Below are 1,051,181 nucleotides of genomic sequence, written 5' to 3'. Positions count from 1 at the left end.
AATTATTTGTATAAGTTTACAAAGAGTAAATATTTCAATAAAAAGTAAAGACAAAGTGGGCCATTTTCTTATGCCCAGCATCTAGTTCAGTGCCTGGCAAGAAGAATCATTTTAGGCCACATTTTATCTTTCTTTAAATTGTTTTATTTTTATGCCTGCACCCACCATATATAGAAGTTCCCAGGCTAGAGATCAAATCAGAGCTACAGCTGCTGGCCTACACCATAGCCACTGCAAGGTCAGATCCGAGCCTAGTCTCCTACCCCCACAGCTCATGGCATCTCCAGATCTTTAACTTACTGAGCGAGGCCAGGGATCAAACCCATATCCTCATGAATCCTATTCGGGTTCGTTAACCACTGAGCCACAAAGGGAACGCCCTAGATTTTATCTTTTTATTTTATCTTTTCTGTAGCTGCGGCTCCTCAAAATATGACGCCCCCATTTCCCTGGGGAAGTTCTCATTTCTGGCACATTATCCTCACCGGATTTTTTAAGGCAAATATTGAAACCTAAATCATGGTAATTAACTTCCCCATTGCCGTTTGCTTCAGTTTGAAAATTGCAGTCCACTCAACACCAAGAAGACCGTGCTGTTTGTAGGACAGAAGCCTGTGTTCCACGTGAGATTCTGCAGAACATTTTTATTCTTGGTGATTTTTCATTCAGCTGGGTTTTCCTACTCCCTTGCTTTCTGGGCTGCTTTCAAATGACCGAGCTTAGGATGATTTCTGCCAGACTCCACAGTTTGGATACAGGGTGCCTCTGGAGCTGGGCCTGCTGTTTTAAAAGGTCTAACAAAACCCTAAATCCCAACATCTCACCTGGCTCTGGGCTGCTCGGGGCAGCCTGCGCAGCAATCTCCAAGCTCAGGTTCAGGAAAATAAACCTCCCTGTGCCAGCAGCAGGGGGCTGGTCCCTAGGGAATGGAGGGACTCTGAGATCCCTGAATCACCAAACGGAAATGGGGAGGGAGCAGCACGCTGGGGATCTGGAGTTTCCTCCCTCAGCCTCTTAGTATTCTAATCATCTCCTGAATATAACCAACCCCCACCCCCAGCCAGCAGGTGATAGAAATTTTAGGAGCTAGAACAAGAAATGACTAATAAAACTGAGAGAAATGCCAAGAAAGTGAATAAAAACGGTGACAGAAACAAGATACAAGACTACTTGTGTTTGGTGATATAAATAAAGCATAAATAAAAACACCACGATGTGAAAGATACGAGCCGGAATATCCATAAAAGTCACACAGACTGGCAGTGCCGGCTGCATGGATGGGTTTTATCCTTGTGAAGCTTTCTCCCATCCAGGCTGGTAGACAAAGCTTCAAAGATTAGGTGAGCGTTTGGCCTGCGAAATCCTTGGGTGGGTACTTAAAAAGGGACGGTCTACTGTTTGACAGTAGGGAACATAATTTAAAATCCACATTCCCTTTGAGACAACCACTCCACTGCAAGGAATTTACCCTGCATTCTTACGCAGATCCATGCAAAGGATTTTTTTTTTTTTTTTCATCGCAGAATAATTTGCAAGAGCACAGCACTTGAAACAACTTGAAAGTCCATCAGCAGTGAACTGGTGAAAGGATTCGTGGTGCATCAAGATGAGGAAATACTATGCGACTATTTTAAAAAGTAGAAGTACATCCATTGAAATGGAAAGTGGTCTATGGTGTATTGTGTGAAAAGATTACAGACAGAACAGTAAAAAACAAGTCCTACTTGTATATATTAAAAAAACAAAAAACAAAAAAAACCACATAGATATGGAGATCCCATTGTGGCTCAGTGGGTTAAGAACCCGACTAGAGCCCATAAGGATGCAGGTTTGAACCCTGGCCTCACTCAGTGGGTTAAGGATCCAGCGTTGCCACAAGCTGGAGCATAGGTCGAAGACTGGCTCTGATCCAGCGTTGCTGTGAGCTATGGTGTAGGCTGGCAGCTGCAGCTCCTATTCAACCCCTAGCCTGGGAACTTCCATATGCCGCTGGTGCAGCCCTGAAAAGAAAAAGAAATAGATGATATGTAGATAGACGACACATAGATGATATATAAGATAGATGGTAGATATAGATGATGGATGGCTAGATAAATAAATAATGAATAGATGGATGGATGGATAGATGTTACCTAGATACACCATTTTTCCCTGTCTATATGTTATTTTTACCACTTTTTTTTTTTTTTAAAGAATGAAAAGTAAAGAAGCTGAGCTGTGCAAGGGCTGGAACCCAGCTCAGGCTTTGGCCCCTGCCCTTGGGAGGAAAGAGGCAGATGAATCCCTGGCTCAGAGCAAGCCCAGGACTGGAGTTTCCTACTGAATCCAGCAGAGCCCTGCAGAGCCCAAGTCGCCGTGAGCGTCTGCCCCACAGAACCTCTTTAGCGATTAATTGCAGCAATTTGGGGAAGAGGCCCCGCACGGGCGCTGTGTACACTGCATGCATAAGGATTTTAAAATAATTCCTCACTCTGTGGTTGGTGACACAGGGTGAGTCGTTTCTACACAGGGCCCACCCAACCCAAGGGAGGCTGAGTCAGCTCTTTTGGTGATGGGAGTGTCAAGTGTTAGCCCCCCTCTGTGGACAGTGCCTTCAGAAAGCTCATGACACTAACAGCCTGGTAATAACAGCTGATGGTGACTGGGTACTTGCCACGTGCCCCCAGCACCAAGATGAATGGGCCCTGTGCACATGATCTCATTTCAGTCCTCGAAGCAACCCAGGAGAATCAATCCAATTTTGTAATGAAAGAGATTGAGATTCAGAGAGGGCAAGTAACTGATGCAAAGTCACACAGCCAAGGGAGTCAGCGTGGGACTCGAATTCAGTTTTTTGAGGCCAGTGTCCATTTAAACTCTTCTCTGCCTTCCAGCCTCATCGGGAAAGTCTCCTGGCTTCTGCGTAGGAAAGCGCCCAGATCCACGCACACCCCCACTTCATTTCCCTCCACCCACACTTGGGGCCCTGTCGAGAGCAGCGCAAGCTGGCATATTGCTGCATGCATTTGTCTTCAAAAGATAATTACATTACCTCCCTCGCCTTAAGGAAAAGAAGAGCAGATTAAAACAGAAATGTGACAAGCCATCTGAGCGCCAGGGCCACTCCCCTGAGAGTCACACTTCCATCTCGGTCCCTCACTCTAGACATGAAACCAATTAAAGTAGTTGCAACATACACAGTTAACACCAAGTGACAAAAAGCCTGCCTAGCTGTTTTAAAGATCTAATTTGCTCACAGACTGTGCCCAGAAAAACATGGCTGGTCTGTTACCATCAGTGCAGCTTTGGAAGCGCTTAATCCAGCTCCAACTTTGAGAGGCACCCAGTCACTCTTCTTGGTTCTCATTCCTAGCTGCCACTCCTGGGCCTCCTGAAACTTCAGTACAATGATCATGACCCCAGAAAACAGAGGCCTTAGCCACTGGGCTGGTGGTGAGGGCAGGGAGCAGCCTCCTGGCAGGGGGGCTGGCTCCAGAGAATCATTTAGTTCCTCGGACCCATCTCGTCCTAAATGCTGACGGCTTCCCCTTCTGCCCCACAACTGAAAATGTGATTGATGATCAGCTTTTGCTGAGCACGTCTAAGGACTCTCTAGTCGTAGTAGTAGTAGTATTCCACTGAGCTTTTCAAGGCAGTTTTGGAGTTTATTCAGTATTCTTTGAATAACCCGTCTATAATTTAGGGATGGCCAACTCCGCTCTTTAGCGCCGGTCCACTAGCTGATCTTGCTCTGTGCTGTTCACTTGCTCGAACCCTCAGCCATGGGGGACCCACACATGGAGCAGAGGCAGGGATAGTGACTGCCTTGCTGGGATGGTGGCAACCTCACTAAAATGCTTCAAGGTTGTACAGGTGGGGTGGTTGGGGTGAGGAGGGTGGTGGTGGCGGTGCTGCCCTCTGGTGGACCGTTACCTCCAGGCACCGAGGAGCTGGCTTTGCCCCGCCCTGCAGGGAACCCCCCCCCCCCCCCCCCCGCAATCAGCATCACCTCACCCTCAGAGATAAGAGCTCACACAAAACCAACCCAGCCCAGATTGCTCAGGGGCCCCTTGGGACCTCCAGATCGGACACAACCCCGCTCCCGGCACCCCCTCTCCAGCACTGAATCCATTTCTAGCTGTGGTGCCTGCTTGCTCCTCGCCTTTCACAGTTCCGGGAGGAGACCTGTGTTTCCCCTGCATCCTTTCTTCACCGAGTGCTTACTCTTGGAAGGAACACTGATCATTGCTTTGGACCTTCCCAGCAGCAGCACAAGACAGGGTCTGCTGTCTCAATTTTGCCCATGAGGAAAGTGACTCAGGGGTAAGGTAACTCCCCAAAATCTTGTAGGTCTCCGGGGGTTGGGAGTAGGTGGGTGGTGGTGGGGGGCTCAAATCCAGGCACCTTAACTCGCGGGTCTGCCTTGTAACCTGGGGGTTATCCTGCAACTGCCTGGCTCCAGAAGAGTCTTCTGGCAAATCACATCATTTTTCAAACTGCAGAGGGATTAGACCTTGAAGGAAACCTGAGGTTTTAAATGGGTAGTCCTCTTGTAATGTGAAAAACCAGTGTATGTGTTTGGATTATTTTTTTCTTAATTTGGGATTTACTGACAGTGAAACAGAACTATACTTTAGGCAATGAATGAAATGGTGACATTTTCACGAGTTCTGACTCCAAGCTTTGCCAGTGTATGTTCACAAGCAGCTCCCCTGCCCGGAAGGCTCAGTCTCTGTTCCTTTGCTGCTCTGTCCCCTTTGAAGAGCTCTGTTCATTGCTTAGCTTCAGTTGCCACCTGGAGTGATGACTCAAGGCTGCCTTCTATGTGCCGGACTCAAATTCAAGTACGTCCCCCCTCCCTGGGAAGAACCAGCCCCCTCTTCGAATCAGCCTGCCCACAAGGGAGGTCCTCATCCCTCAACCCCCCACCCCCCAGCCTGCTGGCTTAACATGTGTCAGTGCCTACTCTGTGCCCAGCATCCTTCTCAGCAGTGGGGTGGAGGGAGGATAGGAGAGGACTCACCTTTCTTCTCATTGTGCTCACACAGTCATGGGAGGAGAATTTACGAGGGCACGCAAGTGAAATGTGACGCTGGCCAGTGCTCTCGGTCTCCTCATCTGTAAAATAAGGATGGTCATGGCACGTATGTCACCAGGTGATTCGTGAGCTAGTTCAGGCAAGGTGCTTGTGGTGTGGGTACAGAGTCAAGCACTAAATACTCATAAAGCGTTACTGCTGTGAGAGAAATAGGGCGCCGTGATGAAAAGCACTGGGAAGTGGCCTTAGTCTGGGGGACCAGAGGATGGCTGTTTGAGGAGGTGTCCTCAGATGTAAAGCCTAAATGTTAAGAAGTCACCGGAAGTGGGGAAAGAGCCATCCAGGCAGGGGAACAGCGGTGTCGAGGCTCAGAGGTGGGAATGAATGTGGGGCGTTAAAGAAAGAAAAATCAGTCCAGCAAGGCCAGTGCAGAGGGACCAGGAAGTGAGGTGGCGAGGTTTGGAAGGGGTAGGGGCCCCTGGACCCAGGACAGGTCAGCACGCTGTAGGCAGGCAGGCTGTCACACCCACGTGACCAGCACAGGGGCAGAGAGAACAAGGGGATAGGGTACAAGGGCCCCGGGCAAGAGAGGGTGGGGCAGATCCTGGAGGACGAGAGGAGCAGAAGGATTTGGGAGGTAGAACTGATGGGGCTGGAGGCTTGGAGGTGAAAGGATAGCTCCCAGGGTGGGCTCAAGCTGTCAGGTGAACGGCAGCCTCTTTGCAGAGGACACACGAGGAAGCCAAGCTTCCTGGCAGGTGGAGAGGAAGAGATGCAAACATCCCTTGTTCCCTGAGGGTGCCTGGACACCCCACCTGTGGCCCCCTCCATCTCCAGCACTCTCAGTGTCTGTTTCCAAATCAACAGGGCTTTGCCTTCCCTCCCATTCCTGCTGCCTCCCTCCTCTTCACCCTGCCCCAGCCCCGAGGGGAGGGCTCTCACCTGCCTTCAGCCTCCAGCTGTGCTCTGTCTGCTGGGACATTTTCTCCTAAACTCTACTGTCACCAGGCTCTGACTCCACCCGTCTCCCAACTCTCTCTCCTCCTTTCCCTTTGCACCTACTCATCAGACCTACTCCCTGCCTTCCATCCATCTGCCTCCGTGTTCACCCACAGCTGCCTCTTATAACATCCTGCAGCTCCCCCAGGAAGCTTTCCAAGGCTTTCCAGTTTACAAGGAGTTCTCCATCTTTGGGGAGCCCAGCTCACTCACACCCGTGTTTGTGTGTGACCGTGCCTTGTCCCTTTGCATTGAGTTCTGTGTACATAACACCTCCCCTCCCCAGCAAGTCTTTATACACTGCTCTGAAAATGGGAACTGGCTCCCCTTGTATCCCCAATGGATGCTAAAGATATAAAAATAAAGCAATAAAGCCCTTGACCTCTCTGAGTCTTGGTTTCCTCAGCTGTCAAGTGGGGTAAATAATAGAACCTCAGGGGGTTGCTTTCAAGTCCCGTATTGGCAGTGGCTCCTACCGTAAGGATAATGGCAGTAAAAATTGATGATGACACTTATGATCAAAAATGAAAGTGACAGAGACACAGGCCAGGCACATAGTGGGGAATCTGAGCCCATCTGGACCTGTTTTGGAAAGGATCTATAAACCGAGTTCTCCCCAGGCTCCATCCTTCCCACCCTTAACAAATTCACTGGCAGCCTGCCATGTGACAGACACTATCGCTGGAAAACAAAGAAATATTATATCTCTGCCCTCCTGGATGGTTAAGTACGTTTCTTCCTTCCCTCTGCTCCGGTCCTGGAGAAGGCAGACTTGGAGTCCCATCGTGGCACAGCAGAAACGAATCCGACTAGGAACCATGAGGTTGCAGGTTCAATCCCTGGCCTCGCTCCGTGGGTTGAGGATCCGGCGTTGCCATGAGCTGTGGTGTAGGCTGGCAGCTGTAGCTCCAATTAGACCCCTAGCCTGTGCAGCAGGTGTGGCCCTTAAAAAAAAAAAAAAAAAAAAGATAAAAGACAAAAAAGAAAAAAAAAAAAGGAAGAAGGCAGACTTCACAGAGGTAGGAGAGAGTCTCATTCACACTGCGAAGGCCGTCAGATCTGCATCTGGACCCACAGCAGAGTCTATGACATCCGAAGGGACAGCTGGTCCTAATGACTGATCCTCTGGGGGTGGAGCGCTTCACATACCCTCCTCCGTGTGTCTTGCTAGGAGAGGGTGAAGGCTACAAACCATGGCTTCTTTCCTTTCTACCATCTGCTAGATTCTTTCAAGACACACTTCCGCCCTAGGGACTAGCACTGGATCAAAAAGAGCCACTTCTGCCTCTACTCCCGTCCTGTCCCTTAACCCTCATGGTTCATTGACATTCCCCTAATTTGTTGTGAGGAGTTTAAAAGGGTTTCAAATCCAGTCAAACTCAAAACTGGTTTATTTGCCTTTTATGATGATTGAAATGATGCATACTGTAAAAAACCTTATGTTCGACACTCGGCGATATTAATTTCATTTGACTTCGTGACTTAAGGTCAAATATGCTAATCAAAGCCACCATCATTAGCACAGTTTCCTTTTCTATTAAGCGATTATGATCACTTACTATTAATGAGTCGTGACGTTTTAATAAATTTTTGCTGGTGTGAAATTGCAAAACAGTAATTATGACACATCCTGTATGGATGGCTTGTTCCGCGACGTAAATTTGGTCTAATGTTGGTAAAAATGCAAAAGAACATTAGGTAATTAATTAGTTGCTTCCGTGGAACCAAAATAAGCCTTCACCATGAAAGTAAATGAATGAAAAATGAAGAGCCTTTTGCTGTTATTAGTGAAATGTGAAACAGTGGGACCTAGCCACTCAAACAGACCAAATTTCCCCCCAAATAATATCTGGACTTAAGCCAGAGGAGAAATAACTTTGCGAGAAATTTTCGTGTTGAAGTCAATATTTCCAGCATGGGGCTGATTATGTGACAGTATGGGGTAGGAGGAGGATTTTGAAATAAAATTAAATGTTGATATAAATGAATTGATGGGAATGAGACCAACGCTGAGGGAGGGCTTGTGAGCCCAGGATAGAACCAGAGACAAGGATTCAACATCCACATTGGGGCTCTCTGCAGGGCAGGTTGGAATTCCCAGATGAGGGTGTCAAAATGCAGATTTCCAGGCCCTGCCCCCAGTAAGTCTGAAATAAGATCTAGGCATCTGGATACACTCAGAACTACTCTGATACTGGTGGTATCTGACCCACCCTTTGAGCAATAATGATCTAGAAGCCCTCAGCCACAATTCTGCAAAACTATGGCAGGAGTCAAAATTAACAAATACTAATGTGTCAGGCTCCATATTTAGTACTAGACTGTATATTTTCAAGGTTAAGTTTATAACTGAACAAGGAAGGTCTGATATGTATATAAATAACAAATATATCATCATCTAAGGTTTCCTGAACACTTATTTATAATGGACCAGACATGGAGCTGAGTATTTGACATGCAGAGTTGGATCTGGCCTCACCTCATTTTACAGATGTGGAAACTGAGACACAGAGAGACTAAGTAGCTTACCCAGGGTCACACAGCCATGCCAAACTGAGAAGTGGACTCTACTAGCAGTAGATAGTTTAGGCAGTGGAAGAGCACAGGCAGAGGGTAAGCGAGCTTTCTTAGGGGACAGTGGCATGCAGCAAGGCGTTGGGGTGGAGTCAGGGAGCCCTTTGGAAAGCAGTTTCAGTTGCTGAGGGCAGAGGCTTTCCAACTGAAAATCTGCTCCCCAGATTCTTGGAGGGTTTGGGGCGAGCCCTGAGGTCCATGCTGAGGGGAATGATCAGGTCAGTTTCCCCATCCTGTGGTCCTCCACTCCACACCCCCACCCCCATTCTCACTTATATGTCACTATTGGGGATGCTCTCGTATAACAAAATGTTTGAAAGTCCCTGACTTGGGGAAAGCAAGGGAAGAGGCAGCAGGTGTCAGGGTAGGTTCAGAGATGCTTCCGGGGGTGGTGCCAGACAGAGGTGGGAGTGGGGGTGGGGTTACACGGGGCGTTAGGGCCAGGGCGGTTAACCTGCTGGCGGAGTGTTGATGGGAAGGTCCAGCTGGAGGTCAGGAGATGAGCTGGCAGGTAGGAGATGAGAGACTTGATATTTGTTCTGTAATCCCCTTGGCCAGTAATTCTTCTGGAAGGCAATGTGGCCAAACAGTTCAACTGGATGAGGCTGAGAAGGACCCCTGTAAATGCCCATCTCCTGCCCCAAGAGCTTCAAACTGTTGCCCTGCCTGCTTGATGGGAAAGGCTCACTGGCTTCAAGTACCACCATCAGCGTCTCAGCTACATTCACGCAGCACCCAAAACGTGTCAGGCAGACTGCCCGTAAGAAGACATAATGATTTCTCCCATTTTACAGATGAGGTTAATAATTACACCTCACTCCTAAGCTAGCACATTGGAAAGTCAAAGTCCAAAGCACATGCTCCTTCCTCGCTACCCTCGATGACATGGATAAGACTAGAACCGTCTTAAGAATCTACCAACAAAAGATGGAACAGCAGCAGCTACACAGTGTACACAGGACAGATGGGTCCTTCCAGTTACACTAATCCTCAGCAACAGAGCTGGGCCATTCAGGCACTTCCCAAAGCCCATCCCCGCTTCGGTCAGCCCTCCTGTAAGGAGAAGTAGGCTGTCTAAACACAAGAATAAGTGAAGAGTGTCCAGAGACCGGAAGTCCTAGGAAAGGATACAAAATCTTGCAGAAAATGGGTGAGAGGTTTCTTATTACCACCAGTTCCTTATTGCCCTGGATTCTTTGCCCAGGAAGTGATCCTTCCCCTTAACCATCATATATGTCAATGTGAAGCCATGACTCTTACAAGAATTCCCAGTTGAGTTTTCCACTAACAAGACCCCATAACCAGGGCCATGGAATCTCTGCCCTTCAGATGCCCACCTGGATCCCTACCCAGATGTGCCAAGACCAGTGTAAGAACCAAACCCCAGCTGGCGAATGCTGTCACCCGTGTTCCTCACAAGTAGGGGTCTCTCCCTTATTCTCGGCAAGATGGGTGCCATCTGGTCTCCACTTCCTTAAGTTTTTCTCCATCTTTACCCACACAAACTAAGTGATTTGAAGACAAGATAGTGCCAACACTGAAAGGAAAATTATGAGTTGGTAATCTGCTATTCAGCAACTTACTCTCAAGTGCTTCAGGACAAAGCAAAGTTATTTGTAGCGTCCTTGTCACATTTTTTGATAAATTTGGGAGTTGTAGAGTGTCTCATGCAAAGTTTGGGAATCACTGGTGTCTAGAATGGATGGGCTGCATCCTGAGATCCTGAACATAGAAGAAGCCACTCCACCTTTACTTGGAGATGATGGAAGATGTACCTGCAGACAGAGCCAAGATTGTCTATAAAGCACATCCCAAAACATCTGATACAGACAAATAGGGGTCTGTGCCTAACAATTTCATGTCATACATCATAATTCTGATAATTTTATCATACGACATTTTTGCAATAGGAAAACTAAATACCTCTCTCATCCATTCTTTGGTCTTATTTTTTTAGGGCTATACCTGTAGTATATGGAAGTTCCCAGGCAAGGGATTGAATTGGAGCTGCAACTGCCAGCCTATGCCACAGCCACAGCAATGCAGGATCTGAGCTACATCTGCGACCTACACCACAACTCATGGGAACACCAGATCCTTAACCCACGGAGCGAGGCCAGGGATCGAACCTGCATCCACAGGGAGACTAGTTGGGTTCGTTACTGCTGAACCACAATGGGAACTCCAGAAATACACCATTGAGAGATCTATGGGGTGAAATGCTATTGGTCCCACCCACCTATGCGAGGGAGATGCCAAAATTAATGCCAAGATGAGCAAATGAGGTAAGTGGTTGAGGTGGTTTGTTACCCATAGAGCAGTTCTAAATTTTTTTTCTGGCAACAATTAAACAGCAGGGCAGTTGTTCTTGAGATTAATTAGATGAGATCATCTGGATTGATTAATCCAGGTAGGTGCCAAGCATGGTGACTGGCACGGAGTAAACACCGCAGTTGTCATCCTCAGACACGTTATTGTTACTGGTCATTCCCAGGCAGTAACAGCAAACTAGCTCGCTGGCATATTTTCTATTCTTCTTTGCATGCGGGCACACAGCAAGCTCATTCCAAAAAGTGACACCAATCACTGAGGAACACGTTCAAGAGATGCAGATGCCAGAAATGGTTTCTTCGATGCTGGGAAGTATGAAAAGACCAGTCCAGCACCCATTTGAGCTGATTTGCTCAGCTGCATTCCAGGGCATGGTCTGGGCAAGCCTCAATAACGAGAGTATGTTAAGGTCACACACAGTGGCCTATAATTGGTTGCAGCCAGAGAGTCGACAGGGAGGGAGAGGTCTGTGAAAACAGCCAACTCATATGCATCAGACTTATTTTTCCATCTGCAGCTCCTGTAGAACACTGACCTAAGAAATTCGGGCTAGCTGTGCATTATGGACAAAACACATATAGTTATAAATGACAGGCCCAATAAATGGATTGGTCAGTAACGAGGGAAAGAAAAAAAAAAGGGGGAACTTGATATCCAGTGAAATCACAAACTAGATACCTTGACTGATTTTTCCACTGAAAATAGCTAAAAATTCTGGAAAAAAAAATTGTTAACACCTTCTAAAGTGCCTTGATGAGCTGGCAAGAAAATAAGGAGCATGAAGGCAAAAAACAAAGTAAATGGCATGAATCCAAGAGGTAAGCAGAAAACTGAACAGCTTTCAGTCACTTTGGAGACACTTGCAGAAGTAAGTATATTGAGCTTAGGTTTTCACAGCTTCATGGGGGCACAGAAGACAGACAGTAGGGTCCACCATGGAGGAAGGGAGTTACTAGGAGCCCTTAACTGATAAAACCAGGATCCTATGAGTTGAATGTTCAATGTAACGGTGAATGAGAAATAACTCAGGCTATCTCCTTACTCCCAGTGGGATGAACTTGAACACAAAGAACACCTGAGAAATAACACCCACAAGCTAGTCTGCACTCAGGTCTGCAGCCAGAATTCTTAGGACCTGGACTCAGAAAATCCTCAAACTCACCGTTCAAGTGGTCCTAGATTAGTAGTGATTCCAGGCATCTAGTAGAAGCTAAATGAAATCCTCCCTAGAGAAAACCACCTTCATTCCACATATAAAGAATTCCCATGTATAAAGCTCCAAGGAAAATGGACAACTCATTTGCTGAGCACACGAGGAAAGGAGAGGACAAAAGTGAGAACCAGCAAGAACAAAGATTAGATACAATGACTTTGAACAGTGAAGTTATGAGATGGAACATAAGATCATTCTGTTTATTGAAATAAAAGATAATATTGAGTATAAGCAGAGATAAGGAAACTATAGAAAAATGGTGAAGATATAGCTGAAGAAAGAAGTAGTGAAGAAATTATTCAAATTATAGTCCAGAAATAGTGAAGATTTTGAATATAGGAACAAAACATTAAGACACAGCAAAGATAGATTAAAGGGTTTAATATACATTAAAGTCAGTGGTTCCCACCATGGGCACTTTTGCCCTCCAGGAGACATTCTCCATTGTAACAGCTAGCAGAGGGTAGCACGTTTGTGCTACTAGCATCGAGCAGCTAGAGGCCATGGATGCAGGTAATCAGCCTACAATATTTTGGACAGCCCCACACAACACAGAATTGGGGCAATGGTGCCAAAGTTGAGAAATCTGGGTCTACATTAAGTTCCAGAATTAGAATTCAAAGGAATGGAGCAAAAGTAATATTTGAAGAGGTAAAAGAAAGAAATCGCAATGAATCCTCCCCTGAAACAGAGAAAAAGAAATACACACATATAAAACTTTAATACACCAAAGAGAGAGTAAATATTTAAAAAGCCAGAGTATATTAGGCCTCATTATACTGTTCTGTTTTCTTTGAAATTTTCCACATGCAACATCTGAGATTAAAGAAGGAAGAGAGGAGAGGATATATTTAAATGGAACTATTGATTGTCCAAAATGATGATACGATGATATCATCAATAATAATAGTAATAATCAATAATGTCTTGAAGCTTCAATTCTAACCAAATTTCTACTGGAAGAAAGTTGCTGAAGTCATATTAGTAACAGAAAAAATAGATTTTGAGAAAAAAGCATTACCAGAGATTAAGATCTTTAAAATGATAAAAGTAAAACAGAATCCTATGCAGATTCAAAATTTTTATGTATCATATCTTCAAAATGTGATACAAGTATTGACAGACTATAAAGATAAATAAACATATTTAAAATCACTTAGAATATTTTGACACATCTTTCACCAGCTGAAAGATTAAACAGGCAAGAATTCAGTAAGAATAAAGAATATTTGAAAATGATCAAGTCTGGTCTAATGGACATGTATAGAACACCGCACCAGACAAACGCATACTGCACACTGAAACATTTAAAAATTTCATCACATACTCAGCCATAAATAGGGTAACACACATTCTGGTTTCTAGGACAGTACCAGTTTCCACCTCTTGTCGTAACATCTATTCGGTTTAGCATTTATTCCAGACAAAATTGTCCTTGGGTATACCCTGAATTGTATGATGATTCTAGCTGTAAGGGAAGTCTCAAAAAAACTCCAAATAACTGTCATCCACAGCATATTCTCTCTATAATATAATTAAACAGGAAATCAATATTAGTGCCACAAGAGGTGGGGCGTTCTCCTTCCACCCAGCCTCCACTCAAGGGGTGAAATCTTTGCCTTGGCCAACGCACCAGTAAGAACAGTGGATCCTAATCGCCTTTGTCCTGGCTCACGAGGTGGTGGTTTTTTACCAGGAGTGGCAAGTTGAGAAGTTCTGAGTCTATTGCCTCCCTACCCCCAACCCCCACCAAGTGCTCGGTAGGGTTGTCACTCAGAGAATCACACCACTGTCCCCACACCCAGATCCACAATACCAGTTCAGAGAATTTGCCTGGGAGGGAGAAGCAGGTCACAAAACAGAGAAGGCCTATCTCTTCCACAGTAACTAGCTTCATGGCAATCGAGTGTGGAGACGTTCAAGTCTGAGAGCACTCTCAAAAACACTCGAAGTTATGCTAAAAGGCATTTGGGAGGAGACTGGTAGATTCTTGGAGATGTAAGCTGGACTGTAGACCGCTGGACTGTAGACCAATGGGCTTGCTGAAGAGAACTAGGGAAAGAGGTCTCTGAGAGCTGAAAGGAGCCCTCCTAGGCTCAGAACACATCTAAAACTAAACAGGGACTGTGGGAACTACCCCTTCAGAGGAGCCAGGATTTAACTGAATTTATCAATTTATGTCCTCAGGGCAATGTTGAAAAAAAAAAAAAAAACAGAACAATCAGATGGCAATTATTGGAGTGTAACAGCTGAGTATGGTCAGGGAGAGAGCCCACAAGAACGATCCTGCCCAAAGCACTGTGATCCCTGGGTGATGGTGGGCTTCCTCAAAGCCACGCCCTCCGACAAGTAACCTTGGCAGCTTCACACTTTGGGAAGGGGAGGTAAGGGATGAATAGAGTTACTAAAATGATCCAGCCAGTTACTAAATGAAGAAGCAAATAATGATAACAAGTCGCAGGGAGGAGCCAATAAGCAGAGTGGCTGCAATATATTATCTAAAATGTCTACTTTCCAACCCAATTTATGAGATATACACAGATACAGGAAAGAATGGCCCATACCCTAAGGGTGAAAAAATTAGGCAACAGAAATGACCCATGAAAGGGACCAGCTGTCATATATAACAGAGAAAAGATTTCAGAAGGGCCATTATAAATATGTCCACAAAACTAAAGGAAATCATGCTTCAGCAAGTAAAGGATGACCCTATGACATCAAATGGAGATAATCCACAACGAAATAGCAATTTAGAAAAAGAGCCAAATGGAAACTCTGGAGTGAAAATAATAGATATGTAATAATAAGAAAAATTAGAAATTTATTAGAAGGGTTCAATAGTGGAATTGAACTGGAAGACGAAAGAATCAGCAAACGTCAAGACAGAGTGTTAGAGATTACACAACCTTTAAAACAGAGAGAGGAAAGAATGGAGAAAAATGAATAGAACCTCCGAGAAATGCGGGGGCACCACTTAGCTCACCATCATACACGTAATGGGAGTATCTGAAGAGTGAGAAAGAAGCAGAAAAATACTCAAAGGATTAATGGCTGAGAAAAAAATCTACATTCGATGAAAAACAGGAATCTGCACATCCAAGAAGCAGAACTACTTCAAGCACAATAAATGAAAAGACATCTGCAAACAGCTACATCATAGAAAAATGTTAAAAGACAAATACAAAGAAAAAACCTTGAAAGTAGCAAGAGAAAAATATATTTATGGGCCATAGCTGTGCAGCCTTTCCCCCATATTTTCATATTTTTCTATTAGTTTTTTGTCTTCTTATTACCTATTTGTAGGAATACTTAAAAAAAAGGTTTCCACGTGGCTCAGTGGAAACAAATCTGACTAGCATCCACGAGGAGGCAGGTTCAATCCCTCGCCTTGTTTAGTGGATTAAGGATCTGGCGTTGCCGTGAGCTGTGGTGTAGGTTGCAGATGCGGCTTGGATCCCGAATTGCTGTGGCTCTGGCACAGGCCGGCAGCTCTAGTTCCAATTTGACTCCTAGCCTGGGAACCTCTGTATACTGTGGGTTTGGTCCTAAAAAGACAAAAGACAAAAAAAAAAAAAAAAAAAAAAAGAATGCTTTTTACATTCTGTGTACCATTTCTCTGAGAGTTAATGATGAGTCTTTTTTTCTTGCTATTTTCCAGATTTACTTTTTTAGTGATCAAGGAACTTCAAATTAAAACCTCAGGGAAATACCACTGCCATCCGCCAGGTAGGCAAATATGTAAAAGTCTGACATTATCCAGCCTTGCCAAGGAGATAGCCCGTGGGGAATATACACATCAGTGGAAGAATATAATTATTTTGGAAAACAGTTTGGCATTGTCTGGTAAAAATTAAACAATACCATCTTGAGGGACTGGCCCTTCTACATTATAAAATATTCCTCTTTATCACTAGTAACTTTTTTGTTTTAAATCTGCTTTGTCTGATATTAGTTCAGCAACCCTGGCTTTCTTTTTAACTGTTGTTTACACATCTCCTTTCCATTTACTTTCAATCTATTTGCATATTTGAATGTAAAACATGTCTCCTAGAGTTCCCATTGTGGCTCAGTGAATTAAGTACCTGCTCCATGAAGACTGAGTCTCTGTGAGGATGCGGGTTCAACCCCTGTCCTCACTCAGTGAGTTAAGGACCTGGTGTTGCTGCAAGCTGCTGCATAGGTCACAGATGTGGCTCAGATCTGGGGTTGCTGTGGTTGTAGGCATAGGCCAGAAGCTGCAGTTCTGATTCGACCCCTAGTCTGGGATCTTCCATCTGCCACAGGTATGGCTATAAACTTTAAAATATAGGGAGTTCCCATTGTGGCTCAGCAGGTTATGAACCAGACTCATATCCATGACGATGAGGGGTCGATCCTTGGCCTCCATCAGTGGGTTAAGGATCTGGCATTGCCAGGAGCTGTGGTGTAATCACAGAGGCAGCTCGGATCCCTAGTTGCTATGGCAGCTGCAGCTCTGATTCAACCCCTAGCCTGGGAACTTCCATATGCCACAGGTACAGCCCTAAAGAACAAAGTTAATTAATTAATTAAATAAAATATGTCTTCTGTGTACAGCAAATAGTTGGATCTACTTTTATGTTTATGCCCTAAGAGGGTGCTATCCATCCAATTCAGTAGCCACCAGCCGCTCCTATGACAACTGAGCCAGCGAAGTGTAGTTAGCCTCAATTGAAGATGTGCCGTAATTATGAATTACTCACCAGATTTCAAAGACAAAGTATGGGGAAAAGACAACATAAAATATCTTATTAAACTCTTTTATATTAGCTACCTATTTTGATTTTGGATATTTTGGATATATTGAGTTAAATTAGATATGTTATTAAAATCAATTTCATCTTTTTACTTTTTAATACAGCTACTAGAAAATTTACAGTTACCTATGTGGCTTTCCTTTGTGAGTGCATTATATTGTGATTGTGCAGGACCGCCCTAGGGAAACTCTTGCATATGTCTGTCAAGAGGCATATAAAAGAATATTCATAGCAGTGTTGTTCACTATAGCAAAACAGAGCTGTAAAAGCTGGGAATAACCCCAAAGTCCTTCAACAATGAAATAAATAAGTTGTAGTATATTCCAACATGGAAGACTACACAGTGGAGAAGAGGAAAGAACAACATACATCAAGAGAGATGAACATCAAAAACCCTTCTAGGTGATGCTGTCGTGGCTCAGTGGTTAATGAATCTGACTAGGAACAATGAGGTTGTGGGTTCGATCCCTGCCCTCGCTCAATGGATTAAGGATCTGGCATTGCCATGAGCTGTGGTGTAGGTCACAGGTGCGGCTCGGATCTGGTGTTGCTGGGGCTGTGGCTGTGGCCGGTGGCTACAGCTGCGATTGGACCCCTAGCCTGGGAACCTCCATATGCTGTGGATGTGGCCCTAGAAAAGGGAAAAAGACAAAAAAGACCAAAAAAAAAAAAAAAAAACCCAAACCAAAAAACAACTGTTCCAGCTGTAAGAAGCAACTCTCAGAATAACACAGGTGATTCCAGTGATACTTTTGACATAAGGTTTCAAAATAAATATAGGTGGTACAAAGTAAAGATCATTACTTTGATTACTTTGATACAAAGTAAAGATCATTATTACCCTGATGTTAATGCAAACATCACAGTAACAATTACCTTGGGGTTGGGGGGAGGGAGAGGATGAGAGAAGACGCTAAGGCACAGGTGGGTTTCTTGACCTGTGTGGTTCTTGACTCAGGTGTTTTCCATTAGTTTTTAAACTGTACATACATATTTATCACCTCTTATGAACAGATGAAATAGTTCATAGTAAAAAGAGCAGAAGAAAAAATTTGCCTTTCGTTAAAAGATTAAAAGAAAAACAGTAAGGTGGATCACCTGTGTGGTTGGTAAAGAGAAGTTAAAAAGGACTGGAAGCCACAGTCCTTGATGAGCTCTAGGGACTAGAAATCTTACCTGGGCATTTATAGAACGTTAGCTCTTTGACCGATTACACAACACAAGGCAGCATACTTGGCTCTCATCGATTCTAAAGCAATAACTGAACTCTGGTTTGTAAAGCCATGAACAAGACTTCCAGGTATCATTCAAAATCTAGGTCAATACAACCCTTGCAATGGGATCACATGACTTAACTATGCTCCAAAAAGCTCTCTTATGACCAGATCTGACTGCCAAACTCAGCCTTCCCATGGGGGTTAATTTCAACTAGGTTCTCTGTGAGAATACGAACTACATGCTAAGCTTTCCATTTTAATGAGATCCAATAGCCACTTCTGATTCTTGCTTCACTTGTCATAACAGACACTCGGCACATTTGCTGTGTTGTGTTTGTTGTTGTTTTGAGGCTACTTGGAAGTCCTTGTGAAAGCACATTCAAGCTGAGGGGATGCAGTTTTTCTGGGAAACGTAGCAGAGAGGACTGGTTTTAACTCATCCACGAGCCATTGGTAACCTGTGACAGAAGAAACTTTTCAATTGCCAGAGATAGTTATAGGTGGTTCTATGCTAGGAACAGGGCAACCATCAAGTGTAAAGGTGCCTGCCTGGTCAAGTCCTTCTTTGTCTCTTAACCTCCTGATATGCTCTGACTAAGCTCCAGCAAGGATTAAAATGCAAGGAAACCACATATTTAAAAGATTAAAATGCAAGGAAACCATGTATTTCCTTTAAATTATAAGCTGGCAGGCGAGAATTCTACCACTGAACCACCCATGCACCATGACCCTGCAATCCCACTCTTGGGCATCTATCCGGACAAAACTCTACTTAAAAGAGACACATGCACCCGCATGTTCATTGCAGCACTATTCACAATAGCCAGGACATGGAAACAACCCAAACGTCCATCGACAGATGATTGGATTCGGAAGAAGTGGTATATATACACAATGGAATACTACTCAGCCATAAAAAAGGATGACATAATGCCATTTGCAGCAACATGGATGGAACTAGAGAATCTCATCCTGAGTGAAATGAGCCAGAAAGACAAAGACAAATACCATATGATATCACTTATAACTGGAATCTAATATCCAGCACAAATGAACATCTCCTCAGAAAAGAAAATCATGGACTTGGAGAATAGACTTGTGGCTGCCTGATGGGAGGGGGAGGGAGTGGGAGGGATCGGGAGCTTGGGCTTATCAGACACAACTTAGAATAGATTTACAAGGAGATCCTGCTGAATAGTATTGAGAACTATGTCTAGATACTCATGTTGCAACAGAAGAAAGGGTGGGGGAAAAACTGTAATTGTAATGTATACATGTAAGGATAACCTGACCCCCTTGCTGTACAGTGGGAAAATAAAAAAAAAAAAAAAAAAAAAAAGAAGAAAGGTGGGGGAAAAACTGTAATTGTAATCTATACATGTAAGGATAACCTGACCCCCTTGCTGTACAGTGGGAAAATAAAAAAAAATAAAAATAAAAAAATAAATTATAAGCTGGTAGACTTTAAAGCAGGTTGGTTAACAGTAATGCAGAGACCTTTCCCACGACAATTGTCCTACTGTATTTCATAGAAATTTCTTTCATAAGAGGCAGAAATACTAGTAATGCAGTGACCTATCACCCCTTATATATCAGATATTCTGAGACAAAGGGAGCTGATTTTCCCATCCTTTTGCTGTTGTCCAGGAGGAATTTAGGTGATGGTTCTAGAAAAGCCTTTTTCTGTCCATGTGCAGTCCCCCTATAATAAAAGCCTGACCAGGAAGGCAACAACAGGGATTCTAGCTAATAAAGCTATAGTTATTATTTTGTGCACATTTTAGAAATAAGGGGATTATATATTCCTCATGTGCAATAGGCCATGTGGATTTGAGGTCAAATTTCTAATATGTGTTATTTTGAAGTAAAGCTGGAACAGTACAGTTAAAGTGATTTTTTTTTGGGGGGGGTCTTTTTAGGGCCACATCCGTGGCATATGGAAGTTCCCAAGCTAAGGGTCTAATTGGAGCTATAGCTGCTGGCCTCCACCAGGGCCACAGCAACATGGGATCAGAACCACAACTGTGACCTACACCACAGCTCACCACAACGCCAGATCCTTAACCCAGTGAGCAAGGCCAGGGATCAAACCCGAGTCCTCATGGATACTAGTAGGACTCTTTACTGCTGAGCTGTGACAGGAACTCCAAAGTGATTTTTTTAAGTAAGAAAATGTGCAACCCCTAATCATGCTTTCAAAAACACAAGCCTATCATTGCCCTGCTAACAAACATTCTGGATTATCCATCCATCCATCCATCCAGCTACCCATCCATCTAGCCACCCATCCATCCATTCATCTATCTACTCAAAAGATATTAGACATCTACTACGCTAATCAAATTCTAGGCTTTAGGGATACAGTAATAAACAAGAAAAGTTCCTGTCATCTTGATAGTGACGTTCCAGTGGCAGCGTGAGGAGAGTGGTAGGGATGCGTTTAAATGGATACAGGAATAACAACAAAAAAGAGAAATAAAATTATGGTAAATGCTATGTAGGATCTTAAATGAGGAAGCAGTGATTGATCTCAGCACACCAGCCTAAAGGGGACCAGCCACCCAGGGACCATCTCAGGAGGCTTCTGATCCTCCTGTAAGAGGAGGTCCTAGTGGGCAAGTTTGCACCTTCACTGATGAATCCCTCGTGGAGAGTTGAAATAATTGCCAGATGCATGCAGTGCAGGGTCAGATTTAAGGATTTCTGGGCACACTGCCCATACTTCCACCTTCCTTCCCTAACACTCCCCAACCCTATGCCTAACGTAGCTCGCATTCGAGCATGTGCTATATGCCCCAAACTATCCTAAGCAATATGTGAAAATTAACGAATGCAATCATCAAAACAGCCCTAGGAGCTAGATACTATTCTTGGCTCCATCTACATGTGAGGAAGCTGAGGCACAGAGAGGCAAAGCAACGTGTTTGTGGCTAAGAGGTGGTGAGTATGGTATTTGAACCCAAACACGCTGACTCTAGAGCCCGAGCTTTTGAATTCTACTCTATGCTTGAAATTTTCCTATTCCAGATTGTATTTTTAGATTTCTCTCCTTGGGGTGAAACAAAACAAAACAAAACAATTTAGAGACATTCTAAAAGACTACCATATTCAGGCTTGCTGCCTTCCACCACTCAAAAGTCATGTCACCCCAGAGGGCCAGGGAGTGTGGCCAAGGGAGCCTTGATACTATTCGTGGCATCTTGAGGCGGATTGAGCCAGAGAGTGAGCATAAAGTTCTGTCTTTTGGGACACATCAAGGTCATGAGGTCTGTAATGGTCCTGAGTTTTGATGGCTGAGGGCAGGCCCAGCACAGGGATGGGATAGAATTTAGGAGAGTAGACTGACTGCAGGAAAGGCCCCAGGTTTTCATGCCTCCTTGTACCTATGCTCTTTGTAAGATAAGTTTCCATCTCTTTCCTCAAGAAAGGGCATCTTATTCTTCACCTGGAAATTGGGACTGGCCTGATGAGCTGCTTTTCCCAGTAAAGTACAGTGGGAGTGATCAGCCAGTGAGGCCACCCCAGAGCCCAAGTTTCAAGAGGCCTGGGCACGTCCGCCCTCCCAGAACCCTGTCACCACCCTGTGAACCAGCTCAGGGCCCAGTGGTCCAGCTGAGACCATTAGAGACCAGCAAGGCCTCAGTTGTCCCAGAAGCTCACTGCATGCATGAGCCTAGCCAAGGCCAGAAGAACCATACAGTTCAGACCAGCCCATATGATCACCCCCTGGAGCTGTGACCCATCTACAGATGGTCCCTGACTTACTGTGGTTTGACTTGGGATTTTTCACCTTTGTGGTGGTTTGAAAGTGATTAGTTCCGTAGAAAGCAAACTCCAAATTGTGAATTTTATTTATTTTATTTTATTTTTTGTCTTTTTGTCTTTTAGGGCTGCACCTGAGGCATATGGAGGTTCCCAGGTTAGCAATCCAATTGGAACTGTGGCCGCCAGCCTACACCAGAGCCACAGCAACGCAGGATCTGAGCCATGTCTGTGACCTACACCACAGCTCACAGCAACTCTGAATCCTTAACCCACTGAGTGAGGCCAGGGATTGAACCCATGTCCTCATGGATGCTAGTTGGATTCGCTAACTGCTGAGCCACCATGGGAACTCCATTTTTTTTTTCAAATTGTGAATTTTAATCTTTTCCTGGGCTACTAATCTCTCATGATGCTGGGCAGAGGCCATAGCTAAGTCACACATAGCCAGTCACACAATCAAGAAGGTAAGTAGGTGATGCACTTTCAACCATTCTGTACAGTATTCAGTAAATTACACGAGACATTCAACATTTTGTTATAAACTAAGCTTTGTGTGAGATGATTTTTGTCACGGAAGTGATCTGAACATATTTAAGGTGGCTGAGGCCAAGCTACGATGTTCGGTGGGTTAAGCATATTAAAGGCTTTTTTGACAATGTTGATTTCAGCTTGTGGTAGGTTTATTGGGAGCGGACCATCTCCCATCGTAAGTCAGGGAAGATGTATAAATAGCAATTGTTTTCAGTTACAATTACGGCATGGATTGTGAGGCAGCAACAGCTCTTTGATACTATTAGTGGGGAACGAAGCTGGGAAGTGGGTAAGTGCACAGGCCAGGCTGAAGGCGAACAGATCAGGCCCAGACTGGGGCCCTGGATGAGGCTGGGGCACCCGCCCCACAGCTGTCAGCACTACTGAGGTGCAAGGAAGAGCAGCAGAAGGGAAAACTCCAGGGTCAGGGGGCACTTTCCTTCCAACTGGATGGACTTGGAGAACCTGAGAGCCTCTCCAAGATGCAGAAAACCAGCTCTCATGCCCAGGAAATAAGACTACTTGGCCCCAGGAACAGGGGAGGACATGGATGGGATTCTGGGGGCGGGGGGAGCTTTCTAGATGTGCCTGTGGCAGCCAGCTCAGACTTGACCCCCTGGACACAGACTCAGATCAGATCCAAACCCCAGGCAGAGCGTCTGCAGAATGTCCTTACTAACGTGGAGGCTGCAGAGAGCCAGGGACACCCCTAGGTCCTCACTTGGGATACTTTTCCTGCAATGAGTGGGATGGAAATATGCTCCTAACTATCAGCAGGATCAAGAAAGAGGTTACCCTTCGCAGGTGCTCCGCTGACATGCCATCTGTTGACATCGGCCTTTCCTATCAGGGGCTCAGTGTTCCAACAAAAAGGATTACGAGAAAGAAGAATCAGAACGGAGTTGAACTTGCAGTGTATTTATGATTTAATGCAGGTGGAAGGCTGAGTCAGTCAGGAGTTACAGGAAGAAGTGGTAAATAGGTGTAGCTCTGAGTTGCCGGTGGAAAGACCCCTGGGTCCCTCATTTGTTCCCAGCCAGTGGCTGCTGGGGCTGTGTGTATGGAAGGCACAGTTAGCCAACCTTCCCTGGGTACCAGCTTCAGCATCCTAGCTCCCAGAGTCCCCTTGTGGACTGCCAGCCTCCTAGGGCTTCCCTCCATCTAAACACTGCCCTACCCCCACACACCCGGAAGCTCAAATCAACCGGATGAACCGGATATCTACCCAGCCACTGGAGCCAGACAGACTGGACTTGATCCTGGCCCTGCCAGATATTCGTTAAGTGACACTGGACATGTCACTCTGAGCTTTCTTCATCCACCACACAGTTCTGAAGACGATGCTCCCTCCAATTTCTGGGGCTGAGGTGAGGCACAAGTGGGACAACAGAGCAGGTATGCTCAGCACAGGGCCTGGCTCAGAGGAAACTCACCCTCTGTGAGTGCTGCTGTCATTTTCAGCGTTCCAGTACTCACAGGGCATCTGCTGAAGGCTGGGGTCTGAGGGCACATCAGGTGTCATTCCTGCTTTGGAAGGACTCCCCTGAATAAATGAATGAATGAATGATTTGCAGAGCAGTTGGTTTACGAGCTCCTCCCCTTCAGCCAGCCCCAAGGAAGGCTGTCCTCTAACTCCAAGCAAGGAGAATAGATGGAGCGCTCCTAGGAAGCCTCTTTCTTTGCCTTTCCCCTCTGCTTCCTCACTGTTCATCCACCCAAGACTTGAAAATTGGCAGAATCTTCATCTCTCCTTATACATGAAAATCGCTCAAATACAATATCAAGTTTTCCTGCAACGTGTACTCCAGGGAAGCTGGTCGAGTGACTTCTCTTCTCTCTTGGAAACGCTGCCAAACCTATCCAGGAATGTCCAGGATGAGGCTGTCAGAGTGGACAGAGGCAGTGGGTGACTTGAGGCCTGAGGAGGTCTCTTACAGTAGCTGCTTCTCAAACTTGCACGTGCCCTGGAAGCGCTGGCACTCTTATCAAAATGTAGACGCTGATCCAGCAGCTCCAGGGTGGGGCCTGAGGATCTGGACTTCTGAGAAGCCCTAGGGGAGGCCAGGGCTCCCACTTCGTGGACCACACTTCGAGGCACAGATGTTTCTCAAATCTAGGCCACACGAGAATCACCTGGGGAACTTTTTAAACAGGTTGAGATAGAATTCACATATTATACGATTTACACATTTGAAGTATGCAATTCAAGGGTTTTTTATAGTCACAGTTTTATACAACCAACATCATAATTGATTTGAAGACATTTTCATCGTATGAAAAGAACCCCCATATTCATTAACAGTCACTCCTCATTTCCAATCAGCCCCCAGCCCTAGGCAACTGCTAATCTACTTTCTGTCTCTATGGATTTTCTTCTTCTGGGCGTTTCACACAAATGGAATCATACAGTGTGTGTGTCCTTTGTGTCTAGCTTCTCATACTTAGCGTAACATTTTCAAATATCAGGTATGTGGTAGGTGTATCAGTGCATTGCTTCTTTTTTTTTCTTATTTGGCTGCCCCCCAGCATATGGAGTTCCCAGACCAAGGCTTAGATCCAAGCCGTAGTTGGGACCTAAGCTGCAGTTGCAGCCATGCTGGATCCTTAACCCGTGGTGTTGGGTTGGGGGTGGAAACTGTGTCCCAGCGCTCCCGAGGCACTGCCGATCCCATTGCATCACAGAGGAGACCCAGTATATCATTTTGTTGTTGTTGCCAGATAAGAGTCCATTGTATGGATATACCACATTCTTTAGTTAAGAGATATTTGTGTTGCATCTACATTTGGCTATAGTGTATAATGTGCTATGAATCCTTGTGTACAGGTTTTTATGTGAACATATGTTTGCATTTCTCTTGAGGTTATACTTAGCCATGAATTGCTGGATCATATGGTATTCTGTATCTAACACTTTTGGAGACTTTCAGGCTGATTTCCAAGGTGGCTGCACATTTTACTTTCCCACCAGCAATGGATGAGCTTTCAATGTTCCCACATCTTCAGCAACACTTGTTATTATCTGTCTTTCTGATTATAGCCATCCTGGTGGACATGAAGAATCTTATTGATTCTTCTGGTTTTGACTTTCATTTCCCTGATGGCTACCTGGGGAGCTTTTCTTAAAAAAAAAAAAAAAAGCGATTTCCTCTCTATACCCTGACCAATTAAGTCAGAATATCTGGTTAGAGGGCCCAGGAAATTACTATTCTATTTAAACTCCCTAAGGCTTCTTGTGAGGTTCATGTTTGAAAATCTGTTGGGGCTTGTATTAGTTAAGGTTCTCCAGAGAAGCATAACAAACAGGAGTTACACAGATTGAGACAGAGACAAAGACAGAGAAAGAAAGATAACAGATCTACAGAAATAGAAAGATATCTATCTATCTTCTAAGAGATTTATCTTAAAGAATTGGCTCACATGATTGTAGGAGGCTTGGCAAATCCAACATTTGCAGGGTAGGCCAGCAAGCTGGAGGCCGGGGGATGAGTTGCAGTTCTAGTCCAAAGGTAGCCTAACGGCAGAATGTCTTTTGTTGGGAGAAATCAAGTTTTTTCTTTTTTTCTTTTTTTTCTCTTTTTTGTCTCTTTGCCTTTTCTTGAGCCACTCCCTCGGCATATGGAGGTTCCCAGGCTAGGGGTCTAATTGGAGCGGTAGCTGCCGCCTACACCAGAGCCATAGCAACTCGGGATCCGAGCCGCATCTGCAACCTACACCACAGCTCATGGCAATATTGGATCTTAACCCACTGAGCAAGGCCAGGGACCGAGCCCGCAACCTCATGGTTCCTAGTTGGATTCATTAACCACTGCGCCACACGGGAACTCCAAGTTTTTTCTTTTAAGGCCTTCAACTGATTGGATAAGGCCCACCAACATTACAGGGGGTAATCGGCTTTATGCAAAGTCTACCAATACAAATGTTAATCTCTTCCCCAAAATACCTTCACAGGAACATCTAGAATAATGGTTAATCAAATATCTGAGTACTATGGCTGAGCCAAGATGACACAGAAAATTAACCATCACAGGATCCTCATTCATGATTCAGCAGTGTTGACTAACCACCTATTATGAGCTGCCCTAGGCACTGAGGATACTGAGAAGTCGAGACACAGTCCCTGCCCTCAGAAAGGTCACAGTGGAAAACAGAGACATTCACAATGCCCACCTCATAGGGAGATCATGGCAAATAAATGGAAAAATGGCATAGATGGCAACCAGCATCATGCCTGGCAGCACTGGGCACCCAGAGCAGCATGTACCCATTAAAAACCCAAAGAACAACAGTTCTAACTAGTATTTTTCTAGATGATAATAATAGTCTTATTTTCAGAGCAACACACCACTGACACAACCATCCCGCGGTACAGTGTAAGAAGCCCTTACCCGAGAGAGAGATTTACTGCCATAAAAATATTGCCCTGCCGGCCAGGAAAGCCACAGTGCCTGCTGCGCCCATCGGTGGCCCGCTGCCCACAGCCACACACACCAATCTAAGCAGGATTATTAAAGCATAAATCCCCATCTCTTGTCTCCCTCTCATTGGGCCAAGGCATCACCATGTTCATTAGTGGGAAATGTGAGGTTATATAATCTAATTTTTATAACTCTCCAAGGATAGTGTGGGTCATACATTAGGCTGAGATTTCAACCTTTAAAGATAAGGGGAATGTCATCTTTATTAAAAAGGACCACAAAGCATAATGAGAAGTATTACCCCAAATAGGCAAAATAACCTAGAATCCACAGAAAAAAAAGTGTTTATAATTCTCTCCAATACCCTGGTCTCTGAAGCAGGCGTGCAAATTAAGCAGCTCAAGGGCATTTCCGGGACTGTTCAATGCATCTGGGCCTGGCGCACACAGATGCAGGAGGGACTGGGGGTGGGCGTCGGGGTGGGTCAGGGGAGGGTCTGAATCCTGACCCTGGGCTTCATTTGCATTACCTGCCCGGGCACATGGGGCTCTGAAAGGAAGTGGGGCCTGGGAGGGGCAGACGCCGTGACTGCACACGGCACCCCCAACCCTTAAAGACACGCGTAAACTAGGAACGGGCAGCACAAGAAGCATGTGTAGTTCATGAGAGGTGGATGCACCACTGTGTCTGCTCCTGACCTGTGAGTACCCATGCTGGCCACTCCCTCCTGGCCAGCTGCCCTCTCAGGCCTCTGTGAGCTGCTGGGGCAGTGGCAGTGCTCCCAGGATGAGAGTGTTCTAGAGTCAGAAGGAACCCCATAGCTAGGGACTCTGGGGCCTCAATGAAAGTCACCAGTATTTAGTCCCATCCTGCCATGTTCCAGGGATCCCACCATAGGTTGAATGGCACATCAACTGTGTGCAGAAGCACAAGGCCATTGGTGGCCAGTAGGTTTCCTGACTTTCACAGTTTCAAGAGATTCAAGAGAACACTTAAGATTCAACAGCTTTGACCTTGAATGGAATACAAATCACTGGTTTCCCTGGTAACCCAGGGATCTGTCTGTGAGTGGCATGTCCCACCCTGCTCAGGATGGAAGCTCTCACACCCAGGCTGCTTCCCTCGTTGACTTTTCCTGACCCTAGCCCCAACTCGGAACTCATAAATTCAAATCTGGCCATTCGACCACCGTCCCATTGCCCTAGCCTCTCCTTGGTCCCCGAGGTTGCGGGGCGGGGCGGGGGGGGGCATCTTTGAAGTTTTCCTACTCTGTAGGTGAAACCCCTTCCTGGATGGTCCCCACTGCCTGTCCTTTCCCCTCTCTCCCTTTCCAGCATCTCAGCTTGCGGTGAGGTTGCTGGGTGCCCAGAGCTTGGCCAGATGATAAGATGTTGAGATCAGCTGCCCAGCGCCCAGAACAGTGCCCAGGATCATCAGGCTGGTCTCAGTCATCCTTCATAGGTCGATTCCATCAGAATCCATCACAATTGCACCCATGCGAAGTGAGGACACAAGCTGAGCTCCTTAAGATCAGTTTCCCACATGTCCAATTACACTGGAGACAGTTACAACCTATCTACTGCTCCGGGAAAAGTTCAAGGTCCAAAAAGAAGGTGATGGGATGGAAGTCTGAGGACGTGCAAGCATCTCAGAGACCGCCTCCAGCCTCTCATTCTCGTAACCCAGCGTTGCTCAGGCAGGAAGTCCTGCCTCATCTCATCTAAATCTTTCTTGTTGCAGTTCAAGCCAATTTCCTGGGCTGCATGATGCACTTTTCATCAAGGACACATTGGTGGCAATTATCTTTGAGAGTGGCTATTACAGGCAGGCTTAGCAGATGACAGCCTTTTAAGTTTTCAGAAGTGTGTGTGTCTTTATTCCATGCCATATGGACTTCCTGCTCTGTTGTTCTGCATATTTAAAACCCCATCTTCTAGCTCATCTATTTGAAGTACATTTAATCTATCAGAACCATCAGGACATCAAGTAAAACCATGTATGCCGCTACTGATCAATATCCCACCCAGGGAAGTGCTTAGGCAAAGACAACTTACCCATCAGCCCAATCAAGGCTCTCAAGAATGTTTCAGACCTTTACTTCTCTAACTTCCTAAAATCCAAAACTCCAGAGATTTCTGATTAAACAGAGACAGATGTTTATAACCAGGTTACACTAACTTCGAAGGTATGTTTCCTTAAAACATTGGGTGTGATTTTACAAATGTTTATTATCAGGTTATCCTAACTTTGAAAGTATGCTTCTTTAAAGCACTCTGTGCAGTTTTAAATAAAGAATTTTTATGTACAACTTAAAAAGTCATCCAGGAGTTCCCATGGTGGCTCAGCAGTAAAGAATCCTGAGGACGTGGGTTTGATCCCTGGCCTCACTCAGTGGGTTAAGGATCCGGCATTGCCGTGAGCTATGGTGCAGGTCACAGACACAGCTCAGATCCTCTGTTGCTGTGGCTGTGGAGTAAGTCGGCAGCTGCAGCTCCGATTTGACCCCTATCGTGGGAACTTCCATGAGCTGCAGTTCCAGTCCTAAAAAGACAAGAAAAAAAAAAAAAAGTCATCCAAAGAGAATGTTGTAACTGGGATTTTGATAGCTCCTTTCTCACAAAGACATCTAGGTCCTGAACCCAGACTCTTGTGGAAATAAATATCAGCGGAGATTCTGATGCTAAGCAAAACCTCCTGCTCTCTTTGCAAACTATCTGTAGTTAAATCAAATACAGAAAAAAAAATTACTCCATGCTTTAACAGAGATCTGGATGGAAGTTTGAAACTTTATTTGGAAGTGTCTCCCCCACTCATTTTGCATAGGAGATGGGTTTTCTGTCTGGGTGGTCTGCTTTGGGGTGACATTAATTTTTCATAACACATGCTTATAGGAACTTCCTCTCTTCCTGTCACCCTCCACTTCTCATTAGTGCTGGGTATGAGGAAAATACTCAAGTTTTGAAATACTCCTTTGAGGCAGGAGGGACAGACAGCCTTTTGCTGATCTGTAACAAATCTCTGCTTGTGACTCAAAACCAGGAAAGTGTTGATATTTCAAAACAAGACTTGGGAGGCAGGTTTCCGGGTTCTAGATGTCGAACCCACTGAACTTCTAAGACAAACACTGGAACCCCTGCAGGGACAACGGTATTATAGTGACCCAGAGTAAAGGAGGGTCTTTGCAGCACCAGGGAAAAATGACATGGTTGTTTTGGTGACACGGTGGGGCTGGGAAGTGGCTTTTGGACCTCAGTTCTGAGACTTGTGGGGTCACAGAATGTCTCCAGAATGAAAAGCCGAAAACACAATCAACTTTAGCTTCCATGAGTGACTGACCTGTTTGCACGAATGGTTTCATGGAACAAAATGCCCATGGAGCAGCAGCAGAAAGAAAACAAATTCTGGGCAGGAAACCAGTGAGAGTCTCAAAAGAGATGAGAGAAAGAATGGAAAGTAATATTTTCTTAATGGAGCAAGAAAGTACTTTTAATTCAGTTATGATTATTTAAAGAAAATCCTAATTGCTGTTAAAAAATCAAAGAGTTCATTCGTCTCTGTGGAGACACCATTGCCCAGTTTCAGATCTGCACAAATGGATTTGGTCTTTGTCAGTTCAGTAGCTAGGTGTTTAATTTTCGTGACAGTTTTTTTTTTTTTTAATATTTATTATCTGGATTTTCCTTCTAATTTTCAATACTTATTCTCTCATCTGGATGAACAGCATGCCATGAGATATTAGAATAAAAAGCTCACGTCACAACCCTTCAAAAAACTAAGTGCATTTTATTTGTGTCAAAACTCTGGTAGCTAAGTCTATCTGTTCATACAAACAGGAAATATTGAAATCAAAGTCATTTTATACTAAAATATTCCATTATTCCCTCCCAGCCTCCACCCCCTTTCACTTTAATTTATTGTCTTTATTATAATAAGCCCAAGAAGATATAAGATGCAAAAGCCAGAAATCCTGGCTCTAGAGAGGCAATTGCATCTCCAAGCATAAGAATTGATCATCTACTCTTCCTCTTCACGCTGTTCAAACTCATATTGGTCTTTCTAATTTTAACAGCCAAAGTCAGCTTGGAAAGAATGATTTTGTGCATATTTTCACAATATGTTAACAATTCCAACAGCGAAGAGTCAACCACTTGCGACATACATCATAATCATTGAGACTGCATTAAGGGGAGATAATTATGAATGGAAAAAATATATATTATTTGTGTCTAATAGCAGCTCTGGCTGATGAGACTCGGGCCTTGCTCGTGAGAACACATGTTTGGTAATTGAGATCTCATTTGGAAGATTAATTGTCCCGTGACAGCTGTCTGAGACATACTCCCTTGTCACTGACAGAAAATGGCTCCTGTAAGTCTGTCCTTCTGGAGTCCTCGGCTCTGGGTGATAGCAGAGCAAAAGCATGGCAGGCCCAGGGCCACAGTTTTGCAGGGGGCTTTGGTCATGCTTCTGCTGCAAATAAACATCCCTTCTTGGAAACTCACTCTACCCCAGCCTTTTGGAGCCGTATCCCCCTAAAGGAGGCCTTTGTGTTCCCAAGCTGGTGGACAAGGTCATTTTAGGTGAGACAGATGTGGATTTCATGTCTATGTAGTTCCCTCCTGTGTATTATTTTTAAAAATACAATTAGCACACCCAAATGTAATCTCAGAGGTAGCATTACTTAGAATGAGGCAAAGGATCAAAAGCCATTTATTGAGGCAAATGTGAAAAATTACAATAAATAGATTATGGGGCGGGTATTACTTGGGCGTGGCAGGTGACACGAAGATGGTTAGAGAATGAAGTTTGGAAAGCACTGCTGTGAAACTTTGTCGCTCCCCCAGGCAGACCAACAGAAGTGGGAGAGCGGGCTGGGGTCTCAGGAGGGTTTTAGATTGCTTGTGTCCAGCACTCAAATTGACTTCAGATATGTCAGCGGTCCCTAGCTTAAAAACAACACCCACGAGCATTCCCAGGGTTGTCAACATGTGGTCCTCCAAATTGCAATCCAGACTTTGATTTTTGGCATCGAAATGGGAAAAGCAGAAGCAAAACAATGTGTGTGTCTTTGAATTCTATGCTTTGAAAGCTCTCCCAAGTCCTGCTTCCAGGAATCCAGAAACCCAATGGGCCTGCAACAACAATGTCTGGGCTGTACAGGGGCAGACTCTGCTCTAAGTCCTTGACCCAAATTATCCCATCCTAGCCACCATCACGCCTGGGGGCAGGATCATTATTCCCATTTTCAAGATGCAGAAACTGAGACACAGAGAATAAACCCCTTGCATACGGAAGAACCTGGATGTGAGCCCAGGTCTAGAACCTGCCCTGGAAGCCATCACAAGTATTATAAATGCCTGAAACTGGAATTTCCGTCGTGGCGCAGCGGAAACGAATTCGACTAGGAACCATGAGGGTGTGGGTTTGATCCCTGGCCTTGCTCAGTGGGTGAAGGTTCTGGTGTTGCTGTGAGCTGTGGTGTAGGTTGCAGATGCAGCTCGGGTCTGGTGTTGCTGTGGCTGTGGCGTAGGCCGGTGGCTACAGCTCCGATTAAACTCCTGGCCTGGGAACCTCCATATGCTGCAGGTGTGGTCCTAAAAAGACAAAAGACAAAAGACAAAATAAATAAATAAATGCTTCAAACTTTCTGTCCCTCTGTGCTCTCCCCTCATGCTCTGATGCTCTGAGTTGTGAAAGTCACAGTGAGGCCGAAGTCCAGACAGCCCGAATCAGGAACACGAAGGCAACTGAAGGCTGCGACCTTGGCTGCTCAGCCATTTTCAAGGAAAGAATGGAGGTGCTGTCAATAAAGAGCGATGCTTGCACAAAACTGATAGGTAATTGTTTTCTTTTTATTTAAATTTCTGCTGAGTGAGAAATTTAATGTCAGAGGGAAGCGTGATCGAAAGAAGTCTGGCCACGCGATCTCAACTTTATCAGGAAAATGAAACACCTTTAGTCTGTTGTTTAGTTGATTTTTTTAACTCAGTCTTCTCTCCCAGGCTCCATCACTTCGGGATAGGACATACCTTTTGAGAAAACATGATTGAAGGGCATCTCCTCATCATTTCTCAGCTTTCCTTGGCTTTTCCCAAAGAGAGCACCTGTTAGGATGCTGAGGTGATTTTTCAAATCTACTGTCAAATTGCCTATGAGAACGACTCTTCTTCTCAAGGTCAGATGAGTCTTTGAAGAATATTTGGAATCACCGAAGGAAAATGACTCTCAGGCATCCTTATGATAGGTACTAGAAAGAGAACTCTGGTCCCTTTTAAGAATTAGGAGAATTATTCAAATGCTAAACTTAGGTAATAAGGAAAACAAGCACTGTGCGAAGAGAGACACATACTATTTGAGATTGGCAGGCAGCGGACTTTGAGTTAGTTCTGCCTTGGCGCCAACTCTGATCAGTGCCAAGTTTCTGTCATGCGCTGGGGAAGCTGCTAGACCAAAGCCCTGGGTGTGTTTTCAGGTTACAATAAACCCGTTCTGTTAGGTTGCAGGAAACACACGTGTGCTTACCATGGGAACAAGACAGAAAGCCATTTAGAAGCTCTTACCTGCTTCCCCTGGTCTGAACAAAGGCATGAAAGGGACACTTGAAAAAATGTCAAACTGCCTGAGTAGTTAAAACAGCCTAGGAGAGAACTCCTGAGAACCAGTCGCTCAAGATTCACCTAAGGTTTGACATTGAAATTCTCTCTCACTTCCTTCCTTCTTTTCTTCCATTACCTCTATATTAGACAAGCACCAACCAGCGGCAAACGCAGAATCATCACCCTCACTGGAGCCTGGGTTTTATGGGGTAACCGGAGGGATGCCTGAGTGAAGGGCACAGCCAAGTTTATGGGCAGCGGATTCACAGCCTATAGACCTGTCATAGGAAGCCCGGTCCCACTAAGAGCAGACATCTGCATTCTCAAAAATTCATGAATTAGGGACATTGGCAGAGCCCACACTAACTTCATCATCCACGCCATCTTTCTAGTGGCAAACACTTCAGGAGAACCAACCAGAGCCATCCCGCCCACTGCAGTAATAGCTGACATGGGCCAAGTCCTTACTGTGTGCCAGGTACTGTGCTAGCAACTTGGCTTCATCATCATATTTTTTCTTTGTAACAGTAAAGATTCCATCTGGCAGGTGAGGACCAAGGAAGAGAGAAGTTATCACACCAAGAGGGACATGGGAAGGCTGGGACTCCGGCAATATGGTAAACCAGAGAGAGCTCGTGCGGTCAAACCTGGCTAGTTCAAATCCAGCTAGGGTTGGACCCTGGAGGGTGGTACCACTGTGCTGTCCAAATCCTTCAGGAGGGACCATCCCAAGGTGAGAGTTGCCCTGAATAACACGTTTCCATTCATTAACTCCGAAAGATTGAAGTGCCTCCATAAGCCAGACTCTGCTCTGGATATCCAAGATAGAGCAGTGGAAAAAAAAAAAGAAAGAAAGAAAGAAAAAAGGAAATTCCATTAAGCCAAGAAGCTTCTATTCTAGTGAGCGGTGACAGCCAGATCAATGAACAAAGAATACATCCAGTGGTTAGTGGTTAAGAAGAATGAAGTCGTGTGGAGGGGTTGGTATTTCATACAAAGGGGTCAAGGATGTCCTCTCTGAGCAAGGGACACTGAGGAAAGACCTGAAGGAAGTGAGAGAGGAGGTCAGGAAGATAACCGGAGTGGAGTGTTCCAGACAGTGGGAACAGTGATGGCAAAGCCTCTGAGCAGCAGTGCGCTTGGAGGAACCTCACAGAAGGACAGGACAGCTGGGGTTACAGGAGGCAGAACAGCAGGACCTCAGGACCACTCACTCACTCAAACAGGCTGAGCACCTCCTGTGAACTGTGGGGTCGAGGGAGAAACATGGAGAAACAATCCCAGCCTCCAAGGAAGAATCATGCCTACTGGAGACCCAGGTCACAGATTCCTGGAAGAATGACTTGGGGGAATAAGAGAGAAGAATGCAAAATGAACTGAAGGAGAATGCAAAGGAGCCAGGAGAGACTGTGCTCCCGTATCCTTGGAGTGTCTGAGAAGGTATAAGAGGAAGTGGAACTGTTCCTTGACCTTGATGCATGGATGGTAGGATTCCGAGAGGTTGAGAAAAGGGGGCCAGGCTTCTTTAGCACAAGCACAGTGCCTGGCAAGAGGAAGATACTCAGTGAACACTGGTCACACAGACTGAATAAATTAATCAGCAAACCAGGGAAGCAGTGGGAGATAAAACAGGAAGGCTAATTGGGGTCATCCTTGAGAGAGAGCTGGATGCCACCCTACAGCACTCCATAGAGCATTAGGGTGTTTCTGTTCATTTCAACATTAAGAACAATTATTAAGGGACTGTGTAAATTGCAGTCTTATTTTTCATAGGCAACCATTCTGCATACACTGTCTAGGCTGCTAAAAAGATATCAGTCCATGAGTTTAAAGCATTTCTTTCAATAGCTTTGGTCCAACGGTCATTAAAAAGACCAGTCTGTAGATGCTTGTGATCAAGTTTCACTTTCTTCAAAAAGATGGGCGATCGGGCAGTACCCAGATCTTGTGAAGAAGAAACTTGAAAATTCATAGAAAATTGCTTCAGTAAGCCCAGATTCTTGCTAATGTTAGAGATGCATGCTGGCGTAGATTTAAAGTGCTGGCGGACCTGTTTCTTGGAAATGGCTGCAGTATTTTTAATTCGATCCCTTATTGCACCAAAGCACTTGAAGAGGACTAGTAAATTACATCACATAGGTTGAGGGGAATCTTTTTTTTTTAATTGTGGAAAAAGTCCCAGGCTAGGTGAACTGCTCCGTTTTCCCCTCAAGAATCTGGGCAACATGTCAACTTCAGAAATGGACCATCCCCGTCCAATTGTCAGGAGAATCGGTTTTGATGTGAAATTGCAATTTGGACTGAAGACCAATATCTTGCATGCCATATGAAATAAAACATCACATAAAACTTAGACGCAGCAGGAGAGAGAAGAAAAAAAAATGTTTGAAAAAATTGAGCAGAGTCACAGATGCCCATTAAACCCAAGACAGAGGCTCCCTTCCCAAGACACTGTGCTGAGGCCTATTGCTTCTAAAACAATGCATAAACAACAAGCCATTGAGCCACCGTAGAGCTAGGAACTATTCTAGGAAAAAGTGATTTGTTTATTTGCTCAGCAGAACTCTAACAGCAGCAGCTGCCCTGCAAGAGGCAATTCACAATCAACCATCCCTTGGCACTGTGGCTGAATGTATTAAAAATTAAAATAAAAATCAACCCTCCTTTTGTCAACGTCTTCGGAGAAAACAAAGCCAGGGTTCAGAATTTCAAGCTTGTGAGATGGGGTGATCATGACACCTCCAAGAGGCAGAGTGTGTGGAATACTAGCTCTCAGCTTTATCCTTCCATCCCCCACTAAGCGGCTGGCCTGCTCCTGCTCCTTTCTGCTAAATGCTCACCAGACCAAAGGCTTTGGCATGGGGTCGGATGGACGTGAGGTGAGAGGTTTTCTAGCCTCTAATTTTCACACACGCTTTTGCCTAAGCAGCCACGAAAGGAGTGGGCCCTTCTTTTACCCTGTTCTGCTTTCTGCTTCCACCAATGGCAAAAGAGCACTTAGCGGTAAAGGTCTCAGACCTGAAAGAAAGCTCAGCTTGCCTGGGAAAGATGAAGAGGCTGCTTTTTCTTTTTTTTAAGGGAAAAAAAAAAAAGCACACAAAAGGCCATCAAATGAGTGCCTCCCGTACTCCTCAGGGCAATGACTCAAGCCCCAAACCCAGAAGAGACAAGTTTGATGAATTTTTAGGAGATTAGAGCAGGGACTGCTGTGATCGATTCCCCAGAACCACACATCTTTGGGCTGGGAAATCGGCGTGTTTCCTGTGCTCTGATGAGGACTTTATCTTCTCAGGTCCAGGAAGAGGAAGAAAAGCTCAACTGATCTTTCTGATGACGGCATTATTAAAACTTTCTATCTCCTGTCGTTCCAGTTCTTTCTCATTGTCCAGTGACCTTTTTTATTGAATGGTGAAGAGAGAGCCTTGTTGCCTTAAACTTATGATCCATTGCCTTGATTTCGTATTCTGTTTACTCAAAAACCTATCTATTGCCCAGAACCTCCGGCAATATGTTGGAAATACAGAGAGGAAAAATATGACTCTTATCAGCTCAAGTGCTTGGTTTAAAAAATAGCCCAGAGCATTATCTAGCAGAAAATATCAGACAGCATATGCCATGTGTTGTATCCCAAGCGAAAAGGTCAAAAAAGTGGGAAGGTGGCCAGGTATGGGGCTGCTGTGTTTTTCAAGGACATCAGTTAGGTGCAAATAATGTGGGCACCAAATTGAATTCAAGGACCTGCTCAAAAATATGGATAAATCCCTATGTCCTAATTCTCCCTCCTGGATGTAGTCATCCCATTTATAGATTTGCTTTGATGAATTATAATAATGGTTCTGAATGGTACAAGAGTGCTTGCAACATGTATTTATAGAAGGCTAATTTAGCCATCAGCTAATCTCCGGGGGAGAGGGCTTGACTGATGGTCTGGAAGTCTGGGCATGGGAGCAAGCAGCTTTTCTCCCTTCTTCGAGTGGAAAATGAACATGCATTTCTGTTGCTGACGTACGGAGTCAGAAGTTCCAGGTAGGGACATTACAGCTTGAAAAGTCCAGCTCTTCAGAAGGATGTGTGCTGTGGAATCTAAAACTTGAAATGTCTTTCTAGTCAGTTCCACTGAACTTTTGGTGACCCCAGAGGGAAAGGCAGTAGGTCTGGATCATCATAGCAGCTGGGTCTAAGGGGACTGTGATCTTCAGGGGCAGCCAGTGAGGAAATGAAACCAAAGAATCAAAACTCCTGGAGGCTGTCAAGCCTCTGGCTGACATCAGCCTGACAAGCACGTTTCAGGTTCTTAACGCCTGTTTGGAGGTGCTGTGCAAACAGAACTTCATGGATTTGGTTCCTGCCCTTTTGGTGATTAGAGGATCAGAAAAAAAAAAAAGACCTGCTAAAGTTTTCCTTAGGGTTTTACTTTTCCCTGAATGAAGATTTGGCCAAGAATGAGGGAAGGACTTTTTCCAAGACTCTGCCAATCCTGGAAGGCCGGGACTTACCCCTTTTTATTTCTGCACTTGACCAACTCTCCAAATCATTTTAGGATTTAAGAAGTAAACACTAGTCAAGAAGAAGAGGAAATTTTGGCAAAAAGGAAAATGATTCCAGCCCAAGGCAAGTTCACAAGCCTCATGAAAGGTCAAAGAAGAAATACAGAAATTAGCTCCAACTATTAGGAGCTCTAAAAATTGTGGCAAAGGAGCTCCCATGTGGCTCATCTGGAAGAACCTGACTAGTATCCATGAGGATGTGGGTTTGATCTCTGGCAATGGGTTAGGTATCTGGTGTTGCTGGAAGCTTCAGTGCAGGTTGCTGATGCAGCTCAGATCCTGCAGTTTCTATTAGACCCCTAGCCTGGGAACTTGCATATGCCACAGGTGCAGCCCCCCCCCCCCAAAAAAGAAAAATATAAATAAATAAAAGCAGTGGCATGGGAAAAAAAAGTGGTGGTATGAAAACTAATCACTGTCTAGGGTTTGCAGCAAAACTATACTCCATTTAGAACACTCAGTAACCTCAGGATTAGTTTGGTGTGTTGACCTGAGGACATTCCTCCAGCAGGTAGGTGTTCCAGAGGAGAAAGACCTGGGACCAGAGCTCCCTCTTGGCCTTCCCATTAAGGTCACGGCTGAATCTAAGTCCAACAGGAAAAAGGAGAAGAACAGATGACATCAGGACCCCTTCACTGAGTAGGGGCACCTGAAGTGCTGCATCAAAAGGTGAAGTGAAATTTCCTTGCCTTCTTTGGGACTGGGCCTTTGGCTGCCTAACCAGCAGAAGGCTGTGGAAAGTGACACTGAGCCAGGCTAAATCTAGCCTTTCAAAGGACTGGCAGCCTCAGATTCCTTCCTCCTGGAATATGTGTGTCTGGGGGAGACTGAGCCACCAAGCACAAAACCCAACTACCCTGCTGGGGAGAACATAGAGAGAGACTACAGGGAGAGGGAGAGAGGCCCAGCCATTGCAGAATCCCAGTGGGCCTCCAGACAACTTCAACCCCATTCTGCTGCAACCGCCCGAGAGACTCAAAGACCCGCAAAAGAACTTCCAGGTTGAACCCACTCAACCTACAAAACTGTGAGATGCAATAGGTTTAGGTGTTATTTATTACACAACAATGGAAAACTGAAAGACAAGGGCATCTGAGTGTTGTTTTTTCACCATTCACCGATTAATTCACGTATTTGTCTATTTGACAAATACTTGCCGAGTACCTGGTACAATATACCAAGTACTCATTTAGTTGCTGGGGAATCAGCAGGAACACAACATACCTGGTTTCTGCTCCCTTGGAGCCCCCAGCTCAGGAGCAGAGACAGCCACGGCTATCAAACATGCAATTATGATGATGGGTGTCACAGAGGGTAAAGATTAGGATGCTACGGAAGGAGCACACAGCATCTAGGATCAAACCACGTAAAATTCACAATGTTTGGCATCTAATAAAAAGAAATCAGGCATATAAAAAACCAGAAAGAAACAACCCATAAAGAGGAGAGAACTCAACAATAGAGACACACCAAGAAATGACAGAGATACTAGAATTAGTAGGCAAGGACATCAAGGCACTCGGAACTATATTCCGTGACGAGGAGAGACATGATGGGTATGACGAGACTCAAACCAAGCGTCTAGAGATGAAAATTACAGTGAGATGGAAACACACCTGATAGTATTAACAGCAGATAAGACAATACAAAAGTGACCTTGAAGACAGAGCAATTAAAAAATACCCAAAATGAAGCCCAGAGGGGGGGAAAAAAAGACTAAAAAGAAAACAAAACAAGAACCAGTGATCTGTGAGACAACATCAAATCTCTTGCTGAGGAGGAGGAGACAGAAAAAATAATAGTCTTTTTTTCCCCCAAATTTAATGAAAATGATAAACCCACAGACCAAAAAAAAAAATCTCAAGGAATTTCAAACATAATGTATATATATATATATCACCAAGATACATCATGATCAGATTGTTTAAAACAAAAAGAAAAATCTTAAAACCAGGCAAGGAAAAAATAGTACATTATGTACAAAGGAAAAAATAAGAATGACAGAAAATTTCTTCTCAGAAGTAATTAAGGCAAATGGTCTATGATCCATTCTGAGTAAAAAAAAAAAATTGTGTTTTATATGTGGTAAGGGTGGAGATACTTTTTTCAATCCAGTTATTCTTTTTGGCTTTATTTAGTTATTTATTTCTTGGTTATCCAGTTATTTCAGCAGATAGGGGTATGATATGCTTAATTTTTTTTTTTGCATATATGGGGGAGGGAGTTTGTTTTCTGTTTTGTTTCTTTGGGGTTTTGGAGGGGGAGGGTTTAGGCTTTCAATCAAGAATTCTACAGTCAGCAAAAGTATATTCCAAAAATGAAGACGAGAAAATAAGTCAACTCTTTATCTCATATTTCTTGGTTTCACAACTGTTTTTCTACTTTTGAAGTTGAGGAAATAAGCTTGGAAAGGTAACTGTCAATTCCTCTCATGTTGATCTATCGGTTTAACACAACACAATCCCAACCAAAATTCAAGCATGGTTTTCTGTCCAAAATTGACAAGTTATTTCTATAATTCCTATGGAAACAAAAAGGACCTAGAAAAGCTAAAATAAACTTGAACAAGAACAAATTTGGAGGGCTTGCCTTAAATGATTTCATGATTTATCATAAAGTTACAGTGACAATGACATATGGCTTGGCATTAGGTAGTCATATAGATCAATGTAAAGGATAGAGTCCAGAAATAGGCTATTTGGGTCTTTTTGATTATGACAAAGATGTGAAGGCAATTCAAAGAAAACATATAATCCTTTAAACAAATGGTGCTGAAATAACTGGTTAGCCAATAAATTAAAAAGTTTATAAAGCCAAAAAGAATAACTGGATTGAAAAAAGACAAAGTGTCTCAACCCTTACCTCATATAAAACACAAAAATTAATTCAGAATGGATCATAAGCTAAATGTAAATGTTAAAACTATAAAAATTTTATAGAAAAGGGGGAAAAATCTAAGAAATCTTGGATTTTATAAACATTTCTCAAATAAAACATAAAAAACATAAACTGCTAAAGAAATAAGATCAATAAATTGAGTTTTATCAAGTCTAAACTGTATTTAAAAGACACTCTTGGATAGAAGTAGAGACTCTCATAGTAAGTGAAGTAAGTCAGAAAGAGAAAGACAAATACCATATGATATCACTTATATCTGGAATCTAATATACAGCACAAATGAACCTTTCCACAGAAAAGAAACTCATGGACTTGGAGAACGGACCTGTGGGTTGCCAATGGGGAGGGGGAGAGAGTGAGATGGGCTGGGAGTCTGGGGTTAATGGACGCAAACTATTTCATTTGGAGTGGATAAGCAATGAAATCCTGTTGTATAGCACAGGGAACTTTACCCAGTCTCTTGTGATGGAACATGATGGAGGATAATGTGAGAAAGAGAAAAATATTATATATATGACTGGGTCACTTTGCAGTAGAAATTGACAGAAAACTGTAGATGAACTATAATGGAAAAAATTTTAAAAATTCTTAAATCCAATAAATAAATAAATAAAATAAAGATACTGTTATGAATGCAAAAATGTAAGCCACAGTATGGGAGAGAATATTGTAAAACACATGTCCTAAAAAGAACTTGTGGATAGATTACATAAATTCTTACAACTCAATAATAAGAATATGAACAAGCTACTTCATTGGAGAATACACAAGATGGCAAATAAGCTCATAGAAAGATATTCAATATTATTAGTCATTAGGAAACACAAATGGAAACCACAACCACATTGATATACCATTATATACAGACTAGAATAATTAAAATTACAGAGCCTGACTGAAGAAAGTATTGGCCAGATTTGGAACAACTAAAACTCTCATATGCTGCTCTTTGGAATGTAAAATAGTACAACCACTTTGGAGAATAGTTTGATAGTTTCTTAAAATGTAAGCATACAGCTGCCATATAACCTAGTCATCCCACTTCTAGGTATTTATCCAAGAGAAATGGAAGCATGTGTTTATAGAAAGACCTGTAAATTCATGTTTATGACAGTTTTATTTTTAATAGCCCCTAACAGGAAATAAATTGAATGTCCATCAAATTGTGGAATAGCTATACAATGGAACACTACCATTAATAAAAAGGAAGGAACTACTGATGCACACAACATCATAGCTGAGTCTCAAAATGGTTATGCTGAGCAAAAGAAGACAGAACATCGGGAGTACACACTGTGAGATTCTACTCATATCAAATTCTTGAGAATGTATGCATACCACCAGTATATTCAATCCATACCACCTCTTTGGACAGCAACTTGGCAGCATGAATAAAAATTCAAATTCACCTACCATTTAATCTGGCAACTCTACAGATATGAATGTATTATGTGAATATCTATAAAAATATTAGTATACAGACAGCCTAATTTAAAATGGGCAAAAGACTTGATACTTCTCCAAAGATACACTAATGGTCAATTAGCACATGAAAAGATGCTCCCCATCATTAAACAGTAGGAAAAGGCAAATTAAAACTATTATAGCACTTCACTGCCATTAGGATGGATATTATGAAAAAACAAAAACAAAGCAAAACAAAGAAAACAACAAGTGTTGGCAAGGAGAAGGAGAAGACTTGTTTGTTTCTGATGAGAACGTAAAATGGTACAGTTCTTGGAAAATAGTATGGGATAGTAGGGCAGTTCCTCAAAAAACTAAACATAGATTACTGTATGATCTAGCAATTTCATTTCTGAGTATACACCTAAAAGACTGAAAAACAAGGACTCAAATAGATATTTATTTACCCATGTTCATAGCAGAATTAGTCACAATAGCCAAAAGGTGGAAACAACACAAGCATTCACTGATAGACAAATGGATAAACAACTGTGGTACATACATACCGTGGAATATTATTTGCCCTTAAAAAGGAAGGAGATTCAGCACTTCTTACGACATGGATAAGCCTTGAGGACATTGTGTTAAGTGAAATAAGCTGTCACAAAAGGACAAATACTGTATTATTCCATTATGTGAGGTGTCTAGGGTAGTTAAATTCAGAACAGAAAGTAGAATGGTTGTTGCCAGGGGGTGAGGGGAGGCAGGAATATGGGCTGGTGGAGCCAGGATGCAGAATGAGAATTATTCTTTACGGAATAGAGAATTTCAGTTTTACAAGACAAAAAACAGTCCTGGAGATGGAAGGGGATGCTTGTGCAACAATGTGAATGTCCTTAGTGCCACTGAACTGTACATTTAAAGCGGTTTAATCAGTCAATTTTATATTGTATATATTTTATCACAACAAAAAAGAGAAAAATGATAGTATAAGTAAGATATTCTCTGTAACATTGTGTGTAAAAGCAAAAGACCAGAAACAACCTAAATGTCTATGAGTTGGGAGCTGGTACCAAAAAAATATATAGCACATTTAAGAAAATGTAGCCATTAAAAATAATTAGATGGCTTTCCATGTCCAATAGAGAATTCTCTCCAAACCTCACTTGTATAGGGGAAAAAAAGCAAGAAAACAGTGTGTGCTAATTATAAATTATACAATTTACATAAATTATATAATTTACAAAATTATATAAATGAAAAAGAAGGGCTGGGATTATATGCCCAAGCCTGGCCCCACAAACAGTTTGCATGTAGATAAAGCATCTAGAAGGATACGTAAGGAACTGGTACTCAGTTACTTCTGGGAAAGGTGGGAGAGACAACTTTTCATTCTCTGAATTCTTACCATGAACATGCATAGTTTTTTCATTAAAAAAAGTTAGTTAAAAACAGACAAATTGTCACCTGTACACTAGATTTCATCCTTTCACAGCTCCTGAGGAATTTTACTCCCACACTTAGCACCTCCATCTAATAATTTCCCCAGCTTGCTCCTCACCAGCTTCTTTCCATCTGCCCTCAGAAGAGCACAGTCTCCTGCAAAAGCCTCTGTCCAGTCCTGCTGCCTCCTCTAAAGATGGGCTTTCTTGTCATCTTCTCACTGATAAGCTTCCTGAAAGGGTGGTGATGGCGGCTGTCTCCACTTGCTCGCCTGCCAATCACTCCTTGGTCTTCTGCAATCTGGCTTCTGCTCTCTGGATCTCCAGTGATTGCTGTCTCTCCAAGCCCCTGGCAAGAGCTGCCTTCCTGCCACTCCCCAAAGCTTTCCTCTGGGCACCCTTTCCTCACTGACTTCATGCAGCCTTCAATAATGGCCACTTCCCTGTTCCTGAACTACTAACTTCTTTCCTCGTTGGACCTTATGTCCCATGAGTCTGGGAGCTGTTTGGGTTTTGAGCATCATTCGTACCATGATATCCTCAGCATCAGCAGGATGCCTTGCATACGGCAGGTACTCGGTGAATATTTGTGAATGAATGAGCCCCCTCCTCCCCTCCTACTGAACCACCTGCTCCTTTTCTCCTGCAGAACGCCTCACTGCGGCTATTCCTCAATGCTCAGCTATTGCCTTTCTAACCTTCTCTTTGTCAAGATGTCTACACACTTTTCCCCACCAACCCCTGACCTGCGGGCCCCACGTGTTGGTCCGTCTACAATGTCACCTCCGCAGCTTCGTGGAAGCCATTCCTTGCATGGCTCTTCATCAATGCAGAGTTAAGAGCCAGTCTGAATTTATCTGCTCCTCCATGCCAGTAACTTCTCCATTTTTCAAGAATTTTGTATTGTTCATTCTCACCTATTTATCCAGTCAGCAGTCTGACCAGCTCTGCCTATAAATATTGCGGCTGCTTCCTCAGCCACCTGGCCCCACGCCTCCTGCTTCCCTGGTAAAAGCCTCAGCTCCTCGGACCTACTGCCCTGCCAGACCACCAACTGGTCTCCCTGCCTCCTATCTCTTGCCCTGCCATCCTTCACAGGACCAGCCAATTCATATTTGTAAAACTCTTTCCCAGCCACAACTGGGTATCAAGGTATTCACTTTAAAATGGTTAATTTTATGCAATGTGAATGTCACCTTAATTTTTATACACAATTCAGTTACTGAACTGACTGTAACATTGTCCTGGTTCCCTCATTAATTAATGAGTTCAAATCTTCAACATATGTTTATTTTTAAAAATTACGGCATTTTACCCTCACATGACCTACCTAACTATCGTAAACGATTCTGTGATGTCCTCATGAATAAGTCCAGATTCCTCAGCTTGGCATTCAATATCCTAGGATGCCCATTCGAACTTTCTGCAGGGATGGAAGTGTATGTTCTACAATTGCACCATCCAGTACAGTAGCCAGTAGCCATATGTGACTATTGAGCACTTACCATGTGACTAATGCAACCAAGGGACTTAGTTTTTAATTTATTTCTTTTTAATTAATGCAGACTTAAATAACCACACATGGCTGCCATCAAGCACAGTCCTAGACAATCTGATGGACTCGTCTTTTCTTCCTACCATTTCTCCTGCTTGTCCCCAGCATGAAACCTTTTTTTCCAGCCAGGCTGATCTCTTTTGAATGGGTGATATCACTGAAGATTTTCAACCTTTGCTCATCCCTTTCCTCTGACTGCCCTTCCCACGCTCCTCTACCAAAGTCAAGCCATCACTCCAGGTCCAACCCTCATCCCGCTTTCTCCCCGAAGTTTACTATCAGTCCAGCCAACAATGCTTTCCTACTTGCTCAGGTTCCCCCTTGCTCAGTTCGGTGAAACTCTGCTCTCGAAGAAATGGCGTCCTTTGAGTTGGTCTAGGCTCCCTCCCTGCTTCTAGATGGTGAACTCTTGACCAAAACACTTTAGATCCCTCCCTTTCCTCCATCGCCAGCTCTTCCAATGTCTCCCTCATAATCCGTAATCAGACTGTGGTTACGTGACAGCTGCACAGTGAGCAGATGACAGCAGTGGGACCATAGGCTCACGCTTCCATTCACACTGACCACGATGAAGTGCAAATGAGCATGAAATGTTCAGATGAGAAGACTCCCCTGAGCATCTATATCTAGGAGGAAAAATGTTGACTAGTGTCCTATATGGCCTTCATATTTTTTTTTCTCCAATGGGAGATTTCCTTTTCAGTTTAAATCCCAAAGATGATTTAACATACCCCATGAATCATGGCACTGTATATCATGTCAAGAAAAATGCGGCTCAAGAGGACTCAGGTGACCTTAGGTAGATCTGTGCATCAAGCCAGGGCACTAAGAAAACCAGGCAGCCTCATTTTGGTGGGTGTTTGGAGGAAAACACAGTCTCTCCTGAGATGGAATTGGCAAGTCTATGCTTAAATGTGAGCAAGTCCAAAAGCTTAGTATGATGAAGAAAACTTGAGTGCCAGGTAGGTAAACATAAGGACCGGGTAACACATACAGAGGGAATCTGTTAATTTAGACAATGCCTGAAAAACCATCAATCTTTGACCCTGAAGCCTCTGTCCTTTTTAGCCATTTTTTTATTGAAAGATTTACTAATTCTTTAGTTAAAAAAAAAGAACTAGAAATTAATCCGAACTTCACTAAATACTACTACTAAGAAGAAGGAAGAACAAGAGAAACCTCAAGGATAGTAGTTGTAGTAAATATTCTAACTGATTAGTCAAAGGTCTATAGTTTTCCCTCCACACTGTTTTCACTTGTTTTCAGCTAATTTGTTGGCTGTCTTTATAAAGTCCCCAGCGAAAGAACATTTCGATGTGCCCTTACAGATAAGTATCTTAACGGAGCAGACCCTGCCTGACTTTGCAGTCAAAATTATAGTGCCCAGAGCAGATAAAAGCATGGAAGCAGTCAATTCCCCTGCAGAAATCTGTCTTAACAAAGCTGATTTCTCTGGGGATAAGTGTAACAAATGCTTTAGAAGCGAGTGGCCCTGGAGGGCAATGAGTTGGTCCCGTGTCAGATACGTGGGTAAAGGGCTTAACTGTCCCTACCTTGTGCGCCTATTCTGAGGATTAGAGAAAATGCCTGTAACTACTTGGCACATGGTAAAAGTTTAATACGTGGTGGAGATGACAATGACAATGAAGACTATGGCAACCTGGCCATGGAGTGGTAAGGGCCTTTTGGGCCTACGGCTCCGGAGAAGTGGACCCTGGCTTTGAGGGGTGTTGCCAAGCCTGCCTCATAGACATTGGGCCACAGTCCTGGGGACAGGGGCCAAGCCATGGAAGAAGGTCCAGAGGTGACCAGAGCTGCCCTGATCCTCTTCCCACCCAGGCACTGGGAGTAGGTCCTGTTGCAGATGGAGACACGAGGACAGATCAAGCTTGCAGGGCAGTCATAGATCACACAAACAAATGGAAAGTTAATGCAAGAAATACAGAGGAAACACAGGTATTGTGGAAAATATCACGACCTTTAGGGTGGATTCTTGTTTTAGAGATATAAACACCCTTACACATACACACACATACAAATGCGCGCACACACACACACACACACACACACACACACACGTACACTGATTATACCAAAATGATCATTCCCCAGTCCCCTTTCCTCTTCCAAAAAGAGGAACTATACTTCCTCTAGTTTGGCTACCAGTTTTTGAAGAGGGCAGTGTGACAAAGGATTTTCTTGATCAGAATTTAAGTGATCAGGAGTCCCCGTTATGGCTCAGTGGTAACGAACCCGACTAGTAACCATGAGGACAAGGGTTCAATCCCTGGTCTCGCTCAGTGGGTTAAGGATCTGGCATTGCTGTAGCTGTGGTGTAGGCTGGCAGCTGCAGCTCTGATTCGACCCCTAGCCTGGGAATCTGCATATGCTGCAGGTGAGGCCCTAAAAAGAGCCCCCCCCCAAAGGAACTTAAGTGATCAGAAATGTGCTGTGGTACAAAATGCTTGAATCTGAAAGGAAGAAAGCCTACCCCAGCTTACTGGGCCAGGTGGAACATGCATACATGTGAATGTCCAATAGGAAGCAATGGAGCCACCCGACCCTGGCTTCCTCCTTCTCTCGAACCATTCAAGTCTCTCTCTTGTTATTTTAACAGCAACACCCATGACATATAGAAGTTCCCAGGCTGGGGGTCAAATCAGAGCTGCAGCTGCTGGTCTACATCACAGCCACAGCAACACCAGATCCAAGCTGCAGCTTGTGGCAACACTAGATCCTTAACCCACCGAGTGAGGCCAGGGATCAAACCCTCATGGCTACTAGTTGTGTTCTTAACCCACTGAGCCAGAATGGGAACTCCCTGGACCATTCAAATCTCGAAAGCACACGACCCATGACCAGATATACAAGGTATCTGCTGCTGCTGCTGCTTGTAATTGAAACCCACACCTGACCCACGTTTGGATCTGAACAACCCAGAAGAGCTACCACGTGGGGGTACTGGGCCCTGAGCCCAGGACTCCACATAACCCATCAACTACCCTATGACTGTTATTCTCATCTTCCACATGAGGCAAACAGACTTAGAGAGGCTAAACCATTTCCCCAAAGCCCACAGCAGCTAAGTGGCAAAACCAGGATGGCGGGCAGGCAAGCCTCTGCTTGTCCTGCCATGCTGTGCCACGTCCAGGAGTGTCTCTGAGGGTTGTTGCCACGTGGGCCAGGTCCTCTGAGTCACCCTGAATGGAGAGGCTGCCCCGGGAACCCCCCGACCATGTGTCCCTGGGCTTCCTGGAAGTTGACTCAGGGTAGGGATTTGGGGGTAGGGAAAGAAACATCCTGCCTCAGTTTCTCTGCTTCTAGAGACATAGATCATCCCAACGTCTAGGTTCCTTTGTCCTTGAGGTCATGGCCTCTCCCCTGTCCTGTCTCCTCTGGGAAACTTTCTTGGAAATTTCAGTCCTCATCTCCCATCACCCATTCATTTCTTCCTTGTAACTGAGGACAGGGACCTCGTGCCTACTTCCTGTGCTGACTTAGCACAAACCTCCTTAAACCATCATATGGATATTCCCAAACCGCTGGCATGGACAGAGTACTGCCTGTTACCTTGCACCTGGGCTGCCCATGATAGTACCACCAGCCACATGTGGCGGCTGAGCACTTGAGACATGGCCAGGCTGAATTGAGACGGGTTGTGTCAGGTACACAGGATTTCCCGGCCTTAGCACTGAAAAAAGAATGTAAAATATCTCATCAATAACTTGTTTATATTTATTCCATGTTGAAATAACATTTTGAATATCTTGAGCTGAGTAAAACATACAATTAAAATTTCGCCTATTTCTTTTTCACTTGTTTCATGTAGCTATTTAAAAATGTATCCTTTGGATACGTGGCTCACGTTAATTTTCAGCTGAACAGCTCAAGGGCACAGACTGCCAGGTGACAGGTTCCTAGAGCCAGGGAGACACCCAAAAGTGCCCCCGAGGGACAGCCTCCAGGTACACTTAGCTGTTTCCCCATCAGCAGATAGGACGGGAGGGGAGCCAGGGGCAGGGCAGCGCTGGGTTAAAACCCAGAAAAATCCACAGGAGGCTCTTAGGAACTTTGCCTCCAAAGGAGTTTTAAATAATAAACAGGGGAAATAAAAACTCAATGTGCAAAAATAAAAGAGAGAGAGAAAGAGAGAGACAAATTAAGCTAAATTGAAAAAAATAACTTCTCAGGGCCGTCAAAGACCAGAAGAGAATTGGCAAAAACATATTATTTTTGTTTCAGGGGTTTACCAGGTAGATTGATTTGGTGATAAGGGGCTCCGAAAGCTATTTTCTCAGCTTCAGCAGAAGTTAACCACCTCAGAATGCCTCAGTATTTAGCTCTGCAGCTGACAGCAAACATGTCGGGGAAAAGCAAGATAAATGAATGAACACACTGGATCAGAGCCCCTAGCAATCTGTACAGCTTTGTCCCCCGTGGCCCTGCTTAACGCCGAGGCCAGTTCAGAAAGCTCACATTGCTTTTCTGGGAGCAGGACAGCAGCCAAAGTTCAGTGACATGGAACCTGCTGTCGGTAGCCCCACAAATGGACAGGAAAGTTTTAATTGGGTTTTTAGCCGGATAGACCATCGGGGAAAGGGAGAGATTTTGGGCTTTTTTTTTTTTTTAATCTTCAGTAAGCTACCTCCAGCCCCCAGGCCCCAACCTCCAAAACACACGCGCACACTTTTCACCTGCTTTTGCTCTGGGTGGAAAGCAAAGCAAATCGTTTATTTATGTTCCTTACCGTGAGACCGGCAAAAGACACATTTACAAACATTTGTTCTTGCGGGGAAAAAGGAGAAACCTAATTTCTTTTGTGACACTTGTACAACCCCACTGCATTGGGAATTTTTTTTTTTTTTTTTTTTTTTGAGATGAGAAATGAAAGCTCTGTCTTTAAAAGGCTGTTTTGTTCTCGCTTTTTCTTGAAATAAAGGTGTTCTTGAAAACACATCTAGAAAATGCTCACGAATTCCAGGTGCTGTTCTGGTTCTCTCTCCCCTCCCCCTGCCCAGCCTCCCTGGGCAAATTACTAATTTCCTGTCAGATCCCAAACCATAGATATATAATATTGCTCTTCTAGCTGTCAGGGAAAAGGAAACGCCTTTTATTAAAGGCTGATAGAGCCCAGTGACAGCTTGGAAGATCTGTATGGGATTGACAAGTCAGTGTCTCCCTGGCTTTGTCGTTCTGTCTGTCCAGGACAGTTGTCCTTCCGTCCTCTGTCTGACCCCCAAGATTACATCAGAGCTCAATTCTCTCCACTTTCTCCTTCATCAAGCGTGAGAACTGTATATCATGCTCATAAAAGATGACACTGAATGCACCAGCCAAGTTCCCGAGGTGGGCAGGGTTACAGAGAGCGTGCAGCCTGGGGCTCAGTGGTTGAACTTGAACACCAAGGGCTCCCAGCTCAGAATGGTCCAAGGAGTGATGAGATTTTCATCACGCTTGATGCTCTTGTGCAAAACACATAATGCACCCTCTTCTATTAGCCCATGGGTGGGCTTTAATCTCTTGATAAGAATCAGAGTACACTTAGTGAGTCATAAATTTGAGAGACAGTAAAACAAAATGGTCACGTATGCAATGTTTAGAGCCAGACAGACCTGGGGTCAAATCCCAGCTCCTTCAATTACTGCCCGTGTGACCTTGAGTCATTTATTAACCTCTCTGAGCCCTACTGTCCTCACCCGTAAAACGAAAATAATAGCACCTGTGATTGTGGTTCTGAGGCAGTGCTGTCCAGCAGAAATACATTGAGAGCCACAGATACAAGCTATGGATGCCAAATTTTCTAGAGGTTACCTAAAAATAAGTGAAAAGGAAACAGGTGAAATTAGTTTTAACTCTTTTTTTTTATTGCACCTAGCAGACAAGAAATAGCTTTTCAGCATATAATCAACGTTGTTACAATATCACCAACGTTGTTAAAGAGAGATTGTATAATCTTCTTGTCACATTATTGTTGAATCCAATGTGCATGTTATACTTACAAGCCCATTCAGCTCACATTGGACACGTTTCAAGTGGACGATAGTCATACATGCAGGACATTGAGGCTCTGGGAGTTAAATGAGATAAGTCAACACGAGCCCAGACATGGAATAAATTCTGGTCACTGTGACTGTCATTAACACGTCTGCTCAGGGAAACGTGACCAGGACAGTCAGCACTTTCTTCCTTTGTGATTCGGGCTGCACTGACACATGGAAAAGCCCACCCACCCGTAAGTCAACCAGCAAGGACTTACATGATTTTCCTAATGGCTTTGCCTTCAGCTGGGTCTTACAGAGTGAACTACATCCATGCCGGGAAAATCTGCCATCCTGCCTGCAAGAAACTTTCAGGCTAGCTGATGATGGAGTTAAAGAAGCATGGAAATTTTCTATCATAGAAGAAAAAACAGTGCTGGAGAGAGAAAGGGACTTATTTAAAGGAAGACAGAGAAGCCAGGCCAACGTTCTTTACACATGAAACAATCAGCCTCTGATCCCGCACTTGGTCAAAGTAGAGGCCTGTGGTCAGCAGAGGGTGGGATCAGGCAGGGCTGTGGGGCTCCGGGAAAATTCACCTCTGAGGCTTGTGGAGAGAGGAAGGAAAAGCTACTTGTGTGGGTGGGGGTCCCTTGCCATCCTCTCTCTTGTCACCAAGACACACCTGTCCCAGCCCCATGCTGGTGGTGGGTCCTTGGCAGTGTAGGTTGAAGGACCAATAACTTTGGCAGCGACCCCAGATATAAGAACATAATAATGGACCTCAGCGGAGTGAGTTCTCTCTGCAAATGTGACAGCCCTTTAATTAACCCCAAAGCTCACCATATTAATAGGAATTCTGGCTCTAGCACAGGTCTGCGGGTAAAATGTTTAGGGTCGGGAAGACCCTTCAATCCCATCCCATGGCCTGTTACTCTGAGCAGCCCAGGTAGGCCACTAGGCAGACGTCCACCCTGCTCTTTATCTGGCAGCTTAAGCCTCATTCTCCTTCTTCGAGGATCTCTTGAGTTTATGCAGTTCTGAACAAACAATAGTGCCTCACCCACAATAAACTACAAAGACCAAACACATGTGAAAGAACCAAATGCTCAAAGCAAGTGAAACTCAACTCATAAAGGGAACACAATGATGCCGCAGGTATTAAATGACCATCTGCCCAGACAGTAGCCCTGATGAGCAGTCAGGTAACCTCAAATCCGAGGGTGGGTGGAGTTGTTAAAGGGTCACTCTTTGAACCATGGCCAGAGACTCCAGGGCACCCAGATGCTTGGGGCAGGGAAAGGCCATTAGGCAACTACCAGAGGTCCAGCCTGCCCAGCTCTGCCATCCTTGTCCCTTCCCCCTCTATTTATAGATTAAAGGGAAGAGGCTAAGTGAGGAATCGGGTACTCAGAGCAGTGAAACTTCCCTTTGACCAGGTCAACAGCCTGAGAGAAGCCAGCAGAGAGAGGCTGGCGGAGAGAAGCCAGACTAGCTCTCAGCAGAAGCCCTGTCTGGTCACGATGCCCCCATCCTCATTGCTAGGGAGTGTGCAAGAACTCAGGAAAAGGTTCGCACTTGACCCTGGATGATAACCTCTGACTCCTGAGAGCTCTGTCCTTGGAGTCCAATCACTTTTCTAGGCCATTTTGTGCTCCGAGCCAGGACAGGCCCTGAGTGACTGGAGGTACCCTCCACCTCGACCTGGGTTGGGAGATCTGAGCTGCCTGGAAGGTGTCCCCTTGTCCTGGGTGGGGCCTGCAGCTGTTACACACTGACAAATGGATTTCCTAAAATATCTCTTTGTTTTGCCCCCCACAAGCTCACATTTCCCTCTGGTCTACCATACAAATTCTTCTTAACAACAGAATTCCTTTTCCAAACAGCCTCATGTTGAATCCCAGCATATGGTGGAACTGGGCCCTCAAGCCTCGGCCTTGGGCTACGTTCCCCAGAATGTCCCCTCTGGTACTGACCCTCTCCTTTCAGCCACAGGGCTCAACTCCTGGAAGGGCGTAGTGAACAGCAGAGGTGTGACACACTCCCCCATCTTCTCCAAGAGCAGCCTCTGCCTCCTGTAGAGCTTCCTGGGGCTGCTGTCACAGGCACCACAAACCGAGTGGCTGAAACAAGAGAAATGTGTCCTCTCGCAGCTCTGGAAGCTCCAAATTCGAGATCAAGGTGTTGTAGGGCCATGGTCCCTCTGCAGGCTCTGAGAGAGTGTTGCCTTCCAGGCCTCTGTCCTAGCTTCTGGTAGTTCCCTGATTGTGGTGACAAGCCATTGTCCCTGTGTGGCTGACTGTGTCTGGAACCATAGTTTCCCTTTTTTTTTATAAGGACACCAGTCACGTTGGATCAGGGCCCACTCTGATAACCTCCTCTTAACTTGATTACCTCTGCCAAGACTCAGCTCCAAATGAGGTTCCTTTCTGAATTATTGCAGGCTAGGAATCCAACCTATCCTTTTTTGGGGACACAATTCAATCCATCATCTTTGCTTCTGTCCCTTCACACCACCTAATGTCCCTCCCCACTCCACAGCAGTTTTTTTTTTTAGCTTCTGAAAACTATGCCTTGAGTCTCAAATATCTCTGTTTCCAAAGATGGGCCCATCTTTACATTTCATAATTAAAGGTCCCAGGTGGGTGTTTTTCCCAAAACAAAGAAACCATTTACCCTAAAGGTGGGTTGACATCACCGCTTCTTACGAGATGATCCATTTTGGTTTTTTAAATGGCAGGTTGGGTGTTTGTGGCTGCTTATTTAGCTTCTGCTCCATAGGATTTCAAAAACATTAGGGTCTACTTTTCTGCGTCGGTAACTTGCAACATTAATATAAATTTATTTCATAAGTCCAAATGATTAAACATTTGTGAATACTGTGAAGTCAGTCAATGACGGTAATGAAGCTGTTCTGAGGAACATAAAAATTTGAAATCTGGGTTTATGGGAGCAAACAGTAATCTTGTGTCAGCCTCAGCATATAATTTATTTCTGTATGTGATTTAAGTTGCATAAAATGGAGAAAATCTTGATTCATACCAGTAAAACTGACACCATTTACAGCTTAATAGCACGTGTTGCAATCTCGGAATCATCTTCAATTAAACAGCTATGGGCAGAGTTTTATTCAGAAAATTGATCAAGTAGCATAAGTTAATCTGCTGGAGGTCAACAACGTGTTAAAATTTAGTGTAAACCAAATTTGTATGTGCCGAGGTAATTGCATTACTGTTTAAAATATGCAATTTGGAAAATTAAGTTTAAATTATTTACAGAGCTCCGGGAGCACCTCTGCAGGGCCTTGGGGTTCCTTGGAAGAACAGAATCAGAAAATCTCTGACCTCCTCAGCCAGGTCCACACTCACCTGCACTTCACTCCCCATCAACGCATTCCCTTTGCGCCTACAACGGGCACTTCCAGCTGCAAGGGGCTGACTTCTCATGACTCCTCAGGGCCCCTGGGTAAGACTTTTTCTGGTGTTTTGTTTATGTTGCTCCCCTGCCTGCCATCGAAACACTCCCCTGATTTTAAGCCCTGCCCTTTCTCCAGGTTCAAGTCCATCCATTCACCCTCCACCCACCACCGTTCCTGGCTGGGTGTCAGGCATCTGCCGGATGCTGCCACGTACAGCCTGGCTCTAAGGACAGCAGACCTCAGTGGTGTCCTGTGGAGCTCTCCGACAGGAGGCAGGGGAGACAGGTGTGCACAGATGTTCGAATGCAGTGAGCCTGCAGCATCCGGAAGGAGGCATAGCTACCTGCAGGATTGCAGGACAGCTAGGACCTCACTCAGAAGCCCCTACCACACCTCGATTTCTGTCATCGCTGAATTTCAGTTTGCTGCCAGCTTTCCACTCACTGTTCATGAAAGCGTATACAGAATCTAGCTCACTTTTCTCAGCTCCCCTTCCATCCGAATTTCTTTAGGGGCAGAGGCTCAAACATCTGGTTCTCATTCTGGCAAGTGTACCTTCTTTCACATTCCCTTGAATTCAAAAGAAAGATTTTGCCTTTTCAGAATAGATATGACTGGCCAGCCCAGAGTCAGTGGGCTTGTTTCATTTCAAGGTACCAATAGGTCTTCTCTGAACATGAGTTGGGAAGAGACGTGTACCCTCGGCCAGGCGAGCCAGTCAGAGCCCAGCCCGGCTTGGAGTCAACGTTTCATGCAAGGGCTTGAATTCAAGGAAGGCTTCTATAATCAAACAGGACATCCTGTCTTTGATTAATTTCAATTGCAGTAAAAAATAGAATATACAAGAGCTTATTCACAGTACAAGACAGACATGGCCTAATGCCTCCCTTCCTTCTAACTGTCTGTTTTGATGAGTAAATAATGACTGACTGGCTTATGGATGAGACAGATCAAAACCAAGAACAAGATGCTATGCTTGCAGGACTCTGAATGTCCCTGCTCCCGCGTGTCTCATTACATCTGAATTCCAGAAGCAAAGCCCCTCTTTCAAGATCCTGCGCAATGCAGACCCCTCCACCCATGGAGCTTGGAACTTGTGCAAAGACAGATTTTCATCCCATCCCAACCCCACCGATTCCTATCTGATAGACTGGCAGTAAGGGCCATGAAAGGAGCACTAAGCTTTAGGAATCACCCTTCTTCAGAAAGACTTTGGAGAAAGAAGCAAGAATGTAAACAAAACAACCTACTATGGCCCAGTCTTTGCTCTGGATGCAGAGAAAACCGTGACAAACAAAGCCGATGCAGAATTTAAGATTCAATGGAGGGAGTTCTCGTTGCGGTGCAGCGGAAAGAAATCAGACTAGTATCCATGAGGATTCGGGTTCAATTCCTGGCCTCACTCAGTGGGTTGGGGATCCAGTGTTGCCATGAGCTGTGGTATAGGTCACAGATGTGGCCCAGATCTGGCATTGCTGTGGTTGTGGCGTAGGCCCGCAGCTGTAGCTCTGACTTGACGCCTAGCCTGGCAACTTCCATTCGCCGCGGGTGTGGCCCTAAAAAAAAAAAAAAAAAAAAGATTCAGAAGTTCCCTTTGTGGCTCAGCAGTTAACAAACCCGACCAGGATCCATGAGGATGCGGATTTGAACCCTGGCCTTGCTCAGTGGGTTAAGGATCCGGCATTGCCGTGAGCTGCGGTGTAGGTGGCAGACATGGTTTGGATCCTGTGTTGCTGTGGCTGTGGTGTAGGCCAGCAGCTGTAGCTCCAATTAGACCCCTAGCCTGGGAACCTCCATATGCAGCCCTCCGAGTGCAGCCCTAAAAAGCAAAAAAAAAAAAAAATTCAAAGGAGAGAAAATTTATTAAAGCCTAACTGGTTTCCCCTTTTCCACTTATCCCTCACCCCCACCCAGTCTTCTGTAGGGTCCTTCCTCCCAAAAGAGCTGCCTCTGCCTTCCCAAGGGCAGAAAGCCTGGTCTTGGCTCATGTGGCTCGTAGGAGCTAAGCCCCTGACCAGTGTTGGAACAGAGATGTGCTCAGTCCTTTGGCTCCACCATCAACTTTCTGTGGGAGTCAGAGAGAACAGCAACCTCAGACTCCATAATCCCAACAATTTTTAGAGACAGATGCCTTGCAAAAGAGTGGGACTTTGTCAGCACACACCCCTCTATCAGGGAGGAGACTTCTCTCGGAAAGACACTGCCACAGCACTGTCCCAATGCCTCACCTTTGACAAGTTCAGGGCAGAGCTTTTATCAGCCTCATCATCTTCCCCATTCAAGGTCACCGGTTTCCGTCCACTCCTTGGGCGTAGCTTAATAGGCTGAAGAGAATTCAAAGGGGTTGGGATCCCTGGGCTACCCTGCAGTCCCCAATGTATGAGAGCTGCATGTCAGTAACAGTTGTTGCTTTGACTGATGAGCCAGCCTCCAAGAGCAACGATTAAAAGTGACTTCCGTGGGATAGTTATTCAAACTTCTCTTTCACTCCCTGAGCCATCGTTCGCATGTCTGCATTGATTTTGAAACGCAGATGGCGGGCATTTATTGTTCTGTAAACTGATGCCCTCTTTAGAAAGCTTTTGCTGCCACGATGGAAGAAACGACCCTCTGAAGTACATCATCTAAAGCCCATCTGTCGGCGTCCCCTCTGACAGGCAGCACAGTGGAGGCACTCCTAATTTGTCTCTGTCTTTCCCGCTGCACGGTCCCAAATTCATGAATGGGAGTCTTCGCTTGCCTCCCATAATTAATCTCTGTCTCATTGGGAGAAAACCCAGCTAGCAACAATGCAGTCTGTGTATCTGCAGGCAGCAGACACCACACCTATTAGAAGTGCACGCACCAAGTTCAGTTTCCCATCATGAACTCCCTCAGGGTTTTTAACCAAGACAGCTGGGTGAGCAGAAAAACGAACCTGTGCAATTGGGCCACCGGGGTTAGTGAGCGGTGAACAGGACTGGATGCGGAGTGCCCGCCCCAGGGAGCACTTTCCTCCACGTGTCTGCAGCTGAGCAGAGCAAGACAGACCGGAAGCAGCTTTTATTCCCAATCGAAGAGACCACGGATCCCTTCTGCTGTGTAATGCCCACCACGCCTGCCTTGGCAATTAACGTGATGCCATAGTGGATTTTAAGAGGTGCCATTTGCCTCAAGTGGGCTCCATCTGTGTACTTAACTGAGCTCCGGTAGCCTCTGTGTGTAGCGGGAGGGAGAGGGTGGGAATAGCATGACCTTGGACATTAACTTTTATGTCAGAAAATTTTGCTCTTCCCTTTTCGGCAGAAGAATGACATCTGTGATGGGGAGAGCTCACACACATACATGGAGCTTCACTTCTTTATTTCCAATCTGCCTTTTATGCTCTGTTCTTGCGTTATTGCCCCGGCTAGAATCTCCCAGTTTGGAGTAGATGAAAGTGATGAGAGCAGACCTCTTTGCCTGGTTCAGATGATAAGTGCAAAGAAATCAGCATGTCACTGATATGAATGTTAACGGTTCTGATATGGTGATATATAATGAGAAATATGTATTTCTTCTTCCCCTTTTCTGGTACAGAATTCCTAAAATTCTTGGAATTTCCTAGGTGAAGAGAGCTATAGCTGTGTCTTTTGTTGTGTTAATGAGGTGACTTTGGAAAGCCCAAGTTATAACCAAAGAGGGCTGTTTGCCGTTGGAGCTGACAATGTAATTACAGGTGGGAACTTTCGGTCCCACCCCCAGACCTCTGGGGAGGGGAGAGGGGCTGGAGATTGAGTTCAATCACCAATGGCCAATGTTTTAATCAATCATGTCTGTGTAATGAGTCCTCTATAAAAGCCCAAAAGGAGAGGATTTGGAGAGCTTCCAGCCTGGTGATCACACAGAGGTGCTGGGAGAGTTAGGAGCTCCCGGGGTGGGCACAGACGCTCCCAGCCCCTCCCTCATGCCTTGTCCTAAGTATCTTTTCCATCTGTCTGTTGTCTGTCCCCAGTTATAGCCTTTTTATAATAAACTGGTGATTTGGTCTGTATAATGTTTTCTCTGAGTCTGCCAGCTGCTCCAACAGGTTCATCGGATCTGAGAAGGGGATCATGGGACCCTCTGATTTACAGCCAGTGGGTCAGAAGCACTGGTAACGGGCTTAAGATGGGCTTCTGAAGTGCGTGGGGGCTGGGTGCTACAGGCTTATAGGACTGAACCCTCAACCTGTGGAATCTGATACTGTCTCCTTGTAGATAAGGCCAGAATTGAGGTGAATCAGCATGTTGTCTGAGAATGGCTTGTTAGATACACAGGGAACACCCCAACTTTGACATTGAATCTCAGGACACCAAAAGAAGTATTTTTTTTCTGTAGATGTCTTTCTCTTCCTAGTTTGCCATCATCTTCTACTAGGAATAGATACTGGATTTTGTTAAATACTTTTCTGTCTTTCTCCTCCTTCTATTGAGAGGATTATATGGGTTTTCTTTTCTAGTCTCTTAAGGTGAAATCAGCCGGCCTGTACCTCAGCCACAGCAATGCCAGATCTGAGCCATGTCTGTGACCTACACCACAGCCGCAAGCCTATACCACAGCTCACGGCAATGCCGGATCCTTAACCCGCTGAGCAAGGCCAGGGATCGAACCTGCAACCTCATGGTTCCTAGTCGGATTTGTCTCCTCTGTGCCACGATGGGAACTCCTGGTTTTCCCAGTTTAAACCGCACTAATTATGGCGTGTTTTTCTTTTGCTATTTTGTTTAATTCTATTTGCTAAAATTTTGTTAAGGATTTTTACATAGATGTTCATGAGGGGTAGATATTAGTCTGTAGTTTCCTTGCAATGTCTGCCTAGTTTGGGTATCGGAGTAGTGCCAGTTGGTCAGAAGCACAGGTGATACCCTCACAGAAAGATTTGGGAAGAATTCTATCTCTTCTGTGATATGGAAGAGGTTGTGTAGAACTGATACCTGTTCCTTAAATATTCCGTTGTAACTCACCAGTGAAGCCTTCTGGGTCTGGAGTTTTGTTTGGTTTTGTTTCATAGGTATGTTTCAAATTTATTTAAAATGTGAATGAATTCTGTATATTTGAAGCTATAGGATTATGCAGGTCACCTGCTTCTTCCTGAGTGAGCTTTTGTAGTTTGAGTCTTTCAAGGAATTCATCCACTCATCCAAGGTACTACATTCATTGGCATAAATTTGTTCATAGTGTATTCCTTATTATTCTTGTGATATCTGTAGAATCTGTGGCAAGATTACCTCTCCCCTTCCTGATATTAGTATTTACGTCTTCTCTCTCCCTCTTTCTCTTTTCCTGATTAATCTGGCTAGAAGCTGATGAATTTCATTAATGTTCTCAAACTGGATTTTGGCTTCATTCTGGTCTTTCTCTTTTGTTTGTTTCCTGCTTCGCTAAGTTTCAGTTTGGTCTTTATTATTTCATTTCGTTGGCTTATTTTTGGTTTACTTTGCTTTTCTTTTTCTAGTTTTAAGATGGAAACTAAGGTCACTTATTTTAGGGTTTTCTTTTCATATGTAGGTAGTTCATGCTAAAAAATGCCCTTTTAAATGCCACCTTAGTTGCAGTCCACAGATTTTGATACATCGTGTTTCCATTTTCTTTCAGGTTCAAAGTATTTTCCAATCTCTCTGTATTTCTTCTTTGCTCATATATGTTTAGATGTGTACTATTTCGTTTCCAGATATTTGGGGATTTTCCAGATATCATTCTGTAATTGATTTGTAATTTTGTTCCACTGCAGTCAGAGAAATGCTTTATGTGACTTGAATCCTTTTGCATTTATTGAGACTTGTTTTTCAATCCAGAATGTAATCTGTCTTGGTAAATGTTCTGGGCATGCTTGCAAAGAATGTGTACTTTCCTGTTTGGGGATAGAATGTTTTATAAAAGTCAGCGAGGTCCAGTTGGGTGATATTCCTGTTCAAGTCTTTTATATCCTCATTGATTTTCTGCTTTTTCTTCTTTCAGTTACTGAGAGATGACGGATGGGGCCTTTGACGGTAATTGTGGGTGTGTCTCTATTTCTCTCTGCAGTTCTTTGGGGGAGGGGGCTGTGCGGATCAGCAGGTGGAATACCACCCCCCACTGGAAGTGGAGAATAAAACACCATCATGGACCATGGCAGGGAGGGGCAGTGGCTTGAGAATCTACAGAAGGGCAGGATGCCAGGAGGGGCCCCATCAGAGTGGCAAAGATGGAGGTAATGTCTCTTCCAGAAGGAAAGATGCTCGTTTGGGCCAAATTCTGAACGAAACACTTTATACAGTTCCTCCAACACGGTGATTCTTAGGTTAGGATGTGTAGGATCACTTGAGAACTTGCTAACATGGACTTCTGGGCCCCACCCACAGAGTTTCTGATTCTGTAGGCCTGTGATGGGGCCCAAGACTTCGTATTTCTAACAAGTTCCCAGGTGATGCTTGTGAGGCTGGTCCTGGACCGCTGCTCTAATGCAGCCTTCAATCTGCTTTGGGCCTTATACCTGCTCTCCTGTTGCCTGAAACCCTCTTCTCGCACCCACAGCCCTCCCACTCAACCTGGTTAACATTTAAGCAGCTGCCCTGAGTCTCCATGTTCAGACTGGTTGCCTCCCCCGATGCTCCTGGAGCCCCTGTACGTCTCCGTGTCACATTATGCAGTGAGTGCCTGTCACCTGTCATCCTGTCCTCCCCTTTGACTGTCAGATCCCTGGAACAAAGGCTCTGTCTGGCTTGTTCTCCCAGAGCAGAGCACATGCTCAAACATTCGCTGCACAATGAAGTCTAATTCCTCAAAGTTGGAGTGGTCACAAAAGCCTCACCTGAGCTTTCCACGCATTCTGTGAATGGAGTGACAGTTATAATGTCAACATCAAGATATCTGGAATGAGACCAGCCTCTCCTGAGACCAGTCCTTCCTTCTTGGGTGTTCAATTTGGGCAAGAGATACAGGCAACAGGACTGGGGCTTGGGGAAGCAGTCATCTCAAACATACTTTTTCTCCTTGACATGTCTTCCCCGCGTGTACCCATCACGAGTCACGAGGGGCTGTGGCTCCCTCTCAGAGGAGCTCTTCCTGTCATTCTTAGCCCTTCAGGGCAGTGTCTGCTTTGTGTCGGCAGCAGCTGCCACGTGGAAAGATGAATGACCCAGGTTCCACCTTGATGGATAGCTGCCCCCAACAAATTGGCACATGATCTACAGAGATCTTCTTTAGGAAATGTGACAAACGGTGATAGATGAGGAAGGTGAGCTGTACTTCTGCTGCCAGAGACACCAGCTCTGAAGACATTTTCTGTGGCAGATGAAAAATAGTCCACCATACAAATCCGAAGAGGGGAAAAAAAAATGCACACCAGTTCAAGCAGTGGAAATTAACAACACCAGGCATTTGGATAATTTTGTACTTAGAGTTCGCTTTCACTCAATTTTCTTTTTCTTTTTAGGGCCTCACCTGCAGCATATGAAAGTTTCTGGGCCAGAGGTTGAATCGGTGTTGCAGCTGCCAGCCTATGCCACAGCCACGGAAACAGGGGATCCAAGCCATATCTGCAACCTATGGCACAGCTTCTGGCAATGCTGGCTCTTTAACCACTCATCAAGGCCAGGGATCAAACTGGCATCCCAAGAGACACTGTCAGGTCCTTAACTGGCTGAACCACAATGGGAACTCCTCACTCAATTATAATTCTATAATTACAATTATGTAATATAAAGAGAGGTATTGGTATTTCCATTTTTCCCATGGGTAAACTGAGGCTGGAAGGGGTTGAAGGTCAATTCCAAGGTTTCAAGTATACTAGGGTAGAGCCAGGGCCACAGCCTGTCATCTGACTTCCCAGTCAGCGCTCCTCACCCCTGCTAGCTGGCCAGTGGGGTGCGGAAAACGCTGTCATTGTTCCCTACAACAAGGCAGGAGAAGAAAAGCTGACTGGTAGGAAATGAATGTGTACACATGCTTCAGTCTCCAGGCTGATTTATGGGGGAAAACATCAAGGGAAAGCATCTGGTTGGACCTGAGAATTAAAGAGAAAAGTGCTTTTTGTCATTTCAGGTACGCTGCATGCCCCTTTACCCAGCAAGCTGGAGATGAGGGGAGCTATAGCAGGTAGTTGCTGCTGCCTGCCTTTGATATGGCAACACTGAAGCTTTATTTCTCTTGCAAAGGGCCTTGCCAAGCCGCTCATCCCCTCTCTGACTGCAGGGCCACATGCTTCGCTTTAGGGGACAAAGCTGGGGTCCTTGTATCAGCCTCAGGCCAATTAAGCCTAAAACAAATTTTCAGGCTGCCAGAGCCCCGATTACCCTGGCAGCGCCTTGGGCCCCGACCCACAGAGGAAAGCCTGCTAGACATGCCCCAGTAATTGGGCTGAAGCCCCGGCTCAGCGTCCACAGCTTCCCTAATGACCGGGGCTGCTGGCTGTTGGCTTAGGAGCATTTAAAGAGCAAAAGCCCTAGCAAATGCAGTCCTGGAGCCCACAAGTCAGGACCCCCTGGAGCCAATTTGCTGGACACACACTCTGGATTTTTCTACCATGTCTAGGGGCATAAGTAGGAGAGCTGAGATGAAAGGTCAAAAAAGCCAGAGTTATTAAAGCAAAGGGCTGAGAAATCTCCAAGTGTGAACCAGAGCCTCACATCAGGAGGGGACAAAATCACGGATTTTTTTCATCAAGAAAACACCAGCTCAGCATGAAAAAGGAAACAATTATTCACATTACCCACTGGTAAATGCATGACCTTTTGTCCCCCTGAAGAAAGATTCCAAATGGCTAATAGCTTCAGGGTGATACACTTGGGCTAGATTAACTTTGTGTTATAAGTGGATCAAATCCATCCAGTTTAGAGGGTACAAAACTGTTCATTCCCACCAATGTATTTTCAGAAGCAGCAGAAATGAGGAAACGAGACTTGAGAAAGAGCTAAATTCATCTCTTTGATTCCAGAAATATTTCCTGAGTGCCTACTATGTTTTGATGAGGAAAAAAGTGCCTCCTTCTGGAAGGAAAGAAACAGTCTCTGAGGATTTACAGTCTCAGGCAGGGAAGGTGCATGGACAGAGCGTTTCTGAATAGGGTGGGATCCTGATGATCATCCTCTTTGCCAGTTGGTCTCAACCAGGGAAAACACATCAAACACACAGGCAGCCCCTTCCTTAAGATGATCAAATCTGAGGTCAAGGTGAGGCAAGTGTGGTATTAAAAAAACTCTCCAGGTTACTCTGCCAGACAACCACCTAATCTGATGCTTCCAATTGTCCAGGTGTGCAGATGGAGCCAATCCAAGAGCTTTACTCATTTCCACTACTTCTTCTTCTTCTTCTTTTTTCATTTTTTAAGTTGTATGGAAGTATAGTTGATTTACAATGCTGTGATAATTTCGGCTGTACAACAAAGTGATTCAGGTATACATGTACACACATAAAATTCACTTTCAGATTCTTTTCCCACATAGATTGTCACAGAATATTGGGTTGAGTTCTCTGTGCAATAAGTAGGTGCCTGTTGGCCAATTATTCCATATACCTCAGTGTGCATGTGCCAATCTCAAATCCCCAGTCTATTCCCCACCATGCCCCACCCCCTTTGGTAACCATAAGTTTTTCAAAGTCTGTGAGTCTGTTTCTATTCTGCAAATAAGTTCATTTCTATCCCTTTTTTTTTAGATTCCACATATCAGTGGTATCATATGATGTTGTCTTTCACTGTCTAACTTTACCTAGTATTATAATCTCTAGGTCCACCCATGTTGCTGCAAATAGCACTATTTCATTCTTTTTCATGGCTGAGTAATATTTCATTGCATATACGTACCACATCTTCTTAATCCATTCTAAATCATTACTTTTTCACAACCTCACTGACAATCACCTCCAGCTCTGGAAGGTGAGAGAGGAGGGAGAGGAGGAAGAGACTGAGTGGCATGACATGAGTGGGGAAGGGCTGCTAATAGGGCCACCCCCCTATGATCTTCATCTTCTCCACATCCAGGTCATAGCATCGGAGAGTGGCCCCTTCCAAGGTGACTCCCAGGATAGAACCGGTGGCTACAGACAGACACATCAGATGGCCTGCTGCCCCCACAGCTGTTAATTAAGACACAGGTGCCACTGCTTTATTGCTCATAATATTAGAATGTTTTTTTTTAAATTATTGGAGTATAGTTGACTTACAGTGTGGTGTTATTTCAGGTATACAGCAAGGTGAATCAGTTATACATATATCCATTCCTTTTCAGATTTTTTTTCCATATAGATTATTACACAGTATTGAGTAGATTTCCTAGTAGGTCCTTGTTACTTATCTATTTTACATACAGTAGTGTCTATAGGTTAATATTAGAACACATTATTACATCTTCACGCAGGCAGAGATCCTTTCTTCTCTCTTTTTCCACTTACCCTTGAGACTCTAAATGACTTCAGACACGCTGGGAGCAAAAGCCAGAAGGAGGCTAGTGCCTGTCTTCCCCAGGGTGCGGGACTGTCGGTGCCAGAGCCACAGTTCTGGCTCTGGGCTCATGAGAGCAGAGCTGACCTGGGAAGAGAGTTAGCTTTAAAAAAAAAGAAAGAAACAGACTCAAGAAAAAGTCTTAGCTGAGTAAAAACTGCATTTGTTAGGAGAATGCATGGGGAAAGAAAAAAGTCTTCACAGGAATAAACATGACTTTTTATTAAAACTCAAAACTTGCCAAGTGTGCGCGGCTTGCTGTCTGATTATCATCCACAGGGAATTTGAAAATGTGGAGGAAAATAATGCACCGAGTAAAAAGTGCTGGATCAGGGAAATGTGCAGAGAAGCAGCGGAGGGCCCAGGAGGCTGGTCATTACCGATGCAGGAGATAGAAGGTGTCAGGGATCAGAATATCATTTGGAAGCTCCAGGGGAAGAACTCAGATGGAGGGAAAGACGGTGTGGGATCCCTTCATCAGCTTGTGCCCCGCCCCTCCCCCCACAGCACTCCAGCTGGGCAGGATGAGGCTCATGATGAAGTTGCTGGTTCTGGTTCTATGCAAGTCCCAGGGGCTCACGTCCTTAAGAGCCCTTTCAGCTGGGCTCCGTCTCCACCGTTGCCACTCGATAATCCTGTGTGAACCTGTCTCCTGTTAAGATGTCTCACGAGAAGTCTTTGGAGGGCAGATGAGAAGAGAAAATGTACAGTCCCCTGGCTCGACACCTGTGCCTTCCCGCAATTCAATGCCCATGGATCCCTCCAAACCTTCATTCATTGTCAATGACTTCGCGGGCCCTATCTCCCCCATAAAAATAAACCTGGAGTGTGCCCTACATGGAAGAGCCAGAGTTTAAAAAGTTTCATTAAATAGCAAAGTAACTCAATAGAAATGAAACGAATCTTATACAAAATTCTCCCTCCCAAAACACAACCAAGAGTCTCAAGCAATAGGTGTCATTGCTTCAAACATCACAGTTCTGCCCAATTCTTTCCCAGCTTCAACCTGTTGGTGCATGTGTGAAATAGCTGTGTTGTGTGTGCATTAAGGAGTCCTCCTGTTTGTCGAGGGCTGCCTGAGCAGTGGCACCCCACCCCCCTGAGTTACCCTGTGAAGCTTTGCTGCCTCACCCACAGCTGAGACCTCAAATCCGCAGTCCCTTCCGCAGGCATCAGGAGCTCAGGTCCTCTTGAGCTGATGCATCTTATAGGGACAAGGCTGGCGGTGGGACAGAGTCCCCCATCTCTTCCTGCATCACTCACTAAATCTTTTTTTTTAAACAGCTGCACCTGCAACATATGAAAGTTCCTGAGTCGGAAGTCAATCAGAGCTGCAGCCTACACCACAGCCACAGCAACACTGGATCCTTAACCCACTGAGCGAGGCTGGGATCAAGTCTGTACCCTCACAGAGAGAAGGTTGAGTCCTCACCGTGCTAAGCCACAGTGGGAACTCCCATTCTTATTTTTTTTGGGTCTTTTTCTAGGGCTACACCTGTGGCATGTGGAAGTTCCCAGACTAGGGGTTGAGTCAGAGCCGCAGCTGCCAGCCTACACCACAGCCCACCACAACGCCAGATCTGAGCCACATCTGCGAGCTATGCCACAGTTTGCATCAACACAGGATCCTAACCCATGGAGTGAGACCAGGGGTGGAACCCACATCCTCATTGATTACTAATCAGGCTTGTAACCTGCTGGGCCACAATGGGAACTCCATGGAAACTCCCATTCTTAACACTAACACCTAGCAGCTGGGTTTCCAACAGAGAGAGGGAGAACTGGATCACATTATAGAAGGATCAGAGCCCTGTTAAGTGGCATCTTCAACTCTTCCTTTGCAGATCATTAAATACTTAATCTGAGATGAAAACGGGGTGTTTTATTTCTGTTGCTTAAACTGCTGATTAAGCAACAATTGGACATTTTCAAGAAAACCAGTTTGATACCACAGTGACAAAAATATTGAAATTTGTCACCTATGGAGATGCAGTCACTGAAAGTTGTATTCTGGGGAGTTCTCATTGTGGCTCAATAGGTTATGAACCTGACTGGTATCCACGAGGATGGGGGTTTGATCCCTGGCCTCACTCAATGTGTTAAGGATCTGGTGTTGCCATGAGCTGTGGCTTAGGTCACAAACGCAGCTCGAATCTGGTGTTGCTGTGCCTGTGGTGTAGGCCAGCAGCTACAGCTCTGATTTGACCCCTAGCGTGGGAACTTCCATATGCTGCAGGTGCTGCTTGTAAAAAGCAAAAAAAAAAAAAAAAAAATTTGTACTCTGATGTTTGTTTTTATTAATTGATTCAGTGTGTATGCTTCCATGGCTCTGAGGTCCCCTGTAGCACTAATTCTGTCCACCCCCCCCGCCCCAATCAGCCTTCCTCAGGCTGGACCCCATGGAGACCAGGGCTGAGCCCCAGGTGACCCAGGTCTAGGACATCTGCTTTTTGGCTACTGCAAGTCCTGACTTCCAGAGGGCCTTTTGAAAGCCCTCCAGCTGAGATGCATGCAGAGCTGCTTTAGACTAAGGGTTTATCCATCCCTTTTCCCAGGGAGAGACAGAGCCCAAGGAGCATTTCCAAAATTGGCGCAATTTAGGACAGTGAGATGTTTAGTCTAACAGGCCTCCCTTCCCACAAGGCACTTTCCAAAAGTAGAGAAGATTCTGGCTGCCTCTGAAGGAGCCTCCTGTAGGCTTCCTTTCCCTGGGCTCTGCCTTCTTCCAATAGTTGACAAGAGCCTTAGAAAGAACTGGAAGGCCTTCTGCCTGCCTCCCCCTGAGGCCTGAGGCAGGTGCTGCAAAGAGGGCTTTAGGAGCAGTTGGCTGGGGAGGGTGAGGGGGGCATCAGAGCTGCAGCCCTCAACCCCAGCAAACACTTTAGATTTTAAGTTGGCTAGTGGGCATCGGAGGGTGTGAGCCAGAGACCCACACGCTGTGACTTAATACCTTAAAAGGCCCGCCCTGGACGTGGTGTGGAGGACAAATCGTGGGGCTGGTGAGGTGGTGATGGGTGGTGATGGCTCGGACCAGGCAGGCGGCCCTCTGATTTGCATTTGGGGCACCTGGAGTGGTTGAGCCTGGATTTACTGATTGGTTCTCTGGTTCTCTGTGGACTGTGAGAAACTATGAGAAGAGGAGAGTCTGGAGTGAGTTTAGTAATGAGACATGTCGGGGACAAGCCAGGTATTGGACTCAGCCAGAGAAAAGGTCACGGAGGCTTGGGCAGGGGGCGTGGAGGGGGGTGACCCCTCACCTCTGGCATCTTGGTCCGGATCTCAGGCCCTGCCTTCCCCAGCCTTGATCCTTGTAAAGCCCTGAAGCAAGTCGCCATGCCCACCTCCAGCCCCTGTTCTCCAGGATGTCACATGGGTGCCCAGTCCGAGGCCCTGCAGACCACCCTCTGCCTGCACCCTGACTCTGCCCTTGGGCTGCTCCTGTCCCCTCACTCTTCAGTGATGGCTCTTCCCAGGGCCTGGTCCTGGCTTTGGCCTCTGTCCCTGCTCCACTACCGTCTGTCCTTTCATGCATCCCCTCCATTTCAATGTCTGCCCTCCTTTGGATACTTTTTTTTTTTTTTTTTTTGCTATTTTTTTAGGGCTGCACCTGCAGCATATGGAAGTTCCCAGGCTAGAGGTTTAACTGGAGTTGCAGCTGACAGCCTACACCACAGATACAACAAGAGGATCCCCAACCCACTGAGCGATGCCAGGGATGGAACCTGAATCCTCATGGGTCCTCTCCCTATGCTACAGTGGGAACTCCATTCTTCAGCTACTCTTGAATCCACCTTCCAAGTCCTATTCCTTAACTGTCGGCTGCCCCACATTTCCTCCTCCTGTTGACACTCCTTGGCAACTCAAGTTCAAGAGTTTGAAAAGCAAGTCTTGCTCTGTGCCCTCTGAGTGTGAAGGGCATCCCCAGCCGCCCACACTGGAACACTCATCTGTCCCATCTTCAGTGACAAGCTCCAGGGTTGTGTCAATTAACCTCCTGGGCACCTCTGGTCAAGAGTCTGTCCCCTTCCTGTCATTGTCACAGCCATTGCCTGGGCTTGGGCCCACGTCCTGGACCCTGGCCATGACCTCCTGACGGGTCCCTTATTTTTCTCCGATCCCTTCCTCATGCTATCAGAAAATATTTTCCAAAATGTCCATCTGCTGTCAGAGCTTTCTGTATAAACCCTGGCTGTTTCCTCGCACTCATGGGGCTGAAAGTCTTGTTCCTGGGCAAGAAGCCCCTGCTGGCCTCTCTTTCTGGCCCAAGGTAACCATGCAATTTACCATCCAAGCCAGGACACCTCTGAACAAAGAGGGCAGCATTCGTGGTCAGCCTGGGACGACAGCAGTCACCGATGATCAGGAGACCTCGTTCTGGCTTCATCTGCTGCCCTGTCCCCCTTTAAGTCAGGATCCCTATGTGGTCAGCAGCACCACATCAACCAAGTCCCAGATCAGCCTTGTGTCCATGGGCCATGATGCTTTTTTTGTCTGGAATGATTTTCCTCCTTTCTAGCTAAGTTTAACCCTGCTTCTCCCTTCAGACCTGGATCTACCCCCGTGTGTCTGCAAAAGTCAGCTAAAAAGTTGCCAGCATACTCAAAAACACATCCTGCTTCCTCTGGCTCTGCACTGATGAGAGCTCTGGCCCTGGACTCCCGCAGACAAGGCTGAAATCTTGAGAAGGTCCTCAAGATTTGACGACTCGGTTTCCACATCTATAAAATGGATGTAACAACCATGCCTTCCAGGCCATTGTGGACCTGAATGATGCAAGTGAATCACACAGAGCTGCGGGAGGGGGAAGGGCACGCACGTTTGCTCCGATTCCTGTCTCAGCATTTATCACATTGCCTTGCAGCTAGTGACCCCTGTTACAAGGTCAGAAAGCTTAAAGCCATGGTTTCCTCCTCTCTACACCCCTGGGTACAGTCCTGACTTCTTAGTAGGTGCCCACAGACCTCTGAATAATGGATGACTCTGGGAGGAAGGGGACAGAGAAGGCAGGCAGCCTGGCCAACTGATTGGAGGCTCTTGGGGGTCAGGTGGAATAATGAGCTGCTCCTTTGCAAGGGGTCCCAGAGAGAAGCCAGAATCCTAGGAAGGTCTGGAGAAAAGAAATGTGTTCTCAGATACAGACTTGAATAAAAAGTCTACGTGCAACATAACCCGCCCCCCACGCCGGCTCCTCTTCTAAGGGTTCCACTGGGTGCGCTGTGAGCTCATTAGTCGGAAGCTCATGTCATTGGTCTTTAATAATTGAATATTTCCCCATCTTTTGGCGTATCTTATATATGTGTTTAAATCCTATTAGTGGCTGCACTTCACTGCCCTTCAGCTGCTTTGCGCATTAAGCTGTTCTCAGCAGAAGCCGTGAGTGTTCTACCAACTTGCAGCCACCGCAAGCCCATTGTGTTCTGACAGGTTCAAGAGGCCCAGTGGAGGAGGCAGTTCAGAGGCCTTTCTTGACAAATCCTGCATCACCGCAGACCACGCAACCCCCTCATCAAGGAGGGGAGAGAGAGCCAGCACACAGCCCTTGAAATAGAAGCAACAGCTATTTGGTATTTGGCTAAAGCTGTAATGAGGGGGCTTCTTTCATGAAGGACAGAAGTCTAAAAATCAATGACAGCGTTGTCTATGAGCTCAAGTTTCATCTTATCTCAAGAAAGAAAGAACACACACACACACACAAACATACACACACACACACACACACACACACACACACACACACAGAGGAATCAGTTACTCCAGCTTTCTCTATTAGATTTAGTTCAAAGATGTCACTCGCATCGGCAGTCAAATGGCAGTCAAGTGGTAAAGGCTATTTATTTGAAGGATACTTGACAATCCATTTGTTTATTGATTGAATTAAGCAGGTGCATGTAGCTCTGTGCACTTGGAAGGAAACAAGATCTTGCATTATGCGAAAGAGAACTTGTGGATGGGTTCAAGAGAGTTCTGTGAGCATGGACAAACATGGAAAGTTATCAGGGTAGAAAAACAAAATCAAAAAATTCAGAAGAATCCAGAAAGTTCTATGACCGTTAGGCTCTACAAAGAGGTGGGGGAGGGGCACTTTCCCATAAAATCAGAAGTGCAGAGAAACGAACCAGCCGGTGGAGGTGAGGGAGCTGAGGAGAGATTACTCGATGGTTTCCTCATGGGACACCTGCAGACGTGAATTCTTCTGAGGCGCGCACAGGGGGGTTGGAGAATCAGCCATAAAGATGGGAAGTGAAACCTTCATCTGTGAAGGAGGAAGTGCCCCAGGGGAACATCGCTGGAGCCCCCTAGAGGGTCAGGTGTTTTTGACAATGGTGAATTTTTGGTTGCTTCAAAATCAGAAACCAAGCTATACATAAGACCAGGTTCTAAGTCAGTTCCATTGAGACATGCGCAAAGAATCTCATGAACAAGTATTTGTAACTTTTAATGGCAGACCATGAGCAGTGAGCTCTGTGGGAAGAAAACTGGTTAAAAAGCCCCTTGTCCAGGGAGTTCCCTTTGTGGCTCAGCACTTAACAAACCCGACTAGGATCCATGAGGATTCGGGTTCCAACCCTGGCCTCACTCAGTGGGATAAGGGTCGGGCATTGCTCTGATCCGTAGGTCGCAGATGTGGCTCAGATACCGCATTGCTGTGGATGTGGGGTAGGCCAAGGTTGTAGCTCCAGTTCAACCCCTAGCCTGGGAACTTCCACGTGCCACAGGTAGGGCCCTAAAAGGAAAAAAAAAGGCACTTCTTCAATCTTGCATCCAGACCACAACCAGTTTTTACCCCTCATATTGTTTCTGCTCTGGTCCAAGCCAGAGGCATCCTTCCTACACTGTCCCCTAAGCCCTCCCACCGGTTTTTTGGCATCCACTTTTGCCCTTTGCCATTTGAGTCTGTTCTTATTACAGCAAGCCAGAGTGGCTCCCTTAAAACCCACTTTACAGCCCAAGTTGATGGCATGCCTTGTGAGGTCACTTCAAAATGTGTACATTTCCCAGAAAACATCTATAAGAAGGTTCATAGCAGCCCACTTGGAAGGGTCTGAAAGAGCCGCTCACCACAGAACGGAGAAGCACATTTATGGTCCATCCACATCATGATGCAATGACACAGCGAGAAGAGGGACCCCTCTGCAACCACTCCCACAACACAGAGAAATCTCACAAACAGGACAAATGTGGTGATGAGCAGAAGTCAGACACGAGAGAACAAACCTCATCATCCATTCAGATGAAGCTGCAAAATAAGCCAGACTGGTCTCTGGAAGTGGAAGTCAAGAAAGAAATTACCTTTGGGCGGAGGGCAGATTAGAAATAAGGAGGAGCCACAGGCAAGCTCTGGGGACTTAGGATGGGGTTCTCCATCCGGTTATGGTTAAAGGGGATGTTCCCTTCGAGAAATTTCATCTAGCTGTACCCCATGATTTTTTTTTGTCTTCTTGTCCTTTTTAGGGCTGCACCTGCAGCATATGGAGGTTCCCAGGCTAGGGGTCTAATCGGAACGGTAGCCGCCAGCCTAGGCCAGAGCCACAGCAATGCAGGATCCGAGCCACGTCTGTGACCTACACCACAGCTCACGGCAACGCCAGATCCTTAACCTACTGAGCAAGGCCAAGGATCGAACCTCCAACCTCATGGTTCCTAGTCAGATTCTTTAACCACTGCGTCACAATGGGAACTCCAACCCCACTATTTACTGATTATGACTCGTTTCAAATTATGTCCTCATCTACCAGACTGGATCCTGGCCTCTGGAGAGGCGGTCCCCTGGGTTAGGGCATGGCTAGTCTCCTAGGGGGTCTGCTGTTGTCCCCACTGACACATTGTGGTGACTTCTTTAGCTTTTTCTGAAGCAGCTCTTCAAGGGGTGGGAAGATAAGAGCCTTGCTGACAGGAGGGGCTCAGACCCCACCCAACTGAAGGGCAAAATTGTCCCGAGCAAGGAGAGTGGGAAAGGGTGAGGGAGGAGCAGGCAGTGAAGTGCAGAGTGGCTGAGGGCAGGGGGCTCCTCCCAGCCCCTGGCCTGAATGACTTAACTCCTCTGGGGTTTCCATTTTCTCCTTGTGCAAATGAGGCCAAGGATACCTCACGAAGAGGCATTAGGAGGGAGAGTCGGGGAGGGATCCGTGCCTGGCCTGCAGGGGGCGCTCCCCTCCTGGACTGCCCACCTTCCTTCTGCAAGTGGGTGGTACCACTTCCCAGGCTGAGTCCATTACCCTGGAAGTCAGGTTGATAGCCTGGAAAAAGGACTCAGTTCTCTGAAGCCTGTTGAGCAACTATCTCAAAGGCTCTGTGAGAGCACAAGAGGTCTTGCCATTTCCAATTGCACAGAGGTACAAGGATGCCTTGGAGATCTCATTTTATTCAAGAACCTTCTTATACTACTAGACTTTATAAAATAAAAAGAAACTCGTTTGTGAGTTAGACTCGGAGCCAGTCCCTTGGGGATAGTTCCCGGATTCTGTGCTGGGGAATCCTGTTGGTTGGTCCCAAGACCACTTAATCATCAAAGCCAGTGTCTTTCCAGCATTAACCATGTGCCAGCCACCACAGTAAATACCTTATGCCTATTAGGAGATACTGCTATTATCTCTGCTTTGCAGATGAAGAAACTGAGGCACAGAGAGGTTCAAGGACTTGCTCAGGACTCATCCAGATTACAGATCTGGGCTACCAGGCTCCAGAGCCCATGTGTTTAGCCACCACGCTATGCCACTTTCCAAGCTCCGCTGGGCACATCAGCAGGGTCAGTACAGTGCTGCAGACTTCTAGCCAGGATGCCACCAACGCCAGGAAACAAGCCACCTGGACCCTCTCCTCGTTTCCAGACTGAACAGTGGTCCAGGACTGCCTGTCCGGGTACCCGCTCCCTCCAGGGAGCATCCTTTTATCACAATCTTTCCACCCTTGCCAAACCTCTTTCAAAACCGTGTTTCCAGAAGAGGAAACTGAAGCAGGGGGGAAATTGTGGTTGAGAGTTAAATTTGTTCAAAGCTGGTGTTTTCTTCCTTCTGACTGCGAGGTCTCCTATGGATCTTATATTCAGTGTACTTCTGAGTTTATCTGGCAAGGCAGCTCAGGGTGAGTCTTGCATCCTTGGGTAGACCACAAAAACTCTGTTTTCTCCTCTATAAGTGGAGAGTAACAGCAGCCACATCGCAGGTGACTGGTGGGGAGTGAATGGAGCAAGATGATGCGCATTGTATTCTTAGAACAACAGCGTCACAAGTATCAATAAGTGTCAGCCCCCTTTGGATGGCTCTTCATTTGTGTCATGGATATTTTTAGACAGGTATGAATCACATTCGGTGAGTTCATGGGGCGAACGAGACCATGCACATTAAGCCATCATCTGCTCAGATCAGCTTTGCCGAGAAGAATGAAGAAGGCAGTAAAAGTGGAAGAAATGCGCCACCAAATTCTCTCCAACCAGTGAGCTGAAATCTAAAGCTTTCAAGTAAAATATTAGTTCCTGGTAGGTGGAATAATGTTGGCATATTGGCTATAATATTTCATAAGCCGTATGAGTCAGGTGTGTAAAAAGGGGAACTAGTCCCAGCTAGTCAACCTATTTTTGGTTTTTTTGTTTATTTTGGCTGCATCAGTGGCATGTGTAAGTTCCTGGGCCAGGGATCCAACTTGCACTATAGCAATGACTGCTGCAGCAGCAATGCCAGATCCTTAACCTGCTGCAAGGGAACTCCTCAACCTATTTTTTTTTCTCAAGCTTCTATTCTAGCAGTGGGAGGATTTTAGGTAAGCTAAGGTAACTCAGCTACTTGAAGTTTTCACTCTCTCTTCTTTATGGCTGCACCTGCGGCAAATGGAAGTTCCCGGGTCCAGCGATTGAATCCTAGCCACCGCTGTGACCTATGTTGGATCCTTTAATCCAATGCACTGGCCCAGGGATCTAACACGCACCTCCGGCATCTCCACAGCAGCCTGACCTGCTGCAGTCACAGTGTGCCACATGGGAACTCCACTTGTAGTTTTCTCTTAGGGTTTCCAGCTGTATCGATCCTTCAAGCCCCATCCTACACTTGTGTGGGCAGGATGATGGGAAGGAGGGGGTGTGCCCACATCAATGGTGAAGATGCCATTGGTCCCCTGCTACTTTCTGTTCATGGTGGCATCTCTGGTGGTGGCCACCACCCTGTTTTGCTCTGCCCATCAGCTTCCATGTCCATTGGTATCTGCTGAGGCAGCTGATCCTCCACTGGCCTTGGACTTGCTGTTGCCAACAGGCAAGACCTTATGTCCTCAGCATGCACTAGTGTGCACATGCGCTCTCCTGTGCTCTGTGGTCTTAGGGCAAACACGGGGACATGGCTTTAACTCTTTGCCCAGCTTTCTCTTCTCTGGATTCTCCCTATCTTCTGCTTGGACATCTATTGTGGCCTCTTTCGGTGGCTGCATATGACTGAGAGTAGAGGACTATTGGCTAATTACTCTGTCAAACCTATTGCTTGTGCTAAGCCTTGGACCTAGGAATTGCCAAATCCAGAACTGACTATGAATGTATTTTCTTTCTTTCTGTGTTCCACTTGGTCCTTCTTTCTCTGGGAACAAGGAGCCAGGTCTGCTTTGCTGGGCCATCTGTTTTATTTGGGCGTGGGGCACTGTCGAGAGGATATAAACCAAAAAAAAAAAAAAATTAAGGACAAAGTCCAAAAACAAACAAAAAAATAAGAACAGAAACCCACCCAATAAAAGTCACACATCAGCCCTCTCCACTGGCAAACATTTCTGACACAAGATTCAGCCATGACTGTGCAAGAGCTGAGTGCTGAAAGGTAAGCTGGCTCCTTCCAAAGGAAGGAGTCAGGACCAGGGCCGAGGCTCTGTGCCCAGCAGAGCTGGAGTTGGGAAGACGGCTCAGGGGCACTGGGATGCCCCAGAGGTGGGATGAGCAGTTACAAGCATCACTCGGCAGAGCGAGGTGTTTAGGAGCTGACATCAAGGCTGAGCGCTCACTTCTGAGAAGAAGCTGTGCTTGCAAGATTGTGACAGCTTCTTACCCCCCCTTCCCAGTAGAGCAAACACTGATTTTTCACATTAGTCGGCCTCACTTCAGACCCTCATCCATCTCCATCCGAAAGGCCTGCGATGAACACTGTCCAAAGAGCTTCTTTAAAAGCCTCCCTCAGCACAAATGTACCAACACCAGGAGTGGCTCCTTCTCCCTGCTGGATGTCAGGCCCCACTGCTTGCAGAAATACAGCCTCCACTGCAACTGGAGCTGTAGCCTCTGCCCGCCTGGAAGTCCTTGCTTTGCACAAGATCTTCTCGTCCCCACCAAGTCTTTTCCAGACCCATCTCCTATCTCTCCATGGCTGTGAATGACCCCCCTTTATTCATTTCAGTGGCATGTTTAGTCTCAGAGCTTCTGCTCTTGACCTTTCTCAGTCTTTATTGTCTTGTCAAATGGTTTTGGTGGAGAAGAGTGCAATTTTCTCAGCTTGCCGGAGAATGGCATCTGGAAAGCATAGTGGAAGTCGGTTTGCTAATTGTACTTCTTTGCTCTGTGAGCTGCGGAAGTCAAGCTCAGCTGTGTGCAGTTGGGGTGGGGTGCTAACCTCAGACCCCCTCCTCTTCCCTCTCTCCCTTCCCTTTCTGCTGCTGGGGACAAAGGAGTGACCGTGACCCAGGACCTGCCACTATCATGGGCAGGTGATTGCCTTGCTAGGCTTCCTAGGTCTAATTTCTTATCCTTACCCCAAGAGGATCTTATTTTGACACTGTGTGAATGTCTTGTATGAAAGAATCTATAAGCCCATCTGTTAACTCTATTAAATAATGAAAAGGTACTACTGCTGGATTAAAAGCTGTGGCATGGGAAATTGTAGGGATTGGAAGATGGGGTGTATCAACTTCCTGTGGCTGCTGTAACAAATACCACAAACCTCATAGCTTCAAACAATAGAAATGTATTTTGTTAATAGCTCTGAGGGCCAGAAGTCTAAAATGAACCTTCAGGGGCTAAACTCTAGCCCTTGGTAGTGCTACTTCCTTCTGGAGGCCCTGGGAGAATCCATGTTATCTCTTCTAGCTTCTAATGGTGAATGGCTTGCCTCAACTTGTGGCCGCATCACTCTGATCTTGGCTGCTGCTGTCACATTGTCTTCTCTTCATATGAAGTCAATTCTTATCAGCTTTTATTTTTATAGGGACACTCGTGATTCCATTTAGGGACTTACTGGATAATACAGGTTAGTCTTCCCAGCGCAAATCCTTATATTAACCCTGTCTTCAAAGTCTCTTTTGCAGTAATTTGTACAGATTTAAGGGACCTGGATATGGATATTTTGGGGGGCCATTATTCAGCCTACCAAACAGGGAAGCAGTTTCAGCTAGAGCCCTACTCAGGAAGTGCTCCTTCCTGCCAAAGTGTGCAGGTGACATGCACTCCCTATGCCCTCTGCCTCAGCACTCAGGGAGATTATTGGCATGATCCAAGCTCTAGTAGATGAGAGAGAGAGAGAGAGCTGCTGGGCCACTCAAGTGGTCCAAAGGTTTTCCCTGGGTTAACATGTAACATAAGTAGACAATATGATGCAGAGTTTGGTGGGGGGGAGAAAAATCAAAGCAACTGATAATTCTGAGTGATGAGGGTTTAAGATTGTGGCAGACACTAATTGCTGCCCACCCAAAAGCCATCCCTGTCTTTCTTGCCAGCATAATCCTGATTCCCCCAAAGTGAACATGCCCAGCCCCCAGGAGATGACATTGTTGGTCTAAAGCTGGGACTTCTCACAGTTTCATGCCCACCCCATCACCGTGGGGCCTCTTGTGAAATGCAGGTTCAGGTGCCATAGGTCTGGAGTGGGTGGGTCTAAGACCCTGCAGTTCTAACAGGCTCCCAAGTGATGTGGATGTGTTTCTCCTTGGACCACACCTTGAGCAGAGAGTCTAAGCCAGTCACCACCATCACATTGCCTCTTGTTCACTTGTGGTTCAAGGTGAGCATGTGTCTCAGTTTTAGCTGCTGAAATGTTAAAAGAAGATGAGCTGAAGGGCAGGGTGGGCTTCTGAGAAAGACTTCCTTCCTGATAAAAGACAAGAGAATTTTAAACGAGAAATCACAACTGCCCCCTCCTTTCCCTTCCTGCTTTGTGCATTGTCTCGTGAGGATGTGGTGGCTACCTTGTGGCCAAGATGGACACACACTTGGGAAGAAAAGCCAGTCCACTGGGGATGAAACAAGGGGAACATCTTTGAGCCATCAAAACCCCGGGACTCCTACTGCCAGACTTTCTTACTCAGTAAAATATAAATTCCATATGGTTTAATCCACCATTGCTCAGGCTGCTATAAACAATGTAGCTGAATATACCTAACTGATATTAAACAAACAAGCATCCTCAAGAGGAACCTAGAGAACAGGAGAGGCACAAAGAATTGAGAATCCAGATACAACCACCAGAAGGAGGTTAAAGACCCACCAATTCTTCATAATGAAGGGCAATTTCATTATGAAGAAAAGAATCCCACTAAGAGCCATGAGGATGTGGGTTCGATCCCTGGCCTCGCTCCGTGAGTTAAGGATCCAGCATTGCTGTGGCTGTGGTGTAGGCTGGCGGCTACAGCTCCAATTCAGCTCCTAGCCTGGGAACTTTCATGTGCCATGGATGCGGCCCTAAAAAGCAAAAAAAAAAAAAAAAAAAAATTGCTCTGTGAAACCCACTGCATGGCACCCCATCATCCTTATGAGTCTTTAATGCAGTTACTATATGGCAAGTGGGCCTTTGGTTCTCATTCCTGAGTCTGCAACAGGGCCTCAAGAATCTTTTAATCATCTTCATAAGTCACCATTGGGTAAATCCTACCTATAATAATCAGGATTCTGATATTGACATCGAGCTGCTACTGCATTTAAGTCACACTTCCTCTTTTATCTAAAGTATCTAAAGCCCCTCCACTTTAGGTGTTTTGCACATGTCCTTTTTAGCTTGTTTATTTCAGCCTGGGTACACCACATCTCATGCACACTTCCCAAATCAGCCGGATGGCCCCTCGGCTCCATGTGTCACAGCAATCAGCCACAGGATTAATTAATCCTCAGTGTAACTTAAGCTACTTTAAAGAAAATCCCAGGCAAATAGACATAAGTACCTGTTTTTCTTCCTGAATTGTTTGCTTGAATTCCCTCACCGATATCAAACTTAATTATGCAGTATCATAGAAATACACACACATCTGCGATTTTTATTTCTAAGCACATTTTAATGACAAAGATTTCAATGTCCTGTGTGGTTTCAGGAGGATGATCGACCTTCTTGAGGCTGTGGGTAGGGGAAATGGGGAATAAAGAAAGAAGAGGGGGGAAATAACCTCCTTTATTCAGATGATAGGAAATTCAAAATATGTCCAACCATCACGGGGGAAAGACCTGAGATTTTGTAGGTGCAGATTCTAGGTTCTGTACGTAATTTTCCTTTTAAAAAGGAAATCTTAAGGATGTCACCATCACCTTTGGGGTGTGGTTACGGTATGCCTGTCGCACCGATTAGCTGCATAACTTTTAATCGGGAAGGTTGCTAATTTGCCTGACCACGCCCCTTCCATCCAGCACTGTCCCTCTATTTTCTGAGTCAGCACACTCACTCTCAGAGGAGCCTGCATCTTGCAGTGCTGTCACTTCTATCAAACACAATGTCCTCAGGGCTTATGCTCATCATTAAAGAAAAAAAAACTTGTTAGAGTATTAGCCGAGCCCAGTGCAGCGCAGTTAAATTAATTTTAAGAGATGTATCTAGGTCATACATCTGCATGTTGCATATAAACCCACCAGCTAGTTACCTAGTATTTGCATGTTTCTAAACTGTTAGAGTCATGCTTGTTGAAGAACTGCTGTTTCTTTTGGCCCCAAATGGAAAATGATTATTGTTTCCATGATATGATCATAAAGTAATCGGAATGTTTCTTTTGAAAGTTGGCCGCCCCAAATTATTTCCAACCATCTCTTCAGGAGGCTAAAGGGCATTAACATTCCTCTCTCTGTTCACCAGCAGTTCTTTAGATAGAATCTGTTGATGCTCAAATAATTTATTAATTCTCCACCTCTCATTTTATCATCAGCATCTGCATAGAAAGAATGTCCCTTTCAAGGCAGTGAAGTTTCGGCAAGCAGCTGAAACAATGAAGTCACAATGTGTTGTCCTTTGGGTAGAAATTAAGCTTCCCTGAGAAATAAAATAAGAATTGAATATTTTGGTGGTGGTGAATAAAGAATATTTGAAGTAGGTACACCTCAAAGGCTCTCTGTTACAAAAGATAATGAAAATGGCTGAGAAGGCTGCAATACCCATTCCTTTCAAGGTGAAATTGTGCCAAAGTGTAACCAGAGCAGGCCAAAATCACAGAATAAAAACCTGGACCTCGTAAATGCCACGCCTGTGAAGATTTGTGTACCATTTCAGGAACATGCATTTCTTGTGAAGCTGACCGAATCTGATGGGTTCTAACACAGCCTTCTCAGAGCTGATGTCATGAACATTTAAGGCACAGTAACCCAAGCAAGCACAATAGCATGGTTGCCACGTAAGGATTCATGGAGAACCAGCCAGTATGTGCTGAGATGGGCCTTCATGAGACAGATGAGAAAACTGAGACAGAGAAAAAGTGAAGTAGCCTGACTAGGTCCATGAACACGCTTTAACCGGCAAGTGCCATGTATTAGTTTCTGTTACTGTGGGACCCGTGTGAAGAAAAGCCTTCTAAACTTAGACGGCATTCATGATAGCAACACTAGATAGAGCTCTACGGAAGATCTGTTATGCCTCCCATAGCAACTTGTAACATGATTTGACCCGATACAAATCTAGGGCATAGAATATAATGTTATATATGCATATATATATGTGTGTGTATATATATATGTATATATATAATTTTTCTTATGATTCAACACTTTAATTCCTCAAGGGCACAGCTCAATTGCGGGAGGCCAGGTGAATGGCCCCTAAACCAAAGCCTACAGCCCTTCATGTTCATGATTCAAGGGCACAGCCACCCCCACCAGAAACACACACTCACACACACTCACCCCTGTACCCATGGACTCAGTCCAAGGTCTCTGGAACTGGCCCAGGGTCCCTCTGCCTTCATGGTATAGAAGAGCTTAGAACCAAGTGCTTAGAACCCTAGGAAGAGTTGGGTGGCAATGGCGTAAGATTGAATCTAGAAAGAGATTCTGTTCAGTAAAAGGTGTGGAGAGAGGAGAGGAAGGTGGTGTGCTGAACACTATCCAGATGGACAAGTGAGTCACTGCAAAGACCTGACCCTCTTCTGATGACTTTTTGTGCTGGGCTTCGATGAACATCCCAACTATAGTCTAGAGATTTGAAAATCCCTCCCAACAATATGATCACATCAAGATGTAACTTGTAATTGCAAAGTCACATTCGATTAGATCACTGGCACTTGTGTGACCCAATGATATGACATGATTAGGTCTGAAGCCAGCCCATGGACATGCACGATGATTGTGTGATTAACTAGGCCGACTCCCAGACTCACAGGCACAGTGGGTCAGGGGCATCAGAAAGTCTGCCTGGAGCTGGGTAGAATTAGAGCTAGTTTTTACGAGAACTCCAAATATCCCTTCAATTAAAAACGTTTCTGTCCTTAGATATTTTAGTAAGGGAATGATGGTTGGACTTTCTGACGTCATTTTCCCTGCCATTGTCTGAAGGTCGTGTGTTAATTAAGCACCAGCAGGTTTGGGGGAAGCAGCCCTTTGCGATAGATTCTTTCCTGTACCTGCCTCTTGAGCTTGGGCAGGTTAATATGCTAAGTCTTTGTTTTCTCATCCGTAGAACAGGGATTCTAATATTCCTTTCTTATTGGCTGTAAGAAGACTAAATAACACACAGAGTGCCTGGCACATATAAGGTGCTATTAACTATTTGAAAGGTCAGGTGATAGATGTCAAAACAGAATCATCTTCAAGAAGTTGATTCCATACTTACTGCTTAACTTTAAGGGCAAATGTAAATGCAATTAAATAACCATTCATTCCTATCCATGAGAACCCAGTCTCCCCAAACCCTCCAACTGCCTTATGATCTGGGAGTCAGGAAAATGCCACAGCATGGATGGAACCAAAGCAAATCATGATTGAACTTAGCGCACCATGTGGGATAATTATACAGCTGAGAGACACACTGGGCCAATTCGTGACCCACGAACATAATGATGCCACATGTCAGGGAAAGCTGAGCGAACAAGGTCAGCCTGTGCAGTGGGCGGGCACTTGGCCCAGACGGAGGCTTTCCGAATGGGCCTCCCTCCAAAACTCTATACAGGCAATTTTAACGCCACTATGGAAAAGGAAAAAGAATTGGGTCCTTATGCAGAGTTCCTCCAACTTGTATGTTGAGTTAATTGGAGCCCTTATTAAAAACATGGATACTCAACAGAGCCCCATATCATTCTTATTATCAGCAGGGCTGGAAAATATCATCCTGGTCTAGCTTTTTACGAGCCAGTCTGGCTTCTGGCGTTACCCATTAGCGCAGGCTTACTAAATTGTTATTTTCACTTAAAGGTTTGTTTTCAAATATTTGTCATGCCAGCAAAGCCCTCCAGTGAACTCCATGAATTCAAACGTAGGCAACTCATGTCATCTCTCGGTCTGGGTTCACATTCACCACTTCGCTCCCGCCCAACTGATCCAGAAATTCACCCAGAGTCCACCTCAGAGACACACAAGGCTCACCTACTTTCTGGCAGAGACCCTCTGAAAAACACAGTGGAATATATGAGGGATACAAAGGCATCCAAACTGTGGCTACCTCCTTCTGACTGATTTGTTTATAACAGGAGTTCTTCTCAATGTGGGATCCCCAACTCCAGCCTCAGCATCACCTGAGAACTTGTTAGAAGTGGAAATCTCAACTTTCATCCTACAACATCTGAATCAGAAACTTTAGGAGTGCGCCCCAGCAATCTAGTTTAATAAGCCCTCCAGGTGATTCTGAAGTACTCTAAAAGTCTGAGAACCACCGGTTTAAAAAATGCTGATGGAAGAAAATATGAGAAAAAGAGAGTATATATATGTATGACTGGGCCACTTTGCCATAAGCAGAAATTGGCACGACATTGTAAATCAACTATTCTTTCAGAAAAAAAAAAAATGTTTTCTTTCCCACTTATTTCAACACAGTGAACCCAGTAAGTATTTAGCTAGTTAGGCTTCTCAAGCATTTCTTGAGATTTTTCTATATTCAGTTAGAGGAAGGAAAAAGAAAGTGCACCTCATTTCACATGATTGACATTCCTGTAAAGTAGCCTTCATCTGAAGACATCAGAATGAGATGATCAGAACATGATCATTAGAAAAGAAAGGCAGTATTTTAATTGCATTACTTTGAGTATTTACTTTCATAAGCCATAGTCACCTGATGAAGTCATTTTTTATATAAACTATGGTCTAATCATACTGTAATGTCTCTTCAAGGTGCAACGTCTACATAGCATTTGAGTGTTTCTACGTACGTAATGCAGTGCGATTCAGCAGCTCAAATTGTGAACAGCCATTCAGGACAGTCGTCCAAGGGGTGAAAAGAATTTTTAAACCTAATGCTCATGTATGACTCAACAGCTATTAGTCTTGTGCTAAATATATGTAAATATACTCCTACATAAACATGCGCTCCATTTACAAGGGTATATAATAAACAAGAGTATGAGATGTATGTATCAATACATCCTATTACAGAGAGAGAAATGAAGTTTGTAAATAAATAGGCTTTAAGTGGGAGAAAAAGTCCATGAAATAGACAAATATATAGGGAAAATTGTATTATGTAATACAATATACTCTATTTACTAATTCTCGCATTGATTTATAAAACTCAAAAGAACCAAGTTAAATGAACAGGAATCGAAAGTGCATGATGGCTGCGTCCCTCATAGCATTTAAATCTCTTCCACTTGATTAAAAATTCCTAGTTCCTCTTCACTGAATTGTTTGGAGTTTTTGAGCAGCCTCTGCCCTGATTAAAACAAATTAGCATCAAAGATCCCCTGTTGAATGAGAAATCATTAATTGAGAAACATGCAATGCTCCTTAATTACCTTTAGAACAGTGAGAGAACAAATAATCTCAGGTTCCAGAGGGGCCTGCCTGCTCTGCACTGTGGATTCATTTCATGTAGCTGCTGGAATAAAACTCAAGTTGCAAACACTATTGGGGAATATCAATGTGAGCCACAGTAAACACACTGTCGACTGTTTACCTAAAAGAAAAATATCCAGATAATGGCTAAGAAAGAAGAGAGGAAAATGTTTTAGTTTATTATCTTGCTGAGAGCTTTAAAAATGTTTTACGTAGGCCAGTGCTGATGAGAAATAATGTGAGTTGTTCTTTCTGATACAAAAATTGAAGGCTTTGTGCAAAATACTTCATTTATGTAATGCCCTGCTAAAATGTCAGATGCTTATGTATAGATGAGGGAACCTCATCCTGCAAGGGCAGAACAGAAAGCACCAAGGGGTTAAACTTCACAAAATCCAGCTACAAAAGGAAATTCGAATCTCGAGACTGCACCTTAGTCATTCGTTCCTTTCTATGCAGATGTAATAGTTACAGCAGTTTCTCTAGGTGTACAGTGAGATGGGATGGGTGCCTCTATCCACCTCCAAAATCTAGAAAGAGCACTGAATGGTAACCCATGGGAATATCATTAGGAAATCAAATTGTTGTAGATGTTAGGACAATGCAAAGGATATTACCCAAGGCTTACACACAGTGCCATCTGGACAGCCTTCTGATAGCAGCAGTGGGCTGGGACTGGATCTGAAGTTCTGACAACTCTGTTTTTCATAAATACCTGGAAGGAAGGAAGCACGGTGAGACCTTGTTGTTAGCTGAGGATAGAGTCTTGGTTTTATTCTTTCCCCAGATTTCCATTTTAACCATTAGATCATGAGTCCATAGCCTTTGAAAAAAATTGACAGAATTGATTCAGCCACCTCTGTTTCCTTGGATATCTTTGGTTCAGATGTAGTTTACAGACTGGTTCATATAACATAAAGCACAAAACATCCAAATGATGATGCCATTTTGAATTGATATTAATGGGGTTAAGACCCAATTCTGAATTTGCATTTAATTTTAGTGACATGAATGGACTTGTTTTATAAGTGGAAATAAGCTTTATACCAACAGTTAGAGATTTCAAACTTTGTAGAAATCACTAATTATCATTCTTTGTGTTCTATTCCACCAAAATTAAAACTTTGACATTGCCATAATCTTTGTAAGTGTTGTAATAATCCCTTTAGAGACTACATCGTAAGGGCAATTATCAAGACTACATTAAGAATATTTTCACAGGGAGTTCCATTGTGGTTCAGTGGTAACAAACCCGATTAGTATCCATGAGGATGAGGGTTCAATCCCTGGTCCCGTTCAGTGGGTTAAGGATCCGGCATTGCAGTGGGCTCTGGTGTAGATTGCAGATGTGGCTCAGGTCTGGAGTTGCTGTGGCTGTGGTGTAGGCCAGCAAGCTACAGCTCCAATTGGACCACGAGCCTGGGAACTTCCATGTGCCACAGGTATGGCCCTAAAAAGATCAAAAAGAAAATATATCTATACTTATTAATTTGCACCAAAAGAGAGAGGAAGTGAAAGAGAGAGAGAGCAAGAGAGAGAGAGAGAGAGAGGCTATCATTAACTACTAATAGAGTCTGAAAGGATATAAGCGTGCTTATTACATTTTGAAACAGTTAAAAAAATGCTATTTTTTTCCTCAAGGGATTTCCATGGAGGTATATTCTTTCTTTGGGCATTCCACTTTTAAGGTAAAATAATTCTCAATTCACTAATGTGTAAAACCCATATGATTTATATATGCTATAAAGTAAGAATTACTAATGAAAAGTCAATCACATAACCATCTTCTAAATATGGTTTAGAAAAGGAAAATCTTGCCACTAAAACATTGCATGTTACTTATAAAAACATAAATAGGACATCCTTATATGTCTTTATAAACTTCTGGTTTTTAAAGCTCATCATAGAAACTGCCTCCTGAGAAACAAAATGCTATTTGGTATTTTTCCCTTACAGAAAGATTGTTTCTTTAATAGCTAACAACAGAATTTTTGCATGGGAAGGTCAAATTGGAGCTGTCACTTCAGAAATCAGCAAGGAGTGGATTCAGAGTTTGTTTCCTCTTCCAACTAGTTCATCTGCACATAAATGTTCAGGAGCCGATGTTCTTTTATCCTCATGGGGCAATGAGCTTCAAATGAACCTGGTGTTCTAACTCTCAGCAGGGAATAGTCCTGATAGTAGGAGATCCCATTTGCCATTATCTATTTGTGTTGCAAGGTAATTCATTTTGGGTTGAGATCAAATTGTTTTAAGCTGAGCTGGTATTTTTATTGGTGTCCTTCCAGCCAGCCTTCCTGGTAAGAACCGTCGTTATTTCTAACAAGCTGACCTAAAGGAAAAGATTATTTCTGCCAGTGTGCATTGTCACAAGGGAACAAAGATGTGCAAGACCTATTTTACGTTAGTTACTTATTTTTAAAGCATTGATAGAGGTATGAGAGTGGTAGTCTGCTCTTGGGGGAAATCAGCTGACTAGTTGATGAAGGGTCAGGAAAAATGGGTGATGATGGGAACATCTAAAACGATCTGTTAGTATTTGCTGTAAAATTACCATTTAAAGTTGAGGAAGGTAATATTTGCAAAATGTAATAGATATTGTAAAAATACTGAAAAACTCAACTCCAAACTGCCAAGTAACATATATCATTGGTTTCTATTGCTATTTAATTATTTGAGAAATTTGGCATATATATATATAGTATAGTATATGTGTATATATACACATATACACACACTTTAGTGTTAAAAAGATTCAAGAAAAGGGAGTTCCTTTCGTGGCTCAGTGGTTAACAAACCTGACTAGGATCCATGAGGATGCGGGTTCGATCCCTGGCCTCACTCATTGGGTTAAGGATCTGGAGTTGCCGTTAGCTATGGTGTAGGTTGCACATGCAGCTTGGATTCCACATTGCTGTGGCTGTGGCATAGCCCTGCAGCTGTAGCTCTGATTTGACCCCTAGCTTGGGAACTTCCGTATGCTGGGAGTGAGTCCCCTAAAAAAAAAAAATGCAGAAAAAAAAGATTCAAAAAAAGAATTGTTAGCCCATGATTCCCTGAGTTTAACTTTGAATCTTTTCATAGTAAAAGGATAAAACATCTAATTCTGATCCATTTCCCATTTCAACAACATAAACTGATCACAACACCTAGGTAAGATAGGTGTGTATTTTTGTTCCCCAGATTGCATAAAAATGGTTTAGACAGTTGGCCCAAGGCATTTTAAAAAGTCGGCATTTGAGTTCACATTAAAACTCGTGTGAGTTCCCTTTGTGGCTCACCAGGTTAAGAACCTGACATAGTGTCTGTGAGGACGCAGGTTTGATCCCTGGCCTCTCTCAGTGGGTTAAGGATCTGGGGTTCCTGCAGTCGGCAGAGGTGCATATGCTACAGGTGTGGCCTTAAAAAGAAAAAAAAAAAAACCATGGAGTGTATTTTGACACAGGACCTATTCTAAGATAACTTACACATCACTGAAAAGCACAAAGTTTAAGACATATTTCAGCAACAGGGGTTAGAGCAGGACAACAAGCCATTATAAGACTTTCCTCATGAATGCCATTTTCCTGGGTGGCTTTTTTAGAGTGGGATCTCCTATCTGCTGCTTTAACGAGGCTTATGCTTAAACAGCTATCTTGCCTGAGTGAAAATATCACTTCTGCCAAAAATAAAATTGGTGAAATCTTCAGATGGTGAGTAGAATACAGTAGACTATCTGCAAGGGTTTGGTTTCTTGTTCAGTTAGGACTGCTCCATGACCAAGCCTTGTACAGAGGAGAATTATTTCCTCAACAAAGGGTGGGAGCCCTAGAAAGCAGACAGGATAGAATTGGGGAGAGGGGCGCAGCCCACAAAATCTCACCCCAAATCTAATGTAGTCTCATATTGATTGATTGATGGTCTTTTTAAAAGGGCTGCAGCTCCAGCATATGGAGGTTCCCAGGCTAGGAGCTGAATTGGAGCTGTAGCCAGCCTACACCACAGCCACAGCAACACCCAATCTGAGCCTCATCTGCAACCTACACCACAGCTCATGGCAACACCAGATCCTTAACCCACTGAGTGAGGCCAGGGATCCAACCCGCATTCTTATAGATACTAGTTGGGCTCATTACTGCTGTGCCACAATGGGAACTCCTGTGGTCTCATATTTAGAAAGCAAAATAATAATACTTGCTGTTTTCATTTGAGGGATGAGAGAAAGCAAAGCTCAACACAATTTCTCAGCTGCTATGACTGTGTCAGGCATCATAATGCTAAACAAGTAGGGAAGCCCATTAGAATTTGGAGCGGGAGCTGTATGTGTATCAGAAAGGCCTCAGATTAGAGCTGAAAGAATGCTTACCCCTCAGTTCAGCCACTCCAGGTGACTTCTATGGGAAAATATTTTTAGAGAAAAATCAGTTTTATGTTGAAATCTTCAAATCTCCTGATAACTGCTGATCCACCATCAAAAAGCTGAAAGAGGAGTACGTGCTAGGCTCAGCGATTCAGAGGAGCTGCTGCTTTTGGTTGTAAGAGAAAGTTGCTCCAGCAGTCAACTCTGAGCTCCGCCTACTTCAGGCACAGCTCCCTCTGGGCCCTGCCCCCAAACTTTTCTCCCTTTTCTAAAAGCTTTTGCGACATGCTAGCCAGGATAGGCGTGTTTCTCTGGGCAGTGTGGTCCTCTTCCCTGGCCTGCCTTCTGGGAGGTGTGGTGTAGAGCTGCTGGGGAGCAGAAGTCTGCCCATTTACCCCCTAGAGCACAGGCAGGGCCAACCTCAGGGTTAGGCCGCAGGTCAGGAGGCAGAGGGTCTACCTGAGGCCCTGAGCACAGGAGGGGTCACAGATGCTTGGTCCTCCTGTGGAGGTTGGAGAGAGGAGAGGCGTTTGGATCTGTCTTGGTGGTACCTTCTCAGTGACTCCGAACTGAGGCCTAGAAGAGTAGTGGCACTGATGTAGGCCAGGATCCAGAAGACATGAGGACTAAATCCAAAGCTTACCAAAGAATAAGCAGACTTGCAGCCAACTCCTCAGCTGTGCTATGGCTGTACCAGTCTCAGAAAGAGAACCTTTATTGCAAGTAAGAACGATTGATGTGAACACAGAATACATGGTCGGGGCAGAGACCCTTAGTTATAGCTGGAATCCTGGCCACTCAGGTTATTATGAGTTTTGCTTCCATTCTCAGGGACATTCAGAGTGTTCAGTACATAATTCAAAGAGTACATGTAGAGGAGTTTCCTTGTGGCTTAGCAGGTTAAGGATCCGGTGTTGTCACTGCTGTGGCTTTGGTTATAGCTGTGGCATGGGTTATATCCCAGGCCCATAAACTTCTGCATGCTGTGGGCATAGCCAAAAAAAAAAAAAAAAAAAAAAAAAAAAAGGAAATGTATAAAAGACCAGCAAAAATCAAGTGAAAAGGGAAAGAGAGAGAAAAATGGTTTTTGAATGTGGAATTCAATAACTAAATTTTATAACCAAGTCTAAGATGGCAGGTGGTGGCTTTTCCAGGTGGTGAGTGCCTTTTCCTGTATGATCTTGGAAGGGTTAAAAAAAATACATAACAAAACTGCACTTGGCAATGGGGGTTGGAAGATCCAATGTTTTTATTTCAGTAACTAAACTCCTGATGAATGGCATACTATATCGTAAAATGTTGGCTTTTTAAAGCAGGTTTGAACTTTTACACAATCTGTTTTAACACTGGCATGCACACCTGTATACATATATACTGAGATGGTTCTAATTCTTAATTAAAAAAATTTGACAAAACTAAAATGTTAAATGTACACTATAATGAAAACACTGCTATAACACCAACCAGATGGCTTGTATTCCTTGGAAAATTATTTAAAGCATTTTGACTTAGAGGGATAGCTTTATTATTTAAAGAAATTCTTCAAACTGTAAATAAAGGCAGCTCTTTGGCCCAGTGCACTGTCTCCTTAGTTTGCCTAATTATAAGAACCACTGGGGTGCTTATTAAGCATTTGAACCTTCAGAGCCCAAACTGGTCCTTCTGCATCTTAATCTCTAGAGTCAAAGATAGGGATCCTCACTCATCCAGGTAATTCTTATGATCAAGTAAGTTCAAACTCAGTTTTGTAAAGTAGCAAATGGGCCTTGGAAGTTGATTTTTTTTTAACGTCTATGAAGGTAGAATTAGTTCCTTCAAACAGTTTTAATTTTTAAAAACCTTTTATATAAAACACTTTCAAATCATAGTTTTATGTTCAATGAGAAAAAAATGTACCACGTATGACAAGCAAATGTAAGGATTGGCTCCTGCTTGCCAAATTTGAACATGAAAGTGATAATTGATGTTCCTATCTAAATGTCACCAAGCAGTAATTTAAAAAAAGCTTTTACTAAAACTGTATATATTTTGAAAGCATCAAAGCCACTATTGACCCAAATATCAAAGCAGTTTTTTTTTTTTAAATCTCTACATCCCAGAAATAGAGGAAGTTAAGGTTTTACAAAATCTTCATTTGCAAAAACCTACTTGCCTTTTTACCTATGGTGAAAAGATAAATGAAAAATTAGTAGATGGATTCATAAAACAATTGGTAGAAAGAGTGTCCCAGTGGCCCCACGATTAATACTATTGCACTGAAGGCCCGAGGTGGAAGCTTTATACTTCTTATATTCTGGGCACCACTACCTCCCCTCACAGATGCAAAGTCTAAGGCTTCAAAAGGTTAAAACTTGCCCAGCACCACACAGCTCACAGCTGGTCCCAACATCTGTTCTCAGGCCCATCCACCATCCTGCACTCTAACTGACCCTGGAATAACACAGCAGCCATAGGGCCACTACTGTCTTACTGGAACCCAAAGAAAATGAGATGGGAAGCAGCGCAAGTATCAATTACAGGTTGAAATATTTTCTAGTTCAAGTTTTCCTATTAAACATAACACAATAGTATATGGCATACATTTTCCTTTTGTGTGTATTGCTAAAACAAATTTTCATTGAAAAACAACTACAAAAATTCCAAACTAAATTCCGGACTAAATTGATCTGTAAGCATGTGCATCTTTCTCAACAAGCATTCGCACCTAGATGCAACTAGAAATTATCATCGTAAGTGAAGTAGGTCAGGAAGAGAAGGACAAATACCATATGCTATCACTCACATGTGGAATCTAAAATATGGCACAAATGAGCCTATCTACAAAACAGAAACAGACTCACAAACATGGAGAATAGACTGTGGTTGCAAAGGGGGGATGGGAAAGGGAGTGGGATGGGCAGGGAGTTTGGGGTTAATAGGTGCAAATGATCACATTTTGAATGGACAAGGTCCTACTGTATAGCTCAGGGAACTATAGCCAATCACCAGGGATAGACTGTGATGGAAAATAACATTCCAAATTGTCCAAAGAGTGTCCTTGGGTCGGTTTTTAAAACCCCATTCTATTTAACAGAAACTTTTCATATATGGAAGAATAAGAAACCCTGACATTAAAAAAACATTTTAAAAGTCATTCTAAACTGAGATGTACAGAATTCCATTAAGATACATTTTTATGAGAATCAGTCATTTAATGCCTAACTTCTTGAAGAGTACTTGCAGATACCTGTGGTTTGATTTAAAAAAAAAAAGCTTCCAAATTGAAAGTGTTTGGGATGTGTGTGGGGGGGAAGAACAGGACACAGATTCAAAGCGACTATCCCTAAGGCCTTTTCAATCCATTTCACCTGAGGGTGAAGAATTTTTATTGCCATAAAACGCTTTGAAATGTCAAGAAGATACTGCATAATTAGTCTCAATGTTGGCAATACTTGGCCCAGAAAGGTAGAGTATGACTTTAAATTAACATTGCATTTTGTCCCATAATTCTCTAAAATTAAAAATTTCAAATTTTAAGACCCCGATGGGATTCGAGGTGGATGAGGCCTGACAATCTTTTCAGAGTAAAACTGTTTGCTTATTAGCCTCTCTAAAAATACAGCTGAACCAGATTTTACACACAACTCTGTATGGTTTTGTGTTTTTGTTATATATGCTTTCTCTCATGACAGTAGAGAATTAAACAAATGGGCAATCACTTTATTTTTAAATGATTATATTTTTGTACTCACCAGTTTAGTCAATTTTTTTTTCCAGGAGAAAAAAAAATCAACATTTAAGGGGCCTCCAAAGAAGCTAATAAAATGACTTGATTGTTTTCAGGAGACATTTATAATCTTTGCTCACTTTTTTTTTTGAGAGAGAAAATATCATAGGGAAGTAAAAATAGCCAACTCCACTCCCACCACCACCCCCCGAAAAATCCCCCATAGGCTATCAATAAAATTGTTCTAAGAATTAGTCTTATTTTTAATGCATGGAAAATAGCAAAATTATCATGCCAACATGAGGAATATATACTATAATTCATAAATGCCTAATTATCAAAACAATGACAGAGTCATGGTTAAGATGCAACCTAGCAAATCTTATATATGATGCAACTACATATCGTATGATCATTCCTGTTATATATTACATTTGTTCCTCATCAAATTAAGCTGACTATGTATAAATGGCATTGTGAAATAAACATTTAATATCACAATAGGGTCATATCCCGCTACTGCACAACCATAGCATGCAAGTAACTATGCATTAGCTGTAAACAGTAAAAGTGTCAATACCTTCCAGAAGTCCAAAGAACATGATAAGTACATAGATAGTACTAAATGTCAATTACATTTAAATGACCTTCACATTGAACCAAACTAGATTGTATAAAGCAGCGTTGGAGATCTCTGTGACTGCTCTCTACATGTATTCTGTAGTCACCCTGAAGTTAAGAAAGTGCAGTTTCAACCAAGGTCTGTTAATCTATGGAGTTCTAGTGAACTGCTGTCAAAATCTAGGACACAAATGATTCTATGCTCCAATGTGAAAATTTTTTCTCTATCCTTTTTCCTTTCTGCCATAGTTTAGCTTTTTGAATCATTAAGAATTTGCTGAACGGGGGCCACAACAAACTTATTTCATTTCTTAAACTGGAGACTTTCTGTCATGACAGCAAGGTGCTCATGTCAGAAACAAGAATACTGAAGACGCCCGCCAGCAAAGGCTCTTCTCTATTTGTACTCTAAGTGAAATAGGTGGCAGGAAGGAACTTGGGTTGTATTATGACTTGGAGGAGGTGTTGCCTCTAAAACACTTTTCCTAACGTTTGTAAAAGGTAGATAAAATCTAGCAGCTAGGAGAGGAAGGCCAAGAGAAGAGGGTCTGTCCTTATAAAAATGCAGATGGATCATTTAGGTCTGATCCAATGATTCCCAGGCAATTAAAAAATTACCATATAAGAGGAGAAGCTTGCACACTGTAAAATAACTATTTCAGCTCTCTTCAGGTTCGTGGTATTGGAGGCTGGTTCTGGAAGGAGGGGAGAAATTGATTGCTGGACAGGCTTTTCCATGCTCTATCAGCTCTGATAATGAGTTAGGCAGTTGGCATGGACGACAGCAATGTCCTCTTCACTCAGAATTCTAATAAACCTCCTGTGAAGTTGCACATACCATCCATCCAAATGGACTCATTTTGGTCTGCATTCCAGTTAGGTGGAAAAGAGTCACATTTGCAAACTGGGTTTGGACACGATATGGTCCTGTGAAATATTTAAACACATTACCTACATCCTACTAAATCAAAATCTTGCTTTTACATTTACAGTGAGATAAAACAGCATTTAAAGCCATTGCAGTTTTTTCATTTCCTGTTCATATACAGGTGATTTAAGTTTGCTCGTGAGGCAAAAACTGTACAATTCTCATCATTCAGGCATTATAAAATGTCTTTCCTTAAAGTTTTGGGATATAAACAGTTTGGTTTATACGAATTACATATTTTTCATCTGCATTAAGAAACAATATACATCTTTTCCCAGAGCACTTTAATGGTATCTATGATAAGCCTAAGATAGTCGCAAAAACTGACTTAATCACCTGTGACCATCAATACTGTCACTTTTACAAAACTCATGAACATTCTTTGGCCACGTGGGTCATTGCCCATTTGGAGGGAACTGTATTTGGGCCCTGGGACCATACAGAGATTTGCCCCCATAAAAACTGAGGCCAGAGACCAGCCTTAATGGGAGCTGTTTACAAAGTCAAACATTACAGAACCTCCAGGAGCAGTTTCTGTTTCTCAGACACAAGTTCCTTGACGTGTTGAGAGGTGGTGTTTTCGATTTCGGACTCCTGAAGTCTTGTCTTTACTCTCTGAAGGCTTCTGTTGAGAAATATCTATGAGAGCACTGGCAATTGCAAGGCCTGGAAGAAAAGGAAAAAAAACACTTAAGTGTTTGGTTAGATATTTCTGGGATGGCAACAGTGGTGGCTTAGCATCCTTTTTATATTGTTTTACATTCAACAATCATTTAGCTGTTATATGGACGTTATCAAGTAGTTTATCCTTTACTTAAAATTTTTGCTTCTCACCCCAGACATACGAACTTCACACATGAAGAAGAGCAAAGATCTTATGAAATTAATTGACTCTGACGTCAGACAATCAAGTCAGCGTGACAAAACATCACAATCAGTCGTGGCTATGACTCCACACCTTAGGGTCTGTCTGAAAACAAGTTTGTTCTGGATGTACAAGGACTTGTCAGTGTTACTATTGTGTGTGTGTGTGTGTGTGTGTGTGTGTGTGTGTATGTAACCAAAGTCAGTATATTAAGATTTTTTAAAAATGAGGGCAGTTTTAGGTGAGAGAAAAACTGAATCAATATTGATACATGATTATCTTCTAAAGCCTGTAGTTTACATTAGGTTCACACTGCATTGTTTTGACAAAAGGATAATGTCATATATTCACCATGAAAGTATCATACAGAATAGTTGCACTGCCCTATAAATCCCATGTTTTACCAATTTATCCCTCCTCTTCCCCTGAGCCTCTGGTAATCACTGATCTTTTTAAAATGTCCCCCTAGTTTCGCCTTTTCCAGAATGTCATATAGTTGGGATCATATAGTATGTAGCTTTTTCAAATAGTCTTATTTCACTTAGCAATATGCATTTAAGTTCCACTATGTCTTTTGTAGCTCTATGGCTCATTTCTTTTTATTGCTCAATAATATTCCATTGTATGGATGTACTTCAGTTCATTTATCCGTTCCTCTAGAGAAGAACATCTTGATAGCTTCAACATTTTGGCAAATGAATAAAGCTGCCATAAATACCCATGGGCAAGTTTCGGTGTCCACATAAATTTTCAATTCACAAATATGTAGGCGTCTAATTGTTGGATCACATGGTAGACCTATGTTTCAGCTTTGTAAAAAACTCCCAAATTGTCTTCCAAAGTGTTTCTGCCATTGTGTATTACAACTAGCAATGAATGAGAGTCCTTGTTGCACCACATCTTTGCCAGAATTTGGTGTTGTCAGTGTTCTGGATTTCAGCCATGTGGCTGTATCTCATGGTTGTTTTAGTTGGCAATTCTCTAACACCATTAGATGCTGAGCATCGTTTCATATGCTTATTTGTCATATGTACATCTTTGGTGAGGTATGCATTTAAATCTTGGCCCATTTTTAATTTTCTTGTTTGTCTTTTTTTTTTTTTCTTTCTCTTTTTAGGGCTGCATCTGCAACACATGGAAGTATCCAGGCTAGGGGTTGAATTGGAGCTGCAGCTGCTGGTCTACACCCCAGCCCCAGCAATGCAGGATCTGAGCCATGCCTGTGACCTATGCTATAGCTCACAGCAATGCCAGATCCTTAACCCACTGAGTGAGGCCAGGGATCAAATCCACATCTTCATGGACGATAGTCAGCTTTGCAACCCACTGAGCCACAGTGGGAACTCCTTGTTTGTTTTCATATTGTTGAGTTTTAAAGAGATTTATTTTACATTTTAGACATCAGCCCTTTATCAGGTATGTGTTTAGCAAGTATTTTCTCTCAGTCTATGGCCTGTCTTTTCATTCTCTTAAATTGTTCTTAAGACGTAGGAAAGTACCCCAGGGCAGAGTTGTGCTATAAACAAGTCAACATGGAAGAAAGACGATTTGTAGAAATTTAGCTGATAAATGTCTTAAATATAAGAAAAATACCATTAGTATTATCAGCAGAATATCCTACACAAAAGCGGTTCTCCAGCTATCACAATTAGAACATTGTTTTATTATACTGTTTTGTCCATTGATTGGCAGGAACATGTGGTAAGATGTTCAGAGATAGTAAAGCCTTCCCTAAATTTACACAAGCAATGGCTAAATCAGATATTTTAAGGCTACCTATGAAATCATTTTAGTTTCCTTTGAGTCCGATATAAGTTTTGGGTAAAATAAAATGTGCCAAATCACCACACTAGCACATGAGACCAGACTGACTGCTTTAAGAAGAGGTCACCAATTTCCCTTCCACAAGGTCTTGGAGACCTGACTCTGAATTGAGCTGAACCAACTGAGCTCTCACAGACGTCTTTTCAATGTACAGCTCTCGGCAGAAGGCCTCACTTTTGGCTCTTATCCTACGCAAAGTGTCATTGAGTTTGTTTTATTCCTGTACGTCAATTTATCCTAAGCAAGCCTCAAATAGGGCCCAGCAAGAATGAAACTCCAGAGATTTATGAACAGAGAGAAATGCCAACCAGGGGAAATGGACACCCTATGAGGAAAGTCAACAAGCCTATAGAGCATCATGGACGTCAAGGGAGGGCAGGGTTCGAGGAGCCTGCAAAAAGCACCAAAGGGGCAACAGGTGAGGCTTGCCACAGAGGTCCTTGGATTTCCTCAAGGAAGATTCTGGCGACCCTGAGTCATTTCCATACTTAATGGAGGATGGAAGCCTAACTGGTGAGCAGGGAATGGGGCAAGAGGGAGTGTGGCCAGCTGACATAAGTCCTACATTCAAGATGTTTGTCAGTGGAAAGAGGCAAGTAAGCTGGTGCATAGGGGAAGCAGAAGGGTCAGATGCAATGTATGCAAATGCATATGATTATCTGAGCACATATAGTTTTTCCAGTACATATGAAAACAGCAGAGAAGGTATTTATGGAAAAGAAGAAATTGATGATGTTTGAGAGGGAAGGGATTAAAAAGTTATAGTAATAACTGGTTAGGCTGATAATCTTATATATTTACCATTTAAGGGTTGCTGTTAAATAACTTACTCTTTCAGGATATTAAACAGTTATCCAAATTTCTCAGAAAAAAATGCAAGTTCAATGGTTCAAAGTTTAAGTAAAAATTGCTTTCTTGACCTTTGAAGAACACATACGAACTTCTGTATCCAAAATAGATGTTGTCAACACTTATTCAGCTGTAAGAAATAATTACTTTGTTATTTCTTCAAGGGAGAGAGCCGAAGTACATTATTTTTGTAAAATCACAGACCATGGTTGTGGTAACTGAAAGTTCAGTTCAGGCAGACCTTAAGTTTCCACAGATCTCCTGGCACACTTTTGTCAAAATTTACAACCTTCTGTTATTTTGTTCCTGGCATCATTTTATCCAGAGACAGCCAAATATGACAAATAATATATGCCTCCTTTAATGTGGACAGAAACCACTGACACTAATTCCAATGATCACAGCTTCCAAATATGAAATCATGTTATTCGTTAAACTACTGCATGACCTTGTCCAAAGGAGCTCAATAGTTTCCCACTTACATGTGGCTGCAAACATTGTTTTCCTTACCGAAGATACAGTGCCAAGAGAGAAGTAAACAGCATAAGTGGCCAACACAGGAAATTCTATGCTAATTCTAAACTGTCACTGTATCTTTGTGTTTCAGGGTATGTGAATGTGAAGTCTGTGTTTACTAATGGTTTGTAGGCTTGGAAACACATTCAGTTGAAAATAAATCTTGAACCATATTTCAGTCCTTAATTTAAAAATAAAATTGCAAATCATGCTTATTTTTAATCTGACAGCTTTTTGTCCTTTCCTATGAAACTGGAACAATCAGCTGAATTTTTAGATTCTGCAGACATGGCGATGTGTGTGCGGGAAGCCCTGAGTTCCTCCAGGCAGGGACCTTTGAGTGTCCACTGTGTGTACTCACAGAGGACACTAAGAGGGATGCTTGCTCAGGTCTTTTCTTGATGGGCCAACTGATGCTTTCATTCAAATTTAAGCTTGAGTCCTTCACTGGACCACACAGCTAGTGCTCCACACATCATGAGCTTTTCTGCATTATAGGTCCTGAAACTTAATTACAAATAACATAATAATCACAATAACTGGGTGTGTACCCCAAGTGTCAAATTGTTAAGTGTACGTTTTTATTACTATATTTGGATTTCTTCATATTTTAACACATGGAGAACTTTAAAAAACAGCAATGACAACCCAGAAACTGCTAGATCCTCCTTCAACCTACAAGAGGCCCTGGACCCAAGTGTAAACAGGAGGGACAAGAACCCTACTTCTTGAATTGTCCAGTGTGTAGAAGGCTCATTAAAAAAGAGAGACATTGATTTCTCTCATTACCTTTCAGCACATTTTATTGTAAGGAGTCTAATGTTCTTAATTGAGAAAAAGAAAAGTCAAGTCAGTAGCTCTTTAGAGAAAGACAGTATTGCCCTCCCCCCTCTGCTTCCTCCCAAATGTAACCTTTTATGCTGATAAGAGACTGAAGATACTGCAATCAGACTGGACAATAGCCAGACCATATATAAAAAACACAACTCTGGTTCACAAGCTGTAGCGACCTGCACAGGAAACCAATCTCTTTTCTGCAATAACCAGCTCATGAAGCCAGCTTACTATGTCAGGCCTGCAGGAGTCAGACTGCTAGCTCTAGTAACAATCCAGGGAGTCAAACAATTACCCCCCTCCCCCAATAACAATGAACTCCAAACAGTCAAGGCTTGATTAATAACTGACAGCTTCCCCAAGGTTTTTTGGTTCCTGCTTCCAACTTAGGACCAAGCAGAGAGTACATATACATATCTAACTAATCATATAGGATGCTCCGCTTCTAGATAGCCTGCCTCCAGCTTTCCGGCTTTCTAGTGCCAATAGCCTCCAATAAGCACGTATTTGAAGCTTTCTCTTTTTTCCTCTATGAAATGTTGCCACACATTTACCTGTCTTGAAGTCTCTGCCAAAATGCAAGCAAGCAAATGGTATAGCAAGCTCTGAATAAAGAGCTTTTGCTTGTAATTTGATTGGTCTTGGTTTATGTTCACACTGGCAGTGAAGAGATAAAGGCAGCTTGAGATCTTTCCTGCATTTTTAACAAAACAGACATCGGTACAATAAAAGTAACTTAGAAATCAGTTCTCCATAATGTCCTTTGAAGCAAATGGTCTCTCCTGGTTGAGAATTCCCCGGGAACTTTTTCCTGGTGAGAGGCTTTCTGGTGATGACTTCACACTCCCTGGGCCTAGGAGAAAGTGCTTCCTCCCTGTAGGAGGCTGCATAGTGGCCCATGCCCTGTGCTGTTAGAGTTCCATTAAAATCAGGTCACTCCAGAAGATCATTTTTCAAAACGTCACACAAATCATCTGATGAAATTCACTTATTGTGTTCTCTGGGCCTAGCACAGTTCCTTGTTATCAAAGCAATACAATTAAGTGGGGGAACAATTCATTATTTTAGACTGGTGGTCTAAAGGAATTTCATTTACCATGTCAGGATGATGCACAGACGCTGCAGGCTAGCAAAATTTACATCAAAATCTGCCAGTAGATTCAATAAAAATGCTGGGGTTTAAATATTTATTATAAGCTTTACCTTTTTACACTTTTAGTTCTTAAATACCAGACACTATGACATTTAGATGATTTAAATAGGAATTATAAACCTCATGAGAAAGTGTCATCTTCTGACTCCTGTTTGGTTTTCCGTGGTCTCTTGGTGTTTGGAAGGGGCCCTGGTGAATACGGAGCATCACCGGTGGCTGCTGTGGTTCACCCAGCCGGGAGGGAGGCAGGCTGCCTCTGAACCATGTAGATTTCCTTCAGAGCATGGGCAGTGTTTAGGAGTCACTGGTTTGGGGGCCAGGAGCTACCACAGCTATTTAATACACAAGGAGATGAGGCCACCCAAATCAGGCCTTTACCCAAGACCTCGATAAAAACAATGTTTTCCTCTAAAATTAAAAAAAAACAAAACAAAACTTTGCTTCTCCATCAACACGTGCAGACATGCCCTAAAGAGAAAGCAATGGAAGTAAGTAACAGCTAAATATCCAGTGGTAAATATGTCTGTCTAAACCACTAAATTTGCAATGAAAACCACCAAGGGGAAACGTCAGGAATTTGGGTATCTTTAGTAAAACTTGACTTTTTCCTAATGGAAGTGAAACGGTACTTGTAGACTCCAGCAGTAACAATCTAATCATAGAATTACTGACGTGTGGGTTTTTTTTTTTTTTTTACAATTATGCAGAACAATTAATAAGTACAGTAATAAAATACTGCACATCAAATGAAATTGCCTTGGAAAGAACATTCTCACTTTATATACAAACACAGCACTTCCATTTTACATTTGAACGAAGCCTCGGAAAAGTCATTCATTTTGGAAGGCTCTCCTCCCAAGTCTGTGTAAGAGCAGGCATCACTATATATTTTAATTTCCCAAGAAAACAGCTTCATTAGGCGTGAAAGGTTAATTGCAGGTTTAAGTGGAGCTCAGGGAATGGTTCAGGGTCTGTAGTGAATTGCACAGCCTGCTTCAGGAAGAGTTGAATGAGTGCTGTAAACTGTTTGCCCCGCTGAAATGTTTTACTACCTCATTTACTATCTGTCTTCTTTTACGGCTTGTATTTGTAGTTCTTCTAAACCTTTAATGGCTACGGTTTTATTTCACTGTAATCAGATTTAAATGGAAATACCATGCTGGGATGTTTAAATGTTTTCCCTCTGATTGTATATAGCTACATACTACTGATCAGAGTCTTGGCTATCCTTCACACGATTAAGAAAGTGACTTTGGGAAACTTCGATGCTACGTAGATGCTAGCTTTTGTGCAGACTTAATTTAACATTCCGTGTGGCCACTCTTGCCAGTGGGCAACTAGGGCTGGACGCATAATTAGAAAATATGCATTTCCATTTTCATTTATCTGTTGGAAGCCCAGCCCAAGTGAAGTCATTATTAGGCAAGACTCCAAAGGTTACATTGTTGAACAAAAATTGAAATACTTCAAGTGCTGAAGACATTGGAATGACAAATGGACCAGTCATGTTTGTCTGGGAGCTTAGAGAAATGTTTCCCTTCATCCACTAAAATCCAGTGACAAGGGCAGATGTCAATGTTTCAATACAAAAGATAATGGTGTTCTGGTTATTAAATTTTGTTTGGCCTTTAATATATTTTAATATATTAAAGTTAAAAATATATTTAAAATATTTTGGTAGATTTTTAAAACTCATAATACTTAAAGATGTCATTTAAAGACACACTGTAAGAATTCTGTAAAATGTCATCTATTCTAGCGCCGCAGTGCTGAATCTTATGCGAACTCTGTTCTCATTGGTTAGAAGGACCTGAGTCAACTGTGGCCTTACTGTCTCCTGTCATTGTTTATTGCAAATCCTCATGGTTCTTAACAAGTGAAGCTTCTTTTAGATCTTATCAGCTCTAATTTTAATTACAGACTAGGAAATCTCATTCATTCATTTAAAATATTTTGTGATTCTTTTCTTAGAGCCACAAACATTATAAGAATCAGTCTTGCAGCTACCTTTATACGTTTTTGAATGTATATATTTTTTTGAGTAAATTTCCGTGTGAGAAGTCCCTGTTTCTAAGCTGACCGGGAAAGTATTTTCTAGTATTTTCTTCCTTTAATAAAAAAATTCCGATGTATGATAACCTATTATTTTAAGCCCTAATTATTCATAATTTAAGTTAGTTGAAGTGCTCACTGTTCACTGAAGAACTAAACTATAGCAGTTTTCTAAAAATAGCAGTATTTTATTTTCCATTAGGAAGAGTTGTTGTATTTTAGCATTTCTAGTAATAACATGTCATTGGTTGCTTTAAATTAATGTGAAAGCATTTCATAAACCATAGAGTTTCATGTAAGTGAGTTAATTATTTCAATAATAGAATAATAAGTCACTACCACTAATAATAAGAAATCACAATCAAATTACAAATATCCAGAAAACTCCAAAGTCCTAAGCATTAAAGAAATTGTTTAAAGAGCAAATCACTTCATTCAACTACTATTTCTTGAGTGCCTACTATATGCCAGGCACTGATCAGGTCCCCAAGGGTTACGCAGTTATTCATAAAACATAAAAAAGATTCTGTGCCCCCATGATGCTTACATTAGAGTGAATCAAGCTCAGGTATTCTTTGGACCAAGTTATTGTGAGGATTGAATGTGAACGGCTTAGATAAGTGCCTGGCACACAAAAGCTGAGAAAGTCCACTCATCATCAACAACAAGGGAGAAGTTTGAGGCCAAATAGGAAGTAGATAAACAATTGGGCAGTCAAGATTTTGCTTCTATCCTTTGGTATCACTCATAAATTCAATAGTTCATTCAAAAACCAGTATGGCTATCATGTGGAGTACCAAAAAAGGGGCAAAATTTGATAGAAAGATAGACTCAAACACTCATAGACAGCATCAGTTGAGAGCACCACTGCCAGTGAGGTGATAGTGTGTTTAGAACTCAAGCCAGAATTATTTCGATGCCTTGGATAATAAAGCTGAGGACTTGCTCGTGAAGGTATGGATGACTTATGTGCTGTCTTCTCATTAGGGAAGGTAAAAATCATTGAAAGTGATACTGGCAAAAGAGATGAATGACAATATTTGAAGAACTAGTGTTTGCATGAATATTGCTTGCAATATTAGAGATACCACTCATGATTGAATGTCATCCATTTTTTTAGAGTTAAAAAATACTTTTACATTAATTATCTAGGTTGTTCCTCAGAACTGTTCTGTTAAAGTGGGTCAGGAAGCTATTTTTATCCTTACTTCACAGATGGCCAACATGAGGCACCGAGTGGTGACATGACTGGTTCAGGCTCACACAGCTGGTGGTCGTGGTGGGACCCAAACCCAGAACTCCAGATCCTTTGACTTTCACTCTGCTCACTTTATAGCCATGAGAAGGAAACTGCTGCTTTGGTACAAATAGTTAATGCACGATTTTGAACCAAAAGAAAAAGAAAAGCAAAAATTGGTAGGGATGGAAAATCAGTTATAAAATGGTCAAAGGCATTAATTAGTGCTGATGTTAATAAAAGCAGTAACAATAGGACAAACAACAACTATTCTCTTAACAGGGATACGCAATATGCCAGGCATTGCCTTTAGCACTTTATATGCGTTATTTTATCCATTTCTGCAGATAGGAGTGGATGACCGTACAGGTGAAACACATAAACATACTGCAGGCATTATGGTCCAGGCAGTGTGGACAAGGTCTATTGTTGTCAAAGAGTCATTACCAAAGAGCATCAGACTAGGGCAATAACACAAGAGCGCCTACATTTGCTAACAATCACACAGAGACTAATTCTAAGAAGTAGGCACAGGGCAAGAGAGAAAGACAGATACAGGTGAGATTTTGATGTGGGTACGGCGGTCAAAGATTCCCAGGGGAGAGGATCTCTGAACTTCAGTTAGAAAGATGACAAGGAAGTAGTCATATTAAGAACACTGGCATGGGGAGTTCCCATCATGGCGCAGTGGTTAACGAATCCGACTAGGAACCATGAGGTTGCGGGTTTGGTCCCTGGCGTTGCTCAGGGGGTTAAGGATCCAGCGTTGCAGTGATCTGTGGTGTAGATCACAGACGCAGCTCGGATCCAGCATTGCTGTGGCTCTGGCGTAGGCCGGCGGCTATAGCTCCGATTAGACCCCTAGCCTGGGAACCTCCATATGCTGTGGGAGTGGCCCTAGAAAAGACAAAAAAAAAAAAAAAAAAAAAAAAACACTGGCATAAAGAGTGTGGTATGTTCTGGGTAGAGGGAACTAAAAACTCAACAGCATGGAGAGAAAGGGTAATTGGGAAACTTCAGGACACCTTGCCATGGCTGGAACACCTGTGTGAATGGGAGAAGGGTGACAGAGAAGAGAGGTAAACAGAAGGGGGTCCATAAAATGGCCTTAGATGCTGCAGTAGGAAATAGATTTTTGATTTGCAAGGCAGGAAGAGCCATGGAATGACTTTTAGGGACAGAGAGACGATCAGATTTTGATTTCAAAGAGATACCTCCAGTGCTAGTGCTGACAGACCAGAGTGGTGGTGAGGCTATGATCACTAAAAGCAGAGAAGAAAGTGACAATAAGGAGAGAGAAAAGGGGTGCACAGAACTGAGATTCAGGAGAGATTAATGTGAGAAATTAAAATGGGCATTGAGAACATGTCCCAGCTTTCCGGCTTGGGTGGCTGAGTGCACACAGATGCTATTTACTACCACATGAAAGAGGAATAGGAACATCAAGGCACTTGAAGGGGAGGGTCATTTGTTCAGTTCTAGACACACTGAGTATGACGGCCAGTAGGAAGGCCCCTTAGTGGAGAGGTCTAGGTTGGATATGTAGGTGTGAAGCCCATGAATAAAGTCTAGTCCAGAGATGCGGAATTGGGGTTATTTGCATGGATTGAATCTGAAGACTTTCAATTGTATGAGTGGGGAATGCTGTGATGCTGGTGGTTAAAGCCTGCACTCTCAGTGGCGTAACAAAATAGAGGTTGATAGCGCACGATGTAAAGTTTGAGGTGGGTTTCCTGATTGGTGTCAGGATGTGCCTGCAGGAAGAGGAAAGAAGCACAGCCCCTGTTCTGTGTAGTGACTCAGGGACCCAGACTGATGATGCATCTGCCATCTTTAAGCTGGTTTTCCAGGGTTGCCTTGAGCACTGACACCTAGGTGGCAGGAGGGAGATGCAAAGATGAAAAAGGTACAAGTCTAAGCAGAGATCTCGGCGAGAGGGGTGGTGGGGAGAGCCAGCAGTCTCTGCCACCAGAGTGGATAAAAAGAGAGGAAGGAGGGAAGAAGGACCAAGAAGAGGATTGTAGAAGGAGGAGGGGAGCCCCTGAAAAGACAGATACATCCCCAGGGGTAGAAGAAAGCCAAGACTGAGGTTGTCCACAGGCGGTAAGACTAGTCCGTGGCTAGTTATGTCCTATGGATCCCGTTTCTGTTTGCAACAAATAACCCCCCAATTCCATGACAACTGTAAGTCAGCTGAGTTTGTGGCTTCCAAGCTTTTCTTGATTTGAAATTCAGAACATCCCTTGAGAGGTTTCTCTTGGAAGGAAGTTGGAGTAGGTGGCTGCTAAGGTCTCTTCTAGCTCTTTGAATTTACGACTGCAGCTGCTTTTCTTCAGCAGGCCAGCAGCGAGGACCCACATATCACTGCTGGCCTCCTCTCTCACCCCTGCTCTCACATGGCTGCCACAAGCATCACTGAGAAGTCACAGGACTGGCTGGGTTCAAGAACTTCCTTGCTAGAAATATGCATTTGTTTTTGCTAGTTAAGGACTTTCGAAGGAATGGACATAGTTCTACCAGAGTGAGAACCACACTGGTAATATTAGGTATGGGTTGTACTTACCATTAGTGTGGTATCTATGATGCCAATAGCACTGGCCAGAGAAGTGAAGAGACTGGGCAGCGTCAAAGACCAGGCGGCGGGTGGGGGAGTTCCCATTGTGGCGCAGTGGAAACAAATATGACTAGTAACCATGAGGATTCGGGTTTGATCCCTGGCCTTGCTCAGTGGGTTAAGGATCCAGCATTGCTGTGAGCTGTGGTGTAGGTCGCAGACACAGCTCGGATCTGGTGTTGCTGTGGCTGTGGTGTAGGCTGGCAGCTACAGCTCTGATTAGATCCCTACCCTGGGAACTTTCATATGCCACCAGTGAGGCCTTAAAAAAGCAAAAAAACAAAACAAAACAAAACAAAAAAAAAAACCAACCAGACTGGGACTTGATCTTACATCTAGCAATCTTGAACAACCTAACAGATATTTTTGTTAAGCTGAGTTTTCTAATTCTTTCCAATACAATTCTGTCTTTATAACTCTGCCTACCTCTCCCGACTGGGAGCACCTTGAAAGTAGGGCTTATGTTTTTATTTCCCTTGCTATGCCAATGCTGAGTCTGTGATGGGTGGTCAATAAATATTACTTGTGTGAGAGTTAAACGATGCATCCCAGTGCTGTGTGCTAAGGAAATGCATTCTGTTTCGAATTCGATTACACATCTCAATGTTATAGGCTGGCCTTCTCACGTTTCTCTAATCCTTGTATTTAGTTTCAGAGGAGTTACTGATTGGAGTTTGGGACTCCGGCAGAGAGGTGGGCGGGGAGAGGAAACACCGCAGCACCAGTAGGGCTATCCTTAATCTATTGCCCAAGAAGGCGACCCAGGGCAGCGTTTTCTTCATGATGCCACCATGCTCCTTACCTGTCCATGCTCCTTCCTGAGGACTGGGACTGGGTGTGCTTATGGCCAGAGAGTCAGAGCTACGCTGGTGAGCATCTGGCTCAGTATTTTGGTCAACAATGTCTCTGAACAAGTTTTAATATGTGTGGCGACTGGGTGTACGACATTGATGAAAAACTGAAACAGCTGCCACTCTTGCTTGGCATCAAAGCATGAGCAATTTAACTCTCCCTGAATATCTCTGGAGAGACTTTTAGCATTTAAATCAGCATTGCCCCTCGGGTCCATCAGCTTCCCTCAGTTCCGAATGGACCACTTTCCAAAAGGAAAAATCAGTTCACCTTTCATGTTCTGAGATCTCTTCAGAGACTGTGCAAAGTTAGAGCCAATACAAAAACACAGACTTTTTTTTTTTTTTTAAAGAAATGCGATTACAAATCTAAATTTAAACAGTGTTGGGTAGAGATGTGAATCACCGCTTTCCATAGCAGTTACAATGAGCGTACAGGAGATAGTTATGAGGCTTCTATCTTCTACAAAGATACACCCCATTGAATATTAAAAAACAAGCTATCAACTAAAAAAAGGTATTTTATTATTGTCCAAGGTGATGTTTCTGCTCCTCTAAGTTCACAGCAGTCAATGTTTAAAAATTTTTTTCCACTATTAAAAGAAGGTGAAAACATACAACTATCTTTGCAAAGTCAAAATACTATTTTAACAAACTCCAATGGTAAAGCAAATTTATGCTTTCTATATAAAACCCTCAGATCATGGCAAAAATAGGAAGGAAAAAACAGATAAAATTATGCAAATCATCACTTCTAGCCATTTAGATAAAATGGATGAGAAAAATGCTATACGGAATCATGATTTTTCCATTCATATTATTATAAATTGCTTAGACCTTACCAAAAGTTATTACGGATAACTTAATGGCCAAAGGCATTTTAACAAAAACAGATGTGTCTGTGGCCAAATTGATCCTTGATAAATCTCTTTTGCTGAAGGAAAAAGCTGTATAGTTGGACAGTGTATTTCTCAAAACAGACTTCAAATCGTTCCTCTGATGTTTGCTAAGTGAACCAGGACCCCAGATAGTACACATTTTCTCCAGTAATTCAAAACAGGGACTTTGGGAAAGTAGTTTGTTTAAATGACCTCCTTTAATCTAGCAGAGGATAGTGAAAAAGAAACCTTCATTCTCTGATGCAGTTTGGAGAATCTGACTGAGCCTGTCCCATAAACGCTGACCCTTCTGAGTGAAAAAAGTATCAGTTTTCCCCGATTTGCCTTTGGGAGCAATGAAAGTGGCCTCCTCCTACTGTAAATTGAGAACTGTCACAAAGAGTCAGCACTAGAGGAAACCTTTCAAAGTCTCCAGGCAGGTAAATCATAGAGGGAGCAGACTTTGGAGTCATTTGGGCCTTTCTTCTTCTTTATTCTTTGCTTTTTAGGGCCGCAGCCGTGGCATATGGAAGTTCTCAGGCTGGGGGTCAAATCAGAGCTGTAGCTGCCGGCCACAGCCACAGCCACACGGGATCCTTAACCCAATGAGCGAGGCCAGGGATCCTCATGGACACTAGTCAGGTTCATTACCACTGAGCCACGACAGGCACCTCCCACCTGGAACTTTCGGATGCTACATCCAGGGGGATACACATTGTCCTGCATTCACTCCAAGTTATCTCCAGACACAAAGAGCATTCTCACACATCATTCCACGAGCCCTGACTATAGTTTTCTAAGTCATTTGTTGAGTGTATTTGTAGGAGGGACATCTCGCTAGCCATAGGTTCCTCCCAGGTGGCAATGAAATGGGTCAAGACATGGATGGAGATAGAAATTCTTAGTAGCACATGTCATTACAGGAGGTCCACTGGGAAGAGAGTCAGCATGCCGTTTGTGGGGAGAGATGGAAGGCTGTGCCCCCTTTATCAGGCATATTCACTCTGGATGTTATCTACCTACTTTTAGTAAGTACCTTCGCTGGCACAAAGATGAAAAAATGTGCTTTCAGGTCAATAAAGGAAATCTCTTATGATCAGTGGTTGATTAGAGCAGGATCTTCTAAGCAGGAGGCTCTGGCTGCATTCTGTAAAGGGTTTTCAAATTAGTCTTACTCTGAGGTCTGGGCAAAGGGCCAGTTCGCCACCCAGCTGCTGCTGACTTTCAGCCCAATGGTCAATGAGTTCCCATAATTAGAGGAAAAGTTGTCTTTTTTTTTTTAAATAAATAAAAGAAATGTAGATTTTAGAGGCCTTAAATTTAAGAAAGTAGAGAAGTTTAGCAGAAGTATGGGGCTACCAGGGTTTAAATAGAACATATATTAGGTGAGATTTGGTTTCATATTCCTTATTTCACACTCTCACTTATTAAAGCTGGAGAAATGCAGATTATAATTTTTATTTGCAAAGGTATTTATGACTTGCCCTAAAACAACATAAATGGGGATTATGAAAAAACAAATTATAATGGCTTACTTATGATTGACTAAGTATGTTGAGTCTTACCTGCTTTTTTTTTTTAAACTACCTTTGTAAGAGCATTTTGACAAACTGGGATCATAATAATTGAACAAAAGCAAGTCCTCTAAAATAACTGCAGATTTTAATTAATTATGTATCATTACCATTTCACTTTCTAGTGTTGTAAACAGTCAACCAGCTGTTTTTATTTCTTTGGTCAAGTATTAATTGACCAAAGAGAATAGAGAAGTAAAAATACTGATCTTGAGCCAATTAGCCTCAATGCCAAAGGGCTACCCATTATTTCTAGAGAGCTAAAGTAATCTGCAAAGGATGGGCGTTCCCACTGTGGCTTGGCAGAAACGAACCCGACTAGTATCCATGAGGCTGCCAGTTCCATCCCTGGCCTTGCTCAGTGGGTTAACGATCCAGCGTTGCTGTGACCTGTGGTGTAGGTCATAGATGTGGCTCAGATCCGTCGTTGCTGTGGCTGTGGTGTAGGCTGGCAGTTGCAGCTCTGATTTGACCCCTAGCCTAGGAACCTACCTATGCTGTACCTGTGGCCCGAAAACAACAACAACAACAACAAAATTGCAAAGGATAGAAAGTCAGCAGATTCTAATGCTCGTGACTTAAATGTCTACCATCTATCAGCATTACTCTTAGTTACATGCCTTCCTCTTTGAAGGGGATTAAAAACAATGTTATCTGTAAAATATGTTGGATAAATAGGTTGGGTGAGCTGCCTGAGAAGAAATATGACTGTCTTTGTGAAAAACTACTTGTTTGGCCAGAAATGACCAGCTGAATCAATAGCTAAAACAATTATATTCAAAATTTAATTTTACTTTAAATAAAAACAACAATTGAATTATAGGTGCCTGAACTCCTGGCTGTTTGGACTGTTCAGATCAGTATCCAGCTGGGTTGCCCTTCTGGTATGACTAGATCATGTTCTGAAGTTTATGATCCAGGATGAGGAGTTGTTACATTCCAATTCTGAGCATGGCCTTTATTTAGAGGTGTAATTAAACATGGCAGAAGCAACACAGAGGCACATGTCTAATAGATCTCTAGAGTTACTGTGGGATGAAATAGATTATTTAGTAATTTTAAATTATTGAATTTCGATTTTGGAAAAAGTCTGTTTAGAAGAAGGAGATAGAGCACAGGATGTCACCCATGAAGATAATTTTAAAAAATGGAGCATTTGCATTAAAATGTGAATTGGACTTAGCTTACCCACTATAGCCATCCCCTATGCCAGGTACAAGAGAAAATAGTTCTTAAACTTCCCCAAATGACCAGTATTTTAATATGCAAGAACCTGTGGTACAACCTCTGAAAAAAGTTTTAGGAAATACACCAGCAAGAGGTGCTTCTTGCACAGGTTATTTAACCTTTCTCAAATATTTATGTTAGATTGACCTCTGAAAAGAAAGGTGAACTGAAAAGAGGAAATACATATTTTTATATACAAAAGCAACCCATTCAACTTTCTATCTTTAACATATTGACATGTGTTTTGTTCTAGTATTACTCAAAATTAGCTTTGAGATAAAAGTTCACATTAATTATCCCCTAATGTAGTCTAATCACTGCTGACATTTTGAAAAGATGTTAAGGCAGCCAAGATAAACTAAAAAAATGGGTGAAAAATATTCCATATGTTCATCACAGAAAATCTAAGGTGCTCTTCCATGAATTCATTTTCTCTTAACTCTAAAACCTGGAGGTAAGATAAACTAACTGGACCCTCCGACACCTATTCAAGCCTGGGCTCCTTCACACTTGGCACCTCTCTGGGTCTTAGATGATGAGATGAAAAGACTTTGGATGTATATCAATTTTAATTTCATCATTTTATCGATTTTTATGACTTTAAGTATGACATAAAAATAAGAGAGGATGTGTCAACGATTTTTCTCTTTCTCAATTTAAATGATTAGCCCTAGGATTAAGTGAAGATTAAATCTTAAACTGGCACCACCTTTTGAAGTTAGCAAATATTGCAAACTTTAATATTAAAAAAAGGGCTTTTAATATTACACAAAAATTCCTAAATTCCAGTACGAAATAGGTGTAACCAAACTGAACATCTGCAATTTTGTCTTTTTTAAAAATGTAAGCAGAAGTGAGCTCCTGTAGTTTGTTTATTTAGTCAATATATAAATAGTTGAACTTTTCATTGAACTGAGTGAAAACCAAGCACAAAGGCAATTATAATACAAGTGCAAAAGAAAATACTGATTTTGATCATTTCATGTTACTTAGGATAAGTATTCTACGAAATAGGGTTTGTGGGATAGTTATGTCAGTCAATTTGGAAATGCCTTAGTTTCTTACAATCTATTGAAATGAATCTAACTGTCATAAAAGTATGAGAGAATCAAGCTTACAGGACACGTTTCTAAAATCATTCTTAAAATCTTATTCTACTCCTAAATACGCTTTCCACACATGTAAACATATATATACATATGGAGTATCAGATTAAATTCCAAGAACCAACAAACTGCAAAATATTATGTTAAATTTATACTGGTTCTCTTTGTACTGTATCAATAGGAGCAGAAGCAAAATACTCCCTATGTAAAAAGGAAAAAAAATCTTTTATTTCTCATTTCAGTGAGAATATTCAAACAAGGAAAAAGGTAAGAAAATGATCATCAAAAACTAAATCTGGGGCCCTTGGTCGGAGATAATTAACTAATCAATAGACAATTCTTCTCAGGGACACATAAGACCAGACATTTATTAAGGAACTTTTCAGAGTTTCATACAAGGTAATTAATACAGGCTTCACTACAGAAAATTACATTTTAATGACTTTCTGTTCAAGTTACATGAATCTTATGTAAGGCAACACTTATAAAATCTAAGATTTTCTTTCCACTCAAGTTATTAAAATTTGTATTTGAATATAGTTCCTTTCATTAACATTAAATCAGTTAGCTTTAATTTATGAAAAAAGGACTGCTAAGTCTTACCACAATAGTTTGCACAGCGTTAATTTGCATTCGTGAAAAAAAAACACAATAAATTAATTTGCTACTTGGGAAAATTTGACAAATGCATTAATCATGAAGAAACCACGTTCAGTTTTCTTTACTCTTTCTCACAAAGACAGATGTAAGATAAGAGACTCCTGATTTAACATTCTTTAGGCAAAATGAGGTATAATGATGATAATGGAGATATTCATAGAACTAGAGAATTTTAGAGCTGGAAGGAATCTTAGAAATTCCCTGGTCGAACAAATGGGGAAAGAACAATTTGGTCTCCCAAACTGTCCATGGAGCAGAGCAGTAAAGAGGGAGTATTATCATTTTCTCCACTGGAAACCATCACAGAAGTTAGAATTATTCAAGGGCCGACTAATTTGGCTTTGAAATGACTTTGGTTCTTCCTGAACCATGCTGCTTCTCGTCCCTAAGGTTTTGAGAGTACAGTCTGAGCTCAGAGAGGATGCTGAATCATAACATGAAACACTTATTGCAGAATATAGATTTTTAAAAAAGAGCATGAAAACAGCACCGAGACTGCTCCTGACATCTGCACTGTGCACTGATTCTTTTGACAAGTCAATGAAATATTGTCAAATACACTTACAAGTCTGATTCCCTGTGAAAAGGTTTGGATAAAGAAACATACTACAACAATGTATTGTATTGCAAATATTTCTCTAATTTTGCTATTTGTCTTTAAATTTTTTTTCTTAGCATCAAACTTTTGTGTTCAGATGTAGTTCAAGTCACAGATCCTCTTTATGACGCCTGTGTTTATACAGTGCTTGGAAAAGCCTCTCCTACTGATGTTGTCTACTATGGCTTTTTATAATTTAAATTTTGGTATTAAAAAAATACAAAAGGAGTTCCCTTCGTGGCGCAGTGGTTAACGAATCCGACTAGGAACCATGAGGTTGCGGGTTTGGTCCCTGCCCTTGCTCAGCGGGTTAAGGATCCGGTGTTGCCGTGAGCTGTGGTGTAGGTTGCAGACAGGGCTCGGATCCCGCGTTGCTGTGGCTCTGGCGTAGGCCGGTGGCTACAGCTCCGATTCAGCGCCTAGCCTGGGAACTTCCATATGCCGCGGAAGCGGCCCAAGAGATAGCAACAACAACAACAACAACAACAAAAAGATAAAAAGACAAAGAAAGACCAAAAAAAAAAAAAAATACAAAAGTTACTGAAAGCAACCGTAATCACAATATTTTTAGCAAATGTTCAAATTTTATTTTATTGTCTTTTTTTTTTTTTTTTTAAGGGCCATATCCACGGCCTATGGAGGTTCCCAGGCTAGGGGTGGAGTTGGAGCTGTAGATGCTGGCCTACACCACAGCCACAGCAACCAGCAACATGACATCCAAGCTGGGTCTGAGACTTACCCCACAGCTCAGGGTAATGCCAGATCCTCAACCCACTGAGCAAGGCCAGGGATAGAACCTGCATCTTCATGGATGCTTAGTCAGATTCGTTTCCACTGAGCCACGACAGGAAGGAACTCCCAAATTTAAAATTTTTTTTTTTTTTAATTTTCCCACTGTACAGCAAGGGGGTCAGGTTATCCTTACATGTATACATTGCAATTACAGTTTTTTCCCCCACCCTTTCTTCTGTTGCAACATGAGTATCTAGACATAGTTCTCAGTGCTATTCAGCAGGATACTTTTAAGTAAAATGTAGTTATAGTTTTGATCTACTACATACATATTATACATGTGTATGTGTGTATATATATAAAAATGCTATTCATTAATTGCATGATGTTGATATAATAACTTAAATCATGAGATCATTTCATTAGAGCCACTTTACCACCATCAGAAACATTTCAATCCTTAAGTAAAGGCTTTGGACAAGAAAATACTGATAGTGCCTATAGAATTATCTTAATAAAGAACTGAAAAGCTTTTTGTAATTTACACTTTATGTTGAATCATGTAAATAATTCATATTCTCCCTTTACTCTTAGGGCAAAGAAACACTAGCATCTTAAGGAAAAGAAGAAAACAAACATGCTCACTTGGTACATAGGGGTTGTGTTTCCCTTGTGCTAAATATTCTAAATTATTTTTACTCCACTGGGTTTTTGTTTCTATAGACATAAATTTAACTTCTTCTTCTCTAAGCCTACAAGTATTTTTTCTATATGTTATTCTTTTTTATAAAGGAGCTTGCCTTAGTTCTTATTGGTTTTTAAATTTTAAGTCTGTTCTTATTCTTCCACATATGTCAGCACGGAAAAGGGTAATTTTGGCTAGAGATAATCCTATGACTTTTGAGAAAGAATATTATCCTGGTTACTTATTTATATATGGAAAAGGGTCACATTGTTTTATTTTAAATTATACTTAATTTTGACGTGCTATTTGTCTTCTGAAAATTTTAATAATATTCAATTCTCACTACATGATTACAGACAAACCTCTCTTCGTTCTGTTTTCTTTAGTAAAACATTCAAACCCCAGTTGACAAATTGGGCAGTTTCTCTAAAAGATAAGAATTAAAGTAAAAATATCTTCCCAAGCTCAAGCAATGCCCACCTGCCTATGTATAGCCACAGAGTTTTTCACGGCAGGTAAATCTTTGTGCCAAAATATTTGGTGGGAATGTGGGAACTGGGTTCAGAGGGGTTTCTGGACCTGGTTGAACACCATCTCACCTAAGCCCCGGGTAATAAGGCTGACAGCAGCCTCACTCAGCCCAGAAAACCTCAGCCCCGCTCCTACTCTGAGTGCATGAAAATCACTGAGGCAGGGAGTTGGTCAGGGTTGAAGCAACACTTTCCCTCACAGGTTTGAAACAGAAAAGTTTTGGTTAACCCTGAAATAGCCACACTATTTGTTAATCTGTTTTCATTTGACGAGATGTGAAAAGGCAGAGTTAGAAAAAGGTTATTGAATTTAAGATCATTTCATTTGCATGGGAGGGGAATTCACCAATGCTTTATACGGACACGTGTTTTAGGAAATCAACTAGTACGTGAAGAGAAGTTTACTCATGTCCTATTTCTCCTGGTACTGATAGTAGGCACACTTGTGCACACCTGCTAACCCTTTAAGACTCAAACCCTAAAAAAGAAGCTCGGCTGCAGCTAGAAGGTCAATGAAACATGTCGTCTCGAACCTCAATGCAGTACAAACTGGAACCGTGGAGGCGGGAGGTATAAAGAAGGCAAGAACTTAATGTTAAAAGATGTTGTAAGCTTGAGCCTCTTACTCATCCTTTGAAAAAAAAAAAAGGTGCTAATTTCTAGTTTCCTTTTCTATCTTTTGATACATATTCGTTCATATAAAAACTTTTTGAGAAAAAATACTGCAGAGCTACCCATATCCTTTAGAATACATGTAATTATTTTTTCTTTCCTTTTCTCATTTAATTCTTCCTCTGCCTCTTTTTAAAGCACTCCCTTTCCTTCCCACTGTCTTCACTTTATTTTATTTTATTTTTTTTTTTTATTAAATTTTATTTTCCCACTGTACAGCAAGGGGGTCAGGTTATCCTTACATGTATACATTACAATTACAGTTTTTCCCCCACCATTTCTTCTGTTGCAACATGAGTATCTAGACATAGTTCTCAATGCTATTCAGCGGGATCTCCTTGTAAATCTATTCTACGTTGTGACTGATAAGCCCAAGCTCCCGATCCCTCCCACTCCCTCCCCCTCCCATCAGGCAACCACAAGTCTCTTCTCCAAGTCCATGATTGATTTTCTTTTCTGAGGAGATGTTCATTTGTGCTGGATATTAGATTCCAGTTATAAGTGATGTCATATGGTATTTGTCTTTGTCTTTCTGGCTCATTTCACTCAGGATGAGATTCTCTAGTTCCATCCATGTTGCTGCAAATGGCATGATGTCATCCTTTTTAATGGCTGAGTAGTATTCCATCGTGTATATATACCACATCTTCCGAATCCAATCCTCTGTCGATGGACATTTGGATTGTTTCCATGTCCTGGCTATTGTGAATAGTGCTGCAATGAACATGCGGGTGCATGTGTCTCTTTTAAGTAGAGCTTTGTCCGGATAGATGCCCAAGAGTGGGATTGCAGGGTCATATGGAAGTTCTATGTATAGATTTCTAAGGTATCTCCAAACTGTTCTCCATAGTGGCTGTACCAGTTTACATTCCCACCAACAGTGCAGGAGGGTTCCCTTTTCTCCACAGCCCCTCCAGCACTTGTTATTTGTGGATTTATTAATGATGGCCATTCTGACTGGTGTGAGGTGGTATCTCATGGTAGTTTTGATTTGCATTTCTCTTATAATCAGCGATGTTGAGCATTTTTTCATGTGTTTGTTGGCCATCTGTATATCTTCTTTGGAGAAATGTCTATTCAGGTCTTTTGCCCATTTTTCCATTGATTGATTGGTTTTTTTGCTGTTGAGTTGTATAAGTTGCTTGTATATTCTAGAGATTAAGCCCTTGTCAGTTGCATCATTTGAAACTATTTTCTCCCATTCTGTAAGTTGTCTTTTTGTTTTCTTTTGGGTTTCCTTTGCTGTGCAAAAGCTTTTCAGTTTGATGAGGTCCCATGGGTTTATTTTTGCTCTAGTTTCTATTGCTTTGGGAGACTGACCTGAGAAAATATTCATGATGTTGATGTCAGAGAGTGTTTTGCCTATGTTTTCTTCTAGGAGTTTGATGGTGTCCTGTCGTATATTTAAGTCTTTCAGCCATTTGGAGTTTATTTTTGTGCATGGTGTGAGGGTGTGTTCTAGTTTCATTGCTTTGCATACAGCTGTCCAGGTTTCCCAGCAATGCTTGCTGAATAGACTTTCTTTTTCCCATTTTATGTTCTTGCCTCCCTTGTCAAAGATTAATTGACCATAGGTGTCAGGCTTTATTTCTGCATTCTCTATTCTGTTCCATTGGTCTGTCTGTCTGTTTTGATACCAGTACCACACTGTTTTGATGACTGTGGCTTTGTAGTATTTCTTGAAGTCTGGGAGAGTTATGCCTCCTGCTTGGTTTTTGTTTCTCAGGATTGCTTTGGCGATTCTGGGTCTTTTGTTGTTCCATATAAATGTTTGGATTGTTTGTTCTAGTTCTGTGAAAAATGTCATGGGTAATTTGATAGGGATTGCATTGAATCTGTAGATTGCTTTGGGTAGGATGGCCATTTTCACAATATTGATTTTTCCAATCCAGGAACATGGAATATCTTTCCATTTTTTTACATCTTCTTTGATTTCTTTGATTAAGGTTTTATAGTTCTCGGCATATAGGTCCTTTACCTCTTTGGTTAGGTGTATTCCGAGGTATTTGATTTTGTGAGGTACAATTTTAAAAGGTATCGTATTTTTGTATTCCTTTTCTAATGCTTCATTGCTGGTATACAGAAATGCAACTGACTTCTGAATGTTAATCTTATATCCTGCCACTTTGCTGAATTTATTAATCAGTTCAAGGAGTTTTGGGGTTGAGTCCTTAGGGTTTTCTAGGTATAGAATCATGTCATCTGCATACAGTGACAGTTTGATCTCTTCTCTTCCTATATGGATGCCTTTGATTTCTTTTGTTTGTCTAATTGCTGTGGCTAAGACTTCCAAAACTATGTTGAAGAGCAGTGGTGAGAGTGGGCATCCCTGTCTTGTTCCAGATTTGAGTGAGAAGGCTTTCAGTTTTTCCCCATTGAGGATTATATTTGCTGTGGGTTTATCATAAATGGCTTTGATTATATTCAGGAATGTTCCCTCTATACCCACTTTGGCGAGGGTCTTGATCATGAATGGATGTTGAACTTTGTCAAATGCTTTTTCTGCATCTATTGAGATGATCATATGATTTTTGACCTTTTTTTTGTTAATGTGGTGTATGATGTTGATTGATTTGCGTATGTTGAACCATCCTTGTGAACCTGGGATGAACCCAACCTGGTCATGGTGTATAATTTTTTTGATATGTTGTTGGATTCGGTTGGCTAAGATTTTGTTGAGAAGTTTTGCATCTATATTCATCAATGATATTGGGCGATAGTTTTCTTTTTTGGTGGTATCTCTGCCTGGTTTTGGAATGAGGGTGATGGTGGCCTCATAGAATGTCTTTGGGAGTATTCCTTCTTCTTCAACCTTTTGAAAGAGTTTAAGGAGGATGGGCACCAATTCCTCTTTATATGTTTGATAGAATTCACCTGTGAAGCCATCTGGTCCTGGGCTTTTATTTGTAGGGAGTGATTTTATGACCTCTTCAATTTCATTTCTAGTGATTGGTCTGTTCAGTTGGTCTGTTTCTGCTTGATTCAGTTTTGGCAGGCTGTAAGATTCTAGAAAATTGTCCATTTCTTCCAGATTGTCAAACTTATTGCCATATAGTTGTTCATAGTATTCTCTTATGGTTTTTTGTATTTCTGCTGTATCCGTTGTGATTTCTCCTTTTTCATTTATAATTTTGGTGATTTGGGTTCTTTCTCTCCTCTTTTTAGTGAGTCTGGCCAGGGGTTTATCAATTTTGTTCACCTTTTCAAAGAACCAGCTCTTGGTTTTATTAATTTTCTCTATTGTTTTTTGAGTCTCTATTTTATTGATTTCTTCTTTGATCTTTACAATTTCCTTCCTTCTGCTGACTTTAGGACTTCTTTGTTCTTCTTTTTCTAATTCATTTAGGTGGAGGGTTAAGTTGTCAATTTGGGATCTTTCTTCTTTTTTGAGAAAGGCCTGGATTGCTATAAATTTCCCTCTGAGCACTGCTTTCGCAGCATCCCATAGATTTTGAGAGGTTGTGTCTTCATTATCATTTGTTTCAAGATAGTTTTTAATTTCCTTCTTGATTTCCTCATTGACCCATTGGTTTTTTAGTAGCATGTTGTTTAGTCTCCATGGAGTAGGTTTTTTCTCTTTCCTTTTCCCATGGTTGATTTCTAATTTCATGGCATTGTGGTCAGAGAAGATACTTGAGATAATTTCTATGCTCCTAAATTTATTGAGATTCGCTTTATGTCCCAATATGTGGTCGATTCTTGAGAATGTTCCATGAGCATTTGAGAAGAATGTGTATTCTGATTTTTTTGGATGTAGTGTCCTGAAGATATCAATTAAGTCTAACTTTTCTATTGTTTCCTTTAGGATCTCTGTTGCTTTATTGGTTTTCTGTCTAGAGGATCTGTCCATTGATGTGAGGGGGGTATTTAGGTCTCCTACTATGATTGTATTCTCATCAATATCTCCCTTTATGTCTGTTAATATTTGTTGTATGTATCTGGGTGCTCCTATGTTTGGGGCATATATGTTGATGATAGTAACATCCTCTCCTTGGATGGATCCCTTAATCATTAAATAGTGTCCTTCTTTGTCTTTCTTTATGTCTTTTGTTTTAAAGTCTATTTTGTCTGATATGAGCGTTGCAACTCCTGCTTTTCTGTCATGTCTATTGGCATGAAATACTTTTCCCCAGCCTTTCACTTTCAATCTATATGTATCTTTTGTCCTAAGGTGAGTTTCTTGTAGGCAGCATATTGAAGGTTTTTGCCGTTTTATCCACTCAGCCATTCTGTGTCTTTTGATTGGGGCATTCAGTCCATTGACATTTAAGGTGATAATTGATAGGTGATTATTTATTGCCATTTGATCCTCGTGTTCCAGTTGATTCTATGGTTCTCCATTCTTCTTTTTTTTTTTTTTTTTTTTTTTTGGTTGGATGGTCTCCTGTTATTATCTGCTTGAGTGTATTTTTTTTTTTCATTTTTTGCAAATGCAATATTTGGTTTTGGCTTGTGGTTGCCCTGTTTTTTAAGTATGCTAACCCCTTCCCATAATTGTGTGTTTTAGCCTGATGGTCCTGTCTTCACTTTAAAAAGCAGGTGGTGTGATGGCGGGTATTTGACATGCTTGATTAAATAATTGCATTATCTAAACCCCCTTCAGGTTTTCAGGGACTTCCTTTTGTGAAACTACACACAAATGTCTACTAAAATTTCTCTAATGCTCTCTTGTTCTGTGAGCAACTTACACTGTCATATTATTATTTGCAACTGTGAAACAGAGGAAATTTCAGATGGTTTCAATAACCATTTCTGTTATTGTGCTATCCTCTGTTTTTTGTTTTTGGCCACCCTGTGGCATATGGAGTTCCTGGGTCAGGGATCAGATCCGAGCCACAGTTGTGACCTAAGCCACTGGTAATGCCGGATCCTTAACACACTGTGCCAGACCTGGGATCAAAACTGCATTCCAGTGCTCCCAAGACACCACGGATCCCATTGTGCCACAGCGGGAACTCCAACTGTGCTATTCTTAACTTCTCGTTTTGGTGCACAGACAATTTATATCTAAATATCATATATATATATATGTCAGTTATAGAAAGAAGTACTGATATTTTGATAATTCTTTTTTTTTTTTTTTTTTTTGCTTTTTAGGGCTGTACCCTCAGCATATGGAGGTTCCTAGGCTAGGAGTCTAATCAGAGCTATAACCACAGCAATACCAGATCTGGGCTGCGTCTGCAACCTACACCACAGCTCATGGCAATGCCGGATCCTTAACCCACTGAGTGAGGCCAGGGATGGAACCCACAACCTCATGGTTCCTAGTCGGATTCGTTTCCACTGTGCCACTGATAGGAACTCCTTATAATTTTTGATATCATTTCTCTCTTAAATTTTTTTGCAATTTATACCAATATCTATTAAGTATTGAGTTCATATGACTTCATTTTATGTATACTGACTAGAAAAGCTCCCCCCTTTTACTAATGTTTCCATCTAAGGTTACGAAGGTGATTTTTTTTAAAAAGCACAATGGAAATGAATCCAGATTTTGGTTAATAATGCAAGGTCACTTTAAGGGGCAGCTTAAATACATTCCATGCACTTTGGGGATGCTCTGACCCTTCTAAGAGTTTCCCTTGAGCATCTCTAGCAAATGAGTGTCATGCCAGATCTGGCTATATGGGTCCCTGTGCCCCCCTCAGACTCTGGGTGTCCATAATGCAGATAAACAGTCAGATTACTCCCAGCAGGGATAGCTGAATCTCAGAATTACTGTCTTAACATTATCCCTTCTTGCTCACAATCTGGATTTTTCCATTTCTTTGGAGGTGCTTGTTATTCAGCTTTTGCTGGTCTGAGGTCCATGAGTAACTGAGGTGAGGACAAAACACATTTCAGCATGACTCCCCATGTGTGCCAGAGTGGGAATGAGGTTCTGTCCACCAACGAGCACCAAGGAGGACAGGGGACAGGGGACAGGGATGACCAACCCTCCACACTGACATCCAAACGATCGTGTCCTCCAGAAAGGAGGGCAGAGGATGGTAGGGCTCAACGGTGATCACAGGAGAAGTGTAGATCCCAAATTTATTGCCTTCTGCAGTAGCTTTTACATAATATTTTGTATGGCACAGGTGATAGTTATTCTTTGCCTCAGGCATATAACCGAAAGTGTTATTCCATATTGCAAAAAACAGAGCTCCCTTAGCTTGCTAAAAATTTGAGTGTGTTACTTTCAAGCTCTCAACTGACCGAAGCTCTAGCTCTTTACTCTTCAGCCAAGTGATCCCTCATATCTTACTGGGTTTCTCCATTATTATTATTTGTTTTCTTTTTCTGCTGCCCCACGGCATATGGAGTTCCCAGGCCAGGGATCAGATCTGAGCAGCAGCTGTGGCAATGCCAAATCCTTTAACCCACTGTGCTGGGCCAGGGATTGAACCTGCATGGTGGTGCTGCAGAGATGCCGTTGATCCCACTGCACCACAGCGGGAACTCTCCATTATCATTTTTAACCATGACCATTGTTAGGCTTCAGAATCGAGTTGGCATTCCTAGCTAGCACACCTGGGCGGAACGAACATACTGATTTGCCCGTTGCAGAATGGATCAAAACAGGTACTGTCACTTACCAGGATATGTATCATTGTTACAAACCCACAGTGGTCCAGGCACTATCCTGAAGACTTTAAAACATTAACCCTTCCAAAAATCTGCAAGGTAGTTGTTATTACCTTATTTCATTGATGAGAAAACTTAATCCTATAAGATGTAAAAGTTACTAACTCACAGTCAACGGTAGAACCAGGATTTGAATTGGGGTCTGTCACTGTCTCTCAACTCATCTGCAATGACTGTGAGCAATGGTTCTCAATACATAATGATCATATATGGCCACATTATAAGTAGTCACACGCTTGCACCTCCTTGTAGAATCCCTAAGAATCCTTCAGGTACCACTGCAGATTGTCACCAGCATCCTGTTGGTGACTCAATATATGAGGAGCATCATTTCCAGCAAGGTGGTTTTGAACAACTCTTGAAAGATTATAAGCCAATGAAACTATAATCTACTATCAATTTAAATAGCGGTTCTGTTTTTGGAAAAATTCAGTGTACTGAAACCATTGAAAAATTAAGTTTAACAAACAATCCATAAAACTCAACAACAACAAAACAAACAACCCAATGGAAAAATGGACAGAAGATTTAAATAGACATTTCTCCAAAGAAGACATATGGATGGCCAGTAGGCACATGGAAGAAAAAAAAAAAGCTCAACATCACTAACTATTAAAGAAATGCAAATCAAAACTACAATGAGGTACCACCTCACACCGGGCAGAATGGCCATCATTAATAAGTCTACAACTAACAAATGCTGGAGAGAGTGTGGAGAAAAGGGAACCCTCCTACACTGTTGGTGGGAATGTAAATTGGTACGACCACTATGGAAAACAGTACAGAGGTTCCTCATAAAACTGAATATAGAACTACCATATGACCCAGCAATCCCACCCTTGGGCATATATCTGGACAAAACTACAATTCAAAAAGATACATGCATCCTTATGTTCATTACAGCACTACTCATAATAGCAGAGACATGGAAAAAACCTAAATGTCCATCAACAGATGAATGGATTAGGAAGAAGTGGTACATATATACAATGGAACATTTCTCAGCCATAAAAAAGAATGAAATGGTGCCATTTTCAGCAATATGGATGCAACTAGAGATTCTCATACTAAGTGAAGTAAGTCAGAATCCAAAATATGGCACAAATGAACCTATCATCTACAAAACAAAAACAGGCTCACAGCCATAGAGAACAGATTTGCGGTTGCCAAGGAGGAGGTGGGAGAAAGTGGGATGGACTGGGAGTTTGGGGTTAGTAGATGCAAACTATGACATTTAGAATGGATAAGCAATGAGGTCCTACTGCATAGCACAGAAAATTATATCTAATCTCTCGGGATAGACCATGATGGAAGGTAATATAAGAAAGGAAATGTATATATATATGTATGACTGGGCCACTTTGCTGTGCAGCAGAAATTGGCGTAACATTGTAAATCAACTGCATTTTATTTTATTTTTAAAGCATATAATTTTTAGTTTAATTTAAAACAGAAGTTCTAAATTTAGATGATTTAAAACAATTTTTGTTTTTGTTTTTACCTTCATGAATGACCATCAGGGCCATCGACGCTAGACTCGGGGGGACACAGGTAACTCTTTCCGTGTGGCTCTGTCCACGTTCTACAGGGTATCTCAAATCCCTATGCCCTACCTTTACAGTGGCCAAAAGGGTTATGAAAATCCAGATGTTCTACAGATTTCTGAAAAAAAAAAAAAATTTAGGGGGCAGTACTGCCCCCACTGAGAATCACTGTTGTCAACGTGTTCATTTGGGTAAGATATGAAAAAGAGTAGTGGTGGACAAAGGCTTATTCTCCCTTTTCGAAGCCCATCAAAAAATGAGGAATTCTCAACTACTTCTTCCTATCTATTTTTTACTTCAAGATAACACACTACTCTGTTAGGTCATTAGGTATCAGTAATGTAACAAATTATTCCCAAAGTTAGATGCTTAAAATAACAAGCATTTATTAATCTCAGAGTTTCTGTGATTCAAAATTTGGAAGCAGCTTAGTTGAGTGGTTCTGGCTCAGGGTCTCACATGAGGTTGCAGCTAAGATGTTGGCTATGGCTACAGTCACCGGAAGGCTTGATTGGGATTTGAGGATCCACATTAAAGCTCACTCACATGGCCAGGAGGCCTCAGGTCCTTCCTGACTGCTGACCAGAGGCCTCAGTTCCTCAGCACAGTGGCCTCTCCATAGTCAGTGTCCTTGGGACCTGGCAGCAGCCTTTTCTCAGAGCAAGTGATCCAAGATAGAGAATGAGAAGATGAAATGCCTTTTCTAACCCAGCATTAAAAGTTGCATGTGGCAACCTTTGCTTTGTTCTGTTTGTTAGAAGGGAATCACTGAGTCCAGCCCAGGAAGAGGAGAATTAGGCCCCATGTTTTGAAGGGAGGAGTATTAAAGAATTTGTGACATATTTTAAAACCACCATAGCCATCAAAGGTAGGGACAAGCTCTCCCTGTTTGGAACGTGAAAAACCTAGCCAATTAACAGAATTCCCATGAAAGTTATATAACGTGGGCATATAATGGGAAGAATGTAATGGACTGGTGAGAAGAATGGCCATCAATGGGTCTAGGTTTTGAGATGAGTTAGGAAGGATATGATTGGAGAGAGATGAGAAGGACACTGAAGGACATGCACAGTTGAGCAGACTCTTTAAGGCAACTCTAAGTTTCATTTTAAATATCATCTCCATGTCTAGAACTGCCTTTGTATTTATCTCTCCCTATATACATCATCTGTAGTGCAGAATTCCATATACCTCCATCATCACTGTGTCAGAAGAAAGATAAAATTCACTGTGATTTTTAACTGTGTGCACTTTTTGATGATAGGCTTCACAGGAAATAATTAGACATGTGGGAAGCTTCCAATATGCCTTCTGTATCTATCACTGGAGAACTCGGAGCTGAGATCGTAATGAGTAGAGCTGTATTAGAAAACATTCTCCATCCTGCTACACTTCCTCCAGGCTGAGGGAACCCATCATTTCTTATCAAGTATGTTCTATTTAGCATTTCAGCCAGCTTTCCAATTTAGCTAACTTTCAGGTTCTCTTGTTTACTATTTACTTGTGTTCCCAAGTAGAATTTGAACATCTCATTTGCATAAACACAATCTGTTGACCTCTTATCCTTTGAAGATGTGCGTGGAAAAACCCAGGGCAATACTGAATGCCAGCTGGAAAGGTGGGCCTCAGTGGGAGTATTCCCTTTTCCCATGAGGTCATCTCTGTAAGTTTTACTGCTGCTTGTAAGGGCCAATCATTTTAGCCATTCATGGTCAAGTGCTTCAGTTTGCTAATTATCTGGAAATGTTTTATACGCTCATAATGTGAAAGAATTCACAGATTCCCACTGCAGATCAGAGGTGCACAAAACAGTTAAGAATGTTTCCTCTGCCTATCCAAGTCTTGTTCATCTATTCTTCAAGACCCAGCCTAAGACCTGACTCCTTCAGCAAGCTCTTCTGATTACCAAAGCCTTCACTGTGATTTCTCTCCTGGACTTGTTGAGCACTTGAAGCCTCTTTGACATAATTTGACTCCTAGTGGTTTTATTGTTTGTTGGCTTATCAGCTGAGACCGAAAAGGCTCCTTAAATCCCTGACCCCACTATACCAGTACTATAGTAATGCTCATTAGTTAATTTAAAAAAAAATCAAATTATCTCCTAAAATTTATAGAACGAATTGCCCTGAAATTATTTAAACTTTTTTCCTGAGACTTGTTAAACCCTATGTTCTCCAAAGAATGTAGCTAGCACTCCTTGTTCATCTATACAACTACTGAGAAGGCACAAAGAAGATACTGGAAAACAAATTGCTATAAGCTAGGAAACACGCACATCTCAGATGCTTTATTTATAGCAAGGCAAGACACATTTTTAAAGGATTTTAAAATGATAGTAATCATTATTACCGTGACCTATTATTTACTGTTTTAACAGTTATTAGAAATAGGATTTCATATAAGAAAAGTCAACCAATCAAAGAATACTCATGTATAATAATTATAAAAGCAGTGATTATTTGTTGCTCCCTCTTATTTTGTAGTTGTTTGTTTACATGGAGAATCCCAGGTGAGTAATCACTGAGCTGACCTGAAATATTAATAATCAAGCCCTGCAGAAAATTTTCATGCAAGCATTATCATGAACAAAACATAGTTATCACAACTATTTGGTCAGCTACTTCACAGAGTCTTTGTCTTTTTTTTTTTTTTGGCCATACCCACAGCATGTAGATATTTTCAGGCCAGGGATTGAACCTGCACTACTGCAATGACACCACCAGACCCTTAACCTGCTGAGCCAACAGGGAACTCTGTCTTTGTCTTTTTTTAATGAAATAGCATTTGAGAATAACAAACCATTGTTTTCTTTCAAATATTAATCAATGTGGACTTTCTATGCCATAGAAAGTCTGTAATATTTCAATAACCCTTCTCGTTCAAAGCAAAACCAAAGAGGAAGCAGAAAACCAGTACATACTGATCAGGCATTGGGCCTGCTGGATCACATCTAGTCCACGCAGTCACTCAAGAACATGAATATTATGGCTTCATCATACAGAGGCCAAAGACCAGATCTCAGAGATGAGAACCCCAGAGATTGCCCAAGGTCTCAGAGCCAGTGAACTTGAAGGCAGAGTTAGAACCCATCCCAAAGCTCCTACAGTATTTCCTTCACCACGCTGGGAGACAACAGCATTTGCAGTGTGGCCACACGCAGGCTGGATGGTATAACCTGCATGGCTGATCATGGCAGCTCTCTTCCTTTGTATTGCAAAAGTGAAAACTCTGAACTCGGTGTTTGAGTCCCGCCATCATGACTACTGATGGAGTCCAATCCTAATCCTGGTCCCAGGAGGCCTTAGAAATAGTGAGACACAAGGAAAAGGAGGGGGTGATGTAGCAAGAAGGGGGAGTATCTCAAAGTAGGAGAAATAATTTTCTAAGGGTGAGAGAAAGAGCATCCAGCAAAGAGAGGTCCTGAGTTCCCAGGGCTGCCAATGGTCCTAGCATCCAGAAGTGCCTTTCGGACAAAGAATAACTGGGGAACTGGGGCATCTGGCAGGTCACATCATCTGCATCTCTCCCCACAGACGTTTTCAACGACTTTTGTGAACTCTAACAATGCATATGGAATTTACAGAATGGAAGTCAATAGAAAAGCACGATTTGCTTTACACAAATTTACTGTGCAGCCAAATGCTATAACACATAGTCCATCAGGTGAGGGAGAGCTGGAGACACAAAGCTGTGCTCCCCAGCCACGTAAATTTCGTTGCTGGAAGTGTTATATTTATAATCGTTTCTCCTCTTTGTGCTATGTTGTTGCGTGACTGATGGACGGAGACTATTTCAAACAAAAGGTCTCTGAGGGGCAAGGCTATGTCGACTTAACTTGCTAGGTGGAACACCGGTCAGAGCCCAATAGGCATCCTAGGAATTTATAATGTGATTTGGGGTTGGTAATTATGATGAGGCTATAGCTTAAATCTGAAACAATTCAGCAGTAAAATCAAGACTAAAATGTGAGGTCACTGCCTCCCGCAGTCAGAATCAAATTACTGGTGCGTGAGTATGACATGGGGATTTTTAGGGGAGGAGATTGCCCTTTAAAATGCTCCATTCAAGGCGGAAAGCCTCCTGGACAAATGAGTGAGAAGGAGCTGACTCACTAATGTGCCTGCAAACACTTTAAAACTGTACTTTAAATGATGTTCTGCTTTGAACAGATAATTGGCCCAATTCTTCCCTTTCTCCGTGTCTGTAACTCCCATTGAAATCAATGAGAATTGCATATTCAAAAGGATGAGAGAACAAAGTTGCAGGTTGAATTAATGGGATAAAGGACTGCAGCTCTCTTAAAGCTCGTGCAATTAAATTGTGGCCTCACCCAATTCTCTAGGGTCACCAGCAATTTGCTGGCCTGGGAAGGCCAGCTGACTTCGTTTTCGGAGGTGTCACAATGTATAGAATGCATTTTCTTAGACATCAACACTCGAGTCTTCTTAGCTCAAAATCTGGCTCCTCACTCTCATCTCTTTAGGACCAGATATGCAGGAGTCCTGGATTTCATTCACCTGCCCATATCACAGCCTGAGATCATCAATCAATCAAACAGATTTTATGCATTTAAAAATCATGCAAACTATGCATGTGTGAATATCTTATTTTTCTATAAAAACATCTGTCTGTGCACCATTTGTATACATGTTAATTATCTGTGGTCTTTCCCAACTAGAATAAAAACTCCAACTGGCAAAACACTGTCTTATTTATCATTATATCCTTAGCACTTGACCTGGTTGTAACTGTCAAATATTTTTAATCCTCAAAACGCTCACAAGCATGTTTCATTAGCTATTCCTAAAGCCATAAGAACAATATTGGCCTTTAAACATTGCAAATGTATAAAATGCAACATTTGCATTTAAACACTTCTCTACTGAAGAGAAAGAAAGTATTTACTAATTGTCTACTAGGTGCTAGTTTCTCTACAAATTTACTTTTCACTGAACTCTCAGAGCAGTGGGGGGGGATGTAGTATTTTTATATTTATGTTACAAACATAGAAATGGAGGCTTAGAGGAATTAAATCATTTTCCCAAGGGCACAGAATTAGGAGGGAAGCGGAGCAGAGGTTTGAATCTTCTTTTGAATCCAAAGCCCATGCGTATCTCCCATTATTTCACTTAGTATTTGAAAAATAAGGACAGAAAACACATTTATGAATTGCAGAGGAGTCTCAAACTGCGCCTCATAAAAAAGGGTGATGATGACACAGTCATCAGTGTAGAGAAGCACCGAGTACTGAGAAGTACTGAGGTGTATAGACAGGATGGAGGGACACACGGTGATAAGAAGGAAAAGACCTGGGACTGGATGCCCAGCAGAAATCCATGAGGCACCGCAAAGGCCGTGTCCCTCACGTGCTGGCTCAATGAGGGTCCGACCACTCAGGCTGGGTCCCTGTGTGACACATGCAGGTCTCCATCTTTGACTCACCTGTGGCCTGTTTCTGACCCCAGATCCCTGCTCCTCAGTCGCACTACCTCAGGGTTCCATCATTTCCACATGTTCCATGGACCATAGCTGATTTCCTCCTCTTCATGCCTATCCTTCCCCAGGGTTTTCTGTTTCCTCTGACACCCTCTCCCTGCCAACCTGTCCATGAAATGCTTTCAAATGCGAACCATTTCCCCATTGGCACGTTTACCCAAAACCTGCACTGCAGGAGAGGGTCCGCAGAGTGGAATTCACAGTTAGGCTGCATGTCCATAAAGGCGGCCGCCACGCTCTGTAACATCACCTATGCTTTCTGCACTAGCTGACATGCCCTGGGCTCTGGAGGCTGCCTCTACCCTCCTTAACCAGACCGTGCTAGGAGTGCTGGGAAGGGCACAAGCATGGCCCTGTAATGGGAAACTGAGAGCCACCTAGGAGTTCAGGGTAGTATTGATGTTGACCCTGTGCCAGGTGTTGCATGAGCCAAGCCCTTACCTAGAATATTTCATTGAATCCTGCACCATCTCAATGAGGTAGAGGTTTCCCATCTCCCTGTCCCCACAGGAGCGGGATTTACAGCAGTAGAAACACCCTGACTAAGGCTTTGCAACAGATATTGTAACATAACTGGGATCTGAATCAGCTATCATGACCCCAGAGCCGGAAATTGTAACCACAGCGCCACCTGCAAGGCTCCGGGAGAGATGAGAGTCATCTTTGGGAGCTGGTGTAGGTGTAGGAGATCAAAGGATTCTGGAGTGTTTGCAGAGGTCATCACTTAATTAGGCAATTAAGTATATGTTTAAGGTGCTGGTAACAGCTGGGGAGACCCTACATGTGGGAACAAATGAAAATTAGGAATCGATTAAAATATTATCCTCTACTGCAACTTAGTTTATAAAGTACTTTAACAGTTTATTATCCATCCCACTAATAATTTTCTCTCTTTGGTGCCTGGACTCTGTGCTAACAGCAGCCAGCTTCTTCATCACAAGGCAGCTCATACACATCATCTCTCGATTCTGCCCAGGCAGAAGCAGGGGGTGTTGGGAGGAACTGGGAGATCTGGGTTGTTTAGTGACTCTGTCAAGGCCACATGGTTAGTAGGTGGTGACAGCCAGGGCATCTAGTCCTCAGTCCCTTGCTTCTCCCTGCCTCACCTGCCCTCCCAGTTGTGGAGAAGGTCACTTTTTTTTTTTTTTTTGGTCTTTTTAGGGCCACACCCACAGCATATGGAGGTTTCCAGGCTAGGAGTTGAAACGGAGCTGTAGCCACCGGCCTAAACCACAACTACTGCAACCCCAGATCTGAGCCATCTCTGCGATCTACACCACAGCTCGTGGCAATGGCAACGCCGGATCCTTAACCCACTGAGTGAGGCCAGGGATCGAACCTGCGTCCTCATGGATGCTAGTCAGATTTGTTTCCTCTGAGGCACTACGGGAACTCCAAGGTCACTTCTTACTTCACTGTTCCCACCATAGGAAGAGAAATCACATCCTTCCGAGATCTTAGAGGAATGAATTTTGACATTTAACTACTTGACATTTCTCCACATCATTAAATATTCTTTGCATTATTATTAATATAACATAGCTACATGGTAGTTTACGTAACTTTCTCTTGCTATTAATTATCTAACTTTTCAATTTTAGACTATTATAAATAATGTTGGGTTGATCTTCTCTGCTTTTGATCATTTCACCAAACTTCTGATCATTTCCTTCAAGAAGATTCCTAAAAATGAAATCACTAAGTGCAAGAATTTTGAAACCCTTGATACACAGGCCCAACTTATTTTAAAGAGATGTATACGGTACTTCTACTAGCAGTGTTTAAAATGTGCCTGTTTCATCATACAAACATATAATATATATTTAATTTTTCACTAATTTGACAGACGAAGATCATTGTTGTAACATCTATTTTTATTGACTGCTGGTTAGATTTTAGCCTTTTCTTTTTCTTTTTCTTTTAGGGCCCCACCCATGGCATATGGAAGTTTCCAGGCTAGGGTTGAATCAGAGCTGCAGCTGCTGGCTTAAACCACAGACACAGCAACACAGGATCCAAGCCGCATCTGCGACCTACACCACAGCTCATGGCAATGCTGGATCCCCAACCCACTGAGCAAGGCCGGGGATCGAGACCCCCATCCTCACGGTAGCTGAGCCACACGGGAAATCCTAGACTGCAGGCTTTTAATGTTTTTATTGGTCATTAGTCTATGACCAATGCTTATCAATTGCTTATTATCAATTGCTTCTTTGTGTATTTTGTCCCTTTTCGCATTGATAGGTTAGGCTTTCCTTATTTGTCTGAGCTTCCCCTATAATCAAACAATCACTGTTTTTCATATGTGTTGGTCACAGTCCCCTAGCATCCCCCTCCCCCTGCTTTGGTGGCTCTTCGATGAATTCATTATTTGTGTAGACTTTGAGGACTGGGGTGCCACTGTCTCTGGCCGTTCCTCCATCCAGGTACTTCTTGTCACCCCAATGGATGGGAAGCTGTTTAAGTCAGAAGCATGACTATTAAATCATTTAAGCATCTTTTGTGAGCACATGGTGTGGTGGTAAGAAAAACACTGCAGGAAGGAAGCGTACCATACGGCGCTCTAGTAAGGTATGCAGACACAGGAAATGAATCACAAATTATGACTCTCCAGATTCCAAACTTTCCAACCGAGCACGGAATACGTTACTGAAGTGACGGGCGGCTCAATAAGGAGTAAGGGGGGAGGAAACACAAGACGGTGCAGGGGGAAGCAGGGCAGCAGCTCCTTGAGGGAAGAAACCAAAGCTGGTTGATCAGAGTCTCCCTTGTGCTGTTTACTAGTGCCCAGCATGGATCGCTGTCTGCTGGGGGCTTGTTGGAGGATGGGCAGCGGATGGCCCACCCTCCTCTCTCGACTTCCGCCTGCTGGCTCTGTTACTGCAGACAAGTCGATGTACCCTGTTGGGCCTCAATTTCACCATCTGCAAAATGGTTATTGAACAGGCTTGTTGCCAAGATGCAGTGAGATAACGAATATGAAAACAACATGTGAACTAGAAGGCAAAATAAAAAGTATAAGTCAGGCATTTTCATGGACGTTTTGCTGTAGTTATTTAGTGCCTTAAAGGAAAAAAATAATGCATTGGCAAGGGACCGAATAAGAAGCTATGATTTTTCTCAGATGATCAGTCCAGTTCCTTTTCATCCACTCCGGCCAAGTACTTCCTGTCACCCCAATGGATGGGAATACATCTAAACGTCCCTAAAACATAGGTACTGTAGTTATTTAACTTCACTTCTATGGTGGCCAGCATAGCCTGCTGAACAAAATGTTTTATGAAAAGTCTACAGGAAAATTCTGTAATATACACATACATTCTGTATCATACATTAAAGGTTAACATACAATATTAATTAATGACCTTTCCCTGCTGTGTGTGATGGGGTGTGCTGGTCATTAGGAAGAGCTTCACAGATAAGACGCTGAGTGCTGACAATGGGCAGGAATGGCCTGGTGGGCAGGTGGGGAGGGTGAAGGGCTGGTTTGGTTACTGGGATGCACGTACAAAGGTCTCAGGGTGTGAAGGGCATGGGCTGGGTCCTGGATGGCTTCTCTGAGAGGTGGAGATCGGTGTCACAAATTCATCCACCCAGAACTATCCCACTGAGCACCCTTAACACAGCTCTTAAAAAGTAAAAGAGGTTGTGTGTGTCAAGGGACAAAGAATGAAGCTGAGAATGTAGTAACGACAACCTTTTTCCTCTGTGGTCACAGCCCTGACCCCTCAGCAGAATATTCTTGTGGTCTAGGCATCTTTCCTCATATGACAGGGACCTGGGCAGGATGTGATGCTAACGACTCTTGAGTTGTCTTTAGTTGCTTTTCACCAGGTAACTGATGCTGAGACCTCAGGTGACTCAAAAGAGAGACCCTTTAGGAGTACCAAGCCCTGCCCAGCGGTATGATTACTCACAGTCTCTGTACCCCAACCCTCCCCAAATCAGGCTGCAGCATCCCAAACAGGAGCTGGTTTTCCTTTATTTACTTATTCTTAAAAAAAAAATCTTATTCTTGGTGTCCATTGGGTGAAGTAGGAACTGTTATTCTTGGCTCTCTCATCCTCTTCGTTTAGGGAAGATAAGGCTTGATAATGCTTAAAATGGCCTTCTGGCCAGGTATCACTAACCACGACAACATGTTGTCTGACCAGCTGTGCATTCTAAACAGAAGCATACGTCTTATCTGAATTTAAACACACTCACTGTATTATTTCTTCTCCTTTTCCATGAGATGATGATCATTCTAAAATTTTAGAAAATGTCTCAAACAATGGTTGACACTTGCTTTCCCCTCACAGCCCATCTTTCCTGTTTATCGAAGTAGAAAAAAACCCAAAAAACAAACAAACAAACAAAAACAGAGAGAGAGAACTTGAGGTCATCTCCTTTCTTTGGCACTTTTGGGGCCTGGCAAGAAGAGGGGTTTTGTCAGAGGGTTGCATGCAGTGGAAACCATGGAAGACGAAGCTGGAGCGTTAGGGTGGGATCAGATTCTGAAGGGCCTCTGAGCCGAGGAGTTTGGCCTCTGCCTTGCAGGTGGCTCAATGGCTGCTTTAGAAATCAAATGTGTTTAAATAAAAGACAAAAATGAAACACTGGTTCCTGCGTGCAGCCTGAAGCAGAAAAGCTGCCGCTATTCCTATTTTATGTATGAGGAAACTGAGGCACGGGGGGGTGTGGATCGGAAACTTGCTGAGGATATCACAGCTACATGGCAGATCTGACTCCCCCAGCTTCCTTCCCCGGCTGCCTTTGATTCCTTTAACAGATAGGGGCAGGAGAACATTATTAGCCATGGACATTAGTAATTCACAGGACTTCTTGAAAGGATTCCTCGCATGTGGCAATTTTCTTAAAAAAAAAAAATTCCTTTCTGAATAAAAAGTAGAGAAAACTCAGAGATAAGTATAGGAAAGAAAAACATCAGTATGGATACACAGATATCTCGCATGCTACCTGCGAGCCCAACTCCCCGCTCCCATCAAGGGTCTCTCTCACAGGGTATTATTACCGAGAGAATAAAAGGAAGATAGTGAATCGTGCAACTTCCCTATCATTAGGCTGAAGGGAAGAGTAATGAGTAGGAAGAGATGCAGCATCAACTTTAGAGGCAGAACGCAAGGCGCATTAGGAGGAAAACAGCAAGGCGAGCCCTGCACGCCTCCGGAGATCACTCAGAGCCCCGAGGAATCTACTCACCTCAAGTTTGCCCAGTGTCCCTGTGGGGGGCAGAAAAGTGCCACCTCCTAAAGATGCCTAGTCATGTCTTAATCCTTGGAATCTATTTTACATGGCCAAAGGGACTTTACAGATGCAATCAAATTACAGATTTTGACAAGGGGAGACATTGCTGGGTCATCCCAGGGGACTGTATAGTCAAAATATAAATAAAAGTGGAAGAGAGGGGGTAGAAAGGTTGGTCAGAGTGATGCAATGTGAGACAGATGCCATCAGACTTTGCTGGCTTTGGAGAGAGAAGCCGGGGCTGTGAACCGCGGGCAGCCTCTCGGAGCTAGAAAAGGTGAGGAAACAGATCCCCCCCGCCCCACCTCGAACCTCCCGAAGAAATGCTGCTTGTTTTAGATTTCTGGCCTCCAGGACTGTCAGATAGTAAGTTTGCCTTGTAAGCCGCCTGGTTTGTGGTAATGTGTACTAGCAGCATTAGGGAACCAAAGAGTTTCCTACACGCTCAGAACTGTACCGGGTGCTGAGAGGCAGTCGTGGGATATTCAAAGTACTGCCAATAGACAGGGCTCTGGCTTTACGTAGTCACAGAATCCGAGTTTTCTGGGCCCCAGATGTGTCATCATCCTCCAGGAGGGTCTGATCTGGGCGGAAAGCTAGCTCATCAGTCATTCCCGGGCCTCTCCCTCGAAAACGCCTTTCCCTCTTGCTGGATGATGCTTTCTGCTGCTCCTTAGTAGGAATAGTTCTCAGAATTACCACGTCAGAAAATGGAGAAGGAATAATTCAAGCAACTTGCATGGCAGTTTTTAGGAAAAATACTTATTGATTTTAAAAAATTGGTTACTTATGAAACTCATAAATAAGACAATGTATACTTTCTTCTTTGCTTCCTTCAGCATGGCTGCTGTGTACAGGTACAGAGAGGCAGGCCATTTGCTGTGTAGCTTTGTACGGATTGAAATGAAGCGAGTCGTAACAAGGCTACTCTGAGACCTTCACGGATCCCTCTACATTCCTACCAAACACACTAAAATACGCTAACATGAAATACTTACTACCTAGTATTTGAAAAGTGCTCATAATTTTTATTTTAAAATATTTACTATCGTATCTTACAGGTCACATGATGAATTATGATTATTCAGTGATGATGCTGCTTACTTGGAAATTCTAATGAAGGAAGCCAATTAAACCTAGATTGTTTGCAAGTGTATTGAAATGTTTATGAAAGCTAAATTGAATAATTAATAAAGCTGGCATGGTATTACCTTTGGTAGATCCTCCTTAATTTCAATTTTGTAGTTTCCTTATTTCAGAGGTTTGTGTTTCCATTCAGAAAGGTTTTCATAGGCCTAAGTCACCGTGTTCATTGTACTGACGGATAAGATGGTCCCTTCTACCAACACCACACCCACAACACACTGAGCTCAACTGTACAAGTGCTTCTTTTATAAGGTACATATCTCAAGAGAGAAGCGTTAGGGGTTCCTATGGAAACCATAATACATACCTAGCACTGAATGACTGCTAATTCAATCAGCTTGCTATTGCAACTCCCTTTGTGGTGATGTGATCATTCTTTTCATTAACAAGAGGCAGCACAGTGCGAGGAGCAAGAGAATGGATTTTTGAAGCCACATAAAGCTGAGCTCCATTCCAGCTCTACCATTTACTTTAGCTGTCCGACCTTGGTGAGGTCACTTAAGTGCTCTATGCCTCACATTCTCCATCCACAAAATGGGGATGATCGCCTACCTCACAGGAGGCTGGGAATGAAGTACCAGCAGATTGGTACATTTAAGCTGTATAACGTCATTTCCAGGATTAAAGATGGTATTTATCCAGAAGTGACTGAGCTGGACTCTCTGGCCCCCATTGTGAAGAAGAAGACTAGGACACAATCCCTGATTTCAAGGCACTGGAAGTCTAGTAGGAGGTATATGCTGAAGCAGAGGTATAAAGTCATATAAAACATCAGAAAATGCTTAGTTTTGATAACGAAAACAGTTGTACCCAGCTATAGGTGAAATAGTTTAAAATAACTGAAGTATCTCCAACTATTGAAAATAAAATGAATCAAAACAGTTTTTTTTTGTTTTTTTTTTTTTTTTGTCTTTCTGCCATTTCTTGGGCCGCTCCTGCAGCATATGGAGGTTCCCAGGCTAGGGGTCGAATCGGAGCTGTAGCCGCCCGCCTACACCAGAGCCACAGCAACGCAGGATCCGAGCCTTGTCTGCAACCTACACCACAGGTCACGGCAACGCCGGATCCTTAACCCACTGAGCAAGGGCAGGGACCGAACCCGCAACCTCATGGTTCCTAGTCGGATTCGTTAACCACTGCGCCATGACGGGAAATCCTCAAAACAGTTTTTAAGTGCCTATTCTGTTTGATGGTCCACTATGACTGCTTTGTATGAAGGCATATGGAGAGCTGCTCTGGGCCAGGGGCTTTTAAGATTTTATTTAACTTTGTTAATCTTGCAACAAACTTTGAGTTATGTCTAATCACTCCCATTTTACAAAAGAGTTACCTGAGTCTCAAAGATGTTAAAGCAGAGAAGAATTTGAATTCAGATAAAACCCTCTGGCTCAAAGTCCGTTTTACTGTTGCTGAGTCAGTGATTTTCAAACTTTATTGGCAGAAAACCAGCTTTTAAAAATCATACATTGCTAAGTGAATTCTTTTACTAGTATAAATATAAGTTATGTCCCTAACTTTTTAAACAGTTACAGTTAGAAAATATTTGTCATAAAGTCAATCAATGAAAATAATGGCTATAGCGCTAAACATAAAAATTTGAAATAAGAGGTCATGGATGATAGTCACAGTTATACTGGTCTCAGAGCCTGGCTTATTTCTGCTTTTCTTTTTGTTGCATAGTGTTTGGAAAATCCTGCATCACCCAGCTGTAAATTATAATAGATTTTTAACAGGTCACCTTGTAAACCAGGCTATTCCTCAACTAAGGTCATACAGAATCTTGACTGACATGAGTGGGAATTAAAGTCTATTAAATTCTATTTTATTACCACAATTATTTGTCAAGCCCCTTCTATATGGTAGGCACAGTGTTGGATGCCAAAAATTCCATGGTGCATATGACAGGCGTAGTTCTTGGCCTCAAGATAAGTGCTTTGAAAGGAGAAGTCCCAGGTCAGAAACATTCACTGGAGTGGAACATTTACACAGATGGATTTTTCCCCGTAGATATAAATGTATAGGGTCTAATTAACCTCTCATGGAAAGATTTTTCCCAGTTGAATATATTCTCACAGGTTATGGATTCTGGGCATCAGGCATAGACTGACTGGAATCCTTGAGAGACTAAAACCAAGATTTTCTCCACCTACCCTCCTTCACTCACTCACCACTGAATCTCTACTATGGTTTTGGTTACTTGGGTGGTGGGATAGTTACTTTAAGGGCTGGGAACCGTTCCTTTTCTAGCCTAAGTATGAGCTCAGAGTTGGAATAACTTGAGGTTCCTCTGAACTTTTTGGACTCTTTCAAAATTATGCTGCAATTTATGAAGCCACCGAAGGAACTACATCCATCCAAGTTATAGACAGTCTAGGATGAAGCTGCTAAAGAAACACGAACTCCTGTAGGTATCAAGAACTGAATAGCTGGCTGGCACTGAGCAGCATAAAAAAATTGGAGAGAGTGAACTCTAGATGTTTTAAATTTTTTAAAAAATTCAGTAGGGCAGGAGAATCTGATTGCATACTTTATTTTCTTATTTTCTTTATTTTCTTTGCGTTTCAATTTGTAAAGTATAAATATTTGGACTTAAATTTCTTTCCAGGAGTTTGAAAACATGAGTGGGTTTATAGTCCAACTGAGGGCACCTTTCCGTTGGCAGTCTATTATTAAAGTGTCTTAATGGTGTTTGATCTCCACAACCTGTCACGTGCTTTATTAGAAACAAGGCTATACATAATTTGGAATGAGGAACAGGAAATGGATTTTCAGTCTTGGCGATAGCATTGCCCTGCAGCTATTTAATTGATATACGGTTTTCATCAATTTCCAAGCTTTCGGGGAGGAAACATCTACAATGGCCCTCAGTGATTCCATGATGATTCCCGAAGGAGCAGCAGTTGGTACTGGGAGACTGGCCAGATGGGACAGACTGCTCTCATAGTTTGCTGATACCTTACCCTAAGGGCAATAACCACGTTCACTGCTAGTGGGAGAACACATAGCTGCGTGTGGTGGCCCAGAAAGGTGATGGTCAGATCTCCTACACAGTTGTGTGACAGCCCCAATGGCCACCCCTTGGGTCCAGCGCCATGTTCACAGATGCCAGGCTTCTGCCAGGTTGCTCCCAGCCAGTGCTGAGCTTGGTGGGGTCCTAGGGCAGCCTGCTTCCTGCCTGATAAGAGACCTCTTGAGGACTTTCCCATTGGCCTGGGGAAAGCTTTCCTAGAATCCCATCATGCCTACCCAGTCGTTCTTCCTTCTGCACCCCTCTCACAGGTGTCAGATGTAATCCAGGTCTGAGGCTCTCTTTCCCCACTCATGCTTCCTCCCTGCATCCTTCACAGGCATTTCCCCCAGTAAAACGCTTGTGCATCTAATCTCATCTTGGTGCTGGCTCCTCAGGGGATCTGAACTAGCACACTGGAGTAGGTTAGGGGAAACAAAAGCATTTTAGAAACACTAATGTTAAAATAAAATGCCTGTGGTACCCTCCTCATTGTCATCCCCACTTGCCCCAACACCAGTTTTCATTGGATACATTGCTCAAACCACTCCACAATACCAAGTATGGGAAAAGGTGGGGTTTGGTGAGAAAACAATAAATAAAGATGATTCTTTAGGGAATTCTGACCAGAGCAGACCCTCTCTTTTGTCTTTAGGGATGCCAAGACAAAAGAGAGGGTATTAAAGGTGACAAACAGAGGACAGGGCTACAGTCACATTTTAAGCTAAAAAAGGAACTCTGGCTGCACAACTTTTGGCTCCCAAGAAAGTTACAGGTAATGCTCTGAAGCAGGGAATTTGTCACAGCTAAGAAAGGAAACAATTAAAATAGGAACTTCTCAGAAGCCTCTTCCAGGTCAGTACGAATAGTAGCAACATTCCAGAGATAGGGCTCCACCGTCATGGGAAGAGAGAGACTCGAAGCAGAAAATGATGCTAGTGAGCCTGGTTTTTCTAGGAAATCAAAGTCCAGGCTAAGGAGGTGGAGGACAGACTGAAAGATACCAAGGAGAGGGCTGTTCTTCTGAAGAGTGCTTCTTCTATCTCTGAAGCATGTGTTGTGAACTGAAGTTTGGCCCTTGCCTTCAGCCTCTACATGGATTAAATCATGAGCCACCGTAGCTGCCAACTAGCAGCACCCCCTTGAGTGGAGCTCAGGGTGATCAGCAGGAGGGAGGCGCTCTCTGCGCTGGGAAAACTGGAAGAACAGGTCTTCAGATAGTCAGATATTTTTAGGGGAAGATTTTATGTGCTCAATTCTTGCATCTCCTCATATCTAGAAAAACGCTAAAATCCTTTGTGGTGATGTCTGCCCCTTCTAACTGGTAGCAACTAACCTTCAGGAGATCAGCAGCAAACTTTTGTAAAATGCATGTATGGCTGCATGCACCTTCCCCTCCCCTTTATCATATCCTGATATTCCCCTTTTTCCTCCTTAGGTGGTATTTCAGCCCCAAGGCGGTAGTTAAGGATAATCTGTGAATGCAGTCACCTCCAAGGGTAACAGCTGGTGAGTTCTACAGGATACTGGCCCTGATAGCAGAGGTGCATATCAAAGGAATGATTTGAAAGAGCCCAGGCCTCTTTTGTGGCGGCTCCCTGGCCTCTGTTGCAAAAACTCCTATATATCCTAGCTCCTCCCTCCCCGCCTCGGAGTGGTTTCTCAGGGCTACCTGAGATGCTGTCTTCCAGGCTTAAGTCCTAATTTTGCCCCAAATAAAACTTAACTCTCAACTTTCGGGTCTTTCAGGTTGTGAATTCTTTAAGTCGACGTTTTCAAAGGTTAAAATCTAATTTGAACTCAACATTCCCCAGATGGCAAATGAATGTGTCAATATTTTTTAAGAAGAGATGACGGCACGGGGACCTAGTCACACTTTAAATAATTGAACTCCTAGGCCATTAACCAAAACATGACGTGCTGAAAGAGAAACTTCTTCAACTGGTGTCAGATTATATTGGCTGACAGTGTAAAACTTTCCTAAGGTACAAGAGAGCCAAGAGGATCGCAGGATTCAGAGGCTACGCTGAGAAGTCAGAAGCAGTTTCCCGATTTTGATAGATTTCAGGCAAGACGTGTCAAAAGATAAGCTTGACATGGACAGCTCGTCTCCCTTGGAAATTAAGCTTCTGTGTACAGAGTTCTTCAGGTAACCAATTCCTACTTTTCACCTCTGCCTCCAAAAGCAGGTCTCACAGGACTCTGCTTCAGCAAAAACCTGTCAAACCCTCCAGCTGCTTTTCATTACTGAATTCCTTCTCTAAGTTGTGTCATTGGTGTTAGAATAACAAATTCGCATCCGATTGATCTGTGGAGGAAGGAACTGCCTCAAAATTATTCACTGATTTTCTTTACTATACAAACAAGTCAAAAGCGTAGGGGGAAAACACATTTGCGAATTGAGCTGTTTGCTTTTTGTGTAGCTTCTCTAGAGAAAAACATGGAGCCATTCAGTCCAGATTCTGCTTTTTTTTTTTCCCCCACTTTCTAATCCGAAGGCTGCACTCATTTCCATGCAAGTATTTCCCTTCCATTAATGTTAATGGAAGTCACCCTTGTGTATCAAGGGGAGAATAGACCCCTTTGTCTTTTTAATTGGTCCTATAAAACAATAAACGAATGTACTATGTGAGTTCTATCTAGAAATAAATTCTGGCCATCTATACTCTGCTGCTTTTAAAAAAAACATTTTTTTTAAAAGAAGATAACATGTAGCTTCCTGGTTGGACACTAGCTGGAAACCAAATACATAAAAAAGTACATCAAAATTAAAAGGATAATAGGTAATTTCGTTCTTTAGGGAGATGATGTTGCTAAGTGTGTCTGCAGAGCATGGGGCAGAATACAAAGCACAAATCGCCTGTTAAGATGAAGCAATTGCAACCGCAATTTAATGGAGGACAAGAAAGCAATTAACAGTGTAAAGTCATTGATGCGAAGGATAGACCTCGAGATTAGAATCTTATTAAAACAAAGGCTGGTACAACTTGATTATAATGAGTAAAGTTGAAAGATCTCCAAAACAATCTCAGAGTGCAGATGTGGAAAAGAAAACATAATTTACCCTATTATTATACTTTGGGCCCCATAAGCTGCTGATAGCATTGGGATATTTCACAGATCAATATCTCAAACAAACTGGACAGGGCTGCAAAAGGCTTGAACCCTCTGGGACTTAATTCTGCAGGACTGGACCCAGGGATCCAGGGGCATTTTTTTTTTTTTCTTTCTTAAATTCTTTTCCTCTCTGGCCTTTTTATAATGGCATCACTTAAGACTGTTTTGCAGGTCCGTGTAGAGATACACAGTGGTTTGAGATGAACTGAGCTGTAATCTTCTGACACTTCTCTTACTGATTCAATATTTTAAGATAAATATCATACAAGGAACAACAGTGAGGAAGAGGCAAAGGGCACCAGATTAAATGATGAATAAAACACAGCCTAAACCCCTGCAATCAATTAACAGTTATCATTTTGGTTTGTCAACCTTTCCAAGTTGGTATAAAAATCCTTAAATAGACTCTTAAGAACAAGTTAAATATTTTTTTTCACTCAACTATGTACCATCTATTTAATTAAAATAGACTTGAATGAGGCTCAATTTTTCCATCAATTTTTAAAGACTAATTTTATATTTTACAAGCCATTTTAATAAATGTCATAAGTATATTTTATAAATTGAAATATATTTGCTTCTATGTTTAATGGGGCCATTTCATGTGTCCTTGCTAGATAAAGAAAAATGTGGCCTAAAAAGAGAGAACTTTTTTCAACAAAATCTTTAAATAGTAGGACCAAACATTAATTAATTAACTCTTTTGAGTATGACTTTAATATATCGATCAATTTACAGTCTCTCCGGCAGTATACAGGGGTCCATATATCTTTGCCATTATTTTATACTGGCAAACCTAGTCATGTCCAATCAGATGAATGATCTTTGTAGCTCTAATTTGCATTTCATTGATTGCTAGTGAAATTGAGCATTATTCATATGTTTACTGAACATTGATATTTCCTCTTCTGTCATATGACTGTTAGATCTTTTGCCCTTTTCTCACTGTATTGTTAGTCTTTTTGTTATTGATTTGCAGGTGTTCTTTATATATTTTGGTTATCATACTTACTAGCTGAAGCAGTATAATGCACCATTCAAGTGGTTAAAAGAACAAATTTTGGAGCCAGTCTGCCTAGGTTCAAATCTCAAATTTACCACCTACCGTGTGGACATGAGTAAGTTTCCTAACCTCTCTGTGCCTCAGTGCTATCAATAAAATAGGGATGATAACACAACTTGTCTCACAGGATATTGTGAAAATGAAGTTCATTAATATAGGCAAGTAATCTAGCACATAGTAAGCACTCAAGAATTACTAAATACTGGAGTTCCCGTCATGGCTCAGCGGAAACGGATCTGATGAGCATCCATGAGGATGCAGGTTTGATCCTTGGCCTTGCTCAGTAGGTTAATGATCCGGTGTTGCTGTGAGCTGTGGTGTAGGTCGCAGACATGACTCAGATATGGTGACTGTGGTGTAGGCTAGCAACTACAGTTCCACTTTGACCCCTAGCCTGGAAACCTACATATATGGCAGGCGTAGCCCTAAAAAAGACAAAAAAATAAAATTAAATTAAAAAGAAAAGAATTACTCAATACTATTATTTGCCAGTTATAAATTGATAGATGTTTTAATATAGTTCCTGTGTTGTAATTTATCTTTTCCTTTTTTTTTTTTTTTTTGGCTATGTGCACAGCATATAAAACTTCCCAGGGCAGGGATCAAACCTGAACCATATCAGTAACCCATGCCACAGCCATGACAATGCTGAGTCCCTGCTAGGCCACCAGAGAACTTCCTATCATTTCATTTTGTAGTAAAGTCTTTTGATGAACAGAAGTTGTATAATACCATTGAATTAATAATTTTTTTCATGGTTTGAGCTGTATATGAAAGAAATCTCTCCCTTCTTTCAAAGTTGTTAAGACCTTGTGTAGATTGTCTTCTAAATATTTTGTTTTACCTTTCATTAAAAAAAAATTAAGCCGCATGGCATTAATTTTGAGTTATGATGTGAGATAGGGGCCTAATTTCATTTTTTAAATATGGACAACCAATTTTCCAACACCATTTGTTGGAAAGTCCATTTCTTTCCCACTTGTCTGCAGTCCAACTTGGTGATGAATCAAGTTTCTGGATATGTATAGATGTTCAACATTTTATTACTAGTTCACATACCTGTGTTGTGCCAATACCATATTGTCTAAATTGTCAGAGTTTTATAATAATTCTTAAAATCCTGATAAGCAAGTCTCTGCACTTTGGTTTTTGGGGGAGTGCCCTGGCTAGTTTTGGCTCTACAATCAAGTTTTAAGGAGAAAATATTGACTTTTTTGAGGGGGAAAATTCTCCTAGTGGGTTATTTTATAATGTTCTATGTGGCTCTTGAGCTTCTTTCAACTGTCAATCACCTAAGACTATTATTTTCTTTCTACAAAGATGATTTCTTATAGAAAACAAAAAATACAAGAGCAAAAGTAAAAATTGTCCTAAGTTCCATATCCCAAGACAATCACCATCAACAATTTTTGCATATCTTCCAGACTTTTCTTTAACATGCACACCTATATGTATTATAGGTATATTAAGGTACAAATTTTACATAGAGTTTCATATTATACATTGTTTTGCTTCTCCTTTTTCTGTAAAACTCAACAACAACACTGTAGAGATCTTTCCATGCCAATGCAAGTTGTCATACTTTTCAAAAAATTTTTTTATTAGTTGGCTTTGCTCCAATAACAACCTCAACAGTTCAGTGCCTTAAAACTACAAATATTTATTTATTGCGTACATGGCATGGCTGGGGTTGGGGGTCATTTGCTATGGCTCTGCTCCCCGTGTTGTCAGCAGAGGGAAAAGTAAGGCAAAGACATGTCCTCACTCTCAAAGCTTCTTGGACAGGGTGTGTGTTGCCTCCACTCACAACTGTTTGGAGGAGGCCTGACACCGATAGGTAGGTCAGTACACCACTCCCACAAGAGATACTGCACACCGCAGAGGGCAGGATATTCTTCTATTTCAGAGAAGCAAATGTGGGACCAGTATACCAATCCACCACAGTGATGGTTACACAGTATTTCATTGTACACATCAGAGGGTGAAAACTGGTGTTTTGTTAAGTCAAATCTGACATATATTATAGACCCACGTAATATATGTAAATAAAAGCCACACAGTGTTTTCTTTTATCTTCAGGTTTCAGAATCCAGTTTCCAGCTTCTCTCAGAGAAAAAATGAGAAAATCTGGCAGCCTGGCTCAGCATTATCTCATGGCAACAAAGAGCTGGAGCTGAGAGTGGCTGTTCCCTTGAGAAAGTAACTGCCCTCCTGTTCTCTAGAGTTCCCATCGCTCCCTATTTCTTCACCCCGACCCACTTCCTTCATTTAACTCTCATCAGAATCCTCCTACGCATTTAAGCTTTTTATATCTGCCTAGATAAACTGTATCTCCTTCTGATTAACATTCACGGTATTTCTAATTTTTCATTATTATACAAAATACTAAAATCAACAGCCTTGAATCTACCCTTGAATACTCATTCAAATACTGTTAATTCCTAAGCGAGATTGATAAAGGGCCTTACACGTTTTGATAAATATTGCCAAACTGTCCTACCGACAGTGCATGAGCATGTCCCTTTCTTCAAACATTGCTAACACTGAATATTGTGACATTGTTTCTCCTTTGCTTATCTAATAGGTCATAAAAGATCATTTATTATAGTCACAACTTGCATTTCTTTAATTATTAGCAGAACTGAATACATTTTCATATTTTTACAAGCCATTCCTATTTCTTTCTTTGGTACATATGTTTGTCACTTCCTATTCACTTCTTTTGCCTAGGCTCCTATTGGCACATTAAAAATTAATTAATCAGGACACTATATTAGGAATATTGACTCTGTTATAAATGCTATAAATAGTCTGTCGGTTGGGTTTTAATCTTTCATCGTGGATTTGGTTATGGAATTTATGTGTCAGTACTGCAGTCACAGCCATTAGTTTTTCCTTTGTGGGTCTTCTCAATTAAAAGTTATAAAAATGTTTATTCACATTTTGATTTAACATATTTATGTGTATCTTTTTACAGTATCATGTTTTATCCATCTGGAACTTATTTTAAAACAAGGCATAATACATGAATTCATATTTTGTAAGAGTATAAGGCTCTGATACTATTATTGAAAAATCATCCTTATACTTATTTGATATTCTTTATTATTGCACTAATTACCATATATTTTGTGCATATTTATGTACTCTATTTTATTGATCTGTGATTTAGTCTAAGCCCCACAGGGTTTTTAATTTCTATAGCTTTATGTTTTAATGTATTGAATAATTATTCTTTTCTCATTATTATTTTTCCAGGCTTTTACTAGACATTGTTATACCTTTATTGTTTTAAATAAACTGTATAGTCATTTTGTCAAGATGTCCTTTTACTGAGATTTCTCTGTTAGATTTTGCATTATGGTTATACTTGCTTCAGAAGAAGTCAACCTATTTCTCTAAGCACTGAGATAGTTTCATTAGCATTTGAATTACTCTGTTCTTAAAGGTTTAAAAACAATTTGCCTATAAAATCATGTGGATCTAGCACTTTTTAAAGCATATACTTAAAACAGCTTTCTAAAATTATTTTGTGATTATTGGTCAATTTCTGATTTCTAATTTGTAGGTCATGTGTTTCTTTACAATTCAATAGTATAGCACAGGGATAAAAATTATCCAAAAATACGTATTATACATTAGAAAGACAACATATCACTGGATTCGTACCACTGGGCAACATGGCTTTCTTTCTTTTTTTTTTTTTTTGTCTTTTTGCCATTTCTAGGGCCACTCCTGAGGCATATGGAGGTTCCTAGGCTAGGGGCCTAATCACAGCTGTAGTTGCCAGCCTACACCAGGGCCACATCAGTGCAGGATCCGAGCCTTGTCTGCGACCTACACCACAGCTCACGGCAACGCCGGGTCCTTAACCCACTGAGCGAGGCCAGGGATCGAACCCGCAACCTCATGGTTCCTAGTTGGATTCGTTAACCACTGAGCCACGACAGGAACTCACTTTTTTTTTTTAATCTCTATTGAATGTATTAGAGGAACGGATTAGGGAAATACAGTTTGTGGATGGTGATGATGATGAAAGCAATAGTGAAAATAATTTAGAGAAAGCTAACTGGGCTTCTACACGCTTCCCATTTTCTCATTCTACGATCCCTTTCTTGGTTTATGGAATCATCATCCATGTGGTTGATCAAGTTAGCAAACATAGAGCCATCTTTTCTGACTTCACACATGCTCTTTCCTCTGTCTGGCAACATCTCTGCTCCCTATTTGAGCCTCCTGACAAAGTCTTTACATCTTTTTGAGACCCAGTTCCAGCACCCGCTCCCCTGTGAAGGCATCTATGAATCCTCTTGAGTACGTCACCTTTAAATTATGCCCACGGAACCAAATGCCACGAGCAAAAAGGAGAGGGAACACCTAACTGTCTAGAGTTGGTTTCCTTCATAGGACATTAACATCTTCCAGTACAGAGTCTGGTTCTTAGTCACCTTTTATCTGCCCGTTGTTTCGCGGTGTCTTGCATATAGCAGATGTTCATGGAGTGTTTGCTGAATGCACAAAGCAGGCGTGGTGGCTCTCCTGGATAGAAGGGGCACAGGGAGGCAGAAGATGCTTCACTCTGCTCAGATGGAAGAGTCACACACAAAAACGGGGAGGAAGTGATCATAAGCCCTTGCTGGAGCGTCCCAGAGCTGAAAGTCATGCATTCACATTAGAACAGCAGGATGCTCCCAGACCGTGTGCAACAAACATACGGCTGGAGGAGTAACTTTTCGGCAGCTGGGAAAGCACTGTACTAGAGAATTCCAACCAAACCTCTGGGATATTCAGCTCTGTCCCCAGTGGACCAGTGTGAATTTGTTCCTTCCGTACATACACCCTCCTTGGGCTTGGTACCTCTCGTTTCAGATCATGCAAATCTCTGAACATTTGTGCCAAACTTGTGAAGGCAAAAAATGCTCATTTTACTTTACTTTTTAAAAATGATCTTTGGAGGAACTAAGAGAAGAGTATAACAGAAATTTAAAATAAGAAGCTTTTGATGAAATTGCTTTAATTACAGAGCCCACTTTGGCATACTTCAGTTTTGATCATTATTCTGGATCTCAAGCACACGGCAATTTGAGTTTTACTTAAGAAAGAAGTAAACTAGAATTACCACACGCAGCTTGTGAGTGAAACCACAGTTACAACTGAGCGATTAGGAGCCATTTAATTGACCTGGAGGTATAGTAATTAACTACCAGGGGATAAACTAAAAGCTCATTTTGTAGACTCCAAGTGTTTCTACACAGGCCCCCATGTTATTTTAGTCTGCTAGAAGCAAAAGTCACTGTGGCTGCCTTTGTATAAACAGAAGGAGGTAGATATTTGTGGTGGATTTGAAAAGAAATGATATGACCACTCTCACTGTCCAGGAATATTATGTGGTAGCTAATACTACATTATAGTATATATATTATGTGGTAGCTAATATTATATTAGAGACGTCACTTGATTTTGCTGTTAACGTAAACAAATAGGATAGAGATTTCCTCTATAAGAGCATAATCTCAACCATTATAATGGGGCAAAAATGGTTGATATCTTGGTAGCTACTTCAAAAACTAATTTTCCTTGGGAGTTTTTGGAGATTGCCAGGACATTTTGATTACAACTCTAGTACTTTGCAGAGGCCTGGTAAATGTCTTCGCAATTATAGGGAAGGAATAAAATTCTCTTAGGCCTTATATACATTGGACCTGTCTATAGCCAATTTTAAAGCTCTAAGATTTTTGTGGAGGTGAGTCTAAAGTATTGCTTACTGGATATATTGTGACAAGTCCAGCAAGTTCCTGAACAAAGCTCAATGTGACTTCCTGAAGAACAGCAAAATTAAGGAAAAGAAACACGATGCCCAAGTTCTGTTTCGGTCATTAATTTCATGGCCTAAACAGCAGAGAAATATAACTATGATCTCAGTCCTATTCCTCCAACTGCTTGGTGGACGGTGGGCCATCAACAATCCCCTCTGGTACAGCTTCAATGAAGTTATGCTAATGAGCATCGTCGATTCAACATCAATTATGTTGAGTTAGCTTAGGGCTTCCTTGTCCCCTGAAGTCTTACTGAAATTCCCTTATCTTCTTCTTTCCTCATCCTGTGGAAGTATGAAGTAACTCCAAAGATTTTTGGACATTGTTAAAGATGAGATTATAATGGTCTTTTATATTCCTTGAATTCTGGCTACCTTGGGAAAGGTTCCTTTGTCATGTGGAACCAGGTATGTAACAAAGAGCCTTATTTGGTTCACACCATAAAAATATCTATACTCAGCATTTGTGAGTTTGGCAGACATTACAAAATTTATTTTTGGAGGAGGTTCCTAGGAAGAGTCACATTCCATACGTGCCAGCTCTCTGTTCCATTTGCTGGACTTCCATCCACCCTCCCCATCCCTGCTGCCCAGCCCGTGCCTCCTTAGTCTCCTTTGGGAGTAGCTAGTCCTCTGTACTCGAAATGTAGGGCAACTAGGCTCTGTTCCCAAAGTGCTTCTGCTAATCCACCAGGACGCTCAGCAGAACACAAATTCTTCCAAAGGGACAGGACTCACTCTTATTAGAAGAAAGGCAGGATATAAAGAAGAAAAAAATAAAATCTACATTTATAGTTGATGTCACATTTACCCAATGATCTTTTGATTTAGTATCATTATTTCAATTTTGTACAAGTAATGGACAGATGCTCAAGGAGTTACATATACTGCTAAGGGTCACATAGTTTGCAGATGCAAAGCCTTGCTCTTTGGCTCTGCATCACACTCTTTAGTAAAGCCCTTCCCAGGTGTAGACTACCATCTTCTCTGTAATGCCTCCTTTCCCATAACTTCACCTGGGGCTGAAAGAGCCACGTAGTCAAGGTCTCCATATCCTACACCCATCTTCTTCCACCTCATGCTTAATACCTTGAAATTCAGCTTTTTCTCTCACCCATATAATGAAACTCTGACCTGCTCCATCAGCAGTGGCTTCCGAGTTGACAAATCCATGGTCTTTTTGTATTCTTTATTCTCCTCCTATTCTTGAGGCATTTGACACAAGACTATGGCTCTCCTTCTTGAAATGCCTTCCTCCCTAGGTTTCCATTACATGTCCATATATAATTCAATGATAATTTTTTTTTTTTGTCTTTTTAGGGCAGCACCCACAGCATATGGAAGTCCCCAGGCTAGGGTTTGAATTAGAGCTGTAGCTGCTGGCCCACACCACAGCCACAGCAATGCTAGATCTGTGCCTCATCTGCAACCTACACCACAGCTCATGGCAATGCTGGATCCTTAACCCACTGAGTGAAGCCAGGGATCAAACCTTCGTCCTCGTGGATACTAGTTGGGTTCATTACCACTGAGCCATGATGGGAACTCCCTCAATGGTGATTTTTTAAAGCAATTTGTTTTGAATAAGTGTTTCTAAAGCATTAATTTTAATTGAAACAGCTTTTGAGCTAGCTTTTTACCAGTTTATAAAACATATAACTAGATCATTTAATTATAATATAACATAAACATAATTAGAGTTACAATTACAAACACAGGGGCAAAAACAACCTTGTGAAGCAACTTCAACCCCTCTTCTTTACCCCGCTGTCTGAATTTCCTCCTGCTAAATACTCTCTGATTATGAAAGATTTCTATCAGAATTCAAACCCCTTGTGCAGTAGGCAGTGGCCTGACATCTCCATCTGCTTCCTCCTCAAAAATAACATACAGTATATGGTATAAATGATATACTTGCTATGCCTGCTTTCAAAGAGTTCATAGTCTTACAAGATATATATTATCAGCATGAAACAGTGCTAGCTTAGAATCTACTATTCTCATTAAAAGGCAATAAGAAAAGTGGTATCACTTGGAATGACTCTGTGACACAGAAGTTTTTAAGATTTGCTGTACATCCTGAAATGACTAGTGGTTAAATAGGACAGGAAAATGTATTACCAGGTGCATAAATTACAAGGAGAAACTGGATAATTTTTACGTTATGCTTTTGGAAACTGTAAATTCCCCCTTATTTGGTAAATGGTCTCTTACACAAAATGCTACCATATTCCTTCAACAGGGAATGGTAATTGGTTGTGTTTGTACTGTCTGGTAGGTTTCTGAAACAAAAGCCATCAAGTTTTGATTTAATGAAAGCCACTTTTGTCATGTCTTGGAATTTCAGAAATATCCTTCTGAGAGGAAATTAAAAAAAAAAAAAAAAAAAGCAAAGACTCATGTGACCTGACTCCAGAATAAACTGTTTTCTTTCTAGGAGAGAAAAAAACCCCATAGCTATTTGATGGAATTTCAGCAGACTCAGTAGACTCTTATCCCTATTCACATCATGAGTCTTTTTTTGTGTGTGTGCTTTTTTAGGGCCACACCCAGCTAGGGGTTAAATTGGAGCTGCAGCTGCCGGCCTACACCGAAGCCACAGCAATGTGGGATCTAAGCCCTGTCTCCAACCTACATCACAGCTCATGGCAATGCTGGATCCTTAACCCACTGAGCAAGGCCCAGGACTGAACCTGCACCCTCATGGATACTAGTTGGGCTCACCACCGCTGAGCCACAACAGGAACTCCCACTTTCATGAGCCTTAGTTCACAAATTTTACTCTCAACCATATAAGGATGGAGTGTTTTTTTTTCTTATGCTGCATCCTATCATTCAGTAAGTAAATGGGTGAGCATTTGCACCACGCATTGGAAATGAACTGACGAGTTGAACTGACAATATCCTATTTAAACGGTAGAATATTTAGTTAGCATATGTAAAATTATCTAATCAATCTAAAAAACAATATAGGTTTTATTGAAGAAAAACCATCTTTTACTAGCTTACTAGACTAAGTTAAATGAATCTCAGCCAGATAATCGAATTTCCAAAACAAAAGAAAACTAAAGCTATCATTTCTTGTGACATTTGAATGTTCCTACACATTTTGAGGAGACAAGCTCTTTATAAACAAAGAACTAAGAGATCCTACAGTATTTGGAGAAGATGCATTTTAAAACAGGAGAAATTGAGGATTAAATATCTAACGAAAGGATCGTAGGACAGGGAAATAACTGATAGAGAATCTATGGTCATCTACATCGAAACTAAGTCATTTGCTCTAAACATGGCATAATTCTATGTACGATTTAATTTGATACACTGTCCACCGGAAGTTTTTGCATGAAAATAATTCAGTCGTCTCTCATTTATTTTCCAAACTCCCCATTTCAAAAGAGAAAGGCAAAGCCAACAAATCCAGTCTCAAGTCAATTCTTGGATGATGGTCATAGGATTAGGCAGTTTAGGGATAAAATGTGGCCATCCCACTTCCCCTGGACTTCTAGGTCTCTTCCTGACTTGAGTTTCTCCTTCCATAAATGTTTTCACTCTCAGCTTTCACCTTTGGCTACCTGTGTTTTTAATATAACAATGGATGCTATTTCATACGCTGCAAACTTTCATTTACCATTAAAAGAATATGTTTAAAATAAGATGAACATATGATTTTTAAAAAAGTACCCAGGGAAGACAGAACATATATTTTTTTAAAAAAAGTTCCTATTAATGCAGTGGGCTGGAGGGGCCCGTACGTGCCACACGCTTTGACTTGCTCCTTTAAAGTTAACCAAGAGCTTCTTTGGCATCTCATGAGTCCCCAGTGAGCACCAGCAGTAAAAGGTAACATTTGAGATAAACCAGACTGACCACCTCCAACTCGACGACCATAACTCTAACATCCAAACTGAATATTCTACTTCTCAGAACCTCCCCCAGCTCTAATTTGGTGCAGAGGCAAAGAGGCCACTGAGCGAACCTGTAAACCAAAGGTGTCAGATACTAAAAGTTACCATTAAACTGATAGAAAGTCTCATTATGGGGCTGTATTTCTTAGTACCTAAAGTTTATTGGCTCCTCCTTCAAACCTGACAGTGTCCTTCATGAACTATCAAACATATCATAACATGAGCTATTAAAGGAAATAGAAAGTGTACGTTTCTCTAAATAATCTTTTCCTGTAGCAGGTAAACCTAGGGCACTTGGAAAAAAACAATATGAAATAACAAGAAGTGGCAATTTTCAAAAGATGATCTGAGAAAAATCTTATTTTATACGCACGGTGAGCTACAACAGACCCCTTACACAGCACCATTACTGAAAATTTTAACAAAGATATGATGAAAATAGGTGACAAATGAAAGGGATAGATAAGGATTCATACCACCAAGTGCTCAATCAAATGTCTCTGTGTTCAATAAATAGCTCTGAAAATTAACTGTGTTAGAGCTGGTGAAAAATGGAATCCTTTAACTTAGCCTGTGCTTAGTCAGTTCTATATTCTTAATGCCATACAGGGCGTGCTTTCCTGGCCACTACCCACGGCGATGTGGGCTCAGAGACGATGATGAAAGGGCTTCTCTGACCTTCCTGTGATGGACACTTTCACAGCCTAGTGTTGTGACTGTTCATAAAGCTAAACATAAAGCCAAGGCTAGTCTGACTTATGCATAGAGGAGTGTATCTATCAAAATAAAAAACGACACTTTGTGGCCATTGTCTCAGCTGGAAACATCCCTGCCTTCCACATGCCAGAAACACATTATCCAAAACAACATTGACCAATTGTGGGCATACCACCTTGGCTTTAGGATGTGTAGCTCGATTCGACACAGATGCTTTACATTCATTGGAATTTGCCCAGTCTTGGCAAAATTCTACAAGTGGACTCATCTCAGAGTCTCTTATTCAAGCGAGGTCACGGGGATGACAATAGGTAGATTGATTACACTACTTATGTGTATGCATTCTCAAGGTTGATAAATATTCATATGTCTAATAAACACTGCAGTGCGGCATCGTGGTTAAGTATGTGGGGTTTTAGAGTCAGCTCTGAGCCCACATCCTGGGGGAGCTAACTGTGAGCTGTGTGGTCTAGAGCAAGATACGTAAGCTTGGTGGTAAGAGCTGATGTATCTCAGAACTGTTGAAAAAAAGATTGTATGACAGTACATGTAGAACGCCTTGCACACTGTCCAGCACATAAACATGACAGGCATACTTCATTTCACTGTGCTTCACTTTATTGCATTTTGCAGACATTGGGGGTTTTTTACAAATTAACAGTTGGTGGCAACCCTGCAGTGTCAGAGGATGATGAGCAAGTCTCAGCAATAAAGTATTTTCAATTGAAGTATGCACATTGTGTTTTTGGACATAATGCTATTGCACACTCAACAGACTATAGTATAGTGCAAACACAACTTTTACATGCACTGGGAAACCAAAAAATTCATGTGACTCACTTTATTGAGACATTTACTTTATGGTGTGGTCCAGACTGAATCTGCAGTATCTCTGAGGTATACCTGTATTTGAAAAATTTCACTAACATCATCAGAGGATAGGAAGCCACAATTTGACAACAAAACCTGACTTTTTTAGGGGGTGGGGGACTCGGGCTATTGACCAGCCCAAATGTGTGTCAATACAGAAACAAACAGCAATGGGTGATGAAAGAAATGTCTGCTAGTTTTGTTCTGTATTTGCCTTTCTGCTTCTCTCTGGTTTTGTCTCCCTCTCGATTATCTTCTGAAATCTTCAATTATTTATTGAGTCAGTAATTTGTATTAATTGTCAGCCATGTGAAAGGTCAACTACTTCAGAGTTCTTGAAAGGGTAACTCCAACTTTGACTGTGTCCTCTTTCAGGAGTCTATGGCTTGGTAGAGATGACTAGTTTTTATTCGTATTTGATTCTATGCACCTTCCTAGGTCTATGGGAAGATTATACTCCATTGCCACATCCATTTAGGAGCGGTCAGATTACTAGTACAGTAGAAATGACGTGGCATGTCTGTGCTAGGACACTTAAGAGATGGCAAGGCATCTCCAGAGCCTGTGATAGCCTTGGAAGCTACATGCTAAGAAAACAGCATGACCAGATAAAGGGAACATACATAATCATTGAGTCACATGTAGAGACTGCTTCACTCAGCCCACTGGACTGGGTGTGATGAAAATTAATCTTTTATCTTTTTATCTTCTTTAGCACCCAGGGGCTACTCATACCAGTTAATACACAGAGAGGAAAAATTACAAAGTCATTCTTATAGAAGGTAGTAAGTACCACATCAGAAGTTTTAAAGAGGCCTTGAGCTGGGAAGACCCCATGCAGGAGCAAAAATCCTGAAAGGCAGGTATTATCCACTATCTGACCATAGGGAAGAAAGGAATTCCACATGGAAGAACTATTTAAGAACAAAGACAGAGAAGTGAGAACCTATAGGACTTTGCCTATCATCTGCCAGGCCCTGAGCTGGGTTACAATGGTGGCAAAAAGCTTGTGTGGTCTCTACCCTAATGGAGCTTGCAGTCTCATGGGAGCACTGGATATTAACCAAAGAGTCACCGAAGATATTGACCAAAAAAAAAAAAGAATGTTGAGTTATGACTGTGACGACTATGCAGGGGAATAAGTGGAATGGATGAGATCTCAGAGTAAGAGGAGTTGACGTAATTACTGAGGCCAGAAAAGGTTCTCTGCGGAGGACATGACCAAGCTAAGGAATAACAGGAATTTACTGGATGAACTCCTATAGTGGTAAGAGAGCAAGGTGTGAGAGGACTGAAACCTCAGAGGAGATGGCACGGAACAAATCTGGAAAGGTAGGCAGGGAGCAGATCTCCCACAACCACCTCACAGTCTTTCTTCTTTACCACGAGAGCAATGGAAGGTCAAAGGGGTGTTTGAAGCCAGGGGGTGATACGACCTAAGTGTGTTGTCTAGAAGATGACCCTTTTCCACAATTTTGTTGTGGAAAATAAAAATAAGTTGGAGGGAGTTAAGTCAAAGCAGGGGAACCAGTTTAGAAGATACGGTAAAGTGCCCAGGTAATAGACAATGGTAACTTGGACGAGGATGGTGGCAGTGGAAAGGACAATGGAGAGAGCAGGAGGGATGTAAGAGATTGTGAACTTGGTGAAAAATTATATGTGGGGGATAAAACACCAAGGTTTCCACTTGTAGGTTAAAGTGGATCACTATGCCGCTCACTGAGATAAGGTAATCTGGAAAAAAAACTAGTTATGGTGAAAAAAAAGTACAGTTCACGTTGCACATGTTGAGTCTGAGGTTCCTTTGAGACAGGCAAGAGGGAATGCTAGGGGAAATGGTCCTACTTCCAGGTCTGGTTCTTAGAACAGCACACCTTGAACTTGAATATGCCCACAAATCACTTGGGAATCTTGTTAAAATGCAGATTCTGATTCGGTAGGCCTGGGATGGGTCCACGCTTCTGCATCTTTTAACATGCTCACAATGCTGCTGTCTATAGACCTAAGTAGCAAGGGTTTGGAAGACAAGTCCGGTTGGAGCTACAATTTGTGGGAAACTTGATGAAATCCTGGGTGTGGGTGGAATGCTTTAAGGGGAGTACAGAGAGATGAGCGGTGACGGTCTAGTACTGAGCCATAAGTAGCACTTACTCTTAATGGCTGGATGGAAGCATATAAGCCTGTAAAGAAACAGAAAAGGGAGAGAGAGAGAGAGAGGAGAAAAACCAGGAGAACACTGTACAGGTGACATTAAGGCGGGGGAGTAGTGTAAGAAAGAGGGAGTGAGACTGTTTTGGTGTACAAGGGGGACAGAATGTAGGCTGGAGTGGAAATGAGGAGATGGAGGCAGTGCGCACAGAAGATTTTTCAAAGAAGCCCAATGTGAAGAAGATTAAAGAGAGGAACTAGTACTGGGAGGCAAATATGGTGCTCTGAAATTTTCACTTTTACATCCTTAAGCAAACTCCTTAATCTTTGACTTTCAGTTGAATGATTCCCTAGCTGGGAACCCTTCCCTGACTTCCATGCAGATGGAGGCGCCCTTTCTCCTAGGCTGGCACAACGCACCAGACATCTGTCCATTACATGTAATCATAGCAGTGGTTCTCAGAGTATGGTTTATAGACCCTTAGGGGTCCTTGAAGCCCTTTTAGGAGGGTCATGAAGTCAAAACCATTTCCATAATACAAAGATATCTTTTACCAAAATAACGCCAAGACATCATTGCCTTTTGCATTGTGTAGCTATTTGTACTGCTGGTGCAAGTGATCTGTTGGGTAAAACTGCCGGAGCTTTAGCATGAATCAAGGCAGTGGCAGTCAGGTATTCCTTCTGCAGACTCATGGCAAAAAATACTGCCAATAACACATAAGAATGTTTTAATTGATTAAATCTTGACTGTTATGTGTTTTTAATATTCCATGTGATGAAATGGAGTCCACACAAAGCACTTCTGCTGCATACCAAAGTATGATGGGTGCCTCAAGGAAAGCATTTATGTGATTGTTTGAATTGCCAGCTGAACCAGCTGCATTTAAAAAAAAATAGGACACCACTTCTATCTTAAACGAATGACTGACAAATTGTGATTATTCAGACTTGGCTATACAGTGGACATTTACTCAAAAATGAACAAAGTAAGCCCATCATTTCAAGGATAACAAGTAACAGTCTGTGGTCAATGAGAAAATATAAGCTTTAAAGTGAAAATAACAATCATGACATTTAAAAAATTTATCCATTTTCTAATAAAGTAAGTATCAATAGATATAACTGACTCCCCCAAAAGCTGTGTGCATCATTTTTAAAAGTGAAAACAAACGTTTGAGAACTTCTGTTTTATGCCACCACCTCCTGGGAGCGGGTGGGCTCCAGGACAGACACTGAGTCCTTCTGTCTTTGAAGCCTTGGTGACAAGCATGATGCCTGTGCATGATGAACAGTCGATAAACATTTGCAAACTGGAGTGAGTGAACTATTGCAGAAAATATTAAAAATGAAGGCGAAACTAAAGGGAAGAAAAAGTAACTTGAAGAATCTGTACTTAAGGTTGACAAACATCAAAAGCCTTAGGATGTTTACAACATTTGACAGAATTTTATGTCTAGGAAATTTCCTAAGGAAATTATTTATCAAAGAATTGCATAAAGATGTAGCTACAGTGAAACCCCAATTGGGAAAACATATAGAACCACTTTAAAAGAAAACTTCTTGCTGATCCCTCAGCGTTAACCTAAATTATTTTGACTGTGTTGCTTCAGTATGTGAACATATGAAATTACACAGTAAATCTTTATGATTACAGTTTTATACAACCCAGAGAGATTTAAAACAAATCTACAAATTAAATACAATATTTACAAACAAATATAATTCAAATCAACAGCATTAATTTCGGATGATTGATGATATTTATGTGACTCTTGATTACTGTTTGCTTTGTGAATATGGTATCAACTTCTTGGTTTTTTTTTTTTTTTTTTTTTTTTGAGTTTCATGTATCTGTGCTGTCACCATACATTGAGATGACTCAATCCTGCCACCTATTTTATTTAACTCCATTTGTCCCTTACACTTTCGAGTCTTTTGCTTTTGTTTGGTGGTACCAAATATATGAGCATTTGCTTACGTTGACCTCTGCCCTTTCTTATCAGTCCATGACAATGAAATTGACACACAATGGCTCTAGTATACTGTGAATACATATGCAAACTCGGGCACCGAAATTGTCACAAGGTAATTATCTAGAGTGGAGGACCTAGAATATGCTTTCCCGGAAACATGATACTTGAAAATTTTCTTAGAGAATCCTCATACAGTGAAAAGCAAAATAATAGTGATTAATAATGAAAAACTGGAAATAACTTAATCATCCATTAAAAATGGTTAAATAATTTAGGGACTATCAATAATACAGAATATTATGGGGTCATGGAAAATATGATGAGAAATACTTCATTAGAATGTTCATAATACACTGCTTTTAAAAAGCAGGTTGAAATGTTTCATATACATGGATACACGCACACGTATACATACATGTATCTACATGTATACACCCAGATTGATTCATTTAGAAAAGACTGAAACTTTTCAGCAGGTGGTGTTGGAAAGTTGGACAGCTGCATATAAATCAATGAAGTCAGAACACACCCTCATACATACATAACAATAAATTCAAAATGCCTTAAAGACTTAAATATGACATGACACCATACAACTCTTAGAAGAGAAATAGACAAAACATTCTCTGATATAAATCATAGCAATGTTTTCTTAAGTCAGTTTCCCAAGGCAATAGAAATAAAAGCAAAAACAAATAAATGGGACCTAATCAAACTTAGAAGCTTTTGTACAGAAAAGCAAACCATAAATAAAGTGAAAACACAACCTACAGACTGGGAAAAAATATTTGCAAATGATGCAACAGACAAGGGCTTAATTTCCAAAATATACAAATGGCTCAAACAACTCAATAACAAAAACAAACAACCCAATTGAAAATTGGGCATAAAATATAAATAGACATCTCTCCAAAGAAGATATACAGACGGCCAATAGGCACATGAAAAGATGTTCATGATTATTAATTATTAGAGAAATGGCAAATCAAAACTACAGTTCACCACTTCACACCAGTAAGAATGGCCATCATTAAAATGCCAACAAATAAATGCTGCCACAGTACAAACTACTCAGTACTGTGTGGTAACCTATATGCGAAAATAATCTGAAAAGGAAAGTGTATATGTAGAACTGATTCACTTTGCTTATACCTGAAATTAAAAAAACTTTGTAAGTCAATTATATTCCAATAAAATTTAAAAAGTTGATAAATGACAAATGTTAGAGAGGGTGTGGAGAAAAGGAAACCCTCCTACACTGTTGGTGGGAATGTAAGTTGGTGTAGCCACTGCAAAAAACTGTATGGAATTCCCGAAAAAATTAAAAAGAGAGCTGCCATATGCTCCATCAATCCCACTCCTGGGCATATATCCAAACAAAGCTATAATTTAAAAATATAACATGCACTCCTATCTTCATGGCAGAACTATTCACAATAGCCAAGACATGAAAACAACATAATAGCTCATCAGCAGATGAATGGATAAAGAAGATGTGGTACATATATAAAATGGAATATTACTCAGCCATAAAAAGAATGAAATAATGCCATTTGTAGCAACATGGATGGACCTAGAGATAATCACACTAAGTGAAATCAGAGAGGGAAATACAAATACCCTGCAATATCATTTTTATGTGGAATCTAAAATAGGACACAGATGAACTTATCTGTAAAACAGAAACAGACTTACAGACATAGAGAACACACTCGTGGTTGCCGAGAGGGAGGGGAAGGATTGGGAATTTGAGATTAGCAGATGCAGACTATTATATACAGAATGGATAAATAACAAGGTCCTACTGCACAGCACTGGGAACTATACTCAATATCTTGTAATAACCCATAATGGAAAAGAATATGAAAGATAATATATGTATAAAAGATTCACTTTGCTGTACAGCAGAAATTAACACAACATTGTAAATCAAATACACTTCAAAAAATGAAAATTTTTGAACAAAAGAGACCAAAAGCATATAAAACAAAAAGTTAACACAATATACTATTGTAAGTGATTTCTACTTTTTCCTATGTGTTTCAAGATTTTACAAACTTTCTGCAATGAATATGTATTAACATTATCATCAGATAAAATGCTATTTTTTAAAAGAATTCTTACACAAAGCACCTGACACAAAACTATTCGACTTAATAACTCAGAGACGGGTCATATTTAGTAAGACAACTTCGAAGTACCTGTGTTTTGATGTGTACCCAGCAAAAACAGCGAGAGTGGCTTAGTGCAACACATCCCTCATGGCAAGATGAACTACAATGGACATCTTCCTGCTAGTGGGGCAGGATTATCATCTTCTCACCTCCAAGGAGCTAATGGCATTATTATTAATTCCTAGCATGCTATACAATCTCCCTGAGCACAATGGCATTTGCAGTGATTCTCTGAAACTGTTTATTTTTTATTTTTTGGATAAGGCACACATTTTACCTAAGTACTTTCTACTTATACAGTCACTGTTCATCATTTAATTATATAGTTAATGCCATGGATTACAATAGCAAGTGCACAAAGATGTAATTATGGGATAAGTACCTGGTAATTTCTATTCTCTAAAGTGAAGATAGAATGTTAATTAGCTTTAAGCATATTACAGTAAGTGCAATTATCAGGTAATCTTTGGGAATGTGTACTTTTTGGATCAGCATTTATTAAGGAAATCCCATGTAGTTACTGAGGAATGTCATAAAAAGCTGAAGACCTTTGTGCATCGATAGAAAGAAAGAATAATTAGAAAAGTTAATTCCACTGTCACCTTGTTGGTATTACTATATTCCCATGGCTTCCATGTAATTCTGTCCCTCTAAATGCTCAATTATTCAATATTCCCAGCTACCTGGGAAATCTGGTAAAGCTGTACATGTGATGCATATCTAAGGATAAAATGCCAAAAGAAGCCAAGTCCAACAAACAGAACCTCTCTTCAGCAGTTTTTGCGTTTAAATATGAAATCGTAATGAAGTGTCCAGGTGGCAAAATTTTTTGCTCCAGCAGCTGCAGCACCAGCTCAGGAATTCAAAAGCAGAAGCCCAACAGATTAACGATTCCCCATAATATTATCTCTGTAACATGCAATTTGTTCTCAATGATAATTAGATATTTAGAGAAAGACATAATTAGGAAGAAGCTGCTTAATGTTTTTTGTTGTTGTTGTTGCTGTTTGCAGAGACTCTCTTGACAGCCAAGGGCTCCACTATGGGAGTAATATGCTTCTGGTATTGGAATGTGCAGGAGCTGGCTCTGTTGAGAAAGCGGTGAAACATGCTGCACGGTGAAATAAAACCATCCTAAATTCAAACCTTTCTATAGTTAATTGGTGTGTCATATCGCCCATCCTTGAAAATAGGCCAGACTTCTGTTTATAAGTGCTTCACGAGCACAGATTACCAAAAGAAATATTGGACCAGATATAAAGAGAAATGAGATAAAATACAATTTCAAATCCATTTTGGAATGATGATGGCTAAAACAGCCCCACGTAAAGGTAAGGTCCAGATGGAAATTGCTATTTTCTTTTGCCTTTTTTTATGACAGCTGGTTCCCTTTTTCCTCAGCTCTAGTACTGCTGCTACGAGAGCCCATATCTAAATGGACATGTTTTCCCTGAAATGTTATTTACAGAATCAACCATCAGGTTTCTTCCCCTATGAATGGAGTGGACAGAAAGCTACTGAAAAATGCCATTCCCCCTCCCCCGCCCTGCATTGCTGACCTCAAATGCCACACCACAGGCTGAAGGTAAAGAATGCAAAAAGACTGCATCTGCACTTAGATCCAGGCAGCTTCCGAATGGGTGCACGATCTTTACCCCAGTAGAAAGCCTAAACTTAGTTGGGACATTCATTCCCCGAAGTCACGGTTCTCTCTCTTCCAAAACCCTAGAAAACTCCCTCTGTTTACTCCTCTCCAAAAGTAATGACTGACTCCTATCACCATTGATTAATTGTCATTTAAAAAACTCCATATAAATGGGATCATACAGTGCACACTCTTCGGCGGCTGGCTTCTTTTGCTCAACCTTATGTGAGATGCTTCTGTGTTGTGGCATGAGCCATAGTTTATTCTGTCATTAAACGCTCTTCCTGTGTGTGAATATACTACACTGTAGTCATCCATTCTACTGCTGATGACTATGTGGCTTGTTTCCAGTTTTAGCGATGCAGTTATGCTTCTGTGAACAGTCCTGTTCAAGCCCTTCTCTATACATATATACCCATTTCTGTCAGACTCCTAACAGCTGTAACTCACTAACTCATCATAGAGAGTTTTGCTGAGAAATGGGACTGAGATGGAGTGAGAAGTATGAAAAGAAATGACATTAATTTTCCCACTGGGGTTGGTGGACTGGAAGTGAGTCCCCCGCGAAGGAGGGGTAGAGAGGTGCTTACAGGCTGGGATGGGTATGAAAAGAGGTATCCAGGAGCCAGATGTGCACTCCCACTACCCTGTGTAGAACTGAACCAAGAGGGTAGAAGGCAGGAGTTAGGGATTATAATGAGGTTGCAGCTTTGGACAGCTACGGGCATCTCTTCCCCTGATGGGCCAAGGGAGTGGAGGTACCTAAGGGCTTTATGGGCAAAGGACATGGACAAAGGACAGGGGACATGGACGGGGACAGCTAGAGCTAGAGGGGTCAACAGAGCTAAAGTCGCATGGTGACTGTGTTTCATTCTTTTGGAGACTTCCAGAAATAACCAATAGCTCAGTGGGAGGCAGGAGCTTAGGTATTTGTAGATGTCTGGCTAATTATAAAACTGGCCGAGACACAAAGTGGTGAATTGTCCAGCAGTTTGGTGAGCCAACACCCAAGAGCCAATAAGGAATAGATGCCTTTCCATTCTCCCCTCTCCTTCTCACTCTTCAACTTGGATGCCTTTCTTCCCCCAAATTTCTGTCTACTCCTCTGCTACAAAACGACACCGAATAGTTTTAACACTGCATACAAAGAGCCTGGAAGGCTTCACGGAGGAGGTGACAATGACGGGTAACCCTTGGGAGTGATAGAATTTTTCTAGGTGACAAAATGCCTTACAGGTGTGAAGAGCTATCATGGGGTAAGAAATGGAAGTATGAACACTGAGGGTGCCTTTGGGAAACCAGTATGATTAGCGTAGAAAGTGGGATCAGAGCCTGAGTGGTGCTTTTAAGGCCACTTATTTAGGCAATTCAGTAAAAACTGCCCTAATGGCGCGGGGTGAGGTGAACCTGGCCGCCAGACTTCTCCCCACCTTCACCTCTCATCCAGTCATCCGGGCACCCTGTGGACATCACAGGGTCTGTGCTTACTTGCTGAGCTCTTGGTTTTTATTCAAAACTTTTCAGGGTTCAGCTTCCCCCCTACCCCAAGTCCCTTCCCCAGAGACAACATGTGCATGTGAAGGCTGACTGCTGAGCCCACAGCATCTCCTAGTTATCACTGGTGCCCAGTGCCTGGGTGGTGCTGGTCTCAGTTTGGCCATGTTGGAGATGAGGCCTGAGTGCTAGAAAATCAGGCTGAGAACAGAGATGATGACTGCCCTGCTGAGGGGTTTGAATGTCCCTTGTCGGGAATGGCCAGCCCTCAACGACCTTTGAGAGAACAGGCCAGGTGTGTTTGAGGATCTTACCTCTGGCCCTGGTGTGGAAGATGGGCCGGGGAAAGTGAGGCAGAGGAGCCATGTGGAGGATCTGGAGCCACTGAAGGGCACGGTGCGATGCGGTGAAAAAGCACACGGGACTTAGAGTCATGCAGACTCACGGGGCGTCAAAATACTAAAACTGTCTGAGCTTCCCTTTCCACATTTACAATGGATGAAAAGATCGCCTATGGTGAGTGAAAAAGATAGCCAGCTTCTGGCTTTTTGAACGGCACAGTCTTTTGGAAACCAGAGGTGGGATCAGTACTAGTATTTACATGTAAAGTTTGAGGGAGGAGTCAAAAATGACTTTAATATTTTGGCCAGGCAAGCAAGAGACAATGCAGAGAAATACGGGGTTTGGGAGAAAGCTATTAGGTTCAGTGATGGTGTCAGTGCATCTGAGGGCTTGTACCCTACAATCCCGTCCTCAGGGCTGCTCTGAATGACTATCTGAGGTCTTCACTGCATAAGAACTCCTGGGATGGAGGTGAGCATTGTGGGCTGACAAGCAGCTCACCCTCTGGGCGCCAAGCCGTGATCTCCAGGGTGGAGGTGCATTTGCCCAAAGGCCATAGGTGATCTGGTGGTGGCCCTGGCAATACAAGACCCCCAGCAGAACTGAGAAGCAAGCAGGGTAGGCAGCCTGGCCCCTGGAGGAGTCCCCAGAGATAGGAAAACCCAGCTCACACCTGCCAGTTGTTGCCCCAGGCACAAAACCAAGGAAGCTGTTAGTAGAGAGAGCTGCCCCCCCACCCCGTGAAAAGACGGGTCAGGCTGTGAGGACACAGATACTAGTGCAGCTCCACAAACACACGGGTACCTCTCTCTCATGTCTCTGAGTAATTTTCTCTCCAGGGAGATCATGTGGTTCAGAGACTGAGAATATACCAATGGTTACTCATAGCGACCCTTCCAACGCTTGTTCTTTTTGGTTTCTCAGGGGGAAAATTACCTTTATTTCGTGATTCACTGCTTCCCCCATCTCTTTTAAGGCAGTCCTTTCAACCTCATCTACCACGTACTCAGTAAGTAGTTAAAAGCATAACGGGCTTAACTACACTTAAGTGCACAAAAGAGTCAGGGGGAAAATTCAATACCAATTATGCACATGAATGGGACACAGAGAGTCTAGATGTTTTACCATATTAATTCCTTTCTTCTAGCCCCTTTCAATTCTATTCCCTTTCTAATTATCACAGGTCTTCTTCTCACGCCAGAGCCTGGATTCCCTTGCTAAGGCTACCCTCTTCCATGGCCAGGTTCAGGTGGAACCCACTGTCTGAGATCCCTGGTTCCTTCAAAAGGTGAGCTTCTCAGCACACTTCTGAGCTACAGAGCTACCTCCTGGGCTGGCAGCACCTGCCAGTCTGGGTAAAGAACTCTACTGGAGGGCTGGAGCAAGATGACTTTATCCTGAAATCATTTGGGTTCAGCACATAAGATGCTTCCTGTCTGAGGCAATCTTTGCCTCAATTCCAGATGCTTTTTGGCATCAACTTTGCTGTGTCGGCTTTTACCACCTGGTGACTTTTGATTTCTAGCTTCTGAAATTCTTCCTGGCTCCTGAATTCAACTTTTACTGCTCCACTGTGACTCCAGGCTCCTTCATACTGTTCTTTCCTCTAGTTCCCATCCATCACCCAGGGTCTCTTCTTGGCTATGATTTACTGGTGCCCATGAGCGAGTACGACCTCAGTTTCAGGGAGAAAATGCGTTCCTTGAAGCTATAATTTGAATTTCCTTATAGGTGCTGAACCGCAACTTGACCAGAATCTCTTGTAATTTCTTTCTAAAAAGACAACTCATGGTGATTATTACCTATTTATCATTTATCCCTTATCTATTTCTTAAAAATACTTTAAGGCAGATAAGTGACTATTATTTTTATCATCCGTTTTAATTACCATAGACAGGACCTTCCCCAGTCAGCCTTGTCTTTGATTCCTTTCAAAGGTCTTCATTTCTTCCCTAACATTTCCCTCTACCCTACCGAACAGCCTCAAAAGTTCACACCTGGGATGGAATTAATAGATGCAAACCAGTGCATTTGGAGTGGATAAGCAATGAGATCCTGCTGTACAGCACAGGGAACTGTATCTAGTTACTTGTCATGGAACACGATGGAGAATAATGTGAGAAAAAGAATGTGTGTGTGTGTGTGTGTGTGTGTGTGTGAGAGAGAGAGACTGGGTCACTTTGCTATACAGTAGAAAATTGGCAGAACACCGTACACCAACTGTAATGGAAAAAATAAACATCATTAAAAAAAGAAACACTTAAAAGAAAGAAAGGAAGAAAGAAATCTGCCGTCTATCTACACATCTCACAGAGAGCTCTCCAGCACTGGGGCTGCACTGCATGGTGCTGAAAGCATTGACTTGACAGTTGACTGTCTGGGTTCAAATCCTAACCATCACTTATTAGTGTGTGATCCTGGGCAAGGTGATTTACCTTGGCTTCCTTATCAATGACATTTTAATAATAGGTATGTTTATCCATGGGGCTTTTGTCATGTTTAAGTGAGCATGCGAATGCATGCACATATACCTTTTTAATAGGATCAGGCATAGAATATGCAACATGTAGGTGAGAGCCATTACAATTTTCCTCTTATCCTTTTTGTATGCCTAAAATCTCACATTTTCATCTTTTCTCATTTCCGCCATTGGAATCTTCCAATCCTTCAATCAGACAACTCATATTTGAGGGATTAGGAGGTAAATTCTTCTACATGTACAGGTCATGTTGCTGCTGGTCCAAGAAGCAACCTGCCCTACTCTGTATACACAGCATCTGGGGTCCTAGAACCGCATGGTAAGGGTATTAACAACCTACATGCATTCTACAACAGAGACCACAGAATCTTGAAATTACAGTGTCATGATGCAATGTCACGTTGTACTTCTTACTCTCATAATAACTGAAGCACGTGACCAGGTCCCTCTGGAATAGGGAAAGAGCAAAAGATAACTCCTATAGGGTATACGCCTCCTGCCTCAGATTAATCTACTGAGACTGGAGACACAGGGATCCACTTACATGATACTCTGCAAGTTTAGATCCTTTTGGCAGGTTCAAAGCTTTTGGCTAACATGTGTGTGTTTAAGTATACTGAGTATTTTTCAAGTTATCCATATCTATTTCTCTCTTACAGGTATCTATTTCATAGAAGAGGCTTCCTGATGGTACTCTTTCCTGCCCAAACCATGGTGATAAGTAAAATTTGCCCCTCATTGCAAAGAGCAAATTGTGGAGCTTCAGGTTGATTGGAATGACGTTCTGTGTCCTTGGTGTGTGGCAGGGGTGGCTAGGCTTGCCAGAGAGAACTGAAATAGACTTAGCCAAGGATGCTGCCCTATAGAGTCGAGGTTCCCCCATCTTGCTTCACATCAGACCACATGTAAAGAGGTTTTCAAAGGAATCCTCAGAGGCCTAAAGAGGTCTGCCAAGATGGCAGGAGGAGGAGAGGAACAGCAGGTTTCTTGCCTTGTTCCATTTCTGCTGGAGCGGCTCCATTTTTACATCTTGGGATTTCTCCAAAGATGTTATTTGCAGAAAGGATCCTGTGGCACCATTTGGTTCCTCTCTGTCGCCGGCACTAGACTGTCCAGAAGGGCAGGAGTCCGTGTTTAATTCACGATATACCCAGTGCCTGGCACAGTGCTTAGGACGTTGCTTGTCCTCGATAAATACTTTTGAATAAATGAGCAAAACATATGTGAAATCTCTTTGTTAAGGGAAAATACTGTCAGGTCTCTAGTGAGGTTAAGCCAACATAGCATTTATGTAGATAAGTGGTTAATTGGGTAAATTTTGTTTACTGTTTGTATATACTGTTTGCATTTTCAAATTCTCAAGTCATGCTTTTTGTTCCCCAAATCCAAATAAAATAATCTCGCCAGGTACTATCACAGGAGAAATATTTGAGCATGAGTGTATCTTACTGACTTGTCACTAACCTATTCCTGACCCAACTGTTTATATGAATAGGGACTGTCTCGATTGGGCCCACCTGCACTGCCATACTCTGAAGGAAGAGCTAAGGGGAAGGTTCAGTAACTCCCTGTAGAAATTATTGATATGAGCAGGTCTGTAATAGTCTTCCTACTGTAATTTCCAGAATGGCCTCCTCGGGTCTGACCAGATTCAAGGATGTCTTAAGTCTACACAGGCAGCATCCTTTATAACCATGTGTATTGGCTACAGATCTTTTTTGCAGGTTTCATCCTGAAAAGGAGTGATCTCTCTGTTCACATTAGTAGCAAATACAATGACTGCCATTCTGTCTAAAGTGAAGCACAATGCAAGTAGTATCTGAGTTTCAATCAGATAGAGACCTCCTTCTCAATTTTGTCCTCATGCCTCTAAGAAAGCCGGAAAAGTACTCTATGGTAATAGCAGTTCAAAGCAGTTCTATTACAATACACCAGTTACTCATTTTAGTTTGCAATTGCTTATAAAGCACAAAAGTTGTGTAGTACTTGGCTAGGATCCATAAGGCAGAAAATTTACTGTACTCTGCTTCTAATTGTCTACTATTCCTTTCAAAGGGAAAATCATTGTAGATAAATTGTTTAGCTGAAATGCTAGAAATGTTTTACAGAAAAAAATGTTTCCTTTCCTGGAACTGTCAGAACTGTTCTCTAATTAAAACATGGTAGGGCTTATAGCTAAGAGAATATTCAGAGAGCAAGAAGTTAGGATTCAGCTTACCAACCACTGACAAACACAAAATACATAAAGATGTTTTAAAATTATTCTTTAATATATAATATCTTAGCAACTAATTAACGATGATTATCACTGTCAAATCTCTGTGATTACACAGCAATCATTCATTCATCAAACCTTAATGGAGCACACACTGAATCCTGTGTCTAAGTGAGTACATTTACATACTAATCCCTTCATCCTCCCCTGGTCTGGAGATTTCATTGCTGAGAGCCTCCAAAGTAGGAAACACGATTGCAATTCAAGAAAAAGGTGGAAAGGACTCAGACAAGCATCTGAGCAGCAAAGAAAATGTCAGTTATAAAGTTCATGCATTTTGCTATGTGTGTAGATCTCTTTATGTCATTGCCTGAACAAATTGGAACCCAACAGAATAGTAAAAGCATTGGTGACATGAGAATGGAGGGCTTATTTGTCTGTCAGGCACTGAGTTATGCATGTTATAGGCATTATCTCTCTTGAGCCTTTCATTATTTCCCAGAGGTAGGTAGCATTATCCCCCTTTTCCAGAATAAAAAACTAAAGCTAAGAAAGGCTAAGTGTCTTCCCAGATAAGACACTAGGAAGTGGTCCACATGCATCTGACTGCAAATCTGACGTTCTGACCATGAAGCCACATTGCTTTTTCCATTTAGCTTCGGTCTGTAGGATCCAGGGAGATGACGTGGGACCCTCACAGGTTCACCAATTCATGTTTAATCTGTTCCATTTTCACTTTGTCTCCAAGATTCTCACTATTTGGTTTCCTAATTGATCTTTCAATGTCCCTATGACTGAAGGTCATCTGAACCCAAACTCTGTTCTTTAATGGCTGGTTTCACTCCGGGATTAAGGTCTCTATAAATGACCTCAAGTCCCTTCATGACTAGATTTCAGCCCCTGCTGCCACATCTTTGGCGCACCAACAGCCAGCCCTCTGGCTTCACTTGTGCCCTGAATCTCTTTGTTCAAGTCTTTGCCTGGTTAAGTGCTGGTTATCTTTCGAAGTGTCCACAGCCATGCCATTGACTCAGGGAGGCCCCTCCTGGCTGTGAAATCCAAATGAGGAGCCCTTGTTGTATTCTCTCACACCACGCTGTATTTCCCTTCACGGCAGTGGCCACGATTTGTAGTTAGCGTGATGATTTGTTTGACACCTGTTCCCCCACACCGGACAGTAAACGTCATAAGGGAAGCAACTGTTCCTGCTTTGTTTACCCTGAGTTGACATCTAGCAGGTGCTCAGTGTGCATAAATGAAACCATCTGTGCAAAGCCCTGAGCACAGAATAGGTGCTCAACAGACGTGAGGACTTTTAGTTCATGAATGAACTCACTCCTTCGATCTTTGGATCTTTAACCTAATTCCATGTTCTATTTTGTCTCAGGGACTGATACTTTGGTTTAGAGGGATCTGTTTTGGAGTCCCTTCCCTGGTTATTAGAAAAATCGATCCTGAGCTTTTTCTTTCATTTGTCCCTCAGGATGTCGAACCCCAAACTGCTTTCTGACTGCCTAGCCACTCTCCTTCCAAAACCGGGTAATGATATCTGAATGTTTTATTTATACAGGTTACCTAATTTTTAGTGATGTCCTGCTTACTGAGATGTTTAGGGTAATTCCAGCAGTGTAACAAATTTATTCAACTGGAAAACAGCTCTCAAATCAACTTATATTAAGAATGTTGCTGCTAATATAAAAATATCTTTGGTGAGTTCACTGGTAGAGACATATAATGCTGAGATGCACAAAAGAATAAATGCTATATCACTGAATTTAATTCAATTTTGTCACTAATCCTATCAACTCCTACTTTGCAATAACGTTCAGATTCATCAGATATTCTCCTTGCCTATCACCATTCGGACCTTTACCTGCCTGGATTACTGTAATTTTTTCTTAACTGGTCTTTCACTTCCAGTCAATCTTGTACAATTGAGTCTGTGTACTGCAGCAAAGCTAATTTTCTAAAAACCCTGTGCTTTCAGGTCTTTCCCTGCCCAACAACTCATATTGGTTCCCCGATTCCCACTAGATCAAATCCAAATGGTTCTTGGGAGTGAGGGTCTCCCTGCCGTCTTCCATCTGCTTGGCAATGCCCCGCTTACGAGTCACTCTGACTGCTGATTCTTCTTTGCTCATGAGTCCCTTGGCTTAGAGTGACCTTTTCCTTCTATATTGTCTGCCCACTTCCTGCCCATCACTTGAAACTCTCAAGTTCTACTGGCTCCATGTAAGTTGAATGACTGCCAGGACTGCCACAACAAAATATCACGGATTAAGTGGCTTAAACCACAGAACATAGCTCTGGAGGCTGGAATCCAAGATCAAGGTGTTGGTAGGTTTAGTTTCTCCTGAGGCCTCTCTCCTTGGTGTGCAGATAGCTGCCTTCTCTCTGTGACTTCGCACGGCCTATTCTCTGTGTGCACACACCCTTTGTATCTCTTCCTCTTCTCATAGGGACTCTGGTTCAGTAAAATCTAGGCCCTACCCTATGGTTTCCTTTAACCTTAATTACCTCTTCTATGGCCCCATCTCAAAACACAGTCACATTGTAAGTTAGGGCTGCAGTGTACAAATTTAGGGGAACATAGTTTAGTCCATAACATGGACTTAGTGTTTTTCCTTCTCATTCTCATCTTTTGTAGAAATGTTAAGTTTCACATACTTATTATCTGCCTGCGATTATAGTCTCTTTCAGAAAAGTAATTATCCAAATTATCTTTTCTATTCCTAAAGTTTGTACATAATTAACATTAAGTTCTTTCATTAATGATGCCCAATACTTAAGAAACAGACTCTCAAGAAACACCTGCAAAGTTAAACAGCATCTTTTCCCAAGTTAGAAATAGAGGGAAACCTAAAATAAGGCAGGGGCCTGATTCCAGTAGTAGGTGATGCTATCTGTTCCAATTAGTACTGGTCAGTATAAGAACGGAAACTCCAGGAGTTCCTGTCCTGGCTCAGTGGTTAATGAATCCGACTAGGAACCATGAGGTTGAGGGTTCCATCCCTGGCCTCGCTCCAGTGCTGCTGCGAGCTGTGGTGTAGGTCGCAGACACTGCTCAGATTCCGAGTTGCTCTGGCTCTGGTGTAGACTGGGGGCTATAGCTCTGATTAGACCCCTAGCCTGGGAACCTCCATATGCCACGGGTGCAGCCCTAGAAAAAGACAAAAAAAAAAAGAAAAAAAAAAAAGAATGGAAACTTCAGCTGAGAGGCAGGGCAATGAGGGAGGTGATCTTCCAGCTGGAGGAACTTAGCTCAGCAAGGACAAGGCACCTCTGGCCCTGAACTCTGCATTCAAAGGAAGCCAGAGGATGTACCCAAGCTGTGGAGGTGGATTGCACTGATAGGCATAAAAGGCAACAGATATTCTCCAGCACACTGTCAGAGACAGCAACCACCTCTGCTTGAGAAGCATAGAGAGCTGTGTGGGAAATAAGGGCATAGGTAAGATGAGAGAGAGGAGAGAGTTTGTCCTGCCTCTCAGCACTACTGTGCTGTCTCATTTTGGTTCTACCAGACCTACTGCTGCCAGCAGTTCCTATTACAGCTTCAGAACCTTGCTTTTAGCCATTCCAGCAGTTATTTGTATCTGGGTTAATATCTTTACCTGGTCAATCAATGGGATTGCTGAAAACTTTCTTCTAAGACTAATTAAACTTAGCAAAGGAAATCATAAACTAAAGGAAAAGGCAACCCACATGATGGGAGAATATTTGCAAATGAAATAACCAACAAGGGATTGATCTCCAAAATATATAACATCTCATGCAGCTCAGTATCAAAAAACAAACAACCCGGGAGTTCCCATCATGGGCTCAGTGAAAACGAATCCCTTTCCTTGCTCAGCAGGTTAAGGCTCTGGCATTGCTATGAGCTGTGGTGTAGGTCATAGACATGGCTTGAATCTGGTGTTTCTGTGACTGTGGCATAGGCCAGCGGCTATAGCTCTGATTCGACGCTTAGCCTGGGAATCTCCACATGCTGCGGGTGCACTCCTAAAAAGACCAAACAAAACAAAACAAACAAACAACAACAAAAAAAAAACAATAAAAAACGAGCAGAAGATCTGAATAGACATTTCTTCAAAGAAGACATACATACGGATGGCCAAAAACACACATGAAAAGATACTCAACATCACTCATTATTAGAGAAATGCAAATCAAAACTACAATGAGGTATATCACCTTATACCAGTCAAAATGGCATCATTAAAACGTTGGCAAACAATAAAATGCTGGAGATGGTGCAGAGAAATGGGAACTCTCCTACACCACTGGTGGAAATATATGCTGGTGCAACCACCATGGAGAACAGTATGGAGGTTCCTTCAAAAAGTAAATATAGAACTACCATATGATCTAGGATCCCCACTCCTGGGCATCTATCTGGACAAAACCAGAACTCACAAAGATACATGCACTCCAATGTTCACTGCAGCACTATTTACAATGGCCAAGCTAGGGAAGCAATCTGAATGTTCACTGACAGAGGAATGGATAAAGATGTGGTACATATATATACAATAGAATATTACTCAGCCATAAAAAGAATGAAATGATGTCATTTGCAGCAACCTGGATAGATTTAGAGATTGTCATACTAAATGAGGTAACTCAGACAGAGAAAGACAAATACCATAAGATTCATTACTTATATATGGAATCTTAAAAAAAAGATACAAATGAACTTATTTGCAGAACAGTAATAGACTCACAGATTTTGAAAACAAACATAGTTACTAATGGGGACAGGATGGGGGAAGGAATGGATGAGGGGTTTGGGGCTGTCATACGCACACTGTGGTATGTGGAGTGGTTGGCCAGTGGGGACCTGCTGTACAGCATAGGGAACTCTACCCAATATTCTGTGATAATCTATATGGGAAAGAATCTGAAAAAGAATGGATGTGTGTATGTGTATAATTGAATCACTTGTATGGAAGAAAGTATCAGAACATTGTAAATCAACTATACTTCAACAAAACTTTTAAAAAAGTATTTAAAAATAGAACTACCATATGATTCAGCTGTTCCACTCCTGGGTCTAATTCAAAAAGATAACATGCATGCCAGTGTTCACAGCAGCATTATTTATAATAGTCAAAATATGGAAGCAACCTAAGTAACTCTCAACAGCCAAATGGATAAAGAAGATCCCCCCCCCCCACGATGGAATATTACTCAGTCAAGAAAGAATGGCATTTTTACCTTTTGCAACAAAATAGATGGATCTGAGGGTACTCTTCTTTGTGAAATAAGTCAGACAAAGAAAGGCCAATAATGTATGCTATCACTTATAAGTGGAATCCAAAGGATAAAATAAATGACTATAACAAAACAAAAACAGACTCACTGATAGAGAGATCAAATAGTGGTTACTAATGGGAAAGGAAGGGAAGGAGGGGTAAAATAGGAGTAGCAGATTAAAAGGCACAAACTACTATGTATAAAGTAAATAAGCTACAAGGCTATATTATACAGCACAGGAAATAAGCCAATGTTTTTATAATAGCTTTGGATAGAGTATAATCTATAAAAATTCTGAATCATTATGTGGTACATTTGAAAGTAATTTAATATGGTAAATCAACTATATCTCAATTTGAAAAAGACAAAAAGTAATTTTCAATATCATTTTTCCTACCTGCATGCTAAAATTATTACTTATTTAAGATGCTGTGAACTAGTCCACAGGTGTTTTGAAATTAGTCTCTGAATGAAGAATGAAAAGTTGCTATTTTATTTTCCTCTGCTATTTTGTTTGAAAGCAAAATGTTTACTTAATAGGCAGAACTAGAGGAGATCCCAGAAAAAACTTTGGAGTAACAGCGTGTTTTCTCCTGGCCCCAAAGGCCCTCACTCCTCCCTTTCCCCAACCAGAAACTTCTTTAAGGCATAGAATTTCAGGCGTGAGCAAGCTAGGGGGAAGTATGCTGTGAGTGGACCACAGTGGCTCCAAAAATCATAAAGTATACAACGTCTCATTCTGAACAAGAGGTTTCTCAGCCCTACTCAGATTCACCTTTTGGATACATTTTGTAGGGTATGAAATGCACCTGAAGACTCTCCTTTTCGTATTTGTATCTCTGGGGTCTAGGTCCTAGCTCCTGATCCTCCTTGCCTTGGCAATAGCTCTCTCTCATTGTGGCATCACTGTGACTTACCAAAAAACAGCTTCTCTGCTGACGGCACAGACAGAGCTGCATGAAGGTCACAGACAAGCAAACAGGTATGCAGACAAAGGGATATCTTGCTGAAACCTGCCATATCCGGCATGTGGGTCTCAATTGATAACGCTCAGCTGTTGCAAAGCTGTTGTCTCCCATTTCAGGGTACTTAACTTACAGTGAGGAAAACAATGAAAGGACACTGTGAAATATGATCGGAAGGATCTCCTTAAATGGCCAGTAAATAGCGTGTACAGCTTGATTTTAAGGAAAAGTAGCTATGCCGTAATCTTTGAAGATTCCCAGAAAAATCTCTGCTTCCCAGAATTCTGGCCTTATTTCCATAAACAAATCAAGAAAATGTTTTACTCATGGGTTCTTCATTATTTCTCTGACAAACGCTAGAAAAATTGGCAAACGGAAGCCTCTGCCTGATTTACAGTTGCTCTTTCTCTGGCGCTCCTGCAGTCCGGATATAACAGTATCTCCAGGAAACTGCAAATACTCACTTTATTTCAATTAGTTTTCTCCACACAGTATACCACCTCTTCAGCTGGCTCAGAAAACATGACTTTTAGGATTGCTTAAGCTGCTTGACTTGTGAGATAAGCACTGAACTCCTACCTCGTCCTCCCCTCGGAGATTGGGTCTTTTGTGTCTTATCAGTTTACCTGCTGGTATTTAACAGCTTTTATGATGAGCTCTCACTTTTTGGGGTCCGTCTGAATTCTGACTTGATATTAATTTATCTTTATCTTCTGATTAACGCAATTCTACCTTTGTGACCCAGAGTCAAATTTTTCTTTGAATAGGCGCGTCTAAATACAAACCTCGGAACTGAACAGTATTCACTTCTGAATAAGACTTTTCAGCTGGCACCGTCCCCATTAGGCTTTTGAACTTCTAACAAGAGAAAAGCACCGACATCTTTCTGTCAACATTTTCCTGAACCACAAATTGCTCTTGCATTAGAAATTCTCTAGAAATGACATAAAAAGGCCATGAAGCATATGTATTCTTGTAGTGCAGGTCTGCAAGTCAGGGTAATTTCAGAATACACCACATAAGCTGAAAAGATGGCAGATGCAAGAATTGGATTTAACCATAGATGATAACCCAATTTTCTCCGTAGCACTGTAACTCAATAAGTCTTTAATGGCTTCTTAGATAAACAGATGGATGTCATCAAAAGGCACAGGATGATAAATCTGATTGGTGTCTGAATAATTTGCACTGCTTTCTCCCCCAAACAAGTAGAAGAGCAAAAATGGGAGAAGCCACCCTTAAGCCCCAGCATGGGAGTTCAGACTATTTGATCAGAAACAGTTGTATTTCCCCAGGGGCATAATATGAAAACAATCAGAATGGCAAAGTTCAGGAGGTGCAATATATCTTTTTAATTAGAGTTCTTCTTTTGAAGATTTATACTGTTTAGTTTAGCTGTGTTTATTCTTATTTAGTTGACTCAGTTTATTTCCAAACAGATTTCCAAACATTCAATTAAGGCCCTGTGGAAGATTATGACTTTGAATGATCTGTGATGGCCCCGGAGTTGACAGACTCTCAAGTCCATGGCCCAGTTTTGCTGGTCAAGCAGTTCCTGATTCTTTGAACAGTTCTGTTACTCAGATGGTTTTTTTTTTATTTAGCTCACTTGTTCACCTGGATCATTCAGTGAAATTAGATTTCAAACAGTTCATGGTTGGAAGTCCAGTGTATATATGAAGGGTCCGGCCAAGCCTCTCCAGGGGCGGAACTGTTGAATTCCAAACATACTCTAACAACCATAGTGAGATTTGTCCGCATGACTTCAAGAGAAAGGATATAGCTAAAAAAGTTTGGAAAGGAAATATATTGTTTGTTTTCATTGCCATTGTAATGTCTGGATTGTGAGGTAACAGGAAAGGTCTGTGGCTTTTAAGTGTTAATTTAGGAAATTCCTTGTCTTAAACAAAATAGAGATAGGGCTAGATTTTTTTTTTTTTTTTTTTTTTTTAGTGTTTGATGATAAAGTATAGAATTTTTTGGTTATTAGAGGGAGAAGGATCTGATGAGATGGTAATACTAATGGCCTTTGTCTCATATAAAATGGTTTTCAAATATTTCTGAGAGATGCAAAATTTATTAAGTACAGTTGTAATAAAAAGTCTACTCGATCGATCGATCGATCTAATCTATCTATCCATCTATCTATCTATCCATCTAGCTATCCTTCCCAAGACAGAACTAGAATACTCTTGGGAACTTATTTGAAAAATTGTCTTCCTTTTATCCACAGAACCCATGCAACTGTGTTAGAATATTTTTATTATCTAACATTGTCTACTGAAGTTAATTCTTAACAATTTGAAATAGCAAAAATAGGAAATTCACATATAATATTTATCATGGGTCTGAGTACTAAGTACTAAGTTCTTGGTATTTTAGATGTATTAACCCATTTACTGTTCATGACAGTTCCAAAGGGAAGAACTATTATTATCCTCAATTTACAGACGGGAAAACTAAGGCACAGATGTACTGAGTAACCTGCCAAGATCACACAGCTATTAAAGGGTAGAGCTAGGAGTTAAACCTCAGGCAGTCTGGCTCCAGCGTCTATGCTCTTAACCATTTACATATTTTACTGCCTTTCATAAAAGCTTGACTGATGTATAAAGATATTCACGATATTATCAGTAATCAAGTAGAGATGGAGTGGTTAGGCCCCACTGACCATGGCGATAATAAACTCCGCTTTGGGAAGCTCAGGGAAAACTCCAGCAGGAACCGTCTCAGATGACCGAGGCCCACCTCCAATGCTTTTAGGATGCAGGTGAGGTTCAATAACAAAGCGCTTCTACCAAAGGTATAGGTATATATTGATAAACTTTACTACCCGCTCTTCGTATGCCAGTGGTGGCCTCGTCTTCATTTCAGATGACTTCCACTGCACTCTCCTTCTACCAGGGCTCTGCAGAGGCTCTGGTTTGCTGAATGCAGGGGTCTGTCACCAGCCATTTGCAATGAATCTTTTGATTATGGAATCTGACTGTCTCCCTATGTTCCGTGGGCATTTTCATTGTGGGGGGAGGTGCAGCCATCATTTACAACAATGGTTTTCAGGATGTTCAAAATGCCTCAGCTGGCTGAATATAAATTGGTAAAATATTCCTGAAAAACAACAATATATATGGAAAACTTGAAAAAAAAAAAAAAGGGTTCACAGCTATCAGTTTCAGAACCAATATTGCATCCTTAGGAAACAGTCACAGACGTGGACAAAGTTTTACATGAGAATCTTTACCATGGCACTATTTACAATATCACCCCCCCAAAAAAAAAAGAAGCAACAGCCTGGGAACAACATAAATAGCCAAGAAGAGGTGAATAATTAAGAAGTTTATGATATATCCATAAAATGCAATATTACACTGTCATTAAAATTATGTTTCTGAAGACTTTTTAATGACGCAAATACTCATAACAGTGAAAAAGCAGAATAGAGAACTTCATAAGGAGATGATGCCACTTATGTAAAAAGAAAAGAAATCTAAATATGTCTAAATCTTGAGAGGAAATGTATCTTTTGGGGAGGTTATCTCTGAGTTTTAAGATTTTGGCTTTTTTCCAAATTTTCTAAAATGAAAAGATACTAATTTTGTAATCAAAAAACAAACGAATAAACAAGGGAGTTCCCGTTGTGGCTCAGTGGAAATGAATCTGACTAGTATTCTTCAAGATATGGGTTGGATCCTTGGGCTTGCTCAGTTGGTCAGGGATGCGGCATTGCTGTGAGTTGTGGTGGAGGTCGCAGACGCAGCTGGGATCCTGCGTTGCTGTGACTGTGGTGTAGGCCAGCAGCTGTAGCTCTGATTTGACCCCTAGCCTGGGAACTTCCATATGCCACAGGTGCAGCCCTGAAAAGCAAAAAAACAAAACAACAACAAAAAAACCAACCCAACCAAGGAAACATAAATACCCATGAGCTACAGGGAGAAGAGCTGGCAGGTGTTTATGTGTGGAGGTGGTAACGGTAGTGGTATTTGTGTATGTCTGGTTGTTCGTGGTGGTGGCGGTGGTGAGGGGTGTGTGTGTGTGTGTGTGGTGTGTGGTGTGTGTGTGTGTGTGGCAGTGGTGGTGGTGGTGGAAGTGGGCTACAGAAAGAGAAATGAGGCTTCCTTTCCCAGAAGGAATATCCCAGTGCCCCTGTGCCCTCCGCCACCTGCTCAGTCCCCAGCATCCCTGTGTGTGTGTAGGTGTGTTCACATGTACTTATATTTGTAATAGCCATGTTCACATGTACATGGCTATTGCAAATATAAACAAAGCCAAGTCGTCTCAATGTATATTTTTAAGCAAATTACTCTGAAGCCTGGCTCTGATGACACTCCCATAATGGGTCTTAAGTTCTGTAGGCTAAAACTAGGCCAAACAGTCCTTTTACACACACCGTCACAGATGTTTATAAGACATTATAGGCTGTGATATTCCTTGGCTCTTCCTTTTTTTTTTTTCCTGTACGAACCTCAAGTTCCTGTGCATCTTCTAACTTCCATTCAGTGAGATAAACAATATCTGTGAAAACACTAGCTCAATCAGTGCTCATTTTCTCCCTCCCTCTGTCTTGACAGGTTAAATCCTTGTTTTGGAAAGAATGGGAACCATGATACCTAGGATTTGAGCTTTTGAAGCGTGAAAGAGGAGGGATATTCCCAACCGAAGAAACATCATAAGCAAAGGCCTAGAGATGGAGACATCACTGAATAAGAGAAGCAGTGAGTATTCTGCTTCTGCGGAGAGGAGGCTCTCCCGGTGGGAGTGGAGGAGAAGGGTGGCTTAAAGCCAGGTCAAAGAGGCTCCAGTAATGTTCGAATGGTTCCAAACATCAAATCCACCAATCAAGAGGGTATAAAAATTCAAGATATATATTGCAGGCTTTAAAAGCAATTCAAAAGAGGAAGCCAAAGCATTTTGAGCAATGTCAGTATGGTGTGAAACCAGCTGGCTTGGGAGTTAGAAGATTTAGGGTCATACACTGGTTCTGCCAATAATAAGCTGTACGGCCTTGTGCAAATGGTACTTTCTTTAGGGCTTCTGTCTTTGCATATGTAAAATCAGAGGGACAGAATACATGAAGCCATTCACACATTCTGTCACTCAGCTAAGTACTGAGGGCCTGTTGTATCGGGCACTGTACTGGACATACAGGACACTGGGACACAATAAGGGAGTCCTTGCTTGCATGGAGCTCACAGTTTCATTAAGAAGGCTTTCAGTGTAATGAGCAGCTCAGGGAAGATGAGACTTTATCAAATTGTGCCCAGTAAGAGATATGGAAGTCACTAGTGACCTCAGTAGGAGAGAAGAGAGTAGTGGCAGAGAAGTGGCAGCTGAACCATGGGTTGGGGAGTAAATGGAGAGGATGAGAGTAGTCCCTGAATACGAAGCCCGGCTGAGAAGAAGATAAACAAGAAGAAAGGGGCAAAAGCTGGAGAGAATTTAAGCCTCCTAGTCTTCTCCGTTTCTAAAATACTAAGATTCATATCCCTCCAAGAAGTATACTTAACCTTCCAAAGTAACAGCCTTGAAGGGGGCAGCAACCAATTCAATGCCTAAACTCTAGTATGTGTGGATGACACTCCATCATGCAGTGGCCACATTCCAAATATTATAAGGAAATGAAGATCTGGGAAACGATTGAAGTGAGAACCTGCATCCATATCAATTGTGGATAAGTTTAAAAATATGAGATGGGAGCTGAACAAGACAGGGGGCTGAACAAAATGAATTCTAGTTGTCTGATCCTGCTATATTAATGATGCTGAGATAGGGAGGGAGGAAAGAGGGCCAGTTCAGGGAGGAAAACACACATACCAGGAACCCTAAGCCGCCTGCCAGGCTGCTGCTTCCAGTAAGGCTTTGACCTTGTCTCCACCATTCTTTTGCTACTAAAGACGATGTAAATAAATGGAAGCTTCCTCAGATTATATGACATTAGAGAGATGTTAATGCTTAAGCAGTTAGTTGCTTAAAATTCCTAGATGAATTATCAAGATGACATTAAAGCCAACAAAGTGACAACACAGAATACTATTGTTCTAACAAAATGCAACCATGGAATTTCATTTTGTAAAAGAGCTAATGTTTGCAAAGAGAATTTCTGGTAATCCTTACATTACCGTTTAATGCTAATAATTTTAAAAAGACATAGATAGATATAGACATACAGATATGTTTTTTCTTTTGCTTTTTTGGCCATACCCAAGGTGTATGGAAGTTCCCAGGCCAGGCAGGGATTGAATGCAGCTGCGGCAACACTGGATCTTGAACCCACTGTGCCAAGCTGGATCCTTAACCTGCTGTTCCACAGTGAGAACTCTAAGACACATATTTTTTAGGTAATTTTTTTTCTCTTACTATGTGAAAACATAGGGATTTCAGAAAAGCAGTTACATTAATCTTTGTGGTCATAATTCAGAGTTACTATTGTAAAGGTTTGGATTTACTTTTTCATTAGCATTTTATTGATTGGACCAATTAGTCCAAGCAAGCCTGAAATTCCCAGGATTTCAGAAGACTGATATCTGTGCCTTTCTTAAGCTGCTGGTGACACACATGATGTAAATTTACCAATTACAACACAGAGACGGATGTGCATCAGTAGGAGTGAAGCCTTCAGTTTGAATCTGAAGTGCTCTGGGACAAAAGATAAAATAATGTTTGATCTCTGAATCACTCTTCAAAATCCCTCCTTTCTTTGGGCTCTTTAAAAAAAAAATTATAAAGCAAATTAAATGTAAGCTTAACATATTTCATGTAAGTGCCCTTTTTCCCTCTTAGTTTTCTATGCTGTATTTAATACCTCCTTGCCAGGGAAGGATTAGAGTATAGGGATTAAAGGCCTAAACTTTAGTCAGAAAAAACCTACATTGAAATCTTGATTCTGTCAGTTATTAGCTGTACAGACAATTGGCAAGTATTTGAACCTCAATTTTCCAAACTTGTGAAATACAAATAGCAGTATCTACATTACAGAATTACTACAAGAGAAAATATGAAAAAATAATTTGAGAAAAAAATACATGAGAAAATATAAGAAAATAATTACTACAGCGGCTGACTCATAGTAAGTACTCAGTAAGGTATGTGTGTGTGTGTGGTGCATGCATGCACACTCACCTTGGACATTTGCGTAGCCTACCAAATATATTTGTTAGATTGAGAAAAAATCCATAATAGAAATAACATTTGCATTAGGAGCTTCACCCTCTGTAATTGCTCAGTACAGCATGTCTATGTCAACGTAATTTAAGGATGTTCTTTATACGAAGAGCCTGGGAGTTCCCATTGTGGCTCCGTGAGTTAAGAATCTGACTAGTATCCATGAGGATGTGGGTTCTATCCTCGGCCTCACTCAGTAGGTTAAAGGATCCGGCTTTGCTGTGAGCTGTGGTGTAGGCCAGCAGCTGTAGCTCCAATTAGACCACTAGCCTGGGAACTTCCATGTGACTTAGGTGTGGCCATAAAAAAAAAAAAAAAAAAAAAAAAAAAAAAGAAAGAGCTTCTTGGTCTCAACATGGTCTTGAGATGCTTATTTCAAACATCTTCAAAATTTTAAAAATCTGGTAACACATTGTAAGCACAAGTAATTCAGGAAACGACTATCATCTTGTTTCAAGCTTTACTAATCTTGCTCCTCTCATTGCATGAGCACTTCTACCTTTTCCGACCTTTACGATTTACCCATCAGATATTTAAAGATCGAAGGCAGAATGAGAAAAACCCACAAACTACTTAAAAGCTAATATTTTAAGAATAAGGACAAAATAAAGGTGAACATGTAGTTCAAAAATCAAGGGAAAGATTCAGGGGGACAGCACAGAGGCATCCATAAGATTTTTCAATGTCTCCAATATGTGAGCAAGTGGGCTGCACATGGGGCCTCAGAGACTTCAACCGTGGGGCTGCTCAGCATACGGGTCACATAGACCTGGCTCTAAAATCAGCTCTACAGCTTGCTTTCTCTAAAATCTTTGGAAAATAAAGCATTTGGGGGGAAGTATAAAACTTTCTGAAGCTTGGTGTCTGTAGCTATAAAATAAACATAAATTCCCCTTATGGGTTGCAGTAAGAAAATGAAATGATTTTCTTTCTATATATATATATATATCTACACACACACACACACACACACACACACACACACACATGCCTGGGAGACTGTAGACTATCTATAGGTACTCAGTAAATATAATGTTGTTATTTAGTTACTATAAATTAAGACACTTAAGTTTTCATTTATATGTTAACATGTCACAAGATGGCTAGAGAGAGTTTCACCAAATCTTGTGGTATGTTTCCAATGCACTGGCTTAATAGAAACTGCGTGGTCTATACAAGATTCACTTTGGAAATTCCAAGGAAGAGCTTCAAAGATTAATACCCATTCTCTTGAACTGCTGAAATTGAGCTACAAAAAGCCCATGTGGTTGCTGATTGGGAGAGATCATTAGGAGACAGAAGCGATTTCAAAATCTGATCCCTAAACTGAAATCCCAAGGACAGATAGTCCAAATTGCAAGGGCAGGTTTGTGACTAAGCTACTTCTCATCCTGGCAACTCTGTAGCATTTTCTAGGGTGAGAAGTAGCAACACTTCTGATGATGATCAAACATTCTTTCAAGAAACACAGGAAAAGCCAGGGGGCAGTCAGGATCATTCTGACCATCTCTTGTCTTGCTTCAGTGTCTTGGCATGCAATTTTCTTATTTTCCCACCAGTTCCTACTTGGCTAGATACTACCGGGGACCATTTTTAGAATTTAGAACTAGAGAAATCTGTGTTCCCAATGTTCAAAGTTGTGTGTGTTTGTGTGTGTGTGTGTGTGTGTGAACTGACATGCATAGTGACAATATGTATTATCTATTCTTTAAATTTTTTTTTAATTTGAATTTTTAGGGTCACATTTGCGGCATATGGAAGTTCCCAGGCTAAGGGGCAAATTGGAGGTGTAGCCATTGGCCTATGCCACGGCCACAGCAATGCTGGATCTGAGCCACATCTGTGACCTACACTGCAGCTTGCAGCAATGCCAGATCCTTAACCCACTGAGCAAGGCCAGGGATCAAACCTGCAGCCTCATGGATACTAATCAAATTCTTAACCTGCTGAGCCACAATGGGAAATCCCTATATTATCTGTTCTTAATCCATTGTCCCCCTGGTTAAAATCCTAAGGAACACAGCCAGAGTAAACTGTTTATCTTTTAGAATACAGTGAGGGTGGTTAATAAACAAATGGAGACACACATATATACAAAAATTCCAGACTAAGTAAACTCTTGAGGGCTGGCCCAGGAACCACATAACCAGGCAAATATAATTTCTAAGAGAAACTATAGCCTGTAATCTATAGATTAACATTTGGAATATGATCCATTTGGAGAAGAGCCCTGAGAAATACTTTTCATTAACTTTTCACTTGGAAATCATTTTAGACTTAAGAAAAGTTAGAAAGAATTAGAGTTCTCATTTGTCCTTCACCCAGCTTCTCCTAATGATAACATTTTATATAATCACAGTATAATTCTCAGAACCAGAAAAGGAACATTGATAAAATACTGTTGAGTAATCTGCAGACCTTATTTGAATTTTAACAGTTTTCCCATTAATGTTCCATTTCTGTTCCAGGATGTAGTTCAAGATCTCACTGCATGTAATGTCATTAGTCTTTAATGGGTGTTAATTCCTCAGTGTTTCTTTGTCTTTCATGAGCTTGACTATTTTGTTGTTGTTGCTGTGTTTTTTGTTTTCTGCACCTGCAGCATGGAGAAATTCCCAGGCCAGGGATCAAACATGCACCACAGCAGCGACCCAAGCCACTGTAGGACAACAATGGATCCTTAACCTACTGAGCCACATGGGAACTCCTGAGCTTGATGCTTTTGAAGAGTTCTGGATTGTTTTATAGACTGTTTCTCAATTTGGACGTCTGGTCTTATGATTACATTGGTGCAATGTAATCACAAGAATACTGCAGAAGTGAGGTTTTACTCTTTTCAGGGCAACATATCAGAGTATACAATTTCTATATGTTTTATTACTGATGATATTAACCTTGAACACTTGAATAAGGTCATGTCTGCTACATTTTTCTACTGTAAATTTATTATTTTCCCCTTTGTAATTAATAAATGTCTTGTGGAGACACTTTGAGCCTTTGCAAATGTGCTATTTATATTTTCTCCCAATAATTTTAGATTCCATCAATGGATCTTGCCTACAATAATTTCTGCTCTAGTATTTGTCTAAAGGTGATTTTTCTATTTTCCTTATTTTCTATATATTACTGGAATTCTACTATAAAGAACAGCTCCTTCCCTCCCACTCATTTAATGTTTCCATTATATATCCATGTTAGACACTTACAGATATTTATCCTTTGAGTTATAATCCAATAGTATACCTATTTATTTTTTGTTCAAGTTTTTCCAGCTTTAGCAATTGTGTTCTCTTTCAGGTGGGCTTCTATATCTTTTCAACGTGTATTCATAATTTTTTGAATACTTACTTTCTGGAACCAGATGTTCTGTTTCAACTTGCATTTGCCCTTCCTAGCTTTGGAGTCAAACATTTCTCCTAAAAGCTCTGGTTCCTTTTACTGTAAAATGGTGTTAGGAAACCAAGATATGGGTGTTAAGTGTGTTTGCTGCTACTGAGGCCATTGCTTCCAGGCCTTTTCAGTGGAACAGCTAGGAAATATACATAAGTATATTAACCCATGTAACACATACCTGCATTTCTGCACTTACCTCTGTATGTGTAAGAGTCTATCCTGATCCCTCTAGTACCAATACCAGCCAACACCACAGAATTCATTCTGCCCTTCTCACTTTCCTCATATGTATCTGTCGTTCTCTGACAGTGAGAAACCTGGCTCTCATTAGCTACGGTGTATTCTCTTCTGTGTTCAACCTTCCCATAGAGGTACTGTCAGAATTGCTAACGCATGCACCTGTTTCCAGAAGACACAAATGTACTAACCATAGCACAATGTTTGTATATTGTTCCCTGGCCTTAAGCCTAACACCATACAGTCAAAATATTATTCTCCAAAATTACGTAGGCTGCTCTTTTCTTCCCCATCCTCTCAGTGTAGTTATGTTATTCATGTGCAATGCATTTAAGTTCATTTTTCAGGTCTGTATTCTATTTTGGGTTCTCTACACCTGGATTTTATTTATTTTTACCTTTATGAAATATTACAGTGTTTTTAAGAGTCATAACTATTTTTTGTGTGTGTCTTTTTTAGGGCCACACCTGCGGCATATGTAGGTTCCCAGGCTAGGGGTCTAATAGAAGCTGTAGCCACTGGCCTACGCCACAGCCATAGCAACGCCAGATCCGAGCCACATCTGCGACCTACACCACAACTCACGACAATGCCAGATCTTTAATCCACTGAGTGAGGCCAGAGATCGAATCTGCAACCTCATGGTTTCTAGTTGGATTTGTTTCTGCTGCGCCACGATGGGAACTCCAAGAGTCATAACTTTTAAAGAACATACACTCAAAGAAGTGTATCTTCCTTTTCATTCCCATGCCCCCTTTCTTATTCTCCCATTTTTATACTTCATTCTCACTTCACTTCCTGTAGACAACCAATCTCATGAGTTTTTGATTTATCTTGTAATCTTTTGCAAAATTTAGTAGATATCTGTGTATTTGCTTAAATTTCTTTATTCTTATAAGGGATAGCATACTCTAGATATTCTTTTGCACTTTACATTTCTCATTTTATACATTCCGGAAATAATCTCACATCAGTTCATAGAGATCTTCCTCATTCTTTTTAATAGATGGATTATACTCCATTTGAGGATGTATCATATAATTGATTTTTTACTACTTCCTTCTGTATGGTCACTTAGGTTGTTTGCAATATTATGTGATTACAACCAATGCTGAAATAAATAACAGATGGTTGTGTATTTTCTTAGTACTAGAGATGTATTTTAGAGTACCCTGCTAGAAGTGGGATTGTCGGTCAAAAGAGTGCAAGTCCAGTTTTGTTAGGTGTTGCTAAGGGCTCCTAAAGTAGGGTTGTACCAGTCTGTATTCTCACCAGAAATGTTTAGTCATACTTCTAAATTTTCCCTAACATGAGAAGTGAGAAATCTCAGAATTATGACTATTTTTTTTGGCCGCCCACAGCATACAGAGTTCCCAGGCCCAGGATCAGATCCAAGCTGCAGCTGTGGCCCACACCACGGCTGTAGCCAGATCCTTAAATCACTATGCCAGGCAGGAGATGAAACCTGTGTCTCAGTGCAGCAGAGACACCACCGATCCGACTGAGCCACAGTGAGGACTCCATATTTCATTATTATTATTTTAATATTATTTGAATTTGAATTTCTTAGAAATATCAAGGAAAGCTCAAATGGACAGACAAGACCTTCACAAAGAGATAAGTAGAACTTAGTTAGGAGTGTCCAAACAAGACTAAAAGTCACCTAAGGAGCCTAGGAAAAGATGATGTTTCTGAAGTGTTGGAGGAAGTGAAAAGCATTCATGCAAAGACTGAAGTGACCCAATGGAGATATAAAAGGAAAGAGAACATTATCTGTTGAGTGCCAAATATAAGTTTAAAAAAAAGACTGACTTGTTTTTACATGCAAGAGAAAAGACTAAGAAATAACGCTTAAAACAGACTCAAAGTATTAGAAAAATCTCAGTCATAAAGAGCAACTGTGATCTGAAAACCATCAACGAAGGATGTAAAAGCCATGCAGCCAAGTAAGAATTAGAAGAGGCTGTATGTGGATGGTCCAAGAGCGGAAGCAGGGTCTCGTGACCCACACCTAGGCCACCAAGAAACGTCGTAGGCACTCTGATCTGAAGAGGAGCCTGTGAAACACTCTATTGCCTTTGGAATGGATGAGCAATGAGATCCTGCTGTGCAGCACTGGGAACTATGTCTAGCTACTTATGATGGAGCATGATAACGTGAGAAAATAGAAGGTGTACATGTACGTGTAACTGAATCACCATGCTGTATAGTAGGAAAAAAACTGTATTGGGGAAATAACAAATAAATAAATAAATGTAAAAAAAATTAAAAACAAAGAATATTAAAAAAAAAAGAATAAAAAAAAAAAAATAGGAGTTCCCGTGTTGGTGCAGTGGAAACGAATCCGACTAGAAACCATGAGGTTGCGTTTGATCCCTGGCGTCACTCAGTGGGTCAAGGATCTGGCCTTGCCATGAGCTATGATATAGGTTAAGATGCAGCTCAGATTCAACATTTCTGTGGCTGTGGTGTAGGCTGGCAGCTGTAGATCTGATTAGATCCCTAGCCTGGGAAATTCCATATGCCATGGGTGCAGCCCTAAAAAAAAAAAAAATTAAAGCAAAAAAAATAAAAAATAAATAAATAAATAAATGGTCTCAGAAATGAAAAACAATGATCTTATGAATGACCAAATCATCAAAATGAGATTTTTATATGTGAAAAAAAAGAATACCTAAAGAAACCTGTCAAACAAGAAAAAAATCTCTTATTGCAAAATGACTGATATGACCTGTGACAAATAGTTCTCTAGAATGAGGCTGAAGTAACAGCTCTGGTCAATAGTGAGGAGTTAGTTGTTTTAATTTCAAAAAGTTTTCAACTCTAATTTTTTGTTTGTTTGTTTTTAGGGCTTCACCCACAGCATATGGAAGTTCCCAGGCTCAGGGTTGAAGTGGAGCTACAGCTGCCAGCCTATACCACAGCCACAGCAACGTGGGATCTGAGCCATGTCTGTGACCTACACCAGAGCTCATGGCATGGCAACGCTGGATCCTTACTAAGCAAGGCCAGGGATCAAACCCATGTTCTCATGGATGCTAGTCGGGTTCATTACCACTGAGCTGCAATGGGAACTCCCTCAACTCTATTTCTTAAGCCAAAATTTAGACCAGAGATTAAGGGGGCTTGTTGTAAACCTAAGAAATATCTACAATCTACTCGGGTTATCTCTACTTCAGAGCATATATCTTTTGCCTTTTACAATCAATTTATAGTAAGATACAAATAACTAGTACATGGATAAAATGCAGCCAAAAGTATGAACTGACAGGTAGCTTAAGAGTTGGACTCTGGGAAGTTAGCACAGATAAGGACAGGTGAGTAAGAGAAAGAAGGAAAATAATTAGGCAAACATATTGTGTTTCAATTATGCTCTAGGCACCACTTAGCCCCTGAAGATACAATGGTAAATAAGGGGGAAATTCCTGCCCTTAGCTTGTCTGGGTAGAACAGTAACAGTATTATACACATTTTATAGTAGTAAATTAAAAAAAAAAAAAGTAGTGGACTAAGAATGGCAGAGCTGGGACTAGTTTCACAGAGGAGATGAACTTTGATTTAGAAATTCTCTTGGTGAAAGGGTAGGTATGTGTCCTGAAGGCTAGTCCAGGCAGAAATCTACTGACAGAAGAATGGATAAAGATGTGGTATGTATACACAATGGAATACTACTCAGCCATAAAAAAGAATGAAATAAAGCCATTTGCAGCAACATGGATGGACTTAGAAATTATCATGCTAAGTGAAGTAAGTCAGAGAAAGACAAATATTATGATATCGCTTATATGTGGATATAAAAAAATGATACAAATGAACTTATTTACAAAACAGAAATAGGCTCACAGACATAGAAAACAAACTTATGTTACCAAAGGGGGAGGAGAGGGATAAATTAGTAGTATGGGATTACATATACACACTGCTATATATAAAATAATCAGCAAGGACCTAGTGTATAGCACAGGGAACTGTACTCAATATCTTGTAATGACCTATAATAGAAAAGAATCTGAAAAAGAATTTATATATACATACTGAATCACTTTGCTATACTCCTGAAACTAACACATTATAAATCACCTTATACTTCAATAATTTTTTAAAAACAACATAAAAAATAAAAAATAAAAAAAAAATACATACCAGAGTTTGAAGAATGAGGAGGTAAAAAGAAATGTGAAGTATCTCAAAAATATTGATACAGAGTAGGCGCTGAAATGATACTTTGGTTACACTGGGTTCAATAAAACACACACACACACACACACATATATATTTTTTTTGTCTTTTTGCCTTTTCTAGGGCCGCTCCCATGGCACATGGAGATTCCCAGGCTAGGGGTCGAATAGGAGCCGTAGCCACCAGCCTATGCCAGAGCCACAGCAACATGGGATCTGAGCCGCGTTTGCGACCTACACCATAGCTCACAGCAAACTCCAGATCCTTGACCTACTGAGCAAGGCCAGGGATCGAACCCGCAACCTCATGGTTCCCAGTTGGATTCGTTAACGACTGCGCCACGACGGAACTCCAAAACACATATGTTTTTTAAAAAGGACTAATACGTGCAAAGGGACAGAAGTATGATGTATTCATAACAGATGATCTTTTAAAAGTCATGTTGGAATCCAGCAGTGCAAGGCATTTACTATCTCCCTAAAATCATCATATTTGCAAATAACACAAACGTGGACAGAGCATGAGAATGGCATTTGGAATGATAGGATTAAACTTCAAAATGACCTTGAAACATCAAAGAAATGAACTGAAACTCACTGCTCCCTTTTCTTGTGCCAGAAAAGTAGTACATAAATACAAAATGCAGAATGGCAGAAAAAGTCAGGAGGGGACAGAGCAGCCTCCTGAGCTGTAAGTGGGAAACTAACGGGTAAGGCAGGGCAGCTGGTTTTAAAAGAGAGGTTAGACACTGTGAAAAACAGACAATGAGAGTAAAGCCAGAGAGAGCCCCCTTGGGTTCTAGCATCGGTTCTGCCATATAATAAATACTGGACTCTCAGGAGATCTCTTCAGGTGAGCCTCGGTATCCTTATCTGTCAAACAAGGGACAGAACTACCTCTAGAATCCTTTTCTATTTCACGGTTCTTAAGCCAATGCTATCTGGGAAGTCTGGAGAGCATTCTGAGAGTCAGGAGGTGACCTAAGGTGGAAGTCACAAGGCAGGGATGGAAGGACTGGGAGTCCTGTTTGAACCTGAACTGAAGGCTGGGAGGTGACTTCAAAACTGCTTTCTACCACCCACGTGATAGATTATTCTAAGGAGCACAATCAGCTCTTCTCTATTTCTGGAGCGATGAGAACAAGAAGAAAGAGAACAAAAGAAAATGGGATCAAATTGCAGTGAAGACTGTTTAAGAAGAGAAGGAATTAGTCCCGGAAGTTATGGTATGCCTTTTGGAAAAGTCTTTAGAAACAGTCTGTCTGTCTAAGATGCTTCTAGACAGGGTCACCAGCGGTGGCTGCAAGCAGTTGGATAAGCCAGATGTCATTTCAGTGCCCTTCCCATCTCTGTGTCTCTGCAGTGGTAGAATAATATGCATCAATAGAGTAATACCAAATTCCCCATTTATACTTTTTATGTATCTATTAATATGGACAACAGTTTCCTTTCCATTTTACTAGTAAAGTTTTGAATACAAATGTGACTCGGCCTCTCTCCATTACAGCTCCTCATTCAGAGCTAATTGCCTCACAGAACACTTAAGGAGTCATTTTTCATTATGATGGTGAGCAAGGGGAAAGCAGATGGCACAGTCCTGTTATTGATTCGATGATCCTTGCCTGACTCAGTGAATAAATGCAGCTCAATGTATGGTCACTGCGTCCAGACTTTTAGGGCCCTCAAGGTTCGGTTCAAATCATGTCAGACAGCGGTTCAGGGGGCAAAAATCCACTTATTCCTCCAAAGCTTCTAAATAATGATCCCCGAGACCATACAGGACTCTTTAGGCCACCTCCTGGGAGTCCCATGGGATAGTTTAGGCTCCCAGTTCTTAAGGAAAAGAATGGGCTCTCTCTAAAGTTGTGCCAGTGCTTTATCTGAACTTGCTGCCCATCAGTTAGGGATGTTGGCCCAGCTGAGATGAGTTATGTTAATTTGCAAATAATAAGGTACATAAAAAGAGGTAAATCACTCATTTTTCAGAAGATCATTAACTCTTTCCCTTGAAAGCCCTCAGAGAAAGAGCATTCTGGCCTTAAGGAGCTAATGTAACTGTCATCAACATTTTAGAACCATAGCATCACATGACTTGTGCTTGTTTCTCCACTGGCCCTCTCCTTAAGAATGAAGACACAGTACAGCGCAAAAATGCCCTTGGTAGGTATGGCACTATTTAACAGTAAACAGTAGGATCTGAGACTAAATCAGCTATCGATGTAACAGAATTTTTATGAAAACTTGAGTGTACGCCCTCTCAGTTTGCTAAGAGACCATTGGCCCTTTGAAGTGGTCCCCAGAAAAATGTTTATGTGAGAAAAAATTACCAGGACTTTTGACCCACGTTTTCTTCCTTTCTTTTTTTTTTTTTTTAAGGGCCACGCTGGAAGCACATGGAAGTTCCCAGGCTAGGGGTCGAATCAGAGCTAGAGCTGCTGGCCTACACCACAGCCACAGCAATCCCAGATCCAAGCTTGTCTGCGACCTACACCACAGCTCGTGGCAATGCCAGATCCTTAACCCACTGAGCAAGGCCAGGGATCAAATTGCATCCTCATGAATATTAGTCAGGTTTGTGTCCACTGAGCCACAAGGGGAACTCCCCTGACCCACATTTTCTTAGCATTTTCTCAGTTTGCTGGTAAGGAGACATATTTTCTCCAGTTAGGTAATGTTCCTTTTTGGGATCTAGAGAGTTCCTTTCCTGCCCTGGTGGCAGAAGGTATGTAGTACTGCCTTCTGGTAAGAAGTGGACTATTATTACCATTTTTTTTTTTTTCTGGTTAGAGTTTGCAACCTTGCATTATAAACATGAGGGAGGAGTAAAGTCCCTGCCTGCACGAGGGATCCAAAGACTCTGGCTGTGGTCTCTGCTCAGCTTTGATCCAAGACAAGTCACTTCTCATCTCTGGCTCTACAGGTTTGATCTCTGCAAAAGATGGGATGGAACCAAGCAATCCCTAAAGCCATTTCCAAAGCTCCAGAAATTCTAAAATTCTCTGAACCTTAGGATTACCCATCTATTCTTGTTAAATGAAGGAGGCAGCCTTCTGCTAACTTCTGCTAAATCTATGTAAGAGAGGACTATTGAATTTATGATCAATTAAAAGTAAAACATCTTACTCATTGGCAGTTTTATATATAGACCATGGTGTTAGCCATCAAAAGAAATGCAGGAGGAGGGGCTGATTTAGGCTTTATATTTTATTTATATCTACAAAGTTCTTATTTTGTTGTTTTGTTTTTTCAAAGGCAGCTTGCTTATTGCAAACAAATCTTGATTTTCCCCTTTGGCTTCGTAAGTTGATTTGCTGAGTTGCTTACTCTTTCTTATTTTTCTCTTTGACCACAGTAATTATTTACCAGTCAATTCTAGCAATACCTGAAAGAGGTGGCATGTGAGGAGAAGGAAAAGAAAAAAAAGTGTCAGCCATGCTCTCAGTGCTGGTGGTCTCATCGTTTTTCATGTCCATAAATTCTGACGTTTTATGTGAGATTGTTTCTAATTGCTCTATCTTGAAAGTATTTGAACTGTGTTAACTTTTGGGGTATTTCACTCACTTCTGCAGCGTGTTTAATTAGCCATGTTCACTATTGTTCAAGTTTGTTGTCCTTATTTTTTCTTTGTTTCATTTACATATGAATCAATTTCTCTCAAGTAACAATGGCACATAGATAAGCTTTAACATCTCAAATGGGAGGATGATGGCATGTCACTTCACAGTGACACCGGTCAGTAAAAGAAAAAGTACTGGCTAATGGTCTAAATTACATGGCATAACCAAAAATCCACCCGCCCTTCCCCATACCCCCCGACCCCCCATAAAAGATTTGGAAAATACATGGCTAATGGTCTAAAGTACATGGCTAACAACCAAAAATCCACTTTCCTCCCCTGATACCCCCCCCAAAAAAAAAAGATTTGGAAAGAGCACTAGGGTGTAAAATTCTCTGGTTTTAAGTTCTGGCTCCATCACTTATTTACTATGTAGGCAAGTAAGCTCCATGAATTAATTGTCCTCATCTGTGAAATAAAAGTGATAATATATACCTTATAGGTGATGATAATTCAAAGAACAGTAATGAGAACAGAATAGATTGTGTTAATGGTAACAACTGAAATAGCAACCAATGTTTCATTTGCTAGATACATTTTGTGAGGTTATTTGTCTTCTGTGGGACATTTATTCCACAAGGTTCAATATTATTTTTCCGGCCATAAAGGGTGGAACTGAGTTGTGCTCTTTCAAACGTAAATAAAATGGTTTTATAAAAATTACTATCCAAGAAAGAAATCAAAGCCCAAATTATAAAAATAGAACAACTTTATGATAGGTGAAGTATACGTTACATTGGAAATATAATTTGCTTTATTGTTTTGTGTCATCTTTCACTAATATTCTGATTTTTCTTGAACCTTAAATTGGAGCAAGGGAGTTCTATAGATTTTTTTTTTTCGGTCTTTTTGCCTTTTCTAGGGCCACTCCCACGCATATAGAGATTCCCAGGCTGGGGGTCGAATCAGAGCCGTAGCCACCAGCCTACACCAGAGCCACCGCAACGTGGATCCAAGCCTCGTCTGCGACTTACACCCCAGCTCACGGTCATGCCGGATCCTCAACCCACTGAGCAAGGGCAGGGATCGAACCCGCAACCTCATGGTTCCTAGTCAGATTCACCAACCACTGTGCCACAACAGGAACGCCAATAGATTTTTTTTTTTTTTTTTATGCAAAGGTACAGCTAAAAAAAAAAAGCTGATTTTAGTCCTTAAGAAATGTGGCTTGAATCATAAAAACATAAATCCAGTCTATCAGGATTATGGCCCTGAAGTGAAGATTATGGCTTTTTATCTAGTAAAGTTTACACTTGTGTAGGATATATCTACACATTTTTTGGTGAATAAATTCTACCATTTAAGGATAATTCACTGTATTCATTAATTAAATATTTATCAAGCAACTACTAAGTACCGAGAACTTGTTAGCTACTGAGGATTCAAAGGTAAACGAAGATGTAACAACTGCCCTCAGGGAGCTTACTACCTGGTAAGAAAGTTAAGAAAGGACAGTGACTTTGACAAATGTTAGAAGGCAGTGAAGAAGTGGCCCAGCAAACCCTACAGGATTTCAAGAAGGAGGTGATCTTACAGGAAACTGAAAAGGCTTCATGGAAGAAGTGGCATTTGAACCAGACTTTGAAAACAGGCAGCTGATGAAAACACACACACGCTCATGGAATCGCAGGAAAAAATACACATGTGGAATTAAAAGCTCGGCAGCAAGCATAAAGACATTCTTCCCAGTCATCTTCTTTATTTTATAGACAAGGAAACTGGTTCAAGAGGTTAAAATAATTGCACAAGAGCCTCAAACCAGCCAGTGTGGTGCTGTTCCTGTGGGCACTGCAAGAAGCCCGTGCCTGCTACACCTGGGTTGGAGAGAGGTCGAGGAGGACCTTACAGCCAGAGTAAATGTCTGGACTGACTTGAGCAGGCCATGAAAGGTCAGCAAAGGTTTTTGAGGGAGGGGGTGATAGGATTAGAATTGTGCTTTCCTTTGGCAGAAACCCGGGTGAGAGGCAACCAGGGCCTGAGCAAAATATTCAGGGAGTAAAGATGGCACAAGGAAGTCTGCTCTCTCCATCTCAAGGGAAAAATCGAAAGAGCTTCGTGGTTACTTGGGGGCGAAAGAGAGAAGAAAAAAAGCTAACTCTTAAGTTGCAAACTTGAGCGGGGCCCCTGAAATAACTTGACAAAAGCAGTAAAGTCAGGGAGAAGAGCTAGTCTGGGGAGTAGGGCGTGGTAATGGGGGGTGGGGTGGGCAAGGAAGAGTCATGTGACACTGAAACAGTAGCAAATCCAGTGTTGGCTGGAGACTCAGAGACCCAAGGAGATGGCAGTTAGCGTCTGAAAAGCCCTTTAAATGAGCAAAGAGAGCATGACTCTAAGCGGAGAGGGTGAAGAAGGATGAGAGTTGGCTATGGACCAATCCTTGGGGAATGTCTACTGTACAGAGAAGGCAGATGAAGAAGGCAGTGAGCAGAGGGAGGTGCTCCATACCCAACATCTCTAAGTAAATTCTAAGAAGGTACCTGTGATAGAGGGAGATAAAGAACACCAGAGAGAGTTTCCAGAAGTCAGAGAGGCATGATGGGGGATATTCCTCTACTTCTCACTGCTGCTATGAGATTCCTTTCACTCACTTCTAAAATAGGGGAATATTCAACAAATACTACAGAGACAGGATGACAAGTGAGAACTGAGAAAATGGCATTTTAATGACTGTGTTTATCACTCTATTATTTTCGAAAGATACTAAGCTTAGCAATTGTACATCAGTTTCATTTCACCTCTTTCTCATAACAGTGTACTCTTTGTTCATAAACTTACCATATTTTATAATTAAGGGTTTACTTTCATGATTATTTTGTTCATGTTTATCTCCATATAGGCTCTAACATCTATGGGAGCAGGAACTTTCTGTGATGGTGACTACTATATGTATTGCCTGACATGTAGCAGATACTTTTAAATATTTCTTGAATGAATAAAGGCAACAAATGAAGATGCACAATTCTCACAATATTTCACAATGTTTTGGATAGAAGATGAAATGAGTTCTGCTCTGACTTTAGGGTCCTTTTAATAACACAGAGTCATATTTATTAACAATAATCTCAGATATTTGTTCTTATCTCTGTTGTTCTCTGAGATCTCTGCCTAATTTTGTAGTTTATTTTGCCATCAGTGCCCACTTTTCTTTCTTCTTTATGAAGACACATATGCTGGATGTAAACAATATTTGAATTTGAGGTTCAAAGGTAACTAACATGACTGGTTTTTATCATGAAGTTCTGATACATTTCAGTAGTTGTATTTCTTATTCTAACCACCCCGAACAAAGAGCGTGTTGCGAGTAGATCAACAGGTGTTGATCTGCAAGTGTGAATACTGTGGCAGAGTCGCAGAAGGCAAATGGAGAGACCTAAGGGACAGGAAACTTCAGAAGCTTCTGGAAAATGTAAATTAGCTTTTAAAAAAACTGGCTTCCAAGGCATGAGAACTGCACTGAGGGCCAGAAGACCTGAAGTCTGTTCTCAATCCACCTCTGAGACTGCAGAGACCCTCTCCCTCCCACTGGTGCTGTGAGATTTATTTCACTCGCTTCTAAAATGGAGCAATGTGAATGATCTATGTCTTTCACACATGCTGAGAAGATTGGAAACTAGTTAATAAAATTATTAAGATTTTTTTTAATTTAAGGATTGGTGCTAATCATTTTTATTCACTAACAAGCAATATGTAGGAATACGGTTTCTTCACTGGTCCTGAGCAGCTGGAAAGATAAGGTATCACTTAGAAACAAGTTATTTGTTCTTCCTACCCCAAACTGGTATGACTTAGCATAATTTGTAGTAGAACCATACAACAGAAATGGAGTGAAATCCATCCTAGGAATCTAGCTCAATCCCATCATTTTATATATGAGAAAATACAACTCAGAGACTAAAAGACTTGGTCACACAGCTAGCTGGTGGCAGAGCTGGAACTAGATGGTGGGACTTGGGACTCCAAGTCCATAACTCACACAGTCAAGCTGGTTCTTTTCCTGTAACTGCATGCCCCTGGTTGCTCTTCCACACTCGGAGCCGTACTTTCATTAGTGATGTGTCACAGTATATGCATATTTGCATTTTACCAAATTTTTGGAGTAAAATCACCAGGAAAGAAAAATCTATTCTTCATGCCCCCTTAAGTCTGATGCTTAGCAGAGCCTCCGGTCCTTCCTATTTGATCTGGATAGAAAGCTTGTTATAGAATAAGGGCTCTGCAGAGTACCCCTGTATCTTTATCCAGAGAAGCACGGTGATGAGTCTCACACATCGAGGATCCAGGTGGCCTGGGGTGTGAATTCTGGCTCACCCACTCACTAGCTGTATATTCCCTGACCAGTCATTTAATCTCTATTGAGTTTCAGGGTTTTTTTTTTTTGTTTTTTTTTTAATCTGTAAAAGAGGGTTAATAACAGTTACTTTTCAGGTTCATTAAGAGTGTTAAACTAATGGGTGTATACAAAGCATTTACTTCAATGCCCAGGATTACCAGTTCTTCCTCTCCAACCTCTTTTCATTTGATTAAACGAAAGTTCTCTTTTTTCACGACCCGTAACACTCTGGGTAGACTATCATTTTCAACATTGTACAACATTTCTAGATTATTCAAAATAATCTGGTCATCCTGCCTAAGCCCAAAGAAAAAAATTTCAAAGTTTAGACTTTCCACCAGTTTTTTTAGTTGTTATTGTTGTTTGGGGGGTTTGTTGTTGTTGTTGCATTAAAGTCAACCAAACATGAGATAAGATCAGGGCAAAATTCTACATTTCGGTGAAATACTTCGCTCCCTTTTGGCAGTGAACATCTGGGCTACCGGGATTTTTAATCCAGTGAGAAAAGTTAATCTGCTTCTTATTCGTAAGAATCCATAAGCTCTGAAATCTAAAATCCTCCATCACAAAGAGGTGACAGCAATCACCCTCATTCTCAGTTTATGCTTTTAAAGAGGTCTATTTACTTTGTCCACATTTCATCTTAATGTGACGCTGAAATGCTTGGGGACTTTGCTGTCCAAGGTGATTGGAGACATGCTTGGTTGTTCAGTGCCATGCAGGAGAGTTACTTGATATGCCCTGATTTCATGGGGACATCAGTCTTTCAACCCCTTTGAGGTCAGATGAAAAGTGGCTATGTACGTATGTCAATAGCAGAAATCCTACCTTAGCCCAAGAGAGATGGGCACGGTTGGCAGTGGTTGCTCATAGAAAATATAGGAATGAAGCAGCAGGTTTACAGAGCTGGGGAACAGGGAACCTAATTAGCCCAGCTCCAGGAATGCCAAAAAGCCTATTTAATATTTTTTGCTTTTACCCTTCCAAGCCACCTAGAGGAAGAATTGCTCATAAACATCTATATTCCATTATATGGAAGAAAAAAAAAAAGATACTTCATGGGGTAATCTGAAGGACGAATCTGGAGTTTCTCTTTTGACCTGTTAAAATGAGAGCCATGGAAGGGACTCAGACATCTTAGACATTAAAAAAGCCAGGCGTAATTATTACTTGCTAAGTATTACTAAAATATCTGCTGGTAGAAAGAGAATAAATTCCAAAATCTAGGTCATATTTTGAATAAAAAAAAAAAAAAACAGTAGCTGCTACTGAAAATAGATGGCCAGAACTAGCCAGCCCCTGCTTGTTTCTGAACCATTTATTTGTTAGTGCTGAAATTCAGATTTGAGAGAAAACTACCATGCTCATAGGATGCTTCCACTTTCTCCATATTTCCCAACTCATCCTCCTCTTAGATGCTTTTGCTCATGGTAATGAAAGGTGCATTATGAAAAACATCATTCCACATTTAGAAAGCCCCATTTCAAAAGAGGGCCTGATGAAAAAAAAAAAACATTGAAATTGTGCAAAGTACTGCAATGACTTTGTATTTAGTAATTAATGCTCATTAATCACTGAAAAGATAAGCTAACATTAGGAGACATAAATGGCCCAAGAGCCAAGAGAAGACTCTGGCACCCTGTCCTTCACGCGGTGGGGATGGAGTCAGGAGTTGCTCCATAAAGCTCCTTCTCTGCCTCTTCTTAACCCCCCCCACCCCACCCCCAGACTCTAACCCTGCATTAGTACTGGAGGAGGCTCCTAGAAACGTAAATTTCTAGATGTACAACGTGGGATTCGATGAATGAATTCTAGTCCAGTTGCTAATTTTATTCTTGTTCACGAGTCTCATAGATAGAATGGTTACTTGGGGTCATGTTTCCCAGGTCTCCTATCATTATCACCATCAAAAGCATTTATGAACTGCTTCCTACACATAGGGCTCTGTGATAAGCACAGGCACACAGATGGACTTCCTGGAAAGATATGAGATAAGCTAAATTCTAGCAATAAGATAACTAGTGTCAACATTGCCCTCCTAAGAGCCAATATGATTCCCAAAAGTATCACTGGAATGCATTTCCTCTCAAGTATTGGATAATACTTGGCTAAGTTTTAATTGCCTGAGTACACACTAAATGTTGGGATGAAAAGTCAAAAAATAGGTCATTTAGATTGTATATTGGAGTCAGCATGGACTTGTTTAGGGAAAAAGAAGTTGCGAACATTAGGAAATTTCTCTCTATAGGCACTGCCTTTTTTTTCCCCAGTAAAGTCAAGAGTTTTTTGTTTTTGTTTTTGTTTTCTTTTCATTTCATTGTTTCCCACATCTGACCATAAAAAATTTCAAACATATAGTGAAGTGGAAAACATTTGCAATGAACCCCAGTGTTCCCATCACTTAGAATCTGCCATTAACAGTTACTTTATTTGCTTTATAACATATCTGTCCATCTACTCGTCCTCCTGTCCATCCATCAATAACATACGTTCTAGACGCATTTCAAAGTAGGGTGCAGACAGAAGATAGCACTTTATTTTGAAGGAGTAGAATCAAGGAGGCTTCCTACTCCTACAAAGTTAGCTTGAAAAACTTGATTATTTTTTTAAATAAAGAATAAGCTCATCCTGAATTATGTGCACAGATAGTCAACACAGTTCAACTTACAGACACTGGAAAAAAGAAAGGTAAGTAAAGTTTTGTTGACTTGTATAACCCTGTAGAGATTTTCAGTACCTCTTCAAATGTTTGGCTTTATGAAGACATGGGCTGTAGATTATAGGGAAATAAGCTCTCTGCTACAGATCCTGAGGAAACATGACCTGGAATGTTAGCAATGAGCACTTTTTGTTGTTGTTGTTTTGCTCTGTACTCTAGTATTTTTCCTGTTATTCCTTGAGTATGGAACTACAGAGATTTTTTTCTCTCATTCACAAAGTGAGTTTTATAATGCCTTTGGCACAGGCTTGTCATAAAGATCAAACAGGTAAAATAGGAAAATACTTTGTAAAGAGCAACACACCATGCACGTCTAAGGTGGCATTACCATTAGTAATTATAACACATCTGTAATAAAACACAGCTGAGGTAATGGTCCACACTGCTCTCTGGCTTTCTCAAATTAGTCAAAAAGACTTCAGAGGTTAAAGGGACAGCGTATTGGCTGTTGCCTTCACTCTACCCATCAGTACGTCATCTTGTCAAGGATCTAGAAGAAGCTTTGGTGTACATCACACAGACTTGTTTTCATTAGTGAAGTGTTTGTGTTGGAAATCATCCCAGCCTTGAAACAATACTTCCATTAGCTGGGCACAGTACCTATAATTATCCATCTTCTCTGACCAGTGCCAAGCTATCTATTTACTGCATCCCATTTACCTTGGTGGTTCTGAAAGGAGAAAAGGGAGGCATTCACTCATGTTATGAGAAGGTTTGTTTCACTGAATAAACACCCACAAGCGAACTTTGGGTAGAAATTCCTGTAACAAGATATTATCAGGTACCATAAATGACAAGTCTAAAGGTGATGGAAATCCTTTGTCCCCGGACAGGAAAAATCAGGTATGTGAATATCTTAAGATGTATAAGGTATGAAGCAGTGCAGCTTCCATTTTTGTGTCTTATTGGACACAAATCAAGAAAGGGAGGAGCAAGGTCCAAGCTGACTAGGGAACGAAGGAAAGAAAAATAAGCAGGGAGGCGAGTTCATTATCCATTACTGTTATTGCGAACCTGCCAGATCTCTGGCACTTTGATATTATCCTTAAGGGGAACTGAAGAGAAAGATAGATTTGAAATCACCCTTACCCTCAAAAAGCATCCGTTTCACTGAGAGTTGTTTAGAGAGAACAGTCGGGGGATGGAACAATCAGAAATTATAAGCAGATGGAACAGGATATGTACAAAGAGAGACATAAGCAGGGTTTGCGATTTAATTCCAAGTTATACTCAACACTAGGCATGTTTCCCATATGGACAAGATCGCAGCAATGAGAAGACCTCTAAGAGGATACATACAGTTACCTCAAATTCAAGATATGCTTTTTATGCTGGAAACGGAAAGCCAGAGGAAAAGGCTGGCTGTGCCCATCTGAAGGAGAGGGTCTCTGAGTCCATGAAGCGCCCCCTGTCTGGTGCTGACAGCAAGAACACATCTTAAACATTCTGGGATGGTTGCATCAAGCTATCATTCTCTGATGCCGCCAAACAGTCCAAACGTGCAAGTAAGTTCCCTACTTTGATCCCAGATTTATGAAGCAAGCGTCTAATCATATTTATAATTTGGCTTCCTATACGACATACATACTGGGAGAAAAGAAGCTGCCCCAAGGATGAGAACTTGTTTTCCCTGCTGGTGAGATGACACATTGTAATTAAAACAACAAATTCAAGTGCGTGTGTGTACATATAACATACGTGTGTCTGTTATACACAAATACATACACATATTCAACGTGTATTCTTAAGAGAAACACTGGCAAATCTGAGTTTACAGCAAGGCAGACATCTAGATATTTGGGTAGAAGTTTGTTTCTACTAAAATCTCACCATGCTCTAAATCAGAACCTTATAAATATCTTTCTTGTGCCGTTTGGTAGTATTGCGTTTATTTCTTTTGCTCATTCTACATGTTTTCTTAACAGATGATGATGCCTCATTCATCTTACCTGACTGCCCAGGGGGAGGGGCACCAGATGACCCTCGTGGTAGACAAAGAAACACAGTCAGAACGGCCGCTCTGTTCCCAGCACATGGTTCAATGGCGATTGGTCTGGGTGCTCCCTGAAAAAGAAAACCCATTTTAAATTTGCATAGTTTACATGGCACTGCTATTTTACTTCTGCTGTGCTTTGGTTAGCCCAACTGTACATCCTAGTGGGTGGAGAAACAACATTTTATTTTTTCCATAGTTCAGTTGACTCTTTTATGGTGTAATATGCAGTTTTTGTGGGATGGTCATTTACATTTAGGAGACATTTTCTGAGGCGTGCATTTCTGTAATTTTTAAAAAGCAGTCATTGCTTTGTTTATTTTTATCTTTTTTATGTCCTTTAATCGATTTTATTTTTTGGAGAAGTCTTAATTTACAGCAAAATTAAGAGGAAGCTATGGCGATTTCCCATAAACCCACTCTCTCCCCCATTATCGACACCCCCCACCAGGGTAGCACACTTGTAAAAACTGATGAACCTACAGTGACACATATTGATGGTTGACAGTAGGGTTCACTCTTGGTGTTGTAGATTCTACAGGGTCGGACACATCTATAACAACATGTCCTCCTAATTATAGCGTCACGCAGAATAGTTTCACTGCCCTAAAAATCTTTGCGTTCTTCCTAGTCATCCCTCTCCGCACCTGCCACCCTGGAAACCATTCTTTTTACCATTCCCCATAATTTTGCCTCTTCCAGAATCATACAGTGTTGAGCCTTTTCAGACTGACTTCTTTCACTTAAAAACATGCATTTAAGGTTCATGCACAGCTTTTCCTTGTTTGAGAGATCATTTATTTTTAGTGCTCAATAACATCCCATTGTCTGGATATCCCACAGTTTATTTACTCAATTCATCGACTGAAGGACATCTTGGTTGCTTCCAAACTTTGGAAATTATGGATAAAGCGGCTGTAAACATCCATGGACAAGTTTTTGTGTGGACATAAATTCTCAACTTCTTTGGGTAAATATTAAGAAGTATGACTGCTGGATCATATGGTACCATGCGTCATTTTCACACTACACCCTGGTACTCTGTAGATGTGCAACAGGCCTTCATTTGAATAAATGAGTGCATTTCAATATATTTGATATCTGATATCAATATATATTGATATCTGATATGTAGTCTGTGAGGCACAAGTTATACAATTTGGTTACTTCTTTGCAATTGTTTCCTCTCACTGATGATAACACAGTGTATTTAATTATCACTATCCAAAATACTCTACTGGCATATATTTAAACATTTTTCCAGTTTTATTGAGATATAATTGACATACAGCAAGGCATATCTCTAATATCATTTTAGTGAAATATGTGTGTAATAATCACCCACCAAAGCATCTATATTAATAATATGACTTTAGAAATAAGGTAAATGAATGATTATAACAATGATTATAACAGTGGTAGCTAGTATTTGCTTAAGTATTCACTATAGAGGTAAATGCTTTACATATATGAACTTATTTAAATCTTACAATAACCCTGTAAGATGAGAACACTGAAGCAAGAGGTTGAAATTTCTTGCTGAAATTCACACAACTAGGAGGTAGCAGGTCTGGGTTTTATACTCAGGTAGGTTGCCTCCTGAATCCATGTTCTTACCCACACAATGCAGTTTATCATATTATGAACTTCCAAAAAAAAAAAATCATGCCCTCACCCACATACAGATAAACACATGTGCAAGTACACATGTGTGAACACACATAATCCATGCACACACATGTGCACAAAAACACAAAAAAATAGGTTTAAATACCATGTCACCTTTGAAACAATAGGAATATCGTTTTAGTCAAGGAATGGTGGTTTTGGTTATTTGACTCAAAAAGTGCAGGTGAGACGTGGTTGACTTATCAAAGTAACATCTACACATAAGGGTAAAATTAAATAGAAGAAAAAATACCACTACTTTAATTATTAGAATACATGATTTGTTTAGTTTTTTCCCCTCTGATATTCCAATTTTTCAGAAGAAATAGATACATATGTAGTTATCCACCTAGAATAGTTTAGAATATTGCCGTTTCCAGAAAGTTTAACGAGGCATTAAAGATAAAATACGTCCCCTTTCATGTAAAACTTAGGCTGAAATTTCTGGTGACAACGGTTTTATGTGGTTATAAAGGATCTCTCCTTTATAGCAACATAAATCTCCTGTTTTAAAATTATCCTCATACAGATACATTTTGGGAATTTTCAATATAAAGGTGAAGGTGGCCACGGTAATAGAAGTAAAGGGCATAAAATTCTTCCACGAAAATGCTGTAAGCAACGTTGCAATACTTGTATCAAGTTACATGATCTATGGTTTTCCCCTTTAAAGCTTACATTTAATTTAACAGACTTATTTTTGAAAATGTTAAGCCAAAATCAGCATAAGTACATAGATATTCTCCAATGATGTAAATATTTAGAGAATAGGCTTGTCATATTCCAAGGCTAAAAGAAAAATACTGTGAATGTTTTGAACCATACTTCTAAGGTACTGAAATTTATCCTAATTTAATAAATGCAAAGTATATGTAAAGGTCAATTGGTTAAAATACACTAAGCGAAAAATAAAATGAATTCAGAGTTAAATGATGGTGATATATTAGAAATACCCAAATCCCTTTTAATATACCTAAGAAGTCATTTCTCATTTCTACTGTCAGGCAAGGTTTTCTTTGTTGCTTTATTATTAAGTGCTCAATGACACTACCTACTCAAATATCCAAGGCCACGTTAAAATACTTGATTACAGGAGTTCCCGTCGTGGCTCAGTGGTTAACGAATCCGACTAGGAACCATGAGGTTGCAGGTTCGATCCCTGCCCTTGCTCAGTGGGTTAAGGATCCGGCGTGGCCGTGAGCTGTGGTGTAGGTTGCAGACGTGGCTCAGATCCCGCGTTGCTGTGACTCTGGCATAGGCCAGGCGGCTACAGCTCTGATTCGACCCCTGGCTGGGAACCTCCGTATGCCCTGGAAGTGGCCCTAGAAAAGGCAAAAAGATAAAAAGACAAACAAACAAACAAAAACAAAACAAACAAAAAAACTTGATTACAAAACTCAGAAAAGAAGAATTCTAGGATTACAACAGAATGAAAACCACCAATTGAGAAACAGTGGATCTTGGTTTAGGAGATTTAGAAAAACAAGAAACAATTTGAAAGTACATCACTTGATAAATAGGTGATATTTATTAAGTGCCCTTACAATATGCCTGGTGCATATTGTGTGCTGTCAGGCTACCTTTCTGCTGGTTTTAACAGTAGAAAAGGTTTTAAATTGCAAAGGCTGATGCCAAAAGCATGAACTGCGAGAAAAATCAGTGAAACCAAACAAAATAAAAAAAAAACTGGGGAGTTCCCGTCGTGACTAAGTGGTTAACGAACCTGACTAGGAACCATGAGGTCACGGGTTCGATCCCTGGCCTTGCTCAGTGGGTTAAAGATCCGGCATTGCCGTGAGCTGTGGTGTAGGTCACAAATTCAGCTCAATCCCGCGTTGCTGTGCCCCTGGCGTAGGCTGGCAGCTACAGCTCCGAATGGACCCCTGGCCTTGGAACCTCCACATGCCGAGGGAGCAGCCCAGGAAATGGCAAAAAGACAAAAACAAACAAAAAACCTGTAAATTTCAAGTAGAAAATAGCTTAATTATTTAATATTTTAAACTTCAGAGAGTTAGCGATGGACAAAGACAGTGTAATAAAATATCTCGACCATGGGAAAGGAATTGTATTTGCATAAAAGCCACTCCTGTAAAATCTTCCTTAAAATAATTCTCTCACTCTTAATTCTACTGCTATTACATAGAAAACATTCAGAAATTTCATTATATTGATAAGCTATATGAAAGGAGATTATCAGCCTATTTTAAAATCAAATTGGTTTACAACTTTGTCTATTTTTAGCTATAAAATTTTCATAAAAGGATATTAGCAAAAATATGAATTATTCATTACGTTTTAAATATTAGTGACTAGCACAGCTCTTTGATACTTCTGGCAGGAATTCACATGATGTAAAAAATTATTTCCAAAGACTTTGTGGCAAATATCACTTTTAGTAAAGAATTTTAAATAAAAAAGAAAAAGAAACATTTTAGCACACTTGAATTTTGCAACAGAATATAGCAAAACCCCATGAATGATATTTCGGATTCCTTGAGGTTTGTCGTTGTTTAGCAATAAATACATAACCATGAATCAAAATCATTTCACAATGACATAACATGTTCACTGAACTGTGCAATTTATCATGCATTTTCCACAGCTGCCTTTGAAAGAGATAAGGCATGGGTTTGTTTGCCCATAGCATTCGGTAACTGTGATTTACTTCTAGGCATTTTCGTATTTGTTGTACAAAAGAAGCTGGCATTAGACCGTGCCAGAAAACATCACTGACAGTTATGTAATTAGCAGTCCTTGTTTATTACGTACACAGAGCTTTTTACAAAAGCCTTATTTTGTTCACACTAGTGTTTTTGAAACTATTGTACTCATATCTTCAAGTTCTTGTTGTTTGGAGCAACAATTCTACATAAAATTTTTTCTAGTTTTCAAAGTTATTAAAGACAAGCAAGTTAACGGCGAAGCTTCTGGAATCATAAGGATTCTCAAGATCAAATTCTTAAAATGCATAATAACATGTTCCACCATTTGAACACAGGCTCTCTCCTGGGAAGCTGGTACAAGAACCACCGGATCTTCAGAAGACGTCAATAGCCAGTGCTGGCTCCCTGCTCCTTCCTCCAGTGGCCCTTTCAAAGAGTAAGTGAATGAGTGAGTGGGTGACTAGTCACACTGAAGCCCATCACCAGACACTAACCCCAGCAGCTGAGGATTTAAGAGAATTATCTGATGTCCTTGGACCAGTTGGTGCAATTTAAGTAGAGTTTGGCCGATACTCCAGACTCCAAAGATTAGAAAGACGTTACTGCCTTTCTCAAAAATTTTCAGTACTGCCAAAGTAGGACTTGCAAACTCAAATTCCTTCAAGGCCCAGGTGAGTAACTTAATAATAGCTAACATTTATTAAGTGCTTACAGTATACCTTGTGCTATGCCAAATGCTTCCATGGGCTTAATCCTTCAGGTAGGGACTATGCCCATTTCACAAATGGTGAAACTGAAGCACAACGAGTATAACTAACATAACCAAGGTTGCAGACTTGAGAGGTAACAAAACCAGCATTTGGGAAAATACAGTCTATCTTCTGAGCTTGTATGCCTACCCACTGCACACGCTGTCTATAATAGGTAAGACAACTGTCTTAATGAGTGGAATAAGACAATAAAAAGTTGTGGGCACCACAGTGAACTGGAAGGTATAAGATTTATCAAAAATATGAAAGTTAAAAAATTTCGCTGCCAAAAAGCCATGTCTATGTGAAAAAAGGGGCTGAGGGCTGCTACTTTATAAAACAGAGTCCAAGATTATGTCATTTGGGAGTTGCCAGGCTCTTGTGTCTACTCTCTCATCAAACTTCATCTGTTATGTGCACAAGTTCCATGGTTTAGACAATGTAAGTGCCCACTCTTTAACACCTGTGCCAGGGTTTCCAGAATCTGTTTCTTCTTCATTCATAATATTCCCACTGTCTAACAGATCCTTCCTACAAGCTTCTAAATTTCCTAAAATTATACATCCCTCAAAGCCCACTCATCCATGAAGCTTTCCCTGGCCTGAGCTATGCAGTCTCTCCTTCCTTAGTTCTTTCATTGCTATGGCCCCTTTCATTTCCCACCTTGAATGACTCTTGAGCAACTGTCCTATCTTTCCACTGGAACAAGCACCTTGAGGGCGGGTCTAGTTTCTTATTTTGGGCTATCGGTCCTGCACCCACTTCCTCTCTTTGAAAAGCCTAATAAGCATGGAGCCTGTGTTACCTTTGGGGGACTGATGTTTCCCAATCTTTCCCTACAGAGAGTCATATACATATTGTAGGCTCTACTAGATTTCTGCTCCTCCAAGACAGTATCATATTGGATTCTTCTTTGCCTTACCTATAGCATCTAATGGAGTGCCTTTCACACATGGTAAGTGAATGAGTAAATGAAAGGAAGAATAAATGAAATTGCCACATGGTGAGCTAACTGGTAGGCATGACTCAGTTTCCATCCAAATTTTTGATATTAAAGGGATAAAACTGAAAAATAATATCAGTTCACACTTACTGAGTGCTTCTAGGTACCAAGAGCCGTGCTAAGCACTTTATATCCATTATTGTGTTGTTTTCTATTTTATACAGATGAAGAAATGGAAATTCAGAAAGGTCGGGTAATATTCTCAGGGTAACACAGCTAGTGAGCAGCAGATCCAGGATTGGAACCAGATGGGTTTGATTCTATTGTCATGGTTTTCAACCACTATACAATACTGCTAAAAAAAATATGCAGTTTAAGAATCCAAGGTGCTTCTTATTCTCCCAGTGTAGCTATTAAATAGGAGACATTAAATTAAGGTATCACCTATAAAAATTATATGCCTACACCTGCTCCATTTCTGACCAGGGTTCTGAACACTTGATTCTAGGACCACTTCTGCCACTACCTGGTTGTGTGATCCTGGGCTAATACTGAGCCGGTTTTCCCAACCAGAAAATGAACAAGTAGGCTGGATGGTTTCAGGGTCTCTTTAACATTCTGTGACTATGATTTATGAATAACGTCCAGAATATGTGACATAACAATATCTAACACTTAGTCTAAGTACAGCGAAACTTGAAATTTCCAATCCTTGGTAATTTTTTTTCCCCTGTCCAGGTACTTTAAGTGACACATCTAATTTTTAAAGCACATTACTATACCATATGATGAATACTTCACATAATACTAAATGGCCACCATCGTATGCCAAAAAAGCAATTAGAAAATTGAATCAAGGAATTAAGGATTAATGTGGATATGTTATACCTGTCAGCAGTAATAAGTGTTTTGACAAGGACAGAATAAAGTCTGACAGTATGCACAAATACTAATCTGATGTATGAGTGAAATATTAAAAATGCAAACAACTGCACATTAATCACTCTAACATTTCCCTATTAGAACACTTTGAATGCTATTCTTATCAGAATCCATCTACAAATAAAAATGAGTCCTTTTCAACAGCTTGTGCAACTTGGTATTCGCAGTTTAATGAGTGTTTAGATGGATATAAAATTTAGTTTCTAGTTACATCGGTAAAATAGAATTAACTTGCTGAACAGTGAATTAAGTCAGCCTGATAGTTTGGCTCATGACTGACCTCGTGCATTGATTCTCCAGGATCAACAAATACCAAGATTCCAGATCTCAAAAACAGATTCTCTGATTTTGTTTAGACTTGAGAAAAAACCAAAAGAGCAAATCATATTTTCTTCTTATATACTAGTTGCATGAAATGATAAAAGGAAAAACACATTAGCTAGCTTTACTTGCTAGGAGAATAATTCATATTAATAAAGGAATTAAGCTGATGGACACTCTCAAAAACCAGGATTAAACTGCATTAGAAGCAAATTCAAAGAGAATAAAGTATTACATGTGGGAATAGGGAAAGGAATAAAACATAATATTCACAGAATCAGTATGCTACTCCTGTGGTTCCAAAGGTATTCTGATCGTAAACTAAATTTTCCTATCTTAGTGAATATTTTTTCCTTGGTTTAAATGCCTCTATATTGAAGTTCTGTTCAAAATCTCTCATTATATACACACACACATACACACATATACATACATATTTAAGATTTACATTTATAGTAAAATATATACTTTAACTGAGCTGCTGTCATTTTAATTGTGTGGCACTCACTCAGGAAGTGAAGCGGCTGGACTGTGATAGCAGTTATTTTGCCACCTATTTTTTCACAGGTATTTAGGTCCCAGAAAATAAGGATATTATCTCTTTTCGAGATATTACATAATCACGCTCTGCCACTGAGTTGGTCAATAAAGGTGCATGTTAATGGGAGATGACTTTGAGCAGATTATCTTTAAAAGTTGATTCCTGATAGTATTTTTCAAAAATGTGAAATAGATTATCTATTAAGTAATTGCCATAATTAGATTTTTAACAACCTATAATTTTCTCCATAGTTCTTTGCAAAAAGCAACCTAGCCATCATGCTTCATAGATTAGTTTCAAAATTGGGACCATGCTTTCTGACCTCAAAAAGTACAGCTGAGTACTAGAGATGAATGTGCCTGCCAAATCAACTGACTTCCCATCCTCCTTAGGTCCACTCTGAGCTTTCACAACAGGCCATTTCATGTGCCTAGACTACTTGCCAAATCTCTGCAACATCCAGCTCAAAACTCAATCGGCAAGACGCCATCCTTGTCATTCTGGGCGACTCCAGGACCACCTCGCTCTACTCTATCTCAGTAATTAGGAGTAAATTATTTTTCCTATTGTAACATTGAGAAGAAGTATAATGCAGTGGTTAAGAGAACACCTTTAGCAACCACTGCCTTGGGTTCAAGCCCTGTTCTCTCATCCATCTAAGTGTGACCTTGGTCAAATCACTTAATCTCTCTTGTCTCAAGTTTCTCAGCTATAAAATGGAGCTGTTGATACCTTCCTCATAGTGCTGTAAGGAGGATGAAAGATTATATATCAGGCACATATATATTATTATATATAATAAATATATTACATATAAACATATATAATGTAGGTATTATATATAGATATATATCACAGTGCTTATAAAAGTCAGCATTACTATTATTATTATTATTATGCCATTCTGCCCAGTCCTCACCTCACTTTAGAATTATTTTCCGTTCCTTCTAAAAAATACGCTCAGCTCAAAAGTAAGCTACTTGAAGGCGGCTACCATATTTTTAAAAGCTTTTTTAACGGTTTGAAATGAACCAATTAAGAAATTAAGAGAGAATTTTATTGGTGAGTTTTAGGGTGGGAAAAAAATCTGATCTCAATGCCAGATTTCCCACATGTGTCACATCAGCACTGTGCTTGCCTATTTTTTCTCATTTTTGTTCTCTGCTATTATCTGATGTGACTGTGAGCATTATGTGATACCCAGAGTAAACCTTTCCTGGCACCTAAGACTGTGGTGTTCAATACATATTTCATGGATAAATAGGTTTTGATTTTTCTTTCCCAAATTGTGCACAAGGTAAGTCTCTAAATGTTGTGGCAAAAAGTCATAAAGAGAAGCTTAATCTAGAACGGATACAAGCCAGCAGAAAAGGGAGAAAAATCAAGATCTTGGAATTACCCACCAGGCTGGTCCTTTCCAAAACACATTATGTCATAAATGCAAAAGGTGACCTCGGTCATGCAGGTGACAGATCAATCTAAAGGTAAATGTGCTAGGCCCCCTGCTGGCAACTGGGGGTAGAGGGCTGCACAGGCACCCTGCCTGCTCTGGGAAAGCTTCATTCAGGCAGCCAGGCTGATGGTGCTGAGACTATGTCAGACCTAAATGTGCTCAGAGAGTTATGTATGGAGCCTTGGGGATGGGAGTGGAGGGAGGAAGAGGGTATGAGTTGTTATCCTGAGGAAGAACTTTGCCTTGCAGGGAATGACTAGGAGTTCACTGGTGGAATGAGGAAGGATGGAGATTTCTGGCAGAACGAAAAGCATGAACCCATGGGCATAAAGGCACATAGCTTGTTTGGGAAGCTGCTGGAAGTTCATTGTCAATAGAGTTTTCAGAAGTGTTGGGCAGACAGAGATGAGAAGAGGTCGAGAGGAAGGTTGGGGTCCTACGAGAAACAGGACCCTTATCAGCCCCTTCGCATTCTTCCTGGTTGTGACTGCGATTATCAATAACCTGCTTAGAAAATTAAACTTAAGAGGGTTCCCTTTTCTCTACAGCCTCTCTAGCATTTATTGTTTGCAGCTTTTTTGATGATGGCCATTCTGGCCAGTGTAAGGTGGTACCTCACAGTAGTTTTGATTTGCATTTCTCTAATAATTAGTGATGTTGAAAATCTTTTCATATGTTTTTTGGCCACATGAAGAGTGGCCTCTTTGGAGAAGTGTCTGTTTAGATCTTCTGCCTATTTTTTGATGGGGTTGTTTATTTTTTTGATATCGAGCTGCAGTATGTGTTTATATATTTTGGAGATTAATCCCTTGTCAGTCGCTTCATTTGCAAATATTTTCTCTCATTCTGTGGGTTGTCTTTTCATTTTGTAGGGTTTCCTTTGCAGTGCAAAGACTTTTAAGTTCAATTAGGTCCCATTTGTTTATTTTTGTTTTTATTGTCATTACTCTAAGAGGTGGATCTGAGATGATATTGCTGTGGTTTATGTCAGAGAGTGTTCTGCCTGTGTTTCTCCTCTAAGAGTTTTATGGTATCTGGTCTTTTATTTAGATCTTTAATCTATTCTGAGTTTATTTTTGTGTATGGTGTTAGGGAGTGTTCTAATTTCATTCTTTTACATATCTTTTACCATATGATCCAGCAATCTCACTTTTGGGCATCTATCCAGAGAAAACCATGACTTGAAAAAAATATTTGTACCCCAATGTTCATTGCAGCACTGTATACAATAGCCAAGACATGGAAGCAACCTAAATGTCCATAGACAGAAGACTAGATAAAGAAGATGAGGTACATGCACACAATGGACTATTACTCAGCCATAAAAAGGAATGAAATAATGGCATTTGCAGCAACATGGATGGACCTAGAAATTATCATGCTAAGTGAAATCAGTCAGACAGTGAGACATAAACATCATATGTTATCACTTATATGTGGAATCTAAAAAAGGATACAATAAACTTATTTGCAGAACAGCAAGTGACTCACGGACTTTGAAAAACGTACATGTTACCAAAGGAGACATGTCAGGGGGCGGGGAAGGATGGACTGAGGGTTTGTGATGGAAAGGTTCTAAAATTAGGCTGTGATGATGGTTGTACAACTATAAATATAATAAATCAAATGAATTTAAAAAAAGAAAGTTATACCTAGATGCTCAGATGGAACCTGACAAATGCAGAACATAGCAGGCTTCTATGCAACCTTCACCAAGATACACACACACCACACACACACACACTCTCTTTTTTTTGGGGGGTGGGGCACACCTGCATCATGTGTAAGTTGACTGGCCAGCAGAGACCCGAGTCATTGCAGTGAAAACGCAGGATCCTTAACGTGCTCCACTGCACCACATGGGAACTCCAGCAAACCTTTTTTTAAAATCAGGAACTCACAGTGCTTTTTTATTAAGCTATTGTTCAAATCTGTTATACCAAGTGAACATTAAATTCAAACATTTATTTCTGAAACTTCAATCATAAAACTAAATCAAGAAGCTCTGTGAAAACTAACTGTCAGCAGAAAAAATAAAAGTGCTGATATGGCAATATTCTTAATGAGGAATCAAATGTTAATAGATCCAGCATAATAAATGACTTTCCAGTATGATTATTATACCAATTGCAGCCTATTATAAGCAACAAAAGCATGGTCAAAATTCTGAATGAAAGACCTTATTTGACTGGTTATAAAAACATGTATATAATTAAAATACAGTAAAATCTACCTTATCTTTAGGGGAATGAGTCATTCTGGGTGATAGAGTTTTCCCGGAAAGTTAGACATTAACCCTATAAACACTTTGCTATTTTAGTGTATTTTTTTTTTTAGTAAGTGTGAAATCTCAAAATAAATACCCATTTCTCTGCTTCTCAGTCAGACTATAATAAACTAAAGGTAATTTAACATTGTCTCCACGTCCTGTGATCACCATTATGAATAGCAATTTCCATAGTGTGCTGGAAAAAAAGGAGTTGCAAATGTATGTATGAATATGTGCATTATATTGATTAAAGATGTCAAATAATACATCTCCTAAAAGAGAACACAGGTACAATACTCTTTGACTTAAGACAGCAATATTCTGTGGATTTGTCTCCTAAGGCAAAGAAACAAAAGCAAATATAAAAAATGAGACAATTAAATGTAAAAACTTTTGCACAGCAAAGGAAACCATTGACAACCTAATGAATAAGAAAAAAATATTTGCAAATTGTATGACTAATAAGGGGTTAATATCCAAAATATATAAACACTTCATAGAACTTAATATCAAAACCAAACAATCTGATTTAAAAACGGGCAAAAGACCCGAATAGACATTTTTCCAAAGAAGATACACAGATGGGCAATATGCAGGTGGAAAAATGCTCAACATTGCCAATCATCAGAGAAATGCAAATCAGAACCACAATGAGATATCATCTCACACCTGTCAAAATGGCTATCATTGAAAAGTCTACAAATAACAAGGGTTGGCAAGAATGTAGAGAAAAGCGAACCCTAGTACACTCTTGGTGGGATTGTTAATTGGTACAGCCACTATGGAAAACAGTATGGAGGTTGCTCAAAAAATAAAAATAGAACTACCATATGATCCAGCAATTCCACTGGGGGGTATGTATCTGAAGAAAACAAAAGTATTAAATTGAAAAAAAACACATGCACCCCCAATGTTCATGTAGCATTATTTACAATAGCCAATATAGAAGCTACCCAAGTGTCCATCAACAGAAGAATGGAAAAAGAAGATGTGATATATATCACAATGGAATATTACTCAGTCAAAAAAGGAACAACTGCCATTTGCAACAATGTGTATGTACCTAGAGGGTATTATGCTTGGTGAAATAAGTCCGACAGAAAAATAAAAAGTTATCATTTACATATGGCATCTAAAAAATAAAACAAACGAATGTAACAGAAACAGATTCACAGCAAGAACAAACTAGTGGTTACCAGTGGGGAGGGGGAAGAGGGGACAGAATAGGGGTATGGGATAAAGAGATATAAACTACTACCTATAAAGTAGATAGCCACAAGGATATATTGTATAGCATGTGGAAATGTAGCCATTACTTTGTAATAACCTTAAGTGGCATACAATTTTATAAAAGTATTACATTTATGTTGTACATCTAAAACTAGCATAACATTGAATACATACATTATGGCTAAAGTTCTAGGGATTTCTTTTCTTTTCTTTCAAGAAGTTATCAATGCCAGTTTGCTTTTTGCTTGTCTCTTTATATAAAGGCAAACTAAAGATTGCACAGCTGACAGTGAAACCCATCGATAATGAAAAAATTAAAGTGAACTTCTTCTCCAGGGTTTTTCACATCCTCGCCAGTATCTTTTTACCTGTTGCTATCAGTGTGCTGTGACCCATGAGTATCATTTAAAGCACTGACTACATCACCAATCCCATGGACCACAGACATCTTCTTGATAGTTTGTGACAATCCTCCCATGTCACTTGACTTTTATGGGCAGAGTAGTCTTTCTAATTTCAAGAATTTTGACAAGAGTGTTTGGGAATACTCTTATCATCAAGTCTTAAAGTACTTCATCAGGCCCAAATGACTTAGTAAATGTGAAACAGACTTGGGTTCAAACCTTATGGGACCTTGGGCAAATTATCAGTCTTTGTCTCAGCTTCTTCATATAGAAATTAGAGTTTATAACACCAATCTTGCAAGGTTACTCTGAGGATTATAAAGGATAGGCTATGAATAAGGCATTTAGCAGAGTGCCTGGCAAAAAGCAGCTGTTTTAATTTTTTCAAAATCATCTGCAAATGCAACTTTTGTTAATCAAAACCAGTTGAGGGTCAGCCATTTGTACCTCGTTCCACTTAATACTTCCTTTCTCTTTTGGTTCTGGTGACACGTGGTAGGGCAGTGAGGGAGGTTTATCCATCCAGGTCTTTTTTTATCTTTCCATCCTGGGCACATTCATTGTCTCAGACTTGGTTTCAGGTATGGGACCAGTATTATAAGTGTCTGTGCATTAAAGTTGGAATCAAGCTCCAAGTTTTTTAGAGTAGATGCTAATTGATGAATGCTAGTGGTAAAAAGTTCAGAGGGAAAAAATTCATAAAAAAGATAAAGATGCCCTGAAACATTTCTGCTTAAATAGCAGAGAGAAAACTTTTTTACAGATGGACGTGTGTAGAGATGCTTCCTAAGTATGCTTTCATGTGTCTCTTGCAGCCCAGGAAGCCAACTTGCCCAATAACTTTCTCACTATTATTTGCTAGATTACAATTTCTTTTCTTTTTTTTTTCCTTTTTGTCTTTTCAGTGACCCACTCACTGCATATAGAAGTTCCCAAGCTAGGGGTCAAATTGGAGGTTCAGCTGCCAGCCTACACCACAGCCGTAGCAAGACCGGATCTGAGTCGCATCTGTAACATGTTGCAGCTCGAGTGGCAACACTGGATCCTTAACCCTTAATCCTCACTGAGCAAGGCCAGGGATCAAACCCTCATCCTCATGGATACTAGTTGGGTTCTTAACCTGCTGAGCCACAACGGGAATTCCCCAAATTTCCTTAATAAGCAGGAGGAAGGAAAAATATGAGAGGAAAGTAGACAGACAGTAGGCAGCATGCTTTTAGCATGGAGTCCTATGGGGCAACTTGGTCATTTCCAGGCTCTCCAGAACCCACAGGTTAGGCTTGCTGCCCCATCTAGGACCTGAAGTGTGTGGACTCCTCGTGCGACCCCACTAAATATATTCACATTCCTTTTGGCTTTTCCAAAAGATTTTATTATGTGAACTCACCTACCTTATCAGAGCTTGCTTTGGAAAATGAAGTATGTAAAAATGAATAAAGTCTCTCCAAAATTTTTTTTTCCCAAAGCTCCTTTTTCAATGTAACTAAAAGTTAATGGTCAGAGTCTGTGTAATGATCCTTCCTCTGGTTTTACTCACACTGCTTTACCAATTCCCTCTTGGTCCTACTAATTATCTAATTGATTAAGCCTTTAAGGAGCCTTCTGTCACTGGGTGTGGCCCACTGCACACAACTGCCTCTCTGTATTTCCTTCAAAAAGAGGAGCTTTCATGAAAAGATTCACAGCACAAATGAAAGTACCAATGCGGAAGCAGATCTTGTTAGTTTCCTTACTTGGTCTCTGGACTGGGTTGATTAGTATCCCCTCAAAGTTAATACCCACTCAGCACCCCAGAACGTGAATATTTTTGGAAATAGGGCCTTTGCAGTTTTAATTAGTTAGGACAAAATCATGGTAGATTAAGGGGGGGTCTGGTGTCCTCATAAAAAGAAGAGCGGCCACACAGAAGCGACCTACAGAAGAAAACATGTGGAGTCAGAGACAGGGACTGGAGTGCTGTATCTGCCAGCAAGAAATGCCAACACATGTTGGCAACCACCACAAGCTAGGAGAGAGGCATGGAACAAATTCTCCCCCAGGGCCTCCTGAAGGAACCAACCCCGACAATGCCTTCTTTGCAGACTTCTGGCCTCCAGAGCTGGGAGAGGATATATTTCTATTGTTTTCAGTCACCAAGGTTGTGGTCATTCCTTTTGACAGCCCTAAGAAACAAACACTGTCTCCCGAGTCCTCATCTGCCTCCTCACTGAATGGCCAGAGAGCACTGATTGGGTGGCATCCTGTCCCATTGTTTTGGAAATGATCATGAAGTGTAGTACTGAAACTCGGACAAACACTAATCCCTCAGGGCATTTCCTTTATTTGGGGGTCGTTTAAGCTACTTCCAACTGAGAAATAAGCTACACGTCACCCAGGATGGTAAATGTCAATGGGAAACTTCGCTAGGTTATGGGCGTTTTGTGATGACATTCATAAAATTGGAAATAGTCATCATAATAGCTCCTTAAATGTAGTCATAGTATATGCTGTATGTCAGGTTTCCTAGGAAACAGGTCCTGGGATGCCCAGATTTATGTGCAGGAAGTTTATTGGGAAGTACCCTCAGGAACAACATCTGGGTCGGGTGATGGAGTCAGAGATGGGCAGAGGGAGAAGTTCATCTGTGATGGATTTGCAGAAGAAGCCTCTCTGCAACAGAGGGCTGGTCCTTTAGAGTGGGCAAGAGGCCAAGCCTTTGAACCTTCCAATGGATGTAGGCTTTCCCAAGGGAGGTGGCATAACATGGGGTGAGGTAGATTCTTTCAGGAGAGGGCAACTCTGCTGTGAGCTATGAAAATAAGAAGCTCAGTCCTGAAAAAGGATCTGAGTATACTTCAGCCCCACAGCAAAATTCATAATTCTAACAAAAATGTCCTTGGTGGTAAGAAAGTGACTTTGGCCAGACTCATATACAATATGTTAAGGTCATTGGCCATGTCCACTTTTGTTTCTTACAGGGTAGAACTGCTGTATTATTGTCTCATTAATCTTTCTATAAGAATGCTTGCTCTTCAGAGCCATGATTTTCTTCTTTAATTTCCTACCTTGGCTAGAAACTCTGATAGCTATTTTTCTCTTCAAAAAAGGGGGAAAAATTATGATCTCAGTGCTAATGCCATGGCTAGGTCAATAGTCCAAAGAATTAAGTATTGCTTACCCTCCAGATTTATTTTTCAAATGACTCAATGCATCTTAGTTTTTGTTAAGTCATGAAGCTTCCAGAGAAAGAGGTCATCCTTATTTTGCACGCAGGCACAGCAGAAGATCAGATAATTAAGACCACTGAAGTTTCATAAGGCATCAAAAGGAATGGCAGAGAAGATACCAATTTCTTCTTTTTGCCTGAGAAGTCATATGCTCCCTTGGTAAACTGCAAAGTTTCATGGCTCTTCTCTAACAGTAATAATAATGGTAACGATTACTCATTGCACACATTATTTATTGAGCACTCCCTTGGGCAGAGGGAGTAGCTGAAATAAGAAGCAATTATGAGACACTCTGCTAAATACCAATATATGCTCCAAGTAATAGCAAGATTCAAAACATTTTGAACCTGGAGCATAACTAAGTCACATTTGGTTGCTAAAAAAAAGAAAAAAAATAAACTTGGGGGAGAATGTTTCCATCAATATCTTTAAGATAAAGATTGGCTCCTATCACGGTAGAGTGAGGTGGTACACACCACAGCAGAATGCATAACCTTGAGGATAAGTACCTGACAGAAGGCACTAGGGTGGGCTATGAGGTAACAAGACTGGAGTATTATACGACGGAGACATCTGATTAGAGGAGAAACAAGGATGATGCTTTCCTAAAACCAATTCCAAACCTAACACTAGCAACGTGTCTCCGGGCAATCTCATTGCATTCAGTGCAGGAAGACACCTGATCCTATTGCCTAACTTAACTGATTGACAGTTTCACTTCTCAGGCTAAAAGAAGAAAGAACCAGATACACTGGTCTTTATTCTTCAACAGAGAACTGAACAAGAAGGATAAGAACTTTCAAGAGTGTGACCATGCTCTGCTAGAATTTAAACACTGGGCAAGAGTATCATCCTACAGATACTTTTAAAACACATACTTTGAGTAGGACTGTTTCAGGCACACAGGATCTTTTCCTTCATAGAAGAATCTACAACAGGGCTCAGGGGATAGGAAGGTTAAAAATATACCATTAAAAACATGATAAAAAGGATCAAAAAGGAACTTTGTGTTTCTAATGGAGGGCAGTACGATAAGCTAGAGAACACCACCTCAGATCCAGTGGGCCCACGGTGGGAGCCAGTACGTGGAGTGGCCAAGGATATGGAGGTGGAGGGACGTGATGGACAGCTGGATCCTGAGAGTATGGTAAAGGCAAATGTTTAGACTTTGGATTGAAAAACAGTCATTATAGGCAAGTCCGTTACGACGTATGAGTGAAGTGCTCCAGAGGTTGGGGACGCCACGGCCACGGAGAATCCCTGCATATGTCTGCTCCCTAGTATCCTTCACTGAGAATCATCCAGATCTTAAAGACAAGCGGTGAAGGTTGGATCACTGCTGCTTACAAGGGAGATCTTTCCACTACAGCTTTCAAAGACAATACGTTTACAGAGGAAATTCAAAGAAATGAAAATAAAGGAGCAGAATTAAGTGGGCAGCTGGTATTGGACAGGGATTACAAATACAGCTTCGGACACAACGCTCCCTGGACTCAGATCTTAACTCTACTGCTCATTGTGTGAAACTGGGCATGTTCTTAACTTTCTGAGCTCAGTGTCTTCATCTGTAAAATGGCTTTAATGATAAATCTGCTTCGTGAGGGTTGTTTTGGGGATAAAATAAGTGGATACTTTTAAAGCATTTAGGGTACCACCTGGCATAAGCCAAGTGGTCAATAAATGCTACTATTGTTATTTTGTTGTTGTTATCCACTCACTATACACTGTTACTACAACTTATTCTTGCAGCGTAGCTTAAATCTTTTAATGTATGATGTAACATCCCAGGGGCTTCTAAGTGGCTCTGGTATGCCACAGACTTTGAGGAGACTCTTGCGGGCAGGTTCTAGCGCCAGCACACTGTACGATGAAAAGCAACACTGAGTTTGAATCCTGGCTCTACCACTTAACAGGTCATGTAACTTGAGGCAATGACACTAATATTTCTAGGCCCAAGCCTCTTCAGCTGTAAAAAGGGAATGCTACTAGTGCTAATAATTCATAGGGTTTTTACAATAAGTGAACGAGGTAACTTATGTAAAGTAGTTGGTACATTTATTGTGTGGCCTTCAATAAATGACAGCTATATAATTATTTAGCTCCTTTTTTCTCCTTAATTAGAGATACCTTGAACTTACCTGCTTATTATAATTGAACACCATTACATTTTTAGTTTGCTATTTCAATTTCCTTTTTCCTCCTTTCTTACATGTCCCGAAAGAATTTTTTAAAACTCACTAAAATGAAATACTGTGTCATGAAAATACTTGTGATGGTCAATTTCCATTTAGAAGGGAATTACCTTTCTACTTAACTGCATCTCTCAACCATAGATCTTTGTATGTTGAAATTTAATTCATGTTATTGTCAGAGCTAGGGCAGGGGCAGCCAGGGGTCAGTGGCCAAATGAGAGGCGGAGATGAAGCTTCAAGAAGGGGTGAGTTTGAAGCAAGCAAGGACAACTTAAGTAAAGAGAGAGTGGATAAAGTCAGTTGTGGGTTTAGAAGTGATATATGTCATAATAATAGACATCTTTTGAGTACCTAATATTTCCCTTGCCTGGGCAAGGTAAGTGGAAGAGTCAGGACTTGAATCCAGGCCTGGCATGATTCTAATGCCTGGCTCTTTCCCTCTTTCCAGAGTAGTGTCAAGAAGTTATGAGGAGACAACAGGAGACAGGCAGACACATTTGGAGTTCAAGGCTCAGAAGCCAGAGATTTTGAGATTTGAAGGAATGAGACGAGCAAAAAATACCAAGTTATGAGGACACGTAGTAGGAACCTACAAATTTCCATCCCTCATTCAGCAAGATGTCCTCTTGGGTCTTGACAGGGACCAATTTCCCAACAGGGCTGGTAGAAGCAAGAGATGACCTGCAGCCCCTGGCCAAGGTGACACCATCAGAAGCCACCAACTGTGAGGAAATCCTATATTCTGCCATCTTTTACCCTGGCTCCCGGACACAGCTCTCTGACCTAGACTACAGTTTTATTTTAAAAAGGAACATGCCCTCTTTGCACAGAACTTGAACATTTTAAAAAACAGAAATACAAACTAATTTCTTCAATTCTAGCAACCGCAAGCCCTCAAATTTTTCATGACCTTAGCTTTTTCCCTTTATTTGCCTCATAAAAGGGAAGTTAGGACCTATTAATCTCTGCAAATAGCTCTATATTTTCTGAGATCACCTCAGAAGAAGACTATTTGAGTAAGATGAAATTCCTATTTGTTGGAGAATTTAATCATATTATTTTCTTCTTTTGGTTGTAGCAGTTGCCTAATGCTGTTAGCTAATAGCAAGTAGCTATAGTAATTTAAAGTCTCTTTCAGTGATAGCAATCTTTACTGACTTTTTTTTTTTTTTTTTTTTAAAGCACCAAACAGTTAACACCATTCTTTAAAATCTCGCTTGGAAAAAATAAATCTCCCTTGACTATTACAGCTCCTCTGTGGCCGTGGTCAGAGGAATATTTACTGTCTAAACTTTACGAATAAAGCTGGGGCTCTAGGAGTTGAGACTGGAAGACGTGAAGTTACGGTATTACCTGTAAGTACCACTCCCAGTCTTCCAGGTACAGATTCATACCTTCCTGACGGGTTTGCTTTCCACGCCGTGCCCCACCCTCATCCCCCTAACTTTTCCATGGAGAATTTCTTAGGAGACAATGTGGGTGCTGGGCTTCATCAAGTTCCCCGTTTGTACTCATCTTTGAGAAGAATATTCCTATTTATTAAAGAAGTAGAATTTGTTGGAAGAAATGCTAGATCTCAAGTCCTCTCTCCTCGGATGATTCTGTACACTACGGTAAACATGAACACCTCTGCTTGAGGTTGAGGGGAAACCTGTAAAAGAAGAAGGACGAAGAGTGCTGGGAAAGGCAGAACCACCAACTAGCTTCCTTTGTCATTCCTTTGTCACTCTCTTCTCCCAGCTGTAAACAGATGGTAAAGGCATTCAGGGCAATGCCCAGAGGCTCCCGAACCACAGCAAAGAGGGAAACGAACAAGCAAACATCAGCAAACAAACAAACCTGGGTGTAGTTCTTGGTGAACCAGGGGAAGGAAGGGGCATTTATTCAAGGAAGTGGCGTTTCTTGATATTTTTCACAAAATACGCATGTGGGAAATCTGCGAAGGACCTGAGGAGGAGGGATTAGTAACCAGGATGGCGTGTTAAGTATCAGCCCACAGACGTGGAATAAGAAGCTAAGTCCTGAACTACGGCTCAGTTTTCCCGCTGCAAGTTTTCACATGAATTAGAGAAAAGTCCCTTGGGCAGTCATGGTGAGGAGGGATGAACAGACAATAGTGGACATTGGAAAGACGATCAAAAAGCCATCTTAGCACCATCAGCCCAAGGCATCTCGTTTTCCATGAAAAATGATGAGGAAGTTCTAGCCGAGGTCTCCCCACTGCCCCCCACTCCAATGAGCAATATTCAACTGTAAAGCTTCTTCGCCATGTTTCCAAGTGCTCCTGGTCCCATCTACAGCCATCAATATAAAAGAGTCCCACCTCTGTGCCTTTTATTTGAAGAGCCATAGATTTCCAGATACCGCAATACTTTCTGACGGAGGGTCTGCATCTATCTCACTTGAGTTTTAGGAATTTGTGAACAAAAAACCCAATTTGAACTACCATCATCACAACTCATCCCACTCAGGCAGATGGTCAGACTAAAACCTCTAACGTTTATTGCTGCAAAGTCTTAGTAACAAGACAGTCATTCAATAAATGTTTATTGAGCATAGCCTATGTGCAAGATACTGTAGCCATGCCAGATTTCTTATTACTCAGTGTGCGGCTCCACATAATGAGAAGGTTGGTCTTGTCGAATTCCAAATGAGATGCCTCAAATTTTACTTAGCTCAACCACTTCCAACAATGTAAGGAGAAAATAAGAATTTATTCCGGTTTTAAATCCATGCCTACTTATTCTTAGCTCAGTTGGCCAGATTAATTAGTTTTTGCTTAAAAACAAATTTTGTGTGTTCATCTGTATATACACATATTGAGAACCTACCAGGTACCAAGCACTGCACGTGTGCAGTCAGAGCAAACTGCTGCCTCTGGCAGTTTGCAGCAGGAGAATTTTGCAACAAGGAGAGATTGTCGTGTGGCAGGTCTACTGATTAAGTAATAGGAGTTAGCTCGGATTATACTTGTTGTAGAATAGGATGAGTCCTTATATTAAGTGTTTCACAAAGCATGGACCAAGATGAAGGTCTATCATGTAACTAAAATGATAGAAAACTAGTCATGTAAAGTCCAAAAAAAGCGGGGCTAAGGCAGCACCACTGTATATTGGTAAATGCCTATGGAATCCTTTCCAGGTTAACTGGATGAGAGGTTGAACCACGAAGAATATATCTTCTAGGGCCATCTAGTGTTGACTTTTTCTCGGCTTTACCTCTTAGGGGCCACTCACAACTAGAAAGGAGTGCAAAACAAAACACAACAACAACAACAAAAACCCATTCCCTGCCCCTGCAACTACTGGAATTCCCTGGTGGCATAAGAATCAGACTCTTGGGAAAGGATATCCTTTCCTTCTTTCTTTACTGATTTTTGGCTTAAACCAATATGCTATTCAGGAGAAGAAAGACATAACCTATACCACGGAGCACTGTGCTGCTTAATCCTTGTTGTGAGCAGTAGTACTTTACATTCTAAAACCATTTTTTTTTTTTTTTTTGGTCTTTTTGCCTTTTCTAGGGCACTTCCTGCGGCATATGGAGGTTCCCAGGCTAGGGGTCTAATCGGAGCTGTAGCTGCCAAGGCTATGACAGAGCCACAGCAACACGGGATCCGAGCCACGTCTGCAACCTACACCACGGCTCACGGCAATGCCTGACCCGTAACCCACTGAGCAAGACCAGGGATCGAACCCCCAAACTCATGCTTCCCATCGTGAACCACTGAGTCACGACGGGAACTTAAAACCATTTTTTTTTCCTGAAAAAAAATTAAAAAGGAAGCTTATGGAAATATCCTGACTCCGCAAAAGTGGAAATCAACACAAACCATTACATAAACACAGAAGGAAACTTCTAAAATGCTTCCCTCTTCACCTAGGAGTCTTACCTGCAACAGTCTCTCTTTTGTTCTTCCTCACTGAAACCCCACCTGGCTGGGCCAGTTTCCTCTCGACCCTCTGCTGCTCCTCCTGACACCTCTGATGTCCTCAACTCCAGTCTGCCACAATTTTTCCTTTTTCCTCCACTAGAGGCGGGGAAGATTTGTAGGGATAAAGGACCAGCTTGCTGTAGTTCTGGTCATTCTCAGCATCTTCCTGCCTCAGTGCTATGTGGCACACAACCCTCCTGCTTGAAACGGCTTATAAACCATTACCTATTGGTTTTGGTCCTTATGTGAGATTTATGGAGGGAAATCCTAGAGATGGGAATATTATGGGGGGGGATGATAGAAAATAATGCCCTTTGGGAGAAGTTAGAACTCTTTATCTTTAATCCAAGGTCCTCTCTCCCCAAAATGCTGTCAATGCATATCGATCTTAAGGTTTCCAGTAACATTAGGAACTGGAAGAGGGCTAATAATGTGACATTACATTTTTAAAGAAGGAATTCAGTAACACTCTTAAATCTATTTGAAAACTCTTAGATGTGTCCCAGAGAGGCAGACAAATGCACACATATTTCACTACTTGCACAGATAGACTGAAATGAAACTTAGCAACCATTTAATAGACTGTGGCAAAGGTTAGATTAGCAAGTAACTCCCCTCCACAAACAGACGGGTGAAATAGTAAGAAACTTTAGGGCGGTAACTGTCATGAATATCATCGGAGGTTGTCCAAAGAATACAAAAGTGTAAAACATTAACAAAAACCCTGGGAAATTAGAAAACAACACCAGCAAGAAAACCAGAGAGACAAGTGGCCCCATGCTATGCATCCGAGGGAGAAGCGACCATTGCGACTGTAGTTACCCAACTACTTGGATCTTTCATTGCAGTTGAAATGTCCTTTGGAGTAAAATAATTGACAAGCCATGAAGAATCTCCGCTTTATGTCCTTGATTTCCATTTTTTGCAGCGCCTGTGCACACAGCCTCAACAGCTGCACACAGGCTGCTGTCCCAAGCCTCGTGCCAGGCTCGGTGTTTCCTGAAGCATTCATGCCAGCCTGTATGTGTTAACCTTTGTGGACATTTCTCCCCCAGCTCCGTGGGGCCGCTGCAGTTCTGAAGTCCACTTCTCTCTGGTGGCAGAGCCTTCAGAGGCAGCCCCCGGGAACATTCTTCAGCCATGACTTCATTGTGATCACTGGTGAAGAGTAGGCTGTGGGGTTTCATAGTTGACCACCTGCATGCTCCCTGAATCCAAGGTTGTTCCCTTGTGTCAGCATTTGACAACTGTCTTTGCTCTTAGGTCATCTCTTACCTATGCAACATCTGGCACATGGGAGCCCCTCTGTTGACAAGGGAGCTCTCATCCCTTCTCGGATTTACTATCTATCCTGGGCAGCAGTTTGGTACAGCTGTTAGGATGCCGTCAGAATTCCTCGGTCCATAAGAAGGTGGGACCTACACTCCACACTGCCTTTGGCTCATGATGTGGTCACTCCTTTGGATAATCATCAACATTAACATCAACCAGCACTCTGCCTCTGACCTCAGAGGGCTTCAGACTGATGCGCCTAAGCATGGGAAACACAATCTCTGAGACAGCGTCAAGGCTGCCAGCATTCTTTGCTAAACGGGCATGGGCATGCTTAGATAACACATTAACTGCAGGCACTAATCAAGCATATTTTAAATTGTGAAATCCCAGAGCATGGGCCAATGTTACGATTCGTCTACCCTGGAATAGTTTGCAGGAATGTAAAAGCCTATAAAACTGGTGAGCTGAGCTGCAGTTCTTTGGCTCTTCTCTCATGGGTTTAGTTGTTTATACCTTTCGTGCGGCGATGACTTGGAGTCATGCTATCAGATTGCAGACTCTGTGGGACTCTCTAGGCAGGGACACTGTCCTCTGGGGCTCTGGCTTCGGGCATGTGAGTGTCCAACCACACAGCACAAAAGTGGGCCAACCAGGATGCTCCCCCCACCCAGTTTTGCTCATGAACCTCTCTGTGGAGGCGTCTGCTTCAGTAACATGTAACTCCTTGATGTGCGATACCTGAACATGGGATACCAGTGTCCAGCAACTCAAAGAGAAAAAAAAAAAAAAAAACAAAACAAAAAAAAACAGATCTGAAAAAAACGGAATAGTGTGTTTGGGCTGACCCACTTCTGACAGTGCAGTGGGCTAAAATCATGGCTACCTTGACCATCTATGGTTTCCCCAGGAAACAGCTCTCCAAGAAGCTGGTTTGTTTGTTTGTTTTAATTTTATGGCTGTACTCTCAGTGTATGGAAGTTCCCCAGGCCAGGGACTGAATTCAAGCTGTAGCTGCCACCAACACCACAGCTACAGCAATGCTGGATCCTTTAACCCACTGCGCCAGGCTGGAGATAAAAGCCACACCTCCATAGGGACCCAAGCCACTGCAGCTGGATTCTTAACCCATTGCATTATGGCGGGAACTCTCCAAGAAGCTAGTTTTTTTAAGTCAAATGTGTAGATTTCATGTGAATTCAACCTTGCAAAAGGTTTCAGGATGTTTAACAATAAATGACCAAAAGCTAAGTCAATAAAAGTTAAAATCTCATGTGCCTATATACTGATTTCTGTTTCCAGCCTTCACTTGCTCAGCAAACTTGCTGAGCATCTTTTGTGTGCTAGAGACTGAACACTAAGTTCACCAGGTGGAGCAGTTGCCGTGGAAAAGATGCTGAAGGAAGCACAGGATCATGACCGAGCAAACGTGGGCTGAGCAAGCTTACGCAACATGACTACCTATTCGAGGACTAACTGCTGGGACCAGGGACCTTCCCAGAGAAGACAGATTGGCCTGAGAGCTGGTCTTAAAGGACTAACATGTATTAGTGTGTGTGTGAGGTCCTGAGAGAGCCTGGTATGCAGCGTGGCCGGGTTAAAACACCAGGGTCATACATCGGAAAAGGGGGACAGATAAGGCTGGAAAGACACGGAGTGGACAGATCTCAAAGGGACGACCATGCCATTTGTTGGCCAAGGCTTTCAAACTTCAAATATCTTTTTGGTAAGAGGAAGCCATGGTTGGGCAGGGGGCAGGGTTAGAAAGATTTTAAGCAAGTTAATAATGTCAACGATATACAGAAGTTTATACAGGCTGGATGCTTCTCTAAGCACATCCCATGTATAAACATTTAATCTTTATGATTACCTAGACGATTACTTTCATCATCTCTTAGAAAATGAGGAAAGTGGGGCACGAGAGTGAGACAGAGGTGACAAAGCTATTGTATAACTCAGCCAGGACAATTCAGCGGCAACGCGCACACTCTTTTCTTCAACTCCGGCCCGCCTCTCAGGTAAGGATCTGGAGGAGGCCTGGAGACCGAGAGGAGTGGGCTAGATGGCGAAAACACTGGGACCAGAACCCTTTGCCTCCCACAGACTGCAGTGACTTGGTTCGAATACAGTGCCGGCCTGTCTGCCTTCAACAGCAACAGCGACAACGACAAGGACAATTCAGAGGCCAGTTGATAACTCGTGGAAATCCAGGGGCTTGACATGGATTGCTGAAAGCACGAAGTGCTCTCCCCCCAAGATGGCGCTCTCTCCTTTCTTTTTTTTTTTTGTCTTTTTTTTTTTTTTTTTTGCCATTTCTTGGGCATATGGAGGTTCCCAGGCTAGGGGTCTAATCGGAGCTGTAGCCACCGGCCTACGCCAGAGCCACAGCAATGCAGGATCCGAGCCACGTCTGCAACCTACACCACAACGGCAACCTACACCATGGCACACACACACGGCACCACAACCTACACCACAGCAACGCAGGATCCTTAACCCATTGAGCAAGGGCAGGGACCGAACCCGCAATCTCATGGTTCCTAGTTGGATTCGTTAACCACTGTGCCACGATGGGAACTCCAGCTCTCTCTCCTTTCTGATGAAGGAAATACCGCAGTTCTGGGGCATTCAGGTAAGGGGCTCCCTGCAGTAAACACTGCGGAAAAGTGAGGCTGCCCAGAGCTGAGGAGCCGATCCATACATGCTATTGTAACAAAGCCTTGCGAATCAGTCCTAGAGTGAATGTGATTGGCAGGAAGATGAGATTTACTTGTGTGAGACAGACTGAAATGATGAAGAGGAAAATGAATATCATGTTCTAATAATTTATGGAATTTCTGTCAGTGCGAAAACCATGGTGATTTTCAGAGTGAGGCGTGAGCATCAGAGAAAGAGCTGAATGGGACCCAGGCCCTAAAAAGGGCTTTACAGAACTGATAACCGGCGAGCGGGTTCCTATCTAGCTATGTTCTTCTTTTTTTTTTTTTTTTTGGTCTTTTTTTTGCTATTTCTTGGGCCGCTCCCGGGGCATATGGAGGTTCCCAGGCTAGGGGTCGAATCGGAGCTGTAGCTGCCAGCCTACGCCAGAGCCACAGCAACGCAGGATCCGAGCTGCGTCTGCAACCTACACCACAGCTCACGGCAACGCCGGATCGTTAACCCACCGAGCAAGGGCAGGGACCGAACCCGCAACCTCATGGTTCCCAGTCGGATTCGTTGACCACTGCGCCACGACGGGAACTCCCTATCTGGCTATGTTCGGAAGACCCTCCCACATACGGATTTTGAGGTCTAGTTGTAGAGCAGCATCAGAGCACATTCTAGTTTCATTTCCTACCAAACAACCTCATTGCCTCCTCCCCGACCTGGTCCTATTCCTCACTTTGATCAGATGTTAAGATTTGTTTTAAAAAACGTATTTCCTGAAAACAGAATTCTACCTTACAAATGAAAGAAGAAAACGGGGAGGGGGAGCTGCTTATGAGACGAGGAAAGGGTCAGTGTTTAATTTGGTGTTTATTTATTTATTTATTTATTTTTTAAATTTTTTTGTCTTTTTAGCTATTTCTTGGGCTGCTCCTGCGGCATATGGAGGTTCCCAGGCTAGGGGTCCAATCGGAGCTGTAGCCGCAAGCCTACGCCAGAGCCACAGCAATGTGGGATCCGAGCCGCATCTGCAACCTACACCATAGCTCACTGCAACGCCAAATCCTTAACCCACTGAGCAAGGGCAGGGACCAAACCCGCAACCTCATGGTTCCTAGTCGGATTCGTTAACCACTGCGCCACGACGGGAACTCCTAATTTGGTGTTTAGTGGCAAGGGCCAGTGACTTGGGGTGAAAGAACATGATAGACTCTGCATATCTCAAGCAATTGCATCTGTACTAGGTATTTTATAAAGTAAAATTTAATGGGTGTGGGGTTCTATTGAGAGAGACAGAGACAGATACACAGAGGCAGAAAGAATATCTTAAAATCATAAGTAAGGAAAGGGCTTAAAGTAGGTGGAATGTTGTGATGATAATGACAAGGGGATGGATTCTAGAGAGATTTATCTCTTGGAGTGTGGTCATGGCATATCAAAGTTCCAGGGCCATAGATTGAACCTGCACCACAGCAGCAACCTGAGCCGCCGCAGTGACACCATCAGATGCTTAACCCACTGCACCACAAGGGACCTCCAAGGATTCCAGAGAGATTTTGGTGCTATGATCTTCAGGACTAAGGAATCACTTGAACCAATCTTATTAACGGCATGGGAGACAGAAGATTCAAGAAAACCTCTAATTTACTCAACACATACTTGGAATGCCTAAATTTATTAAGAGCTAGAGATACAGACCTGGTCAGGAAAGTTCTGTCTCATAGAAAACAACAGTGAACATATTCTAAGTAGACAGTGACACTACCAGATGAGTGTCAGTGGAGGGAGAAAATACAGGTCTGAAGAATCGATATTAAAGCGAGTGAGTTCAATTTTGAACATGCTGCGTTTGAAGAGCCAACGGGACCCTCAGGTGGAGATGTCTAGCTTGCTGTTGGCTAATGGGTTTTCAGATCAAGGGATCTGGCATCACAGGAACATCAAAGGTGGAGGAAGTCTAATGAGATCTCCTACAGAGAGCAGGTAGAGCAAAAAGAGGGCACAGGAAGGAAGCCTGAGTAACAGCAATATTTAACATAAAGAGCGAGCATCCAGCAAAAGATACTGTGATGGAAAGGACTGAGAAGGGAAATAAAATCTGGATTGAATGAAACCATACAATTAAAGGGGAAAGAGTTTTGTTTTCTGTAATTGTCTGTTTCCTTTGACTTCTTCACTGGACGGTAAGCCCCGTGTGGGCAATGACCGCTACTGTCTTGTCACCTTGGCTTCCCAATGACTTAATACATATTTTTTAAAGACTTAATAAAGGAGCGACCAGCTATACAACGTGCTACAGCTAAGTCAAGTAAGATAAGGCCTGGAAAGCATCTTCTGGGTTTGCCAATTAGCAGCTTCCTGGCCATGTGAGAAAAGATAATTTAAGTAGTTGGGAGGAAAGAAACTTAATAAATATCACCGGCTTTGAAACTATTAGAACTAAAAAGAACTGTTAGGGTGGCCATGCTAAACACATAGTTTCTAGACAATAAGCCTTTCTTTGGCAACAGTTTCCTTTTTTTTTTTTTTTTTTTTTTTTTTTTTTTTTTTTTTTTTTTTTTTGGTCTTTTTGCCTTTTCTAGGGCCACTCCTGCGGCATGTGGAGGTTCCCAGGCTAGGGGTCTAATTGGAGCTGTAGAAGGAGGCCTATACCAGAGCCACAGCAACTCGGGATCTGAGTCGCATCTGCAACCTACACCACAGCTCACGGCAATGCCGGATCCTTAACCCACTGAGCGAGGCCAGGGATCAAACCTGCAACCTCATGGTTCCTAGTCAGATTCGTTAACCACTGTGCCACGATGGGAACTCCAACAATTTCTTTAACTAAAATGGAGTTGCATTATATTAATCACTTGTTGATTGCTGGACCAATATGAAAATAAAATACAGAATAAAACAGTTATAATAAGCATCTTAAAATTTTTTAAAATGGCATTCATCTATCAATATAATGTCAAACTATTGAAAAATCCTGAATTTGCTTCATGATTTTACTAGACAATGTTCCTTAACCTGAAACAGTTTAGGAACATAACAGCCCAGACCTTCTTTTTGAGTGGCCTCATGGACTAAATGGACTTCCACTCACAGTTTCAGCATTTTCATTCTGGTTCTTATTCACAGAAACTGAAATTATTGAGTGAAGGACTGGCTGATTGTCAAAAAATTAAATCAAATAAACCCTAGACTTTAGCCTGGACTTAAGAAAATTTGTTTCTATACAAGCACTTAGAAGCTCTGGAAAGCAATAAAATGAAAGACAATTTGCACAGACTAATGGAGCGGTTAAAAAAACGAGGGGGTGTAGAATGGACACTGTGTAATAGAGGAAGTTCTGTTTGGGAATTTTGTTGTAAAACAGTCTTTCCCTAATGATGAAATACTGGCTAATGACATCTAGGATTTTCTGTTGGAGCCATGATGAGTTCAAGTTTGTGTGACTGCACATTAAAACAGAAAACAATACAACATAAAATCAAAGCCACATCCCCAAATTTTTGTATTTGGGGAAGTATCCTACATTACAGGGCTAAATGTCTCTTAATTAGAAGGCAAAACAACACACACACACACACACACACACACACAAACACTTTTCATGGGTAATTTAACTTAGACATTTAATGCCAAGTGCTAATTCAGCTCATGAAACATCCTGACAGTTTTCCTTTTTCTTTTCTTTTCCTTCTTGTATAAGAGGTGGTTTTATTTTCCTAGTTAAACACAAAAGGTATAAGAAGGAAAACTACGGTTAACAAAGGCTACCTCAACACAATCACTTGTAAGTATCTATGACTGGGGACACACGTGTGGCTCACTCTTTTTTTTATATTCACCTAGCCTATATGTACACACCTCTCTTTATTAGACTGTATATAATTTTAAGGTCAAAGGCTGTGTCTCATTCCTTTTTGCCCGAGTATTATATTTTATACTTAATGTTTAATAAACATCAATTAACTAAACAAATGATCCTTCAGGAGCTTGAAGCCCTCTGATAATTTAGTCTCATGAAATCCACACTTGGAGTCTAAATCATGTTTATTATGACCTCATAAATAATTTCATGGTTTTTTTTTCCTGAAATTTTAAAAATAATAGTAGTCCAGCATAATTGTTTTTGCTCCCCCATTCAGAGGTCAAAAACACCTTATGCTCTTGATTATTTAAATTAGACCCAGGGGTGGAGCTGAAATTCTTGCTTTAAAGATGTCCTTGGAGACCTTCCGTGTTCCACTGGCTCTAGGGCCAAATCTGTGCAAGGGATGGGGACTTCGAAGGGGAAGTGGGATGATACTTAAGAACTAAAAATGCACTCTGAGAAATTCATTTCCAATCTGGCCTGGGATGTGTGTTTAGAGAAGCAATTTCTTTGCAAATTATCAAGCAGCGCAGGAGGAAAAGGCAAGGTTCGGTAAAGGAAAGAATTTCTACTTGACATAACAGAAAATAAGATTTGGGGGATACCTGCTATTAACCTCCATGCAACTCTAGACGTGATTCTATTCTCATTGTTGACAGAGAGTAGAGAAGCATGTCATGGATCAGAGTTACTCCTTTTCTTCTGCCACAATGAGGGTATATGATATAGATGAAAGGGAACAGGCATTAAGACTTGACGGCCAGAAATGTCTGGATCTGAAGTATTTGTTCATTTGTTTTCAATAAGACTTATATGTATTTAAGGTACACATCAGGAGGATTCGAAGCACACTGTGACATGGTTACTGCAGCCAGGCTAATTATCATCCCACACAGTTGTCATTTTGTGTGTGTGATAAGGGCACCTGGAATCGATTCTCGTAGAGAATTTCCAGTACTCCACACAACGTTGTTAATTACGGTCGGTGTGTTGTACAGTAGATCTCTAGGCCCATTCACCCTACGTCACGCTAAATCTGTGCCTTTGGCCATTGTCCCTCCTCCCCTTTCCTCTCCCTCCCTACTCCTATGCTCCTTTCTGTTTCTATGGACGGGACCTTTTGAGATTCCAAATAAAAAGTCCTCCAACATGGGCCCAAGTGTCTGGCACACAGTCGAGGTTCGCTAAGTATTTACGGAAAGAATGAATGAGTGACGCACAATACATCTCATTTTGAAAACCCTGCCAGAGTCAACAGGACTTCCGCTGTTCAGTGTCCCTCATGGGGTGGGGGGGGGTGGGGGGAAACAGCCAAAAGAACTCAGTGATACATGGGAGCCAGAGGGCCCTTGCAGAACAAAGTGCCAGGCTGTGAGAAACTGCTGCTGGCAGGTCATGTTGTGTGACCACAGAAGCAACGCATCCCGGCAATTTGGCAGGTAGAACGAGATATGGAGGGATTAAAGTTTGTGCTCACTGAAGTTTAGCGATAATGTGACTGTCCCTTATTCTTCTACCGTCACATTGAAGAGGGGTTTCTTTCTGCTTAAAATTATGTTGTTGAGCCTCAAGACGGCAATTCACCGAACCTGTTTCTAAAGCGTATTCCCAAAGAACATCGTCCCCCCCCCCCCCCACTGCGTGCTACGTGGAATAGCACTCAAAGTTCACAGAATCGTTTCGGCTTCCTATTTACTCTCCTCCTTGCCCAGCAATTTGAGATCGAAATATAATTTTTAAAAGAATTACAGGGCAGCAAATCACTGAGAAGATAAAAAGTACAACATCTGCCCGGCGCCTCACCACGTCTCGTTTTCGAGCCTTTATAACATAGACATGGGTCTAGAGGCTCCTCCCACAACTTCCACTGATGCTGTGCACCCATTTCTACAAATATATGTATTTGTTTTGTTAAGTCCTGCCTGATAAGGAGACAAAGAGAAAAGATAAGGTAAAGAAAAAAACTCTCTATTCTGAAGCCAACCTCCACTTAAAGACAGTCCACTAACATTGACCTGAAGATGGGAGGCTAATTTGCCGCTAGGTTAGCCAGTCTTTGTGGGTATTTGTCAAGCTTCATTTAACCTGTGATTTAAGAAAAGGACTGAAGAAAACATAATTAAGAAAAAAAAAAAAACTGGATCTGTGGTGGTATAAGTCAATAGCAACTTCATTTTTAGGTACTTGAAATAACATTCACATACACGAATAGAGTAATTTTATTACATACAAATAAGAAAGCTGTATTTTCTTACAATGCAGGGTTCTCATAATTTAAAGCAGGTTCTCAGCACCCAGTCTCAGCCTATAAGTCTTTATTATATTCAATTTGAAGGGAGAAGGAGATAAGCCTGAAAGAAGTATAAAAACAGAGAAGATTTCATTCTACTACTAAGGACAAGCCAGGGACTGATTTTTTGGTGTTTCTTGGCTAGTTTGCTTAATGGGTAGCACCTATTCATACCACCGTTATGTAAGCAGGTATTTTTGGAAATGTGCCCCTCAGATTTTCTTCTAACTTGATTATGTGTGTGAGCTGTAACTAACACAAGTACCATGCTTTGCCACTTGAGAAAGGTTTTTCTTTCCCCCACAATGATGATAGGATTTAGACAATTCCGTGAAGCAGATATTATTGTCATATTTTTTGACTTTTTTTTTTTCCTTTGGGCTGTACCCACAGCATATGCGAGTTCCCAGGCTAGGGGTCAAATTGGAGCTGCAGCTGCTGGCCTACACCATAGCCACAGCAGCACCCGATCTGAGCTGCATCTGTGACCTACAGTGCAGCTCACAGCAATGCTGGATCCTTGACCCACTGAGCGGGGCCAGGGACCAAACTGGCATCCTCATGGATCCTAGCTGGGTTCCTCACCACTGAGCTACAACAGGAACTTTATCATGTTTTTAATAGATGAAGAAACTGAGGCCCAAAGAGGCTGGATACCTTGCCTCCGATTTTAAACCAAGTAGGTATAAAAGGTTAAACTCACACCCAGGTCTCATGACTAATTTCTGTGTGCTTTCTTTTTTTTTTTGCTATTTCTTGGGCCACTCCCACGGCATATGGAGTTTCCCAGGCTAGGGGTCCAATCGGGGCTGTAGCCACCGGCCTACGCCAGAGCCACAGCAACGCAGGATCCGAGCGGCGTCTGCAACCTACACCACAGCTCACGGCCACGCCGGATCGTTAACCCACTGAGCAAGGGCAGGGACCGAACCCTCAACCTCATGGTTCCTAGTCGGATTTGTTAACCACTGCGCCACCACGGGAACTCCCATCTGTGTGCTTTCTGACAAGTCCAACAGTAAGACAGGCATTGTGAAAGGAGAGTGCTTGGTCTATGACCACACCAGAGCTGCTTCCCTCTCCATCCTTCTGCCTTACCCTCTTGGCTACAGCCCCTCCTGAGCCCTGAGGCTTAATGCTCTGTGATGACTTTAAAGGCTTGCTGAAGAACTCCACACAGTCACCGGAAGGAAGACAACACTCAGACTGCCCAGGCCATCTGGCCAATTGCTCTTTTTAACAATTCTGTCTTGATGGAAGGTAGTATGAAAAGAAGAATGTGTGTGTATATATAATATATAAAACTGGGTCACTTTCCTCTACAACAGAAATTGGCACAACATTGTAAATCGACTATACTTTAATTAAAAAAAACAAAAGCTTCTGTCTCAACATGACTCACTGTTACATATGTCTATATACCTGGAATGCTTCCTGCAAATTAGGACCTTATTTTCCAAGATTAAACTCTATATTTTGATGTTAATAACATCTATTGGGTAGATTAAAATAATTAAAATGATTAAAATAAGCGTATAATATTTTTTATTATTAAAGCAACCACTAAAACATTCTGATCTCTAGCCAATGACAAGTTCTGAAAAATCTCATTGGAGAAAAAAACACCTCCAGTTTGGAGGAAGGTAAGTTACCCTTGCTGACCAAATAAACATCATGATAGTTTTCCCAATATGGCTGATATTATGATGATTCTCAAGTAAGATCTTTAAACGTATTAACTGATGTACTAATTATAATTTCATATTTCCTCCTTAAACTAAGGCACAGGAATATTTAGAAGGCTGAATTAGATCATTCAGTTACTTTATCTTACATTTACATAATGTTCAGGGATTAAACTGGGTTTTGACCTATTTTACTAAGATTTTTTAAAAGGGGATACAATTTTCTCCTATTTCCCCCAAAAATACATAACTGTAACTTCCTCCCACCAGGATAATGAAAATGATATTCACTGTTATGGTTCAAATGAAAAAATAAATAACTTTTAAAAGATTCTCCTTTTCAGATTGCATGTGGTTGTCAAAGGACTTTTTTTTGTAGGTAAAAGATATTCTAAGAATATCTGATTAAAGTTAACTAAAGGAGTAAGAAAAAATACACTTCAAAATATCTGCTATAATTCTGTTTTCTATAAATAGGTAGACCACATTTCTCATCAATACCTATCACTGTAATTTGTCTTGCAAGGATTTAAAAAAAATATTGTTCTTTAGACATCTATCTATTATTTAGTACCATTTACAATTGCTGATATATTAATGATGATGAGTTTTGTTGTGGAAATTTAAAATCAATTTAGCAAAGGTTATTTAAATATTTTGTGATGGTCTAATGCAGAAAGAATGCTGTTTCATAAGCCTACCAAGCACAATCCGTAGCTATCCTATTGCAAAATCAGATTTTGGTATTCTGCCAGTGATACAATTCAGATAACTATTAGTGAAAAACAACAGCAATGAATTTTCAACTGCTCAGCTTCAGTTTTACAAATATATACACATGCTTTTTTAGTTTGATAAAAACAGAAATTAACTGAAAGACAGCCTCCTTTGGGCCTCACTCTCTAAAATTAAATAGCAAAGCAAAATTGCCTAACTACACTGTTGTTAAACAGACTATACATAAGGAAAATATATCCCTGCAGGGATGTCAGAGACTCATTATTTTTATTGAGATGATCTCAGGCAGGAGGCATAAAAGGACTCATAGTGGCACTCCAAAAAGAGTTTCCAAGAGTGTGATGGTGTCAGATTCTCATGGCAATCTAAGGGGTTCTCCTTTAAAAGTGAAAGCTAACTTCATTCATTCTCTAGCCTACTCCTTCTACACAGAACTTAAATTAGACAATCAACGCTAAGAAGATGACAAACTCCAGAGTATGTAAAGCAAAGGTAGGGAAAGGCACCTGCCCCAGATTTGAACTGTAAGAAAAGCTTCTTAGTGGAATATAATTGTTACGGCAATCTAAAGGATGAGCAAGAATTAGTCCAGCGAGGTTGAGAAACAGGGGAAGACAGGGCAACATGAATTAAGCAGAGGTGAATTGAGCCCAGAGAAGCGCTTGGGAAAACATCAGGAGGCTGTGAAAAAGTGGCCCATTGAAGGAATTAGCATAAACTTATGATGTCTACCTGTAGAGTAGGAGAAAGAAATGTTGTATAAACATGTATGGAAGTAGAGGTAGGGCAAGGACCCAACAAGGACTTTGTAAACAAAGAATAAGACAGCAGCATTTAACCCAATCATACTGATAATTAGATTAAATGTAAGTAGTCTAAACATACAAATTAAACGGTAGAATTGTCATAGTGGATAAAAAAGCAAAACTTAATTATAGCTGTCTACAAGAAACCTATTTATTTATTTATTTATTTATTGTCTTTTTGTCTTTTCTAGGGCCGCACCTGCGGCATACAGAGGTACCCAGGCTAGGGGTCTAATCAGAGCTGTAGCCTACGCCAGAGCCACAGCAATGCAGGATCCGAGCTGCATCTGTGAGCTATACCACACAGCTCAGTTTTAACCCACTGAGCAAGGCCAGGGCTCGAACTCACAACCTCATGGTTCCTAGTTGGGTTCATTAACCACTTCGCCACAATGGGAATTCCAAGCCAAGAAACCCATTTAAATATAGATACATAGGGAGTTTAAAAGTAAAAAGATGAAAAAAGGATATTCCATGCAAACTCTAATTAAAAGAAAGCTCACAACTTAGAATAGATTTACAAGGAGATCCTGCTGAATAGCATTGAGAACTTTGTCTAGATACTCATGTTGCAACAGAAGAAAGGCTGGGGGAAAAATGTAATTGTAATGTATACATGTAAGGATAACCTGACCCCCTTGCTGTACAGTGGGAAAATAAAAAAAAATAATTAAAAAAAATAAAAATAAAGTACAATGCGCTGTGTTAAAAAAAAAAAAAAAAGAAAGCTCAGTGGCTATATTAAGAGTAGAAAGAATAAATCTCAAACCAAAAAATATTACCAGGAAAATGGAAGAACATTACCAAATGATAAAGAAGTCAGTTCATCAAGACAATCTAATAGTCCTAAATGTGAACATACTTGATAACAGAGCTTCAAAACACATGAGACCAAAATGGATAGAATCTAAAGGAGAAATAGACAAGACCACAATTATAGCTGGATATTTTAACACTTATCTTTCAGTAAGAACACAAACTAAGGACAGATTGGTAAGAATGCAGAACTAAGGGTGTAGAAGACCTGAATCATATTATCAATAAAATTGACCTCATTGGCAATTCCAGAACTCCCCACAAGAGCAGATTATACATTCTATTCAAGGATACATGGATCATTCACCAAAATAGATCATATTCTGAGCTAAAAGATACCTCAACAAATTTAAAAGGATAGAAAACATACAAAAAATATTCTCTGACCACAACAGCATTAAACTAGAAATAAATCACAGAATGCTATCTGGAAAATCTCCAAATATTTAGAAATTAAACAATAGACTTTTAAATAACCTAAGGATCAAAGAAGAATTCATAAGGAAAACTGGAAAATGTTTTGAATTGAATGAAAATGATAACACAACATACCAAAATTTGTGCAATGTAGCTTAAAAGAGTGTTTAGGGAGAAGTTTATACCTTCAAATGCTTATACTAAGAAAGAAGAAGTCCTCAAATCAATAATCTAAGATTCCCTTTTAAGACTCTAGGAAACAAATAGCAAACTAAACCCAAACCGATAGAAATAAATAATAAAGATACAATATCACTGACAAACAGAACAGAAAAAAAAAGAAAAAAATCATAAAACCAAAAGTTGTTTCTTAGAAGAATATCAATAAATTTGATAAATTTCTAGCCAGACTGATTAATAAAAAGAGAAGACATATCAGAAATAAAAGAAAACATCACTATAGGTTCTACAAAAAAATAAGGGAACATTAAAAAGACAATAAAGAAATGCCAATTAGCCTGGTAATTTAGATAAATTTACTAATTCCTGGAAAAACACAAGTGCCAAAACTCACTCAAGAAGAATTATATAACTGGAACATTTCTATATGTATTTAAAGAAATCTAATCTATTAAAGAATTTTTTTTTTTGGTCTTTTTAGGGCCATACCCATGGCATATGGAAGTTCCCAGGCTAGGGGCTGAATCAGAGCTATAGCTGCAGGCCTACACCACAACCACAGCAATGCAGGATCCAAGTCGTGTCTGTGACCTACACCACAGCTCATGGCGATGTCAGATTCTTAACCCACTGAGTGAGGGCAGGGATTGAACCCGTGTCCTCATGGATACTAGTCGGGTTCGTTAACCACTGAGCCACCAGGGGAACTCCTTAAAGAATTATTTAAAACTTAACATCTCCTCAGAAAAGAAAATCATGGACGTGGAGAAAAGACTTGTGGCTGCCTGATGGGAGGGGGAGGGAGTGGGAGGGATCGGGAGCTTGGGCTTATCAGACACAACCTAGAATAGATTTACAAGGAGATTCTGCTGAATAGCATTGAGAACTATGTCTAGATACTCATGTTGCAACAGAACAAAGGGTGGGGGAAAAAACGTAATTGTAATATATACATGTAAGGATAACCTGACCCCCTTGCTGTACAGTGGGAAAATAAAAAAAAAGAAAGAATTAAAAACCTGAACCTCAAAAAAAAAAAAAAAAAAAAAAAAGAATTATTTAAAACTATCCCTCACACACACAATAACACAAACCCAGAGGACAGATGGCTTTACTTGGTAATTTCTAGCAAATATTTGAGAATGATATAATTCTAATTACATACAAACTCTTCCAGAAAATCGATGAAGAGGAACATGTCTCCACCCATTTTATGAAGCCATTCCGTGGATACCACAAGTTGTACAACAACATAACAAATAACCAAAATTACAGACCAATATACCTAAGGAACTTAGGTAAAAGAGGTAAAAAATAAAACAAAACAAACCTTAAAAATAGCAAATTGAATTCAGCTTTATATGAAAACAATAATACATCACTTTGGACTGAGTTAATCTCAAAAAGGCAATGTCAGTTTGACACTGGAAAAATCAATCCACTTAATTTCCCACATCAACAAACTGAAAAGGTTAAACCATGAGATTATCTTAAAAATGCAGGAAAACATAGTCAAAAGTCAGCCTTCAACCCTGACAAACATTCTCAGCAAACTAAGAATAGAAGGGAATTTCCTAAATCTAATACAGAACATTTTAGAAAAATCTAAATTTAGAAAGATCATACTAGTGGGAAAACACTGAATGTTTTCTTTCTAATATATGAAATAAAGCAAGGATGCTGGCTGTCAACACTTTAACTCGCTGGCATATGAGAAGTCCTAGACAATGCAATAAGGTAAATAGGAATAGGTACACAGACGGAAAGGGGAATAGCAAAAAACCATGTATTCGCAGACGGCATGATTTTCTACATAGAAAATCTTGAATCTACAAAAAATCTAGTAAAAGTAATAACGAGTTTAGAAATATCACAAGATAAAAGGTCAGTTTACAAAAATTAATTATATTTCAGTATTCAGTGGCAACGAATTGGTAATTAAAATAAAAAATTACAATAACATCACAAAATGAAATAAGCACAAATTTAACAAAACATTTCACTACGAAACATTTGCTGAGAGAAGTTACAGATAAACTAAATAAATAGAAAGACATCATCATGTTTATAGATTAAAAGAAAGAAGACTGTTAAGATATCAGGCTTCCCCACACTGATCCATAGATTCAACCCAATTTCAATGAATACCCAAGTAGGGTTGTCTTTTTTTTTTTAAGAAATTGAAAACTTGATTCTAAAATTTATATGGAAATACAAAAAACCCTACAATAGCCAAAACATATTTGAAAAAAGAAGTGCATACTATAGGAGTCACTCTATTTTGGTTTGAACCTTGCTATAAAACCACAATAATCAAGACATTGTGGGACTGACATAGGGACGGACTCACACACCAATAGAACAGTCAATAAGTAGAACTACCACACATATCTAGACCATTGATTTGCAACAAAACAGCTGAGGTAATACAATGAGGGCAAGGAAAGTGCTGGAACAATTAGATCTACAAAAAAAAAAGAGAGAGAGAGAGAGAAAGAGAGAGAATTTAAGCTCTTAACTCACACTGCATCAAGCAAAAACAAAACAAAACAAAACACCCACAAAAATCAACAAAACAAAGCCAAAGTGCAATACAGACCTAATTGTAAGAGCTGAAGCATAAAACTTCTAGAAAGAAACAAAGATTTCTTAAATTTAACATCAAAAGCATAATCCATGAAAGAGAAAAAACTAAATAAATTTAACCTCATCGAAGTTAAAAACATTTGTTCTTCAAAAGACACGCCTAAGAAAAGGAAAGGGAAAGCAACAGATTGGGAGGAAATATTTGCAAAACACATATATGATAAAAGACTGCCAAATGTACTTTTAAAAATCTCACAATCCTTGCAACTTAATAGCAAGATAAACAGCCCGATTAAAACTGGGCAGGAGTTCCCGTCATGGCTCAGTGGTTATCGAATCTGACTAGGAACCATGAGGTTGCGGGTTTGATCCCTGGCCTTGCTCAGGGGGTTAAGGATCCCGTGTTGCCGTGAGCTGTGGTGTAGATCACAGACGTGGCTTGGATCCTGTGTTGCTGTGGCTCTGGCGTAGGCCGGTGGCTACAGCTCCGATTCAGTCCCTAGCCTGGGAACCTCCATACGCCGCAGGAGCGGCCCTAAAAAGAGACCAAAAAAACCCCCAAAAGACAAAAGGCCAATAAGCAAGTGAAATGTTGCTCAACATCTGTAGTTATAGGAAACCATGAACTCAAGAAGACAGCCAATCCAATGTCTAAAATTAAAAGGGCTGACTACACCAAGTGGTGGGATGTGGAGCAATTGGAAATTTCATAGATTTCTGGTGGAAATATGTAGCAGTAAAGCCCCTTTGAAAAGTGTCAATCTCTCATAAAGTAAAACATTTATTTGTCACACAATCTGCCAATACGATGCACTCCCAGGTATTTAACCAAGAGAAATAAAAACATGTGTCCACAGAAAAAGATGTGTATATAAATGTTCACAGCAGCTCTACTCATCAGAGCTTCAAACCGGAAACAGAAGTCCATCAATGGATGAATAAACAAACTAATTATGAAATGTTCATACTAAGGAATGCTATTTACTTAAAAAAGAAAATTTTCTTCCTAGCATTGGCTTAAGTGTGCTCCACTGAAAAAGACATCATTTGGAAAACATTGCAAATGTCACCTTAAGAATGAAAAAAAACAACAACAAATTAGCAACATTTTTCAAATAATAAACTTCTGAAATGTAGTCCACTTAAACAAGTGCTAGGAGGGAAAAACAAAACAAAACAAAACCAAACCCCAAAAAAATAGATGAAGGTGTTAGTAAATACATTGTAGTCATTTTATTAACATTTGTTTCAGTCGTTCATTATTACTTAATAAAATGTAATAGCTTAACATTCTTACAGCAAAGATAAATCATATGTAAATGATAAAAGAGACTCCTCCTCCAACTTACCCCATTCCAAAAAAACAAAAACAAAGACAAACAGACAAAAAAAGACTCAGAATCAGGGAGCTTTCAAATGTAATTAACTTGGGAAATTAAAAGCAGCTTTCATAGGGCAATCCTAGTAATAAGACATGCCCAGGTGAGCACATAAGCACGTACTAAAAAAGAACAAGAAGCATCCCAGGTCACAGGCTAGCCATTTCTCTGCAGTTCAAATGAAAACTACAATTTGTTAGTGCTACTGGCTAGATAAATAGTACAGTCAAAGCAGCAGAGGCCTTAATTCCCCATTTTACTGTCTCTTTCTTTCTTTCTTTCTTTCTTTCTTTCTTTCTTTCTTTCTTATTACTCAAATGAATTTATCACATCTGTAGTTGTATAATGATCATAACAATCTGATTTCACAGGATTTCCACCCCACAGCCCAAGCATACTGTCTTTATTGAAATTGCAACAGATCTGGATTATAGAATGAGCATAAGCATAGCTATGAAAAGGCAACCACACTCTGAAGAGCCTGTGCTCTTTCCAGTTTGGTTAAGGATCGAAATGCTGGTAATTAAAAGCCCCAGCTAAGTCCCTGCTGCTGTGTATCTCTGAGTGTCCTGGTCAGCTGGTAATATTCTTCCGAATCGCAAAATTTTCAGGAATTTCCTGGAACCTCAGCAAGAGGAATCCTTTTATTCAAAAAAGAAAAAAAAAAAAAAAAAAAAACCATATATGTATCAGATGCTTGGATTTAGTACCCATAATATTGACTTAAAAGTATGATGCACAACCAGGAGTGCCCTTTGAATTTTCCAGGCAAGTCACTTGAAAAGTAAGCAAATTAATGGTGAAAGACTCAGAAAGACAAAACAAAATTTGGGAGTATTTTAAAAACTTATATTTCTCTTCCAAAGATTTGGCTCCAGTGATTGTGAGAAGAGATGACTAAAAGATATATTGAAGAAAAAGCAAACTCTAAGGGCAGTCAATTGTACTCACTGCCTAAAAGGTGCTATACCTATTCTCTCACTTAATCCTCATATCAGCCCTATGAGGTAGGTGTTATTTAGTCCCGATTTTAAATATGACGAGGTATAGAAGGTTAAGTTGCCCAAATTCCCACTGCTAGTAAATGGCAGAGGCAGAATTCAAACTCGGGCTGTTTATTTCTAGAATCTATTTTCTTAATTATTGAGCTACACAATCTAGCAAACTTTCCTTAGCTAATTAAACAATATATTTTATATTAAAGTTGACCACTTTTGGATGGCCCTGTTTCTTTGTTAAATTCGCCTTAAGAATTAAGAAACTTCATAGAATTTAAAAAAAAAAAAAACAAACGGTGCCGCTTAATTTATTCTGATGAATTTTAGTGACTTGCAACTGTAGCATGTATTTATTCTTGCTGGCCACCCCTTCTTTCATTTTATTAATTTCCTACAGGAAATTGCAAGTTAATAGAAAATGCAGCACTGGAACTGCCTCACATCCTATAGTTATTAATTAAAGCAAAGTCTGGTTCAGTAACTTTGGGTACTAAAAATATAGAGTTAAACAAAGCTGACTGCCTCTTGAAATGAAATTTCAACTTCAATAGTCTGTCTAAAAAATTTATGCATTAAAATCCACATCTTCCCTTAAAGAAATTCTCCACAAAATTTTTAGTGAATAAAGCAACTCAATATCTGACCGTTCCTCTCTAAGATTTAGAAGTGAGAGGAATCTGAGAAACCCCGAAAAAAATTACTCAAGTTTAAATAAGTTTCTTTTAAAGGCAGTTAGTCACATCATTCTACTATATTTCCATCTACAGGTTATTACCCACAATCAATAAAGCAAGAAACTGTATAAACCATCTTATTAATTTTATATAATGGTTAGTAAACTTTAAAATACTGTACTATAAAACTTTTAAATGTTTCTGATGGTTTGAGATCACACTGGATAATTTATCATTTCATGTGGCATAAAGTGTTAGGTAAGTGGATATCACGCTGGGAAAATGCACATAATTTCTGAATGTGAAAATCCATTCCATTGTAGATTTTTCTTACATAATATGAGGTTATTATTGGGATGATTTTTTAGAACCCAGGTCTGCTAAGTCACTAACTGACAAACATGCTGGCTACACCTTCAAGCCACAGACCGTGTGTTCAAGCATCTTCCCCCGTCCTGCGGCAGAAGAAAACAGGAACCTGTCCAGGTAAAGTTGCTTCTTGGTTCTGTCCTAGGACACAGAACCCAACTTCCTGGCACTCTCTCAACACACCTTTCGCAAAGCAGAGGCCAGTAGATGTTGCAGTGGAGTGAAATAGAAAGAAATAGTAAGTCGTAAATGTTTGATTTAGAACAGCTAAAACATGAGTGGTAGGGATTTCTGAATTATCCAACCATTGTTTTATGTACTTATGAAAATTACTTTATGGAATCGTAAATGGTGAAGAGAGAGAATGGACCTGTGAAAGCAGATAAAGACAAGATGTAAAGAGAAGAGAGAATCATGACACTGGTAAAAAAAAAAAAAAAAATGCAGCATCTTGAAATCAACACGATTTGCTCTCATAGGAGACTGAAGCCTCCAAGAACAACCTTGGAATGTCCTCTTAGAATATAAAACTTCCTATAGTCAAGGGAATAGGATAGGCTAATAGGATGGAAGATAAAGCCCTACTGGATTTGGGGGCTGAAAAACAAATGAGCATCCTTTTCTACCATTCATAGGGAGATGGGGCATGTTTGAATGCAGGATGTGACCCTCTTGAAAAATATCTCAATATTTTCACATATGTTCCTGGCAGATATACTGCACTATCGCTGTCCACCGAACACACATATGCTACACACAGTTTGCAAATTATTCTTTCAATTTAACATATGGTTTGTGAGACTAATCTATAACCTACAGTTGCACTAATCTTTACAATAAACTGATATATATTCCCAAGGAGTTGTAGAAAATAGTTTGCATATTAATATTTTTAAGTTGACTCCCCTATAATTTAATGTGTTCCACTTGGGGGATGTGTAAGAGGGAGGAAACTATCTACTACCATATAACGTCACAACAAAAAATCATGGCTTTCATTTTGAGCTCTTCGAGACTTTTATCTGTGCTGTGAATGGATTCAAGTATATTGTGTGTCCTGGAGAGATGTCAGCCAAATGACTAATCAAGACACTAAGTTTGAAAAGCAGTGCATGAGAGGAGTTAAGAGCCCTATCTGGGGGTGTAGACAAACCTGGATTCAAGTCCTGCACTCCTTTTAGTTGCTGTGTGTCCTGGACAAGTGCTTTAACCTTTACAACGTGAGTTTTGTTCCTTTCTAAAGTAATGTTACAATGGTTCTTGTAAGAATCGAAGATGATAATTATGCGATGTGCCGGCTGAGTCATTTCTGGCTGCTCCGGCAGGATACCACCGACCGGATGGCTTAAACAGTGGACATTGACTTCTCACAGTTCTGGAGGCTGGAAGTCTGAGATCAGGGTCCAGCACACCCAGGTTTTTGGTGAGGACTGTTGATCTTGTCTCTCAAGGCTCCTCTTAAAGACACAACCCCATTCACTCCACCCTCGTCACCTAAGCACCTCTCAAACGCGCACCTTCAAACATCATCATGCTGAAGACTGAGGCTTCAGCACGTGAATCTGGGCAGGGGGCACAAATGCTGGTCCATAGCACATGCTCACCACAGTACCTGGCGCATGGTGAAAATGAATTAAGTGTCAGCTATATGAACCTGATACATTCATTTCAAATGCACATCAATTATTATTTATCAAAAATGTACTTCATACTCATCTCATGATATTTATGCTTATTGGCAAGGCCATGACCCTAAGGACCAAGCAGATGTTCATAAATGGAGAAAAACACATGATACAAAACTGGAATAAGTGAATATTTACATCACAAAATACACCTGTTCTGCCTTCGCTCTTGGGAGAATCTATATGTTAGTAATTACAGTTATTAGTTCTACAAGAGGGGAACAGATACACAGAAAATGCTCTATACTGAGAATCTCACTGGCATGCAATCTGCAATAAAGACTGTGTTTAATAAGTAAGGTATACAAAAAGCCCAACTGTCTGAAATGTTTTTTATTTTTTTAAACTATGACAAAAAATTATGTCAGCGTAAAGCCCCTTCCATGTTTCCAGTGGAAACGATACCTGAGGGGAAACTAAAAATAGAATGTGCTTCTATTTATTCTCATTAACAGTTTGTACAGTGACATTTTATCTGCAAGGCCACATAAAATTATAAATGTAGTCTAGGTAAAAATGCAGTCCTTGCTCCTGTTTTAGCAGTGGGTTAATTTACTTTTTTTTTTTTTTAATGACTGTTGGTGGATTTGTGTCATTGCAATATATTATATCCTTCAGGAAAAGAATGATGCACCATTTAAAAATATTAACATATAAATTTCATTGTAAGAGGATTAGGACCAAAGTAATCCTGCCAAATTAATTTAGGTAAGTATACTAGGTAAATAAATCAGCATCCTTTTACTTCTAGAAAGCACTCCAAGCAATTTCAAGTCATTAAAAATACTCTTAGCTGCAACATTTTGCCTTTTAGTGCAGTCTTAATGGTTACATGACAGCATTTCTCCCACTGGCTGCATGGCTTTTATGTCCGGAGAGCAGAGCGTTTTAGAAAACTCCAAAGAAAACTAAAATCAGGAGTAATTTTTGAATAAGTCTTCCAAAATTGTTGAATCAAAAATGACATAAATGTTGTAAGCTCTTGTAAATTTGAACTGTGTGCATTCCTTTGGCCAAACCTTCGATGTGAGAAGAAATCTTTTTAAGAGGACATATAAAACAGGTAACAAATTGCAAAGGAATAAGGAGTCCCCAGAGAGCATTATGGAAAAAGTTTTACCAATTTTCTGATTTGCTGATTTATGAACTCGTCTTACAGGTTTGTGACTTAATTTCTCTTAGGTCTACAAATGTCTCATATAGATGAATGTCATTATGTTCCATATCTATTTAGATTAAAAGCCAAGTCCCACAAGGCAAGAGACAGTCAATTATTTTCATTTTATACTGTTATTATGAAATATTGCTGTTTTAAAAATGTACTTCTGGAGAATGAGAATTGTTCACCAACATATTTTAAAGGGAATTTCAGGTGTCTGAATGTCAGAGAGAAAATAATGTAATCTCAAAATAAAACTTCAAAAGAATTGTTATGGTGCCTTGGTATTTTTTTCCATGAAGTTTCCTCTGACAAAACTGATTAATTCCTTTTGCCACTTCTGTGCTTACTACTGTGAACTTTTGACAGTGGAGAATGACATACAGTCTCTTCAAAAAAAAAAAAAAAAAAAAAAAAAAAAAAAAAGATGTGCTTACAGATTTTATAGGATAAAGATGAGAGGCTTCTCTTTCCTGGGAAGAATTAAACCTTTAATTTCCTAAGCCTGAGAGGAAATGGCTCCAACCACTTCCATGTTGAATGGTCGCTCCCACAAAATATTGACAAAACAGGCTTTTTAAAGTCTGTCAATAAGCTGAATTCGTGTTTCTCCCCACAAGGGAGGCAGCTTCCTCAGCACCGTTTGAGTGGTCTTTCAGAAGACCGAGGGATATTTAAGTAGTTTTTGGGGAAGGGGTTGAGGCAGGTCTTTCACTAGGACAGAGTCTGACTGACCTTGGCTAAGGATTAAAACATAGTAATTGAGGTTTGGTGGACACACAAGGTGGAGGTTTCAAAACAGATCTTGGAGATTAAGCAGTTATCTGACGCTATCTACTTAAAGTTGAGTAGTTGAATACTCCGAAAGTTCCTAAAAAGAAGAAATTTGCAATTTTCATCTTTCGGAACAAAAGTTTCTTGCAATAATAAAATCATATTGATCAAGACAGTTGAACAGTAAACTCATGTTAATGCAGACAATCGAAAAGTAAACCGACACTAAGTTATGTGGGTGTGGATTACTGGGTTCTTAACCAATATAGTCTATGAACAATATCCCCCATCCACACGTTAAATGATATTTAACTCAATATTAACTCATATTAATATTAACTCAATATTAACTCATGTTAATGCAGACAACCGAAAAGTAAACCGACACTAAGTTATGTGGGTGTGGATCATTTGGGTTCTTAACCAATATTGTCTATGAACAATATCCCCCACCCACAAGTTAAATGACCAAAGAGTTTAGAAAGTGAACAATGGGAATTCCCGTCGTGGCTCAGTGGTGAACGAATCTGACTAGGAGCCATGAGGTTTCGGGTTCGATCCCTGGCCTCGCTCGGTGGGTTAAGGATCCCAAGTTGCTGTGGCTGTGGCGTAGGCCGGTGGCTACAGCTTCGATTAGACCCCTAGCCTGGGAACCTCATATGCCACAGGTGCGGCCCTAGAAAAGACAAAAAAAAAAAAAAAAAAAAAAAAAAAAAGAAAGGGAACAATGGTTGACCACAAAATTTGCATTTCAAAGATAATACTCCAACATCCTTATTGCAAATAAAGGGGAGAATGGTTTATTAAACGCAATTGGAAGCATAACAGATTCACTGACATTTCAGAACATTTTGCATCAGAGTTTTATTTCTCTTTTCCTCTTATTGATCTTTGCTCCCTTTCTCTTCTTTTTGTTCCTCCATGGCAAAGTACCCTACCCCATCTTAAGGTTTTCCAAATAGCCATAAAGATTATGGTTCCTAGAGGACTTGTATTTCCTCAGGTCAAAAAAGGAAATCATTTAAAAATCAGACAAGACAGAGGCTTAACTAGCCACTATTGCCAGAGGTCCAAGCCCCCAAATGATGGAAATAAAGGGGGTTAAAGCAAGAGAGGAAGGGCTTATTCTTACTAGAAATAAAGACCAGACTAGGACTAGCTGGCTGGGCACACTTTGGGATCAAGTGCAGAAAATGACCAGAAAAACAAAAAGTCTGCCATCTCCACGAAAAGCTGGAAAATGCACATGTGAACCTGCCTCTAAGATGGGTCTGGTTGAGCAAATGGCCTCTCAAACATTTAAAGAAAATAAAAAGTCATTGACTCAGCTCAGGTGCTCTGACAAAATATATAGATTAGGTGGCTTAAACCACAGACCCATCATTCTGGAGGCTAGGCAGTCTGAGGGTTTCATGGTTGGGTTCTGGCTAGGATGCTCTTCCTGGCTTACAGGAGGCTACCTTCCTGCTGAATCCTCACATGGGTTGTGAGGTGGGTACCTGTCAGCTCTTGGTCCCTCCTTATAAAGGCATTAATCCCATGACGAGGACCCCACCCTCATGACCTCATCTAAACCTGATTACATCCCAAAGGTCATACCTTCTAATACCATCACATTAGGGAGTAAGGGCATCAAGAGCTTCAGGACAAACACTTAGTCCCTAAGAGTCTTGGTAGGAGTCTCTGGTGTGGGAGATAAGCAGGGGAAGAACAAAAATAATGGATAAAATCAGAAGCTTCTTTTTCCTGGGTAGCATCTAACTCTTGGGGCTAAGAAAACGGACATGGCAACATGCTTCATTAATTTTTCCTGTTTAAGAATGCTTCTTTCTACCTTTCTGTTTCTTCTCCCCCCCCCTTTTTTTGTTGTTGTTTGTTTGTTTTTTTCCTGCTCTCTTTCCTTCCTTTACGAGGGGAGTTATGAAGGATACGGCATGAGCGTCAGACTTGAATCCAGTTCTTACTTAGGTCTGCCCATTACTCAGCTATACAATCTCAGGCCAGGGAATTTTCTACTCTCAGCCTCTGATTGTTGCCAACAGAATAAAAATATCAGTACTGACCACCTTGCAGGTTACTATAAGAATATAGATAAGGCAAGTGAACTTGTTGGCAGAGTACCTGGTATATAGTAAGACCTTAGAAAATGGCATAAAAGTAGAAACCTGGCATAATACAATGAATGGGGCTGTTACAGATGAATGTCTGTGTCCTCTCTCAGAGTTTCACATACTGAAACTCAAACTCCCAGTGTGATGGTATCAGGTGTAGGAAGTGAGGACTTTGGTAGGTGTTTAGGACTTGAGGGTTAGAGCCGTCATGAATGGGATTTGGTGCCCTCATAAAAGAGGCTCCAGAGAATGGATGGCTCTCAATGAATCAGGAAGCAGCCCCTCACCACCTATGCACTTTGCTCACACCTTCATTTTGAAGTCTGTAGCCACCGAATTGTGAGAAACACATTTCTAATGTTTATAAATCACTTAGTCTCTGGTATTCTGTTTCAGCAACTGGAATGGACTAAAATAGTGTTCAAAAAATTCAGCCATGTGAAATATGAGATTGTGATATTACAGGATTAACAAAATGTCCCAGGTGAGGCATGCAGCAGGCCACCTGGGAATTCAGCATCCATCTGACACAAATGCCACCCACTCTGATCTGAAGCTTGGCGCCACCTAGTGGTGATCACTCTAGATTTAAAATTGATGGGGTTCCAGGAATCACTTGGTTAGTTGATAGACGTTTTATTAGCCTGACCCAGCAAGATGGGCCAAGAATAATGGTGAACTATTCCCCTCTTTCCTTCTTTCTGAGACTGGATTGCCTGAATTTTCCCTGTGTAGCACCACCCTATTCCCCAGGTTCCCCTCTCTTTCCTGAGGAACTTTGAGTAAAGAGATCAGGTAGAAGACAGGAGCCACTTTCCAATCATTCTACGTCTGAATTCAAGTTATTCTAATTTGCATTATCACCAGGTACATTACTACAGGATCTATCACTTTACAACTAATATTATTAATTATATTATAATATTAAATTCTACAGACATGTATTCAGTACACATTATGTGCAAAGCAAACAGATAGGTATTATGAGCACAAAGATAAAACAGGATCTCTGACTTAAGGAAAGCTTATTGTCTTGCGGTCAGAGAAATATGTAAATAAAATTGAAGCCAGGTAAGTAGCTCATTGTAACTGGATGGATCAGGAAACAATTCATGGATAAAGAAGCATTGAAACTGAGAAATGAAATATGAGTATGTTTTCAATAGTTGTGAGACTGAAAGAATTTATTCCAGGAGGAGTAAAGGCGGGAATGTGTAACTGTACAGATGATGTTCCATAAAAAGAAATAATCAGTTTGGTTAATATATAAGGCAAATCTTATGGCATGTGGGGGATAATTACGGTCCTACACTTCCGTATTTTGGTTTGATGTGTGAAAGCCACGACTGTTTTTCTGAGCAAGAGGACACAGGCAGCCGGGTGAGGACAGAGGCAGCAAAAGCGGAGGGATATGAAGCAGGGAGTGAGAGCCTCTTGTAATAGACGAGAGATGGCAGGGATCACAGTGGGGACCAGTCAGTTGAGAAGGAGAGATGGAACAAATTCTAGAAACAAGATTAGTGTTGTGGAAGAAGGGAGAGGATGACAGGGAGAAGTCAGAACTGAGTGAGAAAAAGACTTCCTAAATGGAAATATCTGGAGCATTTACTGGAGATTTTTGCACTTGCTCTGCCCTCAGTCAACATTCTTGCCCTACGTATCCGCATGGCTGCCTCGCTCACACTCCAGTCTTTGCTTGTCACCTTCTTACAGAAGGCTTTCCTAAGCTCCCTATTTAAAATTGCAACCCAACTCCATCGCCTACACTGAGCACTCCCTACCCCACCTTCCTGTTTGTGTATGTAGTGTCACAAGACATCACTAAGAGATCACACACACACACACACACACACACAATGCAAACACACTTTCTACCGTGTCTTTGATGGAATGTGAGCTTTATGATGCAGAGACAAATTTTTGCCTGTTTTGTTCACTGCAGTATCTCATGTCAGTCCAGCCACCAGCAGGAGGAGAAACCCTGAAGAAGTGGCTCTGGGTGTCCGCAGCCCCCCACCTCCTCCTGCCTGGTGAGTATCCTGATGAGTATCCCAGCACCTAAGTAAAATTAAATAGCAAACAAAAACACCATACGGGTCAAGAGAGAGACCACCCAAGAAAGGAAAAAGTGTGATATTTTAGTGCTTTTAAGAGTTATCTTCTTTGGGAGTTCCCTCGTGGCGCAGTGGTTAACGAATCCGACTAGGAACCATGAGGTCGCGGGTTCGGTCCTGCGCTTGCTCAGTGGGTTAACGATCCGGCGTTGCCGTGAGCTGTGGTGTAGGTTGCAGACGCGGCTCGGATCCCGCGTTGCTGTGGCTCTGGCGTAGGCCGGTGGCTACAGCTCCAATTCAACCCCTAGCCTGGGAACCTCCATATGCCGCGGAAGCGGCCCAAGAGATAGCAACAACAACAACAACAAAGACGACAAAAAGAGTTATCTTCTTTGGACTTTTTCAACAAGGGGCCCTGCATTTTCATTTTGGACTACTCCCTGCAAATTAGGGAGATGGATCTGAGTTGTTCAAAAATTACATTTTGAATGAATAAGTTTCCCAGTAACGACAGAAACAGAGAAAAGCTTGTTTAGACAGGGACTAAAAGGCCATATATTTCAAAATACCCCCCCTTTTTGTATTCCTATGTATTGCTTAATTCCAAACATCATTTACCTTTTCATTCACTATATTATGTGTCTTGGATTAGTTATAAGATTGAGCATATACAGAAGTTAATTCACTTATCTGCATTATGAAAATTGAGGAAATAATACATAATTCTGATCACCTGTGACTTCATGACTAAATAAAAATAGAAGCTATGCAACTAGTTAACATTGCTGCTATTAAATTTGTGACTTCAAAATAAATCATAGATTTGGTTTAAATGATCACAAATTGGATTTCAAAGTTTCAGCCCCATGAGAAAATTAATTTCGGTAAGCACTTTCCAAAATACCCTTTTTAGAGGACAACGGGCAAAACTGCTTAAGATTTACCTTCCTATCTCTATTACAGCCAGGCAGATTTTACCCAGATCATTGAGAACAGCTAAAGCCTGGAATTAGGTAAGTTCTCAGCTTTCAACTTGGGGAAGGTTAATTTAGCAAGCATTTATTGAGTAACTACCTCTGTGTGTCACACACTTTGTTAAGAGCTGAGAATTAAGATGTAAAAGCTGTGGCCCCTTTTCCCACCACCCTCTGTCTAGTAGACGAGGAAGGCATGTCCAGGTGAAGTATATACCATGCGCCTGTCCCCCTTCCCCTTCTCTTTTGCTGCCCTTAGCTTCTTTTTCTGAACGATTGAGTCCTACAGCCATTAGGTGGGCAGCGTGAAGGAGGGGTCCATGCTCAGTGCCCCAGACCTGGGTCTCAGAGCCCCAGAGGGTGAGGCAGCCTCTGTAAAGGAGGGCAGATGTGGAGTCAGGACCTGAGAGGGTGAGGAGGGCATTCGTATGTGAGCACAGCCTGATGCGAAGCTGTCCCCAGCTCAGCGGTGAAGGCATCTCCACAGAGGGCCCTCCCAGCTTGAGATGTCAGAGCCCCATCAGGGGTAGGGGGGTGGCTAAGTGTGGGGATTCAGAGCCCAAAGGATCTTGGATTTAGAGACAGGGTGCACAGGCCGCTGGAATGGTCTGGCACTTGGTATGAGAGCCTTGGCAGGATGAGGGGGGCAAACCTCCCCCCCGCCCCCGTGCAACAGGGGCCAGCCCAGCATGGGGTGTTAGAAAATGGGTAGGGGGAGGGAGTCTGCACTGAGGAGAGGGTGACAGCTAGGATGGGAGACTGGTTACATAAAAGGGAATCTTTTATTTTAAAAGTAAATATATTAAGGGTAACGGAAACCAGGTGCATCACTGGGTTAGAGAAAGGAGTTATAAATATGGAAATATAGAAACGGTGAACCCTGTGCTATTAGAATGGAATTACAGCTATAGGATAAGCTCATGATTTTCAATAGATAGAGATATAAATATAATGTAAGTGTATATTCATATGCATATATTTTCTAGTTCTGTCCACCAAGAGGTCTGGGAGCAGGAACCCTCAATAGCGGGAAAACACCTCATGCCAGATCTTGACTTCTACATACCATTTTCACCAGGAGGAATGAGGACTTCTTGGAGAAATGACTGGGGCAGAGAAGGACAAGGTGGGACTAGACTTGTTTTAAAACATTGTAAAATGGCCATACTACCCAAAGCAATCTACAGATTCAATGCAATCCCTATCAAATTACCCATGACATTTCTCACAGAACTAGAACAAACAATCCAAAAATGTATATGAAACAACAAAAGACCCAGAATTGCCAAAGCAATCCTGAGAAACAAAAACAAGCAGGAAGCATAACTTTCCCAGACTTTAAGAAATACTACAAAGCCACAGTCATCAAAACAGTGTGGTATTGGTATCAAAACAGACAGGCAGACCAATGGAACAGAATAGAGAACCTGGAAATAAACCCTGACACCTATGGTCAATTAATCTTTGATGAGGGAGTCAAGAACATAAAATGGGAAAAAGAAAGTCTATTCAGCAAGCATTGCTGGGAAACCTGGACAGCTGCATGCAAAGCAATGAAACTAGAACACACCCTCACACCACGCACAAAAATAAACTCCAAATGGCTGAAAGACTTAAATATACGACAGGACACCATCAAACTCCTAGAAGAAAACATAGGCAAAACACTCTCTGACATCAACATCATGAATATTTTCTCAGGTCAGTCTCCCAAAGCAATAGAAATTCGAGCAAAAATAAACCCATGGGACCTCATCAAACTGAAAAGCTTTTGCACAGCAAAGGAAACCAAAAAGAAAACAAAAAGACAACTTACAGAATGGGAGAAAATAGTTTCAAATGATGCAACCGACAAGGGCTTAATCTCCAGAATATATAAGCAACTTATACAACTCAACAGCAAAAAAACCAATCAATCAATGGAAAAATGGGCAAAAGACCTGAATAGACTGTTCTCCAAGGAAGATATGCAGATGGCCAGCAAACACTGAAAAAATGCTCAATATCGCTGATTATAAGAGAAATGCAAATCAAAACTACCATGAGATACCACCTCACACCAGTCAAAATGGCCATCATTAATAAATCCACAAATAACAAGTGCTGGAGGGGGAGAAAAGGGAACCCTCTTGCACTGTTGGTGGGAATGTAAACTGGTATAGGAGAAAAGGGAACCCTCTTGCACTGTTGGTGGGAATGTAAACTGGTATAGCCACTATGGAGAACAATTTGGAGATACCTTAGAAATCTATACATAGAACTACCATATGACCCCACAATCCCACTCTTGGGCATATATCCGGACAAAACTCTACTTAAAAGAGACACATGCACCTGCATGTTCATTGCAGCACTATTCACAATAGCCAGGACATGGAAACAACCCAAAGGTCCATCCACAGATGATTGGATTCGGAAGATGTGGTATACATACACAATGGAATACTAATCAACCATAAAAAAGAATGACAATAATGCCATTTGCAGCAACATGGATGGAACTAGAGACTCTTGTACTGAGTGAAATGAGCCAGAAAGACAAAGACAAATACCATATGATATCACTTATAACTGGAATCTAATATCCAGCACAAATGAACATCTCCACAGAAAAAATCATAGACTTGGAGAATAGACTTGTGGCTGCCTGAAGGGAGAGGAAGGGAGTGGGAGGGATCAGGAGCTTGGGGTTATCAGATACAACTTAGAATAGATTTACAAGGAGATCCTGCTGAGTAGCACTGAGAACTATGTCTAGATACTCATATAGCAACAGAACAAAGGGTGGGAGAAAAAATGTATACATGTAAGAGTAACTTGATCCCCATGCTATATGGTGGGAAAAAAAAAATGTACTTCTGGAGAATGAGAAGTACATTTCTTGTGCCAGAAAGCAAGGAAGTGCTCAAAGAATATGGAGACTTATCCAAAGGACTGTGAAGCGATCTTAAAGAGGTTCTTGATGCTCAGATTTTGAACAATGTGAGCATAAAAACACTAATAATGATGAATTATTATTCAGTGAATAAAATAGGCAACTTATATAAACCAGTAAATAAATGGAAAGTTTGATGGAGAATGTGTCATTCATGTAGTTCCAACATACCTTCCATATACTACTTACTAAATATAAAAATAAAAGAGTAACTTTATATTGAAGAAGCCCTGCAGACACCGCCTTAACCAAATAATTAAAAGGAATATCATCAGTAAGGGGATGAGCAGAAATTGTGCACCTCTGGGTAGGATGCAATGAGAAGAACATAGGACCGCTTCTGTAACAGTGCTGTTGAAAATTGTGTTACCTGAATGTAATCCTCAGGGAACTGGGAAAATCCATATTGAGGAACATTCCAAATCCTTTTAAAATAATGAAAGTGTCGAGCTCATACAAGTCAAGAAAGACTGAGAAACACCTTCTAGACAAAGGAAGACAAAATGCAATGCATGGGTCTAAACTGTTTTTTTTTTCCCCTATAATTTTGGTATAAATGATTGAGGTGATTGATGAAACTTGAATGGGGCTTGAGGGTTAGATGTCAGTAATATATTAATGCTAATTCTCCATTTTGATGGCCATATTGTGTTATGCAGAAGAATGTTCTTAATTTTAGGAAATATACATTGAAGTTTCAGGAGGTAAGGAGATTTCAGTAGCCACTTTCAAATGGCACAAGAAAAAACGTAAATTTTCTGTAAATTTGTGAATGTTCTGAAAAAAGAAAAAAAAAAAGCATAATGTGTTTCTAGGCCTGAGCTTTCTTGCACATCTAGAGGAGCGTGACCACCAACCTCAAATTCAAGTGATCTGCTTTCTTCAGGACTGCCTCCTAAATGGATTGATGCATACGTGCCTAATTGATCAATGCTGGGTGGAAGCCAGTATTATAATCTCATTATGATGTTTTTGTCTTCCATCAATAAAGCTTTATTGAGATAAAGGCCACATACACAACATTACCCACTTAAAGTACATGTGTGAAGTTCAGTTTAGTATATTCAAAGATGTGCAACCATCATTACAATCTAAGTTTACAACATTTTTATCACCCCCCCACCCCACACTCATTAGTAGTAGATTAGTTTTTCATTAATTAATTTATGTTTCTCTTCTTATGGCTGCACTTGTGGCATGTGGAAGTTCCTGGGGCTAGGGGTTGAACTGGAGCTGCAGTGGCAGGCCTATGTCACAGCCACATCGACACCAGATCCGAGCCTCAACTGCAACCTACACTGCAGCTTGCAGCAACACCGGACCCTTAACCCACTGAGTGAGGCCAGGATTGAACCTGAGTCTTCCCAGATTCTATGTTGGGTTCTTAACCCTCTGAGCCACAACAGACACTCCTAATTTTATTTTTAAAATTGATTTCATTTTCTACTAGTTCAAGATGTTGTGGCATATAGGAGGTAGTCAGTAAATATTTGATGAATGAATGAACTGCCAACTGATCGATATTACAGATATTTGTGATTGGTATCTTCATGATTTTTTCCTCCTCTACTGCTTTCTGTATTTTCATTTTAAAAAAAGGTGGTCCTCAGCATCTCTTATGAAGATAAATGAAGCTTTCAGCTTCTTGAAAGTTATTTTATAAAAACCATGGTAGCAGTATTATCTTTATTGTAGTCTAATAAAATATGGATGATGAGCTACTATTACATCAATGTGTTTTGGAAAGTGTTGAGGTCACTTTAACAGAGATGATAATAATCAGCACACTTGAACTTACAACCTTTGACACAGTGACAACCTGCCATCAGTTTCTATGATGACTGACTAAACCGAATTCTTCAAACGCAGGATAACTTTATTATATAATTGGGCTGCAGACAAACATATAAAAGAAGCTATTTCCTCGGATGCAACCTTATGATAAAAAAAGTAATAGGAGCACAGATTATGATGACCATAAATTACCTTTTTTTTATAAACCATATTTTATTTTTATTGAAGACTGTCACTAAGACCTTCTTTTCAAGACCAATTCAAGGCACAACCCTTGAAACTGATCAAATTATTATTTTGTGGTAATGGTGAAAAGACTTCTAAGCCTCCACACTGAAGAATCTCCTTAAAACTTTAGGACCTATATGGATATAATCAATTACATAATTGTATTCTTCCAAATTCCAGTTATTTTTAAATGTTTAGTGGCGATAAGCCTCTCCAAAGAACTGGTTTAATTTGCTACAGAAAACAAGTGCTATCTCTAGAAAGAATGATTTTGTTATAGAATAAATTTCTCAAACTGAAAATAGATGTTTCAATTATATTTTCTGAACTACTGCTTTGAGTGTGTGTGTGTGCATGTGTGTTTTAGCCTATTTAAACTTCATTTATTAAGCAGAGGATATAATCTCAACTATCACTTAAAAATCTGTTCTTTGAAGAAAAAACTGTAAAATATGAACACTCTTTAAGATAGACTGAAACCAGAAAAAAGGACAATTTCTTCCTTACAGAACTTTCAGTATATCTTCTTTACCAAAGAAATTCTTAGACTATGCATGGATAATCTATTGCTCTACAACTTCTGTTTCTAGTACATTGCAGCCAATGCAGAGAAATGGAAAAATACAGATAAATGCTACAAGGGAACTTAATTGAGATATACAGTGTTACACTTGCTGCACAGTCCTTTGGATAGGTAAAATGGCAATATTCTAAATAGAAGATTTAGATGCTACACCTAATATATGTTGATGGTGTAGTGATTGCTAAATCTAAGAATTCATTCCCAGGGCCAGTGACTCAGTGATTGCAGCTATTGTAGAACTCAGATTGTGGGTGAATGATACATCTAATTCTAACAACATAAAAAGAAAATGAGCGCAGTTCTCTGGACTCCATACTGTACAAAAGAAAGGTGGACATTATTCAACTGAAAACTCTGTAGAAGAGAATAATAGCCAACTTCCACTCGAGGAGGATGAAGGACACTTGCAAATGGGCAGAGGAACCAGTGATGAAAAAGTTTCATTTGCATAACCTCTGATTACACATTTTGATTATATATGAAATGATTGGGCACATTCTCAAAACAGAATGAGATCATCTGGGAAGCAGGACGCTCGCTAAAATCTTTGGAATAAATCAAAATGGAAATAGTGACTAGGTCATGTGATAACCCTCAGCAAAGCAAAGTCACTCTGAGGACTGGACTAGGGAACAGAGAACTTGGCTGTCAAGACAAGCCTGAACTTCCTCACTACTAGAATGGGTCAAAAATATCAGAAATTGTACAACCACTAAGGTTTGTTTCAGGAAGGAAAGAAAGGAAAGAAAGAACCTGTCATTTGCCCAATAGGTACTTTGGATTCTGAAGGGTGAATTATTTTCAGTAAAATTAGATTAATCTGGCTAGGGGACTCTGACCTAAGTCAAAAGTGAAGAGTGTCCTGTTAAGAGAACAAGGAAAGAATCTGAATATCCAACAAAAGTAAATATCAGAATTGAGTAAATGCCAAGCTAGGGAATACAATTTGGGAGAGGGGAGAATGGGGGGTAAAAATAGGGTAAAAATAAATAGCTGAGAAAGGTGGAGATGCAAGAGGTAAGTTGGCTGGACTAGGAATGGGTTTGGGGGTACTCCAGAACAGGTCTACTAATTCATTTGTACAATGAATGCCAGACAGCTTGGTCTAGTGTTTTAACTGTAATAAATAAGGAAATTATGTATTATTATTATTAATGGATGCATAGGTGCGTGATAAAACAGTAAGGAAACATTAAGAGGATAATTATCAGAAAAGCGGAGAGAGCGGTTACCTCCGGGAAGAAGACAAGAGAAGATTCGTATTTCTTATCCTGGGTACTCGTTACACGGGTGTTTGTTTACCCAGGTGTTTGCTCTAAATTATACATACATGTTTTAGACACTCTGTATGAATGATTTCTTTCACAAATACTATGCGGAAAAAGCACACGTAAGATGCTGATGGATGTTATGGAGAAAAATCAGGTAGGGAGGTGCCTAGGAGTATGTAAACATGAGGAAGGGGGAAATTCAGTTTTAAATAGGAAGACTTGGGAAAGCCTCACTGCAAAGGTGACATTTGAGCAAAAATTGGAAGCAGGTGAGGGATTAAGCTACGTGGCTCCCCTGGGAGAAAAAACTCCCAGGAAGAAGTAACAGGAAGTTCAAAGGTCCTGAGTCAGGAACGTGTCATAGTACATTTTTCTTAAAATTACCATGGTTACTGGTAGTTGCCTGACAGAGTCTAAGCTTTCATTGACGTCTCTGAATCCTTTGCTTTGTGTAAATCACAAAGAAACTGCATTCAGTTGGGGATGGGGGACTAAGAAAAGGTGTTCAAAACTCTTCAGCATTCTTTCCTTTAAGGCTAATGAAATTTCTACACGAAGCATGAAATGTATGTGAAGTGAGAGGCTGAGAGTAAAGAACAGAGATGCCTTTTAATTTTCTTCTACTTTAAGCTTATTAAGATAAAGTAGTGGAAGATAGAGAATATAGCTAGAAAAGTAGATGAAACATTACCTTGAGCATGGAAGTGCCAAAAACATATCCAGGCTAGGTCTCTCTGAAACCAACATACTCAGTTCACTTTTTGTTTTTGTTTTTGTTTTAAGTCAAGTTACAAGTCTTTATAGAGAAATGAGGCAGAATGTTTCATTTTTCCCCTCTCTCTTTCTGTCCTCCCCCCAATTGGAATAATGTACCTCCCATTGAATCTACGTTTAATTAAGCTCTTGTTTTGCCACTGTTTAAGAACAAACAGCTAAAATGCAACAGGGAAAGGAAGGTCTGCAGAGTCATTAGAGATCAGGAAGAAAGAATTTAGCACATGAACCTTTTGGTATCTGAAATGTCATCATTGCATTAGGGTCAGATCCTTTCTGTGGCAGCTTTGGGGAGAGAAATAGGACAGGTCCAGTGACTGGCAGTTACAAGGAGGGACTCAATTCAAATAAGGAAACTCCTTCCAACAATAAGAGACTTAAACAAAAAACACTAACAAGGCTGCTTTGAGAGCCACCAGGTTCACCATTAGGTAGAGGCTGGGTGACCACTTGGCAGATGGTCCTCGGACCACATACTCTGGTTCCAAAACTGATGAGGAAAAGACATAAATGCCGCACAAACACACAAGTAACATGTGTTTTAGGAAAACGAAAGCAAGAAGAAAGTTTCATGGCATGAAAGTACCTTCATTCTCTGGCTAATAATACTGTTTTAAACTACATTTTAAGCAAAGTCTGCTTATTCATTATCTGTTGTGTAATTAATGCTTTTAATCCTTCTTCCCTAGTATATCCTTCAATCATGGCTCATTGGAAAAATAACCTCTTAATCGTGTATTTATTTTAAATACGTTTTCCAGAATTTCATCCTCAATTGTGCTGCAGCATTTAAACTGCTCAACCATAATAGCGGATTTGCATTTGTTTTGCCTTTGACTTCAAGGTAAATTTTTTCCATCGTCCTAGATGTTTTTCCCTGGTTCACGGGCAGGAGGTCCTGACTAAAGTAAATGACCAAGACTGGGCAAGAGGCATGACGGGAAAACAGACGGGAGGGCAAAGAAATGTAACGACAGGAAAAAAAAAAAAAGGTCAAAAGCATTTTTCCCAGTTAAATCATGTATTCTTCTTAGATACTTGCTCTATTTTTGGAGACTCTGACCTTACCCTCTTAGCTCTTCCAGGCAACGGTCTGTGTACAACCCACAAGGCTGACCCCTTTTAGCGATAAGACTTGGTGCTGTGGGCGGAGCGCCGGCGTGCCATTATCACCAGCACCATCAAGCATACTATAATTTGTGCTGTGTGTACACCCGTCCTGAAATGTGTCAGGACAGGTAGTGACTCAGACTGTTGCGTTTTTCTTGACAGTAGATTTAAAATGTTCAGGTATTTAGAGTACCAACTCTCTCAACAAGTTTTATGTTCTTGTTCCGGGAGCGCTACATTGTTTGACTTGCTGTCAGATAGAAACAAATTTCCCTACTTCTACCCCTTCTCATTTACGTGGAATCACGAGTTTATGACTGGGGAACAGAGAACAAAGAGCACAATCAGAAGCTTAATCGGGCATAAAACCTGGAGGGATTTCATCAACAAAACCTGCTAACCACAGGAAGCTTTCTGCTCAAGGTGAATTTCCTGAAACAGTTGCCTGACATTGTTACTTGAAAAGCTGGGCAGGTACAAGCTGAAAAGCAAACTAATACCGCAATGATGTTCCTCGAAGGACCCTTTATTTCACAACATGGGAAAAAATGGATGCTGATGACATGCCACCACCAAAAGTCACTTGTCCAGAATGGCTTTCACAATACGTTAGTTCCAGAAATGGAAGCGCTTTGAGGATCATAACGCTCCTGACACGAATGTAAGTTCAGGTGCAAGTTTGGGGGTGGGTTATTGTTGGCAATAGAGAAACTTCCCAATTGCAGCCCTTTGCCAGATAGAAAGGCTCTGACGGCCCCTTCAGAGAAGGTTGCACAGGGATCCAGATAGGTCTAGTTTGTAGTTTGTTTTATGGCCTCTCATTATGATATTGCCAGATGCATTAAGTCTCCTATCACTTTCCAGAGACTGGTTTTTCTGCCCAGTAGACTCTGGTACCATTTTGGTGGTACAATTTTCATTCTTGTAATTAGGTATGGGCACTACTAATTGCTTTTCTAATTACCTGCTTGAGAATGCCAATTATTTCCTTGCCCCAATATAAGCATATGCAATTGGCTAATTAGACCATCAGCTAGGCAACTAGAAATATAATTAGCCATTCGAGAGAACAATTAGTTGTGCCATCAATTTTGCACCCATAAAGGAAAGAAGCTTTGTTTTAATTTGTATTTTATAATGTGGGATGAAAACTGGACAGAACTTGAGGCTTTATAAAGGAATATGAATGTTTAGAGAAGGATGAGTCTGAACATACTACTTCAGGAGAGAAAGATGTGCCTTTTTTTAGAAGACATCACTGAAATAGTCTCCCAGTTCTGTGGGTAAGTTCAGAATTAATTCTGATAGCCAGATTAGGTATTGCTTCTAAGGTCAAGGGGGAGAGATGTTACCCAAAACTCAGAGGATGTGCTTACTTCACAGACTACAGAGAACTGTTATATGTAAATCCAGCATGTTTTTGGTACAGTATGGTATATGTCACATCTTCCAAGGGAAATGTTATATGCTTGTATGCATTAACAAATAACCCATATTTGATGGCTTAAAACAGCAGACATTTATTTGCTCACAGGTCTGGAGGCCAGAGGTCAGAAATCAGTTTCACTGGACCAGAATCAAGGTGTTGGCAGGACTGCACCCCCATCTAGAGACTTTAGGGGAGAATGTGTTCCTTGCCTCGTCCTGACTCTGGCCTTCCTAGGCTTGTGTCTACATATTACCTCACCTCTGCCTCTGTGGTCATGCTGCCTTTTCTCTTCTGTTGTCAAATCACCCTCTTCCTCTGTCTTATAAGAACAATGGTGTTTGCATTTAGGACCTGCCTGGATAACCCAGGATAATCTCTCATCACTAGATCTTAACCAAATCACACAAAAGGGAAAAGCCTTTTTCTAAATAAGGTATCATTCACAGATCCCAGGGCAAAGTGGGGATTTTTTTTTTTTTTTTTTTTTTTGGAGGGGGAAGGGTTTTAGCCTACAGCAACACCTAAATGAAATAGGTGGCTTGAAGCACATTTTCATCAAGAATTTCAAGAAACAGCAACACAGCTTATAAGTAGTATGAAGTGTACTTTCTAAATATAATAGCCCTAGTACATGAATTGCAATGAAAATAAGATGGGTAAAACCTGACTAGGGTATTGGTGAGAGAAGGGGCTTCTCTAAAATAAACCAACAAAAAGGTATTGTTTCATAGGCTCCAAAAGATAACATAGATATATATTTTATAAGAGCCAATCAAGTAAAGAATAATATTCCTGGCATGAGCTGCATCATGTGAAAAGAATGAAAGCTCAGAATCAGCCTGAATAGCCTGAATAGATAAAGCTCAACTACGTATTGATGTTGGAAATCTCCACTCTCAAGAGCTTAGAAAATACAATGAATTTATGGTCTTGGATACCATTCTTTTGTTAAAGAATGACCTTCAATTACAAATAAGGTACAAGACTATTGAATACAAAGACACTTTCAAAATCACTAGCAACTTACACATTGACTTTGCCATTGATTGATATGTTAAAGTAACAAATCCCAGGCTGGATAACCATGGCAGACCATGTATTAAATATCAATTCAGGGAATCATTTAAAGAACTCTTGATATTTTCAACTTGAGCAAGTAATTAACTACGAACAAAAACAAAGATTATTATTTAACCACCGTCAGGAGCAGACAGACATCTTAATCCAATGAACTAAAAACAATGTTTTACTGATCCTGACTTCACCTTGGCAAAATTCCCATCTCCAGATAAACATATCCGATTTCTCATGATATTGCCATCGGTCTGTCTGTCAGTTTAAAGGTTTAACATTTAAGAAACACAGTTTGAAAAGAAACAGGGGATGAGAATGCAGACAGTAGGTCAAATGAATGAACTGTCATCACAGCAACCTAATATGACTATTGTCAACCAAAAAAGAGGATGGAAGGGAATCAGGGATTTATAAAAAACCACACGGAGTTGAATAGTGTTCCTTTAAAATTCACATCCACCTTAATCTCAAAACCTTAACTTATTTGGGAAGAGGATCTTTTGCAGATGTAATTAGTTAAGATGAAGTCATACTGGATTAGGATGGACCCTAACTTTAATGACTGGGGTCCTCCTAAGAAGACCATATAAAGACACCCAGGAAAGAAGTTCATGTCATGACAAAGGCAGAGAAGAGACTGATGCAGCTACAAATCAAGAAATGCTGGGGATTGCCAGAAGCCACCAGAAGCTAGAGGAGAGGCATACAAGGATTCTTCCCTAGATTCTTCAAAGGGAGTATGGTCCAGCCAACATCTTGATTTCAGACTTCTGGCCTCTAGAACTGTGACAGAATAACTTTCTTTGGTTTATCCACCAGTCTATGATAATTTGTTATGGCAGCCTTAGGAAAATGATAGAGATTTTGGCACCAGCAAGGGAGATGCTGCTGTAACATACACCAATAAATCTGCAAATGATTTTGGTAATGGGTACTGGGTAGAGGCTGGGATTAATCTTAGGCACGTGATAGAAAAAGCCTAGATTTTCTTGAAAAGCCTATTCGTATAAATACGGACATTAAGGATGATTCTGATGAGAGCTCAGGAAGAAGTAAGGGAAGCTGCAGAGAAAGTAGCTATTGTCTTAGAGAATAGCATACACTGTCGTTCACAATGTTAGAAATATGAACATTAATGATGCTTCTAGTGAAGTCTCAGATGAAAATGAGAAACATGTTCGTAGAAACTGGAGGAAAGAGAATCCCTGTTAAAAAGTGGCAGAAAATTTAGCTTACTTGTGCTCAACTGTTGGATGGAAGGTACAACAGGTAAGTGATGCACCTGGATAACTAGCTGAGATTTCCAAGCAAAATGTAGAGGATATGGCCTGCTTTCTTCTTGCTGTTTTTAATTTTAAGAGAGAGAGAGAGGAGAGAAAATTGAGGTACAAACTGTGATAAGCAAAAAGGAACCAGCGCTTGATGATTTGGAAAATCCTCAGCCTATCCAGACAGCAAAAGATGAGAAAGTGTGCTCTGTAGAGAATACAAAAGTTGTAACTGGACCACATTTTGTTGAAAAATTAGGTATGTGACTCATGGATCCAATCAACCAATCTTGGCAAAAGCCAGCAAAAGAGAGGGTGTTATCTAGGAAAGATCTGTGGAGACCCTCTTGTTTGATGGTGTGATCTCCCCTGCACTGCATGGGAGACTAAGAATTTTGAAAATATTATCTCAATAGAAACAGTGCCAGGAAGTTCCTATATGGAGCAGTGGGTTAAGAATCTGGCATTGCCACAGCTGTGATGCAGGTTGTGAGTGCAGTGAAGGTTCAGTCCCTAGCCTGGGAACTTGTACACGTCATGGAAGCAGCCAAAACCAAAACAAACAATGCCAGCTTGGACTGAAAGGGACAGAGATGGGACAGAATGGAGGAAGAATGGACGGAGGGCAGAGCCATAGATGCAGAGGCCAGAGAGGATCACCATGGCTCCAAAAGAAAGAGCATGAGCCAAAGAAGATAATCACAGATCTTCAAATCTAGTAGAACCTGCTCTGCTGGGTTTCAGATCTGCTTGGACAAAGGATGTTTATTCCCTTATCTCTCTTTGGGAATGGGAATTTCTACTCTATGACTGTCCCATCACTGTATTTTGGAATTAAAGAATTTGTTTTCAGGTTTCACAAAGAATTTTTCCAGTTCATATTTTGATGAGAATTTGGATTTAGAGTTAATGCTGGAATGGGTTAAGACCTTTGAGGATGTTGAGATGGGGTGAATGGATTCGTACATGAGATGACATGAATCTGGAGGTTACTGGGTTAAGAAGTAACCTCCCCCCAACACCGCTGCCAATTCATGTTCTGCCCAAACCTCAGAATGTGACCTTATGGACAGAGGGGTCTTTGCAGATATAATTAGTTAAGATGAGGTCATACTGAATTAGGATGGGCCTCATTCAATCCAATGACTGGTATCTTTGTAAAGCTATGTGAAAACACACAGGGAAGAAGGCCATGTGAAGACCAAGACAGAGATTAGAGCATTGCGGCTACAAGTCAAAGAGTGCCAAGGACTTGTGGCAACCACCAGAAGCCAGGAGGAAGGAATGGAAGGCACTCTTTCTCAGAACTTCCAGAAGGAACCCCTTCTTCTGGCTTCCAGAATTGGGGGATGGTAAGTTTCTGTTAAGTCACCCAGTTTGTAACAATTTGTTATGGTAGCCCTAAAAAACTAAAACAGAACCCACCTTTCAACCAACACATGCCCTACTCAATTGTCACCTTGAGTTTAGGGACCATTTCCTCTAAGAAATCTTCTCTGATTTCACTGTTCATGCACCCTGGGCATACCTCTATTAGAGGACCTTTTACTTGTATTAGCATTAACTCTTTCTGTGTTATTTCCTCCGCAGTGGTCTATGGATTTGAAGGCAGGACCCAAGTCTTTTGCTATGTGTGTCCCCAACATCTAGGACTATGCCAGGCACAAATAAAAATCTTAGCATTTCCAATAGCTAATAGGCACTGTGTGTAGTGGTTATATAAATAGTCTACTTTAAATTTCACGATGCTGCATAAAGTGTATTTTTCTAATTTTACAGAAAAGGAAACTAAGGTCCAGGGAAATTAATCTCTTGCTTTAGCTCACAAGCAAGTAAGTGACAAAGCTCAGTCTTCAACACAGTTCTGAGTCCACATGACTTTATACTTCTGTCTCACCGCTATCCAAGTTGAGGACTTCCTGCCTGCCACTTGTAAGTGATTCACGTAAAAAATTAGGTATAGAGTAACTGCTCTATAAGCCTAAACAAAATTGTATGTGACCGTTAAAATCCAGAGATAACCCAAAGGTTATTTTAATATCATCTACATTTGCAGGCATTTTGCAAATTATACATAATTTAACATTCATTATCATATCTAATAGTCAGAACAAACTTAGGAAATTATTGTCCTATTTTTCAAAATGAGTCTGCTGACGTGAATGGAGGTTAAGTAATATTTTCATGGTTATTTACCTAGTAAGTCTAAAGAACTTGAACCTATGCTTCTGTCTCTAAATATGAACTCTTTATTAGATCATAACTAAAACTACATATCCCTAAGGATATTTATTAGTCCAATTTAGAGCTTTAAAAGCATTTATCTTTTCTCTTTATTACATGCCCTCTACACACACTTAAATGGGTATTTGTGTGGACATATATCCTCGCATAGGTGTGTGTCTAGCCTCCTACAGGCAATGGGAATCCAGAACCTCTAATTTCTTGCCCTGTTCATTAATTATCGACAGGAGCATCATCACCTCTACAAAGCCGTTAGACTTTAGACGTGCACAAGTAATTATATGCATTGTTCACTTTCAGGGCAAATATGAATCCATGCTAAACAACACCAGCCAGTTCACCAAGCATGTTCCTCAAGTGTAGTAGCTGTGATTTGGAGACTTGTTATAAGAGGACTAGTCATGGGTACTGATTACTAAAACTGCCTGCAACAAATACATTTGATCAATTAATATCCCAACTCTCTGTCGAACTTACAGCTACTATCCTATTTTTAAAATAATGGGTCACAAAAAGATGTACCCCAATCATAACATCTTTTATATAATCTTATGTTTTAATGACGGCTGTTATGTTAAAAGTCACCATTCAAGACGTTTCATTGCTAAGGGTTGTTGTTAACTTATACATTGAAAATATGAGGGTCAGGGAGGTAAAATGATTTTTTCCTAAAAGGCCTAATAGGGTGGCCAATGGAATGAGACTCCCAATTTCAACTCCACAGTCCTTTGCTCTTTTCCAAGCACTGAAGAGTCATTCTATAGGAAAAGCACAGCCATTTTCCAGTTGGTCTTCTATAGCCAGGTGAATAGGTTTAGTTACTTAATAAACAAGGCAGTGCAATCAGATGCTGTGACAAGGTGACCTCCGTATTAACAAAATGACAAAGTGTGATTAGATCAACATTTCTGCTTTTCAACGTTATTCTTTGAACTGGAACAACAGTAAATACTAGGGTTAAAATAATGGCAATTGAACCTAAAGGAGTGATAATTTTCCTGTTTATTCCTTTGATCCAAAATTTAATATGGGTACTTTAAAAACATTCTTTGATGTGCTTACTGCAGTTCTCGAAGGAGCCTGGTTAAATAAACCATGACGTTGAGATGGTACAGTCAGGCTCTGTGGCATATGGTTTACTTAGGTACCACTTTGTTTGTGTTAAATTAGTGTGAAGCCATGTGAACCAGACACCAGCAGACTCTCCGTTTTCAAAAGCAAAGACATAGTAACTCTTGCTTTAGCCCTTCCTTGGGTTCATGGATTATAGTCTGGCATAAAAATCCCATATCTAAATGTCTCTATCAGTCCACAGGAATTGCCATTTAGGGAAAAAAGGCAACAGGATTAAAAAAATGTGGATTAAAAAAGTTGCTACTAGTTGAGCATAATATTCCAATCTAGATTTGAACCAGAGACAAAAGCCTATTCCTTTCTTTTGAGGGCAGGGATTCCGATTGAAATGTTAACGTACATATTCAAAACTACAAAAAAAAGAAAAAGATCTTAAACATACAGCTTTTCGTGAAGTGAACAGATCCATGTAATGATCTCCCCATTACGAAAAAAAGAGAGCACTTCCAGCATCTCAGAATTCTGCCTTCTTCCCTCTTCCATCATTTCCTTCTACTTCCCAAGAGAATAACCATGACGCTGACCTAATAGTACCATAGATTAGTTTTGCCTCTTACTGAACTTCATATAAGCTGGATACTTTTTTAGCGTCTGGCTTTTGCTCAACATCGTGTTTGTGAGTTTCATCCACGAGGCTATATCTAGTTGTAACTTACTCACTCTGGCATTCTATTAGGTGAATACCCTACAGTTGTGTGTCTATTTTAACCTCTCTCTTTTTTTTTGGTGAGAATATTTAAGTTCTACTCTCTTAGCAAATTTAAATTATATAATACAGTGTTGTCAACTATAATCACCATGTTACACACTAGATTCTCAGAACTTATTCATCTTATAGCTGAAAATTAGTACCTTTTTATCAATCATTCCCTCATTCCCCAGTTCCTAGCAACCATTCCTTTACATTCTGTTTTTATGAGCTTGCTTTTTTTTTTTTTTAAGATTTCACATATAAGTGAAATTTTTTTTTTTTTTTGGTCTTTTTAGGGCTGCACCCACAGCATATGGAGGTTCCCAGGCTAGGGGTCCAATCAGAGCTACAGCTGCCAGCCTACACCACAGCCACAGCAACATGGGATCTGAGCTGTGTCTGCAACCTACACCACACAACGCCAAGTCCTTAACCCACTGAGCAAGGGCCAGGGATTGAATCTGTGTCCTCATGGTTACTAGTCAGATTCGTTTCTGCCACGACAGGAACTCCCCTCAAGTATTCTTTATACATTCATCCACTAAAGGACACTTAGGTTGTTGCTTGGCTACTGTGAATAATGTTCAAACACATCTTTTTTTTTTTTTTTTTTTGCTTTTTCAGGCTGCACCCCCGGCGTTATGGAGGTTCCCAGTCTAGGGGTCTAAGCGGACAGCTGCCAGCCACAGCCACAGCCACAGCCACAGCAACGCCAGCCGCATTTGCAACCCATGCCACAGTTCACAGCAATGCCAGATCCATAAGCCACTGAGCAAGGCCAGGAATTGAACCCTCAACCTCATGGTTCCTTCCTAGTGGGATTCGTTTCCACTGGGCGATGACAGGAACTCCTACATATCTTTTTGAGTTGTGTTTTTTTTAACTTTGGATAAATACACAAAAGTGAAGTTGTTGGATCATATGGTAGTTCTATTTTAAATTTTATGAGGAACTTCCATATTGTTTTCAAAAGTCGCTGCACCAAGATAGATTCCCACCAATAGTGTACAAGAATTCCCTTTTTCTCCACATCCTCACCGACACTAGTTATTTCTTGCCTTTTTGAGGATAGCCATTCCAACAAGCGTGAGCTGCTGTTTCACTGTGGTTTTAATTTGTATTTCCCTGATGATTGGTGATGTTGAGAACCTGTTGGCTTTTCTGTATGTCTTCTTTGAAAAACTGTCTATTCAGTTTAATCTGCCCACTTTTTAATTAGATTGGGGATTTGGGGGAGGTATTTTGATGTATGAGTTTTTATATATAATTTTTTTTTCTTGCTCTTTAGGGCCACACCCACAGCATATGGAGGTTCCCAGGTTAGGGGTCCAATGGGAGCTGTAGCCGCTGGCTTATGCCACAGTCACAGCAACACAGGATCCAAGCTGCATCTGCGACCTATACCACAGCTCACAGCAATACCAGATCCTTAACCCAGTGAGCAAGGCCAGGGATCGAACCTGCAACCTCATGGTTCCTAGTTGGATTTGTTTCCTCTGAGCCATAACGGGAACTCCGAGTTCTTTATATAGTTTAAATATTCCCTATTATCAGGTATGTGACTTGCAAATATTTTCCCCATTTGGTAGGCTGCCTTTTCATTTTGTTGATGGTTTTCTTTGCTATTCAGGTTTTTAGTTTGATATAGTCCCACTTGTTTATTTTTGCTTTTTGTAACTTTGGTTTTGGTGTCAAATCAAAAACAACACCACCCCCAACAAAACATTGCCAAAACTGATGGCAAGGACCTTACTCCTATGTTTTCAGGTCTTACATTTAAGTCTTTAATAGATTTTTAGTTGATTTTTGTATATAGTATAAAATAGGGGTCCAATTTCATTCTTTTTCATGTGGCTGTCAAGTTTTCCCAATATTATATATTGAAGAGACTATCCTTTGACAATCTATTTACAATTACATAAAAAAGAATAAAATACCTAGGAATAAATTTAACCAACAAGAGGAACTAACTGTACACTGAAAACGATGACATTGATGAAAGACACTAAGAAGACACAGATAAATGAAAAGATATTCTGTGCTCATGGACTGGAATAATTAATACTGTTACAATGTTCATATTGTCCAAAGAAATCTATGGATATAATGCAATCCTTATAAAAATTCTGATGATAAAAAAAAATCCTAAAATTTGTATGGAACCATAAAAGACCCTCAATAGCCAAAGCAATTGTAAGAAAGGACAAAGCTTGAGGCATCACATTTCCTGGCTTCAAATTATATTACCAAGCTATAGTAATCAAAGGAATATGGCATTGGCATAAAAACTGACACACGTCAACAGAGCAGAATAGTGAGCCCTGAAATAAACCCATGCATATAGGATCAATTAATTTATAACAAAGGGGCCAAGCTTATCATTCTAATCTTGATTGACATGGCTATCATGAATAGGACCTGCTCAAGTGCTTTGCTCTTTTTTCTGACTGCATCTTTTCTTATTAATTTGAAGGAGTTCTTTATATATAGTGAGGCATGAGTCTTTTGTTAGATATTTATGTAGTAAATACTTTGTCCCATTTCATGTGTTACACTTTCACTCTCCTAGTGGTATCTTTTGATTTTAAAAAAGGTCTTAGTATAGTTTAATATTATCGAATTTTCCATTACAGCTACCACTTTTGTGTCATGTTTAAGAAGTCATTAAATATCGCCAGTTCATGAAGATGTTCTCCTGTTCTCCTTTAAAAACTTTACTGCTTTATTTTTCATACTTTAGGTCTATAATCCACATGAATATGATTTTTTGTGTATGATGTGAGATGGGGGTCCCAATAATTTTTTCCTATATGTGTATCCATATATGTGTATATCCTATATGTATATCATGATATGTATATCACAATTTATTTAAAAGATGATTCTTTTTCTACTACAATGCAATGTCACCTTCGTCGTGTTCATACTACATTATCCGTTGGTCTATCTGGCTATCCTTATACCAACTCCAAATTGTCTTAATTAATAAAGCTTTATAATAGGTCTTGATCGTCAGCAGTACAGTTTCCTTCTTTGGATATTTTTCACCATTCATTTTCCACAATTATTTTAGAATCAGTTTGTCAACTTCCACAAAAGTATCTCTAGGATATTGACCGGGATCACATTGAGCCTATTTTCGTTTTGGAGAGAACTGTCATCATTATAATATTGAGTCTTCTGATTCCTGAACATAATATATCACTCCACTTACTATGGCTGGTTTTCCATAATGTTTTTAGTTTTTCATGTAGAGGCTTCACACATTTCTTGGGTTATATTTATTCCTAGGTATTTAATAGTTTTGACGTTATTGTAAATGGGAAAAATTTTCCATTTTATATTGTGTTGGTTGTCTGCTATCTCACTCTCATTCTAAAATCATAGATCCGGCTTAAAATGTCCCTCACAGACCCAGAGAAAATACCTAGCAAACGGCAGAAATATATCTTGGATATATGTTCTGAGGATAGAGCCCTGATGGGTGGATAAAACACATGCTCTGGAAGTTAGTGAGATCTTTGTTCAGTTTTCAGCTTCACTACTGGAAAAAGTTATTGGCTCTCTGAGCCTTAATTTTCTTCCCTATAATAGGGTGATATTGTGGTTACTAGATATAATTATGTAAAGTACCTAGTACCATATATGTATAACAAATGGCAGTTGTTGTTGTTATTTAGAGTGAAGGGATCATTAAATATAGCTCTAAAATTCCTAACAACCAAGATCAAGGGATCTTCACTGCCAGACAAGAGGGAGCATAACAATTATTGGGAAAAGATTATAATTTTCTAGGAACTAAATTACGAGAGGGAAAAGTCTAGTGTGAATAATAGACCACATGTTTAATGCTAATTTTGAAGACTACTTTGACATTTTCTTTATGTTTTTACCAACCCTAGAGGAATGCCAAGGCAGAACATTACCTTGTAAATCACTGACAGCATTTCTTTAGGCAGTTAAGATGTAATGTAGTCAATGTAAACTAAATTCTATAAATTTCTAAATTTATTTAGGTGTACATAATTCATCAATTAAGTGGCAGTGATAGAATTTAAAAAAAAAAAAGGAAATCCATTTAAAATCCTTCTTATACTTAGTTTTCAAGTATCAACGACTTCAACCGCAGTCCTGGCAAGAACTGAAAGGAAGGTAATGCATGATGGAGATTTTTGGCAAGTGCTCCTGACTGTACATATCCTGAGTATTATTTGGTTCATGAATCATATGCTTTAGGATCAGGCATGTGGATGATATTACAGATACTTGATCATAAATATTGAGGCCCTCAAAGCTAGAGACATTCCACCTGCTATAGTCGCCCCCTCTAAACACGTGACTTCCTGTCTAGATCTATGCTGTCACTTCTTAGCTGAGCTCCCCCACTCTCACAGTGAAGGTGTTTCAGTCTGAGAGGTTATCTCTGGGCCCTCCCATCAGTAACTCACATCTAACACATACACATTTGAACTCCTTCTCAAATCTGCTCTTTCATCTTCCTAATTTCTTTTTCTATTAGAAGCATCCTCAAACCACCAGGTGTTAAACTTCAATCTGAGAGGCATCTTTAATGGCTCCTACTCCCGTGCAGTGGCATACAAAGGTGGGAGGGAGAGGGACGAATCTTCCCTGGGTGCGGGCAATAAAGGGGGAGCTTTGTCTGTAGAAAATTAAAGAATAATAAAAGTGACTAAGCACGGGTTGTTTTTTTATTATCACCATTTATTGACAATTCTAAACAATGTTGATCTCCCACTACACTCTACCTTGGTATACTCTGCTGTCCCCCTGCCCTCGATGTAGAATTAACTGCAAAGTTACGTCGTTTTCCTCTGAAACAGCCCCTTCTATATCCCTGGTTCAGGTTCTCATTCCCTCGTGGTCATTTTTAGATCTACACATTTCTTCCTCCAATGCATCCTACACAAGCTACCAGATTAAAAACAAATAACGAAAGATGTCTCAACATTTTATTTCTCAGCTCATAATCCTTGAATAGCTTCCTACTGTCAACAGAATAAAGTTCAAAGCACTTAGCTTGGTATCCAAGGTCCTGGTGATCTGGCTTAATCTTCCCTTCAACCACCCTTCTCCCCGTATGGTCTCCGGAACCTTGGACTCTATTTCATACACATGCTTTCCTTCCGTCTTGATTCATTCTCATCCTTTACTTCCCTCTTCACTGCATCTCTGTCTACCTTCTACTCATTCCTCTTCAAAGACCAATTCGCTGCTACCTCCTGCATGAATATCTCCCTTATATGTCAACTGTAAGACAACTTTCTTCTTTAAATTCACCTAGCATTTTATCTGATCTTTTTCTATTGCATTTGCTCTTTTATACTTTGTATATTGCAGGTTTTTTTCTTAGCTCTTCCAATAGACTGTAAACGTCAGCGAGCCTGCCATATACTTGGCATTTAATAGATAGCACTGTTTATTGTTGCTCATAAACTCCTTGAAGTTGGGGCCAAATCTCATTCACATTTGCCCTCGGCACCTATCCCAATTCTTCATAGGAACTAGACAGTAAATAAGTACTTCTTGAAATGAAGGGAGGGCATAACATTCAGCTACTAATCTTGTGATTGTTGTTAAATATTCTGGTCTCGATCTTCCCCCCTGTTCATAATTCCCAGGGAAAGGCCTGCCCTGAACATTACTATATATTCAATTGTGTTTTGTGTTCCACCAAAACCACATGTTCTCAGTAAGTTTCTTTCATATTTCAAAGGGCTTAAATGGGCATTGAATCCCCCAAACTTTCACTTCAAAGCCATAATTATTTTTTCCTCTTCTGAATTCTCAGCACATATTATCTATATTATTCATTGGTTCTTAATCATATACTTCTTTGTTACATGTCTTATATTTTTAACTCATACATTGTTCTTTTTGCCAAGGGCTGGATATTTCTTCCTGACCACACTAAGAGTCTTTTGTGGGGGAAGGTCTTATGTTAAGCTCTCTTTTCTCTCCCCTAGCATCTAACACTGGGCTGTTTTTTGCTGAATGAATTGTTTTGTTGAAAACATTGTGTTGGCTAGAATTCCATACCAGATATCTCCTTTTTTTTCTTGTTAGTAAACTAGAGTTGAATTTAAATTTGGTAAAACTAATCTTAAAATACATCAGATACCATGGAATTTATATCAATTAATTTTCCTTAATGCTATAGATTTATTGTTCATTTTAGAGATTATAGGAAATATATTATTCCCCTAGCAGGAACTTACATTTCTGGATGTAACAATTAAAGTCACAACTTCAATAGTGAAATTAGTCTTTCGAATTTAGCCAGATTTTTAAAAAGGCAATTAAGATGTGTAAATTATTTTATTTTATTCAGTAACTAGTAGACGTAAGCAACAGTAACAATTTAAAAAATACCTTGTACTTTTAAAGCATTTACTAGATATCAGATACTTCACATATACTTAATTCTTACATGTACACTGTACATCTACAGCAGGTATTATTACACTCCTTTTATAGATGATAAAATAAAAGCTTAGTGATTAAATTAACTTGGCCAGGGTCACACAGACAGTATCTGGAAGAATAAGGATTGTCATCTCGGCTTGCCTGACTGTAAATTCTGTGTTCAAGTCTGTAAGGTGACTGCCTTTCCAACCAGAAAAATGATCATTCCCCATTTCCACTGATAAATGCATTTCCCAACAACATTTCATTATGAAAATGTCCAGGCATGCAGAAAATTCGGAAGAACTGTACAGTAACCACCACATTCTTGTCGCCCCAAATCTATAAATGTTAACATTTTGCTGTATTTTCTTTATCACAAATCTATCTATTTGTCCATTTTGTCAATCCCTTTTTTGGAGACATTTTAAAGAAAGTTGCAGACATCAGTACCTGTCATTGCTAAAGCTTTCAGTGTGTATTCCTAATCATTGTTCAAGCTTATTTGTTTTGGGGAGAATTTTAATTTGATCAAGTCACACTTTATTGAGCACATGGGCTTTCAAAAATTGTTTAGAAACATTATTCTCAGTGTGGCAATTCAAATCTTCAAACTTTCTCCACCGTATCTTTCAAAGTACATATCCGTGGCATGTGCAATGTGATATGAAAGTGCCAGCTCTTGTTTCTTTAAGTGAGGCAGACATCCCTACTCCATTAGTCATATACCAGTGTTAAGTTGGTAGGACCCAGTGTGAAAATGAGAGCCCCTTCATGTTGTTCTTGTTCAGTTTCTTGGATGCACAGAAGAAAAAGCCAGTGACGTCATGATATTTTCTGTGATGCTTATAATCTAAGAGCCTGGATAATAAAACAATTCATGTTTTGAATAGCAATAAAACAATCCAGTTCTGAAGACTTCGTACCTCTGATAATTATGCCCCTAGGCACCTTACATCGTGTAGACATTCCACACTACTGTGATAACTTGTTTGCTTGGTGACAATTGCCAATGAGGTCATATGTAAGCTGCTCTGGTCTCTTACGGCATCCTGAGAGTTGTCTTGGAATTTGGGGATGATGTTGAGAATAGCAAAAGCGATTCACATATTCATAAAATTCCTCCTCAGGGCTGACTGCTACTAGGACCTGGGTTTTTGGTTGTGTCTTTCAAACCATGAAAATAATTGCGGAGGTAGCTGTGAGAGACTGGTATTCTTCTAAAATGCTACTGTTGGTTTTATTCATCAGGATTTCCTGGGAACTGACCCATGTCAGGTTTCCTGGAGAGGGCATTTTCCAGTAGTTATGCTCACCTAACAGTTACAGTGGGCAAGTCCTTAATTAAGTTTCCCATAAGATACGGTCCACAGAGTACAATCCCATCAGCAGTAACTGAGTAGCTCAGATTAGAGCACCTTGAGTCTTTTCCCATCCCCAAACTTTCACTTCTATACTCTTGCCATTTCAGCAAAAGTTACAGAAAACAAAAAGGTGCCATTTAGAGTACTGGTTCTCACTGATTAGAGTCTCACAGTGGTTAGAGACTCAACAGACACCACAGGGAGGCTTATTTGAAATGAAGAATTCAGGACCCTTCTGAGATCAGCTAAGTTAAAATGTCATTGGGGACTGGGCCTGAGAATCTTCATTTTAATAAGTCTTTCCCTGGTGATTCTGATGCACACCCAAATTTGAGAACCACTGATTTAGGAGAGCAACAGACTTCTTTCAGAGGAAAAACCTTCAACTCCCATTGTAATGTGAGGACTTGTAAGTCAAATCTAATTTAATACAATTCAGAGGATAGCTAAGTTGTTTGGAAATGTTTAAACTTTGTTCTTAACAAAATTTCCAGTTTGTAGAAAATGACCTTAATGCTGTGGAATAAATTTTCTTTCCATTCTCTAAAAGGGTGCTCTATGCAACAGGAGAAGCACAGCACACTATCAAACCTACTTAATTTCTATAAAATTCCTAGAGAGTTGTTTGCGTTGTATAGTTGTAATGTCTTTTTTTTTTTTCCAGATAGATGCTTGAAAAGTTTCACTGAACATTTCTCACAGAAGGCACCATGAGATGAAAAAGGATTAGAATCCTCCAAACAGTAATTTCTGTTTGATGGTAAGAAAAAGGGGTAATATAATCCTTTCATATCTGTGATGTAAACAGCATCTACTCAGGAAGAGTGAATAGTCAATGGACAAATTCAGCTCCTCTCTTCAATACACTGCTGGATTCCATGGAGGACTGTAGAGAGATTTGAAACTTGTTACCAGCCTTTCGGGATATTACAGTCTATTGAGACAGGTAAGATACAGATAGAAATATAAAATAAGGAAGTCCATATATTCTACAAGTGGTACATAGAAGTATGGAATAGAGAAAGTAATACTAGCCACGACGATAAAGAATTATTTCACAAAATTTTGAACGTGGTCTTTAGCGATAAGTAGGGTTTTTAGGAGAATAAGAAAAAATTCAAGGCTGAAAGATGATCAAGTGTGTGGCCCAGAGGCACATTACAAGTTTAATATGGTTACAAACAGAGGTTTGGCCAGGAACTGCAGAGGGAGATGAGGCTGAAAGTGTGAATGGTGCTTGATCTCAGAGGTGTTTTTTTTTTGGGGGGGGGTCTCTTTAGGGCCACACCTGCACCATATGGAGGTTCCCAGGCTAGCGGCTGAATTGGAGCTGTAGCCACTGATCTACACCACAGCTCACACCAATGCCATGTCCTTAACCCACTGAGTGAGCCAAGGATAGAACCTGCGTCCTCATGGTTACCAGTCAGATTCATTTCCACTGAGCCACTATGGGAACTCGCTCAGAGGCATTTTAATGCCAGGCTGAGTGTGAACTTCATTAGAAGGTGGTAGAGAGTTCTCTGTGAGATGTGGATGAAGAGAATGATTGAATAGCATGATACAATTGGTGTTTCATATCTTTAGGAAGATGTAACTGGAAGAAACCTCTATTCAGAAAAGCTGCTCTCACTAGAACTTCACAAAGGCACCCTGAATTATCTTAACTGTCCATTGGTTTGGTCCAATAATAAGGGTGAAGCATGGTTCTTGATGTGGGGCAAGGTCTGCTCTGAATATGATATTAGAATAAGATATTAGATATGATATTAGAATAATATGATATTAGAATAAGATATTCTGCTCTGAATATGTAGTGCACACATGCATGCACAAGCTGAGCATCACCTATCATTCTGAGAGTCCAGAATATCACATTCATCCTGTCTTTGTAAAAAGCGATATTATCCTTTTTCCTAATCTAAAGAGATATTGGAGGAAGGTCTAAAGAAAAGATGAAAGCCAAGGACACACTCTGTTTCCTCAAATCCTGTATTCTTTCCTATCTTGGCTCCTTATCTCCCAGGCATTCTTTTTTTGTTTGTTTGTTTGTTTGTTTTTGGTTTTTTAGGGCCACACCAGCAGCATATGGAAGTTCCAGGCTAGGGGTCAAATCGAGCTGTAGCCACTGGCCACAGCCACAGCCACACCAGATCCAAGCCACATCTGTGACCTACACCACAGCTCACTGTCATGCTGGATCCTTAACCCACTGATCGAGGCCAGCGATCGAACCTGCGTCCTCATGCATGCTAGTCAGATTCATTTCTGCTGAGCCATGACAGGAATTCCTCCCATGCCTTCTTGCAGTTCTAGCCACTGCTGCAAATGCAGGAGACAATTACAGATGCAAGAGGAGGAAATCTAGATCCCACCTCGACAAGAAGGAGTGTTGAAGAATTTGAAGCCATTGTTAATCCACCAAAACATTCAGATTACTTAGCAACTGTCCATTATTATGAAAGCATCTTTACCCTTTACCAGTTCATATTCTCCAAGGATGCCAAATGGCACTCGCGTAGTGGTATATAACACCTAGGATTAACATGTGCTTTAGATGATGGGAGGCAAGGTCTTCTCTGGAGTAAAGTCTTAGAGTCTGAGTTTTGGTACTGAGCATACTTTCTAGATAATACAGTACTTACTCTTGAACAATCTCACTTATTGTAAAGATGTTTGATCGCACATACGTGGTTAAGCGTGGTAACCCACTAGATCATAGACTAATCGGCTATGCCATCAAAAAAGCATAAGGCCAATAACACTGCTTAAATGTTATCTCTGGCACATTGAAATTCCTTCAATTAGAAAGTATTTGACATTTCTGCACATTCACTTTCTCTGAAATACTTTGTTTAAAAATCATTGGACTGACCTCTCCAGATTTCTTATATATTTTGTAGTCCATATACTACATTTGCCCTTTTAAGTCCACATATGATAACTTTTCATCTTTCATTATAGAGCCTTGGCTTCATGTTTATTTTGTTATATTGGATTACACTGGAAGCCTATAAAATTTTAAAACAATCTAGTTTGGAAGAATAATCTAACACTGTAAAATGATACTTAGTAGGTAAACATTTTCTGTTTGAAGAGAAAATACTATTAATACTGCTTCCTAAAGTCAAAGTTATCTGTTGATAATGGACCATTCTGCAAACAATACATTGAATAAAAAAAAGAGCTATTTTATTTAGATATTTTCTTTTAAAAAGATAAAATGATAATACTATTTTTAAAAAATCCAGCCAAGTATTACCAGGACGATTCAACATTTTTTAACCAAACTATTCAAATTCATTTATCAGTAAGCTGACAAGCTATGGTGTATGTTTTAGGAGGAAAACTTGGAGGTCAATATTTCAGAAGTATGTACAAATTACACTAAACATAATGTAGTTACTATACATTAGCTAAAAAAGATTTTTTAATGGTCAACTCTGATCAAAAGCAGGGTTTATCATGATATTCTAAGTGTAACATTAAAAATGAACTACTGATTGTTCAAAACCTCAGTGTTATTCATTTCTCAGCTAATGTCTTATGACCATTAGTCAGCATTATAAAAATGCCATTAGTTCATTTAACTTTTCCTGATGTTTGGGGGATGGGGCTGAGAGAAAGAAAAGACAGCCTCATATCAAAAGAGTGAACTTATTTACTCCAAACATAATTGAGTAAAAGATTAGAAGGTCAGAAGTATTATCAACAATACCTAATATTAAAAAAACAAAATAAGAAAAAAAATCCTGGAGCATTCTGTCAGTGGTAGGATTAATGTAATATTAATTATAGTGACATGTCAGCAAAAGATGAATAGAGGAATCAAAAAGCATGCTACCGTCAGACTGAACTAAAGTCAAAATATTCTAGAAAGGAAATTAATATTAGCTTTCAAAGCAGTTTACTCAAATTTGAATAGGAGTGTGAAACCCATTCTATTCTATCCAGAGGTGCTTTTTATAGCTTAGGTAACAAAGATTTTGTAGGCTTAGCTTTCCTATTACTTAGGATCTCACAGATTCTTACCCTCCACCACACCTAGCTTTCATGAATCTACTTCTAGAACTTAGTATCTAATTCATCCACATGCATCCTAACCTCTAACCTGGGGCTGGGCAAATGGCTGGTTTTTCTAGGAGGAACCTTGGCTTCGGGAAGCTAGAGGGAGCAATCCCTGGCCTTTTGCACCTGGATGGCTCATGAGTTAGGAACGGCAAGTGGGGATGAGACTTTTGAACCTCAGGTTTAAAGCTGAGGTCCAGGAATTCCCGTGGTGGCGGGTTTGATCCCTGGCCTTGCTCAGTGTCACTATGGATCCGGCGTTGCCGGTGTAGGTTGCAGACATGGCTCTGATCTGGCGTTGCTGTGGCTCTGGCGTAGGCTGGTGACTACAGCTCCAATTAGACCCCTAGCCTGGGAACCTCTATATGCCGCAGGTGTGGCCCCAGAAAAGACAAAAAAAATAGCTGAGGTCCAAACCTGACATGATAAGGTGGGAACTCATGACTCCTATAAATGCCCACAGAAGGCCCAGTTAATAAAGAAAGACGATAGGCAGATAAGATAAATTGGTCGGACAGGGAAAGAAAAAAGTTAAATGTATTGATTTCTAAAGCCCTACTTTAAAAAGTATTTGGGTTCAAATTTTTGGTATTAGTGTTGAGAACTCACAAGTCATAATGCTGGAACATCTTTAATGAAGCACTTTCATTAGCCCAGGTGAGAGTTTGCTGTTTCTACTATTATGAATTAAAATGAGAGTTGACTTCATGGGCATGTGGCCTGTACAGATGCACAAAGCCCTGCACTTAGAAAGACCTCAAGCTTGAGTAAAGGCTCTGCAGAAAATTTTAAAAGTCTCCATCTTGAAATTTTTAATAATTTTTGAACAAAATAACTATTTTCCTTTTGCACCCCAGGTTAGGTAGGTGGTCCTGAATGGGATCCGCTATGACATCAATGGTGAGAGATACCAAACCAAATATTAAGCAAAAATGGGGTGCTGGTGACGTTAACCCATTTTTAAACACCCCATTCTTCTGATGCCTGTCCTCCTGAAGCGAATTTCCTGTGTTCCTCTTGTGTAAGTCTGGATAGGAAAGTACCTGATGTAGGAAGGTTTTAGCTCCTTCTGGGAATATGAGTTTTAAAGGGAACTGATGAACAAACCTGATGAAAAAATCTAGAAGGAATGAAATATTAATGGTGGACATTTAGGGGCAACGTTTTGGTGATGGATTTTTCTCCTGCTTTCCTCCAAACACGCTTGATTTACTTTCAATGCCGGGGCTGAGAACTATTAAAAGGAGCCATTTACCCTGTTCTTGTGCCCTACCTGGACTTCACATCTCCCAACAAAGGGAAGTCCCTCTTTTCCTGCTTCCCAGCAACAGTTCTCCTTACTAAATCTTTTCTCATGGTCTTCGCTGGCTTTTTGAATAAAGGGAGTGGCAGGAAAATGTCGTGTCCTCAATCAGATACCAGTGGAAACTGCCTCCTGGCTGTGGTTGATTTCTTCCTCAGTCACTAGCCACAGTTTCCAAGACAATTTCCCTTTATGCTCTTTTACACCCCCCGCCCCAATCTCTCCTCTCACAGTATAATGAATCTCAATGCAGCTGAATCAGGCAGGTCTGATTTAGCCTGCAAAAATGTCAGTCAAAGCAAGCAAGATGTACTTTGGCCTTGAGTGCTCTAAGCTGCTATGAATCACAGGTTTCGTTTTTTTGCCAAATGAAAAGCAATTTCACTTGCAAAATAATATCTGTGGGGATACTTACGGCTTTAGCCCATAGGGAAAATGTACTAACATTGTCCAGGGAAAAGGAGGTGTGTGTGTGTGTGTGTGTGGTGTGTGGTGTGTGTGTGTTGTGTGTGTGTGTGTGTGTCTTGTCGGGGGGGGGTGTGTGTGGTGTGTGTGTGTGTGTGTGTGTGTGTGTGTGCTGTGTATCAATCTCTCATGAAACCAGAAAAAAAAAAAACCAGAATTTACTGCATTTGCTTTCAATTAAAATCTTTTCATTGCTCAGTTTCATCTAACAGGTGTTCACCATGAGACTAATACTTGCTTCCTCAAATGGACCATGCTTAATAAGGTTCAAATTTTATAAGAGAGCAATTCAGTTAGACTTGCTTAGGGAGACTTTTGTAATTAGTTGCCAAAATATTGAGCAATATGATATTTCTCTAACTCCTGTTTAGAAGCACCAGGCATGATATAAAATTGGCTTTGTGAATATCACATTCAATAATTTTGGAATTTCTGTTTTGAGGGATGAAGAATTTTTACCAAAAAAAAAAAAAAAAAGGTTAACCTTCTCTCTCACCTTGGAATCCAATTCCACAAATTGCAAGCTCTGTTCTGTTAGTATGGCACTTCATCTCTAGGCACAGAACACCTGTAATGGTCAAAAGAGCTTTCATTTCTTATGAGGACTGTCTATCCTAACTTTTAAAGTGCAACTTAAGACACTGTTCAATATGATCAGTCTATACTAGCCTTCAGCCAATCCAAGACCCTTAAACAATGGTTATCTAGTGGCAGCCCATTAAGCTGTCTGAAACATCTCATCTTATTTTTTTTCTCCAAGATTGTTCTCGTTATGAACAATTTCTGTAGTGTAGAAAGGAATTGTGAAGAAGTAAGCATTTCGGATAACATTTCAGATTAGACTATTGTAGTAAAATTGAGCGTCCCAATCAAGTTATCGAGCTTCTAAGCTGATTTACTACATCTGTGATCTTTTATATTTTTAACTATCTGAAAGAGACAGAAAACTAGAAGTGATTTTGCTCCTGAAAGTATTCTCAAGGAAGGAAAGCACAGAAAAGAGTAAAGCTGGTAGAGAGATTCACAATCTGCTGAAACCATAATAAAAAGGGCAATTTCTAAAAATGCTGAGAGATGATGTGACCTAACAAGATTAAGAAACAGACTGGAAGCAAGTATCCTGTGAACACTTGTTCTGTTTGCATCAATCACCTTGGGGAGATTATTTATTCCTGGTTATTCTTAGATTTCTTTCTCTTTAAAGTGGGAATGATGTGTTGTATCATAATGTTAGGGTTTTGATAAATTTTTTTAAATGTTACTAAGTAAGTTTCAATTTCTGTAAGACTTGGCTTCCTAAAAAGTTAATAACAGTTCATTAAGATTAAAATTTTGTGGCATTCCCTGGTAGCCTAGTGGTTAAGAACCCTGCTGTGGCTCAGGTTTTAACCCTGGCTCAGGAATTTCTTTCTGCATGCCATGGAAGGGGAAAAAAAAAAAAAATTACAATTTTATACTTTTGAGGTGAAACATTTTTAATGCACTGCATTTACCTAGAAGTAGATATGCTCTTTTTAAAGGTAGGACACAGATTTTTAAAAAACCTGATTTGTAGGGAGTTCCCATCGTGGCTCAGCAGAAATGAATCTGACTAGCATCCATGAGGATGCAGGTTCAATCCCTGGCCTCGCTCAGTGGGTCAAGGATCTGGCGTTGCTGTGGCTCTGGCACAGGCTGTTGGCTATAGCTCTGATTCAACTCCTAGCCTGGGACTTCCATACGCCGCAAGTGCGGCCCTAAAAAGACACACACACACACACACAAAAACAACCCCCCCAAAAAAACCCCAAAAAGCTTGATTTGTAAATCAAAAGTATTTTTCTGAACTGCTTTACATTATATTTTCATATGCCACAACTACTGAACATGCAGGTATATTAAGAAAATCCATCAATAAATTTTTTTAAAGACCAAGATTAACAGTATAAATTACAAGGCACTTTCCATAATTTTGTTAAAGCTTTATTCAAATTCACTACTGTTATCACCAGAAAGACCACAAAGCATTTTTTTCCCAAAGTTTTGAAGCTAACCATTTAAAACAGGAAAATATTTTCTGTGGACTACAGCTTGCTTCTGCAATATCAGAGTTTGTTTCATTGATTTCAAATATGTAATTTTCTCAGCTTCAATTATTGCATGTGTGAGTAACAGACATTTAATTTATAATTTGTTGGAAGAGCTATGCTTCAATATGCTTTTGACACACTCTTACTTGAAGCAGGACTGATACTTATTTTGAATAAGTTTAATCAGTTAACTTTATCACTGATCTGTTAAAACTATATCTTTTCTTTAAGAAAAACAGCTTAGAAAACATGAAATATGAAAAATAAGACAATTCCATATCACTGATTATATTTCTTTTGAGTTTTACTGCCACACTCAAGTTACCTCTAATTTTTCTTACTTAACGTGCTATTTTTTTTTGTAGAATAATTTTTAAAGTGAATGTACAATATAGAATTTATAGTATTTAGGTTTAAAATAACAGTTGAATAAAAATTAATGTGTTCATTAAACTGGATAAATTTTTGGACTTCATTATAAAGACTTTACTTCTAATTTTTTTAGGTAGAAAGAACAACCATCAAACTTTCAGGGTAGCAAAACCTAGGTCCAGGTTTCACTGATGCCTTGGAGTTTAGGAGGTCGTCTTTAAGAAAAAGAATAAAAAAATAAGAATACAATAGTAAACACAAGTCTTGGAAGTAACCCTTGCAAATGAGGAGCCTTTGGGCTCAAGCTTCATCAGCTTCAAAGTCAATCCATTTCTGGGCAATAGTATCAGACTCTTTCATATTGTTCGAAGATCTGCAGAACTTTGAACACTGTATTTAATAGAAGGAATAAAAGTACTAACAGCTACTGCTTACTGAGTGCTAATAATGTATACCAGGGACTGGAAAGTCCTTTCTAAGCATGATCCCATTAAATCCTCAGGACCACCCTATGAGGCTATTGTTATTTATTTTTCTTTTATTGACAAGGAAATTGAATCCAGAGAAGTTAAGTAATTTGGCTCTAATCAGCCAGCTATCAGATGATGGATTTGGAATATAAAACCAACTGTGGCTAACTCTGAAGTCAGCGATATTCAAGACTGACCTAAGCAAGGAGTTTTTTTTTTTTTCCTCCTTCGAACTCTCACCCACAATAACACACAAGTAAAACATAAAGCCTCTTGAGAATGACACAGGGCTAGTTCTCCTACCATAATCTCAAAATCTCAAAATTCATGTTCCATTACTACAAAGTACTATGTGGCAAGCCCCGCGCTAAGTGAATTTAATCCTTCCAACAATTTGATGAAGTGAGTACCAATATAATCATGTAACCGAAGAGATGAGAATCAAACATATATTTGTCTAACCCCATAAATCTACTGTAAGAAGGGTGATTCGCAAAATTTTTCAAGCGCTCTCATTTTAACTCTGAGCCCTCAGTTGACATCTGTATAAATTTTAGCTACAAATACTTTGGGAACTGAAAATGTACACTATTTAGCCATGTTTCTTTAGGTTTTACTATTTATGGGAATAGCTTGAATGATTAACAGGCATTCCAAAGAAACCTGTACAGCTTCTAGTTCTAGCGCAGGAGGGGACAGTCTCCATATATTACTTTTACAACTCTGAACCTGAAAAACTAATATAAATGTCCATGGTTAAAGAAATGATATCCTTCATTTAATTGCTCTGGACATTTTCTCCTGTCTTAGGGTTGACAATGTGCCACTTTTGTTAATTCCTTTCTTACTGCTTTCATCTAATTTAATGGAGAGAAGTAAGTAACTAATATTATTTTTCATATGCCTATACTTTTATTTAAAAATGAAATTTCAGTTTTTCTCATTAGTAAGAAAAGAAAAATATAAAAATGACTCATTTAAGACAGAACTTAATAAAAGTAATTTTTGTAACAACTTTTTTTTTTCCTGTGGTAAACAAAGTACTTCACATTTTCTTGCTAATTCTCGCAGGAACATAATAAATATTATGAGTCTAAAGTTAACAGAATAATATTAGTATTTTAATTTTAAAATTAAATGGAAAAAGTATAAACTATAAAAAATGAGCTAAATTAACAAAAATCTTCTTTTGAAGTGCAGTTAGAAGGAAAGAACCAGCCACTTGACAATATCAGGAGAAATTATTAGAATGCATAAATATACAATGTCATGGCTTAGTGTCGCTACTGAAAAGAAAAATCTATAATGATGCATGCTCTCTTACAGTGAAGGCAATAGTTAATGGATGGTAAAAAATGGGACATTTTCACTTGCTCCTTAAAATAGGAAAATGTAATTAGATTTAAAAGACAGAAAAACTGCAGAGTGATTTGATAGGGCCTTGATATCCAGTCTTCTTAATACCAAAAGTAATATAGATAAGCAAATCGACCAAGTCATAAAATAGTAAATCCTAAAGCAAGAAAGAAAAAGGGGTTCCTAGCATCCCCAGAAGAACAGAGAGGGTATACAATATTACTACTAGTAAAAGGGGCCACAATTTATCAGCTATTTAGCTGTGATAGATGATCTATATGTCTTAGTTCTACTTCTCATCACACTTAGAAACATAGATGTTATTAATCTATTTTACATATGAAGATATATGAGGCTAAAAGAGAATAGGTAATTTATACAAAGTTGTGGAGCCAGAAATTGGGAGAAGCAAGGATGCAAATAACAGACATTGCAAAAAAAAAAAAATAAGAAATGAATAAGAAACCAAAAATGAATTAAAAAAATGAATATTCAAACTATCAGTCAAATGATCAATTATTGACTATGAGTCTTCAGCATTCCTATCCCCAAAGTACTTATAAATCTCTGGTTAGGAAAATAAAAGTGAAATATTTAATATGCCCACAAGAATGTTCAAACCAGTACGTGAAAACTATAATGATCAAGCTCCACCCAGAATTAGAACCTACAAGGGTGGCCCTGGGATTGGGTATCATGATAACAAACAAAACTTTCCTAAGGTGATTGTGATGTGCAGTCAATCCTCTGTCCTACATTAAGCGAAACTGGCCGAGAAGAACAAGCGTTAAGTGATAAAGGGGTCAGAGGAAGCTAAAATACGGAGAAAACACAGAGCAGTGGGGATGATACAGTTCTTGCAAGATGGTGCTGGTTGATGGGTGGAAGAAGAGATGGAGAAAATTCTAGGATAAATAACACTATGAACAAAAGCATAGGTGCAGGAATGAGTCTGGAGCAAAGAAAGGAAAAGTAGTTAGGAGGTGGAATTGGTGAGGGGAAGTAAGAGTGTCAATAAGAAATACTTTGGATTTGAGGTGGCAGCCAATGGGAGACTCATAAGTTTATACTCAGAAGGGGGGAACTGGAAAAGTGGTCCTCCATCCATAATAAGTCTAGTCATGGCACGCAAGGTCAACAGGGTAGGGTAAGCAAGGAAGATGATCGCAAAATTCCTACCCTCAAGGCTGGATTAGGGATAGTATTGATAAAACGAGCTCTTGGAAAGGAACGCAAGTTTAGGGAAAGAAAATGGTGTTTATTTAATGTACTTGAATGAATGAATGAATGATGGGTCCATCAGGAACTTGCTCAGTTATGGAAACACCACTGTAATGATTTAAGACCAAAGAGTTGGAGAAAAGATAATGGTAAGGGTACAACATGCCAATGTTTAATAAATAAATGAGTGAGAACAGTTTGAAGGGATTACTGAAGCACTGAGAAGATAGGAACTCTTGGGATGTTGTGAGTCATAAGATAAAGCAGTGGGTCATAAAACCTTCATATAATCGTCCTAAGCTCTGGCAGTCATGAAAGACTTCACAGTCTAAAAAAATGAATTTTTACCATAACTCAGTGATGTAGAGAGCACCAGTGTTATTATCCACAATTTTCATATGAGTAAATTGCAGCTCAGAGTTTATGCGACTTCCCCAAGGTAGCACAACTAGTAATTAGAAAAACCTGCATTCAAATCCAACTCTTTTGAATACAAATTGTATTCATTAATTAAGGCTAACTGCTGTAATTCTAGAGTAGATTCAGTCCATGAAGTCATAATACTCTGAGGACAAGAAAGGATTTGTAAAACTTATTTTAACAGAGAAATATATGCACGAGTAGCCGTTTTCTCCAGATGATTCTAGATTTCATATACTAACTCTATCCCTTTCCTTCTACAATGGGCAAACTGACTTTCATCAGTAGAATGTACAATGCCAGTGATTCATTATACCAAGGTTGTACTAAAATGTGACTACAAATGCAAATTAAAACAGACAATCGTTTTCATCATCAGATTTCAAAGAGCAAAATGTTTGTTAGAACTCAGTATTGATACGGCTCTAAGAAACAGCCATTGTCAGGATTACTGATGGGAATATAAGAGAGCAGACCATCTAGAGCGATGCTTCTTAACGGGGGACATTTGCCAAGTACGGAGACATTTTTGGTTGGTCACAATGGGGAGATGTTACTAGCATCTTGTGGTTAGGAGCCAGGGATGCAGCTGAGAGGCATACAACGCCCAGCCCTCCCAGCAAAGAATTATCAGGTCCCAAAGGTCAATAGTGGGTCAAGATACCCTGCTCTATAAAGAGAAATTTGGCAATATTTGTCAAAATCACAAATGCATTCAAATGCATCCTTTTGAATTAGTAAGCCTACTACCATGTTTTCATAGAAATGGCTATACATGTGCAAAATCCATTTATGCAACAAATACGCATTGAGTACTTATTTTAGGAGCAAGGAATACAGCAGAGAACAAAGCAAAGAAAAATCTTTGCCTTTTGGAGCTAACATGATACTGCAGGGTGGAAGTGGGGATTGATTATAAAATGTATAAGGAAAGTACATAATATTTGATGATGCTAAGAGCTTTAGGCTGGGGGAGGGGAAAGGAAGGTTAATAAGGAGAGATGCACAAGAATATTCACTTTAAGATTGTTCGAAATAGCTAAAGGTTGGGAAAACGTCTAATTATACCTCAGAGAGGGACTAGTTAAATAAATTATAGTACCATGGACCGCTATGCAGCCTTTAAAAGCTAGTTCCCTAAGTGCTAACATGTTATTATACAGCAAGATGAAGAACACCGCATCTATAAAAAAAGAGACCATTAAATCCAACACCAGCATGCAATATCTCTGTGAAGAAACAGACATTCTGAAAATAGCAAATACCTCTAGGAAGATGAGTAAGTGGCTAAGAGATCAAGGCGGGAGAATGGTTTCATTTTCACTTTCGCTATACTCTCTTTTTATCTTTTGAATTTTGAATGTGAATGCTATATAACAGGCTTTTAATAGCTATTAAAACCATTTAGGAGTTCCTGTCACGGCTCAGCAGTAATGAACCTGAGTAGTATCCACGAGGACACGGGTTCGATCCCTGGCCTCACTCAGTGGGCTAAGGATCTGGCATTGCCGTGAGCTATGATGTAGGTTGCAGACGCAGCTAGGATCTGGTGTTGCTGTGGCTGTGGCAGAGGCTGGCGACTAGAGCTCCAATTCGACCCCTAGCCTGGGAACTTCCATATGCCGCAGGTGCGGCCCTAAAAAGCATAAAAATAAATAAATCCAAAATAAAACCATTCAATATTTTTCTAAAAGTATATTCATACTCTACAAGATTTTAAAAATATACATGCTTATGCAGACAAGTACATATACTTGTATACATGCATGTATATGTAATATACTTGTCTACATAAGTATGTGAGTATGTGCATGCATACATTTGTCTATTTGTCTATATATACATACACTAAACATGCACAGACTTTCTTAATTTATTAAAAACACAACATAGAATAAAGGCTTACCCAGAAATCACCCTTGTCCTGTATAAACGAATTGGTGTTAGGAAAAGGGACCCTGAAACCTCTTCTGCCTCGAATATAAAATTCAGGAGCACAGGAATTGTGTCTGTTTTTTCACTGCTAAATTTCTAGTGCCCCAAACAGTTTCTGACTATAGTTGAAAACACAATGTTTGTTAATACATGAATGAATGAATACCCCATCATTTACTCTCATTTTTTTCTGATCTACTCGATAGTCTCCTAACATCTGTCTCTGTCTTCTATCTTTTTCTTCCAATTTACTCCCCATTAATACCATCAGGGGGATTTATTCAGAATACAGATGGTCTGGGCTTTAAAATGTCCTTTAGTTCTTTGCTGCCTACAGGATTCAGACTCTACCATCCACTCCTCCCCTTCCTGCCTCTCACCATTTTTCTTGGACTGTGCTGCAGCTTGGCCGACCGCACCATGCTCCCTCTTGACCAGCCTTCTGAAATGCCCCCTCCTCTCCAAGGGAGCTCTTACTTCTTTTCCTTGAGATCCTGCTCAAAGAGTACCCTTTCTTTCACTGAAGCAATTACTTCGCTTCCCCTCTGACCATAAATGGTTTTCTTTTCTCTCCGTTACTAGAGAGTATGTACAGCTTTTACTGTTATGCCACACAGTCAAGTGTCTTGTCTCTCCCTCAACAGACTCCTGAGTGCCTCAGGGCGAGGCCAAAGTTTTATTAATCTTTTCATATGCAGCCTTCGCATAATGCCAGACCTATGGCAGTTGTTCAATATCTATTCTTGAGTGATGAATAAGCACATTAATTTATGAATAAATCCTAACCTTTGATACAAATTACATAAAGAAATAGGATAAAGTGTATATGCGAAACACAAGAAAACCACATTGGTAAGAATTTCAGTATATTTATTGTATTAAAATTTTTATAACTTGTACGATTTTGGGTTTTATAATCTAAGATGTTAGCCAATATTATCAAAAGAAGTGAAGAGCATATTTTCATATAATACCTTTATATTTTAAGTATTAATGTCTCTACAGACCTAATTTTTAAGTTGAGAAGGAGTATTTCAACAATTTAAACAAAAGTGGATAAAGATTTTCAAACGATTTAAAAATTATAAGCTGTCATTTTCTAAGCCACTGAAGAAATTCGAAAGTAAACTTGTTAGAGAATAATTATTTTAATGACTACCTGTTTACACTTGACATTTTTCTGTAGTCGGAATCTGTCAATATAACTTATTGATAGTTTTTTAAAGTATAGGTTAATTTTTTATTATCATACTTTTATAGAGTATTTGTATAGTATTCTTGAGAGGCTTAGCTTCAGATGGGATGTAAAAGCACCTTTCTCTTCAAGTCATTTTACAATGAAGAAAAACTAAATGGAGCTATCAGTTCTCTAAGTCCTGATTTTGTTTTTCGCTATCGTGTTCTACGCCCCTACATTGTTTCTTCTCACATTAAGTGACTATCCTATCGATGAATTCTTAATGTTGAACTTTTCATTACTACCTAGGAAGTGCTAGATTTTATGTGTTCAATTAAACTGTCTCCTCTATATATTTCTAACCGTCATAGATGAGGTCATACAAATCCTAGCAAGTCTGCCAAAACACAAAGCAGGTTTCTTAAAGAAATTATCACTGCAGTCTAAGCCAGGAGGAATACAGCTCCCAGGCTTAATGACATAGCTACTAAGAGTTTTCAAAACAGGAAGGAAGAAGGAAATTGAAGTTTTTTAAAATTCCTGTTTCCAAGGAGCAGAAAGATCCTTCCTGTTGGGGCTGGGGCATTCCAGTTGCTTCTCCCGTCCTCACAGTTTTTGTCTAGGTGTGTTACATACAGGAGAAGCTCAAAAGATGTCTGATGAGGAAATGAATGTCGCCAATGGCCAATTTCTTCCATGTAAAACTTGGATACTCTTTCATTATTGAGATCTTGGGTACCTAAAACATAATGCTCTGAATGTATAATGGAAAAGTATCTGAAAAAGAATATACATGTGTGTTTGAATCACTTTGCTGGACACCTGAAACTAACACAACATTGTAAGTCAACTATGTGTCAATTTTTAAAAAAATCCTTTGATGGAAGAGGGAGAAAAGAGCCCTTCTGGGTAAGTGTCCTTGAAACCTCCATATTTCAGGGAAGGAAAAAGCGGAGGGAAAGAAGTGTGCACCACTGCGCCCCACTTTGTTCCAGGCATTATGCTAGATATTTTACGTCATTTAATCCTTGCAACAATCCAGTCCTTAGGTAGTCATTATGGTGCCTGCTTGTTTAAGGAAACAAAGTTCAAAGAATTGAATTACCCTACCAAAGGCAAATAACATAAAAAGCTAGGATCTATAGCCAACCCTGTCTGACTTCAAAGTTTACTCTAATATGCCACTGTTTACTAAACAACAAACATTGTGTTTTTATTTTGCCTGTCCTGTTCACTGTAAGTTACCCCAATTCTCTTTGGAAATAGGGGGAAATATAGTAACGGAAAAACAAATCCTAATGCTGTCAATAGGGACATTATTCTTCAATATTATTTAGCCAAATGGAGACTTTAATTATAAGCAATATATAACAGAGGAAAATTATTTATAGTTTTCGTGTCTCATTAACGCATATATGGATCACCAGGTGCGCATCCTCTTTTAGAAATCAGGTCACATGCTATTAATGAATGTGTGTTTTTGCTTATCTCACCCAAATCTGTGTGTCTTCCCTACCTCTCAAATTGTTCTAGTAGGAGACAACAAAGGATGCCTACAAAGAGGCAAACTCACAAAGTGAAATTACCGTCTTCTTTAATATGTGTTTTAATATTATTTGAGGCCAATTTCAAGTGCTTCAAATAACGTATTATTATAATAGAAGGAAAGTTTTTCTAATAAAAACAGCCTTTTGCTATCATTTTCAGTTTTCTTTTGATAATGCGAATTGATTTTTTTAAAAAGCTCCGACAGCACAGTCTTTGAAAAGCTACCTCAAATAGGTCAGAGTCTTAACTTCCCTGGTTGTACCGTACAGCATGAAAGGCTGCCTGCGTTTTCTCATGACTTTACTCCTCGGGGGACCTCCCACGGATCATTTCTTCTAGTAAAAAAGAATCCATTGACTGAGCCTATCCTAAAGCTAACAAACTGAGCTTTCCATGGGGAAACAACGGCAAATTGAGCGAAGCTATTGACCAGCCCTCCGTAGTTAAAAATACAACACCCTGTACCTTGTCCAATCTATTCTTAAATTACTGGTCATTTTCATGCTCTGCCAGCCTTACTTACTACTTGATAATCTTTCAGACAAGTAGAACAAAAATTTGGCCACTGTCTTCTTTCTGTTTTTGTTATCTGTATTTCCTATACTCATAGCTAATAAGAAATTATGATGCTATGTAAAGATATGTTTTGTTTCCGAATTAAGGTGTTTAAAATTCAGTGGCTTAATTATGCTAATGATAACTCAACATTTATATTTATCTTTCTTTCAATCAAGGATAATAGGGTAATAGGAAATGATACACCCTAATAATGTAATTTAATTAAACTACAGATTGTTTTATTCTACATTTTAAAATCTTCTAATCTTCAGATTATTTGAGTGTTTAAAATTAGCTATGAATTATTTTAGTTAAAAATTCAATAACAAAATATTAACATATATTTTTCATTTATATACTGGTTTTTAGAAGGAGGAAAATGATACATACATACTTACAGAAAAAAATCTTTGGGATGATACTGCATGTATGAGAGCAAAAATAAATAATTAGCATCTTCTTTCTTCAAATTTAATTAGTATTTGTAAGATCAAAACCAAAACCAATGAAAACCAAAACCACAAATATATTTAGTACAAATTTAGTCATTTTTGTATAAGGGAAGTCATTTTGTATAAGGGAAGTAATGAGCAGTGTTTTGTGAGAAGCATTAATTGACTAAATTGTATGTAATGAGGTATATGGTATACACATATACATAATTGTATGTAGTGAGGTATGATATATATATATATATACACACATATACATAATTTCCCTTTATTTTGACTAAAATTCACATCTTTATTTCCGCAACTTTTTATCTGAACCATTTCATAGGTTCACAATTAGAAAATCCTATTTACTCTAATATTTAGTAACCATATCATAAATACCTTAAAAATCATTATCTCTACTTTTTACTCTAAAACAAAACATTCATCAGAACCTAACTAAAACTGCTGCAATAAAATTCTAAGCAGTGGTTTTCACAGTTTCTCACCTGCTCTCACTCATTTGTTCTCACAAATGTCCCCTGGCTACCCCCAAGGGGACATCTGACCATATTTGGGGGTGGTTTTGGCTGTCACAATAGCAACAGAGTTGCTACTGGCATCCAGTGGGTAAATAGAGGCCAGGAATGCTGCTAACCATCCCAGGATTCACAGCACAGCCCCCCCAACGAAGAATCACCAGCCCAATCTGTTGATAGTGCCTGCTTTACAGCTAAAAGTAAGTTAAAACAACAACAAAAAATTTTAATGCCATCTCCTCAAGACAGGACACATCCAGTCTAACTACTCAGAACTTCTGTGTCAGCATAAACAGTTCAGGATAATGAGGGCTAATTTCCAAAATGGTGTGTCTGTGCTTATTTTTTCAATCTCTGAGATGGGACACTATAAATGCCTATCTCAGTGGGCTGCTGTGAAGACTGAATAGAGCATTTTTAAGTTGTAATACGAATAGTTTGTTACTGATGCTAATACAGTAACAAAAAGATTCTTATAAAAATAATCCATTCTGTTATTCTTCATAAGGTATTAATTACTTATTTTTGATGTATTTGTGATAACGATGAGGAATGAAATGTAAAAGCGTTGATAATTAACATGAAATTTTTTACCTTGATGATAATATGCAATTAATAACACCAGCAACTATCATCTATCCACCTCATTTCACGTTCACAACATCATGAGGGCAGGTATTATCATCTCTATCTTCTAGATGAAGAAAAGGATCCATTGGTAAGCTGATTCACCTAGTGTTACACAACATTAAGTGGAAGGAAGGAGTAGCCCAGGTTTGTCCTTAGTCCTTGACCAAACGCATACACAATAGTTCTTTCTCTGGGCAACACAATTTATCAAAGTACTGGAAATACTTTGTTTCTATGGGATTTTATTAATAAATAAAATTGAATGAAAAAGATGACCACCATACAATTTATTGAAAATATAGTTCTATTTCCCATAAAGATTCCCAATCTATAGGCCAAGGACCCATGGAGTAGGGGACTACAGAGTTATGGGGACAAGTCTAGGAATTGTTTTGTAGCTCAGGCATTGTCTACAGATGAAATAAAATAATATACCTTGCTTATATATTCATTATGCTTTTCAAATGTATGAACTTATAGTGGGATAATGAAAAAGCAAATTAACTTTTAAAAACATTGTTAATTTTATTCTAGCCTTTGATAATTGTTTTTTAGTTCAATATCTCTATATTTTCCTTTTATTGTCATTAATAAATTAATGCTACTATGCAGTGAAAGAATCTCCAGAGGAGAAAAACAAATTGAATTTTTTTTTCTCTTTACAGTAAAATCTTGAGTCATAAATCTAAATGACACACACGATTGAATAATTATTCATACATATCACTTATGTAATTAAATGTTATTAATACACTTAAAATTTATGATTTAAATTATTTTAAGGTTATAAAATCTGATTGAAATATTTTAAGGGTATAAGATGTAGATGTGTTCTTTGATAACTAGACAAGTTGTAATTTATGAATCCTCTCAGTAACTGTGCCCTTATCTAATGATAGGTCAAATATTTGTTTGTTTGTCTTCAGTAAGCTCTACCTACTTAGAGTAATCATACTAGATACAAACATTTCAGAAGCTGGACAGTATAAGTACAAAATAACTGCAACATTAATATTAATATACTTTTTGTCTGTTTATGTAAAAAATAAACATTCACTGAGTACTCACTATCTATTAGATGCCTATTATAAGACAAGTTCTATGTATGCTTCTTCTTCTTTTTTTTTTTTTTTTTTTTTTTTTTTGTCTTTTTGCCACTTCTTGGGCCGCTTCCTCGGCATATGGAGGTTCCCAGGCTAGGGGTCTAATCAGAGCTGTAGCTGCTGGCCTACACCAGAGCCACAGCAACGCAAGATCCGAGCCGTGTCTGACCTACACCACAGCAACACCAGATCCAAGCTGCATCTGCGACCTGCATCATAGCTCACAGCAACGCCGGATCATTAACCCACTGAGCAAGGGCAGGGATCGAAACCACAACCTCATGGTTCCTAGTCAGATTCGTTAACCACTGCGCCACGACGGGAACTCCTATGGATGCTTCTTAAAAAGTAGGTAGGCTCTATCACATGACATAGCACTTGGTTATTAAGTGTCTGTCTCCATCTGTGCAGACCAAGAGTGTCTTGGTATCAGGAATGGTATGCTCTTGTCTTGGTCAACAAGATCTCAGTGCTAAATTTAATGGTCAATTCTCAGTTTTTATCTTTTATTTACTGTCTATCACCTCTGTCTCCACTAGAGTGTAAGCTATGTGAGGGCAGGAGTTTTTGACTGTTTTACTAATGGCTGAACCCAAGTGCCTATAACAAATTTAGCCCATTGCAGGTGCTCAGCAAATACTAAAAGAAACAAAGTTTTACTAGTCTCCTAGGTGAAAGTCCTCTGTCCATCCCATCTCACTTGTCTTTTGGATGAATTTCTTTTTCTGCACTCTACAAGAGTTCAGATAGCACTGACATCCCTTGTTCCCTGAAAGCTTACTCAGATGCCCCTATGAGACAATCTGGGTTCAACCACCCCTCCTCCCCCCTTTCCTTTTTTTCCTTTCTCTTCTTCCCCTTTTCCTCCCTGCCTTGCCCTTCCTCTTCTCATCTTCTGAAGAGTCCCTGTATTTTTCTATCTTAACTGGTCAGTCTCAATTTTCTTTTTTTTATCTGATATTAGTGGGAAAGCTTTGAGTTTGTCACCATTAAGTATGAGGTTAGCTGAGGGTTTTTTGTAAATATTCTTTGTAAATATTTATCAAGTTGAGGAAGTTCCCTTCTATTCCTAGTTTACTGAGAGTTTTATATAATTTTGATATAAAATAGATTAAATGCTTGACTATATCCCTATATTTATCAATATTCAAAATAATTACATGGTAGCATTCTCCAAATATGATTTTTATTATTATTGTAAATTTATAAATTTTAAGATTTCTGTTGTTTCAATTAATAGCAGTTATTACCTTTGTTTTTTGTTAATTGTTAATATTGGATTATCTTTGAACCACAAGAACTTCTTCAAACTGGGTTCCTGAATTCTTCTGACATGAGCCAAAAGGTCATTGATAGCTTTCCTCTTGTTGCCTGTTCCAGACCTAGAATCAGCTATTTCTCTAAGGACCCTTTCTGGGAAATGGTATTTGCACATCTCATTCTGGACACAAGAGGTATTTGCTATTGGGTTTTTCACTGTTCTAGGAAGTTTTGGGCAACAAATCTCAGTGTCATAACTGAATTTCCAAAATTTCCAAAGAAGCAGACTTTCTGAGTAATGGAATTAAAAAAGAAAAAGAAAAAAAGGGAGAGGAAGGAGTTCTGATTGGACAGAGAGAAAGAGTAATAATTGTTCAACATTCAAGTTGCGTCTAGAGGGCCAGGCTTTTATAATTCCCCAAAGATCAATCCCATATATTGGTTGCCCTGGGAAGGGTCATGACCTTGGGCAAGGCAGTTCTCTACTGCTATGGCAAATTCTGAAATGACTGGCAGCTGAAGTCAGGCAATAGCACTCCCAGAATCTGGGGCAACAAATCTACGACAAGGGGAATCTGTATAGAATATTAGCATGTTCTCCATTCTCAGAATTTTTTTTAAGAGGAAAACTACATCATGGATTCATAATGATATTATCAATTCAGAGTTGGGTTGTGTGACTTAACTTCTTTTGAGTTTTTGTATCTCTTTTCTCTTACGTCAAAAGTCTTGATATCTAACACTGTGGATAAAGTGCCTTAATGCTATAGTACAATTTAGCATGTTATATATCTGACAACATAAGTAATAAAAATAGATTTATTTTTAGTTTTTCTGGCTTAAGGGTATATCCCACTAAGGATATATAGTCAAATACTGTGTAGTTAAATAGGTTCTCTCTGCCTGGTTTTGCTACTGACTCAGTCCCAATTTAGGTTAATTCCTTGATTCAGAGGTTGAATTGTTTAGGGATTGCCCGCTTTCCCATTTTTATTTAACTCTGATTTATAACTGTAATACATTTATGTCATTCCAAGGTCAGATCTATAATATAAAGCACACTTAGAGGGGTCTGCTGTCCATCCCTGCTCCCTCCATTCTATTCCCTTTTCAGCCCTATGAATAGCCATCAAAAGATAGCAACACACACAAAATTTTTTTTTAATTTATCCTTTCACTTTTAAAAGAAAATATGCGTATTTATTTACATTTATGTTCTCCACCTCCTTAGCTAGATAGTAACATACTTTACTTTTTTTCCACCTTGCCACTTTCACTTAACAATGAAATCATTGAATATGAGATCATTCCATAGCAAAATACAGAAGTGCTTAAAAATAACTGCTTGATACAACATTTTATCATACTTCATTTGACCACTCCACTACTGATAGCTATTTGGGTTGTGACTAGTCTTTTTCTTACTGTTACAACTAGCATGGCAACTGCATCCTGCATATGTTTTCATATTTTTGACAGCGGTAGAGATGGTTTTGCAGGATCTAGGAGTAAAGTGTATATGTAAACAGTAAAATTCCCCTTCATAGCCGTTGTATAATTTGCATTCACAAGGTATAAAAGTTGCCCGTTTCCCCACAACATTTCTCCCAGTACTGAATGAGTTTTCTATTGCTATGGTAAAAAAAATTACCACACATTCAGTAGATTAAAGCAATACAAATTTATTCTTACAGTCCTGGAAATCAAAAGTCAAAGAAATGGGTCTCCCTGGGCTAAAATGAAGGTGTCAGCAGGTGTTTTTCCTTCCAGAGGTTCTAGGGGAGGATCTGTTTCCTTGTCTTTTCTATTTTCTAGAGACCTCCCACACCCCCTGGCTTGTGGCCCCCTCCTGTCTTCAGAGCCAGCAACCCCATCACTCCGACTTCTGTTTACATCATTACACCTTCTCCTCTGAGTCTCCTGCTCCCTCTTTCGTCGATAACAACCTTTGTGATTACATTGAGCATATCTGGATAATCCAGGATAATCTCCACATTTCACAATACTTAATTTAATCACACCTGGAAAGTACCTTTTCCCATGCCAAATTCCAGGGATTAGAACGCGGACCTCTTTGAGGGCTATGATTCTGCCTTCTACAAGTATGTTGCCAATCTTTTGTATTTCTGATAATCTTATTGATCAGTAAAAGCAATCTCAGTTAATTTTAATTAACTTTTCTTATTGTGAGTGAATTTGAACATGGTTTCATGTGGTCTATGCTCTTCGCATTTCTTTTCCTGTGAACTGTCTGCATACATCTCATACCTATTTTTATAGCTGGTTTCTTTGTTTCCCTTTAATTAAAAAATATCTTTATATTTTAGAGCTATTAATCATTTGTCCATGGTATAAACTGCAAGTGTTTTCCACATTTTTAATTTTACTTTTTAAATTTTTTGACCATAAACGTTTTTCTTTTTTACATAGTCAAAAAATTCTTTTTCCTTATTGCTTCTAGATTTTGAGTCATAGTTAGCCACTTTCAGCCATTCTGAGGTTATAGAATATTTCATCTTTGCTTTTATCTAGTGACATAATCATTTCTACATTTAAATCTTGGATCTTTGTAGAATTTGACTTATTAAATTTGGAATAGATTCTGTTTTTCCTTTTTCTATACACATCTTCAGCTATCCCAATGCCATGTACTAAGAAGCCCATCTTTTCTTCACTGATTCATATGCCATTTTGTGTATATGAAATTTCCACGTATTATTTGATCTATATTTGGATTTCTAATGCTGTTTCACTTTAGATATTTTCTTTTAAACTTTTATAATATCTCTTCTTAATACAAGAATTGTCCTTAGAAAACATTCCACCAACAACATTAAAGTCAATGACTGAAATTAAAATATTTATTCTGTGTTCATGGTTTCCCCAGTAGAATTTGAGGTGGTTGGGTATTATATTACCCATTTTTATCTCCCTGGGCTGTAGCAGTGTTTCTTGTACATTAAGGATAATCAATAAATCATTATTAAAAATGCATAAATGAAAATGTTGGACAGTAAATCTCTGCTAGAATATTTTATGTTTAGCAAGGTAGTTTTTGTTGTGTTTGCTGTCTAAATGGAGCAGACATTATTTGATCCAACAGGGACTCTGTTAGGCACAGAAGGCATTTCTTACCTCTACTTTATAAATGAGGTACTGGAAGCTCAGAAATGCTGAAGTTACTTTCTCAAGGTCACAAAGTAAAAGGTAGAACTGGAGCTGGAATTAGGTCTTCTAACTCCAAATTTAATGTTCTTTTCATTAGAGACTGCACTCTTGGCCTGGATTTCATTCCTCTTACAATTCTAAAACAACATTCATCCAAGAGATGTACATATTACTGGGGTCTGAGCCTGATTACAATGAATGAGCCAATTATTCTCCACCAAAAGGAACGCATGAGAACCAAAATGACATTTCCAAAAGATCAGTTTTAAACATTCTAAGGGTGATAACATTAATTGCATGTTTAAAGATGATATTAAATAATAAATAAAAAACATAGTATGGTTTTTGTTCAATATTTTTAATGTTTTATGTATTTTACTATTTTTATACTTCTTTTTTACTAAAATATTATGAAGGCTAATCTGTATTAATTTTTAAAATTTAAATATAAACCTATATATTCAGATACTACTACAAGGCTATAAACAAACAGCCCAAGAAATCACAGTGCTGTGTTTCTAAGTACAATTAACAGGACAAAAAGGAATGAATGAGAAAAAATAGTGAGTTTTCCTTATTTTGGGATTCTTGGTTCATTGTTTCCAGTGATAAAAGTGGAAAAAAAATAGATAGGCTAAGAAAATGGATAGGAAATTATTGTAACAATATGGCTGAAATCTAGCATGCTCTTACATTTTAGAAATATGAGATGTGTTTAGGAAAGTTGCTCCAATAATATGGCATTATTTTAGTGTTTTAGACAACATATTAACTAACTGATTAATTTAAGAACATCAATTTTGCATTTGAACTCTGTGGTTCATCTTGAATGATTTACTGTAATATCTGTAATTTAAATCAACTTCATTGTGATTATATTTAAAATCATCATAGATGCTAATAAATTGCCATATATTTTTATTGTTACTCTATAGATCTAACACTTAAATATCTATTATGTAAGCTGAAATACATTTGCATTTAATAAATGAACCTTCTGAATCTAGATGGAATGCTCATTTCCAGAATTAAGGTTCCTAAGGGAGAAAACAAAATTTCTGCTTGTGGAAGCTAAACATAATGCTGTATAATCGATTGGTTCACTTAAAGGCATCAGCCATGCTCCCTTTGATGATAGATTAAGTAAATATGAGAGTAGACAGCACAAACATTATGGGCATTATACAGCATATTGTGGTAAAGACTGAAAATTGGTCATGCTCTAGAGCAAGCAATATGATGAAAGTGCTTTATGAGAAATGCATTTATAAAGAAATTGAGGAAAATGTTTACATTAATTATATAAGTGGTGAATAAATAGTGACATATAGGGTAAATTAAAACCAAAATAGTCTTCAGGCTTTTCCAGAAGCAGGAAAGAGTTCCAGGGCCTTAAAAATAGCTGAAAGTATGCTATAGGTTTATTCTCTATGTAAAGAAAAATCCCATTTGCACATGCATGGAAAAATCCAAAGGGAACAAGAAGAAATTACAATCCCTAACAATTTTCAACAGGGGCAAAAATGATGCAGCTGATCACTAACACTAATCAAATGATTTACAGATCAGATAAGCACGATGGCCTCTTAGTGTTCCTTATCTGTATAAAACAGCATTGAAACTTCAGGATAGGTAAGAGTGTGCTTCCACGTGGCAGGTGCCCTGGGGGTAGATTTCTGTGTTAAACCACACTAGGAGATCAATGACTGTACAAGACTCACATATTGGACTAACAAAGCTAGTGGGGCCAGCTGCTAAAGGAGTGGCTATAGGCCTTTGGGTTACGAAGAACAGATGGCTAGCTATCAATGGCAGCCTTCTTCTCTTCTGATCTTATTTAACATCATCAGTGATCATTAGTTCCTCTACTCCCTACTCCTATAAAGTCAAAAGCAAGGACATTTTTAATCCAATCTAACATAAAGAATGATCTTGTACATGGGTCATATTCATGATGCATGTTGTGGTTACAATCAGACCCCTTAATAAGCTCTTGGTGAACTTTCGAGTAATCTGAATATGCTCCCAGTTGTTACCAATAATTTACTAATTCAGTTTTCCAACCTGCAAGAAGGGACCGACTGTTTGATTCCCTTTCTTAACAAAGATGTGATGAGAACAAATGCTTTCAGCTATTTGGGAGTAAGAAGCACTCTAGAAATGAAGGTGTTCTAGCCACAGCTGAAAGACTCACAGGATCATTATTCTGGGGCCAGTCTGGGAGAATGAATAGACATGAATTTGAACCCAAAGCTGTTACCAATAGCAGGTGAATATGAAAGGCTGTATTTTATTTCCTCTCTATCTATGAGAACCATGTTCCTTATCAAAGTGAATACCAACTCCTACTGCTCATTAAGGCTGTCATGTTTTTCACAGTCTCATCTCCCTTATAATTGAAATTCTTATTTTAACAGCATTATCTTAATGTTATTGCTAGCTATGGGATGTCTTGTGAAGACTGCAACATTAAAGTTAATTTGGCCCTACATCTTTGGTAATGGATACTGTCTGGAATATAATAAACTATAGATACTCATACTTGGACTGAAATATGTCAAGGTTACTTCCCCAATTACTGTAGCTTGTCATATAGGCAGCCCTTAAAGTGGTTGCTTATCATTTCTCACATCTGACTAATCTCATATTGCCTATGGTCTTTTTTGTTAGAGTGGCAAAAATCAGAATTCCTAGTGGTGTGAGGTTACTTTTTCTTTTTTTTTTAATTCTTAATTAAAACCAGTTATGCAGTTCAGTTGAGCTTCCCAGTGAGAAAAATTAGATCAGCATTATAACAAGAATTAAGAAAGTAGTCCTAGGATTATACTCAATATGTAATTTAAAAATTATAATACAGTAAATAAAAAAAATAGTTCAAATGACCTATGCTGTTAACTTAAGTAGCACCTTCCATTAAGCAGACCTGCAATTCTTACAGTTTAATGTCTATACAGTACTATTAGAGAAACTATATACACAATATGCTAATAAAGTAAAACAATCTCACTTAATGAGTTTTTATTCCCATTCAGAGGTGATAATGTTCCATTCCTTATTGAATAAACATCTGGAACCACATACCTAGCAAATACTTTTCACTTTACATATATGTAAGTCAAACCAAAAGACTAATGAAACCACAGAGATAAACACCAGAAATTAATTTTTTAATTTAAACATTTAAAAATAGTTCTTTTCAATACTAATATGATAAATCAAGAGCTCTGAGATTCAATTAAATTTTAGTCTTTGATGCCTGGGATTTGCTGCAAAATAATCACTCACGGAGCTGAGGGAAAGGGGATAAGAGATGAAACCAGGCTGGCCATGAGCTGCCAATTGCTAAAGCAGGGTGATATAATTCATTTCTCTATTTCTATGTATGCTTAGTTTTTTTATTATAAAAGTTAAAAATTAATCTTTGATATTAATATTTTATTTCTTACTTAATGAGTTATTTCACTAAAGAGTGCCTCATAGGAAGCTGGAAAAATACAGCTGTTTTATGAAAATATGTTTCCAAAGTTACATTTCAGGATTCTTATTTTATAGGCATATATCAGATATGCTCTACTCCCAGTTTTTTATTTTATAATATTCCTCAGTTGATGTCTATGTATATATGTCTATGGAAAAACTTAATATTTGAAGGTATGAATACCTTTTAAGAGTACAGGCAGGCCCCATCTATATGGAAAAGAAGTTTAGGTCTCCTCAAAACCAAATACAACAATGATATACTACCATATACTTATTAAAGAAACAAAATCCCCAAAGTCAACAATACTTAGTGCTAGTAAGGATGCAAAGCAACTGAAACTTTCATATGTTGCTGATGGGAATATAAAATGGTACAGCAACTTTGGAAAACTGTTAAAAGTTAAACATACTTTGACCATATGACCCAACAATCTTACTAAGAGTTATTCACCTAGGAGAAATCAAAACATATTTCCATATAAAGACCTATATGCAAGTGTTAATGGCAGATTTATTCACATAGTTCCAGATTGGAAATAATTCAAATGCCCATCACCTGGTGACTGGCTAATAAATTGTGTGCATGCATAAAATGGAATGCCATTGCAGCAATAAAACAAACTATTGATGCCTACCATGACACAGATGCATCCTGAAAGCATTATGACAAGTCAAAGAAGCCAAACATTGATGGCTATATCGTGTGTGGTTCCATTTATGTGACCTTCCAAAAAAGGCAAAGCTATAAGTAAATAAATCAGACCAGTTGTTGCCAGAGGTTTAGGGCAGAGGGATGGAAAGGACTGCAGAAAAGCATGAGGGAATTCATTCTATGTCTAGCTTGAGGTGGTCACTACATGACTGTGTACAATGTGTACATTTTCATAATATACTTTTCTGTGTTTTCCAAAGTTTCTAGAGTGTTTTAATGTTCTAATCAGAGGAGAAACTAACATTATTTAAAAATTAATAACTGATGTTACGACAGCTATACGGCCTTGTAATTCAAGAATACAGAGAAAATAGTTAAATAATGTCAGGAATCTGTTAATCACTTTTTCTCTCAGTATTTGGTAAAAACTGTGCACATGCATTTATGTACCCATACATTTACATGTCATCCAATACAGTGGGAGACTGGAGGTGTTTAGTTGACCAAATATTATGATAGTAAGAGATCATATATGGATCTAACTACAATAAAATCATTATATTATGAATTATACCAAAATTAAACTTTCTTGAATGACTCAAAAGTGTTCTGGCTCAGAGGAAAACATAGGCCAAACACTCTCTGACATAAACGACAGCAACATCTTCTCAGATCCACCTCTTAGAGTTTTGACAATAAAAACAAAAATAAACAAATGGGACCTAATCAAACCTAAAAGTTTCTGCACAGCAAAGGAAACCCTAAACAAAACGAAAAGACTACCCACAGAATGGGAGAAAAATCTTTGCAAGTGAATCAACTGACAAGAGATTAATCTCCAAAATTTATAAACAACTTCTGCAGCTCCATACCAAAAAAACAAACAACCCCATCCAAAAATGGGCAGAAGATCTAAACAGACAGTTCTCCAAAGAAGACATACAGATGGCCAAAAAACACATGAAAAGATGTTCAACATCACTCATTATTAGAGAAATGCAAATCAAAACCCTATGAGGTACCACCTTACACCAGCCAGAATGGCCATCATCAAAAAGTCTACAAACAAGAAGTGCTGGAGAGGGTGTGGAGAAAAAGGAACCCTAGTACACTGTTGGTGGGATTGTAAATTGGTGGAAAGCAGTATGGAGATTCCTCAGAAAACTAAAACTAGAACTACCATTTGATCCAGCAATCCCACTCCTGGGCATCTAGCCAGAGAAAACCAGGACTCGAAAAGACAAATGTACTCCATGTTCATTGCAGCACTATTTGCAATAGCCAAGACATGGAAACAACCTAAATGTCCATCGACAGAGGAGTGGATCCAGAAGAGGTGGTACATATACACAATGGAATATTACTCAGCCATTAAAAAGAACGAAATACTGGCATTTTTAGCAACATGGATGGACATAGAAACTATCATGCTAAGTGAAGTCAGCCATACACTGACACACCAACATCCAATGCGTTCACTGACATGTGGAATCTGAAAAAAGGACAGACGGAACTTCTTTGCAGAACAGATGCTGACTCATAGACATTGAAAAACTTATGGTCTCTGGAGGAGACAGTTTGGGGGTGGGGGGATGTGCTTGGGCTGTGGGATGGAAATCCTGTGAAATCAGATTGTTATGATCATTATACAACTACAGATGTGATAAATTCATTTGAGTAATAAAAAAAAAAGTGTTCTGGGATTTCGTGGTACTTCATCACATGCATGAGTTATAATGCATAAGAGAATGTGGAGTAACAGAACCAGTCTGAGCGAGAAAGAAAGGAGCAGTAGTGGCAAAGGAGACAGGGTAACTAAAGGGGTGGAGAAAATGATGTCATTTCCACAGTAAATGACAGTATTCTAAGACAGTCTAGAGCACTGACTGTATCATAAGTATCTTTGTGTCGTCTGGAATGCCTAGTGTATTCCATGGCACATTTTTTTTTTTTTAAAAAGATTTTTATTTTTTCCATTACAGTTGGTTTACAGTGTTCGGTCAATTTTCTACCGTACCAGCAAAGTGACCCAGTCTTTTTTCCAAATAAATGGGATTATCAAAAGCTGATGTACTTTTATGGAGTTCCCTTTGTAGCTCAGAGGATTAAGAACCCAATGTAGTCTCTGTGAGGATGCAGGTTTGATCCCTGGCCTCACTCAGTGGGTTAAGGGTTAAGAAGGATCTGGTGTTGCCACAGATGTGGAGTAGGTCACAGATGCGGCTTGGATCCAGTGTTGCTGTGACTGTGGCATAGGCCTTGGCTGCAGCCCTAATTCAACGCCTAGCCTGGGAACTTCCATATGCCATGTGTAGGTGCTATTTAGAAAGAAAAAGAAAAAAAAGGTGGTGTACTTTTTATTAAAATGTTCTATGAAACTTCTTGAAATTCAATTTATATAAGGTAAAATTATTCTATTTTGAGAAAGTATTACTTAAAAGTCCCCCAAAACATATACCCGGAGGTCATAACACATCATTTTAAAGAGACATTCAAGGGCCATGTATACAATTCATACTTCAAAAAGTCATATAATTTTGAAAGTAAATATTCTAATGAGAAGATATAAGCAATAACTTAAGTAGGGGCAGTGAGCAGACATATGAGAAATCTCTGCACCACCTTCTTCATTTTGCTATGAACCTAAAGCTGCTCTAAAAAAGCAAAGTCTTAAAAAAAGATATGTAGGTATATAATACTCAATATTTACTCACATAGAGTACATAAATCATTTACTTTCACATTCAGCCTATATAAAGGTACATGTGTGCACACGAACAACACAGAGTTTGAAAAACATTTTCTGATTTGGTCACCAAAAGATTTTGTCCGTTCACTCAAAATCACTATCTTTCGCAAAGTTATGTTTTGTTTGTTTTAATTCTGGGACATTGTGTGTGTATGTTTTAATTCACTAAAGTGAAGTATGGAAGTTGCAATATTAAATGATTAGAACGCAGATCTATTTAATTAAGAATAGACAATAAAAAGGTAAAACCGGGCAGTCCTAATGACTTTATAACTCAAATTTCTTTAAGATCTTAAACACGAATTTTTCCCTCCCTCCTAATTAAACTGTTATTCACAAGAATAGGGATTGTGCTCCTATATTAATCTCTATATTCTCCAATGTTTGACATAAAAGTACACAACAAATGTTAGATTAGTAGGTAAATGATGAGTTAAGTAATTAATTAATCTCAACTTTTTATCCCTTGGGCATCCACATCATAAGGCATAGACCACTGCTTTCCCTATCAAACTTCTTGCTCACACCCCCAGCAAATTTTAAGGATGCTCTCATGTTGGTATCTCTCATTACCATGATTTTCTATCCTCATTAACTTGATTTCCTGTCCTTATTCACTCTGCCAGTATTTAACTCTGAGTGAACCCTGCTAGCTGCTTTCCTCACTTCTGATTCTAGCTTTAAGGGGATGTCAAGACAAAGTCATTCATTGTCCTTACTAAAATCCATGCCAAGTTCCTTTGGGTTTTCATTGCTGCTCAGCAATCCTTTTTGTCACCTTAAGATAGTATTTTTCATTTATTTCTTCCTTTATTCAAGGATTCTTTTTTTTTCAGACTGAAAAAAAAAAAAAATTGAATTCTACCAGACGGGCAAGTTCTTCCATGACAAGGGAATAGCAGAAACAAAGGCAAGAGATATTGGGTGGGGATCAGGTTACGGGGGTGAGATAGCAAGAAATGATGGCATAGGAAGGAAAGGACTGTAGGGTATGGTACAGCACAGAGAGGAGAATTTTCACTGTAAGAGATGAGGATCCCTTGGGGAATTTTTAGAAGGATGATATAATCAGATTTGTAGGGTAGAGAGATCATTTTGGTAGCAACATGGAAAAAAGCCTGGAGGAGGGGGGTCGCTAGAGGCAGGGAGACCAGTAGGAGGGTCATGTATTAAGACCAGGACAAAGATCTTGAGGTTTGAAACTGGAAAACTAATAGGGGGATGAGTCATGAATTTAAGATATAGTCACGTAGGAGCTCAATGACTGATAGAAAACAGAGAAGAGCTGAAGGGGAAATCTTGGATAATTCCAGGTTTTCTATCTTAACCAACCATCATAGCCTTTCCAACAAGTGGTCCACATCTTTTCTATTATTCCTAAGCCTCAACCTGACACTCTCAGCTCACTCTAAGTAGGTGACCTTACTTCTAATATTACCATAAAAAATAAGATGATCAAAGGTTAACCATCACATGGAACTAACTGCTATCATTCCCTTTAATCTTTATTCATTATTTTCTTGTCCTTGCTTATCTTTCCAAAATTAACCCTTACACTTGTCTCCTTGATCCTCTCTCTTTCACCTTTCTTCTGTCCTACGTGCATTTTTTTTCCATTTCAATAATTCTTCTCTCAGAGGAACTTTCTCTTGAACCTGCCAATTTCTTAAACTATCATCTATTTCCTTCCTTCTTTTCCACATTATCGATTTCAAAATAGTTGTCCATCCTTGTTGCGTCCACATTCTCATATTCAACCCAGTCTTCAAGGTCTTATTTGTGCCCTTCAAAAGAAACTACCTCCTTTAAAGTTACCAGTAACTGCACAATTACCAAAATCCATCTCCTCTGTGATCCTCAATGTCATTGACTGCTTATGAAATGGATGACATCATTTGCCACGCCATCCTTTTTTGTCATGGCATACTTTTTCTGAATGCTAGTGGTCCTAAACTTCTCAATTTGCTTCTTTCTCAGCTTGTTATTTGACATTTTCCTTCAACATGCCTCCCACATTTTAATTATAGCAATTTCCCAAGACTTCTATCTTTGATTCTCATTTCTCTCTCCACTCCCAGGACTTCAAGTATGTATAAAGAACTCCCAGCATTTTGATCCTTCCCTCTCTTTGCCTCCTTCTCTATTTTCATATTTAATCAGTTAGTTAGTTCTGTAAAGTCAATCTCTTCATGGTTTTCAATATGTTCGTTCCTTTACATTTTGATAGACATTAGTTCAGGGCCTAACTCGCCAGTTTGTTTCTCCATCTCAATGATTCTTCAAACCAATTAATGCTACAAAATATTGCCAGTATAATTCTTCTAAAATCAACCACACAGTTCTCCTGCTTAAAAAATTTCTTTGTGATCCTTAGCTTCTCGTTAAAATTGACTCCCATAATACATTCCAGCATTTTCTACCTTGATCCCCACAATTCCTTCCTCATTCGGATAATCCTGTCTTCTTATGGTTTCACTCCTTTCTGTCTCTAATCTTTTATTCATATTGCTCACTCAACTCGGTGTGTCTCTTTACTCTTCCTTCATCTCAACACTACTCTGTTCTGCACTTGCTGACATTTTATTTATCTTTAAAGGACAAGAACAACTACTATAGTTTTTCATGAAACATTCAGCAATATATGGAGCTTAGAAATTAATCCTTTTTCCTCTCCTTTGTGTTTTTCACGTTAATTGCATGTCACATTATACGTATATATATAAACACACATATTATACATATTAGAGGTATTTTTCCATCTTATCTTTCCTATTAGTCTGTAAGTTATAGGAAGTTAGAGACAGTATTTTTTCCATATCCATCTGTATTGATCTGCACATAGCAAGTTTGGTAAGTATTTGTTGAATCTGTTTACTATGGTATATAGAATTTCTAAGATTGACTCTCTGTCATGAAATATGGAAAAATAAAATTATTTTTGCTTTTGTTTCCTAAAATATGTTGGAAGTGAGAAAGTCCTTAATAATGACTCCTTCTCCATGAAAAATTGCATATAAACTTTGTGTATTTGATAGTCTGCCCTATTTTACATGTCATTAATGGTTAATCCAGTGTCTTTCTTCATGAACCAAAAATTAAAAGAGGCTTAAAATAAATATGAACAAAATTATAAGGTATAAATATGAACCAAGGTCTCTAGTATGAAAAGTAGAAAACTAATAGCCATGATTAGAAAGAAAATGTATATTAAGATTTAAGGCAAATTTTCAGATTTAATGTCCTAAATTTTGTCCTGGTTGCTATTTTATTTTCTAAGAAAGCAAAGTATGAGAACATATGAAAATGTTTACTTAGCTAAAGTATAACACTACTGGTTTCTTAGATTCTACATACAAAATATCTAGCACTACATTTCTAATATCTGGGATTTAACTTTATAAGATTTCTATTTGATTTAACAGCATTTTATAGAATTCTTACAGTCAGTTATTCCATTGAGGATACGAACATGATCAGATTATCTACTGATGCATGTAATGGAAAGAAGAAAGAAATACCAAGTCAAATTAGTAACTGATTTTATATGAAACATAAGCAAAAAATATATTAAACAGAGGCATAAATTTAGCGTAATAACAACTGCCATAGGGAACTATAACCTAATAAAATATTTAAACAAAAATCAGAAAATAACTATTGCACACTATTAGACACAAAACAAATGCTTCAAGACTATGTAAAAAGTTGGAAAAAAGGAGCCAAGAATCTGGCTAGCTGTTTGTTATTGTTACTGAGTAACCAGTATTAATGAAAATACTAAGGTTAGTTTTATGTTCATGTAGTAAACATTAGCATTTTAACTTATGTACAAGGAATGAGTGTTAAAATGTTTGACAGTACTCAAATATACCCTTGCATACTGTGTGTTCTTAGTTGCAGGAGATATAATCTCTGCACAATTTTTTTTTTTTTTTTTTTTTGGATAGGTCCAATATGTTGTCTGCTTTATCGGAGAGTAGGTGAAGGATAAAGATGGGGGTGGGCTGGAAAGTCAGTCTCTTTTACTCAGAGCTGGAACACTGCCTCCAAGAATTGCTAAAACACATTTATGACTCTCCAATAAATTATACTGTAGTCTATTTTACATTGCCACTTCTTATTTGCAAGATTGCTATATAAAAATATTTTATGCTAGCACTGCTTCAACTGTGATAAGATAATATCGTATCCTTAAGTAATGTATTGTTCTGCTGAATGACAGCCAATATGAATATAGGTGGTCAGGGTTATAAGCCTTTTATATTTGCAAAGGTTTCTGTTTATCACATCAGACACTGTGAGGTGAAACCAGGTTTATCCTTTTGCTATTGTTCATTTTCATCTTTATATTTTTCTCCATCATTGTTTATATTTGTTTTAAGTGATTTAAGATAAGGCCAACCATAAAGTTTTAATACCTCAATGGAAACTTCACATTGTAAAATTTTAATTTTGAAAGTATATAAAAATATAAATATGTATCTTTAACTTTGAACTTCCTGAATTCTGAATGAAAGATGCTAGTAGTATTCTACTTATAAGTACAGTTAACCTAGGGGATTTGTAGAGCTATGTATTAAGAAATGTAAACAGATGACTTTTCTCATGTCAAAACACATTATGACTTCTGATTATATTAATTTAGGACCAGGCAGATTCCAATAATTTAAATATATATTCAGCCCCTGTTAATAGGTTCTGGTCTTACTATGTTAATTCTGAAGAACCAATTGTGTGGGTTTTTTTTAATTTTAACTTTAATTTTTGGGCCACGCCCACGGCATGTGGAAGTTCCAGGGCCAGGGCTCAAAACTGCACTGCAGTTGCAACCTGTGGCAATGCAGGATCCTGAACCACTGAGCCACAGGGGAACTTCCATAATACAGATCATCTTATTATTATTATTATTTTTGGCTGCACCCAAGGCACACAGAAGTGTCCGGGCCAGGAATCAGACCTGAGCCATGGCAGTAACAACACTGAATCCTTAATCACTTGGCCACCAAGGAACTCCAATCATGTTTAATTTTTAATTCATGCTCCATTCAATCATAAAATCCATATAATTCTGTTGAAATTTCAAATCTTAGATTTCTAAATATATTTTTGAAAACATTTTCTGCTAAATGGTCTTGGTGAAGGAAAGTTTTGTTTTGTCTTGATTTAGTTTTAAAAGAAAGCTAAAGAAAATTCTAAATGCAACTGGGAAATTCATATCCTTCCTTACTTGAAGAACCAAATAGGTATCTATAAAAATCTCCTATTTATTCCAAATAATTTTCTTAAAATAAGAAAGTCTTTGTCTTCGAAAGCATTTTTTATGAGGAATGTGCGATGTGACCTGAACACAGTTCCCTCCCTCTACTGCCAGCTGAGACTCTCTCCTTTGAGGCAAATGGCTCCTGTGGCCTGTGGGTGCAACATGGCTTGGGTTCTGAAAAAGTTCCGGTTGAGGTAACTTGTGCCTAATGTTACCCTCTTTGAACGAGACAAGTGCATAGCAACCAGCATGAGGGTCAGGGGAGGGATTTACAGAGACTTGGTCTGGAGAGCTCTGTAAACACCAGGAAGAAAGTCAACCTAGAACCTAACAGAGTATCCTTGGACTCTCTCATGCTCAAGAGGTGGAAAAAAAGTGTAGTAAGTGTTCTGGGTCCTTCCTGTTCCTGAGCTTTAGGGGAGTACACAAACCTCAGTAGGAAATTGGTGGTTTGACTGATTCTAGGCCAGTAACTCATTTTCAAGTAGAGAGAATCCTCCCACTCCTGCTGCCTGTTCCCAGCTCAGAGGTTGCTAATACCGACATCTGGAAGTGGCAACAATGAAAATAACAGGCCAGTGCCAGGAGAAAAGCAGCAATCCAAAAGAAAAGAAAAGAAAAAAGAAAAGAAAGAACAACAAAAAAAGAGAGGACTTGTATCCAGGAACCTAGGAAAACTGAGCTTCTGCTGAAGACAAAGATAATGTAAGTAAGGTCCTCTCACAATAAAATAACGGAATTCTTTGTAAAGAACTGCAGTTAGGAAATGCTCCAAGGCAACTGTCCAAAACTGGAAAGGGAAGCAGAGAGCCCCAAGCAAACAAAAAAGCAGAGCTGCCCTGAGGATAAGGGCTGATATAAGTATCTTTCAAGGTAAGAAAGCCTGAGATCCTGCACTATGCCAGGGACCCTGGAGGAAATGCTTAAAGAAACCAGGTCTTGGTTTCTGGCAGCAGCAATCCTCTTTTGAGGAAAGCATTCTTTATTTAGGTCTCTAGAAAACCACAGATGAAAATCAAGCAAATAGGAGCTCACAAGGATCACCAAACACACAAGGAAAGAAGCCACAGTGACTGAGAGCCCTCAGAAACAAGTGATAGATTGCTTTCTTTCCTTTTTGCTTTTTAGGGCTGCACCCTTGGCATATGGCAGTTCCCAGGATAGGGGTCAAATTGGAGCTATAGCTGCTGGCCTACACCTCAGCCACAGCAGTGCAGGATCCAAACTGCATCTGCAACCTACACCACAGGTCACAGCAATGCTGGATCCCCAACCCGCTTAGCGAGGCCAGGGATCAAACCTGCATCCTCATGGGTACTAGTCAGATTCATTTCTATTGCACCACAACAGGAACTCCGTAAATGATAAATTTCAATTTCTGAGGATTTCAGATAAAATAAAAATAATTAGTTTGGAATAAAATGTGAGGTAATAAAAACTACCAAGTGAGAAGAGACTTTCAGAAACTGTTAAATGGATTTGAAGAAGATCAAACAGAAATTTTAAAAATGAAAAAACCAAAGTGTTGAAAGATATCCAGTGGCTAGGCTAGACATCAGATGATATACTACTGAACAAAGAATTGCAGACCTGGAACAAGGTTCCAAAGAAATAAGCCAGAAGAAACAGAGAGAGGAGATGAAAAACACAAAGCTGAGAGATTAAGAGATTTTGAAGATAGGATAAGAAAGTTTGACATGCATCTAATTAGAATCTTAACAGAGAACAGAGAAAATGAAGGAGAGAAAAAAAATCGAAGGGATAATGACCAAGAATTTTTAGAAGTAAACAAAGACTGGAATCCTCAGACCTAGGAAGCCCAAAAAGGAGGATAAATGCCAAGGAGGGTAAATACAAATATATTTAGGCTTAGGAAAATCACAGTAAAACTGCAGAGCACCAAAGACAAAGAGATTTTAAAAGCCAATGGTAAGAAAAGCTAGATTAGCTACACAAGGATGATAATTACACTGTTAGATGATTTCTCAGCTGCAACAATGGAAGCCAAAAGCCAAAACAATTTTTTTTTTTTTTTTTGTCTTTTTTGCCTTTTCTAGCCTCCATGGCACATGGAGGCTCCCAGGCTAGGGGTCTAATCGGAGCTGTAGCCGCTGGCCTACGTCAGAGCCATAGCAACACCAGATCCAAGCCACATCTGCGACCTGCATCATAGCTCATGGCAATGCCAGATCCTTAACCCACTGAACAAGGCCAGGGATTGAACCTGCAACCTCATGGTTCCTAGTCGGACTCGTTTCCACTGCACCACAATGGGACTCCAAAACAATTTTCATTTAAGCAAACTGTCTGAGTATGGCACTCCTACTGCAAAATAACTTGATGCTTTATAATGTATATTTCCAAAACATTTTTTAATTATAAGCAATGGGGATGGCTCCAAGGCATGAGTGAAACCAAAGAGAGGGACAGCAGGTATCAAGCTAAGAGTTTATCATCAGAGGGGTATGCTTAAGGAATTTCTAAAGATAAATAATAGGAAGATGGAAGTTTATTTCAGAAGGAAGCTCTGAATGCAAGAACAGTGAGCAAAGAATATAGTGACTATAAAGGAAAACCTAAATACATATTGATTTCATAAAACACCAATAATAATAATAATACAATAATTTAATACAAAGGGTGACAAAACTGACAGAACTATAAACTATGACATATAAGATGAAAACAAGATTTAAATTGTTTTTAGGATCTTTTATTGTTTGGCAAGAAGTAGAAATGCTCATTATTTTCAGACTTAAACTATTCGTTAAAATTTTAAGATTAATCACCAAACGAGGAGAAAGAGTATATAATATGCAGATCAGCTGAGGAGAAAAGGAAATACTGATTTTTAAAAATCTTCAATCAAAAGAAGGCCAGCAAAGACGGAAAAATAACTAAAAATTCAGGATAAATAGAAAGCGAGAGTAATATATGAAAATATTACTAAATCAGTTTGCATACAGGAAAAAATAGAGAAAATATAACATTTTTAACAGCAATTTTCAAAAGGGAAAATATTTGTAACAGAAAATTACAAACATTTAATATATGTGATTTATAAATAAGAAACAAAAAAAAATGCTCCAATAGACGAAGAAAGATCCTAAATAAGCTATGAATCATTTTCAAAGTTTCTGTTACTAATCCAGGATTTATTGTGTAATTGGATTACTATCAGTGAATACTATTATAATAGAAGAGGACACAGGAATAATGGTCAATAAAATGAACTAGGAGAAATACAAATGGTTAAAGACAATATGAAAATATTCGATTTTACTAGTAATAAAAAAATCTGATGGAAAATATAACATTTCATCTATCAAATTAACAAAATTGTTTTAAAAATGCTCTTAAAACCATTTTTGACAAGGATGCAGGAAAACAGGAATCCTCATACTTTGTTAAAGGTAATTTGAGTAAGAACCTTTCTGGAAAGTAAGCAATCTATCTCAAGACAAGATCCATAAAAAGTCATAATTTTTGATCCAGCAGTATATCTTTTATAGGTTAGGATCAAGAATTATGTACAAACATTAATTAGAGACATTTATAATAGAGTGACATTAGAATCAAACTAATTGAAAATAAAACAGCCAAATAAATTATGTTATACTACAAAATGACATGGCATTTTAAAATCAAACTTAGAAGTGCAAAATGTTCTTATCATATTGAGTGAGAAAAACAGAATGCAAAATCACATATAGTCTATACTCTCAATTTTGTTAAGAGACATGAATGTGAGAGGAAAGGAAATAAAAATCCTGGTAGTGGATATTTATGGGTGGTGGGATTATGGAATATTTTAAATTGAGTATTTTTTCATTTTTCTACAGTGAGGATTTATTACTTTTATAAGAATACTAATGATAAATGTTAATAAAATAATTAAAATATACACTCTGAAAAATAAGAAACCCAGGAAATGCTCAGACCAGCCACTGGAACTGCTGTCCATGACAATGGCAGGCCAGGAATGAAATGCTAGAGGAGCTGCTGGCTGTGCCCATCAGCAGAGAATGGGGCTCACACTGCTCTGGGAGCAAAGCCAGCAATGCTCTTAACATGAGAGATGCTCACTGTATCTGGCCTTGATTTAAACAATGTGCCTGTCACCTTTTTTTTTTTTTTTTAATGCAGTGTGCTAGGCTGAACTGTCTCAATTATTCATGACTATATGAGCACCCGGAATCAAAGAATACTACATAAATGTTAAGTAACTTTATGCTTATAAATAGCTTTATAAGAAAAAGTATTCCATAGACGTTAGGTCCTAAGATGTAGTCACAGTTGAACTAAAATCAGCGTATTTAAGAATGGTGTGAGGAGAAACTCCTGAGCCAATCTGAGATTCATACCCTGTTCTTGCTCTACAGGTGACCAAAGTGTGATCTTGAACAAAGGTCTTCAGTTCATAGGGCCTCAGTTTCTTCAAGAGTAAATAGAACAAACAAAATCTGCTTTCTATTTCATAAGACTGACCTAAGGCTTAAGTGAGATTGAGATAGTACATGAAAATGAATTTTGGAAAACAGTATCTTAAACTCAATTTAAACATTTCCTATGATCCTATGAAGCTCAAGGTTCCTATGATCTAGGAAGCTCAAGTTCAATCTCCTCACTGTGACACATAAATCTTCATTACTACTGTTAGGAAAGCACTCTCTAGTACTTGCTTGACAAATACCCAAGTACTAATCTTGTAGATTATAACTCAGTGGTCATCTACATTTTCAAAAATTGAAATGTGAATAAATTAATTAGCATGGGTTAAAAGGTTAATAGGACAGTCCAGAATATGTACAATATGCATAAGAGTTTTGTTCCCTAAAACAGAAACAATACTTGAAACATTCATTTTGAATAACTAGGAAAATTTCAAGCCTCCAAATATGCAGTCAATATGAGGGTCTAAAAATTAAGGTAAGTCATCTCCCCTACATTTTATACTTTCACTTTATTGTTGCTTTTATTTGTTTCTTGTTTTAAAAAAAAGCTGTGCCATTACAGAAGGAACAACATGGAGACACAAAAAAGAATAACCCATATAAAAATCCACCTAGATACAACTATTATTAAGAATGATACTGTGAGAAAAAAGAATATTTACATGTAAGTGTAACTGGGTCAGCTTGCTATACAGTAGAAAATTGACAGAACACTGTAAACCAGCTATAATGGAAAAAATAAAAATTATTATAAATGAAAAAAAATTTATGAGACTAGATTTTTTTAATCCTTATCAAAAGGTAGACCACAATATATATATAATACCATTTTGTAAAATGTAATAAATTACCCCAAAAATCTCTATTTTTGGTCATTCAAGTGCTTTCCAGCTTTTCAGTATTAGAGGTAGAAGGTTGAGAATAGCTTGCTAAAAAAATCAGAAATAAAAACAAAAACAAAGAATAACATCCCAGTAAAAACTGTCAATGACACTTGAGGACTCATATCAGTTTATAGAACTGCCAACTCCTTCCCTCCTCCCTTTCTATGACTCTCTCTCAAAAAAAAACCAAAAAACCGTAAATAGAGAATATATGATTTTAACATCATCATCATTTCAACCTAAAGGGCTATAAATTGTTTGTGATCTAACTGTATGCTACACTTTTCGTGCGGCAGCAGCTCTAACAAGCCCAGCCAATTTAAGTCATTTGAGGAGCACTAGGTGCTTTGACCTCAGTTTTTCATGGTTTCTATTAGTTACTTAAGAAAAGCATGTATTTTGTTGTTTGAGAAGATTAAACTAAGAGAGAATGGAATGGTTACTCTTCTCAATGAGTAAGCACAAGAGCCTCAGAAGTTCTAGAGCTATTACTGTGCCAGTTAAAGAGAGGAAATCACGTCCCCTCCTTCTCCTTGGACCTTACAACACCAAGTCACTAGAAAGACTTTCAAAAATGAGAACACTATACTCATAAGACTTTAAAAACATACTCCAGGAGTTCCCGTTGTGGCTCAGTGGTTAACGAATCCGACTAGGAACCATGAGGTTGCTGATTTGATCCCTGGCCTTGCTCAGTGGGTTAAGGATCCAGCGTTGCTGTGAGCTGTGGTGTAGGTCACAGACGGGGCTTGGATCCTGTGTTGCTGTGGCTCTGGTGTAGGCCGGCAGCTACAGCTCCAATTAGACCCCTAGCCTGGGAACCTCCATATGCCACGGGTGTGGCCCTGAAAAAGGCAAAAAGCAAAACAAAAGGAAAAAACAAAACATACTCCAGAATCTGACCACTTCTTATCACTTCTACTGCTACAAGTCGGGCTTGTCACCATTACTCTTGCTTGGGTTCCTACAGGAGCCTCATAACAAGTTTCCCTGCTTCTATCCTTGCCCCTGCTAACAGAAACTCTGGGTCGATTTCTACTCCCTCAGTTACCATGTCAGTTTTCTGCTGACTGCAATGACAAAGCCTTTATTTCTTTGTCTAAGGGCTTTCTCTGGCCTCCTGGGAAGTGGTCTTCAACCAATGACTGTAGGGAGCTGGGGAATAAATGGTCAGCTCCTTGGCCCTGGTGCCTGCAGTCTGACACGTATTTTTCCCTGACTCCCAGAGTGTCCCCTATGGGTTTCAGCCCTCATTGTCCACAGTGATATTGGCTACTATTCACTTCCTCTCTCAAGGTTCACTTCTCCATCAGCATATTCTTCAGTCTCAAATGAACTAAATCCTTGCCTCAGTGCCTACTTCTCAGGAAACCATAACATGATATGCCCCTTCAAACTATTCTCAACCAAAAATGGGTTGATCCATTTAGAAACGGACTGTGTCAGCCCTCTCTCAAAAGCCTGCAACTGGCTCTCTCCTCTTCACCTAGAATTAAATACCAAAATCCTTACAAAGGTCTTCAAAGCCCCATATCGGCCTCCTCCAGCACCTGCTCCCACCCTCTGCTTGCCCTCTGCTTGCCATTCCATGAACTTGCCTGGCATGCCTCACCTTGGGGCCTCTGCTCTAGCCATTCCCTTAGCCAGGAACACTTTTTCCCCCTGGGAATCTGCTGCCTGGTTAACACCTTCACCTCTTTTAAGTCTTGCTCAACTCTCACCTTCTCATGAGGTCACCATGACTACTGCCCTACTCAAAACAGCACACTCTTTGTCACCTGTTGCACTGCACTTACCATCTCTTAACCACTTACTTCCCACTCTTTGAAATATAAACTCCATGAGGACATGGTCCTTTGTTGTGTTCCTGGATGTTTCTCAAGTGCTTGTAACAGTGCCTGACATATATGGAGCACTCCATAAAAATCTCTTCAGAAATTTCCATAAATTATCATGTTATTGCTTGGCAGAAGAAAACGATAAATAATTACTAGATGGGTCATAAGGTCACAATAAAAATAACCAAAATAACTGTCTTTTGAAGACAAGTTTTTTTTTTTTTTTTTGTCTTTTTGCTATTTCTTTGGGCCGCTCCCACGGCATATGGAGGTTTCCAGGCTAGGGGTTGAATCGGAGCTGTAGCCACTGGCCTACACCAGAGCCACAGCAACGCTGGATCCGAGCCGCGTCTGCAATCTACACCACAGCTCACGGCAATGCCGGATCGTTAACCCACTGAGCAAGGGCAGGGACCGAACCCGCAACCTCATGGTTCCCAGTCGGATTTGTTAACCACTGCGCCACAACGGGAACTCCTGAAGACAAGTTTAAAACCAACTAAAAATTGTTTATATATAAATTTATATTCTAAATGAATTTATTAAACTTTAATAATGTATTTCAATTTGTTAATTTATAAAAAAACAATGATTCAGACTTCTAATAGATAATAGAGGGTTATTACTCATACTATAATTTTTTTTTTTTTTACTCACAGTTTTACACCTAGGATTTATACAAAATTCCTGTGAAGATGGAGTACTCCTCATTCATTAAAAATATAATTAATTTATACTTAAAAATTTTTAGGAATACATCTATTTTGTAGAATAGTAGAACATTTTGGCATATAGTACAATTACCTAGAGATGTATCAAAAGTAATTAATTTCATATTATACTTACATTCTCTCTCTGACTATACAGATGTGGAACTCAGAATGGCCCAAAAGAGCCCAGTTTAATTTAAAAGAAATATATTCCTTAAATAACCACATTATGAATATTCGATGAATATTTACAGACTAGTAATAGCCAGCTACCTTATGACTTTGTGTTGAATTTAATTCCTGAATTTTAAGGAAAAAAAACAAAAGCAGAGGAACTTTAAAATTACTTGGATTTTTTTTTTTTAGGTTTAAAAAAAGTTCTTAATGTTATTTCAGAATAGGCTAGGCTTCAGAATTCACTGTGTAAGCAAATTCAATAAACCACATCATATTAAGTTACGTATTTAAAAAAAAGATTTGGAGCAGCTTCTAGTGTACTGCGACAATGGAAAATAAATCTCATATAAATGTATATATATATATATATATATATGTACACATATGCATGTGTATATTAGCAAATAGATAACTTCCACTTAGTAGTAATTATTACAAAATGCTAAGCAAAGGAGAAAACAAAATATTATTTTAAACCTTATCTTTCTACCTCTATTATTTTCTAAAGTATGTCAAAGAAAGAAATTAGCAGTTAGCTGCTGAAACTTACTTCCGATGTTTAATTTTTACAAGTAAACAACTTAAGCTCTAAAAAGTGTATAAACAACATTTCAACTTGAATTTTTTAAAAAATTCTAAGTTGTCATAGTTCCCATCATAGCGCAGTGGTTAACAAATCCGACTAGAAACCATGAGGTTGCAGGTTCAATCCCTGGCCTTGCTCAGTGGGTTAAGGATCTGGTGTTACCATTAGCTGTGTGTAGGTCGCAGATGCAGCTCGGATCCCGCGTTGCTGTGGCTCTGGCGTAGGCTGGTATCTACAGCTCCGATTAGACCCCAAGCCTGGGAACCTCCATATGCCGCGAAAGCGATCCTAGAAAAGGCAAAAAAAAAAAAAAAAAAAATTCTAAGTTGTCAACTTACTTGAGATCATTTGACATATATGGATATAGGGAATTTTAAATATCAGAAATAATAATTATTTATCAAGATGAAGGAAATTTGATGTGAATTTTTATTAAGAAGGATAAAATGAGTCAATTTATGAAACTACCACCTTAATAAAATAAATGTTAATTTACTATATATTCTCCCAAATTGGTCTACATATTCAGTATAGTCCCTATGACAGTTCTAGCAAAAGTCTTTGTAGAAATTGACAAACCTATCCTGAAATTCATGTGAAAATTCAAAGGACCCAGAAGAACTGAACAATCTTCAAAAAGAAGAAAGTTGGAGGACTCATATTTTCTAATTTCAAAACTTACTACAAAACTGTAGTAATCGAGATAGTGTGGGACTGTCATATGACAGACCTACAGATTAATGAAATAGTTCTGAGATTACAGAAATAAATTCTCACATTTACGGCCAGCTGATTTTCAACAACAGTCCCAAGATCACTCAGTGGAGAAAGTCTTTTCAATTAGTAATGAAAATTTACCACACGACCCAGAAATTCCATTCTTAGTTACATACCCAAAAGAAATAAAAACAAAACTTGTACACAAATATGGCATAGTAGCATTTTTCAAAATATCCAGAAAGTAGAAACAACCCAGAAGTCCATCAACTCTTGAGTACAAAACCAAAACGTGCTATATCAATAAAATCAAATATTATTTATCAATAAAAAGGAATGAATACTGACACCACAGCACGGATGAAATTGAAAACACTCTACTAAGTAAAACAAGCTAGGCATTCCCATTGTGGCTCAGCGGAAACAAATCTGACTAGTATCCATGAGGATGCAGGTTTGATCCCTGGCCTCGCTTAGTGGCATAAGCATCCGCCGTTGCCATGAGCTGTGGTGTAGGTTGCAAACACGGCTCAGATCTGGCATTACTATGGCTGTGGTGTAGGCCAGAGGCTACAGCTCCGATAGGACCACTAGCCTCAGAACCTCCATATGCTGCGGGTGCAGCCCTAAAAAGACAAAAGACAAACAAAAAAAAGAAGCTAGACAAAAGACCACTTATTGTATGATTCCATATATATGAAATGGAATGAAAATATACCAGAGGAAAACTCACAAAGACAAAAAGTAGATTAAGATTTGCCTGGAGCTGAGAGGAAGGGCCGCGGAAAATGTGTGTCTGTGGGGGTCCCTGCTAAAGGAATGGGGTTTCTTTAGCGGATGATGAAAATGTTCTAAAATTGACTTTTGGTGATGTTTACACAACTCTGTGTAAATGAAAAACCATCAAATTTTACCCATGTCATCAAATGGGTGAATTGTATGGTATATAAATTACATTTTAATAAATTTATTTCTGGAGTTCCTGTGTAGCGTGGCAGAAATGAATCTGACTAGTATCCATGCGGATGCGGGTCTCACTGGTCGATCCCTGGCCTCACTCAGTGGGTGGGGGATCTGGGGTTGCTGTGGCTGTGGTGTGGGCGGCAGCCACAGTGCCAATTCAACCCCTAGCCTAGGAACTTTCATATTCTGCAAGGGCAGCCCTAAAAAAAAAAAAAAAAAAAAAAAGCAGAAAAGAAATAAATTTGTCTCCAAAATACCAACAGTATTATACGTTGATAAATAGGACCTGATTTCTAGATAAAAAGGGCTTTCTAAATGGGAGTGTGCAGGTATGTATTTTTCTTCTTTGAAATTTTGAATTTAAGTCTTGGAAAACAAATGATACAAAAGAACTAGAGGCACATCAATTCTTCATACAACTGAGTAAAAATAAAAGTGAGAAAATAATAACACCAACATTAGCATAAATCTTTATGGAATACAAAGCGCTTGCGCTACGATTCTGGGGCCAAAAACTGACGAGCTGGAATGAGCCAATTGTCCTCTCCCCTGAGTTCAAACATAGCGATAACACAGACAAGTCTGAGGATGGATGACTCTCGGGCCATACTCAGCAATTAATACAAAATCTTCAAGAACCCCTTGGAAAGATATGCTATGGGGCAAAAACGCAGCAGAATCAGGCCAGTGCCAGCCCAAGGCTGGGAACTAATGACGAGGAGCTCTAGAGCCCAGGGATGGTGAGGAATCCCTAACTCCACATGCAGGAGCCTGGACAGCCCCGAAGCATTCACTTCTCCCCACGTCAACCGCTGACCTGGCAGTTATATCAGAGAGAGGCTACCATCTGATAAGAATGATGCGTGGGAAGGAGGTACTAGACAGAAAGTTCCTACAGTGAAAGGGACACCCGTGGCAATTGAGCAGCAGTGCCTGAGCCCAGGCTATACACCACGACCAGCTTCCTCACCTCCAACAACTAAATTATTTATAACAGCACAATCTAGAGCCAAGGATTTTATCCCTAGTCTTAAGTGGCTCTTGATTAAAGGAAAATATGGTTATAGAATAAAATAAGAGTGAAAAAATAAGACTGTAAGGATCATGAAAGAAAGAGAAAAATAAAAGTCTACACTAAAGGATGCCAAATATAACTATAATAAGTGGTTTCAGGAAAATAAGGAGGATATTAGAAATATGAATCATACACAAGCGGTTATGAAGAAAAATCATTTGCATGTATTAACAACAAAATATGTAATTGTTGAAATGAGTGCATTAAAGAGCAGAAAAGAAACAATCTAAGAAAAAATTGGTATACTCTAATACCAGGTGAGGTGTGTTCCTAGAGGGATCAGGAAGAGATTAAAAAAAAAAAAGGAAATAATGCAAGCTAAGAAATATATGTGGTAAAAGAAATAATAAGAATATCTAATAGGAATTCCGGACGGAGAGATAATTGAATAAGAAATACTTCAAGAAATAGTAAAAAAGATTAGCCAGAACTGTACAAAGTTATAGGTCTGAAGATTTAAAGGGTGCATAGAGTGCCAAATAGGACCATATTTACATATCAGAGAGAAATTTAAGAACACTGAAAAACACGAGAAAATTCTGAAAGATTCCAAAAGGAAAATGGAGCTCATTTATAAATGAAGAATCGAACTGACATCAGACTTGAGATAATGAAATAACTATCTTTAAATTTTTGAAGAAAACTTTGAAACAAAATTTATATCTAATTAAACTGTCATTTACACATGTGAGGACAAAATAAATATACTGATAGGCATTTAAGGTCTCGAAGAGTATGCTACATAAAGTTTTTCTTTGAAAAAAAAATCTTGGAAGATTTATTTTAGTGAAAAATGAAAGAAATGTATGAATGTATGTGTCTAGCAAACTATTAGACACAGAAAGTAAAGAAGGGTAATGAAAATTCACTTGTTTATATATGTTCTGATGCATAAAAAAGGGCATCTAGAATATCTGGTCCAAAGATTCCAGGAGATACTAACATAGGGTGGGAGAAACAGAGAGAGTTGAGAGCATGCTATAGTAGTAGCTGTGTTTGAGATGGGCAGGGCAGAGTTTGCACTGAAAAGCCTTAGACAATGACAGGGAAAAATAGCCATTCTCTGAATCTTGATAAGTAAGAGATAACTACCAGAAACACAGAAAGAGGATTTGTCACACTATTTAGAAGAAGAAAATAAATTTATCCAAAAGAACCTAAAGGAAGAAGGCTTGTAATAACACCACCACCACCATCACCACCAACACACACACACACACACACACACACCCAGAGCTGCTACAATGAGGCTTGGTAGAACAGTAATTATTTTCAATGTAAATAGATTGCATTTACCAACTGAAAGAAGGACAAAGTGACTAGGAAAAGAAAAAGCTAGCAATCTTTTCAACAAGGGATGGGTATGAAGCAAAAGGATCCAGAGAAGTGGAAATAAAGGAATAAAAGAAGGAATACCAGGCAAATGCGAGCAAAAAGAAAGAAGTAGAGCTTTTTAAACGGCAAAATAAAGTGTAAAAACATCAAAATAATAAAGAAGGAAATAAAATATGGAAAAAATAAAAGTAATTATGAATGCATATACATCTGACCATACTTTCTTCAAAACCATTAAGCAGCAACTGACCAGCCATGATGCCACAAACATGTTTATTACATTTGTTCCTTAAGTTTATGAGTTTTGCAGTTCTCTGATTATTCCTCTGCCTCGTTGGCCTATGTATGTATTGTTTACATTCATTTTTCTCTTGTGACTTGAGTTTTAGCAGGTGAGGAGAAAAGGGAAGTTAGATTCAAATAGTTCAGGTTTTCTATTTGTTAAAGATTTTGTACTAAAGTTATTTGAAACTAAGGACCAAAATGAAATCAGAGCACTTACTGTAAAATTAGAAATTACTTTTCCTGAAGTAATGGAAAATATATCCATAAATTTTCTAATGTTTTAAGCTTCCATGGAAACTTGTGATCTAGAGTAGTAGTACATAAAAGGTAAAAAAAAAAAAAAAAGAGAGAGAGAGAGAAATGTCCTCAAAAACTGGTCCTTTGTACAGCATCCATGAAGCCTGATTCGGCTTTTTTTTTTTTTCCCCCAAATAACCAAAAATGCTGTGGACAAAATCACATATTTGCACCTAGGTATTTGGAGGAGTCTATTTTTATATTCCTTGCTTTCCTGAAGAAAAGCAAAGACTGAAAATAGAAACATGAAGTTAGTCACATACAGGCACTATTAAAAAAAGTGATTAAAATATTTCAACTGTACGGTATTTTTTATATTTCCTGATTAACCATCGTACCATATATGACATATAAATTTAAAAATAAGCATACAGTAAACTTACTATGCCTCAAAAATGCTTTGATTAGTGATTAACCACCATCTGTGAATTTTTCCCCTTTGGGGGTAATTACTTCAGAAACCATGTCATGCATTATTTCAGGATTCTAATACTATATTTCCTTGCACACAATCGCTTCTCTTTCAGCATACTCTATTTCCACTTCTGCAATAAAAGAACATACTAATACCACCATAAAATAAAAATATTCACCATATTCTACAATTCTCAACATTTGAAAAATGAAACTGCAATTAAAATTCAACTCCTCTCCACCCACCTTTTATAGCCAGCTTCGTTAATAAAGATAGATGTGAATTGCTACCACCAGGGCCACTGGGAGGACTAAATACAGGTGCTTTGTTTCTTCCATCACACCTATATCTTAAACTCCTTCTGCTCCTATCTATCAGGAAGAGGCTGCCAGGTGAGCAGTCTGTCACTCTCGCCTAGGCTAATAGATTCTCCAGTGCTTTTGTTACAGCTCACGTCAGACTATTAAAACCATGTGCTTTGAAAATGGCATAACATATGTAGCTGAATCTTGTCAACTCTAGATAGTCAAACTCTGGCTTCACCAGCAGATGCGGGACAGAGCAGTAATATACATATGCAAATCACCATGGTCCCCTCTCCTCGCCACTGCCCTACCTCTAATGACCCCCGCAGAAGGTCTGTTTGTTCCGCTGCTCCCACTTCCAGGGCCACATCAACAGAAGCAAAGGGACGGCTTGCCATCTGCTGTCGTTCTCGAAGCAGTTGCTGGAAGGCATGGAAAATAATTTGTTTTAAGACACATTAAATTCAACAATATCAGTTCATTTGTAATAAAGGGCATTCAACATGTAGAAGTCATCTAATACACACTAATACACACGTCCATATCTAGATCACTAAAAACAAAAATCCATGGCCTGGGTTATATTTCTATAGTGGTTTTAAATGTATGGTGCCTGACTTCCATCCCATAGGCCTCACGAAATACACTGTGAAAACTTCAGGTAAGAGGTACCACTTAAGTAAAAAGCGCTATTACAGTGATGGCAATGCCAATTTTTCACACTCAAAATAACTCATGCTTTTGTCTTAGCTGAAAGCAAATAACAGTAAAAATGTTTAAGAAAAGATAATGAAAAGTTGTCAAAATGCATTAAGAGAGATTAAAGGACCATATACCTGCCAAGACTAAGTCTTGTAAGTCATCAAGATCCCCTGTCAATTGCTATGGAACCAGCAGGAATTGTTGCTGGCAGTGTTTTAACCTTATTCAAAGCCTCTGTGTTCATTACTTAAATGAGAAATGATTAGTAGGTTGCAAAACATGTGTGCCAAGTCTTCTAAAGCAACTCCCAGATACTTGTTTCTTTCTCCTGTGGCTCTTCTGGGCTTTGCCCAAACTAAAACCAATAAACCAGCAAGTCCCAACCAAGTATCAAGCTAATTTATATTTCTGCCTTTCCTTATAATTATAATATTCATTAAGTCATGATAAGAAAAAATTGATGATGATATTGCAATTCTTGCCCTTCTCATTCTATACAGCTAATAAAATTATTATTAAATATTAAAAGTGGATGAGCATGCAATTAAATACTCTTTCAAATGAGAAGAAACCATATCATTGAAGGAAGGCAAAATCCTTGAAGACAATGAATGGCTTCATTATTCACAGAGGTTTCTAAAGATTCACTGGCAGTAACTTAAAACATTAACAACTGGTCTTTGAATGCAAATGTATGTAGCACTGAGCTGCATCATTCATAAAATTCCCTTTTAGATGATGAAGGAACACAGCCAATACCTGTGGCAGTTTATTATTTAACACTTTTATTTAGCATTTGTGACACAGCGGTGGCAGTGCTCATGAAATGAGCATCTAAAATATAATTTAAGGCCTTGTTTTGTTATTATTAAAGAGAGAACATCCACTTGCTAATATGAGAAAGAAATAATACAACTATTACTTAGCAATAGTTTAAGTTCTTAAAATATATATATTTTTAGAAGTAATAATAAAATCTGAAAATATATTCAGAGTAAAAAGTAAATGTGATCTAAACCAGAAAAGTATCACTTTACTATAAACTCAGAATTACATTATTAAAATATAGCTGCTGGCAAACAATCTTATTTCTGCTTCTCTCAATAGGAGCGGCCAATTCATCTGAATATTTGTCTGTGCAAAATTCAAACATAATGTCACTCCAAATACTAAGAGATGATAAGTGTATTAGAAACCATGCTCTTTTTATTTGGTAAAAATATAAACATGCACAAACACACACAAATATATGCAAATTACCTTCCCTACAGTAATGTACAAATAGCCTTAAGAAAACTATAAATTCTGGAAAAAAAAAAAAAAAACCTATAAATTCTGGTTTGGGTTTGAACACAATTTTCAAATTGTGGATTTGCAGTGTTTTTCTGTGTTTTTGTTTTTCGTTTTTTTAGGGCTGCACCCACGGCATAATGAGGTTCCCAGCCTAGAAGCTAATTGGAGCTACAGCTGCTGACCTACACCACAGCCACTGCAATGCCAGATCCCAGCCGCGTCTGCGACCTACGCCACAGCTCATTGCTAGGTCAGATCTTTAAGCCACTGAGTGAGGCCAGGGATTGAACCCACAACTCGTGGTTCCTAGTCAGATTCATTTCCACTGCGCCATGACGGGAACTCCAAAATCGTGGGTTTGAACACACATTTATATTAAAGTTTCTTCATTTGTGCTAATTTTCCTTGTCTTGTAAATGGTATCTCATATAACTGCTTTTTAACAAAATGAACAGCTTCTATTTCCTCATTTTACTTTTTCTATACCTAAAAGTAAAAGGTTTCCAAAATATAGTGAATATTCAATACCACATATTGTAATATAAACCCATGACTATTCTAAATTCCCTATCTCTGGAAAATAATGTATTATTGTCATCCCCAACACTCATCATAAAAAAATAAGTGACTGATATTTTCATGCCTTTAAAAAATTTATTAGCAGAACACAAAAGTATTTAAAAGATTGTAATTTGTCTTCTGAATTTTGAGTTATATCACTTTCTAAGAAAGAATCAAATGCTTAGTACAGTACTCTGTGCAAAGCAGAGAAACACTGCTCAGGTCAAGACCAAAACACTGCAGTTTGAAAAACAAGACAGGTGAAATAAAAATACTTAGAGTACAAGGTAGTGTTCAGTAACAGACAGAAACAGGGAATTAGCCAAATGATTCACTCTAGGTCACTGAGCAGAAGACTGGTTCAAGAACTTTGGCTGACATACTAAGTTTCTGACTTTGGGAAATTAATGCAAATGTTCTGACTGGGAAACTTGGGAAAGGTAAATCATTTTATCGCTAAACATTCTTACTTTTATATGATGGCCCTAAAAGAATAAAAATGGATCAAAGGGAGGTTCTTTTGATATAAATTTCTGGTTCTCTGTCCTATCCTTAACAATCACCCTTCCTCTTGTCAGCTAACATCTGTAGGCTTTACCTCCTAAATTTGTCCCTCTATGTCAGAACAAAGGAGACAATATGCTTACAACTTAAACTGTGTCAAAATTTAGTGTAAATACTGACAGGCAATATAGTTAAACTCTGGAGTTAGAAGGACCTGTGTTTCAATACCAGTTTTTCCATTTAGTAGCTGTTTTGAATTTAACCAAATTATTCAGACCTCTCTAAGCCTCAAATTTTCTCATCTGCAAAGTTGGGCTATTAATAGCGCCTTACCCCAAAATCTATAGCTCAGGGTACTTGTTTTTAATTCCAGCTTCTCTACCCCTTACCTACTGGACCATCATCAAATTATGTAAACCTTTCTAAAGTTTATTCTTTCTCTCTATGAAATGGAAATAGCAATAATATCATAAGGTTGGCACTAACGAGACAATGCACTTACACTGCTCAACACAGAATCTGGCACATTGTGAGAACTCAGTTAACAGTTCACTGGTACAATTATTATGTTAAATTTCAAGCACTAATTTTGTCTTTAAAGATGGCACACTAATTACCACAGGCCCATTTTCTTCAGCACTAGTGACACATTTTGCTTTATTAGTCTCCCTTTTAACAAATGTTGCAAATTTATGAGACAGTTGGAAAATGTCATGATTGTGGTAAAATGAATTTAGATTTGGAACTGCTTTCTGCCATTTGTGACTAAGAATGATAAAAACTCAACCTAAAAATGATGAGGAAATAAAGAGTACTTCCTTAAGAACTTTCGAAAATAGATTAATTTATTTTATGATGGTGAATTTTATATAAAATGAAGTTTAACATTTTGTGCATCGATAAGAAGCCATGCAACAGATGATCTATTTTATAACTAATCTACAGTTGCCAACTACTCAGCAGAAAGAAAAGGCCAAAAGTACAAATTGATCATAATACAATAGATTATAATTATGCCACCATAAACACTGTTGTGAAGAAAATTTAAAAATTATAAATGTTCTTAGTATCATGTTTGTTATCTATAATAACGTTCATTATTCAAAATCTCTTACAAAACAAACCATGAAATTAAAAGTAATATGAAAACCCATGCTTAAATATGGCAACTGGGAATAACCATGATTCTATCAAATGTATAAATGAAATACTTCCCCTCAATATGACTACTTCAAATATCGTATCACTCTCCAAGTTTATACTAATGACCTTTTCAACTACCCCAAAGGCTATAATTCTAACAGATTTAAGGTAATAAGTAAAGTACACACACCAAGCAAAAAGTAACTGTGTCCCAGTTGGCTTCCTATCTCCTTCCTCCTGAATCTTTCCCCCACCTCCAAATAAATGTCCTTCTAAGCCACCCCAAGTTTGAAGTAATCATCTCAGCTATGAATTATTTATCATATTAGTATGGCACTATCTCTTCATATCTTCATGCTTTTCTAAATCTTCTTTAAGGTAAAAATCTATTCTTGCATGTTTTTTAATCCCCCAAAGCACTTAGTTTGTAATCAATAGCATTTGGGGAAGGAACAGTGAGTGAGTGACTTAAGGTATAAAAATCTGCATCATCTGAATGCAACTGAAGGCAAGTTTTGATAAAACTGATTTTAATTCTGAAGAGCCTTTTAAGTATATATCCTCAATATTCTAGAATTTGTCTTATCCTCAAAAGTAAGTGGATAATTTTTTTAGAATGGGGCAATTTTGTAGACCCCACAAATCACCATCAGGTTTCATATCTCTCTTCATTTATTTTACTGCAACACTATAAATATTATGAGAAAACCTGCCATAAAGTTGTCATAATGCATTCACATTTTTAAGAGCAATTATTCCTAAGATTTTGGAAAGGTATTAAAGGAGCAATTGAAATGATTTAATCATTATTATTGAGCTTAAATACTAAAACGAACAAGGAATTTGAATTATAGATTTAAAAAAACATTTTCACACACACATGCACCCGCATATTCATTGTAGCACTATTCACAATAGCCAGGACATGGAAACGATCCAAATGTCCATTAAAAGATGACTGGATTTGGAAGATGTGGTATATATACACAATGGAATACTACTCAGCCATAAAAAAGAATGACATAATGCCATTTGCAGCAACATGGATGGAACTAGAGACTCTCATATTGAGTGAAATGAGCCAGAAAGACAAAGACAAATACCATATGATATCACTTATATCTGGAATCTAATATCCAGCACAAATGAACATCTCCTCAGAAAAGAAAATCATGGACTTGGAGAAAAGACTTGTGGCTGCCTGATGGGAGAGGGAGGGAGTGGGAGGGATCAGGAGCTTGGGGTTATCAGATACAACTTAGAATAGATTTACAAGGAGATCCTGCTGAGTAGCATTGAGAACTATGTCTAGATACTCATGTTGCAACAGAACAAAGGGTGGGGAAAAAAAATGTAATTGTAATGTATATATGTAAGGACAACTTGATCCCCTTGCTGTACAGTGGGAAAATAAAATTAAAAAAAAATTTCATGAAAGAGTATTTTTGGAGTTCCCTGGTGGCTCAGCAGGTTAAGGATCTGGAGTGGTCAATGCTGTGGGTCTGGTTACTGCTTTGGCATGGGTTTAATTCCCGGCCTGGGAACTTCCATGTGCTGCCAAATAAAATATAAATAAAAAGAGTATTTCTATTATTAACAAAAGCATATTTAACATAGAGAAATATGTTAAAAAAATCAGTGTTGGGTTTTTTTTTTTTTTGGTGTTAGGATGATACAAGAAAATAAAGAGAAGTGCCTGTAACTTTTTGCATCATTGAATTAGGAAAGAATGCTATTCTATCATTTTTATAGCTAAATCTTCAAGGCACAAGCCTACTCAGTTTTTGTTCATTATCTGAAAGCAAAATATCCTCAACTGTCAAACGACCACACCAGATTTTCAGGGTAGGTTGTTCAGGTATGCAGCGTTATTGTTTAATAAGTAATATGCCAAAAACAAAATCTACTTTTATTATCATCAAGCCTGCTACCAGACAGAGGAAGGGAGAGGAAAAAATGGAAATTTTTTTCTAAATCTTCCAAAATGTAAAGTTCAATATTTTCTCTAAAACGCTAAGAGATTATATCAGTATATAACATACACATGTCAATGTATGTGTGAAAGTGTATGTGTGAATATTCCTAAAATCATATATATTATAATTCAAAGTAACTAAAATTCAAACTAAAACTCTTATATAAAAGGCCAAGATAAGGATTAAATAATGCCAGCAAATGAGGGTGCTTATTGTCATTTGGAGAACAGTAAGCATGTAATTGATATGACTAAGACATAGTCTTCATAGATTCTTAGACCTGGAAGAGACCTAGAAATCCTCTAGGCCAGAGATTCTTCAACCTATAGACCACAGACCTATAAAAGGTAACTAGATGAACACTAGAAAAATCTATGAACTTGGTACTAATAGATGATTCTTTTTTTCAAAATGTTTTTCAACTTCAGTGGATTCAATAATTTAACTTATTGCTGCCTATAGAAGCTAACTAGCCCTCATTCAGAACAAAATGTAACTCCACTATTTTCTTAAATGCTTTTAACAAAAATGTAACTCCACTATTTTCTTAAATGCTTTTAACAAAAAAATCTATCAGCATATTTTAAAGTTTAAAAATAAAGCAGAATGGAGTAAGTTCTTAAAGCAAGCAATTCTCTACACATCCCTGTTTGCTAGATAAGAACTTGAAAATTGGAATTCCTGTCATGGCACAGTGGAAACGAATCTGGCTAGGAACCATGAGGTTGTGGGTTTGATCCCTGGTCTTGCTCAGTGGGTTAAGGATCCAGCATTGCCATGAGCTGTGGTGGAGGTTGCAGATGCAGCTTAGATCTGGCATTGCTGTGGCTCTGGCATAGGCTGGCAGCTACAGCTCCGATTAGACCCCTAGCCTGGGAACCTCCATCTGCCACAGATGCGGCCCTAGAAAGACAAAAAAAAAAAAAAAAAAAAAAAAAAAAAAAACTTGAAAATTATCTTCAAAACAGGCAGAATGGGTTTGAAGCGCAAACATATATTTCTAAAGTTTCCTTTTATTTCTTCCCTTTGTCTAGCTCAGTGATTCCTCAAACCCTGATGTTTATGCAGTTGTATGTGCAATGTCACCTATTCTCTATACAAACGATTTTGTCTCTACAGATATCAGCCCTTCATATTGATTTGAGATTATAACTTCTGTGTAAATCTCATGGAACTCCACAAACTTATAATATTATTAAGAGAAGAGTGGCACAAACGATATGGCCAGATAGTATCTCCATCATTTGCATATAATACGGTCTTAATAGCTTTCTACTGACAGGAATCAAGGAAATACATCAAACTTTTATAAGTACGAGCACTTTAAGTATGGGCTGTCTTTGTTTAGGTTAATTTAGGCAATATCAAAGAAAGCATGAGTGATCTTCCTTATCCTCATGTATTCATGGTTATGCATTATTAATTAAACACTATGGAAGCCAGAGCCATATTTCTTACATGGTGAAATTCTCCCCAAGTGAAGTTTTAAGTCAAGAAAATGGAAAGAGCACCTGACAACTCTCCATACATATCAATCACCATAAGCCTCCACAGAAAGTATGTTTAACTTAAAAAGGATGGAACATTACCAAAATCTGATTTTTTCTTAATACAAAAGCTGCATTTTGAAGCATCCTACAAGGTTACTTATCAAATAGGTTAAGTTTCGTATCGTTGAACAGACCTTGGTAAAACCATTTCGTTTGGAGAGATCAAACTGGTTTGTAGTGTGAAGCAAACAAAGAAAAGTAAAACAATATTTCTACCAAATTATCACATCTACTCTAGAAACTGCTAACATTTGCCAACATTTCTTTTTAACATTTTAAAGCAAATTAGAAAAGAATGGGTGGCTTCATCATTTCCCTTTTACCTAAATATTAGCATAGCCCCAGGACAGTCAATGTTTACATCAACTGTGTACCTGTTGACTGCATTAATGGAGAATTCCATCTTGTGAACATTTTAAAAAAGAAAGCCATGTGTATCTTAATAATAGTAAATGGTGGATTTTTCCATGCAAAAATTTGATTATGTAGACAAAATACCTGTACATATTTGTTTTTACCTTCTACTTGGCAACATGTTTTATTTAATTCACTAATGAGAATCCAAGCATGACTGTTATGCCATATGGTACACCTTTTAATGCATTAGCAAAAAGAAAACATTCTCAGTCAAATCTTACTGTCTTAGCAAGAAATTTCACTAAGGAAGAGAAATAGGTGTTGAAATTCCTCTTGGCGTTCTGAAGAGTTTAGACTAAAATTCTAGGTAGCTTTTTTTCTTTCCTTTCCTTTCCTTTCCATTCCTCCCCTTCCCGCCCCGTCTCTCCCTCCCCTCCTTTCTCTCTCTCTCTTTCTCTAAATAAAAGCCTACTCTTAGGATAATTTGATAAAGAGTTCTCGATTTCCTTCATAAGTTTAGCTGTGACCATTCATTCATTCATTGGAAAAATTTTTATTGAGCTATTACTGTGTTCCAGACACTTTTCCAAGAAGAGACAGATGAGGTGACTCTTTTACTTCTATTCAGAAAACTTTTCCATGCTATTAAAAATATCAGAGATTCTTCTGGACCATCTACCAGGAGACTGGAGGTAGACAACTAGGGGAACATTCTGATTTGGAGGAATGAGTTAAGTAGTCTGGATTTAAAAGCAAGAAAAGACTAATCTATTTCTTAGTGGGCCAAAAACCTAAAGATATGTGAAAATACTGCAAAATATATGGAAGGTTACTTCGGGCAATTTTAAAATTAAAATTTGGATTCTTAATTCTTCTTTGTTGACAGAGATGGCATCACTGATTTAGACTTTGCCAAAGATGATCTCACATCCGGATGAAAAGAAATCATGCAGCATGGATTCATCAAGAAGAGTCAAAAACTCAGGTATTGCTTGATTACAGTGACAAATGGAAAATTCAACAGAGCATTGTGAGATAGTATGTTGTTTTTGTTTTGTTTGCAGTTTTTGACATTTAAACAAAAAGTCGAAAAATGGAATGGTCATTGCCAATATTAACAATTACTCTGGATACTTAAAAGCATATAATTAACAGCAGATAGAGATCTCGTTTGTTCAACATATATAAACAAATGAAAATATTAAAGAAGAAAAGCCACTCAGAAAACATAAAAGGATTGGGAGAAAGCAAGACAGTGGAGAGAGAAAGTGCATTGGGTAGGGTGATTAAGGTCTTCTAAAAAAACGATGTTTGACCTGAAACCTTGAATACTCAAGAGCAGTTGTGTACCCCCCAAACTCACTAACAGAGAAAGTCTATTTCTTGCTCACACAAAATTTTCTATAGATCCAAGTAACTTCCCATCTTGTAATTCAGCAATACAGACTGCTCCATTCTTGAGGTTCTGCCATCTCAGCCAAGGATTCCTTAAGTGTTAGGGCATAATAGAGACTAGTGAATCCTGTATGGACTTTCAGCACCTCAGACCAGAAGTGACATACATCATTTTCTGTAAATAGTCACAGAGCCCACGTGAACTAAACAGAGACCAGAAAATGGAGGGGAACGAATGGGATATTAGGTGAATAGAACAAGAACCAGGAAAGCCAGAAAAGAGTATTTCAGGCAAAGGGAACAACAGGTGCAAAGTTCCTGAGTTTATCAGACTTTAAGTCTGAGGTTAAAGTGTTCAAGAAACAGAAAGAAGGCTGAGTCTTATTAAGCAAGGTGGCAAGGAGCAGATGGTGAAAGGACAATCTGGGCTTTATCAAGGTTAAGAGAAATTGAAATTATATATATATGTATATATATATATACACACACATATATATAATCAGGCATCATAGGATACAAATAAATCAGATTCATTATTTTTTACAACATCATTTCTCTTTGTATTGCTTGGAGAACCCATTCTTATGGTATTAGAATTAGCTCGGGAAAAAAAAAAAAAAAACGGGCAAAAGAAATAGGCTTTACTATCCTCAAATAAAGTTATTTAACACATAACCAGAAAACAGCAACAGCAGTTAATCTCAAATACAATGAACCTAGCTCTTCCAATAAGTATCAAAAGGTCAATTTTGTATGTAACCTTCTTTAATACAAAAGGCCAGGTGGTTGTAATTTATCCGAGCAAATCAAAATGAGCAAAGGATGAGTACTGAAAAGGTCATTTAAAAGCTAGATCCCCAGAATGAATGTTTAATACATATTACTCTTCAAAGAGCAAAAATGAGAAGCTAGATAATTTCAAATTTTGAAACTTCACTTGAAAAAAAGCTTTCCTACATAGCCTACCCTCACAGTCATACTGTGGAATCTATTACTCCCACAAGTTAGAGATCTAACTCGGATCTTTCTCGGAAGAGAAATAGTTGTCCTGATCTCAGGAGGAAGAGCAAACGATGACTTTGACATCCAAGAGGTGCACAATATGATCGAGTCAACCTTGACAGGTGGAAATATAAAAGCATCTGATTACAATAGAAATGATACGTCAACTCTTGCTTGTGTGCCAGTAATTTATGACTGGAGGTTCTCGCTACAATAAAGCTCAATCAATCCATCAGCAGTCCCCCTTCCCGCTTAAGAATTAATTTACTGAAGAAAGATTTTTTTTTCTCCCTGATTCTGGGAATCAATACAAAGCTCAAGACTCAATTCTGAACCACAACATGCTAGCTTCTAGGTTAAGAAATTCTAAATGCAACATAATCCAGTTAGCCTTTTCATTCAGTGTATAAAAAGTTCATGTTGAACATTTAAGTAGTTTGCGACAATAATTTTGAAGTTTTTCAAGAGCTACTTAAATCTTTCTAGAGACATCAGTGACTCCAACACCGGCATTTCCTTTACTCTTAATATTTTAAAAATATTTTTTTCTTTAAGGAAAATGCGATTATCTTGCTATTACCTAATGGAGTCATTTTCAGTTCAATATTGAGAAGCTCTAAAAATGGTTCTTTTGTAAAATATTTCTTTGTGAAATAAGACATCTGCTTACTATAATTTTTTTAAGTCTCTGTTGGAAAATACCTATGATGCTCATTGACTAATCAGTGTGATAGATGAATATGCAGTGCTATGTGTTTTCAATCTTTTGTGAGAGTAGATATGATAGAAATATTTTAAAGAATTTTAATCATTTGAATTTTTTAAATGTAAAGAGTAGTTTGATGCAGCATAGATGACTCATGACTGGTATAAACTGGCTTTCCTATGCACTTGGAATGGTAATGTTAAACCACAAAAATCAGAATGTAAGAAAATGGTTGTTAACGCACTGGAATAACTCAAATCATTCGGATAACTCATATCAGAGTTGGAAGGAATCCTAAATGTTACCTGGTCCAAATTTCCGTTAAATCAGGATCAAAAGTGCTGTAACTTTTCTGACAAATGGTTACCTTGCACACTCAAATATATCTAGTGAAAGAACCACTTTTTATCAAGACGGTAGTTTTTTTCCCAAAGGTTTATAATGCTGTTAGAAGGCTCATTATACTGAATGAAAATTAAAATTTTCAAGATCTTTTTGGATAATTAAAGTTAAATAGGTTACTTTTAGTATCATTTATTTAAAAATTCGTTAAATATATGTTATATATTTGAAACTTCTCTCACATATTCAAATAAAGAATTACAATTTATATATTTTCCATTCATTATTTATGCAAACCACATTTAGGGAATACACCAGTGTTCCGGGAAAGAGTCAGGCTTTCGTGTTTAAAAGATAAGAAACCTAGTCCTGTCCTCAAGGACCTTACTTACTCATAGTCGCATAAGTAGGACAAAACTTTCTCCTCTATCATGGTTTTCAGCATTTAATTTTTCAATGCCCCTCTTAAAATGTAAAGTGAACACAACATTCTAGATGTGCTCGGACTACTGTAGAATATGCTAGAACTATTTCTCTTCATGTACTCTAAATTAACATGCCTTTTTTTCTTTTTTAAAAACTTTTTTTTTTTTGGTTTTATTTTTAGAAACACTCTGTTGTTGGACCCAATCAACAATGTCAGGTCTTTCTCACATAAATGTTGATCAAGACAAAGGTTCCCTACTTAACACTTTCACAAGTGAATTTTTTAATCTATATTCAGAACTTCACGTATTTTATTGCCGTTATTATTTTAACCTGTTTTTCCTTGAGGGCAGAATTCTCTTTGATCCTTTGAACTTCTAACTAACATAACTAAATTATTTTATTCACAGTGTCCTATGTGTTGGGCCCCTATTCCATTTCTGTGACCAGGTCGACACTATTTGATGGCAAAGAGAACAATCAAGGCAGCGAGTTGCCTTACTTGCTAGTAATCCAAGGTAAATCATAAAAGCCACCAAGAGAATGACATCTACTTTGATATTCCAGGGTTTCCTCTAAATAGTGATGTTGAAAGGCAGAACAGATAAGCTATGTGGGTTTAGGAACATGTGGTTTATTTTTACGGGCTGTGTCCATGTACCCACACTGGGAGAAAATAAATCTATGGTACTTAAGAAATTTCCTAGCTAGAAGACCGGGAACACGTTATTTTCAAATGTTGTGAAATCATTCTTGGCCACTAAAAAAATGTTCCAAAACATATCCTCCCTAGACCTTCCCCTGAAGTACAGCTTTTTGGATCACAGGTTGTTGAAACCTAATTTTACAGCTTGTATTGTTACTGTATGAGGAGTGGGTCCCAAATTTGGGGAAGCTGAGAAAGGTCCTTGCACACTTTAGTCTTAGCCAAGTGCCTCAGCAGTGATGACTAAACAGCTTTCCTGGCACATTCAATATTCTGATCCAAGAATGCTGGCAAGAACTTTATTATTTCTTCCCATGTATCCTGTCTGCTTCACCTATGGACTAGCAATTTTTTCTGAATTTATTGGCCTATGGTATACTTATACTGACAAAATATATCTAGGTATATAATTATTTTCTCTATACCAAGTTTTTTAACTCTTGCCAAATATATTCTATATACTTAGTACTTAAAAACTTAACCTGTAAATTCTCTTCACCCTAATACAATAATATATGCCCCTTCTACCAATTTTCCCATAAATCTCAAAATTTTATAATCAAGCCATTTATTTCCTGGTTGGTGAAAATTTTAAATGGATTAAGAAAAAAAAAGAACTCTTTATTACCTTATTAGAGCCCTTTTTCTAGAAATGGACAGTTATCTAGCAATCAACAATAAATCTTATGAACTACTGGGGGTCTCTGTTAAGGTTTCCAATAAACCCCTCCTTATCCACTTGGGATTCTGAACAAGTTGAAAAATAAAAGGTGAAGAAGAAGGACATAATATCATCTTTATTTGTGATGCTATTTATTTCATCTAAATAAATCCTTCTACTTCCTTAAGGCTAGAACAATTAATGGGGCAACCTAATAAAAAAGATGCAGATCACTGGGTTTCAGCTACGGCCCAGGCTTTAAAGAACAACTTACTAAGCAGGACAACTCTTCGGAAGCAGGTGAGCTGAGGTAGTGATTTGATTCTACACAAGTCTTTCAAGGAAGTTCCCACCGTGGTGCAGTGGGTTAATGATCTTGTGCTTCTGCCACTGTGGTGTAGGTCACAGCTGCAGCTCAGACTGGATCCCTAGCCCAAGAACTTCCATATGCCAGGGGTGTGGCCTAAAAAGAAAAAATATATGTATATTTATCTAAAAGATAAGTCTTTAGAAATTGTTGGGCAGAACATTATTTGCTCTTACCAAACATCAATGATGTCAAGTGCCATCTATATACATAAAAGAGGGTGAGTGGGCTTTAAATAGTGTTAGACCTAGGTAGCTAGTACTGGCTACTTTGCCTAAAATTCCATCCTGTACTCCTTTCCAAATCACTGTCTCTCTCTCTCTCACACACACACACACACACGCATACACTGCCACTACCTCTCTTCCCTGCTTTTTCTCCATAGCATTCTTCACCATCTGCCATGCTATGTATTTTTTTTTTTATAGTCTATCTCCCCATGGAGAGTACAATATATTTTTATCTATGTTAAACTCTCATCATGTAGAAGGTATCTAGTACATGGCAGATGCTCAATAAATATTTGTTGAATTAAAGAATTAATTTAGGACTGAGGAGGGATCTAGGAATGCATCTTAGAATCCTGTGGTTCAAATACAGGCTCAAGGTCACTCTCCATCAAGCAGTCTCAGGTTGTTTCTGAATTAGGCTAATAACATATCAGAGACAATTTTTCCTCAGAAGCAATGTCATAAAGATATGTGGTGACAACTACGACAGCAAAATAAGATGGAAAGGCCAGCTCCTATCTGCTTAGCATGGGTGCCACCTGCCAATACAGTTATTCTGAATTTAGTATTGGGGTGAATGGATACAAAGAGATTTTGAACATGTACCCAGGGAAAGAGGCATCTGAATAAGATGGGCTTGGGGCTGATACCATTTCAAATTTTTTACCTTTGCAAGGCAACACTGTCTTTCTCAGAGATGAGTACGCATAACACCAAAATTAACCTTTTAAATAGAGACTTCTCTCACTTGGACCCATAGGTCATAGATTTTGGGCAACTTGTACAGACTGTTTTATTTCAGATATCACTGAATCTCTGTAATAGCATTTGGCAACACTAAGACCTAGGTTTAGGGAACATAATTTTGCTTAGGACTGGGCTATTTTCTAAACTTGGTGATTTTGAGGCCAGTGCTGTGAAAACGTTCTAGTATTAATAATGATATTGGGAGTTCCCGTCGTGGCGCAGTGGTTAACGAATCCGACTAGGAACCATGAGGTTGTGGGTTCGGTCCCTGCCCTTGCTCATGGGTTAAGGATCCGGCGTTGCCGTGAGCTGTGGTGTAGGTTGCAGACGCGGCTCGGATCCCGCATTGTTGTGGCTCTGGCATAGGCCAGTGGCTACAGCTCTGATTCAACTCCTAGCCTGGGAATCTCCATATGCCGTGGGAACGGCCCAAGAAATAGCAACAACAACAACAACAAAAAAAAGACAAAAAAAAAAAAAAAAAGATATTGCACTCTTTAAAAATAAGGCTTAACACTGAACTAATACTAAATTGACCTTGAAGGAACTTACATGTCTTTGCATGAGAAAAAGATAATTCCAACTTTATATGTGAATAGAAAACACTTCTGGCTAAAACTAGACAGATTAAGAAATGATAAAGAACAGTTATTTAGAATTTGAAGAATTTTTAATTCACAAAGGCAAAATAATTTTATTTTGGACTTTACTTTTTTTTTTTTGCTTTTTAGGGCCACACCCGCAGCACATGGAGGTTCCCAGGCTGGGGGTCTAATGGGAGCTACAGCTACCAGCTACACCACAGAGAGACCACCAGATCCGAGCCACGTCTGCAACCTACACCACAGCTCATGGCAACGCCGGATCCCTAACCCACTGAGCAAGACCAGGGATCAAACCTGCACCTCATGGTTCCTAGTCGGATTTGTTTCCACTGTGCCACGACAGGAACTCCTGGACTTTACTTATGATTCAACTAAAAACACATATGATAAACTTTAATGATTTTTCCTGGAAATTTGTAAAAGTGGGGGACTTTATTCAATTCAGGGCATTTCTATGTTGTTGAAATATCATTATTGACATATCTTGATGAATTTACTATTTAATGTAACCGTGTTTAACTTAGTATTTCGTGTTTAACGTTGCATATAATATAGTGAGACATAATCTGAGATGGGGAATAGATTGGGGATAAAGTTCCAGTTTTAGTGTCACCAAAGCTGAGTCAATGTTATATATTGCTCCAATCCAGTTCAGAGTTTTCTGGATGTAAAATAAAAACTGACCACTATGGGTACCAGGAGAATTTACAAAGAAGCAGTGATTGGAATTGGCACCCTCCGTCCTGAAGCTGGGAGCATTGTCGTCTTGACAAGCTGCTTATCTTTTCCCCTGGGGTGTATAACCACGCTCATGGTTGATAACAGGAGGTGGAGTGGTTTATTCTGTTGATGAAATGGGGTGTGTTCAACTCAGGTCTGCCTCTCTTCCCCTAAGAAAAAATCTGTGGATTCTACTCTGACCCTTCATCTCATAACTTCTTATCTGGAAAGGTCCCCACAGGGGAAATCATGCCCTATTCTAGCATTATCCATGGCAGGTGACTAAATCTGCCTAATTCTGGAGTTTATTAGGTTTACATACCCAAAGCCATTTAATTATTCAGTTCATGTTTGTTTAGAATCTAGAAAGAGAAAGGAGTGCTAATTATTGCCTCCTCTTTCCCCTTTGAAACCATCAACAATAACTATAGTATTACCATTTTTCTATCTACTTAAAAAGAATACCAGATACTGTTAAGTCCCTTGCTGAAGTCAAGATACACTGCTAACTGTATCTGCAGCATGTCCTTACTGTATCAGCCAGTTAGCCTAACCAAAAAGAAAAGTTCAGTTTTAAAGTCTTAACTCACTTGTTGCTTTAGACTTTCTAACACCATTGCTTTTACTTAATAAAATAAATGAATGGCTAATTAGGATGCTTTATTTTAGCATCTCTTGCCATTTGATCAAACAGCTTTTTGGTAAACATTGTGAAGTCTAGCTGGCTAACGTCTGGTGTGTATTTCATACTTCCTGTATTCCTTCTCCTTACTTTTGTACACTCTCAAATGACACGATCAATTTTCCCTCTCTCAGGGCTTCCACTCCCCCAACATGGACTTCCACTTTTCTCTCCATCTTCAGAGAGTGAAATTGTCAGCAAAGCAAGTCAAGAATTGATCCTTCAATATCCTCCGCTTTCAGCAGAATGTGCCTTCTAGCAGATGTCCAGACGGTTTCTATTCCCCTACAGTTACTCTATCTTGACTCAGTGCCAGTTTTGTAATCTGTCTTGGGAGAAAGACAATTTATCACAAATCATGCAATTATGATGGCACACACTTTTAGCTCAAGGGATATATTTTGGAATTAATTCAAGTGCAGTACTCATTAGAACTACATATCTAAAATGTAAATAATCTGATTCATGCAACGCTTTTCCATTTATTAGACCCTTTATATTGAGACTATCTTGGTTGACAAGCACCAATTCTCCATCTCAGGACTATCACATGACCAACATAAATAACATCCTGATGAGCTACAGGTTTCGAAGCATCTAGATATCGCCCAAGTCTCTGCATGCTTTTGTTGCTATTTTATTTTTTTCTCTTGATATAGGGTAAGCTACTTTTTGGGGGAACAATGGGATATATTACACCTAATCAATCATTAGAAAATTGACAGTCCTCCATAATGCAAGATACTTTGCTAAGGCTGTGGAGACTGACATAAAAATAGGACTTGTCTTCCATATTTATTTCTTCTGAGAAAATTGAGATTTAAAGCATGAAATGGTAACTTACAATAGAATATAGACAAAACAAGAAATGCAAATGAGTGACATAAACAAATGCTACAATCTCAAAAAAAGGCAATCTGTCCATGAGTTGGACTGGTAGGGACTAAAGGCCTTAAGAAGTCTATGAGACAAAGCTGACACTTAAAGGATATGTAGGATCTAATGAACCGTATTATGATAATTAAATAATAATTTTGGTCAGAATCATTCTTTTATTTCACAATTCCTTTTTTTTTTTTTTTAAGAATAAAGGAAGCCCTTTGCTCCTCTGCACACTACAAATTCCTGTACATTACTCCTTCTAATGTCAAACACTATATGGTATTTTTCTTTCATGCCTTCTTGCTCTTGGAATAACTACTTTATCTCAGAATCTCACAAATCTTTCTTACCCTGCCCTTTCTATTCTTTTTACTTACAGTAACCATAGGAAATAAGCTCTTACCCTTCAAACACAACGGGATTAGTTTTTGATCCAGGATTTGAAAAACATAACCACATGAGCATCAATCATTTCTCTGACATAAGCTTTGCCCACCAAACACTGTAATATGTAAGAGTTGGACATTCATGGTATCTGAATGGGTGACATGCCAACAAATACCTAAAGAATTCTGCCATTGTATTGGATGGTTTAGGTTTTGTTAATTAAGAAACTGCCTTATATCCACTGGCAATTCAAAAGCCAAGTAGGTAAAATTTCAAATAAATATACAGACTACTGGAAAGTGAATGGGTTTACACATACAATTAAAATAGATGTGGGGTTCCCGTCGTGGCACAGTGGTTAACGAATCCAACTAGGAACCATGAGCTTGTGGGTTCGATCCCTGGCCTCGCTGAGTGGGTTAAGGATCCAGTGTTGCCGTGAGCTGTGGTGTAGGTTGCAGACGCGGCTAGGATCCTGAGTTGCTGTGGCTCTGGAGTAGGCTAGCAGCTACAGCTCCAATTAGACCCCTAGCCTGGGAATCTCCATATGCTGCTGGAGTGACCCTAGAAAAGGCAAAAAGACAAAAAAAAAAAAAAAAAAAAGTGAAAATTTAATTGGTCTCTGCTGTTTCAAACAGCTTTTCTCTACATCAGTAATAAACGTGAAGACTATAGCATAAATTGTTCAATCCAATGAATGCCATAGTTTTCAACAAAACACATGCATGTCTCCTTTCTAAGAATCTTGAGTAAACAATTATAATTTATATTTCCAAATTATTGACTACTTGCTACAAAAAAGTGAGATGACTAAGCAACTGTTCCTCTAATTTAAATGTTGTATTGACCTCAAAAGAGAGAGAGAAACCCAAACCAAATATATTTTAATTCATGAGAGGCTACTGTAAGTTCATCAGTCTAAGGAATATATACCAAAGACATTAGCAAATACAAAAAGCCAATAAGAGTTTAAATGCTACCCTTAGCAATTCTCCTGCTAACATTTCAGTTTGAACTTACAATAACATTTATGATAATTTACCGTATTCTGCTGACTTAAAACATTTAATTGGGAATGATGCAAACATACCTTCAGAGAATAATGTATCAGGTATGGCTAGATTTTCTTTAGTGCAAACAAAAAGACAGAGCATAACGTCATTGGAAATAATGCCCCCTTTTATCAAAAAATCTCTTAACCCTTTCAAATAAATCATATTAAAAAGGGATCAAGAGTTTGTGAATTTTCAAATGTAATTTTATTATTATCTACTGATATACCTTTTCATTAAACAATAATTCCTTTGGGAATATCACACTTTGAAAGTGATTGTGTCTTCACAAGAAACTTGTGAGGTCAGGCTCCAATTTTCTCAGGAACAGTAGCTCACAAAGTACATTGCTAAAGACTTGCTAAAGCTGAGTTAAGATCTGCTTTTATTCTTTTGTCTTTCTACTGCAGCATTAACAACTCGGATCTACTCAAAAGTTAGAAGAACTTAGGCTAAGTAGGTAAAGAATATTCTCTGTTCCATCCTATTATTCCTGCCATCTTTAGAAATTATATTTATCCTCTCAAATGTTTATTTCCCTTCTCCAATATTAGTATAGTAGGCTGGATAATGGTAATTTTTATATCAATTTAATTATATATATAATTTCAATAATTTAAAAGGAAAGAGATTCACAAGATAAATTCGTAACAAGAAAACATCAAGGAATATTTTAAACTAATTAGCAAATATTAAATTAATGAAGAGCTTCAGTAATTGTATTAAGAGAATGCAATTGGTTTGGCCTTTTTGGAAAGCTATTTGCTAATAGATATCAAGAATATCATAAGTGCACATATCCTTTGACTCAGTAATTCCATTTTATGACTTTATATTAATAAATAATCAGAGATCAAGGAAGATTTATAAAGTATAGCTCGTAATAATAAAACATTGGTGTGAATTTGGTTAAACAAACTGGAGTACCAAAAAGGTAGGATATTTATGAACATTAAAATTATGTGTTTTTAAAAAATTTAATGACATTGGAAAATGTTAAGGATATAACCTTACATGAAAAATAAAGATAATGTGTATATGTAAATCATATATAAAATTTGGAGTTCCCCTCGTATCTGAGTGGTTAATGAAACCACGAGGTCATGGGTTCCATCCCTGGCCTCACTCAGTGGGTTAAGGATCCAGTGTTCCATGAGCTATGGTGTAGGTCACAGACGCGGCTTGGATCCTGCGTTGCTGTGGCTCTGGCGTAGGCTGGCGGCTACAGCTCCGATTCGACACCTAGCCTGGGAACCTACATGTGCCGAGGGGTGTGGCCCTAGAAAAAGGCAAAAAGACAAAATAAATAAATAAATGAAATTATATCTATGATAAAAATACAATTTGGAATGATGTTTACTTTAGGTTGAGGGATGAAGGGAGATGGAAGAGGGAGGACCTGTACAATTAATGCGATATTTTGCACGAGGTGCGAAAGAAAAAAAGACCTCTGTAAAGAAGGATCTCAATTATATGTCTATATGTATATTATCTATATCTACATGTATACCTATAGCTCTATGCCTGGGAATAAACAGAAGAAAGTTTTAACTTTAGAATATGAATTTTAACTCATTTAAATTTATATTTTCCTCAACTTTTATATAGAAGTTTCCATAACAGAGAAAGATAGGGAATATTAGCCATTATTTAGATGACTATTTTTTTTTTTTTTTTTTTTTCAGTCTTTTTGTCTGTTTAGGGCTGCCCCTGCGACATACAGAGGTTTCCAGGCTCGGGGTCTAATTGGAGCTGTAGCTGCCGGCCTACGCCAGAGCCACAGCCACCTCAGATCTGAAACCTACACCACAGCTCACAGCAATGCCGGATCCTCAACCCACTGAGCAAGGCCAGGGATCGAACCCACAACCTTATGGATCCTAGTTGGATTCGTTTCCGTTGCACCACGATGGGAACCCCTAGATGCCTGTGAATTGTTTGGACTGTCACTTTGCAAACAAAAACAGTAAAGTAATAAAATAATAACTTTTGATGTGTTAGAAAGCTGGTATGTTTTGCTATTACTTATATATTATGTAATATCACAGGATAAAAGTGGCCTGAGATAAAAGTATTAATAAAATAAGTTTTAGAAGAAATAAATCCTGTATATAGACAATTACAATTAAGATAAATAATAGTCCTATACAGTTAAGTATGAGTCAATAGTCAATTATTTAACTGCAATAATTTATATATACTCAATAAAATTTAGGAAATATGCAAGTAGTTTCCGGAAAGATAAGTGAATACAGCATTAGAAGAATCATTTGTTATATAGAAACATGCTTAAATACTGAGGTTAGAGCCAGAACCATTAAAGTAGCTCGAGGTCAATTTTAAAAATCTGATTGTGTGGAGATAGCCTCATCAGAAATGATCTCCTATGATAAAAACTCAATTGATCCCAAACTGCATGGCACTGTAACTGATTTTAAAGTGGCATATTTCCCACTACTCAGACTGCAGAATTAGTTTAGATTAGGATTAAGAAGACAGTGACAAAGTTTGCCATCTGGTGGTCAGTATGATAGAAAGTGGATACCTTCATGCACTCTGTTTGCATGTCAGAAATTTGAATGGGATAAGCAATGGGATCCTGCTGTATAGCACTGGGAACTATGGCTGGTCACTTGTGAGGGAGCATGATAATGTGGGGAAAAAAGAATGCATACATGTATGTGTGACTGGATCACCTTGCTGTGCAGTAGAAAATTGATGGAACACTGTAAACCAGCTATAATGGAAAAAATAAAAATTATTATTAGAAAAAAGAAATTTGAACTGGGTCTAAAAATGTAAAGGCAACACTGGGATTAAATAAATTCATGGATAAAATAAAGCCATGGCAGAGAAAAGTGTATTGTGGGATTTCATCAGGTAATGGCTGTGGTAGGCTGAATGATGGCCCCCAAGTTACTGAGGTTCTAATCCCCGGAGCCTGAGAGACCTATTTTATACGGCATAAGGAATTCCGCAGGTGTGACTAAATGAAGAGTTTTGAAATGGGGAGATTATCCTGGATTAGCCAGATGGACCCTAAATATAATCACTGTGTCTTTATAAGAGGAAACAGAGGAAGATTTAAATACAGAAGAAGAAAGCAAGGGCAATGTCACCACTAAAGCAGATGTGACACTATATGCTCTGAACATGGAGAAAGGGGCCAGGAACCAAGGAATGCAGCTTTGGAAGCTGAAAAGCTAAGAAAATAGATTCTCTCCTAGAATTTCTGGAGGGGGTGTGCCCGAACACCTTGATTTCAGCTCAGTAAAACTGATTGCAGGCTTTGAACCTCCAGACTCTAAGGGGATAACTGAGCGTTGGTTTAAGTGGGCTATGCTAACGTGTTACAGTAGCCATAAGGACACAACATAGGAAATACAAGGAAGTGCAAGAGGGCCTGAGGATGGATGACCTCCGTGCTATAAGAAGAGGTGTGAAAAATTAGCTCTTTCCACTGATCGATCCTATATATGACCATATCTGTCAACAAACATGCAAAGTAATTTTTTTAAGCCTGGGCAAATTCATATGCTTCAGAAAGAAGCCAAACGGAGGCACACACGAACTCTTTTCTATCACAATTGCTGTGATCTAAGTAATTTAAAGGAATAGAATAGTGATTAGGGGCTCTTCCTTAAAGTGTGGCAAAAATCTTAAAAGGGCTTGCATATTTCTCTCACTAATAATGTGAATGTTAAATATCAACTCACTTAAAGAGCTAGCCTGTGGTGGGGAAAGATTTAGAGTAAAATGAAGCTTGAGGTAAAATTCAGTAAGTTCAGCAAAATGAAAGGATATTGCTGGTGTGAGAAGTAATGTGCAGCATATCCTTCCTTCTTTTTATTGTTTTTTAAACCAATACCTCTATGACTTTAACCAATCCTATTGTCCAGCAAGTGAAGAAGAAAATTTCTACATGCAATGCTAATAATCTCTATTAGTATTATTTGAGTCATTGTAATGTACACTCAAAATTTAAGTGTATAGACTTAGTTTTTTAGTTTTCAGGATTCAGAGGGAAATAGGTGGTCTGATGGTCAAGGTCGTCACCAGTACAAGAGAAACATGAATTGCAGATACTTAAGATCCTTGGTTAAGTTCAACAAACAATTACTAAGTACAGATCAGATTCTGGGGTCTGTATAAGCATGAGAATCGAAAGGCAGATTCTTCCAGAACACACAATTTAAATACACCACGAAAGACAAATCCACACACAGCTGTGGGAAGACAGGAAAGGTCATTTAATTCATTTCGCGAGTGAGTGAAGGGTAGGCTAGAAAGTCTTCTGGATGAATGTTATCTAGGAGGTGAAGAAAAGCAATGAGAAGAGGGTTAAGGGAGAAATAAGAGGAAAGAGAGAGAAAAAAAAAACCATGAGAATATTAAGAAGCAGAAGGACTAGGATAGGAAATGTAAAGGCAGTGAGGTATAAAACACAATGGAGGAGTCAATATTTTGCTTTCCTTGGAACATAAAGGAAAGCCGTGGAAATGAAGCTAGATGGGTAAGTCAGGACTCACAGGCTACAATAGAAAAAGTGCTCTGTAGGAGATGAGGCATCTAGGTATGTTAGTTTCATTTTCTTTTTTGTCTTTTTAGGGAGGCACCTGCAGCATTTGGAAGTTCCCAGGTTAGGGGTTGTATGGGAGCTACAGCTGCCAGCCTACACCAGAGCCACAGTATCTCGGGATCCGAGCTGTGTCTGTGACCTACACCACAGCTCACCGCAAGGCCAGATCCTTAACCCACTGACCAAGGCCAAAGATCGAACCCGCATCTTCACAGATACTAGTCAGTTTTGTTACCACTGAGTCACGACGGGAACCCCTCATTTTCTAATTAAAAAATTTTGGTGTCAAGACATAAAATCTTCATAGTGCCAAGTTATATTTGTTTAAAAATGTCATAGTTTTTAAAATATAAACTATGAAATATATCTTAAAAGTATACATGTAACTCATGTATACAATTTGAAGAAAAATGAACTGTGCCACCATCCCAAAAGGGATGTTGAAATCCTAACCCCCAGCATCTCGGGTTGTGACCGTATGTGGAAATAGGCTTGTTGCATTAATTAAACGTAATTAATTAAGATGAAGTCAGACTGAAATAGGGTGGACTGCCTAATACAATGTGACTGGCATTGTATAAAAGAACCTAATGTGAAGAGACAGAGACATAAGGAGAAGGCCGTGTGCAAATGAGTCAGAGATCAGGGCGAGGCATCCACAAGCCAAGGAAGGCCAAAGAATGCCAGCAAACCACCAGAAGCCAGGAGAGAGGTGTAAAACAGACCCTCCATCATGACCTTAGAAGGAACCAATGCTGCCAACATCTTGATTTGGACTTACAGCCTCTAGAACTGTGAGAAAATAAATTTGTTTTCAAACCACCCAGTCTGTGGTACTTTGTTGCAGCAGCTGGAAGAAACCAACACAGTCTGTAATGACTACATCCATGTCCTCACATGCTTAAGAAAGAGAAGGATCAGTATCTTTGAAGTTGCAGCGTTCCCTCCCCAGACTCATCTCTCTCCTTCTGGATACCCATATCCTGAATATTGTGTTAATTGGTCTCCTTATTTAAAACAGTTTTCCAGGAGTTCCCGTCATGGCTCAGTGGTTAATGAATCCGATCAGGAACCATGAGGTTGCGGGTTCGATCCCTGGCCTTGCTCAGTGGGTTAAGGATCCGGCGTTGCCGTGAGCTGTGGTGTAGGTTGCAGACGCGGCTGTGATCCCACGTTGCCGTGGCTCTGTGGCTCTGGCGTAGGCCGGTGGCTATGACTCTGATTCGACCCCTAGCCTGGAACCTCCATATGCCGAGGGTACGGCCCAAGAAAAGGCAAAAAGACAAAAAAAACAACAATAACAAGAACAACAACAAAACAGTTTTCCAGTTCCGTGTGTATTGGGAAATAATATACAGCTTAGGCAGGCACGTTTCATTCTTTGCATGCTGGATATATCCTGTAATTTGCTCTTTCTTTCCACTAATTTTGAGATTTATTTATGTTAATGCCTGTGTAGGTAATTCTTCCTTTTCTCTCAGAATGTTTCACTATATGAATAGAGTACAGTTTAGTTATAAATGGACATCCGTGTTAGTTCTAGTTTTTTGCTGTCACAAATAATATTGCTGAAAATATTGTTTATGCCTCCTAGTACACACATGCAAGCTTCTTTAGGATAGTTACCCAAGGAATTCATAATGTGTATCTTAAACTTTACTAGGATATTATACTATACTTTTTTATTTTATTTTTTTATGTCTTTTCTAGGGCCACACCCACAGCACATGGAGGTTCCCAGGCCAGGGGTCTAATGGGGGATGTAGCCGCCGGCCTACACCACAGGCACAGCAACTCGGGATCCGAGCCATGTCTGCGACCTACACCACAGCTCATGACAACGCCGGATCTTTAACCCACTGAGCAAGGCCAGGGATCGAACCCGCAACCTCATGGTTCCTAGTCGGATTCATTTCCATTGCGACACGACGGGAACTCCTTATACTATACTTTTAAAATGAAAATTTTTGCTTTTCATTTTAAATTAAATTTTACTAACTTTAATCTATCTGAGGTCAACTTTTGTGTATGAGCAAGCTGATATCCTGCTTCATCTATTCCACAGGGATAATTAGTTGTTCCAAATCATTTATTAAATATCCTATCCTTTTCCCACCCATATGCAAATCAAACCATAGATCAAATTCTGACATATTTCTCTATATTCATGTAGCGTCTATTTCTGGACTTTCTGTTCAATTCCATGAGTCATCTATCCTTATGCAAGCACCACAATACATTCTGATATCAGAAAAAAAAATTTCCCCAAACCTTTTCATCCATTTCTAAGATATCTTGAATTTCTTTCTTATTTAATATCGGTTTATTTTAAAATGTTTAGGTATATACGAATGATAATCTGCATTGTCACATACATCCAGCGAAAAGCGTAATATAAGTAACACCATGAATCCTTTTCCCAACTCAGGAATTAGAACATTGCTAAAACTTTCATCCATCTATGTGCTCCTTGCCTATTCAATTGCCCCACTTCCCCACTCCAACTCACTTTTTTCGTTTGAGCTGATATTTCTTCTAACATTTATCCATCTTGTTGTATGAGGTTATGATTTATTTTATCCCCAATGATTTTCACTGACATATCAAATTTCTAGATGTAGTGGATTTTTTGCTGGCTTCTTTCTCTTCTCTTGATCTGTCTATCGCTGTGCAAAAACATGATGCTTTCTCAATTACCCTGGCTTTATAATAAGGCGAGGTATCTTGAAAGGTAAGTCGTCTAATCTTATTCTTTGTCAGGAGTGTCTTGGACATTCTTGATCTTCATCTATGTAAATATTAAAATTATCTTTCGTGTTCTATAAAACCCTGCTGCAATGGGAACTTCATTAATTCTACAGATTGTAGAATTCATATCTTTACTACACTAAATCTCCCTAGCCTTGAAGATATTTCTCTCCATTTAGTTGGATCTTTATTAATGTTTCTCAATAAAGCTTTATAAAACTGTACAATTTTATAACTTTATAATTTCTACATAAAATGTTACATGTTGTTAGAATTGTTCCTAAGTAGCTTATGTTTTGTTACCACATCAAAAATAAATTACATTTACTATTTGTAGCTTGTATATATAAACATGAACTTTTATGTAATTGTTTTTGGCTACTTTCCAACTTTTCTTTAATATTTCTAACAATTTTCCACAGATTAATTTAGATTTTCTATGTAGACAATTACATAATGTGTAAACAGAGATTTATTTACTTGATTGTGATGTGCCTACCTTTTGATTTTTTACTTGACTTGTGCATTGGCTACAGGCACCAGTACAATTTTGAACAAAAGTGGTATAGAGGGTATCCTCTCCTGTTTACAGTTTTAAGAGGTGGGCCTTGTACGTTTCTGTCGATGCTGATGTAGCTGGACTTCCATAGATACTTTTTGTCCGTTAAGAGAAATTCATTTGCATTCCTAGTTTGCTAAGATTATTATTGAGATATCATAGGATTTTTTTTCTTTAAATATGATAAAAAAAACTAATATTCAGACATTGGGAGATAGACAAATAATGAAAAGGAATAATCACAGAGGTGGTTTAAATAACCAAAACTGCATAAAGTTACAGATGCTAAAGGAAGAGAGAGCTTCACACAGTAAGAGTACTCGGAGGCAGCAGACATACCCTACCCCAATGATTTTTGTCTTTGACTTTAATGTTCTGTGTGACTCAATTAGTGCTTCTTAATTCCTCTCGATATTGTATCCTGACTTGGTATTAGCAACATTTTAAAAATTCATGCCCTAATGTTTTTGAACTAAGTGTGGCAGTGGGTTCCCATTTCCAAAAGAATGACTTTACTACATAATTCACTTTAATTTCATTGGCCATTTAATTTTCTCGGCCTTAAACTGTTCTTGTGCTTCTGATCACTTAGCAGTCTAACAGGAAGACCCTGGCTCTCTATTTCTCATAAAAATATTTTACAAATGGCAAACTAAAATTTCAGTAGGTTGTAGCTAGCTACTGCCTATGAGGTACACTTCTCAGCCTATCAATAGCTCTAGATGGTCTTTACTCTGAAGGACCCGCATTATTACCCATGTAATTTAAACATCATTATAATTCCTCATTAAAACAAAACAAAACACAAACAAACAACAACCAAAGGGGAAAAAAATCAGATACTGTACATATGAGACTGTTTGGATTTGCAGTTCTATTCATACTGGGCAACTATAGATTTTCTTTTTGATTAAAATCTTATTTTTATAGCTTATCACTTTCTGAGTATGCCTCAGTCTATCTGTAGCATGAGAATATTTGATCATATGATTAAAGAAGAGCTCCAATATATCAATTCAGTGGCCATGAACTGCCAAACTGAATGATTAGCAAGCAGCTTTACTGCACAGCCCCTAACACTTCCGTCAAATAGCAAAAGGTGTGTAAATATTATTTGAAAGAGTCTTGATTTTTTTTGTTTCTCTGTGTTAGCCATCCTGTACAGATTGTGTGAGCAGAAAGCACAATTCTGTGGATGTGCACTGTTGATAGTCTTTTTGACATAACCTAATGGAAAAGGCACTGAAGAGAATATTGCTAGTAATGGTAATTTCTGCAGAGCTGCTCTCTTTTGCTTTCTTACATTGCTTCTGGATACTAGTAACAACTACAGCATCATTCAAATTTACTGTGTGCCATATGGTAGGATGTTTCATCATGCTGAGATGCCTATAATACCTTTCTTCTTGTAAATTCAGGTTCAAGGGCATTCAGATTTACCAAAATTCATAAAAATCATAGTGACACATGTCCAGTATTTTACTTGGACTTTTTTTTACTTAATTTTTTTCTCTTTTAGAATAGTTTGTTTCCATAGCATTTAATAGTTGCATTACCATTAAATTGGTAACCTCTACATGCCCTTGCCCCTTCTCTCAGGTAACAATTCTTCTTCTTCTTTTTTTAATAGTTACTCTAGTAGTATATTTAAACTGTGCCCATTTCTCTGACTGCTATATAGGCAAATATACAGATACTATGAATGTATCCATAAAGAGGTAATTTTTGTTTCTCTATTACCACAATGAGTTGTTCAATAACCATGTGACAAAAAGCATAAATTAAAATACTCTGTCTGGAATTTTAAGCTCTACTCAGTGTGTTTCAAAAAGGAAAAGTGGGACAATTTAGAGTTCATCAATTATATCACATTAAATTAGCCTCCATCATTGACTTGGCTCGACAGCCTTCATCTATTTTAATTTACAACATAAAGGACAGCCAAGTACAGGATAGTAGCAATGACATGAACAAAGGGAGGCTCTGTCTTCTTAGTTATAAAAGATGCTTTGCTTTGGTACCATTAAGATATCATTAAAGTAAAAACTTCTAACTTGAAGGAAGTTTCAAAGTAGCATAAAATATGATATATCCCATAATATTTACATTCATAAAAATTGCCTATAATGGAATTTTATATTTAACACACTAAAAGTTTTCGCTACCTAAAAAACAGATGATACACTTGTATAAAGGATATATTCCAATATTCTGTCTATTTTGCAGAATGCGACTCTTTTACATCATTCACATTCTATTCCTTCAGATATACATATCTCTCATATAATTAAAACAATATTTTACAAACTTTATTAGGTGAAGCATCAGCCTGCCCCGACACCAAACAAGAAGACTAAAACACCTTTAATTCAGTTAACGGGAATCAAAGCAAATGTAAACAAGAGGCAAAGCAGGTTGCGCTGATTTGTAAAGGAGTTCTTAGCTTTGAAGTTGAATAATAAAGGCAGATAAAGGGGAAGACTTGATCATATTAACTGACAACTCCCAGGGGCAAAGAAAGAGAATATAGAACACAGTAAAACATACCTTTAAACCTCACTTAGTAGAAAACAAGAACCTAATGAGGAAACAACATGAGGAAAAAATAAGTGCAATCTTAGAAAGACTATAAGGCGATACACCTTTGCCTATTTAAAAACAGCATATTGAGTTAACAAACATTAGTTGAACGTCTATCATATGCCTGTTACTATGCTAAGTGCTGGAGCTAAAAAGGTGAAGGAGACGCAGTTCTTGCCTTTTACGAATTTTGAAAAAAATTTGTTGTGACATTCATTCTTCAACTATTATTGTATACTACTAGATGACTGGAAATATTTAGTCCACTAATTTCTAATTATTTTATGAGTTTTCTCACTACCTACAGATGTAGCTAGTGATATAAATATTTTAATATTTACTTACTACAATATATTATTATTTTGTTTAGGTTATAAAAGATTATGATACAGTTCTAATACATACAGGGGCTAGCAACACCATGAAGGACACTCTTCAAACTGTAGGTTCCAATATAATTTTTCAATTCCACATTTACTCTTGGTAGTTTTATTAAAAAGGTTTTTTTTGTTGTTGGTTGGTGTTGGACTTTTCTTTTTCCCAGTTTTAGTGAAACATAATAGACCAATTAAAGCTGTATATAAGTAGTACAATATAATGCTTTGATACATGAATACATTGGGAAATGAAGAAGCCGACCAAGCTAATTAACATACCCATCACTTCACAAGGTTACCCTTTTTTTGTTTAAATGGCCTCACCCTTGGCATATGGAAATTCGCCAGCCAGGGGTCAAATCCTAGCATATCTGTGACCTACGCCACAGCTGCGGCAATACCAGATCCTTTAACCCACAGAGCTGGATGGGGAATCAAACCCACATGTCAGCAGCAACCAGAGCTGCTGCAGTCAGATTCTTTTTTTTTTTTTTTTTTTTTTTTTTTTTTTGGTCTTTTTAGGGCCACACCCACAGCATCTGGAGGCTCCCAGGCTAGGGGCTGAATTGGAGCTGCATCCACTGGCCTATACCACAGCCACAGCAACACGGGATCCAAGCCACAGCTCATGGCAATGCTGGATCCTTAACCCAGTGAGTGAGGCCAGGGATCGAACCCGAGTCCTCATGGATACTTGTCCGGTTTGTTAACTGCTGAGCTATGACGGGAACACCTGTAGTCAGATTCTTAACCCAATGTACCACAGTGGGAACTCCAAGGTTACCTTTTTTAAAAAGCTCTATTCTCAACAAATTTCAAGTATATATTATTATTAACTCTGATAATAGCTATGCTGATACATCAGGTCTTCAGACTTTATTCTGAAGATAGTGTATCTGATAATAACTATGTATCTGATAATAACTATGCTGATACATTAGGTCTTCAGAATTTATTGGTCTTACAACTGAAAGTTTGTACCCTTTGATGTTATCTTCCTTTTGGCCTCCACTCCCCAGTTTCTAGAAACCACCATCCTACTCTGTTACTATGAGGTCAACTTTTTTTTAGGTTTCACATATAAATGAGATCATGTGATATTTGTCTTTCTGTGTCTGGCTTATTTCACTTAGCACTATTTCACTGTTAACTCTATAGGTTCATCTATGTCTTTTCAAATAAAATTTCCTTCTTTTTATAGCTGAATAATACTTCCCTGTGCATGTACACATGTACGCATGTGTGTGTTCCTCTCTTGACAGACACTTAAGATGCTTCCATATGTTGGCTACTGTGAATAAAACTTAATTCTTTGCATTATGCAACAGAATATAACTCCTGGGCTGTTAAATATGAGGGAGAGGAAACTAATTCATTACATATTATTAATATTAATATATTAGCTATCTGTTCAATGGATGCATGTCATTTATCATGTCTTTGAGAGAATGAATCCTAGCCTAGGACAGTCTGATAGCAAAGAGCTGAGAAAGTTGAACAACAGGTTCTACCCAGAAGAGGTGTAATGGCCAAGTTCAGTAAGGGAGAGATTACCGAGATAGGAAAGAGCAGTGATGGAATGAGCATCTTCTTTGCCTGCTTTAGAATTTTACTTTGAATCTCATCTTTGGCCACCACAGGATATATGTAAGAAGCTGATAGTGATCAAGAGTGAGATGTGTGTGTGTGCATCCATGTGTGTAAGTGTCTGTGTTTGTGTATCTGTATAGATTGTGGAAATAGGGGTGATTACAAGGGGTGGAAGCCAGAAATAGGAAAGTGATGTCTAGAAAAGAAAAATGGTGAATATAAAAAAGAGGTTAGATCAGAAACCAGTGCTGTGACTGATGTAGGACTTATAATTAATCAGAGATACTGATAGTCAATTAATTTACATGCTATATTTTCCATTCAAATATCCTTTTTTGAAATGTACTTTGGTGGTGGAGATATGGGGCTGGGGACATAGGAGGATAACAGCTTAAGGCTCTGCCCCTTCTGTCCCTCCACGCCCCCCAGTCAAATACAGCTTTTTTTCTTGTATTTATTGTACATTTAGAATTATGAGTAATTTGGTTCTTACAAAGAGTACTGAAGTTAACAAAAAGTGAGGAAACCAATGGTCTATTGAAAAACTATAAGCCAGCCATTGGATAAATATATTTTTCTGGCCAATAGATTTGCTAAATCTTGGCCTATGTTTGCTCACATGAAATAGTGATGCATTTATAGCTATTAGAGCATTGGTAATAACCTGAATTTAAGTCCAGTTTCATTTCTACCTATAACAGAATATTAAAAAAGAAATGAGTGTAAAAACACTTTGAAGTAAGGAGTTACCCTTCTGCTATTTAAATAGTCACCAAAGTATTGTTATACATCATAAAAACAAAGGTTGGTGATATACCCTTATTTGAATAAAATCTCCTCTTTTTACTCTATTACATATTTAAAAAATCCAACTAATTTAGGAAAGAACTTTCCACAGAAATTGTTCCATATAAAAGTATCAAATTTCAATGGTTTTGCTAAGTGCCTTTTTAAGAATGTAGCAACCTGGAAGCAATAATGCCTATATATAACAAGGTTCATTGCATTTAAAAGAGCCTATGGAAAAACAAAGACTCTGTCTTCCTCATTGATCATATCTATAATCAAATGATAATGGCCTAAGCATTAGGCATATATTTAACAATGAGCCAAAATATTATTTTCTAAAATACCAACATGTTCAATAGTTTTATAACTATTTTCTACATATTATTTATTATGTCGATCTCAGTAGGTTAAGAAAATCCTTCTACAAATTTCTTACAGGGCTATATTTAAAAAGTGCCTTAACTATCTAACATCTGCTGACAAGGAAAGCCTTCCAGGGCCATTGGCTCATAAACATAATAGAGTGGCCTTCACGTGTAACATATCTTGTACATGTGCTTAGGGTTCAGGGCTCCTGACTGCAACTTTGTACACTGCCATTACCATATGGCAATTTATTCTTTAAGTTCCTGCACTGTTTTGCTTGCTGGCAATTATTCTTGAACTCCTGCTTGAAGAGTTTAATAATGGAAAAACAGTTCTGTTTGCAATGAGGTCCTTAAAGCAATGAGGTTCCATCAAACACCTATCAGGTTTACAGATTATTAACAAGAGCTCAGCTCAGCTAATTTTAATAACCAAAACTTTGCTTTACCATAGTTGAGGGGAATACTGCTTTCTTTAATTGTTCAGGAATTAGGAATTTAAAATATATTACTTTATTCCAATCTAGGGAAGAGTCTCAGAACTATACAGATCAAAAATGCTTCATTGGTGAAGCTCAGACTTTTATATTCATCACTCAGTACAGTAGGAGGGTCAATTTGTGTTCCAAAGGTTGTAGTCAAAGTTTATATCACTTTATTTTTTTGGTCTTTTTGCCTTTTCTAGGGCCGCTTCCCACAGCATATGGAGGTTCCCAATCTAGGGGTCTAATCGGAACTGTAGCCATTGGCCTACACCAGAGCCACAGCAACGTGAGATCCGAGCTGCATCTGCGACCTACACAGCTCATGGCAATGCTGGATCCTTAACCCACTGATCAAGGCCAGGGATCAAACCCGCAACCTCATGGTTCCTAGTTGGATTCGTTAACCACTGTGCCACAATGGAAACTCCTATATCACTTCTTATCTAGCAGACCCATTGAAAACTGGAAGACAGTAATTGGGATATCAAGTATCAAAGCCTATATATATGAAACTTGAATTAAATTACTCACTTGAAAGTGACTTTAAATTAATCATATATTTGACATGAGTTAGTTTGGTCCATTGGCTTAAAATCTATTCATACTATAAAGGCTCACTGAGCAGCTGCTAATATATCAAGCAAACACCATACTAGCTACTACAGACAAAAAGTAAATAGATGAGTCCCTGCCACTCATATCTTACATTGAAGGAATAGAACTTAATTACTGCTGTGAAAATTCAGATTATTGAAGGTGTAGGGCCCTCTTGACAAATGCGCCCATTCCCTTGTCTTGAGGACAAAGGGCAAAGCTGTCTTATTTAGAAAAAATATAACTGAGGTTTCTGAATGAACATATCCCAAAAAAGGGTCAGACTAGAATGTTCTAAAACAAAGTCTGTAAGGGAGCAGTGTCCTTTGCTATAAAAGAACCATTTGCAATATTAAACTGCTTTCTCCCTTAAAAAGGCAATGCATCGTCTTCAACCATTCAAATATGTGGCTTAGGTTTTTTTCCCCTACAGTGTGGAATGCTGTTAATAATTCAAAATTAACACAATAGCACTTCCACCTGAGAAAACAGAGCAAATGCTACTCAAATTAAAGGAACTTCTAAACTACTTATTAAAAAGTTATCTAATTTTATTTTTTTATCTTGTGATGCATTACAAGTATAGCAGAAAGAATAAATTATAAATAGCATCATCATTAGCTCAAACATCTAGATATAAACTATATGAAGTTATTCAGTGTAAAAATAAATAAAAATTGCACCTTATATTTGGCAATTATTTTTATTTACAATAAAACAGTATAGGCTGTACACAGAACTATGTAGCCTCATTATGGTGTAGCTGGTATATAGGAAAGCTTTGCTTTAAGAAATGTGGAAAAACTGAGGAAGGAAAATTTTGATAATTAAATTAGGCGCAAAATATAATGTAGTCATAAATTGTTCTCTTGGGTTCAACAAAGGCATCAAAGCCTAATCTAATATAAAAATAAAGACAAGACTTTAAAAATCACCAAATAATGGATGGTGTTTAATGTCAATATTCAACTTATTGCAGAAAACAGGGATATTTTTAAAAATATTTTCATACTCAATCACAATCTCAATGACTACAAAGACTACCTCAGACTTTAGGGTATTATAGTATCTGCAAATATAAGCTTTCCTTACTTTAAAGGTGATTTTTGGCAAAGAAGACCCATCTAAATGGATGGGTCTCAGCATTTTGGATTTATGAACAGTGATAACGACAGCTAGTTTAGCTATTTATGAAATCATTATTATGTTCCAGAACTGTTCTAAGAGTCTTGATGTATTACCTAATTTCATTTTAATGACAACCCATGAGATAGATACTTTTGATATTCCCATTACACAGATGAGAAAATGATGCAAAGAGAGGCTAAACTGAGTTGCTCTAGATCACAGACAGTAAGTGACAGAGCTGATATTTAAAATAAATTTCAAAATAAATTTAAGTCACTGACAAAGGAGTTCCAACTTCTTATTTTTCTAGGAAAGCATATTTTTAGAAACTCCAAACATCACTATTTTTACTTCAATTTTATAGATATCTTAATCACAACACAGAAAGAACATAGTATTTCAATAAAACTAAGCATAATAAAAATTTACGTATTTTTTTTAGTTGTAGAGTGAAAATGTAGTCATAGATAGTGCCTGGGTACTGGCACATGACTGAAAATCACTGATATACTCCAAATAGTTTTGTTGATAGCTACAGATAGCTATTATGTGTTGACATTTTCATGTGTGAAAATTACTGTAAAAGAAATGTTAATGTAGAATATTCTGTATTCTGAAGTAGTAGTCACAAATCAATTAAATTACTAGAGGAAAAAATGTGGAAGTATTGAAAGAACCATTATGTGCTAGCCACTTATACATGTAGTACCTTATTTAACTCACTGAACAACTCTATAATGAACATAATGAACATATTGTAACTCTCATTTTCATGGAGGTGGAAATTAATATTAAGGGAGGTTAGATAATTAACCCAAGGTCAATGGTACAGTATACATTGGAATTTTTCCCAGGGAAGTTTTACTTGGAAATCATTATATTAATTTAAATTTTACACTATTATGAACAGTAATCAATTCTATTTCAATGAAGGCCGAGTATTATTATTTCTTCATATAAATGCCTTGTTCCAAAAGATTAAAAAAATCCTTAGAGATATAAAACAGTTTGGGGAGAAATCAAAATAGAAGATGATATTTTTTCAAACATTTACTTGCAATAACATACACACAAAGACAACACAAAATCCTCGCAATGAGTCACTAGAAAAACAGAAAAATGTTCCCTTCTGTGCTTCATAGTCAAGTTTTAACAAATTATTCAAATGAACTCATGTTGGATGGCTAGAAAATTATTTTCTTAGAAATATTTTATTATTTTCTTAGACATATCTTAGAATTTTTTTCTTATTATTTCTTAGGAATATCTTATTTTCTTAGAAATACCTTATTACGTACATAAATGTAATGTAAAATATACACAAATTACACAAATTTAACCTAGGAAATTGGTTACTAGGTTCTACAATTCTCTATGATTCATCTGAATTTTAACTATTTGCACTTTCTAGATTTTGGAGGTAAATCTGGGTTGAATGTTTCAGCACTACAGCTTAACAGCACAAATCTTAGTCAAGTATTTTTACTGTTAAATGACCTAGTTACAGTGAGGTTGTTGTGAGGTTACATGAGTGTATATATAATAAGGTGTTTAACACATTAGGCATGCAAAAACTTGCTATCCCTGTTCTTCTCTCGAACATTATGCTTCCTTATATGGTTCTTTTTAACAAGGAAAGAATTTTCTTTCTGTTCATTATGTCTGAGGACCTTCACAAAAACTGCATATAATAGAAATACTAATATATACATAGAAATAATCATTTTTTAGACATAATGAGATTAAGTCTCAGAGAGTTTAACTGACAATAAATTATATAAGTGGGAAAAAAAAAACCCTGAAGAAACAACCAAATGAGACACACATAAATTATTTACCAGATAAAGAGTTCAAAGTATTCATAACAGGATGTTGACTAAACTTGGGAAAAGAATAGATGGACACACTGAAAATTTTAACAAGGAACAAGAAAATATAAAAAAAGAACCAGTAAAAGCTGAAGAATAAGTGAAATAAAAAACACACTAGAAGGAATTAATATCAGACTAGGCAACACAGAATAATGTATGAGTGATATGGAAGACAGAAAATAGAAATCACCCAATCAGAATGAAAACTTTCCAAACCTGAAGAAGGAAACTGATTTCCAGTTACAGGAAGCACAGAGAGTCCCAAACAACATGAACCCTAAGAGACCCACACCAAGACACATAGTAATTAAAATGGCAAAAGTTAAAGACACAGAGAGAATTCAAAAGGCAGAAAGAGAAAAATAGTCACATAAAAGGAGCACCCATAAGGCTGCCACCTAATTTTTTTGAAGAAACTGCAGGCTAGAAGGGAGTGGCATGATATATTTAAAGTGCAGAGAGGGGAAAAAACCTACAACCTAAGATAATCTAACCAGCAAGATTATTATTCAAAACTGAAAGAGAGACAAAGAACTTCTCAGACAAGTAAAAACTAAAATTCATCAATACTCAACCACCCCTAAAAGAAGTGATAAGAGGTTTTCTAAGTAGGAAAGAAAAAGCTACAACAATGAGTAGGAATTTATAGGAAATAAAAAAATCCCACTAGAAAAGGCAAATAATATAGTAAAAGCTATGGATAAACCACTGAAATAAGCTAGTATAAAGATTATAAGATAAAAATTATAAACTCAACCATAACTGCAATAGATAGTTAAATAAGGGATAAACATGAAGAAGTAAAATATGACATTAAAAGCAAAAAATGTGGAGGAGGGAAGTAAATGACAACAAATACATATGTGCAAACAGAGACAGATCTAGAAAACAATCTGGCAGTTATCAAAGGGGAGAAGGAAGTGGGAGGCGTAAATCTGGGATAGGAGATTAAGAGATACAAACTACTACGTATTAAATAGCTAAACCACGGGATGAAATGTTTAGCACAGGGATTATAGCCTTTATCTTATTATAACCTTTATGGAATATAATCTGTAAAACTATTGAATCACTATGCTGTACACTGAAACCAATATGATATTGTAAATCAAGTATACATATCAATAAAATATTACAGATTTTTAAAAATGATAGTTCAACCAGTGATCCAATGCAAACACGACCGTGTATCATACAGAGGAAGGCAGTATACGGTAGTAATTAAGAATGTGGTGTGTGGAGTCAGACTGCTTGGTTTGAATACCAGTCTTGATACCTGTTGTGTGACCTGGGGTCAGCTGTTGAATCTTATTCCCATCAGTTTACTACCTCATAGGATTACTGGGAGAAATAAACGAGAGAATGCGTGCAAAACCCCTTTCATGATACTTCAATAAATAACCTTACTATTATAGCTAATTAGTCTGTCCACTATTTAATCTGTATTCATTTTAACCTATTAGCTTTCAAGGTCTTAGTCTACAGCTGACAAATGGCAAAAAAGACCAAACAAATATATTCTCTTTAATAATCCTATTAATTAACATTCAAAGTTACATGTAAAATACTTTTTACTTGATAAAGGTATGTTTATCACAATCCTTTCCCTAGTACTTGTAGAATTACATTACATGTTCAGAAGAAGGTAAGTAATGTAAATTTCACAGTTTACAAAGGTACATCTTTCATGGATGGCCTTGAAGCTGAAGCACATTTTGACTTCAAATATGGATATACTCCAGGTATCAATCATTTTTCCTGAAACACAAAAAGGTGCTCTCCTAGGTCAGGCAAGTGGTCTCTCTAGTCAGCATTCAGTGCAACAGACGACCCCGGGAGTCTGCCTAATGGAGAGTATGCTATTCACATGATTATTTTTCTGATACTCAAGGATATACTTCAAACACTTGTTTCTTACAATCCACATGCTACACATATTCCTTGAAGAGTTTAATAACTGTATTATGAAACCACTGGAAGAGAATTAGTTTTATTTATCTGAAAACTCAGCTTCCAAGGCTACAGAGACAAATTCCTAGTATTTCTGAAACTACAAATTTAGTAAGTACATAAATACTTTAACTTATCTATATTTTTCATAACTATATATACTTTAACCGTTTTTCTTTGTAGGAGAGTCTGCAATGCTCACTAAATATTTCACATGATTCCCTATATTTCCTCGGCATCCTGCAATAAGGCAGGGGCATGTGACTACTTGCGCTTGATGAGCTGGCGTGGAATTGACATCTACCACTTCTGGGCCAAAGCAGACATGTGAATTCTCTGTGTGTTCCCTACAGCTGACTTGGTTGACCAGTGAAAATCTAGATGCTGACCTGTTAGTCCAGGTCTCTGAGTGACTACGTAAAAGAGAGGCTCCTGGATCAGCTCCTTTAGACATATTATAGGGGTGAGAAATAAACCTTTGCTGTATAAAGCTTGAGATGTCAGTGTTAATTAGCACATCACTACACATCGCATCTTGACTAATTCATAACTTGGTACTCGGAGCAGGGCACTGTTGTAACGAAAACCTAAGCTATGTGGCATGGATTTACTACTTAGGTTATGAGAAAATTCATATTGGAAATTGAATAGATAGCAATCCACTTTATCCAGTGGAAAAACATTTGTTTAAATGATGTCTTTGATAACTTGGGAAACAGACAAAGTACCTAAGACGTTCAAGCTTTAGGGGAACAGACTGGAAAACGGAGCAGGAGTATTTTGTCGAGGTATTAAGGAAAGCCTTTTGATCAGGAAATAATTAGTCAGTGCAGAGACATGAATGACTAGAGAGTCCAAAAATCTAAAGCCTTGCAATAGTGAGAAAGCTAAGTGCTACAGACCCTGAACACCAAGAAAGACAGCTGAGAAAGACTTTGAGTGACACCGGCCCATTAAAATTTAATATTGTGTCAAAGATCTCATTAAAGTTATAGCCTTATGCCCGCTTTCAAAAGCACTGAGCTGATTAGGATGCCACAGAACACATATCATATAGCGGTGACGCACCCCAAAATATCTAATTAGATAAAATAACTCAGAGCAAAGATGAGTTATTTTGCACAGAAGTCAGAGAGCATCATATCTGAAGAGCATTATATCTGAAGAGTGAGGCATGGGGAGAGAAAGGAAAGCAAGTAGCAGATCTGAGAATTATGTCTCTAAAAGAACCATGTGACTGGTACATGGAATTCACTGTAATCACACAGAGAAGAAATCCCATGAGTTTCTGAGAAGGTTGTACTGTCAAAGGAACCACAAACCTGTAATTTAAAAATATTACTGTTCAGGACTTAAAATTGCCCTTAGGCTACCAACTTTCTTTAAGCAGGAAGTGGAAAGAGAACGCTTCATAGCCCTCAAGCAAGGGATATTCTACAACATCTACCTCAGATGTGGCCAAGGAGGACCACAGAAAGGAATTCTCTTCTGGAGAGTACACCTTGCGACTATGAGAACAGACACATAAGGATTCCTCACCCTCCCAGTCGCTGCATAGTGAGTTTTTAAAATGCCTACAGATGTATACCTGCTGAATATCTTCCATTCTTCCTATTTTTGAACGGGGTTCTTTGCTCGGTTTATCTGGCCCCTCGTCTACCATTACCCTTTGGGTATGGAGTAAGTGGATACATTTTTAAGTTCATAGATCTCAGGACCGAGAAAGCCAAGTCCAGACCTGATGTGGAAACTGCCTCCTGTCACCAGATAATCTAGACCTGAGCTAGATGCAGTGATTGGGCAGGTCTTTTGGGTTGGTCCCCTTGCTGGCATTCATGACATATGACATCCCTAGTGACATCTGTGACATACATACATGTGTTCAAAGCATTTAAGATCAAATTTAAGTTTCTTTTGGGAGGAGACAGATAATACAAGACAATGTTAACGCAAATGTTTATTATATGATAGGTACTCAAATGATATTAAACAATTACAAATGGTGTCTCTTAGAAGCTAGACTGAGTTTTCCTAATATGTAAGTAGAGTGGTAATACAAGTATAATCGTGATTCACTTTTCTTCAGAGGCTTCATTCATTCTCCCATAATGAATTCATCACATAATTTTCCTTTTTATATTAATAAAAGTGAAAGTTTATTTCATGATCAATTTTTATAAAAATATACATGGCTTATTTCTAAATCTACAGAGATTGGTATTTATTGTTCAGTTGTGCTTTTATTATAACTAAAATCATAGAAATGATCATTGCGTTGAATATGCACACCGTGATATAAACCTGTTTCTTAGTATGACATAATCTTTTAGCTGTATGTGCCTGAAAAAATTAAGTATATGAAATAATGCTTGGTAAATCCAAGAGAATCACTTCTCTTTCTTGAATTATTATCGTTTACATCGTGTTTATTTACTGTTATATAAATGAGCCAAGGATGGTCTCTGCATTGGCACCTATGTTGTTTTTTTCTTCACAGCAGGATGACACCCAGTATAAGCCCACTAGCACCAAACTCAAATTTTCACACATCCTATTGTTTTAAACATAGCCCAGATGAGCAGATTTTTAGTCAGCTAGAGGCTGTCTGCTTTGCACACCTGAGGGAACTGCCCCACATCTGCTAGCCCCAAGCTATACATAAGCCTGGGGCTACAAAGACCCAAACCACTGACGCTCTTTGGAGCCCTCTGACCCAGAGACTGCCCAGAGGATGCTGAGCAACACTGTCTCTCTTCCCCTTCTCCCCTGAAAGTTTCCTTGTCATCTTCCCCTTCTGGATGGTAGACCCCTCATGGTAACTTCTAGGCAGTCTCCTCCTGTGAGGGACTTGTCAGAATGCCACCAAAAGAAAGCTTATGTGTGCTGCTGCCACTTGTGGTCATAAATTTTTCGTTAACCTGCCTAGAAAACTCTCGACTCACCATACACTTACATTCATAGCATTTATGCCATGAGACTAATTATGCACATCAGTGACCCTTTATTGATTTGTTTTCTTTTGTTCATTCGTGCATGCACGCATTTATTCAGCAGATATTAACCAAATGCCTACCGTAGGTGAGACACTATGCTGGGTGCTGAGAAAAAGAAGATAAATAGAGCATGATCAATTCTCATGGAGGCTTCTGTATGCTAATAAGCAGCCAGACACAAAAACAAGTAATTACAGCAGTGGAGCAAGTACTGTAGAAAAGATATGTAACAGGAAGTATAACAGTTCAGTTATATTTTGTTTCTACTTTGTTTAACTGATATGCTGGCCATCATTTTAGGAGAAAATGGGAACCCAGAAAAGAGTTCAGTATTTACACATATCTGACACGGATGTTCCTTGAGGGTACCTCCACTCAGCAGGTACCTAAGTAACCTACACCCGCCCCTGCTGATCTATTCTTTTTGTTTCCTCCTCCCATCCCCATTGTTATCCTTCATCTTAACTCTTTCCCCCTCCTCTATGTGCTTCATTTCCCTTGACTGATGTTTGCCTTTTCTTTATCTTTTAATATTTTTTAAAAGACTTAATTTTTTAGAGCAGTTTTAGGTTCATTAAAACTCAGTTTTAAAAATTGAGGGGACGGTACACAGTTTGCCCATATACCCTCTGTCCCTAAATATGCATAGCCACCCCCACAATCAGTATCTCCTCCAGAGTGGTACATTCTTTTACAACTGATGAACCAACACTGACACATCATAACACTTTCTTGTTTTAAAAATATATTTGAGGTGATGTAAACTGGCATGTTATAAAGTCAGAACATTCAGGGTTGTGTTCTCAACTTCATGCTTATTGAACTATAGATAAGTGGAAATACAGATATAGAGACAGAGATCTCAGTCACTCACTCCAGGTCATATGAAATTAACCTGCCATTCTTTTCTCATCTGCAAAGTGAACTTGCAGAAGAAACAGGATTGCTTGGTTAAGTGAGTAGAGAACGCTGCTGAACTTGGCAAAAACTGTTAAGCCAAGCTATTGCTAAATAAAGCCATCCTTCTCCAGAAATATTTTTGGCTATATTCTTTAATAGGGCAACCTGCGTCCTATCTCTAGCAAAATGTATGATATCTATAAAATGGCTTTTTGTTCCAGCCATGATTGCTTGGTAAAAGGTGCTTGTATAGTTTCTGAAACAATGGTACATCACAACATTCTGTTCTTACTGTCACTGTGGGTGGTTTCAAATGTTACAGTAAATTTCATCTAGGTTAAGAATTATCCTTTGGAAACGGCAATTAAATGCACCGTTAACTTTTCGTTATTGGCTAATAACCACTGAAATTTGGCCATTAGATTTTCTCTCTAGGAAGACTGATTTGTAAATTTTTGCCCCAAGTTATTTAGGAACAATTACTCAGGGGTTTCAGAAGTTCCTTCCTTGCTTAGAACATTGTGAAGGGTACTGGCTGTGGAGGCAGAAACCTGGAATCCTTCAGTCACTGTTTATTAGCTTCCTCGGTTGTTGTTGTTTTTTTTTTTTACCTTGCATAAGTTATTTAACATTTCTGTGATGGATTTCCTTCATCTATAGGATGGGAATAATAATAACCTATTTCATAAGGTTGTTATGAGAATTAAATTGAATAATATATGTAAAGCACTTACAAAACTGGCAAGCAGTGAGCACTCAATAAAAGTTAGCTATGACAGCTTAATTAATGGCATCTAGCCAGGCGTATAACCACAGTGGGTACTAGAGTAGAAATCCTTTGATCTTTTGTATTTTGCCATTCTTATTTGCTGTAATAAAAATAGCTCTGGTGAATAAAATGAACAGTGAACCTTGGAAGTTAATATGTCTAGAGGAACAGCTGTTAAAAGGACCTTCATCACCATGTATTTCCAGGGGAACAGGAACATAAGGCAAGACAGAAGCTCCTAAAGAGTCTGTTTGGCTTAAGCAAATAAATAATGTGGTCCAGAACAGAAAATGAGATTTTCATCCTGCAACTAATGAACATTACATTGTCTTTGGTTCACATTAAATGTTAATATATTTTAATTTCTGAGTTTTATTGGATTTTGAAGTCAGGGTTGATCATCCATGTAGTTTAGTGCATTTTTCTCTTCACACCACAAAAATCTATGCCTGGGGTGAAGTTTGTTGATTCAAAACCATTCATTAATATTAAATCATTGAATAAATGGTCTTTATACAGCAAGTTTAGATTCACAGATGTTATATTTTATAGGGTTGTTGTACTCATATTAAGGCATGTTCACATTTCAGGGCTTTTTTCCCTTCCTCATTTGGGTAACAGTTTTGACATGGCAGCCTTCATTTTATAATAATAATGTAAAGGGAAAGTAACTGAAACTCCATTTTTATATATTCATGTTATGTCAAATTTTGTCTTATAGTTTTGAAATCCATGATGTATTCATGAATAAATGATGCAGGTGCAGATGAAGGCACTGTGTTCAATTCCGTTCAATTCAATAAATATTTGTTGAATGCTTACTGTGTGGAATATATCATTGTAGGTGGCATAAAGGATGTAGAAAAAGTAAATAGCCTTTTCTTTTCAAGGAATTTACAGTCTAGTGGGGAGGGACTACAAAGAAAGGGACACAAATTATCACTGAGATTTTAGCAGAGAAATGTATCATGTTTGATGAGATAGTCAGGAAATAGTAATATGTAAATAGTTTGTAAAATAGTTGTTCATATAATAGTTTTTATCTGGGTTAAAGAGTGAGTTGGGTTTTGAGGAAGAGATAATTTAGGTCATTTTGGGCAAAGTTAACAGCATATGCAAAATCACAATAGTCTAGAAATAAAGACCAATTTTTAGGCAAATGAGATTTCTGGTTGGAATGTGCTACAGAGAATAATAAAGTAAAATAAGTTAACCTTATATTTGAAAGGCAGTGCATTCTAGGCTGAAAATTTAGAGACCAGAAAGATCTCTTCTATAGAAAGTCTTTAAGTGGCAAGCAAACAATTAAGTATTTAGAAAAAGACTCTGAGCTCTTGACAACTAGGACTCCATTTTCCTCATCTTTATATTTCCAGCATGTATTTGGCACATGCTAGGAGTTCATGAATGACTGATAAAGTAGAATGGAATAATGCAGAGAGTATATTACTCAGCAATAATCCAGGCTTTTCTATTCCACATAGTGAGTTAAGGATCTAGGCTACCTAGGAGTTCCTGCTGTGGCTTAGTGGATTATGAACCCTTCTAGTATCCACGAGGATGGGGGTTCGATCCCTGGCCTTGATCAGTGGGTTAAGAATCTGGCATTGCTGTGAGCTGTGGTGAAGGTTGCAGACACAGATTAGATCTGGTGTTGTTGTGGCTGTGGTGTAGGCTGGTAGCTGCAGCTCCAGTTCGACCCTTAACCAGGGAACAAAGTGGTTCCCTGTTTGTTCAGGGAAGAAACATATGTCACAGGTGTGGCCCTAAAACAAAACAAAAACACAAGAAGCAAAAACAAACAAAAAAGGATATAGGCTGTCTAAATATCAGCTGACAGGTCACTGTTTATTCATACCTGACCTTCGCTATGGCCTGGAAGTGACAGATATCACTGCTGCTCACAGCCTATTCTTCAGGCTTTAATTAACTTCAAGGTGCCTAAGAAATTTGGGAGAACACAAAGACCACGTGGTGAGCATTACTGTCTCTGCCCCAACGCATCATTCTTACCATGATACGCATCATCAAGTGGTGATGATGTCATCTTTGTTTTCTTCTTCCCTCATACAGAACTTCACTCACAGGTCTGAGACCTAGGTTGAGATGACTCAGAGGCTGGGCCCAGCTGGGTGTGTCAACAGAGTGCCTGCATGTGACCTCTTCATGTGGCCTGGACTTCCAACAGTATGGTAGCTCCCAAGAGGAAGCACCCTGAAAGGAAGCATTCAGATGGCTAGTGTTTCAAGAGACTGGGACACCAAGGAAGATGTTGCAGGCTTTTTCTGATCTAATTTTGGAAGGAACACGTGTCACTTCTGTGTAAGTGAGTTGCTAAGGCCAGTCCACATTCAGAGGGAGAGCAATACGATTCCACCCACTGACAAGGGAGTAGCAAAGTATCATTGCAGAAGAGCATGTGGGATAGGAGATATTGCGGCCAACGCTGGGTAACAAAGTCCATCACAGACATTGATATTGGTTATACTCGTTTGGTTTACTTTAACCTTGTCTAGTATTTGGTTGCACATAGTTCTTGATCTTAACTATACTTTACTTAAAAATGATTGGCACATACGGATGGCTTGACCTACTATTTTATTACCTCTTTCACCGTATCCTAGAAAATGCTGGTGCCACTAAGACTTCATGTCTGTCTGGTATTGCAATCCAGCAACTTTGGCATACCAGCTATTATAATTGCTTCTGCTTCTGGAATTCCCAAGGTGCCCATGGGACAGCAGGGCTCTAGCCCCCACTATTCATTCCATAAGGAGATAAATGTCATATGCATTTCAACTTGAATCTTGGTATACATTTTTCCAGTAATTGCTAGATTCTCCTAAGTCATTAGCACTTTAATTTTTTAATTTAATATAAATTATTTAAAGATGTTCTTATACACATAACTCCACTTATAAATATTTTCTCAGGAAAATATGAATTTTAAGACTACATTATAAATGAACACTTGGCATTTTGCATATATTTCTATCATCCACTGGAACTACTATGAGAGCATACTACAAGAGAAGGAAATTTGTCTATGTTCATTGCTATACTTCTAGGAGCTAGTTTAAAGCCTGGTATATAGTAACTCTCAAAAGATATGCGTTAGAGTGAATGAATGAATCATTACAGTTCATATGTAATGTTCTATATATTCAGTGGTTTTTCAATGATTTGAGGGAAAGTTTCAATCTCTTAATGTTCTTTATTCCTTAGAGCTGTTGTATTTTACATTTATTTTTTATTAATTAAAAGTATAAAAGATCTCAGATGAAAGACATAATGATAAATGCGTATAAGAAAAGAACAAAAATTGGAGTTCACGTCGTGGCACAGCGGAAACAAATCCAACTAGGAACCATGAGGTTGCGGGGGTTCGATCCCTGGCCTTGCTCAGTGGGTTAAGGATCCAGTGCTGCTGAGAGCTGTGGTGTAGGTCACAGATGCAGCTTGGATCTGGCATGGCTGTGGCTGTGGTGTAGGCCAGCAGCTGTAGCTCCAATTCGACCTCTGACCTGGGAACCTCCATATGCCGCAAGCATGGCCTTAAAAAACGAAAAAGAAAGAAAGAAAGAGAACAACAAAAATTAATCTCTAGGTCACTATAAGAGAAATTAAAGTCAAGGCACTTGCATGGAGGTGAAAGTGAACATGGAAATAAGGAACAAGGCATCTAACATTAGTTCAAAAAGAGTCCATTCCACAAACGTGTAAAGCTCTATCACAGAAAGTTTTCTATTCCTATATATGTATATATGTATGTATCTCCATTTATACATATTATGTTTCCTATTGTAGGTTTTACATCCCTTTATTTTATTTTATTTTTTATTTTTTGTCTTTTTGTCTTTTCTAGGGCCACAACTGTGGCACATGGAGGTTCTCAGGTTAGAGGTCTACAGAGCTGTAGCCACTGGCCTTTGCCAGAGCCACAGCAAAGCAGGATCCGAGCCACGTCTGTGACCTACGCCACAGCTCAGGGCAACAATGGATCCTTGACTGACTGAGCAAGGCCAGGGATCGAACCTTCAACCTCATGGTTCCTAGTCGGATTCGTTAACCACTGAGCCACAATGGGAGCTCCACATCCTTAATACTAAGGTCCTCAGTTTTAAGCACCCAGTGTTGAGTGCTTAATTTAATTAGCCTTATGCAAGTTAGGAAGGAAAGTGAAAGCTTCGCTATTTTAAGTTCTCATCAGAGAAGTAGACCTATCCTGAGCTCATTGTTAACGGCACTGTAAGTGTTGGCTCATTTACCTTTCTCTCTAAAAGATCTAATCCTCTTTAGTGCAGAAACCTCATTTAATTCTGTTTTTCTAGACATTATTCAGTGACTGGCATATAGTCAGATTTTCAAAAATAGGGGCTGAATAATAACAACAATGCAAAGATATATATACTTATACAGACACATAGTCTTGTAAAATAACACATTAGGTTATTCAATAACTATTTATGTGAAAGATACTAATCCACACAAAACAAATGTATATAAAAATAGAATGGTGGTACGGTACATCCATAATTGTATAGCTGGTAAAATGGAGAACTTAAGATTAATCTGTAATTGTTTTAGCCATAAAAATTTTTTTGAAGAATATTTAATTATGTTGGGAAATACTCGTGATAAGAAAAGAGCACTATACTAAATCATACAGATAGTATGCTCCTAATATTCTTTTAAAAGAAATGCTAATATATAGTAGCATCACCAAAAGAATTGGTTGAATGAATAAAAGAATACCTATATGCATAAATATCCTTATAGAATTACCATTAAAAATAACTCACTAAGGGAGTTCCCTTGGGGTGCAGCAGGTTAAGGATCCGGTGTTTTCACCGTAGTGAGCTCAGGTGCTGTTGTAGTGTGGGTTCAATCCCTGGCTCAGGAATTCCACATGCCACAGGTGTAGCCAAAAAAATAAAATAAAATAATTCACTAAGTTAACCCATTTTTGTGAAAATTAGCATAAAGAAACGGGAAGATAATGATCTAAAATTTTGGCGGCGGCTACCTCTAGAGCTATGAGTAATTAAGATTTCCTCCTTAAACAGTTCTATTTTCTAAATTTTAAAAAATGAACATGTATTATTTACATAACCAAAAGTAAGTAACCCTGTGAAAAAGATACCATTCAAGGTATTACGGTGTGCAGAGATAAATAAGATGTGGTTCTTAATCTCAAGGAACATGTGACTGAATAAGGTAATATTATATCCATAAAACATTACATGGTAAGTGCCATAAGATAAAGATGTGTGATTTTCATAGACAATGAGGGGAGAGGGATCACTTACTATATTTGGGATGGTTAAGAAAGATTTCTTGGAAGAGGCAGCATTATATTCAAGTCTTAAGATGTGGATGGATTGTGATAGGAAAATGAGGAATAGAGAAAGTCTTTAAATTCTTCATTAAGGTTTAGAATTTGGAGATTTTCAATTTGTTCAAAATTTTAAAGATATTTTAGTTTTATTTTTAATAGCTTTATAAGGGCAGGAATTTATTATATATAATTTAATGTTTATATACATAGACATATGGGAATAAAAATAAATTGAAGTCAATCATAAGGATGATGAAAGTTCTTTTTTTTAAATTTCCTTTAAAGGTGGGTGTAACAACACTCGACTCTGAAACTACTGTCTCAATAAATACCCAGCTTCACTTGGACCATCCTTAACCATTGGGCTTCTCCATCAGAATTCATCACTATGACCCTTCAATGACCATATGCTTTACTCAGCACTAAGAAACAAAAGCTTCTGGGATACCAATGAATTAGGAGACCATAGTCATTGCTTTTTCAAAACCAGTAAAATAAAATATTAACTGATTGGAAATGGGAACAGAGAAATGGCAAGATTTGTCAATGAACTAAGTTGTTGAAACAAGGTGTTATAAGTATAGGAAAAGATATGAAAGCATCATAAACTGAACAAATACAACTACTTTTATTTGCTATGAACACAAAACTTCAACATGTACTAAGATTCATAAATGGATTTCTTTTCTCTTTTACTTTTTTATTTTTTTCCCTCAAATGAGAGAGAAATGCCAGATCAAAAATTACTTGATAAATATAAAAGTCAACCAAATAACTAATTCAGTAAGTTGGAGACATTAATAACATATGAGTAGTCTTTTTTAAAAGTAATCAGTTTTCTGCAATCGAAAAGGTTATTGCTTTGAAAATACAAGAGGCTTACACTCTTAACTTCAGCTTAAATTTGCTTAAATTGATACTACTGTTTGCATTATTTTTATACTCTATCTTTTTCTTTGTATCAATTCAAATATATTTGAACTTTTATATACTATTTTCTAAAATGATATAATTTAAGATTTGAAATATGAGATTAAAAATATAGAATTAATGGAGATACTTCTATAAGTGATTACTAAAATAAGTTGTGTTCTTTCCAAAGGAACATAATAAGCCAGAAAGAGAATAGGCTTTTGGAGTCAACTTTAAGTGAAATACCAGTTCTAAAACTTTCTAGCTATGTTATCTGGGGTACGTCACCTTAACCAGTGAGCATCCTTAGTCCCATCTTTAAAATAAGGATTTCAACTTTTACCATGTTTCAAATTATTGTTAGATGATATAAAACACAAAGAATAAATCTTTGTTGTGGCACTAATATATTTTAGTAGGTTTATTACCTAAAGGACTATATATTACATATAATCTATTGTTTTCATTGACTTATTTAGAGACTGTGACCAAAATATTTACCATTTAAAAACATGGAAACAACCTAAATGTCCAATAACAGAGGAATTGCTAAAGAAGATGTGGTACATTATACAATGGAATATTACTCAGCTATAAAAAGGAATGAAATAAGGTTATTTGCAGCAGCATGGATAAACCTAGAGATTGTTATATTAAGTGAAGTAAACCATACAAAGACAAATATCATATGATACTACTTACATGTGGAATCTAATAAAATGATACAAAAGAACTTATTTATAAAACAGAACCAAAATCAAAGATTTCAAAATCAAACGTAGGGTTACCCAAGGGGAAAACACTGGGGGCAAGAATAAATTGAAAGGATGGGATTAAGACACACATAATACTATATATAATATAGATAACTAAAAGGACATACTGTACAGCACAGGGAGGTCTATTCAATGTCTATAATAACCTATATGGGAAAACAGAATGGACGTGTGTTGTGTGTGTGTGTGTGTGTGTGTGTAAAACTGATTCACTTTGCTGTAAACCTGAAGCTAATACAATATTGTAAATAAACTATATACTAATCTAAAAAATATTAAAGAGAATAAAAAATTGCATTTAAAGTGAACATTATGCAAAAATATAGCAGCATTATCTCTTTATTTTTAAAAAATGAATCTGTATGTGAAATTCATTGGGCCATCGTTTTCTCTCACCTTATGGCCAGTCTCAGAATAATATCACATCCAAAAATAACTCCCAGTACCCACAATCCAACTAAAAAGCCTTGAAGTAAAATATAAAATTCTAGTTTTGATTTCTCTGGAATAAGAAGATAGGGTTACATTATTTACAAACTTCATAAACTATCTTCTTTAAACCTCTTACTCCAAAGTACCACTTCCTTTGAAAGCTGGCCCCTATCCCTACTGAGCCAGTTAGTGGTCCATCAGTGTTCTCCCCTCCCCCATCCAATAAATCACATTCTCATCTCTGTCTTGACATCCTTTTAGAAAAACAATGAATCTCTTTTAGGTAGTTTGGGAAAGAGGAATATAGGTACTTTCCTTGATACATGCTTTTCCTCAACTAAACCAGAAGGATCTTGAAGACAAGGATCGCCTTTGCAACTCTACTGAAATGTAGAGCACAATAAATACTTGTTAAAATAATGTAAATATTTTTCCTTTCTCTTATACAGCACTCAGTGAATTGGTAACTGTTTCTGTATTATGAACATCTATTCTGTCTATTATTATTATTTTCCTTTGGCTATCATCTGGAGAAATTAGCACCTCTACCATGATGTGTAAGGATGAAAATGAGAAAGAACTAAAATGCATTAGTTCTGTCATTTATTAAAAATCTTGTGAAAACATTTGATAAGAGATTTCTCAAAAGCTTTCAGATAAAAAAGCTTCAAAATCATCTTTTGGATACCATTGCTTTGCCCTCCAATTTGGATCAGAGATAAGAAACTATCACTTTTGCCAACTGCAGCCTGTGCTTTGCCATCACAGAGTTCTGAGAGTTCGCTGCCCCACTCTAAGAATTAGGTGGAAATCACCACTGTCCCCTTTCCTAAACAAACACCAGCATGTTCTGTGGTACCCTAACCTTACTTCCAAACAATGCATATTAAAAACCAGTTTAATCTTTAACTTCTTCATCAAGGTAAAGGTAAAGTTGCTTCTTATTCAAATTAGCCCTAATGCTGCTTTTTATTTGTCTGGTATTTTCAGTATCCAAAGCATCTTTGGGAGTTCCTGTCGTGGTGCAGTGGTTAACGAATTCGACTAGGAACCATGAGGTTGCGGGTTCGGTTCCTGCCCTTGCTCAGTGGGTTAACGATCTGGCATTGCACTTTGGCACTAATTCTTCATATTTGATTTCAAAATAATCAGGAAAAAAAAAAAAAAAAAAAAAAAAAAAAAAAAAAAAAAAAAAAAAAAAAAAATAATCATGGGGTCAACTAACAAAGAAACTGTAAGTCACAAAGGTCAACTCAGGACCACACAGCAAGTTAATGGCAATGTCAGGGCCAGAACTCAGGTGTTCTATCTTCTATTCCATTGCTCATTTTACCATTCACTGTCTCACTAAAGAAAAAACATTGGAAGTAGCGTATATGTATATGTATACACACACACACACACACACACACACACAATGGAGTATTATTCAGCCATTAAAAAGGAGGAAATCTAATCATTTGCTACAACATGATGGATCTTCAAGGCATTAAGCTAAATGAAACAAATCTGATAAACAAAGACAAATACTGTATGGTCTCACTTATATGTGGAATCTGAAAAAAGAAAAGAAAAAAAACCTCATCAAACTCACAGAAAAAGAAATCAGATTCATGGTTAGCAGAGGGATTAATGGGGGGGAAATTGGAAGAGGAGGGTCAAAAGTACAAATTTGTGTTTATAAGGTAAGTACGAGGATGCGATGTACATCTGATGAGTACAATTAACACTGCTTTGATAGAGAATGGTTAAGAGGGCAGATTTAAGAATTCTCATCACATGCAGAAATTTTTTTCTTTATGTCTTATGAGATGATGATTTAAACTAAATTGAATGTGGTAATTATTTCACAATGTATGTAAATCAAACCATTACACTGTACACCTTTAATGTATACAGTGATGCATGTCAATTATTTCTCAAAAACCTGGGAAACAAACATAGTGGTATTCTTTCCCTCCCCCTCTTAAAGAAATATATCTTTTATAGTTAAAACAAAGACTTAATCTTTAATCAAGGTGAGACACAGAAAAGCATCAACCATTAAATGCTTAAAGACTAATATGTACATGGCACTCCGCAAATGAGATGATAGTAAAGAAACTACTTGCGTATTAGTTAATATAATAATTTGTTTTCCATGGTTAGGATGGTGTTAAGAGTCTCTGGGAAAGGAGACAACTCATACATTATTATTAAATTCCCAATATTTAATAATTTGAAACATTATAGGATATTTCATATATAAACATTAAAGATCAACTCAAAATACATTAAATAATGGCAAGGGGATTCATTGCATTCTTCACAATAGGAAAAATGAAATAAAATAAATTAACAATGATTGGAGCTAATCATGTTTAATGATCAGAGAATATTAATTTTAATAGCAATACTGACAGCAAACGAAGTTTATACGATAGTCACAATATTAAGCACTTATATATATATTAATTCTCATAATAACACTAAGAGCTATTACTTCCATTTAGATGAATAGAAGAATATTATTTCCATTTTTAAAGGTGAAGAAGCTGAGGTATTGAGAGGGTAAGTAATGTGCACAAAGTTAAAAGCAAGTAAGGAGCGGAGCTGAGATTAAAAACTCAGGCTCTTTGGCTTTGGAGTCTGAGCTCTGAACCACTATGCTAGTATAACCCCTCTCAAAGTACTCTATTTTTTGTATATGTCAAATATGAAAAATTCCAGCAGTATAACACATTTCTAAATCAAAGAAGAAAATTACAAGTTATAAAATTGAAGAACTGTTAAAAACACCTCTAAGTAATAACACCTCTTCTTGTTCTCAGTTTTTATATTCAGTCAGGAATTCAGTTGAAAAACATAATAATGTATGTATGAAGTTCAGAAACATAATTATACATGAGAATTAAATACCTGAAATTTTACCAAAGCTGCAGAAGGGCATTTAATCAAAATCTCCTTACTAGAATATCAATTTTATATTTTATATTTTATATTTATATATCACAGAAATACTTTTGTGCTCCAGTGACGATATAGATGACTTATTGCTTGGCAGGATATTTCTGACCTATTGTTACAAAGTAACACTTTGCTCAAAAGCTTTTGCACTTGTATTATGTCAATAAAAAAGTCACTGTAGTTCACAAGGAAGAGATTTCTCTCATGAAAAGAAATGATGGGAATATGTCAGGAACACAATGAACCTGAACACAGAATGCTAGTTACAAAAGTGATACATGTTGCAAAGCTAGCATTTACCTTACGATAAGTCATCCGCATTTCTTACAGCTGCAATGAAATATCACCTTGATGTGAACTCAGTAGGGAAATCTAGTACTTCTATATATATAGATACATACATTCCAATTTTAGTCTGTATATGCTACATCTCCACTGATAAACTTTTTATATTCTTCAGACTAATATATACTACTGACAATACAAATAATAAACAAAAAATTCAGACTTTCAATGACATAATATGAATATTGCTAAGTAGTTTGGTATGAATGTTTCCTAAAGTCCTGGGGTAGTGGTCACTTTAATTAAGAAAGCTAAAGTCCTTTCCCCAATCTCTTAATCAGCATCAGAAACAAATTTTAAAGGAATATAATGTCATCAAATATTTATAAATTACCACTTGGAAATACATTTTGTACGTAAATTCAAAGGGGGATATCCTTCTTCCTTTTTGACTGGAAAGCAATTCTACGAACTCTAAAATATTTTAGGAGTTCCCATCGTGGCTCAGCAGTTAACGAGTCGGATTAGGAACCAGGAGGTTGTGGTTTGATCCCTGGCCTTGCTCAGTGGGTTAAGGATCCGGCATTGCCATGAGCTGTGGTGTAGGTCGCAGATGCGGCTCAGATCCCACGTTGCTGTGGCTCTGGCCTAGGCCAGCAGCTACAGCTCCAATTAGACCCCTAGCCTGGGAACCTCCATATGCTGTGGGTGCAGCCCTAGAAAAGACAAAAAGACAAAAATAAATAAATAAATAAAATATTTTAATACTAAGAAGTTAACATGTCTAAAGGAAAATGAAATTTAATTTTAAAACTCTTGGATCTTTAAAGACTGAGTGATCAGGGGGACATTTGGTTTTAAACTACAAGTGCTCAAACATTAATTAAATAAGTCAGAAAAGAAAAAACACTAATTAAAATAGTGAAGGGAATGAATTCTATTAAATACAGACAACCTAGAAAAGGTAAAAGTGAAATGCTGGTAGATTACTTAAGAAACAAAAGATTTATGTAATCCTAGGAAAAAAGTAGAATTTTAATGTATGACATTGAAACTGAACACAGAAATGAGTCATGTAATCAGAAACTGTCAGCCCTGTTTCTGAAGGTTGGAGATGTTACCAAATCATAAGGTTTGAGAAGTTTGAAAAACAGTTCATGGATATATTAGTTAAAATTTTTTATTCTCAAACAAGATTAAATCTTGATACGTAAAGCTAATTGAGTAGGGAAAATTCATAAACACCTTAGGATTGCTAAAAATAAAATTATTAACAGATATTATAAACAAATTCAGTCACAAGTAGTATAACTAATTTTTAAATAAATGTGCTGATAAATAATCCTGCATGAAAAAGACAGAACTGTCCAATCAGGTAATTCGAAGAAAGTTTAATAAAAGGAAATGGAGGGGGATAAATAGGACTATTGACCAAGAGGTTAACAGGTGCAGGAAATTCACAAGGTTTAATTAACTACCTTGGGATTAGTATGTGCTGGGAAGTCACACCACCCCTAGGCTTGGAAGAATAAAGGGAACCAGAGAGAGGCTTTGTAAAGAGTCCCTTGACAGGATCTGTGACTTTGTGTGGTGGATATGGCCACCAGCAATTCCTCCTATTACTGTATGTCCATGCTGCTTTTCCAGTAAAGTTTTCTCTCTGCCCTTTGAAACTGGATTAGTCTCATGACTTGCTTTGACTGATAAGACAAAGTGAAAATAATGCTGTAGCAGTTTCAGGCTTTGCCTTAAGAGGTCTAGAAACTTCTATTTTAAACCATTTGAACCCTCAATAGAGCATGTAAAGACGCCTGATTCCCTTACTTAAAAGAGTAGACTAAGCACTCTTAATTGTTCTAATCACTCCAATTGAGTTGCCAGACTAGTTCTGGCTCCAGCTAGCCTGAGCGATCCCAGGCAACAAAACATGGAAAAGAGAAACTGAGAGAAAATTCAGAAAATCCACAGAGTTGTGAAAAAGAATAAATTATTGTTTAATGCCACTAAAATTTGAGATTGTTATACAATTTGTTATACAATAGTGAAATAAGCAAGATGGCAGAAAAATAGACATTATCTACCATGATACTGCCTAGAACACCATTTTGACAATCACTCATGGATGAGTGTACCTTTGTCAAAGTCTTGCAGTATAACACAGAAATTCTAGCACAGTATTGGACAAAAAATCCAATAGACTCATTAAAGAGGGTAAAAACGATTATCCCTCCTGCAAGAGAGTACAGCTCAGTACCCAGAGAGACCACATGGGCCTATGATTTATACCACAGGGGCAGATGACAACAGAGTGAATGCCCAGCTTCCTTAGCTATTCAAGATGCTGCTCAAGAAGACTTCATTCTCACCCTACCCAGAATAATGAAGTAATCTGTACAACTGAGAGGCTGAGAGAGGCTGAAAGGACACTAACCAGGGCTTACAGCTCATCAAAGAGATGCAGAGCCTACTGAAAGCTTCATAGATCCATCATGAAACCTGCCCATAAACCACTGGGGATACCCTATTTGTAGTCCCTCCCAAAAGGCTCACAGCACTCCAGGGGCATCATGCACACATCATTACATGGCCAGCCTTGTATGTATACCCACAGGCAGTGAGTACAAAGGTTTGCAGATAGATAATGAGTACACATAGACCTGGCCCAATTCTGTCAGATGGGGAGAAAGCACATATTTGAGCCTTTCCAGGTGCCACCCCAGAGAAAGGAAACAGGAGGCTCTTAGCACCTGACCTGACTTTGCAGAATCAAGAGAAAACACAATTTTAAGAATTTTTCCCTGCCCCACTCCCAAGAGGGAACAAAAGTGTCGATGGTCATATCCATAAGAAAGGTCTGAGAAAGCAACATAATCTCTAGATGAACTGAAATGAATACCGAAGGTATTTTTCTCCTGAAGCCAGTCACTAAAGACTAGAGAAAAAGACTACTTCTTTAAGTGCAAAGAAAAGCAACACAAGACTTTAAGAAACATGACACCACTGAAGGAACATGTATTTTCCAGAATCAACCCTGCAGAAATGAAGATCTACATATAGCCTGACAAAGAATTCAAAACCGTTGTTTTAAGGAAGCTTAGCGAGTTACAAAAGAACAGAGACAAACAACTTAACAGTAGTAGAAAAACAATGCATAAACAAAAAGAGAAGTTCAACAGAGAGACAGAAGTCATAAAAGATAACCAAATGGGAATTTTAGAGCTAAAGAATACACTGTATGAAAAAAATATGCACTAGAGGGCATCAACATTAGATCTGATTAATCAGAATAAAGAATCTGTGAATTGAAGAGAGATAATTTGAAATTATCCAGTCAGAAGAAAAAAAAAAGATTTAGAAAGAATGGAGAAAGCCTATGTGACGTATATGACATCAAGCAATGTAATTTATACATCATGGGAGGTCCAGAAGGAGAAAGGGGGCATACAGTTTATTTTAAGAAATAATGGTTGAAAACTTCCAAATCTGGGGAGAGACATGGACATCCAGGCACATGAAACCCACCAGTCCCCAAGCAGATTTAATTTAATGATAACATAACCAAAACACATTCCAATAAATCTGTTAAAACTCAAAGTCCAACAGGGAATTTGAAAAGCAGAAAGAGAAAAGGAACACATCACAAACAAGGGAATCCCCATAAGACTGTGAGCAGATCTCTGAGCAAAAATCTAGGAGGTCAGGAGAGATTGGGATAATATATTCAAAGTGCTGAGAGAAAAAAATCTGCCAATCAAGAACACTTCACCAGCAAAGCTGTCCTTCAGCTTTTCCAGAGAAATAAAAGCTGAGGGAGTTCATCACCCCTAGACTAGCCTTATCAGAAATGCTAATTAGTAACATGAAAAGCTATGAAATATAAAGCTAATGGTAAAGAACATAGCCAAAATGAAAAACTCTAATATGGTAATGGTGATGTATAAATCACTTAACCCTAGTATAAAGGTTAAAAAACAAAAGTAATAAAATTCAACAGCACATTAAAAGGGTTAAGAGGAGTTCCCATTGTGGCTCAGCAGGAACGAACCTGACTAGTAGACATGAGAATGCAGGTTCAATTCTGGGCCTGACTCATTGGGTTAAGTGAGCCAGCACTGCCATGAGCTGAGGTGCAGGTCACAGATGCAGCTCAGATTCCATGATGCTGTGGCTGTGGTATAGATCAGCAGCTACAGCTCTGATTTGACCACTAGCCTGGGAATCTCCATATGCTGCAGTTACAGCCCTAAAAAGCAAAAAATAAAATAAAATAAAAGGACCATACACTATAATCAAATGAGACTTACCTCGGGAAAGCAAAGATGGCTCAGCATATGCAAATCAATTAATGTTTACACCACATTAATAGAACAAAGGATAAAAATCATAATCACCTCAATATCTGCAGACAAAACTGGCAAAATTCAACATCTTTTCATGATTAAAAACTCTCAATGAATTAGGTTAGACTGAAGGTATTTTAACAGAATAAGGACCGCAAATGGTAGACCCACAGCTAACATCATTTTCAGTGATCAGTGAGAAGATGAAATTTTTTCCTCTGAGGTCAGGAACAAAATAATAGTGTTCATTTTTTCCACTTCTATTTAATAAAGTACAGAAATAGCCATAACTATTGGGCAAGAAAAAAAAAATGAAAGGCATTCAAATTAGAAATGAGGAAATAAATTGTCTGTTTGCAGACACCATGATCTTATATATAGAAAGCCCTAAAGACTCCACTGAAACATTGTTAAAAGTAATCAATTTAGATATCTATTGATAGATGAATGAAAAAGGAAATGTGTATACATATACAATGTAATACTACACAGCCACAAAAGCAAAGAAATCCTTCCATTTAGCACAATATGGATGTACCAGTAGGGCATTATGCTAAGTTAAATAGGCCAGACAAAGAAAAGCAAATACTGTATGATCTCTCTTATTTGCAGAATCTTAAAAAAAAAAAAAAAGTCAAACTCACAAAAGCAGAGAATAGAATGATGGTTGCCAGAGGCTGGAGAGTGGGTGAAATGGGAAGATATTGGTCAAAGGGTACAAGCTATATATCATGGTGACTATAGCTGATAATACTGTACCTTATACTTGAAATTTGCTAGGATAGTAGATCATATGTGTTCTCACCACAAAGAATAAGGCAACTAAGTGAAGTGACAGATATGTAACTAACTTGATTATGGTAATCATTTTGCAATATATAAATGCATCTTAATTTATCACATCATGCACTTTAAATGTATATAATTTTAATCATTAATTATACTTAATAAAACTGGCAGAGGGAGGGAGAAACTATTCAGACAAAATAAAGCAGGGAGAGGATGTCCCTTGAGAAAAGCTCTTTTTTTGGCTTAAATTATCAAAACCAGCTATCTTTACTGATGCAGTTCAATTTTTACTTTGATCTAATGACAGTTAAAATATTGTTTAAAAATCAAAATGCATGAATACTAAGGAAACATAAATATAAATTTCATTATAAACTTAAAAATGTATTTTCATCAATTATTTTTTCATATGCATATATATATGGCCCAACAATTATGCTCATATTTACTGAGTGATATAAAAACATACATTCATACAAAAGCCTGGACACAAATGTTTATAGCAGCTTTACTTATAATCACTAAAACCTGGAAGCTCCCACCAGGGGAGTAAATCAGGAATTGTGGTATTTCTTAGGAGGGAATATTGTTCAGTGATAAAAGGAATGAGCTATTGATTTCTACACCATGAATAAAACTTAAATGCATTTCAAATGTTGAACCAATGGCTACATATGATAGGATTCCATTCATACGACATTCTGGAAAAGATAAAACTGTGGGATGGATAGCAAATTAATGGTGGTTATGAACTGAGGTGCCGAACAGTGGCTGATTACTAAGAACCGTACAAAGGAACTCTTAAGACCAAAAAATGGTTCTGAGCATTACTAGGATGGTGGATATATGAAGCTATGCATTGGTCAAAACCCGGAGAACTGTATATTAGCAAGAGCAACTTTTACTTATGTAAAGACACACACACACAAAAGGAACTTAAGTAACTTTGGAAACTCAATCAAAGGACAAAAACAAAAGAAAAAAAAGAGTATAAAACCCCAGTACCCCAGTTGGCAATTTTTTTCTAATAGGAGAAAATGATAATCATTCTGAAACTTTTGTATATATATTTTGAGTTGAACAATTAAGTATACAGATGATCAATAGTGAGAGTCAGGTTTTTCACTATAAAAGAGGAAAGTCACAGATTAAACAAGAAAGTTAAGATCAGCCCCATGACATCTGAGGTCAGAAAAAGAAGTATGAACGCATGTTTAACTCAATACACACAAACACAATATGCACACACAATGGACTGATACATATATAATTACAGATATATATTTGTACATGAGATAGTATACATATATTTATGGTCTACTTCTGCTGAGAGGGCCTAAAAACAATGACACCCCAGAAGCAAAGAATACACCTAGCACCCAGAGCTTAGTTTCTAATTACCATTCCCAATTAAAGGAACATTTCATTAAATGACTCATTATTGGACTGTGGCAGGAACAATACAAAATGAGTCCGGAGCATTTTGTAGTGCCAGAAATTAAGGAAGTATTCAAAAAACAAAAGGGTGAGTGTATGCCAAAGGGACAGAGGAGACCACTTAAAAGGGCTCCCAATGTCTAAAGCTGGAACAATCTGAGAAACAAAACAAAACAAAACAAAAAAACCCGTAGTTATTTATTGACTCAATATAAAAATGCATATGTATTCATACTGACCTAAATTAATAACTGATTAAATAAATAAACGAGGGAGAAGAGACAAGTCTTCCGTGCAGAAAAATTCTCAAGAATATAAATACTTTACTTTCCAAGAAGTGGGCTTAGTTCCTCATTTATTCTACTCTTTCTTGCCTCCCCATCTCCCACACGGTGGGCTTAACTTAGTGATTTTCTGCTTAAAAATGTGGTAGGGAAATAGAAAAGCAGACAAAAAAGGAGAAACCTGGGAAATCGCTTAACCAAATGGTGAAGTTTAACATCACCAGGGTCTGATGTACCCCTTGATATAGACCACACGAATATGATGTATTTCTTTATATGAGATACGACGAGAAAGGCATGTCACCTCTTGGGAATTCTTTCCAAGGTCTCAACCCCGGTCTACTCATGAGAAAACACATCAGACACACATGGATGAAGAAACATCCTATAGGATGCTTGGCCAGTGCTCCTCAACAGTCATGGGCATGAAAAACTGAAAACTGTCACAAAAACAGAGGAGGCTGAGGGGATATGACAACAGAGCAGTACCTAGGATTGGATCCTGGGCCAGAAACAAGACTAAAGATTAATGGAACGACTTGGGAAATCCAAAGAAAGTCTAGAGTGGCGTTAATAGTAATGTACCAATGTCACTTTCTTAGTTTTAACAAAAGGATCATGGTCATAGAAGATAGTAATAATACAGAAATGGGTTGAGAAGTATATGGGAACTCTCTGCACTAAATCTGTAACTTTTCATAAATCTAAAATTATTCTAAAATATGAAGTTTATTTAAAAGTAATATTTTTACTTTTTCTATGGTATCAAGTGGAATAGCTCACCATTTGAGCTTTCATTTTCCACTTTCAAGATGCAGGGAGCTGTTATTATTTTGTCAACCTAAAATTCTTAAGGTGGCTAGCAAGAGATTGGTGGTTGTGACAGTCAGTTCTATTTTAACCCAATGTCTGCTGAAGTACAGGGATGCTTTTAGAAGGCCACGCGCTGTGTGACACATTTCTTGATTTTTATCTTACCAATGTGCAATTGAGTAGTTAATCCTCCTAAAGCAAGGTTTCTCAACCTTGGCACTGTTGACATTATAATCCAGATACTACTCTATTTTCTGTGGGGGCTATCTTAGCCTTCTTCAGGCTGTTATAATAAAATACCATAAATTGGTGGCTTATAAGGATCGGACATTTAAATCTCATAATTCTGAAGTCTGGGAAGTCTAAGCTCAAGGCAGCTGGCAGAGCTGGTGTATCGTGAAGGCCTGCTTCCTGGGTGAATGTCTGCTTCTTACATGAATGTCTTTTCCCTACAACCTCACGTGAAAGAAGGGTGAAGTAAGCTGGCTCCCAGGGGTCTCTTTGATAAGTGCTGCACACCCATAGCTTAAGTACTTCCCAAAGGTACCATCTCCTAATACCATCACATGGGGCATCAGGTTTCAAAATATGAATTTTAGGGGGATACAAACACTCAGTCTATGACTGTCCTGTGCCTTGCAGGATATTTAACACCTCTCTAGACTTTTTCCCCAGGTGCCCGCAGCATACACTATGGCAACAAAAACTATAACCAGACTTATCATGCATCTCCCAGGGATCCAAATCACACCCCTACCCCCACTGAGAGCCATTTCTATACGGCAAGATATTATATACGATGTTGTTATATTTAATACAAGAAGTATAAACAATTGTTTTTCACAAACGGAGGTAAATGACTGCTGTAGAGAACACCATTGTCTCCTTATGAGTTCCTTAAAAAGCAACATTCAGAGAATAGCCAACTAGTGCAACAGAATCGATGCAGCATTCCCAACCCGAATCTTAAAGTGAGAAATGAAAATGTTGAAAGGAAACATGCTAGTTATATGTGCTAAAGTTCTACTTCCTCATTTAAAATTACAAACACATGTATTTTCTATATTTAAAAAAGAAAGCATAGAATGAACTTATCTTTTATCCAAACATAACAATATTAAGAGTTTCCTGTATATTTTCTCACCACATGGGGGTACCTATAAACACAAAAGTATGTTTCTATTTCTTTTTAAAAGGCCAAAAGAGTACTGGCTGAGAGTAATTAGATGGAGTTCTAGTCTTGGTTAATTATTAACTGGCTGGGTGCACTTGGGTAGGTCACTTACTTTCTCTGTGCCTTAGTTTCCTCTGGGAAAATGAGAAGTTTTTTTACTAGATCTTTATGTATCTTCCCAGTTTCAATAATCCATGACTCTGCAACATATTTCTAATAGAAATAATGCCTCAGTCCTTCTCCTCAACTCTTGTCTCCCCACCCTCCAGCCGTCTTTAGTATCTTAAAAACTTTCATTTTAATGTTGGCCACCACAACAAACGTTAACTGCTGCTTCTGCAGCTGCATTCTCTGCATTAATGAGAAGCCATTAGATGTTTTCCCATGTAGTCTTCAGATTCAGTAGCCAAATGACCAAGTACACTTAAAAACACTTCTGGGATAATGGACCTACGCCAAACCAATTTAGCTGTGGCTTTCAAATAAGATAAACAAAAAGTAAGAATTTAATGCCTACTAACATACATTTTTAAATACAGAAACAGGTAAGAAGTGGAGTAGCCTGACACAGAGCAGGGTGACCTCAATCCTCCACAGTTTACTAGGGGATCCAATCTTAGTGAGGTAAATTAAAAACTCTGCAGTAAGAGAAAATACTCACGAGTAATTTGGATTCTGATTCTAGGAGTGAAAGGCTGGGAAAAATCTGATTTTTTTTCCCGTGTCTAAAAATAAACCTTTAAATGTAAAGGAAGCTATTTTATGTCTGACTATTTTATATCTGAAGTTGCTTTTTTTTTTTTACTGCAAAACATTAAATTGTTTCAAAGCTATATGCTTACTCATACACAGTGACAGGACATAAAAAGTTAACAAGCACAATAATGACTCACTATCTTGAATGAAAATATTTTCTTTCTATATATGTTCTACTCATTAAAATTAAAGTAAAAATGATCAGAAACCTACATATTATCCTCATAAATTATCACAGTTCATATCTAATAGCACAGCAAGAAAAATGACATTTCTGAAATGATGTAATGATTCACTGTTTCTCTTTCCCATGCTTTTGTCATGGTGAAGCTGTTCCTGCTACTAAAACACAAAGTTCAGGACATCTGACTCTGCCTTAGAGACTGCAGCATGTTCGTGACTGTGAGGCTTACCATACATCAGCACAGGGAGTCAGCAAGTGCTGAGGCAGTTAGTCAAAGAGGCTGGCCTTCCTTTAGTGGAGAACACTGATAAAGGGACCAGGAAGGTAAGCTCAATGAGAACAGAAACCAGGGAAGGATGCTATGGTGAGAAGGCTACCTTTAAATGGGAATATGGTGGAACACATCCTCCAGAATGAAACTCAGGAAAGGCAGAAGTTGTAGGAAAATGAGATGGACTAAGTAGAGAAACCTCTCAATTAGCCAAGCTGGGTGCTAGAATTCCAAGTAAAGCACCTTAACTATGACACAGTAATAAAGCCACTGTGCTAGAAGTACCATCAGAACCAGAAAATGAATAGTACTACTCTGTTTTAGAGGAACTTTAGTCCTAAAGCAGGTGGATCTCAGCAAGCCCATTTTGTGTATCCGTATCAACTATTTAACATCCATTAATGCTTGTTCTCATTATCTCCAGAAAGCTCTCCTAATGACATGTCATCAAACTCTTTTTTAAAACTCCTATAGAATTTTACTTTAAAACTCCCATGTAATTTACAAACATATTTTTGCATATTATACCATTATATGATAATATATAGCATCACTCTGGACTATACTATTCACTAATTAATTTATTCATATATGTCATCTTGTCTACCTAGATTGAATATTCTTTAAGAGTAGACAGTTTGTCATACATTTTGAAAACTATAATGCCTAGTTCTATTCAGGGCATAATGATACGTACTATATGAATATTCTAATACATTAAAAAGATAAAAAATAAAATTATATTATGATTATCTAAATAGTAAAGTATAACACAAATGTTACAAACTGCCAAGATTATGATATATATATGTAGATGGCACATCACAGTGGTTCAAGAGCACTGGCTTCCAAATCAGCCTAACTCAGATTTGATCTTGTTTTACCTAGTTACTAGTGTGTGATCATATCAAGTTAGTCCAAACTCTCTGAACTTCAGTTGGCTCATTAGTAAAATGGTAATAATAACTGTTCATGGAATTGTGTAGATTAAATGAGATGCTATACATAAAGCATACAGACCCTGATAAATACTAACAATGCAACAAAGAGACAATCAGTATAAAAATGTACTAGATTTTAATTTGCATCATAATTAATCACTTTTCAGAAAAGAAAACAGTATACATTTCTTCATTTAACACTTTCCATGTTTACTATTAAGTGTTAATAGAAATTAATCTAATTTTCATCAGCTAATGTCAAGCATATGTCAACTATTTTCTTTTTCCCTTAAAAAAGATTTTTGGTAAAATCTTTTTTGTCTTATTTGAAATATTATTTTTATGATAAGAGAAAATCAAGTTACAGTCAATTTTTAAATTCTACCCTTGAAATGTTCATATAGTTGAGATTTACCGTCTATCATTTAAAAAATAACTGTACTTTGGGTTTTGAAATTCTATCATGAGTGATAGCATCTAAATTCATAAATCCCCGAATCTTCAAAATCCATAGCATCTTCAAAATATAATGCATTTTTAAGACTATGTGATTATGCAATACACCTCAGAAAGAAAATATGACAATTGGATGCAAAGATTATATACATCACACTCCCACCAAAACAACATCCAACTACCACCAATATAACCAGATGAAATTTCATTTTAATTGAGTCATCATAGCCAAGATCCATGACCTGTATCATGATTTTTTATTACAGAATCTAGACAACTCTTGATCACTTATTAAATTTGAAATTTTAGTATGATAGAAAGCCATGTGGCTGGGATACAGTCTAATTTAATGTAAACAGACTTGAGTCTCTTGAAATGGAATCAATCAATAAAAAAGAACAGGTGAGATACAGGGCCGAGAAAACAAAAGCTGTCTGCACATAATCTTCTTACTCTTACTATTGGAAACTATATATCGAAGAAGTCTTTGTCACATTTCTCACTGATATTACTGTGGAAATAATGCAGGTTCTTCAATTTGTATTTTATTAAGTTTAACCGTATTGGTTTTACTCATTTCTCACATTCAACACCTTTTTTTTTTCATTTAGTGCATATTACAAGAGCACTGAAATTATACACTTAATACCGATTCAAAATTATTAAAACTGTTATTTAATGTCTGAGATGGATAATTTAAAAATGTTTCTATAGTTAAAATATATAAGGAACACACATTTGACAATTTTTAAAGGTGGGGTGTAATGAAAGTCTTGGCCCAGGATCTTTGACAAGTTCCAGGGTAAATTAACGCTCTTAGCAGGCTATTGCTCCCTCCTTACTTCGACTAAAATATAGAAGGATCCTAGTATTCCCTGGGTAATGTTTTACATGCTGAAGATAAAAAGAAATGTACAGCTTCTGTCTTTTCAGGGCTCAGGCTAGAAAGAAAGAACAATATAAATTATAATTAATATTGTTCATCACCTACCTTCCCAAGAATCCAAACCTATTGATTATTCTCCTTTTCCTGAACCTATCCTCTCCCTATTGCCTGTTCCCACCTCCCTAAGACACCTCCATTCAAGTACATGCCTTGATGTATCAAGGTTTTTTTATTTTTATTTTTTGTCAAACTTGTTAATTTCCTTGATCCCTTCCCAGTCCTTACTTCACCTTCTCAAAGAATTTTAAAATGTCCTTTGCTTGGCATGCAACACCATCATATTCTTCTGATTTGCCTCCTTAGCTGCTCCATCTTAATCTCCTTCACTTCAAGGAGTACCTTATATTGAGGACTTCTAAAACTACATTACCAATTCTCACCTCTCCCATATAATTTGGTCTTGCACGAATGGGGTTATAATATAAAATATTATTGTTAATATTATACGGCACAAATGAACCTTTCCACAGAAAAGAAAATCATGGACTTGGAGAACAGACTTGTGGTTGCCACAGGGGAGGCAGAGGGAGTGGGATGGACTGGAAATTTGGGGTTAATAGATGCAAACTATTGCCTTTGGAATAGATAAGCAATGGGATCCTGATGTAGAGCACTGGGGACTATATCTAGTCACTTATGATGGAGCATGATAATGTGAGAAAAAGAATGTATATATATGTATGTGTGACTGGGTCACCTTGCTGTACAGTAGCAAATTTACAGAACACTGTAAACCAGCCATGATAGAAAAAATTAAAAAATCATGAAAAATATTATTAGTAATATTAGTTAAAAGGTGTATTATTAAAGTTAATAAATTTGTCAAGATTTATATAGAGAGAATTATTTGGTAAGAGATGTCATACAGAGAAGGTTATAATTATGCCATTACATACGTTTGGTCACATTTTGTGTTATGTTTAGTTAGGAGAAATTATATGTGTTACAATCAGAGAATTTATGAAGCATGTGCTGTCAGCAAGATGTTAGGGTATAAACAGAGACGATGAAAAAAAAAGAGAGTGTTAAAGAAGTTCTTAATTGGTGGAAGTGCTATTTGTAAGGGTGTAATGGAAATTTGTCAGACATGTGTCAAAGTGAGAACTGTTACACTCCCTGGGAGAAATGGCTGGGCTGGCATTTAATGGGCAGAAGCCAGAGATTCTAAAGGCCCTTCAATGCACAAGATATCCCCCCACCAGGAGCTGTCCTGATTCCTGCACTATATTCAAATGCCTTAGCAAGCACCCGTCTATTATTATCTAAGCCCAACACATCACTACATTCTAATATAAACACTAAGTACGTTTTGCACAGTGATTAACAATGAAGTTTCCAGGAATCCAACTTCTGTGTGTGTTAAGGGAAAACTGTCCTCTGCTTTGTTCTCACCTTTACCATGAACCGTTCACCCTTTCAGAAAATCGCATCACTATACTACAATGCTGCTCTTCTGGATGAGTCACCATACAGCAAACTTCTATCTGTCAGCATCAGTAGCTGTCCTACTTGCGGTAATTCCATGAACAGATGAAAGCATCTGACAGTTTCACTATGTCTTATATCATAGACAAATACAAACATATTAAATACATACTGATTTTTTCATAAATCACGTTCCTTTTATGTCTCGCATTAAGGCATCTTATCGCTTTGCAAAATCATGTATTGATACGTTATATTGGTAGTAAGTTTCATCCCATGCTAATAAAGAGGACGCTACAAAATAGTTATTACAGCATGAAGTTGAGAATTACTGATTTAAATTCCTGGAAGGACAAAAGTGACATGAGCTAATAACACCACCAGAGATCGACAAGTACAGCAGGAAGCTAAAACCAAACAGGAGACGTGCTATTCCCGCCTCTCCTGGTCACTGCAGTTCCTGACTTAGGCTAATAAAATCATGAGAAAGCCCATGTGCAAATAAATAGCATTTAGCAGCAGCAGTACATACGGTCAGGCTTATTTCCCTACTTAGTGGATGGTCTAAAGAGGAATTTGGGGAGGAATTTTTGTAGTAGACAAAGGATAAAATCACAAGGCAAAGGACTTTAGTTGTAAATGAAAGAAAATGCACTAAGCCTGACAGCTAAAATATTCCTGTTCCTTTCACCAACATGATCACTCTCAGGGTAAGAAAACTGAGTTTTTCTTAACTCACACTGCCTCATCATTTTTAAGTTTTAAACATTAATATAATGGAAAGACCGCTAGTCAATTTGGACTCCTGGCAATTTGTATTAGTTTGTTGTCCTCGTCTTGCTCCCACGTACATGGGTTGGGTTTGCCAGAGAGGTGGAAAATTCAGCCTCTAAACATGCAAATCAAAGAAAGTATTTACAAAATTCAGAAGAGATAAATTATCATAGGATGAAACAGTCACCTTGGAGTCCACTGTATCCTCTGAAGTTTTATTCTATAAGACACCACAAATATTTTTCATCCCAATATTTAAATAATAAAAGCATAATTTGAAAAATTTATTAATATATAAAAATAAACTTTTTTTTTTTTGGCTGCACTTGCAGCATGTAGAGGCTCCGGGGCCAAGGATCAATCCCATTCCATAGCAGTGTGACCCACGCATTGCAGGACAACACAAATCCCTAAACTGCTGTGCACAAGGGAACTCCCATGAAAAGAAACTTTTGGCGACAAACGACAGTTGTTGGAGTTCCCACTGAAGCACAGTGGAAATGAATCCCATTAGGATCCACGAGGTTGTGTGTTCAATGCCTGGCCTTGCTAAGTGGGTTAAGAATCCGGCATTGCCGTGAGCTGTGGTGTAGGTCGGCAGCTATAGCTCCAATTAAGACTCCTAGCCTGGGAACCTCCATATGCTATGGGTGCGGCTGTAAAAAAAAAAAGAAAAAAAAAAAAGAAAATGACAGTTGCAAAAGATAATTAAAATATAACTCATGATCCATTGTTTTTAAGTTATTTAATAAGTATGTTTTCAGGATTCTTTAAAAAGCTTTCAATAAAATAAAATAATGGCCTTGAAAATAATATATTTTTATACTTATTATTCATGAAGTAGAGATTAAACTATATTAAGCTTCCATGTCAATGCCTTTGTTCGAATGATCTATTGTATATTAATAGACCATACAAATGCTTAATTCACAACTTTGTGAATGAGAAATTTGGAAGAATTTGGATATGTGGTTCATCTCCTGAGTCATACTGTGTCACCTGGGAGACTGGGGATGAAAAATCCACTTCCACGATGGCTTTTTAGTTATATATCTCTTATCTTAATGCTTCTCTCTCTCTCTCTGTTTTTACTTCTCTCCTTTTTATTCCTTCACTTTCCTTCTATCCACAACGTGGAGGTCTCAGGGAAGCCACTTTCCTACATGGTAGCTGACGCACCCTGAATACTCTAAGCACAAGTGTTCTATGAGACAAGTAGAAGATACCCATTTGTTAAGGCCTGGGACTAGGAACTGGCATGGTGTCATTTCCACACTGAACAAGAAGACAAAGCCATCAGAGACCTCACTCTAATTCAAAGGAAGAGGACATAAAGTCACTTAGCGTTTTGAATAATGCCAAAGAATCTGTGCTCCTCTTAAGTCCAATACATCTTGTTTGAAGCAATAATGAAAATTATTCAATTTCCTGTCTACTATTGACACTTACTTAAACATGAACATATACATATAAAGCACCATGCTAAGAGCTACGTAAAAGTCTTTTACTTCAAGGAATTAAAAATTTCACTGAAAAAACTGAAAATGCAGCTATAAACAGTTAAACAACTAGTTTCCAGGTAATATTTTAAACTAGTCAAGGAGAAAATGAGAATGATAGGAGTGAGAAGCAGATTTATTAGACATCCACAGATTTCCATTCTTTCTACAACAGCAATGCCAATCTCTTGCCTGTGCAAAAGACTGGAAAACATCCCCTGTTTTGACAAAATGTCAATAATGAATAGAATGTTTCAAACTGCATAGACTGCATTCAGTTCTGAGGATAAACAGATTTACAGGGACAAATATGGAGGGCTATTTCATGGTCTCACAAGAGAAACCAGAGATAATCATATTTAATATTAGCATTCAAGATACATTATCTAAACGTAGAAAGAATACATAAAGTGATGTGACCTAGGCACATTTAAGACTGCATGTGTAGGTAGACCCCCATGAATAATTTTTTTTTCATGAACATTAATAAAACTAACATTTATTTAGTGTGGGCTACGTGCCAAGTAATGTGCTATATTGTTGTGGAGGTATAAAGATTTAAAAAGACATTATCTGGGCGTTTCCGTCGTGGCGCAGTGGTTAACGAATCCGACTAGGAACCATGAGGTTGCGGGTTCGATCCCTGCCCTTGCTCAGCGGGTTAACAATCCGGCATCTACAGCTCCGATTGGACCCCTAGCCTGGGAACCTCCATATGCCGTGGGAGCGGCCCAAGAAATGGCAAAAAGACAAAAAATAAAAATAATAAAATAAAATAAAAAGACATTATCTTAGCCAACAGGAACTTAGAGAAGCGGGAGAGAGATGAGTAAACAGGCAATTCTATAACAGCCTGACAAGCCTGACCCAATACGGGTCAGTGCAGGCTGCCTTAGGACAAAAGGGAAATAACGACACGGCCGGTCACAAGGATGTGGGTATTACTGTTGTTTGAGGATGAAGACCACTTTTGAGTAATGGAAGAGTTAGTAAACTTCCTAAACAGAGGGGCAAAAGTTGTGGACAGATCTGGAAAGAGAAATCATGGTGGATTCAGGGCAAAGTCAGTGTGGTTTAGGGAGAATTTGGGGAAGAATTCATTTTGAAAGATCCACCTTAGGGAGATAACGATGACCATGATCATACCACGTAGTGCCTTTTATTTGATGCAGATTGATATGCATTTCCTACAGCAAGCCACAAGGAGGCACTAATGGGCAAAATAAATCAACGCAATAATTTCAGATGACTGCTTATATGTGCATAGCCACAAATATAAAAGCATACTTGTAATTAGCCAGTATAACATTTTTGAAAAGTCACATATCAGAGCACAAAAATAAAAGCACATGAAAGCTTTCAAAGTCATAAATCTGAAGCGTTTTCTTTATGAGCTAAATGTGTTTTTTTCAGTTACTTGCATTTATTAGATTACCTATTGATTTAGTGTTTATAGTTTTAGTGTTATAATTATTATCTGCAGTGACAAGTATAAACTATTATTTTAAAAGTGACTACTACTAAGGCTTCAGCTCTAGTTTTTAATTAGAAACTATATATTTAAATTGATAAAAACAGACTTTTCCATTTCACTAAACTGAAGGGAAATCTACATTCACGATAAACTTATAATAATTCATCTATAATAAAAACCCAAAACTGATGTAGAAAATAAGATAAACTTAGAAAAAAGTCCATGTTTGTTGAAATAAAACTTTGACAGACAGCAAAGATTTCTTTTCTAATTTTTTGACTTAATAAAATGTAATGGAATAGTCAGTTATAACAATGTAACCATTACAAATATTTAATATTTATTTACTCTAGGTCACAAAAGATGTATGCAGGGTAGTATATTCTCATTCTGATGCTCTGAGATTATATGAGACCTGAGTATGCTGCTTTTTTAAGGTTTTGCCCTTTAAAAAATGACATTTTACTGTCAATTAACAGGAGTGGTTATACACATGTTTCCATCATTCTGGTTCTTCTAAATACTTCCTGCATTCTACAAGCCAACTGTCCATGTTTACTTGCACTGGGCAAGTATATTTCATAAATAGATGGGGAAACAGAATGTTACTGGTGTTCTAGAGATAAAATGCCCATCAGAACCTAATATTGTTGGTCAGTACAAATATTTCTAGGAAACTGGCATTTAGCTCACATGACATTTGGTGAATTGTTTTCCAGTCATTGAGAATGATGAATGATTTTATCACCTCAAATATATAATGAGAAAAATACAAAAGAGAAATATCTCTCTCTTTAGTCTATAGGTAAAACCACAAACGATTTCTGGAAGGTACTTTTGAAAAGAGAAATGCTGTCTTTAAAGCTATGAAAATATGTAAAATTATATAAAGGGCAAAAAGTGCAAAGAGTTGTTCTTTACTAACAATTATTTAGGGTTCTGCTTTGTAACATAAATATTTTAAAATCTATAACAAACTTGTTCACAAGATGGTCCCTGAGTGCGTTGAAAATAAGTTCCTACAACCTGTCTTACAACGTTTTTAATCAAGAAAAACTACAGTCTTCATGACCGCAATGGTAGATAGCTGAAGTGTCTGCTTCCTGCTAGTATCACTGGGTTGGCCAATTTCATGTTGCATATACAGAATTTACACACTGTTGCTATACAGAAGAAAGGTCACTTCAGTATTAACCAACCATTGACAAATAACAAAGGAACTTTAAAAGTCAACTTCAGGAGTTCCTGTCGTGGCGCAGTGGTTGACGAATCCGACTAGGAACCGTGAGGTTGCGGGTTCGGTCCCTGCCCTTGCTCAGTGGGTTAACGATCCGGCCCGGCGTTGCCGTGAGCTGTGGTGTAGGTTGCAGATGCGGCTCGGATCCTGCGTTGCTGTGCCTCTGGCGTAGGCCGGTGGCTACAGCTCCGATTCAACCCCTAGCCTGGGAACCTCCATATGCCGCGGGAGCGGCCCAAGAAATAGCAACAACAACAACAAAAGACAAAAAAGACAAAAGACAAAAAAAAAAAAAAGTCAACTTCAAAGTAAATAATTACAGCAAATTGGTCAAAGGTACCATTTCATCGTCTTATGATTCCCTATAGAAGTACATTTAATACTTCCTAGCAAGATGCTTATGTAAAAGCCCCTCCTCTCTAATTTCTCATAATCTGTATGACTTTCGTGAATGCTTTGGTCATCTTTTCAAACTTTTGTTTTAATTCATGCTGACTTTGGGAACACTGGTCTTCCCCTTATGAACTAGGTGGTGGCCAATAGCTGAAGCTAGGGCTTGTGGGTAAGTAAGTGTTTCTTCATGCAACCCAAGAGAACACTTAAAACTGATTCTTGTTCTGCCTAGAGGTAAGTCCACTTATCGCAGCACGAGCAGTTATTCTTAACACCACACATTCCATAAAGTCAAATTGAAATGTGCTCAAGGTTATACATTAGGAGACTGACTTAGGTTACTGGTCCAAAAAGACTACTTCGGAGAGAATCTATCCAAGTTGGAATAATCAATAAACTAAATGGCAACAATAAGGACAAGTTAATAGTTATAATAATAGTAATAAATTCAAACATTTTAGTAAGCTTTTCTCTCTTATGAAGCAGCATTTAGTGCTTTTAAGATGGCTGACTTAAGTGTGTCACTTACTTTTTACTGGAAAAAGAAAGAAAAAGTACAGAAGAAATTTTAAAAGAAAAAGCAGCATTCCAATCCCTTTACCTTCTATTTTCCTCTCTGGTTTCTTTAAAAACCTTTTTAAATCCACCTGGTAAATTTTCCTATTCAAGCAAACATATGTGTGTGTGCATGTATATATATTCTACTGGGAGTTATGTGTTTTGCTTCACTCATGTCATTAAATATCAGATTATCTCCCAGATTTGATGCTTCTTTAGTAATTAACGATACATACCTATTGAGTATGTTATATTCAGACAGTAACCTGATGTAAAGGAAACAGTCTTCGGACCAATAAAATTTTATTTATATCTAAATCATGATAAACACAGACAAGACGAGCAAAACCTCCATGATGTGAACAAACAGCACACAGACTGAACGACCAGCCTGTTTGGACAATAAATGTCCAATTATATCTACTCTGCAGACACTAAGGCCTCAAAGTCTTTGAACATATTGTGATGAAGGTCACTGAACTGATTTATTCTGCATGTGCACAGCTGAAGTACTATAATAATGAAATCGCGTCCGCCTGGAAGAAAATCGTCCAGCGTTAAGTTGCCAATGGCCATGTTAATAAGGATTCCTACCTAACTTGGCTGAGAGAAGCTTCCAGCTCAAATGCTATTAATTTATTTAGTAATTCTAAAACTCACAAGTGAAAGAAGGAGAAGAGATACTTTCTAAAGAAACACAGATAATTCAGGAGGTCTATTGTTGTTCTCTTTAACAATAGAGCTTTTAGTCCTATTCTCTAATTTACTGTCACTTTATCACTTTTATCTTCCACTTTAAGTCTGTTTCTTTTATTGGACTATCTATTCAGCTGATAATTCATTTAGACTTTTGAAGTTCTATGCCATAAAAATTCCATTTAACTGCTTCCTAAATGGTGGTTAATCTGCACAAATTTTAAATTTGACCTTAATGGAACAGCTTATTCCTGAAGTTATTAGGACACTGGAAAACAGATCATGTCCTTAAAAGTGTACTTATTGTAAAGGTTTTTTTTAATCATCCACAAAATGAATTTTGCACGGAGAGATATTTGCAAAGTGCGTTTTTTTTAAATAATAAAATGCAGAGTCATTTTCCCATTTGAATTCCTTCTGCACAGCTCAGAATCTCACTCAAGCATCAGATGAGGTGTCAAAGTGCTTTGTTAACAAACTTATTTCCCAGATGTGGATAGAACAGGGACAGAAGGCTCAAATGCTCTAACATACCTAACAATTCAATTACAGTTATCTTATGGTGCCATCACATATTTTTCTTCAACAATCAAACAACCTCAGCTGGAAACCTCTAGCAATAACATAAATAAAGGACCATCTGGCTAGAATAATTAAGGAAGGCTGGAAATAAAACATTAATTAGTGCAGTATTTCAAACGACCTTCAGAGGCCTTATTATGAAATTATATCCAAACAGGTAATCATTTATTTCATGTTACTGTTAAATTTAACTAGGCATGAATAAATACAAATACCAAAATTTACTCTGTCAATGAGGACTAGTGACTTAAAATGATAATGACATTATATTTCATTTAAAGTGACAAATAAATAATTGAAAAGTCACCCACCAACTTTCAAAATTTGCATTACTTAAATATCATAGAATTTTAACACTGAAAGGACCTTCGGAGAGCACAACTCTTCAATTTATGGATGAGGAAACACAGGCTCAGAGAGATTAAATGATTTCCCAAGGTCACACCTAGAAGCAAATGCAGATCTAATTTTCACTCTAGAAATATTCTGTGCACTGACTATAAGAACTTACATGTAAATGTTCCACACAAAGTGTGGTGGTTGGTATTTGGCCACTCCACTGAATTAAAACAAAATTTAAAATTCTGTTTCAAAATTTCACAAAACCTGCTAATGTATGAAATTACAGGGCCACGTAATGAGACAATACCTAAAGCAATAAATACCTTAAGAAAATATGCGCCAGAGATGACTAGCTATCCATCTGTGGTTGGAAATACTCTTTTAAGGCAGTTTATTACTATTTTACACAAATGAAATACAGCAGATGTGGATGTGTAACATATTTTTTAAGAAGTAGCTGTGACTTCACTAAATATTTACTATTCTGCTCACTGGAAGACCTAGGGGGTAGAAAGAGGTCCTTGACTCACTATATGGAGGCAAATAGGTTATTGGCAGGAACACCTACTTTAAACTGGTCCAGGAAATAAATTCATTACTAAAATTAGCATTTCTATATTATCTAATGAAAGGCCCAAAGCCGATATGATGGAGACTAATTTTCACGCTATAGCATCCATTATTATAAGGCATCAACATATAATTTTAAAGGAGCATTATAATAAAATTATATCTGTTCCTTAAAATAAGTATAACTCTGAGACCCGTTTAATAAAATCATCTCAGAGTTCCCACGTGACTCAGTGGTTAACAAATCTGACTAGGAACCATGAGGTTGCAGGTTCGATCCATGGCCTCACTCAGTGGGTTAAGGATCTGACGTTGCCATGAGCTGTGGTATAGGTCGCAGATGTGGTTTGGATCCCGTGTTGCTGTGGCTCTGGCGCAGGCCGGAGGCTACAGCTCCAATTAGACCCCTAGCCTGGGAACCTCCATATGCTGCACGTGCGGCCCTATAAGAGACAAAAAGACAAAAATAAATAAATAAATAAAAATAAAAAAATAAAATCACCCCTTTTAAAAGTCTTCCATAACTTCCAATATTCTCTGGGCTTAAGTGCATTATCATGCAAGTTAAAAGTTTGAAAAAACATACAAAGGAGAATACATGGGCTGGAGCAGAATACAGACAAAAGAACATGGGATCTGAAGGCAGAAATCTGATTTCAAGGACCAATTTTGCCTTGAGATGCCAAGGACTAAAACATGTCTGTGTTCATCTTCACCACCGTTGCTCTTCCACTTCTACGTCCAACACAATTGGGTTGGGTGGCAGGAAAGGAGTGGGACTTCAAGAACAGTTCAATAACAACTTCAGGCTAATTCCACCCTGAATCACTGGCAGAAACAAACACAAGAAATAAAACTGCTAGATAAACTTTCAGAGCATGTTTCTAACGGCTGCTGTTGTCAAGTCTCCCAGCAGACATACTATGGATCCACATGGTATGACAGAGGTCTTTGCTTCTTAATGTTCGTGGCAAGAATCCAGTTGGTTACATGCCAAAATTCTTAGCAAATCCTGTGGTGCTTGAACTGCATAAAAAAGGAAAAATCTCTGGAAGTATATGTATACATATATTTCCTAGCGGAAACCACTAGGAATGAAGTGGGAACCGTGTAGGATGAGGAACAAGGGATGGAGAAAATATTTCACGGTATTACTTTTTGGATGACTTCCTCCTAGAGGCACAGAGTTTTACATTAATACATTTTTTTTTTCCCTCTGATGAAAAAACTACAGGTTTAAACAGAGAATGCATATAGTTTCTCACTTAAGGTATAAGGTCTCTTGGAAATGTGAATGAACAAGCTGGCCATATACCCTCCCGCTGTTGAACATGGAAAACACAATAAGCAATAAAAATCTTAAGGGTTTTATAGAGTCTCTTGGAAGAATAAATTATTCAGCCTGTCCATTAGGCTTGAGGGATGAGGCAAATTTCTTGACACCTCAGAGAGTGTCACCGACCATATATTCTCTAAACTCAGCTGAGATATAATGTCAGAAGTGATAATATCTGATTCTTGTTTTGCAAATACCTAGTTCAGAAGTGTGAGTGTGTCACCAGAAATTTTAGATAAAATGCTGGGCACTGAAAGAGATTTTAAGAATGAGCTTACTAGAACAAAGCTTTCCTCAAATAATCCTGCACAGCAAATGCAGAATGATAATGACAGTTACCACTCATTGTTTGCCCTACACGTTGCTTTCAAGCACCGTACACACAGTTTTCTAATTGCCATGAAATCCTGCTCAGTATGGATGAGGAGAGGCATTGAGGCATACTAATAGTTAACATTCATTTAGGATTTACCTCGGGCCAAATTTTACATTCATTCATTTGAAAATTCTCATAGCACGCCGCACTAGGTACTACGCAAGTGTCATTTAAAAGCCATCAAATCTTAAAAGTAGTAGATGGTTAGACAAGGATATGAATCCAGGTCTGTCTGCCTCCAAGCCTGTATACTACGTGATGAAAGTATACTGGATTTGGAATAAAACCCGAATATGAAAATTTTTGTATAGATGACTCTGAGCAAAGATACTTTATCTCTTTGAGATTTATTTCCTTTAAGTGTAAAAAAATGTGCTTAAAATGTTTACGCACAATATTGTTGTGTGAATTAAATGCAAGAATACAGCAGTGTTTGGAATAATGGGTGGCTCATGGTTGTTACACTAGTTCAGTTTGGCTGTTATAACAAAGCAACAGAAATGATTAATGAACAAAAGAGTTTATTTCTATATCACAAAACAATTTTAAAGTGATTAGTTCAGAATGCTCAGCAGCTCTGTTCCTTGCCATTCAGGACATATGTTTCTTTGCAAATTGTTAAGTGTTTCCCTTTCTCAAGCATTAGTTCTCAAACGTTTTGGTCTGAGGACTCCTTTTCCCTCTTAAAATATATTAAGGATCTCCCAAAGCTTTTGATTTTTGTGGACCATGGCTACAAATTTACCATATTAGAAATTTAACATTAGGGGCGCAGTGGTTAACGAATCCGATTAGGAACCATGAGGTTGCGGGTTCGATCCTTGCCCTTGCTCAGCGGGTTAACGATCCGGGGTTGCCGTGAGCTGTGGTGTAGGTTGCAGACGTGGCTCGGATCCTGCGTTGCTGTGGCTCTGGTGTAGGCTTGCAGCTACAGCTCTGATTCGACCCCTAGCTTGGGAACCTCCCATATGCCGAGGGAGCGGCCCAAGAAATGGCAAAAAAAAAAAAAAAAAAAAAAAAAAAAAAGACAACTAAGGAAAAAGCCTGCTGTTCATGGTGTGAAGAACCCAGAGGGAGTTCCCTTGTGGCACCGCGGGTTAACGATTCTGCATTGTCACTGCTGTGGCACGGGGTTCGATCCCTGGCCTGGGAACTTCCACATGCCGTAGGTGCAGTCGTCCCCCCCTGCCCCCCAAAAAAGAAATTTAACATTAGAAATAAAATTTATTTAATATTAGAAATAAAACCTAAGCATTTGAAAAAACATTCATTTGAAATAGCAAAAGTAATGCATTTTAATGAAAACATTAACAAAACTAAAAGTCTGTGAGAAGAGTGGCATTGTCTTATGTTTGCAAATCTTTCAGTCTAGCTTAATAGAAGATGACTGAATTCTCATATATGCTTCTGCTTTCAATGTGTTACGGCACACAATTTTGGTTGAAAAATATGAAGAAAATCCAGAGGCACAAACATGTAGTTGGAAAGAAAAGCAAACGTATTATTTATTTACATATTTCAATTTTATCTGTATTGAACAGAAGACATTGGGACAGGTCTTATTTTTGTTAACTATTCTTAAAATTTGGGGGTCAGATGTTTTGAGGTAGAGCTTACATACTGTAAAGTTCACCCTTAAGTTATAGGGAGCTTCGTTTGTTTGTTTTGGCTGCAAGTGTGCAGCAGGATCTCAGTTTACAGACCAGGGATTGAACCCAGGCCACAGCAGTGAAAGCACCGAGTTCTAACCACTAGACAACCAGGGAACTCCCTAAATTACATTTTTATGAGTTTTGACAAATGTATACAATTGTATAACAATCACTATAATCAAGGCATTGAACAATTTCATCATCAAAACATGCTCTCATGCCCCCTCTCCCTTTTTAAGCTAATCCCCTTCTTTCCTTATGATGAGGCCCTGGAAATTACTGATTTACTTTTTCCTCTATAATTTGTGTTTTCCAGATTTCATATAAATAGAATCAAATGGGACCTTCTGAGCTTACTGAGTTTCACTTCCTTCACTTAGCACAATGCATTTGAGATTCAACCATGCAGTTACATCAGTAATTTTGTTTTTTCTCAGTACTAAGTAGCATTCAATTACGTGGAGAGACCACTTTGTTCATATGTTTACCAGGTAATAAACATTTGGATTGTTTCCATGTTTTGTCGTTTTGAATAGTTACTATAAATGTTCATATACAGCTTTTGTGTGCACTCAAGTCCTCATTTTGGGTAAATATGAAGGAATGGGATTATTATGACATATGGTATGTACATGTTTACGTATATTAAAAACTGTCTTAAGTGAACATAGGACTTTGCATTCTCAACAGCAGTGTTTGGGAGTAGTTCTAGTGGTTCTGCAATCTTCTCTGGTATAGTTAAGGCTTTTGTTTTGATTTTTGTTTTTGTGTCTGTAGTAGTAATAATAGTCATAATAGTAATACAGTAATAGTAATGGTAGCAGGAGTAGCAATAGAATTATATTATTATCTTAATTTACATTACCTAAGACTAAGGATAATGAGTATCTTTTCATGGGCACCCATATATCTCCTTTGCTGAACTGAATGTTCAAATCTTTTGCATATTTTAAAAATTGCAGGGAGTTTCCTGGTGGTTTAGTGGTTGGGACTTGGTGCTTTCACCACTGTGGCTGGGTTCAAGTCTGAAAACTGAGACTCCACGTGAAACTGCTGCATGCTGTGGCCCAAAAAATTATTTTTAAAAATTTAAAATTGCATTGTTTTCTTGCATTTTGAGAATGCTCTGCACATTTTTGATACAAGTTCTCTGTCAGGTTTGTACTTTGCAAACATTTTCTCCGTGCTATAGTTTGTTTTTCATATTTATTTAGTAAGTCAAATTTATCATGAGTTTGATATATTAGCTAACAAACCTTTACCTAACCTAGGTCACAAAGAATTTTCTTGTTTTATTTTAGATATTTTATGGGTTTATGTTGTAAATTTAGGTTTGTAATCAATTTTGAGTTCATTTTGGCATATGAATGTGAAGTATGGGTCGAGGTTTATTTATTCCTTCTGCATACTGATATCCAATTGTTCCAACACTGTTTGATAAAGAGTCTATGCATTCTCTATTGAGATAGCTTTTCATCATGGTTGAAAATCAATTGACTATATATATATATATTCCATTGATCTATGTATATGTCTTTTTACCAGTGCCACGCGGTCTTGATTACTGCAGCTTTAGAGGGGGGAGTTCTCAACCTTACCAATGTTGACATTTTGGGCTGGATAATTCTTCCTTTGGGCTGGATAATTCTTTCTTTGGGCTGTACTGTGCATTGTAAATGTTTATCATTATCTCTAGCTTCTATCCACTCAATGCCAGTAGTAGGGTCCCAATTATGAGACCCAAAACATCTTCAGACATTGCCAAATGGTCCCTTTCCCTAGGGGTGCAAAACAGTCCCCTGCTGAGAAAAACTGCTTTAGAATAGCTCTGAAGGAGTTCCCGTCGTGGCGCAGTGGTTGACGAATCCGACTAGGAACCATGAGGTTGCGGGTTCGGTCCCTGCCCTTGCTCAGTGGGTTAACGATCCGGCGTTGCCGTGAGCTGTGGTGTAGGTTGCAGACGCGGCTCGGATCCTGCATTGCTGTGGCTCTGGCATAGGCTGGTGGCTACAGCTCCGATTCATCCCCTAGCCTGGGAACCTCCATATGCTGCGAGTGCGGCCCAAGAAAATGGCAAAAAGACAAAAAAAAAAAAAAAAAGAATAGCTCTGAAGTCAAGTGCTGTGGATCCTCCAACTCGGTACTTCCTCAAGATTGTTTAGGCTATTTCAGTTCCCTCGCATTTCCATACACATTTTAGAATCACCTTATCAATTTATATTAGAAATATACTGGAATTTTGATTAGGATTACATTACATCTACAGGTCCATCTGAGAACTACTAAAATCTTAACAATATTGATTCTTCCAATCCATGAGAGAAGTAGGTTTCTCCATTTAGTTAGGTTTTTGATTTATTTCAACAGTGTTTTGTATTTCTCAGCACATAGTTTATTAAATATTACTCAAATATTTCATGTATTTGGAGATAATGTAAATGTCACCTTTCAAATTTATTTTACTTTCTCACTGTTTATTGGCAGTATTTACAAATACCCTTGATTTTATATATTGGCCTTGTATCCTGTGATCTTGCTAAACTCACTGATTTTGAAATGTCTGAATACCAGACACAGATGATGCACTTGTTTTTAGTTTTACTGAGTTATAACTGATATACAAGAAGTGCACACTTAATGTGTATGTGTGTGTATATATATATATATATATATATATATATATATATATATATAGTGATGAGTTTGGACATATGGATATACTCATTATAGGTATTTGGAAAAAAAGTAAATAATTTTTTCAAAACAAAACAAACAAACAAAAAAACCCACAACAGAATCACTATAACCAAAGTACTAAACACATCCATCATCTCTAAAATTTTCCTTGTTTATTTGTGTGTGTGCGTGTGTACTTTGGTAAGAACAATTAAGATCTATCAGAGCTATCCTCTTAAAATATTTTAAAGTGTACAATATCACATTTTTAAATATAGGTACTATGTTGTAGAGCACATCTCTGGAAATAATTTATCTTGCATAAAATAGGCTTTATACTCTTTGAAAACAATTCCCCATTTCTTCCCCCCTCCACCCCGCTCCAGCCGTTGGGAACCACCATTCTATTCTCTGATTCTCTGAGTCTGAATAATTTAAATTCAACATATAAGCCAAATCATACAGTACCTATCCTTCTTTGACTGTCTTATTTCACTTAGCATAAAATTTTCTTTCTTTATGTTGTTGCAAATGGCAGGTTTTCCTTCCTTTTTAAGACTGAATAATATTCCACTGTGTGTATACACCACATTTCTCCATCCGTTCATACATCAATGGACACTGAGTTGCTTTCATATCATGGATTTTGTGAGTAACATTGCAATATACATGGGGGTGCATATAACTCTTGGAGACACTCATTTCCTTCAGAGATATACCCAGAAGTGGGGTTACTGGATCATATGGTAGTTCTGTTGTTATTTTTTGAAGGACATCTGTACTGTTTTCCGAAGCATTGGCACCATTCTATCTATATTCCTGCCAACAGAGCATAAGGGTTCCCATTTCTCAACTTCCCTGACAATGACAACACTTGTTATCTCTCACCTTTGTGATCACAGCCATCCTAACAAGTGTGAGGAGGTATCTCATTGCAACTCCTTGATGACTGAGTAACTTTTCCGGTTTTGTGGCTGACTGGATTTGTTCCTTGGAAAAATGTTTATTCAAGTCCTTTGCCTATTCTTTAGCCGGGTTGTTTGTTTTGTTTTTTGGTTTGTTTTTGCTTTTCAGTTGTACAGATATTAACCCTTATCAGAAACATGGTTTGTAAATTTTTTTCATTTCATTGGTTGTTTCCTTTGCTGTGTAGAAACTTTAGTTTGACGTAGTCTCACTTGTTTTTTGTTTTTCTTTAATTTGGCTTTTAAGGACCACACTTGCAGCATATAGAGGTTTCCAGGCTAGGGATCAAATCGTAGCTACAGCTGCCGGCCTATGCCACAGCCACAGCAATGCAGGATCCGAGTCTCATCTGTGACCTACACCCCAGCTCATGGCAACATCAGATCCTCAACTCACTGAGTGAAGCCAGGGATTGAACCCAAAACCTCAAGGTTCCAGGTCGGATTCATTTCTGCTACGCCACGACGGGAACTCCAGTCTCACCTGTTTATTTTTGCTTTTTCGTCTGTGCTTTCGGTGTCGTACCCAAAAAGAATAACTGCCAAGGTCAACCAATGTCAAGGAGTTTTTCCCTGATGTTTTCTTCTAGGAGTTGCAGAGTTTCAAGTCTTGAATATGATTCAAGTTTTGTGTTTTTTTCACCTTTTATTTATCTACTGTAAAGAATGGTGACCCAGTTATACATACATGTACACATTCTATTTTCACACATTATCATGCTACATCATGTGACTAGACATAGTTCCCAGTGCTACACAGCAGGATCTCATTGCTAATCCATTCCAAAGGCAATAGTCTGCATCTGTTAACCCCAAGTTCCCCAGTCCATCCCACTCCCTCCCCCTCCTCCTTGGTCGATTCAAGTTTTTAATCTTATTCTGAGTTAGCTTTTGTGAGTGGTGAAAGATAGGGGTCCAATGTCATCCTCTTCCATGTGAATAATCTAGTTTTCCCAACATCATTTTTTGAACAGACCATTCTTTCTGCAAGGGTGTTTGGCACCGTTGTCAAAGATTAGCTGATCATATAGGACTGGGTTTATTTCTAGGCTCTCTATTCTGTTGACAAATTTCTTAAATAATTAATATGATAGTTCCTCTTAATTAATGATAATTCCAACCCAGAAGACTACTCATAGCCCATCAAGTGATTACATATATGATAAAGTTGAAATCCGATTTTGAAAGGAGGTTGTAATTAAAATATGAAAAAATAATTTAAAAAGCTTTTATATTAATTTTGTAATTATCTATAGTAATGAATTATCTTATTCTTAACGCTAACTTTTAGTAGATTCTATTCCATTTTTTTCAAATGTGTTTCTTACTCACTCACATTGGTTTATCTTCCAGAACAGTGCAAAATAACAGTGATTATAAATAAATGCATTTTGTTCCTGCCTTTAAAAAGCAAACTTTTTGGCATTTCATCATATACACTGTATGTATGTGCTTTAAATCATGGCAATGCTGAAACTACAAAGGTGAATGAAGTCAGTGAAAAATATGTTACATGAAATTCTAAGTCCTATGTTAAAATAACCAAATCTCAAGTGGTGAAAATGGAAATCCTTGCCTTGTTTCTGATCTTGGAGGGAAAACAGTCTTTCACCATTAAGTTTGATGTTAGCCATAGTTCTGTAGATGCTTTTGTTTAAGTTGAGGTTTTGCCCCTCTATTCCTAAATTGTTTTTTCTGTTAATCATGAACAGATGTTGAATGCTGTAGAATGCTTTGTCTATATCAATTTATATGATTATATGGTATTTCCTCTTTTGTAGTTCATGTGGTAGATGATATTGATTAATTTTCAAATAGTGACCCAGCATTGTATATCTGGAGTAAATCCCATTTGGTCATAGTGTAAAATTCTTTTTATATTGATGGATTCCAATTTTGTCTTTAACTTCCCCACCTTTAAATATAATTATATTGATACTCTTTGCATTATCACTTTTGTTTCAATAAGAAAAGATTTATAAATCTCACAAATAGAAGGATAGTCTATGATATGTACCCATGTTTCTACTCTATTAATTCTTCAATCCTGATGCCCCCATTTTTTTGCCTTTATCGTTTCCTTCCAGTTTGAAGAAATTTTATTACTTAAATCTTAAAGGTAGGTCTACAGGACATAAATGCTTTTAGTTTTCTTTTATCTGAGAATGTCTTATCTCCCCTTTATTCCCAAAGGACACTTTCTACAAACACAGAATTCAAAGTTGATCATTCTTTTCTTTCATCATTAGAAAAATATCATGGCACTTCTTTCTGGTTTCAGAAGAGAATTTCACTGATATTCAAACTGGTGTTTTCCTATATGTAGTGCACTGTTTCAAACCACTATTTTCTTTGTCTTATTATGATGGATTTCTTTGAGTGCATATAGCTGGGGTGCAATCAACTTCTTGGATCTGTAGATCTGTGTCCTTTGCCAAGTTTGGGAAGTTTTCAGCCCTTATTTCTTTAAATGCTCTTTCAGGCCACTCCCTCCACTCCTACTGAGACTCAGATACTGGGAATATTGGTTCTTTAGTTCTTATCCCACAGCTCCCTGAAGTTCTGTTCAAAACTCTGAATCTGTTTTCTCTAAGTGAATTTTATTGCTCTGTCCTCAAGTTTAGTGATTCTATTTTCAGTCAATAGAATACAATACCACATCAATGAGCCCATCAAGCAAAAGTGTTTTCTTTTCCCGTTACTGAATTTTCCAGTTTTGTCATTTCCATTTCTTCCTTTTTTCTTAAATTAGTTTTATTGATTATAAATGAGATATCAAAAAACTCACCTTCCCTCTTAAAGTGTCCAAATGAGTAGTTTTCAGTTTATTTACAGAATTGTAAAGCTATCATCACTACCTAATTCCACAATGTTTTAATCATGCCCAAAAGATATCCAATACTTATTAGCAATCATCTCATTCCCTATGCACCCAAGACCATCTCAGTTATCCAAAGAGGTTATAACATTTACACTCCTTACAGCATTGAAGTCATCTGCAGCACTGAAGTCATCTACAGCATTGAGCTTTATTTGCTACACAGCCTTGAAAAACCCAGTATTTTCTATCCTTTCATTTTATTGATTTGGTAGATGTGTAGTGTCATCTCATTGTAGTTTTATTTTGCATTTCTCTAATTAAACTGAAAATGTAAATATGCTTATTGGGTACTTGGATATCTTCTTTGTGAAGTTTCTGTTCAAATTCTTACCCCTTATCTACTGAGTTAACTATCTGTCTCTCCTCTCCCTCTTTTTCTTTGGCCACACCCACAGCATATAGAAGATCTCAGGCCAGGGACTGAATCCAAGCTCCAGCTGTGGCAACATGGGATCTTTAACCCACTGTGCCGGGCCTGGGATTGAACTTGTACCTTAGCAGCAACTGAAAAAAGCAACCTTAGCTGAAAAAAGCAACCTTAGCTGCTGCAGAAAAGACAATGCTGGATCCTGAAACTGCTGCACCAGAGCAAGAACTCCAGCCATCTCTTTTAAATTGATTTGTAACAAGTTCTTTATATATTTTGAATATGAGTCTTTTGCCAGATTTATGCACTGAAAATATTTACTCCCTCTGCGTAGCTTGTTTTTTCACTATCTTAATCATGTATTTTGGTGAAGAGACATTTTTAATCTATTTAGTACAATCTAATTCATTACTTTGTATATGGTTAAGATTTTTATGTCCTGTTTAATAAACCTTTGCTTACTACAAGGTTATGCAAATATATTTTAACAATAATAAATATTTTGTTTTCAAAAATTTTGTAATGTGCATTTAAAAATAAATCTAAAATATTTAGAGGTATAATCTATCTAGAATTGATCAATTGCATCTACTTTTTTTTTTTTTCTTTTGGCCATGCTCACAGCATGTGGACACTCCCAGGCCAGAGACTGAACACTCGCCACAGCAGTTACCTGAGCTACTGCAGTGACAATGCTAGATCCTTAACCTACTGCACCACAAAGGAACTCCTGCATCTGCTTTTAAAATGCCTGAGCATGATGTTCACATCTATGTAGTAAAAAAAAGTAAAGAAAAAAAATTATATAGATTAAAATCTTTTAGACTAAGTATATTTCTAGATTTTATTCAAATAGTAAAGAATGACGATGATTCTCCAAAATGCAATTGTACTCAAATCCATTGGCTTGTGCAGGATACAGCTACCTTAGGCTTAATGGACTACTAAATTACACAAATTTTTGACATCTAATTTGCTCTCTGGCTAGTGGTCAATTAAACTCATTGTTCCAGTATGAATTTTATCAACCATAAAACACGTTACCTTTACCAGAACCTAAGACTATTAAAATCCAAATATATGTATCACTTTTCTTCAAACTCTTCTGGAAATAGGTCAATGTTTAATATGGTTGATTGAATTCAAGTGCCGTTATAGACACTAATGAATTGCTACTGTGTAGCATGAAATGGAAAGTCTGTTTCATTGTAGTGACTTAGAAATGGGAAGGATGATTTGGTGAAGATAAGAAAAGTACATAATAATCATGGTGTGTTGTATATATCAAAATTTGTAGTGATCTAAGATGTTTTATTGGATAAAATTGGTTTGGCTGACTTTTTTCATAGATACTAATTTTAATTTTCAGACCTAGGTTCAATAATATCATATTATCAAGATATTATATAGAACACTTGCCCCCCCATTTTTCTCTATTATAATAATGAGGACAGATTTGAGGATAAAAATATAAAGATAATGAAAGTAAATTTATTTTACAACAAAAAATCTTTAACGAATATAGACAGTCTCTCTTGCCTACCCTTGGAAATATGAAAAGGTTCGCTTTTCGAGGCATCTCTGGTGTCAAAGTACCTCAGGATCCCTATTTGATCATTTCTAGAGTATAAAGGATTTGTTGATAAAGGCACTAATGAGAAAAAATTAGCTCATGCTACAGTACTTACAATTTTAAAATGCATCCTGTCACACACTCAGTGCTAATAATAAGCTATCAGGAATTCTATTTATGTCAGAAACAACTGGAAACCAATACATGTAGTCATGTTAGTATTAGTGACTAGATTTATTTTTGAATCAGAGGCCATGGCTATAGATCCGCTATCAAAATATTTCAACTCATGCCTCTGAAGTGACTCCGAATCTATAGAAAAAGAGTAAGTCTGTATCTTTATAGTGTACATTTGTAGACCAAATTCAAATAGAGAAAGAAACTGTGCAAGATGAATCCCAAAGCAACCCAAGCCTACAAACTTACAGTGATAAAAATACTTACATTAGCATAGAGAGAACTAAGATTCACAGATCTTCTGTATTTCATGACAGAATGGTTTTCCCATTAGAAATATGTGCATTTTTGCAATGAATAATGGACAAGAATACTGTCTCTTGAAATTTTAGCTTTAGGGCCTAGGGTTTGTATTTATAATATTGACTCAGGATTTTAAAACTTAGTTTTATATTATTCATGCACTGTGGGTTAACAAAAAATTGTGGGTATATGTGATAATCTCACCTATTCTCTACCTACTAGGATTTTCTAGTATGATAAATAACAAATACATAATGAAGCAAATTCCACTACCAAATGCATATTCTCTCTAAGGTATTGGCTTTTGAGAATTCTAAAGTAATACCAAAAATATCACAACACGTAGAACTAGGTAGCTTGCTAAGGTAAATAAAATCAGCTTGAGTGAACTAAGAAAGAGAAAGACAGCTGATATCCTATGTCAAATAGATTTTTAAAAGCTATACAAGGCTCATTTAAAGAAATACCCTACTTCTCATCTCTATTTTTACTTCAAATACAACAGATAAGAAGTCGACTTGCTTATTCACTGAAGAGCACAGAAAAGTAATCAAGCATTGATTATTTTCATTCTTTATCCCAGTCATAAAAATATGGTACTTCTTTCCCAGTAACATTTATTGGATTCACACAATTGTATTTACTTCCAACTTCACCAGCCTGTGGTATTATTTATTACTTCACATCCAGGTAACTGGACCACTTGCTTACATGGTCTCCTAGCCTCGCCGAGCCTCTGGAAATCACTTCCCCCATGGATTTATATAACACTATTAACTGTTCTCCAGAATTAATTCTTCCCTTCTTCCTTTTAGTAATAGAATACCAGTACAGGGCTGCATAATAAAAGCCCATATTTTCCATAATGCTTTGCAGCTAGTATTAAATTCTGAACAGCGGAAGGTGAACAAAGTGATGGGGGCAACTACTGATACATACTCTTTAAAATTAATTTGAAAAAGTTCCAGTTTCTCATTTCTCATGGTCACGTGGGCTGGAATGTTAGGATGTAAATGAGGACAAAACCCCAGAGCACAGGAGAAAATGACAGAATGGACCCCCGGTCCTAGATAAGCTTGTAGGACAGAGTTGCCTGCTTGCCCTGCACCATTCTCCAGCCTTGAGATGCTATAGTAGACAAATACATTTTTATCGTTTTGTTTTTTAAGGTGTCTCCATTATAGCATTCAGCCTGTACCCTAAAGAATACAAATAATATAAATTATATGTGTGTGCTATGAGAAATTGATATGTTTACTAAAGTTTTGTTGTACTATTATAAGATACACTTATGTTAATGAGTGGAATCAAGAAGTTTTTCTTAGAGTCTCCACTGGGGTGCAGTGGATTAAGAAGCTGATTGTAGAGGCTTGGGTTGCTGTGGAGGCATGGGTTCAATCCCCAGCCTGGCACGTGGGGTTAAAGGTCACAGCTGTAGCTAGGATTCAATCTCTGGCCTGGGAACTTGCATATGCCAGGGTGAGCCCAATAAAAAAAAAAAAAAAAAAAGCTTCATTTTCTTTTTTTCTTTTTTGAACACCCCACAGCATATGGTGTTCCTGGACAGGGATCAGATCCAAGCCACAACTGCAACCCGTGCCGCAGCTGCAACACCAGATCCTTTAAGCCACTGTGCTAGGCTAGGGATCAAACCTGCATCCTGGGGCTGCAGAGATACCACCAATCCAATCCCATTGTGCCATAGCAGGAACTCCAAAAGAAGTTGTTCTTGAAGTGAGTTATGCACCATTACCTAAGTTCTGTGTTTTCCAAGAGATCTTGCTGTATCATCATTTAACAGAATTTGTTCTAGAATGAGAAGCATCCACACAGCAGGGGGTATGATTTTTCAGGAAACAGGCTGCTTTTAACCAGCAGAACCGATTTGGAGAACACTGTACTTGCTTATATACCTCCTACTACTCTGACAACAAGAGAAGCAGAAGAGGGCTAGAACATCTTATATTTTCATTATTCAATGAAAGGAATGCAGTATTATGGAGTCAGATGACCAGGGTTCAGGTGCCAAGTCCAAGAGTCACTTGCTCAGTGACGATGGAAAATCACTTTCTAGGAGTCCATTGCCTCTATCAGATGGCTAGCTCACTTACTCCATCGTGGCATGAAATGATCCCATGCATGCAATGGATGAAAGATGATAATGTAACCCTAGGATACTGGCTAGCTGCTCAAATATGCCCTTTACTAGGGGTACCTCAGATGGTACATGATGGAACAGCTTCTGGCTCTTAGTCTCATAAACCCAGAAAGTTTTTTTTAATCAACGTTTTAGAAGGACCCAGTCCTGGAATAACTGAACATCAACAAAATAGCTATTAGAATAATATGTATTGACCACTAAGTTTATGCCAAGTACTATTCTAGGCAATTTAACATGGATACCATTTAATTCTCACAGCGACTAAGTAAGAATCATTCTAGAATTACTATCCCTTCATTACAGATGAGGAAACTGAGGCAGAGAACTTAAGTGGCTCTTGCTCACAGAGCTAGCAAGTGACTAAGCTGGCATCTGAACCCAGATGGGCATTCTGATTCCAAAGGGTAAAGTCTTAACCAATATGTCATACAGCTTTATTAGAATAAAGACAAAAAACACTGAAAACTAAAATAAAATTCAAATGTATTAATTTATATAAGGAAAAAATGTCAGGCAAAATCAGCAGTTTAGTCAGTCTGAAAAAGGCATTCTTTCACTGAACCCATGCTATTTGGGAAATTAAATACAATGAAAATTTAGTATGGAAAGCTTTATCATCTGAAGAAACAGAGCTGCAGCCACAGAGGGCAGGCATTCCTCCTTGTTAGTAGACTAGATTGCCATTTTGTCAGATGTCACCACGCAGTGCTCAGTCCTAGAACCCACTAAGAATGGTCTCAAGGTGTGCTCCTTTCGAAACGCGATATTGATCATATCAGAAGGCGTCACCGTCTTAGATTTGCTAACACCTCTGTGTGCCACAGACTTAATATACTGTTATAGGTAGTCATAAACTAGAACGTAGCAGAATCTCTTGATTGTGACTCTGATGCTTTGACAACTCCTCAGATAAGTTATTACCTCAACGTGGTAGCAACACATCTGGCTTCAACAATTATTCATTTGTTCAGTAGTGTCACTGTTGAGTTCTGGCCTTTCTGAGGGTCTCTCTATTTCTTTACACTCACTCACCTTCCTAACACGGTTGATATGAAAACTAAGAGGCATAATACACGTGAGAGCATACACTGTCTTTGTTTAGCTATATTCCAGTATCCAAATTGTAGTATAAAATCTTTTGTCAGCAGGGCCCACGTTTTACTCTTTGTAATCACCACTTCATGCTCCTTCTTGCAATGCAACGTTCCTTCTTTGCTTATTTAGCTCACTGGCATGTGTTCTTTAATATTCAAGTCAAATATCACCATTTCTGGGAAGCTGCATCTGATCCTCAGTCATACTTAGATATACCTCTGGCACTATGCCCCCATAATTAGGATGTTTCATCTTCAATAGACCTAATTCCATGTTCAGACTGCCATAAACAGTAAAGAAATTTATGAGCTCAGATGAAAGCAGTTCAGTCTTCAGGGCTGGATGAGCCAGTAGCACAATGATTGCCATTAAGGACTCAGTTCAGTCCTGACTCTGCTCTGCAGTCCCCAGGGTGGCCTCACAGAAGACTGCTGGTACCATTTAAGGGACACATATTCCAATTCATTTCCATTGGAAAGAGGTCAACTTTCTATGGCTTTCTTTTTAGAGGGATAAAACTTCATTTATAGAACCCCTCAGTAACCTCCTCTGGCCTAAGTGACTTAGGAATACCCACCTTTGAAAAAAATTCCCGGCAAAGGAGACAGGTTCCCATGGTTGATTTAGACTAATCCCTTGAAGTTGAATGAACAGTATGAATACACACTACATTCTTATAGCATCTTGACTGGACTTAAATTGCAGATTTACTTATGGTGGCTCCATACTAAATATAAAGATCTTTCTTGAAAGTAGGAGTCATATTCAACATTAAAGTCTTTTTTCATTTTTTTTAGGGCCGCACATGTGGCATATGGTTTTTGGGCTAAAGTCTGAATAGGAGCTACAGCACCAGCCTACACCACAGCCACAGCAACACAGCATGCAAGTTGCACCTGTGACCTACACTGCAGCTCACAGAAACACTGGGTCGAATCCTTAACTCACTGAGTGAGGCCAGGGATTGAACCCGCATCCTAATGGACATTAGCCAGGTTCGTTACATCTGAGCCACAACAGGAACTCCAACACTATATTCTTTATGTCTAGCATAGTGCCCACGAAACAGTATCTACACAACTGTGACTTGATTAAAATTATAGATTAATAATTGTCAAAGAGGGTGGATAATTCACAATTTCTATGTTACTTAGCTTAAAATATCTATAAGGATAAACATATAAGCCAACAGAATAGAAATGAAAGTCCAAAGATACACAAATACATCTATGGCAAATCGACTTGGGGGCCAAGACATGGGGACCAAGACTACTCAGTGGGGGAAAACAGTGTCTTCAAGAAATGGTACTGGGATAACTGAATATTCACATGCAAGAGAGAGACAGACAGAGAGAAAGAGAGAAGTCAAAACCCTACCTCACACCACGAAATATAAAAATTAACTTAAGATGGACCAATGACATAAACGTAAGAGCTAAAACCATAGAACTCTTAGAATAACACGTAGGGGTAAATCTTTGTGACATTAGATTTGACAATGAATTCTTAGGACAGCAAAAGCACAAACAACAAAAAATAAATAAATAAATTAGGCTTTATCAAAATTTAAAACTTTTGTACATCAGGTAAGATTTCCAAGAAAGTGAAAAGACAGCCTACAGAATGGAGAAAATCTTTGCAAATCATGTATCTTTGAAGGACCTAATGTCCAGAAAATATTTGCAACAACAAAAAGACAAATCCAATTAGGAAATGGGCAAAGGACTTGAACAGACATTTCTCCAAAAAAGATACACAAATGGCCAAAGATACACTTCATTAAAAAAGGCTCAAAATTATTAGTCATTAGGGATGCAAACCCAAACCACAATGAGATACTACATCACACCCGCGAGGATAGTTATAATTTTTAAAATGGAAAATAACAAATGTTGGCAAAAATGTAGAGAAATTGAACCCTTATATATTGCTGCTGGGCATACAAAATGGTTCACTTCATAATGTGGAAAGCATTTTAGTGATTCCTCAAAAAGTTAAATACAGATTAATCATATTAGACATAAATTCCAGTCCTAGGGATATACCACCAAAATAGAAAACTGGTACTTAAATTCACTCCTGTTCATAGCAGTACTGTTCACAAGAGCCAAAGGTGAAAATAGTACAGATGTCCAGCAGCGGAAAAAAAATAATTGTTATATATATATAGCGTGTGCGATGCACACACATGCGGGGAGCTGAGAAGATACAAGAAGCCGAGGAAGGGAGCTTGCCTGAACGGTGCAATTCCGAGGGTAGGTTCCTAAACAAGGGGATGCCTGCCTGCATGGCACAATTCCAAGGACAGGCCCCAGAAGACAATTAGGCTCAGCTTGCTGACATTGGTGGAAAACTAAATTTCCCAGGAAATAATTTCCATTTTGCGTTGCTGAGTGGGGATTATTCCATGGATAACTTAGTCTTTTCTGTTATTCACTTGCTATTCAGTTTTCCTCATTCTTTCCTGATTATTTACTTATTATTCTTATTTCCCATCCTTATTGTCCTGTGGTGATTTGTGACTTAACAAAATTACCATAATAGTATAATAAAAATTTCATTCGGAAGGACTTTTCCCCTATTTAAATCCAACTCAGTTAAAACGTAGTGTTTATCTATTAACTAGTTATATAGTAAACTTTAGAGTTAGGATTTTAATGAGGTCCACAGAAGTTAGCCATATCTTATCCAAAAAACCTAGCTGTGAGTTTTGTCTTTGATTTTAAAAGCTTTTAGTGATAGCTAGTTTAATTAAGTTGGTTTATATTTACTTACACTGTCTCCCTGCCATAACGCTTTGAAGATAAGCACCAGTCTACAAACAAGGTTTGTGAATGCCAAATTCTTGTGTCTATGGCCTCTTCAAAGTACTCACTCAGCTTAGTTAAGATAGCGATCTTAAAACAGGATGCACAGCTGCTATACCATGTAACAGTTAACCAATGGACTTTTAACACTGTGATGTAATCTGCAGTGAAAAACTGTCTATATAATCAACCACTGTTGCCAATAAAGTTTGAGCAGTCTAGTGCCCTGAAAGAAGGGACAAAGAGGCTGTCTCCGTGTTGTACATTCGCCGATGCCGCATCCCTCTCCGATTAGGAAGTGCACGCTCCCTGGCCGCCGGAGCTGGCCTCCAGCACACACACACATACATAAATAGTGTGAAATAATGATTCAACATGAATGAACTTGGAAAACATTGTGCTAAGTGAAAAAAAGCCAGATGCAAAAACTCATATGTGTGATTTCTTTTACATGAATAGGTAAATCTATAGAGATGATTCAAGTTGGCGGCCAGGGATCTGCTGGGGAGACAGGTGTACAGGAGCAACTGCTTACTGGGCACAGGGTCTTACTCTGTGGTCATGAAAAAGTTTTGGAATTGGATAGAAGTGGTGGCTGCACATCATTGTGAATGCTTTAAATGACACTGAATTATTTACTTTAAAATGGTTAATTTTAAGTTTTGTGAATTAAAAAATTTTAATTGACATGCTTATCCTCCTAGTTTTATTTCTGTCATCAAAACATGAAATGCGGAGGTTATAAGGACGCAAGAAACATGTTAAACATCACGCCTGGGAAATATGTGTGTGCTAAGGATTTTTAAGAATGGAAAATCAAGAGCATGCCTTATGTATTGATAATTTCTATATGTGGAAATGACTCTTATACAGGTGTTAGAAGATAGATTTCCTCTTATTCATACGTACTCTCAAAATAATGTCATAAATTGAGTTAAGGAAAATCTTTCTTACATTATTTCTTTTTCTTAATCAGTGATAAACTACCTCTCTCTTATTTCACTTATCTTTGTTTCAAATTAGAACTAGGTTTGTATGTATGAGAAACTGACTTGCAAGTTCATCGCCAATACCAAATATGAATAAGAGGAAAAGCAGATTTATTAAGAACAACTTAAAATAATTCAATTTTCTGCCTGCCTAAGGGAACTCAGCAAATATTTTCCAAGGGCTATTAGAAAATCTATAGCTTTATCTCATTATTGTAAGAGACCCAAATATGCCAAACACGAACCAGAACATATTGAAACATTACAAAACCTAATTCATGGACAGATGGTTAAGCAATATAGAGACCAAAGATAAATTATTTGAGCTAAATTACTGTTAACTCTAAGGGTAATTACAAGGACAGCTGATGTTTCAAATGAATCTATGCTGCTTCAGCTACTGGACAATTTATAAAATATAATTATTCCTAATCCTTAACCAAAACAACAATTGAAACAGGAAAATTATTTATCCCATAACTTATAGGTTATGTATGTCACCATGTTTAAGTTTTCTTTAATTGAAACCAATATATTCTTAACAAAATTAGGTTATTGTGTTTATGTGTCTCTGTATAAATGATTGATATATACCCAAACTATTTAAAAAGGTTAATTACAGTTGGGGATCTTGTTTCAGGTCAGTAACAGTCTCAGGTGACACAAAGATAAGGCATGTAGTAGGAATTATTAGGAGTAAGATATTTGCTCTGCAAGGCAGGCTGAGGCAAAGTCAGGATGTGACAGATGAGGAAATCATTCAAGCAAGGGGGCATAGTGGAGAATAATGTTTATCCTCACAGAGGGGAAAGTTGAGATGCTTGAGGAACTATATGATTTGGGGCACTGAGGTGTACTCTGGAAAGAGTAGAGGTCATTCATTGAAATAAAAAAATATCAGCACGCAAGGTAACCGCGCTCCCTCAGCACTCCAATCCTGGGTTCTCCTTGATTAAATTACTCTCAGAAGCAAGAATGATGTCCAGGAAACTAAGGGACATAGATAGCACTTATCCTCCAGTCTCAATTTTGGTGAATTGGAAAGTACCACAAAGAGTAGAATAAACGACAGTTGTTAGAATATCAATCCAATTGGCAAAAATTTTATCAAACAGTAAATGTGTATATAGTGATATTTGTTACAGACTTATTGCATAGATGATTCCTTAAAGTAGTACCCAATTTAAACAGTATATTTGGCTACATTCCTTTTGATAATGTCACATTTTTGTGATGCTGCATTTTCAGCAATTGCTATGATAAAAAGCAAGCCACATGAAAATCACTATGGAATAGGACATTTGCATAACACAATCTGATTCTAAGGTTTGTGAAGCTGTGCAACACCCAGGAGGCATACACATCCCATTAGTAAGTAACAGGTTTTTTAGTTTTTTTTTTATTTTTATTTTTTTTTTTAGGTCCACACCTACTGTACATGTAAGTTCCCAGGCTAGGAGTCTAATCAGAGCTACAGCAGCCACAGCAACACGGATCTGAGCCACTTCTGCAATCTATACCACAGCTCACGGCAATGCTGGATCACTGACTCACTGAGTGAGGCCAGGGATCGAACCTACATCCTTCATGGATACTAGTCGGACTCATTTCCACTGGCCACAATGGGAACTCACACAACAGGGGTTATTTAAGAATGAAATAAAATTTAATTTCTCCTTTATATGTATTTTTAAAATAGCTAGTAAGTCATTAGGAAATAAATACTTGTTAAGCTGTTTGAATTTATTTAATATACAAAAGATACTTCTTCTTGCCTAGGAGCACTGTGAAACAATGAGATGGTAAAGGCATCAGAACAGAAAAAGCTTTGGAAACTTATCTTTGGAAAATATAGCTCACATCACAGGAAAGTTTCCTCAAACAGAGAAACAAATAAAATGCATGACAATGAAACCTAATCAATTAAGAGATAAATCAAAATAAACGTCAGCTATGAAAAAAGGACTAGTAGTGTGTATCAAAATCCATCAAAATATACAACCCAAACTAACCAACTATATATAGAACAGAAGGTGAATCTTACAAAGCAGTACAATATAAAGAATGTAAAAATAACAAAATTGGAAGGATGGGAGAGGGGAGATATGAAGGGCAGATGAAAGCGCTAACATTCTCTTTTATTAAAGCATGTAATCAAAAGATTCCGTAAAGCAAAGTCATAAAGTTAAGAAATTAATTTGACACCAGAAACTTAATGTTTTTCATGAAATCTTATTTCAATCTCAGAGAAGTTTTTAGGAATTAATATCTCCTTTGGTAATAAAATTTTTGAAGTATAAGAATTATTTCACTCTCACTTTAGTTTCCATGTCCTCTACTGAATCAAATTAAAACGAAATAATTTTTTTTCCATAAAAGTAGCACCCCTGTTTACCATAAATCTTTCTGCCTGCCTGTTGGTCATCCTTCCTTTGATCCCTCTTTCTTCTACACTTAGGGATGGAAAATGGCTGGAAAGATATTTTGAGAATCTTATGGATGGGTGATTCTAGACAGAGATATTTGGATTATGTATTCTTTCATTCCTACACTTTTCTTTTTTGTTTGAATATTTTCAATAAACATGTTTAATACCTTTCAGTAGCAATAGCAGTTTTAACACTATTAATAGTCTTACTAAAAAAGGAGCAAACCCACAATTAAATATTCAAGATATTAACTGCATTTTATTCTGACTGTGCTAATAAGAGATGATTATTTCCTTCTTCTTTTTTTTTTTTGTCTTTTTGCTATTTCTTTGGGCCTCTCCCACGGCATATGGAGGTTCCCAGGCTAGGGGTAGAATCGGAGCTGTAGCCACCAGCCTACGCCAGAGCCACAGCAACGCAGGATCCGAGCCGCGTCTGCGACCTACACCACAGTTCAGGGCAACGCCAGATCGTTAACCCACTGAGCAAGGCCAGGGATCGAACCCGCAACCTCATGGTTCCTAGTTGGATTCGTTAACCACTGCGCCACGACGGGAACTCCCCTTTCTTCATATTTTTAAGGTATTTCGAATTTTCTTCCAAAACAAAAACGTGGGCAATCAATCCCAAATTTCTATCAGCTCAAGAAACTGAACTGTCAATTCCATGATCAAATTTATCTATGCAAACACAACTTAAAGCTAAATTCTGGTCATTAGTGTATGTGGCTACAGAAGGCACTTGAAGAACAAAAACAGTTTCAAATATATTAATACTTTTCTTATTAAATATAACATCCACTAAAACTATAAAGTATCACACATGGTAATATTATAAACTTCACGATTTTATTGAATTTCTGCCCAAATATTAGGTAAATTATGTGATTTTGTTTCTGTCATTCTACACAGCTTGTTTCCCAAATTTCCTCTTCACAAAAGATTACTTTGAATTTCAAAGGGTATCCCTGTTTTGAAATGTAATATTACAATAGTAAAACTATTTCCTGGAAACGCTGCAAGCTTCTAAAGGGAATAAAGGAGTTCCCGTCATGGTTCAGCATAAATGAATCTGACTAGTATCCACGAGGACGCAGGTTCAATCCCTGGCCTCGCTCAGTGGGTTAAGGATGTGGCATTACCGTGAGCTGTGGTGTAGGTCACAGACATGGCTTGGATCTGGTGTTGCTGTGGCTGTGGTGCAGGCCAGAGGCTACAGCTCCGTTTCGACCCCTAGTCTGGGAACCTCCATACGCTGTGGGTGCGGCCCTAAAAAACAAAAAATCAAAAAGGGAATGAGGAAGTAGCTCTGGTAACAAATGTAATTTTGACCTGGGGCAGGTGCTTTATGAAAAGGGATATATTTTGTAAGAAGGAGTAGAATCATGCAAAGGTAACCTCTTTATTGCTCCTAATTATTTTATATAACAGCATTATGAAACTACTTTTATGTATCATGTACTTCATAAAGTGGTAGTAAATGTTTAACATCAGCTGTCCAAACAGAGAGGGAGAGAAGCCCTGATGTGCAGGTTTTGCCTGTTAGATACTACGACCAAAGCCCATTTCAAGCTACCAAAGTCATGTCACCAAATGCTAAGCCAGGAAAAGATGGATACAATCACCCTACAAATCAGCTCCAGCCAGCTCCTGCATGCCCTTGTCACTTTGCTTTTATCTCTCATGCTTATCATTACTTAATACATGTCTAAAAATATGTATTCAAGTAATAATATTCAAATCATATATTTTTGAGAATTATAAAATACATGTCGGTGGCCAACAATTTACTCTGCAATGATATAATTAAAAATTGATCCTGGAGAGGGCCTTGGTAAAATGTTCCTGAATATTTTGCTCCCTACTTTCACAAAACATAATTTAAATATGTAGCTGCAAAATATATTAGGAGGCATAATCATACTCTTATAGAATTATTATACATACTCTTTTTATATAACTTGAGGTATTTAAAAATTTTTTTTATCTTATGCTGTTAAATTCAGAGCTTTATTATGACTCACTGGGTAACAAGCACTTGTGCCTTTGTGGGTCACCACCTCCATAAAATATATATTTTAAAAAAGAAAGAAATTCAGTGAGAGAAATGGAAAAATTATATTTCATGACTGCACTGGTACAGAAGCAAACATAATCCTGGCTGAGTTCATTTTTATATACACATTATGATTACATTTATTTTTTCTTCGGATGTTAAAAGAGAGTAAATTAAAACAGGTTTGTGAGCTCTTAAAAGTATTTGGAGTCCTAGTCATGTGCCTACTGTACCTAATGGACAGTTTGACCCTGCGTCAAATATAGCAAATTTATAAACACTATTGCACTAAATATCAATTACTTTTAACTACTAGAAAATCAGAGAAAGTGTAGAGAATTCTTCTATATCCACCTTTTCAAGCCTGTTATTGATTATTTGTGCCATCTCTTTCTTTCTCTTTAATAATCCTGCAAAAATTTCTCATCTATTAATATGAAAAAAAAATACTGACTGGATCTGTTTACCAAGAGTTATTGCTTTTTTTTTTTAAACTTTTGTTACCAATTTGCTATATTTCACAAGTTTTGAAGAGTTTTGATAAGCAACATTTCAGTATCATTCATTTGTGATTTCTGCATCGATTTCTTCTTTGTCCCATTAGTTAACGTTTGCTTTTAAAAACTTTTCTAGGAGTTCCTGCTATGGCTCAGAGGTAACGAACCTGACTAGTATCCATGACTCGGATTCAATCCCCGGCCTTGCTCAGTGGGTTAAGGATCCAGCATTGCCATGAGCTGTGGTGTAGGTTGCAGATGTGGCTTGGATTCCGAGTTGCTGTGGCCGTGGTGGAGGCCAGCAGCTGCAGCTCCGATTTGACCCTTAGCCTGGGAACCCCCATATGACACAAGTGTGGCCCTAAAACCCAAAAATAAAAAATAAAAACTCTTCTAATTCCTAGAATTTTCAAGTCAAACTTTTTAATGCTAATGTCCAACTTTTCTGCATTACATAACAATGTGATTTGTATGAAACCGATTCGCTAAAATATTCTGAGATTTACTTTTTGGCTTCTTATATATTTATAAATGTTGCATGTATACTTAAAGATGTTTCTTTTTTAACTAAGTTTCCACCTATCTCAATTAAATGAAGATTTTTGTATTATCAAAATATTCTCTTCCCCTAATGATCTTATCTACTTGATATATTAGTTGCTAAGTTATGCTAAAACTTCTCACGACGGTAGACTCTAATTTTGTCATTTTGTTAATATATTGAGGCTATGCTGCTAAAGGATTATAGATTTAGATACATTATACCTTTCTGATAATCATTAATAGTAGAGGATTTTCCCTCTTTATTAATTGAAATGCTTTCTGATGTAAACTTTATATGATATTAATACCACATCAGTTTTCTTTTGCTTAGAATTTGGTTGATGTATTAGTAAAGGTTGTGCCAAGAAACAGGCTGCATACTCAGTCAAGCAGTGGGGTGAGTTTACTGAAAGAACTCTTTAAGGAAAGGTGGACAAGATGAGAATCATAATCTTAGGAATAAAAGGACAAGCAACTTAAGCTGCAAGGAGAGGAAGTTACTAGAACCCAGAGACAGGTGTGGCTACAAATAGTTCTGTTTCAGGAGATGTAGCTTTTGGTGGAGGCACATAGCTACTGTCCATCTATGGTCCATCAGGAAGGAAGCTCGGAGGATAAATATCCTGACCTTCTCCCTTCTAACCCTCTAAACTCCTACTGCCTCCTTACTGGCCTAACCCATCAGAAGACAGACAGCAAGGGGTCCTCCTTGACATAATTCATAGACTAGATTGGTCACTACCCAGGGCACAGAGTTGAGGTGGGAGGTCGTCGTGGGAACAAGAAAGGTTGACAATGTATCTCCAAAGCCAAATGGGTACTGAGTATCTGGTTTAACATCATTTTACAGCCCTTTTTTTTTTTTTTTTTGGTCTTTTTGTATTTTTCTAGGGCCACACCCACAGTATATGGAGATTTCTAGGCGAGGAGTCCAATCTGGGCTGTAGCTGCCAGCCTTTGCCAGAGCCACAGCAACATGGGATCCAAGCCATGTCTGCAATCTATACTACAGCTCACTGCAACGCTGGATCCTTAACCCACTGAGCAAGGCGAGAGATTGAACCTGCAATTTCATGGTTCCTACTCGGATTCGTTAACCACTGCGCCACGACAGGAACTCCCAGCCTCTTATTTTCAATAGCACTACCTCTTTATGCTTTGGTGCTTTGGGAATGTCTTATTTAAAATAAACAAAAACAAAAAAACCCCAGCAAATTTTCTTTTATTATCCGGTTTGGTAATCCTTGAGTGTTACCTAGTGAGTTTGGACCATTTATACTTTATCCTGTTTACTGCTACAATTGGAAGTACTTTTTTGTTTTTGGTTTCTTTCTTCGTTTTTGTCTCATTTGAATTAACGAATTCTGCCCCCTCGCCCATTCTCCGTACAAGTCCACTCTACTGTTTAAAAGAAAACAAATTTTATTATTGTATGGGCTAATCTAGATATTTTAACATGTCTACTTAAGAAGTCTAGTATAAATGGGTTTCTTTACCCACCTTCTGAACTTGTTAAGGCCTTAGCCTCCCTCCTGACATATACATTATTGGTGTCTGATACTTTTTAGCTCTACCTTTCAAAAACTCTTCATAAAATCTTAGATATCTTAAGTAATTAATTTTAGTTCACATTTACCAGAGTAGACTTCTACTTTTTCATTTTATATTTCATGAGCTTTAACATACAGAAAGATTCTATGAATTTTGGTACATGTTTTCTATATGTTTATAGATAGATCCTATGCTACCTATACTATACGACCTAAACTAAAACAATCAGAATACAGAAGAGTTCTAGCCCCTGAAAAACCACCTTGTGCTGCAACTTTGCAGTCAGTCCCTGACACCTCCCCTGATAACACCAATCTGCTCTCCATTGCTGTGATCTTTACTTTTACATGAGGCCATATAAATGGATGTATACAATATGCAATCCTTTTTTTTTTTTGCTTTTTAGGGCTGCACCCACAGCATAAGGAGGTTCCCAGGCTAGGGGTCAAATTGGAGCTACAGCTGCTGGCCTACGCCGCAGCTGCAGTAACACAGGATCCAGGCCGGGTCTGTGACCCACACCACAACTCATGGCAATGCCAGATCCTTAACCCACTGAGCAAGGTCAGGAATCGAACTCACAACCTCATGGTGCCTAGTCGGATTCGTTTCTGCTGTGCCACAATGGAAACTCCCAATTTTTTTTTTTTTTTTTTACAATATGCAATCTTCTGAGGCTTTTAAAAAATTATAATAAATGTGGTTTTTTTGTATGTATCAACAGCTCATTCATTCCCCCCCACCCCCCGAGTTAAATTCCACTGGTCTGTTTATCCATTTATTTACTGACATATCCTTGCGTGTTGCTTCCAGATGGGGATTATGAAGAGCACCCTTACAAATATCCCTGAACATGTTTTTGTTTGAATATACGTTTTCATTTCTCAAGAGGAAATATATACATAGGCTTAAGATTGCTAGGGCATATGGTAAGACTATGTATTAGTAACTATGTGTAGTAATGGTTCAGAAATACCCACGTATTACATTTTCTCAAGCATAGCAGACCTTCTCACTTCTAACACATTCCTCTCCCCTGAAGTATGAAGCTTGTAGGTTTCAATTAGTGAATAATCTGTTGGTGTCAAAATTGCTCAGTCTTTATGTCTATTTTGCCTTCATTCTGGAAATATATTTTTACTGGTCAGAGTTTTACACTTTCAAATTAATGTATTTTTCAATTGCATGAGTTCTATTTGGTTAAGTTTCAAATATGCTAGGTTACTTTTTATAGTTTTCTATAATTTTCAGATTTTTTCAAACTTCTTTTCCTTTCAACATGCTAATAAGCAAGGCTGTTTATAATATGGTGTAACGATCCCAATATTTTAAATCTTCAGGCCTATTTTATTCATCTACCATTTCTTTTGGTTCTTGCTAATAGCACTTTATTTATAATATGCTTGGTACTTTTTAACCATTTGCTGCTTATTTTCCCTAAAATATACATTGGCAGATACTTTAAAGCTTATGTGAAGGTATATGTTCCTTCACAGATTCCCTTTCTCTTCTACCAGAAGCTGCTTTAAACTAAACTCATGGTTCAAGATAACTTTGGATCCTACAGGTAATTAGGGGATGTCTTGTGGCTACAAAATGGCGGGAAAGTTGCAGATTGACTTTGAATTCACCCTGACCCGGAATGTGCATCCCTTGGAGGTTCCGCCCTAAAAGGGAGCACATTTCCTATGAGATTCTCAATGCTGGATAGAGCTTGCGATTTTCCTGGTGCTCCCTTTCACTCTGAGGTCAACAAACTAAATGGCAAGTTTGCCGCTATGAACAACTGTCAACAGGGCAAAACCTCCTCAAGCTTTTCTTACTTTTCCTTTCCCCTAGGTTTTCTTTGCCTTGTATTACCATCTAGCCTGTCAACTTAGCTCATTGATGCTTTTAAGAAATTTTTTAAAATCACCTAGTACTTTATCACCTAGTACTTTAAAATCCAGTGGAAAGATTGGTCTTAGCTTATTTTTTGTCAATAGAAGTCTCAAACTACTGGCCCTGGTTTCTTGGAGAAACATTGTTTTAAATCACAAAGCATGATTCAAATAATATTAATCACAATAATATGAATCAAAAGCTCTTATGTCTATATGCAATTAGATGAGAACTGGTAATATGTCATACCATTTGGCTATTTTACATTGTGCTTTTTGAAATCAATAAAATACTTTATAAATATGATACTTCTTCCTTCATTACATAAAGGTTTACATTACACTTGAAAGATAGTAGACTGAAATGAATATACTTGATTAAGACTTAGGCTGAATCTACTGAAGTATATATTCCTAAAAGGATATACAGAGGCCAGTGTACTAATTTATATTTTCTAATATGCCTAACTATATTTAAACATTTATTTTGATAGTATCCAACAGATGATATGTGAAATAGAATCCAAACAACCTGATAGAGGTAAAATAAAAACTTCTCTCCAAATGAAATATACATATTTTACAAGCTCAAAAATGTCACTTATAATAATTGTACACTAGAAACAAAATTACTTCTTCAATGTTCTTATTATTTTATGTTACTTATATTAATCTGCTTATTTAATAACTCGATCTCATGGACAATTAAACAATAACCACAGAGGTATACAAATGTCCAATCCAATCAGTTCCACCTTATTAAGTTCTTCTTTCACTACTTTATTGTCTCATGAAGTGTGTAGTTTTAAAAGTCCCTTGAAAAGTACTGCATTGTTTGGAGAGGATGTAGATTTTGAAATGCTACGTTTGTGTAATATATCATCTAAATATTTTAAATTTTAAAATAAAGGTAAATGATATTTTTTATTTTCTTTTCATTATAATCTTCATTAACTCAAAATGTTACAATGAAAATAAGTCTATTCTGTCATTTCAACACTGCTTACATATCAAAATTGTTGCTATTTAGTTTTAATTTGTTAAAAACAGAATTAACCTTGGATTCTTTAATTTTGACATCCAATCCTCTTTAATAATAATTGCTAATTAAATAACTTAAGTTCTTAGGCAAGGCAAGCACTGTTCTAAGAACTTTTATATGCAGTAATTTATTGTTCGCAACAACTCTATGATATAGGTACTATTAGTTTCCTTAATTCATAGATGGGAAAACTGAAGTACAGAGTTCAATAACATGATTTGAACTCAGACATACTGATTGTAAGCAGCCATGGTATTCTAACTCTCTCTATTAAAAGTTAATCATAACCAAAATTAATTTACTAATAAAAATAAAATTACAAAGTTACACCTACCACTTTGAGGAGTCCTCAGGGATAAAAAAAAGAAAAGAAAAGAAAAGAAAAGATGGAGTTCCCGTCATGGCGCAGTGGTTAACGAATCTGACTAGGAACCATGAGGTTGTGGGTACGATCCCTGCCTTTGCTCATTGGGTTAAGGATCCGGTGTTGCTGTGAGCTGTGGTGTAGGTTGCAGACCTGGCTCGGATCCCCTGTTGCTGTGGCTCTGGCGTAGACCAGCGGCTACAGCTCCGATTCGACCCCTAGCCTGGGAACCTCCATGTGCCGCGGGAGTGGCCCTAGAAAAACCAAAAAGACAAAAAAAAAAAAAAATAGTTCTTAATGAGCTTTTGGCTCATTATTTTATTTCTGTAGAAATAAGGCTACCAAGAGAACATGGAAGTCTTTTGTAGACAAATAGTTTTTATAATATTAAATAATGTGCACAGAATTCAATTGCTTTCATTTGTTTATTAAATATATTTTATTTGCTACTCAAATTTGGTTTTAGTAGCAGTTTGGAAAGGTGATAGAGTGTACCAGAAAGAGCAGTTAAGAACATAGTTTCTGAAATACTGACATCCGGGTTTCCATTCTGGTTTGTGCATTACCAACTGTGTCATGTTGGGGAGTTACACAGCCCCTTCAAGTTTGATTTATAAAACGGGACAATAATTTTATTTAGCTCCCAGTCATGAAGGAAAAAAGTGAAATATATTTTTTAGGAGGCACTGAGCATAGAATACGGCATAGTGAAGGTAAGTAATTGCATTACTTTTATCAATTATCTTATGTCTTGATTAGACTCTTAACATTTCCCTTTTCAGCACCTACTGTCCTACTGTCCCAGAGGCCCAAAGGACACCATGGTTCTCTTAAGAACAAATCATAAATCTGTGCTAAGTGCACTAACGACCCCACATCTTTCCCCTAACCTCTGCTCAGCACACACAAATGTCTGACTATCCATTTACCTTTTTCTGTCTTATATTGATGGTACCCAAATTTGAGATTCAATTCCTTGCTTATTCCTATCTCCACCCCAAACTGCTCTCTTCTCTGTTTTCAGGCACTATTCCCCCAAATGAAGAGGCGATATCAAGGAAAACCATCACTCCTGTGCTGAGTAGGTTTAATAAGATACATTTCCTTTTTTTTTTTTTTTTTTGCTTTTTAGGGCCGTAAGTGTGGAATATGATAGTTCCCAGGCCAGGTGTCGAATCAGAGCTGCAGCTGCCCGCCTACACCACAGCCACAGACATGCAGGATCCAAACCACATCTCTGACCTACACCTCAGCTCACTGCAACGCCAGATACTTAACCCATGGAGCAAGGCCAGGGATCAAACCCTCATCCTCATGGATACCAGTTGGGTTTGTTACCCCTGAGCCACGATGGGAACTCCCCATCTGGGTATACTTTTGAACAGAGAAAATAATCTTCTCTCTTTTAAAATGTGAGTTCCTAAATGAGTAACACAATTTTGATGATTATGAAACAGTGATTCACAGTACAGATTTAATCAGTAAATGTTTTAAAACTCTAAATATTCCTATTTATAATTATAGCCTGTATTACCTCGCTCTGGAAGTTAGGTAAGATTCCTTGTGGATGCAGCTTCTAGAAGGTCAGAAAAGAGTTTCTTTCCTTGGATTTCAGTGTGGACTACACACATCCTGACTAATCCACGATCCGATACTCGGTGTGCTCCATGTAACAACAGGGAGCAGGGAGACCAAAGAAGCAGTGATGCTTGTGGCGAAAGTGCTATAATTTTGGTAGAGTGATGTCTTGATAACCGCCTTACTAAAATTACACAGCTTTTTAAAAAAAATTCAGAACTTTCACTCAACCTAACTCATATTAGTGTTATTCCTCATTAATAACATTAAGATAAACATTTCAACTTATTTTTATTTTTAAACCTATCTATTACCCATGAAGTATTTACATTAATAGTGTAAGTACTTATGTATACTTATACATAATGTGTGAATTCATGCTATTCAAACAATTAAACATTAAAAATCAACCCCAATTATTATTACCATTTATACACAGTAAATCAGACAAAAGCTTGAAGCAATTTTTTTTTTCAATTTTATCTACTGAGATTCTAAACCACTGAGAATTTATTACTTTCAGTCAAAAGTTCAAATCATATTTCTTGAAAGTGAAAGCTAAGAAAACCTATAATGTGTAGCTTTATTTAACTTGTGGGCACCCCACTGACCCTAAGAGTTTTAAGAACTTAGGTTTCCATTATAAAACAAAACAAAACCAAAAAAACACAAAAACTTCAAACTTCCAACAATGGAAATTCTTCTATTTAGTGACAGTAATATACATTATTGCTATATAATGCATTTTTGCTCTATAGATCTTTACTTAATATAAATCTAGTTGCTGTCCATATATCATAATTTAAATGGCTGAATACATGAATGCATATTTTTCATAATAAGTTTGAATTCGCTGTTACATACACGAGCTACTATATGTTTATATTCAACTTTTTGTCCCAAAGTATTGACATACATATGTAGTGTTCATGATTCTAGCTTTTTTACTTATGAGGAACTTTCAAAATCAAAATTCTGACACACAACTTCCCATTCAGGTATGTTTTTCAAATAACATCTTAGTACTGCTTCTACTGATCTTGGGGATTTCTGAACAGCAAAGTTCAGACTTCCAAATTACATATTTTATTCTTTTAGATCCTTTGTTGCAGAAGGATATGTATAAGTAATGGAGTTAATTTATATATATAACATTGCTAATAATACCGAATTTAAAAGATTTAGAGAAGCTTCTTTGACTGATACCACAGGATAGTATAACTCTGAATGAAATTGAGTCCATAAAAGGTCTAAAATGCTATGGCGAAAAAGTAAAGACCATTTATGGCAGATAGGTAGATTGTAATTGAAAAGATAGTTGCCTAACCAATAGCATACACTGGGCCCTATTAAACCAATAAAATGAAAAAAATCCCATGCCCACATTGGTAATCAATAGGCACTCTACTCAGTGAAACGTGAACAACTACAGTAAATGAAAGTCCACAAACAGTGGTATATCCTACCAGAGTAAATATTTCTCTTAGGAAATGGTTATATGAAGGAAGAATAGAGTTTTCAACGAGCCACTGAAGTTTTGTGAGCAATGAAGTGACATCACTTACAGACAGTAATGAATTAGAAAGACTATCCAGAAGCAGGGAATATTTAATTGCATTAGTGGGAACTTTGTTATTCTACAAAAATACAATGTTATATTTATGCCAATGCTATGCAATCTTCAAATTTTCAACAAATATAAATAAATACAAATGGAATGGAAGGGAAGATACTGGATTTGGAGTCAAAAATCCTAGCATTAGGTTCAAGCTCTTTGACCTTAGGTGAGCTCAATTTCCTCATCTGTAAAATGGAGGTAACATTTTCTGACATATCTACTACATGGAATTGTTATCAGGATGAAAATAAATATTGCTTGTGAAAGCAAGTTGTAAACTTTAAAGCTCTGTAGGAATAAGAGATGATTACTAAATAAACAGAATGAAGGACTGGCTATCATATATCAACTATTACTTTATAAAATACTTTTACTATTCATTAAAATAGGAAGATAATTTAAATAGATCAAACATCTAAAGTCCTACCACTGGCACACTGCATGAGTAGTAAGAAAAAGAACAAACAACAATGTTGTTTATTTATTTGAAAAAATAGAGAAATCGTAGTTGATTATTTTTTTAAAAATTAAAGGTTAAAAATGACAAGTTCTTCTTTAAATTGCAATATATATTTGCCTTAAAATTCAGAGAGTATCAAGTAAACCTAAGGAAACAGTGTAAGATACAAAATATATCGATTAATAAACAAATTGTTGAAAAATACAGATGCATCTCATTATTTTGACCTTGAGCAAGAAGTCATTGGGAAATATCATCCTGCATTAATACATTTAGCAGTTCAGGAAGACAATGTCCCTCACACTTTATCATGCATCACTGAACTGTAACAAATGATGACAGTTAGAGAGCATATCTCTAAACATTATGACACCATCTTAGTGACAGCTAAAGAAGAAAGCTGAGTGCAATCATTGTTTCATATTTGCTACCACAAGCCTGGCTAGAATGTAATATAAATATAAAAATAAATTGATTTAAGGTATTTGGATAAACATCTTTAATTCTGGCACTTTGGGAGGAAAAAAAGGTGGGTGCATTGTTTAGTCTTTTACCACCAGGAATTTATCTTCAGGTCTTATGTATAATACTGTTATAGACATATCTATTTTAAAAAGAGTGTTCAATAACCTTGCTCCATTACAAAGCAATTCATGACAAAGATCTTTTGCAACAGCAATAATATTTGCATAATAATTGCAAGCACAGGGAGAAAAAAAAACCCAAAATGCTGCAACCATATTCAAAGAGTTTTCTTTTTCATAAATTAAATTTTCACAAAATCACTTTGAAAAGTCAATATTTTATTTCTGAAATTTGTTACTTAAACATTAATTTTTAATGCAATATAACATCCTCTTGTACCTTGAACATGAAAAGTAGATAAGAACACTTAATGAATTTTTTTTATTGAAAATATTGAGCAGAAAAGGATATATTTTCAGCATAGCACTAAATTAAGCATGCAGTGCTCATTAACAGTTTTGGCAGCTGTGCATTTAATTCTATGAGTACCATGCTGAAAATGTACATTCCTAGAATCAAATATGCAAAGCCTAATCTGTATAACTGCTATCTGAACTTTTGCCTCTCAATTAAAGGGTCTGTGTGAAAAATATTTCTAGAAAACACAATAGCGTACATTTGCAAAATGGTGATCCAAATCTCTCTAATACATTTCAATTTATTCCAGAACAATGAATGTCAGGGAATGGATCTTGGTCTTTCGACACAGAAGATATGATAAGTTCAGATCAAAGTACACTGGCTTTATTTTTCCCCCGTCTCTTTTTTTGTTCAAACCATTTGTGTATGTATATTTCTTGTTAGTGTAATAAGGATCATGACATTGAAATTGTTATTTAGAAAAACTAAGTTATATAGCCACTCAATCTGCAGAAATTAAGGTAAAAATAATTTAGAAACAGCATAATATAAAGGAATTCAGTATTTTGATGAGATGCATTGATACTTAGTCTGTGAAAGACACTGCTCTACGACAAAAGATGTTTGAAATATGGAATAATATATTTAATCTTGGTAAAGGTGTATCATTAAAATATTCTCCCCCATATGTGTGTGTGTGTGTGGTGTGTGTGTGTGTGTGTGTGTGTGTCTGTGTGTATACACTAATTAAAGCTACAGAACATTATCCTATTAACAATTATGTTTGTACATTCATGTAGAGGTAAGCCTAATCCAAAGTCAAGATGCAGCATATTATTTGCAAGTAAGCAAGGTAATTTATTACCATGAAATGATAGTAACAATGGTAGTAATGGAACCTAACAATCCTTTTCTATTTCGAGCAATCAGAGCTATTTTTCCTGGTGAACAAAACACAGCAACAACACTGGACCTAGAAAAACTCTGGGATCCAAGGTATTATAAGGAGCTAACTATGGTAAAGAGCAGCAAGTTACAATTCTTTATTACTTAGAATCTTTCTGCCCAAAGCTCACAATTAAAGAGAAAAATCCTTGATAATCTATATTTTAGATATCAATTTTAGAAATCAAATTTGAAATACAAAAAAATTAATGAAAAAACAAATTCAGATTTCTACGTCTGGCTATGATTGAGTTACAGAGATCAGATTTATCCTCCTGCCAGGAACAACCAGAAAAGTAAGAATTACTTCTGGATATTGGACAATAGGCAGAACAGCACGGTGATTCCTGAGGAAAGACAAACGGGTGTAGTGAGCCAACAACTGCCCTGGTTTTCCGTCTAGTGCAATATCACAGCCTGTGGAGCAGGAACTCCATCTGAAATGAGACCTGACTTGAGGAGTAAGCGATCTAAGTTCAGGGAGGCTGAGGTAGCTGCCAGCGATAGGGCTCCATTCTGGAGAGAAGGGAGGCATGTAGAAAAAAGAGCTCAAACATCTTTAAATTTCCAGTGAATATGAAAAGGAACAAGGCCAGACAAAGAATGGTGTGCTGCAGTTTTCTGAGCTGACAGAGGGTCAGCAAATATTTGAGTTCCAACCAGCCAGGATGTACAGCCCTTGGTCATTCTGGGTACTCAGTAGAGAACACAGAAAGCCATACGTTAGTAGTCTGAACCAGAGAAAAGAACAGTTTGGCCTGTTCTAATACAGCTCAAAATAAGCCTCAAAAGGATTAAATCTAACCAAGAGTAACTTAACTGCCTACAAAACAAAGCTCACTTATTAAATGCTTATTAAAAATACTTAGTAAAAACCAACAAAGCCTAGGCAGTCGACAATGTAAACATAAAATATACAATGTCTTGAATTACATCAAATTTACTAGACATGCCAAAAAGCATGAAACTGGCCACAACGAGAGACAAATAAATCAGTGAATAAAAACAGACCTAAACATAGCCAATCAGAGAAAATGACATTTTATGGGCAGATGAACAGAGAAAAGACAAAGAGCAGATTAATTTTTTCATCAGAAACTACGCAGGGAAGAAAAAGGAAAAGAATCTTTTATTTTTGGCTATGCCGTGCCAGGTATAGAACCTGCACCACAGCAGTGACCCTAACCAAAGCCCGTGATAATGCCAGATACTTAACCCACTAGGACACCAGAGAACTCCAAAAGATATCTTTAAAGGTCTGAAAGAGGTCAACCTGGAATTCTGTACCAAGTGAAATTATTTGGAAAAATGAAGGTAAAATGAAGATTTTTATTTTATTTTATTTTTTGCCAGATAGAGTAGGAAGAATTTGTTGCCAGCAGATCTGTATTACAGGAAATGTTTAAGAAAGTTGTTCAAGAGTAAGGAAAATGACACTAGATGGAAACGTGGATGCAAACAAAAGAATGGAGAGCAGTGGATATGGTACATACTCAGATATACATAAAAGACACTTTTTCATTTAAAAATTTCTTTCAAAAGCAATTGATGCCTATGTATTACAATGTTTATAAAGTCCATACGAGTAAAATGGATAATAGCACCATGGATGGGAGAGGAAAAATAGGAATAAAGTATTGCAAGGCTCCTACATTGTATGTAAAGATGTATAATACAATTTGAGGGTAGAGTGTGACAGTTCCAAATGCATATTATAAACTCTAGAGTAACCATAAAAAAAGGGAAGAGAGCCAATACAATCATGGAGATAAATCAATCATGGAGATAAAACAAACCCCAAAGTACTCAATTAATCCAAAAGGAGGAAAAAGTGAGCAAAGATAGAATAAAAAAATATCAATATGGGAGACACAATATGGATAATTACATTAAGATAGTGTACACATTTGTAATTAAAATTGTATTGGGGAAATAACAATTAAAAATAAACAAATAAAAATAAAAACAGAGATTATTGTGTTGAATAAAAAAGATAACTATGTATATGTTATCCATAAGAACTCACTTTTATTTTTTATTTTATTTTACTTTTTGTCTTTTGTCGTTTTTGGGCCGCACACACGGCATATGGAGGTTCCCAGGCTAGGGGTCTAATCAGATCTGTAGCTGCCGGCCTACTCCAGAGCCACAGCTATGCCAGATCTGAGCTGTGTCCACAGCTCACGGCAGCTCCGGATCCCTAACCCACTGAGCAAGGCCAGGGATCGAATCCACAACCTCACAGTTCCCAGTTGGATTCGTTTCTGCTGTGCCACAACAGAAACTCTCAAGAACTCACTTTTAAATGAAAGAAATGTATATTAAAAAAGATGGTCTCTTCAATAATTGGTACTGGGAAAACTAGACAGCTATATGTAAAAAAAAAATGAAATTAGAACATTCCCTACACCATTCACAAAAATAAACTCAAAATGCATCAAGGATCTAAACAGAAGGCTGATCTTATAGAACTACTAGAGGAAAGCATAGGCAGAACACTCTTTCACATAAATCACAGCTATATCTTTTTTTGACCCACCTCCTAGAACAATGAACATAAAAACAAAAATGAACAAATGAGACCTAATTAAACTTAAAAGCTTCTGCACAGCAAAGTAAACCATAAACAAAATGAAAAGACAACCCACAGACTGGGAGAAAATATTTGCAAACAAAGCAACCAAAAAAGATTAACCTCCAAAATACACAAACATATGCAGATTTATATAAAAAAATCCAATCGAAAAATAGGCAGAAGATCTAGGAATTTCTCCAAAGAAGACATACAGAGGGCCAAAAAGCACATGAAAAGATGCTCAACATCACTAATTATTAGAGAAATGCAAATCAAAGTTACAATGAGAAATCACCTCATGCCAGTAAGAATGGCCAATACCAAAAACGTCCATAAACAATAAATGCAGACGAGAGTGTGGAGAAAAGGGAACCTTCCTCCAGTATTGGTGGAAATGTAAATTGGCACAACCAGTATGGAGGTTCCTTAAAAAAATAAATATAGCACTACATACGATCCAGCAATCCCACTCCTGGGCATATATCCAGAGAACGGCATGATTTGAAAAGATACACGCACCCAGTATTCATTGCAGCACTATTTACAAGACATGAAAGCAACCTGAATGTCCATCAACAGAGGAATGGATAAAGAATATGTGGTACATTCATACAATGGAATATTACTCCACCATAAAAAAGAAATAATGCAATCTGCAGCAGCATGGATGAATTTAGAGAGTATTATATTAAGTGAACTAACCCAGACAAAGACAAACATCATATGAGATAATTTACATGTGGAATCTAATAAAAACTATACAAAAGGATTTACTTATAAAACAAAAACAAATTCAAAGATTTCAAAATTAAATTTAGGGTTACCAAAGTGGGGAGAGGGATAAATTGTGAGGATGGGATTAAAATGCACAAACCCCAAAGATGTATAAAATAGATAACAAGGACCTATTGTATAGTGAAGGGAGGTTTATTCAGTGTTGTGCAATAAGCCATGGAAGGGTGGGAAGAATGGATACATGTATATGTATAACTGATCCACATTGCTGTAAATAGGATGCTAATACAACATGGTAAAGCAACTATACCCCAGTAATTTTTTTAAAGAGAGAGAGGAAAGGGAAAATGATATACCATGCAAATATTAAGCATAAGAAAGCTAGAATGGCTATATTAATATCAGAAAAGAATATATTCTAGGACACGGTTTATGACTAAGAATAAAAAGAAATATTTCATAATAATAAGTTGTCAATGCATAAAACATCATATGAATTCTAAAACCATAAGCACCTACTAACAGAGCTTTGAAATACAAGAAAGCAAAACTGAAAAAAGTAGACAAATCCACAAGTAGAGCTGGATATTTCAACATTTCTCTCTAATGACAGAATAAGTAGAGAGAGAAATAATTTAAAATATAGGGAGGAGAATCAAAACCACAAACATACACTATCTAATTTAATCGAAACATTACAACAACTGCATTCTTTTCTAGTACATATTCATCAATTTGGATAATATTCTCAGCCATAAAACTGGTCTTTATAAGCAATGAAATCATACAAAGTATGTCATCTGACCAATGATTTAAATTAATAATCAAAACAGAAGGATATCTGGGAAGCAACATCAAATATTTGGAAATAAAACAATATATTTAAAATAACTCATAGACCAAAGAAATTAAAAGGGTAATTAGAACATATTTTGAAATAAACAAAAGTGATGATGCAACATATCAAAATTATGGAATGCTGTTAAAAAGGAGAAACAGCAAAGAATAGGAAATTCAATGGGAAAAGAATAGTATTTTCAACAATGGTTCTGAAACATGCAATCCATAAGAAAAAAAATGCACGTCAATATTTAACATATACCATACTCCAAAATTAGATCGAATTGATCATAGACTCAAACATAAAAGCTAAAATCATAAACTAGAAAAAAATACAGAAGAAACATTTTTTGTGACCTTTGGATAAACTTAAAAGTTTTCTTAAATAGTATATAAAAATAAAAAAGTATAAAAGACAGATTTATAACATTCATCCAAGTTAAAAATGGTATTTTGAAAGATACTAAGAAAATCAAAAAGTAATAAGCTTTTAGGTTTGGAAGAAATATTTGCACTGCATAAAACTGACAGACTCACAACTCAGAATATATTAAGAACTACATCTAAATAGGAAGATTTTTTAAAAATTGAGCATATTGAAGACACTAGACAAAAGATGACATACAAATGGCAAATAAACATATGAGAAAATCTGCAACATCATTAACCAATAAAAATGAAAATTAAAATCACTATAAAATCACTGGAACAGCTAAAATTAAAAAGACTGGCAGTACTACCTGTTGACAAGGATGTGGAACAATCAGAATTTTCCTACATTGTTGGTGGAATATAAAATTGTATAACCATTTTGGAAGAGAGTTTGGCATTTTCTGACAAAGTTAATCACATATTTGGACTAATATCCAGAAATTCCACTCCTAAGTATTTACACAAGAGAAATAAAAAATGTCCACCAAAAATTGTAAACAAATATCCCTAACAGCTTTGGAATACAAGTCAGCAATAGAAGGGACTGAACAGCTGTTATACACAAAAAAGGCTGATATATCTCAAGGTTGCTATGCTGGGTGAAAGAAGCCACAAGAAAAAACCTACAAACTGTGTGGTTCTATTTATTGAAACTCTAGGAAAGAAAAATAAAATCTATCGCGATAGAAAGCACATCAGTGGTGGTTTGGGGCGGAGATGGGGAGTGACTGTGAAGAGGCACAATGGAACCTTTCGAGGTTATGGAAATATTCTTTATCTTCATTGCAGTGGTAGTTAAATGAATGCATATCTTTCTCATAATTCGTTAAACTTGTACAGTTGAAATAGTGTGCCTTATTGTATATAAGCTACATTTCAATAAAATTGATTTTTAAAAATCAGCAAATTGATATAGAGTAACAGTAGTATGGATTGCAGATTCCTGGAAGTTCTACAGAATGCTTCTCAGTATCCACCAACTCAGAATTATTTTAATAGTAACTCTAGGATGTCATGTGCCTTTTGCACTTCATGGACATTTGCACTGATGGTGCAAGAGCAACAGTGGGTAAAACTGCTGGGACCTTAGCACAAATCCTACTGGCCCCAAACCACTAACTATCACTGAATTTAAGAGCAAAGCACTTGCAAAACAGTATTAACACCCTAAACCTAATCCTATCCCTAACCCTAACAATTAGGTAAGGTTATCCTAACCCTTGCTGCTCCCTGGCACATGCATCCAGTATGTTAACTGTTGCTTTCAGCAGGTGAATATTTCAACCTCAACCCCTAATGGGGTAGGGCATTCCCTGAGGCAGAAAGGAAGAAAAAAAAAATGAAAAAAAGTTATTCCACTTTTCAGGTGAGGAAACAAGGCACCACAGCTAGTAAATATCAGTGCTAAGAGCAACAAACATCAGAAGCAGCTAAACCAAAGGTCTATAAGCAGGTAACATAAAACGACTGATGCAGACTCCAAGGGTGGCGTTCTCTGGTGACTCGGTAGGTTAAGGATCTGGCATTGTCACTGCAGTGTTGCTGCTGTGGCGTAAGTTCAATCCCTCACCTGGGAACTTCAGCATGCCATGGGTATGACCAGAAAAAAAAAAAAAAAAAAAAAAAAAAAAAAAAAAAAAAAATCAAAAGGAAAACTCTAAGGGTAAGGCAATAGAAACTGGTGAATCAGGAGTGAACTAGAATACTACATAGTCTGTTTAAGTGGAGTGGACACTGCTCCCTTTCAGTTAATTTTTTGTTTTGATGAAGCCTATATCTCCTATGCTTTACAATTCTTTAATAGAAACTGGAAATATGAATTTTTATGTGAAGTATCTTAGTTTTTAAAATCATTTTTTAAATCAATAATAAGTATTGGCAGGTTTAATGTAATGTATGTGCTAGTAGGCTGCAAGTTCAATTATATGACTATACTTCTCCATACTACAGAAACTGGACAATAATGTTGAGAATATTTTTTGTTTAAGCAGTTTGCATACATGAAGTGTTTTAGAGCAGGTTTTCAAATGATTCTCTAATATTTTATGATAAAAATTTAAGCCTAATTAAACCATATAATAAATTACTATTTTAATTTCCACAATAAGAAAATATTCAGTGAAACTAAAATATATTTTCCAAAATTTTGTCATAAAATAGGTAGATATATAGAAATATATTATTATTGTACAATTGCACTCACACCACCTAATTTTGCAACCATTCAAAAAGAAAGTTGGAGTAGTAATATTTCTATCACAAAATAGTCTCTAAAACAAAAAACTAAGAATTTTTAATAATTATAGCTAGACTACTATTTAGACTAGTTTTGAAATTTACATTTGAAAATATTTGTTTTAGAACATATCTGATTCACTTGAGAAACTCAAATCATTTTGGTATAACAATGAAAATAAAAATTAATATGATCTTTGAGAAAAAATTATGCAGCAAACACAGAGAAAAATATCATCTCACTTTTAAAATAATTTAATGACCTATCTTTTGCAGTAAACATAATCAAAATATTTTATTAAACAATTTTTAAGCTAAATTAAATTGATGTAAGGCTGGACTATTTGCTAGATGTAGTGAATACCAAAATAAATTAATATTAAAGGATCCTTTTTCTAAACTTGTTGTTATTCATATTTATTGTTAACTAACTAGATAAATAAGAAATAAATGTAACAATGTAAATCAAAGGTATGCATTGTTATGGTATGATACGCAATAGTAAGTTTAATTGATTTTAGGGTACTAATATTGTGGTCTTTTTGAGAAAGAAAAGTTGATCTTTGAGATGTATTATTTCTAACATTACATATTCAGGATAATAATGTTTAAAATAATATTCTAAAAACAAATGGGTTAATAATAACTACCAATGTCATACTACCTTAAAGGTTGACAAAGTAATTTTTCACATGCTATCTTATTTCCTATTGCCTATCAAGTTAAATGTCAATTCATATGACATCCACAGGTCTCAATACTGTCCTACCTCTACCTTTTACCTAATTCCAACCAAACCAGCCTCCAACAAGAGCTTCAACTCAAGTCAGGTAAATCTGCCCACTCACTGAACATGACTGCTGCTTCTAGTCCTTTATATTACTCCATTTCTCTACTCTAGAATGGTAGGTGAAATTAGTAAAACAGAAAAAAGCATAAAGATCTTCCATTTGTAAATTCTTTTATTTACTTATGAATGCCACTGTGTTTGTCATGAGTTGAAAGTAGTATTTGACCATGTATTTAAATGATAACCTATGCCTATCAACTCAAGTGAGAATAATAAGCAATTCAGGTATGACTCATTTCCAAATGAGAAGCACAATATAAACTATTAACACTGTTCCTAACAGCATTTATTATAAACTCATATCTATTTTCCAGTTACAAGATCACAGAAAAAAAAGAGAACTTAAAGATAACATTACCTTTGGAATTGTGTTGGAGTATTCATGATCAGTGACTGTCGGATATACGAGTGAAAATCTCACACCATCCAAGTAGCTCCATAATAAATATACTGACATTTTGATTTCAAACTGCAATTACCAACCCTTAGTATTTCATTATAATTAAATCTAACCTTTCAAATTGAGAGCAAATTGTAACATTTTGAGTGAACAATAAATCAATTCATAAAATGCTGAGTCATAACTATATAAAAAATCTCAACAGCCATATTGCTATTTTCATGTCCAAAAAGATTCAAATGAATCAAATATTGTGATGCTGAATCTAAAAGAAAAATAAAAATGGCTCTCCTACTAAATAAAATGAATAGGAGTGTAATGTGTAAATGCTCAAGGGAATGGAAAAAAAAAAACAAAACCAAACCTGTGGGTTTTTTTTTTTCTTTGCATGAAAGTTGAGCTCTTTACTATTGCTTTAACAATTTCCTTGACATAATAATTTAAATCTAAAAAATGAAGAAAGAACCAAATAAAAGGTAGTACAACAGCTTTTAATAGCTACTTTTACTAGATTAAATGCAATCTTACAAATCTCATGGTGGTCTCTATTCAAACAAAGTAAAAACATACTTCATTTATGCTCGATATTTTCTACCTGGAAATGGAGGATATTACTTGGATTATACAGTGTCTCGAATTTGACCCCTTTTAGATTAAGGGAAAAAAAAAAAAAAGGAGGGAAGGGAAATTTTTTTAAATGCCCAGAGTAGCCACAGATGATTTTAATCAAATGTTAGACTAGCCTTTATCCTGAAGAGGACTGTCACGGGAAAGGGGCTGAGGGCACCTGTGATACAATTCTTTTTGTCTTTTGTCTTTTTTTTTACAATTCTTTATGTAAGCGTATATGGTGATGCTTTCACAGGAGTGATCATTTTGTAAATGCATCCAGCTATATACTTCTGATTTGTTTACTGTTTTGTATACAGATTAAACCTCAACAGGTATATTACTTTACTTAATAACTAACTAATGTAGAAAATATTTTTAAAAAATCAAATAAAGAGTTGCTAAGTATCGATGACCAGAGACTTGGGAAGAAGGCTAGGAAGGATGACAGGTAATTTGTAAGGTCTCAGCTTTGATTTGGAGCCAGAAATCACCTGGTGACCTCTTTGGGGAATCAGAGGATTTCATGAAAACAGGATTACTGAAGAATTACTTTCTTGTCCTAGAGTTCCTGGTGAGGAAATGCAAATTGAGAATTGAGAAACAACCAGATGCACACTACCTAAGACTCTTCACCGAATTCAAATTTTCAGACTCTTTAAGCAAGTTTATTGAAGCAAAGGTGAAATTTCCCCAGAAAAAAAAATGGGGGCCTAAAAATAAGCCAGGATTAATTTATGTTCATAGTAAAGTATATCAGTTTATATAATATGTAGTATTTAAGAGGGGATAAGGGATAGGTAACATGTATGATATGTAATTCATGTGTGACTATATATATGTGTGTATATACATATGTGTACCTATATACATATACATAAAATATATGTATAGGTAGCTGTGTGTGTGTGTATATATATATATAGTATTTAGAATCTTGAGGCATTTATCACTTTCAGATATTAACGATGAGCTAATGATCCTTTCTCTTCCAAGAAGAATTATAAATCACTCACAATCATGAAAGTATAGTATTATTCCTTCTGAACCAACAAAAGTAAATATGAATCATGTTATAGCTGATAATAAACTGATCAAAAACAAAGATACCTGAAATCTTACTGACCAAATTATACATTTTAGAGTTTATTTCATAGCAAGGTACGAGAACCAATCTCTCTTGGGTTATTTAAACAGGTTAAATAAAGTATATATATTCCTTGAACAAAATAATCACATACTACCTGGGTAGAAGGTAAGATAATTGAAGCTTCTCCATAAAAGAAGATAATGATAATAAGTATGAACAAAATATTTATATAATAAAATTACCCTTTAACAATAATCTCAGAATGATTACAAGGAAGGTGCTGATACAAATTTTCTTTCAATGTAAATTTTAGATATAATTGTGAAAACCTCTGTCATTGAAATAGAGGTGTGCTGGGGAGTTCCTGTCGTGATGCAGTGGAAACGAATCCGACTAGGAACCATGAGGTTGTGGGTTTGATCACCGGTCTCGCTCAGTGGGTTAGGGATCCAGCGCTGCCGTGAGCCTTGGTGCAGGTCGCAGAGGCGGCTCAGATCTGGCATTGCTGTGGCTGTGGCGTAGGCCGGCAGCTACAGCTCAGATTCGACCCCTAGCCTGGGAACCTCCATATGCCACAGGTGTGGTCCTAAAAAGACAAAAGACAAAAAATGAAAATAAAGGTGTGTTGGAAATGTTTATGATGGATGTCGATTAAAAAGTAATATAGATTTCCACATATACAATGATCCTAACAACATGTTAGGTACATACCTGAGTAGACATTTCTGCTAAAGTGATGAGATTTTTATGATTTGTTTTGTGTTATTTTCAAATTTTACTTCGAATGACATATTATTTTTCAATAAAAAAGAAAAACTTTTAAAATTGGAACACCAATACCTGGTTGACTATCTCAGCACACAGAGATGTAAATGTGAAATAAACCTGTTAATAACCATCACTTGATTAGCTGATAAATTCTCTGGAATAAAAATGGAATTCAGGAGTTCCCGTCGAGGCTCGGGCAGAAATCAATCTGACCAGTATCCTTGAGGACGCAGGTTCGATTCCTGGCCTCACTCAGTGAGTTAAGGATCCAGTGTTGTCATGAGCTGTGGTGTAGGTTGCAGATGCAGCTCCGATCTGGCGTGGCTGTGGCTATGGTGTAGGCCAGTGGTTACAGCTCCGATTGGACCCCTAGCCTGGGAACTCCATATGCTGCAAGTACAGCCCTTAAAAAAAGAAAAAAAAAAAAAAGAAAAAAATGGAATTCAGATCAATTATGTGTCCCGAAACTAAGTTCATTGATCAATGAAATTTATGGATTAGCACTCATTCAAGAATTTGTAATATTCTAAAATGGCAAGTGAGCCAATTTTTTAAATGGGTCTCAGACAAACTGCTTTATGAAATAAAACACAGTGTTTGATTTAGAAGTTAAACACATTTCAAAAATACCGCTTTTTCAGATTCTTAATAATACAATCAATTTTCAGTACTGCATCAATATATCAGCTCACATTTAAAATAAATCTTTAATTCTATAATAGAAGATTTTTTTAAATTTGTGAGACTCTCAAATACAACAGTAAACCACATAGAATATCCTGAAGCAGTGAAAAAGCTATCTAGATACGATCATTCCATTAACTGGGAGGTGCTCATTGATACAAAGGAAAAAGAGCTCATATTTTCTTTCTTCTCGCAGCAGATAGAATTATTGATCACAAATACTCTTCTTGCCACACATTCTTCCTCCTCATGTGTCCTGGGAGTATTCTTCCCATCCTATTGATTTTGGACTTGATTATGGCGCTTGCTTGGTCAATGACATGTGTGCAGACATGATATATGCCATGTCTTAACAGAGCTTTAAATGCAATTACATGGATTGGCCTGACAGCTCTGTTACTACTGCCTTCTGCAATAACAAGAGCATGTCCTCTCAGATAGGGCGTTGCTCCTGCAGTTAAAGTCTTATGATGAAAAGACCGTGGAGCACTCAAGCCACTCTGCAGCCTTGAGCAGGGCCACAGTTAATTAGCTCCATCACCAAACCATATGAATGGTTTTGCTAGTTACTATGATTGGAGGGTTGTTACACAAAAAAAAAATGGTACCTAAAAGTTGGGTGCTGTCGCAGGAAACTAAAATATGTAGCACTAGCTTCAAAGCTGGGAGATAGATAAGTGGTCAGAAAGGTTTGGAGGCTGTGAAAAGGCAACCCTGGTTATGTAGCATCAAAACAGTCAGTCAATCTATAACATTTTAATGTACAACAAACCGTTCAATGGATATTTACCATGTGATAGTGGGCAACTGGTTCTCAAAGGACAGCATTACTAGCGTGAACTGTTATACTATTACTGGTATAAATAATAAGCTAATACAATAAAGAAGCAAGCTCAGAAAAGAACTGTCATGTTTTCAGGAAGAGATGAAAGAGAAAACAGGTCAGAAATTTCATGACACACTGCCTTTTGTTAAAGTCTGGGGTGGAATTAAGCTGGTCCCCGGCAAACCCTTCAGTTGGACAAAATGTCTTAGAGAACACAGGTCAAAAATATATACACAAATCCTGTTAACCTCGAAGTATCTATAATTAGATAAGGGAAGACAGAGAGAGAGAGATCAGATAGACACTGGCATTTCCTGTAAAGAACTGTGGGCACATGTCGCTGATTCCAATCAAATAAACAATAACAACAATAGAAACAACTACATCTTCAAGGGTTTTGTGCTTTCAAAGGTGCCACCATCTGGTTGAAAAGAGACAATGCTTTTTGGAGAAACAGAAAAACTGTTTTTAGTATTATTCAACAATAAATAGGAATGAAGTACGGATGCATGCTGCAACATGGACAAATGTCAAAAATATGATGCTAAGTGAAAGATATCAGCCACAAAGGACTGGGTAACAGTTGTATGGTTTTGTGAATACATAAAAACCACTGAACTGAACAACTTTAAATGCGTGAATTCTATAGTGTGTGAATTATACGCAAAGAAAGTTGTTATAAAAAAGAACCATGTTCGGACACCTAATCTTCAAGATAGGAGACAGGCTGAGAAAACACCTCAATATCATGAAACAGCCATGGATATTGTCCAAACCACAATCAATACTCAGACTCCAATGAAGGTAGATTCTTCAATGCCCTCTTCACATATGACCAAGCAAGATAATGGAAACAAGGGTTTCCCAGAGGACAGAATCAAGGGCCATGAACAGAAAATCTAAGCAAAGATTTCCTCTTCATCATGGAGAAGATGATAAAACATCTGATCAACAGGAGTTCCGGAATGCTGTGTTCAGGGACTGCTGTATCCCTTTCATTCTTCCCTTTACAATGAAAGTGTTTATTATGGTTATCCTGTCCCATTTCACCACTGAGTGCGGAATGTGGGGGGAGAAGGGACTAAATACCTTGTATTTTTGCTTCAAGGTTGTTAAACAATTAGATAGGACTTTTGAGTTTCTTCCTGGAGGAGGGAGCTGGGCTTATACACAAAGGGAAGGGAAGGTCCCCTGTGTGATAAAACAGACTGTGGTAGATTTTATTATTGTTCACAAATATCCCCCCTACTCCTTCCCCGCTCCGTGAGAGGAGTATATTTCCTTTTTATGTTTACTTACTTATTGGGCCATCAATGGATTTATAACACAAATAATGGAAAGCAAAACCAAAATATATTAAAGAGCTGCCCAATAAAACAATACTTAGGCAATTAAAGGTTAATACACAGCTTTTTGGCAAATACATATACTTCTAGCAAAGTGCTACAGCAAAGAATCTAAAATCCTGATGAAAACAGGGTGATACTGAAGTTACAAGCTTGTTCCACATGATGAGCAAAAGTACAATTGCATGCCAGAATAAGCCTACTAATCTTGTTAGGAGATGCATTCACATAAAATTAGTCTGCGTCTCTGTCTAAGAGAAGCACTTAGACCTTTTTAATTTTTGCAGCCTATGGCAGAAAATGATTGTAGTCATTTAACGATCAGACTCTTTACAATTCAGATTTAATCTTAAGGCTAGTAGAGTCAATAATTTCAATTTAACTAGCACAATAATGAATTCACTTATTTTGCTACAGTATATTCTATATTTTGAATTTCACATTGCTAGAGTACACTGCTATATTAGAGCTTCTTTTTACAGAGAACCAACACAAAAGCTACGTCAGCTATTGTTTAGCTTCACACAGAAAATGATAAACAGCCACAAAAGAGATGGCCTATTGCCAAATGGAGTTGTCTGATAAGACTATTACTGACCATGGACTCCTGACCTTTCTATTGGAAGGTTAACAGCCTCATCTCTCATCAATACTCACTCTGACATTTTTGATTCAAAAGATTTTGGGAAAAAGTTATATGTTACATAAACAAATTGAATACAAAACAATGTCATTCAAAGTTAAAATAAAAAATGATGACAGACGTTAAATCCTTGTAAAAAATTACTGCCAAAAAGATAGCCACGAGTGTGTATAGATGATGTAGGCCTAGGAAATATTTTATCCCAAATTCTCAATGATAAAGAAGAGAAGTAAATTTGCTTTGTCTTTTTGAAAGCATTTGAAAGCAGTCTTTAGACAATGATAATTTAAGACCAGCTATGTGGGGTATGAAGCTCTTACACAATAACTGTAAAGGGCCAGATACTAAAATATAGTTCCGATGACAATTCAATGTGTTTGCTTCAGTAAGCAAATGCGAATTCAATGACAAAGCAAGGATGTAATGATAAAAGTTTGTGAATAATTATGATAATCCCCATACCGATAGGTAGCTCTTTGGAAAAATAAGGACTCTTTGGCCCAAGATTACTGCTCAAAAAGTTAATTGATTTTAAATAGATTATTTAAATATTCCTCCAGCTTCATATAACTAATAACCATTGCACACAATCCTTTGACATTATTAGCAGAATTTAGCTTGTGCTTTATAGGCAAGAAATACCTTATTAATCTTTAGAGGCACAATTTTATCCTAAAGTATTAATTTTTTCCCAGTCTCCACCATTACAATTGGCATGCACTTTCCTTATACATCCTTATATTATACTATATAGATAGTCTGCCATTCCTCACAACTACTACTGTTCAGTTTACTGTCAGGTAGGATGATAGAGTCCTAGCTTATTTAATGCTCAATATTAATGGTCTAATCATCTGTGAAAATGCAAAGTGCTACAAATGTAAGGAAATCACTTATAGTTGCTTTAAGTCGAACTGAATTGGACATCTAGGATGTCTGCACAAATACAGTTGTGGCAAGTAGATGTCATTAACATGCAGAAAGGAAAAAGGTTTCTAACACTTGGAAAACACTAGCGGGAATGGAAATAGCTATGTGATCAACAATGAAAAGAGAGTAAAACACATTATAACAATGTTGAAAAACACTCCAGATGTCAACAACATTAAAGCTTCAGACATTCGGATAATAATAAATGCAACAATGTACACAGAATTTGCTTCTCCACTTGATCCCAGTTAGGGCAAAATTCTGACACCATTCTCTGCTTCACTGGAAATGAACGTGAGCAATCTTTAATGCACTGCATTCTGTTTTAAAGCTTTTACTACACACATAATTGCTCAGATCTCAGTTCTAGCTTAGTAAACAAAATGACTGGAAAGTGGATGGCCCATTAACAATATACATTTTCTAAACTCAACATTAAGTAGAAAAAGATGAATATGTATTATATGGTCTACCTAAATCACTTTCTAAAATCTTATGTTCTCAAATAGTATAATTTATAAATTCTTAAGATAAAGAGTATTTAAACACTTTCCATCAAAATAAGTTTAACAGGTTCAAGAAAAAAGCGTCAATGTTTATTATACTTCTATTTTTAAATGTTATCTATTGGTTATACTGACTTACTCTCTTTAAAATTAAGTCAAACCTAGTAATACATTGTTTTGAAATACTATCTCAGCAAGTTTCCACAACCTACAGCCATTTCAAAATGATTTATAAATGCTTTGTAGCAATTTTATTTAATTGAGATATTTATAAGTGTATACAAAGAAAACAGGCTATGTCTGAAATGAATATGCAAGGAAAGATATGAAAAGTTTTGTCCTAGCACCCTGCTATAAAATAGAAAAATCGTTTGTCAAGAACAAGGTTGAGCAAACTCTTAACTGGCTTTGATGGGCAAGGGATTTCTGGGACTACTGGAAATATGCACACAGATTTCAACTAAGAAATGTCTGGCACCCAAGGAACATGCTGTTTACCTGTGATTAGGATAAAAGAAAATGGCATGGTGCATTTATCAAGGACTTTCAGCTAGATGTTCATCACAGGTGGCGAAAAAATTATAAAAGGTTGATAAGGTAGATTTGTCATTAAAATACTCTTTATAGTTAATGATACACCAGTTACTGCTTTTTTTTTTTTTAATACTGTGACTTCCTTCTTTTTTTATTTGTTTTTAATGGCCGCACCCGTGGCATATGGAAGTTCCCTAGGCCAAGGATTGAATCTGAACCATAGCCACAACCTACACTGCAGCTGTGACAATGCCAGATTCTTTAACCCAATGCACCAGGCCGGGGATCTAACATGTGCCTCTGCAACAGCCAGGCCACTGCAGTTGCAACCCACTGTGCCACTGGTGGGAACTCCCAGCAGTTACTGTCTTTTGATTTAAACATATAAAAATAGGAAAAGTAAATTTTTAAGAACTTGTTTCGGTGGGAAAATATTAGCAATTACAGGCATTTTTCTTGAAAAATGAAAGAAGTATACTCATTTATAAATATACATATATGGGTATTGTTGCTCTAGTTATTTTGATTTTTATTAAAAGTCTGAGAAATAGCATTATGATTTCATAAAGAATAATTGGGATAAACACTTTCCAAAGACTATACTGCTTTAAGTGATTTACCCAGGTCTGTTTCCAATTTTTTTTTTTCCTGCTTCTCATAACTACTATAATTAGACACAGAAATATCTTTTCATTTCATCTTTCAGCTCAAACATCCACACTGGATGCTACAGTATTTTGAAAACATTGGGTACTTTTACATCTTCCAGTATTTTCCAATCTAGTTCCTCTTCTCATCTTTGCCGCTGAAAAACATGCTAGCCAATTTCTCCACTGAGCAAATGACTACTCATTGCTGATAGCTCAAAGGGTCCCTATTTGGTGAGGCCCTTCTTTCCTAACTACCTGTGGTGGTGAAATTTAGCACAGCTTGTGTATTCCCACTTCTTTGTGTATATACTCTTTGAGCATACTAGCTTATGGAGCTGAGAGCTCCCCAAAGACGTTCTGACCTCTACTCTTAGAACAATTCCTGGTAAACAACATTTAACATTCACTCAGTCATAAAAGCCATTTTTATGGAAATAATTTGCAAATTCACATATTCAGCTCAGACCTCTCCCCTTGAATAACTATTAGGCTTTTCAAACTTAACAAGTCCAAATTCACCATACTGTGCAACTCAATGAATTTTAATTATTTAGGGAGTTGTGCAACCATCACCACCATATCTAATATTAGGACATTTCTATTACCCAAAAAGTAAACTCTTGATCATTTGAAGTCACTCTTGATCCTCACATTTAGCCCTGGGTAGGTAGTCTCTATACATTTGCCTTTTCTGCACATTTCATGTAAACGTAGCATACAATATTTATTTGGTGTTAGGCTTCATTCATTTTCATTTCGTTTACTCCTTAACCAGTAGGCGGATACCTCAATTGTTTCTACCTTTGTGGTTGTTATGAAGAATGCTGCTGTAGACATTCACATATACATCTTCGTGGGGACAATTTTTTCCCTTTCCCTTGGGAGGACACCTAGGAGTGGAACTGGTGGGTCAGGCAGCAATGCTAAGTTTAACATTTTGAGAAACTTACAAGAGCTTTTCAAAACACCTGTACCACTTTAAATTCCTATCACCAGTGCATGAGGGCTCCAATCTCTTTACATCCTTGCCAACGCCTGTTATTGTCTGTCCTGTTTATTGCAGCCACCCTAGTGAGACTGAAATGGTATCTCATTACATATGTGTATATTTACTATTTTTTCACTGTGGTAAAATACATATTCTGAAATCTTCCAACTTACACCTCTTAAGCATACAATTCAACGGTATTAATTATATTCACAATGTTGTGTGACAATAATCATTATATATTTCCAGTATTTCTCATCGTCCCAAAGAGAAAATGTGTACCCACCGGGTTCCATGCCCCCTTTCTCACCATGCTTTTGACTTGAATTTCTCTGATGGCACTGATGTTGAGCATTTTTAATGTGCTCCTTTTTAATGTGTTCATATATATATTTATATATTTTTTTCTGGAGAAATATCGAGTCAAATACTTTGCCCATTTTTAAATTAATTATTTGTCATCATTGAGTTTTAAAGATTCTTTATATATTCTGGACACTGGGACCTTATTGATTTGCAAATATTTTCTCCATTCTGTGGGCTGCCTGTTCATTTTTCTCTGCGGTGCCTTTTGAAGTGCAAAAGTTTTCATTGTGATGGAGTCCAATGTATTACTCTGCAACTTTTTTCTTGTGCTTTTGGTGATATATATATAAAAATCATTGCCTAACCCAAGGTAATTAAGATTTATACCTGTTTCCTTCAAAGAGTTTTATAATGTCAGCTCTGAATTTTTTGTCTATGATCCATTTTGAGTTAAATTTTTATATGGTGTTGATGTAAAGATCTAAATTCATCCATTTCCTTGTGGATATCCAGTTGTTCTAAGCACAATTTGTTGAAAAGACTTGTTCCGCAATGGAACGGCATAGTAATTTTGTCAAAAATCAATCAGTCATAAATCTAAGAGTTTATTTCTCAACTCTCAATCCCAGTCCATTGATCCACATGTTTATTTGCTAGCACCACACTACTTTGGTTATTGTAGCTTTGTAGGTAAGTTTTGAAATCAGGAAGCATGTGTCCTCAAACTTTTTTTTTTTTAAGACTATTTTGACTATTTTGGATCCTTTGCATTTTCACATGAATTTTAGAATCAGCTTGTCACTTGGAAATATTATATGGATTGTGTTGAATCTAGAGATTACTTTGGGAGTAAAGCACAATCTTTTAAAGACATAAATCATATCTTTAATTCCTGCTTCCTATCTTACTTAAAATGGAACTCAAATTTACTGGCAAATTCATGAATTCAACAGAGAAATCTAAATTAATCTGAAAGGGCAAGGTAAATCTTTGTTAATGAAATGACATTTGAACTGTAATCTGAAAGATAAGTATTGACAAATGGAAGGAGAAGAAAACTGAGTCAAGTCAGCATTTCTAGTGGAGAGAAAGGAGTATGTAAAGACATTGCTGAATTCTTAATCTGTCTTCCTTGGGGTTTATCAAATTGATTTTTTCAAAGAACCAACTTTTGGATTCACTGATCTTCTTACTGTATATTTTCTATTTCATTAATTCCTGCTTTTATCTTTTTATTTTACTCCATACACTTTATTTGACTTTTATTTTCTTCGTTCCCTCACTTTTGTTTTTTTTAAATGTACAAGAAAAATAAAATTATTACATTGAAAAAATAGTTTCAATTAACCAAAGAGACAAAAACATTGAACTATGTAGCAAAATTCCCCTACCTTTGATATAGAGATTTCTGTCACTTATTTTCAGCCTTTCATCTTTAATGATGTAAGTATTCAAAACTATCACTTTCTTGGTAAGCATTGCTTTGGCTGCATGCCACAAAATTTTGATATGTAGTATTTTACTTATAATTCAATCCAAAATATTATTTAAAATCTGTTATAATGTTATCCAGGATCCATGGGTTATTTAGAAGGTATTCCTTAATTTTCCTATTTATATTCTTGTTCTTTAGCTTTTTCTCTTTTCCTTTTTATTTTTCGGTTGTACCCACACCATGTGAAAGTTTCCAGGCAAGGGATGGAACCCACAGCAGGGACAACACCAGATGCTTAACCATTAGGCCACCAGGAAACTCCTTTTTAGTTCAAGTTTAATTTCATTTTGGTAAATGAACAACTGTTTATGAATTTATATACATTTAGCACATTACAACAATAATATTAATAATCTGGACAAAATAGATAATTCTCACAGAGAGTCTAAACCAACAATTTCCACAGAAGAAAAAACTGTCAGCCTCCAAAAGCCAATAGTCCAGACACTTTCACTAAATAATTCTAACAACCCCTAAAAAACAAAACCCCAATGACATTTAGACTGTTCTAGAGCAGAGCACAAGAAGGAATGAATACTCCATGAAGTGAGTATAATATTAATGCTAAAGCCTGGAAAAGACAGAAAGACCAATATCTCTTACAGATGTTGATGCAAAACCCTGAATTAAACAAGCAAACAGAACCCAGTCACACATTAAAGGAATTTGTCATAAAAGAGATTTGTCATAAGATTGTAGGGATAGTTAAATATTAGAAACTATGGCATTACAATAAAACAATATAATTCTTGCTTGGTTTAAGAAGAAAATGATATATTTACAGAGATATTAAAAAGACACTGAATACAAATTCAACACAAATTCTTAATAAAAATACTCAATAAAATAGAAATACACTTTAATTTTATAGATGAATAGGTAGGATAATCACTCAGCTCCAAAGCCCCAAAGCACGTTGCTTAATAGGAAATCATCTGAGAGGTTTCCACCAAAGTCAGGCACAAGACTAGGATGTCCACCACCACCACAACTAACATTGTACTGTAGTCATTAGCCAGTATAACTATGTGAAAGAAATAAATCTAAGGTATAAATATTAGAAAAGAAGAAATAATCCCATTTACAGCTGATGTGACTGTACACCTGTAAACCCATAAGCATGGGCTAAAAAGTTACTACAAGTAAGAGAATTCAATAAAGCATAAATACATTAAATTAATAAATAATGAATCAACAATCTTTATATTTCCACACATTTGCATGTGTCTCTGTTTATAAACTTAAAAGAAAACATGCAAAATCTACTTGAAAAAAACTTTAAAATATTTCTTAAGGACATAAAAGTAGAACAGATGGAAAGACATAATATGTTCTTGAGGAGGAAGCCTCAAAACCATAAAGATAACAGTTCTACCTAAATTTATAAATCTCAGTAAGTATACCAATAGTCTTTTTTCTCCAGAATGTGCCAAACTGATTATAAAATCTGTTTAGGGAAATAATTGTGTAAGAATACACAATAAAACTGCGAAAGCAAAAGAATGAGAGGTAGCTAGCCTATCAGAGAGAAAATATAAGGCCTCGATGTGGTGGTGGTGGGTGGACAGGCAGACCAATTGAAGCAAAGAGAAATCACAGAAATATGAGGACTGAGAATGTAGTTATAAGAGCATCTCAAATATTAAAACAATGAATTTATCAATAAATGACAATGGAATAACCTAAGAGTCATCAAGAAAAAGATAAAGCTGCATCAAATATTTAAATGTGTGGTAAAGATACTAAAATTTTTTCTTTACTTCTTCCATAAAGAGGTAAGATGATCTCTTTCTCCATACCTTTGAATATGAGCTGATCCTGTGGCTCCTATAGCCCATATAGTACAGTGGAGGTGATACTGTGAAAATCACAGGCTCAAGTGAGAACTCACCTGGGCTGGAAGCTCTAGCATATCTGGATATTCTGCCTCTTCTAGATACGACCAGAAACGTGGCTGAAGCCATTGTCTGGTAGTGTCAGTTCTCCCTGATATGGGCTTCTCAACAGGGGCTGCCTTAATACATGGCAGCTTGGTTCCAAGGAGTGCTTCATTACTAAGCTTCCAAGATGGAAGAACTGCCAGCTTAATTAAGGACTATGCCTCCAACAGGCAAAGCATCTCTCCAACCACTTTGACTGGGCAAAGTAGTCAGAGTCCCAGTCGAGAGTCAGTATAGAAAGGTAGTACACAGGATGTCAATATTTGCATATATGGGTCATTGGGGGAGTCCACCAAACCAAGAGTCCGCAAAAACGTAAAAATGAAGCCATAATATTTGTAGATGAAAACATGAGAAATCCCTTTATAATCTTGGAATAGGCAGTCTTTCTTACTCTGACTCAAATTCCAGAAGTCATAACAGAGAAGTTTGAGAAATTTGACTGCATTAAACATAAATAACATCTTCACGTTAAAAAAAGTGAAGAATCAATAGCAAGCTGAGAAAAATACTTAAAACTCATGCAAGAGAAAAAAAATGCTAATCTCCCTAAGCATACAGTTTCAAGAAATAAAGAATAAAAAATCAATAATCAATAGAAAAGTGGGCAAAGAACATGTAGAGTGAAGAAAAAGAACAAATGCCCCTTAAACATGGTAAAATACTCTTGATCTTACACTTATTTAAGAAGTGCAAACTAGAACCACTCTGAAACACCATCTTTCACTCATCAATTGGCAAAAATCCAAAGTGTGACAACATATTCTTTGCACAATTGGTGGGAAAATAAAACTGTACATTCTGATAAAAGCTATAAAAATGACAAATGTTGTTACCATAACCAGCAATCTCATTTGGAATTTACACAGTAGTTACACATGCAACACATGAACAAACAACCTATACGCAAAGTTTCAGGGACTGAAAAAAAAAAATCAAGTGTCATTTATGGAGGCTAAACAAATTGGGGCATGATGGTCATTTTATGAAATACTATGTACTGGTAAAAAAAAAAGGAATAAAGAAAGTCTGCAATGCAAAGATACACAGATTTTATGTTAAATGACAAAAGTTACGTGTAGCAGAGGATACATATAACATTTCTTCATTCTAAGATGTGCAATTTTTTTTACATTTTAATATTTCTGACACTGTAATGTCTTTATAATCAATGTCATGCCATAGTTTAATTGCCAGCATTTTTTTCTTTAATGGGGATAGATCAAAGTATTGTGCATTTTACTGCATGATGTCTCAGGTTTGAGGAAATAAGGAAATATATTATTTTTGTGTAAGAAATGAGGCAAATAAGATCATATATTTGCATTTGTTGATATCGGCATCAAAAACCCTGGAAGGACACGTAAGAAACAGTGCTCTGTGGGAGCATGAGCTGAAGGGGTAGACAAGGTTATAGTTAGAGGTGAAACTTCTTAACTTATGAATGTTTATTTTTTTTCTAATTTTTGAACTGTATGAAGGTATTGCTTATCTAAAAATTAAGCTTTATTAAAATAAAAACATACACTGCAAAATCAATTTCAAAATATTGTTCAGAAGAGTCCACATTTGCTTTTTACTAACCACATCCTATTCTTGCTAAGAGAAAATCTGAATTTTGTCCAAACACTGAGAACCTACTGAGAGCTTTATACTTAGGATCTAAGTTCTGGAAAAAGGTCGGAGGTAACATCTAGTCCCTGTAGACATTATTAATATGTCTTTATGGCCAATACTAAATGAAATAGTGGTACCAAAGTATTGTTGCTGGAACTTCAAGTTTTTAATACAACAAAAAGCTAAAACATGACTTCAGGAAATGGGTATCTTATGTTCGATGGATGTGTTTTATTTTGTTTAATGCTCCTGTCCTCAGTTTATCAAGATCACTTTCAATATTAAAATTTTGGCATAAAAAAAGATGAAGCCAATTGGGATTTGTTCCCTTTCTTGTGAACTTCAATACCGAAAAGGACTTACCATAACATCCTTTTTCTTCTAGCTGAAATAACACACATCACCAAGATTTAATAGCCTGCGCAAAGTGTGCTGGCCACTTGCTATGTATGACAATAACCTCTGCCAGACGTGATTCTATGTGCCCACACTCATAAAAAGTTATTCTACTGTTATCGTTAACTGCCAGCTTTCAGCATCAAAGTCACCTTCATTTGAAATCCCACAAACATTTATCTTAGGAAAAATAAAAAGTAATTCTAAGCACAATAATGAGGCATATTAAGTGGAGTAACTAGATAAAGGATGAGAGTACTCAAGCCGCCACCAAATATTTCACTCCTCAAGCAGCACGACCATAAAGGTTTTGAAAAGGTTAAACAAAAGGAATCCCAGACATTGTGATTGTTACTTACTATGCATCATTCTCCTTGGAAGTACTTTCTGAGAATTTATTTGGTTTTCACCCTCCTAATTAAACTTACGGTTATTAAAATGCCTCCTAGTTGTTCACTAATGAGCAGATAATTTTCTAATTAGGAGATGTAAAAAATGAAAAAGCCTTAACAAAATAAGGAAAAAAATGTGTTCCTGAATTTATGTAAAATTACACCTTAACATAGACTTTGAATAAAGATATGATTTTACTTTTCAATTTAAAATAGACTAAAACTACCAACAGAGACATCAAAGTGAAGTTTAACAACTCTTGATCTTTACTGGCAGGCACAGCATCCCTGACCAATTCATCTGATGTGTACTTTTAGTTAATGTATATTTTTCTTGAGAAAATAGATCCATTAAAATTAAATGGAGGACAAATTTAATTAGGCAAACCCTAATGTTTAATTAATCTCTGAAAGAAAATGAGATGTTTTCGTGGAAAAAAATTACCCAAATACATCTCAAAGAATTATTAAAATGCAGTAGCCCATTTTAACACATACACTAAAGAAAAAAAAAAGGGGGGGGGGAATAACAGTAAAAGAGAACGAACTGTAATTTGTAAAAATTTAAGATTACTAAGCTATTCTCCAAGATATTAAAATTCTGGAAAATAATTATCTAGCCACGTAAGTTTCCTGGCAGCACAAGTTTCTATACTCAATCTTTAAAAGCCTCAGAACTTTTCAGTTTTAAAATGAAAAGCGATACTTAATAGTTGCTAAACAACGTGTGTTAAGCAAATAAGACATTTTTGACAAATACTTTTTTTCATGATCCAGCTGACAGATGTACACCATTTACCATTTACCACGTCTTCCCCAAAACTGGATGTCACCAACTAGCGTGCAATTAATTGGTTATAATTGTGTTAATGCTCTCACTTTAGTGGCCAGCACCCAGAGGTCTGTGTCAGAGTCCTGGGGCAGGACGCCTGAATTCTCAATAGATCCTCCATCTTACCTAGTCTATCTTTATAAACTTATCCTTTTAATGTGTACTTCGACTTGAAATAGGCCAGGTAGCAGAATATGGTAATAATATCACTATTTCAAAATATAGTATATGCAAAAAATGCAATACTTTAAATAGACAGTTTCACTTTTTTTCAACTGATTGATAAAAAAAACTATAGTACTGCAGAGAGGTCATAATTTGACACCCTTACACAGTCCATTCAGAGTCTTCAAATATTCTTAACAGTCTCTATAGTATCATGTAGCAACACAATTGCCCTAAAAGTGCATTTTAATTAGATTTTGCACTTCAAAGCATATTCCATATAGAAAACAATTTTATGCAACTTATACCAATACCCTGAGATAAAAGAATAGCCAAAGGTTATATGTAAATTACTAATTATCTAAAGGAAGTAAAACTGATTTACTGCTTAATTCATGTTAGCTCATCTGTTAGGCAAATAACTATTCTGAAAGTAAAAATAAATTGTCCACAGCTATTAGAGATAAATTTTTATATTCAATGATATAATTCAAAACCAGTGTAAAAGCATAGTGTATTTCTCTCATTTTGATTAGGAAATCTGGGCTTTATATAGAATTATTTAAGCAACTACATAAGGCTTTTGAATGTCAAAGATAATGTTCCAATTATAAACTTGAAGTCCACAATGTCAGTACTTCAGTACTGTTATCTCAGTAATAACGTGGAATGTTAAAGAAAAATATACTTTTATACAAATACAAACATGCGATAAAGGGTAATAAACAAAATTAAAGATAGGTCATTAAAGATTAAGGCAGAGCAGTCCCCCCTCACCAATATAAAATGATACTCAAAAGGGAAATTTCTAATACAAATGACGACTTCTGGATTTTTAATTACAATTTTACATATGTTACTTAAAAATACCACGTGTAGATTTTACATTTGGATGATATCGTACTTTAAATTATCAGCAATCAGAGAGTCTGTGTTTCAAAATCATTGGAAGTCACCTTCCCATGTAAGGAAATAGGGCCAAGGTAAGGAAATAAAAACTGCTGTAAAGGCTCTATAAAGACCAGACTGAGTGCAAAAGTCTGTACCACCTTTTAACATGATGCCATCATACAAACTTGAAATTGCATGATAATAATGACTAGATAATTATACACTCTTTCTACACCAGCATAAACCTCATTATTTACATGTAAAATTTTTTTTTTTTTTGTCTTTTTGCCATTTCTTGGGCCTCTCCAGCGGCATATGGAGGTTCCCAGGCTAGGGGTCAAATCAGAGCCATTGCCACTGGCCTATGCCAGAGTCACAGCAACGCGGGATCCAAGCCGCGTCTGCGACCTACACCATGGCTCACGGCAACACCGGATCCTTAACCCACTGAGCAAGGCCAGGGATCGAACCTGCAACCTCATGGTTCCTAGTCGGATTCGTTAACCACTGCGCCACGACGGGAACTCCACACATAATTATTTTTTCACTTAAATGAAGGAGAATAGCATAAGTCAATTATTATTATTTTCCATTTATTCATATTTCAAAGAATATACCATATGGTCTAAAGCAGTTTGCCAGTATTTTAATTTAACTCTCTAAGGTTATAACTTAGTTTGCTGTGCCTCAAATTTTTTTACTGAAATCCTCAGCAATCTTCCTTATGTGAGTATTATAAACCTGCATAAGAGCAGTGAGTTCTTGAGAGGTAATTTCTAGACAATGACAGTATGTGTCAAATGCCAACTTAGCATTAGTTCTAATACAGCTGTGACTCTTGGAAATGAGAAGGAAAGGATTGCCTGTCTAAAGGGGACATCAGTATCAACCAGAACAGGCTTTCTCAAATTATTCTACTTGGAAGTGTCCTCTTTGATGGAGAATCCTTGTAATAGTAAACCACTACCAGTGATGAAGGGTGCACATTTTCTAGACGTTTCAGTTTCTTATTGTTTTCATGTTCCTGTCTTCAATTTCTTACTGTTTTCATGTTCTTTGTAATATGGATGGATTACTGGGAAAAACAAATCGTTCAGTTTGTGGAATTTACTGTAAAAGCACTTTTATTTTGAAATAAAAATACTACGTAAGTGATTGATATAACTATACATGGTTAAATAAACTAACTTTGGATAATTAATAAGGAATGCACTACAGTAACAATGTTCAGTCTTAATAAAAAATTTTGCTGGATGCAGATTTTCTTTCCAGTTAGAATCAGTAGAATATATACTAAAGGCTCACAAAGAGAATAAATTTTAGCTCATAAAATTATACATATTCTTCAATTATATATGAGGTTTAAACATATATATAAATGCCCAAGTATTAATAGTATACAGCTATCAAAAAAAAAAAAAAGAGGCATGCTCAAACTCAATGAGAAAATTATGGCATATGCTTTAATTCAGGGCAACTCTTGTTATTTTAACAACTTACAAAATTTAATGATGTGAATATGAAATGCTAGTAATATAACACTCAAATTTCATTGTGCAAAAACCCTAGACGCTAACACAATTCAGAGAAATTCTACTTCCATCATTTCAAAATAATTTATGCAATACAAAAGATCATATACTGCTACTTTGAAAAAGATATTATTTTAGCCAAAGCAACTCAAATTCAGATAAAAGAAAAACTCTTTTACTAATCAGGAATTTAGATGTAAAAGAGAATATACTAGTCCTCAGTCATCTAGTAGATATAAAAATAAAACAAAAATGGATTTTCCTTTCAAACTTTTGTTTCCTTTTTTATTTTGACCCACATAAATGAGTTTAAATGAGAAGCATCTATGTTAGACTTCATGGATAAGATATAATTTACTTGCTGTGCTGTACTGTAGTTATAAGACTCCATTTACATTACAAAACACCAAAATCAAATAACCAGTTAAGACGTGTGATTTTTTAAGTTCAGTCAACTATCTGGTTGCATGATCCAATGACTATTATTCAGTGTATAAGTGGAAAAATTAATTTTAGACTGAAACGCTGAACACAAAGCACAAGCTAAGGCAGGAGTGTGAAGTATATACACACTATAAGTACAAAGCCCTCGCGGATAGATGAAACCGAGTCAACATAATAAAAGGCCATATACATACAACAAACACCCTCTTAAAACTTATTTACACTTGGTGCTTTAAGCTCTCTTTCTCCTTCCATCCTCTCTCTCCTTTTTTCAACAGCTATTTTGAGATATTTATGTACAATTCACCCAATTAAAGTGTAAATTAAATGGTATTTACTATATTCACAGAAATCTGCAGCAACCAACAAAATCTAGCTTTAGATACTTCCATCACTGCTATCCAGCCCCTGACTCCTCATCTGCCAGTCACTCCATAGCCCAAAACAGCCAGGAATTTACCTTCTGTCTGTATCCATCCGTCTAATGTTGTCAAGGTCCGCCCATTGTTATAGCATCTATCAGGATTTCATTCTTTTCCAACACAGTGTAATAGTCCATTTACAAATATCACACTATTCATCCATTCATCTGTCAGTGAACATTTGGGATGTTTGGCTTTATGGCTATTATGAACAATGCTGCTATAAATATTCGCGTACATGTTTTTCCATGCATCTGTGTTTTAATATCTCTTCATGTATACCAGGGAGTGGAACTGTTTGGTCAAAAGGAAACTTCAACATTTTGAGGAACTGCTAGACTGCTACAAAGTGGCTGCACCATTTTACATACCCTACAACAATGTAGGAGGGATTAACTTTCTCCACATTCTCATTAATTTATTGTTATCAATTATTATTAATGATATTGTTGAATATTGGTAATTAAGTGGTGATAATTATTGGTGAATAATAACACATATATAATAACACACACACACACACACATATATAGAGAGAGAGAGACATCCTAGTGGGTATGAAGTGGTATTCTATGGTTTTTACTGTTTAACTGGTGGGTAATGTTGCTGAGCAACATTCGAAAGTTTATTGACCATTTATATATCTCATATGGAGAAATACCCATTCATAGTCCTTTGGCTATTTCTAATTGAATCATTTATCATCTTCCTACTGAGTTGTAAGAGATCTTTATGAATTCAGATAGAAGTTGCTTATCACATAAATGATTTGCAAACATTTAGTCTCATTTTTAGGTTGTCTTTTCACTTTCTTGATGGTTTTCTTTGAGGCACAAAGTTTAATTTGAGTATTTCCAATTTATCTTTTTTTTTCTGCCACTTTGCGGTTTTGGTGTCATATCTAAGATTGCAGGGTCAGGAAAATTATTCCTGTATTTTCTTCTAAGGATTTTATAGTTTTAGCTCTTACAAATAGGTATATTGATCTCTCCTAACTTAATTTTTGTAGATAATGTGAAGTATGGGTCAAACTTCATTTTTTTACATGCGGCTATCCAGATGCCAAACATCACTTGCTGTAAATACTACTCTTTCCCCAATTTAGTTGTCTTAAAACCTTTGTAGAAAATCAACTGACTGTAAATGTAAAGGTTTATTTACTTCTGCACTCTCAATTCTATTGATCATATGTCCATCCTTATGCCAGCACCTCACCAAATTGATTAATGCAGTTTTGCAGTAAGCTAAATTTAGCATGTCTGAGGTTTCCAGCTTTTCTCTTTTAAAAAAATTATTTTAGCAACTAGGGGTCCTTTGAATTTTCAGATGGATTTTAGGATTCACTTAATTTTTACAAAGAAGCCAACTGGTGTTTGGACAGGGATCACACTGAATCTGTAGCTCAGTTTGGGAAGTACTGCCATTGTTAATATAAAGTTTTCCAATCTACCAATCAGAAATATTTTACCATTTATATAGGTGTTTCTAAGCTTCTTTCAACAATGTTTTGTAGTTTTCAGAATATAAGTTTTATACTTATTTTCATAAATTTGTTCCTAAGTAATTTATTCTTATTGATGTTATTTTAAATCAAATTGTTTTCTTAGTTTTATTTTCAGATTATTCATTTCTTAGTTTTATTTTCAGATTTTTGTATATTGATCTTATATTCGGAAACCTTAATGAAATCATGTATGACTTCTAATAATCTTTTAGTGGTTGGTTTCCTGAGGATTTTTACATACAAAACATGTCATCTGCAAATAGAGATAGTTTTATTTCTTTCTAAACTGGACGTTGTTACCACATTTCCATGCCTAATTGCCCTGGCTAGAACATCTAGGTACAATGTTGAGTAGAAATGTTAAGAATGGACATTCTTGATTTGTTCCTGACGTTAAGTAAGAATTCTTTAAGTATTATGCGTGCTAGCTATGGTTTTTTATGGACACACTTTACGAGGTTAAGTTTGCTTTCACTCCTAGTTTGTTGGGTGTTTTATAATAAAAGGGTTTGGCTTCTGCTACCCATATATTGAGTTGGGAAGCATTCCTTCATTTTCCTTTTTTAGAAGAGTTTGTGAAGGACTGTATTAGTTCTTCTTTAAATGTTTAGGAGGATTCATCAGTCAAGCCATCTGAGCCTAGAATTTTCTTTGAGAAATTTTTTTAAAATAAACTTTATTGTATAACACTTTTAGATTTATAGAAAAATTGCAAAGATTTTTCAGAGAGTTTTAGTGTGTCCCACACCATTTCTTACTAGTATTATTTTGCGTTGGTATGATCTATCCGTGACAATTAAAAAACCAATATTAATATGTTATTATTAACTGAAGTTGCTCCTTTATTCAGATTTCCTTATTTTTTAACCAATATCCTTTCTTACGTCCTAGGATCCTTTCTAGGACATGACATTTAGTAGTCATGCCTCCTAAGACAACAGTTTTGATGAGTACTGATCAAGTGTTTTTTAGAATCACGTGCTGTTGTTCAACTAGGACTGGTCTTTTTTTTTCTCATGATTACTTTAAAGTTATGGATTTTGGGGAAAAAGACCACAGAGATAAAATCCCATTCTTGTCACATTATATCAAAGATACATACTCAGAGAAAACCACGACTTACAAAGACACATTTACTCCAATGTTCATTGCAGCACTATTTACAATAACCAAGACATGGAAACAACCTAAATGTCCATCGACAGAGGAATGGATCAAGAAGATGTGGTACATATACACAATGGAATATTTAAGTAATATTAAAAAGAATGAAATACGGGCATTTTTAGCAACATGGATGGACCTAGAAATTATCATGCTAAGTGAAGTCAGCCATACAATGAGACACCAACATCCAATGCTTTCACTGACATGTGGAATCTGAAAAAAGGACAGACTGAACTTCTTTGCAGAACAGATGCTAACTCACAGACATTGAAAAACTTAAGGTCTCCAGAGGAGACAGTTTGGGGGTGGGGGGATGTGCCTGGGCTGTGGGATGGAAATCCTGTGAAATCGGATTGTTATTATCATTATACAACTACAGATGTGATAAATTCATGAGTAATAAAATGTTAAAAAAAAAAAGATACATACAATCACCATGACTAGTCACTGTTGATGCTGACTTTGATCACTTGGCTGTGGGAGTGTTTACCAGACTTCTCCACTGTAAAGTGTGACTCAGTTTTACTCTCTTTACCCCATTCCACACTGTGTTCTTTGCAAGGAAGTCACTACGTTCAGCTCAAACTTAAGGAAGGTGCAGTTACGTTCTACTTACTTAGGGGCAAAGTATCTACATAAATTATTTGGAATTCTTCTGCACAGAAGAACATAAATTCTCCTCCATTTATTTATTTATTCAATAATTTATTTATATCAGTATTGGTTCATTGACATTTATTTTATGCACCAGGTTATAATAAAATGTTACTTTGTTACTCAACTTGTTTCTGTTTTGATTATGGGAGTGTCTCTGGTGGCTCTAGTGTCCCTTTGACATATTTCCATTGTTGCAGAGCATGTATATATGTGTGCGCAACTCCTTACATATTGGCACTCCAAGAAACTTAAAATTCAGCTTGTGTATTTCCTGTTTCAGTCCCAGAATTAGCCAATTCTCAACAAACCCCAGTTCTTTCACTCGAAAATCCTATTTCGAAAGCATGATCTGGGCACTACATGTGCTTGTTGCAGGCAGAATGTTGATTCCTCTAGTGGGAAAATTTTAAACTAATAATACAATCTTTTTGTTCTTATACATGTAATTCAGATTTTAGATTTCTTTTTGAATCAATTTTGACAGTTTTTGCACCTTTCTAGGAATTTTCCATCTCCCCTTAATTGTCTATTTTGTTGGCATATAGGTGGTCTTAGAAGCCTTTTTAGTTCTGGAAGGTCAGTCTCTTTCCTTCCTGATTTTAATAATTTGAATCTTCTCTCTTTTATCTTGGTCAGTTCAAGTTTTTTTTTTTGTGAATTTTGTTGATCTTTCAAAGAAACAGATTTGTTTTCATTGATTTTCTCTATTTTTCTGTTCTATATCATTAATTTCTCCCCTAGTCTTATTTCCTTCATTTTCTGCTAGCTATATATTTAGTTTGTTCTCCTTTTCTAAGTGTCTTAAGTTGGAAGGTTAGATTATTGATTAAAGACTTTTTTTGCTTTTAAATATTTGTATATATTTTCCACTGAGTATTGCTTCAGCGTCTTCCCATAAGGTCTCAGTATTGTGTTTTCATTTTCATTTATCTTCAGGTAATTTTTTATTTCAGCCAGCATTTCTTCAAATGCTTTTTTGTTGTTGTTGCTCCTTTTTCTCCTTTCCTTCTGATACTCCTACTTTGCAAATACTGGTGCACTTAATGGTGTTCCATATTTCTCTGAGGCTGTACTTCCTGTTTCATATTAACCATATTCTTTATATGTCTCTATTGATCTGTCTTCAAGTCTGTGAATTCTGCCAGTTCAAACATCAAGCTGAGCCTCTAATAAATTTTTCATTGTGGTTTTGTACTTTTCATTGACCGATTAAAGTATAGTTAATTTACAATGTTGTGTTAGTTTGTGGCATACAGCAAAGTCATTCAGTTATATATTCTTTTTCACATGCTTTTCGCTTATGGATTATAATAGGATATTGAATATACTTCTCTATGCTATAGTAGGACCTTGTTTATCTAGTTTATATAGTGTTGTTTGCATGCACTAATCTCGAAATCTAAGGTTATCCCTCCCCCACTGTTTTCCTCTTTGGTACCATAAGTTTGTTTTCTATGTTTCTGTTTTATAAATAAGTTCATTTGTGTCATATTTTAGATTTCACATATAAGTGATATCACACGGTATTTGTCTTTCTTTTTCTGACTTACTTCACTTAGTATGAGCAACTCTAGGTCCACCCACGTTGTTGCAAATGGCATTATTTCATTCTTTTTTTGTGGCTGAGTAGTATGCCATTGTGTATATATACCAGATCTTCCTTATCAGTTAATCTGTCGATGGACATTTAGGTTGTTTCCATGTCTTGGTTATTGTAAATAGTGCTGCTATGAACATTGGGGTGCAACTACATTTTCAAATTATATACAGATGCACAGGAGTGGGAGTGCTGGATCATATGGCAACTCTATTTTTAGATTTCTGAGGAGCCTCCATACTGTTCTGCATAATGGTTGAACCAATTTACATTCTCACTAACAGTATAGGAGGGTTCCCTTTTCTCCACACTCTCTCCAGCATTTATTTACAGAATTTTTAATGATGCCCATTCTGACTTCGAGTTTTGGTTTGAGTTGGTACCTCATTGTAGTTTTGATTTGCATTTCTCTGATAATTAGCAATGCTGACCATCTTTTCATGTTTTCATGTGCCTAGTGGCCACTGTAATGTCTTCTTTGGAGAAATGTCTATTTAGGTCTTCTGCCTATTTTTTTTATTGGTTTCCTTTGTTTTTTTGTTATTGAGTTGTATGAAGTGTTTGTACATTTGGAAATTAAGCTCTTGTTGGTCATATCCTTTGCAAATATCTTTTCACAGTCCACAGGATTTTTGTTGTTTTCGTTGCTGCACAAAAAGTTTCCAAGTTTGATTAGGTCCCACTTGTACTTTTCAATTCTTATTTTCCAGTAAGTCTCTCTCTCTCTTTTGTAATTTCTCTCTCTTTATTGATATTCTCTATTTGATGATGTATTTCCCTCCTACTTTCCTGCCCTTCTTTGATCATTGTGTCCTTTAGTTCTTTGGACATATTTATAGTGGATAATCCTAAGTCTTTGTCATTTAAATCTGACAGCAGTTTCTGTTGCCTGCTGTTTGTCCTGTGTATGCCACAATGCCATCTTTTTCTGCATGTCTCATTTTTTTTTGTTGAAAAATACTGACATTTTAGGTAACAGATTGCAGCAACTCTGGATAGTGATTCCTTTCCCTTTCTCCCACCTCCCACACACAAGGCTTAATGTTTCTACATGCTTATTTGTTTAGTGACCTGGTTGGACTACTTTAATGAAGTCTGTTTTCTCTGCAGTCCAGCTTGTGATGTCTGCCCCACAGAGAATGCAGTTTTGGACATGTGCACAGCCACCTGGGATGACCGTGGTTTTATCAGGGCTCTCTGACTGTTTCTTTCCCAGAGTTGTCTATTAAGCTACCTGCCTCTTTGGATATCCCACACTCAGCAGTTAGTCTCATGAGTAAATGGCCGATTATTGTTTTTGATAATGCTCTGGGGCTGAAATTGCTTCCTAATCTAATCCACTTAATTTGGGGTCCATTGTAAGGGTAATATTTGACGCCAGTGTTTAATGTATTTTTACAGCCCCTGGAAGGATCTTCATAACTTTCTCTATCCCTGGATCTTTCTGATAAGCTTCTAGCTGATTTACAGTTTAGGTGTTGCTCTCATGGAAAAATCAGTCTCCTCTATATTGCTTACCATGATAATCCCCACTTTTTTTCAAGAAAAGCATTAGAATTTATCCACCATTTGTTCCAAATAAAGTCAGTTCACTTAAAGGGAGCTTTAAGCTCTCTGTTCTCACAGCCTCCCTCTCATCCTAGCACAACTCTGTGCCACCGCTCCAGAGCTGGTGGGGGTGAAGAGGGGCTCATTTTCTCTCTTGAATAACTCACCTAATTCATGAAGATAGTGCTAGACAGGTGTGCTAGCCTCTTGAGTACTGGCAGAAAAAGTGCTCTTGTGTCTTGTGTGTCTTCCTCTTTTATAAGATCAGTATTCCCATCATGACTGTACCGACCTCATGTCAACCTAAACACCTCACAAAGGCCTACTTCCAAATACCATCACATTAAGGTTAGGGCCTCAAATGTGAGCATTCAGTTCACAATATTAGCATTAAATCGACTGCCTCAGGATTTAATTCTCCTCTCACGGTGATATATCCAGTCTCGTGGTTTTAGATGCCATCTACATCCATACACCAAGGTTCCCAAATTTATCTCTCCTGTCCAGATCTATTTTCTCATGCCAGAACCAACTCTTGCCTCCTTGATTTGTCTAATTAAATGTCTAATAGATGGCTCAAACTTAACACGTAAAAATGAACTCCTATCATCTAACTCTTTTACTTACAATCAACTCCATCTCAGTTGATGACAAGTTTTGCTCAGACACAAACCTTGAAGTCATGCTTATTTTAACACGCATTTGAAGCCATGATTGGTTTATTTCTTTCTCACACCACCACATCCATCTCAACTTTTTTTTGTTATCTTCAAAATGTACTCATAACCCAATCACTTCTTGCCATATCTACTGCCACCTCTTGATCTAAGCCATCATCATCTCTCACTAGGTACAGTACTTGTAACCTCCTTATGAGTCCTATATCTACAGGTGTCTAGCTATAGGTTAATCTCAACACAGCAGCAGAATTACCAGTTTAAAAGCAGGTCCTTTTAACTCAAATCACTTAACTCCTCTAGGGAAAACCCTTCAATGGAAAAACCTTTCCATCTATGAGTAGAAGCCAAAGCAAAGTTACAATGCTAATGGTGCATATTAGAATCAACTGAGGACTTAAAAATAGGTACACCAAGCTGAGCCTCAAAGAAATTATGATTTATAGGCCTGGTGAGGGTTGAACAGTGGAGTGGCACCCATGGATAGACAGATCTACAACTGATTCTAAAAAGCCTGCTGGATTGAGAACCACTGTGTTAGAGTAGATACAGATGAAGAAAAGAATCCAAGATAAACAGGAATTACTAATATGAATGCACAATATAATGCTAATCATTCTTTATAGTGCATATCAACAACAATATCAGTGAACATTTGTTGATGTTGAGAAAGTGTTAGTAGGGTATTTAGCATGTATTAACAAATTTATTCTATAAACCTTATAAAGTAAACCATACAATCTTTTACTGATTCTAAGACATATTTGGTTTTCACATTTTATTATCTCTGAAATCTGATATGTCTTACAATGTATGAAACTGTATACCCAATACTGGCCAGGTGGCAGTTATGATATGGTTATCATTGTTTGCACAGAAACAAACTTGATTATTCTAGTTCAATGATACTATGTTAGAAAAACAAAACATTTTTCCTGAGTTAAGCATTGATTTCTGAAAAATTGACTACAAATGTAAACAAGGTATGATAATACCTTAACCAATTTACTTTGCTTCTAATTCCCTTTCAGTGTATATATGTGACTGATATATAATACAATCAATATCTAATTAATTCTTTTTTTTTTTCGGCCAAGCCCACAGCATGTGGACGTTCCCGGGCCAGGGATCAAACTCGTGCCACAGCAATGACCTGAGCTGCTGCGGTGACAATGCTGGATCCTTAACCCACTGCACCATAAGAGAACCCCTATATCTAATTAATTCTATAACAGTCCTTTCAGTAAGTATAAAATAAACATTTTTAGAGATTAAGTCCTCGTCAGTTGCATCATTTGAAACTATTTTCTCCCATTCTGCAGGTTGTCTTTTTGGGGGTTTTTTGGTGGTTTCCTTCGCTGTGCAAAAGCTTTTAAGTTTGATTAGGTCCCATTGGTTTATTTTTGTTTTTATTTCTGTTACCTAAGGAGAGGGACCTAAGAAAACATTGATAAGGCTGATGTCAGAGAAAGTTTTGCCTTTGTTCTCTTCTAGGAGTATTATGGTGTCTTATCTTATGTTTAAGTCTTTAAGCCTTTTTTTTTTTTTTTTTTTTTTTTTTTTTTTTTTTGTCTTTTTGCCATTTCTAGGGCCGCACCCATGGCATATGGAAGTTCCCAGGCTATGGGTCTAATCGGAGCTGTAGCTGCCAGCTACGCCATAGCCACAGCAAACTCAGGATCCAAGCCACATCTGTGACTTACACCACAGCTCACGGCAATGCGAGATCCTTAACCCATTGAGCAAGGCCAGGGATCGAACCTGCAACCTTATGGTTCCTAGCTGGATTCCTTAACCCCTGAGCCATGACGGGAATTCCAAGCCATTTTGAGTTTATTTTTGTGCATGGTGTGGAGATGTGTTCTAGTTTCACTGATTTGCATGCTGCTGTCCAGTTTTCCCAGCATGACTTGCTGAAGAGACTATTTCTCATCTTATATTCTTGCTTCTTTTGACGAAGATTAACTGACCAAAGGTTTATTTCTGGGTTCTCTATTCTGTTCCATTGGTCCATATGTTCATTTTGGTACAGTTCTATACTGTCTTGATTACTGTAGCTTTGTAATATTGCCTGAAGACTGGGAGAGTTATGCCTCCTGCTTGTTTTTTTTTTTTTTTTTTTTTTTTTTTTTTTTCCATCAGGATTGCTTTGGCAATTCTGGGTCTTTTATGGTCCCATAAAAATTTTTGGATTGTTTGTTCTAGTTCTATGAAAAATGTCATAGGTAATTTAATAGGGATTGCATTGACTCTGCAGGTTGCTTTGGGTTATATGGCCATTTTAACGATATTAATTCTTCCAATCCAGGAGCATAGAATAGCTTTCCATTTCTTTGAATCCTATTTAATTTCCTTGATTAATGTTTTTCAGTTCTCAGCATATAAGTCCTTCACCTCTTTAGTCAGGTTTATTCCTAGGTATTTAGTTTTTGGGGGTGCAATTTTAAAAGGTTTTGCATTTTCATATTCCTTTTCTAATATTTCACTGTTAGTAAAGAGAAACGCAACCAATTTCTGAATGTTAATCTTGTATTCTGCTACTTTGCTGAAATCATTGATCAGTTTGAGTAGTTTTTGTGTGGAGTCCTTAGGGTGTTCTATATATAGCATCATGTCATCTGCATAGAGTGACAAATTTACCTCTTCTCTTCCAATCTGGATATCTTTTATTCCTTTTGTTTGTCTGATTGTTGTGACTAGGAGTAAATCAACTATAACAGCATTTATGTTGGAAATAGGGTTTCCAGATTGAGCATATAAAAACAGAGGATGCCCTTGTGATTTTGATTTTTAGATCAATAATGAATAGTTTTAGTATAAAAACACATACGTGCATATATACATTGGACACGCACATAGATGGATACATTTGTATATAAAATTTTACAGTTAATCTGCTTAAAATTTATTGAGAGGAAATCAAAATTCCTGGCAACTTCTTAACTTATGTAAATAACTGGCTCTAAATTAAAGATTAGGAAATAAAATAAATTTTAAAATACGATTTTAGGCAAACTTTTCATATAGTATGTAAATATATGAAAAACAATTCTAAAAGTTTTCATCTTTTTTTAGAAATTAATTCTATATACAGTTATGCAAACAGAAAAGCTTTTAATATACTGTATCTTCCCCTCTCAATGTCACCACAACAAAGTAAATCAAGGTCTTCTTTAAGAATTGTGTACATGTGTGTATCTTATTGAAAATATTTTAAAGGCATGAATTCCCTAAAAATGAGGTCCATGTCTTTTTTCTTTACAGCTGCAGCATTTACCAATCTGTCTGGAATACTGCAGGAGACTAATACAACTTTGTTGAATTGAGCAAAAGGAAAACACTACATGTACAATGATATCTCTAGGAACGGGTTTAAAATGCGAGAGTCAGTTATCTTGCAAATCTCCCACTATATTGGACTTCTCGATTAATATCCCTAAGTAAAATTATGCTAGTTTTAAAAACTATGCTGAGCATCAGTAACTTCTAGTCATATACAATAAAGTGAAGAAATTTAATGCTAACCATTATATTTTGCAATTTAATAAAAGAAAATGATAACCAAAAAAGAAGTTGATACTGAAGCGATTAACTGCAAAGACACATTTATTTGAAATTTTAAAATTTCTTGCTTTTTTGACAAAGGGACACGTGTTATGAAAAGTTTTATCTAGATATCGAAGTGTTGAACCATGAAAAATAAAATACAGATTCTTAAAATATTGAGAAATTTTACGGGAATTTTCATACATACAGTACCTAATTTTCATTTTTCCACCCAAAAACATTTTCCCATTACTCTCTTCACTCTATGCCCACTCCCATCTCGTTAAAGAAATTATACGTCTAAATAGGTAGAGTAACTCACTTTGTAAACATTGATGCATTGCATTAATAATACATATTTTTTCTTTTCAGGACCATGGCCATGGCATATGCAAGCTCCCAGCTAGGGGTCAAATTAGAGCTGCAGCTGCTAGCCTATGCTACATCCACAGCAGCGAAGGATCTGAGCCATGTCTGAGACCTACCCCACAGCTCACAACAATGCCGGATCCTTAACCCACTGAATAAGGCCGGGATCAAACCTGTGTCCTCACGAGTACCAGTTCAGTTTGTTACTGCTGAGCCACAACAGGAACTCCAGGAACTCCTGCAATAATAATATTTAGATGAAGAGTCTCCACTGTGGCTCAGCAGATTAGGAACCAGACTAGTATCCATGAGGACATAGGTTCAATCCTTGGCCTTCCTCAGTGGGTTAAGGATCCTGCCATTGCTGTGGCCCTGGTGTAGGCCAGGAGCTGCAGCTTTAATTAGACCCCTCGCCTGAGAATTTCCATATGGGGTGGGTGTGGCCCTGAAAAGAAAAAATAATAATAATATTTAGATGAGAACGCATTTACCATAAAGTTAGCCTCTCAGAGAATATTTTATCATTAATTTTTACTTATGCCATATCCTTAGTAAAGTATTATTTAATGACATTATTATTTCTTTTCTCTTTTTTGTGGCCATTAAGCAGATACAGAAGGAATTAATGCATTTGCCTCAAGAAAAGTAGCTTGCTACTCAGAGCTACTATACTACAATTGATGGGTTCTAGTTTATTATTTTAAACTAGATTACACCCAGTTTAATTTAGGTTTTATGCTATGTGACTGTGAAATGTGCAGGAAAGCAGAGTATCGTGAACACAGGGGTACGTTACTCAATGGACATTCCTATCCCAGGCAATGTGTTTTGATTGATTTTTAAGCACTAGAGATGCATTCTATACTAGGAAAGATCAGCAAATAACGTGGTAACACTATATATTTTTTTTTTATTTAAAGAACTGTAAGTTTAAGAGAATTAAAGAAGGAAATGTTATCATTCATATACACAAACCCATTAGTAATATGAAGTTGATTAAAAATAACCTTAGCTTTGCTGGTATGATCTATTATTCTATAGATTTTTCAGCTGGATTTTAATGGATGCATATTACAGTTAAACTGCCCAAAATATAGAGGAATAAATGTTGTCAACTGAAAATTTTAATCTCCTGGAATTACTAAGATGTGCATTATATTTTTTGTGTATGTTAGGTATAAGATTAAACATCTTTGTTGCAAGAAATAATTATAATATTTGCTGAGTTTGTGTCTTATACCTATTAAAAATTCAAATTTTAGTTCAAACATGAAGATTACTAAGTATGACAGTACTATCTCTAAAGTCTCCATTTAACAAGTACTTGATCCTAGCAAATGTTTTTGTAATACAATGACTATTTATCAGAAATTGAATGTGCCATTGAAACTCAAGGTTTTCAATACCTCTGCAATAACCACACACTATAAAAATGAACTCATCATCTTCCTCCTATATTATAATATTTCGACTGATCAATGTCCACTTACCCTGTTTCCATTCATTAGCACAGCATCACACCACACGATACACACAAAAATTTCACATTTTAATTGGGTTATTATCATAGAAATGAGTTTGGAGTGCCTATATGAAGAGGTAATAATTAAAGTCCTTTATAGTTACATTTTTGTGTTTGTAAGAGTCCCTGAATTCTAAAGGGTATTATTCAAAGGCACATTATTAAAGGGCTTCTGATATTAAAATCATAAGACAAAAAAGTATGTGTAATTATGAGAATCCAAAGCTTCAAATAGTTAAATATTTTTAAAAAGTAATATGTCTGGCTGAATTATACAATATATTCAAAAAGTCCAAAGGTCATTTTCAAACAGCCCTTAAATTTAGAAAAGCAAGTAGTACAATTCCTATGACAAAATTACGGAAATGCTAAGAAGGAAGAACCTTTTGAATTATCTTCATTTACTGTTACAGATAAATTGTTTGCCACTCTATTCCGCACAGAGGTCCTCTGAGGTTTACAATAATTGACGTCTTAATGTTTTGGAGAAAGTAAAATCTCCATATTAAAAAAAATATATTGAGGTATTTTCCTTTGGGGAATATTAGTGTTAATCTAAGAGTTAAAACTTTAAAAAGAGAGAGAAAAATAATTTTTATCTTCATTTACATAAAATCTATAAATGTGATTATCATATTAGCTACTTGATTAGTGTAGTAAAAAGTCTTTGGGCCTCGAACACTAAAATGATAATCCCTTAATAATATGAAAATTATTAGCTAAATGCATGTCTAATAGTCAGCAAAATAACATCATCTTTACTTTGGCCATCAATATATGAATGGTTTCTAAGACGTTTAGAATTTTGTATTTAAACGATTTAATAAAATTAAAAATGATAAAATTCCTCAAAATATTTTTTAACATATGATACTGCAACATGACATTACCTCTCAACAGGACAGATTTTGTATCTTGGTAGAGGCAGCAAATTAAGTGCAAACACTATTAAATTCTTGAACAAGACTCACTACCTAGAAAAGTTCTGGAAAGAAAGGCATTGCATTGAGGACTACCAAGAGGACATGGTAACAATTAGAAGCACGGATTAGGACTGGCCCAGAGGTCCCTCATCTAGTTCTCCCTCCCTTTTGCTCCCTCATTCTCATGTGCAACACATACTCTGAAAGATTTTCAATTACAATCCAAAAAATAAATTCATATTTGTATTTTACAATTTAAAGTAAATGCTTGCCAGGGCTTCCGATAAAATGCAGTAAAAAACATGACTACACTGAGATGATATGAGAGTAACCAAAAGCAATTCGTCATTTGGAAAAGTGTGACTGTTTTATAGTTAAATGAATTATTCCCATTCTTCTCAAACACTTAATAGTTTCTAAACTTTAGTCGTTACATATAAACATTCCTGGAGCTCCAGGAACTCATCCTGAGAATAAGTAACATAATACAGTCTCTTCTCTTTGAAAGGAAATTCAATTAGACCACTTACTCAGCTAGTTAATGGCAGAGTCATACACAGATCTTTTCACAAAACTGTATTTATACCCAGTTACATTTTATAAACTTTAGAAATCTGATATTTAAGCATTGCTAGACACAATGAAGTGAAAAACCCAGGTTCCCTAATTGATCCTGACTACTCTTCTAATAATTAGAGGCATAAGTTGTCACTTGCACTATTCCATATGGAAAGTCTTCATACTGCTTGCGTACCAATTGTTTTATCTTTCCTAAAATCTATACTTTTACCTTAAAAACTGTCCAGCATGTGTAGAAGATTGTTTATTTCACAAGGAATTCTACCTTTTGCAAAATATCTATATATTTATATTTTAAAAGCTCCTTTTAAATTTGGTTACTTTTTATCATACCAAGTTAAATTCTCACTTACATTGCACTGACCATATATACAAAATCAGAGAGGTGGAGAGAGTTAGAACACATAATTTATTTGCAGGGGAGTAGTGTGAAGTTTGCAAATATATTATAGATAGACACTAAACTTTGATGGGTGTTTGAAAACAGAATAATTATGAAAAACTAATGTCATTCTCTAATTCTCTAATGTGAAATATTCTGTATTGCTTTTAAATATAATCATTTTATATATGGAAAACAAGAAGGTAAGTATTATACCTCTGCTATAAATTGTTTCACAACATTGAACATATAAAATATATTAGGAGAAGCAATAGCAAACAGGATACTAATAATACTAATATTAATAGAATATAAGATGATACTAATAAAAACAGAAGCCTGTATTATGATTATATGAAGCATAGAACAGTAAATCTACTGCACACTTAGGATCCTCATATTATTTATATTTCTTGGTTCCTTTCAATTAACTAAGACAAAGTTAAGAAATTATATTTATCAAATATATTTATATCATTAGTTGTTCTGTAAGAGTGTTACTGTTTTCATGTATTTTAAGATTCTAAGAGACATACCTGATTAATTCTGATATAGAAATGTATCAAATTGAGGTGCAATTCAAATATACTTGGATTTCAGAAAAGATTTGATTACCAAAGAATAAATTATAAGAGATAAAAACCAAAAATTAGTATTTATTACTCAGAATTTTCTTTGGAATTGCAACAGAGTTATAAAAACAAACTATGTTTTTATAGTATAAAACTTAAATTAGAGAGACTGTAGTTTATTTAATCAACCAAATTCATATTTGTATTCACTATTAATTTGAACGCTATTTTTTTTAAAAAAATGTTTGCACTTCCACAGATACTGATTTAAAATGACAGGGGCAAGTTTTTTTCTATACCTTAAAAAAACTAGATTGACTTGTTCAGTCTTAGTAAATAAAATTGATTTGAAAATCTGTGTTTGAAAGGAGCATGCCAATTAAGCAAAAGAGATCCATATGTTTGCTTGAATCTTTAAATGAAAGATTAAATATTACTGATACCTCTCTCCGTCGGGATGCCCAACACGTTTGTTTGATCTTCCAAACTACAGCAGCCACCAATAATAATGATAAAAAACAACTAGAAAATAAAACACAAATAGTTTTTGCTTAAAACACTCGAAATATGTCATGAAATGATCAAAGAATATTAAAAACATATAGAAGTAATCACTTAGCCTTGCTAAATATTCAAGCAAAAAGGGATAAATTAGAAGTTTAAAACATTCTCAAGTAAAATCAAAGTATACAGGTAGAAAAAACTATTTATATTCCCTGCTATACGTTATAGCCTATCTTTCATATTTTCTCTGTCAGAAGGAACGTTAAGTTTATAATTCTGTTGGTTTTATACAGCAATACATCTATACAGAATTGCTACTGAGTGATAAAATCGGGCAATATTATAAATTTAGGTATCACACATATATTCATTTTTATCTTTATTAGCAACTACCTTAGATCTGAAAATATTCCTGCAGTTATCAACCAAAGGTGATTGAGAACTCCCCACCCTCCCCACCCCCAGCGGGGGCCTCTGACAATGTCTGGATGCATGTTTGATAATCACACTGGGAGAGAGGGGCAACTTGTATCTAGCAAGAATAGCCAGGGATGCTGTAAACATCCTGTGATGCATAAGACTGCCCCCAACCACAAAGAATTATTGAGTCCAAAATGTTAGTTGTGCTTAAGTTGAGAAACCCTGCTATATGCTAATGTTTAAACTATAACATAATCCAGTTACATTGTGTATACATGCAGTTGATACATATTAGGTATAATAAGCAATACACTATAACAGAGGATACTTTTTTAGCAGTAATCTGAGACTAATAAATATCAAAATAACAGGTTTATGTGAATCTAATTCGTCAATCCCAACCATGTATCACTGTTTCTTATCGCTTCCTTTGCTCTGTGGTCAAAGATTATGCTATGAAAGGACCCCGAAGTGGGCAGAACAGGGCCACCATATATTCACTGATCACTGGCCAGCACAAAAAAACTAGTCTTCACCCTTAATTGATAATCCTTGCATTCATCAACAGATTCACTCATTAGCAGTGTAAATGTTGTCACTTGTCTCACTTAAAAAGATCTGAGAATATCTTTCAGAGATGATGACAATGACAATGACAATTCTAGCAACGATCCATTGAGTGCTAAACACTTTTTAGGTACTGTGCTAGATACTACACTCTGATGATTGGATTTAGTTTTCTAAGAACACTTCCCGCTGGAATAGATTATTCTTATTTATTTGTTTGTTTATTTTGCTTTTTAGAGTCGCACTCGTAGCATATGGAGGTTCCCAGGCTAGGGGTCGAATGGGAGCTACAGCTACCAGCCTACGCCACAGCCGAAGCAACGCAGGTTTTGAGCCATGTCTGCAACCTACACCACAGCTCACGACAATGCCAGATGCTTAGCCCACTGAGCAAAGCCAGGGATCAAACCTGTGTCCTCATGGATATTGTCAGACTCATTTCTGTTAAGCCACGACAGGAACTCCAATTATTCTTACTTTAAAAAAGGAGAACCAGTGCTCATAGAGTTCAAGGTAAATTGCTTATAGTCACACAGGGCATTTAAACAGTAGAGCCAAAATTCAAAACAAGCTACATAAACAAACCCCTCTTTCCTCCCCATCTGCTGGGAACTGTGAGCTTGCACACTACCTCACAACAGTTGTTTTCTGCATTCATTCTCTAATCCATGTTCCCCAGGATCAACCACTGAGGTGTCTGTGGGTTTTTACGTGATTATCTTTACCCCTAATATTTATGAACCCATTCTATTTCATCTTAATTTAAATTTGCAGAACTGTTCAAATCTCACATCTCATAAAGTTAAAAAAACAATAACACTATTTTGTTAACCCAGTAACTTCCTCCAGCAAGGGATCATTGTAGCCAGCTCCCATGTCAATTTCCTCATAAACTAGTCTTATTTAACATCTTATAACATTTAGGATGGTGTCTAAGTCGACTAATAAAACGGTAATACTGATAATAATTGGTGTTTATATAATATGCAACATTTCAGTGGATACTTTCTCACTATAACTTTCTAAAAATGAAGTAAACTGGTCTTTTCTTTACCAACTGACTTTTGATTCTCAATTGACAGTACCACTCTTGGAAACTCCTTCTGAACACTTTATTTTCTTGGTCTCCCTTCATCCTTCTTGACACACTATTGGCGCAATGAAGGGAGACTGTATTCCAAATTTCTTCTTTTAATTATGAGCATTCCTGAAAATTCATTCACAGCACCATGCTGTTGTCTTCTCTTGCACTCAGAGAAAGAGCTCAGTTATTTTTATGGCTTCAGCTATGGCCCCAATGGGAATTATTTCCAAAAAAGTCATTAAACCTGTCAAAATGAGAGCATTTTATCACTAAAAGGGATCTATGAGATTATTTAGGTCAGATTCCCACCTAGGAAAGAAATTCCCAGCACAACTCTGACAGTGATCCAGTCCTTAATTAAATACTCAAAAGCTGAGAGGCTGCTGACTCATAAGTCAGTACATTTTATTTTTAGCTAGCTCACACTATGAAAATGTTCTATTGAGCTGTCTTTCTAACTTTCATTAATCATTGCTGCTTCTGTCTCTGGATTATACTGAATCAGTCATTTCCTTCTTCTACATGCTAATACTTTATATATTTGAAGATGCTTAATGATTCCTTCTAGTCCAGTGGTTCTCAATCAGGAGGGTTTTGCCCTCCAGGGGATATCTGGCAGTGTATGGAGACATTTTTTGTTGTCATCATTTGGTGGACATCAACTGGGATGCTGAAAAATATGCTCCGATACGGAGGCCGGTCCCCTTTCCCACAAGAAAGATCCTCCGAACCTAACCTGCCAATAGTGTCAAAACCCTGTTCTAGTCTGAGTAACTCTCATAGCGGTTATGCTTCCTCTGTTATATCAAGGTTAACACTGTAACTGTTGAAATATGAGACTCAGAAGTGATACTTTAGATATAGTCCAAGGATCTATTTATCTGCATTTCAGTCCTATCATAATACCTTAAGAATTTTAAGGTAAGAGATATCAATATCACTTCGAATCTACCATGTACAAACTGAACTCACAAATAACATTCATAATAAAAGTAACTAATATGTACCAAGTATTGTGTTACATGTTTTATATGCATTAATTTTTTCATTACCCCAATCACATATGATATACTGTGTACTCTATCATGTACTCATTTAAAGGATGAGAAAGTTGAAGTCATGGAGAGTTTATATAAACTGCCTAAATTACAAAAGTCTTAGACTTCAAGTTCTCCCCTGTGCTTTGACTTCTTTGTCTCACCATTACTTTCCAGTTAAAGTGTACAAATACATCCAATTTTAACATCCCTTTTACTCAGTCGGACACTATATCTCGTCAACTGTTTCTTTCAGAATGTCTGTCGTAGTAGACAATAGCACATAAACCAAAAGTTAATTTACATGTTTTCTTTTATGAAGCCGTAACATTTTTAAAACTTGACAAATTACTCAGCGTAGTTGAAAAGTTGCACTCATCCTTTTGCGACTATTAGAAAATCCCAGTCTCTACTGACAGTCCTGGAACCTGAAGAAGGACAAAACCTCCATCAGTCGTATTTCCTGTGGAGAGTTCCCTGCACATCATCATGTCCTTTCCACCTGTCCCTGGGCAGACTGGGCTTTCAGTGAGTAAGGGATAGACTTTTACTATAGGGAGTGACTGAGACTCTGGGCTTATCTATTCCAATTAGCTTGTCCCTGTTATATTTCTTAAGCCAAAGGTCTTAATGGGCAATCCTTTAATGTAGTATTGTGGCAATTTTGTCAGAGAAAAATGAGCTTTGCTACTGTCTTTCAGATCTTTTTTTTCTATTATATTTTATAATATCTTGTATTGTTCTTTGGTATAAGTATTGGAGGCTGGGGGTGTAACCGGCTTCTCTCTCTTTTTTTTTTTTTTTTTTTTTAAAGTCTGCTCTAAAACAGGGCTAGAAGATCTGAAAGGTTAAACACCCCTTCAGTAAAACCTTCCCAATGGAAATAGGAAAAACAGAAAAAATAAAAAATAAAAAGCATGTGCATGAGCTACAGGGATTTTTTTTTTAAAGAAAACACAGGAAATTAGGGAGCGATATTTCAATATTTCGACTTTAACCTTCATAAAATGATCATTATGGAAAGGATTCTTAGTGCAAAAAAAAAAAAACAAGGAACTCATTAGGTATTCTCATTTAGGGAAAATTAAAAAGAATTCAATAAATGTAACACAGTGTGGTATAGGTTATATTGTAAAGCAGGTTTATAGTAACAAAGAAATATTCTCTGGTGGAAATCTAGTTGACTAAATGCAAAAAGAGATAATATTGTCACAATTTTATAGAAATTTGAAGTTAACTGATCATAAAATTTGCCTTAAATACATATTTTAATAGATAGTTTGGGCATATTAATCTTTCATTTCACTAAAAAAAATGTTACAAACCAGGGAATTGTGTTGAAATACAGAAATATAATATTATACAAAGTAATTCACCTCTTATTTACTGCTATTCCAGAAAATTTATTTCAAAGCATTTAAAAAATACTTCCTAACACTTGAAGGATATTTTTTTTTCTTAGCAACTAAAATGTAACATAGACTGGGGCTAGTAGATGCAAATTACTACATTTGGAGTGGATAAGCAATGAGATCCTGCTGTATAGCACAGGGAACTATATCTAATCACTTGTGATGGAACATGATGGAGGATAATACAAGAAAAAGTATGTATATATATATATATATGTATATATATATATAAAAAACTGGGTCACTTTGCTGTAAAGCAGAAATGGACAGAACACTGTAAATAAACTATAGCAAAAAATTTGTAATTAAAAACATGAAAGAGATTATCAACTTAGAATACAATAAAACATAATATTTTAAAATTTCTTGTTTCAGTTATACTGAAAACCCAGCAAAGTCTAGCAGATGAAACAACATGTTCACAGCATAAATTGTACAAAAATTGTTGAGGGTTGTTAAGTAAGAGTTAAATATACCTTGGAATATACTGTCAGTTAAGATGATTTCAAATCCAAGTAACAGAAACCTAATGCAAAGTGGTATACGCAATATTGGAAGTAAACAGATTTTATACTCCCTGCTATGAACCAAATTGTGTTCTCCCAAAATTCATATGTTGAAGCCCTAACACCCTAACACTATGTTTGGAGATAGAGCATTTAGGAGATAATTAGATTGAATGAGGTCATAAGCAAGGGGCCCTGATAAATAAGATGAGTGTTTTAAAAGAGACACTAGAGAGTGTTTCCCCCCGCCCCACCCCCGTCCTCCCTTCCTCTCTCCCCCTTGTCCCATGGGTACATGCAGAGGGAAGACCATGTGCATATACAGCAAGAAAGTGGCCATCTGCAAGCCAATAAGAAGCCCACAGCAGAAACCAACTACGCCACCACCCTGATCTTGGACTTGACAGTCTCCAGAACTGGGAGATAATACATTTCTGCTGTTTGTATTCTGTTCTGTGTTTGTTATAGAATCATAAGCAGGAGTTTCCGTTGTGGCGCAGTGGAAATGAATCTGACTAGGAATGATGAGGTTGTGGGTTGGTTCCCTGGCCTCGCTCAGTAGGTTAAGGATCCGGCATTGCTATGAGCTATGGTGTAGGTCGCAGATGTGGCTTGGATGTGGTGTTGCTGTGGCTGTGGAGTAGGCTGGCAGCTGTAGCTCCAACTCGACCCCTAGCCTGGGAACCTCCATATGTCACAGGTGCAGCACTAAAAAGCAAAAAAAAAAAAAAAGAAGAAGAAAGAAAGAAGAAATAGAATAAGAAGAAGCATAAGCAGACTAAGACAGACTTTGGTATAAAAAAAGTGGGTGCTGCTATATCAAATACCTACAACTGTGAAAGCAGCTTTGGAAGTAGGTAATTTTGAGGTGCATTTTAAAAAAAGCTTTGATTACTGCGAAAGACAGAGACATTAAAACCAATTATGATGAGAGCTCAAAAACACCAAATAAATAAACAAGGAAAGCTGGAGAGAAAGCCTCCATTTCTTAGAGAACACATAAATAATCACTAAAAGAATGTTGATATATTTATGCACATTAGAGGCCATTCTTATTAAGTCTCAGTTAGAAATTGGAGGAAAGGCCATCTTTGTTACAAAATGGCAAAGAACTTGGCAGAGTCATGTTTTAGTGTTCTAAGGAAGGTAGAACTTGCAAGTGATAAAACTGGATATTTAGCAGAGGAGATTTCTAAGTGGAGTGTTGAAAACGCAGCTTTAGTCCTCCTTGCTGCTTATAGCTAAATATAAGAGGAGAGAGATGAATTGAAGAAGCAACTAATAAGTAAAAAGGAATCAGAACTTGGAGGTTTGGAAAATTCTCAGTCTATCCATACTGTAAAAAAATGAGAAAGCGTGTTCTGAAGAGAACCTTAAGAGTGTGACTGAACAACCATTTGATAAAGAGATCACGGGTGCAGTTCACGGACTTAATCAGCTGTCTCAGCAGAAACCAGGACTAGAGATGGGACTGTAGCAGGGAAGATGCTGTGAGTTTAAACTAAAGGGCACAGAGAGCGCAAGATAGAATGAAGGAAGGCTCTCAAACTTCTTGGATTCCATAGGATGGGACCATAGCGCTAGCTATCCACTTGGGCACATGCTTTATCTTTTAAGAAAGGCAAGAAGACCCTGAAAGTGAATCAGAGTTTTTAGGGCTCCCACTCCTACCTCAGGCCCCGGGGGCAAGGATGGATTTTCCTCAATTTCAAAAGGTAGGGCTTCTTTGATTTTGGAGGAACAGGATCCCACCACCAAGTACCTTGGGGAAAAGGCTAGAGCACGGTGCTATAGCACCACAGCCACCTTGCCAAGCTGAGGCAGTCACCCTATAAAGCTATGGGGCTGTCACCTCAGTGGACCTGGAGGTAGAGCACTGAACCAAAGGGGGTTATTCTCGATTCTTTAAGACCTGGTGGAATTTGTCTTGGTAAGTTCTCGACTCGCTTGGGACCCATCACCCCTTCCTTCAGTCTCCTTTCTTTTGAAATGGGAGTGTCTATCCTATGGCTATCCTACCATGGTATTTTGGAACCACATAATTTCCTGGTTTCAGAGGCTCACAACTAGAGAGAAATTTTGCCTCAGGATAAACTGTACCCCAAATCTGATCTGATTTAGCTCCCATCTGGACCCCAAATCTACATCTGATTTAGATGAGACTTTAGACTGATAAGTCAATTCTGGAATGAGTTAATTAAGCCTTTCGGGATTGTTAGGATGGAATAAGTCTATTTTGCATGCAGTAAGAACATGATTCAGGGGCTAGAGGAAGAATGCTATGAATATTCCTCCAAAATTTGTATGTTGAGGCCCTAACCCCCGAAGTGATAATATTGGAGACAGGAACTGTGGGATGTAATTGAGGCTAAATGAGGTCATAAAGGTGGATCCCGGAGCCAAGAGAATTAGTGTCCTTATAAGAAGAGACACGGCGAGCTTGGGCCCTTCCTCCAGGCACATGCACCCAGGAAAAGCCATGGAAAGACACATCAAGACGGCAGCTGTCTCCAGGCCAAGAAGTGAACTCTCTCTCGAAACCAACCACACTGGCACCTGGATCTTGGACTTCAGTCTCCAGAACTGTGAGATTATACAATTTCTGTTGTTTAAGCCACTCAATCAGTATTGGCTGGTTACGGCAGCCCGAGCAGACGAAGACCTCCTAGAGTCAAAAGGAAGAATAATTTCCAGGTTTGCTCTGGTCAGGGCCCTGGCTACATTTCTCTCTGTTTTCTGAACTATATCTCTGCTGTGCGTCAGCTTTATTCTCAGGTTTATTTTCCTCTTAGATACAAAAATGAATGTAGCAGTTCCAGACTTAAATCACATGTTATTACACATGCCCACTCTTCACCAATCATTCGGCTAATCGAAGGCCGTGTGCTTACTGGCTTTAGCCCACCCAGGAAGCCTGCGAGGGATCAGTTCCTCCCAGACTGAATTATCGCAGCATAGCCATGTGGAAGGAGTTAAATGAAGGCAGAGAAAGAATCCATAAAATTCACTTCAGGCACCATTTAGGTAAAATTCAAAGAAAAACAGGTAAGTGAACCCAAAATTCTGCTAACACAAGTACAATCTGCAGAGCCTATCTGATAATTCTTCAATCCTTCCGTGAAATATTTTACAGAAAAAGAGTGCCCTAAACCTCCCTGACAAAACATTAAAAAGGCAAAACTACATCTCATAGGGAAGATCTTCCTGGTTAACTCTGCCTTTTGCCTGTTACAAATCATATGCCTGGATAAGACTTTTTTTTTGGTCTTTTTCTGCTATTTCTTTGGGCCGCTCCCGTGGCATATGGAGGTTCCCAGGCTAGGGGTCAAATTGGAGCTGTAGCCACCGGCCTACGCCAGAGCCACAGCAACATGGGATCCGAGCCGCATCTGCAACCTACACCACAGCTCACGGCAATGCCGGATCTTTAACCCACTGAGCAAGGGCAGGGACCAAACCCGCAACCTCATGGTTCCTAGTCGGATTCGTTAACCACTGCGCCACGACGGGAACTCCCGATAAGACTTTAATCTTACAAACTCGCACCCAAAATTTTAAAGGTCACACATACAATGTTCCTTTCTACACTTCATTTTTACTTAAAGCATACATTTTGAAACCAGTTAGTAAGGTTAAAGTTTCAATTATGAAGTTCCCTTAATTTTTTTTTTTCTATTTTTTGTATTTTTAGGGCCGCACCTGCAGCATATGGAAGTCTAGGGGTTGAATCAGAGCTGCAGCTGCTGGTCTAAGCCACAGCCACAGCAACTCAGGATCCGAGCCGCACCTGCGACCTACACCACAGCTCACGGCAACGCCGGATCCTTAACCCACTGAGCGAGGCCAAGGATGGAACCTTCATCCTCACGGATCCTAGTCAAGTTAATTAATCCCTGAGCCATGAAGGGAACTCCCCAAAGTTCCCTTAATATTTAAAAAGTAGCAAATGCTCTTTTTAAAAAGATTTCCTAAAATACTAATGCATAACACACACAGAGAAATCATAAGTATCAACGAAATTAATTACCACAAAGAAAATGCACCCACGTAACCAGCACACCAATCAAGAAATGGTACTTCAACTACAGGTGTGATAAATTCATTGAGTAATAAAAAATAAAGGAAAATAAAATGCTCAAATGTACATTCTAAAAGGGGAAAAAAAAAAGAAAGAAATAGTACTTAACCCATCCCCTCTTCCTTAGAGGTCATTACTATAGTGATTTTTGGCACCACACTTTGTTCCGCCTGCTTCTGAACTTTAGACAAATGGAATCTTACAATGTTCATTCTTATGTTTCTGGCTTCTTTTGTTCAAACCCATGTTGGTGAGTGCCATCTATTTTATTTCCTTAGGATTAGTCTGTTCTTTTTCATTGCCCATATTCTATTATTTTTAGGTATTTGAGTGATTCCAAGGTTTGGGCTGCTGGTCTAAGCCACAGCCCAGCAGCTATAAATAGGTTTCACATGGCTTTTGATGGAACAGAATTGTTGTGTTATAGGCTTCAAGTCCCCTTCAAAGAGATTAAGCCCAAAAGCTTCTGGCCATGTCCCATTGTAATGCCCCTTCCCCCACCGTGTGCAACCTGGGTTGCTCACTCCCGACTAGGGAAGGAATGTCTCCCACTCCTCACCCAGTCTCTATATAATCTGTTCCTCTTGCAAATAAGGTAGCCTGCCTGAAACCAACCAGAAGATCAAATATGTCCCATACAGAGATCAAACAACACTCAGCCCTTACACATGGCACAGCGGGCCTGGGGCAGAAGAACTGGGGTCCACTATATGGGGACATAAGCAAAGACGCAGTTGCAGCCAGGGCGTAAATAAACTTTGCTGTACATTGCTACAAACTTGACCCTTGATTGTGATCAACATTGTGATCTCCAAGGCAACCAGCGGGAGTGTTTTTCACTCATGGAGATGGGCCTCAATGGCTCATTAAAAGCAACCTAAGGCACTACTGGTTTGAGGGGAGTTCCCTTTGACTCAAAACCACTCCAGTTCTGAACTGAATGCTTCCGCCTGGAGAGAATGCATGGCCTCCATCCCTGTGTGGTGGGACTGCCGGCTTTTCAGCCAGACTACCTGCACCTCCAAAACCTTGCTACATGTGGGCAAGAACTGGGAGAAATAATGCAGAGGAACCTGACAGTTGGATCAGAGAGTATACGTAACTTCAACTTTAAAATATAATGTCAAATTGTTTTTAAAGTTGTTGCACCAATTTCTAGACCACCAGAAGTGTTTAAAGGTCCATATTCACCTCAGTATTTGCTATCATTTATCTTGTCCTTTTTAGCCACGGTGATGGGTGTATAGTAAGTAAAAAGTATTGTATTGTGGTTTTAATTTGCATTCCCTGTTAAAAGTGAAATTGAGCACATTTTTATATACATCCTCTTCATGAAGTGCTTGTTCAAGTCTCTAGCCATGTGGGGGGGAGGGTGATGAGTTTTCAGACTGCTTTTTATTGATTTATGAGTTATATACTGTGAGTATAAGGGCTTTATCCTTTACATAGAATGTAAATCTTTTATACCACTGCATGGCTTGACTTTTCATAATGTTAATGACATCATCTAAAAAATAAAAAATTGTTAGTTTTACAGTAGTCTAATTTTATTGAAGTGACTTGAGTGTTTTATTTAATATATTTTCACAATGCTAAGGTTGTGAAGAAGAATGCTCATGTTATTTTTAGGTATTTCACTGTTTTTCCTTTCCTCCTGGAATTTATTTTTATGATTAGTATGAGGTAGGAGTCAAAGGTTACTTTTCTCCATCTGGGAGGTTAACAGATTCAACACCTGATAAAGTTTTTCTTAAAGCTATAAATAAATATTGACAGACAGTCCCTGGCTTATTAACCAAACTGAAGAATGGCCCACTTCCATTACAGTCCTCTATGCTGTGTCAAATTTACGGAGGGACTGAGGTCTTGCTTACATCCTATACAAAATGTTGAGGGAGTTCCCGTCGTGGCGCAGTGGTTAACGAATCCGACTAGGAACCATGAGGTTGCGGGTTCGGTCCCTGCCCTTGCTCAGTGGGTTAAAGATCCGGCGTTGCCGTGAGCTGTGGTGTAGGTTGCAGACGCGGCTCGGATCCCACGTTGCTGTGGCTCTGGCGTAGGCCGGTGGCTACAGCTCCAATTGGACCCCTAGCCTGGGAACCTCCATATGCCGTGGGAGCGGCCCAAAGAAATAGCAAAAAAAGACCAAAAAAAAAAAAAAGAAAAGAAAATGTGGACATTCTCTACAGAAACATTTTATTTTAGCCAATGTACCCACAGCTTTTGCAAAGCTATTTCAGTCTGTCATGAGGATTCAGTCTGGGGTGTAGGCATTCTATCCACTGGCTCATTTCTCAAATTCTTTTGTACGCTAATTAGGATAAAAGCCTCATAAGGAAGATCCTAGAAGTTCATAAACAACTTTACGGGATGGTTTTTCTCTCAGATTCTTTCTGATTCTTTGGGCTTCACCCTCTGTCCAGAAAGTACCCACGTCTGACTGTGCCATGGCTGTGGTGGGAAGACAGAGAAGAGTTGGAAAAGCAATGGCATCTTCTTTCTTGGTCCTCCTCTAACCGCCACTCCACCTAACGCAAAAGACTCCCACCCATCAGAGACTTGGCTCTTGCAGCTTCCTATTACTGGCCATCTTTGCTGCAGCCACAGTTGCTGATTCAAGACTGCTTGGAATTGAGGGGGAATGCATTTTTAAAAAGAGAGGAAAGATTGGGGGGCGGATCTCCCCTATTCTCTCTGAGCTTTAAGAGTTTCCTTTCCACAGCACAAGTCAAAACTAGAGGATGTTTCATGGGTGTTTTCTGTGTAGACCCCAACAGTCACGTTCAGGTTTCAGACTGCAGTGAGGTTCGAGTCAGGGGATACTAGAGGAAAAATGATAAACTTCCAGACATCTCAGGGCATTTCTAAATTTTGGTGTTCTTCCCTTATTTGTCTGCTAGTACTTTTTTCAGAATTACCAAATAACTGCCACGCATCTTATCCAGACTTTACAGGTGAAATCAGGAGAACATAAAATGAGTATATGTTTATACAGTATTTCCTAGAACTGGAAGCCTGATGGCGAATCGATATTTGACAGAGTCGCAAAGTCATTTCAAAAGGGAAAGACTAGCCTTTTCCAAATGCTGTAACAACTGGACATCCATATGCAAAATAATGAACCTTGACCTACACCATAATCTTAAACAAAAAAGTAACTAAAATGGATCATAGAATCATAAAAAATATCTGAAGTAGATGACAGACATAAACGTATAATGTAAAGGTATAAAAATCTTAGAAGGAAATCTATGTGACTTTGAGTTAGGCAAGGAGTTCTTATATGACAGCAGAAGCATAGCTTATTGAAAAATAAGGTGTATTTTATCAAAATTAAAACCTTTTTCTCCATCAAAGAATTAACAAGGGCAAATCAAAGGCTTGGAGAAAATTATTTCAAATTGCATTTCTGGCAGAAGATTTATATCCAGAACATATAAAGAACATTCAAACTCAACATTAAGAAAACAAAAAAACTCAGTAAAAAATAGGCAAAAAATTTTCAAAGACACTTAAAGCAAAGGAGATAAAATTATGGCAAATAACTACATGAAAAGATATTCAGTGTCACTAACACGTCAAAAATTAACATTTTCTAAATTAAACTTGCTGTCTGACCAACAGCTCTTTTCAAGGTGAGTTATGATTCCATGTATATGACATTCTGGAAAAGCAAAACTATAGAGACATGGTACCAATTACCAGGTTAATGGGTGGGAGAAAAAGCCTGACTGCAAAGGAAGCCCAAAGAACATATCTTTGATATTCTGGAACTGGTCTATATCTTAGCAGAGATGACTGCAAGAAATTATACACCTATAAGAATTCATATGACTGTTTTTCCCCCAAATCCAACTTTACCGCACGTGAATTTTAAAAGACTTTACAAAGGAATGAAAAACAAAACAAAGCCAGACAAGAAATAAACCAGATTATTCCAAAGAAAAAAATACTACAACGTAGTACATTTGTGAAGAATAATATAAGGCAGATAATTAGACCCAGTTTCAGAGGAACTTATAAGTCTAGTAAAAAATATAAAGGTAAAAGGAAACTTTTAAACAATGGATTCACATAATTTAATTTATGTTAAAAAATCATGCACAGCAGGTTAAGGACCCAGTGTCGTCACTGAAGTGGTTTGGGTTGCTGTGGTGGCAGAGGTTCCACCCCTAGCCTGGGAGCCTCCACGAGCCATGGGCAGAGTAAAAAAAAAAAAAAAAAAAAATCACTTAGGTTGTTTTCAATAGAACAGATTGATAGACAAAAGAAAGAAAGAATCAGGGTTTATGTAGGTGATTAAGGAAAGAGAAATGTATTTAGTTAATCCCTAAGGATTGACGTTAGGTACATAATCACACCTGTAACTGGGCAAGCAAATACTAGAAAAGAGAGCTGTCTGCAAAGATAGCAAGTTTAATTTAGGACATTTTAATTCTGAAGTGTTACGAAATATTTCGGTGAAAATGTAAAGTTACTGAAATCACTCTTAGAGAACTATATTTCAGCCTATAATGTTCCAAACCTCAGCACTGAAAATTAGATGTGGCGCATTGTTTTAGCTAAGTTGCAATAAACTTTGTGTAATTACTATTTTACTCAAGCTGTATTTGATATTTTCGTTTAAAAGAACAGTTGGGAACTAAACATCTGTTTACCTCCACAACAAAGCTGGGAAGAAAAGCCCTGAGGAATCCTCCAATAGCATACTATGTAATTTATGAATTCTACTTAAAGAAATCTGTATCTTTAGGCCTCATTTTCCATTAACATATCACTATCATAATCTCATTTTTGAAAAGGAGGCTTTATGCCTGTTTTTTGTCCTTATAACATTTAAAAAAAATATTTATAGCACATACTCCGTCTGGACACTTTGATGCAGGTATTCTGCGACTAAGGATTGAGATTAACTTCTGTCCCTGGAGGAAGTTTCATCCCACCTTTTTCTCCTTTGAAATATCTTCATGTGGAACATAATTGTTTCATTTCCCAAAATGTGATCACAGTGTTAATTTTGCATTATTCTTCCACTCCCTGCTCACTTCTATAGGGTCATCTTTGATTATACTTATTTTTCAATTACTTAACTTCTACTTTTTTTTTTTCTCTTCTCTTTATATTAGGTTACCTAAAACTTTCCTTTTGGGATATTTCACCCTCATCACCTCCCTTGGCACTTGAGACCCACTAAGATGGCTATAATAAGAGCTAATAAGAAGTGTGTGAGAATATGGAGAATTGGCAACCCATACACATTCCTGATGAGAATGCAAAAGGGTGCACCTCCCTTGGAAAATAGTTTGCTAGTTTCTCAACAGGTTACATCTAGAGTTACCACATGACCCCTCAATGCCACTCCTAGGTATATACTCAAGAGAAATGAAAACATATCTCCACATGAACTTGTACACAAATGTTGATAGTGGCGTAATTCAAAGAGCCAAAAAGGGGGAAAAACGCAAATGAAAAAGGAGAAATAAAACATGTCATATGAATACAATGAAATGCTATTTGGCAATAAAAAGAAATGATACATTGATATACACTACATCACAGATAAACCTTGTAAACATTTGTGCCAAGTAAAAGAAAACAGTCAAAAAAGAACACAGATTGCATGAGTCTATTTATATGAAATGTCCAGAATAAGAAAATCTATAGAGGAGTTCCTATTGTGGCTCAGAAGGTTAAGAACCTGACTAGTATCCATGAGGATGTAAGTTCGATTCTTGGCCCCACTCAGTGGGTTTAAGGATCTGGTATTGCTGCAAGGTGCAGCATAGAACACAGATGCTGACTGGATCTGGTGTTGCTATGGCTGTGGCATAGGCTGGCAGCTGCAGCTCAGATTCAACCCCTAGCCCAGGAACTCCCATATGCCACAGACGTGGCCCTAAAAAGAAAAAAGAAAAAAAGAAAAAAATTCTATGGACAGGAACTAGAGTAGTGATTGTCTAAAACTGAGGGAGTAGGAGACAAACGGAAAGTGACCATAACGGGTACGTAGTTTCTTCTGGAGTGATGAAAATGTTGTAAAATTGTGATGATGGCTGCAGAGGCACTGAATTATGCAGTTTAAATGGGTGAATTGTGCTATATATGAATTATAAATGGATAAAAGTATTTTAAAAATAAATTTAGAAATTTGAAAACAAGCTAAAAATTAAATAATTGTGTGTAAAACTGAGTCTCAAATTTTTTACTATTCCTGTATAATTTATGGGGAAAAAAAAGACACCAATTAACATTAGTACTTGTTAGGAAAAATATGCATGTTAAAATTTAAGAGTAATCATTAAAGAAAAAAATAAAATGTATACTCATAAGAGGAAAAAAAAAAAGATTATTAAGGGGACATTTAATTCAGTAGAAAGTAGGGAAGAAGAAACACATACGGCTTGAGAAAGCATCCTAAAAAGTGAAAAGTAAAATGGAGAAAAACTTAAAAATACATAAATAATCACAGTAAGTAGAAATTCATTAACCTGTCACTTAAAAGTCAGATTTTCAGAGTTCCCCTTGTGGCTTAGGGGATACAAATCTGACTAGCATCCATGAGGATGCAGATTCAATCCCTGGCCTCGCTCAGTGGATCAAGGATCCAGCGTTGCCATGAGCTGTGGCATAGGTCGCAGCCGCAGCTCAGATCCGTGTCTGTTGTGGTGTAGGCCCGTGGCTACAGCTCCAATTCAACCCCTAGCCTGGGAACTTCCATATGCTATGGGTGTGGCCCTAAAACGCAAAAAAAAAAAAAAAAAAGGTAAGGAAATGAAAATAGATTTACCAGGGAAATTCCAACAAAATGATACCATGTCTAAGTTTGTATAAAACAAGATATAAATTAAGATAAAAAATTCCAAGAGAGACAAAGAGCATCCAAAATGGTTAAAACAACAATTCAAGTCCTCCCTTAATAATGAATACAAACACCAGATGAACATAAGTAAGGGAATATAGGATCCAAACAACATAATAAACCAACCAATCCAACAGGCATATATGAAGCATTATTCCCCAAACAAGATACACATTCTTCTTAAGTGTACATGAGATATTGTCCAGGATATACCATATTTTAGGTCACAAATTCAGTCTCGATAAATTAAGAAAATAGATAACACATTAAAAGTATCTCCTTAAATGACAGCAGGATTTAGTTAGAAATCAAAAACAGAAGGAAACCTGGAAAACTTAGAATTTGGGGGACATTAAATAGCATATTCCTAAACAATGAACAACTCAGAAGAAATCACAAGGGAAATTAGAAAGTATTTAGTGACAAATGAAAAAGAAAACAGAATAGAAAAACTGATGGGATGCAGTGGAAGCAGTGCTAAGGGGAATTTTTAGCTATAAATGTTTATCTAGGACAAAAAAGATCTCAAATCAACAACCTTACTTTAAACTTACAGAACTAAGAAAAGAACTAAACCCAAAGCTAGCAGAAGGAAGGAAATAATAAGGATTTTAAAAGAGATACATGAAATAGAAAACAGTAAAATAATAGAGAAAATCAACAAAACCAACAGTCGGTTCTTTAAACAGATCAACAAAATTGACAAAAATTTGGCTAGATTTACTGAGGGAAAAAAAAGATTCAATTTACAAAAAATAAAAAAATCAAAATATTAGTGATACGACTCTGACAGAATCCAGGGGCCACAGTTAGGATAATGACCAACAAACCTGGAGCAGCAGCCAATGGGTGGTGTGTTATCTGGCCAGGATCTGTGGGGGTGATTAATAATGGATGGTATCCCAGGGCCCCAAAATAGATGGGCAGCCAACAATGCTGCTATTTAACATTTACTTTTATTTTAAGTAGGAATGGAGGGATGGAGGCTGAGGGTTGTTGCCCCCAGACAAAATCTGACCCTCTGTTCAATTCCCTCAGAAGAGTTAATTTACAAACCCAGAACTGAACAGGTGGGCTGGGTCCATAGAAGAAAGGACATCTTGAAACATCTTGCAAAGTGTATAAAATGATCCCCATAGAGACTTGCATAGATCCTTTTACAAAGAGACCTGTGTATATTCGGGTATATACAGAGGCTACACCTGGGAATATACGTAGTGCAAGGGGAGTAAGTAGATATTTTGATTATTATTGGACTCAGGGTTAGAGATAACACAGATATCCAGGGACCAAAAATATCATCGTGGCCCTGCTAGAGTTAGTGTGTTTTCAGGGGTCAGGTAACACATTCTGCCTAAATGCTGACTCACAGTGAGCAAACATGTCTGTGCACCCAGCCAGAGAGAATTTCCCTGCTTCTCAAGCATGTAATTAGAATTTACGTATCAAGTGGTTAGAGTAACCCCTACATTGTATCCCTGGCCTGTGGGGTAAGACCTATCAGAGTGGGAAAGACCAAGGGCAACCTCTGAAAATACCCTCCATCTGGTCGAGAGGATACCTCAAAAACATGTAATCCCAGTGGGACTGTGAAGATTAATACCACCATTAAAAACCTAAAATGGTGCAAGCGTAGGGGTCCTTGCCATATCTCCATTTAATTTACCAGGTTTAACTTCTTTAAAAATTCAAACTTTTTAGACTCATGCAGACTTACTTTTCCACATACCAGAAAAAGTCTTATTTTTAAAATAATTTCTTTCAGTTTTCAAACCATTCACTATATTACACGACCAACTCGAACAACATCATCCTTGAAATCTATACATGAAAGGACTGAGGTTTACAGACAGGTGACCTACCAATGAGGGCACGGAAAGCGAAAATCAGAGCCAGGCTCTGTGTGTAAGTACCTTGCTAGTACGGGCTCAATTATAACTGTTTACCACCAGAACTCTGCACAATATAAAATAAAAAACTGACGCAAAGTTTAGGAACCAGCCTCCATCAAACCATGACTAAACCGAAAAGCTGACACACCTTCCTAATGCTACTTCAGTATCTTAGAAACAGCAATTGCAGTAATAGTGGCCTGAATAAAGGATATCTGTAAATGCTGACTTGTCTAATAATACTCTTTTAAAATTTAACAATTCCTTTATTAAAGAAAAAAAAAAAAAAAAACAACTTCAAAGCATTCTGTCCATGTTTTTGCTTAACAATGAGACAATTTTAAAACTATCTAATTTACATTTCACTACGGAAAAACATTTAAATGATAAAAAACCTATCAAATATATTTTATCTCACACAATGATTAGAATATTTTATATTGCTTTGTCCATGATGACAACATAATAATTACGATCATCTCTAAGACACAGTACACACTAACACTAGCTTTCTTTTACTTCATAAAAGAGCTACTGAACTTAAAAATGCGCACAAATTCAAAGGCTTAAAATAAAACCCTAAACATTTAAATAATTTACATATATATTCAGCTCTGTGAATTTTTACATGGAATGGAACGTTTCAGTATATTAACGTCCACATTATTCTGTCAAAAAACTTTTATTTTCATGCATTAAATAATGCTCATTTGATTATAGCTTCTAATACTTTCCAAAAACATTGTAACCTAAATAATATGCTTAATAGTCATTAATATTCAGAGGTACAAAATCAAAAACATTAAATATATTTAAGATATTTCCTCAATTTCATTTTCAAGGGACAAATTTAAACTATAAACAGATTTTGCACATTAGTGATAAATGTGTTTTAGCATTAAATTCTGGAAATTAATACTAGTTAAGGGCCGTAGACAAACATAATTGTTTTCAGAGCAATGTGGCCAACATGGCAAAGGTTTTAACAAGAAGTGGATAAATGAACACAGAATGTATAAATTAGAGAAAAGAATTTAGAAAGCTGAAGGGCTGTAAATGAAGATGAGAGAAATTAGACTTGCTACATATGGGCCCGTTTGGATAAATTAGAAGAGCTATTACAGGGAGACAGATTTCAGCTCAATCATAAAGAACAATTAGTTATCTGAGGATAGAAAATGCTATCTGAGGAGATGGCGTATTTCCTGTCATTAAAGGCATTCGGGCATGAGTTAGACCAGGGGTTGGGCAAATACGTCCACAGGCAGAATTCAGCCTACCAGCTGTTTTTACAATAAAGGTTTATTGCAACATAGCCGCTCCCATTCATTGCCGTACTGACTGTGGCTGCTTTTAGCACCATAACAGCAGAGTTGCACAGAAGCAACAGAGACCTTACAGCCCACAAATCTTGAAACAGTTACTATCTGGCCCTTGACAGAAAATGTTTGCTAACCGCTGTGAATAAGTTATTAGGAATTCAAGTATTGTACGGTGTCTTGACAAGATAAGCAGTAATATGAACTTGGATTGAGGAAACTGCTGGGCATATGCAAGGATTGGGCTGTACAGGTTCTTTACTGTACAAGGCAGGCCAGACAACTTGGTGAGTCAAAGTCAAGATTATCTGCACTCTCTTTGTAAAGTATGTTCTATGATATCTGCCAGAAGGAAGAAAAACACATGTGTTTAATTTGCACAAAGCCACCCAGTGGACCAGCATAAGCTCTACACATCATGATCACGTTAACAAAAATAACATTCTTTTTAATCCAGATCATTTCAGATGCCATCACACAGACATTCTATAACTGAAACTGAGCTTCTCCTCACCCAGTGCTCCTCTATTTACATTCTGTGGAGAGGAAAATGAATGCCCAATGAAAAGAGTTCTTATGTTTTGAGAAATACTCAAACTCTACCCTCTTTTAGAATGATACATTGAATATTAGCATATTAAAACCTGTGAGAAAAAAACTGAGAAGTAACGTCAGTTAAAAACAAATGAAAAGTCAAAAACAAATGAAAAGAGCCCTATTTAACTTTAATATACAAAGCATTTTCAAAGTTAATTATAAAACCATGTTTTATAAACCTAATGCTAATGTCTCAAATAGCTAATGTTCATATGCAAAGTCATATTTGGTACTTCCAGATTATAAGCTCTTTGAGGACAGAAAATACACAATTTTCTCATCCTCTACAGATTTTAGCACCTTGCTAAGCACCTATGATAATTACCTAAGAAATAATTCTTGATTTGAATTTTAGGAGATGTACTTAGTCCACATGGTGAATGCACTGTTAATTCCATTAATTAAAACAGGCTTTAATTACTTACGTGATGGGGAACACAGGGTTATCACTGAATCCATTAGCTATTAAATAGTACTAACAAAATAATCCTGCAAAAGTATAGTTTAAATATGTTTCTTTTTCTCTACAGTATATATTCAGCATATAAAACTATGCAACACACGCTATATGATATTTACTGTTAAAAAATTGACAAAATACTTAACAGATTGATAGAACATATATCAGAATATAGATTTAACAAATTCAATGTCAGTAAAAGCAAATTACCTGAAGAAGGTGACAAAAAACTGCACAAGATCCATGATTGTATTGTGTTGTGAGAATGCAATCTGAAAAATCAAAATTAAAGAAAGTTTGAAACTTACTGAATATATGGTCTTCTCTGAAGTGGTGATGTTTCATGGCATTTTTAAATACAACATTTTTAAAGCATCAAGAAATCAGCATCACCATCCTATAAATGATATGTGCTGGAATCAAAACTTCCTCTAGAACACCAAATATATTCAACTACTGATGATAAACTTTGCATAAAACATTAAATGGCTTAACAAAACCATTATAAAATTACTTCGGGAATGTATGCTAAGACTTTCACATGAAATCCTATGGCATATTAAATGTGCATAACTAAAACATGCAAGTAAGTTTCTTTACCTAATAATGACCACATTTTCTATCAATAGAGTTGATAAATAGCCTGTATGCCAAAAAATTAATTTCAACTCTATTAAGGAAACTGAGGAAACTTGTTTTTCCTACATATCCTTGTCTAGAGAAGCTGCATACACCCACGTTGTTTTACACCCGCTCAAAGAACAAAATATGTCACCTCTATTTATATTTTCATGGTAATAAGAAGTAAATTTTGAGGGAAGAAACAGGTCAATAAGTGAAAGTTGTTCTCCACTTTTCTTCATATTTTAGAGATCATATTGTAACACAATTCTCAAGGACATATTATATAGCCTACTGGTCAATAATGCAGCATCTTAAATCTGATATTAAATCCCAACTTTTCACTTACTAGATGTAAATATTTTGGAAAACTATTTAACCTATTTTTGATCCATATGTGAATGATAATAACAAAAGCACCAATCTCATAATGTTAGAGGGAAGATTAACTGAGTTAATTGAAACAAAAGTAATTCTATAGTATCCGGTATATAGTAGGTATAATATAATAAATATTATTTTTACATCATGTATAAAGAGGATGGTCAGCATAAGTGAATTTCCCTGACAGCTGAAGATGAACAATGGTTAATTAAGGTTTTGAAATCTCCTTTTCCTCTAATAATCTCTTCTGAAAATCCTTCAAAAACATGTAATAGAATTTCCACTTCCAGGGAACATGGGCTAAAAGGAATGAGACTTCTCTCTTGTCCTAAACAACTAGAAAACTATACCATATTCAGACATGAGACAAAAGGCAGAGGAGGGTATAACTCATAAGTGAAGGAAAACAATGGAGATGAGCCTCATAACTGCCCCAGCTTTCAGTGCAAAGAATGAAATGGCATTCTAAAATAACATCATCGTTTCTCATGTAAAATAAAGAACAGTCAGTTGAGAAGATGGTTAAATTTTTGGTGTATATATATGAAAGCTTGAGTATAATAACATTCATTTCCAAAAGGCTTCTAAGCATTTTAAGAATTACAAAATACACAGAGACTGAGGAAAGATAATTGCTATAGGAGATTGGTTATAGGTGAAAATGTTTTTAGAGATTTAGGGAAAAAAATCTTTTAAAATGTAAAAGATTGAGATAAATTTTCTCCCCAGGCATTGTCCACGAAAGTGTCTTAGAAACAGGGCTAATCAAATAATATTGTCACCAGTAACTTAAATCCATGGGAAGAGAATTCTGAATAGAGCAACTGAGAACTAGACAATCTTCAAAGGATAATTATTTTTGAAATCATAATAAATGAAACTGATTTAAGATAAACTGGAATAGGAAAGTAAACAGTTTTGAGAAATATCTAAATGAAAAAGAAGAAAAATGAGCTTCAATAAGGGCTTGAATAAATTAGCAAATGTATGGAAAAGAGAAAAGATGAAATAAATTAAAAATTAATACATATAGCAAAATAAATAAAAATAAAGGAATAAGACAAAGTATATATACAAGGACTGCACTAAATGTGAAGAACTTGAATCCTCATCAAGAGACTTCCACAACACATTAAAAAGCATAATTCAGCTTCATTTTTATATACAAAACACATCTATAGCAATAACATATTTACAGCCAAAATATAAAGTATTATGAAAGAGCAGGCTCTTAAAAACAATCAAAAAAGGCATGAGGGATAATATTAACAGCAGAGTTAAAGTCAAAATCATAAAACCTTGCCAAATAAAATGTATATGGCATAAAGAATACCTAAAAGTAATAAACCTTATGCACCACAAACATAGTCCAAGTAAGTAAAAACACAATATCTGCACTTACAAAGAGAAGTAGATAATAACATAATTATGGAATAACATTTTGATACATATCTCTCGTTCAGAACCTATATGATCAAGCAGACAAAAAAAATTATTCAGTCATTTAAAATATGAAGAAATATTCAAAGAAACATTTACATAAGTTCTGTCCTAGGAGCCGGTGACCCCCTTGAAAATAAGACAAAATCCCTGCTCTCCCAATAGTGGGAGACAGAAAATAACCAATAGCAGGAAACAGAAAATAACCAGGTAAACTTAAAAGCAGATGTGATAATTTCCAACAGTGGTAAATGTTAAGAAAAAACAAGGCGATAGGAAGTGCAAGGATGTGTGACTAATTAAGTTCAGGTAGTTAGGGATAGCCTTACTGAAGACATGATAAATGACCTGATATACAAATAATAAGGAAGGTAAGGCCACACAAAGATCCATTAATAGCAGATTCCAGGCTTAAGGAATAGTATGCTTGGGATAGAGATGTTCTGAGAAACTAAAGTCACAAGAGCTGGAGTATTGAGAGCTAGGGATAGAGTAGTCAAAAGTAAGGTCAGAGTGACAAACGGGGGTTAATTCACTTAGGTCCCTGGCATGATAAAAAGTTTTACATTGTAATTGCTGAGCCAGGGAGTAACACGATCGATCTAACTTTCAAGGGAAAAAAAAATCATTCCAACTGCTGGTTGAGGAAGGGATGACAGAGGAAAGCAAGGATGTTAAAAATAAGGATATTGTATTTTTCTAGTTATGAGATGATAGCAGCTTGCACAAGAGTAGAAGCCATGGAGACAAAACTAGGTTGATGGGCACATAATTTAGCATAAACATGAGGAGACATGGTAAAGGATTAGATATGACACATTTAAAACTTCTAAGAGGAAATTCAAGGCCACCTCATTATTAGAGTTAAAAAAAGTAAGTGATCCATCAGGAAGGAAGCAACAAAGAAAGTGCTGTGTCAAGGATGTCAAGGAAAAGGAAAGTTGCAAGAAGGAAGTAGTGGACGGTTTTGTTGGTTGAATAAGATGAGAATGAGAATGTGACTATTAAATTTGAAAACATCAACTTTGTGCCTAACTTAAATGCACTTTCACTGATGAGGTGGGGATGTTAATTGAAACAAAGTGAGCATGGAATGTGAGGAAGTAGAGACAGCAACTACAGACTGGACTTTCAAAAGGTCTGTTAAAAAACCGAGCAAAAATAATCAGCCACAGGTAACACAGGAAAAAAATCTTTTCTTAAATTCATAGAGCATTTAGAAAGGTGGGCAATAAATACTATGCAGAGAAACTACTTTAAAATGTTAAATGGTAGTGATTTTATGCACTATATCATCAGATTAAAATAAAAATCAAAACTATTTTGAATTTTGAATATAATCAAAAGAAGTTTAACTACTTGGAAATTTAAGAAATATAATCTATGAAGCAGAGGTCTAGGTGGACAGTGGGAGTGGAAGCATAGTTTTTAATAACCTTGAGTTTCCATATCAAAATTATCTATCTATATACCTATGGTAACTAAATTGCAAAGTCAAATACATACATATGAAAAAAAATTCAACAAAATTAAATGAAAAATTATCCCCTCTTGAATGCCAAATCATGAACAGGTATGGATGGGCCACAACACAAGGCATACATGGTGCCAAAATCAGCGTGGGAGTAGGAAGAGGGAATCAACATGAAAATCCAAAAGGTGTTCACTGGAATCAGGCAGGCCAATCTGAATACAGAAGGTAAAAATGGAAGTGGATCTGCTCATTCCAAGAGCATATGAGTGTAAAGGGTCCTCGGGAAGTTCCAAAAGGAGCTAGAACAGCTTGGGCCACATGAATTTTCAAAAGCAACCAGTCAAATCTCTATTCCAGGACAGTACCCATATTGAGGAGAAACTGTTGGAAACGAAATCAAAATTGAACAGAGCAGGGGAAAAAGGAAACAAAGGAAAGAAGGTCCAATTAGGGAGAGGAACAATGCCAAGAAATCTTTAAAAAGCAAGTGACACATTTTTAGGGGAAAAAAAAAAAATATATATATATATATATGGGTCTTGCCACTAATTTCTTTGTAAATCACTATTACCACTTTCATTCTTTAACATATAACGGCTTTTGCATTCCTTCAAGATAAGCGATGCATAAACAATGGGAATAACCAACAGTGTTAAAATAAACTTAGACTGGCAAAGCATAAGATTGAGACTGGTACTGCAGGATTTTATCAAGGTTTGCTTGCCCTCTCTGTGTCCTTATAACTAAGTAACTTGGAACAAAAATCATGTTTGGGGGCAAATGTGCAAAATACACATGCATGAAAAAGAACATATAAAATCACTCCTTGGTGTCTAAAAATATGCAGAAGTGCTGAGAACAAACTGGAGAGAAAGGCAGGGGTAGCAGAAAGAAATGATATTAGCATTAGGTGCAAATGGATCTGACTATTCACAGTATTTATCCAGAAAGAATATAGAGCAACTCCAGACCCATTCCAAAGAAACTGGAAGACCCACAGAGAAAGGAGTAAGTACACCAGAGGGAGAACCACCCAAGTGCTGGTGGGCAATTGGTCTTCATGTGGCTGGCCCCCCTGAATATCACACTTCTCTAAGACAGTTACATAAAGTGTCTGCCCTCTCTCTTCTTCTACACCCTTCTGTGAACCTACTTCTTTTACAATCAATCTAAAATTATCTTACTGATTGGTCGAACTCTAGTTAAAATAACTGTCCACACTAAAATGTAAATTCTTTGAGAATACTGGCCTTTTTTTGTATTGTTCATGGCACCGTTCCAGTATCAAGAACAGTATTTGGTACATAGCACATAGTAAGCATCTAAAAAAATTGGATGAATAAATGAATAAATTTATATAGCAAACTTTAGCACAAGAGTATTCTTAGGAATTTAAATATCCTTGTTAAAAGCCATGAAAGGAAGGAGGACAGATGTTATTTTCAGAAATAATTAAGTATATACTTATTTCAATTTAATTTATAAATCATTATATAGCCTATAAGTACCAGCTAGTTTCAGATCATAAAATACTATTTTTCCTTATAAAATTTATACTTATTGTAGAGGTCAGATATCATTAAAATATGCACTTCTGTATAAAATGTTTTCATTTGTTTATAAGCACAAAAAAATTTGTATAAGATCCACCAGTTACAATTTTATCTAGAATATAAAATATTTTGAAATCAAGATACCAGAAGTGGTTTTTCCTTATGTTTCTAGAGATTTTTTTCAGAAGGCAACTTAGTTCAAAATATGATCTACTGATCTAAAACAGGTGGTATTACCTGAGAAATTGTTTAACTAAAGAGAAAACAAAGACAGCTTTAAAAGTGTCATTTAACTAATTTTACTTAGAAAACAGTAAGACGAATTGATATAACAAAAACAACACTCTATAAATTTGTATTTTCCCTGAAACTGTATCTCCAGTGGATAAGGTACATTTCTGACTCTAAAATTTCTAACTGTCTAATCAGAAAGATTGCTATTCAATCTGTGAATGATGCTATGTCTATTGCGTGGCCTTCTACAGATAATCAATATGTTCCAATTTGGTTTTGTGGTCATTCGCATGAAAAATACAAGTTTACTTAAGAAGAATTTAACATTAGTTTTCAAACTTTAGTCAGCAAAAATGCACCTTTGAAATTCTCTTTTCTTTAATGATTTTATTCTAGATATCCAATAATTACACAAATTAATCCAAATCAGGAAACCAATTAATAGTAAAATTTCATAATATCCTCATTTTCTCCATGTTTTTAAAGTGCCCCCAAATAATCCATAAAATGACATGTTAAAAACAGCTGAAACTATAGCAACAGTGATAACACATTTTGTCCATTTGAGATTAAAGGCACATTTATATTGAAGACATGTCCAAAATGTGAAACTTGAATTAAAGATATGCTATGTTTTTCATTAACAATAATAATGATCATCACTTTGACTTTATGATTTGATGAAAAAGTTGCATTAAGTGCACTTGGATAGAGAAGTAGATTAATAGCTTGATATTTACCACAAAATGTCAGATTTTGTAAGAGAGGAAAAAATGTTCTTATTATGAAGGACAAATTGGTGTATTTGTACAAAATGTCAGCTTGCTATAAACTCTGATACAACACTGAGGTATACAAAAGTGAAAATAATAAAAGCATGTACTAAAATGATCAAATTCACCTAACAAACCAAAAGTAAAATAGAGGTTCTTCAATCCGCTGTTTGGATTATGGTCCTTCACAATGATGACATGTTCTACCAAACATACAAAGAGGAACTTCTCAAACTTTTCCGAAAGGTTGAAGAAGGAACACTCCCAAAGACATTCTATGAAGCCACCATTACCCTAATAGCAAAACCAGACAAAGATACTACCAAAAAAGAAAATCATAGGCCAATATCTTTGATGAGTATAGACGCAAAAAAGTCTCAACAAAATGTTAGTCAGTTGAATCCAACAACATATAAAAAAGGTCATACACCATGACCAAGTGGGATTCATCCCAGGTTCACAAGGATGGTTCTGGTTTAACAGAAGCAAATCAATCAACATCATACACCACATTAACAAAAGAAAAGTCAAAAACCACATGATCATCTCAATAGATGCAGAAAGAGTACTTGACAAAGTCCAACATCCATTCACAATGAAAACTCTTACTAAAGTGGGTGTAGAGGTGACATACCTTAACATAATCAAAGCCATTTATGACAAACCCACAGCAAATATAACACTCAATGGAGAAAAGCTGAAAGCTTTCCCACTAAAATCTGGAACAAGACAGTGATGCCCACTCTCACCACTTTTATTCAACATAGTATTGGAAGTCCTAGCCAGAGCAATCAGACAAACAAAAGAAATAAAAGACAGCCAAATTGGAAGAGAAGACGTAAAATTGTCACTGCATGCAGATAACATACCATATACAGAAAAACTACTCAAACTGATCAATGCATTCAGCAAAGCAGCAGGATACATGATTAACATTCAGAAATCAGCTGCATTTCTGTATACTAACAATGATGATATAAAAGCAGAGTAAAGTAATGGAAGTGAGTCATCTAGTCATACCTTAAAGACAACCAGGCTATGTTCCAGGCAAGGTTTCAAAATCTCCTTAGGCATTTATTTACTCATTTTAAAAAAATAAATAAAAACAAACTTGGGCTTAAATTAACTATTAATGGATAAGAACAACTAGGATAATCTGTCTCAGATAAACATAAACTTCCTACAAGTAACTAAACACTGCATATTAATAATACGATTTGTATCATTCCTGATAAAGTAATATTTCAAAAAATATGACTGAACAGAAAATAGATGATTTTTAAAAGGAGAATAATACCTATTTCTGCATAAAAACATGGGGAACAAATATCCTGGCCAAGTCTCCATAAATACTATACAATTTACTCTGATTATAAATCCTTGAATGTTGTCTATAGATATTTAGTGGGTGTAATTCTTTTTAGAATAAATAAACGCCTTGTAAAGGCACTTGTAACTTTCCTCCTATTTCATGCAAAAACTTAACTGCTCCTTCTGTCCTCAGCTTCATAACTCTCTGATCATTCTTCACCCAGCTGGCAAAATGCTCTTTTTGAAACTTAAGGAGTCTCCTATAATTCCCCTCATCACAATCCTTAATTCTCCCACTTAAATTTCCTCAGTGTTGTTCCATTACTTTCATCTTGGACTCCACCTTCCCTGAAATGGCAATGATCTGAAATATTTGGCCCTTGCTTCTTTCTTGAAGCAGAGCATCATTAGCACTGCAGTCTGATCAGACTACACTACTATTAACCCCTGTACTTCGTTTTGCACAAGCCATCCCCTCCTGCCCTAACACCTTCTCTTGGGTAACTCCTATCGAAATACTCATTTCCTGGTGGTTTTAGATTCTGTTTGGTGGCCCTGAATTGTACACCTCTCATTCCTACCATATCTTTTTACCACAGGACCACTAAAAAGAGCTGACATTTATTAAAGTGCTTATTTTATTGCCCAGTCACTGTACCAAGTGCTTGCATACACTCATATTTAATCTAAAGAATAACCCCATAAAATATGTCATGCCATTAAATTCCTCTTACACAAGGAAACAAAGGTTTATAGATTATCCAGGTAACAAGCGGTGGACCTAAAATGGAAATCAATGCATTCTGACCCTAATTCTTAAGTTGTACACTTTCCTAGCATCAGTTAATCACTGTGTACGGTGATAATTAGCATACCTGTCTTTTCTTTGCACTTGACTCCAAGATATTTCAAGTCAGGCATTACAATACATAGTTATATATTCTTAGCAACTAGCAAAGAACCTAGCATTTGTACTTATAGCTGTTTAGTGGATGAACTGCAGTATCTTCTAGAGATGTACCTAATGTTCTAAATAGAACGTTTTAAAACAGTTTTAAGTTAAAGGATATATTTTTTCAAAAACAGTATTGTTATGTGTAAAACAAACATAACCTTTAAAATGACAAGACAAAACTTTGCATTTGTACTGCTACCTGTTCTTAATTATTTTACTAGCATATTTATGAGGTTTCTTGAAGAGTCTCAGGTTTTAACTCAAAAAATCAAAGATATAAAACAGCAAGAGTAATGGTGAATCTGGAAGTCTATATGTAATTTATGCTTTTAACACAACGTTTTATAAATTACATTTTTCCACAAGCTTGCTTTTCCTCTATAATTCATTAAGTGATCAAATGGGAGCTTCCTTTTAAACAGTAATGTTCACTAAACCAACTTCATCATTTAATCCTACTTCTAAAACGTCAGAAATCAGGTTTATATCTAAGACTTCAAAATAGCAAGTGTAGCCAATGGTCTTAGTAAAGCATGTGGTAATATTTAAATATCAATTTTTCATAAATATGTATTCCTACTAAATAAGTAGTAAAACCATCTGCATTGAAAAAGGCATTAATAATTTTAAGGAAACAACTAAAACAATGAAATTTCAAAGAACATTTTCCACAGATACCTAATTTTGGATATTTTTAAGGTTAAATCTCTACTCTTTTCTCTCCACTAAGCCTAGACTAATGGACCAGAATGCAGTGAATTGGGTGCTTTCTAGAATAAAGTGCTTTCAAAGATGATTTAGTAGGTCCCCACAATTGCTCAGATGTTTTTGCCCCAAATGTAAAATTTCCAGTTTTTTTTAAACTAGATCAAAAACAATGCCATCATAGAACTTAGGTTTTATTATAATAAAACTTAAAACTTGAGTTTTAAGTTGAGGTTCAATAAAAAAAATTATGAAATCATATGGGTATTTGATGTAGTAGAAAACAGAGTTAAAATTACATGATAATTTTAACATAACTACAGGGGTTTGGGGTTAAATTTAGGAAATCCTTTCAACTTTGGTCTTGAGCAGGTCCTTTACCTCAGAGGACACTAGGCAGAAGAAAATAATGAGCAAAAGAGATAAAAAAAAATAAAGAGGTCAATACCACCTGTAGTATATTTTAATATTATATTATCCTTGAGGGTTGTTTTCCTAAATCATTGGTAAATATAACATTTACATTGAATCCAATATATGAAATAAAATCTGATGGTGCTGAGTACTGTTAAATTCCAGATTTGGTATAAAATTAACAGCACAGTTATGATGCAGTTTGCTCTCTGAGGAACTTCTTTATGGTGACTTTTCATTCATTCATAAATACTTTCATGTTTTGATTTTTTTTTCAATTACACAGTACACTTACTCTGGCTATACTAATTACAGATTCACATAAGTATCTAAATAATATAGTACTTTAGATGATCTAAATAATGCTATTTAGGTATTACATGAATAGAATACAGCCTCCAATTCAATTCATTGTGAAGTCCTGAGTAATCGGTTTCTTTCAATACCAGTTTCTCCATCTAAAGGTTTTCGGGGCAATAAAGCAGCTGAAGAGGCTGAAGAATAGCCTCCTTATGACGCTAAGTTTAATAACAGCTAAATCCTCTCAATTGCTGTACACATACACACATTAAAAATTAGCTCCAGTGTATGTGGGTTACCTGTGAAGAATCCTAATGTTCCTCACATTAGAAAAAGAGTCCACATCTTCTGAATCCAATCATCTGCCGATGGACATTTGGATTGTTTCCATGTCCTGGCTATTGTGAATAGTGCTGCAATGAACATGAGTGTGCATGTGTCTCTTTTAAGTAGAGTTTTGTCCGGATAGATGCCCAAGAGTGGGATTGCAGGGTCATATGGAAGTTCTATGTATAGATTTCTAAGGTATGATCAAACCGTTCTCCATAGTGGCTGTACCAGTTTACATTCCCACCAGCAGTGCAGGAGGGTTCCCTTTTCTCCACAGCCCCTCCAACACTTGTTATTTGTGGATTTATTATATACACAATGGAATACTACTCAGCCATAAAAAAGGATGACATAATGCCATTTGCAGCAACATGGATGGAACTAGAGAATCTCATACTGAGTGAAATGAGCCAGAAAGACAAAGACAAATACCATATGATATCACTTATAACTGGAATCTAATATCCAGCACAAATGAACATCTCCTCAGAAAAGAAAAACATGGACTTGGAGAAGAGACTTGTGGTTGCCTGATGGGAGGGGGAGGGAGTGGGAGGGATCGGGAGCTTGGGCTTATCAGACACAACTTAGAATAGATTTACAAGGAGATCCTGCTAAATAGCATTGAGAACTATGTCTAGATATTCATGTTGCAACAGAAGAAAGGGTGGGGGAAAAACTGTAATTGTAATGTATACATGTAAGGATAACCTGGCCCCCTTGCTGTACAGTGGGAAAATAAAAAAAAAAAAAAAGAAAGAAAAAGAGTCCAACCGAGGATCTCACATTTCAAACCAGGAACCCAGGAAGTTTTGCTTCTTTCTCACCCTAATCCTTTCCCAAAGCTCTTGAAAGAGCAAGAAAGTATGTTGAAGAATGAGGATCAATAATAAATTAGAAGAAAATGTAAAAGTAAACAAACTCCTACCACCCGGAGGTCGTCACCTCTCTTGGACTGGGGTGCTTTGATCTACACTACAGGTTTTAAGTAGAAGAAGCGAAAGTTCTGGTTTAGGAGGGTGTATGAAAAAGTAGGAAAAATAAAAATAGAAACAGCTGATTTGCCAAATGATGACTTTTAACGGACATAAGTAAAATATCCAAATAGGAATATGAAAGCCAGACGTAAATAAGATGAGCTTAAGGGAATAAATATATACTGATATGATCTCTGATATATATTCTACATATTTATTCACATATATGCAAAACTTAAAATTATGTATGATATTTATTATTTTTATCTTTGTTCACTATGAATAGCTTATATATATATGTATATATATATTTGTTGTTGTTGTTGCCTTTTTAGGGCCGCACCTGCGGCATATGGCGGTTCCCAGGCTAGGGGTCTAATCGGAGCTGTTGCTGCCAGCTTTCACCAGAGCCACAGCAACACCAGATCTGAGCCTCATCTGCGACCTACACCACAGCTCACCACAATGCCGGATCCTTAACCCACTGAGCGAGGCCAGGGAGAGAACCTGCAACCTAAAGTTTCCTAGTTGGATTCGTTTCTGCTGCGCCACAACGGGAATTTTTTTTTTTTTGTATTATATATATTTTGGTTTCAATATGTTTTACTTTTAGGGTTTTAATATCTCTACATACTTAATATTGATTTATATTGTTTACTACACTCTTCCACTTACCCTCCTAGGAAAAGACTCAAAATAAATCATGCACCCGTTTTTGAAACTGACTCTTTAGAACTTACAATAAAACATGAATGTACAGCTTTGTAATGTTAATTCATTAAATGAATACTAAATATTTTTTGTTACAGAATTGAGAGAATTTGTAGCATAATTTCAATGTATACCATTTTAGTTTTGAATTTCAAAACTATACATGATATAGGAAGTCTGAGAAGACTACAATTTAAATAACAAATTTGCTCTCTTGAAATATTTTGCCATGTCATATATTGTGGTGACAAATATATTTAATATATTTAAATATATCAAATCCAGAAAGACTAATATTTGCAATACATTCATAGTGAAATGCCAATAACACATTTATTGAGGTATAATTTACATACAATAACCTCTACTCAAGTGGATATAATGATGGATTTCGGCAATTTTTACAAAGCATATAATTGCAACCAAGATATAGAACAACTTTGTGTGTGTGTGTGTGGTCTTTTTAGGGCCCCAGCAGTGGCATATGGAGGTTCCCAGGCTAGGGGTCTAATCAGAGCTACAGCTACCGGCCTACACCATAGCCACAGCAACACCAGATCCAAGCCGAGTCTGCGACTTACACCACAGCTCAGGGCAATGCCGGAACCTTAACCCACTGAGTAAGGCCAGGGATCGAATCTGCAACTTCATGGTTCCTAGTCAGATTCGTTTCCGCTGCAGCATGAGAGGAACTCCAGAACAACTATTTTTTTGTCAGATATGTGTATTCTAATTATTTTCTCTCAGTCTCTGGATTGCCCTTAAATTTCTTAAATATGCCGAATGAAAAAAAGAATTTTAAAATTCTGGTGAAGTTCTTCCAATCAATTTTTTTGTTTCACTGTTTCTGTTCTTTGCTTTAAAAGGTCATTGTCAGAGTTTTCTTGTGGTGCAATGGGTAAAGAATCCAGCATTGTCACTAAACCAGCTCGGGTCGCTGCTGTGACACATGTTTGATCCCTGGCCTGGGAACTTCCATATACCGCAGTGTGGCCCAAAAATAAAAATAAATAAATAAATAAAAAGTCAGTGTCTATCCCAAATTAGTTAGGTTTGTCGCCCATACTATTTTGCAGACATTAACAATGTTATTAGCTCTGATATTTTGGTCTACAATCCATTCTAAAGTAATTTTTTTGCATGTAAGATAAGGAACAAAACTCTTTTTATTTCCAATAGTTATACTGTTTCCAGCAACATTTCTGGGGAAAAAACTTTTCTATTGATTTACATTGCCATCCCTCTCAAAAATAAACCAACCGTGTATGATCAAATCTATTCTGGACAATCCAATCTATTTCATTGCTCTATATGTCTGTCATTTCATCAAAACCTCATGTCCTGAAATTACATAGTGTAAGTCTTTCAATATTTTCTTATTTTTAATATTCTAGGCCATTCATTTTCATTTAATTTTTAAACAATTTTATACTATTTTTAGAAACATAGAAAAAGTATAAATATAGTATAAAGAGTCCCCATTCACCCTCATGTTTAGTTTCCCCTATTATTAATATCTTAAATTATTACATTTGTTATAATTCAGTACTAATATACATAGCTTATTATTAATTAAAATCCATAATGAATTCACACTTCCTCAGTTCTTATCTAATGTCCTGTTACTATTCCAGAATCCCATCAAGGATACCAAATTATATTTAGCATTGATGTCTCCTTAAGCACCTCCTGGCTATGAGAATTTCTCAGATTTTCCTAGTTTTTATTATCTTGATAGTATTGAGGAGTAAGAGTAAGGCATTTGGTAGAACACCCATCAAATGGCATTTGCAAGACTTTTTTGTCTTGATTAGACTGAGGTTATGGGTCTTTGGAGATTAAGCGCAATTTTTATCACTTCATAACAAAGGTAGATACTGTCAACATTACATACTACTTTTTTGATGTCGACCTTGTTAACCTAGCTGATGTTGTGTCTGTGAGGTCTTGTTTCCCATTCTAAAGTTACTCGTTTTATTACTTTTCCATACTGCACTGTTTGGAAGGAAGTCCTATGTACAACCAACACTTGAGAAGTGGGAAATTAGGGACCATCTTCTTCAGCACAGCTTATCTACATAAATTATTTGGTATTCTCCAGCACAAAAAAAATTCCATTTATCTATTTAGTCATTTATATCAGTATGGAGTCATGTATAACTACTATATACTTTGCATTATGATCCAATACTACCTTAATTTACTATGAAATTGTTTCAGCTTTGACCACTGGGAATTCTTTCATTTGGTTCTTGTGTCCTTTTGATATATTCCCATAATTTCGTGTTTTGGTTTTTGTTTTAACAGCTCCTTATTTTCTGGCACTATAAGTTACTCGAGGCTCAGCTTGTGTACTTCCTACCCCAGTTCATGAATCAACCATTTCTTCAATATTATCCTTATTGGAGGATAATATTAGAAACCAAAATCTTGGCACTGGGTTTGCTTGTTGATACTACTATGTTATTGTTTCTGTGCCCTCTCAGCTGACAGAACAAGGAAATACATATGTGCATATATGTATATACACTACCTTCTGTGTACAACCATATCTATAAATATTTCCATGTAAAAACATTGGTATCTATATTAAACTAACAATGAGTTCATGTTTGTAGATTTTTTGTAGATAGCTTTATTAGATTGAGCAATTCAGAAGGATTTTTAAATGATCAATAAATTTGGTAAATCTCTAGTCCTATAAAATTAAAAAAGAGAAAAGCCATAAATTACCAACATAAAAAATGAAACTGAGAACATTTTTGCAAATGCCACAGAAAAGGATAATATGACAACCCTTGGAACAATCTAATGCCCATAAATTCAACATCCTTGACAAAATGAACAAACTGAAATATACAAAATAATCAGTTTGTTGAAGAAGAAATAACTTAAATAGAACTATAACTATTAATCAAATTGGATTGCTGGTTTAAAACCTTCAAACAACACAATAAAACCAACAAAATAAATCAACTATAATTGACTAAATATAACCATATATATAAGAACTATATATAATCAACTATAGGCAAAGATGGCTTCATTAAAAACTTCTACATATATAAGTAGGAAATAATACTAATTCTACACATTTTCCTTTGGAAAATAGAAAAGGAGATAACACTTTGATTAACATTTACTTTATGAGACTAGCACTACCCTGATAACAAAACCAGACAAGGAAATTATAAGAAAAAGACATGTAAAGACAAATATCTTTCATTAACATAGAAAGAAATCCTCAATAAATATTAGCAAATGGAACCCAGCAATGTATAAAAAGGTAATAAATCAGTACGCAAACCTGGTTCAACATGCAAAATTAATCCCTGTAATTTGCCAAGATTGAAAGTGAATTACCAAAGAAACATCTCAACAGATGCAGAAAAAGTGTTTGAAAAAATTCAACATTAATTCTTAATATAAAAAAAGCCTCAAAAAAAAAAGTTCCTAGACAAAGTCACTTCCTTAACTAAATTAAAGAGCTTCTTAGAAAACCTTTAGCTAACATAACACTTAACGGTAAAAGAAAAAATGTTTTCCCTTTAAGATTGGAAGCAAGGCAAGGATGTCTGATTTCACCACCTCTCCTCAACACCACACTGAAGCTCTTTCCCAGTGGAATCAACCAAGAAAAGATGTGGAAAGAATTGAAAAGGAAGAAATAAAACTATCTTTATTTGCGAACGGTATGATTGTTTATCCCCAAAACTAATATAGATATTAAATGAATTTAGCAACTTTGCCAAATACAAATTAAAGTTACAAAAATCTATTGCATTTCTATATACAGATGATCGTGGTTTGACTTACAATTTTTCAACTTTACAATGGTGTGAAAGCAATATGCATTTAGTAGAAACTATACTTCACATACTGAAATTCTGATCTTTTCCCAGGCTACTGATAAATGGAAAGATACTCTCTCATGATGCCACAGCTCCCAGTCAGCCATTCAATCACCAGGGTAAACAACCAAGACACTTCCAAACATTCTGTACCCTTTCCAAAAATTAAATGAGATACTCAACACTTTGATACCAAATAAGCTTCACGTTAGATGACTTTGCCCAAATATAGGCTAATATAGGTGTTCTGAGCACATTTAAGGTAGGCTAGTTTAAGCTATGGTGTTCAGTAGGTTGGGTATATTAAATACAATTTTACTTGTGATATTTTCAAATTACCATGGGTTTATTGAGACATAACCCCATTGTAACTCAAAGAAAATCAGTACTAACAATAAAAAGCTGGAAATGGGAATGAAAAAATTATATAATAATAGTATTAAAAAACTAAAATTACTTAGGAATAAGTCTGATAAAATATGTGTAAAACACACAGGTTGAAGATTACAAAACGCTAATGAAAGAAATAAAATAAGGCCTGAATAACAAAGAGATCAACAGTGGTCATGACTTATAAGACTCAATAGGATTATGTCCATTCTCCCAATCTAATACCTAAATGCAATGCAATCACAATCAAAATCCCAGAAGGTTTTTTTTTTTTTTCTGTCTTTTGTGTTTTGAGGACTGCACCAGCAGCATATGTAGGTTCCCAGGCTAGGGGTCTAATTGAAGCTACAGCTGCCGGCCTACGCCACAGCCACAGCAATGTGGGATCCGAGCCATGTCTGCGACCTACACCGCAGCTCACAGCAATACCAGATCCTTAACCCACTGAGCGAGGCCAGGGATCAAACCCACAACCTCATGGTTCATAGTCAGATTCGTTTCTGCTGTGCCACAATGGGAACTCCCCAGAAGGATTTCTTCTAGAATTTTTTTTTTTTTAAAGGAGATCCTAGCACTTATATGAAAGGGCAAGGGCACTAGAAAGCCAAAACAATTTTTTAAAAGGAGAACAAAATTAGAAGACTCACACTATCTGATTCAAGACTTAGAAAAAATTTAGTGATCAAAGCAATGTGAACTGATGAACAGACACATAGATGAATGGAGTAGAATAGAAAGCCTCGAAATAGGTGTACATAAATAGAGTCAACTGATTCTGACAAAGGTTCAAAGGCAGTTCAATTAAGACAGGATAAACTGTTTAATAAATGATGCTGGAACTATTAGGCATCCAATTACAATACGTAAATATCAGCCCATACCTTAAAACTTACAGAAAGTTATTTCAAAATGAATCATAGACCTAACAACAAAAAAAAACCTTGAAGTTATAAAACTTGTAGAAGAAATAATAGGAGAAAATCATTACCTAGGTTAAACAAGGACTTCTTAAATACATCAAAAACATGTCCATTCAAGAAAAATAAATAAATTCAAAAAAACCTGATAAATTGCATTGATTAAAATTATAAACATCTGTTCTTCAAAAGACTGCTGGGAGAAAGAATAAACAAGACATAATGTGACAAAAAATATCTGCAACACATGTCTCACAAAGAACTTGTATTCAAAATACATAAAGAACTCTCGAAACTCAATAAAAACCAAATTAAGACATGTGCAAATGTTTGAACACACTTCACTAAAGAAGAAATATGCATGCGAAATAAACACATGAAAAAAATAGTAAACATCATTAGTCTTTAGGTAAAGTCAAATTCAAAACAATTCCCACTAATATATCTTAGGATAGCTACAATTAAAACAACAACAAAGTTGACACTACCAAGTACTAGAAAATAGAACACTAATAATATTACTAATGGAAATGCAAAATTATACAAACATTTTGGTAAATAGTTGGCAGATTCTAAAAGGCAAACGTACACTAACGTAAGACCTAGCTATCTAACACGCAGATACTCTGTAAGGTAACTGAAAACATAGACTTGCACAAAAACCCATAGGTGAACATTTATAGTGGTTTTATTAACTATTGTCCTAAACTCAAAACAGCCTAAAAATCCATCAACTGGTGACTAGATAAACAAATTCATATGTATATTCAGTCCATAGAATACTAATAAATAATACAAAGGAATAAACTGTTTATACAGATATCAACTTGGGTGACTTCAAACCAAATACATACTCTGTAATTATACAGAAATTATAGAAAGGCAAATCTACAGTGGTAGAAGGCAGAATAATTTTTTCCTGAGGCCTGAGGTCGGGGAGGGATGACTAACAGCAAAGGGATGCAAAGAAACTTTTCGATTAATGAAATGGTTTTAAATCTTGACTGTAGAGGAGGTTATATGCGCAATTTCCAAAATTCATAAAATTGTGCACTTAAGGAGTTCCCGTCGTGGCACAGTGGTTAACGAATCCGACTAGGAACCATGAGGTTGCGGGTTCGGTCCCTGCCCTTGCTCAGTGGGTTAAGGATCCGGCGTTGCCGTGAGCTGTGGTGTAGGTTGCAGACGCGGCTCGGATCCCGCGTTGCTGTGGCTCTGGTGTAGGTCGGTGGCTACAGCTCCGATTGGACCCCTAGCCTGGGAACCTCCATATGCTGCGGGAGCGGCCCAAGAAATAGCAACAACAACAAAAAGACAAAAGACAAAAGACAAAAAAAAAAAATGTGCACTTAAAATGAATAAATATGTGTGTAAATTACACCTTAATGAAGGTAAAAAAATTTTTAAATATCACTGAAAACTACAAGTCTACATACTGTATGATACAAATTTTATGACACTTTGGAAAAGTCAGAATGTCAAGAGGTTAGCTAAACTACTCCATGGTATTGCTGCTTCAGCATCCAACTTTTTAAAGTTTTATTGAAATATAGTTAATTTACAAGGCTGTGATAATTTCTGCTGTAAAACAAAGTGACCCAGTCATACATATACTTATATCCATTTGCATGGGTCAAACAGCCTGTTGGAGCCTTTAAACTGACCTTAGCCTCACATGCAAGTGCATGCACAGGAAAATAGCCCAGAAAGTCACAAGTAAACGCAAGTTCCTTACAGTGACCATGATGAACAGTCTTCCTTTACTTCCCAGGACCTTTCCCTTGCGTGACCCTTAAATAAGATCCCTGGGAAGCCTGCCAAAAAGCCAGTGCTTTTCATTTAAATTGACCAGTCCAGCCTTACCCTGGGGACCCAGAAGAACTCCAAACATGACCCTGACAAAGGCAAGAGTTGCACGTCCTGATGTTTCCTCTCCCTGTGCCCTGACTTGACCGTCCTGTGTAGTCCCTGCCAGATACCACCTCTAGGACCTGTGAGTAATAAACTTCTTTGTTTCTTTCCTTATGGTCTTTTGATGAACTATAACTCACCATCCAATACCCCAGGGTTCTACCTAACAAATGCTAATTAAACAAAATACAACACAAAATTATAAGGAAAGAAAACAGGTCAATGGTTTCAAAGATTGGAAGTAAGGAGAGAGGGTGACGACAAGTGTGCCATATGAGGATATCTGGGGAGTGACAGGAATGTTCTATAACATGACTGGTGGTGGTTACACAACTGTATGTATCCAAACGCATAGAAATGGACAGAGTAATTTTTAAAGTGAAAAAAATTTTAGATAAGCATGATGGCAAATTTTGTATCAAATCATTAGTTATAATGATAAATGTAGATAGCACTAATTCATCTATTAGGATATTTTAAATTGTTTTACAAAGCAGAACCCAACTAAATGCTATAAAAATAAAAACCCTAAAATAAAGTGATTCAATAAGGCTAGAAATAAAAAGAGAAAAGTTTATCAGGCACATGAAAACAAAAAGAAAGCAAAGATAGAGATCCTGATATTGACAAATTGTAAGTAAAGCCAAAAAGCACGAAACTTGAAAAGAAGAGCACTTTTTTTAAAAAAAATTTTTACTTTTTTTCTTTTTATGGCTGCACCCGTGGTTTATGGAAGTGCTCAGGCTAGGGGTCGAATCAGAGCTGCATCTGCCAGCCTACACCACAGCCATGACAACAACAAATCTGAGCTAAATCTGTGACCTATACCACAGCTTACAGCAACACAAGATCCTTAACCCACTGAGCGAGGCCAGGGATGGAACCCAGATCCTCATAGACAGCAAAGAGGGTTCTTAACCCACCGAGCCACAACAGGAACTCCAGAAGAACACTTTTTAATGCTAAAAGTCAAAATTCATAGCAAGAATATTTGAAATTATACTACCACTACTACTACTACTAGTAATGGACCAAATAACACAGCAAAACTATATGGAGCAAAACTACGAGAGAAGAAACAAGCAGAATAATTAAAAGGATTTAATACAACAATATAGTGCAGTATACTCTGATTACAATGTAATGAAACAAAATTACAAACAAATACTCAAAACAAAAGGGTCCTTCCACATTTTTTTTTTTAATTTCTAGTAACCAACCCTTAGGTAGAAGAGGAAAGGCAAATTGAAATTATATGATTTCTTAACAATAACGAAAAGAAAAAAGACTACGTAAAGGAATCTATGGGACATATTTAAAGGAGTAATCAGAAGTAAAGTCATAGCATAAACACTTTAATAAAAATGATAAAATTAAAATAAATGAAATAAATTTCCAGCACTTAAAAGTACAAAAAGATCGACAAAGTAAAGCAAAGTAAGCTAAGAAAAAATAAAAGGAAATAATAAAGAATAATAAAGGTAAAAGAAAACATTAATGATGCAAGTATAGAAGAAGTCTAATTAAATCAAAATCCTATTTTTGAAAACATAAAATAAGAAAACCACTAGGTAAATTGATCAAGAAAAAAAAGAAGGAAAATCAAAAATACACACACACACACACACACACACACACATACAAAGAAATGAGAAAGGGAATGTGACCGTTGAAATAGAAGAAATTAAGAGAATAGAAATTTCTTTGCAGACCTCTAAACAAAAATTTCATGCTCCAATTAAAGACACAGAGCATAAACAGAACAGATTCCATGGAAGAAAAAGAACAAGTCCAAAAAAATAATTTACCAAATAAAACATAAATGAACAAAAGGATATTTAGTCTACATTACTTTTTAAACTTCAGATTTCCAACTATTTACAATGGAAATGTATGGTCCGATGAAAAATTATTTTAGTGTTTTTTTTTTTGTCTTTTTGTCCTTTTTTTTTAGGGCTGCACCCACAGCACATGGAGGTTCCCAGGCTAGCAGTTGAATGGCAGCTGTAGCTGCTGGCCTACGCTAGAGCCACAGCAGCACAGGTTCCTAGCTACAGCTCAGAGCAATGCGGGATCCTTAACCCACCTGGCAAGGCCAGGGATCAAACCCACAACCTCATAGTTCCTAGTCAGATTCTTTTTTCCTGGGCCACGACGGGAACTCCTAGTTTAAAAAATAATAATAAAAAATACATAGAAACAAAAGTGTTTGCTCTGTTTTATATAAAAACATGGCAGTTTATATGATCAATATATTATGATGGTAAATATCTATGAGGTGATGATGGTTAATGAGAACTTTTAAGAGTTTAATTAGATTTCACAGGAAAATGAACGGCTTTTTAAAAATTACTACTATAAAGAAGTGGGAGAATTTCTTTACTTACATTTATTTTACAAATGAAAAGACTGAAAAGTTTCTTTACAAGTCATTTTCTCCCGCGGCATATGGAGGTTTCCAGGCTAGGGGTCTAATTAGAGCTGTTGCTGCCCGCCTAGGACACAGCCACAGCAAACAAGCTGTGTCTTCAATCTACACCACAGCTCACAGCAACGCTGGAGCCTTAACCCACTGAGCGAGGCCAGCGACTGAACCCACAACCCCATGGTTCCTAGTCGGATTCGTTTCCGCCAAGCCACGAAGGGAACTCCTATAAGTCATTTTCTTAGAAACATATTTCACACTTAAACTATCTTATCTAATTCAAACAATTTTATTGCTTATAAAGAATAACATTGGAATATTTTATATAAGGAGTCAACAAATTTTTTCTGTATGGAACCAGATAGTAAATATTTTCAGTTTTGTGAACAATATGGTCTCATTTTTACTATTCAACTCTGACATTATAAACTTGATATATCTTCTTTCTCTTGATGTCTAGAACATCTGTACCCATCATAGCCAATCTTATTTTGCACTTGCTATAACATCTTTCTATGTCTCTCTATAAGAATATTTAAGTATTACTTTATATACTCCTCACATTTACATTTTCTGATTAGTAGAATAATATTAGAATTATTGATAAATTGATTAACAATTTTCAATGCTACTTCTTGAACTGTGCTAACAGGTTTAATGAAAAAAATTTTAGGAGTTCCCGTCGTGGCGCAGTGGTTAACGAATCCGACTAGGAACCGTAAGGTTGCGGGTTCGGTCCCTGCCCTTGCTCAGCGGGTTAACGATCCGGCGTTGCTGTGAGCTGTGGTGTAGGTTGCAGACGCGGCTCGGATCTTGCGTTGCTGTGGCTCTGGCGTAGGCTGGCAGGTACAGCTCTGATTCGACCCCTAGCCTGGGAACCTCCATATGCCGCGGGATATTTGAAAGTATATAAGATAAATTCCTCAAGCCTATAACAACTTGGATGACAACAATAACAACAAATAATAGTAATAATTCAATTATTATTAATTATTATAATGTGTCCTTTGAGGTAATTTGGAAAAAAATTATACAAGGACATCTTTATCAGCACATTCATATAATAACCATTACTTTTTTTGGCATATGGAGGTTCCCAGGCTAGGGGGTCAAATCAGAGCTACAGCTGCCGGCCAATGCCACAGCCACAGCAACGGCAACACAGGATCTGAGGCACGTCTGTGACCCACACCACAGCTCATGGCAACTCTGGATTCGTAACCCACTGAGGGAGGCCAGGGATCGAACCCACAACCTCAGGGTTCCTAGTTGGATTCGTTTCCACTGAGCCACAACAGGAACTCCTATAAGCGTTACTTTTCAAACTATATGCACAAGATGAAACCTCCCTATTTTGATACCTGTTTAACCAGTAGCTTACCATCTTATTTTGTGCTCAAATGAGTTGTCCTCTATGTTCAAAATACTAACACATTGGTGATAAACATTTACAAACATCAGCATTGGAGTTCCTTTCTTTCTCTATTTTGTTCTATATATCTTAACCATTATTAGCAAGAGGTTATCATCTAGTCTACCATGGAAATTAGATATGCAAATTGAGGAATGATTCCTAGCATCATTCTCATTTTAAAAGTCAAATCGAAATTATGACATCAGTTTGCAGATTGACTTAATAGTGAATTACCTAATCCCATTTACTCAGAAACAGGTAATTTAGATTCAATCTAATTTAATTTAATTTAAACAGTGATGTATAAGTGTTGATGAGCAGCACTATTGTAGGAGAATGCAAAGTACTTAAGCTCTATGCATTCCTTCTGTTTTTCAAGTTATTAGCACTGCCATTAACAGTAGTAATGTTTTCTCTTTTTTTATTGTCAAGATTTAATTGCATGGCATTACATGTCAATAAAGAATAAATGTTACCCCAAAAAATCTTACTCTAGAAACTGATGCACACCAACTCAATAGCATAATTCCTAATATTCAAAAAAATTCCCTTTTTAATTACTACATTAATGGATATTTATCACATAACATGGTATGTGTCTTACAGTCACAATTAGAAGTTGTAAGGATGTCTGAATGCTGAAGTGGTTGGCAATTAAAATATAAAATATTCTATTGAAGACAATGAAGGAAAACTTTAAAATTAGAATAATTTACTTTAAATTGAAACAGTTTTCTTAAATTAAAAAACTGATCAAATAATATGTTAAAATGACAGAAGCTTCCTCTCAGTGGCCAAATTCAAGTCTGATTAATTCGGTGCAAAGAGCCATCTACTTAAAAATTTCCTAATTTATTGGGCACACTATGTATCTTACAGAAAAAAAATAATCATTATCTTGATTTCTAGAATCCTACTGGTAAGAATAAGATTTATGATGCTCTAAGAATTAAGCCTTTACAATACTTAGTAACAGGGAGTATCATGGAGTTTAAAAAAAAAAGGGTACAATACCTACAAAAAAAGAAAATAAAATTCCTCAACAAAGATGTTTATTCCTCAAACATCATAAATATTTTAAAAAACATGGATTATACAGATTTTGGCAGCTATAATGCTGTTAGAATGAGATCATAATTTGCCCTTTAACTCAGCGATCATCACAATCTTTACTCACATGCAGTCTTTACTTCACAAGGACTGACTGTCATGTAATTCACATTAAAGTACTTTACTGAATAATAAAAGAATACAAAATAAAATTTAAAAATGTAAAGGGATTACTGAGGAAAGGGAAAGGAAATTGGTAGAAAAACAAAAAAATTGATAATGCAACTTTTAATAAAATATAAAATGTTATTAAATAGAGAAACCAATTATTTTATTGAAAATATAATACAAATACTAATACTCTCAGTCAAGATCTTTATAATAAAACAACTTCCAATTTATTTTCTCTTTTACCTCAAATCTAAAAATAGATGATAGGGCATATAGATATACACAATTTATATTATATATAAAATATTCCATGTGCTTTGATATATGCATATTTATCACATTCAGACCAATAGTAACCAAAATTCTTTTGAAATGGTTTGATTTTCCCTGCTCAAACTGCACTTAAACTATTTGTATTTTATCAGCCCTGACTTTTCCAGAAAATCTAACACCTACCTAAAACAAAGGATGCACGTGACAATAGCTTTAAAGTCTCTAATAAGAAACTTCATTAATTAAACACATTATCGATCGCTGTGAGCATTCTAATACTTAAGTGGTATAAAACTTTCTCATCTATTTAAAATATAAAATCTTATAGTGTGACTAAAAACACCATAGAATCATAAAATACTAGAGATAGAAAGACACATAAATCTTCTCTACAATATTTATAACTGTAATAAAGCCTCTACTTAATTTTGGAAGTAGAATGATCACTGTTAAGCCTGGAAAACTATTCTTTCCTATTCTATTCTATTCATTAGAAATTTTACTTTAACTTGCACTATATTTCTCTATAATATCTATTGACTGATTTTAATTCCACTCTCCAGAGTTCCACCCTTAAAATTGCAATCCATATACAAGTTCCAACTCAATAAACCTTATTCATATAATTCCCACCTTCAGTTTACTTCTTCAAGATGTACCCCAGTTTACTGATGTCCCTGTTAACATGTGGCAGCCAGTCCTGGATGTTCTCCATATGCATATAATGCAATGGGCTAAAGCAGGTTTTTGAGAAAAGATCATAGACTATATTTTTGAACATGTTTGTCTTTGAAATTCCTGTTACACATTCGCCTGGGGATATCAAGATGGCAGCTGGATATGAAAGTCTAGTGTTTATTTTTGGAGATGACAGTTTCCAAGTGTCCTGGCGATTTCCATCTTAGACATTTTCAACCTCTCTTCTACCACCTGAGTCATTAGGTCTGACTGGGGTCTGGCCTTCCCCCACAGGCAGTACTTGTCAGAGTAGCCAATATCCCCAGGTCCAACAATTTCAAATTATCCCTATAAGTATATTTTAAAAATTAAGGGAAGGGGTGAAGAATCAGAAAACATTTTAAAAGCAAAATAAATGAAATAAAAAGCAGAATGAATGGATAGAACAAATTAGCATAAAGGAAGCCCACACTGAGGATGAAGGAGAGGGGAAAAAAGTAAATTTAAAAGAAAAGCTAAAAGACACGGAAGATAAGAATAAAATGGTGTGATTAGACGAATATTAAGAATCTCTGAATGGCAAAGAAAATGGACTGGAAGAAGTATTAGAAGATATAATAGATACCCATTTCCTTGAATTAAAAAAAAAAGATGGGAGTTCCCATCGTGGCTCAGTGATTAACGAATCTGACTAGGAATCATGAGGTTGCCGGTTCGATCTCTGGCCTTGCTCAATGGGTTAAGGATCTGGCGTTGCCGTGAGCTGTGGTGTAGGTCACAGACGCGGCTCTGATCTGGTGTTGCTGTGGCTCTGGCATAGGCCGGCAGCTATAGCTCTGATTGGACTCCTAGCCTGGGAACCTCCATATGCTGCAGGTGCAGCCCTAGAAAAGGCAAAAAGATAAAAAAAAAATAAAACGACAAAAAGCCTTCACCTATACACATTAGAGTAAAATTCAATAATTTCAAACATAAAACAAAAAAGTCTTAAGAGAAAGTTCCAGAGAGAAAGAGTATATCACATAATAAATACTAAATAATAAATAAGAACTAGAATGATGTGGCATTAATTTCAATAATTTAAATCTAAGTTGATATTTTATTAATAAAATACATATTTAGTCTACAACCCATCTAGGAATTACTTTATAATTTCTTCACATTTGAAGGCCAATTCAGCTTCACATGACTACTTTGACTGAGAATCAGGAATTTTGCATTTAAATATTAATAATAGCGAATACTGACTAAGCACTTATTACACATTTGGTTTGACATGTATCATCTTTTTAACTTGCAAAACTATCCTTAGACAATGTGGTAGGCAGAATTCTAGTATGGCCCCCAAGATGCCCAGTCCCTGATGTATACATAACCTGTATATCCTTCCCCTGAAGCTGTGAAAATGATGGATGTCACTTTTCTTAAATGTTACATTATATGAAAAAGGTGATGGAATAGTCGCTCCTGTGACTGTAGGGTTATATCCGACTCCACTTTAGGAAACTGAAGTGAATGACTTCAAGCCAATGAGATTCTGCAAGTGGCACTGAAGAAGTACCAAGCCATGAAGTGGAGAGGGTCAGGTGGCGGGAAGGGCAGCCAGCTTCCACAGGCTGAGAATATACCCTGGCTGAAAGTAGAAACAAAAAGCTGGGAACCTCGGTCTCACAAATCCAAGGAACTGAATTCTGGCAATAATCAGGGAGCTTAGAAGTCCCTGCGCCACAGATGAGAGCTTGACAGCATGAATGCAGCCTGGTGAAAGCCTGAGCAGAGACACCACCTATCTGCGCCCAGATTCCTGAACCACAGAAACCAGGAAACAATAAATGGGTGTTGTTTTAAGCTGATAAGTTTTGAAATAAAATGCTACTCAGAAAGAAAAACTAAAAAAGGTAGATCCAATTTCATCTCTAGTTTTGTAGATGAAGAAACAAAAATACTGAAACAAAATTTTTTCCTTTCCATCGTATAGCTTGAAAATGGAGAATGTAAAATTGGTGTAGTCGGATTTAGGATCTGTGTTCTTAATACCTAGTCTTTACTGGCAACAAGAGAGCAAGCCAACTGTCACCTGGAGACCTACATAAACATATTGACATAAGGTTGGCATTAATGCAAAATATTATACATAATTTACCTTGCACCAGGTTAATTAATTGCGTATTATCTTTCGGCCATGCCCGTGGCATGTGGCAGTTCCTTCCATGACCAGGCATCAAATTCGCTTCCCGAGCCACAGCAGCAACAATGCCAGATCCTTAACCCTCTAAGCCTGATGAGGGAATTCCTTAACTGTTAATTTTAAAAACAGAGTAAGTGAAGCCTCCTTTCTCACTTCAATAACGGTTGCATCATTTCTTTGGTCAAATCTGTAATATTCTCCTAATATAGGCAAGTAACAATTTCAGAAAGATAAATTCTTATTCCCTAGATACTAATACACTTTTATCAGAATTGTCTATGATAGCATATATTTATTGATTTCTCCTCACTAGCAAACAGTTCCTATTCCAACAAGGAATTAGATTATTCAAACATGTGTTTTCTCGCTGGGGTAGTGCAAACCAGTCTCATATCTTCCAGTATAAAGGCCAAAAAGCTCTTTTGGAGAGACTTTTGTCTCCCACCCTCCAGTGCCATAGTAAGATAGACGTGTACCTAAGTTTGCCAGACTCAGATCTTGCGTGAGCAGCAGGGACAACCGCAGAAACCATGATCCTTAACTCGCTCCAGCAGTCATGCGTAGGCAAGAACGGAAAGCACTTCAAACTGCTGGAACTAACAGCTTTCTGCCTATTGTAAACTGGGTTATTTATTCTCCCCTCACATCGTAAGCAGCATACCCTACTCACAATACATTTTCCATCTGTTTGTTATCAGAGATAGTTTCTGCGTCTTATAAAAACTCGTAACTAATAAAAATTGTTACAAGTTCATTTTTAGAGAATAAAAAACTTGTTTTGATATGTGAGAAGTCCATGCAACTATTCATAAATAAGAGAGGAAATCCTTTATTGCACTAATGAACCATCTACACTACACATTAAGACTTTTCAAAAGAGTATTATAAGAAAGTGTGTACTAGCCATACATTTTTCCCCCAGGAGAGATGCATTACTCATCTCTTAATTTAAAAATGATTCATGGAATTACTTTACTTAAGCGCTGAGTATATAGGGATAAAAGAGTTTCTACTGTAATAGAGTTTTGAGGCTAATAAAGGAGAAATAAGTGAAACAATAATTACAATAAAAGGTGATAAGTAAAGAATGTACGAATTTTAAGAGTTAGGTAGAGGAGAGGTTATATTTGTACTGAGACAAAGGATAAGCAAGAGTTAGCAAGGTAACTCTTTCAAATGACCTTTTTTGTCTTTCGAAAAAATGCACAATGTAGAAGTGCCCAAAAGAGAATAAGAAATGAGAGAGTGGAGAGATGTTGGAGGAATTGCAATTATTTGGTATGGAAAGAAGTAGAGATAATAAAGATGAAGAGGATATTTCATAAAAAATAAAAGGGTCAATACGGAAGGAATATTAATAACTGTAAATACCTGTACAAAATAGTGTAACTGCAAAGAACAAGAAAATCTAAGAGAACTGAAACAAGAAACATGCAAATCACCAAGCATAGTTGGAAATTTCAAAAACACTCTTAGTACTTGATAGAAAAAGTAGAAAGAAATAAGGATACAGAACACAGAACAACATACAGAATGAATCAACCAACCAAATATTGAATTAACATTTAAAGTATAACAAACAATAGCAAAATGTACTTCTTTTAAGCAAATTTCAATTTTCAGAAAAAGAAACCATGTTCTGGACAAAAAGCAAAAACAATTCAAAAAGAATAAATTTAAAAGGTTAAAATCATAACAGAGTTTTCTGACCATGGAGAAAATTAAATTAGAAAATAATAAAAGGAAGACATCTGGAAAATTCCCAAGCATTTGAGAACTGAATAGGACATTTTTGAATGACTCATGAGTCAAAGATATATCACAAAAGAAATTAGGAAATATTTGGAGGTGAATGAAAATGAAAGTATGGCTTTTTTAAATTTTGTGGAATGTGCCTAAAGCAGTGCATTGAGGGTGATTTACAGCTTTAGAAGCATATGAATGAAGAAAGTTCTAAAGTCAGTGGTCTAAACTCTCACCTTAAGAAGCTAAAAAAAGTGAATTAAATTAAATTGTTTAAATTAAATATTTGGTTTGGGTTGTTACATAAACAGGTGTAATTCTCATACTGCTTTTTATTGTAAGTTATCAACGAACATAGGTAAGTAAAATAAAAAATATTTATCCTAAATGTTCTGGGAAATCACAGAAGATTTAAACAGGTGAGATATACGATGAGAAGATCCAAACCCTTGTTAGAAACCAATGGTGATAACGGGGATGTCTATCGCTTACTGTAATGTTTACCAGAGAAGGGGCATGGCTCTATTTCACATAACGGTGTCATTTAATCATCACGATAACCCCATAATGTAAGCACTACTATCCTTATTTTACAGATGAGATAACTAAAGTCAAGGGAATGCCTTCACCGAGGTCACAAGTAGAAGACAGACAGTTTTAACAGAAATCAGAGAAAAAGTAGTTCAGGATGAAAAAAAGCAAATCTGTGAGAACTGCAGCAGAGAACTGAATAGCATACGAATGAATAGGTATCCAGTGGCATGGTAACTAGGAGGTTATTACTGACAAACTGACAGGTAGAGTTTAAAAGTGTTGTGCTATATACTGGCTGTCTGATTTTCAAAATACCTGACATAATACATATAAATGGTAGCAGTCTGTCATTACAGCAGTTGAAAAAGGTGAAATTTTTCTGGGATTTTAGAGTTGGTTTCTAATCATACTTATTGTCTGTTTTCCACACTTTCACTCCAAATGTGTGTGTATGTAAGGCAATTTGTGCTCCTATGAATGGTAAGGATGCCATCAATTTCTACTCTTTTCTTTTTTTTTTTTTTTTCTTATGGCAATAGTCCAATATTAGTTCATTTTTCAAAATCTTAGCAGTGCTATATTGGATCTGTGCTGCCTCTTTGTCTGTGTGAGACCTGGGCAGATGTCCATCTATCCTATAATAGATCTCTTTGGTATCCTAGCTCTTGAAGAATTTGCTATCCTAATTAGGATCAGTTCCATACACTAACATGTCAGGGGACAACCAAGAAGTTAATTAACAGCTTCACAGAGCTGAGCATCTGAATTCTTACCTTTCTGCTCTTTCCTCACACTCTAGTTCCCTGAAAATCTCCTTTATAGTCCATTGGCCATAAGCTGCCCAATTCTGCGATTTTGCAAAAGTGGCGGGAAGGCAAAATAGAGCAAATAAAACAAAAACCAACAGCAGGGTTTTACCCACCCTCTGAGTTAAGTCTTAACCAGAAAGAGGAATATTCCCTGCCCTCAGAGTTTGGACTTTTGCAGCTTCCCATTCCCAGTGACATATGTAGCCACTGTAACCCCACCACGTAATGGCCAGTCTAACTGAGGCCCAGCAGAGTGGAGAAACAGGAGGATTAAAAAAAATACGACATATCTCCCATTCTCCCTGACGTTTAAGTGTTCCCTTTTCTACTCTTTAGGACAGAAATAGAGACTTTCTGCTGAATCTCACTCTCTGTACCACAGTGCTTACTTCTGGGCCTAGGGTAAGGGAATTCCAGGCAAAAAATGTTAATCTCACCACCACTTCAGTGGTACTTTGAATCCTGGTATTTTCCTCCACTCTCCCACTGATAATAATTTTCAGAGATGGCTATATCATTCATTCTGTCCAGATTTTTTTGGCTGTGTTCAGTGAGAAAGAAAGGTCAATGTATTCACTCCATCTTACTTCTTACATGGAACAGAAAGGCTTCCAAGGACTAATCTAATAAATAGCCTTTTATTATTTTTTATTAAAAGTTCCATGTGTACTTTAGAAATATGTCAGTTCTGTCATTGTCAGCTACTATATTGTATCTCTCTCATACACACACACAGAGAATTATATAGATCTTCTTTTTTCTAAGTGACACAAAGATATTTTATTCCTCCCCAGTTTATCAGCAAATGAGAACTAAAAGTGCGTTTAAGTCTCTGTGATAACAATTGTGAATCTGTCTACACATGCACAGACATATGCATGTCAACTGACACATATGTCAATATACACACACACACACACATCAGCAAATGCCAAGACTTCTTAAAGTCATTAATAAGACAACTAACAAGGTATTAAAAGTAGTTCAAAAAGAAATGCAGAAAGTGGGATTCCAGAGAGGAGTATTCCTAAAAGAGAAAATTGCGTAGAAATAAGTGTTTATAGTGGCGAGAAGAAAGAACACTTCAATAAGATTGCTTAGTTATATACAAAATTTGTAATACCTCCTCTGTCAATAAAATTGCAGTATTGGGGGCTATCTTTTCTACTAGATTAAAATCATTTATATTGCTAGTAAATAAAATCCATTTTCACTACTTTTAGAATCTTTTGCACTGTTAGGGGACAAAAAAATCATTTGTATTTCCATCAGTTTTTTACAGCTTAAATATTTACAAGTAGAAAATTATAAATTATTCCAAACAATAGAAAATAGCAACTAATCAAGAGAAATAGGTAATCTCTTAGAGAACTGCTATACCATACCTACCATAATACTGTTAAGTTAGATAGTAATCACTTGTGCCAAATTCCACATTTTATTAGACAATTTTCCTAAACTGCCTCCCCTTCAAATCATAAATAATCTTCAAAAACTTTTAACCCCAAGAGGTGATTTCATAATATTTTCACTTAATTCATACACATGGCTTAGAAAAAGCAAAACTACTCATCAACATACAAAAAATCTCCTTGAAAGCGCATCAACAAATCTAAAGCTACTTGGTATTAAGCCACTAAGTCAAAAAAGTTAATTTCTATCTTAAGATTCCTTAAGCATCTAGGTCAGGGCATTCAATAGCTTATATTTTCCTGAAGATATTTTAACAGATCTTACTTGTTCTTTTGATCTGAGACTAGAAACTAAATCCAAGAAATTCATCTCCTCCAATTCTGTCTTCAACACCTAGTAAGTTAGTGAATTATTCTTCCTCTAATGCCCACCAAATCTGCTAAAGATCCAAACAGTCCAGGAAATTTCCTTGATACTATATTGAAGACAGGGACGCTAAAAGCCCCAGAAGAATTACCAAACAAATCTTCTGAGAAGGTTGTTCAGGTAATGATTTCAATGAATACAGCACTTTTTCCTTAATAGTGGAGAAACAGTGTTATACCTGATTAAGATTATTCTCAAACTGAAAATACAACAGAATGCTTTGATTGGACAATCTGTATATCCAATTACATTCTGCCCTTATGTTATTTCAAAGCTAATTCAAATTTGGATTTCTTTATCCACAACTGAGAGAATGGTAACTTACATATTTCATGAACTACTGAAAGGCTGACTACTCTATGTACTATTTATTCCTTAAGCAAAGAAACCTGTGTGTGATCGAAACTCAATAAATATCTGCTTGAGAGTATAGGTAAAAATTTATATACATGTTCAATATTTATCATCTTTATAGGAAGAACTGCTTTATATTGGCCTTTAACTGAAGAAACACAAAAGAAAACACTGAGGAAATAACAATAATTACTAGGCTTTTTATTTCATTGATTTTTTTCAGGAATTTACAAAGCTCTATTATCATGTTAGTAAGTTTCATCTCATTAATAGCAAGATTAAACCAAAATCAGACCAAGGCAAATGAAATACTTTTCTACTTTCTTATATTATCAGTAAAATCTTCTCCTTATTCATGTAATACTTTTTAAAACTGATTTGGTCAATCTGTTCAAATATATAAATGGAAATATCATAACTGAGAGTACACAAAAGAACTGCGATGGAAAAAAATACCACATAAAAGTATGAAAATACTAGTGACATTAATTAAAACAAAATCTATGTGAACTGTTTGGCTTACAAAAAAGATAGGATACAAAGATATTTGGTTATTCAAGAACAAATAATTAAATACTAAATTCTTCATGCATTTTTATGTTATACCAGATAAAAAACAACTAAATTACAATTAGAAAGGCTAAAGTATCCTGAAGTATTTTCCTTCAAACTACACTAAGCAGCTCATCTACCAAAGCAAATATTAAAATAAATTACATGAAAATGATTGTAAAAGTTAGATGTTAATTTTTGTCAGAAACTATGTTTACTTGTTTGAAATTCAATATCTCTGATAAAATTTTGCAAAAGAAAACAGTGACTGTTTATCTTTTGACAGAAGAGTCTTGGTACCTCATGGTATGATGGATATTTTTCAAAGAATTAGAGGTTTGGTATGTATAATTTCTACCACTTTTCAAAATAACTGCATTCATAGATTGTAGTTTGTAAACATTTATGAACAATTTCATCTGTGCGTTGTAAACTTTCTCATATCTTCCGCTTGCTGGAATTTGTAATACTCTGTGCTTATGAAATCTAAAATGGATACATATATGCCTACAAACTGAATCCTATTTATCTCAAAAATACTTGGAAACATAAATCCAGAATATTAACTAAAACCCTTTACAAGTAAGAACATAAAACATACTATATGAGTAACACTCCCATCATTTAGTGAACACATTTATGGCTATTATATTAATCCCCAATTATTATTTAGACACAAAATTACATAGGAATTCTGCTTCCTTTCAAAATAGAGTAATGTAAAATGGATTTATCAGTCTACCAAAGGCCTAGTAAAACAGACAAAATGGGGAGTTTCCATCATGGCTCAGTGGTTAACAAATCCAACTAGGAACCATGAGGTTGCAGGTTCTACCCCTGGCCTTGCTCAGTAGGTTAAGGAATCGGCATTGCCGTGAGCTCTGGTGAGGGTTACAGACACAGCTCAGATATCACGTTGCTGTGGCTGTGGCTGTGGCTGTGGCGGGCGGCTATGTCTCTGATTAAATCCATAGCCTGGGAACCTCCATATGCCACAGGTGCGGTTGTAGAAAAGACAGAAAAAACAAAACAAAAAACAGATTCAAAAACAAATTTGTGAAACACTAAAATTCAGAAAATGGACATAAAATAATGCAGGACAATAATCCCTGAGTGGAGAAAAAATGAGGTGCACTTCTAAATGCCACAGATTAGTGTGATTTTAAGGGTTCATCAAAAGGACAGTGAATAGAGGTGAAGTCCATAAATTTCCCTTAATTGAGGAAATAAAGCCGGGAATTCTGGAGAGGTCAAAATGGCTACAGTGTATAGGAGAAGAGAGAACTTTCTAGAGTCCCCAGGAGGCTTCAGGTGCGTACTACTTACTGGGGAAGAAAACACCTAATGCTGGGGAAAGAACCATGTGAAAGGAGCAGAGAGAAAGTTCCTCCAAACACATATAGAGTTGGGAAGAGTTCATGGTCCAACCAGTAAGAAGTGGATGAATTGTAATTCATGTCTCATAGAGTACCCAAAATGGCAGAGCCTCAAGAATGGACAGCAATGGACAGATCATCCACAGAGGAAATCAATAAGGAAACACAGGCCCTGAATGAAGCATTAGAACAGATGAACTTAATAGATATTTATAGGATATTCCATCTAAAAGCAACAGAATACACATTCTTCTCAAGTGCACATGGAACATTCTCTAAGATTGATCATATTCTGGGCTACAAATCAAACATCAATAACTTTAAGAAGATTGAAATCATATTAAGCATCTTTTCCAACCACAATGCTATACAACTGGACATCAACAACAAGAAAAGAAATGCAAAAAACACAAACACATGGAGACTAAACAACATGTTACTAAACAACCAATGGATCACTGAAGAAATCAAAGAGGAAATTAAAAAATACCTAGCAGCAAATGACAACGAAGATACGACACTCCAAAACCTATGGGATGCAGCAAAAGCCGTTCCAAGAGGAAAGTTTATAACAATACAAGCCCACCTCAGGAAACAAGAAAAAGCTCAAATAAACAAGCTAACTTTACATCCAAAGCAGCTAGAGAAAGAACAGACAAGACTTAAGTTAGCAGAAGGAAAGAAATCATAAAGATCAGAGCAGAAATCAATGAAAAAGAAACGAAGAAAACCACAGAAAAGATCAATGAAACAAAAAGCTGGTTCTTTGAAAACACCAACAAAATTGATAAATGCTTAGCCAGCCTTATCAAGAAAAAAAGACAAAGGACTCAAATCAATAAAATTAGAAATGAAAAAGGAGAAGTTACAATGGACATAACAGAAATACAAAGGATCATAAGAAACTACTGCATGAAACTATATGCCAAAAAGATGGAAAACCTAGAAGAAAGTGACAAATTTAGAAAAGTACACTCTTCCAAGACTAAACCAAGATGAAAGAGAAAAGATGAAAGGACCAATAACAAGAACTGAAATTGAAAGTGTGATTAAAAAACTTCCAACAAACAAAAGTCCAGGACCAGATGGATTCACAGGCGAATTCTATCAAACATTTAGAGAAGAGCTAACACCTATCCTTCTGAAACTATTTCAAAAACTTGCAGAGGAAGGGACACTCCCAAACTCATTGTAGGACGCCAGCATCACCTGATACCAAAACCAGACAAAGATACCACAAAAAAAGAAAATTACAAGTCAATTTCACTGATAAACATCGATGCAAAAATCCTCAACAAAATACTAGGAAACCACATCCAACAATACATTGAAAGGACTGTACATCATGATCAAGTGGGATTTATCCCAGGGATGCAAGGGTTCTTCAGCATCTACAAATCAATCACTGTGATACACCATATTAACAAACTAAAGAATAAAAACCATATGATCCTCTCAATAGATGTAGAAAAAGCCTTTGACAAAATCTAACACTCATTTCTGATAAAAACACTTCAGAAAGTGGGCATAGAGAGAACATATCTCAGCATAATAAAGGCCATATATGACAAACCCACAGTGAACATCATTCTCAATGGTGAAAAATTAAAAGAATTCCCACTGAGATCAGGAACAAGACAAGGATGTCTGCTCTTGCCACTACTCTTCAACATAGTTATGGAAATCCTAGCCATGGCAATCAGAGAAGTAAAAGAGATAAAAGCAATCCAAACTGGAAAGGAATAAGTAAAACTATCACTATTTGCAGATGACATGATACTATACCTAGAGAATCCTAAAGACTCTACCAGAAAACTGTTAGAGCTCATCAATCAATTTGGCAAAGTTGCAGGATACAAAATTAATACACAGGAATCAATGGCATTTCTATATATTAACAATGAAAGATCAGTAAGAGAAATTAGGGAAGCGATCCCATTAACTATCACATTCAAAAGAATAAAATACCTATGTGTAAACCTACCTAAAGAGACAAAAGACCTGTACTCTGAAAACTATAAGAAACTGATGAAAGAAATCAAAGATGAAACAAATAGATGGAAAGACATACCATTCTCTTGGATTGGAGAGTCAATATTATCAAAATGACTATACTAACAAAACAAATCTACAGATTCAATACAATCCCTATCAAATTACCAAGGACATTTTTCACAGAACTTGAAGAAAATATTTTAAAGTTTGTTTGGAAGCACAAAAATCCCAGAATAGCCAAAGGCATCCTGAAAAAGAAAAATGGAGCTGGAGGAATCAGGCTCCCTGACTTTACACTCTTAGAGTAATGACAGTGAAAACAAAAATAAACAAATGGGACTTAATTAAACTTAAAAGTTTCTGCACAGCAAAGGAAACCCTAAACAAAACAAAAAGACAACCCACAGAATGGGAGAAAATCTTTGCAAAAAAATCAACTGACAAGGGATTCATCCCCAAAATTTATAAACACCTCCTACTGCTCAATACCAAAAAAAAAAACAAACTACCCATCAAAACATGGGCAGAAGATCTAAACAGACAATTCTCCAAAGAAGACATACAGTTGACCAAAAAATACATGAAAAGATATTCAACATCATTAATTATTAGAAAAATGCAAATCAAAACCACTATGAGGTACCACCTTACACCAGGCAGAAGGGCCATCATCAAAATGTCTACAAACAGTAAGTGCTAGAGAGGGTGTGGAGAAAAAGGAACCCTAGTACACTGTTGGTGGGATTATAAATTGGTGCAACCACTGTGGAAAACAGTATGGAGATGCCTCAGAAAACTAAAACTAGAACTACCATTTGATCCAGCAATCCCACTCCTGGGCATCTAGCCAGAAAAAACCATGACTCACAAAGACACATGTACATTGCAATTGGACACATGTACAGTCCAATGTTCATTGCAGCACTATTTGCAAAGCCAAAACATGAAAACAGCCTAAGTGCCCATTGACAGAGGAGTGGATCAAGAAGATGTGGTACGTAGACACAATGGAATATTACTCAGCCATTAAAAGGAATGAAATACCAGCATTTGCAGCAACATGGATGGACCTAGAAATTATCATGCTAAGTGAAGTCAGTCAGACAATGAGACACCAACATCAAATGCTATCACTGACATGTGGAATCTAAACAAAGGACACAATGAACTTCTTTGCAGAACAGATACTGACTCACAGACTTTGAAAAATTTATGGTTTCCAAAGGAGACAGATTGGGGGCTGGGGGATGTGCTGGGGGTTTGGGATGGAAATGGTATAAAATTGGGTTGTGACTATCATTGTACCACTATAAATGTAATAAATTCATTGAGTAATATAAAAAAAGATTAACTCTATACTAAATCATGCTTGTTCCTGCCTATCAAAGCACAAAAGTAAGTCTTGAAAATATCAAAGTTAATGTGAGAAAAGAATCTATCTATCTATCTATCTATCTATCTATCTATCTATCTTTCTATCTATCTAAATGACTGAGTCACTCTGCTGTACAGCCGAAATTGACGAAACATTGTAAATCAACTATAATAAAAAATAAATGTCTAAAAAAAAATAAAAAATTTCCAAGAAAATTTACCTCGACGGAAGAACACAACTAAAACTTATTTACTCAAAATTAATAAATATCTAGCCCTCAAAAAGTAAAAATCAAAATGTCTGATATCCAATCAAAACATAACCCATAGGAAGAGGAAAATAATAGAAGGAAAATGAGAAATGACACAAATGATAGTGCAGAAAAGGACATTAAAAGACATAATAATTGTAAATCCAAATGTTTAATAAGGCAGAAAATAGATGGAGTATATTAAATGGAAACACTTTCTAAAAACATTTTCAAAATTCTAGAAATAAAAATATCATGTCTGAGATGAAAAATACAGTAGATGGGATTAGTATGAGATTAGATACTATAAAAGAAAAGACTGATGAACTTGAAGATATAGGTAGCAAAAATATCCAAAATGAAACAGAGAAGAGTGATTAAAGAAAAACAAGAACAGAGCATTAGTGAGCAAAGTAACAATTTCAATCAGTAAATACACATACAATTGAAATTCCTAAAGAGGAGAGAAATGGGGAAAATTGAGAAATAATGGCTAAACATTTTCTAAATTTCAAGAAAACTATAATTATATGAATTTAGGAGGTCCGAACCATGCACAAGAAACATTAAAAAAAAAAGAAAAAACACCTATACATATCATCATCAAACTGAACAAAACCACTGTAAAGAAAAAAAATTAAATGCAGAAGGAGGGAAAAGATCTATTACATACAAAGGAATAATAAGGTTAACATAGATTTGTGCTTAGAAACAAAAGAAACCAAGAGAGTATAAACAAACATCTTTAAACAATCAAAGCAAAAAGATTACAACTTAAAATTCTTTAATCTCCAAAAAAGTGAAATAAGAATTGTTTTAAGAAATATAGGCTGATATAATTCATTGCCTGTATTAAAGTGTTAAAGGATATCCCTTAGGCAATAGGAAAATTATACTAGATAGAAATCTAGGTGTACAAAAAGGAAAAAAATATGGTGAAGGTTGGAATGAATAAATATGTAGGTAAACGAGAAGATGTCTTATTTTTAATATAGTTAAATAAAACCAACCGGATCAAAAATAGTAAAAGTGTTGTGTGCATTTTATAGTATACGAAATAGTTAAATATATTCAACAATGGCAGAAAAGTCAGGGGAGGAAAATGAGAGTACACAGTTTTAAGGTTAATATACAAAAAAAGAGTGATATAATATTACTTAAAGGTAGGCAATTAAATGTTTAAGATGTATATGATAAACTATAAAACAATCTCTAAAACACACAGAGTTAGTTAATAAGCCAATGAAAAGGATAAAATGAAATCATAAATATTGCTCATTAATTAAAAAAAGTCAGAAGATAAAAAAAGAATGGACAAAGAACAAATTTAAAAAATGGAAAACAAATTGCAAGATGTTAGATTTAAACCCAAAGACATACAGGAATATCCTGAAGATACTGTAGGTTCACTTCCAGACCACTGCAATGTAAAAATTACAGCAATAAAGCATTTCAGATTTTTTTGGTTACCCAGTGCATATAAATGTTCTATTTATATTACACTATAGTCTATTAAGTATGCAATAGCATTATATCAAAAAAAGCTACAAATTAAAAAATACTTCATTGCTGAAAAATAATCATCATTATCTGAGCCTTCAGTGAGTCTTAGTAGTAACATCAAAATCACTGATCACAGACCACCATAACAAATATCATAATAATCAAAAAGTTTGAAATATCATGACAATTACCAAAATGTGACAGAGACACAAAGCAAATGATGTTGGAAAAATGGCACCTATAGACTTGCTCATTGCCACAAACCTTCAATTTGTAAAAAATACAGTATCTTAAAATTGCAATAAAATTAGTATGTCTGAAAATACATATATATTACATACACATGGTTTGAGTAGATAAAATTATATACTGCCTAAAATCAAGCCATATTAAATATAAAAGCACAAATAAGTAAAGTAGAAGGATGAAAAATAACACATCATTCTAGCAATAATAATTTAAAAAAAAAAGGCTGGAGAGACTATATTATTAATATCAGGGAAAATAAATTTTACAATAAATACTATTACCAAGAATATAGAAAGTAATTTCCTAACAATAAAGAGATCAACTCATTGATTTATTAAGAAGACATAAAAACTATCAACATTATTGTATCTAAGTAAGAGAACTTCAGAATACATGTAGTTGTTAGAACTACAAGAAAAGACCTAGGGATCAAGATGGCAGAAGAGTAAGATGTGGCACTCACCTCCCAAAAACACATTAAACAAAAAACCATCTACGTGTAGAATGACTAGCACAGAACATCTACTGAACGCTGGCAGAGACGTTAAATCTCCAAAAAGGGCAAGAAACCCTCCACATAACTTGGTAGAACAAAAGAAAAAAGAGAAGAGAGTCAGGACGGGAGCAGTACTCCTGAGAGTGAGCTGTGAAATAGGAAAGAAACCAACACCCTGGAACCACCTAACTGACTGTGAGATCAAAGCCACAGAGAAAAGCATAGCAGCTGGACTGGGGAGGGCAAAGCTGAAAGAAAGCCAAAAAGACAATCAGTACCACACTGCCCCAAGACACCACAGCCTGAGATGCTCAGGCAGGGACTTGGTGATGAAACTCAGGCTCCATGGGACAGTTACTGGGAGAGGACTAGGGTTGGCAATGTGGAGACTGCCTGAGGGAGCTAGGGATCAGTGAGCCAAGGGTTAGGATACAGAGTACCACAGCTGAGAGAACTGGGGAGAAGGTCTGGGTCTGCAGGAGAAGCAAGGTGATAATTTTGGGGAGAGCAAGAGAAGTATAGGTGGATCACCATAGGAATATCTTTCTCTGTGCATACACGGACTCTTGGAGGGCAAGGATACATGTGGCAATGTGGCTCTTGCATGGACTGGGAGACAGCTCCTCTTGCACCAGCTATGGTCAGTGATGCCTCCTGCACAGGCTAAGTGTGAAAGGGTGCTTCCTGCATGGTCTATGGTAGCAAGGGAAAACTACTGCAGTTATCTCTGACTCCAGAGATGGGTGTGGCCTGCCACCACTAGAGGTCTGTGAGCAGGCACCACTTGCATCCCCAGTCAACTCAGAGGTCGGCAGAGAAAAGGACAATGCAACCAAGCACCACCACCTGTTGTTGCTCTCACTCCCCTGGGAATGCACACACCCTGCCGCTGCCACTGAGAAATGCTCCAGGCACCAGCTAAACCTGCCTGAGTACAGGGCCCTACAACTAGGAGCAGCCTACGCCACTTTCCTTAGGGTCCTTGTTACTGTCAAGGGCCAAGCAACCAGCCACTGGATACTAGCCCTGTCCATTGCCTCCATCTCCCTGGAAGCACATGCAGCACCCTATCAAGGGGATAATGGCCAGCACACACTGAGTAAAGGGACAACAAACATTCAAACCTTCACATAAAAAATAAATAGTAAAACCCCCACAAAATACCCAGGGATGCTTTCACATAGAAATAGTCCTTCAAGACTACAGTAGTTGGTTTCTCTGAACTAACCGAATGAGAAAAATATAAGCAAAATGAAGAAGCTCAGAAACCACTCCCACTGAAAATAACAGAAGAATTCACTTGAAAGAGCAAACAATGAAACAGACCTATGCAGTTTAATAGCCACCAAGTTCAAAAAGGAGATAGTGAAAATACTGAAGGATTTAAGGGCAAATATGAAGGAATTAAGAGTAGATATGAACAGTAATTCAAGTTACTTTAGAAAGGAACTAGAAAAATATAAGGAAGAACCCTGAAAAATTAGAAAATTCATTTGCAGACACTCAAACTGAGTTAAAGGAAGTGAAGAGCAGAATGAATAATGTAGAGGAACAAATTAGTGATTTGGAAGATAGAATAGTGGAAACCACCCAATCAGAACAGCAGACAGAAAAGCAAATGGAAAAAAAAAAATATGAAAGCAATATAAGAGATCTGTGGGATAATGTAAAGCAGGGCAATCTATGGATAATAGTGATTCCAAGGAGGAGAAAAAGAAGAGGGGATAGGGAATATATTTGAAGAAATTATGGCTGAAAACTTTCCAAATCTAAAGGAAACAGATATCAAGATGTAGGAAGCACAGAGTGCCCAAACAGGTAGAAAGCAAACAGGCCCATACCAAAACATAGTATAATAAAAATGGCAAAAGCTAAAGGTAAAGAGAGGATTCTAAAGGCAGCAAGAGAAAAAAAAAAAAAGACTTAATTATAAGGGAACCCCCATAAGGCTATCTGCTGATTTCTCTACAGAAACATGACAGGCCAGAAGATATATTCAAAGTTCCAAAAGGGAAAGGTCTGTGGCCTAGAATACTTTATCAAGCAAGGATATGATTTAAAATAGAAGAGGAAATAAAGAATTTCTCCAACAAACAAAAACTAATATAGTACACCAATACTAAACCCATTCTAAGAGAAATACTGAAAAGGCTACTCTAAATTTTAAAAAGTAAGAAGAAATAGGATGGGGGAAATCACAATTGAAAAGTAATGACTTAAATACACAAGTAAATAGAAATAAAAGAAAAAAAACTATCATAAAAGCAACAATATACACAAGGAACAGCAAAAGGATAAACTGAAGATGCTAAAACAGTACATCAAAATGATAAAATGTGGGGAAGGAAAGTAAGAAAATCTCAACTTTTTTTTTTCTAGAATGTATTTAAGCCTATATGACTATCAGGCTAAAGCAAGCAGATACAAGAAGGGATTAACTTACTTGAAAAACAGAGCAACCACAAATCAAAAACAAACAATACATTCACAAAAACTAAGAGGAAAGAAACATAAAAGGAAATCATCCAACCAAAAAAAAGGAACAAAGGAGAAATATAAAATCAACTGGAAAACAAGGTTTAAAGTGGCAATAAATACATAGTTATCAATACCTTAAATATAAATGGTCTGAATGGTCCAATTAAAAAACACAGGATGGCAGAATGGATAAAATAACAAGTCTACAATATGTTCCCTAAAAGAGAGTCACCTTAGGGTAAAAGAAACATATAAATTGAAAGTAAGGGGATGGAAAAAGATATTTCATGCCGATCGGAAAGACAGGAACGCTAGGTTTGCAATACTCATATCAAAGTATACTTTAAAAGAAGGCCATAAAGAAAAAGAAGGACACTATTTAATGATTAAAAAGATTGATTCAAGAAGAGTTTATTAAACATATCAAAATATATATACAACGAATACTAAAAGACATGAAAGGAGAAATTGATGGGACTACAATAATAGGAGACTTTAACACACTGCTCACATTAAAGGACAGATCCTCCAGACAGGAAATCAATAAAACAACAGAGATTCTAAAAGACCCAATAGACTTAATTGGTATTTTCAGGACATTCTATCCAAAAATATCAGAATATACATTCTTTACAAGTGCACATGGTACATTCTCAAGGATTGACCACATACTGTGGCACAAAACTAACCTCAACAAATTTAAGAGTATAGAAATTATTTCAACTATCTTCTCTGACCAAAATGGCATGAAACTAGAAATCAGCCACAGGAAAAGAAATGACAAAAACCTACTACATGGAGACTAAACAACATGCTACTAATAAACCAAAAGATCACTGAGGAAATCAAAAGGGAAATTAAAAAAATACTTTGAAACAAATGATAATAAAAACACAACCATTCAAAATCAATGGGATGCCTCAAAAGTAGTGCTTAGAGAGAAGTTTATAGTAATACAGTCTTTCCTCAAAAAAGAAGAAAAATCTCAAATCTAAAAGTTAACTCACCATGTAAAAGAATTAGAAAAAAGAAGAACAAACAAAATCTAAAGTCAGCAAAAGAAAGGAAATCATAAAGATGAGAGAGGAAATCAATAAAATAGATTCAGAAAACAATGGTAAAAAAATCAATAAAACCAAGAGATGATTCTTTGAAAGGGTAAAAAAATCGACAAGCCTCTGGCCAGACTCACCAAGAAGAGGAAAGAAGTCAAATAAAATAAGAAATGAAAAAGGAGAAATCCCAATGGATACTGCAGAACTACAAAAAACCATAAAAGAATGCTATGAACAATTGTATGCTAACAAATTTGAAAACCTAGAAGAAACAGACAACTTTCTAGAAATATAGAGCATACAAAATTGAGTCAAGAAGAATTAGATAATTTGAAAGACCAATCACAAAAATAGAGTTGAATAGGAAATTAAAAAAACAAAAACAAAAAAAAACCCTGCCTACCAACAAAACTCCAGGACCAGATGGCGCCACAGGCGAATTCTACCAAACATACAAAGAAGACCTTATATCCACCCTCCATAAACTTTTCTAAAAGGTTGAAGAAGGAACACTCCCAAAGACATTCTATGAAGACAGCATCACTCAAATACCAAAACCAGACAAAGATACTACCAAAAAAAGAAAACTATAGGCCAATATCTTTGATGAATATAGCCCCAAAAATTCTCAACAAAATGTTAGCCCACCAAATCCAACAATACATAAAAAAGATCGTACACCATGACCAAGTGGGATTCATCCCTAGTTCACAAAGATGGTTCAACATTTGCAAATCAATCAATGTCATACACCACATTAACAAAAGAAAAGTTAAAAACTAAATGATCATCTCAGCAGATGCAGAAAAAGCATTTTACAAAATCTAATATCCATTCATGATAAAAATTCTTACCAAAGTGGGTATATCTTAACATAATAAAAGCCATTTAGGAAAAACAGCCAATATTTAGGTACTATACAGCCAATATAGTACCCAACAGAGAAAAGCTGAAAGCCTTCCCACTACAATCTGGAATGAGACAGGATGCCAACTTACAGAATGGGAAAAATAGTTTCAAATGATGCAACTGACAAGGGCTTAATCTCTAGAATATACAAGCAACTTATACAACTCAACAGAAAAAAAAAGCCAACCACCCAATGGAAAAATGGGCAAAAGACCTGAATAGACATTTCTCCAAGGAAGATATACAAATGGCCAACAAGCACATTGTCATGAGACATGTTTTTACAACATTTTCTTAGCCTCTTTGCTTCTATTTTCTATGCTGAAAACTCCATCTTGTCCTGCTTCACTTTATCCCATCTTCCTGCTTGGAAAACAGTCGCAGTGCTGGTAAATGATTTAAGCTTAAGAACAAAGACCTAAAGGCTTAAGTTATTCATGTGGTCAGCTGAATGAGGACATAATGCATTGGTCTAGGCACGCTGGACCTGTGCAGATAGGCATGCCATTTGCACAGCATGATATGTCCCCTAAAGAATAAGAGGAAGATGAGCCTCATTGCCCCAAGGGGTTTATGAGCGGTCATTAGCAGGATATGCATCAGCAAAGAGAACCAAGGTGCAAACCGAGGCACACCAGGTTGCTGCAGATAGGCAGGGGTCTGCAGAAGCACAATGATGATTCTCTAGAATTCTTTCTATGCATAGATAGCTGACACCAAGCTTCCTCAATGCTAATGATTGTTAAATGCCTAAAGGTCAGAATAAAAGCTTAATCAGCTACTGGCTAAGTGATTTTTAATGTAATTAAAAAAAAAACCTGTATCCTGCACCTACAACCCCCTCCTCACTTGACGTAGTCCTAAAGAGCACAATAAAAGCAGTGTGGTTTCTTGAGGTGGCACTCTTGGCACCTGAAACCTTGAGTCCCCCAGTTCCCACCTTTAATTAAGATAAATGTCTCTATGTCTTATTTTATGTTAACTTTTTCCTTAAGTTTCACAGCACCCGTTCTTCAGTCCTAACCTGATGAGCTCAGCAGCACATGAAAAAATGCTCAACATCCCAGATTATTAGAGAAATGCAAATCAAAAACTACCATGAGATACCACCTTACACCAGTCAGAATGGCCATCATTAATAAGTCCACAAAGATCAAATGCCGGAGGGGGTGTGGAGGAAACGGAACCCTCCTGCAGTGTTGGGGGAATGTAAGCTGGTATAGCCACTATGGAGAACAGTATGGAGGTACCTTAGAAATATATACATAGAACTATCATATGAGCCAGAAATTCCACTCTTAGGCATATATCTGGACAAAACTTTCCTTAAAAAAGACACATGCACCCGCATGTTCACTGCAACTCTATTCACAATAGCCAAGACATGGAAACAACCCAAATGTCCATTGACAGATGATTGGATTAGGAAGATGTGGTATATATACGCAATAGAATTCTACTCAGCCATAAAAAAGAACACAATAATGCCATTTGCAGCAACATGGATGGAACTAGAGACTCTCATACTGAGTGAAGTAAGTCAGAAAGAAAAAGACAAATACCATATGATATCACTTATACCTGGAATCTAATATACAGCCCAAATGAAACTTTCCACGGAAAAGAAAATCACAGACTTGGAGAATAGACTTGTGGTTGCCCGGGGGGAGGGGAAGGGAGTGGGAGGGATGGGGAGCTTGGGGTTAATGGATGCAAACTGTTGCTCTTGGAATGGATTTACAATGAGATCCTGCTGTGTAGCACTGAGAACTATGTCTAGATACTTACATTGCAACAGGACAATGGGAGGAAAAATTATGTATACATGTATGTGTAACTTGGTCCCCATGCTGTACAGTGGAAAAAATAAATAAGTAAATAAAATTTAAAAGAAAATAAAAAAAGACAAGGATTCCCACTCTCACCACTTTTATTCAACATAGTATTGGAATTCCTAGCCACAGCAATGAGACAAACAAAAGGAATAAAAGATATCCACATTGGAAGACAAGAGATAAAATTGTCACTGCACACAGATAACATGATACTATATATAGAAAACACTAAGCACTCCACACAAAAACTACTCAAACCGATCAATGATTTCAGCAAAGTAGCAGGATACAAGATTAACATTCAGAAATCAGTTACATTTCTGTATACTAATAATGAAATATTGAAAAAGAATATAAAAATGCAAAACCTTTTAAAATTGCACCCCCCAAAATTAAATACCTAGGAATAAACCTGACCACGAAGGTGAAAGGCTTACATGCTGAGAACTATAAGACATTAATCAAAGAAATTAAAGAGGATTCAAAAAAATGGAAAATTATTCCATGCTCCTGGATTGGAAGATTTAATATCCTTAAAATGGCCATACTACCCAAAGCAATCTACAGTTTCAATGCAATCGCTATCAAATTACCCATGACATTTTTCACAGAACTAGAACAAACAATCCAAAAATTTATATGGGACCATAAAAGACCCAAAATTGCCGAAGCAATCCTGAAGGAAAAAAAAAAAAAAAACAAGCAGGAGGCATAACTCTCCCAGTCTTCAGACAATATCACAAAGCGACAATAGTCAAGATGTTGTGGTACTGGTACCAAAACAGAGATACAGATCAATGGAACAGAATAGAGAACCCAGAAATAAACCCAGACTCCTTTGGTCAATTAATTTTCAACAAAGAAGGCAAGAATATAAAATGGGAAGAAGTCTCTTCATGAAGTGTTGCTGGGAAACCTGGACAGCAGCATGTAAATCAATTAAACTAGAACATACTCTCACACTACGCACAAAAAATGAACTCAAATTGGCTTAAAGACTTAAACATAAGACAAGAAACCACAAAACTCCTAGAAGAGAACACAGGCAAAATATTTTCTGACATCAACTGTACAAATGTTTTCTTAGGTCAGTCTCCCAAAGCAATAGAAGTTTTAAAAAAATAAATAAACCAATGGGACCTAATCAAACTTAAAAACTTTTGCACAGCAAAGGAAACCTTAAAAAAAAAGGCAACCTATAGAATGGGAGAAAATAGTTTCAAATGATGCAACTGACAAGGGCTTAATCTCTAAAATATATAAACAACTCATACAACTCAACAGCAAAAAAACCCAACCCGACTGAAAAATGGGCAGAAGACCTGAATAGATATTTCTGCTAAGAAGACATACAGATGGCCAACAGGCCCATGAAAAAATGTTCAACATCACTATTTATTAGACAAATGCAAATCAAAACTACCATGAGGTAACACTTCACACTAGTCAAAATGGTCATCACCAGTAAGTCTACATATATGCTGGAAAGGGTGTGGAGAAAAGGGAACCCTCTTACACTGGTGGTGGTATACACTATGGTAAATTGGTATAACCACTATGGAAAACAGTATGGAGGTACCTCAGAAAACTAAATATAGAACTACCACATGACCCAGCAATCCCACTCTTGAGTATATATCCAGATAAAACTTTCCTTGAAAAAGACACATGCACCCACATATTCATTGCAGCACTATTCACAATAGCCAAGACATGAAAACAACCTAAACATCCACTGACAAATGAATGGATTAAGAAGACGTGGTATATGTACACAATGGAATTCTACTCAGCCATAAAAAAGAACAAGATAACACCATTTTCAGCAACACAGATGGAACTAGAGACTCTCATACTAAGTGAAGTAAGTCAGAAAGACAAATACCATATGATATCACATATCTGAAATCTAAAATATGGCACAAATGAACTTATCTACAGAAAAGAAACAAACTCACGGTCATGGAGAAAAGACTTGTGGTTGCCAAGGGAAAGTGGGAGGGAGTGGGCTGGACTGTGTGTTTGGGGTTAATAGATGTAAACTATAGCATTTGGAGTGGATAAGCAATGAAATCCTGCTGAATAGCATAGGGAACTATATCTAGCCACTTATGATGGAACATGATGGAGGATAATGTGAGAAAAAGAACATACATATATATATATACATATGCATAAATGGGTTATTTTACTGTACAGCAGAAATTGACAGAATACTGTAAATCAACCACAATAAAAATTTTTTACAAAATAATCAGCATGTTGTGACAGGGAAGTAGAAAAAAATTTCAAACTCCATATTCCATATTAAGAAGTCAATAAAGACTATAAAATTGGGGGGGGAGAACTATAAGAAAAATAAACTAATCTACAATAATGGTTAGAGATTTTAACAGTCATTTTTCAAAATGACAGAGCACCTGGAGGTCCCATTGTGGCATAGCAGAAACGAATGTGACTAGTATCCACGAGGTTGCACTATCCCTGACCTCGCTCAGTGGGTCAGGGATCTGGTATTGCCATGAGCTATAGTGTAGGTCACAGATGAGGCCTGGATCCTGCATTGCTGTGGCTATGGCAGCTGCAGCTCCGATGTGACACCTAGCTTGGGAACTTCCATATGTTGTGGGTGCACCTCTAAAAAGACCAGAAACAAAACAAAATGACAGTACACCAAATGAGGACACTAGAAGACTTGAAAAAGCTATCAGCCAATTTGATATAACTGACATTTGTAGAAGACTCTGTCCGACAGCACAACTGTACCTTTAGAGATCATATCCTGGCCACTTATGGTCTTTGCAAAGGTGATTAGGGCATGAGGGTGCATCAATCACGAATGGGATTAGCGCTCCTATAAAAGAGGTCCCACAGAGCTCCCGTTCCCTTGTGAGGATAAGGCAAGAAGGCACTGGCTATGACCAGGAAAATGGCCATCACCAAACCTGACCATGCTGGTGCCTTGATCTTGGACTTCTCAGCCTTGAGAAGGGTGAGCAATAAATTTCTGTTTTATATAACTACCCAGTTAATGACATTTTTTCATAGCAGCCTACATGGATTAAGACACTAAGTTTATTCATTTTCTATTGCTGTAGTAACCTATTAACACAGAACTAGTGGCCTAAAAGAATTGATACTACCTATCTTATAGTTCTGTACGTTAGAAATCTGACAGAGGTTTGACAGGACTAAAATCAAGGTGTCAGCAGGGCTGCATTTTTCAGAGGCTCTAGGGAAGAATCTATTTCCTCAACTTTTTCAGCTTCTAGAGACCATTCCTTGGCTCTCGATCTGCCTTTCTCCAAACTCACTACCAGCAATGTTGATTCCCTCTGACCATTACTCTGCAGGTGAACCACCCTCTGACCTCAACCTCAGCCAGAAAAGGTTATATTAAGGACTCATGTAGTAAGGATGGGTACACCCCAGTAACCTAGAGTAATCATCTTAATGTCCTAAATTATGACATCTTCAAAGTCCTCTTTGTCCATGTAGGATAATAACATGTACCAGAAATTAGGATGTAGTCACCTTTGTGGAGCTATTATTCTGCCACACATACTGGACCATAAAATAAGTCTCAATAAAGCTTAAAAAATTCAAAGCATTCAAAATGTTCTTTAACCTCATTGGAATTAAGAGGTAAGTGACAGAAATATTTCTAGAAATCCTTTAAACAGTTGGAAAGGAAATATTTCACTTCTAAATATCCCACTGATCATGGAGGAAATTAAGAGGGAAATTAGGAAGCATTCAACTTAAGAAACCAGAAAAAGCAGAGCAAATTAATGTCAGACTAAGAAAACTGAAGGAAATAAAAAGAAATTAGTGAAGTAAAAGTAGAAAAATAAATGAAACCATCTATTTACTTAAGAAAAATAAATGCAACTGATAACTCTCTATCAAGACTGATGAAGAAAAATGAGAGAAACAAATTATCAATATCAAGAATTAGATGACATCAATGGATAAAAGGTAATTATTATCAAAAGTCTTTTGCCAATAAATTCTACAAATTAGATAAAATGGGAAAGACACAATTGAGAAACACAAACTGATAATGCTCACTCAAGAAAAAAACAGATTTTTCTTGAAAAGCTCTCAACCTATTAAAGATACTAAATTTGTAGTTAAAATATTCCCACAAAGACAGACTCAAGTTCAAATACATTCAATGTTGAAATCAACCACAAATTTAAAGATGAAATAATATGGATTCTACATAAATTCTTTCAGAAATTACAGAGAGAGGAATACTTCCCAATTTGTTTTATAAGGGCAGCAGTACCATGCTACAAAGTCAAATCAGATGACTAGACTAGGAAAGTACAGACCAATATCCCTCATAAACATAGATATAAAAATTCTCAACAAAATTTTAACAAATCACGTTGAACAATATATAAAAGGTGTAATGCAAAATGACTAAGTGGAATACACACCTGATCAGCAAAAGTGGTTAAATATTCAAAAAAACAATCAATATAATTCAATCCTATCAGTAAGTAACTCTCAAAATAATTCTACTATTTTATGCTTAAAATAGAAACTTTACTATAGTTCTATAAACAAATACACATACTCACATGCCTTAATATAACATATTCCTCAGAACTAAAGTAATGATTTAAACAAAGAGTAGAAATGACGGTCTACCTATCTTGACCATCACAGTTATTTTCCACATTTTGTAATTTTGGGAGAGTGGGATATTTCAACTTCATTACATAAATTCTGGTTTGGCTTATAGAACATATTACTAGTATGATCTCAAAATAAAATCCAATTTAGAAAGTTAATTTCTAACTTAAATATTCACAAACATTCTAAAGTAACAATGTAATTTGCTTAGAAATAAAATGTCATTAGATAGCCATGGAATAAAGGGCAGGAAACAATTAAAAATATAATAATTCTTTCATGGGAGTTCCCATCGTGACTCAGTGGTTAACGAATCCGACTAGGAACCATGAGGTTGCGGGTTCAATCTCTGGCCTCGCTCAGTGGGTTAAGGATCCGGCGCTACCGTGAGCTGTGTTGTAGGTCGCAGGCATGGCTCGGATCCCGCCTTGCTGTGGCTCTGGTGTAGGCCGGCAGCTACAGCTCCGATTCGACCCCTAGCCTGGGAACCTCCATATGCCTCAGGAGCAGCCTTAGAAAAGGCAAAAAGCCAAAAAAAAAAAATATATATATATACATATATATATATGAATATATATATATATATATATATATAAAAAATAATTCTTTCAATTTGAATCACTACTTAATAAGCATACAGATTAATCCTTTTGTCACCAAATTTAATCTGAATAAAAGAAGTGAAATTTGATTACTATTTCTGTATAAATCTTAGAAAATGAAATGATACATCCAATGTCCTCAATGTCAAAAAGTTCAAAAACTGTATGGAAATATTTCTTACATGTTGTGACTGTATTAGCATGTAAATCAATCACAATGAAGTAAATTTATCAAGTTAACTTCCATAACTACTTAGTGAGTAGTAGTTGGTAGTAACTTTCTTGAATAGGTAAGTAATTTCTTTAATTTAGACATAAAATCAACCTTATGAATAAGAATTTTTCCAGCAAATATGTGATTTTTAAAAATCACTTAGTCCTTCCACAAATCACACACAGAAATTAATAAAACTAACATACAAAAATTTATGATCATAGATCATAAGCTGTCATTTATTACTGTAAAAGGAGAAGAAATTATCTCTAATATTTTAAGATTTCAAAACATAATGGCCTAGCGCAGGACCTGGCACACATGAGCTATTCACTAAACTAATTTGGATTCAATAAAAAAATCATGAAAGAATGAATAAGTAAATCTAAATATTACAACATATAAACTCTTCTTTTATAAAAGCATAACTTAAGAACCCAAACCTTAAATAATTCAAGATGGGAAAAACATCCTAAATGTTTCTTAGTAATAAATCTGAAGCTTTCAGCAGCCCATCGGTAAACACAAGAAAAATAAAACATACAACATAGAGAGAGAGAATATAAAGAAGTCAACAGTGAGAGGTAGGGAGCCTTAAAGAATTAACTGCTATGTATACTTAATACTAAATTTTTAATGATATAATAAAGCAAAAAATAAAATTACCAAACACAGCAAATAATTTCAAGTGGGATTTTAAGAAAAGAATATCTAATTAAGCCTCAAGAAAATTAACCAGAAAACACAAAAAAACCTAGTTATTTCAATTTTGGGTAAATTTTTAAGGAATATAATCTCATTGAAACCTCAGTACATTCTTTGGATGATTCAATATTATTTGTATAAACATTTTTATGAAGACTTTCATCATCATAGACATCCACGTATCCTTTTACAAAGGCTCAATACACGTTTTCATTTTGTTCAAAATATAGAAATCTTTGTCATCTCTTTAAACAAAAAAAAGGGGCATTCTTTTTGTAATGAAAATATTCAATGGTCTTTAGATTAAAAGCTATTAACACTTACCTGTATTTTAATAGGCCATGAAAAGTTGCTGACGTACACATAGAATGTAATGTTTGGATTGCTTCTAAAATTAAATTTTTCATAGGAAAAACTATCTCTGTATTCCTTTATATTAGTCTTGGAAACTATAGGCGTCTCCTCCCCAGATATCGTTCCAGCTAAAATGTAAATAATAATAACATTATCAGGAAACAGGTATCTTTATTAACATAATTATGTGAAATTAACTTAATTTCTTTAACTGTACTTATAAGAACGATCAAAATAAACTCATGTTTACAATTTAGAATGACAAGTAAGAAAATAAGATGTCATAAATACAATGGAAAGAGATTGCATATAAAAATTATTTTTTAAATGATACTACTGATTAAGTGTTATGTACTAGGCACCAGCTTAGAGACTTTATATTTTATTCTAATAACAATTTTATCTCAGAGGTAGTCCATTTCTGTTTTTCAAAGTGAAAACTTAGGCTCAGAAAGATTAAACTCTTGCCTCAAGTTTACAGCTACCTGAACTGTTAAGTCCTCTTTGGCAGGTATATATGGCTCTAGGAACTGCGTTTTATCCACTTCTCCACAGAGCTTTTCAAAACAAATCAGGACATATTTCACATGTCTCAATCCAGTTGAAAACATTAAATAAATCAATGTTTTTATTTACCGCAAATTGAACTATCACTACTTTGAATAAACCGGGAGGAGGACAAAATTTAAAACATGAGCTAAATGTTCAGTTAAACATATATCGGGCACTCAATAAATATCCATTGAAATTAACCAAACAGAGCAAAGAATTTCCAACAATCTTACCAAGCCCTCCACCTTACCAGTAAAAATAATTAGAATTAGGATTCTGAGAAACTGAACTAATTTCAAACTGATCACCTATTCTAAAATTACCTCGCATGGTTTTTTAAAATGCTGATTTCCTGATGCCATCTTCCAAACTGAGAAGTCAAAATTTCTATGATTTGGTTCTGAAAATCTGAAAGTTAAAAGTGATTTCTTGCATATGAAAACCACTGTTCTAAACTGATTTCACATGTTTTATATTATTTTGTTGACAAATTTTAAAACTCTTGTAGAGTTAGTTTATTGTGCAGAAGTAAATTTCAAATTAACAGTGTAAGTTATCATGAACTCAAATAATGTAACTAGCAGTGCCAAGATTTTACTGTATGTTTAGCACTACCATAGCAAAATGTCTACATATTTTTCCAAACTTTTCACCTGTTTTGGGGCAGGTGCAGCAGTAGCATGTGGAAGTTCTGGGACAGGGATCAAACCCACACCACAGCAGTTATCTAAGCTGCAGCAGTGACAATGGCAGATACTCAACCCACTGCGTTACAGGAGAACTCCTAACACTTCCACTTTTTATACATGCAGTAAACTGTGGAATTACAAAGAGCCTCTTCATTCTTGAATTTTATTTCCATTATTCTATGTATTAAAATAACATAATGAATTAATTTTCAAAAATCAAATATGGATTTCTATATTTTCTTTAAAAAGTTTCCAGCATTTTTATGCAACAGTTTTTCTTTCCTATAGAAAGTAGAAAGCAATGGAATTTCCTAAGATGTAAATATAAAAAAGTGAGTATACTTTTCCTTAATCTAACATACATATTTACTTCTTCTTAGTTATATTTCTTAAAGGTCAGTAAGTCAAAGCTTGGAAATAATACATAAGCTATTAATTTAATAGCATATACAGAAGAATTTCATTGTTTTATATCAATATTAAGGTTAATAATTAAATTTATACTTTCAATGCTGAATCAAGTAATTGAAATCAGTCTCTTATCATCAAAGAAGTAATCTATCTTAATTAAAATCACAGGAATTCATAACACTGCCATATAAAAAATTAAATAGTGTACAATATCTGTTAAGCAAATTTTAATTGAATTAGGGAGGAAGCTAAAGTAATAAAGCTTTAATAAATAATATTACTTATTATTTTACCTGAAACAGCCCAATGACTACGGCATATAATTTTTAAATTTCAATTATTTGAGGTAACAGTAAAAGGTCACATTAGAACACTTTCGATATAGGAACTGAAGTGAAAGACACATGACAACCAAATTCTCTTACCTGTTGAACCAACTGACCACGTAATGTTGAGGTTAAAGTTGTTTGATGCATTAATCGAAATATCCAAATTTTTGTTTGACTACCAAGAAAGAAAATGTTAAGGTGAAAAAAAGTCAAATTATACTAGATAGATAGGCTTAATGTTTTAATTACATCTATGCTGTACTTCTCAAGCTGTATACATTGTATGTCAATAGTCAAGAAAGAAACTGTAGATGACAATTACATGTTTTTAAATGAAAAAAATATGTGATAAATTCAAAGGTATATTTAAAGTTCCCATATTCTTCTCTGCTATAATCTAGCCTTCTGTAAGTAAGCCAGGGGTTGCTGAACTTCGGTATTTGTGTCTTGATTCTCTTTACTTACCTGTAGCTAATTTTTAAATGGTACAGGTTTGGGATAGTCCAAAGTAATTTTACAGCAATATAAGGTTGATTTGTTGAAAGACTTCTTCTTAGGTAAATACTGCCTAATTATATAAATGTTTCTAATGAAAAAAATAATTAAAATATGTAAAATAAAACTTTTAGGTAAAAATTATGAATCTACTTGGGGGAAAAGTGGTAAAAAGACCATGAAACATCTATACAGAGGAAAACCAAAGAATTATACATCAGTCAACACTCATCTTGTCATTCATTAGCAGTCTCTTTTCTTTTAATTTCAAGGAAACAAATACCTAAGAGATTTCTATAAATGTTCTTTGCCATAATCTTACCCCAAGAGATGAGGAACAGAAATCACATATGATTGTAACTATTGAGACTTGCAGAAATGCAAAGAATGATAGTCAGATTGTACAAGCTTAGTTCCAGATAATGAGTGCGTTCTGTTTTAAATACTCATAGAAAAAACTGTATTGCTAAGTGAGACCTGGCTACTATAAAAATTAAAATTAATTCCTTTGTACTACTGTGTTTTTTTCCTAAATAAGACAGAAGAAGTAAGCTAACAGAAAATACATCTCTACTTTTCTGGGTAGCTCTTGGAAAAAAATTAATCTATAAGCAATTAAGACTCACCATATCTGATATAACTGTCCTAAGAGGAAATTAACAGAAGGACTTGGCCTTCCCTAATAATAAGAGAAGGAAGGAAAGAGCATCACAAAAGGCAAAGGCCGGATGTGATGTGTGACAATATCCCATTTATTTCTTCTAAGTTATCCATTTTATTGGCATAGAGGTGCTTGTAGTCATTCCTTTGTACTTTTGTGGTCTTGGTTATAACTTTTTTCATTTCTAATTTTACTGATTTTGGCCCTCATGAACTAATCACCTCCCAGAATATCCATACTAACATACTAACACATTGAGATTTAAAATTTAACACATGAATTGTACAGGGACATAAATATTCCATCTCCAGAACTTAATTTACACCATTAAAAAAAAAAAAAAAAAACTCAAAGTGGATTACAGACTTAAACATAAATCCAAAGCTATAAAACTCCTAGAAGAAAGTATGAGAAAGTAGCTTCATGATTTTTGTCATGGCAATGATTTCTTGGATATGACATTGAAACCATAGTCAATGAAAGGAAAAATAGGCAAGTGGGACTGTATCAAACTAAAAAACTTCCCCACACCAAGGAAACAACAGACAAAATCAAAAAAGCAACCAGTGGAATGGGAGAAAATACCTGCATATTATATATCTGATAATGGGTTAATATATGGAATACATAAAAATACATACAACTCAACAGAAAATGAAGCAAAAAAAATAAATAAGCCAATTTATTTATTGAGAGGGAGTTCCTATTGTGGCTCAGCAGGTTAAGAACCCAATATACTGTCTGTGAGGACGTGGTTTTGATCCCTGGCCTCGCTCAGTGGATTAACAATCTGGTGGTTCCACAAGTGTAGGTTGCATGCAGGTGTGGCTCAGATCCAGCACTGCTCCAGCTTTGGTGTAGGCAGACAGCTGGAGCTCTGATTCAACCCCTAGCCAGGGAACGTCCATATGCCACATGTGGGACTTATATAGAAAAAAATTTAAAAATGAAATAAATAAAAAGGGGGCAGAGGATATGAATATACTACATATATTTGAACGTACTATACATATTTATGTATGTATTTTCTCAGCCATAAAAAAGATGGAAATCTTATGATTTGCAAAAACATGGATGGAATTTAGGAATATTATGTTAAATGAAATAAAGTGAAATCAGTCCAACAGAAAAATACCATATGACCTCACTTATATATCGAATCTAAAATAAGAAAGAAAAGCCTGATCTCATATATACAAACAGATTGGTTTTTGCTAGAGGTAGAGGCAGGGTGTAGGTGAAATAGGGGTTAAAAATACAAACATCCAGCTATAAAATAAATGTCATGAGAATACAATGTATAGTATCATGATACAATAAATAATGCTGTACTACATGTTAGAATAAATTTGAAATTTGCTAGGAGAATAAAATTTTTAGTTCTGTTTTGGTAACTTACTTTTTCTTAATTGAGGTATAGTTGATTTACAGTATTATATTAGTTTCAGGTGTAAAGCAGTCCTAAAGTATTTTCATAGATTATACTCCATATAAAGTTACTATAAAATATTGGCTATATTACCTGTGCTGGATAATATATCCTTCAGCTTATTTATTTTATATATAGTAGTGCGTACCTCTTAATCCACTATCCCAATCTTGCTGCTTCCCCCTTCCTTGTGTCTACTGGTAAACACTAGTTTGTAGTCTATATGTGCGAATCTGTTTCTGTTTTGAATATTCATTTGTTTTATTCTTTTAGATTCCACATATAAGTGATAACATACAGTATTTGTCTTTCTCTGTCTGACTTACCTCACAAGCATAATATTTTCCAAGTTAATCCATGTTGTTGCAAATGGCAAGTTTTCATTCACTCTTTATGGCTGAGTAATGTGCATGCACGTGTGTGTCTGTCTGTCTGTCTGTATCTATCTATCTATCTATCTATCTATCTATACACACATATCTATCTATCTATCTATCTATCTATCTATCTATCTATCTATCTATACACACATACCACATCTTTATCCATTCATCTCTAATGCAAACAGGTTGCCCCTATAATGCCAGTATTGGTAGGCTTGATTTTTTTCAGAGGTTCCTTAAACTGTTTTCCTTTCAGTATTTGTCTTTCTTGTGCTATTCTGATTGGGTGATTTTCATTATTTTATCTTCCAGATCACTCATGTGGTCTTCCATATCCCCTAGTCTTATGTTAATTTTTTCTAGTGTGTTTCTCATTTCAGTTACTATATTATTTAGCTCTGCTCATTTCTTTTTACATTTTTTACTTTGTTGTTAAAATTCTCACTGTGTTCATCTATTTTTTCCAAGTTCAGTTAGCATTCTTATTACTAATGCTTTGAACTCTTCATCTGATATATTATTTATCTCTATTTCATTAGTCGTTTGTTCAGGGTTTTTCTTGCTCTTTCATTTGAAACTAATTACTCAGTCTTCTCATGTTGTTTAACTTTTTCTGTCTCTACAAAATTAAGTGAAAGTTTTTAAGAGGTGGCCTTGTGGCTGTCACTCCTGTGCAGTCTGTGTATGCCCAGATGTTTTGGTGGGAGAGCTGGATCTAAAATTATCATGCGTCACTTTTTTCTCCCAGGTGTGCTGGCAGCTATCTCCTAGTTGCTTGAGGGGCTAGAGCTAGAGTTAGGTGAGAGCCAGAGCTTCTCTTATGCTCAAAGTCCATCACTACTCTATCGGGTACTGTGTTGGATCTCAAGGTGTTGGAGCAGAAGCCCTGGGGTAGGGTCTGAGCTGGTTCTGTTCTCTCTAGATGTGTACTCTTTCTCCTCCTGGCAACAGCACCTATGCTCCAAAGGAGAGCAGCACTCCACCAAAAAGGTCGAGAGCAAGCAGCCGGCGCAATCTGGGATGTACAATGGCATGATCCCAGCATGTGAGTCAGAGTTCCAGACAGCTCCTGATCTGTTGCCTCCATGAGCACCAGCAATAGCTACCCTCACCCCGTTCAGATGCATTTCTGAGCCCAGGCCAGTTGCATCTCCCCTGGTGCTCACTCTCCTTGACAACAGCAGCCTTTGTCATTGAGGGAAGCTGCACCTGAGCTACAGGGACCATAGTAGACACATACTGAGCACCAGGGTGAATGCTAGGTTGTCTCAGGAAACCAGCAAGAGCCCAGGGAACTTTCAATCTGCTTCTTCCATGCTGTTTCCGGGAATAAGTAAGCATGTAAGTATGTTCTTAAAAAGGAGACTCTCATTTTTCTATATCCCTCCTATAAGTCCCACTAGTTTTTAAACCATCTAGGGGGACTCCTCTTTCCAGTGTTGGACCCCAGGGTTGAGCTGTCCACTATGTGGTTTAAAACCCGCACTCTCTGGGGAGGAGCTCCAAGCCTGTGATATTTCCTGCTCTTCTGCCTAAGAGAATAAATTTTTCAAGACCTCATCACAAGAAAAAAAAAATGTTTTAAGAATGAACGGTGATGGATGTTAACTAGACGTATTGTGGGCATCATTTTACAATGTACACCTGAAATGTGTGTCAATTATGGCTCAATTCAGAAAAAAAGAGAAAATGTGGTATATATACAATTAAAAGAATATTTTCAGCCTTAAAAAAAAGGAAATCTTGCCATCTGTACAACACAGATGTACCTGGAGAACATTATGCTACATGAAGTTAGCCAGTGACAGGCAGAAAACAAATACTGCATGATTCTACTTGTATAAGCTATCTAAAATATTTAAGCTCACATAAGCTTAAAATAGCATGGTGGTTGCCAAGGGCTGGGAGGAAGGGTAAACTGGGAGTTGTTCAATGGACATAAAATTTTCTTATGGAGAATAAATTCTAGAAATTGCTGTACAACTTAGTACCTATAGTTCACAGTACTCTCTGGCACTCTTAAAAAACTTATTCAAGAAAGTAGATTTTTGTTAAGTGTTCTAACCATAATAAACAAAAATGAATAACTCAAATATTTCACATAACTTCTTCACTTGAAAGAGTGATTTTTAAGTTTAAAAGAACTAAAATTCCATTCAAATAAAGTATAGCTGGTTGATATTTCCATTGCCTGGACTTTTTAACTTTATAAAAGTCTCAGATAAAAGTCTCAGATGGATAGCAATATATGTGCACTATCTCGAAATAAACTTTAGAGCCTTACCCTGAGTTGATGGTTTGGTATTAATATTCACAATACATTTTTCTTGCATTAAAACTACATAAATTTGTAAAATTATATTGTGGTAAGATGCTTAAAGAAGCTAGCACCCCATTATGTTAAGTGAGATACATTGAACAGTGAAAGACAAATACTGTATAATATAATTTAAATGTGAAATCTAGGAGTTCCCATCGTGGCTCAGCAGAAACGAATCTAATTAGCATCCACAAGGATGCAGGTTCGATCACTGGCCTCATTCAGTGGGTAAAGGATCCAGCATTGCTATAAGCTGTGGTGTAGGTCACAGACACAGCTCTGATACCATGTTGCTGTGGCGTAGGCCAGCAGCTATAGATTTGATTGGACCCCTAGCCTGGGAACCTCCATATGCCATGAGCATGGTCCTAAAAAAACAAAAATAAAAATAAATGTGAAATCTAAAAAAGCCAAGCTCATAAAGACAGACAGTAGGACGGTCGTTACCACCGGCTTAGCATTGGAGGACTTGGGAAGATGTTAAAGGGTACAAACTCACAAACAGTAGATAAGTAAGTCCCAGAGACCTAACGCATAACACAGTTATTATAGACTACTATACTGCATTATAAACTCCAAAGTTTCTAGATGTTAATTACTGCCGTGACAAAAAATAATTACAAGTATGTGACATGAGAGAGGTGTTAGCTCATGCTCTGGTTGTAATCATAATGTTAGACCCACATGTGTAAAATCAGCATGCCATGCACTTTAAACTGACACAACGTATACGTCAATTATATCTCAATAAAAATACTTTTTTAAAGCTAGCATTCATATAACTCAGATAAAACAGTGGAGTTAGAAAAAATACAATGAAAACCTACTACTACGTAATGTATATTTAAAGAATATATATATGTATGTGTGTGTGTGTGTGTGTGTGTGTATATATATATATATAGCTTGTGTTTTGAAGTTATGGGTTTTATATTCAAGTATACTCCCAGTTTGAAAACATAATTATGAGCACAAACATCATGGTGTGCCTGAAAAATAACAGAAATAATATTTAAATTATAGGACTGTTTGCAAAATCTGAGATATCAGACTCACAAATTCTCCGAATCCCAAGGATAACTAAGTTTTATGAAAGGAAATAATTAACAGCATTAAGTCTTTCCACAAAAGGACTAAGGTGTGACAATTCTGGGAAGAGATACAATTACAATGAAAGATGACTAAAAGCTTTTATTCCTTGATATTAGTATAACTGTCTTATAAAAGTTAAGTTAGCGTCTCACCTGTTCTGGGTTTGCTATGAAGTTTATGGCAGTATGGTGGCGATCATCTTCCTGCAATAAGCTGAATGTAAACTGATAATCAATCAAAAGGCTGTCTGCAGGGGGACAAAAAATACAATCCTGATCGGTACTTCAAAGAATTGTTTAATAAACAAAAGTAAGGTGAAGATATGTTGCATATCATATTTGAAAATGATTATCATTAAGTAGCAGTCACCTACTCAAAACAGGCAAAATGTAAATCTTTGTCACCAGGCGACAAAAAACAAAATATAAATATGGAAGCGGTCCTAATTCTTTAAAAATTCTGCAAAAACCACAGCCATTCTGGAAACTACCCAAAAGTAAGAGAATAAAAATAAAGTCATCCACAATATTACAACCAGAGAAAAAATACCGGTAATATTTTGGTGTATTTTATTCCAGCTCAAGTTGTATAAATAAAAACGAGACAGGCAAACATTTTGGCATCCTACTTTCATAACATCAAAATTCTTTGAAAATATGAATTTTAATAGCCAAAAAATATTTCATCACATGCCATAATACATTTACCTGTCCCTTATTTATTGTGGTAGTTTTGACTTTCAGCAATTTTGTAATGACTCTGTGATAAACATCATTCTACAGAAAAGTCTCTTATTAACAACTGATAGGAAGAATTCAGTGGTAAATTTTTTAAATTTTGTCCATATATAATACTGAAGCCAAGGTGAAACATGAATGTTAAAGGTCATGAGTAGTTTCAAATGTTATACATAAGATGAAGTGTTTCTCATAATGTTAAACTACCACTTTTATTAAAAAAAATTCAAATTACTTAAATAGAGATGACTTCTGTTGTTTGGATATACATCTTTCATGTAATGCCCTCAGCATTACACTTAAACACTTAAAATAACACACATAAAATAGAAAGTAAACACGAATGGTATCACTGGGTTTATTATTAACGTATCATTCTTTAGGTTGCTTACTATATAAGAGCCACCCTATATATTTCTCATATAATTTAGTATAAAGCAACATTTTGTCTTTCAAAGAATTTATAGGGATCCCTATCAATGAGAATGAGGACTATGTAGTAGGTCATATTTCTGCTTTTCATCTGACTGCCAGAAATGAAAAGGCAAATTAAATGCACCGGTGTTGTTCTAGGCACTGGAGATATATAAAAATAAAAGACACAGATTTCTGTTCTTATGCAACCTATATTCTACCAAATGGACACTGAAAATTAGTAAGTAATTTCACAGTGTCACAGTATAAGAGATGACAATAAATGTAAGGGTAATAAGTCAGTGAAGAGAGGAGAAACTGCTGTCCAGGTAGGAGTATGCTTACAACTTTGAAAAGGAACATTTAAAACTCAAAGATAGTAAAAGAATAAGCCATGGAGTTTACAAGAGAACATGTAATCCAGGCAGAGGAAGCAAGTACAAAAACCTCAATGAAAGAACAAGTTTTACCTGTGATTCTTATAAAGAGGCTGTGGCAAGAATGTAACCAAGAGGTGACAGTGGAGAATGGCAACAGCAGTGGCGATCAGAAGACGGGGTCAGACAGCTAAAGGTATTTGTAAGGTGTAACAGATTCACTAAATAAATAGATGCAGCATTTGAAAGAAAGAAAGGGCAAGTTTTTTGACCCAAGCAAGACCAAGCAAAATGTCATTATTAACTGAGATGGGTGAGAACAGGCCTTCTTTGTTGGGAGTTTGGAATTAGAAGCTTAGTTCTGAAGATGTTAAGTTTGAGTTACTTATTGAACATCTAAGTGGTAAATTGAGCTCAGCAATGTAGTAGATAACAATTGGTAAATCACCAGCATTTTAGATGGGATTTAAAGCCATGAAGCCAAGAAATCACCAGTTGTAGATAGAGGAGAAGTCCAAGGGATGAGCCCTGAAGACAAAACAATGTTAAATAATCAGATCTTCAGTTGGAACCAACAAAGGAGACAGAGAGGGCAACCTATGAAACCGGAAGAAAACCGAAATTCAGTGTCCAGGGAGCCAGGCAAATACAGTGTTTAGAAAAGAGAAAAATGATCACCTTGGTCAAATGTAGCTGAGAGGTTTTAGAGGTAGAGCTGCAACATTGAGGATTGATAATATCAACTCAGAATGAAGGAAAAATGCCACTGAGGAAAAGTGGATTATTTCAAAACTATTCTGAAAGACTTGTCTGCACATATCTTTACTTATTTCTAGCATGAAACTAAGCACTAAGAAACCAGGAGAAGATGGCCTTAGAGATAGGGGCTGGGTGGCTGGGGACATCTGAGCAGCTCTGCATAGAGGCTATAGTGCCCCAGGGCTATGGACATTCTGTTGTACGGACTCCAGCCCTCAGCCACAATTACCAAGTTCTTGACCAGGCATTCAGGCTTGATTTCTCTATTGTCATTTATTACAGTTGGAAGTACAAGATCAGTACAATGTATATTATGTATGGTAATGATTAGTCTTAATGTCAGTTAGTCTAGAAAATAAGCCTGAATCTTGGAACAAAATTTGTAGGTGCATTATATAATTCAAGTGACTAACAAGTGTACCACTCAGTGAACGTGAATTATTATAAACTGAAGAGAGTTTAGTCTTCTACACAAAATGTTTCCTTTTAAAGCTGCTTGAAGTCTTTCAGAAACCAAATGCATGATTTTCCACTTAACCAGGAGATATATTTCCCCCTCCCCCCAATTTTAAAATACCATGTTGGTGTATTTTAGGGGCTTTGCAAATGAATAATTACCTGGCACTTAAAACACGTACTTTAATGCTGTAATTTACTCTGAACTTCTTAGCTACATAGCAGAACATAAAACATTATAGTTGTAAATATGTCTCAAGTTTATGAAAGTGTACATAATTTGAAAATAAGTTTTTGTACTCTTTTAATGAATCACTTTATTATAATATAAAAAAGCAACACATGTTTGACTATAAATCAACTCAAATAACACTGAATAACCAACAAATGCAAAGAAATGACAAAATATCAGGAGGAGTAAATATGACCAAATGAGGTGAGAAAGCTTTTTTTTTTTAATTGGGAGAAAGAGCATGTTTTCATACCAACTGGCATAAATAAAATTTAGTAGAAAAGAAAAAATTGAGGAGAAAGGAAAGAGAATTATAGAACAATGTCCTCGAGTGGTTAAAAGACAATGACCTCAAAATTTAAGGGATGACCTAGTGGTAAGTTCTCTGGGTCTCTGGGGGTTTTATTGCTTATTTCTTTTTGCTTCCTGTATATCTATTCCCAGAGTGTAGAGCCCTGAAAACCTCACCCATCCTGCATTAAGGTGAGCAGAGGTGGTGCCTGCGTTGCTGCAAGAAATACAGCAAAGCATTAAGCTTTATTAAACTCAGTGGTAGGTACACAATTTTGAAATTACATATACTACAAAAATATATATACTATACATATTAAAATGTACATACCACATTTTCCAGTGTGTTTTAAACTTTCATAATTAAAAAAAAGATAAACTGTATTCTGCACATTTATATACAATACTGATTAGAAACCAGGATTTGAAAACCTTGTGAATAGAAAAAGACCAAAGATATAGTTCAAAAAACCATAAACACTATGTAAATCAATCTTCTGATTTCACAGACTGAGTCCTGAAGGCTGGAACAACTGTAAATGATATAGTTAGCTCTTAAATATTTGCCAACAATCAGCAAACTCTCTCTGATAATTCCGGAAAACTAGACATTGGCAATTAACTTCCTAATTGGATCAAAAAAAAAAAAAGAAAAAGAAAAAAAGAAGCCCACAAACGCCGGTAAATGGAAATGAAGAGCAACTCTTCTTTATATCTCTCTCATTTTTTGTATGATCATGTTAGATATTATGGTGAATATGAGACTGCTCATACTACTGGCTCCAAATTATAATTGTACAGATGAAAAAAAAAATCAGGAAAACAGAGAAAGGAAAAGTTGACATTTTTGTATATTTAAGTTAGTTTGATTTGCATAGTAAGAAGAGAAAAAGAGGAAAATACCATTTTGTCAACAACAGATTAGGAGTATATAATTATTTAACATAAGTAAGACGTTTACTCATTTAAAATACCTCTGCAGTATGCATGAAAGGAAAAAGAAAATCTAAAAAAAACCCCACATAATTAAAGCTGAAAGACAAGATAATAACACTGAAGACTACAATAAAAAAGAGAGTTAAATAAGTTTAAAGTGTAAGGAAAAAAAAACAGAAACTACAAGTAATGATATAATGGCAAAATTAAAAATATTAGATCAGAAAATAAAAGAATTAAAACAACATAATTCTGAGTAAGTACTATGTAGGTCAAATCTAAAAAAGCTTCATAGAATATAAGAGTTGAAAATCACTCAAGAGAATACCAGACATAGAAACAGTCAATATATGCATGGAAAATTTTGTTAAAGCAGACATCATAATAAATTGAAAAGAAGCACATATATGTTAAATATGTGACCAAAAAATCTGTTGACTATTCAAACCTAAACAATGAAAGAAAACATCCTGCATAAAAGATAAAAATACTCTAGCATTATTCGTAATAGCCCAAAGGTAAAACCAACATAAATGTCCATTAATTGGTGAATGATAAACACATTGTGATGGGTCCATATGATGGAATTTTACTTGGCCATAAAGAAGAATGAAGTACTGACACATGCTGTAACAAGGATGAACCTCGAAAACAGCATGGTAAATCAAAGAAGCCACCACAAAACACCACATATTCTACAACATCATTTATGCAGTATTTTAGAGTAGACAAATCCATAAAGACAAAAAAATGGTTACCAAAGGCTAGGGGTAAGGAGAATGAGGAGTGACTGCTAATGTATGCTGGGTTTCTCTTAGGAGTGATTAAAACGTTCTAAAATTACAGAGGGGTGATGTTTGTACAATCTTATGAATATACTAAAAACCACTGAATTGTACACTTTAAAGGGGTGAGATTTTAGGTATGTGAATTATAGCTCGATAAAGCTGTTCCTAAAAAAACTTTAGGAGTTCCCATCGTGGTGCAGCAGAAACAAATCCGACCAGGAACCATGAGATTGTGGGTTCCATCCCTGGCCTTGCTCAGTGCGTTACGGATCTGGCATTGCCGTGAGCAATGGTGCAGGTCACAGATGCGGCTTGCATCTGGCATTGCTGTGGCTTTGGCATAGGCTGGCAGCAACAACTCCATTCAACCCCTAGCCTGGGAACCTCCATAGGCCATGGGTGCAGCCCTAGAAAGACAAAAGAAAAAAAAAAAAAAACTTTAAATACCATATATACCCAGGCATGTCCACATGGGCATATGAACACATGCATATATACAAACACCACACACGTGCACACACACACACACATTCATGCAAACAAATCAATCATTTAAAAGCAAAATTAGGCAAGATGTTGGGAGGTCTTGAGCAACAATAAAAGCCAAAAGACAAGTAACTGGAGCAATATTTTATGAGATATGTGTACACAATCATTCTGACTACATAAAGAAACAACGTAATGATAATTTCATTTGCTGTAAAAGTATATTATCTATATATTCATCCTGAAAAAATTATTCACACACATACTACAACTAAGAGACAAATACAGGTATGGAAATACCATAGCAAAAAGATGTGGCAGTGACTAAACAAAAGATTTTAAGTTAGAATAAAAGAATAAAACAAAGTTATCTTGGAATATAAAACAACTAAAAAGCTACCAAAATGAACAATTTCTACACATGGTCAGATATAATATAAAAATATTATATTATACCTACAGCTCTATTTTGGGGTCTATGTTATTACACTGGTGATTATGCCTATCTTTTTTCTAAATAAACCCATACCACCTTAATTACTATAACTATACAGTTATCCCTAATATCTAAGATCTCTTGGTTCCTTTCAATGCATAGCCTTTGCTTAAAATAAAGCTATCCTAAGAGTACAGAGTGTTTGAGTCCTGTAAGAATTTTTGAAAAATGAACACAACATAATTAATGTATAATTAAAGTACATGTGGAAATTGAAATCAAGAATGATGTCAAAAAAGATAATAAAAGAAAGACAAGCAAGTGAAAAAGTATTAAATGGATAAAAGATTAAATGAAGTGCACAGGATTTCAGGGAAAGGCCCCAACAAGGAGAGGTAAAATACTGCTTCAAAGGAGATAAAATTTTTGAATGGGTAAAGAGAAGCAATTATTTGTCAATGTCGAAGGAAGCAAGGCAGATAATATTTCTATGTCTAGATACTAAGTTATGGACATTAAGAAAGAAAAAACAGTCAACACTTCCCTTAGAGAAGAGCCAAGTTTCAGGATATAAGTTTCAATTAAAGCAAGACAGCAGAATTCAAAAAAAAAAAAAAAATAGAGTACAGATATACTTGGTGATTCAATTTTTAAAATAATAACTTTTTTAAAAGAAAGAAAGAATAATACCCAGAACCATTGAGCATACTTAGCTCCCAGGTTCTTATTTCTAAATATCATTCTCCAATGTAAAGAATCCTGGCTTCCCAGAAAAATGGTTGATTCTAGGGCTAGGGCAGGGAAAGTACAAGGTGAGTCTGAAATATCCTGCAGTATCAGAAAATAAGGAAATACTTGGAAAATGATAGATTCCTGCCAAAAGAAAACAGGAGCTAAAGTGAGGGATTTCCCAAAGGCCAAATAAGGAGTAATTTCAGCTATAATTGTAATAACAGTAATTTGCTAGAAGCCACAAAATATATATACATGGATCCATACTGATGAATACAAGTATGTGAATGCACAAATAAATGAAGGGGAAGGGACAGCTGCTTTTTATAGTTTAAAAATGTAGAAGAAACGATGGCATAGAAAACCACCATTTGGCAAGCACACTAATGTATGGTAAAAGAGTGGGTGACAGTAAGATGAGAAATAGGATATTTACATAATATCAAAGAATGTCCCCATAATACACTCATTAAACACAGTAAGAAAGAGTACCTTCAGTGTGGAGAAACTGGCAGACATCACACACTAAAAAGTGATCAAAGATACCACCACCAGATGGAACAAATTTCTATCATGTACTTCAAAACAGGATACACTGAGAAAAACACAGACCACTTCTGTGGTATGCTTACTAAAAATGCATGACCAGAACTCAATCATGAAAAAAAAATTAGCCAAATCCAAATTGAGAGATATTTTATAAAATAACTGTCCACACAGTAGAAAATTGACAGAACACTGTAAACCAGCTATAACGGAAAAAAGTAAAAATCATTCAAAAAATAAATTAAAAAAAATAAAATAACTATCCAACCCTTCCCAGGGGTCAAAGTCATAAAAAGATATTTGGGCATTTTTTGTTAAGTCTGAAAATATTTCACACAGAAAATTTTAAAAGCTGCCTGGATGTCCTCAAGTTTCATTTGTGTCATATATTACAGGATTTCCATTCATCCGTCAATGAACATTTAAGCTATTTCTACATCTTAGCTATATTGAAATAGTGCTGCGATGAACACTGGAATGCTATTATCCCTTTGGATAAATATTCAGAATGGTATTGCTGGGGCTAAGGGAAATAAACAGTCACAGAGGGACAAATATTGCATGATTCCATTTATACAAGGTATCTAAAATAGTCAAGCTCATAAAATACCAGAGTAGCACTGTGGTGGCCATGGGCTGAGGCGAAGGGGAAAATATGAGTTGATAGCCAACAGATATAAATTTCTCAATTATTCAAAACGAATAAAAATTAGTTGAGGGTACATTCCATGTCAAAAATAAGATAATTATTTGATTTGATTTTTAAAACTTTATTAGTTTTAGGGATAATAAATAAAAATTAATTGAAAGCTATGATATGCTGATAGTTACAAGAGCACAGATGACATATAAAGATACTAAGGATAAATTAAAGAATAATAATTTTGAAATACTGTCTTTGTGATGCCATGCTTTGGGAAAAATACACACAAAAAAAGTAATTTAGCTTCTTATTGCTGCTGGTTAACTAATTAGTGGCTTTAAAAAACCACAAATTTATTCTTTTAAAGTTCTGGAAGTCTGAAGTTCAAAAGAGTCTTACAGAGTAAAACCAAAATGCCAGGAGTGGTATCTTCTGGTCGTACTCAAAGATAATGCAGTTTCTTGCCTCTTCCAGTTTTTAAGACTTCACTCTTCAGCACAGGACCCTTTCCGTCTATCTCTCCAACCTCTCGCTTCCATCACATTTCCCACGACTGCAGTCAAATCTCCCTCTGTCCCCTTCACGAGAACACTTGTAATTACACCAGGTCCACCAGAATAACCCAAGGACAATCTCATCTCGAAATCCTTAACTGAAGCATATCTGCAACTTCCTTGTGCTATTTAGGGTAATATATTCACAAGTTTCATGGATTAGGATGGGGACCTCATTGGCAGGGGCGGTTATTCAGCCTACTGCATTGTCATGACTTAGATAAAAGACTGAGAAGGTATCTGATACAATGTTACCAACCATATTCTCTGTATACAAGAATCAGCAGTGATTTTTATTTGTCTTTCTATCTCTTTTTCAGGATGAACAAGCGTTACTTCCATAGCTGGGCCAAAAAGGGGGAAATTTTCTGAAGTTCAGAAACTTTTTCTTTTGATCTTTAATGGGTTGTTCACATGGTTTATATTCACATAGTAAGTAATAAGATTTACATGGTTGTTCTCTGTTTCCAAAAATGGCATACTTCATTGCTAATTAATTTACGTCTTAGGTATAGACTAACAAAAACATATAAGATAATCAATCTCTCTTTCTGGTCTTTCACAACAGGAGTAAACCAAGGGTTAAGTTCCAAGATGGAAAAGATGTTTTGTTTTGTTTTTTTCTTGGTCTTTCTAGGGTTGGTCTTTCTAGGTCTGCACCCATGGCACATAGAGGTTCCAAGGCTAGGGGTCAAATCGAAGCTGTAGCCCAATCACCTACAGCACAGCCACAGCAACACGGCATCTGAGCTGCGGGTTTGAGCTACACCACAGCTCACGGCAAGGCCAAATCCTTAACCCACTGAGCAAGGCCAGGGATTGAACCCGCATCCTCATGAATACTAGTCAGGATCTTTATCAACTGAGCCATGACAGGAACTCCAACAGATGATGTTTTTAGGTAGTTTAATCAACATGGAGCCAGCACTCAGGGAGCAAACTAGTGGCTGCTTTTTACTACAAAGAGTTAATAACAAATTATATACAAAGTCAAGCTCACAAGTAACAGCATGCTCAAAGGAGTTTAACCGAATAAAATATTAAGAGAAAGACTTAATACGCACAAAATGTTTAGAGGTCAGACATTCCAGCAAACTAATGATTACTTCTAAAGTGATGACAAAATTTATACATAGAAAAAAGGCATTCTGAAAGAGAACTTGAACAATAAAGGAAGGTTCTGAGTACATTATACATTTGGGGTGATGAAGAGCAAATAGTGAGTATCTGTTTTACTCCTTTAACAAAAGTTACATGAAAATGATGTACTTTTTAAGAAAATAGTAAAAGGTGACCAAAAAATCTGCAAAAAGTTTGGAAATATCAATATATCTGAGATATAAGACGGCAACCATGCCAGGATCACAAACGAAATCAACTCTGATTTGTGTATGCTATACCACTGGTTACTGTTTATATAATGTTCCAGCTTCTTTGGGAACCAGGGTATTTATTATGTGTTTTGAATTGTCTCAGAAATTCGTAATTTGAATATTTTGAGGAACTAAGGTCTAATGATTTGATTTTTACCAGTGAATATTGTATTTCACCTTTAATTTAGCATTACGCACAGTATTCAAAGAGATCTCAGTTGTAATCTCCCGAATACCAACTGGGTTATAGGATGCAGGTTAATTAACCTCAGTGAGAGTCAATGGTACAATGGGGATAAAATTGCCTACATCATAGGAGTGTGCTCTTTGAGTTAAACAAGATTATGTTAGTAGGTGTTTGGCTTGACTGCCTAAGTAAAGGCATTCAATAAATATTATTACACCTTCATTATTCACTGTATTGGCTCTGAATAATTCTAAACGGTTTAAAAAGTCAAACAGATTCTCGTATGTGTATTTATATATACATATATTTGTTTATAAACATGAGTTCATGATCATGTATTTGGTCATTTCGAGGGTAGTGAAAGGATGCACACGGACTTCGACAACAATATCAAGAATACAAATATTTAAATTGCTGCTCTGAGTTAGAAAAAAAAAACAGAATCCAAATATGTTTTAAACAATGGCATATATGTATAAGTACATATATTTGCCAACTTAGACAATTGCTTAGTAAACAATAAAACTTACAAAAATATAAGCGCAAGTATATTCCCAGTATAAGTGTATCACAGTCATACTTAAAATGTGGCTCCAGGAATAATGCCTCAGAAAATGAACTAAATCGGTCTCTTTCATGCTCCATTGCCCTCACCAAGCTGTTTGACATACTGTAAGCAGCCTGATTATTTTAAAATTTAAATTTAACATTTTACTTGCCTCAACATCCTTCAATGGGCTTCTCATTTTTCCTAAGATAAAGACCAAAGAAAGTCCTTATATGTTCTTCAAAGCACTGCATGATTTGATCCTGCAGATCTTATCACTTCATCTCTTGACTCCCTTCACCTAGTTACACGTGTTAAAGTGTTAGTATCTCACTTGCCATGTTCTTTCCAACCACAGACTTCTATGCATGCCGCTCCTGCTGATTCTACTTCTTTCCATCTGCACATTATCACTGCTCTGCTCCCAAGTCATCTTTGACATCAAGGCTCCACCCTTCTCTTACTTCACCAATGTCTACTTCCTGGCTCACGAATGAGGTCAGGTTCTCTTGTAATCTCTTGTAATGTATTCCCAAAGCATCTATAATTCTCAATCAGAGTTTTTAGGACAACCATATATATCTACGTAATTGTGTAAAAGTTTAACATCTATTTTCCCTACTATTTTATAAGCTTCAATGGAGCAGAACATGTTTTGTTCACTGTAATATCCCTAGAGTCCAACAAAGAAGTTAGTCAATAAATATATGTTGAATTAATAAACAAAAGTGAGTCAATTCTAATAAATGACAGTCTCTCCAAGCTCTAACAGTGTAATTCTTACGTAAGTAAAAATCAAAGAGGAAGAAAATATGTCCTCCTAGTGCATATTAAATGAATAAGTAATCTTGTCTTACACATTATAAATACTTAATAAATATTAGCACTTGCTTGCTGAACAATGCTAACCATGCTGACAATTATTAAGAATTTCTATTGAGATTGGAACATTTAGAATAATTCCAAAGGTAAAATCCATTACAAGAATTTTGCAAGTTGAATAATATTCTGCTATCACAGAAAAAGCACAGAACCTGTTATTATCCACACTCTGAATGACTGATTTTGTGATCTAGGATGTACACTTAATCTCATTGTATAAAAGAGGATGTGGCCTATGCTCATCAATGCCTATTCATCAATACTTCTAATTTTCTTATAATATACCATGATCTCTTCAGAAGCCACCTTCCTTTGCTTCATGGTATCTCCAAGCAGTTAAATTTTCCATTATTCTGCAATGACATATGGAAATCTGCTAAGATTTTATTTGTAGCAAATGTTCCATGGGCCAGCTAGAAAAACAAAGATTGAAGCTCATTTTTATTTCAATCAATGGCTGGTGTTTAAAGCTTTTCAATGTAGAACTTTATGTTCTATATTATGTAAATAAATTTAAAGTAATGTAAAGCAACTTTTACTCCATAACCTATAAAATGATTTCCAAATATTTTTCGGTCAAACACCCCATCAACAAAAAATACTTGCTTATACAGCTATGATAAATGTGTATTCATTTATGTATTAATTGGCTTTTTTTTTTTTTTGGTCTTTTTAGGGCTGCACCTGCTGCATATGGAGTTCCCAGGCTAGGGGGTCTAATGGGAGCTGTAGCCACCAGCCTACGTCACAGCCACAGCAACGCGGGATCCAAGCCACATCTGTGACCTACACCACAGCTCACGGCAACACTGAATCCTTAACCCACTGAGCGAGGCCCGGGATTGTACCCACAACCTCATGGTTCCTAGTTGGATTTGTTAACCACTGAGCTATGACAGGAACTCCTCATTTATGTATTAATCACTTATATGTATACGCCTAGTATATATTTACTGAACCTCTGCCTAGGAGCCACGGCTTTTCTAAATATGAGTTCCAACAAGAGAAGATCCTGGGTTCACAGATTTTCACTCTAATAAGTAAAGAAAACCCACATTTAAATAAACAAATAAACATGTGAGAGAACATCATACTGTGTAGGTGTTAGCATGGGGAAAAAATATTACCGTAATACTTGACTGAGTCCATTTTAAGTTAGACTAGAGTATTAATTAGAGATGGAGTATTTGAGGCAGCAAAAATAGTAAATATAAAAGCCATAATCTAAGGTAAAGTTTGGGATACTTAAGAACAAGCACGTTAAGTCATTAAGAACTCATGAAAACAAGATGACTGCCATATAAATTCCCAAATGTTTAGGAATCAAATCCTGAACTCTGTTTTGTTCATTGATTCCTATACCAGAATATAAACCAGTACAGCTAGAGTTACCATATGTCTGGATATTCATTCAGGTGGGAATTTCTCACTATTCTTCCCTTCCATAATTCTACTGAATATTCTAAAAGTGTATTATTTAAAATAAATTTTACAATAAATTTATTCTAATACATGCAGTTCAAAAACCTAAACTGAATGACATTCTAATTAGAATTCAATAAAATTTATGTATCAATGTTGCTAAGTCTCATGTTTTCACATGAAGACTTCCCATTTGAAAAATAGTTTGAATTTTGCAATTGTTTAGGTCCTGTTTTCATTTCCTTTAATGTGATGTTTTTATTTTATGCATATAAAAACAACTGTTAGGTTAAATATATTACTGATTTTTGTTGCTCTAGTTTTATTACCTGGGATTGAGTGTGTATGATATAGACCCAGAGGCGGATATAGACACAGACTGCCTGGATTGAAACTGGCTTTATTTCCTAGCTATGTGATCTTCTGTAAACAAATTAAACTTTCTCTGCCTCTATTCCCTCAAAGAAAAATGGTGATAATAAGCATACCCTTCTCGTTTGAGGATTAAATATACAAATAAACGTTAAAAAAAAAAAAAAGCTTAGACAAGACTGGCATAGTTAGTGCTCAGTAAAGTTTAAACTAGTATTATTGTTATTTTAAAATCAATTGGTTTTCTGGTTTTATTAAATGATTCTAAATAATGAGCTATATATCTGTGAAAAAGGTAGTTGTAATAAGGATATTATATATGCTATTACCTCTTTTATGTAAAATTATTCTCTGGACATAATTTATTTAGAAAGGCATCCATTCAGCATTTAGAAAAGGACATGCAGCATCTTCATACAAATAAGGAGCTGTTAACCCTTGCTCAAGGCAGATACAGCTGCACACCATGTTAAGAGACTTAGTGAGAAAAGTAAGAACAGGAGATGAGCTGCCACTCTTCTGCACAGCCAGGCCCCTTTGTGGAGGGCTCAGACCACACAGCTCCACTTGGGAGCCCTGGTGGGAGATTTTCAGACATTTTTGTTTTCCTCATTAAACTTTTTTGGTTCTATTTAATGATTTTTTAAAATGAGTCTATATTATTTACATAAACAGAATGATATAACACTTTTATTATAAATGTAGAGTCAGATAAAATTGTCAGCTCTCTTCTAGATTACTTCAATAGCAATTTTTGCTCTCAGCTATTTTTAACTCTCATAATTGTGCTATATTCTCTTTCATGTTGGAATATGCTAAAACATTAAATAATTCTAAAATAAACATTTTAAAATACTGGGCTATAACTTCAAGAAATTTAATAAAAACAATGATGAATCAAAGAATAAGATAAAAATGTCAATCATGTGGGCATTTCTGTTTTGTCAGATAATCTTCGCTCCATCATGAGTTCAATCTGCGAAATACAAGAATTTAGATTCTCTGTGTTCACCAAGGTCACCGCTGCTCTATTTGCAGATGGACCAGCCAGATCCTATTTCAATTGCCATTTATATTTATTAGTTAAAGAGTCATTAAACCATTAAAATGGGAAAACTCTTTAACTGTTTTAGAATAGAACAAAAATTGTTACACTAAATACAAGGTTAACTCAAGTTTTAATTACTTTGTATGACATAGCATTTTAAGCAATTAAATTGACATCAAAATTATTTTAATTAACAGCTATAATATCACTTAATAGAAATATTACCTATCACTTATGAAACAAAAGAAAAAAATCAAATCCAACAAATAATATGCTTATAAATAATGTCTTTCATCTAAGACATAAATAGTAATTACATAAATCAATAACAAAGGGCTTACAGCAAGATGGCTGGATAAATATTTCGGTTTTTACTTTAATATAAACTAAGATAAGATGTGATGAGTAGTAGAGGTGAGCACTGAAAATAAAAGGAGTAATTAAATTTCTTGCTCTTAAAATAGGCAGTATATTATTTCCATCACAAAACTGCACCTCAACTCTAAATAGTAATAGGAGAAAATCGAAATGGTAATTTTTCAGAGTAAAAGGTGGAAAAAAAAGGCAAGATAAGCTATATAACTTGGAAATATACTGAAACAGTAATTGGCAGTTTGGACAGTACATGTACTTAAAGAATTAATGCAGGAGGCGCACAAAGTAGATGATTGCAATAAGTGACTTTCTGTCCTCTGATTCTACTCATTGACATACATCTTCTATATAACAGTCACGGGCCAGTTTTTCATTTTGCATTTAAAGCTTCCTTCATTATAACTGTTATCATAATTTTTTTAAAAGCATTTAAGGAAAAAAGAAATTATACTACTTCATGACTACTACTTTTCACATTCGTCAACATAAATTGAGTACTTAAGTGTTTACAAGGGCCAGTCAAATTAGATACTACTGCCAGAAGCTCTTTTTTTCCCCAGGTGATGCATGATACCTATCTAACACATTCAGTTTGGGGGTTTTGATTGAAGTGCAAAAAAAATACTAAGACTGTCTGTAAGATACAACTGCTGGAGTATTACTTTCAATTATACTAACACCGCATTGCACTCAATTGCTTCAAGTTACAGGGTGGATCTGCTTTTTGAATTTCACTCCAATCTTTAAAATCAGAACAGTTTCCTTTAACACTATTATGAGAACGACTGACCTTTTTTAAAAAACACCATTTCTTTAAGTGTTATTAAGCTTGAAAGGTCTCATAACAAATGACAAGACTGCCATCTAGTGCTTTATAACTATTTCTTTAACATTTTTAAAAGAGGGAAAGAATCCCATATGATAGATGAACTGTCCAATATGGTAGCCACAATTTACATGTGCCTACTGAGTACCTGAAATGCGACTGATTTGAATCAGGACTGACATGAGTACAGAATACAAACTGTATTTCAAACACCGAAATTGAGAAAAACCTCAAAAAAATGATTTTTTACACTGTCACATTAAAATGACATTTTAGGTACATTGAGTTAAACAAAATATATTATTAAAATTGATTTCAACGGTTCAATTTTTCTTTTTAGGTAATAGAAAAATTTTAATTACACATCTAGGATAAATTATTTTTATTGTGGACAGCACTGTCTAAAGAAAAATCACTTTAGTCTTAAATATAAAAGGCTTAAGTTAAATGCGAGTATATTTAATATTTCTTTAAAAAATGGAATATAAAATCTGTTATAACTGTTGTCCAAAAGTGTAACTAATTATTTCTTTGGAACACAATAAAAGCTAAAGAGTCAAGAAGAATCCAATATGAATTTCTAATTTTAAAAAATCAGACAAAAATATGTCCCCTTAAAATCCAGGATGATTGAGAGAGGTAAAACAAAATGAATGTGGAAAAAACCAACAACAAGGATAATTTAAAAGACAAAGAAAATAGACAACTTGATCATCAGTATGGAAAAAAATTGCAAGTGGACTAAGACATATTAAATATGTAGGGGTCCATAAGTTTATGATACAAAAACAACAAAGTTAGCTATCACCTTGGAAAGATACTAAGCAAACAATTCTTTATTTTGAAAACTGGTAAACTTTTAAAAAAGATTATAGCATTTATCATGCCTTGCCTGTGTGTCTGTAGCAATGCGTAAGCAAATAGCCCACAAGAAAAAAAAATCTGTTTTTAATAGTTTTTCAAACAAGAAATAAATTAGAATATCACAATTTACAACCTCTAATTAACTACATTCTAAAACACTGAGCATCGGTGTCTACTAAGAACATTAAAAGAACTGCAAGAGGAGTTCCCGTCGTGGCGCAGCACAAACAAATCCGACTAGGAACCATGAGGATGCAGGGCACAGACACAACTCGGATCTGGGCTTGCTGTGGCTCTGGCATAGGCCGGCAGCTGTAGCTCCGATTAGACCCCTAACCTGGGAACCTCCATATGCTGCGGGTGCAGCCCTGAAAAGACAAAAAACGAAAAAAAAAAAAAAAAAAAGAACTGCAAGAATTATGTGCTTCTGCTATACAAAGAACACAAAACCACCTATGAAAAATAGTGTTTCCTCCAAATCATATCTGAATCTAATTAAACCCCTAAATCAGGGAATTTCAACCCCAACACTATTGAAATTTTGGGTCACATAAATCCTTTGTTCTAAGGAGCTGTGCATCCATGCACATTGTAGGATGTGGAACAGTGTCTCCGCACTAGGTGTCTGTAGGACCCACACACCATGCCTATGTGTGATACATAAAAATGTCCCACAGGCTACAAAAACACCTAAATAAGATTAGGGATTTTTTTATACCACATTCTCAATAAAATTAGAAAAATAACTTTAAAATGATGTTAATAAGATTTACTCAATTCAAATTAAGAAAATTGTTAATATACAAAAAAGAGATAAAAATCGAACCCTACACTATGTAGAAAATAATATTAATAAGAACACTAATACCAAATATAGGCAAAAAAACAACAACTAAAAACTCCATGAGGCGTTCCCGTCATGGCTCAGTGGAACGAATGTGACTAGCATCAAAACGAGGATGCAGGTTCGATCCCTAGCCTAGCTCAGTGGGCTAAGGATCCAGCACTGTCATGAGCTGTGATGTAGGATGTAGACGCAGGTCAGATCTGGCTTTACTGTGGCTGTGGTGCAGGCCAGCAGCTACAGCTCCAATTCAACCCCTAGCCTGGGAATCTCCATATGCTGCAGGTGCGGCCCTATAAAGAGACAAAAAAATTTTTAAAATAAAAATAAAAACTGTATGAGAAGGAAATTACTGAAGATACAACATAAAATTGATGAACTGGAAAACAAAATAAGTGAAAAGGATGAATAATCCCAAAGCTCATGCTAAAATATGGGGCAAAAAAAAAAAAACTACCAGTAAAAAAGCACCAGGTATTCTTAGTTGATTTTAGCTAATCTTTGAAGTTCACTTAATATTCTTAAGCTATTAATCTTTTAAAATAAAACAGCAATCGTGTCAAACTTATCTTTGAAAGCTCTTACCATAATTTTACAACATGAAGTTAGAACAATTAAAAAGATTATTTCATAGAAAAAATAATGTAAAAATATAGCCTGCATTCATTTTCACTGACAATAATCCTAAATAAAATATAAACGAATAACATTTAGCAGTATCCCAAGTAATAATATGCCATAACTATGTTTGGTTTCCCCAGAAAGCAAAGATGTTTAATTAATGGAAATCTATTAATATGCAGATTAACATTTAACAACATCAAGGGAAAAGTCATTAATAATGAAATCTTGCAGGATACTAATGTAGATAGGAATTTTCTTAACTTGATACCGAGAATATTCCGTAAATTATAGCAAACTCTCTATTTGATGTGATGCCTACTAACCATCATTTTGACCCAGCACTGAAACAGAGATCCCAATCTTACCAATAAGGGAGTAAAAAATAGAAAAGTATGGAACAAAATGTCCTTATTTGTATATACTGTAATCAACTGCATTGAAAAATCAAACATCTATAAACAATTAGAATTGATAACAGAGTTCACTGAAGTTGATGACTACCAGATCAATGTATTAAAATGAATTTTATATTTACATATAAAGCATAAATGGAAAATGCAATTTTAAAAGATACTATTTAAGGAGTTCCCATTGTGGCTCAGTGGTTAATGAATCCGACTAGGAACCACGAGGTTGTGGGTTCGATCCTCGGACTGGCTCAGTGGGTTAAGGATCCAGTGTTGTCATGAGCTGTGGTGTAGACCACAGACACAGCTCGGATCCCATGTTGCTATGGCTCTGGCTTAGGCTGGCGTCTACAGCTCCACTTAGCCTGGGAGCCTCCATATGCTGCAAGCACGGCCTTAGAAAAGACAAAAAAATTTAAAAACATAAAATAAAATAAAATATACTATTTGAAATAGCAAAAAAAAAACTAGAAAATTAGTATTTTATATATAAAATATTATATAAATATTTTATAAAACATGTTCATACATAGACATGAAATTGAACTCAACATTATTAGCAATAATAGAAATGCAAATTTAAATCACAATATACTACTAATACTCTAGAATGGTTATAATAAAAAAGACTAACAATATAAAGTGTTGATGAGAATGTGGAAAAAACTGAAACATTTATAAATTGCTAGTGGGAATGTACAATGGCAGAGCCATGCTATAAAATCATTTCACAGCTTCTTAAACATAAGCATGTCATATGACCTGGCAATTGCTAGGAATCTAACCAAGAAAAATGAAAATATATGTCTACACGAAGACCATCTAAATGTCCTGTCAGCATTTTTCATAATATCCAAAGCCTAGAAATAATTCCAATGCCCATCAACTGGTGAATAGGCCAAAAATAAAGTCTCATATCTATATAATATCATACCATCCATTATTTTCTGAAACTAAAATTACTGCATTAAAAAATTAAAATGGAAATAACTTTAGATCATTTTATTTAGATCATTTATTTGGATCAATTGATTTATATCAATTGATGTAGAAAAAGTATAAGACATAAACAAATACCTATTCTTGAAAAAAAACACTCAGCAAAGTACGAATAGAAGGGAATTCCTCAACCTGTTAAAGGTTTCTAGGAAAAAACCTGTAACCTACTTTATGGTGAAAGGTAGAATGCTTTACCTCTAAGATCAGGAACAACACAAAAATATTTGCACGTCTACCATATCTTTTCACATGATACCAGAGGTTACTAAGGCAATGAGGCAAAAAAAAAAAAAAAAAAAAAATCCAGAGAGAAAAGAAAGTAATCAAACTCCATTATTTGCAGACTATTGTCTACATTAAAAAATATGACATAATCTACAATAAAGGTACCTGAACTATTAACTGAGTTTAGTCTCTTAAAATGAAGGATACAAAAGCAATATTTTAAAAAGTGTAGATTTGGAGTACCTGTCATGGCTCAGTAGTAACAAACCCAGCTAGCATCCATGAGGATGCGGGTTCAATCCTTGGCCTTGCTCAGTGAAATAAGGATCCAGCGTTGCCCTGAGCTGTGGTGTAGGTTGCAGACATACTCAGATCTTGTGCTGCTGTGGCTGTAGCGTAGGCCAGAAGCTACAGTTCCCATTCAACCCCTCACCTGGGAATTTCCATATGTCATGGGGTGTGGCTCTCAAAAAAGACCAAAAAAAAAGTGTAGTTTTAACTGTGAGAAAATATTAAAAATACTATTCATGAAGCATCAAAAATTTTTAAAATAATTTGAGGATATATCTGATAAAAAAAACTGTTAAAGATCTGTGAAGTGAAAACTGCCAAATATTGCTAAGAATGTATTTAAAAATTAAGAAAAAATGATATGCTATGTTCACAGGTCAGAAGACTCACCATAGTTAAGATACAAATTCTCCCCCAATAAGTCTGTAAACTAAACACAATCTCTATCCAAATCCTAATATGTGTTTTTGTTAAAACTGACAAGCAGATTCTAAAATCATCTGTAAACACAAAGGAAACAGAACAGCCAAACTAAGCTTGAAAAGAAAGAACAAAATTGGAGAATAAATACTACATGATTTTGAGACATGTTAAAAAGCTACAGTAATTGTAAGTGTTATGCTGACATAAAAATGTGCAAATAAATTAAGAGAATAAAGAAGCCAGAAATATTCTTACACAGTCTTATGCACATATATGGACAAGTGGTTTTTAACAAAAGTGCAAAAGCAATTCATTGATTTAAAAATAATCTTTAAAAACAAATAGTGCTCAAACATTTGGATATCCATAGCACAAAAAAATTTTCAAAAAATGGGCAGAAGATCTGAACAGACAATTCTCCAAAGAAGACATACAGATGGCCAAAAAACACATGAAAAGATGTTCAACATCACTCATTATTAGAGAAATGCAAATCAAAACCACTAGGAGGTGCCACCGTACACCGGCCAGAATGGCCATCATCAAAAAAACTACACACAATAAGTGCTGGAGAGGGTATGGAGAAAAAGGAACCCTGGTACACTGTTGGTGGGAATGTAAATTGGTGCAACCACTGTCGAAAACAGGATGGAGAGTCCTCAGAAAACTAAAAAGAGAACTACCATTTGATCCAGCAGTCCCACTCCTGGGCATCTAGCCAGAGAAAACCACGACTTGAAAAGGCACGTGTACTCCAAGGTTCACTGCAGCACTATCTGCAATAGCCAGGACATGGAAACAACCTAAATGCCCATCGACAGAGGAGTGGATCCAGAAGATGTGGTACATAGACACAATGGAATATTACTCAGCCATTAAAAGGAACGAAATAATGGTATTTGCAGCAACATGGATGGACCTGGAAATTATCATGCTAAGTGAAGTCAGCCATACAATGAGACACCAACATCAAATGCTATCACTGACATGTGGAATCTAAACAAAGGACACAATGAACTTCTTTGCAGAACAGATACTGACTCACAAACTTTGAAAAACTTATGGTTTCCAAATGAGACAGGTTCGGGGGTGGGGGGATGCTCTGGGGATTTGGGATGGAAATGCTGTAAAATTTGTTGTGATAACTGCTGTACACCTATAATGTAATAAAATCCACTGAGTAATTAAAAATAAATAAATAAATAAAAGAATCACACACACACACACACACAAACCAGAAATATTCTTATGCAGTCTTATGCACATGTAAGGACAACTGGTTTTTGACAAATGTGCAAAAGCAATTCATTGGTTTAAAAATAATCTTTAAAACAAATGGTGCTGAAACATTTTGATATCCATATCATGAAAAAAATTTCTTGATTCATTCCTTTAAATATACACAAATTTAATTAATACTCAAAATGGACTATATACTTAAAGGGAAAAGCTAAAAATATAAAACTTCTGAAAGAAAACATAGGGAAAAATTTTGCAACCTTGAGTCAGACTAAGATCTCTCAGAAGAAAAAATTCCCAAAGTGAACTTCATCTAAATTATAAACTGCTCTTCAAAAAACAATATGCTTAATAAAGTAAAAAGATAAGCTGCTAACTATGAAAAGATTTTTTGCAAAATATATATCAGATAAAGAACCCATATCTAGAATATACAAAGTACTCTGAAAAACCCAATAAGATGAAAACAATCCTATTTTCTTAAGTGGGCAATGAATTTAAATACACTCCATCAAATAACCTATACATATGGCAAAAAAAAAAAAAAGAAAAAATGCTTCATATCATTAGTCATCAGGGAAATGCAAATAAAATGAGAATTAGATCCCATTACATACTTACTAGAATGAAGTACTGAGAGATTTGGAAGAACTGAAACTCTCATACACTACTGGTAAAAATGTAAAACAATACAATCATTTGGGAAATAGTTAGGTTGTTTCTTTAAAGTTAAACATACATCTGCCATATGATCATTACTCAATAAAGGATCTTTAAATACAAAATCGGTGCAGCTTTTTAATAATAACCAAAATTGCTCCCTGGAAAAATCTATCATAAAATTCTATTTATTCAAATTTTAATCTTAATGAAAAAAGGACTGCTATAAAATCCAGCTGAGACTACTCAGGTTCTATATTTTGCTACATGTTCAGAATAACACCTATTGCTATTTTACTCTTCAGAGCAGGAAAAAAATGCACCAAATACAAGTAGAGACTATAGCAAGAACACATTAACTTTCTTAGCAATATACATGAAGTTGTATTATAAGACTTAAAAAATAGAAATAACATATTAATAACAAAATCAGTTATTCTAAATGAATTTTTTTACCTGCAAAAGCACCTACAACTAATAATACAAACGAATTATTTAAAATAAAAAAATACAGGTGTTCCCTTGTGGCACGTTAAAGGTTCAGCCTTGTCACTGCAGGGCTCAGGTTGCTGCTGCAGCGTGGGTTTGATCCCTGGCCTGGGAACTTCATGGGCGCAGCCGAAAAATAAAAATAAATGTAAAAATAAAATTAAAGTTAAAAATACAAATACTTACAATAACATGTTCCTCTAAGTGGATTACCGACATAGCGATTTTCAGAGTCGCATCTGTAGAAATACAAAAAACCTCATTTACTATTAAACAACAACACTCAAAAGCCTCGTGTTTTTCCTCCAACAAAAAGGTAATTAAATTCTACATTAAAACATCAAGCATACTGTTAACTGAAGTTTTAAAAACAAATCTTCCAAAGCATTAATGTAGAAAGCCAAAATATGGGCATGAGTAAGAGAAGAAATAATATGAAATAACATGAGGAAGAATTTTCAAGTCTGGATAAAGATATGATTTTTAGGTAGGGGAAGAAAGCTGTGGGAACTCAAAATCCACATCATTTTCTTAATTCTAGTACTCCCTCTTTTTTTTTTTTTTTTTTTTTTTTTTTTTGTCTTTTTTAGGGTCGCACCCATGGCATATGGAGGTGCTCAGGATAGCGGTCGAATCAGAGCTGTAGCCTCTGGCCTACACCACAGCCACTGCAACACCAGATACGAGTGGTGTCTGTAACCTACACCACAGCTCACAGCAGATCCTTAACCCACTGCGCGAGGCCAAGGATCAAAACTGCATCCTCGTGGATGCTAGTCAGAGTCACTGCCACTGAGCCAAAATGGAAACTCCACGTCTGGTATTCCTAGAAACTAAAATATTTTCCTCTAGTTTCCACACCAGTGAATCTGTATTTTAAAAAGCCCTTCTCAAGTGTGTAATGGAGAAAAGTTTTCTCTAAATCATCCAACCCTGAATTCAGGAGCTCAAACTCCAAATTCATGTAACCAAAATATAACAAAATGAAAGAAGACATGAGCATTCAAACTCATAAATAGGAAGTTAAATTCTTCAAAAATATGGTTAACCATAGCCATGGGAGGAAAATCATAAGTATTTTCAAAATTTCTGAAGTTCACATTTTTCCATACCTGTTTCCATAATCCAATTAAAATGGCAATTAGTGCCTAACAGGTAAAGTTTGGTTTTTACATAATGCTACATCTTGGAAAACTCCCCAAATTTGATTATTATAAAATGTATACAGCAGGGTAACTGAATAAAGTGACTTAATAATTAAATTATATTTAGAATTTTAAAACATGAGAAAGCTCTTCCGAAAATGTCTTTAGTTTTAGTAGAGATAATTACAAGTGATAAATAATTTTAATATGTATTTTTTAATAAATGAATGGGCAAATGATTTAAAAAAATAATCAGTTACATTTTGAATGCATTTTTCAGCCATGTGCTTACTAATTTTTTGTATCCATGAAAAAACATGAGTTGATGAATAAATCTTTTTCTACATTAACTGCAAAATTCAAGTAGAAATAAACAGTCCTTTAAACAACTAACTATATTCTCTGTGAAACAAAGCAACTTTGGGCATAAGTTTTCTGCGACTTCTCCAAAAGCTCCTTATTTTTAAGTGTGTGGTATATAGTAATTTTCTAGCTTTAGAATATGATCATTCTCATTATTGCTGGGTTAATAAGCACTTCAGAATCTATATACTATTCCTCTACAATTGTTTCTTCTTTTAGACTCAACTGCTTAAATCTTGTCACTTTGTACCAACTATACATGTATACTAAAGGAATGACTTAAAATACTGTTATGATTCCTTTTCCTGTCACAAAAAATAAACTTGACTTGTTGTAAATGGGTATCTCAATACTACTTTTAGAATAGGAAAATATTCAACATAATATTTCCTGCATTGTCATGCATTATAGTTCCTGCATATCTTAATGCCTAAATAGATGTTTTTCCAGTTCCCATACAGAGCAATCATAGATGAATACCTTTGTCAAATGACAAGAGATTTAAAGTATTTTAATTTATTTAAGAATTGACTTTAAGAGATCCAATACAAACTTATTGTCCAACATGAAAGTTGTAAAGTTTTCATTTTTGTTAATAATATTTATTTATTCAAATTATATAATATTATATTGAATTAATACTATTATGTTTAACTTCAATACAATATAATTTTTGCAAGGAATACTTAAAATTTTACTTTCTCTAAACTACAAATTTTCTCAGAATGATAAAATCATATGCTCTTATTCAGGAATTAACTTATTCTGGCTTTCATTACTCAAGCTCAGAATTTTAACAAAAATAAGGAATTAACACCACTCTGATAAGAATTAAACTCAGAGACTTTACAGAGTTCTTGAAGGTGTCCAATATAACAATGACATTCACTTCTACATTTTCAAACTCAAAAAAGCAAATAAGAAACATCTATTGTCTAAAAGACAATACAAATAACTATTGAGGGAATTTTGAATATATTAGAAGTATTTTCAAAATATAGAATTATAAGTTGAGTTTAAACATCAATTTTTGGTAGTTTAATTTCAGGTATCACTTAAAGAATCACCAGCGCTTACAAACAACTAAGAAAATAAATAGATGCTGGAGTTCCCGTCGTGGCGCAGTGGTTAACGAATCCGACTAGGAACCATGAGGTTGCGGGTTCGGTCCCTGCCCTTGCTCAGTGGGTTAACGATCTGGCATTGCCCTGAGCTGTGGCGTAGGTTGCAGACGCGGCTCGGATCCCGCGTTGCTGTGGCTCTGGCGTAGGCCGGTGGCTACAGCTCCGATTCAACCCCTAGCCTGGGAACCTCCATATGCCGCGGGAGCGGCCCAAGAAATAGCAACAACAACAACAACAAAAGACAAAAAAGACAAAAAAAAAAAAAAAAGAAAGAAATAGATGCAAAAAAAGTAATGACATTTTAAGTATAAAATTCTGCCTGAAAAAACACAAAAGTAGATATAAATATAAATTTATATTTATATTTATATTTATAAAGTAGATATAGATATAAATTGAAACACATTTTTCATTTTTCATTAGGATAGCTGAATATCATCACTTTGGCAATTAATTTCAAAGATAAGGTTTAATTTGATTTAATAAAAATTCTAATAAAGTTTTAAAGGAAATAGAAAGTTGATCTTAATGTTCATATGCAGAAATAAACATATAAGAATAGCTAGAAACAATACTGAAAAGGAATAGCTTTGAGGGAAGCTAGACTTAAAAGACATTAAAATATATCCAAAGTTTATATAATTAAAATAGCGTGGTATTAGTACATCAATAGAAAGACCAATGGTACAGAAGAGGAATTCCAGAAACAGGCTCAATCATCACTTACTAAAAATCTAGTATATGATAAAAGCAGTATTTTAAATGACTGGGGTATAGTCTTCTTCATAAATGGTACTAAGAAAACTGGATAGCCATTTTGAAAATATATGATTAGATCAATACTCACATCATACATACACATGAAACACTAAATGGATCAAAGATTTAAGAGTAAAGAAAAAAAATCTTTCAACATATTAGAAGAAAAGAAGAGTGAATGGCATGATAATATAGGTATAATAAAAGGACTTCAGATACGAATAAAATCTAAATTCAGGAGTTCCCATCTTGGCTCAGCAGTTAATGAACCCAACTAGTATCCAAGAGGATGTGGGTTCAATCCCTGGCCTCACTCAGTGGGTTAAGGATCCAGTGTTGCCATAAGCTGTGGTGTAGGTCACAGATGCAGCTCGGATCCCATGTTGCTGTGGCTCTTATGTAGGCCAGCAGCTATGGCTCTGTTTGGACCCCTAGCCTGGGAACCTTCATGTGCAATGGGTGCGGCCCTTAAAAAAAAAAAAAATCCAAATGCAATTTTAAAAATAAAAGAATACATAAAAACCTTCCACATGTTAAAAAATAGCATTAATAAAAGTCAAAAGACATATGACAAATTGGGAGAAGATACTTGCAATATATGTCATACAAAAAAGTCTGAAATCCCTAATTTATAAAGAATTCTTTTAAAATAAAGAATTCTTTTAAAATAAATGTAAATGGCTATACATTTTATACAAAAACTGGCAAAGTACATGAATAAACAAATCACGAAAAGCACAATAAAAATGACCTTTAAGTATATTAAAAGATATTCGACTTTATTCATAATAAAAAAAAAATCTAAGTTAAGACTATACCAACATCCCATGTCTTCTCTGTCAGATAGTCAAAATTTCGAAAGCATAACGATATACTTAGTTTATGAGCCTATGGGAAAACAGGCCCTCCCATACAAAACTGGTAGGAATACAAAAATGAGAAAACCCGATGGAGGAGAATTTTACTGTATCTAAAGAACTGTATATGCATGTATTCTTCACACTAGCAATCCCACTTAAAGGAATTTACTCTGGAAATACACGTCCACCGATACGAAAATATGTGTACACAAATTTATTCACTACAGCATCATTTGTAATCATACAACACTAGAAAACATCTAAATGGTCCTCCATAAGAGATTTGTGAAATAAAACATGGTACAAACACATACTGGAGTACTATGCAACTGTAAAAAACAAACAAACAAAAAAACAGTAACAGGATGAAGATGTTTCTAATCTGATATAGATACTATATGTCACCCCTGGTTTAGGAAAATAAAGAATGACTGTCTCTATATGTGTGTATGTTTGGATAAAAATACATAATATTTAAATGGCTTTAGCTTTACAAAAAGAAACATAGGAAAGATAAATCAGAAGATAGTGAAGTTGACTACCTACCAGAGGAGGAAGGAGAAAACAGGGTGTAATTCTTCTGTGTGTATTTGTTAATACTTTCGTCTTTTGAAAGAATGTTAATGTTTAACATACTCAATAAATATATATTAAACCACTAAGAATGAGAAAGGGAAAAAAAACTAAAACTGAAAGGAATAAACAATGTGTGTGTATATATATGTGTGTGTATAGTGGTCACAAGGGGAAAGGGAAGGAAAAAGGGGAGTAGGAGGAGGGAGGTGGGGAGGAAGGGAACAGGAGGGAAGGAAAGAAGGAAGAAAGGAGAGGAAGGAACAGGCAGGGAGAGAGGGAGAAAGCAACAATTTCATGAACTTATGGACACAGTATTTGACTATATTCTCAATCTTGGGTAAAATGGGGTGGAGGAAAAAAAAACTGCAATCAAATTTTGAAATTCCTTTAGTAAGTTTATTTAAGTGATATAAACAAAGCAATTCTGAAAATAGAGAATTGAGCAAATAAAGAATATGTTAATGTGATTGAGAGTCAGTGTTTTCACTGAGGGAGAAGATACATAAAAGTGGTGAACTGAAGAAGGTCCAAAAGAACCTTGTGGGGATGTAGTGAAATTGGAAGTTTGGATATGAAGCAATGTTTTCTAAAAGATGTGTTATGTATATGCACGTGTTTCTACACATGTACACACATGTACACATGTATGTATATACATCATATATATGTACTTAGGTGTATTTATTTGTGTATATAAATAATCATTCTCCAGTTCTATTCACAGAAAAGGCCAAAAAATAAAGATATCTCATTAAAAAAGGGAAAAATCAGCACCAAGATAGTGGCCTCAGTATGATTCTCCATCACACATACACACACAGACACACATACACACAGAAACTGACTTCAGGAATGAGACAAGACAACTATAAAATGAGCCTAGAACATCTTATACCAAAGGTAAAGAAACGTTCACAAAGTGATAGGTACAAGTCAAAAACACCAGAGCCATCCTGAAATGGCTCCCACTGACAAAATCTGGGAAAATTTGAGTGCCAAATGATTAGGTAGAGCAGTGACTTGTAAAGCTTTGGGAAATAGGAATTCAGGAGTTCTTAAGAATAATAAATGAATAACTAAATGGTGGAGAAGGGAGAGCTCTTCTTCTTGTAGAATTTTGACAACTAATCAGTAAATGTAGAGGAAGTATGTGATTTGGTCATCATTATAGTAAAGATTGATATCAGACAAGAATAACCAATTTTTCTTCCAATAAATATGTCATGTCCCACCTGATGAATTTATCTCGGATTCACTCAAACAAGAAAAAGAAGAGAAAAAGAAAGAATTTAAGGTCTACTTGTCATATCGCTAATAAAAATTCAAGAACTTATTGACTAGTAAATGCATCATAGTAACAGAGTCACTGCTCATGGGAAAATATCTTCATTACAAGGGATGAAATGAAAAAAATCTCAGATAAATGTATATATGCATAACTTTACAAATTTATACACTAATGTATAATTATGCCCAATGCTGTGCATTGTAAACATTGATAATCCCATTTGATTTCTCACATACCAAAGTCAATTGGCAAAATGATATATGCTAATCAACTGTAAATATAATAAGCTGATATACTGAAATGTTTGGCATAGTTCTCATAGATTTTCATGTAATGTATAACAGTAACATGACCTGGAAACAAAATGATCATAATCTGATTATTAATTTCACTGTAGACCTCACAAGTAAATGCAGGCTAAAAAATCAGAATGAAAGACCTCAGAAGCAATTACTTTCAACAAAAAGAGCAATATTAGAAATAAAATTCTAAATTCTTTCTTAAGGCAAGCTTGCATATATGAATATAAAATAAGCACATTGATTAAAAAATGTTTTAAATTACGTTTTATTCTTTAACATTTTGGAAACACAAAAGTAAAATCTAATCTCTCTTAAGAAAGGTTTTAGTTTACACTGTTGAAATTTTTTTTTTTTTTGTCTTTTTGCCTTTTCTTAAGCCGCTCCCACGGCATATGGAGGTTCCCAGGCTAGGGGTCTAATCGGAGCTGTAGCCACCGGCCTATGCCACAGCCACAGCAACGCGGGATCTGAGCCACGTCTGCAACCTACACACCACAGCTCACCCACAACACCGGAGCCTTAACCCACTGAGCAAGGCCAGGGATCGAACCTTCAACCTCATGGTTCCTAGTCGGATTCGTTAACCACTGCACCACGACAGGAACTCCCTTTGTTGAAATTATTTTAACATGCTGAGTGAAGTAAGTCAGAAAGACAAAGACAAATTAAATTATTTTAACATGCTGAGTGAAGTAAGTCAGAAAGACAAAGACAAATACCATATGATATCACTTATATCTGGAATCTAATATATGGCACCAACGAACCTTTCCACAGAAAAGAAAATCATGGACTTGGAGAATAGACTTGTGATTGACAAAGGGGAGGGGGAAGGGAGTGAGATGGATTGGGAGCTTGTGGTTAATAGACGCAAACTATTGCCTTCGGAATGGATTAGCAATGAGATCCTGCTGTGTAGCATTGGGAACTATGTCTGGTCACTTATCATGGAGCATGATAATGTGAGAAAAAAGAATATACACATGTATGTGTAACCAGGTCACCATGCTGCACAGTAGAAAAAAAAAATAATGTATTGGGGAAATTTAAAAAAAAAATTATTTTAACAATTCAAGAAAGTATATTCTCTCTATAAGAGAGTAGTGGAATTTTTCCAAAAGTGGAAAAATTCTAAAAGCATTTAATGTGTATACTATACAAATACTTAGTACACAAATATATTATTCAGTAAATAAAAGAGCAATTGAATATATTTATACTAGTTACCCATTGCTAAGGAACAAATTATCACAGACTTAGTGACTTGACATATATTTATTATATCACAGATTTTGTGGATTAAGAATGTGAGTCATAGTTGGGTTCTCTCTTTCAGAGATTCAGTGGGATCCAATCAAGGTGTTGGCTGGAGCTAAGGTCCACTATATGGCTGCAATCAAGGTGTCACCTTGGGTTGGGTTCTCATCAGAGGCTTGAGTGGGTATGTATATGCTTCTAAGCTCCATCAGGTTATTGGCAGAATTTATTTCCTTTCAGCTTTCGAACTGAGGGCCTTAGTTTCCTACTTCCTATTGGCTGAGGCTGCCCTTAGCTCCTAGAGGATGACTTTAGCTTCACTTACTTCTTCAAAGCCAGAAAGGGAGGAAGTCTTTAGACCAAGTCTTCTAGCAAGACGCAGACAAAGTATATTCATGGAAGTGGCATAACATCCCTTTACCATATAATGTAACATAATCATAGAAGTGATAGCGCATCACCTTTCCTAAATTATCTGGATTAAAATCAAGTCACAAGTCCTGCCCACAGTCAAGGAAAGGGGATTATACAATAGAGTGTGAATACCAGAAGGCAGAGATCATGGGTAGTCACCTTAGAATTTGTCCACCATAATATTTTTGATGTACATAAAATTTTTATTGTAAGATATTTCAATACATTTATTTGAGACATGAATATGTACCAAATCTAATCCACATACTAAGTAATTTGAGAAGTAAAATTACTTGATCAAGTTCAAACTCAGATTATAAGATGTAAAGAAATTATGAAGGGAAAAGTATAGATGTAAATAATTACTCAACAAATTAATATTGTACTATATAAATTAAATTAATAATTCAGATGTGTAAGGTAAGTAATATTTTTTAAATTCAGAATCTTTTTCTTTAAAGATTAGATGCAAACATCAAAAACCTTCAGAAGGGAGTTCCCGTCGTGGCGCAGTGGTTAACGAATCCGACTAGGAACCATGAGGTTGCGGGTTCGGTCCCTGCCCTTGCTCAGTGGGTTAACGATCCGGCGTTGCCGTGAGCTGTGATGTAGGTTGCAGACGCGGCTCGGATCCCGCGTTGCTGTGGCCCTGGCGTAGGCCAGTGGCTACAGCTCCGATTGGACCCCTAGCCTGGGAACCTCCATATGCCGCGGGAGCGGCCCAAGAAATAGCAAAAAGACAAAAAAAAAAAAAAAAAAAAAAAAAAAAAAAAAAAAAAAACCTTCAGAAGGCTTCATGGATTAATTAAAAATATAACTTCAAAGTATTTCTGCGTCTAAGCAAAGAGATAATCATCCTCTATTCCCACTAAGCAAACAGTCAGGCCTTTTTATAAAACAGATGTAGGCTGAGATATTCACTAGGGACTTAGAAAGGGTAAATATTATCATCACATGTCACCTAAATAACGGTTACCATTTATGTGAATAATCACATTACATTATAAACATGATGTTTTAAAAAACAAAATATAAAATAATTCTACACATGTGTTAAAATACAGCCTTTCATTTTGTTCCTACTGATTTAAATGTTTAAATATACATACATTCATATCTTCTCATAAGATATAATTTTTTATTATTTTTATTATTTTCCATTATACCTGGTTTACAGTGTTCTGTCAAGTTTCTACTGTACAGCATGGTGACCCAATTACACATACATGTGTATATTCTTTTTTCTCACATTATCATGCTCCATCAAAAGTGACCAGACATAGTTTCCAGTGCTGCACAGCAGGATTTCATTGCTCATCCATTCCAAAGGCAATAGTCTGCATCCATTACCTCAAGCACCCATCCATCCCACTCCCTCCCTCTCCCCCTTGTCAACTACAAGTCTATTCTCCAAGTCCATGATTTTCTTTTCTGTGGAAAGGTTCATTGGTGCCATATATTAGATTCCAGATATAAGTGATATCACATGGTATTTGTCTTTTATAACAACATGAATGGAATTACAGACTCTCGAACTGAGTGAAGTAAGTCAACTATAATATTTTTTTATTCAGTAGCTGAAATAAAGGGGGATATCTAATTGTAATTTCAAATATCATGATTATATAAAATGTCTGAGAATCTGAGAAACTTGCATCTTTATGAAAAATTATGGAAGTTACACACACAATAAAACTCACTTGCTTTTATTTTGTTTTTTCCTCTGAAGAAATCCATAAAATCATATCATATAATATGAACAACAATATGACATTAAGTACTACCATAGTATCAATATTGATATCATACTCCTAAGACTATACACACACACACACACACACACACACACACACACACACATATACAGTAAATTCTGAAAGAGTAGAGGAGATACAGCTTCTAAAATTCTATGGCTGTTTATGGATTGCAAAGTCCAACAGATCTAAGTAGTTGAAGACTACCAGGAATAGTAGGTTGATTTTGTTCTGAAACAGTGGAGGAGATAGTAGAGAAGATACAACTTATAAAATTCCAAGGCTGTTTATGGATTTCAGAGTCCAACAGAACTAAGTAGCTGAAGACTACAAAGAACCGTAGGTTGATTTTTTTATTGATACTGGATCCTTAACCCACTGTGCTACCAAGGGGACTCTGATTTTTGGATGCTTAAAAGTACTGGAGAGCAAAAGGGAAAAATAACCAGGCCAGGATGCAGAGAAGGACAAAATCTCAGGCAGTTGAAGCATTTCGGTCCCTAATTATGAATGGGAACAAGCAAAGGATGGTGAGCTAAATCCCAAAGTATAATCTCAGGATTGTATAAAAAGGCTTTCCAGAGTCAGCAGGTTTACTTTGAATTAGCCTTTCCCTCAGAATGATTAAGATACTAATACCCTCAAGCACATTCCCTTAGCATTTAATCTGCAGTCTAAAATCATCTATATCTTATAAATATGGTATCAGTACAAAATAAAAAATAACCAGGTACGGAAATAGATAACAAAACAACAAGAACTATCAGAAACAAAGGATGATGGAAGTGAGCCATGAGAATTTGGATATTTTCTAAGAAAAGCCATTGGCTTTTTTTTTTTTGGTCCTTTTGCCTTTTCTAGGGCCGCACCTGCAGCATATGGAGGTTCCCAGGCTAGGGGTCCAATTGGAGCTGTAGCTTCCAGCCTACGCCAGAGCCACAGCAACATGGGATCCCAGCCGCGTCTGCAACCTACACCACAGCTCACGGCAACGCCAGATCCTTAACCCACCAAGCAAGGCCAGGGATCGAATCCACAACCTCATGGTTCCTAGTCAGATTCATTAACCACTGCACCATGACAGGAACTCCACCATTGGCTTTTAAATAACTATTACAAGAGTTCTCTTGAGGCGTAGCAGGTTAAGAACCTGACGTTGTCACTGCAGTGGCTCAGATATTTGCTGTGGAGCAAGTTTGATCCCTGGCCTGGGAACTAAGGCATGCTGTGGGTGAGGCCAAATAAAATAAAATAACTACTATATTGGAGGAGATAACAGACAATATCAATAATTTGCCTAAATTTTGGAAACTCTAAAACACAATTAGAAACTATAATAAAGAATAAGAATTTAGTCTGAAAAACTTGAAGATGTAAAACAAACAAAATAAAAAACACAATAACCAAATTTAAGAACTACATGGATGACCTTGGTAATTTGATAGGGATTGCATTGAATCTGTAGGTTGCCTTGGGTAGTATAGGCATTTTGATAATATTGACTCTTTCAATCCAAGAGCATGGTATGTCTTTCTCTGTTTGTGTTGTCTTTGGTTTCTTTCATCAGCATCTTATAGTTTTCAGAGTACAGGTCTTTTGTCTCTTTTGGTAGGTTTATTCCAAAGCATTTTACTCTTTTTGACAAAATGGTAAGCAGGATTGCTTCTCTAATTTCTCTTACTGACCATTCATTGTTAGCATATAGAAATGCAGTCGATTTCTGTGTATTAATTTTGTATCCTGTGACTTTGCCAAATTCATTAATGAACTCTAAAAGTTTTCTGGTACAGTCTTTAGGATTCTCTAGGTATGGTATCATGTCATCTGCAAACAGTGATAGTTTTACTTCTTCCTTTCCAATTTGGATTCCTTTTATTTCTTTAACTTCTCTGATTACTGTGGATAGGACTTCCAAAACTATGTTGAATAGTAGTGGTGAGAGCAGACATCCTTGTCTTGTTCTTGACCTCAGTGGGAATTCTTTCGGCTTTTCACAATTGAGAATGATGTTAGCTCTGGATTTGTCATATATGGGCTCTAGGACATTTTCACAGAACTCGAACAAAATATTTTAAAGTTTGTTTGGAAGCACAAAAGACTTAGAATAGCCAAGATATCCTGAGAAAGAAAAACAGAGCTGGAAGCATCAGACTCACTGACTTCACACTATACTACAAAGCTACAGTCAACAAAACCATGTGGTACTGGCACAGAGACAGAAATATAGATCAGTGGAACAGGACAGAAAGCCCAGAATTAAACCCACGCACCTACAGTCAACTAATCTATGACAAAGGAGGCAGGAATATACAATGGAGAAAAGACAGCCCCTTCAATAAGTGGTGCTGGGAAAACTGGACAGCCACATGAAAAAGAATGAAATTAGAACACTCCCTAACACCATACACAAAAATAAACTCCAAATGGATTAAAGATGTAGTTTTAAGACTAGATACTATAAAACTCTTAGAGGAAAACATAGGCCAAATGCTATCCAACATAAATGACAGCAACATTATCTTAGATCCACCTCTTACAGTAATGACAATAAAAACAAAAATAAACAAATGGGACTTAATTAAACTTAAAAGTTTCTGCACAGCAAAGGAAACCCTAAACAAAACAAAAAGATAACCCACAGAATGGGAGAAAATCTTTGCAAGTGAATGGGCTGACAAGGAATTAATCTCCAAAATTTATAAACACCTCCTGCACCTCAATACCAAAAAAACACACAACCCCATCCAAAAATGGGCAGAAGATCTGAACAGACAATTCTCCAAAGACATACAGACGGCCAAAAAACACATGAAAAGATGTTCAACATCACTCATTATTAGAGAAATGCAAATCAAAACCACTAGGAGGTGCCACCGTACACCAGCCAGAATGGCCATCATCAAAAAGACTACACACAATAAGTGCTGGAGAAGGTGTGGAGAAAAAGGAACCCTAGTACACTGTTGCTGGGATTGTAAATTGGTGCAACCACTGTGGAAAGCAGTATGGAGATTCCTCAGAAAACTAAAACGAGAACTACCATTTGATCCAGCAGTCCCACTCCTGGGCATCTAGCCAGAGAAAACCACGACTTGAAAAGGCACGTGTACTCCAAGGTTCACTGCAGCACTATCTGCAATAGCCAGGACATGGAAACAACCTAAATGCCCATCGACAGAGGAGTGGATCAAGAAGATGTGGTACATAGACACAATGGAATATTACTCAGCCATTAAAAGGAACGAAATAATGGTATTTGCAGCAACATGGATGGACCTGGAAATTATCATGCTAAGTGACGTCAGTAAGACAATGAGACACCAACATCAAATGCTATCACTGACATGGAATCTAAACAAAGGACACAATGAACTTCTTTGCAGAACAGATACTGACTCACAGACTTTGAAAAACTTATGGTTTCCAAATGAGACAGGTTCAGGTGTGGGGGGGATGTTCTGGGGGTTTGGAATGGAAATATTATAAAATTTGGTTGTGATGATTGTTGTACACCTATAAATGTAATAAATTCATTGAGTAAAAAATGGTAGAGAAAAAAAGAACTAAATGGATGAAATTAACATCAAATTAGACACAGTGAAAAAAGAAAAGTAAACTGAAAAAGAGATCATGAGAGTGTGGAAAAAATACGAAAAAGGCATAGAAATTAGTGTTACTGAATTCCAAAAGCAGAAGACAGAGAGAAGGGAAAAGTAACATTTGAAGAGTACTGGCTTCCAGACAATGAGGAAGAAGACACAGAAGAAGCAATGTCAGAAAACAAATTGATATTAGACAATTTCCCAGCGGGTTCTGATTATTCACGATTAAGTTTGACTTCTTTCATGACATGGACCCTTCCATGGTATGGCCGCTGAAACTACAGCAAATGGAAGGAGTGGTTCACAGTAGACCTGCAGTCTCTGGAAGGCTTTTTTACACCCTTAATCCTAAAATTGCACTTTGGGATTTAGCTCACCAATCTTTGGTGGGCCTGGACTCCAATCCTGTTCCTGTGACATGCTGTTCCTAATCACAATCGGGGATGTTGGCTGGCACTGGTTCAGAAGCACTCATCTCCATCAAGTCATCTTCAGTTAATTTCTGTGGTGTGGTGTCTATCAGCTCTAAAACTTCCCCAAGATCCATATCTTGAAATCCTTCAAGCCCTACCTTCTTTGGCCATATCCACAATCTCTTTCTTGATTTCCTGTCTCTGTCATTCATAAATCCTTTGAAGTCACACTCATCATCTGGACGCAGTTTTCTCCAGCAGGAATTTATTGTTTCAGGCTCAATAGCTTTCACATCTTTTTCTATAACACCATGACATCCTCAAGGGTGAAGTCCTTCCAGACTTTCATGATGTCCTCCCAATCAGGGTTTCCTTCCATTGCACTGACAATCCTTTCTCTAGAGTACTGTGCGTAAAGGTCCTTATGATGACCTGACCCACAGGCTGAATTAAAGACATTGTCTTTGGGGGCAAGTAGACCACTCTGATGCCTTTGGTATTGAATTCATGGACAGCTGGAGGCCGGGGGGCACTGTCCAATATCAAAAGAACTTTAAAAGGCAGTCCCTTATTGGTCAAGGTATTTTCTGGCTTTACAAACAAAGCATCAAACCAATCAAGAAAAAAAAAAAAAAAATGGTTCTCATTGTCCAGCCCTTCTTGGTGTGCAACTAAAAGGTAGGAAGCTGGTGTTTATCTTTTTCCTTCTAGGCTCCTGGATTAGCAGCTTTACAGATAAGGGCAGTCCTGATCATAATGGGACTTCATTTGCACAAAACAAGAGTTTGCATATCCCTTCCTGCCTTAAATCCTGGTGCTTGCTTCTCTTCCGTACTAATAGAAGTCCTTTGTGGCATTTTTCTCCAGAACAGAGCACTTTCATCTGTATTAAAAATATGTTCATGTAGATATCCCTTCTCATCAATGATCTTCTTAACGGCATCTGGGAACTCAAATGTTCCCTCTTGGTCAGCAGTGGCTACTATTCTATTATTTTAACATTTCTCTAAGTCAAACTTCTTCCTAAAATTATCAAATCATCCCTTGATGGCACTAAATTCTGCAACTTTAGACCCTTCACCCTGCTTTTGCTTTAAGTTGACATACAATGACTTCACTTTTTGTTGAATCAGATTAGAGTCTATAGGTATGCCTTTCTTACAGCAATCCTGCACCCCCATAAAAGCTGCATTTTCACTATGAGATAAAAAGGTATCATGCAATGAGTGCAAAATTTTAGCGTCTTTCAGCATAGCTGCAGTAATGGTTTCACAAATTTCCTCTTCTTTTTTATAATGGTCCTTATGCTGGATTCATTTATCTTCATATGGCAGGCAACCACAGCCATTCGCAGGCAAATGCAGACTTCAATCTACAGTGCATATCAAGCAATTCAACTTTTTCCTGTAATGTCATGACTTTACTTCTCAGGAGCACTTCCAGTACCACTAGTGGCACATGATATGGGTCCCATGGTTTCATTCAAGGTTTATGATATTGCACTAAATGAGATGAAAAATACACAAGAACCTCAAAAGATCACTTTTACTGGGATGTGCAATTTACTGGAGAGAAAAACTGCTCATGCAGACATGATTAGCATCACACACATCTTAAGCGGATACTCACAACCCTTGAGACTTGTGCTCACAACAACAGCAAAAGAAGTGACTACAGAATTATTACAGTAGTAAAGTATGTACAATAGTCAGTATTATGCAGCTACAATTTAATACTGTATTTTACCTTTATGTACAGTAATCTTGACAGCAAATGGCAGGCACCATGTAAGGTCTATAAGTGTGACCTTATAGATAAAACTGATGAATTTTAACTTTATAATAAATTTTATAATAAATTTTTAATGATACCTTTTGCATATTTTATGATAGTAAATGATAAACTAATATCTACAAATACTTTATTCATTCATGATATTTTTATTAATTTTTTTAATAAAACTAGACTATAGGGTTTGCCTGTAGTTTTTTCAAATTGTCAAAAATATCCAAAAAATCTTCCAATATATAATTGAAAAAAATCCATTTTTAAGCCAGCCCATGCAGTTGAAACCCATATTGTTCAAGAGTCACTTGTAGTTAACTTCTAATCTCCTACCACTGTAGCTGTAAAAGATGTTTGATATGATTTCAAACTTCTTTTAATCGCCCCTAAATTTAGTGTTTTTGATGTCATATTTTATACCTTTTTGTTTTATGTATCTCTTAATTACCTATTATGGATACAGAGGATTATACTATGTTCTTCTTTCAACCTTCCCACTAGCTTCAAAAGTAGTTGATCTACTACTTTCATTGTATTTTGACTTCACCAGTAAGATTTTTCCTTTCATAATTTTCACTTTCTAGTGGTGGCCTTTTCTATTCCACTTAGAGAATTCCCTTTAATATTTTTTGCAAAGCTGATTTCATTATGCTCAATGCTTAGCTTTTGTTTGTCTGTAAAATTCTTTACGTCTCCTTTAAATCTGAATAAACTTGCCTGGTAAAGTATTGGTTGTACGATTTTTCTTCTCATAAATTTGATTGTATCATGCCATTCCCAAGGGCCTGCAAAGTTTCTGCTGAAAAATCAGCTTACAATCTTATTTCAGTTCCGACGTGCGTAACTAGTATGTAACTTTTCTCTTGCTGCTTATAAAATTCTCTCTTTTACTAAATTTTGCCATTTTAATTATAATGGTCTTGGTGTAGAGCTCTTTGGATTCATCTTGTTTGGGCCTGGATATTTGTTTCCTTCCCCAAGTTAGGTACATTTTCAGATATTATTTCTTCAATAAATTTTTTGCCCCCTTTTTTTTTGTCTCTATTCTCCTTTTGGGACCCCTATGAAACAAATGTTAATATGCCTGATGCTGTCCCAGCAGTCTCTTAAACTATCCTCATTTTTAATTTTTTTTTTTTTTTTTTTACGTTTTTCTCTTCAGTGTGGGTCATCTCATTTCTACTACTCTGTCTTCCAGTTGGCTATGTTCTCCTATCTCATCTAATCTGTTGTGGATTCCTTCTGGCATCTCTTTGATTTCAGTCATTGTATTCTTCAACTGTTTGGGTCTTCTTTATATTTTCTAACTGTTAAAATTCTCACTGTGTTCATCCACTCTTCTCCCAAGTTCAGGGAACATCCTTATGATCATTACCTTGAACTCTTAATTGGGTAGATTGTTTGTCTCCACTTCATTTAGCTCTATTTCAAAGGTTCTGTCTTGTTCCTTCATTTGGAACATACACCCCACTCTTCACTTTGCTCAATTCTCTGTGTTTATGTCTACGTCTTAGGTATGTGGGTTATGTTTGCCCACCCTGGAGAAGTGGCCTTATGTAGGAGATGTCCTATGGAGCCCAAAAATATACTCCTCTCTGGTAATCAGAACTATATGGTCTAGGGTTGCTCCTATGTAAGTTGTGCATGCCCTTCTGTTGTGAGTATGCTGGTAGGCAAAGCTGGTTCCTGGCCTGGTAGACTGCAAGGCCATGTTTCATGTGGTCACTGAGGCCCACTAGAGTGGGGTTAGGTTTCCCATATGGTTGACTGCATGGCCTGGGGGAGGAAATACCAAATCACTAGATGTCAGGGCCAAGTTCCAATGCAGCTGTCAGCACTACCAAGGAGAAACATGGGACTGGTACCAGCCCACTAGTGGGTAGGGCCAGATACCTACATGGCTATCTGCATGGTCCTGGGGGGACTGGACTTATGTTAGCTTGCTGGTGTGTAGATAAGCCTCTGGTGTTAAGAGGCTAAAGGGAGGATTCCAAAATGACACTCACCAGGGCCAGTACTAGCACAGTAGAACAAGATCCCAAAAGTGGCTGCCACCAGAGTCTCCAACGTCAGGCAGAGAGCCAGGTGCCTCTTGCCTCCCTGTGAAAGTCTCCACGATCAGCAAGTGGGTCTGACCAAATCTCCTTTTAAACTACTACCTCCGTGCTCAGAGTCAGAGTGTGTGAGATTTTGTGCACTCTTTAAGAATGGAGTCTCTGTTTCCAACAGTCACCTGGCCCTCCTGAATGCTAAGCCCTGCTGCTTTTCAAAGCTAGGCATTCTGGGGACCTATTGTCTGGTGCAGAACCTTTGGGTGAGGAATCCGATGTGGGGCTCAGACCACCTGCTTCTTGGGTGGGACCTTAACAATTACAACATTCTTCCAATCTGTGGGTCGGCAACCCAGTGATGTGGGTTCTGACTATACTGTGTCTCCACTCCTCCTACTCATCTCATTGTGGTTCCTTTGTTATGGCTTTAGTTGTGGAGAATGTTTTCTGCTGGTCTTCAGGTCACTGTCATGGATAGTTGTTCTGTGAGTGGTTATAATTTTGGTATGTTTATAGAAGGAAATGAGTTCAAGGTCATCCTACATTGCCCTCTTGAGCACTCTATCTCTTGTACATGTTTTTTATTCTAACAATCTGTATGTATTGAGACCTATTCCGACATTCTAGAGTTAAAACCGCTTAGCTTTGTTATGCCTGATATCAATGTAATAATCAATCTGGAGATCAAGAACAATGCAAAGTCTCCTAAGAGACACACTTCAATGAGAATAGCTCTGATAAATGAGATAGGGAAGTCTGCAAAGTTTTTAAGAGATGAATGGGAATTCAAGAACACTTTGACTGTATACCCCACAGACAATTCACTAACCTAACCCTAGAAGTCACACAATGCATAAGTCATTTGAGGTTATTCAAATGAAAGTGCAATAATTAAGGACGTCATGCAGGGTGCCAAGTGAATAGTAATTACTTGTGGAAGGGTATGCTAACTCCTGCAACAAGCAATCTTAAAACCTAGTTTTACCCAAGAGTAGTTTTACACAATAAAAATTTCACTGCAGGTTAAGGCACAGTCCAGAGTAGTGGGATGGAATTGGGAAAGAGAGCTTTTTCCATGCAGTTTTCCAGGACCTGGAATGTGCCTAAGCTCTACAGTCTCTTAGGTCCTCATCTTCATCTCCACTTACATGCTGAATGGGAAAGAGAGGATGTATAGCACAAGAGATTTTCAGGAGCCAGGTCTGGAGTGGAGGACATTTCTTACACCTATTGGTCAGAAGTCAATTACATGACCTTCAACCTAACAGTAACAGAAACTAGGAAACAGCCTAATTGCGTTTAGTGAGTTTTCATAATTGACGACAAAATCAAATTCAATCTAGTAGAGTTCTGAAGGATGATGTGTTGGCTTAGAAACACTAATGACAGAGGTACCACTTAAATTCGAAAGCACATTCCTAATAATCCAAGAGATTCAAAGTCAGAAAGACACTCAAAAGGAACTCAAGTATTTACTTGACATGGGAAGTTTTTTAGCTCAAACTGGCCTTCCTACCAGGAGAGGTACTGATTTTCCCCATTTCTAAGATAGAAGACCTTAAAAAAAAAAAAAAAAAAAAAAGACAGGAGTAATGGGAAAAACAAAAGTCCTAAAATACACTAATCTACATTTGTTTTATAAATCCCCTAATATGTGCCAGAAACTAATCTAGAAAGCAAGGCACAGATTTGATCTTCCAAAATTGGAATTAGGCTCTGCCTCCCACAAAAAAGACAATAAATAACAAAATAGCTTAAAGTGGGTAATAATCTTAGATATCGCTGGTCTAAAGGTAAATGAGGGATGAAAAATTGCTCAGGAAGAAGGTCCTCCTATGGCAATATTTCTCTAACTGCATCAAGAACTGGTAAATCACAGTTGCTTGAAATGCTTGTAGTAGAGCAAAAATTTGATCCCCATCATAGAGTTTGAGTCTTTAAACCATCATTTTCCAGGATATTCTTCTTGACCATAATTTTGAAAAACAGTGACTTAATCCTAACATAGAAAGCTATGAGTAAATTATGATCACTAAAGAGTAGAGGTATAAGGAAAAGTAGATTCAATTATGAATAAAATTATTGAACTTTAAAGATCCTGCTTATTAGTAGTGCCATATATCACAGGTAATTATAATTCCAAGTGCCTTTGAGAAATTTTAACCTCAATTTACTATAGATAAAAAATGAAACATGATTCTGTATCAACCCACCAATTTTGATGACTCTATCAACAGAGTATTTAACAATACTATCAATATATAATTTTCTCCAGGAGCCGATAAATTGTTCTTATGTGCAATAAATAAAACAGCCCAAGGTTTTTTGGCCAGGAAAACCCTAGACCAGTGGTTCTCAACAGGGATATACATACGGGTAATATTACTTATCTCCGTAACTATGGCGCTCTAATGGAACGTACTAAAATGGATGAAAGGGAGGCTGAGGATGATAGGCCTCCTGAATGCAAAAGGTAATCCCACAGAACAGAAGCTGATCAAATCCCACACACCTTTTAGATAACACAGACCAAGTTATCATTTATCATTATTTGCACACAGAATGTAACTCCATTTACCCATAGACACAAAGTAGTTTTGCGTGTTTATAACACAGTTAATTTTCTAGGACTGCAATTACCACATAAGTGGAAAACAGACCATAATTTCGTTCAGAATTTAACAAAAGATGTGTTTATCATTTCAGAAAACCTCATCAACAATAGCTATGCTGTTCACAGTATATAGAACACACATACTTTTTTTTTTTTAGGCCACACCATTGGCACATGGAAGTTCCCTGACCAGGGATCAAACCTGTGCCACAAGGCCAGATCCTTAACCGGATATGCCACAAGTGAATTCCTATAACACATATCTTTGAGTATGCCATGGATCTAAAGAATATTTGAGACTCCTTTCAAGAAACTAAGAACCAAAGAGTTTAGTAGTATCAACTTGTGAAGAGCACTGAATATCATTAATAAAGTAACTAAAATGCTATTTTACTTCTACTCTATATATTTTTTTAAAAATCTGTAGCCCTAAGAAAGTGTGGCTCTGTGATGTAAAACCTGTGTGGTAAAATTATATATTAAAATTATTTATTTGGGAGTGGCCAGCAATCTACTTGGCTGCCAATTTAGCCCATCCCTCAGAACTCACTTGGGCATTGCCACGCATCCCTGCCAGCAAACACCCGCTGCGGGCCATCTGGCCTTGCTGACTATCAAGGTAATTATATCTACACTTAAGAGTTAAATGCTACCACCTGGCTTCCACCATTCTGGAATCCTGACACACACATTGACACCAGGGAGCGCAGCTGACTGGAATCATTTTTTTACTGACTGCCATGACCCTCAGAGAATAGCCAGCACTGAGTTTTACGGATTCCAGGCTTGCTTTACCACCATGCTCCTTACTGACTTAGTGAAGGAAATGTTCTGGAAGACCTCCAAGAAACCATGGTCAGTTAATGAGCAGTCTGCTATAATGTGATACATGCATGCTAATATATACAGCTTCCTGGGGTTCCGACTCCAGTGCTCAAAACTTCCCAAGACAGTTCCAGCATCTTGCACCTCATTTACTGGAGGCCATCGTCATGTCCACAGTTTGAAAAGCCATCATCAATACTGGGTATACTCACTGAGACAGGAAATCCTGATTCAAAGGAGAGTGATACATATCAATAAATTCTCCCTTCTCCAGCCTTATATTCTATGTCCCCAGGTCCAGCACCCTCACTGTGCCCTCTTGATTCCTGCCTCTGCATACCTGCCAGGCCCTGCAATTTTTTTCAGTGAACAAGCTATCTCTTCCTACAACACTGACTGTGTCCTCCCGCTCATGCTGCAGTAAGACCTGAAACTTCTTACTGATCTGGAGATAGTAAGTAGAGGCATCAGACATTTTGGAGGAGAATATCTCTTTATGGAGCATAATTCTCAGGTGAAATTGTGGTATTATCATCAGAGAAAAGAAAGTTACTCTAGCAAAGGACAGAGGTCTTCTTCTTCCAGCCAGGAATGTTCAAAGGAATCTAGGATTCAGGGTTCTAAGGTCACACTTACGAAGTGTCCCCATTGTAGGCCTCCAATTTTTACTCTTTGTCCTCAGGCAGTGACTCTGGCATGAGAGAAATGTTATGGCTGAACTTCAGATTCATTTGCAGTCTGCTAATCTTATGATTAAATCATGGACATAATTTTCAAGACACCCTGCTCTGTGGCTATAGCAGACGAGGGTCTTTAGATACTGTCATGAAGGTGTCTGGTGTTCACCGTATGCCCTGACTTGATGGAAGGCTCCTTCTTTAAGCCTTTATGGCAAGTAACAAAGGCCAGCCAAATTTGTAATCATAACTGCCATCGCCCCATGACTTTCAAGTGGCTAAAGTTGATGCACAAACTAGCACTTCTCCTTCGACCTATACTTTATCTCATCAAGCAGTTAATATTCTCCACAATTCCTCTACACACCAGGGTAATCACTACCCCAACTCATCATTAGCTTCATAGTGCTTACTGCCATTTGATAAGTCATCCAATTATAAAATTCCATGTTGAGGATCAATAGAACTGCTTCCAGTAGCAACCCTCTTGGTCGGAATTACCTCGATAACAGATGCTGAAATAAGGACCTGGATGTGGGTACTTGCCAAGAGCAGTTATCTCAGGAAATGTTGGTAATAACGTGGGAAATGCAGGACACACGCTCAGTCCTCACTGGCTGAGGCTCACCCATACTTGGCATCAACTGCCTTACACTGCCTGGTTGCACCTGGGCGGGAATGAGTAGCTTTGGAATGAAAAGAGAAACAAAGATTCTCATTCTTTATGTGGAATATTGAGAAGAACAGGAAACCGTCCACTATAGCCTTGGTGAAACCATGAAAGGCATGGGAGTTGGCAAGAGGCATCATAAGTGTCTGCTACCTACAACATTTTATCAAACTGCTTTTACCTATTTTTATCTGATTCCGCCTTTATTTCCCACAGAGGAATACCAGTTTCTATCAGATGAGTTGTTAGAAGGCTAAAGGGAAAAAATTTAAATACTATCAACAACCTCTACACATACATTGAAAATGACAGACATACAGACAGACATTACAGAATGTAAATATGGGTCACCTTCATAACGTAAAATTGAGAAATTTTACAAAAATAATATGTGTGTTTTCTTTAAAGTCTACAGGTCGTTCCTCAAAAGGAAACAATTTTTCTGGAGAACACCATCTCAGTCATTACATTACACTTCATGCATTTATATTACGATTTATATTTCCACTAAGTTCTTTTTTTTTTTTTTTTTTTTTTTTGTCTTTTTCTATGGCCGTACTCACGGCATATGAAGGTTCCCAGGCTAGGGGTCTAATCGGAGCTGTAGCTGCCAGCCTACGCCAGAGCCACAGCAACACGGGATCAGAGCCGCATCTGCAACCTACACCACAGCTCACAGCAATACCAGATCCTTAACCCACTGAGCAAGGCCAGGGATCAAACCCACAACCTCATGGTTCCTAGTCAGATTTGCTAACCACTGAGCCATGATGGGAACTCCTAAATTCTTATTTAATCTAACAATTTCGAGTTCCAACTGTGCTTTAGACCATGTCCAAAATAAGAAATTTATCTTGTATACAAGGAGATCCTGCTGAATAGCATTGAGAACTATGTCTAGATACTCATGTCGCAACAGAAGAAAGGGTGGGGGAAAAAACTGTAACTGCAATGTATACATCTAAGGATGACCTGACCCCCTTGCTGTACAGTGGGAAAATAATAAAAAAAAAAAAAAGTAAAAAAAAAAAAGAAATTTATCTTGGCAAGATTAATAATCTGGTATCCCTTTAAATGAATATTTTGACCCCATATTGAAGCCTCAACAACTATGTCTTCTATGCCACTCCCCCAGATTACAGCACAGGAAAAAAAAAAGTGCACCACTAAAATTTTCTTCATTTTTTTCCAAGAGCAATTTGTGGGCTTCATGGGAAAAAATTCTAAAAAGGGTGTGGACCAACCAATTCTTCAGCCCCAGGACCTTCATGAAATTGAAGGTGAACACTTCAGTATCAATTTACCAGCCACCTCAGCTGGACTCTTAAGCTTCCAGTTGGTTTCACTCCCGATAAGCCAGTATTCCTGTCTCATCTCTCCCTGAAAGCTCTTGTTTCTCTTTGGATGGCTGGCCATTTGGTTACCTGTAACCTCAGTCTTCCAATGCTTTCCAAAAAACTGATAAATTGGTGGTTTGCTCGGCTTTTATTTCTTTCATTGTAAAGGTGGGAACAATGCTTTCTCCAGCTCCCTACACCCCTGAGCAAAAACTGGAAATGCCATGATCATGTTCGCTTTTACTTCTTTGTTTTACTGATACAGTTTCCACTTCTGTTTACTATATTGTATATTCAGAAAATTTTAGCTTCACCTTCAAGTTTTACCTCAAATATCCTCTGCTCCAACTTGCCTTATCCCTCCATAATAACTTAATCAATCCATTTTCAATACTTTTTCAATACATTATTCATTCTATTCCTTTAAATGTATGTATTGAACACTTACACTGTTGTTCTAATGTTATGGTCCCCCAAGAGCTTCACTTATTAAAGGATACAAACAAGTACACAGATAATGCAAGGGAAAAAATAGTTCATAGGAAGTGAACCAATTTCAGTTTGGGGAGGTTATGAAAAATATACAAGAAGATGTGATGTCTGACTAAATACTTAAAGCCAAACATAAATCACCCTGGCAAGAGAGAAGGGTTCATGCACAGGCATCTCAAATCATTACTGTAAGAAAATAATATACTATGGCTAGTTTCTCCACTGCTAGCCTGAAAGATACTTTAACCAAAAACCATATGTTATTCATTTTCATTTATAGTACTAAGCACTTATTTAATAATTGTTTGCTGATTTGAATGACTAGTTTTGCTCCCTAACAAGAGCATTTTTTCCAGTATAAGCACACTCAGGAAATTATTGTTTGAAGAATGATAACCCTATTGTCATCACTGCCCCATACTCAAAAGCAAAATAAATAAAACAAAAGTAAAGAATGTAATTTTATCTGTAAAAACTATCTACAAAATATTATCTACAAATGAGAATTCCAATTTTTCCTTTGCTTATAAAAATTTCCCCTACTTATAATAACTAGAGCAAAATGTACTTTCACCACTCAGAACTATATAATTTATTTTTCTAATATTCATACATATGCCAAACCCTTTAACTCTGAATATCAAAGCTTATAAGCCTATGAGTTCAAAAATAGGGTCTCTCTCACCTGAAAAGAAAATTATGATACTAAAATACTATATCACACAAAAGATACTTATGGATGGTTATATCATTTATGCAAAAATAAAGAACAAATTTAAATTGTCTTGTCAGTATTTATAACGATGATGGAATCTCACAACAAAAATAAAATACTTGTTGCTTATGACCAGGACCTAATATATAATACACTGGAGGCAGAGGGAAGCAAGGAATAGGGCAAAATGAAAATGAAAGGCTTTCATTAAAAATATATTAAGAATTTTAATACGACGACAGCAGAATATTCAACTAGGCGTGATGACCTTCTAAGCATGAGGACCTGAAAATACGCATGTGGCATGTCCACGAAGTTGTCCCTGCTTATGACAACAAGTATTTACTGTTGCAAAATACTGGAGGCATCTGACTTAAAGCATAGGACTCTGATTTAATCTCACTGGTACTGAGACAAAAATAGCCTTCCTTAATAGAAATTTCTCTAAGATCTTATGCTTTGACCTCGTTTTTAAGTTTATAGACTATAAAGAAATAATAACTGATTCTGCTCACTTTCTCTTGAAAATCTATGTCACCTCAGTGTCTAGTCAAAGACGTGATCATCTAACCTACAATGCTCAGGATAATTCTATAGTAAACATTTTGCTCTAAATAAAAATAAACAAAAGGATCATTTTCCACAGCTAACAGACTTATTTGGATACAAATGTTTATATACAGTTTTGGAGAATCCTTTATTAACTTAAAAAATAATTATATAATTATTATAGTTGGAATTTAGGATTTATGTCAAATACAGCATATTATATTTAATATAAACACTAGTGTTTGCATTATACAATTCAAAATTATTAAAAAATGGTTTTAATATAGTAAATATACAATGAGACAAACGTTTAAATAACATGAAACAACTGCTTTTTAAAGTTACTTTTTTTGGAAGGGGGGGGAACATAAGTCTTCAGAGTAACAACTAAATTGCAGAAGGACAAAAATCACTCATAAAACTATTGAGAGCAGAGTAACAACAAAAATGGGTTCATGTCTAAGAAATAACAGAGAAAAAGAAAATGAATATAAGAAACCACTCCAAAGGCCCCAAAGACTACAATATCAGAATTAATAATAAAAGATTCAAAAGAAAGAAATGCATAGAAACACTGAATTTCAGTTATTTAACAAGCCGTAGAGGAAAATTATAAAGATAACAATGCAGATCTGATATTTAAGGTATTTTTCCAGGGAAAAAAAGCTTTCTTTTTATCAGAGAGATACAAAAGATTCTATGGGCTCTGTTTTGACACCTCTACAAAATTACAGTTTTAAAGGCTTAAATTTTCATGAAAATTGATAAAATGCAAATCAACATAGCTTATAATAATATTGGTTGCTTAACTAACACTAAACTTAAAAAGGAAAACCTATAACAATTAGTTCTACAGCACAAATGCAATCCACAAAAGTTCTGAAAAGTGATTTTTACTTACAATTGGCATTGATCGCCTTTTATTCCTTTAGTTGTGCAGAAACATTTTCCTGTGTGCATATGACAAATGTTTGCATGGCCACTGCACGTACAAGCTGTAAGTCAAAACCAAAATGATACTGAATATTCTCCATCACAAACATGGGCATCACATTTCAGGGAAGGTTTTTATTATTATCTTATTTTTATACCATTGATTATTCTCTTACCATCCAAAAAGCTGGGTTATAATACATGTTATCTTTAATTAAGGGGAAGCAAACCACTTACTTAAAAATCTTGTGAAACTTTTTAAAATCTTCGGGATATCCTGAAGTCTAGTGTGCATTCAAGTACATATCTCTACATCTCTTTGGACTTTTTTCCACATTTACTTCGGTACATCTACTTAACGAAATGAGTTTCAAAGGACACAAGATCTTTGGCATTAAACAGCTTAACTTCAAAATGCACATCTATCATCACTAGCTATGTGACCTTGGGCAATTTGTGTAACTTTTCTATTGTCGTAGGTTGCTTCATCTTCAAAAGGAGAAAGAAGCTCTTAGGATGTATGTGATAATTAAATGAGATAATGTGTTTTAAATAGCTAGTACATATCCTGCTTTTATTAAATGCAGTTATTACTTCTATTACTATTACTACTGGCAACAATAACAACATACAGTTGTACATATGATGTAAATAAGCATGTCTGTTTATTTGCCCCGAAATCATCCTTTTAAACCTCTGAGAACACTCTCAGTTTTAGCATTCCAGAATTCGAACTGAAACATTCCATCATATTATAGTTAGAGTTAATTTGGTTCATATAAACGCATTTCATTTTCTTCCTTTGCATTCCTTTGTTAAAGATCAGCATTCCAATTATTAGACTACAAACCTCACACTTTCTTGTGTGCAACATCCAGTCAGCTGGTAGGTCCTAGTTTTGACAGGCACAGTCTTTCTTGCACCTGGCCTCTCCTTTTCATTGTATTAGCCATCACTCAAATCCTTTCACTCACCTTCTCTTAACGACACCAATGCAACCACACAACTGATCTTACTGCCTTCAGCATGGCTACAACCAATTCTCCAATCCTGAGTCATATTCTAAAGAGATAAGGCTGCCTGTGTCACCCACCCCTCAAAAACCTATAATGAGAACTACTATGTTCTTGCACAGTACCAGCTAGTTAAACCATTCTGTTGATAAAAATGAAATCTTATGTCTTTTTCTGGATTTTCGTACACATTTAAAAATGAACTAATGAGTTATTGTTTTTTATCAAAATATAAAATATTCTGGAACACTAAGCTTCTTATTTATGATTATTTGCTTTGAAAAAATACATAATTAATATAAAGTGAATCATATACCCCTACATACACAGAGAAAATAAGTTCTGGTATTAGTGAGATTTTTAAGACTTAGACATTTTTTGTTAGAAGAAATTTCTACATTAAAATGTAAATTTTTTCATAAAGAATATTTAAATAAATCAGCATAATTTTCCTTTTTAGTGTGTAGAATTAACTATGGAAACACAATATGTGAGAATTACAGAAATGAATGATAAGTTGCAGATGCAAGGGAAAAAGGAAATTATCATGAGCAATAAAGGGACTCAGATATATTAATAATATGTAACTTCATGAATAGTAAATGAATATACTATGGTATCTTTTAATATTGACTTGCAGTTTCACATTAATATTCTCTTGTATTCAGAACTAAAAAAATTATACACATTAATATTTTAAAACTTGGGTAAACATTTTATTTATCCTTTATAGCAGAACTAGATAATAGTTACGCTTGCAGAGTTTCTTTAAAGAATTATCACTGTATAGTAGCTTTAATAATTTCAGAGACAGAAAAAATTGTGTTAAAATACGTTTTAATGTAAACTCATTCTGAGAGAAGTCCCTTGCGGTGTTATATTTCAGGCTAAAATGGCAAAAATATATTTTAAATTCAATTGGTTAAAATTTATACCTCATGACAGTGTTGAAATTATTCTGTTGTTGTCAGCATTTGAGGTTATCTTTTTATGCTGAATAAGCACCTATAAAATCATCATACATACTGTAGCCTTTTGTTTGGCAAATTTTATACGATGATAATTTTATACTCTATACATACACTAGAGGAACATTATATAGTCACATGATATTTCTGTTTCCCTATAATATAAAGTTGCAATATCAACTTATAACAAAAACTAAACAATAAGGATAGAAAAAAGAAGCTAAAAGAGTTATTCATGTAAGTTGGAGATAAAGAATATACTTTAGAAAGACGAATTCAAAAAGTAGTCATTGGCAGTACTTGTTTCAAAGCCTGTTTATGTACCTAGGTCCTTTAATTGCTATGTCATTGCTATTTGTAACATGTACAAAACAACGTCTAGGAGTTTGGACATAATGCCCACTTCATTTCCTTTGTATACTTCTAGTATAATTATACTTGATATTCTTGATATTTAGTAGATGTACTATTTTTCATATACAGTAAGAATGTGGCAAAGACAAATGTTCAAATAGCCATTAAACTTAAAATTATATTTTCCCAACTTATATTTTTATTTAAGACTCTAAGCCCAAATCTTTATCATGTGTGGCTTATGAAAAGGGAAAAGAGAACATTGTTGTTTCTCTTTAATATAAATAAACACGTAATCCTGATAAAAACAATACAAATCTGATTTTTCTTACTGACGACTCAAAAATTACAACTATTGCAATGTATTGACCTGATGTTGAGAGTATGATTTTTTTTTACCACAAAGATAGTCTCACAATTTAAAATGTCATTTGACTTAGATTACTTTGTTTACTTAGAATATTAGGCACCTGTATTGGCCTAAATAAAGAGTAAAATGAGAAATTAAAAAATTATTCTTTCTCTAATAAATAAAGTACATTAAAACCCATTTATTAACCCATGTTCCAGTATTTGTTGAACGCTATTGGGTGAAAGGCACTACTCTAGAACTACTCTGAAAATATGACAGTGGGGAGTTCCTGTTGTGGCTCAGTGGTAACGAACCTGACTAGGATCTATGAGGACATGGGTTCAATCTCTGGCCTTGCTCAGTGGGGTAAGAATCCAGCATTGCTGTGAGCTGTGGTGTAGGTAGCAGATGTGGCTTGGATGCTGTGCTGCTGTGGCTGTGAAGTAGGCTGACAGCTACAGCTCCAACTCAACCTCTAGGCTGGGAACTTCCAGGTGTGACCCTAAAAAAGACCAAAAAAAAAAAAAGAAAGAAAAGAAAATATGACAGTAAACAAGAATCTAGAAATTAAGGACAGGAACCATCAAGTAAATGGCACTGTTCCAAGGATTTAAGTTACAGGTTGCAAAGTCATAAAGTGCCAGAAGGGCTATAAGATTTACATTTCACATTCCAAAGCTGTCTAACGAACAGAAAAATGAGAAGAAACTCTTAACTATCTGTTCTAAGGGTCAGTAAACTATATAACAGAGAAGCCAAGTCCTCATTTCCTAGTTTTGAATGGCTCATAAACTAGGAGTGATGATGACATTTGTAAAGTAATGTTAGGAAGGAAGAGGAGCAGAAACTGGAGGAAGAGGAGGAAGAGGGGGAGGCAGCAGTAAAGCAGCAACCAGATCTGGCACACAAAAAATAAAATATTTACTTTCTGACCCTTCAGAAAAAAAAAATGGTGCCAATCCCAGATCTATAATCACAAAGCCTGGAGTCAAATAATTTGTCAGCTTTACATTCTTCTGATTGAATGTTAAAAACTAAAACCTCATTTGAAACAAAGAAGGTGGGTCACTGTTTGATAGAAGAGTGTTAAGCATGAACATTGAAAATTTTTGACCAAAATAAATTTCAACCTAACACTTCCGGAATTGTATTGTTAATCTCTTATACTTAGCTTTCATAAAAGAATAACTTTAGTCATATTTCATTTTCTTACTCCAGCAAGATAAATTTCTTGAAAACCCATAATGACAACCATGAAAGTTCTTAAACCATTTACATTTGACCACTTTACTGCTTTAATGTGAACTTTGCATTCATCTAAAAAAGTAGGGCAAAATATTAATACCCTGTGCTGTACATGACACAAGAATTATTGGAATCTATTCACAAAACAAATGTTAATACCAAATGAAATGCCAGGTGTTTTTTCCCCACATTTCCCACTTGCCTCAAGCTCAAATTCTTAAATTATAAATCATTGAATTTTTATTGTATCTCTTTTAAAATGCGCATTGTTTTCAGTGAGACTGTTCTTAAGGACTGCCTTAAATAGTTATTAATCAATGAATCAAATCATCTGTAAAAAGTTGTTGAGTATTCATTATGTTAAAAATATAAGACATGAAGTAGGTTAATAACAAGAACAGTAATTTGCATCTATATGACTGTACTATTTCCAAAGTACTTTCACATACATCACTTATTCAATCTTTACATCATATGCAAAATATTCATTTAATAGAGGAACAGATTCAAAGAAATAAAATAATTGTCCACATTTAGACATCCAGTAAGTAATAATTGTATTATGGGATTCATTCAAGTTCTCGATAGAAAATATACGTTTGTGTGTGGATATATTTCTGCACATATAGATAACATTTAACAACATTCTTGACCATTCTTGACCATTCTAACATGCCTGTTAATTTCAAATATAAAATGTACTTTTTTAACTTTTTAAATACTGGAACTAACCTGAAATACCCTGTTAAGTAAATACAAAGTTAAATATAAGTACTAAAATTACAAGGTTGATTCATTTTTAACAAATTAATTAATATATCATATTAACAAATCTAAAAGACAAATATATGATTATCTCCAGAGCTGCTAAAGACTTCAACAAGTCAATGCCCATTCCTGACAAAATATTCAATAAAATAGTAATTAAAGTATACTCTCTTAGCATAATTACATCTATAAACACATACACCCCCCCCAACACACACACACAAATAGACAGTATCTCCCCTAATAAGAAAACTCTAGCAGCATTTCTTCCATTAAGATCAGGAACAAGGCAAGATTTCCCAATATTTCCATTACTATTTACATTGTATTAGAGACATTAGCCAATGCAATTATACATGAAAAATTAATTGATGCTAGAAAAAAGTAAAACTCTCTATTTGTAAATGATATGACAGTATACTTAGAAACCCTAGAGAATCAGTGTTAAAACAAATTAAAACAATAAGGTAGTAAGATAAAAATTTAAAATTAATATACAGAAATCAATAGCTTTCAAACAATAACCATGTAAAGAATATAAAATCTTATTTACAATTGTAATGAAGAAAATAAAATACCTAGGAATAGCTATCAGCAAAACTCAGAGAAGGCATAAAAGAGAAGTAAAGAAATTTAAAGACACACATTATTCTTGGAAAAAAACAACCAATATCATAAAGATGTCAATTCTATTTGAAATAATTTATAAGTCTAAACCAATCTCAACAAAAATACCAATAAATTTTTACTGGAACTTGATAAACAAATAATAATCACCATATAGAAGAATATTCACATAGGAATAACCAGGAAAACTCTAAAAAGGAAATGACAAAAAAAAGTGCCAGTACTGCTAGACATTCAAACATTTATAGATCCTCTATAATTAAAACTCTGTGATACTTGCACTTCGATAGACAAATAGATAAGCAAATTAGAATAGAAAATCCACAAACAAAGCAAAGTACATATGAAATATTAGTGTATGAGAAAGGCTGTATTGAAAATCATGAATCAAAATGAGTTTTTAGGAGTTCCCTTCATGGCTCAGCAGTTACCGAACCCGACTGGGATCATTGAAGATGTGGGTTCAATCCCTGGCCTCACTCAGTGGGTTAAGGGTCTGGCATTGCCATGAGCTGTGGTATAGGTCGCAGTGCGGCTCGGATCCCACATTGCTGTGGCTCTGGCATAGGCCAGCAGCTATAGCTCCAATTCAACCCTTAGCCTAGGAACCTCCGTATGCCATGGGAGCAGCCCTAAAATAGCAAAAAAAAGAAAAACCTTTTTAAAATAAATCACAAAAGGACAACTAGCGGAAAAAGTAAATTTGGATCCACATGTAACATCATACACAAAATTAATCTCCAAATACATTAGTGATCTAAATGTAAAAAATTAAAACCATAGAATAGAAGAAAATATAGGTATCTTCATTTATAACTTGGATACAGACAAAAAGTACTCTAACTCTGATTCGAGCGATACATTTGATGAGATTAAAATAAAGACTTATGGTATGACAAAAAACAAAGAAAGAAAAATCACCATAAGTAATGTCAAAAGACAGACACAAAGTTGGAGAAAATTTTTCAACAGATAAAGAAAGATAAAAGATATTCCTGAACTATTGACAAATTGAGGGAAATGATTAAAAATACCGCAACAGAAAACTGAACAAAAGACAGAAACAGACAATTCACAAAAAAATATGAAAATGGTCTAAGCATATGAAGATATGTTAAATTTCACTCATAATAAAAAAAATACTACAAATTAAAATAACTATTGCATTTGGAGTGGAGAAGCAATTAGATCCTGCTGTATAGCACAGGGAACTATATCTAGTCACTTATGATGGAACATGATGGATAATGTGAGAAAAAGAATGTATATATATGTATGTATGTGTGTGACTGGGTCACTTTGCTGTACAGTAGAAATTGACAGAACACTGTAAACTATCTATAATGGAAAAAAATCATTTAAAAAGAAAAAAAAATAACACTAATTTACCATTTCTCACCTATCAGACAAAAGTTAAAAAGTATAAAAACATACTGTTCCCAAAGCTATGTGGAAACAGGCATTCTTGTACATTGCTGGTGGGAGTGCACACTTGTGCAGCCATTGTTGTATATACTATGCTGTATATACTAGATACATTATGTGTTTATCTTTTAACACAGCACTCTCACTTCTAGGTGTCTATCCTAAAGATATACCTCTCACAATACAAAAATACACATGCACACAGAAAATTGATTTTTGACATGTGAAAATTATTGGAAATCACCTAAATATTCATACTTAAGAGAATGGTTGAGTAAACTGTGGTACACCCTCATAATGTAATATTAGGGAGATTTTTAAAAATAATAAAAAAAGGAGCTCTAGGAGCTAATATGGAGTAATTTCCAAATTATTAAATGAAAAAAATACCTCTTATATAAGAAAAAAAATTAGAAAATATATATGTGTCTGTGTATTTAATCAAAATATAGTAACAGAGGAAGGATAAACCAGAAACTGGTATGAGACAGATTATTCACAAGGCATGAGTGAGAATGGAACGGAAAAAATAGAGGAAACTGGGATGGGGTGAAGGAATGGCTTTTTGTAAATTTCTGATTTGGGGGACCATGTTAAGGTTTCACATACTCAAAAAAGAAAATAACATCAATGATATGGACAGAGCAGATCCTAAAGATGCTTATACACGGGAATAAATGAATGACTCTTATTCAAATGACTAACAAACATATTGAATTGGGGAGGGGGAAAGAACTAACCCAATTATCTTTTAAGTACAGTTACAGACTATATGTCCTCAGATTTAAGAGACTAACACTAAACACAAATTAGCTGACTTCCTTTTCACAGAAGCATGGGTTAGCCATTCTGAAAGTACGTTCTGCACATTCTAAGATTGAGCAAACAAATAAATACAATCAGAAAAGCTAGATTCTTGCTGTCACAGAAGGAAACTAAAAATTTAGAAAGAAGTATACATCAAACATCTAGGAAATAGAGGTATTATTGTGAACTTATGGATTTTACTATAGACTACAGGTAGCTACAGAAATGGGTACCAATGTGAGTAGTTATGTTAATGTATGAGAATATATTTGGTCTGTATGCATACATACATCTATTCCCAGTTCCATCTGCTGATGTGATCCAGAAACAATCATAGCCCTGTAGCAAAGAGCCCAATAAATGTACCAGGGCTGTTTAAGAAATGCCAGATTCCATTTAGGGAAGGAAAAGTATGAGTGCCAAAAATATAAGGAAATGCTCAAAGAATAACGGAGTTGATAGGCAGACAGATACATACATACATACATACATACATAGATGATGGGTACATAGATAAGATACCAAAACAAACTAGAGAAAGATTTTTCATTGTAGAAGAAAGCTAACTAATAATTGCAGAAAGAATGACAGAATTAGAAAATCTGCACTTGTGGAAAATCATAACTCTAGTGGGTAAAAGTTTGAGAAGTAACATGAGATTCACATAGCCTCAAACTATCTCTTACAGGATACTTTTTCATTAAAGGGTAAAACAGTTACTTCATAGTGAAGAAATCTGGCAGACATCACTTTAACCAAATGTTCATAGCGAACATTACCATTAACTGAATGATGACAGCATCTGACTCCTGATATGGGGAGAAGAATTTAGCACAACTTCAGTGCTATTTCTGCCAAAAGTGTATAAGCAGAACATAATCAAGAAGGTAAGTCGACAAAGCCAGATTGCAGCATATTCTAAACACTCACCAAACAAACAAAAACAAAAAACAGGGCTATACAGGTTTCCTGGCCTACCCTAAAGTAAAGCATTCCTATGAAAATTTTCATAAGCTTAAATGGGGTAAAGCAAGGAGGAACCACCTCAGGACACAGCTTTCTAACAAGTATACAAAATAAATCAAGATAAAGCACAACTGGTCACAGTCACAATTCAAAGCTATGGATGCTTGATGCTGAGTGCAATTCCTAAGGAAGGAGTGTGGTGATGACACTCTCACTGCTGGGGTGCTTGCTGTCTCTATAATGGCTCTATTAAACAAACACTTAATGCTAGTTTTGCTTTTTGGCTCTTTCTGTAAAAGCAAAAATTCTCTTTGGATTTCTTCCAGCTGGTGAAAATAGGTGCTAATATATGTCTTTTATAAAAGTAAGGTGGCATAAGGCAAATATTTGAAAAGTGGAGAATACCTGTATTCCTAAAAAAATGCCAATGCCATTAAATAAAAAGACTCAAGAAATATTCCAGATTGAAGAAGTCTACAGAATGATTGCAACTAATGGTCTTGAATGTTCCTTTTCTCTAAAGAACAATGTTGGGATAACTGGTAAGGTCTATATTTAATATAAATATGCAACAATGTTAACTTCCTGATTTCTATAACTATAATGTGGCTAATAGAATACCTAGTTTTTAAAAAATATATCTTAAAATATTTAAGGAGTAGGGGGTGTGGGATTGACATATGCACATTGTGGTATATGGAATAGTTGGCCAACAGGGACCTGCTGTATAGCACAAGGAACTCTACCCAATATTCTGTGATGGTCTACACAGAAGAAAAAATGAAAAAGAATGGATGTGTGTCTATGTACAACTGAATCACCTGTACAACAGAAATTATCACATCATAAATCAACTATATTCAATAAAACTTTTAAAAATTATTTAAACTTTTAAAATAAAATAGAATCACTTCTACTGAAAAAAAATTTAAGGAGTAGAGAGATATCAAGTCTGCGATGTTTCACTGAGACTTAGGGGAAAAAAGAGGAAACTTGGGGCAACTCACTGTATATTCTTACAACTTCACTGTGTGAAATTACGTCCCCTCAAATTAAATAGACCTTTCCAATTTTGAAAATATTAAATGTTTCTACCCTTAAAAATAGATAATAAAATCTTATGTTTCTATTTGTAAGTGAGTAATAACCAATAATAATCAGTAATAGTTGTTATATTTAACAACTTTATTTGAAGCGTCCCTTGTTTTTCTTGTATATTAAGGGTTTTGTTTTCTTACTTTTGAGTAGAAGGGATGTTAACAATGTGTAACATAAACAATGATTCCATTTCTCAATAAATATTAGTCCCTACTTTTGCAAGGAAAAAAAATAATCCTATGTGAATAATTACTCAAATGCCTTCTGTTACTAATAATGGGATTCATAAAAGCACGAATAGCTTTGAACTTGAAAGAATTAGCAGCTGGCAGATAGACAAATAAACAAAATGCACTCTTAAAAGACATTTTAAAGTACAAAGGTTATGGTATAGTCAAAGAGATATTTTGAAGTTAGCCAAAAACGTTTACAGGATAAAAGATTCTATGAAAATGACCCCAAAATTAATAGATTAATGAGGTGAAATGGAGATGTAAGCTTTGAGAAGTCTGATACCAGGTTCTATCTTCCCTGGAAATACTGTAAACTGAAAAGAATTACATAAACTACACTTTTCTTCCTTATCTAAACTTCATATAACTTGTCAGACAATGAAAATATTACATACAAAATATTGGATTATTGCTCAATAAACTATAAGTACAGAATGAAACACCATTTATAATTATTAAAACTAATCCTCATTCAGAGCAAACTTCAGAGCCATATTGGTTCGCCGTTGGCTCTATTACTAAAAAATAAAAGAAAGTGGAAAAATCAACATGCGAAAAATAGAAGCTCTTGATCTAAAGTGAAAATACCTGTTGAAATAAGAAGGCCACCTAGCTAGAAAGTCTAAATTACTTTTCCTTTTAGATTATATAAAAATGAGTAAAACTGATGACACAAATACTATGTTTTCTTAGGAATATTACTATAGCAATGAACTAATGACATCACCAGGCAGAGTACTACTACCTGTGTAATAGGGACATAAAAATAATATCAAAAGATAAAAACAAGCAGGACAAAACTTTTCTCATCCAACCTAGACAAGTAAACGATGACTTTCACAAACATGGATGGCTATCATCATGGAGGTACCAACACTGCCTGAAGTTAGGAAAGAAATTACCACAAGTTTTCAGGCTGAAATTTCCCGAGCTGAGGTTTGTAAAATAAGTAATGGAGTCCAGGGGCACAGTAGTGTCCAGATAAGTAAAGGCAATAAAAATGAGTATAGAGGTGGGCGTACATGAAGGAGTGGTTGGATATGAGGTGAACAGAATACAGTATTGTGAATGTCCTCGATACAGAATAAAGGATCTGTTAAAACAAAGAGAGGCTGATCTATTTTGAAACTATTAAATGGGCTAAGCTAAAGCAAAGGGAGACACAACTAGACAATGGCAGTTCAATGTTATGACTTTGAAATGGAGAAGTTGACCACCGACTACATCTAGCTTCAAAGACATAAGCATGTATTTGCCGTGGAGCACAAGAATCAGGTAGTTCACATTTGAATCCTGGGTCCATCACTTGCTGACTTAACCTTTAACATGACTCTTAGACCTGTATCTTTGGTTTATTCCTCTGAAAAAAAAATATATAATTGTATATACTTGACAAAATGCTTAGGAGAAAATGAAAAAAAAAATGGCAAAGTTCTTAGCAATGACCCTGGCATAAATAAACTACCATTAAATTTTAGTTATATATGTTCTCAATATAAAGTTTGGAACTTGGCTGACGAGGAAAATGTTGATGTCTTAATTTAAATGTGGGCATAGAGGAAAAGAGAAGTAAAGATGAGGTAGAATATGAGAAATATGGCAGCTTATGAAGGCAGAAAAAAATCACTAGGGTCACAGCATAAAAGGCATTGAAAGTCTTGTCGAGGAGTTTTTAATTTATTTCACAGATACTATGGAGATGATGAAAGGATTTAGAAATGGTAATAAAATAGTTGAAGGTTGAAGGAAGAAAAATTATGTCTTTGTCTTCCAATAAATGAGGTAGAAGGATGGATTACAAATGGAGAGACTGCATAGAGGAGGGTAATCATTCATTAATTCAACAAATTAATAAGGGCCTATTCCATTTAGGTACTCTTTACCATCCAACAGCAGCAGAAGAAAAGAGGAACCATGGGAGCCTAAACTAATAAGGATAATGGAATATGAGGAGGGGACAGTATCAGAAAGGGCAGAGTCAGACTCAGCTTCAGACAGAATACAAGGGTTAAAGAAAAGGAAGGAATCAAAAGTACCATTGAAATTGAGCCTAAAAAGAGTTGTATTACTATAAACTAAGGTGCGCGTGAAAGGAAAATATTTTTTTAAATAATAAAGTCAATGAATTCAGTTTTTGAACATTAATTTGAATAATAATGCCTTGTCCAGAAATTTTCAAGTCAAAAAATAAGTTAAAATTGCTTAATAAAGTAGGCTGTACTATTTACCAAATATACAATTAAATATTGAAAGCATAAAACTGTAGATTACGGTTACCATAAAATCAGTAAATCAGCCTTTAAAGAAAAAGCAAGATAAAAAATAAAAGTATATGTGACTAAGAGAAAAGCAAATACTTGCATTCATGTATTATGATATATAAAAATGAACCTTTGAAGAAAAGGGGTTTCTTCTTAAATAATATATTAAGGAGGATTTTAATATGTTTTTGAAATATCTATAGAGAATATTTATCCTGGTGTTTTTTTCAACTGTTCTAGGCATTTCTAATATATAATTAATTTTTAACCATCACTGGGTTTTTGTGCACTATCTGATATGAAAAAATGTATATACAAATTTGCATTTAGCTTAATTTTGCTTTTAAAAAATCTATAAATATCAGAAAATGCTAAATACATGCTTTTATTTTCTTGGTTAACCTTTAACTTTTTGTAGCATACTAAATAAATGTTTCATATATTTTAAAATACAAGAAGTATACCTCATTTTAAATTTACCCCTTAGTTTTCATCCTAGACCAGTCATTTGAAGCTAACAGGAATTTCATAACCTTTGTATGTTAGGTTAAAAGTCATTTGTACTTTTAAATAAATTAATAATTACTTAATGAAAAGTCAAATAGTGTCATGTTTTTGTAACACAAAACCCTAAAGCAATACATGATAGGGAAGCTAAGCATCATATCAAGTGAAATTAAAGAGAAATACTGAACATTCAGATAAAAATAATAGTTTCTAAATGGCACCAAATAGGTTAAAGAGAAATACTGATCACATAGCTAAAATAAAGATTTCTAACGGGCTCCAAACAGGTTTAGTATTGTATTTGTGGATTTAAAATTATTAAATGGTTTGAAAAATACATAAGAGATATATTAGTGAACATCTTAAGGAAAAGAAAGCATTTAAGTAAAACACATCATGGTCAAAACCTTATAAAGCAGAGATGGAGACACTCTATAACATCAGATCCGGAGCCTAAAAAAACACTAACCAAATGCCCAAAGTTGAAATAAAATTTTAATTCATGTTAGGGCAGATGGAAAGTAAAACTTTGGGCAAATAAAAAGAAAGAAGGGTGATGATGCTGAGAAAGGCATCAGAGTTAGCCATGCACGGCAAAGTTCCCCAGCACTTAAAAGTTCAGGGACCAAAGAAACTCTAGCAGTTTCCTCAGACTCAACCCACAGATAGTTTGGGTAAAAGTCTAACAGAAAAGAGTGGAAAACTGCATCTTCTAATAACCCACAATCAAAGGTCATTCTAAAACACCTGATAATGTCAGGGCCAGTTTCCATGCAATCAGTTCTTCTTGTCCTTAAAATTCCTTTTTATAAGAACAAAAAAGGATAAAAAGAGCTTGAAGAGATGGAGTAAATAAAGAAAAGAGGGTTACTAAGTATTTGACAGTAGAGGAACACTTCTCAAGGAAAACAAAGGGTTTCTAAGAATTAATATAGAGAAAAGAGAAACTAGATATAAATATTACAGAAGCAATGCGAGGAAGACTGTATTTTAATCATACAATTGAAACAGCCAGCTCTATGTAATTTTAAAGCCTTTTTTATTTTCTTAAGTTTATATTAAAAAGTCATTCTGAAGAGAATCTTTGATCAAAATTTAATTTCATGACTATATTATATACTAAAATATCTACATATAATTATATAATTATTCATTGAACAACCTCTCTTTGAAATATTTACAATCTCAGATTGGCTTTTCTCTGCCACAGGGGATGATAATGTGTGTACTCAGAAAATACAAAGTTTTAATTTTATTGTGTCAAAACAATTAATGGAAACAAGACTTCCATATAAAATCATTTTCGGAGTTCCCCTTGAGGCTCAGTGGTTAACGAATCCAACTAGGAATCATGGGGTTGCAGATTCAATCCCTGGCCTTGCTCAGTGGGTTAAGGATCTGGCGTTGCTGTGAGCTGTGGTGTAGATCACAGACGTGGCTCGGATCCTGCGTTGCTGTGGCTACGGCATAGGCCAGAGGCTACAGCTCCATTAGACCCCTAGCCTGGGAACCTCCAAATGCTGCGAGTGCGGCCTGAGAAAAGACAAAAAAAAAAAAAAAAAAAAAAAGATAAAATCATTTTCATTTATCTGAATTTTTAGATTATCCCGGTCAATGCTCCCATATTCAGAGAAATGAGCTTCTTACGTTTATTTTAAGAAATGCTTTAGTTCATTTGGTTATAAACTTTCAGCTTCTATGAACAATCTGCAATGTGTAAGAAAGGTTTAAAATAAAAAAATAAAAAATAATCTCCCATCCTAGTAGAGGGAAAGAAGAGCTAAATCGTTTTCTTTTTTTTTCAAGCCTCGGAGAATACCTGTGTCATAGCCCAGAGTGTTTATTAAAGTTTCAGCATTTCTGTAAAAGTCTGCTATGGACAGATATTAATAATATACCAAAAAGAAAACATAAGTTATACTAATAGGAAACAAACGTAAAAACAAAACCGTCACTATGTTGAAAGAACTCTTTTACCTGTAAGCTGGAAAAAAAAAGTTTCTTCTTCGCTATTGAAAGAAAAAAAATACAGAAAGAAAATCACATAAGTATACTATTTGTGAACCTAGAAAAAGAATAATAAAATGGACAAAAAGACATAAATTAATAAATATTAGATTTTACTAAGGCCTGTTATGAATACAATGTCAAAAGAAAAGGCTTTATTCATAATACCAACCAAACCCAATAAGTATCTTGCAATAAACTAACCAAAAAGAGCTAGAGCTCAATGAAGAAATCTGTTAATCACTGAAGCTCACAAACTGCCCTCTACTCTCAAAGGCCCACCCAGATCCTCCCATCAGAATTAACCTCTTGGTCCCTGATTCTATCATCTAACTTCAATGTAACACTACTACAGCACTAAATGTACAGGTGACCCATGAACAACAAGGGGGGTTAGGGCCGCCGACCCTCTATGCAACACAAAAATCCTGTATAACTACAGTCGGGCTTTCCGTATACCAGGCTCCTCCTACGCCCCGTTCTGCATCCTCTACACACAGGATTCCACCAAATGCAGATAGTGTGGTATACAATATTTACTATTTTAAAAATCTGTGTATAAGGGACCTAGGCAGTTCAAATCAGAGTTGTTCAAGTCAACTGTATATAAATTCAAGTCCTAACACACTCTTCTGCATATAGTAAGTAATCAATATTAGTAGAAGTCAAGGGTGATCCTTCATTGCAAAGTAACATAGTGTAAGCTGTTGTAGCAGACTGAGCTGTTTCTCTGTTCAATGAAACTTTCACCTATTTTAGTTTACTAAAATGTCTAAGTCAGATTTGACATAATATGGCAAAAATAATACTGTCCCAGAAGTCTAAATCATTCATTTATATTAACATACTAAGCCTGACTATATTATAAATAGTGGTAATAATGATAACTGCAATAATAGCTTGCATCATAAACATGAGCTGCAAACATATATTATTTCAAATGTAATGCACCTCATTTAAGCCTCGCAATATATTAAATTAGTTGTATTTTGTAGGTGAGGAAAGTGACACACTAAGAAGAGGTGACAGTGGCATTGCCAGTATATGGATCCAATCAATATGATTCGAAAGCCCAAGCTCTTACCAATGTTATATTCTGTCATAGCTACAAAGATAGATAGATAGGCATATAGCAGTTTGCATCATAGAATCTTCCTTAACATTAGTGAGAAATAAAATAATTTTAATAAGAAAGCACTTCCAAAGTTAATTGTAATAATAGAATAGCCATAAATATGCCAAAAGTTAAATCCAATTTGAGGTCTACAAGTACATTTATATATTTATAACAATGCTTAAGCTTTAGTAAGGTGAATTTTAAAAAGTATATCTAAATATGCAGTACATTTAAAGCCTTACCATTCAAATATAAATCTATCTCCTTCTTTCCCTTAATATCACATGGGTTTTGGATTTCAATAAATGCATCTACTAATTAAGAAATGAACTCATCTCAATAAGGTAAACTAAAAATGAAGAAATAGCAGTAAACTTTTACTTGCTATTTCCTGTAAGTTCATTTTGTCCATTTTTCCATTAAATATAATTCACCTGATGTTACATATCGTTTATTTAATTGGATAGTTAATGTGACTCTAAGAAATAAAAATGAATTTCATATATCACATCATCACAGAAAAATTATAGACAGCAAAATACTACTTTGCCAAATTTAAAAAAAAAAAGGAAACTATAAGGAATTGTTTAAAGCTTCATAAACTACCAGAGAATGTGCAACAGTAAATAAGAAAGATACTTATTTTTCATTCTCTTAATTTTCTATTCCATTGTACCTCAGCTTGCCAGATGTGTAATGTCAGCAACAAAAATAATATGAAATAACTCAATTAGCCTTAGACCTAGCAAAGAGGTATCTTCCCCAAAGGGGAACATATTTCTAAAGGCACAATGCTTGCTGGAATGAGAAAACTCACCGTTTTAATTTAAAATATTTTTAGCTAATTATCATTGTCCAGACATTCCTTTTGCCTATGCTGACAAATACTTTGATAATTTTCATGACGTTACTGTGGCAATGGATTCTTAGATATGCACCAAAAATACCAGCAACTAAAGACTTAATCAAAATTGAAAACTTTTATGCTTCGAAGGACACTGTCTTGAAAGTAAAAAGACAACCTATGAAATGGTAGAGAGTATTTACAAATCATGTATCTGATAAGACTCTCATGACTAGAATATATGAAGAACTCTTACAATTCAACGACAACAAAACCAAATAATCCAATTCAAAAATGAACACAGGACTTGCACAGATATTTCTCCAAAGATATTCAAGTGGCCAATAAGCACACGAAAAGATATAAGACTCGAATAAATATTTGTACATCCATATTCCTGGCAGCATTATTTACAACAGTCAAAAGGTGTGAGCAACTCAAGCATCCATTAATGGATGAATGGATTTTTAAAATGTGACATAAACATTCAACAGAATATTATTCGTCCACAATAAAAGGATATTCTGGCACATGCCACAACACCAAAAAATCCTGAATTGAAATAAGACAGTCACTAAAGGACAAATACTGGATAATTCCATTTATTTGAGGTACCTAGAATAATCACATTCATAGTGACAGTAAGTAAAATAGTGGCTAAAAGCTGTTTTTGGGGAAGGGAGAGTTACTTTTTAATGGTTACATAGCTTTAGTTTTGTAAGATGAAAAAAGTTTTGGAGATAAATGATAGTTGCACAACAATGTGAATGTACTTAATGCAAATGAACTACAACCTTAAAAATGGTTAAAATGGCAAATTTTATGTTATGTATATTTTACCACAGTAAAAAATTTCAAAAAATTGTTTTAAAATGGGTAAGGATTTGAACAGACATTTCTCCAAAGAAAATATATGATGGCCAACAACTTCCCTTGTCATTAGGGAAACACAAATCAAAACTACAACAAAGTGTTTTACACCTAGTAGGATGGCCAAAAGTTTCTGAAAATGGAAAATAACAATTGTTTGGCAAGGATATAGAGAAATTGGAATCCTTCTCATTCCTGGTAGGAATGCAAAATCGTGCAACCACCATGCCAAACAATTTGAACAATGTGACAGTTCCTCAAAAGGTTAAACATAAAATTACCACATGACTCAGCGACTCCTCTCCTGGGTTATCCACAAAAAACTAAAAACCTGCATTCAAACAAAAATGTAGTGATGTCATAGCAGCCCTAATCACGTGTCCAAATGGTGGGGGAAAACATGAATAAAGGAGTAAAAATATTGTGCTATATCCACACAATGGAATAATATTCATCCATAAAAAGGAACAAAGTACCAGAGTTCTTTTGTGGCACAGCAGGTTAAGGATCCAGCGTTGTCACTGCAGCAGCTTTGGTTGCTGCTGTGGCACAGGTTAGATCCCTGGCCCAGGAACTTCCTAATACTTAGGCAAGGCCACAAATAAAAAGAAAAAAAAAAAAAGGAAGAAACAAAGTACTGATAGATGCTACAAGAATGGTTATTAAACATTACTAAACATCATGCTAAGTAAAAGATGCCCAGTCACAAAGTCACATATTTTATGATTCCATTGATATGAAATGTCAAGAATAAGAAAATATATAAATTAAGGAAAATACGAAAACAGATTAGTGCTTGGCAGGGACTGGGATGACTGCTTAATAAGTATGGCATTTTCTTTCGGAGTGATGAAAATGCTTTGAAACTCAACAGAGGTGACAGTTGCACAATGTTATGAGTGTATTAAATGCCGCTGACTCATATACCGAAAATGGTTAATGGTATATTATGTGGATTTCACCATAATTAAAAAGTGATAATAATGTTCTAAAATTGGGGATATGGTTGGAAGCAATTTATAAATAACAGAAGTATATTAAGTAAATTACTTCACAAAATCCCCAAGGACTATTGCATAGGCATTAAAATAACTGGAGGAGCATAAATGAAATCATTTTAATAAAGTAAAATAAAGCAACAATGATACATCAAATGCATGAAAGGTTGCAAACACATATAAACTGCAATTTGAAAAAAGAAACCCAGGGTTTTATTTTTTTCTTAAAAGTTATGGAAATAGTACATAGATTATATATATAAACTTTTTCTGAAATATACTTTTTGTCCAATGAAATTCCTGGCTATCAAAAAGTCAGGGAATTGCCACTGTGTGCAACGGGATAGGTGACATCACTGGAGCACCAGGATGTGGGTTTAATCTGTGGCCTGGCACAGGGGGTTAAGAGGTTCAGCATGGCTGTGACATGGGCCCCAGCTGTGGCTCAGATCTGATCCCTTGCTCAGGAACTCCATATGCCGCATAACGGAAAAAATAAAATAAAAATGAAAATAAATTAAAAATTTCATAGTAAAATGCTTTGGAAAACAGGATGGTTCAAAAATCTTTTTTTTATTTTTTAATTTTTATTGTTATTTCCCCAATATGATTTTTTTTTCTACTACACAGCATGGTGACCCAGTTACACATACATGTATACATTCTTTTTTCTCACATTATCATGCTCCATCATAAGTGACTAGACATAGTTCCCAATGGATTAGCAGGATCTCATTGCTAATCCATTCCAAAGGCCATAGTTTGCATCTATTAACCCCAAGCTTCCAATCCATCCCACTCCCTCCCCTCCCTTTTGGCAACCACAAGTCTATTCTCCAAGTCCATGAGTTTCTTTTCTGTGGAAAGATTCATTTCTGCCATATATTAGATTCCAGATATAAGTGATAGCATATTGGATTTGTCTTTCTCTTTCTGACTTCACTCAGTATGAGAGTATCTAGTTCCATCCATGCTTCTGCAAATGGCATTATTTTGTTCTTTTTTATGGCTGAGTAGTATTCCATTGTGTATATATACAACATCTTCCTATCTTTTTCTTAATAAACATAAATTAACAAAATACTATGACTCTAATAGGTAAGATCTAAACTTTGAGGATTCCACTATGCCTATATCTACTGCAACTTCTGTGTACACTGAACACAGCACTACGCTATGGCTTTTAACTAAGGGCTACAGGATCCTCCCTGTCCATCTTAACACCAGTTCTGCATTAAGAGTTAAGAGCTAGATCTAGGAATCAGACCTATTCTTCCTCTTATCAGCAGTGTAATCTTGGGTACTTAAATTCTTTGTATATTTTGGGTTGTATGTAAAATGGAAATAACTGTGATTCCTCCCAGTTGTGAACTGTTGTGAAGCTGAAATGAGACAGTGAATATAAGCTATGAGTATGGTGGCTGTCAGCCAATTCATGTAATAGAGCCTCCACAGGTCAAGGCTTCCCATGTCACAAAACTTCCATTCACCTGTCTTCAGTCAGCACAAACCTGATATTGCCGGAGTAATTCTGTTGACTCTAAAGCTGAGCTGAGCATTCTCTGTGTGTATTCTGAGAGTATATTTGAGTCATTTGGGAAGACTTTGAAAAGAATCAAGAATCACCCTATAACTTCAACTAAGATACTGATTTAATTATGTTAGGGACTGGCCCAGATCTTCGTACTTATTAAAAGCATTCCAGATGATCTCAATATACAGGTACCGTTAAAATTTTCATCTGGACCAGACCCAATGCTCACTTCAGACTCCTCATCTTATAGCCAACAACTGAGGCTTTTCTGTGCAATAGAAGTAATCTCTATTTAGAAAAAGCACATTAAAAATAAGGAATGAGGACCAACCAGAGAGGAAGTAGTTACTAGCACTGAAAAAAAAAAATGCAATTTAAAAGGAAATTTTTAAAAGAAAGACCAAAAATTCTTTTTAAAAAGTAGGAGAAAGCAGCAGCAGGATAGAGAAGAAAAAAGAGAAAAGAAGGGCTTTATGATCGAAAACTGAGATAACAGCACTTACAATGCTCTTTTGCTCTTTTAATGTGATTCAATCCCTATTATATGTGCCTCTATTACACATGATCTCACTTGATCTTTACAACAATCCAATGAAGTATTACCATCTCCCTTTTACATATGAGAAAAATGAACCACTGAGAGGTTAAGTGAATTAGCCGAAGTCATACATTTAAACAGTGGCAGAGCTGGAATTTCAGCCAAAGACTGATTCTAAATCCATTCTCTTAAAACTTATGCTGTACTACCACCTTGTCCATAGGAAAAAGAAAAAAAAAAACAAAAACAAAAAAACACACCTTCTGGATCTGAGGCATACAAAAAAACCTTGATTTCTTATCTCTAAAGTAAAATGATAACTTACTATTATTACTAAAAAACAATCTAGGAGTTCCCATCATGGCTCAGTGGTAACAAACCCAGCTAGTATCCATGAGGACATGGGTTCAATTCCTGGCCTCACTCAGTAGGTTAAGGATCCAGCGTTGCCGTGAGCTATGGTGTAGGTCGCAGGCACAGTTCGGAGCCTGCATTGCTGTGGCTGTGATGTAGGATGGCAGCTGCAGCTCCGATTTGACCCCTAGCCTGGGAACTTCCATATGCTGTAGGCATGGCCCTGAAAAGCGGAAGAAAAAAAAGTCATTACCACTGACTATTTTAGAATAATGAGATTATAGGTAATTTTTTATTTTCATTTATCTGCATTCAATACATTTCCTATGGTAATCATGTATTCATTTTGAAATAAGAAAAAGTAAGATCTTCTTAAAGCAAATATATCACAGAATTTTTATAGTTCACAGAGTCTCTAATAAATATATATTACCTTCCAAAAATATTAAGATATAATTGAAAAAATTCTTTAATAAAATATATTTCCACAAGAGGTTTACTCTTCTCAATTTTCTTCTCTGTACTAAAAATACACTGAGGTGAAAGAAAAAAAAAAAAATTACCTGTACACTGTCCTCCGTTGGTTGGATCTCCATAATAACCTGGCATGCAATCTTGACATTGCTTTCCTGTCGTAAGATTTTTACACTGTTCACACACATTATTATTGATGCAAGTGCTATGTCCATTACACTGGCAAGCTGAAGGAAATAGCAAAAGAAAAAAAAAAACCTATGTAACAATATCAAGTATAATTACTATAAAGACAAAGTTTTTTTTCATTTTTTTAAAAAATTTTATTGGAATATAGATACTTACCATGACGTGTTAGTTTTAGGTGTACACCAAAGTAAATCTGTTATACAGACACATACACATATATTTTTTCAGATTCTTTTCCCATATAGGTTATCAGAGTCCTGCATAATTTCCCTGTGCTATATAGTAGGTCCTTGTTACCTACCGATTTTATACACAGTAGTTGGTATATGTTATTCCCAACTTCCTAATTCATCCCTCATCCTAACATTTCCCCTTTGGTCAACCCAAATTTGGTTTCAAGATCTTTGAGTCTGTTTCTGTTTTGTGAATAAGTTCTTTTGTATTATTTTTATTACACTCCACATATTAGTGATATCAGATGGTATTTTCTTTCCCTAAGACGAAGAATTTATTTTAAAAATCTGAATGGTAGCAAAGTCCAAAGAGCATTTTCCAAGTTTTTTCATATGTCTCAAAATATTAATAGACACAAATAATTCTGTGTTGAAATTTTGCCTTATGACCTGTAAAACAGGGGTTACAGATAAAGTGAAACATAAAGTATTGCTATAGGGGGAATACCTTCTAATATATTCCTTAAAGATTCATGTGACTATGACATCTTAAAGTTAAGTAAACCTAAGAATGAATAATATGGATTTGATAAAGAATGTTAAAATGCATCTTAACTATATTTTCATATAATTTTAAAAGATTGATAAATATATAAAATTGTGTGGAAGTCCTTATTTCAGGAAAATATATGAGTGTAAAATTAACACACAGCATTTTTTTTTAAACATTTTTATGGCCACACCCACAGCATATCGAAGTTCCTAGACCAGGATTTAATCTGAGCCACAGCTGCGACCTATTGTACATGGAAAATTTGAAAGTGAGAGGAAAATCCCAAGAGATTACCATAAGGTCATCAATGCAAGTTGAATCAAAGGGTAAAGAAAAAGAGTAAAAAAGCAAATACTTTCTTACAGAAATTTTCAGAGGTATAACTCTAGTATAACATAGTATAGGAATGACATTTCATCATGGAAAATGTCAAATAATCTTCCTCCTCCTCTGGAATTGAGAAAATTACAATATAGTTTTCAAACTTTATATTACATTATGAAAGAGCTAGAAGAAAATTTAATAAGAAAAATGTTCATAATAAATTGAATAAAATAATGATTCAAAACATTATAATGATCAGAATTTTGTTTTTAAATGTACAAATATGTCTGTGGAAAAGTTAATGATGGTTATTTTAGTTTAGTAAGATTTTTCTACATTATCAACTTACAGAAATAAATTTATATTACTCTTTTTTCGGGATTTTTTTTTTTTTTTTTTTTGCTTTTTAGGGCCTCACCCACATCATGTGGAAGTTCCCAGCTAGGGTTCAAATCAGAGCTACAGCTGCCAGCCATAGCCACAGGCACAGCCACAGCCACAGCAACACAGGATTCCAAGCCTTATCTGTGACAGCCACAGCTCACAGCAACGCTGGATCCTTAACCCACTGAGTGAGGCCAGGGATCGAACCCAAGTACTCATGGATCCCTAGTCAGGTTTGTTACCACTGAGCCAGGATGAGAATTCCAATTACTTTTATAATAAGAAAAAATGATAAGAACTTTAAATTTTTTTAACTTTGTGCTTATAATTTTAAGTTATGGTCTCACAGAAATTTTTATGTAAAACTGCTAAGGTTAATTCACTCAGGTAAGAACAAACGTTATTGAGTGCTTACTATTTGAAAAGTGTTAAATCTGAAAAAGTCAAGAGATGGGCTACTACACGTATTTTATGACACCTCTGGCTAAATTTTTTCATGAGCAAAACAAAATGCCTTAACTTCTGAATAAAATCACTAAATTTAGCAATCTCATCTAATATCCTCCTCATAGATTGCCAATGAAATAATAAGAAAACTTGCCAACAACAACAGGATATGGAGTATGATGAAAACAACATAAATAAAACTAGAAAGTAGTAACCTACAATACTTCTGGGAATCAAAAGAGGACTCCTGGCATAATGCCACTCAACCATAACCCTCCTGAAAATGAGAAGTTCTAAGGGCAGTTCTGGGACCTGGTGCAATCAAGAAGCACATCACCAGTAGGCCTCCATACAGCTGCCAGGATGTCTGATACAGGAAAGTATAATGTTCCATGTAATGAATAGACCACACAGAACACTGGTATAATTTAGACCTCACTGCTAGAAAAATTTCCAGCTTAAAAAAAAAAAAAAATGATGGACATTGCTATAGCTTGAAACTAGTATGACAGCACTGGCAAAGAAGGCATATTACAGAAAGCAGGACCCAGGCATAATAACTGTATCAAATACAGACAGGAAAGGCTATTAAGCATATGATGACTTTTTTTCCCCACTACCATCAGAGTGTTGGATCAACAGGTAATGCAAGTTGGTATCTAATAGTTCTTCTAGGAGACACTGTTATTTGAAAAATTCTAATAACAATCTGGTTCCGGAACATGAGTAAAAACCAAAGAGAAGTCATCCATACTGTTTTGCTTAAATTTTAAAACCAGCCCAGATGGCTCCTCATCTATGTACACACAAACAGAAAGAAATGAAAATAAACATAATGAAAAACTCAGCACTTGATATGCAAATAAAGTACATAGTTTTGAAAAATACATGCTTTCTAAAGATGCAGAACATTAAAAAAATACCTGCTTGGCATTCTCAATGAAATTCAAAAAAATATACACAGAAAATCAAAGCTAAAATTTACCTCCGACTTTTCTCAAAACATAAACCTTTAAAATAAAAAGAAATATCATTGCTAAAAATAGAGCAAAAATTCAAAACAAGAATGTTAAAGAGAAGTTTAAGGTGGTGACAGAATACATGGGGAAAAACAAGCAAGAGCTGGTAGGTATGGGTTTCAAAAACCAGCAGAGCCAGGAGATATAATCTCTGTCATACTCAAGTAAGAGAGATAAACTGAACCATATTACAAAGTTTAAGCCTTCAATTATAACCCCTATTTGTGAAAAAGCTACTAAAATATGCCACAAGCCCAAAAAAGAACCTTAAGTCCTTTGGGGTATGTGTATAAAAGACAAAAGTCACTTCTGGGAACTTAAAAGTCTGTTCTAATCATAGAGGTAGGGTTGAAATTCACATTGTTCATATGGTGGAGAAACACCAACATCAAACATTAATATTAAAATCTGTTCTTTAAACAAAAAAAAAAAATCTTCATGCACCTTGCAAAAGCAGATGTAAATGACCCCTTGAAACACTTCCACAACTCAGGTCACACAAATATACCAAAGAACAGAGGCTAGGAAACAATTTATTCTGTAAAATGCTAGATAGTAAGTATTTTAGGCTTTGCAGACCATACAATCTCTTCACAAACACCAACCTCTGCCATTGTAGTGCAAAAGAAACCATACACAATATACAAGGAATTGATAATAACTATAATCCAATAAAAAAAAAACTTTATTTACAAAAATAGGCAGTGCACCAGGTTTGGCCTAAAGGACTTGCTTAGCCAACCTCTAATATGTAAAAAAAAAAAAAAAAAGAGAGAGAGAGAGAGAGAACCACCTATTGAATTAAACTTCAAAATGAAAATTTATAAGGCACCATAAAGGAGAGTTAGAAAAAAAGAGAGATAATAAAAATGAGAATTGATACCCCAAGAATTGGAGTAAAAGGAAAACTAGAAGACAGTAAAAATATTCAAAATAATTAAAGGCAGAAAAATGAGAAAATTATGGTTAAAGAAGTAAAGGTAGATATGACAACAATGTCTCATCAAAAAGAGAATACTGATAAAAACATGGAAATTATAAGAAATAGCTACTGGGAGTCATAATGTGGAACAATACAAAGATTGAAATGAAAATTACACTAAAGGGATTCAGCAGTAAATCCGAACTGGCAGAAGAAATAGCTAATTTAAAGACAGATCAATAGAAATCATGTAAGCTTAAGGTCAGAGAAAAAAGAAAGAAGAGAAATGAACAAAGCCTCAGTTCAATGTGGGACCTAACTTAATGCATAATGGGAGGGTTGGAAGGACAGGAAGCAGAGAAAGAATGTTAAAATTTATTTGGAGAAATAGTTCCTGAAAAGTCCCCAAATCTGATTAAAATGTTAATCTACACATCCAAGAAGCATAACAAACTCTTAAGGACAATAAACATGAAGAGACTGACAGACACATTAAAATAAAAGTGATAAAAGCCAAAGACAAGAAGAAAATCTTGAAAGCAGCAAGAGGAAACATAACTCCACACATAGAAAAAACTCAATAAGATTAATAACCAGCTTTTAACCAGAAAAAATGGAGGCCCATAGGCAGTGAGATAATATATCAAAGTTCTCAAAGAACTGTCAACCAAAAACTTTCTACCCAACAAAGCTGCTTTTCAGAAATTAAAGTAAAATGAAGGTGATCACAGATTAAATGTGAGAGAATTCACTGTCAGGAGATACACCTGAAAAGAAATTCTAAAGGAAGCTCTTCCAGTGGAGAGAACATGACCAGAGAATAATTTAGCTCCACAAAATAAAGCAGAGCACTGGCAACAGTAATTACATCATTACAAAAGTCAGTACGAATATATGTTGTGTATCTTTTCTTCTTTCACCTGATTTTTAAAATATATATTAAATTGTATACTTAGTGGTATTATTGGGCCTCTTAACACATAAAATGTAAAACATTTCCTAACAACAGCACAGAGGAATTAGATGGGAGAAAATCTATTTTAGGCTACAGATATGACACCGTATTAGCAGATGGTAACATAGACCCACAGGAACAAATGAAGAAAACCAGAAAAGATAGAAACAAAGATTAATATAACAAAAGCTATAAATATATACTTGTCCTTTTATCTGAGATAATTTAAAAGAAATAAAATCATATAAAGTAATAGCTGTAAAAATGCACCACTGGATTTGCAACATATACAGATACACTATGTATAACAATATCACAAAAAGGGAAGAAACAGATCTATGTGAGTAACATTATTTCATCTGACTGTAATTAAGTTAGTATAAATCTGAAGGATATTTAATAAGTTAATACATACATGATAAACCTGGAGTAACCATTAAGAAAATAACTCAAAAATATAAAGAAAAAATCACTAAAAATTAAAATGTTACATTAGAAAATATTCACTTACTGTAAAAAATATAAAGACTAGAGGAACCAAAAATTCAAGACATATATAAGAAAAAAGTAAAATAACACATAAATCCAATTACATCAAAAATAACATTAAATGTGAATGGATGAGACAATTCAGTCAAAAGGTAGAGAAGACACATCAGATAAAAGACAAAGATTTAACTATGTACCTTTTACAGAAGACTCCTCTAAAGGTATAGATAGACTGAAAATGAATGGATGAGAACAGAAATAGTGTATAAACAGCAACCATAAGAAAGGTGGAGGGACTATATAAAGATCAGACAGACTTTTCAAATGTTACTAGAGATAAAGACAGGCATTTTATAATGATAAAAAGGTTAATCCACCAAGAAGATATAAAATTTGTAAACATACATGCAGCTAATACAGCTTCAAAATACATCAAGCAAATAATTTTTTTTAAAAATTAAATTAAAATAGAAGTAAAGAATTCAACAATAATAGCTGGACACTTCAACACCTCACTTTCAGTAATGAATAGAACTAGATAGATAATCAGCAAGGGAACTGAAGACTTGCACGACAGTATAAGCCAAGTGAACCAAACAGAACTAAATGAACATAACTAAAAAAAAAATCAAAACAAGAGCAGAATATATATTCTTCTCAAATGCACATAAAAAATTCTTCAGGATAAAGACTATACACTAGGTCACGAAACAAACCTCACTGAATTTAAAAAGACAGAAGTCTTTAATACAAAGTATGTTTTCTAACCACAACTGAATAAAATTAGAAAAATTTTATACAACAGAAAAATTTGGGAAAATCAGAAATTGTGGAAATTAAGAAAAATATTCCTAAATAACCATGTAGCTCACAGAACAAATCATAGAAAAATTAAAAATTACTTTCAGGTAAATTAAAACAAAACATAACATGCCAAAACTTACAAGAAACACCAAAACACTGCTCAGGAAGATTTTTTACCTATAAAAGCCTAAAAAGAAAAAAGGTCTCACATTAACCTAACTATGTTTCTTAAGAAACTAAAAAAGAACTAGAAAACTAAACTCAAAGCAAGTAGAAGAGAGAAATAATAAATATCAGAGTTAAATAAAATCCAAAGAAGGAAAACAATAAGGAAAAAACAAAGCCAAAAACAAGTGTTCTTTGTAATGTTCAGTAAAATCAACAAAGCTTCAGCTAGAATTATAAAGAAATATGAGAGAAGACATAAATTTTTAAAATCAGGAATGGAAGATGAAACATACCACTGACAAAAGGCTGGGGAAAAGGATGTAGGGAAATGCTATGAACAACAATAAACTAGACAACCTAAATAAAAGAGACAGATTCTTAGAAAGACACTACCTACCAAAACTTACTGAAGGAGAAATAGAAAATACAAATAGACTCTAAAAAGGAGATTGAGTTGGTAATCAACAAAATGACAGAAAAGTATAGCCCAAGATCAGCTGGCTTAATTCGTTAATTATACTAAATGTTTAAAGGAGAATTAACAACTATTCACAAACATTTCCAACACAGAGAAGCAAAGGACAGGCAGACTTTTTAACTCATTCTATGAGGCCAGCATAACCTAATACAGAAACAAGACAAATTTATCACAAGAAAAGATGACAGACCAATACCTCTTATGATTATAGGTACAGAAATCTTCAACAAAATAGCAAACTGAATCCACTAGAATATAAAAAGGATTATACATCAAGACAAAGTAGAATTTACCCTAGGAATATAAGATTGTTTAAACATATGAAAATAGGTAAGTAACACACCATACTAATAAAAGAAATAAAGGGGGAGATTACATGATCATCTAAACAGATAGAAATTTTTCAAAAAACTAGGAATCGCAGGGAACTGTCCTAATCTGATATATGGCATGTATGAAGAATTCACAGCTAATATCATAGTTTACAGTGAAAGACTGCAAGTTCTCCTTTTAAAATCAGGAACAAGGCAAAAATGTCCTCACTTGTCACTTCTATTCAGCATTGTACTGGAGGTTCTGGACAGGGCCATTAGGCAAGAAAAGAATGAAAGATATCCAGACTAAAAAATAAGATGTAAAAATAACTCTATTTGCAGGTGACATAATCTCACATATATAAAACTAAGGGATAAATGTGTTAAGCAATGTTATAGGACAAAAAAAATCAAGTGTAGAGAAATCAGTTTTATTCTATTTTTAGACACTTGCAATGAACAATTTGAAAATGAAATTAAGAAAACAATACTGGAGTTCCCATCACGGCTCAGTGGAAACAAATCTGACTAGCACCCATGAGGAAGCAGATTCAATCTCCGGCCTCGCTCAATGGGTTAAGAATCTGGGGTTGCTGTAAGCAGTGGTCTAAGTATCACAGAGGTGGCTCAGACCTGGTGCTATTGTGGCTGTGGTGTAGGCCACTGGCTACAGCTCCAATTCAACCCCTAGCCTGGGAACCTCCATATGCCTCAGGTATGGCCCTAAAAAAACAAACAAAAAAAAAATACTATTGACAATAGTGTCAGAAAGGTAAACAAATAACATACAGGGGAACTCAGATAAGGTTATCAGCATATTTTTCAGCAGAAACTCTGCAGGCCAGAAGGGAGCGGCATGATACATTTCAAGTGATGAAAAGGAAAAAACCTCCAAGTTTACTTTACCCAACAAGGCACTCATTCAGATTTGAAGGAGAAATCAAAAGCTTTGCAGATAAGCAAAAACTAAGAGAACTCAGCAACACTAAACCAGTTTTACAACAAATACTAAAGGAACTTTTTTAGGTAGAAAAGAAAAGACCACAACTAGAAACAAAAACACCACAAATGACAAGACTCACCAGTAAAGGCATATATACAGTAAAGGTAGGAAATCATCCATGCACAAGTATGCTATGAAAATCAGAACTCGTGAGAAGAGGAGGGTACAAACGCAGGACACTGGAGAGGCACTTGCAATTAAGAGAACAATGACTTAAAACAATCTTGTGTGTGTATATAGATATAGATATAGATTACTATATCAAAACTTCAGGGTAACTGCAAAGCAAAAAAAAAAAAAAATCTACAGTTGATACACACACAAATAAGAAAAACCAATTCAAATACAACACTAAAGATAGTCATCAAACCACAAGAGGAGAGAACAAGAGAAGAAGGGAAGAAAAAAAAGCAACAAAAACAAATCCAAAACAGGTTAATAAAATGGCCATAAGAATATACATATCAATAATTACCTTAAATGTAAATGGACTGAATGCCCCAACCAAAAAACATAGACGGGGTTAATGGATACAAAAACAAGATCCATGTATACGCTGTCTTCAATAGGCCCACTTCACTTCTAGAGACACAATCAAATTGAAAGTGAGAGCATAGGAGGCATTCCCGTCATGGCTCAGGGGTTAATGAACCAGACAAGCTACCATGAGGATGCGGGTTCGATCCCTGGACTTGCTCAGTGGGTTAAGGATCTGGCGTTGCATGTGAGCTGTGGTGTAGATCACAGACATGGCTCAGATCTCGCATTGCTGTGGCTATGGCATAGGTTCCTAGCCTGGGAACCTCCATATGCCCCCAGTGCAGCCATAAAAGACAAAAAGACCAAAAAAGAAAGAAAGAAAGAAAATAAAGAAAAGAAAAAGAGAGGATGGAAGAAAATATTCCTATTCCATGAAAACGGGAATCAAAAGAAAGCTGGAGTAGCAATACTCATATTGGACAAAACAGACCTCAAAATAAAGAATATTATAAGAGACAAAGAAGGACATTACATAATGATCAAAAGATCAAACCAAGAAGAGGATATAACCATTATAAATATATATGCACCCAACATAGGATCATCTCAATATATAAGGCAACTGCTAACAACCTTAAAAGGAGAAAGTGACAATAACACAATAATAGTAGGGGACATTAACACCTCACTTACAGCAATGGAGAGATCATCCAGACAGAAAATCAGTAAGGAAACACAGACCTTAAATAAAGCATTAGACCAGATGGACTTAATGAATATTTATAGGATATTCCATCCAAAAGCAACAGAATACACATTCTTCTCAAGTGCACATGGAACATTCTCTAAGACTGATCATATTCTGGGCTACAAATCAAGGCTCAGTAACTTTAAGAAAATTGAAATCACATCAAGCATCTTTTCTGACCACAAGGCTATACAACTGGAAATCAACAAGAAAAAAACTGAAAAATACAAACACGTGGAGACTAAACAATGTGCTACTAAACAACCAATGGATCACTGAGGAGATCAAGGAGGAAATTTAAAAATGCCTAGAAGCTAATGACAACAAAGATACAACACTCCAAAACCTATGGGATGTAGAAAAAGCAGCTCTAAGACGGAAGTTTATAACAATGCAAGCCCACCTCAGAAAACAAGAAAAAGCTCAAATAAACAAGCTAACTTTACATCCAAAGCAGCTAGAGAGAGAAGAACAGACAGGACCTAAAGTTAGTAGAAGGAAAGAAATCATAAAGATCAGAGCAGAAATCAATGAAATAGAAATGAAGAAAACCATAGAAAAGATCAATGAACCAAAAAGCTGTTTTTCTGAAAAGATCAACAAAATTGATAAACCCTTCGCCAGACTTATCAAGAAAAAAAGACAAAGGACTCAACTCAATAAAATTAGAAATGAAAAGGAGAAGTAACAATCGACATCACAGAAATACAAAGGATCATAAGAAACTACTACATGCAACTATATGCCAATAAAATGGAAAACCTAAAAGAAATGGACAAGTTCTTAAAAAGTACCATCTTCCAAGACTAAACCAAGATGAAGGAGAAAAGATGAAAGGACCCATCACAAGAACTGAAATTGAAACTGTGATCACAAAACTTCTAACAAACAAAAGTTCAGGACCAGATGGATTCACAGGCAAATTCTATCAAACATTTAGAGATGCGCTAACACCTATCCTTCTGAAACTATTTCAAAAAATTGCAGAGAAAGTAACACTCCCAAACTCATTCTATGAAGCCACCATCGCTCTGATACCAAAACCAGAAAAAGATACCACAAAAAAAGAAAACTACCAGCTAATTTCACTGATGAACATAGATGCAAAAATCCTAAACAAAATACTAGCAAACCGCATCCAACAATACATTCAAAGGATTGTACATCATGATCAAGAGGGATTTATCCCAGGGATGCAAGGGTTCTTCCATATCTGTAAATCAATCAGTGTGATACACCACGTTAACAAACTGAAGAACAAAAACCATATGATCCTCTCAACAGAGGCAGAAAAAGCCTTTGACAAAATCCAACACCCATTTCTGATAAAAACCCTCCAGAAAGTGGGCATAGAGGGAACCTACCTCAACATAATAAATGCCATATATGACAAACCCAGAGCGAACCACATTCTCCATGGTAAAAAGTTGAAAGAACTCCCACTGAGATCAGGAACAAGACAAGGATGTCCACTCTTGCCACTACTATTCAACATAGTTTTGGAAGTCCTAGCCATGGCGATCAGAGAAGGAAAAGAAATAAAAGGAATCCAAATTGGAAAGCAAGAATTAACACTATCACTATTTGCAGATGACATAATATTATCTAGAAAATCCTAAAGATGCTACCAGACAATAGCATCCGAAAGAATAATATGCTTAGGAATGCATTTAGCCAAATGTTAAATGCAAAACTTGTACACTGGAATCTATAAAACATTGTTGAAAGAAATTAATGAAACGACATCCTGTATTCATGTATTGAAAGACTTAATATTAAGATAGCAATTCGTCCCACCAATCTATAAATTCAATGCAATATCTATCAAATTCCAAAATATTTTTTATAAGAATAGACAAGAATATTCTAAAGTCATGTATTTTCAAATACTCTGTGAAGATACAGAGTACTCAGATTAGGCAATCTTAACAAAGAATAAAGTAAGAGTGCTGAAACTTCCCAATTTCAAAACCTACCACAAAGTTACAGTAATCAAACCACTGTTCTATTGTCATAAGGATAAATATATAACCAATGGAATAGAATTAGATCCGGAAATAATATCATACATCTATGGTCAACTGATATTCAACAAGGGTGCCAAGAACATTAAATGGGGAAAGAATAGTCTTTCCAACAAATCGTGTGGGGATAGCTTGATATCCACAAACAAAAGTATGAATTAGGACCCATATTCCACATTATATATAAAAATTAACTAAAAATGGATTAAATGCCTAAATAATGAGAGCTAAACTTATAAAAATGTTAGAAGAAAATACAGATGTAAATCTTCATGACTCTGAATTAGGCAACAGTTTCTTAGATATGACACCAAAAATTTCAGCAACTAAGAGAAAAAACAAACAGATATCCTGGACATCATCAAAATTAAAAAATGTATGCCTCACTACCAAGAAAATTAAAAGAAAGCCTATAGAACAGGAGAAAATATTTGAGAATCATATCTTTGATAAGGATCAAGAACCCAGAACACATAAATAAGATTTACAATTCTACAGTTAAGAAAGAAATTTCAAAATGTTAATCTTATATCCTGCTACTTTGCTGAATTTATTAATCAGTTCAAGTAGTTTTGGGGTTGAGTCCTTAGGGTTTTCTATGTATAGTATCATGTCATCTGCATACAGTGACAGTTTTATCTCTTCTCTTCCTATATGGATGCCTTTTATTTCTTTTGTTTGTCTAATTGCTGTGGCCAGGACTTCCAAAACTATGTTGAAGAGCAGTGGTGAGAGTGGGCATCCCTGTCTTGTTCCAGATTTGAGTGAGAAGGCTTTCAGTTTTTCCCCATTGAGGATTATATTTGCTGTGGGTTTATCATAAATGGCTTTGATTATATTCAGGAATGTTCCCTCTATACCCACTTTGGCGAGGGTCTTGTTCATGAATGGATGTTGGACTTTGTCAGATGCTTTTTCTGCGTCTATTGAGATGATCATATGATTTTTGACTTTTTTTTTTGTTAATGTGGTGTATGATGCTGATTGATTTGCGTATGTTGAACCATCCTAGTGAACCTGGGATGAACCCTACCTGGTCATGGTGTATAATTTTTTTGATATGTTGTTGGATTCGGTTGGCTAAGATTTTGTTGAGAATTTTTGCATCTATATTCATCAATGATATTGTCCGATAGTTTTCTTTTTTGGTGGTATCTCTGTCTGGTTTTGGAATGAGGGTGATGGTGGCATCATAGAATGTCTTTGGGAGTATTCCTTCTTCTTCAACCTTTTGAAAGAGTTTAAGGAGGATGGGCACCAATTCCTCTTTATATGTTTGATAAAATTCACCTGTGAAGCCATCTGGTCCTGGACGTTTATTTGTAGGGAGTGATTTTATGACCTCTTCAATTTCATTTCTAGTGATTGGTCCGTTCAGTTGGTCTGTTTCTACTTGATTCAGTTTTGGCAGGCTGTAAGATTCTAGAAAATTGTCCATTTCTTCCAGATTGTCAAACTTGTTGCCATATAGTTGTTCATAGTATTCTCTTATGGTTTTTTGTATTTCTGCTGTATCCGTTGTGATTTCTCCTTTTTCATTTATAATTTTGGTTATTTGGGTTCTTTCTCTCCTCTTTTTAGTGAGTCTGGCCAGGGGTTTGTCAATTTTGTTTACCTTTTCAAAGAACCAGCTCTTGGTTTTATTAATTTTCTCTATTGTTTTTTGAGTCTCTATTTTATTGATTTCTTCTTTGATCTTTATAATTTCCTTCCTTCTGCTGACTTTAGGACTTTTTTGTTCTTCTTTTTCTAATTCATTTAGGTGGAGGGTTAAGTTGTCAATTTGGGATCTTTCTTCTTTTTTGAGAATGGACTGTATTGCTATAAATTTCCCTCTGAGCACTGCTTTCGCAGCATCCCATAGATTTTGAGAGGTTGTGTCTTCATTATCACTTGTTTCGAGGTACTTTTTAATTTCCTTTTTGATTTCCTCATTGACCCATTGGTTTTTTTAGTAGCATGTTGTTTAGTCTCCATGTAGTAGGTTTTTTTCTCTTTCCTTTTCCCATGGTTGATTTCTAATTTCATGGCATTGTGGTCAGAGAAGATACTTGAGATAATTTCTATGCTCCTAAATTTATTGAGGTTAGCTTTGTATCCCAATATGTGGTCGATTCATGAGAATGTACCATGAGCATTTGAGAAGAATGTGTATTCAGAAGTCAGTCACATTTCTGTATACCAGCAATGAAACATTAGAAAAGGAATACAAAAATACGATACCTTTTAAAATTGTACCTCACAAAATCAAATACCTCGGAATACACCTGACCAAGGAGGTAAAGGACCTATATGCCGAGAACTATATAACTTTAAGCAAAGAAATCAAAGAAGATGTAAAGAAATGGAAAGATATTCCATGTTCCTGGATTGGGAAAATCAATATTGTAAAAATGGCCATACTACCCAAAGCAATCTACAGATCCAATGCAATCCCTATCAAATTACCCATGACATTTTTCACAGAACTAGAACAAACAATCCAAACATTTATATGGAACAACAAAAGACCCAGAATTGCCAAAGCAATCCTGAGAAACAAAAACCAAGCAGGAGGCATAACTCTCCCAGACTTCAAGAAATACTGCAAAGCCACAGTCATCAAAACAGTGTGGTACCGGTATCAAAACAGACAGACAGACCAATGGAACAGAATAGAGAATCCGGAAATAAACCCTGACACCTATGGTCAATTAATCTTTGACAAGGGAGGCAAGAACTTAAAATGGGAAAAAGAACGTCTATTCAGCAAGCATTGCTGGGAAACCTGGACAGCTGCATGCAAAGCAATGAAATTAGAACACACCCTCACACCATGCACAAAAATAAACTCTAAATGGCTGAAAGACTTAAGTAGAAGACAGGACACCATCAAACTCCTAGAAGAAAACATAGACAAAACACTCTCTGACATCAACATCATGAATATTTTCTCAGGTCAGTCTCCCAAAGCAACAGAAATTAGAGCAAAAATAAACCCATGGGACCTCATCAAACTGAAAAGCTTTTGCACAGCAAAGGAAACCCAAAAGAAAACAAAAAGACAACTTACAGAATGGGAGAAAACAGTTTCAAATGATGCAACTGACAAGGGCTTAATCTCCAGAATATATAAACAACTTATACAACCCAACAGCAAAAAAGCCAATCAATCAATGGAAAAATGGGCAAAAGACCTGAATAGACTGTTCTCCAAAGAAGATATACAGATGGCCAACAAACACATGAAAAAATGCTCAACATCGTTGATTATAAGAGAAATGCAAATCAAAACTACCATGAGATACCACCTCACACCAGTCAGAATGGCCCTCATTAATAAGTCCACAAATAACAAGTGCTGGAGGGGCTGTGGAGAAAAGGGAACCCTCCTGCACTGCTGGTGGGAATGGAAACTGGTACAGCCACTATGGAGAACAGTTTGGAGATACCTTAGAAATCTATACATAGAACCTCCATATGACCCCACAATCCCACTCTTGGGCATCTATCCGGATAAAACTCTACTTAAAAGAGACATGTGCACTCGCATGTTCATTGCAGCACTATTCACAATAGCCAAGACATGGAAACAACCCAAATGTCCATTGACAGATGATTGGATTCGGAAGATGTGGTATATATACACAAGGGAATACTACTCAGCCATAAAAAAGAATGACATAATGCCATTGGCAGCAACATGGATGGAACTAGAGAATCTCATACTGAGTGAAATGAGTCAGAAGGACAAAGACAAATACCATATGATATCACTTATAACTGGAATCTAATATGCAGCACAAATGAACATCTCCTCAGAAAAGAAAATCATGGACTTGGAGAAGAGACTTGTGGCTGCCTGATGGGAGGGGGAGGGAGTGGGAGGGATCGGGAGCTTGGGCTTATCAGACACAACTTAGAATAGATTTACAAGGAGATCCTGCTGAATAGCATTGAAAACTATGTCTAGATATTCATGTTGCAACAGAAGAAAGGGTGGGGGAAAAATGTAATTGTGATGTATACATGTAAGGATAACCTGACCCCCTTGCTGTACAGTGGGAAAATAATAAAAAATAAAAATAAAAAAAAAAGAAAGAAAGAAATTTCAAATCAAAAATGGGCAGTTTTCGAATAGACATTTTCCAAAGAAGGTATATGAGTAGCTAATAAGCACAGGAAAAGAACATCATGAATCACAGCGAAATGCAAAACAACACCACAATGAGCTATCACTCCTAGCAAGTAGGAGAGTAACAATGAAAATGATGGACAGTAACCAATTTTGGTGACGAGAGTAATTAGAGCCCTCATACACTGCTAGTGGTAATGGAAAATGGTACAGTAGTTCTGGGGAAAAGCCTGGCAACTCCTCAAAAGGTTAAATACAGATTTATCATATGACTAAAAATTCAACTCCCAGGTACATATCAAGGAAAAATTAAAACATGTTCACACAAAAACTTACATACAAATGTTTAGAGCAGCACTATTAATAAGAGCAAATGAGAAAAAATATACTGAAGATACACCAACTATGAAGGCATGAATATGTGGTATGCAATTTAATATTACCCATAAAAAGAAGTAAAGGACTGAAAAATCCTGCAATACAGCTGAAACTTAAAAATTCATGCTAAGTTAAAGAAATCGTATCTGAAAGGTTACACTTTACATGACTGCATTTAAATGAAATGCCCAGAATAGACCAATACACAGAGAAGGAAAGTGGATTAGTGGTTTTCAGATGCTAGAAGGAAGGATAAAAAGGTACTGACTTTTAAAAAGTATGGGGTTTTGTTTTGGGGTAAAGTGTTCCAGAATTAAATGATGATGATAAGTTGTACACCTACTGATTATACTAAAAATCACTGAACTGTAGGCTTTGAAATGAAGGCTTTTATGGCATATGAGCAGTATGTTAATAAGCAAACAGAACAGACCTAATTAGATGAGCTTAAAAATAATTTACACAAATTCTTGCCATCTCTCTATGTATGGCATTCATAATATTACTTTATCCTCACTCTCATCGAAAAAGTAGGATTTTTTTTCCCCATCTTTTGAACATGTATTGGCTTCAAGACTTTTTTAGAACAGTTGAATGCAGAAATAATGATATGGAAATTTTGAGCTTAGGCCTCAAGAAGTACACATACTCTGTTACCTTCTTATTATTCTCTTCTAAAAACAACATGATGGTATCCGTCTGGAGGATGATAGGCCAAATATAGTAGAAAACAATCATTTGCAACTGAGGGACCCTAGATCAACCTGTCAGCTCAAACCACCAGATGTGTGGGTGAAGAGTTCTGAGATCATCTAAAACCAGGCAAGCAGCCAGATAACTGTAACCACAGAGAAAACCAGGATATTGTCAGAAGAACTGCCTAGCAAAATTTCACAAGAGATGATGCAGCATCATGAGTAAAACTTTTAATAGACAGAGCTTGGGTTGCCATGTTAAATAATATTAAATAAGTAAAACATAGGTTTAAGAGAAAACTGGAAATATATAAGAAAGAATTAGTGAATTGAAATACAGAAAAATATGATGCAAAGATATAAAATACAGAAACTACAACAAGAAAAGTTAGGGACATAGTGAATAAGACTAACATAAGTGAAGCAAACTCGTAGGAATAGAGAACAGAGTGACACAATGGGACAGATCCAATCTTGAAGATATAATGGCAGAAAACTTTATAAGCATGATGAAAAACACCTACAGAGTACATAAACCACACAACTCACAATCATAATAACAAAGAAAACTGATGCCTAGGTATACTGTACTAAAATTACAGATATCTAAAAACTAAGAAAAATTTTTAAAAAGTCTTTAAGAGGAAAAAGACATATTGCTTTCAAAAGAGAAAATAAAACTGACAGAGTAATTCTAAAGAGAAAGTGGAAGCCAGAAAAAAAGGAAATTACATCTTCAAATTATTGACAAAAATATATTTGTCAACTAGGAATGCTATTACCAGTAAAAAATATCCTTCAAATATTAAGACATCCATATACATAATAAAAACTTTTTCAGATATAAGAAAGCTAATCCACAGTCACAACTGAGAAACACAGTATTTTAAAATGCTAAGTAAAGGTCATCTAGCTAAAGAAATATAGCAAAGGAAATTCAGAATAGTAGGAAAAAATGGATATCACAGAAATTGGTCAATACATGGGTAAATAAAAAGATTTTTTTTCTTATCATGATTTCTTTATAAGAAAATGTCTTTTAAAGCAAAAAATAATAATGTGTGGTTAATAACATATAGAAGTAAAATATATAGCAGTAATTATACAAAGAACAGAAAAGAGCAAATGGAATTACACTTTTGTAATATTCTTACCTTATACATGAAGTAGTATAATATTGATTCAAGGTAGACTGTGATAAGACAAAGATGGCTATTACAATCACTACAGCAGTCACTAAAAAAAACACAAAAGAGGTATAGCTAAAAATCCAATAAAGTGATAAAAATGGACTTTAAAAACACTCAATTAATCTAAAAAAGCCAAAAAGAGGAACAAACAACAGAAAAAAATAAAGGAAATTTTAAAAACCAATACCATGATTGTAGGGCTAAACCCAATAATATCAGTATTATATTAAATCTAAATTGACTAAATAGTTTGATAAAAGACAGATATTCTCAGACTAGATTTAAAAAACAAAATAAAAATGAAGACTTTTATGCTGTTTACAAGAGATTCATTGTAAATAAAACACATAGACAGAAGACTTCCACTTCTGCCCATGAAGGATTAACTACTGTGAGAACTAACCTCTAGCATAAACAACAAGAAAACTAAAAATACATGAAACAACTACTTTCTAATACAACAGGCAGTTTAGGAATAGCATCCCTGAGAAAAAGAAAACAAAATATAACTGCCCAGATTTGCTACCTGGAGGCAGATTTGAGGACACAGCCCTGGGAGGGAAACTCAAACAAAGACTAGAGATCTCCTTTCATTGAGGAAACAAAGGTCAAAGTTTAGGGAGGCCACAGTGGTTAGACTTTGTGAGGCAAGATACTAGAGAAGAGAGCTACACACAGCAATGTGCAGAGGGGTCCCCTTGAATCTTTGATTAAATAATGAATTAAACACAACACGAAGCTGAAGAAAGAACCACCAGAAATTACTAAGTGAAACAATGTCAAGAACTCACATAGACCTGGGAACAGCTTGTATTCCCACTAGTCAGAGTGGGGCGACTTCTTAATACAAAGAGCATTGTATAGAGACTACAGAAAAGCACTGTTTTAGTATTGGAAATAAATTAGCCAGGAACTTAGGGCTGCTATGTTCAGGACATAACAAACTTTAAAAAACAACATTTAAAGTAACATAACCGTATCCCAGAATAAAGTCCAACACACTAAAGAAAAAAAATAAAGTTGAATAAGCTACAAAAAACACAACATTGAGAATACTATCAAAAATAACCAAGTTCAAAAATCTGATTCATAATCAATAAAATATATATATATGCATTTATACATATGTGTGTATATATCCCAATAGAAACAGAGATAGAAATGGAAGACCAGTTGGGATGAGTAGAGAAGAAATTTTGGATAGTTATTAAAAGTATGCTCCAGGAGTTCCCATCATGGCACAGCAGAAATGAATCTGACTAGGAACCATGAGGTTGTGTGTTCCATCCCTGGCCTCGCTCAGTGGGTTAAGGATCCAGCGTTGCCCTGAGCTGTTGTGTAGGTTGCAGATGGGACTTGAATCTGGCTGTGGCATAGGCCAGCAGCTACAGCTCTGATTGGACCCCTAGCCTGGGAACTTCCATATGCTGTGGGTGTAGCCCTAAACAAAAAAAAAAAAAAAAAAAAAAAGGTATGCTCCATATACTCAAGACTACAGAGTAAAATGACCAAAAATTCAATATCCAAATATGAAAAATCAAATATACAAAATGAAAAATAAATTTAATAAGGTAAGCATAATCTTAAAGAATTAAGTTGGAACCCTATCTCACACCACACACAAAAATTAACTCAAAGCAAACCTTAAGAGCTAAACTTAAGAGCTAACCTTAAGAGCAAACCTTAAGAGCTAAACTTAAGAGCTAAACTTAAGAGCTAAAACTATTAATGTCAAAAAAAATTAACTCAAAGCAAACCTTAAGAGCTAAACTTAAGAGCTAACCTTAAGAGCAAACCTTAAGAGCAAACCTTAAGAGCTAAACTTAAGAGCTAAAACTATTAATGTCAAAAAAAATATATAGGTGAAAATCCTTGGGATTTTATTATACATGGTTTCACAGGCTTGACACCAATAGCATAAGAAAGGATAGAGAAAAAAAATTAAACATCATCAAAATTTAAAAGTTCTGTACTTCAAAGGGCACAATCAAGAAAGTGAAAAGACAATCCACAAAATGAGAGAAAACACTTGCAAATCAATCCCTGATAAGAGACTCATAATATATAAAGAACCCTTACAGTTCAATAATAAAGACAAATGCCCCAATTAAACAATGTGCAAAGAATCTGATAGACATTTCTCAAAAAAAAAGAAACACTAATAGCTAATAAACACATGAAAAGATGTTCAACATCATTAGCCACCAAAAAACCACAAATCAAAACTACAAGCAGATACCACTTCACACCCATGAGCATGACTATAATTTTAATTAAATGATGTGAGATAAGCAGTGCTGGAAAGGATGCAGAGTTAATTGCAACTCTTGTATGCTGATAGTGGTAAAGTAAAAGAACAGCTCTGAACAAAGCAATTCCTCAAAAGGTTAAACTTAGCTACCATTTGACCGATATGTTCCATTTCCAAAGTAATGAAAACATGTCCACACATAAACTTGTACATGAATATTCACAGAAGCATTATTTTAAAAGCCAAAAATTAGTAGGAGTTCCCATCTTGGCGCAGTGGAAATGAATCCGACTAGGAACCATGAGGTTGCGGGTTTCATTCCTGGCCTCGCTCAGTGGGTTAAGGATCCGGCATTGCCGTGAGCTGTGGTGTAGGTCGCAGATGCGGCTCGGATCTGGCCTTGCTGTGGCTGTGGCGTAGGCCAGCAGCTATAGCTCTGATTGGAACTTCCATATGCTGTGGGTGCAGCCCTAAAAAAAAAAAAAAAAAAAAAAAAAAAGACAAAAAGCAAAAAATTAGAAACAAATATTCATCAAATGATGAATGAATAAACAAATGTGGTATATTCATATAATGGAATATTATTTGGTAACAAAAATAAATGAAGTACTGCTACATTCCACAACATGGATAAACCTTGAAAACATTATGTAATGTGAAGGAAGCCAGTCAAAAGAGACAACAAGAGTATGACTCAATTGACATAAAATGTTCAGAATAGACAAATCCATAGGTGACAAGGGTAGGTGGGCATTTAATAGGCAGTGACTGCTAATAAGTACAAGGTTTCTTTGGGGGATGGTGAAAATGTCTTAAAATTGACTGGAGTCACGGTTGCATAACACTGTAAATATACTAAAAACCACTGAGTTATATGTACGCTTTAAATGGGTAAATTGTATGGTGTGATGGTTAGTCTTCTATGTGCCAATGAAGCTACTTTATGGTATGTTTGGTTATTACTCAAACACTAAAGACCGCCTCCTGGGTGTGCAAGGGAACTGCACACATGGTGGGACAGTCATTATGATGATGAGGTTATATTACATGGCACAGTTGGCGTTAGAAAAGATCATCCTGCATGGACTCAGTCAAAGGATTCCTTGAATGGAACTGGTTTCTACGTGAAGAAGAGACTCAAAGTGTGTATAATCCCATCTCAGTTGTTGACTCTACATTGCTAGTTTCAGAGACGGAGAATGTGGCAGAGAATGGGAGCATTCTTTGGGAACCAAAGTGGTCACTGGCCAACAGCCAACTAGAAAACAGTCACCAGAGCCTACAACTGCAAGGAACTGAATTGTGCCAACAATGTGAATGAGCTTGAAGCATATTTTTCTCTAGAGCTTCCAAACAAAAATCTTGATTTCAGCTTTTAGGATCTGAGCAGAGAAGGCAGCCAGGCCATGCCCCAACATCTGACACACAGAACTGCAAGCTATAAATGGATATCCCTTAAGCCTCTAACTTTGTGATACTTGGTTATGCTGCAACAGAAAACACTATCAAAATAAAGCACTGAAATAAAAACAAACTGCTATGGTTGCAGCTACACAAAGTAGAAAGTGGTAACCTACACAGCTCTAGAAATTAACAAAGGATCCTCGTAATAAGCACTAAACTATCTATTTCATAAGTCTGTTATTAGGTGAAAATGCTTAAGAATGTTATATCCTCTTGATGAATTCAGCCATTAATCTTTATGAGTGACCCTCTTTAGTCCAGGTAGTATTTTTTTGCTCTGAAATCTATTGGCCTGATATTAATGTAGTTAATTCAAATTTCTTTTGATTTGTTAAGCATGATATTTCTATTTCCATTCTTTTACTTTTACAAGAATATGTATCTTGGGAATTCCTGCTGTGGCACAGCGGGTTAGGGATCCAGCCCTGTATCTGCAGTGGTACAGGTTCAAAACCGAAACCAGCTCAGTGGGTTAAGAATTCAGCATTGCCACATCTGTGGTGTAGGTTGCAGATGCAGCTTGGATTCAGTCCCTGGATAGGGAACTTCCATATAGTGCAAGTGCAGCCAAATAAATACATAAATTGAATATGTCTTTTAACATTTTAAATGGGTATCTTATAGGCTGCCTTTGTTGTGTCTTGTTTTTTTAGCTAATATGAAAATCTCAGCCTCTTCATTGGGGTGATGAGAACATTTACATTTGGCATGATTATTGAAATGACTGATCTTAAATCTATCATTTTGCCATTAGTTAACTATTTCTCCCCTCTGTTCTGTATTCCTCTTTTGTTCTTTTCCTACCTTCTTCTAGATTAATTATTATTTCATTTTATCTGCCCTCTTGGCTTATTGCAATGGCTCTGTGTTATTTTAGTAGTCGGTTCAGATTAAATATACATTTATAAATGATCAGAGTTAACTTCAAGTGATATACTACCAGGTAGCATATGTATAAAAATTTTACAACAGTAAACTTCCATTTTCTTCACTTGGCCTTGAGCTATTGTGAACAACTTACTTCTACGTAAGAATTAAACCCCATAATACAATGTTGTCTTATTTGTCTTAAAAAGCCGACTGCCTTTATTACCTATGGAAATATTAGACAAAAAGCCTTTACCCATACTACTACCATTTCTTTCTTCTCAATTCCTTTGCGAGATCAGACATATCTGGAACAGCTTTCATTCAGCTTGGACTTATTCAGCATTTCTTATACTGCAGGTCCACTAGTAGTGAATTCTTACAGTTTTTAAGTCTGAAAGAGGCTTTATTTTACCTTTGTTTTTGAAAGATATTATCACTGAGCATTCTAAGTAACTTTTTTCTTTTGCTATTTAAGAAATGGTCCATTGTTTCCTGACTTTTATTTTTTCTGATGAGAAATCTGATCTCAGATTTATCTTTAGTCTTCTGTACATACTGAGTCTTTTTTCAGTGGCTGCTTTTATCTTTTTCTCATTGGTGTTAAGCAGTTTGCTTATTATGTGTATTAGTGTAGATTTTCTCATATTTTTTTGTGTGTGCTTAAGATTTACTGACATTCCTGCCTCTGTGGATTTACTGTTTTTATCAAATCTGCAAAAATACTGGCCATTATTTCTTCTACTTTTACTAATTTCATTCTCTCTCTCCTCCTTCAAAGTATCCAATTACAAAATATTAGGCCACAAGCCCCACAGCTTGTCCATTTTGTTTCACTTATTATTTTTTCTGTGCTTTCTTTTGGGCACTTCCTATTGCTTGTCTCTGATTATACAAATATTTCCTTTAACAATGTCTAATCCGCTATTAACCCTATTCAATTCATTTTTCATCTCAGAATATTTTTGATGTCAAATTCTACTTGGGTCTTTTTGTGTTTCTGTGACTGTGATATGCTCAATAATTATTTTAGTTTTTTTGAATATATGGAATATATTTATAATAATTGTCTCACTATCCTTGTCTACTTTTAACATCTTTTTCATTGCTAGGTAGGTTTCTGTTGAATTTTCTTTCTCATTATGGGTCATGTTTTCCTGCTTCTTTGCATACATGCTAATATTTTATTAGCTGTCAGACAGTATAAATATCAATTATTACATTTTTGGTGCTGGAAGTTTTTGTATTCCTACAAATATTCTTTAGATTTGTTCTGGAATTTGTCTAAGTTAATTGAAAACACGTTGATCCTTCTGACCATGTTACACAGGATCACCACAGCATTTAGTCTAGTGCTAAGTTTGCCACGTAAGTGAAGCAAAGTTCTTGTGAGTACTCTCCATGCGCCCCATGAATAATGAGGTTTTCCACACTAGCTGTTTAGAGCAGGCAGTTTCCAGTCCTATATGTTATTTGGTGACTATTCCATTTATTCCTTTCAGCCACTTCTGTCTTTCTACAGACTCAAGTAGTTTTCTACAATGATGTACTTAATTTTTAACTGAATACCAGAAGACAGCCCTCTACAGTTCTCCAGAGTTGTCCCTCTATACAAATCTCTCTTCCTTGGTACTTTTTTCCATGAAGTCTGGCTGCTTGACCTCTCTAGGCACTGAGCCGCATCTCCTCAACTCAGGGTAATCACCAAACTCGATGTTCTCCAACTGGACTGCCTCGTGCATACTTTCTCCAGGCATTAATCTAGGACAGTGGGAGGGCTCACCTCATTTGTTTCCTGTCGCTGAGGAATCAGTGCCCCTTGTTACCTAATCTCCAATGTCTTAAGAACGGTTTTTTTTTTTTTTATCAATTTTGTCCTATTTCTTAATTGCTTAGAGTAGGGGCACTTTGACTGATTCACTCTTAAAGTAACCAACCATCCCAGTTTGCCCAGGACTATCCTGGTCTTAGAACTGAAACAACTCCTCAGTCCTGGGCAAACCAGGACAGATGGTATCCCTAATCACTGGTACTTCATTTTGGCTTGAGGATAAGTTTCCTTTTTACTTTAAAAATATGTTTAAAAGATACCACCATTTTTAAGCAAAATAGTTGTACTATGGAGTTTATAACATATTGAAAAGCAATAATGTCTTAAATTATGCATGAAGTATAATATCATTTAAATGTAGATTGTGAAAAGTTAAAGATAAAAGTAAAACATAGAGCAAGCTCAAAAGAATGTAATATAGTAAATAAAATAACAAAATAAAAACAAATCATAAAATATGTTCAATTAATTTGAAGGAAGGCAAAAGAAGTAAACAGGAACAAAGAACAAATGAGAAAAGTAGAAAACAAATAACCAGATGGAAATTTAAGGCAAACATTGTTAATAAACACATTTAATTTAAAAGGTCCAAACACTCTAATTTAATGGCAGACGCCATCAAATTGGACCAAGTAGAAAGAACTTAATAATAATGCGCTGTCTTTAAGAAACACACTTTAAATATAACATAAAGTAAAAACATGAAAATAGGTATCATAAATATATTACTCTGAAGCAGTTCTCAAAGAAAAAGTTATAGGAGTTCCCGTTGTGGCTCAGTAGTTAATGAATCCGACCAGGAACCATGACGTTGCGGGTTCGATCCCTGGCCTCACTCAGTGGGTTAAGGATCCGGTGTTGCCTTGAACTGTGGTGTAGGTTGCACAAGTGGCTCGGATCTGGTGTTGTTGTGGCTCTGCCGTAGGCTGGAGACTAGAGCTCCGATTGGACCCCTAGCCTGGGAACCTATACATGCCATGGGAGCAGCCCTAGAAAAGGCAAAAAGACAACAATCAATCAATAAATAAATAAATAAAAAGTTATAACACTAAAAGTTTATATTAGAAAAAAAAATTATCAACTTTCTACCTTAAATAACTAGAAGAGCAAATTAAAAGCTATTTACAAGACCAATGAAACCTCTAGCCAGACTAATGAAGAGAAAAAAACACAAATTATCAATACTAAAAATTCAAGAGGAATTCCCAGTGTGGCTCAATGGGTTAAGAACCTAACTAGTATCCATGAGGGTGTGGGTTTGATTCCTAGCCTCGCTCAGTGGGTTAAGTAAGGATCCAGTGTTTCCTCAAACTGCAGCTCAGGTCACAGATGCAGTTTGGATCCCGGGTTGCTGTGGCAATTGCATAGGCACACAGCTGCAGTTCCAATTCAATCCCTAGCCTGGGAACTCCATATGCCATGGTGTGGCCCTAAGAAGACCAAAAAATAAATAAATAAATAAAATTGATTAAATTTAATTAAAGAGAGACTATCACTAAAGATCCTATAGAGAGTAGAAGAGTAAATTAAATATTATGAACTTTTCTGACAATAACATCTTACACGAAATAGACAAGTTTCTTGAAAGATACAAACCACCAAACTCACTGGAAAAAAGGGGGTGAAACTGAATAGCTTCAAATCTACTAAAAACAGAGACTTTGTAGTTAAAATTCTAAGAAAACTCCAGGCCCTGTCTGATATCTTCAGAGACAAGAATGTTTCTTCAAACGTTTTAGAAAAAGTTAATATCAATTCCACATAAACTCTTCCAGAAAACAGGAAACGAAATATTTCTCAATTCTTGAGACTGATATCAAACCAGACATTAAAAAAACTATAGATCAATATTCTCAATGACTTAAATGCAAAGATATTTAACAAAATTTAAACAAACTGAATCCAAAAACATAATAAAAGGATAACATGATGAGGAAGCAGAATTTATTCCAGAAATATAAGAATGGTTTGACATTTGAAAATCATTGAATATAATTAACCACATTAACAATAAAAACAAAAACTTTTATCATCAGCTCAACAGATGCATGCCTTTGGAAAAATTACACATCTGTTCATGATTTTTTTAAAAAAATCCTCAACTAGGAACATAAAGATACTTCCTTAAGCAGATAAGATATCTATGAAAAATCAACATCTATCATCATACTTAAAGATGTTAAAAGCTAAACACTTTCCGACTAAAACTCCCACTAATTCAATTTCATGTTGTCCTGTAAGTTCTACCTAGTGCGATAAGGAAAGAACAAATATAACACTATTGATAAGCAACTTAAGGAAAATCCTAAAGAATCTATAATAAAATTGAGATAACCAAGGTCACATAGTACAAGAGCAATATAGTAAAATAAACTACATTTCTATAAAACAGCAAATAATTTAAAATTAATGTCCTTTAAACACCATTCCAATAGCACGAAGAAACAATATAAAACTTCTTGGTAATGAAAACAATGGAGGATGCCTAGCTCTATAGCTCCCAAAATGTCCTCTAAAGAAGAAAAAGACAAGAAGGAAAAATAGAAAACTACCCCAAAAGTACACCCTCATTATAATCGGACAACAGGGAAAAAAAAAAAAAAAAAAAAAGGAAGAAATCCCATATGCTACTACCCCATTGCAAGAATTTGTGGTGAGCAAGTCCTCACCAAGATAAACCAGAAAAGAGGGGAGCAAGCAAGTTTAATGTTGATATAAAACCTTCTCCAGAAAGTGTAATTTTTTTCTCTTTCTTTTAGATTTTTATTTTTTCTATTATATTGATTTATATTGTTCTGTCAATTTCTACTGTACAGTAAAGTGACCTGGTCATACACACACACACAAACACACACAAGCACATTCTTTTTCTCACATTATCCTCCATCATATTCCATCACAAGTGACTAGATATAGTTTGCTGTGCTACACAGCAGGATCTCACTACTTATCCACCCCAAATTCAATAGTTTGCATCTACTAACCCCAAACTCCCAGTCCATCCCACTTCCTCCCCTTCCCCTCGGCAACCACAAGTCTGTTCTCCAAGAAAGAGTAAATCTTTAAGTATGAAAACATTAAACCAGAGTCTTTGCAGACCAGAGCATCATACATAAGAAGAGAGCTTAAAAGTAGGCACAGTTTGAAGTAGAAGTCCTGAACAGAAGTTTGGGGAGAAAAAATGCACAAATAACAAGAAAGGTGTCTCTTGGCAATGGGTAGTTAAGAAATAAAGAAATAATGCAGAAAAATTAAATTCCTTCAAGACAAAAAAGAAGCTACAAATTCAGAGGACACATGAAAATCAATCAAGAAAGTGAAAAGGTGATGCAGAAAGAAATAGACAGAAATGGAGAAGAACTAATATTTAAAACTATAATCCAGAGTTCTCTGGTGGTGCAGTGGGGGTTAACAATCCGGACTTGTCACTGCAGTGGTTCAGGTCACTGCTGTGGTGCAAATTTGATGGGAACTTATACATGCCACAGACAAGGCAAATAGAATAGAACAGAATACAATAGGATGGGACGGGACGGAACGGGACGGGACGGGACGGGACGGGACGGGACGGGACGGGACGGGACAAGACAGGACAGGACAGGACAAAATAAAATAAAAATTCCTTTGTGCTCTGATCCAGTCATTAGCCCCTACCCTCCTGATCTTTAATACCATAAACTAGTTTTGCCTGGTTTTGAAAGTTAAGTAAATTGAATCATAGAGAACGTCTTTTGTGTTTGGCTTCTTTCTCTCAACACTATTTGTGAGAGCATCCATACTGTTGCATGTAGTGGTAGTGTAATCATTCTTATGTTATGTATACCACTGTGTGGCATATCCATTTCTTTATTCACCCAACTGTTGATGACATTTAGATGATTTGCAGATTGGAGCTAATAAATAGTGCTGCTATGAATATTCTTGTACGTGTCTTCCAAGTGAATGTAAGTATACTTTCTATTGGGTCTAGTGATCCTAGACCAGGAGTCAGCAAACATTTTCCATAAAGGACAAAAGAGTAAATATTTTAGACACTGTGGGCACCGTCAAACATCTTTCCCTTCCTCCCCTCCTTTCTTCCTTTCTCCCTTCCTTCCCTCTTTCCTCCCTTCATGCTAGCTCTTTCCTCCCCTCCATCCTCCTTCTCCACTTCCACTTCATCTTTCTTTTCAACCTTTGAAAAATGTAAAACCATTCTTGTTCACAGACCATATAAAAAGAAGCCACAGGTTAAAGTTGACAGTAGACTGTCATTTGCCCATCACTGGGCTAGACATAGGAACCTTGAATCATGGGAGTATGCATTTGTTTAATTTAAATAGGTATTTCCAAACTGTTTTCCAAAGTGTTTAATACCATTTAGGCTCTCAAAAATAAAGTATACAAAATTTCTACCTGCTCTACATCTTTGCTAACACTTAAAATTATATTTTTCATTTTATAGATTCTAGCGCATGATTAGTGGTATCATTTTGTGATTTTAATTTCCATGTCCATCATGACTAAAGTTAAGGACTTTCTCAGATGTTTATTTGCCTATTGAATATTCTCTTTGGTGATGTATCTGTTCAACACTATTGGCCATTTTTCATTTGGGTTGTCTGTCTGTTTATCATTAATTTGTAATTAATACCAATTCTAAGTAAGAGGTTTTTGCTAGATATATGCATTGTAAAGATCTTCTCTAATTCTGGAGTTTGCTTTGTTCACTTTCTAAATGGTGCTTTTTTTAAGAATAGGATTTCTTAATCTTAGTATAGTACAATATATCATATGTTCCTGTATAGCTAATCTTTTGTGTTCTATGTAAAAAGTCACTGCTAACCAGAAACTGCTTTAGCTTCCACATTTACATCCACAATCTGTCTGGAATTAATTTTTTGGGTAAAATGAGGTAGGGCCTAGATGCAATTCTTTAGCTGTCATTATTATTATTATTATTATTATTATTATTATTTTGCCTTTTCTAGGGCCACTCCCACAGCATATGGAGGTTCCCAGGCTAGGGGTCGAATCGGAGCTGTAGCTGCTGGCCTACACCACAGCCACAGCAATGCAGGATCCAAGCTGCATCTGCGGCCTACACCACAGCTCACGGCAACGCTGGATCCTTAACCCACTGAGCAAGGCCAGGGATCGAACCTGCAACCTCATGGTCCTAGTCGGATTCGTTAACCACTGCACCACGATGGGAACTCCAGTTGTCATTATTCATTGAAAAAGTCATCGTTTTTCCCACCACACTGGCAATGTTATCTTTGTCATAAATCATGGGATCACATATATGTAGATCTGTTTCTATAATCTCTATCCTCTCTCACTGTTTTATTTGTCCATTCTTACACCAATTCCACATTGTGTTAATTATTATAAATTTATCACAGATATTGGTAACTGGTAGTCATATGAATTTTTATTTTACCTGTTTTCTTCTTATTTTCTGACTGCTCAACAGAAAATAAAAATATCAGCCACCATCTGGATATGAGAACTCCAGAGGCAAATTTTAATTAAAATTTTCCATTTATTGACTAGGAAACACTCACTCCTCATGTCACAGACAGATTCCCTACCTAGTCCCTCAAAAAAAAAAAAAAAAAGTGGAATATTAGGGGGTCCATCCTTCCCTCCTGAAATTCTGGCCTTACACAACTTTCAATGAAGTTCCGTGGGGTCTAATGCCCACAGCAAAGAAGGAAGGAAGGAAGGAAAGAAAAAGAAACACAACTTTCCTCACATACCAAGAGACTGGGAAATCATATAACTCCTCTAACTCTCAGATGATAAGATTTGCCCTATTTGAACACAAATAACAAAATGCATATCTAACAAAAGCACTATTTTATATTTGGAAAAGACTGCATTAATTGTGTATGTGTCAATATCCCCGAGGTATAATAACATTTTTAAGTATTTCCTCTCCCTTTCTCCATTTTCCCCTTCTGAAGCTCCTATTAGGTATTTGAAAGTTCTCAGTCTATCCTTACTGTTAACAGCTTCTTTTTCATATTTTCCATCATTTTATCTATTTTTCCTGTACTTTGGATTATTTCCTCATATTGATCTTCCATTTTGTTAATAATCCCTTCCACTAAGTATGATCTACTGGATTTCTAATGTCAGTGACAATATTTTTCACTTCTAGAAGTTTCTTTTAATTATTTCTCTAAACTGCTATATCTTTAAAAATTTTTTCTTTTCAAATAATTTTAAATTTATAGAAGAAATGGGCATAACATTCCTGTGTACACATCACCCAAATTCCCAAAATATTAGTATCTTATATAACCATGGTATATTTATCAAAATTAAGAAATTAACTTTGGTACTATTCACCAAAGTTCAGATTTCATTTGGACCTCATCAGTTTTGCCAGGAATGTCATTTTTCTCTTCCATTATCCAATCCAGGACAGAACACTGCATTTAGCGGTCATGGCTCCTTAGCTTCTTACAATCAATGACAGCATCTCAGTCTTTCCCTCTCTTTCATGATTTTGTTTTGGAAAGTGCTGGTTAACTATTTGTAAAATGTCCTTCAATTTGGTTTGTCTGACATTTTTCTCATGACTAAACTGAGTTATACATTTGGAGGAAGAACACAACAGAAGTCAAGTGCCCTTCACATCACGTCACATCAGGAGGTACATACTATTACCGTGACATTACTGGTGTCGTTAAACTTGTTGAAGGTGATGTTGACTTACTTTCTCCACTGTGAAATTTAAAAAAGTTTCCCCTTCCATACTCTATTCATTAGAAGTGAGTCACCATGTCCAACCCACACTTAAGGGGAGAGAAATTAACCCCCGCCCTCTAGCAGAAGGAGTATCAAGGTAGTTGTGGACATGTTTAAAACCACCACAGTAGTTAATAAATATCTTTGAGACAAATACCTGAAAGCTATACCCATATATCTTGTTTCTCCTTAAAATTTCAGCCACTGATTTGAACATTCTTAAACAGATTATTCTTATAGCATTTACTACTGTGGGGGTTCTAACAGTAATTTTTTTTTTTATTTTGCTCATTCATTCCACATTTATTATTTGGAATTTTTCAGTATGGAATATTTATCAATTCTTACCTGTTTATTATTTACTCAATCATTTAAATCAGTATAGAATCATGGATATGTATTTTGTTATTTGGGTCTCAATCCAATCCAGTCATTATTTTTTGCCCAGATTTGACTCATTAAGAACACTTGCAGGGTCGCTTTGACATGTTCTCATTTTTTTTTAGTACTTTCTTACTTGCTGGCACTGAACAATACTTTCAGGCTCACCTTGTATTCTCCCTGCCCCAGCCCTAGAATCAGCCATTTCTCCAGAGAAATGGAAAATGGTATTTAGAAACCAAAATATGGGTACTGAATGTGCTCATTGTTATTGGTATATCATGGTTTCTAGGACCTCTTTAGAAAACAGAACTAGAAAATATACATATATACACAAATAAATGTGTATATATATACACATATATATATATATAAATACACTATGTATACACATATATCAATATTGACATCTGACCATGTATATATTAAAATAAAATTGAATTCATGCTTTTACCCTAAACTAATACCACAGGGTTCTTTGCAGTCTTCACTCTGCATATTTTGTACTTCTTTCTCTGACAATGGGAAACCTGGCTCACATTAAGCACAATTAATTTATATATTTATCCAAAACTAGTAAACATACAAAGTACTATGAGAATTGTTAACCTGTGTTATGTGCGAAACAAATTTACCAATCAGAATATAACGTTTATACAGTTTTTTTTACCTCTAGTTTTACAGTATCCATCAAAACACTGTTTTCCAAGGTTACTTAGCTCAGCTCCTTTTTTTGACAAGGTTATGACATTTGTAATGCAGTTAAATTTACTAATCAGTTTTCATCGTAGGATCCCTTAACATCCTGGTTGACTTTTTTTCACTTTGCAGTCAGAAAAGTTCACTCGTTGTGGTATATAGTATGGGTCTGACAATGGCATAGAGTCATTATCAACTACACCAGTATCATAAAGAACATTCCACAACCTAAAAAGTTCTATTTTGAGACCCCCTAAAGGCAATCTCTTTACTACTTCTTAAAAGTAAGTGATCTCTTTTCCATCCCCATGGTACAACATAGAGCCTTTCTATCTGGCTCTTTCACTAAGCAAAATGTATTCAGCCATGATTCAGCCATGCTGCTGTGTGAATCAATGGTTTGTTCCTCTTTTTGGTTTTCATATATTCCAGAGTCTATGTAGAAGGTATTGCTGCACTCTCTGACATCAACATCATGAATATTTTCTCAGGTCAGTCTCCCAAAGCAATAGAAATTAGAGCAAAAATAAACCCATGGGACCTCATCAAACTGAAAAGCTTTTGCACAGCAAAGGAAACAAAAAGACAACTTTCAGAATGGGAGAAAATAGTTTCAAATGATGCAACTGACAAGGGCTTAATCTCCAGAATATATAAACAACTTATACAACCCAACAGCAAAAAAGCCAATCAATCAATGGAAAAATGGGCAAAAGACCTGAATAGACTGTTCTCCAAAGAAGATATACAGATGGCCAACAAACACATGAAAAAATGCTCAACATCGTTGATTATAAGAGAAATGCAAATCAAAACTACCATGAGATACCACCTCACACCAGTCAGAATGGCCATCATTAATAAATCCACAAATAACAAGTGCTGGAGGGGGTGTAGAGAAAAGGGAACCCTCCTGCACTGTTGGTGGGAATGTAAACTGGTACAGCCACTATGGAGATCAGTATGGAGATACCTTAGAAATCTATACATAGAACTTCCATATAACCCCACAATCCCACTCTTGGGCATATATCCGGACAAAACTCTACTTAAAAGAGACACATGCACCCGCATGTTCATTGCAGCACTATTCACAATAGCCAGGACATGGAAACAACCCAAAAGACCATTGATGATTGGATTTGGAAGAGGTGGTATATATACACAAGGGAATACTACTCAGCCATAAAAAAGAATGACATAATGCCATTGGCAGCAACATGGATGGAACTAGAGAATCTCATACTGAGTGAAATGAGCCAGAAAGACAAAGACAAATACCATATGATATCACTTATAACTGGAATCTAATATCCAGCACAAATGAACATCTCCACAGAAAAGAAAATCATGGACTTGGAGAAGAGACTTGTGGTTGCCTGATGGGAGAGGGAGGGAGTGGGAGGGATCGGGAGCTTGGAGTTATCAGACACAACTTAGATTTACAAGGAGATCCTGCTCAGTAGCATTGAGAACTATGCCTAGATACTCATGTTGCAACAGAACAAAAGGTGGGGAAAAAAAATGTAATGTATACATGTAAGGATAACTTGATCCCCTTGCTGTACAGTGGGAAAATAAAATAAAATAATAACAATATAAAAAAAAGAAGGTACTGTTGCACCATACGCCACATTCCCTTAGTCTTTTGGTTTCAGGGCAGCACACTGCCAGTGCCTCACCTAAAGCAAGTTCAACAGTATCTCCCTACTTTTCTGCCTCAGAATGTTCACTGATATCAGGATAAGTTCAGCTATTAATCAGATATTTCAGCACAGCTCAGAAGTACAATAGCCCAGAGGCATTGCCTCAACCAGCAGTGGAAGAGAGTTAGTGGATAAATGCCCCACCCTCCCAGGCCCTCAGTTGGTTAACTCAGAAGAGCATTCTTCATAGGTCTTCACAGGTCTCTGGTGGGTCAAGTTCAAATTTCCCAATATATTAGCCAACTTAATCTCCCTTCTCTGAAATTCTCTATTCCCTCACTTGTGATTCCAAGGTTCATTTCCCAAATAAACTATCTCATCCAAGTCTCTGTGTTAGAATGTTACCTCTTCTGAAACACAATTTCCCCAGACAGCCCCACGATTCACTCCCTCAACTATCTTAGGTTTTTAATAGTCATTACTTCTCAGTGAGATCTTCCCTTACCATTCTATTTTAAATTGCAAGCTTTATCCCCCTTCCTTGCTTACTTAATAGCACTTATCACCATCTAACTTCATATAGGCATATCCATGTGTGTAATTTATTTTATTAATTTCAATTAGAACACAGGCTCAATTAATGCAGTGATTTTAGTATTAATTTTTAATTGTTACGTGTCTAGCACTTAAAACACTCTTTGCACATAGTAGGCACTCAATAAAATATGTTGAATAAATTAATTTTTCAAGAAGGTTGATTTATTGATATAAGAACAGACTTCCTATTTTAAAAACCCTAAACACTTTACTGGCATTCAAAATTGAATGGTAGCGAATACCAAAGGACAACTTGTTCTATCATGGATATTATACAGAATAGTCCCATACATAGCATGAAGCTTGACTGGATCTTCTGAGTTGCCTTTGAATTCTAAGATATTATAATATTATAAACAATAAAAGATTACACTACGGGGTAGAAATTAGGTATGAAGACAATACTGCTTCCTTTTAACAGTTCACATGAAACCAAATCTAATAATGACATGTTGTGTATCTGGTTAGCCTATTTAATGATTCCAAGCATAATACCACATACACAACAAAGAGGAACATAGGAAATAATTTTTTCAATCTTTTAAATTTGAGCCTAATTTTCATTGTTTTTTTAATAAATCTTATTTATAACAGGAAAGGAAAAATAATTCTTGGTGTTCTTAAGCAGAAACTAAAATGCTTTCATCACGTTCCTATTACCTGGACACTGGATAAAGGACCACTCATAGTTCTTCTCTTTAGGACAAAGACTGGTGTCAAGAGCCATCTCATTATTATGCATTCCAACAAGCTTCATTGGCCCCCGAGAAGACCCTTCAATGCAGTGTCCTCTTCCTGTATTACTGGGATCATTGCACCATCCACACCCAGGCTGTTCCAAACATTGTCCACAGGTTCTCAATCCAGAGCAATTTTGAGCTGCATGGCAGGAACATTAACAAATATGTTATATGAGTTGATATTCAAATAGAATTGAAAGCTAATGGAAAATAGGAACCAAAAAAAGGACAGTCAAAGGTCATCTATAGTTAATGTAAACATCTTTTGTAGAGATAGCAATTACTTTAAAAGCAAGAAAAACATAAACAAAAAGGAGATGAATGGGCTGACGTAAGAGTGAAAAAGGTTTGGTACCATGATATGGAGAAAAATGAAGTCACCCCTTAAAGACTGCTGAGAACTTTGCCAGTATTAGGGCCTCCTGGAAACTGATTCAGGGGCCTAAAGATCACATTTACTATTGTCTGTGATGTAGAGCAATGTTGGCTGTTATTGTCCTGTCAGTGAGGACCTGCAAAGAAAAATATGCATCTATCTGTGAATGTCCAGTGTAAATGAGGCCTATATGTTTCCTGAGATGGCTGAACCCCATGTGGACTGTCTCTCATAGATAATGCTCTTCCCAAGGCCCCAAAGTACTAGTATTTATTATCATCTGATGAGTATACTCAATCTCAAAGAGTAAAACTGAATGGGAATATGGAAACTGGATACTCTGCTTTAGCAGGCAACTCTCTCTCTCTGACTTTCAGGGATGCAAAATATCACAAGACTCCTCAATGAAGTTCAACCTGTTTTGTTTAAATGACGCCTGCGCACTTCAACAAAGCCTATAAATACTGTGATGGCTTTTCCAAGGAGGAAGATATTGCAGTCTGCCATCATATTCACAATAGCTGTGATGTGATGATTCAGATTTTCAATTATCAATCACAGTATCCTATATTGGCCTGAGACTTTATTTTTACTGATATTTTGCTAGAAAAGGCACACTTTGTCTTGGGAATAGTTTATCCATAGAAGATAGTGCATAGGTATAAAGTACTGTGGGTGATGTCTTCTAGTCACATGCTAGAAAAACCTCGGAGGGAAAAAAAAAAAAAAGTGGACTTCTGACAGGCTCAATTTCACTGTTGCAATGGCAATAACTTAATTGCCACTCAGTGTTTTAATATTACTAGAGACCAAAATGTCCCTCACATGGCTGCAAATAAGAATGGCCCAAGCTTCTCAGCAAATATCAGAAACTCAATATAGTAGATTTTGCCGGGCTAATAGAATATTGGATTAAAGAATTCATCAATTACAATATGGTTTGTTGTTATGAATTTCTTGAGTGCTGAGCATTTCAGAGACTGGATGTAAGAAAGTAAAGAATGCCTAGCATTTCTTATATCCCCTTAATAGTAAATATAAAAGGAAGAATATTCTTTGATTCACTGAACACATATGATTAATGTTAACCCCATAAATAATTCAATGATATGAACATACTTTTTTACAAAATTTTTTCAGCAATATATAGTGTTAAACAACACTTCATTTAAAATATCCTTAGATAACTGAACATTTTATATGTTACCATAACTTCCTTAGACTTTTCGCTTTGAAATATTTCTCCTATATATATATGATTGTAGCTGGTCCAGAGTATTGCTGGCTTGATAATTCTAATTGTCTTCAAAACTATACTGAGTTGCTATGAAATCAATGAGAAATAATGGAAAACATCATATTAGGTATGCCATCTTGACATTCCAATTATTTACTATCATGTAATGAACTAAAATAAATCTTTAGTAAGTCTCACCCAAAGTAAATCTAGGCTTTCTATGATGTATTCATATCTCCTAGGAAAGTAAACTTCAATTTAGGATTATCTTTTTAAGAAATATAACCAATCAAATGTCTTGACAAACCATAATGTACAAATTAAACCTAACCTATTCTCAAATACAACATTCTTGTTACTGATTTTCAAATAGCTGGGGAAATCTTAGATGAAAGAATCCTGGGTTTCTTACACCGAATTACAAGCTAAGGTTCTGTTTATGTATCAGTTTTATGCTTTAATATGAGTAACAAAATCTCATGTTCAGAGTAACATTCTATTCTCTTAGATTTTATTTTAGATATGAAATTATTACATAAAGTAAGGCAAGTTTGGTGAACTGCTAAAAGATTAACAAAATATTTATTATTGTGTAATTTAAACTAAAAAACTGAAAACCTCTAATGTTTTTCTTTTTCTTACAGAAAACAATAACACAGGAAAGCTTTGGTAGGCTGTGCTATTTTCATAAGTTATGGATAGAGACTGTGTATTAGCTACAAGTAACTAGAGAAATTTTATTTTATTTTATTTTATTTATGGCTTTTGAAACATTAACTTGTAAAATATTCAGTGTGATTTCTGAAATGTGTAAGAATTTGAAAAAAAAATCAGTCTGTAGGAAATTAGGCACAAATTATTACTGGAAACTTGTGATTTCCAATCCAGCATGGAGGCAGCTTAGAAGTCACCACTTTATTCTAATAAAAAGAAAAAAGCAGCAAATACTGAAACACCAACAATGCTTCTTAAATCCACCAGAGAAGTGAGGCCACAGGGCAAACCAGAGTACCCAAAATGGGAGACAGACAGCAAAATACAGAGAATCGTGATTTACTGGCATAGAAGCTTCTGCAGGATCCAGTCGCATGGTAAGAAAACCCGTACTGGGAGTTCTCATCAGGACTCAGGGGTTAAGAACACGACTAGTATCCATGAGGATACGGGTTTGATCCCTGGCGAGGGTTAAAGATCCAGCGTTGCTGTGAGCTGTGGTGTAGGTCACAGACGCAGCTTGGATCCGTGTTACTGTGGCTGTGTTGCAGGCCAGCAGCTGCAGCTTCGATAGCCTGGGAACTTCCATGTGCCGCAGGTGTGGCCCTAAAAAGGAAGAAAGAAAATCTGAAATGTAACTAGTGAATTGTTGGAAGCTCTGTGTGGACAATTCTGAGAGTTCAGATCTGCAAGGACCCAGTTATGTGAGAATCCACACACACGTTTTTGTGACTTTTACTCCAGAAGCTCTGAAAGGTTCTCACAGCAAAGAGCGAAGAAAAACTCCCTTGTACTTGTAGCACAGGGAGGGAAAAGAGAACCACTTTGAAATATGCCAGAGCACCATTCTTAAAAATGACTGAAGAAAACAACAGAGCCGTACTGCTGGAGTTTTATCAGAGCCTAGCTGTTCCAGTTAGAGAAAAATACTTAACTCCAGTCTGCTCTAGCATTCCTTATGGGGTAAGAGAAATATGCAACTACAACTCCCTCCAGCCATCAAGTACCACCTAAAGAAGGGGAAAAAAATTGAGAAACACAAGCGAAATTCAAAGCACAGTACAGGGCACAGGCTCATCAACAGGCTGAGATGCAATCATAGGCCAGGAGAATACTTCCCCTCCCTGACACCCTACTACTACATCATTAAAGGCCTATTTACAGCAGTTTCTTTTACTCCTACATCATTATCTGTCCATCAAGGAAAAAAACTACATGAAATACCAAAAGGCAAAAAAGTGCAATCTGAAGAGACAGAGCAAGTATCAGACCAGACATGGGAGGAATGCTGGAATTTCAGACCAGGAATTTAAAACAACTATGATTGATAAGCTAAAGACAGCAGACAAGAAGAGATGAGCTGTGGAAACACAATGATAATAGTTTCTAGAATATAACGTATAAGAAAATCTAGATGACCATGGGTTTAATGAGGATGTTTCAGTTTGACAAGAAAAGTACAATTTGTAAAAGAACTGATAAACTAGACTTTGCTAAAATTTCAATTTCTGCTCCACAAAAGATACTGCCAAAAGAATGAGTAGACAAGTCATAGAATGTAAGAAAATATCTGAAAAATACACATCTGATAAAGGATTATATTTCAAAATATACAAAGAACTTTTAAAACGATAATAAAAAAACTAATTTTGGAGTTCCCTTCATGGCGCAGTGGTAACGAATCCGACTAGGAACCATGAGGTTGCGGGTTTGATCCCTGGCCTTGCTCAGTGGGTTAAGGATCCGGCGTTGCCGTGAGTTGTGGTGTAGGTCTCAGACGCAGCTAAGATCCTGCGTTGCTGTGGCTGTGCGTAGGCCCGGCTGCGCTCCTTCGACCCCTACCTGGGAAACTCCATATGCCATGGGAGTGGCCCAAGAAATGGCAAAAAGACCAAAAAAAAAACCTAATTTTTAAAAATGGACAGGGGAGTTCCCGTCGTGGCGCAGTGGTTAACGAATCCAACTAGGAACCATGAGGTTGCGGGTTCGATCCCTGACCTTGCTCAGTGGGTTAAGGATCCAGCATTGCCATGAGCTGTGGTGTAGGCTGCAGACGCGGCTCAGATCCCATGGTGCTGTGGCTCTGGCACAGGCTGGCAGCTATAGCTCCGATTCGACCCCTAGCCTGGGAATCTCCACATGCCGTGGGAGCAGCCCAAGAAATGGCAAAAAGAAAAAAAAAAAAAAAAAAAAAAAAAAAGGACAGGGAAATGGGGAGGTACAAGATAGGGATATGTGATTAAGAGATATAAACCATGTTGTATAAAATACATAAGCAATAGGATATACTGTATAGCACAGGGAAACGTAGCCATTATTTTGTAATATTGTTAGTGGAGTATGATTTATAAAAATATTGAATCACTATGTTGTATACCTGAAACTAATACTGTAAATCAACTATACTTCAAAAAGAAAAAAATGAAACGGGCAAAAGACCTGAACAGACTTCTCATAAAAGATACAGATGGCAAGTTCGAAAAGATACTCCACATCATTTGTGATTAGGGGACTGCAAACTAAAACAATGAGATACTATTCTACACCTATTAGAATGGCCAAAAACCAAAACACTGACAATACCAAATGCTCACAAGTATGTAGAATGTGAAGAAACAGGGAATTTGACTCATTACTGGTGGAATACAAAATACAACTACTTCAGAAGACATTTGGGGGGTTTGTTCTCATTTATGAAGAAAACTTTCCAAGTTTCACTTAGTAAAAAAAGAAAAAGAAAAAACCTCAATTGATCATTGAAATAACTTTCTAAAAGTAACATAAAACTTAGACCATTTCTAATACAGTTTTATTTATAACTATAAAAATGGTTTTAAAGACTTACTACTGTCAAATGTAAAGTGAATAACTAGATACATGTAGTACAAAAATCTAAGTCTAATGCATATAATCCATACTAAAAAGATATAAAGTTAGAGGCAAAACATGATAAAACCATTGTTCAGAAGCTGACATCTTTGAAATGGTAACACTCTGATGCTAAAAGCACTTGGATTTTGGGCAAGCATGTCATCTTCATTACTATTTTATTTTCTGGCATTTCCTCGCTGCCTAATAAATGTTGGTTAAAAACATAAAAAAGAATTAAATGTAATAGAGAAGGGGTTGTTTTTCACAAAAAGTGGGTCACAGCCAAGTAAATACTAATTCCAAAAAACACAAGGGCTCCTTAAGGCAAAGTAAAATGCCCCTCTTCCCAGTAAGAAGGCACAGGGCATATAGTTTTAAAAGCTGTGGAACAAAAGTAACTGCTAATAGACATCATCAGCTCAAATGAGCTATATATAGCCACAGGGAAGGTAAATGTGACAACAGACATAACAGTGAAAGAAAGACCTATGGAAATGAAAAATCCAGCAGACTAGACTAACTGCTCAAGGAAAAAAACTGCAGAAATAAAAAATAAGACTTTATAACAATCAAGAAAACAAAAGAAGTAAAAGATCAAAAAAAGAGATGCCAAAGCAAGACTGAAGAACTGACCCTTGTATGTCTAGCTGACAACCTCACCAGCAGTAGTAATCATTATTTAGTCCAGCAGCAGTAAAAATGCAGTTCATGCCTGTGTTCAAATAGTTAATCATGTTTAATTTACCTTTCAAAAATGGACTTTCAACTTTTACAGTAAATTACAAGGTTCTCAAAAAAATCACTTTAACTGGATAAAAAGCTCCAAATTTAAAAAAAATAAAAAAAAATAAAAAAGGAAGAAATATCTGAATTTCACTTAGCAAACAAAGATATGGAAAACACAAATACATTTTGGAGATATGGAGCTTGGAGGTGAACCAAGATGACAGAGTAGGAGAACATGGAGCTCACCTCCTTCCACAAACAAATTAAAAATGTATCTACAAGTGGAACAACTTTCACAGAAAAACCAACTGAAACTAGCACAATATCTCTTATACAACCAAAGCTGTAAGAAAGATCTCCAAATAACTGAGTAGAACAGGGGAGAAAGGGCATTGGGAGAGAACTGGCGCTGCTAGGAGCAATCTGTGAAGGAATGAGGGTATGCACAAGCAGATCCTTGCTGTGCAAAGTCCTCTTGCAAGCTGGGAGGAGCACCAAGACAGATAGAGGGACTGGAAGAGCCCAAACTCTATTCATGAGGAACGTGAGCCTGCTGGCTTCCTAGCAATCAGGGCATAGAGAGACAAATGCTAACAGCTGCCATCTCACTGGACTTCTACAAAGGAAAAACCAGCAACCTAGGATACTCCACTCAGCAAGAATATCATTTAGAATAAAAGGAGAGATAAAGAGTTTCTCAGACAAGCAAAAACTAAAAGAATACAGTAATACTAAACTCAACCTAAAAAAAAAAAAATTGAAAGGTCTTATCTAAATGGGAAAAAAGCAAGAATCTATAGGAAAGGAAAATCACAACAAGAAAGACAAAAATATAACAGAATTGAAGATCAATTAAATAATTCACTACATAGATGAAAAAACAAACTAAAATTTTTGTAAAAGCAATTATAGGAGTTTCCACTGTGGCACAGTGTGTAAAGAATCTGACTGCCACAGCTGGGTCACAGCAGAGGTTTGGGTTAATCTTCAGCCCAGTGCAGTGGGTCAAAGGATCCAGTATTGCCACAGCTGGAGCAAAGGTTGAAACTAAAGCTCAGATTCAATCCCCAGCCTAGTAACTTCCATATGCCAAAGGTGTAGCCATTAAATAATAATAATAATAATAATAATTATTATTATTATTATTATAACTACAATTAACAGCAAAAGGATAAACATGAAGATATAAAGTAGAAGATCAAAATCACAAAATGTGGGGAAGAGGAGTAAAAAGAATGCAGATTTTTTAGAATGTATTTAAACTTGTATGGGGATGTCTAAAGCAAGTAGATATGGTTTAAGAGTTATGGTTTAACATACTTGAAAACCAGGATAATAACAAAGTAAAAAATACAATAAATTCACAAAAATAAAAAGAAAGAAACTTAAACATAATACAAAAGAAAACCATCAAAACACAAGTGGAAAAACAAAAAGAAATTAACACAGAACTACAAAATCAACTACAAAATGGAAAACAATGTTTAAAATGGCAATAAATGCATACTTATCAATAATTACCTTAAATGTCAGCAGATTAAATGCTCTGGTCAAAACACAGACAGTGGCAGATTGGAGTAAAAATCAAGAACTTATAATATACTGTCTACAAGAGACTCAGTTTAGGGTATAGTCCAAATAAACAATGAACATACACATAGATTGAAAGTGAGGGGTTGTCCATGCAAATGGAAACGACAAGAAAGCAGGGCTAACAATGATCATATCAGACAAAACATAGTTTAAAACAAAGTGCATAAAGACAAAGAAAGATACTATATAATGGTAAAGGGATTGAAAAAAGAAGAGGATGTTACAGCTGTTAATATATATGCACCCAATATAGCCACACCTAAATACATAAAACAAATACTAACAGACATAAAGTCAAAAATCAAAAGAAATACAATAATAGTAGGAAATGTTAATACCCTTCTGACATAAATGGATACATCTTCCAGACAGAAAATCAATAAGGTAACAGAGAACCTAAATGACACATAGAACATTTGGACCTAATTGATATCCACAGGACATTACATCCAAAAAAAACCGTAATATACATTATTCTCAAGTGTGCATGGAACGTTCTCTAGGACAAAACACACACTAGTAGGCAAAACAAGCCACAACAAATTTAAGATGACAGAAATTATTTCAAACACCTTTTCTGACCACAATGGCATGAATCTAAAAATAAATGACAGAAAAGAAAATGGGAGGGAAAAAAAAATTATCACTTCATGAAGACTATGCTACAAAAAACACCAATGGGTCAATAAGGAAAGCAGAAAATACTTCAAACAAATGACAATGAAAACACAACCTTACAAAATCTATGGGAAGTAGCAAAAGCAGTTTTAAGAGGGAAGTTCACAATGATGTGGGCCTTTCTCAAGGAACAAGAAAAATCTCAAATACGGAGTTCCCGTTGTGGCACAGTGGTTAACAAATCCGACTAGGAACCATGAGGTTGAGGGTTCGATCCCTGGCCTTGCTCAGTGGGTTAAGGATCCAGCATTGCTGTGAGCTCTGGTGTACGTCGCAGATGCAGCTTGGATCCCACATAGCTGTGGCTCTGGTGTAGGACGGTGGCTACAGCTCCAATTCAACCCGTAGCCTGGGAAACTCCAATTGCCATGGGAGTGGCCCAAGAAATGGCAAAAAGACAAAAAAGAAAAATCTCAAATAAACAACCCAACCTACCACCTAAAAGAATTAGAAAAAGAAGAAAAAGCAAACCTCAAGCCAGCAGAAGGAAGGAAGGAAATAGTAAAGATCAGAAAGGAAATAAATAAAATAAAGATTTAAAAAAAAAAAAAACAGTAGAAAAGATAGATAAAACCAAGAACTGGATTTTGAAAAGATAAAAAAAAAAAAAATTGAAAAACCTCTAGCCAGGCTAACCATGAAGAAAAGAGAGTATCCAAATAAATGAAATAAGAAATGAAAGATGAGAAATAACAACTGATACTGCAGAAATACAAAAAGTTATAAGAGAGTAAGAGAAAAAGTCAGATAAATATGAACAGTTATATGCCAACCAATTGGGACAACCTAGATGAAATGGACAAGTTTCTAGAAATATATAGCCTATCAAATTTGAGTCAAGAAGAAACAGATAACTTGAACAGACTGATCACTAGAAGTTAAATAGAATCTGTAATTTAAAAAATACTCTCTGCAAACTAAAGTCCAGAACCTGATGGCTTCACTGGGACATTCTACCAAGCAGATGAAGAAGAACTCTTGCCAGTCCCCTCAAACCATTCCAAAAGCTTGAAGAGGAGAAAACACTCCCAAGTCATTCTATGAAGTCATCACCACCCTGATAGCAAATCAAATAAAGATACTACAAAGAAAGAAAATTGCAGGCTAATATCTTTGATGAATATGGATGTAAAAATTCTCAAAAAAAACAAACAAACTAGAAAACCAAATCCAACAATACATAAAAAAGAATCATATACCACAATAAAGCCAGATTCATTCCAGGGTTGATAGTTCAACATATGCAAATCAATCAATATGAAACATCAGATCAACAAAAAAGGACAAAAACCACATGATCATTTCAACAGATGCAGAAAAAGCAGTTGATAAAATTCAACATCCATGATAAAGACTCTCAACAAAGTAGGTAAAGAGGGAACATATCTCAATATAATAAAGCCATTTAGAACAAATCCACAGCCAACATAATAATCAATGGTGAAAAGCTGAAAACTTTCCCACTAAATTCAGGAACAAGACAAGCATGGCCACTTTCACCACTTCTAGTCAACATAATGTTGGAAGTCCTAGCCACAGCAATAGATAAGAATTGGAAAGAGGAGGTAAAATTGTCACTATTTGCAGATGACATTGTACTCTATATAGAGAATGATTTGTAAATACGCCACACAAAAACTATGAGAACTAATAAATGAATTCAGCAAGGCAGTAGGATAGAAGATTAACATACAGAAATCCGTTGCTTTTCTTTATACTAACAATGAAATATCGGAAAGAGAAAGTGAAAAAAAATCCTGCTTAAAATTGCATCAAAAAAATAAAATAAAATACCTAGGAATAAACTTAATCGAGGAGGTGAAAGACCTATACACGGAAAACTATAAAACACTGTAAAGGAAACTGAAGCTGATTCAAAGAAATGAACAGATATCCCATGCTCTTGGATCGGAAGAATTAATATTGTTAACATGACCATACCATCCAAAGAAATCTAAAGATGGAATGTGATCCCTATCAAAAGGACCATGATATTTTTCACAAAAGTATAATAAATAATCCTAAAATTCATACAAAACCACAAAAGACCCAGAATTTCCAAAGCAATCCTAAGGAAAAAGATCAAAGCTGGAGGCACAACTTTCTCAGACTTCAGAAATTCCACAAAGCTATAATAATCAAAATAGTGTGGACTGGCACAAAAACAGACACATGGAACAGAACAGAGAGCCCAGAAATAAACTTACACACATCTACTGCCAATTTATCTATGACAAAGGAAGCAAGCATATAAAATGGAGAAAAGACAGTCCCTTCACAAGTGTTGCTGGGAAAACTGGACAGCTACATGTAAATCAGTGAAATTAGAACACTCCCTTAGATCACATATAAAAATAAACGCAAAATGGTTTAAAAATCTAAATATAAGACATGATAGTATAAAATTCCTAGAAGAGAACATAAGGAAAACATTCTCTAACATAAATCATAGCAATATTTTCTTAGAGCCATCTCCCAAGGCAAAAGAATTAAAAGCAAAAATAAACAAGAGGACCTAATCAAACTTACAAGCTACTGCAAAAACACACACACACAAAATCAACAAAACACAAATACAACCTACAGAATAGGAGAAAATATTTTCAGACAATGTGACCAACAAACAGTTAATAGTGAAAATATACAAACAGCTGAGATAGTTTAATACCAAAAATAAGAAACAATGCAATCTAAAATGGGCAGAAGACCTAAACAGACAATTCTCCAAGAGGCACAGAGATAAACAAGCACGTGAAAAGATGATCAACATCACTAATCAGCAGAGAGATGTAAATCAAAACCAGAATGAGGCACCACTTCACACCAATCGGGATGGCTATCATCAAAAAGATTACAAATAATGAATGCTAGAGAGGGTGTGGAAATAAGGGAACTCTCTTACACTGTTAGCTGGAACGGAAATTGGTGCAGCCACTAAAGAAAACAGTATGGAGGTTCCTTAAAAACTAAAAATAGAGCTACCATATGATCCAGCAATCCCACTCCTGGGCACATATCCAGAAAAGACAAAAAATATTAATTTGAAAAGACACACGCACCCCAACGTTCATAGTGACACTATTTACAATAGCCAAGACATGGAAACAACCCAGGTGCCACTCAACAGATGACGTGGCTTAAGAAAATGTTTCAGGGTCCAGTGCTGTCTGCAGTGGCATGGGTTCTGTCCCTGGCCTGGCACAGTGTTAAGGACCTGGCATTGCCGCAGCTGTGGCACAGGTTGCAGCTTTGGCTTGAATTCCATCTCCAGCCCGGAAACTTCCATATGCCACGGGTACAGCCAAAAAAATAGTGATAATAATAATAATAAATTTTAAAAAAAGATGTCTCATGAAGGAATGCAAATTAGCTTGGCGTGAAAATTCTCATCTACAACACCAAATGTTACATGTTCTAAGGAAAGAATTATTTGAACACCCCATCCAGCCATTTAATCATTCACTTGAACATGAAAAATGCACTTTCAGCCATGCAAAAACTCAAAAAGTTTACTAACCACAAATTCATTTGGAAAGAATTACTGAAGACTATTTTCCAAAAGATGAATAAATGAGAAGGAAAGAATGAAATAAAATATTTGTCAACCGAGAAGACAACCAAGACTTAACTCTAAATAATTTTTAGCAAGTTTTTAAGACTTTCAGAGTTTGGAGACTTTCCAAGTTCCATTTCCCCTACCTTTTATTTAGTCTTTTTCATGGTGAAATTTAACACACATACAGAGAAGTACATAAAGAAAAATGCGAGATTAATAAATTATCGTAAATGGGAGTTCCTGTCGTGGCTCAGTGGTAACAAGCCCAACTGATATCCATGAAGATGCAGGTTCGATCTCTGGCCTGGATCCGTGTGCTAAGGATCCAGCATTGCCGTGGGCTGTGGTGTAGATCGCAGACAAGGTGCAGATCCCACGTCTGTGGCTGTGGTGTAGGCCGGCAGATACAGCTTCAATTTGACCCCTAGCCTGGAACCTCCAAATGCCACGGGTGCAGCCCTAAGAAAAATACAAAATAATAATAATAATAATAAAATTAAACAATTACTGTAAATAAATAATACTCTGTAACTGCATCCAGCCTAGAAGCGGAACTTTGCCTCCCTTGTACCCTTTTCCTAATCAGCACCCCTAATCTTTTCCAGAAGCATCCACTTTTTTTTTTTTTTTTTTTTTTTTTTGCTGCTTTTTAAGGCCGCACCCACAGCATATGGAGGTTTCCAGGCTAGGGGTCGAATCAGAGCTATAGCTGTCAGCCTACGCCACAGACACAGCAATGCAAAATCCGAGCCGCATCTGCAACCTACACCACAGCTCACGGCAACACCAGATCCTTAACCCACTGAGCGAGGCCAGGGATTAAACCCGAAACCTCATGGTTTCTAGTTGGATTCATTACCACTGCGCCATGATGGGAACTCCCAATATAGCTTATTTTTGCTTTCTTTTGCAGCCGCACCTGTTGCCTATGGAAGTTCCCAGGCCAGGGATCGAATATGGCGAGCCCATCCCAAGAACACCTCTCCAGTTGATGCCAAGAGCCTGGGAGAACAAAGGTATATAACATCGGCAGCCTACAAGTTCCAGGACACATTGTGACAATTACTGCCTTGTCTCAGCTCTTCAAGCAACAATGGTGCTCAATAGGGAATAAATGTGGATTTGGCTGGGTCACTAGGGGAAGGAAACATCCTCTCTGGGAATAATGGAATGTTTTGGACAATCCTAACTCTCTACCTACATTGGGGTAAAAGCAGCTACCTCTGAATGAGAAGGTCACTCATCCGAGCAAGAAGGGCTGAAAACTGAATAACCATGTTGTCCGATGACTTTTAGATCCTAGGAGCAAGCGTCCCAACAGCAGACTCCCCATCAAAAGTGACCTCAGAAATATGCTACTCTTAGAGGAAACAGCTCTTCCTCTTAGAGGAAAAACAAGAGAGCGCAAAAGAAGAACCGAAAGAAGAGTGTATGGGCAGACAATGCATGTTGCTGCTTGGACAGTAATCTTCTTCACCACAGTCATGTTGCCAGTAGCTGTCTCCTATGGAAGGAGTACAGGGAAGCCAATGGGCTCAAAAGACAGTCCAGAGGGTACTTAAGAAAATTACAGAAACAGGCTGTGTGTGTCTCATGTTTTTAGGCAACATGCAAATGGCTACTTCCAGGAAAGAAAGGAACAAAGGGAAGCCAGGGAACTGGTGCAAAGACTGGGACTGGACCTCCAATAGCTGCAAAGATAGGATGAGAGAAGAGATAATAGTGTATAACTCAAAACAACTGTTAGGAGAAAAGAACTAGAATTAAGATGACAAGAGCCCCAGGGGAAGATTCCCTTATAAAGACTGAAACAGTTTCTCCCTATCCCATTGAGCACCTTTCAACTATAACACATGCCTGAATTTAATCTTCGCTGGGCTTCAAATGGCTGCTGCTTTGTTTCTTTGACAGCACTGTAACTGCAGTTCCTTTGGGGCCTGGCACATGATAACTGAATTCACTCATTGCAAACCCTGTTTATTATAGTTAAAAGTACTGGGAGGAAAAACGAAAAAAACAAACCTAAGGACTCCTGGTCCTTTGGTCCTCATGAGCGTCCCAGACATTCAAGAGCTGGGATGTAGGGAATTGAAGAGAAACAAAATATTCCTCTCATTTTATCTGTGTCTGGATTTAGCAAATGAATGGATGTTTTTCTTTGTTCAGACAACGGATTTTTGGATGTGCATAAACTTGGACTCCAGTTTTATCTGAGGTGATTCTGCAACTAACTGTGGTTGTAGAACAGCGAGTTCTGGGCCCCTGCAAAGCACCTTACTCCCAAAAAAGGACTTGTGGTTTGGATCAATCAAAAGAAGACAGACACTAAACAAATGAATGCATTAAGAAGTAAAGGGATGGGAGCAGTGGAAGTAAATAATCCTGTCTACCTTCTTACTACGTATTCAAACTAATTCAGATTCCTTGAAGTAGTTAATTGCTATCCCTGTTGGAAAGGCATCTTTTTGATTAGCCCCGGCAGTAGAGGAGCGACCATGGAAAGAGAAAATGTATTTTCTGCTAGCAAGGAGCTAACTGAAACCATTAGCTTCTACATTCTCCCATGCCAAAGTAGCTGCACAGGGTCTCAAATTCCTACAAGACTGCCAAGCGCCATCAGCAGTTTTATGCAATGTGCTTGGCAGTGGCATCCTAACGCAATTTGTCTTTGCCAGAAAGGCCCCTCTCAGAACCACACAGTACCCAGTAACACAGACTCAGGTGCATCCTCGTGTTCTAGTCCTTATAAAACATGAGACCAGCGAGGGGCAGGATCTTCCTCTGCAGCACAACCCACAGCAAGTTCAGGGCTGCCTGCTGACATGACTCTCCAGGTGACACCAAGACTAAGCATCTGCATCTGTAGCAGATACACCACCAACGATGTGATAGTCTCCCCCCCCCCAAAAAAAAAATACTTAACTTGAATTTAATCATAAGGAAACAATTAGACAAATGCAAACTGGGAAATCTGCAAAACAACTGGTGTAGATCCCTAACAAAATCACAGTTGTAAGGAAAAGAAGACACAGGAACTCTGCTAGAGTAAAGGACACTAAAGAAGCACAGCAAAGCAATATGTGATCCTTGAAGGGAGCATGTTCATGAGGTGTTACGCTGTTTTCAATACACACTCAGAGACTGGGAGGACAGCAGTGTGGTAAAATGTTAATAGTTTGGTAAGATGTTTAATGGAATTCAAAATAACGGCACTGGCATGACATAAATCAGCGGCTTGGAGCATTAAGGAGTTTTCAAACTCGCTTTTAATTGTAACCAGCCATGTTTAATTGTAACTAGTGACAATATTTTTTCTCATTTTTAAAAAACTTCCTCTAACATTCAATTTCTCTTGTCTATCACAGAAAAGTGATTGATGTTGCAGTCAAAGGAAAAGTTGCTCTAGAGAAATACTCACGCGAGCAGGTGGCAGTTTGCCACTCCAGACACTGTCCGTATGGGAAAGAGATTATGTAAGCATTAGAGTCGACACACCGCTTTGTGCTGCTGCACCACATACACTCCATGCCGTTGCTTGTACAGTTAGAACACGACGTCCTTAAAGAGCACGGCTTTTTGCAAGGCCTTGCATTTTGATTTGGACTGACTAGAATAAATCAACAAACAGAATTATTTTATTTATTAGCTGCATTTTAACACAAGTATATGAATTTCATTTGTTTCTTTACTTAGGGAATGTTTCAAGTAAGCCAAGGGTGGGATAAAAATTAAAGACTGTGGGTAAGATAAATGAGAATGAGGATGACATGACTTCTTAAATTTTATCTCATTTGACATGTACAATTCCTTGGAAATTTTTAGTCTTTTACAAAACATATCAAACCACATAATTTAAATTTTTAATAGAAATGTAACACACGACTGAGTTTTCCTATTAGCTAAATACTATATACACCATCATTATTTGCTTTTCTAGCTAGCCACAATTTCATAAATATTCGACACCTCATCAAAGCAAATGCTCTGTCAGTGAACATGTCTCTGATATAAACAAACAATAAAAACAAAACCAGTGACTATAAAGTCTTTAAATAAAATATAGGTTTTATCACACCCATTAGGATGACTGGTTTTTTTAATGTTGACAAGGATGTGGAGAGCTTGGAACCCTCTATACTGCTTGTAGGAATGTCAAAATGATGACCCTTCCATACCGTGGCAATTCTTCAGAAAAGTAAACATACAACTACCATATAAGATAACAATTCCATTTCTGGCTATATGCACAAAAGACATGAAGGCAGGAACTGGACCAGATATTTGTACACCCATGTTCGTAGCATCATTACTCACAATAGTAAGTGGAAGGACAAATGTCCACAAATGCATAAGTGAAAAGACAAAATGTGATAGATACATACAATGGATAATTAATTATTCAGCCTTCAGAAGGAATGAAATTCTGACACATGCTACAACATGGGTGAACTTTACTGTGCTAGGAGAAAAAAGCCAGTCACAAATGGGCACACATCTTATGATTCCACTTATATGTGATACCCAGAGTAGCCAAGCTCATAGAGACAGAAAGTAGGAGGTGGGCTGTCAGGGGTTGGGGGAGGAGTGAGCAGGAGTTATTGTTTAACGGCTATGGAGTTTCAGTCTGGGGAGATGAAAAAGTTCTGCAGATGAGTAGTGTTGACAGATTAACAACAATGTGCATGAACTTAATGACACGGAACTCTACGTTTTAAAATGGTTTTAAAAAGGCAATTACACCTCAAAAATAAAAGAAAAAAGGTTAAAATTGTAAATTTTGTTATGTATATTTTGCTGCAATAAAAATGGAATATTTAAAAAGGGAAAAGAATTCAATATTCCTTTCTCACTTAAAAATCCATTTCAAAAGATGTAATGGGAATGTTTCTTTTGACTTGCCAACTGAAATAATACACCTGTAGGATTAAAATGATTCTAAATTAATTGCTAATCTTGGAGTTCCCATCATGGTTTAGGGGTTAACAAACCCAACTAGTATCTATGAGGAAGCAGGTTTAATCCCTGGCCTCACTCAGTGGGTTAAGGATCCAGCGTTGTGGTGAGCTGTGGTGTAGGTGGCAGACGCGGCTTGGATCCCGCATTGCCATGGCTATGGTGTAGATTGCCGGCTACAACTCTGATTCGACCCCTACCCTGGGAACCTCCATATGCCGCAGGTGCGGCCCTAAAAAGACAAAAAGACAAAAAAAAAATCGTTAATGACAAATCTTTCAGACAAAGACTATTACTATAAAAAGACATTAACAAATTAAGAATAGGTTGTCACTATATTGTAGCTCCAACCTTATGTTTAAAAACCTATTTTACCAAGAAATAAAGATTATTATATAAAACAATACAATTTTGGTATTTTCACATATTAATACTGAAGTTACCAACAGTAAGTGGGGAATGAGGATAAAGATAAAATTTACATGGGAATCTGCATCATAAAAAGATGGTGAAAGTTACTTCAGGCCTATCAGTATCGCACCCTGAAAGGGACTAGTGGGAAGAAGAGTTGGAAACATTATTTCTTTTAAAGAAGGACTAGTTTACCAGACTACTTACCAACAGGTTTTTCACAGACAAGACCATCTGCCATAGATGTACAAGGATTAGCTTTTAAGCCTGCCACTGCAGCCCTTTCTAGATAGGCACAGAACCCAGAATCATTGGGTTCACCAGGGAGCCACTGTAGTGTTGTGTTTGTAAATGGAGACATGTCTTCCCATCCCCAGTAGGATATATTGATCTTGCGTAAGCCTACCCAAGGTGATACTTTCTGTAAACAAATAGCAAGAGGGACATTTTTTTAAAATGAGAGGTAAAAATCCTGTATCATATTTCTTAGCAAATCGCTCATTTTCGATCATTAAAAATTACATTTGAAAATATACAGAAGTGCCTTTCTAATGACTTCTAGCGCCAAGGATAAGTAACAATTCCAGAACATCGTAGAGAATAATGTGTACTACAACACTATGTTTAAAACATCTATTTTATGACAGAACACTGTAAACCAGCTATAATGGAAAAAAAATTTTTTTAATTAAAAAAAACATTTACTTTTATGTTTAGTGACAAGCTAGAGTTTTTTTATTTAGCCCTTGTGAACCTCGGTTTCCTCGTCTATAAAATAGGGATATCTGCTATAAATAACTTGTCTGATTCAGGCAAGATCATTAAAAAAGTTAAAATGTTGCATTGGTGCTGCTGTTACTGCTACTTCTGCTGCTGCCCCTATTACCACTGCCACTGCCAATCTAATCAGTTATAGAGATTAAGAATCTAAAGCTAAATTGTCACGACATGCGCTGAGAGAAAACAGAAAACACAGTCAATGAACAGTATATAAAGGCTGAGTGAGAATTTCATAACAGGTTCACAAGAGGACTAGGAGGAAGTGCCTCTCTTCTAGGTGAGACCTCTACTAGTTACACGAGGATTTTCTGCAGTTTTAGATAATTTAATGTCATCTACTTTCATTATTAAGGAGATCGAGAAAACTAATACAATCTTTGACGCTTACACCAAAAATTTAATTAAGAGGTTGACAAATGCCACAAAACTAAACATTCTTAATGCTCTCCATAATACTCCTTAGAAAACGAAATATATTCTCTATTTCCATACCTTATTTTAATCATTACTCAGTTTCAAATTGTTAACGAGACTGAAAAAATGATATATTCTTGGTCCAAGCTACGTAACTTTCTTCACAAAGTTTTTTAGATTACGAACCTCTTTCTCTTTTCTGGTTTCTGCATTAGAGTTAAGGATTTCTCTTTGAGATTTCATGTACTGTTTTCTTGAGGTATAATTGACAAATGAAAATTAGAGATTTTAAGGTGTACAATATGTTCTTTTGGTACATGTATACATTTTGAGATGATTACTACAATCAGCCTAACTCATAACCATCTCCTTATGTAGCTCCCTTTTTCTGCGTCAGTGTGAACATTTAAGATCTACTCTCTTGACAAATTTCAAGTATACAATGTAGTGTTATTAACAATAGTAACTGAACAGATCATGAGACCTCCAGATTTATGTATCCTACATAACTAAAACTTTGTACCCTTTGACCTACACACATTTCCCCCATTCCCAGCCCTTGGCAACCACTATTCTACCATCTGCTTTTATGAGTGTGACTCTTATAGATTCCACATATAAGTGAGATCATGCAGGATTTGTCTTTCTGTATCTAGTTCACTTCACACAGCATAGTGTTTACCACACCCATCCATGCTGCAACAAATGGCAGGGTTTCCTGATTTTTTTTTAAGGCTGAATAATACTATATATGTGTATGTACTTATATGCACATATACAGTATTATTTATTCATCCATGTATCTATTGGACCCTAAGCTGCTTCCCTAATAACTTGGCTATGGTGAATAACGCTGCAATGATGGGAATGAAGATATCTCTTCAAGATGCTAATTTAATTTCCTTCGGATGTATAGCAAGACATGGGATTGCTGGATCATACAGCAGTTTTTATTTTTTGAGGAAACTCCTGTTTTCCAAATTGACTATGCCGGTTACATTCCCAGCAACAGTACACAAGGACTCCTTTTCTCCACAATTTTGCCAATATCTACCTCTTGTCTTTTAGATAACAGCCATTCTAACAGGTACAAAGTGATATTGCAATTGGTTTTGACTTGCATTTCCCTGATGATTAATGATGTTGAGTTTTTTTTTTATCATATACCTGCCAGCAATTTTAAGTCTCCTTTGAAAATTATGTATTTATGTCCTTTGCCCATTTTTTAACTGGGTTATTTTTTTCTGTTGAGTTATTTGACTTGTTTATATATTTTGGAAATTAACTCTTTATTAGATATATGGTTTACAAACATTCTCTCTCATTCCACAGGTTGTCTCTTCACTCTGTTTCCTTTGCTGTACAGCTTATGGTTTGATACAGTCTCATTCATCTAGTTTTGCTCTTGTTGTCTGTGCCGTTGGGGTTATATCCAGGACATCACTGCCCTGACCAATGTCAAGAAGAATCTTCCTCATGTCGGTTTACAGTTTCAAGTCCTATCATGGAAGTTATTAGTCCATTTAGAATTGATTTTTGCATGTGATGTGAGATACGGATCCACTTTCGTCCTTCTTCATAAGAGTATCCAGATTCTCTTACTGAAGAGACTGTCTTTTCCTCATCATGTCTTCTCAGCACCTCTTTCAAAGATCAATGGGTCATAAATGCATGAATTTCTTTTGGGGTTCTCTACTGCAGCAAGTCTTGGTGAAGATTTCTTTATGTTCAACCTGCTTGAGGTTCTTTTGGGATTTATATGTTTCTGGATGTTTATTTCCCTCCTCACGTTTGAGAAGTTTCCTATCTTTATTTTTTTTCTTTCTTTTTTTTCGTCACTATTTCTTCAAATGAGCTTACTGCCCTTTTCTCCTTCTGTGCTTTGGGAATTCCTGCAATGTGTATATCAATTCACTTGTGGTCTATAGTCAAGTGCCCTATGTATTTTTTGTCTTTTTTATTCTTTTTTTTTTTTTTTTTTTTAACTCTGGGTAATTTCAAAAGGCCTATCTTTGAACCTGTTGACTCTTTATTCTGCTTAGTAGAGTCTGCTTTTGAAGTGTTATATAGAATTGTTTAGTTCGCTTAATTTCACTCTCCTTCCCCTTTGCAGAGGGTATTTCTCACGGTGGTTCACTGCACTGTATGGGCTTACAGGAAAGAAGATGCGAGGGTGAAAAGGTCTATTCTACCATGTTCACTGAGTCTTTTCTTATTTCTGTGTTCCTTCCAGGTGCTATGTAATCTCTCACCTGGATTCCTTAGCTTTTGTAAAGGTATTTTGTGTACCAATGGTTGTTCAAATCAATGTTTCTGTGAAGGACTAAGTGCTGGAAAACTCCCATTCCACATTTTGATGACATCATTCCTAAACAGTTCTAACCTGAATATACATAATAATAGATTTATGTCCTAAATTATCAAGCTTATAATATTAGATTATAATATGAAGTTGTCTCAAAATTCCACATTACCTTCTATTTTTTCTAACATTGACTGTCAGGGTACAGAAAAACATATCCCTCCATCTGAGTCTTTGACAATATAAAAATAAGTTATTTATACCCAGTATTTATTCTAAAAAGGTTGTATAAATGATCCTAGAGAGCTTATAAAGAACTCACAGACCTAGAAATTTATAGAATATATAAAGATAATTGTCATATAGAAAACAGTCAAAAAATATATCTTAAAAAAAATTAAAGTAGTATAAATATTATGATACTACATTTCATATCACCTAGTAGAGTACTGTACATGTGATAGGCAGTCAATAAATTTTGGTAAACAAGGCCATTAGAACAGAGATGGTTATTTTCCAGCATCCAATTCCTGAGACAGAGATAGTACTTAATAAATAATGTTCCTAATTATAAAAATGCACATGCTGCTTTGCCTTGTGATCATCATATATTTCATACACTGTCTGAACGAATTTTGATAACAAAAAAGCTGCAACATTTTTATAGTTCTTGATAATAACAGCAGGAATCAATCCAACATAGATATTTCAGATTAATGACTGTGCTTCACATTATAGCAACTCTGCCTATATTTCATAACTATCTATAGTAAAGACAAGTCATTTAAAAAGAAATTTTATTCTCTAAATCATAATGATAAAAATCTGTAGGGAAGAGAAGAGGAACAGAAAAATTAGCAGTTGATAAAACATTTAAAATTACTATTACCCAATAAATGAACTGGACAGGCAGTTGAAAAATGAAAGATAAATTACTATATTATGAAAATTTATTGCAGCACACCATAAATCACTGCAACATTTCATTAGCCATTTCCTATAAGTAAATGATCATTTGACACAAGATACCTCTTAAAGTGCATGAATTTGTTGATCTTTATTTGCCAAGGAAGGGTTATCTTTAGTTTATATAACTGTAGTAACTCCGGATGTAATTCATCTTATATAAAGATGCACTTAATGGAATATCACCTTACAGAAGTTTCCAACTTTGAAACTTTGCTAAAGCTCGGCTTGCTAATAAAGCTAAATATTCTCCATAAACAAGGCAGCCTAGTCCACAAAACTATTGAATCTAAGTTCATCATACATCCAAAATAACTATCAGTCCAATCTTTATGATTTACAATCATAAGAAAAGACAAACAACTTATACAAGAAATCGTGAGGTATGAAGATAATGTATTTTAAACAAGGAAAAAAAGCAATAGAGCTCTAAAGCCAAACACTACTGCTTTCTAAAAATCAAAGAATGTGAATCTACCAATAATAAGCTCTTTGTGATACATATTCAGTAGAGCTAATTTCCAAATGGTCATTGGTAACTGCCCCTCAATTTCGTAATTAAAGAAATGACACTCTTGGTAGTACAATATAAACAGATCTTAAATTATGTTATATGCTCCATATGACTAAAAATAAATTTACAAATAAACCTCATCACATCATTCCAAAATATTTCAAGAAAAGTCAATAAATCTCTCCGTCATCACACCACGTACATCTTATCCTTAGCCGGAAGGCTGGTAGCACTCAAACAAGGCAAATTAAGAGAAAAAACAGAAGCACTGATCTGATCACCTTACAAATATCTTCACATGCTGGCCAACTCAAAAGTCCTACAAAAGTTAACTAGGGCATTACTCTAAAAACCTCCTTCAGTCCACATTACTGGTTAGATACCCATCTTCTGTCTTCCTATATCACCTCGTGTGCACCTACATGCAATCATCACACCTGTCTTTCTCCCCCACAAGCTCTTTGATCAGACTCTTTGGGACTGTTTCTGATCTCTGTATTCTCAGCAAGCAGTAGACTGCCAAGTACACGGAGGTGCTCAATAAATAGGTAGCACTAAATGAATGAAGATTAGCTCATCCTTCCCAGAAAAAGAGCTACAGCTCATATAAAAATGGACACAGATAAGTTTTCCATTCAAATTTAATTATTATAATTTTTCACCACCCTTTTAATATCAAGCATATAATAAATCTGTTTGACAGCCTAGTATCATATTGTGATCACATAAAATTTTTGAATATTTGTAAAAGCTGGGGATACAATTAATTTACCAGTTTTATTAATGAAGGGACAGGGCTTTGACTCTATAGACATAAAATGGCATTAGAAATTATCTGTTATCAATGCCCGTGAAAAATATACATATTAATACCAACAAAACATTATTTTAGGCAGTAACAGTGAACTGAATGTTCATACAAATGTTTCAAAAAAATATATAAGTAACTCTAATTTTTTTAACATTTATACAAAAATGTTCTCACATAATTTTTTAAAAATCAGATGCTTATGTCCCTGTTATAAGCAAAAAGAAAATCAGTAACACATACTCTTTTTTTTTTTTTTTTGGCAGCTCCTGCGGCAAGCAGACGTCTCCAAGCCAGGAATTGAACCTATGCCACATCTGTAACCAGAGCCATAGCAGTGAAAATGCATGTCCCCAACTCACTGAGCCACAAGAGAACTCCCAGTAATATATATTCTTATTCTTTAGCATAAATCAGTAATGATCTTAAAAGGAAAAGGGTCAGAGTATAATTAGTAGGAGAAGAGGAAGGCTTTGTAGAATAGAAAAATTCAAACACCAGTCTGGAGCAAATATTTTTCTACAGTAAATATCAATATTAACTATCCATCAAATGAAGTCATTTAGTTTCCTAAGAATTCATTCTCTAATTAATGACTCCTGGAAACACTGGTAAGAGCAGTAGTGGAAACAGACATACAAAAATAATCTTTAAAGTGCAAAAAATAATAATGATAACTTTAGTAAACACTCAAAAATAAAATTTATCTATACTCTTCACATACAGTACTTTATTTATTTCTCATAATAAACATACAAGATAGCTATGATTATTATCCCAGGTTACAGATGAGGAAAGTAGGGCTGGGGAGTTTAACTTGCTACTAAGCTGTAGAGATAAGCAGTTAAGTCCAGGTTTGATGCTCTCCATCATTTGGATATGCTATCCTCAATGCTGCTTAAAAATTACCTACACCAAGAAAGTATTACTTAACTGATTCAATATAAGCAATTGGTAATATTTGTTCTTAAAAGTTTTCAAGACAAAACCATGTCCACTGCACTGTACAGAGTGGAGTTTTGCAGTAGCAACAGACTCTTTGTCCAAATAAAAGCCACAGCATAAAGTCAAAAAAAAGTCATTGAGATCTGGCCTAATATTTTCAAAGCAACAGCTGAATTGTAGCCATATCCCCATTATATGTATAGAAATCATGTCACTTTGTGGATTAATTACCACAGGGTGTCTATGTATATGTGTATATGTGTGTGCGTAGTTCTGAAACACTGGCCAAATCCTGCATACACCCCAGATTTGAGGTGTTTATTATTATTTAGCTTTATCACTTCCCTAATCTATATCGATTTCTAATTTTGTTTTTGACACAAAATACAAAATCTGCTAAGATGTTATATAGTTTATGTTATGATAGTATATTTCAAGTATGTATATGAACTAAAGTATATCAAAACTAGATTCAGTAAATTGTTTCCAAATCTCATATTTTATCTATTCTCAAGAGTTGACTACATTTTTTATTGACATATGATTAGCATACCCGTTTCAAGGATACAAAGTAATGATTCAATATTTGTACACATTGTGGAATGACTGCCACAAGAAGTCTCATTCATATCTGTCACCAACCACAGTTTCCTTGTGTTGAAGACTTTTAAGATCCACTCTCTTAGCAACTTCCAAATATTCAATACAGTATAATTAACTATAGTCACCATGTTGTACATTATAGCCAAATGGTGTATTTATTTTATAACCGAAAGCTTGTACCTTTTGACCCCCTTCACACATTTTGCCCACCCCCTTACCTTTGCCACTGGAAAAGTACCAATCTATCTTCCATTATCTTTGAGTTTAGGGAGTCTTATTTGTTTGTTTGTTTCTATTTTTTTATTAAAATACAGATGATTTACAGTGTTGTATCAATTTCTACTGTACAACATAATGACCCAGTCATATATATATACACACACACATTCTTCTTCTCATACTATCTTCCATCATGATCTATCCCAAGAGACTGGATATAGTTCCCTACGCTGTACAACAGGACCGCAATGCTTACCCGTTCTAAATGTAATAGTTTGCATCTACCAACCCCAAACTCCCCATCCATCCCACTGCCTCCCTGTATCTTCCTTTGTATGTTTGTTTGTTTTAAATTCAACATACAAGTGAGATCACAGGGTACTGAAATCTTGCCATTTGCCAAAACATGGAGAGGCCTTGAGGTTATTATGCTAAGTGAAATAAGTCAGACAAAGACAAATACCATATGATCACACTTACATGTGGAATCTTAAACATAAATATGTGGAAACAATACACATCACAATCTGTACAAATATCAAATCATTATGTTATACACCTAAAACTATATAATTTCAATTATACCTCAATTTTAAAAAAAGTTCTCAAGAAATGGCAAGTAAATTAACTAAGACATTTCAAAACTATACTTAGTAAACTATTTCCAAATCTCTAACATAGATTGTTCTTAAAAATTGATCTTTCTTCCCCCATTTTTGGCTGCCCTGCAGCATATGAAGTTCCCGGGCCAGGGATCAGATCCAAACCGCAGTTGTGACCTAAGATGCAGCTGCAGCAACACTGGATCCTTAACTGACTGTGCTGGGCCAGGGAGCAAACCTGAATCCCAGTGCTCCCGAAATGCCACAAATCCCATTGCACCACATCAGGACCTCCAAGTGTTGACTATATTTTAACATGCCAAAAAAAATAAATACTGTGAATTCCTACAAGAAACTTCTTATAAAATGATATTAGATACTATTTCCAGGTAAATATCCCATTTTCTGTGAAATGTTTTCCATAAAACAACTCCAGGAGCTTGAAACTGTTTCCAAGGGCTGTATGTTCCATATCTTCCACATACTTTAAAAATCGGTCTAAATTCTGCTAAACATTTGTATATTATTTCAAGCAAATCTATACTTAGAAAAAAAGCATTATTCAAAAACAACCCACAATACACACATGAGGACACATATTCACAAAATACATATATACAAATATAGCCAATGTATTAGTCTCGTGTTTTAATTATAAGGAACATCTCAAGTTACAAAGTAATGACACTCCAAACAAATTCTTACATGCATAAGTTTTGAAGTATATTTACTCACATAAGATAATTTCTTGGTAAAATAATGCAATGGTTTACTGAGCAAAACATGAGATGAGTAATTAGAAGCTCTTATTACCAAGTATACAGGAGTTATCTGCCAGTAGTTTTAAAATCAGTTCCACTTTTACTTCCAAGATTTAGTAAAAAAAAATAATAATATATTAAAAACAAAAAGACAGAAGTTCCTGTTGACGTGCAGCAGAAACAAATCCGACTATATCCATGAGGATGTGGGTTTGATCCCTGGCCTCGCTCAATGGGTTGGGGATCCAGCATTGCCGTGAGCTGTGGTGTAGGTGGCAGACATGGCTCAGATTCTGTGTTGCTGTGGCTGTGGCTAGGCCGGCAGCTGCAGCTCCGATTGGACCCCTAGCCTGGGAACTTCCATGTGCTGCAGATATAGCCCTAAAAAGGAAAAAAAAAAAAAAAAAAGACACACCAAAAAGGAGACAGAGAGAGAGAAAGGGAGTTCCCCTTGTGTCTCAGCAGTAAGGAACCTAACTAGTATCCATGAGGACTCAGGTTCGATCCCTGGCCTTGCTCAGTGGGTTTAAGATACAGCATTGCCATGAGCTGCAGTGAAGGTCACAGATATTGCTGGGATCTAGCTTTACTGCGGTGTAGGCCAGCAGTTGTAGCTCCAATTCAGCCCCTAGCCTGGGAACTTCCACATGCCGTGGGTGTAGCCCTAAAAAGACAAACAAAAAAGAAGTTATAGGATTATCAGCATATTTCCCCAATATCAACAAATATAACTGTTACCTGTTGTGTATACTTCTGTATTTCATCCAATACAAATTCTACTTCTTTTGAGGTCGTTAATGAAGCAAGATTTCCACTAAGATTATAGCAATAAAGTTTTGCATTGTCATAGTTTTCTCTGCTGGAATTGATTCTGAGACAAGCATCCCCAATATGATTCCATCCTTCTCCACAAAGATGAGCTAGCAAAAATAATAATAATTATTATTATACCTTATTTTTACATTACCAAAAAGCATATGTATTTTTCAATTATTTCAGAATTCTAAGTACTTCCATATTTCTTTAAATAATTTTAACAATAAAATATTTAAAGGCTTCACTGCAACATACTAAATGAAATTTGTCTAATAATTTGGTAAAGGATGAGAACAGATGATCCTAATTATTTCTTTAAGTGTTAAACATAAGAAAAGTTATGGCTCTATAACATGTGTTAAAATGTGCTGACTGCTAGGTTTTCTGTATAAATCTAGTGCACTGGCATATGATTTCTCAGCAAGTGAAATCACTACAACATTTATGTCACAAGCTTCAATTTACATAATATAGTATCACTTTAACAGAAAAATAACCAGCGCATAACAAAAGCAATTTCAAAGTTATTCCTACAGGTGGAGATAATTGTCCTCTAAATCTAATTTCCATAGCCCAGGTGTACTATTTTTGTATAAGCTGTGTTTTTGATTCTTTAATTAAAACTGCAGAGAGAGAAGTCTCATTTCATCTATGTTTAGTAAAGAAGCTACAAGCTTTGCTTTCTAATACTTTTTTTGCACATCTATTCCAGTCTTTCTAAAGTTTAAATATACTGTTCCCAAACAGTGGTTTATTGTTGAGTCCAAATTGAACTTAAAACGGTGCCTATTTTCTAAAACACAAGTTTATATAAATATGATACAAATTTATGCTCTGGTGTGCATAAACAATGAAATGTTTCATTAACACACTGATCTATGAAGTCTGACTACATCTTAGTTTCCACATCACATTCAATTTATCAGCGCCTCCTGCCCCTTCAGCCTTGGATGCATCAGTATGATCTTTATGGAATTACTCTAAAGTGGCAGTTCTCAAACATTTTGGTCTCCAGAACCCTTAACTCTTAAAAATTATTGAGAACCCCACAGATCTTTTCCTTATACATTTTACATCTCCTGGGTTTGACCATAGTAAAAATTAAAATTTAAAAATACATGTATTTACTCATTTAAAATTTTAACTTAAAACTTTATTACAAACACTCTTCCAGTTTCTGGGATGTCTTGCCCCTTTATGATATATACAGACTGATAGGGGATATATCATCAAATTTTCTCCTTCAGAGAGCAATTTACAGTACAAATTAGGCCCATGGTATCAAAAAAACTGAGACAACACCACAATCAAGTGAGATTCATCCCAAGATCACAAAGATGGTCTGATATATGCAAATCAATTAATGTAATACACTACACAAACAAAAGGAAAGTCAAAAACTACATGATCCTGTCAATAGATGCAGAAGCATCTGATAAAATTCAACACCTATTCATGACAAAACTCATACCAAAGTGAGTAGGGAAGGAACAAATCTCAACATAATAAAAGTTATTAATGACAAACCCACAGCCAATATAATATTAAATGGTGAAAGGCTGAAAGCCTTTCCACTAAAATCTGGAACAAAACAAGGATGCCCACTCCCACCACTTTTATTCAACACACTATTGAAAGTCCTAGTCACAGCAATCAGACAAGAAAAAGAAATAAAAGGTATCCAAATTGGAAGGGAAGAGGTAAAACTGTCACTGCATGAAGATGAAATGATACTATATATAAAAAAAACCCTAAGGACTCCACACACAAAAACTATGCAAACTGATCAATGAATTCATCAAAGTAGCAGGATACAAGATTAGCATTCAGAAACTGGCTGCATTTCTTTACCCTAACAATGAAATATTATATAAAAAAATAATGCTTTTTAAAATTGCAACAAAAAAAACTAGGCATAAATCTGACTAAGGGGGTGAAAGACTTATATGCTGAAAACTATAAAACATTAATAAAGGAAATTAAACAGGGTGCAAAGATATCCCATTCTCTTGGATTGGAAGAATTAATATTATTAAAATGGCCATACTACTCAAAGAAATCTACAGATTTAATGTTATTCCTATCAAATTACCCGTGACATTTCTCACAGAACTAGAACAAATAATCCTAAAATATATATGGAACCGTAAAAGACCCAGAATCGCCAAAGCAATCTGAGGAAAAACAGCAAAGCATGAGGCATAACTCTCCCAGACTTCAGACAATACTACACTACAGTAACCAAAACAGTGTGGTATGGGTACAAAAACAGACATACAGATAAATGGAACAGAGCACAGAACCCAGAAATAAACTCTCAAACCTACAGTCAATTAATCTTCAACAAAGGAGGTAAGAATATAAAATGGAAAAGAGACAATCACTTCAGCAAGTGGTGTTGGGAAAACTGAACAACTGCATTAAATCAATGAAGTTAGAACATACCCTCAGACTATGCACAAAAATAAACTCAAAATGGGAGTTCCCATTGTGGCTCAGTGGGTTAAGAACGTGACATAGTATCCATGAGGATGCAGGTTTGATGCCTGGCCTCACTCAGTAGGTTAGGGACCCAGCGTTGCCTCAAGTTGTGGCATGGGTCACAGAAGCAGCTCACATTTGGTGCTGCAACGGCTGTGGCATGGGCCTACAGCTGCAGCTCCAACTCAAACCCTAGCCCATGAACTTCCATGTGTCACAGGCTCAGCCGTAAAAAGAAAACTAAACTCAAAATGGCTTAAAGATTTAAACCTAAGACCTAACATCATAAAACTCCTAGAAGAGATCATAGGCAAAACACTCTCTGACATAAATTGTACCAATGTTTTCTTAGGTTGGTCTCCCAAAGCAACAGAAATAAAAATAAAAATAGACAAATGGAACATAACCACACTTACAAGCTTTTGCAAAGCAAAGGAAACCAAAAAAAAAAAGGCGGCGGGGGGTGGGGAGACAACCTACTGAATGGGAGAAAATAGTTGCAAATGATGAGACCAACAAGGGCTTAATCTCTAAAACACACAAACAACACATACAACTCAACAACCAAAAAACAAAACACCCAATTGAAAAACGGACAGAAGACCTAGAGACATTTCTCCAAAGAAGACATAGAGATAACCAACAAGCATGTGAAAAGATGCTCAACATCACTAATCATCAGAGAAATGTAAATCAAAACCACAGTGAGGCACTACCTTACATCAGTCAGAATGGCCATCATAAATAAGTCTACAAATACCAACTGATCAAGAGGGTGTGGAGAAAAGGGAACCCTCTTACACTGTTGGCGGGAATGTAAACAGGTACAACCACTATGAAAAACAGTATGGAGGTTCCTCAGAAAACCAAAAATACAATTATCATTTGATTCAGCAATCCCGCCCCTAAGCATATATATGGACAAAACAATGATTCAAAAGGATACATGCATCCCTATGTTCATAGCAGCTCTATGCACAACAGCCAAGACATGGAAACTAAATGTTCATTGACAGATAAATGGATCAAGAAGATGTGGTACATAAACACAATGGAATACCAATCACCCATAAAAAAGAATGAAATAATGCCATGTGCAGCAACATGGATGCCACTAGAGATTCTCATACTAAGTGAAGTCAGAAAGAGAAAAACAAATACCATATGATATCACTTATATGGGGAATCTAAAATATGGTACAAATGAACCTATCTACAAAACAGAAACAGATTCACAGACATAGACCACAAACTTGCGGTTGCCAAGGGGGAGGCAAAGGGAGTGGATTGATGGGGAGTTTAGAGTTAGTACATGCAAACTATTACATTTAGGATGGATAAGCAATGAGGTCCTATTGTACTGCATAGGGAATTATATCCAATCTCTTGGGATAGACCATGATGGAAGATAGTATGAGAAAAAGAATGTGTGTGTGTATATATATATACACGCATATGTATATATAATGTGTATATACATGTGCGTACATTATATATAATGTGTATGTATGCATGTATATACATATATTTGTGTATATACATACACATGTGTACATATGCAAGTATATGTGTATATATAATGTATATATATACACACATATATGTATGTATGACTGGGTCACTTTGCTGCACAGCAGAAAATAGCATAACATTGTAAATAATCTAAAATTTTAAAAAGGCAAAAATAAAAAAATTAAAAATTAAACTAGAAAAAATTGAGATGGACTGAAATGAATGGGGGTGGGTAGACAGATCAGGGATAAAGCAGAGCATGATGTTCATTTAGAACACAGGGTAAGGGTATCGGGTGTCCTCTCTATAATTCTTTATCATTTTCTATACATTTGAAATTTTTCATAATAAAATACTGGGGAAAATATTTAAATTAAAATGAATAGTACATTTTATTTTTTTATATTATAGTTTCCAAAAAAACAAATAGTGAAAACTGAGGCATTACTTTATATTTTTCCAAATCTCTCTTTTTTTTTTTTTTTGTCTTTTAGGGCTGCGCCCATGCCATATGGAGGTTTCCAGGCTAGGGGTCCAATCGGAGCTTCAGATGCCAACCCACTCCACAGCCACAGAAACACAGGATCTGAGCCACACCTGCAACCTATACCACAGCTCACAGCAATGCCAGATCCTTAACCCACTAAGCAAGGCCAGAGATCAAACCCACGTCCTCATGGGCACTAGTGGGATCCTTTACTACTGAGCCACAACAGGAACTCTTGCAAATCTCTTTAATGTTGGTTTAATACAATTGTATTCTCATTCTGAATTTATATTCAATCTATTATAATCATATGTCATGCAGCCTTTGGAAAACTACATAGCAAACCTAAAATAGAATGAGATTTAGAGAAGCAAATATCTTCATATTAATATTTGTAACCACATGGACTCTCTGAAAGGGTCCAAAATAGGATACTCAAGTTCTTTAGTAACTGCTGTCCTATTACATTAGGTAATGAGAATAAGACACTGCCTAGAATATAATAAGCATTCACTAAATTAGACTCATTGAATAAGAGTGTTTCAAACACCTTTATTTTCACTTTCAGGCTATAAATAAAGCAATCTTCCTTGTCATCTGAAATTTAAAGTACCAAATCACATTTAAAAGTTTTGTTAAATTATAGCTTTTTCCTTTCTTACTGAATCAAGCAAGGATTTATATTATTTTCGCTTTTTTTCAATAAGATCAAAAATACCTGGTTGAGAAACCATACAAATGCAAACAATGCATGAGACTTTGAGGCTAAACTAAACTATAACACTGAGTCAAATGTTTTGATGTTTTGGGCTTAGGTGGTACTAAGGATCAACTCAGCTTTTAGAGTTAAAGGATAGCAGTTAATTTTTTACTGCTGCTGTTGATTGTTTTGTTGTGGGGGTTTTTTCCAAGGCCACACCCATGGCATATGGACGTTCCCAGGCAGGGGTCAAAATGGAGCTGCAGCTGCTGGGGCCTACACCACAGCCATAGCAATGCAGGATCCAAGCCACATCTGTGACCTACACCACAGTTCATGGCAATACCAGATCCTTAACCCACTGAGAGAGGCCAGGGATCAAACCCACATCCTTATGGATACTAGTCCAGTTAGGAACCCATTGAGCCACAACAGGAATTCCCTATTGCATTTACTATATTATATTTATTACTCTCCATAATAATAACCTAGCCAAGTGAAACCCATACACCAAAACAAAATAATTTCCAAGGCAATAAGGAGATGAGTACTATCAAATATAATTTCACCACTGTTTTTCAATTTCCACTGATAATATATCACAGTGTGCATATGCCAAACCCAAACCCCCAGTCCAACCCTTCCCCCACCACCTGTCCCCTTAGGTATCCATAGTTTGTTTAAAAAATCAATGATTCTCTTTCTGTTTTACAAATAAGTTCACTTACATCCTCTTTTAGATTCCACATAAGAGATATATCAAATATTTCACTTTCACTAACTTCATTTAGTATGATAATCTCTATGTCCATCCATGTTGCTGAAAATGGCATTATTTCATTCTTTTTATGGCTGAGTAATATTCCATTATATATGTGTATGTAATCTACAGAGTCAATGCAATCCTTATCAAATTACCAATGGCATTTTTCACAGAACAAGAACAAAAAAATTTTAAGGTTTTATGAAAACACAAAAAATCCCAGGAGTTCCCGTCGTGGCGCAGTGGTTAACAAATCTGACTAGGATCCATGAGATTATGGGTTCAATCCCTGATCTTGCTCAGTGGGTTAACGATCCGGCGTTGCCATGAGCTGTGGTGTAGGTTGCAGATGTGGCTCAGATCCCGCGTTGCTATGGCTCTGGCATAGGCCAGTGGATACACCTCCGATTCAACCCCTAGCCTGGGAACCTCCATATGCTGCGGGAGCAGCCCAAGAAATAGCAAAAACACAAAAAAAGACCAAAAAAAAAAAAAATCCCAAATAGCCAAAGCAATCCTTACAATACAAAAATGGAGCTGGAGGAATCAGGCTCACTGACTTCAGGCTCTACTACAAAGCTATAGTCATCAAAACAGTATGGTACTGGCACAAAAACAGAAACATAGCTCAATGGAACAGGATAGAGAACCCAGAAATAAATCCAAATACCTACGGTCAAGGAATCTATGACAAAGGAGACAAAAATACACAATAGAGGAAAGACAGTCTCTTCAATTAGTGGTGCTGGGAAAACTGGACAGCTACATGTGAAAGAATGAAATTAGAACACTCTCTAACACCATATACAAAAATAAACTCAAAATGGATTAAAGATCTAAATAAAAGACTGGATACTATAAAACTCTTAGAGGAAAACATAGGCAGAATGCTCTCTGGCATAAGCTGCAACCGTATCTTCTCAGATCCCTCTCCTAGGGTAATGAAAATAAAAAATAAATGGGACCTAAGTAAACCTAAAAGTTTTTGCACAGCAGAGGAAAGCGTAAACAAAACGAAAAGATAACCCAGAGACTGGGAGAAAATATTTGCAAATGAAGCAACTGACAAGGGATCGAGCTCCAAATCCAAACAACTCATGTAATACAACAACAAAAAACAAACAATCCAATCGAAAAATGGGCAGAAGACCTAAATAGACATTTCTCCACAGAAGACATAGAGATGGCCAAAAAACACATGAAAAGATGCTCAACATCGCTCATTTTTTTTTCTTTTTAGGGCTGTTCCCAGGCTAGGGGTCAAATCCGAGCTACAGCTGCCTGCCTAGCCATAGCCACAGCCACAGCCACCAAGGATCCTTAACCTTAACTCATTGAGTGGTGAGGCCAGGGATCGAACCCACAACCCCCTGGTTCCTAGTCAGATTCATTTCCACTGCACCATGAGGGGAACTCCAACATCACTCATTATTAGAGAAATGCAAATCAAAACTACTATGAGGGACCACCATATGCCAGCCAGAATGGCCATCATCTAAAAGTCTACAAAAAATTGGGCGTGCCCATCATGGCTCAGCAGTTAACAAATCTGACTAGCATCCATGAGGATGCAGGTTCAATCCCTGGACTAGCTCAGTGGGTTAAGGGTCTGGCCTTGTCGTGAGCTGTGGTGTAGGTCACAGACATAGCTTGGATCCCACATTGCTGTGGCTGTGGCGTAGGCCAGCAGCTTTAGCTCCAACTGGACCCCTAGCCTGGGAACCTCCGTATGCCATAGGTGTGGCCCTAAAAAGCAAAAAATTAAAATTAAAAAAAAAAAGTCTACAAACAGTAAAAACGAGAGGGTGTGGAGAAAAGAGAACCCTCTTACACTGTTGGTGGAATATAATTTGATACAGCAACTATGGAAAACAGCATGGAGGTTCCTCAAAAAACTAAAACTAGAACTACCATATAATCCAGCAGTCCCACTCCTGGGCATGTATCTAGAGAAAACCACAATTTAAAATTACACATGCATGCTTATGTTCACTGCAGCACTATTTACAATAGCAAAGACATGGAAGCAACCTCAATGTGCATCAACAGAAGAATGGATAAAGATGTGAGATAAATACTTTGTCTTTTTAAAGAGACTCCGTATTTTTACTGATCTAATACTGATTTTTAGAGTTTAACACTTAGAAATCACTACTTTTAAGTTTAGTGTCATCTCACTATTGCTTATTAAATCCTGCCTACTGCATTAATATTCTCTAATTTCCTCAAAGTGAACACATGCATACATTACTATGTAAAAGCTCTAGGAGTTCCCTTCATGGCTCAGTGGTTAACGAATCCAACTAGGAACCATGAGGTTGCGGGTTTGATTCCTGGCCTTGCTCAGTGGGTTAAAGATTTGGCATTGACGTGAGCTGTGTTGCAGGTTGCAGACGTGGCTCGGATCCCGTGTTGCCCTGGCTCTGGTGTAGGCCAGTGGCTACAGCTCCGATTCGACCCCTAGCCTGGGAACCTGCATATGCCACGGGAGCGGCCCAAGAAAATGGCAAAAAGAAAGAAAAAAAAAAAAAAAAAACCTCTAAAGATCAGTAAATAAATAAAATTCCAAAACCTCAATGTTACTTTTAAAGGCAATCTAATCTTTATTTTGTCAAATGAACTTATAAGAAAAATTTAAATCCTGCAATGGAATTTTCCAACACTATCTAGCATTACATAGCTTCAGAAATTTCTCTATGAAAGAGAAAGAAAACAAACAAAAAATTACGGATAGACACAGGTAAAAAAAGCTGAACAGAGATAGAACTCCAGTTACTAGTCACCTCTGCCATGTACCAGTCATGAAATTTTAAATAAGTCACTTAGCCAGTGAGTGTCTCAGCTAATCTGTATAACAAGAAGATGGAACTGGTTAAATATCTATATTACTTTTCAATTTTCTGATTTTCTCTTTCATGTTCAAAAGTAAGAGCGCTTAGGGTCTACTAAGAAGAGTCTTACCTGTAAAAAAAAAAAATGGAAATTGCATTTTAAAATGAATTTTGCCCTGATTTGCTCAACTTAGATTCTCATTAGATAATATAACAACTATTATAAATGTTACAATTCATGATAAAAAAGCAGTCAGTAAAAAATCATCCCTGGAATTTAAAAAATAAAGGATACTTAAAAAGCAGATATGCCAAAACATTAACATTGTTAGATCTGGATATTAGTCTGAGTATTTATTATTTTCCATGTTTTTAAGATTTTTTTTTTAAGTTGAAAAGGATTTTGATCAAGTGAATAGCACAATAAATACAAGAAACCTTGAACATCTTAAAAGAATTAGAAGCAAACGTACAAACTTTTCCTGTAGAAACAATGCCATCATTATTCCCATGCTACTATTTGCTACTGATTTAATTTTAGAAAATGAAATGTTCTTATTAAAGCTTCTTTACTGTTCATCTATAGACTATAAAACTCATATCAAATTGAAATTTTTACCTGGTAAAGCCTGACACTCTTGTTGCCGCTGATCCCACTGGCAATTCAAGTTTAGTGAACAGCTTTTACAACTGGTTAGTTTGTTGCAAATCTGCTCATTTCTCACATGACATTTGGTGTAGTTTTTCACAGACTACAAAGTTAAAAGAGAAAACATGTTATTTTTCACCTTTGTACAGAAATGACTCTTAAACTTCAGGTACATATAAGTCACTTGGTGAACTTTAAACTACATATTTCTAACCCCCAATCCAGTTCTACTGAATCATAATTTCTCTTATTCATTACAAATTTCTTGGGAATAGAAGGTGTGCTCACTGAAAAAATGTGCAAATTACACAATTTGAAACAGAAAACATGTAATGAAAACCTCTTCTACTAGAATCTTCTACAGGCTTCCAATTCAATAAATAAAGCCAATGAACAAAGTCATTTCTCTCAATGACTACATGGAAAATTCTAGTCATAGTAAAACCCTCATGGAAACCCTTGAGAATGAAGTAGAAATGACAAGCAGTAAAAAAATTAAAAGATGTTTTATCAAAATGCAATACAATCTAAAAAAATAAATTATTTTCTCAACAACTCAAACTAATTGTACTTCCACAGATGCTCCCAATGGTGTCAGGTAATTGATGCTTCTCTTATACATGTGTCACGCTTCCTTTATGGATGCTAAAAATAATCTGCAAAAGTCACATTTTGAACATTCCTATTCTACAATGTAATCATATTTCAACTCATTCCAGCTCTAAGAGATTAAAGGTTAAAAAAGAAAAATAGTTAATATAAGAACTTTGGTCCTTTATATCAAAGTTCAAATATATCACATGCTATAATCAATATCTACTATAAAACCGACCTCAGGAAAACCAGATTCTAAGATTTGGGGTCAACTCTTCCTGTGACCCTTTTTTAAGAAAAAAAAAAACATATGCTGCACCCCAACCCCCACTTAAATTTTTTTTTCTCTAAAGATATATATACTTACCTTAGGCTTTCTCATATAAAAGTGATAAATATTTCTTTTCAGCCAAAAAACTTTAACAGTTAAAATTTACTTATAACTATCCTACATACATAAATGGTTGGGCCAATTTCCCTTTTATTAGATACATAATTTAAAATGTCACCAAATATTTATTTGTAAATTACTATACTTTTCAACATAAAATTATACTGCAGTTACTTCCATTTCAAAGATACTAATTTATTTATTTAGAGTAAATTACATACACTATAAGGTCAGGTTAAAAATGCATAGATACTAATGTTTATTTTATTAACCCTAAAAAACAGTAACAGAAGGTACACTTTTTCAAATCTCAAATTACACTGCAACTCTTATTCAGTCATCACATTTTCATTAGCAACATAGAAACTTTCTTAATGTGATTTTTCTGATTCACAGGTTTTTGCTCTCTAATACACATAAATCATAGTATTATTCTATATGATTATCAAAGTCTCAAACATTTGTCAGCTAACTAAAAACAAATAAATTTATTTGAATTGTCTAATCAAATAACCTATAAAAAAGACAAGAGAATGACTAAACATGTTACAGTAAGAGAAAGAATTACAGCTTAATGCCAGTCTTTGGAATAACAATGGCAACATTAGAAGCAGTATCCAAATAACTCTTCTGCTCTTCATTAACAACAATACAATCATTTATTGACACAGAACCAGTACAATAGATGAAATTATATTTTAGTCACACACAGGGCCAATTTAATCAATGATGGAAGAAATCTGATTATTATTTTGAAACATGGCTGGCATTTTTTGGCCTAATGAACCAGATGCACATTAGTAAACAGACGATGAAGGATAACCATTACTCTACTGATCTTCATCTTAATATATTTAGATGGAAATTTAAAATGAAAATCTGTAAGAAGCAAGCAGGTTATTTGAGCTAGCAGAGCACGAAATATACAACTTGCAATAAATATGACTAAATAATGAAATAGAATATCAATGGACATCATTTGCAGTAAAATATCATAGACCTTTCTGTATCCATTAGCATTTGGTTTAGCTTAATCACCAGACATTCTGATAAAACTGTCTAAAAGACACATTACATCAAAGTCTAAATTACAAGTGAGTACCATCTGCTCACTTATACCAGCTCACCCAGTGCTTTCCTTGTTAACATATCATTATCAAAAATAAGCTATAAAACAAAAGGCCACTTTATAAAATGCATACTTGATAGCAATTTACATAATACAATTTTTGAGATATGTGTATTTTCACTTTGTGTAAATGTCTAAACACAAATTAACTCAGATTATCCAACAAAAGTTTTAAATAAAATCTACTTGTATTTTTTCTAAAAATATTCTCCATTTTAGTCCCTTATTCCCAAGTTCTACTTTACCTAACTCCTATTTGTACATTAATCCTAATGTACATTAGATGAACATTATGCAGAATATAAAAAAATAATTCAAATTTTCAAAGTGAGTCATGTCTTATTAACATTAAAATTCAAATAAACCTGAAATATACACTGTTATTAAAGCAACTGTTATCACTGAAAAGTATATGCCAACACATAACATATGAAAACAAAGGGTTCAATCTGAGGAGTCAATAATTAAGAATTTTCCTTCATTTTAAGTTTTAAATATTATTTAGAATAGAATCACAAAACTAAGTGTTTTGAATATGATTTGTTACTGGAGAAAAATTTTAGACAATATAATACAAATTTTATTTTATATTCAAACTTCCTTTACTTTTTACTTCTGTCTGATATCTTGAAAAGCAAGTGGATACTTTTGTTGATTAATAAAAAGTCAGGAAAAGAAAAAATAATATATATTTAGTTGAAAATATGTGTGTATACTATTTAGTAATATAAGCTATACCCCAATCAGAGAATCTCTGAATCCTACTAAATACAATTTTTAATACTTCAAAAAATTTTTCCTTCAATTTCTTGACATCATCTAAAAAACATGGGACACTTTGATGCTACCCACTGGAAATATTAATTTTTGCTGCTCTTAATCCATTGTAATATACTATCAATATTAATTTTATAATTTTTTTCAATAGGCTACCTAAAGTAGGGTTCTCAGTCACATATCTGTTGAAGTTCTGAGCCAGATAATTTTTCTTTTGTGGAGTCAGTTCATTCATCATAGGGTATTTGGCAGCATCCCTGGCTTCTCCATAGTGGATGCAACTCGTTGTGACAACCAAAAAACACACATTGCCAAATGTCCCTCTGGGGGACAAAATTCCCTCTGAAAACCACAGAAGTAAAGATAGATAAAAGGGAACCTACCATTGTCAATACTTCGAATTAAACTTGCACACAAAGTGTATAAACAAAACACTAGAACACACTACCATTAATGCAAGTCTGATAAGAATCTCATGGAAATGATTTCAATACTTACCTATATAATCCTATTTCCATCATCACAGAAGACAGCATTTATAGTTTACAATTTTTCATTAAAAATAAGTTTTGAGGGAGTTCCTGTCGTGGCTCAGTGGTTAACAAATCGGACTAGGAACGATGAGATTTCGGGTTCGATCCCTGGCCTAGCTCAGGGGGTTAAGGATCCGGCATTGCTGTGAGCTGTGGTGTAGGCGGCAGACGTGGCTTGGATCCCGCATTGCTGTGGCTGTGGCATAGGCTGCCTGCGACAGTCCCGATTAGACCCCTAGTCTGGGAACTTCCATGTGCTGTGGGTGCGGCCCTAAAAAAGACAGACCAAAAAAAAAAAAAAAAAAAAAAAAAAGTAGTTTTGAAAGAATTATCCAAATCTCATCCATGAAAAGAGGTAAAAATTACTGGATTCAAGATGGAATCTAGACTACAAATCTGAGCAACAAACTATAGACTGAATTTACAACACACCAAGAAATGAGTGAGTCCTGACATATTTTCTAAATGTCTTTTTTTATTTTAATTAAGGTATAGCTGATTTACAATGTTATATTAGTTTCGGGGGTACAACATAGTGATTCAATATTTTTAAAGATTATACTCCAATTAACGTTATTAGAAAACAACGGCTGTATCTCCCTGTGCTGTACAATATACCCTTGCTGCAGATACATAATAATGCATATCTCTTAATCTGATATCCCTATTTTGCTGCTTCCCCCCCCCCGTGACTTTTCTATAATGTCTTGAGTGTAAAGCACTATTTTGCACAGTGCTATTAAATGGCAAACTAATTATTATAAAGTAGCAATGTTAGCTACATCACCATTTACCCATAAATACTAACCATACTGCAGTTGCTGTTTGATGAAATGCATTTCTTGTCATCACACCACTGGCACCCATTTGTATTGGCAGTACAGCTGGCACAATCTGCGTATCTGTAACATCTGTCATCAGAAGCAGCTGTATGTAATACAAATGGGAGAGAACACGTCAGGATGAAAAAGAAAATGTCACATTTCTTCACATATTTTTAATACCTGTTAAGAATCACTGACATTTTTCAAGTCATAAATATAACCATCAATATCAAAATAAATTCTTCAGTACAAAGTCAATTTTGTAATTTAATTGAATTTACAGGGATTTAGATAGTCCTACCCTCATCTTAATTATCCAATCAAGCAGGCTCCTATAGCCACTTAAAATGTACACATTATGAAGGGAGAAAAAGATTTAGAGAATTTTACTAAATAAAATGTATTATTATACATCTAAAAGAAAACATACAACAAATATTCATTATTTTTATCATTCTTTATAAAGATATTTAGAGCCATTTGACTTATTACAGATCAGTAATACTTGATTATATATTTGTTAACTGTAGCAACAAAAATGTAAAAAAGCCCCACTCATTTAAAGAAAATTGAACAATTTTTATCCAAATCATTGTTTATCAATATTTACTAGTATTGATTCAAAAGTTTGATTTATTTATTCAATATTTTATAGGAAATATAAAACTAGAACAAGACATCACAATTCTAGAAAACTGTTAACTTTATGATCTGGCTTAGCAATAATTCAGGAAGGAAAAACTACTAAATGCAGAATAAATTACTTCATTTTATTTCTTTGAAGCACACAATATATATCTTAGAAAGGATGTATTTGGCAGCATTTTTTACTTATATAAAAATAATTCATATATATATGACCATGTTACATATAAGATTGATATATTAATATTATATACAGAATTCAAAAACAAAAACTAAAAATAGTTAATAAAGATATTAAATTATTAATCACTGCTAAATTCAAACATGAGAATTCCTAATTAGAAGATTATGGCTTTTACTTTCTGAAACCTACTAAGGTAATTCTTAGGCAGAATGCACTTCCATTTCAAGCCAAGTAAAGAAGCTTTGTGCCAAAGAAAAGAAAGAAAAAAAAAACTTTACCTGTTTTCAGAGGGCACTTTGCTCTAAGAATATTATTAGTATTCCCAGATTCCCAAGATTCACAGTGATTTCTGTTCCAAATACATTTTATCCCTGGACCAGCATTTTTACAGTGGTCTTCATCTCTGAAAGCCTTGCAATTTGGAGGCTTGTATACAAGTATGTCATTAAGGAGTACACTAGAAAATCCTCCAAATATATACATAGACCTATTAAAAACAAAACAAGGATCTTAAAAAAAACAACCAATATTAGGAAAAAGATCTGTTTAAAGCATTTGTTTGTTTGTTTTGTCTTTTGTCCTTTTAGGGCCGAACCCACAGCATATGGAGGTTCCCAGGCTAGGGATCTAAATGGAGCTGTTGCAGCTGGCCTATGCAGCAGCCACAGCTATGCGGGATCCGAGCAGCGTCTGCGACCTACACCACAGCTCACAGCAACGCCGGATCCTTAACACACTGAGCAAGGCCAGGGATCGAACCAGCAACCTCACGGTTCCCAGTCTGATTCATTTCCATTGCGCCACAACAAGAACTTGGGTGTTTGATTTTTTTTGTTTTGTTTTATGGCTGCATCTGCCTAACACGGAAGGTCCCAGGCCAGGGACTGAATCCAAGCCACAGCTGGGGCCACGTCAGATCCTTTAACCCACTGCACCAGGCCAGGGATTAAACCGCACTTCTTCAGCAACCCTGAGCCACGGCAGAGGATTCTTAACTCACCGTGCCACAGCGGGAACTCTGTAATCTGTTAGTTTTTGATAAATGTAAATATACATTTTACATTATTTTATCTAGGTAGGAAACAATTTTTAGAAATATATAGTAGCTACACATGATAAGATATATTTTAGAAGTGCTATCTAGGAGTTTCCATAGTGGCTCAGCAGAAACAAATCCAACATCCACGAGGACACAAGTTCGATCCCTGGCCTTACTCAGCGGGTTAAGGATCCGGCATTGCAGTGGGCTATGGTGTGGGTCACAGATGTGGCTCGGATCCCCTGCTGCTGTGGCTATGGCAGAGGCCAGCAGCTGTAGCTCTGATTCAACCCCTAGCCTGGGAACCTCCATGTGCCAGAGGTGTGGCTCTAAAAAGACAAAAAAAAGAATTGCTATGTACAATTTTAATTTTTAAACACAACGAACTTAGAAATTACAGTTCTTTGTATAGTGTTTTACTATCCTCTCACAAAATAAAAAGACTAAGAGTAAAATAATCAAAAAAATTTTCAAAATTTCTGCTGGATCCTTAACCTACTGCATCAGGAGAGAACATAAAATTTTAATTTGAAAATAAAAATCCAGATAATTACTGAATTAATTAATAATACCAGTGACAGGGTTAAGGATCTGGCGTTGCCGTGAGCTGTGGTGGCAGACGTGGCTCGGATCCTGCGTTGCTGTGGCTCTGGCGTAGGCTGGTGGCTAAGGCTCCGATTTGACCCCTAGCCTGGCAACCTCCATATGCAGTGAGAGCGGCCCTAGAAAAAGACAAAAAACTAAATAAATAAATAATAATAATAATAATAATACCAGTGCCAAAGAAACTGACATGACTTTAAAACTGCCTGATTTTTATTTCTAAAAATATTATTAATATAATAAATGGAACAGATCAGAAAATGTATCAATAGCCTTTTATTAATTTTAAAAAAAGAAAAATCAACCAAATGCAATTTTCAACAGAGAAGCCTAGAGGTTTTATGTTTACACTATGAATTTCACATTTCAATTTTCAAAGTCAACTGATATCAGCTACACCATTTCATTTTACTTACCTTCTGACTCCTTTTAGTACTGTATTTAAGAACTCTTATGTAATTACAATAAGGCAGTTAATAAAACGAACTTTTAAAAAAGTCATTATGAATTTTAAACTAAAGAATGATCTACCATACTGTATATGTCACTTGGGTCCATATTAACGAATATTTTGCTATAGAAAAATCATACTAACTTAAATGAGGAAGGTAATTTAATGATCATCCAATTTAAATTCCCACTGGATATAAAAATATTAAAGGCCAGAGAGGTTAAGATATTTGTCAAAAATCACACATCGTTACAATAGAACTAAAATGAGAATCTAATTCTTTTCACGTTCCTTGCCCTCCTTGACAGAAATGTGTGAGATGGCTAGCCTTTCTATCACTTCAGTCTGATCTTTTTTTAAGGAAGTCATTCATGATCTGATCCCTAGAAAGAAGAAAGAAGGTAGGATGCCTTTTTAAAGACTATTTTCAAGTTTTATCTCAGCACCTTTCTTCTGATACTCCCTATTCTTTAAATAAATTTAAACCAAAAAAAAAAAAAAATGAAGGATATGATTAATGAACCAAAACTTATTCTGTGATAAAGATACATTAAATCCAATGTCATTAAGTATAAATAACAATTTTTTAAAAGAATAATAGAACACGTGGGTAGTATGACTGATAAATGTGCTTCCTTTACCCATTAATGACAACTGCGGAGTGTCCAAATCTATTGACGTCTCTGTGAAGATTTGGTTTTGGTAATATTTTCCATTCATCACAAGCTAGAAAAATGAAACAGCAAAATGAAAAAATGAAATAAAAAAACATATCAAGACAAATACTATAAAACAATCATTGGCCAAATAAAGATACAATACTTAAAATTAGGAAGCCTTTCATTAATTTTCCATGAACTTCAAATTTGTATCATTACTCAAACAGCATTATTCCTTGAATAAAAATAACTGCTCCCTAAAATTTTCACATATAATTTTACATGTATAAGAGAAATTAGGTGTACTTTAGATAATCTCAATGACACCTTTTATTAAGTAAACCAAGGTTCATATAGTAAAATCATGAATGTGAATATTAGGCAAATCTATCAGAATGTTAAATCACTAAATCTAATTTTATATGTATGCATGCAAAATTAAATGGACTATACAATACTCAGTGAAATAATGCCTAAAAATAGAATCATCAAAATAAAATATTAAAATCATTTTGACAACATGATATTTCAAAGGAATAGTTGTCATTTTATGAGAAGAAGCATAGATTTAGGTGCAAAAAATTAGAAAAAAATTAAAAACCTAAATAATTCATGACCTACATAAAGACTATGGAAAGAAAAATGATGAGACTGTTTATCATTTCAATGTAACCCAAGAATTAATATGTACACTAATAGAGATTTTGAGATAATTCAGTATTCAGTGACTAGACATTCTCAGGAAAATGTTTTAGATTTTATCCTCTTAGACATGGCATATTGCAAGCTTTAAAAAACAAAATTATTTTTCTTTTTGGTGATTTAGAAAAAGAAGCCTTTTTGGAACAAAAAAATCTAAAATAGTTGTAAAAGTTAAAGTTGTAATGAATTGTTTTCCTATTTAACTAATCATGTCTGTTACACTAGAAATAAAATAATAAATTTGGTTTAATTCAATATTACTAGTAGTAGAGATTAAAGGATTACAAAAATCAAAATCATAGTTTAGAAAATTAAACTGAGAGCAATAAAATACATCTTGAGTTGTATCTCCCTCATTTATTCCAAGGTACACAAATTACCCTAAAAAAGAGTATCCCTTCATTGATATAATCTCAGTCTTCAGTTCATAAAGTACATTTGCTCCTCTGAATTATTCATTCTGTTCTTCAGTGCCTTTAACTCAGTTTGCATCTCTGCAAATGAATTTTCTATTTTTTCTTGGCTCCTCCTTATAATTTCTAGTTCCTTTCTCAAGGACAGAAAACCAAATGAAAAAAACATGAAAGCAATATAAGAGATCTACGGGATAATATAAAGTGGGTCAATATATGCATAATAGGGATTGTGGAAGAAAAAAAAAGGGGATAGAAAATATTTTTGAAGAAATTATGGCTGAAAACTTTCCAAATCTAAAGGAAACAGATATCAAGATATAGGAAGCACAGAGGGCCCCAATCAAGTTGAACCCAAAAAGGCCCACATCAAGACATATTATAATAAAAATGGCAAAAGTTAAAGAGAGGATTCTAAAGGCAGCAAGAGAAAAACAAAGACTTAATTATAAAGGAACCCCCATAAGGCTTCTGATGTCTCTACAGAAGCACGACAGATCAGAAAAGAGTGACAAGATATATTCCAAGTTCCAAACAGGAAAAATTTGCATCCTAGAATACTCTGCCCAGCAAGTAAATCATTTAAAATAGAAGGAGAAATAAAGAATTTCTCTAACAAACAAAAGTTAAAAGAGTTCAGCAATACTAAACCCATTCTAAAAGAAATACTGAAAGGGCTCCTCTAAATAAAAAAGAATTAAGAAGAAATAGGATGGAGGAAATCGCTATTAGAAAGCAATCAAATAAGCCAGTATACAGAACTAAAAGGAAAAAAAAAAATCTATTGTAAAGGCAACAATGAACACAAGGAACAGCAAAAGGATAAACATGAAGATGTTAAAAAAAGGACACCAAAATGATAAAATGTGGGGAAGGAAAGCAAGAAAATCTAGACTTTTTTTCTACAATGTGTTTGAGCCTATATGACTATCAGGCTAAAGCAAGCAGATATAGCAAGGGGTTAACATACTTGAAAAACAGGGCAACACAAATCAAAACCGAACAATACATTCACAAAAACTAAAAAGAGACCACAAGAATAAAATAAAGGAAATCATCCAACCAAAAAAAGAAACAAAGGAGAAACAGAGAATCAAGTGGAAAACAAGGTTTAAAATGGCAATAAATACATTTTTATCAGTAATTACCTTAAATGTCAATGGACTGAATGCTCCAATCAAAAGACATAGAATGGCAGATTGGATAAAAAAACACAAGAGCCTACAATACGTTGCCTACAAGAGACTCACCTTAGAGCAAAGGACACATATGAATTGAAAGTGAGGGGATGGAAAAAGATACTTCATACGAATGGAAAAGACAGGAAAGGAGGAGCTGCAATACTCATGTCAGACAAAATAGACATTAAAAGAAGGACAAAGAAGGACACTATTTAATGATAAAAGGATCGATTGAAGAAGAGAATACCACAGTCAGCAAGCATGTGCCCCTAATATAGGAGCACCCAAATACATACAACAAATACTAAGACATACAAGGAGAAATTGATGGGAACACAGTAACTGTAGGAGACTTTAACACCCCACTCGCATCAATGAACAGATCCTCTACACAGAACATGAGTAAGGCAACAGAGATCCTAAATGACACGACAGAAAAGTTAGATTTAATTAACATAAAGTACATTTGCCTATTAAATACTCCAACAAAAGAGGGTACGAAGGCATAGAAACCTAACTTTACTTAACCCAGTGTTTTCCCAATGTTTTTTTCATAAAAGCACTTTCCACATAACATCAATTAGCATTCCTGGGAACCAATGCTCTGAAGATCACATTTTGAAAACTGCTATTATGGAGACCTACACCTAACATTCACAGTCTACCAATTTTATATGTTGGAGTTCACTTGAGAAATGTGCATTAATATGCATTCAGTACTACAAAACTTCCAAAGTGCTTTCATCTGTATAACTTAAAACAGTCTTTATAAGACTCCAGTGAGGTCGACTGAGCAAGTATTACTACATGAAGAATGAGGCCAAGGAGAAGTTAAATAATGTCCTTAAGGCCATTAGATTATCTTTGTTTTCCTATAAATTATGTTTATGAATGCTTGATATTATAAAAGTATAATGATGGGACTCTGAAAGATTATTCCCATTTGAAGAGAGGGGATAGCCTATAAAGGGCACAGACTGAAAAAGAAAGAGATGAAAATGTTAGACAGCCAATGAGTTAGGGCAGATAGATTTTATCATTCAACCAAAACCCAACACACACACACAAACACACAGAGCCACCGATTCTGATTCATAAATTGGGTGCTGAATACAGTATTCCATCAACAGAATTAGAAACCTAATTATGCCTCAAGGAAATGAGGTATTAAAAAGTCAGATGAAAGGATAGTACTTCCAAAAAGTAGGACTTCCAGAAACCAGTTTATTACAAAAATCTCCAAAGAATCATCTTCAAGGTCATTTTGGAACATCTGCGGTCCAGAAGAGAAAGTGACTGAATGATCTGAGCCTATCCAAAACTGAAGAATAAGTAATTTGGCCCAGCATCCAAAACAAATCAGGCAGGAGGGAGGAAAAGCAGATTTTAAAGATGAGAATCAGGAAAAATGCTGAGGGGAAACCATCCAAGAAGCGAGTCAGGAAAAAGAGCTGAGAAATAAAGGCCAGAATTAGCTAAAAATTCGGTCTTTTGAACATTTCTTCTATTTCTACAAGCCACTCTCTTCAGGGAAAAAGAAAATTCTTTTCAGCATGCAGAACAGTCTAAAGAATAGTATTATAGGAGTTCTTGTTGTGGCTCAACAGTTAACGAATCCAACTAGGAACAATGACGTTGAGGGTACGATCCCTGGCCTTGCTCAGTGGGTTAAGGATCTGGTGTTGCCGTGAGCTGTGGTATAGGTTGCAGACACGGCTCAGATCCCATGTTGCTGTGGCTCTGGCACAGGCCGGCAGCTGCAGTTCCGATTTAACCCCTAGCCTGGGAACCTCCATATGCTGCAGGAGCGGCCCAAGAAATGGCAAAAAGACAAAAAAAAAAAAAAAAAAAAAAAAGAATAGTATTATAAACACCTATATACCACTGCCCAGATTTGTCAAACCCAATATCTTACCACGTTTACTGTAGATTTTTAAAGAAACAAATATGGCAGATATGACTGAGGCTCCCTGTACACTCCTGCTCAAATTCAAGATGCTTTATATCTTCTGTCTTGGGACACAACCACTATCCTGTATTTGCTTATCATTTCCATATTCATGATAAATAGAGAGTATTTTTGCAGGTTTTAAAACTTTATGGTAATATAAATGGCATCACACTATGTAGATTCTTCTCACCTTGCTTGTTTTGTTCAACCTATTGAGTTGTTTTTCGGGTTTGGTGGATTTTTTCGCCATTTTTACCTTTTTTAAGTGAACAACTGAGTGACAATAAGTACATTCACATTGTTGGGCAACCATCACCATCATCCATCTTCAGAACTTTCATCATCTTGCAAAACTGAAACTGTATCCATTAAACAATAACTACACATCCCCTCTCACCCTATCCCCTGGTTAAGTACTACACTGCTTTTCTGTCTGTACACCTGACTCTAACCACCTCAAATGACTGGAATCATACAGTATTTGTCCTTTTGCAACTGGCTTATTTCCCTTAGCTTGTATTCAAAGTTCACTCATTCTGTAGTATGTGTCAGAACTTCCTTCCTTTTGAACCCTGAATAATACTCCATTGTATGCACAGATCACATTTTCTTTATCCATTTATCCCTATTTTGGCTATTGTGAATGATGCTGCTAGGAACTTGGTTGTACAAGTATCTGCCTCTGCCCTTGCTTTCAATTCTTTTGTATGTACACCCAGACGTGGAATTGCTGGATCATACGGTAATTGTGTTTTCCTTTTTGAGGAAGCTCTACTCTCTTTCCTGTGGTAGCCATGCCATTTTACATTTCCACCAGCTGTACGCATGGGTTCCAGTTTCTCCAAGTCTTTGCCAACAGCTATCATTTTCTATTTCTTGATAATGTGCATCTTGCTGTGTGTGAAGTGCTTTTACTGTGGTTCTGAATTGCATTTCCCTAATGATTAGTGATTAGGGACGTTTAACGTCCCTATTGGCTATCTGTATATCTTCTTTGGAGAAATCTCTATTAAACAGAAAGTCTGAACATTAACTAGGTCAAACATTGTTTTCCTTATGATTTGCACTTTTTATTTTTAACTCAAGATTTTAAAGAGAGTCTCTAATTTTCTTCCAAGGAGGTACAGTTTGGTTTTTACATTTTGATCTTCCATCCATTTGGAACTTATTTTTGCATATGTTGCATGGATCTCACTTAAATTTTTCCCACATACCAATTTCCCAGATATATCTCAGCACATTCCCATATACCAATTGCCCAGAACCATTTTGGAACATTTATTCTTGTCCCACTAATTTGTATCTCAACTGATTTCTGTACATCTGTGGTTCGTTTATATTTTACTTGTTTTTAACTAAATATATATACGTGCAAAGTTTCAAAGTCAAACAATCCAACAAGGCTCATCACAAAAGGCTCCTGTTCCCTATCTCCCAAGGCCTATTCCAGAATCACCTAGGTAAGTGCTTTTAATTCTAAATAAAAACCTAGAAAGAGTTTGTTTTTGTATTTACCTCATTATAAATGATATGCCTAGTTTTTAGTTTCATATAATATCCCCGACTTAGTTCCTTAGAAAATGAAAACTGGAGTTCCTGCTGTGGCACAGTGGGTTAATGATCCGGCATTGCCAGTTCAATCCCAGCACAGCAGGTTAAGGATCTGGCACCTCTGGCCCAGGAACTTGCATATGGCATGGGTGTAGCCAAGAAAGGAAAAGAAGAAGAAAATGAAGATTTAACTCTGATGCAGACACATACATATATACCTCCTCTCCCTCTATCCTCTCTGTATATTTATATTACAAACTTTTGCTCAGACCAATAATCAGCATTGACGACAGGATATTATTCACTGATAAGCCATGCGGCAAACTACAGTTATATCTTTATTCTTGAACATCTTTTTATTTTCCCTGAAAATAATTTTAGCTTCGTTTTATATCCACTGCTAATACACCCCCAACTCTTTATCAGATGTGCCATCTCTTCTCAGCATTTTCCAATACATCCAGTTATCTCGCAGCTCCATTTACTTCGTGGAGACATCCCTCCTAAAGCCCCGCTTTTCTTCTCCAGTCTGACACATGGCTTCTTAAGCTGCAGCACCATCCTAAGGACTCCCTTCGCATCTCCCCTCTGATATACTTTCTATTTCGTAGGCTTTCATTTTCATCAGTTTTTTTTTAAATTTATTTAACCTCAAATATCAGTAGGAGACATAATTCTATAGCTCCCAGAGAAAGTGTTCAATGGAAGTAAATTTTTGAGACCCTGCAATTCTAAACGTGATTTTATTCCACTGTAACACTTACATGATTCTTCGATGGTGCTTAGAATTCTAACTTGGAAAGCAAGGGGGTCAAACTGGAAGCATAGCCGCAGGCCTTCACCACAGCCACAGCAACACGGATTCCAAGCCACGTCTGCAACCTACACCAGAGCTCACAGCAATGCAGGATCCTTAACCCACTGAGTGAGGCCAGGGATCCAGGGATTGAACCTGTGTCCTCGTGGATACAAGTCAGATTCGTTTCCACTGAGCCATGACAGGAACTCCTCAGTGGGAGATCTCCAAGGCCACACTTTCTTCGGGGCTGGTCAGTTTTCTTCAGGTAAATCCTCTCATCTCCTGCCTAGAAGCTATAAACCTGGCTGAAAATATTCTGAACCTAAATGGAAGAAAGGAGCTAGAGGTTTCATTCTTAAGTACATATATTTCACTTAATCCCACTGTTTTCAAAATAGTACTTAGACCCTCAGCCATATTCTGGTAACCTTAAGTATAGCATCGATATCTACAAAGAGCAAACCTTTGTCTTCCAGCAGAGTAGTAGAGGGGCAGACACTCAAGTGCTCAAGTTGAGGAAACAAAAGTTAATAGCTAATTGTATGAATTACTAATCAAATTTTCAGTTCTCAGTGCCACCAGTACCCCTATTTTCAGAAGTTCTTAATAATTCCAATTTGTTTTTTATTTTAGGACTGCACCTGCAGCATATGGAGGTTCCCAATTCTTTAAAGTACGAACGATAAAAACTCCAAATCAAGCCCTAAAGAAATGGAAAGAGTGCAGCAGTCCCTCCATCTGAGCTTCTACGTTCTGTGGTTTCGGTCACCCATGCTCAACTGCAATCCAAGACTATTAAATGGACAACTACAGAAATAAATAATTCGTAAGTTTTAAATTGCATGCCATTCTGAGTAGCATGATGAAATCTCATGCCCTCCTGCTCTGTCCTGCTCAGGACATGAATCATCCCTTTGTCCAGAGTATCTTGTCCATTAATCACTCATTAGCTATTGGTTATCAGATCAAATGTAATGGTATGATAGTGCTTGTGTTCAAGTAACCCTTATTTCACTTAATAAAAGCCCCAGAATACAAGGGTAGTGATGCTGGCAATTTGGATATGCCAAAGAGAAGCCATAAAGTATTTCTTTTAAGAGAATATGTGAGAGCTTTCAGCTTAAGGAGAAAAAAAAAATCATACACTGTGGTTGCTAAAATCTATTATAAGAATAAAACTTCTATCTGCGAAATTATGAAGGAAAAAGAACTTCTGCTAGTTTTACCATTGTACTTCAAGCAGTAAAAATTACCACCACAATGCATGATATGTGCTTAAAGCTACAAAACACATTAAATCTGCACAATAAGACATTTTGAGAGACCACATTCATATAACTTCTATCACGATATAATTTTTCTAGTTTATTATTAATTATTGTTGTTGATCTCTTTCTATGCCTGATTTTTTAAATTAAACTTTATCATAGGTATGTATGTATAGGAAAATATAGTATATAGGATTCAGTACTATCCACGGTTTCAGGCATCTACCGGGGAGTCTTGCAAGATGTCTGAGGAACTACTGTACCAGGTGCTTGTCCAAAACTGTGCAATTTAACTCATCAGATGACAGGTCTACCCATCAAATCACATGGCTAAGATGAATGAGCAAAGCTCAAAACTCAAAAGCACTTGCAAGATTTTGTTCATTTTAATGAGTTTCTTTCTATTAAGGTAATACTGTATTTGCTTGAGCATTTAAAAACAGAATATCCATTCAGTAACCATGCTAAATATCAGGGAGTTATCTTTGGAATGTTTTCCAAGCCATATTTTTTTTAATAATACTGTCTTGAAAAATAGTACCAAGAGTAAAAGATTAAATTACTCAGCTGTTTCAATCTAAAGAAAGGAGGGCTAGAAAGCCATCAACTGTTCTTAACTAAGAATGAGGGGAAATATATGAAATTTAGGTTTATAGATTTCGGTAAGACCCAGGAAAAAGGATCATCACTATTTAAATAATTCAACTTAGACTGAAGATCCAATGACACAATGACATTATGAATATAAAGTTGAATGAGTTCCTATCTTCAAAGAATAACAAAAAGATAAATATTAAAAGAGATATATGAAGAGTGCTATAGAAGCCCCGCAAATAAAAAGCACACAGTTGCCTTTACATTTTTAATTACTGTAATACTATAAAAAATTACCTGAAGAAATCATCAAACCTTTTGTCTTTTTAAATTGGTAAAGATACCTAAAATAAGAAGCCATGATCTTTCACCTAATACAAATAACATGCAAATTGTTTATTAACGCTATGTAATACTTAATTCTCAAAAAATGTTGAGAAGTAAATGTTTTTGTCACCATGTTATAAACAAGGAAGAGAGTCTTCAAAAGTTAGGTAACTTCCTTAAGGTCATTAAACAACCAGGTCAAATCAAAACCAGATCTCTGGAGTTCCCACTGTGGCTCAGCAGTAACAAACCCGACTAGTAGCCATGAGGACACAGGTTTGAATCCTGGCCCTGCTCAGTGAGTTAAGGGTCCGATGTTGCTATGAGCTGTGGGTACGTCGCAGTTGCTGCTCAGATCTGGCATTGCTATGGCTGTGGCATAGGCTGGCAGCTGCAGCTCCAATTTGGCCCCTGGTCTGGAACTTCCATATGCCATAGGTGTGGCTCAAAAAAAAAAAAAAAACACAGATCTCCTTAACTGCTTACTACATTATACTACCTCATCGAGCCATCAAAATTCCTTTTTGATATAAACATTAACTCAGGAAAAAAAATTGGTAATATTGGTTTTTCTTAAAAGTACACAAGTCTCTGCAGAAGAGAAACATTATAGTACTGTAATAAAAATGTAATTGTACGTGACAGTAATTAATTCAGACAAATAATACAACACAATTTCCACTTCTAGAAGTCCTTTGCCTTATTAACATATGTGGTAGTAGGAGGTAAAGCTTTATCACTATTTCCAGTACATCACCTGACACTAAACGTTTTAAAAGGATCACATTATTTGTGGTAGATGCTGGTGCTGCTCCACACGTATTTCAGTTCTCTTCCTTAAGTCCTACAGCAAAATTACACTCCCATGCTCCTTGGAAGTTGTGACTTATTTTAGTCAATGAAATGCAAGGTAAAGTGATAACTGTATTTCTGGATGCAACTGTTTAATTATCAATGAAAGAAGAGGCACTCTAGCCGTGGCCCCTAAGTGATGACAGTGAGCAAATGTGCCCTCCCTACCAACACAAGACATGTATCATGAGTAAAAAGTGAACTTTTATTGGTGGTTACCCCCTGAAGTTTGAAAATTTGTGCTAAATATGTGCTGCCCAGACCATCATTCAAGGTAGAAACTATTGTATGTGTTGCTGAGAATGCTATCCGTGAATAGTCATCTGCTACCAGCTACTTCAAGAATTGTCTCAGGAGCCGAGGACCACTCCATTCAAGGCCATATTTTCCACAGATGATCTATATGCAATGGTTGATAAAGGTAGGATTTCAGAGACCCTACCATTTCAGACCAACACAGGACAACCCTGACCAAGACTTTCTCTCCAGAGATCCTTATGGGGTTGCCTAAGGCTCTCTGTCCAACATCACAACTCAGCTTTTCCCTTTTCCAATCCTGCTGCCTCCCTCACCTCTTTCAAAGACATTGATCTTAAGGGTACATAAAGAATGATGAATGGCAATGAACATCATGAATGCCAAACTCTATCACAGAGGGTGCTTCCCAGAGAACCCAACCTATGACAGTTGGTGCCAGGACTGGTATAATAAAGCAGGAAAAAAGATGGAGTTTGGGGGCTGAATCACAGACTGCAAGGCTAGCAGTGAAGAAAGCTAACATTGGTGGTAGGTGGAGCACCACCTGGCACAAGGTAGCCATCCAGTTGTTAAAACTTTAACTAGAGGTAAATTAGGAAGGTATGCCAATGAAAGGTAAGAGGTGTAAAGAATCAAATGTTTGAAAAACCTGGGGGAAAATGTTAACTATTAATACAGTGGAATTCACGTCTACTGCTTAGTCTCACTGACCTCTAGAAAAAGATAATGAAAGAGTGGGAAAGCCGCAGGGCCTCCTTAGTGCCATATATATAGGCTCCCAAATATAGGTCTGCCAGTTAGAGATGGTCTGCTATTCCAAAATCAAGGTCCTGATAGAAAAAAAATAGTAAGTCCCTGATATATAGTCTGGGGACATGTGAGTTGATGCCCTTGATAATCTCTTCAAGTTCTGCATACCCAGGAGTTCCTATCATGGCTCAGTGGTTAACAAACCTGACTACTATCCACGAGGACGCAGGTTCGATCCTGGGCCTCACTCAGTGGGTTAAGGATCTGGCATTGCCATGAGCTTGGTGTAGGTTGCAAACATGGCTCAGATCCCACGTTGCTGTGGATATGGTGTAGGCCAGCAGCTACAGCTCCGATTCGACCCCTAGCCTGGGAAACCTCCATATGCCACGAGTGCAGCCCTAGAAAAAGAGACCAAAAAAAAAAAAAAAAAAGAAGAAAAAGTCAAACTCACAGAAACAGAGTAAAAACGTGATTGGCAAGGGTGGGAGAAATAGGGAGAAGATGATGAAAGGGTACAAACTTCCAGCTATAAGACGAATAAGGTCCGAAGATCTAATATATAACATGGTGACTATAGTTGATAACCCACAACTGTACAACTGAAATTTGCTAAAGAATAGAATTTCAATGCTCTGTGTGGTGTGTGTATGGTGATGATGGATGCACTAATTTCACAATGTATATGTGTATCATCATCAGAATACATAATTTTATCAATTATATTTCTATAAAGATGGAAGGGGAAGATGTCTCCCAGAAATATGGAAAAATAGCCTGTGATAAGGTCAAAGTGACAGAACAGCCATATCAAACACTGAAAGCAGGGGTTAAAAGTCTAAAAATGTGGTGATGTCACTGTTGGAAAAAGGAGCATGTGGAATATATAGAAAGCCTGTGACAAAGAATCCCAATGCAGACCTTACACACCTGCCGAAGGCGATGCCATCTGCAGTGGAAATGTGTATACCTCTATTCCTGTCATGTTACGGAGCTCCGGCAGAAATGGAATGCTTGATATGGAAAACTAAGTGACCATGTACTCAAGAGTTTTCTATCATGATATAGTATGCAACACCAGAAAAACCGCCAGGTCATTATACCCACAGAATGGGACAGAAGGTATGTCATTTACAGAAGCCAGGAAGAAAGTGATGCTAAGAGGAATATTAGCATCACCAAGAATGTGGTGCCTCTCCTCCACAGGCTCAAGCTGATGGTATGAAAAACTGTAACAGAACGAGATCTGTGTTTGAGACAAGAGGAAGATAGAGTCCAGCTGGTGACACTTAACTATCAGAATCCAATCCAAGTAGAGTATAATTATTGTAATAAGTAGCAAGGTCAAAGTGTCAGTCAGGGGTACTGACCTACTGAGAATTATAGAGATGTTTAATAGAACACAACATCTCTAGAAGTAAATTAGATGGGCAGCCAATAAGGGTAACACCCAACTTATATCATCAGAAGAAATCAAGGATAATCAGAAGGCTGATAGCAGATGCTGCAACAAAAAGTCATGATTCATTGCTCAATTTTTGACTTGAGCCACTTTTTCAATCCAGAGCTGATACATTTAAAATTCCAGGGCCCAGAAGGAAGGGGACGACCACAAGTGTACATGGTAATAGTGTAGTTCCTCAAATGTACCAATGGCCACTTCACTGGGTAACTCTAGCCTAGAGAAAAAAGGAACCACAAACATTTCAAATACTGGTGGACACAGGTCTGAGCTCACACTGACACGTCATGACCTCTCTTTATAATAGGGATAACAGGGGGATGAGGAAATTAATGGCATGCTGGCCAAGGATCTGCTCAAAATGAGTCTTTGGGTTTGTGGACCTACGTAGGGGTCATGTCCTAAGTCCCTATATTTATCACTGGAATAGGCATTCTTGGCCAGCAGCATCACCCCTACACTGGCTCCATGGCTACCACAGTGGAAAAAAATCATGCAGAAGCCTCTGAAACTCCTACCCCCTATATAATATAATAAATTTTTAAATAATGTTACATTTAGAGAGAGTGAATGGCAGAAATTAGTACTATCCTAAAGAATCTAAAGAATCCTAGAATAATAGATCCCATCAAATCATTTAAATTACTAATCTGGCCTCTTTTCAGTAAACAAAGCCTGGATGACCATAGCCTACTACCAAGCAGTAGCCCGTTCAAGATGTGCATCTTTGTTAGAGCAGAGTAACATGACCACGACTTGGTAAATGTGTTCTCTGCTAACCCTATCAGAGAATAGGACCAAAAACAGTATGCATTCACGTGGAATGGAAAATGGTATACACTCACAATTTTGTCTTGGGATTATATTAACTTTTGTCATAACATAGTCAGAACACCATTTGGTCCAGACAGCTTGCAGAGTATCTCATTGTTCCACTACATTAATGGCATCATTCTTTTTTCTACTTTTTTTTTTTTTTTGGTCATTTTTGTCTTCTTAGGATCGCACCTGCGGCATATGGAGGCTCCCAGGCTAGGGGTCCAATAGAAGCCACAGCTGCCAGCCTATGCCACAGCCATAGCCACACCAGATCTGAGCCGCGTCTGCAATCTACACCACAGATCATGGCAAAGCTGGATCCTTAACCCACAGAGCGAGGCCAGGAATCGAACCTACAACCTCAGCGTTCCTAGTCAGAATCATTTCCACTGCGCCATGACAGGAACTCCCAATGGCAGCATCCTAACAGCGCTAGATGAACACGAATGCCTATTGCAACAGGAGCCTTGTTAAAGAAATATATGCTTCAAATGGTGGAAGATAAAACCTACAAAGATTCAGAGACCTTTCATATTAGTAAACTATTTAGAAGAATACTGGTCAAGAGCATTCTGAGTCAGCTCACCTGAACTGAAACACCAATTATTACATCTTGCAACTCCCATTACAAAGATGAAAGCAAACCATCTGGTAGGTCTTTGGGGTTCTGAAGGCAGACTATATTCCCACGCCTGGGAATACTATTCCAACACATAAACTAGAAAATATCAAAGGCTGCCAACTCTGAGTGCACACCAGAAAATAACTTTGCTGTAGGTCCAGGCGACACTGCAAACAGCCCTGCACTAGGGCCACATGATCCAGAGTAGATACTACAGTTATTGGTCGGAGTCACTGTTGGAAAAACTACCATGTGGAATAATATAGAAAATCCCTGTGAAAGAATTCCAAATCAGACTCTATGCACATGTCAAATCCCATGCCATATGCAGTGGAAATTTCTGTACCTCTATTCCTGCTGGAAATTTCTGTACCTCTATTGAGCCCTGGCAGAAATGGAGTGCTTGACATGGGTTTTTAGTGACCATGTATCCAGAGTTTTCTACCATGACCTTTCTTTGTTAAAAATAATCATAAGAACATAAAAGAAAAGTTGTACCCAAGATCAAGTACAAGCAAGAGCATAGCGCACAAGCAAGCTGCATGAGCAGGTAGCTCAGACCTCACACCATCTACCACCGCTGCACGGGCACCCATCCTGTATCTTACAGCTATGACCATGTGAGGAATCCCTTATGCCCAGATAACAAGAAGGGGAAACACAAATATGTCAGCTTGATATGTGGGCACAATTCAAAATGTCATCTCAGCAGTGTCCTGGAAGAAAAACAGAAAAGGAAAAAGCCTCCCAACTGGGCAGGTCTTCAAGCAGTGTGACTCCTGTGTGTTGTGTAGAAAAAAAATGGCCCAAGAGCAGTAGTTAATGACCTAGCTGGCTCGTCAGGAGTCCAGAAGAAGAAATACTGAAGATCAGAGACAAGGAGGCCCTGGAGCAGAGACATCTGGATGGATACACTTGAAGAAGCATGAAATGTGCAGACCTTTGTGATACAAGTTAAAGGCCACTGGAGACCATCCAACATGGAAGAGACCTTAAACAACTAGCAAACAAACGATTGAGACAGCGAACATCAGTCAGTCTCTATCACAGGACACCTCAGAGCCAACATAATGTAATCGTGTAACAGTATAAGAGCGAGCACATGAACTAAGTAGCCACATGGCAGAGATGGAGGCTACTCTATTAAATGTCCAACTTAATAGCAAGATATCAATTCTGATTCCCCAAGAACACGAATTGGATACTTGGTGGCAAGGCGATTACATTGGGGCCCTTCCACCCTGGATGGGCCAACAATTCATTTTGATGAGAATAGATACATATTTTCTTTTTTTGTTTTTTATTTTTTGCTTTTTAGGGCTGCACCTGCAGCATATGGAAGTTCCCAGGCTAGAGGTCAAATCAGAGCTATAGCTGTGGGCCTACACCAGAGCCACAGCAACACGAGACCTGAGCTGCATCTGCAACCTACACCACAGCTCATGGCAACACCAGATCCTTAACCCACTGACCAAGGCCAGGATCAAACCAGCTTCCTCATGGATACTTAGTTGGATTTGTTTCCACTGCACTACAATGGGAACTTCATAGATACATATTTTGAATATGTGTTTGCTTTGTTGCCCACAGGATCTTAGCCAGCATGTCTGTCTTAGAAATTACAAACTAGAATGGGATCCCGTGACAAACTTTATAGCAAAGGAGGTAGAGAAGTGGGCCCATGACCATGAAATCTACTGGATCGCAGACCACAAATCTGAGAGATGTGGATAGACACAACTGAAACACCAGGATGCAGATACACCTGAACTAAAGACCTTTAAATGGTGCTGTGTCCCCAAAAGGAAGAATACATAGGTCCAGAAACCCAGTAAAAGCCACTCCTGGTGGCCTCGGTTTCAGTTACACAGTTGGTGTATTTGTGCTTCTCATCCTGTAATTCTGGGCTCTGTAGGTTTAGAGATCCTATTCCCCAAAGGGAAAGTATGCTGGCAGAAGAAGCAGCAATGTCCCCCTTAACTGTAAGCTACAGTTGCCACTTGGGCATTTCAGGCTCCTTGTGTCAAGGGACCAGCAAGTAGGCAAAAAAGTTGTATCCTGGCAGGAGTGACTGCCCCTGACCGTCAAAGGGAGGAGGGACTGCTGTTACAAATGAGGGCAGGGGAATTATGTGGTCCACAGATGATCCATCTTGGTGTCTCTTGGCATCCCTTTGTCAAGTGTAAGGGTAAACAGGCAAGTGCAGTGTAGCCCAGACTAGAAGGTACGTGATGATCAGGAGCTCAAAAACCCAAGGGCAAGGGACCGGGTCAGGCTAGCAGGTGTGACACAGAGACCAGAACAGGTGCTAACTGAGGGTAAGGCATATAAAAGAATGGACAAAGGACAAGGTGACTATCAGTTGCAGCCCTGAGACCAGCTACAGAAGCCAGAGCAATAATCTATGCTCCTCCCACGAAGAAAGGCCCAAAGGAATCCTAGAGAAGTTTAACAAATATATTTCAAGAAGTGGGCTGAGTGGCTCAAAGACTGAATCACGATGAATATGGAAAGGCGCTGCCTGAAAACAACTTCAAGGAAGGACTTGTTGCCCCTGCTGCAGGATTATCAGTGGACGTCTCTCAGCTGCCAGCCCCTGCAGAGACTGCCTTAGCTACAGAAAGCCTCCGCGCCCAAGGTCTACCCTCCTGGGGGTGACCCTCCTGCAATGACTGACTGAGGCCTGTTTCATCCTGAGGAACAACTCCGATGGGCATTTCAACTCCAGAGCTGCCCTGGAGGTGGCTGAGGCTGTTAACGTCCACTCTTCGTCTAGTCCTGCTTCTTTCCCCGCCCCTTCACAGCTGTTCAAGCCAAGGATCTAACAAGTACCCTGAACATTAAACTCTGTCTCAGAGTTGGCTTTACAGAGAACCCAAACTGTGATGGAGTTGTCTGTTACCTCAGTCTAACCTAACCCGTACTTGACTGATACAGTAAGTGTGAAGTTTCCTCTACGGTATCTTAAAATAGCTGGCAAATTGTTTTCGCTCACAGAATTGTTTAAGAAAAAGAGATTTTAACTTGCAAGCTTATGAAAAGCTAGCTGAGATAACCAATTCTTGCAGCTATACATGCTTGCTGATATTTGCCCACCTGCCAGAATTTTTCAACAGAATGGGAAGAGAAAGACATAGGAGCAGTTGTAGCAAATGCACTTTCCACTTATCCCCTTCTAGCTTCCGGAATAAAGGCTAAAGAGAATGCTGGGCTAGATAAATTCTGTTGCTAAGTTTTCACATTATTGATCAGGATTCTCTACAAAACACAAGGTAGTTTTCCCGCAAAATATAAAAGTTATCAAATGCCTTAAAGCTTGATAGGAATATAATTTGTTTACACATTGTCTCTTTGCATTCTTACATTATAAAGTGTCTTACATTATTAATGTCTGACTGAAATCTATAATCATATTTTTATGCCGAGAAGAAAATATGTTTCCACAGCATTCGGGTCATTATCACTTCATAAAGGCTGGACAAACTAAAGCAAATTCTACAGTTTTTGACATGAAAATTGACAGAAATACCATCCCATACCAACAGAAAAGTCAGTCAGCAATCAAGATCAAAGTAAAATATACTCTCTGAAAGACTTAAAAAAAAAAAAAAAAGCTATGCTACAAGGAATTAAAGATTTATTTACAAACCACACAATCAATAAGCATAATATCAAGAAATTAGAATTACTATTCTCTCAATCACAAATCTTAGCAATCAGAATACTATTCTGTCAGGAAAATTCACACAAAAGGGGACAGGTTTATGTTATTAATTATGAATAAAATAGTACAGATGAAAAGTACATGTTCATTGAGTAATTTTTCTACAAATACTCATATTTTCCATGAAAATACACATCTGATACTTTAAGGACACATTTTAAAAATTATTTTAATATTTCATTTGAAATATCAGTTCATAAGCCAGTCTTAGTTTCATACCTGAAATACAGTTTTAAAAAGCACAAATGTGGTTTAAGGGTCCAGTGCTGCTGTTAGCTGTGGTATAGGTTGCAGACACAGCTGGGATCTGGTGTTGCTGTGGCTCTGGCATAGGCTGGCAGCTATAACTCTGATTCGACCCCTAGCCTGGGAACCTCCATATGCCGCAGGTGCAGCCCTAAAAAAAAAAAAAATCAAAAGACAAAAAAATAAAATAAAATAAAAAGCACAAATGTTGTGGGTATAAGACTTGAAATTAGATGAACACAAAGAAAACTTTTATTAACAAGTTGGATACATGTATAGAAAAAAACAAATTTCTGGATCTTGGCAAAAATGTCTGTTTCCACCTGCCCCTGAAAAGCTGACTTCAGGGATTCCCCCTCCCCAGGTAAAAATTTCTCTACATAGTTTAAAAGGTACACACTTTTCCTAGGTTATTTCTTTCATCTCCACAGTTTCTCTCAAGATTTTGTCCTCTGGTATTCACTCCAAAATGTTTATTTATCTTCTTACCCTCTGCCAGGCAAAATGGCATCAATATTTAACACTCCATCTTAACTGAAATAATTTTATCATTTCAATTATATATGGTGTGTGTGTGTGTGTTTTGTCTTTTTGCCTTTTCTAGGGCTGCTTCCTGTGGCATATGGAGGTTCCCAGGCTAGGGGTCGAATCAGACCTGTAGTTGCCGGCCTACGCCAGAGCCACAGCAACGCGGGACCCGAGCCACGTCTGCAACCTACACCACAGCAATGCCAGATCCTTAACCCACTGAGCAAGGCCAGGGACCGAACCCGCAACCTCATGATTCCTAGTCGGATTCGTTAACCACTGAGCCACGACGGGAACTCCCATATGTTGTATATTTAAACAATATACAGTGTTGGCTTCAGTAAACAGTCTTAATGCAATAAATTATATCTTTAATGAACCACACCTGAAATCCTAGAATAATTCCAAATTGGTCCCAGTTTACCATACTTTTGAAATGCCACTGAATTCTGTTAATATTTTATCTTAGCTGTTTGATTCTATATTCACGACTGTCTTCCCTGCCTTCTTCCCCAGGGGTTTTGTTAAGACATTTAAACATGTTTCTTTCAGTGTACATTTTATTTCAAGAATCTTTACTTAGCAATTTTTCATTCAAAACAACTCTCAAAATACTTATAGATCTGTTAAAAGAGAGATTCTTTGTTCATTACTCTTCCTGATTTTCTACTTTTTTTTTTTTTAATGGCCACACCTGCAGCATATGGAATCTCCCAGGCTAACAGTTAATTAAGAGCTGCAGCTGAGGCCTATTGCCAAGCCATGGCAGCCCCGAATCCAAGCTGTATCTGTGAACGATGCTGCACCTGGTAGCAACGTTGGATCCTTAACCCACTGAGTGAGGCCAGGGATCAAACCCTCGTCCTCATGCACACTATGAAGGGTTCTCAACCTGCTGAAACCCAAAAGGAACTCCTAGATTTTCTACCTTGATGTCACTAGTTTCTGATTAATTTGTGGGAGGGGGAGGCACAATAAAATTCAAATACACCTTAACAATCTGATTATATTGATAAAACTAATTTTCTTGAGTGTCTGTCTACATTACCAAATATTACATGTCTTTTCCCCAATTAAAGATCATTTAAATGTTTTCCTGTTAAATCTGGAAAACATAAATATCATAGTATAGTGGTAGAATCAAAAGAACTTTGAGGAGTTCCCATTGTGCATCAGTGGGTTACAAACCCAACTAGTATCCATGAGGATGTGGGTTTGAATCCCTGGCCCTGCTCAGTGGGTTAAGGATCCAGTGTTGCAGTATAGGTCACAGAGGCACATTTGGATCCAGCGTTGCTGTGGCTGTGGTGTAGGCTGGCAGCTATAGCTGTGATTAGACCCCTGGCCTGAGAACTTCCATGTGCCACAGGTGCGGCCCTAAAAAAGCAAAAAAGCAAAAAAAAAGAACTTTGAACTTAACCTTGGGTTCAAATTCTGAATACACCATCTCACAACCTATGCAACTTTGGGTTTAACCTTTCAAAATCACATTTTCTTCCTGTAAAAACAAATATGGTAATACACACTACACAGATGTTAGAATTACATTATAAAGGATATGTAAAGTGCAAAATACTTTAGGAAGCTTTCGGTGAATGGTAGTTCTCACTTTTCTCAAAATGAAAGGTCACTTTTTCCATTACTGGCCTCTTTTTTAAAAAGAAGCAACTATGATTTCTTCTTCCCAATAGTTTATTATAGACAGAAAAAGAGCACCTTGAGCAAAGGATACAGTAAACCATAAAAAAATCCACAGTTGGCGAAATTCGCTGAATAAAACATACAATGATTTTAAGAATTTTTCTGATGGGTACAGAAACAAACTGGTTCTTTCAGATGGCAGGGCAAGAGGTCTGCTATTGTCAAGGGAAAGCCCTAAGAATTTAACCAAGAGCATAGAGAAATATAGATTAACAAAGAGAGGAACAAATTACCTCCAGAAAATAAAAATAATTATAAATATGAAGAGTACCTATGCATTATTATAGTTTAGCTGGAGTGTTCCAAAAATTAATTAGGTATTTTAATTTGAATATGGATTTTAATGAAATTATGTGCCTTAAAAAATGGTATCCATTGAGTGTGTGTATATATTGTACTGTATATGTGTGTGTGTATGTATGTATCACTGGACAGGATTGTTCAAGAACATGTACACTGGGTTTCATAAACAAGGGATTTTTAAAGGTATACCGAACTACAACTTCATTGTGTTTAAAATGATTATTAAACACTACCAATTAAAATAATATTACTTCCATAAATATGGAATTGAGTACTTTTCAGGGGTTTTTTTTTACTGAGTTTGTTTTTAAATAATTGCCCATTGAGAAGCTAATACCATAAGTAAAACTGTCATGTGCAGGAAATTTATTTCAAAAATTCTACTACTGAGTTCCCTTTTGTGGCTCAGTAGTTAACGAACCCGACTAGGACCCATGAGGATGTGGGTTCGATCCCTGGCCTCACTCAGTGGGTTAGGGATCTGGCATTGCCGTGAGTTGTGGTGTAGGTCAGTAGCTGTAGCTCCAATCCAGACCCTAGCCTGGGAACTTCCATATGCCATGGCTGCAACTCTAAAAAGCAAAAAAAAAAAAAAAAAAAAAAAAAATTAAAAATTTTATATTTTGATCTGATTTGAAGTTAGGTGCCTTGCTTTCTGCAAAATATATTTCTGATATAAATATGATTCCCTACCCTATTCTAAAATAAAGTAACTCAATAAATTACATTTTCATGACTCTAATATATTTTGAGAAAAAAAAAATGATCAATGTATCTCTGAGTTGTCTTTTACCTTGTTTCAGAATTTTACATATTCCCTTAACTCTTACGTAAATTCTCTTATTGAATAAGAATACCTACCATCTGTAATTAAAATAATCATAATTATATGTTAGGCCGACTGAAAATCGTATAATCGCTGTTTGATGATTTTGAAATACTGTTTCAAGATTTACTTCATTTTTTTTTTTTTTTTTTTTTGTCTTTTTGCCATTTCTTGGGCCGCTCCCCCGGCATATGGAGGTTCCCAGGCTAGGCGTCGAATCGGAGCTGTAGCTGCCAGCCTACGACAGAGCCACAGCAAAGGAGATCCAGCCGCGTCTGCGACCTACACCACAGCTCACGGCAATGCCAGATCGTTAACCCACTGAGCAAGGGCAGGGACCGAACCCGCAACCTCATGGTTCCTAGTCGGATTCGTTAACCACTGCGCCACGACGGGAACTCCCAAGATTTACTTCAATTTTAAGGTATGTTTCAACAGGAAAATCTCTCACTTGTAAATGTTGAAATCTTCAATCAAACCACGCAAAAGACTGGTGGTTTACTAAAGAGGTGAAAAATATACAAATTACTGGATTCTTTTTTACCTACTGACCCTGGAAAAGTAACTTTAATGACATTATCTACCCTTCACAGCCAAACAGATTCAAAGTAGAAATATGTCTAATGGAGTTCCCGTCGTGGCTCAGTGGTCGACGAATCTGACTAGGAACCAGGAGGTTGCAGGTTCGATCCCTCGCCTTGTTCAGTGGGTCAAGGATTGGGCATTGCCCTGAGCTGTGGTGTAGGTTGCAGACGTGGCTCGGACCCCGCGTTGCTGTGGCTCTGGCGTAGGCCTGCGGCTACAGCTCTGATTCGACCCCCTAGCCTGGGAACCTCCATATGCCACAGGAGAGGCCCAAGAAACAGCAAAAAGACAAAAAAAGAAAGAAAAGAAATATGTCTAAAACCTGAGATCAACTCAGTGAGACATATTTTTCCAGTGCACTTTAACTTCGTTATTTACGATGAGGCTATCTTTACCAGGAAGATAATTTTAATCTTGAATCAGGTGTAATAAGAATGCCTCTAATAATAACAAAAGTATATTAATAACGTTTTCAGATTTAAAATGTCTCCAAGCTGTATTTATAAACTAGAACATCAAGTATCGTATCATTCTATACATTACATTCATCCAGTCTTATTCATCAGCCCTTCTCTATTATCAGTCGCCCTCGAGCTGCTTTTTACGAGTATAAATATCCAGTGCCTAATCTAAGAGACTGAGATTACAGGTCTGGTTTTTCTCCCTTCAACCTTCAAAGGGAATGCCAAGGTACAGCCATGTTTGAAAATCACCATCATATGCCTTCTACATCTATCATGTATAGCATAATGAGACTGGGAAGGCAAGGTTATGTCCTAGAAGAATAATGATATTCACTATATAAAATTTACTGTGGCAGTAAGGTTGAAATAGCATATTTTGGAGCAATGAAAAATTAGTATTAGCATACATATTTTTATTGTTTAAACATCATAAAACACAAAGCAATGAGCTAACTCTTCAGGTGTAGTTCAGTTAAATATGTCATTAAAGTCCTAGGGTACTATACAAAAGAGAAAAACTAAAAACATGACTTTTTCTCCCCCAAAAGATCCATTTTCTAGTTGATTCATTATGCAATACCTGTATTTTATTTCCACAAAAATATACTCCATAAGGAAAACAGAACATGAAAAATACTTTTCCCAGGAAAACATTTCAACATCTGATGCTACAAACCCAGGAGAATAAATGCAGATTGAGGGAGGGGGGATTTCACTGGGAACTGCATAGAAATAATCAAATAAGGTAAAACACTTTTATCCTGTGTTGATTGTGTGGTTGCTTTGTGTTTGCTGCTGTTAGCCCAGGGCAAACAAAATCCTATGTTAATATCTAATACTGTTTAAAATGTTATTCTTCCTCCAATTTGAACAATTGGCTTGAAAAATGAAACTGATGTTTGCTTCTATCTTTCTACAGCATTAAGAAATAGTACTAAATACAAAATGTCTTGTAAGTTACTGTCAAAATTAAGAACATACAATGGACCTAACTAAACAGTACAATGTGGACAAGTGGAAAGACTATCACTTCAGGAATTAAATAAAACTAGATCTACCACTCTGAGGACTTTGGGCAAATTCCTTTCACTCTTATGCTTAATAACCTGAAAATGAGTTTATTTATACCTTGTCACAAGGTTATTAGAAAGGTTACAGATACCACATATATAACTTTTAGTATAGTACCTACCTCTTAGAAGACACTTAACAAAGAGTAGCAATTAGAATCGTGAAAATCTAATCACTTCCTCCTCTCTCTCCCCAAAAAACTAACCCCTCTAATGCTTTTCACCTTGATAAACTTTTTTGATGCATTAAACCTTTTATATGGTAATCCTGAATGATATGGAAGAAATAAAAATAAATTCCCAATATGTCAGCTACAAAATAGCTCAATATTAATTTCCTCATTAAAGAACAGAAATTGGGTAAAAGCTCTTTGAAGAATCTTTTTCAAAAGTGCAAAAATCTCACTTCATAGATTTTTAACAGTAACAACAAAATCCTATACTTCTCCTAGGATTTTATTTCCTAGAAGAAAAACAAATAAAACATTCATCTACCTCCAGAGAAATAAGCTTACTGTCTCATCGCCATAGCCAAAATAATATGTTGATAGCACCAGCTTGGCAATGACAGATGATAATAAGCCAGCCTAGATTCAGTACTTCATTCAACACATTTTTCTGGATCTTGGGCACTAATGTATAAGCTTTCTAAAAGCCAAGACACACTGATTTTCATCGTGAATCATAACTTCAAATTATTACTTCAAAATGTAATTATTTAATTACTTAGGATCTAAACATCCTAAAGACAGTGGATTCTTTTCAGTGGTTACTCACAGATAGACACTCACAGAGTTTTAAAAGCATGCTTAACTTTTTAACTAGGAATTTCCTTCCAAACAAGCTTACAATAGTTGAGAGATCAAAGTGCTTATTAATAGTCATAATTTTCTTTATATGCTATCACTTGAAATAATTTTCCAAAGTACATTACATGCCTTTATGATGTTTAAGAACAAAAGTATTATGTCTTACATCTATTAAATATGTTATTCTCTGTTCTGTTTTTATTTATCAAAATACTTCTTAATAGTTTAAAATTGCTATATTACTTTATACAATCAATAAAAGGTGCTCTTAGGTACTACTAAATATTTTAAATATCAGCTAGGTTTTACTTAAAATACGACATACAGAGAAGAGATTTTTCTACAATAGTCTACTGGGTAGCTAAATTTAGTACTTCAATAAATATATTCATTAAATATACCAAAATTGATGGCACTATAGATAGCATAATTAAAGCTAAGTGAATTGTATAGTTGCACTGTATTTCTAGGTTCCCTTTTTCTTTTTTGAGGGGGGGGTTGGCCACCCCCACAGCATGCAGAAATTCTAAAGTCAGGGATTGAACCCTAGCCACAGCCGTGACAACACCAATACCTTAACCATTAGGCCACCAGGGAACTCTGTAGAATCTTATTTAGTTACTTCCATTTCTAGATATGCTCTGGGTTTCCATTTTGTCCCAAAATATTATTTCTTCAGCTTTTCTATTTCTGTATTCCTTTCCCTAATTCTATCACCTCCCTATACCAAATTTAATTTACACGCATCTTTGCTCATCCCCACTAAATCTAAAGGCTTGCATTCCTACTCTTTATAATGTAAATGTGAGAGCACTCTTACCTATCCACAATCAAAAGTGTTAAGTCAAACAAAATAGATAAAAGTGCTCATGTAGGGATATAACACACAAAAGCCTTCAAAAAGGATATTCAAACCCATATTTCTCAATTCCCCTGCCTCCACCACTAACACCTCAGTTCACCTGTTCTCCTGCCCTATATGACTACTGTGCTGAAATTGGAGAGAATTCCACTCATAATCTGTCACTGAATTCCTCTCTCTACAATGACATATACACATACTGTCAAGTAATGTATTTGAGAATCTCTACATGAAAAATTTCTGGTATTTCCTACTTTGTACAATCCTAACAGATACATACCTATGTCATATGCCAGGAAATCGGCAGAAAAACATTTTGCACCGTTACTCAAGGAAGTGTCATTATGGGTATTTCCTCCAAAAATAAGCATAGCTCCATTGATAAGAACAGCTGAATGAAGGTATCTGGCAAACCCACTTTCTTTCAAAATAGTCCTACAGGATAAAATTTAAAAATGTATTACAAAGGATAAAAAGACCTCCCTGATTTTATATATATTACATAAAGGATCTAATTTGCATATTGTTTTCCTTGGAATTGTGAAAATAGCATACTTTATTATTTTTGACAACTCATAAGTGGCCTCTAAACTTCAATACTTTTAAAAAATATTTTGAGACTCACAATACCTTAAAATGCTTTGAGGAAACAAAATATTAAACAATGTTTTTATAATAATTTATATTCTGAATTTTGTTTTCATTTATAAAAGTAGGAAACAAGTCTCCTTTAAACTAGAGGATCAAATTATCATCAGTTTTAAATACCAAAGTAAATTAAAAGTTAAATATAATAAATTTACTCTGAACAATGTTCAGTTAAAGCTATACAACCCATACGGATCCCACAATATGTTTTTAAACTTTTTAATATAACATATATAAAAGAGCACATATTATAAGACTAGTCAATGAATTTTCACAAAATGAACACAACTAAGTACTCAAAAATAAAAATTACCATTATTCTAACAACAAACATTTCTATTGCTGTCTTTGTACATGACACAATGGAATCCTAGAGTTGGTATTCATTTGTATGTACAATCTCTTGCTTGTTTATTTTTGAGATATATGCATATTGTGTATAATTAAAAATCACAATACATTTTGGAGAAACATTAAAATTATTACAGGTGTTCCCTGGTGGCTCAGCAGGTTAAGGATCCAGCATTGTCACTGCTGTGGCTTGGGTTGCTGCTGAGGCAAGGGTTTGATCCTTGGCTTGAGAAGTTCTGCATGCTGCAGGCATGGCCAAAAAATAAATAAATTCATTAAATGTTCTTTTACTTAATTAAAGTGTAACTGAGAGAAATATTACAAATATATGCTCACACTTGTATTTTATCTGAATGAACTGATATATAATAAAGGTTCATGACAATGTGAATTAATACTTTATAAATATCCTATAAATAAATCTCTGGTACAAACAAAAAATCAGACTGCAGAATGTAAACATAGTAGTATAGTATAGTAAGGCATATATAATATCTCAAAAGCCATAGATTATAATACCAATTAATACTTAAAGATTATGGAACTGACTTAGAAAATGGCAATATAAGGAGTTCCATAAACAAAATTTCCAGTGAAAGAATTACAATTGGTAAAGATTATTTTTTAAAAATAACCATTTGGGGGGAGTTCCCGTCGTGGCTCAGTGGTTAATGAACCCGACTAGTATCCATGAGGACACAAGTTCGATCCCTGGCCTCGCTTGGTGAGTTAAGGATCCAGCATTGCTGTGAGCTGTGGTGCAGGTCACAGATGCAGTTGGGATCTGGCATTGCTGTGGCGTAGGCTGGCACCTATGGCTCCAATTCGACCCCTAGCCTGGGAACCTCCATATGCCATGGATGCAACACTAGAAAGACAAAAAAAAAAAAAAAAAAAAAATGGGGGGAAATCCCTGCTGTGGAGCAGCAGGTTAAGGATTTGGCATTGTCTTTGCCCCAGCATGGGTTTGATCCCCAGCCAGTTATACTGGGTTAAGGATTTGGCATTGTCGTAGCTGTGACATAGGTCAGAGTTGCAGCTCAGATTTGATCCCTGGCCTGGAAACTGTCCATATGCTGTCAGTGCAGCCAAAAATAAATTAAATAAATAATCATTTTAGATCTCAAAAAATTTTGCCAAGAGTAACAACAAATGAAGAAATATTTATTCAAGAATATGTAAATGTCAGTAAGAACAGCAAAAGTCCATATTTGACTCATTACCAACACCCATTCTTCCCACCACCGCCACCTCTCTACACACACACAATCAGCTCTGCAAGACTGTTCAACCCCAGGCTGGTGAAGTGGAGAACAGACTGCTCTGTCATCCCTCAGTTCCTAGTCCAGGCTATTAATATCTAACCAGGAGCAGCAGACTAACTCTTGGTGGCAGAAGTTCTATTCAAGAAGAAAACATGAGAGGTCTGAGTGCTCATCCTCTGCCTACCCCAACTCACAGCATGGAGTTCCTGCAGGAGGTCCTGCAGGCTAAGAAGACAAGGGCCAAAAAGTCTTCACTCGTAATTCTTAGGCGCAGCAGTTCCAAGATAAAAGTGGCAAGCTGAGAAGAGCAAAGGCTTACCGTCCCCATCCAAACGCCTGCACATAACACAGTGATGTCACAGAAAGAAGAACAGAACTCCCTCCCCTGCCCCGCCAGCCATAACTCCAAAGCAGTGGCACAGAGGTTTTTCTCCACAGGGAGAGGTAGCCTTAAAAAGGAGAACTCCAAAGCTCTCCCAAAGGAACCTGACTTATCTGGTACAGGGTGGCACTCTCTGGAACAATGGAGGTGTACAGAAGAAACGGACAGAACATTGTAAATCAACCATAATAAAAAAATTAAAAAAAAAAAAAAACAATTAAGAGATACCTAAAGGAGAACACACAGAGCAGCTAGAAGCTTATCAGAGAGAACCAGGGAAAAAGACAGCTAATAAGTACCTTACTGGGATCAGAACCTCAAAGACTGGCGGCAAAGACTACCCCTGAAAAAGTTTGAAATGGAAGTTAGGTTGTAGAGCAATTTATGCCCCTGAGCATTGTTGAAAAATCACAGAACTATCAAGTTGGCAATTAGTGGCTGTACCATCTGAGGAGGAACATGGGAGGACTCATGTGGAGAAAGAAAGACACTTCGCTAAAAGAGTTCTGCCAAGTCACGAAACAAACAAAATTACGACAGCCCCAGAGAGGGAGGAAAAGTCAGGATTCAGATTTGCTACAACATATTATCTAAAATGCCTAGTTTTCAGGGAAAATGTTGGCATGCAATGAAATAGGAGAGCATGACCTACACACAGGAATAAAAGCAAGCAACAGAACTACCTTTGAGGGAACCCAGATGTCAGATGAAGAAAAAAGACTTCAAAGCAGCTTTTATAAATATATTCAAAGATTTAAAGAAAACAAGATTTAAAGAAGTAAAGGAAAATATGATGTCTTATCAAATACAAAAACAGCAGCAAATAGATACAACAAAAAAAAAGATAACCTGGAGTTGAAGTATATTGAAATTTTTGAGAGAGGCTCAATACTACATTTCAGCAGGCAGCAGAAAAAAGTTAGTGAACTAGCAGATAAATCAAAAGAAACTCTGCAATCCAAAAAACAGAGATGAAAATGAACAGACTCTATGAGAAATATAGAATACCATTTAGAGCAACAACATATACTTTCTGAGAATACTAAAGCAGAGAAGGAAGAGGTAAAAAATTCTTTGAGAAATAATGACTGACAACTTCCTAAATTTGATGAAAACATGATATACACATCTAAGGAAGTTCTCTTTGTGGTTCAGCAGTTAACAAACCCAACTAGGATCCATGAGGATGCGGGTTTGATACTTGCTCTGAGCTGTGGTGTAGGTTGCAGATGTGGTCCTGATCCCACGTTGCTGTGGCTGTGGCACAGGCCAGTGGCTACAGCTGCAATTTAACCCCTAGCCTGGGAACTTCCATGGTGCAGCCCCAAAAAAGCCAAAAATAAAAATAAAAAATAAAAAAAAAATACATATCCAAGAAGCTCAACAAACATCAAGTAGGAAAAAAACATAGAAAAGGCTACACTCCAATATAAAATAGTAAAAATTTTGAAGGCCAAAGATAAAAATTTTGAAAGCAGCAAGAGAAAGAAGGTTCTTTGTATATAAAAGAATCCCAATGAGATAAATAGCTGACTTCTCATTTGAAACAATAAGGCCAGAAAACAATGGCATGGCATATGAAAAGTACTGAATTTTTTTTTTCATAGGCAAGAAATAGATTTATTAGGATAGGACACTTGTGAGAGATGCAAGCAGGCAAGCAAGGAGGCTCTGCTCCAAGGAACCGGTGGGCTGGGAGTAACAGCTCCTCCTTGGTATCTGGTAGGGTATGTATGCAAATCGGCAGAAGGGCGGTCCTCAAAGTCTTGCCCTTGATCTGAATCTGAATGCCTCATCCCAGCCCCCACCCAACAACCTGCAGGTCCAGGGGGGCCTTGAATACCCGTGAATTATTTTAAAAGAATTCAAGGATGCAGGGAGAGACAATGGCAACAAGGTGGAATAGAGTTTCTGCCCTCATCTTCACACAGATGCATGATTTCATCAGCTACTCAGAGACCGAACAGAAGTGCCTTTGTGGGAGCCCAGCAGTCCAGCAGAGAAGTCCTAGCACCACTTGGAGCAAAAATTCCAAGAACAGGAGTAAAGAGAACAGTGTCACTTTACCACATCCACAAGGCAATGGTTCACTGCCAAGAGAAACTCCTTCAACCTGCTTTTTCTCCCATGGGGAAAGTGGGAGCCAAGTAAGTGCCTCCATAGATAGCCAAGCAGGATGATGACCAAGAGGACCACCCAAAACGATGACGGGACTGGCAAGGGAGGGACACAGGGGCTCAGAGCAACCAGGTACAGAACCAGACGAGGGCTAAGGTTTCTATTAACCACCTCAGGAACTACACCAAGAGGCCACCCATGAACTTCACAGGCTACTTTACCTACAGATTCACCCCTACCAGCACACACATACTCCCTATGATCTATAAATCTCTCCCTCATGTAGCCAGCACCCCACACACATGCCTGCAGACAGCACACTTAAGCTTCTGTAGGTCATGCACAAACACACATATAAGGTTGCTCAACTTTGTTGCCTTTGCAGAATGTACATAACCTTCAACTCTTCAGACACAACCCTAGGGAAAATACATAAGGGACTCTCAGCACTAGGCCTGGCTCTGTAGGATAGAGAAACTAAAATTTCCAAAACATATAAAAATGTACGTAACTCAATAGAAAAAACAAACTATTTACATTTTAAATGGGGAGAGGATCTGAACACACATCTTTCCAAAGAAGACATATAGATGGCTAACAGGTACAAGGAAAAGTGGCCAACACTCTCAACAAGGAAATGCAAATCAAAACCACAATGAGATATCCTCACACACGCACACGCGTGCACACACACACACCCCTCAAAACCACAATGAGCTATTGCCACACACATACACACACACACATCCTAGAATGGCCATTATTAAAAAGACAAGAAGTAACAAGTGTTGGTGAGAATGTGGAAAAAAGGGAACCCTTGTGCACTGTTGATGGAAATATTAATGAGCGCAGCCACTATGGAAAACAGTGTAGAGGTTCTTCAAAATACACAACTGCCAAATTATCAGCAATTCCATTCCTGAATATTTATTCAAAGGGGAAAAACTATCTCAAAAGGCAGCTGTACCCTTGTTCATTGCAGCGTTATTTACAATAATTAAGACATGGAAACAACCTAGTGTCTATCGATGCATAAATGGATAATGATATATGTACAAAGGTAAATATTATTCAGCCATTAAAAAAAAGAAATTCTTGGAGTTCCTGTCGTGGCGCAGTGGTTAACGAACCCGACTAGGAACCATGAGGTTGCGGGTTCGATCCTTGCCCTTGCTCAGTGGGTTAAGGATCCGGCGTTGCCGTGAGCTGTGGTGTAGGTTGCAGACGCGGCTCGGATCCAGAGTTGCTGTGGCTCTGGCGTAGGCCGGTGGCTACAGCTCTGATTGGACCCCTAGCCTGGGAACCTCCATATGCCGCGAGAGCGGCCCAAGAAAATGGCAAAAAGACAAAAAAAGAAAGAGATTCTTGCAGTTCCCTGGTGGCCTAGCAGGTTAAAGCTTGGCATGGCCAAAAAAAAAGAAAAAAGAAAAGATACCCTGCTATTTGCGACAACACAGAGAGACCTTGAGGGCATTACACTAAGTGAAACAAGTGGGGCAGATATAAAATCTAAAAAAAATTTTTAAATGAACTTATAGATCAGAGAACAGATTGGTGGCCATGGCAGGTAGTGAAAGATGGGCAAAATGAGTAAAGGTGGGCAAAATGCACAAACTTCCAGTTATAAGACAAACTGGTTCTGGGAATATAATATACAGCATGGTACTTATAGTTAACAATACTGTATTGCATATTTGAAAGTTGATAAGATCTTAAAATTCTCATCAGCCACAACTCCAGGCATACTGACAGCTAGCAAAAGCTGGAAGAGGCAAGGAAAAGAGTTTCCCCTAGCACTTCTGGAAAAGGCATGGCCCTGCTCACACTTTGATTTTGGATTTCTGGCCTCCAGGCCTGTGAGAGAATTATATTCCCATTGCTTTAAGCTATACAATGTATAGTAATTTATTACAGCAGCCATAGACAACTAATACAAAGGACATCTTATAAAAAAAAAAAAAAAAAAAAACCTTCAAGCTAACATCATACTAATGGTGAAAGACTACATGTTTCCCCATTAAAATCAGGAATAAGACAAAGATTTTTGCTCTTCTCACTTCTACTCACATTGTACTAGAGATTATAGCGAGGAAAACAGGCAAGAAAATGAAATTAAATGTATCTAGATTGGAAAGGGAGAAGGAAGACTCTTATTATTTGCAGATGACATGATCTTGTCTATAGAAATTCTACTAAATAAAAAAAAAACTTCTAGAATTAATAAAGGAGTTTAGCAAGTTTGGAAGGTAAAAGAAAAATATGCAAAAGTAAACTGTATTTCTCCAAACAGAAATGAAAAATTCTAAGAAAAAAATAAAGCACTTCAATTTATAATACTATCAAAAAGAATAAAATATTTAAAAATAAATTTAACAAAGTAAGCATAAAATTATACCAGGAAAACTAGAAAATATTGAGCAAAGAAATTAAAGACAGCCTAATTAAATGGAAGAATATCCCATTTTCATGGACTAGAAAACAAAATATTATTAAGATGGCTGTACTCTCCAAATTCATCTACAGATTCAACACACTCTCTATAAAATCCCTGTCAGATTTTTTTAAATTAACAAACTAATTCTAGGATTATTGCAGAAATTCAAGGGCCCAGAATAGTCATTCAAAGAATTAGAAATTCAAAGAAAGGAAAAAATACTCTTTTCAACAAGTGGTGCTAAGGCTACTGGATATCCACATACGATAGTTAGAAACTGAACCCCTCTCTTAAAGTATACACAAAAATTAACTAAAACTTGATAAAAGACAAATTAAAGAGCTACAAATGATAAAAATCTTAGAGGAAACTATAAAAGTAAATATTCCTTGCCTTGGGTTAGCCAATAGATGTCCAGCATAAGTGACAAAATATACAACAGATAAAATGGTCTTCAAAATTAAAAATTTGGAGGGAGTTCCCATCGTGGCTCAGTAGTTAACAAATCCGACTAGGAACCATGAGGTTTAGGGTTCAATCCCTGGCCTTGCTCAGTGGGCTGGGGATCCGGCGTTGCCGTGGGCTATGGTATAGGTCAAAGACACAGCTTGAATCCCATGTTGCTGTGGCTCTGGTGGAGGCTGGTAGCTACAGCTCCAATTAGACCCCTAGCCCCAGAATCTCCATATGCTGTGGGTGTGGCTCTGAAATGACAAAAAAAAAAAAAAAAAAAAAAAAAATTGAGCTCCAAAGGACACTGTAAAGTGAAAAACAACAAACAGAATGGAAGAAAATATTTGCAAATCATATGTATAGGATTTACATATAAAGGATTTTATATCTAGAATATACTAAGTACTCTTATAGCTCTAGGAATAACTGTAGTTAATATAAGGGAACTTCCTCATCTTGATAAAAAAAAATTTATCAAAAAAATTATACTTAATGGCAAGAAACTAGATGCTTTCCTTGTAAGAAAAGTAATGAAGGCAAGATGTACTCTTTCATCACTCCTATTCAACATTTTACTGGAAGTCCTACCTAATGCAATAAGACAAGAAAAGGAAATAAAAGCTATACAAAATGGGAAGGAATAAATAAAAGTGACTTTGTTCACATATGACATCATAACCTATGTAGAAAATCCCAAATAATCAACCAAAAAACTCCTGGAAATAGTAGGTGACTAGAGCAAGATTGCAGGATATGAAGCTAATATACAAAAGTCAGTTGCTTTCTTACAACCAACAATGAACAGAGGATATCTGAAATAAAGACACAACACCATTTACACAGCACCTCCAAATTTGAAATAGGTATAAATCTAGCAAAATATGTATACTATCTATATTAGGAAAGAATACAAAACGCTAATGAAAAAAATCAAATAAGTAACTAAATGGATAGTCTATATACATGGTTAGGAAGACTCACTACTGTCAAGATGTCAGTTCTTCCCAGCTTAGTCTATATATTCAATGCAATCCCAGTCAAAGTTCTAGCAAAAATAGACAACATAATACTGAAAGAGAAACACAGAGGACTGATAGGACTGATACTGACTTCAAGACCTATTATCAAGCTACAATAATCAAACGAGTGTGATACTAATCAGTGGAACAGAAGAGTGAGCCAGGAATTAGACCCGCGTACAGTCAACTAACTTCTGACAAAAGAACAAAAACAACTCAACAGAGAAAGGACAGTGATTTCAATAAATGGTGCTGAAACAACTGGACATCCACATGCAAAAAAAAAAAAAAAAAAAAAAAAAAATCTCAACAGACTTTATACCTTTACAAAAATTAACTCAAAATGAATCATAGGCCTAAATGTAAAATGCAAAACTATAAAACTCCTAGAAGATAACATAAAAGAAAATCTGGGTGGCCTTGAATTTACTGACGACTTCTTAGATACCTCGCCAAAAGTGCAATTCATAAAAGAAAAAAAAAAAAATGGTAAGATGAATTTCATTACGGTAAAAACTTCAGCTCTGTGGAAGACACATTCAGAGACTGAAACAGTAAGCCACAAATTAGGAGGCAATAATCGCAACAGATATCTGATAAAGAATTTGTATCCAAAATATACAAAGAAATCTTCAAGCTCAACAATTAGAAAACAGCCCAATTAAAAATTGGCAAAAGGTCTGAACAGATACCTTTCCAAAAAAGACACACAGATGGCAAAATAAGCATGTGAAAAAATGCTCAGCATCATAGGCCATTAGAGAATTACAAGTCAAAACAATGAAATACCACTACCTATTAGAATGGCTAAAATTCAAAACACTGACACCAAATGCTGGCAAGGATGTAAAGCAACATTAAATGCGGGTGAGAATGAAAATCAGTATCACCACTCTTACAGACTAAATACACTCTTATAAAGCTAAACAATCTTACCACACAATTCAGCAACTGCACTCACTGGTATGTAACCAAAAGAGCTGAAAATTTATGTCCACGCAAAAAACTGCAAATGGATGTTTATAGCCATGTTATTCATAATTGTTGAAACTTGAAAACAACAAAAATGTTCCTCAACAGAAGACTGGATAAACAACTGTACCATATCCACACAACAGAATATTATTTGGTGATAAAAGAAATGGATTATTAAGCCAAGAAAACATGTGGAGGAACCTAAAAGGCACATTGTTAAGTGAAAGAAGCCAATCTAAGAAAAGGGGTTATATTGTATGATTCGAATTGTACAACATTCTGAAAAAGGCCAAATAATGAAGACAGCAAAAATATCAGTGGTTCCCAGGGAACGAGGGTGATGAGCACACATGCCTTCTGAAGCAGCTGGAACTATTCTGTATGATACAGTACTGGTAAAACACATCATTATGTATGGTGTAAACCCATTGGACCTACAACCAAAAGTAAATCCTAATGTAAACTACAGACTTTAGTTAATAATAATGTTTTGTTTCGTTTTGTTTGTCTTTTTTTGCCATTTCTTGGGCCACTCCCGCGGCATATGGAAGTTCCCAGGGTAGGGGTCGAATTGGAGCTGAAGCCGCTGGCCTACACCAGGGCCACAGCAACGCTGGATCCAAGCCGCGTCTGCAACCTACACCACAGCTCACAGCAACGCCGGATCGTTAACCCACTGAGCAAGGGCAGGGATCGAACCCGCAACCTCATGGTTCCTAGTCGGATTCATTAACCACTGCGCCACGACAGGAACTCCCATAATAATGTTTTGATATTGACTCATAAATTGTAACAAATGTCCCACAGTAATGCAAGATGTCTATAACAGAGGGGCTTGGAGTGAGGAATATATCAGAGTACCTGGGATCTCTCCATATATTCTGCTCATTTTTTCTTAAAACTAAAACTGTTCTAAAAAATAAAGTCTATTTTTAAAAGACAACGACAAAATAAAATGATGGCGATAAAATTACAGTTTTTCCAGATATCAAATCTTTACTGTAACAAATAAACCCAAACTCTAGCACCTGGTGAGCAGATAATTTTTTAAATAGGTGAATTATAAAATGGGATTCAGGTTTCTCACTTTCAAAAGGGATTTACAAATATAGAAGAGACTGAGGCTAAAATAAATGCTATGATGTTACATGACATCATTATGCAGTTTAGACACACAGGGTCTAGGCAGATGGGTATACACAGATATATACCCATTTCTATAAATAGGCATAGATATGTGTGAATGTGTTTGTAAATTTTCTGGCTCTACCTTCTGACAGCATCTGTAAACACATCAAAAAAGTAATAAGCATATCTAGTCCTCTAATCTTGGTTTTAAATACCATTCTCTACTAAAAGGAATCCAGGCTCCTTGGGGAAATGACTGATTTCCAAAAAGAAAACTACAAGATGCAAATGGAAATTTTTTTTTTTTGCATCTGTGCCAGAAATTGGAGAAGTTCAAAAAGAATGATAAGGGATATGCCTAAACAACACAAAAGCCTGACTGAAAGGAACTCATGCTGACCAAATATGGGACACCTTGGGCACCAAAATAAAGTAACTGATTATAGAACACTGAATAAAATAATAATACATCAATTCATACTGATATAAGCGGACATAAAATTTAGGATATTTATAAGGAATAATATTAGAATATGACCATTTGGTAACCATCAGAGTAATAACTTTCTCACAAGAATAATCAATATATACTAAAACTAATGTATAAAAGTTTAAAGGGGGAGTTCCCATCATGACGCAGTGGTTAACGAATCCAACTAGGAACCATGAGGTTGAGGGTTCGATCCCTGGCCTTGCTCAGTGGGTTAAGGATCAGGCATTGCCGTGAGCTGTGGTGTAGGTTACAGACGCGGCTCAGATCCCACGTTGCTGTGGCTCTGGTGTAGGCTGGCGGCTACAGCTCCAATTAGACCCCTAGCCTGGGAACCTCCATATGCCACAGGAGTAGCCCCTGAAAAGGCAAAAAGACCAAAAAAAAAAAAAAGTTTAAAGGGAAACAATATTTACATAAAGAATCTCCCCACATGGTATTTATTAATTTTAAAAGAAAAAAACTGTATCTGTATAGTGGAGAAAACTGGAAAACCATTACTTTAACCAAGGTATAAGAGTTAGGAGTTCCCGTCGTGGCTCAGTGGTTAATGAATCCAACTAGGAACCATGAGTTTGTGGGTTCGATCCCTGGCCTTGCTCAGTGGGTTAAGGATCCGGCGTTGCCACGAGCTGTGGTGTAGGTTGCAGACGCAGCTCGGTTCCTGCGTTGCTGTGGCTCTGGCATTGGCCAGTGGCTACAGCTCCAATTAGACCCCTAGCCTGGGAACCTCCATATGCCACGGGAGTGGCCCTAGAAAAGGCAAATAGACCAAAAAAAAAAAAAAAAAAAAAAAAAAAAAAAAAAAAAAAAAAACAAGATATAAAAGTTAACCTCCACATGGATGTTCACATGAGCCTCATTTATCATATCCCAAAGTGAAAACAACCCAAATGTCCAACATCTGAGAGTGGATTAACAACATGTGGTATATTCATACAATGGAATATTATTCAACCACAAAAAAAAATTAAACACAGAGACATACCACAGTGTGGATGATCCCTGAAACAATTGTGCTAAGTGAAAGAAACCAGACAGAAAAGGTCATGTATTAAGTGAAAGAAGCCAGACGCAAAGGGCCACAAACTGCTCATTCCATTCATATGAAATCCATAGAGACAGAAATCAGTTAAGAGGTTTCCAGAAGATGGGTATAAGAAGGCATGAGATGACTTTTTGGGGTGATAGAAGAGTCTGTAATTAGTGATAATGGTTGTATAACATTATGAATATATTAAAAAAACCACTGAATTATATACTTTAAATGGTTAAAATGGAGAATTTTATTTTATATAAACTTTATTTCAGTAAATTTAAAAAAAAAATAGTCATAGGAAGACACATTTTAGTATCTGACCAAAATGCAAACCCCTAAATCTAATCATGAGAAAAGATCAGATGAACTCAGATTGGATCATTCTTCAAAAGAAAAGCTGAGATTGCTCCAGACTAAAGGAGACTAAAAAGCCATGACAACTCAATGTGTCCATGAGCACAATCTTGGATATGATCCTGGAAATGGTCCTACATTAGAAAACAATACCCAAAGCTGGCAAGGAAAAAAGCATCAAAACCTGAGAAGGACAATGTAAAAAGGAAAATCCACAGGCCAATTTCACATATGCACATAGACGCAAAATTTATTAAGAAACAAAATTCAGTAATAAAGAGGTTCTATATTTTTAATTAAAAATATTAGGACAACTAGAAAAATTAAATAAGGTCTAAGATTAAGTTAGAAAATTCTATCAATGTCATTTCCTAAATTTGATACCTATATTGTAATTATATAAGAGAATGTCCTATTTTTCAGTAAATACATTTAAAAATATGTACACTTAAGGGGGTAAAATTGAGCATGACACTGCCTATGACCAAGCATTTATAATTCTAAGTACATAGTTTACAGTAACTTGTATATGAAACAACAGAAAACTAAAAAAGAATATTCATTCATGATAGGAAAAACTGGTGCACTCCAAACATCCATCCTCAATAGAACAGAAAATATAAAAGGATCTATGTTCACACATTAAGGGTCTTTCACACAGAACAACTCTGCCAGCAATCCTACAAATCTGTCTCCTAAAGGCAAAAGAAATAAAAGCAAAAATAATCAAATGGGACCTGGTTAAACTTAAAAGCTTTTGCACAGCAAAGGAAGCCATCAGTACAAGGAAAAGAAAACCTATGGAATGGGGGGTGATATCTGTAAATGATATGACCAACAAAGGGTTAATATCCAAAATACATGAATAGCTCATACAGCTCAACACCAAAAAAAAAAAAAAAAAAAAAAGTCCAACCAAAAACATGGGCAAAAGATCTGAGTACAAATTTGTCCAAACACATACAGATGGTTAATAGTCCCAGGAAAAGATGCTCAGCATCACTAATTATTAGAGAAACGCAAACCAAAACAATATATCATCTATATCATCTCACACCTGTCAGAAGAGCTATCATCAAAAAGTCACACATCAAAATGGAGAGGATATGAAGATAAGAGAACACTTGTACACTGTTTGTGGAAATAAAAATGTAAGCAGCCACTAAGGAAAACAGTATATAGGTTCCCCAAAAAAACTAAAAATAAAACTACCCTATGATCCAGCAATTCCACTCCTGAGTATATATGGGAAGAAAACAAAAACACTAATTCAAAAAGATGCATGTACCCCAATGTTCATAACAGTACAATTTACAATAGCCAAGCTATAGAAGCAACTCAAATGCACATCAACAGATGAATAGATAAAGATGTGAGGTTTTATATATATAAAGATGTGATATATATATATATATATATAGTGAAATATTACTCAGCCATAAAAAGGAATGAAATTCTACTATCTGCAACATGGACAGATCTAGAGAATATCTTGCCTAATGAAAAGTCAGACAAAGAAAGACAAATAATGTATGGTATTACCTATATGTAAAATATAAAAATAATACAAATGAGCGTATATGTAACACAGAAACAGATTCACAGATATAGAAAACTAGTGGTTATCAAAGGGGAGAAGGAAGGAGGAACAGGCAAATTTGGGGTAAGGAATTAAGAGATCCCAACAACTATGCATAAAATAGATAAGCAACAAAGACATACTGTATAGCATAGGGAATTACAGCCATTATCTTGTAATAACCTTTAATGGAGTATGATCTATACAAATACTGAATCAGAATGCTGTACACCTGAAACTAATATAATATTCTAAACAACTACACTTCAATAAAAAAAAAAAAAAACCTCTCATGGCCCCATCCTCCTTATCTACATTTACCCTATTTCTCTCCTTCCTTTAAAACAGAATTCCTTTTACAAAAACTGTCAGTACTTTACCCGGTTACTCTTCTCCCATCCTGGCTAAAATCCACGCCAATTAGAATGTCACTCTACCAGCCTCCCATTAAGGTTAACCAAAAAAACTCCAGTTTGCCAGATTCCATGATTACTTCTCAATTCTCACACTACCTCACCTATTAGCAGCTTCGACCAACCTTCCCCTGTCCTTTGAAACACACTCTTGACTTCCAGGAAACCAGACTCTCCTGGTTTTCCTACTAACTCATTAACTACTCAGGCTCCTTTTCTGGTTGTTTGTACTTATCTCTCTGACCAGAAAATTAGTGGGCCCAGATCCCCAAACCCCTGCATCAAGCCACCTATTTCACACACTCACTAGGACGTCTCTAGATGAAGTAGATCTAAAACTGAGCTTCTAATCTTCCTCCACACTGAAGCCACTCCTCCCACAGAACTCCTTGTCTCAGGGCCAGCTCCATACATTCGGGTCTTCAGGCCAAAAGCCTGATTCATCATTCACTCATCTCTCTCTTCCAGCCTGTTTCCAATCCCTTAGTCCATCCAATCTCTGTTGGCTCTACCTTTAAAATAGATTCAGAAAATCCAACCAATTCTCATCACCTGTACATTGCCTCCTGGGTCCCAGAAACTATCATCCATTTCTTAGATTATTATGATATCTTTGTAAATGGTCATTTTACTTCTGCTCTTGTATCATGATCAGAACACAGCAGCCAAAGTGATCTAAGTCAGAGCATCTCACCTCTTTGTTCAAAACCCTCCACTAGCTTCCCATATCAGAGTAAAAGTAAAAGCCCGTATTGTTGACCTCTATGACTCTATACTATAGAGTTGCCAATTATCATCACTCTAAGATCATTTTATAACACTTCACCTCACCAATCTACGTCTACTCCAGCTATACTGGCCCACTTACTATTCCAAATGACAAGCATATAACTATCTCAAGGTTTTCTGCACTAGCTTTCACTCTGCCTAGAACAGTCAGCCCTCAGACACTGGCATGGCCCATTCTCTAACCTCTGTCAGGACTCTCTATACTCAAATGTGTTCTCAGCGATGTCTTCTCTGATCATCCTACTTAAACGCAACAACCTGAAAGTCTTTCCTCTTTCCATGTTTTCTTTTTTCTACATAGTACTTATTACCATTTTAAATACATTTTACTTATTTTCATTTTTATTGCCTCTCTCCCCCTATTAAAATTCAACTCCAGGAGTTCCAGCCATGCTACAGTGGGTTAAGAATTTGACTGCAGCAGCCCAGGCTGCTGTGGAGGTGCAGGTTCAATCCCCGGCCCAAAGAAGCGGGTTAAAGGATCTGGCATTGCTGCAGTTATGGCATAGGTTAGATTCAGTTCCTGACCCAGGAACTTCCACATGCCACAGGTGCAGCCTTAAAAAATAATAATAGTAATAACAATAATTTTAAGAAATACAATTCCAAAACAAGCAGCTGATTTTTTTAAAGTCTCTAAGAAAAGTGTACAATGCTATAAAAAAAAAAACATGCTAAGTTCAAAAACAGACAAACTAAATGATTCACTTGCTTACAAACACATACAGGAGGGTAAAAACCTAGAGTGAAAAGTAAGGACACAGTTAACACAATATTAAGAATAAGGTAACTCTTTGGGGGAAAGGAGGGCATGCCATCATGGAGCCAACGTGAGGGCTTCTGGAGGTATAATATCCTCTTCCTTGGCTCAGGTAGCTAGACTGCTTACTTCATTATTTTCTGAATTTACAGTTCTATGCTTTCACATACTCTTTTGTCCATATAGAGTATTTCCCAGTTTATAGAGAGCACTACAAAAAATAAGTACTATACATCTCAGAATTACCTTGAGATAAGTACTTCTTTAATTGATCAACATGTAATTTTAACCAGACAATCCAAAATCCCAAAATGTCATAACATATTGTAATGTGTATAAGGACAACAAATCTTTTCGCTTAAAAAAATATTTTTGTGTTCATTTTAATAACTTTTTCTACTGTACTACTTCATTATATATATATATTTCTATTTTTCCCATATACACATATACCATTAAATTTTTTATTGAAATATAGTTTATTTATAATATTGTATTCGTTTCAGGGGACATGTACCATAAAATTTGAAATTATGTGTCTCTCTTACTAAGAATATCTTAGGTTTATTCCCAACATGGTGCTTGATACAGTCAACGGTTTTTGTTGAAAAGATTTCAGACACTCACTATGCAAAGAAATTATCAAGGATAAACACCATGAATAACATGTTCATCAGTATTTTGCAGACTGTAACTATGAATAGCATATTATCACTTTCCAAAATTTTTAACAGCTACAATTTCGAAAAATCACAAAAACATTATAATTTAACAAAATAACTTTGAATACTTTAATATAAAAGCAACTCTCATTATACCAAACTTAAGAAGGTTGAAGAAATAATTTCATGTAACCAGATTCGCATCATTATGAAAACATATTTCAAGTACATGTGATTTCAAAGATTTTTTTAGGTGCAGAAGTAACATAGTACCACAAAAGCATTATCACTAAACTCACTAATTTTCTTGTTTAAGATTTCTAGAATTATAGTTGAAATCTTTTTTAACTTGAAAAAAATGGAAAAAAAATACCAAATGTATAATTATAGCTGTAAGTTACAAATGATAATGTTTAATATGTTCCTTATGTGTTAAAATGTATTATGCACATTACAGGTTAAAGAAACACAATAGAGAAAATGACTTCAATAATAGTACGAGAAAATCTAAGGTCTATACTATAACAAAAAAGCCTTGATATACAAGAAAAATGAAAGTATGGTCTCCTACTACAAGCTTTATAAACATATGTGTATAAAGAACGTTACAAGATACCTCATTTAACAAGGGGAAGAAATCAAGACCACGACGACCCTGGTACCCAAAATCACTATAGCAAACTTAGTGTCTTAGAAAAGCATAATACCAATTTAGTAAGACATCCTAACAATACAAAAGGAATTATTTTTGAGAAATGAGAATTCCTATAGAGGACTTTTTTCCCCTCTCATTCTTCAAATGTAAAGAAGCCAGACTCAACTAGTCCTGAAGATGTGGGGGATTAGCAAAGGCTTTGGATGTATCTAAATCTTTATGCCTCAAGCCTTTTCCAAAATGGCATAAAAAATTAATCTGGGTAACTATACATAAAAAATTGACCTTCTTTTAGTATTTCAAATTGCCATAAATTAGCATAAAATATTAAACATGAGAATCAAATAAAACACAGATCTCTATTTTTAAATAAACTTTAATGAAGTATCACATAGATGTACACCAAAAGGTACACAACTCTTAAAGGGTGTAACTATTACAAAGTGAACACATATCTGCTGCCACTCCAGTAGCTTCCCTGTTACCGATTCCAATCACTACTCAATTCTTCCTAGCCTTAAGGCAATCCCTGCAGCAACTTCTAAACCACAGATTACTATTTTCTGGTGATAAACTTTATAAATTGGAATCATATACTAAATATTCTTTTGTGTCTGGCTTCTTTTGGTCAACATTAGTTTTGTAAGATACAACTGCACAGATGCATGCAGAGACAATTCTTTCATATTCATTATTGCATAGCATTGTTGTGTAAATATGCAATCAATTTATTTATTTGAACTGATAAAAAATATTTCATTTGTTTCTAATTATATACTATTACAAATAATGCTGTCATGAATATTCTTCTACATGACTGCAGTGCATACGCATATACATGTGCTGAATATATAACTAGAATAACTTTGGTGGCTGTATGGCTCATCTCTATCATGTTTGCTCTCTATTTCACTAATTTGTGTCCTATCTCGTATTCTCTTTCTTTTTCCTATCTTTATTTAATTTATCCTTTCTTTGGGATTAAGCTGCCATTCTTTTTCTAACTTCTTGAGGTTATGTTAGACCTATGATTTTCAAGCTTTTAAAAATCTCTTCTAATAAATACATTCAGAGTTATAAATGTCCTTCTTGGCAGGATCATATTCATCATGATATTCAATACAAAATATTTTCAAATTTCCAGTATAATTTCTTTGACCAATTTAAGAGTTTATTAATTACAAACATCTTAAGAGTTTTTCTAGTTACTTTTATGTTCCTTTCACTGTGGTCAATTATTTTGTATGATTTCATTATTTTTAAATTTGTTGAGACTTGCATTAAAACCTAGTATATGGTAAATTTTAGAAAATGTCCCATATGTACTTGAAAACAACATATATTCTGCAGTCATAACAAAATATGCTCTCAAGTATCAAAGAACACAAAATTATTAATCATGTGATTCAAATATTTTACATATTTACTGGTTTTTTTTTTTTTTTGGTCTTCTTGTACTATCAGTTACAAAATTAACTGTGTTAAAAATATCACACTAGGATTGGTCCCCCGGCATTCTGTCAATTTTTGCTCTACTTAAAACAGTGTTTGTAAGGTACATTTAAATTCAGAACTGTTTATTCTTCCAAGTAAATATCTGACAAACTTTTATTTGCCTGATATTAGAAAAGCTATAACAGCATTGTTTTGTTTAGTGATTGCATTATATATATACACACATTATACATATACACATATATAATATAATATATATATACGTGTATATATGTGTATCTTCCATCCTTTTGTTTCAACTCTTTTAAGTATTTTATACTTTTTATGTATTTTGTAAGCAGCATATGGCTGGGTTTTATTTTTATACTCAGTCCAAAAACCTTTAGCTTTTCAGTGGAATATTTTGTTTCTTACATTTACTGTAACTGGTTTATTTCCTCAAATTTAGTGTAATTACTGATTTATCTGGAGTTAAAATACCATCTCACTATTTCCTTTATGTGTTGCAACCTTAATTTGTTCCCTTTTCATTACTTTCCTGCCTTCCTCCAAATGTATTAAGTATTTTCACCTTTATTCACCTGTTGGATATTCAGTGTTTCATTTTTTGCCGTTAACTGATGACTGCAATATAAATCCTCAACTATCAATGTCTAAAATAAATTCACTTTTTATCAACTCCCATATGATACAAAGACCTTAGAATTGCTGAACTCCATTTATATTTCTTTCTGATTTATGTGCTGCTATAATCATGCATTTAAATTTTGTATAATTTAAGCCTCTATTATCATCACAGTATATTATATAATAAATAACCATTTAGATTTACCGTTTTTGCTTCTCTATTTCTTCCAGTATCTAGGATCGTTTTTCTTCTAATTCCATAGCATTTCTTTTATTTACTTAGCATTTTCTTTCTTTCCTTTTTTATTTTTATTTATTTATTTATTTATTGCCTTTTAAGGCCGCACCAGCAGCATATGGAGGTTTCCAGGCTAGGGGTCCAATCACAGCTGTAGCCACTGGCCTACGCCACAGCCACAGCAATGTGAGATCCGAGCCATGTCTGCGACCTATACCACAGCTCACGGCAACGCACTGAGCAACCCACTGAGCAACCACAGGGATCAAACCTGCGTCCTCAAGGATGCTAATCAGTTTCATTAACCAATGAGCCATAACAGGAACTCCCCTATTTAGCATTTTCTTTATTGCAAGTCTGCCGTTGTCAAATTCAATTCTTGTTTTTCAGAAAAGTCAATGTTTTCCTTTCATTTTTTAAGAGTTTTTCACTGGGTGAAGAATTTTAAACTGATGACTATTTTCTTTCAGCCATTTGAAAATACCACATCTTCTAGATTCCTTTTTTTTTTTTTTTCCAGTTAAAAACTCAGTTTTCAGTCTCAGTGTTGCTCCTTGAAAGAGAAAATGTCTTTTTTCCTCTCTAGTTGCTTTTCTCATCCTATTTGGGTTTTCATCAGTTTTACAATGATATTTCTAAGTGTAAGTTTCTAGGTACTTATCCTCCTTGGTACTCATAGAATTTCTTCAATTTGTGGCTTGATGTCTTTTGTCACTTTGGAAAATTCTTAGTCATTTAAGACTTCAAATACTGCCCTACATTATTTTCTCACTCTTCTTCTGGACTCTAATTCCATGCATGTTAGAACACTTCCACATGTCCCTTATATTTCTTTTCCACTTTTGTTTTCCATTCTTTGTCTTTATTTCAATATAGGTATTTCCTTCTGTCATATCTTCCATTCCATTAATTTCCCCCTCAGCTGTGTCTAACCTGCTATTAAATATAGAATTCTTAATTCATTTAATGTATTTTCCATCAATAATTTCCATTTGATTTTTTAATAATAATTTCCAGTTATCTGTTAATATTTTATACCTTATATTTTAATTTCTTGATGATAAAATCCTAATCATTTTAAAGCTGCTGTTTGAAATACCATTATCCAACAGGTATATATCTAATGGCTGATTTTCTTCCTATTTTTTCTTTTTCTAAGCCTTATTATTTGCTTTGTACCAGATATTACATATGAAATAGCTTGAGGATCTGTATGATATTATCTTCCTCAAGAGAGGATTTACTTTTGCTCTGCCACTAGTTAGGCTACAAACAGACCACTGTAATCCACTGAAGACTGTGATGATTCAAAAATAGGCTAATCCTCACTCAGAAGTTTAGAACTTCAGTGACCAGACTAAATTATTAAGTGTGTATAGGGACCTCTCTTGCTTGGAACACTTGGAAATGCAACTGTAGTCTTCCATATTGATTAACAAAAGCTTTACTCAGTTTCTCAGTTTTCACGATTTATTGTCTCAAGGACAAAAGCTGCACAAAATGGTAATATCATCTCCCTAATCATTCAATCTCTCCTAGATCTTGACCAAAAAATTCTCATTTTCTTTATAGTTCTCTGTAGCCTTAAAAAGATGTAATTCTATTTTTTTCTCAGTGGAAATAACAGTCTAAAATAATCCACTTCACCATTGAAAAAGAATTTGGAGAAATTATTTTCACACATTTACTAATATCTCAACAAAGGAGCATATCTACTAAACTATAATACTACATTTTATTAGACTAAAAAAATAATAAAAACTAGCAAAATTACCCAATGGAAAGTCTTCATTTTAAAAAATTCCATCTTTTATTTTTCAAATAAAGTAAAAATAAGAATATATGTTTGAAAGTGAAGGGGGTAGAACAAATCACAATTTGGTGGGAAGCTGTATTTCACTTAAACATGTAAAATAATTTTATATAAGTTTCAAAGAATGTTTAGTGTCTTAAAAGAGAAAAAAGGGTCACCTCCCACGTCTAACAAAGGAAAATGAGTGCAATAAAATTCTATTTTAAAACCTGTATACCTAGAAAAAATCAATAAATGAAAAATTAATATTTAAAATAAGATCAAGTTATGGTTATGAGTAAGCAATTCACTAAATAGAAAACACAAGTGGCAAAATGAACACATAAAAATATGCTTATCCACTATGGTAATCAGGATATATACATTAAAATGTAAGATACCATTCACATCCATTGCACTGGCAAAAGAAAAACATGCTCACAATTACCAAGTGCTGGTGGGACTATGGAGCCAGAGGGACACTCATAACCTGCTGCTGAAGAATTACATTATCATGGTGACTTGAAAGGCAATTAGGCAACATGAGGTAAAACTGAAGACGTGAATATTCTCAGAGCAATTTTACTTTACTTATGCACCCTAGAAACTCTTGCATAAGTGCATGAGAAGATCAATACAAGATGTATGATATGGCATTACTTATAACAACTATAAAGGAAAATTTACCTAAATGTTACCGCTTTGTATTTCATAGGAAATTAGATGATAAAACTGAAGAAATGCTTTTAAAATTTAAAAATCACAATAAAATGTGAGTGCAAAGAAGAACAAATCCCAGGACAGATAATGTCAAAGCTTAACGTTATAGTAGTAATTTAAAAATGCTCATCTGAATGGAACATGATATCAGCACTTATGAGTAATGTACACAGAATAAGTATATCTATAGGACTGAAAATCATTTTAATGTCTATCATTTACAGCAAGGATGGCTACACAGAAAATGTATCATTTTGTGCCTTTGCTACATAAAAGAATGTCATTCATTGAAATAAAGATGGGAAAAAAGCCAAGAATATCTCCCTGAAAATATTTAATAAACACTACTATTATAAAAATATAGAACATAAGAGTGCCAAATTTCCCATTATACTGCTGCCCACTCTACTCACCAAGTCTTAGTGTTAACTTCGTACTTATAAAGGTCATCTACCAATCCATATTTGTTGCCTGGTAATGCTTTATAGCCTCCATGAACATAAATGGACTTGGTTATTTCATCATACACACTGGTATGGCCATATCCACCTTGAACAATAGCTCCTTTAGTTTCTGGAACAAGCCAAGTGTTGGATGCTGTAAGAGAAAGAAAATAAATCATCAGCTTCAAGTAGTATTTAAAAATAAAAATAATATACCACCAAACTACCAACAAGTTAATTCTAACACCACATCATATGAGTAAAGTATGCCTAATAATCATTTAATTAAAAATTATTAGGAGTTCCCGTCGTGGCGCAGTGGTTAACGAATCCGACTAGGAAACATGAGGTTGCGGGTTCGGTCCCTGCCCTTGCTCAGTGGGTTAACGATCCGGCATTGCCGTGAGCTGTGGTGTAGGTTGCAGACGCGGCTCGGATCCCGTGTTGCTGTGGCTCTGGCGTAGGCCGGAGGCTACAGCTCCGATTGGACCCCTAGCCTGAGAACCTCCATATGCCGAGGGAGCGGCCCAAGAAATAGCAAAAAGACAAAAAAAAAAAAATTATTAAATATGTGCTAATTATTACATTGGGTGGTAGAATTGAAGTTGAGTAAGACTGGTCTTTCTGTAGATTAAATTAAACTATGAAATACTGGAAACATCTAATTTTTGATGTGGAAAAGAAAAAGGAAAATTTTATTTTCACATACATTTCTGTTCTTGTAAATAACCTTAGACAAAAAATTTAACAAATAATTTATGAGAGCCTATTATTTGGCAGGCTACTCAGGCCCAGCATTTCTCAACCCATAACCTGGCAATGAACAAGCAGGCTTGTTCCTCCCCAAAATTGGACAGGATTCACATGGATAATCCTAAATGATCTTAGGGGCAACCACCAAAGATCCACCAAACACCTTTACAATAAGCAGACAGAGGAAGGGTTTCACTTCCACAACAGGTCTGGGACTGAAAAGGGAGATCCCACCACAAGACCTAAATGCTAAGTCTTCTTTTGTTGGTTGGGAGCCAATAGGATACCCATCCTCTAGTCCTGGAGTTCCTAACCAGTCACCTTTCATGTTTCTCCTTTGGTTGTCTTTAATACTATTTACAGGGTTTGTTGTTGTACTTAGTGGGATGGGGAGGGAGAAATTAGTCTACATCAACTTTTAAACTTTTTGTGCATTGATTTTTTTTAACTCTAAGTTTCCTTAGTTGTAAAAGGATAGCATGAGTAGACCTTCCAAAGGGCTATTAGCACATGAAATAATGAGGCACTCCCTGAGACAGTGTATGCTCTATTAGATAATGATGCTATGGCTAAGATTGCTAGATTGCTTAATGCATCATTTTTTTTTTAAAATGGGAACTCTCAACTCAATTATTTCTTATAAGTGTACATAAATTTATAATTTTCTCAAATTAAAATGTTAATAAAAATATATATGCACCTTACTAGCAATGGGAAGTTCAACATGAAATAAAATATCTCACTCAACCACTCTTCAAATATTTTAAAAAATTAAAAGTGTAACAGCTACGGCACAGGTCCAACAGCAAAGTGAGTTACTCTTAAATACCACAGCAGTATTTCTCCAGGTTTAATGCTAGCAGTTTAAACAAGGAATGGTGATATGACAGTTTCAGATAAAAAATTAAGAAAATTGTTTTGCTCAGATAAAGGTGATTAACTAAAAGTGTAAAATTAAATATGATTCACATTCTCACTTTACTCTTATTATTACATTTGGAAATGAGCACATGCTAGAAGGATTCAGTTTGTCTCAGTAAACATTTAAAGTAACAAAATATTTGCCACCTCAGAAAAAGTATTTTCTTATAATTTGCGTATTATATGCATATGCATGAATTTTGTTTTTAATTTTGTAATGTGCCATATCATATTCCCAATTTATAAAAAGTGGGTCACTGATTCATTAAAGAGAAAAAATAGTAATTAAAATAGATATATGAATACAAGAAATAACTCAGGATAATTCTCCAAAAGTCAAAAGCAAAAATAACTCATATATACCAAAAGTTCTTTACTAGGCTATGATGACTCATATATACCAAGAGTTCTTTATTAGGCTGTGATAGAGAGCATTAAAAGCCAGAAAAGAAAAAAAAATGAAAAAAGATACTGGATAACAAGCAGCACATGACTGTGATTCTAAAGAAAAGAGAAACAAGGTGAGCCCTATGAGTGTCAAAATTGTATGCCGGGAGACAATTCCCAGCCACTGAGCAAGAAGGGAGATTGCCGACAGATTCTGATGATCTCACTATGCTGAGAAAACAAAGATCAGAGTTTGAAAAAACCAAATCCCTACAAGCTAGAATTTGTAGGAAATGATACCAGATATGAGTTATCTGCACAGAGAAAGCTCAAGAGACCTGCAGAAATGTTCCCTCACGTCTTTAGCTGCATATTGATCTGCATGTCATAATAGGAAACTTCTCACCAAAAAACTAGTAGGCTGAACAGCTCTTGGATCTCACAGGGGCTGGGAACAGTTTGTGCTCCAAGCAGTCACAGAAGAAAGACCTCAAACTATTGGAGGCATTAGGCAGATTCCTGAAAAGGAATGTGGTACTGGACTAAATTAGCCATAAACTGAAAGTTGCTCTGGATCCACTCTAACAAACCTTAAAAGCAATCCCCCAAAATGCTGACACTGATAACTTAAGTCCATGTTAGTACAAAGCTCAACATTCTTTAAAGGGATACAACAAAATCCAGCAAACAACAAGGTAAAAATATACAATGTTCAAAATGCATTTAAAAATTAACGAGCATGGAGGGAAAAGAAAATATGACCTATAACAATATGAAAAATCAATCAATAGGAAAGGATATAGAAATAACAAAAAAGATAGAATTTAAAGAGAAGACTGTTTTAAAAAGCTATTGTAAACATTTTCAAATATGTTCAATAATGTTACAGAAAACATGGATATGATAAGGGAGAAATGGAAGCTAAAATAGACTCAAACAGAACTCCTGGAATAGAAAAATACATTGAATACAATTAACATAAGATTAGATACTACAGAAGAAAAAACATGAATAGAAAAATACATTGGATACAATTAACATAAGATTAGATACTACAGAAGAAAAAACATGAATTTCATACATGGAAATAGAAACTATCCAAAATGAAGCACACAAATGAAAAACCTGAAAAACAATGAACAGAATAGAAGGGACCTATGTCAGGGACCTGTATCAAGTTGTCTAATCTAGTATGTTAAGAGGTCTGGCATGTGGTAGTGGTAAGGCAGACAGAAACAATGTTTGAAAAAAATAGTTTCTCAAATTGAATGAAATCTATAAATTCACAAAACCAAGATCAATGAAATAGAAGAAAATAATGCAGAAATAGAGAAGGCCACACGAAGGATATCATGAAGTGATAAAGATGAACAAGCAGAAGAATAAAAATAGGAATGACAGTTGACTTCTCCACAGGAAGCATGCACATCAGAAGACAATGAACACTTGTCATACTTTTAAACTGCCTAGAAGCGAAAAGACCCGTCAACACAGAATTCTATACCAAAAAATAACTATCAAAGTAGAATTATATATCCCACAAAATATTTCCGAATGTGAAAGTGATAAAACCTTTTAAAGACCAAGGGGAAAAAAAAGCAGAGAGAACATATTACTGGAGACTGGCTCTATGAAAAAAAAAAAAAAAAATGACCAAAAAAGTTCTTCAAGCTGAGTGAAAATGTTACTTGAAACCAGATAGAATCTGGATTTACATATAGATGAAAAAGGATTATAGAAAATGGTTTGATATGTGGGCAAATACTAAAGGTGTCATTTCTCATTTTTCCTTCCCAGTAAATGATAATTAACAGTCCAAAACAATTAATTATAACAATTTATTACAGTGTTCATAACATATGAGATATGACATTATCACAAAGGAAAAAGATGGAAATGCAGGTATACAATTCTGAGTTTCTAACCCTATACATGAACACTAGTTAAAGGTAAAATCTGAGCAATCTCTACAAAAATAAAACAAAAAAGTTATACTTAATAAATTAATGGTCCTACAGATTTAAGCAGCTCGGCAAACCACAAACAAGATAAATTCAAAGGAACCCACAACTCATGAAACTGCTGAAACTTAAAAATGCAGAAAACATTTCAGAAACAGCTAAAGGAAAACAACAGTTACCCATAAGGGAACAACAATTCAACTGACTGTAATTTTGTCCTAAGAAACCATGCAGGACAGAGGAAGTGGCCCAACACTTTTTAAAGTGCTGAAAAATAACTATAACTATAAAAATAACTGTAAGTCAGAATCCTATAACTGGCAAAAATAGTCTTCAAGGACGAATGTGAAATGAGATTCTCAGGTGTGAAAAAAAATTATGCTGGTTCATAGCCAGCAGAACTACTCCAAAGGAAATACTAAAAGAAGCTCTTCAGACAGGGGAATGACCATAGAAGAAACTTGGAATAAAAGAGGACAATTTATCATGAGGAACTAACAATTCTAACTGTATACACTCCTAATAATAAAACATCCAAATGAGTGAAGCAAAAACCAATAGAACTGAAAAACAAAAATAGATATATCCACAATCATAACTGGAGGTTTCTACACTAATTTTTCAGTAACATTAAAAAAAAACAAAAAACAAAAAACAAAACAATAAACAGAGTATCAGTATGAATATAGAAGACCTGAATAACTCCATTAGCCATAATACAATTGGCATTTATAAAACACCCCAACCAACTACAGAAGAATACACATCATTTCAAATTTACATAACATTCACCAAGGTAGACAATATTCTGAATCAGAAAATGAGATTCAAGAAAAAATTTAATTATAAAAGATAGAGTCTGCCAATAATAGAATTAAACAAGAAATAATGGCAAGAAAAATATATTTAAAATCTTCATCTATATGAATCAAACAAAATACTACAAAGGGAACCAAAGGGAAAAACCACCAAAAAAAACCAGAAAACATTTTGAAGGAAATGGAATAAAAAAATACAACATTTCAAAATGTGTGAGGGAGTTCCCGTCGTGGCGCAGTGGTTAACGAATCCGACTAGGAACCATGAGGTTGCGGGTTCGGTCCCTGCCCTTGCTCAGTGGGTTAACGATCCGGTGTTGCCGTGAGCTGTGGTGTAGGTTGCAGACGCGGCTTGGATCCAGCGTTGCTGTGGCTCTGGTGTAGGCCGGTGGCTACAGCTCCGATTCGACCCCTAGCCTGGGAACCTCCATATGCCGCAGGAGCGGCCCAAAGAAATAGCAAAAAGACCAAAAAAAAAAAAAAAAAAAAAAAAAAAAAAAAAAAAAATGTGTGGGGTATAGCTAAAGCAATATTTAAAGCAGTCATTCTCAGTGGTGGCTCCCTGAAGCAGCAACTGACATTACCCGAAACCTTTTAAAAATGCAAATCTCCAATCCTGACATAATTAATAAGAAAATCAGGTATTAGAGCACAACAATCTATTTTAACAATCTTTCACGTGATTCTTATGCATCAAGTTTGAGAACTACTGGCTTAGAAGGAAATTTCTAATAAATACTTAGATTTTTAGAAAGAAAAAAAATCTCAATATCAATTCAATGATCTATTCTTCCACCTTAAGAAATCCAGTAAAACAAGAGCAAACATAACTCAAAGAAGAAAATAAATATAACACATAAAGCATTAATTAATATGATAGAAAACAGGAAACAAAAGCTGGTTATTTGAAAAGATTGATAAATTGATTAACCTGTTAATCTCTAGTGGACCGTTCAAAAAAAAAAAAAAAAGGACACAAATAACTTAGATCTAAGAGGATATATCACTACAGATTTTACAAACATTAAAAAGAATAATAAAGGGAGTTCCCACTACGGCACAAAGAGTTAAGAATCTGACACACATGAGGATACAGGTTCAATCTCTGACCTCACTCTGGGTTAAGAATCCAGTGTTGCCGCAAGTTGCAGCATAAGTCACATATATGGCTTGGATCTGGTGTGGCTGTGGCGTAGGTCAGCAGTTGCAGCTCTAATCTAACCCCTAGCCTAGGACATTCCACATGCCACAGATGCAGCTGTTAAAAAAAAAAAAAAAAAGAGTAAGCGAAAATAATGAACAGCTTTATACAATAAATTTAACATCTTAAATGATACAGACAAATTCCTTAAAAATACCTACCAAATACCATTCAAAAAGAAATTAATAATTTGAGATTGCTAACAGTTATTAAAGAAAATAAATACTAAAACAGATTAATTAAATAAATAAGTTTTTAAAAATTTTCTACGAAGAAAACTTCTGGGCCAGAAAATAGTTTAAGATAATATACCAACTCTACACCAACTTTTACAGAAATAGGATAAAACACTCCCCAAATCATTTTACCATTATCTAGACTGCAAAACCAAAGACATTACAAAAAAAGAAAATCACAGTCCAATATTTCTTATGAGCATAAACATAAAAATCCTTAACAGCATTTTTGCAATTCAATTCTAGTAATATACAAAAAGGATAATACAGTGATCGCTTTGGCAGCACATATACTAAAACTGGAAAGATACAGAGAAAATTAGCATGGCCCCTGTGCAAGGATGACATGCAAATCTGTGAAGCGTGCCATATTTTTAGAAAAAATCACAGACGTAGGACAGACTCGTGTTTGCCAGGGGGAGAGGGAGAGGGAGTGGGATGGATTGGAAATTTGGGGTTAGTAGGTGAAAACGGTTGCATTTGGAATGGATAAGCAATGGGATCCTACTGTATGGCACAGAGAACTATAAATCTAATCACTTGTGACGGAACATGATGGAGGATAATGTGAGAAAAAGAATGTATATATGTATGTATGACTGGGTCACATTGCTGTAGAGCAGAAATTGATAGAACACTGTAAATCATTCTAATAAAATTTTTTTAAATTAAAATTGTTTTTAAATAAAAGAAATGGATATCAAAAAAAAAAAAAAAAAAGGATAATACATTATGGCCAAATGGGGTTTATCCAAGAATGCAATAGTGGCTTAACATCTTCTGAAAATCAGCGTCATTCATCATACTAAGAAATCAAAAAAATAAATATATAAAAGAACAAATGTTCTTCTCAATAAAGAAAAATTACTTCATTATAACTTATCATTATTCATGAAAAAGACTCAACAAACTAGGAATAAAAGTGAATTTACACCACCTGATAAAGGCATCTAAAAAAAATATACTGCTAATGTAATAATTAAAAGACTGGAGCTTTCCCTCCAACAATAAGGGAAAAAAAGGCATAAATTTCTGCTCTCACTACTTCCACTCAGTATTGTATCAGAGATCCTAGAGTATAATAATACAAAGAAAATAATAAAAAGTATATAGGGAGTTTCCATTGTAGCACAGTGGAAACGAATCCAACTAGGAACCACGAGGCTGCGGGTTCAATCCTTGGCCTCGCTTAGTGGGTTAAGGATCCGGCATTGCCGTGAGTTGTGTTGTACGCTGCAGATGCAGCTCAGATTTGGCGTTGCTGAAGCTGTGGCGTAGGCCAGCAGCTGTAGCTCTTATTAGACCCCTAGCCTGGGAATCTCCATATGCTGCGGGTGCGGCCCTAAAAAAAGAGACAAAAAAAAAAAGTATATAGATTGAAAAAGAAGAACATTTACCAGTTAAGCATAACACATGATCATCTATATAGAAAATAGGAAGGAACCTACCAAAAAGCTACAGGGATTAATAAGTGTGTTCAGCAAACATTGCAGGGTACCAGTTCAATATTAAAAGTCAACAATTTTTCTATATACTAGCAATCAACAATTGTAAACTGAAATTTTTAAATGCCATTTATAAGCGCACATGATCATCACTACACTATGGAAATACCAACAGAATGCCAATTTATAATAATATATAAAATATTAAATACTTTCAGAGTTCTCTGGTGGCTCAATGGATTAAGGATCTGGCGTTGCCACCTCTGTAGCTTGGGTTGCTGCTATAGCTTGGTTGCTACTGTGACACGGGTTCAATCCCTGGCCTGGGAACTTTCGCATCCTGGGGGCATAGCCAAAAAAAGGAGAAATAATTAAACTTAGTTTGCTAAGTGCAACATCAGTACGCTGAAAATGACACTGCTGAAAACAATTAAAGGAGACCTAAATAATTGCTGAGATATACCATGTCCATGAGTTAGAAGACTTAATATTGTTAATATTGTTAAACCATAAGATACCACTATAATTCCAGAACAGCAAATTTAAAAAGACTAACAATAGCAAGTTTGGTGAGGATGTGAAGTAACTGGAACTTTCATACATTGCTGGTGGGTTGTAAATGATAGTACCAACTTGGGAACAGTATGGAAGTTTCTTATAAAGTTAAACATATAATTGCAAATACCCAGGAATCCTATTCTTCAGTTCTTATACAAGAGAACAGAAAACATATGCTCATACAAAGATTTGTATGCAAATATTTATAACTAACTAGGGAATGCATAAATAAGTTACAACTTCTCCATACAAATACCACTGAAGAATAAAAAGAACTACTGATACAAGCAAAAATGTAGATGAATCTCAAAATTACTATGCTAATATAAGACTACATACCAGATGACTCCATTTACATGGAATTTTTTTTACACTCCAAGTATGTGTTTGTTTTATGTCAAGTATATCTCAATACAGTAGTTAAAGTCGTTTTAAAAAGTTGACAGATACTGCAAAAGTAAAATAATTCAGAAAAATGACATTTTTATTAATCGACACATCTCTAAAGTACTTTTTAAAAATTTTTTTGCTGAATACTCTTGTAAGATTTTTATTTTTTCTATTACAGTTGATTTACAATGTTCTGTCAACTTCTGTTCTATAGCAAAGTGACCCAGTCACTTTGGAATATATGAAATTCAAAGTGAATCAAAATTATAATGACAGAAAACAGATCAGTGGTTACCTGAGGCTAGAAATCAGAAAAGACTGACTGCACAGGGCATGAGTAAACTTTCTGGAAAAATGGAAATGTTCTATATCTTGATTGAGGTGTTACAAAACCATATTCATTTGGGGTTTTTTTTTTTGAAAAGTTAAACACTTCTTTAACAGAGAATCAAACCATATTCATTTGTTAAAGATCAGCAAGCTGGATGCTAAAAATTGGTGTCTTTATACACACACATGTGTTGATGACAAGTAAACCTGCTTCTATCAGTCTCCCTCTACTTAGCAGATGGAGGCTCCATTCTTCTAGCTGCTCAACCAAACATCCTGGACTATCCTTGACTCTTTTCCCTCACATTCCACATGTTCTCTCAGTGAGTCTTGCTGTCTCCACTTTTAAAACAAATCTAGGAACCAACTACCCTCACCACTTTCCCTGCCAACACTCTATTCTAAGACAATATCATTATTCAAGCTTACTACTGATCACTGGAAGTGCACAATACAGGAGAAAAGATCTTTAGTTAATTGTTCAGTGATTTGGGAAACAGATTGGCAAAGATTCCGCAGGATCTCTAAATAAAGCAACTGTTTGTATTGCTCCCCCTAATGGAGCTAAGGGGAAATGTAAGCCAAGTAAGACCCAGTCTGCATGCATGCTTCCCTTTATCCACATCCATAAAATTAGATCAAAGCCAATTTCTTTTCCTGTTCTCTCAAGACGTTTTCAGACTCACTTGGCAGCCTGCTCTGCTCTCCTCATAAAGCCTCGTTTTGTGAATAATAAGGTTTTCATACTCTCTTAGCACCAAACCAAATATTGATGGGCTCTCCCTCTGTGCAATGACCACAATACATCAGAATACAATAACCTCTATGGCAAAAGCAGCAAAAAGATAACTAAAGATAAAGATCACTGTATATGAATTTTTAAAGGTCAGTGTGCCCAGGAGACTATTAAAGCTTCAAAATATAAAAAACAAAAATTAAAAAAATTATAAGGAGAAATTAGCAACATGAATGTCATCATGGAAATTTTAATGTACCCTTCCCAGCAACTAATCAGTAAACATCTAAAAGATTGAAACAACACAAGTAATTCACCAAATTTAATAAACAAACATGGTATGCCATTTTGGAAAAGGTCTTTCACTTTCTTAAAAGTTAAAGATACGTCTTCCTTCTGACCTAGCATTCTTGGGTATTTAGACAAGAATAAAAACTGTCTACAAGTTTTTGTACATTGTTGTACAAGAATATTCACTGCAGTTTTATTCCTAACAGTCCAAATTGCAAATGGCCCAGGTGTTCATCAATAGAACAATAAACAGGAGTTCCTGCTGTGGTGCAACAGTATCTGCAGTGTCTTGGGAGCACTGGGACCCAGGTTCAATCCCCCACCCAGCACAGTGGGTATTAAGGATCCTACATTGCCGCAGCTGGTTTTGGTCACTACTGTGGCTCAAATCTGATCCCTGGCCAGGAAACTCCACATGCCACGGGGTAGCTGAAAAAGAAAAAAAAAATAGAGTGAACAAAGAAACTATAATGTATTCATAAGTTGGAAAAGCACTCAACAATAAAAAGGAACAAATTACTAATAAATATAACATATATAAAACTCAAAAGCATCATGGTGAGTGAAAGAAGCCTTATTTTAAAAAGGACGTAAGAGGGAGTTCCTGTTGTGGTGCAGTGGTTAACGAATCCGACTAGGAACCATGAGGTTGCGGGTTCGGTCCCTGGCCTTGCTCAGTGGGTTAGCGATTCGGTGTTGCCGTGAGCTGTGATGTAGGTTGCAGACGCAGCTTGGATCCCGAGTTGCTGTGGCTCTGGTGTAGGCCAGTGGCTGCGGCTCCGATTCAACCCCTAGCCTGGGATCCTCCATATGCCACGGGAGCGGCCCAAAGAAATAGCAAAAAGACAAAATAAATAAATAAAAATAATAAATAAATAAATAAATAAAATAAAAAGGACCTAAGAGAGGATTAAGATGGCGGAATAGGACTGGAGCTCAACTTCTCTCCTAAAAACAACAAAATTTACAACTAAAGCCTGAGCAATCTCCACCCAAATGGTCTGGAAACCTTAAAAAAGATACCCTACTCCAGAAGAAAAAGAGGAGGCCACATCAAGAGGTAGGAGGGGCGATTTCGTGATATAAACAACCCCATACCTCCTAGATGGGAAGCTCCACAGACTGGAAACTAACTGGTTCACAGAGACTCACCTACAGGAGTGAGAGTTCTGAGCCACACATCAAATTCTCACATGTGGGGATCCAGCACTGGGAGAAAGCGCCCCGGAGCATCTGGCATTGAAGGCCAGTGGGGCTTGTGCCCAGGAGCTCCACAGGACTGGGGGAAACGGAGACCCCATTCTTAAAACGTGCACACGGACTTTCACGTGCACTGGGTCCCAGGGCAGAGCGAGGTCTCCATAGGAATCTGGGTCAAACCTGACTGCAGTTCTTGGAGGACATCCTGGGGAAACAGGGGTGAATGTGGCTTGTCGTGAGGGAAGGCAAGGCTCTCGGGGACTTTCAGCAGCTGCCTTTCTCTGGAGCGGGCCATTTTGGGAAAATCTGGCCCCACCCCAGTCAGTCAGTACTGAGAAGCCCCAGAGCAAAAAACAATCTAGGAGGGATCACAGCCCCCTCCTCAGTAAACAGGCTGGCTAAAGAGCCCTCAGGCACACAGCTGCCTCTAATCCCATCCAGAGACTAAGCCCCACCCACCAGAGGGATCAGAATGGGCTCCACCTACCAGGGGGCAGGCATCAGCCCCTCCCATCAGGAAGACTACAGCAAGCCCCCATACCGACTTCAGCCACAGGGGGCAGACACCAGAAGTAAGAGAGGCTAAACTCCGTTACATGTAAAAAGGTCACCACACCAAAAACCTATAAAAAGGACGTATAGGAGTTCCAGTGGTGGCTCAGTAGCTAACGAATCTGACTAGGAACCATGAGGTTTAGGGTTCGATCCCTGGCTTTGCTCAGGGGGTTCAAGAAGCGGAGTTGCCCGTGAGCTGTGGTGCAGGTTGCAGATGTGGCTCGGATCCTGCATTGCTGTGGCTCTGGCGTAGGCTGGCAGCTACAGCTCCGATTAAACCCCTAGCCTGGGAACCTCCATGTGCCATGGAGCGCCCCTAGAAAAGGCAAAAAGACCAAAAAAAAAAAAAAAGAAAGAAAAAAGTAAAAGGATGTATAATGTGATTCCATTTATACAAAATTCCAGAACAGGCAAAACTATTTGATGATAAAAAAAAAATTAGGAAGAAGGACAGGTATTGAGTGGGAAGGATGGGGAGAAAATTTTCTGAAGTAATGGTAAATGTCCTATCTTGACACCAGTTTGGTTTACAGATTGTTTTATCAAAACTCACTGAATGGTACACAAGGTTTCACTGTATACAGTTTTTACATTAAAAACATGAGTACAGAACTCTAGTTAACAGTCATGCTATTATGCTTGGAGGTAAAGTGTACTGATGTTTGCAACAGTCTTTAAATGCACACACAAAAAAAATAGGTGGACAGAAAGATGGATACAGACACTGGTAAGTGAAAAAGCGAAACATTAATATAGAATGTAAGAATTATGTCTATGAGAATTCATTAAACAATTCTTTCAACTTTTAGGTAGTATTGAAATATTTCATAATAATTTTGATGGTAAAAGCCTGTAAGATATGTTCTGTGACCGTAACACAATAATCTAGATATCAATAATAAAAAATAAATAACTAGAAAACACCATGTTTGAAAATTTTAAGCAGCACTTCTAAATACATGAGCAAGAGAAGGAATTACTATGGAATTTTAAACACAATTAAAATACTACATACCGGACTTCCCATCGTGGCTCAGTGGTTAACGAATCCGACTAGGAACCATGAGGTTGGGGGTTCGATCCCTGGCCTTGCTCAGTGGGTTAAGGATCCGGCGCTTGCCATAAGCTGTGGTATAGGTCACAGACGCAGCTCGGATCCCGCGTTGCTGTGGCTCTGGTGTAGGCAGCAGCTACAGCTCCGATTAGATCCCTAGCCTGGGAACCTCCATATGCCGCGTGTGCGGCCCTAGAAAAAAACAAAACAAAACAAAAAACAAAATACTACATACCAAATCATGTAGGATGCAAGTATAGCCATTTTTACATTGTTTATGTTATAGCTTTAAATGAATATATTTTTTAAAAATTCAATGAAGAAAACCTAAAAGATAATGCATTAAATGTCAGTATAAAAAGAAAAAAAGCATTACAAATCAAAATATATGAAAAGGTCATAATAAAATAAGAATAAAATAAATGAATATATTAAAAAATCAATAACTTAAAAAGTTGATACTTTGAAAAGTATTAAGATTTATGATCTTGTGAAGAATCTGATCAAGACAAAAAGAAGGCCCAGGCAGCCAATATTAAGGAATGCAAAAGGGAACTTGGCTATAAAATATTTTAAACATCACTAAAAGTGTATTACAAAGTACTTTGGTCAATACATTAGAAAATTTAGATTAAATGGACAAATTCTGAAAACAAAACCAAATTACCAAATCCGGAGAGAAAAAATTTGAGTAGTCTTACCAGATAAACTGATAAAAGTATTTTAAAACCTTGCCACAAAGAAAACTCCAGATCCACATGACTGCACCAACCTACACCATTTTTAGAAAAAGTACTAACAATTGAAAGTCTTCCAGATAATGGAAAAAATAATTACACTGGCTACCAAAACAGAAACTATTTTCCAAAAATTACCTGTAGAAGAGATTATGGCTTTAATCCAAAACCCCAGAGGTTTGCACTGTGATTCTCAAAAAAAATAATAATAATTTTTATTATCTGTAACCATCCAATTAGTGTTCCGATTTCTAATTATCTAATAAACTTCTTTATTTTTAAAGTGTGTTGGAATCAATCTAATGAGATCCACACTGCAGCTGTCTGATATGTTTACTGAATCTTTTAATTTAAACATTTTTCAGCCATATTCTTTTTATTGCCAATAGTTCACTGGTCAGCATTTTTGTCGATTCCTAGAATGAAGGCATAGAAGTTGTACTTATTAAATGACTACTGACCCAGTAAGAGGAGGAGCTAATTAAACCTCTAGATACCAGAATTATGAATCAAAAGCAACGGTGAGCTGAAGTTATTTTAACAATATATGTCAAGACCTTCATGCAAATTACATGAAATCGACAGGTATAGGATAAAGTATAGCTTGCTTATCAGTAGTTAAAAAACAAAAACCAGTGACCTAAAGTAAGAAGTTTTGTTGTCTATAGGCTAATCCTAATCAACATGATAATATTATATAAAACATAGATTTAGATTGCAACATTAACAAAATATATCCAGAACAAGGTCTCACATTAGGTAACACATCGTGCTCTATTAAGCTCTGAAAAGCTTGAACAGATCATTACAAAATACAGTTTGTCCAGAGAGTATGATAATGATGGGTCAACTAAGATAATGTGTATCATATATAATCCTGATTTTTGCCATTTACTAGCGAGGTGATCACTGGCCAATTGTGTGAGGCATCTGTGCCTAAGCTCCCTTAACTGTAAAATGGGGTAACAAGAGCACTAACTTGCATGTTGGTCTTGAGGACTAGATGAGTTAATATTTGTAAAGTACTGATACCACCACCTACCACACAATAAGGCCCGTTATTATTATTATTAGAAAATATTCTTTATATCATTAACATCTGTGTTAGTGTAAGGCATAATCAAAAACATATGAATGGACAGCTTGTTATGCGACTGAAGGAACTAGAGGTGCTTATCTAAAGAATGGAAGATAAGTTAAAATGAGGTATCTCAAAATATTTGTAGGGCCAGTATGTGGAAGAGTGACTAAATTATACATGTTCAATTCTCTATAGTCGTGAAAATCCAAGTACAAATTATAAGAAGTGCATATTTTTTCCAAATATAAATAAAAATGTTTAGATTTTTAAACTAATATGATGACTGCCTTTTAAAGGACTGATAATCTCCATTAATGAAAGGATGTTAGGCAGAGACAAAAAGACCAGAATCTTCTGAATCCTGAATGCATGTCCACTAAAACTGTTTGATATAACAATGTATATTTTCAAACATTATGTATAGGTATTTATATGGCTTATAAACAATCTGAAAGCACATGGTTTAATAATTACACTCATCAAAACTAAAGTCTTTTTATTGTGATATTATTGGAAACTTTTAGTAGATATAAAACCATATACCGTTTAACAGTGGCCGCTGTCACACAAACCTAATTCATTAAGATATTTTTACTTACTACATGGAAACTGTTTCACTTTACCTCATCAGTTCTGAAAAGTTCTTCACAAATGAGACTACACAAATGCCAAACCTAATTTAGGCACAATTAAAGTTTGTGTTTTATGATTCCTATGACTGAACTCTTTTTAAAGCGGTATTTCATGTATTAAAAGTTCCTCATTCCCACCACCTAATATGATGCTTTGTAGATCTGGTTTCCAGATAACCAGCTTGCTGAAAGCAACGTCCGACTGACACTTGAAATTCACCACAGAATTCTGAAAAACACATGATGTTAAGAGAAGAAAGAGAAGAGAACTTCGTATAGTATCGCTACATTTACAGAGAAAAAAATACCCTCTTTAAAACATCATCATATCTTGGAGTTCCCGTAGTGGCTCAGTGGTTAACGAATCCAACTAGGAACCATGAGGTTGAAGGTTCGATCCCTGGCCTTGCTCAGTGGGTTAAGGATCCGGTGTTGTGGTGAGCTGTGGTGTGTAGGTCGCAGAGGCGGCTCGGATCCTGCGTTGCTCTGGCTCTGGTGTAGGCCGGTGGCTACAGCTCCGATTAGACCCCTAGACTGGGAACCTCCATATGCCTTGGGTGCGGCCCTAAAAAGACAAAAGACCAAAAAAAAAAAAAATCATATTTAATAGTTTTTAGAGCAAAAGGAAAAAAGGCTGATGTAAAATGGCATTAATAAGAACTTCCCAACTGTACCTCCCAAATCCTAAAGGCGTGAAAAATAGTACAAGCAATACATTAATATTATACTAACACTGAGACTCACATTGAGATTTTCCAAAAGTTTATGAGGTATTGCTAACCTAAAGTGAAATAATTTCCCTCAGGACTAACCCAGAAGAGCTTTATGATCCAAGTCAGTAAAACCATGAGCATGATTCCCCTCTGATATTCACAGATTCCTTAAAAATCCTGTCATTCTAAGTATAGCAAAAAGACAAACTGACGTTTCCTTTACTGCCAGAGCAAATTCACAGGAACTCTTATTAACTTCAATTCGAATATATATCCTACATAACCAAGTATGAAAAAAACATACATCTATTGCCTCTAATCTATTTCAGCACTTTATTTAGATATAATTTTAAAGATACAAAGAAGTTGCAATAACAGTCAAAAGATTTCCACGTTCCCATTACTTGGATTCACTAATTGTTAACGTTTTGTCCCGTTTATTAGTTCTCTCTATCCACCTTTCTTTCACACACACACACACACACACACACACACACACACGGAATAATCATTCCTATTACCCCTAAACATTTTGGTGTAAATCTTAAGAACAGGGACTTTCTTTTTATGTAGCCATATTACAGTTATCCATGTCAAGAAGTTTAACATTTACAAAATATTTTAATATGCACATATACTCAACTTGTGAATTGAAATTCATACAGTATAGGAGTTCCCAGTGTGGCTTAGCAAACCCAACTAGCATCCATGAGAACACGGGTTCCATCCCTGGCACCGCTAAGTGGGTTAAGGATCTGATGGTGCCATGAGCTGCAGGGTAGGTTGCAGACCTGGCTGGGATCTGGCGTTGCTGTGACTGTGGTGTACACAGGCTGGCAGCTAAAGCTGCGATTCTTTGACCCCTAGTCTGGGAACTTCCATGTGCCAAGGGTGCAGCCCTAAAAAGACAAAAAAAAAGAAAAGAAAGGAAATTTGTACAGTGTAGATTCCAGTCTTGGATCACTTACCACATTCAGTGGTCATGTTTCTTTAGCCATCTATAATCTGGAACAATTTTTCAGCCTTTCTCTCTCATGACAATGACATTCTTAAAGAGTAAAGCTCTCCCCCTTTTTAAATAAAATGTTCCTCATTTGATGTTTATGTGATATTGCTTCATGATTAGATTCAGGTATGCACTCCCAGTCAGAAAACTGGACGACAGAGATCAGCAACCTAAGTTCCCTCAGCCAAATCTAGCTGGCTGCTCATTTTCAAAAACAAAGACGTATTGGCACACAAGCTTATTCATTCACTTACCTATTATTCATGGCTTGCTTTCAAACTTCGGTGGAAGAACTGAGTAAATCAAATAGTGACTGTATGACCTACAAAGCCTAAAATATTTACTATGTAAATCTTTACAGGAAAAGTTTACAGAACTCTGCTGTAAGTGATATTTTCTTTAGCAGATTCCATAACCAGAGGCACACAACGTCCAATTTCCCGTGGTGTGTACTGTGAATTTTGATCACCCAGACAAGGTACTGACATTTTTCCACTACATAGTTACTATTTTTCCCCTGCACCCTACAAACAATCTGTGGGAAAAACCCTTAAATATCATGCATCTCTCGTGATGTCTCCACCTCCACAGTTCTAGCATCCATTGTTGAAACCTTCCTAAATCAATTTTTAATATGATCACTGCAAAATGAGGATTTTCAACTACAACATGCCAGTCAGCATCCGCGTAGGAAAGAGGCTTCACCTCTCCTGTTTGTATCAGTCCATGTAAGCTCATGAATTCCTATGTTTTCAATGGCTTATAATTACTTTCCAAAATTATTCTATTGCTCAAATTGTCCCAGATTTTAGCAATGGAACCTCCTTCAAGCTGACTCCTATGTTCTTTTGACAAAACCCATAACTTTCTTGAGCACTTCCTTATCTGATATACCAAAATGTACCAGGCTCATCTTTATTTTTCTCCAACCACAGCCCTAAAATCAGTCATTTCTCTAAGAAGCCCTGCTTCTTTTTCACAGGAATGTTATTAAAACTATACCTGGGAATATGGGTGATAGGTGCTCACAACGACTGAAGTGTCTGTGTTTCTAGAACCTTTCCGAGGAATCTACAATTATCTACAGCTCTCTAGCTATCTAATCATAAGCTCAAACTGATACCTCCAATTCTAACCCATGCAGACAGGATTCTCCCTTGCATTCCCCACTGCATATCCGTTATCTCCTGTCTTCCACACTGGAAGCTTCAGTTCCCAACAATATCAACACATTTATTCATTTTTTGCAATCTAACAATACTCCTAAAATAATTTCAGAATCCCTTCACCAAAAAAAATTCAAAAAACAAACCTAAAAGCTTTGTTGGTAGTTCTTCCCCACATCCACATGTGGACTAAAGGCAAACAAACACCTTGTTAAAAAGTCACTTGGATTAGTTCTTTTCCCCCTTTTTCAGTGTGATTGAATTCTTCAACTGAAACATGGTTGGGTTCATTTGTTTCAGTTTGCATTGTTCTAGAGTTTGCGTCCTCTCTTTGTAGAATTAATTTTTATAGAGAGAACACATGTTTCTAAAGGCAATATGCCTCTAAAAACCCAAACTATTTTAAACAAAATACAAACTCAGGGAAATATATTCTCACTTCCTATCCTCTCCACACCGTTCTCCTCTTCCCCTTGAAAGTAAACAACATCACTGTTGTCTGGTTTATCCTCCAGGTGGTTTTTCTCATAGAAGCAGGTATGTTTTCTGATTTCTCTTGCTTCCTTAATGTGCAAAAAGTAGTGCATTTTTGCACTTTACTTGATCACAAAATATCCTGTAAATCACTCCACTTGATTTCAGAGTTTATCATTATTTTCTGCAAGTACATGACCATGACCATCAACGTGCACGTACTGGAATTTATCCACCCATCTTAGGTGTAGCACCAAAGTAGTTTTCAAATAATATTACAATGAATAACCTCGTACATACAAATGTGTGTGTGTGTGTATTTGTATTTCTGGAGATGTAACTGCAGGATAAATTTCTTGGGATAGAATTGAGATTTATTTCTGTTCGCTCCTTAGGTGGTTTTAAAACATAGCCCAATTCGGGAGTTCCCGTCGTGGCTCAGGGGTTAACGAATCCGACTAGGAACCATGAAGTCGCGGGTTCGATCCCTGGCCTTGCTCAGTGGGTTAAGGATCCGGCGTTGCTGTGAGCTGTGGTGTAGGTTCCAGACGCGGTTCGGATCCCGCGTTGCTGGGGCTCTGGCGTAGGCTGGGGCTCTGGCGTAGGCCAGTGGCTACAGCTTCAATTAGACCCCTAGCCTGGGAACCTTCATATGCTTTGGGAGCAGCCCAAGAAATGGCAAAAAGACCAAAAAAAAAAAAAAAAAAAAAAAACACAGAAAACCCAATTCTCTCAAACTCCTACCACTGAGAAGTGGAATCTATGACCCCTCCCTTTGCATCACAGGGTTTGTGACCACTTCAGTCAAGAGAGCAGACATGATGCTATGCGACTTCTAAGGCTAGGTCGTAAAAGCTATGCAGCTTCGGCCTGGTTTCTGTGGAATGCTTGATCTTCTGAAGTTCCCTCTTGGGAACACTCCTTTTAAAACTCAACTGGCATGTTGAGAAGCCCAAACAACATGCAGCCGACATGTAATGTACCTGAGAACAGTCCCAGCTGCGCTTAGCCTTCAGTCATTTCAGCTGAGACACAATATACATGACTGAATATATATGACTGAAAAGCCTGCAGATGATTCTAGCCACCCCAGCTGTTCAAATCTTCCCTAATGGGGCCCCAGAGATCACAGAGCAGAGCAAACCATGCTGTATGTCCATGTTAAATTTCTTCATCTAGTTGACTACATTTCTGGGCTTTTATTCTATACTAATATCCTTCTATACATGTGTGCTGCATTGCCACATCATCACACTGTTCTAATTTTGGAGACTTTGCAATATGCCTTAATATCCAACGGGACAAGTCCCCTCACAGCTCTTCCTTTTCAGTCTTTTCCTAGCTATCCTTATGTGTTTATGTTTCCATATAAACTTTAGTATCAACGTGGCTCCATTTTTTTCAAAGCTGGTATTATTTTCATTGAAATTGCATTAAATTTATACATTACCTTAGGGATATACTACATTTTTGCGATGTTCATACATCCTGACCAAGAACAAGGAATATTGTTCATTTGTTTATGCTCATTTGATTTCCAGGAATGGTTTATAGTTTCCTTTATAAAGATCTGAATGTTTATTAGATTTATACCTAAGTGATTTAGCTTTATTGTAGCTATTCTGTTTTCCTTTTCCTTAATTTCTTATAACTACCTGTAATTGTGTATGTGAAAGATAGTAATTTTTGCATATTAATTTTATAAACTGTTACCTTACTGAACTGTTTTAAGTTAGTCCTATTATTGACTCTACAAGGTTTTCCAGGAATTCTATTCTATCATCTACAAATAGTTTAATTTCTCCTTAATCAATTCTTATTCTAATTGTTTCCTCTAATACTTTAAGAAGAATTTTTAAAATTCTTAATTTGATCTTAATCTTAACAGAATCTTAATAATACTCTCAATAGAAATGCCTGTTTTCCCATATAAGATGCTGGCTTTGGGATTGAAATACATATATTTACTCTGTTCAAACAGTAGCCATTTCTATTTTCTCAAGTTTTATTAGGACTGGATTTTTTAAACATCAGTGAAGATAATCACATGATTTTACTCCCTAGACCTAATAAATAATAAATTTTATTAATAAATTTCTTAATATTTAATATCCTCAGATTCCTGATTAAATATCCTACTTGATCATGTATATTTCTTTCTTTTTTTGGCATTTTTTTTTAATGTGTGTTGGAGTCTTTTGATTTTATTTAGGATTTTTGAGGTGATATTTAAAAGGAAGTATTTTAATTCCTTTTTAATCATAGGTCTATAATTTTCTCTTTCTGTGCTAAATGTATCCAGTTTAAGTTTAATGTTATACTTTTCTTTCTAAAATAAATTCGTAAGCTTCCTTCCTTTTTTATGCTCTAAAACAAGCAAGTTGGGACTATCTTGTTTATTAAGGTTGCTAAAATTCCCCCTGAAATATCACCTAGGCTTGATGCCTTCTCTACTTTGGAAATTACTCTACATAAACTTTCTATTTCTACTGGGTTCAATTTTAGGAAACTGTAATTTTCTAGGGAATCATCTATTTCTTCAAAATTTTCAAATTTATTTGCATAGGTATACAAAGCATTCTCACTTTTTAAAATTTCCTCTGTCAATATTATTTCCTCCGTGTCATTTCTTATTTTGTATATCTTTGGGTCTTCCTTTGCTTCTCGATTTAATGAGCTAGTGGCTTATCTATTTTTTTAAAAAAGAGTTCAATCTATAAATTGATCTATTGTCTTTTGTGTTCATCATTAATTTCAGCTTTTATTATTATTTCCTCTCTGGTACTTCTTTTATGGTGCTTTTTCTTATTTTATGAGTTGGAGATGTGGTTCATTTATTTTCATTCATATTAATACAGCTGTTTAGTGCCATACTTCTCTGAAAATTGCTTTCAATGTATCTCATAGATTCTTATATGTTATTTTTACTGTCATTATTTTTCAGCAATTTTGTAATTTAAGCTTATATTTATTTCCTCTTTCACCTAACAGAAAGGCTTTATTTAATATTGAGGTATTTAATTTTAGTATTTCCACCTTTTGGAAACTACTGATATTTTCTTTGTACTCTAACATATGATCAACTCGCTTTTTGCGAGTTATCTGTGTGCATCTTAAAAGATTACATTGTCTATAGTCAGGCTGTATTATTCAATATACATTCTTTTGTCCTGTCAAATACTGAGTAATGCCTGACTTGTTTTGTACTGAAAGCAATGCTATTGCCCTTTGCATCATCTGTAATTTCATTTTTATATAGATGGTTATTGGGTTATTTGGTGCACAGATATTCTTCTATATCTATAATATTTTAAGGTAAATTTTTTAAAATGTTATAAGGTGTTCTTGTCTCATATAATGTTAGGTGGCTTGAATTCTACTTTCCCTGGAATGAGGAATAAAATCCCTGCTTCCTCATCATATTCATGTTCCTAGGAAATCGTTCCTCATCCCTTCACTTCAGCCTTTCTAAATCAATGTGTTTCAGATGTGTCTTCTACGTGCAGAGTTGGATTTTGCTTCATGCACTAATTTGAAAATGTTTTCTTTAAACAAGTAACTTAATCTCATTCACATTTATTATAATATTATGTTGAATCTCAACTTTGTCATATTATTTTATAATTACTGAGTGTATTATGATATGTTTTCTGATTTTCTATTTGATGTTTTCTTTTTATGGTATCTAGGAAAGTTAAGTTTTTGTTCTAGCAGTTTCCTTTGTTTATATACCTTTAATAGTGCCCTTAATAGTGCTCTTCTTTCCTGCTTAACTTTTAATATCTGTATGTCAAATATTAATCCTAAATATACCAGAAACGATAGTAATCAATATTTACTATCAGGGTTCAATAGTTCCTTTCAGTTGTTTTATGTTATCAAGCCATGTTATAAATAATTTATAGAATAAAAGGATAATGAAAAACTACTTTTTGCAAATTTCAATAATTTAGATATAGCAGACTTCTTTGTATCAAACAAATGTTGGTTAATAAACATACTAAAAAAATAAAAATATATTGTTCACTCATTGATTATTGAGCTTGAAAAAATTATTTAGGATATCATCTTATTATGAAGATTCACGGTCTGAAATTTAATGTTAATGATCAATTCCACTATCATTATAGGCATAAAATGAAAAAGTCTGAATCCTCAACTGTGTTCAATAAAACCTAAAAATAGGCTGCTATGATAATGACTCCAATCTTCTCTTATGCCTTCCTTAAAATAATTTGGGCACTGCAATAAGAAAACTGAAAAATGACAACATATCTCCTGTGGCATCATCTTTCTAAGCAACTTATTTCTTGTTAATTTTTTAGCATAGTTGGGAATAACTGATGAGCAATACATTAATTCTTAGAATGATAAAATAACAAAATATTTTAAAATATAGGGAAAATAAGAACACTAGGATCACACAAAGAATCTTAGATTTGTAAAGGGGTGCAATAGATCCATCTTAATAATTACATATAGAAGATTTTATTCTCTATTTTTTAAATAAGCAAATGTTCTTTGTTCTTTGAAACATTTCAAAGAAAGAATGAAATTTATGAAATAACAATCTTCATGGATAGTTGGGCCTGCTCAAAAAAGAAACTAAAACACTAAAGCTGGGTTGGATACGCCCTTATACTACATCAAGAATTAAATGACATCCTTTGATTCCTACCTCTCATCTGCAGTGGTCCACGTTCTTTTCCTGCTTTCCCCTTTCTCTCTTCCTTCTCCTCCCATTTTTAGTTGCATTCTTTCAACTTGGAAAGAACATATAATACTTGCATACTAGTCATTACTGACATCTCCACCACTCTTGCTTTATCCTTACCTCTAAAATTAAAGACATGCAATGCTCTCCATCAGTCTTTTACCTGAAGTATTTCCATACCTCTTTGCTAGATGGGGTTTTTTCTCTAGGAGAGAGCTTTATAAATTGCAGCCATGGGCCAAATCCAGCTCACCAACTGTTTTTATGAATTGAGATTTACTGGAACAGGGACACACTCATTCATTTATGATGGTTTTGTTTTGTTTTGTTTTTGTTTTTGTTTTTGTTTTGGCTGCTTGCGTACAGCTTCAAAGGCAGAATTGAGTGGCGACAATACAGACTGTGTGGCTTACAATTATTTACTATCTAGATCTTTACCCAAAAAAAAGTTTGCACATTTCTACTGTAGGAGAAATGTCAAGGGACATATATACAGAATGACTTGAGTTTTGCCATGTTCAAACTGTTTTTTATATAGCCTTGACACATGAAAAGACTGTTTGGCAAAATATAAAAACCCTTGGCCTATATTTTCTTTCTGTGAGTTTCATGAAGAATTTGCTCCATGGTTGCTATGATTTGTAGGTTGCTTTTGAGAAATCTGATACTAATCTTCTCACGTGTCCTTGTAAGATATTTCATCTTTCTGCTTGAAGAGCCTGGACATTTTTTTCTTTATCTTTTAAAATATAGTATGTTTACCAAGATGTATCAAAACTGCTGCTGTGGGTGAATTTGACCAGGTACCCAACCTAAAGGCTCATAAACAGGAAAATGGATAGGCAAGTCATGAAAGAGTCAGATAATAAAATATAGTAATGCAAAAAAGTTAACTGTAGGAATACCTAACAACATGAATAAATTTTGGTAATACAGTGGTGAAAGAAATAAAGCTTCAGAAAACAGCATAAGATATTATTTCCTCTTTAAAAAAATACAAAAACAAGTAAACAAATCAATATGCCATATAAGCATAATGTATATGTGACAAAGCTAACTTTTTTAAAAAATACATAATAAGAAATTCTGGATTTCAAACTAATGGAGAGGCAGAAAACTTTTTAAGAACATGAATGATTATAAAGAGAACACATAAAAGAACACAACAAATGGTTATCTTTTAAAACAAATAGCATCTTATTAGATATACTTTGGGGAGTGATTTTGCTAGTAAGACATGACTATTTCTTCTTCTCCTTTTTCTTTTTATGGGGGGGAGGAGGCATGCCTGTGACATGGGGAAGTTCCCAGGCCAGGGATCAAACCTGTGCCACAGCAGTGACAATGCTGGATCCTTAACTGCTAGGCCACCAGGGAACTCCAATATATGACTACCTCTATGTTGATGACATAATAACCAAATAAGGTAGATTTAGAGTAAACATAATTACAAAAAGAAAACTTAGTAGAATAGTCAATAAAATATAAAATAATATAGAAACAAATAAGAGCGCTGCTTATTTAAAAAGTTAGAATTGGAGTTCCCGTCGTGGCTCAATGGTTAATGACTCCAACTAGGAACCATGAGTTTGTGGGTTCGATCCCTGGCCTCGCTCAGTGGGTTAAGGATCTGGCATTGCCGTGAGCTGTGGTGTAGGTTGCAGACGCGGCTCAGATCTGGTGTTGCTGGGGCTCTGGCGTAGGCCGGTGGCTACAGCTCCGATTCGACCCCCAGCCTGGGAACCTCCATGTGCTATGGAAGCGGCCTAAGAAATGGCAAAAAGACAAAAAAAAAAGTTAGAATAGTTAATGCTCTTGAAAATTGTTTGGTAAATATATCAATCTTTAATATTAAGAGAAATACAATGCTACAGATTACCACGTTAAAACTTAAAAATTCAAGAATAATAGTAGAAGAAATGGACTAAAAGACTTAGCTCCATCCTATTCCAAAAGGTTTGTTTTCCTTCTGACACTTTTCTCCATTAACAAAGTGTAATGTCCTCCCACAAACACCTTTCTCCCAACCTCCAGGGTCCTAATACCTAGGTATATATGAAGGACCATTTAGTTTAAAAGTTTCATTTAAATCTCTAAGAACTAATAGTAGATCCAATCAGCCAGGATCTTGAAAGGAAACATGACATGCTCAAAACGAGTGATTATAAGGAGTCAAGTAAAAAAGACTGTTTACAAAAGTATGGCCAGGGCAATATCCTGGGACTATCATAGCAGAAAGCCTTTATTATCCTTTGGCATGCAAAAGCAAGAGGAGGGATGATTTGCAAAACTCTAGAGAGCAGCTGTAGTGGCTAAGAACACCTGACAGTTCAGCCTTCGGCAAGGTAACCTAATCAACCCAAGAAGACTCAGACGGGATGGAGTGGGAGGAATAAGGCACCTTAACCTCACTCATCCCCCACCTTCTGATCTACTGCTGGCGCTTCCCACTGGCTGATCCTGATAGAAAGCTGGAGGGCATGGGAGCAGAATGCACATGGTGGTTCCTTCTAGGTGCTATTAACTTCTTTGCTCCCCTTCACAAGCCAGTTTCCTTGAAAGGACTGACTTTGCCCATTGTGTTCAATTCTACTTCTCTCACTTCTTATTAAATCCAATCCAGTCAGGCTTTAAACCCACTGCTACACAAAAACTGTTCTTGTCAAAATCCCCAGGGACCTGCCCAGTACTAAATTCAATGGTCAGCCCTTAGTAATTATTTCACTTGACCTATCACCAGAGCAGCACTTGGCATAGCTGCTTACTCTTCTGTTTAATAATCTTTTATCATTTGGCTTCTAGCTCACTGTACTCTGTTCCTTTCTCATATCCCTCTTCTCCCCTACCTCTTATCTTTGGAACACCCTAGGGCTCAATCCTTCTCTCCTTTATATCTACACCCAATTCCTTAGTGATCTGATCCAGGCTCATGGCTTTAAGTGCCATCAATTTCCCAAGAAGTCCCAAATGTACATCTCCAGCCCAGATCTCTCGCTATAGAACTCAGGACCCATAGATCCAACTGCCCACTGGACATTTTCATTTTGATGTTTAAAGGACATCTCACATACAACATGTAGAAACTGAACTCCTAACCTTCACCCCACATCTGCTTCAGAGTCTTCTGTGTGTCAACTGATGGCAAGTTCATCTTTCCAGTTACTCATGCCAAAAACCCTGGAATCACCCTTAAAGCTTCATTTTTTCTCAGCCTCTACATCCAAACCCTCAGCAAATACTATCAGTTCTACTTTAAAAATGTATAAAACAAATTGACTGGTTCTCATTATTTCTAATACTACAACATTGGTTTAAGCCAGCATCATTACCCAGATTACTTTAGGAGTAAATAAAATAATGTATTTTGTTATTTAAAGTATGTAATTTTATTATTAAGATATAAAAATGAATGGATTTGCTTTGTATTTAAATAACTCAGAATTTCTAAATTACTCATAATTCATCTATTGTCCTTATAAAACTCATAAATCATATATTCTTTCCATTTCCATCTTATTCTACATTCATAAATATACCTGACAAGTCATGCTATTAATAAGACAAAAATCAAACCAATAATGCCCTGTTGATGAATTTATTTAGAAAGGTATTTTGATTATAAAATAAGCCAAAAAAAAAAACCTCTGTAGAAATAGTTTAAAATTTACCAAAACTACAATTGACATTCTGTAATCAAATCATTCCAAATAAAAATAAAAACCTACCAACCAATGAATATACAAAATAACAATCTATATCAACATTTACCATTCAGAGATTACAACAAGTAGTTGTGCCTTCCTAACCATTCCTGGAAAGTATAACCACCACCACATCTCACGTCTGAATGAGACTATCCTTCAATAAAGGGAAATACTAAAAGAATAAAATATATTCTGTGAACTGTAAAGTATAATCAGTAGGGAGATGGACTAGAGAAGGCATGTACTCACCAGTGGCCTACAGATTTGGTTTTAATGGCCAACACTGCAAGTAAACACAAGTAGGTATAAGACCACAGAACTTCTATACACTATATAAAGTCAGGATCCCTAAAGGGTTATACCTTCAATGAAAAAGTGAGAGTATTTTTCTCTCTGCTAAAGCAGACAGAAAACATCTACTTCAGTCTTGGCTCAACCCAGTGAGAAAAACAAATTTGGAAGTTCCCGTCGTGGCTCAGTGGTTAACCAACCCAAATAGCATCCATAAGGACACGAGTTCGAGTTCGATCCCTGGCATCGCTCAGAGGGTTAAGGATCTGGCGTTGCCATGAGCTGTGGTGTAGGTCACAGACACGGCTCAGATCCCGCATTGCTGTGGCAGCCACAGCTCTAACTTGATCCCTAGCCTGGGAACCTCCACATGCCACTGGTACGGCTCTAAAAGACAAAAAGACCAAAAAACAAAAAAGTTTGGTCATAGACCAGACATCATGTCACACTGGGGCATAAAGTCATCCTACATACAAGCTATAAAACACACACACACACACACACACTGGAGTTCCTGCTGTAGTACAGTGGGTTAAGAATCCAACTCAGGTCGCTGCAGAAGTGCAGGTTCAATCTCTGGCCTGGGAACTTTCATATGCTGCAGGTGGGGCCATAAAAAAAAAAAAAAAAAAGGCCAAAATTTTAATTTAATTTGGAACTGGATTGCTATGCCTCCAGAAGTCAATACTCTCTCTAGCGTAGGGGTAGGCAAAGTAAGACCCCAGGACTAAATCTAGAACAAGACCATGCCCATTTGTTTACATATTATCTATGGCTCCTTTCACGTTACAACAGCAGACCTGATTAGTTTTAACAAAGACCACATAGTCCACAAAGTCTAAAGTAGTTACCATCTGGCTCTTATGGAAAAGACTGTGACCTCTAACATAAAATACTTAAAATAATGTCACATGTATTCAAAACAAGATGAATTCAATCAGCAGAAACAGCAGCCTATAAATTGTCGGTTGATCAAAGAGTAAAAGTATTGGTTAACTTAAACATGGTTAAGTATTCATTTTAAAACTTCAGGGAGTTCCCATTGTGGTGCAGTAGAAACAAACCCGACTAGCATCCATGAAGATGTGGATTCGATTCCTGGCTTCGCTCAGTGGGTTAAGGATCTGGCATTGCCACAAAGCTACGGTGTAGGTGGCAGACACAAATGGGATCCCGTGCTGCTATGGCTGTGGCGTAGGCCAGTAGCTAGAGCTCCAATTTGACCCCAAGCCTGGGAACTTTCATATGCTGCAGGTACAGCCCTAAAAAGCAAAAAAGAAAAAAAAAAACTTCAAAATTACCACCAATGGTTCAAGTAAAAGCATGGTGACAGTTTAATTCTGAATCTTCCCATTCTCCTCAGGGAAGACATGGAAAATAAGGAAAACATGGGGAGGGGGGAGTTAAAGAAAAAGAAAAGAAAATTTCCAGAGAAACTAGGAATTTCGTAAAATGCTATACCTTGAAATTATAGGATGTACCTACTTTTCAAGCATTTACGAAAACTGGGCCCAAAAAAAAAAAAAAATCACAATAAATCACAAAAAGTAGAAATAACTACAACATTCCCTGTAGAAATGGTTTGGTTTATTATTCACTATAATAAACCAAAAATTAAAAACAAAGAGTTCCCATAGTGGCTCAGTGGTTAATGAATCCAACTAGGAACCATGAGGTTGTAGGTTCGATCCCCAGCCTTGCTCAGTGGGTTAAGGATCCAGCGTTGCCATGAGCTGTGGTGTAGGTCACAGATGCGGCTTGAATCCCATGTTTCCGTGGCTCTGGTGAAGGCTGGCAGCTACAACTCCAATTAGACCCCTAGCTTGGGAACCTCCGTATGCCCCAGGAGCAGCCCTAGAAAAAGGTAAAAAGATAAATAAATAAATAAATAAATAAATAAAACAATCTTTCCATATAGAAAATTTTAACTTTTGCTTAAACAACTCTTGGGCCAATCTGAAAACTCAGAAGGACTCAGCCACATCTGCTTCACTGCTAACATGAGTTTGTTATGATAATAATATGTGTAAACCAGCTTATTCAAGGTAGCATTGCTTATTAACCATTACACTCTAAAATGTTCCTATCACCAGAGTTTTCTAGAGATTTCTTCTATTTTCTCAGTAAAATATGAAGTAAGGTCACCAGCTGCGAGTAATGATGAAGAATGAAGTGCTGAAAGTTTGAAGAGAGAGGAAAATTATGAAACAATCATCTTGGAGAGTTGTATGAGAAACTGGTAATTATTAACTTAAAACTACATAAGTGAGAAATACGCATAAGAGAGAGTGAGAGATAGTGGAAAACTGATAGGAGGCTCAATAGACTACAGGGTCCAGTAAGGGTGAAGAACTGTCAGGGTTTGGATACTCTTCAGGAGAAAGCTGGAAAGATCAATAGCACCTGAAGAGAAAGACCCCTGAAATGGAAACCATGGGATTCACTGCAGGTACACAAGGTCGAGTAGAACAATGGGAGAGAAAGACTCAAGCAAGATGGAAAACAAGATCTTTGGAAGAAAGACCAAAAAATTGAGAGGCCAATCATTACAAAGTCTACAAATAACAAATGCTGGAAAGAGTGTGGCCAAAAGGGAACCCTCCCAAACTACTGGTCAGATGAATATTGGTGCAGCCACCATGGAAAACAGTATGGTCAGAAAACTAATAATACAGCTAACATATGATCCAGCAATTCCACTCCTGACATATAACCAGACAGAACTATAATTTAAAAGATACATGCACTCCAATGTTCATAGCAGCACTATTTACAATAGCTAAGACATGGAAACAATTTAAATGTTCGTCAACAGATGAATGGATAAAGAAGATATGCTACATACACACAATAGAATATTATACAACCATAAAAAAGAATGAAATAACGCCATTTGCAGCAACATATATGGACCAAGAGTTATCATACTAAAGTGAAGTGAGACAGAAAGAGAAAGACAAATAACAAATGATATCACTTATATGCAGAATCTAAAATATGACACAAATGAACTTATATATGAAAGAAACAGACTCAGAGAACATGTTTGTGGTTGTCATGGGGTGGGATGGGAAGGGATGGATTGGAAATTTGGGATTAGCAAATGAAAACTATTATATAGAGAATGGATAAACAATGAGGTCCTACTGTATAGCAAAGAGAACTATATTTAGTATCCTATAATAAACCACAATGGGGAAAAAAATGAGAGGCCAGAGTATTTAATTGGACACTAAAATACCCATAAAAACATGTGGCTAATGTATGTGGAATAGAGTGACAGTGAAGCAGAAGCTATTCTTCCAGAAATTATGCAGAGTGATCTAAAGAGCAATAAAAGGGAGCACAAAGGAGAAGTACTAAGTGGGAAGAATCTGATAATAGAAGATTAAAAGCTGAGTGACTGAAAGGAGGAAAGACTAAAACCAGAGTGGAAATGGTAAAATGTAGTATGGAGGATACACACCCCAATTCCGGCCCAGTTGTACTGGGGATGTGAAAAAGGAAACAGATGACCTAAAAGGACTACAGGGGAAACAGAGGAGTATTTAGAAGGGAATCGTCTAAATCTTCCTCTGAGCACGCAAGCACTCTTATTGCTGCTAATAGTGATCCACAAATGAGTTTTCTCATTAAAACTGCACAAAAACTCTAAATAGTTGTCTACATACAAAACGGCCAAAACCATGAGTTTATAATACTGGCCAGAACCAGAAATGGAGTATGTTCTTGAATCTAAATAGACATCATAAGATATACTAGTAGACAAATTTAAAAAAAAAAAAAAAAGCTTATAACTCTGAAAATGTTGTAAAGAATTCAAAAGATTAAGTACCAGCAAAATAACGAAGAGTATTTAAGAGTACAATACAGAAAGCTATATGTAAACTCCCCCAGTCACCTTCACACACCAGATATAATCTTTTATAGAAGCCAAAAGACTATCCTTGGGAAGCTTACTTTAAAAGAGTAACACATACATAGAGATACTGCAATAAGATTAGGAACAGAGCCCTGAAAAATGAAAAATCCTGAAATCATGGAATGCATAGTAAAGAGATTGGCTTAGTTTTAGCTCTCAAGTGATAAGCAAAATTCAAACAAATAGCACCATCTACTGGAATTTCTCATATTTAAAAATACATACCCTCTGTTCACCAGACTTACTGTGGTGATCATTCTACAATATGTACAAATACCAAATAATTCTACTGTATACTTGAAACTGACAGAATGTTATATGTCAACTATATCTCAGTTTTAAAAAGAATTATTTAGCTCAAAATGTCAACAGTTCCGAGGTTAACTTCTTTAAAAAGAAATTATTTTTCTAATTATCTTCATTTTAAAAAATACCTATCCTCAGTTCTTAGAAAATGTGTCTAATAGGTAACATTTCCACATATTTGGCTAAGAAGACAAACTCAAATATTAAAGGATGATATCTAACACAAAATCAAAAAGCTTATATTCAAAAGTATTCATTCTTGGCTTATAATTCTAATTTCAAACTATTTTTTGACTAAATTCAGACGAAGTTTTTACTTAAAGATAAAAATATTCTCAACAAATAAAAGAAAATATATAGTTAGGTTTTCAAAGTAACTCACAGATATGGTATTCCTGTATGCTGCTTGTATAACCATATATTACAGAATATCCAAATATTATGATCATGACAACATCTCTACTATCCAACTCCATAATATGTGCTGAATGTCCCTCCACAGCGTACTGCTGACCATGTCCAAGAACAGTAGGAGTTTTCGTACTCCATGACTGACTGTGTATGTTAAAAACCCACAATTCATCTGTGACATTGCCATCGCTTGTTTCGATTCTGCCTCCATACATAAAGATGTTCTCCTGTAAATTAAAAACACATATTAATAGACCAAATATTTATACCTTAGCAAGATATATTAATTAAAAATAGACTAAACTTAGACATTAAATTTTAGTAATTGCCCACAACATGCATAAGACATAGCCCTTATTTTGTAAAAGTCAAATGAGAACGTGAACATGATAATTAATTCTTTTACTTAGAAGAAAGTGGAAAATACATACTTTTAAAAAGTTATGTTAAGGCGGTTTATTTAAAAGTTACATCGTCAATTAACCATGTTTTTAATCATCCTAGTTGTTGAGCCTCTAGTGGTTACATTTGAATTTTACCATATATGTGTACTGCTTTGCACTATTCTCAATCATTGACTGTTTCCATCATGCACTGTTCACCAAAAAGGTTGATCACATTTGTGTGTATTACATGAGGCACATTTTTATTACCACTTCTCAAGAGTATGAGCAGATACTTTATAACACTTATAAATTATACAAATAATTTCAATCATGTAGTAATTCAATCATGAGTGAAATGAATGATATAAATCATTACTATTTCAAAAACCTGGAAAAAGGAGTTCCCGTCGTGGCCCAGTGGTTAACGAATCCGACTAGGAACCATGAGGTTGCGGCTTCGATCCCTGGCCTTGCTCAGTGGGTTATGGATCCGGCGTTGCCATGAGCTGTGGTGTGGGTCGCAGACGTGGCTCAGATCCCATGTTGCTATGGCTCTGGTGTAGGCCAGTGGCTACAGCTCCGATTCGACCCCTAGCCTGGTAACTTCCATATGCCGCGAGAGCGGCCCAAGAAATGGCAAAAAAAAAAAAAAAACAACCCTGGAAAAAGAGGAATTTCTTCAATCTAATAAAGAGTGTCTAAGAAAAACATAAAGCTAGTATTATTCTCTTTTTTAAGCTAATACTATTCTTAATGGTAAAAGACTGGATGTTTCACCACGGTCAGTTATAAGACAAAGATGTCTGGTTTGCCGCTTATATTCAAAATTCAAATCAAGGTTTTAAACAGAGAAAATATGCAAAAACTGAATAAAGGCATCCAGTTGGAAAAGAGGAGTAAAATATTTCTAATTGTAGACTATATAAACCTGTATATAGAAATAAAAAAACTAATTAATTTAGTTAATAAATGACTTTAGCAACATTGCAGAGTACAAGATCAATGTACAAAAAATCAATTATATTTCAATAGACTTGCAATAAACAATCCAAATACAAACTAAATAAACGATTCCATTACAAAAGCATCAAAGAGAGCAAACTAACTAGAAACAAACTTAACAAAAGAAATTCCAGGAGTTCCCATCGTGGCGCAGTGGTTAACGAACCCGACTAGGAACCATGAGGTTGCGGGTTCGGTCCCCGCCCTTGCTCAGTGGGTTAACGATCCGGCATTGCCGTGAGCTGTGGTGTAGGTTGCAGATGAGGCTCGGATCCCGCGTTGCTGTGGCTCTGGCGTAGGCCAGTGGCTACAGCTCCGATTCGACCCCTAGCCTGGGAACCTCCATATGCCGCAGGAGCGGCCCAAAGAAATAGCAAAAAGACAAAAAAAAAAAAAAAAAAAAAAAAAAAAGAAAGAAAGAAATTCCAAACTTACACTCTGAAAGTTACAAAACAAAGATCTAAATGAATGGAAATACATCTTAATGTTGTTAACATGGCAAAACTCTCCAAATTGACACATAGATTCAAAGCTATCTCTTATTAGAATTCCAGATAGCTTCACTATAGAAATTGACACTTTAATTCCAAAATTCATATGAAACTGCATGAGACCCAGAATACCCAAATTATTTAAAAAAAAAAAAAAGAATAAAATTGGAGGATTAACACTTCCCAATTTTAAAACTTACTACAAAACAAAATTAATCAAGACAGTATGCTAGGAGTTCCCGTCGTGGCGCAGTGGTTAACGCATCCGACTAGGAACCATGAGGTTGAGGGTTTGATCCCTGGCCTTGCTCAGTGGGTTAAGGATCCAGCGTTGCCATAAACTGTGGTGTGGGTCACAGACGCGGCTCGGATCTCGCGCTGCTGTGGCTGTGGCGTAGGCTGGTGGCTATAGCTCTGATTCGATCCCTAGCCTGGGAACCTCCATATGCCACGGGACCAGCTCAAGAAAAGGCAAAAAGACAGTATGCTACAACCAAAAAGATAAGCATATAAATCAACAAAACTGAGTTCAGAAATAAATCCATACATCTATGGCTAATTAGCATTTGATAAGAGTGCCAAGACCATTCAATGGGGAAAGAATGATCTCTTCAACAAATGGTGCTGAGAGAACTGGATAGTCACATACGAAAGAATGAAGCTCAATCCCTACTGCACACCACATACAAAACTTAACTCTAAGTGGATCAAAGACCTAAAAGTAAGAGCCAAAACTATAATACACTTAAAGAAAACATGGAGTAAATATTCATGACCTTGGATTTGACCTTGGTTTCTTAGAAATGACATCAAATTCACAAGCAGTAAGAGAAAAAAAGATAAACTGGATTTCACCTAAGTTAAAAACTTTTGTGCTACGAGAGATACTATCAAGAAAGAAAAAGCTCACAGAATGGGAAGAAATATCTGCAAATCATATGTCTGATCTGATAATGGATTTACATCTAGAATAAAAACTCGTACATCTCAATAATTTAAAAAATAGGCCACGGACTTAAATAGACATTTCTCCAAAGAAAATACACATGAAATAAGTACATGCCCAATAAGCACATGACTAATATCAAATACAAAGAAATAAGCACAAATACAAAGAAATAAGCACATGCCCAATAAGTATATGACCAATATCAAGAATCAACAGGGAAATGCAAATCAAAGATGAGATACAACTTCACACCCACAAAGATGGCTATAATCAAAAAACAGGAGTTCCCATCATGGCGCAGTGGTTAACGAATCCGACTAGGAACCACGAGGTTGCGGGTTCGGTCCCCGCCCTTGCTCAGTGGGTTAACGATCCAGCGTTGCCGTGAGCTGTGGTGTAGGTTGCAGATGCGGCTTGGATCCTGCGTTGCTGTGGCTCTGGCGTAGGCCGGTGGCTACAGCTCCGAGTCAACCCCTAGCCTGGGAACCTCCATATGCCGCGGGAGCGGCCCAAGAAATAGCAACAACAACAACAACAACAGACAAAAGACAAAAAAAAAAAAAAAAAACAGCTAATTAGTGCTGCTGAGGATGTATAGCCGTTGGAACCTTCATACAAGGCTGGCAGGACTGTAAAATGGTGCAGCCATTTTGGAAAACAATCTAGCAGCTCTTTAAAAAGTTAAATTCAGAGTTACCCTCTGATCCAGCAATTTCAACTGTATACATATACTCAAGAGAAATGAAAGAATCCATCCACACAAACATCTACACAGGAATGTTCATGGCAGCACTATTCACAAGAGCCAACAGGTAGAAACAACCAAGTCCCATCAACTGATGAATGGATAAACAAAATGTAAAATACCCGCACAACAGATACTACGGAAACATAAAAATTAAGTACTGATATATGCTGCAACATGCCAGTCATAAACTACAGAGAATACAACTTCATTTATATGAAATATTCAGAATAGGCAAACCTATAGAGTCAGAAAATAGATTCATGATTGTCTAAGACAAGGAGGATGAGGAGTTGGGGTGACAGCTCAAGAATACAGGGTTTCTTTATGAGGTGATGAAAATACTATAAAATTGATTGCACAACACTGCAGTTTTGACAAACCTGCAAGAAATGATCGCACAATTTTGAATATACTAAAAACCATTCAATTATACACCTTAAACAAGGGAATTATAGGCTATGCCAAATATATCGCAATAAAGCTGTTATAACAAGATGAAATAAATCAAAAAACTAAAAAACAAAACTATAAGAAAAAAGAAACATGTACATAGGTAGAGAGATTTTTATTCAAGTTTTTAAACATGCACATACAAAGCAAAAAAGAGTGGTACTTTATTCTTTATATCACTCCTGTGTTTTCTAAATTTTCTTAAACAAGCACAAAAATGTATAAATTCTGATTTGAAAGGTATAGTCATAATCCACAAAATACATTAATCTTTTTTTTTTTTTTTTTTTTTTTTTGTCTTTTCGCCTTTTCTAGGGCCGCTCCCATGGCATATGGAGGTTCCCAGGCTAGGAATCGGAGCTGAAGCCACCAGCCTACGCCAGAGCCACAGTAACACAGGATCTGAGCCGCGTCTGCAACCTACACCACAGCTCACGGCAACACTAGATCCTTAACCCACTGAGCAAGGCCAGGGATCAAACCCGCAACCTCATGGTTCCTAGTCGATTTGCTAACCACTGTGCCACGATGGAACTCCTAATCTTTATTGATTAAAAATAAAAACCAGTTAAATAGCTTGATTTTAATCATGCTAAATTCATGAATCCCATAAACTCATAAAAATAACTAATTCCAATGCAATCCCTAATAAATCCAAATGACATTTTGCATAAACAGAAAAGTGCATCTTAAAATTCATACAAAACCTTAAGGGACCCTAAACAGACAAAACAAACATGAAAAACAAGACTGAAGTTAGAAGTCTCACACTTCTTCATTTCAAAACTTACTATAAAACTTCACTAATCGAACAATGTGACTGTGGTCCTAGAATAAACACAGACCTAGATCAAAGACACAGAAAGCTCAGAAGTACATCCTCTCACATGTATGATCAACAAGAGTGTCAAGACCATTCAATGGGGAAAAAGTCTTTTCAACAAACAGTGCTGGGAAAACTGAATATCCACACACATGTAAGAGAAGAAAACTGGACCCCTGGACCCTTACCTTATACCATAAACAAAATTTAACTCAAAATAGATTAAAGACCCAAGTACTAAAACTTTAACATTTTTAAAAGAAAATATAAGGAAAAGACTTCATAATATTGGATCTGGCAATGGTTTCTTGGATATGACACCAAAAGCAGTGGCAACAAAAGAAAAAAAAGATTAACTGGACTACGTCAAAATTTTAAATGTGTCCATCAAAGAACATTATGAATAGGATGAAAAGACAGCCCACAGAAAAAGAGAAAATATTTGCAAGCCGTATATCGAATTAAGGAATAAAATCTAGAATATATGAAGAATTCCTACAACTCAACACCAAAAAAAAAATTTCAATTAAAAAATGGGCTGGAGTTCCCGTCGTGGCGCAGTGGTTAACGAATCCGACTAGGAAACATGAGGTTGCGGGTTCGGTCCCTGCCCTTGCTCAGTGGGTTAACGATCCGGCGTTGCCGTGAGCTGTGGTGTAGGTTGCAGACGTGGCTCGGATCCCGCATTGCTGTGGCTCTGGCGTAGGCCAGTGGCTATAGCTCCAATTCGACCCCTAGCCTGGGAACCTCCATATGCCGCGGGAGCGGCCCAAAAGAAATAGCAAAAAGACAAAAAAAAAAAAAAAAAATGGGCAAAAGACTTGATTACATGTTTCTCTAGAGAAAGTATACAAATAGCCAATAAGCACTTGAAAAGATGTTCAACATCAAAAATCATTAAGGAAATACAAACCAAAACTGCAATAAGATACTGCTTCACACCCAGCAAATGGCTATTATAAAAAGAAAGAAAGAAAGAAAGAAAGAAAGAAAGAAAGAAAGAAAGAAAGAAAGAAAGAAAGAAAGAAAGAAAATAGCAAGTACTGATAAGGATATGGAGGAATCGGAACCCTCGTGCACTGCCTGTGGAAATGTAAAATGGTACAGCTGCCGTGGAAAACAATACAGAAGTTCCTAAAAAACTAAAAATGGAATTACCAAATAATCTAGCAATTCCACTTCTGGCTATCTACCTACAAGAACTGAAATCAGGGACTTGAATAGATAGCTGAATACCCATGTTCACAGTAGCATTATTCACAACAGCCAAATAGAAGAAAGTAACCCAAGCACCTACTGATGAATGAATGGATAAACGAAATGTGGTATGATACCATATATAGAACATTATTCAGGCTTAAAAAGGAAGGAAATTCTGACACATGCTACAAGATAAATGAATCCTGAGGACACTATGGCAAGTGAAATAAGCCAGACATTAAAGGACAAATACTGTGTGACTCCGCTTGTATGAGGTACCTCGACTAATCAATCAAATTCAGAGATAATAAGGAGAAAAGTAGTTCACCAGTGTCTGAGGAAAGGGGGAAATAGGGAGTTACTTCATGGGTATAGCTTCAGTTCTGCAAGATGAAAAGAAGCCTAGAAATAATGGTGGTAATGGCGGCACAACAATTTGAATGCACTTAATGCTACTTAATGAATTCTACTCTTAAAAATGGTTAAAGTGGTAAATTTTTGTTATGTGAATTTTATCAAAAAAAAATTTTTAAGTGATTGACCTGATGACAACGTATAAAGTCCTGGACAAAAACTGAATCTTCATGTCTTCTAATGTTCAATGGAGGATTTTATTAAAATCTATTTTTTTACTAAAATAGTATATAAGTCTGTGATATCTCAAGGTATTGTGATTCATATGATATACTTTTATCATTAAATGTTTGAAATAAATGTGAGATTGTCTTTTTTTCTCTAAGGTTAACTTTTAAAAAAATATATTATTTTTCTCTTGTTAATGTGGTGTATTACACTGGTTGATTTGCACACTATTGAACCATCCTTGTGAAATTAGGATGAATCCCCCCTGGTCATGGTGTATGATCATCTTTACATGTTGTTGGATTTGGTAAAATTTTGTTGAGAATTTGCTTCTATATGCAAAACATTCTTTGACACAAATTGTAAAAATGTTTTATTAGGTCAGTCTCCCAAGGCGATAGAAATAAAAACAAAAATTAACCAATGGGACCTAATCAAACTTAGAAGCTTTTGCACAAAAAAGGAAACAAACAAACAAAAAAAAAAAATGAAAAGACAACCTACAGAATGGGAGAAAAATAGCACAAACGATGCAACCAAAAAGTGCTTTATCTCCAAAATATACAAACAACTCATACAACTCAACAACAAAAAACAAACAACCCAATCAAAAATGGGCAGAAAACCTAAATGGAAATTTCTCCAAAGACATACAGATTTCCAGTAAGCACATGAAAAGATGCTCAACATCACTAATTATTAGAGAAACACACCTCACACTGGTCAGAACGGCCATCATTAATAAGTCTACAAATAACAAATACTATAGAGGATGTGGAGAAAAGGAAACCCTCCTACACTATTGGTGGGAATGTAAACCGGTACAACCACTATGAAAACAGTAGGGAGGTTCTTCAAAAAACTAAAAATAGAATTATCATATGAGCCAAAAATCCCACTCCTGGGCATATATCCAGAGAAAACTCTAATTCAAAAAGATACATGCACCTCTATGTTCACAGCAGCACTATTCACAATAGCCAAGACACAGGGGAATAAGCTAAATGTCCATTGACAGATGAATGGATTAAGAAAAGGTGGTGCATATATACAATGGAATACTACTTGGCCATAAAAAAGAATGAAATAATGCTGTTCACAGCAACACTGATGCAACTAGAGATTATCATACTAAGTGAAATAAGTCACAAAGAGAGAGACAATTACCATATGATATCACTTATATGTGGAATCTAAAATATGGCACCAATGAACCTATCTACAAAACAGAAACAGACTCACAGATATAGAGAATAGACTTTTAGTTGCAAAGGGAGAGGGGGGAGGGAGTGGTATGGGCTGGGAGTATGGGGTTAGGAGATGCAAACTCTTACATTTAGAATGGTAAACAAGACCCTCCTACTGCATATAGCATAGGAAACTATCCAATCTCCTGGGATAGACCATGATGGAAAATATTTAAAAAGAAATGTGTATGTATATACATATATATATATGACTGAGTCACTTTTCTGTACAGCAGAAATTAGCACACTGTGGATCAACTATACTTTAAGAAAAAAGATAAATAGAAAATATTAAAATTTAACAAGCAGGATCCATACCTGATATAAGGCAAGAGAGTGCCCATATCTCTGGAGAGGTCCCCTTGATACAGTTCCTACATTCCATATACTGCTTTCTAAATTGTAACTAAAAAGAAGAAAGAAAATAACTTCATAAGCTGATTCATCTTCAGTTTTTTAAATTGTATATGCTTTCTTTACTTATGTTTAAGTATTCGCTAAATGCAAATACAATTAGAATAAACTCATAATTTTACATACCATGTAACAAATTTTTTTAATGGCTGCACCCATGGCATATGGAAGTTCCTGGGCCAAGGATTGAACCTGAGCTGCAGCTGCAACCTAAGCCACAGCTGCAGTAATACCAGATCCTTTAACCCGCTGCACCAGGCTTGGCACTCAGCCACTGCATTCAGGTTCTTAACCCTCTGTGCCACAGTGGGAACTCCCTAAAAATTTTTAATAAAGATTCATTCAAGATATACCTACTTTAAATTAGGATTCAATCATCTAAATGTGTAATATACATTAATTTGACTAGGCTATATATTGCTGGAATTAACTTGCTCAATTGCCTTTAATAACTGAACTAGCTGATTAACCTAAACAACAGTCAGTTCTTCTACACTTTTAAAGTCACATGGGGAGTTCCTATCATGGTGCAGCAGAAATGAATCTGACTAGGAACCATGAGGTTGCAGGTTCGATCCCTGGCCTCACTCAGTGAGTTAAGGATCCAGTATTGCCATGAGCTGTGGTGTAGGTCGCAGACGTGGCTCGAATCTGGCATTGCTGTGGCTGTGGTGTAGGCCAGCAACTGCAGCTCCGATTGGACCCTTAGCTTGGGAACCTCCACATGCTGCAGGTGCAGCCCTAAAAAGACAAAAGACAAAAATAAAAAATAAAAATAAAATAAAGTCACATGGGCCTCCTTGTTGTTCCTTGAACTCTTCAAGTAGCTCCTACCTTGAGGCTTTTGTCTGGCTCTTTTCTCTGCCTCCAGATAACTGCACTGCCAATGACTTCCCTCAAGCCTGCCTTATTCTCTCCTTTCCCATGAAGCCTACCTTGACCATCACATTTATAACTGCAACTCTCTCTTCTTTGGTATTCCTAATTTGCTTACCCCCACTATCCACCTTGCTATCTTTCTATCTATAAATATCTATGTATATATGTGCATACACATAATTTATTTATCCTTATTTATCATGCTAATTACTTTTTCTTTTCTAATTCCCACCTTTTGTCACTAACTTCACAAAGACCGGGACACTCATTTTGTCCACTGACATACCCCAAGTTTTTAGCACATAAGTGTCCAAAGCAATTTGCTATAACCATGAACACATGTTTATTTTCACTAACGGCAATGGATAAATGTTCTGTAAAATATTCTCTAATGTAATAGACACTGATACAAAACCTTTGTAACATCTACACCTGAGTTAAATTCTACGATAGAAGATAAATCAACTTATGACTGACGCCATCACTTCTACAAGCTATTTAAGCATCCTTACCTACAACTAAACCACATTTGGAATAATGAATTCTCTAACCTGTGAAAACAGAAACAAAACTACTTCTAACCTGACACCTCATAGCTGGTTTAAATGGAAAATATATGTTCAGAAGACTATCAAGTAATATTCATCACTTAATTTAAAATATGCGACTTTCAAAAATGGTTTAAGAGTGGTTGAGTTTTCTCAACTATCTCATAGTTTATGAATTCAGGGTGTTTAAGGGCCTAATGCTTACTCATTTAAGTTTATACCATTAAAAATAATAACAATAAAATAAAATAAAATATGCTATTTAACTTGTGCAGGACACAAACTTCTAAAGATTTCCATTTTCTTGACAACTATTCTGTCTTCAAAACTCTACTTTGCAAATATCACAATTTAATCCAAAGTTCCACTTTATTTTCATAGGCTTTTCATTTTTATTAATCATAGTTAATTTCCTTTTTGTTTCCACATTTAAATCTCATTTCTTCAGGTTCTTTTCATATATTAATTCATTTTAATCTTATCAACTTTCTTTCAATTCTTTCAACTATGTTTTATCCTTCACATATTGTGTTACCAAATTCTAACCGTTCACTTAAATATTTACTTAAAAATTCTTCCTTCCTCTTTCCAGAATTTATTTTATTTTAATTCTAGTCATTTCAATACAGTTTTAAAGCAATCTCCACTTACACACAGAATTTTTAAAATCCAACAAAATTAACAGGGCTAATATTTTCAGGAATTAGGGTTTGCAAATAAAATATAGAATGCCCAGTTAAATCTGAATTTCACATAAACAATGATTTTTTAGTATAAGTATGACCAATGCACTATTTGGAACAAATCAAAAATAGCAATAAAATTATGAGACCTACTCATACTAAAAAATTATTCTCTTGATCTGAAATTCAAGTTTGTCCTATATCTGCTAAATATGGCAACTCTTTTGGGAAAACACCATTATGGTATTCCATCCAGGGTCACTTCTGATGCCCAGGCTGCACCAGTTATTACGCATTATGAATAGAACCCCTGAAAATGACATTGATAATCAAATCATTCTTATTTCCTCTTTTATTCTGTCACTGAATAGTTCATAAAATACAATAACCAGCTGAAAAAAAATCAGATAAAGATGGCAACCATGCACTTTTCCTTATCATCCAATCATGCAAAGGATAACCTCTATTGAGTCAATGGTAAATGAATACTCTGCTTTATAATACTGGCACTGTTCTCCAAACAAAAGCTTGTAAAGTAAATGTAAAGTACAAGATTAGGTAAATGAAAATTTGAAGAACAAGCTGAAAGTATTTTTCTATAAGCAATTACACTTCCTTCTAAAAAACAGAAAGTAGGGATTCATAATACCCAATACAGGCCTGATCTGGCCTGTCCTTATTTAAAGTTAATATTTTCTTATTCAGAATTTGTTAAATGCAAATTCTAGAAAGTTAATAAAATATCTATACAGAACAAACCTATATGCACAATGACAAAAAGCTTACAGATATACTGAGTTCATATATTCTCAAGTCAGTCCCATACGGCAAAGAGATACTATCACAAAAATAACCATTCATAAATTTGTAGAACAGTAACATAAGACATTTAGGATAGTCTTGTAACCCCTTCCCAAAAAGAGCCCAGCTTAGAAAACAGGTTATGAAAATCTGAAGGAAAAAAAATACTTACTTCAAGACCATTTGGAAAGAACTGTAGTTAAAAGTATATCCACCAATCACCCACATAAATTTCCCATGTAAAACAGCTTTATGGGAAGCTCGACCTACAGAAGGACTGAAGGGTTTTACATTTGGCAGAATCCAGTAAGATTCAGTGGAGGGAACATTCAAAGAACAATCAGGACCTATTTCAAAAAACCAAATAACACAAAGTATTAAACAAAGACTTATAGAAATAGAATGTACGGATTAAGAGAATTTAAGAATTCAATGATCATCGCATTAATAAATAGAATACACATAATAAATGGCCTGAAATGTAATTTAGAAAAATTCTAACAGCAAATGTAATGCTTACAAGTGAAAAAAATCATACACTCAAATCAGACTTGGATATGTTAAATAAATTATCACAATATGAAAGAATTATTTAAATAATATAAATTTCAGGTTTACTTTAGTATGCTACTAGCATATCAGAATGAAAAACAACGTATTCAAATCCAAGTTCTGTCACTTACTGAAAATGTGACCTTGGAAAAGTCTGTTTATAATCTCTCCCATCATCAAGCCTTCATCAATAAAACAGAAATAACATCTATCTCCTAAGGCTTATTTCAAATACGTAGTTTTTTAAAAGACAGTGGAAATGAAAGCATCGCAAATTGCAAACTAGTACAGAAATAGTAAAATAAAAATTACATTTTTTCTTAACAACATTATTATTAAGAAGAACCAAAACTGACATAACCAAAGAAGCTTATCATCCTCAAAAAGAAAAAAATATTATGCACAACAAAATAAAAACTACTAATAAGTACAGGATAACTTAAATACTAAGTTGAAAAACTGCCTTTTTCTATTCACATTCATGATGTTACTTATGAGCCTTGTTTTCTTCATATGTAAAATGTAGCAGACTAGTCTAGATCACTGTTTCTTAAACTTAAGTTATGGAAGGAATGCTCCTAAAGGTAAAATAGTTTCATCAGATTTAAGGGTTCATAAATTATTTTAATTCTAATGAAACTATTATCCTCAAGCAAAAACCAGACATAAACTCCTTATGCTTAAAGTTCTTTTATAAATATCAAACCAACATAAACTTATAAATTATACATACATAAACAAACTTGTAAAATGAATAAAATAAATATTTGCTTAAAATAATGTGTGATGTTATCCTGCTCAAACTAAATCACTGGTCCATAGTTAAAAATAATCTCATTCCTTATGGCACCTTTCTTTTTTTTTACAAAACTTTGATGCCTACATTATTTTGATAACATAATTTGCCCATCACTTTTCTATCATCTATCTTACAAACCTTTCTAAATTCATGCAATATTCTATAACATCATCTGACTTTCTCTTGTCACGAAAGTATCAATACACATCAACATTCTTTTTAGCCTATAATAAGGATACTACTAGGTCCTAACTCAAAAGTCAACACAAATGCTGGCATTGGGATCAAGTGACATTTTTTCACAATTATGAGATCAATCACTTGATGTTAAATTTGCTTATATCAAAAAACTTTAGTTTACCATTGAATCACAAAACTTTAAAACTTCCAAACAGATCCTAACTACAGAAATATTAGCCTTTACAGTTTTTATCTGCTTATTTGTTCACTCACCCATGCATTCATTCATTCATCTTCAAAGTCCTTTTCAATGCTTACATTCTATGAGGCTGTATTTTTCAGGTACAAATGAGGTAGCACCCTAGATTGTCTCTTTGATAACAACACAACCTTTTAAATCAGATATAGAAAACTTTATAATTTATGTGTGAAAAGACCAAGTACTATTCCTTGGTAACCAAAGAAATTAAAGGAACACAATGATCTTTTTTTTTATTTAACTATAACTCTAAACCACACAGAACTCATTTAACTCAGGTTGGCAAACAGCAGCCCATGCAAAATCCAACCCACTATCTATTCTTGTAAATAAAGTTTTGTTACAACACAGTATGCTCATTCATTTAAGTATTATTTATGGCTGCTTTTGCAGTACAATAGCAGAGTTAAGTAGCTGCAACAGAGATTGTGGGCTTGCAAGGCCAAAAATATTTACTATATGGCCTTTTACAGAACAGTTTGCAACCTCTAATTTAACTGAAAAGAGATGAGATTATAAGGACATTACATACAAGTAATACATCTATTGGTATGAAACTTCTAACTTGTTTTCCTAAAAAGATAATATAGGTTTATTTTCAATAATGTAAGTCGGGAATAATAAGGCAAAAGGGTAAAATATTAATAACAGGTTAACTGGGGTAAAGGGCATTTGTACATTCTTCATACTCTCCTTATGCTTGCAACTTTTCTATAAATTTGAAACTCTTTCTAAGTAAAAAGTTTAAAACACTTTATCACCGAAAGGCACAGAGTTGAAAGCAAATAATAACTGAGTATTGCCTGGCAGAGTTTTACAGGGAATAACAGCATATAAAATTCTAAATAGAGTCAGGGACATACTTAAATCAATAATATGTTTATGAAATCTGCACTAAAACAAAATATTTCAGAGCAAGTTTTTCATAGGCTGAATAATGCTCCCGTCCCCAAGATAACCAGGTCCTAATCACCAGAACCTATGAATGTTACTTCATCTGGCAAAAGGGATAATTAAGGATCTTGAGCTGGGGAGTTTATCCTGGATTAACCAAGTAGGCTCTACATGTTACCACAAGGGTCCTTACAAGAGAGATTTGACTACCGAAGGAGACAGCAATATGACCACTGAAGCAAGATGCTGTGTTCCATGCCTGGAGATGGAGGAAGAGAAAAAAAAGCCAAGGATTGCAACTCCAGTTGTTGGAAAAGTCAAAGATACAGATTCTTTCTTAGAGCCTCTGGAGTGTGGTCCTGCCAACATCTTGATTTTGTGAATCAAGTGAAACTGATTTCAGTCGTCTAACCTCCAGAATGGTAAGAGATTGATAAATGTGTGTTGTTTGAAGACACCAAGTTTCTGGTAACTTGTTACAAGCAATTATAGGAAAATAATACTAATAACTAAATGTATTAATTCTATTTATTTCTTTATTTAAAATAAACACTGTTATTCAACACAGGAGACTGGAATTTAGAAATTTTAAAATCTTTACTCTGTAATCTTAAAATACCTAACGTTCTACACGAAAGAAAACAGCAGTCAAATTCTTCCTATCTTTGTTAATACTAGAAGTTAACGTAACTTCTAGCAGTTATTAGAAAGAATGGGCTATAGCCAAGACTCTACAGATTGTCTTTATTTTACTCTAAACTAATACGTTTATAAACAGAATGAAAGATTTATGAATATGACCTAAAAGTTTAAGAAAAACCAGATGTCTTAATTTGTAGTTTTCTGCATTCTATAACTAAAATGATTAAAAATGTAAATTTATAAACTGAGTATTAATTTAAAATACAAATAACTATAAACAATGCTTTATACACACAAAGGCTTCACCACTCATATCTAATATTTATATCTACATTTAAGGCCATCCAAGACTCTCTCTCTTTTTATAAAAACACATCCATGAGAAATCTACCGCTTCATTATCTGGCCCCTTACGGAAGATCTCTGCATAACTCTGCCTGAATAACTTCTATCAATAAATCCTGGGACGACATTCACTAGAACGCAAGAATACAGCCTTTCCAACTGTTAAAGTATGGAAATGCTTCACTGATTGTTAAGTAGATGCTGCCCTTGAGCAGCTACCAGGCTTTCCTTCCCCTTCCCAGCTCCCCTGGCTCTCAGATAATCCAGACCTCGCCACAAAAGACAACGAAAGCAGTAATGCCTGGCTCGGCATAGCTCGTCCAGTACCCTACCCTAAAGCCAGCATCTATTTTGATTGGCTGGTGTCTGAGTGTCTGTACCTTAGCAATTATAAACACTTCATTTGGTCACCTCTCCCAAACTCGAACCACTGATCCTTTCCTTTAACTATGACACATCCCGGTCCATCCCAAATCACCTGGATCACTACAATCATCTCCAAACTGGTCTCCTCCTTTCCATTTTTACTCCCTTCCTATCACATTCAATTCTCACAACACAACCAGAATAACTGATTTATAAAAATATAAATCTACCCTTATCATTTCCCTACTCAAAACATTTCAATGATTTCCCATCACATTTAAAATTAAAATACTCAACATGGGAGTTCCCGTCGTGGCGCAGTGGTTAACGAATCCGACTAGGAACCATGAGGTTGCAGGTTCGGTCCCTGCCCTTGCTCAGTGGGTTGGCGATCTGGCGTTGCCGTGAGCTGTGGTGTAGGTTGAAGACGCGGCTCGGATCCCGCGTTGCTGTGGCTCTGGCGTAGGCCAGTGGCTACAGCTCCGATTCAACCCCTAGCCTGGGAACCTCCATATGCCGTGGGAGCGGCCCAAGAAATAGCAACAACAACAACAACAAAACAAAAAAAAGACAAAAAAAAATACTCAACATGCCTACAACTCCTACATGACTGGCCTCAGTATTCACTTATTGAATGAATGAATGAAAATAACCTTAAAGCCATAAAAGATTAAGAGCAAGAGCTATGAGACCTCCCTTGTTGCGCAGCAGGTTAAGGATTATGCGTTGTCACTGCAGTGGCTCAGGTGGCTGCTGTGACAAGTGTTTGATCCTGGTCTGGGAACTTCCATATACTGCCAGCGCCACCAAAAAAACAAAGAGTCATGAAGTTAAACATCACTTTCCTACTTATTAACTGTGAAACCTTGAACAAATCGCTTAACTTCTCTAAACTTTAATTGTGGAGATTATGCCTAGAAGAAGATAGAATTCTGTGAAGATAAAGTAAGACAGAATGAGATTGTACTTAATATTTAATATACTAAAAGCTTCATAATAGTAACCTTATCGTTTTTATGAGTCCATCCTCTCACCTAAATATGCAAGATTAAGTATAATTAAGTCTACAGGCAAAATAGGTTAACAAAGCCTAGAGTTATTAGATATTGGAAATATATGTGCCAAAAGAAAACAGTAAAATTACAAGTAAAAAATTCCTATAATTACAGGTAAATCCAATTGAGAAATAATTAGAAAGAATAAAACCTAGAATAAAGAAATTACTACAGAGAGTTCCCGTCGTGGCGCAGTGGTTAATGAATCCGACTAGGAACCATGAGGTTGCGGGTTCGGTCCCTGCCCTTGCTTAGTGGGTTAACGATCCGGCATTGCCGTGAGCTGTGGTGTAGGTTGCAGATGCGGCTCGGATCCCGCGTTGCTGTGGCTCTGGCATAGGCTGGCGGCTACAGCTCCGATTAGACCCCTAGCCTGGGAACCTCCATATGCCGTGGGAGCGGCCCAAGAAATAGCAAAAAGACAAAAAAAAAAAAAACAAAGAAATTACTACAAAGTTTTGAAGTTTTTCCAAAACAATTCCACGTCTACTGAAATACATTCTTCTTCCTTCCCAAAGTACTCCATTTTGTACTGGAAAAGTTTTTCTAAAGAAATCTACCTCTGATTTTATCATGGAAATAAATTATTAAAAATTTATTTGCTTTATACAAATTAATTTTATAAGTTTGCTTCCATAAAGGAGGATAAAAATTTTAAGTCTTTGAGAGAGTAAAACAGCAATTCCCTGAATGTCCCCTAAATTTATGAATAGATTTATATACTAACTTCTGATGTTACTAGAAAAACTGTAAGTGCTGTGTACAAAGATGCAGAATGGAAAATCTAGCAGTAAAATTTTATCTCCCCCAACAAGAAAGCAGATGAGTTGTTCCTTTTATTAATTAGCATTTTTAAAACATGCTTTAAGGAGTTCCTGTCGTGGGTCAGTGGTTAACAAATCCGACTAGGAACCATGAGGTTGCAGGTTCAATCCCTGGCCTTGCTCAGTAGGTTGAGGATCTGGCGTTGCCATGAGCAGTGGAGTAGGTTGCAGACGCAGCTCGGATCTGGTGTTGCTGTGGCTCTGGCGTAGGCTGGCGGCTACAGCTCCGATTCGACCCCTAGCCTGGGAACCTCCATATGCCCCGAGAGCAGCCCAAGAAATGGCAAAGAGACAAAAAAAATAAAAATAAAATAAAAAAATAAAACATGCTTTAATTTCTCAAAAAAAAAAAAAAGAATTAGTCTGAATGTATTTTCTTTATATCATTCAAAGCAGGAAAAAAACTAAAAAGTGATCCAGTCAAGGGATTTTCAATGGAAAAAAAAAAATCTTGCTCCAGAGTTTTGGACCTCTTTTTGATGCTTTTAGCTCATACCTTTAATTCATATTTAATCTATGCCACTATGAAAAAAATATTTTATTAGTAGGGTGGTACATACTTAAAGGGCAAATTTTATTTATTTTATTTCACAGTTCTCAATTGAAAATACTAAATACTGCTAACCTTGAACCACATCAAACACAATTTGTTAAGCTGTATTTCTATAAATAACTCTACTTTGGAACTTTAGGTATTTTAAATAAGTCTAATAACAATAAAAATAGATACTTTCTAAAAGTATGTCTAGCATAGTGTATCAGTTAGATTTCTTTGGTTGTAAGCCACAGAAACTACTTTTGGCTAGCTTAAAGAAAAATGAGAATTTGTTGAAAAAATATGGAGAAATTCAGAGAATTTTTAAAAGAGGCTGGCTGGAAAAACGAGCTTAAAATAGACAAGTATCTGGATTTATCATCCCATCAAGATTACTTCAATGGCAAAATGGATGCAACTATAAATTCTCTTACTATAAAGTAAGAAAGAGAAAGACAAATACCATGTGATATCACTTATACGTGGAATCTAATGGCACAAATGAACTTATCTACAAAACAGAAACAGACTCACAGACAGAGAACAGACTTGTGGTTGCCAAGGGAAGGAGGGGAGGGAATGGAATGGACTGGGAGTCTGGGGTTAGCAGACACAAAACTATCACATTTAGAATGGTTAAGCAATGAGGTCCTAGTGTATGGCACTAGGAACTATAGCCAACCTCTTGGGGTAGAACATGATGGAAAATAGTATGAGAAAAACAATATATACATATATATATACATATATATATATATATATATATGACTGGGTCATTATGCTGTACAGCAGAAATTGACACAACACTGTAAGTCAACTATACTCTAATAAAAATAATTTAAAAAAAAAAAAAAGACTACTCTCAGTGAAGTTCCTGTCATGGCTCAGCAGGTTGAGAACCCAACATAATGTCCGTAAGGATGTGGGTTCAATCCCTGTCCTCACTCAGTGGGTTAAGGATCTGGCATAGCTGAAAGCTGCAGCATAGATCACAGATGCAGCTTGGATCTGGTGTTGCTATAGCTGTGGTGCAGGCCTGCAGCTGCAGCTCCAATTCAGCTCCTAGCCTGGGAACTTCTATATGCTGCAGATGCAGCCATAAAAGGAAAAAAAGGCGGGGGGGGGGGGGGGGGCCTAATCTCAATGAGTGAAAAGCAATTTCCCAAAAAGAAATTGGATTGCTACTAGGAAAGGAAAAATATGCTGAGAAGGAAGATTTTAAGACAGGTACATATAACTTACTGTAATCACTGCAGAAATAGTATTATGATTTAATATGTATACTGAGTTTGAAGTTCTCCACAATAAAAGGCAAAGCAAGATAGCATCATTGCAACAGCCTTACCTTCCAACATAAGAAAATTTCGCTTTTGTTTCAGCATCCCAAGTATTCAAAACATTTTCTAGGCCCATAAAGCCAATCTCCAAAGGAGAGGATCAATTTTAGTGTATTTTAAATGTCCACAGCTGTTCTGACAATATTTTAATTTTATAGAACAATGAATTGTGTGAGTGGTAATCACTCTACTGAATCTATTCCAGGAACACTTGGTTCTCTCAGTTTAGGTCAATGATGCTATTGCAGTATGGAAAGGAACTGCCCTCCTATTAGCAAAGACCAGTGCTTTCTAATTAGTAGTTTTGAGTTGTGAAAGGCTTTAAAGAGAGCTTTAGTTCTGATTATTTGAAAATGACAAACACTGAGTTAGCAAGGACTGAGGGCAGGATTTGTTTACACTACTTGTATAAATTAGAGGCAACAAAATAAGTAGTTGTAAATATTTCAACGTTAGGTAAGCTTCTATGAGGAAGGAACCTACGCCTATCACAGAATATTCTGTGAATTCTGCTGTACTTCACAGCTCAGCCCTTTGCTCTCTTTTCTCAGTACAGTCCCTTCCCTCGTGATCGCCTCTGATCTCACGGCTTTAGGTATCATCAACTATTTCCAATTTGGTATCTTTAAGCCAATCAGCCCCAAACAGTACAGACCTCTCTCCTCTAAATTCCAACTGCCGTTTTGATATCACCTCGTAGATGTCTAAAAGACATCTTAAACTTAACATACCAAATTCAAAGGGATCTTTGTTTTAAAAATCTTCCTCATATCAACTGATGACAACTCTGTCTTACTCTAAGGTCAAAAAACTCCTGAAGTTCTCTCTGACTCTTTTCTTTCTCCCATCCCCCAAGGCATCAACAAATCCTACTGATTCTGCTTTAAAACTACATTCAATATTAAGCAATTCCTACCCCCTTTGCAGCCTGCCCACATTACTATCATCTTTCATCTATGTTACAATTACAGGAGTTCCCAGCAGAAACTGGAGTGGCTCAGCAGAAACAAATCTGACTACCATCCATGACAACACAGGTTTGATCCCTGGCCTTGCTCAGTGAGTGAAGGATCCAGCGTTGCTGTGAGCTATGGTGCAAGCTGAAGACATGGCGTGGATCCCTCGTTGCTGTGGCTGTGGCATAGGCCCAACGGCTACAGCTCCAATTTGACCCCTAGCCTGGGAACCTCCATACGCCGTGGGTGCAGCCCAAAAAAGACAAAGTAATAAAAATAAATTATAATTATAATACCTGCCCCTTAACTGGTACTCTGCTTCCACAGTCGATTCTCAATATAGAAGTCAACAAGAATCTTTTACAACTAAGTCAGATTATATCAATCTTCTGCTCAAAATTCTACAGTGTCTCCCCATTTCACTTAGGGTAAAAGTCAAAATCTTTTCAATGGCCTGCAATGCTAAGGCTTAGCTGATCTAGCTCCTTTCTCACACCTCCATCACTCCAGCAACCCTTTACCTCCATATCCCAATCACCTTCCTTGCTCTGTTAGTTCTCCAAGCTCTTATCTGATAATCTTCCCCACAGTAATTCAATTCCAAACACAGAGCCTTGTGCTGGTCCATACACACTCGTGAGGCCACGTTCTTGCCTCAGCGCCTTTGCAATGATGGCTACCTCTACCTAGGATGTTCTTCTCCTAAATATCTATATAGCTAACTCCCTCATTTGCTTCAAGTCTTTGCTCAAATGCCACCTTTTCAAGAAGGCCTAACCTGCCATTTTATCTTAAACTGTAATTCCTACCCCTAGATCTATCCAGCCCTCTTTCTTGGCACTGTTTTTCCATTGCACTTAATCCCTTTCTAAATTATGGTATTAATAATAACATATGTTACATTGCCTCTCTATGGTCAGACTCGCTTAGCTCGAATATAAGATCCACAAGGACCTTTGCCTTCCTTCTTCCACAATGTACCCGAAGGACCTAGAATAGGACCAGCACATAGAAGAAGCTCAAACACATGTGTTATATAAAATGGACAAAAATGAATGAATTGGTAAATTAAGCTTGTTATACATACATCTTCAATGCTATTTTTATTTTTAAGTGGTCAACTGTTTAAGTAGCTTAGGAATAAAAATTTATTTTCTTGCCTCATGCTCAAAGTTGGATCTGCTGTTTTTGCTGGGTTGGGGAGAATGAACAAAAAGAGAAGAATATAATCTAGTACGTTACTTGTCACTTGTCCCTCCACAGAGTTAAATAGAGAGATCATGCTCATCATTATTAAACTGCCAAGGAAAATGTAGGCACCCTGCGAATTTCTTCAAAGCAACCTATAGTCTCGCGTGGACTTATATACACTATCCTAAAGTAACTATGTTCTATGACTCACCCAGTAAAAAAAATTTAGGATAAAATATTGATGGATTTGAGCTAAAAGAATTTATATTTTTCTAAAATGAACAAAATTATCGAGTTTTTACAACTTGAATAATACCAGAGTTTGTGTGCACTCTGGCAGACAACACTGCCACCCAATGGCAAATGCTGAAATTTAAAAAGAAAGGACTGAAACAGACACAGGATTCAAGAACTAGATACTCGAGTTCAAATGCAACCCTCAATATGGAAAATTACGTTTTATAGATCAAGTAAATTACATAATTTGTTGGAGTACTCGTCTTCTAAAACATCTACACCTGAACAGCCACATTTCACTGTACTGCCAAACTAATACATTTCTCATTCCTTCATTCAACAAAGAAAAAGAAAAAAAAATGGAGTTTCTGTCATGGCTCAGCAATAATGAACCTGACCCGTATCCATGAGGATGTGAATTCAATCCCTGGCCTTGCCCAGTGGGTTAAGGATCCAGCATTGGCGTGAGCTATGGTATAGTTCACAGACACATCTCAGATCCCATGTTGCTGTGGCTGTGGTGTAGGTCAGCAGCTGCAGCTCCAATTCAACCCCTAGGCCTGGGAACTTGCATATGCAGCAGGTGCAGCCAAAAAAAGCAAAAAAGAAAAAGAAGAGGAGAAAGAAAAGATTAAAAAAAAAAAAAAAACTGAGTGCCTACTACATGATAGGCACTATACAAGATGCTGGGAATACAAAGCTGATCAAAACATAACCATTCTTAACTTCATGGAGTTTATATTCCAGTAGGAAAGATAATCAAAGAGTCACAAGAACATAAATGTGATAAATGCTAAAAGCTAAAAAGGTAAGGTCCTATGAAAGCATATAAGAGGGGGATCTGACCTGGTCTTTGAATTTTAGTGGGATTAGGGTGTTGTAGGAGGAAGTGAAAGAATAAAAAAGACCTTGAAATATTAAGGAACAAACAACATGCAAGGAAATGAAATAAATTCAAAAAAAGTGTAACTTGAAATAAAGAATCAGAGACACTCTTTGAAAAACTATTGGGAGTTCCCATTGTAGCAAAGCAGAAATGAATCCAACTAGTATCTGTGAGGATGTGGGTTTAATACCTGGCCTCGCTCAGTTGCTGTGAGCTGCAGTGCAGGCCATAGATTCAGCTCAGATCCTGCATTGCTGTGGCTGTGGTGTAGGCCTGCATCTGTAGCTTTGATTCAACCCCGAGCCTGGGAACTTCCATATGCCACAGGTGTGGTCCTAAAAAGCAAAACCAAACCAAACAAAAACCTATCGAATTACCAGATTTCTACATTCAGATATTACATTTTAATCCATAATTTAAAGACTGAAACAACCTACTCCAATCCTTACATAAGAACTGTGTCTGATAGAGTTCCCGTTGTGGCGCAGTAGAAACGAATCCGACTAGGTACATGAGGTTGCAGGTTCGATCCCTGGCCTTGCTCAGTGGGTTGAGGATCCAGCGTTGCCGTGAGCTGTGGTGTAGGTCACAGACAAGACTTGGATCTGGCATTGCTGTGGCTGCAGCGTAGGCCAGCTGCTATAGCTCCAATTGGACTCCTAGCCTGTGAACCTCCATATGCCACAGGTGCAACCCTAAAAAGACAAAAGGCCAAAAAAAAAAAAAAAGAACTGGATAGCCATAAAGAGTATCCTGAGAACATTTAAAACGAGTGAATAATAGGATTGAGCAGGCCGTTCTAGAATAGGAAGGGACCGAGGACAATTTTTAAATGGTTAACTAATGGTCTTATACATAAAAAGCGGTACAACCTGTTTTTCATTTTTATAGAATACAGGGAAAAACATTTTGTTATAATAGATTAAGACAAAAATGTACTCCAAAGCCTGCTGATTTATCTTTTTAACCTGTCTACTCCCACCATCTATTCCACATTGCAAAGTTTTTCTCAGTAGGCATGAGAGAACTACTCAGCCCATTCCTTGTCAATTAAGGTAACCATCAACATTTTAAAATATCTTACTTGGGTTTTTTAATTCATTTAGAAGATTCCAATCATTTGAAGTCCCTTCCTAATTTGGAAATATCTTTTGAGGGGCTGCACCCAAGGCATATGGAAGTTCCCAGGCTAGGGGTCCAATCGGAGCTGTAGCTGCCGCCCTAAGCCACAGCCACAGCAATGCCAGATCTGAGCCTTGTCTGCAACCTACAGCACAGCTCATGGCAACTCAGGATACCCACCCACTGAGTGAGGCCAGGGATCGAACCCACATTCTCAAGGATACTAGTCAGATTCATTTCCACTGCCCCACAACAGGAACTCCTTGGAAAATCTTTTACTGTATGATTTTTGTTCAGCAGTGGGATCCCTTCCTACTACACAGTTCAGAAAAAAACTCCCTATTTATTTCCCAAGGCAGCCAAAGTACTACAGATAAGAAGAGCTAGGTGTAGCCAAGAAGATGCACTAAGCAGCCTTGAATCTTCACAAGTGATACAATGATGTGGGGAGAATCTAAAATTCTTTCTACCCAAGCCTGTAGCATACAGTACCCACAGTAAGGACGCCAGCAGTGGTGCCCCCGCATCCAACAGCAGTGAGAGGAATACCCGAATCAAACTTTCCCATGGCTGCACCTTTGCTATGAACCAACTGACCCCTTCCAACCAAGCTTTTTCCAAGCTTCTCATCGCCTTTGTGAGCTGCCCAATATCCTTTTATAGTAGAGTACAGGTTAAGACAACTAAAAATAAGTTGCTTAAAAAAACTAAAAGTGAATTCCTCTCCCTCAAAACATTCTAGAGGCAAATGGGCAAGTGCTACTGGTTACCACAGTTACTGCCATTTACCAGCCACTGAAAAAGATCTCAACAATTTAAAATTCCCACACACACTTCCACTCTCATCCTACTGACCTAAAATTAGAATAATAACCATACTAGACCCAAGGAAAGCTGAGAAACGTGCTATGCAGCTGAAGATCATGTGCTGAGCTAAAAACTAAGTGAATTCTAGTACTAAAAAGAAGGGAAGGATGAATGCTGGGAGACAGCAGTCCTTGACATACTTTCCAGTAACTACCTCTACAGCTCAGGTAAGCCAGAACTGCTTCTTTTGCTTACAATCAAAGACTTCCAGAGATTCTTATTTTTTTAAGTAATGTAAGAGGGAAACCTGGAGCCATTCTGATTAGGGAATTGACTAGAGGGAGGGAGGCCCACACCATATCTGAGATTCTGCTTTGAAAATTAATGTTCCACTGTATTTTTCACATGTGACTAAAAATCTAATTTGATGCCTTTAAAAAAAATTCCCAGAGTTCCTGTCATGGCTCAGTGGAAACGAATCCAACTGGGAACCATGAGATTTCGGGTTTGATCCCTGGCCTCGCTTAGTGGGTTAAGGATTCGGCATTGCCGTAAGCTGTGGTGTAGGTTGCAAACACAGCTCGGATTTGGCCGTGGTGTAGGCTGGCAGCTACAGCTGCAATTAGATCCCTAACCTGGGAACCTCCATATGCCGCAAGTGCAGCCCTAAAAACCGGGAAAAAAAAAAAAAGGTTCCCCATCTATCCCAAAGTTTGGAAACCATCTCAAAAAAAAAAAAAATGCTTTTTTGGAGTTCCCATCTTGGCTCAGCAGTTAACGAATCTGACTAGTATCCAGAAGAACACAGGTTCGATCCTTGGCCTCGCTCAGCAGGTTAAAGATCCAGCGTTGCTGTGAGCTGTGGTGTAGGTGGAAGATGGAGCTCAGATCGGGCGTTGCTGTGGCTGTGGCGTAGGCCAGCAGCTGTAGCTCCAATTAGACCCCTAGCCTGGGAACCTCCATATGCCCTGGGTGCGGCCCCAGAAAGAAAACATATAAATATATATGTATATACGTGTATATATATTTATTATATATATATATATATGCTTTTCAAAGTTGCCTTTTTCCTTCCTGTGACTTATTAAGACTTAAACAAATTCTTTAAGTGAAAGATGTCACAGAGGCAGATGAATCCACACAGGCCTCTATCCTTTAGGTAATCTATTTAATATCTTTGACAACTATATGATATAACAAAATTAAACATTATACAATAAACTTGTGTTTTTCAAAATGCTACCCTAGCATTTTCTATATTCTTTACTACTTCAACTTTTGATCTCTATAAGTGCTTTCCACAGAAAAAGGGAGACAGTCGACTTTGACGGTGTCATCTATTCTTAAAATATACTCCCGTGCAATTTGGAAAAATTCCTCAAACAGTAATAAGATGAAAGCAGATGGTTAGGGAAGAAAGACTTAGCTAAGAAAGCCAAAGGAGAAAAAAGTGATAGCTGAGCAGAAGTCTTAAGAGATGCTACAAAAAAAAAATACTAAATTTGGAAAACAAGGAGATGTTTGCACTAAAGAAATGTGAGGAAAGGGATCCAACACTAAACCAAAAGCTAGGCTTTTCCTTTGTGTTCTCTTGATAAAATCTCCATTTCCAGAGTACCCGTTGTGGCTCAGCAATAATGAACCCGACTAGTATCCATGAGGATGCAGGTTCGATCCCCGGCCTCACTCAGTGAGTTAAGGATCCTGCGTGGCTGTGGCCGTGGTGTAGGCCAGCAGCTGCACTCCAATTCGACTCCTCGCCTGGGAACTTCCATATGCCGCGGGTACAGCCCTAAAAAAACCTCAGTTTCTAAAAGGAACACTTACTTTCTTTTTATATACTAGCATAGCACCAAACAGAGGAAGCAAAGTTAACCGACATAAATGGATAAAATACAATGAAGGTAGCAACAATCTGTTATTCTTAACAGAAAAAAAACTCGGTTCCAAATAACACATTACAAAAACTGCCAGACCTTGAACCTCATAAAGATTGCCTCCTCATCTCCCATCTTCAAAGAGCTCTAGTTCTTTGACCATTTATTTCCCAGATGCCCTAGAAACAAATCTCTTTCCATTTCCCCTCAATGATACTTCCCATTCTCCATATGGAAAATAAAAACATCAGTGGTATGGTCACAATCCCCTATACTTTAAGCTATACATTCTTAAATACAGAATCAGGGATCAGGTTTGAGGCATCTGTCTTGAAAGAAGCACAGTATCTCCCTAACACCATACACAAAAATAAACTCCAAATGGATTAAAGACCTAGATATAAGACCAGACACTATCAAACTCTTAGAGGAAAACATAGGCCAAACACTCTCTGACATAAACGACAGCAACATCTTCTCAGATCCACCTCTTAGAGTTTTGACAATAAAAACAAAAATAAACAAACGGGACCTAATCAAACTTAAAAGTTTCTGCACAGCAAAGGAAACCCTAAACAACACAAAAAGACAACCCACAGAATGGGAGAAAATCTTTGCAAATGAATTGACTAACAAGGGATTAATCCCTACAATTTATAAACACCTTCTGCAGCTCCATACCAAAAAAACAAACAACCTAATCAAAAAATGAGCAGAAGGTCTAAACAGACAATTCTCCAAAGATGACATACAGATGGCCAAAAAACACATGAAAAGATGTTCAACATCACTCATTATTAGAGAAATGCAAATCAAAACCCCTATGAGGTACCACCTTACACCAGCCAGGAGGGCCATCATCAAAAAGTCTACAAACAAGAAGTGCTAGAGAGGGTGTGGAGAAAAAGGAACCCTAGTACACTGTTGGTGGGATTGCAAATTGGTGCAACCACTGTGGAAAACAGTATGGAGATTCCTCAGAAAACTAAACATATAACTACCATTTGATGCAGCAATCCCACTCCTGGGCATCTACCCAGAGAAAACCATGACTCGCAAAGACACATGTACTCCAGTGTTCACTGCAGCACTATTTACAATAGCCAAAACATGGAAACAACCTAAATGTCCATTGACAGAGGAGTGGATCAAGAAGATGTGGTACATATACACAATGGAATATTACTCAGCCATTAAAAAGAACAAAATACCGGCATTGTTAGCAACATGGATGAACCTAGAAATTCTCATGCTAAGTGAAGTCAGCCATTCAATGAGACACCAACATGAATCCAATGCTTTCACTGACATGTGGAATCTGAAAAAAAGGACAGACTGAATTTCTTTGCAGAACAGATGCTGACTCACAGATACTGAAAAACTTATGGTCTCCTGAGGAGACAGTTTGGGGGGTAGGGGGATGTGCTTGGGCTGTGGGATGGAAATCCTGTGAAATCAGATTGTTACGATCATTATACAACTACAGATATGATAAATTCATTTGAGTAATAAAAGAAAAAGAAAAAAGAAAAAAAAGATGGGGAAATCAGTGAAAAGCAAAAAAAAAAAAAAAAAGAGCACAATATCTACTTCACCAAACATACCCACAAAACATGAATTATTTAGTTACGAATAACGGTATAAAAAAATGTCTGATTTCTGTTATAATTTATAAATCACTTTCACATTATTCTTATTTTTTAAGAATCTATGTGTATATGTATGTGTATGTATGTGTTAATACACATACATGTAAACTATTCATATTACTCATTCTGCTTTAAAAGTAAACATATCCAGTATTTGCCTCCCTATTTTCATTTGCTTATAGACATTGAAGAGTCAGGAATTTTTATGATTTCAGGCACTGCTGACAAGAACAATAAAATGTGAAATGCCAATAAACAAGAGCCAGAAAAAAAAAAAAAACATATTTTCAACCAGACCTATATTACAAAATCCCCAGAAAAACAGCATTGCAAGGGGGGAGTAATAAAAGGAAGTAAAAAATTTTTAAAAAGGACAGAGATGTTCACAGAGAATATTATACAAATGTACTCATCTTTTGATTTCAAGACTGTTGAAATGAGGTGGCGACTAACAGCAGATGAGGACCACTTTGAAAATGTGACCATGCATTTAAGCTATAATTCTATTCCTCACACCTTAACTTAAATAGATTCTGTTTCTTTTTTTTCGTTTTTCGGCCACACTCACAGCATATGGCAGTTCCCAGGCCAGAGATCAAATCCGAGCCACATCTGCGACCAACAACACAGCTGCAGCCAACAACACAGCTGCAGCGACACCAGATTCTTAACCCACTGTGCCCGGCCAGGGATCAAACCAGCAACGCCACGGAGACAAGCCAGATCATTAACCTACTGAATCATAGATGGAACTCCCTTAAATGTATTCTTGATTTACCATTCTCTCCATTGAAAAAGATATTATTTTAATTTCAAGACTGAAATGGAAAAAAATATCTCAAGGCACTTTTTAAAAGAAAGGTCACAAATGAGTAAAATAGGCACTGAACAAAATACATGCCCCTACAATTAAAAACATGGAGAAATTTTATCTGTCATAATCATAACAGGAAATCAACTCAGTGCAAGAAGAAATCACTGGTATTTTCTATGGTCTGAGTAACTAGTTTTTTAATGAAAGAACATAAGTTTAAGGTGAGCAAAATTTATAGAAAGCCTAAAATAATTCCTTAAATAAGTAATCAGTACACTAAGTAATATTTTTTTAATTCATCTCAAGAATGCTAAATATGAGGAGCAAAACATTCTCTTTGGTCTTTTTTTTTTTTTTTTTTTTTTTTGTCTTTTGTTGTTGTTGTTGTTGTTGTTATTGTTGCTATTTCTTGGCCGCTCCGCGCATATGGAGTTCCAGGCTAGGGTCGAATCGGAGCTGTAGTCACCGGCCTACACCAGAGCCACAGCAACGCGGATCCCAGCCGCGTCTGCAACCTACACCACAGCTCACGGCAACGCCGGATCGTTAACCCACTGAGCAAGGGCAGGGACCGAACCCGCAACCTCATGGTTCCTAGTCAGATTCGTTAACCACTGCGCCACGACAGGAACTCCTCTCCTTGGTCTTTACTTAGATCTGACAGAACTATTACTACTACTGTTCCACTGTATTATAATAATATGTAATCATGTAACTTTGGATTATGTCTTTCTTGAGTCAAAGTTGCCCCTATCAACAGGATTAATATGGTGTAAGTTCTCAATACATAAATAAAATTAGCACAAAGCAAGCTCTGGGTAGGTAATTATATACATACTTTGGACCTCTCTCTTCATTTAATTAAACAATGACACAACTTACAATTTTATACTCAAATACTTAAGTTAGCTAAAACTCTTCAATGTAGTCTAAAGTTAATGTTTAATGATAGATATTTATAAAAATTTTTAGAAATTCCTTCCCAGGAATTTTTGCATTAAGCAGCTTAAAAACTTCCTAGTATTTTTTAATATAGTCTATGTTCTTTCAAAACTTGCCACAAGAGGTCAGTCTTTCCCAAGAACTAAGTTTAATATAGTCCTGCAGTCATTTCCAAGATACGCATCTATTTTTGCACTATATTATTTACGTCACCTATTATAGATTAAATTTGAATGTACCATGTGTTAATTTCATCCAAGGCACCAAATCGTTGGGAACTCCACAAAAAACGAAAGAAGATCATAATGATCACATACCTACAATTTAAAGAGTTTCAGATAAAAACTTCACTGGATTTTCAAAATAACATGAAGACAAAATCTTTACTAATTTTATTTGTGAAGACACAAACTATCAAGAAGTTGATTGTTACTAAACATTCTAAAAATGAGACAAATACATGAGATTTGGGTATGCAAACAAATGAGTGGAGAATTTATATTGGTCTATTAGACCTAAGAATCAATATTTGAAAAGCCACTTACCTTGCCAACTATCATTGCAGACACACAACTTTTCTCCTGTTAGGTCACAGTAACCATGATCTGGACTGCCACAATTGGCTTTACAGTAAGGAATATCACAAGCTTCACCTTTCCAGTATTTATCACATTCACAATATACTTGACTTGGAACAGAGATGCTAGTTGTACACTTCCCATGACCAGAGCAATTGTTAGGGCAAGAGTTGATTCTGTAAAATATAATTCATATATACTCAAATTTAAGACAATTGAAAAAAGAATTCTGATTATTTTGGAAACCTTATAAATGTTTTATCTGTCTATGTGCTTTAATGCAAGTTCACAATATGACTGCAATTCTTACTCCGTACCTTTTTACTCCTAATGGATTCAGCTATACACATATGCAATTAGCCTCAGCTCATTCAATGAGTTTACTGTGCTACCAAGACTAAACTTCCAAGGACTACACACTCAACATCTGCAGGATCTATGCAGTTCTGAGAACAATGTTTTGTAAAGACTTAAGCACCCAAATGCTTTGAATATATATTTTCAGGAAAAAAAAAAAAAAGTTCAAGAATACCTGAAACAATATGAGAAGCCAAGATTTAAACTGATTATATATATAATACTTAAATAGCACGCTATCACCTACACATTGTAAGTGAAAAGATATTTATCAAGTTTTGTTTTAAGGCCCTCTGATTATATTCTACTATATATTTATTTTCCCTTGTATACATGCTTGAGATGAATAAATCCTATAACAAACTGCTGATTTTAGGATATTTAAGATATTTTATTCCTAGTAAAAAACTCTCTATCATTTTCTACATTCCTGAAGAAAACAAAATAAAATGTCCTGCATTCTTCTGTGGCCAGTCCTGTGAAAGCACCTGAAGGCATCTCTGGCTAATCCACTTCAGCCTTGGGCTTAACAGATATAAAAATTTATATAGAGAGTTAGACACAATAGAGTCTAATTAACAATTATTTTTCTAGTCTTCGAGGATATGGTGGTATACAGCCACTTAACACACCTCCTAAGCCTCAATTTCCTAATGTGTAAAATGGGAAAAATGCCCTTTTGACAGAACTGTTGTGAAGAGAATTAAAGACCATACTATATACTATAAGAATATAATATATATAAAGCATCCAGTAGAGTCTCTAGAAAACTTAGCTCTGGAAAACTGAGCTCTTCAAATTAGGTGTAAAACAGCTTAGAGCACAGAAAGGTATCTGCTACTCCCCACAAAGTTACACTAAATTTGTATTTGTTTACTTAACTGTTTGCCAAAAATTTTTGGTTTTGTAATTAATTTTCAACCAAATTAACTTCTTACCATAGCGTTCTGAGACTTTGAAATTATCTAATACAAGCTTAGACACTTTTACGTCACTTAGGAAGAAATGTTATATATTTTGGAATTTAAAACACTAGCCTACTCCTAGTATATAAGATATTTATAAAAACAAATAATAACCTCTTTTATGTCAAATTATAAGAATCATTACAGTATGAAATTTTTGAGAAAAATACTTACGAGTAAAAAATGTTGAAACCAGTTAGATTATATGCAGCATCACTAAAAAAATGTAACAATGCATAGCCAGATGTTGTAACAACTTCAGGCACAGTTTCATTTCCCCTTATTTCAGGGACTATCAAACCACTATAAGAGAGCAAAGTTGAACATTGTGTATATTAATGTACACATGACTGTTAATCACATGAAATTTATTCAAAATATCCTTGTCAGAATCATTACGTATCTGAATTAGAATGGGCAACTAGAAGGATAAATCCAAAATGTGTTCATAGCCATTCTCTCCAATTAGCTCAATCTCTGCCAAAAGACTACAAACTACTCTCATGCCCCTGCACTCCTTTTTCTCTTCTCCCCATCTGGACGGCAATGTCCCATTTCTCTCTTTGCTCCTGCATTCCATTCTGTCATAATACTATAGGGTGATCTTTTATTTAAGTCATATGTAAACCTTCACTTAAAGCTACCTTGGGGAAGAAGTAATATTGTTAAAATGTCACACTGGAGTTCCCGTCGTGGCTCAGCAGAAAGAAATCTGACTAGTATCCATGAGGATGCAGTGGGTTAAGGATCTGGCATTGTCATGAGCTGTGGTGTAGCTCGTAGATGTAGCTCGTAGATGCAGCTCAGATCTGGCATTGCTGTGGCTGTGGTGTAGGCCAGCAGCTACAGCACTGATTTGACTCCTAGCCTGGGAACCTCCATACGCCGCAGGTATAGACCTAAAAAGACCAAAAAAAAAAAAAAAAAAGCCATACTACCCAAAGAAATCTACATATTCAGTGCAATACCCATCAAAATACCCATTACATTTTTCACAGAACTAGAATAAATAACCCTAAATTTTGCATGAAACCACAAAAGACCCTCAACAGCCAAGGCAATCTTGAAGAGAAAAAAAAAAAAAAAAGTACAGGTATCAAGCTCCCTGACTTCAGACTATACTACAAAGCTAAGTTAATCAAAACAGTAAGTACTAGACACAGATCAGTGGAACAGAAAAGAGAGCCCAGAAATAAACCAACACACTTGTAGTCAAGTAATCTATGTCAAAGGAGGAAAGAACATACAATGAAGAAAAGACAGTCTCTTCAGTAAGTACCGCTGGGAAAACTGGACAACCATATGTAAAACAATGAGAGTGCAACATGCCCATAAAGGAAATAAACTCATGGAGCTCCCTTGCAGCACACTGGGTTAAGGATCTGGCATTGTCACTGCTATGGCTCAAAGTCATGCTTAAAAAATAAAATAAAATGAAGTAAAATATAAACTCAAAACGGAGTAAAGCCCTAAATGTTAAGACCAGAAACCATAAAGGTCCTAGAAGAAAATATAAGCAGAACATTCTTTGACATAAGTCGTAGCGTAATTTTTTTTGGATCTGTCTCCACATAAGAGAGACAAAAAGCAAAAATAAACAAATGGGGCCTAATCAAACTTAAAAGCTTTTGCACAGCAAAGGAAACCATCAACAAAACAAAAAGACAACCTACTGAACGGGAGAAGATATTTGCAAATGATATGTCTGATAAAGGGTTAATATCCAAAACATACAAAGATCTCATACACCTCAACATAAAAAAAAAAAAAAACTGATTAAAAAATGGGCAGGAGTCCCCGTATGGCTCAGCAGTTAACGAACCCAACTAGTATCCATGAGGAAGCAGGTTCAATCCCTGGCCTCACTCAGTGGGTTAAGGTGCTGCCATGAGCTGTGGTGTAGGTGGCAAATGCAGCTCAGATCAGGCATTAATAATGGCTATGGCATAAGCGAGCAGCTGTAGCTCCAATTCGACATCTAGCCTGGGAACCTCAATATGCCACAGATGTGGCCGTAAAAAGCAAAAAAAATGGGCAGAGGACATGAATAGGCATTTTACCAAAGAAGACATGCACAGAGCCAACAAGCTCATGAAAAGATGCTCACCACTACTAATCAGCAGAGAAATGCAAATCAAAATCACAATGACATGTCACCTCACACCGTCAGAATAGCCATCATCAAAAAGCCACCATAATAAATGTTGGCAAGAAATGGAGAAAATGGAACCTTCATGCACTTGTTGATAGGACTATAAATTGTTGCAGCTGCTATGGAAAACATTACAGAGGTTTTGCAAAAAATTTAAAAGAAATCTACCATCTGATCCAGTGATTTTACTCCTGGTCATATATCCAAAGAAAATTAAAACACTAATTCAAAAAGATTTCTACAGCAGAAATTGGCCAAACAATGTAAATCAACTATAATTTAAAAATTTTTTAAAAACCACAAAAGAATAAAGATGCTATAAACACCAAAAAAAAAAGATATATGCACCCCAATGTTCTCAGCAGTTTTATTCACAATAGCCACGATATTGTAGAAATCTAAGTGTCCATCAAGAGATGCATGGATAAAGATAAGTACGCGTGCGTGCACACACACACACAGAATGAAATATAACTCAGCCATAAAAAGAATGAAATTGTTCCATCTGAAACAGCATGGATGAACCTGGAGGGTATAATGCTTAGTGAAATCAGACAGAGAAAGACACTGTATGTTTTCATTACAAAAAAATAAAATAAGCGAATATAACAAAACTGAAAGAGACTCACTGGGAACAAACTAGTGGTTACCGGTGGGGAGAGGGGTGGCAGGAGGAGCAAGATAAGGGAAGAGGATCAAGGGATACCAAGTACTAGGTATAAATTAATAAGATACAAGGATGTAACATACAGCACAAGGAATATAATCAATATTTTATAATAATTTTAAATGGAGTATAATCTAGAAACTTATCAAATCAGGAGTTCCCGTCGTGGAGCAGCGGAAACAAATCCAACTAGGAACCATGAGGTTGTGGGTTCGATCCCTGGCCTCGCTCAGTGGGCTGAGGATTCGGCATTGCCGTGAGCTGTGGTGTAGGTCGCAGACGCATTGCTGTGGCTGTGGCATAGGGCGGTGGCTACAGCTCCAATTCGACCCCTAGCCTGGGAACCTCCATATGCTGCAGGTGCAGCCCTAAAAAAGACAAAAAGACAAAAAATTAAAAATCAATCAATTAATTTAATTATCAAATCACTATGTGGTACACCTGAAACTAATATAATATTGTAAATCAGCTATACTTCAATTTAACTAATTAATTAACTAACTGAAACCACAGTGGTACTCTAACAAGTGGCCTTACAGCCTGACTTTTTCCCACTGGTTGCTAATTGTGATGCATTTAGATGGAACACTTCTCATCAGCTACGTGACAATAATGACATTCTAATTAAAGCTGTATACTTCCAACACACGAATCTAGGTGGTTCAGGTCATCTACAAATACACACTTTCTATATTTCTTTAGAAGTTTGCAAACTTATGCAAATTATATTAATATATAATTATTCAAAAAAAAACAATACTACTCACATAAGCCCACATACATACAAAAGAAAATTAAGCTTGTGGAGGAGAAATATAAATGTGTAACTAAACTAACAACTGATATTTGTCATTTTTTAAGCCTGGTTCATGGGGAAAAATTACATATCTTCATTTATTTATACTATACTATCCTCTCTAAACCTACGAAAGCATAATATGAGAAAGAAAAGAAGCTGCTAACAATAAATTATATTACTCAAAATAGTCAATCTCTTTAGACACTGTTAAACTTATGTTTTAGACATGTTAGGAATCGAATTCCCCCATTCAAATCATATTTAACAGAACATAAAATATTATAGTCAATAATTTATTTTGTAAGCACATTTTGAAGAGCAAACAAATTAAAAACTAATCAATTATTGATGCTAATAATTATTATTACATCTACTAGCTTACATTTGTGAAGCAACAAAAGATTTTAAAAGGAGACCGTCGGAGTTCCCGCCATGGCACAGTAATTAACAAATCCAACTAGGAACCATGAGGTTGCGGGTTCAATCCCTGGCCTTGCTCAGTGGGTTAAGGATCCGGCGTTGTCGTGAGCTTTGGTGTAGGTCGCAGACGTTGCTCAGATCCCGTGTTGCTGTGGCTCTGGCATAGGCCAGCAGCAACAGCTCTGATTAGACCCCTAGCCTGGGAACCTCCATATGCCACAGGAGTGGCCCTAGAAATGGCAAAAAGACAAAAAAAGAAAAAAAAAAAAAAGAGACTGTCAACAGAATTCAAACTCTATATACTAGTCTATATATAGTCTTTGTAATAAGATTATATCAAATAAGCACATTGCTAAAATTAACATTCCCAGATCTTTATAACAGATATGGTTAATCCCTCTGAAACAGATGAAAAGAGCAGATTTGTTTGCTTGGCTGTTTGTTTATAAGTGTTTTTAAAGCAACAAATGAAAAGGCTCCCACTTCTTTCACAACACAACACACCAAACACTTTGGACCAACCAACCATCCCACTAAAGTCAGCTATAAAAATAGTAAATCATATGAAAAGAAAAAAAATCAACTTGAAGGTACTGGGAGAACTAAAAGGAAGTGAGCCCAGGAATTGGAGCCATTTCTCCTTATAGGCATTTGCTGATTTCAAAGTTGGAGATGGAGTTTAAAGAGCTAAGAACCTGGGGTTTTTAGAGCTAGGAAAACAAAAAAGTGGAACACAGGGCTCTGACTTTGACCTAAGACCCCAAAGAGCAGGCGTAGAAGTGAATAAAAGACAAGCCCTTCAGGGGACTGTACTGCAGTTTAGGTGTGAATCACCTCAGTATCTAAATTTGAATTCAGTTGACTGTGGAGTTCTAGGGTCCCCAGCCACTCTCTGTAGGAATATAATTTCTTTCTAGATCTCAAATTTTACTACCTTATGATTTTACTGACATGATATCCAGCACATGACGGCATAGCACACAATAAAAAACAACACTTCTCCATTCCAATCCATTCTCCATATTCTGAAAAGTCTTACCTACAGAGTAAAGTCCAATTTCTTTAGTGTGTATACAAATAAGCAATACTGCAGTGATGAAGGCATTATAAAATCTTACTGACTCTATCATTTACTAGCTAAGCAACTTTGGTCTACTCACAGAATCTCTCTGTGCCTCGGTCTCTATTTACAGCATGTCAATAATAACACCTACCTGAACAGTTACCGTGAGGATCAAATGAGTTGATATATATAAAGAACTCTTGCACACCGCCTGGCCCAGAATGAGCAATCCGTAGATATCACTGATTACCTTACTGGGTAATCTAGCTCCTACCTATCCCTTCACACTTCCTATGATGAAGTTACTCCTAACTACGCACCACTGTCCCAAAATACAAGGTTCTTTAATGTGTTTGTGCCTTTGTACACATGTTTTCCTCTCATGAGAATATCCTGACCTCCACACTTTGTCTTTCATTCTTCCATTCATGATGAAATTTACCGTGAAGACTTAGTTACTTCTCAAATCACACAGCACTCTTTTCATAAGCTGACTGAAACACTTACTGCGCTGTGTGAAAAATTTATGTGCTACCGCTAGTGCCTAACTGCATGGTGATAGAGCTTCCAAATCTTGGAATTTCCCAAGTGATAGAAATGTCTCTGTTATTCATGATGGACTCATAGTTTATGTTAAGAAGGTGACATAGGATAGGAGGGTCACACCGGAAAGATGTGATTAAAGGATTGGGGCCTTAAACCACAAAAAATCAATCTGACTTCCAGAGACAGGAGTAAGGCTGGAGATTGACTTCGACCTTGTGGCTGATGATTCAGTTATCTCTGGACACCTGCAACTCAGGTGAGCATCCTGGTAGGAATACACACTGGTATGTTGGGAGGGTAACAGAAGCTTGGTTGTGACACTCCCAAATCTCACCCTATGTGTCTCTTCATTTGATTGGTCCTGATTTTTATCCTTTATAGTAAAGCTGTAATCATAAGTATAGTGCTTTCCTCAGTTCTGTGAGTTACTCTAGGAAATTCTTGAACCTGAGGGGGGTGGTCACAGGCACCTCTAAATTTGTAGCCACTGGTCAGAAGTGCAGGTGGCCTGGGGACCCTGAAATTTGCAGCTAGTGTCTGAAGTAAGAGCAATTTTGTGGAGGACTGTGAACTTAACCTCAGAAGAAGTCTGGCCCAACTTCAGGTAGTTAGTGTCTGCCATGGCCGACATCATTCCTTACGCATCCTTTAGGCTTATGATAGTCTCCGGAGTGGAGCAGGTTATCAAATGTTGTTGAATGCTAAGTACTTATATGACTGGAATAATTCAAACATTTAGATTCTGAATTCTTAGTAAAGTGAAGGACAAACAGCATAGGCTTACAAAGTCAGGAAATTGTCAAGTCCTATGCCTGACGCTACCACTGATTAGAAGTAAAACTTTATTTCTCTGAGTCCCAACTTTCTCAACAAAAAATGGGGGATAATAGTACTTCTTCCACAAAACCCTTATGAGGATTGGATGACATTTAAACTGCCTAGTACAGTGCTGAGAATCAAGAGGATCGTCAATAAACAAGAGTGTTCTATCTCCCTCAGGACAGCTAATAGGAGCACTTGCTAATGAAAAGCCACTGTTCCATCTTCACAGTCATAGAGTAAATCCCATCTTGCTAATTATCTTACAAAAGTTTCCTTCAGTATGAGAAAGGGTTGGTAAGAGTGTTAATGAATCACTGTTAATTAATGCAAAGTCATCAAACGAGAAAAACAAATGAAAAGGCACACATATAAATGACGGTCAGTCAACAGTGTCTCGAAATAAAGGAATGCTAACAGTTATACCTAAATTGCTAAAAATAAATGTAGGAACCTAAGATCTTATCTAACTGTTGCAATGAACTATCGTACAATATAATTATTCACAACATTCTGCTCCATTTTCTATCTATCATCCTTAGATGAAGGGTTATTCATGGATACGCTTTATATAATTTTCAAACCCCAAAGTAAGAAATGTACATTCCTGATACAGTACTTACTTCTCTTTGCTGCATCAATGTTTACATTGTTACATATACACCTAAGTTGACAGGCAAGGTATACAACATAGTCTTACAACCATCTTTCAATTTCAGCCATCAATATCTAGGCTAAATTTATTTTTGAAGTATAGGTTAACATATAAAATTAATAAGTTATACAGTTACTTTTCTACAACTGACCATAAGTTCATTAATTAAACATATCTACTCACCTTAGTACAGCTATTAAAGGTGCATATATTGAATCTCCATCATAAACGTACATATGATCCCAGCTACACTCTGTAGCAAAATGATTGAATCTTAATCTTAACACTGCATTTGGACTGAAAAAAGATATTAAAATATTTTTAAATTAATATGTAATATGGAAAGCACAGTCTGAAGAAATCTTAGAGTATTTTATTAAAACCTATTTATAGATAATTTTGCCATAAATCCTTAAGTCACCAGTAAAAAGACTGATAAGCAATCATATCTAATTTGGAAAAACAACATACAACTCTATGAACTGGCCATATGTATACATCACACTTTTTTAAAAATTTAGTCAATAGGAAATGTTCCATGACTTGACTAAAGCGGAGGCTACATAAATTTTCTACATTATTGAAACCTTATTGAACTGTACACCTGGTATTGCACTGCATGAAAACTGTACTTAAAGTTGACTTTTTAATTCAATACAAAGACTACTCTTATTTCTATGAACTCTTGACTAGAGATACTAATAAGGACTTCAAATTTTAATCAAAAGTTCTCAGGATGATATTCTGTTATCTGTTAACAATTAAAATGAGACCATAGGTGTACAGGGAATTAATAACTTTGAAGTTTTTAAAAAAAAAATTAAAGTAGAGGGGAAAAAAAAAAAACAGTTCTCCAAATATACTTTAAAGCTCATACAAACAGTTCAAAAACAATTCATATCAATTCATTTATGATCCATTCACAATATGTTCAAATACAGAAATTCAGTCTCAAGCCCTAATCACTGAATAATGCCTCTAAAAAAGCCTAATTTTCTCTTCTACAAAATGTTCTTTTTTTCAATACCCTTAGAACTAATACGCTGAAAAGTATGAACCAATGGCATAATTCAGCAAGGAATATTTTTATACTTTCTATGGAGTCTTCAAATTCCGTAACAAGATATTTAAAAACAAACCAAAAATGCATATTTGATACCACAGTAACATAACTCAAAAATAAAATATACATAAAAATTAAACTACTATCACAAGGATATTGTAATTTATAATAAACATGGTATCTAAAAATTGTAAATCCCATTTTAAAATATCATGAATAAAGTTTTCCAACCAAAAGCAAGTGAATAGATGATTCAACTATGAATTTGTTATATTTCAATGCTTTAACATAAATGTGATCTATTTCTTTATCATTTCAGAATAAATTAATTTAAATCAAACTATATACTTACTAGCCTTCAATTAGCCATGTACATTTAGTTTTATATTTATAATTTATTGGGCCATCTGTTAAATATCCAGAAGGTTCTGTTAACCTAGAAAACAAAATCATGAAAATAATTACTGTAAAATAACTTTAAGACATATAGTGAGGCATAAAAAATTTTTAAAGACACTTAAACAAAAGGAACGGGATATAGTAAACGGGAAGTTTCCAAACGGAGAATTTATTTACAATTTAGGAAATTTTTCAAATTGCTACATATCTCTCTATATCTCAAAAGAAACTTATTTTGACTTTAACTTTTATATGATTGTTCATTGTACAAAGTGGAAAAACACACTGAAAGACTGAACATTATACTGATGGATTCAATATTGATACAAAAGAGAGTAAGTTAAGCCTCCTCTCAAAAAATTAGGTGGAGGCAAAAAAAGAGCAAATGCATTTGAAAGATGCAGGTCTATGGGATAGAGAAATATTACATGTACTTACTACTTTGGGGGTTTCACTGTTAGCTCTATTTGCTTTTCATGCAGCAGGATTGCTAAAGGAGCTGTTACCAGACTGAGTTCAGCTATCCGTTTTTATTTTCATTTTCTCCTGTTACCTTTATACCTAATCTAATAACTCAATCAATTTTAAAAATAGGTAAATTAAGGGCTTTGCAACTATTCTCTATTTTATACATAAAAAAGAAAATCAGAAAAGCTTCGTATTTTCAGAATTTTAAAATACTTAAATAACCTGATTCTACTTAATTTGCTCCCCTTAGCTCCAACCCAATTATTTTAACAACAGAAAACAATATTTTGAATAATGAGGATACCGTCCTAGTTAGCCTGTATATATTTATACAGGAATACACACACACACACACACACACACACACACACACACCAGGGCTTATCAGTCTTCAAATAGTCACATATACATACACAAACATACATATACATATATACACACATGTACACATGGATGTTAGCATTATTATCTAGTTTTAGGCAAAATTAAATTTTCCTTATATTATAGAGTCCTAAAAACATTACGGGAAAAAATTTCACTTATCTAAATCAGGGTTGACAGAAAGGTCAGTTATACAAATGTTATTTGTAAATCTTTAATAATCCCGGGAAATTACTTTGTGTAAAAGAGGGAGGAGGGCTAATTGATGCTTGGCAAAGTTCTTAAGGCACAAAAGAAAAAATTCCAATGTTCTCAAATTAACATAGTAATAAACTGAGTATTTTCTATGCATCAGGCGCTATTGTAAGCACACAATATGTTATCTCACTTAAAAAACCCAAAACCCTTAGAGATAGGAAGTAAATTATTAATCTCATATTCCAGATGAGAAAACTAAAGCACAGTTTAAATGAGGTTAAGTAACTTGTCCTGATTTTTTACTTCCAATAATACCAGATGAACTAATTCAGACAAACCTCCCCTGAAGATAACTTAAAAGGCTAAGGAACAATTTTTAAATCTTAAAAGCATCTTATAAGTAACAAAACACTAAGAGCTACCATGGCAAGATCCAGAAGTTGCAAATTCTTTAAGAAGAGCTAGACATCCAGAGCTACTTCTGCTCTGGAGGAATTTATCTACTTAACGAGAGATTGCCAAAGGGTGAGAGTGCTCAAGGAGGGAGAGGGACAAAGTTAGAGGTGATGCCCTCAAATAACAACATGGCACTTTGAACTGGGACACAATGATTGCTATGAGGGTGAGGGTATACCAGAAACCAGCCCTTACAGTAACGGCAAACCAGCTACAAGTCATCTGGTGGCAGAAAACCTCAAGACCTTCCATTGGCTTTAAGGTGATTATCAGAACAGCTAGGACACCAAGGCTCCTAACAGAAGATACAAAAATACTCTCTAAAGAAAGGTAACACTGGAGTTCTCTTCTAGGCTCAGCAGTTAACGAACCTGACTAGGATCCGTGAAGATACAGGTTTGATCCCTGGCCTTGCTCAGTGGGTTAAGGAACCAGTGTTGCTGCAAGCTGTGGTATAGGTCACAGACGTGGCTCAGATCCTGCATTGCTGGGCTGTGGTATAGGCCAGCAGGTAAAGCTCTGATTAGACCCCTAGCCTGGGAACTTCCTCATGCCGCAGGTGCGGCCCTAAAAAAAAGAAAGAAAGAAAGATAACATTATCCTAGGCTTCAATTTATTCCTACCAATAATTTTTCAAATAAAATGTCTACTACGATCAAAGATAGCCAGACATATGAAGATAAAAGACAACCAAGGAAGATCTACAGATTCAATGTAATCCCTATCAAATTACCAAGGACATTTTTCAAAGAACTTGAACAAAATATTTTAAAGTTTGTTTGGAAGCACAAAAGACCCAGAATAGCCAAAGACATCCTGAAAAAGAAAAATGGAGCTGGAGGAATCAGGTTCCCCACTTCAGACTAGACTACAAAGCAACAATCATCAAAACCGTATGGTACTGCCACAAAGACAGAAATACAGATCAGTGGAACAGGATAGAAAAGCCCAGAATTAAACCCACACACCTGCAGCCAACCAATCTATGACAAAGGGGGCAAGAATATACAATGGAGAAAAAACAGCCTGTTCAATAAGTGGTGCTGGGAAAACTGGACAGCCACATGTAAAAGAATGAAATTAGAACACTCCCTAACACCATACACAAAAATAAACTCTAAATGGATTAAAGACCTAGATATAAGACCAGACACTATCAAACTCTTAGAGGAAAACATAGGCCAAACACTCTCTGACATAAACGACAGCAACATCTTCTCAGATCCACCTCTTATTGACAGTGAAAACAAAAATAAACAAACGGGACCTAATCAAACTTAAAAGTTTTTGCACAGCAAAGGAAACCCTAAACAACACAAAAAGACAGCCCACAGAATGGGAGAAAATCTTTGCAAATGAATCAACTGACAAGGGATTAATCTCCAAAATTTATAAACACCTTCTGCACCTCAATACCAAAACAACAAACAACCTCATCAAAAAATGGGCAGAAGATCTAAACAGACAATTTTTCAAAGATGACATACGGATGGCCAAAAAACACATGAAAAGATGTTTAACATCACTCATTATTAGAGAAATGCAAATCAAAACCACTCTGAAGTACTACCTTACACCAGCCAGAAGGGCCATCATCAAAACGTCTACAAACAATAAGTGCTGGAGAGGATGTGGAGAAAAAGGAACCCTATTACACTGTTAGTGCAACCACTGTGGAAAACAGTATGGAGAGTCCTCAGAAAACTGAAAAGAGAACTACCATTTGATCCAGCAATCCTACTTCTGGGCATCCAGCCAGAGAAAACCAGGACTTGAAAAGACACATGTACTCCAATGTTCATTGCAGCACTATTTACAATAGCCAAGACATGGAAACAACCTAAATGTCCATCAACAGAGGAGTGGATCCAGAAGATGTGATACATATACACAATGGAATATTACTCAGCCATTAAAAAGAACAAAATACTGGCATTGTTAACAACAATGGGTGGACCTAGAAATTATCATGCTAAGTGACGCTAGTCAGACAATGAGGTACCAACATCAAATGCTATCACTGACATGCAGAATCTGAAAAAAGGACAGAATGAACTTCTTTACAGAACAGATACTGACTCATAGACTTTGAAAAACTTATGGTTTCCAAGTGAGAGTTTGGGAGGTGGAGGGATGCACTAGGGGTGTGGGATGGAAATCCTGTAAAACTGGATTGTGATGATCATTGTACAACTATAAACGTAATAAATTCATTGAGTAATTTAAAAATAAATAAATAAATAAAATAAAGATAAATAAAAAATTAAAAAAAAAAAAAAGACAACCAAGTAAGAACCAACAGAATATCTTCGGGAAGAGACCTAGAGATATTCCAGTTATGGAGATTATCAGATGTGCCCTATAAAACAAATATGATTAATTAAATTCAAAAAGACAAACAAGATTTAAAAATTCAGCAGATAACTGAAAACTATAAAAAAGTATCAGCATATTTGAAAAAGTAATGGAAATTCTACTACCAAAAACTACAATAATCAAAATTAAGAATTCGATGGATGGGTTTAACAACACATTAAACACAGCCAAAAGAGTATGAGAGATCTAGAAAACAGCTCCATAAAAATTATCCAAACTACAGCAGGATGATTCAAGGTCCTACCCACTGGGTGTAGATCACTCCACCAGGTACGCTAAGTGAGGGCAGGGAAACATGGAATGGGGAGTGGAACAGCAAATACGTATCAATTATGGTCTTTTCGCAAATTCACTAAATAACAGATCTGATACACATACATATACATGTATCCTCTCCTTCAATTCATATCTTATTTACAAGTTGTCATAAGTTAACTTTATAATTTAGACTTTAGATAATGGAATAATTTAGGTGATTGTGACTGAACATGAAGAGCAACTAAAATAACCAGGATGGATACAATGACACTCAAAACTATGTATTTCCTCATTTTGACAAAGAATGAGAAGTTCTTCACTCAGAAAAACTGTATCTTCGTCGGTAGAACTATAGTGTCGCTGGTTGTTGGGGACCTTAGGTGGATTCAGAAGGATGTGTATAGAGGAAGCTGAATAACTAAAGGGCAGGCTGTGCCAGTTATTCCATCACCTCTCACTTCAAAATTCACGTTTTTTGCCTATGCTGTGAAAATGGATCTGGGCCCTTTAAATTTTTTTTGCCTAATGGCGTGATGCTAAGCTGGCACACTTTGTCAGCAAAGTACACTAGAGAGACTGCGGGAGAAAAGAGATTTGCTTCCTGGTTCCAATGTACTCACTCAACAAGCTTCTGCAACTTGTTGGCTTCTCCAGCTCTAGGCTCTACACTGTCTGATGGCCACCAGCACCCATCCACCCACGGCTTTCCCCAGTACTTCCCCTCAAGCAGTTCTGCAGTGGAGCACCCCCAGTGAGACTCCACTCCAAGAACAGCTTTCCCCAGCATCCTATAAGGTAACCATGGCAAGTTCCAAAGAGCAGATGTCAAGCAAGTTCCATAGGTCCAGCTTTATGGTGACTTTTCTGCCATTCAGTAAGCCACAGCTTGCTCTCTCAACAAGGTCTGGATCTCAGGCCAGGACACGGGGGGATCTCACTTAAGTCCTCTATCTCAGCCACAGCAGTAGTAGGGGCTGCTTCTTTTACCTACTAGTTCTATGTGCTGCAGAATTCTCTTCATTTCTTACTAGCCAGTTTCTCACTACTCCAATCCCTGTCACAGCCAATAATTCTCTACATTAAACTTTTCCTGTTAAAAATCAGTGAGATTCTCTTTCCTGATTGGACTCAAACCAACCAATAATAATAATACTCAAAGACATGCAAAATAAAATCATAATACCACTATGCACCTGACAGAATCGCTAAAACTGAAGATTGATAATATCAAATACTGGCAAGGATATAGAGAACAAGAATTCTCACTGGATAAACCTGCAGAACCTCAGAAAGCAATCTGGGATTATCTTACATCGTTGAAAACAGACATAGCTTATGTAGTAGCCAACAGTGTTGGCATTACACCATATCCTCTCAGATTTCCCTCGTACCATTTCCACCCACTCCAGCCTGATGCCCCCAGGCCAGCACCTGCAACTATGTTGAAGGGCTCCTTCTAAATGCTAACACCCACTCTTTCTGCACGAGGTGGGCTGAAATGAAAGCACCTGTGAATCAACCTCCTCCCAGGGCAGCCCTTAACTAATGAATGATTTCTAAAAACCCCAAGCTTCCTTAGCTCTTTATTGGGATTATCATGAAGTGCACTTCCTGCCCCCACCCCCCAGGACTTCGTTGTGAGATTTAGCTCCAGTCACCCAATGGAGTAGCTGACTTGATAACACACCTCTCTTATCGGCTCCTTCTCTTCCATCACTTCTGTCAGTGTCCCTGACTCTCCCAAAATGTGCTCATTTCTTGTCTCAGGATTTGCTACAAGGCGGTGGATCAAACTAACAGTTAATACCAAGAAAAGAATTTCAAGATGGGATTCTGAAGTTGGATCACTCACTGGCCAGACAGCAACAAGAGCCACACTGAGGGAGGCAGACAGAGTAGTAAGAACCGCTGGCATGCTGGAGCACTACCATGACAGAGGCTTTCACTTTGCTGAACTGAGACGGGATGCCAGAGGAAGGTGGTGCACTGGCTGATGCAAGAGGCTCATGCAGTATCTCTAATATTTGACAAATAGAGCAGCAAGGGTAGTTACAAGGGCTGAGGAATTAGTTGATGGCTGTTAGATGCCACCAATATGCCACAGGAAGAAAACTTCAGCAGAGTACCTACACAGAGACGCCCATACATGAATGGCTTTCCCCAACATCCTGTGAGACTCAATTCACCAACCACCAATTTCAGATACAGTATAAATGCCAGGGGACTCTATCAAATTTAAAGAGAGTCTCTATACCTGAGGCCAGAGGGTAGACCAAAGTGAAAAACAGGCCCAGGAACAGACTGTGACAGGAGCAGAATTACAAAAAAAAAAAGTTTAATTCACAGCCCTGGCAAGAATTCAGCGCTAAAGATAGTGCCTTGATACCTAGGAGGCTGCCATGTGGATAGAGGTACTTGAGAATCTTGAACCTCTAGATTTATTTAACACTTTGAGCCTACAAAAATCTTTTAGAAGCCAGGGCTAACAATGAGGAAAATAATCACCCTCTTTGAATGACTACAGGAATACCTTCTTTTCTTGTACTTCATTTTATTGTGCTTCACAGATAATGCATTTTTTACAAATTGAAGGTCTGTGGTCACCCTACACACATAGCATTTTCTCATAGCATTTGCTCACTTTGTATCTCTGCATCACATGTTGGTAACTCTCACAGTATTTCAAATCCTCCATCAGCAAAAAGACTGAATCTCTGAATGCTAAGATGATGGTTGGTGTGTTTTAGCAATTGAGTAATTTTAATTAAGCTATCTGCATTGGTTTTTTTAGACTTGATGATATTGTACATTTAACAGACTGTATAATGTTAAATATGACTTTTATAAGCAACTTTTATTTTAGGGGAAACAAAAAAAATTTATGTGGCTTGCTTTATTGCAATATGGGCTTTATCATGGCAGACTGGAACTGAACCCACAGTATCTCTGAGTATGCCTGTACTTGTCCTTTTTCTTGACCACAGCCACAGCACGTGGAAGTTCCCAGATCAGGGATCAAACCCACACTACAGCAGCAACCTGAGCTACTGTACTGACAACGCCAGATCCTTCACCTGCTGTGCTGCAGCAGGAACTCCTGCCCATGATTATTCTTAAGCCACAGCAACAAGTAACACCAGAAGTGAATTAAATCCGTTTAACCAATCAATGACAACTGGCTATAGGAACCATGCATTCAAAAAGCCATGTTAAGTCATGGCAACTCCATATATAGTGACAATACAAAAATAAATAAATTTCAAATCCTCAAATATTTGGCAATTAATAAGCAGCAGACTAAAAAGTCTCAAGGACAACTAGAAAATACTTTTTTAATTGTTAATACTAAAGCCACTCCATATCAAAATTTAAGATATGAAGCTCAACCACTGTTTAGAGAAAATTTATAGCTCTAAATGTACGTATCAGAAAGTTAAAAATCAATTACCCAATGTTAAACTCAAGAGGCTTGAAAATGAACAGCAAATTAAGCCACAAAGAAATATATAAGGAAAGGAATAATAACAAACAGAAATCTCTGAAATAGAAAGGTCATATAATTGACAGAAGACTAATAAAATTAATAAACCCCTAGCAAAACTAATCATAAAGAAAAGAAAAAAACAGAAAAGAGGGACATCACTACTGACACTACAGAAAGAACAAGCTATTAAGAACAACTTTGGGAGTTCCCGCTGTGGCTCAGTGGTCAACGAACCCAACTAGTAACCATGAGGTTGCATGTTCAATCCCTGGCCTCGCTCAGTGGGTTAAGGGTCTGTCGTTGCTGTGAGCTGTGGTGTGGGTTGCAGACGTGGCTCAGATCCCGAGTTGCTGTAGTTGTGGTGTATGCTGGCAGCTACAGCTCTGATTCGACCCCTAGCCTGGGAATCTCCATATGCCGTGGGTGTGGCCCTCAAAAGACAAAAAGACAAATAAAAAAAAAAAAGACATTAAGAACAACTTTGCATCAATGAATTTAACATTTTAGATGAAGTGGAAAAATTCATTAAAAAGTAAAAAACTTGGCAACACCAAAAGGAGAAGAAATGAAAATTACAAATACCCTTCATATAAAAATCCTAAAGAAATTATCAAAGTTAAAATTGTGTAGTACATAAAAAGAATAATATGTAACAGTATTTCTGGCAAAGGATGTGTGAAGATTTGGAAGCTCATAAAATAGCATATGCTTGGGGAACTGTAAATCATTCAGTGGAACAACAGGGAATGTCTGACAATGAGACTACAGAGGGTAAGCCAAATGACAGTGGTTATAAGAATGGACAAGACAGATTTAACAGTTATTCAGAGTGGCTCAAGAAGGAAACCTATCAATTTAATTGCACTAATTCCTTGAGCAACTGAAATTTACCAAATACTCTGCATTTAATTCACAAAGTCATTTGCTGATACAGTGTGATAACTATCCCATGCCTAACATGAACACCCTTCAGGGCAAAAAGGCAGCTACAGATGCATTCCTTGAAAACACTGAAATGCAAACATGAAGGACTACAGCTGCCTGAGGTAAGAAATCATAGTGGAAGGAAAAAATAGATACACCAAGACCTGGAAGGAAAATCCTGGCAGAGATATTCTTTGAAGAATTAGGGCACTGAAAAGTAATCCAGTGTACAGGCCTATACAGGGGAATCTGGAGAGCCTCATGCATGCCCAGGGAGACTTTTCTTAGACTGCATGCTCAGGAGAGATCTGAGAAGACTCCACTCTTCCAGCTCTTGCTAACTTTCTGACTCAGAGCAAGAAAGGGGTGAAAGCTAAAGCAGAGTCTTTAACAACCTGACTCAGCACTGATGTAGCACTCCAACAGAGTCAATCTGCATAGAATGGGAGAGTTCTTTATTTTTTCCTGACTCCAGACATTCAAGGAAATCTACATCAAAACACAAGCTAAAGGACTAGAGACTTTAGAAACCACACACAAAAAAGAATAGTCAGAGGAGTTCCCGTCCTGGCGCAGTGGTTAACGAATCCAACTAGGAACCATGAGGTTGCGGGTTTGGTCCCTGCACTTGCTCAGTGGGTTAAGGATCTGGTGTTGCCGTGAGCTGTGGTGTGGGTTGCAGACAAGGCTTGGATCCCGCGTTGCTGTGGTTCTGGCATAGGCCAGTAGCTGCAGCTCCGATTGGACCCCTAGCCTGGGAACCTCCAAATGCCGCAGGAAGCGGCCCTAGAAAGGCAAAAAGACAAAAAAAAAAAAAAAATAGTCAGAATAGAGTCATTACAAAAAAAAAAAAAAAAAACCATTTTAGAAAAGTCCTTAAACAAGTACAAGACTGCAACCACATATAACAAAAACAAACCCTGAAGAGGAGGAAGAACATGATTTGACATTTATAACAATCAAATTCTAGTCTCCAACAAAAAAATTACAAAGCATACAAAGAAACAAGAACACGCAGCCTACTGACAGAAGAAATTAGCAGAAACACTGAAATTGCACTTGCCAAAGAATTTAAATCAACTATCTTAAATACACTCAAAAACACTAAATGAAACCATGGATGAAGAGCTATAGGAAACCAGAAAAATGATGTCTCAGAAAGAGAATATCAATAAAGACTCAGAAGTCCCATGATCACAACCGCAAAGTCATATATTATTTCCATTCTCTCAAAAAGCAAGGGAATAAAAAAAAAAAAAAGATGAAATTCTGTATAAAAGTTTCTTCTGGATCTAAGTGAGGCTTAGATACCTCAGTAGGGTCCATTAAGAAATCCTTCTCCTTAATTTCTGATAGTTTCTGATAGTTAAAATCAAAATACTGCTATAACTTAAATTGTAAAAACCCAAAGTTGGGGCTGAACCTAATGATACAAATCATCAGACATAAATTAAGACTGTAAGATAACAGTTTAGAGCCCCAGGTACTTAATTTTAAGGAAATTTCCACTTTGCTGTAACCTGAAATTAATACAACATTGTAAGTCAACTATAACTGCAATAAAATTTAAAGAAAGAAGGAAGGAAGGGGGCAGGGAGGGAGGAAAGAAAACTTTAATTTGTTCCATGACCCTACACAGCCGCTTTTATTTCAATTTCTTCTTTAATGGAAGAGGAAAACTGTAACATACTCAAAAAGTACCTTAATACACAGTCAAGAAATATACAGCTCTTTTAATAAGAAAATAAAGCTGGAGTAGTTCCCGTTGGGGCACAGCGGAAATGAATCCAGCTAGTAACCATGAGGTTGCGAGTACGATCCCTGGCCTTGCTCAGTGGGTTAAGGATCCGGCATTGCTGTGAGCTGTGGTATAGGTTGCAGACATGGCTCGGATCCTGTGGTGCTATAGCTGTGGTGTAGGCAGGAAGGTACAGCTCTGATTAGACCTGGGAACCTCCACATGCTACAGGTATGGCCCTAAAAAGCAAAAAAAAAAAAAAAAAAAAAAGAAGGAAAGAGAAAAAGAAAAAAGAAAAGAAAACTGGAAATCTAAGAACAGGCAGCTTTGCAACTCTCATCTATAATACAATTCATCCTCCTAATTAGGAATACTCCTCCCAAACAGCACACAAAGAAATTGCCTCTTCCCTCCTCAGATACTGGGGACTTCTTTCCTCGAAACCTCTCTATTTCTTGGAGTTCCCATTGTGGCGCAGTGGTTAACAAATCCGACTAGGAGCCATCAGGTTGTAGGTTCGATCCCTGGCCTTGCTCAGTGGGTTAGGGATCTGGCATTGTCATGAGCTGTGGTGTAGGTCACAGACGCAGCTCGGATCCCGCGTTGCTGTGGCTCTGGCGTAGGCTGGTGGCTACAGCTCCGATTCGACCCCTAGCCTGGGAACCTCCATGTGCCGCGGGAGCAGCCCAAGAAATGGCAAAAAAAGACACACAAAAAAAAACCCTCTCTATTTCTCTACAACCCCACCTCCTTCAATTGACCTAGTCCTATTCAAGTTTCCCAACTCCTAACCCCTAGTTTAAAATATCTCTCCCCATATGCACACTGTGGTATATGAAATGACTGGCCAGAAGGACCTGCTGTATATCACAGAGAACTCTACCCAATAGTCTGTGATGGTCTATATGAGAAAAGAATCTGAAGAAAGAATGGATGTGAAGTTTCCATCATGGCTCAGCAGTTAATGAACCCGACTAGTATCCATGAGAACACGGGTTCGATCCCTGGCCTCGCTCAGTGGGTTAAGGACTCAGCATTGCCATGAGCTGTGGTGTAGGTCTCAGGCATGGCTCAGATTCCACGCTGCTGCTATAGCTGTGGTGTGGGCCAGCAGTTGTAGCTACAATTCAACCCTTAGCCTGGGAATCTCCATATGCCATGAGTGCAGCCCTAAAAAGACCAAAAAAAAAAAAAAGAATGGATGCATGTACAGGTATAATTAAATCACTTTGCTGTACAACAGAAATTATCACAACACTAAATCGACTATACTTCAATTTAACTTTAAAAAATGAAATAAATAAATAAAATATCTCTCCCCTCCTCCAAAAAACATATACTCTGGGAGCTACCAGTTTAACTCTTACCTCCACTAAGAGGTGACGTGAAGGACCAGTTATGTTTCCCCATCTAAGCCACACAACGAGAGTACCCTCACTCTGCCCCATCCTCTTCACCTTCAGAGGCACCATTACACAGACTCAAGAGAAAATTCTACTCACCACAGCCCCGGAGTTCTTCTCTACCTTCATCCCCCAAACCTAGAAAAAGCCCCAACCAAGAGCCTACACTTGCTTCTACTAGTTTCAGCAAAGAGATTTCCTCTTTGCTATTTCCACTCTTATGGAAACACAGTTAGGGGTGTGGAGGGGGGTGGACACCAACCAAGATAAAAAAGATAAAAGGGATGCAAAAATCCTTTCTCACCAGCAAGCCAGCAAGAGATGGGGGAAGGGGGGAAGGGGCCGTACTCCTACCACTGAGCAATACGGAAAGAGCATCATTTCTCCCTCTGTAGTTTCCTGATCTCTTCTTCAGCTTGAAGGTCCTTCATCTCCGTGCCACGTGAGCAAAGCACTCCCATGACACACTTTGGACATCTTCACAACCTTCTCTTACCTCTTCTAAAATCTGGAATTCCAAGATCACACTCTGAACAAACCTCTAGTTTCCAGCCATTTCTTCACTTCTTACTCCTAACATCTTACATTCCAGTTAGGTAGAGATTTTCAAAAAGTAGGTAGCTATGTGCTACCTAAAAGGTAAAATAGGCTTCTTACATGACTTCTAGTTCTAATGTTGCTTCTACAAGAACAGAGTTGAGAACTGGCAACAGAAACCATCTGGCCTACAATGCCTAAAATATCTACTATCTGGCCCTTTACAGAAAAAGCTGTCCAATCCCTAACTAGATGCCTGCACATGACCACAGGCCTGACCAATGTCTCATCTCTTTTAAACTGCCCGATCTTGAGTCCTGAGTCAAATAAACACGCTGAGCTGTTTATAACATAGGAGTGGCCGCTACTAAATGCAGAAAAATCAGCACAAACATTAAACAGAACTAAAATTCAATTGATTAAAGTGTTATTCTCTATCCTGGCCAGGAATCCAAAATTTGATTAAGACATGACAAAAATAAGAAAATACAATAGTTTTAATATTACAAAGTCTCAAAAATAATAAATACTGCTTATCAGAGTACACGGTTTTACAGACTTATGGTTACCAAGGGGAAACACTGGGGGGAGGGATAAATTAGAAGGTTGGAATTAACGTATACACACTACGACACATAAAATGGATAAGTAATAAGGACCTATGACATAGCACAAGGAAATCTACTCAGTACTATGTAATATCCTATATGGGAGAAGAATCTGAAAAAGAATGGGTATATGCATAACTGATTCACTTTGCTATACACCTGAAACTAACACAACACTATACGTCAACTATATGGTTTTAGTGCTGGCATAACCACTCCACAAAGTACAGTCAGATTTACTCAGGAATAGCCTATGCAGGGTCAACTTTGGAAGCCAACCTCACATGCACGTCATTTTTTAAATAGTGTTTTTAATTAAAATATTGTGTAATAGTTTACTGATTTCTTTTTAAGCAAAACAAATGAAGAGAACCTCTAGATTATATTTACTGGTATTTTTTTTCCTCTCTGCGTATTGATGTTATTGTATTACACTGTGTTGAACTTGCATTTCTTCTTGTTTTTTTATAATGCACTCTGCATCCCCCAGTTCCAAGTCCACATTCTCTGCCCACGTGATCCTTAATAAAAGTTTAGACGATCTCATCCGCTAGAGCAAATTTCGCCAAATCTTAATTAACTATGCTCCTTTATCAATAAAAATTTCTATTACATAACTCTAATATATATACCTTTACATGTAAATAAACATGAACTATTTAAAATGTTGTACACTATAAAATATAATTTTAAAAATCAAAATTAAAACTAAGTGCAATAATAGAAGTCCTAACGTTTTCGTCTCACATTCCCGTAAACCATCTTGGGTATCATTCCACTTTGGAAATCACTGATTTGTACAAATGACATCCTGGCCACAGGGATACTGACTTTATTAGTTAATATTTTCCCGCATGTAAGTACACTAACCAAGCTGGCTATATGCTATTTGGACTGGCCATCAGCACACACTAACTAGGATGTGTACAAACTGGCCTCAGTGATAGCAAAGAGTATGTACTTGGTTAGCTGTCAAGTCTAATATCAAAGGAAGGAGCTATTTATACCTCAACTCTCATGATTTAGGGTGGAAATTAACCGACTTCTGGTAAAATGCCATTGGTAAGACCATCACCACTTCTCCTCCAGCAAATAAAGAGAACTTTCTTTTTGACCCTTCAGAGTATTATATCCTGATTGCAAATCTCTCCCAATTTCATCTTCAACCTGGTTTCAAATAGTTGCCAGGTAAGAGAGTGCCTTCAGGATGTTACTAAACCAATACCAAAAAGTTTTAGCATTTTAATCCTTTAGCTATTATCTGGCAATATGTATCTGTGGATAAGTTATACTGAACTCAACAACAGTTACTCTGGGTACTCAGAAGCCTTACATGTAAATATCTGAGCATCTGTGGAACAATTAAGCCTTTACATCAAGATTTCTGGCCATGTTAAACATGGCTACGGTCAAGCTGACTGCCACACCAAGCAAAGAAGCTGTGGAGATAGGAGGAAAAAAATTAAATTATCAGGCAAGACATTTCATTTTGAAGAGATCTGATTCAGCTGCACTTTTTTTTTTTTTTTTTTGTACTGACTGTAAGAGTGACTATATTGTCCAGTCCCCAAGCTTCTATGCAGAGGGATTTTTAATGAGAATGACCCTCCCGACCTCTCTTCCCACATCTCCCTCCCCCTTCTTCCCCAGTGGAGAAGAGGTGGCTTCTGATTGGTAAATTAAGGAGAAAAATCTGGGCATGCAAGACTCAGCCAATTCCAGGGGAATGCAATCGGCCTACCTTCTTCCCTGCAGTAAGGCCTCTGCCTGGAAATATGGACCAGGAGCTGCCTAACTTGGTCTGGGAGAAAATTATACACAGTCTCTTCCACATGGTAATCATTCTTTTCAAATTCATCTACTATCTAATAATGACACTCTCTTTCCCCTTGGCTAAACTGACGTGCCATCTACTCATCAGTTCCGAACCTTAAGCTATATATAACAAAATTTTCTTATTCATTTTTGGGCAGCATATAGTTCAGCAACATACAAGATTATAGGTATCTTTGGTCCAAGTAGTATTTTAGAATATGGTATAAATAGTATACTGTTGGTCAAACAGGGCCAAATAGAACAGACATCTAAAATTACAGAGCATCTTCCTCTCAGGATCCAAATACAATTAGTAAACCTATACCAGCCACTTAGAATGTTAATTCCTATTGTTCCTGACAGATCAAAGGAAGGGAGGTATAGAAAGCATGAGAAACTAAACATACAAATTATCCTGCACTATGATTGTTAAAAATAATAAAACCCAGTTAACCACCATGCTTAAAGTAATGATGAATTTAATTTTCTGATTAACTAAAACTCAACCAGAATACCTTTTTTCAATGATTTGCTGCTATATGTTCCTGAATTTTTTTATTGCTGTGTCGACAAGTTACCACAAACTTAGAAACTTCAAACAACATCCATTAAAAAATCATTTTTTCTTAGTTCTGTAGGTAGACTCCCTGAACATAGCTCTTATCTGAAGGCTTTTGGAAAGAATCCACTTCTAAACTCATTCAGCTTGTTGACACAATTCAATTCCTTAAGGCTGCAGGCCTGAGATCCTGACAGCTGTTGGCCAGGGGTTGCCCTCGGCTCCTAGACTCCTAAACGTTCCCCCTGAGCCTCTGCCACAGGCCCCCTCTATCTTAACCCCTCCAGCAACAGTATTTCCAGTCCTTCTCATGCCTCCAACTTCGGCTTCCTCTTCTACCAGCAATCTGAGAAAACTCCCCACTTTTAAATGGCTCCTTTGGCTAGATTCAGCCTACCACAAATCATCTCCCTTTTGCCATATACCGAAACATAATCATGGGAGTCACACCAGGGGGCAAAGGTCACAAGGGCCATCTTAAAATAAATGCCAGGCAATAGTCTTGGCAGGGAGGATAAAGGGTGGATTGTGAAAGGTCTCTAGAAAGCAGATTAGTAGATTAGCAGTAACTTAGTGCTGGGGAGCAGGGAGAGAACGGAGACTGCTCTTTGAACGCAAGGTTTATTCGATGGAATGATAAAATGTTCTGAAGCTGTAGTAAAGTTGCACAATCTCTAAGTATATCTTTAAAAAACTATGTACTTTAGGAGTTCCTGTAGTGGCTCAGTGGTTAACGAATCCGACTAGGAACCATGAGGTTGCGGGTTCATCCCTGACCTCGCTCAGTGGGTTAAGGATCTGGCGTTGCCGTGAGCTGTGGTGTAGGTTGCAGACATGGCCCGGATCCCGCGCTGCGGTGGCCCTGGAGTAGGCCGAGCTACAGCTCTGATTAGACCCCTAGCCTGGGAATCTCCATATACTGTGGGTGCGGCCCCAGAAATACAAAATAAATAAATAAATAAATAACTATGTACTTTAAACTGTTGAGATTTGTGTTATGTAAAGTATATCTCAATAAAGCCGTTAAAATGAAAAATGAGAAAAACAAAGTTAAAAATGTTTCTGCCCTCCTGGACCTTATATTCTACAACAATGCTGTCCAACAAAACTTCCTGCGAAGATAGAAATGTTCTCCATATTTACTGTCCAATATTGTAGCCACTAGGCACATGTTGCTACAGAGCACCTGAAATGTGGCCAGTGCAAAAAATGGACCAAACTTTCAAATTTTCATTTTAATAGCCACATGTGGATAGTGACAGCCACAATGGACAGCTTAGTTCTAGAAAGAGGGAAGACAATATACAAATAGCAAGTAAGTATAGAGCATGTCAAGTAATGATACATGTCATATACAGGGGATGACAGAGCACTCTCGATCATATAGACAGATATGTATAGAACTATGTCAGGTATAGATAGATAGTCATTATATCTATAGGTAGATACATATAGCTACAATATTGATATACACTACTGATATAATGTATGAATATCTACATTCATAATGTATGAATATCTATATTAATATTATTTGAATATTAATATTTCTTTTAATAACAGGAAAAATGTTTATCCTCATTTTATAATCTTTCTAAGCTTTCTGGAAAAAATAATTTAAAAACTATTTTTGAAATCATTCAGTGTGTTGAAAAAATATTTTTTAACTGTACATACACAGTGACCAGTAATTGTGTTTCTTTCCTACAATGATTCTCTTCTACAGTGATTCTTAGCATTTTAAGATCTGAGATCACTTTTGAGAATCTTGTAAAAGGTTTACCTCCTGCCTAGAAAAATTTATATAAATAATATTTTGTATATAAGTATAAGGATTCGCCAACCACTCACAGCCCATCCAGGAACCTGACATTGAAAGTTCCAGTTATAATATACATTCAAATAATCAAAAGCTTGGAGATAAATAAAATATTCCTAGGCGTTCCCGTCGTGGCTCAGCAGAAACGAATCTGACTGTTATCCATGAGGTTGCAGGTTTGATTCCTGGCATCGCTCGGTGGGTTAAGGAACTGGCATTGCCACGAACTGTGGCGTAGGCCACAGACACAGCTGAGATCCCATGTTGATATGGCTGTAGTGTAGGCCAGCAGCTACAGCTCCAATTTGACCCCTAGCCTGGGAACCTCCACATGTCCAGGTGTGGCCCTAAAAAAACAAACAAACAAAAAAATCCTACAACAGAGAACTATTTAATAAGCTGCGACTTTTCTTTTGGTAATTTTGTGTGCTGCAAAACGCGCCCATATGTATTAATTCCATAAAAGACAGTAAGGACTCTATAGAATAATAATCTCTTTTCACTGAAGAGTGAAAAATATATAACCGAGAAATTGGAAGAAAGAGGCAAAACTTCAGAAGAGCTACAAGAATTTCAGCTTGGTCACTTAATGAGTATGTTATTCAAACTCCCTAAGCCTCAGTTTTCTTGTGTGTAAAATAGGTATAACAATAGTATTTATTTCATAAGATTGTTTTAGAAATCTAATGAGATAAAACTTGTCAACTGTTCAGGGAAGCAGCAAAGCAAATCCATGTAACGTTCATAGCACACTGGCACACAGACTTCAAAGCCATATCAGCATAGTATGAAAGTTCATGATCTTAAATACCCCTATGTCATCTGGGAACCCAGAAGATTATAAATTTAGAGCTAAAGGGAAATTTCTCTTTTTTTTTTTCTTTTTTAGCTACACCCACAGCACATGGAAGCTCCCAGGCCAGAGACTAATCCGAGCCACAGCTGCAACCTACACTACAGCTGTATCAATGTGGATCCTTAACCCCCCATGCCACAGCGGGAACTCCAAGAAATTTCTTATTACAGAGTAGAAGATGGCTTGCTACGGAAAAAGAGCCAGACAGACATGTTTTGGCAACTCATCTGTCACTCAGCAGCTACCAGATTTTGCATAAATAATTGCTTCAGGTCTTTTACTCTTTATTCCCACTGTGAAGTGAGAATAACCACATCTACCACACAGGAATTTCATCAGCAATAAACAATATATGTAAAAGCTTTATCCACCACATAATACCACTTCTCCTCTAATCTCATAATTTAGCTTGTGAAACGCTAGTTTTAATGCTATCAATACCGCTTTTACATAAAATAGAATAATGAATTCTATTTTCTGGAAAAAATTCATTATTAGCATAATTATATTGTCATAAAAGTACAAATGAGGTCTGACATTAAACTTCATACATCAAAATACGGAAAATGCTTCTAAATTTTCTATTTTTTATAAGACAGAATCAACTGGAAAGTTCCTAAGTTATACAGTGCTTTTATTTTTTAAATGCTTCAGTTTTACCTATAAAAAATAATAAATATCTCTCCCTCCCTCAACTATCCCTACCCTGCACTAAGCAAATATCAGCAAAGACACAGCACCCTTGATCCTTGCCACGGGGGTGCAGCAGCGGCAGAGACCGTGGGTTGACCATCTCCGCCCTGCACTAAGGAGAGAACAGTAGAGTCAGCACCCCTCATCCTCCTAACTAGAGAATGGAAAGAAATCACAAAGATGAGGAAAGTAAAAGGGTGAAAAGGGGGATTCTTTAAACCCGTGTATGAAGTCCTGGGCCTGACCTCAGGTGCCATATGTAAAAGTGAACAGAATGAGCACAGCAAAAACTTCTACGACTGAATTATGGTACAGAATATCATCTGGGTTTCAGAATGGTCTCAGGGAACAGACAAGCAAGGCAGAGCAAAATAGGACAGCCAAGGCTGACGAAATTGTACCTAAACGGGCATGCAAATCTCAGCAAAAAACTGAGCCAGCACACCCCTCGCATATACTCAAGAGAAGTTAAAAAATACATCCACGCCAAAACTTGTACACAGAAATTCATAGCACCATTACTCACAGTAGCCAAAAGGTGGAAATAACCCAAATGTCCATCAGCTGATGAAGGAATACCATACAACGAAATCCGACAGCACGCTAAATGAAAGGAGCCAGTGACAAAACACCATACACTGTACGATTCCATTGAAATGTCCGTAATAAGCAAGTTTGTAAAGAAAAAAAAAAAAAAAAGCCAGGTTAGTGGCTGCCTAGATTAGTGGAATTTGGTGACCAGGAAAAATGGAGAGTGACTGCAAATGGGTGGGGGTGGGGGTTCTTTATGGGGTGACGAAAAAGTTCTAAAACCAGAGAGTGGGGATGGTTGCACCACTCTCTGAATATACTATAGACCACTGAATCATACACTTCAAAATGGTACTGTGGTATGTATGAATATCATGGTCTGTAAATCATAACTCAATGAAGCTGTTATTTCTAAAAAGTGAGCTAGGTCATATATGCCAAAATGAGTGGACTGCCTCCTAGAACAGAATCTTTAAATAAGAATCAGACTCTTATACACAATACTCAAAATATCCAGAATACAATCCAAAATGACTTGCCATCTAAAACCTCAACTCATTTGAAAAGAGATAATCAGCAGATGCTATCACTGATATGACAAAGGTCCTGGAATCACCTGTCAAGAATCTTAAAAGCAGCTCTCAGAGAAATGGCCCAACAAGCTGCTGCATTCACTTCTGGAACAAACATAAAAATAAAAGTTTAAAGAAACAGAAGACATAGCGAAGAATGAAGTGGAAAAATATAATAAACGAAACTTTTAATACAAACTCAAAAGATGGGCCCAAGAGCAGAACAGAGAAGACAGAGGAGAGAATATCAGTGAACACAGAGATATATAAGTAAAAATCATCCAATCTGAACAGAAAGCAAACAGACTGAAGGAAAGGAACAGAGCTTTAGTGATGCTAAAAGTCAACAACAAAAGATTGAACATTTGTCTCACTGCAATCACAGAGGAGAGGAAAAAGTGTGGAGCTGAAAAAATCCTGAAGAAATGATAACAGAAATTTTTGCAAATTTTGAAAAAGATGTAAACCTACAGAGCAAGAAGCTGAGCAAAAAAATAAACAAAGTAAATTCGAAGAATTCCACTTCCACACATATCAGAACCAAATTTCTGAAAACCTAAGAGAAAGAAAGAGAAAGATGACATAGTATCTGGAGGAGAAAAATCTGAATGACATCAGACCCCTCATCCGAAGCCTTGGCATCACTCACCACCTTAAGTACTTAGCTCTTAGGCAAGGGGGAGACAGGATCAAATCTGTGTTCTATAAAGCAAATTCTAGCAGTAATAAGGACAGATTATTGAGGGGGGGGGACAAGAGCAGAGTGATCAATTAAAGGGCTACTGCAACAACCCAAAAAAGAAAATTCTGGAACTTTACTAAAGCAACAGCCAGAGAGATGGCAAGGATGGCAAACCTTGAGAGAAAGGCACCAGCACATGCACGTGCAGTCAAATCTTAAGGCAAAGTCTCTGTTCAACAGCAAGAACAACTGGGGAAAGTGCCCCTTCAAGCCAAAGAGTGTGGGGGGAATCCCAAGGAAGAAGGAACTGAAGATGGAGATACTCTAATTCTGTGTATGAACCCACACAAGACTCAGGCTCAATCTGAGCTGCTCATATGTGGGAAAGACCCAAAGGCAGCTTAACAAAGGCTTTAAGAACTGAATTAAATTTTAAAACAGTGCAAAGTCTCAAACTAATCCCTGAGTGGCATGTGTGTATTCAGATCCAAAGGTTTTGAAAATGGAGCTAAGATTAGAACCACTGCCCTCAGAAAGCAAGACAAAATTTGCTACTTGTCTACTAAAAAAAAAAAAAAAAAAAGGAAATAGAGAGAGAGAGAAATAAATCAACATTCCCCAGAGAATAACAGGACCCAGAATCTACATAACATTCACAACATCCATAATGAATCCAAAATCACTCAACATACAAAGAACCATATGTAATGAATTCTCAATGGAAAAGATAATCAATAGATGTCAATCCTGACAAGATCCATAAATTAGAATCATCAGACAAATAATGTCACCTATTATAAGTGGACTCCATGAGGTAAAGACATTTAATGAAATGGGAAGAGAAGTCTTCAACAGAGAATTAGAAATCATAAAAGAGAACAAAACAGCAATGTTAGGACTGAAAAACACATTTTAAATCTAAAAATCTAGATGGGTTCAAAAGAATAATGGAGGAGGTGTTCCCTTGTGGCTCAGTGGGTTAAGGATCTGGTGTTGTCACTGCTATGGCTTGGGTCATAGATTTGATCCCTGGCCCAGGAATTTCTATAAGCCATGGGCAAGTCCTCCCAAAAAAAAATTTTTAAAAAAGCATAATGGAGATGGCATGACAGAGGCAACAGTCAGTGAAGATGATAATAGTTTAATAGAAATTATACAGTCTAAAGAAAGAATAAAAGAGTTAAAAAAAAAAAAGAACAGAGCCTCAAGAATTTGTGGTGCTAAACAAAAGCGTAACATTAGTATCACTGAAGTCCTAAAAAGAGAAGAGAAAAAGACTGGTGCAGAAAAATATATTTGAAGAAATAATGGTTTTTTAAAATCCTGTATTTGGTGAAAGACATAAATTCAAGATGCTCAGCAAACTCTACCCAGGATAAATTCAAAGAAAGCTATATCCAGATACATCAGAATCTAAACAAGCTTTTTCAAAAAAGCTTGAAAGTAGCCAGAAAAAAATACATTCTATATATACATAGATAGGGGAAAAACAATTAAGATGACTGCAGATTTCCCATCAGGAACCATGGTGGCCAGAAGAGACTCAAACCACATCTTTAAAATGCTGAAAGAAAAGAACAGTCAACCCAGAATTCTGTACTTGCGAAAATACCCTTCAGTAAGAAAGCCAAAATAAAGATATTCTCAGAACAAGGAAAACTAAGAAAATCATTAGCAGCAGTCATGCTCAAAAAGAAACCCAAAAGAAAATGATTCAGACAAAAGGGAAATGACCCTAAGAGGAAGTTTATATCTTGAGAAATAAACAAAAAGCAAAAGGAAGAGCAAATATCTGAGAAAATATAAAAGACTATTTTTTTCCCCTCTTGGGTTCTTTAAAATACAGATGAATATTGAAAGAAAATTTTATAACTTTATCTGATAGGATCTGCCATACACATAGATGTTAGAAATGGACATTTACATGACACATATGTGACAATATATAATGACAATTATAGCAAAGGTGAGAGCATGAGGATAAATGAACCTATATGGTTCCAAAACTTCTTGTTACCTGAAGTAATATATTTATTCTACATAGGCTATTAAAAGTTAATATGCATAGTGTACTAGCATACTAGCATAACCACTAAAAAATAATACAAAGACATACCCAAAGGGACAACAGAAATTAAAATGGATGTTAAAAAATATCCAGAAGCGTTAAATGTTAATAATTTAAACAAATCAATATAAAGACAGAGATTATTAGGCTGATTTTATATGTGTGTGTGTGAATACACACATACAAATACACACACACACACACGCACACGCACACACACATTATTCTTCTCAAGTCAAAAAAGATACATCATGAAACCACAATCAGGAGAAAGCTAGAGTGGCTGTTACTATCCAAGTAGACTTCGAAGATAAAACAATTACCAAAGAAAAAGAGATAGGAAATAATATGATGATGAATGGGTTAGTTTACCAAAAAGACATAACAATTCTAATTGTAAATGTATCTACCAAAAAAGCTTCAAAATACAAAACACAAAACTGAAAGAAGTGAAAAGATACAGACAAGAGTACAGCTGTAGACTTCAACACTCCTTTCAGTCATCAACAGAACAAGGAAATAGAGTATTATTAGGAATAGAGAGACGATCAGGAGTTCCCGTCGTGGCTCAGCAGTTAAGGAACCCAACTAGCATCCAAGAGGACTCAGGTTCGATCCCTGACCTCGCTCAGTAGGTTAAGAATCTGGCATCTGCCTGAGCTATGGTGTAGGTTACAGATGTGGCTTGGATCCCATGTTGCCCTGGCTGTGGTGTAGGCCAGTGGCTATAGCTCCAAGTTGACCCCTAGCCTAGAAACCTGCATATGCTGAGAGTGCAGACCTAAAAAGACAAAAAGGCAAAAAAAAAAAAAGGAATATAGACAATCTGAACAATATAAACAACCACCTTGACCTTCCTGACATTTCTGTGACACTCCACTCAACAGCATAATAGACATTCTTTCAACCGCACATGTAACATTCACTACTATAAACCACATTTTGTCCAAAAACAAGTCTTAACAAATTTATGAAATCAGGAATCATACACAGTATATTCTTTGAACATAATGGAATTTAACTAGAAATAAGTAACAGAAAAAGCTCTTGTAAATTCCCAAATATTTGAAAATTAAATAAAATCATTACACATAAGCCAGAGAATGTCTCAAAGAAAACTATAATTCAGTTTAATTACACTGAATAAAAATCAAAGTACTACATATCATAATATGTGAGATTCAGCTAAAGCAGTGCTTAGAACATACATAGCATTAAAATGCTTTTATTAAAAGGAAGAAACATTGCAGCCTAATGATCTAAGCTTCTCATCTTAAGAAACTAAAATAAGAAAAGCAAATTAAAACCATTACAAGAAAGAAAATTACAGAGCAATATCTGCCATGAACATAGAAGCAAAAATTCTCAACAAAATATTAGCAAATTAAATCCAGCAATATATAAAAAGTATAGTATATTGTGACCAAGTGCGGTTTATCCCAGGAATGTAACGCTGATTAAATATTTGAAAATCAATCAATTTAATTCAGCAATGTTAACAAATGAAAGAAGAGAAGCCAGATGACTATCTCAATAGATAGAGAAAAAAAAGTGACAAAATTCAACATCCATACATTACTGTAAATGGAAAAACTCTCAGCTCTTTTCCTCCTGTGCAGGAAAAAATCCAGTTCTTCCCTACTGTGCTTCTTCCCTGTAAGTCTCCTTGAGTACTCACACAAACCCTTCCCCTCTGGTCACCAAAGGTATGGAAGTTCTTCCCCCACCACAAAGGAATTTGCAGCCAGCAGCAGGGTGTCTAAGAATTCAACGCTATTCTGACACTGTCTCCCAGGAGATGGCATCACATTTCACAGGTTAAGGGTTCAGTCCTACAAGACTCCTCCCCAACAACCCTGTCTCACTCTAGACACTAGTTGCAAGCCCAGTTATCACCTGTGATTCTGACCAAGTGGCCACAGATTGGAGGATCCAACAACACCCTCCTTAGGTTTGATTAATTTGCTAGAGAGGCTCGAAGAACTCAGACAAATATTTTATTTAGATCATTGGTTTTTTAGAAAATGATATAATTCAGGAACAACCAGATAAAAGAGAAACCTAGGGCAGGGTATGGGGGGGGGGGCAGGTTCAGAATTTCCCTGCCCTGTCCAGGCACCCATCACTCTTCCTGCACTTCCATGTTTTCACCAACCTGGAAGTTCTCCAAACCCCATACTTTGGGGGGTTTTTATGGAGGCTTTATTATGTAGGCATGATCAATCATTATCTCCATTCTCAGCAATTCTCCCTTCTCAAGAGAATGGAAGACAGGGCTGAAGACTTCAAGCTTCAAATCACAACTTGGTCTTTCTGGTAACTAGCCCTGATCCAGAAGCCATCCAGCCCACCCAGAGTCACTTCATTAGAACAAAAGACACTACTATTACCCAGGAAATTACAAAAGTTTCAGGAGTTCTATGTTAGGAACAAAGGTTTAAAAAAAAAAAAAAAAAAAAAGACCAACAGGAGAACAAGATGCTCCTAGTGGTTCTTTTCACTTAGGAAATGAAAAGGGTTTTAAGAGCTCTATGCCAGAAGCAGGGGCAAAGACCAATACATATTTTCTATTATCTCACAATAATCAACTCACAAAATTAGGAAGAGTAGGGAACTTCTTTTACCTAAAAAGGGGCATTTATTTTTTAAAAGCCTGCGATTAACATGATACTTCATGTTTAAACACTGAATGTGTTCCACCTAAGACTGAAGACAGGCAAGGACATGCACTCTTATACTCTTATTCAACATCAGGTTGAAGGTCCTAGCCAGTAACAACAGAACAAGATGAAAAATAAGGGCATATGATGCAAAAGGAAGAAGTAAAACAGATAATCTGATTGTCTTTGTACAAACCCCAAAAAATGTACAAAAAAAGCTAGTGAAACTCAGTTTAGCAACAATGCAGGACATAAGATCAATACACAAAAATCTACTGTATTCATACATAATAAAAAAAAATGGAAACTGAAATTAAAAGAAACACAACTACAATAGCAGCAAAGAAAAGAAACTATTTAGGTATAAATCTAACAATGTATATGGAGAATCTGTACCTCAAAAAAGAAATCGATGAAAACCTAAATAAATGAAGAAATGAATCATGTTGATGGACTGGAAAATTCAATATTGCCTAGATTATCAATTCCTCCCAAAATGTTGTCTTGAATCAACACAATATCAAAATCCCAGCTTTTTTTTTTTTAGGAAATTGACAAGATTCTAAAATTTATGTAGAAAAGCAAATGAACTAGAATAACTGAATAAATTTCCAAAAATAAAAATAGAGTTGGAGAACTCTTACTATCTAATTTCAAGACTTACTATAAAGATTCATTAGTCAAAAGGAAAGGATTCCTCAAAGGAAAGACACATGGATCAACCGAACAAACCTGAATGAAGAAACAGATATGGAGATGGAGATGTCCAACTAATTTTCAACAAAGGTGCAAAAACCTCAGTGAAAAAAATCATAATCTTTTCAACAAATGGTCATTTCATAATGAAGAAGGGGTCAATTTACCAAGAGGACATAATACAAAATTTCAAAATACATGAAGCAAAAACATACATGTTTTAAAAAAAAACAAAAAGACAACTTACGGAATGGGAGAAAACAGATGCAAACAATGCAACCAACAAGGGCTTAATCTCCAAAATATACAAACAACTCACACAACTCAGTAACAACAACAACAACAAAACCCAACTGAAAAGTGGGCAGACCTAAATAGACCTTTCTCCAAAGAAAACATACAGTTGCCAGTAACCACATGAAAAGATGCTCAACATCACTAATTATTAGAGAAATGCAAATCAAAATTAAAATGATTAAAATAATACCTCCCACAGGTCAGAATGGTCATCATTAATAAGTCTACAAATAACAAATGCTGGAGAGGGTATATGGAAAAGGGAACCCTCCTACGCTGTTGGTAGGAATGTACACCAATGCAGTCACTATGGAAAACAGTATGGAGGTTCCTCAGAAAAACAAATACACAACTACTATATGATCTAGCAATCCCACTCCTGGGCAGACACCTGGACAAAACTTTAATTCAAAATGATTCATGCACCCCTTATATTCACTGCAGCACTATTCACAATAGTCAAGACATGGAAACAAACTAAATATCCATCAACAGATGAAGAGATTAAGGAAATGAGGTACATATATACAATGCACTATCGTTTGGCCATAAAAAAAGAACAAAATAATGACATTTGCAGCAACATGGATATAACTAGAGATTCTCGTTCACTTCTCTAGGTGAAGTAGGTCAGAGAAAGACAAATACCATATGATACCACTTGCATGTGAAATCTAAAATATGGCACAAAGGAACCTATCTACAAAGTAGAAACAGACTCATAGACAGAGAACAGACTTGTGGTTACCAAGGGGGAGGCGGAAGGGAGTGGATGGAGGGGGTACTTGGGTTGGTAGATATAAACTATTATACTTGGAATGGCTAAGCAATGAGGTCCTACTATACAGCACAAGGAACTCTGTCCAATCTGCTGGGATAGAACATGATGGAAGGTGGCATGAGGAAAAGAATATATATATATATATGTATGATTGGGTCACTATGCTGTATAGCAGAAACTGGCACAATACTGTAAATCCACTATTCTTTAATTTTAAAATACATTAAAAATAAATAAAAATTTAAAAAAGAAACTAGTATCCAGAATATGCAAAGAACTTATAGGAAAGAAAAGAAAAAAAATATTTTTTTTTTGGTGAACAGATACCTCACCAAAGATCTATAGATGGCAAGTAAGCACATGACAAAATGCTCAATATCGTCAGGCATCAGGGTAATGCAAAATAAACCACAATAAGATACCGCTATGTATCTATTAAAACTATTAAAATTTAAAAGACTGACCATACCAAGTGTTGGTGAGGATGTGAATTAACTAGAACATTCACATGCTGTTGGTGGGAATGTAAACGATACCACTTTGGAAAAGAGTCTGTCATTTTGTTAGAAATCTATAGTGAAGGAAAGCAGCTCAGTAGTTGCCTGGGGACAGGACAGAGAGAAGCAGCAGAAAGGAGAAGAAGGAGGGATTACAAAGGGGCACATGGAACTTTTGAGTGTGATGGATATTCTTAGGCTCTTGATTGTGGTGGTAGTTCCAGAGACAGATACATTTTAAAACTTTTTAAACTGTACAATTTATTGCATGTCAATTATATCCAATAAAACTCTTAAAAACAACTTTTTAAGAACAATTACTAACGTAGTTAAATAACTCATTCTGAAACTGCAAAAAAGGAAAAAGAGTGCTCTAAGACTACAGAATGAGGGATCACACAGTCTGAGGAGTCAGGAAAGCTGCCTTTAATATTAATACAAGCTAAGATTTGAAGGATACCTAGTAATCAGTCAAGTAAAGACCATATAAGAAAGAGGGTTTAGAGAGATGTTAACAGCATGTGTGAAACGTCCTGAGTCCAAAAGGAATGTGACCCTTTCAAGGAACTTAAGAAGATTCATGCAAGAAAACAGGAAGGGTGAGTCTAATTTGCTAAAGGAACCAAATTATGCAGCCATGGGGTCCTGAAAATCATGCTACTATAATGAATTTATGAATTTAGGATCTGAGAAACACTCAATTTCAATTACTTTAAAATTCAACTGTGTGATTTTATGGCTTAATAATGTAAAAAGAACCCATGGATATAAATTATATATTACAATCTTAGTTTGAAATAAAGAAGGCCTGGGGACAGAGAACATTCAATTTAACTTTATAGTTACTGACAACTTCCCTATTATTATTAAAAAGGATTTCAAGTGTGTGTGTGTGTGTGTGTGTGTGTACACACTGTTGGGGTTTTTTTTTAAGTAATAACTAGGAAAAATATTTACACATTTAACCCTGCCCCTTTCTGTTTACCATAGCAACCTCACTCCTGATATTATATATTCATTTTGCTGTCAAAACAGAAATACTTCCATTGTAAGTATGTGAAATTCATTATCCATATTTGACTAACCTAAAAAGTTAAAAAAAATCAATCTACATTGAACATATAATAAGAGTTAATAGGCGATTTTAGGGAAATATTCAATAATTGTGTTTTGATAAGAAGGTTACATTTATAAAACACTCACAATCTGAGGTATTTTCCAATCTCAGAACATTAATCTCTGTTATTTTAGTCACCTAAGAGAAATTAAAAGTCTTAGGTTCCTAAGTCACCTTAGCAAGAAAATGTCAAAGTTTGAACTCAATATGCATTTATATCAGCATCAATCTCAACTACTCTACAAAAATAATTCTAAAGAAATAGCTTCTAACAGGGAATGTTATTCATTCAAATAATTTATAGCAACATTTCCTAGCCCAATGTTATACTAAGCTACCCAAGTAAATGTAATTCAAATCTGCATATATCTTACCCGTTATTTCAAATTGCCACTGTCCTTTCTGATTCTCAGTCCTAAGTCTTTTAATCTAGCTTTTGCTGAAGATCACTGTTCATTTTGTTTTACCTATGTGAGAAATGGCTTGTAATTCTGAGAGCTTTTATTCTTTTCAAATGGAAAGAGAAAACTGAAATCAATCCTAAGAGAACTGAAGTACCACTTTTGATACCATATTTGCTTCTGCATTTCTCCCCCCAACCATCAATCTTCCATTCTAAAGAAGCATTTGAGGAATACTGATTCCCTAGTGAAATCCCTATAGTAGAAAAAAAAAAAAAAAACCTAAGTTACCATGGAACCAGCCAATTAATTTCGACACCTGCTTACCAAGATTGATCATTTTTGATGTCTGTTTGTTAGGTTGCTATCCTTCAGTTTAGTAAAAGATTTTCAAGACAATAAATGAAGTGAGAATTTCCAGTTAAAGTCTTTCCCACCATGTTATTACTTCAAATGCTGAATTAAGCGAGCCACCATCCTCAAGAAACCTTTCTTAAATTAGCACGTACTTTACCAGGAAGAAATCTTTTCTTCTAAATTGATTCTTCCCTTTAACATTAAATACCATGTTCTCTTTACCCTAAGAGTATATACATAACAAAACAGAGTTGTACCAGTTATATTTATTCTAATGAATAGCCTGTATTCCACAGAAAAACGAAAAAGTACTTACTAATAGAGTACAATGAATCAGAGGAAATAGCTTCCAAGAAAATGAATATTCGATCATTAGTTCAGGGTTTATTTAACTATATTTTTAAAAAACTATTCCTCTTTTACTTACTAAGGAATTATTTATGAACAACCACATCTCTACTTTATTTATGTTGGTTTTACCTTGATCTGTGACCTTTCCTACTAACTGGGACATCTGCTGGTGAGGTTACAAGCTACTGATCTAGCTGATTAACAATTCTATTACTATGAAATGTAGACAGAAGCTTCTCAGGACTGCAGCAATTTCTGTCCTCTTTAGGCAAATGGAGTAAATGCATCCACCCAAAGGCCAATTTCCCTAAATTACATAAGAATCAGGAAATCTTCCTATTTGCATATAAAAGGATGTAAAAAAAGGAGGTGGTTTTTTTCATTGTTGGCTATCAGTTTCTATGTTCAAAATCCTCTCTTGCAAGGTGAAGAGGCTGACTGTTTTATGGTCAGTTTAAGAACATTTAAGTAAAAAAGGGTACTAACAAGGACAATTCAGTAGGATACCTTTGCTGATCCTGAAACACTTTTTAAAACTTTTAACTAGTACCTCTATCAATTTTTTAAGTATTTGTTTTAAAAAAAACTATAATACTATACTAATGAGTACAAGTATGAAGCTAGGAAACATTTCGACCTACTACTATAAATGAATTTCATAAAACTTCATTCTGAGATTTCACTTCTAAAAACTTGCTGTAAATTAAACAGTAAGAGCTAATTAATTATAACGTTTCATTTTTAAAAATACATATATTTTTACAATGAGTCTTAAAGAGCACTGTCTTAAAGGACAAGTTTAAAAAAAAAAAAAAAGAGAGAGAGAAAAAGAGAGAAAGAAAAGAGGGAAACATGCTGTTGAAAACTCCCAGGAAATTTTCCTTTGATATATAAGGTGAACTATAGTCCTACCTTTGCATTAGAACCCAAGAGACATTTCAACTTAGATTCTATTATCATCCTGAAAGCGTTAGTAATCTACATAGTTACTGTGTAGCCATTTCAGAGCCACAAACCCAGCCACCAAACTTAAGTATCTATAAGACTAAGAAATTGACAACTTGATGGTTAACTCCAAGTCGTCAGATGGACACCCTGTTGGCCTGTAAGATCTTATTTGCTGCTCCCCCACATCACCCATTTCTTTTCTTATCAGGAGGCCAGTAATAGACGTCGACCAATAGGGGGAAAGTATCTCTCCCACCGTAAAGCAAACACCTAAGGGCCTAGAGCTTCAGAAAAACTGAAGCGATGCTCCCACACAACAGCTGATAGTCAGATAATCAGAAAAATCTATTATCTCCACCACATTAAAAACTCCGGGTATTTCCTCCTTTTATCTAACCCAAAGTCATTCCTGTATTTCGAAATTCAAGATTGTCCTAGCAAATTCAACGTAATATAGTGACTGAAAGTAAACCTTCTAGAGTTAGGGTGGCTGATTTGGAATCACAACTCAGCCAGTTATACTGTGTAATCTTCAGCAAATTATTTAAATTCATTGCCTCGATTTCTCTCTGTAAAACCAGTATAATAATTCTAGTAACTCACAGAGTTGACGGGAACAAATGAGATGACCCACGTAAGACGCTGGGAACAATGTTTGGCACATGGTAAGGCCATCATACACTCTAACATGCTAGCAGTGGTTGAACTAACACTTTAGTTACAAATAAACACGTTAGCAGTGGTTACCTCTATAAAAGGGAGTAGAATGGGGGAAGAGGGAGGTACTGGTAAACCGTAACTTTTAACCTTTACACTTCTGTATTGTTTGTATGTTTCACAATGCGCAAGTGATGCACGAGTTCCTGGCGTAATTTTTGATTAAAAAACAGTGTGCTAACAAAATGGTGTTTGGCACCGCAACTGAGAGTGGAAATGTTGATGAGAAGGGACCAGAGTCGCTGCGGACATCTGGACCATCAGGAAAGGCTTCGCGGCATAGCGGTCGCTGCTGGAAGCGGGGCCCGGAGTCCCCGAGGCGCGGGGGCCGGAGGGGGTCAGCGCAGGCCGCGCTGCGGGTCGCTCCCAGCCGGGGGACCCCGGACCGAGAGGAGGTGGGGAGGCCGCGACGGGTGCGGGGCAGGGCTGAGGTTCGGGGTCCGGCGAAGACACTTACTTGAACCTGCCCTGGCAGTGCTGGCACTGGTCCCCCACCCAGCCCGGGTCGCAGAGGCAGGTGGAGTTGACACAGCGGCCCGAGAAGCAGGAGCCGGTCCTCTCGCACGGCTTGGACTGGGACACCTGCGCGTACAGCGCCAGGTAGAGGAAGCCATAGCACAGGAGCCAGCTGTTCCCGTCCAGCAGCCAGGAGGAGGCGCCCCCGCCGCCGCCGCCGCCCGCCGTCCGAACCCTCCACAGCCCCGGGGCCGCCGGCTGCGGGGGGCCAGTGCGGGCCCGGACCCCGGGCTCCATCTTCCCCAGCGCCCCTGCCCGGCGGGGCTACGCTCGCGGGCGCCGACAGGGATGCTCCTCTGGGGAAATGCGGCCGGAGGAAAGAACACTGCGCCGCTGCCGCTTCTCCTCCCCCTCACCGGCGCCTGCCCCAGTCCCGCTCCCCGGTCAGGAGGGACAGATCCCAGCCGCCGTCGCCTCCGCTCGGCTCCCTCCAGTCGCACTCGGGCATCGCCTCTCCGTCTCCTGACCTTGTCCGCAGAAGGCCGAGCCCACCGCCGCGGCGCCCCGGGCCGGGCCGGAGGCAGGGAGCGGGCGGCGCAGGCTGAGCGGGGCGCTCGGAAGGGGACCTGCGGGAGGGGGAGGGGACCCCGCGCGCGGCCCCGCCTCGCCCGCGGCTCGCGCCAACTGCCTCGGCTCCCAGCCCCGCGCACCCGGGAGGGCGGGGGCCACGGGAGCCCCGAGGTGGGCGCGCCCAACGCGGGAGGGGGGGACCTGGGAAGCGAGGTTCAGCCTTTCCAGGCCCGGCCGGCGCCCAGTGGCCCCCCAGTAGCCATTTTCTTTCCCGGACCGTTAGCCAGCCGCCGGGACTGCAGCTGGGGCCGGAGGGGCCCTGGGCCGCCTCCCCAACCCGAGCGCGCCTCCGCTCCCCCACCCGCCAGGCCCGGCGCGTGGTCTCGCCCCGCCCTGACAGGGACCGGGGACTCCCCCACGCGCGCCCACCCCCCGCCCGGCCAGCGGGCGGAGGGGAGACTCGCCCCCCAGGTGTGACCCGTGTGCCCGCTGTGCCCTCCCCCTCGGCGCGCGGGGGAAGCCTCCAGAGTCCCTCAAACCAAAGATCAGATCGGGACCGGCTTTGCAGCTTCAGCAGAAAAGAAGCCCTTTCCGTCCGCCGTCTACAGCTGCAAAAGTGCAGCGCTTTTTCCCCAGCTCTTCCCCCTTCCTCCACCCCATCCTCCAGCCTTTTTCTTCGTTTTTTCTTAAAAAAGAGAAACTCCAACAACACACAAAGAGCTGAGCATGTGCAGCAGGCAAAAGTCTTAAAGGCACCGCAGTCCGACCACGCTGTGGGGTCCGCAAGAACTGGGAGGGGCGGGGGCTAGGGACTGCGGGGTCGCGGAGCGGGTTCCGGCGCGGGATCTCTCCCAGGGGGAGCCATTTCTTCCGTGGACGTAATGACTCCCCCGCCCGCAACAAAGAGCTGAAAGGTTCTGAGCCCGGGGCTGGCCGCCCCTTCCCGGTGCTGCCTGTTAACCCCAGGTATCTCCTTTTCTGCTTGTCAGTGTTTCCTCCTCCATCTGGGACAGTATTTTGCCTTGAAAAATATTGCGACATTGGGGCTTTTTCAGAAGAGCAGGAATGATGCCCAGACAAGAGCTGTTTTTCCTTCCTCAGCGACAGCCTTTCCTCCTTCAGATGACTTTCCAAGATTTGATGGCATATGTTTTGCACTTTTGTGCCTTCTCTAAACAGGCTACTTGAACCCTTGGAAAAAAGAAACCGAACACAAATTGCAGCCATGTATACTCGAGTTACACCCCTGTTACTGGATCCCCACCAAAGAAGAGAGAGCAGGCAGTATAAAAAAGAAATCGAAATCTACCAAAGGCATTTCTGACAGCAAAAGGAGAAAAAGTTTTCGTTGTAACCACACAGTCGTACTATTATTATTGTTAAGACTGAATTTATGTGTATTTGGGGCATAAAGTACCACATCATCTCTTTTAATCTCTGTTATCCCCACTTTGCAGACGAAATCCTCCATTAACCCCATTTTGCAGATGTGGATAGAAACACTCAGAAAGGTTGAAAGATTTGTCAATGACAGGTTAGAAGTAAGGAATGAATGCAGCTTTAAACAGAAAGTCCTTAAACCTAAGTCCTCTGACCTCCGTGCTTTTTTTCCACTATTTACCAGGCTGTTTCTATTAGCAGATGCTTTGTTCTAGTTTGGTGAATAAAATGTAAGTGTTGGCTTGGTTTGCAAATACCTCAGCAGTGACTTAAGGAGGGGAAAAAAAAAAAAAAAAGTCCAGAAAGAAGTGGTTCTTAGGAAAGTAAAAAATGAAAAAGGAAAACCATGATTCTCATTTATATGGCAAACAAATCACTGTTTCCCCCAAAACAGCAGTACCAGAAATGTCATCCTCAAACCTAAAAGTTAGGACAGCTCCTTCCTTTCACTTCTTTTCCGTATCAGGATGCCCCGTAGAGACTACTCGAGATGGAGGAGAAGAGGAAGAGAACCTTTTGGAGAAACAATTCCAAGGAGGATATTGTCCTGGATCGCACTTTTTCATTTCTATGACTGTAAAATCCAGAAGAAGACTTTTTAGTATTAGCCATCCATGAACTGCTGCCTTCTCCATTCTTCTCAGTCCAGCCAAAGTTTAGTCGGCCGGATCTTTCGCACATCTAGAGTTGCTTTCAGACGTGTGGAAAGTGGCCAAGCTCTTAATACCATCACTGAGTGTGAAGGTAACTAATTCAAAGGGTGGAGAGGAGCCGCTTTAACAAGAGAGATCACTGTTCAGCCACAGACTGACTGTAGGCTATATGTGAGCAAAGACTTTGCCCATTAAAAATATATATCTTTTAATCTTCCGACCACTATAATCAGCTCAGTACTTTACGTTACACGGAAGAACATGCAGCCCCACAGGCCTCCTCTCAATCTTTAGAATCAAGCTGAATATATTAAATTTATATAAAATTATTCTCATACGGATCTCATAGGATTTCCACTTGCCCTATCTCCTATTTTTCTTTCAAACTGTTTCAGTCAACATTTACTGAGTATTACCAATTTCAACAAGAGAAAACAAAGATGAATAAAACATGATTTCTACCTCTGGATAAGCCTATCTCTATTAGGCTCACTAGATTGGGAGTTCCATATGCAGTTGCGTGTCACATATTTTACAAATGTAGACACAGAAAACGTAAATGATTTACAATGGCCACACAAAAAAATCAGTGATAAAGCATGCCCAGAATCTTGACGGATGTTTCAGTACCTTCTTTGATCAAGAAATTTTAAAACTCCATGATGTTATCTCTTTTTTCCAAAGAAGTAGAGTCAGCATCCTAGCTGTGCTACACAGCACTACAGTAATTCATAGTATTGGTAATAGCAGTCATAAATCCAGCAGAAAGGTGAAAATTTACTCCAAAGAGGTAGTGGGGGGAAAGTCAGTTTTACTGAAGTAGGATGAAACTGTTGAGGTTGGAAATAGCTATTGAAATTACTCCGAGGGGAAAGAGAAGAAAACTATATTTATTTTCTCCACAATTAGCTGTTTATCAGGACATTTAGATATTTGAGGGAATGTGTTTCATTTCCATTCAAACACCTAACAATGGTGCTGTAATGTAAAAGGCAAAAATCTAAGACTTCACCTTGCCAAATTGTTTGAAGGAAATTCAAATGATTTTTTTTTTTTTTTAAAGAACAAGAGAAATGATAGATCCACTACTCTCTTGATTGCTATTCAAAAAGTAAAAGATCCTATTTGGAATAATGAGCCAAAGCAGCCCCTTCTCAGTTGCTTGACTGAAGAATGATCTGTACTCTGGTTATTGTTCACCATTTGGCTCATGTGAGGTTTCTGGAAGCAGCCAAGATAATGAGAGTAGCAGATAGCCCGGCCCCAAGAGCCAGAAATGCATTCGTTCAAAGGGACCCTTAATGCAACTGGGGCATTTTAAAAAAAAGAAAAGAAAGAAAAAGAAAAAACACTGATAGATGTAACAGTTTTAAAGAAAAAAAAAATCACTTTAAGGTACTCATTAAAAAATTATTGATCATATTATGGCAAATGTTGATATGTCTTTGAGCCAAAACCCCTCTCCCCTACTACCACCAAAATCTAACGCTCTGCTTTCTCTTGGATCCATTCTTTTCTTCTATCAGTTTCTCTTGCTGTCACACTTGCAAACACACACATACACTCCGATCCTGCCAATTTTTCAACTTAACACATTTCAAACATATTGTTATAAGTAAATCCAAGGAAATAAATCCAAAGATTCTAAATTTGCTATGTTAGGCTAATACATTCTTTTAAACTGGGAAATAAAATGAGCATGCTTAAACTTTTCAACCTAAAGATTCTGACTTGTTACCAAAAAAAGTTGATGGCTAGCAGTCAGTTGCAAAAACTTGTCTTTTGTGAAACTTACTAAAAATATGGGCTAGGACTCCCTGTTAAACAGAGTGGACTAAGCATGTGCATTTACCTCTGCTCAAACTCTACCAACATGATAGGGAAAAAAAATATTTTTAATTTTTAAATGTATCGACTTAAAAAAAAAAGGAGAGAACCAACTAGTACATGAGAGGTATAAATGCATTTGTAAGAGTTGATTCACTGGAAGGAGGAAAGTGAATGGAGAAATGGTAACTAAAAAATACATGTCAGAGTTCCCACTGTGGGGCAGTAGATTAAGAATCTGACTGCAGTGCTTCGGGTCGCAGCCGTAGCTCAGAATTGATCCCTGGTCCAGGAACTTCCGTTTGCCACAGATGTGATCATAATTTTTAAAATATATATATTATTAAATTTTAAAAAAAAGGGAGTTCCTGTCATGGCGCAGCGGAAACAAATCCAACTAGGAAGCATTGGGTTGTGGGTTTGATCCCTGGCCTCACTCAGTGGGTTAAGAATCCGGTGTTGCCATGAGCTGTGATGTAGGCTGGCAGCTGTAGCTCCAATTAGACCCCTAGCCTGGTAACCTCCATATGCTGTGGGTGCGGCCCTAAAAAAGCAAAACAAACAAACAAAAAAAATACATGCCTACAGAGAGGAACTGCAATAAGAAACAAGCCTGTTTGTCCTGAAGAGCCCGGGAAAGTCTAGGATTCAGAAGCAAGTGTAACCATGGAAGGTAAAGATGGGGCTTTAGGATGAAAACGGGGGGAATGGTGGACGACATTAGAGGGACCCACAGTATCCTTCCACACCTCAAGCAGCTACAACTAACCCAGACCTAACTCTGACCGGAGGGAGGTTAAATATCCTGAGAAATCGAATCAGAGAAGTTCCAGACTTGTGGCACCAGGCATGATGGAAGGAGGGAGTGAGCCACAAAGCTGACAATGAAGAGATTAAGGGAAAAATCTACATAGTGCATGGTATGACTTCCCTATCTCCTTTGTCTACCTGTTCCCAGAACACCTACAGCCAACTGAATAATCCCCAGGCAGAAACCTAAAGGACGCTTATCTGCAAAAATTGAATAGTCCAGGAGAAAAAAAAAATTGTCATTTAGGGTTTCCCAACCAAATGAAAAACAGAATTAGTGAAGCGTACAATGAAGCCTACTAGTCAATAAGCCCCACTGCAATCATTCTTTTCATGACTCCTTCTTAAATATAGACAGTAAAAATTCCTTAGACATAAAATACAGAAACCAAAAAAAAACAGAAAAGGAAATTAGAGAAAACACAGTCAAAGCGATGAGGGAAGGTTCTGCAACCTTGAAACAAGAACTGAATATTCTTAAAAAACATAAAAGGAACACTCAGAGAACAAAAAATAAAATAGGATAACCAAAATTTAAATGCAATAGAAAATTTAGAAGATAAAGTCTAGGAAATCATCTAGAAATCAAACCACGAAAAGACAGTTTCTCTGCTTATGGGAAAGGGACAAACTAAGAAAATAAGATGATTATACATTATTATAAATTAAGCATTATCATATGAGTACATTTATTAACGTGATTATATATATGTGTGTGTATATATATGTGTGTGTATATATATGTGTGTGTATATATATATAGCTTTTTAATGCCACACATGCAGCATATATGGAAGTTCCTTGGCTAAGGGTCGAACTGGAGCTACAGCTGCCGGCCTACACCACAGCCACAGGAACACCAGATCTGAGCCGTGTCTGTGATCTACACCACAGCTCATGGCAACACTGGATCCTTCACCCACTGAGCAGGCCAGGGCTCCAACCTGCATCCCATGGATACTGGTCAGGTTCATTACCACTGAGCTACAATGGGAACTTCCTGATATGATAGTATATCAATGCCAAACTCCTATGTAGGAGCAGACGAAATTTGTCCGGATTAATTTTTTCAGCATGAGATTATTTCCCAAAACTGAACTGAGCCTCCCGATGCCTAAAACACTGAGTTGAAAAAGAAAGGAAGAGAGAGTTCCCTGATGGCTTAGTGGGTTAAGGATCTGGTGTGGCCCTGGTTATTGCTATGGTTCAGGTTCAATCCTTGGCCTGGGAAACTCCTCATGCCGCAGGCACAGCCCAAAGAAAGCGAGAGAAAAAAAAAAAAAAAAAGACTCATATGGGGTGGGGGGAAGGAGAGGACAGGCAAATGCAATGGTATCCTCAAGTATGAAGATAAAGACATTGTCAGATACACGAGCCTTCATGAACTTTTATCTCCTGGGGAACCTTCTTTAGAAAAATCATGGAGAATGAAATAAAGGGAGAAGAGGCTGAACATAAGAGACTTGTGAAGGGGTAGCCTAGGATGACAGTCAGCTGTGCCCCAGCAACCAGTCGAACCTGGAAACAGAGGCTGGGAGGGAGGCACCTAGGAAAGTAATGCATACGAGTGCTCAAAACTGTTGGAGCTTTTGGAGAAAATATTTACAATATGTGACAGATCTTGAAGTATTTTGGCAGAAGATGGAATGAACACACTGACCTAAGTAAATGAACTAAGTAAAGCAATTGTTAACAAGAAAGAAAAAGGAAGGAAGGAAAGACAGAGAGACCTATACAAAGTGGTTCAGCAGGAAACAGTACTTATCCAGTTGTAGTAATATAAACACTATTGATTTAACCAAAAATTGATAAAATGTCTCTATTAAAAAGATTGGAGCTCCTTTTGCAGCTCACAGAGATCCTACGTTGTCTCTGTGAGGATGTGGGTTCAATCCCTGACCTCCCTCAATGAGTTAGGGAGATGGAATTGCTGTTGCCTCAAACTGTGGCTGAAGCCACAGTTGCAGTTCTGATTTGACTCCTGGCCCAGGAACTTTGATATGCCACAGGTGCGGCCTCAAAAAAATAAAAAAGCAAAACAAACAAAAAAAGAGTCCCCTTTGTGGCACAGCGGAAATAAATCCAACTAGTACGCATGAGGATGTGGACATCACCCCTGGCCTGGCTCAGTGGGGATCCATTTTTGCCCTGAGCTGTGGTATAGGTCACAGACACCGCTCGGATCCTGTGTTGCTACAGCTGTGGTGTAAGCAGCTGCTGTAGTTCCAATTCGCTCCTGGCCTAGGAACCTCCATATGCCACAGGTGTGGCCCTAAAAAGAAAAAAGAAAAAAAAAAAGCAAATCTTAATTTCTTAATAAGTTATTGCAAGTCGAAAACTGATAAATCGAGAAATAGCAGTATAAACATATTACACTGAAGAGAAGTGCTGGAAGTTGCTTTCTCTGAGGGATGGGAGATGCAGAATTTTATTATAAGACTTTTATTACTCTTTGATTAAAAATTAAAAACTACTAAAATACGTAGATGTAGTAAGTAAATAAATAAAAATATAGGTTAATAAAAAAATTAAGAAGGTGGCATGTGGCCTAAAACACATAGAAACTTGGGTTTGATTTCTAGTTGTGCCACCTATACGTGCATTACCCTTGCATGATCCATTAACCTCCGCCCATCAGTTTTCCTACCTATGAGATGGGAATGATCAGACTACCTGCTAATGCCCATTGCAGAGCTGAGATGAGGGTCCAAACAGAATGACACAGGAGAGAACCTAGTAAATGATAAAGCACTGTATTAATGTGGTACATCTTATAATATATATAAGAACATATTTATATATTATATATTAATAACATGGAATTTAATATTTGAAAATTACTCTTAGGAACAGAATTAATTCCCGTGTGAGGAAAGGATTATTGAAAGAGATTTGGTCAATACAAAAACATAAAGAAAGAGGCAGAGCTATAAGAAAACTGCATTATTGGAATTCCAGTCCTGGCGCAGGGGAACCAATCCAACTAGGAACCATGAGGTTGTGAGTTCGATCTCTGGCCTCGCTCAGTGGGTTAAGGATCCAGCATTGCGGTGAGCTGTGGTGTAGGTCACAGACTCAGCTCGGATCTGGCATTGCTATGGTTGTAGCTCCGATTAGACCCCTAGCCTGAGAACCTCCATATGCTGTGGGTGCGGCCCTGAAAAGAAAAAAAAGAAAAAAGAAAACTGCATTTTTTTTAATTTTATTTTTGCCTTTTTAGGGTCACACCCATGGCATACATAGGTTCCCAGGCTAGGGATCGAATCAGAGCTACAACTGCCAGCCTATGCCACAGCCACAGCCACAGCAACACCGGGTCTGAGCCACATCTGCAACCTACACCACAGCTCACGGCAATGCCGGATCCTTAACCCGCTGAGCAGGGTCAGTAATTGAACCCACATCCTCATGTATACTAGTCGGCTTTGTTACCACTGAGCCACAACTGGAACTCCCGTATTATTTTAAAGATGGATCTCATCCAAATTTTTTATTTTGCAGATGAGATGCTGGGACCCAGAAAAGTGAAGTCTTAGGCAAACTCACACAGTTGCAGAAAGCCTAGCTCTCCTGAAATGCAGTCCAGTTTTCTTTGTCCTATACCTTAACAATTCACGTTAATGGGAGAAATTTTCAGGTTAGTCATCCATATCTAGCTCCAGAAATGCCTTCAGAGGCTCAGTAAAGTTAAGTGACTTGCCAAGCATCATATAACAAGTTAGTGACAGCAGAAGCAAAACAAATCCAAAGGAGAGACAGACAAAAATGAACCTTTATCGAAAACTTGAAACCAAATGAAAATGTGCCAGCAGAGCTAAAGGCAAGGCATTGAAAACCCAGCTCAGAGTCTGCCACAGATAGATTATCAATTAATACCAATTAACTGGCTGACTACAGTTCCTGCTAAGACTGGAGAGGAAAAGCCAGAAAGGAAATAAGCATACTTTTTTCTAAAAGGCAGTTAGAATAAGCCAAGTCAGAAACAAAATTTCTCTTGAAAATAGAGAGGCAAGAATTTGACTTACTGAATGGGAGAAGGATGTGAGAAAGAGAGAAGACAACACAGGAGGAAAGGGCATGGCCCAGTGATGGACAAAAATGTATCAAGAAAGGGCGCCTGGATTTGGAACTCTCCAAGCTATTCCAAGACATCTAATAGGCCTCCCTATCTTCTTGTTGGGACAGTGTTGAAAGGAATGAAGGCATGAGGGAGATAAAAAGGTCAGGATATCATTTACTGGTATTCTCCTTTCATGAAAAAGGAGAACAAAACTCTTCTGTTAAAAAAAAATACAGCTCTATCAGTCGAAATGTATAAAATTTCAATGAATCAGGTAACGAAAAAGGAAGTCGGATACTCTTTTATTTTCAGAAGTCATAATTTTCCCCCAAAAGATAACTCGAATTTCTGCAGATGAGTTCTCTTTTTAATGTAATTATAGTTGATTTACAATGTTGTGCCACTTTCTGCTGGACAGCAAAGTGACGCAGTCATACATATGCACAAATTATTTTTCTCATATCATCCCCCATCACATTCTATCCCAAGAGACTGGACTCTTATTAATAATCCCTGCATTATGCTGTATCACCTTGCTTCCAAATAAACCAACATAAGAAAGGTCATACACTGAAAAAACCGTGTTGTTGAACACTGAGGTATTTGCGATTTTGAATAATAGAAAGGATTGCTTTAGCTGTGAGAAAATCCAACTGCTACACACTTTTAAGACACTGGGCACCTATAGATAAACCAGGTTGAGTTTCTAGAACCCTTAGTTAGGTTGAGGTTTATTTCACATTCCCTAGGTTTTAAGAAAAAGTGAGTCACAGTAAGAAAAACAGGAGGGACTTAAAAAACAAAAGCTTCCAAGGAAAATAAACAATTCATACGAACAATAACATACGAGCTTTTAGAAAGCTGCTTGGGGTCCTGACATAAGAAAATATGCTTATGTTTACAAGGCAAAGAGCATGAAAGAGTTATGGACCCTCTGATCAGGAGGGACGAAGCTATCAGGATGCAGCGAGGTTTCCTTGAATAGAGTTCAGACACAGAGAAGAACCACAAAACAGCACACATGTAAAAAAAGAAAAATATCTGACAAATGATAGCCAGACCCCACAAATCCCGATAACATGACATTCTACTTATTAAAAACATCACTCTTGGAAGACTCCAGGCGCAGTAATTTTGAAAATGTACACAAGTAAATTAAAACCAGCTTTATGATTCTTATTGTAAGTCCCTCACCCATATCCCTCTGCAAAGCTGATGTGAAATTTACAATTAAATGGGGAAAAAAAAGTCAACAGGAACATTGCTGATTTTAAGCAAGAACCCTAAGTTTTCTATTTTTAAATTAAAATGTAGTCGGAAAGTCTTTTCGCATGTGCAGAGGACATAGATTTTTCTAGGAAAAGTGCTTCTGCAGTAAACAGAGCAAATGTTACAGCCACAACGAGGAAGCATGTGCAAGAGTTTTATTTATTAAATTATCTAAACCACTTGGTAGCAGAGGTTTTCGGACCTGCCTTTAGGGGCATGCTCTTCATCACTGGCTACAGTCCTTTAGTTCATGGAGACAGCACAGATGGTGCCAAAAGAACTGGACAAAGAGCCAGGAGACCAAACTCTACAACTAAACCCTATGTGCCTTACTCCCTCTTGGGTCTTTCATTTGAAAAACTAAAAAAAAAAACTAAAAAAAAAAAAAAAAAAAAAAAAAAAGCCCTTTCTAAATGTTATCAGGAGAAGAAAAATTCCAAATGCGATATGTCAAAGGTTTTGAAAACCTGGGAAGCCCTATTTGTGTCTCCTTTTATTCTCTCTGGGAGAACACTGCACTGGGACTCATTTGGGCCACAAGACACCAGAGAGCTGTAAACAAGCTCAATAATCCCGCGGCATCGGTTTTTTTTTTTTTACAGCCACACCGGTGTCAAATGGAAGGTCTGGGGCTAGGGGTTGAATCAGAGCTGCTGCTGTGGGCTATGCCACAGCCAAAGCCACAGCCACGGCAATACCAGATCCAAACCACATCTGTGACCTACACCACAGCTTGTTTGCAGCAACTCTGGATTCTTAGCCCACCAAACAAGGCCAGGGATTGAATATAGAATGTTGGGTCCTTAACCAGCTGAGCCATGATGGAGCTTCCAGCCCCTCTGCATCTTCATCCCCTGTTGCAGTGACATAGCCCATTGCCTTCTGCCCAGGTGAGGTAAGTGACCCCCTGTGTAAGTGACGGCTGTGGCTACCAGGAGGCCCCAGAGAACAAAACACACAACCCCCACACTCTAGCTAAAACCTGGAACTCAAGCTCAGCGATTTCTGTCTTTTAGCTGAAAGTTTTGAGGGCACTTACTCTGTCGCAAGTGCCTTTGAAAGGCTAACAGGCTTAGTTCGTATCACCCAGTAAACTCTTAGTATGAATGACTTTGTACTTATTCCTGAGAACAGATTTGATAAGGAATATAAGAAAAATATAAAGATGTATCACCTCCCCATTAGCCTCTCCCCACTACCCAGAACACACACAGCACAAATGTAATATCAATATTCTTTGACTCCTACTACCTGGCCTGTTAGAAGAAAAATGTCTCAGAGATGTCAGTAACACCTCTTAGTGATTTTAGTATAATATGGTGTCCAGAGGGAGAATGCTTATATTTTTTAAAAGTCCAGTGAGAGAACAAACACAAAGGAATTAAATACTAGTGGTGGGGAGGTCCTGTCGTGGCTCAGTGGTAGGGAACCTGCCTAGTATCCATGAGAATGCAGGTTCAATCCCTGGCCTTGCTCAGTGGATCAAGGATCCCACATTGCCATGAGCTGTGGTGTAGGTTGCCGATGCGACTTGGATCCCAAGCTGCTACGGCTGTGGCACAGGCCGGCAGTTACAGCTCTGATTCAACCCCTAGCCTGGGAACTTCCACATGCCGCAGGTGCAATCCTAAAATACATACGTACATACTTACTGGTGGTGGGATTTCAGACAGGGTGGCTCCTGAATGAAAGATTTGACATGTACCTCATGATGAGTAGCTACTTACTTTTTTTTTTTTTCCTCTCTTTTATTTATTTATTTTTTTAGGTCCTCACCCAGGCTAGAGATTGAATCGTAGCTGCAGCTGCCAGCCTACACCACAGCCACAGCAACACAGGATCCGAGCTGCATCTGCAACCCACACCTCAGCTCATGGCAAGGTGGGATCCTTAACCCATTGAGCGAGGCCAGGGATTGAACCCTCATCTCATGGATACTGCGCCACAACGGGAACTGCCCGCTACTTACTTTTAAGTGGAGATTGGACTAGCATTAAGATTTTGGCATTTCTGACTATACAGTGAATGAATTTAAGGGAAGACTTAGAATGAATGGCTAGGTATTCACTGGGAATACTCTCCCCAAACTCATTTCTGGCAGGAATCATCAGCAAGAATCCTGACTATTTTTAATGGCTAGGAGGATGCTTAAGGAAACGTCAACCTCTCAGATTACCCCCAGTCTCCTCTGCATAAATAATAACATCATTACCGACAGATTCTTGGCTCAACTGATCTTCTTTTAAACATGCAGACTAGTCAAAATGAAATACTTATTAGAGAAAGATTGGAAAGGATGAAACTGGAAATGATCACTCAAAATTTTTAAAAATCAACTTCATTAATAAAGAAAAAAATATGGTCATTCTGAGCTAGCCAGACACCAAAAATATGTATGAATAAACACCAAAACAGCAATACTGTGTTGGTATGATGCCTTTGGGAGTGCAGTAACTTAAGGAAAGCCAGTGCCAGCACCCTGGCACATGCTCAGAAGGCTTGTAGATGCCCTACAGTCCCAGGGGGTGGACCCTATTACATCAGGTGGAGACATTTCCCCTGGCTTGTGATCAGTGTATGCCCTAAAGCCTCAGGACATGCTAGTGCTCATTATTTTTATTCTAATTCTGTTGCTACAAATGCTATCCTCATTCACATAAAAGCTTGATCCTTCTGAATCAACCTAAATTATCTGCAGCAATTATCCCATGATTAAATTTCTCAAGTAAATGGTTAAGTTTAAAAAAAGACTCTTTTATTAGTTTAAAATTTTTCTGCTTTTTCACTTCATCAAATGTCCTTTTAGTCCCTAATTATTAGGAAATATAAATAAAAGTATTCAATTATCCTTCTCTTTAACATTTATCATTTTACAGCTCTTATCAGATTTCTACTTTTTCTGACCCAACTATAAAGTCCTAGCCATTCATCTCTGGATTTGCTCTACAAGCTGTAATTATTTCAGCTGACCTTGTCTAATTTATTTTTTAGCTAGCTCAGTCATTTTGGAGGTAAAGAAGAGAAACTGAAACAAGCCATTCGAAATTAGAATGTGCACTTTGTAAAAAGGAACATAAATGTATTACAACATTTTTCTATAACCTTTTAAAACCAGGATGGTTTCTTATTACTTATTTGATGGCCACTGCTCTTTAAGATGTTCCTTTGAACTATTCATGATGGTCTCTACATGCTTTTTTCCAAAGGGTTTGAATTCACTGAACACCCATGAGGCTATTGTTTCAATTGTTTCTTTCTGAGATGCATTCGAATCACAAAATCTCAAGATAAATTTCTATCTTGGTTGTGTTCATCCACTTGGTTAAGCCAAATGTCTAGGTACTTCTAGATTTCCATGATTGTGGGTTTTGATAATCCACGACTCCTTTCCCGTCTGCACTAGATAATTTATGATGAGAGATAAGCCCTCAACTCCTTCGGAGGAAAACTTATCCTTTCCCTACCTCTGCTGATAAAGCCTCCTTAGGCAGCCATGTTTTGTACACATGATTCTGCCCTCCTTAACTACTGATAATTAGCACAGAGTTAGACGCCAACCTGGGGGCAGTCCATCCTTAAGCTCACCAGCAGTTTTACAAGATGACTTGACGCAAAAGCCCTAATCAAACTGAGATGAATTGGAGCGACCAAATTCTCACTTTGGGGAATTTGAATTAGGAAATATAGAAAGAAGTAAGTAATTAAGAGCAGGAAGTAAAGGTGAAAATTTCTGCAGAAAAAGATAGACCATTGGGTAGAGAAGGGACCCAAAAATGTATACCTCAAGTTATGAGAGGGTCAAAATTATGAGGAAGAAAAAAGTCTAGATAAGTAGAAACCCTGATATAGAGAAACGATGGCATAGAAGGTGCAGAAATTTCTCTCTACTAGTAATTAGGCAAAGAATCAGACAGGTGGAGAGATGCTGAGTTATAGTGCTAGCTAAGCAGTAGAGTGATAAGCCATGAAATCTTATTGCTGAGGATTCTAGAACTGCCTTGGATTCAAAATGGCCCGTGAGTTTCCATCGCCATGGCTCCCATTCATGGATTGTCATGAAAGTCTATCTTGTGCATCTATTTACCCACTACCTCCATTACTTGAGCTGGCCCGAATAAACCTCTGATCTTAGAACCCCCAAGAGCTTAGCTACGTTACTCACGCTCATCCATTTTTTAGGTCAGGTCACCTTCCACTTACAAGCACTTTCTCCAGATGATGTCACCTGTCTTTGCCTTGTGCTCCCACTCTGAACTCCCATAAGGTCTTCCACAAACCTCTAGGATAACATCTCCATCATTTCATGTCATATGGTCTCCTTCTCTAGACAGTGAGCCTATGTGCAGCAGAGACTGCCTTGTTACAGTGCTGGAAAATAGCTGGTACTTGATAAATATCTGTAAACCAAATGAGTAAGTGAAGGGTTATAATCTACACTTTAACGTTTATTCTCTGCTCCAAAGAAACGAAAATAAGTTAACAAAAATATTTATTTAGGAGTTCCCATTGTGCCCCAGCAGGCTAAGACTCCGACTAGAACCATAAGGATGCAGTTTGGATCCCTGGCCTCAATCAGTGGGTTAAGGATCCAGCGTTGCCTCAAGCTTCAGCGTAGGTCGCAGATGTGGCTGGGACCTGGAATTGCTGTGTCTGTGAAGCAGGCCAGCGGCTGCAGCTCTGATTCAACCCCTAACCTGGGAACTTCCATATGCTGCAGGGACGGCCCTAAGAAGAAAAATAAATTTATTTATTGACTAATAAATATTTGAAACATGGAATAAACACTGGAAGTATAAACAATCTGACTTTAAAATGGGCAAAAGCTTGAATAAATACTTCACAAATAAAAGTATCCAAATGGCTTGTGAAAAGATGCTTAATATCAAGAGTGATCAAGGAAATGAGGATTAAAACCACAATAAGGGAGTTCCCGTCGTGGCGCAGTGGTTAACGAATCTGACCAGGAACCATGAGGTTGCGGGTTTGATCCCTGGCCTTGCTCAGTGGGTCACAGACACGGCTCGGATCCCGAGTTGCTGTGTTGCTGTGGCTCTGGCCTAGGCCGGTGGCTACAGCTCCGATTCGATCCCTAGCCTGGGAACCTCCATACGCCGCAGTAACAGGCCAAGAAATGGCAAAAAGACAAAAAACCAACCAACCAACAAACAAAAAAACCCTCAATAAGATACCACAACACAATGATCAAAATCACTAAAATTAAAAAAGTTACCGACATCAAACATTTCCAAGGACGTGGAGCAACTGGAGTTTTCATACACTGCTTAGGAGAGTGTAAGTTGGCACAACAGTAGTTTGAATACCTACCTATAAGCATACATACACGCACACACATTAACTAATCATGGTATCCTCAAGCCATAGAACACTATGAAGTAAAAAAACAATGCAGATACATGCAACACCGTGACTGCCTCTCACAGATACGCTATTGAGCAGAAGAAGCCAGGCACAGCGGACTACATGATGTATTATTCCCTTCATTATTATTATTATTATTATTATTATTATTATTATTATTTTAGTCTTTTTAGGGCTGCACCCACGGCATATGGAAGTGCCTAGGCTAGGGGTTTAATTGGAGCTTTAACTGCCGTCCTACACCACAGCCACAGCAATTCAGGATCTGAGCCCTGTCTGCGGCCTACACCAGAGCTCATGGCAACGCCAGATCCCTAACCCACTGAGCAAGGCCAGGGATTAAACCCACGTCCTCATGGATACTAGCTGGGTTCATTACTGCTGAGCCGAGATGTATTATTTTTTAAATGAAGTTAAAGAATGGGCAGAATTGATGCATGTATATACAGACATCAAAAGTTCGGTAACCTCAGGGTGGGGATTACCATGTGCTGAAAATGTTCTAAAACTTGGTTTGGGTGGGAGTTACATAGGAGCATAAACGTATAAAAATTCACTGAGCTATGGAGTTTCCCACTGTGGCTCAGTGGTTAACGAATCCAACTAGGAACCATGAGGTTGTGGGTTCGATCCCTGGCCTTGCTCAGTGGGTTAAGGATCCAACATTGCCATGAGCTGTGGTGTAGGTTGCAGGCTCGGCTCGGGTCCTGTGTTGCTGTGGCTCTGGTGTAGGCCCGCAGCTACAGCTCCAATTAGACTCATAGCCTGGGAACCACCATATGCCGTGGGAGTGGCCCTAGAAAAGGCAGGAAAAAAAAAAAATTCTCTGAGCTATATAGATGTAAGATTTGTACACTAAACTGTATGTATGTTATACATCAATAAAAAAAGGAAGAAAAGTGAGCATTGGGAAGCAGAAAATATACTCTTTCCTAGAAATATATTCTTTGTTAGTATGCTTTGTAGATTTATCACATATATTAATACTTTTTTTCATTTTTTTTTTTTTTTGTCTTTTTTTAGGGTTGCACCTGTGGCATATGGAGGTTCCCAGGCTAGGGGTCGAATCGGAGCTGTAGCCGCCAGCCTATACCACAGCCACAGCAACACGGGATCCGAGCCACATCAGCTACATACACCACAGCTCACGGCAACGCCAGATTCTTAACCCACTGAGCGAGGCCAGGGATCGAACCCGCAACCTCATGGTTCCTAGTCAGATTCATTAACCACTGAGCCATGACAGGAACTCCCTATATTAAATATTTAAACCTTACAGAGCATGTTTTGTTCAAGAACAGCACCTATCCTTATAGCCAATAATACAGTGTATTGGAAAGACTTGGGCTTAGAGGACCTGGGTTCCCCCAGCTACATAAACTGATCAGGTAATGAATCTCAACTCGTCTTCTTTACTCTTACTGCCCTGCTGTAGCGAGAGGAGACAGTAAACAAGAGAGACAGGGGGCTAAGGAGAAAAGAGGTTAAGGAAGGGCAACGGAGACAGAGCTGTAATTTTAAAGAGTCATCAAGAACGTGCCCACTGATGAGGTGGAACCTGAACAGGGGTGGGTGAAGCACAGAAGAGGGTCTTAGATGAAGATACAGCGAGTGCCGAGCCTCTAAGGCATGAGTGTGGGTGGCACGTTGGAGAAGAAGACCAGAGGGCCAGGTACAGGGTGAGTTAAAGGAGATGAGATAGCTGGAGACCAAAAGGTAGAGAGGTGGGGGCATATGACACAGGGTCTTATAGACCAAACGCAGGGACTTTTACTTCCATGAGAAGCCACTGGGAGGTTTTTTGCTAAACCTGTAACATGATCGGGTTTAGGATTTTTAAGTTTTTTAGGCAGTCATTCTAGCTGTTTCATTAAGGTTATACAGTAGGAAGCACGAGGCTAGAAAAAGAAAGATAAATTAAGGAGGCCGTTAGAATAATCCAGGGGAAAGATAATGGACCAAAACGGAAACCACAGAGGGAGAGAAAAGTGGCCGAATTCTGGATGTATTTTGAAGTTAGAGGCTTAGAATATGCTAATGGACTGAATGTGGGGTTTGAGAGAGAGAGAGAGGAGTCAAGGAAATGCCAAGGTTTTTGCCCTCAGTGACCCTGGAAGGATGGAAATTCCATTTACTGAGATGAGGAAAACTGTGCGGAAGGCAGGTTTGGGAGGGAAGGTTAGAATTCACTTCTGGACACGACAAGTTTGAGATGCCTATTAGACATCCAGGTGGGAGTTCCCACCTTGGTGCGGTGGGTTAAGAAGCCAACTGCAGCTGCTTGGGTCCCTGTGGAGGTGCAGGTTCCATCCCCAGCACATGCAGTGGGTTAAAGGATTCAGCGTTGCCACAGCTATGGCCTGGGTTGTGGCTGCAGCTCGGATTCAAATCCCTGGCCCAGGAACTTCCCTATGCTGCAAGTGTGGCTAAAAACAGAAAAAAGAAAAAAGAAGAAGAAAAAAAGAAATCCAAGTGAAGATATTGAATAGGCAGCCAGATATTAGAGGTTCAATCTAGGAACCTCTAATTGGGTTATGAAGGCTTACTTTTGAGAACTGCAAGTATATAGATGTAGTATGTATCTATTATACAATACATGTGTAGTGTAGTATTTACATTTAAAGTTTTTAAAAAGATGACCCTGGATGAGCTCACCCAAGAGTGAAAACAAATGGAGAAGGAGTCCAAAGATTATAGAAAATAATACATATAAAACATGGAACACAGTAAGTGTAGACTTCTGGGGATTTTACTTACTTCCCAACTTCCTCTTAAAAAAATCATGAATGGGGGTTCCCATCATGGCTTGGCGGAGGTGAATATGACTGGCATCCAGGGTTCGTTTGATCCCTGGCCTCACTCAGTGGGTGGAGGATCTGGTGTTGCCGTGGCTGTGGCATAGGCCGGTGGCTACAGCTCCAATTCAACCCCTGGCCCGGGAGCTTCCATGTGCTGTGGGTGAGGCCCTAAAAGGAGAGAGAAAAAAAAAAATCATGAATTGTACGATTGGTCAGATTCCAGGACATAAATTGATTATTCATACTAGTGTTCAGAGTCACTGTGTGTGGGAAAAACTGGCAGTCTTTCGTTGCTGTTGTTGCTCTGCTTAGTCTGATCAAGTAGCTAAAATACGAAGAGAAGGGCTCACTTCCCCTTGACAAGGAGCGGTTATCATCTCCCTCTCCTCTTGGACCAAGGGTGCTTGGATTCTCTTGTCTGTTTTTATCTCAGGGAAGAGGCTGTAAGACTTAGATTTGGGATTAGAAGGAAAGAGAGCGTTCCCTCTTTATCTGCCACCCCGCTCCCTTGAGCCTCATCTATAAGCCTTGTAATCCAGTCTGTTTTACCAGCAAGTTCTGCAAGTTGGGGGCATAAACCCAGATGATAACAAAGCGGTACTTAGATTTTGTACTAAGTGTTTGTACTAGAGTGTTTTACCAAAGTACTATAGTAAGCATTTGTACTGTGTCTATCCTATCTCAGGAACTTCAAGGGGAGGGGTCTCTCTAGGTTAAGGTAAGATTTTAGCATTCCTGGATCCCAGGTTATAATACTATCAAACTAGTATTAACCCCTATCAGTAGGCACTAAATATGTATCCATTCTTTTCCTCTGACATTCCAATAATTCTTATTACATAGACACTGACCTAGCAATAAAAGTGAAGTTTTGTTAATAAATAGAAGGCTTACTATTGCTTTAGTTCTTTTTTGTTAGAGCAACCCCATTCCCAACTTGCCTCCAGGGTCAGACACCAGAGATAAGAGGCCGAAGAGGAGCGATGGGCATAAATGAAAAAATGCTAAGAAAAACTGGGAGGCAAATAGGTAGAGGTCTGTCGGCTTGTCTGATAAGTACTCCTCGTTCCCTATACATGTGAATATGATCAAATTTAGAAAAAGAGGTGTGAGAATGCAGGGAGCAGGGTGTAAGGAAGGCTCTGATGCAGTCTTAGGAATAAGTCTCCCATCAAAGGCCGTGATATGTGGGCATCTGAGGCAAGCAGAGGGAGGGCAGCCCTCCAACCACCCCACCCCACCCCACCCCCGCTGGCCACTCTTAGGGTGCGCACCGTGCTGGCTCCCAGGGCAGGTATTTTGCCACCTTCTGAGGTTGCCTCACCAAACACCTCACTGTCTGAACTCTGTGCAGGCAGAATCCATCGAGGTCCTCACTGCGGGCCATTGCTGCAGTGCTACCGGAGCCATTTTCAGACATGGTTCCATTTTCTCTGTTGTTCTACAAGTCACTAAGTTTTCATCTTCAAGGGGCTACCAGAAAGCAAAATAGTTTCATATGATTTATCAACATGTCCTGCATGTTGGAGCCATTCCAATGACCCCTCGTTCATGGAATATACTCGTCATTTATGTAGCCTTCAGGCCTTGATTGATCTTCTGGGCCTGAAGTATCCCGCCATGGACTCAGCCCTGCCCCTAGATGCCAGACAGAAAGTACCTGAGCAGCCTCAGCCTCTCAGCCTTGGGAGGTTACATAAGTTAATTCAGAGAGCGGGGTCCCAGCAGTGGGACCTTTGGGCTCTTGCATTAATGTGGGCCTAAATGCCACCCATCCTGTCATGCTGAGACAGGACCTACCCAGCTCATCTGAAGTGTGATCAGCTCATAGATGGGATCACTGCAATGCCAATTGGCTCACAGAACATCTGCATTTCAGATTCAGTGATGGACATGTGTAGTTGAGCTTGCTGAGGCCCTACCCACCTCTCAACTTGAAATCCCACAAATTCCAACATCTTGGGTGGATTCCACCAATGTAAGTACCTGGGACATGTAGCAAAGGTTTCTCTGTCCAAGAGAATTTATGGGTGCTCTTGAACCTAGATTTATTTTATTTTATTTTTTGGCCGCACTACAGCATGTGGACGTTCTCAGGCTAGGGACTGACCCCATGCCACAGCAGTGACCCAAGCCACTGCAGTGCCAATGTCAGATCCTTAACCTGTGCACCACAAAGGAACTCCCTGAGCTTAGATTTAAATGTACATCCCAGGCAGCTTTCTGGGTGCTCCCTCTACATGTGTCTCTGTGTGCTAAATCTACTTCTTTCTGATGACAGGTTTTAGTCCTCTGAAGCACTCCTAGTCTCATCTTAACTACTGAAGACATAATAATAATAATAATTGAATATAGCATTTATCTAATTTTTCCTGTTTTAAAAGACAAAAAAAAAAAAAATCTGCTATATGCCCAGAATAAGAAATAATGAGACAGAGTTTCCATAGTGGCTCATTGGGTTAAGAACCTGACTAATATTCATGAGATGTGGGTTTGATCCCTGGTCTTGCTCAATGGGTTAAGGATCTAGCATTGCTGTGAGCTGCAGTGTAGGTCGCAGATGCGGCTCAGATCTGGCATTGCTATGGCTATGGCATAGGCAGCAGCTGCAGCTCCAATTCAATCCCTAGCCTGGGACTTCTATATGCTGCAGAGGCAGCCATAAAAAGGAAAAAAACAACAAAAAAAGAAAGAATGAAGATATGATCCTATAATCCCCCTACTGGGCGTATATCCAGACAAAACTAATTCAAAAAGATGCATGTACCCCTATGTTCATAGCAGCACTATTTACAATAGCTAAGACATGGAAGCAACCTAAATGCCCACCAACAGATGAATGGGTAAAGAAGATGTGGTACATACATACAATGGTATACTACTCAACCATAAAAAAGGATGAAATGATGCCATTTGTAGTAAAATGGATGAACTTAGAGATTATCCTAAATGAAGTAAGTCAGAAGAATGAAGACAAATATCATATGGTATCACTTATATGTAGAATCTAAAATATGGCACAAATGAACTTATCTCTGAAACAGAAACAGATTCACAGACATAGAGAACAGACTTGTGGTTGCCAAGGGGGAGTGAAGTGGGAGAGGGATGGATTGGGAATTTGGGATTAGCAGATGCAGACTATTAAATACAGAATGGATCAACAGAGCCCTACTGTATAGTACAGGGAACTATATTTAATAGCCTTTGATAAACCGTAATGGAAAAGAATATGAAAAAGAGTGTATATATATGTGTGTGTGTATAAATGAATCTCTTTGCTATACAGAACAAATTAGCATAGCATTGTAACTCAAGTATACTTCAAAAAAATACATCAAGAAAAGTTTTTCTTAGAGCTCCTATAGTGGCTCAGCGGAAATGAACCCAACTGTATCCATGAGGACACAGGTTCGATCCCTGGCCTTGCTCAGTGGGTTAAAGATCCAGTTGCGTGGCTCCGATCTGCATTGCTGTGGCTGTGGCATAGGTCGGCAGCTACAGCTCCAATTCGACCCTTAGCCAGGGAACCTCCATGTGCCATGGATACGGCTATGGCTAGGGGTCGAATTGGAGCTGTGGCCACTGGCCTACATCACAGCCACAGCAACGCAGGATCTGAGCCGCGCCTGAAACCTACAACACATCCCAAGGCAATGCCGAATTATTAACCCAGTGAGCAAGGTCAGGGATGGAACCGCGTCCTCATGGATACTGGTCAGGTTCATTACTGCTGAGCCACCATGGGAACTCCAAAGTTTTTCTTTATCATGAAAAAATGTGAATGTTTTCAATGTCAGCTAAAATGTCAACATATTAATCTGAGATTTAAGGGGTTGGATGGGGATGGTTCCTGATCTTTTCTTTGAAAAAAGAAAATTTAGTTTGCTAAAATCCAAATAATAGATTTTAACTCATATTCATTAATTTTTTAAAAATAAAAATTTAGCATGGAAACTCCTGTGTGACCAAAAGTTATCTTGAAATTAGAAAGAACATTTCAATTATGTGAACTTTGAATTTTGCATAGGTATTATGTCATCCCAGGGTCCTTTTAAATAAATTCTATTTAGATTTCTGTCATTTGATGCCATGGTTTAAAACATTTTTGACAAAAATGCCCAGTATAAGTAGCATTCTTTAAAGGCAACTTAAGTTCATATACTTAAAGAGCATCAATAAACATAGTGCAGTTACCACATATGCTTTAATTTTGCTACTTACGGTCAGCTCGTTCCTTGTTTATCAAACCTGTGGTGAAGAACATTAGACATAATTTAGAAAGAATGTTTAAGAGTGTCCAGCTGATTGATGGTCTACTCTGGCTTTAGTATCTAAATTCTTTGCTTCTTTTTCAACACAGGGTATATTTTCCAGCCATGGTAGGATCTGTGTCAGGACTTGGCTAAAAGTAACATTTTAGAACAAATTCAACAAACAATAAGAACCTTTTGTTTTGCTAAAAATAGAAGGAACCAGAACTGTTCCAATAAATTTCATTAAAAAAAATCTCAAGATGTGAATTTGACTTCAGAATACAGTCTGTTCCTAATTTTAAGGGATTTGATTTGTTTTGCTTGTTTTACTGCAGAAACAAATTTCCCCTGGCAATCAGGGTTAGTACTTTCTTAAATTATTTTTTCCTTAGTTTTTCCTGAGAAGGGAAAATTATTTTAATTGACATTTATCACAAGACAGAATAAGAATCATTTCGGTTCTGAAATTTTGGAAGAAACATTTCCCATCTGTTTCAATAACCCAACTGGCTAAATTACATTGCCAAGAATAATCTGTCACTAACAGAAAGATCATTCTTTGGAGAAAAATGCTTACTGCTTTATCTTACTTTACATACTGATTGATGAGCAATTTATAGAAAACGCATGATGCTAATGTATGCCATGAATTTATTTCATGAATTAGATTCCAAAAAGAATCTCAGAATTCTGGGTTAATCATTTACATTGCTTTTTTAAAAAAAAGGTGGGGGATGGAGTACCTTGGTTAGATCAAATTATATCAGAGAAGTTGCATATATTAGCCATATTCTGCTTTTAATGTGTTTCCCAGTGGAGTGTGAATGGATCAGCCTAACAAGGAAGAGCTAAAGTGCCAACAGTGTGTCTGTAATATGATCACCATTCTCTGTGATCTCAGTAGTGAAGTCTGGGCACTGATGTGAGATTCGGTTTTGGATCCGAGCTTGAACGCTCGCTTGCTTGCCCAATTATTTAAATTTTCAGTGCTTTGTTTTAGATTCCTCACCTGTAAAATGGGTATATTAATAACAACTATCTCACAGAGTTGTTGAAAATTATATTAGCAAATGCCTTTGAAGCTCAATGAATATTATCTCTTCCTAAAAATAATATGATTACTATTATGACTGTTGACGTTAATATTGTTATATATTCCTTTGGGTGTTAACAGTTTTCTGGTCTTCCACATTCCCAAGAAAATCAAACTCTCCTTGTTAAAGGTCACCCCTGAGCTTTAATTATCAGGATGGTTCTCAACTCTGGCTGCACATTAGAACTGTCTAGGAGGTGCCAGTGGCGGAGAGGGGAGAAGAAATGCCCAGGATCACAGGAAGAGATTCTAAATTGAAATATCCTAAGTAGGGTCCGGGCACCCTTTTTAAAAAAATTTTCCCAGGTTTCCTAATGGTCAGTCAGGGTTTAGAAATACAGATAGCTGAATCTTAGCAAGGACACCTGAATTTGAACAGAAGGCAAACACACTCGCACCAGAAAGGCAGACAGAAACAAAGAGCTGAAGACCAGGAGCGTATAAAAAATTGCTGAGGGGACCTCGCAATTTTGCCCAAGAAGAGCCATGCTGAAGTACTTGCATCTTAGAGTTCATTCTAACATAATTCTTTCTTTTTTCTCTCTCTTTTGGCTGCCTGCAGCAAATGAAATTTTTGGGCCAGGGGTCAGATCTGAGCCATAGTTGTGACCTAGCCTGCAGCTGTGGCAATGCCAGATCCTTGACCCACTGCATTGCCCCTGGGATTGAACCTATGTCCCAGGGGTTCCATGATGCCGCCAATCTCATTGTGCCACAGCAGGAACTCCAAGCATAATTATTTCTTGATGTGTTCTTAAGATTAGGCTTGACAACCAAGTCTCCTGGTGACCTCTGCCCTTTCCTCTGGTCCAACCAAGCATCTTACCTTTGGTGCTCCCATTTAAAAAGCACCAGAACCCTTCTTTTTACTTATTTATTTTATTTATTTTTCATTACTCAAATGAATTTATCATATCTGTAGTTGTATAATGATCATAACAATCCGATTTCACAGGATTTCCATCCCACAGCCCAGGCACATCCCCCACCCCCCAAACTGTCTCCTCCGGAGACCATAAGTTTTTCAATGTCTGTGAGTCAGCATCTGTTCTGCAAAGTTCAGTCTGTCCTTTTTTCAGATTCTACATGTCAGTGAAAGCATTGGATGTTGGTGTCTCACTGAATGGCTGACTTCACTTAGCATGAGAATTTCTAGGTCCATCCATGTTGCTAACAATGCTGGTATTTCATTCTTTTTAATGGCTGAGTAATATTCCATTGTGTATATGCACCACATCTTCTGGATCCAATCCTCTGTCGATGGACATTTAGGTTATTTCCATGTCTTGGCTATGTAATAGTGCTGCAATGAACATTGGATACATGTGTCTTTTGAGTCTGGTTTTCTCTGGCTAGATGCCCAGGAGTGGGATTGCTGGATCAAATGGTAGTTCTATGTTTAGTTTTCTGAGGAATCTCCATACTGCTTTCCACAGTGGTTGCACCAATTTACAATCCCACCAACAGTGTAACAGGATTCTTTTTCTCCACACCCTCTCCAGCACATGTTGTTTGTAGACTTTTTGATGATGGCCCAGAGCCCTTCTTTGGACATTCAATTTATAAATTCCAACAGGGAGCCTCACTTCTTTAGTGATAACTTAAATTTCAGATAGATGGAGTATCATTACCAAGATGAATGGTTTCAGCTCAAGGGACTCCTAGTCATTAAATGGATGTGTTTGTTCTTTTGAAGGAATGAGAGGCTCCAAACCCTGAGGATGAACTAGGTGACTGTTCTTATTTTGTAATAAATTCAAAGCTCACTTTGCTCTTGTAGGAGGGGAAGATGATAAGCATTAATATCTACATTCAAAGAGTCTTTTAAAAGAAAAAAAGAGTCAGAGAAATGGGTCACGTGGAAGAAGCAGAAAAAAGTCTTACATTTCTGATGTTTTAAAAAGCTGAGGATAGGAGTGATTTTATCCTTTCATTTCTATTTTGATGTCATAATTCATTACAGAAAAATTTCAAAAAGTAGTGAAAAGCACAAAAAGGAAGTTAAAAATGACTCATAGTTCCAATAATTTTTTTTCCTTTATCTTGATGTATGTATGTATGTATTTATGTATTGCCTTCTTAGGGCCCCTCTCCTTTCTTGTTCTTCTGCAGTCCACTCTAAACACAAAGAAACCTCAGGTTCAGAACTGTAAATGTTTATGCCTTATGCCCAACGTAAAAAGTACAGTATGAGACCTTGAGAGTTGACTTTCCAATGAAGTTAAAAGCACTGTTTAATGATATGGGGCAGGAACAGAAGAACAAATTTAATAGCCAAGAACTGAATGAACTGTTTCAACAATGGTACCGATTGTTCTGAGAACTTCCTATTGAAACGACATGACACTGTACAAGGGATGCAGACTGAATCATAGTTTACTTCTAGTATTTTGAGATAAGCCAAGACCAATGAGCACGTAAACTGGGTTTAGGTCCATCAGCTCTGAAGCCTTTTAGCTCTGATACCTTTCATTTATAGTTGTTTTCTTTTTTACAGAGGATTTTCAGTTGCTGGTAGTAATACAAATACATTTAAGAAATATACTGGGATTTCCCATTGTGGCACAGCAGAAACCAATCCGACTAGGATCCATGAAGTTGCAGGTTCAATACCTTACCTGGCCTCAGTCAGTGGATTAAGGATCTGGCGTTGCCGTGAGCTGTGGTGTAGGTTGTAGACATGGCTCAGATCCCTCGTTGCTGTGGCTGTGGTGTAGGCCGGCAGTTGTAGCTCCAATTGGACCCCTAGCCTGGTAACCTCCATATGCCTTGGGTGCGGCCCTAAAAAAGCAAAAAAAAAGAAAGAAAGAAAGAAAGAAAAAGAAATATACTGTAAGTTTGTAGCACAGGGCAAATTGGATATCCTGCTTTTCTTCCAAAATTTAATTTGTTATAGGAACCATATTAACATATGTAAGAAGAAACTGTTCAAGTAAAAGAATACCATCCAAAACTACTATCGAAGCACAATGGTTCTTCCTGTTTTTCTCTGTATCTGTCTAGTCTTTGTCTATAGGCTCACTCTCAAAAACAATTTTTTTTTCTATTTAAAGAAGAATTGGGTCATTGATATAGTTGAGTTGTTACTGCCACATTCTTTCTAGGAACCCGTCTAAATAGAGAATATTTGACTTGCTGAAGTCATAACATCAGAGAACTGGAAGGAACCTTAGAGAGTGGCTCAATCTCTGGATCTCAGTGTCGCTGCATTGTCAGAATGGTCGGTCTTAGCAGTTGGAACAGCTGCTGCCATTCATTCATCAGGAACATGTGCTAAATACTTTGTATTAGTTCTGCTTTTCCTGGCAATCCTGCAAGGATGAAACAAGTAAAAAGGACCTGGGTTTGACAACAGCACCAACGTCCTAGGTTTACAGAAAGGATTAATCGAGGTAACTATGCAAGTCACACAATATCATATCTCATTATTTTTATTATCACTATCCATTTTTCAGGTGAAGAAACTAAAGCTCAGAGGGGTTAAAGCTCCTGCAGCATATGGAGGTTCCCAGGCTAGGAGTCGAATCGGAGCTGTAGCCACCAGCCTACACCAGAGCCACAGCAACGCTGGATCCGAGCCACGTCTGCAACCTACACCACTGCTCACGGCAACGCTGGATCGTTAACCCACTGAGCAAGGGCAGGGACCGAACCCGCAACCTCATTGTTCCTAGTCGGATTCGTTAACCACTGCGCCACGACGGGAACTCCTGTATTGGGTTCTGAACCCACTGAGCCACAAAAGGAATTCTTGATGTTATCACCTTCTATCCCCCGCTGCCATGGTCTTTCAGATAAAATTGGACATTGCTACAACTGATGTTAAATCCTGTTCTTCACTATGTTCTTTCCTTGCCTGTTCCAACAGAATTACAGTTCCATTTGTCTGGGAGCAACGAGAAATCTGCAGTGGGCTTTGTGCTCCATGTTTTATATCCTGAACTTCTAAAGTGTGTCTGACATTTTCTTTTCCAAATATATGATTATGAGTTAAATTAGCACAAACTCAAACCAGCCCAGTTGACTAACCTCCCTCTTCATAGAGTCACTTTTAGGGAAGGGAATATGAGCAGCATGCAAAGAAAAGAAAGAAAGAGCCCCAAAGCCATAAGAGTCTGAAGTAACATGTGAGCCGTGGGAAGGACAGGACTAAACCAGCAGTAGGATGCACCCCAATGAGAAACAGCATGAGCTGTCTTCTTCCTACTCTCCCACGAAGCTAGGCTCTCCATGGAAACTCCTCACAGAGAGAATGGAAAAATTTGAGCTCGAAGCATGTGGATTTTCATCTGCCTAAAAGAAAATGCTTAGGCCATCTCAGCTCTGGATATCTGCTTTCCCAGAACCACATCCTATAAACTCAATGGAGATCTGTTGTTTTCTGCTTGACTAGGTTCCACTTTGCTCTGTTCTTATGAGTCTAGTGGCACTGCCAGTGCAAGTTGAATGTTCTGACCCAAAGGCCAGGGTTGGACGTGTACACCAGGCCTAGTTAATCAATGTTCTGCCCTGGGATTCTTTTCAAAAAAGAAGCCAGAGGGGAAGAAGCCTTGCCTTGTTGGTCAGAGAGCTGTAAGGGTCAGACTTAAGATACATCGTTGGCTATCATCAGCATCATGGAGAAAAGTCTGTTTGCAGAAAGAGGGAATGAAGCCTTGCAGAATTCAAGAGAATCGGGAGTGAGAGGAGACACCTGCTTCCCGCTCCCTGCCATTACCCTTCTGATGAGTTCTCTATGGCTTAAACAGGTCTGCATTAGCTGTCCCTTGCAAACCCAAGAGTTCTCACTGAACAGTACTGGGCCCTGCCCCAGCGCCCTTCTGCCTCCTCACACTGCACCTGGATACACAGCATTTCCAGACTTCAAATCTGTAGTAAGTCCTCTCTACCTGTTTCTCATCTCCATGAGCCATCCTTTTGGGAAACAGCATGAGACGGGCTCAGAAACTCCTCCTCTTGACGTAGTTCATGACTAATCCTGGCTTAATGTGCTACTTTCTCCAGGTTGCGGTGCACCTTAATGCTACTACCTCCAATGACAATAACAACAGCAACAATCACTGCTATGTATTGATGACTGTTACTGTGCTAAGTACATATATGTATTAACTCATTTAATCCTTACAACGACCCTCATATCTCTACTGGGAGATAAGAGGAGGTAGGAGAGGAGAGAGAGGAGACTCTTAACCCAAAGGAATAGTCCCCAACAGCATAATTTCAGGGGCTATTAGGTTATCTGTCTACCCATCCTTAAACCTATGTCACCCCCCCATATTCTAAAGTTCACACAGATAACTGGTCAGGGGTACAGGGTTGGCGGAACAAGGCAGGAAACCCCATCTTTTCCTCTTGATTTGGAGACTCAGTGGCTAAGAGAGGCCAAAGTTCAGCATTTGCCAGCAGAAAGGAAGGCCATGTACTATCTGTTTAAAGTAAGCAAGGGGCAGGCTGGAAGCCAAGGAACCCAGCCAAAGAGACCAGTGCAGGAGAATATTTATTATCAACTCTCATCCCCAAAGTGAACACATGATTGAATAACTCCCCGGAGGAAAGGGATCAATGACATTGGGAATGCAGTTCGGAAGGATGAGCCAGTGTTTCCTAGGCAGGCCCCCTGCCAGACTGACTCTTGCCAAGCTTAGGAACAGGATAAGCTCTACCCCAAAGTTGCACTCTCCTCTCTGAGTTGCTTCTTCTCCCCCTTCCCTCCCTCTCCCCATCCCTCCCTTCTTTAATTCCCTCTTCCATCCTTCCTGTCCTGAGACAGAAAGGCAATTTATCTCTCCTTTCTTTAATAGCTTTTTAGTGAGCCTCTACCACATATGAAGACAAGATTCCTGCCCTTGGGGAAGTTATAATTCACAGGAAAACCAGGCAAGAAAGCTGGCACTTACACTTGAGAATAGAGCATGTAATAGAGTATAAAGAACATAGGTTTAAGAGCCAAATAGATTTCGCTCAGACTCATTACTCTGCCTCCTACAGACATGATCTTTTTCGGCAAGTTATTTAACTGAATGTGCTAATGATCATATCTATTTGATAGGATTGTTGGAATGATTAAATAAGGTATATGATCCTGTATATAATGCATGGTGTCTGCCAAATTCTTAAGTGTTCAATAAATGTTTCTGCTACTTCTCTGCAAGTGTTTGTCCTGAAGAGGCAGGCTGGTATGGCAGCCTTTCATCATTTCTGATTTCACTGAACAAGCATTATTAAGAGCCCACCAAGAGAACACTATCCTGTAGGTAACTTAGGAAAAATCAAACAATATAAGACCCATCCCTATCATCAAACAATATGCAAACTAGCAAAGGAACAGGAATAAATACATAGGAAACTGTGTATTTAAATGCTAAGAAGTATGATTCCAACAATAAATGTCCCTGGAGAACTAGAGTGATGAGGAAGTATTTCATGGAAGAGGTGGGTCTGAAACGGGGCTTTGAAAGAGAGAGAAGATGTGGTCAGTGGAAGGGAGGTATCCAAGGTAGGGAACTAGCTTGAGTAAGTAATATTCTGGGGATGAGGTAAAACAGCAAGTTTGCCTCCTATAGGGAAGCAGTAGATCAGGAGGTTGGCAAGTCCCATAGGTCCTTTATACGAGGCTGGGGAGTGGAAGTCTTTGGGCACCATTGACCAAAGCTGCCCACCTTAGCCAAGCATGACAACAGCCCCTGGCATGTGTTTTCCCACAGCAGGAGGCCCTGATAAGGAACATGGTGCTGCCCTGAAGACTAACTGGGAGGATTTGGGAGGGACTACGATGACTGGCCAGAGAAAACCCAGAAATGAACCCCATTCCCGTAAAACCAGAGACTGTGAGCCATGTGGCAGAGCAGTTCTCCTGGATTCCCCTACCCTGCTGCTCTCTGGCCTGGCGCCCCTTCCCAATAAAGTCTCTTGTTTTGTCAGCATGTGTGCGTCCTCTGACAATTCACTTCCAAGTGTTAGACAAGAGCCCATTCTCAGGCCCTGGAAGAGGTCTCCCTTCCCGCAACAGAACTTGATCCTGAATTCAGTGGGGTGCCAAGAAGGTTTGCATGCTGGAGAAAGGCACAGTTTGAGTGCTATTTTAGGAATATGAATTGCTCCATGCAAGCAAAGCAGATTGCTGGGGATCAGCTTCCAAGGAGATAGAAGTGGAGAGGTCAGTTTGGTAACTATAGTTGTCCGTACCTGGGGCAATGGAACCTGAATGGGACTGTGGCCGTGAGGAATAAAAGGAAGCTGACTATAACGGGCACTTTAAAACTACTTTTTTTGTTTTAATTGGGATAGGAGTTCCCGTCCTGGTTCAGTGGAAAAGAATCCTACTAGTATCCAGGATTTAGGTTCAATCCCTGGCCCCGCTCAGTAGGTTAAGGATCCGTCATTGCTGCAAGCAGTATAGGTTGTAGGCATGACTCGGATCCCGCATTGCTATGGCTGTGGCTGTGGCTGGCAGCTGAAGCTCTGATTCAACCCCTAGCCCGGGAACTTCCATATGATGCAGGTGCAGCCCTGAGAAAGGGGGGGTGGGGGTGGATAAAACATACATAACATACAATTTACCTCCCCAATTATTTTTAAACAAACAGTTCAGTGGTCTTAAGTACATTCCCATTGTGTGCAGAATTTTTCATCTTGCAAAATAGAAACCATACCCATCAACCCTTCATTTTCCCTTCCCCATGCCTCTGGTAACCACCATTCTACTTTCTGTATAACAGACATTTTCTATCACTTAGAACTCTGGGTTTCAAGAGCAAAAGAACGTACACTGACATGCAAAGGGGGTGGGAAGGATGTACTAGAGATTGACACAAGAAAGGACTGGATCTGGGCTCCTGAACTGACCAGAATCTAACCAGAAAGTTGTAGACTTCTCTGCTTCTCTTTGCTACTTCATTCTCTCTCTCTGCAGGCTGGCTTCCTCTGCTTTGCTCTCCACTTTCTAGAATATGCATCCCTTCAGCTCTGATTTCACATATTTCTGTTATATTCACACACAGAGGTGAAACATTTGTTTCTGAATCTGAATTTGAAATTGGAGAGAGAGAGAAATAGAGAGAAATAGAGAGAGAGAGTGATTTTGACTGGCCCAGCTGTTTTTGACTGGCCCAGTTGTCCATCACTGTTCCAAGCAGAGTCATACAGTACAAATAAGGTTGCTTGGGCTGATTTCAAGAGAGGACAGTGGTCTTTGGGAAATGGCAGGCATTCTAAAAGGACTCTACAACACATTTCAGAGAATTACAATGGCATGGGAGTGGCCGAGGAGGTAGGGAAGAGTAAAAGATAGAGTTGCTGGCTTAAGGAGCTCACAACCTAATTGAGAAGACAAGTTTAACAAGAAGCCTTCAACTCAGAGTTGACTGCAAAGAACTCTCCCATTTTCTAAAGTAGCCGATGCTGCTACTTCTAGAAATGCTGCTATAGTCTCATAAATTTAACAAGATATCATGGGACTGAGAAAGGGAGCTATTAATATCCTTTACATTCTTCCATGAGAAACAGAAGAGGGAGCCTCTTTACCTGCAGGGAGACTGCAGAGGAGAGCTGGCAGAGCTCAGGCTATTGCCTAAGGGATGAAGCTACTGGTCCTGGCTTATGAAACCACCTCCAAGGTCAGGGTAGTTTCAATGGCCTTTTTGTAGCCAGGCTCCTAGGGAGATTTCTGCAAAGACACAGTTTGTTCCCACTACTGAGGATAAACAGACACAAAAGAGAAGGCGGAGTTCAGAGAAGACCCAAGATTAAACATAAAATTCAAATCAAATCAGTCTATGACACATCCTGAAAACCTCCCACAAGCTATTCCAGACTTCGTTATCAGCAGATCGGTGACTCCAGCTACACTTAAAATGCAATAAACAGAATTAAATACAAGATTCAAAAGGATAAAATGATAGAGTCACAAAGCTACTGGAGGTTTTTCTTTAAAATACTTAAGCTCTAGCTTCTTTGAATTTAATTTCACTTAAAAATTTCAAGAGACCAGTTGACTTCTTTGAGATTATATATTCTGTTTTAGATGAAAGCCGAGTAGTTCAGTGAATTATATTTCAACTCATTTCTCTAGACATCAGTTATCAGAAACCTTTTTAATGAAAGCTTTGAGGATTGTCTGTCCATTATGCTGCTAAGGAGCCTGAGTCAGCAAGCTCATTCAGATTTAAAAATTTAACTGGCCCTCATCCAATCTTTAATCAAAAGCTAATGTATTTCTCCAACATAAGTCTTTTGCATTCACTATCTATGGAGGATATTGGATAAAACATTCTTAGGAAACAGCTGGTTCAGTATGTAAACTACCATCATCATTGTTTTGCAGTAACATTGTGTGTGTGTGTGTGTGTGCGCGCGCATGCACGCACACGTGTGTCTTTTTTTAGACATGACCTATAGAAAGTCCTTACTGTCATGGCACATCAGTGAACCTTTGTAAGGTCAACCTTGCCACAAATGATTTTTTTCTAGGACAGAAAATAGAGGAGAATAGGGGAATTTTACTTTTGCCTGTCTTCTAGCATTTGTGGACAGAATTAACAATTGAATGGGTCTGAGAAATGGAAGAGATGATATACTGCAGAAATCTAAGTTCCTTCCCTAGATCTCTGCAATAAGGCTGAGTATATCCTGGAATCCTGGAAGCCAAGTTGAACTTCTGTATACAAATACTGAACTACAATGCTGTACAGCTGAAACTTATATAATTTTTTAAAAGTTGAACGCTTAATTCCCTGCCTTTAAATTGATCATAAATGAGAGAAAAAAAAATAGAGTGGCAGCATTTAATAAACTGGAAAAGGTAACCACTAGATAGAATTCTGGCAGAATGACTTCTCCAAGGATGAAAGAGGTATTCTCACAGAGGGATTTATTTATTTTCTTTCATTCACTGAAAGACTAAAATATAATTCAACTTTTAAAATATAAAGCAACTTTTAAAAGCAAGCCTGAGCTCTTATCCCCCTCTTGTGCCAGGTGAGATTTTATGGCAAAGCAACCATACTACATAAATACCAAAGGCCAGAGAGGTCACCTCTGACCAGTCTAGTCAAGACAGTTCTCATCATAAAGGAAAAAATAGTTTTAATAGGCACTCAATGATCTGATTAAAGAAATACTGTCTTTCATGCAGCTTCTTCTGTCTTATCTTAATATCAGGCAAAGACTGTCTGTTCATTTAATCACATGGATTTTATTTTTTGCTTCTGAGCTAATGACTCCTCTGTTACACGTGAGCATAGAAATGGACAAATCAGTCTCTTTCAGCAATCTAGTGAATTCTTTGCCTATATAGAGAAAAGATAATGGTATCATCGTACTCTATACTATTGGTACGTAAGCCAAGACCCATAACACATATAAAAACATTTACACTTGACAAGCACAGCTTTCATTAATAGCTGTTCATTAGAAAAGCCAAGTGTTGCATGAGAGGGAATTGAGTACGAACGACTTACAGGAAAACTGTACAAATTATCAGTGGATTCAAAGTAATTATACAGTGAAATGAGGGGGCTTGTAAAAAGCAAGGTTTATCTGAAGAGCTCAGCTTTCTCATTTCATTCCCATCCTCTACTGCAGGCTCTGGAGCTTCAGCAGTGGATGCTTTCTGGGACTGTCAGGAGTACTTACTCCTCTGGGTGATTTTGAGGATGCAGGCACTGCCTTTCCTGTAGAGTCAGCAGAAAACACAGCTGACTTCTGAAGGATGGAAGGCTGGCCACACGAAAGAGACTGGCTCCACTTCTGAGGCTGCATTGCATGAGACCAACCCCATGGATAGGACAGCCTTAGCGGGGTTAGCTTCAGCACTGTGCCCGAAGCAAAAACTTGTTGGAAGAATATGTTAAGTGCCTCAAATACTGCTCTCTGGAACATTCCACATTTAGCCCTCCCTACAGTTCAAGGGCAGCCTGGTTGGTGTTGCTTTTAGTGGGGTAATGTTTTAGTTCCAAAATGTGAATGCATTTTACAACATGTCAAAAACAGATTCTGGAATGTCTACTGTGAACTAGGTTTTCCTCTATGCAGGAATGCTTGTCCTAAGCTAGCATGAAGCATGCTGGGAGCATGGCTGTGTTGGAAGAGGGGTGGGGGTGGTGGGGGACTGTAGCCAGGAGCTACAATTTATTTGGTTTACCGTAATCGGAAGACTTTGTCCTCCAAGATGAAAACAAAAGTAAAGTTAGGCAGTTCATGCAAACAAGCTATGAGTCCCAGGAGTTAGGAAAAGAGGAAGCTCACTGGGGTGAAGCAACAGGGAATGGACAAAACCTTATGAGGAACCCGGTGTGGGAACAACTTTGCAGCAGCTTTACAGGGAAGGCAGTGAGTGAGCTCTTCAAGGCCACCACCAGTCTCATGATACTGGTGCTGCACAGCACCCACCACTACAGTCCCTGTGTTATCGTCCCTGAATGCTATTTTGTTGGAAGAAGTTGAAACATTTAGGAAGACATCAAAAGAAACCATTTTTTAAATGGTATGGTGGCCCTTGCCCTTGTGTGCTTAGTCCCACCCCCGCCCTAACATATACCCCTTCCTATAATAAGACTCCACTCTCAGCACTACCACTTTGGGACATGTGGGCAACCCACACACAATAGATTAATCCTGGTGTCCCATTCTCTCGTCCCTGAGGCTCTATCCACTCTGACTTCTCTGCAATAAGGTTATACATGAGCCAAAACACTTTCCTTCTTTGACTCAGTTTGGTTCGAATTGAGTTATCTGTCACTTGCAATCAAAGAGTCCCAAATCATATACATGATGGCCTACTTTTCAGTTTTTCTTTTTCTCTCATATAAAAAAAAAAGATGTGATTATCCTAAATATACAGCAGAGTACACAATATTTATAATGCTGTCATTAAATGAAATAATGATTTTCTTTGTATTTGGCCCCTTAACTCTAGGGACGGTCTCAGCAAAGAGTCCCGAGTGGATTCCCAGGGTGCGTGGAAGAGGAGGTCATCAAAAATAGTGCCAACAAGCTCTGCTACTTGCCCTGGGGCCTCAGAAAGCTGAGGACCTGATACAAGGGCATGATTAAATTTGCTTCTCTGGGTTCTAGTTTAGCTGCTGTGGTTGCATAGATGCAGGTAAAGCTAAGTGCTTTCTCTGGTACTCCATGGAGATGTTCGATATGATTGGGGAGGTGCTGGAGATAAAGGAGGAGGAAATGAAGCAATTAATCAATACAGTCTATTGTGTATTTCCTTTGGAAAAGACACTGCTAGATGCTTATGACATTTATGGATGGATGGAACATGGTCCAACACCCTTAAGAAGACCTATTCAATTTGGGGAGAAAAGACACGCAAACAAACATACACCCAAAAATAGAGTTGATACGAAAAGCTGCCTAAATTCAGCAGCAACGTAGATCACTGCAAACTGGTATTTTATCAGTCCTTTGCTTGCAAGGAGACTCTAGCTAATTTAAGCCAAAATAGGAATATGGTGAAAGGGCAGCTCAGGGAAGTGGAGAAAGACTGAACAACAGGCCTCTGGATAGACAAGAACTAGGGCAGCCCTGAAAGAGCTCCTTAGTGGTCCTCACCATGGTGTTGATGAAGAAGGGAGTGACCGGAAGGGAGGCTATTAAAAGGAAGAGGGAGCAAGGAGAAAGACATCTAAAAGCTCTCCTGTCCTCTAAACCTGATAGAAGACATACTATTCACTCTCGGAGACAGGAAAGAGACAGTTGATAGATAGAACTGATTCAGGGATCTAAGAAACTGGGGAAAGAGTTGTGATTATTAAGGGCAAAAAATTATCATAGCAGGATCTGAGCCATAATAAGAATTCTCCAGACCTGGATTAAAGACCAGCTAGGGATTTTAACCACTTAAGAACCAAAACTAATATTCTAAAACTGACTGCCTGGAAAGTGCTTCTGCGCTGAGAAATCTGACCCAGCAATTAGTATGCAAAAGGGAATGCTTGGCCTGGTGGCTTTATTGAGCACTATCGACAGGACCAAGCATCCATGACAGCTAATCACAAAATTCCAATTAGCTCTTGTCTCCCCCGTGCCCTTCCATGGGGCTTCTGCTGCCCAAATGAGGCTGGCACACAGTTGGACCTCGAGGGGACCCCACGGAGAGACAGAGCGAGCCAACAGCCCAAACGCTGTGAAAGGTTTACAGCAGAGAGCAACAATGCAAGCATTCTGACAATGATCTGTGTTTCATAGGAGAGAAAACATGTTTTATTTTTTAAATGTGTTTAAAGGGATTCTTGTGGCCACATGGTGGGGAGTTAAGGAGTGGGTGTGGTTTTACAAAGTTGACAAAATCCTACGTAGTGGCCACAGATGGCTCCTTTCAGCCCAACCAAGGGGGAGGCAGAAAGAACTGAGCAAAGACTCCCTCTGATCCTTGTTTTCCTATTACTAATAGAGATGGTGATTCTTCATTGTTAAGAGGGAAATTTTATCCTCCTGTTTCTGTATTCCTGTAAAAGACTCCCAGGACAGCAAAACTTGGGAAGAACTCTTGCCCCCTCTCTTTGTCCACAGCACCTCTCTGGCTTTGTCCAGAATGAATGATGTGATCGTTTACTCAGTAGGGAGGACCCGAGCATCTGTGGCTCAGTGCCATTTGTGTTTCACTTTTTGGAGGAGCCTATTCTCAGTCCATTTTCTCCTCTACTGCCAAGAGTAAGAGGTTGCCCTGTGGGAGAGATGCAAAGTGTCCAGATCTGCCAGTGACACACCAGTAAGTCTGTCTTCAGTCAGGAAGTATTAAGAAGTCCGATGCGGCCACACCCTTAAACCACACTCCAATCCAGCTGATAGTTCATCCTCATCTATTAGACTTGTAGTTATATCTCAACTGCTTCAGAACTCAAGGCAGAAACAGGGGAATGGGTATCCCAAGGCCCCAATCTTCCTTATGACTTCTTCTAGAGGCCAGAGATAGTTCTCCTTGCTTTTCACTATTCTGATTAATCATGCAAACACTTCCATAGCACTTTCCCACATTATCTCTATGTGTTCCACAAAGTCCTCCGAGGTGGGTAGAGTAGGGATTGTTCTTTTAGTTTTATAGATTAGAAAACGAAGGTTCAAAGACATTGACTGAATTCCCCAAGGCTATCCAATTTCTATGCGGTGGAGTCAGGAGTCCAACCTGGCTTTCTGACCCCAGGTTCATAGCAACAGATGGTTGAGATGCAGTTTTAGATTAGGGTTAAGAACAACACAGATTTGGCTTCTGGCCCCAGAACAAACTTTGGGGAAGTTAATCAGGTTCTCTAAGTCTTCCTTTCCTATAAGAAAGGGAGAGCAGTAGAGTCATTTTGAGAAGTTTCATGTAATAGTGCAATCAAAATACTTAGTAAGTGTCAGCTTTTTATTAGAGATTTAAGTTTGTTGAACAAACATTCTGTTTAGTATCCTAGGTTTGGCTCAGATCAATCTCTAAATGCCTCTTTGGCCATAATGCTATAACATCTCATCCACAAGCCATGAAATTGTTTAAAAGTGAAAGTGAAAGCACTCTATGTTCCTACAGCAAGTACTTTCAAGGCATAATTTACTACAAGGTTTCCTTCTAAACAGAGGAGCAAATTTTTGTAGCATTTTTCAATAGTATTTTCTGTAACATATAATATAAAATATATATTGGTATAATCCTCTCAAGAAACCTTTGAGTAATTGATATCAAGAATCAGAAAAATGTTCATATCTTTTGACTAAGTAATTCCACCTCTGGGAAATTATTTGAAACATATAAAAAGCCATTATCCATATACAGGAGCACACACACAAAGAGGTTTATCATAGAAGTATTCAAAATAGTAAAAATAACTAAAAGAGCCTAATAGCAAGTTTATCATTTAGAATTCCTCGGTGGCAAAGAACAGAAAACAACCCTAACAATCATCATTTAAAAAAAAAAGAATATTACAAAGTTTGGGTAGTTCCTCAAATCAATGCATCAAGAAGGATGGGAGCCAGGGTAACTAGAGGAATCCCAGTATAATGGACAGTGTTTCTTAGGGATATTGCTATTAGAATAACCCAACTTCATTCACTTGCTGCTCATCAACCAAACTTGAGTGGGGTGATACCTTACTTAAGACTACCTGGAGGTCATTCCTAACTGGCCTGGCTTAGGTCCTCTGCTTTCCTCTTAGTGAGGCAATGTGGGGGATGAAAACATTGTGATCAAAGAATCTTATCAGATCACACACAAAGGGGAAGCAACATTTCCTGAAAGATGCTGAGAAGACAGTTGCCCACTACTTATGGCACAACCATCAAATAAATTATTATATATCATTTGGAGAGTATTTTCTTACCTTAAAAAAATGACATTTTTAGCAATGATATTAAAAGTTTATAATGCAATTTTAAAGAAAAAGACAGGATATTCAAATATGTGTCTGGCCTTGCCATTGTAAAAAAAAGAAAAGAAAAAAGACATTAGAAAAAACTTGGAAGGAAATGCACAAAGATCCTTGTACATGGTTGTGTTTCTGCTTGATTTAGGGCCACAAAGACGGGCACCCACCTCCTGGACTGAAACACGAGGGAGGTCTAGGGCTTAGTGAGTTCTGAAGGCGTGGTCCCTAGTCAGGAGAAGAGGGTGGAGCCAGAGGGCTAGACTAACCGAGGGAAGGAGGAGCAAAACCATCAATGAGCCAATCAGGACCTAGGATTTGAAAAGGAAACCAAGCCAAAAGTCAAGGGCTTGGGGACCAGCTGGAGGGGAGGAAGTGGGAGGGTCAATGGCTTTGGTCTGATCAGGACTGAGAAGCCCATCTAGTGGGACATTGGCTGCGCATTAAGTAGGGGACTTGGCCTCAGAAAAAGGTATAAATTTGAAGGAGATAGTTGAGAGAGGGAAAGTGGGTGACCTTTTTCTCCTTCCTTCTCTCAAACCTTTGTGATGATTTTAATTTAATGTGGGTGTTTTCTTTTTGAGAAGAGGCGTTAAGGACCTGGCCTTGTCACTGCAGTGGGGGAGAAAAGATTATGTGAAAAAAAAAACAAACCCAATTTATAGTTTTAAATTCTTGATTCATTCTATTCATTTTCCTCTTAAAGGCAGGGCCTCTATTAGCCTAGTAAAGGAAGCTTTAAATTTGGAAAGTGGGGAAGTCTATTAAACTCAACTGCTGTCAGTATCTCTGAATTGGAAAATTTTAGTTGTTTGACTTACGCGTTACCTAGCTTTATCCGAATCTGAAAATGCAATCTTTCCATTCTTCTATAACTTAATGATCCAGGAGGAAATTTTGCTTATGCTTAAATGTAATGACTTCACGATTGTTTCTCTTGTAGGTTCAGTAATCTGTTTGTTTTTATAACTCCCCAAAGATTCAGGAATAAAAACATTGCCTAGAGCTTTCTTTAGAATTTCTACAATTTTCCCCTTGATAATACGAGGACAAGGAAACTGTGAATAACAAATTACCTTTTCCAAAGAGAAAGAAAGGCCTTTTTGAAAACAAAGTGAAAAATAGGGGGCTTCAGAATTTCATATGCCTAGTTGGGGATATGGCACTTCTCTTTTAGCTCTAAATTAGAGAGAGAAAGAGAGAGAGAGGTTGGTCCTCATGCAAAGAACATCTAAGTTTCTTGGCGGGGAGGGAACGTGGAGAAAAAAATATTCACGATTAGGTACAAGTTCTTTAGGACACTGAAAAAGAAGTTTTATATATATATATATCATATATATATATAGTTTTCTGACTGCTGATATGCACATTTTGAAATATACATTCTCCCCACACCTCCCAACACACACCTCTTTTTAGGGCTAGCCCTGCTGCAGATGGAAGTTCTCAGGCCAGGGGCTGAATTGGAGCTGCAGCTGCAGGCCTATGCCACAGCCACAGCCCTATGCCACAGTCACAGCCACATTGGATCCAAGGCACATCTGCAACCTATGCTGTAGCTTGTGGCAACACTGGATCATTAACCTACTGAGTGAGGCCAGGGGTTGAAACAGCATCCTCGCGACACTATGTCAGGTTCTTAACCTGCTGAGTCACAATGGGAATGCCAGAATACACACACATTCTTTAGAGCAGGAGGAAAACAACCTGTATTTACAGAAAGACTGCCAGCCTTATTGTTCAGAGCTATTTAACATTTCCACAAGGAAAGATGGGCCATAAGTCAAATGAACTTCTAAAGTTGTATCATGAAACTTCCTTTGATTTAAAAATGTATCCTCTATTCTTTGACATGTCCTTCAACCACAGATTTTTTTCTTTTAAAAAAAATCTTACAGAATATAAAGAGAATATCAAGAAATACAGGTGATGAGAAAGGAAAGAAGCCTGAATCTGCAAAGAACATCTTGAGAAGAATCACATGCTTTAATCTTCAGTGCTGTCATCTTTTCACGATGAAAGCTTAAAACCTTAAAATCCAAACCAAAGTTTCCAAGGAAAATTAATTTGTTAAATTAGAAGGGGGAAAAAAAAACCCACAGCTTGTCATTTGAAATAATGAATGCCATAAATCAGTGCTTACATGATATGTCTTAGACTTAAATATGCAAATTTACCCATTGGGTTTTGAGTTGGCCTTTTATGATAGTTGAGCTTCTCTAAAAAAGGAACAGGAAAAAGAGAAATGTTTTTTTCTGTGGTCCACAAGTCTGCAGGTGTAACCATTACACTGGTCAAGTTTATAAAGGCTCTCACTGCCCTTTCAATCTGCTCTGGGACCTCATTCTTCCTCCACCCCTGCATGAACATTCTTTCAGGGTCCCCACTTTTCTGAATGCGCTTAATAAAAGTAATTCTCTTCTTGGAGTTCCTGATGTGGTGCAAGGGGATTGGCAGCCTCTTGGGAGAGTATATGGGACTCAGGTTTCATCCCCAGCCCGACACAGTGGGTTAAGGATCTGGAGTTGTCACAGCTGCAATTTAGGTCACAGCTGCAACTCAGATCTGAGCCCTGATCCCTGGCCTGGGAACTCCATATACCAGGGGGAGCCAAAAAAAAAAAAAAAAAAGAATTCTCGTCTTACTTCAAGTTTCAAAACATGGCCTTGGTTTAATAATTAAAATATCCAGTCCCACTACTGGAAGTTCCCTTCATGGCTCAGTGGTTAACGACCCAACTAGGATCCATGAGGATGCAGGTTTGATCCCTGGCCTCGCCAGTGGGTTAAGGATCCAGAGTTGCTGTGAGCTGTGGCATAGGCCAGCGGCTACAGCTCTGATTCGACCCCTAGCCTGGGAACTTCCATATGCCATGAGTGTGGCCCTAAAAGGCAAAAAAAAAAAAAAAAAAAAAAATCCAGTCCCATTATAGACGATATATACATAGCTTTTAAATTAAATAATAACACTTTTTTTCACTTTAAAAGGAATATTTCTTTCCCTCCTCTGGCCCAAGCCTGTGGCAAGGGAGAGTCCTGTGTTTGAGAAAGGAGGGAAGCTTCTGGTGTTTTTTCCCCACCCAGGGTTTTTACCTCTCCTCTCCCCTTCCTGCTAACCCTGTAGAGAAAACAGAGGAGGAAGAGATAAGGGGAATAGGAACATTCTTACTTGCCAGGTATCCTGGGGGTAATTTAGTATCTGAGTTTTTATTTTTATTTTTTTGTCTTTTTGCCTTTTCTTGGGCCGCTCCCACGGCATATGGAGGTTCCCAGGCTAGGGGTCGAATTGGAGCTGTAGCCGCCAGCCTACGCCAGAGCCACAGCAACGCGGGATCTGAGCCGCGTCTGCAGCCTACACCACAGCTCACGGCAATGCCGGATCCTTAACCCACTGAGCAAGACCAGGGATCGAACCCGCAAACTCATGGTTCCTAGTCGGATTCGTTAACCACTGTGCCACGACGGGAACTCCAGTATCTGAGTATTTAAAGGCTTGGCATGTATTTGAAGCTGACTGATTGACTCGTGTGTGTGTGTGTGTGTGTGTGTGTGTGTGTGTGTAGTGGGGGTTGTAATTGTTAGAGGTATCCCCATGCCCCATGACTGGGGATCTTTCCCATGTCATTCTCTCCACAGGGTGAATGAATTCAGTCCTAATTGGTTGCTTAGTTTCCTTCAGCTCTGAAGGTACCTCTAGCCTCTCTCTACTGCTGTGTTATGTGGGACTTCAAGGCCTCTTGAAGGAGAAAGAACCCCAAAGCCTCTCTCTGGTCAAGAACAAGAATTACCAGACCCTTATCATCACCCCACCCATCTCATTCTAATGCCACCTCCCCCTGCTTTGAGCAACCTGGCCTATTCCTTCCTGCCCCCTGCTAGGAAAGGTTGTGGCCCACTCCTCACCCGGCCCCTACAAGGACAATATACGCCCCCAACCAACTAGCAAGTGTATCATAAGACCCCTCTTTCCCCAACCAATCAGAACGTGTATCTGAAGACCTCTCCCCTCTCCTTGGGCTATAAAAACAGACATGACCACATGCTTGTGTCAGCAATCCCTAATCATCAGGAAGTCATCCCGCTGTGCTCGCAGCATTTCTATTCTCAATAAACTCTTCTTTCTTTTCACCTCACTATGCTGGAAATTCTTCTGCCAACCTGCACGCACAGACAATGCCATGTTGGTTCCTTCAGGGGCACCTCTTGGACAAGACTCAAGGCAACATTTAAGAGGCCCTCCAGTGCCAGTGATCTGGACTCCACCACGAAAGGCGAGAGCCCAACAGTCTCCCTGTTTTCACTGAGTCGGAAACCAGGGTGCTATGTTTCCAAGCCACAGCTTTCCCACAGTAGGCTCTTGACATCCTGTTGAGAGCCCTTTCCAACCATGCTTGCAGGGAAGGACAGGCCTCCCCTACCGTATCTCCACTGGGAGGAAAGGGGGTGGGGTTCATTCATAGTAAACCAACACCTCGCCCCCAAAATGCTCTCTTCCTGATTTCAACCCCCACCCTTGTATATGCTTATCAAGGGCAAAATACTTAGGAGTTGTAAAACTGATTTTTCTCCCCTCTTTCCCCACCACTCCCTCCAACACACACACTTAAGGAAAAAAAAAAATTCTGTTGTGGTCTGCCATTTCTTTTGGAATCTGGTATTTTTATTGCATTCAATCTTAGACAAACTTCCATTTTGATATCTGATATCGAGATTCAAAAGAATGTTCTAGTTCAGTCCTAAGACTTCAGAGATGACAGCTATATGCCAGGCATTGGACGCTCCAGATTTTTATAAAATTACAGACCCTCGGTGGAACCCGAAGGCAAAACAAATGTCTGTGATTATAAACTCAGTGATGCAAAAGAAAAATATCAGAAAGGCAAAGCCTATAAGCTGCTTCTGGTTCTGCTATTGTCCTATTAAGCGAGTCAGTCTCAAAGAAAATATGTTGAGAACATGTTAGCCACAGAAATTATTTACTTTTATCAAACAGTCATTGTTTTCATGCCTGTTCGTCTTCTTAACACTGTATTTTCCGCCTCCCCAGAGACAGCCTAGTCAATTACATGGTCTTCCTTTCACACTTACATCAAGGCCAAGAGTAAACTGTTCCAAACACAATGCAACGACCCGTTCCTTTTGAAGGAAATAAAATAGGGCCATCGTTTTCGATCTTTTTTTTTTTTTTTTTTTTTTTTTTTTTCTGAAAAGTGACAGTATATGAATTAGGATAAAGAGAGAAGCATGAGGAAAACATTTTCTTCCAGTAAGCCGAACAGCACTGTATTAACAATACATTTCCTGATGGGTAGGCAGGGAGTCCTTTTGTTTACTAAAATACCTCAATCAATTTTTCTTTTAATGACTTGCATCACCACTACCGACAGAGTGCTGAAGGACATCTCAGTCCTGACTCTTATCTTCCCTCCTGTTCTTTATTGTTCAGAACAAGCGCACACATCGTGGTCATGTGATATTCCCTATTAGCTGTAACTGAAGCTTAACGGATACAATTAATGGATTATTCCAACCCTCTCTTTAGTTCCTCAGTTCCTTTTATTCTTAAAGAGATGAATTCTAATAGTGGCATTATCAGATTCAACATACAGTAGAGGCATATTTGAAGAACATAAAATGCCCCTTATGGCTTACTGTAGTTAATAGAATAAATGTCCAACCAGAGGGACACTGTTAGCTTTTTAGCACTTCCCTCTTGACTATTTCCTGGAGACTAGAAATTAGTGTTCCAATATCCTTCCAAATCCTTTACTACTGATAACCCGGAAAGAAAAATGTCTAGCCTAGATAATTTCTTAAGTCAAATATGCTTGTCCAAACTTCAACTTTCAAGGCTACACTGTATTCCCAGCATTTACCTAGGACCTAAAAAAAAAAAATGTTAGAATGTATGGTTATTCTAATAAATTACCTAAAAAAAATAGATAATTTTTATTTTATTCCTTTATTGTAGCTACTATTTTTTAACATTTCCCCAATGAACAGATATTATTTTTATATTAACAGTTATGTTTAAAAGAACAATGGAAAAATAAAAATTAACAAAAATTCATTTTGGTGTTTTCCATATCCCCAAGACTCACTCAGGTGCACTTTAAAATTTAAAACAACTTGGAGCTCCTGTCATGGCTCAGTGGTTAACAAATCTGACTAGGAACCATGAGGTTGCAGGTTCGATCCCTGGCCTAGCTCAGTGGGTTAAGGATCCGGCGTTGCCGTGAGCTGTGGTGTAGTTTGCAGACGCGGCTCGGATCCCACGTTGCTGTGGCTCTGGCGTAGGCTGGTAGCTATGGCTCCGATTCGAGCCCTAGCCTGGGAACCTCCATATGCCGTGGGAGCGGCCCTAGAAAAGGCAAAAAGACAAAAACAAACAAACAAACAAACAAAAAACCAGTTAAATTAGCTTTTTTATAATTAGCTGGTTTTAGCTGTCATTCTAATTTAAGGACCTGCAGAGGGCTCATACTTTCTTTTTAGTCTTAGTTACTTTTCCTGTTTCTATACATCTTACACATTAACCTTGAAACCACATGCTTTTCTGACATTCTTTGAATTCCTTAAATAGATCTGGGGGTTGAACTCAGGGCTGGCTTTTATTAGCATTACACTTTTAGCAAATAATAGCCACTTTGGTTTCTTTGTAAAAGAGCAGTATTATTGGATCCATTCAAAGGGAAATGCATGTAGCCCACGTTTGATGATCCACTCAAGACAAATACAACAACAAATTATACGTATATGAAGCCATCTTCCTGTTATTTATTAAAACACATATGAAAGTAATGAAAGTAATTTTTAATCTATTCATCCATTTAATTAAAAAAATATTTATTGAGCTCCTGCTATGTGAAAGGCAAAAACATCATTAAGCGAAATGACCCATCCTTTCTGTGAATTTATTCTTTTCTTGCGATATTAAAATGATTCAACCCTTTAAAAATCCTCCAGAAACTGCGGGAGCAAGAGTTGTTGGATGAATCCTAATGCTGAAACCACTGACTAGAATGTAAAAAGGAAAAGGAAGCTGGAACAGAGTTTCTTAACTTTGGAACTAATGACATTGTGGGCTGGATGATTCTTTGTTGTGTGGGACTCTGCTGTGCTTTGTAGGATGTTTAACAGCACCCAGTAGATGCCAGTAGCCCTGCACCCCGACTGCCACCCCCAATGTGACAACCCAAAATGCCTCCAAACATTGCCAACGCTTCCTTGGAACCAAATTCACCACCCCGAGTTAAGAACCGCTGAGCTAGAATGAATCTCCCTCTCAGAAAGGGGCAGGTTCCACTCAGAGTTTATTCCTTTTGTTCTTAGAGAGGATAGTAAAGCCATGCATGCCAACCTGTGCGTGCTGAGAGTTCACATAAAACAAATTCCATTCCTATGCGCCTACCTCTGTCACCAAGGACAACAATGATAATGGAAATGGAGTCTTGGAAATGACTGAAAATATGACTACTGGGCTGAAGTCAGAGTTAGAGCTTCATTTTCCTAAATAGGAGTAAATTTGCACTAATAGACATAGACGGTCGGTGAAATGTCTCTCATGACTATGGTGTAATTGGTACGGAGGTCTGTGTGCAGTGTCTCCAGGAACTTAAAAATACAAGTGCCTTGGGAATTAAATCCAGAAATGAGTATGTGTATGTACTGGGCTAAGAAACCGTCAAGCAGTGGTCCTTGCACTGTAGTGTGTATAGAAATGACTAGTCCCTTGTTGAAAATAGAGGATTCCTGGGTCCCAACAGCAGAGATTCTGATTTAGCAGATCTGGAGAAGGCCCAAGCATCTGCCTATTAAAGATACATCCAGGATAAGCAGTGAGATTATGCTGGAACATAATGGAGGATAATTTGAGAAAAAGCATGTGTATATATGTGTGTATATATATATGTGTGTGTGTATGTGTGACTGAGTCACTTTGCTGTACAGTAGAAATTGACAGAACACTGTAAACCAACTATAGTGGAAAAAATAAAAATCATTAAAAATAAAAAATTAAGATACATCCAAATGATCCTGATGCTTAGGGTCCTTGAACGACTCTTTGAAGAACAGTGCCTAGAAATAAAGAATAGCTGCCACAAATTGACTATAACATGACTGGAGGCATTGCCATGTGTTTATAGCAATGTCAGCTATAAATGCGCCAAGAAAAGAGAATCCCTGGGCCAAATGGACTGTGTCCGTCTGGGGTCTAAGGGGAGTGTGGCCCTGCCCAAAGACCCAGACTGTCCCTTCTTTACGGCAGCTGGTGTCCCAGTTGTGGAGATGAATATTCTGTGTCATCTAGGCCTAATGTCATGAAATATTCAAAATGTATAACCAGTTCCTCTTTCGCCCTTTAGATTATGTCCTGTAGCAACTCCCCTTGCTGTAAATAATAAATTGATATTCTGATTTATATATAGATATAAGTTTGTGGGCTTGTGTAATTAGAAATATGGCTCTATTCTCAGCCTGCTGACAAATCTGGATTTCTGAGGCTGAAGTTAGAACCTGGACCAGGGTAAATTAACAAAGTAAGACCACTGGTGTGTTGGCAAATTTTAACAGAAAGCACTTTAGAAAACAAACAAAGGAGTTCCCATTGTTGCTCAGCGGTAACGAATCTGACTAGGATACATGAGGATGCAGGTTTGATCCCTGGCCTCACTCAGCGGGCTAAGGATCCAGCATTGCTGTGAGCTGTGGTGTAGGTCACAGATGTGGCTTGGATCCCGCATTGCGGTGGCTGTGGTGTAGGCTGGCAGCTGTAGCTCCAATTCAACCCCTAGCCTGGGAACTTCCATATGGTGAAGGATGGACAAAGCCTAAAAAGATAAGAAGAAAGAAAGAACAAACGAACAAACGAATGAAAGAAAGAGAACAAAAACACACCAATCTCCATAGTGCAAATATTCACATTTCTACCAGGGCAGATCTCAAGCTACTAGCCCAATGTCAGTTTATGTGGAGTTGCAGGGCAAGCATGCCACTATGAAGTATTGTCACGATATGTGTACAACAAATATAAATAATCTTGAAGCTAGATAATAAAGTAATTGTGAAGGTAAGAGTGTAGAGTAATCATTGCCTTGGTTTTTAATTTATTTTGTTTAACATTATTGTACACTTAGTTATATAATTTAATTTTTAAAAAGTTAGGGAGTTCCCTTTATAACTCAGTGGTAATGAACCTGACTATATCCATGAGGACACGGATTTAATCCCTGGCCTCACTCAGTAGGTTAAGGATCTGGCATTGCTATGAGCTGTGGTGTAAGTGGCAGACACGGCTCAGATCCCATGTTGGCTCCAATTCAACCCCAGCCTGGGAACTTACATATGCCGCAGGTGCAGCCCTAAAAAGATAAATACATACATACGTACATACATACATAAAAATTTTAAAACCAGCTGGTTTTTTTGAGCAGTACCCAAGGCAGGCAGAAGTTCCCAGGCCAGGGTTCGAAACCACGCCACAGCATCAACCCAAGTCACAGTAGTGACAACGCCAGATTCTTAACTCGCTGAGTCACCAGGGAACTCCAAAAATAACTGTTTTTAACAACTAGGTTACAAAATTCCTGAAGATTTAACATTAGCTCTCCTGAGCTGCTATGCACTGGCTCTGGCATACCACTGGAGGCCCAATCCTTGTGGACTAGTTTGGGTGAGCAGAGCACCTTCCCCAGATGCCGCCTCTGTTTCAAATGTGCATATTTTTTAAAGTTTCTGTGTGCACACAGAATAGGGTCAATCTTTCTACCCACTTGAGCTTAAAAATCATCAACCTGATCTCATTAATCCTGTCTCTACTTCTAATCATTTTATCGTGTACAAAGAGCTGTCATGCACATAATTTCAACAGATTTTTATAACCACTTTATGCATGGAATATAACAGATATTTCCCTAATTTTACAGATGAAGAAACTAAACTGAGGACAGCTAAATTACTTGCTCACAGTTAACCAGCAAGGATACAGCAGAGCAGAGAAACAGGGAAACTACCATTTACTGAATGTCAACCATAGACTAAACAATGACATCTTGGCTAATCCTCAAAGCAATCCTACGAAATAAATGTTATTGGGCCTGTTTTAAATATGAGGAAACTGAACTCAGGGAGATTATGTAACTTGTTCCAGATCATATCCCCCTGTCCAAGTCAGGATCAACTACACTATGATTCTCAAACTCGAATGCACATCAGAATCTCAGGAGAGCCTGCTACTAAAAGATAGATTTCGGGCCCACACTACAGATTCTGATTCAGTGGGTTTAGGGTCCAATCCAGGAAAATATATTTCTGCCAAGCTCCCTGGGGAGACCCTGATGCTGGTCTGGGGATCACTCTTTGAATAGCTCTGACTGCACCATGCAGTCTATTCATTCCTGAGAAGCCAGGTAATCCTGACTTCTAATTCTGTATTCTGTCCACTGCAACATACGTCAGTAGCTTCTTCTAACCTCTAAACTAACCAGACAAAAGATGATATTGTATCTATCTATAGTTAGATAGATAGATAGATTTATGATTGTAAATCTTTATTACATATAATAAATTAATGTTCTCATTAATAATTAATATATACATAGGTTTAAAATCAACCATCATGACACGTGGTGGTTCTGAGCTTTTGTATGAATTGATAACATACAGACAATTAAATTCTCATGAAAACCATTAGATGAAAACATTTTAGAAACCTCTCATTGGGTATTATTAAGGTTATGATCATTTCTGGACATAACTTTAAGTCAGGAGTTCTTGTTGTGGCGCAGCAGAAACGAATCCGACTAGGAACCATGAGGTTGCAGGTTTGATCCCTGGCCTCACTCAGTGGGTTAAGGATCTGGCCTTGTCGTGAGCTGTGGTGTAGGTCACAGACACAGCTCAGATCTGGTGTTGCTGTGACTATGGTGTAGGTCGGCAGCTACAGTTCTGATTAGACCCCTAGCCTACAAACTTCCATATGCCTATAGGTGTGGCCCTAAAAAGACAAAAGACAAAATAAAATAAAATAAAATAAAATTTTAAGTCAAATTTTGTCAACAGTCCATGTAGGGAAAAATTACACATGTTGCAGAACATTTGGAATCATATAAGGCAAAATAATCTCCATAAACTTGCATTTTCAAATTTTACTTTTGCTTCAGGGAAACCTGGCTTCTTACTCAGCTGATATTTGTACTCGGAAGATCCGCATTGAAGCCATACGTAAGGATCACATTAATTAAAATATTTATAAGACATCTTTCCATGAGGCTCTCAAATAACTACACAGAGCCATGTAATCTTTTTCTCAGTGTGGGCTCGACACAGAAGAATTCTCAACTCTACCTTAGAGATGACAAGCCTGCAGTTCTGCTCACACCTCAGGTGCCCTGCTGGAGGTCATTCATAGACTCAATAATAAAGACAGACTCACAACCCAGGCCTTGGGAATCCTAGCTTTATCTAGAGAGGCCCAGTTACACAAGCACTCTTTAATTTAACAGTTGAAAAGTCTCCACACACGAGGTTCGAGGAAGCAGTGACCACAACAGTGAGACTCAAGCTAACCAGCCTGGTTACTTGGCAATGGCTCAGGGAAGAAGGAAAGGAGAGGAGGGCAGTCAAGCTATTGGCTCAAATGAAACCACTGGTTTGAATTACTCATTTCTTTTTACTTCCCATTATCATGGAAAAAATATGAGTTGACATTTGTTCTGTATGGCTTATCAAATCTGACCTGGGAGAAGCTACGGTAGCTTCTGAAAACTGATGTTTTATTAAAATAGTTTAAGCTTAATGTATCGGATTTGCACATGAACAATGAGGAGGCAATTCATTTTCAAGCAAGGGCCCTGTGAGTGATTAATTAAAATTATCATTCAATTATCTTCAATTGCAATATATGGCCGGGGGAAACCTATTTAAAGGGTTTGTCCCATCCTCATTATTCTTCCCTTTGCCATCCGTTTAAAATATCAACTATTCCTGGTGAGTTCTCATTTTGCCCTGCTCAAGGGTGATGCAGCAACTTACTGTATCTCCCCAGAATGTTCATTTCACGGACGACTGAAAATAGTGATGTTCCTTGTATTGCGGGTCCTTTACTTCCAATGATGAGCGGCTTTATGAGGTGAGGAACTTGGATTCTCTTTGTGGCTCAGCTCTCCACTGTTATTAGAAAGTCTGAGCAACATCCAGGGAGTTCCAAAGCCCAGGCTTTACACTGCTGGGAAGACTCCCTGGAGGCCTAGGAAGAGCCTGGAAGCACAACCACAGGTGCAGCACTGAGTCTGAATTTGGGAGGCAGATGAGTTGTCAGGCTTTGGTGAAAATGTCTCTCAATGCCAGCTCCTCTTTCATCTCATGGACGCAGAACTAGTTCAGGCTTCCATCATGTCTAAGTCTCATGCGTTTCCAGCCCATCCTAAGTGCTCAAATGTTAAATGTTACCATTGTTTCATAGTCTTTTAAGACTACCCAGCTTCTCCCACCTGGTATCAAGTTTCTTCTGCTCCAACAAAGATGTCCTCCAGTTTCCACTCTGCTTAAAAACCTTCAATGGCTCTGTTAATTCCACCAGTATTTCTCAAAGTGTATCAGAACCATCTTGGGTTGCTTTCTATACAACTGAAGACTTCCAGGCTTGACCTAAAATCTACTATATCAGACTCTTTTGGAGTCAAGACTTGAATTTATAACAAGCTCTGCAGGAGTTTCTTTAGCATTCTATTAATAATTTGAGACTCACTGACCTGTAGGATAGTGTCCACATACCTTTGTGCGGCTTTTATTATTCCTTAAAACTTGGCCCAATTATTTCCCTGTCTCACAACTCCTGTCACACAAAACAACTGATACAATGGAAAACCTGTGAAAGACTTTGAGATGAGAAAAAAAATTCTAGGTGTCCTGTCGAGCATATCTTTTTGTGTTATCTCTGCCTGTCATTGTTTTCGAGCTATTTTACAATTGTCAGTTATAGACAATTGATAATGATGCAAACAATTCCTTGCATAGAAATGCATATCCATAGAAATGCAATGGAATCATGTCTGGTAGAATGTGACTGATTATTGCCCTATGGATAAACCAGGCATGCATCTATCTATAAATTCATTTCGGCATTCCTCATTGCCTATAGTTGCATAGTTCTTTGACTCTTCCTTTGAACAAGTTGTAACATTTCACTGGTTCCCTCATTAATAAACTAATAAAGAAAATCTTTGGCAGGTATTCATTTTATATTTGCATGAGATCATGATTTGACTTTAGAAATTATCCTTTAACACCTGGAACATGCTATAGTACCTTCAGTCTCTGTTGTGGCATGGTTTCTTCTGTCTCCTTGCTTCCTTCACACAAATGCTAAAAGTGGTGGGTGTGCTGTCAGCCTAGCTCCTGAATGACCAACTGAAGCAGCACTCACCCTTCCTCCCCCACCACCAACATCCCAGGGAAGGCACTATATTCCTCATAAGGCTTCCTTCTCCCAAAAGCCGTTGGGAGTTGCTGAGCACAAAGATGGGTCAATCTTCTTCCAATACAAAAGAAACGGAGACTCTTTGGGACACCACCTCTGTAAGATGTTACTGTCCCTATCATGATGTCTTTTTTACTGCTCTGATCATGCCCTTTCTAACCTAGTGGAAAACACAGATGCAATGGTTTTCTGCAGGAGGAGAGCCCTCTCTGCTGGGGCTCCCCTTGGCCAACAATGTGTGCATTTGTTCTGAAAGTTATAGCTCTTAGTGATGAGCTCTACAGTTCAGAGTTAGGGGCATGTGGGTTCCAAGTGTGGCTCTCATTTCAGTGTCCACCACCTCATGGAGCCAGATGTAATGGCCCCCCTTTACCTGGATGACTGTTCCCTGATCACCCTTTACCCAAGAGTGAGGCAGCTTTTTGAGTGCCAGAAAACGAAAAATTTCTTTACACTTTTCTTGAAGCTGCTCATGCAACATTTATATAACAAAGAGTAGCCATTTACCTGGTCTTTCCTTGAATCAGGCCATCTGTACTCTAGGATGATGGAGAAGCTGGAGTTTTAGTTCAGTGATCATTTGATCACTGTCTTGACCAGCACCCTATTAAATACTTACTTTATAAGTCTCCACTCTAGGAGTTCCCACTGTGGTTCAGCAGGTTAAGAACCCAATGTAGTATCCATGAGGATGTGGGTTCAATCCCTGGCTTGCTCAGCAGGTTGAGGATCTGGTGTTGCCACAAGCTGTGGTGAAGGTCGAAGGTGCAGCTTGGATCTGGCGTTGCTGTGGCTGTGGCGTAGGCCTGCAGCTGCAGCTCTGATTCAACCCCTAGCCCAGGAACTTCCATATGCTGCAGATATGGCTGTAAAAGAAAAAAAGAATATATATACACACACACACATATATACATACACACACACACATATATATATTCATTGTGGAATGGAGAAATATATATATGAAGCATATATATATGTATGTATGAATATGCATATATATATATGTGAATACCTCAGATATAGAAGCAATATGTGGGATTTGGACAAGAGAACACATCCCTGTGTCTGCAGGGGTCCAAAGAGGGCAGCTGTTCTAGAATGTCCTAATTGTCTTTGGCTCCATGCCCATCCCCTTCTGATAACTGTGAGGACTAGATGTGATTGGACAGTAAAGCACTTAGCACAGCTGTTGGCACACAGCAAACACCCGGGAGATGTAACCTTCTGTTATCATTCTGGGAGGACAGCCACGTCCTCCAATCCTTCCCTTCACCGCTGTCAGAGCAAGGATGCTGACCGAGACCCAAGGTTCACTCCATGTGCCTCTGCAGGAAGAAATACTTCCGCCTCAAGAAGTTCCTCTAATACCTGCAATAGGTCCTTGTGAACTTTCGCCAAGTTATTCAGAGCAATTACCAAAATGATAAACAGTGACGAGAGGGGTAGATCCTTTGTTCCATTTTCAGCACAGCCGGCCTGACCTGCACACACATTTCCTCACTCATCTTCTCTTCAAATGGCCCTGCCCCTATGGGGCCCCTCACCCAAACTCCTCCTCTGCTTCAGCACCCATGAGTGAGGGGGGACAGGAGAGAAGACGGCAGCTTTGCCAACTCTTGACAGGAACCTTTCTATTTTATTTCATTTAGAGGACTGCTTACCCCAGGCCTTTCAGCCTTGCAAAGATAAAGGAGTAAAGCATTGTCTCCACCATTAAGAGCAAGATCAGTGGGCACGGTTTTCATCAGAATGAGGTTCCTTTCCAAGAGGTAAAGAAGCAGCTCTATTACTGTTGGTAATGGACAAGTGAGCGTGCATGTGTGTGACAGAGTGACAGAGACAGGCAGGTGGGCAGGGAGGGAGGGAAGAAGTGCATTCCCTGCAATGAATATAGAAATAAGCATCTTTTCAAAATGCAGTTCCACACTGAAATACTGTATGATGAGAAGTCAGACTTACCGTGTTTTTCCTGCTCTGTGAACATTTCATTTCCTCAGTCTGCTGGGCAGTTACTTGAAAAGCCTTTTCCAAAGAGGATGATCTAGCACAGGAAACAGCCCAGGGGACAGCTCTGTTCAAACCTAAATCAAAAGTCACTAACACTGTCTGATGGCTACTTGGCAGCCTTTGTGAGCGGAGTTCACAGCAACAGCTACACACCTCCTGGGCTGGTGACAGCTCCAGCCACTGACCAAGTCAGGACTGAGCTGGCTCCTGTGCAAGATGAAAGGTGGCATGAAAGATGACCCAAATGGCCAACCCTGGAGAGTCACAGCTTCAGAGACCCCGCAGTCTGAACAGGGCCCAGGGCCTGACATGCCCAGGCTGGAGTGGGTGCCAGAGCTGCCCAAGTCTTTGCTCAAAAGCTACCAACCACCACCTTCAGCAGAAGGTAACGTAAATCTTTTAAGTTAAAAGGATTCAGGAGTTCCTGTCGTGGCTCAGCGGAAACGAATCCGACTAGGAACCATGAGTTGCAGGTTCAATACCTTACCTGGCCTCAGTCAGTGGATTAAGGATCTGGTGTTGCCATGAGCTGTGGTGTAGGTCACAGACACAGCTCAGATCTGACGTTGCTGTGGCTGTGTAGTAGGCCAGTGGCTACATCTCTGATTAGACTCCTAACATGGGAACCTCCATATGCTTCAGGTGCAGCCCGAAAAGGGCAAAAGACAAAAAAAAAAAAAAAAAAAAAAGATTCAGAGCTAAGAGATGAAGCTACAGGAGTTCTCTTGTGATACAAAGGGTTAAGGATCTGGTGTTGCTGCTGCTGTGGCTTCGGTTCTATTCCTGGCCCGGGAACTCCTAAATGCTGTGGGCACAACCGAAAAAAAAAAAAAAAAAAAAAAAAAAAAAAAAAGGAAGTTACAAACAAAAAAAAACAGATGGAACCAGCTGGGTTGAAATGGTGCCGAATCTGACCTCCACCAGACCCTGAGTCTCATTATACATTTATTTGACTATATTAGCATATTAAATGACACATCTATTGGTGACCATGACCTGACACAAAGGACCAAAAAAGGATAGAAAGGGGATGGCACCTCCTGCCCTGGCCAGGTTATGGCCCCAGCAGGGTCCATACAACTTAATTTCAATTCAGTAACGGAGTACATGCCTGAAAGTTGACTATTTAGGAATCTCAGACTGTGCCTGGTCATCAAAAACATCAGGACCCAAAAATGTCCCCTTTGAATCATTTAGGTATGTCAACAGATATATCAACAGAGGAATAAATGCTGTTGTTCTCTTCATACCATAATACCTTAAAATAAATGTATCAGCTCCAATTATTGGAGGTACATGTCAGATAAATATTTGTTTGTTTGTTGTCTTTTTCTGGGCCCGCACCTGTGGCACATGAAGATTCCCAGACTAAGGGTCGAATCAGAGCTGCAGCCACCGCCTACACCAGAGCCACAGCAACGCCAGATCTGAGCCGCGTCTGCAACCTACACCACAGCTCACGACAACGCCAGATTCTTAACCCACTGAGCAAGACCAGGGATCGAACCGCAACCTCAAGGTTCCTAGTCAGATTCGTTAACTCCTGAGCCACGACGGGAACTCCAATGTCAGATAAATATTAACTCTGTTTAAATTACTGCCTGATGAAGGCATACCATGGACAAGGAAGATACAGAGAGATAGTAAATCAATAATGTAATTTAAAAATTAAAGTAAATATAAGCGATGGTGAGTGCTCGAAAGAAACGAACAGGGTAAAGAGGGTGAGGGTACCTGGAGGGGTCACTTGAGGCAGGGTGAGAAGACATCTGAGTGGAGTCCTGAAGGACGAGAAGGAGGCAGCTTTGGGAAGAGCTGGGACAGCAGTGTAAGGGTTTAGGGGCAGGAAATGACTTGGTTTGTTAAGGACCAGAAAGAGGCCTCAGTGTGGCTGGCCCGCAGTGATCAGGAGGCGGAAGTTAGACATAAAGGTCATCACACTAGGATGCAGAGGGAGGGTCAGAGGGCCACGATACGCAGAGCCTTCCAGGCAGGAATGGACGAAGGTGACCGCCTTGTGACAACCCTTCCACCCCTTCCCGCTGTCCAAATGGAATGGGCTACTTTGGCAGGAAAAGTTCCCATCAACCAAAGCTTATCTGTGCTGTTCTCAAAGTGTGATGCTAGGAGTTTCCGTTGTGGCTCAGCACGTTAAGAACCTGACACAGTGTCCATGAACATGTGGGTTTGATCCCTGGCCTCACTCAGTGGGTTAAGGATCCAATGTTGCTCTGAGCTGTGGTGTAGGTCGAAAACGTGGCTCAGATCCTGGGCTGCTGTGGCTGTGGCATAGGCTGGCAGGTGCAGCTCCGATTTGACTCCTGGCCTGGGAACCTCCATATACCACAGGTTTGGCCCTAAAAAATACAAAGTGTGATGCTAGAGTCTTTGGGTCTAGAGTATGGTTTCACAATTATCCTTACCACTTATTGTCTTCCTAGACTCAATCCCTCCTTCCAGCCTGAAGAGCTCTTTTCAGATAACTAGGCCTCCAATGGTCTTATCTGAAAGCCATGGATAAAAACGGACGAGGACAAGGCTGAGGACATGGCCATCCCCAGCTGGCCACTAAACCTGCCTGCCAGGAGAGGCTGGAAGCCATTCTTAGCGATTTAATGTAGGGGATGCTCCTTAGATGGGGAGCAGAGGATCTTTACTGTGTCGGCTAATCCTGAGCATGTATGAGATCTGTGTGAATATATTACAAAGCATAGCGTGCTTTCTTGTGTTAGTGGGTATTTAGGAGGACTTGGCTTCATGAAAATTCAGGGTGTAGGTGTGGGGAAAGCAAATGTCTTTTCTTGGTAGTCTTTAAGTAAGACAACTTTTATTACAACTGATCAGTATTTCTTTTTATGCCAACAAAATGCTTCTGAAAGTGTCAGGTATCTATGATATCTTTTCTGCAACTGCTGCATCATTTAGACCCTGGGAGATATTATGAAATACACAGGGCCATTCAGCTGCTCATCACCTAAGGAGAGAGGCTCAAGACAACCATGGTCTCCTGGGTCCCCCTTCTCTTTTCTTTTTAGGGCCGCAACTGCAGTATATGAAAATTCGCAGGCTAGGGGTTGAATCAGAGCTGCAGCTGCCAGCCTACGCCACAGCCACAGCAACTCCGGATCTGAGCCACCTCTGTGACCTACACTACAGCTCATGGTAATGCCAGATCCCCAAGCCACCGAGGGGGGCTGGGGATTGAACCCCCACCCTCATGGATACTACTCAGGGTTGTAACCAGCTGAGCCACAACAGGAATTCCCACTGTGTCCCTTTTTAATGCAGAAGCAGTTTTTTTTTTTTTTTTGTTTTTGCTATTTTTGGCGCTTCTGCAGCATATGGAGTCCAGCTAGGGTCTAATCAGAGCTGTAGCCACGGCTACGCAGAGCACAGCGTGATCCGAGCTGCGTCTGCAACCTACACCACAGCTCACGGCAACGCCGGATCGTTAACCCACTGAGCAAGGGCAGGGATCGAGCCCTCAACCTCATGGTTCCTAGTCGGATTCGTTAACCACTGCGCCACGACGGGAACTCCCAGAAGCAGTTTTTATTCGTGCTACAATTAAAATGTTCCTACTTAAGGAAGCGAGGCTAAAAAATCTAGCGTTTTGAAGAACCACTGACCTTAAGTAGTGCAGCACAGCAGGCAGAACCCACTCTTTTGGAAAATGCAGAGCATCCAACATCCGATCAATACTTTTGCTCTGTGGCCACAGGTCATCTCTGTCTCCACTGCTATGAATCACCTGGAGTTGAGAACGTTCAGCTCTGGTAACTTGTTCCTATAAGTGTGTTGTTTAGAATTTTGTTTCTTACTTTCAGAATGAGTGAAATGAGAATCATCTCACAATAAAATTGTTAATGTTGGGGTTCCTGTCATGGCGCAGTGGTTAACGAATCCGGCTAGGAACCATGAGGTTGCGGGTTCGATCCCTGGCCTTGCTCAGTGGGTTAAGGACCTGGCGTTGCTGTGAGCTGTGGTGTGAGTCACAGACGCAGCTCGGATCCCGAGTTGCTGTGGCTGTGGTGTAGGCCGGCGGCTACAGCTCCGATTCGACCCCTAGCCTGGGAACCTCCATATGCCGTGGAAACGGCCCTAGAAAAGACCAAAAGACAAAAAATAAATAAACAAAATTGTTAATGTTGTGAATTCCCATTGCAGTGCAGGGAAAACGAATCAAACTAGTACCCATGAGGATGCAGGTTTGATCCCTCGCTTAGTGGGTCGGGGATCTGGCGTTGACATGAGATGTGGTATAGGTCGCACACGCAACTCAGATCCCAAGCCGCTGTGGCTGTGGCACAGGCCAGCAGCTGTAGCTCTGATTCAACCCTTAGCCTGGGAACTGCTTTTTTTTTTTTTTTTTTTTTTGTCTTTTTGCTATTTCTTGGGCCGCTCCCACGGCATATGGAGGTTCCCAGGCTAGGGGTTGAATCGGAGCTGTAGCCACCGGCCTACGCCAGAGCCACAGCAACGCGGGATCCGAGCCGTGTCTGTAACCTACACCACAGCTCACAGCAACGCCGGATCGTTAACCCATTGAGCAAGGGCAGGGACCGAACCTGCAACCTCATGGTTCCTAGTCGGATTCTTTAACCACTGCGCCACGACAGGAACTCCTGGGAACTTCTATATGCCATGGGTAAGGCCCTAAAAAGCAAAGAAAAAAAAAAGTTAATGTTTAAAAAATTGTTTTCCTAAAAATACAGTGGAGTTAGAGAAAATACAGAGGAGTTAGAGAAGGAACCGGCTAAGTGTACCCAATAAGATCCACAACTGACTGCAACAGTGCAACACTGCCCTGCTGGGGGGTTGGGGGAGTGCTGATGATGCAACTCAGGGTTCTCATCACCTGTTACAGAAGAGGCCTGATCAAAAGAGCAGAAATCCCAGAAAAAGACCTTTGAGAGAAGGCCTCAGACCTTCTGGGACATATATGCTTCCATGTGATTCCATCTCCCAAAGCTGGGGCCTCAGAATCACCTGGGGGTGGGGGTGGGGCGATGCCTGTTTAGAGGGCAGATTCCTGGGCTTTAGCCTAACCTAGTGAATGAGAATCCCTCAGGATGGAACCCAGGAATTTGCTTTGAGATGTTACTCGTGATTCTTAGATTTACCTAAGTTCGAGAACCATGGGTATTACTTTTCTTTTTCTTTTTTTTTTTTTTTTTTGCTGTTTAGGGCCGCACCCGCAGCATATGGAGGTTTCAGGCTAGGGGTCTAATCAGAGCTACAGCTGCTCGCCTACACCACAGCAAGGCCAGATCCAAGCCATGTCTGCGACCCACACCACAGCCCAAGGCAACGCCGGATCCTTAACCCACTGAGTGAGACCAGGGATCGAACCGGCAACCTCATGGCTCGTCGGATAGGAGTACCTACCACAACAGGTACTCCTGGTGTTACTTTTCTTGGATGGACTTTTTTGTCTCTTTTTAGTCAAGTAATAAAAATAATGGCAATTAGTACTTACTGTGTTAGTCATCATTCTAAATACTTCTACTTAAATATTTACTAATTTGACCCTTATACCAACTTTGTGATGTGGGTGTATTATAGTCCCCATTTTATAGAAGGGTGGACAGAAGCACAGGGAAGTTAAGGAACTTGCCCAATACCACAAAGCCAGGATTCAAACCCGAGCAGGGTCTGGTTTCGGGGTCTATGCTCCTAATGTCAGACCAGACTATTTCATACTGTGGCTTTCTGTAATGTGACCACAGCCGCCATGTCCCATGCACTGGTGGCACCTCTTCTTTTCTTGGCTAACTCAGCATTTCTGCCTCTATGAACCCTTTCCTTACCCCATGAGGCAGAATGCCTCCTTTTACTGAGTGTCAGAGGAGAGACGGGGTGCACGCAAGTGGCAGTATAGTCGAATGGTTGCCTCTCAGTCTCCCCCAACACGGTGACATCTACCATTTTAGCACTGGCATTAAAAACACGTTCTTAGGTTAATAAAAATAACCGCACCAAACACAATTCACTGGCATTGAATTTTCCGGTCAATCCATGCCAGATTTCCAGGTGAAAGGTTCCCCTTCTTTAATAATCAGAGCAGATCCGGGTAAAAGGCTGAGTCAGGCCAATAACCAGGGACCTCCTAAGACAAGATAAAACTTTACATGGTGTTTCTTTTTTTTTTTTTTTGCATTTTATTTTTTTATTACTTAAGAATGTTATTACATTTATAGGTGTACAACAATCATCACAACCAAGTTTTACACATTTCCATCCCAAACTGCATGGTGTTTCTAAATGCCCAAACACTATAAGAGTTCTATAGGTGTTTGTTGAATGAATGAATCAATCAATCCATCAATGAATTCAATATGACCATGTGCCACTTCCTGTTATCCCATCAGCAGAAACAACAGTGCCCAGGCAATGTTTCCTGTCCTTATTAAGCCCCACCTCCGCTCCAAACCAGTGATCCTGCTTTGCTAAGGAGGACCCTCTTCTTTCCTTAGCAATTGGAAACGTGCTGATTGACATGACAATGCCTCAGACTTATATTTACCCCCAAAGAGACTGCAAATCCTTTTGGACTGTCTGCTCTATCCTACAATGGTGCTAGGAATTGGCTTTACGGTCATCCTCATTGTGTATGCAGAGCCAGTAGAACTGTAGGCAGGTTAATGACTTGCCCAAGGTCATGACATGTGAGAAGCTCAGAAAACCAGCCTCAGAAGCAGGTTTCATAACTCACAGGCTGGCCCTGTTCCATCCTGGGATCCTTCCTGCTCCCTGTGACTCCCAATGCCATTTGCTGTAGTGCACATCTGTGAGCTCTGGTCATTTAACACACGTTTCCTGGTATCTGATACTCTTTCACTCCCCACCAAGTACATTTCCAGTGTAACAATTACTCCATCAGCCACGCCAAGCAGGAGGATTTCAAAGAAGGGCCGCTATTTTCCATGAGTACAATTATTTATGTGCACAAATAATTGTGCACATAATTGGCTAATGGAGAGTGCAATCGGCCACATGTGGGCATAATTAGCCACTTGCCCCTCATTTGGAGGGTATAATTATCAAAGCAGGCAATTTTATATCTGTGGATAATTGTACGTGCAGAAGAGAATGATGGGTAGGAAAACCGGTCCTTAATTACTTTTCACGTCATTATTTCCAGAAAAGCATTTTAAGGGAAAGGTAACTGTCTGTTTTCAACTGCCTGCCTGGATCAACCCTCAGATCTAGTCGTGGGGAGGAGGCAGAGAGGAGCGTCTAGGGAAGAACGAGCCAGGACCTGGTACCAAGCTGAAGTCGGAATCGTCCTTGCCAGAAAAACCCCAGCAGCCAATTACCCTGGACATCACACCGGGGCCCACCTAGTGGTCAGCCATCTGCCTAGGCAGACAATAGAGCTCCATTTTGCTCCTTCTCCACTATCATGCATCGTTTTTCCTTTAGCAGTTTTAATGTTTTCCTCACTTTGTGGTTTATAATCTCAGAAACGCTAGTTGGCTTGGCACAGTAAGTGATTTTGTTCACTGCTGGAAGTGGGTCATTTAAAATGCTTTAACAATACCTTTAGCTAGTCATTCATCTGGGGATGTACATAGAATAATAAATTGAGAACACGTCTCTCTGTGGCTTTTCTGAGACCTTAGATGGCAGAGATTTCACAGTCTCCGCTGTGCCCCCTGCATTCTGGCTTAAACAGCTCTGCAAAACTTTCCCCACTCTCCCACTCAATCACACAAAAATACACTTGCTAACAGCAGATCCTAAAAATACATGTCACATGCGAGCACAAGGGAAATTATTTCTTAACATGAATTGACTCTTTAGGAATATGCAAGCTGAGTAATTTTTTAAAAAGAAACTCCAAATCTCCTATTACACCAGCCTTCATCTCCATCAGAGTAGGATCTTTAAGGGCAGGGAGGGCAGTATGCACAGTGGTTGGGGGACAGACTTTTTGGCATTAGAAAGACCTGTGTTCCAGGTTGGCTCTGCCACTTGCCAAATGTGTGACCTTGGGCTCAATTTTCTCATCTACAAAATGGGTTGGTCTAAAGATTCAACAGAATGGAGGTAAAGTACCTAACACGATGCTATGCACATTCTAAGGGCTCTGATAAGTGGCGTCTATCATTAAGAGCTTCATCCTTTAATCTGTACCAGTCACATGACATGCCACATTACCGGTAGGGGCCTCATTTCCCTACTGAATGGACAGGAATGCTTTATGCATCTTTATAATCCACACAGTCTCAGGCCCAAAGAAGAGGCTCAATAGTGGGGTGATGAACGACAGCCCATAAATCACTTGAGACCTGACTCCAATATCTGATGGCCTCAAGCACAATGTCTCACATCCTTCTGTGGTTTCTGGACCTGGATCATAAACTCCATCCTCCATCTATGCTCACCCTCATAGATTTAGGGGTTCTTTCTTCCTTTTTTCTTTTTGTCTTTTTTCCCATTTCTTGGGCTGCTCCCTCGGCATATGGAGGTTCCCAGGCTAGGGGTCTAATTGGAGCTGTAGCCGCCAGCCTACACCAGAGCCACAGCAATGTGGGATCCGAGCTGCGTCTGCACCTACACCACAGCTCACGGCAACGCCGGATCCTTAACCCACCAAGCAAGCCCAGGGATCGAACCCACAACCTCATGGTTCCTAGTTGGATTCGTTAACCACTGAGCCACGACGGGAACTCCTAGGGGTCCTTTCTAATCTCTGCTTCCACCTCTTCAGGGTCATGACCTCTAGAGTCATTCCTTGGGCCACCTTAGCACAACTGCTCTGGACTTCAGCTTTTGGTCTTAAGTTTTCTTGGATTTTGTAGACTGCACCTTCCTGCCTTTAACCTTGGCTGGGGACCAGTTGAGGACACCTCTTTCCAACTCCCTCTTTAGTAACTTCACGTTGAAGCCTGAAACCAGTCATAGGGGGAATATTTATACCACACAAATAAGCAAATGCCACCAGTGAGGACTTCCCTGCCCTCCTAGGAGAGCCAGGTGCTAACCATTTTCCAGTATAACACAGTCTAGGTCTATATATATCTGTGTCAGACGCCCGGATCCCTAACACCTATTCTCCACCATGCCCTCCTGATTTTATTTACCCTCCTATGCTGTACCCCAAGTCAGCGGTAACAATAACACATGTAACACTTTAACACTACCCTTCAATCCCACGCCCTCTGATGGCCTGCTGATTCTACCTTTCTAGTCTCTGTTTATGGGTAACTGGAACTTCTCCCCCTTGATCCCTTTCATTCGTCCCATCATTCCCTCACTGACTCCTAAGGTGCTCCCCACAGTGGCTGTTCTTAGCCTTCTGCTCCTGATGCCTGCATAATATGTAATGTTTTAAGTGTGATGGACAACTGTCTGTACTTATTGCTCTGATAGCCACATTATCTCCTTAAGAGACAGAGAAGAAAATGAGAGGTCATATGCAGGTCTTTCAGTGGCTGGCCCGTTGGTCCCTTTAGAATTTTTTAAACCCAGTTTTAATACTAATGTAACCCTTCAAGCAGTGACTGTCACGTGGCATTTGATGCTTTTTTCACTCACATCACATGGAATTCGCTTCTGGGCAGCCCTGTGCGATGCTCTGAATGCATCTCCGCCTTGAAGTGTTTTACCGAAAATGACAGAGCTCTTCCCTGAAAGAAGCAAATCATAAATACTGTCTTTTATAAAATTAAGAACTCCACTGTGTGGTGCCTACCACTCGAGTAATGTATCTCAGCGCTGTTTATATCACACCCGCAATTGACACCCAGGATTCCTCTCTGGAATGTTCACTGGATCCCGGCCTGATCCCGCAGGGGGCCCCAGGAGGAAGAAAGGTTACAGGGAGGCCGGAAGGAGGAAGGGAAAAGAATGGTTACAAGGGCTTTGCGTGTGTTTTCTGTGACCATCCTGTCCTGTACAGGACTATGTGAGACCCGGCAAACTGAGCTGGATAAACGTGCCCTGTACAATCCCTTTGGAAATTTGAGGGATTTTACACTAACATCGAGATTTCTGGCATTATCCAAGAAATCTTCAGTACTGGCCATGCTCAGCCTGCATTTCTACACGGGAACACAATTGGCTGGAAAATGAGTAGCAGCTGCCCCTTTGAAACAGGCCTGCGCTCTCCAGCTGGAAAAGCGCCCCCTCCCACCTCTCCCCCTTTAGCCGCCCATAATTGTTTTACATCCAGCCAAAAGCACTCATTTATGTTGTCAGCTGGGCCTCTGCAGGCATGTGAGTTTGTGACTTCTACCCTGGAGCTTATGCGCATTTACGATATTTCTCCAAGTGTGGCTTACAGGATATGGTGGAATCTCAGTATTTTATTCACCTTTGATGAATCTTTATGAATCTCCACAGAGCCTTATATACAAAGTAGGTGCTCGTTAACTAGAAGGACGTGCTCAGTGAACTAGGCGTGACACAGACCCCAGGTGGCCTTGCTGAAGCTCAGGCACACTGGTGCTACTGCAGCAGGAACAGCAGAATGTCACTCAAAATATTTTAGGCGGTGGCCTCTCAGCAGGGAGGTGAAGCCCCCTCTGGATGTGTGTGTAGGATGCAAAGGCCCTTAGGAAACCAGCAGGCTAGGGAAGTTCCTTTCACTGGACAAATTTATTACTGGGTCAAGATTTCAGGGCTTAGTGAAAGGACCAGAGCACTAACTAGTCATTTAATCCACAGCGTATGTACCTCTGTGGGCCTGTTTCCTCATAAAGAGAAGCAAGGTTTTGATGGTGGAATGGAGTGGATATTCTACATGATTCCATTTCTGGCTCCCTACAAAAAAGGGGTTGGTAAACTAGAGTTAATCCCAGTCCCTTCGCAGAAAATCTTCTTTTTTTTTTTTTTTTAAGGCCATATCCGTGGCATATGGACATTCCCCAGGGTAGTGGTTGAACTGGAGCTGGAGCTTCTGGCCTACACCACAGCCACAGCAACATGGGATCGGAGCTGCGTCTGTGACCTACACCACAGCTCACGGCAATGCTAGACCCCTAACCCACTGAGCGAGGCCAGGGATCGAACCTGCCTCCTCACTGACACTAGCCAGATTGGTTTCTGCTGCACCACAGTAGGAACTCCAGGAATATCTTTATAATTAAGCTTGTTACTGACTTTAAAATAATTTTTAAAAAATTTCTAAATTGCAATTAAAATAACCAATTTTGTCTTTCTGATGTATAAGGAAGTGGGAGATAATGAGAATGCATTTTCTCACCACCTTGACTTGTTCTTTATAAAACCTGGCTTGGGTTGGTTAGAGCTCTGTGCTCGGTCCTCTTCCTGAGCCATTACCTTAGGCCTCGACAGTTTAAACCAGAAATCCTGCATGGAGATTAATGAAGACCTGTGTTATACCGCCTTCAAAGCATCTGCCTGTTCTCAAAAAGTCATGCACTGGCTCTCATACTAATTAGAGCAGAACAAAATGGGTGTCTTTCCTTTTTGGTAGAAAATGAAAAACCAAGAAACTGTTCCCCCCTTTTGATGTAACCTGATACCACCATGCATGTGAACCATCTCTCGTATTGAAATGAAGGATAAAGAAAACACCAAGGTGCTAATTGAATTCATATCTCCTCCTCTCCCAGAAGCCAGAAAAACAGAACAGAGCAGTTTCAGTTTCAGAATCCAGATAACCCAAATGGACCCTTCTCATCTTAAAAGCCTTTTGAAGCATCTGAAATTGTTGCCAATCAGATCTGATGCTTAATATTGCTGTGTACAAACTGTTTCTATGGAGGAAATTCCCAAAAAAGGAAGCAAGAATATTATTTTAGCAAATAATCTGTTTATCACATCTTATGATATAAAATTGGTGAGGGCTTAAGAACTGCCAGAAGCACTCATATCAAGTCAAAATAAATGAACAAAGATGAATTTCTTGGATGAAGACTGGTATGACACATCACTGCAAGGTTTTTGAGCCATTAAGAATGTTTACATGTTTTAGTTTTCAAAATTTTACTTAATAATTGTATAAAACCATAACGCTTAAATAACTCTTCAACAGCAGCTACTTGGTAAGTACTATTTCATATTAGACACTATTCTTGACACTTTGTAAGTGCAAGCCATTATTATTCTGTCTTACACATGGAGAAAAAGGCTGAGAGAGGCAAAGTCATTTGTCATTTGGTGACATTACTGGGATTTGAATCCAGGTCTAACTAATCCTGACACCTATGCTTTAAATTATAAAAGCATTTAAGATTATGCATTTGACAATAAGCACAGCTTTGACCACATCCCATAAATTGACTGTTCTTGTTATTTTCTAAGTTTTTTATTACAGTTTTCATTTCTTTTTCAAACACGTCTCTTGATGCCATATTTTTTTATAATATATGGCTAGAAGTTGTTATACCATAAAATTATTATTTTTTTGTTGTTGTTCATCATATCTCTCTTAACTATTTCCTTCAACTTCTGAATTCTGCCTATCAAAAATCTACTCTCCCTAGTCAGACATCCTACCATTTTTATCTTATTCTGGACAGGAGAGTTAATGAATGGAAATGAATAATTAAGAGATGATGGAGGAATTCCCACGGTAGCTTAGAGGAAATGAAACCGACTAGTATCCACAAGGCTGCGGGTTCAATCCCTGGCCTTGCTCTGTGGGTTAAGGATCTGGCATTGCTGCAAACTGATGTAGCTCACAGATGCGGCTCGGATCTGGTGTTGCTGTGGCTGTGGCTGTGGCCAGCAGCTATACCTCTGATTGGACCCCTAGCCTGGGAACTTCCTATGCCACACCTGTGTGCCCCCACCTCCAAAAATGAGAGAGAGAGATAGAGAGAGAGAGAGATGATTGAAAGATGTGAGGTTTAAAAAGACTAAATAGTGAAGAAAACAGTTGTGTTTGTGTGGGTAAAGAAATGTGCGAGGTAAACGGTCTTAGAGGAAGTAATGTGGCAAAATTTTAAGAGTTCCCGGGATTCTACCAGCTTTTCATAACTGTTTATACAAACACCAATGCATTTATTTATTCATGTGTTTACCTGTGAAAAGCAATGACTATCACATCTAATAACTCTGATAGGAAACCCTCAAATGAGCAACTGATTAAAAAAAGTGAATAATATTTACCTCCATGGCAGCGAGATGAACACCATTGCTGAACTGTACTTTTCTATGTATACATATTTTTTTTGCAGTTGTCTATGCATTTTTCTGTCTCTTTACTTCCCTAGTGAGCAACTAAGGGAAAGCTACTGTGTTTACCTATCTTAGTATCCCCTGTGCCTAGTACAATGCCTAACACAGAACTGACACATGGTACATTTTCACTGAATGAATATAGGTATTGCCTGGACACCCCTACTGAACACTGACTAAATTGGACCCCAAGAACTAGTATTGGCCCAGGTCCAGCACAAGTTTTCTGAGCCCTTTTGAATACCAAGTGTTAAGCTGCCAGGTTCCCCCTACCTGGAGACGGGTTAATTTCCCTAGCTCTGGGCTGACCCACGTCTGGGTTCTACCTCTTCTCCATCAGTATCTTAGCAAGCCCACGTACAAGAATGCATGAATTACGATACTAACTGTCCAATTAATCTGAAGACATCCTGGATGAAGGGATGCTTGAGCGTTGAGGAGAGTGAGTGAGAAGCATGAAGCAAAAACTGGAGAGGTAGGCAGGGGACAGTCAATTAAACAGAGAACTTGAAAATCCCCTTAAATTTGCCAGTGCGGTTGGAGGTCATTGGCAAATCTTTGCTATATAATTTAGGAGATGACACGGGGAACTCTACTCAGTATTCTGTAACAACATATGGGAAAAGAATCTGAAAAGGGATATATGAACATGCATAACTGAATCACTTTGCTGTATGCTTGAAACATAACATTGTAAAAACAAAAATTATATGAACAAAATTTAGGAGATAAAATGGAGACAGAGTGCACACAAACTTGCGAAAAAACTTTTAGTTCCAAGGAAAAGAGAAATAGGATGGTAGCTAGTGGGACAATTAGGATCAAGAAAGACTTGGGGGCGGGGGGTTGGCTTTTCTTTGAACTGCCTGGTAACCACACAACAGCAAAAATCTGGAACCAAGGGAAGACAGAACCCCTCACCCTCAGAGCTCATACTGAAACGAGGTCATAATAATTTAAAAAGTGATCTCAAGTCACCCATGACATAACCTTCAAAGATTACAAGAAATCAGGGGGAGAAGCAAAGGCCTCAGAGAATGTGAGTATGCAGCTGAATGTCATTCTGACAGCTTCTTTCTTGGAGGTACATTTACGATTATTTGAGTTGTCATTTTCTCTAGGAAGACTTAACTTTAATTATACAAATGTTGAATATTTTTCAAGATAAAAATGGTAAAGAATTTGCTTTGAAGTCGTTAGCCTTCAAACACTATTATGTGAAATCCTCGCTGAAGAAACAGTGAGGAATATGGAAATAAGTGCAATCTGGCCTCGTAAATGAGGAACTGTGAATGTTAATGGTCCGTTTTACCATGAATCTTTTAAAGAGCCAATGGAGAGGCTTTATTATTTGAAATATCACGGATCTGGGGGCTCCCTAAGGGAAATAGTGATAGATACTGGTAAAATGCCTATAAAGACAGCAAGGCAAAAAATAAGCCAAAAGTTTGAACTGGCCATTTAAAACGCTGCCTAACCTTTCATTTAATTGTCTTTTTTGCAGCAAACCAGATGTACGGTTTGAACGCAAAATGTGGTGGTTATCCCTGAAACATGCTTCAGAAAAATCTGCTCTAAGGGGTTGAAAGTACAATTGCTTTGCTCTCAGCTTGAGTGCAACCAAGTGGGGATAAACTGAATTTTGGTATCAGGTTGTAGCAGTGTGCGTCTCCTGCAGGGGTTGGGGTAGAGGGTGGAGGGAATCCAAATAGCTGCAGCTATGATGGCCAGTCTGGAATAGTGGAAAAAAGCAAGACATTATTTAAATGCCGGTTTTCCCCTTTTGTAGCTGTGTGATCCTGCAGAAGTTACCAAACCTTCCTGAGCTTCATCTCCCTCATCTGAAAAATGGTTATACTAATGTCTAATTTAGAGACCTATAGTTAGGACTAGCAGACGACATCATTCATTCATTCATTCATTCATTTAATAAGCACTTATTAAAACCTATGTGCCAGGCTCCATTCTTGGCTCTGGGAATAGAGCAGTGAGCAAAACAGACTGGCATTTTAGTGCAGGAAGACAGGCAGCACAGAAGATAAAGAAGTCAATTAAATCTCGTGTGAGGTGAGAAGGAGAAAGGAAAGGAAGTGTGGCCAGTTGAACTGCTCACATGTGTTGGCAACATTATCTCTTACCCCACAGGCTCTTATTACAATGTGACTTTGACATTTCTCCAATATAGAAATGGGTTCTTTGTTTCCTCCCCATGAAACTGAATGGAGTTTTTTGAAGTTTCAACCAACAGAATATGTGGCAGTGATGTTACATGAATTCCAAGGCTAGATCCTGTGAGACAATGCAGCTCCCACCTTACTTGCTAGAAAGCTAATTTACAAAGACTCAGCTACCATATAAACAGCCCGCTGCTCTGAGATCACCATACTTTGAGGCTGCTCAAACTAGCCCACATGAAGAGACCGCATGAGGGGCTCCAGACTATATGGAAAGAAACAGAGAGATGCAGATGGCCCCAGATACTTAAACCTCGCTTCACTCCAGTTCTAGCCACCATCTGACTGCAACCATATAAGACAACCAGAAACCAGAACCTCTCAGCTGAGAGTTTCCAGAATTACTGATCTTCAGAAACTATGAGAATAAAATGTCTGCTGACATTTTAACTCACTAAATTTGGGGGGAGATAATTTTAGATAACTCACTACATTTGTTACATGGCAAAAGATAACTGGAGTGGCAGATAAGGGAATAGAGAATAATTTTATGCAGGGGAGAGAGAGAAGACTTGGCTGAGAAGTTTGATTAATGAATTGGGGAGCAGGAGAATGAATAAGATACCTGGGGGGGAAATGTCCTAGGCCAAGAGAGGTCCTGGTGTCTTTAGGGAAGAGCAGGGAGGCCCAAAGGTGCTGGAGCAAGAAAGGGAGGGAGCTAGAAACAGCAACTGAGGTCAAAGACCAGCTAGTCTAGGGTCTCGCAGGCCATGGTAAAGACCAGTTTTCACGCTGAGTTGAGAAGCTACTGGATGGTTTTGAGCAATGACAGGATGTGACTATGTTTTAACAGAAACACTCCAGGTGCTCCCCTGAAATTGGTTCCTTGATTATTACTTTCATTACAGCATCTCTACAGAAAGCAAAGGTCAGTTCAGTAAGGTTAAGAAGGTTATCCTATCACTAAGCCACCCATAGCAGAGACTGGATACAAACCCACATTATCCTTTCAAGCCCTAAGTGGTAAGTAAAACCTACTGTCACCTGGAGCGGGCAGCTGCCACCACCTCAGTTCTTGTGCTAACAGCTTTTATGGAGGATGCAAAGCATACCTGTCACAAGCTTGGACTCTGGAATCCGACGGAATTCAAATCCTGGCTTTACCGCTCACAAGCTATGGGACACTGGGTAAGTTATTTAACTTCTCTGTGCTTCAATTTCCTCATCTGAGAAATGAGGGCAACTCTGCGTGTCTCAGAGGGATCTGGCGAGGGTTAACAGACAAGTGTCTCAGGCTCTTAGCCCAGTAACTGACACATAAGTATCTCGTCACACTCATCATAAGCACAGGCATCCAAGGCCTCCCCAAATCTGGCCCTCCCCTACTCCGCATTTGGGAAAGCACCAACCTATCCTCAAACCTCAGCCCCCGGCACCTCCAGCCATATTCTCCTTCCTCTTGGGCTCAGTGGCACCTTTCCCCATGCTCTCCTAGTTAGAGCCTCTAATCTCAAACTCTGTGTCCTGAGAAACTCTACCTTCTCCCTGTCTGTGATTCCTCGGTCCTCTCTATGGCCATTTTGCCGGTATCTCTTTGGGAAACCTGAGAGGGCCCAGCTTCCCGCCACCCCTTTCAAGCTCTCCTTCCACCTCTGTTTTGCAATTACGACTGCCCTTACTTAGGCAGCCTTCATGGTCTGCATATTCCACCCTTTCCCCATTCTCTTTGGCCTCTGGAACCCTATCTCATCTTCCTGGATGATTCTAGAGCCTCGTGCCTGGTCTTTTTCTCTGCTCCTATTCTGGAAGACTTTCCAACATCATGGCTAATCATGTCCCCCACACCTGGACTCACAGTTCGTCAGACTCTTCACTGTTCAGCACCTTTATCTTGGCCTCCTGTCAGTCACATCACAGACACGGCTGTGGTGCTGTCTCATGATTTCTCAGAGCTGCTTCACCTCTGTGATTCCGTTATTCTGTTTGCGCTCCTATGACAGAATACTGTAAACTAGGTGGCTTATAAGAACAGAAAATTTATTTCTCACAGTTCTGGAGGCTGAGACGTCTAAGATCAAGGCGCCTGTAGATTTGGTGTCTGCTCCATTCCCTGGTTCATAAACTGTCTTTTCATTGGGTCCTCCTGGGGCGGAAAGGGATGAGGGAGTGCTCTAGGGTCTTGCTCGTAAGGGCACCAATCCCACTAACAAGGGCTGTGCCCTCTGACCTCATCACTCCCAAAGGTCCCACCCCCAGATGCCAGCACACCGAGGATTTGCTTTCAACATACGGATTTTCTGGGAGGGTGGAGGAAAGAGCACCAGGCTAGGAACCCAGTAGATTGGGTGACTGGAGCGAGTCACTCTCCTTTGCTGGGTCTTAGTTTTCTTCACTCAGGAAACAGAAGCTGGGACATTAATCTTTAGTCCTAGTTTATCTATGTGCCTTGAGCAAACCAGCTAAGCTTTCTGGGCTTTATTTATTTGTCTGTAAATTGAGGTGGCTGAAGGAGACTGGTCTTTGATGGTTCCTATAAGCATGAAAACTTTATGTTCTCTAAGATTGAAATCCTATTTTTGATCCTCTCTCCTCCCTCCTGGACTCCCACTTCCTCACTCTGGAGCCCTGTGTGTTCTCACTGCGGCCCAGTCTTCATCTTTGGCCTTTCCACCTTGCAAGTCCCTCACTGGCCCCTGGGCAGTTTCCTGGGTACCACCCCCTCCCTCTCTCTGCTCTTGCTATGACCTTGAGTGTGGACATCCTCTACCCACTTCTCCTCAACACAGCCCTGAGCCCCCCTTTACAATCTAGCCCAGGGTTGCCTCCCTGGAAACCTGTCTGGACAGCCTTGTCCCACCACCTTCTGTGCATCTCCGTGGCTCCCAAGCTTCATCTCTATCAAGGCCCTCATTCTACGAGGTCATCTATTCAACGCTGAGACCTACGACTGTATCAGTCATTTCCACATCCCCAGCCCCTAACACAGGGCACGGCACACGGTACTTGGTGAACGAAGAGATCCAGCATACCACCAAGGGTGTACGTGCCATTTGGACATGAGCTGTCAGATCTGCCTAAAAAACAAAGACCAAAGTTAGAGTCTCTATCCCCTCATTTTAAAAGATGTATACTTTATTTTTTCTTTTTAGGGCCATGCCCACAGCATATGGAAGTTCCCAGGCTAAGGGTCCAACCAGAGCCACATCAGCACCAGACTTGAGCCATGTCTTCGACCTACACCACAGCCTATGGCAACAAAAGACGTATACTTTTAATGGGACGTCTCTTTAGAATGCATAATCAGGATGTCAGGCTCTATATCCAAGTGTTGAATTCACCTTCTGTCCCAGAGCAGTCACTTTTGTGTTTCCTATTTTTTAGAAGCACTGTCTCCTAGAGAGTTTCCAGTCATGGCTCAGAGGAAACGAATCTGACTAATATCCATAAGGACACATGTTTGATCCCTGGCCTTGCTCAGTGGGTTAAGGATCCGGCACTTCCATGAGCTGTGGTGTGAGTCACAGATGCAGCTCGGATCTGGCGTTGCTGTGGTTGTGGTGTAGGCCGGCAGCTACAGCTCCATTCAGCCCCTAGCCTGGGAACCTCCATGTGCCGAGACAAAAAAAAATAAATAAATAAAGAAGAAGAAGAAGCACTCGCTCCTAAAGGTTCACACCTTAGAACTATCTTTGACTTCTGCTAATGTCCTTGCGTCATCCTGTATTTTCTCTTTCCTAAAATTTCCTACTGGTTTTCTAATGGGCCTCTGATTCTCCTCTATCACACTTGAATATACCCTATAGATTAATCTTCCAAGATTCAATCCTGATCATGTCATTCTCCTTATAAAAAAAATTTCAGTCTTTTTGCTGTGGCAATTTGGCATCAGTGGCACCTCTGCAGTGCCAGGACACAGGTTTGATCCCCAGCCCAGCACAGTGGGTTAAAGGATCCAGTGTTGCCATGGCTGTGGTGTAGATCCTAATTGTGGCTTAGATCTGATCACTGGCCTAGGAAACTCCATATGCTTCAGAGTGGCCAAAAATGGAAAAAAAAAAAAAAAATTTTTTTTAAAAAAAAAAAAAACTCTTCACTGGGAGTTCCCTGGTGGTCTAGTGGTTAGGACTTGGAGCTTGCACCACTGTGAGTCTGCTCAATCTCTGGTCTGGGACTGAGATACCAGACTAAGCCACTGCACACTTGGCAAAAAAAAAAAAAAAAAAAAAAAAAAAAAATTGGAGTTCCCGTGGCGCAGTGGTTAATGATCCACTAGAACCATGAGGTTGGGTTGGTTGCCTTGCTCAGTGGTACGATCGGCGTTGCCGTGAGCTGGTGGGTGAGATGCGGTCGTTGCATGCTGTGCTCTGGGAGCTGGCTACAGCCGATCAACCCTAGCTGGAACCTCATATGCTCGAGCGCCAAAAATAGCAACAACAACAACAAAAGACAAAAAGACAAAAGACAAAAAAAAAAAAAGTCTTCACTGCCTGCTAAATAAGATCTAAACTTCTCTGGCTTTTAAACCTTTCATGATCTCATGCTAAACTCACTTTCCTAGATCAATGATCCATCAATGGAAGGCAAAAAAATATTGTCTTCAAAGTTAAGGCTCTTTGGCTGGGTTTTCGAAAAGTTGGGTGGAATTCAGCTTGGTCTGATATTCAGAGCTATGAAAATGTGAATATTCTTAATCACAGTTCTGTCACTTATTATCTGAGTGATCTCTGAATCTAATTTTCTTAATTAAAAACAAGAGTTCTGACAATTTCCCTAGATTTTTTCGGGGCAGGAAAGCAGAGAAAAGCTCCCACTTGGTAGGAGAGCATAAAGTCCTTGCATTCATGTAGCTAATTCCTTGTGATCAACCAAGTTTAATGTGATACATATTGGGATAAAGTTTACTTTGTTTTCTCTCAAGAGAAATCCTCTGTTCAGGCAGCAGCAGAAAGTCTCCTTGGAGAGGAGCTTCTTTGTCTTAATATTGAGTTTCCTGGGTGGTTCTGTGGCGTATGAAAGTGAGGGCAAGCAGGGACTACAGTAGGCTTACATAACATGGTATTTGCCTCTTGGTATAAACTGCTTCCAGCTCTAAGAACTTTGGGAAGGGAAGGTACATGTATTTGCAAGAGTACAGGAGCTGTTACGGGCTGAGCTGTGTCACTCTAAAAGATACACTGAAGTCCTAACTGGGTCACTGAAGATAGACTGAGTTAAAATGAGGTCCTACAGGGGTAAGGTGGGCCCTTAATCCAATACGACTGTTATTTTTACAAGGAGTTTAGGAGAGACACAGAAACAGACCCAGGAGGGGAGAACACCATGAGATACCGGAGACAAGAGATTAAGGTGCTACAAGCCAAGACATTCCAAGATAACCAGCAAATCACCAGAAGCTATGAAGGATGCTCTACAGGTTTGAGAGGGAGGATGGCCCTGCCCACACCTTGACTTTGGACTTCTGGCTCCAGAACTGTTGGAGAATAAATATCAGTTGTTTTAAGCTACCTGATTTGTGGTACCTTGTTAAGGCAGCCCTTGGACACTAACACAGGGACATTCTAGAAGTAAAGGAACTTCACTTCTGCTTCCCAAGATCCTAAATAATCCCTGCGGTTGATCAAAGTAAAAATATCCCTGAAATAAAATACCTTGAAGAAAGAAGTTGCCAAGAATGGTAATTCAGCTCTTTCACAGCTCTGGAGGTGGGCTGGTTCTGATACAGCAGGTGGTCCAGGCTGGCAGCTCCTCCAGGTTCAGCCACTTCAGCATGGAGGGGGTTTCTTGGGGGAAAAGGGGCTGGCATGTGCAGGGAACTGAAAAGAACGGTTACCCAGGACTAATAACCAGTTGTTATTCTCTACCGCTCTACCAATCATTCAAGCTTGATTATTTAGTACTTGTGCCTTACCAAATATTTTGATATCATGCCTACTGTAACTTTTAAGTTAAACCTGGGGCACGACTGCCACCTGCACAGGAACCTAGCCTGGCTAGTGTACCACCATCCAGTGGACAAGGGTCCACAGGTCTACATAGGACCGGTTTTGAAAAAGGAGACAGACCTGATGACAACAGCTATAATTTGTTTCCCCCCTTATTATTTAGAAATAAGACCGACAACTTACAGACCAAGTAAGTTCCTGGATTGAGAAAAGGAAGTTCTCAAGAAGATACTGGACTTCCTGCTGATGAGGGAAAGTGGGAATTCAAGCAATTAATGCAAAAATGAAAAAGATTTTATTCTATTTGTACTGAAAAGGTAGGTCATAAAGGCAAACAGAACACAGTGAACAACAAAGCCATCCATATGCTCGGCTGTGAAGGATAAAGTGTTCCAGGAATAACAGATGAGAAAGTCTATTATTGGAAGGTTCAAAAAAGATTTTCTGAGACCTGTAGTCTGGTTTGTTGAACCAAATCTCTGAATGGACTTCAAATAAAATCTCCTTTCTGCAGAAGTGAAGCTATTACTCAAAATCAACCAAGAGCAAAAGAGCCGTATTACAGCAATGGCAATTGGTCAACTGTTTCCATGCAGAACTGAATTCAGAAAATTTTTCATTTTCTCAGCAACAGCTTGTCATCAGCTGTAAGTTCTGCTTGGCAAAAACCAAGTGATGCTCACGGTTCAACATTACATGGATAGAACACGGATGCAACAGCCACTCCTCCACAGGCAAAATGAGGAAGCCAGCAAAAAGGGATTAAAGGAAAATGTGCATCTCCTGAGCACGTAACATTAGCCTGGTGGTACCTTGCTATTCATGCCACCTGCCCCCATGGGTTTTTGGTGGGATCTGCTGAGTACAGTGCTGTGGGCTTTCTGTGTTAAAGCGGCACCTCTGTGTGTACATTATGCTATCAATCGGCAAGTACCAAAGAAGACTGAATGTTCTTGAATGTTGATGCTACTGAATGTGTCAAGGGGGCTTTGAAGGGGCTGTTATAATACTCACGATGGTGGGAAACAAACCGATTTTCCTATGTCCCTCCAAAAGATCATAACTTTGGGGAGAGAGACAAAAGGTGAAGAGTTGCAAGCTGGGAATCCAAATCCTATAAACGGCACCTGGAGGTTTATGCCTCATTTCTATGCCATGCGTCCTTGTTTAAGTCACTGATGATCTCAGTTTCCCCATCTACAGAGTGAACACAGCAGCCCTTCTGACCTCCAGGGATACTGAAAACTTTAATGAGTTAATGTCTCCTGTATGAATTCGTCAAAATTAAGTTGCAAAAAAAGTGAACTGAATACAAAGAGTGAAGAAAGACTATGACTTGCACAGTTTACCTTCTTGGATATTACTGAATAATTAAGAAATTATGGTTATTTTTATTTGCCCCTCATTTTCACAGTTCCACCGTTTCTTTTCTCTTGATCTCCTTTACATGAATACACATAGAAACCTGACTATACATTTTTTTTTTTTTTTCTTTTTGACAGGACTGTTCAGGGCAAGACCATGGGGAAACAGATTTGTCCATGGAACAAATGTCTCCCCCTTGCTTTCTATAGATAAGGTACTATGTCAGCTACTACAGAAGATAGGAAATTGTTTAGAGCATCGCTTTTGCCTTCAAGGAGTCTAAAACTCTTTGAGGTCACGTAAGGGCATATAGGGTGTGAATACAAATAACAAAATCAAGTAGGTATTGTAATACATGCCAAAAAGATTTATGAAATCAAGTTCACAGACTTTCAGAAAAAGGAAAACTTGAAATTCGAGCTAGCATTTAAAATTTAGGCATAGAATTCAACATGGGAAGATGAGTGCAGAATGGTCCAGGAAAGGCAGTGGTGGAGTGAAGGCTTGGAGGAGTGGTGGACGATTTGAGTTCCACAGGAGAAACTAGTAGTCTGTTTGGGTAAAAAGTGGGTTGTCTGTCGCTAGCTAGTTGTAAATTAGGCTGGAAAGTCATTTAGAGTTTGATTGAGGAGGACATTAGGTGTCAGGTTAAGACTAAAGCAGTAGTGGAGTTCCCGTTGTGGCGCAGTGGTTAACGAATCCGACTAGGAACCATGAAGTTGCGGGTTCGATCCCTGGACTTGCTCAGTGGGTTAAGGATCCGGCATTGCCGTGAGCTGTGGTGTAGGCCACAGACACGGCTCGGATCCCGAGTTGCTGTGTTGCTGTGGCTCTGGCGTAGGCCGGCGGCTACAGCTCCAATTCAACCCTAGCCTGGGACCCTCCATGTGCCTCAGGGGCAGCCCTAGAAATGGCAAAAAGACAAAAAAAAAAAAAAAAAAAGAAAAGAAAGAAAAAAAGAAGAAGACTAAAGCAGCAGTAGCAGTGAAAACTTTTTTTTAGCTTTTAAAGAAAATTATTATTAAATGGGATCAGGAGATTCTGTGGCCGCAATGCTTCCTCCCATTGCACTCACATGCTTTGGTGCTTTTATGGAACTCCACAGAACCCTTAGGACTCTACAGAGTCCTTTTGTATTTTGCAGTAGGCAAAGGGCAGCCATTAAATGTTTCTAAGCATGGAGTTGACATAATCAGAACAGAATATTCTGAACACACATTGACAGCACTTTTGAATTAACAGGCAGGGGACCGGCTAGAGATAGGAAAACAAAACAAAAATGTGCTGGTAGAATGCTTGGTCTATAGTAAAGCACACAATAAATATTTGCTGAATGAATGAATGATGAGGGGGGAAAGGAAATACTAAGATTTTGTCAAGACAGCATCTGCTGATTGATTTTGGGAGACAAGAAGGAAGTTGTGGTGGAAAAATTTCAAGGTTTCAAGTCTGGGCTTCTGGGAGCAGTGTGGTGGCATCAACAGGAAACAGGAAAAGCTGGAACAGACTGATTTGGTGGGAAATCAGCTCTTCTAGCTATTCAACAGGTCAAATATATAAGAGAGCTATTCCGTTAGAAATGTCTAGGAACAGATGCAAATGGGAGACCGGGGCATTAGAGAAAGGCCAGAGTTACTGACATACATATAATAATATCATAAAGACACGTGTGCGGACAGGACAGGACGGCCTGGAGAAGTCAGAGGTGAGGATGATGCCGGAAACAAAGACACTGAGGACAGAAGGGGAAGGGAAGCTAAAGAGGTAACGGCCTGGTTGGAGAGGGAATGAAAACCTTATCGCTTCATGTCACGAAAATGAAGGGAGAGACTCTTTAAAGAATAAACAACACAGTCAGATGTCAGATGCTTCAAGAGCATGAGAAGGAAGAGAACCCAAGAAAAGGTCACTAGACTTGGGGCTTATTAGTCACCCTCAGAGAGGCGCTTCAAGCACTGGGGAAGGAGGCCTGATTATACCGGATTAAGGAACAAACAGATGGGAATGAAATGGAAATAATGACACAGGCCAGACTTTCAGGAATTCCAGCAATGAATGGAACAAGGGAGTCAGACAGTAACTGGATTGTAAGAAACTTTTTTTCCTTGCTTTTTAAAGTCTGGGAGAATCCTGAGTCTGTTTATAAGCAAATTGGCAAAAAGTTAAAGAGTTGGATGGATGAGAAACTTATGGTGAAAAAAAAAAAATTACAGTCATGTAAAATTTTTTGAGTGATTGAAACCATACCTTTCAAAGTTGGAGATATAATCAGAGAAAACAGAATGGCTGCAATGTGAACATAAGTCTTGTAATTGGACAATTATTGCATATAAGGCTGCAGCTTAAGAAATCCCATGAAACATGGTTTACCTGGAAAAATGCTCCTGTGCACCCAATTAGTCATCTGGCAGCAGACTAAGCAGCAATTCTTTCAGTTGGCACAGAAAACAGAGATGTTTATTACCTTGAAACACTGTTACGAGCCATCATAACATTAGGCTGTTTGTGCAGCAAAGTAGGGAGCAGTGATGCTTCAAAGAAACTAGGCTACCATCCTCAACACTCTGCATAAGGCAGATTAAAACTCGGTCCTAGCTCCGAGGAGCCTAAGGAGCCATGAAATCAAGTCATGTGGTGTCCTGTGTGTGTTCCTGGAAGAGAAAGAAGGACATGAGGTTAAAAAGTAAGGAAATCTGAGTGAAGGATGGACTTGAGTTAATAATAATGTACCAGTGCTGGCTCATTAACAAATGCACCACACTCATGTGAGATGCTAATAACTGTGGACCCTGGGTGTGGGGTATATGTGAACTCTACGCTGTTTTCTCAATATTTCTGCAAATCTAAAACTATTCTAAAAAATAAAGTCTACAGGAGAAAAACAAACTCAGTCCTAACCTCAGGGCCCAAGAAACCACACCTTAACTCTGGCCATTTTTATTCTGTAAGATATCCCAGCATAAATGTGTGGGCCACCTGGAAAATATCAGTGAGGTTAGTATACACAAACACACACAAGCCACGCACATGCATCAAGACCCTACTTGTCTGCCTTGGGATTTTTTTTTTTTTTTTTTTTTTTTTTTTATTAAAGGGGTCATCCGTTTTGGCTTCTGAAAAACAGAGTCCGATTTGTGCCAGCATCAAACATGGACCAGAGTCCATTCCCAGGTTTAAATCTTGCCTCCATCACACGTCAGCTATGAAATCGGGCCAGCTGCTCAGGCTTCTTGGGTCTGTTCCTCGATGCTGGGGCTTGTGACGCCTGCCTCCAGGGCTGCTGCGTGGAGGAAACGAGTTCATATACGTCAAGTGCTTAACACAGTTACACGGGAAGAGCTCAGCTATCAATCTGTGGTATTTTTGTGTGTTACTCTCATCTTTTGCTTACATTTGAAAGCAAATTCTTTTCCCAGCTCTTGTGGTGCCAGTGCCCAAAGTCCTCATTCATCACTCTTTATTCCTTTGTCCTTTTGGATGTATTTTATCATGCCATTTTGAGTCTTTAACCAAGTTAATTTTCCCTTCGGTAACTGAGGATGGTTAGTTAACTGCGGAACTATGGGGATTTTTATATATATATTTCCTTTTTTTTTTTTTTTTTTTTGACCGTGCCTGTGGCATGCAGTTCCCAGGCTGGGAATTGAACCCATGCCACAATAGTGACCTGAGCCATGGCCAGATCCTTAACCCACTGGGCCACCAGGGAACTTAATGATATTTTTCTTGCTAACTTTTTTTTTTTTTTTTTTACAATTTAAAAATTGGTGTAACATACATAAAATTTACTATCTCAACAGTTTTTGTGCGCAGCTCAGTGGGACCAGGTACGTTCATATTGTTGTGCAATCATTACCACCATCCCTCTCCAGAACTTCTCTCATCTTGTAAAACTGAAACTCTGTACCCAATAAACAGTAATTCAATCATTTCCCCTTTTCTCTCCCTGAGCCCCCGGTGACCACTATTCTACTTTTTGTCTCTTTTATGATTTGAACTACTCTAAGTCCCTAAAATAAGTGAAATCATACGGTATTTGTGTTTGGGGGTCGGCTAATTTCACTTAGCGTAATGTCCTCAAGGTCCATCCATGAGGTGGCATATATCAGATTTTCTTACTTTCTTACTTTAAAGGCTGAGTAATATTCCAATGTATAAACCACCTTTATCTCTTCATCTGTTACTGGACACCTGGATTGTTTCCACATATTAGCTCTTGTGAATAATGCTGCTATCAACATAGGAATGCAGATATCTCTTTAAGACTCTGTTTTCAATTCTTTTGAGCATATACCTGGAAGGGGAATTGCTGGATCATGTGGTAGCTCTACTTTTTCTTTTTTCTTTTTTTTTTTGAGGAATCTCCATAACTGTTTTCCGAAGCAGCTGTACCATTTTACATTCCCATCCAACAGTGCATAGGTATCCAATTTCTCCACATCCTTGCCCACACTCGCTTTTTTTATTTTTTTTTTTAAATAGCGTCCATCTGGAGTTCCTGTCATGGCTCAGTGGTTAACAAATCTGACTAGGAAACATGAGGTTGCAGGTTCGATCCCTGGTCTAGCTCAGTGGGTTAAGGATCCGGTGTTGCCATGAGTTGTGGGTAGGTGCAGATCGGCTCGGATCTGCGTTGCTGTGGCTGTGGCGTAGGCCGGTGGCTACAGCTCCGATTCAACCCCTAGCCTGGGAACCTCCATGTGCCGCTGGAGTCACCCAAGAAATAGCAAAAAAAAAAAAAAAGACAAAAAAAAAAATTTTTTTTATGAAGTCCTATTTGTCTTATTTCTTTCCATTGCCTGTGCCTTTGGTATCATAGTCAAGAAATCATTATCAAATTCTTATGAATAACTTTTGAAACACAAAACCACAAATTTCATACGCATTTCTGTTGTTAGGGTAGTTCTGTGCCTTGACATTTAGGGCTGAATTTTAATATACTTTCTAGATGTGTGTGTTTGTGTGTGTTTTTAAGCAACTAAAATCAGTCTGCTGAAGAAAATAGTTAACATAAACAAAATGTATTTTGGTAGGCTAAGCCAAGATCATTTCGATATGCTAAAAATTCCCAAGATAAACTGCATCAGTTGGTTCAATAAACAAATTTAATCACAAAAGCATACAAGCAGGTATACTCTACTAATGTGCTTGGTGTTAACTATGTCAGAATTAGCTCAGCTTTCATTCTGACCCCAGGCAAAGGACTACTCATCTCCTGGTCCTTCAAAGTAGACGGTGTAGTTTTAACAGGGCCAAAAAGGACTGATCCACTTATTTTTTAAATATGAAAATTCCTACTTTGAATGGGAAGATTGAGTTCATCATTTGATAATCCAAGTTCCATATTAATACTTCATGGAGTAAATGCAGAATGTTAAAATTCTTTTTAGGGAGAAGGTGGGGAGGAGAGGCAAGATAGGGGTAAAGGACTAAGAGATACAAACTACTATGAATAAAATAGACAAGCTACAAGGATATATTGTACAGTACAAAGAATAGAGCCAATATTTTTTCTGGCCACACCTGTGGCATGCAGAAGATCCTGGGCCAGGGATCGAACCTGTGCCATGGCAGTGACCACTGCAGTGACAATGCTGGATACTTAACTCACTGAGCTACATAAGAATGCCCTAACCAATATTTTATAGTAACTATAAGCAGAGAATAATCTTTAAAATTGTGAATTACTATGTTATACACCTGAAACTTATATAATATTGTAAATCAGCTATACCTCAATATTTTGGAAAAGTAAACAAAAATAATTTTAAAAATGCTTGAAAAAACTGGTTCCGTTTTTCTGCATGTTTATTTGATTAGCGGCACAGTTGGTTTCAGCAGATATTCTAAAAAAATATTTTCAATGTATATAGCATACAAAGACATCTGTTACCTACCTCCAGTTTATGTAGTATAAAGCATGCGGTAGGGAATAAGCTTACTTCTATCCCAATGACAAGACAATTATCTCAATATCAATTATTGCATGATCAATTTTCCTCCACTGGTTCACCATGTTACCTTTATTTTATATTAAATTACTTTATGCATTTGAGTCTATCCCTGGATTTGATATCTGCCTCACTGATCTGTTGGTTATTCCCGCAGCAGTTCAGAGTTAATAACTGTTGCTTCACAGTGCATTTTGGTATTTTGTACTTTAGGTAACAGAAATTCAATTTTAACATCTCCTGAGACTGTGATCCTTTGTTGTGCATCACTGGGAGATGGGGGTGGAGAGGGGTCAGGAGCACATTTTAAGACTCTTATAGCACCAAGCTTCTCTTTAACGAGTAGCTATTTTTCTTTTTCATCTAAGACACTTGTGATTTTGGGGAGTGAACAGTAAGAAATCGCAAGTGTTCTGCCAGTGAACTGCCTACTCCCTCTTGCTCTTATTCTGTCTTCATAGTATCTTTTGTTCCCCAGTTTTATTGAGATATAATTGACATATTATATTCATTTAAGGTGTACAACACAATAATTTGATATTTGTATATTTTGCAAAATGATTATAACAATAAGTTAACATCCATCATCTCATACAGTTACAAAGTTTTCTTCATGTGACAAGAACTTTTAAGATTTACTCTCTTAGCAATGTTCTAATATCTGTTAGATGCTCTTTATTACATTAACCAATTGTAAGGTAATAAAAGACCAGAAACTTGATGACCAGAAGTGAAAACTAGTCAATACAAATTAGACATAAGCTTTAAGTCATTAGAGAAATAAATAATGTGAAAGAAACACATCAGCATTATTTTTCGCAGAAATATGAAGGGATAGTAAGCAGAGAATTTTGCAGATAGCCAATCATTAAAAGTTTTACTTAAATGCATTACTTTCAAATTGAATAATAAGATAGAAATGAAGGCTTAAGAAACAAAATAGAAGATCTGAGAGAACATAAATACTTCTCTGAAGAATTTCAACACTGAAGTTCTCTTTCGTTGTATAATACATGGTTAAAAATCTCCTTATATTGGGTTTTGAAGTATTTTCATGGAGTTGATTTGGAAGTTGCACTGGATATAGTGCAACAGTTGACAAAAAGCTATTAAGGGATATATTTATGCTACCAGATTTATGTGGGAATTGAGACATAAACGACAACCCTTTAACGATATCCCCATATGAGAGTTCATATTCTTCATAAAGAGTCTACTGATTTTTACATACTTAGGATCGAAGTCACAGCTTCCAGCCTGTCGTACAAGGGTAGTTAGGCCACACCCACTGACACATCCCAACATCTCCGTATCCCACCTGAGAAAAGGTGGTAACTAAGATCACAGGCAGCTGTCCCTTTACCCAGTTGGCTGCACTACTGAAATGCAGATCCTGCTTGAAAGCTAAAATTTCTCTAATTTCTTGTTGGAACCACTAGGCTTGAGCCTGGGCCAGGCACACTATGTTCAAGAGGCACCAAAGCCACCCTTGGCTTCCATAACACTATTCTTCCAAGAGAATGAATATTGATCCCAATGCTTATTGTATATCTCCTTTGTCTTTGGGTATTAAGTGATTCCAAAGAATCATTTGCTGAAATCATGAGTTGAAATCAACAGTAATTTTCTTTTTATTGGCTACACCATATGGCGGCATATGGAAGTTCCCAGGCTAGAGACTGACACACGCCACAGGTGCAGCAACACCAGATCCTTTAGCCCACTGCACCAGGCCGGGGATCGAACCCCTGAGCCACTGCAGTAGGATTCTTAACCCACTGCACCACAGCGGGAACTCCTGAAATCAGCAGTATTTAAAGACCAAGACAAGAAATGAAACAGGAAGCAGCTGCTAAAGCAGCCGAGCAAATACTACCTGGCTAGTGGCACACTGGTATCCCCTCCACTGAATCCCCTATTGTGATTCTGATTTGTTTCACTCAGTTTGGGATTGCGGCCAAAATTATAGTACCCTGCTCCTGGGATGTTGGTAAGATTACGCACCTAAAGCACTTAATACAGAACCTCGCATACTGTAAGCACCCAATGAAGAGATAAGAATTGTGGAATATTCTGCAGCTAGACTCAATAGACTGGATATGCACATAGCATAAAGAATAAATCTTAAAAACCCAGTTGAGTGAAAAAAGATATATAACAGTAAGTACCATTACAAAGACTGATAATACAGGTTTATACAATTTGTAAGAAAGTATACAAATAAATAAATACACAGTAAGTATATGAGAACAATTACCTATGGGGGGAGTGGTCACTGAGGGAACAGAAATGGGGAATAAATCCATAAAACAAGAGCAGGCACTGGAAGACATGGCAGTGAAAGTGTTCCATGAACTGAGCAGTATAATTAACTCCATTCCCTGCCTCTGAGGTTAAAATGTAAAAAATAACAATAGTTATTGTTAATACTCCCAGACCTTCCACATGCTTTCAACTGTAAAACGTCTGAATATCCTTCAGATGGCATCTTTCTTGCACTTGCTCAGGCAGGAGAACATTTTCCTCTAGCTTTCTGGGCGATTTAACACATCAGGGAATAAGTATCTAAAAAGGCGCAGTGCTCCTGTATAGCCATTCTGGACTTCAGAGCCAAACTGCAAAGTCGGTTCTACACTCGTGATTTCATCTACGAAATTAGGACAAGGTAGGAAACTGACACAAGGGGGAAAAAAGTGACTTCTTATATTGTTACTCTCCCTTACAAGTGGAGGGTCAGCTGCCTCTTTTTGTCCACGAGTTCAAGGTAAGATCAACTGAACATGGCTATTATCACATCCTTTCAAAAGCACAGCCTGATCCAGCTGCTGCAGGAGCTGTGTCCTCCTCCAGTGACACAGTGAGTAATCGTGGTGTCTCGATGGTGCAAACTCTTGCACTTAGCTTGATCAGTTGCTGGCACAGCAGAAAAGAATGGATCGAAAAATGTTTGGATTTTAAAGGTAACAGAGCGGAGTTGGAAAACAACTACTGGCCAAGCCTGAGAGGTTTGGTGGGGGCTGGTGGGGAATTGTATTTTTCCGCTGACAGCTGAAAATGAGCCCGGTTTCAGTGGCGTTTTTTTCCCTTCCTTCCTCAAGGTTACTTGCAATTCTAATGATCAGTTCTCCCAGGAAAGCAAGAAAATGGATTGGAGGGGGTTTCGGTTTGTTGTTCCATCATCCACGATAGGGCTGAAAACATGTCTTCCCACCAAGTTTTCTGCTTCTAAAGACAATACCCACTTCCTGACACTATTGCATGTGTATCAGTACTATTACAAAGGTAAACAGGTCTTAGCAGCCCCAAAGGAACCCTGTCCTGTCCCAAGGTGTCCAGGAATACTGCCGTTCCCTTCTTAGATGAGACTTCTCATCTCCTGGGCTTCACGACAAAGTCCTGTCCTGTTCTCCTCTCTCAACCTCTGATTGACCTTCTCGTGAATGGCTCATTCTTTTCAACTTTCTCCTCCCACAGGCCACATTAGGGATACTCATGTGTGTGTGTGTGTGCATGTTGTCAGCCTGTGTACAGACACATGTCAGGATCTGGAAGTGAGCACTGAGTTCGAAAACAAAGTGGTACTTTGTCCTGATGCTTTTATTTCAGTCACAATATTGAATATGACTTGCATTATAAATAACATTAAGGCAGGATATGAAGTTCTTGTGCTCAGCAAAGGGGATGTGAGTTTTTTAGAGTCTAAGAAACCTGGCTCTTTCGGTAATTTTTTTTTCTTTTTTGTTTTTTAGGGCCGCACCCTCGGCATAGGGAGGTTCCCAGGCTAGGGGTCTAAATCGGAGCTGTAGCCGCCGGCCTACACCAGAGCCACAGCAATGCCAGATCCCAGCCGTGTCAGTGACCTACAGCACAGCTCACGGCAACGCCCGATCCTTAACCCACTGAGCGAGGCCAGGGATTGAACCCGCAACCCCATGGTTCCTGGTCGGATTCGTTTCCGCTGCACCACAACGGGAACTCCTCCTCTGTAGATATCTTTAAGGTCTAATCCCCGCCCAGTGATCAGCACACCATCCCTGCTATTTGCAGGTCTCTCTCTTCCACATACTTAATTTCACTCCCCCACTGACCTCATCCACTATCACAGCTTTGATTTGTACTTCTATATAAACAACTCCCAATTCTCTAGTCTACAGCTGCTCCCTGTCTTTCTTTCCTTCTCTTTCCACTCCTCCCCTCCCTAATTAAGAGCATGGGCTCTGGGGTCACAGTACCTGGGTTCATATCTTAGCTCTGTACTAATCAGCCAGTGTAACCTTAGACAGCCTAAGTCTGCTGTGCCTCAGTGCTGTCATCTGTAAGATGGGGATATGGTACTCACCCTAGAGGGCTGCTGGGAGACTTCAGCGGGGAGAGTACTGAGCAGGGTGTGCAATAACTGCTCAGTAAGAATTGATTTTTTTCTGGTCCCTTGGTCTGCAATAATGCGCACACCCAACGAATCTTCCAAATAATTTCAAGAGTAGGTTTCTGAACCTACTCTTTACAAAATTACCAACAAACTCAAGTTCTCCAGGTTCAGTGATCACTGGTTCTAATTTGACTGGTTCCCTCAGCAGCAATAACCAGCCCCTCCTTTATTCTCTCTAGGCTTTCTCCTACCACAGCAGCCTGATTTGGGATGACTGAGGGCTGAGATGTCATTTAGCTTCTCCATCTTACACTCTCTCTAGAAGGATGACCTGATCTTTCCCCACAGTTTTAAGCATCTGTCATACACAGAAGAATCTCAGCTCTTCAGCCTCCACCTCTCCTTTGAGACCAATACAACTGCCCACTCCTGAGTAACTCTTTTCAAACTAGCAGGCACACAGCAGAGTCTCAATGTCTTTTGAACCTCCACCCCTGCTTCTCCCCTAGTCTCACCTTGCCAGGTGAGCAGAGAACAGACCTGTGTGAAAAGAGAAAGGAACCCCACTGCACAGTTAAGAGCCATGTGTGGCTTGGACCGGAGTTGTGCCAGAGGAAGACGAGAGGTGGGCACACAGTCTTGGCAAGGGGTGGACGAGAGGAAGGGACCCTTGGAGCAGATGCCCACACTTAGTGTACGTGAGACATGGAACCACAGGGAATGTTCTGGGCACACAACACAATGTGTGTTGTGTTGCCTACCATTGAAGAGGTGTGAAAGAAAGAAGACCCTTCACAGAGAATTTTTAGGGAATCTAAGTTACAGTTAAATGGAATGGCATGCAGCAGAAAGAGGTAGATAAAGCCACAAAGATTTTCATAACCAAATGTAATTTCCCAGTTCCTTAAATTTTCTTGGTACTATATAGATCTAGCCCTTAAAAATTTTTATTTTTTTGTCTTTTTTGCCTTTTCTAGGGCTGCTCCCATGGCATATGGAGGTTCCCAGGCTAGGGGTCGAATTGGAGCTACAGCTGCTGGCCTACAACACAGCTCATGGCAACACCAGATCCTTAACCCACTGAGCAAGGCCAGGGATCGAATCGGGTCTTGTGTCCTCACGGATACTAGTCAGTTTCATTAACCACTGAGCCATGACGGGAATCCTATATATCTTTTTAATGATGTCTGCCTCTGTCATATGGTATTGCTATGCATTTACTTTATTTTCTTGTATTATACAAAGTGCTTCAAGAGCTGGAGCTCACCCTCTTCTTTGCATCTCAGAGGCATCTTGCACAGTGTCTTACACATATTAGGTTACCTAAAATTTACTGAGTTGAACTGCATTCCTGAAAGACCTGAAAGAGACTGCAGGAAAAAAGAAATTGTAGCAAGCAGCATATACTACTCTTACAGATTTGAGAACCTGCAGCTATTTTTAAGCTATATTAATTCAGAAGGAAGACTGGGAGTGAAAATAGGACAGTAGCTGCATCTCATGACATATAACAGAGGAACTGCATTTCACCTGCTGACATCTTTAGCTAATATTTCTGATTCTGGAATCAAAGCCACAGGAAACCCAAATCTCAGCTTTCCCCTGCAGGCTATCAATTTCTGTGCCCTCCTACAAATGCTAAATATATTTGACTTGCTAAGAAAGATGTTTAGCCAATAATAAAAGATTATCATCAGCTACAGTAGGTTTATTATTAGGCAATATTTATGCCCTCTGTCAAGTCCCAGTTGTTGTGTCTTCTGCCCTAACACGTCTCTTACCTGCTACAATCCAGGAAAATGTACTTCCTGATAGATTAGAATTCCTACCATATCGATCCTTAGCACAGAGTTCCATCAATGACTTACTACAATTCCCAGAAGAATTTACTATATACTACAGTAAATGAGAAATTTAACAATACTGGCAAGTAGTCAGGGTTGACAATGGCATCCAGTTGTCCTAGATAACACCAGTTTAGACCTGTTGTTGATCAACTAATGTCTCAATTATTTTAGCACTCCCCTTTCACTCTTAAAAGCATCTGGGAGTTCCCACTGTGGCTCAGTGGTTAACAAATATGACTAAGAACCATGAGGTTGCAGGTTCGATCCCTGGCCTTGCTCAGTGGGTTAAGGATCCAGCGTTGCTGTGAGCTGTGGTGTAGGCCGCAGATGCGGCTTGGATCTGGTGTTGCTGTGGCTCTGGCATAGGCCAGCAGCTACAGCTCTGATTAGACCCCTATACTGGGAACCTCCATATGCCGCAGGTGTAGCCCTACACACACACACACACACACACACACAAAGCATCTGGATTTGGATAATACATTATATGTTCACCCTATTAATCCCCCACCTTACTTTTTACATTACATGACTGCCTTATATGAATGAAACTTCCATTTCTTTTATTTGTGTTCTGTCCTGACAAATGGATTAAATAAGACTTTTTGCTTTGTTGTAGGAAGCCACACTAGACATCACAAACAAGTCTCTATTTTTGGCAAGCTTTCTGAACAGAACACAAACTGAAATAAATCCAGTCACCCAGATGTTACCGTCACAAATTGTGTCGACACTGCACAACTGCCTTTCCATGGGGAGAGAGTAAACCATCAAAAAACAATAGGAACTAAAACTTAAATGACACAGTAAAAATATTCAACATTTAAAGTCTAAGATTGTGCTTAGTGAATTTAAGTCAAAACAAGTATAAATTTCAAAAAACAACAAAAATCCAGGATGGCTTTTTATTATAGATAGGTTCTCTCCCTTTTTCTTTGTATTTCATCTCCATCCACTTCAAAAATAGGTAAAATAATACATTAGAATAATATGTAGTTATAACTATATTTTCAGCCTAGCAATTTCAACCTAATTTTCAGCAGCAATGTTTCATTAGAATCAAACATTTCCTAGATGGTTTAAAAACACAATGAAAACCTGGCACGTTGGGAGCTTAACGTGAATACAGATTTAACTTCTTATTTTCAAAGAAAAATGAGATTTAACATTTAAAAAAAAAAAAAACTAAGACAATGTCCCCAAAGGTCCTTAAAGAAAGAAACTCAACCTGCTGTACACATTAAATAATTCAAATCAATGATCCTTTTAAGCCCTTAGCAATGCATGAACCAATGGGGGAAAGCAATCTAATACTTCATGCATTTAGGGGATTGCATTAGAAAGACTTTTAGCCTGCTTCTGCTTTTATAAATTCAAATATATGCAGAGCAGACAGATTGGGATCTGTACAATTTAGCAATGATCGAAACTTGTAATTTTTGAAAATGGGACAGATGTCCAGACTAGTTATATTAAGACCCTTCTTATTGAAGAAGAAACCAAACAAATAATCCAATTCTACCTCCTTCTTAAAATGGAAACAAATAAACAATACTACCACAAATTAGAATAAGCTATATATTATCTTGTTTCTTTCACAGAATCTGAAAATTGAAAGACGGCTTAAGGTGGAGGAATAGATATTTCTAGCATGTATCATTCACTGCATTACCCATATTTCTGTCTCTAAGACACAGAAATGAGGGGAACTGTCTCCCCATTCAAGGACCACTGATAGGCTAAAAGCTAACTTGGGTGATCAGCTAGACCTCTGGTTCTGTGTACTATTCTTTTCTTCAACTTATAGACAGGAAAGTAGCCCAGATAGGAAGCAATAAATACAGGTGAATGAATGCCATCTTACTTTATTTACTCCAAGTTGTTGAGGGTCCAGTCTTCCCATATGTGGAACATGAAGGCTCTGAAGGTTTATTTGATGATACTGAATGCCAAGATCACGGCAGGCACTGGGGAAATAAGATGAAAATGAAGTAATTGCCCCAAAGAGCTCTCAGTCTGGTGGGAAAGACACGTCAACACATGATTAAAATGGAGGGCTGCAGTATTGTAATGAATGTATATATGAGGTACCATGGCAACTGAGATGGGGATGGAGTGATTCTAGCTGGGCAAAAAAGACTTCATCGTGGACTTCCCTACGTTGAGGATCCAGTGCTGTCCCTGCTGTGGCTCAGGTCACTGCTGCGGCATGGGTTAGATCCCTGGCCCAGGAACTTGTACATGCCATAAGCATGACAAAAAAAAAAAAAAAAAAAAAAGACTTCATCACAATATACTCTGAGTCTTGAAAACCTGTTTGGTATAGGTGTTAAGGGATTAAAAGGAGGATGACATGATCAGTTGTCTGGAGGCAAAGTGGAGGATAACAGCATCAGAAAGAGGCTAGAGATGAGGAGGTTTAATTATGGCAACTGAAATAGCCCAGGTAAGAGATTATAAGGGCCTGAGCTAAGATAGTGATGCTAGGACTAGAGAAAGGATGTCTGGACATGGGAGAGCCTTAACCAAACTTGCCTACCATTCAGCCTCTGCCACATTTTCAGACAATTTGGTGGCTACACGACCCATTCTTACACTGAGCTGGAATAAGTCTCACTCCAGCTACCATTTGCTGGCCTGGTTGTGCAGTCTGAAGAAAGTCAGACATGACAGTTCTCAAATGCCAGGTCTATGTTCATGCTTGACTGCCATCAGTGAAATGCAGATAAAATATTTATATTCCTCTAACAAACAACAGAGTCAGTAACATACATTTCAGATGTTCCCTAAATCTCCTGCCCTAAACATTCTCCTACAAAGTAAGGTGAGATTTGCTCTGAGAGGCTACAGGAGAGAAGACTCTTTAAAAATCTTTTTTTATAAAAACTTCAGCTTCACAATGTTCGCTGGGTTTTAAAAACATGCACTTTATGAATTACCCCAATTCTTGCTTTTCACACTCTACAAATAAGGGGGGAAAATGTTTCTTCATTCAATAGAATAAGATCTGGCCATTCTGAAGGCACTTGGACCTCTGCTCAGGCTGGTACTTTCCATGAATAAGGGACAGGAGAGCAAGAGAGGTCAGTTAATGTTTCAACAACACTGCTCTCTGCTCTTTCACCCTAGAAATTCATCCTCATGAAGCTACCACTGGAGGCCCAGTTTTAAGAATTTTCGTGGATTTCCTTACATAGCCCAGCCAAGTCTACCTCGCCAGAGTCAAATGGTGAGCAGAAGCCCTGGCCAACCAGAAGTCTGCCTGTGTGGCAGTTAAGACTTTTCTATCCAGGGAGGCCAGGGGTTAATATGCTACTGAGTTTTGTTCAGGAAAATATAATTTAAATTTTTATTACTTAAGTTTTCAAACATACATAAGAGAGTAAAACGAACTCACAGGTGACCCTCCTTCAGAGTCAATATGATCAATATTCTGCCACATTTGGTTCACCTGCCCTTTTCTTTCATCTTTTTTTTCCCTCCCTCTCTGCCTTTCTTTTCCTCCCATTCTTCCTTTCCTTCCTTCCTCCTTTATTTGTGTAGTATTTTTGAGCAAATCTCTCACATCATGTTGTTTGTCCTACCCCTATATTTCAAAGTAACTCTAAAAAAATGACATTTCCTTATATAAACACAGTATCACTATCACATCTGACCAAATTAATAATAATTCTCTAACACTATCTACTATGTAATTCCCAGGAAAGTTTTAGAAGTCAGAAGGCTTGAGATCTCTATTGCTTCCCTGGGGAAAGACTATGCCACAGACAGCTTTCATAGATATCAGGAAATATCTCCTTCCACTCAGCTTAAATTTACATCCTATCACTGAATATTATACCCCCATGTATCATGCTAACTAATTAATCTCCCTTTTTAATGTCCACACATTTCAGATATTTGTATACAGTTAGCTTGTTTTTCCTTAGTCTTTGCTTAACTGAGCTATACATATTTAATTCTTTTAATCTTCCCTTATTCATCAATGCCCTCAGCTCCTTAATCATTTTGGTGCTTTGCTTTGAACCTCATCCAGCTGGTTTCCATAAGCCCTGTAATGAGTAGCCCAGAACCAGATGCTGTGTTCCAAAAGCAGTCGCACCCAGATTAAACTGCTCCCCATTTCTCCTCTGAATGCTCAATCCCAAAACACAAGAGCCATGCTTTCTGTCATATTATAACGGAAACAAATGTCTTGTTTTCTGCTTTTATTCCCAATTATTTTTTGGCATAACAGCATGTGTTTCATTCCTCCCACTAAACATCTGTGCTTCAGATCACTTTTCTCCAGATGTAATATAAACAGCATGTGGGACTCATAAGAGTACCAGAGACCCAGCTCTGCCACTCTGGTGATATGTCTCTGGCGAGTCACTTAGTACTCAGTGCCACTTCAAATCCTTTACCTAAGTAACAAAGACTAATGCTTCCTACTTCATAGGATTGGTGGAGGGTCAGATGAGATGACGTAAACGCAAAAGGTTTACTAACTTTAATGGCATGTGGATTTATGCAGCTAGATACATCTCCTCAGTAGACTTTGGTACACTTAATATATAAAAGGTGAACATCCACATTCTCTAAAAACCTTCTCTACTTGTATCAATAGCCTATTGCACTGTTAATAATCTTTGCAGTCAGGAAATTATTTCAGCCCAGTTCTTCTGACCAAAGCACTATCTTTTAAAGCATCTTTGAAAAATATACTTGAATCCAGGAGTTCCCGTCATGGCTCAGTGGTTAGCGAATCTGACTAGGAAACATGAGGTTGCGGGTTTGATCCCTGGCCTTGCTCTGTGGGTTAAGGATCCGGCATTGTGTGGCTGTGGTGTAGACCAGCAGCTACAGCTCCGATTAGACCCCTAGCCTGGGAACCTCCATAGGCTGGGGGAGCGGCTCAAGGAATGGCAAAAATACAAAAAAAAAAAAAAAAAAAAGACAAAAAAAAAAAAAAAGAGAAAAGAAAAATATACCTGAGTCCATAAACCATGAGAATTTCAGGTTTATCCTTTTCTTACATGTAAATCAGGTCTATGGCATTTGCTGCTGTTTACTATTTCCTGGGTTCTAAGAAGTATGTTAAACATTTTACCTGAATGACCTAATTTAGACTTCATAATTTCACGAAGTAGTCACTATTAATATCCCCAATTTACATATGAGGAAACTGGGGCTTAGGAAAGTTCATTAACTTTCTTGAGGTTAAGAGCTGATGATAAGCAGTAAAGCTTGGAAAGCCTATAACTCCAGAGCCCATGCTTTCAATCACAGACATGATTCAATATTTCAAATAATAGTTAAGAACCCCTAACTACACATTAAAGTCAAGAAACCTGCTTTATGCCAGATATTCAGGTGATAAGTGAAAAGGCATAGTTCTTTTCAAGAGGCTCACTGGTCACAGAAAAAAGGAACAAGCAAAGCGGTCATTGTTATCATAGGCAAAAGTACCAACTATCCATGCCAAGAAAATACTCACTTTTATACAAATATTCTGATGTGTTCTTTTAAGGAAAACTATTTGACAACTATTGCTAATCATTTTTCCTGCAATACCCTGGTAATCAATTATCTGAATCACTGAAAATCATCCATTTTCTCTTAAACTGTCCATCCAGACATCCATCATCTGATAAAACTCAAGTTCAGAGTTGTTTATTACCTCAGTCCTGGATTACTGCACTAGACTCAGGTCTAACTGGACTTTCTGCATCCTGTTTCTCCCTCTTCAGTTCTTACCACATACCACAGCCTGAAGCTTTACTCAATTCTGCCTTTCAAGGCTCAAATATGTCATGCCAACCTGTTTTCAACCACATATTAACACAAATCCTCCTCTCCACCCAGGCCATTCTCCTCTTTCCTGACTGAACATGCCTTGTATACTGGCATCTTTGTTGGAACCATTCCCCCCTCCTGACTTCTCTCCTAACTCTTTGAATGGTATCTATTGTTCAAGGCCCAACTCAATGTCTTCCTTCTCTGGGTAGCTACCCTGATTGCTGAAAACGATCACTCACTGATATTTATGTATTGTCTTGTGGAGCTACTTATTTTTTTTTATGTGTGCATTTCTTGAGTTCCTATTTGAAGTCAAGTGAACCCTTGGACCACGTCTTCAAGACTTCTTTTGTATGCCAGACATTGTTTCCCCATACAAAGGCATAGGTTAATATTTGACAATTGACATGTTTACATAATGTGGAATTAAAATCACCTAGTCATCACCGTTAGATAATATAACCAATTCTGCGAGCCAAAAGAAGAGTGTCAACTTAAGTTATCTGGCCTCTAAGTCCTGCCATTAATTTGGAGTTGGGAAAAGTTACTTCTCTAGGTCCTGATTTTCTCACCTATACTGGAAGAATTAAAATAATTAAATAATTTCAAAGCACCTGAATAGATGAATGCTAAGTTAGCAAATGCTTTGCCATTAGTCAATGGCTTGACAGATTATTTATCTAAGGATGTAAAATTAACTACAACATAATGGTGCTGCAAGTCAGTTAAGTTTATCTGTCTAATCACTCTTTGGATGTGGAAAATTTCATTTCTAGCAAAAACAGTAGATAAAACAACCTCAAGACCCTCACCACTGTAAATGCGGGGGAAATAGATATAAGCATTATTCAAGGTTCTGCTTTCACTTAGGACACAAAAAGCTTTAAGAGAACATAAATCCCACCTTAACAGAAAGAACAAGCTGGATAAATTCTTAAGCCCATTAGGGAGCTAAGATTGTGAGGTAAAAATGAGTTCAAATGGGTGATAAGCTCCTCAGAGGAGCAATGGGAAATACAAATTGTTTCACTTTGGGCATAATACAGAAGGAAGAGGCAGCCATCATAAAAGCAGGTAAGACGAAAACAAAAGAAATCTGTAATGATTTCCTAAAGGCCAAGAGTTCAGAAATTCTGGGAGCCTCAGGCACAAAGGAAGTCACTTCCTAATTCTTGTCCATGCGTTTCTACGAGGTGCTCATGAGAAAGCCTGGGCGCAGGACAGGAGACCTAAGAAAGACCTAGTAGGTGGCTACAAGTCATGAAACTCACCTGCTACACAAACCCTTCTCGTACATGAACAAAAGCCACAAGCTGCTTGAGGGAGGAGAGAGCCAAGCAAAGATGCACCGTGTTTGGTGAAAAGACAGAAGCAAAAGCTGCCTGCTATTGGAGGAGGGATACAAAATGAGTTCAGCTCAGGATGGTTCACGGATGTAAAGCTGAGATCTGCTGCCACTGGGGAAGGGACAGAATTGCTTAGAAACTCTACCCTGGCAGAACCCCTCATGATGCAGCGGAAACGAATCTGACTAGGAACCATGAGGTTGCGGGTTTGATCCGTGGCCTTGCTCAGTGGGTTAAGGACCTGGCGTTGCCGTGAGCTGTGGTGTAGGTCGAAGACACGGCTCAGATCTGGCATAGGTCGGTGGCTACAACTCTGATTAGACCCCTAGCCTGGAAACCTCCATATGCCAAGAGTGTGGCCGTAAAAGGACAAAAAAAAAAAAAAAAAAAAAAAAAAAAAAAAGAAAGAAAGAAAGAAAATTATCTTGGGCTGCAGGGACTAAAACTGAGGCTGGAATGAGACAACTGAGAAACACCACCTTGAACCTCACTAAGTGACAGGCAACAGCAGTTTACCACTGGGAGAGGTAGAAAAGCATGGGTCAAATTTCTTCCATCCACAGGTGTGAAGGACTTGCTGAAATCTCTGAGCATGGAGAGATACCTGAGAAACACCCTTCCACAATCCAGATCCCCGCTAAGTGCAAAGTAGCATCAGCCCCCTCCTACAGTGATTGGAAGCCTGGTACATTGTATGACAAGTCCAAACCTTCGTAAACTACTGACTAGACTGTCCCAAACCCCACACTAATGGCCAGAAAGAAGATGCATGCCCATTTCTGGATGTAAATGTTATTTATCTCAGTGTATATTTATATACGGCTATGGAGAACCCTCATAAATGTAACTTGGAGCGAGAGAAGTCAGACATAAAAGATCATATATTATATGCTTTATTTATATAAAGCATAAAAGTAGACTAAATTAATGATCTATAATTTAGATGCAGTTACCCTTGGCAGGAGGGTGAGGTTAGGGGTCTAGTGACTGGAGAAGAAGCTCTGGAGGGCTCTGGTGGACCAGTAATGTTCTGTTTTTTTATTTGGTTGCTGGCTGCATACACATTTGCTTCATGAAAATTGATCAGGTGATACATTTATGATATGTGCAATTTTCTGTATGGACATTAAATATCAGTAAAAATTATATATACACATACATATATCTTTTACTGATACATAAATATATATACAATATGTAAACTAAAACCCTGATGAAAGAATAAGACAACACACACAAAAAGAATTTTCAAGTTGATGTTCTATAAACTTTAAAAAAAACCATAGCAATCGTTGAAATAAATACATGGGCAAACAGTACATTGAAATAGGAAAAGAACGAATTCATTATCCGGAAAAAAGGTTCAAGGAAATTCCCCAAGAAGCATTGAGATAAACAGCTGGAAAATAAAAAGAGTAACTAGAATAAGACGAGTATGACATAAATCTAACAGGACTACTAGATGAAGAGATGCAATATCAAAGAGATTAAAGGATGAGAATTTCCCCAAACTGAACAACATGAAAATTCAGATTCAAAAAGAAGAACCGAGTTCTGAAGAGAATCGATCTAAATCACCTAATCTCAGAAGCCTATTTTAGCACTGCAAAAGTTCTTAGAAGTAGACTAGTCTGTCTCCTTTGTTTTAAAGATAAGAAAACTGAGGCTTGAAAAGATTAAGTGATTTGCCCAGATCAAAAAACTAACAGTAGAGACAGACATAATCTTACTATGCTATATTTTTTAAGAGTTATCAATAAGGGAGTTCCCATTGTGGCTCAGTGGTTAACGAACCTGACTAGGAACCATGAGCTTTCAGGTTAGATCCCTGGCCTCACTCAGTGGGTTAAGGATCCAGCATTGCCGTGAGCTGTGGTGTAGGTCACAGATTCGACTTGGATCTGGTGTTGCTGTGGCTCTGGTGTAGGCCAGCAGCAACAGCTCCGACTCAACCCCTAGCCTCCATATGCTGCAAGTGCGCCCTAGAAAAGACAAAAAAAAAGACCAAAAAAAAAAAGGGGGGGGGTTATGAATAAGAAGACCAAAAAGTAATTTTTGACTTCAACTTTCCTACTGGTATCACCATGTACAATAGCAATATGAAATATTCCTGTTCACAGAGAATTTAACTCAAGTTGGAACTATGAAGGGACTACTGACTGCAGTGCCATGTCGTGTTTAACAAGTGATATTTAATGAATAATTAGACCAGATAAGAGCTGCCCACACATACCTTAAAGAAATAGATTCAAGACAAATCTTCTATTTCAATTTAACAAGGCCATTATAATCATTTCCGTCCATAAGGTTTATATTTATTATATTCCACTATTTAAATGTTTCAACATTTTAGAGTGCTTATTGAATTACATTTTTTCTATTATCAACATCATGATATAAGGCAAATTACTTTCTTCCTTTGAAACAACTAACTAAACTTCTAAATGCCTATCGAAGTCTGATACAAATTTCAAACTGGTCAGAGGCATAAAACATACTCAAAAACTGATATAAAGAACTCTTTTCTTATACAGTACAAAGAATTATTTCTGATGATAGATCAGTAGCTTGTGTTAATTGACGTATTTAAGAAGAAAACATCTAGTCGGTATAGGAAAATGTGAGTTTAGCCCTTATTCAAATTTTATCATTTTGAATTATCAGAGAGAAAATCTGTATTATTTTAATGCTCATGTATCTTAAAACTATATAAAAAAAAATCCTATGACTGGAGTTTCCTTCGTGGATCAGTGGAAATGAATCTGACTGGTATCCATGAGGACGCAAGTTCAAACCCAGTGGGTTAAGGATCCGGTGTTGCCATGAGCTGTGGTGTGGGTAGCAGATGTGGCTCAGAGCCCGAGTTGTTGTGGTGTAGGCTGGCAGCTACAGCTCCGATTCAATCCCTAGCATGGGAACCCCCATATGCCATGGGTGTAGCCCTAAAAAGAAAAAAAAAAAATTCTATGACTACTTTTGACAGCTTTTAAGACAATATTTTCCAGAAATATAAAAAACTAAATGTCAAAATGAAACCATTTGTATGTTCCACACTGAAATATTTTCAGGAATTTCTAACATATCTTTCTCCTACAAGTAAAACAAACCTTATTACAATAATGAAGCTTTAGGCCTAGAAATACGTAAGATAGAGATCTTTAATATTTTGATTAAAATGAAAAATCAAAACAGTTGGTATGTAAATACTAGAAAGAGAAAATGAACTTGTTTTATGGATGAGTCTTGAACTTTTCACAGCATTTTCATCACTTATAGCTGCTTATGAAAGTTAATAATATTTTAAAGTTTCAATAAATTTTAACTATCCATACTCATAAATCTGGCAACTATAAAAGGGAAAGAATTAGTAAAATTAGTTAGCAAATTTAGTTAGGAAAAATGAAAAATGACACTAAAATAAAAAAGACAACAGGCCAGGAAAATACTTCTATTATTTACTACACAAATAACTCATACAAACGTATAAAGAAACCATTAAGACATTTATTTATATAAGGGACCAAAGTATACAAAAAGTCACAGAGGCAAATCAGAGCAATTTTGAACACTTACAACTTACTAAATTGGCAACAACATATAAAATCCCCACCCAAAGCTGTAAACTTTTAATGAACTGATATGTGCAAATGATGACACCGTAAAACGTTACAACTCTTTGAGAATGCAACAGGCAAACTTATTAAGGACCATAAAATTGTTCATATTATTCCATTTAATAACCCCACTCCCAGGAATTTATCCTAATAAAATTGAAAATAATGGTATTCAGCAATAGGGAAGATATTTTAAATAAATTGAAGTAATATGTTTAAAGTAATCATTATCAAAACTAAATACAAATAGAGTCAAGTAATATGAAACTAAAAAAGTCAATAGAGAAGTATAGGTGTCTTAAGACTATAATTATTTGAACAAAAGAAGAGGGAAAAGTAGAGTTTCCACCGTAGCGCTATGGGATCAGCGGCAACTCTGAAGTGCTGGGATGAAGGTTTGATCCGCGTCCCAGCACAGTGGGTTAAGGATTCACTATGGCTTGGATCTGATTCCCGCCCCGGGAACTTCGTATGCCTCAGGGTAGCCAAAAGAGAAAAAAATGTGTCTGTGTGGGGGAGGCGCAGAGGAGTAATGCAAAATTAAAGTTCTCAAGTCACCGTATTACGATGGTGAGGAGCAAGGGCTGATTTTCCATTTGGCAAATTTTTCTTCAATGTTTTCAATAAAAGGAAAAGATTGGTTACCATTTTTAAAAGTCATGCATCTTTTCAAAAATTTTATAGTCTTCTCCATTAGTAACTCACACACCTTCGTTTTTGTTTTTGTTGTTGGTGGTGGGTTTTTTTGGCTGTACTTGTGGCATATGGAAATTCCCGGACCAGGGATTGAATCTGAGAGGCAGCGGTGACCTATGCCACAGCTGTGGCAACATCAGATTCTTTAACCCACCACACCGCGCCAGGGATTGAACCTGCGCCACGGCAAGGATGCCAGATCCTTAACCTACTGTATCATAGCGAGAACCCACATTAGTTTTTAAGTTGTGAAATAGAGCAGAAATGCTCCGGCTGTTTTATATCCCTCTACTTGGACCCTGGCTGGTGGCATATGAAGACATCCTGTAACCGTGCCATGTCAACAGAAGGAGGGAGCCACCGCCACCTCTGGTTGACACAAACTGCAGAGCACCTTATAAAAATAAGTAAAACTGTGAAAGTTTCAATTTACAACTTTGTGTTTTTGGTGTTTTACTTAACATATCATGATACTTACAATTGTCCTTCTAATTTTCTGTATTATATTAAGAATACTTTTAATATTTCCTCTTAGAATATGATGCCAAAATGCTGAAAATGGTCTACTGAAGCATTTTTTAATGAAAAAAATTTGGTTTTGGCCAGGCCCACAGAAGTTCCTGAGCTAGGGACAGAACCCATACCACAGCAGTAACCAGAGCCCCAGCAGGGACAACACTAGATTCTGAACATGCTGAGCCACCAGGGACCTCTATAACTTTTTATATCGAATTTATGTTAAGTTAACCACAAATAAGATTACTTTAATTTTCATATTTAAAATTTACAAGTTAGAGGTTGTAAGCAACCACCTCTAAAAGAAAACCCATAAAAATCTAAAAACTCTTAATTTGATGAAAATTTTAATGATTCTTCCTCTTTGAAACTGTATTTATTTGAATAATGAAGTGGAATTTAAACATTTCTACAAACTGGCTGCATAACATATTGCTTTCCCATAACAAAAATATGAAGCACTTATTATATATGAAATTTACTATTTTGTAATGTGACTAGTTTAAAAACTATGTAAAGAGATAGGGAACTTTCAGTAGGCTACCTGAATGAAAACTGTTTTTAGACATTTATAGCAGAAGAGATTAACTGGAAATGGAGGGCAGCAATCTCAACATCTGTAAACATCACTTGAAAATGCAAATTGAAAAAACAATGTCATAGGGATTAATACCCTATAAAGAGGTATAAATAAATACTAAAGAACAGAGAAAAGAAAATTTTGATTGAAGATACACTCTTTAGCTTAATTGTTTAAAATGAGATTTAGTAAATTGGTACAAGGGTGGTTGATTGTATTGATTAAAGTACCAGAAAAATATCTCAGAGCTGCCAACACATGAAGCCATAGGACCTAGCCTGTGCTAATGATACAGGTGAATTTAATTAAACTTTAGTCTTCTGTTTACATCCTGTCAGCGGTAGCAGCAATAATTTTGTTCATTTACAAATATTTATTTAAAAAGTTTATTAGTTTCCAAGATCTAAATAAACACAGCTATTATCAAGATAAGTACAGCCTTATTAAAAACTGTTCTTAAGAATCATAAGCTCTCCAAAACACGAGTTTAAATAATAGCTTTTTCAAACATAAGTGAAGAAATTTCAATAACCAGAGCCACCTGCAAGCCAAAGAAACTCTAATTTACATTCACTTTTGTGACACCCAAGAAACATGTAGCTCATTTTTCTCCTCTGATTAAAAAATGTGGTCACCTTTTTCATATGAAAGTTTTGAATATGGGGGAAAAAATGTAATTGTAATGTATACATGTAAGGATAACCTGACCCCTTTGCTGTACAGTGGGAAAATAAAAAAAATTATAAAAAAAAAAATATGATATTCACAGTCTTACTGTGGAAAAAAAAAAAAGTTTTGAATAGATATCAAAATCAGAAAGTTGATTTTCCTAAATCCAATCTACCAACATAATAACACCATAAAAAAACTGTCCATCGTACAACAAGAAATGAACGACTGTAAGGCTACTTACAATGTACAGAAGATAAATTGTATGCCATAAAAACTACAAATCATGGACATTTTCTTCATGCAAAAAAAAAAAAAAAAAAAAAAGGAAGTTTGGCTTTTGCACATAGCTTATCATTCTGCACACAGGATTCAAATGTCAACCAGGAAATGATGACAATCCCAAGCCAGTCTTAAAATGTCTTAATTACATCATCGTTTTCCTCTGTCTCATTTAGAGTTATATACTCACAGCTCAAAACTTGTTCATTAGACTCCTCGGGTTTTGATTTTTTAAGTGCCAGCTCTTCTGGGAGAAGAGAGGCGCACTGATCAAGAGATTGTGCGATGTCATCAATCGTCCATTTGTCCTCGGGAAGGGCATGCTCTTCTAGTGTAAACGGTCCCTGTTTGGTCCGGGTCAGCTCTAGCACACTGGCACAGGAAGAGAGTTCTCCGGCAACAAAAGGGAAAAAGAGAACACAAGAGAAATGATTCAGGACTTCTTACTCTATTATTATTCAAAGGACAGACAACTCATTTCAACATCTCAGAACTACCCCAAATGTAAAATCCTAATAATCCAAGATCCTTGAGATTAAGAAATAATTAAGTTGCAAAATAATACTTAATAACTAACCTACCAAACTGCTTTAAAGTCTACAAGGAACTCTCACACACATTTATTTAACCCATGACGCGGAGCTCTATGAAGTAATTTTCATTTTGGTGACTCAATGTGACCTGTCCAGGGTCACCACTGCCAGCAAATGGCAGGGCCAGAACTGCAACTTCCTGGCTGTTTGCAAGACTACGGCTTCCAGGTTTTTTCGTTTGTTTGTTTTTCTTTAATTTGACTGTAGCAATGAAAATAACTTTTTTAGAAGGATTAATCTTTTTTTTCTTATCCCTACTTTGAGTCAAAATATTTTTACACTTGAAAAAAAATGCTGGTCCTTGGATTCATTATTCACATCTTCATTTTCTGCTCCTCTTTTTCTCCTCTCTCTCATTATAAGCATTTCACTGCAGCTGCTGATGCTGATAATTGTCTGCCATAAACCTATAATGCTTCTAAGGCTGAAGGCAGCAAAAATACAGTTCCTAAGGCCAGTACTCAAAGATACGAAAACAGATAATCCCTTCTTCCCATCAAAAAGGAATCTTACCCTCTAAATGATAATTCATAATTCATCTTTATGCTTACCTTTGCCAATGTCACTGACCAAGCTTCTGATATAAAAACCTCCTCCACATTCAACATCTGGAATGTTAACAGTGACATGGTAAATTGCTAACTTCCTACGAAATCCACTTTACATAGAAATGATGCCCCTAAACAAATGTAAAAATGCACTATGCAAACAATCAAGTGATAAAATATTTATGTGCTAAAACATAAATTATTCATCCAGTAGCATATGTGTTTGTGAGACTGAAAAGTCAGAGTGTAGAGAAAGCAAGCAGCAGACACTCATGAACACATTTTAAATTAACTGGCAAGTCATACCACTTTAATACTTCAGCCTTGTTCTTTTAATATGTTTTAAATAGTTAGAAATTTCAGCTTTGCTATCACGAACGGCAGATTTTTAAAAAATATTTTCAGATTTGTTCAGCTTGTTCATTTAATAGGTTTTAAATGGTTGAACATCTCTGCCTTACTATTATGAAGTGTAGATTTTAAAAATATTTTCTGATTTGCACACTCAAAAAATACAACAAACAAAAAACCCCTTTTCAGTGACAGGAATTATGTTTGGGGTAATATACTACGTGGAGAACTTGGCGCATTTAAATGTTCTCTTGGAAATATTCCTGAAAAAAATCATGAAATAACTTAAAATTACACAATGTACTAGAACTGAATGCACATCTAAACATCTATCTTCTTAAGTATAATACAAGTTTACTGGTTAAGAGTAGGGCTCTGGATTATTTTTATTCATCCACAAGACACCCTGAAAAGAACTGCATTTCTACACAAAAAGACTACAATTTACCTATTTCTAGCTTAGCATACAAATAAAGCTATTTGAGGGAATTCATCAAAATTCAATAGTTGGGAATTTTAATTTTTTCCCCCTCATCAGTTCAAGGTTGGGAGCCACTGCTGAGACAAAGAAAAATGAACATGAGGGTCAAATGTAGGTGTGTTACATTCTTGCACTATATTTGCCTTTGGTGAAAAGGGTCAAATTTGGCTTATTACAACTTCTAGTCAACAAATGCAATGGGGAAAATTTGAGGTTTTTTTTTTTTACTTTCATAGATAATATCTACTGTGCCAACACAGCTGCTGCATTTTCATGGAATGGAGTAAAACATTTTTTAGTGTGTTTTATTCATTGTTTGTCAAATATTTTAGAATCAGGGAACTAAGAAAAGGAATGACTTTTGAAAAAAACCGTACAAAACCCACAATCCACATGAACTTAACACACATTAAAAAATAATGTTGGAGTTCCTGTCGCGGTGCAGTGGTTAAAATCCGACTAGGAACATGAGGTTGCGGGTTCGGTCCCTGCCCTTGCTCAGTGGGTTAACGATCCGGCATTGCTGTGAGCTGCGGTGTGGGTTGCAGACGCGGCTCGGATCCCGTGTTGCTGTGGCTCTGGCGTGGACCGGTGGCTACAGCTCCGATTCGACCCCTAGCCTGGGAACCTCCATATGCCGCGGAGCGGCCCAAGAAATAGCAAAAAGACAAAAAAAAAAATTATGTCAATGGGGAAAAAAGCAACTAAGTTTAGGAAAAAAGGTCTTGGGAAATTATTTCTAAAAGGAATCCTAGTCAGTGTGCACCATGAAATTAAGAGCAGGATCAATTTTGGGGAGCCTGAGGATTAAGAAGAACTACAGCTTTTGATTCTTCACAGCTTTTATCCGTTCAGGGCTTTAATTACTACTTCCTGAAGCTAGGAGATAACATCCAAATAACAAAAAACACAAAACAAAAAAAAAAAAAAAAAAAAAAAAATTTACCACATGTCCAGGAAGACATTTCTTTTTTAATTTGAAATATATTATAGACTTTAACATAAATGCTAAAAACCTTAGAACAGACAAAAGTTGGGTTTAGACAAGAGTTTGTTAGTTTACAGAAATCTCATTGATAAATTAGACTTCAGGTGGGGGAGTTCCCATTATGGTGCAGTGGAAACGAATCCGACCAGTAAACATGAGGTTGCAGGTTTAATCCCTGGCCTTCTTCAGAGGGTTAAGGACCTGATGTTGCCTCAAGCTATGGTGTAGGTTGAAGACGCAGCTCGGATCCTGCACTGCTGTGGCTGTGGTGTAGGCCAGCAGCTATAGCTCTGATTCGATCCCTAGCCTGGGAACCTCCATATGCCACAGGTGAGGCCCTAAAAAGCAAGAAAAAAAAATTAAAATTTTTCTCACTCAAAGATAGCACAAAGGGTGCTCGCTTCGGCAGCACATATACCAAAGATAGACAAAAGGAAAAAAAAAAATGCAACAACAGAGAGGGAAGCAGGGGAAGGGGAAAATATTCACAGTATTTATTGCTGACAAAGGATTGTATCCAGAATATACAAAAACCGGTACTCGGAATTCCTGCTGTGGTGCAGTGGGTTAATGATCCAGCTTGTCTCTTTGGAGGTGCTGGTCTGATCCCCGCCAGGCATGGTGGGTTAAGGATCTGATGTTCCTGCAGTTGCAGCATAGGTTGCAGCTCTGGCTCAGATTCGATCCCTGGCCTAGGACTTCCATATGCCTGGGCGCTGCCAAAAAAGAAAAAAACAACAGAAAAACCCCAACTCATCTGAATGTCTAAAATCAAAAAGAGTTAAGACCAAATGTTTGCAACAATGCAGAGCAAACGGACTTCATACATTGTTGGAGGTGCAAAATGGTTCAATGACTTGAAAAAATTTCTGAACTCTTCTTATAAAACTAAAAATATGCTGACCTCAGAATGAGCACTTCTACTCAACTATTTTTCAGGAAGATATTTCGGCCTGATCCATTATATCTATGTTTATATGATCTTTAGCAGTAATTTCTTGGTGACAAAGAAGAGGGGGAAAAAAGAATCACTTTGCACTTAGAATTTCTTGTCCAAAGAGTGAAAAAGCATTGTTTTAAAAGGCCAAATTAATGTCAATAAAAAAAGAATGTAAACTATCACGTACTAGTTAAAATGGGAACAAGTATCCATAAGATAATAAAATCGAAATACAAAATTTTGAAAATATGTACTCCTTATCTACTTTTTTATCCCCACAGAGATCCAAGGTATGTTACTTCCAAATTTACAGTAAGAAGATATAATACAACATATGAAAAACAGCCTATCTGGGACATTTCTGAGCCTCCATACAGCTATAGGTATTCTCATTATGGTGTTATCAAAAAGGTACTAACAAATTGTTTAAATTTGAATTTTAAAAAATCTCCAAAATCCTAGGGATCCATTAAAATCACACAAACATAGCCAAATATAAGATAAAAGCACACCTAAGTACAAATGATTTCAAATTTCTCCATCTTACCTAATGTGAAAAGTGGTGGCTGGAAATTCTGAAGGGAGATACTGTATACCGTAACTGGCCTGGCAGGTTTGGCTTCTACTACTTTACCTCTCTTCATCAGAGATGAAAGTCTCTGTCCATCTTTCTTTAATGCACAATAGCTTGCAAGGTACAAGAGGCAGACGGAGCAGGCAAGGTATAAGAGGGAGGAAGAATAGAGAGAGATTGAGAGAGAGAATAATTTCAGATTACAGTATGGAAAGAAAGGATGAGTAATAGCCCTTCAAACTGAAAGTCCTTCTAAGAATGTACTAATTTTTCTTCTAATCTACTCCACACCGGTGTCAGGGATAGAGTTTCTATATATCGTCGAGGCTATTACAGCTCATTCTGGCACCCAGTGAACAACGTTGTCAATCTTTTCTTTAACTGTCTTCCTGGAGATGGTCAGTTTGTGTCTTTACTAGTCCTCATTCTAGATTAAGGCTACAAGGCCTCTAGCAACAATGATCTCCACTACATTTCCTTAAAACAGTGTATTTCTATTATAATAATTTTTTTTTTTTTTTTTTTTTTTGGTCTGTCTTTTCTAGGGCTGCTCCTGCGGCACATGGAAGTTCCCTGGCTAGCGGTCTAATTGGAGCTGTAGCTGCTGGCCTACACCAGAGCCACTGCAACGAGGGATCCAAGCCGCGTCCACGACCTACACCACAGCTTAAGGCAACACTGGATCCTCAACCCACTGAGCAAGGCCAGGGATCAAACCTGCAACCTCATGGTCCCCAGTCAGATTTGTTTACCATTGAGCCACAACAGGAATTCCTATAATAATATTCTTTTCATATTAAGTTACCAAAATATTTCCAAAGAGCAAATAAACTACCTAAAGGATCTTAGCTCTGTATGATTAAGTTTTATTAGACCTCAAAATTCTTGGAACAATCAGAGAAGAAAATTCTAAAATAATTCTTTTTTTTTGGTCTTTTTAGGGCCACACTTGTGGCATGCGGAGGTTTCCAGGCTAGGGGTTGAATCAGAACTGTAGCTGCTGACCTATGCCAGAGCCATAGCAATGCCCGATCCCAGCCATGTCTGCACCTACACCACAGCTCACAGCAACACCGAATCCTTAGCCCACTAAGTGAGGCCAGGGATCAAACCTGCGTCCTCATGGTTCCTAGTCAGATTCGTTTCCGCTGAGCCACGACGGGAACTCCCTAGAATAATTCTTATAAATATAAATATTTAATATAGTTTAACAACAATGATCCAAAATAATGTTTATTCAGATCCTGCTACAATTTTTAAGTCTTTACATTTGAGGTAAAATTATGAAAAAACATTTCCCCATAAATATCTCAGTGTTCTTGAAAAAACTAAGACTTTTAAAAATACCAAATAAATATTAATTCTAAAAGAACTGTTAGTAACATATCCCAACACAGTCTACAAGCCATTTTTAAAAAAGCAATTTGTTTGAAAGGGTAATGGGCACAAAGAATATGGCCAAGGAGTAAATCAATGTCCTTATACTTTTATATTACATTATAGTTATCCATTTCATTTGTTGCAGAGACTTGTGAACTATAAGATTCTAGACCCAAAAGGAATTGTCCCAACACCTGAAAGGAAGTGACAACTGGACTCTGAAGCACAATTCTGATGCCTATACCAGACTAGACTGGTTCCTTCACAGCAATTCTGGAAAGAGTGAACTCTCCAGAACTGTCCTGATGTCTGTAGATGGAATCAGAAAAAAAAAAAAAACAATAAACCCTGGAAGAGCACAGATGTCAGGCTGTGGCAACATCCAGGGCCAGAGGAGACCACGTCCCAGTACCTCTTAGAGTCAGAAGCTCTGCATTCCGTTTAAATCAGGTTCACCTTACTGGATCACTCAATCGTTTGTTACGTCAGATTTAAAACCTGCCTTGTATAGTAAAAGGAAGCCCCACTCCTCTTTCTTTTTTTTTTTTTTCCTCATTAAAGTGATGTTAGCTACTGGAAAATAAAAGTAAACATTTATTTGAATTCAATTACTGAACTTACAGGGGAGGTACTTGCATTATATTCCCAGTAAATTTCTGTAGAATGCCTTCGATATCTTCTTGGGTTATTTTATCTGCCAAAAATGAGCAAAAAAGTGACACTAAAACAACCACAGAAGTACATGTGCTATTTTCACAGCACTTACAATTCTGAAAATTAAAAAAAAATTACCAATAAAGCATTTATTATAATGTACATTTTGTAAGCCAAATTCTACCTTGTAGAGATGAATCAAATATACATTGATGAGATAAAAGAGGGAGAAGGTCTTATGCTATTCAACATTAAGACTAAATTCAATTTCCTTTGCTTCATTTTTTTCCCATTAAAAATGATTCAATTACCTTATATACATTTACTACGTACTTACTATGGCCTTCAGAAGACCTGAGAAAAGTGTTGCATTAGCTATAGAAATGGTCCTGCAGTGATCAAAAATAAAAATGAAGTGATCAGAAAGTAAACAGAAAAATACCCATAAAAAGTTCATTTCTAAGGTTCTCAAGGCATCAAATATTATAACTGAATAAATTATTGAAAATTATCAAGTAGTAACCACATTTAAAATTTTACCTGATAGGTTTCAAAACTGTTCAATGGCATGGCATGGTATAAACTTTCCACACTCACATCTAACTTTGTCTGCAAGAAAAGCTGTTTTTATCTGTCTCCTTCCCTCCCTCACTGCTCCTGGAATTTCGCTCAGGAGTCTTGACTCTTGCCTCAAAAATAAGCCAGGGCAAAAAGAGACTATACATAGCTAAGACTTTTTATTAGTCACGTTTCTGGCTTTTGTTTCATACTCTTTCGAACAAAAAGATGCAATATTAAAGTACTGTTCTATTATATTAACAACTGAAAACCATAACACACTGAAATTCAATATTTGGGATTTTCACATACAGATGACTATATATTCAGACTCAGCAATAAATTAAATTATAGAAACATTCTATAACATGTTTAGGTTATAGCCAATGGGAAGAAATTACAATCTTCTTCACTTTGGAGGAAATTTAAACTTTTTATTCTGGCATGTGCATGCTAATTTGATTTTATTTGAAAGATATTAAACAGAAACTAATTAATGTGCTTTGAATTACTGTTCCAACACCAGAATGAAAATTAAAAGACAGCATGGAACACTGTTGTCCAGATTTCATTATCAAGGCAGCAAGAGTCTTACTTAACCTTGTGACCTTGATCCTTAAAGCTAAACATGAACAAAGGATCAGAGTCTACTAGACTCAAAAAGAGAAGAACTACAGAACTCAAAAGAATGTCTCCAACACCTAGCAGCTACAAAAAGGCAGACCTGAGACGGCTATTCCGTTCGTACTGTTTTTCAAACATATGTATCTTGTGACATGAATGAGGATTTTTCCATAAAATTTTTATTCTACTGAACATTACAACATAATTACTGGTGGCACCTTAGTTATGCAAAATTTCCAAATCTAGACAGCCAATGCTACCGCCAGGCTGGCAAGTGCTGAAAGAGATGCCATTGTTAATAAAATTGCTATAGTTCCTATTTTAGTCAGCCACACATTTTGAAAATAAGACCAAGCAGCTTCCACTTCCGCCAGGCTGGTCTCTTTACTGACATCCCTGCCAATGTGTGCTCCTTTGTCCTGCTTCGGTGGCTCTCTTACTGATATTCCCCCACACAAGATGACAAGATGTATTCTTTCTCATTCTACTTCTGCCACGGTGTCTCCTTCTCTGACTTAACATCTTAGGCATTTATGGTTTTGCTGTTCATTCTGTAATTAATCATTCACAATTTTTAACTGTTATCTACTATATATATGGGTATTACCTCATCAATGGAATTCTAATCTCCTTAACGGCAAAGATAACTTTTTTGCTTCTTACATAATGCACACAATTAAGATGGCACTGGAGACATTCTTGTTGAATTTAATTTGCTGAGGAGTAACAGAATCTCAAGGTCAAAAGAGCATTTAAAAGTCACCTAGGAATCATTCATTTGATGCTTGAATCACCAGACAGAAAGCCTATGCAGCAAGTTATTTTACAACAAAGGCAAATTTAATATTTCAGATGTTTTTAATATGTAGTGAGGCATGCTGCCTCCATCTGAAACATGATATTAGTCCAATTCAAAGAATAATAATTGTCCCTATAAGAATACAGACTCTAGCTCCAGAGGATTTTAAAAGAAATCAAGAATAAAAGCTCTAAAGAAAGCATTTCCAATAAATAGCCCAAACTTCCTTCTTTGGAAGATGATGGGTTTGATACAAGTACCATAGAACTTGGGTAATTATTCTTTGTGTAGCCAATTAATAAATTATCGACGTGATAGTATTCATTTGAATTAATGTGTAAACATCACTGTTATAAATTAACATACATAAGATCATGTTACATGTTATTATTTGCTTAAAACTTACTGACTCTTGCAATGAACTTACAACATGAAAACTGGTACTTAACTGAACTATGTATGGAGTTAAAAGCAATATGATGTAGTTAAAAAAACATTCAACCTTGGGAATTCCCGTTGGGTTACAAACCGGACCAGTATCTGTGAGGATGCGGGTACTATCCCTGGTCTTGCTCAGTGGGTCAGGGATCTGGTGTTGCCATGAGCTATGGTGTTGGTCACAGATATAGCTCGGAACCTGTGTTGCTGTGGCTGTGGCATAGGACAGCAGCTACAGCTCCAATTCAACCCATAGCCTGGGAACTTCCATATGTATGGGTGCAGCCCTAAAAACCCTCCACTCCCCCCCTCAAAAAAAATTCAACCAGGACATACTAATTGTTACTGGACAAGTCTTGTCACCAGAAGTAGCTGTTAAATTTGACAAATATATAACAAAATAACTGTTTTCAAACATTAGACACGATACGGCAAGACTATCACACCTGAGAGAAGAAAGAAAAAACAAGGTAAGGCCCACAATCACTTGGTTTTGCTGGGAGGTGCTTTCTGAACAGTACTGCAGGGAAGGGTATCACAAACAAAGCACTAAACAGAGATCAGAATTTGAGAGATCTGGAATTTGAGAGAATTACACATAGAAAGAAATGTCTATAGGGGTCCATGTGAGACTGGCTAAATTCCAAGCTGCACACATATACAGTAAGTCTCCAAAGAATTACCAAAGTTCTTAAGAGGTGTCTGAATTCCAAATGAAGAACTTTACTGAATACTCGGGTCATCTGACTGACACCCGAGAAAAGCCAATGCCTTAGGAGTAGGGCTAATGCAGACCTGGGGAGAAAGTCTACCTTAGACCCGCCCTAACAAAAAATCTATTCAAAAGGGGGGTCCAGAATAAATAAGTGAGTTTAATAAGGCCGAAAGACATGGGGTTAATAAAGAAAGACTATCTCCATTTGTATATACTAGCAAGGAACTATCAGAAATTGAAATTTTGAAAATCCAATACATAACAGCATAAAAAATGAAGTACTTATTGGTTTTGTATACAAAAGAAGTGAAAGTTTGTATGTTGAAAACTACAAAAAATATGGTTTTATTTTTGCAACTTTTCTTTTGATATTATTTCAAAATAAAAAGAAAAATCTCAAAGGAACAACTTTATACCAAAAACTTGGAAATTTTAGATGGAATGGATGAATTCCAAGGGGAAAAAAATCGTCTAAATGACACAAGAAATAAAAAAATATTAAGTTTGATAGCTAGTAAAGAAATCCAATCCGTGATTAAAAAGCTTCCTAACAAAGAAAATTCCAACTAGATGTCTACCATTAAATTCTACCAAACATTTGGCGTTCCTTTCGTGGCTCAGTGGTTAACAAACCCGACTAGGATCCATGAGGATGAGGATTCGATCCCTGGCCTTGCTCAGTGGGTTAAGGATCTAGCATTGCCATGAGCTGTGGTGTAGGTTTCAGACATGGCTTGGGTCCCAAGTTGCTGTCGCTGTGGCTGTGGCACAGGCTGGCAGCTATAGCTCCGATTCGACCCCTAGCCTAGGAACATCCATATGCCATGGATACAGCCCTAAAATAGCAAAAAAAAAAAAACAAACAAAAAAAAAAACCTACCAAACATTAGAAAATAAAATAATGCCAATCTGACACATGTCCTCTTCCAGAGAATAAAAAAAGAGAGAGAGAATATTATCCATCCCATTTTATGAGGTCAGTATAACCTTGATATCAAAACCAAAGACATTGAGAAAGGAAAAATACAGGATAATCTTACTCACAGACAAAAATGCAAAAACCCTAACTAAATATTAGCAAACTAAATCCAACAATTTATATAAAGGATGACATATTATGATCAAGTTGGGGTTATTCTAGAAATGTAAATTTAGCTTAATATTTGAATAAGGAGGGGAGCTCCCATCATGGCTCAGTGGCTACCAAACCCGACTAGCATGACTAGCATCCATGAGGACATGGGTTCGATCCCTGGCCTCACTCAGTGGGTTAAGGATTCGGCATTGCCATGAGCTGTGGTGTAGGTCACAGATGTGGCTTGGATCTGTCATTGCTGTGGCTCTGGCATAGGCCAGCAGCTGGAGCTCTGATTGGAGCCCTATCCTGAGAACCTCCATATGCTGAGGGTGTGGCCCTAAAAAGACCAAAAAACAAACAAACAAAAAATTGAATAAGGAGGAAAATCAAACAAGAAAAAGTTGACAAAATTCAATGTCTGCTCATTGAATGAAAAAAAAAAAAACAAATTAGGAATAGAGGGCAATTCCCTTACTTTGCTAAGAAAGCTATTAAAAAAAAAAAACTACAGAAAGAAATTATAAAAGCAAGGTAGGAAAACTAGCTCTTTTAGATATCAAGACTTATTCTAGGAGTTCCCGTCGTGGCGCAGTGGTTAACGAATCCGACTAGGAACCATGAGGTTGTGGGTTCGGTCTCTGCCCTTGCTCAGTGGGTTAAGGATCCGGCGTTGCCGTGAGCTGTGGTGTAGGTTGCAGACGCGGCTCGGATCCCACGTTGCTGTGGCTCTGGCGTAGGCCGGAGGCTACAGCTCCGATTCGACCCCTAGCCTGGGAACCTCCATATGCTGCGGGAGCGGCCCAAGAAATGGCAAAAAAAGACAAAAAAAAAAAAAAAAACAAAAAAAAAAGACTTATTCTAAAACTATGGCAATTAAGACAGTTTGGTGTTAGCACAAGGACAAACAGACCAATGCAACAAAAACAGATTCCAAACAAACCTATGCTTATATGATGTTGATCTGTGACCGAGGAGGAAATGTACTAGCCCCACTGGATATCCACATAGGAAAAAAATGGTGCACTGTAGATGTAATGTAAAAGGCAAAGGAATAAATCTATCAGAATACAGAAAAACATCCTCATGCTTTTGGGGTGGGAAAAGTTTTCTTAAACAGGACACCAAAAAAAATTAACCATAAAAGACTTGATCAATGAGACTAAATTAAAACTAAGAATTTCTGTTTTCCAAAAGACAAGCCACAGAAAAGGAGAAAATATCTGTAACACATACACCCAAAAGAAGAGCACATATCCAGAGCATAGAAAAAATTTACACAAATCCATCTTTTAAAAAAAGTGATTCAATAGGAAAAGAAAAAACAAAACAAAGAAATGGGCAAGAGACCTGGACCATACACAAAGATGGCTTAGTAGCCAAAAGGCATATAATAAAGTGCTGAAATCTCATTAGTTTTGAAATTAAAAACAATGAAATATCACAACACACTTACCAGAGTGGTTAAAATTAAAAACATGACTAATTACCACGTGTTGCCAAGGATGTGAAGCAAGTGGAACTCTTACACATTGCTGTAGAAATGCAAAATTATATAACCACTTTAAAAACTGACAATTTTTTTAAGGACAGTAAAATACGCACTTACCCTATGACCCAGCAATTCCACTTGGGTATATATCCAAGAGAAATAACTGCACATGTCTACCAAAAGACAGGTATAAAATACATATAGCAGCTTTATTCATAAAACCCCAAACTGGAGTCAACCCAAAAGTCTAATGACAGAAAAGTGTGTCACACACCTCTCTACATAATTTATATAAAAATATATATAAATATATCACACGGCAAGTTAAAAAGTCCAAAACAGGCAAATCTATACTACGGTTTTAGAATTAGCATCATATTGTTGGCAGTTAGAATAGTAATTATCATGGAAAAGAGAGATATAGTGACAGAGACGGGGCATGAAGGGGGGTTTCTCAGAATTTTCTCTTTCTGGGCTAGAGTGGTAGCTGCATGGATGTTTGCTCTGTGATAGTTCATTAAACTGTAGGTTTATAATGTCATCACTTTCCTTTATATGTAACAAAAAAGTTTAGAAACAAATAAAAGGCACTATGGGATGACTGATACCCAGCGACACAGTAGCCCTCTATGGTGTGTGCCGTATTTGCTTAAATGACAATTTTGAGACCCCATTCAACTTTTCAGCTTTCTCCAGGAAATGTGGACAGCTGAACCAAAGTCCAAGAGGAGCCACTACCATTAGGTAAACTTTAGCTGCATCTACTCCAGAAGACTTAGCAACACCCTATTTTGGGACTAAGAGGTGGCGGTGTTTAGAACAGAGGATTAGCATGAGATACCACTTTAATTTCACATTTCTTGCCTCCCAATAAGAAAAAGCCACAGGAGTGAGAGAAAAAAACTATTCCCCTCATAGGAGCAGTTAGGCTTTCCCAGAAGCTTGGCACACATCCAAGACAGGCTGGGAAGCCACAGCCCTGGTGTCCCGAGCTCCCTGAAGAACAGATGAGCACACTGAAGCCACGTGTCCTTAGAGACGCTGATAACTATACCCAAGACTTAATACCTTGCTGTGGATGAGAAAAGAGCAGCGGAAGGGAGGACTCTGCCTGTCTCTCCTGTGACTTCCCTGCAGTCATCTTCTTTGCAAATGCCTCTATCACTAGCTTCGTTTATACACTAAATGTTTTATCCTATGTGCCACATATTGTTCCACACACCAAGAACCAAAAGAGACATGGTCTTAAGTTCACAGCTTAGGAATTAACATGCAAAATATATATTTAATAAATGGTAAAAAAAAAAAAACCCACTATTTAGAAACAACAGAAGGCATTAGAGAATAAAAGAAAGGGCCCTATTAATATGGTTTGAACATTGTGAGCTAGAGATTTATTTTCTATAGGTAAAAAGAGTATTCGTCTGGATAGGACAAAATGACCTAAGATCATTCACTTGCCATTTTACTGTATACTGCCTCTCTCTAACCAGATGCTAGTTGTTCGCAACAAATCCATTAAGAAAGGTATTTTTGAGTATTATACCGATTGGGTGGATGGGTGACATCAGCAGTACTTAACAGGCGAGGACCGGGGATGCTAGATGTCCTGCAACGTGCAGCGCTATAGCACAGTGAAGAGCTGTCCTCGGCCCTACATGACTTCTGGATGTCTGCCAGCTATTCATGCAGGTGAAAGTCTGTTTATAATTACCTGAGGCTAAAATCTAATTAGTTCCCATTTAAACACAGAGTTATTTTTTGTTGTCTTATATATACTGAACTTTCCAGTGCTGAGTTATCAATACAACACATCTGTCAGTCTCCATTTGACGTGTGGCATTCACAGTGATTTATGTACGCGTATCTGCTATGTGTATCTAGGTATCTGAGTACTTCACAAGACTTTCAATAGCGTAATATCTGTGCATTTACATATTGATGTGCCTATTTTACTATAAATTACCTCCATTTCTTCTTTATAGTCCATTTACTGTATTACATTGATTTTTTAAAAAATGTGTAGGTGGGGAGAATACCTCTGCATTCCATTTTAGGATAACAAAAAAGGCATTACAAAATAATGGTTATAGGTCTTAGAATTAGGTCTTAGAAGGCTGAGAACATGGGTCCTCATTCTCTATATAACAGAAGTTCCTGAAGGATACAGGGTAGGTCTTACAATCTTCCCCTTGGTACATGCTGTAGCAGCTTAAACTGATGGCAAATATTTGATGAAATCACATAGAAAAATCATGTCAATCATTTCTCTAAGCTCTCATTTTCTGGGACTACAAATACTATTCAATAAACAATAGGGAGGGAGTTCCAGTCATGGTGCAGTGATTAACGAATCCGACTAGGAACCATGAGGTGGGTTCGATCCCTGCCCTTGCTCAGTGGGTTGAGGATCTGGCGTTGCCGTGAGCGGTGGTGTAGGTCGCAGATGCAGCTCGGATCCCGCATTACTGTGGCTCTGGTGTAGGCTGGCAGCTATAGCTCCGATTAGACCCCTAGCCTGGGAACCTCCATATGCCGTGGGAGTGGCCCAAGAAATGGCAAAAGACAAAAAAAATAAAATAATAAAAAAATAAACGATAGGGAGCTCTCTTTTTCAGGGCCTGAAGAAAGTTGCTTAGTTTCTCCATGACTTATTTCAAGATTACGAGATGATTTTAACAAACTAATAAGCTTTCTTTAAGTTTATTTACAATACAGAGTAGAATTTTTAAAAATTCCAAAATGCTTAAGGGCAGGAAGAATGGGTATGCTTAAGTAGTTTCATCTCTTTGGTCCTCTTATTATTATTATTATTATTTTTTTTGTCTTTTTAGGGCTGCACCCATGTCATATGGAGGTTCCCAGGCTAGGGGTTGAATCGAAGTTGTAGCTGCTAGCTTAAAGACAGCCATACAACGCGGAATCCAAGCTGCATCTGCAACCTACACCACATGTCATGGCAATGCCGGATCCTCAACCTACTGAGCGAGGCCAGGAATTGAACCCAGAGACCTCATGGATCCTAATCAGGTTCGTAAACCACCAAGGCATGATGGGAACTCCTGGTCCTCTTCTAATACGCCCACTCAATGAACTGCACCGCCATGTAACCAGTTTTAAAACCCAGAAACCTAAGTCATGGTTAACAACTTCTTCTCTGTCATTACCCCATTCAATCAACAAGTCCACCAATTTGACTTCCTCACAATTCTCCTAATTATATATGTACTAACAAATACTGTAGGATGGACACTCTGGAAATCTCTGACATCTTCCTAGCCCACTTTAATCTTAAAAGCTGAAGATTATAGTAAGGTTTCCATTAAGTGAGAGCCTGCTATTACTCCTTAATAATGATAATTTTAAGGCTAATTCAACATCAGTTTTTAAAAAGACTCAAATCAGTGATTTTTCTTTTCATTATGTTGCTTAATTAATCATGTAACATACTAAGCCACATGTAAATTAAAAGGACAAGAGAAGCTGTTATGAACAAGGAACAGGTTGGTCTCACTACTAGAGCAATATGTAATATATATTAAGACAATTCAACACAAAAATGTAGGGAAGCAGGAAGTCCCCGCTGTGGTGGCTCAATGGTAGTGAGCCTGACTAGTACCCATGAAGATGAGGGTTCAATCCATGGCCTTGCTCAGTGGGTCAAAGATCCAGCATTGATGTGAGCTGTGGTGTAGGTCACAGACGCGGCTCGGATCCTGTGCTGCTGTGGCTGTGGTGTAGACCGGCAGCTGTAGCACCAATTTGACCAGGGAACTTCCATATGCTACAAGTGTGGCCCTAAAAAGCCAAAAAACAAACAAACAAACAAAACATAGGGAAGCAGATGCTGGGCTGCCTATAGCTACATTAAAAAAAGATGACATTTAAGCCCAGACAAAACCCCCTAGAAAGCCTACCCCCTATAATTCACAATTGATGACATAATAATGTAGGTGAACTGACTATACAAAAACTGCAATTGCTGCATTATAAATAGCATAAGCACTATGAAAGTTGCTAGGAAACCACTTCATTTATCTATCTTTTCTGAAAGTAGTGAAATAAGGAATGGCAGAAAAATTAAGATGAGCCCCAGTGAGTCCTGCTTTATTTCCAGATAAACAGCTTTTCTTTTGTCACATCTTTTTACATACTCCAAAAGCATCAAAATATGATCAATTTTAAAGTACTAAGCCTGGTACATTTATTTCAATAGCTAAGAGGTAATTAAAACAACAACAACAAAACAACAACGGCAAGACACTCCCAATCGAGCAAGACGGTTTCTACACATTGGTTCACATTTATGAGGAAAAATGTCCTCAATCCTAGTTACAAATGTTTTTTGGCAAGGGAGTTATCTGGAAGAATTCTGCATATTTCAAAAAAACTGATTATAGGCAAAGAAGCAATTTTTTTTTTTTTTTTGGTCTTTTTGCCTTTTCTGGGGCCGCTCCTGCGGCATATGGAGGTTCCCAGGCTAGGGGTCGAATTGGAGCTGCGGACCTCCGGCCTACACCAGAGCCACAGCAATGCGGGATCCGAGCCGCGTCTGCAACCTACACCACAGCTCACGGCAACGCCAGATCCTCAACCCACTGAGCAAAGCAGGGATCGAACCTGAAACCTTATGGTTCCTCGTCGGATTCGTTAACCACTGAGTCACCACGGGAACTCCCAAAGAAGCAATTATTATAAATCTGTCAACAGACATAGCAAATGAGCAATAATGTGATAAACAATTTCTAGTCTTCTTAACCTAAAGGCATATACTGACAATTAAAATCCCTGGGAATATAAGAGATTCATTTTAAAATTCTGAATTCATACAAACTTTCTCTAAATATTAAAAAGAAGAACTACAACCTAGAATAGATTTATAAGGAGATCCTGCTGAATAGCATTGAGAACTATGTCTAGATACTCATGTTGCAACAGAAAAATAAAAACTGTAACTGCAATATACATCTAAGATACTGACCCCTTGCTGTACATGGAAAATAATAAAAAATAAATAAATAAATAAATAAATAAAATAAAATAAAATTTAAGCAATTAAAATCAAAAAAAAAAAAAGAACTAAGAGGAACTTCATACCATAAGGTTTTTCTTCTGTTACTTTCCCTGTAGAATCCAGCGTGTCAGTAGCTTTCCCCAGTTCGCCAATGGCAATGTACCTCTAGAGGAGAAACCAGGGAAGAGGCCGTAAGGCAAAGAAGATCTGTTAAAGGTCTTCAAGTTTATACAGGCCTTACTAACACTACCAACTTGAAGCCAAATAAAGGCAAAAACAATAGACTGCAGTGGCTGTATTAGTGTAAGTTAAATGGGAAGCGTATAGATTGAGGAACATTTACAAACTTCCTATGCCAGCCAATGTGACAAGGAAAAGTCTGATTTTATAGATACACATGGCTGATAAATATACTATAATTGAAAACACTTTTTTTTTTTTTTTTGTCTTTTTCTAGGGCCGCACTGGCAGTATATGGAGGTTCCCAGGCTAGGGGTCCAATTGGAGCTGTAGCTGCCGGCCTACACCAGCAACTCGGGATCCGAGCCGTGTCTGTGACCTACACCACAGCTCACGGCAATGCCAGATCCTTAACCCACTGAGCGAGGCCAGGGATCAAACCCTCAACCTCATGGTTCCTAGTCAGATTCGTTAACCACTGAGCCACGACGAGAACTCCAAAAACGCATTTTTAGTATCAGTTTTCTACTGGGTAGTTTTGACTGTGAAGGAAAATTTTCAAACATATCCATGAGAGAGAATGGTGCAATAAACTCCTACCTAGTCATCACAAGATTCAACAATTTCACCACCCATACAATGAAAATTAATTTTAATTAATCGATTTATTTTTTTTTTTTTTTTTTTTTTTTTTTTTTTTTTTTTTTTTAATTAATCGATTTAATCGTTAACCCACTGAGCAGGGCAGGGATCGAACCCGCAACCTCATGGTTCCTAGTCGGATTCGTTAACCGCTGCGCCACGATGGGAACTCCAATTCTTATGTGAAATACCAAGATTAAATTTAGCAACTTGATTATGCATTTAAACAAAAGCTAAACAAGGGAGTCCCCATTGTGGCTCAGTGGTAATGAATCCGACTAGTATCCATGAGGTTGAGGGTTCGATCCCTGACCTCGCTCAGTGGGTTAAGGATCGGGTGTTGCCGTGAGCTATGGTGTGGGTCGGATCCTGTATTGCTGTGGCTGTGGCGTAGGCCGGTGGCTGTAACTCTGATTCGACTCCTAGCCTGGGAACCTCCATATGCCACAGGTATGGCCCTAGAAAAGCCAAAAAAAAAAAAAAAAAAAAAGGAAGAGCTCTGTACAGTTAATAAACGTTAACCCTTCAAAATTTTCAATATAGTACTTATAAAGTATATGAATATTAATAGAGTGTAAAGAAAAGGTAAAAACTCGACTAACCTCTGGAGAAAGTGGATTAGAAATGCTCAAATCTCAGGAAGTTGCTGGCTTCATAGGAGCATTATTCAAGTCACACTTCAGAGTTGACACTGACTTAACCTAAAAATGTCACTCTTCACGTGGGGGGAAATTATTGTCCTCTGAACATATTCGGGGATGGGGGCTGGAGTTTGAATATCCCAATGATAACAACTATTCAATGGTTGGAGGAGATACAAAGCTGCTTTCTGATGAACTGCTAGCTTCGCCTACAGGCACCACTATGGCTTATTACACATAGATACGGGACTAGCCTTATGCCTGGAAAATGGTAATTAGTCTTTATATGAATTCAGTGATTTCATATTAGGACATCAACCCTTCTATCTGCTCATCTGGTTGCAAAAGCACATGTAAGTAACCAACTTTTAATCAGTAGTACAGAAAGCTAATAAAGATAATACTCCAAAACTTCATCGAAGTCCATTACTTCAAAGTACATCTGCTATCCAGATTCCGCTGAACGACTGGCTCAAAGAGAGCCTAATTTCGGGAAGACGGTAAGACACTATGTATCTACCGCCTTCCTCTAGGTTATCTATAGTCTACACTTAGATTAAGTTTGGTCATAGGGACATATTAGCCTAACTTCTCCCAGAATCATTTTACCTGAGTTATATCTCATGCAGACCCACCTCCACATCTACTGTAAAACTATTTTTGAGAACCACTATCTATCACTCACTATCACTTACTGTAAGAAATTTCTTTTTGACTTTATGCCCAGAGTAAAGTCTCTTCCTTAAAGAACTGGCATGCTTCCTCTTTTTGATGAATATTTTGTCTTGGCCTAAGCTACCAAAAATCACAGATAGAAATTTTTTAAAAAATGAAATTAACTGTTATCAAGATTTCCAACAGAAATTGCTTGAATAAAATAAATGTAGGTGTCTATGGCATATGCCATTCAAGAAATATAACAGGCCTGAAATTTAGGAGGGACTTTCGTATAATAAGCACTTACACTTTTTGTACATATTATACTCATAATCCCAAAAGAGAATGAAGTGAGAAAAAATGTCCCAAGAGAAAGCTGATAACAGCCAGAGCAAAGCTACTACAGAAGAGGAGCAGAAGTTAATAACTAAGACAGGGAAGGACTCCTCCCTCTCTGGCTTCTGCATAACTCTTCCTCCCTCTCCTATCAAATGCTTTATAAATGATGCTTTTGGATTTAATCAACGCTACTCAAAAAGATGAATGATATAACTTAACATTTTAAAGAAGTCTCATTCTTTTATTAAATAAACATTTTATAACTACTGAACAGAGCATGTCTTTTGTTGGAAAATGCATGGCTTACAAATGGTATGGTTTCTACAAAAAATTCCAAGGTTTTAAAAAATCTCCCAATAGGAGTTCCCGTCGTGGCTCAGCGAGAAACAAATCTGACCAGCATCCATGAAGATGCAGGTTTGATCCCTGGCCTCACTCAGTGGGTTAAAGATCTGGTGTTGCCATGAGCTGTGGTGTGGGTCACTGATGCGGCTCAGATCCCACGTTGCTGTGGCTGTAGTGTAGGCTGGCTGCTACAGCTCCAATTCAACCTGTAGCCTGGGAACCTCCATATGCTGTGGGTGCAGCCCTAAAAAGACAAAAGACCAAAAAACAACAAAACAAAACAAAACAACAACAACAAAAAAACCTCCCAATAGAATATTATCTGTAAGTTCCTTTCATTTAAGAAATACAAGTATATAAAAAAAACCTAAATACATATATATTTCAAATATAGGCACTGCAAAATTTTTGCTTCTATGAGTCAAATTTGTTTTTCAATCTGTAAACTCGAGAGTTCCTATCATGACTCAGCAGAAATGAATCTGACTAGCATCCTTGCTCAGTGGGTTAAGGATACAGTGTTGCTGTGGCTGTGGTGTAGGCCAGCAGCTACAGCTCTGATTTGACCCCTAGCCTAGGAACCTCCATACGCTATAAGCGCAGCCCTAAAAAGAGCAAAAAAAATTATAAACTCAATATTATGAATCTCAGATATCATGATTATAGACATTATGATTAATATTCAGGGGTAACACTCATTCATGCAATTTATACAGCTTATTTTTAAATTTTTTGGGGGGGCATATATGCGGACAAAACTTTCCTTCAACAAGACACATGCATCTGCATATTCACTGCAGCACTATTCACAACAGCCAAGACATGGAAACAACCCAAATGTCCATTGACAGTTTATTTTTTAATTGATAAAATCCAACACATAGGTCATTAAGAATAGATTCAAGAAAAAGAGAACTATTCCAGTATTCTTACCTTGGACCCTGTTAATAAACTGGTCAACATTTTTGTTCCCCTTCCAATTCCAACCACTACAAATCAAAGAAAGAAATATTATGACATTCTACTGTGAAAACTAGGTTTTAAAATATGTTTTATGACATATATTGGTCATATTTTCCTGGCATATGTAACATAAAGTTGGAAAGAACATAGATTTAGTATAATTTGAGGGCTCCTATTACTGCAATCCGTTGAACCTATCATGCAAGTAAGAAATTCTAAAGAGGGGATGGAAAAGAGACTTTTTTTCCTTCCTCAAGTATGAAGCATAATAGAAACCTCAAGCTAGACAAATAGACAACAAAAAGTTTTGGAAAAATCTCAAAGGACTCACTGGAATTTTATACGGGCATCAGTGAAAATACTTGGTACAATTAATCATGGTATGGTAAAGTCTTTGACAGAGTTCATTACTGAACAAAGCAGAACCCATCATCATAACTAATGAACCATTTAAAGATGATTAGTGCCCAGCAATATACAATCAAGAAAATAGAAACAACAAATCAATCCAACACAAAGAAGAAAACAGGGTAAATGAGAGCCTGGAGAGTGTGTATTCACACAGACCAAATATAAAGTACAACGGCTCACATGTCTCCTCGATTTTCAAGCATTATCTTTATGAAAACACACTTCACCAGGTGAGGATGAGAGGGTATTATCATTGCTTCACTTAATTAGCAAGCAAATTTTTGTAAGAATTGAAGTATTTCTCATCAATGGATACAATTTTGTAAAGGACACAATATAACCGCAATTGAGACTTACAAGAAACAAGGAGAAATGATTGGCAGACTGAAAGAATTATCGTGAATATTTATAGCAGATAATCATTCATTGAGTTCATCATGTATCAGATTCTATTCTAAATGCTTTCCATTCATTAGCTCATTTAATCCTTATAACAACCCTAAAAGGTAATACAATTACCCCTATTTAACAGATGAGGAAACTGAGGCATAGAGTGATTAAGAACTTTGCCCAGCATCTCATATGTAGTAAATGGTGGAATTAAAATTCAAACCAGACTAATAGCAGACCCACTTTCTTTTCACTCTCCCTGCTACCCTACTCACCAAAGGCTTTCTTCCCACTTCCACCAGCCAAAATCAGCCTAAATATTGTAACCCTGCCTATTCTACATCCTATCCCTTCCTCTTCCAATTCACAGCATTTTGTACCCATTTCTGAAACCCACACTGCACAAAGCCTCCTCAACAATCCTCGACAGGGCCCCAGTGCCCTGTACTCCTTAGTAAAGTCTTCATAGTTCATCCTTCAAAACACAGCTCCCATCTCAGCTTCCTTCATAAAGTCTATCCCAAATTCTCCTTAAGCTTCTATGACACTCACATTGGTTCAAGGACTAATATAAAAACTGTCTGCCTTTAGGATTCTCTGTTGAGCATAGCACTTTCCAAATGGTAGTGGCTGATGCTGAGGGACAAACTCTGTACAATAATAAAGATCCAATTCAATTTTGTTCCATTCAAGAATCTCCAATCAATATTTCTTGAGCCGTTACCATGCACAGAGGCCTAAGAAGAACACTTTTAATGGAACAGCACATTTTCTGACTTTGAAGGAGCTTATAATCTCACGGGCAAAATATAGTACAGACAAGGCAAACTACAAGTGCTCAAAAAAATGCTGCCTGAATTAATGACACTAAATAACAATATGACAGTATATGATTAAGTGTCAAAATGAACACAAAGACTAAGTGCTGTGGGGGGCGGTGTCAAAGGAGGGAGCATTCCAGAGGCCAGAGAATGCTATATTCAAGCATTCAGAGCTTGAGTTAGGCCTTAAGGATGTGTAGGATTTGAACACAAAAAGAAGAGAGAAACATGTTGCAAAGAAGGAACAAATTCTCAGACATGAGGATGAGCACAGAGTACAGGGTGTCCAAGAGCAGGCTGAGATGTTTGACTTTATCATGGTTGAAATGTTGGACTGATGACGGATTCTCTGCTAGTTCAGTGATCCCGAAAGAAATAAGAAGGTATCTTAGGAGCTCCCACCATGGCACTGCGGGTTAAGAATCTGACTGCATTAACAGACATAAAGGGAGATATTGATGAGAATACAATCATAGTAGGAGACCTAATACCCCCCTCACATCAATGGACAGATCCTCTAGACAGAAAACCAATAAAGCAAGAGAGATCCTAAAGGAAACAATAGAAAAGTTAGACTTAATTGATATCTTCAGGACACTACATCCAAAAAAATCAGAATACACATTCTTCTCAAATGCTCATGGAACATTCTCAAGAATCAACCACATATTGGGACACAAAGCTAACCTCCATAAATTTAGGAGCATAGAAATTATCTCAAGTATCTCCTCTGACCACAATGCCATGAAATTAGAAATCAACCATGGGAAAAGGAAAGAGAAAAAACCTACTACATGGAGACTAAACAACATGCTACTAAAAAACCAATGGGTCAATAAGGAAATCAAGAAGGAAATTAAAAACTACCTTGAAACAAATGACAATGAAGACACAACCTCTCAAAATCTATGGGATGCTGCGAAAGCAGTGCTCAGAGGGAAATTTATAGCAATACAGGCCTTTCTCAAAAAAGAAGAAAGATCCCAAATTGACAACTTAACCCTCCACCTAAATGAATTAGAAAAAGAAGAACAAAAAAGTCCTAAAGTCAGCAGAAGGAAGGAAATTATAAAGATCGAAGAAGAAATCAATAAAGTAGAGACTCAAAAAACAATAGAGAAAATTAATAAAACCAAGAGCTGGTTCTTTGAAAAGGTGAACAAAATTGACAAACCCCTGGCCAGACTCACTCAAAAGAGGAGAGAAAGAACCCAAATCACCAAAATTATAAATGAAAAAGGAGAAATCACAACGGATACAGCAGAAATACAAAAAACCATAAGAGAATACTATGAACAACTATATGGCAACAAGTTTGACAATCTGGAAGAAATGGACAATTTTCTAGAATCTTACAGCCTGCCAAAACTGAATCAAGTAGAAACAGACCAACTGAACGGACCAATCACTAGAAATGAAATTGAAGAGGTCATAAAATCACTCCCTACAAATAAACGTCCAGGACCAGATGGCTTCACAGGTGAATTTTATCAAACATATAAAGAGGAATTGGTGCCCATCCTCCTTAAACTCTTTCAAAAGGTTGAAGAAGAAGGAATACTCCCAAAGACATTCTATGATGCCACCGTCACCCTCATTCCAAAACCAGGCAGAGATACCACCAAAAAAGAAAACTATCGCCCAATATCATTGATGAATATAGATGCAAAAATTCTCAACAAAATCTTAGCCAACCAAATCCAACAACGTACCAAAAAAATTATACACCATGACCAGGTTGGGTTCATCCCAGGTTCACAAGGATGGTTCAACATACGCAAATCAATCAGCATCATACACCACATTAACAAAAAAAAGTCAAAAATCATATGATCATCTCAATAGACGCAGAAAAAGCATCTGACAAAGTCCAACATCCATTCATGAACAAGACCCTCGCCAAAGTGGGTATAGAGGGAACATTCCTGAATATAATCAAAGCCATTTATGATAAACCCACAGCAAATATAATACTCAATGGGGAAAAACTGAAAGCCTTCTCACTCAAATCTGGAACAAGACAGGGATGCCCACTCTCACCACTGCTCTTCAACATAGTTTTGGAAGTCCTAGCCACAGCAATTAGACAAACAAAAGAAATAAAAGGCATCCAAATAGGAAGAGAAGAGATAAAACTGTCACTGAATGCAGATGACATGATACTATACATAGAAAACCCTAAGGACTCAACCCCAAAACTACTTGAACTGATTAATAAATTCAGCAAAGTAGCAGGACATAAGATCAACATTCAGAAGTCAGTTGCATTTCTGTATACCAGCAATGAAATATTAGAAAAGGAATACAAAAATACGATACATTTTAAAATTGCACCTCACAAAATCAAATACCTCGGAATACACCTGACCAAGGAGGTAAAGGACCTACATGCCAAGAACTATAAAACTTTAATCAAAGAAATCAAAGATGTAAAGAAATGGAAAGATATTCCATGTTCCTGGATTGGGAAAATCAATATTGTAAAAATGGCCATACTACCAAAGCAATCTACAGATTCAATGCAATCCCTATCAAGTTACCCATGACATTTTTCACAGAACTAGAACAAACAATCCAAACATTTATATGAAACAACAAAAGACCCAGAATCGCCAAAGCAATCCTAAGAAACAAAAACCAAGCAGGAGGCATAACTCTTCCAGACTTCAAGAAATACTACAAAGCCACAGTCATCAAAACAGTGTGGTACTGGTATCAAAACAGACAGACAGACCAATGGAACAGAATAGAGAACCTGGAAATAAACCCTGACACCTATGGTCAATTCATCTTTGACAAGGAAGGCAAGAACATAAAATGGGAAAAAGAAAGTCTATTCAGCAAGCATTGCTAGGAAACCTGGACAGCTGCATGCAAAGCAATGAAACTAGAACACACCCTCACACCTGCACAAAAATAAACTCAAAATGGCTTAAAGACTTAAATATACGACAGGACACCATCAAACTCCTAGAAGAAAACATAGGCAAAACACTCTCTGACATCAACCTCATGAATATTTTCTCAGGTCAGTCTCCCAAAGCAATAGAAATTAGAGCAAAAATAAACCCATGGGACCTCATCAAACTGAAAAGCTTTTGCACAGCAAAGGAAACCAAAAAGAAAACAAAAAGACAACTTACAGAATGGGAGAAAATAGTTTCAAATGATGCAACTGACAAGGGCTTAATCTCTAGAATATATAAGCAACTTATACAACCCAACAGCAAAAAAGCCAATCAATCAATGGAAAAAATGGGCAAAAGACCTGAATAGACATTTCTCCAAAGAAGATATACGGATGGCCAGCAAACACATGAAAAAATGCTCAACATCGCTGATTATAAGAGAAATGCAAATCAAAACTACCATGAGATACCACCTCACACCAGTCAGAATGGCCATCATTAATAAATCCACAAATAACAAGTGCTGGAGGGGCTGTGGAGAAAAGGGAACCCTTCTGCACTGTTGGTGGGAATGTCAACTGGTACAGCCACTATGGAGAACAGTTTGGAGATACCTTAGGAATCTATACATAGAACTTCCATATGACCCCACAATCCCACTCTTGGGCATATATCCGGACAAAACTCTACTTAAAAGAGACACATGCACCCGCGTGTTCATTGCAGCACTATTCACAATAGCCAGGACATGGAAACAACCCAAATGTCCATCGACAGATGATTGGATTCGGAAGATGTGGTATATATACACAATGGAATACTACTCAGCCATAAAAAAGGATGACATCATGCCATTTGCAGCAACATGGATGGAACTAGAGAATCTCATACTGAGTGAAATGAGCCAGAAAGACAAAGACAAATACCATATGATATCACTTATAACTGGAATCTAATATCCAGCACAAATGAACATCTCCTCAGAAAAGAAAATCATGGACGTGGAGAAAAGACTTGTGGCTGCCTGATGGGAGGGGGAGGGAGTGGGAGGGATCGGGAGCTTGGGCTTATCAGACACAACTTAGAAAAGATATACAAGGAGATCCTGCTGAATAGCATTGAGAACTTTGTCTAGATACTCATGTTGCAACAGAAGAAAGGGTGGGGGAAAAAATGTAATTGTAATGTATACATGTAAGGATAACCTGACCCCCTTGCTGTACAGTGGGAAAATAAAAAAATTAAGAAAAAAAAAAAAAAAAGAATCTGACTGCAGCAGCTCTGGCTGCTGCGGAGGTGTGGATTCGATCCTGGCCCCATGCAGTGGGTTAAAGGATCTGGCATTGCCGTAGTTATAGCTCAGATTCAGTCTTTGGCCTAGGAACTTCCACATACCGCAGGTGTGGCCAAAAAAAAAAAAAAAAAAAAAAAGGACAAAAGGTATCTTAGAGTTACACAGCTTAACCTTCTCAGGGTGGTTTTTTTGGGGGGGGGCAATTTTTTTTTTTTCTTTTTACAGCAGTACCTGCAGCATATGGAAGTTCCCAGGCTAGGGGTCGAATCAGAACTGCAAATGCAGGCCTACACCACAGCCACAGCAATGTGGGATCCGAGCCACATCTGTGACCAACACCACAGCTCAGGGCAATGCCGGGTTCTTAACCCATTGAGTGAGACCAGGGATTGAACCCACATCCTCATGGATACTAGCCAGGTTCTTAACCTGTTGAACCACAATGGGAACTCCTAACCTCATTTTATATCCAAGATGAACAAGGCCCATTAAAGTTAGGTAATTAGTGAAAACAGCATTTTAGGAAAACTAATAAAGAAGTGGTATATAGAAAATTTAACTGGAGTTGAGACCCAGTCAACCAGCAGCTTTTCATTCAAGGGATAGTCTAGGGAGAGAATTTTTATTTAACTTTTTCCCATTCAATCATTCAAAATTTTATTCAGTATTTACTGGACAGGTACAGAAATAAAATAAGACCTGATTTCAGCCGTCAATGAGTTAACAAAAACAAAGAACAGAATTAAGTTTTGTGTCAGCAATAAAAAAGAGCATGACAGCAGGCTTCACACTTAGGAGACAGCATTTTAGCCAAACCTGGAAAGGTCAGTAAGATTTCTACAACTAAAGATGACAGAGATGAGCAGTTTATCTGAGAGGAAAAGCATGAGGAAACACACAAGGGTATGGAAAACTGTGCAGGATTATAAGAATGAATGAATAACAGGGTTTTCTAAATACTGTCTCACAATTACTACTCTTATCTGCCAAATTTTCTGTGCTCAAATGTCTCTCTGTAAAAACCTACAATCCTCTACAAATGTCCTACCACTCTATTCTTAAATCAAAGATAGACTGTTCATGTTAAGAGTCACTTTAAGGCCAGCAAGGCTATTACAAATCTAACTCCAAAGATTTTTGCAGTTGGAAGTTTCTAGTGCCATTTATCTAATTCTCTAAGGCCCTTGCAATCACCTTAAAAGACCAGTATTGGAGTTCCCGTCATGGTACAGCGGAAACAAATCCGACTAGGAACCATGAAGTTGCAGGTTCAATCCCTGGCCTCGCTCAGTGGGTTAAGGATCTAGTGTTGCCCTGAGCTTTGGTGTAGGTTGCAGATGCAGCTCGGATCCCACATTGCTGGGGCTCTGGTGTGGGCTGGCAACAGCAGCTCAGATTAGATCCCTAGCCTGGGAACCTCCATATGCCATGAGAGTGGCTCTAAAAAGGCAAAAGACAAAAAACAAAAAAACAAAAAAAAAAAAAAAAACCCAGTATCTTTCCATTTCCAGGAATCTATCTTAATAATCCAAAACAAAGACAGTTTTATTCATAAAGATGATCCTCATAAAATCAGTTCTACTGACAAAACTCTGGTAATAACCTCAATGACCTTGAATAGGGAAATGGTTAAGTAAACTGTATTTTATCCACGTGACAGCACAAGATGCTGCCACTAAAAATAATGTTTACTTCCCTCATTATTTTTGCTTTTGCTACATCCCATAAGTTTTGGTATGTTGTGTTTCCATTTCATTTGTCCCCAAATATTTTTTTTTGGTATGTTTGTGACTGAGTCACTCTGGTGTACAGTAGAAAATTAAAAGAACACTGTAAACTAGCTATAATGGAAAAAATAAAAATCGTTAAAAATTTTTTTTAATTAAAAAAATATCAAGATATTTGATTTCCCTTTTGATTTCTTCTTTGACCCAGTGATTATTCAGAAGTGTGTTGTTTAATATCCAACTTTCCTCCTGTAATTGATTTCTAGTTTCATACCATTGTGGTTAGAGAAGGTACTTGATAGGATTTCAACACTCTTCTGCCTTCTCTTCCACTTTTAAAGACTCTTGTGATCACACTGGATCTACCAGGACTTTCCGGGGTATCTCTTTATCTTAAAGTCAGCTAATCAACAACGTTAATTCCATGTGCAACTTTAAAGCCCCCTTGTTATGTAACCTAACATATTAACAGGTTTTGCACATGGACATCTTTAGGGGAGCCATTATTCTGCCTCGCACAGGATTTTTGAGATTTTTGCAAGCCCTCTTTATAGAATTGTTTTATGTAATGCGTATTATATTTAATAATTTATTCAATATTTATATTAAAATATTTTACAAATATTTTTAATATTTATGTATATCATGGGTTAATAGAATTATAAACCTGAATTTCTTTTGTTTTCTTTTCTTTTTTTTTTTTTTTTGTCTATTTTCTAGGGCCACACACGTGGCATATGGAAGTTCCCGGGCTAGGGGTCTAATTGGAGCTGTAGCCGCTGGCCTACACCATAGCCATAGCAACATCAGATCCAAGCCACAACTGTGACCTACACCAAAGCTTATGGCAACACCAGATCCTTAACCCATTGAGCAAGGCCAGGGATCGACCCCACAACCTCATGGTTCCTAGTCGGACTCATTAACGGCAGAGCCATGATGGGAACTCCACAAACCTGAATTTCAGATATCCTAAATTGTCAGATAAACTCTTAAATCTGTACCATTAATACTCCCCCCAACCCCAGCAAAAATCACCTAAAATGTTGAAAGTAGAAGTATATTTTTCCACACAAGTTTTGTTAAAGAAAAAAAAATACACACACACACACAAAATGGAAGCTTCAACAAGATTCCTTAGGTTTAGGGTAAAAAAAATAAATTTATTTACTCAGTCGAATATCAATATTTTCTGCACATCAATGAGTAACCACCAGAAATTAATACAATTGGTCTAGTCATAAAAAAGCAGCACATTTTTATCCTCTTCTTTCTTGTATTTATGGTGCTGAGCCTTAGAATACAGAAGGTTATAACAAACAGGCTTAACTCAAGGAGAGCAGAACTGATAAAAATCCTGAAGACACCTCTAGAATCAATGGCAGAGAATGCTGTGACTGACTGGTAACTTCTGTAATGAACATGGGGAACCAGGAACAAAGGCAGAAGTACCAGGTATCTGCCACCCCAGGTTAGGGAAGAGATTGGAACTGAGCAGATTCAGATTTAACTCCTGACTTTGCCACTCACTAAGGGACCTCATATATAGTAAGTCCATCATAAGTGATTATCATTAATCATAGCAAGAAATAGTAATTAAGAATCAGCATTTGCCTATTCGAGTCCTCTAATTCAGGAAAATTAATTTCTGTGTTTTTTTTTAATTTTAACCTCAAGTAAGACATTTATGCCAAAATCAAATAAAATCAGTAATTTTAGAAAATGCAAAATCATATATTGTTTCTAATTTTCTTTAAAAATATAATTGTATTCACCAATTTAATCCTTTGCTTCTAAATAAACATTCATTTCCTTCAGATAGCTTAGATCAGGTTTGGTTTTGCTTATTTGTATCAAATTTTAGATCTAATAAAATGGACTGGATACTGTAGCACGGTATTTTCAAAGTATAAATTGTAATCCATTAGTGCAGCATGAAATTAATTTAGTGGATTATAATCAACATTTTAAAATAATGAAATAAAATATAAAACACTGGGGCATGTAAAAAGGTGAGTACTGTTCCATAAAAGTTTATTTCTTTTTTATTTATTTATTTATTTATTTATTTATTTATTTATTTATTTTGTCTTTTTGCTATTTCTTTGGGCCGCTCCCGCGGCATATGGAGGTTCCCAGGCTAGGGGTCCAATAGGAGCTGTAGCTGCCAGCCTACACCAGGGCCACAGCAACGTGGGATCCGAGCCGCGTCTGCAACCTACACCACAGCTCACGGCAACGCTGGATTGTTAACCCACTGAGCAAGGGCAGGGACCGAACCCGCAACCTCATGGTTCCTAGTCGGATTCGTTAACCACTGCGCCACGATGGGAACTCCAAAAGTTTATTTCTAATATGTGGGAAAGAGGGAGATGAGGGGAATCTTAACATATACTATGACCATGGATAGAGTTATAAAAATGTTTCTAGAAACATAACCATAGCCTGTGGATACACACTTTGGCAGTGTTTAAAGACAGACTTCAGAACTTCTACTAGATGCCAAAAAAAAAAAAAAAAAAGGGAGGAAAAATGGAAAGAATAAATGATTTTTCTCCTCTCAGTCAATTCTATCAATTTTCCTTCACATGCAATAAAACACTCAACTGATGTTTCCAACTAATGTTCCCAGAAGAAGTGACTTCCTCTCAGGAACTATAAAGTTCCTCTTCTCAAGAAAGCCAACATCAGAGATGAGATTTGACATGGGAAGAAAAAAAAGCCATATCCTGTGCCAGGAGTCCCCAAAACTATCCCACACTGGAAGAGTCATACATGGCTAAGATTCATCTACACTGATGTCATAAGGTTACAATGCTAGATCCTAAGTGAAAAGACACTGGAGAAATCCACGCTTAGGCTCATATTCTCTCTCCCTCCTATGAGGGAGACACTTGAGCACACTCCTTTCTCCAACAATCCAAAAAGGAGTAACACGTATACAATGTTCCTGCTTACGGGAGCTCCTTAGAAACTTAACACCCAAAGTTTTTATTGGAGAAGATGAGAGGGACGGTCTTCCAGGCACCCTCTGCCGGCATGGTGGGACAAATCCCCAGATTCCAAGATAGAGAGCAGATGTTCGGCATAAACCACATTGCTTACACAGTTGAGGCACAGGAAACCAGCCTGTCAGATGGGAAGACTGGGAACACTCCCCAAATCCAAGTTCCCAGATGCAAGCATGCCTTTCTCAAGATAGCGATCTCAGATCTGCTGTGTTAACTCTTTTCTGCAGATATAAACCCTTTCTCAAAGCCCACCCATACATAAAAGTGGCCACTTCTAACAACCTGTATACCTTGTACCATGTAAGGGTTTCCTGAGAAGGCGGCCCTAAAAATCCAATAGATCTGAAATATTCCAAAGTAGATTGAAAATGACATGGCTTTAGTCAATTTTATCTGTTCCTAATCAGTGTATCTTTCTGATATAAGTAACGGTTACATCAAACTTCCATTCATATCTTACCCAGGACTCCTCCGGCTGCACTGTCTAGAGTCCCTCCATGCCCAATTTTTAAAGGCTGCTTTTTCCTCTTGGTCCATTCTGGAGAAGGCATTCCAGCTTCTATAAGAGTAATTGGGATGGAAAAAAGTTAATTACTGAGACAAAGGAAGTAGGGCCTCCATAAATATGGGATGGGACAGTGTAGATGGAGTACTCAAAATAAACAAAAATATTATACAAACTTAACATAAGACTATGACAACATTACTAGCAAAGGACAGATTTTTAAATGTACTGACATTCCCTAAATTACAAAGAGATAATATTCTCAAAGTAATTATCTAGAAACTAGAATTTATTTTCTAAGGAAAAAAAATTGTTTTAAAAAGTGGGTAAATATCCAGGCTAACCCACAAAGATCTAGCAAATTCCTGGTAGTAGTGAGCTGACTGACAGAATGATGAAAAAAAGTTAGTTTTGACATAGGCAGCTAGCTTTTAAAGTCCTCAATTTCATTTCTAAATCTTTTCTGTTCCCTGATGCTCTTTGATGGTACCTGCAGCTACCTAAGTGCTGGGAGTACATCCCATCCAGGGTTACTTTAAAGAACAAATTATCCCTATCTCTGTCCTCCTCTCCTAATCCAAACTCTCAATTCCTTAAAGAAAATAATCAACAAACTTACAAAAAAAAAAAAAAAAAAAAAAAAAAAAAAGAAAGAAAATAACTTCAACAAACGGTTACATACAAAGAGGGTAACAGTTTAAGGTGCTTCTTATATTCCAAAGCATTTGGATTTAAAAAGAAAGAAAGATGCGGGACGGATTAAGACGGCAGAAGGACTGGAGCTCAACTTTCCTCCTAAAAACAACAAAATTCACAACTAAAGACTGAGCACTCTTCACCCAAATGGACTGGAAATCTTAAAAAAGATATCCTACTCCAGAAGAAAAAGAGGAGGACATATCAAGAGGTAGGAGGGGCAATTTCACGATATAAACAACCCCATACTTCCTGGGTGGGAAGCTCCACAGACTGGAAACTAACTGTTTCACAGAAAGAGACTCACCTACAGGAGTGAGAGTTCTGAGCCCCACATCAAATTCTCACGTGTGGGGATCAGCACTGGGAGAAAGAGCCCCTGGAGCATCTGACATTGAAGGCCAGTGGGGCTTGTGCCAGGAGCTCCACGGGACTGGGGGAAACGGAGACCCCATTCTTAAAAGGTGCACATGGACTTTCACGTGCACTGGGTCCCAGGGCAGAGCGAGGTCTCCATAGGAATCTGGGTCAAACCTGACTGCAGTTCTTGGAGGACATCCTGGGAAAACAGGGGTGAATGTGGCTTGTTGTGAGGGAAGGACACTGAAGCAAAGCTCTCGGGGACATTCAGCAGCTGCCTTTCTCTGGAGGGGGCCATTTTGGGAAAATCTGGCCCCACCCCAGTCTGAGAAGCCCCAGGCCAGACAACAACCCAGGTGGGATTACAGCCCCCCCCTCAGTAAACAGGCTGCCTAAAGACCCTCAGGCACACAGCTGCCTCTAATCCCATTCTGAGACTAAGCCCCACCCACCAGAGGGATCAGAATGGGCTCCACTTACCAGGGGGCAAGCATCAGCCCCTCCCATCAGGAAGCCTACAGAAAGCCCCCCATACCGACCTCAGTCACAAGGGGGCAGACACCAGAAGTAAGAGAGGCTACAACTCTATTACCTGTAAAAAGGTCACCACACCAAAAACCTATAAAAATGAAAAGACAGAGAACTATAACTCAGATGAGGGAGAAAGGAAAAACCACAGAAAATCAGCTAAGCAAGGAGGAGATTCTCAGCCTCCAGGAAAAAGACTTTAGATGTTGATGCTGAAGATGATGCAAGACATTGGAAATAAAGTGGAGGCAAAGATGGATAACTTACAGGAAACACTGACCAAGAGATACAAGATATAAAACTTAAACAAGAAGAGATGCAAAATACAACAACTGAAATAAAAAATTCACTAGAAGAGCTAACAGCAGAATACAGGAGGCAGAAGAATGAATAAGCAAGGTGGAGGACAGATTAGCAGAAATTACGGATGCAGAACAGAAAAGAGAAAAAAGACTGAAAAGAAATGAACAGAGTCTCAGAGAACTCTGGGACAACGGTAAACACACCAACATCCGTATTATAGGGATGAAGAGAGAGAGAAGGAGACAGAAAAAATATTCCAAGAGATATTAGCCGAAAACTTCCCTAACATGGGAAGGGATCACTTACTCAAATCTAGGAAGCACAATGAGTACCATATAAAATAAACCCAAGGAGGAACACCCGAGACACATTAATCGAACTGACCAATATTAAAGACAAAGAGGAAATCTTGAAAATAGCTAGGGAAAAGAAACAAGTAACATACAAGGGAACCCCAATAAGGTTATCGGCAGATTTTTCAACAGAAACTCTGCAGGCCAGAAGGGAGTGGCATGATACATTTCAAGTGATGAAAGGAGAAAACCTCCAACCAAGATTACTCTACCCAGCAAGGCTCTCATTCAGATTTGAAGGAGAAAATCAAAACCTTCAGAGATAAGCAAAAGCTGAGAGAATTCAGCAACACTAAACCAGCCTTACAATAAATACTAAAGGAACTTCTCTAGGCAGAAAAGAACAAGAGAAGAAGGAAAGAAAAAAGAGCAGCAAAAACAAAAGCAAAAACAAATCCAAAGCAATTAATAAAATGGCAATAAGAACATACATATCAATAATTACCTTAAATGTTAATGGACTAAATGCCCCAACCAAAAGACATAGACTGGCTAAATGGATACAAAAACAAGACCCATATATATGCTGTCTTCAAGAGACCCACTTCACTTCTAGGGACACATACAAGTTGAAAGTGAGAGGATGGAAGAAAATATTTCATGCAAATGGGGATCAAAAGAAAGCTGGAATAGCAATACTCATATCAGACAAAATAGACTTTAAAATGAAGAATATTTTAAGGGACAAAGAAGGACATTACATAATGATCAAAGGATCAATCCAAGAAAAAGATATAAAAATTTTAAATATCTACGCACCCAACCTAGCTTCACCACAATATATAAGGCAACTGCTAACAACCTTAAAAGGACAAATCAACAATAGCACAATAATAGTGGGGAACTTTAAACCCCACTTACAGCAATGGACCAATCAACCAGACAGAAAATCAATAAGGAAACACAGGCCCTGAATGATGCATTAAACCAGATGGATTTAATAGATATTTATAGGACATTCCATCCAAAAACAACAGAATACACATTCTTCTAAAGTGCACATGGAACATTCTCTAAGATTGATCATATCCTGGGCTACAAATCCAACCTCGGTAACTTTAGGAAAATTGAAATCATATCAAGCACCTTTTCCGACCACAATGCTATACGAATGAAAAAACAACAAGAAAAAAACTGCAAAAAACACAAACACGTGGAGACTAAACAACATGTTACTAAACAACCAACGGATCACTGAAGAAATCAAAGAGGAAATTAAAAAATACCTAGCAGCAAATGACAACGAAGATACGACACTCCAAAACCTATGGGATACAGCAAAAGCCATTCTAAGAGGAAAGTTAATAGCAATACAAGCCCACCTCAGGAAACATGAAAAAGCTCAAATAAACAAGCTAACTTTACATCTAAAGCAGCTCGAGAGAGAAGAACAGACAAGACCTAAAGTTAGTAGAAGGAAAGAAATCATAAAGATCAGAGCAGAAATCAATGAAATAGAAACAAAGAAAACCATAGAAAAGATCGATGAAACGAAAAGCTGGTTCTTTGGAAAGATCAACAAAATTGATAAACCCCTAGCCAGACTTATCAAGAAAAAACGAGAGAGGACTCAACTCAATAAAATTAGAAATGAAAAAGGAGAAGTAACAACGGACATCACAGAAATACAAAGGATCCTAAGAAACTACTACATGCAACTATATGCCAATAAAATGGAAAACCTAGAAGAAATGGACAAGTTCTTAAAAAGTACCATCTTCCAAGACTAAACCAAGGTGAAATAGAAAAGATGAATGGACCCATCACAAGAACTGAAATTGAAAATGTGATTAAAAAACTTTCAACAAACAAAAGTCCAGGACCAGATGGCTTCACAGGCGAATTCTATAAAACATTTACAGAAGAGCTAACACCTGTCCTTCTGAAACTATTTCAAAAAATTGCAGACAAAGGGATACTCTCAAACTCATTCTATGAGGCCAGCTTCACCCTGATATCAAAACCAGACAAAGACTCCACAAAAAAAGAAAACTACAGGCCAATTTCACTGGTGAACATTGATGCAAAAATCCTCAACAGAATATTAGCATCCAACAATACATTAAAAGGATTGTATATCATGATCAAGTGGGATTTATCCCAGAGATGCAAGGGTTCTTCAATATCTGCAAATCAATCAGTGTGATACACCACATTAACAAACTGAAGAATAAAAACGATATGATCCTCTCAATAGACGTGGAAAAAGCCTTTGACAAAATCCAACACCCATTTCTGATAAAAACCCTTCAGAAAGGGGCATAACGGGAACCTACCTCAACATGATAAAGGCCGTATATGACAAATCCACAGCAAACATCATTCTCAATGGTGAAAAGCTGAAAGAATTCCCACTGAGATCAGGAACAAGACAAGGATGTCTGCTCTTGCCACTACTCTTCAACATAGTTTCAGAAGTCCTAGCCACAGCAATCAGAGAAGTAAAAGAAATAAAAGGAATCCAAATTGGAATGGAAGAAATAAAACTATCCCTATTTGCAGAGAATCCTAAAGACTCTACCAGAAAACTCTTAGAGCTCATCCATGAATTTGGCAAAGTCGCAGGATACAGAATCAATACATAGAAATTGACGGCATTTCTATACACTAACAATGAAAGAGCAGAAAAAGAAATTAGGAAGCAATCCCGTTTACCATCGCATCCAAAAGAATAAAATACCTAGGAGTAAACCCAGTAAAGAGACAAAAGACCCGTACTCAGAAAACTATAAGACACTGATGAAACAAATCAAAGATGACACAAATAGATGGAAAGATATACCATGCTCATGGAGTGGAAGAGTTACTATTATCAAAATGACTACACTACCTAAGGCAATATACAGATTCAATGCAATCCCTATCAAATTACCAAGGACATTTTTCACAGAACTCGAACAAAACATTTTAAAGTTTGTTTGGAAGCACAAAATAGCCAAAGACATCCTGAAAAAGAAAAATGGAGCTGGAGGAATCAGGCTCCCGGACTTCAGACTATACTACAAAGCAACAGTCCTCAAAACCGTATAGTACTGGCACAAAGACAGAAATATAGATCCGTGGAACAGGATAAAAAGCCCAGAATTAAACCCACACACCTGCAGCCAACCAATCTATGACAAAGGGGACAAGAACATACAATGGAGAAAGGACAGCTTGCTCAATAAGTGGTGCTGGGAAAACCAGACAGCCACATATTAGAACACTCCCTAACACCATATACAAAAATAAACTCCAAATGGATTAAAGACTTAGATATAAGACCAGACACTATCAAACTCTTAGAGGAAAACATAGGCCAAACACTCTCTGACATAAATGACAGCAACATCTTCTCAGATCCCTCTTAGAGTTTGACAAAAAAACAAAAAAAACAAATGGGATTAATTAAACTTAAAAGTTTCTGCACAGCAAAGGAAACCCTAAACAAACAAAAAGACAACCCACAAAATGGGAGAAAATCTTTGCAAATGACTGACAAGGGATTAATCTCTACAATTTATAAACACCTTCTGCAGCTCAATACCAAAAAAACACACAACCCCATCAAAAAATGGGCAGAAGATCTAAACAGACAATTCTCCAAAGATGACATACGGATGGCCAAGAAACACATGAAAAGATGTTCAACATCACTCATTATTAGAGAAATGCAAGTCAAAACCACTCTGAGGTACCACCTTACACCAGCCAGAACGGCCATCATCAAAAAGTCTACAAACAAGAAGTGCTGGAGAGGGTGTGGAGAAAAAGGAACCCTAGTACACTGTTGCTGGGATTGTAAATTGGTGCAACCACTGTGGAAAGCAGTATGGAGAGTCCTCAGAAAACTAAAATAGAACTACCATTTGATCCAGCAATCCCACTCCTGGGCATCTAGCCAGAGAAAACCAGGACTCAAAAGACACGTGTACTCCAATGTTCATTGCAGCACTATTTACAATAGCCAAAACATGGAAACAACCTAAATGTCCATTGACAGAGGAGTGGATCCAGAAGATGTGGTACATATACACAATGGAATATTACTCAGCCATTAAAAAAACGAAATACCGGCATTGTTAGCAACATGGATGGACCTAGAAATTATCATGCTAAGTGAAGTCAGCCATACAATGAGACACCAACATGCAATGCTTTCACTGACATGTGAAATCTGAAAAAAGGACAGACTGAACTTCTTTGCAGAACAGATGCTGACTCACAGACATTGAAAAACTTATGGTCTCCTGAGGAGACGGTTTGGGGGGTGGGGGGATGTGCTTGGGCTGTGGGATGGAAATCCTGGGAAATCAGATTGTTACGATCATTATACAACTACAGATGTGATAAGTTCATTTGAGTAATAAAAAAAGTTAAAAAAATTTTAAAAAAACATCTTCTATATACAAAAAAAAAAAAAACAAAACAACAACAACAGCAAAAAAAGTCTAACATAAATTTTCACATGTGGACAGAGAACCACATCTCTGTATAAATACAACCTCCCCTGAAAATTGTTCTGTATCTATAAATAAAAGGATGCTAGTTTCAGTTAAAATTCAGGAAATTATTAGAGGCAAAAAAAAAAAAAAAAAAACACGAAAGATGCCAACTTGGCCATATTCCTATTCCAAAAATAAAATGAAATAATGCTATCTGAATGTGCTTTGGAAACTCAAAGCACACAACAAGTTAGCATCATCAACATGGCAGACAACAACATATTGAGAGAATATTGGCTACTGGACTTCAAATGACAAAGGAAGTAAGAAGAGGAAGAGCTGTATTGATCTGAACCCCTCCAAGCCCATCAAATCTTAGTTATTACTACCAATCCAGAGAAGAAGGAAAAGAGTAAAAGAAAATGAAAAGAGAGGACAGAGAAGGGAAAGGGGGGAAGGCAAAACAACAGGGGAGAAGCAGGTGAAATGGCCAAAAGGATAATGTGGGTTGTTCAGTCTCACCACATACATAACTACCGCCTTACTGAGTCAGAACTGCGATGTCTGGAACAGAGTCCTAGTGTCACTCTCTGATTACAACATCACCATGCTTGGAAGGACAAGACCATATGCTTTAACACAAACCCATAAGGCCAGGCCTAAGCTCGACTCTTCACCTTCACTTGCAACTCATTACAGATCTGCCATCCTTGTATGTATAGAAACATTTTGGGGGACTCTTTGTACTTTTAACTGGACATCCCTTGAAGCATGGAGGCCCATAAATTGACTGTCTTCCCTTTGTGTTCAAATTTACCTCTTTCAAGTTTGAAGACACCCTGTCTCTACTATACTGGAATTTGTTCACCCCACTGGTACCGGTCATGGATAAATATTTATTAATCTCTTTCCTAGCTATAAAACTGTAAGTTAGGCCTTTAAGGATTCAAAAATGACAAGAGCAGAGATTGTAATATAACATGAATTAATGTAAGGAAAGGCAAGGAAGGTTAACAGAGGCTATGAAATCTGACTGTGGCCTAAATCAGCAGTGGTCAAACCTGGCTGGCATTAGAAGTTCCTGTCCTGGAATCTGTATCTTTAAGAACCATCCCAGGTAATTCTGACAGCCAGTTAGAATGGCATTTGGAAAACCCTGGTCTAGCCAACAAAAATATAGAGTAGGCCAATCACAAGCAGTAGAAAAATGGAGAGTAATGAGAATGTCTACTTCTGAGTGAGCTGCTTCCAGAAGATGGCCCAGCAACAGCCTTGGCACAATAAATTTTAACTAAGTTTCAAGAAGAAATTTCAGCTCTTGGAGGCAGATTAACCAGAAGGCCAGGATATGACTTTAATCCTATCAGAAACCTGTCTGAGAGAAAGAATGGTAATCACTACCTTGAGGATGAAAAAAGTGACAATTTAGCTAAAAAATCAGACCAAATGAAAGCAACTGTATGAAGAAAATAACTCCATGATGACACCACAAAGGTTTTCCTTGGTCTAATTCCTTCCTTCAAGGCCCCCTATTTAACCCATCCTTATAGGCAACAAAGTAAAATGAAAGTATAACAAAAGAGTAAGAAGACATAACACAGGAATTAAACATCTTCAGGAATGTACCTTTACTAATAAACACTGTATTGTGTCAGTTTTAATTAACAAATTCCTACCAGAATATTTTGGTTTTGCAATTAAAATGGGGCTGTGGGGTAATGCTTGCCAGGGGACACTAAACAAAGAAGAAATTTCCTGTACTGGCTTAATGGAAAAATAAGCCAGAGTCAAAGGGCCTTGAAAACCTAGTTAAATGGTTTTATCACCAAAGGCTGCAGAAATTACTGCTGTGAGCTCAGTTAAGAGACAGTCTTTCATCCTCACCTATAGGCTAGCACAGATCTGGCTTACTGCAGGTGTCCAAAAAAAATCTAAGGTTCCTTGACGCCACTGTCTGAAATGATCTACGGGAGTGATGACTGACAGATCCTTCTAAGAGTCTCCCAGTGTACATGAAGAAACAAACAAACAAAAAGAAAGCTCTTAGAAGTGACCAAGGTATATTTAGTAGTTGTCAAAATATCCACACACTACTTACACCAGAATCACCTGGAGCAACAGTTTAAAGATGCAGCTTCCTAAAAATACCCCATGCCCTCAGAATCACAATCTCTGAGAAGACAGGGATTAGGAATCTGCATTTGTACAAGGGACTCTAAATAATTCTTATGCCCACTACGTGAAAACCACTGTGCCAAGTCTTGGTTAACTAAGTAGATCCTCATTTCCAACATATTTTTAAGAATGCAGCTTTGGAGGGTAGAGAGCCAGTGTTTCCTTTGGCTAGGGTTCATCTATGTGAGCCAAACAAAAGGCTTCTGAGGGATCAAATTAGAGAATATTCGTCTGCAAGTCCAAAAGCAGAGGTTTATCTGTGGATGTGTGGGGTTTTGTTTTTTTGCTTGTTTCCCTTGAGAATGACGACTGCCAGTTAGGCTACAGGAGTTCACGTCAGGACAAGTCCAAGCTGGAGATGCCCCAGACTTCTGTCCAAAACTTATACAGCGGTCATTCTCCCTTTCCCTTCCTCTTATCTCCTGAGCCATGAGCGTGCAAAAAGCCCAGTGTGCTCTATGCTGTTTCCGCTCTCGTGGCGACCACCTCTCCTCGGCCTGGTCCCCACCCGGCTGCAATACCTGCCAGCAGCTTCTCCTTCAGCCGATTCAGCAGCTCGGCTGAAGTGGGCCCTTTGGGCTTGTGCACGGCGAACACGCCGCTCAAGGACAGCAGCTTAGTAGCCATCGTGGGTTTGGAAACCGTGGCTTCGGATCCGGTCCTGGCCACGGCCGCAACCGCCGCGGCTGCAGTTGTCGCCGAGGAGGTGGCGGCCGTTGCTGCAGCGGTTCCTGCACTTTCAGGGACTGGGGTTGTGTCTGTATTCAAAGACGAAGGCGACACCACAGCCACTTCAGCAGTTGCCATATTTTTGCAGCCCAGACCAGTTTTTTATCCTGGAGTCGCACGCTAGTGACGCACCTAGGAGCGCGCCCGACATCCCCAGTCTTTTTCTTGCTGGGAATTGCGCAGCGCGGGGAGAGCGGGGGTCGCAAGGGCTTGTGGGAACTGTAGTCTCGGCTTTGCCGTGCCGGCCGAGAAGTGTGGAGGTGAAGTAGTTTTTCTCCTGTAATCCTTTGTGCTTCTTAGGTGGGGTTACTTCGGTACCGCAGGTGTGATTTCGCGCTGCCGAACCCGAACATCAAGTCCTTATGTATTTTCGGCGAGAAATCTCTTCACGTTCTCCTTCGCTCCTAGAATTAAGAAGACCCAGCATCCAGAATAGAAAACTTAAAATGCTGACTTCTGCTGCAGCTTGTGAAGAACTATAGCTCCTATGGTTCACTGCTTCCTTCAGTTTGTTTGCTCTTGAATTCATGGTTTAGAATTAAAATATACCTGAAGGTAAGCTCTATTAGAGCAAAGAACCCGTTTATCTTCACTGCCTCACACATAGTAGGCGCTTAAATAAATACTTGGGAACAGATAGATTCTGAAAGAAGCCAAGTGCTAAATCACGTGGGTTAATTTTGATGCCCTTCATGCATTTCTGTCCACCTCCCAACCCCCACAACTCAAATGTAATTCTTAAGATTTCAAAGGTACTTAGTACTAACGCTTCTGTGGATCGTATCCTTTGCTTATTGCAGTTCATAAAATTAAACTTTACTTTCGATTTGAGAAAGTAAAGATTTTAGAAGTTATTCACTCTTCAACAATATTCCGGTACACTGTTCTGATCCTGGCACAAGGCAAAGTGGAGAAAAATTCTTCGTTTTGCTTCTGCATCAGATAACATTAAATGGTATTATGAGTATTGTGGAACAGATAAGTTTGTCTTCATTTTCCTAAAACTTTCATTACAACCACCCTTTCTCCCAATCGTCCTTTTTCACATTAATATCTAGTATCCTAATAATGCCTCTTAGCTCCTCAGAATTACCAGTTATGGGATCTCATTTGAACCTGCCCCCATTCACTCAACAAGAATAGGAAAGAACAATGCTTTAAATAACAAGAATTATTCCTTCCTATATGTCCATTCTTCCCCATTTAGTCAGATCATGAGGCTCTCATTGAATTTTTGGGGTGCACAACAATGTAAATGTACTTAATACCACAGAACGGTACACTTAAAAATGGTTGAAATGGGAAATGTTATGTTACGTATATTACATCACAAAAAGAAAGGGGAAGTAACACATTTGTGGGGGAACAGGGGAAAGAGGGGGTGTTTTTTAGGGTAGAAAGCTGAAATTCCTGAAGGAAGCAAAATAACTCTTGTGATCTATTATAAAAATCTAAGCTAGGAGTTCCCATCGTGGCTCAGCAGAAATGAACCTGACTAGCATCCATGAGGACTTGGGTTTGATCCCCAGCCTTACTCTGTGGTTAAAGATCCGACATTGCTGTGAGCTATGGTGTAGGTTGCAGATGTGTCTCAGATCCTGTGTTGCTGCAGCTGTGGTGTGGGCCAGCAGCTACAGCTCCCATTAGACGCTTAGCCTTGGAACCTCCTTATGCCGTGGGTGCGGCCCTAAAAAGACTAAAAAAAAAGTCTGAGCTAACTGAAAACATTATGGAAGAGGTGCCTTGGAGGACAGAAGAGAATTGTTAGAGAATAAAGAGAAACTGAAGATTGACAAGTCTCTTGATTAGTGGATACCTGAGCCTGCTTCAAGATTGTTCATTTTTCAGGAAGGTTGCATGACTTCAGAAGGAGTAGCTACATCCTCAGGAGCAAAGCATCCTTTAGCCTCAATAAAATTCCTGCCCTCTCTTCTTAACACAGAAGCAGAGAGCCAGAGACTTTAAGAGAAAGTTTATAGCAGGCTTGAATGATGACTTGGAGATTAGAGAGCCTTCTCCCAATTGTCCATATATCAGTAAGCTTCCCGAATTCTCTTGTGACTCTAGGATGGGGGGGTGGGGGTGGAGGGAGGGCATAACTCAGGGTGAAAATAATGCTTCTGTTAGAATTTCCCACGAGCCCAGTGCAGAATCAGAGTTTGTTTGTTTGGTTGGTTGGTTGGTTGGTTTTGGCCACACTCTCAGTATTTGGAAATTCCTGGGTCAGGGATTGAACCTGTGCCATAATTATAACCAGAGTTACAGCAGTGACAATGCCAGATCCTTAACCCACTGAGCCAGGAGGGAACTCCCAGAGTTAATTTGACTAAAAGAAAACAGAGAAACAGATTTTTCTTATCTATTTTATTTCTAGGATGCTAGGTCACAGCAAAATTAATTATCTGCTATCAGATATGTATTCTTGGCATCAGAAGCACCAAGCTCTAATTTTCTGAAGTAACCAACATCTTCCACATGGGGTAAGTCTTGCATTTATGAGTTGTCTTACTTCATATATGTGTGAGTTAGGATTCTTTGGTTGAGAGTGATAGAAATTGATTTGTATCAGCTTTGAACTTATCAAAAGGATTTTTTAAATGGGTTTATCAGAATGTACTGGAATATTTTGCAGACTTGGGAAGTTCTCTCTCTTTATCTCCCTCTCTCCTGCCACATCCACCTATCATACTACTCTCTTGTGTCTTTTTCATTCTTCTTTTTTGCTTCAGACAGACTTTTTTTCTACTCCACATTCCACATTCTTGGTTTAAACCATCCTCTTCTGATCCAATTCCAAAAATATCCTGGATGAAGTCTCTCCTGACCACATACAGAATACAGTGCTCCACTAATTTTATTCCACAACCATAGAACTTCCCTTGCTTACTTTCCTTCTTGAGTTTTCTCTGTGGCGTATTTCATCTGATATACCAAATATTCACTTATTTTGTTTGTCTTATTTCCTCCATCAGAATGTGCACTCCATGAGGAATTTTTATGTTTTATTCATTGCTATATCTCCAGGACCTGGAATAGTGTCAGTTGCAGCACTCAATAAATAGTAGTTGAATGAGGGAATGAATAAACATGGAAACTCTAGCAGAAACCATGTGGATAGAGGGGAATTAGTGCCAGTTCCCAGAAAAGTAGAGAGCTGGACACGTAAAATAATAGTTGTATATTCCAAGTGTATTATCCTATGTGGCCAAATGTTTTATCTCATTTTATGAGTATGGGGCTGAAAAGAGAAAATACAATTAGCTAATGATGTATAAGACTTCAGCTTTCTAGACCAGTTTCCATGCTGCTCTCAACTACCCTTGTGCCTCCAAGGATTGTTAAATAGCAAGAATCAAAAATTGATGACTTTCAGGTTTTATTCCAAATCTATCACTGGCTCCCCCATGGTTGCATACCTGGGGCATTTCTCTGGTCCTTTCCATAGGCATATATGCCTGGGAGATACATACATAATGTAGGCATGTGTGCCTGGGAGATACATATGTAACTATTCTTAACAAAGACTTCTCCAGTTGTTCATCTGTGCAACTTTGTATAGGTGACAGAATCATAGAAAATAGTGCTTGGTGAAGACATATAGACCATATAGCCTGAGTCCCTCATTTTAAAATTGAATCACAGGAGTTCCTATTGTGGCTCAGCAGATTAGGAACCCGACTAGTATCCATGAGGATGTAGGTTCAGTCCCTGGTCTTGCTCAGTGGGTTAAGGATCCAGGGTTGCCACAAGCTGCAATGTAGGTTGCAGATACGGTTTGGATCCCATGTTGCTGTGGCTGTGGCTGTGGCTGTGGTATAGGCCGGTAGCTGCAGCTCCAATTCGACCACTAGCCTGGGAACTTCCATATGCCACAGGTGTGGCCCTAAAAAATAGAAAAAAATAAATGAAAATAAAATGGAATCAGGAGTTCCTGTCATGGCTCAGTGGTTAACAAATCCGACTAGGAAACGTGAGGTTGTGGGTTTAATCCCTGGCCTCTCTCAGTGGGTTAAGGATCTGGCGTTGCCATGAGCTGTGGTGTAGGTCGCAGATGTGGCTCGGATCTCAGATCTGGCGTTCCTGTGGCTGTGGTGTAGACCAGCAGCTACAGCTCCAGTTAAACCCTAGCCTGGGAACCTCCATATGCTGTGGGTACGGCCCTAGAAAAGACAAAAAAAGAAAGAAAAAAAAATGGAATCACAAAAAGATGCTCTTGATCCCCAAGAAAAGAAAGCTGGGGATGCTCAAATCTATACCATGAGTTGATCAAGGCATAGATTTTTAAGGTTTAAAGAAAAGATGGACATGTTTCGTTGCATAAAATATGAGAGCTGAAAATTTCTCAAAAAACCCTTCTTTTTATGCATTTGAGAATTTATCCTAATAGGGAAGAAAATGGTAGGATGATTAAAGAAACAAGTAGTTGTTGCACAGGGAACTCTGCTGTGAACTGAAGTATCCAAAGAAAATATATTGTGGTTTCTTTAGAGGTAAACTTCTAAGAAAGTTTTACTTTGTAAGAGAAAAATGTTTTTAAGGTTTTAATTTTGACCACACATTTTTTTTCTAAGAAGGAAAAAGCAGTAGCAATAAAATAAATTTTTAATGAGGAAAGTAATTTTTTTAAAGGAAGGGTAGATAATAAAAGATGAATACTAAAAAGTATCACAAATATGTAGAAGTAAAGCCAGAAAAGCCTTATTGAGAACAGGAAAAAAATCCCAAAGACATTAAAAGCAAATAAAGTGGAATTTTTAAAAATCAAGAAGGAGATATATTTACTGCTTGAGGCCAACAGAAAAGTCAAGCAATGCTCCTATTTTGCCTGGGGAATATCAAAGAGAATGATTTGGGCATGAAAGTGAAAGAAGTAAACAATTGTTAAGAGAAGAATGATGTCCAGGAGGGATGAAAAGATTGGAAGAGGGCATCTCTGCACTAATGAAGTTAGATCTCCTAGTTCAGATGTTATTTCTAGGGGTAGGGGGAGGGTGAAACTGACAGCAGTAATGACTTGAACCTAGCCAGAACCCCGACTGGGACTTGAACCCACAGTTTTTAAATTAAAATCACTCATGAAGTTCCTGTTGTGGCACATCTGAAACGAATCTGACTAGGAACCGTGAGATTTCGGTTTCAATCCCTGCCTCACTCAGTGGGTTAAGGATCTGGCATTGCCATGAGCTGTGGTATAGGTTGCAGACACAGCTTGGATCCTATGTTGCTGTGGCTGTGGTGCAGGCTGGCAGCTGTAGCTCCGATTGGACCCCTAGCCTGGGAATATCCATATGCCCCTGGTGCGGCCCTAAAAGCAAAAAAAAAAAAAAAAAAATTAGAATCAGTCACCCAGTGTCTGGACTTACTGAGGTTCAGGTTCTTTGTGCCTCCACGCAGAAGGAATTCAGCAAGAGACAAAGTGATAAGCGGAAATAGATTTATTAAGATAGAATGCTTTTGAGAGATCATAATGGGCAGGCAAGGAGGCTCTGCCCCAAGGATTAGGTGGGCTACAGTTTTATCATCAGGGTGAGTTGTTGTGGGAAAAGCTCCTCCTCGGTATCCAGTAAGAGAGTATTTGAGGTCAAATTAGGACTGTCATGGTGCTTATTCAAATCAGCAGAAGGGTGGTCTTTAAACTCCTGCCCTTGCCTGAACCTGAATGCAGTCCTCACCCCATCTCCCACCTAGTGACCTGAGTGAGGCATCTCTGGAGCCTCACTAGTCAAGCAAGCTGTCTTGTTCTGGTGGCTTTCTTGAGCAATTATTAGCTTACAGTGATTCCCAGAGTTCCCTAGGTTTTCCTCTCTATCTTATGGTCCCTTATTGGGACCACAACTAACTAACTCTCCTACTCCATCCCTATCAAGGGGAGATATGAGAACTTGCTAAAGGGATTGTTTAAGGGAACAAACTGTTGCTGAACATGTATGCTATGTGCTGGTGCTTTACATTTTCCTGGAATTTCTATAGTAACTCTCAATTTAGACTTGTGGATAAAAGAAATGTAGGCTGGGTGCCAGAACTTCACTACAAGGGAGTTGTTGTTGTTGTTGTTGTTATATCAACATCATCTCTATTTACAGATGAGGAAAATTAAACTAAATGAGGTTAGGTAATTTCAATAAGGGTATTAGCTAGCATAAAGTGGATATATTGGGGGTCCCCAAGACCAACCTTAGACTAGATTTGTTAGAAGGATGAACAGAGTTCAGAAAAGCTATAATACTCATGGTTGTGGTTTATTATAGCAAAAGGATACAGATTAAAATAAGCGGAAAAAAAGGCACTTGGGATGAAGGCACCACGAGAAACCAGGTCCAAGCTTCCAGTCATTCTCTCCTTTGCATTCTCAAGAACAGCTCTTAATTTTCCCATCAATGGACTGCGAGAATATGTGTCAAATCTTGCCAGTCAGGGAAGCTCACCTGAGCCTTGGTGTCCAGGGTTTTTATTGGAGATCAATTACATAGGCATGCAGTGCCTGCCCCTATGACTGACCTGAGCTACTTAGTCTCTGACCTTCCTGAGGTCAGACTAATTCAGTGTAGCCCAAGGCCTGAGGCATATTGAAGCATTCTTATCAGGCCAGATTTGCCAAGGGTTCAGAGGTTATCTGCCAGTAGCCAGTGGAGGGCTAGTCTTCACTTTGGAATGCTCAAAATTCACACACTAACTGGTCTAACCCATGTGTAACTCATCAAGAGCAATCCTGAGAAGTATTACTGCCAAGCAAAGATGAAAGGAAATTGAGGCTCAGAAAGATTAAGCAGCTTGCTGAAGGTCCAACAACTAATAAGTGGCAGTTAGATTTAGTAGAATTCAGGCTTGCCTGACTCTAAAATCCATAATCTTAACCAGTGCTCAGTAACTTCTGATGAGAAGGTAAGTGAGAGACAAGCTGAATTTAAATAAATGTTTACAGAGTTGAATACTAAGTCCTGGAATGTAGATGCTAAAAAACAATTTTCAAGGGCAAATCATAGAAAACATGATTTAGAATTAACGTAAATGAAAAAAATGGGGGTATTTCACTCTACATTGAGCCTTACATGAGAACATTACATACTTTATATGAATATTAAATGGCAGAACAGCTATTGTAATCTTGGAAGCAATAACAGAATTATTGTGTCTAGAATAAGAGAGGTGTTGTCAGGTCCTGGTAACGTGGCTGACTCTAGGCAATACGTCATATTCCAGATCATCCCCTGTCTCAAAAGTCTCGTGCCCTTCATTCCTCAGTTCAGAAACAAGGCAATCTGATGATCTATCCTTGTGAAGGTATGATGTTGAGTGAAATAAAACTACCACTGTGCTGGTCCAAACATTTGAATATTGGCAATTTCTATCTAATAGTAGTACTTGATAATAGTTTAACGTGTCATTTCTTTAGAGGTCTTTGCATTTCAATGGCAGAATCCAGTTCAGGTCAGGAAAGGCAGATATTTGTGAACATGGAAACATTCTGATGTTTGCCAGATTACACATACCCAACCTACATTTGCTGACAGTTTGTTCTATTAAGTTATACCAATATCTCTTGATGGCATTGTCAACTCATGTCCATTCGAATAAATTAATGTCCCCTTCTCAGCTGACTCATTTGGCAGTAAAAGCTAGTTCACTGCCAATGTAATAGCTGGCTCAACTGATCTATCAAAAAAGCACATTTTCACAGTAATAAGCCAAAAGGAGCAGTATGCCCTCCCGCACCCAACGTAGTAGTTCATGTTAAACAAATATGAGAAATTTCAAGGGCAAAGATATGGAAAAGAGGAGACATGAAGCAGAAAGACCTGAGATGATAGAGATATTTTACAATGTATAAAATAGGGGCATTTGACATTTTGTGCTTTTAGGTCTATAAAGAGATGCCTGTAATTGCTCCTGAACTCTCAGAATATTCACTCAAAGGGCACAATTGATTCTGTACAATGTACATAATGTCATCAAGGTACATTCAGGATATATAATAAGTTCTCAAATTCATATACACAAATATAACTATTATTTTTTTAATTAAAAGACAAAAATATAAATATTTATATTTTAATGTAAATTAAACGTGATTATTTATAGCAGGTAAATTACAAATACAATAGAACGGTTTACTCTGGAACCAGTCAGATGTTGTCTTTTAACACTGCCAAAGAGACACAGTAGATCTGATTGTTTTTATGTTATTTAACATTCATTTGTACAACACATGTTTATTATGCACTTGTTCTGTGAGAGGGGCAGGTAATAACTTTCATATTGACCACTGCTGCAAATAAAGTCATTTACACACAGCTTGGAGAAAGTGTTATCAGTATGTTTTTAAGTAGGCTCTGAGGATTTGGAATATTTAAAACCATTCAGTATTCATATTCCAAAGATAATGTACACGTTGTCTTCATCGATTAATCTATGCTATCATAAACTGGGGAAACGTCATTCTGTGACTTCGGTTTTCTTTAAACGTTTAATAATGTGCTCCACTTGAGGAAGGGTTTAAGGCTGGATTCAGAGACAGAGGTGATGGATGTTTCCCATTACCAGGGTGAATGAAAAGCCTCTTATTTAGCCTGGACTATGCCTAGAGGCTAGCAGAGGAAGAAAGCTTGCCCCCTGTCATTTGTTATCTCAAAACTCCTGAAGACCTCAACCTTTCCTATTACTACTTAATTGAATTTAGAAAATGACGATCTTCCTTTTAAATATTTTATGGTTTTTAAATGCAAGATTGATTTTTTTTTTTTTTTGACCTAGAGAAGATTTGGATATGTTCTTCCTAACCTGTGAGTTAGTATCTGTTTCCCAAATTGGGAAGATCGGAATGTTTCGGTTGAGTTAGAAAATAAAAGTATGTTCTCATATTTTGGAGCCAAGGCATAGCTGCATAATTTTCTTGTTTTTGTGGATATACCTTGGCTCCAAAACTTTCTTGATGCTTGTGATTAGCCTTAAGTTAGGGAAAGCCATTTGGGAAAAAGCCATGTTAGGGTATGCAATCCCCAAATCATTTTTTACTATTTCACATTGACTCACATATATTTTATGATACACTTGCCATTGTGAAATACAATTTGTATTATACAGCAAGACAAGAAATATTTAAACATGAAAAACTTTTCTCTGCCATTTGGCCTCCTTCCTCCCCTCCGCTGTGCAGTATGTATCTGCATAGCTGCATTATGCATCCGCCCAACCTTCCCAATGGCAGAAATAACTGCTCAACCATGAAGAGCAACATTCTTCTAACACCATCAAGACAAGTGCTTAGAAGATAACATTCCTTCATAATCTTGTAAGGGGCTGCGTTGACCCATGACCACTGGATTGTGTAAACTGTCAATAATACCTCATCTTGTGTTCAGCCCTCTGTCTCAAAAACTATGCCTTGACCCCTAACCAGTGGAACAGTTCTTGGCGCTTTCTGAGAGGCTGTTCCTGGGGTTATGATCCTCAATTTGGCTCAAATAAACTTTTCCATTTCTTTCTTAGATCAACTGATTGTCTTTTGTTGATGTTACCCTATAGACTTTACAATAGGAATCTCAAGAATAACTTCTGACCTGCACCCCATATGTAATCCATAATGAATACAATTTTTTCTTTTCTTTTTTTTCTATTCTAACTCTTCTACTTTGGATAAGCTCTTTTCACCATGAATATTCTAGTCTTTCCCCCCAGAAATAAAATTTATGTCTACCTGACAGAGTTCTGAAAGTGTCACCAACAAAGTCCAGTGGGGTCCCGGGGCTGGAGTAGGGGAGAGAGAATAAAATGGAATCTAGGTGATAAGATAAGGCTTAACCTCTTTTGTGCTTAGTCTAGTTTCACTTGCCTACAGAGGGCTGCGCACAGAGGCCTTGCACCTAAAAAGTGGGATTTGCATTCTTAGCACAGAACCACTGCACCTGGCCGCACAACTTGATGGGCTGTGTGCAGAAGCATTGCCTCCGACACCTCAATTTACCATGGCAGCAGCATGCTGCACCTGGCACTCGCAACACACCTGCACCTAGCCATGAGGCTCTACCCATTCCTCCACAGATGAGATCCCTGTAAAGCAGCCCTGCCCTTGGCCTGTCAGGAAAGCGTGCACTCTAGAGCACAAATGAAGCTTTCCTTTGCTTTTTTTTCTTTTTTTTTTTTCTTCTTTTTTTTTTTTTTTTTTTTGGCTTTTTTTTCTGAGCCAAACTTGGTCTCAGACAGAAGATTTCTTGGGGACAGACTTGGGAGTATCCGTAACAAAAGAAAACAATTTTCTTTCAGCTTAGTTAAGATCATACTCAAAGTTAATGTTGCTGGTCTTTGCTGGTCTTTCATCTGTTTCTTAAACTGTAACGTAGGAACTTCACATTTATGTTGGGTTTGTGAATTAACCGTGACATCTCAGCCAGTGGTTGAACTGACTCATTTTAGCCTATCCTGCTGAAAGTTATATGGCCCCTGTAAGAGAGGAAAAAATGTTCTTTGACCGTCTTAGGGTCCCCCTGGCTAGGTCCGAAAATTAAACTGTTAAAGGCAGATTAACAGGAGAATAGCCTACAAATTTTATTGAATTATTGCATGTACATGGGAGCCTTCAAAAGAAGTGACCAGAGCGGGAAGCTTTTATACCTTTTAGAAAAAGAACATTTGTGAAAAATTGACAAGACAGAGGGCCTTGGGCTGGGAGTGGTAAATGGTGAAGAAGTAACTAGTAAAGGTTAGTGTAACGAGGTTTATTTGTACAGGTTTCTAGGCCCCAGATTCTTGGCTCTGGTGATAATAATGTCTTCCTTCCTCTTGGTACCGGGAAGGTACCTTTCATGTGGGAGATTTATCTCCTGCTCTCAGGGAAGGCCAAGGGGGAAGGTCAGAGTGACCGTCTTGCTTCTGCAGTTTTCTCAGATCCCTTCAGCTTAAGACCTAAAATATGCCAATGTGCTGTGTTTTGGGGTGGTGTGGCCTGTATTCTATCACCCCCAAGAAATTTATCTCTGATCATAAATAACTATTGCAAGGGAACCTCTCTCTTTCTGTCTCATATATATAGTTTTGAGAGTAATATTGAGATCCTGCTGTCTATATTACAAAATAAATACTCCATATTTTATCAGAAAGCGGGGGTACTTATGGTTTCGTAAAGCTGCCAGTCTGTGTAATTTATCACATAGATGAGCAAACCCATATATGAAATTTTAACCTTGATTCAGTTGAGAGTTTAAAATGAGCCAGCTGGTTTTATTAAACATATGTATCTAATATTTACACGTTTATGTGTATAAATTCTATTTTCTGATTACGATGCAGGTATATTTCGTTCACACTCCAGCATGTAACAGATAGGGATGCCAGGCAAGGATTTTTAGACATGGTGTCATTTTCTTGAGAAATCTTTTCCTTCCTTATAAATGGTTTTGAAAGCAGCTGTGTGGCCTTCTTCTTTCCTCATCTCCCCCACCTCACAGAGTTTGTCAGTGCACCTTTATAACCTGCCTGAAGAGAATTATAATCTGCAGTGTGACTTTGCCAGCCATTAATCTTCCTCCCATTTTAGGGTCTGAAAGGAGAAATCCCTAGAGCATGTTTTCCCCTGGCCTCCGAGTCATCCTGTTTGCTTCTTTAGTCACAGATAAAAGAGCAGTCTTGAGCTCTCACAGCTGGTCTCTGGGGGCAGAGCCAGCCACACAGCTTGATTCCTCGGGTTTTTCCATGAAGGAGTCATGCTTGTCACCAACCGGCAGAAAATCAACCCTATCAGCTGCAGTTACGGTGTCACTATAAGCAGAAGATGTTTTCATGGTCAGGACATAGCTCTGAAAATAAGGAAATGACACATGCAATTGAAATCTTAAATATATTATCATTCAGGGTGTGGGGGAAGATTCCTTTTAAAAGCTTTCATAAAATAACATTTTCTGCCAGCAGCAGCATTTTATCACCAGATGCAATAACCGGCTCCTTAAATGCATGTCTTCCCTTAGAAGTCATGAATAAGCCAATTCTGATTCCCAGGTACATAAATTGTCCAAGATGTCTCTTCCAAGCACCAAATTATATGTCTATCTTCTGCCCACAGGAGAGCCCTGAGATTATCGTCTAGCCTTCTATTATTCACTGAAATGCTGCCCCAAGATAGGGGAAAGAGCACAACTCTCAATCAACACAGTGTGTAAATCACACCACTTAAAAGCCTCTTCAACGTCTGTCACTAAGTCCCATGATCAAAATTACTGGAAGGTTCACTGATAGGTCCACACTTAATTCTTTTTTCACCAAGCACTATGAATTAAAACTCAGAAGAAACTTTACCTCATGGGTCACCGGTCACTAATTGTTTCATTTAACATTCCCCAAGCACCTCCTGAAAACTCCCTTTGTTCCAGGCAGCAAGCCAGAGGAGCTGGGGAGTGGGGGGTGGGCAGATGTGCTCCCTCAAGTGGTCCATTGCTCCCTAATCCCACAGAAACAGGTCCAGTAAGCAGTTAGCAGTCTATCAGCTCAGGAAGGAGAAAAGATTGATTCTGGGTGTCCTAGTGGCGTTTCCGGAAAAATCATATTGAGAGCTTGCTAACAGGACGTAAATTTGACCTATTTATATTCAGAATGACCTAAACCAGTGCTTCTCAAACTGTGGTGAAGAACCAGTTTTTTAACGGCCCAATCCATGTAGACTGTCTTGTAAAATACTAGAAAAAGTAAATTAAAAAAAAACGAATATGATGCCATGTGGCTCATTATTATTTTATATTATTATAATTATTATGTTATTGTATTATACAATTATCATTATTACTCTGTCAAATTGCTATAAAAGTTTCTAAACACTTTCAGTTTCTGTATTTAGCTCATCACAGACAATACATAGGTTTCCTACTAGTGCTGGCCTGTTAATCAGGCTTAAAGTGGCAGTGATCTAAATCATAGCCTTTGTGCTTTATATATCCTTATATGTTTTAAGTATGTGCTTTTATGAATTATAATCCAACTGAGACATAAACTTTTTTTTTAGTATAGTTGATATACAATGCAGTGCCAGTTTCTGCTGTACAGCAAAGTGACTCAGCTGAGACAGAAACATTTTCAGAGAAACCTCAAAAGAGGAGCCATCCCTTGTGAATGCAGTGGCAAATATCCTCCAACTTAGAGCTTATCTTGTCCTTTTTAGTAACGGAATATTATTGAGGAATAAACATTGGCTTTGAATCCTAAATCTGTCATTTTCTAGCTGTGTGACCTCTAACAAGTTAACTGACCACTCTGAGCTTCTGTCTGTAAAATGGGGTAGTCAAATGACTTCCTCTCAAGATTGTTATGAAGATTAAATATAACAATGGATAAGATGCGTTGGGAATGAAGGAAGCAAAGGTGCAATAAGTGGAGCTGTCGTCATTGTAAATGGTAGCTCACTAAACTGGGAGCTCCTGGGAGGCAGGTTGGAAGAAAAAGCACATCTCTTGATATATACCCCAGCTTCTAGTTCAATATCCAGCAATAAATGCTTCTGGGTGTTAATAGAAAGGGAAGGAAAAGGGGAATGAGTACAAAAGAAAGAAGGAAGGCAAGAAAAAGAAGGCGAAGGAGGAAGGCAGTGATAGCAGTGGTAAGTCAAAGATTTTCTCCATTTAATGAGTTTCAGAAAGTGCTTCATTATAACTTACAGAAATTGGGATGGATGAAACGTAAATTCCTTGGTTAGCTGCCAATGAGGGTTCAAAGTAGGGTCACTGTCTTTCATCTGGCATTGGACACGCCTCGGGCTAATCCGCATGCAGTCATGGAACAGTCTATCAGTGCTTGGTACTTATGGAGCAAGGGACCTAGCATCTTGGTGGGCATACAGCATGTGAAGTTGAGTGACCTTGGGACACACCTGTTTAATTGGGGGAGGGAACCATTATATAATTTGATATCATCTTATATAACTTGTTATCAGCTTGAGAATTAGAAATTGTTCATAGCCTCAAAAATAGGCAAACTTAGCAGTTTTGATGAACAAGTAAAAAGAAAGTGTGTCAGTGGTTTCTAATGTATAACTGAAGTTGGGTATCATTACTCAGAAGGTCGATCTAGTGGAGCAGAGCTTGCTTTGCAGGGGGAAGTGGCAATGTAGCCTAAGTGAGGTTATTTATAACTTGACACTGTTCAAGATTGCTGATGGAAGCTGCAGAATACTATTTCTTTTTGCAGATGACGTCAGTTATTTCGGTGTGTGTTCTTGGAACACGGTCTTTTCTAAAAGGTTGTTAACTGGCCTCAGCTGTGATAGGAAATGATATTGGTCTTTGGCCTTTTGCGGTTACAGTAATAAAACCTATAATTGGGTATTAGTGTTCAATGATTCATTTTAAGACTACAGCCTTTGCTGTGCTCTTCTTTTGTAGGGAAGAGTTACCATTGGAGAAATTACATTTTGTTCTTCCAAAGAAAGCCTCACCATTTTCAATATCCCCTACAAATATGTAAGAAAATATTCTTTTTCTTGCACTTACAAGAAAAGCTTTTCTGTGATGGTTTTAAGTACTTAACTTGGTACTTCCAGTTTGAGAAAGATTTTAGTTTTTACTGAGGCTTACGTAAAATATTCACCTGTCAGCAATACTTGAATGCCTTATACTCTGAGAATACTTAGTATGATAATTACTTCTCTGGATAAAATTGACAATGGCTGCTTTTTTCTGAAGTAATTCTCTTTTGTTTCTAAGGATGAGTAAAAGAAAATATACCAGGGCACTAAGGAATCAGTCTCTGTTCCTACAAGGAATTCTAATTTTCTGTTCTTTTTTATATATTGTAGTTGATTTACAGTGTTGTATTAGTTTCAAAGTACAGCAAAGTAATTCAGCTATACATACACATACAAAAACGTACCCACATAAATACATATATGATATACATATGTGTATTTTTCTTTTACAGATTCTTTTCCCTTATAGATTACTACAAAATATTGAGTATAATTCCCTGCACTATACAGTAGATCCTTGTTGATTATATATTTTATATGTAATAGTGTGTATATGTTAATCTCAAACTCCTAATTTATCCCTTCCCCCTTTCCCCTGTGGTAATCATAAGTTTTTTTTTCTTCTATGTCTGTGGTCTGCTTTTTTGTAAATAAGTTGATTTATATCATTTTTTAGGAGGCATTCTGATTATCATCATGTTGGGTTTAGGAAATTCTTTGGTTTCCTTTAACTTTGATGGTTAACAAATTAATTCTCCAATTGGATAAATCCTTCTAAACTAAATCCAACAATGTAAGTTCTAGAAGCAGATAAACCAAAAGGTCTTTAATAAAGGCCTTTTCCCCTTCAATGCATTAAACATTTGTGAGCTTCAGAATTCTATGTTTATAATTAGTCATGTACAGTATTATGTCTCATCTCGAATATCTGCATAGTTCAGCCTATTATGACAAGATAGCAGGCAGAACCTGACATTAGAAGAATCAGACCGCCCAGGGGAAAAAGAATGAAATATATTTTATAGTCCTTTGATTTCCTCCTAACTCAGTGGGGCTTTCATTCCTGGTTTAAATTTATAAGATTTATGATCATTCTACTTGCAATAAAAATATGCTCATTTTTCAAGTAGTAGGACTCTAATTAAGAATTGAGGAAGAAATTACTGTAACACAATGGAATGTAGAGCTTTAAGAGCTTTCAAAAATTACCAATATAAACAACGGGTTATTTAGGGCTGATGATGGATCTTCTTTTATTCTAGCAAGATATGAGAGACAAATGATCTCTATAGTTTTCATCCTTTGTTAGGGATAAATAAAGATGGAGGTTAGGACCTGTTCTGGCATGTGTACACACCAGTCATGACAAGAGTCATGTATGGAAAATCTTGGAGCAGAATTTGGCTCGGTATTGCAACTGTGATGAGCCCCAGCTGGGTCCCTTAAATCACCTAAGGGAGCAATGTTCTATGTTTAACACTATCTGCAGTGTTTTAATGATATCTGGAGACACCCAGATCACATCCTCTAGATGTGGCTCCAGTGATCCTCTCTGGATTTGGTCCTGATTTAAGCTTTTGAAACTGAGACACAGTCAAGAAGATTTCACAGTATTCATCAGAAGATCCAAACTTTCTCCCTTCCTCTCTGTTTCACTGTTCCTATAGGCTAAAATACCATAAAGATTATATTTTCATACATTTTATTTTATTTTATTAATTTATTTTTAAGTTACTCAATAATTTATTACATTTATAGTTGTACAGTGATCATCACAATTTGATTTTATAGGATTTCCCTCCCATACCCCCAGCACATCCCCCCACCCTCCAAACTGTCTCCTTTGGAAACCATAAGTTTTTCAAAGTCTGTGAGTTAGTATCTGTTCTGCAAAGAAATTCAGTGTGTCCTTTTTTCAGTTTCCACATGTAAGCGATAGCATTTGATGTTGGTGTCTCATTGAATGGCTGACTTCACTTAGCATGATAATTTCTAGGTCCATCCATGTTGCTAACAATGCCGGTATTTTGTTCTTTTTAATGGCTGAGTAATATTCCATTGTGTATATGTACCACATCTTCTTGATCCACTCCTCTGTCGATGGACATTTAGGTTGTTTCCATGTTTTGGCTATTGTAAATAGTGCTGCAATGAACATTGGAGTACACGTGTCTTTTCGAGTCCTGGTTTTCTCTGGCTAGATGCCCAGGAGTGGGATTGCTGGATCAAATGGTAGTTCTATGTTTAGTTTTCTGAGGACTCTCCATACTGCTTTCCACAGTGGTTGCACCAATTTACAATCCCAGCAACAGTGTACTAGGGTTCCTTTTTCTCCACACCCTCTCCAGCACATATTGTTTGTAGACTTTTTGATGATGGCCATTCTGGCTGGTGTAAGGTGGTACCTCAGAGTGGTTTTGATTTTCATTTCTCTAATAATAAGTGATGTTGAACATCTTTTCATATATTTTTTGGCCATCTGTATGTCTTCTTTGGAGAATTGTCTGTTTAGATCTTCTGCCCATTTTTTGATGGGGTTGTGTGTTTTTTTGGTATTGAGCTGCAGAAGGTGTTTATAAATTTTGGAGATTAATCCCTTGTTAGTCGATTCATTTGCAAAGATTTTCTCCCATTCTGTGGGTTGTCTTTTTGTGTTGTTTAGGGTTTCCTTTGCTGTGCAGAAACTTTTAAGTTTAATTAAATCCCATTTGTTTATTTTTGTTTTTGCTGTCATTACTCTAAGAGGTGGATCTGAGAAGATGTTGCTGTCATCATTTTATTCCTTTATAATCTCTGCATACAAGGCCCTGGGAGAATGGTGAGGTTGCAGGCATTTGGGCTTCTCTCCAATGCTGACAGCTTCACATCCCTGGGGTTTTAGGGGCTACTACCCTCTTATGCCCCCTCATTCCCTAGCAAACTTTTCTTTGGATTCTCATTTATACTAAGGTTCACATAACTGACAGCAACCTGAAGTAATAGTTCTCAACCCAGAGTGCACGTCAGAATCACATGGGGAGTAAAGTTGCACAAGTTTTGGTACTATTCCAGGCTTAGTGAATCAGAATCACTAGGAATGGGAACTAGGAATTTTTATTTTGTAAGAGGCCATAAACATTCCTGATTAAGAAATACTGGCCTTCCATTGGCTCTGCCTTTTAATAGGTTCAAAACCTGCAACTAAAGCCGCTATGATCAACTGAAGAATTTTAAGCAGTTGTGGAAATTAACTGCAGAATGCCAAGAATTCCCAGGATGTAATGGGTAGAGGGCTTTGGCTCTAAATTCCTTGCCTGTAAAAACTATATATATATATTTTTTTTTAAACAATAAAAATTTTTAATAAAGTTTTCTTTCTGATGAAAAGCTGTATATTCCTTACACGAAATATGAAAAAATATATAAAGAAGAAAATAAAAACTATATTCATAAGATATAAACTGTTAACATTTTGGCTTATTTCCTTCTATAGGCAATTTTTTTTATTTTGCTTTTTATGAAATTGGCCTTATCTTTTTCATAGTGTTTCCTGACAGGAAACAGTCATTTTATTTGATAAATGTAGGATAGATTTCTGATTCCTAGCCCCATCCCCATCTCTCTATTTCACACACACACACACACACACACACACACAGAGTGCCTAACATACTGCCTCTAGTATTTTATGTACTCAGTAAATACATGCAGACTGAATGAATTCAGTGACCTGGTTTTGGACTCTTTCCTGGGCAGTCACAGAAACATAGTAACAAATTATAATGATTTCTGAAGCTTTCTCAATGAGCTTCAAAAGATAGTAATTTTTTTAGGATGATTGTGTAAAAAGTGTGAAATAGAATTATTAAATACACTTTGAGCAGCTCTTTGCTCTTTCAGAATAACTCAATGGAAATATTTATATTTGAAAAAAATCTGTCTCCTGAGAAATACGGCTTCTGCTCCTATCTTGATTTCTTCCAAAAAGTATCACTTGCAATGCCCTACAGCAGCTGCAACAGTCAGAATTAGGCTTGGTTGCATACATTGGTAATCCCCAATAATAGTGGTTTAAGCAAGAAAAAGGTCCAAGGATAGATACTCCAGTGCTGGCATGGTGGTTTCCATGGTCAGACAGAGACTAAAGTTCCCTCTTTCTTTCTACTCTGCCGTCTTTGTCAGTGGCTTCCATGCTGAAAGTCTAATACAGTCAAATATCAAATATGCCTATTGGAGTACACATTTTACTCCTACACTCCAGGCAAGTAAAGGGAGGAAAGAGGGAAGGGAAAAGAAAGAGCATCTTGGCTGAGTTAGTGCCCTTTAGGAAGCAGTCCCAGAAGAAACAACCATCAGTTTCTGTTTACATCTCAGTTGAGCCCTATTTTCAAAAGAAACTGCAAAGTATGCTCAGGTGCTGCTAAGAATATAATCGGGTTTCTGTTAATAAGAAAAAGACAACAGATACTAGCAGTCTCTATTCTTCACAGTGTAGCCTCTTATGTCATTTAACAGTTATGATGCTTTTGGCTACAAATAAAAATATCTAATAATAAGTGGCGTAAACATTAAGTTTTATCCTACAAACTAGGTCAGGGTGGTTGAAGGTTGGTTCCAAAGTTCAAGGATGTTGTCAAGGCCCAGGGATCTTCCATCTTTCTGCCATGCCATTCACAATATATCAATAATATATTTTTTTTCTTTTTAAAAATTATGTATTTTTAGAGTATAGTTGATTTACAGTGTTGTGTCAATTTCTGCTGTACAGCATAGTGACCCAGTCATACATTCATTTTCTCATATTATCTTTCATCATGGTCTATCCCCGGAGACTGGATAGCATTCCCTATAGTAGGACCTCATTGCTTATCCATTCTAAATGTAAGAGTTTGCATCTACTAGCACCAAACTCCCTGTCCATCCCACTTCCTCCTCCCTTCCCCTTGGCAACCACAAATCTGTTCTCTGTTCCATGATCAGCAATATCTTTATCATCAAAAGATGGATGAATCATACCTTCACATTATAACATTGGAACATTGGAAAGGTAAATTCTCATTTGGGTCCCTTCAGGGAAGAAACTCTCTGCCTGACACATTGGGTGTCACTCCTAAACCAAACATTAGTAATGGAATTACAATTGGTTTAAAGCGATAAATCAGGAGTTCCTGTTGTGGCTCAGTGGCGACAAAGCCAACTGGTATCCATGACGATGTGGGTTTGATCCCTGGCCTCGCTCAGTAGGTTAAGGATCCAGCATTCTCGTGAGCTGGGGTGGCAGATGTGGCTCAGATCCAGTGCTGCTGTGACTGGGGTGTAGACTGGCAGCAGCGCCTCCAATTTGACTCCCTAGCCTGGGCACTTCCATATGCCATAGGCACGGCCAAGAAAAGCAAAAAAGCAAAAAAAAAAAAAAAAAAAGTGATGAATCAGCAATTCCCTCCTGGGGCTGAGTGTGGGAAGGTAATTAATTAAACAAGATAAGGCCTCTGCTATGAAAGAAGCAGGCAGTGGGGAGAATGACTACGGGATAGATAAACTTCTGTGTCCATCACACTTACTCTGTTTTACAAAACACAGTGGTACAGTGGTTTACAACTGTTCTCAGTAGTGAACACTTGGGAAATTTCATAATACCTTGTTCATTACTTAAAGAGCATTTTCTTTCTACTGGGCAAAATACAAGCCTGAGTTCAGACGATGAATCATTAACCATCAACACAGGCACAAATTTATATTTCTATAGTTGTAGAAAAATAAAAGGAAAGTTACTATCAGTACTCATTAAGTGTAAAACTTTTAGCATTGCAATGGCATTGAGGAAAAGCAAAAATCCCAGTTATTCTAAAATGTAAAGAATCATAAGATAATTTGCATTTCTCCCACATAGATGAAAATGCATTCTTATTGGATGTTCCATTTAAACTGTGAAGGACGTTGACAGGACGTTGACAGAGCAATGTAAAAGTATCCTTTATTTTTCCCCAATCCTAACGTTGTTTGTGTGCCCCATTGTGTGTATGGCCCCAAATAAAACAACACATCCCTGTGTGTTGAAGATTTAGAATTCCTTGGTTTCAAGAAGAAACATTTGACCTGAATTCTCAAAACCTAAGCTGATAAGGGTTTCAGACCTGGATTATCCTGGATTGGGGAAAGAGGAGTTTCTGGAGGTTCAGAGAGAGACAAAGGAACCTATATGGGAGAGTTCAATTCCTTTGGACTGATGAGGTGGGTAGGGCATGCTGGCAAGTTCTACAAGGTGTGTGAGCCACTCTCACCCAGCACGCCACAGGTGACTGGTCGTCAGATGGAATCAGCATGGATGCCTCTCTGAACACTGAACCTGTGATCTGGAGAACAGCCTCTGGCCAATGGATTTCTGTGGCAGCCTTCTTGGATTCCACCCAAAACACTGGTGCCTGGTAGCAGAGCATGTAGTTAAAGAAGCATCTGGAAAGATGGCAATTATCACAAAATTGGCATCAAACAAATTCTTAGATTCTTATGATCTGGTGGAGACAGGGAAGGAGTTTCTAAGTGACACAGTATGATAGTGTCTATCCAGGATTCATTATTTCTCTCCAGTAAAACTGCTTTGTTCTTGGAGGCAGCTCTACCTGCCTTAAAAAAAAAAAAAAAAAAATACATCGCCTAGTCTTTCTCACACCTGTGTGACTAATGAGAGTAGAAGAAGTTAAGAAAAAAAGTTAAGGAAAAAAACTCCTTTTTCCTCTGGGAATGAAGAAATCATGTCTGGAGATCCAACAGTCATCTTTTAACCTAGGAGAGAGAAACCACTCACTAAAGGTTGCAGTGCAGAAATAGAGGAAGTGGCCTGGTTCCTGGTGACTTCCTAGAGCATCCATGCCAGCACAGGCTGCCTCCATCAGAATCCTACATGAGAAATTCACCCCTAACTACTGCAGCATTGTAGTTGGGTCTCTTATTGGCAGAAGCATTTCCTTCCTAGTCAATTTATGTAACTGTCACAACAACTTGGAAGTGTTATGACTGATCCCATTTTTTGACATGATAGGAGACTGATAAATCATGGAGTCAAAATTCAAACACAGTTTTGTCTGGCTCTAACGCATATAGTTTTCATTAACAAGCTCTCTGGTAAATCAAGCCAAGACAAGGTTAGGAAAGAGCGGGGTGGGGGAGGGGTGGTGCCAATACCAGAGCAGAATTGGGTAACCAGGTAACCAGAAACCCCTCGGAGGGGTATGTGTGTATCTGTGCTCACTAAAAAGGCTCAAGAAATACCATCTTGCTGATGAGTGCTGCTCCATTTGCTTATAGCCCTGATGGTTACACTTGGAGTATTTCTGAGCTTGAAACCTGAAGCCAAAATAAAAAATACGCTTAGCCATTAGACCACTAATTGAGTTAATGTAGATGCCAGTCCTAATAAGTCAAATCCTAAAGAAGAAATTTTGATCCAAATTAACTAGTTTAATTGTCTGCGAAATCCAAATTGACCAAATAATTGAAAGTTAATCCTTTCATTTAATGCTGTGTGGATCCTCCCCCCCGCTGACTGGAAATGTGCTACTGGTATTCTTAACATTCTCAGCCTCCATCTAACAGGTATAACTCCCTTTACAAGCATGGAGTACAAATGTTCTGGGGATATTTGGCAATCTCTGGAGACATTTTTGGTTATCACAGCTGGAGGTTGTTATTGGCATCCAGTGGCTAGAGGCCCGGATTATGCTAAACATCCTGTGATGCGCGGGACAGCCCCCACAACAAAGCATTATCCAGGCCAAAACGTCAATTGCGCTGCCTTGAGAAACTGTGCTCTGGTCAAACAGTACCAAGTGAAGGGAGAATTGGATACTTTAAACTGTTAATGGCAGGCCAATCAGTTATTTCAGGCTTCAAAGTAATATTTAAACCTGGCCTCTTGATCCATCAAATTAAGCAGGTAATTGATCACGCTCTATTTCCCCTTTTCCCATTGTAGATGCAGCCAGAAAGTGTAGTGGATAGGTTTCTGAAATCCTTCATCCTTTCTGTTTCAAGTCTTTGTGTTTACTGGAAGGTCATTAAGTTGCTTTGCTTTTGAAGTCCATTTATTACTTCTAAATCTAGTGCAGTCTATTTAGTCTTTCTTAATGCTGTCTAGTGAAACATTAATGAGAAGCTCACTGCATAGTCATAGAATTTGTCTGATTACCTCATTAATTTTTAATGAGTTTGCTGCTCACACTTCAGGATAACATAACAGAAATTGGATAATGTAATTCATTCCGGGTGGAGTGCCCCTAAATTTGACTTTAAATTATTAATCGTGTAAGGCTGGGGACATTACAGAATCTTTTGCCCATTAATTTACCTAAATCTTTGGTTGCATCATTTCTATGATATATTCTCTTCCCAGAAATTTCTTTTGATCAATTATTGTGGCTAAAAACATCCAATTTTTCTCCAGAGTGAAATCCTCAGAATTCAAAATTTGAAAAATTGAGCTTTATCTAAGATTCAAACTTGAGCCTCTCATTAAGAAACATTATAATCACATCAGTTTCTTAAGAAAAGTGAATTGTTATTTTTAAATATTAATTTGAGGCTTGTAGAACCTGGACAGTATCTTTAATTCGATCTATTTCTTTACCTAGATCATCTAAGTTTACTATAATTGTTCTAAAATTCTCATTTGATTTGGGACGCAGAGTTTCGTTAGTCTACTAGTTTGGCAGCTATGAGTAATCTAAGTCCCACGGAAGCAATGATTATAAGATTACTTGGCCAGGAAAGGTTTGTTTTATAATTGCAAACATCTCAGTACAAAAAAAAGGTTAGTTGTTCTAGTAAATAAACCTGGAACTTCTGTATCACATCCCTTTTCTAGGAATGGTAACAACTCTTGCTTTCCAGTAGAGCAAGAATAATAATGAAAATTGGGTTGTAAAGGTTATGAAGACTCCCATACAATCCTGACTCTACCAGTCCTAACTACTGGTAGAGTACCAAAAAAACTACCAAAGAAAACCCCCCCAAAACCCCAACAAACCAATTCACTTTGTGAGAGCTATAAATGATCCAGGCTGTGTTCATGTGTTCAGTCTAGAATGATCACAGAACATTATAAATGCAGCATTCCACTGAATTAATAAGCATCATTTCATTAACACACTGGTGAGTACACTGAGGAGGACCAGTACTTCCCAGCCTCTGCTAATGCAGCCATCCATTCTCTCAGCCAAAGCCAAGTGGTTTGACTGCAAGCTGGAGTAATAACGTTGCAGGAAGTGCTCGGCAGCTCCCCCTTCTGGAAACACGACAAATAAGGCAGTCAAAGGGGTCATTCTGATCATGTAGATGAAATTGTTAGGATTCAAGGGGGCTCATTAGTCGCGGAGTTGATGAATTCAGCAGAAGTCAATGAGTTCAGCAGAAGTCCAATGAAGATCAAAATACGAAATGTGTTGCTAGTAAAGCTGGACTAGAACAAGCTGCTTGCCCCTTTGACCAAATCAGACTTGCTGTTCTTCCTTCCTGAGACACACAGCGACATCCTCAGTAGGGCAGGGCCTGCCCTTGGGCTTGTCATCTGCATGAAGAACGTGTGTGGCCGGTGGACAGGCCTGTTGACAAAAGATGGGTACCAATAGTTCAATGTTCTTCTAGAAATCCCACCACAGGAAGGAGCCAGCAAAAGAAGCTTCTATCCATTACCTCCAAGATCCTGGAAATTCCCACCTTATGAGTCAAGGCTAGAAAGCCCAGGAGAAGGAGAACTTGATCCCATCTACCCAAAAAATCTCATTACTCTGCAAAACAAGGGACTAAATTTTTCAGTTTTCAGTAGTCATTCCTAAGAAACAGAAAATATCTTTCTCCTTAAAGCAGATCTTACTTTTAGGATCATTTCAAATACACTATTGATTTGATGGCAGGCAGGATTGTATAAAGTAGTTAACTTCATCTACCAGTGCTTTTTTTTCCTGTGGTGATGATCAGACTATATTAACTTGAATTATTGAGTAAATCTCTAGTGACTCTTGCCTTTGTTGACAAGGTCAAGATTAGACACTTAAATAATGGTGTGGTAAAAGAAGCTGGGAAATGATTTGGAACAGTGGTCCTCAACTCTGGCTGCACATTAGAATCACCTGATGGGCTTTAAATAATACTATGAGAATGGGAGTCCTCATTTCCAGAGGTTTTGATCTCATTTGTGTAAGGTGTGGCTCAGACATCAGTATTTGAAGCGACCCAAACAAGACCTCCGAAAGTGGAAAAGGATCTTTTCTTCTAGCAGATGCAGCCCCAAGCCAGGGGTCAGGGCTTGTCTTGGGCTGTGCTCTGCTCCCCATCCTTTTTCAAGAGCTTTTTGGACATGCATGAGCATTCACAGTGGCCCTACTCCTAAGACCCTACTCCACAGACGTGGAAAGTAAGCCCTGAGATGTTAAGTCTGGAAATGGAAGGGTAACTGAATGGAAAGCCACAAAAGTACTGATTTAGAAGCAGCTACTTAGGAACAAACCCTAGGAGTTAGTCTGAGGTCTGTCACAAGCTGTATCACCTCAGAGACATGCTGTCTAGGTCTCTGTGCCCTCCCTTGTTAAAAGGCGTAATGAGTGTGTCGAGTCTCTGTTTCAGCTCTGGGGAGCCCTAGAGGTGGTTTTGTTCAATTTAATCCAAGTACAGGTATGGGGTGTATGTTATATTAAGAACTTGGTTTTCCTTTTCTTTTTTCTTTTTCTTTTTTTGCTTTTTAGGGCTGCGCCCACGGCATATGGAAATTCCCAGGCCAGGGGTCGAACCCGAGCTGCATCTTCGACCTGGGCCACCGGTCACGGCAATGCCGAATCCCCGACCCACTGAGCAAGGCCAGGGATTTCTGCTCACCACAAGGGGAACTCCAAGAACTTATTTTCTAAGAACAAGGTCCTACTGTATAGCACAGGGAACGATACCCAGTCTCCTGGGATAGACCATGATGGAAAAGAGTATAAAAAGGGAATGTATATATATGTATAACTGAGTCACTTTACTGTACAGCAGAAATGGGCACAACATTGTAAATCAACTACACTTTAGTTTAAAAAAAACAAACAAATGAATTTTCTAGTTCCAGAGGCAGTGCTAAGAGCAGACTTTCCCTCTAAGTGGCTTTTTAACCCAGAGATGCAGATTCACAGAGCAAGGATAAAGCCAAGCTGGCTGTGCTGCTGACTCTCATCCTCTTAAGAGCCTGTTGGGAAGAAAGCACAGAAGCCCTGGCTGAAGACAGAGTCTAAGGGATACAGAATCTCCCCACTCTCAGTGGGTGTGGGGCACGCTCAGGTGAAGAAGGGCACGTGGGGCTCTTTACTCATTCAGGATCCGCAGGGAAACTGGCCCATTCTTTGCTCAAGAACAGAAGTTTACTCCTTTGTCAGATCTCAGTAAACAGAGAACTGGTAACTGCACTGATGCTTTACCACTGATTCTCAAATTTTAGCATGCATCAGAATGACCTAGAGGGAATGTTAAAACCCAGACTTTAGGCCTCTGCCCCATCAAGTATTTTTATGAGATGGGGCCTGACAATTTAATGTTTCTGCTGCTCTGGAGACCGCACTTTGAGAATTGCTTTAAGGCCATCTTAGAAAGAGCCACAGAGAGTTCCCGTTGTGGCTCAGCAGATTAAGAACCCAACTAGTATTTATGAGAATTTGGGTTTGATAGCTGGCCTCGCTCAGTGGGTTAAGGTGACAGCATTGCTGCAAGGCGCTGTTTAGGTCACAGATGCAGCTCAGATCTGGTGCTGCTGTGGCTATGGTGTAGGCTGGAAGCTGCAGTTCCAACTCAGTCCCTAGCCTGGTAACTTCCATATGCTGCAAGTGTGGCCCTAAAAATAAAAAAATAAAAAACGAAAAAGAAGGAAAAAAAAAAAAAAAGAAAGAGCCATGAGACTCTCCCTCTTATAAACCAGTTGCAATGCCTTTGGGCTACTAATATCCTTTGAAAAATTCTAAACTCACTTGTATGTTTTGTAAAAAACATGTCCACTCTTTAGATTTCATCAGGATTAATGTACAATATTGTAGTTAACCAGACAAATTTGTTATTCTATCGAGCTATAAATACAAAAAAAAAGACCTCACAAAGCTTGACCTTTTATTTGACAAATTAATATCATGAATAAAGATCACATTGAGATTTGCTTCTATATATCTTCTTTGATAGTTTTAAAAGTCCCATATGGTGACTATTAGTAAATATGCCCTTTTCTACATTGTAGCCAAGAGACTATTTAACTTTTTGCTATTATGAATGAATATATTCAGGTATAATTTTTTCCCACAATTTTGAGTTGCAAATATAGCTGTCATTATACTGACTGAAATTGCACTTCATGCAAGAACAGAACCAATAGGATATAAAGGAGATTTATTAAAAGGAATTGGCTCATGCAGTTATGGAGGGTGAAAAGTCCCACAGTCTGCCATCTGCAAGCTGGACCCAAGAAAGCCAGAGGTATAATTCAATCTGAGTCTGAAGGCTTGAGAACCAGGGGAGCTGATGATGTAAATCCCAGTCTGAGGGTAGGAGAAAATAAGATGAGAAATTCTAGCTCAAGCAATGAAGCAGAAAAAAGGGACAAACTCGTCCTTCCTCCTGCTTTTACTCTTTTTTTCCCTCCTACTTTTGTTCGATTTAGGTCTTTGACAGATTGGATGATGCCCCAGCCACATGGGGAAGGGTCTTCCTCCTGACTCAGTCTACTGATTCAGATGCAAGAATCTCGACCAGAAACACCCTCATAGACACACCCATAAATAATGTTTAACCAGATATCTGGGCATTCTCTGATCCAGTGGAGCTGACACATAAAATTAATTAACACATGCACATTAAAAATAAAATCCTCTTCCCAGAAAAATGGTTCTGACCCTCCCCCTCCTCAGTGATTGAGCACCTACTATAGTTCTGTGCTAAGTGATGGGAATACAGTGGTGGGAAAAACAATCATAATCCCTAATTATATGGAGTTTACTTTTTTTTTTCTTTTTATGGCCACACCTGTGGCATATGGAAGTTTCTGGCCTAAGGGTTGAATCAGAGCTGTAGCCACTGGCCTGTGTCACAACCATTGGCAACACTGGATCCAAGCCACATCTTCAACCTATGCAGCAGCTTTCAGTACCACCAGATCCTTAACCTGTTGAGTAAGGCCAGGGATCAAACCTGCATCCCCATGGGCACTATCTCAGGTTCTTAACACACTGAGCCACAACAGGAACTCCAAGTTTACATTTTTTTGAGAGACAGAGAGAGAGAGAGGAGGAAAAAGCAAAAGTAATTGCGAATTATAATACCTACTATGAAGGAACAAATGAGGTCCTAAGATAAAGATTAATAGCTAGGGGTGATCACCAACAAAGGCTGCTCCAAAGAGCCACTTAAACCGAAATTGAGGATAGGGAGTAGCTAGTCATACTCCTGTGGGTAGAACATTCCAGCTAAAACAAATTGCATGTGCAAAGGCCCTGGGGTGGGAAAGAGTTTCAGGTAGAGAACCCGAAGAAAACAATATAGCTAGAACTAAAGAAACAGTGGAGAAAGAGGCAGGATTCAATGGTAACATGCTTTGTAAGCCATTATAAAAAGTTGGGATCTTCCTCTGCTGAAATGGTTTTAAGCAGGAGAATTATATAATCAGATCTTTGTTTTAAGCAGATCACTTTCCCTGTTGAGTGCAGAAGGAATTAGAGAAGGAAGGATAGAAATGGGGAGAGGGTCATTACAGTGTCCAGAAAATTTTGTTACAAAATTAGACCAGGGTGGGATTAAGGAGATGGTGGTTAAGGGACAGATGATAGGTAAAGGAAATGTAGCTGGAGGTAAGTTCTCTGGGACTTCCTGATATGTGGGGATTAGAGATCGAAGGAAAGGGAAGAATTAACGATAACTTCTAGATTTCTGAGAAATGGAAGGAGTAGTTACATCATTTACAGGCCTGCGATGTGAAGAAAAGACTGCCTATGAAGTAAATGGAGTGGTGATTCTGGATGGTTTTCCAGAATCCCTCTCTAAGGAATCTGGTCAAGGGGAAGACCGTGGGACCCGTACTCAGTTTTCTCTTCTTAACTCCATGATCTCTTTCCTCTGGAATTCTTCTCCCCAACCTAGGCTGCGGCGTGCAATAGTCTTCAGTTACCTAACTCTCCCCAGCCCCTCCTACTACTTTTCTTACTAATTCTGTAGCTCTTAAGGATTTTACTGCTAATCACAAAGGGAAAATAGACAGATACTAAGGACTTTTTAAAGTTCCCATTCATGGTCCCTTCTCCCATGGTAAATGTAAGCCCAGGTGAGTTCCATGCTTTGAGATTTTTACATTCAAGAGGGGACTTGACCAAATTCTCCATCTCAAACTTCCTCTTGGAAGTTTCCTCCCTGGAACATGTTATTTCATGCACTGGGGACTTGTGAAGCCACTGGGTGCTTTCCCTTCTCAAATGTGTGTATTATTTCCTAGGGCGGCCCAAACAGGTGACTGCAAACTGGGTGGCCTTACACAAAAGAAACTAATTTTCTCATAGTTTGGAAGCCTAGAAGTCTGAAATCAAGGGCCTGTTCCCTCCAAAGTCTCTTGGGGTGACCCCTTCCTTGCTTCCTCAGCTTCCCATAGCCCCACGTGTCTGCTAGTTTGTGACAGCATCACTCTAATTTTGACTCCGGTCATGTTGGATTAAAGGCCAGCCGTATTCCAGTATTTCCTCACTTTAATTTCACGAATTACATCCGCAATGACCCTCTTTCCAAATTAGATCACATTTTGAGATACTTTGGGGCTAGGGCTTCAATGTACCTTTTTTGAGGGGACGTAGTTCAACACATAACAGTGTGTAATCTGGATTTCCTTTAATTACAGACCATGTGACTACATGGACTGGTCTTGCTGGGACATTCCTTCTGTACTAGCCTGGTATCCTCAGAAACTTCATGGGATTCCAGAGGTGATCTCCCTTATAGCTCACCCCACACTGTCATACAATCAGGGTACCTGCTGATAACTTTTAATAGGAAAAATAATCATTAGACATATTGAATGTTTCTGCCAGCCTGATCAATGCATTTTTTCCCATGGAGGCAAGTCACATGGAGATACAAGTTATCAGACACTTGTTTGGAAAGAATGGAGTAAGCTGGAGGTGTGAGGGTGGGACACAGGTTTTAAGGTCTGGACATCTGGTGGCACCTGCACAGGACCACAGTAAGAAGTCAGTTAGAAGCCCCCCTGCCCCCATCTGTGATCAGTGCTTAGATGGGCGCTGCTAGTCTTGTCTCTGACAAGTGATTTCTGCCTCCTTGGCTGACCGAACCCTCCCCTGTCCTCATTATTTAGATACATATTACTGTTTTCAATCTGATTAATGTCCATTCTTACTGCCTTGGGAAACATTTGGTTCCGTTAAGGTACTTAGTCATCTCTGCTCTGAACCATTAGGAATTCCTCTTGGCAGCCTTAGGAATTCATTTATAGTTTAACTCTGAGGAGGCAAATTCATTTCCAAGGTTTTGAGGGACATAGTGACAGCCACACTAAAGAGAATTTTTTTTTTTTTTTTTTTGACCATGCCCATGGCATGCAGAAGTTCCTGGGCCAGGAATTGAACCTGCACCACAGATGTAAACGGAGTCGTAGCAGTAACATTGCTGGGTCCCTAACCACCTGAGCCATGAGAGAACTCCTAAAGAGTATTTTTCTCTTCAGTTTCTCTGCTTTAAAAATAACAGAGATTGATATTTTTTGGATCAGACAACTCTTTGTTGTATAGATTTATTTTGTGCTTTGTAGGATATTTAGCAACATCCCTGGCCAGTGGGAGAGTAGGGGGCAGAATCACCTCCAGTTAGGAATCACCAATACTTAGTATCTATCTGTTTATCTGCCTACCTATTATATATCTGTGTCATATTTATATATACAACATATGTCATGTCTATATCATATATATAGGTAGATACCCAAAACACACATACCCACATATGTGTATATGTATAACATTATATGCATATACATACATATAATAGCTAAGATTGTATATATACACGTATAGATGAGACAGTAGATAAATAGGTGATAGCTGTAGCTGTGAGCTAGCTAGATACCTAGGTAGGAGCTCCTGACATCCAAGCAGCCTAGTATCGTGAGGTAAGTCGTGGTGATGCTAAGAGGTGGCCTGGTACTTGCTAGGCTTTCGTTTCTCCTATTGCACATAAACAATTTTAAGAAAACAAACCAAACAGCAAACAAAAAAGAGCAGAGAGAGCATATTCTGATGGAAGGAGGAAGGGAAGGAAGATAGAGGTGTCCGCAAAGGGGCTTACTTCCTGGTTAGAACAGTAAACTGCAAACGCTCAGGAGTGTAGGAGATACAAGGGAGACCCTGAGGAAATGAGGGTCATTTCCATTGCCATTTCCCCCCCAGAGCCAATTCTGACATATCCTCCTGTCTCCTTACAGAGAGCAGCCAGTGAAAACGGAGATGACAACAATGTGGTTTTGGGTTTTTTTCCCTTGTAAAGCTGAGCTCAATTTGAGACAGAATATTAATGACAAGAGGCTCAATATCTCATTACCAATCCCTGTGGGCAGAGTCCCCAGAAAAGATAAATATTTGAATAGTTGATGATAATATGTATGATAATTTTTAGTCAGCTTTCCACATGCATTTTCACTGAGTCTTTTATTTGGAACTAGCGCTTCTCAGTGAGATTTACAATAATTAGATGTATATAAATTTTGAATTCGGAACCCAGATTGGAGGATCACTCGGTCCACAAAAGCCTTTGAAAAAGAGCAGCGTCCTTATTGATTTTCCCAGGACAGGCAAGACAATGTCTAGGTTTTATCCCTTTTTCTTTCAGTTCATTGAATAAAAATAGATTGAGGCTTATACCAGTTTCCTCAAAATTTCGCTTGAAGGTGAACTTGAGGTCACCTTAATAGCTATCAAAACTCTTTGTATCATCAAGCTTGGAAAACTTGCCCCAATTTTCTGTTTAAAAGTCTGTCTTTGGGGGAACTTTAACCTCCTCTGACTTCTGATTAGCTTTTTTTTTTTTTTTTTTTTTCAATAACGAGGGTTCAGTGGGAAGTGAAAAGTCACAGAGGTTGCCTGGGTCACACAGGTTGCAAAAGTAATGGAACTCTTTCATCTCTTTCTCTGAAGCAATTTCAGAAATTAATATTGTTGTCTTTAAAGCATGCTTTGGAACCAAGCCTCCCAAAGAAGGTATTGATGTACACAAGCAGACACAATTCTTTTGTGAGCCGTTGGTCGATTTATGCTAATCCAGGCACCTACATTTTCACGGATGTGTCTTCAGTGACAAGATGAGTCATTCTTACATGGTCTCTTCAGGGATAGCCTTTTAGATTCTTCCATATCCCCGCAATCAGTACATTCTGGGGTCAAGGACTTTCTCATTAGTTGGGAAAATGTTCTTCAAGTGGAAAGGGAGCTTTCCATTCATTTGGACGTGCGGTAAGTATGACTGGCAAGAAATGCATTGTTTCAGAAATCTTCATTCCGAAAGAAGTTTTCTTTGCTTTATTTTCACATTGCTAAAAGAGCCAATCAGGTGATCTTTTTTAAATGAGAAGGAGATCTGCTTGCAAAGATAAATTTATTTATCCTGTGATTTATTCAACAAATATTTACATTATACATGCTGTGTGTCAGAAAAAGATACTTTGTTTAAAGTATAACTTTAGGAGTTCCTGTTGTGGCTCATCTGTTAAGAATCTGAATATTATCCATGAGGACGTGGGTTCAACCCCTGGCCTCACTCAGTGGGTTAAGTATCAGCATTGTTGCAAGCTGCAGCGTAGGTCACAGATGTGGCTCAGATCTAGCATTGCCGTGGCTGTGGCGTAAGCCTCAGCTACAGCTCCAATTTGATCCGTAGCCTGGAAACTTCCATATGCTGCAGGTGCAGCACTTAAAGGAAAATAAAGTAGAACTTTAATTCTCATAGAGCTTATATTCTAGAAAGGAAGGTGGCTAGTAAGCAAGCAAAGACAAGAGAAGGAGACAGTCATGAGAAGTGAAAGAAGAGTCTTCCAGGCAGAGGAACTATCAAGAGCAAAGATTGTGACAGATTTGTGGTTGCCAAGGGAGAAGGGATAGATTGGGAGTTTGGGACTAGCAGATGCAAACTATTATATATAAAATGGATAAGCTGCAAGGTCTCACTGTATAGCACAGGGAACTCTATTCAATAACCCATGATAAAATATAATGGAAAAGAATATATATATGTGTGTGTATATATATATATGTGTGTGTATATATATATATGTGTGTGTGTGTGTGTGTGTGTGTGTATTTGTATATATGTGTATATATATATGTATAACGGAATCACTTTGCTATACAGCAGAAATTAACACATTATAGATCAGCTATTCTTCAATCAATCAATCAAGTGCCCCCAAAGCCCCCAAATAACAACAACAAAAAAACCCTGGGAGTTCTCTGGTGACTCAGCAGTTAAGGATCCAGCATTTCCACTGCTTTGGCTTGGGTTGCTGCCCTGGCTTGGCTTTGGTTGCTGTTGTGGTTTGATCCCTGGCCAGGTAACTTCTGCATGCTGTAGCATGGTCAAAAAACCCCAGCAAAGGTCCTGAAGCCAGAAAGAGCAGAAATGGAATTTTGGAACAAAAAGAAGCCAGCATGCCTGATAAAAGTTTAGATGGGAATAGAGAAGTAGGCAGGATGTTTATGGCAGAAGACCTGGTAAACTAAAGTTAAGAGTTTTAATTTTTTTAAGACAATTAGGAGCCATTGGAAATTTCAGTCATGTGAGTCATGTGGTCCAACTGAAAGGTGACCTGTTCAATTAGTTTACCCATTGCAAAACCTTGCTTTTATAATCATTTGTTATCATTATAATGATTATTTAGAATAATACATATTGGATTTTACCAGTTTTGCTACATCTCGAGTGCCCCAGTTTTAACAGCGTTTGAAGATTCCTATGAACTTTTGGTTGACCGATTCTGTTTTGTCTCCATAACAGGACATTAAGGAAAGATCAGCCAGCCAACCGCTCTGAATTAAGAGTGGTTTAGTCTCCTATGAATATATTTTATATCAAAAATCAGCTGTAACTGACACCTTAACTTTTTACTTGGAATTTTTATGTTTACCCTGATTTCTAATTCATTTTAAAAGTATAATTTTCTGGTTTGCTGATACTTTAGCACTTTTCAGATACTTTCTTCATTTTTCCAAGGAACAAATCAGTGTTTGTTATTTTTAGCTATTTGTAGCTCGACTTGATTATGTGATGTGATCATTCTTGTCACTTTCTGTTCATTTCTTGGCTTAGCCTTTTAAGGATTTTTGAACCTTTTAAAAAATTCTTCCTTTACAATGTCATGTTTATGGTTAAGATAACCCAAATTTGAAATATTAATCCTATAATATGTTATGCTGATCCCTTTTACGCATTCTTTCCACTTAGTTGAATTGTTTCCCTTTTTCACACTGAGTCTTTCTGCAAAGTGCTGGGGTCTATGTATAAAATTTCACCTGTCTAGAAGTAGAAATTTTAGCATTTAATACATGGCAGGATTGTATAATCTACTTCTCATCTGGTTGGAATACTCTTTGATATTTGAAAAGTCAGAAATCATGTTGAAATCATTTTTTAAAACAAATTTTTTGATAAATCAGTAAATCCAATAAATTTGGAGACTTGTTCATTTGGCAAATCGTCATTGAGTGAATGGAATTTCTGTAAACTGGAATTAGACAAATTGATTTTCAGATAATTCATCCAGAATTTTCAATCTCCATTAGGGAAGAAAGAACACTGACATAAATGTGGAAACTATATTGAATTTAAGACTCTACCTTTTGAGAGAAATACAACCTGCTTAGAGAAATAAATTGGTACTTTTTAAAGATTATAATCAAAGTTGTGGAAAATCTTTTAGCCCACTCTCAGCCAGGCATCTCTTTTGTATGATTTTGTGAAACTAATAAAAAGTCATATTTTCTGCTAGGCTTTCAGGTCAGACTGTTCAGATGCTCACCTTTCATAAATAATTCTTTCTAGGATGAAAACTCAATTACCAGGGAGAATTGACAACTTCAATACAACGGAGACATGCATTTATTAGTGCTTCTCATTAAATGTCTTCCTGGATTTTTTTCTCCAACAATGTTCCTGGTATGCTGCCAGATGACTGCCCCAAATGCTTTACAATTGTGGGATTTTATGATTTAAAAGTAATTTAAAAATCAATCCCTTCTGCCATTTACTCTAAGAGACACTCACATGCTTTGTATTGTTCTGAAATATGGTCAAATGAGAGAAGCTTTCCCTGGCCTTCAGTGTCCTCTGAGTCAGAGTTATACCTTCCTCTCATTTGAGTTCCATTTAATGAGAATGGTAAATATTTTTGGTAGGCTTCACTTCCTTCATTCTTTCTCTTTCCCTCCCTTCCTGAAGTGGTGCCAGGAAGCTGCTCTGGAATTTTTGTCTACCTTCTATTCTGCATCTTTCCCAAACCTTTCTATCCTGTCTTTTTCTTGTCTTTGTTTAACTTTTCCACACTGCCCAGTAGGCAGCATAAAAATTAAAATGCATGTATTTTAAGAAAAGTATGAGCAGTATCATTTCTGCAGAGCAAGCAAGGGTTCTTGAAACCCCGGTGTTCTTCACCCAAGATAAAACAGAATGATAAACATCTTAAGTAGAGATAGTTTGCTTAGGAGACAAACATTTTCTTTAATGGCAGTTCAAAATTCTCATTCTTGTTTTATAATATTATTTGGGCAACACAGGTTTGCTTTTTGTTTGTTTTAATGAATGAATACACTGGTTCAATGGCAGGCTAAATAATAGCCTCCCTAAAAATGCCCATGTCCTAAACCCTGGAATCTATGAATCTGCTACTTTCCATGGCAGAGTGATTTTGCAGAGGTGATTAAGATAAGGAGTTTGAGATGAGGAGATAATAGAGGATTATCTGGGTGGGACCAATGTAATTACAAAGGTCCTTATAAAGAGGAAAGCCACCATTCTAAAAGGTGACAGGGTGATGACAGCAGAGGTTGGAGTGATGATGTTTCTGGAAAGGGGTCATGAGCCAACAAATATCTGTAGTGTTTAGTGACTGGAAAAAGCAAGGAAGCAGATTCTCCCCTAACGCCTCTAGGAGGAATGCAGCCCTGCTGACCCCTGGGAACTGCCAGCCTCCAGAACTGTAAGAAGTTCCGTTTGTATTGTTTCAAGCTACTAAGTCTGTTGTAGTTTGTTTATAGCATCAATAGAAAACTGTTGTCATTGAAATGTGAAAGGGACTTGCGATTAGAGTCCTTTTTAATAAGATCCCTTCAAATAAATATTTTTACTTTTTTTTTTTTTTGGAAGAGATAAGATCAACTCCTCCATAATCATTCCTTATAACTTCTCCTCCCTTTGGAGATTTGGCTCCCAAGAGAAACACTAGAACATTAGGGCAGCTGAGTAGTTAGGTAAATTCTGAGTAGTTTTTCCAATCTTAAAATCCTGGGCTCAAGTAAAAGGCTCAAGGCTTATGGTAATAGTGGCTCTGAGAACTCAGATTATGTCATCAGGCTGTTTTCTTCTCCTCATCTCTCAAACAAGGTTTCTTCCACAGGTCCCACAATAGCCCCAGGGCTCCAAGATACATTAACTTAGAAATTCCCTAAGGAAGGAGAACTCAGGATAATTGTGGCACAAAGTTGAGGAGGACTCTGATGCCTAACTTGGATCACATGACCAAGCTGGATCCAATCACTGTGGCCAGGGAGATGCCACATTCTGATTGGCTAGTCTAGGAGGTGTGCCTACCTCTGTCGAAAGATGACTCAGCCCCAAATGAAACTACGTAAAATGAGTTCCCCAAAGAAAGAAATGAGAGAGTTAAAAATGAACGATCAATGAAAAGCAAGATAGTGAGTTCCCCGTTGTGGCTCACTGGTTAACAAACCCGACTAGCATCGATGAGGATGCAGGTTCAATTGCTGGCCTTGCTCAGTGGGTCAAGGATCTGGTGTTGCTGTGAGCTGTGGTATAGGTTGCAGACATGGCTCGGATCCTGCATTGCTGTGGCTCTGGCCTAGGCTGGCATCTACAGCTCCAGTTAGACCCCTAGCCTGGGAACCTACGTATGTCACAGGTGTGGCCATAAAAAGACAAAAATAGAGAGAGAGAGAGAAAACAAACAAACATAAAAGACTGTGTAATTGTGGGAAGAGGAGAAAGAGAGAGAAAGAGAAAAGAAAGGTTTTTTTTTTGACTTTCTAATTCTTAGATACAGTTCTTGAGACTTAGCTACATTGCCTGCTCTTGGGGTCCACAAGATAGCGCTCATGAGCCTAAGGTAAAACTTATGGCCAAACCCAGACTCATTGTATGAGAGGACCAAAAAGGTCTGGCTCTCAGAAGGATGATGCACTGAGAGGACATTAAGGTAACAGTTTACCAAACTCTTCACAAATTTCAAAGTGCTTTCATGTACATTAGCTTATCTGAGCACCATAATAACCCTGTGAAACACTCCAAACTGATATCATTATTGTAGCCATCAGGGTCCAGTCAGGAGATAGAAATATCATCACAAATTTTAACAAGAAAAAATATAACATCAAGAATTATTGAATGTTATAGGTAACTAGTAACTGGGAGAAGATAAAAGAATAACCTAGGAGTAAGGGAGAGTTCCCAGGAAAAGAACAAACTTCGATTCACATCTCATTGGGAGAGTGTAGCGTGGGGTGAGCACCTGTGGCCCCCTGGAAGGCGGAGAAGTTTGCTGAGTTGCCCCAGAGCTGGTTACCAGCTGGTGGACTAAGGCTGGTGAGCCAGGAACCATGGGCCTCTCACCAAGATGCCAGCAAGCTTGCAGGGGTAGGAGTGGCCCTGGTGGTTCTATATGCATGCCATTTGCAGCCACACCATAGGAACAAAAAGAAAAGACTAATTAATAATGGAACCAGGAAAGGACGCACCTTCACTGTCCCTGTAGCACGCTCCACTGACAATGGTTTCCACTGTGCAAGCTAGCAAAGAAGTATTTATAGGTCCAGCTCCAGCATCACTAAGCAGGGCAACAAAGTGAACTGAGAAGCACTACAGAGACAGCTGGCACAGTCCATCCCTTTGGCTTCCTCCCTCCCGTGTGCACCCTTTCACAGACATTTGAACTCCTATATGAAAACAAAACTCCTTCATGTTCCCGCCCAACAAGACAGCTTTCTTTTGTAAAAGTGAGGAAGTGCTCATCCTTTTCTCAAAATGAGGAGGCATAGTCCCAAGAGTCATTCTATCCATCATCAGTTATGTTAATAACTTTCAAGATCAGTGACAGTTCCAGTGAATATTTGTGGCCTACAGATTAAAATCAGCCTCTAACAACGTATATATAAGATAATAACGGGAAAGAGAGAGAACGTGTTTGTCATACAAGTAAGTCTATCCATATAACAAGCAAAGAGAAAATATGCACAGCTCCTATAGCCCTTATTTCTGTAATGAGGCTGTAGTTGATCACCTATGACTCCTTTCTCCCATAGCCCATCCTGTATTTACTTTACGCTGCAGGCAGAACCTCAGATGGTCAAGGTTCTTTATCTGGTGAAATGACCCAAACCTTCATTCCCCAAGGATCTGGGTCCTCCATCATCCTGCTTTTTTGGTTTTTTGCTTCTATAGTTTTCTATGAACCTTTGCTAGTGGCATGAAAGTACTAAAAGGAACTCCAGAGAATCCTACTGTAGAGCAGCAACTCAATTTCCCCTGGGTGATTAGGATCAATCATTCTGGTCACTAGAGTAACATTTTTATCTGCTTATTGATTCTGTGGCATAAGAAGCCCAAAGTGGCCAGACAGCAGTGTCATCTTCCAGTAAGTAAGCTGCGGTATCACAAAGCCTGGCAGTGAAGCGTGGATTTGGAGCTGAGAGATAATAGTAAATTGATAACTGGCATGATTATCCCTGTTTTTCAAATGAGAAAACTGTGGTTCAGAGAGGTCAATTGAGTACCTCATGTCATCTGCTTACAAGAGGCAGGGTCTCAGATCTGCAGACCTCAGATCTGAATGTTCCTTTCTGCTCCTTAAATGGGGTGGTTCACTATCTACAAAACAGAATCAGACTCACAGACACAGAGAACAGACTTGCAGTTGCCAAGAGGGAGGGGGGACGGAGTGGGATGGATGGGGAGTTTGGGGTTAGCAGGTGTAAACTGTTACATTTAGAATGGATAAGCAATGAGGTCCTGCTGTATAGCACAGGGAACTATGTCCAATCACTTGTGATAGAACGTGATAGAAGATAATATGAGAAAAAGAATGTATATATATGTATGACTGCGTCACTTTGCTGTTCAGCAGAGATTGGCACAACCCTGTAAATCAACTATACTTTAACAATAAGTAAATTAATGTCGTGGTTCTGGTAGACTAGATCAAGCATCTGACCTGGTTCTGAACTCTAGCATTTACTCACTCTGAGACCTTGGGCAACTCACCTAACTATTCTGAGCCTCACTTTTCTCAGCCATAAAGCTGGGCTAATAGTCCCCAACTCATAGGATGAGAATGAGAATTGAATGAGTTAACAGTCTATGAAAACACTGTGTAAACTCAGCCAACTTCACGAAGTTATCATTACTAAGGATTGTACAAACTCTCCATTTACTACTCACCCACGGAAAATTTTGATGAATTCCTTAGCACCTCATAGTTTATGAAGAATGGTCTCTATTAAGGGGAATCACTGTACCAGGGCAGCAAATGGGGTAAATTCTAAAATCAGCAGAAAACATAGAGCAAGTGAGCATAGTCTCGTGGAAGAAATTGATAGAGTTCTTTGTACCAATAATCTCCGAATCTCAATTATTTTTTGCCAAATAATTTCTTTCAAGTCATTTTGGGAAATGGCTCACTGCCTTTTTCTATTTTATTAAATCCGAGAACCTCATTAAGTCAAAGTATCAGTGATGCATTGTCAGCGGGGCAGAAAATGGGGAAAATCCTCGTTCAGTGTTTGATCATGAAAACCTTTCTAACGAATCCAAGACAAACACATTGCCCTCCTACTGCCTATTCATACGAGATTAACTATTGTGCTGGTTCACAATATTCAATCATCATTTCTTACCCGTTTAAGAGCTGCTTGCATGAATTAGAAGTGGAGACCCAGCAAGCTCTGGTGCATTTTTCCACATTCTCAGCATTAGAAATATGGCTTAACTAAGTGCAATTAGAACAGCGATGCAACTTTTATTAAGAAAAGAAGAAACTAAAGCTGCTTTCCCTCCAAAATAAAGAGAAGGATAGTAGGAGATTTAAAATTTATTTTCCACTCTCTAATACCCTGGCCAGGCTGCTCCCATATTTTTATTGTCCCACATTTCATAGCTCATTATTCCTAGTCCTGCCACAAACACCTACACTTGGCTTTTTCCTCCACTTCCTACATTTCCTTCACGTCCCACTAATAATAAGCACTTGGACATGTTTGAAGGAAAAACCACAATTTCAGAAGCTCGGTGCAATTTATGAAAGTGTCCTTTTCCACCTGATTTTCAGGGAATTGTTACATCACCAAGTGGGACCACTCTTTTATACCTGTCTGAGAATCTAATTTGGTGTCTGGTTCATAGAGGCACAAAATAAATATTTGTTGAATGTAGGCCTTTGAATTCATATTCCATATCAATACAAAAATCTGATAAGTAGACTTATAGGAGGTCCTAAACTTCTCAGATGGCATTTAAAATTAACTGGTTTGGGAGTTCCCGTCGTGGCGCAGTGGTTAACGAATCCGACTAGGAACCATGAGGTTGCGGGTTCGGTCC

At 37.8% G+C, this 1,051,181-nt stretch overlaps 2 protein-coding genes and 2 long non-coding RNA genes across 12 annotated transcripts; 1 reads left to right on the top strand and 3 right to left on the bottom strand.

Annotated features, from left to right (window-relative positions):
- On the bottom strand, positions 89,783–866,652 carry ATRNL1 (attractin like 1). Of its 3 annotated transcripts, XM_021074415.1 has the most exons (29): positions 865,996–866,652; positions 834,244–834,327; positions 833,012–833,125; positions 825,882–826,010; positions 824,353–824,561; positions 805,711–805,885; positions 802,532–802,619; positions 794,307–794,562; positions 762,313–762,496; positions 739,834–739,988; positions 714,869–714,953; positions 712,413–712,621; positions 711,290–711,408; positions 707,028–707,160; positions 697,557–697,738; positions 688,112–688,325; positions 685,959–686,147; positions 670,710–670,928; positions 635,814–635,951; positions 614,333–614,426; positions 588,046–588,098; positions 565,528–565,622; positions 559,092–559,170; positions 556,985–557,142; positions 503,904–503,965; positions 483,402–483,480; positions 329,046–329,156; positions 202,098–202,212; positions 89,783–94,472 (listed from the first exon to the last, which is right to left on the bottom strand). In XM_021074415.1, the coding sequence occupies exons 1-29, from the start codon at positions 866,289–866,291 to the stop codon at positions 94,348–94,350; spliced, it is 4,149 nt and encodes a 1,382-aa protein (XP_020930074.1). In that variant the 5' UTR covers positions 866,292–866,652; the 3' UTR covers positions 89,783–94,347. The 3 variants fall into 3 exon arrangements, 2 of the variants coding, with proteins under 2 accessions (XP_020930074.1, XP_020930075.1); XM_021074416.1 differs by lacking the exons at positions 89,783–94,472; positions 202,098–202,212 and adding an exon at positions 374,021–374,221 and having other exon boundaries at positions 329,042–329,156; XR_002338976.1 differs by lacking the exons at positions 89,783–94,472; positions 202,098–202,212 and adding an exon at positions 373,866–373,948.
- On the bottom strand, positions 929,591–944,404 carry LOC106506130. Its single transcript, XR_002338711.1, has 3 exons — positions 941,966–944,404; positions 931,672–939,391; positions 929,591–930,623 (listed from the first exon to the last, which is right to left on the bottom strand). It is a non-coding gene; the product is annotated as an uncharacterized LOC106506130 (long non-coding RNA).
- TRUB1 (TruB pseudouridine synthase family member 1) lies at positions 944,584–1,011,046 on the bottom strand. 6 transcript variants are annotated; one of them, XR_001301213.2, is made up of 10 exons: positions 1,010,695–1,011,046; positions 1,001,290–1,001,388; positions 990,237–990,292; positions 986,583–986,664; positions 975,752–975,824; positions 973,724–973,863; positions 970,420–970,476; positions 969,466–969,675; positions 957,656–957,758; positions 944,584–946,275 (listed from the first exon to the last, which is right to left on the bottom strand). XR_001301213.2 is itself a non-coding variant. In XM_013983770.2 (8 exons), the coding sequence occupies exons 1-8, from the start codon at positions 1,010,978–1,010,980 to the stop codon at positions 969,407–969,409; spliced, it is 1,062 nt and encodes a 353-aa protein (XP_013839224.1). In that variant the 5' UTR covers positions 1,010,981–1,011,045; the 3' UTR covers positions 965,210–969,406. The 6 variants fall into 6 exon arrangements, 4 of the variants coding, with proteins under 4 accessions (XP_013839224.1, XP_013839225.1, XP_001929431.1 ...); XR_001301211.2 differs by lacking the exon at positions 944,584–946,275 and adding an exon at positions 946,684–946,904; XM_013983770.2 differs by lacking the exons at positions 944,584–946,275; positions 957,656–957,758 and having other exon boundaries at positions 965,210–969,675; positions 1,010,695–1,011,045.
- Positions 1,011,099–1,046,651, top strand: LOC102160539. 2 transcript variants are annotated; one of them, XR_002338765.1, is made up of 4 exons: positions 1,011,099–1,011,162; positions 1,011,311–1,011,457; positions 1,013,277–1,013,382; positions 1,045,404–1,046,651. It is a non-coding gene; the product is annotated as an uncharacterized LOC102160539 (long non-coding RNA). The 2 variants fall into 2 exon arrangements; XR_307827.3 differs by having other exon boundaries at positions 1,011,123–1,011,457.

This window comes from Sus scrofa, chromosome 14, assembly GCF_000003025.6.
Source record: "Sus scrofa isolate TJ Tabasco breed Duroc chromosome 14, Sscrofa11.1, whole genome shotgun sequence".
Classification (NCBI taxonomy): Eukaryota; Metazoa; Chordata; class Mammalia; order Artiodactyla; family Suidae; genus Sus; species Sus scrofa.
The sequence above is the reverse complement of the archived record's forward strand: the minus strand, read 5'-3'. Positions and strand labels throughout refer to the sequence as shown.

Bases quoted from the DNA above. Each gene is read 5' to 3' on its own strand.
- ATRNL1 (XM_021074415.1), bottom strand. From the start codon at position 866,291: ATGGAGCCCGGGGTCCGGGCCCGCACTGGCCCCCCGCAGCCGGCGGCC. The intron at 826,011-833,011 runs GTGAGTAGATAT...GCTCTCTTATAG, and splicing joins CCTTTAATAGCTGTACTAAG to TGGTTTGATAGTCCCTGAAA. The intron at 94,473-202,097 runs GTAAGATGAATG...CTTTTCTTCCAG, and splicing joins CCCTCCCCCTGGGCAGTCAG to GCCTTGCAATTGCCAGTGCT.
- TRUB1 (XM_013983770.2), bottom strand. From the start codon at position 1,010,980: ATGGCAACTGCTGAAGTGGCTGTGGTGTCGCCTTCGTCTTTGAATACA. The intron at 1,001,389-1,010,694 runs GTATTGCAGCCG...TTACTCTTATAG, and splicing joins GAAGGAGAAGCTGCTGGCAG to AAGCTGGAATGCCTTCTCCA. The intron at 990,293-1,001,289 runs GTAAGATATGAA...TTTGATTTGTAG, and splicing joins TGCAGCCGGAGGAGTCCTGG to TGGTTGGAATTGGAAGGGGA.